The 1,153,433-nt window shown below is 41.8% G+C and overlaps 2 protein-coding genes and 1 pseudogene across 2 annotated transcripts; 1 reads left to right on the top strand and 2 right to left on the bottom strand.

The window, feature by feature from the left end:
• Positions 1 to 89,581: 89,581 nt before the first annotated feature.
• TUSC3 (tumor suppressor candidate 3) lies at positions 89,582 to 226,920 on the bottom strand. Its single transcript, XM_063135184.1, has 10 exons — positions 226,750 to 226,920; positions 183,793 to 183,962; positions 168,984 to 169,101; positions 166,864 to 167,004; positions 164,028 to 164,168; positions 158,195 to 158,284; positions 121,135 to 121,198; positions 101,773 to 101,847; positions 98,768 to 98,858; positions 89,582 to 90,067 (listed from the first exon to the last, which is right to left on the bottom strand). The coding sequence occupies exons 1-10, from the start codon at positions 226,861 to 226,863 to the stop codon at positions 90,052 to 90,054; spliced, it is 1,020 nt and encodes a 339-aa protein (XP_062991254.1). The 5' UTR covers positions 226,864 to 226,920; the 3' UTR covers positions 89,582 to 90,051.
• A 166,335-nt stretch (positions 226,921 to 393,255) lies between these two features.
• On the top strand, positions 393,256 to 1,061,803 carry SGCZ (sarcoglycan zeta). The gene is made up of 8 exons (XM_063135185.1): positions 393,256 to 393,341; positions 811,043 to 811,237; positions 904,601 to 904,702; positions 972,213 to 972,300; positions 1,008,798 to 1,008,920; positions 1,045,195 to 1,045,267; positions 1,056,296 to 1,056,419; positions 1,061,265 to 1,061,803. Exons 1-8 carry the CDS (start codon positions 393,303 to 393,305, stop codon positions 1,061,469 to 1,061,471), a joined length of 951 nt encoding a protein of 316 aa, XP_062991255.1. The 5' UTR covers positions 393,256 to 393,302; the 3' UTR covers positions 1,061,472 to 1,061,803.
• A 29,300-nt stretch (positions 1,061,804 to 1,091,103) lies between these two features.
• On the bottom strand, positions 1,091,104 to 1,091,249 carry LOC134405211 (U2 spliceosomal RNA; annotated as a pseudogene).
• Positions 1,091,250 to 1,153,433: the final 62,184 nt, after the last annotated feature.

Raw genomic sequence — 1,153,433 nt, 5'->3', positions numbered from 1 at the left:
GCTGTGCTTGTGTCTGGCGGCTTTGACTGCCACTGGACACCTAAGCCCGGAAGTAGGCCACAGCCTACTTCCAGCCTTAGCTGTCGGTGGCAGTCGAAGCTGCCACACGGACCGCGGCGGTGACAGCGGTGGAGTCAGGTAATGGGGGAGGGGGAGGGGGCTAACTTGGCTCTGCTGTCCGCTGCTGCGGCGGTACGTGTGGCAATGGCGTTGGAGCCAGGTAAGGGGGGGGCTTACCTTGCTCCACTGTCCGCCACCACTGCAATCCATGCGGTGACGGCGGTGGAGCCAGGTAAGTGGGGGAGGGGCTTACTTGGCTCCACCATCCGCCGCCACCACGGTCTGTGTGGTGGTGGGCGGTGGAGCCAGGTAAGTGGGGAAGGGGCTTATTCGGATGCCATTTTGTCCCCCCTTCCTCACTTACCTGCCTCTGCCATCCTACATGGAGGCAGGTAAGTGGGGAAGGGGGGCAAAATGGCATCCAAATATCAATCTGGACCTCTGAATCCGGTTCTGGAGCAGGTCGGGGGGGGGTCCAGATCAACCCGAACCAGTTCGGGCCCGATCCGGAAGGTCCAGATCAGTATACGAAGTGGTTCAAGGGGGCGTGCACAGCCCTAATGGGCATACCTCTAAGGAGACATGTCTAGTTTTGCACTGTAAATATTACATAGGTTAATATAATCACTCTCATAATGTAATATGAGCATAATTGAAATGCATATGAATAAGTATGATTTAGGGTTCCCGCAGCTTTCAGATTAAAAATCTCATAATTCTGATGGCATTGTGAAAACTCACCTTGGGTAACAAGGAATGGTTAAATATTAAAAACCAGTAAGTCAAACTTCTTATATTCAAGTTCCTATGTTGGTGAATGGCTTTTGCAACATTTTCAACCCCCATTTACAGTTTATAATCTAAAATAGTTTCTCACATGATCAGTTTGATTCTGGGATGTCTTTAATGTTCTCACTGAAGATAACATCGTGTCTGTCGCAACTTCTTATCACCAATGTATTCAGCATGTATCTTAAAGTTCCGGAAATGTAAAAGTGAAGTTTGAAAACTTTTGTATCTACTGTAATCTCTCTCTCACACACACATACACAGAAAGCGAGAGAGCTTCTAATAATAGTGTCTAGGTTCTTTAAATAAGACATCATTTCAAACAGTATTTCATTTGCATATGGGGAGGACATCAACGTTAGGGTGACCATATGAAAAGGTGGACAGGGCTCCTGTAGCTTTAACAGTTGTATAGAAAAGGGGATTTCAGTAGGTGCCATTTATATGCATACAGCACCTTGTGAAATTCCCTCTTCATCACAACAGTTAAAGATGCAGGAGCCCTGCCCTCATTATTATTATTATTATTATTATTATTATTATTATTATTATTATTATTATTATTGAAACTCAAAATTAGACAGCTCACAAGACGAATCTGCTATGTTTGTATTGCTCATATGTTTGCTGAACTTGAATGTCTATCAAAAGAACATCATTATGCCTTTTTCCTCTTTTCAGCCCAACCTAAAATTCTTAATACTTTAGGAAAAAATACCCAACCTGCTTTGGTGTTTGTTGCAGCATGGTTGCCTTCAGAGAGAGTCCCTCAGCCTGACAAGCACTTCTCAGAATGATCAATTTATTTATTTATTTATTTATTTATTTATTTATTTATTTATTTTTGCATTTATACCCTGCCTTTTTTCCTCCCAAGAACCCAAGGTGGCAAACATAATCCTCCTCCTTCTCTCCACTTGTTCCTCACAACAACAACCCTATGAGGTACGTTGGGCTGAGAGTCTGTGACTCGCCCAAAGTCACCCAGTGGGTTTCCATGGCCATGTGGGGACAAGAACCCGAATCTCTCAACTCCCAGTCGGACACTCAGACCACTACACCACACAGGCTCTCATGTGACCACACCAGGGAAGGCTCTACAGTACTGCTTTTAAAATGGTTTATAATAGTTTTGACAACTGTTGGGGCCCAGGATACACTCCATATACAGTTTTCAAAATGTTTTCAAAGTGTTTTTTTCCTGCTTGGTGTAGATCTGGCCCAGGGCATGTCATAAGGGCATTCCAGGAAGTGCTGCTGAGCTGAAACCCTCTCTCTGAAGTTCGCTGTGCTGGCTCTGAGCATGCACCCACGGCATTTCAAGGAAGCAGAAGTTGGGAGGGCAGTGGAGCAACCTGTGTTGGCTGGCTGATGGGCCAGGAGTAAAGATCTGTGCTTATGTAGCAGCTCATTTATACAAATAGTGGTGGAATTTCATCCGAGCACCTAGAAAGCAAATTTCTTTTGGGGTAATTAGTTGTTAAATCCATTTGTTAAATTGAACTAAGTTTACCTATTGCAGTGCATATGGATGTATATGAATGTCGAGGCCAGCCTATGACTGGCACCTATACCTGAATTTATTTTGGTGTGTGTGTGTGTGTGTGTGGTGTCCTCTACCTCAGGGTCCTTGAAGTTGTAGTTGTGGAGCATGACATACGAATAGCATTGCTCAGTCAACCATGTAAGGACCAAAGGCCAGGCTCCGGGAATTTATACCAAGCCTGTCCTGTCCAGAGATTTTATACTGCCTGCCAATCTCAGAGCGCAATGTTGCACAACTCTGTTGTTCTCTGTGCCTGGAGAGGACTTTAAGGCCTGAGCATACACAATCCAATATCATCTCGCTGGGCTCCAAGAAGGCAGCCATGAGGTTCTTGCTTTACCGCATTCCTGAAAAGGCATCATTACCCCCTTCGTATTTTCTGGCTTCTGCACAGGGAAACAAACATGCAGTTCTGTTGTCACCTGAGCAGTACAGCTTAGTAGTGAAACAACATATAAACCAATGTATTATCCAAGAGGAAGGTTGTCAAAGGAACTCCCATGCCTATGCAAAGTCATGGAAATCATCTCTGAGCGGTGTTAAATGGTACACTCTGCTCCTCGCCTGGCTTTAGAGCTCCACAAATCATAATGCTGTGGCATAAGGAATATTTTTAAGCCACCAAGACAATGCTATTACTGACTCTCCATTACTAGATTATTAGCCCATTAAGGCAATCAACATCTCATTCTTGAATAATCAACGTAACAATGAGCTTCTGCCCTGAAACATAATGAGGTGTAGAGCTGCCTTGCAGCAACCAGTATAATAAAGTATGAAATGACTTTGACAACAATCTATTTCCCTTCAGAGTAGAGTTATTCAAATGTTTGGGACTTTGTTCTCCTTCTAAATGTTCCCTTTTCTCCCCAAAAAACCTTTCCATCACTCTGCTTTCCAGAACACATGCCCCGAAGCTACTCCAACCACCTGTTTCGTGGGTGGAGACTCTCGTGAGCAGGGCCATGTACCCTAATACTGCACATAACAAGCTGTGGATTGGAGCGAATGGATATTGATGTTTAGATTTGCTTCCCTGTCTCTTCTTTGTTCTCCTCCTACTTTTTTTCAGCATTGGGTCCCACCAGTGGCATAGTGGAGCCATGACTGAAAGGGATGCAGTTGCTATTCTCCTCAGAATCCCCTGTTTCCTCTGAGATTGGCTGCAGTTCTTATAGTACCTGGGGGAGAATGAGCAGGGATTTGGACTCGATGGCCTTATAGGCCCCTTCCAACTCTACTATTCTATGATTCTATGAGAATTGGATTCTCCCAACAACTGTATTTTGTGGTGACTTGGTCTTGAATGGGCAATTAAGTCCCATTATTTTTTAATACTTGCTCTCGGTGGTGATTTCAGTAGTGCATTCACTGGCAGGAGCTCTCTGGGTCCCCAAAATTTCCCCATTCTTGCAGTAAAAAGTGTGCCATTTACTCATTCTTTTCTCTGCCCCTGCTCATGTACCAAATGGGGCCAGTGAGCACAGATGAGTCAGAGGCAGGGATACCAAGGCATTCCCACACCCTCTGCACATGTTCATTGACTAGGGCAATGGAGGCTAGTGCCTCCGATGTCAGTGGGGTGGTGAATCCACTCTGGGTTTCAGTCAGAACTCTACAGGAGCTATCCAAGTGCTATAACTATTTTGGGGATAGCACCTTGGGTAGCTCCTTTAGTGTTCTGGCTGGTTCCAATTGAAACCCAGAGCAGATTCACCACCACATGACATCGGAGACACCAGCCTCCACTGGACAAGTAACATCTGCACAGCCCTTAGGTCACTATAGGAGAAAGGAATGTTGACATCAGGCCAGTATAAAATGCATCTGCTTAGATCCAAGTCTATGCTACCAGTGGAGCAGCTAGCGCTTGGCCTTGTGGACAAAGTCTAGGGCACTACAGCTTAGTGGGAGCCCAAATGACTACCCAGACTTATAGGCACCCAAGAGAGAGCTTCTTGACACCCTTGTTAACACATGGATATAAGAATGCCCTCCTCCTCCTCCTATTTATTTCATATCTCATCTTTCCCCAGTACTGGGACTCAAGACGGCTTTACAAAATTGAAACATATTCAATTAAACATATAAATAGAAATATACCAAAGTTTTAAAATATAATTGAACCAGCTGTAATATTAAAACATCCCCCCAAAAAATTAAAAGGCAAATGGCAATCTAAAATCCAGTGCATTAACAGAGGTCCGGACTATTCCCGTGCAGAAATTGTTCAATTTCTCCGTATATGTGACCATAAGCCATCCCCCATTCATGATGATAATAAGGTTTAAGTGAGTTTAAAATGTGAAACTGTACATTCTCAGAGTATTATTTTCATTTAAAATCAGGGTTTGCAAACAGTTTTGTTGTGATTATTCTAACATGTCAGGAATGCAGAAGCAATTGTAAAGCATGAAATGAATTTTGGAGTGTATGGAAGAGGAATGTTTGTCATGTGCTTCACAACTGAAGTAATACACATGGCCATCTAAAGGTAATGGTGGTAGTGGGTGTTCATAATAGAACTAATGCAATCCTATGCACGTTTAGACAGAAAAAAGTCCTACAAGTCCCAGTGTTCCCCAGCCAACATGCTGGGAGTTGTAGGAACTTTTTTCCTGCATAAACATGCATAGATTGTGCCCTACATCCAGTATCTAAAATTACCTAGCTGCACCAATGTTTGCTAATTGGAGAATTTAAAGACAAAAAAAAATGTCATTCTGACTATACCACACATATGAATGATTAACTCTTAGAGAAGAGAAATATGTGCTTAAAGTTGAGCTTGGGTTTCATTTGAAGTGCTTCCATGAAAGAGCAAAGACTGATAGACTAAACGACTAAAATGTTATTTCTCTTGCTTACACTTGGTTGGTGATCTCTTTGACACAGTTGTTTGTCTTCAATGGTCAGAAGAGCACAGATGCTGAGAACAGCATCATGGCCAGGGATGAAACAGATGGGGAAAAGGTACACTAAAACTGTAGCTTTTTTGTTGTTGCATACATTACACACTAATGCTCAAACTGGGACGAACATTGTTGCTGTGCTTCACAAAACAGTTCATCAGAGTACAGCAGGTGACTTAGCTGTTGGGAGGGTCTTTGATAGGAAAGATGTCCCAAGCCACAAAATATCCTAACAGAACGATACAATGTGGCTTTCATGTAAATACATTTAATTTCCAAAGGGTGAGTTAGCATCTCCACCTTCCAAGGAAATCCAGGGAGGATTGTAAATAAGGAAAATGATCATACTTCAGCTCAAGGTGATTCATCATACCACTGTGTCAAAAAAAAAAAAAAAAAAAAAAAAAGAGAAAAAAGAGAATCATATATTTAATGAACAACCAAAGATTTATGACTCCTGACTCTTAAGAATTTATGTTAAGCTAAATTCTCACAGCCGAGGACAGAACTGTATGGTGGAACAGTCCAGCCTCCAGCCTTGGTCCGAAAAGTCCTGTTTTAGTACTTCAGAGAGAAATCCACAGACCCCTGTAGCATGGCCTAGACCCCAATTCACTGACTCTGGCTCAAACTGCATGTGATGTCTGTCTAAACCTGGGTCTGCCCCATTTACCTATAAAGCAGGTCCAGTTTTCAGGGCAAAATCCTTTCCTACCTTGGTCTTGCCTTACTTCTTCACAGGCCCCGTTCAGATAACACACTAACACATGCTGCTTAACCACAAAATGGTTAATGGAATGCATAATGCATTCCGTTAACCATTTTGGGGTTAGGGTTAGGAAGGATGTTGTGGCTCCTTTTTTTTTTTCTGAAGAGGGAGAAGGTGTGCAGATGCGCTCCTCCACAAAAAAAGGTAGCAGACCCCACTGAACCCACTCCACACACCCCAGCCCCAATAGGCATGGACTGCCCACATGCAGCTCTATGCCCATTTTACGGGAGGACCCAGGAGCAACAGCTACGTGGCCTACCTGGGACTGTGGAAAAATCAGGTTTTCTGTGGATCCCTATATCCTGGGGAAAGTCCTTGGTTGTCCTGGGTTGCCCCAGGGGTCCCCTGTGCATCTTTTGGATGCACAGGGATGATCCAAGGACTACCCAGGGATATAGGGCTGGTGTAGACCTGCCCTAAGTGCTACACAAAATGTCAGGAGACCCTGTTGAATGTAATGAGCTGTAGGGGGTTGAGGGACCCTGCAAAATCAGGCAAAGATACCTCCCCTGAGCAAAGCCCTTCTTGTGGAAGGCAGCTCCTGGAACTAACCCCTTATCTGCAGGCTTATCTGAAACCCAGTTCGAATGGAAAATGCTGTATTTCTGATGTATGGGGCTATTTAACTCACCACATGGTAGAAATCTATGTGATGGCTATTGATGGATTTCAGATATTACAGAAAGTACATCTCTAAGTCTATTCGGTCTGTGTCACATTCTATCTGCATCTTGTCACCTGTATGAGCAGTTTCCTACAATACTGTTGCTCCCATCCCTCAGAACCATCTCCAAAGGCAGCTAGTTTTCCAAGACTATCACAGCCACATGGTGTTACTTATTGGCTACTGTATGTACAGTAGCAGTGGGAGCCCATTATCCTGTGACAAATTCTCACCTAGACACATCATTTCTTAAATATAGGATCACCATGGGGGCCAGAAACCCACACAGAAAATGCGGTTTTTGTAAAGGATTTCTCCTCCATTGGTTTGATTCATTAAGCTGTTTACATTTTTGCTGAGTTCTTGGCAATATGTTTGTACCATGGGAGCAAATGAAATACAGGATGCATCTTAGGTACCACAGTGCGTGCGCTTGAAATCCCTCAGCTTAGAAGGAAGCATAAGCCTAAATGGACTTGAATGTCATTAATTGCCTGGATTTTTGTTTAAAAAGGAATAATATATTTGTTTAAATACTAAATGTATTGAGCCAAGGAGAACCATGTAAAGCAGGCTTTTGAAAGATGGGATCCAAAGCTTCACAACTCAGAACTATTTATTTACTTATTCCCTCTATTTCTAGGGTGCTTTTCAAAATTAAATTCCCCCAAAGCTGTCTACAAATGTTAAAACCGAAAGATATTAAACAGTTATTTTTAAATTGTATGCTGCTTGTGAATTGTATTGGATGTTGATCATTACATAAATCTTGTAAATGAATAAAATAAATAAAATCCGATAAAGGCAGCACACTAGCATGTATACATTTAGGCTGGAATCCTGTGCTCATTTACCAGTGAGTAAGTTTCACTGAATTCAGTTTATATGGGATTGCTTTGGCTGGCTCAGGATGGAGATGTGTAGGATAACACTGTTGAACATTTAAAACATTTAGTTGATCAATCACAATAACAGAAGAGAGCTCCAGAGTAAACAGTAGTATAAGGAGTGCTGGAAAGTCCAGAACTGCCAGCAGGAGGAGGGATTGTGTGTCAACTGGGGCAATTTGCCCCAACAAGTCCCCCCCTCCTAGCTCTTACATGTACCATTATTCCCTGCCACATGGCTCACCAGAGTTCCACACATGTATGGGTCTTTGTTGGGGGCAGCAGCATGGTGTATTGTATTTTGCAGAAGGGATTAGTTCTATATAAGTGTCATGTACTAGCTCTAAGTGCAAAAACATAGGTTTAGGAACTGGAGCAAAGGAGGTAGGCTAATCCTTAGAAGCAAAGAACTTCATGACTCAGGAGATGGGCCTTCGTAAGTGTGCTTCTGATGTCGTCTGTACGTCTGTCTGTGTTAAGAAAAAACCTTCTCAGTTATGGGAGGTCATCAGCCTTCTTTCTATGACAAAAAAAAAAAAAGACCCCGGTAAGTACAATTTATTTTTAGAGATGGAATTTGCTGCTATCTCCTGCTGTCTGCAGGAGAAACAGCTTGATAAAAATGGCCCACTGAATGGGCCATGTGCACGTTGTTTACTTCCTCTTTCTTCTCCATGAGAAAGAGGAAGTATTGAGCAACAAAAGCAGGGGCGGAAAAGTGATGGTAGGGAACTGTGATCCTCCCCCATCTCATGGAGCTCATGTACAGAAGCTATGTTGTTGTTGTTGTTGTATTATTATTATTATTATTTTATTAATTATTACGTTTTATACCACCCCATAGATGAAGCTCTCTGGGTTGTTTACATAAGATTATGTTAGGATGACCATATGAAAAGGAGGCCAGGGCTCCTGTATCCTTAACAGTTGTATAGAAAAGGGAATTTCAGCAGATGCAATTTGTATATATGCATGCAGCACCTGGTGAAATTGTCTCCTCATCACAGCAATTAAAGATGCAGTAACAATGCTCTCTTTTGTATCTGGTCACTCTAGCTATACTAGATGAAGAGTAGGGTGCCCATACATCCGGTTTTGCCCAGACATGTCCAGAATCGGGGGGCAAACCTGATCCGGGGGGGAAAATCCCAGTTTTCCCCATTATGTCTGGGCAAAATGTGGGGGTGGGGGCTGCTGTTTGGGTGGGCACACCCCTTTGGAGCCTGGACATGTTAGTGGGCACACCCCCTTGGGGGCAGCCATGTTGTCTTCCTTTTTGGTTTCCAAAATATGGTCACCCTAATGAAGAGGGAAATTCATTAGGTGCTGCATGCCCACAAATGACACCTGCTGAAATTCCCTTTTCTATGCAACTGTTAAAGATACGGGAGCCCTGTCCTCCTTTCCATTTGATCACCTTAAGCTATGTACAGGAACTGTGTGCAAAAGCTAGGACTAGGCCTGAAGCTCATGTTTGACATAAGTACCTGAGCTAATGTTAGTTAGAATGTTATAAATACTGAGATTTTGACACAGTCGAGCAGAAGGATCCTGGGAGAATGCAGTGCTATGCTGAGTCGACCATGTCTGCCAGATGGGTAACTATAAGATCTCAATGATGGTAGTTATTGCTTTTGTTTTGCTTCTAATCATCCTGATTGTATTGCATGTAGTAATGTGTCTTTCTCCTTTCATCACTGCAAAGGGATTTTTTATTATCTAATACTCTTTGAGCTATAAATATGTATTTCTGTGGTACCATGTTGTGTTTATTTGGCTTGAGGTGTGCTTCAGGGACCACAACCCATAAATTAATTCTTGAAGCACAGAACTCTCAGCTTGGATTTGTAAAGCTGTTTCTGAGTGGAGTCTATCCATATGGCCTCTGTTTTCTTTCTTGATCAGCTAAGTGAAAGACACACCTATCCAGGTAAGGGAAATAAGCTAGTCGGGTGGAGTGGGGATGTTTTACCCATCTCAACATCACATCTGTCCCGGGCCCCATAAACTCTCTGGGACAGTCTGTTAGCCATAGACCACAAAACACTACATCCAACCCCCCACTGCATCCATCAAGCTTATTGGATAGCCTGGCCCAATCAGCAAGGACTTCAGCATGGGACTAAAATCTTGCAAAACCACAAAGCAACATGTTGTTTTCTTCCCCACCCCAGAATGCCCACTCTGAAAGAAATATAAACATTTCACTTGTTTTGTTTCACTCATTTGGAGGACTAGTCCAAAAATCTTCTTGCAGTACTTGCTATCAGTCCTGTCCACCCCTATCAGAATTAGCTGGGACATTTTGTTCCACACATTTGCTTATGATTTCTCAGAGGAAATCCATGTCCTGTTACATTATCCATTACAGGCTTCTGCATAGATGTTTTCCTTTCTTTTATCAGATTGTTCTCTTGAAACATTAACATTTGTCTTGTTCTGCGTATCACACTCAGTTTATCAAGTTACAATAATTTCACAGTATTTACATAACTGACGCTGCTCAGAAAATTGCTCCTGTAGTTTGTAATAGATTACACTAACAGTACAGAGTTACTCCCAGGTAACCTTGAACAGAATTGCAGCCAAAAGCAATTATTTTCACACTAAAAAAGAGGCATACAACACACCTATGGAAAAGTGGTCATAGGATTTTGAATTTCATTAGATTCACAATATCTTTTTCCTTCCCCATTTGAAGGAGGTTTGAAAATATTGCTTTCATGATTTTTAATAATTGGGAATCTGAAATCAAACTAAATTATATGTTATCATAAGCATACAATCCTCTTTTAATCTGTGATTGCATTACAGAATTATATATTTAGTTTAATAGGTTGATTTTTTTATCTATTTCCCTAGAATTGTATGAGGTGCAATGTAACATTTACTCCATCCCACCAGCCTTACCGTTTGTTATCTCATATCTGACATCTTCATACCTTGGATCATTAAATATTTGGAAACTGGCAACATATTCCCTTGTTCAGCTTATTTGGAGTAAGGCTAAACACAACCAGTTTATCCAGCCTGTCCTCATTTAACATATATGTTTTGTATCAAGTGCAAAGTGTAGTTTGCAATTCACTTTGAAAACAGCTCAGGTCATTTTCAGGATTATGATCAAAGTGCCTTGCAATAACTTGCAAATGAATGGGAATTAGGATTCTACCCCATCCTACATGGAGCAGCTGTCTGAACATACATCAGTATGACCCTAGAATGACTTCCTATGTGTGACAAATGTGCAGTGAGCAAGGAGCCTGGCCAGCATGTGCAGGGACTGTGGGTGTATGGTGAATGTCCCTTCATCCTCAATACATGAATAGCTATTCATGTGAACACTCTTAATGTTATTGATAGTTAAAATCTGACCCCTAAGGTGGGGTTGGGGTTGTCCATGTGACCTTAAAACTTGCTCATACACTCTTTAAACACATTCATCTGAACCTCCCCTACTATTTTTTAATTGTCCATTTAGCTGAAATTTATCCAAACAAATGCAATGTCAGGAACTCCAATTCCAAGATGAAGGGGCCGTAGAAAAGGCTGGATGATTAGGAATCTCTCACTGGCAAATTGGCAAGATTTTACAAATAGTCCTTAAAGAATGACAGTCAGGTGAATGTAATACTTTTGCATGTGTTGCCCTAGTTCTAAAATAAGAGAGTATTTGCATAAATTTGAAATGTTCAGGTAGTTCAAATTTCACCAACCAATTTTGCATTCCATTTTTTTTAACTGTAAACTTTTAAAATTGAGTGTTTCAAACTTTTGGGGATCTTGATTATTTTCACATGCATCATATGAAGGGTGTTGACTGTCAAATATTAAATACCCTAATGCTATCTTACAGAACTAGATACCAAATGCTATTGCATGTCAATGTTGAAATAAGCCTTAATTAGATGCAGCGAAGGTTTCAAGCAAAGTTATGCAGCTGTCAGAGTTGCATGTTGTGCTCCATCTAAGTGAAGCCACAGCCACTGGCATCCCTAGACATGCCCCTGCCATGGTGTACCTCTATAGTACCCCTGTGAGAGGGGTCTGCCCATTCCATTTCCTTGAGGGTTGCTCCCCCACAGCTAAGGGAAGGGGGCAGCTATATAACTCTGTTGTTTGGACTATTTACCAGCTTCAAACTGTATTGACTGCAAAGCTAAGTGCTGGTTAGGGAAGTCTGCCATCTAGTGACTGAAGATGGAGCTGCAGGTTTCAAACACAAAGACATATTTATATTAAAATTAATTAATGCATTAAAAATTCCAATAGCACCAAGGTGACACCCCTAAGGTTCCATTAGTATGCATGCCAAGTTTCAGATTTCGTGGTCTCAGCACTATGGCACTGACAGGCATATTATTATTATTATTATTATTATTATTATTATTATTATTATCATCATCATCATCATCATCCCACCTTTTGCCCAATACTGAGCCTCAAGGCTGCCTTACAAAATTTAAAACATATACATTTTAAAACCTATGAAAAGAAATATACAAAAGTTTTTTAAAATTAAAAATAATATTAAAACATTAAACGTTTAAAATACACGACAATTTTACAAGTCCTTAACAGACAGAGGCCCAGATTATTCGCCAAACGCCTGCTGGAACAAAGAAGTTTTTGACTGCTTCCGAAAGCACATCCAGGAGGGAGCCAGTCTAGCTTCCCCAGGAAGAGAGTTTCAGAGCACTGGAGCAGCCACTGAGAAGGCCCTCTCCCATGTTCCCACTGGCACATCTGTGATGATGGTGGGACTGAAAGAAGGGCTTCCCCAGAAGATCTCAAAGCACGGGCAGGCTCATAAGGGAGAATACGGTCTTTTATCATTATAGAAAGTAAACAGCAATTATATACCAAATCATTAACAACATTACCAATTATCAGGCAATTATAAGACAGCTAGTAGCAGCCAGTATTGCTCTAAATAAATTTTATTGCTTTTATATTGTATTTTATATTATGGTTTTATACTATTGTTTTATACTTGAATTGTCTTAATTTTGTAAACTGCCCAGAGAGCTTCGGCTATTGGACGGTATAGAAATGCAATAAATAAATAAATAAATTTTAAAAATACTAATTTTCTTTCATATAATCCTGTTTAAACCTGGCCCTCCTCTATAGAGCCAAGGCAAGAAACTTTATTGTTCTAAACAGTTAAATTTCAACTGTCAGCTATTGAAACAAAATATTATCAGGATATAAATTAAATAAATTATAAATGCAGATATCAAATATTTGGTGAATATTCAACTTCAACATTTTCAGACAAGAATTCTGGTGAAAGTTAAACTGTTTCATTTGGAGCAACTGTTTAGACTGAAGGATACAATGGAAATCAGGAAATTCCATTGCAATAAATGCATTCCTACTGATACCAAGTGAAACAGAAATAGTACAACTGCATAATTTATAATCAGAGTAGCTCATATATAAATAAAAGCATAATAAAATAATAATGCTTGAATTCATAAACCAGAAACTCGCTGAACCTCTATAAAAGTGCAACAACAAAAATAAGAACTTAATTCATTAGCTATACTGAATGCAAGGATTTCCAGCTAGGAACTAAAAATGCTTCACGATACGTGCTTTATTAGACTTCATTAAGAATCCACACATGAGTTCATGCATAATTTGAGTTCAGTAATCAGCAGTTGGTACTAATCACCTTTTGCACCATTAGACATAACGTCTTGCTTAAATATTACCACGTATGCGCTTAAAGATAGAGGAGCTCAATAGGGGCAGATCCCACCTGAGGAATATTCATTTGAACTTTATATTAAAAAGGTTAATGTGGTTTTCCTTGTGCTTAATTAAAGGCAATGTTCCAAAAGTCAACAACTTAATTAGGGGAATGGGCTAAATAAACCTCTATAGTTTTATCTTCATCATAGCAATCCTGCAGTTCAACATCAAGAAGCACAATTTTTACAGAATCAGATCTTGAATCAATCAAAATAATTAGTTAACAAATCTAAGGGAAATATTATATTTTAAAATGAAGATACTGTCATGGGATTATGGTTCATCTTGAAGATGAAAAGGGATTAGGTTTTCTGAAGAAGCCATGTTAAGGTTTTGTTCAGCAGCTCATCAGTGCAAGTTGCTGGCAAAGAAAGACAAACTACTTTGTATTTCAAGGGGGTGTTTGATGGTTGTTGTTGTTGTTGTTGTGTTCTGATCCAGCAAGAGAGATCAGCACACTGAAGCAAGTGTAGTAAAGAAAGAGTAAAGAATGAGATACCATATCTGGGTACACATCCGTAGCACAATATTCATCAAGGCCTACTGGTACCTGGCTGGATGCACCTTCAGATGCAGACACATATGGTGTTGTTGATGAGTTGAGAGTTATTATTTGGAGGATGAGCCACCAACATCTGAGGTTGAGGTCTTCTCTAGCCTTGACAGCTGATAGTTTTAGTAAATGCAAGAGATTGAACCTTCTCCATACAGGAACTAGGCCAATTGTGGGAAGGAGCCATGCCTTCTGATTGTTGTTATTGATGTGACTGTAGTTAAAGGCTGGAGGCCTTAGTAGTGTTACACACAGAATAAAGCAGTTTTCTTTGTAAGAAGCTGTTGTCCACCCTTTGATGGAAGCCAAAATACACCAATGGAATTCTGTTGCAACAGAAGGAGTGCATACCATGGAAAAGGCCATATCAATTCCTGCATGCAGAAGGTTCAATCTCTGGCATGTCCTGCTAAAAAGATCAGGGCTAGAAAAGACCTCAACCTCAGACTTTGGAGAGCCACTGCTCATGGAACAGACAGTATTGGATTAGATTAACTAATAGATGAACTCAGTATAAAGTAACTTCTTATGCTCACCTGGAGTTACTAGATATTGGGTTGGATTCAGTCAAATTTGGAGTAGTACACTTCATGAAAAACAGGTGTTGAACATGGGTAGACAGAAGGTAGATATCTAAATGTTTTGGACTTCAATTCCCAGATGCCTCTGACAGCATGGCTAATTCGGAGTTGCAGTCCAAAACATCTGGAGTTCTACTTTTTGCCTGCTGCTAGAGTAGGCCCCTTGAGACCAATTGTTCTTAATTAGTCATAACTAACTTAAGGTTTGTGGGTGACTACTCGAAGAATGACTAGATCAGTATCCAATCCATTTTGCAAGATTAGATCAGTGCCAGTTGTAAGGAAGGGGTAAAATCATACTAGGAATGGCTGTTTTAAGATGTTAAAATGTTTTATTGTTATGGTTTTTAGGAGCGGAACAGATAAGCGCCAGCTGCATGGGGGTGTTCTGGTACATCCTGGAACCGCTTGGGACAAGGCCGACCGGCCTTGAGCGAAAATTAACATCTGAGGGGAAGGTGTGAAAGATCTTCGAAAGGGAGGGGGAAGGAGCAGGAAAAAGTATCTATAAAGAGTATGCTTTGGAAAAGGGGCTTTTGTCCTGAGCTGGGTGACCTCATGGCTGGGTGAAGTATGGTTTGCAACTTAGTTTTTAGTTTGCTTAGTTTGGGTTCTTTTCTGTATCCGCATGTTTTATCAGTTTGAATGCTAATCCTGTATCTCCTACCCTTATCCTGAATAAAATTGAGCTTAACCCTCCAAACTGGGAGCTGTGTGCGTTTGTTCTGGGGATCTGTGCAAAATCCAGTGGAGAAGCCAGCTTTGCTGGGGCGTGCTTCCTTTACACCAGTAACTTCACATGTTTTATGTTGGTTGTAATGTAATTTTTTTTAAAAAAAAAAATGAGTATTTTTCATTTAGTCAAGGGATGGGCAACATTGGCCCTTGCTGTCCCAAACTGTAAACCCCCCACAAATTCAGGAGCGTCTCTCTTCAGACTGTCACCTTCCATGAGTACAGGGTGACAAACACAATGGAAAGGAGGGGCAGGACTCAAGTGCTTCTTTCCACTCATTTATTTTAACCCTTTTTTTGAACATCTGAATTATTTGTGTATTTATTAATTAATTACATGTATATCCCACCTTTCTTCTGTTGTGGAACTGAAGGTGGCTACATGTAGTTCCCTGGTGGGCTCCTCTCCAAGCACTGATCAGTCCCAGACCTGTTCAGCTTCAGCAAAGTGGCTGCCTTGTGTACCCTCAGACTGTGTCTTGGGGTCAGGGCTTGAGTGTAATTTCCATGGCATGCCTTCCATCTCAATACTATGTTAACACAGCCCAAATCAAACAACAGACCTCTGATTAGCCCTGTCATTTGGATAGCCTTCACAGATAATGAAAGATGATTATGCTCCTTTTAATTCCAGTATTATTACTGTTTTAAAAACAAATATATTTAAGACTTTGAAGGTGCTGACTCACAAGTAGTCATGAATAATTACAATTACTTTCACAAAGATCAACAGTTTTGTCAGCATGTAAGAGTGTTCCTGTCCATGGCTGAAAATGTATTACATATTATTTAAAGATTATTATTTTCTTGAGATGGAAGGAACTAGGAAAAAGGTTCTCGGCAGGTATACCAATTGATTTGTCTAAAACAACACAAAAAGAGAAACAGGAAAATGAATAGAAGAGGAGACAAGCTAGGAAACATAAAAATGTTAGGGTTTCCTCACATTACTTATCCTCAGGGTGTTTAACTGACGTTGGCTTTTTTGATTCTCAAAGCTATGGTAGAATTTCAAGGCACTCCTTCCAAACAAACACACTGTATGTTCATCTCCTACGTTTGCTAGTTTTATTTTTTCAATGTTCATCAGTGACTTAATTACCTCATCAGCTCCAAGAACACCTTTTTCACTAAGAAACTACTGTTAACAGCAGTTTTGAAAATGGATAAAGTTGGTTTTATTTGCATTGGAAAATTGTAAACATATTTCAGATGCCTAGGAGAGAATTCCGATATGATTTTATATAGTGCATTTTGAAGCATGATAATCCAGCCTTCACAGAGTATTGTTATTTCTTGGGAACAGATTTGGACTTGAAAGAACCTGTACCTAGATATATGCATATAATTACAGACTGACTGAATTTCAAGGAAATGTTTGTAATTCTTACTTTTCCAACCGATGCTACTGTTGTTGAAAACAGGTTGAGATAAGCCATATACAATATAGGCATAATATTCTAATACGCGAGCTTGAGATGTAGCTGAACTAATTCATTTCAGATAATTCTATGCTTCATGAATCTAGCCCTAATACCAAACATTCAAATTTAAAATTAAATACATTGACCGTAAAACTCTCGGCCCATGACACCCATCTCAGATAAGAAGAAAGAGAAAGAGTGAATATAAACACCAGAGAAAAGAAGCAACTTGTACACACACAAGCATGAACACACCTAAGTATATAAAACATAAGAAGAACCATGTGAATTAGACCAAAGGCCTATCTAGTCTAACATTCTGCTCACACAGTGGCCAAGTAGCTGTGTGTGTGGAAAGCACACACCTAGAACATGAGTACAAGAGCAGTGCCCTGCTTGTGTTCTCCAGCAACTGGTATGCAGAGCCACGCTGCCTCCAATACTGGAGATAATATATTGTCATCATGACTAGTAACCACAGATAAACCTCACACTCCATAAAATTGTCTAACCTACTTTTAAAGCCATCCATGTTGCTGGCCATCACTGCATCTTGTAGTACAGAATTATGAGAGAGGGGGAGGGGAAACCTCTCCCTTTCCACCTTCTCAAAACCATATGACATTATGTACAGCTCTATCATGTCTCTTCTTACTCTCCATTTTTTAAAACTAAACTACTCCAAATATCACATCCTTTCCTCATAGTGGAGTTGCTACAGCCCCTTGGTCATTTTGGCTGCCCTTTTCTGCCACTTTTCCAGATCTACGATATCATTTTTAGTGGTAACCAGAACTGTACACTCCTTTCAGCAGACAGCATTTTTAGCCTAGGGATGCTCCTTCATACAGTAACCGGTATTTCAGCAAGGACTCCTTTTCATGTTACCTCTGTGATGTGGGAGTCATTGTGGGGCCATTGTAGCACAGACCGTTCCCATGCTGCTCAGGTATAAGTAGCCTCATGCAATATGGAAGGAGTCCACACTGCAGCTGTTCCTCCAGCATGGGGCACTGATCCATTCCAGCTGTTGGAAAGTTTATTGAAAGTTTATAACTCTATATCGAGAAGTGAAGAGAATACACATATATTCCCTTCTTAAAACAGTTCCCCTGCATACACAATGGACTGGATCCAGCATTATGCTACTGTAAGTGGAGGTGCTGTTAGAATGGGGCTTCTGTACTTCATGCCACCCCCCTGCAGGCCCATGTGTCCTCCAAATGTCATTTCGAGGGTCCCCATGAGCAGTAGAGGCGGGATGATCCCTCCCTTGGCCCAGGATATTGTGCTAACCTTTTAGCCCACTTTTTCGTGGTCTCAGGATGATCTCGAGACTGTGAAACATGTGGCTTGGAAGAACCACGAGGAGCAGGGAACCAGGCATTGGGCACGGAGCTCCTCAGGAGCTCCATGCCCATCAGAGGTGGGGTGGGGGGAGGGGGAGTTCTTTTTTAAAAAAACCCCACCTTACCTGTCATTTGAGCGCTCGTGCACTCCTTTTCCTTTTTTTTAAAAAAAACCAAAATGGCAGCCATGATGTCATGCACCGCATGTAGAGAGGGCGATGATCTCGTGATAATAAAATCATGAGATTGTCGCCCTCCAACCCCCTCATCTAGCCATGGCTGAAGACAATCCATTTCTTTTTAAAAAATTGTAAAATTCATTTTTGGCCTTTCAGGGTACAGTTTATGAACCAAATGGATGTGCTTTGGAGGAAGGTTTTGGTATCTCCCAAGAGGTTCCATCATTCTATGCAGGTCACATTTAGCTATCAGCTAGTTAATTAAATTTTTGAATTAGTTAATAAAAGAAAGTAGGCAAAGCTCAATGAGATGAGGATATGCAAATCACACAAAGCGGTTCCGATTTAAATACTGCAGGCCTTGCTTTGTCTCTTTGTCATGTTTTCAGAAATGCCCTGCAAAGGTAGTTGAGCTTTGACCCCATGCTTCAGCGAAAAAGTTAGACATTAAAATGTCAGGAAGACACTCTAATAAGGAAGAGGCTTAGATGGCCATGGCTCATTATAGCTTTCATTCAATTTTCTATACTTTGCCATTTGCTGATGGTTGAGATAATACAGGGGGGCAGTTCTGTCTGGTCATCTTCCAAGACACAGAGTGGACGTGTAATGAAATGTTTGAAGAATCAATGAGTACTGCATATTGTAACTGAAGACAGCTATCATTTCCAAAACCTTTCAAGGTGACATCTGAAGCAATCCGGATAGCAATTGGTAATTCCATTGCTTATAGCTGATGTAGGGCTTAGTTGAATGTTCACCCATTTTGCTTTTGGCAGCAACAGCATTTGGAAGTCCAGAATAGTTCCCGAAACTCATCCACTTCTGAGAATGTTAACGTCTTCATTTTCTGCCATTACTTCTTAAGCCTTCTGCTCTTTTGGCACCATGTATTTTCCTTGTTTAGGTCTTCTTTGATCTTCCCAGACTGAATCCAGCCAATTAGGGATCACAGAACAGCCAATCAGGTTGGGCTAGTTGATAAAGGCCCTGTTCAGAAGACACCGTAAACCACGGCTTTAACCACAGTGAATAAGGCAAACGGCCATATTCACCATTTATCTAAAGATTATGACCGAGGCAGTTTGAAGAGGCTGAGGCCCTGCATCATTTTCAAATGGGAGTGACATCTTCTACTACATAATTGTGGGAATTATAAAGTCAGCCCGATTAAGTCTCCAGGGAGCATACAGCAGCCCGCATTGGCCACTGATGAAGACCTTTTGTTGAAACACGTTTGGCCTTTTTACTTCACATTGTTCCTGTTAGATATTTGTTCTTGTGCAATTTGAGGTTGTACTTTAAATGCAATATTATTGTTAACCTTTATTTTATTTTTGTATATTAAACATTATTGTTCTAATGTGTGTGTGTATATATATATCTCCTTAACCTTTTGTTTGGTATTATATGGTTGTTTGTTAAGGACTTCACCTTTTCTTGCGTTTGTCTTCTGAATGGGACTGAAGTCTCTGAAGCAAAACAAAGGTGATCAAGAGCCTTGCTAGACGAGGCCTTAGCGCGCCTTGAGAGCCGGTTTCCCAGCTGTGCGTCCACATGACGCACAGGGGAATCCGGCCCCAGGCCGCACTGAAGCCTCCTCTAACGCGCCATAAGCAAAGTCGCTTATGGCGCGCCTTTTCCGCAGCTCCGGCCTGAGGCCGGGGCTGCGGAACGTCTAGAGACTTCCGTGGCTTTTTGTGGCTAGTCGTTCGCAAGTAGCCGCAAAAAGCCACGGACTGGCACAGCGCTCTTACGAGCACTGTGCCCATCGGGCCAGGGGCATCCAGGGGGGGGGAGATGGGGGGGAAGGCCGGACCGGCAGGAGAGGGGGATGGTGGAGGGAGACAGACGCGACACACGGGAGGGTGAGGGGGGCAAAGGGTGACAGACGCGATACACGAGAGGGCGAGAGGGGCAGAGGGTGACAGACGCGACACACGAGAGGGCGGAGGGCGACACACGGGACGGGGATGGGGAGGGAGGGCGGATGGGGGGGGCTTAAGTAAAAAAAAAAAACCTTACCTTGTCCTGAGTCTTCGGGCCGCATGTGGCCCCTTTAAAAAAAAAAAGGCAGATGCTGCAGGGCTTCCGTAGTCCCTGCGTGTCGGCCGTCTAGGAGGCTGGGCGGTGCGCGCTAAAGTTAGCGCGCCATCGCCCCGCCTCCCTACCGGCTTATCCCAGCAGGTCTAGCAACGCCCTTAGAGTGGGAGCGGTGCTTCCGGGATGGTTCATATGGGTGATCCTAGCTAAAGGGGGATTGAGAGAAAATAAAACCTATTCAGGACAATGCTTCCTAAACAGGCGAATACACTAATCCTTCTGCACCAGTCCCCCAAATATCCCTGCATAGGTGGGAAATGCTTTTAACATCACCCTTTCAATTCAGCATCCTGCATATTTTAATATGTTGCAGTTTTGTTCTTGCCCTGATCCTGGCCTTGGTTGTCCAAATCATCCCTGTCCTAGTTATCCAATCCCATGGTATGGGCATACCCATCCTTTGGCTAGAATAACTTCATTGACACCTGGGGGTAGTTAAGTTGGCCTCTTCTGGAATTCTGCATCTCCTTTAAAAAGACACTAGACAAAAAGGGAAATTACTCTTGACATTAACAATTCTTTGAAATATATTTCCTATGTGAATCAGGCTTACGCATAAAACATTTTGGCAAACGACAGCATTATTATTATATATTGCCTGCACATCAAATGCTTGCAGCCAGAATCCATATTTCCACACCTGTAAATGTTTCAGCCATTTAAAATAGAGAGGAAGTCGAATAAACTCTTCTGTCCTGTGCCTCTGGGGGAGAGTTAAAGTTTTTACTTTCCCTGCTTAAAGTAATTGTGATGTGACTGCCAAAGCGGGCAGAAAATGGGATACAGCATATTAGCAGGAAATGTAAGAAGCTATATGTCTATGATTGTGTAATATTGCTTCTAATATGGGATCCACGGATGCCTGAGATTGCTTTGTTCCTTAGGTTGAAAATGTTGCATATAACAGCAAAGTTTTTCAAAACACTCCATGGGCATATTTCAACAAAAAGTTGCAGTTACAGCCCTGTTCAAGCATTCTATCCACATGATTAATGAACAGAACGGGAGAATGGTGCTGCACCCATTGGTCCCACACCCACCATCATGGCCCTACCCACTGCCATCCACATGTTGGAGGGTATACTTGTAACTTGCTCTCAGCATATCCTGGCAGGATGCAATAGCAAGATTAGAGCCAGTGGGCATGGACCCAATCTCCATGCAATTGTTAATCACACTGATAGAAAAGAGCTTACTTTGCAATAGGCTTATGGCCCAAGTACATGCATATTTACATGGGAGCATGAGTTACTCCCTATGCATAAGCATGCATAGGATTTCAGTCTTTGCCATCATGAATATCTTCCACTAGACAGAAGCATCTCTGTTTCTCTCCAGACATGTTAGGCAGTGAAACTGCTGCTGCTCCTACTTCACCACTCCTCTCTGTCTGTCTCCTCTTTCCTAGCCTCCAGCGCTACTATGCAGGCTCTTGTGGTGACTGAGATGGGATGAATTTTTGAAAAAGTGAATGGATTGGCTGCAGGCCAACCAATCCAAGGGGAACAAACAATCCCTTTAGTGCTCTTGAGCAGACCTGGGCAGGATCTACACTACTGCTTTAATTTTTTTTTAAAATAATTTTTATTTGTTTTCTACACTATATAAACATACAACATTACAATAGTAATAATAATAAAAAAAGAAACATCAAACAACTGCTACATACATATTGAATAAATGTTGAGTACATATATGTTGAATAAGTATTACCTATACATTATCGTACTACAACATAATCATTCTTAACATAAAAGTGCACCCCCCACCTCGGGATCTATTCCTGAGTCCAAAATCTGATCGTTTCTTCTGCTGGCGGTTTCCCACTTCCCTTAGTAAACACAAATATTAGGAACTGTTTCCAGATTCCTTCAAACTCATTTATTTTAGTTACGCCTACACTACTGCTTTAAAATGGGCTGTAACTAGGGGTGTGCACGGACCCACCGATCCGCTTCTCTTCCTTTGTCTTGCTTTGTCTCAGGGGACAAGTCCTTCCTGCACTCACTTAGACATTTTGAAGTTCCAAATCCATTTTTCAAGTATGGAAGAAGATTCATATTTAGGGTTATCTACTCCCCAATTCATGGCATTTTGAGATTTCCTTTGAAATGGCCCCATTGAGCTGTCTGCAGCTTTAAATTCCTGAGATACTGGGGTGTCCGATTTCAAAATTTCCCCCAAAATCAGGGGAGGCTTGGATTGGCTTGAGGCTTGTCATGCATGTGTATACGTGCATGAGGTGTCATGGTGCCTAACTTGAGGTGTCTAACGTGAAAATTGATGGAGATATAGAAAGGGGTGTGAATTGGGGTTAGGGGTGATGCGTTAGAAGTTAAAGCCCCCCCAAAAAATCAGGGGATGATGGAATTTGCTTGAAACTTGCCAGGAATGTGGATGTGCCTGCTTCCAAGTTTTTATCTGTCAAAATGTCGGAGAAAAGTCCATGTCTGAAAATGGGGTGTCCGATTTTCAAAAATTCCCCCAAAATCAGGGGAGGCTTGGACTTGCTTGAGGCTTGGCATGCATGTGTATATGTGCATGAGGTGTCATGGTGCCTAATTTGACATTTCTAATGTGAAAATTGATGGAGATATCAAAAGGGGTGTGAATTGGGGTTAGGGGTGATGCCATAGAGGTTAAAGAGACTAAGAAAGAGAAGTTTCCCAGTAGTATCTTGTTTTGCCTATCCCCCCTCCAACTTTGGGACTGGAGGATGCTTCATCAGGTGATCATGACTGGGAGTTGAATCTGCCCCTCAGTACTTCAAAAAGGTACCTCTCCCGCTTTTTTTACCCTATTATTTAGAAAATTATAGCAAGCAAACCGCACCACGCAGAGTGCTGAGAGTAGGCTCAAAATGACCCCCAGCCACAACTCTCTCAGCACACGAAATTTCAGAAAGATAGCTTTAAAAACAACACAGTTGTCCCCATACCTTTTCCACAATGCAATCCTATGGGCGAAATTATCCAAAATGGCGGGCGGATCGCTCCGCGAAAAGAGAAGCGCTTCGCCTATGGCCGCTTCTCTTCGCCATGCTTCTCCAGGACCCCAGTTCGCTTCTACTCTGCCTCTGGGCAAGGCGGATCAGGCCAATTCGCTCCTGATTCTCCACTCTGAGGAGAAGCGGAGCACATCCCTAGTTGTAACAGTAGTGACAACTGCTGGGGCCCAGGACACACTCCATACAGTTTTCAAACCATTTACAAAGTGGCATATCCTGCTTGGTGTAGATCTGGCCCTGGATTTGACTAGATGACCAACTGATTGCTTTGGCCCCTCCTTGAAAGCCATCCTTCAGCAGGCAGGCAAGGAAAATATAACAACCAGCTGCTCCTGAGGAATGTTTTAAACATGTGTGGCTTATCACTCATGCCCCAGTGTTTGTTGTGCACAGGAAACATACACACACACACACCATGTTGCTCTGCATTGCACATGGAAGAAAGAAGGCACAGGCAAGTTATGGGAAAAGAGTAGTTGGAAATGGGTTAGGTGGGGCTCTGCCCCCTTTTCCCCACCAGTAGCCTATCCATGCATACACACATATTGTTTGTTTTGTGTGACAAATTGCCTTGTAAAAAATTGTGCTGTTTTTCTATAACATCCAGCACTTGTTTTAGGGATTAAAAACACACACATTAAAGATCTTGCTAAACATGTTAAAAGAGCCATTGTGCTATGGAGAGAGCGTTAGACTTTGATTACATATCTATAAATTTAAATCTTTGTTCCATTTCTCTCACTGGAATACCTTGGATCTTTGTATTGCTTTCAGTTTAATATACTTAACAGGGTTATTATAATAAGTAAATGGGTGGGAGAATCCTACATATGCTGCCCCTGAGTTCATACAACAATCTTCCCCAACCAGAGTCCCTCCAGATGTTGTGGTCTACAGTGGTCATGGCCAATGGTCAAGGGTGATGGGAGTTGCATGCCAAAATGCCTGGAGGGATCTAATTGGGGAAGGCTGCCCTAGGGTGAAGCACGGAAACCAAATATGATGAACCATCATATCCACTTGCAGTAGTTTTGGTATACTATATGTCAGGTATATGAATCCCTAACTTTTTCTGGCATTGTAGTTTTAAGGTTTGGATGTTTCCACTTAATAGAGAATGGAGCAGCTATACATTTGAAGTAAATAAATATATAAAAAGGAACCGGTCCTCATAGACACTGAGGAATGATGAGTAACATCCCTCCCAGCTCCTCTGCCTCAGTCCTTTGATGTTTGACATGATTCTTCTGTATGTAAATGTTTTAATCTTCTAATGCATAAATTATTTTATGATTGGATTGTTCCCAATCTCTGACAGATGATGCTGGATCATCTTCCATTGTTTGCTGTTGAAAATAAAAGTGACATTGACTTTAACCTTCTAAGTGTAATCCCCTAAGTCTTTTGTAGATGATAATAGAGCCATCTTGGGGGGTTAATAGTAGCTTCTTCCAACAGCACAATTTACTCAGATGCAGGGAACACTTAATATCAAGGAAAAAGTGGTCTCCGATGACACATGTTCAAGAATATAACAGAGATGGGAAGAGGCAGTCATGTCATGTCACGAAATGTATAATCAAGTCCCCAAGAATCTAGAGTTTGTTCTAATGTGTGCTAATGTTGGTTTTTCCTTCTGGCATTAGCTCCATTTGATGATCTGTGCAGCCTTATTATTTGTCCACTGTGGAACATTCACAGTTTTACCGTCTGTCTTAGAAAAAGAACTGCTCAAGGGTGTATCTTATAAACATTTATGCAGTCAGTGTGTGCTGCCTAGCCTGTTAACTAGTCAAGATTCAAGAAATATGCAGGGGCACACATGCACACACACACACACACACACACACACACACACACACTACACACACACACACACACACACACACACACACACACACTTGTTATATGCTATTTTAAAAACTGCCACGATTACTTTGAAAACACACAGTCTTTCCTCCAATTTAGGCTGCAATCCTATATCTGGGAATATGCCCCATTGAACTTAATGGGATTTACTACTGAGTAGACATGTTAGGCTTGCACTGTTAGGTTTAGATCCAGGACCTGCTTTCCATGACCTGGCAGTCCCTCTATATGACGTTACATCCTATTCAGCATTTTTCAGGGGGGTGGAGGGGCTGCCAGGAGAAGGAGGGGCAAGGAAGTCCACTTTCATCAGTGCAATTGATTCAACATAAATCTAGATTCAACCCTGAATCTTGAATTTGACCAAAAGGCACTCTCCACTCCCATCCACTGAACTCTCTTCCCCTCTTTGCAGTAAAGCTACCTGATCATAAGAACAGAAGTACAGAAGAAGAGCCCTGTTGGATCAGACCAAGGGTCCATCTAGTCCAGCACTCTGTTCACACAGTGTCCAACCAGCTGTCACCCAAGTACCAACAAAGCACAACATGGTGCAACAGCCAAGTACCCCAGCAACTGGTGCACGTAGACTTACCGCATCAGATACTGGAGGTAGCATTCGAAGAGCGGGGTGTTCATTTCAATAAGAAACTGAAGTGGCACCACTGCTGTGAATATAGATGTGGAGCGTCATCTTCAGATACAACAAGTGCAGATCTAGGGAAAATATTCACGGTTTGCATTGGTTGGGTGGTTGCTGTCTGCATTGTTGCTTTCAATGAGATGCTTTCTTGGATACTCATTCCAAAGAAAACAATGCTGTGTGGATCACTGGCACCTGGGGCATGTCTACACAAAGAGTTTACCCCAGGGTGGCTTCGCATTAGCGGCACACCATCTACATGTCGCAGCTGCCATTGCGAAGCCATCCAGGAGCAAACCCTGGAAACTCCACTCCAAAAAAGTCAGGCACTTACTCCGACTTTTTGGGCAGCGGAGGCGTGTCATAGCCTATGGTGCCCCCTGATTGGTCACCATGGGCTGGACAGGGAAGGGGGCGGACCTCAGGAGAACATCTGTGCCCCATGGTAAATAATAATAAAAAATGGGGGAGTGGGAGGAGAGGAATGGGTCCCATTCCTCCTCCCTTTTTAATTTTTGTGAACCACCCAGAGAGCTTCGGCTATTGGGCGGCATAAAAATTCAGTAAATAAATAAATAATTGTTATCTGTATCAGCTGCACAGATAAAGACAATAAAAATAAAAAGGGGGAAGGAACTGGCAGCCAGACGGAGGTCAGAGGGAGGAGAGGTGGTTCAGGCGCCTGGCATCCCTCTCCTCATCCTCCTGGCTGCCCCTGGCTGCCTCGTTCCTGCCCCCTCATTCCTTTCCCCGTCAGCACCATGGGGAAAGTTCTCACTTGTGTTCCTTCCCATGCAGATGCCGGGAAGGAACACAAGTGTGGGAGCCAGGCGCACTTTCAAGACAGGGGCCTGCATTCAGATGAGTCTCCAGGCATATAGCTGATTGACCCTGAAGCCCTTTAAAATGCAAGGGTTGCTGCCCCGCCCCACCCCACCCCACCCCTGAATTCACTTCCTTCCCCCATCTTTCAACCTCTAAAGGAGAAAGGTCACACCAACACCACATTTGCATAACCATTCTTTCCTTTCAGCTGTTTTTCAAGAAAAGAAAGTAAGGAAAGAAAGCAAAAGAGAGAGGAAAAAAGGCAACAACCCAAAACAAAAACAAAGAAGTCAGAGGGATGCTGAAATAATGTAACCTATGCAAAATAGCTGTGCCACTTGCATATTGATATGAACAATTAATTCAGCATTTGATCCCACTTCTTAAAAGTTAGAGTTTTATTCTCAACATTTAGTTGTACATTTCTGAACATTATTCAGTGGTAATGGCTGGGGTTATCTTTTAAGACTCGTGTGTCATGCCTTTCGATTTTAGCTCTTTAGCATTACTAGTCATCTTCCTGTACGTTTATCTTCCCAGAAAAATTCAATTTGTACCAAGGCTCTTGAGGTAGTAAACCAAGGCATTAGTATGCCTACTGCTTGGCCTATGTAAAATAAATATAAATTCCCAATATGACTGATACTTTAATGGCAATTACTTTGGATATATGTTATTATATTGACTGCGCTGGGGGAAAATAATTGGGCCAGAGAAAAGCACTGTGGATTCTGAGGCAATGAGAAGCATATTGAGCCCCTGAGGTAGCTAGACACATTACACGTCGATAGTTTAAATATTGCCACACTGATCTGACAATGGAAAACAAACTTGACAAACAAAATAAATCAGGTGTGATAAGTTTGCAAGAAAACTGGCATTTGGAATGTCTGAAGAGGAAAAAAAGGCCTGTTGTGAACACTGGGGGAAATGTGACACCAAAAGTTGAATTGCCCCTGGAAGGAATGGCATACAGACATTGCACAATGCCTCAACTCCCACCCCCAAAGTGTCTCTGTGGTTTGAAATTAATAAAGCCTATCCTGCAAGCCAGCCCTCAGCACTGTTTAATGATATATGACAAAAGTCCAAATTGAAAGTCCCCCTTAATATAAACTAACTTGAATATTTGACAACCATACATGCAGTTCTTTTGTTGTATGCAGGTGTAGCAAAATACACATCGCTGTATTATCTGATGTGAAAATACGTATTGTAAAGAGTTGTTACATTTGTATCCTGAGTTTTTCCCCAAGGTGCTCATGGGGTTATTCGATTTACCCCCATCAATTATATGAGGTAGGCTAAGCTGAGCTGGAGTGATTGGCCCAGCACCATGGGTAGGGATTTGAATCTGATTATTATCCCATCCAAACCCAATATTTGGTCCAGTACACCACACTGATTTATATCGGCATTTCATCCAGCTTATTCCTAGACAGAAGTGGGTTTTGTGTGGAATTTGGTGTCACAGTTTTTCTCATGAGAAGGTGCTCCTGATACATATGCTTCCATTTTGCATTTCAGATGTTTCAAACATAAAGGATTCTGCTCTTCTTGTTTCAAAAAAATTGAGTGCCTTACACCATATAGAATTGCAAAAGAAGGAAAACATCAACGTAAGAGCCAGTGTGCTGTTGCAGTTGGAGTGTTGGACTGGGACACAGGAGATCTGGGGTTTAGTCCCTACTCAGCCATAAATTGAGTGTGTAAACTGCCCAGAGAGCTTTGGCTATGGGGCAGTATATAAATAAAATAAATAAATAAATAAAGCTCATAGGGTGAATTTGAGGCAGTCACTGGCTCTCAGCTTAACCTACCTCACCTTTTTATAAGGACATAATGGAAAAAAGGAGGACCTTGAGATCCTAGCAAAGGGGGGGGGGAGAGAATGGATAAATGTAACAATAAATAAATAAATAAATGAAAACATGAACAGACATTGCAACTGTCTTTGTTATCATATTCTACCTTCATTGCCCCAAATCACTGGAAGATCTGGAAACTCATTGTGTTAGTAAGGCAGAAGTGACAGTCTGGTTAAGTATCCCTGACAGAATTATTCCAGGGAAAGAAGAAAAAGTAGGTAGCTTTGAAAACTGTCTTGCATTCTTCAAAGCGCCCATTCTTCTCTTCACCCCCTGTCATCTTATTACCCATGAGGTATGTTTCATATAAGAGACATTTTTCATGTCTTTGTACCCTTCAGAATTATCTGAGAAACATGGCCAAGAGCAACTGTCAGGATTAGCATTATTGAGGATTGAACATGATATCTCTTTCAAGCTAGAGGAAAAAAAAACAACCCCTAGTAGGATTGATGATTTTTATTTGTTTGAAACTGACCAGTTTCTTTTTCTAAGGTTAAAGCTTCCTTTTCAAATGATTGCTCCTGTGACATTTTTGGAGGGCCTAACATCCATATAGCAAAATTGCATAACGTTTTGAGTTTCCCTGATTTTTTCTAACAAAACATGATCACTAACTAGACTGAATCTAATGTACTAGTATCCATAACCCTTCCATGTGGTGTGTGTGTAAGAGAGAGAGAGAGAGAGAGGGAGGGAGGGAGGGAGGGAGGGGTGAAAGTAGGAAAACAAGATACAGTACCAAAAGATAATTCAGATCAGATCACACACCCAAAGGCCCTAGATAATCCATACAGGATAAACATTTATTAATCAAAGGGAAAATTAGGAGTGGGAAAGGAGGCAAGGGAAGCCAGGGAAGCAATATATACCAATTAAAATGTAAAGGAGAGAGTATTAAGTCCATTGGAGAAGTCTGTGGAGAATGTGGATAGGAAGACATTTTCCTTCCTTTCTCATAGTACTAGACCATGAAGTCATCCCATGAAGCTGGTTGGTGGAAGATACATGACAGATAAAAGGAACTACTTCTTCACACAAAGCATAGTCAAACTATATAATTCACTACCACATGTCGTAAAGATAGCCAACGATTTGGATGGCTTTCGAAGCGGGTTAGACAAATTACTGGAAGAGACAAATTCCAGGAATTTGTCCAAAAGGGGGTTAGACAAATTAATGATGGCTATATGCTACCTCCAGTACCAGAGACAATATGCCTATGCACATCAGTTGCTGGGGAACACTGGCACGAGGGTGCTGTGGCACTCATGTCCTGCATGTGGGCAGCTAATGGCCACTGTGTGAAAAGAATGCAGGACCAGATGGACCTTTGGTCTAATCCAGCCTGGGTCTTCTTAATATGTTCTTGTGTTCTTAAGCCTCTCTTAGGAACATAGAAAGCCTTATACTAAGTCATACCATTGGTTCATCCAGCCCAGTATTGTTGACAGTGGCTCTTCAAGCTAAGTGGCTTACGCTCTCCAAACTTTCAGGCAAGAGTTTTTCCAGCCCTACCTGGAGATACTGAGGATTGGACCTGGGATGCCTTCTTCTCCCTCCCTTCTTCTCTTCCAGCTCTTATCAGGGCCTATTTGAAACAACCACTTGGCAAAGATTATTCTTCAGGCTAACAACAGGTTTGGTTCGTCATCGGGCAGCTTGTAGGCTCTTGGTGATATGCATGGACATATGACACCATCTTAGAGGCATTGCAAAGGTGACAAACACTATGAGCAGTAAAGAAGTGGCTGTGCCAGACAACCACTTTGGTGAACCTTGACTATAGGTTTTGATATGGTACATGAATTCCTGTACCATGTTCACACACCAAAGAGCAATTGAACACAAAAAAGGATTCAAACTATGATTCTTTTTCTTTTTAAACACAGAAGCCTAGCTCAGAGCTTCTGCATTTAGAATGAGACATTCCAAATTCATTCATATCCCTGGCTTATGTAAGCAACTCAAGGACATTTTTTTTTCTTATCATCTTGAGAAATTCTGTTCGAACTTTCCATCAGCCCAGAATGCCTTCTCCACCTTGTCCCCCATTAAAAGTGATTTTCAGGAAGCCTGAGTTCCTTTTGTCTCAATCCAAAAAATCAAGAGCAATATATCATCTTTGACATTCTCGCCTTACACAATATATGACATATCAGAAGGAAAAGTTGTTCTCTGTTCAGCTTCTTTCATTGACGGTTTCTAAAAAGAGCTGAAAATCCACTGGAATCTTTTCCCTGTGCCTTTGTGACTTTTATATTCCTATAAAACATTTGATTATTTATTCACAAGTTGAGCAGCACATGCAGTGCTGACATGCTGGCAGTCAGAAAACAACTTAATTTATTTTAAAACTCCTCTGCTAACTGGGGTTACCTGACAGCCAGTATTTTACCAGTTCAGCCTAACCAGTATTGAGATGGGAAGGGGAGGTATATTCTGCCATGCCATAACCCACCAAGCTTAGCCCTAACTCACCCAAACCCAGTTGATTCAACCCTGACTTTGCCCTCAGATCCACTACACTCCTGACCAGCCAGATTGCTCCAGGTTCTCACCAGTGGTGCAGCTTGGTAAGTTGAGATGCTGGACTTAAGACACTATCCTATGTATGATTAGACAGGGGGGAAAGTCCTATAACTCCCAGCATTCCCCCAGCCAATTTGGGGCATGCTGGAAGTTGAAAGACTTTTTTTCTGTCTAAACATGCATAGGGTTGTGCCATTAATGATATTATGGAAGGCCCATTTAGACAGCCAAGTGTATTACTTCAGTTGTGAAGCACACAACTAACATTTGTCTTCTCCCCTCCCTGCCATTCTATGCTTCACAACCACTTCTACATTCCTGAAATGTATACAAATTAAACAAAAACAATTTATCAGCCCTGATAAAAGAAGAAATCATAGAATAGTACATAAGAACATAGTATTCTATGATTCTATGATTTCTTCTTTTTATCAGGTCTGACAAAATGTTTTTTGTTTTATTTGTATGCATTTTGGAATTAGAAGGGGCCTATAAGGCCATTGAGTCCAACCCTCTGCTCAATGCAAGAATTCACCTTAAAGCATGCCTGACAGATGGCTGTCCAGCTGTATCTTGAATGCCTCTAATACATCCATCTACTACATGAATAAACATTTTCAAAAGTTGCAAAACTACCTGACTCCAGGGATGTCACAGGCACTAGTTAAGGAATGCCTGGCACTGCACTCCTATACCCATTCACCTAAGAGTAAGCCCCACTGAACTCAATGGGACTTACTTCTGAGTAGATCTGCATAGGATCATGTTGAGAATCTGCCAAACACACATATGTGGAATGTTGCCCTTCTGGGAGGGAAAATCAGGCTTTGCCAGCATCACCTTGAAGAATGCTAGAACAAAACCCCTACACACACTCACACTCACACACACACACAGCAGTAGGGCCAGCAGGGATAGGTATGATTAGGCAGGACCCATACCCCAGTAGGAGCCCACTGACAAAAGGCCCTGGAGTTGCTCCTCCTTACCATTACCATCTGCTTGATCACCTACCTCTTCTCTGGCCCAAACACTGGTTCTGATGAGAAGGAAGAGCAGTCAATGCCATGCCTACTTGCTCCCTGACCCTTTGTAATTCAATGCATCGGCAGCAGCATTGAACACAGTTGGACTTAATTCCAAAAAAGCATGCATATGATTGGGCAGTAAAGTATCTTTGAACAGCTGACTTCCCTTACCAGCTACTAATGTAGCTTCTTTCTCAGATCTTATAAACCTATATCATAAGAGTTTTAACTGATAGCAGGTAAAGGATGTTTGGTTAAGTTGGAAAAGCAACTAAAAAGTTAATGAACAGTGGAACTTAAAAAGAAATAGCAGAGACTTGCATTGATTTAATCAATTGTTTATGCTTGAAGCTGGGCTCACTTGCTTTGTGGAGAAATCTTAACAGTGAACAAGAACATCATGTCCAGTAAAGTGTTTCATGGCTACAAATAAACAATGTTTTACTTAATAAATAATGAAATTTATAGTGAAATGTGGCAGGATGATATACCCACAAAAGAAAAGTGATGCTTTCAAGTAGAGCACAATGGATTTTGGCAAAATAATCTGTTTATAAGGTTAAGAGGTACAAACACCGTTTCCAGATTTATTTTTTTCTTAAAAGTTCTCTCAACTAGTGAAAATACACATAGTACAGTTTATTTTTTAAAAGACTTGGTTATTAGGAAGATATCACTCTTTCAGGCTACTTAAAGATGGAGAACTTCAAGATTTCTGGAGGGAATCTTCAGTGGGGAAAACTAATAGGGCAACCCCCTGTCCCCCACAAGCAATGAGAACTGAGCCTGCTTTGTGGCCACAGGATGCGTTATTGGGTGTGGAGTTACCTGGAAAACTGGTGGGAAGGAATGGAATGGAGTAGCCTGCAGAGAGCATGGCTGGCTGGTTAGAAGATTGAAAAAGGGTACTCCATACCACAACATTTTGTTGCAGGTCCCACTTATCCTCCTTAAGGTGCGTCACCCAAAACTGAATCTGAATCTAGATATCTCTATTTCAAGTCCAGAACTCTTTGTGGTATTGATATTGCATCACATGATTTATTTGGTCAAACTGCTTAGTGGCTGGATCTCACCTGGTCATGAAGTCATCACACCATCCCCTCCAGCTGCTTAGCCATGGAACATCTGGTTCATTAAGCTGCATTTAAGTGGTTCACAACTCTTTGCTACACTGCATTTGGTCCAACTAGCTTCTGACAAGCGGCATCCTTATTAAATATGTCTTGTTCTGCAATCTCTGAACAGACTCAATAGTAATAGTTAAAGAACCATTATTCATTGTTTTTGTCCTGTAGGATGAATGCAAAGGTCTCTTGCATTTACATAGGGTCTTTACCACTGCTTGATATAGATCTGTGGATATTAGGCATTTATTGTGGAATGGCCATGCTTTGATGCCTCATAAAAGGTTAATGAACAATGTGATGTGGTTATTGAATTATTAATATCATATATTTTGGTCCTTGAATCATGTATTTTGTCTCTTCTCAGAAATTCTGTCATGTTCCAGGAGAATAGAAGAGTACCACAGTCTCCACAGATGAAGATGCCCTTACTGCAACTCTCTCAACTTAATAGAGGGTAGGGTTTTGATGTGGGCAATGATATATCAGACAGGTAGATGTATCAAAGCTCAACTCAGATTCACGATGACCTTTGCCTTTAGCTCCATTTTATCACTCTGTTCTTTTTCTTTGAATTCATCTTTTAATTAGCACTAAAACATTTTCCTGTGTGCATGTGCCTGTGTCTCTGTGTGTATAATTTTAATGAAAGAATGTTATTCTGCTATAGCACTATAAAACTATTTTGTAATGATTAAAAAACAACACCTTCCTAATTACTGCCATTAACCATGCTGCTAAAATGATTTAATTGATGATTTAATTGATCTTTAAAAAACAAAACAAAACCTTATTGTATGATAAGAGTTCTAGTGCTAAAGCACTATGATACAATAAATATGGTGCTATACATTATAATACAATCATGCTGATTCAAAGAGAATGATCTTTAAAACTTTATGGTCACCACTATTTTAGCAACATGGTTAATGGCAGTGAGCAGAAAGTGTTTTTTAAAAATAGCATTAAAGCATGATGGTATTATGTCACTATCAAATATGCATATAAGAGGGTAATAAAATATGTGGTGACAAAATGGCACCCTCTACAAGGTTATAGCGAATGTCATCTGAGCTTCAATGGTTGTTCAGGTGAATTGGACCTTCCTCTGCCCATCCACCACAGCTGTGTCATACTCCCTAATGTAGACAGAATATACACATAGGAAAAACATAATGCTCCCAATACTGAGGAAAGCCAACTGAAATTCCACTTGTAGGTTACAATGGAAGAGCAATTATTGGGTTGCACCAATTTGGAGGCTGCCTGTGGTTACAGGGTAAAGTATGGATCAGCTTCCTTCACCAAAATGAATAGGCAATCATGTAGTAATAGTCTTAGCAAACACCTGAAGTCACTCAGTATTGCACAAAGAATGAGAGACTTGCCCACAGACTTACATTCAAAAAGGATGAACATACAAGAAGGAAAGGAGAGGAAAAAAAAGAAAGATTGGAATTTTCTCCAAAAAATGGAAAGTTGTTATAAATAGGAAGACATATTGGATTGGAACTATTTGTTAACTGCAGATTATTTTATTTAAAAATATCAGATGTGCCACACCCTGCATCTGGCTTGCGTTGGAAAGGGGGAGAAAGACACACATGGCTTGCCTCCATTGGAGCAGGCAAAATGGTGCCACCGACTGAGGGAGGGGTCTACGAGTCTTTATTAGCCATTGGGACTCCACCCTCAGCCTCTTCGGATTGCGGTTCCCTTCTTCCCTGGATGCAGTGTGGGCTTGTGTTGGTTGTCCTTTTGGGGACTGGAAGAAATTTGATATTATTGATGCTTTTAGGATGTTTTCTAGGCTGTTTTAACAATGTAAATTATGTTTTTAATCAGTATTTTATGTATTTTATATTTACTTCTGTTCCCCGCCTCGATCAAAATGGAAAGGTGGGTAAGAAATAAATGTATGATGATGATGATGATGATGATGATGTAGGAATTTTTGGCTCCTAATCTGATTGGCCTGGGCTAGGAGTCTTTTTGCCTACTTTTAAGTGGGGCAGGGGTGTCTTGGGCTAATCGGGAGGTTGGTTCTAATTATTAGGTCAATTGGTCACAATTTTCAGTTAGGCTGATGGGGGAGGGCACGATGAGGGTCTTCAGGGATTGTGGCAGGTAATCCCTGAGGGCCTGCTGCTGAGGGTTTTGTGGCCCCAGTAGGGAAGAGGCAAGGGTTACCTGTGAGGCCAACTGAACTCACCCACCTGGACTTTTGTGGTCTGGGAGGGTGTGACACAGGAAGGCCTCCCTCCCCAAAAGGGGCAGTCCTGTCAGTGGCAATCTACGAGACACCACACAATAGGAATGAAATGTTTTCGCCCAATAACAGCCTAGCTAGTTGCTAGCTGAGTTTAATTGCCCACCCAGTTAGTCCTTTGCAGATGTAATTGAATAAATATGGCCGAATTTTATACTATACTTACGTGTCTCGTCTCTTCATTTCCCCTTACCTAATCGCAATACCTTATTTAAAAATATCACCATGCTCTCTATTTTATTTTATTTTATTAAAAAAGCAGTGTGATAGGCTAGGGAAGTTATTTTCATTGTTAAGTCCATGGACATTAGTTTTTTTTCTAGTTTCAGAATATAAAGGCTTAAAGGAGGAAAAGAAGGTGTAATTAAAATTAGTTAGGCACATCTGTGGAATCCAGCATGCACCACAAGTTGTCCAGTGTGTTGGTGACAATAATGTAAATGAAGCGATTACCTACTTCTCCCGAACTTACAGTTCCACAATGATTTTGGTCTTATTGCGCTCATTGGCGTCAGTAGGTGGTTGCTGCACACATTCCCTGCTGCATCTTTAATGACACTTGCATTCCCCTTGGACCAATTAAATCTTCTGTTTACATTTCCATTAGGTGAAGTTGCTCCCCAGTTTGGCATTAGTTACCACAATCATGCAGCTACTATTCTAATTTATTGTTTGCTTGCTCTTCGGAGGTTATAAATCTAGACATTTCACAGCACTGTTTATTAGCCAGCTAAGTTTACATCACAATTTTTAAACTTGTAAATGTTTGTGCGAGTTGGAGCCAGACTTGTCGCGTAAACTACTTAAGTATATCCATCTGGTCTTCAGATCTCGTGCAAGGTATTTCAAGATCTGTGAAAGCTTTTGCTTTGTCATCTGAACCAGGAAGTCCTGGATTCTAAAATATCACAAGGCTGGTCAGGACAAGAGGGTGACTTTTTATATATATAATGGTTAGCTTAGTTAGATATAGGGGATCTGTAAGGTCCCATTCACACTTTGGTAGAACATCAAGTGAAGACAGAAGCAGGGTAAGACTCTCACCAATGTCTCGAACTCCTGAAGTTTCTACCCAGAATCCATTAACAACCAAGCATCCTTGGTGATGAACATGATTGCTCATTCTCAGTTGGGGTAGTACTGGGTGACTGAATATTGTTCTGTCCTTGGGAATTAACTTTTAGAGTACAACAAGGTTATATCTACATGTTGTCCCCAGTGTTTTGTAATGTCTATAAGCAATTGCTGAACGTGTTTGTCACTTCGGAGCGCAATGTTATCAGTATGGTGACAACACCCGACTCTTATTTTTCATTACATTGAAAAATTCGGGAACAGCAGTTATCAAATCACAGAATTTTAGTTTGTAGAGGTTTTGGAGGTCATCTAGTCCAATCCCTTGCTCAATGCAGGAATCTGTCATGTTAACCATTAACAGTTAACTGTTATGTTAAAGTATATTTCTTTTTTAACTTTAGGCCAAAAAGACCCCAAGAAGGCTCCCAAAATACAAAAACAAAACTCAAATAATGTAATTTGTAATTTGTTCAACTTGCAACAAATTAATTTTAAAAAGGAACATATCAATGGCTTTAGAAAATAATTAAAATGATATAGGTATGAGTGGTTCCCCCCGAAAAGCACTGCAATGTACAGTGCTATAAACTGGTTTCTGTTGTATATGCAGGCTATGCCTTTCAGAGCAGTGCATTTTCTAATCTTACCACCTAGACCAGGGGTAGACAAACCAGTGCCCTGCAGAGCTTTTGGACTGCCTGTGGCTGCTGCCTGTGGCTGATGAAAGTTGTAGCCCAAAATATCAGAAGGGTACCAGTAGGAATGTACAGATTGCGTAAAATCTGAACCGTCTGTGTTTCATTGATTGTGCAGTGTCATTTGTTCTTGTGTCCGTTTATAGGCTGAATCAACCTTTATGCAGAAAAATACGCAAATAATTCCGTAAGAAAGTTTGCAACAATTTGCATAACTTATGTTAGTACGTAACATTTAGTGTATTGTCCCCCATTCCATTCGACTTTTCCCCATGTATATTTTCCAGCATAGTCTATATCTCAGTAGAAATTTGTGTACTTTCCTGCAAATGAATTTGCATAAATTTCAGGAAAGTAATACATATGTATAGATGAAATTCTGCACACTCCGTGCAGTCTAAGGGGGCTGGTGTGTAGCGGGTTCTGCAGTCAGATTCTTAGCAATCCAAACTCATTATATAGTTCATCTCAAATTACTTTAGCATCCCTAGGCACCAGGTTGTCTACCCCAGACCTAGACATTGTTTGGGGCTGGATGAATATGAACGAACTGAAAATGATTCCAGATAGGGTAGAACTGATGCTTGTTGGCATAATCTGGCAACAAAAAAGGTCACTTGTTTGGGTTGGGATCATAGGTTCATAATCTGGCTTTGCCCCTAGATCCGGAAGTGCCCCTTGATTCTTAGGTATGCCAATAATAATCTGTTGCTGGTAAACAAGCAGTAAGCTTTGCTCTTTGACTGGGTTTTGCTTTTGATACCATCATATATTTATGTGACACCTCCAAGTTGGATTATGTGCACCTATTTTTGAAAGTGGTTTGGAAACTTCAACTGGTGGAGAACTCTGTGACTCATCTACTGACAACCAGAAGATACAGGAAGTGCAATAGACAATTCTTGCACATCTGCATTGGCTTCCAGTTTACTTCTAGGCCTAATTCACAGTACTAAATTTATGGTACTAAATGGCCTGAAAGTGGCCATAGAGAGATTGTAGTGCCACATTTCCACACAGCTGCATGTGTTAGCAGACCCTCAGCAGTGCTGGGAAAATGCCTTTTTATGGAAGCTTGTTTGCTTGATGTAGGTTGCTGCTGCTTCCATCTCCAGAGTTAGTTCATCAGCTATGTAACTTTTGGGGAAGCCATTTTAGTGTAGCTCTCCCTCTGATACAGTGAGTGAGTGGAAGCCAGTCTAGTCCCCATGAACTCTAGAGAGTAACACATTTTAGAAATGAGGGGCAAAGAAATGCAACAAACTCCAAATCAGTCAATTTCTTTGGTTCCATTTCATGAATGTTCTATGGCATGAATAAAACTAGAGGCAGCTTCAGGTCTTGGAGGGCAAGATACCCTTGGCCAAGGCACTCTCAATGCCTGCCCTGCCACACCCCCTGCAGTGAGTCTACCTTCTCACCACCATTGTCACGGTTGTTATTTCTCTTCATTCTCTCTGTCATGATTGCTACTACTTGCTTCCTTGATCGACAGAGAGCCAGTGAGCAAGCAGGCAGTGGCATCTGCTGCTCTTCATTCTCACTACCACTGATGTCTGGACAGGTCAGCAATCAGGTTGCAATGGTGAAAAGGAGTAACTCCCAAAGGGGGGCAGGGGCTGATAGGGTGTGGCCCCTTGGCAGGTACCTGACCATGCCTACCTTTGACTTTGGCCTTGTTCAGTATGAGCAATGATGAGGCCCAAAAGGCCTAGCCAGCACCCTTTGTGAACTGAGTACCCCTTAGTATTCCTTAGTACATTTCCCAGAATCCTCTGTTACATGGTTTTAGGGCTGCATACAAGACATTCAATAGTTTATCAGCAATCAGGTTGATAGGAAAAGGTTCCCTGAGACTAGGGGGGAAAAAACGTCTGCGTGGAATGAAAGAAATGCAGATTAATTTAAACTTATTGTTAAAACAAACCAAAAAGCCATGAATCTTATGTTCAGAAAGTACTTCGCTTTCAGTGAATTGTCACGGCACATTCAGAAATCTATTCATCAGGTTTAAGAATTATCACCAGAGCAGTACAGCTAACTATCTATCTATATATAGTGCAACAGAAATCATGGCTGCTTTGGGCATTTCTGTTCAAGTTGTTTTCCATTAAAGGTATTGCTCAATATCATTCATCTTCAACTCCATGTTTCCTTTGGGCTTCTCAAACTACACCTGCTATGTCAGCCCCATTGTATCAGGGACGGTGATTTATCAAAGACATTAATCTGCCATATATCTGGCTGGCGTATCTTGTTTTTCAAGTATTAAATCTTCTGCGTGTCCCCCTTAACCTGCCCTAACCTTCCAGTTTCAGAGTTGTGTGGCACAACAACATTCGGTTTTATTTGCAAGCCTTATTTGGGGGAGGGGGGATATAGTAGGTTGCAGGAGAGGTGTCATCTGAGTATAACGAATGATTGGGGCAGACAAAGCCAGATTGGGCCAAGATGTCTGTGCCTTTTAAGTTTGATTGTAGGCCAATTCATGTGATATGCTGCTGTCTCCCTCACTTTCACCACTCCATAAAAATGTCTAGTTGGTTCTGAAGATGATTTCTGCTATTTGCTTTCAGGGCCAAAAGGCAGTAGGTTTTCAACACAATCTGCTGCTTTGATTAATCTCACAATTTCTAATGGGAATATTTGGATGAGGTATGGTTTAGGACCAGTGAAGGCTGGTGGTTCCAATTTGTTGGGGCTATGAATCCATTCTGGGTTTTAACAAGAACCAGCCGGAACTCTAAAGGATCTATCCAAGGTGCTGAACCCAACCCAAATAGGTTTAACACCTTGCATAGCTCTTTAATGGCTCTGGTTTTGGTGGGGCTGTGCATTAATTCTGGTTTTTAGTCAGAACCACCCAAGAGCCACCAGCTGCCACTGTTTAGGTTTGAGCTGAAACTACTTACTTCATTTTGTGTTCCTTTTTTAATGTGCTGTGTTGAAATGCCCCTTTCATATTTGGTGGTTTTCAGTGTGTTGCAAACACACATGTTGACTGAGTTCAGACAACACAATAACCATTGGTGGTTAAATAGTTGACAGCTGGTTATTTAACCCACCATGGGTTATATTGTGTAGTCCAAAACACCTGGAGGGCAGCAGGTTGAGGGAGACTGGCTTAAAAATGATCATGGTGAATAGGAACTTAGGGCACAATCCTACGCATGTTTAGAAAAAAATATCCTACAACTCCCAGCATGCCACAGCTGGTCATGCTGGCTGGAGCATGATGGGAGTTGTAGGACATTTTTTGTCTAAACATGCAAAGGATTGCAGTCTTAACTTATTTGTCCTTTTTGATGTTCTACACATTTTGTTATAATCTCTACTCATCAGGAGATAAGTTTGAATTATATAGACAATAACCTGCACCAAGAAAATTGCCAAAGTGTCTGGACGCTCCTGCCTGTGTTAATGGTTTGTAAAAAAGACAATTTTAGCAGTTGCCACCTTTCTCACTTAAAAGCTGCATCTACCAAAATCCCCTTAAAAGAGCCTTGTCTTTCATTATATCTGTTTTCCCTAAAAACAGATATCAAAGTGTGAGTACACAGATCCTTCCCCTATTATTCTTATCAGACTTGGGTGCTCATTTGCAGATTTGAAAGCATTCTAATAATAGGGTGCTTCAGAAATTAATGGCAAATGGCTAAAGAATAGCTCAATGTCAGAACGCAGTGTTACTTTCCATAACATTTTACAAATTTCTCTTACATGGTAATCCTACTTATCAACTCCAAAGGAAGTCCCATTGAGTTCAATGGAGCTTACTCCCAGGGAAGTGGGTATAGGATTGCTTCCTTAATGTCAAACACTTAATGATGCTTGAGGAATTCAGTCTTTGGGAATTCTGATACGAACTGACCTGATCTGCATCTGATGTGCAAGCTGGAATGCAGTTATCCTTCAGATTTCACAGCTCTAAGCTCCAAAAATGTTTTTTAAAATGCATTTGAATGCACATTTTTGAACTATAAAATGTTTAGAAATGTATATTTTCTGAGAAAATCTGTTCAAACGGACGTATTTTAATGTGTATTTAAATGCACTTTTGTGTGTTTAAAATTTTAAAATCACAGATTAATATGGAAATGGGGCAGCGCAGGCTTGTGAATGGACACATGTGAAAGTGACACAGATTAGAAACAGACTGATTTGTCCAGCCCTAAAAATGTGATGTCATTTTAGATGTATGCTGGCTCCACATGAACCATGGGAATACATGGTGTGATTTCTGTCTGATTGGGATCATCTGGCTTCACTGATTATATGAACGCCTGCTCTTGTGGATTCAGAGGAGCCCTTTTGCATACTGCTAGGATCATGCAAATTGTAGACGCCATATTCATTCCCGAGATGAATGGGTGTATTGGCACCTCCATGCAATCTCGGTCAAGCTTCAAGACCACGGGCTTCCACAGGCAATTCTATGGAAGCCAACAAACTTCCAAGCAGGCCAGTAATTACTTTTTCTCTTGAAATGTGGCCGGCTACTCTGATTGCTCCATCAAACCTGTAGCCTCTATTGTCAGTTTCACTTAGATCTGTAGAATGAGAAGATATGCGGAAGGATTTATATTTGATGTTGTTTCTGAAGTGTTAGGTGTTTTTCAGTATGTTTGATTGGTTTGTTGGATTGTGTATTTTGCTTTCCCCCTCTCTTTTTTTTGCAGAGAGGCAATCCTTAAACTGAATCGATTCTCCCTTTTTTAGAGTTATGTTTTGATTAGGTCTAAATCACCCGCTATCAGCTCAAATGCCGCAATCACCCAGTGACCAACTAGAAAGCCGCTAAGCAGCAAATCCAATGTAAATCTGATAGTTTAGACTAACTGCTCCAGCTTTCTACTTAAGTGGAAGCATTGGTCGTGGTGGTTGACAGCAGGAATTTGCAAGATGCACAGACCAAGGGTTATACAGGAAGATATTATCCAGGGCACACAAAAGCATTTGCAAAAAGTGTCCTGCCTATTTGACCGTTAATGTTGTTGTAGGCAGGCCATCTGCCTCCTAGTGGTGTTTGGAAAGCAGAATCTGCTGGAGCTGTTCTAAGATGGCTGTCTGAGTTGGCTAAATTGTGTAGTATCTGAAATAAACATTGTTCCTCAACATTCATACTTGTATGTTGCCTTTCCTGAGAAGCTGGAGAGCACCTCTAAAAGTGCATCACAGGGTTATGCTAGGATTGCTGCGGAATGCATTGGGCACCTTTATTCTCTTTTATTAACTGTGGTTGTTTGCTTCTTGTCCTTCCATTCCCAGAAATATCAATAAATTCCAGTGACTGCCTATCTGTTATACACATCTGTTTGAGAAATATTCTAAAATTGGCAGCCTATGTAGAGTGCAAGCATCCTTCAAAGACCACTTTGGAAAGGATTCACAACTTTTGCCTGACACCAGATTGCAATTCATATTGCTGCAGGACTGAAGTCAAAATCAGATCCTGAACTTGGACCCAAGTGATGTCTGGAGCGAATTTCTGATTCAACCAATTCACCACTTCCAAGGTCTGACCAAAGGCCAAAACTAGAGACAAATCAGCAAAGAAGATGCATAACTGAGAGGCTTGAGTTGCCCCAAATAAAAGCTTGCAGGACAAGCTGATCTGAGCTGCTGTGACACAGAGTAAACAGTATCATACTGTATTTTTCTACCATCAATGTCCAAATTATTTACAAATATAGTGCAAGGCACAAATTTCTCTCCCTAGATGTTACGAGGTGTTAAAGGTTGGTGCCACTTGTATTCATTCCAGCACGCTTTCTCCCATATACCTGAGTGGTGTAGTGGCTAAAGTGTGGTGTAGTGGCTAAGGTATTGGACTGGGAGTCGGGAGATCCCCACTCAGCCATGGAAACCCACTAGGTGACTTTGGGCCACTCACAAACTCTCAGCCTAACCTACCTCACAAGATTGTTGTTGTGAGAATAAAATGAGGAGGAGGATTATGTATGCCACTTTGGGTTCCTTGGAGAGAAAAAAAGGTGGGATACAAATGCAATAATAAATAAGTAAATATTCTCTGAGCTGCCACTCACCGATGAACTTCCTGATTCAACCAACTCCCAACTCTCTGCGTTTGCCGTTCTCTGTGTTATATCAGGTGCTGCCTTAAACTAAGGGCCTATTTACAAATTCCATGGAGAGGCATGATTGCCAACTGGTCTAACAATGTGGTCAAAGCTGGGGATGTTATCCAAAGCATTGTGGGAGCAACCTTAGAAGGGGCCGCAACAATAGTTTTCCACAAAAGGCCCATTTATGACAGTACTGCTTACCCTAACTCACAATGGTTCTTCCATTCCTTCCTGAATTTTAAGATCCTTTTAACTGGTAATGCTTAAGGACACATAATTGTACATATAAAGGTGTCAGGTATTACTGAGATATAGATATTCCCTAAATATAAAAACTCAGGACTACAAACACCATGGTTTTTTTTGGTGATGGTGATGAGGTTAGTACCTTAGATTGAAATTCTATACACACTTATCTGGGAGTAAGCCCCACTAGGGATGTTGTGGGCACCCAAATGAATCTGGGAGTCTGATGGACTCCCCTGTGTCCACCCACCAGACCCATCCCGATACCATGGTGCATTCGCAGTCCCAAGCTCTGAGTGTCCGCAAGTCCCGATGAGCACTTGGCAGCCATCCGTTGCATATGGAGCCTCCATTTGGGCCACAATCAAAGCCCTGAAAATTATGTATCCTCCCCATTTTATAAATGGCAGCTGTAAAGGCCACATTCATGCAAAAGTAAAGACACAAATGTTCCATTGTGGTGCACAAGGGGGATTTCTGAGGTCTTGAGAGCTGGTGGGGCAGGAGCTGCGGTTGGGCACCAAATGCTTGCTCTTTCCTCCTTTGGTGTGCAGCAGCAGCTACTCCTGCCCCTGTGGTCTCTCCTTCCTTGCAAGGAGGAAAGAACAAGCATTTGGAGTGATGCAGACTCCAGCAGCTGCCATTGGTGGCCTGGCCTTTTCCTGCAAGGGAATGCTCCTTTATGCAACACTGCCTTCCTGGAAGAGACCACTGTGGCGTTACACCCCACAAGTCAGTTCCCTAATGTATGTCTGTATTGGTAAGTCTGTGGTGTGTTTAGAATGTTGACCTGAGTGGGTGGAGTTAGAATGTCTGGGGAGGGGGAGGAGTGATATATAAGGGAATGACTGAGGGGATTGTGAGTGACTTTTGGGTACTCTTAGAGTCTTTAGCTCTCTGTGTGTTAGCTCTTGGTGTTTAGAGTACTTGGTTCTGGAGAATTTGAGGTTCAGTGTAGAGAGTGGTGTCTTTGGAGTGTGGTGTGCACATAGTTGATGTATATTAAACAATACTGATAATAAAGAAAGCTCAAGAGTGATTGTGTGAGAGAAAGCAGAGCGTGTATGTGAATGGGTGAAAGGATTGGATGAAAGGTTTCAGAAAGGTTTTTAAATGTTTTATTTTGAAACAAAGCTTGTGAACTTTTAAGAATAAATTTTAATTATTTTGTTTTAACTACCACAAAAATCCCATGTGTCTGTTTGGCATATATTATCTGAAGTTTATACATTTAGCACCCACTCTGACAATAATTCACCTCAGCACATATAACTCACAGTGTATTATTTTATATATTGAAATCCTTCTCCATTTAACCCCTTTCTCCACATAGTTTGGAGGAAGGCGGTGTTTGTCCCTCGCCTCAGGCATATCAAGCAGTGGTGCTTGGCTTGAGCAGGGAGTAGCCGCAGCCAGGCCTGGTGTTCAGAGCCTGTCGTGCCTATGTTTTCAACTTCAGCAGGAGAGGCTGTGGATGTGTTGAACCGGTGCCTGGCTGCGACAATGGACTGGATGAGGGCTAATAAACTGAAACTCAATCCAGATAAGACTGAGATGCTGTTAGTAGGTGACTCCGCTGACAGGATGGGGGTGGTGGTGGTGTTCTACCAGTTCTGGATGGGATTGCACTCACCCTGAAGGAGCAGGTTCGTAGCTTGGGGGTTCTTTTAGATCCATCATTGTCACTTGAGGCTCAGGTGACCTCAGTGGCACAGAGTACCTTCTACAAACTCCAGTTGGTGGCTCAGCTACGCCCCTATCTAGACAGGTATAACCTGGCTTCAGTTGTCCATGCTCTGGTAACCTCCAAGCTAGATTACTGCAATGCACTCTACATAGGGATGCCTTTGAAGACGGTTCAGAAGCTGCAGCTCATGCAAAATGCAGCGGCCAGATTGATTTCGGGAACCAGAAGGTTCGACCATATAACACCTCCTCTGGTCTGCTTGCACTGGCTGTCTGTATGTTTCCAAGCCCAATTCAAGGTGCTGGTTTTGACCTATAAAGCCTTACACAGCTTGGGACCGCAATACCTGATGGAACGCCTCTCCCAACGTGAATATACTAGGGGTGTGCACGGACCCCCCGCTCCGCTTCACTTGCAGATCCGCCATTTTTCGGAGCGGGTCGCTCCGCCCCGCCCCCGCTCCGCCCACTTCCGCTCCGCTCCGCTCGGAGCTCCGGATCGGATCCGGAGCTCCGTTTTTGCCCCCCCATAGGCTTGCATTGAAAGCTAAAAAAGTAAACAACTTTTTTTCCGTTGAAGTTAGAAACCTCACGTTTGGCACCATGACACCTCATGGGCGTATACACACACACGCCAAGTTTCAAGGCAATCCCATCATCCCCTGATTTTTGGCGAATTTTTGAAAATCGGGCACCCCATTCACACCCCTTGGGATAGCTCCGTCAATTTGCATGTTAGAAACCTCAAACTCGGCACCAGGGCAGCTTATCCATGTGTCCACATGCACGCCAAGTTGCAAGCAAATCCCATCATCCCCTGATTTTTGGCGCGGCTCTACCCTCTAACGCACCTCCCATAACCCTAATTCACACCCCTTTAGATAGCTCCGTCAATTTGCACGTTAGAAACCTCAAACTCAGCACCATGATAGCTTATCCACGTGTCCACATGCACGCCAAGTTTCAAGGCAATCCCATCATCCCCTGATTTTTGGGGAATTTATGAAAATCGGGCACCCCATTCACACCCCTTGGGATAGCTCCGTCAATTTGCATGTTAGAAACCTCAAACTCGGCACCAGGGCAGCTTATCCATGTGTCCACATGCACGCCAAGTTGCAAGCAAATCCCATCATCCCCTGATTTTTGGCATGGCTTAACTCACCCCAAATTGTCCCATTCTACAACTACGTCAATTTGCACGTTAGAAACCTCAAACTCAGCACCATGATAGCTTATCCACGTGTCCACATGCACGCCAAGTTTCAAGGCAATCCCATCATCCCCTGATTTTTGGGGAATTTATGAAAATCGGGCACCCCATTCACACCCCTTGGGATAGCTCCGTCAATTTGCATGTTAGAAACCTCAAACTCGGCACCAGGGCAGCTTATCCATGTGTCCACATGCACGCCAAGTTGCAAGCAAATCCCATCATCCCCTGATTTTTGGCGCGGCTTAAACTTTTTAACTCACCCCAAATCAAGTCCCATTCTACAACTACGTCAATTTGCACGTTAGAAACCTATCCTTTGGTCCCATGACAGCTTACCCATGTGTCCCCATGGACACCAAGTTTCAAGGCAATCCCATCATCCCCTGATGTTAGGGGAACTTTTGAAATTTGAACACTCCAGTATGTCAGGGATTTAAAGTTGCAATTGCAGACAGCTCAATGGGGCCAGTTCCAAGGCAATCCCAACATGCCACGAGATAACCCTAAATCTTCTGGCACATTTGAAAAAGGGATTATTGAATTTGATAAAGTCTAAGTGAGCGCAGGAAGGACTTCTCCCCTTAGTCAAAGCAAGACACATACACCATCGCTGCAAGGCGGGAAGGGGAGAAGGGAGGGAAAGCAGGCAGGCAGCATGCATTGTAGTGCCGCAAGGATGGCTTGAGCACTAACGCATAGCAAACCAACCCATAAGTGGGCGCAAAGTGAGGCAAAGATGGCTGGTTGTTTCTTTCTAAGCCAGCAGTTACGCCTTGAGGGGCACAGAGGAGGACGACTGGGAGCAAGCGTGCCGGAGGGTGCTGGCCACGAACCGCAAAGCCCATCTCCCAGGCACCAGGCGGGCAGAGCAGGCGAGGAGTCAGTCCTGGCAGATGCCCCACCACAGCAGCACCCCGGGGGAGGCGGGCAGACAGGCAGGCAGGCATGGGTTGGCGGGCCCAGAAAAGCTGGTACCTTGCACAAGTAAGCCATAGATCTGTGGGGGAGTCAGTCCCAGCAGATCCAGCTACCTCACAAGGATGGCTCCCAGGCAGGCGGGCAGGCGCCTCCACTGTAGTGGCTGTGCTCAACTCGGCGGGCGCACTACAAGACGAGTTGAAGTGAGAGCTCACTTCTCAGGAAATGTAGTGGCTGTGCTACGGGAGATCGGTGGACTGCTGGAGCTTAGCTTTTTCTCTGAGGGGAAGTCCATGAGTTGAAGTGACAGCTTGCTTCTCAAAGACAGGGTTACAGCGGAAGAGGGGTGGGACGAGACCGGGGAGACAAGCTCGACCAGTGACTACTACTAATCCCCACATCCTGGAGGACCACAGCATCCCACACAAAGTGGCTGTGGTGAAGTCAATGGCTGTCATGAGTCGAAGTGAGTGCTGACTTCTCAGGAGGAAACTTAAACTGTCCCTAGTATGCACTAAGTGGCTGTGCTATGGGAGTTCGGTGGACTGTTGGAGTACCAGCCACAATTGGGGAAGTGAATGAGTTTCAGTGAAAGGTTGCTTCTCAAAATCAGCACACAGATCAAGGACTCCATTTGATCCCCGAGCTATCTAAAGGGTGACCCGTGGACTGCTGGAGTTTTCCTCCGGTTCCCGGTGGCTGGGATGGGTCTCGGCTTCTCAAAGCCATGGCACTGCTGCATATGCAGTGCAGCTTCTCGAAAGAGAGCTGTCCCACGGAAAAACGGTGCATTACTGGAGCTTAGCTTTTTCTCAAAGGGGAAGTCAATGAGTTGAAGTGAAAGGTTGCTTCGGAAGTCTATGGCTTTCATGAGTTTCAGTGACAGCTTGCTTCTCAAAGAGGGCGTTACAGCGGAAGAGGGGTGGGACGAGACCAGGGAGAGGAGCTCGACCAGCTGCTGCGACTAATCCTCACCCACATCCTGGAGGACCACAGCATCCGCAGTAGTGGCTGTGGTGAAGTCAATGGCTGTCATGAGTTGAAGTGAGTGCTCACTTCTCAGGAAAATTAAACTGTCCGTACACACTAAGTGGCTGTTCTATGGGCGATCGGTGGACACCTGGAGTACCACCCGCACATAGGGGAAGTCCATGAGTTAAAGTGACAGCTTGCTTCTCAAAGATAGGGTTACAGCGGAAGAGGGGTGGGACGAGACCGGGGAGAGAAGCTCGACCAGTGGCTACTACTAATCCCCACATCCTGGAGGACCACAGCATCCCACACAAAGTGGCTGTGGTGAAGTCAACGGCTGTCATGAGTCGAAGTGAGTGCTCACTTCTCAGGAGGAAACTTAAACTGTCCCTGTGCAGTCAGTGGTTGGGGAGAGAGGCACGGCCAGCTGTGCCTCCACCGTAGGGGCTGTGCTCAAGTGTCTGAACTTGGAGTCGAAGTGAGAGCTCAAAATTGCTCCATATGAGACTGGGGAGAGAAGCTCGACCAGCTTCTGCTACTAATCCTCACCCACATCCTGGTGGAACAAAGCATCCACCGAGAAGTGGCTGTGGTGAAGTCAATGGCTGTCATGAGTTGAAGTGAGTGCTGACTTCTCAGGAGGAAACTTAAACTGTCCCTACGCACTAAGTGGCTGTGCTATGGGCGATCGGTCGACTACTGGAGTACCACCCGCACATAGGGGAAGTCCATGAGTTGAAGTGACAGCTTGCTTCTCAAAGATAGGGTTACAGCGGAAGAGGGGTGGGACGAGACCGGGGAGAGAAGCTCGACCAGTGGCTACTACTAATCCCCACATCCTGGAGGACCACAGCATCCCACACAAAGTGGCTGTGGTGAAGTCAACGGCTGTCATGAGTCGAAGTGAGTGCTCACTTCTCAGGAGGAAACTTAAACTGTCCCTGTGCAGTCAGTGGTTGGGGAGAGAGGCACGGCCAGCTGTGCCTCCACCGTAGGGGCTGTGCTCAAGTGTCTGAACTTGGAGTCGAAGTGAGAGCTCAAAATTGCTCCATATGAGACCAGGGAGAGGAGCTCGACCAGCTGCTGCGACTAATCCTCACCCACATCCTGGAGGACCACAGCATCCGCAGTAGTGGCTGTGGTGAAGTCAATGGCTGTCATGAGTTGAAGTGAGTGCTCACTTCTCAGGAGGAAACTTAAACTGTCCCTATGCACTAAGTGGCTGTGCTATGGGAGTTCGGTGGACTACTGGAGTACCAGCCGCAATTGGGGAAGTGAATGAGTTTCAGTGAAAGGTTGCTTCTCAAAATCAGCACACTGATCGGGTCACCCAGAGGTCCACAGCCTCTACGTAGTGGCTGTGCTGAAGTCAATGACTTCCATGAGTTTAAGTGAAAGGTTGCTTCTCAAAGGCGAGGACTTGCCTGTTTCATTTTCGCAGCGAGACAGGCAGCTGCAGTAACACTCACAACCACACACACAAGGACAGCTTTTGCACAGAGGCTCATGAGTTCAAGTGACAGCTTACTTCTCAAAACCATACTTCGGGATCAGGGAGTACGTCTTCCACTCCCAGGGCACTCCAAAGGGCGACCCGTGGACTGCTGGACTTTACCTCCCTCAGTTGGGGAAGTGAATGATGAGTTTAAGTGAAAGCTTGCTTCTCAAAGACGGGTTACAGCAGAAGGGGAAGAGGAAGAGGATGAGACTGAGGAGAGAGAGGTTGCATCGGAAGTCTATGGCTTTCATGAGTTTCATGAGTTGAAGTGAGTGCTCACTTCTCAGGAAAATTAAACTGTCCGTACACACTAAGTGGCTGTTCTATGGGCGATCGGTCGACTGCTGGAGTACCTCCCACACATAGGGGAAGTCCATGAGTCGAAGTGAAAGCTCACTTCTCAGATAACTTGAATTGCGAGACTGGGGAGAGACGCTCGGCCAGCTGCTGCAACTAATCCTCCTCACCCACATCCTGGTGGAACAAAGCATCCACCGAGAAGTGGCTGTGGTGAAGTCAATGGCTGTCATGAGTCGAAGTGAAAGCTCACTTCTCAGGAGGAAACTTAAACTGTCCCTATGCACTAAGTGGCTGTGATATGGGCGTTCGGTGGACTGTTGGAGTACCAGCCGCAATTGGGGAAGTCCATGAGTTGAAGTGAGTGCTCACTTCTCAGGAAAATTAAACTGTCCGTACACACAAAGTGGCTGTGGTATGGGCGATCGGTGGACACCTGGAGTACCACCCGCACATAGGGGAAGTCCATGAGTTGAAGTGACAGCTTGCTTCTCAGGAGGAAACTTAAACTGTCCCTACGCACTAAGTGGCTGTGCTATGGGCGATCGGTCGACTACTGGAGTACCACCCGCACATAGGGGAAGTCCATGAGTTGAAGTGACAGCTTGCTTCTCAAAGACAGGGTTACAGCGGAAGAGGGGTGGGACGAGACCGGGGAGAGAAGCTCGACCAGCGACTGCTACTTATCCCCACATCCTGGAGGACCACAGCATCCACAGTAGTGGCTGTGGTGAAGTCAATGGCTGTCATGAGTTGAAGTGAGTGCTCACTTCTCAGGAGGAAACTTAAACTGTCCCTGTGCAGTCAGTGGTTGGGGAGAGAGGCACGGCCAGCTGTGCCTCCACCGTAGGGGCTGTGCTCAAGTGTCTGAACTTGAAGTCGAAGTGAGAGCTCAAAATTGCTCCATATGAGACTGGGGAGAGAAGCTCGACCAGCGACTGCTACTTATCCCCACATCCTGGAGGACCACAGCATCCGCAGTAGTGGCTGTGGTGAAGTCAATGGCTGTCATGAGTTGAAGTGAGTGCTCACTTCTCAGGAGGAAACTTAAACTGTCCCTGTGCAGTCAGTGGTTGGGGAGAGAGGCACGGCCAGCTGTGCCTCCACCGTAGGGGCTGTGCTCAAGTGTCTGAACTTGAAGTCGAAGTGAGAGCTCAAAATTGCTCCATATGAGACTGGGGAGAGAAGCTCGACCAGCGACTGCTACTTATCCCCACATCCTGGAGGACCACAGCATCCGCAGTAGTGGCTGTGGTGAAGTCAATGGCTGTCATGAGTTGAAGTGAGTGCTCACTTCTCAGGAGGAAACTTAAACTGTCCCTATGCACTAAGTGGCTGTGCTATGGGCGTTCGGTGGACTGTTGGAGTACCAGCCGCAATTGGGGAAGTGAATGAGTTTCAGTGAAAGGTTGCTTCTCAAAATCAGCACACAGATCAAGGACTCCATTTGATCCCCGAGCTATCTAAAGGGCGACCCGTGGACTGCTGGAGTGTAACCTCCCTCACCCTCAATTGGGGAAGTGAATGAGTTTCAGTGAAAGGTTGCTTCTCAAAATCAGCACACTGATGGAGTCACCCAGAGGTCCACAGCCTCTATGTAGTGGCTGTGCTGAAGTCAATGACTTCCATGAGTTCAAGTGAAAGGTTGCTTCTCAAAGGCGAGGACTCGCCTGTTTGCTTCTCAAAAAACCATACTTCTGGATCAGGGAGTACGTCTTCCACTCCCAGGGCACTCCAAAGGGCGACCCGTGGACTGCTGGAGAGAGGCAGCCTGGCTAGTGGTGGTGGTGGTGCCAGGCATTGCCTTGCCCCCTGCTTGCACCTCACCTAAACGTGCAGTCAATCATGGACAAACGGTTGTAAACCGCCCAGAGAGCTTTGGCTGTGGGGCGGTATATAAATGTAATTAATTAAATAAATAAATAAATAAATAAATAAATGGAGTCTTTTGGAACTGGGTGGAAAACTATCCGGATGAGTTGACTAAGCTGTACCGGACGCCACAGAAATGAAATGAACTCAAGTGCGGTGCTTTGCCCTCACAGTCAGTCACACACACGCACGGTGACAAACTCTGCCTAGTGCCTACAGAGAAAAAACCAGCCTGCCTGAACTGTAGTGTGCCTGCCAACCCAAGGAGGGGTGGAATTAAAGGGAGCCTGCCTGTCACTCCCACGAGGGCTTGAGGGTGGGGTATCCCAGCAGGGGGAGATTGCCCTTCAGAAAGACCAGCTGCTCCACCAAGTCCGGCTCCAAGCGAGAGCGGTGAGGGGTCACTATGTCGCCCGCCATAGAGAACACCCTCTCGCTTGGAACACTGGTGGGTGGGCAGCTGAGTCGATCCATGGCCACCCGCGCCAGGTCCGGCCAAATCTGAAAACGGGATGACCAGTAGGCCAGGGGGTCCATGGAGGAGTCCTCGATGGGCTCTGACAGGTAACGCTGCACGGTGGTTGCAGCGTCATCCTGGCTGGTGGCTGGGGAGGGTCTCTGCCCAAACACGGTGTGCAGAGCCTCTTCCCAATACCCCTCGCCTGTGCTGCTGCTGGGAGGGATGCAGGTGAGGCTGCTGCTGGTGCTGCTGGTGCTGCTGCGGGGAGGGGTGGCCTGCTCCTCTGCCTCACTCTGCCCCACCCTCTTGGCCCATGCCGCCCGCACTTCGCCCACCAGCGTTTCCACCCAGTGCTGCCTGCTATTTGGCCCACAAAGCCCATCCTTCACACGAGGGTCGCACATGGCTGCCAACATGTGGACCCTGTCGGTTTGGATGGGCTCCAGCCTCCGCGTCACGCCGTCCCTCAGCCTAGTCACCGCTTCGCGGACCTCGGGCTCGAAGCGCCTGCCGGTGACGGGATCCCTGTACTCCAGAAAGTCGCCCATCTGTTTCTGGAGATGCCTGCATACAGGGATCACCTGGCTGAGGAGGGCAGAGCTTTTGCTCAGGGTCTCGGTGGCGTTCAGGAACGGCTTGAGGACCGCCACCAGCTGGGACATGGCGTCCCACTGCTGCTTGCCCAGGTGGTGGACGCCCATGTCCCTGACCCTGAACAAGTCGTGGATGGCACGCTGTTGCTCCACCATCCGCTCCAGCATCAGGTAGGTGGAGTTCCAGCGTGTCACCACATCCTGCACTAGCCTGTGCTGCGGGAGATTCAACTCCTCCTGCTTCTCCCGCAGCAAGCGACTGCCCTTGACGCTGTGGTGGAAATGGCCTGCCACCTTTCTGCAGCTCTCCAGGAGGTTACGGATCCCGGACAGGGGACCGAGGTTGGGCTTGCTGCTGCCCATCCCAAGGCCATCCCTCACCACCAGGTTCAAGACGTGCGCGATGCAGCGGACGCCCTCGAATCCGCCGTCGCGCACCGCCTTCACCATGTTGGCTCCCCCGTCCGTGACCATGTAACCGCGGGTGACCTTCTGCCCAGCTAGCCACCCATCCACCATGCGGTTCATGGCCTCCGTAATCTCCCCTGCCGTGTGGGACTGGTCCATCACTTGCGTGTGGAGGAGGGCCCAGCAGTAGCCCTCCTTGCCAGTCCCTGTAGTGCTGGATCCTTCCTGCCCCACGGCTGCCCACCAGTGTGCCGTCAGGGACAGGTAAGCGTGCACTCCGCCCTCGCTGGACCAAATGTCCGAGGTGAAGTGCACCATCCGTGCCTCTGCCTGGCACAGACGACCCAGCACTAACTCCCTGCAGGAACGGTACAGGGAAGGCACCACCCGCCTGCTCAGGGTGGTGCGACACGGCAGCTTGTAGTATGGCACCACAAGCGCCATCAGCCTCTTGAAGCCTGCGTTGTCGACGAGGCTGAATGGCTGGTCGTCCAACGCCACCATCTCACCGATTGACGTGGTGATCTGGGAGGGCGTTGGAAAACGCCATCTTGTGGTTCCATACTTCCCCCACCCCATTTCCGGCAGGGTTGCCTGCCTAACCCTTGTGGGGATGGGAGATGGAGAGCTGAGACTGGAAGTGCCAGCAGCAGCAGCAGCAGCAGCAGCAGCAGCAGCCGCCGCCTTCGGCTTTCCCCTGGAACCAGTCGCCTTGCCCGCCTCTTTCCCCAGCAAGACCGACTGGTGCTGCCTCTTAAGATGCATCTTCATGCTGCTGGTTCCATAATGCCCTGTCGATGAACCCCTGCTTAGGCTGAGTTTGCAGTGGCGACAGACAGCAAAGCGGGGATCCGCTCCCAACTCAAAGTGGTCCCACACGATGCTTGTCTTTCGTTTCCGTGGTGACACCACCAATTGCCCGCCTGAGCTCTCTGGTGTTGCCACAGAAACAGGGGTGTGGGATGAGACTGGGGAGAGAGCCTCGGCCTGCTGCTGCTCCTCCTCAGCCCCCACATCCTGGAGGCCCACCGCCTCCTCCTCCTCCTCCCCCCCCTCCACTGTGCTGAGGACCTCGTCTAGGTCCATCATCGGGCTCGTGGGCTGAAAGGAGAATGAAGGAGTTGGGGATACTCCTCCTCCTCTAATGGCACTGCTGCCACGTGCCTCTTGCAAACGGGCACTTTTCCCATTCCCACCCTCAAAAAGAGAACGCCGGGCACAAGTTGCAGAAGAGAGTGGCTCTGCCTGCTGCTTGTCCTGCTTCTGTTTTGGAGCAGTCAGCCAAGGAGTTGCCCGTTTGAGTTTCACAGGAGGAGAGGAAGCCTGCTTACTGCTGGCAGACTGAGCCTTGCTGCTTTCAGCACGCCTGCTTCCTCTTTTCATGATGACTAACAAAATATTAATACTACTAATACTATGTATAAGGTACTACTAAGAATATGTATAAGAAGATATAATATGTTTAAATGTAGGGAAATGGGACAAGAACAATAAAATATACTACTACTAATATGTATGAGAATATACTAATATATATATATATATCTACTACTAAGAATATCTACAAGAATATAATAATATGTTTAAGAATATTACTAATAAATGTAGGGAAATGGGACAAGAAATGGGACAACCACTACTATAACAAGAACAAAATATGAATACTACTACTACTAATATGTATGAGAATGTATACTAATAGACTACTAAGACTATGTCAAAGAATATAATATAATATGTTTAAGAATAGGGAAATGGTGTGCGTATGCTTTCCCCAAAATGCTCAATCTGTGGCTGCCTGTTGAACTTGACAAAAGCAGCCCACTCCGTCGAAGTTACACAGAGAAGAAAAAGAGAATCCAATTTTTTTGGTATATTTGGTATATAGAAGATAGAAGGAAACACAATCAGGATTTAAGAGAGGGGAGGGGGGAAAAGAACCAACCACTACTATAATATGTATGAGAATGTATACTAATAGACTACTAAGACTATGTCAAAGAATATAATAATAATATGTTTAAGAATAGGGAAATGGTGTGCGTATGCTTTCCCCAAAATGCTCAATCTGTGGCTGCCTGTTGAACTTGACAAAAGCAGCCCACTCCGTCGAAGTTACACAGAGAAGAAAAAGAGAATCCAATTTTTTTGGTATATTTGGTATATAGAAGATAGAAGGAAACACAATCAGGATTTAAGAGAGGGGAGGGGGGAAAAGAACCAACCACTACTATAAGAAGAACAAAATATGAATACTAATATAATATGTATGAGAATATATACTAATGGACTATGTGAAAGAATATAATAAAATATGTTTAAGAATATAAATGTAGGGAAATGGGACAAAAACTGTGTGTATGCTTTCAAAAGAAAGCTTTCACAAAAGCAGAACAGTCAGGCTTTAATACAGGGAAGGGGGGGGGGCAACCAACCCAACCAACCCAACCACACACTCCAAAATTCAAAAATAAAGTTTATATTAAATCAAAGTAAGGGGAAAACACAGGGCAAACTAAGCTACAAGTCAGAAAGAAGCAAACAAACACACACACGCGCCAAACTAAACCTATATTAAATTAATCTATCTCCAAAGCAGGAGCACTAGCTAAGTAAGTGTTCCCTCCACGAACGCCAACCCACAAAGAGACACAAAACAGAAAGTTCTCAGGGTGGGTCTGCCTTAGTCCCCCCTCCAACGCTGGGATTGGAGGAGGATGCTTTCTGAGGAGATGAATTCTCATCAGGATTGGGAGTTGAATGTGCCTGTCATCGCTTCCAAAAAAATAAAAATAAAAAAATAAAAAAAACCCAAACCCCGATTTTTAAAAAAATATTGCACGTGAACCACAGCACGCAGAAAGTTGAGAGTGGTCTCAAAATGACCCCCATCCACGACTCTCTGTGCACAAGAATTTTCAGAACGATAGCTTAAACCCCCCCCCAGTTATCCCCGATTCTTTCCCTCAATGCAATCCTATGGGCGAAAAGCCGAAACGGAGCCCCGCGGTTGACCCTATTTTTAAAAAAATATTGCACGTGAACCACAGCACGCAGAAAGTTGAGAGTGGTCTCAAAATGACCCCCATCCACGACTCTCTGTGCACAAGAATTTTCAGAACGATAGCTTAAACCCCCCCCCCAGTTATCCCCGATTCTTTCCCTCAATGCAATCCTATGGGCGAAAAGCCGAAACGCAGTTTGAGCCCCGCGGTTGCCCCGATTTTTAAAAAAATATTGCACGTGAACCACAGCACGCAGAGAGGTGAGAGTGGTCTCAAAATGACCCCCATCCACGACTCTCTGTGCACAAGAATTTCCAGAACGATAGCTTCAAAAACAACGTAGTTATGCGCGATTATTTGCCGCAATGCAATCCTATGGCGAAATGTTTTCAAGATGGCGACCGGAGCGCTCCGCCTGAACTCGGAGCTCCGAAAAATGGTCGCTTCTCTTCGCCTTGCTTCTAGGGGGTCCGCGGTCCGCTCCTACTCCGCCTCTGGGTAAGGCGGAGCAGGCCAATCCGCTACTGCTTCTACGCTCCTAATCGGAGCGGAGCACATCCCTAGAATATACCCGGTCACTATGTTCAACATCTAAGGTCCTCCTCTGGGTGCCTAGTCCGAGAAAGGCTCAGAGTGTGGCAACGAGGCACAGGGCCTTTTTGGTGGTGGCCCCCAGACTATGGAATGATATCCCTGATCTTTCTGGTGCCAGCTTAAGACTTTCCTCTTTGCCCAGGCATCTGGCAGCACATCTTAATCACCCACATGTTTAGGTTTTTTTTAACGGTTTTTAATGCTTTATGTGTGTATGTTCTGTGTTTTAGAATTTTAAATTTTGCATACTTGTTTTTATCTTAATTTTAGAATTTCTGTAAACCTCCCCTGGCTATAGGAGAGGTATATAAGTGCAGTAATTGAATAAATAAAATAAATAAACCGCAGTAAAAAAGAAAAAAAGGAAGTATTTCTTCACACAGAGCACACATAACTTATGGAATTTGCTGCCACAGGGTGTGAGGATAGCCACTGGCTTTAAAAGTGGATTAGACAAATCCATGAAGGATAAGGCCATCAATACTAGTTGGTATGGAGGGCTACCAACTAGTAGCCCTCCATACTAGTTGGTAGCTAGAGGGCTACCATCTAGAGGGCTACCATCAGATGCAGCATGGCTCTGAATACCAGTTGCTGCAAAACAATAGTGTGAGATGTTGTGCCCTCATGTCCTGCTTGTGGGTTTCCTGTAGGCATTTGGTTGGCCACTGTGGGAAACAGAACACCCTGCTAAATGGACTTTTGGTCTGATCAAGCACGGCTCTTCTTCTGTTTGTATCTGTGGTAGTGTCCAGTTTTTATTAGTGGTGGTTCTGAGTACTCACATCTCCAGTTTATGTCAAAACTCTCAAGTATTTTCAATGTCAGATTTTTGTTTATACTCTAAACCACGGTTCCCTAACTGCAGGAACAAGCAAATGTGGCATACTAATGAGCAATAATAAATATTTTCTGAATTTATGGGCAGGTGTTTTCCCTTGCTCTGCTATGGCATTCAATTAATTTATAACTTTATTTTGAGTAATAAAGCAAAATAAAGATGAGTAATATTTTCCAAGACTGATCTATCTTTCTTTCTTTCTTTCTTTCTTTCTTTCTTTCTTTCTTTCTTTCTTTCTTTCTTTCTTTCTTCCTTCCTTCCTTCCTTCCTTCCTTCCTTCCTTCCTTCCTTCCTTCCTTCCAAAACACATTTGTTACTTTGTGTATAAGAGCCCTATGTATGTAGACTGACTTGGGCTTTGTTCATAACTCATCTCACGTTTTAGGGTGAAATGCCTCTGGTTTAGTTATATATGGCTCTTGAGTATTGTGCGGCATACTCACGACACATGTAAAGTATTTTGCTGTGCATCTTCTTTTTTGATTCCAAATACAAAATGTTGGGCTGCTTTCTTCAGACATGAACATTTCGGAAAATAGTGTCATGGTCCAGGACCCTGCCCCTTCATCTTCAGAGGATAATGCTCCTGGTTTTAATAGATTGGGTTGAGGGCATGGTTACAGAAGGGCATCTTGAAGTTCCCAACTCTTAGCACCTAGCTCCCAAGGAAGGCCCCAGGGACGTGTGTCCACAGGAGGTTACATTGCTGACCTCGGATACTAAGGACTCTAGCCTTGAAAATGCCACTGTGCAACAGCCACTTCAGTGTCAGTGTAGCCCAAGGCTGCTGAAACAGACCAGGATCTTTTAACGGAGAAGCCCTCCATAAGGAGGTAGGGCTAGCCAGCCTAAAGGAAGCCAAAACCATACTTAAATGGTTTTTTGTTGGAGCAACATAGAGACAAGCTTATCTGACTTCCCATCACAGGATCGCTCAAAGCTCTCGGTGCTGCTCCTCTTATCACTTTGGGAAACCTGACTCCTGCTTGGACAAAATCTACAGAACCTGACTTCACCCCAGTCCTCAGTGTGAACTGGACCTCATAATGTCCAATGAAGCTACACCCTCAGTATAACTGGACTTGCCAGCTGTAACAGAACACATTTTTATCCCATTTCAAGGCTCTCAAAGCAACATATATGGTTCACTCCCCTCTACCACTTCAATTTCACAACAACCCTGTAAGGTAGGTTAAGCAGAGTTTGTTACTGGTCCAAGGTCATCCCGTGAGCTTCATGGCTGAGTGAAGATTAGAACCTGGGCATCTCTGGTACTAGTTCAACATTCATGCCATCACACCACTCTGTCTCCTGCTAATTATTCATTTATGTGAGTAGCTATGAGACAATTACATGCTACATGTAACAGAGCCATAACACAATTTAAACACAAAGAAACAAGCATGTTAGCCTGGATTCAGGACCTCAAAACCGCTTATAAGAATATAAAATACATATATAAAACGTGTCCACCAGACATACTGAGGCCTACCAGTGGCTTGATAAATCTTTTGTTTCTTCTGTCTGTGTCGGAGTGCAAAAACTGGAGGGGGCATACTGAAGCACCTGATAACTCACATTAGATTCGGCCTAGAGCAGGAGTGGGCAGAGTAATACTCCAGTTGTTTTGGACCTTAACGCCCAGCATTTCTGACCATTGGCCATACTGGCAAGGGCTTCTGGAAGCTGAAGTCTCAAACATTTGGAGATCTATCTTCTACCCACCACTGGCCTAGAAAATTAAAATGTGAGGTTAATTTATTGCTATGCTGTTTCCATTATTATTTTTTAAAGATTGAACCAGTGTTGCTCACATATGTGTGGAGCAGTATGTAATCAAACCTCTGGTAGTGCCTTTTATTTACACCCCAAATACATTTGGCTTATGAATAAAGAAAAAAAAATGTTGACATATGAATGAAGGATGCCACATATTCACCCAAAAATAAATGGCAGAGTATTTCTGGATTTAGTTACATTTGCCATAATGGAAATGGGCTAAAATGACTTTTTATGTAAATTAGAATTGCTACAGGAGGGCTGTTTTTCATTTTTCTTGTAGAAATTGAATGTCGTTCTACCCAACTCTATTTACATATGCTTTAGTCGATGGATTATATGTCTAAATTATAAAAATTATTGCTTACTTTTATTTTGATTTAGTTAGATGTGGCAGCTCAAAGGCTAGAAAATGAGTAAGGGCTAGTAAACAAAGTGCACCCACAATACTTTCTTGCAGAGATAAGTATACTTCATGACCCCTTCCTGATTTCTGTAATATTAACTCTTTTTCAGAAATCTTATTACATTAAATAATCACACTTTGTAAAGAAATGAAATTCACACCATGTGGTGCTGCGATACAATATCTTAATACAATTGCATGGCACCACATTAATACATTTCACAGGGTTTTACAAACTGGGTTTATTGCCCGAAGCTGCATGAAACTACATCATTTTGATAGACAGGATTGAGAGAAACCTTCTTCTTCTTTTTCATTTTCGAGGGCACTCATCTCCTGAGAATCACTTTTATTTTCCAAACCAAAAGTCACTTCACAGACCATAAAGCAAATATCCCATAATGTTTCATGTGTATCCCAGTGTATTAAAGGGGATCAAAGGGCTTGATTCCATGAGAATGAGAATCACATAAAAGACACGGTACTGGAAATTAGAAGAAACATTGTTGTGATTAATGGGTTGGCTAAGGCATTGGCAGTACCAGGGAATGTGACTTTGGATCTGTTCCACAATCAGTTATTTTTCCATTAGTTAACTTTAATATCTGATTTGTTGACATGATTAAGGGGTTAATTAAAGGATGAAGTGCATAGGGGAAAGAGACTCTTGTTAATTAGGGCTCTTGACTTACCTTTTCCGTCTTTGGTCAAGGGAGCATATGAACTACAGAGTGGTCATTTGTCTTGAAAATAAAAGGTGGATAGAGTTGACAATTCAGCACAAACACACATGACCTGAGAATAACCCAAGATAACAAGCAAGAAAGTCCATCTTATACCGTTTTGTATTCCATGGTTGTAAAGACAAATGATTCAATATAGCAACCTTGTATAAAACTCTATGATCATTGGACTTGGACCAAGAAGACCTGGGTCTGAAATTCCCAGAGTCCCCAAACCCACTGATTAACCTTGGAAAGTCATCAGATGAGCGTTTTATTGCACTCTCGTTATTACCCCCTCAGTTTTTTGTGGGTCCTTTTGATGACGCTGTCTGCCTCCTGTCTGTCTCCCACTCCTTCTGGCCTTTCTTCCACAAATAAGCTCCCGGTAAATCCGTTTTTTTGTGGGGGAGAAGCGAAATGTGCCGCCATTTCCTGCTGTGTGCAGGAAAAGCAGCGCAATAAAAACACCCACTGAGTAGTCTACATGGTCATTGTTTACTTCCCCTGTGTGAAGAAAGATGAAGTATCATGGGACAGAAGTGGGGGGAAAGCAACGATAACAAAACACAACACCCACCCACACCCCGATGACACTCTCTGTCCCAGCTTAACCTAACCCACTTCACAGGGTTATTGTGAAGATAAAATGGGATAATTCCCAGATGTGCTCCCTGGGCACTTTGAAGAAGGGTGGGATACAAAATAATGAATAAATATGCAAACATGTTTCAGGGATCAACCACTTCCTTAGCCTACAAAGAGCTGGGTTTATCCTTTAGCACCCAACTGTTTGGAGGCCATTTTTAATCATTCTTGCTGTAAAACTCTTTGTGGATCTATACAATAGAGAGTCTTGATCTGCAGGTAAACTGTCAGGGGCCAAACAGAGCCATTTCATAGACCAGGTTTTTCTTCCAGGGAGGGATGAAATATGGCAATAACGTGTAACTGATTTTGAATGTGGAATTTCAGTTTCTCACCTTTCCATCACACCTGAGAAATGGACAAGCGAGCCTCAGTTGTAGAGAACTGTCTGAAGTCTCATGCAGTAATTTGGGGTGGAAAGAGACCCTGCTTGTCTCAGAGAAGACTGATTCCATTTCCCAATGATGTAATTACATGTTTTCCAGGTTCCTGAAGAGCAAGATGTCCAAGGGCAGGGCTACAGGAAGGGATACCGTGTACCCCTGCCCTTGGAGTCACCCAGGCTGCTTCCAATCCAGCTAATTCTGGTTCCTTTCTCTCCCCGCTCCCTGAACCACAGATGGATGTAGATGTGGCCTTGTACATGACTTTGTGCATGGCTATTAGAAATGGGAGTGGGAAAGATGAAGAGAGAGATTGTGGCTTGCCACTTCGCTTTCTTTGTTCAGATCATTCAATTGGAGGCAAATCTTGGATAGCTAGTTAAGCTGGTAAGTTCTGTTTCTCTGGGCACTTTTTAGTTAGCTTGGTACACACAAGCCCTTATTAGGTATTGTAAGGTGAGATTGGATAGCTGTCTACGGGAACTTAGTAGGAAGTTTGATCTGAACTGACTATGGGAATAAGTGTTCTTTTCTTCCTTCCTTGGCCTATTCCATACTGCATTGCTGGCTAAGGATGATGGGAATTGTAGTTTGATACATTTGGAAGGCACCATGCTTGGGAAGGCTGGTCCCTGTGGGGGATTGCCAAAATGTTGGAGGACAGAGCTGCAACCTTTTAACCCAGCCAATTGTAGTCAATCCAGACATTTATTGTGTCCATTGGGCAAAATAAACATGACATCCACACCAAGTTTAATAAGCATGGATATCCAGTACCACTGATTTCTTTAAAGTATTAAAATAGTTGGAAAACTGCTCAGTAATGTCTCATAATCACCATAGCTCTTATAGCATATTCAGCAATTTCTGGTTTTAGAGGGAAATTCTATCGCTTGTGTATTATATTCCTACAAAACACTTTATCCTTATTTAAACTAGCCTTTTAAAAGGCAAACGTCTTAAGATACTGTGTCTCAGAGATAGTTTAATCTTGCTCAGTTCTTTGAGAAAGCTAAAAAAAATCAGGCTTAGCCTTCAATAAGAGATATCTAGTTCATCATAGAGGCTGGTGTTTTTTTCATAGATAGTCTTAGGCTCAGTTAGTCTCTCAAAACAAAACTTGTAGTATGACTTCACACACAGGACTTCTTAGCTAGATTTATACTAACGCTTTTTTTATCAGTATCAAAGTGCACTGATAACTGTTGAGAGACATTATGCATTCTGTACTCTGCTTTTCAGTGGTTATTACCTGCTTTTTATTCCATATTATCCAAAATACCATAGTGGATGTCATTGTGCGTGCTACAAGGTATATATGAGCATCATGATGGGTTCATATCAATATGACACGGAATATAGATCTGTCCTTGTCTTCTCCTCCCACTACCCCCTTTTCCTCTCTTTGCTGTTTTTATATTTTTCCCTTCATGGCCTGGGCCCCTTAGCTACACATGACAGCCAGCTCCCACTTCCTTTGGGAATGCGCAATTACTTTCAGGTGGACTAGCAAGGCTAGTCAGAGGTCCACCCATGCATGGCCTTGCGCAGCGTCTATGAAGGAAACCTATTTCTCAGAAGAACTGTAAGCTAAACAGTTAAATGTAAATTTGTACTTAAAAGCATGATGTGCCTGCGACAAAGTGAGATGTTTAATGGCAGGATTAGATGAACTGCATATCCAGTTCATGAAGAAATAGTGCCCTATGCTAAGTAGATTGGATGCACGTTCTGGAGGGAGCATCACCCAGCCAAACAAATCTACAGAATTTTGTTGCTATTTGAGCTCTATTAAATGGATATCTCCGAAAATGTGTATTTACTCAGTTTTCATGTAAGTAATAAAATGCTATACCTTCTCATCTCAAAAAATCGACTGCTATTTATCATTTCTACAGGACCATCAATATGCATGGGGCTTTACACAGCAAAGTAAGAGACAGGTACCTACTCGGAAGAGCTGATAGCCTACCACAGGGTAAGCCAGAGAAATGACAAAAGGAAAGCAAGACCTGGGTGTGGCGTGTTGTTGAGTCCTGTCCCAACCCAGTCCCCCCACCCCCATAACATTGCAAAACTTACCTTGTGTCTAAACACTTATTGGGTTTCACATCCTTGCTAGTAGGGCAAAATGGATTCCTATGGGTAAATTTTACTTGTTATAGAAAGGGAAGGGGACGATTTGATGTTGCTATTTGACCGCCTCAAGTTTCTCATATCAGTACAACCTATACGTTTACTTAAAATCCCATTGAACTCAATGGGAATTGCTCACACATAAGTCTGTATAGGACTGTAATCAAGATACCATTCATGTCTTGGAGAGTGAAGACCAAGATCTGTTCCTGAGTATATATGATCTTGCTGTTGTTGTTTTTGAAAATAAAATAACATGAAAGCTGCTCTGGTGTTTGATTTGCCTGTTCAAATGGTAGGAATTTACTGAACCTTTTAATTGCTTTTATTTGGAACAACTGTTATTCCAACAAAACACATTTCTTTGCTTCATTGAATGCAACTATGTTTCCTACAATATGCTGATGTCTTTTTAAAGCAAGTACAAATTTGGCAAAACGTTCCTTCAGCCTGCTCAGTAGGAAAGATGGAGTCCTTTCTTTTCTTTATTTTTCTTGTTATGCTTTGTGAAAATAATAAAAAGAATTAAATAAAAAATAAAAAATAAAGCAAGTACGCATTTGATAAAACTTTCCTTCAGCATGCTCAGTATCAAGGTGTAGGAAAGATGGAATTTTTCTCTAAACTTGATTCTTCTTCAAACAAACACTTGTGTCACCATACACAACTCTCCTGAAAGACTGCCACACAACAAAACTTTGGGACAAAGTAGATGTCACATTTTCTGACTTTGGTTTTACATCATATCTACAAGAACAAGAGCTGAGAATCCTCATCGATGATCTCCAAACACTGCAGATTTACTTGTAAACTCAGCTATTTGTGAAATTACTTGCATTTCTTCTAACTTATTTATTTGTGCAGCAGTGCAACTCCTTTAAGTTATGCTAGAAAACACTGAAGTCAATGAAGGATAAATTACAAAGAAGCCAGGCAATCGGCATGCTGCCATCAGGATTCTTTGGCTCTAGCTGTCATGAGACACCTGCCCATGGAGCCTTTCCCAGGGAACCAGATTAATTAATGCCCTAAAACCTACTCTCCAGGATCACCTGTGCTTGTGGTGAGTTTTTAAGCATCCATGACCAATCAAGAAGTGAGATCCTTTGGGTTCTCTTATTCTGAAACAAGATATTCACTTTAATGCTACTTCTAGAACCACTCTTAATCTACCCATCCGGTCCTTGCATGGCCCACCTATGTCATTAGGAGACTCATTTGGCCTCCCAAGCCCTGCCTCACTAGCATCTTCACTGCCTCCTTATTTGGTAGACTCTATTTCCCTGCCTCTCTCTAGCTCTGTAATTGCTAATGGAAATAGTTTGCACGTCTAGTGCTAGCGATTGGTATACTAAGCTAACTTTCTTCCTTTTCTAAACAGCCACAGTGGAATTAAGCTATGTTATTTCCTCCTAAACTTTGTCAGTGGGCTAATTTCCCCATTTTGTTGGAGACCCGTGCATGGTCTGTGGGCACACCATGCTTCTACAAAAGATCCCTATATCTCTGGGTTAGTCAGGCACGCACATGCATGTGCAAGTTTGCGCACACCTCCATGAGGATATTCAGTAACAAATCTGATTTGTCTGTGCCTAATAATTGTTCCACATCACTATGCTAAAATTTGGCTTCATCATTTTCAGGGTCCAGTAAGTCCTCCACCCAGTCTGTGAGAGTAGACTCAAAATAACTCTCCCAAGAATTCATATTTTTATGATATTAACAACATCCCTGTATGTTATGAGATATCTTTAAATGCTATATCAAGGCCCAAGCCTTTAGTTGGGGTCTTTGCAGGCTCAGGAATTAGGAATCAGCTGTGCAAAATTGAAAATCTCCAAAATGCAACCAAACAAGAAGAGAGGTTGTAGCCAGTATCACCGTCGTCGTCGTCACCAATTTAATTTGTATGCTGCTTTTCCACACAATGGTCCCAAAGCAACTCACAACACAAGAAAAGCATTTTTTTTTAAAAAAAGAATGAATATCAATACATCAATTGCAATAATAAATCATTCCTTTAAGAACCCAAGCAATTCATTTTGCTAATGCTAATATTATAACATTTTAAGTTCTTTAGACAATATCAACCATTAAAACACAGTATCAGTTGATATTATTGGATCTACAAGCAAGCAACAGTGTACAAGAGATCTGGTTGTATGAGTTTGGAGAGGTATCAAGTCTGGATTGCCATCTTGTAATCCAAACACCAGACATAGCCCTTTTTATCCACAAAAGTAAGAGCCAAGAGCATCCGTCCTCCAGCTCATTCCTTCTGTAGCCCTACCATTTCCCCCATCCTTTACCACTTGTGTGACACTCCAGATCACCCTAGCAGTTTTGGGAAGGACAGATGGGCATGGTGGGAACTAGTTGGAGAAAGTCTACTTGGGAGTTGGAAGCAGCTCAGAATTTGAGAAACAGGAGACTTTGACACTGTGCTTCATTGCTTCTTCATTCATTTCGCATCGAAGTATTTCTGACCTTGAATGGAAAGTCAAGGAAAATTGACATGCTATGGTTCCCAATCTTCAAACACTCTCAAATGATACATCAAACCTTTCACTTTAATTGTTTGGGGTCTAAGAGGAATGGAAATCTATGTTGTTAAATGTGAAGACCACACATTCAAAAAGTTGTGGTGAAAGATTCTTTTCTGGGCTTTTTGTCATGCTGCAGTGAGCCAACTAATAGTCATTCAGAATTCTTGGAGCGCATTACTCTGAGATGATTGGCTTCCCTGACCTTACAGGTATGAGAAGCACAGCTTAGGTAAAACCAACCAGTAGGAAAGATCATTTGGATTATAAATGAGTGCATTAGGAAACATCCTGGGAGAAAGTTGAGCCGTGAAAACTGGAAATAGGAAACATTTGCCCTGTGGCTAAACTCTTCACAATATTTAGTCTTGCTCCTGGGAGATTCTTCTTTTGAGTTTCAGAGCAATCCCCCCCCCCCCCCCCGCCACTAAGGTTTCAAATTAGAATAACTTTTTCCTTTCCTGCCAGCCAAGGCATACAAATGCACATGGTATGTGAGGAAGGGCAAACAGATGTACCAGTTTCTCTCAGGCACCTTTACTTACATTTTGTTGCCTTATCTATTTCTCAGATGTACTACTACTACTACTACTACTACTACTACTACTACTACTAAAGGAAGGATGAATCAGTCTATTTCTAGCCTGTGCCACTTTCACACATATTTAATCACAAGTCCATTCTGTCCAACTTCACAACCGTTTGAGATAAAAAAAAATAATGCTGCTTGGGCTGCACACATTTCCCCATAATACATACATTTTGTACAGATATTTCCCTTAAATATGCATTTCTGCACCACACTTTCTCTAACAAATGCATTTTTGTACACAACTTGCCCTAATATACATACGTTTGGATGTAATTTCTGTGCTGATGTTTGGATATAATTTCTGCAGTGCAAAATTCAGAGAAGTGTGGTGTCCAAAGGATACCAGGATTTCATATATCCTATATTAGTCCATAAAGAGTGAATTAGGCTCGTTTGCTGCTGCTGCTACTACTACTACCACATCACCACTGTCAGTACCACCACATTTACAACAATAGCAGTATATAATAGAAGTAGGACTTAGTCTGCACCATGTGTTTATCTATAATTGGCAGCTGAGAGATTGCTAAACATGTGTTGTTGTTCATCATCATCATCATCATCATCATCATCATCATCCAGAAGTAGTGTTTACCTAGTGACTTTTATAAGTCCATAATCACCTCAGTAATGCCTACAACTGTCATAGCCCAGACCTGGGATCCCTCAGAGACTGAAGCCTCCAGTGACTATAGCTCTGAGGATGCACCAGAAGCAGTCCCTGGTTCCTCTGATCTCAGACTTAATATCCTATCCACATGACCCCCAAAGTTACCACTGCCCCCCGACTCCAACCTTCATTCCCCAGGAGAAGTCAATGCCTGCAGGAAAAAGCTGCTGGCACTTAAACACCTGGTTAGAGCATCTGAGGGGGTGAAGTTTCCAGAAAGACTCTTACTGTTGTTCCCAGTTGTTCCCACTCAGTACTGGATCACCTTGTTAGTACTCCAGCTCCAGTCTATGGTCCTGCAATCAACCAAGATGTGATCCAGACACATTTTTCCTTGCCTGAGCAGATGATGAAAGCCCAGATGAAGTGTGACAACAACAGATCTATGAAGCAGATAAAAATTATCTCTATATTGCCTAGGCAATGGGGACACATTGCCTCCCTTCAGAGTGAATTCATTGCCCTTAGTGATACTGTGACATAGCCAAATCTGAATGGCTAGATGACATTGGTATCATGTTCACTATGTGATCCCTGATAGGCTGGGAGCCCACAGTGTAGAAGGAAAAAGCACTGAAAATGGGATGTTGGGACTGCAAATAGGTAAGAATGTGAAGGGGGTTAGGGGCTTTCAATAACCCTCAAAACCCTATTTTCCATGCTGAAAAATGACTCTCACAAAAATTGGCACAGTACAGTATGAAACTGCTTGACTAGTTACTAGTCAGGTATGGATATTTATTTGTGTTGAGGCCTGTAGGATATTCATTAAAAATATAAGGAGTTTGGACTGCCTGGTCAAGAGAAAAAAAATCTTTCTGACTCATATTTTCTAGCAAAAACTTCAATAACCTGCAACTGACCTCAGGATCTCTCCAGGTTGGAGGCCCATATTCCTTCTCTGGATTTGGGTACAGTCGCCTATGGCCTGAGGTTGGCTCCGCCAATACATCCCCCACAAATCCTTCGATTTTCAGACTCCGTGTTTCAATTCCACTTGATTTTACAGCAGAGGAAAATCTAACAATGTATTTGTGGCTTTTTGAATGTGGCTGTGCCTTGTTATGTTGGACAATGGAAACTATACAAAAGGGGAAAGTGTATGGTGAATGTGCTCCAGAAATACAAAGCAAATTGCAAACCCCCAGAATGACTTGTTCCATAACCTGCGGGACACACTTACAATAGACTGCTGTGCATTATTGATATGATGAATTGGAAACTGCACTTTGCCTTTCACACTGAGCACCTAATCACATAAAGCAATATTCCCACTGCCACTGTTGTGATAGGGATATGCAATAATTTCAGCAGGAATTTATCAAGTGCCTGATTTCAAGAGTTCAGTAGTGATAATGCAAAGGAAGGAGTTGCTGCCTTTTTGGCAGAAACCATGATCATTGAGAGGATTTTCTGGAGACGATCTGTCATGAGTTTTACTTGTCATGCATTTGGAAATAAAAATGATTGGCTCCATGCAACATTACAGAAGCAGATGTTTGCTCATGCAACAGCACTTCCAATTTCAGCAGAGCTGTGAATCCATTCTGGGTTTCAATCAGAACTAACCAGAACTCTAGAGGAGTTATCCAAGGTGCTGGACCTAGTTTGGGGAGGAGTTTCAGTACTGTGGACAGCTCCTTTAGAGTTCTGGTTGGTTCTGACTGAAACCCAGATGGGATTCACAGCTCCTCTGCCTTGCCTTCTCCAGAACCCCTGTGCCCCCATCTGCTCCAGAGGGTCCCCTAACACTGTGAGTCAGTTTGGAGGGGGCTGCATAGGGAAGTATCTCTCCCACGAGCAGTATCTGTGGTCCTTGTGGACAAACAACAACAACAGCAACAATATTTCTTACCCGCCCCTCCATTTTGATTGAGGTGGGGAACAACAGTAAGTGTAAAATACATAAAATACTGATTAAAAACATAGTATATATTGTTAAAACATCCTAAAAGCATCCTAAAAGCATCCTGTGCCTTGTTATGTTGCCATTGATGCAACCCATTATCTTTTCCTAACCAGATGCTATCGTTGTAGTCCTTGTTGGAGAGTTGGCATCACCATCACTACTGCCATCATCACCACCAACTTATCTTGGAATCCACACAAAAGCTAAACTTGGCCTCAGTTATGCAATCTGAAAATGAATGAACTAAAAGCATTCCTCATAAGAAGGAAGCAATTTATTTTTTAAAAAAAATGTGAACGGCATTAGGAATTATTTTGATGTGGTGGACCTAGGGTTGGTATAGCCCATCATTGGTTTCCAATAGTGTCCAGCAAGATGCTTCTAAGAACAGGGGTGAGCAACACGTGGCCCACATGTGACGTCCAGCCATTCTTGTGGCCCCTGCCTCTTTCCCCACCTCTAGCATTGCCACTGAAGCCAGAAGCGCGGATTGTCTTGTAAACAAGGTGGGAGCACTCCTTGCACATTGTTTCAATGCAAAATCGCCAGCAATGTTGCTGCCACCATAGCAAATTCGACAGCGGTGTGTGGCCCATAGTGGCTTTGGGGTGAGCAATGTGGCCCCATGACTCCCAGACCTTCCCTATCCTTGTTCTAGAAGCACGCAAAAAGGACTTGTCTGTGATGATCACCATTCCCTGTGGTTTAGCCTGAGGCTAAGGGGAGACATGATAGAGGTGTACAAAATTATGCATAGTATGGAGAATGTGGATAGGGAGATATTTTTCTCCCTCTCTCAAAATACTAGAACCAGGGGACATCCCATGAAGCTGATTGGTGGGAGATTCAGGACAAATAAAAGGAAGTACTTCTTCACACAGCACATAGTTAAATTATGGAACTCACTACCACAGGATGTAGAGATGGCCACCGATTTGGATGGCTTTAAAAGGGAGTTGGATAAATTCCTGGAGGCAAAGGCTATCAATGGCTACTACCCCTGATGGTTGTGTGCTATCTCCAGTATTCGAGGCAGTAGGCCTGTGTGAAAGATTGCTCTCTTACAGTGCAGAAACATTTTTCTGCTTACTTCATCTGAGCCATTGAATTCCCGGAGCTCCAAAAAGGTTCTAACCAGTCTCCTCTCCCTTAACCGAGAAGCCATTTTAATTACAATGGAAATACTTCCCATTGCGAAGACTTTATTTTAATTTAAGCCAAATGCCACCTACACACCTCAAACAAAAGAATGACCTGCTTGATATAATTTCATTTGTATCGATCTTGCCTATGAACTTAAGTTTAATTGAGAACACCCAACAGAAAGATGGTACATAAGCTAAAAATAATCCGTTCATATGCACTTGAACTTTTCTATGTGCAGGCCAGCTATGCCTCAGAATTGGGAGAAAGGGTTGGTAGTGGTTGTGGAGGTTGTAATAAAGAACCTGCTGACAGAAAACTAAAATGTCAAAGGGAAGGTGAATAGAAACCTTAAACAGAGCCTTTCCTCCAGTAGAATTTTCTTGAGAAATTATAAGCACCTCTATTGAGAGAGGTGAAACTGTTTTATATCAAAGTAACACAATGGAGAGTATGAAATATTGATGAATGTGATTTGAAGACCTTCACTCTGATCCCACCAGGAATGTCCATTGCCAAGAAATCCATCCCTTTTGGGCTTGCTGGACTTCTGTGGTGTACCTGAATTGGTTCATATTTGCTCTGAATACCAGGGACCTTTTCTAGGTGTGTGTGTTTTTATTTGCATAAATAGACATTTGCAGAAATTGCAGCTGCACAAATTACATAATCGTGGCTGCAATTTGCGCAAATGTCTGTTTATGCAAATGAAAAAAATGGGAAATCCGCCCGTTGGCACAACTTGCTACAGACTGAGTCAGGCCAGCTGGTAGAAGGCAGAATGGGGTCCGGGGGACCGCACCAATGAAAGTTCATTGAACTCCACCCCCCAACCAGATTCCTTTGGCATCTTTAGATCCAACAATAGAGATTAAAAATAACAAAAAATATCTCCATGGCAAGATCAGAAACTGCTGATCAGAGAAAAAAAGGTATTTAAAGGGAACTAACCATTGAATAGCCTGTAAAGAAGCTCTTGTCAAGATTTTGAGCCATGCATTTTGCAGGCAGGTGAACTCGGTATTTCGGGTGCTATCTGAAAGTGCTGGGGAGTGATTCAGCCCTGCTTGCTACTGAGTCTGTTTAAAATGGTAATAACCACATCTGGCCCACCTACTCTGCCTTTGGCCCCACCCACAGATTGAATGCAGGCCTGTGACCTTTGCTAAGGTGACCATATGGAAAGAGGACAGGGCTCCTGTATCTTTAACAGTTGTATAGGACATGAAATTTCAGCAGGTTCCATTTGTATGCATGCAGTACCTGGTGAAATCCCCCCTTCATTACAACAGTTAAAGCTGTAGGAGCCCTGTCCTCCTTTCCATATGGTCACCCTACCTTTGCCATTCTGCTATTTGGCTGAAAAAAGGTTCCCACTTCTGCCTGAGACTCATTGTTTTAGCAAGGTTTTGTAGAACACAAGAGTCTAAAATGTCCCTTGCTTAACTAAAATCGTAAAAGCAGGCCAATTTCAGTATGGAGTTTTATTTCTAATCACAGGTAAATTTCATCTGGAATCTAAGCAACATGCCTAGAATAGAAATGCTCAGAATGATCTGGCTTGTGTCCATACTTCTTAGTTTTCTTCATGGTTGATATATATTTAAATCAGATCTTCAATCAGTTCTACCTGTTGAAACTCTCTTGTACAAGGAGAATTCTATGACAAGCCTAAGATTCTACGTTATAAACTCCGCTTACTCTATTTGTCATTACCGTTAAGGGGAACTATAAAATCTAGAAAGAGGTGTCCTATGGTGGAAATCTTAAGTGATTTAAAATATAAATGGGTTTTTCTATAAACATTTTTCCCCAATGCTTCCTCCAGGAAAGCTGATTTTATAGGATTCAAGGACAAGAATCAAATTCGAATGATTGCCATGATTGCTTATCCAGTGAACATCTCTAGGCTACCACAGCAAATGGTGAATAACACATCAGTCTTGTAACTCAGTGTTTTCCTTATTGATGGAAAGCAGCAATATTCTGTTCGGTAAAAGCATTTATAAATGTGTTTTATGAAGTGTACACTGTCAAGTGGGAGCAGTTAGACTGTCAGCTTTTCATTTCGAAAAGAGTGGTCCCTTGCATGGAGGGAGGGGCTAGGGGCTGACCATGTGGCAAAGCAAACAAGGGCAAAAGATGGTGTTAATGGGTGGCTGATGGGCTGGATGTTGTGACTTAGGGTGAGAACCTTTGGGGTGGAGCTAGGGCCCAAACCAGGGCAGGGCTAGGAATGTGTGAGGCAACCGAATCAAATGAGTTTGGATTTCTATCAATCCAACCCACAGATCCTGCAGTGAACCAGCTTATCCTGAGTCACACGGATTCTGCAGATTTGCAGAACAGGTTTTAAAAAACTTACTTGAATTTTATACAAATTTAGTCATAGAGAAATATGTAAAATAAAAACCACCGGCCAAAAATGAGCATTTCCCTCATAGGCTAAAGTATGAAAATGTGCATTTTTTGAGGAAGCAGGGGATTTGAATGTTGGGAAGGATTTTCATGAGTGCAAATCTGCACAAATGCAAATTTATGCAAATTGGGGAAATTGGGGGAAACCCAATTCTGTCAATATGCACAGGACAGAATGAAAAGCCCCAGTCAATCCATGATATGCAGATAGAACAAATTTTTCAAAACCCCAAAATCCCTAATCTCCCCTCCCCCCCCACACACAAGTGCCAGCTCCAGGCTTTTTTAAGAGTCCTTCAGCAAGGTAGCCTCATTTGGCACCCTCCCCCAGCAAATCTGTCTTCTCACTGCCATTGTCACCAGCTGCTATTGCTCCTCTTACTTTCTCACCATTGACACCACTTGCTTGCTTAGCAGGCAGACAACCACTAGAAGTCCCCTTCCTCAGTGTAGGAAGGCCGGGGATTGAGTGGTTGTGTTTCACCAGAGACTTTGGAGCCTGGGCTCCCATTGGTTGATCATGTGCAACCTTTTACAGAGGACGGTCCTCTATTTGAAGGGCTGCCAGAGGTCTGTCCTCTATTTCGAAGGCTTCTTCATGTCCAAGTCCATTTCAAAGATGAAGAATCATCAGAAGGAAGATCTGGGCCTTGATGTTGTCCATCAACAGCATCTGGGCAGAAGGCTGAGCAAGGCACACAGGCCATCTGGTCACAAGCCTCCACACTATGGTGAGATGGATTGTATTGCTATTTAAATTAGAATTTTTTTTTTTTGAAATTTACATCTATACATTAATATCAGCATCTGCAAATTTTGTGCAGATCATTATCCTATTTTGTCCTCTTTTGGGGGTGGTGCATATCTTCTTTTATGGTGAATCACAAGTCGCCAGCTTACCTGCCTGAACAAAGCTAGAGAAAAGATGGGTATGTTGTCATGCAGGACAGATAAATAAAAATGCATGCGACTTGTGTATGGTAATTTATATGTATACTTGCAAATTAAGGAACAATAACTGTAATTTAAAGAAATACCATGCATCTCACTATGGTGGGAAAGGCTGACCAGGTGACCTGTGTGCCTGTTCAGTTGGCTGATCAGGTGCTAAATAATGATGGCCAACTTCAAAGCTCCAGCTCTCCCTTCTTAATGGTTCTTTATCTTCAATCCAAACTTGGAGTAGGAAGACTTTCAAATAGATGGTGCCTTCAAATAGAGGGGGCACCATCCTAAAGTAGGACACCTGGCCAAGCTATGAGGTACTGGAGTAGCTCGCAAAGCAACATAGCAACACCTTTACTGAAATCTCCATATGGAATAGCGACAATTTTAGGATAGAATACTGGAGGGTCACTATACCCTTGAAAAGAAGGCAACAAGAAACAGATTTTTCAGATTTCTACTTGCTTCCAGACAGTAGATGCAAAAATCCTGTGAGGAAGAGCAGATAGCAGACCCTGGCTGCAGAGCATGGGATGCTGAAACTGTGGTACTATTTCCTTATAAGTTTTCGCTGTCGGGTTTTGGTGAGGAATATCTGGGGCAACACATGGCTTTCTCACAAACCAGATTTTCTTTTTACTGAGTAGTGAAAAATACGCCTTTTATGACAACCATTACTACTGCAGCAAAGACAGTTAGGAAGAATACTGGCAAAGCAAATTCACCTTGAGTCTTTGAGAGAAACTTCATTTTCCTTTTTTTAGACATGGGTAGATATGGAAATGCCGAGGCCCGTGGGGGTGGGGGTGGTTTCTTTGAGTTTTTTGTTCCCCCTTGAAAGTAACAGAAGGATTGGGAAAGAACTGCGATAGATGCCAAATTCCTTTCCTTATCGCGTCTAAATTTACCACCCCACTTTGAGAACATAAAACAAAATGCGTTATATATATCACTTCGCCCATAAAATCACACTGCTTGGTATATTTATGAAACTGAATGCCTAGCCATAGTCACACAACAATTACAAATATACCTAGTGCTAGAGCTGGACCAGCAAGCTTTTAAACCGTAAAGTATCTAAGCATATCTTACTTTTTGCCAGGTGGGAAAACAGGAAATAATGTAAAATAAGAGCTGAAAATAAATCAACATGGTAGAAAACAAAAGAAACCTTTTGTGATTTCTTCTTCTTTAAAAAAAAATGTTTGGATTTTGAAAGTCTGCTTTCCATCCAGTCAGCATTACGCAGAAAGAGAAGGAACAACACAACTGAACACCCTGGTTACAGCACAAAAACTGTTTATTGATTTATTTTTTTAAAAAAAACAAGAACATCATTTAAAATGATCTCCTGATTTGTCAATTTAAAGACTGACTAATTCCTCTGATCCATGAAGCCCGTGTGCTTCACCCAGGAAGAATAGAAACAGTAAGATTTTATGTATTTAAAAATGGACGAAGCAACGTTTTCCTCTTCTTCATCCCAGCAGCCCTAAGGGCAGCAGCAAGTCCTTTCTGTAATTATCACATGTTCTGCAAAGCCTAACTTGAATGCCTGCAGACTCCTCTACCTCCATTCCATCTTGGAACCTAAGCATGCAGGAAATGTGGCTTCACCATCAAGTCAGTTTTTATCCTCCCCCATCTCACACCACTTGCTTTTTTTTTTTTAATAACATCCTGCCCAATGAAGAGATTTGGAAATCTTGAAAGTTTGCACATTTTTTTTAATTTTTTTTTTTTTTTGGCTTGGCCTAATGAAGGTATTACAGTAATTTCGAATTTAACAGTTTCTATTACATGCTTCAGAAAATGTAAGATCTCACAGCAAGGGGATGTAAGATCTTGTAACATTACTGAAATTGTATAGTTTAATTTTCTCATGCTGAAGTTTGGCTTGTATAGTATTACATCAGTACTACTTAAAAAAAATACTTTCCTTTAATGGAGCTTCTAGTTCTATTTACAAAAGCAAGATAAAATATAACAATAAAATGTAATGGGTTGGATTCACACTTAATTATACTTGGAGAAGACCTATTTAAAGAAATGCAACTTAACTAGTCATGATCCAACCCAATAACAATGAATTAAAATACAGCCATAGTGTTGAAAATACTCACAAGATGTTTAAGTAAGTCTTCCATGACTCCATGTTCCAGGTATTTCTCCATAAGGATGTGAAAATCCATAAAATTCAAGCTTGTAGAGATTGTCCAATTTCCACCTTGAAGCTCATCCTAACTTGTGTCCATATAAGACTGCCAGCCTCCTGTTCACACAAGAAATTGTGCATATTCCAGTTCATATTTTTCCAATGGTACACATCCATTTTTTTATATAAAAAGGATGCATTTTGCTCATGTTGAGTGCAGCATGAAGTCTGCGCACATTTTTCAGAAATACACCTTTCCATGCATCATTTTTCAACATACTTCCCTGAATCGCATCACAAGGTCAGAAATGTGTGGATTTCAACTGCAATTTGCATTTAGGAAGGTGTGAAGTGGGTAAATTCTGGTCTAAGACAAATTGAAACCAATTTCTCCTACAACCGTATTCCTCAACTATGATGAGGTTTGAACTATCTTCTGGCCCTAGGGTTTGGCCATTTAAGGGTTCAGACTCTACAAATAAGTGGGTGGAGCTTGGGAGGGGTTGACTGGATGGAGGGACTCATAATGACTCAGTGCATCTCTAGACTTTCTTGTTCTAAGTTTCTACCTTGGAGTTTTCCATGCTCCGACCATGGTGCATAGTTAAACTATGGAATTCACTACCACAAGACATGGTGATGGCCACTGATTTGGATAGTCTTAAATATGAGATTAGAGAAATTCCTGGAGGCTACTAGTCTTGATGCCTATATATTTCCTCCAGTATTAGAGGCAGCATACACCAGTTGCTGGGGAACATGGTTGGGAGAGTGTTGTTGCCATCGTGTCTTGCTTATGGGGTTTTCCGGTGGTCCCTGTGTGAACAGAATGCTGGACTAGACAGGCGCTTGGTCTGATCCAACATGGCTCTTCTTACGTTCTGAACCATGTCTGCTTCATGGATATCTGCTATGGACAGATCAGGACATAGCTATATTTAGGAATCTTGGCCCTAGCTATGAATGAGCAATATTCACAATTGAACATAAAGATCACTGGTATTTATTGCATCTCTACTTTGAGCAGAGAGTCAGAAGAAAAGCTTCCAGCATAAACAGCATGATAAGAGGACTTGAACCCTAGCATATTTCATTAGCACATTAAGCACAGCTCATTTCACTGCTAAGTGGTTTCTTGCCGGGCTATTCCACCTTTTTTCTGTGTTCCAAGGAAAACCAGATCAAGTGTGAATAAATTTCAGCCAGCTTCAAAAGTAAACATCAGGAAATTGCTTTATCTAAGAGGTCAATGGGATGTTGTATTGTTACTGACTGTTGACCATTGTAATAAGAAAATATGCAGATTCTCAGCACTTTGATCCATAGGTCCAGCATTTACATAATAACTCGATGATATTTACATGGCATTTGCAGGGTATGCAAATACTGGGGCAACCATCTTGGATTTAAACTAGGGCGGCATTTTTTTTAAATTTTTATTTCTGTAATAGAAAGGACCTTTGAGAGAACTTTGGTATTATTTTTGTACTGACAATCCTGTTGGGCAACATGATCTCTGTTTACACTGAAGGTTAATAGTTCCTTAGAAATATCAGTTCCTGAAACATGATCTGCTGTTTTTAAGGCTGACGTGGAGTCATAGGTTGAAATGTTACCCAACAGATCTCCTCACTTGGCGAGTTTCAATTTGTGTTCTAGGGAACTTCGGGTTCCTCAGAAGGAAATCAGGGGTTCCTCAATGCGAAGATCACTAAAGTCCAGCAAGCTTCCCTTAATTAAAGCTTGTCCTCTCCTCCAACGTGCAGGCACACGGGATTGTAGGGTATGTTTTCGGTCGTACTCTCAGTTCATGTGGGGTGGCAATGAGGCAGAACTCTGTGTGAGATGAGTTTTCATCCTAGAATGGCCCAGAATCTCTGCAGTGCACAGAAACTCCATGGCTGATGTGCAACTCCTCCTTGACAGATGAGTCTCCCTTGATAGTACAAAGTCTGAAAATTCAGCTCAACCTAGTGTTCTTTTGCAAGATGTCCTTATCCTTAAAGCGGAGAAGGGGAGTGTGTGTCCCTCAGGAGTTGTTGGGACTGCAACTCCTATCATCCTTCCATTGGCTTCTGATCCCTGGTCAATATTTCCCTGAAAATCTCCCCAACCCCAACAAGAGAGAGAAGAGCTCAAGGAATCCATAGGCAGCTTGCTCCAGTCACTAGTGCCAAACTCTTTTGACATTTATCTAAACTACTTGTCTATAGTTCAGTGTTGCTTGTTTGCTCTATGCTCAATGCATGCTACAATGCACGGGTAGTTTACCTGTGACATGGATGTCCCATGAGGCAAAAGCAGGGCAATTAGGAGGCCTGCCTGGACAGGAGCAAAATAGCCAATATGCCTGGCTATGTCATGAAAGACAATGCAGATGCCTGCTCTGCTTCTCTGTAGACTAAACTCAAGGCCAGACATCTTAGTAGGGCAGGTGGAGTCCTGAATGCAAAAGATGTGATGCAATTCCACCAGGAATGCAATGGCTGGGTTTGCATGATTGGCAGGCAGTTAACAAGCCATGGTGGCTGTTGTAAGTTTCTGGGTGGCTTGTTACCAGAGCAACAAGCCACCTGGCCAGGTTTGCAGGACACAACAAGCTGTGATGCCAAGGGTAATTGTGCAAATCCCCAACATGTGACTGGTACACGCAGCAGTTAACAAGTCACTTTTATCTCAGGGCACCTCAGGGATAGTTCCATGACTTAATTTCATGATTGGTTATTACAACCCACTCCTGCTCCTCTATCCATTTGGTGGTCTCCCCAAAGTAAGTCCCAATCACTATTACCCTCTTCACAGTCTATTTCTCATAGTCTCTTCCACCATCCACTTACCTCAGTTGTTACCTTGGAATACAATTCTGCCTACAAAGATCTGTGCATTTCCTTTGATCCACATGCACATATATGTCTAGGTTCTGGCCTGGAAACACTGTGGACTTTCCAAGTTCAGTTGTCTGGACTAGAGGAATTCAGGCAGCCTTTCCCGGAGAAGCTGGGATGATTTTCTATGCTTGCATTCATGGTGGAATGGGAACTGCAACTCAGTTTAATGAATACTGACAATGCAATTAAGTTTCTTATATGCCTTGCATATCCCAGGGAACCTGACAAGGAAACAAAAGGTAGTCCTCAATCATGTTTCCTATATCTTTGCAGAATAAAGCAAATGTAAATTGGGGCACTGAGGAACCACGGGATAAGCATTTCAATGCACAGTCTTCAAAGGCATTTATCTTTTAGTCTTCAAGTACCGATCATTGCTTCCTCTCTCCTTGTTTTTAAGAACACAGTGCATAAATTAGTGGAACTTATTAATATTAGCACTAAGTAAAAGCACCCCAGCATTTTGGAGAATTTGTGAAGTAATAAAAGAGGGGGCGTAAATATTATTAAAGGGGGACAAAAGGCCAGAAACGGCTCAAGTAAACACTCAGCAATAATGAAGGATCCCAAAATATTTTACCGATTGTATATATGAGACCTGTGTAATATGCTACCCATCAAATTAAAAGTAGCCTTCCAGCTAATTAGAGTGGCCCACCAGGGGGCTGGTTAACGTCCTGTTTTTACTGCTGGCCTAGGAATGCAAACACAAAGGGGATTGTTAAAGCACTTGTCAGGTTATAATACAGGCTAACAGGTGGACTTTTTCAATGGGGCGAAAATGTGCCTGGGCCTATGAGAGCAGCAGGCACCCTTGTATCCAGGCCTCATGGGCCTAGGCAAATGCACCTAGAAGATTTTTGTCCCGATGCTGGGCAAAGGACAATTCAGTTCTGCCCTGAGCTGCGTGCACCCCTTGTCCTTTTCCCTTGCTGCATTAATGGTTTGTTGTTTATTCGTTCAGTCGCTTCCAACTCTTCGTGACTTCATGGACCAGCCCATGCCAGAGCTTTCTGTCGGCCGTTGCCACCCCTAGCTCCCCCAAGGTCAAGTCTGTCACCTCCAGAATATCATCCATCCATCCTGCCCTTGGTCGGTCCCTCTTCCTTTTGCCTTCCACTTTCCCTAGCATCAGCCTCTTCTCCAGGGTATCCTGTCTTCTCATGATGTGGCCAAAGTACTTCAGTTTTGCCTTTTATACCATTCCCTCAAGTGAGCAGTCTGGCTTTATTTCCTGAAGTATGGACTGGTTTGATCTTCTTGCAGTCCAAGGCACTCTCAGAATTTTCCTCCAACACCACAGTTCAAAGGCATCTCTCTTCCTTCGCTCAGCTTTCCTTATGGTCCAGCTCTCGCAGCCATAGGTTACTACAGGGAATACCATTGCTTTAACTATGCGGACCTTTGTTGTCAGTGTAGTGTCTCTGCTCTTAACTATTTTATCAAGATTTGTCATTGCTCTCCTCCCAAGAAGTAAACGTCTTCTGATTTCCTGGCTGCAGTCAGCATCTGCAGTAATCTTTGCTCCCAGAAATACAAAGTTTGTCACTGCCTCCACGTTTTCTCCCTCTATTTGCCAGTTATCAATCAAGCTGGTTGCCATAATCTTAGGTTTTTGAGGTTTAACTGCAACCCAGCTTTTGCACTTTCTTCTTTCACCTTTGTCATAAGGCTCCTCAGCTCCTCCTTGCTTTCAGCTAGGGGTGTGCACGGACCCCCTGCTCCGCTTCACTTCCAGATCCGTGATTTGTGGATCGGGCCGCTCCGCCTATGTCCACTCCGCTCCGCTCGGAGCTCCGGATCCGGATCGGAGCTCCGTTTCCCCCCCCCCATAGGCTTGCATTAAGCTAAAAAAGTATACAACTTTTTTTCTGTTAAAGTTAGAAACCTCAAGTTTGGCACCATGACACCTCATGGAGGTATACACACGCACGCCAAGACTCAAGGCAATCCCATCATCCCCTGATTTTTGGGGAATTTATGAAAACCGGGCACCCCATTCACACCCCTTTCCATAGCTCCGTCAATTTGCACTTTAGAAACCTCAAACTCGCCACCATGATAGCTTGTCCAGGGATAATACGCACACCAAGACTCAAGGCAGTCCCAGCGGCAGAGCCCGGTAAGGGACCAAAGGAGAGGGGGGCCTTACCTGCCTCCATCCGCGGTCCGTCGGCGTCTTCAATTGAGCCCGCGGTTCCACCAGGAAGACTGGGCCGCAGCCCAGGCTTCCTGGTGGAACCGCGGGCTCAATTGAAGACGCCGACGAACCGCAGACGGAGGCAGGTAAGGGAGAGGAGGGTGGGGAGGGGGGTTACCGGGCCCTGCTGCCGTCGCTGCATGGGCGACAGCGACAGCGGCAGGGCCCGGTAAACCCCACTTACCTTTCCGGCGGAGCTCTGGATCAAGGCGAAGGATCCGCCTTCACCTCGATCCTCTTCGCCACGCTCCGCCGCCCCCCCAATCCTCTTTGCCTCCGCCTTAAGGGCAGGTGAAGCCCCCCGCTCCGCTCCTGCTTCTCCGGTCCGATTAGAAGCGGAGCACATCCCTACTTTCAGCCATCAAAGTGGTGTCATCTGCATATCTGAGATTGTTAATGTTTCTTCCTGCGATTTTAACTCCAGCCTTGAATTCGTCAAGCCCAGCATGTCGCATGATGTGTTCTGCATACAAGTTGAATAGGTAAGGTGAGAGTATACAACCCTGCCGTACTCCTTTCCCAATCTTAAACCAGTCCGTTGTTCCGTGGTCTGTTCTTACCGTTGCTACTTGTTCGTTAAACAGGTTCCTCAGGAGGCAGACAAGATGACTTGGTATCCCCATACCACCAAGAACTTGCCACAGTTTGTTATGATCCACACAGTCAAAGGCTTTAGAATAGTCAATAAAACAGAAATAGATGTTTTTCTGGAACTCCCTGGCTTTCTCCATTATCCAGCAGATATTGGCAATTTGGTCTCAAGTTCCTCTGCCTTTTCTAAACCCAGCTTGCCATTAATTCAGTGGGGGGAAATGCACAAATTCCCCAAGGCAAGGAAAATATGCAATTCCCCCACTGCCACCAATGGGGGCCTTTAATGGCGTGTTGGGGGAATTGCACACTTTCTGGAGGCTCCAGAAAGTGTGCATTGCCTCTCTTCCTCCACGTACCAATCATGGCCTTAAAAGCCCTCTTAATTTAAGGCTTTAAGAGGGCCTTTAAGGCCACCATTGGTGTGGTGGGGGATAGGCAAAGCACACTTTCCAGGGCTTCTGGAAAGTGCGCAATTTCCCTGTCCACACTAATGCCGTGTCGGGAGAATTGTGTACTTCCCAGAGGCTGCAGAAAGTGCTCTTTGGTGAGCACTCAGCCAGGACATCTCCTGGAATAAATTCTCTATCCTCTAGTCATATGTTTACCATCAAAATGCAGACATTTTGCAGACAGGCCAACTCCCTCTAAAAATTCTGTTTGTGGAACAGCGCTGAAGTATAATTTCACAATGATTTGTGCAAAATTCAACCTGTGATCCTCTCTTTTTTAGGCGGGGGTGTTTGCCTCAGAAATGTGCACACACTCAAGGGGGGAAAACTTACTTAAGGGGAGGGGATCAGCAGGCCATTTAGAGTTCAAAGTCCCATCTGCACTTCTCTATGGATGAAAATGCTCCATTAGTCGTTGCTGCTGACCTGTGCCAATGGGAGCCCTCCACTGCCAGCACCTTCCTCCATATGTTCCTGTCCTATTTAGAGGCTCTTCACTGGGTGCTACCACTCACAATAGTCCAATGGTCAGCTACCAGGGAAAGTGAATCTCTGTAGTTCCCCGCCCATTTGTGGAATGTTCTTCCCATGGAGATGTCTTCACTGTCTACATTTAGATGCTAGGTCAAGACTTCCCTTTCTAGCAGGCGCTTAATCTTTAATCTCTTGCTATGTTTGTTAACTTTGCTGTTGGTGCTGTAATATTTTCAATGTTCCGGTATTTTGATATTTTCGTGGTTGTGTTTATTGCTTGGCTTATTTTATTGCTGTTTTGTGTTTCTTGATTGTAAACAGGCTGAGTAGTGGTTAGTTCTCATTGAGGATGGAAGCAAAGATCACCCCAGCCTTTCCTTTGCATTTCTTATGAATGCTAGCGCTTTCTGACAACAACAAAAACCCACTGGCTTCTCCAGCTGTTTGCTTCTTCTATTATTCTGCATTAGCCTTTTCAATTGACTCTTTGGGGGCTTTGTACTGCTGGCTCGAGATAACTCAAACCCCTGCATTTAAAAGCCTGCCAGTATACAAAAACACTGAATACAACAAGGTTCTCTAAGGGGAGAGTAGCATAATACACTTTCTCTTTTATATGAAATTACGGGAGGCATTCGTCGAAAGAGGTGTATTGATATCCAAGGTGTCCACGTAACATTTTGAACTTCTCTTTTCCAGCAAGAGCTGTAAAAAGAAAAACCAAACAAAAAACCCAGCAGGTTTGTTGGGCTGTCCTGTAAAGGTTCAAGGTCCTCTGCAATTTCTCCCATGCATTTGCCTCAAGGAAGGTGTATTTAGAACATCATTTTCCCACCTGAAGATGACTTTCTGCTGCCACTCTGAGGTGAAGATTTACATGGAAACTGGTTTGGCATCCTTCCTGCTTGAAAAGCGAGGCTGTCAGTCGGGGTGGGAAACTGATGGCTTTCCAAATATTATTGGATTCCAACTCCCATCAGTCAGCATAGCCAATGGGCAGAAATGATGTGAGGTATGGTCCAAAAGCAGCTGAAGGGCCACAGATTATCTCACTGCAGTTGTAAGAGAACAACAAAACCTATAACTCTATTAGAATGTAAGCCTATGCGGCAGGGTCTTGCTATTTACTGTGTAATCTGTACAGCACCATGTACACTGATGGTGCTATAATAATAATAATAATAATAATAATAATAATAATAATAATAATAATAAATGTCAGACAGTGTGATAGAGTGTTTGGACTGGGACTCAGGAGATCTGGGTTCTAGTCCCCATCTGGCCATGAAGTTCAATGGGTGACTTTGGGCCAATCCCTGACTCCCAGCCTAACCTACCTCACAGCATTGCTGTGAGGATAAAATGTGGAGACCATGTTAACCACCTTGAATTCTTTGTAAGAGGAGAAATGTAATATAAATGTAATAATACACACATTAATGTAATAATACACACATAAAATATATTGGAATAGCTATCAAATTATGTAACATGACATACATCCAGAAAGGGAAATTTTCTTCTATCTTCCAGAATGGATTTCCTAAAGTACCATATTGGACTCATATCATAACATTACAAGGAAGGCACTAAAGATCTTTTAGAACCATGTGAAGAATTTTGTGCTGCTATGATTATTCTCTCAGCATTTTAACAGTCTATAAATTCAATTTTAACTTTGCAGTTTAAAAATTGTATTTTAAATTTGTATTTCTGCACTGCTGCTGATTTTATCCTGGTTGTACTTTTATATTGTATTTTATATCATGTTTTATACTGTTAGCTTTATACTTTTGAATGGTTTTAATTTTTGTGAACAGCCCAGGGAGCTTCGGCTATTGGGCGGTATAACAATGCAATAAATAAATAAACGATTAGATGTGATTGTTACATGACAGTCGGGGCATCCACTACTTTTTTGTTTGAAATATCCAACAGATGTCACAGGAGGAAAAAGGAGTGATCCAATAGGCAGTATTTTGTTGAAGCTGAAGCTAATTATTCAGAGCAGGGACCAGTGGTAGAGCATCTGCTGTGTGTGCAGGAGGCCCCAGGTTTGAGCCCTGGTATCTCTAAGGTGGGGCAGGAAAAACTCATGCCTGAAACCCTGGAGAGCTGCTGCCAGTCAGTGTCAACAATGCTGGGCTAGATGGACCAAGGGCCTGACTCGGTATAAGGCAGCTTCTGGCTGGACATCAGGAAAAACTTCCTGACTGTTAGAGCAGTACGACAATGGAACCGGTTACCTAGGGAGGTTGTGGGCTCTCCCACACTAGAGGCCTTCAAGAGGCAGCTGGACAACCATCTGTCAGGGATGCCTTAGGGTGGACTCCTGCATTGAGCAGGGGGTTGGACTCGATGGCCTTGTAGGCCCCTTCCAACTCTATTATTCTACGATTCTGTGTTCCTAGAAAACAGCTTGAAGCTTGAGTCAGGTTTCCTATCCCAAATCAAAGATTCATAATTTTTCTGACAAGTTGCCTCCAAGCTCAGGACAGAGTCAGATATAGTCAGAAATGTGTACTGTTTAACTAAACCCCTTCTAAACAGTTTGGGTGGTGGTGGTGGAATCCAAAAACAAAATTGTTATGTTTTTAGATTGGGTGGGGGGCAACAACTGGTTTCAGCCATTACCTGGAAATATTTTACAATGAGATATTTTGAGAGATTACACTTTGGGCTTCAGCTTTGTCTTCTGGAGTCTTCACAAGTTTAACTATCAGTAAAATACACACGATTTCCACCCCCACCCGTTTTTTGCAAGTTCCTTCCCATAGATTTCACTTTTACCGCCAGCAGATGGTGCTGTTTTATAGCACATTTTCCATTTATTACAGCATTTTCAGGGGTTTATAAAATGATGGATTCCCACTTGAAAACAGTGGGAGAGGCATCAGAAGTGGACATCATGAAAAAGACCCTCAAACTTCTGTGAGTGACCAATCACGAGCATGCAATAAACCACTTGTGTGGAGAAGCAGCTGAAAAGCTTAAATGTACATAATTAAAAATAGGAGTCAACATCAATAAGTGTAATAAACAGGCCTGGTTCAAACATCAGGGAGTGCTGTCTGTTCTCAAGCACTCTGCTTTTTGAGGGAGTGGCGGTGGGGTGGGGTTAAAGATTAGGCTCCCTGCACCTACTCTAGAGTAAAAATGGGGGGGGGAAATAAAAAAATATGTAGGTATTATTTTTAAAGCAATATCTGTTTTGGCACTCAGTCTGAGACAGGCCATTTAGTGTGTTCCAGTTTAGAATAAATCTCTGAGATTGCATGTTGCTTTCTTTAATGAATCCTTACCTGGAGGCTTTTCTCTCTCTGGAGTCTACAAAATGAATGCTTTTCATGCTTTCTTCAAAACTGTAACATATTCTGAAATCTATTTGCAAAGTTCTGGCAAAACATGAAAGCCTGTAGAAACCAGCAAAAATGCACTCTTGTTACTGTAAGGTAATCTAAATATCAGCATCTTGGCAGCTGGCAATCTTATAATGACGTGGGCTGGAGAGGTGGAAAATAATTGAGAAAATAGAATGGTAATCTAATCAAGGTTGGGTTTTTTTGTTTAAAAAAGGAGAGACTAGACATGCCCAACTTCTAATGAATTAAAGATTTGTTTTGCATTGAGCCACTAGTTAGCTAGAATTGAAGTGAGGATACATATTTCATTTTTAGCAGTGGTAGAAAGTAAAAACAACAACAGAAAACACAATCAATTATTTAATGGCTCGTTTCTCTGCTCAGTTTAAAAGTCAAAGAATCTCAATTCCAATTCAAATGGTACATTAGTAGGGCTGTCACCCAATTACTGAAATCTTAGTTCATCAATCAAATTTGCAGACCTTCACATATGGGTAAAATCTGTCATTTTGAAGCATAAAGCAACCTTGCTTTAAGATGATGCATTCCATCCTATGTAGAGAAAAGAGGGACTACCTCTTTAAGATGGTGATTGCTGTCCGAGGGGTATGTGTGTATTTATGTGAGATAGATGTGTGCACGTGTGTTTATATGTATATATAATCTGTTTCCCAATCAATCAGGGACACCTTTATAGGTGAACAAAAGGTTTTAAAACTGATTGATATATCAATTACTCTAACCAGTTAAACTGATTAATCTAACCAAATAATCAGTTAAACATTGCAGCCCTTCAGTTTAGTCTTAAATTCATTAGATGGTCTTGGTAAAGGTGAAATGGACAGCAGCAGTTCAGCCAGCTATTGCCAATGTTGCCCAGAGAGCTGATTGAGATATGACACTTTCCCAAGCTCTACCCTACCAGCTACCACATCATGCATGTCACAGTCACTGCTCAGTTTTATTTTAACTCCATCTCTTGAGTAAAAATATTCAACTTCACCAAGTCTCAGAGTAAAGGCCTATTACACATCTGAGCCATAAGTACCTCCGATATATTTGTGGGACACATTGACTTCCTGAGAAAATAACAAGCCTTTGATCATCTCCCACACAATGCCATCCTGGCAACCATTGTTGTTGATGTTCTATACATCAAAAAGCCATAAAAAGATGGATCACAAGCCATCAGGAATGTTATCCCAGGTAATGTTATAATACATTTGGCCACTATGTCCTTACCAACTGTTATGTTTAGTGATGCTGCTGAATTTCATAAGAAGTCAGCTTGTCAGTCAAAACTCATCTGTTCATAATACTCATTTTTATAGGAAACCTGCGTCAATGTGTTATAGATTTGCTATTAAGTTTGGGATTATTTTGTGAAACACAGATCCCCCCCCTAACTTTTCAGTAATCCTACCATCTAGACACTCCACCCCACCCAACTTATTTGAAGCAGTTTCATTAGTTGTTTTTTCTTATCACAGCAGCAGCTCTGGCTCAGAGGCGGGCGACAACTTTGCAGGTCCATCCTCATACTAGCGACTGGCAAGAGCAAGTAAATATCACATGACATCATCACGCAGCCAAGTGACATGAAAACAACCAATGAGAAACAACCAATAAAAACTAATAACATGATGCTTTACACGATTCCAAACTACAGCTCCCAAGATGCACCTTGATATTTCGCATATGTAAAACCTCATCTTCTTGGAATGAGATTTTGTATCAAAGGAGAACTCCAATCTGAGCTCACATGGACCAATTCGTTACTTTCTTAGTAAATAATGAATACACTTGGGGTATGTTCACCCATCACTTGTTGAGGAGGGCTGGCAACTTCAGATAAATGGCACTGCCATGATTACTCACATGCCTCTGGAGTAGACCCACATGGGTGGAAATTGCAGAGAAGCCGATTTCGTTGACACATTAGGAGATACTTCCTAATGGCAAGAACTGCTCAACAGTGGAATAGATGGTCTCGGGAAATGCTGAATTCTCCTCCGCTAGAGGTGTTTAAGCAGAGGCTGGATGGCCATCTATCAGGGATGCTGTAGCTGCATCCTACATTGCAGATCCTAGACTAGATGATCACCAGGGTATCTTCCAACACAATTCTAGACAATGATACTTTCTTCTCACCAGCCTTGAGTGGAAAACCTGTCTTTGCCACAGAGCAGAAACACAAACGTAGGGGCATCCCTACAACATGCACCAATGTACCCTGCCAACATTATCATAGGAACTAGTGACATTAGGGATACTATAAGTGGCTCATTCAACTGCTCATCTTCCAATGTAATATGGAAGTCTGGCTGGACTTAGGAGCTGAACTACCAATTCTCCCAGCAAATATGTGCTTCCAAATCCAAATTTGCAATACAAATATAGCCAGAGTCTCTTATTGGGAAGAGTCAGAAGGTGGGGTGTGTAACCTCTCCCGTAGCACCCTTGAGTGTGGTTGCAGAAGGGTGGACTATATGTAACACATTACTTACTAAATTAGTTATCAGGCTCAGTGCTCTCCTGAAAATGCCCCCTCCCCCAGCAATTTTTTTCTCAGCAAAACTTATTTCTGCTTTTGACATTTTGGGGAAAATAATGTAAAATGAACTTGGGATGCACTTCCTTCCAGTGGTAAGGGAAAAGGGGTTAAATACCACATCCCACTTGCAGATTCTCCCCTTCAAGTGCCCCCTGCCTCTTTGTTAATGTTTATGAAAGATACAATGGAGTAGTACTTCTTCCACCCACCCACCCATCCAACAAACAAGGAGGAAAGTTCCAAAGGGGTTTTACTTCCCAAATGAATCAGACCAAAGGTCTATCTAGTATAGCATCCTATTCACACAGTGGCCAACCAGTTGGCTGTGGGCAATGCTAGCCACTGAGTGCAAGGGCACCATCCTGCTTCATGGAGAACTTACTCTTACGTAAGGAATTAAAAGAAGGGGGAAGAAGAAAAGGAAGTATTTCTCCTTGAAGCAACCTTAAATTTCCTTGAAGAGCAGCAAGCTCAGCAAAGCTCAAAATCGGTTGCGTGTTTATTGATTTTGTTAAAATTATTCCAACACCCATTTGAGCTTTTTCCTCTTGTTGTGATTTTTAAAAATGAAGCTCTCTTGGCTCTTAAATAATGCTAATAGAAATAATTATCTTTCCGTTGTACAGTGCACGCTAACAAACGACTCTGTGGTCTTCAGCCCTCATTCAGTTTGTGTTTCCTTTATTCAGCAAAGCTGGTTTGGTAACCTTACATTGCTTTATGTCATAGGAGTACAGTTCCAAAATTCTGAATGGTTTGACTTTTTTCAACTGAAATCTATACAAGTGTGATAGGACAACAACAACATCAACGACAACAGAAAGACTTTCCCACTAGAGTTAACTTTATTTAAATTCAGGATCACCAAGCATATCACATTTCCGCTCCTGTTTATCACATCTTCCATTTAGATATCCAATATTTGCTATGCATTACAAATTAGATGAAGCATTTGGTAATAAGGTACAAATGCAAACTTGTCTTCACACAAATGCTGTAATTTATCATAGGAAGCAAATGAACAAAATGCAAAAAAAAAAACCCTCTTGAAGAAATATGGTGTTGGTAAGCAGATACTATCAGGAGCTGCTTATCTTCGTAGTAAACATTAGCTTTATGCTAATCTCACTTGAATTCACTTAATTAAGAAGCTGAAAAGAAAGAAAGAAAAAATATAATCAAACGCTGAAAATAATGTTCACATTTTTGTGTGTGTAGCTTTGGCTTCATTCCTGAAAAATTAAGATCTGCAATTTCCTTTGGCTTGGGTAACTATTAACACATTAGAACCAAAGGAAAAACCACACAGGCATGCAATTCCAAAATGTATCATGGATCCATACAAAATTAGGACATTTTAACAAAATATTCTGTCTCTATAAAACTGCCCAGCCTGTTTCTCCATGTTAAGAGTTCAGGGAAAAGAGACCAGATAATCATTATAGCGGATTCCATTTTACTTTCATATAGATTAAGAATGTTGCAACATTTGTGTTTGCCTCCTCTTTATCCATACAAATTTAAATGCGGAAGATGAGGTTCAGTAAACAGCTATTAATTATTATACCTTAACAATACCCAAAGTATTTGATATTTTCAACACAATCCATGCACTCATCTAGGATTTATTCCACAGTTAGGATTCAATAGGATTTATTCCACAGTTAGTCTAATTATTTCATATGAAACTTGGAATTGGTGCTCCTAGTGACTGGAGATATTCTCTGATTGCTTTTACTAAGGGGTAAAGATTGTTGTGTTAGTCTTGATGATGCCCCATACTGCACTCTTTGAGAATTGTTTGAGAAATTTATTTATTTATTACATTAATATCCCACCTTTTCCCCTCCAAGGAACCCAAGGTGGCATACATAATCCTCCTCTTCTCCATTTTATTCTCACAACAACAACCTTGTGAGGTGGGTTGGGCTGAGAGTCTGTGACTGGCCCAAAGTCACCCAGTAAGTTTCCATGGCCAAGAAGGGACTAGGACCCTGATCTCCTGAGTCCCAGTCCAATACTCTAACCACTATACCACAATGGATCTCACTACACTACACTGATTTAAGACAATGTCTTAAATCAGTCTTCCCCAACCTGGTACCCCTCCCAACATATCACATCATGCCCATATTGGGGAAGTCTGCTAGAAATGCTATCAAAATTTGCACACGCATAATTCCCTCCACTTGTCCACACTTGTCACTGCAGGTTAGCCATGCACACAAGCAATCCGATGCCTTAAAAACCACAACAGGATTTTTAGTTAATGGAAAGTGCAGCAGTTACATTTAAGCTCTTTTAGTGTCCTTGAAAAAACCCTGCTGAGAAAGGCAGGTGGGGAAAACAGTTCTCTGGCATTCATCACACTGAGAGCAGTGTGATGAATGCCAGAAAAGGCCAGAGGAGTTTCATAATTTCACCCTGAAGATATTCTCATCCGAAAGCAGCTACAGGAAGCTGACTATTCAGTTCCAGTGAGGCATTCTAGACCATTCAATGTAACTTGTATATCTGTAAACTTGTAATAAGAAATAGCCCCAAGGCAAATGGGAGGGACTACACAATATACTATATGATGTCTTGAAAGATTAAGTTTCCAAGCAATTTCTTTCCCTTTCTTTGATCATGTGATTGTGCATAGGGTAGATTAGATGTAGGCTCTGTTTAACTCAGCCTTTCTCAACCTGGGGCCCTCCAGATGTGTTGGACTACAACTCCCAGAATGCCCCAGCCAGCTCTGCTGGCTGGGGCATTCTGGGAGATGCAGTCCAACACATCTGGAGTGCCCCTGGTTGAGAACCACTGGTTTAACTGAAGTTAATAGGAGGACATTGTTCAGCACTTTTATCAGGCTTCACTTAAACCTAAAAAGGTAAGAGCAGCCTTGCTGGATAGACCAAAGTCTTGTTTAATCCCAGCATTCAACCGTGGCCAACCAGAAGCCCATGGGAAGTCCGCTAGCAGGACATGAGGGCAATAGCACCCTCCTGCTCTTGTTCCCTAGCAACTGGTATTCAGAGTCGTACTGCCTCTAATACTGGAAGTACTACATAATTATCATGATTACTAACCACTGACAACCTTATCCTCCATGAATTTGGCTAATCCCCTTTTAAAACTGTTGGTGACAATCACTATATCTTGTGGAAGTGAATTCCATAGTTTAACTATACACTGTCTTAAGTATATCCTTTTTCTGTCCTGGATTTCTCACCATTCAGTTTCATTGGATGACCCCAAGTTCTAGAATTATGACCTCCTTTTTTTTGGCCTCTCTACTTTCTCTACACTGTGCATTTTAGACACCTCTATCATGTTTACCCTCACACATTATTTTTCTAAGCTAAAGAGCTCCAAACGTTATAACCTTTCCCCATAAGGGGGTTACTCTAATCCCTTGATCATTTAGGTTGTCCTTTTCTCCATTTTTTCTAGGTGACGAGGGATATGTGAATTGGCAAAACTCGTGCTGACTGAAATTCTTCAAATTCCACCTCAAAACTTGTTCTTACCCGAATCCATTTCAGATTGCGAACTTTGTTTCCCCCCCCTTTTCACATGAAAATCTGTACATTTTTCCAGTTGTGTACATCTTTGAAATCTTTTCTTCTCCCATTAATTAAAGTGTGTTTGAATGCATTTGTGTGTGTGTTTTTAAAAAGTATGCCTTTTTCATGTACCTGCCCTCTTCTGTATCTGGTCACTCTAGCATAGCTCCTGCAGCTTGAACTGTTGTGATGAAGAGGGAATTTTATCAGGTGCTGCGTACACACAAATGACACCTGCTGAAATTCCCTTTTCTACACAACTGTAGAACAGCATTCAGGAGCCCTGTCCTCCTTTTCATACGGTCACCTTATATAAATAGCATACTCATCAAAAAGTCAGGATTGGCTGTATCTCCCTGTCAAGTATACATCTTGATGGCAAATCAGGATTGGTTGCTGTGCAATGTATGCAAAGTCCCTAACTTTTAATAATAGTGTGATACAGTGTACACATATGGGTTTTTGACATTTGTTTTTGTTTTGTTGTATGACCTGATATTTTCCATGTAATCATTTATTGTTTTAGTTTCATTATATAAACATTACAAATCTGAAATTAGCTTCTCGGTGTGAATGCAGCCCAGGAGATGTATCCCCCCCCCCTTTGCTATTTGTCAGTATTCAACATTACTCTTTTTCTCCATCTTCTGTCCCAAAAGTCAGGATTGGCTGTATCTCCCTGTCAAGTATACGCTTTGGGAGATGCAGACTGATTTTTATGGTTTAATGATGAGTCCCCCATGCCCTCTGCTCCAATAGTTTCAAGCACCAGTGAGAAGAATCTGCCCACAGCATTTTACTTTGCAATCAACTGCTATAAAGCAAACTAATTACCTCAATGGCCCTGATGTTTAATTAAATAATTACATCCTATTTACTACTGATTATTTAGGGGCAGGTTCATTCATTGCCTCCTCCCTCATGAGCAATCCTGACCTTTTTGGGCATTCAGTAGCATTGACCAGTGCCAGGTTCACACATTATGATCTCTAATCTGTCCAGGGTGATTCCCAATAATCACAACAAAACATTTTCCCGACATAGGTAACTAGCTATGTCTATAAGCAGTGTACATCTATTAATGTATATACAGAAATACCAAGTGTGATGATCCATATGTAGTATTTCCATAACTTCCAACATGGATCTGGTTTCCATAGAGGGTGGCATTTTATAATGTATGAAGGGATCCTATCTCAATTACAAACTTTCCTTTGACCCTTCACCCCTTTTACATTATGGAAACCCCTCCCAATACCACTCTGCATGATGTCATAAACCTCTAGGATGTATCAGGCACTTTCCCCCATTCATCCCACTTTGAAAAAGATCATAGATAAGATGGAATAATCCGTAATGACATGAAATCAGCAGTGTTTAAAGCCAGTGTTGCACTAGAATTTCGCCACTAGATGGTGCTGAGGGAAAGTTTTCAATTCCAAATCACGTGTTTGTGGTGTAAAGGAGCCTGTCATAAATGTGGAAAGACTCAGGAAGAAGAAACCCTGGTAGGGTGCAGGGTTTTTCCTTAATGTAGAGATACCCTATATTAAAAGCAGGGGCTGGCAGGGAAGGCAACCCTTTTCCTCATATTTCACATGTTTAACTGATTTTAATTTTGATAGAGCATTATTTCATGGGCGTCAGCAGTGACAAGAGAAGATACATTGCAAGAGACCTGTTATTTTGCTCCCCATTTATTGGTGCAATTGGCTTTAGGAGAAAACTAAAATGGCTGCTTGGTGATACATAAAGACAAGCTGTTTAATATTTGTGACCTGTGGTTCCCAGTGAACTTAATGTTTCGGTTTGCATCTTTTCAACGTGTGGCATCTAATTTCTCTTTAAAACCAATTATTTCAAACAAATGCAAATAAAAAGTATCAGGAACTTTACTTCAATGTTCAGATGAGGTGTAGTCATCAACTTCAGCAAGCTTTGGTGAAGTTCTAGTCACCCTGTAATGAGTTATTTTCCATAGTTATGTGGAAAATAAAACATTATGCCTGTGTACTTGCATATTTTTAGTGCTGTCACAGTATCCAATGCTGTCACAGAGCAAGCTTAACACCATTAGCCCTTGGTAGGCAAAGGGAAAGAAACTGATTTGCCAGCAATTTCCCCCTTTTGTGCACTGGTTAATTCTAGCGCAATGCCACTAACACTAGTGGTGTGGCAACAATGGATAATGCCCCATGATTTAGAGCTGTCCCCTGCATGTCTAACACAAAGGGCCATCTTCTGTTGGGGCTGAGTCACAAACAGCACATTATGCCACTCAGTGTGATCCCGCTCAAGACACATCTGTATCTGATGTACGGTAACGTTATTGTTACCAGGTGGCAGCATGAGAGAAATGACCATAGTGCCCTGGGGTGAATTCTTGCTTGCTCAAAGGTAGGGTGGTCATTTGTATGGGCTCACTGCTGATTGTCTTCTCTACCAAGCACATTTCATTGTGTAATTATCTTTTCCTGTTTTTTTTAACACATAAATGGTTTGGGCTCCACACATCTTGAAGCCCACTTCTCCACTCATGTGTCCTTGCATATTCTCAGTGCTCTTTTGTCTATAGCATTTATGCATCAAGTCTGAAAAAGCAAAAACATATAAAAACACATCCTCTTAGCCCTTTCTGACCTTACTTTAGTGCCATTGGAGCCACTGCAGTGTGCTTCATTCCCATGCTGTTCCGAAAGCTTCAGGGCATGTGAGAATGAGGGATGTAAGGATCAGCAAAACTTGAGCTTGCAAACGTTCTCCGAATTCCATCGCAAAGCTCATTCCAACTCAGTATCAGATGGTGAACTTTCTTTTCTTTCCCCACCTTTTGCATGAAAATCCGTGCATATTTCCATGCCTATTTTCCCAAACATACACATCAATTGTGCACATCTTTGAAATGATGATGAGATCTCAATGATGTAGGCCGAGATACGAACGTTTAAATGAAATAAAATAAATCTACACATTCTTCTCCCATTGATTACAACGTATTTGTGTGCACTTTTCAAATATATGCCTTTTGTGTGTGTGCACTTTTCAAATATACGCATGTTGCTGAAGATTTATGTTGTTGTTGTTCGGTGAATCACATTGAAAGCTTGAAAATATACTTTTGCATCTGAGTCTAGAAGGTGTGAACTGGGTAAATCTCAATAAAGATAAAACTGAAATGAATTTCTCATAGATCGCGAATGAGAAGTCTGCCCAATATGGGCTTGTCCACATGCCAGTGGTGCCACAGCTCCAAAAAGGGGTAACAGATGGATTGGTTTCCAAGCTACCATCACCTTTCTTTTGAAGGGTGTCAGTAAGTTTCCTGGATCAGTAAAATGATGCAGGTGGGAAATGTGTTCCTCTAAACCTCATAGAGCCAGGAATTTCCCAATAAAACTTGGGCTACGCTAAAGACAACAGTTGTGGGAGAAGAATATATGCACTAAAAGATAATAAAGTAAATAATATATTAAAGTTAACTTATGTTTGAGCAGTTAATGGTATCAAAGGGAGGTGTTTTTTAAAAGTGCTATTTAAATACAGGGCATCTCAGTTTTCTCTGTTGTATTTGGCAAACATACATATATTTTTCATTAAAACTAATGCGAGTTACATGCATGCCTGGAGGAGAATATTTAACCTAAAGGAGACAGGAAGACAGGCAAGACTGTAGCACAGCCACTGAAGTTTACCGCAGGAGACAAAATTGATTTCATGAAAAGCCTAATGAATCCAGCAGTGCTTTGCTCAGAGACTCTAATATCCCCAGAGAGTTGGGTAAGAACTCCCCAAGCAGAAGGGTGTAGCACTGGATGACTTTGACATGGCATTGGAACAGGTAACTAGGCCAGAAGAGTTATAAAATATTGACTGAGAAGCTAGTAAATTTAGGTGTAAAGGCTGTTATGCTCCAAGCCGCTCGAGATTCTCCAGACAGCACACCTAAAGTCTAAGTACTAGGTATGCCATTCCAATTACTCGGCAGACAATGAGTAGAACTACCTGGATATGCATTAAAAATACCTTTGAACAAAATTGCTCAATTCAGAATGAGCAAATGTGAGTGGGCATTTCTCTCCTCCCAGTGAACCCCACTGATTCAGAAAGAATAACTGGGGTTATAAGAATACAGATAAAGAACAATTTTGAGTACGTCTATTTCTGTGAAATTCTGTCCCTACTATAGGGAAAACAGCCTTAAAAAAGGAAGCCAATTTCAGGAGGTCTCCCGGATCCTGTGAGCCAGAAAGTTCTGTACGTTGCAAGAAAGTTCTGTATCTTACAAACTAGTGATTTTCACACCTTGTTCATGAAGGTCTTCCATTAGGACAAAAGCAATGGCAGATAGGAATGGATGGACTCACCTCCGCCTGGCTTTGTCGGACACCTGCCAAGCTGCCACCGCCCACCCAGGCTTGCCCAACAAAGCTGCAAGCCCCGGAGCCTGCATTGTGCATAACAATGGCAGCTCTGGAAATAGACTTAGGGCCTTTCCAGGACCATACGCAAGTGATGTGGAATTATTAAATTATTATTTTAAAAAAGATTTGCCATTTTAATACATGTACTGAGGGCTCTTGGTCAGAGGAGTGGTGCTGAAGTAAGATGGAGTTTAACCAATTGCACAAAATTGCCCTGATCTAAATTGCACCCTAAAGCTGCTATTCTGCACCTCTATAGTAACAATTAGCACATGATTTTCAGAAAGATGACCCCCCAATATCAACTTTTGGAAGGGGCAAACTCTATTTTTCTCATAGCCACTGATTTTTTAAATTTGGGGTCTCCTCCATTTCTTAAGGTTAATACATATATATTTTATTTATTTATTTATTGCATTGTTATACCGCTGAATAGCCAAAGCTCTCTGGGCGGTTCACAAAAATTAAAAATGCATGTGAAGATCCAATTACAGATTTCCTACATAGAGGTTTGGCCCCAAAACCACAGCAAATGTGAATGGGAACCAGAGGTCTTTTCTTCAAGGAAAAGCTTGTTTCGGAGTGAATTGTCCTAGTACTCAAATCTTAATATATTGTTGCTGGGGAAAAGCAATAATTTTCTAAAACAAGTGGATCCATTGCCATTTGGATTCTGGAGTAAAGTTGCATAAGTGTTAATGGGCACTCACTGGATAATGACCATGCTATCATGACAAATGAGAAAAGTGTTGTCTGGCAGGAAAACACACAACGGTGGAGTTTTTATGGAAAATACTCCATGCTGTGCAGAGGAGAGTTCCTGCACAACTATTGTGTTGCGTGTTGTGTGGAGGGCTCTGTAGAGTTTCCCACTGTGTTGAGTTGACTTTTCCCACTGGCTAGAGTTCCCTGGCAAAAGGAGTGGGTGCCGCTCTAGGAGAGCCAACAGCACTGGGTTTTTTTGCAGCAATGGCTGATGGGACACCATTGGGACGACCGGGGGAGGAGAGAGGATGGAGGAACTGTCAATCAAACATCACAATTTATTTATTTATTATTTATTTATTTATCATATTTATACCCCGCTCTTCAGCCAAAAAAGGCTCTTGGAGCAGCTTACACTTAGCAAAAAAGACAATGGATTTTACTCAGCTCCATGGTAGCCCACAGTCACACAACAGTGGAATTAGAACATGTTGTGTGGTGAGTACCTCCTAAAAACTCAGCTGTTGAGTGGAGTTTTCAGATTGCATTGATTAACATGTTGTCTGAACTGAGCCAAGATTTATTTATTTGTAATATTTATATACCATTCATTATAATAAAATCCCTAAGTGTTTTACATATAAAGATGAAATGGATTTCTTCACAATTTGCCTTGATGCTAGCTGGGGTCCATCTCCTGAGCACAGTTCCTCCAATTAAACCTGCTTATTTAATTCACTAGAGTATACACCACCCTGGGAAAAGGCTGCTTGGTCCCTCCTTATCTGTGTGATCTCTTGCCCACTGTTGTCTTTTTATTGGGGCTTGCAGAACAATCCCACAAAGGCTAAAAGGCAGTCAAGGCATGTTTTGAAACGATGATTATTATTATTGGATGTTTTAAAAATGATTTTAGGATGTTTTAACAATGTATATTATGTTTTAATTCAGTTTTATGTATTTTATATTTACTGTTGTTCCCCGCCTCGATCAAAATGGAGAGGCGGGTAATAAATAAATAAATAAATAAATAAATAAATAAATAATAGTCCTAATAAGATACAGGCCCAACTTATTTGTTCATGGATTCATGAATCTCAGCGCAGAAAATTGGGAGCAGGTAGCTGGCTGAAAAAAATGACTTGGATGGCTAGCTGTGTTATTTGTGGCTTACCTGTATGGATAGCCATGATACTTGGAGCGGAAGATCGACAGTAAGAAGCTGAAGAAGAAAACGACGAGACCCAATCCCACCAGGCATATTACTAGAAAAAAAATATCAACATTGAAGATCCTCTTATAAAGCAAAATTATATTCAACACTTGGTAGGAATCACTTACAAATACATTCTGAAATAAATAAGTGTAGTTAGGTTGTCTCTAGGTGCCCTCCTTGTATAATCTGAGGTAACATTATAAATAGATTTCCAACAGACTACCTTTTCGTGTAGACATAAATGACAGTAAAATGGCTGTTTAAAAGAAAAAAAGAAACTGATGGTGGCAACGTAGAAAACATTTCATGGTATCGAGACTTTGCTAGAGGAAGCAATGAACTTGGAATTATACATTTCAGGCAGAATGATTTCAGCCTCGTGTCAGACCCTTTGGCAGAAAAAAAGTCTACTTCTTAATTGCCCATTGCCACAAGTTGTCTAATTCACAGCATCCAGATTCCATCCCGTGCATTTTTCTAAAAAAGGAAGTGGTTGACTCAGTCAGTTTTTACACAACTAGGGGATAAACTAGATGAAACAACGTTATTCATTTCAGAGTGCAACTAACAATTCTGTGAATGGCTTTAAAAAAATAATTGGAGGTGCAGGTCTCTCAAAATGTTGCCCTGAAACATGGGGCAGGAGGGCAACTAGATTGGGCCTTCACAATTACTATTTGTTTTAGGAAAAGAGATCTGATGGAAGCTTTTTCCCAGCGCAAATAAAGGTGTGGACCTCCCATCCAGATTGGACCTATGGTGGTGGCAAAGGGATAAAGCCCCCTTATCCCTCACAACTTGATGCCAATCCCAAGGGCGGGAGGGGGGGACAATTGTAATTTACTTTAAAGGTGTCATACACACAATTGTTGATTGCAAAAATTGTGTTGTGACTGATTTAGGTTTCAGATCAGTGATCACATTGCAAAATCCCTATTAGAGTAAGACCTTTATTAGTCCAACTATATGGATTTTGGAATTTTACTAACATGGCTATCTTTGCTTGTTGTGAATGGTCATATTGTTTCATTAACAGAATTGATTTCCCCATGCAAGGCTTTGATGGTTTCTGCAGACAATAGGCTGAATCCAATGTTTGTCTTGCTTAGAGTAGTCCCATTGAAATGAATGGGACAAGTTAGTAAGGATCAACCTAACTCCCATTCATTTCAATGGGTGTACTCAAAGTAGATTGAATATCGGATTCAATCCTCTGCTCTACTAGCTTCCTCCATCCCTGCTATAGTTTTATAAATCCTCTGCTAAATTCATCTCCCTCCTGCTTCTAAGATATTGCCACCTCTCACCTTTATATTTGCACTGTCTCATTGCTATCCCTCAGACCAATATCAATGCTCTACTCCTCCCTTTTAAAGCTCTCCACCTCCCTGGCCCTTCCGAGTTTAATAAATGACTTAAGGCAGTGGTGGGGAACATGTGGCCCTCCAGATGTTGTTGGACTGCAACTCCTATCAGAATGAGCCAGCATAGCCTATGTTGAAGGGTGACAGTAGTTGCCGTTCAACAACATCTGGAGGGCCCCAAGTACCACATCTCTGACTAAAGAATAATTAAGATACCATTTGTTAATGTAGCACATTTTACAAAACATGCTCTCATTCAACAATGCCAGTTTACTTAATGCAATTTTGAAATGCCATTTAGGGTACGGAGCCAAGTATCCTCTCTGCACACAGAAGATTGCCTTTCCTCTAGGTGTTTGTTTCCCTAATGGCCAAATATGTTTCTTTAATAAGCACTTCTAGAAGATCATTGTTTAAATGTAGACTGATGACCAGTACTTTCTGTTCACAAGGAAAGAGATCCTGTAGAAGGTTTTCCTGGAACTTCCTATTGCTCAGGGAAGTTAGGAGTTTGAAATAATATACATTAGTGGTCAAGACAAAAATCTATTCAAAACACAGGGCATATCTGATATGGGTATAGCTTCAGAAACTAGGGCTGAGCAGAAATGGCCAACCAAATTTGATTCCCCATTTTTAGGTGGTGAATGTGGGAGAGGGATTTTGGTGGGCTATTTGAGGAGGAGATTATTTACAAATGGGGAGGGGGTTGCGGAATTACCAGGAAGCAGCAATGGTTGCCTTTCTTTTGTTAAACTTGGTTTTGCCACCACTGCAGGCAATAACAGCGGTCACATCCTGGACACCACACTTTCCCCCTCACATAGCTTCCTTGGAACAGCGTTCTGTCACAAGATAGGATTGTTCCAGGGGCATTGTGGGAAAGAAATGGCAGCTGCCAGTGGGGGTTGCCATTTTGCTCCATAGTGCCCCTTGGAATGATGCTATGTCATGACAGAATACCATTCCGAAGGGACTTTGTGGGGGAAACATGACATCTGTCAAGAGATGGCCACTCAGAGAAACGCTGCCATTGCCACCTGCAGAAGAAGCAAAACAAAAGTTTGAAATGGAAAGGAAAGAAAAAGTCACTATTGCCAGTACATAACCTGCAAATAAGACCCCACTGCAAATGCACCTCTCCATTAATTTCAAGTAAAACATTCTTAAGTGAAAACTTTCAGCTTAGTCCTAAACATGAGCTCAGGAGAAAGTTATCAGGACTATCTGTTTGTTTTATATACTACCCAATTTCAGGTAACAAGTACACCCACAAATATGGCCAGAATCCAAAGCTACTGGACAGCTACTTCCAAGTTCCCAATGGGGTTCTTTGAACAGGATTCTTCATGCTACATGGTAAGCCGCTTTGGAGTTGGAAAGAACACATCTAAAGCAGTTCTTCGAATCCCAGGCCTGTGGTATTATATCACAAATACATGCAAATGTGTTTTCAAACGAGTAAACACATTTGCAAGTGCTCTGGAAAATATGGACATACATTTTAGAATTGGTGAGCTTTCATGCAGATCTGCAGTAATCACACATACATTTAAATGTCAAGAGAACTATTATGATAACTCGACTTAAACAACTTACTTCTCCTTTTCCCAACATCTCCTTTGGAGGTAGCAGCTTCATTCAAAAGAACCATTCCCATGGTGATAGCAGCATCTATGTCGTTGTTGTCAAGGAAACAATAGAAATGCGGACATCTCACAAAGCAAAGCAGTGCATCTGTAAACTTAGGAGGTACCAATTTTTGGATTTTAAAAGTGTTAAAACACGTTCTGTGATGGATTGTAAATGTATGCAAAGTTGTCAGGAGAAGAAAAGCATTAAACCAGTGATGACTCCTGTGTATAATATGCATTTTGCATGTAACTTACCACTTTGCTACTTTTTAGATTTCTGTAAATCGTCAAAATAGAATAGCAAAGTGTTTAAGGAATCTAAGTACACTAATGATGTTTTGCTAAATTAGGTAAGTATTGTAAAGCTCTCAAACCTATAAGATGCCTGAAAACCCATGTACCAATTCTGGTAGTACAAAATGAATGTCGCCAGGAGACAGATACAGGGTGCATAAAAATAATTACATTAATTCTCTGATTAACTGATGCATACTAAACCATTTAAATTGGACACAGTATGCTGTTTCTCAACCAATGTTTCCAAGATGGATAGTATCTGTCTAATATGCCACAAGAATGGAGTAAAATCACTGCAGCGGCAAGTGTTTTCAGTCACTAGCCATTTTTAGAGTCTTAATTGCTAGCTTTTACAAATGCAAACAGGCACATAATGATAAAATAATTTAAACTAATTTGCCAGGATCCTAAGCTATTCACGTACTTGTTTGAAAACGTATCCATGAAAAGCAACTGTTACTACTGTAATTAACATCTGTTCCAAGCAGTCGGAATACAACAATGCAAGTAGGATTGATGTATCATGGGAACTGTTATCTATTTCTAGTTCTCAAAAAAAAAGGCTACCATTTTATACTCTAAAAAAATCCTATTTAGTATCTACAGTAACGAAATGAAAGCTATCCATTGGGCATCACCCTTGTTGTAAACAACTTCCATTAATTAACTAATGGTTGACATTAGGAGGTTCATCTTTTTATAAGACTGCAGTGGTTAAGATATGAATAGAACATCACTAGAGAAATGAATAGAACATGAGATACGAATAGAACATCACTAGAGAAAGCTTCTCCAAAGTTACAGTGAACCTGTTCAGAAGACACCTTAAACTATGGCTTTAACCACAGTGGTTAAGCCAGAAAGCCAGGCTGTGATCAGAAGACACCTTAAAGCACAGCTTTAAGCATGGTGAGTAAAGCAAAAAGCCTTATTTGCCGTGGTTAACGCCATGGTTTAAGGTGTATTCTGAATGGGCCCAGTGTCTACTCAGAAGTAAACCCATTGACTTCAATGAGCCTTACTATCAGGTAAGTGGGTATTAGGACTGAAATTGACCATGAAGAAAAAAATGGGGTGGACAGATAAAGCAAGTCATACTCCTTTTTCTAAAAATAACCCCCAATCTCTTTTGTCCCCTTTCGTTCCATCTCCAGGTAGAGCTGGGAAAGAATCTTGCCTGAAACCCTGGCGAACCACAGCTGCCAGTCAGTGTCAACCACACTGGACTCAATGGGCCAATCGTCTGATTCAGTATAAGGCAGCTTCCTATGGGAAGAGTGCCAAAAGAAGTCACATCAATTTTGGAGTTAGAAACTTAAGGCATGCACTTACTTTTCTTCCATTAAAATAAGCAGGGTATTAAAGAGCTTAAGTACGCTTGGATGAGGCCTAAAGTTCCCAAGGAGCCACCTTGCTAGTCCTAAAACATTAACCAGCTTGAGATTCCTCCCACAGACAGACACTGTTGATGTGAAATAGGGGAGTTCTTGCACATTATTTGATGTCTGAGAAATATCTGAGCCCCTGTTGATAACAAAAACAATGCCATCACAATTTTGTGTTGTTTTCTTAGACCCTAAAGTTTTCTTAAATGAGGAAATGGACAGGGTTACTTATTATTATTATTATTATTATTATTATTATTATTATTATTATTTATATAGCACCATCAATGTACATGGTGCTGTACAGAGTAAAACAGTAAATAGCAAGACCCTGCCGCATAGGCTTACAATCTAATAAAATCATAGTAAAACAATAAGGAGGGGAAGAGAATGCCAACAGGTACAGGGTAGGGTAAGCAAGCACAGGGTAGGGTAAAACTAACAGTAGAAAGTAACAGTAGAAGTCTGCACAACATCAAGTTTTAAAAGCTTTAGGAAAAAGAAAAGTTTTTAGTTGAGCTTTAAAAGCTGCGGTTGAACTTGTAGTTCTCAAATGTTCTGGAATAGCGTTCCAGGCGTAAGGGGCAGCAGACGAAAATGGACGAAGCCGAGCAAGGGAAGTAGAGGCCCTTGGGCAGGCGAGAAACACGTCATATCATTTTTACTTAGTCTGCTTGACGATTTTGCAGGGAATGTTTTTTTTTAAAAAAAGTTTTTTTTTATTATGAATATCAACAGAACAGAAAATACATCATGAAAATGGGGGGCGGGAAACAGGAATGCTTTTAAAAATATATCTGTGTAAAACTCAGAATTCATGATAAGGCACTCAAAATAAAATTTACATTTTAGAGGTAGGCAACATCCTGTTCAATGCTTGGGAAGGCTCACAGGATTATCCATACTTTATAAGTTCATGTGGTTAAAAAAACAAAACATCAGGTATTTTCATCCAGTCAAATAAATCTTGCAGCGTAATCCTATACATGTCTATTCAGAAGCAGGCTCACTGAGATAAATGGGACTAACTCCCAGGTAAGCATATCAGACTGCAGCTTACCTTGATTAATTGGTAGGCGTCACAGGGTTCAATCCTATGCATAGTTAGACTGAAAAACGTCCTACAACTTCCAGCATTCTCCAGCCAACATAGCTGGTTGGGGAATGCTCGGAGTTGTAGGACTGTTTTCTGTCTAAACAAAAGAACATAATAGATTTCATGAAACACAACCATGCGTTCTTTTTGAATGAGACACATGTGTCACAGCAGGCACTATCTTAGAAGAAGCACCTCCCTACTCTCCCACATGAGAGGCAATGCATCTTCAAAGGAAGTGCTTACTTTCTGTTGTTGTTGTTTTTAATAAGTATTTGTACTAAAAATAATTCTTTAAAATCTGTTGCTTGATTAATTGGGAATATCTGATTTGTCAATCAAAATCTTTGGAAATCAATGAACTAAACCAAGGATAGGCAATACGGTGCTCCCAGACACCAATGTGCCCCAAGATACCTTCATAGAATCACAGAATAGTAGAGTTGGAAGGGGAGCACAAGGCCATTGAGTCCAACCCCCTGCTCAATGCAGGAATCCACCCTAAAGCCTCTAGTGTGGGAGAGCCCATGACCTCCCTAGGTAACTGGTTCCATTGACATACTGTTCTAACAGTCAGGAAGTTTTTTCTGATATCCGGCCAGAATCTGGCTTCCTGTAACCTGAGCCTATTATTCCATGTCCTGCACTCTGGGATGATCGAGAAGAGATCCTGGCCCTCCTCTGTGTGACAACCTTTCAAGTATTTGAAGATGCCCACCAAGACAGCCTCCTCCTCTCAATTTTTATTTCAAAATGTTTCCATATTTTCTTACTGGCACCTGAGATTGTTTCAAGTTGCAGTGGGTGTCCCTAGCTGCTACCATCTGAACTCCCCATGAATGCCTCTTGGCAGGTTACCTACCTATCCTTTGAGACTAGCCATGGCCGCTCATGGCAGCCATTTTAGGGTTGTGCCCAGTTTCTCAAATTTGCAAATGTGCTCAAGAATCCAAAGAGTTGCCAATCCTGAACAGGCATTACAGGCCTGCTACAGTTTAACCACACACACACACACAGAGAGAGAGAGAGAGAGAGAGAGAGAGAGAGAGAGAGAGAGAGAGAGAGAGAGAGAGAGAGATTCAAAGGGGAGAGGACACTTTCAAGTTTCTAGCTATTTTATCCTGGAATGCATGCCTGAAGTGCAGAGCTGGAATATAAATGGCTACCAACTGTGGCTCTCTTACAGGGAATGCAAGACAGATACATTTTCAACCTTTAATAAAGCTCTTGCAGAAACTATGCTGTGCCATACCCTAGTAAGCTTTCTTTGGTTACATTTTTCTCTCTCCATTAATTACATCTGACATTATTTTATTTAAAAAAGAAAACCTTCTTTCAGGTGGACAGAAATGGCTAATGACATTTGGGTGCCTGAGGTAGAGAATCCAGGTGGTGCCTCCCCACTCCCTGTGGTAGGATATAGTAAACTAAATAATCAACAACATGATGTGCTTTAATGAGATGAATGGATTCCCCAATCCATCCCTTGATTGCTCTGTGGGTTCCACTCTTCCTGAATTTGGCATAGCTAGAAAAAATTCAGCAATGATTTCTGAAATTGGGACTATTATTATTATTATTATTATTATTATTATTATTATTATTTATTTATATAGCACCATCAATGTACATGGTGCTGTACAGATAACACAGTACATAGCAGGACCCTGCCGCATGTACAGTTTGCTGTAGATTTCAGTTCCTTATGATCTTTTTCTTTTGTTTTCTACTTCTGCACATTGATAAAGCACTGCTAAAAAAGAAAAGCAATCTTGATGTGAACATATGTACAATGGCAACAAGATTCTTTCTCTGTGTTATTGGGCAGTATAGAAATGTAATAAATAAATAAATAAATAATTTTTTTTTTACTGAGGTGAAACTATATGTACAGCCACATCTTCATACAACTGTATGTACAGTTCAAAACACTCCAAGAATGCTGTTGTGTGTGGTTTTTTATCAATGCAGATCCATATTCATAATGGCAGGGGAGGGGAGGGATGACGGCAACATTATAACAGATATAACGTTGTTATATTCCCAAAATTTGGGAATTAAAAAATGCTAAACTGGAGACTCATTTTTTGATCGGGTAACCTCCCTTGTGGACTGTGGGAATGCTGTGGGAATGGAAGTATAGCTTCCAAATCGCGTGAGGTACCGGTTCCTCTATATTCGGGCCTGGTTAGGCCTCATCTAGAGTATTGTGTCCAGTTCTGGGCTCCACACATCAAGAAGGACGCAGACAAGCTGGAACGTGTTCAGAGGAGGGCAACGAGGATGATCAGGGGTCTGGAAACAAAGCCCTATGAAGAGAGACTGAAAGAACTGGGCATGTTTAGCCTGGAGAAGAGAAGATTGAGGGGAGACATGACAGCACTCTTCAAACACTTAAAAGGCTGTCACACAGAGGAGGGCCAGGATCTCTTCTCGATCATCCCAGAGTGCAGGACACGGCTGAAGTTACAGGAAGTCAGATTCTGGCTGGACATCAGGAAAAACTTCCTGATTGTTAGAGCAGTATGACAATGGAACCAGTTACCTAGGGAGGTTGTGGTCTCTCCCATACTAGAGGCCTTCAAGAGGCAGCTGGACAACCATCTGTCAGGTATGCTTTAGGGTGGATTCCTGCATTGAGCAGGGGGTTGGACTCGATGGCCTTATAGGCCTCTTCCAACTCTACTATTCTATGATTCTATGATTCCTAACACATCGTCCATTCTGCTTTGGAGACACCACCAGGCAACTTGCAACTCCAAATATCTGGGAAGGATTTGGAATGAAGAAACTTTCAGAAGCATACTTAAGTAAGTGCCCACCCCAAAGTCCTCTTCCAGAGGTGGCCTGTGTAATGCAAAGGGTAGTCCATTAGCTGGATATTGCAAGATAGCGGCCTTCATTCTGAAATTTCCATTTGGAAGTAAAGGTGGATAGTGGCTATGATCTAGGGAAGCTCATTTAAAATTAAAGATATTGAGCTTATTAAATCAAAGACTAAAGGAAATGACCTTCAGCAACACAAGCGACATTGGCACTTCTGGCCATATAGTTAAAACGCGGGAAAATAAAACTGGCAGAATTGCTCATTCATTGTATGTGAACAGGCAGACACTTGGCCTCCTTGTCCTTCAGGCAACTCAGCTGGAAAATTGAAAAAGTAAAATCTCACTGAAAAACCAGATGCTACATCTGTGCCGAGATATCCCGAGCAAATAAATTACAAATGTATAAATAAATAAAAGGTCATTGGCTCACTATGAGTTAGCCACTCAAGAATCCATTTTAATTTTTTGGAGAGGAGCATTAGGCTAAATCTAAAGCTTTGCGATGAGTCCAAATCTCAACCAAGTCATTATTTATTGAATTTATTTATTCATAGGGTAATAATTACCAACATTTATCAAACCCTGGCACCAAGGAAGAGGTCAGTGGCTGCAAGCGTGGCCAACGAGGCAAAGAATGCTGCCAGCTTCCCTCCATGCGCTGGCTCCCAATGGCTGCCTAATCCCCCCCCCTTCAAAACTGTCTGGCGCCGGCTGAAGAGATAGCAACATCCTTGGGGATGGGTGTGCAACAGCATCACTGCAGAATGTCAAGAGTGAGGAGCCAGTAGCAATTCGTAGGCTGGGCGGCTTCAGGCTCATGCCGTTTTTTCCATGGCTAAAAGCAAGCTGGGAACAGCGGCTGAAGCAATCTGTCAATCGGGTCTCCACAGGACAGCTGCCCTTTGGCTCCCTCCTTCCCCATACATGTCCAGCACCATCCAGTACCTCCTAACAGTGGCAGAAAAGGCATCCTGGCAGTTAAGCTGTTTATACTTTCTGATTCAACTAGCTGAGAGTAGACAGCACCTTTACAATCTGAGCTATAAACCGCCAACGCTCTATAGCTACGCTGTAAGGGACTCCTTTATATATTATGCTCTCAGTACAGTGGAGAGGGGAAGCACACCATCCCCTACAGAGAAAGGTTTATCGAACTGAGATGCAATCAAACCAATTTTTTCTAATTGCAAGTGAAGTACATCACTTAGAAATGGAACTCAGAAGTGAAACCACCACCTAGGATGATCTTTTGAACCATCTGCTCTAATGGAGCCCTCTTGCCATACCGTGCTTTTTTCTTAGACAGGGTGAAAAATGATTCTCAAGTCAGACAAATGGGGCGGCAGTATAAACTAACAGATGCATTCTGTCATGCGCAAGATGCAAGTCTGAATACCACTTGGAGCACTTCATGTAACTTTTGATTACAGAACATTTGATTTCCTTACTGCTGTAGCTTAACATATTACAAGATTGGAGATGTAGGATTTGTTCCTGTGCAACGTCTGCTCAGCTTCAAAGCTATTCCTTAAAATTCCGGTTTGCTCTCAATCAAGTGCACTTAGGCCTGACTCAAGTGCACAATCTGTATGATGTGCTGTTCCTCTCTAGCTATTCTGTCCATAGACCTGTCAGCTTTTTGGAGGAGGTTTGCTGTCTAGTGGCGAACGATCTCATATGCAGTAGCCTACATATGAGTACAGAACAGCCTTCATTTTGCTTTGATTTAAAAGCAGCTACCCTTGTGCGTGCGTGCGCGCGCGCGCACACACACACACACACACACACACATATATATATATATATATGTACTGGGCATCAGACTAAGAACAACTTTTGTTTACACAAAAGCCACTATACTTAACATGACTTCTACCACTTTAGCAGTGATCACATTTGGATTATAGATTCCCTGGAATATTGTTGGATAGACATCTACTAGTGCATGTGTGTCTGTTACACACTGTACGTTAAAAAAATCAGAATTAAAGAGAACATACCATAAAAAAGAATCCTGGGAACAGGCTTATATTTGAAGTAAACATACACAAGAAAGAGGAAAGACATGTGCAGGGCTGGGTGATAAAGATAGTGAAGGACCTGGAGACGAAGGCCTAATCTACACCAAGCAGGACATTGCACTAGGAAAGTGGTTTGAAAGCAGTATATGGTATGTGTCATGGGCCCCAACAGTTGTCAGTGCACTTCAACTCCGCTATAAAGCAGTCGTGTGGCTCCTGCCTTTTATTTACCACTTTCATACCACTTTCACAGTGCAATATCCTGCTTGGTGTAGATTAGGCCCAAGTCCTAAGAGAAAAGGTTGAAGGAATTGGGTATGCTTACCCTGGAAAAGTGATGATTAAGAGGTGATATTTAAGCAGATGATAGAGCAAATTTGTTTTCTGCTGCTCCCGATGGTAGGCCCTGAATCAAAGGCTTCACATTACAATGGACAAGATTTAGACTTAACATTAGGTAGGGTGACCATATGAAAAGGAGGACAGGGCTCCTGTATCTTCAACAGTTACATAGAAAAGGAAACTTCAGCAGGTGTCATTTGTATATATGGGGAATCTGGGGAAATTTTCTCTTCATCACCAAAGTTAAAGCTGCAGGTGCCCTGCCCTCTTTTAAATCTGGTCACTCTAGTATAGCTCTTGCAGCTTTAACTGCTGTGATGAAGAGGGAATTTCACCAGGTTCTCCATATATACAAATGACCCCTGCTGAAATTCCCTTTTCAACACAACTGTTAAAGATACAGGAGCCCTGTCCTCCTTTTCATATGGTCACCCTACATTAGGAAGAATGTCCTGATGATACACTGTTTGACAGTAGAACAGACTGCCTTGGAAGGTGGTGGACTCTTCTGCAGTAGAGGTTTTTCTGCAGAGGCTGGATGGCAACCTATCAGTAATGCTGCAGTACTGGATTTCCAGCATTAGCAGCGGGCTGAACTAAATGCCCTTGAGGTCTTCTCAAACTTTCTGGTTCTATAGGAATTAATGACAATGAGCAGGTACCAGGAGTCTATATTCATGCACTCACAGCTTCAAGGGAAACAGTTCTATATAACCTGGAGGTGATTTTCTGGGACAACTTTTCACACAGCAAGTCAGGTCCTCTGCAGGTACAACGTAAACCCATGTAGTGTCAGGATCTCTTCCCCCCCCCCTCATGGTATGTGCATTCAACACAAAATCTTCAGCCTGCCTCTTGTGTGTGCATATACAAATTGCCATGCAATCAGGACATATGAAAAAGCAGGGTTCCCCATCATGGAGAGTGGGGTGGGCAACTTGGGGCCATCCAGATGTTTTAGCCTACAACTCCCAACAGTCCTAGTCAACACATGAGAGTTGCAGCCCAAAACATCTGGAGGGCCATAAGTTAGCCAAATCTGAGGTAAAGCAATGCATAGGCGCATACAGAGGCACATTGTAGATGGATGTGTGAATGCGTGTACAGCAGGGTTGGCATAATACATTCACTGTATGGGTGGAAGACCCAAACTGCTGCTGTGAAAAAAGGGTCTATGTTTTGTGGCTTACAAAGGTTCCAGGAGCTGAACAAGCTTCTGTATTTAATTCTAAGTTGAAATGCATAACCAGATTTCCTGCTGGTGGAAAGGCTCCTAACTTCTGCAAACTTATCCTATCAATTTATTCTTGTGCGTGTAGCCATTACACATGTAAAGATTATCACAATTCCTATTCCTATTCCAGCCGAGTGAGGACAGTTACTATGTTTCTAATTATACAAAATCAGAGATATGAAACAGAACACTAACGTGATTTGCCAAAGGGCCACCAAGTGAGTTCATGATTAAGGAAAGAGATAAATTCACTGCTGTACTTCAGCATCAAGTAAAACTGTACCTCCCCTTTCAGATCTTTCCTGAGGCTGTAAATAATGCACCCTCCTGTTCAAACGGAAGAGATTAACTTTAAATATTCACATTTACAGTGATTTCAGGGAATTCACCGGAAGCTCAAACCTGCATCATTTACTTGTACAAAAACAGGATTTGTAGAAAAATTCAACCACTGACTATAACAATTTTAGGAGAGTGGCATTATTCTAACAGTATTGAATTGAGAATGGTTTTTTTTTTTTTTGTTATCTCACTGCCTATAGTACTAATATGAGTACATATTCCAATAGGAATCTCAAGCAGTAACTTTCTCACCTTAAAGGTCTACGTGTTTTGTTTTTTTAAAGGAACCACTCCAAATATAAGCTCTGATGAAGCCTGACTCTTTCTGATGATCTCTGCTGCTGAGAACCGACATTCTATCTAAAGCCATCAGATCCGTGAAGGTAAAGATTTTAAAATCCATTTCAGCCTAGTCCAGCTACAACAAGCAGATTACGGAACTACACCTGACTGGATGACGGACCACTGATTTTCAGATCTTTCCTTCTCAGTGAGATAACACCTGGGGTACTTAGAAAGGTGCCAATCAAACCGGTTGGAGAAAATAGGTTTTGAAAAGCTTGAAAATGAGAACCCAAAATAAAAGTCGAGACACGGATATACAATTACGACTTCAAAAACAATAAACCATGTACGTGGAATAGAGATGATAAAACATTGATTTGTTCCCTAAAGAAAGAAATACTTGTGTGGTAGAAGCACACAGTCATCCAAGCTTATGGATTTGTAGGAAAACGCTCCTGAAATCTATTTCTTTATTCACTTATTCTCCCTATTCTATAACTTAATTAACCTGGTTGTTCTGTCTTATTTTCTGTTATATCTTCTGTTCCTGCAAATGGCTGTCCATTTCCCCCATACCTCAAACACCATTCCAAAAACATGGACATAGAGCTCCATCAGATGAACATTTTATTGCACACTTGTTACTGGGCACTCACAGATTTTCGCAGGTCCCTCTCACTACATAAGTCTGTCTCCCACGTGCCTCCCGCCGCTTCTGGCCTACTTCGCGCCACAAAAAAACACCCCAGTAAGTCCAACTTATTTTTAAAGTTCTCCTGCTGTGTGCAGGAGAAACAGCGCGATCAAAACAGCCCACTGAACGGGCCATGTGCACGTCGTTTACTTCCTCTTTCAAAAGTGGAAGTAATGAGGGACAAATGTGCGGGCAGAGAAGCGATGGTAAGGAAATGTGATTTCCCCCATGTGATGATGCCCTTTCTCCCTTCAAATTCCTGCTCAAAACTTCACCTTGGCTTAGCCCCTTAACCCTCATTCCCAACTGCCACAGAGTATGTGTGTGTAGCCCTCCCCAACCTGACTACAATTCCCAACATCCCCAAACTGCGTGGTCTGATACATCTGGAGGGTGCCAGTTTGAGAAAAGCTGCATCTGTACTTCCTCATATTCATCTCATTAGTGTCAAGCCTGGCTCTCTCACAACATCAGCAACCAAAGATGTACTAAAGAAACAGACACCTCCTTTATTATAGCATGATAGACACATTCAGATGCCAGTGACACACCCACTTGGGACATCAGTCACTGGCATACCCATGCTGCTCACTAGTCACAGATCAGAGTCCTTAGTGAACCCAAGTTCAAATGAACTCATATAATCTAACAGGAGAGAGACACAGGATTTTATACTCCAGCAGGTTAATTTGAAACACAGTCCCCAAGTCACAGGATTCAAGGCATGTGCTAGTTCAGGGTTCATGAGTATTCTCAGCAAAGAAGTGTCTGGGATTAGCAACACTGTAACAACCAACTTCTTTTTGCCTATGTGTCAGTTTTTATGCAGGATGGGGTCATTAGAGCTTCTCACTTGTTAATCCAGCCTGCAGGAAAATTTAGCCTGGAGTTGAAAACTTGGCCTGACTGTGGCCACAGCTAGACCTAAGGTTTATCCTGGGATGATCCAGGGTTCGCCCCTGCCTGAGCACTGGATCCCCTGTGTGTCACCTAGATGAACAGGTTTGACCCCTGGACAATCCAGGGATAAACCTTAGGTCTAGCTATGGCCTGTTTTTCTTCTCTCCTCTTTAGTTGCTAGCACCGTGTAGGAGACAGCCCCTCAACAGCGGAATCTGCCTCTTGGCTTCTTATAAAAAATGTTATTTTTGTTAAAAATGTTATTTTTATTTAAAAAATGTTTAGACTGGGGCAAATCAGCTACTTTTCCCCAGGCTAGCTCTGGCCATAGGGGAGGAGTGGTAACTGCCTCCTCCTGATTGCAATCCTCTGTGAAACCAGGCAGAGACAAATTCTCAGCACTCTCACAATCCAAAACTGGTCTAGGCCCTAAATCAGATCCTTCCTTTGAGACTGTGCTTTCAGGAAAAGGCATGAGAATCACTGTTCCCTTTTCCATTGATCCACTCACCCCCATCTCCCCATTGGTGAAACTTAACATTATAAGATATTCAAGGCAGAGAACTACCTTTCCTTTTTGCTTATGTTATTATGTAAAGTACTGTATCAAAGGTGCTAAGCAGTGAAAGTGTTTTTTACATAGACACTCTTGAAGCTCAACCTACACAGCAGGATGCTGCCATGTTAAACTGACCTTAAAACATCTAATTAGAAGACTAAACAGTTTTAGTAGCTTAAGTTTCCAACATTTTATCTGCATTAAATGTATATTAGAGGAGGATTAATTGTGGGGGGGAAAAGCCCTGCAGGTTATTGTAAATCCCCATAATAACGACCTTCACATTTATCACTTGCTATACTAGCAAATACAAAATGAGAAAGTCTTTTGATAAAGAAAATATTTATTACTTGAGCTGCATTAAGTGGGATGTTATTGCAACAGCAAGTTTGAAAACAGCACAGATTATAGGTGCTAATCTGCAATGTTCTGGTGCGAGAAAACTGAAGCAAGTATTGTGAAAAGCTTAGGGTAAAATGTGCGGAGAACTGATGCATGCTTTTGGCAGGATGAAGAAATGTTATCTAATTCTTAGCACTAAGAGCACATGCATGCACTGTGGGGGGTGAGAGGGGAGGATTAAGCACTGATTCCCCTCCCTTCTCTTACCAAGACATTCAAAGAATCGGAAGGCTGGCAGACTAAAGAGCAAGAGGGAGAAGAGAATAGTGCTCCCAACCTGAAATCCCAATGGATGCTAATTATAAAACAGGACTTTCCCCATCTACTGCAGTTAAAACCAAGAGCTGATGTTCAAACTGAGCTACAGGAACAGGAGAATGACCATGTGAGACTCTTACTAGGATGTTCCAGAAGAGGTTACTGGTGGGAGGCTACTAATTGGAATACTTGGCCATATAAAAAACTAAAATTGGGTTTCACTGTGTATCTTGGTTGGTATTAATGAAATCCTTTCCCCTGGCATACTTATTCCCTATCTACAGGAAATATTTTTCCCCAAAGAGAGGTAGCTCAAGATGTCTGAAGGATCAGTCATGTTGTTTCTCTCTTAAACGCCCACAATTTCCCCGCCCACTCAGTAGATATCAGTATGAGTAAAATAAATGCAATCTGGTCCAAAAGTTTTCCTTCGTCCCCTACCACAGAAAATCAATTAATGGGAGGCTGTCCCCCTGGAGAAATCGTGTTTGTCCTATGAGCTATGCTGTAGATATGAAATACAGCAGTACAGGGCCAATTGGTGACAGTCTATAAACGCTGCAAGCAAACCAGCATTGCATCCTTACACAGAAAGGCAACCACATACATTGATTTCATAAACTCACATAAACACTGTTGGAATATTGCTGGTGCCAAACAACTAAAATGATTTCATATCAGTGTACTAAAAGAAAGCAGGACATAGCTTAAGTAAACCTATTTTATGTTGATTTCTATTCCGTTGATTGGCTTCCTTGTGTTTACAATCATTCAACCCATCTCAAGTGCATCTCATCTTCTGGGATGATTTGTTGACGGTTTTGTAAAAAAACAAGAAACAAACAAAATTGTTAAGAAGTCCCCACTTGATAGAAGCCTGCCGAAAAACACAAACTATTATTTGTGGGGGGAAATACATGCAGTACCTTCAGGCAATGATCATCCAACTGAGCTGGTGACAAATATGTTTACAGTACATAAAGCTTCATTCTCAATTGTACCTGATAACAAGCTATTGTTGCTCTTAGGCAGAAAAACAGGGCTTTGCTAGTTTAAGATAAATGAGAACAGATATCGAGGAAAAATGGCACTGCACTGTTGTTATAATGACAGATTAAAAGCAATCCAAATCTATAAAAACAATTCTCAAATTGCATTCAGCATTAATTTTTCTTCTCCTGAAAATATCTGTCCTCGGCTGCTCTGCATGCAAACAAATCTGGTGGTAGAAGCCAATCTATTGCATTCTTGGGAACGGAATCCACAGTTTGGCAAGATCTCCTTTCAAAATTATGTGGGGCAGTAGAAAACTGACTCACTGAGCCTTGTTATCCCTTAAGCAAGCTTCAGACAGGCCTAAATGAATACACTTTGACAGAATTATCCTGGATTTACTTTGATGTAAATGAGCCAGGCATGATGCTCACATTGTACAAAACCTGCTGGATGGAACTGCCAGGAGGGCAATCCCTATAAGTTTATGGCAGCAAACTCTGATAGCATCTGATGACGATGTTTGCAGACTTAATTCTGCACTACCTGAGAATTGCTTTACCCAAGCACTTTGTCAAGGAAACTGAAAGTGATATTAGAAGTTGGTGCTAGTGAAATGCAGCAACTATCCAACACACACATGCACACACCTACCCGTGGTTGCACTGAAGAATCCTTGCAAGTGCTGGAGATTTAGGCATGGGGGAGTACTGTCTAAACTTCTTCCATGTGCCGGCACAATCATGCTCAACATGATCATGATGTCGGTTACCTTTACAGAGGCAAGATGCTGGCATGGTAGGGCTGCCGCATTTAGATTAGCGCACAAGGGCTCCAACATAATTCCCTTCAGCTGAGTCAGTAGACCGGGCAAGGCCTTTTTGGCAGCAATGACAAATAGGGCTGGGTATTGGAAGGGGCCCCAGCAGCAGATTAAACTCGTAAGAGGCAACGCTAGATGGCAGCTTTCCACGTGTCTGGTTCATTGCTGGAAACACACGGAGAGTGGTGGCTGGAAGGCGGGCGCCACTTTTTCTTGGAGACACCTTCATGCTCATCACAGACCAGACTACCTATGCCTGTCGGACCTGTGGAGCGGCAGAGGCATCCTGAACATTGGACTACAAGGATCATAAACACTGGAAAAGTCTTTTCAAACATTTATTTCCTACCATCCACCTAAAGAGTGCTAACAACAGAATAATAAAATACAAGAATTCCCCAATAAAGGTATTGGGCAGTATCTAATACTGCCTGCACGCTAGCAGGACCTACAATGGGAACAAAAGTAGTCCGAAATGAGTGGAAATGCTTCTTTATGGAAGGGCGCAGATCCACACAGGTCGCAGAAGTGAGCTCAGATAACAAGTACCTTTCCAGAAATAAATGTTTCTGTTAATTTACTTTTAGAACCACTAAAAGCACTGGGTCCTGTGAGAACCAGCTGAAGCAAAGCGGCAGTACTGGATACTGAAGCATGCATCAGTTCAACAACGGACTAAATAGTATATCAGCAGCAGAAAATAACAGAGACATTATCCTAACGGCTCAGGGCTTGACTAAAATGTTTTTGAACAGTAACTACATACCAGGCCTTGCTAATGAAAAGGCCCAAACTCAGCCTTCACATATCTGATCTTGCTTGGTTTCCTTACATACAAAGGGTCAAGCAAATTCGTCTCTTCTCTGAAATGAGATGATTGTGCAAAGCAGGGGAGTTGCATGGACAAAGGTTTTGGATTTCATTTCATTTCTTACATTTTTAAACTGTCCCATATCTGAAACTCCCTGGGCAGTTTGCTAAAATTTAAAAGCCATAGTCCTAGGTTGCATAAAGGCTCTGTTTAGTTGCAAATCAGTACGTTTTAATTGCTAAAGCAATTGGTTAATATGCTTGCATGTTCAGAAAAGAAAGGAATATCAATTATTGGGAGGGAAAACAGTAGAGATGGCCTGGCTTGTGCACTTCCCAGGAGAATCTGTCTGGCCAATGGCTGAAACTGCATACTTGACTAGACAGTTCTTTCATCTGATCCAGCATAGCTTTTCTTATGTTGTTAAGTTTTATGAAGAAGACAATACAACCTTTCAAGCACTGTCACTTGTTTTGGGAGTGGGAGATATATGGATAGGTTTCTTTTCTGGGAGACACATCCAAATGCAAACTGATCAAATGCTTGAATGCTAGTCTCTACTAAGCGGTCCTCCTGCACAATCTGAGAATGCGGTGTGCATGGGACTATAAATCCTCAAATCCTACTACGCTTCCTGCACTCATATCAAATCAAAAGAAAACAAACCTTGTTATCCATCATTAGGGATGTTGAAGGAATCTGTGTGGGGGTGGGCAGGGCGGGGCAGGGTGAGGTTTACTGAGCTTTCATCAGCTCAGACTTTGGCTCCTTTACCCAAAGGGAGGTGGCCTGACTTAATGCAGATCAAGTTGGTCCAGCTCACAGATTTTTTTTCTTAAATAACATTTGTGCAAATTGTGGCTGCAATTTGCATAATTTGCAAAAATTATGACCACAATTTGCACAAATTAAGGCCTTAATTTGTGCAGGTTATGCAGACTGCAGCTCAATTTAAAGGGGGGGGGGGAGAACCAAACCAAAAAAGTTCCTGGATTCCAGGAAAAACCTGCAACTTGGCTTGCAAATGCAAGCCAAGCCATGCAGGCAGCAGGGATCTGTCAGGCCTCAAAAGAGTTGGATTTGGAAACAACGGACATCCCTACCCATCATACTGCTGGAAACAACCAATATGTGCATGACCCAGCCAAATATAAGCACTTTTAATTCACACTGATTTCAAATGGAAAACTAAATATATGCTTAAATTTCTCCCATTGAAATAAATGGGACTTAAATGTGCTCAGAAGTAGTTGAATTGCTCCCTTCTCCTAAATCTTAATGCTATAAAAACTAAATTGCAAAATAAATTATATTAAATTGGAAAATAAGATCCCCCCCCTTTTTACAAAATCCACCGCTAAATACAAATGTTTTGTTAACAGATATCGGCACTTTTCTCTTTTCTCTACACATTGTTTTGAATTAGAGAACAAAACAAAGAAGCAATGGAGCAGTTAACAATTATTGCTGACCTAGAGAGGATAATGGAAACAAATTCTTCCAATCTTAACTGGTAAAAGTCCATACGTAAGACTTCACACTGCTTGTGAAACCTCTTTGCATCCCAAGTGTCAGTTTGACAGTACTGAGCACGAAATAAAACCTTCAAGGACTCTTGCTGGAAAATGGATTAAGATGCCATGTGCAGTTATTTGTTCTATCAACATTACGAGGGGACTGGTTAGGTTGAATAATACATACAACCAGAAAGGTGAGAGAATGATGTGCCAAGTCCAGTAAAGGAAAAAAAAATCTCAGCAACTCCACTTCTTGGATATGTACATTGCTCTGAGTACGTGGTATTTACTGGAAGTCAGGTTTTAGGATAATGGGGTAAAACTGTTCTCCATCCCTCCAAAGAGACAAATGCATTTAAATTAGACACACTGTTAAAAGTTGGGAGATAACAAAAAATCTCTCTTGGGAAGTTGGAGTGTTTTCCCTCCCTGCACGAAAACTCATGATGTCCTCTTCTTTGTCAAGACCTATTCACTTAACCAAACATTTGGATACACTATGTGCACACGGTTGTGTATGGAGTTGGAACTGCTAGCTATGAAGGTGGTGAAGTTCGCCACCTATGAACTTGCCTCAGATACAAGAGAGGAAAACAACAGTTCCATCAACCAACAATGGCTATCTAAGAAAGAAAATATAGCTCTGGTGTACACAAGGGCTTTGACACATCCAGAATTCCACATAACTATGGACTACTCATACTTTATTGTGAGCCAGGGAATGTTCCCTGCAATAGTGTAGCAATGATTCTTGGGGGAAACTCCTTATGAGGATCAGAATCCATTGGAGTGATGGATTTTTCATGGACTAGGACTCCAAACTCGTGTCATCAGAGGAAGGGGCTTCAGAGTTAATGGAAGAGGATTTGGCCATGGAAAGGCATTGTCTGGCTTTCCACTCTCCAGAATCAGGTTCTCTAGAAATACCACAGGAGGCCCATCCCTGTGTCCAGAGGAGGCTGTATTATTGAGGACTTGGGTGATGAGGACACTAGCATGTTAAGGCCACTCCCACTCCATCACAACTGGAGGTTGCTAAAACACGCCAGGCCCCTTTAAGGGACTAAGCTTTAGTCAGTAAGGAGTAAGGGCCAATCAACCTAAATCCAACTACACTGTTATTTAAACTACACTGTTGTTTAAATTGATACTGTTGTTTTATACTGTTGTTTTTATATTTTTGATCGTTTTAAATTTTGTATACTTTTTAATGTTCACTGTTTTTAACTTTTGTAAACTGCCCAAGGAGCTTCGGCTAGGGTGCGGTATATAAATTTAATAAATAAATAAATTTAAGGCTAAGACTTGTTCCATTCCTGTCTAACTTCCAGCCCCACTTAGAGCTTTCTGTGGTGCTGATCTACTATTCTTGAAACCTGACCTTGTGGAAAAAGCCCAATCTATAGGTGAACCCTGCAAGCCAGACCTCACCAGCACCTAAACCACGCAAAGCCCTTGCTAGAATAGAGGCAGAACAGAACAGAATTGTATCCAGAGGGTAAGGGTATGTTGTGTACGTACACACACACACACACACACACACACCATAACCACCTTAAATTTGTGAAATATTTCTCTAAATACTACCATTGGTGAAAATGGGCAGGAATTGACAGCTAAAGGCAAAATATTAGGGGGTGTCAGAATTATTTTTTTTTAATGACACTATGAACTTTGTGCTATATATAAGTTTAACAGGGGGGTTGGGCAACAATATATACATTTTCATTGCAGTATAATACATATACAAACATTTTCTTTAAAATCTGTGAACAGAAGGCAACTATAATGAATTCTCTGCATCCAAAGATAACCCCCCAAACATTTTTTGCAAGTTTGGAGCACAGTCATATGGCTATGTTTATCACTTCATTGATGGAATTATTAAATGAGAAGGACAGAGTTCACACAGACCCAGGCAGGTAGCACTCTCACCATTTTGTGTAGAATGTGTTTGACTGGATGTCTATGTGATATATACTCCGTGCTTGTGATCCACCCAAATATTTAAGCAGCTGACTGATTGTGATGACAAGGGAGGTGTACTGAGAGATGCATAGGAGTTGGCACTGGAACATGCAATACGTTCTGCGTGTCTCTGCACATGCATGAGTCAGATTTGCATCCATATATCAGCTCTGCATAGAGTCTGCACAGGCTGGCATTTTAGTTGTGTCAGGTAAGTTTATCAAAAGAGAATATTGTTATCACCTGATGATCACTGCCTTTGCTGATGACACCATGAACGGATTCTTAAGTGCATTACAAACATGTCTGGCTTCTGATACGAAGGAATAATATATGCAGCATTAAGAAACCAGTTAGGATTTGGAAAATGAAATCACTACATAATAAAGCCACAAAGAATTCTACAACCAAATAGCAAAAACATCGACCGTGATCTTAATCATACAGTAAATGGGCAGGAAATGCAATACCTCTTCAAAACTTCAACGACGTTCACTGTCAATGCAATTTGATTTAATAGTGAACCCTCGCTTTAGCTTGCCTTGTTCCATCCATCAACATTTGAAGGATACTCAGGAGCAGTATAATGTGAGACTCCGCAACAAATTGTGCCTGGCTGCTTCCATGTATGTAACTCTGAGAAATAGAGGGATGAGAGAAAATAAATAACAGAGTAGTATTTACAAAAGATTAGCGCATACAAAAGATTTTTTTTTTTAAAGGATACATTTTGTAATGTTAGGCGGAAACTGAATTAAAAACAGCACACCAAACCAGCGTGGCAAAACAAGGTACAGAACATAGTATCGTGTAAAGATGACACAGGTACATAAACACAGCTGCAGAGTTGCACCTCCATTAATCCTTGCTAAAAACAAAACAACTCAAGATGCCGGGGCTGCTGCAGCCTTCACACCCGATTTGCAAGCTTCTCAGAGGCATCTGATGGCCTTTGTTGGCAACAGAACTCTGGACTACTGGAACCTTTGGCCTAATCTGGGAAGGCCGTTCTTCGGCTCGTAAAGCATTGCCAGGCTGCCAATTCCCCACCACCACCTCCTCGCCCCTGTAATTTGATTATAATGATAGCATTAAAACAGAACTAAGCCCACACATTAAAACGCTTTTAGATAATAGGTATTATTCAGCCTGCCAAACTTTTAGCCTGGTCCCTGCACACGTCCTTTCTAAGAAGCTTCCTGCTGGGGCAGCTGGATACACAGGCGTGCCCTCCCCCCCTGCCCTGTTACTGGCACACAACTTTGCATTTTTATTTGTGTGTGTTAGCACAAGGAGAAGTGGATTGGCCACTTGTTCTTTTGGAAGTTACAAACATCAGCTGTTTCCTTTAAGAGGGAAACCATTTTAACTCCTCCCTAAGTATCACCTTCAGCTATACAATTCAGGCTGATGTCATTTATGTCCCTGAACCATGATCATCTTCTCTCACCACCCATTGTATTAAACTGGCAATGCACTGCCATACTGATGAGGAACTTGCGAATGTCCATAAGTACAGGATCAGTTTCTCTGGGAATAAGGTCCTTGAAGTCCATTCTCCGTTGGCTTCCGTACGAGACCATACTAATGTAAAGTGTCCTAGAAAACCAGTTGTCCCATTCTCACATACCAAGTGGGCAGGTGGGTGAGCACTGACTGGTGCTTTGGGAAAGGCAAGTCCAGTGTTGTCCACTGCTGGCTGTACCCTCTTTGTGTGGACCAGCCAATGAGATCATCCCCTCTTTTTGCAGCAATACTACAACTTGGAAGAAGATTAAAAGAATTGTTGGTGAACACTCTGAAGCATTAATGGGGGGTGGGTGAATGGGGTTTCTTAAGACTAGCCTTTTGGAGCTAGTACACTGGGTGGGAGAGCAAGGAACCAATACCCACTCAACTCTTGAGGGCAATTACTTTGCTTCTGTTGATATGATTTTTTAAAAAAATAATAATTCTAAAACACCCTCCTCTGTGTGTGTGTGTCTGAAGAGCTCTTTATTTCATTCATCCAAACGGACAAAGGTGTCCACTTATGTTGATGACAACCCTATTGAATGAGATCAGTAATATGCTGTATGCTATACCCTCATGTCTCTCATAGCACTTCTAATTTTGCAGTGACAATGGCCCTCTGGTTCCATGGACCACTGCTGACAATTTATCAGGAAGTTAATTATGATCTGCACACACACACATCCATGGGTGTGTATGTGCACACACACAATTTTAGTGTCCGTTAATTGCAACGTCCATTTTTATTACATTTGAAAAACCAATCACATGTGCTAACTGATGAATACCCTTTTCCCAAATAGATTCAGAAGAACCAATTGATGGCAATAGGCATATACACTGATTGAATCACTTGAACAAAGATGCAGCTGGTAACCAAGCACCTATTTCCATATAATGCTTGCTTTTGTACATAACGTAAATGGTCTGTGGGCTGATTTTAAATAAACTAAGGGTAGTATCCAATCCTGCCACTGTGCTCTCACTTTTTCCGTTCAACTCACATGACCCTCCACTTGCGCAACAGGAAGTAGCGCTTCTGACATTAATCCTGAAAAAGAGTGCTAATGCTCATTTCCAGATCGGGGCAGGAAAATGGAGCTCTCTTTTGCAAGCTTTATTGAGCTGCTCTGATCCAGAAATTCACATTTTGTGTGTTTCCAATTGCTGCAGGATCCGCTAGCTTCTAGTTGTGATAGCACTTGGTCCCACTAGCATGAGGGCAACATTGGATAGTGCCTTAATTCATTAAATAATAATAATAATAATAATAATAATAATAATAATAATAATAATAATAATGTGTCTGTCCATCAGTACCACAGAGCCAGGACCAGGAAACAAAGACCACCTGAAACTTGGCATGCATATTAAGAAGGTCATAGCAATTGTGCATCTGAGGGTATGTTTTTTAAAACACACACACACACACACACACACACACACACACACACACACTAGTTTATTGTAATTGATTTAAATGGGTCCATATGGTTGAAACCCACAGTAACATCTTCAGCCACCAGGGGCAAACATCCCAACCAACACGCAGCTTTGCAGTCCACGGAGTGTGAAGCCAGGGGAGATTAGTTGGCCATACCTGTGCCCTCCACTCTGCTGTGACGCAGCTCCCCCTCAGGGGAGTGGAGATGACAGACCCCTTCTTATAGGGCTACAGGGGTGCACCTGGGAAGAGCCGTTTGTAGGGATACCAGTGGGCATGCCTGCACTCAGATGGGACAGGCAAAATGTGTCCAAGTCTGACAGCCGAGCAGGTTTGCTTGAAGGCTTCACTGCATCAAATGAAGGCCTATTCCAACTGATGCAAAGCCGTGCCCATTTGTTAGTATACAACACAATTTACAGATGTTTTGCAACTGCATGTGCAGCTCTTTCAGTCATTCTATCTAATGCAAAATGCAGGCAGCAGGGGAGGCAAGCCCATTACTGACATGCTGCTGCACTTTTATGGAAAATGAGATGCAGGGATACTCCTGCCGAGAGTCCAAGTTTCCAATGGGACAACATGACAGTGGATCGTTGTAAGAAAATAAGAGTGGAGAAGGCACAGAAGGAATGGGAAATCAGCTCCTGAATTATTATTTGCAAGGATGACTTAAAAACCCAGAAACCACTGCTGGGACAAGATTATATTGTACAGACGAAATAAGTCATAATTTCTAGAAGCTTCCTTATCAAGCAACAGTCGTTTGGCAGCCTCCTCCAAACAGCACCACCTCCACATTGAACTGTGTATACGCACTGCTTCTCTTTAGGCAGAATCCCCACCTCCCTATAAATACAAGCCTCATTACAATGCTATCAAATGTTGGGATACCTGAAGGAGAGACGACCTAAGGGATGGAAATTAATGGAGCCGAAATGAAAATAAGCACCATCCGGAAAGCCAATTAGTGTCTCCATATCGCCATTAACACATAGCACCTAAACCCACAGCACCTGAGTTACTTGTCAAGATGGGAAAAGACACATAAATAACCAACTTGCTTAGGTGGAGAAACACGCAAATCACAGCTTTTAAATTTGTGAACATAGATTCCAATCTCCCCCCTCCCCCGCAAGCAAATACAGAACTGGATTAAGTGACATGAGCACCAATACAGTTGATGCTTGTTTCTCCTAACCCAATTTTGTATATAGATGGGTGTGCTTTCAAAAGCTCCTCTTGTATTAACTCAGAATTAATTGTTCCAAGCCAATTTGAGGGGAACTACGAGGACAGGGAAAATACCGTGGCAGTGAATATTTTACTGGGGAACAAAAGGCAGCCTACCCTCCGTCCCATGGATAAGCCACGGGAGGCTGGCTTTCAGTTCACCCCTGATTTTATCCTCAGAACATCTTTATCTTACCCCCACCCCACAATAGGAAGTAAAAGAGCTGTGAGTTCCCACAGAGGTGAGATGGGAAAAAAATCCCTGTTGGTTCTCACCAGGGGCCAGGGCTCCATCCTCCACCACCAAGTTTTGCTCCTGCAGGTCTCCCCCTGCCCCATGCAAACTAATGGAGTGAAAAAGCTCCATTAGCTTGCACTGGGGCGGGAACAAAAACACAACAGTCCTCACATTTTGAGTCCTTGAGGGAGTAAGTTCAGGGGCCAAGAGGCATGAGCCCCATATGACCTTGTCTCTTAAACACCCTCTGGGTTCAAATTGAGCAGGCTTGGACAAACTCTTGTGCCATTCATAGATTGGCATTTGCTTGAAAATGCCCTACGTGTGTGACAGTGAGGAGTGTAAAGGGTATTGCTTACTAATACAGCTGGTGCATATGCATTAAAATCCTCCACATGAAGCATCCCCGTAGACACAGTTGCTTAAAAGAAGCAAGGCACTGTTTCTTGGTAGCACCTGAAAAATGTGCCACAACACAGAAGGAGGACTTGTCAACCGAGTCCCACCAATTCTTATGTTAGAGTAGTCTTCTCCAGCCTGGTTCCCTCCAAATGGTTTGGACTTCAATTCCCATCTGCCCCAGCCAGCATAGTCAACAGTTAGGAATGCTGGGGGTTGTGGCCAAAAACATTTGGCAGGCACAGGTTGGGGAAGGCTCTGCTAGAGGTCCTTTCTCAATGGGTCCAAAAGGCTGGTCTGTGTGAAGGATTTGGGCACATATGAACTGATCCAATGTCTCTTGGAGATTGTTGCCTTGCCCATTACTGAATTAGGTCACATTCACACTGGAACCTGGACAAGGAGTTTCCAAAGCAGATGCAGGAAAAGTTGAAGTTAAGAACCTCGGCTGAATTAGCACACTCACTTGACTTCGCATGTTAGTTGAACTTAAGAAACAACTATACAAAGAGTCTGCAGCCAAGCCAAGGTCTTGTAACTAATGTATTCCTTTCCAAATCCACTTTAGTGATCAAAGTCACTGCCACAGCAAGTCACCATGGCCAAAGGGCCTGGCAGACTTCAACAGGACTTAACTTGATACTCAAAGGTCACTGCTTCAAAAGAGCTTTTTCTTACAACACTGCAGAAGATCAAGGATTTCGTCTCCTAAGTCTTGATACGACTGTGATGCCATTTATAGCAATCATGGCAAATCTCCTTCTAGTAACACTTGTTTGTCTTAGAGGGCTTTAGTGTAGCTTGCTGGAAAGAATTTTAGGTTTTTCTTATAGTCACAAGCGCCAAGTTCTTTGCCAGTAAAAATGCAAATACAACACATTTCAATATCTAAAAATCAGCTGTAGGTTGCAGGACTTCAAAGTAGTAGAAATATAATAGTAGAAATATAATAATAAAAATTATTAATTACTACAACTAATAAAAGGCACAATTAATTTCATAGTAGGAGGCTAGGATGAAGGGAGGGCTCCAGTCTCTTGACCAATTCTTTCTCACTCTGTCCCTTCACTCACACGCCTCCCCACCACCAATATTTTCCTGGTTCTCTTTTTACTACTACTACTATGCATTTGTATAGTGCATTTAAGTGCTTAAAGTCCTTCACCTGGTTTGCTTGCATGGACCTGGTTTGCATGATTGAAGGGTGGTTAATAAGCCATGGTGGCTTGTTAACCAGCCTGCACGTGCCGGGGGCGTTGTAGATCTCTGGGGTGGCTTGATGAACACAGCAACAAGCCACCTTGGCCAGGTTTGTATGACTTGATAAACCACACTACAGAGACTAATCATGCTAACAACCCCACTCTCCTCCAGCATGCATGGTGGGAGAAATTAAGCCACCATGGCTTACTTTCTCAGCTGCGATAGTGTTAACAACCGTGCAAGGTGGGTATTATTCCCCAAGGCCACCTAGTGAGTTCATGGCAGAATGAGGATTCAAACTAGGGATTTCCTGATTCACTCTTATCCACTACTTTAGATCAGCTCGCCCCTGAAACAACCCTAGGATGTGTTGTACATGGGGCTACCCTTGAAGTACGTTTTGGAAAGTACAGTTGGTACAAAATACTACAACACCCATAAGCCACAGCCAAGTTAAGTTTCTAAAGGTTGCTTTTAACGTTTTACTATGTTTTGAATTGATTTTCTTCAGAAAACTTTGGCTTCAGAAAGGTGGAGTAGAAATACAATAAATAAATAAAGGTGTCTAGAAATACAATAAATGAAGTACAGGTGATATAGAAATACAATAAATAAATGTCCAAAACATCTGAAGGGCACCAGGTTGCCTACCTATGCTCTAAAATGCAACACTGTGTTGAGAGAATGGGATAGAATAATATAATAATACTCTGCTGTGCAGTGTATAAAGTTTACAATGGCAGTCTAATTATTCTTACCAATTCATGTCTGACCTTCAATCATTTTGACTTACCTCCTACACAAAATAAAGCCTGGCAGACCAGAACCTGTGATTATACAAAGCCCTAAGCTTCTGCATGGTACCTCTATTTGGGTTTCTCCTCTTAGACTTGACTTTGACCCCACTGAAGGTGATAAGAGTGGAATGTTCTGTGCAAGGTATCAAAACGAATAAAACCAAATACATATATATTTCTGGAGAACCAAATTAAGTATTTATCTGATCTCCTAGACTTATTTGGCATTACTGAATCAGAAATGGTACACAATTTACACACAGTCTCTCGAGTAATCAACGATAACCATAATGGAATATTTTTTTAAAAAAAAAATTCTCTAAATACTGCATATGTCTGTGATCTCCAGAGTGATATCTGTCACGGTTCAGTAAGACACTTACATTAAATGTAGATTGCACTCATTCCTTTCTCCCTGTTAAACTGTGTAAATAAAATAGAAAACGGTAATTGGAAACAAGACCTGTGTGAGTTACATTTTAGTCCTCAAGGCAATTCAATTAGCTCCTGCAATAGCCCACATTAAAATTTAAACATGATTGCATATTTTAGATGCCACAACGGTCTGCAGCGCTGTTACCTGAATAAAGCAGCATGGGTTTTGTGCTTCAATAGGCTGGTACAGGTGATGGGGGAAATAATAATCTAGAGATGTTTGTGTGGGGGCATTAATTAAACACCATTTAAATTAATAAGATGGCATCAGAGGAGAGCATTTCTGTCCAGTTTTTTTTTTAAAGTCTACCTATAAAAAACAACAGCTTTACAAACAGTCTTTTCTGACAATTGTGAAATGAAAAAAGCTGCCAAGAGCACAAACATGGAAAGAGCTACCTATAAACTTTCCTTTACTGCAGCAGCCCAGGTCCCTGTCCTGTTACGATTAGAACAATACAGGAAACTGGTTTTTGACAACTAAAAATCCATGCCCCTGGTTGCACCAACTCCAGCAGACTGTCAGTTTAATAATTTATTTGTTAGCACTTTTTGTCGAGTGTTAAGCCTCCGGTCAGCCACACAATGAAGACAATTTCATAGTAAATAGGTTTTATTATGAAACCCAGAGCCAGATCAGCCGTGCTTCATGTTACAAATGTAATCTGCATAAGGCAATGCTGAGCTGAGTTCTGGAGCCAGCTTTGCATAATACTAATTAGACTACAAGAAGGAAGAAGCTACCTTTGAGTAATATGCTATGTTAGGAAGTTGCAACAAAAATTGGTGCAAGCCGAAAGTTTGAAACTGGAGTCGTTTTTCCAGCCCTGTTGTCAGGGAGGGCTTCCTCCTAGGGATCTCTTTTGAGTGGCCAACCTTTTAGAATGCCTCACATCCTGACGTCACTCCTCCCTCCTCACATGACACTGGCTCTGATCCAACTAACTAGCCAGCATCTGCCACTGTTATCCTGACCTATCTCCAGTTACTTTGGTAGGTCTACACCCCCCTTCCCCCCTCTTCCTCATCTGACACAGAATCTGTTCCCCCGCCTCTGCTTCTGCAGAGATGTTGAGCCCAATCCTGACAATATTTATATACCACTTTTCATATGAACAAATGCCAAAGTGATTTACAAATGAATACAAAACGTATCATATTAGAAGTTGGTTCATTGATAGCTCACCTCTTGGGGAAAGCCAAAGTAAACAGAGATGTGTTCAACCAATGCCTAAAATACACCAATGTTGAGGCCTGACTTACCTCCACAGGACATCATTCCACAGGCTCATGTCTGTGTCAACCCTAAACGAAATCTGTAGGCTACAGCATGAATATGTCCTCCTCTAAAGATGTAGTGGCCTGGGAGGTTGGTATAGGGTAGGGGTTGGCAACATGGCATCCATGGGGGGGGGGCACTGGTGTTGGCCAAGCCCCCCCCCAATGTGCTTGAAATATTGCTCCTTTGGTTTTAACAGAGGTGGGGGGAAAGGGCCTTGCCGAAAATGCCTTGAGGGGGGGAACCCTTTGCTACACTCATCAAGGACCCTGGAGCAACAGGGTCCTTGGTAGTAGGTAGTCCCTTCACTGGAAGAGGAACACCTCTTGTATCTTCACAGCAGTAACATTTAGACTTGGCTTTTGTAGTGGTGTTTTCAGTGTAATATATTCGCCTATTATTCCCTTATTGAAAAAGGTGTTCAGCATGGGGAAGGCATGATGGGAGACACGTTGCCTTGTGTTAGGCCAGTGAATGAGTTCATGCTCTCAGATTAGGCTGTGAACTTCCCAGCATTTGCATTTGCTACTATCCCACATGAATTCTTTGAGAGGGCCAGAATCCTTAAGCCTGATCTTAGGACCCACCACAACATGGTATTTGTATGTATGAAGGCTCTAGACAGTTGTAGAGCTGGATATGTGCAGTGGCCTCAAATCCAAACCAAATCTTTATTGTTTAGCCATACACCGCCGCCAGGCATTCAACAAAACGACAGAGACACTGTACAAAATAAAATTAAAACATAGACTCAGCGAAGACCTCTCCTCGTGAGAATTCTAAGGAAACATTATAAGACCATTATTTTTGGAGAATGGTTTATTCAGAGCTTATTTTGCTAATCCCCCCAACCTCAAGTATACTGCTTTAACAGCAGTGGGTTTTTGTGGCTGCTGACTGAAGTTTCTGTTCTTTTTCCTGTTTTTAAGAACTGCAATAGTTGGAAAATACGTAGCAAACCGCCTCAAGCTGCAAAAGAAATGTGGTAAAGCCATTTGAAATAAAGGGAGGTTTCCGAATAATACAAGAACATGGTTCATAACATCTATACCTATATAGGCATGCTGTGTACAACCATCACCTCTTGTGCCCCCATTATGCATCTGTCAAACTAGTGCTCCCATCCCTAATGAAAAGCCACACCACAATGAAAGCCATTGTTAACACACCACAAAATGGTATTTCTCCCCCCCCCCCCCGCAACGCCTTCTTACTGGCTCCAGAGCAAGGTCTAGTGCCACACACAGGAGGAGCTACAGTTTTCCTTTATGCAATTATGTAAGCAGGGCTTTGGCATTTGTAGCTCACTTCTTTCCGGCTAGCTTTCAAGATCTCTTTCCTACAAGGAGGCTTTCCAGTCTTCATCTAACAGCATAAAGTCAACCACACCCAAAGCTGCAACACTAATGGATGTACTGTGAATCCCAATGTTATGCTCCTAAGGCATATTATCTTATTTACAAGACAAGGAAGAAACGAAGTCAAATGAAGCCATCACAATAGATTCACAGGCTATTTCAGTGGTCACTAGAGAGCGTTTAAGTTGTTCCTATGAAGGAAATGCCTGTTGTCAGTTTCTACAGGCTGAACAATAGTATTTCATTATGTAAGTGGACGATTACACACACACACACACACACACACACACACACACACACATATATCTTCATGAAGAGCTCTAATAGCCAAACTGACAAAAGCTATATCTGATACAAATTCAGTACAATTTATTATTAAATCATCCTTAATGTTTAATAATATCCTGTTCAAGAAAACACTCTTCTTGATTATTCCGTTTTCTAGTTTGTGCAGCTAACATTATTTCAATTTTAACATCAGGGAATGATGACTTCACATCATTTCTAACATCCTCCGAATGAATGAACGAATGAATAAATGAATAAATGCAGACAATAAGGGCAGCAGAGGAGAACCAGGCACACACATCTTTATTATTCATTTACTTTTACAACCATAAATTCCATGTTGTACAAACGGTAGGTCCCATGAGCGCAATTGAACCGGCACAGCCTGAGCGACAGTACTAGATACTGCCCAATAGTTTCTCTCAGAACCTGGGATCTGTAAATTTAAATCAATATGGTTTTCATGGGCTTGAAATCAAATGCTCATACAATGAAGACCACTGCTTCAGAAATCTATACTTAGGCCAAAGGAGGGCCTGCAAATTACAACAATCTATTTATATAAAACACTTAGGTGTGTTTCCGTAAAGGCTTCAGCTGATACAGGTTGCTAAGCAACAGTAACAACGTGTAACGTCAGCTGATACAGGTTGCTAAGCCTCTCGCCCGACTCCTTCGGGATTTCCAATGTAATCCTACCCCCCCTTTCTGCCTCTTCGCTCCCCCCCCCCACGAAGGGGGCAGCGCCATGGTCCGGAGCATGAGGGCCCTTGGTGGCCGGGTGGGAGGCTGCTCGACTGCTGTGAATGAATAAATAAATAAAATACGATATTTAATTAATATGCTACAACGGCGTATGTTACGCCGGGTACAGCTAGTTCTCTCTAAAACACAGCAGTCTATGTTCTATACAGTAAGACATACAGCACCCACCATGTCATTGATAAAATTAAAGGGCAAGCCATTACATGCCAATGTTCAATGCTTTAAAAAAAAGAAAAAGAAAAAAGCTGCTTCAGGAGACAGGAATTTAAAATGGAGAAGTGTGTTTGCGTGCCTTTCTCAGCCTGACATTTTTCCAGCACCAAATTGCCAGCTGAATGTTTATGCGTCAACATTCTGCTTATGGGGGAAATCTGGAGTGGAAAATGACAGGTGGGGCAATTCCTCTGAACAGCATTTATCCTGAAAAAATGGAATAGCATCTCTATTTCTCCAGCATAATAAAGGCCAGTCCTTTTCTACAGCTCAAATCATTAATGGGAAGGAAATTGCAATATCCTGGGCTGGGGTTGTGTTTGTTTTTTGTTCTTTACACTGTTGAATACAGCATAAACGTAAAATCAGTATCCGAATCTTAAATTTTAGTTTTGATATTCAGAAATTCAGAACGGATTAGAATTCTTTCCTTAGCACTGGAATTTATTTGAAGTTAATTGCTTGTTCTATGTATATTGCGTTGCACTATTACAGGGAAGTTCAGACATATTGACCCTCTGATATGTGTATAATGTACTATGTATTCAATTGACATTAACCCTGCCAACTTGGCTCATTTGGTTCCAAAAGGCACAGCCTGAAAAGTTGCCAGGAATGTCAATAAGGGTCTGGAAGCACAGGAGCCATCGTGAAGATCTCGCCCCTGTACCTGTGGAAGCATGCAGATACCTGCCTGATTGTCATGCCACCAACTAGCCCACTAACGTTACCATTGAATTGGCCAATACATAGTTGTGGTGGAAAAAATGGCCCAATCCTGAATCACTCCCACCTTCCGGACAGATCAACAAGGCCTAGCACTAACTGAACACCCTTCATGACCTGTTTCATGTACTGTATTGCTACAGCCCTATATAGCTGGAGAGATGTAAAGTCATCAAGGGACAAGAAGCCTCCCAAGTTTTCTGTTTACTTCACAGAACCAAACTATTGTTCCTTTTGTTTTGACTCATCCTGACCCAATGTGACCCTTTGAGCTCTCTGTTACCTTTATTTTGAACACTTCAACTGCCGTGGAGTTTGGGCAACAGTTGTTCAGTCTTTCTGCTCAACATACGTCTTGGCTCTGAGAATAAACCAGGCTTCAATTGGCTTTAATATTGTACCTTAAAACTCTTTCCTAGGACAATTCTCTGCTCCGCTCTGACAGCTAGCCCACATTTCCAGGGGTAGACTTCCCCTTGTACTTTCATATTGAACTAATTTAATTTTGCATTTTGCCCAGAGATACATATTTACCTTGCATACTCACAAATAAACTCCAATTGAATCCGAAAGTCAGGTTCCATGCATGTTGGAATGCAGTTTATTTATTTATTATTTTAGTATTAGTATTTCTTTATTTACAGTCAACAGACTAATATAAATCAAGAAGATACACCATTATATAAAACAATACAAAGTAGGGATAAAAAAAAGAAGAGGGAGTGTTACAAGACCACTAAAGATACTAGATTATTTTATTTTTTTGGTTTTTGAAAAGGGGAACAGAATTGGGTTATTGGGGCCTAGCACAGTGAAAAAAGGGAGGGATATATAGATAATAAAATCGATAATCTATGGATTTAAGCACAATCAGACATCCATATGAGATCTGGTGCGGATGGCCAAATTCAGGAATTTGGCCACCTGCTCAGTGGTAGATTTACTGGAGCCCTGAAGCAGACTAATCAGAAGTGACTCAGGGGAGCGTCCAGGGAAACGTTGCATAATAGGACATAATAGGTCTTTCCTTGCGTGTTGGTAAAAATTGCAATGGAAGAGCACATGCAGAATGGATTCCACCTCGATGTTATTACATGGGCAGTATCTGTTTTTGGATGGAATTTTCTTTATTTATTGCACTTATATACTGCTCCCATAGCCAGGGCTCTCTGGGCGGTTTACAGAAATTCTAAAATTAAGATAAAAACGAGAATACAAAATTTAAAATTCTAAAACACAGAACATACACACATAAAGCATTAAAAACCATTAAAAAAACTAAACATGTGGGTGATTAAGATGTGCCGCCATATGCCTGGGCAAAGAGGAAAGTCTTAACCTGGTGCCGGAAAGATAGCAGCGTTGGTGCCAGGTGAGCCTCGTCAGGGAGATCATTCCATAGTCTGGGGGCCATCACCAAAAAGGCCCTGTCCCTCATTGCCACACTCCGAGCCTCTCTCGGAGTAGGTACCCGGAGGAGGACCTTAGATGCTGAACGTAGTGACCGGGTATATTCACGTCGGGAGAGGCGTTCCATCAGGTATTGTGGTCCCAAGCCGTGTATTTATTTATTTATTACACTTATATACCGCTCCCATAGCGTAAAGCTTTATAGGTCAAAACTAGCACCTTGAATTGGGTTTGGAAACATACAGGCAGCCAGTGCAAGCGGACCAGAGCAGGTGTTATATGGTCGAACCTTCTGGTTCCCAAAATCAATCTGGCCACTGCATTTTGTATGTGCTGCAGCTTCCGAACTGTCTTCAAAGGCAGCCCTACATAGAGTGCATTGCAGTAATCTAACTTGGAGGTTACCAGAGCATGGACAACTGAAGCCAGGTTATCCCTGTCTAGATAGGGCGTAGCTGGGCCACCAACCGGAGTCTGTAGAAGGCACTCCGTGCCACTGAGGTCACCTGAGCCTCAAGTGACAATGATGGATCTAAAAGAACCCCCAAGCTACAAACCTGCTCCTTCAGGGTGAGTGCAATCCCATCCAGAACCGGGAGAACACCCCCCATCCTGTCAGCAGAGTCACCTACTAACAGCATCTCAGTTTTGTCTGGATTGAGTTTCAGTTTATTAGCCCTCATCCAGTCCATTGTCGCAGCCAGGCACCGGTTCAACACATCCACAGCCTCTCCTGCTGAAGATGAAAAGGAGAAATAGAGCTGCGTGTCGTCAGCATACTGATGACAGCACACTCCAAAGCTCCGGATGACCGCACCCAGCGGCTTCATGTAAATGTTAAACATCATGGGGGACAAAACCGACTCCTGCGGGACCCCATACTTGAGAGTCCACAGGGCTGAGTAATGTTCCCCAAGCACCTGCAAGGTCACCCAGGTAGACTGCAACCATTATTTTAATTGCTGTCTTTGAGTCCAGGGCAGGTGGTCAAGAAGTGAGCATAGTTTATTGGGAAGTGGCTACCAAAATGTCTCAAGTGAAATGCACAATCTATGAATTGTATTGGAAATTCTAAGGAGAAGTCCGTTTACCAAGGCTCTCCATTGAAACTATTTTGAACCAAATTGCGGTGACTAACAACAGTTTAGCTTTCATTTGATTGTTACGAGAATTCGTAATTTTATTTATTTATTTATTTATTACGTTTTTATACCGCCCAATAGCCGAAGCTCTCTTGGCGGTTCACAAAAATTAAAACCATCATAAAACAACCAACAAGTTAAAAACACAAATACAAAATACAATATAAAAAGCACAACCAGGATAAAACCACGCAGCAAAATTGATATAAGGTTAAAATACAGAGTTAAAACAGTATAATTTAAATTTATGTTAAAATTAAGTGTTAAAATACTGAGTGAATAAAAAGGTCTTCAGCTGGCAACGAAAGGAGTACAGTGTAGGCACCAGGCGGACCTCTCTGGGGAGCCCATTCCACAACCGGGGTGCGACAGCGGAGAAAGCCCTCCTCCTAGTAGCCACCTGCCTCACTTCCTTTGGCAGGGGCTCACGGAGAAGGGCCCCTGTAGATGATCTTAAGGTCCGGGTAGGTACATATGGGAGGAGGCGTTCCTTCAAATAACCTGGCCCCAAACCGTTTAGGGCTTTAAATGTCAATACCAGCACTTTGAATCGGGCCCGGACCTGGACTGGCAGCCAATGAAGTTGTAAAAGGACTGGCGTAATGTGATCTCGCCAGCCAGTCCCTGTTAGTAAACGGGCTGCCCTGTTTTGTACCAGTTGAAGCTTCCGGACCGTTTTCAAAGGCAGCCCCACGTATAACGCATTGCAGTAATCCAAACGAGAGGTTATCAGAGCATGGATAACTGTAGCTAGGCTATCACTGTCCAGATAAGGGCGCAGTTGGTATATCAGCCTAAGCTGATAAAAGGTGCTCTTTGCCACTGAGTTCACCTGTGCCTCAAGTGACAGTTCTGGATCCAAGAGCACCCCCAAACTATGGACCTGATCCTTTAGGGAGAGTGCAACCCCGTCCAGGACAGGGCAAACATCACCTCGCCGGACAAATGAACCACCCGCTAACAGTACCTCCGTCTTGTCTGGATTGAGTCTCAGTTTGTTAGCCCTCATCCAGTCCATTACTGTGCCCAGGCACTGGTTCAGAACAGTCACTGCCTCACCTGGGTTTGATGAAAAGGAAAGGTAGAGCTGGGTATCATCTGCATATTGATGACACCTCAGTCCACATCTCCGGATAACCTCCCCCAGCGGCTTCATGTATATGTTAAACAGCATAGGGGATAAAATAGAGCCCTGCGGAACCCCATGGCTTAGGAGCCACGGCACAGAGCAATAGTCCCCCAGCACCACCTTCTGGAATCGGCCATCCAAGTAGGAGCGGAACCACTGCAATGCAGTACCTCCAACTCCCAGCTCAGACAACCTATCCAGAAGGATACCATGGTCGATGGTATCGAAGGCCGCTGAGAGGTCTAGGAGAACCAACAGGGTCGCACTCCCCCTGTCTCTCTACCGACAGAGGTCATCCCACAGGGCGACCAAGGCAGTTTCCGTTCCAAAACCAGGCCTGAAACCCGATTGAAATGGATCTAGATAATCCGTTTCATTCAAGAGTGCCTGGAGTTGTCCTGCAACCACCCACTCAAGCACCTTGCCCAGGAAGGGAATATTAGCCAGTTGTTAACATCCTCCGGGTCCAGATTAGGCTTCTTCAGGAGTGGTCTAATTACCGCCTCTTTTAAAGAGGCCGGCACCATTACGAATTCAAATGAGGAAGCACAGCAACAGGGCCTATACCACATGGTATATTAATTTGTGATGCATTTGATCCCACATTATACTTTATACTGTACTACTTCAAACTTAACTTGGAAAAGCTGCCAGTCTGTCCTCTAGCTAAATGGGATTATATTTTTGTCCTCTTGGCAAGGCTGACTTGGCATGAAAGCAGATGTTTCTAAACTCAGAGCAAACTGCAGAGGTGTGCTCACTGATTCGGGTTAGCTGGTTTGAAAGACAACAGCCAAACCTGAACATTTCCTCATCCAATGTCTTTAGACATTTATATAAATAAGAGTGCTGTGGTAATCCTTGATATATTTGAAACAGTGAAAAGCTATGAAGTTAATCTAATGAGCTACAAGTCATGCAACTGTGTACAAAGGCAAAGAGGGCAACCATTATTTCTCTCAGTAATAATTACTGCTGAGGCAGGCACTATAAATCTGAATTAATTTCCTCTTACCTTAATTACTTGATAATATCAGTAAGGAAGAGAGAAAACTTTTCATAATTTTGCAACCTTGTCCATTTATTATTGTGAAGCTCTGATATCATTAATAAATCACTCTTCTTCCTTATTCATTCAGGGTTGTGATCCAGAGAACCACTTTAGGCAGTCTGGTTACATCCAAACTAGTCTATTGTAATGCATTCTACATAGGGATGCCTTGAAAGACCATTATGAAAATACAACTGGTATGGAAAACAGCCACCAAGCTTTATTTGGGGTTCAGGGATTCTGATCATATAACATCAAAACTGTGCTAGTGGCATTGGCTGCCTATTTATTTCTGGGTTTGATTGAAATTTCTGGTTTTTACTTTTAAAGCCTTGAATGGTTTGGTACTATAGTACTGCCTACACCCATGCCTGGCCATGAAACTGACTTGGAGGCCATGCTCTCTATCATGGCCTATCAGACTGGTCAGTACCAGAGAGAGGGCCTTTTCATCACTGGTGACCCCGAATTCCTAAAATTCTCTCCATAAAGAGATACGTCATGGCCTCATCATCCGCATCTGCCTTCAACACCTTTTTCTGGTTTCCTCAGCATTTTACTGATGTGTTATGTTCGGTGATTGTTAGCTGCTCCTACTGTTTTCATCAGGTTTTTAAAATGATTCTACTTGTGTTTAAACTACTGGTTGTTCTCGTTTTGCATTTCCATAAGCTACCTTGGGCCCTGACAGGTGAGGTATAAATAAAATAAATAAAATTCCCACGTAGTTGTGATGTACACCCTGGTTCTCTCTATGTTTTTAAAACTGCACTTCCAAAACCTATGTGTTTTGGAGGCAGCTTTTTGATAATTGTGGCATGAGGCACTTCCAGGAAAATGAGTCAGGTGATTCACTGAATGCTCAGAACTAACTACATAGCCCTCCTTATTAGAGCTCTGCACACCAATAGGGTCACATCTCTTTGCATCTGATACCTTTTCATTGATTACTATTCCCTCTTTGCAGTTAATTTAAGACTGTCACTTCAAAGATATCCATCCTCTGGCTCCTGCTTATCTTTCATCTCCAAGTTCTTTATTTTCTCCTTCTCATTTTTTGAAATTTTTGGTTCTTTGTTTATTAAATCCCTTATCTCATCCTCATTTTTTGCATCTTTGTGCCTTTTCTCTTATACCAATTCTTTCCTAGCTGTCATTTGTTTAACCGATTCCCTTTAAAAACAAAAACAAAAATAATCAAGGGCTAATGTATTTCATCTAACCTGTTCCTAATTATTTTTAGCCTCCCCCTCCAGTTTTTAGCATTATTTTTAGTGTGAGTTGAGCTGCATTCCCCTGAATTAGACTCTGTACAGCCTCTTGAAAATGTGTTTTGGAAAGCATGTAGGGTTTTTCTTTTGATGATTTACAAATACATATTATTCTCAAAATTGTATCTTGAAGATGTTGAGGAAAAAATACCCATTTCTTTTCATATATCACTCCAGTATTTCCTCCTAGTTAGTACATTTATCTGGAAACTTTCTACCGACAGCACTTAAACCAATCTAATTAAATTCCCACCTGTTACTTCTTTGGAGCCCCTGGGATATAATAGAATATAACTATTAGTAGAGCGGCTTAACAACAATTTCTGGCCAAATCGTGCACGTTGTGATACAAGTGTGAAATTTGGTATGGTGGCATTTATGACCATGTAGATTAAAATGAGATGTAGGGGCATCTTGGGAAATCATCGTAACGGTCACCATCTTGGAAAATGGTGGCCAAAATCTAGTTTTTGCACAATAACTCTATTATTTGTAATCTCACAGAAAAGATGTCTCAATACAAAATTAAAGAGCATAAAATTTGCTACAAAAAAGTCATTAACAATCTTTTCATAGGAGCAACCCTCATCGAGATATAAAGGTTTTATTCCTACCCATTTGTCTGAGAAATCAACAAGATGCACTATCTCACCCTTATTCCAATCTTGCACGTTGTGTTGCAAGCCTGAAACTTTCAGAGGTCACATTTTACACATTTTTCAACATTATCAAAGTAAAGGAAAACTGATCCTCCACAGATGCAAACAGGTGAAATTTTGCATTGGTGGACTATAAGGACAATGGCTTTAGGGGAAAAAATTAAAAAATCCTTTAAAAAATCAAGGGATGAACCAATCTGATTCAAGCTTGGCATACCCAAAGCCCTACTTAAAAGCTCTCAGGGTCCCAAGTTTCATCTGTTTATCTTTAAAAATCTACATGGTCATAAATGCCACCATACAAAATTTCACACTTGTATCACAATGTGCACGATTATTTTGCTAAGCCGCTCTATTATATCCAAAAAGTAAACCAAGAGAGCATGTTTTGGAGGCTTTATCCTCCCCCTGTTGTTTACCCATGATATTTCCCTAAACTTTAGTGCCCTTCCCCTATAATTTGCCCCTATGTCTTGGTCCCCTCACCTGGGTTTTGTTCACTGTAGCCCATAGCTTCAGCTCTTTGCTTATGGCAAACTAAATAACATGGGCAATGAAGGCCAGCCTGTGAATGGCCTAATCTATGAAAGATCGTCCTTTGGATAGGTGATGGGAGTGAAGGGCTATTTTTATAGACAAGTTATTCTGCAACGTTCTAGTAGGCTTTCCTCGCTAATTGGCCTTGTTCAAATTTGGGCCCAGTTACAACGATTTGTTTTCCTTTACTTTGAAAAAATATTAAGAGTTTTCAGAAAACCAATAAAAAGCTACCCATTTTAGCTACAGAAAAACATTTAATCTCCGCCTCATTCTCAGCAGTTTCCCAGCCATTTCCATTAAAATAACCTTCTCAATTTCAGGGCTGAGAAAGGCTTGTGACACAAATTATTTCTATCCAAACTATTTGAGTCTGATTATGAGCATCTGAAAATAGACAGTGAAAGTGCTATAAGTATAAGCAGAGTGCTACTGCTGTGCCTATAAATATATATACATATTTATTGGAGTTAATGGAACTACTAGTGTGAATAAGGTTTATGAGGGTAAAAACTTTATAGGATGAGACGTTTTATGGTACCAATTATTTTAGGCACATAACTACATAAACACTTAACATATTAAAATTTAAATCATAAAGGATGTGTCCGATTTTCTAGTAGTACAACTGGGTTTTACTATTCTGTTCAAATTTACGCTCTACTCATTATATGGTCATTTTGTTGCAATAACCCTCTATTTTAATGATTTAAATCTCCATAATATCTAAATATTGATGCGTAGGGTTTATTATTATCATGTAGCATAGCTACACAGGATAGAAAAATCAATATTTTTTCCAGGGAGAGAATACAAAAGTGTGGTTGTATTCAAAAATACAAAAGAATAGGGATTACATTGGCACCATAATTTGACCATCCAGGAGCGGCACTGGATCAAAGAGCCACTCAAAATTGTATACCTGGTATTTCAGAGGGAACTGAACACCTTCCAGAAAAGGTTGTATTCCTAATTACAGGTTGCCCTGACTACTGACCCACGAAGCCTCCATTCACAACTTAATCTGTACACAACAAAACTATGATGTGTGCAAAGTACTCACCAGTCAAGCATAAGAACATAAGAAGTGTCATGCTGGATCAGACCAAGGTCCATCAGGTCCAGCACTCTGTTCACACAGTGGCCAACCAACAATCGGACAGGGACCAACAAGGCAGGGCACGGTGCACACTGGCTTACTGCCTCGAATACTGGAGATAGCACACAACCATCAGGGCTAGTATAGCCTTTGCCTCCAGAAAATTATCCAACCCCCTTTTACAGCCATTCAAATTCATGGCATCTTGTGGTAGTGCATTCCATAATTTAACTATGTGCTATGTGAAAAAGTACTTCCTGTTATTTGTCCTGGATCTCCCACCAATCAGCTTCATGGGATGTCCCCTGGTTCTAGTTGAGAGAACCAGGGGACATCTTGAGAGAGGGAGAAAAATGTCTCCCTATCCATATTCTCCATGCCATGCATAATTTTGGACACCTCTATCATGTCTCCCCTTAGCCTCCTTTTTTCCAAGCTAAACAATCCCAGTTGATGTAACCTTCCCTCACAGGGGAGATGCTCCAGCCCCTTAATCTCCTTCCTATTCTGGTTCCCATTTTCAAAATTTGAATTATATTGCTCATGTTCCAGGCCTCTGGTAGGAAGGCCTTTCTTAGGAACACTTTATATATTTTTGCTAGAAAATCACCAGTTTCACATTTGATTATGCCCTTATAAGGATGAATAATTAAAGATAGCTCTCACAAAACAAACATGAAATTTCTGTTTGTGCTGCACCTGGGCTAACAGCAACGTTCTGAATTTATTGCACAAGTCCGAAATTCTTATCACTGGACTAATATTTGAACCACATTAAGTACATTTCAGTATATGCAATGAGAAATTGGTTACACTATAAAAACACACTGATAATGCTGTTATCTTTTCTATTCCAGCAAATATAACCGCAAAAGGAAGCTCCCTCTATTCATAGTTCAAAATCTTCATGAGTACATGCATTATGATTCTGACATTTCTATGACTGATAAGAGACCGAAAGTCGCAGGGAAAGTTTGAAGGTTATTCTTTTAATTGTCTTGTTTAAAACTAGTACTTTTAATACCGTATGATGTACCATTATCTGACTTGAACATTCTAAGAGAGAAACTCACTCCGTTTTTGATGGAATTAAAATGCAATCTCTATTGCTCTCAACTTCTTTGCCAGACCTGACCCAGTGATAACAAAAGCATCACGGTTAACCAAACTTGCTTTTTCAAAATGAGTAAAAGAAATGTTACAACAGGAAAATATATCTTTTTCAAAGCTGACTTAAATAGCAATTCTATAAAGAGAATATCTAAGTACTAAGCAACCCAATTTGATTCTTTGTTTCATTATGCATCTAAAAGGATACAAGTTCTTTAAAGAAACCTGTACATTAGAGATAACAATTAAAAGCAGGGCAGAGTGCTTTTGCCCCCCAAACAAAACAGCCTCACTTGCTCTTCCTGTTACACTCAATGCGCTGAGATGATTGGGAGCAATTTGTTCATTTCAGTGATGCAACTCACAATAAGAAACATTTTTGAGTGCCAGTTCACACGTGTGACCTGACTTTCTTTCTTCCTGCAATCCCTCTCATGTATGGAATTGCATGGAGAAACTTCGCTGCAAATAGGTTTTTGCAGAAAGACCACCTGCAACTGCTTCCATGATCATGGCAGCTTCATAAAGTGTTTTTATGATGGTGGAAACAGCTTTAGTCTTTATTGTACAACCATGTGTGCGTGTGTGTGCGCGTGCATGCGTATGTACTGTATATCTGTAAAAATGAAGGGAGAAAATACGTATGCAGTGACTAAAACATAAAAGCATATGCATTACTAAAAATTTCTCTTTTCTTAATGGAAAACTATCTGAGCAGAAATGAAGGCCTACTGCAACCATGGGACAACCAAAGAAAGGCAGATGTATCTCCTCATCCCTGCTTGTGAGAACTAAGTTCAAGACACAAGTTTTAGCTTTTATAGTGTCGCCTATGTACTTGCTAAAGTTCTGAACCCAGAACACCGATACAACAATGGATTTTACACCCTTCCTCCTAAGGGTCACCACACATCCTTTTGGTCTTAGTATCTATAGGAAAATATCAGAGCTTAAATCCTTCCCCTTCCCACAGCCCACTTGCTACTCTCCTACCTTCAAATCCAATGTCTACTATTGCTATTGGGCACAGAGCTTCAGCTATTGGGCAGTATAGAAATGCAATAAATAAATAAATAAATAAATGGGAGCCTCATTAGACACCAGGTCTGAAAATTGATAAGAAAATGTCTGGGATGTGAAGCTGTGTACAGAAAGTGACTGAATGCTTGTGACACAGGAGGAAGAAAACGACCCACATCCCTCACTCCTGTACAAATGCTGATAAACAACAACTCATCATGTGTCTCCTGAAGTGAGGGACGATCAAACACTACTGCAAGAGCATAGGCGCCCCACTTCTTCTATTGGGAAGAGGATGTGAGAAAGGTGAAGCCCAATGAGTCTGTATCTTTGCCTACATCTCTGAGATTGGAGATAACAGTGAGGATTCCTCTAGGTGGTGGTGGGGTGACAGGAATCCAAAAGGGCTCCATGGGCAACCTCCATGGGCCAGATTAGACTCATAGTCTGGAGGTTGCCTTCCCTTGGCAAAAAATGATGCTTTAGTAACTATGGAACAATTGTGGGATCTCTTTCCTTTCATATGCATAACTTTTTGCCTTGGCTCACGTTTGATGGTTTGACTTAAGCTAATGCAGAACAAGTTTAATTTTGGTTAATACACAATTTTAAGGTTTTGAAAAACATCACTAAGCCTTAACCTTTGGAACTGAGTGATAAATCTACTGAAATAAATGCAATGTATAGGACTTCACCCATACTTGCTTGTTACTGAATTTCTTAATAATTGTTTTTAAATTTGGTATACACTCACATTTACATTTAACTTTCATTCACATAACTTGGCATGAATTAGGCCTTTTTTGATTGGATATTTTCTGATGTTTTCCTTCCAGCATTTAGAGTTTTCCTATTCGACTTGCACTAAAATATTTAGACAAATGCTGTTGGGCAAACTGTAGGATTAAATAAAATAAAGCACACAGAAATATTGACTATGACCTTGCAAAATCAATGTTTCATTTACTCTCAATAAATTAAACCATATATAATTTTGATACCAACTCTTAACCACCACATATTAAGTTAATATAAATATGTTTGAACAGTCCATATGCAGTACATTTCTTAGCCTGCTTAAATGACCCAGAATGTATTCTGACAAAATGGGAAACAGGTTTGCCACTTTTTACAGCAAATTTTTTTATTTTATTTCCGGTACTACTTGTCCCACTCTTTCAGTTCAGAGGGAACCCAGAGGCACCTTATAATGTTAAAAAAAGAGAATATAAAACTAACAGAATTCAAAATACTCCCCAAAATAAGACTCCTAAACCATACCATATCCAGAAGATGTTTACTTTGCCGTAGCCCAAAGTTTACCCAAAGAGCAAAGTTTCATTGCCCATCAAAAAGCAGGCAGAGGTCGGCTGTGTTTGGACAACACAATAGTCAATGGTGGGTTAATAGTCAACTCCACCGTTGATTATCGAGGGGGTACTCCGCACACAAAGTGATTATAATCAACCGTGGTATAAATTAAGTCTAGCATTGAGTTGATTATTAGTCAATGATATGTTTGATTGACACATCTCCTGCCATCTCTCCCCCCTCAGTCCTACCGCTGGTATCCCATCAGCCTTTGCAAGTTCTGCCAGCTGGACTAGAGTGGCAGCTGCTCTTTGGTTGCTCTTACCAGGGCACTCTGTAGTCACAGAAAATAACCAACTGTGTGCCATGAAATAGTCAACGGTGCCCAAAACAATAACCAATGGTTGTTCAAATAATCAACTCTGCACAGCGTTGGTTATTTGTGTTAGTTATTTCGACCAAATAACTAACTGTGATGTGAAAAAGTCCTGATAGATGACACGATAACCAATCATTGACTATTTAACCAACTGTTGGCTAGCATGTTGTCCGAACCCAGTCATCATGTCAAAAGGGCATCTCTAAAAAGAGCATTCCAAAGTTGTGGCAACATGACTAAAAAGATCCCTTGTCTCAAGCTTACTTGCCTGTCTTCTGAATGGAGGGGAACACTGGGCAGACACATAAGCACATGTGTGATAAGCGTGCCTTTCAGCTAGCTTGGCCCCAGATCATGCAGGGCTTTAAAGGTTGACACTTTTAAACTGAGCTCCACTGAAGGGTTAAACTGAAGTACGCATTTATTATTCATTTAAAATATTTATATACCCCCTCTCGTTATCAAATTACAGGGTGATGTACAAAATTCATTGAAACAACATCTAAAATAGAATACAAGGATAAAACCAAACAAAAATAATTTTACTAAGCTATGTATATATCAAAAACACCAAATGACGGGTAAACAGATGTATTTTCAAGAGGCGCAAAAACACCAACAAGACTGATGCCTCTCACACTGTTGGAAGGTGGAATTCGAAAGATGGGGCCTTTAGAACCAAATATGGATAGTACAGTTCTTTATTGCAGCAGTAAAGCAAAATTAGAGACATAACAACATGCTTACTGCATTTGTTGCATAATCATGAATTATCCTAGATAACTGGTCACAATGGTATTTTAATTATGTATGGAGTTGGGAAACTGGTCACTGATGTCTGCTGCTTCTAATTCCCCTTAATTTTCTTAAACAACATTTTCTGTGTGCAGAGTAGGTAGGACAAACAAGATAACACAATGCATTATTATTTTTTTACAAAGCTCTTTACTTCCATTAAGATTGTTTTAGGCAAATGTGCTATTGATTTTTTTCACCTCCACAATCCTTCTCTCTCTCACACACACACACACACACACAAAATTCCTTAAACATATTTATTTCACCTTGCCCATGTTTTTGATAACTGCAGAGATACGTGCCTGTCCCAACTTCAATCGTACTAGGTTTTCAAGAAATCCATTAAAAATATAATAGATGGCAACTCCAAAGCCATTCATTTGTTCACTGAACAACCATCACTGACATCAGACACATACCACTACCTATACCCGGAGCACAAAATTGGGGTGGGCTATTGGGGTTCTCAACAACAAACCACAGAACAAACAAACAATACCAAAGCCATTACAGAAGAATCCAATCAAAATATATTTAAACCTTTTAAAGAATATTAAAATATGCGGAGATAAAATCTAACTTATAAAATATTCAGGACTGTAAGGTAGCCTTAGCATGTGCGGGGGGGTGGGGGGTTGCGCACTTTCCGGAGAGCATGCTTTCCCAGTGTGGACCCCCACCCAAGTGCTTGTGGGCCCTCACGAGAGCTGTGTGTGTGGGGAATCCATTGACATGTCTAGCCCTGCTCCCCCTGTTTTGGAAGAAAGTGTTTCAGGTAATCAGTCAGAATCAGACTCTGAAGTAGAGGAGACGGCCCCAAACACAGGCCTGCCTGTACCAGTGGGGAACAGAGCTCTCACGCTTTCTCCTGCAGCTGGTTGTGATGTCTCTCCAGAGCTTAACTCGTCAAGGGCAAATCATACAGAGGCAGTGGGAAGCAAACATTGTTCCGAAGGGGAGGGCACTGACACGCTAACTGATCCTAGGGTGCGTTGCAGGCTAAAACGCATGGAGTGGAAGGAAGGCGAGAGAAAGTCAGCCCGGCTTGCATCGTGTCTGAAGCCGCATCAGAACTAGCCTCTCTAAAGTTAACACATTTTGGGAAAAGGCTTTCTGTTCTCCTTGAAATGACAATTGACTAGCTTAGTTTGCATAGTTTTGCCTAGGGAGAAGTTTCCAAGAGATAGACCCTCTTCAGGTGGGAAGAGATGTTTATTGCTTAAATAAAGCTTTGTGGATTACTTAGCAGGCCTCGTTTTTTGTCTCCTAAGAAGGCAGGAGGTTTTTTAAGAAACACGGCACTCACATCAGTTACATCCAACCCAGTCAGGTGCTTGCAACAACCCTAGCAGTAAACACTGTACTCTTAGGGGTTGGCTCATTTATCATGCTTATAAGGCTATAAATATATGCTTATGAGGTTATAACTGTTTCTGACACAGACTACATAAAGGAGAAGTTGTAACACTAATTTAGTGATGGCACACTGCAAGAACACAGGTGTTGTTCTGCTGCCACAAATGAAGTTCTAAACTATGCATGAGGGAAGAATACAACTAATGTTCCGGTTAGCGCAGTCACTTGCAAATCTTAGGTTTACAAAGTGCTCATGTAACCATTTGCACAACAGAAAAAGGTAGTGAGGGTCTGGTAGCGCAGCAATTTCCTCTGCCAACAGTACATTGGATTCAGGCCATAAATACATTCAACTATGGAACTGTATTTCATCTCTCAGTTGCGCATGTTGACAAAGTGTCACTCCAATAAAATCTGCTCCTTGTGGACCATGCATAAGTTTCCAGGAAGGTGTTGTTGTAGAATCTCTGTTAATCTCTCTCTCTCTCTCTCTCTCTCTCTCTCTCTCTCTCTGTTTCCATGAAGTCTGAACCATTACGGGGCTAAACAAAGGAAGCTAGCTATCAATATCTCTGACATTACCAATGATCTGCTTTGTACCTCATGATTTAAAATCCCCCGTCTTTTAATTAAAAAAGATGATTCTCATCATGAGGTGGGGTATTGCAACACCTACTGCTTCAACAATGTACTCACAATGAATGAGCAAAAGTACTTTTTTAAAAAAATTCACTACAGTCCTTTCCTAACAATATGGGGATTTTCTCCCAACTTTAATAAGCAAAAAAAAAAAAAAAAAAAAATGAAGGACATGAAAGATGAGGATCTGACATCAAATAGTCGTACTGTCTCAATCTAAAATTATTCTCTTTGCCTGAAACATAGACACAACAGGTTAGATTCAGAGGTGGTAGGTGGAAAGTGACTTTCTTGTCCAGTCCTCTCCCTGGCAGCCCCTAAAATAATAATAATAATTATTATTTATTTATTTATTTATTTATATAGCACCATCAGTGTACATGGTGCTGTACAGAGTAAAACAATAAAATAGCAAAACCCTGCTGCATAGGCTTCCATTCTAATAAAATCATAATAAAACAATAAGAAGGGGAAGAGAATGCACCATACAGGCACAGGGTAGAGTAAGGCCCCTCCTGAGTGGAGTGGTGTTGAGAGGGAAGGGAGAGTTTGAAGAAAGCCGGGTGGCGGCACCTTCTATCCCACTCACTAAAGGTACTTCTGCCCGATTTTCTACAAACTCTCCTTTCCCCCTCAGTCCTCTGCGCCAAAGCCCACTCCACTCAGCAGAATCCCCTGACATTCAGGGGAGTGTTTTGGGGGACCCTGGGTGCCGGCAGGAAAGACAGAAGTCAGCATCTACCTGCCCCATCTGCATGTGGATCTCTGTATCTAACCCAACATACTGACATGCACAACCAATAGAAAACTGAACTAAACGTTTTATTGACTGTGTATTTTTATTCTTTGATGGATGATTCAATATGAGCTTCGTTGGTGCATCATACTAAAGCAGAAAAGTGGGACCTATTTTATAATGTGTACACTAAAATAAAATAAAATCACTTTTATATAAAACCAACAATATAAACAAACAAACAAAACCGAAAAAAACAAAACCGCCAGGCAGAGAGTAGGAACAGTTGAGAGTAGGAACTTTATGCCCCTGGAAACCCGAAAGAATAAAAGCAGTTTCTACATGGTTTGTTCGCTGCAGGCCTGAAGAGCAAGGAGGACACTGGGCATGTCTACACCAGCCATTAAATCCGGGCTGGTCTCTTGTCTGTCCCTGTGTGTCCATATGACGCACAGGGAATCCCAGGGGCAAGTGGGGACAGCCATGGACTTTCTGTGGGATATTGGGAACCGTGGAAAACCCAATGTTTCCCATGGTCCCGGGAGCATCTCGCGGACAGTGTGGCTCCCGCCTCTTCCTTTCCTCCCCATGTGTAGTGGGGCTCTGAAAACAGGCACGGAACTGTATGGGTGTGTGTGTGCCCATGGGGGTGGGGTGGGAGTGGGTTCAGGTTGTTATTTTTAAGCTCACTTGTCTATAGAGTGCAATTGCGCTCCATCTCTCCTGTTACTAAAAAAACCAAAACAATAGTGGCTGCAACGTCCCTCTTTGCTTCCGGGACATCACGCACCGTCAAGTCGCTGGGGGAAGGTTGCGGAAGCAGGTAAGTCCATGATCCTCCCCCCTCCCTCCATCTACACCCTTAGGCATAGACATGCCAACTATAAAGAGGGACACACAGTGGCTGACAGTACTCTTTTGATGAATGCTGAGTCGAGGCCACATTTCTCCCATTTATTTACAAGTGAGGCCCATTATCTGATGTATTGTTATTTATGCCAATGAATGGATGACTACAGATGCATTCGTATTTATGTAGTTTTCTAACAGTGCAATCCTTTACATGGCTACTCAAAGGTTTGTCCCATTTAATTCAATGGGGCTTTTTCTAAGGTAAGTGTGTACAACATTGCAACCTAAGCGTGCCTGACAGAAAGGAGTCCTTTTTAGTTATTCTTGTGGATAAGTAAAGGGAGATGGGCAATACTGAGATGGAAAAGGGTAAGATTTTTTCCCCCCACTTCACTATCTCTTGCAGTATTTGGTGAGATTCAATTTGAGAGAACTACAGATTAAAGGAGAATTTGTTATTTCATTAACAGAGCAGGGATTTCTGAAACTGGATACAGAGAGATCAAAAGAAAACTGTCAGTTGCTATAGAGAAACTTTCCCTAACATGTTGCCCTCCAAATGTGTTTGATGAAAGCTCCATTATCCTCAGCTAGCATATCCATACAACCTGCTTTTAATAAATTAATGGCTGTCTTTCAGGAGTTTATACTGCTTTGTTTTTGCTGGGGTTTTTTTCTAAACAGTTGCTAGCTCCCACTGTTCAGTCAACACGTCAAGCCATGGTTAGGTCGCTAACCCTTTTGCAGCAAATGGTTAGTGTGTTTAAAAGCCACCATGGTTAGGAATGGTTCACACGACACACTAAGCCATAATGTTTAGCTCAAAATGCTTAACCACTGTGGCTTAGCGTGTCGTCTGAACAGGGTCAAAGAAAATTTAGTGACATGAAGGGTATCTTGAAGACCATGAAAGAACAATGGCTATGGCTAGCATACTATCAGGTATTAAGCCACATGGGACTGCCAGTTTATGACCCAATGTGACATCCAGAGAACATGCTGCATATTTGCAGGAAGAAGCAGGTAAGGATGTGGCAAATAGTCAACATTTCCTATCAGTTTATTGACTACAAGCCACCCTTTCATTCACTTAAAGTAATTCAACGCTGGAAATAGCGTTTTATTACTTTGAGAATGTTGAAGCCCACTGGATATGCCTGAACGAGATATTAACATTCTCTCATTTAGAAGAGAAGACATCAGCTGCAAAATTTATAGGGTACATAAACTTTCTCATTTACAAAATTAAATTGGAATGTTAATATTTCATTAAAGGAAATAAAGAATAACTGCCACCTTTTAAGCAATACAGAAAGACCAGAATTCCCCCACTCCCGCAAAATGATAGCCTTCTCTAGTGGTCCATATCTTTTGCATTGTAAAAGTACCATCTTATATGCAGATATATACAGGCCCTAATTATATAGTGGCTCCGAATACTGTGGCTAACTCAATTCAGTGCCAAGGATCAGTGGACGCCAGCCGGGATTCCCACATATAATGGATTATTTTGATAAATGGCAAATTTTCCCAATGGAGGGATATAAACAGTGGTGTCCTACAGGGATGTAGATTGGGGGGCAATGCTTTTCAACTTATTCACAAATTATCTAGAATTAGGAGTGAGCAGTGAAGTGGCCAAGTTTGGTAATGACACCAAATTACTTAGGGTAGGTAAAACAAAACAGGATTGTAAGGAACTCCAAACACACAGCAAAATGGTAAATGCAGTTCAATGTAAGCAAGTATAAAGTGATGCACAACTTCAAGTACAAGCAGATGGGTTTCAAGTGTAACCTGATGGGATCTGAGTTGGTGACTGACCATGAAAAAGGTTGTGGTAGACAACTCAATGAAAATGTCAACCTACTGTGCGGCAGCTGTGAAAAAGGTACGTTCGTTAGGCATAATTAGTAAAGGAATTGAAAATGCTTCCCTTCTACAAACCTATGGTGCGACCACACATAGAATACTGTGTACAGTTCTGATCACTACACCTAAAAACGGATATTGTAGAGACATAAAGCGTGCAGGAAAGAGCAGCTTTAATGATCCAGGGACTGGAGCAACTCCCCTATGAAGAAAGATTACAGCAGCTCGGCCACACTACTTTATACAAAGTTTATTTTATGCATGCCTGAAGGATTTCACTGGTCCAATAAGATCACTTTCCCCTCCTGCGACCAGGAACCCCACCATGCTTTATCAAAATATGTTTTGATGCGCTCTCAGTTTGTGCTGCATGGGGAGCAACTGTTCAAGAAACAAGCCCAAGGCCCTCTTTAGCTCACAGAACTAGTTGCATGGCCCCTAGCTAAAGAATTCATGCAGTTAAACTCTCTTGCACAAATTCAAAGAAAAGTGGTTGTTTTTTTACTTAATGCTCACCACCAGCATTCTTTGTACATTCTTAGCCAAAGGGACCCAAACAACAAGAAATTATGGATAGCAAAAACTGAACAAAAAAAGTGGATACATACCAGTAATAAAAATAAGAACTCTGGTCAAGCTTGATAAATTACATGTTTTCCCTACAAGCTAGAATATGTTATATGGAATGCAACTGCTAGCATTTCTGCTATTTTTGGCAAAAGAAAATTCAAAACTCTTCCAAACGTTAGTGTTGTTTTAACAAGCTGAAACTAAGGGTGCAAACTAATTTAACAATGCTCATTTATAATGCACTCATTTATAATGTAGCAAGTGCATAATAAACTCCCTTGCCAAGAGAAGTCTCATTAACTATAATAGTGCAACTAATTTAACAATTTTCACTTTATACTAGCTTCCTAATTTATCAGATTAATGACCACAGCATAACTGTGTTTTACAGAATTCAATACCATAAGCTAAATCTCTGGCAGAGGCATAAACAAGAACTCAATAAATAATAGATAGTGGAGTCAAGCTTCTTCTTCTTTTGATGCAAGAACTTCCAAAGACGTGATTTCTACATGGCTTTTCCTAGAGCATTTTTTCTTTTTTGGGTGGTACAGGCCATTCTACAACATGAGGGATAGCTAACTCAGACACAGATATTTCTCCTCCCCGGTCCCAACCTTATTTCCCTACATACACCAGCACCAGAAAAAGCCTACTTTAAATTGAGACCAAAAGTTAGACTCCTTACATTTTAAACAATCTCATCTGGGAAATGGAAAGGCCAGAAACAAAGGCCCACTGTCTATTCTGAAATTTTCAAAACTGAAAGTTCTATGTATTTTAATTATTACTTTTTTAAAAAAGGAAAAGAAAGCACCATTAATTTTGTTCTCTTAGAAGAGGCATCCTAAGACTTTCTTCTAGCAGGATGTCATTTCATTAAACTATGTGATCTTTCACCACACATCATTATATCTTGCTTCCTGCCCTTGATGGAGGATGGGATCCCCCCCCCCCCCAACATACTGAGCATTTGACTAAAAGAGCAGAATGTCCAAGCCTTTGTGATAGCGGATGATGGCTAGAATGATCTCATTATTTAGCTGGATATTGAATGGAACTGAAATATTGCTACAGGGCATTCTCTTCACACTTTATTTAGCCTAGATTCCATGTGGAGCTAGCACACTTTCGCTGGCTTGGGGACAAAGATTCTAGGCCAAGTGAATAGATGTTCATAATTTTATGCAATGGTGCCCTTTACTCTGAAGAAGCCATATATTTCATAGAAATGCATTAAACATACACGGCAATGAAAAGTAAAAACACATTCACAAAGTTAATAATTGCCTATGCTGGTGTTTTTGAAATTCAAAGCATTGCTAATACTTGAATTTTGGTACTTATTGTTCCCAAACTGAAAACAACAACACTGAATTTGAAATGTTATGGCAATAGTGAACGTTAACATCGCAATCTGTTGCAGCAGTTAGAGACAAATCTCTTCCTCCATCAGGAAATGGGGCAAGGCTTGGTGGGACAGGGGACAGGCCAGATGGGGAGGCTTGGAAGAATGGAGGTTTCCCACCTGGGCTTTGAACCTCAGGATTCCCAAGAGCATCATTTGGAAGCCTGGCTGATGGTTTTGGCAGCGAGACAAGAAGACAGAATGTGTATGGCGAAGATGTAGAAGGGTTACAGTTCCTTATCAGGCATGAAAGGATTACTTCCCTTCTTGAAGGCACCTGGTAAATTCTGGGTATTCTTCCTGTAGTAAATTGCATGTTTCTGAATTCCTGACATAATGGCTATTTTCTGGACTTTGTGTGTTGACACACATGCGGCCTTGAAACTACTGAAAGCTATCCACATTGTTTAGACTTTGCTAAAGCTATTTCGGCAACGATATTCATCAAGTAACACTGCATCTAAAATGAATGTCTGTCAAAGGTATATGGATACACATTCATCCCTTCCAATTAAAGAATTTTTAATTAGAACTCAGACCAATGACTAAAAGTTGAAACATGTTTGGTTGATTTCTTGTTTTTAAAGAGGCATATGTGTCCTTTCATAGTATTATAACATTTTAACCTAACAGTTTTTGGTTTCACAATTCTTTTTTTTAAAAAAATTGGTATATAGCCAGTGTGGTGTAGTGGCTAAGGTGTCGGACTAGGAGTCAGGAGATCCGGGTTCTAGTCCCCACTCGGCCATGGAAGCTCACTGGGTGACTTTAGGCCAGACTCTCAGACCAACCTACCTCACAGGGTTGTTGTTATGAGGATAAAATGGAGTGGAGGAGGGTTATGTTTGCAGCCTTGGGTTCCTTGGAGGAAAAAAGGTGGGATATAAATGAAATAAATAAATTGTGATGCATATATTTTGGATACGTTTTTAATATTTGCACTTTTTAACATTAAACGATTTTAACTGCGTATATTTTTGTACCTTAACTTTGGTTTTTGTCAGTGATTTTCTGGACTGTCCTGGCAAGTTCAGCCCAGTTGCCATAGTGGAAAGAGGGTAGGGGGGAACACGCCACTTTTCAAAAGTGGAAAGTAGCAGGAGCCACACTGCTCTTTCTGCCCACTGCATGCAAAGGAAACCATCACTGCTAGTGCTGCTTGCCCCTATCTTTGTATCCGTCACCCTCCAGAGCACACACAAAAGAAAAGCAGAACCGAGGGGGTCATTTCCAAGCCAAAATTACGCCAGTCCTATTGTCCATTTTTTTTTGCTCCAATTGAAATTACTAAGTATTTTAAATTCAGTGCATCCAATGAATGATATTAAACTGCAATTTCTGTGCTTCAAATGTTAGCTCTTCTAGGTGAAATGCAAGAAGGTACTATGGTGTACTAGATTTTACGGTGCTTGAAGAAGACATATGTTATCTAAAATTATTCTGAGGAGTTCAGTTTATTTTAATTAGAACAATCTGAGAAAATAACATTTTGACAAGAACTGGGCTTAGAATGTATGTACATTAAAGACTGCTTTATTATTAATAAACTATATTAACTGAGAGCTTTATTAAATTTCTCTTATAGATTTTTTTAAAGAAAAAACATACAAGAAGCTATCAAGACTACTAGTAGTATATATTGTAGCTGAGAATGCTCGATACATTTCTTTTCTGTTAAAAAGAAATATAAATCTGGTACATAATGCATGATGTTTTGTAAGGCTACTATTAAAATAGTTGTCTATCCAGGCCTTTAAAATGCATAGATTTTTAAAAGATAAAATAAAGCATGGTATTAAATGCACATATTTAATACCACACTTTAAATCCAATATTGCTTGGATTACCTTGTGGCTTCTGTAGAAATGTATCTATACTGTTCTAACAACAATGCATAATAATAAATTACGAACCACAGTTTTCCTTGAAAGGAACATGAGCACATAAAGAGACGGTTTTGGTCTCATTGGTAGAAGATCTATGCCAGGTCCTGGATGGGTTGAGTACAGCACTACTAAGTCTCCTGGACCTCTTGGTAGCTTTCGATACATTGTCCATGGTATATTTCCAGAACATACAGCAGTGCTGGGTCTTGTCAGCACTGTATTGCAGTAGTTCTGGTCATTCCTGTCAAGCTGTGTCCAGAACGTGGTGTTGGGGAATTACTGCACCACAGCAGTCGGGTCTATGATGTCTACAGGTTTCTATTTTGTACCCTATATTATTTAACATCCATATGAAACCACTAGGAGAGGCCATGTGGAGTACTGGAGTGAGATCCCATCAATATAAGGATGCCACTTGGCTCTATTGCTTTTTGTCATCTGATTTGAAGGAAGTGGTTGACACCATGAATGGTGCTTAATTTCAATAATGGACTGGATGGGCATGAAACCTGAAATTAAATCCAGACAAGACAGAGGAATAAGCCTATATACACCAGTTACTGGGAAACAGAGGCAGGAGGGTGCTGTTGCACTCATGTCCTGCTTGTAGTTTGGTGGTCGACAGCTGGTTGGCCACTGTGGGAACAGAATGCTGGACTAGATGGACCCTTGGTCTGATCCAGCATGGCTCTTCTGATGTTCTTATGTTCTTATAATTGCAGATAATACATGGCCTGAGTGCTTTTAGAAAAAAAAAATCTTTTAATTTTTTTTTTAAGTGGTAAGGCACAGCTCAAAGCAGTTAAGCAGCCTGACTGCCACTACATACTTTGAAAATGGGGCTAGAATACCCCTGGCACCAACAGCCAGGCTTTAAGTTCCATTGGTCTATCTGCTAGTCTACACTGCCTCTCCAGTGATTATGTGCATATGCTAATTGCAATCTGTGCTTGTAGCCTTTCTAAGTCTCCAAGAAGAAACAGCTCCCGAGTGTTAAAAAAAAAAGTCACTGACAACACAATATGAAGAAATCAAGAAAATGGCAAAAAGAAACAAAACAAAAAATGCCTGTCTCTTCTTGGTATTCTTCCTCTAGGCTGAAAAACCAAAGTGAATCTATAAAAACTGACAATGTATTAAACGCACACACCCTAATGTACTTGTTAGTACCAGTGTCTGCTCCCTGCCATCTCTCACCTTTCTGTCACTCTGTATAAAAGGCATCATAAATTAAAGACTGAAACGGAGTAATGAAAAAATTCCGAGCTGTTCCTAAACACAGTGTTTTACTGACACACTTATTTATTACTTCCTTATCCAAAGTGCTGCATAACAAAGCTGCCAGACCAAGTGTGTCATTTTATGTCATCAATCAGCTCCTATCCTTCTGTCACCAAGTCGCTCAGTCATCAAATTCAGTCCATCACGTTTTTTTCTTGCTCTAATTAAGATATGAGGCATCAAAGAAAACTAAGAATGGATTTCCTCTCGCACGACTAAGCAAATTATTCTCCATTAACCAGTAATAAGAAAGCTTTAAAATTGTGGAAAGTTCAACTTGATATGAAGCGGAGAGAGGGGAAGATGGGAAGTGAAGACAAATTACATTTTAAGTAGGTTCTCAAATCAACCACTCTTGTGAAAACAGTATATTTTATTGCAACAAAATATTTCTCTCTCTCTCTTTCTTCCTATTACAATGTAAGAATGTGGCTCTTCTGTGCTGGGTGGAAAACCAGGTGAAACCAGCTTGATCTCAAAGCTCTGACAGTTTGCTTGTGACAAACAACATCTTTTACTATTTTCAGCTATTTTATTTCATCCTGCCCCCCCCCACTCCCAACATTTTTCCATCCGAACAGAAAATCGTAATCTGAAACCCATGTACATATATACAAGAGAAAGGAGGGGGAAGCCACCAAAAAAACCAATAGCCAACAAAGGAGTCAAAGGACCGATGAAAGCAGGTGGAGAAAGTAGCATGATTACGCAACAGCAGCACATCTCTTGAGACTTAATTCATTAGATATAGTGAAGAATTTACAGAGGTTAAACAAAGTGATCATCCATAAAGTTATATCAACAGGTTTGCAATATTTTTCAGTATCTCCTAACCCTCCCTCCTAATCACACTTTGCTACACTTTAAACCAGAACTTCATCTCATCTTTGTCACATTTTTATTATCCCCAGCCCACCCTTAATACAGGGCACATAGTTTATGGGAGGGCCACAACTACAGGATAATGCAAAAGTGATCCCCCCCCATTTTTTTTAAACGGAAATAAAATTCTCACCCATTTCTACTGTCCAAACTCAGTACAGATATTCTCAACATGGAGCAGACCATGCTATAACTGCCTGTCATATCCATCAGAAAAAGAGGTGGCAACCCTAATTCAACACTAAAATGTTTGTAAATGCAGGGATTCAATTCCTAGATTTGTCAATTTTGTATTCTCCCACAAAATCTCAAGTTCTTTCCATACCAAATAGAAAGACATTTGTGGATTTTGGTAAATTATTATTAAAAATGAACTGAAACAAAATTCTCATCCATCCCTACTTTAAATTTTACTACAACATAACAAACATATAAGGTAGCCCTCAGCGATAGAGGAAAATACTTTCAATAGCAAATTGGAAATACCCACTAACAAAGATAGTAAAAAAGTAGCGTCAATTCACTCTGCTTTCCAAATAACAAATACAGTTTGATGAAATATCTCAGTGCTATTAAACAGGCTTCAATATACACAAAAGAAACCACAGACTTCATGATGAATAAATGACTATGTTTTGGCATCTTCCATAACTAGTAAGTAGTATGTAAGTTTTCGTTGTTAGACCCAGGCTGAAATTCTAAACACACTTACAATGCAATAAGCCACACTGAACACAAATGCAGAGTAAATATCTATAGAATTGTGCCACTGGAAAAACTACGTGAGTGTCACTAATTGACATATTTTAATGTTAAAACTGGATACTATCGAAGGTTCACACCTGAATATGGTCCCTCTCATTACTCACACACCAGAAAAAGGGGGGGCCTATAAAACAAAGTTTAAAAACTTACCGAAGGATCATTTATTTATTAATTAATAATATTTTTATACCACTCAATATCTAAAAAGGATTCTAGAGCGGTGAACATAGATCATGGGAAGAATAGACAACTACAATGAGCATGCACTTTGCCCAGCTGTTAGGAAGGCTGAAAAACAATTTGTAGACATTTAACTAAAGCTATTTTACATATTGAACTTCAGTAACAGACTAATAGTTTGCTAAAGATCACTGCACATTCCTACAAAAGAGTTCCATTAAGTTTATGTTCTATCAAATACATGTGCTAGGCAAAATAATTTGTTGGGGGTGGGAAAACTGTCCCCTTAAGGTGAATAATGTTCATATCTTTTTATACTCCATTCCTCCGCAACTTGAATGTATAGGCCTCTGTGGTGATATGGTTCTTTTTATGTGCTGGTACAATAAAAACACTTACCACTTGCCCATTCTGAGGGTTTTTATGAGCATATGGGGGCCCACGAATGTGATTCCACATTTGGCCAGAAGTCATAGCAAAAACGACACACTGAAAAACAAGAGAAGACACTGTTTATATTAATAGAAAAATGTAACCTTACATGCCCAGACAATTTAGAAACTTTTTAAAATATATATATATATTGAAGTTAGGATTTTAGTTATTTACACCCAAGGCAGGAAAAGATAGGAAAAAGAGAAAATGGGCTTCCACAGGTTAGTTGTGATGCCTATGCGGCACAGTCTTGCTATTTACTGTTTTACTCTGTACAGCACCATGTACATTGATGGTGCTATATAAATAAATAATAATAATAATAATAGAAAAGAAATCTGAGAAGTGGGAAGCCACTTGCCATTTAAATTTCCCACAATGCCTCAGAGTAGGACTATATCAGGCACTCTGGTGCACTGCATGGAATTTAAAATAGCAGACTATTTCCCAGACTCTTCTGCTGCTGTCAGGTAGGCCTACAATTTGGTGTGTGTGTGGGGGGGGGGGGGAATCGACTGCCCTGTTACAAACACAATCTTTTCTATTTCCCTCCATATCACAGTTTTACCACTGCACTATTTTTATCTTTGCTGTAGAGGTGGTTCAATGGGAGAATGCAGAAACAAATGTGAAGGTGGAATGTTATAAGGACATAACAAAATGGAACAGCAGCCCATACCCTACAGAACCCCATACCTATGGGTTCAGAGAATAAGAAGACATAACTGTGGAAGCTTGTTTCACCTTCTCATGATTATCTATGTGGAGGCAAGGCCTCCCCATACTCCATCCTGCAAGTAACGTGTCAGAGAATGGAAGTGGAATGTAATGGGAGTGAACGCTGCCTCTCAACTATCTTTTCCCCACCAAACCAGTTAATGATAGTATTACTCACCCTAAGGCTTGGCATACTTAGTACACATACATATGGTAATCTCAGGTCTAGCAGGGAGCCACAAGCAGTTTGTGTTTAGAGCTCTTTGAGGCTGCAGACAGCTTCCAAGTTCATGCTGCCGATTGATTGCCATGAATCAAGTTAAGAGTGTTTTCGACAACCGCATACCTATTGCCTGCTTGAACTATTTCACAGACTGGCCTGGGCCTTCTTCTCACCATTATAATGGATTAACTATTAATAAGCAACAAGCTAGCATATAATTAATGTGGAAGCTAATGGGCAACATTAATGGGCCATTTGAATTCCCGTGCAGCCTGGAGGCAAAGTGAGTTTATGCCATTATGTAAGTCCTCTAGATCTATGCCTGGGTGATTAGAGGAGCAGGATGCGTAGAAACTAAGAGAAACTTGGACTCACAAAGAAAGCTTCAATTCAGTTTCTCCATGGCTGTTTCTGTTTTCACAACACTGCAAAGCACAGATCCTTTTATTACCTTTTTCATAGTTTTCCCCCTTGTAATGTATTCAACGTCACCTCCCCATTCATGTTATTACATGTTCGAACTGTCACAGATTTCACACTACGGGATCTAGAGGCTCAGAACTCCAACAGACTTTTTTTTCTGAATCTCATGGGACTGGTGCACACTAATTCACTGTAATTCACTTTATTTTCCCGCTAACATCTCTGCATATGCTAAAATTATTTTATAGATATTTTTCATCCCTGATATTTTCATCCACCCTTCCTCCAAGGAACTAAAGCACTATGTACAAAATACTCCTGCTTTATTCCAACAGGTTAAGGGTAGACAGAGTTAGGTAACTACCTAACCTACTTTTAGGAAGAGTCATATGACTGATCAGTAGGAAGTTTTTCTTGCATATTCAAATGGTTTGTCTGCTTGAGAATGAACAGGCAAGATAGCAAAGAGTATGTAAAGAAACTTGCATGCTTAAAAACTGGCATAATATGCATATGGGCCTTTCAAAAACTACATTCAGGAAATATTCAGACCCTATGATGCAGAAATGTTGCATTTCTTCAGTAATTTAGGCCATTTACTAATTTCTAAAGGGATCCGGATTTGAACAAAGCTCTCCCTAGTACAGGTTCAGTATTTAGGCCCTTTTTTTTAGAGGGGGCAACTGTTCCAGTTATATACATGGAAGGGGCCACATCAACATTGACAGACAGGCATTGTCACATTGCTGCCAACTTCCCCTCCTCCCTGCTTTAAATCCACTAACTTGAGTTCCTTAAACCTAATGGAATCATCACAAAACTAGCTCCACTATGGCATGATAATCTCCTTTCCAATGAGTTACCTAAATTAATCACACCTTAACAAAGAAAAAATGTAGTTGGTAGCTAGTGCGTCACCAAGCAGACTTAACCTTTTAGAAGTAGAACTAGCTACTCTCACACCCCATCAATGAAAACACAGCAAGTGGTCCTCTTTCACCTTTGCTGGGAAGAGTCAGGTTGCCAGGCCAGATAGATGGGAATGAGAGAGATCATTTCAAACCAATTCTGGCACTGATTGCTTCTGATTCTGCCCAGGTTCTTCTTGGGCAGCACCAGCTGCTTCTGTGGGTGGGTTTATCTTCAGAGTGGCTGAAGACAAGCAGCCAAGGTGGCCTACTCTTCAGTCTGCATGTCTGGGATGCAGCAGAACAGACACTGAGGTAGGAGCACATCTGGGGTTGATCTGCCTGAACAGGCCTGCCTGATACTGTTATTATCACTATGTTTCATACTATAGGAGATTTGTGGAGACATGTAAAAAAAAAACACCAAGTCTTTGTGGAGACATGTTAAAAAAAACATTTGAAAGTAGAGCTGGCAAAACGAACAGCAAAAAGACTTCAAGAAAAAGCATTGAGGAAATATCCAGAACTTTCACAATTTTTTTTCAGTGCCTCGTCTCAGAAAGCATACCAATAGGCTTCAGAGAAGACTGTCTCCTCAGAGGTTACCCTCCTCTCAAAAGCAGTAAAGTGCTGGTGGCTTGGAACTCACTAATTGTAAAACAGAGCTCCTGCTAAATGGCCTTTAGAAATTACTAGAGAAATATTATTATTTATTTATTTTATTACATTTATATACCGCCCCACAGCCGAAGTTCTCTGGGTGGTTTACAACAATTAAAAATAGTAAACATTAAAAGTATACAAAATTTAAAAAACATAAAAACAGTATAAAAACAACAGTATCCATTTAAAAACAACAATTCTGGGGTCCATTAAAAACAAACTTAACGTTGTTAAATGCTGTTAAAATGCCTGGGAGAAGAGAAAAGTCTTGACCTGGCGCCGAAAAGATAACAATGTTGGCGCCAGGCGAGCCTCATCGGGAAGATCATTCCACAGTCGGGGGGCAACCACTGAGAAGGCCCTCTCCCTTGTTGCCATCCTCCGAGCTTCCCTTGGAGTAGGCACTCGGAGGAGGACCTTAGATGTTGAGCGCAGTGTACGGGTAGGTTCATGTCGGGAGAGGCGTTCCATCAGGTATTGCGGTCCCAAGCCATGTAGGCTTGGGACCACAATCCTCTGATGCAGAAATACAACATTTCTGCATCAGAGGATCTGAATATTTCCTGAATGCAGTTTTTGGAAGGATTATACGCATATTATACCATTTTTTAAGCATGCAATTTTCTTTACATACTCCTTGCTATCTTGGCCTTTTCATTCTCAAGCAAGACAAAACCTTTGACTATGCAAGGAAGACTTCCTCCCATACATTTTAGCTGCACCCAGAGAGAGAAAAGGCTACATTGTTCTAGGGTCAGGTTAACACATCTGTAGACATCTTCAAAGCTCTGCAGCTGAAAGCGAGCTTGCTTAATTAGGCGTGTTGAACTAAATCTAAAAGGAAACTCTGCCTTCTCAGTTAAAGAAACCATACATACCAGCGTATCTCACTGCAGTAAATAAACTTTAGGAGAGGCATTTCAGAATGCAGGGAAGAACTACACAAAAAGCAGGCAGCTATCAAACAATCAGTGGTGGTTTGAAAGTGGGTGGGGTTAGGGGAGAGGGGCGTGGCCATCTGGAGAACCCTGGTGGACTAGATGGGGACTCCAGAAGGCCTGGATTTGGCCACTGAGGTTCTGCACCCCTTATCTAACATGTGCACGCTATATCTTGCCAAAAGGTCCCAATATTTCCGGATTCAACAGGTACACATTTATATATGCACTTTTACAAACATGTGTGAATGAGGACATTCAGCCACAATAACGTGTAAAACAGTGTTGATTGGGGGTTTGCAGGGAAAGAAAAGTGATCTAGAAGGAATTAAGAATATAAGAAATAAAACATACAGAGAAAATATTTGTAAGGCTAAGTGCCACAGTCAAGTACTTCCAGAGCAGATATGATTTTATATGAATAATAAAAGATTTTAAAAAGTCAACCATGAATCACCACTGGCACATTGTTTCTTTGAAGATACCACTATGGAAGAGTTCACGATAGGAAATCTGCTTCAACAGACAATATGTCAAACCCTTTAGCTGCAGTTGTGATTTGGGAGGGGGGGATGCTGCTTAAAATGGCTCCCGTTTCATCTTCCTAGCTCTGCAAGGCTTTCAAAAAGGCCTTCGTATGGGTAGGAAAGGTACACACTTAGGCAGAATTTCAACAGCAACTTCGGGAGCTGTTGTGCAGGAAGTTTTTAGCTCTGTCTTGCTGAACAAAGAGTCTTGCGGCACCACAAAGGCTAAGAAATAAATTGTGGCATGAGCTTTTGCAGGCAAGGGACTACATCATCAGATGCAGCAGTTGCTATATAAAAACGCTGGGTATATAATTTAGATAGACAGACGAACGGACATGAGGCAGACCATATGGCAAATGAGAGTGAAAGACAAACGTACATAAGGTATTTCTACTTCCGGTATCGAATGCTATGGCCTGTCTGCTTGTTACTGGGGCAGGGGGAGGAAGTAATAGTTGGAAGACTTTAATGCGGGGGGGGGGGCAGAGTTACTACTCTTAATGGCACATGTTCTCAGCCTTAGAGTTCCCCAATATACATAATTTGACCATGTTCATAGATTGCAACGGGAGGGAAAACAAAGAGTGTGGGTTGTTAACCTCATTGCCATTTTAAAACAGAATTACATTGACCATATGTTTGCAAAGAACTTTAATAAACAAGATAGCAATAACAGTAAAATATTGAAACTAAATACTAAGCAGCCTAAATTCATTATAGGACAATAACTGATAAAAAAAAATCAATTAAGATCTTTCAAAGGCAAATCCAAGTAGCTAAAGGTACAATTTCAGAGGAACAAGGTCGGAGGACGAATGCTATATATTCAACCACTATTGGTAAAAGCGTGACATATCCAGAAAGATGGTATGAAAAGGTTTGGTTCAAGTAACTCACATTAGCTGCAGCCACGTGGCTTGCGATGCTTTTCCATGCCAAGCATGGAAGAGCCAGAGCCAGAGCCTGGCTCTGTCTTACATCTTTCAATTGCCACGAGGTATCATTAAATACCTGATAAAATATGCCTAATAATCACTATTTTGAATTGCACAGACACTGATTCTGCAGTTCAGAGCAATGGTTAGTTACAACCCTTATGTCTATGCACTTTAGAGAAGAGTGTCAATTTGGCCAACTTTTACCAACAACACTGGCGCCAATTACAATTAGCCACGCAATTGGCAACCTCTTAATTGCATGCCCTTCCCAACTAGCAGTGTTTACCGCCCTTGAGATTTTGCCCAGCTGTTCCTGTTCTGATTTCATAATCTATGCTGTCTCTCTCTAACCTATTTGTTAATGCAGTGCTTTCTCATTAACAGTGCAAATGGGACTTGAAACCTTGCTATATAAACAAATTATTGAACTTTGAAACATTTTTACAAGTTTCCATACCAATGCTGCCATGGCCCAGCCAGTCTTGTTGTAGATGAATTCCAAGTTATTTCGCCGCAAGTAGAGCAAACCACCAACCAGTGACACCAGAAGGGCTAATGCAATAGTACCTGAATAGTTTGGTGGCCTAAACACTCTGATCTGGAAAACAGAAAAAAAGCACAGCAAGTATAAATCTACTTGCATGAGGTAACAGTGTGCACGTATCCAGTCACAGACTTCAAATAATAAGCAGAATCGGCTGTTCACAATGAAACTTTTTATCCATGGAGTGCTATCAAGAAGAATCACTCTAGGTTTAAAATGCTCACTTATTTACAGTTTAGAAAATCCTAATTAAAAAAAATAAAAATAAAACCTCTCTCTGTGTGTGTGTGTGAGAGAGAAATCCTTACCGCTTAACATTGTCAGATTTTCAGCTAATAAGATGTAGCCATTCCATATATTTTTCTAGAACAATCAGTTTAAATCATTCCACTTTATTTCAAATGATAGTTCAACAAAGCAGCATGAAACCCACATATTCAAAAATGCTGAACTTTCGTATTTTGAAAGTAGATCCACATTCTCGTCTATAATACTAGAACTGCTATACACACACTTTGCTGTCTAATAGCAGGTTAGTTTGGTAAAGGGAACAAGGCTCTTTCCACTCCACTTTGATTTTAAAAGAAAATAATGGAGGGAATCTCTCTATTGGCACACCTATTCGGATCACTACATAAATGTAATGTGTGAAAAGCATAATGTATAAGGAAGTATCCAGTTGTGCTGGTTGTTAGGACTAGGTCATGGCAAAACTATCCTGAACATCCTTCTCTCAGGCTCTGTTACATGATCTAATACAATGGCAACCTCCAATATGTGCTGAGACCCATCCCCACTGTGTAGCATTTGCCATGAGTGATATGGAGGGCAGTACCAGAACTGCACAAAAGTGACTCTGCATGTAAGGACTGGAAGTCATCCAGAATCAACAAGGTGCCCTGATGAGTGAAATTACACAAAGCCCTCATAGGAAAGGGGAAAACTTACAAAAATGGACAAGGAGGAGGAACATTAGGATATGGCCAAGAAGAGGGACAACTTAAGACTTTTGTGCAGATAAACGAAACTAAGGTTGTACCAACTACAACCTTCCATGTGGGAAAATCAGGAAACAGAGCACATGTACTGAAAGATCACAGAATGTTGTGCAAGCTGTATCTTCTCAGTAGGATATTCTGAAGCAGGATGCACACACAAAAATGCCTGTTTGGACACATCTTCATAAAATACAGTTTGCTTTCATAAAAAGTATCCACCATGAAGTCAGAATTTTAAAAAGAAGAGTCCAAACTGTTCATAGACACTAGCATAGTTGGGGTGTTTGGATTATTGCAATGGGGGAAGAAGCCATCGTGGCTTTTGCTCCTGCTGCCACACACAACCGCCATTTGCATTATTCCCCATGCTGCAACGCAATTTGGCGTGTCATCCAAACCCAGTGTGCAGTGCAGCAGGAGTGGTTTCATACTCACCCTACAACCTCTACTGCACATCATGGGTTGTAGGATGGGTACAAAGACACCCCCACCATGCTGCATGCCAGGTTCAGAAGACATGCCAACCTGTGTTGCAGTGTGGGAAATAATGCAAACAGTGGTTGCCCAAGTGGCAGGAGCAGGGGGGAAAGCCACTTATAACTTCTTCCCCCTATGTGATCGTCTGAACCCAGTCAGTGACTGTACTGCTTTTCTGTATACATTATGTTCAATGTTCATGTTACTATTGTGCGGATAGTGTCATTATATAGTTTAGTCAATAGGGAGCAATAGACTTGGCTGTATCTGGGTGGAGTCAAGAGTTTCCTATGTGTTTTCTGTTCTTGTTGGAGGAGACAATTACCTCCTTGCATAGCTTTCTGATTAGTGTGGCCTCTAAGCCTTCCATGAAAGCTATTAAACCACATTTAGACAGCAGCAAGTTTATGCTAGGTCTATACTACACAAAAGTGAAAGAGCTTGGCAAAAGGGCTGCTAGTCTAAATCAGGGAGACAAGTTGAATGAAGTTCTATTTGGAAGTTCAACGATGCAAGACTTGATGAAATGAAAGGGAATTGTGCAGCTCAGGAACCCTTGTGTAGTCCTCATTCATTTCAATGAGGATTGTACAGAAGAATTTACTCATAATTGTATCCCATTTCTTTCAGGCATACAGACAACAGGAATCATCTGAAAACTTCCTCCCACCCACAGCCCCACCTACCATCCTGTGCACCAACACTAAGATATTTTAATTCTTTGAGCTGCTTTCTTAGCATTTTCTCACCTTGATGGATTGTTATAATCCTAGGTATATTTCTAGTTTTCCTTTAAAGAAATAGTTTCAGACAGCATTCGTGCCTACTGCATTTGTATACAGTTAAATAAAGATCTTCAGCATATTTACCAATTGCACATCTATATCATTTTTTTTTAAAAAAAATCCCTTCAGACTTTGAGAGTTATTACTTGCAATAAGTAATATCTCAAGTACATGCTCGCATTAATCAACTAATTGGTACACTATCATTCCTCATGTTCTGCTAGGAAAGATTAATATTTTAGCTACCAAAGTAAGATTGAAATGCATTGTTATTATTTATTTATTTTTGGAGTTACTCCAGAGTGATGAAATAGCACAGCTGGTACTTTTATTATTTTATTACATTTTGTGGAGGAATCTTATGTGGGAAAAAGTCATTTGAAGGTAGCAGAACAGCGGGGGGGGGGGAACCCCAGTTCCTAGGTCAATTTGTCACAGAACATGAAGATAAGTGTGGATCAGTCTCTTAACTTTTGTCAAGTGACTTACATGAACATCAGTTCTGTCAGCTATCCACTTAGCTAACTGTTCTGCTGCGAATCCAATTCTCTGCAGGTCAAACGTGTCAGCTCTCTTGGGCTTACCTTTCGGAGGGAAATGCATGAACGTCGGAGCAGAGTTCATATTGAGCTACAACAGACAATGAAGATGCCGTCAAATATTAAATAAGCATATCGGTTCTTTGCCTTTGTCAGACTTTTCGTGAACTGTTGCAGTACATAAGAGTACAATATATAAAACTTAACTAGGCGGCGTTAAAACAATACACCAATCTTCTCTCAACTTTCATCAACAATATGGAGAAAATGATCCCAAATTACCTTGCAGGTAAGAATTACTCACTTAATGTATGTGAAACACTCTGAATACTCAAAAGCGCTATATAAATGCTAAACTTTCCACTAATGAAATGCATTACCTTATTTACTGATATTTTATGCATTTCAAGACTCCAAGGGATATGTATAAATAAGGCTGCATTGAAATTTGAGAGAAGGGGCGAGGGGGGGGAAGAGAACCATGTGCTAGAAACAAGGATGGAACAAGATTGCCTCTAATGATATATACATGCACAGCCACTTTCATTACCAAGGCTGTACGCTCACTACACAACTAAATTATGTTGCATAAATACATTATTTAAAAACTGCAAATTCAAATTATGTACAATAATCAAGCTAGATGTTAAATAATTGGATTTATTCCAAGTACAACATATTCTCTTCCTCCACTGAATATTCGTTGACAGCCCCAATATGTTATGAAACGGCAACTATGAGGTACATATGCAAATGCAAAAATGCAAAAAAATGCATTTTTTTGTCCAATGTAGTTCAGAAGGCAGTGCCTAGCCTTGTTGAACTAGACCATAATTTGCTTTGTGATGTAGCACAAGTGAGAACATTTCCCCCCACTTTTAAAAAAGGCATCAAATCAAATGGCATGTGAACTCAATTACCCAAGACTATGGCAGCAGCAGAGGAGAGGAAGACACACAGCGTTAAGGAATGGCGAAATTACACATTGCAGCACACCTGGGGTGGCCACTGAAAACAACCTTCTTGTTTCTCCCACATCTCCCCATACAGTTTCATTTACCTGTGATGTGATATCATCACATTATGCATTTTCCCTTCACCAGGAAACAAAGATGCAAAAATGGGAAGACATATGTGGTAAAGACAAATCAAAGATCACTGATGTACATCATGGAGAGAGAGAGGAGAAAGAATGACCTAGAGAGGAGGTTTCAGACAGCTACCCTATGTGTCTGCCTCTGACCTGTAGTTTGGCCTGAAGCTGTTATTGTAATAAATATATTCATCTTATGCTCCCTTCTATCAGATTACATGTTTCCACTTATCGCTAACACAATCATTTGGTTTTTCAGCTGCGTCCTGACTGACGCAACAGCCCAGTTCACTTGATCATCTCAACTATGGCTTAATTAAGAGTAAGCAGTGGCAAGTCTTGGGACCCCAGACTCCTTGTTTCCTTCTTCCCCTCTCCTCCACACTTGTGCAAGAAGAAGAGTGAGGCTTATGGGAAAAACACGGCTCTGCATTATGTATAAACTTGGGGAAATGGTTTGTTCTGTTCAATGTTAGCAAAAACAAACCAGGGGGAGAAGAGTGGGGAGAAGGAAAACCCTAATCTCATCATTGTTCTATAGATGTTCAGTACTTCAGGTCCCAGAAGCCCCTGTTATCATGGCCAATGGTCAGGAAGTCCAGAGCATCTGGAAATCTTTTTTCTGCCCACCTCTCGATTAGATAATTATCTGAATTAGGCCAAAAATACATATTAATTTTTGCAGGTACCAGTCACAAAGTGACAAATATATTAATTTTTGCAGGTACCAGAAGCAAAGTGCTGCACAGCATTTATCTTTGATGACAGCGAATGTAGTACGTTGGAATTTTTACTTCAATAACCTCAAACAAACAAAAGTCTATTCATCGTCTGTGCATGTGTTTCCCCTTAAACATAATGTAAGGAAATAAATAAAGCATTTCTGAAAATCTGAAAGTAGTGAAGAGTATAAATATATTCCTTTAAAAGGAGATTCAGAGGCAGCAGTTTTATGATCTAGCAGTTCAAACCCCCACCTGCTGAAAAACATCAGCGCCTTCATCATAATCGACTATAGTGAAGAAAAGTTTGTTTGAAAAAGCTGAAGAGTAGCGCCAGGAGTTCGCCAACACTTGATATTCCTCATTAGCTTGCCTGTAAGGTTAAAGACAAAGCAACACACATTAAACTTTAATCACCATGTAGGTCAACCTGATCCAGAAATGTTATATGCATTATTTTCAATGAAATGCTAACCTGTATTAACAAAGCCAGTAAAATTCTGTGAATGAGACAGTGCAATTGCGCAAAAAAAGAAAGAAAAAACCCTCAGTAGGCCTCATAGTACCAGGGTATGTATACAAGTGCTCAAAAAAGAAAGAAAAAACCCTCAGTAGCCCTCATACTACTAAGGTATGTAGACAATTGCGCAAAAAAATACCTCAGTAGCCCTCATACTACTAAGGTATGTAGACAACTGCACTGTAAATTATCTAATTGCTTGGTTACTTAACAGTATAACATAGATTATATGTTTGCTAGGTATATGGAGTTATTTGTTCTGCACAGATTTTTATTAGTTCTTGCTTTCGGTTCTGTCAAGCTTGTAGTGTCAGCTTTGCTCACTCATCCACCAGGCTCTGGCCTGTGGGACTTCAGGTCAGCAGAGTCCCTATTTTCATCTGAACAATGCTGGAGAATATGCATTGTTCTCGTGTGCGAAATACAGATAGGAAGGTGGCTGAAACTGAAGTACACTGTGCTGGAGCGTTTTGCAGCGCAAGTGTTTGTTTTAGCTTGCCTGTCTTTTGCAAGGAAGGCCCCATCACATAGAGGTGTGTGCTCTATGTCTGGGATGGAAAGGGTGGTGTGTCAGAAAGTAATCAGGGGTGTGTGTCTAGATTTGATTATATACGTTTTTTAATGAATTACATGACATATTGGTGCTCAGTGACCGAAGAGCAGAGCATTCAAGGATTCCCCTATAGCAGATGCATAACTGCACACCACTGAGAGGAATACTTGATAATTTCCTCCACATCTGCATTTCCCTCAGATGTGGGAACTAGCGCGGTACTCTGCAAGCTCAGTCCAATATTCAAAGTTTATTGCTACAATAACTTAAATGAGATACTTCTTTGTTGAAATCAATACAACCTTGGGATATATAAAGTCTAAGTTGGACAATATAGTATAGATCAATACTATGTGCATACACATATACAGATGATGAACATAACTTGTGAACCTGCATTCAAGTCTTCTACACTTGGGAGAGGCAGAACAGCAATTGCTTCCTTCTCATCATGGTCACAAAACAAATAAATATACCAGTTAACCACCACAGTGGTTAACGATAACCCATTCTCTGCATCCCCCACTGGATATCCTTCATTAGGTTGGAACAAAGAAGCAATAAAGAGCAATTAAACTGTGCATTCATCTCCTGTCACACTAGAAATCATTTACATACAAATTATAAAGTGCAAAGTCCTGTAACATGTTTGTTTGTTTGTATTTGGCCTCCCAAAATGAAACAAGTTAGAATGAGAGAAATGAGAGTGAGCTGTGTCTTCTGGGAGCAATGTATCCATTAGGCCAAGGGTGTGGTTCTTCAGATGTTTTGGCATACAACTCCCATTAGCTCTGATGAGCATAGCCAATGGTGAGAGATGATGGAAGTTGTAGGCAAAAACATCTGGAGTTGCCTAATCCTGCACTAGGCCATCCCTGCACTCAAATCACCACACACAGAGCTGGTGAGAGTCTGGAAATTCTCACATGGGCACAGAAGCCCAAAGCTGACTAAGAGTAATCTGCAGCCTGTTGACTAAACAGCAGAGAATATCCAATGTGCATTATTCTAAGGTGCACATACAGAAGAAGGTATATGACATTTCCACAAGAGAACTGGCTTGCAAAATTATCACTCATCTGGGGCAAGTATAAATTGTCCCCAAGACACCAGGGCCAGATCAACACCAAGCAAGAGATGCCACTTTGAAAATGGTTTGAAAACTGTATATGGAGTGTGTTCTGGGCCCCAACAGTTGTCACTACTGTTATAAACCATTTTAAAACAGTAGTGTAGATCCTGCCCAAGAATGATTCAGAGTCAACAGCTTATCTTTAGAAGGAGTCTGGCACTTTGGAACAGGGGTTGCAAAAAGTGCAGTCCTGATGCACTGCAAGGCCTATCTGGCTGTCCCTCAGAATCACCTGCCACTGAAAAAAATGGCCGAGGCACTCAAAAACAAAAGGGGGAATAGTGCTATAGGAATTGGCTATATGGTTTTTGCCATAGAAGCCTCATTCCTAGAGTGTCCCAGAGCATCCTAGGAAGCCGTGTTCAAAGGCTTCTGCCTGCTTCCTAGGTTTCTCCGGGGATGCTCTAGGAATGAGGCTTCTATGGCAGAAACCATAGAGTCCTGCTTGTAGAGCTTGGGGGTAAATCCCAAGAAACAGTCAGCATTTCCCACTTGAAGCAATGAAATAATCACATTGGGGTGGTTGGAGTGGGGAGCAGGCTGTAGCCTCCTCCCTCCACTAATAAGTAGAGGTATGACTGTGAATAGGGTGTATGTGTGTGAGAGATGAATGTGAGTGGTGCATGTGTGTGAGTTGTTGGTGAACGTGCATGTATGCATGCATCCCTTCACCCACACACATGTGTAGCCGCCCCACACCATCGAACACCCAATATGGCCCTCAGGGCCACAAGTACTTCCCGCCAATCCTTTAAAAAGAAAATACACCCTTTGTACATTTTCAGCTCAGTTTTGAGTCAGCATTCAGCATACATACTTGATTGACTGAACAAGTAATTAAGTTTTTTGAAATCTCCTGCTTTATTTTACAAAGAGCATGGCTGCCTTTGTACTGGGGTTCACACTTAATTGAGAACCCATAATTATCTGAGTAGGGTTGATTATTTGTGCTAGCTCAGGATCTTGCTTCCTTTTCTTGTACGCTCTAAGTGTTATTTGAAACCTGGAAACCTTTGCAGTTATTCATCTCAGGAGGAAGCAGCCTCCTCAAGAAGGAAAAAGAGTGAGAAACACTTTTGGACACAGGTTATTCATAGACTCCCTGTTTCTATTAGTGTTTATAAGGAATTAGATTTCACTGTATTCAACGGAGCTCATCTACCAGGCAAGTGTTCAAAGGAGCACTGCCAGCCTGCAGTCCTATATACATTGACCTGGGAGTAAACCCTACTGAACATAGCTGGATTTACTTCCAAATAAACTTGTGTAAGATCAAGCTGAATGTCACTGTTTGTTTTACTCTTTCGTCTTTTGGGGAAGAAATCAGAGAATACTTCTTTGAAGTTCCTTCAAGTTGGGGATACTAAACATTTTTTCCTCTTTTTCAGCTCTTTCTTCATGTCCTGATCCTCTAAATCCATAACAGCTATTTCATAGCACTACTTCTACGGATATGAGACGAAAGGATTTTAAGGGCATTACACACACAAGGAGAGAGGGAGAGAAAAAAACCACTCACCACTACCATGTGTGTGGAAAAGCAAACTAGTAAAAAGTTTTGTCAGTAATTGCGGGCTTCTCATAGACATCTGGTTGGCCACTGTGAGAACAGAATGCTGGACTCGACAGGTCTTTGGTCTGATCCAAGAGGACTCTTCTTATGTTCTTAACTGTGGATTTATTTTCAAGGCTGAGATAAACTCTTCTCAACATCACCAACCAATTATTCCTGTTCAAAAAGCTGCACTCCTGATCCTATCAGGCCCATAAGCCTCCACAAATTGAACTTTTAAGGGATCTTTGCCACCCTCCAAGGTCCTTCCATGTTCAGGACTATCTCTGAGGAAGCAAAACACCCCAAATTATTGGGTTGGTGAAAGAGACATATTAATTACTTGTTGTCACCATCTGAAATACAATTACATTCAGCATGTGATGTGCTAGCTTCTGGGGTGGGGTGGGGTGGGGTGGGGTGGGATAATTCCTAAACAAATTGGTGGTTTCCTCCCCAACTTATGCCAAGTATTTCCATGCTACAAGTTTTGTTTGGTATGACCTGTTTTCTGCCTGCTGTAGCACAACTGCAGTTAGGCCCGGAAGAACAGGCTTTCAAGTAAGATGAATGCAATCATCGCTAAACAAGTAAAAGGGTAAAAGATACTGTAACTAAATGGCATTCTGAATGCCATTTTGGAAGAAAAGTGCATTTCCCCGTCACAGCACATGGCACTAATCTTCCTGTGAAAAGAAAACCAATATTTCTGTACCATGATAATAAGAAAAACAAAGCCCCCCGACACTGGACACTCATTTGGAGTCAAAGGAAAGCAAAACGTTTGCTTTTTGCTGTCAGCTGGTGAGCCGAGAATTATTCCCTTCTTTCAAAATCCCATTTAGGGGGCAAAGTTGGAAAGCTAGGCAGCTCTCGCTGCTATACTGAATCTGTCACTTCCTAATGAACTGGTACAGCATTTTCATTCGCAGCCTGAAGAGGGCAGTCAAACAGCATCGAATGAATCTCGCCAAGGCTTAAATAATAACTGTGGGGCATAGTTGCGTTAAACCAACAATAATGGAAATTCTGAGGTTTTCATAGAAGAACAAAATGATAACAGAACAAAATGATAACAGCACTTAACTCCAGTTCGATCATTTTCTTTTATACTTGTCGATTGGAATATATTTGTATAAAACCATAAAGACGCTTGGGCAATATATCCTAGTCAGCCAAAATTCATTAGATTAATGCTTTTCCTGAATCTTATTTCAACTCACCCGTTAATTCATGTTTACCACCTTTAGTAAGAGACGTCTACCTTTTCTTGAATTTCAAGCTCGTTATCTTACATTTTCAGCAGCGGATAGTAGATCAGAAGCAATTTATTCAAAGAAAGAGGGGGGGAAGTGCCCAAGAGAGCTTTATTGAGTAAAAAGACCTATAAACACGAATGTGAGCTAGAAGAGCAACAGACACAATATCTGTATACTAAGTTGAAACCTAGCAGTTAATTCAGAAAGAATATTTGGATGGCCAAAAGGGAAAATAAAGCCATACCCATTTCTCTCAAAGGAATGACCCTGCATTCCATATTAGCTCACATTGGATTTCAATTTCCCCTTCGTTGTGCACCCAATTTCCACCAGGTCTACTCAGACTCAGGTTTATATTATGCCTCCTTTAGGGGATGAGGGGTCATGGAGATAAACAGTGAGGAAATATTCCACATTGGGAAGAACTCTTTCAGCCAGACCCAGTGTATAATGGACAAGTGGAACCCGTAACAAAAAGTTGCAGTGCGGAGTGCTCCTGTTCAGCATTCCAGCCACTCAGCCAGCTCTTGTCCAGGATACATCATTTCCCTGCCCTCACCCCATCAGCATGCTACAGCTACTGAGCATGCTCAGTTTTAACTGATCTGTTTAGGGTTGTCATTGTTTTGTATTGACTTTTTCTGCTTTTGCAAACCTTGAAGTTCCCCCAAGGTTTCTGCTATCTCCCTCTTGTGTATGGATTGTACTGCTTTGAGTACTTAAAAATCTACACTCTGAGAACGACTTTGCTATTAGTATATGATGAGGGTGATGATAGTGTTGGAAGAGAACCTAGCTTCAAATCCCTGCACGCCATGAAACTCATCTGGGCAATGCAACACATTCCAGTTTAATTTGTCCTCAGAGGTTGCGAGTGAGAATAAAATGGGACAATCCTACATATGCTGCCCTTGACTCTTAGGAGAAAGGATGGGAGATTGGTGTGACTAGGTATAATGCTACCCTTCTAAGCTTCTTTGGAATTTTGTACAGTCTGTTACATAAAATTAGACAAATTAATTGTCATTTGTTTACGAGGTTCCCCTACTTGCTAAAAGTGAAGTGGGAATAACTCAGACTTTTGAATAGCCTCTCACCTCACTGTCTGTGATTAAAAAAGCTCAATCTTTAGGTAAAAATATTCATTTTAGGGTGTGTGTGTGTGTGTATGTGTTTGAGAGCGAGCAAGAGCTCCTGGATAGTTTGAGAACGAGAGAGCACACTTCTGGATATTTTTTAGAGGGCCAGTACATTTGGTGGTCTTATTTGCAAGGCTGGAATAACTATACTGGCTCTGAGCATTTTTTTTTAAAAAAACATCAATATTGTTTTATCTGGCTGCACACTTCCTGGAGAGGGGCTATTCCCCCAGGATGGTCTCACCAGTCCCTGCAAGGGCCACAAAAGTTGCCTTAGGCCCCATAAGCACAAAGGTGGAGGCAGGCCCACCATGCTTCCACACCCCGTTTCCCTAGCTTCTCTCTTGCTGCCCTACTAAAAGATATGAGTTCATTGCTTTGTATTTATTTCTTGCATTTTTATACCACTGAAGCTCTCTGGGCAGTTCACAAAAATTAAAACCATTCAAAGTATAAAACAAACAGTATAAAAACATGATATAAAATACAATATAAAAGCACAAACAGGATAAAATCAGCAGCAGTGCAGAAATACAAATTTAAAATACAAATTAAAAACAACAAAGTTTAAATTAAGTTTATAGACTGTTAAAATGCTGAGAGAATAAAAAGGTCTTCACCTGGCATCTAAACGAGTATAGTGTAGGTGCCAGGCGAACCTCCTTAGGGAGCTCATGCCACAGCCAGGGTGCCACGGCGGAGAAGGCCCTCCTCCTAGTAGCCACCTGCCTCACTTCCTTTGGCAGGGGCTCAAGGAGAAGGACACCTTAGGGTCCGGGTAGGTACATATGGGAAGAACCGTTCCTTCAGATAGCCTGGCCCCAAGCCATTTAGGGCTTTAAAACTAGCACTTTGAATCAGGCCCGGACCTGGACTGGAAGCCAATGAAGCTGGAAAAGGAGTGGTGTGGTCTCGTTGGCCAGTCCCTAAATGTGCTGCCCTGTTTTGTACCAGTTGAAGTTTCTGGACCGTTTTCAAAGGCATTGTATTGAATTATAATCTGTTGTAAACTACTTTGCAGAATTATTCAACTGGAAGGCAAGATAGCAACCTTTTTAAAACAACAACAACAACAACCCACTAAACAACAGCTCTAGGTTTAGTCTGACATGTGTTTATGCTTCTACCTGAACATGTAAGAAAAACTAAAGACTTTGTAAAGAAACAACATGACTGCCTATTTTCTTTGGCATTTTAAACCACAAGTGCCTATTCAGTTTTCTTCCAATCCCTGTCCTTCACCTCTTTTAATAGAGAATGGAGTGGACCACAACACCTTTCTGGGCATTCTATATAACACCCAGAGAGCTTCGGCTATGGGGCGGTATATAAATGTAAATAATAATAATAATAATAATAATAATAATAATAATAATAATAATAATAGCAACTCAGCCAAGGCCTATTTAGTTCTCCTGCTCTCCCCATTCTGAATGTCCTCTTTTGTTATTTCTTCGTTTTCTGTCTATATATTTTAGCTGTATGTTTTTAGCTGCACAAAGAAGACACAGCTGCATTATCTCAGCCAGCCCCTGCCATCAGGTTCCTTGCAGGAATAGGGGGACAAGCACACACCTTTGGGAAACCCTGGTTTAGTCAGCAAAGTCAAAACTTCAGTAATGGAGGAAATTAAAAGTATACATGCGTGATACTGGTGTTGACGAACAAAATAGTTGGCTAGAGCCACCTCGTTCCTCTCTTCGGAATGGTGATTAAGAACGTACAGTAGGCTGACAGCAGGCACAGCAGGTATCAAGCTACACAAGCTGTTTTTCATCTTGCACTGGGCATGGGCTTTGTGAAGAGGCTATTCAGTAAAGTGTAGCTCATCCAGTTATCAGCATTTACTCCAGCTCCTCAAACTTGCACAGCATGCAAGAGTACTAATTTTATGGAGGTAAAAATGAAAAGGTTGCATAACTGGAGAGCATTTTTTATTTATTTACTTTTGGTCGAGCAACAGGAACTAAATAGGAAGGGGGAAGCGTAGGCAGAGTGGCCTTCAATATTCTGAAACTGCTAGGAGAGACGAAGCTAGAGTGGATTCCTGTTCCCAGTTCTTGCTCTTCCTGTGCAACATCTGAAGCCCAGTGACATACAACCTCCTCTCAAATCTGGAGAGCATGTAGTTCAGTGCTGGTGAGTCCCTGATTCAGAAATTAAAGAACAGGCAATGTCAATTGTTCCCCCTTGTATTTCTTAACAGACAATGCCACAGCCTTCTTTCCCTTCTTACTCTCCTCTCATTTCATAGCATTCATTTCACAGCAATGCTAAATACCAAACCATCTAACACAATCTAGTTAAGTAAAGTGGAACACTCGACCAACGGGTGCGATGAAAGTTCCTGACCTTGGCACATTAAGAATATTGAACATTGGCAGATGGGAGGCTGACAGAAGGAAGTGAACTTTCTCCTCCTTACTACAATAGTCTTTCATTGTAATGCCTTAATGTTTAGACCCTAAGCAGTAGAAGCAGCCCGTTCTGCAGATACAGATTAGTGCCTAACCTCAATCCAATAGGCAGGACTGCAAGCAAGCACTGTCCCAATCAGATTCATAGTAATGGCATCAGTTCCTTACTGCAGTGCAAGGGAGAGGAGACAGGACTGAGGTAAATCCTATTTTCCCTACCCCTAATGCCCCAGGGAGATGATCCCTAAAGCTTTTAAAACTTGATTTTGTTCTGGCTTTATACTGTTAGTTTTACCCTACCCAGTGCCTGTTTACCCTACCCTGTGCCTGTTTGCATTCTCTTCCCCTCCTTATTGTTTTATTATGGTTTTATTAGAACGTAAGCCTATGCGGCAGGGTCTTGCTATTTACTGTTTTACTCTGTACAGCACCATGTACATTGATGGTGCTATATAAATAAATAAATAAATAAATAAATAAATAAATAATAATAACAATGATCGCCAGCATCCATTTGCATGAATGTGTGAAGCCAGAGATATACAAATCCATAAGCAGACTTCCAGAGCCACAGGACCCTAATCAGTCAGCATGTCGGTGCCTTTCTACTTGGGACTAATTTCTGGCATCATAAGGGTGAGGGGGGCATACTAAAGCTGCAGTCTTGAACTGAGAATGTCCCAGAGTACTCAATGGGACTGAGAACTCAATGACACCTGAGAATGTCCCAGAGAACTCAATGGGACTTACTTCCAAATAGACATGAATAGCATTGGACTGTAAAGAGCCCTCAGTTTGTTCCAAAACAAAGAAAACTATGAACAGGACTGGAAAAATCCAAGGTGACTGGCTTCTTAGTGTCACTTTCTAATGGCTTCCTGCCATGCTTCCATAGTCCGCAGGGAATGCTTCCTTATGCTATTCCTCCAGCAATCACATCCCTGCAATTTGCTCCTTGCAAATTCTAATTTCCGCAAAGCCTCAAATAAAGAATTTAGAATTAAAGTCCACATTGGGAAACTAGGCAAAAGAAGATTTACATTCAATGGGAACGTGTTCCCCCTTTACTGCTAAAGCACACGTTTATAGGATTTGAGATTAATGGAATCAGTGGAGACATAATGCGGGCATCCAGATGATGGAAAGCAATTTGATTGCTTGAGGTCTAGCAGTTACTTTTAGAATGCTCTGCATGAAGAAAGGGTACAAAAGAGAACAATTGGTTTCTAACATGGCAAAGTATTTTAACTGCAGGGGGCACATGAATTTTCATCCTCTTTTGTATTTTCACTCTACCATTTATTTCTGCAATATTTAGCCAATATTTTATTTCCTTTCAAGAAAGGCTGCATTGTAGCTATACATTTTAAGAAGAAAAAAACATAATCCTTACAGGTAACATATGTATTGCCAATGCTATTAGAGAATGCAACAGCCACTTTTATCATTGATTCAATGTATCCACTTAAGCACTTACTTCACACTTTTAATTTTGCAGGTACCATGATGCTCCCAGGGAGCTCAACGCTAGCCTTGTACATTACCGTGTGCAATCCGAATGCACTCAAGCACTGAATGGGATAGCCCTTACATGCATGGAATGTGCTTTGTGTATACCAGAACAGAGGTTATTACACATCACGTAGACATTCCTCTCCACATTTCCTCTTAAAAACAATTGCATACGAGCAGTAAACTCACCTGATATATGATGCTGGACTGTGCCCAGGGGATCATGCTTAACACCTCATCAATGGTAAGTGCTTTTTTTCAACAACAACAAAGAGAGAGAGAGAGAGAGAGAGAGATCCCTCATGTTTTTCCAGAGCCAGAAAATGGGTCAGGGTTTTACAGGCATCACACTAACTGTGTATGTATCTGGAGAGCAAAGTCTTTTCCTGGCTCAGGAAAGAAGGTAGTGGAATTTCCAGATCCTGTGCTGAGCCCCAGACAAGATTTGAAAGCAGCAAAACCAGCTTGTTGTTGTGTTTGGATCCATACAAAAGTCAGACGATGTCTGACATTCCCCTGCCCTTCTCCTGAAGGGCGGCCAAATCCTCAGGCCTTGCATTGAGGCTCAGAGAGGCTCAGAAAGCAGTAAGCTGCCTTGCTTCTTCGGAGCTTTTCCAATGCCCAGCGCTACAGCCGCAAGCCCGTCTCCCACCACACTAGCTCAGAGCCAGTGGGAAGAGGCTGGGATTCATCTCATGATTGCACTCATCTTCAGGGCATTCCCAAGCTCAGTATGCTGTCACACACAAGCAAGACCTCACCCCTCTTCTTACAGCTATACACAGATGGGAGTCAGTAAAGTGCAAACCCCAGAAAGCCTAAAGAAACAGTTTTAAAGGGACTGACTGGAGGGCCATATGTAGTCCAAGAGCCAAAAACAGGCATATCAGTATCAAGTATAAAAATGAGGGAATTTTTTACGTTTTCGTTGATGGTTTGTAACATGAAACTGTAACCGATAAGGTTATTACAATGAGTTATTCGTAAAAAAAATTCATTAGCTTCCCAACACACTTTTGAAATTTTAAATCGGATACTCGGTTCACATCTTACAGCTTAAATTAGAACAGGATGGCGTTGGCCATCTTGATGACATCATAAAACGCATAAGCAACCAGTCAAAAAGGGCTGTCACGTGAAAAACACAATCCAGACACATGCCCCTTTCAAAAGATTATAATGAAGTTTTGTCATTTGATACTGATTTCTTGGTCTGGCCCATGGACTAACAAAAAAGATTGGAGAGTGAAAGAATAGGTGGAAAGGCAATTGGGCAGAACTGACATAGAAAAGAGTGATCTAACATTAAACTCCACTTCAGTTAGATTACTAATATTCATTTAAAGATCTCACATAGACATTTTCTAATTTACCGAGTTTGTTTGAACTAAATTCAATCAAACTTTTACACAGTTGTACTCGGACAGCAGCTTTTGGGTAGAAGAGGGAGCTTTACCACTACATTTGCTGAGCAAAACTGATGGCTTCACTTAGTTACCTTACAGAATAGGAAAAAAGTAATTTTCATAGAGCTAATCATTAGCTCTCAGATGATCAAGTGAGACTTAATGATAAGGGACAGACTTAACCATTGCTCAGAGTTTCTTCATTAATGCAGATGCCTGTGGCATGGTGGGCGGAATCACTTCAGATGACCTAGGGATCAGCTTCCTAACTTTTTGATGAGCGAAGAGGAGAAGGATATGATTAAGTGGTGTTTTCTAGTCCCACAGTCAGCTATACCTGGGTCTATTTTTTTTTAAAAAAAAAATCCAAATGTGAAAAAGAAGAGCTCTGCAACCCGAATACCTTCTGCAAATTAAGCAATTCTTTTTATTTTGCATCCTTTATTCTCTGTTTGCTAGTCGCAGGGAGGAGCAAAGATCAATGGCAGGCAGTGTGGTGTAGTGGCTAAAGTGTTGGGCTGGGAATTGGGAGATCCGGGTTCTAGTCCCCACTCAGCCATGGAAACCCACTGGGTGACTTTGGGCCAGTCACAGACTCTCAGCCCAGCCTACCTCACAGGGTTGTTGTTGTGAGGCTAAAATGGAGAGGAGGAAGATTATGTACACCACCTTGGGTTCCTTGGAGGAAAAAAAGGTGGGATATAAATGTAATCATCATCATCATCATCATCATCATCATCATCGAAGTCCTAGGTGTCCAACAACCCCACTTCACTTCATTTTCAGAGACTGCAGCATGCACTGTCCACAGACAAAGTTTATGTGCACAACTCTAAGGTCTAGGAACTATCGGGGTGGGGTGGAGATCAAGATAAGAATCGCAATTCACTAGATTCTGTACTTGGTACGATCACAGAATGGTATGATCACAGAGAGTGAAATGCAGACAAATGACCTTGGCCATTTCTCCATTTTCATAAAAGAGCTAAGCATCACTTCTCTTTCTTAAAAGAAATATCGTACCACAATGTTGTGTTCTTCATCCAAAACTATACTCAGGTACGCTGGGCAACAGTTAAGGGAAGATTTTTTAAAAGATTTCCTAATATGTAAAAACAAATCAACAAAACTCCCTTTTAAACATTAATGTATCCTGAATCTTTGAAGTACATAAGGATAAACTATATAGAAAAGCCTAAGGATAACTATAACGAAAAACACAAGATCTTCCAGATGATTCCTACACACAGAATAGACTAAACTGTTTCAAAGAAATTCCAAGCAGAAAGTAGAAATCCTATGCTTTGGGGTTGTTGTTTTTTCAAAAGGATTTGTTTTGCTCAAGTTTGTTCATTCTTAAACCAAAGTCAACACACAAAGCAAAGTGTCTTTAAGAGAATTTGTAAAGTACAAAATTCAAATAGAGCTACCATTAAATAATTTTTAATAAAATTTGGTAAAATAACTATTCCATACTACAAAATATAAAAGCAATTGTAAAATTTTAATTATATAACAAACCATATAAAATTACACCCAAATGGAAACTAAAGTCCACAAACACAGAGACTTTACTTTTTTGAAATAGTCATTTAGTAGGCTATATTAGTACACATCTGTCCCAGACACATTTCAACCCCAGGGGTCTTTGTCAGTGGGATAATGAATTTTATCAACACTATAGCCAAAACACTAAAGCAAAGTGTTAATTGTCCAATTCAGACTAGAAAGTCACTCTGGCATAGTTTATCTGTTTCGGTCAGTTTATGGATACATCACAAGAGGAAGGGGGATATAGCATTCCCTCCTATCTCATAGCTAATAGTATATAACTAAAGCATCCATAAACCAAACCAAAACATGTGCAGAGCTTTATTGAAAGGCTGATACGTGAAGAATCTGGACAAGTTTCTTCATTCCAAAATCGGTTCAAATGAGAAACACTGGAGTGCAATTGCTTGGAAAAACAGTTGATAGCTGAGAGAACAAAACCCTAGATAGTAGAACATCTTTACTTAGTGATACATTAAGTTGTACACAGCAAAATCCAGAATATACACTGAATACCAGAGAACGTATTCATCTTCTGTATATACCTACAAATCCCAGGTTTTAATTACTTGGTGATTTGAGTGACTTCAGTTTTCTGTTATTATTTTCAGGTGCTGCAACATCAACTTCATGTAATTCATATTGTACCCTACAGCAAAGCCAGATCTCAATTTCACATTTATTTTAAACGTTTTGAACTAGAAGCAATGAGTTAATTGTTTCTTATTTTAGATGTCCAGCTGCATACTGCTGAAATGACTATGCCTGCGGTCCTAATATTTACTTGGAAATGAATTTCACTGAAATTAATGGGACGTGTTCAGGATCTATGGCATACAGCAGGATGAACCTTAAGCCTTTATTTTCACTGTAGTAAATGGTATCCCCTTATTAAATGACAATATTTGTACAGCATTAAATCCCAGTAACAAAAGATTTACACACAGACCAACATAAGGGAATGTGTTACTGGCTATTTCACGCAATCATCAGAACAGCAGCAATTTAAAGCTGTTCTGATTATTCCTGAACTTCAGCCTACTGAGGATAAAACAGTTTCACAGCAACAAACAATAAACCATATTCTGTTTGCCAAGCCAATTCTGCCATGCCAATCCGTCATTTTAAAAAGGAGCTGCAGTAGCCTGTAGAGAATTCACCTGCCGGAGAAAGGAACTATAAGTGAGTATAACAGTAATTAGGCAAATACAACAACAACAAGGAGCCATGTAAAGCAAACTCATAACCTCATTGAAAAGCCCTACACAATGGAGTGTCTGACAAATCTCTGGACAACAATACTGCATACTTGAGACATGTTGCAAAAACAGCAGCTACATGCTTGCACACACCCTTTGGCATCCACCTCGACAAACAAGAGTTCTTCAAATCCTTTTGATTTCTTAAACATGCCATAGGGAATGCAATGGGCCCTGGATCCCATGGCGTTTACACAGAATATATGCACAGTTAGAGAGAAAGAAAGAGAGAAATGATGATTATGGTACAACAGATACATGCAATACTCACTGAACTGTTTCCGCAACCTTTGAAACAGTCATTTGGGTGACCAAGTTATCTTGTTTGCTTAATGAACATAGGTTATATACACTGGATTTTATATTCATTACAAAGCAACAAGATCTAGTCTACACTATTACAAATTAAGTAATTTTTTTAAGGAACATTTCTTTATATAGACTTGAGCAATCTGTGAAATACCAAATGTCTTTAATCTCAGGTTTTTCATTTTCCTTTCCACCCCACCCCAAGAGCACCCACCTGTTGTAATGGTAAATTAAGCACAATGGATTTTTTTAAAACAACAACAACAACCCTGAAATTAATAAATTAACGTGTAACTTGTATACCACAGATGCAGGCAACAGGAAAGTGAGGATTACCAAGAGCACAAATCAGATAGATGAAGACTTAGTGAGTTGATTGTGTAGCTGAGAAAGAACTCTTTTAGTGAATATTTCACTGAAGACAAATAAGATCTGCTTCCAAGGGTATAATTTACCTGCAAACGGAGCACTGCCTCTGCGGTTGGAGAGCTGTAAACATCACAATCACCGAGTAGTTGCGAGGTGGGGCCTTCACAAATCTTCTGAATTTGTCTCCATTCATGCGGATGACCGAGCGCCTTGAACTCCATTCCATAAGTTGTTCTACCTTCTCAGCTAAAAGATTCTGGAATCACATAGAAGGAGAAAGGTTGGTACCATGCCTTTAAAAAAAAACAAATGGCATGTGCCAACGTGTAGTCCCAATTCAGACTGTGGCTTTTTAATGGGCTATCAGGTGAACAGAAACACATTTCATCTTCTTCATCTTACTGGCTCAGACTTGCTTTGTAGATGCATGATGCTGGAAGACTCCCCTTGCGGAAAGGCCAGAACAAGGTTTAGTTGGAAGGAGGCATTCTGGTAAGGTATGACTGTAAAGCTTGTCTCTGTTAATAAACCCCATTCACATCATGGCTCATTAAAACGCTAGCATCTGAACAGGTACATAACAAAAAATGGCTCCAGATCCCCCATAGTGACAATTTTGCAGCATGCAGATATAGGTAAATAATAAGATAGATGTGGGACCCCAAAGCACAATCAGTGGGAGAGTTCCCCCTTTTCAGTGAAGTATCACATCACGTCATCACCAACAAACATTTTCTTGTTACTGACACAACTTACACGGAGTCAATACATCTCTCACTAAACACACAATAAAGAAACTAGATATCATAGAATCATAGAATAGTAGAGTTGGAAGGGGCTTATAAGGTCACTGAATCCAAACCCCTGCTCAATGCTGGAATCCATATAAGGCACCTGGGTTCTCAAACAGGAGGCTCTGATAGGAGGGCCCAAAGCATCTTACTCTCTGCACAAACATTGGTGGCCAATATCAGCTGCTCTGCAGTGCCACTGCTGCATACGGACAGGCAGTGGTATGACATTTATACCACTGAGCAAGAATCAGGTGATCCAAAGAGCCAATAGGGTGCCATTGGCCCTACAAAGTGGGCAATTCTGGCCTTGCTCCTCAATTTGCACAACTACTCCCATGGGAGCAGACTGAGCTACTCACCATCTGTCTGACTACTACTTCCCCTTTTGCCTGTTCAGCCTGTGGAACCCTTCGCTGGCCTCCAGGCCACCAGTCTAGACAGGAGACAAGCTTGGCAATTACAATAAACTTTTTTTTCTTTTTCTGCCAATTATCAAATTAAACACAAAGTTCCTCATCTAGAATGTCATGCTACAGAAATGCAAACATGAAAAATGATCCTTCAATTTTTTCCCCCAGCAATCTAACACAGTAATTAAAAAGCATTCTCAATTCCACAAATTTCAATCTACTCTATAGGGATTAAAGAACCCTTTTTCTTCCAACTCTCCAAGAATAAGTTGTTTAATGTGTCGTCTGGCAGGAGGTTTTTTTAACTAATGGTTGGTTATTTGGCCAAAATAACCAATGCAAATAATCAACTTTGTGCAGATATAATAATAATAATAATAATAATAATAATAATAATAATATTTCTTACCTGCCCCTCCCTCTGAATCGAGGCGGGTAACAACATTAAATGCAACAATACTGTTGGTTATCATGTCATGTGGCGGACACTGTTGACTACTTTGTCAGACACCATTGGTTATTTCAGCAGCTACTGAGTCGCGAGACATGAGCAGACCGAGTGACTGCTGCCACTCTAGGCCATCCGGCAGGACTCAATTCCCAATCTGCCTAGTAACAGATTGCATCCCTAGCCCAAGCACGCCCTAACCACGCCCAGGAAACGCTCCTCAACTGTCAAACACCCTCACCATCCTGTGGCATGGCCAGCAATGGATTGCCCAATGCTGTTGTCATGCATCACGTTAGGGGAGAGTTCAGTTGGTCACCCATATGCAAAGCTTACAAAACAGCCTCAAAACTAGGAAAACATGGAACTGTTCCCCTTGGTTATGACTATGCATCTACAAGCATGCGCTCATGCCCTCCCCCAAACCTAGGAGCATCTCATCTCCCCAGATGCCCCCTTTACATTCTCATTTTCCAGTTTACTCCCATTAGCTTTCTAGCGTGGCACAGATGAGCTCAGACTGCAGGGTACTATATACAAAGTTTGGGCATGGTCCAGCATTCCCTTGCGTACTTAAAAGCCACATCCCCTTTTCGGGGCATCCATGATCTCCCTGGGCAGCCTCCTCCCCACTTGGGCAGCGTTCCTAGTAAGTTTGGGCACAGTCCCGAAAGCGCACACCCTGCTATGAGTCTTACTCCCCTTTTTGGGTGCCCCTGGCGCCCATGATGCATACAAGCCAGACACATGGGGGGAAGGAGGCAGGCTTGCGTGCATCGTGGGTAACGGGGGTGTCAAAGCAATGACTGTTGCAACTGTGTTGAGGAATAGGGATGGGATGAGCGATCATGACTGCCCCAAACAGGGGTTTGTAACTAAATTTGGCTGGCAGGCAGACTGCCCGAGTGAGGAGGAGGCAACAGCAGCCTGAAAGCTCCTCAGCAGGGACAGGGAGATCATGAATGCTCTGAAAGGGGGTGAGACTTAGATCTCGGTTTAAATCGGTGACAGCTTGCCCAAACTTGCCAGGCGGGCTGGATTGATTTTGGGAAGCAATGACTGACGGGATACTAGCGGGAGGATTGAGAGAGGGCAGGGGGAGAGCGTGACAGCACAGAGTTGACAGCACAGTGCTGATGCTAATCCACTGGACTATTCCCATGTCATGCAGGGAGTCAACGGCTGAGTTGACTATTAACCAACCAATGATTATTGTGTTGTCCGAACTGGCCCATTTTGTAATTAGCTAGCTGGAACATTTATAACAATTTTGAACTAACATTTTCCTCAAAATATCCCAGTGATACTTTGGGCTTATTTTAGTTCTGAATCAACAACATAAAAAAATTGCTCAGTTACCAGCACAAGGTGAAAAGGTACATTAAGAATTTTCATCAAAATATTAATTTGTCTAAAGCATATGAACATATGGTTTAGAAGATCAATAAAATGATGGAATCCAAGCATTTAAGTATACCATAAAATATGTCATCAACTTAGTCTCTTCAGCCAGATGGCTGCTTACCAGAACTTTACAAAAACTGTCATCTATAGAGTGACTAAGTTACTGTTTTGAATACAGAAAGTTCTACATCAATGGTTGGCTATAAGCGGCTGCCACAACAGTAACAGATTTTGCACTCAACATTTGTGCAAACATACCTATCTACAGTGTTCAAGCTACACACCTACAACACTAGCACAATCTCACACCTACATGTTGCTACAATAGCTCACACAACCCCACTTAATTTCTTTGCTGGTACTGCAAAGTTTTAGTATCACGCCTTTTAAAAAAACGTAAGCAGGAGGCACTCAGAGGTCATTAAAGGCCCTTCTCACTTGACTGCCACCAAGGGCAGATAAGCTGGTGAATACAAGGGAGAGGGCTTTCTTAGTGATGGCCCCACATCTGTAGAATCCGATTCATCCAGCCCCTTACTTGAAAGTCTTCAGAAAAGCTCTGATGACCCACCTGTTTTCACTGGGGTAGTATCTTGAGCTACTGGTTTTATTAGCTACTTATGTGTTTTATTGATTTTTATTCAATATGTTTATTTACTTATTTATTTAATGCATTTCTATATGCACTTACATCATTTTAATTGTATTTTTAACATGTTTTTTTTCTTGTATGCCTTGCTGAGAGGGTTCCACCCTTCAAATGGCAACCTAAAAATACTTTGAAATAAATGCAATTTAAAAACTATATATGGCTAGGTATTAAGCCACTGTCAGGCCATGTCACAGGCAACAGTCTGAGATGAGCAGGGCGCCAAGAATCAGAAGTTGTAGAACAAGTCATAAGGACCGAAAAGCAAGTTAGAACTGGAGGGCAAACCAGGAGGCAAGTCCAAAGAACTGTCAAGGACACAGGAGCACACCAGAGATCTGGAAGACCATACCACCCGAGCGAAGCACAGCTGGGAAAGGAAGACCTTTATTCCCCTTCCTGTTCATAGAGAAGGATCCAATGGCCAGCGTGGATGGTGAGACTCTATCCAGTGAAGGTTCTTCACTGGGAAGGTTGCCTCTTGTATTTCAGAGGTTTACTACACATGGCAGCTGCAGCAACACAACAACTCGGTGAGCAATGGATATGAATTCAATCTGATTTTACTCACAGTGGTATATACTTACATAAATGCCCTGGATTTAAAGAACCACAAGGTCAAGTGGGCTTTGGGCCTGTGTTTCTTGAATACCGGTTCTCTATGCTTCTTAGCAAATTTATTTTGAAACTGATGGTGTGGGTGTTAAAAGTATTGTTTGACATGACATATCAGGTCTGGTCTCCAAAGGGAAGAAAAACCACATTGAAAATGGCCAAGTGTTTTACTCTGGGATACACCTGTGATGTTCAGCTGCCTACTATGCATTAAATGTAAATATTTGTCAAGTTATTGGTTATATTAGGCATAGAGTTTCAGGAAGTAACTCAATGTACTTACAATTTGTAGTCACAGGTTGGGTTCGTAAGGGGGGTTGAATGCCTGAGTGCTGAGGGGCACTGCTTGGATTGGCTGTGTGACAGTGAGAGGAGCTGGAGAAATGTAGTTCTTTATATAGTCTGAGCTGTGGATGAGGGGTTAGGATTCTGTGAAGTGAAGGGTAGAAGTGGGGTAAAGAGAGTGAAGCAGTGATTAAGGAATGTGTATATGATTCTGTGAGAACAGTGATATATGAGAGAAGTAGATGATTTATTGAGACTAAAGATAGTTGAGTATAAAGACGGTAATATTCTGTAGTGGAATCTTGTAAGAAAGAACTGACAGAAACCTATACACTTAGGACCTTGTAACCATATGCATTTCAACTGAGGAAACCAATAAGCTTGTTCACGCACTTATGTTAATAAATTCTAATTACTTTTAAACTACTGGTGTTGTCTGTGGAGGAGTGACTGACTAGAAAGCAGTTAATGGTGGTAACAGAATGGGAAACTGAGGGCTCGGTTGCTGGTCTACGGAGCTGTGGGGGCCTAAAGAATAAAGGTGAGACAGGAGCAGCAATAGGCCAAAACCCTCACACACATCATCAGCACAGGGGGGATTGAGTGGTCCTGAGTGCTAGTGGCGTGGCTAGTCCTGTCAGGTAACTTGTGGGCATCTCAGGTGAAGTCAAGATGTCACAGGTGTGCAGGACATCACAACACCTAGAATAATTCTTTGGATCCTGTCTAATACAGGGAGCAGGGGGTAGGAATTCCATATATCCCCTTAATTTAATGCAAAACTAAATAAAAATAGAGTAATCCACTAGGCAACAGAGTCTGCAATAAAAGAAAAATCAAAGGATTTAGTAACTGAGCTCGTTGGAAAGATATTTTTTTTAAAAAAGCTAACCTTTACAATGGAAATGTATATTTTCCCCAGGAGAAGTGGCAAGTCAGAGTCTCACATTTTTCTGCAAACAAACAATATTCCAAGGAAATTTGTTGAGAAAGTCATTAAAGAAGACACATATTAGTAATACACAAGTGGGATCTAGAATAACTAAATGGTTCATGTTTATCCTCCTTCCTGAAAGAAGCAATCTTGTTCAGAGTTTCAGCGAGCCATTCCCTCTAATCACTGCATTTTGTTCTTTCCTGTGGCCCAATTCAATTTCTCTTTTGCAATTGCCCGGCGACACTCTGTAGCTATGGTATGTGCCCGTTGGGCCGACCTTGGGAGACGGTTGCAGCCTCGGGTTTCTTTTTTGAAGATTCTTTCATGCTGATGTAAACCCTGGGTTCCCCAAAGCATGCTGGTATACTTTCCCCTTGTTTCTTGGTGGCCTTGTTCTGAAAACAGTCCTGGTGGCCCTCTCCATCTGAGTTTGCTATTAGGAGTGATTTTAACTATAAAAGCATTTATGGAAATAACCAAGTTCTTACGCAAGAACAACACGTTTGAAGGTCTTTATGTCAGAGGTGCGATGTGGGTTTTTTTATCAACTGTTCCCAAAAAACGATTCCTCAAATTGCTTCAAGTAAGTAACTAACCACAACCTACTCAAGCAAGGTCAGAATGTTCTCTCTCTCTCTCTCTCTCTTTCTTTTATTGGCCACCAATGTTAGCAACCTGCTTCACGAACAAGTCAAACTCATTAATCCAAGATTTTGCTGCACGACCCATTAAGAGCTTTACTGTGGAAGAGTATTAGCCAATACTAAGAAAGAAAGTAAATTGAGAGTACAGCCTGTTCAGTCCAGGATAATATTAATGCAGCAAGGGCAAGATGCTGTGTTTGCTGCCCAAAGAAGAAAGGGCAAGATGATACATCTCAGCCGCAGCAAAGATGAGCAGCTAGTCTCAAGCTAATGTCAACAGAGTACATTGCTGACTCAAAGACAAGCAAACTCAACTGCCTCAAAATACATGGAAGGACTAGTGAAATGCAGCACAGCACTCCATAGTATGGAAATAAAGGGAGCCATTATACAAAAATGAGCCTAGGAATGTATGGCTTTGATACAATTGGAAGGGAAGGGATCTCTCTTGAATACCAGATGCCATGGACAACTGCCACAGGGATTACCCACCACTTTCATAAATTGCTCGTGAGCTTCTCAGAAACATCTAGCTTAGGATTCTGAAGGAGATAGAATGCTGGGTTAGTTAGATTTCCCTCTGAACCTGCAGCAGCACATGTTTGTTTATTTATTTATTTATTAGATTTTTATACCGCCCAATAGCCGAAGCTCTCTGGGCATGTTGTTTTAATGAAAGACACGGGGGATGGGGCAAGAATTCAAAATAGGATGCTCCACGAGATACGCATTCCTGCTTGAACTACTGCACATACATCTGAGTCAGACACAGCTCCATGCCTTCAATCTGCTTGCACCCCAGCCTTCCTTCGGCAGCTGCCATCCCCTTTCTTCCATGTGAGGGGTGGTGGAGGTTTGATCTTGGGAGACAGGGACAGCAGCAGGAGGAGGGTTGGCATTTTCAACCATTAAGTCAAATGCTTGGAGACCAACACCCCCTCCCACCTGACGGCTTTCCAGGCATTCGACTTTAACACTCAAAGGGCACCAATGTTTTTCATGGAAAGTGTAAAGCTGCGCGCACACCCATCCTCTAAAATAAACTTTCAATTCACACTTTATACACGACCTTCAGAGTAGGCAGTTTGAAACCCTGAAGTGTACATTTTTATTTTGTATTATTTTTAATGAAAACTATATTTAGCCAATTTGCTATATCTATCCATCCATCCTTTAGTGGAAAAAAATGTTATGTCATTTTGTCCTCATCCCTTTTTGTAAAAATAAAGTGGTTTTTTTTAAAAAAAATATCATAGGAAACAAACTTCATGGACAGGTAAATATTGTATTTCTTTGAGAAAGTTGGAAGCATATCTATCACTTCACTCATAATTAATAGAGATAAATGAAAGATGAACTAAATTAGCTAAAAGTAAAGTTTCAAAGTATCCAGGTACATATCAGACACCATGTCTTCTAAATGTGTAAGATATGAAAATGGACATTAATGAAGAAAACCAACTAGGTAAGGACGCAGTCTTATGTGGATTGCCAGCAGCTGCCAAACGCAGAGGATGTTGTGTATGCAATGCAGGGCAGGACAACAGCAGGGGTGATCTTCTCCTCCCTGTTCCAGCCACCCTGCATTTTTGCTAGATGGGCAATTACACCCTTCTAGCAGTGGCACCTTGGACAGGGAAGGGAAAAAGCTGGGGTGGCCATAGGATACAAAATGTTACAGGCACTCCAGTCTCCTCCCATCCCTGCTCCTGGGAACACCCTCTTTTCCCCATCTCCATGCTCCATTTTCCAAGCATGGAGAGCTAGCTGGCATGTTTCTCTCCATGCTGGCTTTGAGGGGAAGGGACTGGGGAGCACAGTTTCCTGTCTCGAACCTTGAAGAAACAGAACTATTTCATTTCATTTCATTTATTGCATTTTATACCGCCTAATAGCTGAAGCTCTCTGGGCAGTTTACAAAAATTAAAACTACAAGAATAGTTAACAATATACTAATCAACAATATCACAATAATATTCAAAAGTATACTAAATACAAGTTTACACCAAAACAAACCAGATAAGCAAAAAAAGGCTTGGTTGGAACAGCATTTCTCCCCATGAAGCAGCGCCTCCCAACCTTCAGCTCCAGCCTTGCTTTTAAAGTCTCCCGGGGGGGGGGGGGGAGGGAAGCAGGTGGAATAGCTCACCCTTGATGGAACAGCATTTCACCCCCTGAAGCAGCACCTTAGCTATCCCCCCGCCACCAGATGCTCTCTGACGGGCATAGGATTGCTCCCTAAGTTGTATAAGAAAACCAACTCCATTTGGCCAGTGATACTGCCAGGTCTTGCAAGTTAACATGTGAATTTATAAAAGCAAAACAAGACATAGTGATGGGAAGGGGGATGGAAGGAGATCAAAGGATTCAGAAACTTACATATTTGCATAATTAGAAAAATATATATTAGAATCTTTACTTACTGTTCTAGTATAACGTTTTAAGAAGATTACACATAAGGTTCCTGGTGAAAATCTGTACTATGTAGGGAAGCAATAGGTCTAGTTTGTAAATCACTTAGATGTCCATACAAAAATTATAGCAAAAGAAATGGACACAGTTAACCGAATCAGAGCATAAAGATATTATGATTTCCCATAACTACTGCTAATGTAAAATGCATTAGAAGCACTTAACAGCCAGAGTTCTGAACCATTGGCTCAATGTGACATTAACACAGCTTGACAAGGGGTACTGTCTTCAGCAGGAATCAATCTTCTTTCATTAGATGCAGACGTGTAAACAGATTATTCCAGGTTGCATCCATATCTTGCATAATGCTATAATCAAACTGACCAAAAACTCATTATCGACATACTGTCCTGATGTGGAAGCAGGCGTACCAAAGAGGTGATGAGCATCACCTGAACACTGCAGGCATAACTAAGAGGCTTTTCCTCCTCCAATCAATTAATTAATGCGCTGGCATATGAAGCTACCTTACGCAGAAAAAGACCACTGGTCTATCTTATCCCAGTATCACCTGCTCTGTTAGCTGTTCTCCATGGTCTCAGCCAGAGGCCTTTTCTACCAGCTATCTCATTAACTGAAGATGCTGAGAATTAATCCTGGAGCTTCCTGTATTCAAAGCAGTCCCCAATTTGTATTTAAGATTTAGCCTTTTAAAACAACAAACACTCATTAATTGATTAATTGTATCTTGCTCTTCCTTTGGAAATATCTCAAGGGCATATTACATAGGGTTCCCAAAGAGTCTACCTTCCTGAGACTGACAACTTTAATGATCTAACAACATCACGTGCCCTTAAGACCATTCTCTGGGGAATGTTTATGCTGGTCTTGGCACAATAGAGTCCCCTGCAGCTGAGGCAACAGAGTCACCTCTCTCCTCACTAATTCCCTGCATACTAGGAGGCAGGAAGAAAGATCTAGTAGAAAGAACTGTAGGAGGGAAGATCTGTGGAATAAGAATACAATGCATAAATCGTTCACATTTCCCAGTAGGCTTTGAGATGAATTTCCAAGTGTGGGTCTGATGCTTTCTCAACATGCAATTACCATTTACAAACTGAAATTTCTCATTTTTAAAAAACAATTAAAGCTCATCTTCTCTTAGTTTGCGTCTGTCTGTCTTCATGGCATCAATCCAACATCTCTAACTGCTACTCCAGTGCATTATTAAAAGTTTGTCACATCCACACTCCCATTTCCCGTCTAGGATCTACATAACAGTTTTATTCTGAGTCGCTGTCCTCCACTTCTCACACTCCCACCTTTATTAATTACCTTTAATTAATATCATTTGTGAATATCACTTCAGTGACTGTCACGCAGGGAACTCATAGATTCAACACCTCTGATTCCAGCTGAAGTGAAATTCCAGGCTGTTTATCAGTTGCTTAGTTTTGAATGCTCTGGAAATGGGGAAGCAGAAAGTCAAACGAATATAGCAATCTGGAACAAGCCAGCCAAAGGGGTTATTGGTAATGACCACCACAAAGTTTATGATGAAAACATAAAAGCAGAAAGCTTGGCAAAGTTCACGAGCAGCCCATTAGCTTGAATGCCAGAGAATATGATGGCAGGAAATGCCAGGAAGAAGAAATAGACGTGAGCCTGTGCCTATCAAGTTTGACCTGGGCTCATCATTTACCTTTACTGGTCATGCATTAATTCCAATGCAAAACAAAGCATCTGATGTATCTTAAGAAATATTTCTAAATAAAATGAAATAAAGAAAAATAAAGATATTAGAAAAGAAGAAAAAAACTCCTCAGCACAGTCGAAGCAACTAAGAAGCCCTGTCGTGCGAGCTGCCAGAATGGCGGTCAATGATGAACTGAGGGAATGAGTCCCGCTTGCACAATGGAATTGACAGGATCCATCACTTTCACAATGGAAGCTGCAGGGCACAAAAGAATTGGCGGGGGCATACAAGCACCCTATGCGATATTGCCCTGAGAACTGCTGCAGATACCAAGCAAGACCTTATCAAATTTAGCAAACAAGGCTAATGCCCTTGCACTTCCAGATGTCATCTGGATGCCAAAAGCTGTGGTATAAATCAGTGGTAGTAGCTATCCCCAACATGTACTATGCTCTTCACAACACATTTAAGTGGAAGGTGTCTGCTCAATCCAAATTATCTATACCATCAGGTGCATTCATGGATAGTAGACTAAGCAGAACTCAGGGATCTGGCAACATTCATGGACAAACCGGGGGGATAAGTCAAGTGGCTGGTAACTGATCACTCACAAGAGTGCTATGGAACACCATGACCAACGAGAAGATCTAACAATGAGACAGGAAGGCAACAGGACAAGCTATGAAGCCAGGGTGTTTTCTCTCTCACTAGTTTTCCAGTGTCTCCCCCTTGCAAACTCATAGTAAAAGTTTAGGTTATTCAAGTTAGTGGCTATCCTGACCTCAGTAGGTTCAAAAACGTTGCATGAAAGTAACAAAGCCTATTAAACTAACAAATGTTAGAAGAACGCACTGGGGAGCATCCTAACTTTTCTCTGCATTTGTAAGAACTGCTGACAAGAGTTTTGGTTTCTGCATATATGTTTTCTGAAATACCACAGAGACTGTGTTGCAACAATTACAATGAATGATACAGTTCTCATTCTAGCCCCACATTTTCCCCCAAGTTAAGCTTTAGGACATGAATTATGCATTTTAACATCGCATCGGGCCCCTATATTTTTATTAGTACAATTTCTTGGTAAATTAAGCAGTACATTTTACTTTTCAACACCTTGTTATCAATGAAAAAGAAGATGCTCTGATATGGTTATGTTTATTGTAAAGTACATTAGACTTTAAGACACAATGGCCAATTTTGGCATTCGAATGCTGGATCTACAATCATCACTAATCAGCAGTACAGATTTGCATTATTTTTATGCAGTGACAAGGGGAAGAAGAAGTTGATACAATACTGTGCAGAATTAAAACAATGTGTTCTCTGGAAAACAGTTTCAAATGGCACATAAGCACCACAGATGCATGTACTGCAGCCCCCACCTTTCAACTGCTATAATTTAGCTTGCATTAAAAGTTTAGGGTCTCCATTTTATACAAATAATGATTTTAAAAATTCAAAAGGTCAGTTTGTGGACTCTGATCTTCATCACTGAGCCATTTATTCATTCATTCAAAAAAGAAAAAAAAATCCTCTATTTTTAGAAAGAATTACATTCAAAATAAACACAATTCTATGTATTGAATTATCTGTCTTGCACAAGGCAAACATCCACAATAGTATTTTACACTGACATGGCATTTTTCCCCCTGCACAGCTCTTTGATAACAAAATGCAATACATTTTAAATGCAGGGCCCCAAAGAAGTCAAATTTCAGCAAATTGCTCTGTGGACTTATTCTATGAGTGTTCATCTTTTGCAGATATTTTGAGTTTTACAACAGGCTCTGCATTTTGAAGCCCATACCACTCAAAGATTTCCATCCTGGGCTATTTGGGAACAAGCTAAACTGGCAGTTCCTACAGAACTAAGATTATCTATATACAAGTAATACATTTAAAAATAATATAGCAAAAGCGAAAGTATATCAAACGGTATGATTGTCTCATACTTGACAGATTGTTTCTGATGTATCTATTTGGACAAGGAGGAAGGAGGAAGGAAACAAGATGCATAATGGCCATGTGGGAAAATATAAGCCTTTCTCCCTGACACACTATTTTTTGATATACAGGGAATACTTTCAAGGGAGCATTCCAATGGCCAATGACCTTTAGAGACCTAAACAGGTTGGGACAGATTATCTTAAGAATCACTTCTACCCATATGAGTGCTTCAACACTGAGGTGATTTACTGCTCTGTCATACCCCTCCACCTGAAGTATAGCAGATGGGCATGAGGGATAAGACACATCTGTGGTGGGGGGCCAAGACAGTGGAATGCCCTGCCAAAGGAAATTCACAGGGCCCAGGGCTGTTGACCTTTCAACAAGCAGTGAGAACATCTCTTTTCTTACCGGTCTTTATCCGTGCTGCTTTTCAAATTGTTTCTCTGTGCTTGTTTTTATTCTGATCTTCATTTTTACTGCTGTCTTAAAGTAATGTTTATGGGTTTGATTTGATTTTTTTTTAACGATGTTTCTGTATTGTTTCCAAACACAGCCTTGGATTCCACAAGATCTAGTGATGTCCACCAAGTCAGATGGCTTAAAAAGGCTGATTAGACACCCTCATGGAGGATGAGTTTATCAATGACTACTATGTATGGGGCACCATGCCTCTGAATACCAGCTTCTGGGGAACAGGAGCAGGACGTCCTCATCTTGTGATTGGAGGAAGAGGAGGAGGAGGAGGAGGAGGAAGAAGAAGAAGAAGAAGAAGAAGAAGAAGAAGAAGAACCACCACCACCACCAGCACCACCAGCACCACCACCACAGGCCTATCTAGTTCAGCATTCTGTTCCCAAAGTGACCAACCAGATGCCTATGGGAAGCCCACACAGTTCATAAGTGCAATAGCACCCTCAACTAGCAGGGGCTTCCTTATATTCTTATGTATTTTTTGTAGAAAGTCCCAAATGTACTGTGAACAAGCACAGATCAAGAAAAACTTTACAACCCAAATCTGCTTGGAGATACAAATTGTGCCCACTGTTAAACTGAAAGGGGAAATTTTCGACACAAAAAAATAAGACCTCTCTGCCAGAATTACAGCAGCCACGATAGTGGCTGCTGTATGTTAAGGCCCATCAGTAATCTGAGCATTCCACCATTATAATTTATTTAGCGGGGGGGAAGGGGAATTTAGGGTCCTAAAATGAAAACTATTTCAGGAATCTTTCTGAAACGCGGTACTGCCAGAAAGAAATGCTGGCTTTACATTCCCTGCGCGTTTCAGGGAGATTCCTGAAATATTGAGGTCTGGGTGGGAGTTTAAAGGAGAAAAAGGGAGAGAAAGTCTGTCCGTCACAATCTGCTTTGTTTTTCTCGGGGGTGGCGACTTTTTTTTTGCGCACTCGTAGCGCAAAAGGGGAAGCCTCCCGGGGGAATGCATAAACAGGATTAAATTCCCCTATCCATCCGATTGATGGAATGGCCTTTCTTTTTTCGAAAGACCGTTCCATCAATTTTTAATTAATTTTTTAAAATCCCATGTTTCTCAATGGGGAATCTGATAAGCTCACGCATGCGCGTGAGCTTCAGAATCCCCAGAGGGAAACGGAGAAGCAGGGAGAGCGCGGCCGGCGCTCATCCCCGACGGGCCAGGTAAGTGGGGTGAGGGAGCTTGCCTCCCAGGCCGGGGGGGGGGGAAGCGGAGACTTACCGTCCTCCTCCACTGTCCGTCGCAAGATTAAATTTACACCATGGCTTTAAGCGGAAGTAAAGGCCAAGGTCTTTACTTCCGCTTAAAGCCACGGCCTAAATTTAATCTTGCGACGGACGGTGGAGGACGGTAAGTGATGTTGTGCGGGGTGGGGAGGGGTGATTTCCTGGTCCCCGCTGCTGCCTACCGCTGCAGTGGCGGGAGGCCAGGACCGGGTTTTGGGGGGAATCCCCTGGGCCGCGCCGCCGCCCCGTAGTTGCTACGGTGGCGGCAGGCCGGGCCCTGCGGGACGGGACTGGGCCGCGCTGGGGCATCCGCGCGGTCACTTACGTTCCTATGATCACTTCACGGTCCAGGCTTAGAAGGCAAGACGGAGGGTTGGAGCCGGATGCTTTAGAGCGCTAAAGCGTCCGCCTCCAACTCCCCGTCCTGGCTTCGAAGCCTGGACCGGGAGGTGATAATAGGAACGTAAGTGACCGCGCGGCGGGGGGGGGGTGGACGGTGGGGGGGGGGCCCTAGCCGGGTGGGAGGGGGGGGGGAGAGGAGGTATTACTTACCTTTCTCCGTTCACCTCCCGGTCCAGGCTTCGAAGCTAGGACTGGGAGTTGGAGGGGGACACTTTAGAGTGCTACACCATCTGGTGCACCGCTCTAAAGAGTCCACCTCCAAACCCCCGTCCTGGCTTCGAAGCCTGGAACGGGAGGTGAACGGAGAAAGGTAAGTGACCGCGCGGTGGGGGGTGGAGGGATGTTGGAGAGTGGAGGGGGGGCCCTAGCCGGGGGTGGGTGGGGAGAGGATTACGTTACCTCCTTCCTCGTCGCAGGCCCGCTGGGAAATGGAGTTTTCAGCATAAGAGGAAGTGATGTCACTTCCTCTTATGCTGAAAACTCCATTTCCCAGCGGGCCTGCAATGAGGAAGGAGGTAACGTAATCCTCTCCCCACCCCACCCCGGCGTGTGTGTGTATGTATCCCCTGGCCTCCGCTGCTGCCTACCGTGGCAGCGGCGGGAGGCTAAGACCTGCTGGTGTGTGTGTGCGGGGAGGGATTCCGCGCGATGGGCCCCCCCACCCCTCACTCCCCAACGTCCCCCCACCCCGCGCTCCCTTACCTCCCTTCGCTCTCCGCCCACTCATAGAATAGCAGAGTTGGAAGGGGCCTACAAGGTCATCCAGTCCAACCCCCTGCTCAATGCAGGAATCAACCCTATTATTATTATTTATTTATTTATTTATTTATATAGCACCATAACTGTACATGGTGCTGTACAAAGTACGCAGTAAATAGCAAGACCCTGCCGCATAGGCTTACAATCTAATAAAATCATAGTAAACAGTAAGGAGGGAAAGAGAATGCAAACAGGCACAGGGAAGTGTAAACAGGCACAGGGTAGGGTGAAACTAACAGTATAAAGTATTATTAATTCCAGTGTGTAGTACTATTGAAAGCAAGCTCTGATGCATAAGGAATGGGCCTCTGCCCTTATTCTTTGGTACCTTTTGATGATCGCATGTATAATTGATGGCTTTAACTTGCATCTAACTTTTATATGGAGGACAAAGAATAAAACGGGGAGGAGGATTATGTACACTATCTTGGGTTCTTTGGAGGAAAAAGGCTGAATATAAATCCATTAGATGGCATGAGGAAAGGAAGGTTTACTGCAGTGCATGTTTACTCAGAAGTAAGTACCAGAGTTCAGTGGACTTATTCCCAAGAAAGTGTGTATAGGATTTCTTGGCCCGATAGAATTAAGTGTCTAGTTCTGCCTATTATTTACTGTCTTTTAGACAGGTCTCTTTTAGGCTTAGTAACAACAGGTAGTTCTTTTAAGAAAGCAAGAAGGATCTTGTTACCTACAATCCTATGCATCTTTAGACAGAAAAACCTACAATCCTATGCAAGTTTAGACAGAAACTCAGATGTATAAAATAGTTGTCGGCACTTTTGGAACAATCTATACATAGGGTGACCAAATGAAAAGGAGGACAGGCTTCTTGTATCTTTAACAGTTGCATAGAAAAGGGAATTTCAGCAGGTGTCACTTGTATGTATGCAGCACCTGGTGAAATTCTCTCTTCATCACAGCAATTAAAGTCACAGGAGCCTTCCCTCTTTTGTATCTGGTCAAGAGGGCAGGGTTCCTGCAGCTTTAACTGTTGTGACGCAGAGGGAATTTCACCAGGTGCTGCATGCATACATATGACACCTGCTGAAATTCCCTTTTTTATACAAGTGTAAAAGATAGAAGAGCCCTGTACTCCTTTGAATTCATCACCCTAGCCACATGGAAAGGTATATGGGAGAAACCTTTTTTCCCTCTTGCAAGCAACCCAAGGTGGCATACATAGTTCTCCTGTTGTCCATTTAATAGCCACAACAACCCAGTGAGGTAGGTGAGGCTGAGAGTCAGTGATTGGTCCAAAGTTAGCCAGTGAGCTTCATGATCAAGTGGGGACTAGAACCTGCCTGACACACTAACCATTGCACTACACTGCCACATATTTGGGTTTGAGTGTGTGTGTGAGAGTGAGAGAGAGAGAGAGAGAGAGCGCATAAACTACCCCAATCATAGAATCATAGAATAGCAGAGTTGGAAAGGGCCTACGAGGCCATCCAGTCCAACCCCCTTTTCTACGCAACTGTTAAAGGTACAGGAACCCTGTACTCCTTTGAATATGGTCACTCTACAGGAGCGAGACATGCTAAATCCAGCAGTGGCTTGTGATTCTGATGTCAGTGGGGTGGTGAATCCGCTCTAGGTTTCAGTTATAGCCAGTCAGAACTACAAAGGAGCTACAAGGCAAAGATAAAATATAAATATAAAATACATGTGACCATGAAATAGATGGCTATATAAAGTCACATCTGTGTTTTGTGAAAAAGCAAGTTGAGTTTTTTGGGAGGGAGGTGTTGTTTATTAAAAACACTTTCTGGATACAGTAAGTACACCCGAACGCAAAAGTCCGTGACAAAAACTGCAACAAACTCAGGTTTTACACTAACTAATACATTAGTAGTCTATCTAACTTACCACTAATACACTCATGTATCTATCACTAAAATTTATAATTTTTAATTTATAAACATTAAAGAATCCAATCCCCTTCTTAATGCAGGAATTCAGCTGGTAGGGTTGGCAAAACGTCCGGCCTCCAGTTATCGTTGCATGTTTGGCTCACATCAGCCACAGGCAATGCACTCTGCCCATGTTCATAGAATCGTAGAATAGCAGAGTTGAAAAGGGGGCCTATGAGGGCATCTAGTCCAACCCCCTTCTTAATGCAGGAATTTAGCTGGCAGTTAGGGAGAACTTCCTCCCTCCAGTTATCGTTGCATGTTTGGCTCACATCAGCCACAGGCAATGCACTCTGCCCATGTTCATAGAATCGTAGAATAGCAGAGTTGAAAAGGGGGCCTATGAGGGCATCTAGTCCAACCCCCTTCTTAATGCAGGAATTTAGCTGGCAGTTAGGGAGAACTTCCTCCCTCCAGTTATCGTTGCATGTTTGGCTCACATCAGCCACAGGCAATGCACTCTGCCCATGTTCATAGAATCGTAGAATAGCAGAGTTGAAAAGGGGGCCTATGAGGGCATCTAGTCCATCCCACTTCTTAATGCAGGAATCCACCTGGGATTCATCACAACATTTAAAGTCACAGGAGCCTTGCCTCTTTTGTGTCTGGTCAAGAGGGCAGGGCTCCTGCAGCTTTAAATGTTGTGATGAAGAGAGAATTTCACCAGGAGGTGCATGCATACAAATGACAACTGGTGAAATTCCATGTTCTGTGCAACTGTAAAAGATACAGGAGCCCTGTACTCCTTTGCATATGGTCACAAGGGGGGGGCTGGTGACTCCGATGTCAGTGGCTCTATGAATCCGTAGGTATGTGCATAGAATTGTAGGATTTTATGTCTAACCTTGCATAGGATTGTAGGATTTATGTACCCATGGATTCACTGACATCGGAGTCACCAGCCCCCTGCCCGTGACCATATGAAAAGGAGCACAGGGCTCCTGTATCTTTAACAGTTGCATAGAAAAGGGAATTTCAGCAGGTGTCATTTGTATATATGGAGAACCTGGTGAAATCCCCTCTTCATCACAACAGTGCAAGCTGCAGAAGCCCTGACCTCTTTTGTATCTGATTACTCTAGTATAGCTCTTGCAGCGTGCACTGTTCTGATGAAAAGGGAATTTCACCAGGTGTTATTTGTATATATGGAGAACCTGGTGAAATCTCCTTTTCATCACAACAGTGAAAGCTGCAGGAGCTATACTACAGTAACCGCATTTAAAAGAGGGAAGGGCTCGTTATCCTTTACAAAAAGCCATGAAATTCAATGAACAAAAAACCTACGGTTTATAAAACAACGTTAAGGCCCTACACTTTTCCACCAAGCACCAAAAAGCGGGGAAATTGGGAGTTAAGGCTCGCCAGCCTTAACGCCACATCCTCCCTAAGGAGGCAGAAAGTACCAGTGAAATTCTCATTCTGCCAAAGCAGATAAACCATGAGGACAGGATGGAGAATAGGATATGCAGAGGTGACTGTGGGGTTGTGGAAAACTGATGACGAACAACTTAGAGCCACCTACTTCTTTTTTTGTTTAGAGCAGCCCTTCCCCAACCTGGTGCCCTCCAAAGGTGTTGGACTGCGACGACAGAGCAGGTAAGAAACCCCCTCCTGCCTGGCTCTGCTGCCAGGTAAGCCCCAACCCACTTACGTGCTCCATCGTCACTGGGCCTGGACTTGAACTGAGCACCCTGGTCCATCCAGAACCTCAATTCAAGCCTGGGCCTGGGGACGATGGAGCAGGTAAGCAACCCCCTCCTGCCTGGGCCCTTACCTAGACCCACTGCCACTGCTGTGCAAACTGCAGCAACGGCTCCAGGCAAGCCCCCACCCCAGCCCACCCCACTTACCTGCTCCGTTGTTGCTGGGCCCCGGCTTGAATCGAGTGCCCTGGTCCACCCGGAAGCAAGTCCGCACCTGCAGCCTTGCTTCTGGGTGGACTCAGGGGCTCGATTCAAGCATGGGTCAGGCCATGACCGAGAAGGTAAGTGGTGGGGTGCGGGGGGGGCTTGCCTGGAGCTGCCACCACAACAGTTTGTGCAGTGGCAGCTCCAGGTAAGGGGCCAGGCAGAAGGGGGGTTGGCTGGAGCTGCCGCACTTTGTGCAGCAGTAGCAGCAGGTCCAGGTAAGGGGCCAGGTGTGTGTGTGGGGGTTCTTACCTGCTCCGTCGTCACCTGGCCCAGGCTTGAATTGAGCCCCTGGGACCACCCAGAAGCAAGGCTGCAAGTGTGGCCTTGCTTCTGGGTGCACCAGGGCACTCTGTTCAAGGTCGGGCCCAACGACGACAGAGCAGGTAAGCGGGGTGAGGTGGGGGGGCTTGCCTGGAGGCGCCCCCCTACGTTCCCCATCCTGCTGTCCCAGCATTCCTGACCATGGGACATACTGACTTGCAATGATAGATCGTCGCAGTCCAACACCTTTGGAGGGCACCAGGTTGGGGAAGGGCTGCTCTAAACAAAAAAAGAAGTAGGTGGCTCTAAGTTGTTCGTCATCAGTTTTCCACAACCCCACAGTCACCTCTGCATATCCTATTCTCCATCCTGTCCTCATGGTTTATCTGCTTTGGCAGAATGAGAATTTCACTGGTACTTTCTGCCTCCTTAGGGAGGATGTGGCGTTAAGGCTGGCGAGCCTTAACTCCCAATTTCCCCGCTTTTTGGTGCTTGGTGGAAAAGTGTAGGGCCTTAACGTTGTTTTATAAACCGTAGGTTTTTTGTTCATTGAATTATATATTATAGTGTGTCACCAGTATAAGCTCAGTTCATAATTTACTTTACAAACATAAGACATGTCCATACAGCACATCCAAGCCCATTGAAAAGTTCCATTTAGACCAGCCAGCATTTTGATGCTTCTTCTTTGAACAGGTACTTCACCAAAAACAAACCTCTTCACCCTATGCTAAATAACAGCTTCATCTATGCCAAATAGCTCCTCATAGGATGGGTAGAGGTAGATGGGGATTTACTGATAGATGTCTGGGTGATTTCACTATACTGCCCAAAAATAATAGTTTTTGTGAACCGCCCAGAGAGCTTCGGCTATTGGGCGGTATAAAAATGTAATAAATAAAATAAATAAATAAATAAATAATTCTAGCAATGCCAACAAAAAAGTTGGCTTGTTTTTTACCCTCCTTAAGTCCTCTAAATTAGAATGCTGAGGGAGTCGATTTTGGTTTCCAATACTGAAAATAAGTTCCTGGGTTCCAGAGGCATTTGTTCCTTAGTCCTATATGTATACCCATCCACCAAGCTACCTTTTGACACTTGTTTCCAACTGGTAGACCTTTGAGTTCAAAGAAGATCCTGCAAGTCTGACAACCCATATCTTAATAATTCACAAGCCTACACAGCCATTTTCAAAGAAGATACAGGATTGGAAAATAGGATCCAACACACTTGGGGTGTTGCTTTGCCACTCCGCTCCCCTTTTTTCTTTTTCTTTTTTGCAGGTGCCTGTCAGAGTCATTTATAGCTAGAAGAGGCCAATGGGTGTTAAAAGCCAGAAGAGCGGGTGTACACATATGCAATTGGGACAGCTACTGTTCATGGATGCAGCATTTCTGCTGTTGAAAACAGGATTCATGGGGCAATTCAGTCTGTCATTCTGGGCTTTAAAAGGCCATTGCAGGCATCAGGCACAGTGCTGAAGATGTGGCATAAAGTATCTACCAAGCTAGGACAGGCTAAGAGGAGGCACTATTTTGCACATAGCAGTTCACCCCAGGGCAATTATTGATCACCTCAGGTGAGAAGGCAAGTAATAAGTCTGATTCATCAGCTTTCATTAACAAAGTTGTTATAAACATCTAAAAAAGAAGAGAAAGAAGGCTGAGGCTATGGATATGGCCATTTGTTAAAATGGTAAGTGCGTTCCTATTTCTATTATATGTTTAAGAACTCACATGCTAGTTGTAAACCATCTTTCTGCTAACACCATGCAATTTCAGAATTTACATATAGCAGTTACAAAATAAATCAACACACACCCCAGAATGGGGTTTGGCACCACACAGTTTAGGAAAAATAATAGTTTCCCAAGACAATTTTGCATATGAAATTTGCTCATTTAATTTCAAAGGGGGGATACCTCCATGTAACAACAGTACAGAGTTTTAATTGCTTTAAAAAAAAAACCCCAAACTGCTGCTTCAGCTAACAAACTTATAATTTACTCTCTGATAGCAAAGCAAGCATGAGTTCTGCATGAAAGCACACTGCATTAACTTCTTTTTAAGCAAACATTTTTTAAAGTTTCATTTTATTTTTTGCTCTGTGCAGGTTTGATTTGACAGAAAGGCAAAACCTAAATTTCCACAACATGAAATAAAAGCCAAAAGAACCTGTGCTCTGAAAAAGCACACACTTAGATGTCTTAAGATTACCAACGTAACATCTAGACACCCAAGGGACTCATTCGACAATAATAAGCTTTTATACAGCACATTTCAGGTGTTCAAAGCGCTTCATACCCTTTATCTTGAAAATTTTAACAGCAGCAATAAAGGTTAGGACAGTATCATTATCTTCATGTTGCTTCTACATTCTGCTGACTAGGTTACTGTGCATTAGTTCAGAGCAGACATGAAATTTGAACTGAGGGCTCTCGCACTGACACTATTCTACTCCAGTCCTTGTTCTAGAACTATTGTTCTAGAAGCAGTCAATGGTTCTAGAACTATTTACTCCACTTGATTCATGTGGTTATAAGCGTACAACACACTCCCATTGCACTCTGCTGTAGGACCAACATTTGCCATCCATTCCAAATAAGGCAGCTACAGAAAACCTTTTTTTTTTTTAGAATCAGTTGACCAGAGCACTGCATAGCTGGGTATTTAGTTTTGACATTTTCCAGCCTGATCCTAAACCTGTTGGCTCTGCATCACTCCCATTGACTTCAATGGCCAGAGTTATGGTCTCCATGATTTGTAAAACATGCTACAGCCATCAGTACATGCTTAGGAACTCACACAACCTGAGCCAATAGAAAGAAAAAAAAGAAGGAGGAGGAGGAGGAGGGAGGGAGGGGGGAAGAGGAAGAGGAAGAAGAAGAAGAAGAGAAAAACTAGAAAGGATGGTGTTTAAGTTTCCACTATACAAGCTACATCCATTCAGAATACCCACAAATGTGACTTCATGGGCCTAATTCAGAACCCACTGAATAAGGGAGGACATTCCATTAATGCCATTATAATGGGCAAAGCGGCATGAATATTCTCTTTGCAAGCATGTATGCAGAAAAACACACACACACTTTTCTCACACAGTAAAATATTTTACATTCAACACTACAGCAAGCCAAAATCGGTGACCATATACAAGCTAAAACTGGAAAAAATATTTGAAACAAACATATTTGCAAACTGTCTTTTACTCTAATTGTAATTTGACAGGGGTGAAGAGTTTAGACATGTTTGCCTATAGCTGGGTTGACAGTCAGAATCACACACATAGAATACAGATAAGGGTGAAAGATTTCTATGAAAATAAAATCCCCCTTACTAGAGCAAAATTAGAAGAAAGGCTTCAGGGAATGCAAATAAACTCAATGCTCCTTCATCAAATACATTATTTTATTACAAATCCTTTAGTAAAACAAAGTACAACCAGAAACATGACAAAATTTGAAGGGACATTATTGGAACACATGGTTAATACAAACGATTGGTTTCAAAAATTTATTCATAAATTATTGAAATATCAGAAGAGCTGAAAGTAATATCAGAAAATGATATTGCAATAATAGGGCAAAAGGTATGGGACCAAGTATGGGTGACATAACCAAGGAAAACTGTATCAATAACTCTCAGGGAGAATACGGTCAAATTGTTACCCAGGTGGTATATCACACCAATATGTTTGGCAAGAATAGTCAACACAAACAACACAAAATGATGGAGAAACTGTAACCAGCAAGGACTATATATTCATTTATGGTAGAACATTTTATTTTCAGAAATGGCAAATATTATGCATGAAATCATACATGTGACACCAGCGTTGGCCTTATTAACAGTACGCGAAGAACAAAATCCAAAAGTGACATCTTAGGACTTAATTGAGTTCATGCTGATGACTGCCCAAAGAATCATAGGCAAAAGCTCGAGAACTGCAGAACTTCTACCACTGAAATCGTGGTATACGGAATTCTGGCAAATAGCCATGGCAGAAAAATTGACACACCAACTGAAACTAGCTAAAGTCAAAGTCAACGCATGGCAGGATTTTATTCTATAAACACATCACGGACATACACAGCAGAATTTGTCAAAGCCTTTCCTCTTTTATAGAAAAAGAGACGAAATGTAAGTTTGGCATACAGAACTTCTTAGCAGCCCATGGATTCTACATATGTCTTGGATTGTAAAGTAATAGTAAAAAAATAATAATGAATAGAGCTTAAGAGTGCTAGCCTTTATTAATAATGTGTTACTTTTTATTTATTTTCATTTTTCTTATTCTTTCTCTCTCTCTCTTTTCTCTGATTTTGTTTTGCCACACTAAACCACACACTGGGTTGTTACAGCAAGAGTGGGGATATACTGGGATTCCAACTCCTATGTTGTGGGATTCCAAACTGTAGCCAAACTTCAATATAACAAACAAAAGACAGCATTAGGTGTTAGAAGGCAATACTATTTTAAAAATATTTGTTTTTCTTTGTCCCCCTCCCCTTATAGCAACACACCGCAGCAAAGGTAACCTCAAACAGAGCCAAACCAATTAAAATCTGCCCTCACTGATAAAAAAATCCCCCCGTTTATCATCTAAGTCTTTAGATGATTAATCTACCAATTAAAGTTGGAGCCCTAATTATATCCTATATTTCTTTACAAATAGTCTGGATATCTTCATCACATCACTACTTCTTTCTTCCAATTAGTACTTAGCAGTTACTGGATAGCATCCAAATTATTAGGCCAGATCATAAAGCTTAAGAAATATTTAGAAGGAACTGTTGCAGAATATCAAGTAGTGACACCTAGAGAGAGTATCAATTTGCAGTGTGACCATAGGTGCGTTCGGACAACACTTCAGTCCATGGAGTAGAAATAGTCGACCCCATGGATGGCTATTTCTGGGGTGCCTTTCGGCGACATGGAAGTGCTGCTCCGTGGAGTGGACTATTTCCACTCCGTGGAGTTGTCGTCTCTATCCAACCATCTCGGCCCTCCCCACTGAATGGCAGTACTGGTTACTGCTTACCTCACTGGGCCACTGCCATTCCGCAGGAGGGAGCGGAGGGGGAAGGAGAGTCGCACTGCACAGTGGCTGACGCTGGAGAAAGAAGCCCTGGCAGAGCCATCTCTCCTCTTGAGAGGAGCTGGGATACATCCACCACCACACCCGTCACTTGGCAATGGGTGTGCTACATCTCCCATCATTGGAGCCAACGTGCCCAAAGCATGTCACTGTACTTGGCGTGGAGGGACTGGCAATGGGGACGTCGCTTCGCGAAGACACATCCTTCCTCATAGGGGCCATGGCAACAGGGAAGTGGGAGGCTCTAGTAATGCGGAAAGAACTTCTCCACTGAGAGGGCATCATTCGTCTTGGTGGTGCCTCTTCTGCCCCATCTAGTTTTGAAGCTGAGAACTGACGGTGAGATAAATGATGCCTTCTCAGTGGAGAAATTCTCTCTGTGTCCTTCACCCTAATCTCTACAACAACAGGAAAGGGGTAGCTACAAAAACACCACCCACTGCCCCATTGCTATGGAAATGTCAGTGATAGAGAGGCACGCAAGGACAGATTCTTCCGTGTTGTGTCCCATCTCCATTTACAAGAACAGAAGGAGAATCCTTTGTTGAGGCAGGAGAGATGCAGGGAAATCGGACACACAAGCATCTGCCTGCCTCAGCAAATGATTCCCCTTCTGTTCTTGTGAATGGGAATGGGACGTGACACAGAAGAATCCATCCTGCTCGTCACAGTAGCAGCTCGGATCCTTATGCATGCGCCCCACCCTGTTTTTAACCTGTTGGTAGTTTTATTATGGTTTTAATTTTTGTGAACCGCCCAGAGAGCTTCAGCTATTGGGCGGTATAAAAATGTAATAAATAAATAAATATTGGCGGATGGGTTTCTCCACACTTGGACAATCCAAGTCCAGCCACAGGAGGAATTATTCATTCATACACACACACACACACACACACCATGATCCATTTGGGGATCGTCTCGAGGGGATGGAAGGGGCTCCTTCTATCCCCTCAAGCTGATCTCCAGATGGATTAGGGAGGTGGGTGGTGGTGGCAAGGGACGTGCACGTCCCTGGGAACATGTGGGGTGCCCCAATTGGTGGCACCCCACCCAGGGATGGCATGTGCCTGTTCCGGGAAGCATGTAGGGAGCCGAGGATCACGCTGCCCCACCAAGGGACAGCATGATCAGCCCTCCCCAAGCACGGGATTATTTCTCCTGCCGATGGAGACCTGGTGAACTAGAGCTGCTCTTGCCTCACAACTCTGTAGGCAGAGGAAATAATCAATGGAGCCCACCACATGACACATAACCAACAGTTGTGCAGAAAAACAACTCTGCAAACCATTGGGTATCTCCGTTGGTTATTTTGTGGAAACAGCCAACCATGGCGTGGTTTGTGCCCAACAGACAACACAACAGGGAACTATTTAATCAAAGGTTAATTAAATAGTCCACCGTTGACTAATGTGTCATCCAAACTGGGCCAACATCTTAGTGTGCTATCATCAATAACTCTTAAATCTGAAGAGCAAGCACAAGAGGAGCATTTTTCTTTCTACAACAGCAACAAAGCAGGAAGAAAAATAGTTTCTTACAACTCTTCTAAGTTGAACCTATTTCCAAGTTATTAGTAACCAAGTTTGCAAATGAAACCACATTATTCAAGAGAGTATAATTCCAAGGAAACTGTGAAGAGTTCTATCCAAACGGAGTGAATATGAATAGAAGATGAGTTCAATCTTGTGTCACCAATCGGTCACTTTGCCTCACTCCTCAAACACCTCAGCCTGACCAAGCCATTTGGTCAAGACACGTGGAGTTCCAGTCTGTGTCTCTCCAAAAGATCCTCAGCCCCACAGCAGAAGGCTGAGTGAATGATGGGCACAGAGTAAAAGGGGGTTGGAACATGCACAGACTGCCCCTTCTCAATCAACTTCATAACCACCACCAACCTCTTCCACGTGGTGGGGTGAGGGAAGCATCCCATGACATTCTGTTTAACTTCTAAGTAGGACTGCACCCTCTCCCTCACCTTTCTTTTCCCCCTCTAAGCAATATATTTGGGTTCACCATGTTTTAATAACTTTCTGTCTACTACAGTCCAGTTTGATATATTAGTCAAGCTGCCCATCACTTGGGCCAGCTTCTTTAAACCAAAAACAAAGCAGAAGTCAGGAGATTCAGCTATAAAACACAAGCCTGCAAGAACAGGGCAATAAGTGTTTTTGAATTTTACTGATGCGACTCTTTTGATTGAAGCTCCTCCATAAAAGAGGTACTTCAGTCAGCAAGGCAGAATTACCCATTTATTAGCCTCTTTTGCTGCCTGTAAAAAGATTTGACACATAGCAGCAACACTAATCGTGTGAAACACAATGACTTTCTCCACTTCAAATGCCACCTTGAGGGCCATTCTAGATGTGATTGGCTCAAAATTAAAAGAAAGATCCTTTCTGCAGCATAATAAAGTGTTGCCACAAAATAAAGGCTTTGGATAAAATTCAAGAGATCCATCATAAGAACGTAACATAGGAACAGCCCTGCTGGATCAAACCAAAGGTCTATTTTAAGTCCAGCATTCTGTTGCCAGATGCCTACAGGAAGCCCAGAGAAGCAACACATGAGCACAATGGCACCCTGCAGGAGATGGAGGACAAAACATATGCACCAATCTTACTTTTAAAAACAGGGCTGGTTTCAGTCCACAACTTACATGTTTAAACAGTTCCTAGAACTGTTTTTTTATTTTCTCCCTCTTCCCTCCCCATCCACTTTTCCTTGTGTGTCACGTCTTTTTTTTAGAATGTAAGCCTGAGGGTAGGGACTGTCTTCTTTATTGATACATTGTAAGCCGCTCCGAGAGCCTTTTGGCTGAGGTGCGGGATAAAAATACTCTAAATAAATAATAAAATAAATAAAAATAGAAAGGGATCTGTAATAACGTCTCTTACACAGGATAGAGTAGGGGCACAGTCAATTCTTGCACCATGTTTTGGAGCCAGTGGACGTTGCTCCAAGTCAATTCTTTCTTCAAAGAATGACATGGGACTGGGGATCTTTATCATTCCTTGAACAAGCATCCAAGGAACCTTCCTGGTCTCATTGTCGCTCAAAATGCACCTTGTTAATTTGCCCAACTCATGGACGTACTTGTATAATTAACTTCACTAGATTCTCGTAAGCTACCATGTTGTTAGATACACCTAGCCCAGTTTTGCTCTTAAGTCGGATTTTAAGACTCTTTGTCGCTTCTTGTCCATTTGTCTCCTATTCACTGCCTTACAACTGCCTATCTTATTGACCGGTACAGGATCAAAGCACTATCTCTGCCATGACAAGAACCCCTATAACCCAGTCCAAGCAGCATTTTACATCTGTACTTCATGTTAGTTGACTTTATGGAGTACTAGAATCTGGAACTCCTGTCTTGGCTCAGGACAGACATCCTAACGTAGGCTACAGCATACCTACATCAAGTTCAATTACAATAATATTTCTTCTTAGCGTTTATAGACTGCTTTTTCAGCATTCAGTGTGCCTTAAATATCTCTGCAATCTTTACAATAAACAAATAACACAGGTATGTATGATTAACGCATATTGTTGGTAGGGAACTCAAGCAGGGAAAGGGCCTCTAGCAAGTTTACACAAAAGATGACATTTCAAGAGGAGGCCTTCACGGTTCACATCTCAGCCTCTCAATCACTACCGCAGCTCCAAGCATCACCTCACATTGTGCCTTCCATCTTGATACCCTCGCGGCCATAAAAGAGGCCTTTCATCCCACACCATGTTATCAGTCGACTATTTTTCCCCCCCATTTTTAAAAAAACAAATTTCCTTTTAAAATCCAATACCTATATCATTATTATTATTCTACTTTTATTACCACGTCTGAAGCATCAAAGAAATTTTAAAATAGGTTTAAAAAGCAACACACACACACACACACACAATTTGGCAATGACTGAAGAATCCAATTCGCTGCAATGAGATTTCCTCCTCACAACTAATACCAGAGCGAACAATCTGGCTTTTCCACGTGGCTGCTCAAGAAATGCTGCATAAGTACTTGCAGAACAGTTTGGTGGGGAAGATCAATTAAGCTGCTGAACTGTCTTACGGAAGCTAAGCTGCCAACTAGAGACATCTGGGATGGGAACAAAGTTTCAGACAATCTAATTACACAAGTGCTTTTGGGCTGCTACAAGCGCTGCATTTCATTTATGGTGAATGACAAAGAAAGTTTTAGCAACTTTTCTAAAAAAAATAAAAATCCAAAAGCGAACTCCCTACTCATGTATGTTACATTTTGATAAAAATACGTGGAAAATATTGTTTCTAAAAACCTTTTTCCAAAAGAGAACTCCCTACGCATGTATGTTACAGTTTGATAAAAAATACGTGGAAAATATTGTTTCTAAAAACCTTTCTCCAAAAGAGAACTCCCTACGCATGTATGTTACAGTTTGATAAAAAATACGTGGAAAATATTGTTTCTAAAAACCTTTTTCCAAAAGAGAACTCCCTACGCATGTATGTTACAGTTTGATAAAAAATACGTGGAAAATATTGTTTCTAAAAACCTTTTTCCAAAAGAGAACTCCCTACGCATGTATGTTACAGTTTGATAAAAAATACGTGGAAAATATTGTTTCTAAAAACCTTTTTCCAAAAGAGAACTCCCTACGCATGTATGTTACAGTTTGATAAAAAATACGTGGAAAATATTGTTTCTAAAAACCTTTTTCCAAAAGAGAACTCCCTACGCATGTATGTTACAGTTTGATAAAAAAAACGTGGAAAATATTGTTTCTAAAAACCTTTTTCCAAAAGAGAACTCCCTACGCATGTATGTTACATTTTGATAAAAATACGTGGAAAATATTGTTTCTAAAAACCTTTTTCCAAAAGAGAACTCCCTACGCATGTATGTTACATTTTGATAAAAATACGTGGAAAATATTGTTTCTAAAAACCTTTTTCCAAAAGAGAACTCCCTACGCATGTATGTTACATTTTGATAAAAATACGTGGAAAATATTGTTTCTAAAAACCTTTTTCCAAAAGAGAACTCCCTACGCATGTATGTTACAGTTTGATAAAAAATATCGGAAAATATTGTTTCTAAAAACCTTTTTCCAAAAGAGAACTCCCTACGCATGTATGTTACATTTTGATAAAAAAATACGTGGAAAATATTGTTTCTAAAAACCTTTTTCCAAAAGAGAACTCCCTACGCATGTATGTTACAGTTTGATAAAAAATATCGGAAAATATTGTTTCTAAAAACCTTTTTCCAAAAGAGAACTCCCTACGCATGTATGTTACATTTTGATAAAAAATACGTGGAAAATATTGTTTCTAAAAACCTTTTTCCAAAAGAGAACTCCCTACGCATGTATGTTACATTTTGATAAAAATACGTGGAAAATATTGTTTCTAAAAACCTTTTTCCAAAAGAGAACTCCCTACGCATGTATGTTACATTTTGATAAAAAATACGTGGAAAATGTTGTTTCTAAAAACCTTTTTCCAAAAGAGAACTCCCTACGCATGTATGTTACATTTTGATAAAAATACGTGGAAAATATTGTTTCTAAAAACCTTTTTCCAAAAGAGAACTCCCTACGCATGTATGTTACATTTTGATAAAAAATACGTGGAAAATATTGTTTCTAAAAACCTTTTTCCAAAAGAGAACTCCCTACGCATGTATGTTACAGTTTGATAAAAAATATCGGAAAATATTGTTTCTAAAAACCTTTTTCCAAAAGAGAACTCCCTACGCATGTATGTTACAGTTTGATAAAAAATACGTGGAAAATATTGTTTCTAAAAACCTTTTTCCAAAAGAGAACTCCCTACGCATGTATGTTACAGTTTGATAAAAAATACGTGGAAAATATTGTTTCTAAAAACCTTTTTCCAAAAGAGAACTCCCTACGCATGTATGTTACATTTTGATAAAAAATACGTGGAAAATATTGTTTCTAAAAACCTTTTTCCAAAAGAGAACTCCCTACGCATGTATGTTACATTTTGATAAAAATACGTGGAAAATATTGTTTCTAAAAACCTTTTTCCAAAAGAGAACTCCCTACGCATGTATGTTACATTTTGATAAAAAATACGTGGAAAATATTGTTTCTAAAAACCTTTTTCCAAAAGAGAACTCCCTACGCATGTATGTTACATTTTGATAAAAATACGTGGAAAATATTGTTTCTAAAAACCTTTTTCCAAAAGAGAACTCCCTACGCATGTATGTTACATTTTGATAAAAATACGTGGAAAATATTGTTTCTAAAAACCTTTTTCCAAAAGAGAACTCCCTACGCATGTATGTTACATTTTGATAAAAAATACGTGGAAAATATTGTTTCTAAAAACCTTTTTCCAAAAGAGAACTCCCTACGCATGTATGTTACATTTTGATAAAAATACGTGGAAAATATTGTTTCTAAAAACCTTTTTCCAAAAGAGAACTCCCTACGCATGTATGTTACATTTTGATAAAAAATACGTGGAAAATATTGTTTCTAAAAACCTTTTTCCAAAAGAGAACTCCCTACGCATGTATGTTACATTTTGATAAAAATACGTGGAAAATATTGTTTCTAAAAACCTTTTTCCAAAAGAGAACTCCCTACGCATGTATGTTACAGTTTGATAAAAAATATCGGAAAATATTGTTTCTAAAAACCTTTTTCCAAAAGAGAACTCCCTACGCATGTATGTTACAGTTTGATAAAAAATATCGGAAAATATTGTTTCTAAAAACCTTTTTCCAAAAGAGAACTCCCTACGCATGTATGTAACATTTTGATTAAACACACACACACAAATAATGGAAAATATTGTTTCCAGAGAGGTCGCTGTGTTAGTCTGTGACAGCAGCAAAGGCAAAGAGCCTTGTGGCGCCATAAAGACTAACACATTTATTCTGAAATAAGCTTTTGTGGAAACTGCCCACTTCATCAAATACAACTGAAGTGGACAGTTTGCATGAAAGCTTCTACAAGTATAAATTAGTTAGTCTTTAGGTAACACAAGACTTTTTGTTGTGGTCTTCTAGCAAGTCATCCTCTCTGTCACCCCTCTTTTTATTGGCATGAGAGCAATATATTTTGAAAACCCTTGACTTGATTACTAGACAAGGGCTACATCACAGAAGCGCTGGACATGTAAGTTCTTACATGCTTAGAGGACCAGGAGGAACGCTACCATCCCACAAGAATAAGCATACTAATTTGACTGACTCATACAACCACCAAACTCACAATGGGTGGTGTCTATCTTAACACAAGTTCACAATGGGTAGAGTCTATCTTTCCACAAGTTTGCGCAATAGTTCTGTATGGTTTTTGACATGGGAAACCCAGGCTGAAATTTCTACTCTGCTTACGGAATTCATAGGGTGGGCATGTGCAAACATGCTTTCTCAGCCCTACTCCACAGGGTTGTTCCAAGGATAAAATGAAATAGCTGGACAAAGAAAGCTAAACAAATGCGACAGATGAAAGGACTGTTCACCGCAGGCCTTCCTCACGTACTTCCATTGCATGGAGGGGGAAGCTGATCACGCCCCATGGCTCTGCCCCAACATCCATGTATTCAGCATGGCGTTTGAAAGGGGAGCATACACATACATAGAAATTGAGGGTGGGTTGGGGTCATGTGAAGGTGGAGGGATGGTCCCTCAGCCCCGTCCTTGTGTTGGATATATGCATGGAGGGGGTCAAGCGAACAGAACTATCCGAAGACGTTACAGTCCTCCTGGAACTAGGGCCCAGGTTATTTTGGCACTAAATGTAGCTGAGTTCTAGATTCACTGAGTGGCTTTAGACAAATCAACCTCAAACAGCCTCAGTAGAGTTTTCCCAAAGTGTTCACATGTCAATTAAACTTAAAGACCGCTGTGTTGAGGGCTTTTTTATGCCTATCTTGAGTTTTGCATCAAAACCTTAAATAGTTGCTATAGGAAACATGTGTGTGTGGGAGGGGGGGAAAGGTGACATTACATGATATTAAGCATCACAATCACTGCAAGAGGCAGCCAATGGACTAAACGATACATCACACATTTGTTTTATTCAATGTTACCAAGCAGATATGGGGCAGCACCAGGAGTCATCCATTCCCCAAAACATCCAATAAGGCTTTTATGTTCAATGACACTTTGGGATGGTCAGCCAGAAGGGACAAGGGCTCAGTGGAAGAGCACATGCTTTGCATGCAAAATGCCTCAGGATCAATTCCTGGTATCTCCAGGTAAGTCTGGGAAAGAGTCCTGTCTAAAATCCTAGAAAGCCACTGTCTGCCAGTATAGACAAGGAATAAGCAACTTCATGCCATCCAGAGAGTTTGGGCTATAGTTACCATAGGCCATACTGGCTGGGGCTGATGGGAGTTGTAATCCAGAACCTCAGGCATACCACTGGTTTAGACCAGTGGTATTCTTCAACTGATGGATCACGACCCAAAAGTGAGTCATGATATCAGTCCAGATGGGTCACGACAAAGTTGTTGTTGCTATGTTGGGAATAGAGAAAATTGTGAAAGTGGGTCCCATGTGAGTCCATGGTGGGTCTCAGGTCTGGACCAGTTGAAGACTACTGGTTTAGACAATACTGAGCTAAATGGACCAATGATCTGACTTGGTATAAGGCAGCTTCCATGTTCTTGTCATCATCAGTTTCGCTATACTGTGAAACCTCAACATTAAAAATGAAACTCAAAAAGATCAACAGTGGCAAGTTATGTGCCAATTAAAATTATGTGACGAACATTTTCACCAATGTTTAGAGATGTGAAGGCCTGGGGGGAAATGGAAAAATTCAGAAAAAAAACACAATTTCCCCGTTTTTCCCCTGAAGACTTTTTCCTCCCTGAAAAATTGGAGGGAGGGGGGGGAATGAAGAAAATGGATTACTTTAGCATGATGAATAAAATGTTTAAGACAAGGTGTTAATATATTTACTTCTCCAAATGATTTCTAAAATCTATGTGGAGTATCAGATTATTATGATGTCTGTACACCAAGGACAAGCAAGTCCTAGGTTGCAAACTGAGACTACAACTCTCAAATGCAAGAGCAAGATGCATTTCTGCCTCTAGGGGGCACTGCCACTGAAGCAGAGACTGAAACTGATCGTGACAGCTATAGCTCAGAAAATAAGTTTGATTAAATTTTATGCATATTCATTGAATCTTGGTTCCCCCCTTTTTCTCAGTTCTTTTTATGGGAATGGGTGCTTTATGCCTGCTTGACACTGTGGAGGACTAGCGGAGACATAAATAATTTTCTTAGTTACTAATGTTGATAATTTCTTCTGTGTTCTTTTAAATTGTTTTTTGCCTGCTCCTCAAAAACTGGCAAAACCAAAGAGTTTCCTTACCGTTGAGGTGTTCCTTACAGTTCAGGAGCTTGTAACTCCATTTGTTACAAACATATATAAATAAAACAGTAAATTCAATTTGTAGTAGTTTAAATACACTGTACTTTTAATATACCAAATGTGATAATGTTATGCCAAACCAACTTCTACATTATTACATTTTATATTCCTAAAGTAACAAAGTGACTTTCAAAATGTTAAAAGTGCTAATATTGCATTTTCCCCCAATTTTCCCAAAATTTTCTGTTTTTTTCCAGGGGGACCCCCCCCCCCAATTGGCTTTTTTCCATAGCTTCAAAATTTACAGAAATTTTACATCTCTACCAATGTTTAATGCTAGTTCTGAGTGACCTCTTTCATTTTACCCCATCTTGTTATTTGCACTGATGATGCCTCACTAAGGTAGGGTGTGGGTTATCTAGCTCAACTTATGGACCAAAGTGGATTGGGTTATACCTAACATTGCCATTTCATATCTAATACTAATCAATTTATGTAGCACTCTGAACAATCAAGGCACACCCTATATATGACATTACAAAAAAACTGTAAGGTAGCCCAGATCTGTCATTATTTTCATATTCATTGGAGGCTCAGACAGCGGCTTGACTAAAGCCACCTAATGAATTAATGGCTGCGATCAGACCCAGGGAAATCCTGACTCACTACCCACACTCTTCACCAGTATGCTACACCAGCAGTAACTATTGTTCTCACTTATTAAAACTTTCGTATTCAATCAACCATCTGCCATATCACCTCACTAAGTTCTTTCCTGGTCTTAAAACCATTTCCCTGGTGATCATCAGCAAATTTTCCGCATCCCTTTGTTTTCAGAGCCATCAGGAATACTTGCCAATGGAAGGAGAGGTGTTGCAGATGCTGTTATTTGCCTCAAGAACAGAAGTGCAAGTGATGCATCAGCTACTTTGAGAGGCAGAAAAGCCCCTCAACAAACAAAACCTAAGCAGAAAGAGTTTATTACGGCCAAATGTAAAGGGAGGGGGCGGGGGAGTATGACCCTGTTGGTTCTCTCTGACCTCTTAGCAGCTTTCGATACCATCAGCTATCCTTCTGCCTGTCTTGGTTGGAAGTCGGGGGCACCATTTTATAGTAGTTCCATTCCTACTTGGAAGGTCAATTCCAGGTTACTATTCTGTTCCTTGGCATTTATTGGTTTTATCCCTCATGACACTAACTCCACATGAAACTGCTCTGGTAACTCCCTAGTTGGATTATTGCAGTGCATTGTACATGGGGCTACCTTTGAAGGCAGTTCAGAAATTTCACTTAGCTCAAAACAGAGTTGTTAGGTCACTAACCGGGTCTGGCCAATACGATCATGCAATGCCAGTGCTTCGTCAGCTGCACTGGCTTCCAGTCCAATTCCGAACTCAGAGGTGTTGTCTTTTAAAGCCCTAAATGGCTTGTGACCAGAGTATCTAAGGGAGCAATCCTATGGGCCCTGCATAGGATAGTTCAGATTCCTGAATCTGAGGTCGAAGTCAGCGCTCCGACCTCAGTCCCAGGGGTCTGTACTCCCCACTCCCCTTCCTTCATATCTGGTGCGGAGAGAACTGCGCTGGCTGCCTCTCCAGGGTCACAAAAGTCACCCTGAAGGGACAGTAAAGGGGGCATTCCCTTGGGCGGGGAGGGGACTTGGGATGCCAGCTTACAAGGAATCCTCTGGCCTCCACAGCCTCCTTCTCTTTCCATGCACAGTGCCTCAACTAGACAGATGAAAAAGCCCATCCAACTGAAATGCAGAATGAGAAGAGCACAGAAGCAAACATCACCTTGCTGCTCCTCCTGCTCTGCAATGATGGCCATAAGCCTCCCAGTTCAGAGGCTTGCAGGTATCCCCATTGGATGGCACCCCAAAAGAACATTTCCTCCCATATTTTATTTATTTATTTATTACATTTCTATACCGCCCAATAGCCAGAGCTCTCTGTATATGTACCTGCTCATATGTATCTGCTTGGACCATTGGATCATCATTAGAGGCCCTCTTTCTCGTGCCCCTGCCAAAGGGAGGTAGATAGGAGAGGGCCTTCTCAGTGGTGGCTCCCCACTTGTGGAAAAGGGGTCTACATAGTTATCTTTTCTGCACTAGGCAAGGACATTTGTTTTCTCCCAGGCATGTTATAGAGCCAGCTCTAGGGTTTTATGGCTGCTTTATGAATTTCTGTGCTGTTGGTTGTCTTGTATTTTATTTAATTGTTTTAAATATTTGTATTGTATTTTATATTCTTTTATGTTTGCATGACATTTTAGTCTTTTAACTGTTTGTAATCACCAATAACATTGGCTATGACGGTGAGAGAGGGTTAATATATATATATAAAAACAGCTTTCAGATATCCTAAGGGAAAGAAAGGGTATGATAACATGCAGTCTAAGGTAGACAAGAAGTAGTTGTCCTCAAAATACACTGACAAGTGATGCAAGCATCATATGTCCAAAACATCCCTTGCAGCGTTCATGAATAATACCGTCAGTCTATCAGAGACGGCACCATCCAGCTAGAAAAGGAGCCTTTTGTGAAGGGTAAGTCCCCAACGCCAGAACAGTAAACCTGTATTTGGCCCCCAGTCATATTTCAACTGTCCACCAAGTACATTTCAACAGTTAGCCATGATGATGAATTGTGGAGAAAAGAGACAGCTCTTTTGCAGAAGCACTGGAACTTACCTATTGTTTCCTTCAAAGTTTCCTTCATAATTTTCAGGGGACAAATATTAAAAAGTGTGTATGATTCAAAGTTTACTTTAATTCATTCTGGCTCAAATATTATGCAAAATTTAAAAACAACTGAAGCACACTGCGTGCTTGTATGTTAGGATTGTATAGTTAGGATTGTATGGCAATCCTAACTATATTTTACCCAGAAGTGAATTACACTGATTTCAGCTGCATTAGAACCTTAGCTGTCTTAAAGGCAGGGTGGATACAAATCAATCATTTATTTTAAAAAAATAAAAAATTGAGTTTTTAAATTTAAATTTGATTTTTTTATTATTTAAATTGATTTTTTTAATAAAATGCTTTTTGAGGAAAAATCTATCTAAAGATAGTTTTCTGTTTAAGATACATTATAGTCCAAAGGTTATTCATCATGAAATAAGGATTACTTTTTAATTATGTAGCATGAAGCTGTATATTCATGCAATGTTTAAATTTTTTGATAAATGAATTCCATTAATCCATTCACAATGACATGCTCTTCCAGAGGTTTCTGTAAGATTATTGGGCAATTTTTCTATCTGGAAGGTATTATCACAGATGCTTGGTTTTACAGTTCTCAAAACTGTGTATTTGTGTCTGCAGAGATCACAATCCCATAGTTCCTTTGCAAATCTATGTACACAGAATCAACCCCTTACCTCTTAAGTGCTAAGTTTCAAAAAATTCAGTGAATAGAGTGCACTTTTGGGAGGGGGGGAGTCACATGATTAAATAGAGTCTTTCTGAGCAGTGATTTAAATGGTGATTTAAATCATGACTTAAATCAAATTGATTTAAATCAAATCCACCCTGCTTAAAGGCATCTTCAAGATTTATTTTTATATGTAACTAAGAGGCAACGCCAACAAGCCAACACAAGAATTAAGCACACTTACAACCTGCAGATTTCCATCATCTTAAACATTCTTAATTACACTTTGGACTGTGGTCAAAGAACATTTTCAGATGAAATTGTAAACAGCCAAGGGTTAGATCTTTGTATTATCGAATAAGTCAGAATTGCTACTGAGAACAAAAGAGATCCAGTGACACTGGTGCAAGAACACAGTGAAACTAGTAGGTAGTAGTCTTATTCTACAATATCATTTCTGATGTTTGATTCTATTATTCATTCACAATGCTGATGTCATAGCATATGGTAATGCTCATAGGATGGGCTGGGTTGTGCTGGGGTCACTTTCTGGCTCAGAAGAGTTGCATGGGCAATCCCAGCCAGTAAGGGATCACATGGAGAATATCACTTTCTGGTTCAGAAGAGTCACTTGGGCAATCCCAGCCAGTCAGGGATCACATGGAGAATAACACAACACTAGATAAACAAATCAGGCTATATACTAATGTCACAGAGCCAACTGAAAAGATTGCCTAGCATTGCCCTCACTCTGGATGGGTGAATACTTTCACCCCACTCTCCAAACAACTCCCCTGCAAAACAGCTGGAAAGTGGATGATGCTTTTCACTACCACCAACAAATTTCATTAAAAGTGTCTCTCCTTTTCAACTTAGCCCTAGATATGGAGTAAAATCCAAACCTGCATCTAAAAAGCATGTCATTTTAATAAAATAAAATCATAGGGCAGCGAAGAAAAAAAAGATGAATGGTTATAGTTCAGAAAAAGATTTACCTGTTTGTTTAGGCACTAGTCTAAATAAGAGCAGGCAGGAGCTAAAAAGTGTGCAGTAGAGAACTGAAAGATACTTCCCACTGTCACCCTGCAATGTACCCTAAGCCACAGTTTAAATAGGCCACAATGCTCTAGAGTTTGACTATAGATTTTTTGGGTGAAGTTTCATTATGAGCACATTTTTTGTGTTTACACATCTCTACACTAGGATCAAGATGTGTTTGCATGATTACTTCGTCCCCCTCCCTACTTTAAAGGAAGGTGTATTCTACAAAATCTTTAATAAATAACATTTGGCACACTGGGAAAGGGGCTCTGTGAACTACGTTGGCAAAGATAATCCAAAATACTCTAAATTGGTATCTCCAGACAAAGGGCAATATGAAGCGAAGAACACAGGAAATATTCATTCTCAGTGGATTCTAAAACAAAGAGAGAGATACATCTAGATGAATTCCTCCAGCGGAAGAGGGACATCGACGAATTATTTTGTTTGGCAGTGATACCTTCACCAAGTCTCTGCAAGCATCTTCTGAACTTCGTCCAAAAATGCAGAAAAGGACACCTTAACCTTTGGGGGTTTACTGACATTAATTTGGCCTCCTGCAACAGCACCCTGGCCAAGAGTCAAATGTAGTACAATTAAGACAACATTGATCCAGAGGCTGATTCCGATATTTTTCTGCACATCCTGCATCTTGAGCTAAATTATCTTTTCTAAAGGGAAAGAAGATTTGGAAGTACCAGGCCTTTTTAGGTTTGCAAAAGAGAAGTCTGCCTTCAGAGCTTTCACTTTCCATATGCAGAAAACCTACAGCACATCACTCTGCAGCTGGGAAAGCAAGTGAAATTCAAGCAATTGCAATGGATGGACTGCACTCCAGAAAATAAAGGTTTAGGTTTCCACAAGAAGGAAAGAGCAGTAGCAGAAGAGAGAGAAGACGACCCGTGATGGAGGGGGAAATTTGGTGATACTTCTCTTTGGGGATGTTTAAGGCTGTGGTTTTTTTCTTTTTTTGATTAATATTGGCAACATGCTTTCCTTGAAACTAAAACCATCTACATATGTATTTCCTCAATCAACATCAGGAATTATAACCAGACATCCTCTTTACAACTGCAGGACAGTCCTCTAGACATCTCACCCATGCCTTTACCAAGACCTTTCTAGGGAAGATGGTTCTTCAAGGATTCCCCTGCACCTGTCAAACTGGGACATAGATTGAAACCCAGTGCTTCTTTACTTCTTTCAGAATGAAGTCACTGACCACATACTGGGATCAGTGGAGAACGAAGCCTCTCCTCTCCAAGGCCCATAGTAGAAAGATGCCTCCAATATGGCAGCACAATTTTTCAAGACAGGCTTCAGCTTCACTAGCATGACCTGGTACTAAGTTTGTAAACCACTGGCTTAAGACGTGCTTCATATAACAGATCAAAGGGCTTGTACAAATTTGAATTTTATGAAAATCTGCAAAGTAGGGTCATATAGATTATCACCTGCAATAAGATCCATGAACTCCTTTCTGGTGGCATCTGTGTCTGGCGATACAGACACAATTTGCATGTTCCATAAATGAAATAAGCCCTCATTTAAGAACCCACACTTTATTGCAAAATACGCATTGTCTTATTTGCCTTCTGAATTGTCCCAGCTATTTCAGTAGAACTACTCCACCGTAAGAACTGGCTCAGAAAATCATGTGCAACTTTCCATCTGATCAGCTACCACCATCACTTATTAAAATAGGAGAGAATGTGAAACTGCATGCACACTACTTTTTGTGAGTATAGGAACAAAACACAGAGGGCCCTAAAAAGGTAGCTGCTATCACACATCAACTATCATTGCAAGTTACAAACAAATATTGTTCCCGATACTAAGGCAGGTAAGATCAACACATTAAAAATAGAATCTGGCATATCAGTCAGCCAAGACCAGATGCGATTCACCCCATGATCTCTAAGGAATGGAAAAAAGAATTGGCTCAGACACCAGCAAAGCCAGGAAGAGTTCCAATCCTTTTGAAGGCCAATTAAATAACCATAGCTTATGAGTGAAATGGGAGAGGATGATACATTTTCAAGTACATTTCTAGGTCCAGTAACAGGAAATGGTTTGACTCCCCTCTCTGCCCTGCTCCAGAGGTCTGGATTCAAAGTTAGGAGTCAAGAAGTTGGCCTCAAATTTAAAGCACTGAGGAAGGACTTAGGAACCCAAAAACAACAAGCCTAATGACTGGTACCTGGGTTTCCAAAGGCACAGAGCAAGGGTTTTTTTCCCCTTCTCCAACATGTGGTGCTGTTTGTACAATCTGGTTTCCTTTTATTCCCTTTCGCCTGACTTGCTTCCTTTCAAACTCAGTTAGTTCCCTCTGCCTCGCTACATTTTGCTGTGGTGGTGGGTTTGTTCACTGCCTCCTCCTTCTTAGTCCCTTGTAGCCCATCTGGACTGCCAAAAAGGATCTAGGGGACTGGGTAATGGCAGTATTGGAGGAGACTTGGGTTGCCTGGTACTTGAGAATGATTCTGCCTCAGATGGACAACTAGACGTTCTGGCATCATCTTGAAAATGGTTTACACCGCTGACTATGGTTTCTCTTTTACTTACGGATTTGATTTCTACCCTGCCTTTCGATCCAGAAGGACTCCAAGGCAGCTACCATAAAACTATACACTACCAGAATACTGGGACTGCTTCTACCCACTCCAAAACATGTAATAGCAGTGGGGTAGCAGGTTTCTCCCATGCCCTCCAACCAAACACATTTCTTTAAAATGGAAATCTCTTTCTCTTCTGTTATTTCTGCTACAATACTCTATTTTCATTTTTATGACATAACAAGGGTCACATTTAATGGTAGCACTGGACTAGACCCAATGCCCACAGATACATGTTCTTCAAAATTCAACCTTCTCTGTCTTCCACTACTCCTTCCATTCTTTTTCCTATATTTCACACTTCTTGTCCTGTTCGGGTATTCCCCATTCAGTTCTCCTCTGAGTGTGGCCAGATCTACACCAAGCAGGATATAGCACTACAAAAGCAGTATGAAAACAGTATATAAGAGGTAGAAGCCACACCAAGCAGGATACAGCACTATGAAAGTGATATGAAAGTGGTATATGTTATGTGTCATGGGCCCCAACAGTTGTCAGTGCACTTCAATACCGCTATAAAGCAGTAGTGTGGCTCCTGCTTCTTATATACTGCTTTCATACCACTTTCATAGTGCTATATCCTGCTTGGTGTAGATCTGGCCTGTGTCATCCTAACCATATTTTCACCACATACAATTGTCTTCCTTCTCTTTCCACATTTTACTATTCTTTACGTTTTCCATAACTTTCTTTTACATATCCTTCTTAGAACTTTCCCTACTTCCTCGTTTTCATCCTTTTTCCCTCTCCATGTTTCTAGCCCTTTTGCTTTGCTCTTCTTCATTATATTCTATTTAATAGATATGAGGTATAAGCTCTTTCCCCACCCTTTCAATGCATGTTTATAGGAAAGTGGAGATTCAAATCTCTGTTAGTGGCCAAATAAGCAACAGAGAGAGAACCAAATAATTTATGTCAAGTAAGGAGGTGTAACTTTAGAGAATCCCAAGTTTTTCAGGGGCAATAACAGGTGCTTGACATGAACACTGGGGCCAGGAAGAGGAAATTGCATATATCTTGTCAAAAAGACCAGAGAAGGGTCCATATTACAGAGGCCTGCAAAGCAAAATTCAAATGTCGTACTAATTTTAAAAAAAACCAAGGGGTGAAATTACCATTAATATTAACGTAACCATAACAGCTATTTCAGTCTATTTACTGTTATTACTCAGCAGCGGGGAGGGGAGAAATGCAAGGACAACAGGTAAGCAATAGAGAATTCAACATGTGATTCAGTTTCAGGTGGGCTTAAATGTCACAGAAGGTTCAAAATCCAGTTAAGAATTGGTGCTTCGAGACTGAGGGCTCCTAGCACTACTGATCAAAAGGCATGGTGTAGCTTTTCAATCTTTTTCTCAAGAGGTTTTTTTTTTCTAAAAACAGAAGACGCAGGAGTAGGGAAACACTGGAAGGTTACAAGTGCAAGATGAAGATGTCTGGATTTCCCCAGCCTGCCTCCAAAAATCCTATGAATGAGGCAAGGAGATTGCATGATAAAAGCCTTGTCCGGAAGTGCCCAACAAGATAAGGAAAAGAGTAAATATGAGAAGAATGAAGAAAAACTTGGCCGTACTTAATTCCTATAAGGATAAATGCTTGCACTATGTGGAAATCATATATTTTGACCTGTAATTCCTTTTCTCTATTTCTAAAAAGTTATTTGCAATTATGCCAGAAGAGGCATTATTCACATGTTCTAAGGCAGAGTTTTCTCCACTACTACTTCACACATTCCACAGATAAAATAGGCTGCAGAATATATATCATTCTGTAGTTCATGGGATATGGAATTGATTGTGCTTACATGATCTAACAGCCTCTTTGTTTGTTTTTTGTTTTATTTTAATATTCAAAATAAACAAATTAATTTAAAAAGGGGTTCTGGGACTAAAACCTAGTGACCTGCCTTAGAGTGGCCACAATTAATAGAGAATCCCCAGCCTGGAAACACCTCCACTTTTTCTACATGTCGAAGCAGAAACCTTAAGAATCCATATTCCCCACGCACATAATATACTTTTGCGCCTCAGTGGAATGGCTGTCAAGTGCACATGAAGAGATACTCGGGGAAGGAGGACAATGGGAAAGCTTGCTATAAATGAAATCTAAAATAAAAATAAAAATGCAGGCATTAAGAGAGTGTGAATATCTAAAAAATAAAATACAACAGAAATGGGAGGGGAAGATATACAATACAAATCACATAGCAGGAGCTAGAAAGTGGGGCAGACATTAGATTTAAAAAACAAGGTGCTAGTGATGTAGAAGGAGGAGGGATAGTTCTAGGTATTTCTCTCTTTGCACACCGGAGAGGGAGGAGGGATTGGGGCGGATGGAAACACAGAGACGCTAACGAGTCTACCTCCTTCTTCTTTTGGCTGCCCCCGAGCTGGACACAAAGGAGGAGGAAGAGGAGGAGGGAAAGGAAGCCGCTCCTCACGGACAGGTGCAGCGCTGGGCGCCGTGATGATGCCATGGCTTCCCAACAGTGTCGCGTCAGCCTCCCTCGGAGTACCTGCAAAACGCCGTTATCCACGCCGCTTTCCTCCGTGCGGATTGGGCCTCGGCGGGAGCCAATCCAAAAGCAGCCTGCTGTGCAAAGCATTTCGGGAAATGTAGTCTCTCGTCCGCGCTCATTTGAGGGATTCCTTCTCCTTCCCAGATGGGCTCAGTTTATGCCTTTTGTTTCTCTCTTTCTTCCGCCATGATGATGTATCTCGGTGCGAAACTGGTGCAGCCAGATCCATGGCTGTGTCCTCGGAAATCCCAGTTTGTTTAACGGGACTTGCACCTAAGTAGGAAGATTATATAGTATGGCAGCCTTAATAAATATCCCTACCTAAACGAAAAGAAAAGAAGCTCAAGCCTCCCTTCCTACGCTATTAAGGGCGCAATCCTATGCATGTTTAGACATTAAAAAGTCCAACTCCCAGCATACTCCAGCCAACACGAAGGGACCCACTAGGCCTGAAGCTGTCTCCCACAACGTGGTTTCTTGCTTTTAAAAAGACATATTAGAGTTAGGGAGCAACCAAATAGACATGCACATGGTTACAGATGCTCATTTTATTGTCTTTACTTTAAATATTTATCCTTTTTCACAACAAAATGATGCTTATTCCCAAGTAAATGCATTTAGCATCAGGGTAGCAGAAGCAAATTCAGTTTTATTCCTATACTCATGATGATGCCATGAATCAAGTGAGCTTAAAATGCAGAACTGCAGATGCTCAGAATAGTATAATGATATAAAAATATATATTTTAATCAGGGTTGGCAAATATTTTTTGTTTTGTTTTTTTGCTCTAACTTATTAGGCATGTAGAAGCAGTTGTGAGACATGGAATGGAGGAGCAGAAGAGAAATGTTTGGTGCTTCAAAACGGAAGTAATACATATGGGTAACTAAAGGCGGGGGGCATAAGACCATTAAATTCAGGGTCTAAAATTCCCTAGCTGCACCACTGCTTCAAATCAGAAGACACTTTATGTATTTTGACTTCTCGTTTCTGGCCCCCATACATTACGATGAGTGGTTTAATAAGAGGATAGTGTTGCTAACTATCAGCAATGACTGCAAACTATTGGGGATTGGGAGCTCCTATACCTTTAATAGCTGTCTGACAGTCAGAAATATGGCAGGTTTAGATTTTCTCATCTCATCAGTTCATCTCCAGGGGAAGCTTTACAGGCTAATTTTCTGCCTATCGGGTAGATCTTAAATGCACAAGAACCTTTCCATGCAAAGATTGGCAATCACTCCTCATAAACCTATTAAAGGAGGATTAAGTCATTTGTTACTGTTCTTTCCAAAGTTAAATTAGGTTGAAGCTTTTCTCAATGAAGATAAAGGAGCAAACAGTGTTATTAAAATATTACTATATTTACTGGAAAACCAAAACAGCAGTTGAAAACGGGGGGCGGGGGAGATGTAAAGTGCACAGTGAACCTATGAGTGTTTACTCATAAGTAAATACCTCTGAGCTCAATGAGGTTTATTCCCAGACATGTGTGCATATCGGATTGTAGTCTTACAGGACGCAATCCTATATATGTCTGCTCAGAAGTAAGTTTCACTGAATTCAGTAGGATTTACACCTTGGCAAATATGTAGAGGATTGCAGTGTTAGTCTTTCACCTAACCTAAGAGGCGTGAAGCTAACAGAAGATTACAAGCTATAGAAATGCTGCTGCAATTAATTTCTTAGGAAATAGAATATGAATGTTGCTGTTATTGACAAGCTTGTTTCAGCGTTTGTTAGTTACATGTGTTTATGTACAAGACTGCCTTAGTGCATAAGAATATCCCTGCTGGATCACATCAAAAGTCTATCTCTGTCTTCCCCAGCTGGGTGCAGTCCAGATGTGTTGGACTTCAACTCCCAGCATTCCCAGGCAATATGGCCAATGAGTTGTAGTCTAAAACATCTGGAGGGCACCAAGTTGGAGAAGGTGATCTATCTTCTTCAGCATCTTGTTTACTTCTGTGGGCAGCCAGACACCTGTGGGAAGCAGGGCATGAAGTCAACAGTCCTTCCCTGTTTTTTCTCCTCCCATACTACTCCCAAAACTGGTATTCAGTAGCATACTGTCTCTCAGCTTATAGGTTCAATTAGTTATCTTGGCCAACAGCTACAGAGAGAGAGAGACCTACCATCTATGAAGTTGCTGTATCTTTTTAATTTATATTTTATTCATTATTAACATTTATATGCCACCTTATTTGCTAAAAAGCAATTGACGCTTTTAAGCTGCACAGCAATTTAAAACAATACGACCTTAAAACAATAAAAATAAGAACACTGAAACGAGTAAGCATTATAACATTAAAACAATTACATAATTTGCAAGGTGGGGGGGAGCAATCCTTCCCCCCACCCCCGACTGTGGTATAAGATACTTTGGATTCCTGGATCCAAGATGGAGACAGCACTCCAACCTCAGACCCAAGAATCTGTGCTCTCTCCCCCTCCCCGCTCACAGAGAAAGAACCAGGCTGGCTGCCTCTCCAAGGCTGCACAGGCAACCTCAGAGAGAAATCTCTGTAGGAGGGGAGGGAAAGGGACTGGAGTGGCTAGGTTAAACCATATCCCAAGCCTCTCCAGCCTCTTTCCTTTCCCCTCTACAGAGCCCCCGCTAGCCTGGAGAAAAAGCCCATCTAGTGAAAATGCAGAGTGGGAGGCATGGCAAGAGGCAAGGATTGCCTTTATCACACCTCCTGCTCTACACTGGATAATAGTAAGCCTCCAAGTACGGAGGCCTATGAGAAGCAAGGCCGCCGCAATTCTATTGATTGTACCCTAAATTAAAGAGATGTGTCTTCACACCCTTTCAAAAAGCCAAGCAAATGGGGGGGGGATTTTGACCGAGTGCATTCCACAGTTTGGGGGCATCACAGGAAAAATCCTTTTCATGAGTGCCCAACAAAAATAGGGTGACCATATGAAAAGGAGGACAGGGCTCCAGATTCTTTAACAGTTGTATAGAAAAGGGAATTTCAGCAGGTGTCATTTGTAGGCATGAACTTTCCTCTTCAACACAATAGTTAAAGCTGCTGGAGCCCTGCCCTCTTTTGTATCTGGTCAAGACGGCAGGGGTATTTTTTGGTGTTAAGACCCTATCCCCTTTTGCCTTCAGCCCAACACACCACAGGAATACAGTTCCAAGAGCTTCTCCAAAGTTGAATTTGTCCCTCAGGCTGAAAGAGGTTCCTAGCTGAACTGCGCAAGTGTACATTCTCATTTCTCGAGGAAAAACCTGGACTGGTCCAGCAACTCACTGTTCAGAACATTGCTAATTCTGTTCTAAAACTGTTTCTGAAAGAACAAGTCCACTGGAAGAACCCCAACATCCATTTAATTAAATAACTTTTCCAACTCCTCTTTTAGGTTTCTAACTATTCAGGTGCCACTGCAGTTTGCAGCATTTCTATCAAAAGGAGCCACATTTGGAACTTGGCAGAAAAAACAAAGTTAAGTTACAAGTGACATAATTTTTCATTCTGAATGATCTATGATATCAGATCTTCTGGAATGACAAAGAAGTGAAATGGAGAAAAAGTTGGAAGAAAAATTACATCTGGGTTCATACCTAAGCACCTATTTTGTAATGGGAATATTAATCATGACACATCATATCTAAATGAACAGTCCTTGACAAAGTACCCGAGAGCAAAATCAGATTTCACCACCCTTATTTTCCACCAATCCTGAAGGCTCATCTTCCTTGGCAGCAAACTGTCATCAAGGCACTGAACCAAGAAGACTCAGTTTTGCAGCCATCAGAAACAAAGAGCGTGTATAGAATTCCTTGTCAATAAAACAGAAGATGAAACTTTTGTCTTAGTAGAGATCTCTTGGGCCTATGTCCTTAGTTCGTTGGCCCAGCGTGAATGTAACCTGCCCAATCACTCAGCTATACTTACAGAATGCCCATTCTGCCACGCCCGGCATAGCCTGGGCGTGGGGAGGGATTTGCGGGCGGGGCAAGGTAGAGACATGCCCATCTCAGATTGGGCAAGATTTCACGCCACTGGGCTGGGAGGGGTTTCAGTCTGGCCAAAAGCAGGCCACTTACCCCTCACAGACCCTCTTCCTGGCAGGTAGGAACGGGCATCCAGAGGGATTTGAATGGCGAGCATTCATAGGCACTGTTCTAGTGATAGGTGATTCCCGAGGGCTCCTAGTGTTGAGCCTTGTGGCCGGGCTGGGGGATAAGGACCACCTCTGAGGCCGACCTCTCTCACCCACCTTGAGCCTGGGGGACATGGGTTGGGGGTGACAAGGAAAGGTCTCCCTACCCCATAAGGCGATGGCCAGGAGGGGGGCAAAAAGCACAGCGCCACTCACTGGCCAAGAAAGCTCGCCCGTTACATAGAAAGGTCTGTAAGCAGGCCAGACTGGATGCCCGATAGGTTAACCCCTTTGCAGATCTTGAATAAAAGTGGCCCAGTTTAAATCCAACAGTTGTGTCGTCTCTTATTTCTTGCGTCCGTCTCGCAATTGGGCGTGCCTGGTGGGCTTCTTGACTGCCAATCAGGTCCAGCAGCATCATTTGCCATCCATCCTTGTGCAGCTGTTAAGGGTCCAAGTGGTCTGGAAGGACCCATCAGTGCAGAAATGGAGTATGGGGATTGGACCTACCCATACTCAATGTTCTGTATTTTTTGCCATGGTGGTCAAACTTTCATCACTCCTTCAGTGTGCCAGAGTCAAATCATTACAAATGTGGAATAAAAAGCAGGCCATAACACTTTGAAAGTGGTAGATGGAATGTGGATTGTGCCCCATAAGTTATCAGTGCACTTCAACACTGCTATAAAGCAGTCGTGTAGATCTACCCCCATACTACTCAGAAGTATGCCCCACTATGTTCAATGAGGCTTACTACTTAGTAAGTTGTTGCATTCAGAAAACACAATGGTCAATGGTAGGGTAATAATAAACTCAACTGTTGTTCATCTAGGGGATTGTCCCCACACAACATGATAATAATCAACCATAGTGTGAATTAGCATCAGCATTGAGTTGACTGTTAGTCCATGTTGAGTTGACTCACCCTCTCTCCTCCCGCTAGTATCCCATCAGCCATTGCTGCTGAAAATCTATCCTGCCAGCTGGACTAGAGCAGCAGCCACCACTTTGACCACTTTTACCTTGAGACTCTTTCGCTGACAAAACAACCAGTGGTGGCAGAGGAAATAATCAACACTGCCGTCCACACAACACGATAACCAATGGTGGTTCAAATAGCTTAAGCAGCACAGGGTTGGTTATTTGTGGTGATTACTTCAGCCAAATAACTAACCATTGACTCTTAACCACCATTGGTTATTGTGTTGTCTGAAACCAGTCAGTGGCTGAGTTTGGATGACACACTAATCAAAGGTTGTTTTCCGTTTTGTTCCTATTACCCCCTCCCCTGGTTGATTAGTGTGTCGTCCGAACTCAGCCAGGGTCTCTTTAGGATTAGAGCTGCAGTATTTCAGACCTCTTAAAGTTGGCATCTGTCGATGCCATCTTGAAATTGTGTTATCTGGAGTAGGTAAGGATAATGTAATGAATGATCAAGACTAAACACCTGTGACATCTCATTTCCAAACTGAAAATTATTAGATGATCATAAGTACAATGGGAAGGTGTTAGGATATTCACAGATCTTCCCTACATTTTGTTAGGTGTTCTCTCAACAGGCCATTTTGTTTGCCAGAGAGACTGACATTTGATACGGGTAATCTAATTGCTACTACTCTGCCTTCTGAGGTTTGTTGTTGTTGTTGTTGTTGTTGTTGTTGTTGTTGTTGTTGTTGTTATTTGGCATGACATGGGGATTCCAATTCCCATCAGCCCCAGTGAGCATGGCCAATGGTCAGGGATTTGAGGAGTTGTACTCCAAGAACCCCCAGAGCACCACAGATTCTTCACCCCTGCTGTAGGGGAAAAATATTTTTCCCCTCAGAATTTATCTCAGCAGTCCAAGTGGTTTAAAAGTTTAACAAGCAATTTATTGGTGTGAATCAGACATGGGTTGACCTTTGTCAATTAGGTGACACAACCTATAAATGCTGTTCTACTCCCATGTCTCAAATTGCTTGCTCAGGAACAAAGGGTGTTTGAAAAAGGGGAGCAGAAGGGTCATAGGGGAGTCAGCACTGTGCTCCACATTCTCCAAGTTCTCAGCATCACTTCCAGGAATGGATCCAATACCTTTCTTAAAATATCATTCTAATTGGCAGGAATGGGAGTGTTTGGAGCCCCAACGAGACCAGTGGTTGTTTCTTTGTGACCCAGGCAATTTGGCTGGATAATATACATTTATCTAATGTCCAGGATGACAATATATAGCGATTGTCCTAACAAGTCTAATAAACCAGCCCTTTCCAACCTAATGCCCTCCAGATGTATTAGACAATGTCCATTATCCCATGCTGGTGGGCATGGTAGGAGTTGTAGTCAAAAACATCTGGAGTGGAAAGCACCAGGTATGGAGAAGCTCTAATTAACCTGTAATTACTTAATAATGTATGGAATCGCTCTGTAGCACGAACAGAGCAATCCCATACAGGTCTACTCAGAAGTAAGCCCCATTGAGTTAAATGGGGCTCACTCTCAGGTAAGTAGATATAGTATTGTGGCCTAAGGCCACTTTGATTACATGAAGTAATCTTTACAAAAGGAAGAATAAATATCAGGGAGAAGAAACTGGTGTGTGTGGCTTTCTTGATATATGAGAGAAATGGAAACCACGTGGCTGAAAATAAATCCTGCTTTACTATTCCTCTAGATTCTCAGTGGTATGTTAATATTTCCATGAGATCTATTTGCAAACCCTTGAAGTCAGCTCTTCATAAAACAGCCTGGATGCTACTAACTTTTTGTTCTGTTTCTCTATATCCTAGAGTTACAATGTTTGGAATTATTTGTTAAAATTCAATATATATATATATATATATATATATATATATATATATATTTCAAAAACAAAAGCAAACAAAAAACAGCAGTTTTTTGGGATGGGTTGAAAACTGTATTCTGTTTGTGGCTCATTCATCCAGAAAGAAAACAATAGGACGCCCTACGAAATGTCTACTCGCCTGTCCCCACCCCCAAACACTCACACATAAGGACCAACCTATGGAAATATGGTACACCAGGAGAGGATCAGGAGGGCCCTTGGGCCTACTATGGCATGGTTAGGCTTATACTCTTCTTCATTACCTCTCCCCAACTCAGTAGACTCAAGTCTCCTCTAAACAAGTGATTTATTGCCCACTCTTGATTGGCCACACATGGAAGGTTTCAGGTGGATTTCAGATGTTGTCAACAACCAGGATGTCTGCTACAGAATCCTCCAGAAATCCCAGGATAAAAAGAGCCACATTTAAAGTGGTAATAGCCAGGAAACTGCGGGATCATCTGCCACTAGATGGTGCTGTATCAACAGAACTCAATGGAACTTAATGGAAGGGAAGTATTCAATTCAAACCTCTTGTCGCACCTGTTCTCCTGTGTAATGCAGCCCATAACAACTGTGCCAAAGAACCAGGAAACACAAAAGCTCCAAATAAACAACATGATTTCCCTTAATGTAGAGACACTGACAGAGCAAGTAGTTGTATATGCACAACCTCTCAATTTTTTGAACATCAACTCCTATCAGTGTGGCCAATGGTTAGGAATGTTGGAGATTATAGCCCTAAACATCTCGAGGGCACTAGACAGGTGGTATAGACAATACTGAGCTAGACTGACCAGTGCTCTGAATTGAAGCAGCTTCCTTTGTTCCTGTTCCACAAGACCCTCAGTGGCTATACTAGTTTTCCTCAACCTGGAGCTCTCAAGATGTGTGGTCTACAATTCCTAGCATCTCCCAGGCTGAGGATATACAGTGGCAGCAGAGGGGGGAGGGGACATTGCCCCAGTATCAGAAAGGTGCTTGTGCCAGCACCAGTACCATGAAAGCACATGGTTGCTGAATGGATGGTCACCTCTACAGACATCATCCACCTGCACCCACACCAGGATGGCTATCCAAGCAGGAAGCAATGTGTGTGTGTGCTTAGGTGCATACTCGTCTTGCCTCCCTCACTACAACCACCCCAGTGTGGAACACTAAGCGCAGAGTGAGCCCTTCTCCTTCTGTTGCTCACCAGCAGTGTTGGCAGTTTTGCCAAGTGAGCTGCCTCACCAGCACTGATGGACAGATATGCCCAAAAGGCTGATGACTACCAGGACCAGACATGGGAGCAGATGATTCAGGTGGTCTACTCAGGTGCCAGTTTCAGGGCCTTCTGACATGGCCAGTCTTCTCAACTATAGGGTGACCATATGAAAAGGAGGACAGGGCTCCTGTATCTTTAACAGTTGTATTGAAAAGGAAATTTCAGCAGGTGTCATTTGTATATATGGAAAACCTGCTGAAATTGCCTCTTCATCACAACAGCTAAAGCTGCAGGTGCCCTGCCCTCTTTTAAATCTGGTCAGCTCCTGAACCTTTAACTGTTGTGGTGAGGAGGGAATTTCACCAGGCTTTCCATACGTACAAATGACATCTGCTGAAATTTCCTTTTCTATGCAACTGTTAAAGATACAGGAGCTCTGTCCTCCTTTTCATATGGTTGCCCTACTCAACTATCCACTCAAAAGCTGAAAGAAATAGTTCATTTTCACCTGTAAAGCTGCCAGCATTGTGTCAACATTCAGTGTTGTTTTCAATTGCTGGGAAAATTTACAACATCAGTGTTCATTCAACAAATAGGTGTACATACTGAAGATCCATGCATGCAAATTTATCACCTTATATAGGGTGACCATATGAAAAGGAGGACAGGGCTCCTGTATCTTTAACAGTTGTATTGGAAAGGACATTTCAGCCCGTGTCATTTGTATATATGGGGAACCTGGTGAAATTTCCTCTTCATCACAATAGTTAAAGCTGCAGGTGCCCTGCCCTCTTTTAAATCTGGTCACTCTAGTATAGCTCCTGCACCTTTAACTGTTGTGAAGAAGAGGGAATTTCACCAGGTTCTCCATATATACAAATGACACCTGCTGAAATTCCCTTTACTGTGCAACTGTTAAAGATACAGGAGCCTTGTCCTCCTTTTCATATGGTCACCCTACCTTATATGACAAGCAGAAATCATGCATGCAAATCATGTATCAATGTCATAAAATGGAGTACAAATGCAATTTTAAAAAACCCTACAGTATCCAAAAATGGAATAAATTGAGGGGAAAGCCAAATCAACTCTTTGCCTGGGGGACAATTTGGCCATCCCTGGCTACTACAGCACTAGAGAAGTTAGTTTGAATACTGCAGTCATAAAATTATCTTGTATAAAAATGGCCCTCAATTAGGGTGACCATATGGAAAGGAGGACTGGGCTCCTGTATCTTTAACAGTTGCATAGAAACGGGAATTTCAGCAGGTGTCATTTGTAGGCATGCTGCACCTGGTGAAATTCCCTCTTCATCACAACAGTTAAAGATACAGGAGCCCTACTCTCTTTTGCATCTGATCAAGAGGGCAGGGCTCCTGCAACTTTAACTGTTGTGATGAAGAGGGAATTTCACCAGGTGATACATGCCTACAAATGACACCTGCTGAAATTCCCTTTTATATACAACTGTTAAAGATACAGGAGCCCTGCTCTCTTTTGCATCTGATCAAGAGGGCAGGGCTCCTGCAACTTTAACTGATGTGATGAAGAGGGAATTTCACCATTTGCTACATGCCTACAATTGACACCTGCCTAAATTCCCTTTTCTATACAACTGTTAAAGATACAGGAGCCCAGTCCTCTTTTTCTTATGGTCACCCTACCTCAATCTAATTTAAGGTCTATTGGCAGGCTCTGGAACTAATCAAATGAAAATACACATATATGCATAAGAAAGAGATTCTGCTCTGGATTAGGAAAAGCAAATCGACTGACATAATACAAACAGAAGATTAAGTTTCAGAAGTGTTTGCCAGCTTATCGTTATGAACAGGGGGGAAAGCTGAAAAGAACTGGAATTATACCTAGAATAATAGCCAAGAAAAAGAAATCATCAGGATAAAAAGGACTGACTTATTGCCCCAGTACCAAAAATAACTAGGAAAAAAACCCAAGAAGCAATTAATATAGATGGCATTCTCACAAAGCTATTATTAACAGGAGAACCTTTATGGATCCCATTGCATAAGAAAGGCCCTTAAAAAATTGTTTTACCTGAACTTTAGATGATTTAGAAAAATCTGATACATTTACCTTGACGATTGTTTCGAAAAGTGGCTAGCTGACACTGCATATCTCTATTAATTAATTTAACAGTTACACTTATCTATAATTGATGCCGCTTTCAGTGTCTGCGCATACAGTACATCTCTGATGAAAAAAAAAAGTTAATGTTTCCAAATGGCTAGATGGAAAGGGAATGGAGGAGGCCCAATTATTAATTTCCAAGACAGAGGCATCATGCTTCTACTATGCCTAGAATGCATACAGTTTGGCCTGGAATATTCAAATCCCAATTCCAGATGTTTTTGGTAGTTTGGAGTCAGCTCTGGTAAAGGCATTCTGCACATACTCCAAGATACAGTTTATAGATTTGCTTCACATGTTCCAGAGCTGAGCCATTGACACTGAAAATACATTCTAAGATGATTCTGGAGATGAACTTGTAGATTCTAGGGTGAAACATGGCCCTAATGAGATCCGATTCAAATCAAACTCTGCAGAGATCTCATTGGTGAATTTATCCAGTTTGATTTCAGCATGGAACACTGTTGCGTCTCAGGGCTGGCTGAGGAGAACAAGGGCAGACAGCAGCTTCATGACCTAGGGCTTCATGCCTGCCTCTCTCCATTCACACAAACATAGCCAGATACAGGGCTCATTATTGCAACCAACAGCTCATTTTATTTAGTGTTATTACACTTTCAGGTCCTGAGAGCATAACAATGGTTGCTTTTAGTGTGACAGCCAGCTCACCTTCCCTCTCAGGACTCATTTTTATTTATTTATTTTCCCACTGAGTGATGCAGTCCCTGATTTCTGGCAACACCACTAGCTGTTCCCAACCAGGAGACAGTTTCTGCTGCAAATCCTCACCACATCATTAAACTTTGGCCTCCACCCAATTATCAATGGCCTCTGTGTTCCTTCCTCTCAAGTTGCCCACCACTCCTGGTCTCTAACTTGGGAGTGGCCAACTTGTGGTTCTCCAGATGTTTTGGCTTACAACTCCCATCAGCTTTTACCATTGGCTATACTGACTAGGTCAAAACATCTGGAGGGCCACAAGTTGTCTATCTTTGCTCTAGCCCAAGGCCTGTGTTTGATAGTCCACCTCTTCCTCCTCTCTAGCCTTCTCCCTCCATTTCTCACCAATCCCATCTCTCTTATAGCTTGGATCCACAGACACCACCCTTCCCCTCTAATCTGCTTTCCAGTGACCTCTTTCGTAGCTCCTCCTTTCTCTCTGGCATGAGCCCACTAGGGCTCCTGACACCTTTAGGTTCTTTTCCTTTTGACAATCAACCCAGCTGCTTTCCTGGAGACCTTTGCATGCCTATAAAGCTCTCATTCTCAAAGCTGGTTCTTGCAGGCTTCGCTCCCCAGCCATCAAACAAACATGCATTCTTTTACTTTCTTTTATTCTTTCACATTCATCAGGGTTTAGGTTTTAAACAAAATAAAACATTTTCCACCAGCTACCATATTTTGAAAATATTGTTGGTGAGGGAGACATATTTCTAATGAACTCCTGGCAATTGTTCTTACCCCACCTGCTCCAAGCCTTGTTGAAACTTTGAAGCTGAGTGACCTACAATATGTAGAGCTACTGTGCAGAACCTCAGGCCCAGGGGCCAAATCCGTCACTCAGGATTCTCCAGATGGTTGCACGCCTTTCCCCCAACCACCGATGGTTTGATGGCCTCCAAGCTTTTCTGCAGTTTCTTCCGTATTTTAAAAAGTTGAAACGCCTCCCTCCTAAGGCTTAGCATTAAGTGCTTTAAGTTAATATATGTGATTATTTTTGGCATTTTGGCCCCACCCATGTTGTATGGCCCCTGATGGTTTCCCTGAAATGAAATTGGGCCTTTGGGCTGAAAGACATTCAATACTCCTGGTTTAGAGTCAAAACCATGGTTTAGAAAGATGCGGCTGCTTCCTGTATGGATTGGATTCTTCCTTCCATTTTAGATCAACTATGGTAAATGCTAGCCTTTAAACCATGATCTGAAAACATGGTTTAAGGTTAATTTGCTGACTATTGTTTGGAGGTTGACCATAGTTGCCACTTTGAATGCAACTGTAAACTATGGTTATAGCAATCTGAAAGTGGTAGAGAGAATCCCCAATGAGAACAGTGTGTGTGAGCCCATGATGCATTCCCAATAAAATGTCTTAATTCAGCTAACATGTGTGATATTCCAGTTATACGAAGAATATAAGAACATCAGAAGAGCCATGCTGGATCAGACCAAGGGTCCATTTAGTCCAGCATTCTGTTCACACAGTGGCCAACCAGCTGCCAATCAGGAATCCACAAACAAGACTTGACAAATAGACTAGAATGAACCAAAAGTGTTTCCCACCCTAGAGAATGCAGCAATAGGACCCTGAACAGGATCCACCCTATTGAGGCCATTTCCCTGGTGTTGCTGCTGAGGTGAATTATCCCTCCCCTCCCCCACCTTAACTCCTTTCTGACTCATTTTTCTCTAATGATGTCTGCATTCAAAAATGTCGGAAAGGCTAGATTAATTGCCTTCATCACATTCATTTATGCTGACATAACATCAGCAGCACTGTCTGCACATTTCTCCACTTCTGAATAGAGGATTGCCAGCGAATTCAAGCATGAAGGCAAGTTTATTGGGTGGAAGCCATTGTAAGATACAAGCTAACATACAGAGAGTGTATAGGTTAATGTGAAAATGTTCTCCTGCCCTTATATGTGATTCATCTGCCAGACACTAGTATGCTTGAAGACATTACAGTGGGATAGAGCTGTCAAAAAATCCTAGTGATTTGACCAGAAATTTGTGAAATTCCCCACTACTTATGATTATTTATTTATTTATTTCATTTATATCCCCCCTTTTTTCTCCAGGGAACCCAAGGCAGCATACATAATCCTCCTCATCTCCATTTTATCCTCACGACAACAACCCTGAGAGGTAGGTTGGGCTGAGAGTCTGTGACTGGCCCAAACACTCTAGCCACTACACCACAATGGTGGGGGTGGGGAAGATGATACCTTAACCCTTTTCTCCCTACCAGTTTTCCACCTACAAATCACTTCCTCAGCTGCTACTAAACCTCTAGGTGAAAAGAAATTAGTACCTGTAACTCCTCCCCACCTCCAGGATAAAAGCAACCAGGGAGGCTTGGAAGTAGAAATCTGGCAGGAGGAAAGGATTAAGATGCTGTTCCCTCTATTCCTGTCTCCACTTGAGATTGCAGCCTAGGAAGCTGCTTTAAATTAAGGAGGGGGAAACAAAATAGTGGGTCAGGAAACTACGTATGATGAACATTAGGGCCCTGTTCAGACAACACGCTAAGCCAGGGTTAGGCCGCTAACCCTTTTGCAGCAATTGGTTATTGAGTGTGTTTAAGCAGTGGTTATGTAGCCACCATAGTTAGGAATGGTTCACACAACGCACTAACCCATAATGTTTAGCTCAAAATGCTTAACCGTCGTGGTCTATTATATTTGGTCAAGAAGGCAGGGCTCCTACAGCTTTAACTGTTGTGATGAAGAGGGAATTTCACCAGGTGCTGCATGCATACAAATGACACCTGCTGAAATTCCCTTTTTCTATACAACTGTGAAAGATACGGGAGCCCTGTCCTCCTTTCCACATGGTCACCCTAGCACGCATGCGCACGCTCGCACACACACACACACACACACACACACAGAGATTAAGACATTTTCATTTGTTTCAACTCTACAGCTACCTGATGCAAGATTTGGGGTGACAGCCATAAAAAGCAGAAATGTCCTCATCAAACTAAGACAGGTGGCAATGCAGCTGTTCCAAAAGCCCTTCCAAACATATGTATCTTTTCTTTTGGCGGTATTAGTATGCTGTGCCTAACTGTTACTAGGCAAACTGATGTTAAAAGCACCACAGATCACTTATTAATGTGGCACATCTGTCCTCTTTGGGTGTAGAGACAAACAGCATTTCTGTCAAGCAAAAAACTCTTGTACCATAAATTCTGAGGAACCAAATGGCACTGGGATTTCTCCCTTTCTTTCTTCTTGTGCAGGGAGGACAGGAAGGCGGTGGGGAGGGGCACTGTTAAATCCAGGAAAGCTGACAGTCAGTTATCTCTTCTCATTACTTCAACACGCAGCACCAGCTATGAGTTAATTTTCTAGCAGTATTGTTGTATAAGCTGGAGCCTGCCTAAGCAATTCGGATTTAAGTGCATCAACTCAGATTCCTTCTGTCCCCTATTCTTCTGTCAGTGCTAAGTTGAAGGTGAATTGTTAACAGAACCTAAATAATAGACAAGGTTGCCCAATTAGAACCGAACAATTGTGGCTTACATTGTTACGGAAGTATGTCAGTTCCACAAGGGGAACAGAATGACCTGGGTCATTCTCTGACATAGGTTAAACCAATGGTACCATTGCCTCCAGCTCCCTGTAAGGCTGGCCTTAAGCCAAGCGGTGCCGAAGCACAGAGCATCTTTGGTGCTGCCTCCATTTCTTCAACTGCTGAACACCTTATTGACTTGGTTCTATGACTTGTTTGCATGTTTTACCCCAGTCACATGAGGTGATAAATGTGCACAGGTAAATAAATGATCACAACAATTCACACACACACACACACACGGATGTATGAGAATTGCATTCCAGTGCACAAAATCACTCAGAAATACCCCATTCAATTCTGAATTTGAACGGGAGTGACTTTCCTCCAAAAATGCCTGCAAATTCCTGAATTTGCCTTCACATTTGCAAAATGTGTGCTTGAAAAATGTGCAACTTTCTCAAAATGTGCACAATCCAAATCACCCATGCTTTAGTCTGTGGGGGAGATTTGTGCAATTTTTGGAAAGTTGCACAAATTGGGGAATTGCTTGCACATTTTTCATAATCGACAGCTTTTCGTTTTGCGATATTTTCCCATCCTCGCCCATGAACAACGATTGCAAAAGTGGGCACAAATTGAGGAGAGATGAGAACAAGCTGATCTCTACACCCACACCATTCATTGACTAGGCGCTGCTGTTGTAAATGTTCGCAGTATACATATACATACACTGCATGCACACACACTATCTGTAGAAATAACACTAACACAGTGTTAGCCATGTAGTCCAGTCTTGCCAGCTTTCCAGATGAACTGCTTGTACTATTCGTTTCAGCTGTTGATTGGATAACTGAGTTGATAGCCCTTGACAGGTGGTCCGCAAGTCCAGCGCTCACTAAACCTGGCATTCTATGTGATCTCCTGGGTCACCTGCCTCTAAATCCAGTCATAGTTCCATACAGAGACCTCAATGGTTATCATTGGTTTGGTGCAGGGAACAGAGATTTCCAGGTTTTTTGTTGTTGTTGTTGAACAAGTGATGGAGAAGTTTTAATCTGCTTGCAGCAGTGGATGCAGCACCAAGTGACAAAATAATTCCAAAAGCTGGAGACGGACCGGTGAGTCCCTCCATCCAGTCCACTCTTCTGAAGCTGTACCCCCTCCCCTGCCTGAAGTGTGTTCATCTTTAAATGGCCACACCCCTGCCCTCAAGTTGAGCACGTGTCCTTTCGGTGGCCACATGCCTGGTACACTCCCTCTATCACTGAGCAGGTGCAGTGGCATGGGAAGGACTTGATTCCTCAGCTGAATCAGGCTCAAGAAAAGGTGTCCACAAGGCTCCTGGCTTGATTTCTGCTGGTTCATGACCATCAGCCTCAGGTTCATTATCAAAACCTAGTTCAGTTCTTCAGCCAGTGGTACAGAAATTTCCAGTTCAGCAGACACACTCAGAGTTCAAGGCTGGGGCAATGACACAAGACTTTCTTCCTCAATTCCACCATGAAGCAAACACACACACACACACACATATACAGGTCTCAGGATGATGATGATGATGATGATGATGATGATGATGATGATGATGATGATAAAGCCTTCCAAAAGGGCAAATACTGTACAAAAGATCTGAATAGCAGGTTTACAAAACTATTTCAGCTTTTCAAATATTGGTGCAAAAGAAAAAGAAAGTTTGGTAGAGAGTAGAGATGTGTGAGAAATCTGCTCCATCATTGGGTGTGTTTGTGTATGTGTGAGTGCCTTTATCCAACTCACATCACCTGGAAACGGACATGGACTACACATACATTTCTGGACTTGCAGTGCATTTGGCAGAACAGAAAAGACACGTCCAATAAAATATGCACATTTGAAAAGTGCCGAAAGAAAAGTGTGTGCATTTGAAAAATGCGTACAAACACACTTTAAGCTTTGGGCGTATATGTACAAAAAGGAATACAATTTGAAAAATGTGCATAGAAATTCACATTTTTTAAATAATAATAATAATAATATACAAAATAATCTGTGCATTTTTTTCTGATAAAAAAACCCAAATGGAAAACGGCACAAAACAAACTTATTTCTTCCCTTCTTTTTTTTATATACTGTCCAACTGGCAGATGCCCTCAGGATAGTTTATGATCAGCAAGGACGTCAGGAATGGAGGAAGTGTGCAGAAATGGAGCTGGCAGATCATAGAATCGTAGAATAGTTAGAGTTGGAAGGGGCCTATCAGGCAATTGAGTCCAACCCCCTGCTCAATGCAGGAATCCACCTTAAAGCATCCCTGACAGATTGCTGTCCAGCTGCCTCTTGAAGGCCTCTAGTGTGGGAGAGCCCACATCCTCCCTAGGTAATTGGTTCCATTGTTGCACTGTTCTAACAGTCAGGGAGATTTTCCTGATGTCCAGCTGGAATCTGGCTTCCTGTAACTTGAAGCCCCTTAGTCCGTGTCCTGCACTCTGTGAAGATCAAGAAGAGATCCTGTCCCTCCTCTGTGTCTCAACATTTCAAGTATTTGAAGAATGCTGTCATGTAGAAATCAATCCATCTCAACTGGAAAACGATATTCAACCCAAATATCTCAGAGCAAATTCTTCTGTAATGCCAAGCAGATGTCTGATTTAGACTTAATAGACATTATTCAAAGCTAGCACTGAAAAATATTTGTTAAAAGGTTGCCACATAGTGATAAGCATCTAAATTTTCATATAGCATGATTTTTTAAACACACACACACACACACACACGATAATCAAGTTTCTTTTCTTTCTCTTCCTTTTTTATTTTTTATTCTCCTCTTAAGAAAGGTTATTCCAAACATGAAGCACCACTGAGCTCCATAAGCTCATCCTGCTGACTTACCCCTGTTAGAACAATTTAATTAGAAGGAGGCTTATTTAGGAAGCATTCGTAATCAACTAGGGACAGGAAATAAAAGCAACCATATTATCTGAAATTTCAAAGTGCATGTTTCCCTATTAATGCTAATTACATTTATAAAATGGAAATCACTTCCTTTTCTCGGTCTCTGTACAAAGATGTTAATATGCCGCCTTCAATGTAGGGGGGCCATGCAAACTAAAGCAGATCATCTTCTACACATAAAACTAAAACAATTAGTCGCAGGCATGATTTGTTGCATCAACCAGCACTGGGAATATATGAGTATTGTTGTAGAATAAAACATTAGGGATAATCTACCGGGATCTTCAGTTCCATTAAAAGCTGAGCCAAATTTCTAAGACGTTAGTTTTCATGTCCAAATGTCCATGTCTGTTGATGTCTGAGAAATCCACAATGGATTCAAATGAGTTTGGATTTTTGTAAATCTGACCTTCCGATTCCACAACAAGCTGACTTTTCTGAATTGTACAGATTCTGTGGAATCGTAGATGATTTTTTAAAACTTCTTTTAGGAGGGTATTTACATAAATTTGCATTTGCAGTGGTGTGCATTTGCGCTAATGCACATTTACACAGGTGGAACAAAATTATCATAAATCCATATATATTGGATTTCATTGATTCTGTCAATGAATGGACGAGGGAATGAAAGACACCTGCCAATCTACAAAACACAAATGGAACAGGTTTAGCCCAATCTGTACATTAAATTCAACCTCATGAAACAATCTGCACCATGCTATACATACTCACCCGAAACATTCTTGGAAAATGCAGATTATAAAATATATTGGGGCAGAACTATTCATATGGATAAAACAATACCTTGCAATTGATGAGGCATAACAGTGATAGAAAAAACAAAAACAAAAACCCACTTACCTTATCGACATAGCAATACCTAATGACAAAAATAGAAAAGGAAGAGGAAAAGGGAGAAAAATATACACCACTGTCTATGGAAATTAAAGAACTATGGAAACAGGAATTATTCCATTAGTCACATCACTTACCAGCATCACATCAAAAAACTATACAGAAAACTTTCAAAATACATCTATACCAACATCCAGAAATACATCATACTTAAAGACAGCATGACTTGGCAAAGCCCATCATGTCCCTCTAGAAAAACCACCACAAGCAAGAAAAGAGAGATAATACTGATAATATAAAAAACACTTAAAAATGGCATAAAGCCTATTTTAGTAAGATCCAGTTTGGGCAAGAGCATCTTTCATTTTTAAAAAGAGTCTCCACAATATCATCCTTTTATCAGGGTCTGAAACCTTATTGTTCTCTGACACCATGGAATCATAGAATAGAAGAGTTGGAAGGAGCCTATAAAGCCATTGAGTCCAACCCCCTGCTCAATGCAGGAATCCACCTTAAAGCATCCCTGACAGATGGCTGTCCAGCTGCATCTTGAAGCAGAGAGCGCCCCCAACCTCCCTAGGTAATTTATTTATTTATTTATTTATTTAATTACATTTATATACCGCCCCACAGACGAAGCTCTCTGGGCGGTTTACAACATTTTAAAATAGTAAACATTAAAAGTATACAATTTAAAAACACACACACACACACACATAAAAACAGTATAAAAACAACAGTATCCATTTAAAAACAACAATTGTGGGGTCCATTAAAAACAAACTTAACGTTGTTAAATGCTGTTAAAATGCTGTTAAAAATGCCTGGGAGAAGAGAAAAGTCTTGACCTGGCGCCGAAAAGATAACAATGTTGGCGCCAGGCGAGCCTCATCGGGGAGATCATTCCACAGTCGGGGGGCCACCACTGAAAAGGCCCTCTCCCTTGTTGCCATCCTCCGAGCTTCCCTTGGAGTAGGCACTCGGAGGAGGACCTTAGATGTTGAGCGCAGTGTACGGGTAGGTTCATGTCGGGAGAGGCGTTCCATCAGGTATTGTGGTCCCAAGCCATGTAGGGCTTTATAGGTTAAGACCAGCACCTTGAATTGGGCTCGGAAACATATAGGCAGCCAATGCAAGCGGGCCAGAATCGGTGTTACATGCTCAAACCTCCCTGTTCCAGCTATCAATCTGGCCGCCGCATTTTGCACAAGCTGCAGCTTCCGGACCGTCTTCAAAGGCAGCCCCATGTAGAGGGCATTGCAGTAATCTAATTTGGAAGTTACCAGAGTATGGACAACTGAAGCTAGGTTATCCCTGTCCAGATAGGGGCGTAGCTGGGCCACCAACCGAAGTTGGTAGAAAGCACTCTGTGCCACCGAGGCCACCTGAGCCTCAAGTGACAAAGATGGTTCTAGGAGAACCCCCAAGCTACGAACCTGCTCCTTCAGGGGGACAACAGTGGTTCCATTGTTGTACTGTTCTTACAGTCAAGAAGGTTTTTCCAGATGTTCAGCCAGAATCTGGCTTCCTGTAACTTGAACCCATTGTTCATGCACTCTGGCATGATCAAGAAGAGATCCTGGCTCTCCTCTGTGTGACAACCTTTCAAGTATTGGAAGTGTGCTATCATGTCTCCCCTCAGTCTTTTCTTTTCAAGGCTAAACATTCTCAGTTCTTTCAGTCTCTCCTCAGAGGGCTTTGTTTCCAGACCCCTGATCATCCACTAGCAAAAATAACCTTCTCTGTGCATATTACTAACATGAGGAGATAATTCAAGTTGAACAAGAAATGTAATGTCTGCCTATTATTGTTTCTGTGGATTCTGATAACTGTCTCGTTAGGGTCAGTTTTTTCTAATACCATATTGAATCACATTTTAATGAGATATGGAAATAATATTTTAGATATCTCATGTTGTAAACATAGGAATACTGTAAGTGTTTTTAATAACAAAAGGCTTTATTATTCAGCACAGCCATCAACAAGTTTAACTGGCAGATTATGGACTACCCAGAAGGCCTATATAGGAACACAGAAAGGACAAACTTGGGTCAGGAAAGCTTTTGGCTAAATTTAGTGGGTCTATGAGGAGTCCAGGGGGTATGGACTAGGATCACATCATCATCATCATCATTATTATTATTATTATTATTATTATTATTATTATTATTATTATTACATTTGTATCCCACTCTATATCACAAGGATCTCAGGGTGGCATACAGATAAAATCATATAAACAGTATAAAACAATAAATATACACAGCTAAAAACAAATCAAACCATTAATAAGCCAAAACCATTATAGAATTTAAAAACAGTAAAACAAATCAAGCAATTAAAACTATGTGCAGGCTTGGTAAATTTGGCCATCAAAGCCATGTCAACTTGGCACTGAACTGAAGCCAATGCCAGCGCCAGTCGGACCTCCAGGAGGAGGGCATTCCACAGCTGGGGCGTCACAGCAGAGAAAACACTCTCCCATGCCCCACCATAGCATATGTCTCACATTGGTGTAACCAGGAAAGGCCATAGCATGTGAGATAGCTTGAGAGAGGGAGTGGTGCCGGCCTCTTTAAAAGAGGCGGTAATTAGACCACTCCTGAAGAAGCCTAACCTGGACCCGGAGGATGTTAACAACTACAGGCCGGTGGCTAATATCCCCTTCCTGGGCAAGGTGCTTGAGCGGGTGGTTGCAGGACAACTCCAGGCACTCTTGAATGAAACGGATTATCTAGATCCATTTCAATCGGGTTTCAGGCCTGGTTTTGGAACGGAAACTGCCTTGGTCGCCCTGTGGGATGACCTCTGTCGGGAGAGAGACAGGGGGAGTGCGACCCTGTTGGTTCTCCTAGACCTCTCAGCGGCCTTCGATACCATCGACCATGGTATCCTTCTGGATAGGTTGTCTGAGCTGGGAGTTGGAGGTACTGTGTTGCAGTGGTTCCGCTCCTACTTGGATGGCCGATTCCAGAAGGTGGTGCTGGGGGATTATTGCTCTGTGCCGTGGCTCCTAAGCCATGGGGTTCCACGGGGCTCTATCTTATCCCCTATGCTGTTTAACATATACATGAAGCCGCTGGGGGAGGTTATCCGGAGATGTGGACTGAGGTGTCATCAATATGCGGATGATACCCAGCTCTACCTTTCCTTTTCATCAAACCCAGGTGAGGCAGTGGCTGTTCTGAACCAGTGCCTGGGCACAGTAATGGACTGGATGAGGGCTAATAAACTGAAACTCAATCCAGACAAGATGGAGGTACTGTTAGCGTGTGGTTCATCTGTCCGGCGAGGTGATGTTTGCCCCGTCCTGGACGGGGTTGCACTCCCCCTGAAGGATCGGGTCCGTAGTTTGGGGGTGCTCTTGGATCCAGATCTGTCACTTGGGGCACAGGTGAACTCAGTAGCAAAGAGCACCTTTTATCAGCTTAGGCTGATATACCAACTGCGCTCTTATCTGGACAGAGATAGCCTAGCTACAGTTATCCATGCTCTGATAACCTCTCGTTTGGATTACTGCAATGCGTTATACGTGGGGCTGCCTTTGAAAACGGTCCGGAAACTTCAACTGGTACAAAACAGGGCACCACGCTTACTAACAGGGACTGGCTGGCGAGATCACATTACACCAGTCCTTTTCCAGATTCATTGGCTGCCAGTCCAGGTCTGGGCCCGATTCAAAGTGCTTGTATTAACATTTAAAGCCCTAAACGGCTTGGGGCCAGGTTATCTGAAGGAACGCCTCCTCCCATATGTACCTGCCCGGACCCTAAGGTCATCTTCAGGGGTCCTTCTCCGTGAGCCCCTGCCAAAGGAAGTGAGGCAGGTGGCTACCAGGAGGAGGGCCTTCTCTGCTGTGGCACCCCAGCTGTGGAATGAGCTCCCTAAGGAGGTTCGCTTGGCACCTACATTATATGCTTTTAGACGCCAGGTGAAGACCTTTTTATTCTCCCAACATTTAAACAATCTATAAATACATTTTAACTTGGTGTTTTAAATTTGTAATTTTGCATTGCTGCTGTTTTTATCTGGTTGAGCTTTTTTATTGTATTTTATATTATGGTTTTATACTGTTGTTTTATACTTTGAATGGTTTTAATTTTTGTGAACCGCCCAGAGAGCTCCGGCTATTGGGCGGTATAGAAATGTAGTAAATAAATAAATAAATAAATAGCTGGTGGATCAGCCAAAGCAGGCCCCAAGGACTCCAAGCCACAAAGTCCACCTGGGCCTCCAGTGACAAGGATGGAACTAGGAATACTCCCAAGATATGCACCTGCTCCTTCAGAGGGAGTGCAACCCCATCCAGAACAAGTTGCTTACCCAATTCCCGGACTCAGGAACCACCAACCAACAGTGCTTCCAATTTATCAGGATTCAGCTTCAGTTTATTGCCCCTCATCCAGCCCATTACAGCCTCCAGGCACTGGTCCAGCACCTTCACTGCCCCAGTTGACTCCGACGACAAGCATACTGATGACACCCAAACACCAAACCCCTAATGACCTCATCCAGCGGCTTCATATAGATGTTGAACAGCAAGCGGGGAATAGAATAGAACCCTGTGGCACCCCACAGCTTAATATCCATGGGGTAGAACAGGAATCCCCCAATACCGCTCTCTGGAATTGGCCCTACAAGTAGGAGCGGAACCACTGAAATGCAGTGCCTCCTACTCACACCTCGTAGAGCTGATTCAGTAAGATACCATGATCGATGGTATCAAAAGCTGCTGAGAGATCCAGGAAGATCAAAAGGGTGTCACTCCCCCTACCTTTCATCCAGAGTAGGTCATCAATCAGAGCAGCCAGGGCTATTTCAGTGCCGTGCCTGGCCTGAAACCAGACTGAAATGGGTCCAGATATTAAATTTCCTCCAAGAACTTCTGAAGCTGCCCAGCACCTTGCCCCCAAAGGGGATATTAGTGATGGGGTGGTAGTTCTCACATACCTCTGGGTCCAGGGAGGCTCTCTCCAGGAAAGGGTGCACTACAGCCTCTTTCAAGGCATCAGGCACCACCCCTGACAAAGTGAGGTATTTACCACCCCCTAGACCCACCCAATCAATTCTGCTGGATCGTATTAGCCAAGATGGGCAAGGGTCAGGCTTACATGTGGTTGGATGGACTGATCTAAGCACCTTGTCCACATCATCAGGCTGCAACAACTGGAACTGATCCCAGAAAACATGACCAGACGGAGCACTGGGCACCTCCCCAGGCTCTGTGGTAACTGTGGCATCAAGTTCTGAGCTAATACAGGCAACTTTCTCCTCGAAGTGCCTTAGTGAATTTATGGCAGCAGATGACCGGGGGTACCAATCCTGGTTTCTCTGAGCCCGAGCCTCATCCCAAGAGGCTCTTCATCACTCAGAATAGTTTTGTTGGATGGCATTTTGAGGATGAAATGGAAGGGGCATAATAAGATTGTTTTGCCATCCTCACGGCCGCATAATAGGCACAACGAGGAGTGCAAAATGCAAAGCAGAATCTTCCTTAGTGGGTGCTTGTACACATTGCTCCATGTTGGCAATTTGAATCTAATGAAGAGGTAATAAGGCACTCTGTAATTAAATAAGTCTTCACAGAGTTGCTTTCACTTGTGGTTACTATGGAAGGAACACATAATTGGCTCATGATGAACAAAAACAGCATATTTCTTGCAAAGATCACCGAAAATTGTCTCATTTTCTTGTCTAAGCTACATTCTTGTATCTTTTTCATTAGAATGAACTTCCATTTGTATTTGTCTTTCCTATGAAACCCCCTTTTGTTTTCTTCAAAAAGCCTTTGTTATAAAGGCAGGGGATCACATTAAGACAATTTAATTCCAGAAGTACAACAGTGCACATTGATACAAATTTCCACAGTGCTAACAAGGACAATGCTCTCTCCCATCATGAAAAATAATAATAATTGTAAACTCCCTATTAGGACATCTCTAACTTTCAAGTCTCCAAATTTCAAAATGTCACAAGGTTCCCACATATTTTCACCAGTTGCTCTATAATTAAAGGAGCCAAAGAAACCAATCAGAATGACAACACATTTTTGTGAACCGCCCAGAGAGCTTCGGCTATTGGGCGGTATAAAAATGTAATAAATAAATAAATAAATAAATATAAGGCAAGGGTAGAAAATATGATGCATGGCTCATATCCAGTTTGTCAAAGATTTTGACCCCAACTTAGGCTTTCCTATAGTGTCTGCAGGTAGTGTCACCATGAATCTGCCATGCTAAGGAAAAAGCCCTTTTGTCAGAAAAAAAATTAGTGAATAAAATCTAACCTATAGAAGTTATGCTCTTTACTCTGATGAAAGGTATTTACAATTAAGCAAAATTGATTACCCACACATGAGTGCACTGGGCACCAAAATGGGACCAGGGAGAGGGAAAGAGCGTACTAAGAAGTTTCTCAAGGCATGCAATAACATTTGAATTAGCTGGAAAAGACTTCTGGTTTCTCATCTCCTCCACCTGCCCAAAAATTGGAGTGTGTGTGTGAAATCTACAAATGTCCGCTGCTTTGATGATATCGCTGTAAAGTTGCAATGTCCCATTCTATGGCCTGAGTCTTGCAGGGGAAGCCAATAGTGTCTGACGTAGTCAACTCAAAGCAGGTAAAGTCTGATCAAGGTAGGTAAAGTCATGTGTTCAAGTCATGGCAGAGATGGGCAAATCAAGATAGGCAAAGTCAAGGCACTGCAGGAGAAGCAGGGGTTGGACTTGATGGCCTTATAGATGGTTGGAGGGAAAGGAGGTGGGACCATCTGGGAAACCCTGGAGAGTTGGATTTCCACCCTGGCCTTGAAGTTCTGCACCCCTGCCATAGCAATAATAAATAATAATAATAATAATAATAATAATAATAATAATAATAATAATAAATTTATTTGTTACCCACAATCCCTCTGGATCGAGGCGGGGTCCAACACAAATGATAAAACACTTAGTTAAAAGTTACTTAATCTGAGCAACTCATCTCACAGAATAGCTACCCAGGGCACCTTGATTCACCTGTTTGATCTGTAAAATGACCCCATCTTAAGCCACATAATCCACCTCTGGACCTTTTGATCCTCGTTAGCCTGCTCAGAAGCCTTTCCCCTCCCCCACCCCCATTTTGACCACTAGTTGAAGCCTATCTCAGAAGTTCTTCAGAAACAGGCTCTTCCACCATGTGATGTACAGTGGGAGGTTACCACAGATAGGGACTATTCTACAGTGATGGAGAAACTGTGGAACTCCATCCTGTGGGAATTTCATTCTATTCCTTAGCTCAGGGCATTCTGGCAATAGGCGATGATGGATGGATTCTTTGATTCTGAAGGCATTTGGAGCTGCCTTGATTCTTTGGAGAAAGATAAGTAAATAAATAAATAGGCAGATGGTTTCATTTTTCTTAGTTCTTGGTCTAACCTCATCTATCTGTTGGTTTTGGTAAAGCTTGTTGCTTATTTGATTTTTCCAGTTTTCTATTTTTAATCATTATATTTCTTTTTCAGACTATCAGCGGCCTTGAAAAGCCTGAGGAACAAAAGAGAATGAGAAATATTTTAACAAATCAAGAAATAAATATAGTTGGCCTGTTGATTTTAATTGTTTTTAACTTGCTTGGTCTTGTCCACAAGAAGTGGCAAATTCTGAAATTACATGAACATTCAATTAAGGCCTAAATTAAAGCCATGCATCCATTTAATCTGTCAGTCAGCAAATATGAGCTTCTTGATTGCCAGCACAAGATTCATGTTGACCATACCTGTTAGCAGTGGCTCTCAATTCAATTTGAATGTATCCATTAAAAAAAGAAATGCAATCACATTCCACGCTCTCATCCTCTAAGTGAAGACACTGACAAATGCATTAAAACCACTTCATTTAGAGAGGGGATTAATAACTTCAAAGGTGGGAATAGGATAGGGGGAAAAGGTGAGATTCAATACAGCTAAAGGCTAATGGAAATAGTTCCATACTTTTAAGTACTAAGTTTCTTAGGATTTCATTTGTCTCTCTGTGAGTTCTTTAAAGATACAATTCTGTTTTATTTTAACATAGTGGAATGTTTTTCTGTGATAACAAAACAAAAGATTTAAACCCTAATATATTCAATCCCAGAGTGATAGTCACATTAGTGTTGAAAAACTGTTTAAAACGTTAGCTGTTTTTATGCTTTTTTATGGTTTTAAATTTTGTATATTGATTTTTAATGTTCAGTCTTTTTAATCTTTGTACACTGCCCAGAGAGCTTCAGCTATCGGGGGTTGCATATAAATGTAATAAATAAATGAATAAATTAGTCACTAGCATGCAAAAAGAATGAAGAGTCCTGTGGCATTTTAAGACTAAAGGCACAATCCTATGCATTTTTAGACTGAAAAAAGGCGTAAGAACATAAGATGAGCCCTGCTGGATCAGACTGAGGATCCATCTAGTCCAGCACTCTGTTTGCACAGTGGCTGACCAGCTGTCGACCAGCGTCCAAGAAAGCAGGACATGGTGCAACAGCCCCCTCCCATTCATGTACTCCAGCAACTGTGCACACTGGCTTATTGCCTCGGATACTGGAGGTAGCACATAACCATCAGGGCTCGTAGCCATTGATAACCTTCTCCTCCAGGAATTTATCCAACCCCCTTTTAAAGCCATCCAAATTGGTAGCCATCTCTAGATCTTGTGGTAGTGAATTCCATAATTTAACTATTTTCTGTGTAAAGAAGTACTTCCTTTTATCTATCCTGAATCTCCCACCAATCAGCTTCATGGCATGACCCCGGGTTCTAGTATTTTGAGAGAGGGAGAAAAATGTCTCCCTATCCACGTTCTCCATACCATGTATAATTTTGTACACTTCTATCATGTCTCCCCTTAGCATCCTTTTTTCCAAGCTAAACAATCCCAGCTGTTTTAACCTTCCCTCATAGGGGAGATACTCCAGCTCCTTAATCATTTTAGTTGCCCTTCTCTGCACTTTTTCTAGCAGGCCATTTTTTTCTGACAAAAGCTTTCACGGGCATAGACAAGGGTCTCGACACAGCTATCAGAAGGAACACCAGTTCCAAGAGTTCTGCTTTGAGTCCTGTTTGAACCTTGCCTCTTTTTGGCACTCTTCTCATGCATAGACTGAACACATAGACGGGAAGAAGAGCAGAGCTGCCAGCACAGATCTCAACTTCTGTGTGTTCAACAGAAAGTCTGAAAGGGGCTTCTATGTATAAGTACAGCTGTGTACAACCCATAACAGTGATCCATTGCAACTGTGAATGGTGGAGCACCACTTCTGGAAAAATGCTCATATCTTTTGTGAAGAGTTGCTTATGTATACAGAAATATAAAAGGTGTATCATCATAATGGTTAGGATGGAATCCTATGTATACTTCTCTGGGGCCATAGCTAGATGGGGAAAAATCCCGGGGCGATCCCCGGGATTGTCCCTGTGCGTCCACATGACACACAGGGGGGATCAGGGAGGGATGATCCCTCCCTTGCCACAGGATCTCACCCTACACTTTAGGCCTGGTTTTTCCATGGTCTCAGGTTGAGCCTGAGAACACGGTATGTGTGGCTGGGCGCTGTGGTTTGTCCCAGCTCCTTGCAGCTCCTCGTGAGGATCCAGGAACCTCGCATGGGGTGCAGAGCTCCTCAGGAGCACTGAGCCCATTGGGAGTGTGTGTGGGGGAAGCGGGGAAAATAATGATTTGTTTAAAAAGCACCTGCCTTTTGTGCACAAGTGGTCATGTGCTGCCGCCTCTTTAAAAATAAAAACATGGTGGGTGCGATGCCTCTCCCTCTGAGGTCGTCATGTGCCACGTGTGAGCAGAGGGGGGAATCTCGCGATAAAAACATCACAAGATCTTCAACCCTCCATCGCGCAATAACAGGTAGGTCTAGCTAAGGCCTGGGAGTAAGCACCATTGAACATAGTGGGCCTTACTTCTGAATCAACATGTATTATTATTATTATTATTATTATTATTATTATTATTTATTTATATAGCACCATCAATGTACATGGTGCTGTACAGATTATACACAGTAAATAGCAAGACCCTGCCGCATAGGCTTACAATCTAATAAAGTTGCAGTAAACAATAAGGAGGGAAAGAGAATGCAAACAGGCACAGGGAAGTGTAAACAGGCACCAGGTAGGGTGAAGCTAACAGTATAGAGTCAGAACAAACTCAATATTTAAAAGCTATAGGGAAAAGAAAAGTTTTTAGCTGAGTTTTAAAAGCTGTGATTGAGTTGGTAGTTCTCAAGTGTTCTGGAAGAGCGTTCCAGGCGTAAGGGGCAGCAGAAGAAAAAGGACGAAGCAGAGTAAGGGAAGTGGAGGTCCTTGGGCAGGCGAGAAGCATGGCATCAGAGGAGCGGAGAGCACGAGCGGGGGAATAGTGTGAGATGAGAGAGGAGAGATAGGCAGGAGCTTATTATTATTACATTTATATCCTGTTTTTTTCCCTCTTTCTGCAAGGAACCCAAGGCAGCTTACATAGGCCTAATCTACACCAGGCAGGATATTGCACTATGAAAATGGTATGAAAGCATTATATAAAAGGCAGGAGCCACACTGCTGCTTTATAGCATTATTGAAGTGCACTGACAAATGTTGGGGCCCATTGACACATACCATATACTGCTTTCATACCATTATATCCTGCTTGGTGTAGATGAGGCCATTGTCTTCCTCATCTCTATTTTATCCTCACAACAACCCTGTGAGGTAGGTTGAAATTTCTTGGCCTACATGGTCTTGGACAAGCCTTAAGATGTTGCTTGAATTAGAATCTGTGAGAAAGGGATTGTTTATAACACTTTGGTATGCTCCAACGTTTCTGGGTAGGATCCAAAATAAGATCTACTTAGAGTAAATTCATTGAAATGAATGAGACTGAAGTTAGTCATGACAACCTTGTCCCATTAATTTTAATGGGTCTACTCAAGTAGGCCATGAGTTGGATTTAACCTTCTGTGTTAGTACTTACACATCTCACATATTTTTACTTTGATGAATTGACATGTAGTCCCATGTTCCATTGGATATGGGAAGTAATCTCTAGATGATATGTTGTTTTGGAGCAGAGCAGAGCAGAAGCCTTAGAATAAGGAGCTCAGTGTGCACCATGATAGTTCTCAAGAACTTTTTCAAGAATATGGCGAAGAGCCATACTGTTAGTTTGTAGCACTCATCTTAGATGGCATGCAACTGCATATATGGAATACTGCAGACCTTGAAACTACATCAAACCCCATAGTCTTGCACTTTTTATGAACCTGAGATCCATCACTATGTCCTTTACTATCAACTTATGATGCCATTTCTCCTCAAGCACTACAGGAACACAGCTTTGCCACACAGCAGAAATGTATCTAACTTGGCTCCAGCATTTCCGTTTACACTGCTATCCCACAAATGTTTGATAGATGAATTCTTATTCAATCACTCCATTTGGTTCAGCCACATCCCATTATTACAGGATGGTCTCTTTCAGGGTGCCGACTGTGAATGTGGGTACAATCATACACATGTGTGTACACACAATAGTTGACAAAAAGTGTTTTGCTAAGAAATACTTTCTTTTCTCAGCATCATTGGTCTGCATAGACCAGGGGGTTGAACTTCTTTAAGCCCAAGGACCAAATTCCATTTGGAGAAGTTCTTGGAGGCTGCATTCCAGAAGTTCTTGGGGGCTGAAAGCAAAAGTAGTGGGGGGAAAATACTGGATGTTCCAGCATATTTTAATGTAAAGTTCTCAGTGTTAGTAACTAAGCCTTTAGAGAGAGATTTCAACCTTTTAGAATTGGGGGGGGGGACCAAAAATCACAAAAGTCAACCCAATGATTGGTGACCAAGGTGAACAAAGTGGGCTAAGGGGAACTCCGGATTGAGGGCTGGACTGAGACTCCATCAGGGTTGCATTTTGCCCCCAGCTCTGAGGTTCTGCACTTCTGATGTATACAATTCAAAAGCAATCAAAAGCTTCTTAAAAAAAAAATAGAAGCTCAAACTCTAAACAGTTCTGATACTATATCTTACACAGATATATCCAAAACAGTACAGGGTATATACAGGGAACAGTCTCTTCCACACTCAGTTGGAAGTGTAGGTCATTTATCATCATCATCATCACCACCTCTTTTCTCGCTCATGGTGGTTTTTCCTGATGGACGTGAAGGACTTTGCCAAGTCATGCTATCTTTTACTGATTCAGGAATTTCCTGACAATTGAACATGTTTTAAGTATGACTTCTTTCTGGATGTTGGTATAGATGCATTTTGGTAGGCCCAGTTTCTGAAGATTTTCTGAATAGTTTTTTGATGTGATGCTGGCGACTGATATGACTAATGAGATAATTGTGACCTTTTCCTGTTGGCATAGTTCTTTAATTTCTGTGGCTAGTGGTGTATATTTTCTCTCTCCTTTCCTCTTCCTTTTCTATGACATTTTCTTCATTAAGTATTGCTATGTTGATAAGGTAAGTGTGGTTTTCTTTTTTGTCTATAACTGTTATGTCTGGTTGGTTACAAGGTATTGTCTTGTCCATATGAATTGTTCTGCCCCAGTATATTTTATGTTCTGCATGTTCCAAGGTGGGGGTGGGGGTGGTTATTATTATTGCTCAGAGCTGTTGGCAGTGTTCTGGGTGGGTTAGGGCAGGCAGGGAACCAGTCTAAGAGTAATTTCTTTTTGAATAAATAAATACATATATTTTAATCCATCCTTCCTCCAAGGAGCTCAGGGTGACATACACGACTTTCTAAACTTTGTGAAATATGTGAAGCTGGGGTAGTGACTTCCAAAGTTTTACCCAAGGTTAAATGGGGATCTGAATCTGCCTGGTCTTCATCTGACACTCTAGTCACTATGCTACACTGCCTCTCACATTTGGCCTATGAGAAGGGGACATCTGTGGGGTTAACGTCTGTCCCCCTTTAAGCCTCCAATGTAGAATTGAATTTGCCTGAGATTGATAGCACATTAAATCCATTTAACATTAGGCTCAACAACCACATAGCTTTCCAACATGCTCCATGTGGCTTGTCATTTTAAAGGAAGCTTTAACTACGGTTCCAATCAGAACACAGTTTGGTATTTTGTGTTCGAAATGGAGTTTAATTGTACAATTGTCAGTTTTTAAATTTATGAGTCATGTTATTCACTCAGCATTCAAAACAACGCACAATCCAAATAAAGATATGGAACTTTTTCTTTTCCCTTTTTCTTTTGCCTTGAGTAAAGTTACCTAAAGCACTTCTAAAATCACCTCTGGTTTTCTTCACTCTTTCTTTCTTTTGCCTTGTTACACAGAAATAGGGGTCTATAGAAAAGATCATCCACAGCATGAGAGATCAAAAACAAACACGGCTGTAAAATCATTGAGCAATCCTTGGCAAGAGTTCCCAAAGGCAATCACAAAATACCAGCAAAGGACTACGAGGCAGAGGTCATGTGAAGGGAGTTGGAATCCAAGATCAAATTCAGTCTGTTTCTAAATATGTTAATGTATACATGCATATTTTGATGGTTCTGATCTGGAGGTTCAATAACTTGGGAAACCAAAGAAAGTAAGGGTAAAAGTTGTGAAGTTGAGATGCTCTGAACTAAAGGTTGGCACTACCTGGAGTTCCAGCTGAGTTCCAAAGAACATAACATATCTGTCAAAGCTGAACAGCATGAACAACATCTGAAAAGAACCATGTAGCGGAAGACAAATTCCCTTTCAGGTCCTTTTTTTTTTGTTCCATGAACAACAGGGACCAAAAGCCCTAGGAATCAAAGCTTTATAGCAGATAACAGATCCTGTAAAGACAATATGTCTCGATTGTTGTTGGTAAAAGAGGAGTTAGGATTGAGAGATTTATATTTTTAAATGTTAGTGTTGTATTCAATGTTAGTCTAGCTTAAGTCCCATTCATTCCAATGGTTCTACTCTAAGTAGGACTAACATTGGATACACCTCTATATTTGTTACACAGTTCCCACTGACATCAGTGGAACTTATAATGACTAATTTGACATACTGATTTCAGAGGGAACTAGGTACATCTTAGTCTGGATTCCACCTATAGTTACTGCAGATTTTACAAATGATGGTGGCCTTGGATCCAGAAATGCTTTGTGAATACATGCCATCTATAATGTAATAAATAATAAATCTATATTTATTATTTATTACATTACATGTACAATTTACATGTACAATAATTTAATGACAGTCAGTGGCAGGTAGATTGAACTATAAGAACCATTTGCTAGAACTCATAACCCTGAGTTGAATAAATCTCCCAGCCAGCCATGGTGTGGCACCTGGTGGTTTTAGTCACTGTAACCAAGTGACATCTGCAAAAGTGATCCTGCCCACCCTTAATAAAAGACATATGGGGTAGGTGGGTATTTCATAAAAGTGAATTTAAGTATGCACAACAATTTTTCTAAAGAGTCACACTGTACTGTAAAAAAAAAAAAGCTGTATTCAAATGTAGGTCACTAACTTTGCTATCGCTCTTGCTGTAGCAATTCATAACCTCCCACTGCCTTGGTCTGGTGTGTCTTCAGTAATGGGTAGTCTTTGACAGTGGCTGCTTTTGTGTTCTTTCAGCGTGCACTTCCTTTGAAGTCAAAGAGTTCATTTTGTTTGAAGCGTTTGACTTTGGGCACTGTGCAACTCAATTTCACAGTTTAGTTATTACACGTTCCTGCCAATCATATTTAGATTGCATATTACAGAGTTATGGATTCAAGAGGTTAGGCACATGCTCCTTTTAATATGTTGCACAATTCTGCTATCACACTTCGTCCTTTGATTTCTCCCTTTCTAAAGGAACTGCTTGCCTTCTTGTGTGTGAGAAAGCCTCCTTCACATTAGAAGTGGAAAAGAAACCTCAGAAAGCACCTGATTGTGGAAACATGTAGTTTCTACATTAATGACTGTGTTTATGCATGTACTTACTTATTAGTTTAATATTATATGAGCTGGTTAAAGAACTACTTCATTTGTATACAAACCATTTGTATATTATGGCTGTCATATTTGATGTATGCTAGCAAGGGTTAAAGATCCTTAAATGCAACATTCTAGGAAAGAACTGTAAGCCAAAAGCATCCATCCCTGCGTGGTGTGCTCAGGGCTGGTATCAAAGAGAGGCATGGTTAGGACCAGATCCATGCAGGGTGGGCCACTGACAAAAATCACCTGGAGTTGCCCCTCCTCTTCACTTGATTGTTCATCCACCTCTCCCTCTGGCCCAGCCAATAGTGATGGCGAGAAGGAGGACCAGCAGATTCCACTGCTTGTGTGCTCTCTAGTTCTCTATTAAACAAGCATGTTGTAGCATTGATGAGAAAGAGAACAAGGAGCAACAGCAGCTGGCGATGAGGGTGGTGAGAAAGTAGACATTGAGGGCGGGGATCCACTGAGGGTGTCTTCCCCAAGGGCCCTGCAAAACCTGGAGCCACATTGGGGCCTCAGTTAGATCTAGCAGTCTAGCACGATGGAGGGGTGAAGATCCTGTGCTATTTTTATCGCAAGGTCTCCCCTTCTGTTCACACATGGTGAGCGATGGCCTCAGAGGGCCAGGCGACACACCCGCCATTTTTTTTTAAGCAACAGGAGCGCACAAGTACTCGTGCGCTCAAAGGTAGGGAGTTTTTAAAATATATATATATTCCTCGCTCACCCCATCCCACCCCTGATGCACGGGTCCTGGCTCCTCGCAATGCCTGGCCACATGTTCCACTGTCTCAGGCTCAGCCCGAGACCACAGAAAAACTGGGCCTAAAGTGTAGGTCAAGATGCCAGGGCAAGGGAGGGATCATCCCTCCCTGATCCTGTGATCCCCTGTGTGTCATGTGGATGAACAGGGATGATCCCGGGGATCGCCCTGGGATAAAGCCCCATCTAGCTAATGCCTGGGTGTGTCCACATGAGGAACATAGTGAGATCTCTTTAAGAAGTATTGTTAAATTTAAAGGGGGGGGGATCACAAGCATTGGGCAGATGGGGCTCCAAGGAGAGAGAGAGAGAGAGAGAGCAGCCAGGAAGGTCTCTGGGCAGATGTAGCACAATCTTATAGAAACTCAGGAAAGAGTTTCATAATATAGATATGCATGCTGTGGATATAACAAATAAATCTTTATCCTAGTAAAGACTCTGGCATCTGTCTTCATTGGTGAGTGAAAGAATGTCACAGGGAGGGCTTGGCATAGGGCTCAGTTTTTACCCTTCCCAACTGGTCTTCAGGATGATCACAGGGGGCTTCAGTCACTGAGAAATCAGGGTCTTGGAGTGACAGAATGGAAGGCCTCCTGTAAGAGAGTCACAGGCCTCCTAGTTAGCACAGTAGCCAATACACCAGTGCACCCATTTATTGAGGGCCGTTTAGGGAGTAGAGTAAGAGGACTTTATTGAGTTCTAGGCCAATATTTTCCTCTATATGTTTTCCTGTGTCACACAGGATGGCTCGTACCCCACTTTTCACCAGTATATGGACAAGCATTGATCTGACTAGAGAGGGGTTTGTAAAACGAGTGGTATGTTAAAAGAGAATAGAATAACTTGGACAAGCAATTCATAGTGTTAGTTCCCTGTCTAAAATTAGTGTGTACATTCAGGATCAAGGGATTTGAGTCCCAGTTTGAGAAATTCCTGGACTGAAGGATAAGAAGACCTGGGCTCTAAATTTTCATGCTTGAGTTTTCATACAATGAAAAAGAGAAAAGAAAGAACATACTGTTCATGTTTGAATCTTGGATAACATGATGATAATCCATATAAAATTAGTTACGTATAATACTAGTAACAAAGTGATTGTCAACCCTAGATACCATTTCATACATTATAAAGAAGCAACCCTGGGTTTGCTATAGAAAAGGGTGAGAAGACACCAGGTATGTGGGATCAACTTCATTGTTTACTATAACTCTGAGATCCACCAGCCAGGCCCTTGTAGAAAATAAATACACTTAGAATTTAAAAACAACAACTGAACCTGCTAATTTGTTCTGAGTACCGGAACTGAATGAAGCTCACAGTCCTTCCACACAGGAAAAATCCACTCCTGGCTGGTAATTGCCACACACACACACACACACAACCCTCTACCCTGCCCGGCTCTCTTCATTTCAGCCGTATAGTTTGAAGTTATACTTCTCAATAATGAAATTATACTGCTGAATAATGTGGGCGGAGTCATTCTGTTGTTCTATTATTAAAGTATTTGGAGTGAAAAATCCTTGCTGACCTACTGCAAATCGGTCAGACTATCTATAGATCCTGATTCGCCCCCTGCCCAGGGATGTACAGATTTCGTTAAGTCTGTCCCTTCTGCCTTTCATGCATTGTCAGTGTCTTTCGTTTCATCTTCGGCTCATTGATGGAATTAGATTTTTCTTTAGGGATGTATGAGATTTTTGTTCCTGTTTGCAAATGACCATTAGTGCTAATGTGCACTTGTGCAAATTCACAATTGTGCAAATTCACAATTGTGCAAATCCCATAATAATAATAATTAATAATAATAAATAGTAATAATAATATAACAACAACAACAACAACAACACATACACACACACACACCGAAACAGTCCATGACTTGGGAAAAGCAGATTTCACAGAGGACTGGGAGGTTGGAGTCATAGAAATCCAAATGCATTTGAATCCAGTGTGGATTTCTCTGACATCTCTGTTTCTGCCCATCTTGGCTAAAGAGTGCATATTCAACAGCGATCAGTAGTCCATCATGGCTCCCTGGGTGTACCTGTTTGATACATATATTTTCAAAGACATTTGTCACATTTATGTGTGAAGCAAATTCATTTGCAAGAGAACTTTGGAAAATGGCTCTCTCATAAAAGCATCAGAATATGCTAACATGTCAGAAACCATTACCTATGAGTTACTAAATCAAGATATACCAATATTATTATGCAAGGACTGAGGCAATGGCATTGCCAGGGATGTTCTGCTCTGGGGTTTCCCATTCTTTGCAGTGATTGATTTCCAGACATTTGGGAACCATGGATAATCAACATGTATGGAGTCACAGGAGTATCATGTCCACTGTCTCTGCTCACAACCTACACTTTTTGTTCCTATGCTATGAATATAATCTGCATGTGTACCTATTGTATGTGCATAGGGTCTCTTCAGAAATTTGGATCTAGATGTGGAGGCTGGGAATGGCTGTAACAGGCACTATTCTGCTTCCCTCTTACGCTTTGGTTGTCTGTGGTCCCTTGGTGTCCCAATAGGGTGTTGGTCAAGTACACTTCAGTTCTATCTTTACTAAGCAGGAAGACACAGGCCACAGCTAGACCTAAGGTTTATCCTGGGATGATCCAGGGTTCGCCCCTGCCTGAGCACTGGATCCCCTGTGTGTCACCTAGATGAACAGGTTTGACGCCTGGACGATCCAGGGATAAACCTTAGGTCTAGCTATGGCCTCAGTGGCCAGCTTCCCTTCAACATGACAAAATGAGCAGAATGTGTCAGAAATTAAAAGTTTGGTATCAATTACCAATTCTTTTAAAGCTAAATATGTTCACGTAGACAATACACAGTCAAATAATTATCCAGTCATTTATCTGAGAATTTATGCTATTACAGTTCAATGCCCAAATACATTTGATTCTTCATTTCTGACACAGGAAGGGTGTAAAAACCAATTACGTTAAATTCAAGACACATGCATGCATCCTTTTTGGATTCTAATCTACTTGACATGTTTCTGACAAGGTAATCCTAAAAAAGATGTTCTTGTCCTCTCTGAAAGTGAGTTGGGAACAGCATGACTTACCTCAAGGTATACTTTGATAAGAATCGCCTGTATTATGCGGTGTACCTCCCAATGGAATGTGCAAGGTGTCCTAATTTTACATTCCTCTTCCATGCTAATTTCAGCTTCTTCTTCTTTTGGAAAGGCTTAACATATTTGGTTCAAATTAGAATCCTTTGGTCAAAGTCCCAAACTACTTTTTCTTAAACCATAGTTCTCCTAAAACTGGAGCCTAATGTTTCAGACATTTAACATCTCATTTCATGTGCTTCAAAGATTTTATCTTTTTCTAATTTTGCTCAATATTATCAAGAAGGGTGGGAAGGAATGTTTGCGTGACCCAAGCGGAAAATCCTACTGCAAGCCCCACATGCAATGCTGGCAAAAATATAATAATAATTAAATAATTTACAATTTACCATCATAAGAACATAAAAAGAGCCATGCTGGATCAGATCTAGGGTCCGTGTAGTCTAACACTCTGTTCACACACTGGCCAACCAGCTGTCGACCAGGGACAGACAAACAGGGCACGGAGCAACAGTACCCTCCCACCCATGTTCCCCAGTAACTGGTGCATATAGGCTTACTGCCTCTGATACTGGAGGTAGCACATAGCCATCAGGATTAGTAGTCATGGATAACCTTCTCCTCCAGGAATTTATCCTTTTAAAGCAATCAAAATTTATGGTCATCACCACATCTTGTGGTAGCAATTTCTGTAGTTTACGTGCTGTGGGAAGAAGTCCTTTTTCAAATCTGTTCTGAAGCTCCCACCAATCAGCTTCATGGGGTGACCTTGGGTTCTAGTATTATGAGACAGGAAGAAAAATGTCCTTATATGGCAACCTCCCCCCAAAACTGCCGTAAATGCTAGGGCCAGGCATGGATTAAAAAGGGTTTCACATTAAGGAAATGAGAGAAGTATTTTTCAACATGAAATGGGCATTTGCATTTCTCAAAGATGTCTTGATGCAACCTTCACTTGACTGAATTCCTTTGGTTCCAACTCTATAAAATATTTATCAGTGTAGAATTCCTTCTAGCCAGGATGCACAGTTTTTGTGGGCAATTGTGTGTCAAATTCCTGAGGCAACAGATGGCTTCAATGAAGGAAACAATAACCTCTCCAATGAGGACAAGTTTTTTTTGTTTTTTGTTTATCTAGGACAGTGCGGGAAAGTGAAATCACCCATATTTGCAAAATTAATTTGCCCTGTCAAACAAGAAAGGGCCTGATCTGTGTTCTAATAATTCAGGCACCTTTCCCAAGAAAAGTCATGCAGTACTGGAAAAAATTGTGGTCAGTGTCTTCAAACAAAATAGAACTAGGACAAGAGTTTGCAGATCCACCTTTTGGCATGCAGGATTTTTAAAAAATAATCGGTTGGATCCAGATTTAGTCATACTTAAGACTCATTGAAATCAACACAGGATACAATCCTATGCATATTTAGACAGGAAAAGGCCTACAACTCCCAGCATGCCCCAGCCAGCATGCATAGGATAGCACCGTTAAGGTGTAATGACTGAAGACCCATTATTTCAATAAGTCAACTATAAATATGACTAAGGCAGCAATCCTAGGCTTTCTGAGCAGGGTCACTGATTAAGCAGCTCCCTTTCTTCCTACGTTCTTTCATCAAGAGCCGACATCTTGGGGGTGCGGGGAGGGGGGCTCCTTGTATTTTTCCTCTGTCAATGGACAAAGGACAATTCAGACCTCAGCTGATCTAAATATTTTCCTAGGGCCAGATCTACACCAAGCAGGAAATAACATTTTGAAAATGGTATATTGAATGTGTCCTAGGCCTGAACAGTTGTCAAAACCATTATAAACCATTATAAAGAAGTAGTGTAGATCCTGCCTAGGTTGGAGGCCACCTGAGAGGGCTGGGATCCTTTGGATTTCTGCCCTCTCCCTCCCTGCCCACCATCACACCTTTTGCCATGCTGTTCTCTGCTGGGTGGAGCCATTCCTCTGAAGGACTTACATGGTTCAATATGAATGGAATGGATCCATTCATTCATGGACCTATTTTGTCTCTTGGAAGATCCTGGTGTTGGAGAACTGGGGCAGAATTTGTGGGTTGGATACTTATAACAACTTGCTAACCTGCACTTTAACTTTCTGTAAATGCCCAAAGTTAGGCAGCAGCCTGTTTAGCATCCAGCCCATCTTCCTTCTGACCTTGTCCTACAAATTTCAGTTTTGCTATCATAGTGGCAAACTGAGTAGTTCTAGTTACAGCTCATGAGAATACAGTGGTGTGTACATGTTGTTTTTTGTATGTCCAGTAAAGTAATGAATATATCTCACAAGGAAAACTCTATTTTGAACTATATGGCCTAGCATTACCCATACTGAAGTAAACTTCCTTATTCCTTTCAAGCTCAACTGATGCATGTTTATGCAGGAAAACTCCTACAACTTCCAGCATTCCTCAGTTATTTATTTATTTACTAACTTATGGTATTAATATATCAGCCTGTAACACACCATTTCCAGGGCAGCTCACACAATGGAAACAGGCTAGAAACAACAATGAATACAGTAAAAATTAAAAGGCAATCCTATACACACTTATATGTCAGCAGGTCCTATTAGTTACCTCTCAGTAGACATATCTCAGATGGCACTGTAATTAGGCACTGGTTTTGCTTGGCTCTTTAGGCATTGCACATAGGCCCTGGCTTGGCTCTGTCCTTTGCTATGAGTATTCTTGCATTTGCCCTTGACTTTTGCCCTGCACTCCCTTCTTTCTCACGTTCCCTCCCACATCCTGCACCAGAGGCATCCATGGCAGGAGCCAACATTATCTACAGCAGGAAAACACAGATTTGCATGTAACACACAGCAGTGACAGAATGAACCAAGGTAGCAGCATCGGGTAGAAAGGATGCTGCACCAACAGCACCAATGAAAGACTGTCAGGGCAGGTCCTAGAAAGTTTCATTTCATTAAAATGTAAAGGAGGGAAGGCAAGGCACAAAGAGTTACAGGAAAGAAGCTGAGGAGCAAGTAATTAATTATTAAAAATATAATATCTTTCTGAATGGGAATTTGCAGTCTCATATTGTCTTTCACATTTTGTCACACCATCGGCAGTTCTTGGCAAAGAACTTACAAATAGGGAGGCTGGAGTTTGATGCAGTCAGCAGTATTTATAAAACTATTCCAGGCATCATCTTAGATATTTCAATACCTTGCATGGCTCCTGATAAGCGAGCAATCATATCGTTATTGGTAGGACTTAATGAAAGTCCAGAAGGTGGCGATGATCCCGCGACCTCAACCAATGTGTGTTTGGAAATGTTTATGAAAGACTTATTGACAGACCAATCCGTTTCGAGGCATTATTAATCCGGAGCGGGGAGGGTGGGGGAGATTTCACAATATGATCCAGAAGTTAGACTGTTGGGGAGGATGACAGGGAGAGGTTCTCTTTGTAAATAATATTTAAAAAAAATTAGAGAAATAGAGCATGATAGCTCAGAATCCCTGATGTGCATATACAGTGATATTATTACGGGTGACGAGCAGAACAGTAGGAGGCTTACTGAAAAGTAACAGAGGCACAAATGAATGAAAAGAAATGTCAGCAACAGCAGTAGCTGTGGTTTCAGCTGAGTGAGTAGAAGATAATACTGCAGTAGCTTGCTCAGCTGGCTTTCTGCTGCTTTAATGACAACTGATCCCTTCAGTGCTCTATCCAGACGGGAATTTGAGCTAACGTATAACACCCAAGTGTTTGCTGGACTGTTCACAATGTAAGCAGAACATTTATTTCCTTTTAATTCCCATACCAATTTCTTGGAAATAGGAGCCGGGCACAAAATAAAAAACTTGCTTGTTTGACGCTAATGGGCTTTCTGGCTTCTGGTTCCTGGAAACCCTGCGATGGCAGATGACAATATGGCTGTAGGTTTTTAGCACTAATTTGTAAGGAGGAAAGAGGCCTTGGAAGAAGCAGTGGGAAGAACAAAGCTGATCAGCTTTACCCACAAGCAAATTCAGCTGAAGTATTTGGACCCATCTCATTTAATAATCTGTTTCCCTTTGTAACCTTGGGAGAACAACAGGAATCTCACTTCCTAATTGCACTTTCAGGCACAAGGACAGATAGGTAGGTGGAAGATAGGAGGGAAGTGAGATAGCCTGTTAACCTTTCTTCGAGACACATGGCCTTTACTGAGGAGGTGCCATGGCTCTAAGAGCTTTATAGCAGGCCGTGTCATAAGTTTCATTTTTCCAGTTAAGTTTCACTTCTTTAAAGTGGGAACAGTACTTTCTGTTTTGGGGGAAGAGGTATGAAAGAGTGAGAGAGCTAGCCAGGGAGAGCCAGAGAAAGACAGGACCATAAGGAAGGAGCAGAAAGATGCAGCTGAAGAAGTCTAGATGCAGCTTAGGGTAAAAGAACTTGTGTTTTTACAACTTTTATTTTCTGTAAATGCCTTTTGTGTCACTCATCTCTATTGACTAAATATGTTTAGTTGGAAGTTGCTTGTTTTACTTTACAATAAACTGTTGGGTTAAACCTGAAGTGTCTGGAGTGTCACTCACCCCTCACCTACAGCCAAAACTTCATGTTACTGGGAAGGGTAAGGTAAAAAGAAGGAAGGTGGGACTCCTAAGGAGGCAGAGATCCTTAAGGAGTTGCTCAGGTGGTCCAGGTCATAGGAAGGAACCCTGACATCCCAACTCATGGGGAAGGAAAACAGATGCTACTCTTCCCACACTTTTGAGCACAGGTAAGTAGTCCTTCTGTCTTCAGATCTTCTCCCACCCACCTACAGGATTTCTCTGCCCATGGCCTTTCCTGTATTTCTGACACACACCATTTGTTGTATGGGTTCAAATATTTCACTCTGGAATTTTAAACCTTGGGGGTTATTAATAAACTCTACACTGATACATATCTATTTTACTAGTATTTTTTTTCTACCCACATTCCTACAATCTCTCCCCAAGATCACAGTTGCACTGAGCATGTTGCATCTTATATAACCGAAAAGCAATAATGATTTGCCAGGAGAACTTATTTCCTGAGTTACGGTTCTCTTGCATGACTTTCCCAGGCATAACTGGCAATAGAGTTGGGCATCAGCTGACATTTTTGTTTGCAGGTACATCAAAGAGAAAATAACCTCTTCTGTTCTCTCCAATTGTCTAATTCAGGCACAGCTCTGCTGTTGGCTCCCTAACACAAGCAAGTGTAAAAAGTAAGAATAATCTCGTCCTTGGAAAAAGCTGGATGCGATGATGAATGCAGAAAGGGAACAAATATTGAAAGCGGAGATGCTATTTTGCACTCATATCTCCTTTGATGAGAAACACACTCAGTACATTCTTCAAATAGCTTCTGTCTCTCTGTTAGAAAACCAATTGCTTATATTGTAGGCAGCTCGGAAGCAAGAGTATCAGAATTACAATGGTGTCAAAACTACTTCCACATTTTTGTTGACTTCACCAGTCCAGAACCAACATAGATATTTGCATTCTATATACCAGGGTTGCTTTTACTTTACTTTTCTTTTTTGGTCTAAGACCACACGGTATGTTGAGTGACCTGCTAGGAGCTCACAAAGGAAAAGAAGGTGTGGCCAGAGCCAAAATGGCAGTAATACATTGTCTATTTTCCTAATGAGTAATGCAGAAATGAATTAATGATTCTCTCTAGAAATGTGTGGTTACGTTGGTATCCAAAGTAAAGGAATTAACCATTCCTTATAGAAATATGCTTTCCAAAGTAAGCAATCTTGTTCATTTTCTATCTTATATAATATTACTGATGTCATCTGATTTCTGTGGTGCATAGCATTTCCTCACACCCTTCATTTTTATACTAAAAATGCATCCCTCCGCCATCCACCCCAATCAAGTGATTTAATATCATTTCCCCAGTTGTTCGCTGTTGCTCATTTCATCTGACCTCTAGACAGGTTTCCGCAATACACCCCCACAGGTTTTATAATTAAAATACATCCCTCCATCCCATGTTAATTGATGTTACCTCTACAGTGCACCTGCTGCTCCACCACTACGTTTTCTTCTTACTTTTAAAAGCTGCATTTCTCTGTGTCTCCTGCCGATGGCAGCAGCAATGTACACTGCCAGTCAGAACCAGGAGGCAGAAAGAATCTAGACTCTCCAGAACTATAGAGAAGCATGACCACACCAGTCCTCGAAGGTCCTCCCAGAAGCAAGAAGTTGCTGTAAAATTAGGGTGACCATATGGAAAGGAGGACAGGACTCCTGTATATTTAACAGTTGAATAGGAATAGGAATTTCAGTAGGTGTCATTTGTATGCATGCAGCACCTGGTGAAATACCCTCTTCATTACATCAGTTAAAGCTGCAGGAGTCCTGCCCTTTTTTGTATCTGATCAAGACAGCAGGGCTCCTGCAGCTTTAACTGTTGTGATGAAGAGGGTATATTTACACAGCTGCTGCATGCATACAAATGGTGCCTGCTAAAATTCCCCTTTCAGTACAACTGTTAGATACAGGAACCCTGTCCTCCTTTTCATATGTTCACTATTTATAGCACACTCATTTCAGGCCACTCACAGAAGTTTTGGGGTCAATTAAATGATGCTGTAACCCCATGACCCCACATACAGACTTATTCTATTTCAAAATAGACCAGAGGAAAACTGGAATAAACCTTAATGGTGCAAAATTAATTAACAAAATTATTGCAGAGGCCACCAGTGAGGGAGGAAGCAGCAGCCAGGCACCTCTCCACCGTGCCTGGGTCCAGCTCCAGCTGAGAGCCCCCTCCCTCCTGCTACCAACTGTCTCTGCAGAGGCCACCAGTGAGGGAAGAAGCAGCAGCCAGGCACCTCTCCACCGTGCCTGGGTCCACCTCCAGCTGAGAGCCCCCTCCCTCCTGCTGTCAACTGTAACTGCTGAACTTTGCAACTAAGATTGTAGTGCCTGAATTTGCTTTCCTTTTCCCCCTCCTCCTCCTCCCTCCCAATCCCCTTTCCTTTTGTGTCATGTCTTTTAGATTGTAAGCCTGTGGGCAGGGACTGTCAAGAAATACTTTTGTAAGCCGCTGTGAGAGCCTTTTTTGGCTGAATGGCGGCATAAAAATCCTTAAATAAATAAATAAATAAATAAATAAAATAAGCAGTGTGTGAACCTGGCATGAATTTGTCCAGGAAGGGCGGAAGGACTTTAATGGGAAGGAGGAGAGGATAAAATGCCTCTTGTGTTCAATGGGGCTTACTCCCAACTAGAAACATAGAATCATAGAACAGCAGAGTTGGAAGGGACCTACAAAGCCATCGAGTCCAACCCCCTGCTCAGTGCAGGAATCCACCCTAAAGCATCCCTGACAGAATAGTGTGCTGAGGGTTGCAGACTTACAGCACAATCTTACTTCTACTCAGAAGTAAGTCCTGGCTTTCTTGGGGACTGCAAGGAAACAGACAAAAATAACACACCCACCCACCCACTCTTTTGCAAACATGCTAGAGAGGGAGGGAGGTGACCCCTCAATTCAACTGTGTTTGCCAATTAAAGGAGCCCCAAGAAGCAGCATGATCTTCTGCCTTGTCGCCCCTCTCCTCCCGTGTAATCCAACTCATATTAATCGTGTCAAAGAAGTGGGAAGCACAACAGCACTGAGTAAATGAAGGGATTTCCCTTAATGAAGAGATGCTCACAATCGTCATAATCAGAATACATTACAATTTAAGATTAACTTAAGTACGGTTCAGTTAAGACATATCAAAATTTAAAGAAATGCAAGAAGTGCAAGATGTACCAAGTTGCTCTGGGATTCACATCCTGCACCATCACGTCACAATCTATGTCTTCATGTAAAACACCAAACTTGGCTGACACAGGGCATTTGGCAGTGTTTCAGGAATGCTGTGAATAGTTCTTGATGACCCAAAATGGCATATTTAATATTGGGTAGGGATGTGCTCCGCTTCTAATCGGACCGGAGAAGCAGGAGTGGAACGGGGGGCTTCGCCTGCCCTTAAGGCGGAGGCGAAGAGGATTGGGGGGCCAGCGGAGCGTGGCGGAGAGGATCGAGGTGAAGGCGGATCCTTCGCCTCGATCCGGAGCTCCGCCGGAAAGGTAAGTGGGGTTTATCGGGCCCTGCTGCTGTCGCTGTCGCCCATGTGGCGACAGTGGCAGGGCCCGGTAACCCCCCCGCCCTCCTCTCCCTTACCTGCCTCCATCCACGGTCCGTCCGCATCTTCAATTGAGCCCGCGGTTCCACCAGGAAGTCTGGGCCGCTTGCGGCCCAGACTTCCTGGTGGAACCGCGGGCTCAATTGAAGACAGCGACGGACCTCGGATGGAGGCAGGTAAGGTCCCCCTCTCCCTTGGTCCCTTACCAGGCTCTGCCGCCATCGCCGCATGGGCGGCGATGGCGGCAGGGCCCGGTATCCGGATCCGGAGCTCCGAGCAGAGCGGAGTGGGCACAGGCGGAGTGGGGGCAGGGCGGAGCAGCCCAATCTGAAAATGGCGGGTCTGAAAGTGAAGCGGAGTGGGGGGTCCATGCACACCCCTAATATTGGGAATAAGTGTCCTGAAAAGGCGGTGAATTTGAGATAATTATTGTGAGAATCACATTGCAAAAAAGAACAATTCAACATACATGCTGTTTCCCAATTATTGCACATTCAGTATGCAGCCATGATTTATATCTGCATTATCATGTTTAGAGAAATCGCAGTACGTTTGAATGGGGATCATAATGCACAATTTGCCAAATGCAAACATTTATTGAAGTAAATTTATATCCTTCCTTTCCATCCGAGAATGTGTAGCCCAAGGCATCATGCGTCCATTGTTCCAATGTGTAACTATGTTTTGGACCAGCATTGTGAAACCCATATAGCAGCTTTTGCTGATCAGTCACCTGAAAGTGGAAAAATCCATGGAGATAAATGGACAGTTTTCCACCTCTCTAGTATTTATGGATGTGTAAGCCAAGGAGCCAGCAGCATCAGCAGCTATGAAGCCAAGTGAGAAAAGAATATGTCAGGAACAGCGTTTTTACGTGGCAAGCACTGGAACTGGCAGGAAAATGGTTTGATGGAAGTGATGAATATAGCACCAGCCCAGTATCTATGAAGGTGTTTGTTGCTTGGGCAGGACCAGCTTCATATGTCATGATTACAGCGATGCAACAATTTTAAAGAATGTTCAGACGATATGTGACAATGATGTCTAATGATGTAAAGGTCATAGTCATGGATGGTTGCCTTGGAAGTTTCCCCTGAAAGCAGTGGAGGCTGGTGACTCAGATGTCAGTGGGGCTGTAATCCACTCTGGATTTCAATCAGAACCAGTCAGAATTCTAACAGAACTCTCCAGGGTGATGGACACAATCCCCAAATGGGTTCAGACCCTTGGATAGCTCCTTTAGAATTCTGTTTGGTTCTGACTGAAACCCAGAGCGGATTCACAGACCCACTGGCATCGGAGCTACCAGCCTCCATTGTTTGAAATGCAAATGGAAGCTTTTGGAGAGACATTTTTTTCTTGGGATCATGACAGCAAGACAAAAAGTTGAACTTCTGTCTCACACACACACACACACATCCCAAAGATGCTCCAGCTTTCCTAGGGCTTCTATTTCTACCACCACCGCCACCACTACCACCACAACACATTCAAACGATAAACATCATGTTTAGTTTGCCCCTCAGAGCCCCAGTTCAAGATGCACAAATGGCACATTCAGTTAGGCTCTCCTTGCTTGGCTAGAATCAGTAGGAGGAAGCTTCCATTTTTTTTAAGTATGGCACAGCATTAGACAATGAGAATGTTGATTGAGGTGGGGGGAGGGGCTTCTAGAAACATTTCAGCCCCCTGAAAGCATGAGAGTTTGGGTGGAAATGTTCATATATGGACATTCAGTGCCATCCTAGGACTCATGACTGGAGCGGTGATGGATGGAATAGTAGTAAGGTGCAGTGGCTGTAGCCTCACTCAGTGATTTGGAGCACTGGTACAGCCTCCAACCTTTGGGCTAAGATCTGGCAACCGTAGTTGGAATAGGAAACAGCATGAGCATCCACCAAGCAGAAGTCTTCTTTCTGCTCAGTCAAAAGAAGAAGGATTGGCAATGGAGACTTCACAGAGGATGAGAGCCTGGCCTCTCATTCTCAGCAGCCCTTTAGGCACAGTGGAAGGGAACATCTTCAGCACCCTCTTTATCAGCCATTGGGATGGAGGAGAAAATTGCTTCAGTACGGTTTTGACCAGAATTTTCCAAGTTTGCACCTCATGGACTGAACACAGACCTGGCCGTAACCTGTACTCAAAATCTGTACATTTCTGACCTTGCAATGTGTTTTGCACAACAGCAACAACAACAACAACAAGTACATGAGTAGTTCCGAAAATGCAAATGGAAAATGACACTTTTGAAAAAAAAAATCATACAAAAATGCCTACTTTTGAAAAATGCCCATAAACATGCTTTCAGTCAATTGGAGAAAAATGCATATTTTTAAAAAATGCACAAATGCCCTAGAACATTAAAGAAAATGGGAACATCTGCATGAAAATGTGCACTCATTTTCATGCGGGGGGAAAAATAAATAAAGCTCGCAACCTGGTATGAAAAAGAGTTCAGGACAGGCTTTGAAGTGGAGTTTAGAAACCTTGCTGAGTTTGAATTTCGTTGATCTGCACATCCCTAAACAGCAGTCACTGCAATTGCCTAGGTCCAGCCAGTGGCAACACGAGCATTTGTGGCTTGGAAGGTCTGTTCCAACTATGTCCCCTCCAAACTACTATTCATACTCAGGGCTGGATCCAAACACTAACTGCCTTTCGGCAGTCTCCTGGTGCTTGGCAGGCTGTGAAACCAGCAGAGCCCCACAGCAGGGTGACTGGCAGAGGCAGCAGTGTCATGATCTGCAGTGGATGGGTAGGAGGCAGTCACCATTTTGGATTTCCCACAATGCCCTTGGGCACTGAAGAAAATGTAACATGGTAGGCACTTTGCAGCCACTGCGCCATGAAAAGGAGAGGGGGGAAAAACAGACTGGGGAAGGTGGCAATGGGGGTGGGGGTGGGAATCCAGCACAACCATCCGCAACTGTGGGTTCTTGGAAGCTGCTTGTGGTAGTTAGGTGTGGATTCTGGGCATCACAGTAGACCTGTAATTGCCACTGGAAATAGTTCCACTGAAGATAGCAACATCTCAACCCCTGAACCTCTGCAATGTGTAGCAGAAGAATGTACAATGGCATTCTTCATTTTCACTACTTCTTCTTATCATCATTGACTGCTGATGAAGAAGGACAAAGAAACAAGTATGAACTTAAGAAGAGCCATGCTGGATGAGACCAAGGGTCCATCTAGTCCAGCATTTTGTTCGCACCACGGCCCACAAGCAGGATATGAGTGCAACAGCACCTTCTTGCTCATGTTCCCCAGCAACTGAGAGCCAGTGTGGTATATTGGCTAAAGTGTTGGACTGGGAGTGGGGAGATCCGGGTTCTAGTTCCCACTCAGCCATGGAACTATACTGGGTGACTTTGGGCCAGTCACAGACTCTCGGCCCAGCCTAGCTCACACGTTGGTTGTTGTGAGGATAAAATGGAGAGGAGGAGGGTTATGTATGCCACCTTGGGTTCCTTGGAGGAAAAAAGGCAGGATATAAATGCAAAAATAAATAAATAAATAAACTGGTGTACATAGGCTACTCCTTCTGACACTGGACATAGCATATAGCAATCATAACTAGTGGCAATTGGTAGCCTTATCTTCCATGAATTTGTCTAATTGTCATGCCTTACCTGGAGGAGGATTCATTGGATGAAGAAGCACAGTGGGCCCCAGCCAGAGCCAGGCTGAGAGCTGGAGCCTCTGGCCAACAGCACTCCCCTGGAACCATTAGAAGAGTAGGAGCAGCCTGGCCCCTCTGGTGTCATTCATGGACTCCCCCAAATGCAGGATGATTCATCCCTCTGAAAGGGCCACAGCATAGGGCCTCCCTTCAAAACAACACACTGACCTAATTAGCCAGCTGTGCTGATTAATGACCAGCTATAAACCAGCACAGCCAGAATCAGATCTCTGCTGCAGTCAATTCTGAGTTAACTTCAGAGTGTGGCCTTGCTTCTCCAGACTTTGCTGCCTCCTGAACTCTCAACACCCACTTGGACCACCCTCCTGGACACTCCCTGACTAGCTTCGACTTTTGGTTCAACTGAATTCTGAATCCCCCCTGCCTTCTACTGCACTTTTCAGATTCATGTGCATGACCTTGGCTGGACTGGCTACCCTCTCTCTCTCTCTTTACATGTGGGACTATCTGGGCCTTGGCCAGGGCACTGACTTGCCAGCCTCAAAACAGGACACGAATTCCGTTTTAAAGCCACCCAATTTGGGAGCATCACTACATTTTGCAGTACGAAATTCCATATGTATTATGTGAAGAAATAAATACCCTTAATCTTGTAACTATTGGGACAGAAGTAACTTGCAGTATGTGCTGAGGGTAAGAGAAGTGAAACATGCAGCTTAAGCTGGCGCTTTTGATGGCAGACGCATGTTTAACATCACATTTAGTTTGGCCCTAAGAGAGAAATGAGTTATGCATCATTCCAGCAGGCAAAGGCATCCACTTCAAGCACTTAAATCCAAGTATCTTAATGAACTTGAATTCCAGATGGCAACTATGCAGTAACATACACATCTTCAAAATGGATTAATTGGTATAGCTCCATTGAGTTTCTGTAATTCTTGAAGAGCTGACCTTCTGTGTCAGTTTCTCTCTCTAATGAGCCTTGTCTAAATTAATGTTATCTAAAGCCAGCACCAAACCCTACAAACTTAATTCTGTGTTTTGTCCTCAGAATACATTCAACGCAGCCAGATCAGACAATAGTCTGAGAACATTTTAGCGCTCAGATAATCAGAAGATCAGATAAACATGATTACTATTGATACATGTTTGCAACTACAATAAGCTACAGGGGGATCGAACAATGTTCAGATAACTGCATTCTGAAAAATATATTGCATTTATATAGTATGTAGAAAGATGATATAAAATAACGCATATATACTGTCAGCTATTTTCCTTGGAAAGAGCAAATAAGCATTGTTCCCAGGATGAAAACACCAAAAGGTGTCCTGACACTCTGTTCAGCATTTAAAAGTCTCCTATTGCACATCTATTTCTGTACTCTCTATCTATGACAAGGTTCTTGACAAGAGCCCATGATCATGATCAGACAATGTCCCTTACTAAGTGAAAAAAGAAAGAAAGAAAATGCCATGGGATAAGATGGTTGCCTGCAAAATGTAGCTACCTGTGGCAATGGGGGGGGGGAAATTAGTCTTAGGAATCATTAGGTGGGGGTTGAAATTAAAACAGTGGACATCTTTGTGCTATTAATGAAAAATACATTAATATTTAGGGAAGATCACTAGTTTGGTTGTCCCACCACAAAAAAGAGTATTGCAGAGTTGGAGAAAATATGGCGATGTTTATGCCACTAAGCATCATACAAAGAAAAAATTAAGTTACATTTGTTTAGAGGGGAAAAATGATTGACTAAGACCAGTATGCTTTGCCCTCAGACTACCAGCACACATGGCGACATGGGCTTTATATTAGTTTTATAGATAGGTGTGGAGGGAGTGAATAGAAAGAAAAGATTCTCTGTCTCTCAAGCATTGTCTAATCAAACTGATCCAGATCCAGGACAATGAAAAGGAGTATACCAATTTAATAAAAATAAATAAATAAGTATACACACACTCATATTTATTTATTTATTTATTTATGTTAAATTTATATGCTGCCCCCTGACAAAGACCCTCAAGTTGGTTTACCATAATAAATTTTTATATAAATTTGAATCAAAAATCCATATATTTATGTGAACTGCCTTGGGAGGGCTTTACCCTGACAGATGGTGTGTGTATATATATGTGAAGATTATTGCTTCTCTTTTAGGATTTTTTTTTTTTAAAGTCTGCAACAGGAAATCGATTTGACACAGAAATTTGCAGGTGGGGCAGCAAAGGTGGAAATGAAAATGGAATTCCGTTTTCAGGTTCCAAATACCTTTCTGTGGGATAAATATGGACTCTTTTGTACCAGGTTAATATTAAAAACAGAGCCGGCTGGATTGCCAGAGAATGGGGTCCTCTACTATGGAAGTCCGTCAATATGGTATTATGCCTCTAGAGGGCATAATAGGCTGATACTCCTTGATGAGCACTGAAGGCACACGCTAGTCCTCCTTTACTGACGGCAATGCCTTTGTGAGATGGACAGTGCTGTTTTAATTCTCTCTCCACTTTGGAATGCCTTTTATCACTCTCTCCTCTGCACACCAAAACAGCACGTTTCCATCAGACCTTTAAAATCCTGTCACCGTGTTTGGGGTTGAGTTGGCTTTTCTTGTCCTCCATGATGTTTCAGCGACTGCCACTGGTTTCACATTCATAAATGTATGGATTGCTCAGATAATCTAGAGCGAAACAGACAGACCCAAACAGAGAAAGTGAGTGCCATGCTTCCTGGAACATAGAGATGCAAAGGGATAAACGTTTGCATAGTGGCAGCTAGCGGATGAAAGCACCAGGCCGTATGTGGTCCATCAGCGGCAGCTTAATTAACACCACTAGGGTTAGCCTTCAAGATCAGATGGCTGAAGATCAGTTAGTTAAGAGTTTCATATTCATAAGGGGACCAGGCCTTAGAGCATTTGCTTTGCAGTGTTAGGTACTTTGGCACTAACAATCAGTTTCTTGCTTCAGGTTATGTAAGTGTCTGCTGTCAAGAAGACTATTGCTCATTACCTGCCTACTCATGTTCTCCCTTAAAGAAGAAATCGACATTTTCTTACATTATTTCAAGCTTGCATCGGCCTATGTATAATCTGTGCTTTAAAAATAATAATCCATTTCTTTTTTTTTCTTTTTTCTTTAAAAAGTGCACCATAATAAGTCAGAAACTGCATTAGGAATAGCCGGATCCTGGGACTGATTAAATTATCCCAATGAAGCCCATGTGCTTCTGTTAGCATGTATTACAATGTTTAGTTTGATTCTGTTATTTAAGGGAAGGGGCATGGAGCTATGCAAAACAGTGAATCCCTGTCCTCATACCAATTGAAACCCTGTTCAACCTATGGGTTACTGAAATGTCCATAGCTTCTGCCTACCTGCTTTTGAGCTTGTCTTGAGGCCTGGGAATTTGTCTTTAAAGAGAATGATAGTGGGTGTCCTTATGCAATTTGTTGGCCCAGGTATGCAGAATATGCATATATAAATTATATACTGCCCTTCAAAAATATTTCTACAGGATGGCTTCCCAAGACATACAAACAAAATACAATCAATAAATGTGCAATAATATATATGATTATATATGCAGCATAAACCTATTTTCATCAGAAGAAGCAATTTATAACAACGTCCTTATTTCTGGCCACACACATTTCAGCAGGAGTAAAATGATCATAAAAAGGCTTCCAGACATGATGTTCAATTTCAAAGGATAATGCAGGAGCAGAGTCAAGCCAGGTCAGAGCCATGGAAGAAACACAAATCTAAGAGATGAAGTGCCAAGTCCAGAGTTGCTGTTGTTGAGCTAGCAAAGACTTGGAATCAACTGGAAACCATTTTTAAGAAGCAAGGATAGAATTTGTTGGCCCCAGCCACCTGCTGAATCCTTATTGGCTTGTTCAGTGGTATATGCAGATGGATGATCTGGAAGTTTCTGCTCATTCCCTGGGGGAACCCCCTGTTGTTTGGAGGAGGTGGGGCAGTCAGGGTTCAAAGATTAGGATGAGGCATCCATAAAAATGGTAAAGAGAGGGTAAGCAGCATAATATACAATTTTATTCCAGATGTTTTTTTTCAGTGAGGACAAAGTTACTCTAATTCAACCTTCTGCAACTAGATGCCATCCAGATTTTTGGACTTCAACTCCCCAGGAGCGCTGCACCCATTGGGGGCAAGGTGGGGGGATCGAGGGCAGGGTGGAGGGATCAGGGGCAGGGTGAGGGGAGCGGGGAGAATGATTTTTTTAAAAAAATACTTACCCGAGTATTTGTGCGCATCCGGCCCCCTTACATTTTTTAAAAAATGGCGGACACAACGGGTCTTTCCTTTAGCCCGTATAGATGAGGGCAAGATCCTGTGATACTTGCATCGCGGGGTCTCCCCTCGTCAGGCACGGATTTTAAGGTAGGTCTAGCTAAGGCCTTAGATGCAGTTATTTAGTGCATGCAAGACTATATGGAACCCTGAACATCATGTGGATAGTAGAATAATGGGTGATATAGGGATGTTGATGTTTCGCTAGTTCATATGTTGGGCACAATCATTCAGTTCTCCTGTGCAGGCCTGATTGAATTGAACGGGACAAGCACCAAGACATTCATCACACACCCTCATGTTAATTGTCCTTTCTCTCAGTACTTCATTGCAGTCTAGTTCAGATTCCATCAGAACTTTCTCTTTTTCTCCCATAGATAAATTCCCATTCCTGGGGTGGGGGAGGGAACCTTAACATTAAGCTCATGCATTTTCCAGATCCTGTTGGCTGTATTTGTCTTAGAAACTAAAGCCTTAATGCGTGTGTTAAGGCTTAGTATTAATCTCTATCCCAGAGAAAGTAAGATCAATTGAAATATGAGAGCACAACAGAATCTAGCTGTGCAGAGTGCATTTCAGGAATCACATGTGGCTTGATCGCAAATGAATATGTTTGCATCAGGAAGCTATTCAAATTGTATTCACTTCAAATGATTAGGTGGATGATTGAATTGTGACTTTCAGGTTACATTTTTCCAGGCATGGAAGCCCTTTCCATTATGCAGAATGACATAAAGCGTCGGCCAGTAACATGTTTTTAACTTGGAATATGTCATATTCACTCTCTATGTTGGATTCAAATTTAGGCACATGGAACTGGTTTGCAGCAGCAGACTTACCCACCCCCTCACCTGTGGCAATCCCTACAACCCTCTAGAAATGCCACACAGAGGGTCAGGGGACCATGGTGAATGGGGTGAACTGTGGTGAGATCCCCCAAAACTGGGCAGAGACACCTTCCATGAGTGGATCCCAGACACTATATTTTGCATGTTCTACTTAGTTTTTGCTTATTTTCTTTAAGAATGTAAGAACATAAGATGTGCCATGCTGGATCAGACCAAGGGTCCAGCTAGTCGAGCATTCTGTTCACACAGTGGCCAGCCAGCTGCCAACCAGGAACCCACAAGCAGGACATGGTGCAACAGCACCCTCCCACCCATGTTCTCCAGCAACTGGTTCATGCAGGCTTCCTGCCTCAGATACTGGAGGTAGCACATAACCATCGCCCTTAGTAGACATTGATAGCCTTCTGCAGGAATTGATCCAACCCTCTTTTAAAGCCATCCAAATTGGTGGCCATCACTTCTTTAGTGGAACACTTTATAATTCTCTGATATGGCTTTTGTTTACCTCCGTTCTTCCCCTTCTCCATCCCTTTGTTTTACTTGTTTACTTTCTGATGAATTACAAACTCAATATTTTTACTTATGCTTTTCTTCTGTGATTTTGTTACATAACAAGACAGATAAATGCTTTTGTTTATCCAAGTAACAAGAAAGTTAAACAAAGCATTAATGCTTGTAGTCCAAAGCCCCATGTATAAACCATGGGCTTCTGTATCACATGATTCCCATTTACTTCAATGTTAGGTGCAACTTAATAGCTGAGAGCTTCGGCTATTAGGCGGTATAAAAATGCAATAAATAAATAAATAAATGCTATATAATGTCCTCTGGGCACTTGAGCCTTGCAGGGGAAGTTTGTTGGAGTCACGTCAAGGTTGGTAACATCCAGTTGAGGTAGGCAAGGTTGAGTTATGGCAGGCGAAGTCTGATCATGCAAGTGAAGTCTGGTTGAAGTAAGGCAAGGCAAGGCATGGCAGGGAGAACAAGCAGGTAAAGGTAGGCAAAGCCAATGTAGGGAAAATCAAGTCAAAAGTTCTCTGATGCAAAGGGGAGATGGAAACAGGACCTTGGACAGCTCCAAGTGAGGCCTGCTGGCTAAAGGTCTCTCCTACTAATATAGCTATAGGAAGTTATTGTTTTAGGCAGTACGCTAAAGCCAATGGAAGCCTGATATAGACAGCTAGGATCTATCGTGTAGTTGGCTCTGCTTCCCTGAAGGAAATGGTTGGTTTTTTTTTTTTAAAGGGTCTGCAACTGATTTTGCAGTCTGACTTCTACGAGGCTAAGGAGAAGGAGATATGCATGAGCCTCATCCTGCGAGTTGGAGGATGATGACAGGACTGTGTCATCATGCTGGGACGGCCCTGAATAAGGTTTCCATGGTTTGACTCCCAAGGAAGTAGACTGAGCCCAGTTCTCATCAAATTGCACCATACACTGTGAAGTCTAGGGTCATCACACATTCCTTCTTGCATACACAGAGCTGACCACTTGTGAAGACTTGTGAGCTCAGGGATTATGGATGAACTCTGATCAGGAATAAGAAGAGCCTTGCTAAATCAGACTAGAGATCATAGGAATATAGCAAGTCACCTTATACCCTTGGTTCATCTAGCTCAGTTGTCCAGTGGCTCCTCAGGGATTCAGACAGGAGGCTTCCCCAGCCCTACTTTGAGATGCCAGGGACTGAACCCAGGACTTCCTGCATGCAAAGCATGGGATCAACCACTATGACCCTTCCCACTTGAATAACATCCTGCTTCCCACAGTGGCCAATTAGATATCTCTGGGAAGTTCAGAAAGGAAGCTTGGAGACAAGAGTCTTCTTTTACTGTGAGTCACCAGGAACTGGTATTGAATGTCATCCTGCCTCTGAACATTTGGCTACTATTGGCCATTGATACACATATCCTCCATGACACTGTTTAATCTGCTTTCTAAGCCAATGCCCATCACCACATAGAAGTACTCCTTGTTTTGTCCTGAATCTACTGCCCATCAGTTTCATTGGGTAATTCCAAGTTTATTCTTTTGGAAGGAGGAAAAACTTTTCTCTCAACCCTTTCTCCATACCATGCATGTTTTTTTTTATCAACTTCTATTTTGTCTCCCATTACTCACCATCGTGGGTCTCACTTACGAGTCTGTTGGTGAGTCAAACCTGAGTCAAACTGGTAGCGATCCTCAGTTTAAAAAACATTTTGATGTGACATGGCCAATCTACATGAGAGCAATTAAAAAACTAGGGCCTTCCTTGAGATGAGCAGCAGACTGTACATTGGCAAAGGAGCTAGGCTTTAATAAGCTGATGTGTACTAGAAACCTTTAATTTCCTTGGGAAAAATAATAATTTATTTCATGGTGTTTTCTTTTTTTCTGAACAAGTACCTGCATTTCCTCAATGGTAAAATAAACCAGCTGGGGTTTTAATGCTGGAAATAACTCAGCACTTCAAAATACTGTGCATGCAAAGAGAGCCTTGCAGTTTAACTCAGAGGTCAAAAAAACCCAAAACATGGTTCTTCTAAATGATATTGGAAGAGGATAATACTTCTTCCTTTAATCATGAGCAGGAAGAAAATAAAACAATATACAATATTTTAAAGCAAACATTGTTATGATAATAAATGCAAGAAATGTAATAAGGTAGCACACTTTTGTTAGCATGTGTCCTCATACGCATGTACCTGATCAATATAGATCAGGATCTTTGACCCACTGTGTGCTATGGCAGGAACTGGGGTACCCAGTGATGGCAGAGGGTGGGGGTGGAGCAAGGAGACAACAAGCTAAAGTTCAGAATCATTGAATATTTGACTTAGTACTGAAATATTCAAAGTAAGTATATTTGACATGGCCCATCTTCATGACAATAATGTGAAACACTTAGAGATCATATGACATCAAGCAGTATATGCAATATATAAGTAGTTTAAAATAAATAAACATACATCATTTTCATGAGATTAGCAGCTGTTTGGTAACACACACACACACACACACACTTGGAGATAGAGGGAAAAAATCTCAAAAGACAGATCATCTTGAAGGACCTGAAAAGTGCATTAGGCAAAGAGCCAGTAGTGTTAACCTAGCCCAACCTTATCTGGAGGTTGCCTGTATTGCTCTTGCTTTGAATAAACATGTGAGTTCTTCTTAAACCCCATCCCATCTTCCTGCATCCATTATTTGGGGAACCAGAGAGTATGGAGCCCTATGATGTTGAACTGCCTCCTGCAAGGGCAGACATTGTGAGTCAGGTAGAGACCAGAATGCAAATAACTTGTCCCACAGCAATTCAGGTAGCTGTATTCAATTTCACAAGGTGAAAAAGGAAAGGCAGAGTCAGAAAAGAAAAGAGGCAGGAATGCAATCATTACCTATTCCAAAGTAAAGAGCCTGGAAGGAATTCCTTCTTGGTCTGCTGTGATCTAGGAGTTTCTCTTTTAGGCCAGCATACTGGGGTTATGTAGATTTTCCCTTGGGTTATTAATGGGTGAAATCACATAGCTCTTAGATAACTGGTTGTAAACAGTTATCCAGAAAATGGGTTATCATGAGGAACCAAGGGCAGGCTGCAGAATAACAGGTTTCACTGAATCCTATGTGGTACTGGGGAAAACAAAACTACTCTAACTCAAACCTTCGCAAGTGGGGTAACAATACAGTGCCGTGGTGAAAAACATAGAGATTAGGGGTGTGCACGGACCCCCCGCTCCGCCCCGTGGGCCGATCCAAAAATTTCGGGTCGCTCCGCTCCGCGCCGCTCCACCCATACTCCGCTCCTCTTCGCTGCGGAGCTCCGGCTCCGAATTGGAGCTCCGCAGTGGAGGGGAGTGGCGCCAGGTAAGGCCGGGAGAGGAGGGCGGGAGGTTTACCGGGCCCTGCCGCCATCGCCGCCCATGCGGTGATGGCGGCAGAGCCCGGTAAGGGACCAAGGGAGAGGGGGGCCGCGGTCTGTCGGCATCTTCAATTGAGCCCGTGGTTCAACCCCCCTCAGCTGCTGTAGCTGGTAGTTACAGGGCCAGCAGCCTTTTTGTGTGTGAGGGTGTTGGCTTCTCCTGGGGTCTGAAGGACTAGTTGGATGGGATGACTCCCCAGGGCCTCCCTGTTCAGCTCAAGGTGTCAGAGGGTAGTGGCATCTCTTGGGGTTCACATGGAGGGCATATGAAATCAAAGTTAGTGGACCGAGTTCAAAAGGATCACTCATTAGTTCCAGTGCCCCCTTGGAGTCGCTGTTACTGGAGGCTTTAGTCTCTGAGGGCTCCTGCTCCTGAGACATGACACTTACCAATAGGGTTGTTTGCATATTCTTTGTTGCAGATACTTACCAGCTACTTGCTTGAAGGACCATCTTCATTTTCCTGCAGTGGAAAGTATTGGTGGGAGGGTTGGATCCATTTTTTCAGCTTTCAGTTAGGGCATAGTCCTTAAAAATGCTACCTTTGCACTAAAGAGGTGATACATCAGGCTCTGATAAAAATGACTATAACTTGCAGGCAGATATCAGAGTACATCTTATTTGTAAGACCCCTAGGAGGGATATTTTTGTAGGCACAGGTTTGAGTTCATTACAAATAGAAAAGATGAGGTTTTACTGTTTGAAACAATACATCTTCCTTACCACTGCTTCTACAGGACACAGGCAAATGATTCCCATTTGACAAAGAAATAGAAAGAGCAATAACCTGGAAGTCAAGAAGGGAATAAAAATAATGATGGGGGAAAAATTGCATTTCAGTAATCTTGTTGGGTGTTTATAAATTCAGTGGATGCACATGGCAGGTAGGCAGTTTAGTTTTACTGTGAGTTCAATAAGCTCCTTTCCTTAAGAACTGAGGAAAAGGAAAGAGTATAAGCCTTATAAAACTCCAACAATGATACCTCAATCAATATTGTCATTACAAAGGTCTGTTGATCTTGGCTGGGCCTTTTAAAAATATCTTTTAAGGCACCTGGGAGTCTTCTTAAACTGAGAGGTGCAGCACTAGGACCCAGGCGCCTGCATGACAATGGAGGAACAGCTCGCTTTTCCTCTGCTGTGTTGCAGCATCCCCATTGTGGAATGACAGCTTCAGGCCCAGCAAGCTGCAGGAGCCCTGCCCTCTTTTGTATCTGGTCAAGATGGCAGGGTTCCTGCAGCTTTAACTGTTGAGATGAAAAGGGACTTTCACCAGGTGCTGCATGCATACAAACTACACCTGCTGAAATTCCCTTTTTCTATACAACTGTTTAAGACTCAGGACCCCTGTCCTCCTTTCCATATGGTCATCCTGCCCATTACTACAGCACATTCTCCTTTGGATGCCTCTCTGATTTCATTCCCCTTCTCAAGATCGTACTGAATATTTTGGTCACATGGATGACAGCATTTCCCCAGTACTAAATTCCTTTTGAGACCTAGCATTGCCACCCACAGGAACAACCCCAGGGCACACTGTAGAGGAATGTGCCCTCTTTGACATACAGAGTGACACCATGTTCAGTGCTACTTTCCTTATCTCTTGTATACAGAGCAGCAGTCACCAACCTCTGGTGGTTTGGGGTCAGTTTCCCCAATGGAACCACCAGAGGTTACATTTTGGATTAAGTAACGTTCATCTGAACCAGACTGCTGTAGACTGCTCACTTGAGGGAATGGTATTAAAGGCAAAACTGAAGTACTTTGGCCACATAATGAGAAGACAGGATACCCTGGAGAAGAGGCTGATGCTAGGGAAAGTGGAAGGCAAAAGGAAGAGGGGCCAACCAAGGGCAAGATGGATGGATGATATTCTGGAGGTGACAGACTTGACCTTGGGGGAGCTAGGGGTGGCAACGGCCGACAGAAAGCTCTGGCGTGAGCTGGTCCATGAAGTCACGAAGAGTCGGAAGCGACTGAACGAATAAACAACAACAAACTTCTTTAAAAGAAGGACAAAATGGCCCTTTTTGCTGCCACATTGTCATGCTGCTGAATTTTGGTGGCAAACTGATGCTTGTCTTCTGCAAAACAAGGGCAAATGAGCATTGGGGGCCACAAAAAAGGCCCTGGGGGCTACATGTGATCATCTCTAGTTTGTATCTAGAGATGATCATATCCCACTGGTTCTCTGTATCCCACCGTGTTGTAGTGGTATACAGTACTGGCTGGGGCTGAGAAACAGAGGGTCTTTAGCTGTGGCAGTCATTGACCGCTCATTAGCCCACCAGTGCCTTTCAGTTTATCTCCGTAATAGGGTAGCCCTACTGAGAACCAAGATCAGAATGGCAATGCCTTTTGTCCATGGAAACGTTGTCCATAAGCAGCCACCTGTCCATTTCAAAGTCAACCCTGTGTGTAAACAACTTGTGAAAAAAATAACCAGCTATGCATGGCCTCACAGTACATAGAAAATGAAAATAATTGTGGCATTTGTAGCCAAAAAATGACTCTGTTTGGGGGGGAAAGAAGTGATTGCTGGTTTCTGTAGAAACAACTGTACCAGCAACTAGGTCAGCTCTTTTGGTGATGGGGAGGGTTGTACCCTAGGGAAGTGTGTCCAGTCAAGTAATCCACTTTCTATCACTGTTCCCCCAATCAAAATGATTTATTTGCACTCCATAATGTTATGCCATTGAAGGTATTTTCTCCCTCTCTCTCTCTGTTCTGCATTTTCTCAAGGTAGCTTTCTCTTGAGCAAAATGCTAATGTAGCCTTTTGTTCAATCCCTCAACTGATCCATATGTGCAGGAATGGGAGACGTGGGGATATATTTTTGAAGCCATAACATTTCATACATAATAACTGACAGAGGTGCCCTGTACTAGGGATGTAAATGTCACCAGAAATAGGTACGACTGCTGGTAGATAATCCCAACTGTATAGGTTACTACATACATTTGTATTCTGCCTGTTAAACTTGCTTGGGGAATCACTGGAGGTGGTAGACATGGGTGGCCTAAATGCATTTTGGATTAATTAATGTTCATCTCAACCAGATTGCTGTATATTTAAATGGTTTTTAATAGAGTTTAGATGGAAGGAAAATATTAGCTCTTTGTTAACAGGTGGAATGCTGCATTCCAATCATCATCAATTATATAGTGCATTACAGTTTTCAAAGCACTTGATGTGTGTTCTCTAGCATTGCAGTGAGGTAGGCAAATATCATTATATCTACATATATTGCTAGTGGGGGTGCAGAGTCCTAGAGAGATTGCTTATCTAAGGCTGTAGTCCTGCGCAAACTTACAGGGAGCAAGCCCCATTGAAGGGAGTGGGATTTACTTCCGAATATACATGCATAGGATCAGGCTGCATGGACAACTAATGAATTCATGGAACTGTGGAATTTTGAATCAGGATCTCCAGCTCATGGTCTTAGGATACAATTTGACAAGACAATGGAAAATGTGTAATGGAAGTTTAGTAAGAGCCACACTACATGGAGATGGGCATAGGTATGCATCATGGTGTGTGTGTGTGTACATGTACATGTATGTGTCAGATTTAAGTCTTGCTCCCTATGCCATATTCCCAATTAAAATTCTCCCTCACTCCTCCACCCTGCTCATGGAGGTGCAATTTGCCCTGTTGGTATATTGGTGTTTTGCCTAAAAGGGCAAATAGCTATTTGTGAGGGGAGTGATTTCAACTGAGAAACTGATGAGGTTTGACCTTCCTCCTGGAGTGCGGCAGTCCTGGTCAATTTCAGCCTCCTTGTGGCTGGTATTAAACTTTTAGACCCAAGTGGGAGATCCAGTCATGAACACCCTGCTTTCACATTCAGCCTGGCCCTTTGTCACCCCACTGCATCAGTTCTCACTCCTCTGGAAGTCAAGCTTTTGTTTTCAATTCCTGAACTGAGCGAGACAAAGATAATTAGGACGATATCATCTTCTCTGGCATGCAAGGCTTGCTCTTCAATCAATATTATTATTCCCATTTAGCTTGTGATGGTTATGGATGCTTGCATTTCTTTCTACGTGTCTTCCTGCCATTTTCATCTACCTGGACTGAAGAATTAGTTAATAGGATGAAGATATAACAATGAAATGCGCCTATATGAAATCAGAGTCACACAAAAAAAAGAAAGAAAAGAAAAATCAAAATGCAACAGATCCCTGAACTGAGCAAAAGGCAGATAATTAGGACGATGTGGTATTTGCTCAGGAGTTAGTCTCACCGAAGGCCTTTGCTGATGTTTCCCCCACATGCAATTAGAAGAACATCAATTAGAATAGGGTTGAGCCTCCATGATCTGGAAGGTAACTTTTGCATTGGGAAGCCATCTCCACTCACATAGGCTTCCTGCAAAATTCAAAACACTGAGTATGCTATGTTCTATCTCACATGGGGATCCTACACAGGAGTAGACAAGGCTCCCTACTGCAGAAATCCACAGTAATATATGTGGAGAGCGGCAGGGATAGTCAACAAGGATGATAATCATGCGATTATAATCATATGGGAGGGAATACATAGAGCTTGAGTCCACAGCTCATTTTAGATGAGTGCGCATTGGGTTGTCGCAATCTGAGTTGAGGAATAGATAGGAGATTAGGGATGGTGAGTGCCCTTAAGCTCAGTTCAGGGCTGCAGTTCAGGGCTGCCCTACCATTAGGCAGATTGAAGCAGTTGCCTCAGGCAGCAGATGCTGGGAGGCGGCAGTAAGGTGTCGAAGGAAAGACCTGTGTGCCATGGGGCTTGCTCTGCCCAACCTTCATATGCAGTGGGGGATGCTGCCACATCATCAGTGTTGAGAGCAGGGTCATCTGCCATTCCAGTCAGTTTCTGTACATGGAATGGGAGGGGGTGTCATCCTGTTCATCAACTCAGCCAGCAAAATGCCTTGGGCCAGTCTGGCTGCAGTTGGCCAAATATAAGAGGAATGAGAAAGAATATAAATGAGCAGGAGACAATATCAGTAATGATCTTTATAACACACTGAACAATAATGTAGAAGATGTAGAATTAGGGAAGGGAGAGGGATCCAACCACTTTGTGATCCTCTAATTCTGATTTAGCTGGGTTAGAAACAGCTAAAGGCAGCATTTGCAGACTGGCACTGCTTGTGGACCCACACCTGCCTCGGTTTTTCCAGCTCTCCTGTGAAATTGGCAGCCGACATCCCAGGCCACTGCCCCCCACCCAGCCTCCAGCTGGCATCATGTGAGTGCTCAGCCAACACCAGTTCTGGGGCTGGCTCCAGCTCCTGGCAGAATCTGTGCCACAACACCCTGCCAGTAGAGGACCTTTTGCACCTGAGCCTGGCTCCCAGACTGGAGAATCGGTTTATAGGATGAAGATATAAGAATGAAATGCGCTTATGTGAAATCAGAGTCACAAAAGGAAGAATCAAAATGCAAAGGAAACCTCATTATTCCTTCATTTCCATCCCCTACTCGGCTATGCAGCGAGATATGATACAGTTCACAGTTATCCCATTTTAAGGTATTAAGATAACAGTTTAAAAGAACCTATTGATTGACGTTTTTACAATAAACTTCTATCTGGTTGGGGATCTGACAAAATTTTAATACATATTCCTTATAAAAGACACGGCAGTATTTTAAATTTAACGCTATCACTTAATCAATATGCTCGGCCTTCTTGGGTTAGTTTTAAACCACTAAAATAAAATAAAATCATCTTCAGAAGGCCCTGGCAAACTATATTCTCTGCCCATTTTTATTGGCTGGGTATATTCTCGCACTGAGATAGCAATCTTGCATATTATAGGGGGAAATTAGAGCTGATGTGGTACAGAATAATAAGAAAAAGAGTTTTACTGTACATTTAATTTGTGAAATTCAGCCAGAATGGTGTGGCTTTGTATTAAATTAGTTCACAGCTAAAAACAATTTGGAAAGCATAAAGTTCTTCTGACATAACAAAGTGTGAACTTCTTTTCCTTATAGGAGTTCTAATGTCTTCATTATAGTTCTTAGTTGTTGCCCCACAACTCTGGAAGATCTTTTCTCCTTGGACCAAAGTCCAAGTTGGATATTTTCGTAACATACTCCAAACATTTTTTTAAAAAAGCAAAAACATCTAGACTGCTGTTGTTTTTAACAGGTAAGCGTTTAGTAGATATGGGATCGTTTACGTTGTGTTTTATCATCATCAACTTTATTACGGCCACCGACCAGACATTACACATGCACGAGAGTAGGGCAAAATTACATACAGATTTGAAAAGTATGCAGCAGAATCAATTCTGGAGAGTGTGTAGCAACACCAGCTCTCCTGCTGGAGACTGGTTTACAGTCTATCACTTCGAGAGCTTGGTTGAGTGCACTAAAATTCTGGATTCGTTTGTACAGCCCTGGTTCTTCAGGCTACCTCTATAAGGTACGAAATGACCCATTCATCACTGAGTGGATGAAACTACTCTGGTATAAGATCAACTCTCTGGGCTTCTGCCCTGAGTCTCTATTAATGATGGAAGCAAAACAGGCCAAGGTCCTTTTGTCTCAAAGGGTAAGAGACTGTGATATACAAGTTCTAAGATCTGCAGCAGATAGAACCTGCTCCTCTCTGTTCTTGAAGTGAAATATTCTTCAATGCTTAGTATACCCAAATATCGGTGCACACTAACTCTGGCAAGATTTAATGCCCTGCCATCTACTCTGTTGCAGGGGAGGTTTCAGAAAATTACTTTTCATGATCGCTTGTGCCCATGTGGAAGCAATGAAATTGTTGTGTTTTAGTGTCAGTAGATACTTGCATTTATTTAAAGTACTTTATACTGGTTATTCAAGTCATGACAGCACAATCCTATACATGCCTACTCAAAAGTTAGTCCCACTGAGTTCAATGAAGCTTACTTCCAGAAAACAGGGTATAGAATTGCAGCTTTAAAAAGAATACAACATAAAGAATACAACATAAAGAATACAATAATAAAAAAAGAATGTAGCTATCAGAAAGTCAAACAGCCACCCCCCAAAATCCAGCCAACCTGTCAGATGAGAGAATTTTTGAAACCCTTCCAAAAACTCTCTAACCTTTACAGGAAGCAAGTTTTGGAGGAATGTCTGAAAATGTCATTACTCTCCTAAAACTCTGCAACGACTCCATTGATTGCGGTTGGGTAGAACTCAATAGGTGTATGGGCTCATATGGGGAGAGATAGGTTGTAATTTCTACAGGGCTCCCAGGCTATGCAATGCTTTCCAGTTTAAAACAAATGATGGTTAGCCCATTATTTCTCATTTTTCTGGATTGTGATGTGGCATGTTTACCAGTCAAGACCATGGAATGGGGCATGTTATGGATAATTGTTGCTGCAGAGTTAAATTATATTTTAAAACTAACTGAAATATTCATTGTCAGGACAAAGAGTTCTATATATTTTAGTGTATTATTTGTGAATATTTGGGGCATAATATTTGAGATCCAGTGTGGTTTGGGGGTTAGAGTGCTGGAATGGGACTGAGGAGATCTTGATTCTAGTCCCCACTTGGCCATGGAAGCAAACTGGTTGACTTTGGGCCAGTCACAGGCTTTCAGCCCAATCTACCTCACAGGGTTGTTGTTGTGAGGATAAAATGGAGAGGAGGAGGAGGATTATGTATGCTACCTTGGGTTCCTTGGAAGAAAAAAAAAGTGGGCTATAAATGCAATAAATAAATAAATAAATAAATAAATAAAATAAACAAATCCAACATGACACATGTATCTAATGTGATACTACTAATGGTGCAATTTTTCCCAGAAAACCCATTGTGTTGTGCTGCAATTTGTTTATGCTGGCACAATGACATTTATGTTAGCAGTAGTGTTGCATTGGGTACTGCCCAATAGGCTGAAACTGGACATGCAATATTGCCTTAGACATAGGCCTTAGCTAGACCTAAGGTTTATCCTGAGATCATCCCAGGGTCATCCCAGCCTGCTCCCAGGATCCCCTGTGTGTCATTTACATGAACAGGGATGACCCTGGGACGATCCCGGAATAAACCTTAGGTCTAGCTAAGGCCTAAGTAAGTCCATTGATCCACCCAGGACAGAACCATCTCTCCAGGGTATCAAGGAGAAGTCTTTCCAAGCTGAGCTCCTTTCAACTGGAGAGGCCTAGGGATGAACCTCCATACAAAGCACCTGGTCTCCCACAGGCCTCTTCTCCCCCACTTGTAAAACAGCTCTGTAAAACAGCAATAATGTTAGCAATTAATACACAAGTCTCCTAAAGACAAGATAAGCCTTCCCCAACTGGGTTCCCTCTGGATGTTTTGGACTACAACTTCCAACATCCCTGATCATTGGCCATACTGAATGGGGCTGATTGGAGTTGAAATCCAAAACATCTGGAGGGGACTAGGTTGAGGAAAGCTGGCTGGAAGGATTGTTTAAACCACCCAATGTTCATTTGGTTTCTGTACTTTACTCACAGTTCCAGAGGGGCATAACTGACACTAAATGTTTCTGTCTTCTCTTCTGGGACTTTTAACTCATAGCACTTTCTGCATCCCACCATTCAGTATCAAGAATAACTGGAAAATGCCAAAGTAATATTCTTTTATTACAAAAGCAGCTGAAAATGCTTCTGGCAATAGCTGCACGATAGGACATTGTCAAATGAAACAGATCCAGCTTTCATGGTGTCACTACTTAGAGGGAAAATATGCTAAATTTTAGACGAAAAGTACCTTTTGACTGAAATGATTTTTCATACTATGCCTGGAGCTCTTCCTTTTCCAGAAGCTGTGACTGGTGCATCAGTTTTAAGGTAACAGCATATGGCACACAAATAGCCTTCCTCCAATGTCTTGTCATGCCGGATTGTACTACAGTAGGCAGAAATAATCCTCTTTTCAGGAAAGTTCATTTCTGTAACTACAGAAGTTAACATGATTTAGTCGAGGTCATGCTAAATGTCAAAACCTTTTGAAGCTGAAAATTGAAATGATTGCTTCTAATTAAATTACTGTTTATAAATGATTCTCTAAAGCCTAGCCACTTTGAATATATACAACACCACACTGCTACCCTGTCTTGTATATACTAACTGTATTGCAATGAAACATAAGGCGGAGTCGATCTCCAGATGTTTTGGCTCACAACTCCCCTCACCCCTTACCATTGGCTATGCTGGCTAGGCCTGATCTAAGTTGTAGGTCAAAACACCTGGAGGGCCATAAGTTGCCCACCCCTGTTATAAACTCTGCACAAATTTTGACTGACTAGCCATGAATTGCTTGACTGCCTCAGACAGTCAATAAAACTTTTATACTGATACCATCAAGCTGACAAATATGGTGTGTGTGGCTTGGAAGATTGAAAGTTCTGTAGGCCTTTGATATTCGCAAAGTAAGGGGAATAACTTTCCTCCATATATTGTTAGCTGTGGCATAAGCCTAATCCAGCAGTGATAATCTGATAATTTACAAAAGTAACAAAGAAGGAGGAATACCCATCTGCAAAGAAAAGGCATGCTCATGTTCTTAATTACTGGCAATTTGACAATTCCCATAAACGTCAATGGACTAGTGAAATTGACTCAACCAGATCATCAAAAGATTCTATTCTAGTTAATTCCACTCACAAGAATTAATAAGGGTATTATGAAAAATCATATTTCACTTTCCTGCCCCCTGTCCCCCAAAGTGATGAGAGTACTCATGTGAACATGCTGCCAACCTTTCACATACTTAAAAACCTTTTAAAACAGCACTAAACCTGTTTTAGAGTGGGAAACACACAAGTATTTCATGCAAAGAAATGTCCCGTTTCCAACCCCAAAAGTGAGCATGGGTGTAATTCTTGGGAAATGTTTGCAATTTCCCACGTTTATGTTCTGAAAATGCGCGCAGACACACATCCTAGCATTTTCACACTTTAGACTATGGGTGGGGAAAATTAGGCTGCGAGCTTGGAAAAGTGTTCAAAATGTGCACTTTTCCTGTTTTTAAAAAGAGATGCTCATGTTCAGAAACAAGAAGAAGGTGAGATGGGCTTTGAGAACCTCAACAAGCTCAAACATACCTTGTTCTCCCACTCCTAGAAACATGTTACTTGCCTTAGTCATTGTCCAACATCACACCGAGAATGATTGCTGCACTGCTAGTTGTGTGTGTGTGTGTGTGTGAGTGCAAATCATGGCGTTTCCAGGATAAAGCTGGGACCACTGTGTTAATAATTTGCAAACCTGAACCTGATAACCGAGCAGGAGTATTCCATGCTGTGACATTTTGTTGAAGATTATAGTTGAGATTGCATAGCATTCTAATGTGCAATATTTGAAATCTATATAGCTGACCTCAGGACTTCTGAAATTGCTCTGGATTTACACAGATATGAATGAGCACTGAATGTAGCCTTCCATAAGGAACAAATGACCCATGCCGCCTTTACCCTTGTTAAACAGATCGTTGTGCCAATCACCTGGCTGAGGCAGTTAAACTCTTGGAAGCTCCTCCACAAACCTGCTCCTTCAGCACTATCACTCCTCAATTCCTGGTTCAGTGTTACTCATCTACAGCCAGCAGAGCCTGATTAAAGTGGACAGTCAAACCAGGCATGGAAATGGCTCCAGTTACAGGGCTGGGATCATTCCTGTGACAATGTTCAACATCTAATTTGTATTCTTGCTCCTTCTTAATCCATATCATAGAATCATAGAACAGCAGAGTTGGAAGGGGCCTACAAGGCCATCGAGTCCAACCCCCTGCTCAATGCAGGAATCCACCCTAAAGCATCCCTGACAGATGGTTGTCCAGCTGCCTCTTGAATGCCTCTAGTGTGGGAGAGCCCACAACCTCCCTAGGTAACTGGTTCCATTGTCGTACTGCTCTAACAGTCAGTCATAATATACTCATTCCCCAATAGTAGGTCACGGCCCCTCCAACTTGGAATACAGTGTGCAATTCAAATTCTCCAAGCAAGGGCATTTTTGTTTTGCTACAAAATTCAAATGCCTTTATTGCTTGGAAGTAAGACCCAATGAATTTAACAGTCTGTTAGGCTGAAAAAGTGGCTTCACCTCCTTATAGCTGTTACAGGGACCTCAGTTAGAGATTGCAAACCCACATAATGCAAAGAACCAGGATGGCTGGAGTTTAATGTGCTTGACTAAGCTGAAATCCCATGGGTGGATATTCATGAAAAATCTTGTGGTTTATTTGTGTTGTGACTTATGGTTCTGCTGAGTGGTAAATAAAGTCTGCAACGTGTTCTTTGTAGAGCTGTCTCTGAAGAAGACAGCTTGGAAAGTTCAGCTAATTCAGAATGAAACACACACATGGTAAATGTTTTGGACCAACATTCTCATGTGTCGCTGTGAAGGAAAAGAACTGACCTCTATTTTTGTATTTAGTTTGGTTTTAGGATACTATGGCTGTGATCCTAAATTATGATTAAGTCCATGCAATCACAATTAATTAAGCCCTGCTGGCACTTGATGGCTAGTGAGATTTTACTTCTACTTTACTTTGTTGGGCCAACACCATAAACACAGGCATCTGTATCCCCTAAAGAAGAACATGGTGTTATTGGATTGCTCTCTCCAACTGTGATTCTCAATTAATCTAGGAGGAGATCTCCCCCTCATCTGTGAGTGTCCCTCCCTCTGAATACGAAAGGGGCAAGCAAGCGAGTATATTTAGGGCTACAATACACAACTCTGCATTCAGCCAAGGCTTTTTTCATTGGTTTTGGGGAGGGAGTAAAACAGCCTCTATAGATTGTAATAACATTTGAATACCTTTTGGTATGCTGGGTTGGCTTACCATTCTTGTCAAGGTGGCCAAGGTGAATTTTATTTTTTAATACTACACAGATGCTTTCTCCACTGCTTCAGGTCATCTACAGGAGCCTGGGAAAGTTCCTTCTTATAGGTGAAAAGAATAACCCAATGTGAATGACATGAATGTCCATCTTTAAGGAGGGCTGCTTCTCTGATGTTTGAAGCAGTGGCAAAGCATTTTCATAGTAAGAAAAGCAATAGTCCTCAGACCCCTTGTTAGGCACAGTGATGGGCTGAGTCACTCCTGAAGAAAACTTCCTTAGACCCGGAAAATCTTAGTAACTACAGGCCGGTAGCAAATGTTCCATTCCTGGGCAAGGTCCTTGAGCGGGTGGTGGCGGGCCAGCTCCAGACACTCTTGGATGAGACTGATTATCTGGATCCATTTCAGTCGGGTTTCAGGCCTGGCTTTGGCACGGAAACAGCCTTGGTCGCCCTGTATGATGACCTATGTCGGGAGAAAGACAGGGGGAGTGTGAGTCTATTGATTCTCCTTGATCTCTCAGCGGCCTTCGATACCATCGACCATGGTATCCTTCTGGAACGTCTGACTGAGTTGGGAGTGGGGGGCACTGCATTGCAGTGGTTCTGCTCCTACTTGGCAGGTCGGCTCCAGAAGGTGGTGCTTGGGGGACATTGCTCGGGTCCGTGGACTCTCCAGTAGTCCGCAGGGGTCGGTCTTGTCCCCCATGCTGTTTAACATGTACATGAAACCATTGGGTATGGTCATCCGGAGTTTTGGAGTGCGCTGTCATCAGTACGCTGACGACACGCAGCTCTACTGCTCCTTTTCATCCTCATCAGGTGTGGCTGTGGATGTGCTGAACCGGTGCTTGGCTGTGACAATGGACTGGATGAGGGCTAATAAACTGAAACTCAATCCAGACAAGACTGAGATGCTGCTGGTGGGTGGTTCCTCTGATCGGATGGGGGGGGGGCGTTCAAACGGTTCTGGATGGGGTTGCACTCCCCCTGAAGGAGCAGGTTCGCAGCTTGGGGGTTCTCCTTGAACCATCTTTGTCACTTGAGGCTCAGGTGGCCTCGGTGGCATGGAGTGCTTTCTACCAACTTCGGTTGGTGGCCCAGCTACGCCCCTATCTGGACAGGGATAACCTAGCTTCAGTTGTCCATACTTTGGTAACTTCCAAATTAGATTACTGCAATGCCCTCTACATGGGGCAGCCTTTGAAGATGGTCCGGAAGCTGCAGCTTGTGCAAAATGCAGCGGCCAGATTGATAGCTGGAACAGTGAGGTTTGAGCATATAACAACGATTCTGACCCGCTTGCATTGGCTGCCTATATGTTTCCGAGCCCAATTCAAGGTGCTGGTCTTAACCTATAAAGCCCTACATGGCTTGGGACCACAATACCTGATGGAACGCCTCTCCCGACATGAACCTACCCGTACACTGCGCTCAACATCTAAGGTCCTCCTCCGAGTGCCTACTCCAAGGGAAGCTCGGAGGATGGCAACAAGGGAGAGGGCCTTCTCAGTGGTTGCCCCCCGACTGTGGAATGATCTTCCCGATGAGGCTCGCCTGGTGCCAACATTGTTATCTTTTCGGCGCCAGGTCAAGACTTTTCTCTTCTCCCAGGCATTTTAACAGCATTAAACAATGTTAAGTTTGTTTTTAATGGAGCCCAGAATTGTTGTTTTTAAATGGATACTGTTGTTTTATACTGTTTTTATGTTTTTAAAATTTTTGTATACTTTTAATGTTTACTGTTTTTAATTGTTGTAAACCACCCAGAGAGCTTCGGCTGTGGGGCAGTAAATGTAATAAAATAAATAAATAAATAAATAAATGGATTCATCTGTGTAATCCTGAACTCGAAACAGTGGAGGCTGGTGGCTCCAATCTTGGTGGGGCTGTGAATCCATTCTGACTTTCAGCCAGAACGCTAAAGGAGCTATCCAAGGTGCTACAACCTATTCCCAAATAGATTTAGCACCTTGGATAGAGTTTAGAGTTCTGGCTGGTTCTGATGGAAACTCAGTTTGGATTCACAGCCCCACCTTAACCTGAGCCACCTGTCTCCATTGACAATAGTTTGAAATCTTGTTCTGTGAATACACATTTTTGTGCATGCGCAATATTGAAATGCATCTTGGGAGCTGATTTTGTAATCATCTCATGTGTCATGATATTGTGTGTCACCACATTATGCACCCCTTCTTGACTGGTTGTTTTTATGTGGGCCTCTCCCATATAATGCTTTCTCACGGTCAGCAATGGTTCTATGGAAAAGATATGATGGCACCACTGAAAGACAAAACCACATTTCCTCCTCAAAGGAAATGGTTCAACCAACCAACTCAGCACATGTGCAGAAATACCATAGTTTAGATGCAGATTGACCATGCTCTGAATCTTTGCAATCTTTTCCAAAATTTATCATGAACATTACAAATGCATGAGTTTCAACAAACAAACAGACTAATTTTAAAATTTGCTGGCATCACTAGTCAGGAGTTACTCCACCCAAGTCAGGAGCCACACCACCCTGCTAAAAAACTCAGCTATTGGTAGGCTCCAAGCCCATTGCCCAAACCCTCCAACTTTCACAGGAGATAAAGAGCCTCACAAAAGCATGGAATATTCAGCACCGCTCTAAGACCCTGTTCAGATGGCACACTAAGCCACAGTGGTTAAGCATTTTGACCTAATCATTATGGCTTAGTGTGTCATGTGAACCATTCCTAACCATGGTGGCTACATAACCACAGTTTAAACATGTATTTGCTGCAAAAAAGGTTAGCAGCCTAACCATGGCTTAGCATGTTGTCTGAACAGGCCCTAATTGTGACAAACTCCTTTGAACTGCAATCTAAAGTTATTGAATTGGTATCAGGTATTGCTGGCATGGTGCCATTATGAGCTGAGCTGAATTGCAGCTTGTATGTGTGTGAGAGAGTGAACAGGGGCAGGAGGCTTCGGCCTTAGCTAGACCTAAGGTTTGTCCTGGGTTCATCCCTGTTCATGTAAATGACACACAGGATATCCTGGGAGCAGGCAGGGATGGGATAAACCTTAGGTCTAGCTAAGGCCTTCATTTTATAGTGATTTGAGCATTTTGGGAAAGTTCACTTCTAAGGCCCTGGGCATTTCTGAAATTCTCCACCATCACTAATTACAAGGCGAACCACACCACTGGGTTCTGCATCCTTTGATACATGTGCGAATCACATTCTTCCATATATTTTATTTTTTTTTATTTATTTTTTTATTTAAGGATTTCTATGCCGCCACTCAGCCAAAAAAGGCTCTCACGGCGGCTTACAAAAGTATTTCTTGACAGTCCCTGCCCACAGGCTTACAATCTAAAAGACATGACACAAAAGGAAATGGGATTGGGAGGGAGGAGGAGGAGGGGGAAAAGGAAAGCAAATTCAGGCACTACAATCTTAGTTGGAAAGTTCAGCAGTTACAGTTGACAGCAGGAGGGAGGGGGCTCTGAGCTGGAGCTGGACCCAGGCACAGTGGAGAGGTGCCTGGCTGCTGCTTCCTCCCTCACTGGTGGCCTCTGCAGAGACAGTTGACAGCAGGAGGGAGGGGGCTCTGAGCTGGAGCTGGACCCAGGCACGGTGGAGAGGTGCCTGGCTGCTGCTTCCTCCCTCACTGGTGGCCCCTGCAGAGACAGTTGGTAGCAGGAGGAAGGGGGCTCTCAGCTGGAGCTGGACCCAGGCACGGTGGAGAGGTGCCTGGCTGCTGCTTCCTCCCTCACTGGTGGATTTTGAATTTTGTTTGCTATCAAGACATCGTAGGGGTATTGCTTTACTAGGCAATCAATGACTTTGACAAAAATGCATCTCCCTTCCAGTTCTGTTCAGCTGAATACACAACCCTGTATATATTGATGAAAAGCCATTGCACACATTAGCACTTTTTATATCCGCATTGCATCATCTTACTATCAGGTTGGGGTGTGGGTTTTCCCCCCTTTTTTCTTTTAAAATGCCTTAGAGCTAACTTGGAAATTCATTTGCATGTTTTTAACTGAAACTGACACCTGGTGCCACAGTCCTCTGGGGCACCTGCATCTGTGCTGCTTAGCTCTTCACATTCCACTAGGCAGAATTGAACCTAGTGCAACAGCAGAACTACAGAATCTAATAGGTAATGGTGACGGATGGTGTAAGTGGGATGCACACAGTCCCACTTATACAAAAATATATGTTGTGTATCTCAGAAGTAGCAACATATTTCGTTGAGGATGTTGCCATCAGTCATTTACTAAGGGTTTTATACCAAGCAAAAATATAAAAGTGATGTTACAGGAAATAATTTCAGGAAAGGAGCAGATGGGAACTCAGTGTTCCTTCGGAGGCCACTTTTGAAGTCCCTTAATATTTGTTTGTTTGTTTGTTTATTTATTTATTTATTATATCCTGCCTTTTTTCCTCCAAGAAACCCAGTCCTCCTCCTCTCCATGTTATCCCCACAACAACCACCCTGTGAGGTAGGTTGGGCTGAGAGTCTGTGTCTCCCAGTGGGCTTCCATGGCCAAGTGGGGACTAGAACCTGGATCTCCCAACTCCCAGTCCAACACCTTAGCCACTACACCACACTGTGAACTTTTCAAATGGGATACTTTTAAAGAAGTGATTCTTCATATGAAAACAGAGGTGGGACGGTCACTTGAGAGGACTGTACCACTGCAGGGGCTTACATGTCAGAACTGGATCCCTCTTGCAGTTCAATATTCAGTACTGAGTTGAAGTTGATTTAAGCGGCAATTCGCCTACAGCATCTATACTGAAAACATCTGGAGTTTCTTTGTAGACATCACTTGTGTTTGTGGGCAGAAATTAAGTTCCCTAAGAGATCTCTCCCTGGTGAAGAAAAATAACATTTGACCAGTGGAGGCTGGGTGGCTCCAAGGTCAGTGGGGGCAGTGAATCCACTCTGGGTTTCAGTCAGAACCAGTGAGACCCCTAAATGAGCTATCCAGATTGTCAGTATTTCACTGGGATTTTTCACACCTCACTACCTAAAAGAGATAACTCTCTCTCTCTCTCTCTCTCTCTCTCTCTCTGTGTGTGTGTGTGTGTGGCATCCAAGGTGCAGAGCCCATGGGATTCAACATTTTGGATATCTCCTTTAGAGTTCTGAATGGTTCTGACCAAAACCCAGAGAGGATTCACCGCCCCACTTACATGGGAGCCACCAGTCTCCATTGCATTTGACTCCATTGCCCTTGAGAGAAATTTTATTTAAAACGTGTGGGGATTTTTGTGTTGGAGGGGTTGTCTTTGTAAGAAAGAGCCTCCCAATTTAGCGCCGTTTCCTGCTGCTTCCCTGTCCCCCTTTGGTTTGGTTTTGCGCGGACAAACTTTCACCTAATTGAACCGAGGCAGATGTTCTTAGGAAAAACCAGCAAAGTAAAACAAACTGTGAAGAGGTGGGGGTGGGGGTGGAGAGAAAATCTGAATGGATCCCATAATTGGCTGTCTTGGTTGCTAATTGTATGGCCCAGCTACCCCAAAACACCCCCTCACTTTCTCCAATTCCTCAATCAATGCCAAATGTAGACTTCCTCAGGTGAGGAGGGAGAGGTATACTTCTTTTCTCCCAGTGCATGGTGGTCGTGATCCAAATCAGGACCAGGCATGCTTTCAACAGTGTAAATAAAAAACTAACCTCCAGCTGTGCGCTATGCGATTAGTGTAATGTGTCGTTTGGTTTGCCGTGTCATACGGCTGCTGTGGTGGGTGAAAAGTCAGGGCCAGTTTCTTTACTAGGTGTGTTGAATGAGGACTTTGGATCTCCTCACCTTGTGGTGGATTTGTCAATGAAAATTTTGCCTAAAGTGAAATTCAATCAAAGCATGTTTCAGTGAAAGATTGGAGGCATTCCAAGGAAAGCCAGAAGAGTTTTGAGAAGATTGTCAGTATTTCGCTGGGATTTTTCACACCTCACTACTCAGAAGAGATAACTCGTGTGTGTGTGTGTGCGTGTGCGTGTGTGCAGTGGGGGTGGTGAGGTGGTAGTGATAGCAACAGCTCCCAGTGTGACAACTTCCTTCTTAGCATAACAGCAATTTTGTGGCTGAATAATAAAAACCCCACATAAAACCACTTGGAAGAATCTGCTGAAGATGTTTCTGAAACATGTCAAACATGATTAAAAGTTGCTGGAAGAAATATATAGATATATTGTATAATAAGAACAAGCACAGTCCCACTTGGGGTCAGTGTGGAAATGGTAGATTACGAATGCCAGTAAGCCATTGGAGATGCTTCTTCAATCCCCTAGAGATAAAGCTGGGGAGAGAATGTCAAGGAAAAGCACGGCAGTGAACTCATGCAGAGCAGAACTTCACTCACTGCTACCTGAGGGGTCAACATTTCTGTTTCGAGACAAAGTTCTATGAAGAAGCCAACAGAAAGGTTTTTTTAAAAAAAGTGTGTGAGAGAGGGGGAGGGATGAAAAGAGGGACTTGGACATCATATCAAGTGTTTTCCTCAAATGTGCAGGTTTGGACTCCACATATTAGCACCTGGTAGGTGATGGAGCAAGTATGAGCTCTAATCCAGTGGTAACTGGGAGCAATGAGTCGTACAGCAACTAGTGACCCCCAGATGGGACCATGCTTCCACTTCTACATCAAAAGATGCATCCAGCTAATTCCATAGAGCAATACAAGATGCATATTTTGCATTAGTTGCAAGCACAGGAATCTACTCCTGTGTGTGACTCTCCCACCTGGATTGGGGTCACAGTCTGTCTTTATTTACCAGAGAAATTGGGTATTATCCAGTGGCACTCCAGTGCGATTGCTAATGACAACAAACTTGGATGTCAGCAAAAAGGGCTGATCTTTAAAACAAGACCTGCATCTTGGTGATGTGCTTTTGCACCGCGAGCCCCCAAACCCCCGCGTTTGTGCTCCTTCGCATTATCCACACGCAAAGGAGCGAGTGTGGGGGTTTGCATGCAAGGAGGATACCTGCTTGCATCCCCATGTTTGTTTTCCTTTACTTTGGAGGAGATGCCACACCCGTGTATGGGGCACCCGCGCCTCCTCGCAACCTCATTTGTTTTTTTTTTTAATTTCCTTTTCTTTGGATGAGGTGCCGTGGCCACACCTCCTTGCATCCCCATTTTCTTTTACCTTTTGGGTGCTTCTCCCCATGTTGAAAAAGCAGGAAGGTAGGCCAGCGGCCATTCAGCTTAATGGCCCACCCCTCCCCCTGTCTGGGCAGATGGCGACCAATCAGGGTTCGGCATCTGCCCAGACACACCTCCAAAGCAGCTCCGGAGCAAGGCGACAGATGGCAGATGCCATTGTTGCCTCACTCCAAGAGAAAAAGTCACAGAAGTCCCCAACTTTTAAAACTGGAACTTCGGGGGAATGTCTCCGGACAGCTCCGCAATGGCAGCTGCATCATCTAAAAGACCTGCCACCACTGTGGATCCACTCTGGGGCAACCCCCTCATCAAGACAGGCCCAATGTGTGCAGCATTCCCCATTTATTTTATTTAAAACATTTGTATCTCGCCCTATATCATTAGGATCTCAGGGCAGTGTACAGATTGCGCTAGACACACTGCACAAGTGTTGTTTTACACTAGCACAACTTCAGTAGTTCTAGTGTTGGGATACTGTTGGATAGGGCTGTGCACGGACCCCCCCCCCCCCCCGATGCACTTCGGAGCCTGATTTGGACCTTCCAAATTGGGCACAATTCAGTTCAAGTCTATTTGGACCTCCCCCGATTCGGTTCAGATCAGAATCCGAAGCGAGATTCAGACCTCCAAATCGTGATTCGGATGATTTTCCCCATAGACTTCCATTGTGATTTATAAACGCCTATAACTTTTTATTTTAAAGATAGAAACATGAAACTTGGGGAACTTAGAGATGACATCGGTTTATCATGTGTGTAAATTTTCAGACATCTATGTTCATTAGTTTGCTCACTATTAATTTTTTAAAATGTGATTTTTCTGGCAATCCAAAGTGCTATAACTATCTCATTTTTCAAGAGAGACACATGAAATTTGGGGACTGTACAGGGTTACAAAGAGTGCTGGGATGGGTGTTGTGAGGCCAAAAAAGGGTCAGTCAGTCACAGAGACAGTGAGCAGCATTCTGATGACCTGCCCCTTGATTGGGTTCCTTTGATTTATAGTGAGAAATAAAGGAAGACCAAAGGGGGTGCATCACACACACTCTCTCACACACACACTCACAATTGCATAATGGTTGAGAACAGGAATCAGAAGTCCCTAGTTTAAATCTCAGAATGGCTATAATGGAAGCCAAACTCTATTTAAGCCTAAATGCCTTTCCCAACCCAAACCCATCCAAACTCCTTAGCATGTTTCTTGTACATTAAATTTAATGGGTCTTACTTCCAAGCAATGAAAGCATCTGAACTTTGTAGCAAAACAAAACTGGCCTTGCTTGGAGAATTGGAATTGAATACAGAATGTATTCCAAGTTGGAGTGGTCTTGTATTTTCTCTTGCTACAGTTCTTCAAATATGGGTTAGAGGTAGCAATGTACGGATTTTGTTAAAACCATTCCATCTGTGTTTGGCAGATTGTCAGACGTCTTTCTGTCATCCACTCATTGATGGATTTGGGTTTTTTTCCCCTTCCCCTTTGGAAAGTACACAAAAATGTCTGCCACAATTTATGGTACTTTCAGTGGCATGCAACACTTTTGTGTATTCTTCTTAGCTCAGCATACAATTAATGGGTAGTGTGTGTTCACACAGACATGCACACACACAAACACAAACACACAAAAGATTGCTTCAACAGAGGCTGAAGAGAAATTGGAGATGTAAAAAACAGTGTGTGTGTGTGTGTGTGTGTGTGTGTGTGTGTGTGTTTAAATGACATGCATTTCCCAGCAATGTTCCTATTTTTGTATGACTAAATTTGTGTACAATTCTGGGAAGTAAAACATTGGTTCACAAGTCCATGGAATCTGATCCGCTGCATAACATGTGGGTCAATCCAAACTCATTGGAATGTGTTGTGGATTTTTCCAGCATCCCCAGTTAGAGCCTACATAGTTCTGCTAATTAATTTCTGCAAAAGGAAGCTCCTAACCTCATTAATATCAGTAGACCACTACAACTTCCTTCTCTCTCATTTATGAGGAAAAAACTCTATTGTATTTACATAGAAAATAAAGATAGTCATCTCATGCATACACACATATGGTTGATTCATAACTGTTTGCTTATTAGAACCTTTGTTATTTATTTGTTGCAAGAAGATCCCATCACAACTGAAAGTACCATTCACTTCAAACAAGAAATATGCTAGCAAGATGTCAAGCAATCTCTTTTAATACGTGACAGGAGGAAAAATAGGCCTTTCGCCTACTCCTCACTACTATATGACAGAAACGCAGTGTAGTTTATACCATACGTGCTTACTACCATCAATGATGCCTTAGATAGAATAAATTATGCTGGATGATAATGGAAATGATTGTAGGACCAGTTCACACATATGTGAAGCTTATCCAATCTCACGGCCTCCAATATCACCTGTATGCCGACGATACACAATTATATCTCTCATCTCCGGAACTTTCTCCTGATGTTCATGATCGTATCTCAGCATGTCTCTCAGATATCTCAGCCTGGCTGCTTCATCGTCGTTTGAAACTTAACATGGCAAAGACTGAATTGCTTGTTTTTCCTCCTAAACCTTCTCCTCACCTCTCATTCTCTCTTACTGTCAACGATGTCACGCTTACTCCGGTCACGGAAGCTCGTAGTCTTGGCTTTATATTTGACTCCTCGCTCTCCTTTACTCCTCACATCGAGGCAGTAGCTAAATCCTGTCGTTTCTTCCTGTATAATATTGCCAGGATTCGACCATTTTTGTCTGTCTCTTCTGCCAAGACTCTCATTCACGCACTGGTTATCTCTCGGTTGGACTACTGCAACCTTCTTCTCTCTGGCCTTCCTTCGTCTCACATCAGTCCGCTGGTCTCTGTCCACCACTCTGCCACTAAGATCATCTTCTTGGCCCGCCGCTCTGACCATGTCACTCCACTTCTGAAATCTCTTCATTGGCTTCCAACTCACTCCAGAATCCAATATAAACTTCTCCTGCTGACCTTCAAAGCTCTTCACGGTCTAGCTCCTGCCTATCTCTCCTCTCTCATCTCACACTATCGCCCCGCTCGGGCTCTCCGCTCCTCTGATGCCATGCTTCTCGCCTGCCCAAGGACCTCCACTTCCCTTACTCGGCTTCGTCCTTTTTCTTCTGCTGCCCCTTACGCCTGGAACACTCTTCCAGAACACTTGAGAACTACAAACTCAATCACTGCTTTTAAAACTCAGCTAAAAACTTTTCTTTTCCCTATAGCCTTCAAATATTGAGTTTGTTCTGACTCTATACTGTTTAGCTTCACCCTACCCGGTGCCTGTTTACACTTCCCTGTGCCTGTTCGCATTCTCCTTCTCTCTTTATTGTTTACTACAACTTATTAGATTGTAAGCCTACGCAGCAGGGTCCTGCTATTTACTGTGTTATCTGTACAGCACCATGTACATTGATGGTGCTATATAAATAATAATAATAATAATAATAATAATAATAATAATAATAATGTGTGTTTTAGTTTTTAATCTTTTTTATTGTTTATCATGGACTTTTTAAAGCCAATTTTGTTTCGTGAGCCACCCAGAGAACTTCTGTTACAGGAAGGGTATATAAATACAAATAATAATAATAATAATAATAATAATAATAATAATAATATCTCACCCAACATAATATACTCACAGAAGAACAAAAAGGATGTAAAAAACAACAGCAGAGGATGCAAAGTACAGTTAATAATAGATAGTGTCATCATGAAGCAAACATAAAAATAGAGAAGAAACATCTACACCTGCTCCATAGACTATAAAAAGGCTTTTGACTCCATCCCGCATGGCTGAAAAAAGTCCTTGCAATATACAAAATACATCCCTCGATCCAAAACTCTCTGACAAGAATCATGGAGACATGGAGAACGACAATACACCTAACAACAGATGAGGATCGTATACAGACAGAAAAAATAAATATCAAACGTGGCATATTCAAAGGTGATGCATTCAGCGCTCTATGGCTCTGCCTGTGTCTCAATCCACTATCCAACACCCTTAACAACACCGCATACAGCATCCACATAAAACACCCAAAACGAGCAAAGCGCAGAATCGATCACCTGCTGTCCATGGATGACATCAAAATCTGTGCCTCAACTGTGACACAGATAAAAGGCCTCCTGCGAATCACAAATGAACTCAATGTTGTATGTTGCAATTGCCAAGCGACAAGCATGTACGTGTGAATCAGCCCATGTTATTCTGTCCGCATCTTACGTAAGATGATAAAGAGGTTGACGTAATATATCTGGGGAAAGAGAAATGATTTCCCCCCTTTTCCTTTGTCATTTCCACCATTAGGATTTCTCTCAATGTTGTGACAAGAAAGTCTTCTGTTTTTATACTACAGGTTTAGCCACAAGGAGGATGCATTGCCTTTCAAGGCATACCACACTAGGAGGACTTCATGTGCAGAGGTATTCATATTGGATCCCCATACCTACTGAAAGTGGCTTTATAGTCACCAGAGATTATTGGTGCACTCAAAATATATAGAGATGGAAAAGCACTGTCATTTTTCCATCTGTTATAACAGGTGGCTGCATAATAGAGCCCTATTAACAGGGAAGAAGACTTGCAAAAGACTGACAATTTATTGGATGTTTTTACAGGTGACCATGGCCAACAGGTGACAGCTCTAAACATTCCAAGTGTGAACTGTATTTAAATAACATGAAATGCATCCCCTGTAGGCCATTGGGTGAGACCCATTATTGTGTTGTCTCATTCCACCATCTGGGAACTATTTTCGCTTAGTTAATTTAGGCAGTCAATAGATCTACTGACTTTGGGATAAAAGTTCTCCACAATTTTCTTTCTTCTTTTTTGGGGTCACATGCATAAATATTTTTGATTATTCTGATTTTTATGAAGAGGAGCCAAATATCCCCCCCATCCTTCCTACCCCCTTTTAAAGGGCTATTCATGCTACTGAAAGTGGGAGGCATTTTGGTGGCTTTCAAGAGGCACCAGAAAGTTTTGTCCTTGCATCCAGCCCTGGATGGGAGGGGCCATACACAGTTGTCTGTGTTGACATTAGATATGTGGGAGAATTCATTTAGTTTGAATTTTAATCTGACCTTACCAATTTTTGCATGTATGGAAGAATCCATACATTTAAGGGTGTATGGATTTCATGAAATATGTTCTGTCTATGCTTCATGGATTGCCAGGCATCTCCCATGCCATCGACCACTCATTGCCAGAAATGGATCTTTTTGCACAAGAATTCTGTATGATTGCAAATGTTCACTTGAACTAAGGCAAGGGAATTCTGAGGATTTGTGGGCTGTTTTTTGTTTTGTTTTGCTTTACTTTGGGGGGGGAGAGGATTTGTGCAATTTTGTTTGTTTGCAAATGTACACTTGCACTTATGCACACTTACACAGATGTGCACTGGTGCAAATTCATACTTGCACAAGTGCACATTAACATACTAAATAAATTACACAAATCCCTCCCCCAAAAAATTGTTCTGCAAATGTGAGGAATCCTCGCAACTCCTCTGGTCCACTGTGGAATCCGCAAGTCAGAGTCACCAAAATCTGAATTCATTTGAATCTGTTATTCAGGGTTGTGGGTGCAAAAGGCTTACTGATTATTTTAATGTTTCAATATAGGTTTATTTTAAATTCCAATAAAATGAGAACAGGGATAAACACTGAGAGGGGTGGAGGGACATTTATCCAAGGTGATTGCCATGGCATCCAATCAATTTATATAACTGATGGTTAGTAATTACTAGGCTCAGAGGAAAACACACCCTGTTCAAAGTCAGTTTCATCAAAATTATAGGATTAGCTATGTTTGTTGTCAATGTTCTCTCTCCCACTTTCCAGACTGAAGTGAGTCTGTACAGGATAATCTAATAGGATTTTCTTGCAGCTCCAGTACTATGGATCCAGTTATGGACATCTAGTTATCCAGAAGTTGGCAAAGACATTTTCTCTAAAGGCCAGCTATGACCAACAGAGGGAAAGCCACTCATCCTGATAACTAGAGACTGCTCCATTATATCATGCAGAAAAAGAGCAGTTTTACATCATAAAGTGGTAGAATGTTCTTCTCAGGGAATGAAGACCATGCTAAACAGAACAGAATAACTCAGGTATGACTGATATCTTTTGAAGTTTTCCCATACAGATGGTACAAAGGTTTCCCATGTTGAAGCAATATTGACTTTGGTAATATTAGATACTTTCCAAGATCAGCAAAAACATCAAAGAACTCTTCCCTTTCAGATACCATAGTAAATGCCCTGTAATTGTCTTACTGCAGTGCTATCATGCCCGGTTCTTTCAGTTTCTCCTAATAGGACATTGTTTCCAGACCCCTTATCATCCTCATTGCCCTCCTCTGAAACCCCTCCAGCTTGGCTACATCCTTTTTGAAGTATGATGCCCAGGACTGGATGCAGTACTCAAGATGAGGCCTAACCAGTACCGAATGGAGGGGAACCAGTACCTCATGTGATTTAGAAGCTATATGTCTATTAATGCAGCCCAAAGTAGCATTTGCTTTTTTTGCAGCCACATCACACTGTTGGCTCATATTCAGCTTGTGATCTACAACAATTCCAAGATCCTTCTTGTTTGTGGTATTGCTGAGCCAAGTATCCCCAACTGTGCATTTGGTTTCCTTTTCCTGAAAAACCTATCATGCTTGCAAGCCCTACTGACATTGCACAAGTGTTGGTTTCCGCTAGCACAACATAAACAGAGCTGGTGGCTAGTCATTGTTGGAATCTTCCCAGATAGTCGAGTACAAAATGTAACATGAGAAACAGTCAATTAGAGTGAATCATGCTTTGTATTTTAAATGTTTTAAATGTTTTAATATTGCAGCAGGTTTAATTATATTTTTAACTTTTGTATATTTCTATTTATACGCTTTAATTGTATATGTTTTAATTTTGTAAAGCCGCCTTGAGTCCCAGTATTGGGAAAAAGTCAGGATACAAAAAAATTATGATGATGATGATGATAATTGATTTACTTATTATTTTATTATTGCATTTATATCCCTCCTTTTTTCCTCCAAGGAAACTAAGGCAGGATCTACACTACTGCTTTAAAGCGCTTTATAACAGTTATGAAGTGCTTTAACTGCTTTAAAGTGCTATAAAACTGTTATAAAGCGCTTTAAAGCAGTAGTGTAGATCTGGCCTTAGTCGGAGTACATAATCCTACTCCTCTCCATTTTATCCTTACTACAACAACTCTGTGAAATAGTCTGAGAGTCTGTGACTGGCCCAAAGTCACCCAGTGGGTTTCCATGGCTGAGTGGGGACTAGAACACAGATCTCCTGGCTCCCAGTCCAACACTTTAGCCACTACACCACACTGGCTAATAATTCATGTCCATCTCTGTCATCATCCTCATAGACCACTTAACTCTGAACATTTCTGTAGCCTCAACATGAGTGAATTCTCATCTGGTATTCACAAAACCCTACGAACCTCACAGTCAAGACTAATGTACTATCCACTGCCATCTTACAACACATTGCAAAAGAATGACTTGAGACCCAAGTACTTGAGGACTGACATCTTGTGTTTTGCTACTAGATCAATGGATGGCTAGTCCCCAGGCTTTCTAAAAGTCACCATTACTATGAACATTTATGGAGACTTCAGTGCAGGCAAAGAATCCGTACAAGGCTGAGCAAAGTTAAAGAATTTCAGTAAGGTTTACAACATTTCCCACAGGATTGTCAACTTGTCACACATCTTGAAATTGCAGCTGAATTTGGCCTAAAGTGAAATGCTGGGAAATCTGAAGGGTCTTGCTCAGGCAGAACACCGCTGGGAATCCTGAGGGAAGTTACAATATTTTAATAAGATTTGCAAAATTCTGCAGGGAGCTTTCTTACATCTCATTCTTCCAATTCCATTATTTAAGACTAAACTTTACTTATTGAAAATTTAAACAAACATTGCTTAATGTTTAAGATCATAGGGGACAATGAGAGTGCATGTCCATCCTTCTTTGAGTCAGAACAGGTCGAAAGACACTCTTTGCTTGCCTCACTCCTGCACTTATGAAAATACACAAATCCCCTCTCGCTAATGCACACATTCCTGCTAAGTGCATAAATCCCCACCAAACTGCATAATCCTCCCCACCCCCCAGTTGTGCATTTTGATACTTTAGACTATGGGGCAATGTGCATTTTCTGCCACTGGTTTTTTTAAATGTATTTTTCTATGACTAAATTTCTGCAAAATTCCTGAAATAATAATAATAATAATAATAATAATAATAATAATAATAATAATAATATGGTCCACAAGTCCATGGAATCCGTGTGACTAACGAAAAGCTGGTCCACTGCAGAATCTATAGGTCAGATTCATAGAAATCTGAAATCATTGGATTCTGTTACAGATTTTCCTCACACTAGGACTGTGCACAGCCCCCCACCCCCGACTTGCCTTGGAGGCCATTTTGGAGCCTCCAAAACAGCCTTAATTGAACTCAAGGCATTTTGGATGGTGCCCTCCTCACCTTGGCACCAAAACAAGATCCCCCCCCAAAGTGGGTTGGCCTTGTGGGTTCCTGGGTGATGTCTGTGCGACCAACACCCAGAAAAGCTGGGCACAAGACAGACTGGGAGTCCATTTTACTCCTAACTCCCCACAGCCCTTCCCCCTCCCCTTCCCCCTTGTCCCCCAACCCAGAACTGCTGCTGCTGGGACTTACCTTTAAATTGTGTCCTCCTCCTGAGAACTGAGCCACAATTTAAAGTTATCATAGGTGCTTTCTCTTTTTAATACATCTATGGCTGAGAACTGCAGCAGCTGTAAAGGGGAAATGGCCCTTTAAGGCCACCATAGTTTGCATCCATAGATATATTAAAAATAGAGATCCTCCGTGGTAACTTTAAATTGCAGCTTGGCTCTCAGGGAGGAGGATGTGATTTCAAGCTAAGTCCTGGTGGCAATGACAGAAGGAGATGACCGGAGAGAGTGGGGAGGGTGGGGAAGGAGAGAGTGGGTAGGAGTGGCCCAGCACCACCCAACTCACAGCCAGCCTTATACTGGCTTTCCCAGGTGGTCAGGTGGGTGGGAGGGAGCAGCCCAGCACCACCACGAATTGGACTAAGGCACCCCATGGCTTCAGCTGAATCAGCCCACCTTGATTCAGATTTGGAGATTTTGCCAGAGGTGGTGCCCAGCCCAGCCCCAAGATGCCTTTTAATAATGTGCTGCCTTTTAATAATGTATTCGTTCTATATCTTTTTAATCAATTATATGTATTTTATGGTGTTTTGTATTTGTGTTGTACACTGCCTCCATCCAAAGGGAGAGGCAGGTATTTATTATTATTATTATTATTATTATTATTATTATTATTATTATTATTATTCAACATCACCATTTTCATATCTGAGGTCTAAAACAGACATTGCATGTCTATCAGCTATGTATTCTTTTCATTTTTACTCTAGAGTGGATGGAGGAGGGCTGATCTGGTTCTTCAAAGCCCCTTTACTTCCCATCTGGATCAAAGCCCTACATTTAGAGTAAGAATGAAAACAGAAAGGATTTAACTGCTAGACAAACATTCCAATTAATGTCTATCTTGGCCCTTAGTCAATGAGAAATTCAGACTTACGATCTGCATTTATGGAGAAGGACAGATCTTGTTTACAGGCTTCCATTAAAGTCCCTCAAAGTCCCTCAGCATGTGCAAAGTGGCCATAGCTTGTGGGTAAGACTAAGGACTAAGACTTTTGTCTGGTGTGGCTATGCAAGGGGACATATTCAACTCCACAGTATATTATTATACTGTTAGAATAATATTACAGTATATTATTAAAGTACATAAAAAGAACAGTTTAGAAATTAGATGTTGCTTTTTGAAGAAATTTAAACACAAAGATCCACCATCCACCATCTGCAGTAGGGAGGGTCCTTTCACGAGAGGAAGGGGTTTGCTCACATAAGGTCTCCCTGATCAATTTTGGGGGATCTCCCCTTCCTCCCACACGCTACGGCTCACCACATTCCACACGGACTCCACATTTTCAGGGGGCTAGAAGGGTTACCATGGGAAGGAGGGGGAGGGGAGGAGTCCATTTTCACCAGCAGATTTAATCCAGTGTAAATCTAGATCCAACCCCAAATTACTAGTTAGCACTTACTGAACAGGAAACCTAAAATCCTTATAAAAACTCACATCTCAGTGGAACTTACAGGTGGTGCCTGGGGGCATAGCTAGATGGGGTGAGATCCCAGGGATCATCCCGGGATCATCCCTGTGCGTCCACATGATGCACAGGGGATCCCGGGAGCAGGGAGAAATGATCACCCTAACTTTTTTTTACAGTTTTCCCATGGTCTCAGGATGATCCCAAGACCATGGAAATTGTGGTCTGCCATCGTGGTTTGTCCTGGCTCCTTGCAAGTAACTGTGAGCTGAGAGCCGGGCATGGGGCACAGAGCTCCTCAGGAGCTCTGTGCCCATCGGGGGTGGAGTGGGGGGGGGCAGGGAAAATAAAAAAATACTTACATTTGGCGATCGAGAGATCCAGCGCTCCTCCTCAAGAAAAAAACCAAAATGGTGGGCGCAACATCCTTTTCCTCCTAGGACGTTGTGTGCCACATGTAGACAGAGGGGAGATCTTGCGTAACCACATCGCGAGATCCTCGCCCCTCCATCACACTAGACCAGGTACGTCTAGCCATGGCCTGGGTTTCATTGGTGGGAATGAGCTGACAGCTCCCTCTGAAACACCAAAGATGCAGACAAGATAGAAGAGCTTACAGGTGGGGGCCTGGGTTCCATAAGTAGGAGAGGGAATGGGTCAACTTAGCATCCCCCAAGATGAGATAACAAGACCTATTTTGTGTAGATAATCTGAGCCATTCCTTGCTGTGATTTAGGACTACATCTTTTACCTTTACCCTGCTCTTCCTCTGAAGAGTTCCAAGCAGCCTCCATATGGCTCTCAGTCAGACTACCATCTGCAGAGCTTTGGCAATAGAGCTGCATCATATGCCTTCTGATCACTTTCTGGTTTCTAAACATTTGCAGTCTCTTCCACGCTAAAGTCACTTAAGGGCTATCCTGATGGTTACCTGCTGAGAGAAACAGTGCAGCTTATGGAAAAAAAGGGGAAGGAGGGAGAAGAAGGTTTAGAGGAGACACCAGAGGCAGGATGCAGCAGCAGCAAGAAAAGATCTTCCTCAAAGTAAACAGGTAGCGAGAAGACAGGCCTTGTTTTAAAAGCACTGTAGTGTGGGAGTATATTCCAAATGGATAAATAAGGCAGCAGGCGTCCTCCAACACAGTCTGCAAGCATGCAGGGTGGCAGGAGGAGATTAGGGCTCACTGCAACACTTGAGATTAATGGCACCTGTTTTACAAATGAAAATACTATGCCAGAGGAATCTTGAAACTCCTTTTGATATTTGCACGGCGAGATGTTGAAATGAATAGGTGATTCATTACCCTGACAGCCTATCAATGCATTGTTCCAACTCTCCTCTTTAAAGGATAAATAGGCCCCAGGAAAAGCAGGCACGGTTCCTTCCCTGCTCTCCAAAGTGAGCCAAGATGATCAACTCCCATTTATGCCCAACAGCCATGAAATCAATGAAACCTAAAAAGTCAATATGGTTCCGTCTCCCTTCAAAAGTTGGTCTGATCCCTCCCCCCGCTCTCTAAACAGAGCCATGGTAGAGGATGATCAACTCCCATTTCTAGCTAATGTCTATGAAATCAATTAAACTTAAAAGTGCTTAATAGGAACATATGACACAGACCTTGGTCCACTAAGCCTGGGGTTGTCTACTCAAGTTGATTAATGTCCCCTTGCACTGGAGTGCAAATGTGGTCTTTCTTAGGCCTGCTACTTGAGCTCATTTAACTTGGGACTTCGTGCAGACAAAACATGTGTTCATCCATGGGTTAATGTTATTTGGCAGGATGGTGTTTAAATTGATCAAATGATTAACCACAGCAGCCAGCCAGCCAGCCACACACACACACACACACACACACACATGTTGTGTCTTGTTCTAATGCCATGTCTCCCCCACATTGGCCCTTCTTACTCCCCCACCACCCCCAACTAGAACTCAGCCAAATAGTCGCAGATTGCCTTGTATTCTGTTAGTTTAATGAAAGCCCTCTCGGAAGCTGAACAGTTCTAAAAAGGACATCTGAACGGCCTATTATAAGTAATCATTGACACTGAATTTCCTCAAGGTTTAGACTCTGAAGTTGCCTCCATGGGTACTCATTTTAAGAGAATGACAACAAACCTTGAAAGGATACAAACTGAAATGCTATAAACCAAGTGACAGAAAACTAAACAAATTATTGATTTGGTTTATACAGCATCATATAAAATTATGTAACTTAAAGGAGGTTAATAATGCATCACATGCTGTAGGGCATATTACTTTATTGGAAATGTGACAGTCCTGGGCTTTTTCCTTTTGTTTCCTGAGGACAAATTACATAAATTAAATTAAAACAGAGCACATAGATTTAAAGCCAATTAAACTATTATGAATCAAATGCCAAGTTCTCCAAGGCTGGGAATTCAATTTGAGTATTCATTAGATGAAACCAAGACTCCAACTTGATTTGTAATTCTTCTATCCTTTTTTTTTTTTTAATGCTTTCACTTGTTTCACCTACCTACACCATGACCCTGTTCAGACAACATACTAAGCCATATTGGTTAAGCATTTTGAGCTAAACATTATGGCTTAACTTATAATGTGAACCATGACTTAGGGCCTTCCTAGACGAGGCCTTAGCACGCCTTCTGACCCGGCTTCCCTGCTGTGCGTCCAGATGACGCACAGGGGAATCCGGAGACAGGCCACGCTGAGGCCTCCTCCAACGCGCCATAAGCCAATGCGCTTATGGCGTGCTTTTTCCCCAGCTCCGGCCTCAGGCCGGGGCTGGGGAAAGTGTGGAGAGTTCCGCGGCTTTTCGCGGCTCCTCGCTTACTCACGAGGAGCCGCAAAAAGCCACGGACCTGGCACAGCGCTCATAGGAGCGCTGTGCCCATTGGTGGGGGGGGGGGCGAAGGATGACAGGGTGGGTGGCAGGGTGGGTGGCACGGGGGAGGGCGGGTGCAATCGCGCCGCGCGCCGCCCGGGCAATGCCTGGCATGGGGCGGCGCTTGCGCGGGCAATGCCGCCCCATGCCAGGCATTGCCCGGGCTCAGGCAGCACACGGCGTGATCTCACCCGCCCTCCCCCCATGCCACCCACCCTGCCACCCACCCTGTCATCCTTCGCCCCCCCCCCCCGTAAAAAAATTAAAAAAAACACTTACCTTGTCCGCCGTCTTCGGGCCGCACCTGGCCCCTTTAAAATGATAAAAAAATGGCGGACGCCGCAGGGACGCGACGTCCCTACGCGTCCGCCGTGTGGTAGCCTGGGGGAGGCGCACTAACGTTAGCGCGCCTCGGCCCTGCCTCCCTGCCGGCGTAAGCCGGCAGGTCTAACAAGGCCCTAAGTGTGTTGTTTGAGGCTTTCCTAATCATAGTGGCTAGATATCACAGTTTAAACACACTCTCTAACCATTTGCTGCAAAAGGGTTAGCAGCCTAACCATGGCTTAGCGTGTTGTAGGAATTTCATTTTTAAATTAGTGGCGAAACCATGTACTTAACCAGCAGTATCATGCCAAGAATGTGAAGTCAGTCAAAAAGAAAATAGTGTGATGGAGGATGCACACAGATGTAACCCTGGTGCATTGACATGAAATCAGGAAAGTCATTTATTGAGAGCCACACAGTCCATTAAAACACAAACACACACACCAACAGCAGTCCATTAAAAAACAAACTCCAAACAGCAGTCTGAATCCAAGTAACCCCATGTATGCACACACCAGACAGCAAACAATCCAGGTTACCTGTGAATCAGCTAAAAGCAGTATGGTTTTGACTGTTAGCTACAAATTTAATATTTATAGCACCTCCAAATTGTACAGGGATCAATTAAATAGAAATTTATCAATTTACCAAGAAGGGAAATGATCCATTCTCCAAGAAGTAAAAGCATCCATCTCTGAATCAAATATGTATATTCATGAGTTTGTCTTAAGTTTATTCATACATTTGTGCTTACTCACTTTCTCTCGGGATAAAAAAAACAAACAAATAGTTATTCAGTGGATCCAGTGACAAAAGGCATATGTTTTAGAATGCCAAGGGAACAGTATTTGCCTAACAAGCATGAGAAATAAACAAAGAAATCATGCTTTCTATTACCAGGTGAACCAAGACACCAAGGCGTTAGCTAGACCTAAGGTTTATTCCTGGATCGTCCAGGGGTCAAACCTGTTCATCTAGGTGACACACAGGGGATCCAGTGCTCAGCCAGGGGTGAACCCTGGATGATCCCAGGATAAACCTTAGGTCTAGCTGTGGCCCAAGTGACATATGTAACTGGCTTTTAATAATAGCTGTACAGATCAGGAGTGGACAGAAGGTAGATTTCCAGATTGTGTAGACTTCAACTCTCAGAATGCTAGGAGTCAGGAATGCTGAGAGTTGAAGTCCAAAATATCTGGAGAGTTACATTCGGAACACCCCTGGTATAGATTTTAGAATACGGATTGAAAGATGAAGAACTGACTTTCTTTAACCTCCCCACCCCCACATGTACTTTGCTTTTCAGGCAGGAACTATATGTTACATTAAACACATAGCTGATGTCAAAAATGAGAACTCCCACCTTTCCACAATAATAAAACAACCTACAGAAGGACTGAAATCACAGCAGTGGTCATCACCGCATTCTTTGGGTGCTGTTAGGTAGGGGGAAAGAACTTAATTGTGGCTGCCATTTTTATAAGCAGATGCATATTGAATGTAATATATTATTCCAGCCTTAGACTGCATGCTACCTGCTCTTTCTATGAAGAAACCTATGTTAAATAGAAATTGACCCATTTATCCATAGAAATTGATCCATTCTCCAAGAAGTAAAAGCATCCATCTCTAAATCAAATATGTATATGAAGAAACCTATGTTAGTGGAAATTTGTGTTAAATCGCATAAGGTATACACGCATGCACACAGAATCTCTACCTTAACATGAAAGAATGGAGAACACATATTGTTTATTAGCGATTAGGAAGATAGATGTCGCAAATCACCCTTTTCCCTTTGCCCAAGTGCTACAAGCGAAATGGTAAAAAAGACATTGCTAAGAATTATTTCAGGAGTGATACTTATTTTCAAATGAGTTACAGTTCACTCGCTGGAAAACTCAACAGTTAACATATTTCCCCTGTTTGGCAATATCATTATCAAACTGGCAACATGCCCTGGCAGAAACTATTTCCAAAAGTTCTTGAGCTGAAGTATGCATAATATGAAAAATGCCCTTTTTTGCAAATACTGACAAAATGCTAAGTATCGGAATGCATTAAGCATGAAGTTAGATTTCCTTCCCTTATTGCTGTATAGGAGAAATTCACCCTGGAAACACTTTGGTGGAATTTTTAACAGGTTCAATCATTGTGAAATATGATCTTGTAGTTGCAAAAACATATATCTATATTATTGTAGAATAGATGCTGTGGAGGTTAATTTTGTTTGTTTGACATGGGGCATAAGTGTAGTAGAATGTAAACTACACATGTATTATCTGAAAGCCAGAGTCTATTGAATACTGAAAAAGCAATTGTGGGAAGTGGAGACCAGAAATAACAAGATGACACATAGTATTGGGTTTAATTAGGGCCACATTTATTAAGTGGTCAGCAAAGGGGATATCCTAACCTGGAGAGGGCATCCTCAATCAGGCCACTTGGAGGCCTGTTCCTAAACTGGGCGAGACATTCACGGTCCATGGGTTGGCACCTGGCACTCCGTCATCCCACAGGCCTCCCCTTCAGGGGTTGGGAGGCCTTCCGGTGTCACTCTAGCACAGGCCTCAGGGCTCTGAGTGAGTGAGGAGGGTTGGCCTCAAAGGTAACCATTATCTCACCTGCCAGGCCACAGGGCTCAAAGCTGGGAGCCTCAGGAATTATCAATCACTGCAGCAGTGCCTGTGAATGCTCACCACCCCCGCACCCTTCTCCAGATGCCCTTTACTGTCGCCCTACACAAATGTGACCGAATTATTGAACATAACCAAATTAGCCTGTTTAATACTCCCACACTGTCTTACAGTATGGAGTAGGCGAAAAACTCATGCCCCCCTAATGGCAACCAGCAAGCTCATACTGTCTACAGAGGTGGGAGGGAGGGAGCAGCGTGATGAAAGAGGGGGGTCAGATTGCTTTTATAGGCTCTGTGACCCCGCCCAACTTTGTGGTGCCGTACAAGCAGCCAATGGCCAGACCCCACGTCTCTCCCTGGCCCCACCCACAATGGCTCCCCCATGCCCAAGCTACGCCGGGAGTGGCAGGTAAGCACTTGTGTGTGTTTTGGGAGGGGGGAATATCAATTAGATACTTCTCTATTTCCATTGGCGTTGTGGCCTTACTTATTTCATTCATCATACTTTGATTTAGCCAGGTTTATTCCTAGCCATTTGAGTTGTATGTTTTTGGGAATGACATTTTTTTTTTTTTTTGCTCATGGAAACTTTCTCCCAGGTAAAAATAAAAAAGAGCATATTTATACAAATAGCTATGGAAACAGTTATTCAATACCAAGGCTGTTATTCCAGTTCATAATAGGGAACAGGTCTGTGTGATGATATTTGGGGTAAATTCCAGTGTTGCTGAAATAATAGTTTTTGCTGTACCTAGATTAAAGAAGGAGATGCTGTCATACCTGGCTTCAGTTCTTCTTGTTGATTTGATACATTTTATTGGACTAGCTCACATTTAAGGCAGAGGAAACACAAGCTTTTGAATTACACAGACATCTTCAGTTGCAGGATATATAGAGGGGCACAATGTCAAAGTATTTAAAATGTATCTATCTATCATTAATTCTTATACATCACTTAATATAATAAAATCCCAAAGTGGTGTCACATACCCAGGCTGCTATTAATCTATTAGGACAGACTTATTTACAAATTGCCGAAAACAAAGACCATAGCAGTTTGGTTGTTCAGAAAAAGATGAGCTCACACATGATTTTACTAGTGTACAGTACATCTTTGTTTATGTGCAACATTAATCATGACTATCATGTTCTCAATAAGATGCTATAAAACATTAATGTGACACTGCTTTCATAATCCAGCCTGTTTTTGACAGTGTTATCCTATATAACTCTACCCAGAGTCCCACCACATCCACTGGGGCCCACTCCCAAGAAAGGGGGTATAGGATTGCAGCCTATATGAGAATAAATCAGTGTGAATTCAATGGGGCCCACCGCTGTATAGAGATGCACTTGGTTTCATAACAAAAATCAGCAGCAGAAGAAAAAACAAGAAAGTACAATTGTGAAAAGCTGAAAGCTAAGTGGTGAAATAAGGTGCATAACAGAAAGGGACAAATGCTAGGAAATCTGATAGCTGAGAGACAGATAATGTTAAAGGTATTTTTATGGTCATTGCACAATTTGAATTTTATTTTATTTTATTTTTAAAGGCTTTTTCTAGAGAAGCAAATGCATCTAGAACTCTGGACTGGGTGTCTGCCCTTGAAGGATGGATCAATGTAGACTGAACTTGGAAGATTCAGTCTTCAAATCTTGTTTGGCCACTATTTTAACTTTGGTCTATGTATTACAATTGTTTAAACTTCCCCTCACTTGATTTAGCTGTTCTTGAAATCTGACTCCACCACTACCATACAATTTCTCTGTTATTCTTCTCCATTTTGTTTCTCATTTTCTTGGAAAATCTGTTGACAGTCTAACGCTATACGTGCTTACTTGGAGGTGAGTCTCACTCTGTACAATGGAACTTACGCCTTGGTGAGTGCACATAGGATTGTAGCCTAAATGTATTATATCCTAACTTTTCATAATACTCAGTAAATAGTGTTATTATCTTTTCTAGAGGGTGTTAATGATTGGAGACATCTAGGCATACTTGGAAACTGTAGCAATCTAAGTCTTCTGTCTCAGCTCCCTTATCATTTGATGTTAATGAAAGGAAGTATAACTGAATTCAAATCAATGTACTTTTTCAAAGTTCACTATGTAATAATAGTATTTGACCTGCTGGGATAATGAATTTTAGTCCTGACCTCTTGCTGTTAAGTAGCTTTCATCTACCTAGTTCCCTCTGCTTTTATTGTATTGTTCTCATATTAAAAATACTGTGAATCAATGTAGCCATGGTGGGAGGGAAGGATATCAATAATCTTAAAGAAATAAATATTTCTATGCCACACTTCAAGTATTTAAATGTTATCTCCATCTTCCTTACAACAACCCTGTAAGGTTGACCAGAATTATTAGCCTTGTCATACATGCAAATATAGAGACAATGTGGATAGAATAGGCTGGGAGTAGCATTACTAACAGGAAAATTTCACTTTCATTCTTCATAACCCATCTCCACCATTATTTATTCTATAATAAGACAGAAATATTGTCTATTTTGAAGGCCCATTCCATAAAACCTTTAGTTGAGATTTAGTCAGCTGCAAACTTCAATTAAAAATACAAGAATTGGGAATGTTGTGTCATTGAAAGAGCTGCTGGAGGGCAAAACTCCACAATAATGACTTCAAATGGCACACAGTAAATTAACTTGCCCATTTAATCAAAAAGCACAAATGTTCTAGAGTGTGCAGGCCAACAGATACTATAAAAGTGTAAAGCAGCATCAGTTACATCAACCTGACTTCAAAGTAATTTGTACTTTAACAGAAATATCCCCATACATGAGATACATTACATAGTATTATAACTTACAGAAAATGGAACAATGAAGATGCTCTATTACATTATGATTATTTATAATGTTTTTTCCACTTATCCTCCAAGGTACTCCAGGATGTTCACCTGATCTCTCCTCTCCATTTCATCCTCACAGCAGCCCTATGCTGTGTTAGGCTGAGGACATTGCCTGGGATCTTCACGGGAGCGTCTGAGCTGGGATTTTAACTTAAGCATCCTTGGTCTAACTTCAGCATTTCAACCGCTCTGCATATTATGGTTGCCATACCAAGAGCACTTTGAATGTTTCAATATGACATGCTAAGATGATAAATATTAACTTCTCCATAAAGTAATGGCCATCATCACCATATTGCAGCCTTCTCCCACCTGGTGTCCTCCAGATGTATTGGCCTACAACTCCTGTAATTCCCAACTAGTATGGCCAATGACCACTGTAGTGTGGTGGGTAGTGTTGGATTGGATCGATGCAGGTTCTAGCCCCCATTTGGCCATGGAGCTCACTGGGTAACTTTGGGCCAGTCACAGACTGTTAGCCTAAACTACATCACAGGTTTATTGTGAGGATAACTGTAGAGAAGGAGGATCATGTGCATCACTTTGGGCAGCTTGGAAGAAATCCACATATAAATCTAATACATACATATATACATAGTCTAACGTACCTGGAAGGCACGTTGAAGCTAATATTTAGCATCTTAGCATGAGTAATAGACTCTTTTGTTCACACCATCACAATCCTTTTATAGGGCAGTTCATGGAAGCATGTACAAAGCTGGCACAACGACACAAAGGGTCACTATATGGTGGGTCTCAGCAAACGTCTGGACTTATTTAAAGCTGCCTCTACTTTGTGGCCATAATTCAATGGCTCATATCTAAAGATGGATCCACACATTTCATTTTCAAGCTTTAGGCATTTTTCAGGCCATTCAACGCTATGTGTTAAAAAGAGGTATCACCCTTATGCATAGTTCTGCCTTTTCCATCATTCATATCATACAACTTGGCAATGGAGTTCATTTACTACAAGCAACTGCAGAATGATCTTGTTGACAGTGATTGCAAGAGGTAAGTAATCCACTGAGCATTTAAGGCTATGATATAATGTTCTGTGATATTTGTTTTTGTAATGGCCTGTAGTTGAAACAAATAAATGGAACTGAACTGAACTGAACTCTTGTTTACTGATTGCTTTCAGCAGAATCTTATGTTGACTACCAGAAAGAAAGGCTCAGTTCAGACTAAATAATAATAATAATAATAATAATAATAATAATAATAATAATAATAATTTATTTATTTCTTACCCGCCTCTCCCTTTGGATCGAAGCAGGGAACAACATTAGTACAAGAATCGACACATCTTAAAAATACTTGATTCCACATTCAACTGGGTCTGGGTAGGCCTGCCAGAAAAGGCTAGTTTTCAAAGCTGTCTTAAAATCACAAAGAGTTAATTTTACGAATCTCCTCCGGCAGGCTGTTCCACAATCTGGGGGCAACAGAAGAAAAGGTAACAGATGTCAGCCTAGTTTTGGCTGTCTGAAGTAAGTTCTCCCCAGAGGAACTGAGTGTGCGGGGTGGACAGTATGAGAGAAAGTGATCCTGCAGGTAACCTGGACCCAAACCATGTGGGGCTTTAAAGGTAATAACCAACACTTTGCACTTCGCCCAGAAATTAATTGGCAGCCAGTGGAGTGATTTTAATGTTGGGGGAATATGCACACCCCTAGATGTACCGGTGACCAACCTGGCTGCCATATTTTTAACTAGTTGAAGTTTCCAAACTAGGTACAATGGTAGCCCTATGTACAGCGCATTGCAAAAGTCAAACATGTTTTTCAACGGTGGTTTTAGAATTCCATGGTGGAGTTTTTACACCACCATTGAGAAATGTGTTGTCTGGCAGAAAAACTCCACCCCACAATGGAGGTTTTTTTTTTTTTTTTTGGAAAACACTCCACGCTGAAACTCCACACTGTGCAGAGGAGAGTTCCTGTACAACCATTGTGTTACATGTTGTGTGTTGGGCTCCATGGAGTTTTCTGTTGTGTTGAGTTGACTTTTCCCACTGGCTAGAGAGTTCCCCGGCAAGAGTGGCCAATGGAATGAGTGCCTCTCTAGAAGAGCTGCCGGGATATTTTTTTCAGCAATGGCTGATAGGATAACATCGGGAGGACAGGGGAGGAGACAGGGCGGAGGAACTGTCAATCAAACATTGTGATGGATTTTACTCAACTCCATGGTAGCCCACAATCACACAATGATGGAGTTTGAACATGTTGTGTGTTGAGTACTCCCTAGAAACTCAACTGTTGAGTGGAATTTTCACACTCCGTTGACTAACATGTTGTCTGAACTGAGCCAAAGAAGCACGAAAGAGCTCATTTGCTCTCACAATTGCAAAGAGCATTGGGGACAAGAAAGCTCTCTCATTCCCACTGCTGCCTGCCTCTTCTAAAGGCTTCATGGAACCAATCATAACATTTTCAATCACCAATGAAGAATGTGCAGCAAGACTGGGTGCCAGCAGCCACAAGCTTTGGTTCTGGAAGCAGGATCTTGCAAGTGTCACCATTAAGGATAGGCCAGCCTTCCTCAGCCTGGGGTGCTCCAGATGTTTTGGACTACAACTCCCAGAATGCCCCAGCAGAAGCGCCCCAGGTTGAGGAAGGCTGGGATAGGCGAATCTGTCACGCTTGCTTTCCCCCCACATTTGATATATATATATATATATATATATATATATATATATATATATGTGTGTGTGTGTGTGTGTGTGTGTGTGTGTGTGTGTGTGTGTGTTACAATCACAAGTTCCTTCTCTCCTCATTAGGAAGAAGTTTGTAAATTCTGGTAAATTCTGATTAAAAAATCAAATCAAAATCAAATTCTCACCCATCAGCACCAGCCAAATTCAACAGATAGAGCTGTTCCAAGCATGAAGTAGACCATAATGTATCTGCTCATCATATTAATGATAAAGAGCCTATCAGAAAAAGCCAAAGGGCTCTTGACCTTTACTTCTTAGCCTCTGGCTCTGAGCCCACGGCATAGCTAAGGAGAACAGGCTGGGCAATGGGAACGTGGCTGCCAGAGGAACATTTCCCATCTTTTGCCTCCTAAGCCCTGCCTGACTGCTTGCATAAAGACACAGGAACCAGCAGTTCTGGCCGCTTCACAGCTGTTTAGCTCAATCCATCTCAGCAACCACAAAGAAGCAATTGTGGACATTTGCATCATCTAGTATCTGGTCCTTATTAGTTGTTGCACTCAGGGCCTGGGCCCTCTATTTTATTCCATAATTTTAACACGTGTCTGGGAAATTCATTGGCTAGTCTGGTGTGTGTATGTCCCTATTAGCATCTTCATGGATAGGGGGAGTTATGGCAAAGGGGGATTAACAGGCCAGTTGATGAAAAGAGGGGCTAGAAACCTTATCCCTACCCCTATTCTGGTTCTTCCTCCATCCAGATGGTTCCTGGCTACCTTACCAGCTTGCCATTAAATCTGGTGTTGCTTTTGCTGAATGCCAGGTTACTTCAAAACAAAATTTCCCCAGACCCAGCATGTATTACTGAGATCTGGGTGGGGAAAATGGGAGGGGTTAGTCTCTCCCAGCTGTGCCCTCCTGGGTACTCAGTGCAGCACCTACATCAACTTGAGGGTCAGGGGGAATTGTATCTTACTGTCTAGGCTTCCTGTCCATTCAAGTGCCAGTCTTGAGTGTTTGTACCTTGTGTTGAGACATATTAGGGATTCTGCTGGTATACCACCTACCCCACTGTCCTGCTTGCTCTGACAAAGATTGTCTTGGATTTGGTGTTTAGTCCCCCTAGAATGATGCTTCTGGTGGATTTCAACTTCCATGCTAGGCCTCAGATCCAAGACAGGTCAGGCCTTCATAGCCACCATGATAACCATGGGGCTGTCCTAATATGTCATTGGCCCAACTTGATTTGGTTAGGAGGATAGTGGTTTGAAAGTGGGGGAACTAATCCCATTCTCATAGTCAGATCATTTCCTATTGAGGTTTAGACTCTCAGTGGCCTTTCCCTTTTGCAAGTGTGGACGTCCTATTAAAGTGGTTTTTTCCATGGAGGCTAATGGATTCCAAAGGATTGGGCAGTTTTCCTGTTGGTAAGGTTGGTGCAACTGTCAAAACCCAGATCACTCTGCAGAATGCAGAAATACCTTTGAAAATGGTCCAGAAATTTCAGCTAGTCCAAAATAGGGCAAGATTCTTAACAAAGACCTGTCAACATTATTATATTATGCCAGTACTTTTTCATCTGCACTGGCTGCCAGCCCATTTCTGGGCCCAATTCAAAAATCTCCAGGAGCCCTGCCAAGGGAACTGAGATTTATTTATTTACTTATTTATTGCATTTATATCCTGCTTTTTTTCCCTCCAAAGAACCAAAATTTTCCTCTCAACAACAACAACAACCCCATGTGGCTACTATGAAGAGGGCCTTTTCTGTGGTGGTTCCCTGGTTGTGGAATTAGCTTCTCAGAGAGGCTTGCCTGGTGCTCTTTAGGGCGCCCTGTAAAGACCTTTTTATTTTCCAGCGCATGTTAGTCTTTCAGTTTCTGTTGTTTTAAATCTATCACTGTATTTTGAATCTTTGAACTCCTGCTAGGTTTTATTTTATTTTTTTACATTGTAGTTTTTATTTTTTTATTTTTTTATTGTAATTTTAATTGTTGTGAACCTCCCAGGGAGCTTCTGCTATTGGGCAGTATAGAAATGTAATAAATAAATAAATAAAAAGTGGTAACAACCCTAATTAAGTAGTAACATCGTTGAACACACTGGGATTCAAACCCAGACATTTAAGAACAAAGAACTCAAAGCCCTGAGTAGGGATACATAGATCTGTCAGTTTCGAGTTCTCCCATATGTTAAATTCTTTTTGTCCAGAATATGAAGAGCTTTGTGAATTTGGTTACATTCTTATCAAAATTAAATGAAATTCCCAACCATCCCTAGTTATCCTCTCTGCAATGTGCTGATTCAAGCATCACAGTGGTCAGAGAAACAGAAGGACTGCAGATCAACGTGCTCCTGATAACTCAAATACAGCACATTGGGAGATATTTCTAATCCAAAGAGTAAGCACTACTGTTAAGTTGCTCAGTAGTTCCCCAGTAGTGCTCTCTAACTGCTCTAAAGTCACAAAGCACTCCTGGAACACCCACCCTATCTACAAATGCACCTTGGAAACACAGTATGCCTCAGTAGCTCTGGGAACATCCTCAAACTCTGCTTTGATGTCCATGCTGTCGGAGAGGAAATGTCCTCCTGCTGCCAGGTAATTAGGGCCATGTACATACTTGTTGACATCCCCTTGTATACTTAGCACAGTCCTCGCCAATGTATTGTTCCCCTACTTGCAATGCACAGTGACACCACATTGATGCTGTTAAGATTAATGACCTACTGATTAATACCAGCCAGCACATTTGCAATCCAATGGTCTATATCAATGAAGCATGTGGAGAACATTTTGTACATGAGTTCAACAGTTCATGGAGCAGCGCCATTCCTGGAATAGAAACTGCCAGTTATTCACCTCATGATCACTTGCGCAGTGTTTCAGGAAAGCTTAATCATATACAGCCGTGCTTCTGAAGTCTTTAAAATAAATGCGTTTTAAAATGTGGGTTGGAGTCTGCACACTGGCAACCAACCTTGACAGCACTTGAATGCAATATGCTCTCAGTTCTATGGCTGCGAGCAGAAAGCTGCAGATAAAGGTCAGTAGACATCTTGCCCATTATTCAGATGATGATACGGATACAGAAATAAGCATCTGTTCTGCCATTCTCTTGGAAAGGAAAGTCAGAGTCAGCAGCCCAGATCAAACAGACTTGTTACTATCAGTGTCATTCAGGAAACTGCCTTATGCGGAGTCAGATCACTGAAGAGAGCATGGGGGACCTCTGGCCGTGGGGCAAATTTGGCCCACCAGGCTGGCCCATCTGGACTGTGGAGCCATGGACAAATCCCACCCCCAAGCAAATCCCATCCCTCTACCTCCCCAAAACCCTTGAAGAAGAGCAGGGAGAAGAATCCCCATTGTTACTTCTAATCCATGAAACTCTGCTGGCAGTGAAACAGGTGCTTTGGAATGTCCCTGTCCCTGTCCCCCGATGTCATCTAGTCCAGTGAAGTCTCATTGAGGTTAGGGATGCGGAAGAAATCCAAGACAGACTAAAATGAGTTCGGAGTTCTAAGAATCCAACTTGTGGCTGCGCAGAGTCTGCAGACTTTCAATTTTTAAAAAAACTTTCCCAAAATTTAGGCAAATTTATGTAACAAAATTATGCACGTTTCTGCTGAGACATATGGAGTGCTAGAAAAGTCAAATGGAATGGAGAACCATAGGCTAAATGTTACACACTAACACAAATTATAAAAATTCTGTCTGTGAACAGGCCCTGGAACAAACACCACCACACCATCCATGAACCACACTCAGGGCGGATTTCACGAGATCAAGACATTTCTAAGTGAGGTTCATCCACCCCAGCCCAATTAAGTCTGGCAACATTAGTCTACATGGATTTGTAGTGGCTCTCCAGCATTTCAGATGCCAGCTTTTCTCAGCTTTACCTGGAGATGCTGCGGACTGAACCTTTAAGCTTTTGCATGCAAAACATATGCTCTACCATGGAGCTACAGCGATCAACACACATCAGCTTCCTAACCACACATTGACTCCTTCCTCACACATTGAGAATTTTGATATAACATTGCCAGAACTCACTGGGGCTTTACTCAGAGGTTTAGCTATGAAAAGGAAAGGGAGGTGGAGGGGATGATAGTTTAATTCCAATTCTTGCCTTAATGTCATCATTCCTATCCATTTATAAGCAAGCACAAAACGCTTTCATTTTCCAGTGAATTTCACAGTTCCATTCATGAAGTTATTAAATGGGCTTATTAATGGGGGAGATTAATTAGCAGGAAACCTATTCTATTACATCTTCCACTATAACTCAACATGAGACTGTTAAAAGACTGCCTGTAGCTCTGTAGCATTCCACTGATGACTGTCTACAGATTTAAAGGATAATTTATTAGTCTAAGAATAAATACAATGCAGAGCCTGCAGTAATCACCTCCGTCTCAGTGACTGGTTTGAACTTTATGTCTAGGCCAAGAATATTATGGTAGAGTATGTGCTGGTATAAGGCAGGGGTGAGAACGTGTGGCCCTCCAGGTGTTGTTGGACTACAACTCCTATCTTCCTTGGCCATTGACATATGATGGCTGAGACTGATGGGAGTTGGAGTCACACAACATTTGAATGGTCCCAGGTTCCCCATCTCCGTAAGGCTTTTGATCATGTTTTCATATTTAGTGCACTGTTATATGCAGAGTTCAAAGGGGGCACTGTCTTGACCCCAAGGCCAAAACATCTGGAAGGTCATAATTTGCCCATCTGTGCTGTAAAGCTTCTGAGTCTGGCTGGGTTTCTTAGCCTGAGCCATTTCTTTTTGTATGTGTATGCAGGGAGGGGGTAAAGCTTTCATCAAATGGTCTCTCAACTTGTCTGGTATTTGCTAGCCTAACTGCTTGCCAGCTTGCCTTCTGCCAAACTCATCTGCTTGCCTTGCTTCACTTCCGCCAGGCCACCAGCCCTGAAAGCCATTTTGGGATGCATAGGATAATATCATGCTAGACTGAACTGTTTCTGTCTTGCAGCTGAAAATCTATTAAGTGCTTTGGAAGTCCAGAAGATAGAAGATGAGTATGGCTGTCAATTATTAAAGGGGCATTAATCAATTTAAGTGTCTTCTAGATAAATTATTAGTCTACAACTCTGGAGAAAACAAATGGAGTGACAAAAAAATCTCATTCAGTCTGATCTTCCTCTTACTAAATTGGAGTTGGTGACTGTGGAGGGCCTGAAGGGACGGGAGGATTGAAGGTGGCAGTCTTGTTGAAACCCCCATGTCACATTCAAACAAGGCTTCCTCCTCCTACCAGATTACCTAAACTACTGCTTATAATGGTTTATAATGGTTTTGACAACTGTTCAGGCCCAGGACACATTACATATACCATTTTCAAACCATTTTTAAAGTGTTATATCCTGCTTGTTGTAGATCTGGCCTGTGTCTGTAGAGGTAGGCTTGGGGTCAAGACAGTGCCCCCTTTGAACTCTGCATAAAACAGTGCACTAAATATGAAGACATGATCAAAAGCCTTACGGAGATGGGAGTTCTAGGCCACAAACTTTAATCAATAAAAAATTACCAGAGTCTAAAAGAATGAACAACTTCGAAAGTTGGCAGTGTTTAAAACCCTTGGTAAATAAAAGTCCTTGCCTGGCACAGAAATGATTCGTTTTTCATTTATTTCTTTTCTATACAGCCCAGTAGCGAAGCTCTGGACAAGTTACAAAAATGATGGCAAAGTAGGTATCAGGCAAGCCTGCTTGGGACAACATTCTACAGGCAGGTGCCACCACTGAAAAGGCTCATTTCCTGATTGCTCCCTGTCTTATTTCCAATTACAGGGACCATGTGGTTTCTCATGAAGCATAACCCATAATAATCTCCAAATTCATCAAAGAAATTTTTAAAAACATTGGTTTTGCTAATTTGATACAAAAGCATTTGGACTGGGAGATTAAAATACAAACTGAGACATTTTTTGGAATGTTGGTATAACATCAACGTTGAGATTTTCTCTAGTGATCCCTTACATCATTGGATCTTTGTCAAGAGTGAGGATTGATTCACATCAGCTCATTGATCTGGTTTGTATATAATGCTAATCCATGCTTTATTTAACCCAGGGTTAAATCAGGGTTTGTTGCCCTACCCAGGATTGGACTGGGAGATGATCAAACACACCACAGCTTGTTTTTGCAATCCCTGGACTGTTTGTTTCTCTTTTCTTGTATTCAGTATGGAAGTACTGGCTTGAAGAGCAGCTCTTGTCCGCTGCCTGTGTAGCCTGATGAAACCACCCATGAACAACCCACAGTTCTGAGTTCACATGTCACAACCACCCATGTTTTAAACTACCCACAGTTCATAACTCAACAACCAACCATGGGGGTCTCTTTCTGGTTTGTTTGTGGCTAACAAACTATGGTTTGTTAGCACATACTGGCCTGGTTCAGACAACACACTAAACCATGCTGGTTTAGCGCGTTGTCTGAACCAGACCAAAGTGGGTTAATGTTATGTGTGAACCAGGCCATGTGATAAAAGTGTGAACTGATTACACTGAAGACTATAGCATCTAACATCCTCAGTCTAGGTTGATTCCAGGTCAGAGCTGCCAGAGCTAGAACCAGAAATTTCAGAACCTTTGGTCCTGTGCGCAGCTGCCCCATGTGGTGAGTTATCAGAATTGCAGGTTAGTGGAACTTCCTGCCAGTGAAAAACTTTTGAGCTCTATACTGTCTTGGGCACCCAAAGTCACTATGGGGCCTTCCTGGACAGGAAGTGCTATAAAAGGCTTCTAGCGCAGACTGAGGCCTTAGCTAGACCTAAGGTTTATTCCGGGATTGTCCCGGGGTCATCCTTGTTCATGTAAATGACACACAGGGGATCCAGGGAGCAGGCAGGGATGACCGGGACGATCCCAGGATAAACCTTAGGTCTAGCTAAGGCCTCCTAGACTGAGAAAAAAGTCTTCTTGCCTCTGGTGTGATTCTGCATTGTCATTGGCTCTGATTCTCTGGCTCAATTCCTGGCTCCCATTTCCAGGCTCACCACTGCCTACAGAGTTCAGTCCTAGAGAGATCAGAGAAATCTGAAAGTTTTAAATGAGTTTGGAGTTCTATGAATTAGACCCACACATTCAGCAGCAGACCAGAATCTTCCAAGTCATGCAGATTCCACAGATTTCTGGATGTGTGTGTGTGTGTGTGTGCTTATTTTCCAGTATTAATTGCAAATTTAGTGATGTGAAAACACAGAAAATACTGAAAAAATGCTAATACACATGCCTTTAAAAATAAAAAAGAGACACAACTTTTATACATCTTCATTCTCTCTTCAGCCTCCAAAGGGTACCACTCTTTTTGTGTGCTCTATGCAATAATTGTACACTGAGTTAATAAAAAAATATGCAAGAACTTACATGCCAGAAAAAGTTACATAAATTGTGATGGATTTCTTTTCTTTTTTCTTTTTGCATGGAATGAAATATGCCGGACAATCCTTGAAACATACTCAAAATCCATACATACCTACATAGTCCCGACACCCAGAAGCCCTTTCCCATTGTTCTGATGATACAACATACCACTCCACTCTGCCCTTTGGAGGAACTACGATAGCATAGCTTGGTAGGATGACCCATGGTGTGATGTGCACATGTTCTTCAACTGGGCAGGGCTGTATAATGTCAACTGATACCAGAGCATTTTCTTGAGATTTTGCTAGAAATATTTAACTATAAATGACCCTTTTTTGTTGTTACTTCCCCTAAGCATTTGGAATAAGCCATACATTGACATATATGTGTTAATGTCTGTCCATATCCACTGTATGTTTGACCCAGAATCCCTCCCCCTCCTTTTGTACCTCTATCTGCCTTGAAGCCACACATTTCAAATAGACCTACCGCATGCATTCTGATTCACAGTGCAGATATGACAGAGTTCATCATGCTGACTCATTGACACAGTTCCTTGCTAGCTTCTAAGTGGAGAGGAAAGAGAGAGGAGACACATCTCCCTCTTCTCCCAGGGTATTCAAAGTACCAGCACTCCATCTCTAGATAAATTGGCCAACTCACCACCACATGGAACTTTAGCCAATGTTGGGTTAATAGTCAAATCACAGTTGGTTATTTTGTGGGTACTCCTCACACAACATGTTCCTACACAATTGTGGAGTAGTTGAGGCTGGCGTGGAGTGAGTGGACTAGTCAACCCGTTGTTTGACTGATACAGCCCCTGCCCCTCTCCCCATCTTAACTCCTCCCTCAGTCCTGCCAGTGGTATCCCAGCAGCCTCTGCAAGTTGTGCCGGCTGTAGCAGAGTGGCCCACACGTTTTTGGCCATTCTTGCCTGGGAACTCTGTAGCCAGCTGAAATAGTCCATTCAACTCTGCAAAATAGTCCACTGAGCCCAACAGACAACAAGCTAACCAACGGTTGTGCAGACAGTCAACTCTGCAGAGCGTTGGTTATCTCAGTTGGTTATTTTGGGGAAATAGAGTGTTTTTTGCCTGTCAGACAAGACAATGGCTGAGTTCAGACATCATACGAGGTAATGGAGGAGGTAATAGCACACTCACAGTTCATTATTCTCCTGGTACACCTCACACAACATGTTGCCCCTTCCCCGTCACAGGGCTGAAAGTCCTGGTGTCCTTCTGGGCTGCTGGTACTCCACCCTCCCTCAGTCTTCCCGGCCACATCCCACCAGCCGTTGCAAGTTCTGCTGGCTGTATAGGAGCAGCCAGGGTGTTTTTGGCCACTCCTGCCAGACAACTCTATGGCCAATGGAATAGTGCACTCGACAGATGGGGGAGCCCTCCACACAACAACTTAATCAACTGATTATTTGATAAACAACAGAGCAGGCCATTGTTTTTCTCCATTGATTAAAATGGCAACATAGCATACTGATGGTTGTGTGTGCATTGTGTCCTCCCCACATGACACAATAATCAACTCGACCGACAGTTGCCTCCATTGATTATCATGTTGTCTGAACCCAGCCAATTACCAACTGTTGACCACTCAACTGACGGTTGACTACTTAAATCACCGTTGGTTATCGTGTTGTCTGAACCCAGTCAGAGACTTCAGTTACACTTGCGGGGTTGGGTGGGGGAACCCACATGGCATGATGTGTTTCCTGATGACAATAAGCAAAGAGCTCATTTGGAAGAGCCATGCCTCTGGCCTTTATAAGAACAGCCTAATAAAAGTGCCTTGCCTTGATTATATTTTAGCCAAGAGCATAATTCTTTGAGACCCAGTGAGGCATAGTGTCAAAGAGACTGGGCTATGGGTCAAGCTGGCTACTCACTTCCAAGTTCACTTCAACCATTGAACTTAAAGGTGGCTTTAAGTGAGGACTACCTTTTCGCTGCAGCCCCCACCCCCTCAACAAAAAGGGCATAATCAGAACACTGCCCTTCTTTACAGGTCTGCTGTAAGTATTACTGAGATACAGTACAGCCCAATGCATGTCTCCTCCGAAGTAAGCCCCATTGAGTTCAATGGAACTTTTGCCCATTTAAGGATTTCAGCCTTAAATGCTACACAAATACTTATTATGATTATTGGTCAGGCCCTGACCAAAATCAAGCTCCCGCTTTTTAAATGTTTTTAATTATGATCTTTGTTATAATTCGATTTGCATGTATTTGTTTTTAAAACACACGAGTTGCCTTTCTAATAAGAAAGCACTGCAGGTGGTGTATAGAGTTGATAAATTATTGGTAAAGAAAATGCTGAAATGGCTGTAATACATACGTGTGGGGGTGGTGGAAGAAGAGATGAAAAAAAGCACCCGCATCTGGAACTCAGGCTGAAACAGTCCATTTCCAATTCATTCTTCAGATCTCCTGTTCTTCCTCAACTCAAAGGATCCAAGATACACCTTGCCTGGTTTTTCTGCAGCAAAAGTAGTGATGTGCAAATCATCAAAATCCTCGAGGTTCTCTGAAATTCACATTGAAGCCTGTTCTGATTTGTGTCTGTATCTCACAGTGAGATTGATCTTTGTCTTTTCTCACAAATATGTGTGCATGTTTTTGTGTGAATTTTCCCAAATGCACACGGGTCAATTGTGCCCATATTTGAAACGTATACATTTTTCTGCCTTGGATGGAAGTGTGTTTGTACTCATTTTTCAAAAATACACATTTGTCAAGCATATTCATCTTTCAAACACATGGTGTTGTTGTTGTTGTTGTTGTTGTTCTTCCATGAATCACATTGTAAGCTCGGAAAAGTACAGAGTTAGACCAAGGAATACATTCAGCTTTGCGTTTGGTTCCAGCAGATGCGAATGGGGTAAATTCAAATGAACTGAAAACAATTTCTCATGTGTGTCTAACCAAAAGAAGCATGTTTTAAAAACCAATGGTGGTCGTTTAATGAATCAAGTCAGTTCTTCTTCTTCTTCCAGCACAGCTGCTTTCTGCCCCAGTCCACTTTCCTTGTCTGAACAAACATGTACTCCTTCTGGCCAGGCAGAGGTCTCACTTCTATTTTGCTGGTCCCAACGGCTTCACTTATTCCCAGAAAGATCCCAGCACCTTGTAAGATTCCTTGTGTGTTTTCTGTTCCTGCTCCTATTGGGCGGTATAGAAATGTAATAAATAAATAAAATAAATAAATAAGTAGACCAAAATTACTTATCCCCATTTTACAGATAGTGGGTTGAGTGATAGAGGGTTGCCTCATCTACACCAAGCAGGATATTGCAGTATGAAAGCAGTATATAAAAGGCAGGAGCCACACCAAGCAGGATATAGCAGCATGAAAGTGGTATATGGTATATGTCAATGGGCCCCAACAGTTGTCAGTGCACTTCAGTACTACTATTATATAAAAGGCTCCTGCCTTTCATATACCACTTTCATACTGCAATATCCTGCTTGGTGTAGATGAGGCCTTAGGTTACCCACTAAGTTCCTCAACAAGCTGGAAGCTGAATTAGGAACTTCCAGTTTATATCACTTGGAAGGAAAGGAACCTCTCGTGCAAGCACTTGAGTCACTGCTGACTCCTAGAGGGACACCTGCTTTCGCTGACGTTTTCTTGGCAGACTTTGTAGCGGGGTGGTTTGCCATTGCCTTCCCCAGTCGCAGTTACCTTTCCCCCAGCTAGCTGGGTACTCATTTTACCGAGCTCGGAAGGATGGAAGGCTGAGTCGACCTGAGCCGGCTGCCTGAGAACCAGCTTCTGCTGGGATCGAACTCAGGCTGTGGGGAGAGTTTCGGCTGCAGTAACTGCTGCTTACCACTTTGCTCATGAGGCTCTTTATATCACTTACTCTTACCCATTATGCTACCCCATCACTGTTGTTGTTGTTTTAAAAAAAGGAATATCTGCTAAAAACCTGAACCCCCTATGACAGATTATTTTATTATAGAACATGTGGAGTTGCCATAGCAATATTTACTTTTCTGTGGTGCAAAAGAAGACCAAATGATTTGGGGCTTATCTTTGGAACGTTCTGCAGCACAGAGATTATTAAAGGAATAATTCTGAGGAATAATTTCATTCTCGACTATTGGGGAGTGGGAGAGAGAAGGCTGATGCAGATGAGACTGAATGCAAACAGATGAGCGATGATTATGCCAGCTATGGTGCAAAACCAGAAATATGAGCTGTGAATCACCGTTGCTTTGTCAACATCTCAAAGGTTTAAAAACTGTATGTACAAACTCTGAAGGAAATTCTGACTAATGAAGAGCACATTTATAGTAATCACGAGGGGGTTGCAGAGAAATAAGGGTCAACTCAACAAATAATTGTCCTAGTTTTGGCTTTTTTCAGTCAGGAAATGGAAGGCAACAGGAGAGAAAATGCATTAAGGATAGAAGAGGGGAATCCAGGCTCATCTAACAACATAGTGGGCTACAAATGCACAGCCTAAGAAGTTGTGAGCCCCACCCACCCCACTCAAATTCAGCAAATGTTCTCCATTGAACATCGCTAACTGTGAAATCCTCCCTTTTATATGACCATAGCTGTCCAAACTACCTCACATTTGAGGTATAGTTAGGGTGACCCTATGAATAGCTCCAGCTATTGGGCGGTATAGAAATGCAATAAATAAATAAATAAATAAATAGATAGATAGGACAGCGTTCTTGTTGCATAGAAAAGGGGATTTCAGCAAGGGACATTTGCATGTATGCAGCCCCTGGTGAAATTCCCTCTTCATCACCACAGTTAAAGCTGCAGGAGCCCTGCCCTCTTTTGTATCTGGTCACTGTAGTATAGCTCCTGCCACTCTGGACCAGGTACTGACCCCAAAGATGGTGTATACAGTTAGATAGAAGGTTAGGTAGAAGAGGAAAGTTTATTGGTTTACTTTCTTGTTTCTGTGTATTCTTTGCTTAACCCCTTGCCATTTGTGTTCTGTTGATTGTTTAATAATGTTTGTTTTGTACTAATTGGCCCTGGCTGTATAATTTAAGGCATTTGACCATATCAGATAAGCCTCTGCCCCAATCACCACATGGCTTGACCAGTTGGGAATGTTACCTGAAAGTAAGATCAAACATATAAAAGGGTGGTGGAGGGGAATAACAAGCCGCCCCACTCTAAGAGGAAAAAGTCACAGGATCTTACTCTGCAGAAAGTGTATATAGGATTGCAGCCTATGGAATTCTATGCATGTTTACTCAAAAGTAAGTCCCATTGAGTTTAATGAGGCTTTACTCACAAGTAAGTGCACATCGGATTGCAACCTAAATGTAATTGCCCTGGTTCATGTGTATTCACCTGGGCTGGAGCTTAGTGGAGGCCTGGGCCTCTCCCCGTCATGCAGATAATCTCAATGTGAACAGAGGCCTTCTTGTGACTGCCTGATTGTACCAAAGCCAGCTTCACAATATTGCTTATTATGTCATGGGATGGGGGAGGTATCATGTAACTGGGCCTCTGAACAATGATAAATTTACAAGTGAACCAGTTCTGTTTTGCTCCTTTGTTCTAGTGGGACATGTTATGGCAAAGAGATGGACCATTGGGAACTGATAAATGGACAGATGATAGATAGAATTTATGGTCCAGTAAGAAATAATGTCATTATGAGATCTGAGAAAATAACAATGGGGGCAAGTGGCCATGGAAATGACTCTCTAACTGCCCATGGAAATTAGGAATTTGTTTCTTAGCATTCACTAAACTACTTCTTTATTAGGAGAACTCAAGGCCATCAATTCTCCCACAGGATACAGGTCACTATATTGTTAAAAAAATATTCCCAACTTTTCTTTGAGATACTGAGAACCAACTTCTATTGTTACATTTGTCTTAGTTAGTTCAACTGTTTTGTGGTCAGATCATCCTGACATCCTGTGTATCTGTAACAATTCTTGTTCTGAACTATTATTTTCTACTTGTGTTCTATTCATTTATTCTATATTTAGTTCTTTCTTCGGTTTACTCTGTCTTTTATGCTCTCTTCATAGCTTTAGGTCTGCATTTTAAACAGATAACATAAGAAGAGCCCTGCTGGATCAGACCAAGGGTCCGTCTAGTCCAGCATTCTCTTCACACAGTGGCCTACCAGCTGCCTACAGGAAACCCACGAGCAGGAAATGAGTGCAACAGCATTTTCCTACCCTTGTTTCTCAGCAGCTGGTGTACATACGCATACTTATTCTGATAATCAAGTTAGCATATAACTATCAGGAATAGTAGCCATTGATAGGCTTCTCCTCCAGGAATTTGTCTAACCCCCCTTTAAACCCATCCAAAGTGGTTGCCATCACTACATCCTGTGGTACTGAATTCCATAGTAAATCCCAGTGAGCAGTATGAAGTACTTCCATTTATCTGTCCTGAATCTCTCCCCCGCCCCCTCAAATCAGCTTCATGGGATGACCCCAGGTTCTAGTATTGTGGAAGAAGGAGAAAAATGTCTCTCTATCCACATTCTCCATACCATGCATAATTTTGAACACCTCTATCATGTCTCCCCTTAGCTTCCTTATTTCCAGGCTAAACTATGGCCCTTAGGGACGCAGGGGAGACGATCCCAGGATTTCCAGCTTCCAGGATCATTGCCCTGCACATCTCTACAAGCAAGTGTGGCAACCAGAAAATCCAATTTTTTGATTGAAGTGAAACTTGCTGCCATTTCCTGCTGTGTGCAGGAAAAGCAGTGGAATAAAAATGCCCACTGAATGGGCCAGGTGGTCATTGCAGCTTCCTTTTTTTTTTTTTCCTGTGCGAAGAAAGAGGAAGCAATGGTGGGGAAATGCGATTCCTGCCCCCGCCTGATGATGCTCTTAGATTGATTGGAGCAAAGGGTTAAATCTCCCTCTCACCACGCCACAGAACCAATCTGGCTCAGCCCCTCCCCTGAACAAGCTATTTTTTATTCTTATTCAATTTAAAGAACAGCCATGCAAGGGCTAAATGCATGAATAACGTCCTGTCTATCGACTCCTAGGCCAGATCTACACCAAGCATGATATAACACTTTGAAAATGATTTGAAAACTGTATATGGAGTGTGTTATGAACCCAAACAGTTGTCAATACCATTATAAACCATTTTAAAGCTGTAGTGTAGAAGTGTCTGAAGAATAAAAGAATAAAAATGGGTTAAGGCCATGAACATTATTAATGATTGTGGATAAGGATGGTAACCAGAAATTGTGCTCAGAGTCATCTTGTATATGTGTAATTGGTATGTCTTCTGTAAGAACACATCTCCTTCCCTCCCCATGTCTCTTCTAACACGGTATTTACTGCAGGGGGGGGAAAAACCCCACAGTTTCCCTGGAAACAAAATTGCATGCCATTCAACGCACAAAAGTTAAAATAGATTCTTATTCTGCCTGTAACCTGATGTAAGAAGTTCACAATCAGGAAAGCATAAAGATAGAAATGTTTAAATGGAAGTAAAGTATGCTATAGACTTCTAAAAGATCTCTAATGGGGATAATGAGGGAGATGTTTCTGATTGTTAAGAATTTTTTTTACCGAAGTTTTAATAAGTAAATACCTACTTCTGTTTGGAAGACCTGCCTGATCTGTGACCCAGCACACTGAACTCAGCCCAACAGCCATTGTTGGCTTTTCAGAAAACTGACACGTTTATATCTGCATTCCCACATAGATAGCAAAAAGATTACCATGCTCCTTGTGGGCCACCATACACTGACAGAGTTTGTCTTGATTGGTCACAAAGTTTATTATTTGGGGTATTTATAGGCCACTTCAATGCTCAGAGTAATTCTCTGTCTTTACACACACACACACGATAGAATGGTATAAAGCTAATGAATTGTCTTCCAGGTTAGGGCCATACGGATCCAGAAGGAAAGTTTTCCTTCCTGTCAAGCATATCAATGCCCTTTGTTTGTTCAATTCAAAGCAACTGCAAGCCTCTCTCTATGTCCAAGGGTGGATCTTCCACTGAGCAGTGAGGTGCAATGGCTATCTCGTAATAGTTGGCCAAGTTTTCTGGAACTCCTATAATTTTCAGGTGCTGAAGCTGACTTGGCTTAAAGTTCAATTTGGAATTACTGTGCAGTCTACTCTCTCTCCCTCTCCCTTCCCCTATCTGTGTTTGTGTTTAAAGGGATAGGGATAAAGGTGGCAGAGAACAAATCAGCAGACTAGCTTCCCATTTGAAATCTCACTCCCAATGGTGTCTGCTTCTTTATTTCCTTAGCCCTTCAAGTGGCACTGGCATTCAAGTTGACTTCCTTGGACTCTGATATAGAAATGTATAACAGCATCTATCAGCCAAACTCCAGGGAAGAACCTTTGGGATGCATTCTAAGGGGCGGCACAGCAAGGAAACAGCAAGCATTTTTTGAATGTTGCAACTTACTTGCTTGGTACAGTGGCATATGCTCTCCTGAAAGATGTTATTTTCAGGGATACCACAAATACCTTTGATTTTCTAACCTCCATGCAAAAATTTCATATGCAATTTGCCATTTCAAGTAAGTGTCAACGAAAAAGCAGCAGGTTTGAAAATGTTATCGTTAGATCCATGCAGGAAGGGCCAGAGGGAAAGGAGTGCTCAGATGCACAACATGATGCACACATGAAATTCAGATCTGCACTATACAACTTAGAGAGCCTCTTTGTCTTTGAGTAAGAAACATGATGTGAAATTAAGTCTATCATGGATAATAATATGTGTGTAACATATAACTATGATTCAGATCAGCTTCCCAGAAAGAAAACGCACAGCCAGTGTGTGCGAAAGCAAAAATGTCTGAAGAAATAATAGGGCAGATTTCCCATTACTCTAGTTACTTTGATAGTACAAAAGAAAACATTCATGCATGTTAACAAAGAGGAAAGGAGCAGTGGAGCACTTGCCAAATAAAAGATCTAGAAAGCAAATCCTATGAGAAAAGGATGAAATAACTGGGCATGTTTAGTCTGGAGGAAGATGATTAGCAGCATGACCCTAAATGTGTTTACTGAGAAATAATTGTCACTGAGTTCAATGGGAATCGTTCCATAGCAAGTGTGCTTAAGATTGCAGCCTAAGAGGAAGGGGATGGAATGGACATTTTTGCAAAAGTTATCAAAAACAGGAAGAACAAGATCAAACAAGAAACAATCTTCAGGAAAGGAGATCGAGGATAAACGTAGGATTTTTTTTGTTTTGTTTTCTTCTTTTGTTCACTGCGGGTGTGGAAGTTGTGCTGTACATGCAGAGCTCCCTCCTACCTTTTCCATTTCCCAAAGGCTTCTCTGCTTACTCCCAGGAAAGTAGAAACTCCCTATGTGCCAACAAACAAACAATGCTTGCCCTGGGCAGCCAACGTAGTGTGGGGCAAGCCAGAGGCATGCTTCTCTCTCAGAAAGGACCTTACTTTGAAGTCATAGAGGGTGCCATTTCCATGAAGGGAGCACCTTCATTTGTGCTTGGCCCCTCATGGAAGGGGCAGGAAGAGAGGCTGGCAGTAAAAAACTTTGTGTGGCTGGGAAAAGAGAGAGAAACTGAAATGAATGGACAGCGGTTGTGCTACTCTAATTCATTTCAGTAGGATTTGGGATGAATAAGTAGCTTCCAGGAGATCATGTCCCACAATTATATCTGCACATCTGGCCCATGGAATTAAATTGTCTGCATCTACTTGCATGAAGGCTATATAGATGTTACGAGGGGATGGAAAATTCCCAAATTCATCCTTCTGTTGTAATGCCAATATTAGAGATGGAGGAGCTATTACATTCAACCTTCGCACATCCATCAATTCCCTTCTGCAAATGCCCCAGGTTGTCTAAGAAGTAGGGATAAGTGAACAAGTGATGTTTGCATTCACCCCAAATTCCCTGAGTATCAACTTGATGCTCACCTCTTCTTCAACATCCGTGAGCATTTGCGATCACTGTTCGATTTGTACCAACAGGAATATTGCACCATTCAAATGTGACCAAATAGGGAAATTGTACTAAACTTTGAGACTTTTTCAAAGCTGTGCAACTTCCCCCCCCCATTGCAGTAAAGTGTGAAACTATGCATTCGAACAGCTTTTCCTTTGAAACTTGCAGAAGCGTAGGATGTGAGTGCATGTCTGAGAATTTGCAAACTATTCATGAGAACACGTTCTCCTGCCCACACTGGCATTCTAGGTTGCAAATGGGGCATGCTCACTGTTTTGCGAACACAAATTCAACTCTCATACATCCCCAATAAGAAGGTTGGGATCATGCATTTGTGCAGATAATCTCTAGTGTGGCCCTGAAAGAATTTCTGTTGTTATGGATTAGGGGCAAAGCAACTACATGAATGTGAACCCAAATGACGTCTTCTCATGAAGAAAGGTTCAGTGTAAGGGTGATATTTTGGTAACGGAAAAAGAAAAGGAACCTCTCATGCAAACACTTGAGTCATTGCTGACTCCTAGAGGGACGCCTGCTTTCGCTGACATTTTCTTGGCAGACTTTGTAGTGGGGTGGTTTGCCATTGCCTTCCCCAGTCGCAGTTACCTTTCCCCCAACTAGCTGGGTACTCATTTTACCGACCTTGGAAGGATGGAAGGCTGAGTCGGCCTGAGCCAGCTGCCTGAGAACGAGCTTCCGCTGGGATCGAACTCAGGCCGTGTGGAGAGTTTCGGCTGCAGTAACTGCCGCTTACCACTCTGCGCCACACGAGGCTCAGAAAAATATGAATTGCTATGCAGAGTTCTAAAGATATTGTAATATCTCCTACCCCATACAATTCAAAATGGTGGCATTCATATTGAAGTGATTTGGAAGGTGCCAACTAGATATACTACATTGATTGCATTCAAAATTAGCCCCCCGTCTGCCCCTGTCATGTTCTTGATAGTGTCATTATGCATGTGAGAGAGCCTACAGGCCTGTCTACCACCAACTATGCCACGAGCTTTGGTATTCCCTCTTCCCTTTCACAAACTTATCAAGTTGTGGAGATCTAAACTGATGTCCAAGGATCTTTTATGCTGTTTCTAAGCTATCTTAATCAAGTTCCATGACAATGGAATATACTTCCACATCATATGTCAATTAGGGGCCATGAAATCTGTTAAAATTTTAAAAACAAAAACAGTGATCAGTTCTTCTTCAGGCATGCAAAAAGATATTGAACACACCAGAGATCGATCTGTCTATTTGTCTAAAATTATTGCTATGCCACTCTTAAGGGTGAAACCCTCTCAAGATGGGGTACAAAAATCCATAAAAAGTATATTTCAATAAAATTCAATTAAACCCCAAACCAATAAAAACCAACAGCTACACTTAAGGAAAGACCAACAAAGGCAGGTAGGTCTTCATAGTTTTCCTGAAGACCTGCAAAGAAGGGGCCTGATGAACTCCCGATGGAAATTGATTCCAGAGGTATGGGGACACCACCAAGAAGGCCCTCTTCCTTGTACTAACCAGCTTTACCACCCTTGGCAGTGGGCAGGTGAATGTTATCTAAAGCAAAAAATAAAGTGAATATCCAGGTTCCTCCTCCGTCAAACCATCTGAGGAGTTTTGAGGAATACCAAAATGAGTTTTGATAAGGCTGTTGATATTTTTTAGCGAGGGATCTGCATAATTTCATAATACTGGCAGAAATTTACATTACATTTTCATGTGCTGATTTATATGAACAGAAGCAAATTTAGAAAGAATTATTATAATTTAAAAAGAGATACAATAGATCTCGCCATAGTGGGGGAAGACCGACCAGGTGACCTGTCTGCCTGCTCAATCTGCTATCCAGGTACTACCTATTGATGATTTCAAAGCCCCTGCTTTCCCTTCTGATGGTTTATATCTTTAAATCAGGCTTGGATTGGACAATCCTTCAAAGAGAGGCTGGTCCTGACATCCCTTCCAGTAAAAGACTTCCTCTGTAAAGAAGGACTCATGGCCATCCTATGTAGGAAGACAGAAAGACCCTAGTGAAGGGTGAGCTCTTACCATAGCAGGTCCCTAGCTGTACTGGACCTCAGCCCTTACTACCCTCTTCCAGATTCTGCCATTGAAGAAGAAGGGAATGAAGTGTAACCTTTTTAGCTAAAGTAAAGTTGTCTGGCAGCCTGTGATCTCTCCCCAGCCAGACAAAGGACTCCAATCCACTGTCTAGTGCTAACTCCACTCTCGGGAAGCTTACTCATGAGTAAAGTTCCCTAGAGGGAAACTTCAAGAGGAATACTCTGGTGGAACACTCTGGCTTTCTGTTCATTTGCTCTAAGGCTCATCCAGCACTCAAATGAACAGCTGGAAACTGATTTGTTAGAGTCCTCCCTTTGCCGACTTTCCAAAACACAAAGAAACACACATTCGATTATCTATGTCCTAGACTTTACACGTACTTGAGTTTGACATACGACCACCCTTCCACTCAAGGGCAGGAAATTGTGCTTGGCCCCAAGATGCACAGATAAATGAAGCCATGCTATCGATATCTTGATGGAGAAATAAAAATAACAGCCACCTAATTATGAAAGAAAATGAAATGGAACCTTGTTTCCATCTGCAGGTGATTGTTTCCACCTAAGCAATTGTGAACACTCAGGCTCCAAATTAATTCCCATCTGGAAGTAACCTTATTTGCAATAGAAGCAATATGCTTCTTCTTAAAAGAGCAATCTGGAATCAGTCTGCATTCTCAAGTATTATTTTAAAGCAGTGCTAAACTATAACCTTCTTATTAAGAGAGAAGCATGAGCTGAAGTTTATTTTTATTGGGAAATATAATTTTGCAGTACGTGCATGTAAATGCTAGATGTTTAATGGCCAATATGAGTCAATTAGAATGCCTAGCATTAAAAAGCAATGAGGATGTAGTGGGCATATAAGAAACCTTGGTGGAACGATGAAAGTCATCCTGTCATCCCCATGGGTAAAAGCTATGGGAACGTCAGAACAGGTTGAGCTGGAGGCAACATTGTTCTATAGGCCCAAGCATAAACTTGCATGAGATGAAAACCTAAAGAGAACAAACCACATCACAGAATCAACATTCCAATAAAGAAGTATAGAATGGGAAATGTACTACCGAGCATGGAAAAATATGTTGATCTTTACATGCTGACCATACCCCCCTCCCCCAATCAGACAAGCAACAAAAGGAGGAATATGGGACTAACAAGCAAAGAGGAATTCAATTAAATTGGATTGACTGATTAAATATCCATGGCCACATGGCCACTCTCTTACCTGGTTCTCATGATCATTGCAGTTCATCATGCCTCATTAGCCCTGGTAGGTTATGACACCCATGGCAGCCAAGTTAGCAATCCAAGCCCTTGCCACTGTAGCTTCTCATGTAAAACTTGTGAGGCTGGGTAGTTGGAATAGTTGACAAGCCATCCAGAAGCCACAGACTGTTTTAGGATTGCATGTGGATTATCAACCACTCCAGCAACCATGGCTTACCCTCCAGATGCTTGGAGGTGGCAGTAAGGTATTGGAGCTGCAGGCCATGTGGTCTGCCCTGCTCTCCCTAGCTTGCTATCTTCAGGTATGGTTGAGGATGCTGTCCCAGTGTCAGTGTTAAAGGAAGTTCAACTGACGGTCCAGTTGCCTTTTGTATGTGGAGTGGATTGGAGCAGCCTCTTGTCCTTCACCTTAGGCAGAAAAAATGTCAACCAACCACCCTCGCTGGGTTCACAAGTAACTACAAGCTACAGCATCCCCCTGACATGCCCCAAATATTCAAAATGGCAGCCACTACTACAGTGAAGCTGCACAGTGAAGTTCACCCACAGTCATTTCTTGCATATGCAAAATTGGGCCTCTGTGTGGCCCACTAGAGGTCAGGGTGCCCTGGCCACTGTTCTCCACATCTAAGCTAAAGAGCCATCAGTTAGGGAACATAGAATAACTTGCTGTTTCCTGCTACTATGTCTGTCTCCATTACACAGGCAGGAGCAAACACATGGGCTCACAGCAATGGAGGAAAGTCAGGGAGAGAGAAAGAGAGAGAGAACAGAAGGAAGGGGAGGAACAGGAAACCATACTGTAGGCTATAGAGGATCTAGGGCTAGCTATGCCCAGATTTTCCACAAATTAACTAACTGCAGCACTGCCCCTTCCTGTAACTTGCAGATCAGGTTGCAATATTCCTAACAATACCCACTTCTAACACAATTGCCACATAGAGTTTGGAGATGCTTGTATACCAGGTGTGCAAAGCTTTATGCCTGGGTGACAGATCCATCCCACCTGGGGCACCAATCTGGTCCTTTACGGTTCCCCAGGTGATTCCACACACTTTTTCTGGCTCTTTTCCCAGAAACACCCATCATGTGATGCTTTCTTGGCTTTTCTGCAGTTCCTGACACTATTCTAAAAGGTAGCAGCTTTAAGCTGAATATTGTGAAGGGAAAATTCAATGATAAATTTTGCCCACAGTTGCTAGTGGCAGGCCCTTACTTCCTGTCTCTATCTGGCCTGGGTTCAGACAGATGCAGGTTTGCCTTGCGGTGCAAGGAAGCAGTACACACAGACAACTATTAGAAAAAGGAACGAATTCTTTTATCAAAGAAAATAACACACATCTTTCATCCAGTCTTAATACAGAAATAAAAGAAGAAGAGAATTAGCTTCCTGTATTATGCATGGTATGGAGAATGCGGATAGGAAGACATTTTTCTCCCGCTCTCAAAATTCTAGAACCCAGGGTCATCTCATGAAGCTGATTGGTGGGAGATCCAGGACAAATAAAAGGAAGTACTTCTTCACACAGTGCATAGTTAAATTATGGCACTCACTACCACAAGACGTAGTGACGGCCACCAATTTGGATGGCTTTAAAAGGGGGTTGGATAAATTCCTGGAGGCAAAGGCTATCAATGGCTACTAGCCCCGATGGTTGTGTGCTATCTCTAGTATTCAAGGCAGTAAGCTTGTGTGCACCAGTTGCTGGGGAACATGGGTGGGAGGGTGCTGTTGCACCATGTCCTGCTTGTTCATCCCTGGCCGATGGCTGGTTGGCCACTGTGTGAATAGGGTGCTGGATTAGATGGACCCTTGGTCTGATCCAGCATGGCAATTCTTATGTTCTTATTCACCAGTGAAGGATCTGTCTTTCTTCAAAGAACCTCTGATTGGAGTTGAAGGAGACCTTAGGAATCTTGAAGCAAGGCAGAACATGGTATCTGGGAAGAGGCTCTGTTTAATACTGTTGTATTTTGGTAGCTTCAATGTTCATTGCCATATATGGACACTCTAATGTTTTAAACTTACTGACTTGTTATGGTAGGGTAGTCTAACCACCTCAAAGATCCCCTCTTCCACTAAAGTAACACTGTACTGACACATCTTGTTTACAGTTCTACAGAAATTTCCCAACTTGCCTGTCAGGAGTAGGCCAAGAGCAAACTTTTGGTTCAGAAAGCAGCCTTTTTAGATAGGCCTCTTTGTTATGCCTGATATGAAGATTGCCTTAAATATGCCTTTTCACATTTAAATTTAAATTCACAATATGCTGGTAATTTTGGTATTTGGGGCCTTTTGCCTTATAGGTCTGCATCCAAAAGCACTTTAAAAATAGGCAGATTTCTCTTTTTCTCTCTGTTAATAAATTCCCAACATAATCGAGGTGCCCTCAGGTCTGATCAGCGTAGAAGTACTTCCAGATGACCAAGAGCCATCTTCCACAGTGTCAGCAGCTGCCAAGGGGAAACATACTTAACTTCATCATCCCAAGTATTGTCCTGAGGTACCCTTGGAACCACTAAGAAACATCATAAGGAGATTTGCCATCCAAAGTTAATTCTTTTTCCCCATCTTCGAACTCTCAAGCAGCTTCTTTAGGAAATTGGGTTATACATGAGATCCTTTCCAATTGCTCAATTGGAGATGCTTACTTAAAGGACTCTGTCTGTGTTGCTAAGATGGCTTCTTGCCAAAGACTACAGTTCCAGTAGGCCAGCTGAGCTGCCTCTTGAATGGCCCAGCTGGTGCTATTTGTACTTCCATGCATAGCATGGCTGTTGACTAGAGCTTTGAAACTATTAACAGTACACATTTTAAATCTTACTTCAAACCACTTGCCTGGGCAGCAACGTATATTCAATCTCTCTCTCTCTCTAAAAATAAAATAAAAATAAAACAAAAATGTACCACAGGTCCTCAGGACTTCACAGTAAATATTTTCTCAATCAAGTACTTTGGGAGGATATAACCTGAATTACAGTGTCGCAAAGGCATTCATATTTAATTAGCAAACTTTCGGATAAAGAGACATTGTTTCTTGTTAAATGTATGCAGTTGCTTTCAGTATCTCCAGAATCTTGTGGAAATATTCAGTGTAATTCCTGTTGTCACCCCATTAATGCTCTCGTGCCTTCAATATTTATTTATTTATTACATTTTTATACCGCCCAGTAGCCGAAGCTCTCTGGGCGGTTCACAAAAATTAAAACCACAACAACCAGACAGGTTAAAAGCTCAATTACAAAATACAGTATAAAAAGCACAACCAGGATAAAACCACGCAAAAAAATTAATATAAGATTAAAATACAGAGTTAAAACAGTAAGATTTAAATTTAAGTTAAAATTAAGTGTTAAAATATTGAGAGAATAAAAAGGTCTTCAGCTGGCGACGAAAGCAGTACAGTGTAGGCGCCAGGCGGACCTCTCTGGGGAGCTCATTCCACAACCAGGGTGCCACAGCTGAGAAAGCCCTCCTTCTAGTAGCCACGTGCCTCACTTCCTTTGGCAGGGGCTCACGGAGAAGGGCCCCTGTAGATGATCTTAAGGTCCGGGCGGGTACATATGGGAGGAGGCGTTCCTTCAAATAACCTGGCCCCAAACCGTTTAGGGCTTTAAATGTCAATACCAGCACTTTGAATTGGGCCCGGACCTGGACTGGCAGCCAATGAAGCTGGAAAAGGACTCCAACCTTTTTGGAGATTTCCTCTCCTATTCCCCCTGCAAATCACCAAACGTCAGTATGTGTGTGTGATGCCACCACCCTCTTCCTTAAGGGAGTACCTTAATCCTCTTTATATGTGTATATTTATATTAACAACCTTTGGCATAATTCCATTGTGGTTTCATTTAGCCCTTTATTCCTAGAGTTGGAAGATCTAAAGATGGTAGTGCACGCGCTGGTAACTTCGAGGCTCGACTTCTGCAATGTGCTGTACATAGGGCTACTTTTGTGCCTAGTCTGGAAACTTCAACTAGTTCAAAATATGGCAGCCAGGTTGGTCACCGTTACACCTAGGAGTGACCATATTACACCAATTTTAAAATCTCTTCACTGGCTGCCAATTAGTTTCCGGGTGAAATATAAAGTGTTGGTGTGGTGGCCTGGAATGGATATGCAGGTTGAGGCTGCTTATAAAATCTTGTGTGACTTGCCAACTTCATGACAAGACAGCAACCACGCATGTCCCTCCACTACAGCCTGTTCCATTGCCTGATTCAGCCTGGGAGAAGCTGGCCATTAACATTGTGGGACCATTTGAAAAGGGCCCTGCTGATTGTCGTTATGCCATTACCCTTATAGACTACTTCAGTAAATGGCCTGAAGTGGCTTTTACTCCAAATGCTACTTCTGCTACCGTTATCAAGTTCCTCTCTTCAGTTTTCAGTAGAGAAGGAGATCCAAAGGAACTGATCTCTGATAACGGCACCCAATTTACTTCTGTAGAGTTGGAAACTTTCCTGTCAGAAAGGAATATTAAACACAGACGTTCATCAGTTTATTATCCACAGGCGAATGGAGAGATAGAACGTTTTAATAGCAGTTTGAAGGAAAGTCTACAAACAGCTGATTTGGAAAGTAAGGCTTGGAAACCTTTCATTACAGAGTTTTTACAAGTATATAGAGCCACAAGGCATGCCACAACACAGAAGTCACCAACTGAACTATTACATGGGAGGGAGATGCACACAAAGCTTAGTGTTGCTGGACTACAAATGCTTAAGCCAGATACTTCCCTGCAATTGGATGTGAGGCAAACAGTACAAAAGAAACAACAAAAGTATAAGACTTATACAGATCACCGTTATGGCGCCAAGGAACCAGGAATACAATGTGGTTCATTTGTACGGGTGAAGAAACCAGGAATCATTCGGAAAGGAGAACAAAGATTCACTTTACCCCTGAAGGTACTTGACAGGGTAGGACAATACACCTATAAACTATCCGATGGCCGTGTATGGAATGCTCGCTATCTTGCTCATGCTTATTCTGACTCATCTACAAATGGAGAGAGATGGCAGATCAGGAATCTGGCTCCTAGTCAGTGTGATCCAGTTACCGACACAAACGTGCACCTAGTTGGCATTGATGACTCCAGGGTGTTGCCCCTTGCTCAAAATAGCCAACCAAGACCCCTGCCTGATCAACGTCCTCAGCGCACTAGACAACAGCCTGCATGGGCTAAAGACTCTGTTAAGTAATTACATCAGCAGCAATTAACAATGTTATTGACTCAAGGATAAAAGTTGTATTATGTTGTTTGCAGGGATGTGCTAGTCTGTTATGTACTAGGGTGGGGAAAAGTTATTGTGTTTAAATAAAGGGGATATGTGGTATTGTGGTAGGTGAATTGCATGTTGGGAGTTGTAGGAGAGGCATGGAGGGGAGCTGAGAGGAAGAGGAAGTAAAGGGGTGGAGTCAGGAAGATTGGAGTGTGTTTGTTAAAGTTGCAGTTGCAGTCTAGGCCGAGAATAAAGGAGTGTTTAAGAAGATGTCTCTGGTGTCTTAAGATTTTTGCAATACAACAGTTGGTTATTACCTTTAACACCCTACATGGTTTGGGTCCAGGTTACCTGTGGGATCGTCTTCTCCTATACAATCCGCCCCGCACATTCAGGTCCTCTGGGAAGAATTTACTTCAGTCAGCGAAAACCAGGCTGACAACCATTACCCAGAGGACCTTCTCTTCTGCCGCTCCCAGACTGTGGAATGGCCTGCCAGGAGAGATTCACCAACTTAACAGTCTTTCTGAATTTAAGAAAGCTATAAAGACTGATCTCTTCCGGAAGGCTTACCCAGTCAAATTTTAAGATGTCAGGCTATTATTTTAATAATGTATTAATTTTAAATGTTTTTAATCAGTTTTATGTACTTTATAGTATTTTTGTATTCAGTGTTGTTCCCAGCCTCAATCCACAGGGAGAGGCAGGTAATAAGTAAATAAATTATTATTATTATTATTATTATTATTATTATTATTATTATTAGACTGATAATGGTGTGATTTGAAAGAACAAAACAAAATTTAAACTTTGTTACAAGGGTTAAGATGTTTCAGTGCAACTCAAGTTTTGTGGTGTTAAATCAATGGTTCAAGTTTTTATTATTTCCTTACCTAATATCAGACTTTAAAATATTAATAAATATACCTCCCTCAACCTCCAAGGAGAGTCTAAAGACCCCTCCCCCAATCTAGAGCCCATATTCCCTTATCATACCCCTTTGACAGCCAGCCCTTATGTAACTCCCCAAAGAAAACCAAGTGACAGTTATTCCCTCCCTCTCTCTCCCAATGAAAATGGAACAGCCAATCAGGAGACACGATTTAGAAAGCAAAAATTTCTAACTCTTTCCTCCCACCAACTTACCATTGCCTGTAAGAGAAAGGATTTGTTAAAGTAAATCGAGCCTGTAACCAAACATTCAAACACAGATAGATAGACAGACAGACACAATAAAATGAATCACCATTTGTCACAGTGTGCAATTATACTGCTGAGGGATATATATGAAATACGAGGTGGCCGTACCTCTTTCAAAGAACACGCGGTGCCACCAAAAAGAGCAGCAGTGTGTCACATTCCCTTCTCCCCTCTTGTAATGTCTTATTCAACTTACCCTATGTTCTGGCATTCTTACAATGTGGACTTCCCCTCCCTCATCAGACAAGAATATGGAGTGGTGTGTTTTTTGGGTTTTTTTTTTAGGAAATGTATGTGACGATATGTAAAAATAGGTGCAAAGACTGAGGAGGACCTTGACACAGTCCTACCACTTTTGGCAGCAGCTCTGTTCCTGTTTTTCAAAACCCACAGTTCCACCCAGGGAAACATAATCTGTTGGGCCCTCTAAATAAATACCCATAAAGTACCATGATTGTTTACTCAGAAGTAAGTCCCACTGTGTTCAACGTCCCAGGTAAGTGTGCAGAGGCTTGCAACCTAACCTTAGGTTCCACTGAAATTAATGTGAAAAGTTACTAATGACTTAAGCCTCATAGATTTCAATAGGAACTAAATGCAGCCCGACCAGATCTACACCAAGCAGGATATGACACTTTGAAAACAGTTTGAAAACTGCATATGCAGTGTGTCCCGGGCCCCAAAAGTTGCCACTACTGTTATAATCTGTTTTAAATCAGTAGTGTAGACCCTGGGCTCATCTACACCAAGCAGCATATTCCACTATGAAGGTGGTATGTAAAAGACAGGAGCCACACTACTGCTTTATAGTGATATTGAAGTGCACTGCAGGATCTACACTATTGCTTTATAGTGGTAATGAAGTGCACTGACAATTGGTGGGGCCCATGACACATCTTGACCAAGAAGGATATAACACTATGAAAGTGGTATGAAAGCAGTATATGGTATGTGTCAATGGGCCCCAACAGTTGTCAGTGCACTTCAATACCACTATAAGGCAATAGTGTGGCTCCTGCATTTTATATACCGCTTTCATACCACTTTCATAGTGGAATATCTGCTTGGTGTAGATGAGCCCCCTGTCTAACACAGTCTGGATCCAACCCAATGTTTCTAAATACCTATGAAATTCTGAGAGGCAGTTAATTTTAGTGCTAAAATCAGTTGGATGCTTTCCAAGGATGGTATGGGCACGAACACCTGATAAAGCCAGGCATTATGATGACATTTTCTGTTTGCAAGGGGAATGTAACTCCCCCCGCTCCGTTTGTGGCTCAATATCTGACTGTAGACCTTTTATATAATTTGAAACCTTACCAACATGACCAGTTTGTAAGAGAACTCTAGTGGGACCATGACCAATATTGCTTCAACTTGTGTTGTGGCTATATTTCGCCGAAGGCAAAATGGTGAGGTTGCAAACAATGGATGAATTTTGAGGAAGACAAAAACAGCTTTGATAAGACTAGTGGGGTCTCTCAAGAGGGCTCTACTCTAAAGCCACAAATTATATCCTTTACTCACCAAAAAGGGATTACTAATAAATGGCATTGCTTGCTGCAGAATAAATAAAAAGGATGTGTGTGTGTGTGTGAATGAATATCAGTTTCTCACTTTCTAATCTTAAATTCTCTCCATGATTAATTTTTCACAAGTATTAACTTTTGTTCATCCTCAGCTTTCAGGGTTCCCCCCACCCAAGTTTGCATGTAAATTCATAAGCATTTCCCTCCTCACATTTGCCTAATATGTGCATGTTTTAATGCATTTCCCCCAACATGCACATTTCTGCAATCCATTTTCCTAATATAATACATTTTTGAACATTATTTCCCCTAATGTACACATGTTTGTACACATCTTTTGATTGGAGAACTCCATTGCAAAATTCGGAGTAGTGCACATTTCAGGTTTAAGTCCGCATGGAGGTTCACATGGAGGTTCAAAAGTGCAAGTTGATGAGGTAAATTCACATTAAAATGCAAACTGAATGAATTTCTCCTCCATCCCTAGTTTTGAGCCAATATTTCTCCATGTCAGTGCCCACGGTGCATTTCCTACACCGTTTTCTACTAGCATGTTTTCCCTTGCTCTTTGAAGATGTATTCCTTTCCAATTAAGTTGCATTTATTTGACTTGCAGCCACATCAGGATGGAGGTAGTGCTGCAGTTCAGACAAGATGCATGAGGATGCCCATCAGCCTAGGCACTCTGTCATCTCATTTTTCGGAAGGTGTTCCTTTAATATTTCAGCCTCTGTGTTCAGTACTGGTAGTGGTAGTGCTATTTTATTTATCTTGGTCTGCTTTTATTTTCTCAAAATGATGAGTTGGAAGGAGCAAACGTACTTATATTTATATAAACATCATGCTCCAGTTTCCCCATTGGGCTTCTAAGTGAAGCCTGAAAGCCATTCAAACTGCCAACGCTGCTCCGTTGTTAGATGTGTTTTTCAGGATTATCCTGAACTCCTACATAGTCAGAGCTCCTGAGGGCACAACTGAAGCTTGAGCTGGCTTAAGGGAAGAACTAAAGCCGTATCCTGCTTTGAGTCAGTAGACAGTTCGCACAGTCACTGAAGTTTAGCGCATAACTAGGATGGGAGAACGTACTAATGAAGTCAGGCCCTCACAGTGTTCTTTTGGCAATAGAGGGGGGGGATATTTTGATGCAACAGGTGATGGGGGAGGGGGAAATCTGTTAGGAAGATTTTTTGGGTAAGAAGAGGTGGGATATAAATTAAATCAACGAAAATAAATAAATAAATAAATGGTGGGAGTCTGAATATGAACTCAGCATTTGAAATGTCTCATCCTAATATGAAATGAACCCAGAACTTTCTAAATTAGGGCCTCATCTTGTATTGGGGTTTGTCTTTGCCACGAGCATCATCAGCTCTCTGCACACACTTTCTCCCCTCCCTCCCAGGGCCGGCGCTACCATTAGGCCAACTAGGCAGCCACCTAGGGCGCAGACTTCAGAGGGGCACAGTACAGACCTTTAGGGGTCAGAGTTTATACAAATTAGCTGTTTTAAGAAAAAACAAAAGTTCAAGTTTTGTGCTTTTTATTTTTTCTACAAAACATCTGTTCTTAAAAATTGAAGTTGGCAATGTTGGGGTGGGATTGCAAGTAGCTCGCCTTGCCTAGGGCACAAAATAGTCTGGCCCTGGCCCTGCAGTCCCCCCTCGCTCTCTCACATAGAGACACTTTCTCTGTCTGTCTCTCTGTCACATACACACTTTCTCCTCCTACCCTCTTCTCTCTCTCTCTCTCTCTCTCTCATACACACACACACACACACACACACACACAGAGACTTTCTCTGTCTCTCTCTCTGTCTGTCTCACAAACACAGTTTCTCCCCTCCCCCACTCTCTCACACAGACACTTTCTCTGTCTCTCTCTCTCTCTTTCTCTTTCACACACACACTTTCTCCCCCCCTCCCCCCCCCCTCACACACATAATGATGTTGTCAATGTTGGAGCTCCAGCTGAGGAGCTTGCTAAAGAGCTGCTTCAAGAAACATGCATTGTGCATTTGACCAGCAGCATTCCAAAATGGCCTCCTGAAAGGAAGTTACATGAGTTTGTGAAAATTTATTGTGAATTGTTTGGCCCAATCCCTTAGTCGTTTTTCCTGAGACAAAGGAGGCTGCATGCACCTTCATTGACGCACCTGCCAGGCCTCTCTCACTTTTCCACATTCCTTTGAGCCTCTCTACTCGACCACCTTTCCTTCTCTCCATGAATTGAAATTGAGATTTTAAACTATGTGAGAGCAGGGATTACTATTATAAGTTTTAAGCAAATTATCATCATCATCATTATATTATATTTCGACCACTCCAGTGGTCGAAAGAGAATTAAATGTCTAGAAAATGAGACAAATGCACCAAAATAAATAAACAACAACAGCAAAGTTGTTGCTTTTCAGAATAAGTCAAGCAAATTATTTTATATTATTATATTAACATTGGATACTACTCAGAGGCCCGAATGAGATGAGACGCCATTCATGCAATTAGCTATTGGATAAATGTCTTTTTAAGTCTTTGGTCCCATCCCTCAAATCTGGATGGGGACCACAATGGGGGCGAAGGTTTAAAAACCTCTATCTCTCACACCAGGTTGCTGATCTGGATCAGGGTGTGTGTGTGTGTAAACTGTGCCTACAATTTACTTTTAAAAAAGCTGTTTGTGGAATTGCTAATTACATGAATGCCACATCTACTGTTTAGTGCAGACAAACTGCCAGGGCTGAGACTAGGTTGGGTTTGCATATTTTCCAACCCAGGGCCTCTGAAGTCAGTTGCTGGCCTGGCTATGGACTGGCAACTGGAGCACACGAGACAGAAGGCACTGCATTGTTAACCAAACAAAAGCAAAAAGGCCAAACATGTGGTATTAAAGCTGCACTCTATTATAGCTCCTGCTGTACTGGTGTGATGAAGAGGGAATTTCACCAGGTTCCCCATAGGTACAAATGACACCTGCTGAAATTTCCTTTTCAATACAACTGTTAAAGATACAGGAGCCCTGTCCTCCTTTTCATATGGTCACCCTAATCTCTGGAATCAAACAAACCACCTACCAACAGTACCTCCCATTTTATCTGGCTTCAGTGAATTGGACATGCAGTCAATAAACAGAGGGTGGGGATTGGGAAAAGTCTGGTACAGACTCTAGAGCAGTCAAGTTGCAGGCAATTGCATCAGGCCCTGACGGCTTAGCGGGAAGAGAAACATGTTGGCTTTCCATGGCCACATCACGATTCATTCTGTACCTTCATTCCTCTCAAAAGCATTGTGGGTCGGACGCAAGAAATAAGAGACGACACAAGTGCTGGAATTAAACTGGGCCACATTTATTCAAGATCTGCAAAGGGTGCCAACCGGGCATCCAGCCAGGCCTGCATCAGGCCTTACTAAGCGACAGGGCAAGCTTTCCATGGCCAGCGGGTGGCGCACAGTATCGCCGCCCGGCTGTCCATCCCCTGTGTGGGGTGGGAGACCTTCCATTGTCACCCCCAACCCATGCCCACTTCGGGCTCAAGGTGGGTGAGAGAGGTCGGCCTCAAAGGTGATCCTTATCCCCCAGCCTGGCCACAAGGCTCAACACTGAGAGCCCTCGGGAGTCACCTATCACTGTAACAGTGCCTTGGAAGCTCGCCATTATATTTCCTCTGGATGCCCTTCCCTACCTGCCGAAAGTTATGTGACCAAATTAAAGTGCAGCCAAATTGACCTAGTTATACTCCCCCGCTGTCTTACAGTATGGAGTAGGCGAAACAACTCACGCCCAATTCAGAGCGTGAGCAAAAAATTCCTACTCGGCCCCGTAATGGCGACCAATATATCACACTGCCTACAGGGAGGGAGGGAGGGAGCAGCGAAAGCAAAAGGGCTTGGGAGGGAGATCCACGACCTTTTACCAGGTCAAACCCCTCCCAGCCTTGCTGACGCAATTCCTGCGTCAGCATGATGGCCCCGTCTCTCTCTTGCCCCGCCCACAAATCCCTCCCCATGCCCAGGCATTGCCGGGCACGGCAGAATGGGCCTTGTTGTGGTTCTGCAATTCCTTCACAATAACTTTCCTTGCATGTACAAAAACATGACTGCTCAGCAGGCTTCTGTAGAGAAGTTGTTGCAAGCTAGTATGAAATGTCTGCAGTCCCCCCCTTAAGCTAGCAGTTCCAGTGATGTAATTATTAAGAAGCCAGCAGCTGGCCCTCAGGGCTCATGGTTGGAACCTCATGGTGCTGGAGGCAAGCTTTCTTGCCTTGCCTTCTGGCATTTGTGTTGCTAGGTTCTGGCCCTTGTACATTCCTGTTGATGCGTTGTTCTTATGGACTGCTCTCTGATCTGTGTTCCTTGATTGGCTCTCCCTTTTTAACATCCGCAGTACCACTTCCACCCAGCTTTGTCCCCTGGCTTAGCAACTCAACTTTCTCATGGAATACAGATTTGTTTATAATTTTTCTTTTCATCCCTAAACTTTGAAGGACTACATCAGTTCCAGAATGCTCTTATAGTCTACAGGAAGTTGTCTGGACCTCTTAATATCCCCCTTTAAGAGATGAGGTTACCAGCATAGCAACTGCACGTATAATGAACATCCTGGATTGGCTCTGGTTTCAACCAGTTTGGTTTCATATTTATGTAGGTAAGTGCCACTGCTGCATTCTATCTCTTGAAAATGATCCGTCATTAATGGGATCATGAAGGGATAGACAGATCTCTAATGTACCAAATGGTTTGTTGTCTTGAGAAATTTTTTTGCATCACACAAATGAGAAAGCTATCTAAACAGGCACCAGCACTTTAACAGAAGGATGAGGTTCATATCACAGGCAAAATGCTATTTTACAAATGCTTCCATGTTCACAGTGTTCCGATAATATTAAGACAATAAAACACCTGTCTTAATATACATTTATACTTCTGTGGTAAAGGTTTCTATAAATTAAAATCAATAAAATTAACTTAAAGCAATACCAGGTCTTACTTTTACAAGAAGAAAAACAAAATAAAAATGTGACATCTCAGAAAATGTTTTTGTACATACAAACTTACAGCTCAGTCCTGTGTATATTAAATCTGGACTAAGCCTCACAGTTTTCAATAAGCTTTACTCCCAGGTAAACAACATGCATAGGTTTGCAGGCTAAGGCTACAACCCTAAATTTGTGTATTAGGGAGTCCTCTCCATTGAACGTAGTGGGACTTAAACTCTATTCAGGTGAACAGCTAATGCTATTAATAATGAACAGGGCTGTACTGAATAGTCCATCCCAACATCTTGTCCTCCATCTAGCTCTAACACTAGCATTTGAACATGTGACTCTAACATCTGCAGGAAGGGAGCATTTGCATACACTGCTGAAACCATGCAAAATCAGGAACCTTGCACAATATTTGAAATCTTTCTTTACTTGGTAATCTCTTTTAGTAGACTTTGGGCACAATCCTATGATTGTAAGCCTCTGAACTCAGAGGCCTATATGGTCATCTGATGCAGGGTGGGAGGAGAAGCAGAGGCGATCTTCACCTACCCATCATCCCATCCAGCATTTTTGCTAGATGGGCTTCTTTGCCCATCTAGCTGGGGTGTCTCAGAGGGGGAGGGAAGGAGGCTGGAGAGGCTTCAGGATAGCTCGTATCCTGGCCTCTCCAGTTTCTCCCATCCCCACCCACAAAAAATCATCCTTCCCTCCTCTCTGAGGTTGTGTCTCCGACATTGGAGAGATGGCCAATGTGGCTCTTTCTATGCTGGCTGCAAGGGGCAGGGAGGTCAGAACTCCAATACCCAGCTCCAGAGTCAGACCTTGGATCTGGGAACTTGAACTATCCTGCGTCCCCTCAGATGCTGCATAAGGGTCATAGGATCATTCCCTTACAGTAGACATGCTGGCATCTCAAAAACAAGGTCTGAAACCTGACTATAATTAGTAAAAGATTCATATTGCTCATACTGTGTTAGTGGATACAGCTTTTATCGTGTCACTAGGAACTACGTAAACTCAAATTCTCTAATAGTCTCATGCCTATAACATAAATAAAATCCAATGTTGTTACATCTTTGTTTTGTGTTTTGTTTTTATGTAAGGGTCTTGGGAAGAAATATTTAAAAAGAAAAGCTACAATCCAACTAAAAGTCTTTTTTTTCTTTTTTGCTACTGCTTACTTCAAAGGAGGGAACAGTCACATTCACCTTCTTATTTAAAAATTTAGTATGCTGAATGCAACAGTGAAATAAAGTATAATCTTGGTTTTTTGCTTTAAGAATACATCATGGCATAAGAACATAAGAAGAACAGTGCTGGATCATGTCAAGGGTCCATTTAATTCAGCACTCTGTTCCCACAGTGGCCAACCGGTTTATTTATTATTTCATTTATGGGATATTTATGGGACCTTTTTTCCTCATTAAGGAACCCAAGGTGGTGTACATAATCTTCCTCCTCTCCATTTTATCCTCACAACAACAACCCTGGGGTTGGGCTGAGAGTCTGTGACTGGCACAACATCACCCAGTGGGTTTCCAGTGTTAAGTATATGAAAAGAAATACTTGCTTAGTCATTAAAATTGTGTGTGTATGGCTATCTCAGGGTTAAACAGAGAAAGTCTATCTGTGGGCAATTACCTTGAGGTAGAGGCTGTTCTGGGAACCTTGCCAAGATTCTAAGTTAGCCTCATCACAGCTGTATGTAATGTAGATAACAATTGTGTAGATGTGTATATAGTTTCTCACTTGTGTAAAATGGAACTGATCACTGCTCTCTGATCACTGCTTACTGGTCACTGCTCTATGATCACTGCTCTCTGTGTATGCCTCAGTGTGCTGATCTGAACTGATCTGAATTGAACTGCACAGAAGCCTGAAGGAAATAAACCAGCTCTGCTGTGTAAGACCTGCGTGATGTGTGTTTGTTTCTGAGCACAAACAGAGTTCCAGAGAGAGAAAAGTTCTGGCACAATAACCCAACAAAGGTTATGGGCCCAGTCCAGTCAAGTCCAGTCTAGCCTAGACCAGCCTAACCCAGGCAGAAGAACCAGAACTTGGTGGGAACGGTGCAGTATCAGAACCAGGAGTCTGCTAAAACAGAAAACTGTTGATGAAGGAAGACATCAAGCTAAAGCCAGTGCTGCAAAGTGAGGAAAAATCTCAGTCGGCTGACTCTGAGGAGGACTCTGAGCAGAAGGACGGTGAGATACAAATTCCTAAAGCAGAGGGAATGGCAGGAGCTAATATGTCTGGTTTGCATCAATTGTTAGAAAAGCTGAATGACTCTAACTATGCATTATGGTCTTACAAAATGCAAATGTATCTGATTCAGGCTGAACTGTGGTATGTAGTCACAGAGGATCCACCAGATAGAGCAGATCCACAGAATGCTAAATGGTTTAAGGACGATGCAAAAGCAATGGCAGTTATTGCATTAGCTGTGGAAGACTCTCAAATTTCCTTCATTCAGTTTTTGAATACATCAAAAGAGTGCTGGAATGCGCTACAAGCTGTATATCAAAGAGAAACAGCGGGCAGTAAAGTAATTCTAACCCGGAAACTGTATGGAATGAAGCTGAAACCAGGGGAGTCTATGTCAAACCATTTGAAAAGCATGAGAGAAATCTTCAATCAACTCAGGGCACGAGGGATGGAGTTTACAACTATACACCAAGTCTATGTGATTTTGTCAAGTCTTGATTCATCGTACGACGCGGTTGTCACCATGATGGAAAGTCAAGAGGAGAAAAATTTAACCCTCGAGTATGTAGCTGGAAAACTACTGGAAACCTATGAGAGAAGACAAGCTTCAAAACAACAGAGCTTTAAACATCCTGCGGCTGAATTTCAACAAAGCCATAAATCTTCTGATGTGGTGGCTGCATTAAAGGCAAGGAAATGCTTTAATTGTGGTTCCACAGGACACTTAAGGCGGGATTGCAACAACAACAAGAAGAAAAAGCAGTCGACAGCAAAGTGGAGAGAAGAAAACAACATGAATGAAGCTGAATCAACAAAGAAGTGTCTTCTAGCAAGAGTCAAAGAGACAATGAATCCTTGGTTTTTGGACTCTGGGGCTTCAATAAGTATGGCAAAAGACAAACTTTCATTTGTAACCTTGGAAACTTCTACTTCAGAGCAAAAGTGTGTTACCCTTGCAAATGGAACAAAAATCCAGATTTGTGGTGTGGGTAATGTATATTTTGATTGTCTGGGAGTTGAACTACAAAGTGTTTTATATGTACCAGAATTAGAAACAAACCTTCTAAGTGTGTTTCAGTTAACAGAAAAGGGGTATGAGGTTTGTTTTACTGAAGAAAATTGTACTATAAAACAGGGAAACAAGGTGTGTGTGCAGGGAATAATGAAAGAATCTTTGTATGTGATTAATACTTGTACAAAAAATGAAGTTGTAGCCAGCAAAGTCACAACAAAAACAATAGCCAATTGCAAACCACACCAAGAGTGTATCCATTTAACTCATAAAAGGTTTGGTCATGCTAACTATAAAACAATTTCTAAGATTCCAGAATTGTGTGAAGGGGTGAAAATCAAACCATGTTCTAACTATGTAGAATGTAATGTATGCAGTGAAACCAAGTGTCATAAGTCAAACATTCCAAAACATAGTGAGAGAACAACAAAAAGAATTTTTGAATTAATTCATGCAGATCTTGCAGGTCCTTTTGAGACAAGTCAAGGAGGAAACAGATTTTTCTTGTCTATTGTTGATGATTACAGTAGATTTGGATTTGTGTATGTGTTAAAACAGAAGAGTGAAACTTTTGGAAAGTTTAAAGCGTTTGTTAAGTGGAGTAAAAATAGATTTAAAGAACCTATAGCTAATCTAAGAACGGACCGGGGAGGTGAATTTCTCAGCAACCAATTTAAAAAATTCCTCAGTGATGAAGGTATACAACATGACCTTACTGCTCCATATTCACCATTTCAAAATGGAGTTGCAGAAAGGAAAAACAGAACCTTGCAGAACATGTTAAGAGCTCTATTGAAAGAGTCAGGATTGTCTAACCTGTTCTGGGCAGAAGCTTTGTCCACCTCAAATTATTTGTTAAACAGGCTTTACCACTCTGTACATGAAAAAACCCCATATGAAATGTTTTACAAAAGAAAACCTAGAGTGTCACATATAAGGGTTTTTGGAAGTAAATGTTTTGCTCATGTTCAGAAAGAAAACAGACCAGGAAAGCTAGCTCAAAGAGGTTTGGAATGTAAACTGTTGGGATATGATACACAAACAAAAGGCTATCGTTTGTGGTCTCCATATCACAAAAGTGTAATTGTGAGCAGAGATGTAGTTTTTCATGAACAAATGCAGGAAACAAAACAGTATGTAAGTTTGCCTGTAGAACAGAAAGCTGTAGAAACAGAAGAAATTCCTGAACAATCTCAGCAAGAGAGGGAGGGGGAAGAAACTGTGGAGGAGGAAACTATGCCTGTAACTATGCCAAGACGATCAGAAAGGGAACGCAAAGCTCCAATTCGTTATTCAGATGAATACCAAAGCAAACAGGTTTCTCATAGAGCTTTACTAATAGCCTATGAACCTACTTCATTTGAGGAAATTCAGGAAATGGAACCTACAGAAGCTCAGGGCTGGCATGAAGCAATGTCAGAGGAAATCAGAGCAATGAAAAAAAATGAAACGTGGGAGCTAGTACTTTTACCTGAAGGTCGTAAAGCCATTACCAGTAAATGAGTATTCAAAGTAAAACAAAATGAGAAAGGACAGGTGGAACGTTCAATGGTAAAACAAAAAGAGATGCTTTAAAGCTAAGTCTCAGATTGTAACACAATTTAAACAACATGCGCAAGAGGAGGACTGTTAAGTATATGAAAAGAAATACTTGCTTAGTCATTAAAATTGTGTGTGTATGGCTATCTCAGGGTTAAACAGAGAAAGTCTATCTGTGGGCAATTACCTTGAGGTAGAGGCTGTTCTGGGAACCTTGCCAAGATTCTAAGTTAGCCTCATCACAGCTGTATGTAATGTAGATAACAATTGTGTAGATGTGTATATAGTTTCTCACTTGTGTAAAATGGAACTGATCACTGCTCTCTGATCACTGCTTACTGGTCACTGCTCTATGATCACTGCTCTCTGTGTATGCCTCAGTGTGCTGATCTGAACTGATCTGAATTGAACTGCACAGAAGCCTGAAGGAAATAAACCAGCTCTGCTGTGTAAGACCTGCGTGATGTGTGTTTGTTTCTGAGCACAAACAGAGTTCCAGAGAGAGAAAAGTTCTGGCACAATAACCCAACATCCAGTGCCAAGTGGGGACTAGAACCCGGATCTCCCGACTCCCTGTCCAACACTCTAGCCACTACACCATACTGGTTCCCCACAGTTGCCTGTGGAGAGCCCACAAGTAGGACATGAGTGCAATAGCACCCTTCTGCTTATGTTCCCTAGCAACTGGTATGGAGAGGCATACTGCCTCTGATATTGGAAAAGAAAGCTGCCTTATACCAAGGCAGACCATTGGTCCATGTAGCTCACTATTATCTACACTGATAGGCAGTGGGTATCCATAGTTTCACATCCCAGCCCTACCTGGAGATGGCAGAGATTGAACCTGGGACCACTTGCATGCCAAGCATGTGCCCTACGACTGAGCTACATCCCTTCCCCGTCTCGAGAGAGAGAGAGAGAGAGAGAGAGAGAGAGAGAGAGAGAGAGAGAGAGAGAGAGAGAGAGAGAAGAGTTGCTGTTACAGATAGGCTAGCCATAGATACATCTTATTCCAGTTTAAGGCTGTAACTGATGAGTCTGACAGAGTAAAAGCTTTTTCCTTACAGAACCTCACATTGAGAACGATTCTGCACATGTCAAGACAGCAATCCCACAAGTAAGTCTTCTGGGCTGTCAAATTGATTGGAGCATGGAAGTTAACTGTATACTAGAGTAGTCAGCCATAAACGCTGCCTCCAAGGTTTAGAAGACCTTGTTGTTGGTGTCTATTTACTTCCAGAAAAAAACAAGATGTCAGATAGAAATGGGAACCAGAGACCCATGCTTGATCATTAGAAGGTGGTTTCAGTAGTCTGGGCAGGGAAGAATCAAAGTGCAAACTTATTTGCATGTGAATGTAACAGCTTGCATCCTTACCAGTGTAATACCGTCATCTGGTAAAGCCATTTTTAAAACCAATAGAAGTATGATTTCTTTGAGATGTCGCAGTGGTGTCACCGTTAGTGACCCCATTTGAAGCTCAGAGTATTATGCACTTGAGGGGTCTTGAGTATTCACAGGAGAGAAATTCATTAGGTTCACATTTTTAGGTGAAGTTACCCAATTCATACCTCCTGAAACTGAATGCAGACTCAAATGCAATTCACAATCAGAAATCTGTACATTTCCAAGCTTGGAACACACTCCATAAAACAAAACAAAAATGTTTTTGACAACATATGTATATTTGGAAAATGCACAAAGAAAATGTGTACATTTTTAAAATGTGTGTGAACATGCTTTAGATGATGAATGCAAGTGTACAAATCTGTGTACATTAAAAATGCAATGCACTACACACACACACACATTTGGGAAATGCATAAAGAAAATGCATACATTTCTAAAATGTGTGTGAATGTGCTTTAATCAAGGGATGCAACCTACATAATGTGTACATTTAAAAAATGCACACAAGAATTGTATGCACATGGCTGTGCAGGAAAAGAAGAATAACTTCACATGGAACCTGGACAGAATGAGCTTGGGGATGAAAAATGAGAACCTTGATGAGATCTTGACAGTTTCACTCACCTCTAGACTTAAACCCCACTGTGGAAGCGGGGCCTCCTAGCAGGTTTAGTGTATGCATCTGACTGAAGAGTGAAGGAATTCATAGGTTAGAAGAGCAAGAGCGAGTCCATTCCAAAGGACAAGGCAGGTATGAAAAGGGAAGCAGGATTGGTATCAAGGAACCAGGGAAAGGTTCAAAGGATCAGGAAGAGTAGCAAAGAAGAATCTGAGCACCAGAGTCTGTGAGTTGCACACAGTAGGATCTTTGTTATCCAGGGAGTCTGGTAAACCACCCTGAGGGTATTTGCCAGTTGGGTGGTATAAAAATCAAATAAATAAACAAATCATTTATAGAGATTCAGGAATGGGTAGAGAGCCATCATCATGGGGAAGCATGGAACAAAGCAAAAACCGAATCAAACTACTTGTGTCTTACCACAGGGAGGTTGATGGAGCCAGGATGTGCAGTTACGATCTATCTGTAGTTGATCATCCCGACATTTATGCTCTAGCAGTGGTGTGGTTCCTACCTTTTATATAACACTTATGATTGGCTGAATGATTTATTTAATGAAAAGATCTAACACCTTTCTTTTGAATTTCTTCCAAAGGAAGTTGCACCAGAATGCATTTGCTAAGTGACAGAGGTGTTGCAATGCTTAAACATTTAATCAGTGTGATCTGTTAAAGACTTTTTAAACAATTAATTGTGGCCTTTTAAAACTAGGTACCTTTTCAGTAGAGGTATACCTCTCCCTTCCCATTCTACGGGCTCATCTACACCAAGCAGGATATTCCACTATGAAAGTGATATGAAAGCTGAATATGAAAGGCAGGAGCAACAATACTGCTTTATAGTGGTATTGAAGTGCACTGACAACTGCTGGGGCCCATGACACAAACCATATAACGCTTTCATAGTGTTATGTTATATCTTTCCTGGTATAGATAGGGGCCCCAACAGGTGTTAATGCACTCCAGTACCACTATAAAGCAGTAGTGTAGATCCTGCAGTGCACTTCAATTCCACTATAAAGCAGTAGTGTGGCTCCTACCTTTTATATAACACTTTCATAGTGGAATATCCTGCTTGGTGTAGATGAGCCCTAAACATAAGCCTGCTTGCTTGGGTGATACAATGGAAAGAAAGAATGAGGCATAGGAAAGGAGGCTTGGACATTGCTCAAGTAGGACTACCGCCAGTCTTCACCTCCTCTCTTAGAGGAATCAGCTTGGCAAAGAAAAAGCCCCTCACGCCAAAAATAGAAGATCACACTAGTTTGGAAGATTTCTTGGGAGTAAGCCTCACTGAAATCAGTGGGATTTACCTCTGTGTAACTTGATCCATGAAGTACGCTCCTTTTATTCAAACCTATTTTTTTACGCGTCAGCAGAGGCATGCAACCTTCATCAATTAACCAACTAATGATAACTGATATAATCAATCAACTAAGATTTCTTTAATCAGGGAACAGCTCTAGTAAATGTTCATCTGAATCTCAGCAGGTGATGGAAACATATTAAGAACTCATCACACAACATTCTTCAACCATTTGGCAACTGCTTATTGAGTCAAGACCATTAAAACCAGCTGAATTCTGGAACCAGAGGGAGATTACTTATTTCTTCATGTTATTATAAATAGCCTTAAGACTTTTGGAGCCTTTAAAAAAACCAACCAACCCCAGTAGTAGTTTTCACTAAACTGAAGAAAGCTATAATATTTTCAATGTCCAATCAAATCCCAATAAATACCAAGCTGCCCAAAATTTCATCCTTTGCATTTTATCCTACTGGGTGGAATTTGATATAATTGAGAAGCAGTTGAAAATTATAGTGGATACAATCTTATAACATTTAGATTGCAAGTGGGGAGAAAGAGAGCAGGTTCTGTGTTCCCAACAAATTGTGACTATACTTGGGGGGGGGGGGGAGGGATTAATGTAGTGAGTGACCAGGGATTGGAACTGAATATTCTGTCACTTGACGAGAACCAGCAAATTATGGAAAGCTAATCAAATACTTAAAAAGAACACCGAATTGTTGTTTTGAAAAAACAACATAATATTGAAATGTCAATATTAATCTATGTTGCAAGTATCTGGAATGAAAAATAATAAATGATTATCAAAGGAAATGCTAATAACTCATTAGATGACTAACTTAAATCCCATTGAGTTCAAGGGGTTTACCCTAAGTATGACTAATTCTGGCTCAAATCAATAGTTCTGAGGCAAAACGGAAACTATTTAATTTTAGATGATGTTGTAACAAGAGTAAATGTAGAAGAGATGTTTCCTATATGAACATCTCATTTAGGATTCTGCTGCCTGTCTATACTATTTATGAGTATTTCCAGAAATAATACCTTTTAAAAATGTTGCCCTGTTAACTTGGCATCTTTTTAGTTAATGTAAAAGTTAGTAACAAATTAATCCAGTGATAAGGATACATTTCTTCTGTGGGGCCTGGATGATGTCAGGGGACAGGGCCCTCCCTGCTGAAGCCACACCTACACTTTTCTCTATGTGGAGAGGGACTAAAAAAGGGGGGACGACTGCCCCTTGCCCTGCATTGCGAAGTAACTGTATTTACCTGAGGTTAAAGTGTAATATGTTCATATGTATTGTTTTGAAACAGGATTGAAGTATGAAGGGATTAACTGTAAAAGGAAAATTGGGTGGCATTTTAAGCTCTTATTGAGCCAAAGGAGAGATGCATTGTTTACCTGGTATGCCGATGGTTTGTCAATTAACAGATATTGTTGCCACTAAGAGGAAGATATGAAGTGATGTTTTGGATGGGAAAATAGCACCTACATTGGTATAATGTAATTGAGAGTTATTTGATCCATTTTTAATTGATGCATAGTTCGAACTGTCACTGATTTTTATTTTTATTTGTAGGAGAGTGGGATTTTAATACTGCTGTTTTAGTTAATACTACTAGAGTAAAGCCCGTGGGCACTAGTAGTCTTGAACCTAGTCTGTTGAACCTCAGTCCCCTCACCACGCAGGGTCATGAATAATGCCAATATGGCTTATGCATAGTGAAACTCCCCCCCTGAAATTTGCATGCAGCATGCCCCACCCTTCATGCAGCCCCATTGGCCACCTCTGCTTCCTTCCCACTCCACACTGGTGATGACAGGCTAACTGCTCAGCTGTGCCTGGGACCCGCCTTTGCACCACACTGATTGCCCAAGCAGGGCTGTCTGTCATCCCACTGGCAGAGGGGCTGCCCTGCCTGTTTGGCATGGAAGAAACTAATTGCTATTAAAGCTCGACTTTGAACTTTTTTGAACTTTCACATGCAGATCCGGAGAAGGGTGAGTTACCTTATTTAATAAAGAGGCCTAGTTTATCCCAAGTTCTGGTATCTGGGTTATTTCCTTGGTCCCTTCTCTGTATGCAAAAATGAGCAAACTTGGTCTGGTGGACCTCAATTTATAAGTTACCATATTCTTATATAGGTATGTATGTGTGTTTTATTTTGCAAACCACCTTGAGAAGGTTTTCTGCCTTAATATATAAAAATCTTAAATAACATAAAAATTGATAGAGGTTAATGAACAGAGGAAAGGTAGGTGGGGTAAACAGAGGAAGAAGATGTGATCATGTTCCTTACTTAGGTTTAGTTATGCAGAGCATAAACTTATTTACCACAGTATATTCAGTGCCATATTTTAATAAATAGTACAGCAACCATCAATATGAGACCACATATACCTAAGAATGAGAACAGGCATCCATTTGTTTCTGCTCAAGTGTTGTCTTAAACTGTTGCAATGCGGGTTAAAATTGGGTCACTTAAATTGTACAAGGGATGTGTACTGAATCTGTCATGTAGCTTCATCGGAAACTACCGCTGGGTTGGGAAGTGCAACTTTTGAAGTGCTTGAGGCTAAGCTTTGTTGACTATAAATTAAAACAGAAAAAGATGTTTGTACAAGGAAGACTTGCATGAGTTGAAACTCTCACCCGATTTCTAAGGCCCTTTCTACACCTAAGGATTATCCCAGGAAAATGGAGGGATCATCCCTGCCTGCTCCCGGGATCCCCTGTGTGGCATTTATATGCACAGGGATGATCGGTGGGGGGGGGGGGAAGGCAGGCATAGAAATGGCCTAACTCTAGGACCGCTAGTGATCAAAATGAAGGGTCAATTAAACTGATTCACAACACAAGGAGTTTACACAGAAGCCAGGCTTTCTATTTTATTCATAAATAAGACCAAATCTATGTAGATATAAAGGCAAAACTCTTTTCTTAGCACATTGGAAAACATTGCAAAAACCATATCTCTAGTAGGAAACATGATCAGGAAGACTACTGGATATTTCCCCCCTATGATTAGCCTTGTGAGAGACAGTTTCCTTAGGACAAGGGTGGCTCCAGATGTTTTGGCCTACAAGTCCATCAACCCTCCCCATTGGCTGTGCTACAACTGATGGGAGTTGTAGGCCAAAACATTTGGAGGGCCACAAGTTGCCCACCTCTGCCTTAGGAGAAGAGGGTTTTTCTACTATCTTCATAATAATGTTAATTTACAAAAGTACGCGTTGAGCAGGTATTACAGGGGTGCTGAATTGACCCCACACAGGCAGGAAGATTAAAACATGACCAGAACCACAGGCTGTATCCAATGTTAATCTAACATCAGCTCCATTCATTTCGGTAGGTCTACTCTTAGTGGGACTCACATTGGATACAATCCCTTGTTCCTAGAAATACAAAATGAGTTCTCTTGTAGAAGCTTCTTAGCCATACTTCACATTTTAACACTTTCCTTTTCATGTCTTACACAGGGGCAAACTATATAGCCCTATTTTTTTATTATTATTTTTTTAAAAAAATGAGAAACAGCCACAGGAGGTTGCAATGAGTGGTAAGGGAAAAGAGGGGTATTTAACTTTTTTGCCACCAGCGTTCTGCTCAAAACTGCTGCCGCTCCCATGAGAGTTCCAAATGCCCTCCAACTTGGCAAAACAAATACAAAATGGTTTAATAGCTCATACCAGCATCTTATACTGAGCGCTAGGGGGCTTGCATGATAGTTCAAAAAATAAATACCTTGACTGCAAAAATCCTGGTTTATTTGCATGTTGATCACAGACAAAGTGCAGTTTAAGAGAAAGATGGGTGAAGGCAATAGAAGGGGTACTGCTGCAGATTCATTTTTTAAATGGAGAAGATCGGGTGTTTTCTCCTTCTGGCAGACCTTGGTCCACTGCTTCTTCTATCAAAGGTGGGGGGCTGATTCCCATGACCTGTTTTAAGGTAGATAGTCACCACAAAGAGACGTCTTGTCTTTGGTCTTTTGAATGCACACTCACAAGGATAGCTGGATTTTCTTACTAGTTGCAAAGTCAGGTATAAAAGGGTAGCCATTGGGTCTGTGTGTATGTAGAAAGGAGGGGGTCGCTTTGTAGACCAGTGATCCCCAACCTGGTGCCCTCCAGATGTTCTGGCGTCCAACTCCCATTATCCCCAGCCAGCAAGGCCATTGGGATGTTGTAGTCTAACACATCTGGGGGGCACCAGGTTGGGGAAGGCTGTTGCAGACTATGCATTTCACCCCCACAACCTAAGACTGGCATTTAAAGGTTTACACCTCAAAAATGGAGAAGCTTTTAAAAGGCCCTCAGAGAGGTGCACTGAAAGAGATTTCAGCTGAAAATGGCCATTATTTCAAATACTGACTAGTAACCTTAATAATCTTATGGGTTGACTAAGCAGTTCAGGAATTAGCACAGAATTGAACAAAAAGCTGATGCACACAGATTTACCTACTTAATTAGTCAAGCTCTTTGCACTTTTCCTAAAGAAAAAAAAAACACAGGATGTTTCATGATGCTGGGCTCTATTTAATCTCCTCCCCCACCCTGGCCCCAAATCCTGACTTTAAAGCATATTAAACACTGAATATTGTGACAGAAATTCACACACACACATGCCCACAACGTCTTAAAAGGGAGAACGGACAAACCTGGGCATAAAATAGGATTCCCTTGAAAGCTGAAGAAACTGTCACTAAACCTTAGCTATGGGACTCAAAAGCAGATTATTCTCATGGCCATGGAAGATATTTACTGAAAGATTGGTTTTTGCTGTGTTGCTGGGCAATCCAAGGCTGATAAAAGGCAGTCAGAGCTATATGGGCCAGTTCAAGCCTCTAAATCAGGCCAACACCCCCTGCCCCTGCTTTACACACAGAGAGACAAACACACACACACACATTTTATTGCCTCCACACACAATCTCTGCCATGTAGAGAACTGCATGGAGAAAGCTCAGTGTGAATTAGTTCACCCACGGAGAAAGCCCCTGGCTATTTCTGCTCTCATGGTGGCATTTGTTTGCAGCTTCTCTAAAGATTAAAAGGGTTGTAGGCTGGACCCATTATTAGACACAGTCATGGAATATTCTTCTATCAATGGCTATTACACATGATCACATCAGTTGAAAAAGCATGCTCAGAGGCAGTCTGTCTCTGATTCCCAAAAGCTGAGGACAAGCAACAAGGGAAACTTAAAACTCTACCTGAGAATAGAGTGGCCACATTACACATTGCAAAAGAAAGGAAGGAAGGAAGGAATCACACACAGAGAGAGAGACATAGAGTTGCATATGCAAATTTAGAAACAGTTACAGTAATTTAAGTAGAAAGAGAATACATCTCATTATGGGGGATTTTCTTTCCCTGCGCTACCACCAACTATTGGGAAACTGCTCCTTCCCTAGATGATCCCATCTATGGGATTTCTTATTTGCTTATATTTCAGGCCTAAGGAACTCTCTGGCACTATAACTTAGAGTTTCACAAGCTGATCCTTTTTTCCCACTACCACCAATACTGTTAGAATACTTTAAAACCTTGTAGTAGCTGTTACAAGAGTCTTAGGCACGAGATGGGCACCAATACTAGAAGAAGTTCAAAAACTGAACAAGTTAATTTATTAAAAGGATATTTTGTACATAAGGAATTACTAATATTTACCTTGGGGTTTTCACAAGATATTAGAGCAGCTTCCTGGCATAACATAGTCCCACCTGCGCTCTATTTCTGATATTCACCAGCCACATATGCTTATTCCTCAAAGAAGGAATAGCTAAATATTCAGGTCTTAGTTATTCACTTTCTCTTCAGCTTTCTCCTGGTCCTTCTATAACACAACCTACCAACCAGCAGACCCTTTCCCTCTCTCCACAGACTAACTCCTTAATTGTCGTTTGCCAACCACTCTTTTCCACCAAGCTAGAATCTTCAGTGAATTAGAATTGAATTTACATGATCCAAACTCCTTCTAAAAATATTCAAAGTGATTCTTTCTTTCTCCACCTTCAGAACATCACTACGCAACTACGACCCAGTTGATAATCACAAAGCAAAACCTCAGGCTTATTCAGATGCATTGTAGTCTCACAGAGTCCACCCAAATTAAACGTTACAGAACAACAATTGTATAAATGGAACTTCTTCACACTTGCCATAGTGGGGAGGATGCACTCAGTGCCTGCCTTGTGCCTGCCTGTTCAGTATGCTGTCCAGGTGCTGACTGTTGATAGGCAAATTCAAGGTAGGCCCTACTTCCTCCTCCTTACGATTCTTTATCTTTAAAGTAAACTTGGACTGGACTGCCCTTGAAATAAAGGTCATGAAATAGAGGACTTTCCTCTGACAGTCTTTTAAATAGAGGATTGTCATCTCTAAATACAACAAGGTTAATCTATGACATAGCATACAAGATTGTTCTAGCTATTGGACCTCAATACATTGCTCTCAGTGCACTTTTGAGGTTTCCTCCGTTTTTTTCCATGTTGGCACTCTGTTTCACACTAAGCTTCCTAAACACAGTCCTGTACATAGCAGGAATTTCAGAGACAGAAATAAATATTAGTAAGGGGCCAGTTAGTATGTGCCAACCTATGTTAACTAATGAAGTGAAACTTACATCAAGGTTAGATTACTGTAATAGGTTCTCTCTGTGCCTAGAATACAGCAGCCAGATAATTGTCTAGAGTGCAGGGTTAGTTTATGATTTGTTTATTTATTTATTGGTCACATTTCTATACTGCCTTTCCTCTGAGGAAGCCAAGGTGACATACATAATCCAACTCCTCTCCATTTTATTTTTACAACAACACCCCTGTGAAGTAGGTTAGGCTGAGAGTCAGTGACTGGCCCAAAGTTATCCAGTGAGTTTGGTGCCAGAGTGGGGACTAGAAACCGGGTCTCCTAAGTCCCAGTCCAACATGCTAACCATTACACCACCCTGGCTCTCTACAATAATTTATTAATTTGAGATATCCCCTTACTTGGGATACTTATTAACTCTTCCTTTGAAATTAATAATTTGTGTGTGTGCTTGATTCTGAGCTCAGTTGTGTATGCTGTCCTTTTTCTGTGGTTGTATGGGATCACAGAATAAACACAGCCTCCCCCGTCCCCCACACATCTTTAAAATAAAATAAGAGCACATTTTGCCAGTATTGCCTTTAAGTGGAGTCTGCACTACACAAGCATGGGGAGAAGCTCTCATGATTGGTTCATATTTAAATGTTTTCCCGGAGACTAGCTAAAGCTAGAACGTTGAACTGAATTTCTCAATTTTCTTGTCTTGTTAACCTATGCTTGGCTGCTTTTATCACATGATTTTAAAAACTAACAAACTCAATATGCCCTTTCTCCCATATTTTTATTCCAGCAGTTGCTTTGTAGCATTCTTTCTCACCCCCAAGCTCTTTAGATGGGTTGGACCAAGTGTGCATTTTACATTTCTCAAGAACTGTCAAATCACATCTAAAGTTCTGTCTTCTCCATGTCAGCATGTGGTCGTCATTTAACAATCCACAGGAGCTGGAGAAATGAATAAAGTCGAAACAAATGCTTACTCTTTTCAACATATTGTACTTATTTTACAGACTTCAAAGGGGATTTTATTGTGGGAAGCAAATCACCCCATATTAACTTAATGTAAATTATTTCATTAATCTCTGCATATGTTTAAACAGGACAAATGCTAGGTGCTTATTTTATTTTATTTTATTTTATTATCAGAGGCTTATTTCCTACTGTTTTGAAAAGAAAGCTCTGTGAGGTATGAGGTACTCCTTACATAATGAGATCAGTAAATTATCTGTCCAAAGAAATGCTGTTGGAGTGTGATCCTGTGGGACCATAGGATTTTTCAGAGTCCTCTCCTCCAAGGCTGTAGACTCTGCTATGATCTCAGAAGGGGGACTCCAGAATCACGAGGTCACAACCCATAGGATCACACCCTTAAACTTCTCTTTGAAATAATTACAAAATTTGCTGCCCTAATCATATGTGCATTGGTGTTTTAACTCCTCACTTGTCAAAATGCATATAGAAGGCATAATGCTGCTATGTGTTTGGCTTGCCAGTTCTACACCAAGCAGAATATAACACTTTGAAAACAGTATATGTAGTGTGCCCTGGGCTTGAACAGTTGTCAAAACTGTTATAAACCATTATAAAGCAGTAGTGTAGATCCTAAATGGCTGTATAGTAGGGGATCATCAAACAGGGGGAAATCGTGTTTCTTTACCGTCTCTCTTGCTTCCTGCTGCTCTTCCACTATAGAGACAAGAAGAATCACACAGGAGAGAAAGGGGAAACAAGCTGCAACCACATGGCCCATTCAGTATAGTGGGACAGCGCCCTCTAGTGGGCGTTTTCTAGCAAAGCTTCTCTGCCCATGGCAGGAAATGGCGACCAGTTTCATTATAACTCAGAAGAGCCACATTTTGTTTGAACTATTTTAATGTGAAAAAAATGGCAGAAGGAGCGGGAATACAGCGGGAGGCATGCAGGAGGCAGACGGCATCGTGAGAGGGACCTGTGAAAATCCGCGAGTGCCCAGTAACGAGCCTGGTATAAAACGCTCATCTGATGACAGCCATTTCTGTAAACCGCCCAGAGAGCCCTGGCTATGGGAGCGGTGTATAAGTGCAGTAAATAAATAAATAAATAAATAAATGATGTTTGTGCCTGACAAAACTGTTGGGTGATCAGGGGCTTAGGGGAGCACACACAGACACATTTGTGTTCCTTTATGGCTCCAGCTGCTGGAAGGTGTTATGCATCAGACCGGAATATGGGGGAGGAATAACAAGACAGCTAGAGAAACAGTTAAAATTTAACTTACAATAGAGACTGGGAAAGTCAGATAGAGATTGCTGTGAATGTTTAGCTGGGGATGGCTAAAACTGGGATGCAGCCACTCACTGGCAATCTGATTCAATACTAGCAGTTGCACTGCCTCCTTTAAGAATCTGTTTGTCTCCAATGGCTTTAACTTTCACATTTGTAAATAAAACAGCATTACAATGACATAATAAGTCTCCAGCACATGAAGTCATCCAAAGGAAAACAGTCCTTTAGCACTGCCCTTTCATTTCCCACTGCTTAGAGATGTGCCTAAGAGCACCATCAGATGAATGTTTTATCGCACACTCATTACTGCTCTCTCACGATTTTTCACGCCCCTTTTCACAACACCGTTCACCTCCCACACACACCCCTGCCCCTTCTGCACTGTTTCCCAACACACACACACACACAAAAAAGACTTTGTTCAGCTGTAATGAAACGTGCCGCCATTTCCCGCTATGTGCAAAAGAAGCAGCGGGATAAAAATGCCCGCTGAATGGGCCATGTGGTTGTTGTATACTTCCTCTTTCTTCTCTGTGTGAAGAAAGAAGAAGTATTGTGGGGCAGAAATGGGGAGGGAAGTAATGATAAGGAAACCCAATTCCCCCCTGTCTGATGACACTCTAATAGTATATATTGTCTAGATTGGAGAGGAATTGTGAAGGATGATTCAAGAAAGACGAAACAAGCCTGATACTATAGATTAGCCGTTGGAGGATGCAGGATCAAACCTGGCTGTCTGAATACCACTTGCTGGATGCTTCCCCAGTTTGCAACTCAGAGGCAAGAGAAGGACAAGGCCAGAACTCTAAAGGAGATATCTGAGGTGCTGAACTCCATTCCCAAAACAGTTTCAGGACCTTGGGTAGCTCCTTTAGAATTCTGGCTTGTCCTGGCTAAAACCCAGAATGGATTCACAGCTCCACTGAAATTGGAGCCACCAGCCTCCACTGCCTGACCCCCTACCTGCCACATGCAGCCCTGGTGCCGAAGCGAAGACAAGTTCTGTTGCTTGCTAAGAAAACAGATACATGATTTTTTTTCCAGAGCTCAGCAGTTCCTGTTCCCGTTCACAGGGCCCCCCTGCACAGCACGTTGCATATGCAATCATTTCTGTTTTCAAGTATGCATATTTTATTTCAGTCAGTTCTTGTATTCAGAATAAATGAAAACAATCATGAAGTTACCATATTCAGCTGAGACACAGTTGCTTCAAGAAAAGCATGTGCTTGATTTTTGTTATTATTTTATGCTTTTACAAAGTGAAAAGAATATTCAAATTCAGTTAATTCTGCTTGTTGTTGTTCCTGAAGAAGTTGCTATGTGATAAATTATTCAGATAATGTATATTAAATTATTTGGGAAATATTTTAATTAGGAATTGGACTATAAATTAGGCGATTCCTCTGCTCAACACAACACCCATGGAGGAACGGAAGTCTGAATTGCAGCTGGTAGCAACTATACAATTCTGTTGACAAGGCCAACATATGGGTAGGCAATAGTAATGACTCTCCCAAAAAAGAAGTTATGCTTCACCAAAAAGAGGACAAAAGATGGTGGTGATTCAAATAAAATTTGCATATGCTAATTTACATTTACATATTTGAAATTATTATTTAAAGAGGAATATAGCTAAAAGACTTATACCTCCCGTAACGCAATGGACTGAGGACTTTACAACGCTATCAATATTTGAACATTTGAATGGGTGTTACATAGGTGCCACTTGCAAGTGGAAATACAAAGATGTTTGGTCTGCTTTTCTTGAAACCTATGCATAACTCTCTCCTATTTTTTTTTAAAGAAACCATATATTTGATGGAAATAATGACGATATTCCTATATATGTAATGTTTCTTTGCTTTTCTTTTTTTCACGATTTATTTTTTGTTCTGTTTTGTTGCTATACACAATTAAAAAATTGGGGGAAAGGGAGAAATATAGTAGATCTCACCCAAATGTGAAAGACTGTGACCTGATGGTCTGCGTGCCTGCCTATCCAGCCCACTGTCCAAGTGCTAACTGTTGATGGGCAACAGTTTATTGTTGAGTTCTGTCTTTTTGTTCCATTTTGAGTAGGGATGTGCACTGCCTTGGACCGAATCCACAAAACCAAGGGGAGGTGGGCTGATTCAGCCCACCTTACCTTGGTTCTGAGTCAGTTCCAGGTCAGCTCAGGTCAGCAGATTGGTACCAAAGCTTTGGGGTACCACTTCAGAGTGGGTCTGGGCCCGCCGTCCTGGGGAAGCCGGCACAAAGATGGCTGTGAGTCCATTGGACTCACCTCTTCTACCCGCTCTCCCCACTCAACTGCTGCGCATCGCTGCCACTGCATTGCCACCATCATCGCTGCTCGCTGCCACCGCCACATTGCTGCATTGTCTGCCATGACCAGGAAACATGGCGCTCCCGAGAACCAGGCCGTGGTTTCAAGATATTGCAGGGGCTCTGTTTAGTAGCTCTATGGCCACAAACTGCAGTGGCCATTCCTTTCTCCACATAATTTGAATACTAATGTAGGAATGGGAGATTATAGAGGGGGTGAGAAGGAATGGGGCAGAAGACATGTACGGACTGAGAGAAAGCTAGATCTTTCTTTCTTTTTTACACATGACCAATGCTGCCTTTTAATCATTTGGAGCATTGTTTATTGGTTTTTATAAAGGAGCTCTAAAAAAATGTCTTAGGGAAAAATATAAAAACAATCTGATATGGTCCAGTTTAAGGTATTCCTATATTGATTGCTCTATAGAGGAAAAACATGCCTGTGGTGTGGAGTTGACAGCTAGAGTCAGGGGTCTGCCAGTTCCCAGGCTTCTTCCATCAATGCATAACCTCTATTAGTTGTGAGTGACAATGACAATTTCTAGCTCAGGCCACTTTAACTTGAACAAGCTTTCTAGCAGAATCCCTCATCAAAAGGAATGCAAATCTGAAATTCTGAAGAGAACCCCCCTCCATGCACACACATTAAATGGGTCCATTATTTTTTTAAAAAAACAAAACAAAACAAGAAAGCTTCTCAGTTTAAAATACAGCAGTCTTACTCATATGGTGCATGAGGAATTCAGATATCAACTGACCTGATGTGCACCTCATGGACTAATATGCAGATTAGAGTATTCTTAGGGCCAAAACAAACTTTACTTTTTAAAGTCCGTATAGCAGCTCTGGCTTTTTTCTTCTTCATTTTTACTCTAGAGTAGGCACAGGGCCCTGATTGGAACTCTAGCGTGACCAGGGTGGGGTTGGGAGACTGTTAAGATGGGGATTGGACCACTTGCATCTACTCTAGAGTAAAAAATAGTGCAGGGAGGATGGAGCTGCTAGATACAGTTTTAAAATAATGTCTGCTTTGGCCCTTATCCACTGGCTTTCACAATTCCCGCAGTTCTTCTCACACCCAGAAACACATCAATATATGTCTTGAAATGTCTATGTTGGGGGGGGGATGTACTGAGAAGTGTTTATTTTGAGAGAAAATATGTTTAATCATGTGCCACTTTATAAGTAAAACACACTCCTTTTATTTAAAAGGCATTAAGACAAAAGTATCATATACTTTGCGACACAGTTTAGAATAAGAGGATACTGTTACAACATTCTGCTAGCAGAAGCGACCCTCTGGTAGGAGCAATCCCATCCCTCTTAATATTTTGCATTCCCTTAAATACCTCATTCAATGTAGTTGGCAATGATATGTCCTAAAATCTGATAGGCCCCTGTCCTTAGGACTTTTGGGCCTATTCCCATCTACCACATGTCTCCTGCCTACACAATTGTTGGTTACTGAGTTTCACTAACCATCACTGAGTCCACAATGCTCTAGACTTCTAGACTACAACATCAGAAGACTACTTCTGCTCTTTGGACGGATTTCCTAACTACCAAGTCAACAAATAATGCCAGATTCACTTACTTCACAAGGTTGTTCTGAGGATAGTAAGGTGGGCTAAGCTGAGCTCTTGGGAAGGAAGATGGTGTTCATGAGCCCCACCGACTGTGGGCGCTAGAGCGAGGAACTGTTAATCAACAAGGTCCAAAGGAGACTGAGGGCTCTACATACATCTGGCAACTCTTCCTTTTCTTGGTCATATGTACACAGTTGGGTCTGCACTAGGGGTGTGCAGAGCGGGTCCCTATTTCCGCTCCATCGAATTACCCATCAAAGAACCGTTCTGTTTTTGGGTAACCGCTACATTATCGTCAATGGGTTTTATCAGAAATGCTTACAGCTCCCTTCAGTTTTAAAGATAAACACATGAAAATTGGCACCTTGACAGCTTTTAAAGAGGGCTTTAGGCATGCCAAGCTTGGAGCAGGGATTTATAGGGAATTTTAAAAGTCCGAACTCAAATGTCCTCTCAGGTAGCTCTCGTGGCTTGATCTGTATGGCGAGGGAGAGGGGATGGGGTCCAAGGGATTGTTGGGGGACTTGATGTTCTGCAGCCAATACCTCCAGGTCTTCTATGGAATCAGGATTTTCAGTGGATTCCAAACCCTCTCTCCAAGCTCCAGGATTCTGACTGGCAGATTTTTTAAAAAATATATATAATTCAGAAACTATATGTTGAATCAATAAACTTTTTTTAATAGGAGGGGGAGTGCGCATCAGTTGTCTGAGGTTCAGAAACACTGCTTTAGCCCCAAGTACCAAATGAGTGTGTTTGGGCACAATAAAGAGACCATGCCCATTGACAGCTGTAAAAAGCCTCTTACCTAAAAAGTAGGCATGTGCTCCGCTCCGATTAGAAGCGCAGAAGCAGGAGCGAATTGGCCTGCTCTGCCTTGCCCAGAGGCGGAGTAGAAGCAGACCGCGGACCCCTAGAAGCAAGGCGAAGAGAAGCGCCCATTTTCGGAGCGCTCCGGTTACCGCGTTCCGCTTCTATCGCCATCTTGAAACATTTCGCCCATAGGATTGCTTTGCTGAAAAGAAAGGGGGATAACTGTGTTGTTTTTGAAGCTATCTTTCTAAAAATTCTTGTGCTTGGAGAGTTGTGGATGGGGGTCATTTTGAGACTACTCTCAGCTCTCTGCGTGGTGCGGGTCGCACGCTAGAATTTTTTAAAAAACCGGCGGGAAATACCTTTTTCGAAGGGCTGAGGGGCAGAGTCAACTCCTGGTCATGATCACATGATCCCAAAGTTGGAGGAGGGGATAGGCAAAACGGGTAACTTGGGATTCTGGGAACTTCTCTTTCTTAGTCTGAACGGACTTTTCCCAGTGTTTTTTAAAACAGTAGCCCCACCAAATGCACAAACACAACCTGTGAAATCATATACTAAGTTAATAATAAGAGATAGAAACACAGCACTGCTACCCACCCTAACTTTGGGGAACAACTGAAAAGATGTGGTGCAAGGGGATGAGCTCCCCTAGGGCATCCCATGTGGACGTGCCCCCACTCTCTCCTGTACTTGGAGGGCCATCAGAGCCCTCCAAAGAGAGTAACCCGGTGGAGCAATGCCTATCATGAGTTGAATTGACAGTTCTACTCCTCAGCTCTCGTGGTGAAGCAATGGCTTTCATGAGTTGAACTGGCAGCTGCTTCCCCCTCCCCTGGGCACGTCCCCCTATTGCTGGTAAAAGACAGATATAGCCTTTTAAAAAAAGTTCTTCTTGTTGTTTATTCAGCAACACTGCTGCTTTTAATTCCACCCCTCCTTTGTTTATTTATTGATTTATTCCATTTTATATGCATTACTGGCTTATCCTTGGCTCACTTCCTTATGCCCCCAGAAATGTCTGCTGCCTGCCTGCCTGCCTTCCCTCTCTCCTCCCCTGCCCACCTCGCAGGGATGTTGTGTGTGTCTGGCTTTGACTCAGGGGAGAAGTCCTTTCTGCGCTCACTTGGAGTTTTGGAAGTTCCAAATCCATTTTCCAAGTGTGGAAGAAGATTCATACTCCCCAATTCATGGCATGTTGGGATTTCCTTTGAAATGGCCCCATTGAGATGTCTGCAGGTTTAAGCCCCGCCAAAAAACAGGGGATGATGGGACTGCCTTGAGTCTGGGCATGCATCTGTATCCCTGGATAAGCTATCATGGTGGCGAGTTTGAGATTTCTAACGTGCAAATTGACGGAGCTATCGAAAGGGGTGTGAATGGGCTGTTGGATTTTCATAAATTCCCCAAAAATCAGGGGATGATGGGACTGCCTTGAGTCTTGGCGTGCATGTGTATCCCTGGATAAGCTGTCATGGTGGTGAGTTTGAGGTTTCTAACGTGCAAATTGACAGAGCTATGGAAAGGGGTGTGAATGGGGTGCCCGGTTTTCATAAATTCCCCAAAAATCAGGGGATGATGGGACTGCCTTGAGTCTTGGCATGCATGTGTATCCCTGGATAAGCTGTCATGGTTGCGAGTTTGAGGTTTCTAACGTGCAAATTGACGGAGCTATGGAAAGGGGTGTGAATGGGGTGCCTGATTTTCATAAATTCCCCCAAAATCAGGGGATGATGGGACTGCCTTGAGTCTGGGCGTGCATGTGTATCCCTGTATAAGCTGTCATGGTGGTGAGTTTGAGGTTTCTAACATGCAAATTGACGGAGCTATCGAAAGGGGTGTGAATGGGGTGCCTGATTTTCATAAATTCCCCAAAAATCAGGGGATAATGGGATTGCCTTGAGTCTTGGCGTGCATGTGTATACCTCCATGAGGTGTCATGGTGCCAAACTTGAGGTTTCTAACTTTCACAGAAAAAAAGTTGTATACTTTTTTAGCTTAATGCAAGCCTATGGAGGGGCGGAAACGGAGCTCCGATCCGGATCCGGAGCTCCGAGCGGAGTGGAGTGGACATGGGCAGAGCGGGGGCGGAGCGAAGTGGCCTGATCCGCAAATCGCTGATCTGGAAGTGAGGCGGAGCGGGGGGTCTACTAAAAAGCACCAAAGGTTTTGTCTCAGTGCTTAGCTCTCATTATGTAAAGAATCACAGGATGCACAAACCACATTTAATTTCTGCAAGCTCTCTGCCCAAACCATCATGCATTCAGGATGCTCTTTTTAGGAGGCAAAGATTAAGCAGAAGCTACTCAGTCAAGTCCCCAGTGGACAGCCTCTGTCTTCACACAGCCACCATCAACTTAAAAGTGTAATTTGCTTTCATTGTCAATCACTGCTTAAGAGAGCTGCTACTTTTCGAGCCTAATCCTGGGAAACAACAAAAAAATCTGCTGAAATGCCATTCATGTGGCAAACATGTATGTTTCTCATGTCTGCAGATAATGATAGGAGGCCTTCTGAAATGCAAATCATACATTTGGAGTTTTATCTTTAGTGCTGAGAGTAAAAGAGGTTATTGAGACTACAAACTCTGACACTTTGCACAGGGCTGACAAACACCATATTTCAGGGTAACAATGACTTTGAAGAATCTGAACTGGTGTCAAAGTAGGATTTAAATCCTCACCCAATACAGAAAACCATAAAAAGCATGGATTTTTTGACATTTTACTACCTGAAGAATTCCAATTCATCTCAGGAATGTAAACTATTCCAAAACAAAATCATGTTTATGGTATCAGAGAAAGGGAATGTTCCTGGATCAGTTTTTGTTTGAAAAAACCCATGCAACATTTCTTGTAAACACTTGTCCTTATTTGTTTCAATTTTAGTCCTAATAAGACTGGTATATTGGACAGTCCATGTTTTGGCCTACAAATCCCATCTTTCCTCACCATTGACTATGCTGGCTCGGGTTGATTGGAATTGTAGGCCAGAGTTTCTGGAGGACCACAGGCTGCCCACTCATTTTTTCACTTCTGCAATGAATGTCCATATGTGTGAATTTTAAGGACACAGATCTGTACACGTGTACACCAAAACCAGCACCAAAACCAGTTACGACATTGAATAGTAGCAAACATGCAGCACTGAATTAAGACTGGGTACAGTTATTTTGGTATGAGGAGAGCAAAGATCTATGGTCATTCATCAAGCCAAGTAAAATTCCTTCCCAGAATCAGCAAAACTGTGGTCAAGAAAATCCATAAACAATGGAACAAACTGGTTGCAAAAGCAGCGCAGGAAACAGTGGGGCTCTTCAGTTGCTGGGATCTCCACCAAACCTTGGCCTAAATTTGTATCCTGGGAATTTCCCCTCTGATTTGGCTTTGTATCCCCAGTCCCAAAACAATGTCCACCAAGCTGACAGGTCAGAGAACAGTCTCCTCAGCTGGTACTATGGTTGGGCTGTTGACCCAATTGCAACATCTCATGTGTCTTTCCCCCACCCTGCACAAGCACAAAGGGTGCACAAAGGGATTACTACTCTAATGCTTTATTGCTGGATTACTGGAGTATTGCTGGATTACTACTCTAACGGCTACCTCTGAATACAGTTCAGAAATTATGGCTGCTAACTGGGAATGGGCCTTATGGCTCCTAGTCAGCTTCCAAGCCAAATACAACCTGCTGGTGTTGATTTTTAAGCCTTTCATGATTTGGGACCAAGGAACCTGAAGGATCATCTGTAACAGCCTGTACTCTGAGATCATCATCTGAGGTCCTTCTTTGGGATCCCTCATCATCTGAAGTATGGCAGATGACTAACAGAGAAAGGGCTTTTTCAGTGGTGGCACCCTAGTAATAGAATGCTCTCCCCAGAGAGACTCACCTGGTGCCTACTTTGATCTCCTTTAAATGTCAGGCACAGACCTTTTTGATTTTCTCAGGCTTTTAAGGCCAGTGAAAGAGATTGAGATTGTCCATAATCATTTCAGATCATGTTGCTTATTATGGGCTTAATTAAATGAAAGTCTTGGAGTTTAATTGAATGTATCATATTTTGAAATGAAATGAAATAATTATTACATGCCATTCTGTTGCAATGAGCAACATTGCAATTCTTTATATGTCTACTCAGAAGTAAGTTTCATTGAGTTCAAGGAGGTTTAGTCCTGACTAAACTGTTGCAGATCAGGATGGTAGATGCTCATTAGTAGCACTATGAGTCAGGATCAACTCTGGTTTTATCCTTTTTTATAGATCCTGCATATTTCCCCCTTAAAATTATTTCCCACATCCATCAAGAATGTATATAGATTACCTACAGCCCAGTGTCTCATGAACTGAACTTTCAAGGATTGCATACCACATTAATGTGCCTGCCAAAAAAATCCCTGAACAACTGTCAGAGAAGCCCTGCAAAGTATTCTGGGGATGGTAGAATGTTCTATAGTGCATATTTCTAGATCATGCAAGGTGCTGGCCATGCCTAATGGACCTCCACCATTGGCCCATGTGAACAGAGAGATTTTGCTCACACCTAATACACCCAACACTTCCCAATGGCTCTGCTAATTGCAGCAGAACATCTGTACTGGCCTAGCAATCTATTTTCCAAGGAAGAAGGAAGTTTTGGTCTGCCCAAACTGATCTTTCCATTAAGGAACCTCTCATAACTTACTGAAGAACTCCAGGATTACTGCAAGATGTATTGATGGCTACCAATTTAGATGGTTTTAAAAGGGGGGTTAGATGCAGTCCTGGAGGAGAAGGCTATCAGTGGTTACTAGACCCTCCGTCAGGTGCACTATTCCATTAGCCATAGAGTTCTCTGGCAGGAGTGGCCCAAAACACCCCGGCTGCTCCTGTACAGCTGGCAGAACTTGCAATGGCTGATGGGATATGGCCGGGAAGACTGAAGGAGGAGGGAGGGAGGAGCACCAGCAGCCCAGAAGGGTGCTGGGACTCTCAGCTGCGTAATGGGGGAGGGGCAACATGTTGCGTGATGAGTACAGGAAAAATAATGCACAGTGAGTGTGTTATTCCCCCCTCTGTTGTCTAATATGTCATCCAAACATAGCTTCTGCCTACTTTTACAGGTGTAGGCAGGATTTCTGGGTTGTGATCTGGCAACTGAAGTTGAGACAGGAGGCAGTTAACTGAGAGTAGTTGTGCCTTTCCCATGGGTTTTACAGGTGTAGACAGGATCTCGTGGGTTACTGTCTGGCAACTGAAGTTCAGACATGTGCTCACTCAACTGAGAGTGGTTGTGCCTTTCCCATGGGTTTCCTGAACAATCCGGGACATTCATAGGGACTCTGGGTCCCATTAATTCCCACTCAGCAATCCTGCTCATTGGTGCTATGTATTTTAATGAAAATTACCAAAGGCTGAAAGTGTCTGTGTAAAAATTTCTCTGCCTTGAGGTATTTAAAGAAATCCTCAGTGTGGCTAAGAACTGGAGAGTCATGCAGAAGCTGCGTAGCTGCTCTCTTTTAAAAGTTACAGCAGAATGTCTCACAGAGATTAAGCAAAATGGCTCCATTCCAGGCTCCGTTTCTGAGAACAAAAGTATCTCCCTCCAGCACTAAGACTTGATTATGCCCTCAGATATCTGTAGCACCGAACAGAGAAATAATTTATGCATGTGAAGGGCTAGCAGCAGCTTCCATGACAAACTGTTGTTCCTCAGAGACCCGTCTTCTGCTAAAAGGCAAAGCATTTGCCAGATACTTGGAGTGATTTTACTTCTCAAAGATTTCTCCAAACTAAAGGAAAGCATGACCAAAAGTTACGTTACTTTTAAAATATTTTTAATGTGCAAATGCAAACTGCAGATTTCTAAGACAGTTCTCTTTGTGAGCAAAACATTTAGAAGTTTGGAAGAATCAACAATTAACTACCCCCCTTCAGATAATCTAGCATGACTAGATGTGGTTTTAACACACACACACACACACACACACACACATATATTCAAAGTCAAACACAAAATTCAGGGGAAGAGCTCTATGCAAATGGTCTTTCAAAATTTTCCACCCCATTTCTGGCCAAAGGAACTTGTGGGGTGGGGTGGGATTTCATTGCATTTAATTGTATTCCAACAAAGCTGGAGGGTGCCAGGTTGAGGAAAGCTGTTCTAATAGTTTTGTGAACTGCCCAGAGAGCTCCAGCTATTGGGTGGTATAGAAATGTAATAAATAAAATAAAATAAAATAAATAGTTTTTCATGGCTGTGACCAGGGGAGGCCCATCCATAAAGGCAAATTAGGTAGTTGTCTAGGGTGCCAAGTTAAATAGTGCATCAACTTTGAGGGGGTGGGGGAAGAGAATACAAACTTTAAAAACACACAATATTGAAGATGTCATTATTTCAATTCCTGTGTGTATATAGAGGAAATGTGACTGAGGCTATGGAAGTGAGGAGGGGCTGACTCAGGATGGTGGGTCTAAGGAGCTTCACCACATGAGGATAAAATCCCACATCCTTACAGACACTTCTGCTTCCAGGTTCTTTACAGGATTAAGATTGGCTCCTTTACACAGGCTGACATGTGATGTTTTATTTTGGCAAGTTCTATATGTTTCATTTTACAGCCACTAGATGGTGCTGCTGTTATGGTGTCATTACAGAAGTACACTAAGCAAGTAAAGTGCTTCATAGCACTTCCTAGAGGAAAAAAAAGGACTTTCCTCATGCTTTACAATGGTGGCATAAATGCCATAGACCACAGGAGGGACCCAGGAAGTTGTGTAAAGTATCCACAAACTTCCATGAGTAACCAATCTTGATCACATGATATAAGCCCTATGTGGAGAAGTCCTATGTCTAGGGTGACCATATGAAAAGGAGGACAGGGCTCCTGTATCTTTAACAGTTGTATAGACAAGGGAATTTCAGCAGGTGTCATTTGTATATATGGAGAACCTGGTGAAATTCCCTCTTCATCACCACAGTTAAAGCTGCAGGTGCCCTGCCCTCTTTTAAATCTGGTCACTCTAGTATAGCTCCTGCAGCTTTAACTGTTGTGATGAAGAGGGAATTTCACCAGGTTCTCCATATATACAAATGACACCTGCTGAAATTCCCTTTTCTAGGCAACTGTTAAAGATACAGGAGCCTTGTCCTCCTTTTCATATGGTCAACCTACCTATGTCAGGCCTCCTGCCCACCTTTGGGACCTGGTCCTCCCTCAGATGAGGGAATTGCTCTGTTCTTGCTCTGGTGCTGCTCCCTGTTGGAGACAGGGACAGAGAGCACCCCCATCCTGAGAGCAGCCATTTCCTTTACCCTTGGAGGGCTGAGCCTATGGGCTGGTGGCATCTTGCTGGCCATGTCACCCCAAGGATGCAATCAGGTTCCTTCTTGCAGGACCCTTTCCCCAGGACTCTGCTCATCTCCTTTATTGCTTTTATCAGATCCTCTGTGATGATGCAGTGCATAGTAAAAAAAAAAATCAAATTGAAAATGGCTGTGTTTTAATATCAATGATAATATTTCTACTGCTGAAACCTCTGCCCTTGTGGTTTGGGATTGGAGGTACTGATTGTATGGTTCACCTATGGCGCCAGTTGCTGGCTGTGGCTCACCATTAGCAGTGCCAGAAACATAGTTCCTTTTTTCCTAACCCCCCCTCCCCAGCCCCTACCCTTTAGTCCTCAGTGTTCCAGACTAGCAACATTCCATGGCATTTTCAGTGGAAAATGACATTGTTGTTGTTGTTGTTGTTGTTGTTAAGGTAGAGAATATTCAGAGAAAATTCTTCAAACTGCCCTTCTTTTTCTGGGCATGGTGGGAGGGTGGGGAATCACAGAAAGCTTCTCAGAGAAATGCCTTCTGATATTTTGGCTTGGTGCTGCTCAGACATTAAAAACAATTATGAATGGGATAGAGATCACTTTTGACCTCATAGTGCTGGAATATGGTCAATGGCCAACATTTCTGAATCTAATAATAATAATAATAATAATAATAATAATAATAATAATGCCACCTTCCCCAATCTGTTGTCTCCTGGATGTCTTGGAATTATTGGGAAAACAGTTTAGACAAATTCATGGATAATTATCTGTCAATGGCTGTAAGTCATGATACCTATGGAACCTTCAAGTTCAGAGGGCTTGAAAAAGGGCTATTGCTTTCAAGCCCTATCTGTAATAATGATTCATTGGGCTGTCCACTATTGCAAACAGTATCTTGGGATAGATAGAGCCTTGGTCTGATCCAGCAGGGCTTTCTTATTAGGGGTGTGCATCTGCTTTGGATGAAACCCAAATACCAAACGAAATACCAAACCACTTTGGAGATGTTTAGACCTTGTTGAAAGCAGAGTAGCTCTTTTCCAAAGTAAAGTGAGGATTTCCGAGGCTTCAGACTAATTTAGCTTTTTTCTTCAGATGGTTGATTTTTAGATTCAGTTTGAAACTGTGCATTTAATACATCCACCCCACCCCACCCAAACTCCAGGCAGGGTTGAGGAAGAACAGGGGTGTTGCTTCTGTGACTGGCAGCTCTAGGTCCAAAATAGGGACTAACTTTACCATGGCTTGCCAATCATAGTGTTTTTATCAAAGGTCTTTGCAAATTCTCTCTTCTGAGCAATGAATAATGGACCCTTTATACACGAGGCTTTTAATTCAACACTTTACTGAGGCTCTTGCTTTGCACATGTTCTTTTCTGGGTTTTTTCTTTTTCTGCCTTTCTATATGCTCCATTGCACAACTACTAGGTAGCACTTTGGTATAGCAGAATTGCACAACTACACTAGTATTTCATTCTACCATTTTCAGATAATACTAGACTTACTTTGATTTTTTGTTAAAAAAAAAAATCTGTGGAAATGGTTGCAAAGAAATAGAGAAGCCCTGGAAGAGGATTGCATTGTGTAAAGCAATTGAAAACTATGATGAGTGAGGATTCATGATCGCACAATAAATGCCACATGTAGAAAGGCTCACTGAACAGGTTGTAACAGAGTTGTTATTAGTTGAACTATACTAATCTCTCTTTTTCTTTTTTCTTTTTACTTTTCTGGATAGGGTCATTAATATTTATTACAGCCCTGATAAATAAATGTGATTAATTTATTTTAAATCTACTTTGCCCTTATGTGTACGCTTCAAAACATCAAAATTCTGTGGCATGGTAATTTTAAGCTAAGAAAATTCACAGCTAAAAAAATGGTGGACTGCGTGACTTGTATAAATTATGAGCATTTATAAACTACATAAATTAAGGATATTTGCACAAGCTCACAGATTTTACCTAACTCTTCTATTAGTAATGGGATGCTGAAATTTTCGCTCTTGATCATTGCAAATCCTACTCCTTCTGGTTTCTACTTCCAGAGCTGTTGTGATATAACAGAATGTTCATGAGCATTCTAGATGTTTCAGGAACAAACAGAATGTGCAAGTTCTTATGGAGTTCAGTTTGGTTAAGTAAATTTCTACAGCACGTAAAAAAGGGAAGAGCCAGGAACAAAAACAGGATACTGTGCCTTAGCCTGTCACCATGATGCATATTTCTTTTGGGGGACTGGCTGTAGTTCAGTGATAGAGCACAGGCTTTGCATGCAGAAGGTCCCACTTTCAATCCCCAGGTAGGGCTATGAAAAGTCCTGCCTGAATCCCTGGAGAGCTGCTGCCAGTCAGTGTTGACTATACTGGACTGCAGTGTAGGCTCCAGGTATTGAGGGACACTTGAGCAAGATGTTCTCAGTGGGATGCCCATCCCTGAGTGGAATACTGTAGTATATGGACCAATCTGGCAATACGGTTCTTAATTTCAATATACATGCAAGACCAGGGTGTTCACGGAGCTCAATAGCTTTCATGCTTTGGGTAGGGTTTTTAGGGTAACACAGACATTCAGGAAAACACATGGTTTTAACCTTGTTGGGACTGAACTATTTTAGGAATGCATAGGGGTGGTCATACACTGGAACATGTATCCGTACTAAACCCTATCTGCCCCTATGGTGTTCAACATGCCAAGGAGAAAGTTTCAAACCAACCATTCTTCCTAGGAGGGAGAATTTGATATGGGGTGCTGACTGCGAGCTCCACCACACTGGGGGCTAACACACTCCCTACCTTCATGTTTTCGTTCCTCAGTTACTTCCTGTTTTCAAAAGAGGAAGTACACAACCATGAGGCCCATTGAGTCTGCTGTTATAATGGTGCAGCTTCTCCTGCATACAGCAGGAGAGAGCAGCAATTCTGAGTTTTTAAAAAAATCGGACTTAATTAGGGGGGGTTTGTTGTGCAAGGAAGGCCAGAAGGGGCAGAAGGCGTGCGGGAGGCAGACGACGTCATGGGAGGGACCTGAGCAAACTCCGTGAGTGCCCAGTAATGAGTGTGCAATAAAACGCTCGTGGGATGGAGCTTTGCATGACCTCGCACATCCATTCATGTGTGATAGTCACATGCAGGATTGTACCATAGGTGGTTAAATGGCAGAATGACCCTGTGGCATCTCAGACAGCCCTTTCTAGAAAGGATTCTATTTAGATGGCACCCAGAAGGATAGACGAATGGCTCTGAACTGTTCTGTCTCCAAGTCTCCCCCTTGTCTTTATCTTGTTGAAAAACACAAGTCTCTACTCCTTCCCCATTGATGTTATTTGACACCCTGTAGGATGCAAACATGAGTAAGCATCCAATCAACAGTACCAGAGAAGACTGCATACATGTGGTCAAACTGGCTGAGGATTCCATGAAAATAAAATAAGTTTTGTAGCATGGATGATAGGGCAGAGGGAAATGGACCATGGAGACAGCAGATCCAAGTCTCTACCTCAGACGACTTTCTAATTTAACCCCCTCCCCCCTACATCAAAATAAATTCATTTTTTTTAATATATATATATATATCTGCAGGTGGTAAATTTGCTTAAAAGCCTTTTTTCTTTCTTCCTTCCTTTTAGAGCGGGGGGGGGGAGGGTAGTTAGAGTTGTTCCCAGGCTATGTGTGTCAACGGGAACCTCAGACAACTTGGATTAGAAAGCAAAATCGCTACAATAACAAACCCAAGAGGCACTCTGAAATGACAACCGCACATCACCGTTGCCTTTGCATCAGGGATATTTTTTTAAAAATAATAATAATAATCAAGTAAGTAGGGAACTGATGTTGATAGCTATTATTATTATTATTATTATTATTATTATTATTATTATTATTATTATTATTATTATTATGAGATGCGTGCACACACACGTACACATCACACACGTGTATGTGTGTGATGCGATGTGAGTGTGGTGGTTGGTGGTGGGAACTGGACGAGGCAAGAGCCGCCGAGAGAAAACAAGCGGCTCCAATCTGCCGAGAGAAACTCCAGAGCCAGCAGCCCGAGCTCTTCGAGTCTGCCGTTCGCCCCCCTCCGCCCCCTTCCCAAACGGCAAACGAGAGGCGGCGGCGGCGTTGAATTGCCTTGCTCGCGAATGCTTCCGAATAGCAGGGCTGCGGCGGGCTTTAGGACCTGGAGGCGGGCGGCGGCGATGTGGGGTGGGGTGGAGTGGAGGGGGGCGGTTGTATTTGTCGGGAAAGGAAATGTTGCTTTTTGACAGATGAGAGAAATCCCCTCAGTGCTGGCCGTGAGAAGAGAGAAGTGAAGTCAGTCACCTGGTGGTGAAGGACAGTAAAGCAGGGAAGAAGGGGGAGAAAAAACCTCTCTCCCCTTCCCTCTCTCTCTCTCTCTCTCTCTCTCTGCAAGAGATCTCCCCCCCCCAACTCTTTTTAGCATAACCTTCAAGGGAGCGCATCCCCTACAGACTTTATTATCTTCTTCTCTTTCTCCCCCTCCCTCCCGGCCTCCCTCTCTCTCTGCCCCCCCCTCCTGCCTCCCTCTCCCTCTCTCCTCCGGCTCGAGCCTTCCAGCCCGAGCGGCCAAAAAACCCATTCGGGAGTCGATGCAGGACTTGGCGGCTCTGGCCGGGGAAAGCGCTCGTCGTCGCCTCCGCCGCCGTCGCTGAGGGCGCTCGGGCTGGGGAGCAGGGGGTGGACCGGGGAGGCGCTGTCGGCTCGCCCGGGTGGACAGCATGCAGGCGAGCGCCGGGCGGTGCTTTCCCCCGACGCTGCCGCTCGCTCCAGTTCGAAGATCGCTCGCGATTTTGCTGCATTGATGCCGTCCGGGGAGGGAGCCCGAGACGCCGCCGCCGCCGCCGCCGCCGCCGCTGCTTTTTTGCCTTAGGATGCAGCTCTCTGCCGGGTGCTGAAGCGCCTCTCAGCCCGGGAGGAAGAAGAAACCACACAGAGAGGAAAGGAGCTCGCGCGGAGTGGATTTCGCTCTCCTCCTCTTCCTCTCCGTCCCCCCTTTCCAGTTTTCATCGCTACAGGACAGGATTTGGCAGGGAAGATCACCTGTCGCTTGAATCGTGAAGGGAGACCTTAAAAAAAAGAAAGAGGGGAGGAAAGTGGGGAGGAAAGAACCGAAGGGCTGGGGAGTGTATGTCACTCCCTTCTGAAGATAGCTGTATATTTTTCTTTTTCTTTTTTGGTCTCTTTCTTTGCTGGTTTGGAACCCACCGTGGCGCGTTTCCCGGAGAATGAAATTAACCAGAGCAGCCCGGATTTGGAGGACAAGGCTGAATTTACGCTGCTGGAAACTGAGAGCCTAGAATATATGTGCATAGATATATTTTTGGGGTAAAAAAAAAAAGAAAGAAAGAGAGCAATTGACACAACTTCTAGAGTGGGCTTCCCCCCTCCCCCCTCTTTTCTTCTTCTTCTTCTCCACCTCTTCTTCCACCTTTCCTCCTCGTGTCGTTCAATTTCGGTCTATGGAAAGATCAAGCAATCTGGACATTGAGGAGCTCAAGGTACGTGATCGCCTCTCGGGCTGTGTTCACATAGAGGGGTGTGTGTGTGTGTTATATACCCTCTCTCTCGCTTCCTTCTTTCGCTCTGCCCGAAGGAGTTGGAGGCGCTTTCAGCTGCCGGTGAGCGAGGATTGGGAAAGGGTGGGAATACAGGCGCGCAGCTCAGTCCGCCGGCCCCTACAGGATGAGAAGAAGGGAGGAGAGGAGGAGGAGGAGGGGGGAGTGGGAGTGGGGAGAGGAGCAGCAGCAGGAGGAGGAGGAGGAGGAGGAGAGGAGGAGGAAGAGAAAGAGCGCTGGAGAGATGAGCTTGCATACAAGCCGCCGGGCTGCGCTTCTCCTCTCTTTCCCTGCTGTGCCTTAATCATAATGACCATAACGATCACGGCGCGATCCCGCTCGTCAGTTCCATCAGCACTTCGGACAGCGCACAGCGGGTCTTCCACTCAAGACCCTGAAGGCGGATTCCCTCCACCTCTGCCACAACACTTGCTGCTGCTTTTTCTTCTTCCCTTCCAGCAGAACTTCCTTCTCAAAGCTCTCTCTCCCCCCCCCCCCCACCACCCGCCTACCCTTCTGTAAAGCCGTACAACATATCTTTCTCTCCGCCTTCCGAAGATTTCGGGGTCCTGCTTGCCCTGTGAGGCTGCTTTACTTGCGGGAGTCCTGCTCCCTGGGGTTCCCGCTGGGGGAACCGGCTCGTTCAAAAGTCCGTTCCCCTCTCTTAACCCGCACATATGGTCTCCAGGTTCCAAAGGTCCAGCATCCACAAGGCATTTAAGCCAAGGCACGGGGGATTTTCCCGCGATGTGCACACCGCCAAACCTTTCAAGTGGAGGGCCGGTCAAACTTGCATTTGGGTCGAGGAGTGGAGGATTTTTTTTTAAAAAAAACACACACACCAAAAAACCCAAAAGCACAAAACTTCCTCATCAGATTTCTCCTTCTTTTTGGCCCCCTCCTTCTTAAGAAGCATGCTTGAGAGCTTGGGGCATGCGCGATGAAGATGCTGCTCCCCCCCCCCGCTCCGCCTTCACTTGCTGGTTTAGAACCTGTTCCCTGCAAAAGGGGGGGGGAGGGTTCATGGGGGAGCCAAGAAGCAGGCAGTAAAATCAGGAGAGGGCATCCGAGCAAGCCCTGGCAATGGCAAATGAAGGGAAACGGTGGGTGGGTGGTAGAAGGAGAGAGAAGACCACAGGAAAACCAAAGCCAGAGATGAAACAGAAGTGTGTGTATGGAGCGGGGGGGGGGGGTGAGGAATTGCTATAAAATAATGCAAATATAAGGTGCCGGAGGAGGACAAGAGAGTGGGGAATGTGGTCCAGGGAAAATAAAGGATGGGGAGACTTTTAATTTTTGTATACATAAAAATTGCTGCACAGCGAATTAAATAATATGTTTTGCATGAAAAGTAGTCAGAGGAAAAAAATGTTGGTCCACTGCCTTCCATTTATCAAACCGTTATAAAAGAATTGTATTTTCCTTCCTTTTTATATTTCTTTATTTTGAAGAGGTATTTTGTTCTTCCAAATACTGAGGTATTGCTGGGAGCTTTGGTAGTTGTTGCCGTTTGCTTCTTCCATATCTAGTCAGTGCAGTGACTTGTTTTTGGTGGGTTCAGGATGCATTTCTCTGCATAAACTTTTGCAGCTTGATCCTTTTACTCAGAAGTACACCCCACAGAGCTCACTGGGACCTGTTTAAAAAGAAAGGGTGTCTAAGTCCTAAGCCTAACTGTAAAAGATGGGTGGAAATCACTTGCTGAATGTAGAGAGATTAAAAACACATGCAGTTTTTAATGCCAGCTCCATGACGAGAAGGATTTCTTAGACACTGGCCAGGCTGCTCAAAACAGATTCAAGTCTGGTACAGTCCTCTTGCAGTCTGTCCTCTTCACATGGCTTAATGAATAAAGTTTCAATAGAGGACAGCGTAAGTACTGTGCCTCCCAGCAGGGGAATTGATTCCCCCCATCAGTTCTGTGAAAACCCTAAACTCTGCTACATCTTACAGGGGCTGCCATTGCTGGCACAGCCGTTGACCCTGTATGTGGGCTCTCTGCAGACCGGAGTTTGAGGAAGAGGGAGATGTGTTCCCATTAATCTTCTGGTGAGCAGCTCTGCAATTAAGGCCACTCTTGCAGAGGTTGCGATACAGTGGGCGACCTTGACAGCAGCTGTCTGGATGAAAGGGGACTCCCAATGCTCACTCTTTTCTTTTCTTTTCTTTTCTTTCTTTCTTTCTTTCTTTCTGTTTTTGTCTTGGGTACCTTTGAGAAAGCACATCAGCCTTTTTAAAGGCGAACTTTATCCTTGCACAAAAGTGAGAGGGATAGGAGCGAACAGCCTAGACCTGCCTTCTGTCAGCTTGAAGTCAAACACAGCTTCATTTCCTCTTTGGGACATGACCAAGAAGGACTTCTTTGGTGGGTCCGAGGTACTTATGTCGTGCATCTCTGTGATGTGCACACAATGGGGTTCAAGATGGCCTGTTCATAGGTCAGACAGTTAGGACTACGGACCCAGTGCAGGACAGGGAAACTGGCATGGATGGCTCCCCACTGTTCTTTGGTAGTCTTTGATCAGATGGTACTCAGCACTGTTCCACAAGTACCTTTTCCAGAACTCTCCCTCTCTCCTCCCAATCCCCAATACTTTTAAATATAGTTAACGCTTTTGAGGTCTGGCTTACTGCATTCTATTCATGACCCATAGGGGGTGAAGTGTATGTAAGATAACTTTTTATTTTAGCAAGGCTAAGACATGGCTAGTGATCATTTGGCTGTATATATTTTTTAGATATATTAAGAGTATATTCTGTATTGATGACTATCTTTAATTTTTGCTATCATCTTTGAAACTAAGCTGTAGGATGACCTAAAAATTCAAGGAACACTTGTAAGCCAAACAATCCAGTTGATCCCTTGAATGCCTACTGCTGGATATTTGTCTTTGAAAGACGTTTGTCTTTCTCAGGTGCATTCTCTTTCTACTAAGCTTCTTTTGTGTCATCCCAGTGCTGTGATGCCAACTTAAAGTTTTTTCTAATACTAGCATGATTCTGTGACTTCTGCACATACAGTTTTGGGCATGCTACAATAGATGTGCAGAGAGCGTGTGATGACAAGATATTTGAGCTACCGCTGCATGACTAAAGAGAATTAGCAAGGAACAGTGAAAAATAAGTCTGGAAGTGCCCCAAAGCTGGAAAGGAGTAAACACAGGTCTTCTTTCACTGATGACATTTAAATTTAAGGCTCCTTTTTTATTATTGCTGCCGCTATTGCTTATATTAGTTTATGAAACACCATGTTTTTAAATCGTGCTACTCAGCAAATTATAGTAGTACAACTAATACTAAAAATAACTACAGTAGTAGTAGTAGTAGTTAGTAGCACCAGAGGACTGAAGATGAAAAACATGCTGTACTATTGAGTTCATGGAAGTGATGACTTCCGTTTTGTGGAGTCTACTTTTTGTTTACCAGACCCCTCATGGTCCATGGATATATTTTACAACAGGGTGGGGCAGCTGTGGCACCCAGATGTTGTTGGACACCAAGTCCTATAAGCCTTAGCAGCAGGGCCAATGTAGGGGTGTGCACTCTGCCCTGGAATTATCTGGTAACTGCAAACAGCTGCAGAGCATTCGATCTTCCAGAGCAGAGATTGGCTGCTTCCAAACCCATTAATTAATATCAGAGTGGAGACGTGCCCAATTGGAGCTTCTTAAGTCACTGGAATTATCCTGCTGTTTCTCCCTCTCTCTCTCTCTCTCTCTCTCTCTCTCTCTCTCTGTGTGTGTGTGTGTGTGTGTTTGTTTGTTTAAATTGAATATCTCCATATTTGGAAGATGTTGAGTGGGGTGGGGGTAGCTTTGATATTGACACCTGTGGCTAACCAATTAGGACTAGCTACAGTGTTGTCCCTGACCATGTTCTCCTCAATCGCAGTGTTTGGGGGAGTGGGAAACACTAACTGGCTGCTGATTCTGGCTGTGGGGGGTGAGTGAGAGACGGAGCGCATTTCTGCTTGGACCCATAGAAGTCAATCATCCACATTTCCACAGTGTGAAAGTGCTGCTGGGCTGGCAGGCTGGCATGGTGAGTTAAAAAGCTTCTACACCTGAGTCAGGCACAGGCAGGCTCTTTGTTTCAGTGGCTGGGATTCCAGTACAGGGGGTTGGGGCACTGCCTCCAATAAATCTGGAGGGCACCAGGTTGGAGAAGACTGGAGTGGGATTTTTTTTAAAAAAAATCCAAAAAAATTAAGGTGTGAATATCTGATTCAAACTTCTCATGGCTAAAGCCCACCTTAAGTGCTATCAGATTGCCATGTTTCATCTCTTTATCTACAAAAAAATATGCAGATGTAAGCATTTTCTCTTAATTTCTATTTAAAATTTTCTAAAAATCAAAGCATCAACCAATCTGATTCAACCTTGGCCATGCTAAAGCCCTCCTTAAGAGCTATCACTGTGCTAAGTTTTATCTTTTTATCTTTAAAAATGAGAGAGCTGTAAGCATTTCTGTTAATACCAGTTACCCAAATACTGAACAATTATTCGACCGGTAATTCAATGAGGGTGCCACAATTATTTTTTAAATCATCCAATCACTTATTTGTAGTGAAAAAGAAGTCCAGCTTATCATGAAAGATGGATTCTGGCTTTCAAAAGAATGCTTGGATCAAAATCCCGACTAAGAGAGCAATCCTAATCACTGCTAAAAATGAGCTGAGGCTGGTTAGAAATGGGGTGGAAACATCACTCTGCCATTGAGGTGGCACATGAGGCTCTCCCAGTATACCTGCAGAAAGCTCTGGGTGTGGGGGGAAGGAGTACTTCCAGTTATCTCACCTGGACCAATTAGGGCACTCTAGGACTGAGAGAATGCTTGGATCAGCCAGTTCCAAGGCCCTCTTGCTTCCCTGGTACCGCCCTCCTTCCCACTGGGTCGGGCCTCTGAACTAGGACAGCCTGAAGCTGGTGTAATTATTTCATGTCCCATAGGAGGAGAAAGGCAAAAAAGATCTGCAAGTTAAAAACAACAACACAAACCCACCGACCCATCCCCCACAACAACCACAGCAAGCCAGAAATCTCATGAAACAGTGGGTCATCTCCCACTCACCCTGATTGCTCTGTAACTTACTAATAGCATGAATACATTTCCATCCCAAATTCTGCTCTCTTGTTTTCAAGGACAGTTTGGTTAGGATGACCTATTAGTGTCCTCCCAGTTCCCCTGCCAAATTATATCAAGGTGTGGTCACAGTGTTGCTTACAGTTTCACTCGCATGTCTAGTAGTCCTTCGAAGAGCAAACTTGAGACTAAAGCAAAAACAAGGCCACTGAGAAACAAGATGGAACTCTCCTCGGCATTCTCAGGGGGAATCCTAAGGTTTACAGAAATACCAAAACAAAACAAACACAAGGGGAGAGCAAACAAATCCCACCCATCTCAGTGAGTACTGAGCATGGTGAGTAGCCACCGGATATTGAGTCAGTTGGAAAACAAGAATGGAAAACTGGATGGAGGTGGTGGCTGACCATGGGCAGTATCCAATGGTGACATTCCTCAAACTCAGATAGCATTAGTGGAACTCTACTGAACTTTTTCATTGCACAGGTGCTTGTTCAATACACTTGCACAACCATGCTTATGGAAAATGACTTATTTGGATTCTCTGCTTGAACATTGTTCAGAACCCAGTTTCTGCTAGTGCAATGCCATTTGTGCTAGCAGAATGACACAGTTGGATAACGCCCATAACCCTGACAAGGAGCAGAGGGTGGATAAACTGCAACACTTTGTTACGCATCCCCTTCTTTATCTAATCCCCATCTCATGCATATTCTGGAAAAGACAACAATGCATCCCTGCCAATTTGCCTCTTGAAGAGATCAAGTAGCACATTCATTTGTCATTCCCCAGGATCAATGACCTCATACTATCTGAGCTCATATCCTCCATATACCCGAAGTCTTTAATGCTAGGTAATGCTGCATTACTAAAGCGTTGCTCATCCATGAAGAGGGCAGATTGTTCTGTGTCTAGAGCAGGGGTGGGCAAACATTAAGCTTGTGAGATTTTTTTTTTACAGGAAACCTGTGATCCCCCAACCAGAGCAAAGTGCAAAATAGGAACATGGACAATACACCAAGAATTAAAAATAGAGTGCCTCTGAGTACATGAATCATAGAACCATAGAATAGCAGAGTTGGAAGGGGCCTACAAGGCCATCGAGTCCAACCCCCTGCTCAATGCAGGAATCCACCGTAAAGCATCCCCGACAGATGGTTCTCCAGCTGCCTCTTGAAGGCCTCTAGTGTGGGAGAGCCCACAACCTCCCTAGGTAACTGAATCCATTGTCGTACTGCTCTAACAGTCAGGAAGTTTTTCCTGATGTCCAGCTGGAATCTGGCTTCCTTTAACTTGAGTCCATTATTCCATGTCCTGCACTCTGGGAGGATCGAGAAGAGATCCTGGCCCTCCTCTATGTGACAACCTTTTAAGTATTTGAAGAGTGCTACCATGTCTCCCCTCAATCTTCTCTTCTCCAGGCTAAACATGCCCAGTTCTTTCAGTCTCTCTTCATAGGGCTTTGTTTCCAGACCCCTGATCATCCTAGTTGCCCTCCTCTAAACACGCTCCAGCTTGTCTGCGTCCTTCTTGAATTGTGGAGCCCAGAACTGGACGCAATACTCTAGATGAGGCCTAACCAAGGCCGAATAGAGAGGAACCAGTACCTCACGTGATTTGGAAGCTATACTTCTATTAATGCAGCCCAAAATAGCATTTGCCTTTCTTGCAGCCATATCGCACTGTTGGCTCATATTCAGCTTGTGATCTACAACAATTCCAAGATCCTTCTCGTTTGTAGTATTGCTGAGCCAAGTATCCCCCATCTTGTAACTGTGCATTTGGTTTCTATTTCCTAAATGTAGAACTTGGCATTTATCCCTATTAAATTTCATCCTGTTGTTTTCAGCCCAGCACTCCAGCCTATCAAGATCACTTTGAAGTTTGTTTCAGTCTTCCAGGGTATTAGCTATCCCACCCAATTTTGTGTCATCTGCAACTTTGATAAGCATTCCCTGCACCTCCTCGTCCAAATCATTAATAAAAATGTTGAAGAGCACTGGGCTCAGGAGTGAGCCCTGCGGTACCCCACTCGTTGCCTCTCACCAGTTTGAGAAGGTTCCATTGATAAATACTCTATGAGTCCAATTCTGTAGCCAACTGTGAATCCACCTAATAGTTGTTCCATCTAGCCCACTTTTAGCTAGTTTGTTAATCAGAATATCATGGGGCACTTTGTCAAAAGCTTTGCTGAAGTCAAGATATATGACGTCCACAGCATTCCCATGGTCCACAAGGGAGGTTACCTTATCAAAAAATGAGATCAAATTTGTCTGACAGGACTTGTTCTTGACAAATCCATGCTCAACCCAGAACAAAAATCCACTATTGGATTATTCTTCCAAGTTTTCTTTGTTTCAACAGCATAATTTGGGCCATTGCTAGAAGAGGGTTTAGCCTGGGCTGAAACCCGGGCTCACCTCTGTGCGTGCAGATGACGCACAAGGGATCCCAGGGTTAGGCCAGGCTAAACCCTCCCTTGACGTGGGATAACTGGATCCACTTTTGGCCTAGTTTTTCTGCAGCCCCAGGCTGAGCCCGGGGCTGCGGAAAGTCTAGCAGGTTCCATGGCTTTTCCCATCTATGCGGCTTATTCGCGAGTAGCCGGGAGAAGCCGTGCTTTGCCCGTTGGGCCGGGGGCAAGGGAATCACGGGGAGGAGAGAGGGGGCCGGGGGCAAGCGGGGGTGAGTGGACGGGCGGGCAAGCGGGCAAGCGGGGGGTGAGTGGACAGGCGAGCGAGCGGGCAAGTGGGGGGGCGAGTGGACGGGTGAGCGAGTGGGTGAGTGGGGGGTGAGCAGATGGGCAATCGAGCAGGCAAGCGTGGGGAGTGGACTGGCGAGCGGGGGAGCATCAGACATTGGGGGAAATTGGGGGCAGGGGGAGCGGGGAACCCTTTATTTTATTTTATTTTAAAAAGCCTTACCTTCTCGTTGGTGCGCTCCTGGACACATGGCCCTTTAATTAAAAAAAATGGCTGATGTGATGGGTTTTTCCCTTACTCCGTTGCGTGTTATGTCTAGCTAGGGGCGACGGCCCACGCTAGCTGAAGCGCGGTGTCGCCCCTACTCCCCACCGGATTACCAGGTAGGTCTAGCAAGGCCCTTGGTGTGTAGCAGGTAGGCTTTTAGTTGTTCCTATTGGTAGGAAATTGCCGATCCTTGCCAATCTCCTGCCGATTACCCTGACATTTGCCAGTTGAGCCAGATCTTTCTTCTGCCTTCCCCTGGTCTACAGAATAGGGCAGACCCCCCACCCCCACTATTGGCTATAAGAATATTGGCTATCCCTGGTTGCTGATTGCCCAGAGCAAAGTCCTTCTCCCCTGATATGGTTCTGTGATGCAGATTGGGAGACTCTGCAATAGGAGCTGCCATCTAATTTTCTGGGTAGTTTGGCATTAGGCTCTTCATTGGCTCAGAGCATTATACATTTTCATTTGTAAGCATAAAGCTTATGTTAAGCCATTTTCCAAGTCCATTTAAAAAATCAGAGTTTCATTAAGCAGTTAGCCACATAGGAAATGGTAATAAAACCCACTCCTGGGTGTCTCTTTGAATGTATGTTTTGATAATTTCAAAGGTTCTGGGTGCATTTGAAAGGTCACTTGATACAAAACTGAAAAGTAACAAGGGGAGGTGTGTTTCATCTTGCTAGTTTGTGCACGAATTTATGATGAAACACATCCGAAGTGAAATGAGAGAGAGAGGGAGAGGGCCTTGCTAGACCTACCTGATAATCCAGAGGAGAGGAGGGGAGATCTCGTGTTAGGAATAATGCGAGATCTCGCCATAATTCAGACGGGAGCCGCAACAAGCTCTGGAGGAGAGCTGTTGCAGCCGCCATTTTTTATTTTTAAAGAGGCAGCAGGAGCCAGGAAAGGTAAGTAGTTTTTTTAAAGTCTCCTTCTCTCCCCCCCGACCCCATTCTCCTTCTCCCACCCGCCCCACCCGCGATGTCTGATTCCCCCCCAATGTCCCCCAGCCCCATTCTCCATCTCCCGCCCGTCCCCACCCACGATGTCCTATCCCACACCCAATGTCTCCCACCCGCAATTCTCCCCCCATGTCCTCAGCCTCTGTTTCCCGCCCCCCGATGTCCCCGGCCTTCGTTTCCCTCACCCCCATGTCCCTGGCCTCCGTTTCCCGCCCCCCGATGTCCCTGGCCTCTGTTTCTTGCCCCCCCATGTCCCCGGCCTGTGATGGCCTCCGTTGCCGAGTCCCCAGCCTGTGATGCCCGGCCGGGGGATATGGCAGCGCCGGGCATCAGAGGCCGGGGACTTGGTGGCAGAGGCCAACACAGGTCGGGGACATGGTGGGGTGGCGGGAAACAGAGGCTGGGGACTCGGTGGCGGCGGGAGCGCTGCAGCCCATCTGCCGCTTTTCCTGGCTACTCATGCGTAAGTGCGGTAGCCAAGAAAAGCGGCAGACCGGTCCACACGCGTGTGGTCCCGGCCTCAGCCCAACCTGAGGCCGGGAACGCAGGAAGAACCGTGCTACAGGTGGTTCTGGTTAGCGCGGTTCCAGGGCAGCTGGAGCCCTGGCTGAGGCCAGGATCCCCTGTGTGTCATTTGGATGCACAGGGACGAGCACAGGCCTCGCACCGCGCTAACCCCTGGTCTTGCAAGGCCCAGAGAGAGAGAGAGAGAGGGAGAGGGAGAGTTCATCCAGAGATTTGGGGGCTTTTGTGCTTTTGGTTTGATCTCCCAGCTTCTGTTTCCAATTCATATATAAACTTAATTCACAAATCTGTGGTATTTTGTTTCAAAGGAGCACTGCCTTCAAAATTAACTAAGGCTGCAACTATACTCAGTTTTCTGGAAGTGAACTCAGTAAAGCTTACTCTTGAAAACACGCGTATAAAATTGTGCTGTTAGGCTGTATTCCTAGACTCATTTACATTGAACGTAGTGGAATTTATTTCTGAGTAAACATGCACAAGACTGTGCTTCATATTAGGTTTATCTTCCCTGACTCTTTCCAGTGTAACCTTTTGGTTTAGGATTTTAAAGCTAAGAACGTAAGAAGTGCCATGTTGAACCAGACCAAAGGTCTATCTAGGCCAGTATTCTGTACATACAGTGGCCAATCAGCTGCCTGTAGGAAACCTTCAAGTAGGACATGAGTGCAATTGCACCGTTCTGCTCACGTTCCCAGCAACTGCCTATGAATTTGGACATAATATATAGACATCACGACCAGTAGCCATTGAAAGCCTTATCCTTCATGAATTTGGCTAATCCAGTTTTAAAGCCATCCACGTCGGTAGCCATTACTACATCTTGTGATAGTTCAACCATGTTCTGTGTGAAGAAACACTTCTTCTTTTCTGTCCTGAATCTCCCATCCTTTACCTTCATAGGATGTCCCCAGATTCTAGTATTATGAGAGACTTTTTATTTATTTATTTATTTATTTATTACATTTTTATACCGCCCAATAGCCGAAGCTCTCTGGACAGTTCACAAAAATTAAAACCATGAAGAGCATAAAAACAACCAACAAATTTAAAACACACGTACAAAATACAATATAAAAAGCACAACCAGAATAAAACCACACAGCAAAAATTAATATAGGTTAAAATATGAGATTAAAGCAGCAAAGTTTAAATTTAAGTTAAATTAGGTATTAAAATACTGAGAAAATAGAAAGGTCTTCAGCTGGCGATGGAAAGAAAACAATGTAGGTGCCAAGCAAACCTCTCTGGGGAGCTCGTTCCACAACTGGGGTGCCACAGCAGAGAAAGCCCTCCTCCTAGTAGCCACCTGCCTCACTTCCTTAAGAAATAGATATCCCTGTCTCCACTTTCTCCACACTGTTCCTAATTTTGCACACTTCTCCCATGTCTCCCAGTACTCACCATTTTCCTAAGCTAAACAGTTCCAGAGGTTGTAACCTTTCCTCATGAGAAACTTGTTTCAGCACTTTAATAATTTTGTTTGCCTTTTTCTGCACCATTTCCAGGTCTTCAATAGCCTTGTCCTCCCAAGATCTCTGCCCACAATTTCTGCTCTTATTGAAGACAGACCAAAACAACTCATTCACCTTCTCTGCAATTTCCTTATCCTCTTTTAGTATTCCTTTAACTCTACTGGCAATTTGTAACAATGCACAACTTTATTACTGGTCATAAGGCATGTCAGTTAAGGCATCAACCTTAGCTTTCAATTTCCTGCTATGTGAAACTTGAGCCAACATGAGATAACTCTTTTCTTAAATAGGTTTGATAGCTGAATTTCCCTGGTTTTTAAAAAGGAAATTTATTAATACAGTTCTTATCAACAAAAACAAAAAACAAGTCATTAACTGAATAAATGTGTCCAAATGAATAAATATGTCCCCGTATGTTTAGAATAGTCTACTTCTGAGTAAGACTGCACAGGATTCCAGCATAGCTTTTTTCCTTCTCCTCCTTCTCATGGTTAGAGTGATTCCCTCAACCTTCAAAATTACCTCACTCTTATTTTAGTTGACAGTTTTCTGCTACTGTAGCCTCACTGCCAGAATGCTAACAGAAACACTAGACTTCCTCTCAAAACACTGGTGTACTGGCAGCATTCTAGCTTCAGAGTGAAACTGAGCATGTCGAACAAAACATTGGCAGCAGATATTGATTGATTGATTCGCTTTCTAACCTCCCCCTTTCTACCCGTTGCTGCCATTCGCTTTCATAGGCTGGGAAAAACAACAACAACTTGATAACTTTTTAAACCGCTACTCAGAATTTCACCAAACCAATGAAGGGCACATCTCCTTGACAATCCTGGATAAAGTACATCAGCAGTTTGCCCCACAATTTGAAAGAAATGTATGATATGCTGAGCCAGAGTTTGGAGGTAAAAAAGTACATAAGTGTCAATTTTCAGGACTTTTTAACTTGCTATATCTGTGGCAATTTGTGTTGGATCAGTTTGAAATTTTGCACTGCTGTAGAATTCATCAGGTAGATTATGGCTGCCAGTTTCATCTTTATAAGCAGTATAATTTTGAGGCTTATAATGTGGCAATCTTTTTTTCTTTTTTCTTGCAAATCACCTTTATTAAAGTGGCACTCCCAAGCCCTTCAATCAATGGGACTAATAAAATGTATTTAGCTTTGGTTGGATCATGGTCAGCAATTGTAGGTGCAGCAGGATGATTATAAGGTGTGAAGGCATAACAAATCCATATTATCAAATGCACATTCTGTGATTTGAAATATGATCTGCTTTTTAATGTTATGTTTATATGCTTTAATTCACTGCTGATTTTGAACATCTTATCTATTGACATAAAGATAGCATGTTTTGGTTCTGAAAGGGATAGAAGAGAAGCTTTCACATTTGAAGCATATACATTTTATTCCTGTGAGTCATACTGACACTGCATATATTACTATAGATTTTTTTCATTTGCCATTTCCATTTTTTAAAATATGCAACACTTACAGCATCTTTTATTTCCATTTCTCTCCCATTTGCAATCACTGAAATATGTCTACAGTTCTCAGATGGCAGGTCACTGTGTTTTATGGGGTGTGTAAAGAATCATCCTGACATTTCCCCCCCCCCCCCCAGATGAACATGCTATGCGAATATATAAAAATCAGTAGCTATTATTAGCTTGATGTAATTAACAACACTGGTACAAGAAAGCAGTTCTACCTGCAAATGACAATTCTAAGAAGGAATATCAAATATGCATTTTTGTAGATTCCCGAGATGCTGGTTTTATTTTTTGGTGATTCATTTGAAGTCTCAAAGCCCATATATTAATGGTTCATTGCTTGTTTTCAAGGAGTGCTACTGAGAAAGCACCCCTAAAAAAGACGTAGGGGAAAGCACAGTAAAAACTACAGGGCACTTAAGTACCATTGATTTCAGCAAGTGTCATCCTATGCACACTTACTACTGTGTTATTGTTATTGTTAAATGTAGGTTTACATCCAGCAACTGCTGAGAGCAGAGCTGTAATATCAACTTCTGGAATCTGCTGAGCTGATAATGATGGATAACCAGTCAGCAGTTTCGCCTCTTGAAAAGTCTCAGGGAAAGGTTCCTGGGTTCTGCTGCCAAGTCCATGGTATGAGACCCCAGGTGTATTATAGGAACACCAGCATTCCCCTCTTAGCAGCACCAGCAAAACATATACATGTCCAGGCCAAGCTGAATAAAAAGCAATTAAAAAGAAGCAACAGCCACAGCTCTGGAATCATTGGCTGGTTTGATGTGTTTTAAACCATTTTAACATACTTGCAAATCTCTTGGTCCAGTTTTCAGTTTCCAGAGGAAATGTGGCTGTATCGTTAAGAGTGACAGATTACAAAGTCAGCCACAGATGGAGAGTTTTGTACACTCTTCTGGCACATAGTAGATGGATGATATTTATTTAAGAAGTACAGCATCTGGCATAAGGAGTGTTAAAGAGGGAGCCACAAGAGCCCTCTACCAAGCAGACTTAGAGCTTCTTCAGATGGGGGGGAAAGAAGACGAGCAGCTTCCTCGTTCTTCAGACACTGAAGAAAAAGGAAGTAAACAAAGACCACATGATTCATTCAGTGGGTGTGTTTTTCTGTGCTGCTTTTCCTGCACACAGCAGGAAATGGTGGCATGTATGACTACAGGGAGAAAAAAATCAGATTTTCCTGAGTCCCTTTTTTTTTGAGATGGGAAAATTATCAGGAGTGGGAGGCGAATGTCATCATGAATAGGACCCACACAAATCCATGAGTGCACTCCACACCAGAAAGATCTGGTAACTGTGAACATCTGTGGAGCATTTGATCTTCCAGAGTGGAGATTGGCCACTTCCAAACCCACCGGATAATTTCAGAGTGGAGGCGTGCCCAATCGGAGCTTCTAACTTCTCCAAAATTATCTGACTGTTTTTCAGGCATCAGTGGTGTGTGTGTGTGTGTGTGTGTGTGTGTGTGTGAATTGAATAACTCCATATTTGGAAGACGCTGAGTAGGGTGAGGGGTAGCTTTGTGGCTAACCAATTAGGAATTGCCACAGTGCTGTCCATGACCATGTTCTCCTCCAATCACAGTGTTCGGAGGAGTGGGAAACACTAACTGGGTGTGGAGTGGGGGAAGGGAGAGGGAGCGCATTTCTGCTCACACTTATAGAAGTCTATCATCCACAGTGTGAAAGTGCTGCTGGGCTGGCTGGTATCATGAGTGAGTATGCTTCTACACCTGAGTCAGACAGGCTCTTTACCTCAGTTAAAACTATTCCTCCTTTTGGCTTACTGGGCTTCCAGTGCAGGGGAGAGAGCTCAGTCCAATAGATCTGGAGGGCACCAAGTTGGAGAAGACTGGAGTAGAAACTCCTACCAGCAGCAGTGAAGCTTTGCATCAACAAAGTAAAGGATAAAAGCTCCCTCCATAAATGTGCAGGGGTGGATTAGTGTGTGTGTGTGTGTGTGTGTGTGTGTGTGTGTGTGTCTGTCTGTCTGTCTGTCTGTCTGTCTGTCTGTCTTTTTAAAGGGGATAATGGTTTGAGGGGGCAATTTAAAAATTCCTAAAAAATCAAAGCATGAATGAATCTGCTACAAACTGGCATGCCTGAAGCCCTACTTTAGAGCTGTCACCATGCCAAGTTTCATCTCCTTATCTTTAAAAATAAGGGAGTTGTAAGCATTTGATTAACTTACATTGATTTGAGTGATTATCCAAAAACAGGCAGTTCTCCAATGGGTAATCTGACAGGGTGGAGTAAGGGGAGCCGCTCTGTCATTGGTACAGAGAATTGCCTCAATGGAGCTCTAGCTTGAATTTCAAGTTGGAGAAGACCCATTTTGCACACCCGTAGTGCCCAGGAATGAGCATGTTATAAAACACTCATCTGATGACGCTATTAGAAACCGAGTTCACCGTTTCACATCACAGAGATGAACAAATACACTTGGAATGATTTTTTTTAACAAAACAAAACCAAGTCAAGCAGGCTTGGTGTGGTGTAGGAGGATTTTTGATGTGCAAAACTTAGTAGGTGGCATTATTTCTGTTACACGTTAGTCATTCCATAATGCAAAAATACTACCCTGTAGCAAGTGACATATTTTTAGTGCTATGCATGTTATATATTCATTGCAGAGTTTGGAGCCGGGGAAGGGGGGAGGGCATTCTCCGGTTAGAGTTCTTTGACTAGCCTGATAAACAAACAGCTCTTCTTTCTTTTGTCCTTTCTTCATTTGCCATCCCAAATCCCATCATTTTCACAAAGCCTGTCATCATCAACATTGGATAAAAGACAATTAACCTTTGCAGTTCACCTTCAGAATATCTAGTCTTCAAACGCTTCTTAATTAAAGGTCAAGCAGGAATAAAGCAACACCTGCATTTCTCTCCCTCTCCTTGTTTTGGAGGGCTTGAGGAGCTGCCATCATTTTGATAAGGGGCAGTTCACACATCACAAGTTTTTAAGCTGAAATCCTATACACATTTACCCATGAGCAAGTCTTACTGATCTCAGTGGGGCTAACTCCAGAGTAAACAAGAAGAGGCTTCAGGCTTTGGCTGCAATCGTATACACACTTACCTGGGACTTACTTTTGAGTGGAGAGGTATAGGTTGCACTCTCAGTCATAAAATCAATCAAGGGAATTATTACTTTTTATGTGGAAACATCATATCACTCTAGATTTTTATGGCTGTTTTATCTATCCCTGTGTGGTTCATTGTTTGTATTAGGGGTGTGCACGGACCCCCCGATCCGCTTCTCTTCCAGATCCGCAACTTCCAGATTTGGTCCGCTCCACTCCACTCCAGTTCGCTGCGAAGCTCCAGATCCAGATCAGAGCTCCGCTTCCCCCCCCCCCCATAGGCTTGCATTGAAATCCAAAAAAGCCTACAACTTTTTTCTGTTAAGGTTAGAAACCTCAAATTCGGCACCATGACACCTCATGCACATATACACATGCATGCCAAGACTCAAGCCAATCCAAGCCTCCCCTGATTTTTGGGGAATTTTTGAAAATCGGACACCCCATTTTCAGAAATGGACTGTTCTCTGACATTTTGACAGATAAAAACTTGGAAGCAGGCACATCCACATTCATGGCAAGTTTCAAGCAAATTCCATCATCGACTGATTTTTTTTGGGGGGCGCTTTAACCTCTAACGCAGCACCCCTAACCCCAATTCACACACCCCTTTCTATATCTCCATCAGTTTTCATGTTAGAAACCTCAAGTTCGGCACCATGACACCACATGCACATATACACATGCATGCCAAGACTCAAGCCAATCCAAGCCTCCCCTGATTTTTGTGGAATTTTTGAAAATCGGACACCCCATTTTCAGACATGGACTGTTCTCCGACATTTTGACAGATAAAAACTTGAAAGCAGGCACATCTGCATTCATGGCAAGTTTCAAGCAAATTCCATCATCCCCTGATTTTTTGGGGGGCTTTAACCTCTAACGCAGCACCCCTAAACCCAATTCACACCCCTTTCTATATCTCTGTCAATTTTCACATTAGAAACCTCCAGTTCGGCACCATGATACCTCATGCACGTATACACATGCATGCCAAGACTCAAGCCAATCCAAGCCTCCCCTGATTTTTGGGAATTTTTTGAAAATCGGACACCCCAGTATCTCAGGGATTTAAAGATGCAGACAGCTCAATGGGGGCCATTTCAAAGGAAATCCCAACATGCCATGAATTGGGGAGTAGATAACCCTAAATATGAATCTTCTTCCACACTTGAAAAATTGATTTGGAACTTCAAAAAGTCTAAGTGAGCGCAGGAAGGACTTGTCCCCTGAGACAAAGCAAGAAACACACAAACCATCCCTGTGAGGTGGGCAGGGGAGGAGGACAGGTGGGCAGAGAGCCAGGCAGAGATATGCCATAGATCTAGTATGGGGGAATGAGTCCTGGCAGATGCCCCACCACAGCAGCACCCCGGGGAGGGGTGTGGCAGGCAGGCAGGCAGGCAGGCAGGCAGGCAGGCAGGCTGCAGGCATTTCTGGGGGCATAAGAAAGTGAGGCAAGGATGGTTTGTTTCAAAGCCAGCAGTAAGTCATGCATTGCAAACCATCCCCGTGAGGCGGTCACAGAGGAGGAGGACAGGCGGGCAGAGAGCCAGGCAGAGATACGCCATAGATCTAGTATGGGGGAGTCAGTCCCGGCAGATGCCTCACCACAGACTTGCCCGTTTGATTTTCACAGCAGGAGAGGCAGCCTGCTTACTGGTGCCAGCCTGAGCCTTCCCTTGACCACCACTGCTTTCAGCATGCCTAGCCACAGATGTGTGCCTGCTCCCTCTTCTCATGATGATAATAATATAATACTAATATATATTTGGGGAAATGGGACAAGTGTGTATGCTTTGCCCAAACTGGATTTGAAATGCTCAAACTGTATTGGCTTTTTTTGCACTTCACAAGCAGTGCACACAGCACACTCACACAATAACACACAGTCACACACAGAGTCCAAGTAACACACACACAGACACTCACAAAGAGAGAGAGAGAGAGAGAGAGAAGAAATAGAGATTTTTTTTTATTTTTTTGTATTTTTTTTATATAGAAGAAAGAAGGAAGATGAAACACAGTCAGGCTTTAAGAGGGGGAAGGTGGGGGGGGGGAACCAACCAACCAAACAAACAAACACTCCGAAAATTAAAAATAAAGTTTATATAAAATCAAAGTAAGGGAAAAACACAAAGCAAACTAAGCAAACAGTCAGAAGCAAGCAAACAAACACACAAACACCCCAAGCTAAATCCTAATCTAATCTCCTCCAACTCCAAACACAGCAGCAGCACCTATAACTAACTCCGCTCTCCACGAACGGCAACCCACAAAGAGACACAAAGCAGAAAGCTCTCAAGGTGGCTCTGCCTTAGTCCCCCCTCCAACGCTGGGATTGGAGGATGCTTCATGAGGTCATCACTTCGCATCAGGATTGGGAGTTGAATCTGCCTCTCAGCACTTCAAAAAGGTACCTCTCCTGCTTTTTTTACCCTATTTTTTAAAAAATTATAGCAAGCGAACCACACCATGCAGAGTGCTGAGAGTAGGCTCAAAATGACCCCCAGCCACGACTCTCTAAGCACATGAAATTTCAGAAAGTTAGCTTTTAAAACAACACAGTTATCCCCTAATCTTTTCCGCAATGCAATCCCATGGGCGAAATTATCCAAAATGGCGGGCGGATCACTCCGCGAAAAGAGAAGTGCTTCTCCTATGGCTGCTTCTCTTCGCCATGCTTCTCCAGGACCCCGGTTCGCTTCTACTCCACTTCTGGGCAAGGCGGATCAGGCCAATTCGCTTCTGATTCTCCGATTCTAAGCGGAGCGGAGCACATCCCTAGTTTGCATCATATTGTATTTCATTCTTTCAAATATTTGTAATGTTTTTTAAAAAACATTTATAACTGTTTGCATGGCATTTCAGTCTTTTAACTGAGAACATTGGTTTTTGGGTAAAATCACCACCACCACCATCATAATCATGATCATGATCATCATCTTCTTAGCCATGCTTTGGCTAAGCATGGGTTTCCCATGGTACAGCTTTATAAATATGGGGCAATATCAAAAGAACATAAGAAGAGCCATTCTGGATCAGACCAAGGGTCCATCTAGTTCAGCATTCTGTTTACACAGTGGCTAACCCACTGCCCACAGGAATATCACAAGCAGCACCTTCCACCCATGTTCCCTAGCAACTGGTGTACATAGGTATGCTACCTCTGATACTGGAGGTATCACATAGCGATGAGGAGTAGTAACCACTGATAGCCTTCTCCTCTAAGAATTTATCTAACCCCCTTTTAAAGCCATTTGAATTGGTGGCTATCACTACATCCTGTGGTAGTGAATTCCATAGTTTAACTCTGCACTGTTAAGTTGAACTATAGAATGATAAGATTCTGCTAACACAAATTATATTGCACCAGCATTCAGGGACATCTTGCACAACACCAATAGCATTATCTTGAGTGATAGGATTCTTTGGAAAATACATCACAGAAGCTAAAGCTATTGGCATTGAGCTAAAGAGGTCTTTTATGCTAGGGCAAATTGCACATAATTTGCATTCAGGGAATAACAGCATTGGATACTGCTCATCCACAGATATGCATGAACTGTGAGAAGAGCCATGAAGATGTTTCTTTAGTGAATATCAGTTGACCTTTGCTTCTGGTTTCAGACAACAGGTCAGAACCAAAAATGCCTCCAGCCCAGATCATAAATAAATATACAGCACTCCATCCCATCTACAGTGTGAATGTGTTTGTAGGGGGTAAGACATTCACACAATATTTCCTCACAGGTATAGTAAGGGCATGATAAAAAGAGGGGGGAACAAATGAGAATCAATTCTCAGGAGTTAACAAGGATGGTCCTTATGAAATAATGTGTGTAACGGAGGGTTGCCCAGAAGATACAAAGCAGGTTAAAGAAATTGCAGTGAGTGACCTCAGTCTAGAAATCTTCTTTCATTATTAAGAGTTTGCAGTTCCTCTGGCTGAGCACTTCAGCCTTGTTTTAATATAGAGGTTTTGCTAAACTCGCTACTTTTCGAGATGAAAATATATCAACACTTGAAGGCTTGGTTAAAAGGAAAATCCATCCAGCTTGTACTTATTCATGGCTTTATATATATGCTATATCTGTACTCCCTAGAACTGTCATATTGTGCAAAAATTATCATCAAATGGATTTTTCTTTTGGTAAAAAATAAAATAAAAATAAAAGCTACCCCAGTCTATCCTAAAGCTCCAATTAGTAATTGGTTACTCCAAGCATCCACAATGCTCTTGGCACTGAGAGTTTTTAATGTGGCCCCAGAGTTGCCAGGATACAAGGGATTTAGTTGAACTTTGTACCCTTTTTCCAGATCATTGGCGCTATCCTGGGACTCAGATGGTTGCATGCTTCCTTTTTCAGTGTTGAACATCAATGTGCTGCATTCTCCTCTTCATCTTCCATTGACTTCCTAAAGGACACACAGTTGCTTTTCTCTGCTTCAAATCCTCTGAAAGTTAGATGAGATTGTTTTAGCCACTCCTACTTCAGGTTTGTCTTCTCTCCCCTGAAATATTTGGGACATCATGCATTCTACATGCTGTTCCATCGGCAGAGCCATCCAGTACAAAGCATGAATGGATCTTTGTGGTGGTGGCAGCAGTGAACAACATGAGTGTCCTAATGTTACAAGGAGAAGGTTTTCTGGATGCCATTGGCTGATCCACTCTGAGCAGAACCCTGTAAACCAGGAGTAAGCAGCCTTGTGCCTTCCAGACATGTTGGACTATAGTTCCCTTCAGCCCCAGACAGCAATGTCAATGGTCAAAGATAATGGGAGTTGGAGTCCAAAAGATCTGGGGGAGACAAGATTGTGTATTCCTGCCTAAACCATGGGTGGCCGGCATAGAGCGCAGCTGCCACATGCCACAGGCTGCAAGGTTGGTGGCATGCCTAGATCAGAGTAGGACAAATGAGTCCATATACAGCATAAAATCAAACTTACTTTCCTAACTGCCTTTCTGGTGCTAAGCTACTGCCAATTTCCTGAATTATGACATTAAGACTTCATATATATATTAGTATGCAGTAGAGTGGTCCTCCCTTATACTTGCTGAAAAAGTAGACCACCACAGTACTAAACTCTGCGTTTCATGTTAGGAGTAATTCAGTGGCCACTCTGATTTACCATAAAAAATTCTACATAAGACTCCATCATCTGATCATCCATATTCATCTACAATTCTCCCTCATATATTTTAGTACACTCATGCTTTTTTCCCCCCATGCTGTAAAATGTTGATGCTGATTGCACTTCAGAAATATTTGTGCAAATGTTTTCTGGTGTGCAAAATTATGATGAGACATTTTTAGTATGAATCAATCAAGATGGTAAATGTAAAATTGATTTTAAGCATGCAGAGTTTGATAGGTGGGATTTAGTATTCACAACACCATTTCAAAGTAATGCTATGCTTTAATACGCAGAGATCTACACACACGTTACACCATTCCATTTATAGGTAAAGCAGCACAGATTTATAGTGCTTGTCGTACCACCGAAATATATGAAACCCATATGCAGATGAACATTGCTTTCCTAGAGAAATACATTGGCCTTCCATGAACCCCATCCCACCACACAAATTATCTCTAATTGGAGATGGCTTCATTTTCACTCAACTTAAAGACCATAAAACTTGGATTTTATAAATTGCCAGCATACATTCAGCAATAAAAACAACAACTACAGATTCTGAAAATCAATAGCAGCCTCACTTCCTTATAATACTCTGCGTTGATCATTGGCAATGACAAAAGGCAAATGTCAATTTAATTTTTCAAGCTATGAGATGTTTCAGCTAGAACTGGGGTACAGCAAAAGATGATGTACTGAGGTTTTTGTTCCCTCCCCCACCCCACCCCACCCACAAAATCAGTACAGTTGCACTTTAGGAGCCATTTGGTGGGTGCTCTCCCTAGTAGAATATCCGACATTCTTGTCAGGTTCCACCATCCAATATGTAAAGGTGGTCATTACCTGTATTAACAAAGTGGAAGAACTGTGTTCAGACTTTCCAGGAGTCTAGTAGAGCAATCCTATATTCATATTTTGCCAGGACTGGAGATACACGACTGCTATGCTAGCATAATGCCTCCTATATCCACCGCAGGCTCACTCAGTCAGTGAGTATATATGTATGTTAGGGATGTATGAAAAGTCTGTTTCTGTCTGCAAAACATGTGAAACTGTCCTGTTCACAATCTCGAATATGAATGCAAGCGGGGTGCTTTTTTTTGAGAAATGTTTGCAAATTCCCAAATTTGTGATCACATTGAAAACATCTGTATTTTTTTTTAAAAAATGTGCACTTTGAAATGCCCATTTTCCAATAAATAAATAAATAAATACATGTTTTTGCAATTTAGTCAGTGGGGGGAAGTGGGCACTTGAAAAATACACATTGAAATGTGCTTTTTACTGTTCGAACGAGCCAAAAAGTTGAAAATGAAGACAGGAGTGAGCTGAAATGTGCTTTGAAGTAATCTTTGCAGAATTTAAGTGAGATTGAAAATCACTGATTCTCCAATCCTGTATGTATGTATGTATGTATGTGTATGAGAGCAGGGAGTGAGAGTAAAGATGTTGGAGAAATCCATAATGGAATAAAATTAGTTCAGATTTTTATGAATCTGACCCATGGATTCTACAGCGGACTAGGCTTTTCCCCATTCAGGAGGATTCTGTGAATTTGTGGACCATTTTTCTAATTGTCTGGAATTTTGTGAAAATAGAGCAATGAAAAGGTATGTAAGGTGGGGGGGGAAGGTTTGGTTGGTTTTTTGTTTTTTGTTTTAAAAAAGGCCAAAATTTGCATTTGTTCAATAGGTTAAAGCATGAAAATGTGCTTTAGCCCCAAATATGGGGGGAATCTGTGCATTTGTACAAGCATGATTAAGTGTGAAATTCCAGAAATGCGGATTTGCACAGATTTGGAAACAAAAAGAAAATCCAATTCTGTTGATGGGTGGACAACAAAAGGTGCCTAATAATCTGTGAAATGTGGATGGAATAGATTTTACACATTCTATAAGTGAGAGGAAGTGTGTGTGTGTGTGTGTGTGTGTGTGTGTGTGTGTGTGTGTGTACATATTGGGGAAGGAGCTTTAGCCTTGCTTGCATTCCAGTGGCGTGAGGGAGCACGTACTTCATGATTTGGCCGCTTCACTGGGCACCACTGTACTTCTGTTCATTAGTCTGAGGCCATAGCTAGACCTAAGGTTTATCCCTGGATCGTCCAGGGGTCAAACCTCTTCATATAGGTGACACACAGGGGATCCAGTGCTCAGCAGGGGCGGACCCTGGATGATCCCAGGGTAAACCTTAGGTCTAGCTGTGGCCTGAATCTAAACCTTGCTTTACTTCTCAGTCTTCCCTCTGTAGATGCCCCCTTCCCATCCTGTCTTGTCAGCCACACTCATAACCAATGAAACTCACAGCACAGTTATTGAAACGGCCCCAAGTAAGTTCAAGTCTCATAGTTTCAGTTTGCTAACCCTAGTTCTCAAAGGATGTTAAATCCCATAGGCTGGATGAGAATAGTCCAACTCAAGGTAACAAAATGGTGGTTTATGATCACAATATATTTGTGCTAAAATGTGACTGCTTGATATTTAGCGAATTTGTGATAGCTGAAAATGCTGTTACAAAGAAGAAAAATGAGATTGGCCACTGTATTGGGGGGGGGGAACACTGGATAGTGACTTGTGCTCAGCATAAGATAAAGTACAGTATATGGTCGGGGTATATTAATAGCCTTAGAGTGTTTGGAGGGGCTTTCAATGAAGATATCCTATATATCTCACACACACCTTCTCAATGCAAAAAGACAGTCCTAAGTAGCTAAGAGCTCTAAAGAAAATTGTTACAATGATTACTTTCAAATGCTGGGAAAGATACAGCTAGGAATGTATCAGAGAGATGTGTCTTAAGAGTGTTGCTAGTTAAGAGTACTATCCTACTTAGAATGATAAAATATAATTCTTTCTGCAATGCTGCAACTAGTAATTCCTATGCCCTGAGTACCCTGGCCCCAATTCTGTGTTCCAGGTCTGGAACCTAGCAGTGTTTGTGTGTGTGTGTATGTACACACACACACACATGTACACAATCACAAACACACATCCCAACTTTCTGTGCGAAGTGATTGGCAAAATCTCTGTACGTTAAGGTGGCTGTAGACTTTTAAGGTTCTAGTGCTGATATCCTAAGTTCTCACTGCTCAGTCAGATTTCTGCCATCTAAAATGAGCCGGTTCAGAAACTGTTGTTACCATGCTTTGCTCAGGATATTGTTCTCTGTACACATCTGCAGACTACTCTGTGTTCAAGGGATATGCCCTTCTGGTACATAAATCACTGGGGTGGTGGTATTTATTTCTGTCCTGTTCTTCAACTCTCAAGTGTTCTCAGAGCAGCTGTGAATTTTTTTAAAAAATAAATAAATAATCAAAGGCAGTCAATAAAATTGCAAATAAGTAAATAATTATAATGTAGTAGAACTGTAAAATCATATATTGAAAGCAGAGCCAGGTGAGATTACCTTTTACCACTAACATTTCTTTTAAAACCTTACACTATGTTAGCTGAAAGGAAACATGGTATTTCTGACATATTTCTTTTGAGTTTTAGAGAATTATAGTTACTATTTGAGTATTATGCATTACTGAAATGTTCCCAAATGTTCTTTATGTCATGTCCCAGCAAATTCTGTAATTAGGAAGACATAGAAAGAAAACTGGGAGGGGAAACAGTGTCCTCTAGGCTGATTTACCATGTGCAGGCAGGTAAAACCTTGACCTCATTTCAGTGCATATAGTTAGGGTCATTTCACACATGAATTTGTCCCTGACTCAATCAGCAGGAAGTTATAGGTCTCTGTTGTTTGGTTGCAGCCAACAGAACAATTGTAGCATTCATTCTACATTTTGAGGTGTGTATACTCAAACAAATTAGTAAGGTTGCCAAACAGTGAAAATATATTCTACCAGGTGAGCAATATAGTGGTCTGAAAAGCCAGGAAATTCATTTTTAAAATAATAACAGAAGTGTTGTGAAATTGGAAATTTGGCCAGGAGAGGACTGATAGATCCAGGAGTACTGCTGGTGACTGCCTTGGCTGTCCTAGCAAAATTACCAAGTAAATATCTCCTTTGCTATGGAAATCACATATAAAGTCAATGGCCTATTGACTTTACCTGTGATTTCCCTAACAAAGGAAGTTTTTTTGTCAACTTGGAAGGTGAGAATCATTTGGGCAAAAGGGCATGCCTTTCTTTCCTGACTTCTTCTTTCCTGCTAAGGATAATGCAATCTTGGTGTCCCTGAAGGAAATAGAGAACAGATTGAAGACTAAATGAGACTTAGGCCTTAGCTAGACCTAAGGTTTATCCCAGGATCATCCCGGGGTCATCCCTGCCTGCTCCCAGGATATCCTGTGTGTCATTTACATGAACAGGGATGACCCCCAGGACAATCCTGGGATAAACCTTAGGTCTAGCTAAGGCCACAGAATGAGAAAGGCCCAGAAACACAGAAATCTGAGTTGGGGCTCTGTCAGCTGGCTGTCTCCCAGAGATCTGGAATAGCAACCATGGACTTGGGCAATCAGGTGCCTCCACATATCCTCAAGATGTATATTTGTACATAACAAAATGCCAATAAACCTCTAGTGATCACCTTCCGAATCTGGATAAACATTGCACTCGTGGAACTTCTCACCATTTGTAGAAGGGAGGGGGGTGAGTCTAAAGATACTAAGGTGATGATGATCATGATGATCATCATCATGATCATCACCATCATCATAATCATGCATTAGACTAAAGATATGCCTCTGTTAACTTGACAAGTTTTCCCTTACCAGTAAACTCTAGATTATCTAAGAGATTAGAACTTGGTAGGTTTTACTATGCCTCCACTTTAACCCTCTAAAATTCTGTCCTTGCTCCATCCCTGAATTACCAGCATCCTCCAGGATGCCCTTGCCCAACATTTTTTAAATCAAAAGTGGTCAACCTTATATAGTGAATAAACCCAAGAGGCTTTACAATTGTTGCCCAAGCAATTTTTATAACCTGTAGAGTGAAGAGTGACAAATCGAAGGGCCACTTCACATATTACATTATATGAAGTGGCCCTTCAATTCGCCCTCTTCCCTCTCCTTAGGCACCAACTGTACAAGTCTCTTAATGTTCTCTTCCTTCCTTCCCTCCCAAGCACATGTCTGATTAGGCATGATCTATTTGCCCAGCTTAGCCTCTACCTAGTTAAGTTCCCTATTTCATTCCGCATTAATTTAGATGAGGTGGATAATATTTGCTGTTCATGTAAATATGTCATCTAGTCACTCACCTGAGACCACTTGCACTATTGCTTAAAAAAAATATGGGGATATGAGTGGTGTCGCTGCATCCCATGATAAAATTTCCATCATACTGCTGACTGTCATAAACCAAAAGCTTCTCTCTGCCAAAGTGCCGCCTGTCCTATTGAACTTGGGACTTTTCTAGGCCTTGATCAATGAACAGTATCTACATGGCAGTAAAACTGCAGCATAATGATAAACGGAGCAAGGAGGCAGAGTTTGAGCAGACTGAAGTCGAGCACCTGGTGTGTCAGGGATTATAGATTATATTGCCCCAAATTTATTTTATGCGAGTGCATACCACGCTAAAGTCAAGCTCTCTTGGGATACACAACCAGCATGCTCCATTTTTAGAGCAGAGAAGTACATTGTAAAGATTTGAGGCCTGGCAAGGATGGGTCAGCATGACACAGACACAAATGGAACAGAATGAAACATTTATAAACTAACCAGCCACATAGGAATCACACAATACTACATGCATTGAGAAATGAATTACTCTCAGGAAAAGAGGGGAAATGATTAACTTAAGTTGAATTCCTATGCATGTAAGACAGAAAAAAGGCCTACAATTCCCACCATGCCTCAGCATGCTGTGAGTTGTAGGCCTTAGTATTACATGATACTTAGTATTGCATGGTATCACACGTAAGTAATATTGATGCTAATATATTAGCATGAATGTTACTTAGTGCAATATCACTAATGGAACATTTTCAATACCTTGTCTTGGAGCTTTATCACACCAGCGTTATACTGTGCAATCACTGTGAATTGCATGCAAAGGACTCAGAAGTTTTCCACCTTATAATCTGCTTTGATTGTGAAGTACTCCCATGCATCCTGCCTTAACTGTGCTATAAAGCCAAAAGATTTGCCGTATTTAGCCCCTACTTTTTGAGTGTATCTTCCAAGCCACCACTGGAACACAGGAGAAGGATTTTCAAGAAATGCTTAAATCTGCATAAGCTTTAAAGATAGAGACACCAAAATTGGCACAGTAATAGTTATTAGGGACAGCTTTAAGCATACCAAATTTGAATTGAATTGGGTTGTCCATTGATTTTTTAATGATTTTTTTTACATTTCCCCCCTTAAACTCACTTCCTGGTATGCAAAGGATTGCTGTCGCCCGGTAGTAAAACCAACAACAACCGCAAAAGCTTAGCGCTATGGGGATAATCCGAGGGAAGCAGGTACATGGGATGACGCTCCTAGTCATTCTTCACCAATGCACATGAGCATTTTAATAGTAACTTATAATATTCAAAGCACGACACATACTTTAACTCAGCTATTATTCCAGTCTCTGGTGGCCAGTGATCAGTAACGACCAAGAGGTGGCAATGTAAGCTGGAAACATCTCAGTCAAGATCTGGAATGTGCCTGTTTGTTGACTGGCTACCTGCTGTTGCTAACACCAACAGCTTGCACCTATACCATGGATAGCTAACTAATCACCAACAGACCCATTAATCATCTTCTGGGAAAGGCAGTAGATCAGTCCATCTAAATGAGTTAGGTTCATTGGGAGGTAGAGGACACTGAGAAGTGGAAGCTAGAAGGCCAGAAAGCTGACTACAGACGGCAGCTGAAGTCATCCAGGTTTGAAGTCAGGAACCTAGAATTCTGAACAGAGCAACCTGTCCAGATAATAGCTGGGCCAAGAAACCAGGAGCTGGGTCACAGGGTTGTTGCACCAGCAGCTTCCATACAACACTTGAGGGTATTTCTGCCTCACCGTTTTAGGTGCTCCTGTGGGGCATTTAATTTGACCCTACTCAGGCAACAATTTCTCCTTCTGACAACTCAGAGATGTAGTGCATGATGTTCTGCCTTTTGGCCTTGGATACAACTCACTGTTAACTCAACTTGGGCTCCTAGTGAAAATACAGCAGGTCTGGAGGTGTGTGTGTGTGTGTGTGTGTGTGTGTGTAAAAGCCAAATCAGGACCCCTGAATGACGAGCATCTTCTTGGATTATGAACTTATCTCAGGGTGCACCGATTCCCTCTGGTCCCAGTACATGTTGGGGTGTGTGGCAGAGTCCTCTTACACCAAGTAGACCTTGTCTAATTCTAAATGTGGTTTGGTCCTAACAGTAGCCGCAATTGCATAAGGCTGATGGTAGTGCCTCTTGCCTCCACTTCCAGCTTCTGTTGGTTACCAGTAAGGGTGGGAATTCTTCTCCTACCACCCATCACCCTATAGTAGCAGTCAGCAGTTCCTACTAGCAATGCAGCTTCTAACTATCTTGTAAGGTGGAGTGTTTAAATTATCCAGAGTACCTCACATACATTATCTCAGTCATCTTTCCAACTATCCACGAAGACAGGTTGATATTAATATCTCTGTAGGGCAGATATGGGGTGAGGCTCAAAGTAGCTTGCTTAAGGCCACTTAAGAGATCCATGGTAGTAAGTTCAAAGTTTGAAGCAGGGGTTTCATAGCTTATATAAGAACAACAACACTTCACATTTAAAACTTAGCATTCATAAAGCAATTTAGAATGGAAATAGTACTTGATATACATTATAGCAGTCAACCTTCTCGCTATCTGCAGAGAGAGGTCAATATCATTATTCCCATAGGACAAACATAGGGGTGAGGGAGGCCAGAAGGGTGGTAGCTTGCCTAAAGCTCTAGAGTGAGTTCATGACAAAGGTGTGAATGAACCACAGACTTCCAGGTTCCCAGCTCATTTGCATCATAGTCAATCATCGTATTCTAGGGCTGCAATTGGGGATGTCAGCCACAGAATCAAATGAGTTCAGATTTCTAAGGAATCAATCCACAGATTCTGTAGCAGACTGGCTTTCCTTGAGTCACATGGTTTCCACGGACTTTCAGATTGGTGTTTTTGTTTTCTGACTTTCCAGAATTTTACACAAATTTAGTCATAGGAAAATACATTTTTAAAAACACACATTTCTCGCACAGGCCAAAGCAGGGGATTTGAATATGGCGGGAGGCTTGTACCTTTCAGCAAATATGAATTTCCACAAATGTGAGAATTTGGTAAAAAATCCAATTCCATCAATGAACAGCAGTGGAACAAAAGGTCCTGACAATCCCCAAAACACAGATGGAACAGATTTTACAAAACCTGTATTTCTCTAGCTGCAGTCCTTAACACACTTGCTAGGGAGTAAGTCAATCCATGGAACACAATGGGGGTTATTGATTTGCTTTGAGGTTTTAGCTGGCTGGTAATAAATTTGATCAAGTTTTTTTTTTTAAGTAGGCAGTCAAAGCACTGGGGAGGGGTGTTATGTATGATTTGGTTGAAACACTGGTATATAGATTTACCTGCACCATCAAGTAAAAGCTGTGACCCAAGACAAGAACTATACCTCATAGTTATAGACAAGAGTTGATAGCCAAAATTGCCCCCTAAGGCAGAATCGGGCAAGTCCTGGAGGGATTTGGTAGGTGGAAAGCAAAGGAGTTGGGAGCAACCTATCAACTGCTCTTTAGAAATTATTAGTGTCAAGAGTAGACCCAGGGTAGAATGTCTTGGGTTATAGAATGGAACATGGCAGATATTGGTATGTTATGGAATGGGATCAAGGCAGAATCTAGAGTTAACTAGTTTTTCAGACCCTCAACACTTGTTACGTGGTCACACACCATGTTGTTTGTATTATACTGGCTATTTGGGAACTCTATTTGGGAATTATCATATTATTGACCTGGTAAAGTATACGTTCAAAATCATTATGTGACATGGTTCAGATGACTCCAAATTAATTTGCTCATCCTTAATCTGAGTACCCCTTGATCAGGTGAATAGCTGTCTGTCATACTAGACTATTTATCTATCTGGAGATTCTTGCTTTGTTTTGGCTCTGAACAGCTGCTCAACTCTTTATCAGCCTGTCCATAACACAGCACGGTAGTTGTGGGAATCTATATGTCTAGATTCCTAACAGCCAGATCATTCATGCATGTACACCATTTTAAAAATTTTTTTGGGGTGTGTGTGTGTATAAACTTGATTACTCTATACTTGATGACTGGCAGGTGTACACTGTTTCCATTAGAAAAGCATAGGATGGGGGCGGAGCCTGATGGTTCAATGGAGTGGTAGGCTTTTCCCCAGCTCAGGAAAAGAAAGCCTAGAAGCGCAATTATCTCCACTAATTGGCAAGACATGTGAGTTTTGTTTATAATAATAATGAATGGTGAAATATCTCTGCAAGTGGAAAAGTTTGAAATGTCTCTCAGAGAGCTGTAAAAGTGTTAAATCTTTTTTTACTTTCGGTTTGGGAAGCTACAGTTTGGGAAGCTACACAGCTCCAAGGGAGACTTTCATGCTGTAAATCACAGTGCTATCGGAATGCAGAGATAGTAACTAATCATTACCTAGAAGAATTAACTGAGGCAAAGGAAGGATCAAAAGTTGTGATTTATTGATGTGATCGACTTCCGCCCAGTAATTAGAAGCGTCAGAAGATTAAATGCCAAAAAGGAAAAATAAAGCTAAAAATCCCACCTGGGTGAGAGAAAAATCACACCCCTCAGACCATTCGGCAGCAAGATTGACTAAAACTGACACCCCTGGTGATAGCGACGGGGAAGAAAACGGTCTGGAAAATAAACAAAACAGTAAACAGCAACAAAGCGAAAAGATGGCAGCAGAAGCTGGCATTGAGCCAAAATCAGCACTCGACGAACTGCAGACCAACTTGATGGAGTTCATTAAAAGTAACAGTGAAGCAATGCTTCAAGAAATGAAACTGATCAAGGAAGAAGTTTTCAAAAAAAATGGAAAGTTTACATACTTCAGTTGTAAAAGTTGAGAAAGATGTAAAAGAGATTAAAACAGAAGTTAATCAAATATCAAAAAAGTGGATTTGAATGAACAACAGTTAATTCAGCATAACATTAAATTTGATCTGCATGAGAAGAGGCTGATTCAATTGGAAGTTCAAGGAAGACAGGGGAATCTTCGAATAAAAAATCTCCCTGAAATACAAGATGAAAATTTGAGAATGGGGAGGGGGGAGTTAAAAAAGTGTTTATATGTTGTTATATGTTAAAATTTATGTTTTTGTTAATAATGTGGGGGTGCACAAGGGATCTAAAAGAAATTAAACAAAAAGATTATGGATAAGAAGACACAAATTTCAACACTCAATGTCAAAGGTTTGGGGGCAGTTGTTAAAAGGAAGAGAATTGAGCAATTGTTAAATAAAGAGGGGGCCGACTTTATCTTTCTGCAGGAAACACATCAAGTTAAGGAAGGTATGAATGAAATACATTTAAAATGGTCAGGCTACTGTGAAAAGTCCCTGAGCACCTCCAAATAAATAAATAAATATGGGGTGGCTATAATAATTTTGAAGAAAAGTGGATATAATATAGAAAAGAGTAAAAAGGATGAGAAAGGGAGATATATTATGATATAAGGGCAATTGGAAGGTAAATATTATACCTTAATTAATGTATATGCCCCAAATGAGAGACAAAAAGAATTTTTTAAAGAATTATTTAGGGAAATACAGGAATTTAAAAGAGGGTATGTTATTTTAGTTGGAGATTTTAATATGGTTATGGACAATAGAGTAGACAGGTCTAACCCTACAAGGTTTGAAATAAGAAATAATATTACAATTTTAAATAAAATGATAAAAGAGAAGGATTATGTTGATGGATGGCGATTAACTAGGATGGGGGAGCCCGGGTACACATATTATTCTCCAGTTCATAATTTTTTCTCTAGGATAGATTATATTTTTGTCTCAAAGGATTTAGCAACAAAGGTATGTAATACGAAATTAGGGGTAATTAAAGTAACGGACCATGCATTGGTAAGCCTTGATTTTAAAGTAAAAAGAGATTATAGGGAGGCGAATAGATGAAGATGAATACTAGGATCTTAAAATATGATAAGGTGGTAGAAAAAATGCAGAAAGAAATGTCAGAAATATGGGAAATTAACGAGAATGGGGGAAGTTCACCATCAGTTGTGTGGGATACAATGAAGGCAGTGACTAGAGGGATCTGTATTAGAGAAATGTGTAATTTAAGGAGGCAACAAGAGGAAATACAGAAAAACTTAGAGGAAGGAATTAAGAAGCTAGAAAAAGAGTATTTGCAAAGCAGAAATAAACAAATATTGATAGAATTACAAGCAAAAAAGAAAGAATTAGATAATAAGAATTTAGAAGAAGTACAGAAGAATTTGATTTATATGAAAAGAGAGTATTTTGAGAATAGCAATAAAAATTCAAAGTTGCTAGCGAGGCTCACACAAAAGGAAAAGTCAAAGAACTTTATAGGGATAGTGAAAGATAAACTAGGAAAACCATGTAGTATCATGAAAGGGAAAATAAAGATATATCAGGAATTTTATCAAGAATTATATAAAGAGAACGATACACTAAAGATGAAGATATATATAGATAAACATATAAAGAAGGGTCTAATGGAAGAGGACAAAGATTTAATGGAGAAGGATATATCTCAAAGGGAAATAGAGGAAGCTATTGAGAAATTGAAAGGGGGTAAATCCCCCGGGTTAGATGGGTTGGGATCTGAGTATTATAAAACATTCAAAAAAATGATGGAATTACAGAAAAGATACAACTGGCCCGAGGAACTAGACAAGGATGCCCACTCTCACCAGTCCTATTTGTATTGGTTATAGAACTATTGGCAAATGTGATAAGAGAAGATTATAATATAGAGGGAGTAGGATGTAATAAAATAATAATAATAATAATAATAATAATAATAATAATAATAATAATAATATGTTTGCAGATGATACATTGTTGACAATTAAGAATCCATAAGAGAAAATGGAAAGAATTAAGCAACATCTGAGGGATTTTGAAGAAGTTACGGGATTGAGAATAAACTGGACAAAGTCAGAGATGATGTTACATAATTATACCAAAAAGGAAGGGAAAGATTGGGAAAGTAAAGAGAAGAATATGAAAATTAAAGAAATGATTAAATATTTGGGAATTAAAATTACAAAAAAATTTAGAGGATTTAGAAAAGGAGAACTTAAACAACTTGAAAAAAGAAGTTATAGATAAATTAGAAAAATATAAAGGATTAAATTTATCATGGTTTGGAAGAATAGCTTTAGTAAAAATGAAAATATTATCAAAGGTAAATTTTGTATTTAGAATGTTACCAATAAGAATATCTGAAAAAGAGATAAAAAGTTGGCAAAATATTTTAAATAATTTTTGTAATGGGGATAGGAAAGCAAGATTAAATAAAAAAGGTGTTATTTAACACACACAAAAGGAGGATTAGGACTCTCAAATATAAAATTATATTACATAGCTAATAGACTAAGACATATAGTAGAAAGTATGTTAGGAGTAGGAGACTTAAGTTGGTTGGAGGATAGAAAAGGAATGGACAAAAATTGGAAATTGGAAAATATATATTTTTAGAGAATATAATAAAAAATGGGGGGAAGAAATAGAGAACCCCCTTCTAAAAAATCACTGGGAAATATGGCATGTATATAAAAAAGGATTTACTTCCAAGTATTTCCCCAATAACGCCAGTGATGTTAGGAAATTTTCCAGGGAAACTAAAAGATAAATTGGGGGAAATTTTAATAGAGAGGGATATAATGAAGCTAAAAAATTGGTTAAGGAGGATGAACACTTGAGAAGAATTAGAAGAGGCACTAAAGGAGAAGAATTTATCGTGGTTAAATTATTATCAATTAGAACAGTGGACGAAGAAATGGTCAAAGAACAACGGAGAGTGTAGAGAAATGACAAAATTTGAGGAATTGATTTTAAGGAGAGAAGTTGAGAAGGGGGAAAATAAAAGGATAAAAGGTTTGACGAGTGAAATATATAGAATATTGGTTGGGAAGGGGGAGTCAGAAAATATGGGCAAGATGGTCTGGGAAACTGATCTGAAGGTACAAATAGGGCAACAGAGTTGGGAGGGAATATGGAGACAAAGAGTGTTGAGAAACATGTCAGTGAGAATAAAAGAGAATTACTATAAGATTATATGGAGGTGGTATCTAACCCCGGTGAGATTAAATAAAATGAACAAGCTGAACTCAGCAAATTGCTGGAGAGGATTAAAAAAAAAAAAAAGGAACGTATTTACATATGTGGTGGGAATGTGAATTTGTTCAAAAATTGTGGAAATGGTGTTTAAAGAGAGAAAAGATATTGTTGGAATGGAGATTGAAGAGACACCTATGGTGGCATTGCTATCATTATATGGAGAATTAAAGTGTAATAAAGAAACAAAAGAACTGATAACGAATTTGCTGACAGAAGCAAGGTTGATCATATCTAGGAACTGAAAGTTACAAGGAGATTATCATGAAGAGATTTGGGATATTGCTATAAATGATAAATTGACATGTAATGTAAAAGTAAGAAGAGGGATAACAAAAATGAATGATCTTGAGGGAATTTGGAATCAGTTCCTGGAATATGCATTATCTAAGGGGAGTGGAAAACCACCTCCAGAAGAAACAATGAGATTTTGGAAACAGGAATAGATCCCGGGGTGGGGGTGTGCACTTTATGTTATGGGATGATGTCAAAATATTAATTAGAAATGTTATAAGGTTATTCAATTCTATGTACTATGATTTTAATTTGTAAAATTTGTTTTGTTTTGTTTTGTTATGGTACTGATGTATGTTTAAGTTTAATAAAAATATTTTTTTTTAAAAAAAGAAAAGCATAGGATTTGAATTGATATGGAAGTTCTTTCTTCCTCTGGTGTTAGAGCTGTAATTGTCCATTCACATGTATAAGTAAGCCATTACTTGATACTGCGGTGATCATGTGATGAGCCAGCATGAAGTCTAACAATTAGGCTTGTGCTGTTTGGTACAGGCACATGTGAAGCATCACTTAAGGCTGCTGTCATCACATGATCAACATACATGTGTGAATGAGCCCACGGGTGCAAACCAAAAGGCCAATCCAGTGACTTGTTATGAAGTTAGAAGCTTCTCTAGCAGCAGCAGCATTGTGTGCATTGTCCATGCTTTTGCAGATGCAAATCTTCCCTAACAACTACAGTGTGTGTATTGCTCATGGCTTTGTATGTGAGGATCTCTTGCTTCTGATAAAATGAATGTGGCAGCTTGGTCACCTAAGAGTTCCATGCTAAGGATGGCTGAGTATCTAATTTCAGTTTGGTTTTGATAATTACCCAACATTCACAAAGTTCTCCATATTCATGACAAAAAGTACTCCAGATAAAAAGAAAATCAAACATGGAAGCCACCAAAACTGGCAGATTTTGTCCTCAGGGTTTTGGATGCTTAGCTTTTAAGAGTCTGGGTTTGTATCCCTGTATGTTCAACCAAGTTAGTGTTCAACTATCTGAGGGATGCCATCTCTTCCCCCACCCCTCTTCTGACAATCTCCTCATCTTTAACAGCTCTAATGGCAGGCAGGTACGTCATGGTCCTCTCTCCATGCTGAATTGAACTTGGCTGGGGCAAATGAGTGAGAACTTTGTTTCAGTTCATTTTGATATGAATTTACCAACATTTGCAAATATCTGCATGTTCAGGAAAGAAAGAGCTTGAGATTTTAAAAAATTGAATGCAGGGGAAAGAGAAATGGATATTTGCACATCCCTATTCTATGTGCACCTCTGAGCGCTTGAGATGAAGGGCTATGAAGCATGGCTTGGAAAGGCATCCCTTCCCTTGCTGCCTGTAGGGCTTGAGTAATACTTCTCTCCAGGCTTCTCTGATCTAGCATGTTCTGTACCCAGACAGCCTGTAAATCACAGGCACAGAAAGACCTCCACCAGCAGTTTTAGAGGGCTGTGCACCAACCTTTTCCCAGCCTTAAAGGGGGAAAGTAAAAAAAAGAAAGAAAGAAAGAAAAAGTTCTGCCATCGCAAACAGAACAAATTGTACATAGAGAAAATAAAATACTAACCCTTGCATCTGCTTCATGAATAACTTTGTTCTCTCTCGGAGTTCGACAGCTGAGCCTGGCCTTTCTTTGTACTTTACCATCAGAAGTCACAGATATTTATTTTTCCATAGAGAGAGCCCATCTCTGTCTCCTGGTGAGTGGGGTGGGGGTGGGGACTAGGAACACAGGGTGAGACTGAAGCCTTAAAATAAAACAAGAAAACAGAGTTCAACTTTTTAAACAATCAATTTTATTCTGCACACAGCAATTACTTCTGCTGTCAGTAGGGATAAAGTTTACTACTGCAGGAAACCGTAAAAAGTCAAATGTGTTCTTGTAAAATCCAGTGTGAACTGCAAAGTCAATGACACCATACCTTTGGAAGGTTGCTTTCAGATGTTGCATTTACCAAGAGGCAATGCAGACATAAATCAACGTGTGGTATTCTACTGATGATATATATATATATATATATATATATATATATATATATATATATATGGATGGCCATTCAGTCCTCTTTTCAATCTTTTGATACGATGATTGCCCTCCGCCAAAGGATCATGAATGGGAAGGTGGCTAGTGTCATTGTAAACTGAATGGCTTCTGCTGACTTAAGATAAATGTGTTCAGTGCTAGAAAAAGTTGTATCAAGAGTCACAGACATTTTCTAATGGACCTGCACAAACTTACCTCCCTCAATTTTATTAAAGGTGGGATTGAAAGTGGGCATCAAGTTCACATGATATCTCTCTCCTTCTCTCTTGTCTTTTCCCCAATCCCTTTCACCTCTAGAATTCCTTAGTAGGGATGGGGGAGAAATTCGTTAAGTTCACATTTTGGTGCAGACTTATATATTTTCACACTTTGAACTCACTAGGTGAATTGAAACTCAGGGCTCATCTACACCAAGCAGGATATTCCACTACGTAAAGCAGTATATAAAAGGCAGGAGCAACACTATGGTTTTATAGTGTTTGTATTGTGTTTGTATTTGTGTTGTACCCCTCCTCGATCCAGAGGGAGAGGTGGGTAACAAATAATTTATTATTATTATTATTATTATTATTATTATTGTTGTTGTTGTTGTTGTTGTTGTTGTGAATCGCCCAGAGAGCTCTAGCTATTGGGCGGTATAGAAATGTAATAAATAAATAAATAAATAAATTATTATTATTATTATTGTATTGACGTGCACTGACAGCTGTTGGGGCCCATGACAAATCTACACCAAGCAGGATATAGCACTATGAAAGCAGTATATGACATGTGTCAATGGGCCCCAACAGTTGTCAGTGCACTTCAATACTGCTATAAATCAGTCGTGTGGCTCCTGCCTTTTATATACCATTTTCATAGTGGGATATCCTGCTTGGTGTAGATGAGCCATCAATATCTGCAATATGTGCACTGGAATTTTCCAACTGAAAATACATACAAAAAATAGTATAGTGGGGAGGAAACATTGTAAAAATGCACTACATTAGGAAATTCACTTGCAAAAATTGGGTATATTAGGCAAAAATGCATACAAAATACATGTATTTGGAGAAATGTAAACAACAATGCTTCTGTATTTTCATACGCACCTTAAAAATAATAATAGTCAAAGTCTGGGATGGACCAAATTTATAACTGGAGAAATTCCCAACATTGGAGACAAACTATTTACAATTATAAAAAATAATTTCCTACCCATATGTACCTACCCGGCCCTTAAGATCATCTACAGAGGCCCTTCTCCGTGAGCCCCTGCCAAAGGAAGTGAGGCAGGTGGCTACTAGGCGGAGAGCTTTCTCCGCTGTGGCACCCCGGTTGTGGAACGAACTCCCCAGAGAGGTCCGCCTGGCGCCTACACTGTACTCCTTTCATCGCCAGCTGAAGACCTTTTTATTCACTCAGTATTTTAACACTTAATTTTAACTTAAATTTAAATTTTACTGTTTTAACTCTGTATTTTAACCTTATATCAATTTTGCTGTGTGGTTTTATCCTGGTTGTGCTTTTTATATTGTATTTTGTATTTGTGTTTTTAACTTGTTGGTTGTTTTATGATGGTTTTAATTTTTGTGAACCGCCCAGAGAACTTCGGCTATTGGACGGTATAAAAATGTAATAAATAAATAAAAATAAATAAATAAATGAGAAATGGGGAGAGACTGAAATTGACATATTCAGCCATCCCTACCAGTGGTACCATGGCCTCATCTGCACCAAGCAGGATATTGCACTATGAAAGCGGTATATAAAAGGCTACCCTGTACCTGTTTGCATTCTCTTCCCCTCCTTATTGTTTTACTATGATTTTATTAGATTGTAAGCCTATGCGGCAGGGTCTTGCTATTTACTGTTTTACTCTGTACATCACCATGTACATTGATGGTGCTATATAAATAAATAAATAAATAAATAAATAATAATAATAATAATAATAATAATAATAATAATAATAATAATAAGGCAGGAGCCACACTACTGCTTTATAGCAGTAGTGCACTGAAGTGAACTAACAACTGTTGGGGCCCCTTGACACATACCATATACTGCTTTCATACCACTATATCCTGCTTGGTGTGGCTTCTGCCTTTTATATACCACTTTCATACAGCTTTCATAGTGCAATATCCTGCTTGATGTAGATTAGGCCCAAGAATGATGTCATTATTCCAAGCCCTCCTGCTGTGGGGCAAGACAATAAAGAGGTCTGCAAAATAATCCACACATTTATTCAGCAAATAAACGTCTTTTCACACCAGAAGGGAGTGTAAACATTAGGAGCTTTCCTCTAAGCTAAAACTTGGCTGACTAAACTAGATGATTGTCCTTTCAATAAAAGGGAAAGTTTTTCCTAAGCCACTTTTGCTTCAGGGAGGATTCTTCTTAAGAAGTCTTTGGCAAGAAACTAGCTGAGCTGCTCGCTTCTCACCTGCTTTCAGCTCGTCCCACTTGACCCTGTGACAGACTCTGGGATCAGTCAACTCTGAAGTCCCTTCCCCCTTTAAAGAAAGCCGAGTTTCCGCAGACTATGAATTGCTAACATTCTCTCTGATAAAGTCTGGTGAAGATTCATCCCTGACTCTTGAAGAGCCTGGGAGAATCTGCTCCCCCGCTTCCTGTCTTGGCTGGTAAATTTCTAGTCCTCTGTCTTCTGGTTCAGAATCTGATTCCAATTGATAGCCTGAAACCCCTTTCCCCCCACACTAGGGAGAACAGGCTTGATCCTGACAAGTACCAAGAGATGTCATGTGTATTTGATCTACCTAGTGTGGGAGATGCACTTTGCTCAAATAAATGCAGGATCCCCAATGAACCTGTTACCATTTCTTTGTAGTGAGGGGAGCAGAGGAGGAATAAAAAGGAGGACTATCTAAATCAAAGCTCCTCATTTCCTGCTCACCTCAGATATCTGCACCTGCCTCAGCTCACACAATCCTGTTGGTGCTCATTTTGTAACGTTGGTTATTCTACACGGAACAGTAGTTTTGACATTATTTCATTGCGCTGGCATATTTTCCTTCATGGAAAAGTGACTCTCACATTTGAATGAATGTCTGAATGGAAACTCTCCCCGAGTCCATGGAGGGACATTTTTTTCAGAGTCAGGGTCAAGAAGGGCTTAGGGCAGTGCTTTTCAGACCATTGATAACTGAGACACACTGTTCTTCTGAATTAAAGCTGGAGGCACACCCGGGCACAAAAATATTGGACAATGACACATCCAAGGCAATGGAACTCAACTGGAAACACACCGGAAGATATCCTCTGAAGGCAGGTATCTTGAGCTGTACCTGAACTAGGTGCAATTAGATCAGTCACTCACCCTGCATCAAGAGAGCAAAGCACAATTATCTGCCCTTAGAGGATGTGGGCTGGAAAGAGGTCTGCCCAGTGCCTCAGAGGAGTTACATTATTTAGTCCATTTATTTCTCCTGTGATACACTATTGGTTCTCTCAAGTCTCATTAATAGCACTCAGTTTAAGAATGAGTGGGCTAGAGTAAACACTGGCCTGATTCCATATCAGGCAATTCTTTATATTTGTTTCTTCATTTATTTGAAGTATTTATGAGTCACTTTTTCTTCTCTTTCTTTTACAAAAGTCTCCAAAGTGCATACAACAATAAAAGCTGCCACATACCAATAAACATTGGAACATTCAAAACAATAAGAATAAAACATTCTGCGATATCGAAGACACTGGCAGCTACAGTCAATAAAACAGCAGGTCGACTGATAAAGCCAAGAAGCAATAAAGCAGCAGAGCTATCACTTAAAAGCCTCAATAAATTAAAAATAAAAAGTTTTTAACCAGGGGCCAAAGTGCCACTAATGAAATACCATGAATGCCTCCCAGATCTGTATGGTGAGGATGTTCCATAGAAGAGCCATCATAATGGAAAAGGCCTCGGTAGCCATCCACATCACCTGAAATGGTGGATGCATCTAGAGAAGGACCTCAGAATACCATCTGAAAGGGTAGGCAATTTCATATGGGAGACGGTGGTCTTCTATGTGTTTGGTCCCAAGCCACTGGTTTATGACCATGTTAGGAGGGCACAATGGGAGTTGTAGTCCAACACAGATGTAGTGCAGCACCAGGTTAAGGAAAGCTGATATAATATGTAGTTTCTGAATATTATCTTACTGTCTATATGGCAGCATTTTTTTTCTTTTTGACAAGAATGGTTTCCCCAGTTCCATTTTAAGGACTTTTATTTCCTCAAAGAATGTGGCATCAACTTTGTGCTTGGGGGTGTGAGAGAAAAGAAACCATGCCCTTTTGTTTTAAAGAAAGGTTCCTCAACTTAAAACACACACAAAGCATAGATAAATGGCAATGCATCCCTAAAGTGCAATCCATATCAAAAGGCATTTAAACCACATTTTGCTTTTATTGATGCCTTCATCTGAAAAATAAACAAAAGAAACCCTAAAGTTGTAAATTCTAAAGAGTGGGGATAAGAATGAGATGCTGATACTGTGTACTGGAGATAAATCAGGTGGCACTAACAGAATTTCAATACCTAAGGTTAATAATATCACCATCAGTAGTTCTTTTAAAAACTCTGACTGCCTTGAGAAGCAACTTAATTTTCGATCCCAAGAGAAGACAATCAGTGTACATCTAAAATATGCATTGGAATGTGAAATGCACACATTAGGGCCCCGCTTTTTCTACCTCCCTGAAAGGCATCTTGCTTTCTATGTAGTTATTTCACACATTGAGAATGCTAGCAAGCTCAGGTAGAAAATAAACACCTGGAGAAAGATCATAAGGAAGTACTCATACTTTCCTTCATATCCCCCATATTTACTGCTTTCCCAGTAAGCTGTGACACTGACCAACAGGAAACAAAATATGTATTCAGCCTCAGGGATCTGATCTCAATTCAGTGATCTGATCTCAATCTGATCTCCCTAATAAACCCAGGTTTATCAAATGTGTCCTCCACTTCCTGGATGTCAGCTTCATAGCAGGACCAGGGCCAGCAGAATAAGTTTTCCTGCCCAACCAGAGGACAAATGACCCATCCCCTGCTATGGCCAACATTTTAAAGTCTTGCTGCACCAGTTCTTGCTTTCATCTGCCTGCCCTCCCCTCCCACCTCCAGCTCCACCATGAAGCCAGGTGGCTTCACTTTGTTTTGTGACAGGTTGAGCCTTGAGGAAGAAGAGGTAATTCTAATCTAGGGTGACAATATGGAAAGGAGGACAGGGCTCCTGTATCTTTAACAGTTTAGAAAAGGGAATTTCAGCAGGTGTCATTGTTATGCATGCAGCACTTGGTGAAAAGTCCTCTTCATCACAATAGTTAAAGCTGCAGGAGCCCTGCCATCTTCTGTATCTAGTCAAGAGAGCACAGCTCCTGCAGCTTTAACTGCTGTGATTAAGAGGGAATTTCTTCAGGTGCTGTATGCATACAAATGACACCTGCTGAAATTCCCTTTTCTAAACAACTGTTAAAAATACGGAAGCCCTGTCCTTTTTCCCATATGGTCACCCTATCTAACCAGTGGAGGGAAGGAGCATGGATTGAAAACTGCAGATCAGTCTTCACTTTAAGCTGAAGCCCAAGTCATGTTCTTTTTAGAGGACATACATTCTCTCAGTAGCACTGATTCCAGTGGAGGCTGGTGGCTCTGATGTCAGTGGGGTGGTAAGTCAGCTCCAATTTGCAGTTAGAGCCAGTCAGAACTCTAAAGGAGCTACTTTGTTAGCTCCTGTAGAGATCTGACTGAAACCTAGAGAGGAGTCATCACACAACTCACATTGAAGCTACCAGTCTACATTGACTACTTCTAATATTAATATGACTTTCAGATGTGAAAGAGTCCCCCTGAGCAATTCCCATGATTAAGCCTCTAAAATTATGATATTCAGGGCTTGCACACTGATAATCAACTGAACATTCTGAACCCCTCTCCCAATACCTTACTTAAAATCCAATGCATCACTGGGAAATAGCATAAATGAAGGATAGGTGAGAAATTTGGTTCTTCAAAGTTATTTTTTTATATATATGGATTTATTTGATTTGTATATCCCAGCACCAAATAGGGAACCAGATGTAATTTGTGGTCATAAATCAATTCATTTCAAGTAGGGATGTGCTCCGCTCCGATTAGAAGCGTAGAAGCAGAAGCGAATTGGCCTGCTCCGCCTTGCCCAGAGGCAGAGTAGAAGCGGACCGCGCACCCCTAGAAGCAAGGCGAAGAGAAGCGCCCATTTTCGGAGCGCTTCTCTTTCCACGGACCGATCCGATCGCCATTTTGAAACATTTCGCCCATAGGATTGCATTGTGGAAAAGAAAAGGGGATAACTGTGTTGTTTTTGAAGCTATCTTTCTGAAACTTCTTGTGCTTAGAGAGTCGTGGATGGGAGTCATTTTGAGCCTGCTCTCAGCTCTCTGCGTGGTGCGGGTTGCATGCTAGAATTTTTTAAAAAACCGGCGGGAAATACCTTTTTCGAAGGGCTGAGGGGCAGAGTCAACTCCCGGTCATGATCACATGATCCCAAAGTTGGAGGAGGGGATAGGCAAAACGGGTAACTTGGGATTCTGGGAAACTTCTCTTTCTTAGTCTGAACGGACTTTTCCCAGTGTTTTTTAAAACAGTAGCCCCACCAAATGCACAAACACAACCTGAAATCATATACTAAGCCAATAATAAGAGAGCACTGCTACCCACCCTAACTTTGGGGAACAACTGAAAAGATGTGGTGCAAGGGGATGAGCTCCCCTAGGGCATGCCATGTGGACGTGCCCTCACTCTCTCCTGTACTTGGAGGGCCATCAGAGCCCTCCAAAGAGAGTAACGCAGTGGAGCAATGCCTATCATGAGTTGAAGTGAGAGTGTTGCTTCTTAAAAGACTGGGTCTCAGAGCTCTCCAAAGAGAGTAGCGTGGTGGAGCAATGCCTTTCATGAGTTGAACTGAGAGCATTGCTTCTTAAAAGACTGGTGTCACTAGGACCAGTCAAATTGGCAGATGCTTCCCCCTCCCCTGGGCACGTCCCCCTCTTACTGGTAAAAGACAGATATAGCCTTTTTAAAAAAGTTCTTCTTGTTGTTCATTCAGCAACACTGCTGCTTTTAATTCCACCCCTCCTTCGTTTATTTATTTATTTATTTATTCCATTTTATATGCATTACTGGCTTATCCTTGGCTCACTTCCTTATGCCCCCAGAAATGTCTGCTGCCTGCCTGCCTTCCCTCCCTCCTCCCCTGCCCGCCTCGCAGGGATGGTTTGTGTCTGGCTTTGACTCAGGGGAGAAGTCCTTCCTGCGCTCAATTGGAGCTTTGGAAGTTCCAAATCCATTTTTTAAGTGTGGAAGAAGATTCATATTAGGTTGATGATCTCTACTCCCCAATTCATGGCATGTTGGGATTTCCTTTGAAATGGCCCCATTCAGCTGTCTGCAGGTTTAAGCCCCGCCAAAAATCAGAGGATGATGGGATTGCCTTGTACCTTGGCATGATTGTGGGTCTAGATGGCATCTGTGAGTGTGCCCACTTCCCTTTTTTTAATCTGTCCAAATGTCAGAGAACAGTCCACGTCTGCAAATGGGGTGCCCGATTTTCATAAATTCCCCAAAAATCAGGGGATGATGGGACTGCCTTGAGTCTTGGCGTGCGTGTGTATCCCTGGATAAGCTGTCATAGTGGCGGGTTTGAGGTTTCTAACATGCAAATTGATGGAGCTATCGAAAGGGGAGTGAATGGGGTGCCCGATTTTCATAAATTCCCCAAAAATCAGGGGATGATGGGATTGCCTTGAGTCTTAGCGTGCGTGTATATACCTCTATGAGGTGTCATGGTGCCAATCTTGAGGTTTCTAACTTTCACAGAAAAAAAGTTGTATACTTTTTTAGCTTAATGCAAGCCTATGGGGGGGGGGGGGAAACAGAGCTCCGATCCGGATTCAGAGCTCTGCAGCGGAGCGGAGCGTACATAGGCGGAGCGGGGGCGGAGCGAAGCGGCCCGATCCACAAATCGCTGATCTGGAAGAAAAGCAGAGCGGGGGGGTCCGTGCACACCCCTAATTTCAAGGCTTGCACAAAAGAAAGAAAAATATATTTGACAACATGCATACATTTGGAAAAAAATGTACAGAAAACACTGAACACATTTCTAAAATGCATACAAACACACTTTAGTCAATGGGGGCAATTATACAAAGATACATTTGAAAATGTTTATGGCAATACAAACAGATTTCTGTGAGGCGAAATGAAACCTCATACAGTACTGGTATGGAATGAGATTGGTGGTGAAAAAACAAGAATCTCAATGAGAACAAATTTTGTAGATCCGCCCATCGCTAGCACAAACACAATAGATTTCCACCTTTGTCACGGTCATGTGAATCACTTACAGAAGTGATCTTACTATTTCTAGAAACTGTTGCTGAATTAGATCTTTGGAAGCTTGATCTCCCAAATAGGGGTTGTCTCATTGTATCATTTCAACAACCCTATGCAGTGGGCTAAGCTCAGAACAAATGACTTGCCCAGGGGCAACCAGTGATTTTAAAGGCAGGGGAAAAATGAAGCTAGGTCTTCATAAGCTCTACAACATACCAACTGTCTGGTAAATCAATGCAAAGCTTTTTGGAGCCGTGCATTGACACAGTACCATAGTTTTGCAAAGGTCATACTGGAAAAGTCAAGGTGGTGGTGATTTTTCTATTTCAGAAATGAAATTAGGGGATCCATTATTCTTGTTGTTTTTCTCCAAGATAGAAACGGGAGGTGAACCTGATGATCTGAACTTGTTCTGTGCATAACTGATGTTTTGTTTTTGTTAAATCAACCTAAATGTTGATTATTCAGGTAAATTTGCCCATGTTGGGAGGATTGTGGGGGGATGGCATAATTAAACCAGAGCAATAAACAAAACAAAAACAAAAAAGGTCATCCATCAAGCTTAAAACAATGAAGAACTTGAAGCTTGGAAGAGTTCGCTTACTTCCTGATTGAAATGTGATTACAATTTACAGTGGGAATGGTGTAATTTTGTCAAAGGGTTATACTCTCAAACTTGGCCTTGAGCTAACCAGCCAAAACAACCATTTGTTATTGTTGTTGTTGCTGCTGCTTGGAATGTTTTCTTCAGAATAGCTAAGGAAAAAAGAAACATAGACAGAAATAACCTACCATCTGTAGCATGGATTGATCTCTCTACATATCAGTGGTTGTCACATTTTCTAACTTCAGGGAACTTTTTTTACATTGAGATATCTGCCAAGGGGCCCCTGTGCACCTGTCATGGATCCCCTACACATTGTAGATCCTGGAACATGGATCCCTTATACAGTGTAGATCCTAGAACATGGATCCCTTATACAGTGTAGATCCTGGAACATGGACATCCTACACACTGTAGATCCTGGAACATGGACCCCTTATACATTGTAGATTCTGGAACATGGACATCCTACACATTGTAGATCCTAGAACATGGATCCCTTATACATTGTAGATCCTGGAACATGGACATCCTACACATTGTAGATCCTAGAACATGGATCCCTTATACATTGTAGATCCTGGAACATGGACATCCTACACATTGTAGATCCTGGAACATGGACCCCTTATACATTGTAGATTCTGGAACATACCACATGCCATCGGCTTTTAATTTTTTTTTACCTTGAGGTAGAAAGGGACAGTTCAGGAGTCAGCATTGTTGGGAACTTATCAAGGTTTGCTTTTAAAATTAATTTATAGTGTTGTGAACTTGTTAAACACACCAAACAGAGAATATAGCCCAAGCCTAAACCACCACAACACAAACAAATAACAAACACAATAAACCAATTGAGATAAGCAAACTGATGAAGAGAAATAATATCCCCAAAAAGTCTGGTAATGTTGCTGTATAGATAAAGCAAGTTTATCAGACTCTTTGGATATTATTTCTCTTCATCAGTTGCTTATCCCAATTGGTTTATTGGTTTATGAAGTTATTATACTGAGATAAAATTGTATTGTGACCCACCTTGAGAAGACTGAAGTCATGAAAGGTGCATAAACTAAATGTTCTTGACACTGCCACTCCCAATCCCTCCCTCCTGCCCCCCAGCCCAGATCCCTGTCCCAGCTCTTCCTCCTTGGTGTTGCTGTGTCTTGAAGCTTGTGAGTGGTGAAAAGAGCAATCAAGGATCCCCCATGACATTTTGCTGATATTGGGCTGTAGGCCATAGTATGCTGAGGGCCACAAGTTTGGGAATCCCCCACTCAACCCTGACATGGCATGTTAGAAGAGAAGATCAGTAGTGGTGGCTGAGCTATCTTTCATGGAAATCTGGCTGCTGTGTCTGATTTCTCAGTGCGTCTTGGTAAGCTCCTGAGAAACCCCACGTTTCCAAAACTTATCTTGAAAATCACCAATGCACCAGGAATGGGCAACTTGCGACCCTCCAAACATTGCTGTAGAGCAATATCCATCATCCCTGTCCAACATAGCCAATGTCAGGGGATGATGGGAGTTTCAGTTCAATGGTAGCTGGAGGAACACAGGATGCCCACCCCTGTAATGCACAGTTCTAGTGTTATCATAGCATTCACTAGTGGGTAAAGGTTTCTTTCTCAATGTAAGTTTCATTTATAATTACAGGCAGCTCAGATCTGATCTGCATTTTACATTCTTTCATTGAACGTAAACTGGCACTGCTTTAAAATCCTGACAATATTAAAGATACTTGACAATTGCAGGGTATCCCCATGGAAACAGTTGACTATCCATTTAATTCACATTATACTTAACCATTCAGCTTGGGGATGGCTTTTATCTCTATGTTCTGTTAAAGATAAAATCAAGATTTCTCTCCTCAACTAGCTGGCATGGCTATTTTGAAAACAACAACAATAATGTGGGTATGCTCAGTTCTTTTGTTTCCATGAAACACACTTCCAAATAAGTGTATTTCAGCTTACAAGTTTATCCAAAGACTTGGTGAGCCAGCAGAAAAACATAAAATATGATGCTCTTGTGCAGAAGCTATGAGTGTATATGAACAACAAGATGATATTTTGTTCCAATGGGAAGTTATTCCATGCCAGATGTAATTACATCACCTTGTGAATGGGTTGTAAACAGGATGTGTGAATCTTCACCTCCCCCTCCCCCCGCATCCTTAGGTGTCTTACATAGGTTCCACCAACTGGAGGTGGTAGATAATAAATGCAAAAAAAACCAATGGTAACTGTCATGGTTCTCACCCACGAGATGGTTGGGAAGAGACAGTTACTATGCAGCTAGCTCAGGTCCAAAGGCAAAGATATTTTTCTTCAGAGAGAAGTGAAGCAATGATCTAGTTCCATCCTGTCTGATGGTGGTCATTAATATGCTGCTTTCTCTCATTTTTAAACATCACACTCAACTCCACGTGCCCAGGCAGTGCACATACCAATATCCTCTTTTATCTTCACAACAACTGTGTGAGGTAGACTGGGTTGAAGGAGGAGGCAACTTGCTCAAGTCCACCCAGTGAGCTTTAAATAAGGCTCACAAGATCACTCCAGCATTCTGTCCACTGGACATACTTGTCCTCAGTTTATAACTGTAGCCAGTGAAGAAATGCTGCTACAAAAAGGAATGCCAGGAATGAGAACAGAAGAACATTAGAATAGGCATGCTAGATCAAACCAAGGGTCCATCTAGCCTAGCACTCTGTTCCCACAGTGGACAACCCTCCTACCTGTGTTCCCCAGCAACTGGTGGGTATAGATTGTTTGGGAAAGCTTGCAAAGGCAAAGTTTGAGAACTTCCCTGTAATCAGTGGGATAAGAGAAGACAGAACTAAAACAAACAATACCCAAAATTGTCAGTCAAGTGGTAACTGAATCTTTGGATGCTGTACATATTTAAGAATCTTTCATTTCCCATTTTTGGTAGGCAATGTGCTATGTTCCTGCTGCTTCAGTCTGTCACAATGTTTGTGACCATTATTATTATTATTATTATTATTATTATTATTATTATTATTATTATTATTATTCAAGAAGATGTCTCATAATCTACGGCATGACGGTATTTTTCCCTGGAAGCAAAAATCTATCTTAAATCAATCTGATCTGAGTTTGCTTGTAGAATGCCCCTTTGGTTCGCACTGCAGACAGCCCCCAAATCATTTTTATAAACTCTGAAAACCTTCCAAAGGACCATCTCTGCTCAGAACGCTTGCTGCAGCATTCTCAACTAGTTGAAATCTGTGCATTTGATAGTTTGTGAAAGTCTTTCAAGAGCTGGTATAGTGGAATGGCTCCAAATCTGAGCTGCGAAGTCCAAGTTTTTCCAATCTCCTCTCAGCTATACATTTGCTATGGAAAGGAGGACAGGGCTCCTCCTTTCCTGTATCAGTTAAAGCTGCAGGAGCCCTGTCCTCTTTTGTATCTGGTCACTCTATGAAAGAGGACAGGGCTCCTGCAGTTTTAACTGCTGTGATGAACAGTGGTACAAAATGTTGGCAACTGGCAGATAGATTTTTGGAATGCTATTTAGTTTAAAACTGACCACTGTGGCACTAACCTTTTCAGCACTTATAAAAAATATATGTACTTCTAGTTCACTGGCTGCATTTTGGGATTTAATTGTACTGGCAAAGAGATTGAAAAAAGCTTTTAGTTGATCACATACACGCATTAGATTGGACTCTTGGATCTGACAATTGACTTCAGCTATTATTACTATTTCCAGCATTGCAGTATAATTTGTAAGTTTTGGTATGGCTTCTATGAGAAATTGAATACAAAATGGGTGAGAGTATATACCACAAATGCATTGCTTAAGTTTTCAGAAGCTACTCAAATGTTCAACATTTGAGTATTTGTACAAGAGTTGGTCCGGACAAAGGGGCAATTCACGCTGTACCCCTTTCAGATGTCATTTTGTATATGTCTGAAGGACTGGAAAGCTCCACAGGAATACTAAAATATTTGCCTTATAAAGGATGCATAGAAATCCCTCTGAGGAATTCTGCCTGTCCCTCCAAGACAGTGGCCAGTGGTGAAACCAGATGTTAGATTTCTGGCAGAGAAATAATGATGTATTTCACATTAACAGCACAATCTTATACATGTCCAGTTAGAAATAACTCCAATTGAGTTCCATTGGGATTACTCCCATGTAAGTAGGTATAGGATTGCAGTCTAATGTTCCCATATAGAGCTCCCCCCCCCCTCTGAAGTACATCCTATTGATTTTGATGGAGTTAACTTTCAAGTAAACATGCTTAGGATTGCAGCCTTAATTCATTTCTCGGTTTATGATACCATTTTAATTTAGATGTGAAAAGTGCCTTTCCTTCAAGGAGCAATAGAGGTCCAGCAATAAAGGGATACAGCTGACTGTCACTTCTTCCTCCAATTCCCTAACCCTAGAACCACCTATGGCTAATGCCAAAGATTATAGAGGAAATTCATGTCCTCTCATAGATTTCAGCTAGTTGCATTTGCTCTGCCACACTTACTGAACTCATGACTGCTTTGCTATAGATGTTTGACTGTTCTGATCAGGTATTTGCACTGTATTATTTATTTATTTATTTTTACAATATTTATATGCCAATCCCCATTCAAAATTTTGGAGCCGTGTACAAGAGAAAATACAATAAAAACAGAATAAAACACCTTAAAATAGATTTTTAAAAGCAAAATGAAAGGTGAACTGTGAACTGTGGCTGGTCATTAAGGAAAAGGCTATCTGGAACAATGACATTTTCAGGAGGCGCCGAAAGAAATACAAGGTTGGTGCCTGCCTGACCTCCAGAGGTGGGGAATTCCATAGGTGGGGGGCTGCCATGCTGAAGGCTCTTCCCCTGGTAGACTCCAATCGAAGGATGGGTCTATGTGGAACCACCAGGAGCATGCCCTCAGATGACCTCAGTGACCAGGCAGGTTGGTAGGGGAGAAGGCGCTCTCTCATGTAGTTGTTTAGGGCTTTGTACACAAGTACAAGAACCTTAAACCTGGTCCTGTAGCGAATAGGCAGCCAGTGCAGTTCCCTCAGCAGAGGAGTTACATGCTGGAAAGGGGCAGCTCCAGACAACAGCCGAGCTGCAGCATTCTGCACTAGCTCAAGCTTCTGGAGCAGCTTTAAGGGCAGCCCCACATAGAGCGCATTGCAGTAATCCAATCTTGAGGTTACTACTAGTGCCTGTACTGCTGTGGCCAAGCTATCCCTGTCCAGGAGAGGCCATAGTTGGCGAAAAGCCAAAGCTGGTAAAAGGCACTCTGAGCCATCATGGCCACTTGAGCATCCAGTGACAGAGATGGATCTAAGAGTATCCCCAAACTATGAACCTGATCTTTCAGAGGGAGTGCAACCCCATCCAGAACAGGCAATGAGCCTATCTCCTGGACTTGGAAACCACTCACCCACAGAGCTTCCATCCTGCCAGGATTCAGTTTCAGTTTATTGGCCCTCATCCAGCCCATTACTGAGTCTAGGCACTGGTCCAGGACCTGCACAACCTCACCTGATTCAGTTGTCATAGGGAGAAAAAGCTGTATGTTATCAGCATATTGATAGCATTTAGCTCCAAATCCCCTAATTACTACTCCCAATGGCTTCATATAGATGTTAAATAACATTGGGGACAAGATGGTGCCCTGCGGCACTCCATAGCTCAATTGCCAAGGGGCTGAGGAGTGGTCACCCAATGCTACTCTTTGAAAATGACCCCATGGGTAGGACTGGAACCACTGTAGCACAGTACCTCTGATGCCCATCCCACGGAGTCAATCCAGGAGGATACCATGGTCGATAGTATCAAAAGCTGATGAGAGATCGAGCAGGATTAACAGGGTATCATTGGCTTTGTACACCATAGTTGTAGCACAAACAATTATTGAGCCTTTTCTTCTCTGCTCCCCATAACCTCAAAGTAAGTGCTACCACCAGCTGAAATATGCATCTTTGCTTTGAAACACTTTCATTTGAGTAATTCTGGTTATAAACTAACCAAATGCTCAGGCAGCCTTAGAACTCAGCACAACAGAGGACAATAAAACCAAGAAACTCAAATGGATGAGATGCTGACATTTGGTCACTGCCAGGAAGCAAGGCCTGGAGAGTACATTTGGAAACTCAGCGTTCAAAAGCAAATAAATACTGCAACCCACTCACAGACATAGAGACATAATAGCTCAAGGTTAAAACACACTGACAGAGGTTTTAATAGCATTTGCAAATTGTTGAAGAAAACATGAATTTCTTATGCTGCTTAATGGATTCTCATTCTTGTACTCCATCTTTACATCAAAACTTCTGCATTTATTGTTCATCATTCATTAGATAGTCTAATGTAGTAGCTGACACTTAATGTGTGGATCTGCTTGACTAATCCATTTATTAGTTCAGACACAGACAGGATCTCCACTACTTTTTCATAATGGTATTGAAGTACACGGCCAACTGTTTGAGCCTATGACACATTCCATATACCGTTTTCAAACTGCTTTCAAAGTGTTATATCCTGCTTGGGGTTGCTATGGTTATCCATGCACTGATAGCTTCCCCTTGGGATTATGGCATTATATATGGGGCTGCCTTTGAAAATGATTCAGAAGCTCCATTTGATGTAGCACATGCCAGCCAGAGTTTTGACTGGCAACTTCTCACTTGGACCACATCCTGCCAGTTCTCAGAGAACATCACTGGCTGCCTATTCGCTTCTGTGACCAACTCAAAATGCTGCTGCTTAATTCAAAAGCTCTAAATGGTTGGAGGCCCAAGTTTTTGAGGGAGCATCACTTCCCATGCTGCCAAGCTCCCTGTGCACCTCTGTCAGAGATGAACTATGTTTTAATAAGAGAAAGGGCCTTTTCAACCATGACGCCCAATGGTCCCTAGGGAGCACAAAGAGCAAAGGTATTGGACAGTATAAACATGCTAAAATCCATATCAGTGTAATGCCTTCATTAGGCCAACTCAAAGGTCACAAAATACTTTTTGTGTTCTTCAGAACTCTTCATCAGGCAATACGGTAAACAAAGCAAAAGGGGAAGGGAGGAGGAAAAATGTGGATGATGTTAAAGCTACAGAGCACAAGCGTAGGCATGGTCAGTCACCCCAGCAGAGGCTCATTCAAGAGCTTTGGGAATTTGCTCCTCCACTTCAAGATTGCAACATACTTGTTCACCTGCCTCTCTCTGTGGACCAAAATGGTGGTGAGAAAGGGGGACAGCAGATATATCTCCCAACTTGCTCATTGGTTCTCTACTTGTCAAGGAAACAGGGGACAGCAATAATGAGAATGAGGAGCAATAGGAGTTGTTGACAATGGTGGTGAAAAGATAGATTCACTGAGGGAAGAGGCCCATATAGGGTGTTTTTCCTAAGAGCCCTCAAAAATCTGGAGCTGGCATTGATAGAGCAACAACTTTTTTCCCCCTTTTAAGTGCAGTCAAGGCCATTTAAAACAACAACAACAATGACCTGGCATTGTATGTATCCTGATCATTTTTAAATTATGACTTTTAACTTTCTTATTGGCTCCTTTTATGCTTGCATTGTTACTTTATATTCATGTTTGTCATTTTGTGAATTAACTAAACATTTTGGGATATTAGAAATATTTTACATAAAAAAAGGGTAAAGACATTTTTTCAATGGAAAAGAGGCCCTGTAGAGGCTACCTTTGTAATTCACACCCATACTTTAATTTGCTAAACCGAGGAGTAGAATTGCTAGGCCTAAGTGCCTACAGTTTGGCTCCTGTTCCATTAAGAGTTCATAAAAAGTAATTTAGTGTGTTCATTACAGTGCTGCAGTCACCAGAAAAACTGCATCTGGTAGGTTTTTACCTTTTTATACAAGCTTTAATGCCCCCCCTCAATTTCAGGGCCTGGAATTGGCAGTGTTACCGAAAAGCATTCTATGGCCATAGCTAGATGGGGCGAAATCCTGGGGCGATCCCCGGGATCGTCACTGTGTATCCACATGACACACAGGGGATCCCGGGAGCAGGGAGGGATGATCCCTCCCTTGCCCTGGGATCTCACCCTCCCCTTCAAGACTGCTTTTCCCCTGATCTCGGGCTGATCCCGAGACCGCGGAACGTGTGTGCGGGCATCACGGTTTGTCTCAGTTCTTCGCGAGGAGCTGGGAACCATGCATGGGGCACAGAGCTTCTCAGGAACTCTGCACCCCAATGGGGGTGGGGTGGGGGGAGTGGGGAAATTAATTTAAATTTTTTAAAAACTTACCTTTTGCGCACGAGCATTCGTGCACTCTTCTTCTTTAAGAAAAAACAAAATGGCGGGTGTGATGTCTTCTCCCTCTGAGGTTGTCACGTGCCACTTGTAAACAGAGGGGGAGATGTCATGATAAAAAATATCGCAACATCCTCACCCCTCCGTCGTGCTAGACCCCTAGCTGAGGCCTATGTATGTAGACACACAGTAGAAGGGGAAGTGGAGAATTTGCTTTAAAGCACATAACTGAAATCTAGAATCATGTGTTCTAATAGCATCTTTTAAAGCATGTAACCCAGCCTTGAATCCTTCCTCTTTAGACCTTTCAAACCATTCCAGCATCTGTGACTTGAATTAGCTGAACAGCTGTTGACCTTTTCAGCACACAGAAGGACCTATCATAATTCCTAGTAGGTCACACCGAGCTGTTTCTTAGATAGCAACGAGAGCAGCGTTTGAACTGTAGCTTGCTAGATATGTTATTTGGGAATATATTTTTGGTATGTAGACCTGGTTCCAGCATTCGTTCCTCTTTGAGACCTCTTACCTTTTAGTATCAACTGGAGATAACCCTACTTCTGGTTCCAAATGTCCAATACATGGAACAGAGCAGGATACAAAGCTGGACTTCCTTCATAGTGAAGTACTTGACCTCAATGGATTCTGAATTCCTTCTCTAAGGAGGCCTATTAAAATGTGAGATTGGTATTCCTATAAACTCACCTAATGTGCCACCGAGATTGTCAATACATGATAAATGTATCCCATTTTATTATTATTTTTTTTAAAAAAATCTGCTGCCAGTGTCACCATTTAAATCCTTTAAAATAAACACTCTATTGATTACATATTCTTTTGTAGTAGCCTGGTTAATAAAGTTTAGGTATGAGATTGACCTAAAATAAGTGAATCAGAGCTTAAACAAGAGGAAATATTTATTATAGGGATCCTTATACATACACATAGGATTAATCTAAGGATTGCAGGATAATAGATTGTTATAGATAATATATTGTTAAAATAAAATGTTATAACTTCAAAATTTATTCCTTATTTATCACTAGTTTGTTTACTAAGGAATATAGAAGTCACTTATCTTTAGTTAACCACATATTTAAGTAGAGGTTGTACTACTTGCTCTATCTTTTCCCACACTAACCAGAACTCAGAACCAGTTATTTTCCAGCCTGATGTCTTCTCCCAGGTCCAACCATCACTCTGCTGCTCCTTTGGCATGAGGGATGCTTAGCCTCCATGAAGTGTTCTTTCCAAAGAAATATTTTGGCCTGGGTTAAGGCCACCACAGCAAAGACTCTGGCTTTAGATTCTCAGCTGGCTGATGGCGGAAACATCCCTATTTCCTTAATTATGCACAACTCTTCTACACCAAGCAGGATATTCCACTATGAATGCAGTATGAAAGCGGTATATAAAAGGCAGGAGCCCCACTACTGCTTTATAGCAGTATTGAAATGTACTACTGACAACTGTTGGAGCCCATGATATGTACCATATATACCACTTTCATACCGCTTTCACAGTGTTATATCCTGTTTGGTGTAGATGTGTCATGGGCCCCAACATTTGTCAATGCACTTCAGTACCACTATATATCAGTAGTGTGGCTCCTGCCTTTTATATATCGCTTTCATACCACTTTCATAGTGGAATATCCTGCTTGGTGTAGATGAGCCCTCTGACACCAATAAATGTCTTCTAGTACTGAGCCTCCAAGGCTCTTCAGCCTTAGGGGCTGAGTATTCTCTTCGGCTTGCCTCTTCCTCTTCCTTTCTTCAGCATTCTAAATTCTTCTATCAGTCTCTTCTCCACCAGACTCCAGCTCCAACTGACTGATCCTTGACAGTGCTATGTCTGGCCTATTTATATTCTTCTTGCCACGGCCTCTGGCCAATACCATATGGCCACAATGATGTACTCTTTTCTTTTGATCTTTATTCAAGGCCCAATAAAACCTAGCTTTTAAAATTACTTTTAAAATTACTTTTTTTTTTAGCATGCTATGGTTTTAATTTTTTTAATGGTTTTTATTAATGTATTGTTGTTGTTCTGTTTTTATAACTTTGCTGTTTTATTTTAGTTTTGCTGTGCACCACATTGGCAGCTTCTTTTTCTTTTCTTTTCTTTGTAATTTTTTTTAGTAATAAATAATTAATAGAAGCTATTTTAAAAATAGAAATATTAGTAATAAATAAGTAATAGAAGTTATTTTAGAGTGACCTCCAGAAAACCAATCAGCTTAGTCCATTCTAATACTCCTGATCAGTATAAAAAACAGTGACATTCACTTTCAGTTCTGCTGACTGCCAAAGGTGCTGCCCTCCTTAGCAACTGTAACTAAGGCCTCTTTTAGCAGTGAAACCCCTGTACGTTGTAATATTTGCAGAGGTTTGAGGTCTAATCAGATACACTTTTATCTCATGTTTCATTTTAACCTGAGGTGTTTATCTATAGTGCAAAACTTATAGCCAATCATAATTTTAAACATCTGTAATTTTACATTAAATAATAATAAATGGTTTCTACAGCAGGTTTTTAGAAAGTGTTATAAAAGGCATTGCATGAATTTATTTAATTGCAGTTCTATTGCTCATTTTGAGATTTATTATATTCTTGTATTCTGGTAATTTTTAGCTGCCAGGATTGTGTAGGAGAAAGGAAGATTTTTACATTTATTAATGAATTATTGCTATCTATATAATTTTGGAACACACACACACATTTCCACTTATGCTAAGCCTGCCTTTTCCACTGGCTACTGAAATTGCCCAAGATATGAACTGTCAATGTTATGAAAATGTAAATATTGCACCGGTAACTTGCAGGACAGACATTTATGTGGACCTGGGAGACGAGAGGTCAAATCACCACTCACTCATGAACTGAATGGTTGGTGTTGGTCATATCAGTATCTTTTAGCCTTACCTGTGCACCATTTAAATGGAAAGACAACTTACCTTTTTTGAGGAAGAGTGTGATAGGCTGCTATGGTTCAATTCGACCCTTGATATTGTATGATTTCTGGCCATGAAATAAAAGAGCATTGGCTGGTTGGAGGAGCAAACAGGGCATCAGGGTCAGTTAGTGCTGGAGTCAGACATATCAATATCCACACTGGAATCATATTCTCCAACTCAGAATCATATTTTCCAAGTCCTAGATTTCTAGCAAGGGCTGGAACCTGTGGTGATGTAGTCGTAAATTTTGAAGTACAGGCACTCGTTATAATATTGACCATAGCCACAGCTCATGGAGAGCCCCAAAAGGCAGTCCCATGTGTTGATCCAGATCAACAAACCAGTTCTAGCAGTTCCTGTTTTCTCCAGTGAATGGGTCTGAATTGCCTATTCAAGACCAGAACACCCCAGAGCACTTTGCATCACAACAGGGTCGCTCACAACAATATACTGGTTTTGGGAAAATCCACATACACCCCTCCTGCCATCTGCTATGAAGATTGCAGGAAATCTCAGAGGGAACATGGAAGCCTGAGGAGGGTGCAAATGATGTCATCCCTGCTAATTGAGAAGACCCAGAATGTTGACCCTGTGAGCCCTGACTCCACTCAACACTGGTTGGAACCACAAGTGCAGTAGGCAGAAGGTGTTGCCTTGTTGATCAGGCAAGGTCAGACTAGTATTCATGCTTGGCCCAGTCAAGCCAGAGAATTCTTACTATTTATCGATTTTGTTAGGTGTCAGGTGAACCTTTCTGTGTTGCATGGGGCATGCCCCCTATTTCCCTTTGTGCCGGAGTGGGGCGATCTGAAGTGAAGCCTGAGAACATACAAGTCCAGGTAGCTGACTAGCCCAGATGTCATCCTCCACTAACTATACCCTATATAGGTGTTCTGTTTCTGTGTACAGTAAATGCATGAGGAGTACTTCTCTACTTCTGCCCCCTCCTTGCATGTTTCATCACCTGTACTCATGGAGGGAAATTTTCTGAAGTGGAGAGCCTCTTGTATCCATGGAGACTCTCCATGCGATTTAGAACACTGGAATACCAGAGTTTTCAATTACTTGGAGAACTTCCATGAATACAGGAAACTCTCCTCTTCAGAAAGTTGTATTCTGTGAGTATAGGCTGAAGGAAACAATGTGAGGAGACAGAGCTAGAGTCCTTCCTCTCCACATGCTTTTACTGTACACAGAAAGAGAATGCCTAAATAGGGTTTATGATAGGGGTGTGCACGGACCCCTCTGATCCGCTTCTCTTCCAGATCCGCAATTTGCGGATCGGGCCTCTTCGCTCCACCCCGCTCCGCCTATAGTCCGCTCCGCTCCGCTGCAGAGCTCCGGATCTGGATCGGAGCTCCGCTTCCCCCCCCCCCATAGGCTTGCATTAAAAGCCAAAAAAGTATACAACTTTTTTTCTGTTAAAGTTAGAAACCTCAAGTTTGGCACCATGACACCTCATGGATGTATACACATGCATGCCGAGACTCAAGCCAATCCCATCATCCCCTGATTTTTGGGGAATTTATGAAAATCGGACACCCCATTTGCAGACATGGGCTGTTCTCCGTTTTGACAGATAAAAAAAATTGAAGTGGGCACCCCCACAGATGCCATCTAGAGCCACATTCATGGCAAGACTCAAGCCAATCCCATCATCCCCTGATTTTTGGCGGGGCTCTAACCTTTTAACTAACCCCAATTCACACCCCTTCGATATTTCTGTCAATTTTCATGTTAGAAACCTCAAACTTGCCACCATGATAGATTATCCAGATATACACAAGCATGCCGAGACTCAAGCCAATCCCATCATCCCCTGATTTTTGGGGAATTTATGAAAATCAGACACCCCAGTATCTCAGGGATTTAAAGCTGCAGACAGCTCAATGGGCCATTTCAAAGGAAATCCCAACATGCCATGAATTGGGGAGTAGAGATAAACCTAAATATGAATCTTCTTCCACACTTGAAAAATTGATTTGGAACTTCCAAAAGTCTAAGTGAGCGCAGGAAGGACTTCTCCCCTGAGTCAAAGCAAGACACACACAAACCATCCCTGCGAGGCGGGCAGGGGAGGAGGGAGGGAAGGCAGGCAGGCAGCAGACATTTCTGGGGGCATAAGGAAGTGAGCCAAGGATAGTTTCAAAGCCAGTAATGCATATAAAATGGAATAAATAAATAAACAAAGGAGGGGTGGAATTAAAAGCAGCAGTGTTGCTGAATAAACAACAGAAGAATTTTTTTTAAAAAGGCTATATCTGTCTTTTACCAGTAAGAGGGGAGTGGACGTGCCCAGGGGGAGGGGGATAATTGCGCCAATTTGACTGTCCCTGTCTAGGGACCAGTCTTTAAGAAGCAAACTTTCACTTCAACTCATGAAAGGCATGGCTTCTCCATGGGTTTACCTTTGGAGGGCTCTGATGGCCCTCCAAGGACAGGAGAGTGCACTGGGCACATCCACATGCCCTAGGGGAGCTCATCCCCTTGCACCACATCTATTCAGTTGTTCCCCAAGGTTATGGTGGGTAGCAGTGCTGTATTTCCTATCTGTTATTTATTTGCTTAGTATATGATTTCAGGTTGTGTTTGTGCATTTGGTGGGGCTACTGTTTTAAAAAACACTGGGAAAAGTCCATTCAGACTAAGAAAGAGAAGTTCCCAGAATCCCAAGTTACCCATTTTGCCTATCCCCTCCTCCAACTCTGGGATCATGTGATCATGACCGGGAGTTGACTCTGCCCCTCAGCCCTTCAAAAAAGTACTTTTCCCCCCTGTTTTTAACCGATTTTTTCAAAAAATTCTAGCAAGCGAACCGCAGCACGCAGAGAGCTGAGAGTAGGCTCAAAATGACCCCCAGCCACGACTCTCTAAGCACAAGAAGTTTCGGAAAGATAGCTTAAAAAACAACACAGTTATCCCCTATTCTTTTCCGCAATGCAATCCTATGGGCGAAATTTTTCAAAATGGCGATCGGATCACGCCGCGAAAAGAGTAGCGCTCTGCGTATGGGCGCTTCTCTTCACTGTGCTTCTACGGGTCCCCAGTCCACTTCTATTCCACCTCTGGGCAAGATGGAGCAGGCCAATTCGCTTCTGATTCTCCGATTCTAATCGGAGCGGAGCACATCCCTAGTTTATGAGGTTACTGGTTCAAGCCTCACAGCCTCTGTCACCTTATCCAAACACCTATAGTCAGTGTTCATAACCTTTCCCATGCAATGAGTAATGTCTTTCACTTACAGTTATTTTCTCTAACATTTGCAACAGAAGGGAGGGCCTGCCTTTTGTCACTTGTGAGTCATAGCACATATATTTAAAACTTTGTCTGGCTTGGAAACAACTTGTTAAAATTCTAGTACATTACCGCCAACTCCAAGGACTTCTTCCTATACATTGCACGTAGTAAAGGTTCACATCAAAAGAGACAAATTTGATTTGAAGCTGAGCTCCAATTGTGTTGGCAATGCTTGCCTGTATGATTATTCTAAAAGGATAATAATGTGGTCGAACTGTTGGTGGCTAAACCAAGGAAGTTGTGTCATGTAAGAAAAATGTACAAAAGGAAATGGAATTTGGAGATGAGGCTGGTTAATTACAAAGAAGATAAAAGAAAATTAATTAAAAGAAACAAGCCATGAGCTGTTTAAAAACATTACTATCTATAGGGTAATTGGCACTAATTGGTTACTCTCTTTTTTCTTTTTTTTTAAACCCCAAGACTCATTTGATTTATTCAAAGAATGTCATCCTGCAGTTCATTACAATATTTCATTGAACTTCCAAGCCTACAATACTTGAAACATAATAGACCTTATTCTTAAAGCATTGTAGTGGAAAAGTAATCATGACTCCCCTTTAAATGTCTGCAGAATATCTACAATATGTGGTTTATCAGTGTGAATTTGAAATCGCAGGCAAATGAACATTGTGCAATCAACTGCATTAGCGCCCCAGGGAGCAATCCACTAAGCGTTGCCCTCCATGTGAACACCATTAAATGAATGGGCATTGTGTGAGATGGTTGCTGACAGATGCACCACATGGGAGCTTATTTTTATGTTTGAAAGCAAAAGAGGCCTAGAAGAAAGAAAGGCCTATTTCAAACTGCACAGAAGCACATGGTGAACATTGAGAATAATATTTGAAATGTTTCTCCTAGTTCTTGGTTTTAATTGTCTAGAGCAGGTATCTCCAAGATGTTGGGGTTGGTGGAGAGATTTGGAATTTTGGGAGAGTGTCATGGGTTGTCTCACAAAACGGTCACCATGAGGGGGACTTCCTTATTCATAAAATGGCTGCCATGTTGGTCATGGCCTGTCACAAAACACTCATTTTCCAGAGGGAAAACTGGTGAGGCTAAAAGAAAAGTAACTATCCAAAAACCTAAGTACAAGGCAGAGGTGGGGTCTGAGTTCCAAAGCACTCTTTGGATCCCAAACAACGATGGCATGGAGAGAAGCCTGTTACTTTGCAGCATGCTATATATATATATATATATATATATATATATCAGAAGGGACAGGAAGACTTGTGGGTTCCAAGAGAGATGCCTACAGGCACATTGGTACTGATGGGAACCACATTGAAGACTCCAGGTTCAGAGGAATCCCACTAAGATCCCATGCTCAAGATAAAGTTTTGGGACCAGATTTAATAGCCAGAACACAAGTCCCAGCAGTGGAATCCTATACTTATCTATATGTACCTAGAAATGGAACGTATTTCTAGGCAGGTTTGTATAGGGCTGCAGCATAAATCTCAGATCTGCAGAGCAACAACATGATTTTATCGTCTTGATGCAGCTTACACACAGCTAGTGGTTGATGCAGATTTACCCCAGTCTTTGGTTTCCTTCCAAAAATTTCTATTTTGGAAGGCATTTGTTATGGTCTGTCACTTGGAAAATTATTTTGTTCTTATAGCATAGTATGAAAGATTTATTGATTCATTGCCATTGATTTTGTTATGAATTTGTGACCCACCTCAAGCTCTATGTTGGCTGAGACATGCTGGGATTTGTATAGGCTTTTTTTTTTTTTACTGTGTAAACATGTATAGTGTAACACCCTAAGACTTGTAAATGTCGTCAGAGGATTTCCTGGTTGGGTCATATCCTGCAATGTCTGTCTGGCAACAACTACAAAGAAGGCCATATTGTGATGGTGACCACTCTCTGGAATACCATACCCCCAGAAATAAAATATGTGCTATCTCTGTTGCTGTTTAAAACTTTCTTATTCACCTCAGCATATAATGATTTATGACACCTTTTGTTATCGTTTTTAGTTTTTGACCTACTGATTTGTTATATAGTTGTACTGTGATTTAGCCACGTTGAGTGTAATTTTTCTTGGTAAAAAGGCAGGGTACAAATCAATTAAATGAATAAAATAAATAAATATCTATAATTTATATTTACATTGTTTTATTGTTGTACACAAGCTGGATATGATGCACGATGGGTAGAATAGAAATATTTTAAATAAATTAAGAAATAAATAAGGGTTTACATGAAAAAAATCACTATTGGTTACAAATATTTTGAGCACCGTTTCCCATTTTTGGTTAGTTTTCAGCACTCCCCAAGAATTTTTCACCTCTTCATTAACTTCCTGCTGCCCTCCATTAACTTCATTTGTCCTTACTGATACCATCAGGTAGCCAAATCTGACTGGCTGTGTAGCAATGTGATGTCACCTCGTTCAGTGCATGATTCCTGATTTTATAAAATTATCCCGTGTGGACAATTCAAGAAGCATTTTCTTTCATCTCAATTGTGAGTGTGCATTCATTTCTGAAATGAATGAGACACAAAATGAATGCGCTCTCGTTTGTATCTAATTCATTTATATGGAAAATGAATGAAATGAAGAAATGAATGGGAGAAATAAATGAAAATCCATTCATTCAATTTCTCCCATTTGTTTCTCATAGGAGGCATTTCTGAAAGCAACAAGAGGCTTTGTGTTGCTTAGCAAATTGATAAACTGATAATTCTTTCAAAATCCTGTAGGGAACAGGCATCTTGGAGAGCTCTGAAAATAGCAATACATGGAAATTGTTCAATCTGAACAAGAAAGCAATGAGATACTTAGTTGTTACCCCTTATTTAATTGCTTATAAAATGGGGACTCTTATTCCAATATGTCTAAAACATAGTAGGTCTGATCCCATAGGGGAGTTATATAACGCCTGAAAACTTCGTGCAATTTAGATGGAAAATACCAAAGTTATAGGCATCAGAAAACAGGGTGGGTCTCTACTGTAATCAATGTAGAAACTAAAAATGAGTGGGAAATGAAAAGTGAATGAAACATTAAGGAAATAGAAATGAAACAAATGAGGCAATGGGCTCCATCACACCAGTGTTTTATCGTACTTTTGTCCTGCCTTGCTTACTGTTTTGCCCTGCGACCCTCATACGACGTCATCTCTGTCCTGCAGTCATCTCGACTCTTCCTCTCCATTTCCCGTGTTTTCCTGGGGTGGGGAAAGTGTGGCATTTTTCTCCACAGGGGATAAAATCACCCTTCCATCCCCATGTATTGCCATCCTCACACTAGGTTGCAGAACGTCCCTTCTTGGGGTGTGTGTGCATTGAATGGCGGTCTTGCTGACAAAAGAGGAGGGCGGCGGCAGTTCTCCAGCACGCCGAGTCAGACGAATGGACTTTCACTGCTCCAACCCCACTGTCATTGCTCTATCATCTACCCATTTCAACTTCTTCTTTTTTTTTTTTTGCCTGCTTTACGAGGTACCCAGCCAATGAAACACTAAATCACTAGACATTAGACAACAAAACCAGAGCAAGGGGGTAACTATGCGATTCATAACTATGTGATCCATAACTGGCTTGGAATATCTATATAACTTAGCCAGGAAAGAAGAAGAACCAAGAACAAGGAGGGTATTTAAATGTACAATTGAATATTTGTATTTATTTTGATTTGCTATCCAATGCGATGTTGATAGTGTGTTTATCAGCTGCTTTAATGTTTGTTCTTGTTTATTTGCATTACTTATAAGCTACCCTTTAAATAAGGAGTTTTTCAGGGCAGCTCACAGAATATAACCAAGAACAATCAAATTAGGAATACAATGGGTTGGCTCCAACCCTGGTCATCTGCTAGTGGAATGGAAAGAGAAGATGGGAAATCAGTGTGCGTGTTTTAATGAACTTACTGTTTGACTGGTTTTTGTCTGTCTGTAGTGAGTTGCCTTGAATTGCTATTTTTTGGTGGAAAAGCAAGAAAGATGTCGTTGCAAATAAAGCCAGAATTTGAGGGGTGGGGGGAGAGAGAGAGGGATGTTCACACAAACTGCTTATTTCTTCTGTTGGTAGTGGAGAATGTCTAACTCACCAACATTCATGTATTTATTTGAATAATTGAGACACCACTTGATAAGATCGCTAAGTAGTTTACATAAGAGATACATAAAATACAATATAAAAGCCAGTACAAAATTTAAAAATAAAATAGAACAGTAGAAATAGAGTAAACAGGCATCTAGCATTTGGCATAGTTTCTGCCTATCAGTTTATACATGGGAGAGTGTTCCAGAGGGTTAGGGTACCACTGCAAGAAGGCCTGCTTACATGCCACTACTTGATAACATCGAGTTAGTTGTGGGGGATGACCAAGAAGGCCTCCTTGGAAGTTCTCAGTGTTCAATTTGGTGTATACATGTGGAAATGGCTTGCTGTTTTCAATTTTAAAAAAATTGCAATGGATTGCAATCCGAATATTAATTGTTTCTAGTGGCCCCCAGATGTATACACATCCCCTCCCATACCAAAAGTCGTAGCTAGCCAGTTCAATGATGCTATATTAACATAGCAACATGGATGAAGATAGGTTTCCCAGTGCCCATTTGTACTAGCTGAACGCAAAGAAGCCTGCTTTTGTGTGAATAGTAGCCATGCTGGATTGAGGCAATGGCTCCAATGTGCGTACCTGGTGTCAAACTAATCCTCTTCCAGATGGAACTGCGCTGCTCCATTCTTTTACTGTATTTGAGTTGGGGAATAGTAACGGGGAGCCTCTTACACACAGCTCTCCAGATATGCATAGGCTCCCCCTAGAGCAGGGATGGGGAAAGTGTGGAGCTCCAGATATTGTTAGGCTATAACTCCTATCACCCTTAGCCAGCATGGCCAATGATCAGGGACTATAGGAGTTGTAGTCCACAGTTTCCCCACCCGTTCTCTAAAGCTTTGGACTAGGCTGGGTGAGGACATACTGGGAAATGAGTTGTACTAATTTCTGTCATTCCCCCACCCTCACCGAATGATGAAATTGTAAATTGTAAAGGGCTTGATCCTACAATAGGAGTTTTACTAGAAAAGGGACTGTGGGATTGAACCTACTGAGTCTATCATAATTAGAGTTCCTATTTACTCATTAATATACTGGAGAGAATTAGGCAGTTTCAACACAATAGGCTTCCACAAAAGATATAGACTATGTAATTGGAATTTGCTGCTTAAATGTGGGATAAGATTTTTTTTTAAGTCAGCACTGCAGGAGGAGAGATAAAAATGTGGCTTCTCTGTTTTTTGTATGAGTAAAAATGAGCTGTGCCTCATTTTCTTCATATTGTTGAACAAATGCTTTTTGCTACATGTATTGTGGGGGAGGGGATGAAATCACCCTACATTCTTCCTAAATATATATGTATTACATGTGATAGTTTGTAATGGCTTTTATAAAATGATAATTATTAGGCAAATTCTTACACCATAAACTGGAAGGGCTCACACGAAGTGCATCCTATTAATTGGAGTGAAATGGATGGACGTATTGTATATAGGGATGGGTGAGAATTCTATTTCAGGTCAGTTTTGATAAGAATTTACCAAAATTCCAATAATTGTCCATATTCAGGACAAAAAAGACTTGTAATTTATTTATTTATTTTAAAAATGAGTATGAGAGATATTGAAACTGATAAATTCATCTGTCCATGTCCAAGCCTTTGGGTTTCAATTCCTGTGTATTCAACCATGTTAGTGCTAAATTCAGGTCGACACCTCTATTGGTCCTCATCCTTAACAGCAATATGGCAGGCAGGTAAATCGTGCTCCTTTTCATGCTGGGAACAGCTGTACTCACTAAATTTGGCTTGTGCAGATGGGTGAAAATTTCATTTCAGTTTGTTTCTGATGAGAACTTGCCTACATGTCCAAGGTTCGTATGTGGGAGAGAAAGAACTCGAGTTTTAAATAACATAGCTCTAGTCCTCCATCCTTATTCAGGCACTGCCAAAGTTGATCAGATTGACCATATTGTTTGCGGCAGTTATGCTGAGGAAGAAAAAAACAAAACAAAACCTTCCATTGGCACCAATGAAATAAAGGGCTCTGACCCAGGGCTTTGGGAAATAGATTCGGGACCTGGCCCCATGTGTCCAGACCTTGCCATGCCCCTGACCCCAATACTCCCATCAGTTTAGGATGAGTAATAAGGAAAAGGCTCTTTCCATGTAAAGTTCAGACACAGCAGCCAATTCAGCAGCCAGGAGGGCAATAGACTCCTTTGGCCCTCTTTCCTATTTGAATGTTTGAACATTCCAATTCCCAATGTCAAGCTGAGCCATGCTGTGGATTTTGAACATCCCTGCTATTTGATGGACATTTCACTAGGTCTAAATAATAATGGAAATAGGGACATTCATCCCGAAAGGGCAGCAAATTTTATTTCCTGCTCCGTCTTAGGAGTGATGTGCTCTTAACCATTTTGTTGTTGCCAATGGGAAGTCAGAAATGTCTGCCCTTGTGCTTCAAATCACCCAGATATCTACCAGTAGATCTTGATCTGCCATGTGTCTATTCGCGGCCTAGGAGAAGGTGTAAATGCTTCTGTTAAAAATAAAACCAGCATTTAAACATCTACCAGTTGCAGTCTCTGATCTATGGGTGTTAAACTCAAAAATGTTGTGTGAGAGAAAACTGGAAAATAGGGCAAGAATGGAATTGTAATTGAAGAATCCATAGGGACTGTGTGAGACAGACATAGGAAATGTGAATGGCAGCATAATAAGAAACAAAATTGTATTCTTATGGACAACTTTTAGAAGGAGAAGGCATCTAATTAAAAAATCTTTCCTGAAAAATAACAGGTCGTCTCCATTAATCACCTGGCCAGTTGAAGCTCCTAAATCTGAAAGGAGCTCTTAAGAATTAATCATATTACAAAATATGCACAGCAAAGTTAAAATAAAATCCCAACTACAGCAGGGTTCTAAGAGGTTACACAGAACAAAGAGTCTGCAGCAAGCTTCTTAGTCCTCAAATTGAAACAGCCATCCCACTAAAGCTGATGATCTTCAAAACTGCTGTTGATTTTTCAGGGCTGCATCTCAAAGTGGCACCCTCTGCAACCTTTTGTTCAACAAGTTTCAAGAAAAAGAAACCTTCTCTTGCTTCAGGCAGATACAGTGTGGAAGGTATATAGGGTGGAGGAAATCGGACCATCATGGTAACACACCATCATGTATATCACTTGAATGATGAATGTGTGAACCATGCATAATGGGGGGGGGGAAACACTATTTTGTTCAAAGCAGTATACATGTTCTGCCTGCAGCATTAGCTTTCTGTGATGTTTCATTCACAGCACGTATCATCACAAGGTGCTTCAGTAATCAAGTGCTAACAATGAATGTCTGAACAGGGCCATAACCTCTTTAGGTTTGGTCCCCATCTCTCCTATAGGACTTCCAAGGGAATATACATAGAGTTGGACTTTTTAATTTTTGAACAGCCTACATTCAATATTGCAACCAAACTCTTTAAAGCACAACAGGTTGTTTGTGATTGCTATTTATTTTATTTATTTATTACATTTCTATACTGCCCAATAGCTGAAGCTCTCTGGGTGCATCTCAACAAATTTCAGTCAAATCCTCTGTTGATAACAACCACGACCCTTGCAGACCTCTGATTTCTATTTCCCTTCCTGATGGGATTCCCAAGCCATTTAAAATGAACAGCCTAAAGCAGAAAGGGTATGTTCACTTTCTGACATTTTGGGTAGTATTTAAAGTTGCTCAGGTAATATTCATGGCACAAGACTGCACATGTAGCCTGGTTAAAGAAGACATAGGTCTCAACCAGCCACCAGGTGAAATTGTTCAATCCATCATTCAAGAAAGCTATAAAGACAGATCTCTTCCGGCAGGCTTATCCAGTGGAATTTTAAGATGTTTTTAGGATGTATTTTAGGATGTTTTAAACAATGTATATTATGTTTTAATTGAGTATTATGTATTTTATCGTTTATTGTTGTTCTCCGCCTCGATCAAAATGGAGAGGCGGGCAAGAAATAAATTGATGATGAGGATGATGTATATTTAGGAGTTCAGCCGAGTAATGCAGGTCAGACACCATTTGGAATCAATCACCATAGGGAATGCTGTGGTCCAAGTTCACCGCTTTTCCTGATATATTTTTTTAAGAATAGGTAAAATCATATTGCATCTATGTTGGTTAAAAGCACATCACTCCTAAGATGGAGCAGGAAATAATAGCCCTGTCAATGGCACCCCAAGTCAAGGTGCATAATATTGAAGGCTGCTCAAGTTGTATAACTGAGGCAGAAAATCCCACAAGCGCCTCTTCCCTTCGCTGACATTAAAAATACAATAATACTAAATTAAACAACTGACAATTTGCTGCCCTTTCATGTCACCCAAAATCAGGTGCCTGAGGCAGCTGCCTCAATCCACCCAATGGTAGAACTGGCCCTTGACATCACTGCAAAGTATAGCCTTTGGGGGAGATGGAATTATTAATAAACAAGTGTCCTAAACTAGAAAGGATGCTGGTATGGATGAAGTATTGAATTTGCTGTTAACTTATTTGTTTAATAAAGAGGAAAGCAAATGGGTTATATAATATGGCAATTTAGTGGCAATTAAAAAGAAAAACTTGAACGTAGTGGGACTTTTTTTAAAAAAATGACTGCTATTTTCTGAATTAAACTTGAGTACTAATGTGTTATAATATGGTTTTACCTGATTGATTTATTTTTAAATCAAATATTAGCAATTGCTATACTGATCATTATTTTTGTTTGTAGGTATTACCTGAGAAGGAAATGAAATAATTCAATTACAAATATTCCAAAACGATGTACATTAGATAGTAGAAGTTCATTTTATTTTTTAAAAGGGAGAGGGGACGGAAAATATAGTCTATTTGGGGGAGGATGGGTGTATTAAATAAGAATGCGCTAAGACTGAAGTTCTTAACTATGCCCATGTACATGACAGAAAACCCCTCTGAGCACAGTTTAAACATGCCTAAGCTGTCTCTGCAAAAAGCAGAGCTCAGTAGAACTGCTGTGAGATGGTGACTCCAGAAGACTGAATTAGAAAACTAATTGAAATTGGCTTTGATGACAGCGCTCTCATTTGATCGGAAACCTGGCTGAAGGACTGCAAACAAACAGTAATGACAAAGAACAGGTTATTGAGTTGTGGTAAGAAGGGCCAAAGGCAGAGAATAGTCAGTTGCCATAACGGTCAATTTGATGTCAGGTCTTATTCATCATCTTCATTAATACTCAGCAAATGAGGCCAGCATCATGGCCATGAGACTCAGAGGAGGCAACTTTGCAAAGTGTGGCAACAGTACATCGATACATCCTGCTTACAGCACAGAAGGGCTGGAGCACTTTGGAGGCCCCGGGGTCCCCATCTGGGCCTCTTGTGTCGCCTAGATTGCCACACATTCTTCCACTCTCCACCTGAATATAAGGTGGTTTTCCAGCTTCAGCGCACCTTTTCCTCTTTCTAAAATGTTGGAACACCTCTCCCAAGGCTCAGTTACTGGCAGCAAAAGGTTTAAGTTACAAAAGGTTGTTGCCGCTATACGTTTTTGGCCTCACTCCTTTCGTCCTGGCTCCATCACTTTTACTGCCCACCATTTGAATGTGGCTTCATAGAGCTCCTCCAACTGAATTCAGCCCTCAGGCTTAAAGCGGTTCCCCAGCCCTGTTTAGAGCTTATAGTATTGAAAAATGTAGCGGAATAAAATTCTAGCTAAGGGGCAGTCAGGCTTGGTGATCAGGTTGTGTGAAAGAGTGAGAGAGGGGAGTGGGAAGTGTTGGTTTATATGTTGAAGAGAATGTCACTCATATTTATAGATGGGTATATCAGCTATGGTTTTAAATTTCAGAACTGAACTAAGGCCTAATTTACACTAAGCAGGATATTGCACTATGAAAGAAGTATATAAAAGGCAGGAGCCACACCAAGCAGGATATAGCAGTATGAAAGCAGTATAAGACATGTGTCAATGGGCCCCAGCAGTTGCCAGTGCACTTCAATACCGCTACAAAGCAGTTGTGTGGCTCCCGCCTTTTATATCCTGCTTGATGTAGATTAGGCCTAAGACAACAGAATAAGGGCTGATTCACACATGCCAAGAACCTAGGCAGTGCTGTAACATATGATGACTCAGAGCAGAACATGTGAACCTCTCCCACTGGGCAGCATCATGTGAAACAGGGTGAGCCAGTGTGCAGGAAGTGTTGACTTGGATACAAATCCATGCTCAAATATGAAGCTCAGTCCATAATATTCTACAAGAGCTCAGCAATGGGGTTTGGGCATCTCATTCTCTATGCCACTAGGGTACCTTGTCAGAAAAAGAAGACACTTCTGATCGGCTCTTTGTTGCATTTCAGTGTCTTCAGTAAGTTTGGTTTGAGGGTGGAAGCTAGAAGCTCAGCAGTGGTCAGGTGGCACAAGGGGCCAATTGGGTTCTACCTAATTCTATAAAGCTGTTAACGCTGACTTGGGGCAGATCTACACTAAGCAGGATATAACACATTTGAAAACAGTATACTTAATGTGTCCTGGCGCCCAAACAGTTGTCACTACCATTATAAAACGGTAGTGTGCATCCTGCCTTGGCTACTAAGTCTGAGTTCTGGGATTGGGTCATTCACTAGCTTCCACAACAACAGCCCTGACACCTTCTGCAAATCCCTTTCCCCAAATGGGTAACCCAATGTTGAGCAAAGGGCAGGATCTGTGTAACACACACACACACACACACACACACACACACACACACACACACTAAATTGCAACGAATTTCAGTAGGTTTATTTTTTTAAGGCAACAAAACTCTTTTGAATAAAAGTAAATCCTTCACAAAGACTCGTAGAAGAAAGAAATGTGAACATGATTAAAGACAAAAACAGGAGGAAACACTTGAGATGCAAAATATGTCTACTAGAGTAGTCTTGTTTTTCTTCATTGTATGTGAGCCCTCTTAACCAGCGTCACACTCCAATGGGAATTCTAACTGGCTCAGATTTATTTGAACAAAGGAGGGATGGTGACATTTATATGAAGAATGTTTCAGCTCTTGTTTTCTATCTGTCATTTTAGCTAGATCGAAGAAAAGATTGCAAACATATCTAATGCATTGTATCTATCTATTGTTGTTGACATGCTTTGGTAAAGTGGTCGAGCGTTAAATCAGTTACCCCCCATCTTCTTCAGCCTGTAACTGTGCTCAGAATAGCTTCAATATAAAACCTATAGTGGCATTGCTCAGAATACTGTTCTTGTACATCTATCTACAATTCCTTTTTCCAGTTATTGAAAGCTTATTTTCTGATTTATGTATAAACAACCCACTATGATGATAGCACTTGGGCTGCAACTTTCATAAACTAATCCTTGGAAGTAACTGGCATTGGTTTCTGTGGGGCTTCGTCCCATGTAAGTATATTTAGGAAGGGTACAATCCTATGCACACTTACTTAGCAGTTGAACTCAGTATGTCTTACTTCTGAGTAGACATGTATAGGATTGCACTGTTACTCAACTAAACTGTTAGGTCATATGGTTACAAAGCTCTTGATAATCAATCAGAAGGGTTGTTTTTTTAAAAAAACTACAAGATATTAAAAAAAACATTTTAAAAAAGCTATCTTTAAAAACATTAATACAAAAAATATGGGTGGCATCTGTTTTAGAGCACTTGTTCTAAGGTGGTGCCCACTGTGAGATGTGCTTGCATAATTAAAAAACAAGAAAACCATTCTTTTCTTCAGCATTATTGCTTCATTTAAATTAAAATCATGTGGTTAAACAATTGATGCTAGATGTGCATCAGAATCCCTCCAGCATATTGGAGTTGCTGCATCTCAATGTCAGAGAAGTGATAATAAATCCCATTGAAATACACAAGATGCCTTTGCACTGCCATCTCCAAGATTTGATGGCTTTTGGGCAAGGCAACATCCTTCAGTGAGTCTATGTGGTCGCCACCATTATCACCAACTGCTATTGCTCCTCATCCCCTTTCTCATCATTTATTTATTTAATTATTGCATTTATATCCCGCCTTTTTTCCTTCAAGGAATCCAAGGCGGTGTACATGATCCTCCTCTCCATTTTATCCTCACGACAACAACCCTGTGAGGTAGGTTGGGCTGACAGTCTGTGGCTGGCCCAAAGTTACCCAGTGGGTTTCTTTGGGCCATAAAGCAGTAGTGTGGCTCCTGCCTTTTATATACCGCTTTCATACTGCATTCATAGTGAAATATCCTGCTTCGTGTAGATTAGGCCTCTGTCTCCAAACTGATGCACTTTCCTGAGACTGAGCCCCACCGAACACATAAGCAGAAAGTTTGAATTTGCAGCCCACCATAATGTTCCCCACAATGCAGAGGCAATGGAATCTCTGGCATTAGCCCAGCTCTAGCTGTGTGCAACTGGCCTGGAGGAGATCTACACTGCGTACTGAAGGTGCTTGCGTGCGCCTCCAGTGCACCCCGAAAACGATGGTGTAGATCTTACCCAGAGAGGCGGAGGAAGAGGCAGAGGCGGAGGCAGCTGGGGAATCCGGCCGCGTCCTTGCCGCCTCCCACCTCCCCGCCGGCCTCCTGCTGCCGGGGAAAGAGCCACCCGGGTCGGAGAGCTCGGCGGAAGAAGGCGGGGCGGCTTCTTCCGCTGAGCTCTCTGACCCGGGTGGCTCTTTCCCCGGCAGCAGGAGGCCGGCGGGGAGGTGGGTGGCGGTGGCAAGGATTCCCCAGCCGCCTCCTCCTCCGCCTCTTCCAGGGCAGGATCTACACCATCATTTTCAGGGTGCACTGGAGGCGCACGCAAGCGCCTTCAGTACGCAATGTAGATCCCCTCCGAAACAGTTGTTGAGCCTGGATGCAGATGTGCACCCATTCTTGCATCCAAAGAATGACACTGACATAACAAGCATTACAGAGCTTTATCACACCAGCGTTATACTGTGCAATAACTGCGAATTGCATGCAAAGGACTCCAAAGTTTTCCAGCTTATTATCTGCTTTTATTGTGAAGTACTCTGAAGTTTTCCAGTTTATAATCTGCTTTGACTGTGAAGTACTCCCATGCATCCTGCTTTAATTCTGCTATAAAGGGAAAATAATCGAAGTATTTAGCTACTAGTTTCCGAGCGTGTTTTCCGAGTGGCCACTGGGGTACAGGAGCAGGATTTGATATGAATTAAACAAGTGCTTACATCTGTGTAAGATAAAGATAAAGACTTCAAAACTGGCACAGTAATAGATATTAAGGAGCGCTTTAAGCATTCCAAATTTGAATCAGATTGGGTCATCCGTTGATTTTTTATGATTTTTTTACATTTCCCCCCTTAAACCCTTTGCAAAGGATCTTAGGAGCGCTGCCGCCCGGGGTGTGATTTAGCAACAACAACGCCGACAGCTTAGTGCTGTAGGGGATAATTCGAGGGAAACAGGTACGTGGGATGAAGCTTACAGTGTCAATACAACTACACATCCAGATGTCTCCTTGTATCCGTGACAACTTTGTTATTGAAAGGCCACTTCTATGAGTGTATATCATAACTAGCGTGGAACAGGACACCACTCTTCAGAAATAAATCTGCTTCTGTTTAGTTGCCCTTTGCACATAGATTGTATTTATTGATTGTATTTAAGCTTTTCCCTTACCTTTGGGAGGCAGAAAGTGGCTCCATCAGGGATGGGTTGCTCATGGGCCTGCAGGTGTTTTGGCCTACAACTCCCATGATTCCTCACCATTGGCTATGCTGACTCAGGCTGATGGGAGGAGGACCACAAGGGGCCTGTTCCTGAGGCTGAACCCAGCGTGAAAGTCAGCCTCAAGATCAATGGTTTGTGCAGCATCCGTTAAATCAGGGATTAAGGAAATCAGCTATGACGCCCCACCAATACTGGCATCTGCTTGCAGCATTAATTGACAATTGATTTTAGATGGTATAATGTTCCAGACCAAACTTCGGATTCAATAGTCTTTGCTATTCTCCCCACCCCCCCTCCTGGAATCTATCGCCTACCTGATCGTTAACAAGGCATCTGTGAATAAACACTTTCCCCTGGCCTTTCCAGCAGTGGTATCCAATAACCAGAGGAGGGCGCTTGTGGCACTCCAGTCAGCATGTTCCACACAGAGCACTTAATACCATATACTCATTTTGAAGGGGGTGAAGGGAAAGAGACATTTTCAAGCACCTTATCAGAGTCAAAGCACTATTAAACAATCACGGACAATGCATGGTTATCAGGACTAAGATTAGCTTGCAGGGTTCTGCAATTAATTGGCATATTTATCACCTAAGCTCCTTTCCAAATAGAGAGAGCAACGTCTTTCCAGTGCTGCAGCTGTCAGCTTGTACCATGAAAGCTGTGTGCACTTTCTTCATACTTGATGGTCTGCCTAACCTATCTGTTAGCCTTGGTAAATATTTAGAAAATCGTGCATCCAATTCTGTTTTCTCATCCCTAGGGATGTATGGATTGTACAAACAGGGTGACTGTATGAAAAGGAGGACAGGGTTCCAGTATTTTTATCAGTTGTATAGAAAAGGGAATTTCAGCAGGTGTCATTTGTATGCATGCAGCACCTGGTGAAATTCCCTCTTCATCACAACAGTTAAAGCTGCAGGAGCCCTGCACTGAGTAACCTGATGCAAAAGAGGGCAGGGCTCCTGCAACTTTAACTGTTGTGATGAAGAGGGAATTGCACCAGGTGCTGCATGCATACAAACGACACCTACTGAAATTTCCTTTTCTATACAACTGTTAAAGATACAGGAGCCCTGTCCTCCTTTCCATATGGTCCCCCTAACAAATGCAAATATGCAAATCCCCCCATGTGCATTTTCACACTTTAGCCTATGAGGGAAATGTGCATTTTTGGCCAGTCCCCCCCCCCCTTTATTGGATAGTAAATTAGTGCAAAATTCCCAAAGGTTAAGGAAAGGGTTCATAAGTTGGCGGACTGTGCCCAACAGGAGAAAAGCCAGTCCACTGCAGGATCTGCTGGCTGAATTCGTAAAAATCTAAATTCATTTGGTTCCATCATGGATTTCTCCAACATCCTTACCCACCTCCACCCCACAATTTCACAAGACACTGATTTTTATTTTTCATTTTTGACAACATGATTTTTGTTACTTTCATGTGATGGAGGAAACGCGTGTGAATAGAAAAAAAGATAGTATATTGACTTTTATTTAACAGGATTCCGCAGGCAAAGAAAACTGAATGCAAAACTAGATTGAATCTGGAATGAGTGGCATTTGGAAAGAGAGAAAAAGTCTCTTCATATTGATTCCGTGTTTACATTTTAAAAGCGAGTTAGGTGATCTGTGAAATGTGTGTGAGAGACATTCAGGGGAATAATGTTATTATTAACATTCAGACAGTACTGGCATTAGATGGGAATATTTATTTTAAATGATATGCAAAAACAAAAGATGAGAGAGAGAGAGAGTCTGTGACTTGTAAAGTTTATAAAGATCGATGGTACTAGGAGAAAAAATGTCCTCCCCCCACTCCATAAAAAAAAAACCTCTGAAAACAAACAAAACCCCAATGCATCTCTACAGAAGAATGGCAAGTCCAGATTTTAGGAATGCAAAAAACAAAACAAAAAGAACGTAAGAATGATCTGTAATGACTAAAAGGGAATTTCTAGGGTTGGCTTTCGCAGGGAGATCCTATTCGCTTTTGGATCCATGGATCCTTGCAGCTTTCCCAACTCGGCGTGTATTTGCATGACGAATGGTGGGCTGGTTCCCCAAACTTGAGCACTTTTCCTCTTTCTTTAATATGTGTAAGCTGCAAATTGCGCAAAATCTGTGGAAATCTCAATTTGTGCAAAATCGTGCCTGTAAACAATACAATTTGCACAAAATTGAAGGTGTAAATGGTCCATTTACTCTTGCAGTATTGTGCAAATTACGACATTTACAGCTGTAATTTGCACCAAATAGTTATACTGTAGTTTTGTGCAAATCACAATTTGTGCATATATATCTATATCAGAAAACCATATTCTTGCCTGACTTGTTGCATGACATCTCAGGGATGTGCAGCTAAAGTGGTGAAAACTCACTGAGCTCTATCTCCCCAAAATGGATTCCTCCAACATTCCTAGGAAATTCATGCATGTATGATGAGATGGAATGTGCCAGGAATCTTTCACCTGCCTCTCTGGCTCTCTATTCACTGCCTATTTCCCAGTGTATGTCCCCCACCCCCACAATTCAAAAATCACAGTGTTCTCTGAACTGACTAACAATGGACATACTACACACACATCTACCATCGAGATGGCCCCAAGCTTTTGTCTGCTTTAATACAAGAACAACAAAGGGACACAGGAAGCCACTTTACACTGAGCCAGACCATTGATCCATCTAGCTCAATATTGTCGACACTGATTGGTAGCACCTGTTCAAGGTTCAGGCAGAAGTTTTTCCTGTCCAATCTGAAGGTGCTATGGGTTTGGACCTGGAACCTTTGACATGCCCAGTATGTGCTCTACCATTGAGCTATGGCCCCTCCCCACGCACACTACCATAAGGAGCCGCCAAGATCTCCCCAAATTCTGCACACATCTGGATTGTTGTCAGCTGATCTGGCCCTATCCAGTTAGTTGGTGACAAGAGTAGGGCCCTCATCAGGGCTGACCCCAAACATTTGGCTGCTTGAGGCAGAGCAGCAAATGGTGCCCTACCCACATCAAGTCAAGATGCATTGTATCCAAAACAACCTAAATCATTTTAGTACACGAGGCAGAAAATCCCATCAGCACCTCTCCTGGTCCTGCCACCCTTTTAGGGCATCTAAATCTGCTGCCTGGGGCAACTACCTCACTCTGTCTCATGATAGGGCTGGCCCTGGCCCACACAGCTCTGAAAACCCCTTCATGTGGCCTTTCAATGTGTGGAAGTCATGCAAATCCTCTGTTCATAGGATGATACACAGCAGGGCCAAGAGTGATCCTGATGATGTATTGGCCTTTGGGTGGTACCATTGTGCCACGTTGGAAGCAAAGGATTCTGTTTCATGCTAGTTATGGGATGAGGCACATTAACAGGAGGAGCCTGCATTTGATCACCTCATAAAGACATAAATGGTCATAAGAACTGGGCCTTTAGATTTTAATTCCCAGAATATAAAGGCAGGTATTAATCTCTGTATCTTTACATGGAAGTAAATCTCATTGACATCTTTGCCTTCTGCACCCCCTGCCACATCTTGTAATCTGCATTCATATGATGGGATGGATAGGGTGACCATATGAAAAGGAGGACAGGATATCTTTAACAGTTGCATAGAAAAGGGAATTTCAGCAGGTGTCATTTGTATATGTGGAGAACCTGGTGAAATTCCCTCTTCATCACCACAGTTAAAGCTGCAGGTGCTATACTAGAGTGACCAGATTTAACAGAGGGCAGAGCACCTGCAGCATTAACTAGTGTGATGAAGAGGAAATTTCTCCAGGTTCCCCATATATACAAATGACACCTGCTGAAATTCCCTTTTCAATACAACTGTTAAAGATACAGGAGCCCTGTCCTCCTTTTCATATGGTCACCCTAGGGATGGATCATGTATCATCAAGGTTACTTCTGAGTTCTGAACTGGAATCAAGCTGTCAGTGGGATTTGTTATCACCCTCCAACACCCACCCTGGTAGAGCGCCTGAGAAGGCTGGAATGCCTCTGAACTGCTTTCACCATCAATAACTGCAGAGCTGGGGCTTTCAGATGCTTCAGCCGCAAATCACAGAATAGATTTGCCTCCCATTTAGCCTTGCGGTTAGCTAGGAGGTGTTATGTAGCTCAGCGCTGTTCTCGATACAAAGCGTATTCTGTGATCATTAACATCAAAGGTTCCCCATTCATAAAAGGATATTAGTTAATCTTCCGCCATTAAAAAGAGGAAAATAAAAACTTGCTAGCAGCTCTTTCTTGCTGAAAGTACAAAACAACCCAAACATCATTTATTTTTCAGAAGATGTTCTTCCAGACAGGCGCTAATGACAGCTACATGACTGTCTTTGTGGGATAAGCATGTGTCTGGCCCTCGGTGATGTGTGTAATGAATAGAGCTGTTGCTAATTAGTGAATTCCAGTGCTCTGGCTGTTTTCAAAGTTGGTTAGAAGTATAGCTTTGCCTAGTAAATTGCTTTTCAGCACAGGAAGCCTTGTAGATCATAAAGGGGAAGTATCCAAATCGACAGGGCAACATATTTACTAGAGCCATGTGCAAATGGCTTCTTGAAATTCTCCACCCTGTTTCTGGGCAGAGAAATTAGGTGGACAATTTCATTGCATTTCTCTTGGGGTAACACTTTCACAGGGGTAAAGCTGACTACTGGCAGCACAGCTTGTCTCTCTTTTCTCCTAAAGTGTTTTTGTTGGGGTTTTTTTTGGGGTGGTGGTGGTAGGGAGTGGTTTGTGCTTCCACTGCAAGTGGCAAGAGCTTTAACTGTAGGCTGGCCCCATATTATTCATCCACCAGACCGCAGGTGTTAAAGGGGGCAGTGTTGTGGCTAGCTCCAGGGAAAAGGTGGAGTTACTGCTGTGCTAAAAGCTGTTTTCTAATTTGCTGAAATGTTTCTTCCCCGTATTAATATATTAGGGTGACCATATGAAAAGGAGGACAGGGCTCCTGTACCTTTAACAGTTGCATTGAAAAGGGAATTTCAGCAGGTGCCAAAAGGGAATTTCAGCAGGAACCTGGTGAAATTTCCTCCATCACAATAGTTAAAGCTGCAGGAGCTATACTAGAGTGACCATTTTAAAAGAGGGCAGGGTTCCTGCAGCTTTAACTGTTCCAGAGGTGGTGGGGGCCAAAGGCAAAGGGAGTGCACCCAAACTACCAAACATACCAGCCTATTGTATCTTGAAGCTCTTACTGCCAGTAGCACTGTGCTGAATTTTTCTGCCATTCATTGTGGGGAGGGGTGAAAAGAAACAGCACCTGAAAATTGATGGAAGGGGTGAGAATTTGGGAGACATTTCTCTGGCTTCAGTACTTACCTTACTGTCAGGAGGGGGCCGAGGAGTCCCTGTTCTGTCCTTGCAGCCTCTCGCTGCTTGAGCTTCTTGGAAAACTCCCTGGAGGATTTAGCCTGGCCTTCCTCCCTTGGGGCTTTCCAGTGCTGCTCAGAGAGGCATTTTTGTTTGGCTTTGTTGCTATTAAAAGTCCTTTTTACACAACAACAACAGCAGCAAGAATATTAATAATAATTCTCAGCTTTCAAGCACTGAGCAGGCATTGGAAAGCCCCAAGGATCCCATCTAAGTCTCTAGGGGGCTTTACTTGAAGCTCCAGCAGCCAGAGGGGCTGAGAAGACAGAACAGGGTGGAAATTGCAAAAGAAAGAGCACAAGTGCCCCCCTCCTGACAATCTGAATGTTGATTGTTGTAAGCCCATCTGAGAGTCTTTTGACTGAAGAGTCAGGTATTAATGCTTTGAAATTATTATTATTATTATTATTATTATTATTATTATTATTATTATTATTATTATTTGCATTTATATCCCACCTTTTTTTCCTCCAAGGAACCAAGGTGGCAAACATAATCCTCCTCATCTCCACTTTATCATCACAACAACCCTGTGAGGTAGGTTGGGCTGAGAGTTTGTGACTGGACCAAAGTCACCCCGTGAGCTTCCATGGCTGAGTTGGGGACTAGAACCACTAGCCACTACACCTAGGGTGACCATATGAAAAGGAGGACAGGGCTCCTGTATCTTTAACAATTGTATTGAAAAGGGAATTTCAGCTGGTGTCATTTGTATATATGGAGAACCTGGTGAAATTCCCTCTTCCTCACAACAGTTAAAGCTGCAGGTGCCCTGCCCTCTTTTAAATCTGGTCATTCTATTATAGCTCCTGCAGCTTTTACTGTGGTGATGAAGAGGGAATTTCACCAGGTTCTCCATATCTACAAAGGACACCTGCTGAAATTCCGTTTTCTATGCAACTGTTAAAAAGGAGCCCTGTCCTCTTTTTCATATGGTCACCCTACCACACCACATTGGCTCCGTTTCCAAGATATTCCAGTCTTGGGCTATGACAGTATGCCACATGGAGTATCTTCAGGTATGGCCTAAAAAGCTGCCAGTAACCCTGGGGACCCATACCACTCAGTGAAGACAGTAATGAACTAGATGGAGAGCAATGGTCTGCCATTGTATAAGGCCACTTACAGAGAAGGCTGGTGGCTCCAATATGGTGGGGCTCTGGCTCCATTCTCGGTTTCAGTGAGATCCTGCCAAAACTCTAAAGGAGCTATCAAAGGTGGTGAACCTATTTTGGGGCTAGGGTTTAAAAGTACCAAAGTACCAGTCCTGTGTGTATTAAAATGATAAGACGCCCAGGATTGAGAACTCAACTCAAGATTGCATGAAGCTGGAATTTCTGCATATACATTTCCTCTACAATGTTTGAATGGCTGTTCACAGACATTTTCTTTAATGTAATCATCACAGAGATAACAGTGGTGGTTGCTTCTTTAATTTGAACTCCCACTATTTCCTTTGCCTTGGTAACCTTTCTGTCAGGAGTGCCAAGCAAGAAAAGAGAGGATAGATTTGTTGTGTGAGTATACCAAGGCTATTAGAGAGGAAACAGGAGGGTGCACAGTTGAGTAGGGACAAACAATTAAGCAACCATGAAAAGCGGGGGAAGAAAGATTTTCTGATCAAGTTAGTATTTAATGTATTTGGCTGGCAGAGGCACAATAGAGGTCTATTAATAAAGAAGGTAGCTGGTAGAGAGCTGGAACTGAACTTGAGCTGGAACCATGCACAAAAATAAAGAGGACTAAGAAGAATATTTTCAATGCATGTTCATAGGATCATAGAATTGTGGAGTTGGAAGGGACCACAAGGATCATCTAGTCCAAACCTCTGCAATGTGCAGGAAAACCAATGAAATCATCCATGAGAAGTGGCTGTCCAGCCTCTTCTTAAAAAACCTCCAGAGATGGAGAACCCACAACCTTCATATGTAAACTGTCCCACTGTTGTACAGATCTTACCGGCAGGAAGTGTTCTCTTAAATGAAATGAAAATCTAGGTCACTGTAACTTATACCCATTACTTTGGGTCCTAATTTCTGTGGCAATGGAAAATAGTGCTTGATAGTCCTCCCTGTGGCACTCTTTTATGTACTTGAACACTGCTAACATGTCTCCCCTTCAGACTGTACATCTCCAGTTCCTTCAGCCTGTCCTCATAGGGCATGTCCTCCAGCCTCTTTATCATCATTGTTGCCCTCCTCTGAACCTGTTCTGACCTGTCGATGTCCTTCCTGAAATATGGTGCCCAGAATCATACACAATACTCTAGGTGTGGTGTCACTAGTACTGAGCAGAGAGGAATAAGGATTTCTCATGACCTTGATGCAATGCTCCTTCTAATGCAGCCCAGAAGTGTGATAGCTCTTCTAGTGGCTGTCTCACACTACTGACTGAAGAATACCTTCTTGGAATTTGTGGATGTGCCCTAACGAAGTTTTGTCATTTTGACAAAACTGTTGCTTTTGCTTGGTTTCACATTCCATTATGTTCGTTCATTGTTGGCTTTGCTAGTTCTGCCTAGGCACGACCAGATGATGCCTTGCCTTGACTCCAATCAAGTTAGATCCCTCTTCTGTTCGGCATTTGTAGAATTGTTAAGCAGAGAAAGGAGATAACACTCAATCACAATTACTGACTCTTACTTGAAGTTCAATCCTAAGCATGTTTATTTAGAATCTTCTTGGATCGGAGGTAATTCCTGGTAAATATGCACAGCACGGCAGCCCCATGCCATTCTCCCCACCACAAAAAAATCTTTGAAACTGTTTGTCTTGCCAATCCCTTTTCATGACTTGTGAGTTAAGCTACCCTCCTGAAGTTGTTTTCTGTTCCTTGAGAGTCAGAAATGGCCTCCCGGCTATGGAATGAGCTCCCTAAGGAGGTTAGCTTGGCACCTACATTATATGCTTTTAGACGCCAGGTGAAGACCTTTTTATTCTCCCAACATTTTAACAATCTATAAATACACTTTAACATGGTGTTTTAAATTTGTAATTTTGCATTGCTGCTGTTTTTATCTGGTTGAGCTTTTATATTGTGTTTTATACTGTTGTTTTATACTATGAATGGTTTTAATTTTTGTGAACCACCCAGAGAGCTCCGGCTATTTGGCGGTATAGAAATGTAATAAATAAATAAATAAATAAATAATAGAAGCCTGTTGACTAGGAAGTGAATGAGAAAATGTATTTCTGGTCAGGGTTTCAGATCATAATTTATTTCAGAGCAATTTTCCAACAGAGTGCCTCCTAGTCAAAGAGCAGTTAACAGAGAGAAAATGCAGTCGGCTTTCTAATGTAGAAAGTTTTATGTAAAGAGGGAGAGATTGGAGACCTCCACAGGGGAATGCATAGAGCTTCATCAGGCCTTGTGCTTAAAGTCAGAGGTATAGCATCTGGTGCTAACTATTTAAACAAGATGGTCTAGAAAACTTTCCCAGAATCTTTATTGTTTAAACACTATAAGGTCTTTAGACATCAACTAAAATGACAAAATAAAACATTTACAATTGTGTAGCCATAGGCCAAGTTTGCACATAATTCTATTATTATTATTATTATTATTATTTATTTATATAGCACCATCAATGTACATGGTGCTGTACAGAGTAAAACAGTAAATAGCAAGACCCTGCCGCATAGGCTTACAATTCTAACTCATTGTTGAATTCTACGTTGTCATACTGGGGCTGTTCACATGTAATGGCAACCCATTGGTTTTTAAACCCCCCCCCCCCCGATGTTATACCAAGGATGCACGGGCACAGAGCCTTCAGTGTTCCTGCCTTTTCTGCTTTACTCCTGTTGAGCATGATGTCTGAATCCAGGGCACTGGGTTGTTTAAGGGATAAATAACCCATCAACAAACCATGGGTTAACTGATGGATTGTTTCACCCCTAAAGATTTCAGCAGTCTGGGTTCAGATGTCATGTTCAGCAGGAGCCAGTTGTGGGTGGTTGAGCCAATCATGAGTTGTTGAATAAAAGTGGAAGAGACGGAGATGCTGCAGACATCATTGTTACATGTGGACCAGGTTGATGAACATGGCCACAGTAATAAACCACGGTTTGTTAATTGCAAACAATTCAGAAAGAGAACCCATCTTTTGTTACTGCGTTGTGAATTCTGGGTTGTTTAAACCAAGCATTGTCATTATGTGGGAACCCAGAAGCATGGCTTGTTCCTGGGTTGTTTCACTAGGCTACACAGGCAACAGGCAAAAGTGGTAAAGAAAAAAGAAAAAGAAAAAGAATTACTCTAGATACCAACACTACAATGCTGCAAAGGTATTGGGGATACAGGGAGGGAGGGGGGAGGGAAACAAAGAACCTAGGGATTGCCAAAAATTGCAGATAAATACAGAAACAAGAAGGACCAGATATGAATGAACACATGGAGAGATGACATGGACTGTAATTAGGCTGATCTGCCCTAGTCTGAAGGCTACATATTGCTTTCCACTTACTACCTACAGGTACCAGGCTAGTGGTAGGATCCATAGGAGTAAGTGGCATGACCCTTCCCAAGAAGACAGCTCTTGCTGCTCAAGGAAGTCAAGTGCCAGAAGTAGTGGTGGCTCCAATGTCAGTGGGGTTGGGAATCCACTGTGGGTTTCAGGTAAAACCAGTGAACACTCTAAAGGAGCTTTTCACTGCACTGAACCTATTTTGGGGATAGGGTTCAGCCCCTTGGATAGCTCCTTTAGAGTTTTGACTGGCTCTATCTGAAATCTGGAGTGGATTCACCACCCCACTGGGATGGGAGCCACCAGCCTTCCCTGGGCAGACATCTATGAGGGTGCAGATTTCTTCTGGAATTGCCCCCTCCCCAAAACCAAACACAACAAAACAAAAACAATGAGCTGACTGCCTTCCCTTCACAATTTTCCCTAAAGATGTCCGATTATTCCTCAAACCAACCATCACAACTTTGCTTGCCTTCTGCTTGCCAACCCCCATCAAGCTGATGTGGCTCTGAATGGCTCAAGTCACAATACAGCTGCATGACTATGAAGCACTTGATGGAAGGGAGAGCAGTGCTGTTATATCCATTACATTCCATTGTTCGTGACACTTTGCAGTAGATGGTGAAGACATAATAGACTTCAGAACTGTATACATTCTCTGTATACTGATGAATAGATATAATCAGAAATTTTATGCCAAACTGATCCAAGAGAGCTGAATTCTGCAGCCTCTAGAAAATTATACTAATTTACATATTCTCCCCCCCTTCCTCTCTTTTCTAATGATCATGAAAAACAATGATCTATGCAGGACAAAAGGCATTCATTCCTGATTACTGGCAATCTTGGCTCAACATCATCATCCTCTCTTTGCTAGACATTTGCTAGACATTGTTCACACATTTTGTTTGTTTGTTTGTTGATAGAATTTATACTGCCCTTCAATCCAATTATCAGCATGGCTTTCATAAGAATACAGTAACATTAAGGAAGAAACAAATATAAACACACTTTCAGACCTTTGGATAAACATCTGCTCTTTATTTTTTATATATAAAATAAAGTGTCAAATTGGTTCTGGAAACAGATCTAAAATTCACTCTCAAAATAACATTGGGAAGATATCTCCCAGTTGTATGGACAGAAGAAATGGATCAGTTATGCCCTTTTGTTCGCGAAACATATAATTTTAAGGCACTGAAAAAGTAAACACAGTCTGATGTACAAATGGACAGAAGACCTATTTTTGCTTGCTATGCTTAAAAAAATTGCAAATATAGTAGTAAACAAAAAAGGGAGTGGTAACCACAAGAGGAGGAGGAGGAGACAACGACATCACAAAATGTATCTATACACAATATTCATTTACAACACCCTTAATAAAAAAGAAATAAAGAAACCGAGGGGGAAGGAAGTATTTCACACTTCCATTTCAACTATATAGACCTGTTCAGATGACACACTAAGCCATGTTTAGGTCGCTAACCGTTTTGCAGCAAATGCTTAGTGAAGGTTTTTAAACCATGGTTATGTAGCCCCCATGGTTAGGAATGGTTCACATGACACACTAAGCCATAATGTTTAGCTCAAAATGTGTATTATTAGTAGAAAATATTTTTAAATCTTAAAGCAAATGCATACATTAAAATTTAAACAAAATAGTCCACATACAATAAGCATCAAACAAAAATCCCCAAACGCGTTTCAACCATAAAAGTTCTTCATCAGTGGGAAAAGGATAATATCTGGATTTTAAAAAAAAATTTTTTACAAATGTTTAAAACAACTTTTTATGCCCCAGATATAGGGAGTTCCTATCCAACCCAAAGTTGGCTCTTGTAAATCTTCACGCATGTAACAAAAAAGACGGGGGACTAGGTATTCCCTCCTGACTTCAAGAGGCTTGACTCCCAAGTAATATCTGGTTGCATAAGTAATATCTCGAAAGAACAGGTATATGCACGATATGCAGAATAAACACAAACATACATCTACAAGGTTTCTGGCTGATTAGGAAAGACTGACAGGAAGAAGCTTACTTTGATTACTCCCTTACTTGTGAGATGAGAAAACTATTTCCTACTTAGGGATGAATGAGAATTTTGTGTCAGTTCACAAATTGCTCAAAAATGCCACGTGCTCCCGTGAATGCAAACACGAGTGCACCCTTTCTGAAAATGTTTGCAAATTCCTGAAGTTACGTTTACATTCACTTTTAAAAATGCAGTTTTTAAATGCACTGTATAAGAAGTGCACACTTTTAAAAAGGCACAATTTGAAAGGCACTCTTTTAAACATTTTTTAAAATACTTTTTTTTAAAGTGCACTTTTTCTTCTTTTTTTTAAAAGCACCCTTGAAAAAATTGCATTTTCATGCTTTGGTCAATGGAGGAAAAGTGCACACTTTTGAAAAATGCACAGAGAACTGTGCATGTTCCCCATTTGAAATGTGCACTTCTCCTATTTGAATGAATTTAAAACACTGATTGCAAACAAGAATGGGAACGAGCAAAGCCAAGCTTTGAAGTGATGCTCAGGGAACTTCAGCAAGTTCAAGCATCCCTGGTTGCCCTGTCCCTATTGCTGATTCAAGAAAAACATAAATCTCCTGACCAGAGAACAGTTCTGGAGCTATGAGTCAGGGAGCTGCCTGGTCTGACTGTAAACTGGCACAGATCTGAATCCGGGCTTTAGAATTTATAGACAACATTCATGAATAGCACTGATTGTTCATGCTGCACATTTAGGATAATAGTAATCCATGTGTACCTTGCTATTTATTTATATCCTCTCACCAAAATATCCCAAGCATCAACACACTGTGAAATTACACCAAAGAAAATTTAATATGCCTAAAATAAGACATATAATCAAACAAATTCATATACAGAATTTCTAGCTAAAGAAAGGAAAGAAAATACTGAATATATATATATATATATATATATATATATATATATATGTGTGTGTGTGTGTGTGTGTGTGTGTGTGTGTGTGTGTATAAATATATATCTATCTATATATATATATATATATATATATATATATATATATATATATGAGAATGAGAATGTTATAATGGTAAAGCATTGTTCCTGAGCTGTTCTGGGGCAGTGACAGCAGTGTGGAGTGGGGAGATGGCAGGCGAGGAACACCACCATGGCTTTTTTTAAAAAAACAGGGTGGCAGTGGGGGAAAAAATAGAACTATTTTGAGAGACTGCTCTTGCTTTGTCATGGGGAAGCCATCCCCAGGACCTTTCTCTTGGTTTCATAGCCCTCTACCTCAAATCAGCAAAAAAAAAAAAAAAAAAAAAAAACCACCCCATTTTAGTACCTATGAATGGGGTGGTGAAAACAAAAGTGGCATTTCACAAGTGGCTAGCAGTGCCTGCACCCGCTCTCCACCGAGCAAATCCATTGGATTGCCTGAGTATTTTGCTTGCCACTTCCAAATACAACCAAATTTTTACCCGGGGGAAAGATGGAACGCCTCTCCATTTTGTTCTGTTCTGTTTTTTGCAAGGTTCCGCTAATGTTCTCCATTTTAACATGCAAAGTTGGGCAAAGGGACAAGTCCCTCAAACATTAAACTGTCAGCTGGATCTTTCCAAACAAACAGAGCTGCCTTACTCTCTTTTAGTGCACTCTGTCCCTTTTACATTTACTATTAGTTTTCCTCTCCCAAATCTGGGAAAAAGGAAGAGATAGATAGATAGATAGATAGATAGATAGATAGATAGACAGATAGAGTGATTTAAGAGGGCTTAAACTGATTTAAACGTATGTAGCTGGAAGACAAGAAAGCCAGAGCGAGGGAGGAGGCTCCCACCTCTATCACCTGAAAGAACCAATGAAGTGGAGTGGGAAGGAGAAGAGGTGGGGTGGGGCGGGAGCAAAAATGGGAGAGCAAGCAAGTGAAAAGAGAGTCCCCCGGTATAGTGATGTTCGTGAGAGGGACCAGCACTTGCATCGCTAATGGAATGGAAGTCAAAACCGCGGATGCATACCAGGACAAAAAAGTAGGTGTGATGGAGCTCTCTGATAAAGCTGTTCCCTTGTAGAATCCATGGGCCAGATTCATAGAAATCTGAACCCATTTGGTTTTACGGCAGAGTTCTCCAACATCCCTGAACTGTGATCCATTTTATTTTAGTGAAATCTATTGCTAAGTTAGTCATTTTGAGAGTGTGTGTGTCTCTCTCTGTGTGTGAATGTAAATGTGAATGTGTGTGTTTATGCCAACTGTGAATTTACTGACAAAACAGTAACATTTCATTTAACTTGTCAGCTCCTTGATTGCCATTCTGTGTGAATACACTCAGAGTTATGGCTAGAACTCAGACATTTTTGCTAATACTTTAGAGCTGATGACTCACTTGCTTTGAGGAGGAAAATGAAAGCTTGATTGAATTGCCCATTAATGGGAGACCTTGGCTCTCTGGATTTTTGTTCAGGAGAGGATAGCAATTTTGGCTAAGTGTTAGCAAGAGTGTATTCTACATTTACCAAAAGTACCTTCAGGCTTTCCTATGACTTCACTACAGTTTTCAGTTGCCACTAAACATTCTCACAATACCTTTCTTCAAGTAAGAATTGTGGGCCATTTCCAGATAAGTCCTTATGTGGACAAATTTAATATGTGAACCAGACCAGTATGAAACTTTATTTATTTATTTATTTATTTAAGGATTTTTATGCTGCCATTCAGCCAAAAAAGGCTCTCACGGCGGCTTACAAAAGTATTTCTTGACAGTCCCTGCCCACAGGCTTACAATCAGCATCAATACCTACAGTTCCCAGTGCACATGTGGCTGGTCCCTACTGGCAGCAGCAATATAGCCCTTCCTGGGGTAAGTCCCCATACGACTGAAAACACAAGTTTCTGGAAGGTACAACCTGCCCTTTCCAGAAATGTGCATTTCTGGTCATATGGGGGCTTGCCCCTGGAAGCACTACATCACTGCAACCAGTGGTAAGTCCTATCCTAAGTTTCCTCTCTCCTATTCTGACATTCTCATCGGAGTGATTCAGCACACTAGCATATCAGCATTTGATAGAAGATTGTTCAAATATTGGATATTGCTGCTTTTGAAATCCACACGGTTTGCACATTTCCAGTAATACCACTGAATATGTTTCTCCAAGAACATTACCCATTTTCCAAAAATTGGAAGCACTTCACAATATATAATAGCCTTCTCAACCTGGTACCCTCCAGATGCTTTGGACTACAACTCCCAGCATTCCTGACCACAGGCCATGCTAGCAAAGGCTGATGGGAGTTGAGGTTCAAAACATCCGGAGGGCACCAGGTTGATGCAGATATGATACGTTGAAATCTAGGGCATTTTCAGTGATAACCAGGTAGTGGATATTTCCAGGCTCATCTTGTGACATTTTGGATGGTCCAAAATTGTAGATTTTGAATCACACAAACACACAGCTGTGGATATTGCCCTAAATCTCATCCCATCTGAGGAAGCTATTTTTCCTCATGGTTTCTAAAGCATTTGGAAAGGGAATGCATGGTACTCATGGGGGGGGGGGAAACTATTTAGATGTATTTAAATTATGCGTGCCATCTGTATTAAATTTGGCTTTGACAGATATAAAATAGTTAAGCTTTAGCAAATATAATGAACTGGTGACTTTGTATGGGTCGGTGGGGGATCTGGGATGGGAATCTGTACAAACTAATCATACTGGATCATGGCCTATGGTAGCAATTTTTATGGCTTACCTGGGCCTTGAGCTTTTATTTAAAGTAATAACAATAATAACAGACAGATTCTGATCCCCATAGCTGAAGAGAATAACCTGTCCATGTGAGGACAGTGTTAGGTAAATGTTTAGAATACGGAGAGGAGGCAGGTATCTCCTTGTCATCATAAGATAGGGGCCTTTCCTCCATCAGCAACCCTCATTCTTCTTAATCATCACCCTCCCCGCAATCTTCTTCCCTCTTCTAAGTCCAACCCACCTTATCTAATCTGACAAAAGAGGACACAAGACAAAGCAGACAAATTGAGTATTGTTATGCATCATTGCCTGATTTTGCATGCTTCATTCCAAACCCGGCACTTGAAATGTTCCTGTCCCAGTCACAGAATTGAGATTTCATCATGCAAAGTACAAGCCCACACCCTGCTTGCCCTTCATGCGCAGCCAATTTAGCAAGCTTGTTTGTCCAAGTGGAGAGTCCAAAAATATGGATGATTAGAAGTCTGATTACATGAGTGTGTCACAGCTAACATCAGGCTGCATTGGCAATTGTTATGACAGGGTTTTTTTTTTTTATCACTTGGATCAGGAAAGGAGTTTCTGTTACACACGGCTTTCAAAAGAAACCACTAATTGGTCCTGAAAGTTTTAGACAGTTCAACTGATAGATTAATCAACTAAAGCTTAATTGGTTTATTATTTGATGAGAGTCAATTTTCATCCCTTGAGTGGCAAGTTAAAGATACACGTGTTCAGATTTGGGTGCTATTTCAAGTTGTGGTGTGCTTTTGTAATAGGGGCTGAAAGAAAGAAAGTGCCGGCGCACGGTCCTGTGCATGTTTAGTCCTACAACGCCCAGAACACGCCAATCAACCATAGTGGGCTGGGAGCTGTAGTTTGTTTGCTTTTTTGGAGCTTTAACATGCATGGGATGTCCCCCCTTAAATATGATTTCTGATTAAAATTGATAGTGTTTTTATATTAAATCTTAAGCAGTTTTGTTTGGCCAACTCAAATAGCACTGGCAGAGCTCTGCTGAATTTTTCCATTGTACAAGTGGTTGCCCATGATGCTTGTGCAAGTGGTTGTGCAACCAATTGCAAAACAGGTTGCATAAGTGGAGTGCTCAACCAGTTGCACAACAAGCATAATGCACAACCGCTTGTTCGACCGCGCTTGCTCAAATGAAACTGTAGTTGGCTTCTCGTTTAGCTCATAGCTAAGAATCTAGTTTCCGCTAGTGCAACAGTATTTGCACCCATGAAATAATGCAGCTGGATACTGGCCATAGTAATTAACTTACTGCCTATATTTCAATACTTCAAAATACATAGATAGGTCCACTTGTTCAATTTTATTTAATTAGTTAATGGGCCTATTAATAGTGACTCTGTTCAGATGACACACTTGGGGCATTACTAGACGAGGCCTTAGCGCGCCTTCTGACCCGGTTTCCCTGTTGTGCGTCCAGATGACGCACAAGGGAATCCGGCGGCAGGCCGTGCTGAGGCCTGGTCTAACGCGCCATAAGCGAATGCGCTTATGGCGCGCTTTTTCCCCAGCTCCGGCCTCAGGCCGGGGCTGGGGGAAGTGTGGAGACTTCTGCGGCTTTTTGCGGCTCCTCGCTTACTCGCGAGGAGCCGCGAAAAGCCACGGACCTGCCTGGCACAGCGCTCATAGGAGCGCTGTGCCCATCGGCGGGGGGGGAAGAGAGGGGAGGGCGAAGGATGGCAGGGTGGGTGGCACGGCGGAGGGCGGGTGAGATCGTGCTCCCCCGTGCCACCCACCCTGCCATCTTTCCCCCCCCCCCCGTAAAAATAACCAAAACAACCGGACTTACCAGTCCAACGTCTTCGGGCCACACCTGGCCCCTTTAAAATAATTAAAAAAATATGGCGGACGCCGCAGAGATGCGACGTCCCTGCGCATCTGACGTCTGGAACCCTGGGTGAGGCGCGCTAACGTTAGGCAAAGGCCTAAGCCACAGTGGTTAAGCATTTTGAGCTAAACATTATAGCTAAGTGTTTTATACAAACCACAAGTTAGTGTGTCGTGTGAACCATTCCTAACCATGATGGCAACATAACCACAGTTTAAACAGGCTCGCTAACATTTGCTGCAAAAGGGTTAGTGGCTGAACCATGGATTAGCGTGTTGTCTGAACAGGCCCAATAAGTTGCAGAAAAGAAGTCTAAAATAATTTAAATCATTTTTTCCATGGAAGCCTTTGGTCCTATTATATTTTGCTTCTTGACCTTTGAGGTCTTTGCACCATGAATGGTAAGGGGAGGAAATAGCATAAGCCCAAGTAAAATTGATAATTAACCATAAGAATGTTGGTCTGCTTATAGGGCACTAGGTTTTCCATCAGGTAAGACGATTCACTGAATGCCTGTAATTTGAATTTAGATTAGATTTATGGAAGTTCAGATTTCTTCATATGAGGCAATTGCTGATTTCATGGTTAAGTTTTTAGATTTTATGGCACTCTGACACAAAAGTAAACATTGCATGCTTAGGTATGATGTATTGAAGTAGGGAAATAATAAGCTCCGGATATCCAATAGATTTCATGGAAGTTTTAAACTATGTTTGTGAAAGAGAACCTCAACAATATTTTGAATCTGCTTTGTTTGGTTGCTGACGAGAGTCCAGGCTACAACTCTGAACTTTCTGGTTCTTTTGCAGTAATCACCATCTTTTTATTAAAATAATATTGCAAAACCTTTGGCAGTGTGTCGAATGCTAAAAGCATGTGCTTGTCATACATGACAGCCAGCAATTTGTTAGTCGTTTCTAAATAACATTTTGCACACTTAGTCTTAACGCTTTATTCTGTCATTTAGCATTTACTCCCATTTGCTACACACATTATTGCAGAATAGCTCGGAGCGTCCTCATTCAAGGTAGTTTCAAGGGTTTTATGCCTTCTGTGGAAAGCATTTACAATGCATGTTATTACTAGCAATCTTTTTTTTTTTTTAATTACCCTATTCAATCTATTTGGTGGAAGCTTGGGATACTTTGAAGATAAGGCATGATTGTGGGTTATTTTAGAAGTATTTTCAAGTGAGTAAAAGTGTTTGTTAGTCATGAAAGGCAACAGCATCCCTATTGCTCTCCTTGGAATGACATTCCCTGAACATTTTCAAAAGAATCCTTTCTACTTTTGTTGCCCATGATATAGCTGACCCATGACCTGAACTGCCCTCACATCTGCTTTCTAAAAACAACAACTCTACTCACCGCTCCTACTGCCCTGTATTATATTTATATTACATTTATATACCATTTTCCATCATGAAACCCAAGTTAGCATTGAATTCCCATGTGGCCTTCCATATTAAGAACATAAAAAGAGCCCTGCTGGGTCAGACCAGGTATTCATCTAGTCCAGCATTCTTTTCACACAGTGGCCAACCAGCTGCCCATGGAAAACCCATGAGCAGAACACGAGTGCAGCTGCAATCTAGTGCTAGTAGGTATGGGTGTGTGCTTCATACTGGAAAGATCTGATAACTGCAAACATCCACAGAGCTTTCGACCTTCCAGAGCAGAGATAGGCCGCTTCTAATTTCAGAGTGGAGATGCGCCCAATCGTAGCTTCTAACATCTCCAAAATTATTCAACCATATAGTATGTGTGTGGTGTGTGTCTAAAACCTCCCAATAAGGAACATGGGGTGATGGGGGTAGGGTAGATTTGATAATTGATATTGACATCTGTGGCTAACCAATTAGGAATTGCCACAGCGCTATCCGTGACCATGTTCTCCTCCAATCGCAGTGTTCCGGGGGAGGGAATGCCAATCATTTTTCTCACAGTGTTCTTGATTCCACGCTCATTGGGGTTCTCAGCCTGGTGGTGCTCATTTCGGTCAGACAGACAGAGAGAGAGGGCGCAAAGATACTGTTTGTTTAGTGTTTCCATAGGTTCCACATACATACTCCCCCTCTCTTTTACTTTCTAGTTATTTGTGATATCTCTTTTATCCTCGCCTTGGCTTGTATACATGAACCCTGTTCCTGATCTTATGCTCCATTGCAGCTACATAGGATAGAGTTCTGAATTGTTTCATTTTGTGAAAGTACAGCATCCTAATACATCAGTGTATAAAACAACACTCTCCCCCCCCCCAATTTCCCTGATTTGATGTTTAGCATGACAGTGCTTGAACAGGGTTAGGATTTAAAATGTTGACAATAGCCTTGTTTCAACTGGAGGAAACTAAGCCAAAAATGGATACAGATGTAAATCCACTTTCCTATCAGCAACTTCTAATTGTGGGAGAGAGGAGCTGGGTTTCTTTCTAAAACTAGCAGGATGGTTGGGCCCCCAAAATAGCATGTGTTACTTCCAAGTCACCAGTGCTGATGATTCCTTAAAGAATATAGGACAAATCCAGTAGTCAAGATAAATGAGAAAACTACAACTACAATTTATTTAATGGGTGGGACTGGGACAGCAAAAGGAACAATTTCAGAAAAATATGCCATTTGAGGCAAGTCTCTAAATTTAACTTTAAAAAAGGCACAAAAAAGCGGGGGGGGGGGGAGAAGGGGATGTAAGCCAGTAAGGGCATAATCTTATGCATGTTTAGACGTGCTGGGAGTTGTAGGCCTTTCTCTGTCTAAATATGCATAGGATTGTGCTACAAGTTGGTTATCCACAGGTGATTGAGAAGGTTCCTCAGATTTGCCTGCTGTTACATAGTCCTGGAAAGCTGTAGGCCTCAAGGCTCTGCCACTTCCTGACTGTGGAGCTACTACTAGATGAATGTGTTGAGTGAGGACAGAAGGCTGCTATTCTTCCCTCCACTGATGTCTGTCTTTCTCCCTCTCTCTGTTATATCTCCAGCCTCTTTTCCTCTCTTCAATATTCAACCCTCCCTCTCAGAATCTCTTCAGAAATGCTCCAGTACCCTGAGGTAGCTCCTTTAGGTCATCCCACAGGGGACTACAGTCACTGATACAAAGCTACAATTCACAGGGTTAACAAAACGAATCAAGAGCAGGCTGCAAACATAGGCCAGGTTCCAAAGAATCACACAACTTGTTCCACACATGTCCAAGGGACTTTGAGTTCATTTAATATTTTTAAAGCACCTCTAATCCATTAGGCAGTATACAGAAATAAAACAGAAAGTAAGCCCTCCACACAGTCATACAGCTTCAGTAAGAGTCAAACTAGATGCTTGGCATGTAGCTTAGTATTGTGTAGCTGTTTCTTCTTTAACCAGCTGTGAGGGAGGCTGTGCCAGATAGAGACCGCATCATAGAATCATAGAATAGCAGAGTTGGAAGGGGCCTACAAGGCCATCGAGTCCAATGCAGGAATCCACCCTAAAGCATCCCTGACAGATGCTTGTCCAGCTGCCTCTTGAATGCCTCTAGTGTGGGAGAGCCCACAACCTCCCTAAGTAACTGATTCCATTGTCGTACTGCTCTAACAGTCAGGAAGTTCTTCCTGATGTCCAGCTGGAATCTGGCTTCCTTTAACTTGAGCCCGTTATTCCGTGTCCTGCACTCTGGGAGGATCGAGAAGAGATCCTGGCCCTCCTCTGTGTGACAACCATTTAAGTATTTGAAGAGTGCTATCATGTCTCCCCTCAATCTTCTCTTCTCCAGGCTAAATATGCCCAGTTCTTTCAGTCTCTCTTCATGGGGGAGTGGTAGTGGTGGTGAGTTAACCCTTTGCTTCCCATTGTCATCCAAATTCAGATGTACGCATCCTGGGCCTGCTATTTTGCACTGAAAAGAATAGCTTCCATCAGAGAGAATGGAAGATTCTCACCCCCCACTCCCTGGCACCATGCCTGAAGGGGCCTGATCCAGACTGGGAGTGCAGAAAGGCGGAAAGATTAAAATCTCCCTATTCCCATGCTTTCGTCCCAATGATGTTCTCTCCAACACTGGCTATTGATTAAAACAGCCTTCCCCAACCTGGGGCTCTTCAGATGTTTGGACTACAACTCCCAGAATTCCTGATCACTGGCCATGCTGACTGGGGCTTATGGGACTTGAAGTCCAAAACATCTGGAAGGCAGCAGGATAGAAAAGGCTGGCTTAAAGGAAAAGATATGCCATGCTATATCTAGTTCAGTCATAAGACAGTCCTGTGTAGGTGCTTAGAATAGTAAAGGTCAGGAAGTGGCCATCAAGCTATTCAAATGTAAGAAGATCAGGAGGAAAATGGAAACAAAAGAATGATGAGTCTTCAGATCTTTTCTTGAGAGAGTGATAGTAAAGTGAATATTACATGAACGAGACTTCCAAGCATAAGGAACAGCAAGTAACAAAGAATACATTTGAGGAAAAGGCTTAAGAAACAGCCTTTCCTTCCATATAGCAAACCGTTATTATTTTTTATTTGAGGGGACTATCAAACGCAGATGATGATGTGATGTGTGTGCAGGGCTAGGATCTTCTCTTAGAAGGTTGGCAGGGAGTGAAACATCTCACTGAACATGACCAAGCCCCAAAACGCATGTAAAGCAGCTCTTTGGAACCTGGCCCCAGAAGTCAAATGGGCTTGCATGAATGTGCCCCAGGCACATTCCATATCTAATGCCTATGGAAGCCTCAGGGGTGATACAGAGATAACTATGTGCAGGCCTCACTTTCAATCTATACTCTGCAATTTTTATGCTCAAATAAAGTTGTAGCCTAGTTAAGCTCAGCGTGTCGCATCCTGACTTCCTTCTAGCAATTTGCAGGTCATCTCATCAAGTCAGTTTAATGCTCCTACAGGATTGAAGGGAATATCAGGCGGAGAATTGTTCACGCTGCCCCATGTATAGTTAGTTTTGGCCTTTGCACATCATTTGGGTTATTTGCCATCTCGATACAAAATTGGGGTGGAGGGATGGAAAACTACTTTCTTTTTAAGTAAAAATCGGTGAAATCACTGCCTGAACTACACAATTTACAGACAATAACCCTTCATGCCCTTTTCATTGCCATCAAACTGGGAATTTCTTCAAAGTGACAGTAGCCACCGTGAAAGGGAATAGGGAATGAAAGGAACATGGATTTCTAGGTACGCCACCCTGTTTTGAACTGCTTCCAACTTTCCTTTATATTCTAGCATTGAAATTATACTTCTTCTTTTTTTACTTTTTTATGTCACAAATACGTTTGTGACATATAAAATCTTGCAGAAAACTTCCCACAGGAAAACAATGACAGAAAGAGGAGTCTGACATTGTTTTTAAATGGAGCCAAGGTCACCAGATTTGAAAGTTCCAGAATCACTCTGGAATGCTTAGTGGCTTCATTTGTTATTGTCCACGCAGAAGCAACTGAGGAGTGTGTCCTCACCTTTGCTGAAAGGTGAAAAAATACAGGATTAAGCCAGGGAGGGAGCAATCCTTTATACAGTGTCTGAGGGCCATAGGATAGTTCAGGGGGAATCAGAGATCCAACCTCCCCTCCCAGTCTTGTAGCTGGTGTGGAAAGAACCAGGCCTGTTGGCCTCTGAGACTGGGGTATTTTGCTGGGCAGGAAGGGGAGGAGACTGGAGAGGCCTGGTTATGAAATATCCTGAGGCCCCTCCAGCCTGCTTCCTCCACCTCTGGAATGCCTTCTTAAGATGGACAAAAAAGCCCATTGAGTGCAAAATGCAGGGCAGGAGGACAGGGAGGTGAACATCACCTCCACCACTCCTCCCACCCTGCATTGGGTGCATGTAAGCCTGGGTTCAGGGGCTTATGATCATCGAGATCACTATTGATAGGATTGCACCGTAAATCTACCACCTGGTAGCTGCAGCCCATGCAGGGATCCCAGGTGTAGGGAAAGGAGATTGGACTATTTATGTCTGTAATTTTGAGTAAATGGTCTTATTTTTGGCCATCATTTGTGCAAAATGGGAATTTATGGAGCACTACCTCCCATTTTGCGCAAAATTGTGGCCTCCAGAGTGCCCGTTGCAGGCTGCCAACTCCTTACACACTCCTTGCCAGGAACAAGAGTGCAAAGGGTTGCCAGGTGGCAGAAAACCACAAGTTTGCCCAATGAGTAGGGCAGTCATGGACTAGCATCTGGGACACCATGCCAACAATTTCCCACACCATCCCAACTCCCAAGGCAGCTTATAAAGCACCTGGTAAAGCAAAATCCTGATAAGATTACAGGCCTTGGGAATTATGGGTGATATCTCAACACATACTGGGGACAGGGCTTGGGCATGATATATGAAAGAGAAGGGGTAGTCAGTGCTTTCGCTCTTGGCCCAAAATAGTTGTTTCCCAGGTAAATCCGAATGCCATGAAGACAGAAAAGTAGGCTGAAGAAGCCACTGTTTTTCACTGCGACCTTTTCCTTCCTTGCATTTCTCTCCTTTTCTCTTTCCTACCTCCCCACCCCAAGCCCCAGCCAGCTCTCTGTCCTGTCATCAGAGGCCTCTTCCTGCAAGTAGGGTGGCCACTTATGCATCAACAAAAGAAGGAAATGCATCACCTGAGAAGAGGAAATGCGTAACCAAAAAAGTCAGAAAAAGAGCATAGCAGTTTGCATGTGATTTGCATGTACAGCTATGAATACATAGTGATGCAAATCTAGAAAGAATTACTAATCTTTCAATAGAAATGCAATCTAACTCACCTTAGTGGGGAAGACTGTATCCAGGTGACATTTCCGCCTGCTCAGTCTGCTGTCCAGGTGCTCACTGTTGATGGGCAACTTCACCCCCCCACTGCTCTCCCTTCTGATGGTTGTTCATCTTTGGACCGGACAACTCTTCAAATAGAGGCCTGTCCTCTGTCTGCGCTTCAAACACAGGACTATCCTCTACAAAGTAGGACATATGGGCCCCTACTTGCAAGCCCCTATGGATTTCATCTCTCCTGAAGGAGGGATATCATCCTGCAACTTTATCCAAGGAAGGGCACTGGGGATAGGAGACAGCCAAAGACTGCCCAGTCATGGATTTTTCATAGTTCTTGCTGCTGATAGAATTGCATCGCGTGGGAACTGGCCACTGTGTAGTCCTATGCTGTGAAATATACAGACAGCATATTATCCGTGCAATCCTATGCAAGTCTACTAAGAAGTAAATCCCATTGGGATCAATGGGGATTGCTCCCATGTGTAGGATTGCAGCCTATGTTATTTATATATAACACATGCTGCTTTTTACTGACTCCCATTTGTCCATCCAAGCTTTGGTGTCAGAAGGAAATGATTGCTTTGTTTCAGAATTTTCAGAAGTCCAACAATGGGGGCAAACTATGTTTTCTAGGATTGCTGAGGATGCCGTTATTTAATTTCAGCAATTTAACAATCACATGATGGTGATATACATTAATTAATCGGTGGACTAAATACTCCCTCCAGATTCTTAGGCATCATCACTACCATTAGAATACACGTTTCAACTACAGGCAGTGGAGGCTGGTGCCTACAATTTCAGTGGGGCTGTGAATCCATTCTGGTTTTCAGTCAGAACCAGCCACAACTCTAAAAGAGATATCCAAGGTCCTAAATCTAATTTGGAGATTGGATTCAGCACCTTGGGTAGCTCCTTAAGAGTTCTGGCTGGTTCTGACTGAAACCTGGAATGGATTCAAGACCCTACCATAATCAGAGCCACCAGCCTCCACTGCCTACAGTCACATATTTTTAAAATTGGGCAAAGTATGATCAATCTCTCTCACCCTCTCTTTGTCTAAGACATTTAAATAGCTGCACGTTGCCCCAGCAATTTTGGTGCTCTAGGTAGTTGTCAGTCTGCCCCCCATTTTTGGACTGGATCTGTGTGTTTTTTCCCCTCCCAATTTTGTGTTTCTGAGAAATCCTGAAACAAAGCAAAGGGTTTCTTCTGACACCACAGGTTGGATGGGCTAGTGGGAGTCAGGAAAAAGCAGCATCGATTATATGTAAATAAGACCACACCGACCTTCTAAGAAGTTTTCTTTCTAGAAGCGTTCTTTTTCATTTGGCAGTTGTAAGCAGTGAATTATGGGTCCCATTGCTAAGTAAGTAGCTCTTTTGCAATACAGAATATTACACAATAACATTTACAATAAACATCAAGCAGTTTCTTGCCTCCATAATTCATTGCAGGTGGAAAAAACTGTTTATTTCTTTTTTAGAAAAGCGAGAATGTGTGTTTATTGGAAAGATAACTTGAAGCTAGAGAGTGATAGCTGCATTTGGACTGATTTCAGAATACATGATGCATAAACTTAAAGACTGCTTGTACCAACAGTAAGTAGAAAATGATACTCCTATTACAGTGTAATCTTTTCTTTTTTTCAGACAGCATCCCTAAGATAGAGAAAGTACAAACACTCAGCAACTTTGAGCAAAGTGTAAAAGGATAATGAAGAGAACCAAATGTGAAATCTTTTCTGCCTTTTAAGGATAATGCCTTTAAAAAAAGACAGGAAAGTAAGGAAGAACAGCTAGGGGAGTTGTCAGAAACGCTAATTAAAATATCATTTTGATGACAGAAAAGAAAGAAAATGCATGATTCTTTAATATCCTTCCTTAACTACAAAATTGAAGAAAGAATGAAAAAGCAAAGTAGTGTTCCATGTTAAGTTTCGGAGAGTAGGTATAAGAGAGGGGACAAGCACAAGAATCTTCTGTGGTGGCTTGTTGTCTCCAGGTATTTTTTTTCTTTCAAGTGATAAGATTTGGTGGTCCTGGGCACATTACTGTGTTAGAAGGGTGTTCCTAAGGCAGGGATGGACAACTTAGGGCCTTCCCGATGTTTCAGGCTACAACTCCCATAATCTCTCACCATTGCTATGTTGGTGAGGCCTGATGGGAGCTGTGTGCCAAAATATTTGGACATGACTGGTTAGTGTTAGGCGTACTGCAAGTAGTCCAGGAGTGGGTTCAGAAACAGGTTTATTCAAAGTTGAAGTTGTAGATAATTTCAGCCGAGAATGCTGATTTTGGGCCACAGATCATATGGCCCTTCAGTGTGTGCATGAGAGAGAGGGGAGGAGTTTGCAGGACACAAGGGTCTTTAATAAGCCATAGTCACATACCAGCTCACTTCCCTTATTACCCTTACTGGGTGCAGGTTGTTGTGATGTCCGAACCCAGTGAGGATAGGTAGCTAGGATAGTTAACGAACAGCCCAGCAACCCTACAACTGGCCATGGTTTCAGCATGGATTGCTAACCACCCCAGCCACCTACTCTAGCTGGGATTGCACATCATGACATAATTACCAGCAAGGGTAATTAAATAAATGAGCCATGGGTTATTAACCACCCCTATGTCATGCAAACTGGGTGACGACAGAAACAGAGACAAGGAAATATAAGCTTTGAATTATTTTGAACTTTGAATACATTCAATTCTGCATCCACCAATGGATTGTTCTTGTGTCAGGTTGACTTTGGCACTTCCTTTGCGCTGGTGCACCAGTAAAATTTGTGTATTTACAGAGGATCTAGATTCTAGAGCTTTTGTGAGTGTTGGTGCTATTATTTCATCTCTTTGCTGCAGCCAACGTTCACGGTGTTTGATTTTGTATTACTATTGTGCGGTTTTATTTCATTGCCTTGGGCATCTTGGACAGAAAGGAGATAATTAACTCTAGATAAATAAGTAAGCAATTGGAGATGTCAAGCTCAGGTGGTTCTTGGAAGAAGACAGTGAATATGATCATGCCATTGTGTATAGAGATAGGTAGTAATTTCATTTGGCTTACTGAAATTATTTTGGCTTCTGATGTTTTGCCATCATGTATCCAGCACTTCAGAGGATCCTAGAGTTGCCACTTTTCTTTTTTACCTTGCTAAGGCATTGGGTTTTTATCTGTTTAGTCAAGGCAGAAATTCACCAGATATAGCTTTGTTTATTGGGAAAATTCGAATAAATAAATAAATTCTCATCATTGCATCATTTGTGAGTTCCTTTTTTCATACAAGAAGACTAGCCAAGCAACTGCCCTTTGGTGCCATCTTGGGCCAAATGTCCATTTGCTGGCTATACCTGAAAGCATTCATTTCAGCATCGTTCAAAAATAAGGATGAATGCAGGTCTATGATCCAGGTTTCTTGGAGCTGGATCATAGGTGTGGATAAATGCTCCTATGGTCTATCTGTAAATAACAAACAAATCTTGTTATGTTGTGGATAATGTCACACAACAAACCCATGTCTGTTGAGCAATAGCCTTAATCTTTAGCAAGGCAGTCCAGACCTAAAACCTATGAAATTCACTAGCAAGTTAGTTAGGGCTTTGAATGAGAAAATAGATGAAACATAGCAAACTGTTAATCATTTAATTGGGGAACCACAAACAATTAAGCCACATGTCTTCTCCCTCGCCAATCAGGAAATGTCTTCTATTTACTTATATAGCGTGACCATGAAAAGGAGCTGCATAGAAAAGGGAATTTCAGCAGGTGTCATTTGTATACTGTATATGGAGAACCTGGTGAAATTCCCTCTTCATCACAACAGTTAAAGCTGCAGGAGCTATACTAGAGTGACCAGATTTAAAACAGGGCAGGACACCTGCAGCTTTAACGGTTGTGATGAAGAGGGAATTTCACCAGGTTCTTCAGATATATGAATGACACCTGCTGAAATTCCCTTTTCAATACAACTGTTAAAGATACAGGAGCCCTGTCCTCCTTTTCATATGGTCACTCTAACTTATACATACATACATTCAAACATACAAGATGACAGATATATATGTGGGTGAATATGTATTTCTGTTTGTTGATTTTAAAGCTAGTCATCTCTGTGCCTCTAACTCAGTATTCCCAAGATGCTTTGGACTACAACTTCCATAGTGTCTTGGGATGACAGGAATTATAGTCAAAACCATCTGGGTGGGCACCACGTTAGGGAAAGCCACAGCATATGACGGGCAACAATGTACACTAATCTGAACTAACAAACTGGAAAATTGTACCCTTGTGAAAGTTACATATCCATTTTTAGCTGATAACTGTCCCGATTATGCAATGATACTTTTCAATAATGTGGAAATAAATGTAAAAGTAATTGGGAAGGTTTTGCAGCCATGGTCAAGGAAAACACCTTGCTTAATCACCCTATCTTCCCTAATGGAAGGTTCTCTTTCAAACCATCTGGAATGTCTACCTTCTACAATCTTCTGATATATAGGCTCTCCCTGGATGGTTAATATACTCAGTGCTGGCAGTTCCTTGACAGAATACACTCAGAAGGTGTTCAGGTACTCTGTACTGTAGGTCAAATCTGTCATGTGTCTTCGGAACTTCAGTCCCCATCTATTACCCAGGGAATGGAGCTGATTTTCATCATTGTCAACCAACGCATCACAGTAGGGTCATAGCAGTGTGATTTGTCTCACCAAAGCGATCTACGGGTATCTTCCCTTTATAGCCAAAGCAAACTTAAGGGTCACATACAGTGCTCTTAAATATTAAAACAAGACCATAAATTGTGGCATTTTACCCCCATCAGAGCAGATTTTAAACTGTTCAATAGATAGGTTAATCTAAGGTTCATTTCCATGTTAGTGTAAACCTCATTTATTACTCATTTGCTACCTCCGGGTCCCCTGGATGTTTTTCCTCCTCATTAGCTACACATAACACAATTAGGCTTTGACCAACTTGGGAAAGAAATAAATTAGTTGCTGAACATTCAGTATATGCTACATACTCTCCAATATTTTGCAGATGAAATTGGAGGCCCTCTTGTGTATTTCTTAACACCCCTGTTCTCACATTAAGGATCATTGCTGTTTACTTTGTTCATTTAGGGCACAATCCTCTGCGTGTTTAGACTGAAAAAAAGGCATACAACTCCAGACAAGCCCTAGCCAGCCATGTTGGCTAGAGCATGCTGGAATTGTAGGCCTCCCCCTCCCCCCCTATCTAAGCATGCAGTCAGCAATCAACAGCCTGTCCTTCAGGGGCATCTGAAAGAGGCTGTGTTAGCAAATTGACTACAGCAATTCCGTGTGTGTGTGTGTGTGTGTGTGTGTGTGTGTGTGTGTGTGTGTTTTGCTTCCCTTATAAATAAAAGATATCAGGTATAGTTTTAATTGAGAACTTTGTTAAGAAATTACTCCATGCACTCCTCCCTTTTCTTCCTCCTTCCATTTGTTCAATTGACCTTAACCCTCCACGTTTTCTACCAGCTCCTCTTCGGGACAAACTTTTAGATAATAGAAATGATTGGTAGTATACAACACCTCTTAAAGAAACCCTTTAGATTAAAATGAAATCGTGTTTGCTTACTGTCACTGCTTCCTGCTTCACTTCCACTTTTGAAACAAGCTGAACTACATGGGAGAAGAGCAGCGATCATATGGTTTGTAATTTAAAACTTCCCAGCTCAAATACTTGAATGGGACAGTGCCCTCTAGTGGGTGTTTTGTAGTACAACTTCAACAACACATGGCAGGAAATCCCAAGATATTTCAGAAGAAATGGGTTCCCAAGGTTTACTTTTAAGCAGAATAACCAAGGGAAGGAGTGGGAGATGTGCAGGAGACTCACAATGTCATCAGAATGACCCGCAAACTTCTGTGAGTGACCAGTCACAAGTCTGCAATAAAACACTCATTTAAAGTAGCTCAAAGAACACATAAAACAAAGTAAGCTATGTTGGTTCGTAAGGAAAACAACCACCACCACCACAACATTTAGCCTGAGGAAGAGATCTGGAGATCCTGAAATCTTGCTCACAACTCTGTGCATTTCCTGTTGGTCCTAGTAAAGGTATTGCCTGAGCATGGATTTTGGAATTTTAAATAATGTTTTCTCACAATCACATCCTATTGTATTCTATGGGACTTACACCCAGTTGTACATATAGGAGTGCAGCTGTAATCTCACAGTAAACTGAATGCATTTAATATTGAATAGCTGTAGCACATTCACAGTGCAACCCTCTGCATCTCTCCTCAGAAGTCATCTTGTTTTCACTTGAATTTACTCCCGAACACATGTGTATAAGATTGGAGCCTCAGTAAAATTTGTTCTCCTGATAGGCAGTTAAAGTGGAGGAGTAGGGGAGAGATGGAATGAATTTGCTTAGTGGGATTCACTGGATCTGGTTATATGATTTAAAAGCAAAGAGTGTGCTTCTCTTTTTGGTTAAAGATACACCAGGAAAACCAATTGTCATATAATATAGGACAATTCAAAATGAACCTCACCAGTGTTAAAATGTGAAGCGGAGGGCTTAAATTGCAGATGTTTGTTTCCCTAATGTAGGGATGTGTTGAAAATCTGAGAGCTCACCAGACACCCTGCGCTCAGCCCTCTCGGGACTTGCCCGGTGGATTTTTGCCCTGAGGTCCTTTGCAGCGCTGGCCCTGTCGGGCATGAGGAAAAATGCAATTTCCCCAGCCTTGGGAAAATTGCATTTGCCCTCCTCCCCACATTATTATTATTATTATCATCATCATCATCATCATCATCAGTCAATTACTGTTTTTAAAGCTCAATTGAACACTTTTCTTTTTTCTACAGGTTTTAGAACTTGTCATTGTTCTTGCTTTCACACTATTAGCTTTATTGACCCCTGTGCCTATTTGGTAATTCTCTTCCCTTTCTTATTGTTTTATTATGATTTTATTGGAATGTAAGGCTATGTGGCAGGGTATTGCTGTTTTTATTCTTTTAGTATGTACAGCACCATGTACATTGATGATGCTATATAAATAAATAAATAAATAAATAAATAAATAAATAAATAATATTTACCGCTCCATAGCCAAAGCTCTCTGGGCAGTTAACAAAGATTAAAATGCTGCACATTAAAAATTGATATACAAACCATAAACACATAAAAACAGACAACAGACAAGGACAATATATATTTTAAACAACTGTGAACTCTCAGCCAGGCCTAAATATAGATTTGGGGGACTTAAAGTCTTTCCCGCCCTGCCTCCCACACCCATCGGTGCCTGAAAGGAGGCCCTTTCAGGCCCTGATAGGCACCGGGCGGGGTGTGTGTGGAAAGTTGGAGAAGGGTGGTTTTTTGTCTTCTACTCTAATGGAGGCCACCATTAGAGTGGAAGGGAAAAAGACTCCTCCCCCCCACCCCCAGGCACACATCAGGGCCTGAAAGGGCCTCTTTCAGGCACAGATAGGTGCAGGGGGATAGGCAGAAAGCATGCATTCCAGGACTTTGGAAAGTGCACAGATTCCCTCAACCATGCCATTAGTATGGCTGGGGGAATTTGTGCACTGTCTGGAGGCCCTGAAAGCACAGTTTCCTGTGCCTCTCCCCCCTCTCTCACCCACTGGCCCAGATGGGTGCTGGGGAGAGGAAGGGAATGTGCACATCCGAGGACTCCAGGAAGTGCACAATTCCCCCTAATGGCATGCCGTGGGAATGACTCATTTTCTGGAAGCCTCGAACATGCACAACGCCAGGTGGTCATTGCGCCAGTTTGGCCGGAAGAGGGCCAGCCAGGCAGTGATGAGTGAATATTGTGGTACACCGATCAACCTTTGACACAAGATTCTTTTCTGTATCCTAATATTGGCTTGTGAGACTGTATGAATTTGCACTGTCTGCCAGTCATCATCACTTCCTGGGACAACTCATTTACATGGAATGGTTTTCATTATTTTCATAATGTGAACCATTTCCCCTGAATCCTTCCTTTCAGCCAACACCAATTTTTCAAGAAGTGAAGAAAACTGGTTGTAGTTTCATTGTAGTTCAGACACAGCTCCCATAATTTAAACATATGGTACCAAGTTGACACATATGGGGGACTTTGATTTTTGTAGGAGGTTAGTTTCTGAAAGTTCTGCAAGCTCTCTTGAGAGAAGATGAAGTGCATATGGGGAGAGGGACTTTTACTTTTTCTCTCCTGCTTCCTTCCTACCAGTCCATGAGCAAACAAATGAGTTCCAGGGTGGGGACAAATGGGTTACATCATTTGCAATCCCTCACCCTAAGCACTGTGATTGGAGGAGGGGACAGGGAGGAGACTGTGGCTGTTGGTTAGCCACAGATGTCAATCTGAAAACTGCCCTCCCTCACCCCTTAGCAACAGTGTCTTCCTAATACGGAAGTGTTCAGCTAGTTGTCCATCAACATGAAACGTGTCCTCACATCACCTAAAAAGCCTTCAGATACCAACAGATCCATTCAGGGCATCAAACGATCTAACCTCAATGTGTGTTTCTGATGGCTTTGAAACTGCCCCCTAACCTCAGTGTGATTTTGGGGGTCCATCAGAGGTCCATCGGACCCCTGGATTTTTGGTTCGGAGCCCACACCCCTATTTTTTTGTATTCAACCTTTGAGCCAAGAATTGCATCGCAAAATTTGGAGAAGTGCATAATTAAAAGTACAACTGACTTCCAATCCACATATTGGTCTGGCAAATATGGATTAGGTTGGTTCACTTAAAATTGTGGACCAAATAAAATTCCTATCCTAGTGACATGTCCAATGCACAGTAGCAGCGAAAGCTGGGAAGGAACCCATTCCTTCTCTTGGTTTTCCAGTCTTTTCCGGGAATGCCTTCCTCCTATTCTGGAACAACCTAAAATGGTGGATAAAAATAAGCAACTGCATCCATTCCACTGTTACCTATCTGGCACACAGGTGATTGGTTAGAAAGCTCAAGATGTTGCTGCTTATTTCTTTTTAGGAGGCAAACTAATTGGACAGCAGACACAATTCAAATGCACCCTAATCAGTATGCAAGCTGCAATGCTTTCCGACAAGCGCTGGATGGAATGCATTTGAACATCAAAACAACAGAATGCAATATGTGATTGAAAACAGACACTAATAGCAAAGGGTTCCCAGCATGGGTTCCTGATAAAGTCCATTTGGTCTCTCTGCAGTCAGCTCAGATTCTATACACACACACACACACACACACACACACACACACACACACACACACACACACCACACAGTTTTAATCTTTAACTCTCATCACAGGAGACACCCCAAGCTCCTATTCTCACTGGAAAAAAGAGGGATTTCTGGCAGCACCTTCAATGAGGAAAAAAAAAAGGCTTTTGTTTTACTCTGCCCAAATATATTAAAACTGGTCGGCAATCTTTTCCTCTTTATTATTGAGGAAAAATTGACCTAACTTCATTCTCTTCTTTGAAGTATGCATAACCCAGAACAAAGCTACATGACTCAGTTTGTGAACTGACAACAATGCTTCAAAGAACTGAAGGCAGTATTATGGAACTCTTATTGCCTACATGTACACACATTCATATATTTCCCCCCTAACCTGCTATAGCTTTGGTAAAACAGGTTTTGCAGGTTTTTGAAGAGAACCCTGTCATAAATAAATGAAATGTGATTATGAGCACACACACACACACTCACACACATTTTAGAGCCTGCGGCTGCTGCCTCGGACAGCTGATTCATGAAAAGGCAGCAAATTATTCATTATTTAACTTATTAATTATTATTGTATTTTCATTGCAGCGGAGGGGATAGGTGGCTTTGAGTTCTACTATGCATTTTGACTGGGTGAGGGTGAGTGTGCCATTTGCTGCTCTGCCTCAGCCAGCAACATGCCTTGGGGACAGTCTTGGATATGGCTATAGAGATCTCTGGGGTGGGAAAAGGTAGTGGAGACAGTACGGAAATTATGTGACGTAAGGAAACAACTGGGAGTACAGAGAGATCTGTGGATGGGGAAACATGTTCAGGATTCCATCAAACTTCCTTTGTAACCCTAAATAGAAGTTAGTGGCATTGAGTTCAATGGGATTTACTCCCAGGTAAATGTATGTAGGAATGGAGCCTTACTCCTTAGTAAATGGGCTCAGATCTGCTACCTGCCTTATCCACCCTGAAGATAATTCCAATATCTGGATCTAGAGAGAACCTTGGGGACAAAAGCAAAGCTAGTCATGCTGGTCCATAAGACCCCCCCCCCCTCAAATGCACAGTTGGGCAATACCTTTGTTAGGAATTTTGGTTGCTCCTAATAAAATTATCCAACAATGCCTTTTGGTATTTTAAGAGTTGCATGATGATGAAGTTGATAGAAACATCATATTTGATGTAAAGTTTAGGATGTGAAGAAGTTGGAATCTAAGAACTGTAAATAATAATAATAATAATAATAATAATAATAATAATAATAATAATAATAGTGTTAATCTTAGAAACTACCAAAATAAAGTATTTGAAATGAAAGAAAAGAAAGTGGGTTCCAGGAATCTATTCTTAGACAAAGTATCCAACACTATTAATCCCAATCCATTATTGGGAATCATGTACAGAGCCCCAACAAAGTCTCATATTCAGAAATTCAGCCCCAGATCAAAGGAGGGAATGAGCACAAAAAGGGCCAAACTAGATGTGCAAATTAAATGCATCTTTGCATTGAATGTGCAATGGTTTTAAAAAATGCAAATAGTAGCCACCAGAGGAGGGGCTGATAATTACCAAGATTGCAACAGGCAAAGAATTTTAAGGGCCTGTTCAGACAACATGCCAAGTCACTATGGAACTCTCAAAAATGCGATCCATGTTAGGTTAGCATGTCATGTGGGAACAGATGTCAAACGCATGCTAACCATCTTCTGCAAGATGGTTAGTGGGCAACCACAGTTGTTCCCATGTCATCTGACAGGCACACCGTGCATTTCAGGGCTCAGAATGGCGAAAAAATAAAAGAAATGGCATACCATAGAGTCCGTCAGCAAGAGTGGCCATCACTTCTGGCAACACTTTTGCCACCATGGAGCTTCTTGATGGTCACCGACGTTTTTTCTCATTTTCCCCATCAGAGAGGCTGCCATGTGGTTCCCATTTGTGTGGTGGGGCCCCTTGGAGTGGGTAGTGCCCCCCACTGTGTGGTTCCCCTATCAACCCACCCCTCCATGTGTGTCTAAGCAGGTCCTAAATATTTCCTCTCCTGCTACAGTCCTGACAAATACATGTGCATTGATAGAAAATCTCTATTGGGGTGAATGGAGACTTTCTGCCCAATGCAAATAGCAGCTTTGGAGGAGCGAGTTCTAGCTGGACTGCAGCAGAGGAAGAAAGGGTTAAACTCCCCCTCCCCAGTCGTTATCAACTGAAGTAGCTGCTATTTGCATTTGCAAAGGTTCATGTAACATCATGCCTAGTTGGCCCTGAGCAGCTTCAGTGCAAACATCGCTCTTATTGGACAGAAGCTCATGTGAGTTGGGTAAGGCAGGAGTTGTAATCTCTAAGAACATGTTTGACAAAAGAAAATGTGTCTGAGATGCAAAGGAAAGTGTAGTTTGCTTGATGTACAATTGAGGATGTGTGCTACAGCAGAGAATATGCCTAAACAGTGCTGAACATCCACAAAATATGCAGATAAATATTTCATACAGCCCTTAACAGGACCGAGTAGGCTCATTTTCATAGCTCAGGCTTTGCCTGCAAATGCTAATAGATTTGTTTTCATGTCAGTAAAAAGTGCCGTCAACTTAGAATGGCCCACAGAACATTACCTTTACAACTCAAATGTGCAATATTGCCATTCCTTTTGGCCAGAACAAAATCTGTTCTGTAATTCTCTTCCAAGTTTTTGTTTTTAAAGCTGTCAATAATTCATCTACCAACACAGTATTGCGGAATGAGTAAGCAGATGAGGAGGTTGCTGGATTCATTACTGGCTACGAATCGCATGTCACATAGCCATCCAAATTCTCCATAGTAACTGCGATGTCAGAATCATTCATTCTTAAGGGTGTGGGTGGGTGGGTGGGTCGGAGGGAGATGTCCTAGATTTTCCTGAAGGATGCTTTCTTGTTAAATAAGAGAGAAGGTTTGTTTCCATCCCAAAACACAGCATTGGGTAATTGCAGAAAACCACAAAAGCCTCACCGTTATTAATTTGGCTCCAATTCAGCAAATAACACTTGAACTGAACTATGCTATTTGCATTATTACTGATGATAATTGCGTCTGTGGTGTGGCGATGCCCCAAGCCAAACTGAGCATGGAGTTCTGCCATGCTCCAGAGTGTGTGCTCCAGAGAATTCACACTCTAATTAGGCAATGCAGCCTCACCATTGGATGTAGGGAAAGTGAAGCTAGAAATTCACGACTGTCTCTGAAATGTTAGTTTTGAGGATGGCTTAGCTGGGAAGAGATGTAGTGGAAGATATGGGGAACAGCGAGTGTGGTGTAGTGGTTAGAGTGTTGGATGGGGCCTCGGAAGGTCCAGGTTTTAGTCCCCACTCAGCCATGAAGCTCACTGGGTGACTATGGGCCAGTCACTGACTCTCAGCCAAACCTACCTCACAGGGCTGTTGTTGTGAGGATAAAATGGAGAGGAGGAGGGCTGTGTAAGCCACTGGATTCCAAAAAGGCAGGATATAAATATAATAAATAAATAAATAAATAAATAAATAAATAAATAAATAAATAAATGGGGCAGGGAACAGTTTCGCCCCTAGAACAAACTAAACATTATGTTACTGTGGCACAATGTACATATCCAAAGCTGGGTCCCACCTATTAAGCTGGGAACCACCTAAGGAGGTTCACTTGGCACCTACATTATATGCTTTTAGATGCCAGGTGAAGACCTTTTTATTCTCCCAGCATTTTAACAGTCTATAAATAAGTTTTAACTTGGTGTTTTAAATTTGTAATTTAAACCCTGGCAGGGTTCCTGCAGCTTTAACTGTTATGATGAAGAAGGGATTTCACCAGGTGCTGCATGTGTACAAATGACACCTACTGAAATCCTCTTTTCTATACAACTGTTAAAGATACAGGAGCCCTGTTCCTCCTTTTCATATGGTCATTCTCCTTCAAGGAGGAATAAGGCTGGAAAGAAGCAGTTTAAGAAGACGAAGCTTGGGTCAGAGAAGGGTTTCACACCCACTTCTGTGCAGCACTTGAAATTGTACCCTGCAGGAAACAGGTTTCTGACAAACAGTCTGAGCTTTCAACATGAAGCTTAATTTGTGTACTTATGATTGTTGACTCATGGTAATTAGTGCTTCCCTTACCAACTTCCTCCTCCTCCAGGGTCTCTCCCATGCTTTGCAGCCATTATTGTGTGTGTTTGGGGAGGGGGACGATCAAGGAAAGTCTGGTATATCTTCAATGGCATTATGAAATGCTCCGTGTATTTGCACAATTCTGCTATACCACAGCACCATATAGTGGCTGTATAATGAAACATATAGAACAGCAGAGAAAGAAACACCCTGGGGGAAAAGCATGTATAAAGGAGCTGATCTTAATCCTTCAAAAAATCTGGAAGCAGAAGCCCTGGTAAAGGTGTGGGATAAAAGCCTCATGTAGAAATGCTCTGCAAATCAGGGCAAATCCTTTGAATGAGGGAGAGCTGAAAACATGATTGTTGACAAATATATGGTGAGAGGCAGAGGCAGGATGCAGCTTCAAGCACACAGGACCAAGCTCAGGAACCAAGAAGACCATAGATCTGCCAATCTCTAAAGAGACTGGGCTGCCTTTCTTCTAGCATTTGTTGGTTTGTTTAAATTATTTACCACATTTCTTTACTGTTCATTAGCCAGAGCTTTCTGGGCAGTTCACAACACAGAACTGAAAGCCATATAATAACATAGTAAAACAGATTAAAAAAAACCACCCCACTATATTTCAATTAGAGTAGAACTGAAGTAAACACCAGGTTAAATGCCAGCAGCAGCATACAAATGCTTAACACCTTTTAAAAAAAAAACACACTGAAGAACTAAACAGAAAATGTCAAGGGGGGTGGAATCTTCATTTCGCACCAAAAAGACCACAATGTCAGTGCCAGGAAAGCCTCTTTTGGGAGGACATTTCACATTCAGGATGCCACCACTGAAAAGGCCCTCTTTCTCCCTTCATTCCATGGGGCATGTGGAGAAGCACCGCTGAAGTAGGATCTTAGGGTCCAGGTAGGTGATCCTTCAGGTAACCTGGCCCCAAGCCATTTAGGTCTTTGTAGATAATTACCAGCACTTTGAAGTGGGCCCGGGATGGGACTAGCAACCACTGTAGACCATAGAGTACTGCCATAATTTGATGAGATTGCTCAACCGTCTTGCTGCCCTATTTTGGATGAACTGAACTTTTCAGACCTTTTTCCAACAGTGAGGCGACCAAAGCATGGATAACTGTCACTAGGCTAATACACTCCATTCAAAAATTCAGCTTCCACCTAACAGGCTGATTTATTTTAAATTCACCTCAAATTAAGAGTATGGATGTCTGTTGCCAGGAAATCCACCCCTTTTGGGGCTCGCCAGTCATCTGCAGTGCACCTGACTTGGCTTGCTATTTTTTGGGGGGCCAAGCCACACAATTTGACAACCCAGCTGTGGAATGAACTCCCTAGAGAGGTTTGCCTGGTGCCTACATTATGCTCCTTTTGACGCCAGGTGAAGACAGTATTGTTTTCCCAGTATTTTAACAGTTTATCATCTTAGTCTTTTAACTTTGCTGTTTTAAATCTGAATTTTAAATCTGTATAAATTTCTGCACTGATGCTCAGATTTGCCATGGCTGTGCTTTTATAGTGTATTGTTATATTGGGCTTTTTATATTGTGGTTTGTTCTATACTGTGAATTGTATTAGATGGTTTTAATTTTTGCAAACCAGCCAGAGAGCTTCGAATATTGGGTGGTATAGAAATGCAATAAATAAATAAATAAATAGTTTCCCAAAGTTTAGGGGGACCTTTAAACGTAATTGGATTGGTCGCGAATTTTGGTGACAAATTACACATTATTTGCATAATTTGCACAAATTGCATTGTAATTTATGTAAATTCAAAAACACAAAAAATTAATTATCTGGCCTCATTTGCTGCAGGCCAAGTCAAGCCAGCTAGTGGAAGTTGGAACAGGGTTAGGGGACCGAGTCAGTGAAATCTCACCAAGTTCCTGCCCCAACCAGATTCCTCTGACATCTCTAGTTAAGAGAACCTTGTCATAAATAAGTGAAATATGATTATGAAACCATTCATTCAGTGGATACTGCTTTGTGATGTCCATGTTACAACCAACTTTCACCTTAACAGCACCTAAAGTAGCACTGTAGCATCACACCATTGATAAATAATTTCTACCTAATTGCTTCACAAGTCCTCTTAGAAAGGTTTATATGAAAGGTTTATATGATTTACTTCTTTCTAGAGGAAATTCATCTTGTGTGACACATGAAGTGGATGACAGTACCATTAGGCATTACCATTCATGCCAAATGCCTCCTAGTTTTTCTCCAGAACAAGGAAAATAGCCTTAGAGTCTCCAATAACCTGGAGTCTCTAGTGAAAAACCTATTTTATCTCATTCTGTTCATCTAGCACAGCTCTTAGCATCAAAGCAAACCCTGTTGCTTCTATGAGCCTACTCTGTAAAGAGGTGCAGATTAAGAATTGCTACAAGTAAATCATGTTTAACTGCTTTATTGATACCCTAAAGAATTCGGACTCAATGCATTCTCCAGATAAGATGGCTTTCAGAACTGCAGCCTAGAAATAGATCATGTGGCAATCTCTCTATCTAGCCAGGCCCCCGAAGCATGGCTGGATTTAGAAAACCAAGATACGGAAGCAACATTTTAGCTGCTCTGGCTTTATAGAATATTCTTCTTTGCCAAGAAGCGAAACCCTCATTTGAAGGTAATTGTAAATGCCATCCTTGAGTAGCTTGGAAATCATTGTTTTAGACAGGACCCATCAATTCTGAAAAATAGCATGTAGCACAATGTCCCATTACACATACCCAAACGGATCTGCCTGATTTCAGCTTGTGTTGCACTGCATGATGTATGTACATTGGCTTGGCAACAGTGATTTTAATTCTGTACTGAAATTTGTTCTTACCAGTTAAGAATCTGGCCCAAGGGCATTCTTGAACATTGCTGCACTTGCAGTAGTAGATTACAGCATTTATCAAGAATAATTATGACGTGTTATACCAAGGCAAAGAAAATGAAGAGCCTTGTTTATGAGCAGTCATATGCCTTATTGATTAACAGGGCAAATGATGTTTGTATGGAAGCATCAACACATTAGTTCTGACCTGATGTCCATCTGCCATTACGTTATCTCCTGTAGTCTGTGATTTATCAGATGCATTATGGAGACTCGTGATCTCTATATTCGGGTTGAGGAATACTTCTTCTCAAATGGCCCCATATACATCCTAGATTTTGTAACATTATCCCTAGGGATGCATGGATATCCCCTGGTTTAGCTCTAAACTGATTGTGTTCTTATGAGCGTTTCCTTCAAATATTCACAAAAGTTCAAGGGCTTTCGCTTGTGCTTTGGGAAAAAAATATTTGCAAACTCCTATTGTTAAACTTGCTTAAACTTATACCTGCAGCATGCCCAAAAAGCATTGACGGGGGGCAAAGAAATACCTGCCCCTAATGACTTCTTTGTCCCAGAAATCTTTTTGCTCCTCACCAGCTCCTCAGAACATACTGTGGATTTAAAGGTCTCTGGAAACTTCAACTTGTTTAGGGAGGAGTGAATCAGTTTGTTCGTTGTTTATTAGCAATATTTTTATATCACTTCCCATTTGAAACAATTCCTCTTATGCTCAGTTTTCTTAATTTCACAAAAGCATTCATTTTTCCACTAATTAATTTCATTCCATCCTGTTTCCTCATTGGATTGTAAGGTGTGTGTTTTGGGGTGGGGAGGGGTTCTGGTATGTATTTTCATATACATTTTTCAATATCTATATCTATATATTACATTTCTGTTAATACCAGTTACCCGAATACTAGGGGTGTGCACGGACCCCCCCGCTCCACTTCTCTTCCAGATCTGTGATTTGTGGATCAGGCCGCTACGCTCCACCCCCGCTCCACCCATGCCCGCTCCGCTCCGCTGCGAAGCTCCGAATCCGGATCGGAGCTCCGTTTCCCCCCCATAGGCTTGCATTAAGATAAAAAAGTATACAACTTTTTTTCTGTGAAAGTTAGAAACCTCATGTTTGGCACCATGACACCTCATGGAGGTATACACACGCACGCCAAGACTCAAGGCAATCCCATCATCCCCTGAATTTTGAGGAATTTATGAAAATCCAACACCCCATTCACACCCCTTTCGATAGCTCCGTCAATTTGCACGTGAAAAATCTCAAACTCGACACCATGATAGCTTATCCAGGGATGCACATGCACACCAAGACTCAAGGCAGTCCCATCATCCCCTGATTTTTGGGGAATTTATGAAAATCCAACACCCCATTCACACCCCTTGTGATAGCTCTGTCAATTTGCATGTGAAAAATCTCAAACTCGCCACCATGATAGCTTATCCAGGGATACATACGCACGCCAAGACTCAAGGCAGTCCCATCATCCCCTGTTTTTTGGCGGGGCTTAAACCTGCAGACAGCTCAATGGGGCCATTTCAAAGGAAATCCCAACATGCCATGAATTGGGGAGTAGAGATCAACCTAAATGAATCTTCTTCCACACTTGGAAAATGGATTTGGAACTTCCAAAACTCTAAGTGAGCGCAGGAAGGACTTCTCCCCTGAGTCAAAGCCACACACACACAACATCCCTGCGAGGCGGGCAGGGGAGGAGGGAGGGAAGGCAGGCAGGCAGCAGACATTTCTGGGGGCATACGGAAGTGAGCCAAGGATAAGCCAGTAATGCATATAAAATGGAACAAATAAATAAATAAACAAAGGAGGGGTGGAATTAAATGCAGCAGTGTTGCTGAATAAACAACAAGAATAACTTTTTTTAAAAAAGGCTATATCTGTCTTTTACCAGCAATAGGGGGACGTACCCAGGGGAGAGGGAAGCAGCTGCCAATTTGACTGGTCCTAGTGACCAGTCTTTTAAGAAGCAACGCTGTCAGTTCAACTCATGAAAGGCATTGCTCCACCACGAGAGCTCTGAGGAGTAGAGCTCTCACTTCAACTCATGATAGGCATTGCTCCACCGGGTTACTCTCTTTGGAGGGCTCTGATGGCACTCCAAGTACAGGAGAGAGTGAGGGCACATCCACATGGGATTCCCTAGGGGAGCTCATCCCCTTGCACCACATCTTTTCAGTTGTTCCCCAAAGTTAGGGTGGGTCGCACTGCTGTGTGTTTCCTATCTGTTAGTATGATTTCAGGTTGTGTTAGTGCATTTGGTGGAGCTACTGTTTAAAAAAAAACACTGGGAAAACTCCGTTCAGAGTAGAAAGAGAAGTTTCCCAGAATCCCAAGTTACCCGTTTTGCCTATCCCCTCCTCCAACTTTGGGATCATGTGATCATGACCGGGAGTTGACTCTGCCCCTCAGCCCTTCGGAAAAGGTATTTTTCCCGCCGGTTTTTAAAAAAATTCTAGCACACGAACCGCAGCACGCAGAGAGCTGTGAGTAGGCTCAAAATGACCCCCATCCACGACTCTCCAAGCACAAGAATTTTCAGAAAGATAGCTTCAAAAACAACACAGTTATCCCCCTTTCTTTTCTGCAATGCAATCCTATGGGCGGAATGTTTCAAGATGGCGATCGGATCGGACCGCGGAAACCAGAGCGCTCCGAAAATGGGCGCTTCTCTTCGCCTTGTTTCTAGGGGTCTGCGGTCCGCTTCTACTCCACCTCTGGGCAAGGCGGAGCAGGCCAATTCGCTCCTGCTTCTACACTTCTAATCGGAGCGGAGCACATGCCTACCGAATACTGAATGGTTCTTTGACGGGTAATTTGATGAGGGGAAGAGAGGGGAGCTGCTCTGAAGTTGGGGCAGAGAATCACCTCTACTGAGCTCCAGATCAAATTTCAAGGCAGAGAAGACCCATTTTGCACACCCCTAGTGCTGCTGACCTTATAACCCAGTCCTAAACACAATTTCTGCAAAGTAAATCTCTGAGTTTAATACAGCGTGATTTCAATTAAGTGTGCATAGAGCTACTAATAAATTATCACCAATACAATCTAAGCTGTTACACTTTCTCAATATGCATGTATATTGGTAATACATTCATAATAAATCTGATTACCGCTGGGAATGATACAAATATTAATATTTACAAATTTTGGACACAATATGTCAAGCATGGGTTGTAAAAAAAAGATGCCAATTGAAGTCTGTGGGTTTTCCCTATGGTATATATGTGCTTTGATAATCAGACTCTTGGTCCTCAAACAACTTATTCCTAAACAGACCCACTGATTTATATTTAGCTTGAGGATGAGGCTGCCAATGATCATTACCATTTCAAAAAGTCATTTCCTAGAGTAAGCGGTTTAATTGTTACAGGCTTAAACTGAAACATCCAAAAATGCTTCAGGCTCAGATTTAAATAATCAAAGGGGTTGAAAATTACAGGGGTTTTAGATGGAGTCAGCTAAGATGATATAAAGTTTAAGAGAGCAAATCCCACTAAGAGAGACGGAAAGTACAGAGCCCAACATATCAAGAAAAGAAGACTGAGATTGGAACTTAAACCTGGAGAAGAAGCCATTCTTCCATTTTTGCCACTGGAAACAGGACAAAATCAATAGGCTTAAGCTACGATAAGGAAAACAATAAGGACAATGATTCTGGTTATAGAAGTTATCAGAAATGGAAGAGGTCGCCAAGTTTGTTCTGAAATTCTTATTGACTGTTATTGTTCAACTGTAAGCTGAGCACACTTTTCTCAGGGTGTTTCTCATTCATTTCTGCTGGCTTAATACAAGGAGACATATTTTGGGTGATTCCAGATGTGATTTTTATTGTGAAATTGCCCAACCTCATTCACAAGGGTCAAGTCACCATCATCTTCCATTTGTAACCCTCCCAGGCTTTCCCACTAGAAGAAAAAAAACATGTTAAGAAGGAAAAGACAATAGCTACGCATACGCAATACCTTTTGATTGGTAGGTAGGAGCCTTCTGTCTGGAAACACCCTTCGATGACGTCAAGAGAATTGCCACATATCTTCTTATCTATGATTCTGGGATCTATAAATGGCTATGGATGCAAAGTAATCCCTACCATATGGAAATCAAAGGCAAATGTATTATATTGGAAGGGTTTTGCTGATGCTGTAAATTCAAATATGAGTCACTCTAAGTTTATTCACTTTCTTTAAGGGATGTTGAATAGATGTTGCATTCAAAAGGGTGGCTTTCATAAATTCTGGATGAAATGGCCTTGTCCTTTACTATCTACTAGGGTTGAGCACTACACAATGAAAATCTGGAGGTCTGACAGTCCTCCAAAACATCAGAAACCCGCAGTGTGGTTAGAAGATCATTCAGAGCCCCAAATGGATCTGTAGGTATTCGGAGGTTGTTTAGGTGATGTGAGGGCACATTTCATGTTGATGGCAGTAGTTTTGAGATTGACATCTGTAGCTAACCAACAGCCACAGTCTCTTCCCTGTCCCCTCCTCCAATCACAGTGCTTAGGGGGAAGGATTGCAAATGATGTAACCCATTTATTTCCACCCTGGAACTCATTTGTTTACTCATGGAGTAGTAGGAAGGAAGCAGGAGAGAAAAAGTCCAAGTTCCATTCCCCATATGTAGTTCATCTTCTCTCAAGAGAGCTTGCAGAACTTTCAGAAACTAACCTCTTACAAAAATCAAAGTCCCCATGTGTGTCGACTTGGTACCATATGTTTAAATTATGGGAGCTGTGTCTGAACTTTTCTTTACTTTTTGAAAAAATTATGTTGGCTGAAAGGAAGGATTTAGGAAAAATAGCTCACATTATGAAATAATGAAAACCATTCCATGTAAATGAGTTGTCCCAGGAAGTGATGGTGACTGGCAGGCAGTGTAGATCCATACAGCCTCACAAGCCAGTATTAGGATACAGAAATAAATCTTGTGCCAAAGACTGATCTGTATACTACAAGTATGGATGCAACTTGGCCGGGTATAAAATCAAGCGAAGAAGGGGCATAGATGGCATATTAGGAAGAAGTGCCCTAGTATTCTTCCTGAGGTGTTAGTTTTCTACATTCTGGGAGGCAGATTTTTTTATATGTATATGAAGGAGAAATCAAACATGTAATTCCCCACATGCATTCCTCTGGTGAGGACTATGCCACATGTTTTTTCCTGACCTCATAGATCAAATGGTAAGACCACAGTATTTGTAGAAAGAAACTGAACATAGAATATGATGACATATATCTTTTGGGTGATATCTTGCACTCTTGTGTAACATATGAAGCCGACCTTACAACAGAACTATTTGTGGTGATGGTATATGGGGGATTATTTCATGGTGGGACTCAAATAGATTGTCTTGTGATTGAATTTCACCTAAAACAAAATGTTGAGGTAAATTTGGAGATTACTGCTTGAGTGAAACCGCCAAGGAATTTCAAGGAACACAAAACAATTAAAAAATGCACACCTGGAATTTCACTCAAGGTAAGCGCACCCCTAATTTATCATGGAGCCCCACCTACAGCAAAAGATATGGAGCAAATAAGGAGGTTGCAGCTTGACTGATGCACCTGGGAGAAATCAAAAGCATTTTAAAAACACAACACTAATAAGCTGTCTTAGGTTCTGCATCTCTCTACTGAAGCTGTGCATTTGCATAAATAGATCAGAGATAGATTCCACCTACCCATATTTGAGAAATAATCTGAGAGTTGTAATACTTGGTGAGAGCATCCCTGCAGATATATAGCAAGCCAGCTCATAACATCTCTGTGAATTAATCATGCCTTTGGCTTGAAAAGTCAATCCTGCTGTCATAATACCTCAGCACAAAATGCATTGTTAATAGGTCAGTATGCACTGTGGGCAAGTTTCGTGTGCCCAGTGCTCATTTGTCCTGCAAAGCTAGAATATCTTCCCATTCTTTGGGTGGTCAATAAATCACAAGCAGCTGATAGTATTTCACCTGAAGTTTACATCAATAATATTGAATGGTGGTCAGTCATCCTCTTGAGACTGTTCACTTCTATTCATGAGTCGAGGTTGGTTGCTCCAGTTGCTGTTTAGGAATAATAATTCCTCTTTTAAAGGAGGGCTGCAGTTATCAGCCAATCTATATTTCAGATATGGTAAGTAAATTCTGTGCCAAATATCTCTTAGATGAATTAGATACAAAAGCTACTGCCAGTGTAGTCTTTGATGAAGATCAAATAGAAATTAGAGGGCCTCTCAACAGCAGATAATTATTTTATCCTGAAAACATTTAATTCGGCAGTATTTCATGGCTCTTCCCAATACCGGTTCCATTTGTGATTTTTGTCAATGTGAAGGTAGGCTTAGATTGAATTACTAGGAAGCCCTTGTGGGAGAAACTAGAAAGGGTCCATGAAGATCGTAAATGGTTGCTATTACTGACAACACAATGAGAAAACTAGAGCAAAAGTTTCAATTAGTCTCCAGCGTCACTTTTCTGAAGTTATCTCAATCCCAAATGTATTTTGGCAAGTTGCCTGTTAGCACATTTTGTTGTTTAAGTTTTATCTCAAAGCCTTCTGCTAGTATCTGGGGGCAGGTCCCCTGCCTTAAGTATGTCTCAATCTACAACTTATTTATTTTATCTTATGGAGCAGTGATCTTTAACCTTTTCAGACCCAGGACCCAGTTTTAATTCCAATCTGCAACATGGGACTGACATTTAATTTTTATCAATGTATTTCCAACTCCTCCTCCTCCTCCTCCTTCTCTCTCTCTCTCTCTCTCCCTCTCTCTCCCTCTCTCTCTCTCTCTTGGGTGATGGTAAAAAGGGATAGGGCTCCTCTGCTTTTAATAGTTACATAACATGAAATCATGCCTTGAATGCTTGTATAAAAGAGGGTATTCAGGTAGCTTACCATGAAGAGGTTGGAAAAGCTGCTCATTCTGAAATTCCTTCTTTTATATAACTACTATAACAAAGAGAGCTTTTGCTCTTGTGTGTTTATGCATTCTCTCTCTCTGGGGTGTTCACACAACACGTTAACTCACACTCATGTTGTCTGAATTTTCCTCAGGGTGGCTTGTCAACCATGCAGTGTAGCTTCTACACAAACCAGAGGTTTTAAACTGGCTTGTTCAAGAAAAATAAGCCATGTTAGTTTACAAACAACCCAGAGAAAATGTCCTAAGTTCAAACAATATGTTAACCCACAGTTAACAAAGTTAATACAGTTAACAAAGGACCCAAAGTTCAACAACAATCCACATTCAACCAGCGAATGTGGGTTAGCATGTTGTGCAAACCCAGGCCATAGCTAGACCTAAGGTTTATCCCTGGATCATCCACGGGTCAAACGTGTTCATCTAGGTGACACACAGGGGATCCAGTGCTCAGGGAGGGGGGAACCCTGGATGATCCCAGGATAAACCTTAGGTCTAGCGGTGGCCCCAGTCTCTCTCTTTCTCTTTAACCATTTTTTCCCTGTCCTTCTTTCAAAGTTCAAAATGGTGGTGGTGTTATTGGAACGACCAGATTAGTTTGGGCTGTAACTCTCATGTGGGCATTAAACCATTGACGAAAGAACAATTTGATGCACATAATCGTATAATGGAAGCTGGTGAAAATATAAGCTGCTGGAAACTGAGGCCATGGCTAGATTGTCCCGGGATCATCCCTGTGCATCCAAATGGCACACAGGGGATCCCGAGAGCAGGCAGGGATGACCCCTCCATTTTCCTGGGATAATCCTTAGGTCTAGCCAAGGCCAATGTCAGTTTTATCTGCCTAGCTCCATGCCTAGAGGTCAGCATCTAGGCCCTGTGCTATTCCTAGCTCTCTGCTTAGTTATCTGCATAGTTCCATACTGTATTCCAATTCTTGGTCACTCTGAACTGTGACAGACTAGGAAAGCTTTGGGGCTATAGCAGTTGCAAGGCTTCATGTGGGAAATGCTTCTAAGGTCTTTTGCTATGGAATGAACAGATGTTTATGCACAACCATTTCCATTGTTGTTGTTGTTGTTGTTATTACATTTGTACCCCCCAAAAAGTGCCAACCAATATTTTGAAAAATATATTTAAAAATGGCAAATCACAACTCTAATTTTTTTTTTTAAAAAAAATTACAAACACTAAAGGAAAACTAAAAACTATTCCAAGCCATTCCAAAGCAAAACAACAACAACAACAACAACTCAAAAGCACTCTCTATAAAAAGTTGTGCAATTCCTAGAGCCCCACAGCTTTCCTAAACAAATCAGAATAGAACGGCTTTAAAATATTACATTATCGGCCACTGTAATTTTTGCTTCATATAATGCTGTCCTGGTATTTTGGAACATATTATTTTTGGTGCAAAAGTCCATTAGTATTATCCAGTTATCAAATCAATTTGCTGCAATCTTTAGGCAGTCTCCTAAATGTTGCTGTATTAGCTTCCGACGACTGGCATGGAAGTTTGAATATCCATTGACTGTTTTGTGCGTTGTTGTTGTTTTTGCATTTTAACCCACTGGTAGCCCCAGTGATGTTCATCTCTAACAGGTAGCATTTTGCTAGCAATTATGCATGCAGCATCTGTCAGCCTAGTAAAAGGTGAATGCTTTTATCTATTCTCTATATAGCTTTAAAATGTTTCCCCTGAGTGGTGTTCATGTAACAGCACTAATGCTCTTAGCTTATTGTCATATTCCACTGCCTGGGTCAACCACAAAACTAGGTGACTCTGATTTAAATTCCGATATGGTTTAAAAAATTCCTGGGTTGTGATAGTGGTGAATGGAAAAAATATTTAAGGGATTCCGTCTTAACCGATACTACTTTTGCTTTTCCCACCCCCTTTCCTCTTTTCTCCTTTTCCTTGAGGAAAATTATCTAGATAACCTTAGGGGAATATGGATAAAGCATGTGTGAAATGCTTATGGGGTGGATTTAAGAAAGATACCACATTCTCTTTCTACTTTCAGAATGGAAATCTTCAATAATATTTAAATATTATCTATCTACATCTTCTAGGTCTATATTATTTAGCTATCAAATGTGGTTATTAAAAGAATATTATATCATAAGAATCAACCATGGCTTGTTTGTTTTTCTATTTGGACATCTACTGAACATTTTAGTTCTTGACTACTTTCCTTTTCTTTCTTTTTTGGTAAAGTCTTACTTCAAAGGTATTAGTGGCTTTAAAAAACATGAAGTATGACTTAAAAAAACAATAAGAGCTGCTACAAATATCCATGATTTTCCACTCCCAAAGCAAAACTTATTTATTTACAATTGTGGATAAGCGAGTAAGTGTCCCGAGGAGGGAGCAGGTTTGGAGATATATTGTCAGAGTAATGGAAAAAAACAAAGAAATGGTAGATTGTTTGTGCAAGCATGCAATATACAACTATGACTCCTACCTGGATTCATTGAAGCCCTCATCCCACGTACCTGTTTCCTTCGAATTATCCCCTGTAGTGTAAAGCTGTCATTGTTGTTGTTGTTAGCTGGCGGCAGCGCTCCTAAGATCCTTTGCATACCAGGAAAAGAGTTTAAGGGGGGAAATGTAAAAAATCATTAAAAAAATCAATGGATGACCCAATCCATTTCAAAATTGGAATATTTAAAACTCTCCTTAATATCTATTACTGTGCCAATTTTAATGTCTCTATCTTTAAAATTTATGCAGATGTAAGCATTTGTTTAATTTGTACTTTAAACATATCAAATCCTCCTCCTGCACCCCAGTGGCCGCTTGGAAAACAACAAATGATTTGCTCCTAAACAGGTAGCAAAATAGGTCGGTTCTTTTGGCTAAGAAGCACAATTAAAGCAGGATGTATGGGAATACTTCACAGTCAAAGCAGATTATAAACTGGAAAACTTCAGAGTCCTTTGCACACAATTTGCAGTGATTGCACAGTATAACCCTGGTGTGATGAAGCTCTTATAGAGTTTTCTGTGCTGTTCAAAGGGGAAGATGAGCTGCTATGTTAGTTGTGGACGTAATGTACCAACAGTGATTTGGGCTGAAATGCCAGCTATGCACACATTCCTGTAAGCCCTGCTGAATGCAGTGGGACTTACATCTGAGTAAACATCCATAGGATTGCACTGTGAAACTCACTGCTACTTTGACCAGGGAACAGGATGCACAAATGTAGATAATAATAGGCCCGTTTTGCAAATAAGCGTCTCTAACATGTAATGCCAACGTGTGAGAAGGGTGGAAATGTTTTTGAAAAAAGGTAACAGGTGGCTTGTGGGGTGGGTTTTTTTTTGCACATCTCAAAGGTAAGCCACAATTAAGCAGCTCTAACCTATGTGCAGGGAATATGATGCAAACATTTTAATCTTATTACAGATTACATCAAGCTAACGTATGGATTTTGTAAAATACATTCTGTCTGTGTTTCACAGGTTGTCAGATGCCTTTTGTTCTGCTGTTCATTGTTCATTGACAGAATTGGTTCCCCCCCCCAATTTCCCAAATGTGTGCAAATTCGCATTTGTTCAAATTCACATTGGTGCAAATTCGAACTTGCAAAAATGAGCAAATCTCCCCCCATGTGCATTTTCATGCATTACCCTATAGGGTATTTTTGACTGGTGGTTTTGTACTTTACATTTCTTTTTCTAAATTTGTGTAAAATTCCAGAAAGTAAACACACTCACACCATGGTCTGCAAGTCCATGAGATTTGTGCAACTTGGGAAAATCCGGTTTGCTGTGGAATCCATGGGTGAGATGCATAGAAATCTGAACTCATTTGATTCCATTGAGGATTTCTCTGACATCCCTACATTGCAGTCCCCCCTCACATGTGCACCTTAGCTTGTGTAAGTCCCAGAACTGGCCTTATGTGAAGCAGGAGAAAGCTCCCACATGAGGTGGAAAGAGTGGTGAATCTGTTCTGCCCTCCCCCAGTGCTCACACCCATGCCACGAGGGATCACCAGGTCATCCTGGGCCAGGCTGCCTCATCAAGGCAAGGCAAGTGTGGACAACCATACTTGCCAATGCTGTTCTTCAGCACACCTGTGCTTGCTGTGGGCCAGCACCTGCGCTCTCTCTTTGTTGTTGGCTGGTCATCCTCGTTCAGTTCCTGAGAAGGAGCCACATGTGTGGGCTTGTGGCTGCCTTCTCGAAGGCAAGATTCAAAGGAGAAGAAGAGGTGGAAAGGGAGAAGCTGGAGTGCTGCATTATGGGGGACAGCTTCTACGTCCATTTTTTAAAGGATTTATCACACAATCCTAAGCATGTTTACTCGGAAGTCAGTCTCAATATGTTTAACTGCAAATTGGGAGGCCACCAGATTTGGGAAGGCTGGTTTAGAGGAAGAACGGCTTGCAGTGATAGGGTTAAACACCCCTTACCAAGATTCCTTCCTTGCTTCCTAATTGTGCATTTATATTTTATATTGCATTTTATAATGCATTTTGTGTTTTTAATTGTGAACAGCTCAAAAAGCTTAGTCGTATGAGTTGGTATGTGCATTTTTTATTAGGATTGATTGCACAATCCTATGCATATTTGCTCAGAAGAAAGTCCTAATATGTTCAATTGCTAATTAGGAGGGCACCAGATTGGGGGAGGCTGGTTTAGAGGCAGAATGGCTGGCAGTGATTGGGTTAAACACCCCAAACCAAGATTCCTTCCTTCCTTCCTAATTGCAGCCTTTTACTTGTTTTCATTAAAACTTTTTTAAACGGCAGAAATTTGGGGGAAAGTTTTATGCTTTTATATTTTTTATTGTAATTTATAATGCACATTGTGGTTTTAATTGTTGTGAACTGCCTAGAGAGCTTCATTGTACGAGTTTTTTTGTGCCAGCTTTTAAGATTCATCACACAATCCTATGCATGTTTGCTCAGAAGTAAGTCCCAATATGTTCAGTTGCCAGTTGGGCTTTCTCCCAGGTAAGTGTGCATTGGAATGCAGGCTTGGCTGCCTTCCCAAAGCCTCTGTAAATTTAATCTCAAAGTCAGGTATTTTAATTAAATAATTAATTACTCAGATGTACACACCACCCAACTGACAAATGCCATCAGGGCCATTAACAGTAGTTGAAGACTTTAAAGACCAGGCTCACTCTCATCACTTCTCACATGGTAAGTGTATAATTTGTAGATATGTGAGAGAAGCAGCATAAAACTCATCTTAGTCCTAGTATAGCTTTTCTCTGAGACATTCTTTGTTCTGTCGCTTCTTTACTGGTAATTGTTTTATTACCTAGTAAAGTTTTATTGGGTTGTGGGTGTGGGTGTGCAATTTTTGGGATTGCTTCAGGCAGCAAAGTATCTTGGGCTGGCCCGGATAGGTCCACTATGGGAGGTGGGGTAGGGAAAATCAAGTTCATAGTTTTCTTATCTGTCGCAGGCCTGTCTCCTTGGTATGCATCCCCTTTTTCAGCAGTTATACAAAGAACTAACTTTGATGGTAAAACATATTGAAATAATGCCTGGTTTTATTAGAGCTTCTGTTCAAAGAAGCAGCAAATTATACTGCGCTCATATAACACCCATTAAAATTCATGTTATGACTCATCAATCACAGAAAGTCTTAATAGTTAAAAATAACAAAAGTTGAAACTGAGAAAACTGAAAGAAAATTAGTTCTAGCCACTGAGGCTTTCCTCCAATATATTCTTTTTTATGTTGCCTGTGCACTTTTTTTCCAGTTTATCTCTCCCCCCCTCCCATTTTCTCCCCCATCCCTAAACAGTATGGCTTTTCAAGCACAATTTCCTTCTTAACATTATCTGTGGAAAGGCAAACATTTCTCTGTTGCTAAGCAACAACTATTTGTTTCTTTAATGAGAGACCACTTTAGCTGTGTTCCTTTTTGTTGTTGTTGTTTAAAAAGCCTCAGTTAATAAATAATTTATTTGAATTTGAAGCAGGCCTAGGCTTCTCTGTAGCATTATTTATTTATTTATTTATTACATTTATATACCGCCCCACAGCTGAAGCTCTCTGGGTGGTTTACAAAGGTTAAAAACAGTGAACATTAAAAACAAATATAAAAATTTAAAACCATCAAAAGCATAAAAACAACAATATCCATTTAAAACAACAATATCCATTTAAAATAACTATTCTAGGGTGAATTAAAAACTCAGCATATGTTGTTAACTGCCTGGGGGAAGAGAAAAATCTTGGCCTGGCACCGAAAATATAACAATGTTGGCGCCCTGCGAGCCTCGTCGGGAAGATCATTCCATAATTGGGGGGCCACCACTGAAAAGGGCCTCTCCCTTGTTGCCATCCTCTGAGCTTCCTTCGGAGTAGGCACTAGGAGGAGGATCTTAGATGTTGAGTGTAGTGTATGGGTAGGTTCATGTCAGAAGAGCCATCCCATTAGGTTTTCTGGTCCCGAGCCGTGTAAGGCTTTATATATTAAAACCAGCACCTTAAACTGGACTTGGAAACGTATAGGCAGCCAATGTAAGCGGGCCAGAGCTGGTCTTATATGCTCGAACTTTCTGGTTCCGGTTATCAATCTGGCCACTGCATTTTGCACAAGCTGCAGCTTCCGAACCATCTTCAAAGGCAGCCCTACATAGTGCACATTACAAAACCATCGTTTTAACTTCCAAACATTATGAGCAAAGAAAGCATTTCCAGAAATGTTAGCTGAATTGCAGACTTTTTCAAAGAGTTTGTCATAGTTCAGTTTTCAAATTTCTCCATCTGGAGTGGGATGATCCTAATTTGATGTGAACAATGTTACTCCAGGCATGAATATAGCCTGTAAATAGAAGACCTAACATTACTTTGAGTTATTTATACAGTAGAATACATGGATTAAATGGAGGCCTGATAGCTATCCGAATCACAACCCCAGGTGTAAAGAAGGATGAAACAGCAACTCTGAGCCACATGTGAAAAGTTTGGGCTTCTGCTCATATGGTGGTCTTCTTGATCTGCTCCCCTGTGAACTAAAGGGATCTGTGCAAGGACACATATTAATTCACATATCCAGGCCCTGCTGAAACTTCTGCAGGGCTCTTTCACCATAAGTGCAACATTAAACATTTGACTGATACTGTTATCTCTGACAGTCCTGATCATTTGTTAGAGGGGATTGATTCCAAGCACCGTTGCATTTCCTTCCATCCCAAACAGGAGATCAGGACTGCCAGAAATAAGAGTTCCAATCATGGCATCATGCCAAACTACATATTACATCAAATACACGTAGCCTGCAGCTCCCTGCGCATTTAAAAAAGCTTTCATGAAACTAACCCTGCAGACTTGCCAAGAGAAGTGTTCCCCAAGAAGATGCCCTGATAGAGAAAGTCTTCTTCCAGAATGTCATCAATCTGTCTTTTGACAAGTTGCCAGGAATCTCTAAATCTGGAAAGAGCTTCCTAGGGAAGGAAAGTTCTCTAAGGCCATAGCTAGACCTAAGGTTTATCCCAGGATTGTCCTGGGGTCAAACCTGTTCATCTAAGTGCCACACAGGGCATCCAGCGCTCAGGCAGGGATGAACCCGGGATGATCCTGGGATAAACTTTAGGTCTAGCTACAGCCTAAGATACTCTGGTCCCAGGCCACTTAAATCAGGAGTGCAAACCTTTTTTGGCTCTCAGGTCTGCACACAATGCTCGGTCAGAGGCTACAGTGATGAAAGAGGGACCTGTGAGGATCCCTGGGCAAGGGAGTGAAGGCTCCCCAGAGATCCTCATACAGATCACTGTTTTCTCACTGGAAAGTGGGATGTGTATCACTGCAAGCAATGTACAATAGGTGGGGAAAATGGTGGTGGTAGCAGGGGGATTTGGCAGTGCAACTTGTGGGTGCAGTTCAGACATTGCAGGCCACATGTTGCCCCAGGGACACAGGTTGTGCACCCCTGATTTAGAGCCTTCAGGGTTAACACCAACAGTTTTATTTAAATTGGAAACTAACTTCAGAAGTCTCCCAAATTAAAATGTACTTGTCCTGAAACAACAAGCCAACCAGAAGAGTTATCTTCAACTGAACAAAATGTATGAATAATCAGCTATTTAATTTTTCACATCTTATATTGTGGTCATTGTCCCAATGGAAGGCTTCTGTAATATAGTGATGCTGAATATAGCAATTCAGTAGGATGTTGGATCCTTAACTCTCAGAAATCCTCTCCCTGGATCATTCAGCCTCAAGGAAATAGCATTGATTTGTTGATTGATCTGCTTTGTAATTGTCTCACCATGTTTAATTCTATGGGGCTTAAGCTTCTTTATCCCTCTCTCAAATGTGCCCTGCGCGCTCAGGTGCAGTTTTTTTCTTCTTCTGTTAGTTGGTGTGACGTTGTCGTTGTTTTAAATTCTCATTTTCATACATTTATTTCACAGTAATGTAGTTTATCATGAATATTATTGAGCAGAACGGATATTCATTCTGCATCAGTATGTCTCACAATATCCTTCTAAACTAGGTCACCATACAATATAGTCACAAAAGGAAGTAAGCGCAATGTGCCGAGATATCACACATTAAATATTGGTGTGGCAGGTGCCACGTCCATGTGGTCATGTCCGTATAACATTTGCATCTATCTTGATCATAAAACTTACATTGGAAAGAAAAGTGGCAGCGTTAAGGTCCTGTTATTATCATTTGTTCCAGGCTGTATTTTATTTATTTATTTTGGCAAAGCACTCAGCTTTTGTCTGCCTTTTTATATGATCTCAAGCTGATGCACAAGAAACACCTGACACATGGAGGCCCAGTTTGGGGCTTTGGTGCCAGAGCAGTTTAAGGTGAGAACTACGGCACTCTTTATTTGCTCTAGCCATAGGCCATTACAAATGAGCAAAGAATAAAATATGCAGGGAGAAATCAGGAGTGCTAGTTAAAAATAGATAGCAAATATGCAATGCAAACTCCAGTCCAACAGAATTAATGAGAAAGGCCAGGGAGCTATGGCACTTTGCCTCGTGTACTTCATTGCACTTTTCTTCTGCCAAATCTCTTCTGCAATGGTTAAAAACAAACCAAAAACAGAGTTCAAGGACCGATGTGGGGTTCTTTGTGGACAGCATCTGAAAAAAGAAACTGTGGGGGTGGGAATCAAATGCATATCTGATTGACTACTTTGCAATGCAGTCAGATCCCAATTTTTCCACAGACTTTGTTTGGGCTTCTCTCATGGTTGACTCAAATCATCGCAAATTCACTCCAGAGTCCAATGATGTATTAAAGGCACGTCATAGCCAGCCTTGTGGAGAAGCACTTATCCAGCTGTTCCAATTTTTTTCATGGCCAGATAGATTTTCAGCACCTGTTGAGGTTCATTATTTTTATTTCCCAGTCAAAAAAACCGTGCACTGAAAATGAATCAGGCTACAAAGAGAGCAAACCACAGTAGCACAACCTTAACTTGCCACATGGTCAAGGTCAGTTTCAGGTTAGGAGGAAAGAAACCCCCTCGACATATGCTCTGCTGTGATGCTTTGCAAATTAGGTATTAAACAGAGGTGCCCAACTCTTTTTTTTAAAAAAAATTAATTTAACAACACATAATAAATCATATACATACATAACAATAACATTTCTTTTCATTTCTTAGCTATACATTCTACTACTTAAACTAACTCACATTAGTTTAAAACTCACCCTGGTTGTGCTTTTTATACTGTATTTTGTATTTGTGTTTTTAACCTGTTGGTTGTTTTATTATGGTTTTAATTTTTGTGAACCGCCCAGAGAGCTTCGGCTATTGGGTGGTATAAAAATGTAATAAATAAATAAATAAATAATAAGTCCCCCCCCCCTCGGGATCTTATTCTACTTTCCAAAAATGCATTGGGTCTTCTGGAGGTGCTCTTCTCCCTTTTGACAATACGTGTTCTAGGAACAATTTCCATATCTCTTCAAAATCATTGTTTTTTATTATTCCCCTTCTAAATCTAATATTACATGTTAATTTATCATTTATAGCAATATCCCATATTTCTTTATACCAATCTCCTATGTCATAATCTCCTTGAACCTTCCAATTTCTGGATATCATTAAACTTGCTGCTGTTAACAGGTTTGTTATTCATTCTTTTTCCATCTGGTTACATTTAAGATTTCCACACATTGATAACAATGCTACAAGGTGCCCAACTCTGTCAGCCCAAATTCCATTTTGGAGACACTCTTGAGGGCAACTCTCCATTGGTGGGCAGGCCAAAGGCAAAAGTGGGCAGGGCCAAACAGACAAGTTGTTATTGTTGTTATTAATTCAATTTATATCCCACCTATATACCAAATACTCTAGGTGGCATACAAAGTTAAAAACAATTTAAACAAGATAAAACAATTAATAAACTGATAAAACATAAAACAATATAACAGTCAGCAGCAAGATTCTAAAAAGGGAAGCTCTGCTGGAACTATAGAGTTTTTAATGCCTGCTAAAAGACATCCAAGGAAGTCAGCAGGGCATGTCAAATGGCAGGTCATTCCACAGCCTATAATCATTCACTGACTCACAAACCCGTATTTACGCCCATTCACACCTACACCCACACACCACACACCGTCAGGCCTGGGATCTGCAGGCATCATAGGCAAGCAGCCGAAGAGGATTAGAAGGGCCCATGCCTGCCACACATGCCACCATCCTCTTCCTCCTCCTCCCTTGCTCATCTGGACAGCCCAGCTGACGAAAGAAGCCATTGTGGTTGAGCCCATTCCAAAAGACTTGTTTCCTTACCTACATTCTGAAACGCAGCAATCTAAACCAACCAGACACTGTCTTTGGGAGGGACTCGGCCAGTGAGAGCGAAAGAGTGAATTAAAGGCCACCTTGTTTCCCCAAAGGCAGCGTCTGATTCGTTCAGATCACTGCTAGCCGAAAAATAAGTAAAAAAAGACCCAGCAACGTTTAAAAATGTGCATGGGACCAAGCTCAGCTGGCTGGATGCTACAGTGCTTTGCCAGCATCATTGATTGTGTGAGGAGTCAGAGGACGAATTGGCACTCACTCATCCCAAATACCATGTAATAAAAATAGGAGGGAGGGAGGCTTTGTTGGTGGTGGCAGTGGCAAACAAGTAGGCATGTGGGGGGCTTTCACTCCTGAACAGGCAGGTGATTGGGGGGCTTTGGATGTGGGGGAGGGTGGCTGGCAGGTGAATAGGCAAGTGGGTAGGGGAGCTTTGGCAGGCAAGTGGGCAGGCAAACAGGTGGGGAGACTTGGGATAGCAAGCAGGCAGGTAGGAGGACTTTGGAACGCAAATGGGTGGGTGGAAGGGGGTTGTGGGTCCAATTTTGGTGGGGCTGTGAATCCTTTCCAGGTTTCAGTCAGAGCCAGTCAGGACTCCAAAGGAGCTCTCCAAGGTGCTGAACCTATTTTGGAGATAGAGTCAAGTGCTGCAATTGAAACTGAAACCAAATCCAGGAGACCGAACTGAGGAAAACATGCCAAATTCTGCCACCCCCAAACAGATTTCAGTAAAAGCATATTATTCATGAAGGGCATAGGAAGCTGCCTTATACTGAGTCAGACCATGAGTCTTCCTAGCCCAGTATTGTCAACTGGCAGTGGTTCTCCAGGGTTTCAGGCTGGATTCTTTCCTAGCCCTACCTGGAGATGCCAGAGACTGAAACTGGAACGTTCTGCTGAGTTATAGCCCTTCTGGTTACAGTTAAAGCTCCATCACATTGGGGGTTAAAATGCTCCCTACCTTTGCTTCTCCGCCCACGTTTTCACTCCTCAGTTACTTCCTCTTTTCAAAAGAGGAAGTACCCAATGAGTACGAGGCCCATTGAGTCCAATGTTCTAATGGCACTGCTTCTCCTGCACACAGCAGGAGAGAGCAGCAATTCCGAGTTTAAAAAAACATCAGATTAATGAGAGGGTTTTTTTGTCACTCAATTAAGGCCAGAAGGGCAGAAGGCAGACAACGTCATGTGATGGACCTGAGCAAACTCCGTGAGTACCCAGGAACGAGCATGCAATAAAATGCTCATCGGATGGAGCTTTTAGTTACGTGATTCTTCCCCCCAGACTTTTTAAAATGCAAAGCAGCATTAGCAAAAGGTGGGGTAAAATTGCTCTCCTAAGGTGCTTTTCTTCCTGTAGGGGAAAAGCTACAGAAACCCTGTATCACTCTCCCCCACCCCATGGGTGGAAATATACTGGTGGAGGCAATATGCAGGCAGGGATTAGATAAACAGCCTCAAAGCCATCAGAGTTGCTTTGCACTTAAAAAGAAAAAAATCAGTCTAGAAAAAGATTAATCAAACTAAAGGCAACATGTACTTTGGTGCTGATAAACAGGGCTAAATCCCATTGAAATCATAGAAATTTTGGGTTGGTTTGCTCATGCATACTCATTGTTGTATATGCAACAACACTTAATAAATGTATAAATTGAGTCCATTAAAAAGCATCACATTTCAGTTTATGTGATAGCTGTATTTGTGTGATATTGATCTGTGATAGCTCATTCATAAATGTAAGTCACACGTCAACCAACCCTAAATTGCAATGAAGATTTGCTGGCCTCTACTCACTATGTTTACACAAAACTAATAGCACTCATGAAGCCAAGGAAAAATAGATAATTCTCACTGAATTTATTGTGGGCAAACACAACAGGACCTCTGTAGATCCATGAGTTCCACAGATGTAAAAATAAACAGTGATCTATATTTTTATTTTTGTATGTCTAACCTCAATGGATGCTGATTTGTGTGTGCATAACATTATTATATGTGATTCTCCCCCCCCTTCGCTGTAGAGTAAATTTTCATTCTAATGAGATTTAGAAATTTACAGCAGACAGTAATTAACTTTATTGTGTAACCTTCTTCTATAAGTAGCATCTATTATTGCCTACGATAACATTTATTCGATGGAAAAGCTAACAGCTGTGACCTAATTGCTCTTAGACGCATTGACTTTCCAAGAATATGTTTTTTCTATTTATAACCAAAGTTGAATTTGGGGTGGGGGTGGGGGGTAGTCAAATGAAAAAAGTACAAGCTAGAATCCAGTTTAACACAGCATCCTTCTTCTTTTAACGTATGAAGAAAGACCATAACTCAGTGGTAGAGCATATACCAGTGGTATATGAAGAAAGACCATAACTCAGTGGTAGAGCATATACTTTTCATGGGAAAGCTCTCAGGTTTAATCCCCAGCATGTTAGGGCTGGGAAAAGATCTCTGTCTGCAACTCTGCAGAGCTGTTGCCAGTTTAACACAGATGGGCCTGTGTCAGACTTGACAGTTTCCAATCTCTATTCTTTCTAATTTTTCTACGAAGCTGGAATGTATGATTTACAGTCATTTTGTCCTCCACTTGCTTCAGTACTTTATGTTTTGGTTCTGGATTTCCATATTGATACCTGGATCTTTGCTAGGAGAGTAATTCACAAATGGTTCACTGGAGTATACTAGTGTGACTTGAAAGAATTGCGGCTGCACCATGAGAGGTAAATTAATCGAATAATTGAAGGCTCCTGTGTGAATCTGGGTGTACCTTTTGCCAGTCCGACTCCTATGAGGGTACATGATTCTGCTGTGATTAAATGATGCAATTGCAACTGATGTACAATTGCACCAGCAGAATTTCTAAACTTCTGATAAGGTCACCTGTTATATATGACTAAGAGATACTGCCTATTTTCCAGCCTTTTTGTATGCTAGTGTGCTTCCAATTTTAATTCCAAAAAAGGGGGTGTTTCAGCTATCAAAACTTCAAGGAAATCTGTGCTAGATAAACATTGGGTTACATGGATCATGTCTTATGCTTGATTCAGTGACCATTTTCAGATGATGGATGATCACATGCAAATTGATTTTTTTTAAAAAAAAATCCTTGATATATTGTGAAGTATATGTATGACAGTTGCCCCAAATAGGAGGGAGCCGCAAGGATCCTGTGTGGCCGATCATTTTTGCTGTTTACCACAAGACCACTGCCTGACACTGTGGAATGTTTCTGCCAGTCAGAGTTAGACCAGAGTAGGTAACCTTTCTGGATCTATGGGAACATTTGGCAATTCAAGGAACTGCCCTGGGCACCACCACAAAATGGCTGCCATGAGAGGCATGGCTAGTCATTAAGGACAAATAACCTGCCCCAAAGACTGAGTACAAGGCAGAGGTTGGGTCTGTTGAGCAACTGCTTTGAATCCACAGCTGGTGATAAAATATGTTCATCTTTTTAAATAAATAAATAAATAAAATTGGGTGGGGTGGGGCACTTGGTGGCACTAGGAAAGATGTCCAAGGGTGCAATGGTGCCCACTGGCACCATGTTGCCTACCAAAGGAATAGACAATACAGTGCTAAAAGGTCAAATAGTTTGTTTGGTAGAAAGCAGATTCTTATGTTCTAACACCAAAGCCTTACTCTAGGCAGTATAAGTCCCTTCTGGTATTATGTTTGTCATGGACCAGTGATGCCCTGTTCCATAAGTGAATGGAAACATGGACAAAAGTGTGTACCTGCACTCCTTTCTGCTCTTCTCTTTCTGTGGCCTCTTCTGCTGCCATTAGGTGGAAATCTTTATGTGTCTGGTTGCCTCAACCAAATGAGCCTCAAAACTCTCTATGGCCTTAGCTAGACCTAAGGATTATCACAGGATCGTCCCGAGGTCATCCCTGTCCATGTAAATGACACACAGGATATCCCGGGACCAGGCAGGGATGATCCTGGGACGATCCCGGGATAAACCTTAGGTCTAGCTAAGGCCTATGTCTCACACATCTACTTTAGGTAGTATGGAATGGCTATGAGATGTGGGATGGGTAACTAAAAATGGGGGGGTTAAATTTCAAATAACAAAGTTTACATTTTATTGGAATATGTTAGTAGGAAATAGAACAATTGGGATAAATGCATCCAGCTAACCCAACTAGATGGCATCCCTATTTTATCCAGGTTCTTTATCCAAGAAATATCATCCTGTCATTGGTGCAGCCAGCTCTGTCAATTAGCTCTCCCATTCCAGCAGCTCTGAGTCTTTCTTTCCTCTAGGACTCTGGCCTTCTTCCCCCCCTCCTCTCTACCTCCTTGTTTTTAGCTTTTATCCTCTAAAATTAGTTTCCCTCTCCCCAACTCCAGCCAATCAGGAGGGTGGTTTCTTCTTATTCATTTCTGCTAACTAAAGTTTCTGTTTCTTCATTTTCTCTCTCTTCCCCAACTTTCTATTGAACTTTACAACAAGGATCCCCTGTTTCCTGAGCAGAACTTCCTGGCCTTATAGAGCTCATCTACACCAAGCAGGATATTCCACTACGAAAGCAGTATATAATAGGCAGGAGCCACACTACTGCTTTAGAGCGGTATTGAAGTACGTTGACAACTGTTGGGGCCCATTGACACATACCATATACCGCTTTCATAGTGTAATATCCTGCTTGGTGTAGATGTGTCAAGGCCCCCAATAGTTGTCCATGCACTTCAGTACCACTATAAAGCAGTAGTGTAGATCCTGCAGTGCACTAGACGAGCCCTAACTCACTCTCTCTCTGTCTCTGTCTCTGTCTCTGTCTCTCTCTCTCTCTCTCTCACACACACACACACGATTTAATCCCATAATATCCTATGAACAAACTAAATGAGAAAAATGTTCAACACTTCTGTTCCTTCCCAATCTTAAAACAGCACCCCAGGGGCTGACAAGCACACTTTTTGTGGGTAGGATTCCAGGAAAGAATGAAGCAGCTGAAGAAGACATCAAGACCGGCTTCAGCTAGACTTTTTCGTTCATCCACTGGGCTTCCTAACATCAATTGCCCTGTAGGAACGATCCAGGAGAACGAGGAAAACAAGTGAAAATAATACCAGGCACCTGCTCCTGTTCCAGATGGACTCTCCTCCCCAACATCACAGGGCCATCAACCACCAGCTGCCATGCAGGAAGGATCCTGATGACTTTTTATGTATTCTTCATTGTGATTTTGATTAATATTTTAATATATGTGCTGCTACTTGGAAGGATTTGCATCCTAAAAGGTAGAATATAAATAATTGCAATTGTAATCCAATGATGCTAATAAAACCAGTGTAGTGACTTCAAACCCTGTGACAGCCATGTTATTCTCATATTTTCCCTTTAAAAACATTTTAACAGCCAGTCCTAAACAATTTTCTTTAGACTTATATCCCACTTCTGTGCTGCACTGCTCCTTCACCCTGCCACTTCCGCAATTCACTTCCCAAGATGGGAAATGCAAATATAGGCCCACCTCTCAGCCAGGACCATGATCAAACTTAAAATGTCTCTAGCATAATACCTTTATTACTTATTTATATAAGCCATTCCTACGCTGGGCTTCCATTAAAAAAAACACCACCCAATCCATAAGGCACCTCACAAATAAAATGCACTTCACAAGACCACCACATAAATAACACAAGTGAGACTGAAAGCTGTCCTTAGCATTACTTGTGAAAACATAAATAGGGATGAGAGAACCAGAGATGCTTGAGCTTGCTGGAATCCTCTGAACTTTACTTCAAAGCTTTGTTCGGTTCACTCCCATTAGCATTTGCAACCTGTTTTGGGGTTCATTTGAACGGGAAAGTGTAGGCATCTTTCAAAAGAGGTGCGTTTGGAGAAAATAGTGCATTTTTCAAGTGCACATTTTGCAAAGGTGAACACAAGTTCAAGAATGTGGGAACATTTGGGGGGGGGAACATGCTCTCCTGTTCATGTTCACAGCTGTGAATGGGGCATTATTGAGTGAATTGTGAACTGAAATAAAATTATTGTACGTCCCTAGTCTTAGAGCAGGATAGGGCAAACTGTGCCCTAGAGCCATATGCAGCCTTTATCCTACTTTCAGAAGTATTTGGTTGAGGCCCCTGGCAAGGGCAAGATCTCCTTCCATAGCCAGCAGCCTATTGGGCAGTTAGGAAAAGGAGGAGAAAATAGAGGTGGAATAAAGAGATAAAAAGATTGGGGCGGCTAGCAATGTGCAAATCAGCAGGACCTGAGCTTCCCAAAGATCTCTCAAAGCTCATTTTGACTCATCTCTGGCAATTTGCATGCTCTGTTTACTTCTTTTCTCTCAAAAATCTGCATTTTTCTGCATATTTTTTCCAAATGTACTCATCAATTGTGCCCTTCTTTGAAATGTACACATTCTTCTGATTAAAGTGACCCTGCTCATTTTTGGTTCTGGCTATGCTCATCCCTGGCTTCACCCTGGACTTTCAGATCGGGGAAATCATGTTTCATTACCATGGCTCTGCTTCCTGCTTCTCTTCCACATTTGAAATGAGCTGAAATTACACAGGGAAGAGAACAGCGACTATGTGGCTTATACAGTTCAATGCAGTTTAATGGGACACCTCCCTCTAGTGGGCATTTTGTAACACAACTTCACCTGCACATGGCAGGAAATTCTGATGAATCCCAACGTATCTCAGAAGAGTTGGGTTTTCTGAGGATTATATTTTAGTGCTAAAACTGGGAAATGGAGTGGGAATTGTGCAGGAGGCTCACGGCATCGTCAAAATGACCCGTGAAAATCTGTCAGCATGCAACCTACAACATATTCCCCTCTCTTTCAGGAATGCAGCCTTTGACAGAAAAAAATATATATCTCCCATCCCATCAAATAAATTTATTTGTTTCACACACACACACACACACCAATTTGGAGAGGTTTGGCATGTCAAGCTCTGTGTTTAACAGCCTTATTCTTGAAAATATACTGATTCCTAACATTTCAATGATTCCAAAAGATAATATGCTTCTGCTTAACACTGTCTCGTATTAATAACATCTAATTAACTTTCATTTGAAGCTTTTCAGCTGGATTACATGATCTTTGTGTAAATTTCTTCCCCATAAAAATGTGAGCCGTGAGCTAATCTTTCTCTTTCCATTCGAAGTAATAAACATGTTTGCTGAAATGGGCCACCAATTTTTATAATACCCTGGAAGCATCACTGGTCTATTTTTAAAGCATGTTAATAGCAGGTTTACTGGAATGGTCTCTGGTAGGCTTTCATTTTCATCTGGAGCTTGGAGATGATGTGCTGGCATAAGCGATAACAGATGTAAAGGATTTGATAAGTATTAGGATAGTGAACATTTTATCACTTTCTAAATCCAAGTTTCTTGATGAAGCAAATAATTAAATGTCCTTATTCCACCAATGAAAACATGTGCAAACACGTAGCTGTTTTCCTCAATTGCAACCCAAAAATAAATTAATAAATAAAAATAAATAAATAGAGAAAGCCATGTTTTCCTGTCTGTATATTAAGATGAGGACATGGAAATATTTGCAGTTTTGCCATGCCTATTAACAGAACAAACAGAGGCAGTTCTGGCATATGACTCAGACAGCAGCAGCAGCAGCAACAAACCTTCGCATACATGAGATGAATCTGGGCCTTAGAATTGTCTGTACCCATCACTGCATGAATAATGCCATGTTGAATGTTGGTGTATACAAATTTCTTAGAGCTTTACGCTTTTCTTCCAGCCTTTTGGGAGGGTGAATGTGTTGGGCAAATCATGTGTGTTTGTACATGTTAATGCTTGGCACACACATGTCACTTGTACAGTTCTAGGTAGAACTGTGCACAAGGGGCAAGCTATTTGTGGGTAGTGAAATTGAGGGGGGATTTCACTGAATTTCTCCAGGGGAAAAAGAAATTCTCCAGCAATTTCGCACAGGTAGGCATCAACATTGGCAAGGATTATAGAACAATTCCCCTCCCTTAAGTTCCCTCCCACTTTTTTTTTTTTTTTTTTTGCACTGCCACTGCAAAACACCCTTTTCTAAGCCCTTCCAAACATTACATTTCTCACGGGTGATTGTGGATGCTCAGGGTGACTGTGGATAATACAGGTGCTGGCTGCACTGCTCCTTCCCTGAAAGCCCTGGAGCAGGAGCAGGTACAGGGGAGGGCAACCTTGCATCCAGCTCCAGGGAAAGGGTGAAGCCAATGCTGTGCCAAAATCTCCCCCAATTTCCCAGAGGTGGAGGCTGGATGAGGCCTAGGTGTCGTGAGTGCCTTCTGGTGGCGGGTGCGGGTGCTCCCTTTCGCTGAGGAGGGACTCCATATACTTCCGCATCTTCACAGTTTTCTTCCCCCAGGAAGAGGCTTCCACATTTCTGCCTATTTTCAAGGCATTTTATAATTTATTTTGAACCTGTGTAGGTGGCGGTTTTATCTTACCTAATCACTACGAGGTGACTGAGGACATTGTCTGTACTTTTCTTTCTGGGGTCAATGTCTGAACTGGCCTCTGGTTCGTAGATATCAGTCCTTTCTTTAATAGTAGAGTAATACTTGAATAGCCAACAAAGGTATAACTGTCTGAGAATGCCATCTTCTTGAGCTGCAATCTTTGGGTGTGTGCTGGGGTGTATGGTGTAGATTTCTTAGAAAGGAATGCCGTGGTTGATATTAAATGTTAACTTATGTAAAACATTATGCAAGGATAGGCTATCCTGCTCTGGGTTTGCCTGCTTTCCCTTGTGTCAAGGGGTTTAAAAGACGTATGCATGAGAGGAGACTAGAACAACTTGAACTTTTTAAAAAACGAGAATAACCCTCACAGTGAGAAGGGTTGATGGAAATGACTGAACAAGTACAGAAAATCCACTACTTCAAAGTTCAGGCAAATGTCATAATGGTGGGAGAGCTATCAGGGAATGATTTTGCCATTCAGAAACAACACTGCATCTGACAGCAGGAGTTACTTTCTATGTGTTTAGAATATCATGTTGATGCTGTGAAGGTCTTGACAAATAGGATTGTCATCTGTCACCTTTTCTTCTCTCTGATGAAGTAATCTTTATGGCGAGTCCACAAGCTGATTTTCAGACTTGGTCCACATAGATATTCTATACAAATGCTGGGGCACAGCAAGAGGCTGTTGTGTGTGGAGAATCTTCACATATAGGAAGCATTGTGTGAATTATGGGCATGTTTAGTATCCTGATCTCTGCAGCATCATATTCTGGCTTATTTCAGGTGAACAAACTGCAGACATAGGCAAGCGCCAGTTTGCATGCCCGTTCTGATTCATTGTAATGGGTGCACTTGGCCTGCAATTGGGTGGCGACATCCAAAAGTGCAAAGCTCCTGCACTGAATAGTTGTGTAGAAATGTCATTAACTTTAGCTGGCATGACAGCCTCTACCTGCTGACATGCCCTTGTCTATACAACTGTTAAAGGTGCCGGGGCCTGCTCTTTTTTACGTCCGGCCACCCTCGCAAAAGCCACAAAGAATATCTACATTTTCTGCCATGTGAACTGAGCCTACCCAGGGTGACATTGAGCAAACACAATGACAAGAAAACTGCACATAAGCACATGTGTCCTTTTCAAATCACCTGAAGAAAATCTCTGTTCACTGTGGGATAGAGCAACCCTATTTATAAGACATATTCCAGGTATAAGTAGAGACATGGAAAATGGTAGTTGTGAAGGAACACCTTGGGCTTGCTGAGAACTCTTAGTTTCCACTTGTACTTTTTCCAGCCAGAGACTCAAGAGAGTTTACCGTAGTCACCCAGTGCTTTCATCTGGCATAGGAAAGTATGAGAATTTTATTTCAGTTTGTAAATCATCTGAATTTGCCCTGTTCGCAACCCCAAATGCAAATGGCAGCACACTTTTTTTTTGGGGGGGGGATGTCATCACATTCTCAAACTTGCAGTCAAGTTGAAAAAAACTTTTTCTAAAAAAGAAAAGAAATGTACACTTTGAAAAGCACAAAATCCACATTTTCATGCTTTAGTCAATGGGGGAAAGTGTCCACTTCTGAAAAACGCTCACTTCTCCCTTTTTGAAACGCACACTTTTCATATCAAAATGAACAACAACAACAACAACCCCCCCCCCCCCAAAAAAAAAATGTTGCAAACTAAAATGAGAGTGAGCCAAATCAAGTTTGGAGAAGTTTGGTGAACTTGAACTTCCCCGGTTCTCCCATCCCACCTGATGGGAAATTCCAACTCCTTAGTGGCTCATTTGTTTCTAACAACATTCAAAAAGGAGTCCTCTCTGTGCTTGCCCCACCACCACCATTTTCTATCTTAGTGCCTCACTGTACATCCAGCTGTCCTTTCCCCTTCTCCCACTTTAGTCTTGAGAATGTTCCTGCCTAACATGGTGGCCGCACCATCCAGCTCCATTTGGCTTCAGTTGCAGCTGAAGTGAGCTGCACCACATCTTTCCAGAGAATCACCCAGAGACTCCCAGCCAGCTTTCCCCACTCACCTTCCCTATATAGTATTACAAACCTATTGGTCTGTAAGAGTGAGTTAGGTATTTATATCAGTTACAGTCGAACCTTTGCAGAAAAAAATAAAAGAAATAATAGCTCTGCCACAGAGAATGGATATCAAACTGAAATTGAGCAAAATTCCACCCGTGGCCAACGCTGGCTATTTTTACTTGGAACAATGGGTGTCATTATTGCCAGGCAGATGATGTATCATAGCAACAGTTCTATAACTTCTATAACAGGTAGTATGTTGATGGCAGTAGAGTTTGTTCTGTTTTAATAAGAAACTGTACTTGAATGCCAGTCATGTTTAAATGGTTTAGAATGTTCTTGTTTTTACTGTTTTCAAGTTTTATTGTTTTCAAATGTCGTTCACTGCCTTGGGGGCATTTTAGCAGAGAAGGCAATATATAAATGATAATAGATGTTAATGATGAATGGGGAGAGATTTTGCCACTGGTGTAATGAAGCCATGTCTCAGAGGGACACAGCCCTGATTTTTTATTATTATTATTATTATTATTATTATTATTATTATTATTATTATTATTATTATTATTATTGACACTGACATCATCTGCCACCCCCCTCAGATATCCTTATTCCCTCTGAACTTAGCTGAAATTCTCACTGTAGCTGTTGGGGATGGAGAGATGAATTTTCTAACAATATATTGTTCCCAGCTGTCAAAATTTTGGGGTGGCTTGGTCTTGAATGGGCAAGTAAGACTAGGGGTGGGCTAACTCCCTTGTGCGCACCTCGGCAGACTCTTGCCCTGTCACCATCACCATCTGCCCCTACGTGCAAGTGTCTTCTCAGGCTTGGCTTGCTCCAGCAAGTGCTTAGCAGCCACTCACCCTTCATGGTGAAATTGCATACTTCCCCCCTGCATTAATGGTGGCCATAAAGGCCTCCTATACTCAAGGGTGATGGTGCAATTGCTCTCATGCCTTTACCTTTGCATAAATGGGGCATTTACTGTATGACCACCATTGACACAGCCAGGGGGGAAATTTGGAATTTGCGGAGGAGGCTCCAGAAATTGCACAATTCCCCGCATTGCATCAACGGCAGCCATTGACACATGGGGGTATGTGCACAATTTTGAAGCAAAGGGGTGGTCAGCGGCTGAGTATTCTGCAGGCCTCATGGGCACTTGAGCTGGGTCCGCACTCACTCCAGGAGCACTCGACTGGGTCTGGTGGGGTGGACATGGGGGTGTCTGCTGGAATCCCAGACCCAGTCAGGCACTCAAGACAACCCTAAATAAGACCCATTAGCTTTAGAAAGGACATGATCTCGATAGAGATAAAAAGTGCTAAAACTGGTTTGTTGATTCATATCTCACAACACAGCTTGCCTATGTTATGGGACTCTCCTTGAGGACATGGCTATGTGTGCTGTCATGATGAGTCCCTGCACTACAAAATGTACCATCACACTTCTGAGAATAACATGCCTGTAGAGAAATCTTCTGCATCCGTACTAGGAAAAATGTCCTACTCTGTTCAGTGGGTCTTACTCCCTACTACATGGGTCTGGAATTGCAACCTCACTTCTAAGTAAACAAGCATGCAACTGCACTGTATATAAATAATAGAGAAAGAACAAATGTAGCTGAAATAACTAAATATATTACATTGATAGCGAAAAGCACAGAAAGCAAGGTGAAAGAGATTAAGAATGACAAACTACTTTGTGATAAATAGATTCATATTTGAAATTCTCTAACCAGAGGTGCTTTAATTAAAGAGTCACTAATTCTCCACCAATGCCAGGTGCATGCATCTAATTGCATCTGTCAGAACAAAAGTAAATGATATTCTTCGGAGATATCTTTTCAAGTGGAAAAAAAAATCTATTCCATCTGCCTCAACTGCATTTGTGTATTCTCAGAAGCTAGTAATGTATCATAAACGTCACAGGGTAGATTGTGTCACTCGCCAAAACACTTCCCCTGAAGAATCTAGTGTGTAGAGGAAAGAAACTAACTGGATTTGTGTAACAATAGCCTCATGCTATCAAAGTTGTAATGGATTTTCATAAAATAATGTATAATTTCTCTGCAAGCAAAAATAAATCTATACTCCAAAAGGAGAAACAACACCAGGAATCTATATCTAGATATAGATATGCCCAACATTACGTCACAGTCTAATGTGACCCATAGGCAGAATCCAGGATAGGGCTGTACAAAACAAAGGGTAGTGGTACTAAACTAGGAGCTGATGGGATTCTCAGCGGCTTAGGTCACCAGAAGTAGGAGTACATTTACTCCACACCAAAAATCCAAGGGTCTGCCAAAGCTCCGATTTTTCGGTGTGGTTAGGGGACGTTTTAAAAACGATCAGATACCCACAGTGCAGAATGAAGGTCGGAGCTGCATCCCAGTTTTGGATAACCGCTTCATTATAGGCTATAGCAATTAACCAAAATGCTTACACAACAATTTTGCCCCATTAGAGCAAATGGTCAGGGAACGCAGCAGATTTCTATTTTTATTAGGGGTGTGCACGGACCCCCCGCTCCGCTTCACTTGCAGATCCGCCATTTTTCGGATCGGGCCGCTCCGCCCGGAGCTCCGGATCCGGATCCGGAGCTCCGTTTCCCCCCCCCCCCCATAGGCTTGCATTGAAAGCTAAAAAATTATACAACTTTTTTTCTGTTCAAGTTAGACACCTCATGTTTGGCACCATGACACCTCATGGGGATATACACACGCACGCCAAGTTTCAAAGCAATCCCATCATCCCCTGATTTTTGGCGAATTTTTGAAAATCGGGCACCCCACACACAACATACCTGCGAGGTGGGCAGGGGAGGAGGGAGGGAAGGCAGGCAGGCATGCAGCTGGCATTTCTGGGGGCATAAGGAAGTGAGCCAAGGATAAGCCAGTAATGCATATAAAATGGAATAAATCAATCAATAAACAAAGGAGGGGTGGAATTAAAAGAAGCAGTGTTGCTCAATAAACAGCAAGAAGAATTTTTTTTAAAAAGGCTATATCTGTCTTTTACCAGCAATAGGGGGACGTGCCCGGGGGAGGGGGAAGTAGCTGCCAGTTCAAGACACTGACAGCCACCAACAGCTCTGAGAAGAAGTAAAACGCTCACTTCAACTCATAACAGGCATTGCTCTACGACTGAAAAGTGACCATTCACTTCAACTCATGATAGGCATTGCTCCACCGTTTTACTCTCTTTGGAAGGCTCTAATGGCCTTCCAGTGCAGGAGAGAGTGGGGGCACGTCCACGATGAGATGCCCTAGGGGAGCTCATCCCCTTGCACCACATCGATTCAGTTGTTCACCAAGGTTAGGGTGGGGAGCAGTGCTGTGTTTCTATCTCTTATTCTTGGCTTAGTATATGATTTCAGGTTGTGTTTGTGCATTTGGTGGGGCTACTGTTTTAAAAAACACGGGGAAAAGCCCGTTCAGATGAAGAAAGAGAAGTTTCCCAGAATCCCAAGTTACCTGTTTTGCCTATGCCCTCCTCCAACTTTGGGATCATCATGACCGGGAGCTGACTCTGCCCCTCAGCCCTTTGAAAAAGATATTTTTCCCGCCGATTTTTAAAAAACTTCTAGCCCGCGACCCGTACGATGCAGAAAGTTGAGAGTGGTCTCAAAATGACCCCCATCCACGACTCTCTGTGCACAAGAATTTTCAGAATGATAGCTTAAAACCCCCCCCAGTTATCCCCGATTCTTTCCCTCAATGCAATCCTATGGGCGAAAAGCCGAAAACGCAGTTTGAGCCGCGCGGTTGACCCGATTTTCACAAAAATATAGCCCGCGACCCAGACAACGCAGAGAGGTGAGAGTGGTCTCAAAATGACCCCCATCCACGACTCTCTGTGCACAAGAATTTTCAGAACGATAGCTTAAACCCCCCCCCCAGTTATCCCCGATTCTTTCCCTCAATGCAATCCTATGGGCGAAAAGCCGAAAACGCCGTTTGAGCCGCGCGGTTGACCCGATTTTCACAAAAATATAGCCCGCGACCCAGACAACGCAGAGAGGTGAGAGTGGTCTCAAAATGACCCCCATCCACGACTCTCTGTGCACAAGAATTTTCAGAACGATAGCTTAAACCCCCCCCCCAGTTATCCCCGATTCTTTCCCTCAATGCAATCCTATGGGCGAAAAGCCGAAAACGCCGTTTGAGCCGCGCGGTTGACCCGATTTTCACAAAAATATAGCACGCGACCCAGACAACGCAGAGAGGTGAGAGTGGTCTCAAAATGACCCCCATCCACGACTCTCTGTGCACAAGAATTTTCAGAATGATAGCTTCAAAAACAACGTAGTTATGCGCGATTATTTGCCGCAATGCAATCCTATGGCGAAATGTTTTCAAGATGGCGACCGGAGCGCTCCGCCTGAACTCGGAGCTCCGAAAAATGGGCGCTTCTCTTCGCCTTGCTTCTAGGGGGTCCGCGGTCCGCTCCTACTCCGCCTCTGGGTAAGGCGGAGCAGGCCAATCCGCTACTGCTTCTACGCTCCTAATCGGAGCGGAGCACATCCCTAATTTTTATAAACTGGAGATGCACAACTGTGCATCAGCAGTAAAGGATAAAAGCTCCTGCACAGTTTTGGTTGTGTGTGTGTTCATGAGAGGGGGGCTGGTTTGAGGGGGAATTTTTTTTAAAAAAAAATTCCCTAAAAATTAAACGATGAAGGGATCTGTTTCAAACGTGGCATGCCTAAAGCCCTACTTAAGTGCTATCATGCCACCAAGTTTCATCACTTTATCTTTAAAAATGAGAGACCTTATAAGCACTTCAGTTAATTGCCATATCCTAAAATGAAGCAGTTATCTGAAAATGATATGGAGCTCCATCAGATAATCGGACGGAGAAGAGCAAGGGGAGCTGCTCTAAAATCAGAGTGGAGAACATAGTCAGAGCCACTCTGCAGGACCCTTATTAGACATCATGCTCTAGTGCATCTCTTTACTTTGTGCCATAGAAGTTGATAGTTTACATTCATGCCTATGGAGAACAGCAGAGCGCTGCTGTTGGAGCAAGGGCAAAGCTAGCCTTCCATCTCCATAATTCGATGGCCTGGCTGAGAGGGATCCCACACAGAGGACCAGTACGTGTCCTAGGAAAGACCATATAGAGATGTACTATATCCCTAGCGGTCTCTTTGCAATATACAAACTCTTTCTTTACACTGACTCCCAGATTTTACTGAATTCAGACCACTATAATCCACAACCACTGGTCATGTTGATTGGGACTGATGGGAGTTGGAGTCCTAACCACATCTGGAATGCCGCATGTTCCTGCCCTTGCTCTACACACATGCAAACAACATCTATCAGAATGAGAGGCATTTTGCTAATACACAAATAAAGGGAAGTTGTTTGTGAATTTTAAAATAGATGCTAATTCTGTAATGTGAACTGACTATTATCTATATGGGGAAAATCCATGATCTAACTAAGACATTTGAGGGGCAGGTGTACTCTAGAGGCTTCTGAGAAGGAGCTGCATGTCTGCAGTTTGAATCTCACCTCTGCCATGAATGACGCCTCAATCACCACTGAAATACAACTTGGGTATTAAGAAAATACAGTTCAAGCCCATACTGTCAAGAAATACTTTTGTAAGCCGCTGTGAGAGCCTTTTTTGGCTGAATGGCGGCATAAAAATCCTTAAATAAATAATAAATAAATAAAATAAATAAATAATATTTGCTTTTGCTTTATCTCCCTCTATTGTCTCACACAACTCGAATTCAAAATGAGGTTATAAACCCATTGGAACAAATATAATAATAATAATAATAATAATAATAATAATAATAATAACGTTGAACATCAGAATGAATGAGCAATCTAAAGAGAGGGATCATAATCACCATCATCATTACATGCACAAGGAAACCACAAGGAAATTTGCCATTACTGTACAGCCCTAAACAGCCAATGAGTGAAGTTACTCATAAATAGCAGTGCCATGTATGAGCATCCATTAAAACTGTGCTGGTGATAAGCAGTCAGAATTCTTGGCACCCCTTAGCATGCCTGCTTTCTCCTTTCTATTGTGACATATGTATACCTGTGACACATTGATTGAATGATTAGCATTTAAATGGTACAGAGACTCTGCAGCTGAAATCATCCTCCCTCTGGGTTGAAATTTGCGTAGTTTTTTTTTTTTTTAAGTTAGCTCTAAAGTATTCATTCATATCACTAGCACTTGAAACAATTAATAATGATAATGATGATAGTCTTCTATTGAAAACTGAATTGTTTCTTAATTAACATGAATGGGCTATTAAGGCATTGATTTAACAGATAAAGTAACTTAAGCATAGAGATTGCCATGCTTATGAAATATTAATTAATATTAGATGAGTTAATTGAGGCTATATAGCGGTCTTGTCAAAATGTCAACTCAAAGTCAAGCAAGTTGTAAGATTATTGGTTTGCATATTTTACGGCATAACGTAATGGCACCACAATTTCCATCCTGGTCCACAGTTCTGCAGGCATTCTGAAGTACTCATTTGCTTCACGCAAGGGCATTGTGTGCAGAATAAGGATGGATAGATAGATAGATAGATAGATAGATAGATAGATAGATAGATCTAGATAGATCAACAGACCAAGGGTGGGCAGAGGGGAAGACGGAACTATATACACATGATAGATCATTTGCAAAGATTATTAAAACAAACAAAAAACTCTTGGATTTTAATTTTTAGAAGTTAATCTGAGATATTTGGCCCACAGGCTGCTATTACTCTTCACATACTGAGGGAGCAGTCACAGGGCCTATCACCATGCACATACGCAGGGGTGGGCAAATCGTAGCCCTCCCATGATCCCTCACTATTGGTTATGCTGGTGAGGGCTGTTGGCCGAAACACCTGGAGGGCCACACATTCCCCATCCCTAGCGATGTGCAAACTTTCCCATGCCCTGTTCATGTTCTGAGCATGGGCCAGAGCATCAGATGGTCTGTGGGCACCCAGTGGTTCCCTGGCTACTCCAGGGAGGAGGAAATATTTCCACAAAATGATCGGGGATGGCCAATTGAAAACTGGCGCCAAATGACCGGCCCTTGATTGGCCGTGGTAGCGGTGATGGGAGGGGAAGAAGGGAGCATTGGTCCTTTCTCCTCCTCCTCCTGCTACCATGGCAGTGGTGGTTGTTGGGTTATTGTGCCAGAACTTTTCTCTCTCTGGAACTCTGTTTGTGCTCAGAAACAAACACACATCACGCAGGTCTTACACAGCAGAGCTGGTTTATTTCCTTCAGGCTTCTGTGCAGTTCAATTCAGATCAGTTCAGATCAGCACACTGAGGCATGCACAGAGAGCAGTGATCAGAGAGCAGTGATCAGTAAGCAGTGATCAGTTCCATTTTACACAAGTGAGAAACTATATACAGATCTACACAATTCTTATCTACATTACATACAGCTGTGATGAGGCTAACTTAGAATCTTGGCAAGGTTCCCAGAACATCCTCTATCTCAAGGTAATTACCCACAGATAGTCTTTCTCTGTTTAACCCCGAGATAGCCATACACACACAATTTTAATGACTAAGCAAGTATTTCTTTTCATATACTTAACAGTCCTCCTCTTGCGCATGTTGTTTAAATTGTGTTACAATCTGAGACCTAGCTTTAAAGCATCTCTTTGTGTTTTACCATTGAACCTTCCACCTGTCCTTTCTCATTTTGTTTTACTTTGAATACCCATTTACAGGTAATGGCTTTACGACCTTCAGGTAAAGGTACTAGCTCCCACGTTTCATTTTTTTCCATTGCTCTGATTTCCTCTGACATTGCTTCATGCCAGCCCTGAGCTTCTGTAGGTTCCATTTCCTGAATTTCCTCAAATGAATTAGGTTCATAGGCTATTAGTAAAGCTCTATGAGAAACCTGTTTGCTTTGGTATTCATCTGAATAACGAATTGGAGCTTTGCGTTCCCTTTCTGGTTGCTTTGGCATAGTTACAGGCACAGTTTCCTCCTTTACAGTTTCTTCCCCCTCCCTCTCTTGCTGAGATTGTTCAGGAATTTCTTCTGTTTCTACAGCTTTCTGTTCTACAGGCAAACTTACATACTGTTTTGTTTCCTGCATTTGTTCATGAAAAACTACATCTCTGTTCACAATTACACTTTTGTGATATGGAGACCACAAACGATAGCCTTTTGTTTGTGTATCATATCCCAACAGTTTACATTCCAAACCTCTTTGAGCTAGCTTTCCTGGTCTGTTTTCTTTCTGAACATGAGCAAAACATTTACTTCCAAAAACCCTTATATGTGACACTCTAGGTTTTCTTTTGTAAAACATTTCATATGGAGTTTTTTCATGTACAGAGTGGTAAAGCCTGTTTAACAAATAATTTGAGGTGGACAAAGCTTCTGCCCAGAACAGATTAGACAATCCTGACTCTTTCAATAGAGCTCTTAACATGTTCTGCAAGGTTCTGTTTTTCCTTTCTGCAACTCCATTTTGAAATGGTGAATATGGAGCAGTAAGGTCATGTTGTATACCCTCATCACTGAGGAATTTTTTTAATTGGTTGCTAAGAAATTCACCTCCCCGGTCCGTTCTTAGATTAGCTATAGGTTCTTTAAATCTATTTTTACTCCACTTAACAAACGCTTTGAACTTTCCAAAAGTTTCACTCTTCTGTTTTAACACATACACAAATCCAAATCTACTGTAATCATCAACAATAGACAAGAAAAATCTGTTTCCTCCTTGACTTGTCTCAAAAGGACCTGCAAGATCTGCATGAATTAATTCAAAAATTCTTTTTGTTGTTCTCTCACTATGTTTTGGAATGTTTGACTTATGACACTTGGTTTCACTGCATACATTACATTCTACATAGTTAGAACATGGTTTGATTTTCACCCCTTCACACAATTCTGGAATCTTAGAAATTGTTTTATAGTTAGCATGACCAAACCTTTTATGAGTTAAATGGATACACTCTTGGTGTGGTTTGCAATTGGCTATTGTTTTTGTTGTGACTTTGCTGGCTACAACTTCATTTTCTGTACAAGTATTAATCACATACAAAGATTCTTTCATTATTCCCTGCACACACACCTTGTTTCCCTGTTTTATAGTACAATTTTCTTCAGTAAAACAAACCTCATACCCCATTTCTGTTAACTGAAACACACTTAGAAGGTTTGTTTCCAATTCTGGTACATATAAAACACTTTGTAGTTCAACTCCCAGACAATCAAAATATACATTACCCACACCACAAATCTGGATTTTTGTTCCATTTGCAAGGGTAACACATTTTTGCTCTGAAGTAGAAGTTTCCAAGGTAACAAATGAAAGTTTGTCTTTTGCCATACTTATTGAAGCCCCAGAGTCCAAAAACCAAGGATTCATTGTCTCTTTGACTCTTGCTAGAAGACACTTCTTTGTTGATTCAGCTTCATTCATGTTGTTTTCTTCTCTCCACTTTGCTGTCAACAGCTTTTTCTTCTTCTTGTTGCAATCCCGCCTTAAGTGTTCTGTGGAACCACAGTTAAAGCATTTCTTTGCCTTTAATGCAGCCACCACATCAGAAGATTTATGGCTTTGTTGAAATTCAGCCACAGGATGTTTAAAGCTCTGTTGTTTTGAAGCTTGTCTTCTTTCATAGGTTTCCAGTAGTTTTCCAGCTACATACTCGAGGGTTAAATTTTTCTCCTCTTGACTTTCCATCATGGTGACAACCGCGTCGTACGATGAATCAAGACTTGACAAAATCACATAGACTTGGTGTATAGTTGTAAACTCCATCCCTCGTGCCCTGAGTTGATTGAAGATTTCTCTCATGCTTTTCAAATGGTTTGACATAGACTCCCCTGGTTTCAGCTTCATTCCATACAGCTTCCGGGTTAGAATTATTTTACTGCCCGCTGTTTCTCTTTGATATACAGCTTGTAGCGCATTCCAGCACTCTTTTGATGTATTCAGAAACTGAATGAAGGAAATTTGAGAGTCTTCCACAGCTAATGCAATAACTGCCATTGCTTTTGCATCGTCCTTAAACCATTTAGCATTCTCTGGATCTGCTCTTTCTGGTGGATCCTCTGTGACTACATACCACAGTTCAGCCTGAATCAGATACATTTGCATTTTGTAAGACCATAATGCATAGTTAGAGTCATTCAGCTTTTCTAACAATTGATGCAAACCAGACATATTAGCTCCTGCCATTTCCTCTGCTTTAGGAATTTGTATCTCACCGTCCTCCTGCTCAGAGTCCTCCTCAGAGTCAGCCGACTGAGATTCTTCCTCACTTTGCAGCACTGGCTTAAGCTTGATGTCTTCCTTCATCAACAGTTTTCTGTTTTAGCAGACTCCTGGTTCTGATACTGCACCGTTCCCACCAAGTTCTGGTTCTTCTGCCTGGGTTAGGCTGGCGTAGGCTTCCTGGACTGGACTGGGCTGGGCTGCCTGGACTGGGCCCATAACCTTTGTTGGGTTATTGTGCCAGAACTTTTCTCTCTCTGGAACTCTGTTTGTGCTCAGAAACAAACACACATCACGCAGGTCTTACACAGCAGAGCTGGTTTATTTCCTTCAGGCTTCTGTGCAGTTCAATTCAGATCAGTTCAGATCAGCACACTGAGGCATGCACAGAGAGCAGTGATCAGAGAGCAGTGATCAGTAAGCAGTGATCAGTTCCATTTTACACAAGTGAGAAACTATATACAGATCTACACAATTCTTATCTACATTACATACAGCTGTGATGAGGCTAACTTAGAATCTTGGCAAGGTTCCCAGAACATCCTCTATCTCAAGGTAATTACCCACAGATAGTCTTTCTCTGTTTAACCCCGAGATAGCCATACACACACAATTTTAATGACTAAGCAAGTATTTCTTTTCATATACTTAACAGTGGTGGTGGTGAGGACAGGCACCAGTCATTTTAAATAAAATGTTCCGCCTGTCCCCATTGCCACCTTTGCCACAGTAGCGGGGATAGGAGGAGGAGAGGGGAAGTGGTCCTCTCTCCTCCTCCCATTCCCGCTACCACAGCAGCAGTTGAGGCACAGAGAAGCCCCAGTCATTTTGCTTCTGGATTCCTCCGACATCCCTGCCCATCCCTGATAATGCAACGTGTGAACAGCTGCACCACCTGGAGGCCTCTATGCATGCACAGCTTTAAAGAAATGGAGGAAGTTAACCCATATCCAGATAGTGTTCTTTTAAAATAATAATGATAATAATAATAATAATAATAATAATAATAATAATAATAATAATAATAATAATAGTTTCTCCAGATGGTATGGGAAATATGTATTTGAGTTTAAAAATCAAACCCAATGTGATCAAGACAGCTAATTATATGCAGGGAAAAGAACCAACATTTTCTTGCATGCTACATGCTGGTGACCTTGTCATGATAGACTAGTGAACCTCTTGATGTCTGGCGGGAAGGAACAGACAACCATAGAGCAGCTTATTTGCAAGATCATTTAAAATGATAGGAATTGGTTTCTTCCCATGTGATAAACACCAACTTATCAGATTGTTTCTTTGCTTGAAACCATTCCCACAGATCAGTTATCATGAAATGTTCTTCTTTCTTATCGCATCAGCTCATCGTGGAACAAGGGGGAGGCCGGCTTTCATGTGATAAGAAAGAACAATCCCTGATAGTAGATCTCTGACAATGACTCCACATTAAGGAGAGGGAGGGGGGAGAGAGAGAGAGAGAGAGTCATACCATGTTTTAGCAGAAGAACATAGCGGGTAGATGTCTTATTAAAATAGAAGTATTTGTCTACAATTTTGCATAGGAAATTTTCACTTCAGCCTTCAGCTAAGGATATATGCAATGTTCTCATATGTAGTTAGAGAACATCACACAGGAATGGAACTGGGGGATTTTTTAATGTGTGTGTTTTTTTTAACCAAAGATGGCTATCATGGGGAAATCCAGCCCTTTCCAGGCATTTGCCAAGCCATGGCTTGATGTAGATTTTGAGAGCCAGGCCGCAGGCTTTTTCCTGAAATCTGGGAACTTTCTTGTTTTGTTTTGTTTTTCCTTAAATAGTCATTTATATAAATTGGAACTGCAATGTTGTTGTTGTTGTTGTTGTTGTTGTTGTTGTTGTTGTATTTATATTTATATCCCACCTTTTCCCTCCAAGGAACCCAAGGTGGCATACATAATCCCCCTCCCCTCCATTTTATCCTCACAACAACAACCCTGTGAGGTGGGTTGGGCTGAGAGAGTGTGACTGGCCCAAAGTCACCCAGCAGGTTTCCGTGGCCATGTGGGGACTAGAACCCAGATCTCCTGACTCGCAATCCAACACTTTAGCCATAACACCACAGTGGCTCTTACAGCAGTGTGTAATTTGCACAAATTTTGGCTGTAATTTTATTTAATGTGTGTGAATTAATGCTGTAATATGTTTAAATCTGGGCAAACAGCAGGCACAATTTGCATAAATTAAGCACATGAAGGCCACAATTAGTGTAATTTATGTAAATTATGGCCAGGATGTGCATAAATGGTGATTTAAGGGAGGGGGAAATCCTCGAGCTGGCCTGAGTAGATCCAGATCCAGTCAGGGCAGCTCATGGTAAGTGAGCCAGAGTCCAGGAGGGCCAAGTTGCTGAAAGTGCAGCAAACCTCACCTCCTGGACAGATTCCTCCAACATCTTTTTCATTTCTTTTTTAACTCTGGGCTGCAAAGAAAACATGATCACTCTTGTTAAGATATATAAACAGGAAAAAGTATAGGCAAGGAAGATTGAAGTGTTACTTGGAGTGTTATTATTTTACAATCAAGATGAATGCTTGCATGTAGCACTCACAACAAAAATACTTTGAATAATGCATCTTTGCTTCAGAGAGAGAGAGAGAGAGAGAGAGAGAGAGAGAGAGAGAGAGAGATGGTGGTCTTTCACATAGTCATGGAACTGAGGATTAGACAAGATCATTAAAACACATTGCAATCATATTGTACCCTGCAGGGGATAATACCTGGAAAAGGATAGATGTGGACCAGAATGTGCATCTCCATCTGTGGCGACTAAATCTAGGCCTTCTTCAGTACAAATTAGATTTGGGGATAATATGGGACCTGGAGGAAATGAATAGTGGCGTTTGATCACCTCCATTTCTGGAGTTTTTGCCAGTTCCTCATAATTTCATCCTCCAAGAAAGAATCAAAATGCAAACCGACTGGTAGACTACATTAAAAAATAAATTATTTGAAATAATGAGCATTTCTTAACGTCCCAGTAGCAAAGACTTAACACATTCTGCAATGCTTTGCATGTGTGTGTGTGTGTTTTAAAACAACAACAAAGACAAGCATATTTTGAAGTTTTCATTTGTTTGTAAATATCAAGATGGCAGGCTTATATGAATAAACTCATGAATATGCCATGTCAAGAGCAAATATTCATCTAGTGGATTTTGGTTTGTTTGACTTGCAGTTGTCAATGTATTCTTCTGGGGAAGTCATTCTCCTGTGACATGTTTACCAAACTAGATTATGCCTTTGTACACATTTTCATACATGGTTATTTTGTTAATGTTTCTGAGAAAATCGAACACAAATGCAATAATCATGGAATACGATTGAAATTGTGGAAAAGCTATCCTTGGTTAACCAGAAAAGTGCATTTACATGACTATAGAATCTCATAGTCACTCTCAGCTACTTCCACCATTTAATAATGTAAGGACAGGGTTGTACAACAGGGTTCTTGGAACTGGAATCTGTTTTTTCCCAGTGCCTTTCATAATCATTTTCCATCATCCACATTGATCTTTATGGATATGCTTGTTTGACTGGGCAGGTGTGTGTGAGCGTTTATTTTGCTGCACAGTGTGTGCTAATCATAGTAGTCATTCAACATTTTCTCTCTTCAATCAAAGGCTACTTTTCAATTTAGATTAGACTCTGCCGTCGAACACTGATGGAATTGTTAATGGGAAGGTAAAATCAGTTAACAAGTAGAGCCCTATAGGAAACGAGCTGAAATTGGATTACTATGGCAAATTACTCTCTGTGCATTTGTAAAATTGTGGCTTTATTAAAGTGCTGATATGGGGCAAGATTTCAAAGCACTACTGTAATATCTCTATTCTATTCATGATTATCGTGAAATGGGTTTGGGGCAAGATAAGAAATGAAAGAGACATAGCAGCTGAGTTCCACTATTGAAAGCATGGTTCCCTATCAGCTTGCATACAGAGGGGGGTTATAAACCCATACCACATATTAGGAACATGGGCCATAGCTAGATGAGGGGTTATACCCGGGATCGCTCCAGTGTGTCCAGGTGACGCACAGGCGATCCCGGGCTCAGGCAGGGATCAACCCTCCCTTGCCCCGGGATAACGGGCACCACTTTTGGCCTGGTATTTCCTGTGGTCTGGCTGAGCCCAAGACCGCGAGCGTGTGGCCCGTGTAAGCGGTTTTTCCTGGCTCCGCGTGTGATTACTCGCAAAGCACTGTGCCCATCAGGGGCAGGGTGGGGAGATCAAGGAAACCTTTTTTTAAAATGTACCTGCACACACGAGTGTTCATGCACATCCGGCCCTTAAAAAAAAAAGATTGCAGTGCAACGGCTCTCCTCCAGAGCTCGTCGCGCCTGACTTCTAGCCTATGGCGAGATCTCGCGATAGTTGCATCGCGGGATCTCCCCTTCTCTCGCCCGGATTTTCATTTAGGTCTAGCAAAGGCCATGGACTCTCTGGCCTGCATTTCACCTAGTGCAAAGCTATGATGTCATGTCTAAATTCATTTTTGTTAGCCACCTATAAACCACAAATAGAAGCCATGCTTTATTGCTGGTTAATGAAGTCTGGCTTGTTTAACACATGGCTTGTTATAATGTCTGCATGCACTGCTTGTTTGAAACAGAGGTGGCCAGCAAGAGCAGATTGGAGATGAACCCCCTCTGATGCTGGCAAATTAGTAGGGATAGAAACCAGAAATAAGGAAAATAATCTGTGGTTTGTTTGCTTATCTTCGAGACTATAGCTAAGGTAGCAAACCATTCCTAAAATAGATTTGGATTTGACATCATAGGTGAATACAGTTGCTGTGAACTAATACATGAGTCATAATAACTTACTATCATTCTTACCCGATTGATATATTTGCTGTATTTATTATTTAGCTGCCTTTGTGGTCTTAGCTGAAGATGACACACGTAGATGTTCAATAAAAGAAACAGGTTCAAGTCATTTTGCTATTGGTTATGTACTATTCAGTTGCCTTTTCAACATTCAAAATTAATAGGTGGTGGCTGAAATCCCATACACAGTTGCCTGGAAGTAAGCCTAATTGAACTCTGTAGGGTTCACCTCACAGAATATATATATATATATATATATGACCATCTGTGTGCAGGAATCCCACTAAAACATAAAAACAAACCTCAAAGCATTCTAGCAGCCAAACAAACCAACAAACCATGACATCAATAAAAAGTTATTTAATAGGCTTTTAAATGGAAGCCAGGGAAAGTCATAGCCTGCTCCAAAAAATAGGAATGGTGACAGAAGGCTCTGACTTGTGTACTAGTCAACCACACTTCCTCTTTAGAAGACATGTGCAAGAGGGTGTTCCAAACAGATCTCAACGCACCTGCAAGTCTATATGGGTGTCCTGTAGCATGTATGGTAGCTTATCACCTTTTCTGAATACCTAGGTCCCTAGCATGCACTGCATTCCTGTGTCCAGTTAATGCTGAAATTCTACACACATTTACCTGACAGTAAATGCCGCTAACTCAATTAGACTTACTTCTGAGTAGACATGTATAGGATTGGGATGCCCATCGTGGTTCTAACTTAGCCTGTGGCTTGCCAGAGCTCATTTTTCTTTAACACACCAAGCCAAAAAAGCCCATATAAAAAGCCCAAAGGGATCCCTCAGTACCCTGAAAATAATCCGTAGGGGAAGCGTAATTGTGACATTTTCATAAAGGGACAGGACAATAGCTGTTCCAGTAGTACAAACAGCAGCACTAACAAATTCCTACAGTCATTGGGCATGGCTTGACCTAGGGAGGGGAGGGTGAGGATCTCACCATATGGTGATCGTGGGATCCTCCCCCTCAGTCCACACACAGCATGTGACGTCCTGGGAGGAAGAGGATGTTGCACCTGCTATTTTGGTGGGGGGGGGTTGTATTGAAGATGGCCCCATGACTGCATCTTTTCTTTTTTTAAAAAAAAAGATTCCACTCCCCCCCTCCCTCCCCCAATGGGGACCAAACTCCTGAAGAGCTTCGTGCCCCATGCCCAGTTCCTGGCCCCTTGCGTTTACTCGCGAGGAGCTGGGACAAAACCGTGATGCCTGTCCACAATCCTGAGACTGTGGGAAAAGTCAGGATTAAAGCTGTCCCGGTTATCCCAGGGAAAAGGAGGGATCATCCCTCTGTGCCCCCGGGATCCCCTGTGCGTCATGTGGACTTACAGGGATGATCAGGGGGCGATCCCCAGGATAAGCCCTCATCTAGACATGCCCATTGTAACAAGGGAGAATATAGGTAGGTAATGACATCTTTTAAGAGGAGGCATGGCTATTATTGTTATTGCAATGAAACAGATGCCAATGCCAAGTGATTTTATTTTATTGTCAGCAATCTAGAAATAAAGAAATGTTTCTTTGTGATTCATGAGATTCAAGACTTTGTTATGTACAACTCTCCATAAACAATTAAATTAGAAACAGGGAAACTGCCTTTCAAATCCAGACTTCTGTGGCCTGGTTTTAACCCTCGCTTCTCATGAGTGTTAGTTCTTGATCTTCCATGTACTTGTGGTCAAAAATTCAGATCTTGTCATCTTTTCATGAAGTGGAAAATACTTTATATTCCACTTGGCATCAAAATGAATCGCAGAATCATTTAGGAAAACATTCTGAACATCCCCCCACCCCCCCAGAAATGGATAAAAATAGCGGCAATTGCACTTGAGCAATGCATGTATGGAAACGTTCTCCTTGAATGTGTTTGTTTTGCTACATTAAGTAGCCCTTTCTGCATGTCACTCTTAAACCTCTGTGCTATTCATCAGAAAATGGAAGCCCAGTTATAACTTCCTTTGCTTATTTATTGCATTTATATCCTGCCTTTCTTCCAAGGTGACCAAGGTGACACATGTGATTGTTTCCATTTTATTCTCACAACAGCCCTGTGAGGTAGGTTGGGGTGATGGTATGATGGAGTAAATGCAAAGTGGGAGGTGCCATTTTTAGTTGCATCCCCATGTTGTCGGTGATGTGTTCTTCTATTTCAGGCAGAAATGTGACCTGGGTGGGGTGGGGTGGAGGAATTGTCGGAATCTCTAAGGCACTGTAAGATCCAATTTGACTTTTATTGTTGCTGAAATCTCTCTGTATATATATGGAGGTTTAGATCATATTTATAAGAGCCCAGGCTAGTGCAAAACATCTGCCCCATTACAGCTGCAAAAATAGGTCACAGTAATTTGAAGAAGAGAATCCTTGAGGCCCTGCAAAATCAAGCTGGGCTGGGCAACATCTCTCCCTGTTTAATTAGCATGAGGAGGCACAAGCCTTTTATGAGGTTTTGAAAAGCTATCAAAGAACAGAATTACAGAGCAGGGTTGATCCCTAATTGTGGCATAAAGCAGTCTCAATTTAAGAAAGAGTGTTAAATATACAGATAATGACCCTAGTCTGATTTATGTTTTAACAAATACCCACAGTTATGAAGGTTAATGGCCTGTTCATATCTCAAGACGAAGCTCAGGTAGACAACAGAAGAAGAAAAGGAACAACGAGACGCAAGGATTCTTGTTCGAGGTGCAGTTCACAAGCAACCGAACGTGAAAGAAATGCACATCAGAAAGAACTTGCTTGGTCAGAAAATGCAAATCATGGCAATAAAACATGAGTATTAACATTTGCTCTATTGGTGATTATCAGGAGCAGTAAGAATAGAAAAGTCATTCAAAGCCATTTCATTCAAAGCTGTTTCACATGTGACAAAAGGAGGGAGGGCAGGAACTGAATGGAAGATGTTGGGAATGTTAGTAATTACTGGCATAGAATTTTAGACAAAACAGGGAAGCATGGAAAACAGGAAATAATAATAATAATAATAATAATAATAATAATAATAATAATAATAATAATATATTTGTTACCTACCTCTCCCTTTGGATTGAGGTGGGGGAAAAGATTATTACAACAAATCAACACATCTTAAATATTCTTGATTTCACATTCACCTGGGTAGGCCTGCTGGAAAGGGCTAGTCTTTAAAGCTGTCTTTAATTCAGAGAGAGAGAGAGAGAGAGAGAGAGTTTTATGAATCTCTTCTGGCAGGCCATTCCACAATCTGGAGGTGACAGAAGAAAAGGTCCTCTGGGGAACAATTCCCTATGCCCCACACTTATAGTAGTCACATCTGAACTGACAGTCAGGGTATAATATATACTGGTTGAAGGACTGTGTGACTCAACTGGGAGGAATGAAGGTACACTGTAACAATTCATGGGCCTCATGTTTATGTACAGATTGTGTAAAACAGGAATGGGTGAATCCGGCAGTTTCACTTTCTCCCGCCTTTGTGTCTTTTGTGTATTTTTTTTTAATCTCAAATTCTTTCCCTCTTGAATATGAAGAACTTTGTGAATGTTGCAAAATTCTTAAGAAAACCAAATTGAAACAAAATTCTCACCCAGCCCTATGTGAAGGTTTGTGCATTTCTGAACTCTATGGAACAGGAGCCCACAACATTTATTTATTTATTTATTTATTTATTTATTTATTTCACTTATATACCACCCCCATAGCCAGAGCTCTCTGGGCGGTTTACAGAAATTCTAAAATTGAGATAAAAACGAATATAGAAAATTTACAATTCTAAAACATAGAACATACACACATAAAGCATTAAAAACCGTTAAAAAACTAAGCATGTGGGTAATTAAGATGTGCTGCCATATGCCTGGGCAAAGAGGAAAGTCTTAACCTGGCGCCCGAAAGATAGCAGCGTTGGTGCCAGGCGAGCCTCGTCAGGGAGATAATTCCATAGTCTGGGGGCCACCACCGAAAAGGCCCTGTCCCTCGTTGCCACATTCCAAGCCTCTCTCAGAGTAGGCACCTGGAGGAGGACCTTAGATGTTGAACGTAGTGACCGGGTATATTCATGTCAGGAGAGGCCTAAATTCCCCTCCATGCTCTGGCTCCTAATTGTGTGGAGAAACCTATGGAAGTGCAGCTGGCCACCCCTTCAGACCTTGGATGATTGTAGTGGAAACTTTTTTTTTCCTTTTTGAAGCTGCCTGCAGAGGGAATGCATGTGGAATTTTGGGGTGAAAGAGAGTGGATGGGGAGTTTTAACTCCTCCCTGTGAAAGCACCATGAACCTAATATGAATTGGGGCCATGCACATTTACACTGATCACACATGCTTCACTCTGTGTGGTTAGAAGAATATTTAGTTTGGGCCTGAATGCATGGAACACAGGCAAGCAGAGCTAGGCAGTCACAAGGACAATGAGGTGATGGGCATGTGAGACTGGGGACAAAGGAAGGAGGCATGGTCCTACTCAACCTCCTTGCATCCCATGGAGGGCTAACAGCTGCATAGGACTAGAGGCTGGGCTTGAACTCATAAAGCCCCCTGCCATACTCTCTATGGTGGCTATCCTTTCCTCCTACATATCCAAGACCAACAGTTTGTATTATATTGTATTATTAGATTAAGACACTAGAGCAATGAAAGCAAGGAGACATTTTTGGGTTTACCTTCATTTCTTATTTCAAAACACTTTCTTTCTTTCTTTCGCTTGATTGTGAGCATTGCTGTGGGGCTGTTTTTATAGCAGGAGAATGAAACATACTTGAAATGACGTTGCCATCTGTGCGATGGAAAGGCTTTGAGAGATTCATGATTGGTTGGACTAACCAACCAATCAATTAAAGCTGACATTCCCCAACAGAGTGGTGGTGATAGAGGACAATTGAAACCAATTAGTCACTTTGGCAGCCACCGTCCTAACTCCCTTCCTCATCATTTCAAGTGACACCTGATGTTGATGTCTTCTATTAGGGAAAGAAACAATAGGCTCAGTTAGCTGTTGACTATGGAGACAAAACAAAGCAACAGAAACAGACTCCAATATGTTTTTCAAGACTGTACTATATCTTGCACCTATTCCTCTTGTTTTCAGGGCAATTTATGTTAGTGCTAGCATTGCTTCAGGATCACATGTGAGGACAGGGGTGGGGGACTTAGATGGTCTGGGGGTCAATTCCTCCCTGGATCCACTATCTGTCACTCCCCCACCACTGCTTCACACTGCAAAAAGGGGGGGTGAGAAAGGGGGAAACCAAGCTAAATGCATCCATTATAAAAATTTGTAGACACTACAGAGGCTTAGAATGGACAAACTTCTTCTTCTTCTTCTTCTTCTTCTTCTTCTTCTTCTTCTTCTTCTTCTTCTTCTTATTATTATTATTCCACCATTTTCTCAGTACTGGGACTCAAGGCAGTTTACAAGATTAAAACATGTACAATTAAAACATATAAATATAAATTACAAAAGTTAAAATAAAATTAAAGTGACGTATTAAAAATTATAAAAACTGTAACAGGTTAAAGGGGGGATCCAATACATTAACACAGGTCCAGTACAGTTCCAAAAGCCTGCTGAAATAAAAAAAGGTTTTGCCTGCCTCTGAAACTATAACACAGAGGGAGCCAACCTAGCCTCCCTGGGAAGGGAGTTCCAGAGCCTTTGAGCAGCCACTGAGAAGGCCCTCTCCTGCATACCCATCAGGCTTGCTAGGGATGTTGGTGGGACTGAGAGAAAGGCCTCCCCAGAAGATCAAACTTAGCTGTTAACTTAATCTGAGGCAGCAGGCTAGTTTGAGGGGCCCAGAACAGACTGGACCTATTCAGAGGACACTTTAAATCATGGCTTTAACCATGGTGAATAAGGCTTTTTGCTTTATTCACCATAGTTAAAGGCATGGTTTAAGGTGTCCTCTGAACAAAGCCCGGCTTTCTTGTTTAACCACCGTGGTGAAAGCCGTGGTTTATGGTGTCTTCTGAACAGGCCCATTTTGTGGCCAACACAGCTCCATCTTTAGGGGAACAGCTGGAGTCCACAAGGAACAACTGGAACATCTTCTGCCTGAGGTGATCACCTCACTCAGCCTAAAGCTGTCCTTTTCCCAAGAATGATGTTTGATATAGCATGATTTTATTATTTGTTCTAATTAGCCTCAGCCCTGTTAATCTTGCCTCGATATGTGGCCATCATTTCCCATGCTGTCCATCAGTCTAATATTTCACATTTGATTCTTGAGCAATATTTCCCTCTTTATTTGTTTTTGCTTTTAAGTATTTTCAGCGCGCACATTCTCATAACGAACAAGAGCACTGAAGCAGAGTTCGGCTTGCTGTTCGGCTCCATATTTATGAGGCCTTGCATAACAAGCACAGGCAATTCACACTTGTCAATTGTTTGGAGTTCTGCTGATTACTGTTTCTGTAATCATCAGGGTGCTTTATTTCTTTTAATATTCTCCTGCAGAAAGACTAATTATTCATTCACCGATGTCCCTCTACTTTCAAATTCTGTTTAAAAAATATTCAAAATTGAGACATCCAGGCTTCCTGGTAATGAATGCTGTAGCAATGACTATAAATAAATCATCAATTATCCTCCCAGCTGTATAGAAACATAGGCTATCAAATTATTCTAAAATCTAATTTTAATAAATAAATAAATCCCCCAGTTCACAGAACCATATGGCATATTTAACATCATAAATTCACTCAGGTTTGAAAAGCCCTATTAGTGTCATCAGTACTTTTTAATATTTTCTCCTTCAACCCTGACTATACTTTCCTGAATCCCTGATTACTAACTCTGAGCAACACGAATTCTCAAGCACTGTTAGGATTGGTTTGTCTTAACATATTGGTAGATGGGGTTGCCACTTCTTGAACCAAATGTTTCTGATTACTTGGACAGGGCTTGGGGCTGGTGTGGGGAACATGTGACCCTCCAGATGTTGTTGGATTGCAGCTCCCAGCATTTATCACCATGGACTATGCTGGTTAGGGCTGGTGAGAGCTGCAGCTCCCAGCAACATCTTGAAAGGCACACATACCTCACCCCTCGAGGCTCAGGGAGCAGAGCCCTGATTGGATCCAGAGCTTTTGTTGGAGGCCAGACTTCTTTGATAGATCCGTAGTGGAACCTATCAAAGTTTGGGGTCAGGTCCATTAGATATGCTGGTAAGGAATGATGCGATTTTCAGTCCAGCAGCATCTGGACATGGTGCCCATTCTGCCATTCTGATCAGGCTGGTCTCGTATTTTTTAGTTTTAGTAATTGGCTAAGTTAGGAACAGACATTAAGAGAAATCAACAAATGATTAATCTGGATAAAATAGGAGTGCTATTAAGCAGTTACATACCAATGTGATTTTAAGTTGTGATTATATGTACATTTGCATAGCGATAGAGTATAAGCTCCAATGATGCTTTCATCCAAAATGCCTAGTGAGACTATTGGACAGTCAGAACAATTGTTCTTCTATATAATTTAAACCCACTCAGCCATGGAAACCCACTTTGGGCCAGTCACAAACTCTCAGCCCACCCTACCTCACAGGGTTGTTGTTGTGAGGAAAATGGAGAGGAGGAGGAGAATGTACGCCACCTTGGGTTCATTGGAGGAAACAAAGGCAGTATATGAATGCAACAACAACAACAACAACAACAACAATAATAATAATAATAATAATAATAATAATACCACTGAAAGAGACTACAATTGTTCCCTGTCTACTATCCTTCTATTGGCAGGCAAATGCCATTCTAATAAAGCAGGCCTTTAGTGTGTAAGCGGTTCTATTAGGTTGGATGTTGCTCTTATTCTGTTGTTGTTGTGTTTTTAATTGTGTTTTAATGCATTTGTTTTAATCAAATTTTATTCATGACCGTAAGCCACCTTGAGTGCCATTTTACTTGGTAGAAAGTTGGGGTACGAATCAAACAACCAAACTGAAAGAATGGCTGGTCTTCTAAATGTTTTTGGGAACCGTACAGTTACAGTATGTATAAAACTGAATGCATTAATAAACCCTTATCCAAGTTTGTTACTGCTGAATTCCCTAAATAGCCTTGCAGATACTTGGATTTCTAGTTTGTGCATTTCAAGTGCAATTAAGTTCCTTTACAATCAATAGCCCAGTTCAGTCAATGATGTAGTTTATACTCTTTAAAGTTAACTGAGAAGCTCCATGCACTTAAATCCTTTAAAGAGAAGGCAATTTGTGTGAATGTCGTGGCACTTTTTTAGATGTCCCTTTTCTATAAATCTCCATGAGAAAGCAATACCTGTCAGGGCCAAACCAATTACATAGGTTCTGCTAATTACATAGGTGTAGCTTGGAGTAAATGGAATTTTCTCTCTCTTTTTTAACCCCTCCCATGAGGGGTCAAATGGATTTTAGGGGGTTAAACAGGTTTGTGAAGTAGAAGCATTAATCCTTCCCTTCCTGGGAGTGCTGGTGCTGATCTAAATCTGGACTATGGGCTTCTCTACATGAGTGATTTACTGCATGCACATGATTGGCCACTTACAGAAGTTTATGGGTTCTTTACATGATGCTGTCAACTTCCAGAACATCTCCTTCATTTTCCCCCAGTGATCTTGCTTTAAAACAAAACAAAACAGAGAATTATTAATTATTAATATTTATTTATAAGCACCATCAGTGTTCATGGCACTGTACAGAATCCAGTATTTAAATTATCGTGGGATGTCCATAGTGTGTAAAACTGGTGTTGCACTATAATTCAACACTAAATGGTGTTGTTTTATTGAATAGAATAGCATTTCTGAGAGGGGAAGTTTTCAATTCAAAATCACATGGCCACTATCAAAAGGAGCCGATGTAAATGTGGAATGACTCCAGAAGAAGAAACCCCAGTAAGGATGTGGGTTTTTTTCCTTAATGTTGAGACACCTCACATTTAGCTACACAGGAGTAAAGAAAAAAATGCTTGGTGATGAAACTTGCATAATTAACAGACTGTGTAGTTTCGCCCTCCGTTTGGTCATATAGGCATGTACATTATTTCCTCCATTAGGGTGTAGCTCTGTGTGGATGGGTGATTTTGGAGTATCTGAATGAGGCCAAACAACCAATTTACTAAGGCTGTGAATTGTATCCTTGATTGTTTGGATTAAATCTGTTAAAATATCCAAAAGCAGAATAGTCCTAATTATGAGAATCAAGTAATCTGCACTAGCTTCATGAAGGAGAATCACTACATGCCTCACTGTATTTAAATGTCATTAGATGCATGCAATAATTTCACTTAAAATTTACTGCACAGTAACGTACAGTTGCACAAAATGTTTTGTTTTATAGCACATATAAAATATCATTAGGGAGGAGATAAAATTAATGTGCGTTATAAATTTTATTTTTTCTCAACCATGCCTTGGATTTCTTTCCTCATGAGCATGTATTCACCTTTGAGCTGTGGGGGATGGCCACCTTCTTCCTTACCCCAAAACAATGAGAAGGGTACAGTGTCATGATATAGCATCTTTTCCAGTGGCCATAGGACAGAAGTACACTGATAGACTACTCATTGCAGCATTCCAACTGCTTGAAGCAGCAGCGCGCGCGCTGTGTGTGTGCGCGCGCGTTCTTGCGTGTGTGCACAATACACAGAAAAAAATAGGGATGTGCTCCGCTTCTCTTCGGATCAGAGAAGCAGGAGCGAGGCGGCCTAATTCGCCTCCGGAAAAGGCGGAGGCGAAGGGAGTCACGGGGGCTGCAGATCGAGGCGAAGAGGATCGCCTCAATCCAGAGCTTCGCCTGCAGGTAAGTGGGGGGGAGGGGGACTCATCTGGCGCTGCCGGCACCGCCATCCATGTGACGGCGGCAGCGCCAGGTAAGGGAGCAGGGAGGAGGGACACTTACCTGCCTCCGTCGCGGGCTTCAATTGAGGCCCCGGTTGAAGGCGGAAGTGAAGGCCGAGGCCTCTTCCGGCTTCAATTGGGGCCTCAATTGAAGCCCGTGACGGATGCAGGTAAGGGGGCGGGGGGTTGGCTTATCTTGCGCCGCTGCCGCCATCCATGTATTGTGCACTCATCATTCTTTACTCACAGTAGTTTAAGGGTTTCTTAGTTGATGACAGTTTGACTTCTCTTTTAAAAGTGCACGTTCACGGTTGTTGTTGTTTTTAGAGTTGGGGAAATGGAGTATTATTCATCCAAGGGAAGGAAAACATTTTTGCTGTTTGTCTAATTGTGTTATTCTGCTATGCCACAACACCACCTAGAAGTTATATTGTGGGAAAGCAGGAAAGGACAAGCTCTTTGTGTAGAACTCGGATCTCAATTCTGCATCAAAACCGAACGTACATGCAGCGGGCTAACAGCCATGTGCAGAAAAGCTCTGCAACACGTCAGATTCCAGCTCAAGTCACTGACTGTATGGGTTCTTGAGTTGGAGAGCGCACTGCTCTAGAATTGGGTATGTTTGGCTGCCCGTAGCCCCAGCCTGGTCCCAGCCTACTGTATGCTCCACCAGCTGTAATATAAAAGATAGGAATGAACACTGCTTGCTTCACTGGCAAGCACAAGTTGCCAGGAGCCCATTTGCAAAAGTGACAACTGAACTGCAATGCTGAATTAAAAAAATGGAGAATTAAAGATCTTCTAAGTCCTAAGGACTCTGTCCTCAGCAGTTGCTTAATGTAGCTTAAATAGCATAATGGAAAACGATTCATCTTTTATGGTAATAAAAGAGAAATGTGTGCGTGCGTGTGTGTTTGTCTTGATAATGTTTATTGTGAAGTTTGTATGATTTTGGTGTTACACATTCACTTAAATATTAATGTCAGCATCTGCTCAGTTCTATGCTACAACGATTATCCCAGGCAAGAGAGGGAGGTGAAACACATTTTTTTCCTCTTGTCTTTGCAAAGTGTGTCTCGTTTCCTTTCTTCCTCCCCTAAAGAATCAGCACTGGGCAAAAGGGCATTGAACTGGGAGGGTGGGAAGGTGGTGGGGAAAGAGAAGAAACAGTAGAAAGAAAAAAATATTCAGACAGATCACTGGAATTGATCGGAATCATTTGAATCAAGGGGAGGGTATATAATTGAGGTGAGATGTCTGTGGCCCTGAGCATCATATGGCTCTCTGGAGGCTGTGGTCCCACTCTTGCTGACTGGACCACCCCTCTGGGAATCACTTTCGCTCAGTGGAGGCTGGTGGCTCCAACTTTGGTGGGATTGTGAATCAACGGGGCTGTCTATTAGGGGTGTGCAAAATGGGTCTTCTCCAGCTCAAAATTCGAGCCAGAGCTCCATTGAGGAAATTCTCTGCCCAGATTTTGGAACAGCTCCCCTTACTTCACCCCATCAGATTACCCGTCAGAGAACTGCCTGTTTTCAGAGAACAGCTCTACTCAATGGAAATTAATCAAATGCTTACAGCTCCATCATTTTTAAAGATAAAGAGATGAAACTTGGCACAGTGAGAGCACTTAAGTAGGGCTTTAGGCATGCCAAGTTTGTATCAGTTCCATTCATGCCTTGATTTTTTAAAGGAGTTTTTAAATTCCCCCCTCAAACCTGCTCTTTAAAAAGACAGACAAACAGACACACACACACACATTAATCCACCACTGTGCATTTATGGAGGGAGCTTTTATCCTTTACTTTGCTGATGCAGAGCTCCGCTGCTGGTGGTGAAAGTTTCTACTTCAACCTTTTTATCTTGGTTGTACTTTTATATTGTATTTTATATTATGGTTTTATACTGTTGTTTTATACTTTGAATTGTCTTAATTTTGTAAACCACCCAGAGAGCTTCGGCTATTGGGCGGTATAAAAATGCAATAAATAAATAAAATAAAATAAAGCCTACTCCAACCTGGTACCCTCCAGATCTATTGGGCTGAGCCCTACCCCGTGCACTGGAAGCCCAGCCAGCCCATTGGAGTAATAGTTTAAAGAGCTTGCCTGACTAAGGTGTAGAAGCTTACTCACTCATGATGCCAGCCAGCCCAGCAGCACTTTCACTGTGGATGATTGACATCAATGAGTCCAAGCAGAAATATGCTCTCCCTTTCCCCTCTCCACAGCTAGTTAGCATTTCCCACTCCCCTGAACACAGTGATTGGAGGAGAACACAGTCACGGACAGCAGTGTGGCAATTCCCAATTGGTTAGCCACAGTTTTCAAAATCAAAGCTACCCCTCACCCCACTCAGCATCTTCCAAATATGGAGATATTCAATTGACACACACACACACAGAGAGAGAGCGAGAGAGAGAGAGAGAGAGAGAGCACCGATACCTGAAAAACATTTGGATAATTTTGGAGATGTTAGAAGTTCTGATTAGGCAGGCACTTCTCTGCTTTGATATTAAATAATGTGTTTGGAAGTGGCCAATCTCCACTCTGGAAGATCAAATGCTCCACAGATGTTTTCAGTTACCTGATAATTCTAGGGTGGAGAGCACACCCCTACTGTCTATATGCAGAAAAGCCCAATGGTAGCTGTGGATCTGGGATGGATCAGTTAGATGACAAAGGTGCAACTTCACAGCCACTTGCTTGGCTTTTCCATGAAGTTGAAGATTGAAAAAGTCAAGGATTTACCCTGACTTTTTCAATCAGAGTGACATCAGTACAGCTCTTCCGAAATCTTATGTTGCTCCAGGGCCAATCCAGGGTAAATATGGGGGTGGTGCCTGGTGGAAGGTGACAGGAAATTGGTTGCCTTCCACCAGGAAGAGAGAGGTTGGCTAGAGGTACCCAGTTGGCCATCCAGAAACCCTGTACTCCCTCCTCAGCATTGGAAAGTGCGGAGTTTCAGAGGGAAGTGGTGTCAACCCACACTATTAAGCCAGCCCCCATGTAGTCCTGCTGCAACCAGTGGGGGTTGGTTATTCTGATTTTGCTGGGGCTGTCCATCCATTCTGGGTCTCAGTCAGAATCAGCCAGAACTCTAAAGGAGCAATACGAGCTGGTTAACCCATGTTAGGGCTAGGTTTCAGCACCTTGAACAGATCCTTTAGAGTTCTGGCAGAAACCTGGAATGAATTTGTAACCCCATTGAAAATGGAGCCCCCAGTCTTAAACATTAATCATATTTAATTTTCTCTTTTACTATACTCACCCCACAACTACCCACAGAGGAAGTTTTGTTCCAAAGGAGAAATGTAGGGATTTCCCAAGTCACATTTGACAAATAAAATAAAATAAGCCCTTCAGCAAAACCAAACATTTTTGTTTATGCAAAGTGCTACAAGCCTATCACCAACATGGGTTCAGCATCTTGGATAGCTCTTTAGAATTCTGGCTGGTTCTGACGGAAACCCAGAATGGATGCACAGCCCCATCGAAATCAGAGCCACCAGCTCCTACTCATTACAGCACAACTACATGGAAATACATCTTTGTATTGTTCTGCATCTCCAGAACTTGCTGGTTCTTTCCTTGTTGCTTCTCCCATCTCTAAGTAATCTGCTTTGACTACTCACTTCCTCCCCACCATCTTACCTTGATCATTCTTTTTTTATTATTATTCTGTGTTCCACCAGCTTTCTTTGTCCTGTGGCTTCTGTGGCTTCTCTGCATATTTCTTTTTTAGCTGTCTGTTGCCTTGGTGCACCACTGCCCCCCTCATTTGTTCTTCTCAAAAGGAGGATCTCGAGCCTCCTTGGAATTAAAAGGAAGTGATTTCAGAGACTTCGTGGCTGAGCAGGATTATTTGTTCTGCATTGGTTGTTCACTCTTGTTCATGCATTGGTTATTTCTCGGTTGGACTACTGCAACCTTCTTCTCACTGGCCTTCCTTCTTCTCACATCAGTCCGTTGGTTTCTGTTCACCACTCTGCTGCTAAGATCATCTTCTTGGCTCGCCGCTCTGACCATGTAACTCCACTTCTGAAATCTCTTCATTGGCTTCCAATTCACTTCAGAATCCAATATAAACTTCTCCTGTTGACCTACAAAGCTTTTCACTGTCTAGCTCCTTCCTATCTCTCCTCTCTCATCTCACACTATTGCCCCGCTCGTGCTCTTCGCTCCTCTGATGCCATGTTTCTCGCCTGCCCAAGGGTCTCTACTTCCCTGGCTCGGCTTCGTCCATTTTCTTCTGCTGCCCCTTATGCCTGGAACGCTCTTCCAGAACATTTGAGAACTACAAGTTCAACCGCAGCTTTTAAAGCTCAGCTAAAAACTTTTCTTTTTCCTAAAGCTTTTAAAACTTGATTTTGTTCTGACTTTATACTGTTAGTTTTACCCTACCCAGTGCCTTTTTACCCTACCCTGTGCCTGTTTGCATTCTCTTCCCCTCCTTATTGTTTTATTATGATTTTATTAGAATGTAAGCCTATGCGGCAGGGTCTTGCTATTTACTGTTTTACTCTGTACAGCACCATGTACATTGATGGTGCTATATAAATAAATAAATAATAATAATAATAATAATAATAATAATAATAATAATAATAATTGGGGAGGCACTCTGCACATGCTCAGAGGCATGCCATCTCGTGGAAGCATGTTGTGAGAATTGCTCAGATATTGCTTCTGCTTTGATACTATGTTTTGGGGACCTGATCTCTCTGAGCATGCTGGGAATTTAGCCTCCAGTAAAGGAATGTGGAAAAACTTTCCTGAAAAACTTTTTTCCAGAACCTGGCAGTGGGTGGAGGCGCTGGCTGTTTTGGTTTTATTTACCTATACATTCTCAGAGCAAAACTAGACTTAACGTTGGAGATGTATAAATGAATATCGGGCATCTTCCCCCCCTTTGGGGGAGGGGTAGAAGCTGCCACAAGGGCCTCAATTCCAGATTGGGGATGTGGCACAGGGCGTAGAGGAGACGAGCCATTTCCACTCCCCATCATAACTCTTATTCAACTCAGTTTCTCAGAGATGCTATTAGTTTCAGAGGTGAAAACATACAGGAACAGAGGTGCTTCTGACTGTCTCTCCTGTTGTCAGCGTAGATGTCTGGAAGACAAAAATGCCATTTTAAATGTGCTTGTGTCAGGTTTTTTTAAAGCGATGGCCATGCAGGGAGGTGAATTTACCATTTTATTTCCATCTTCCTGTATTTATTGTATCACTTGTGAACAGTAGTGTTCTGTCTGAAGTACATTTTTAGCTCTTACCATTTTTCCCCATAGAGTTGTTCACATTTGGAAGTAGTCTAAAAAAACCCAAACAAACAACTTTTTTCCTTGCATGGAAATATGTGTGAGAGAGGAGAGAAAGCCTTGACAATGTTACTGCTGCCAGTTTCTTCACAGGGGCCAACTTTCCCCACTGCCTTCCTTCCATGCATTATGGTAATTTAGGACCAAACTAAACATTCTGCTAATATAACTATGTGTGGTCATTTTACTTATTCCTGACACTTGGCCTCAATCCAGTTAGGGACTATGGCACTCCAGGAGGTGAGGTTAAACCTTCCCCTATTCCCCCAGTCCACCCAACTCCCAGCCACTGCCATCCCCTCCTTGGAGGGGAGGAGGAGGAGGAGGAGGAGAAGGGGTGTCCATTGCCTCCAATTGAGACTTTTCTCTCATTTTTAGCTCTACCCCTGTAAGGTTTTGTTTTGTTTTGTTTTTTGTAATTTCTAGAAAGAAATGGCTGGGGAAAGGTTTAACCTGCCTCCTGGAGTGACATGGTCCCAAAATGAATTGGGGCTGCACAGGAGTAATGAGTGGAATGACATTGCTTGACCCTTAACTACAAGGTTGAGTGAAACTCTGTAGTTTTCACTGATGTTGGGTGGACACATTCTGCTGGTGCAATGCTTCTACTTCTTGCGGAAAGTCCAGTTGTATTCCTGTACAAGTGTCAAATCCAATACTTGGATTTCGTTTACACAAGGCATTCCACAACCTGTTCCACAGGGATTCCAGAAGCAGTTCATTGGGCTATGTGTTGCTTGTGTTAATTGTGCTACTTGTTCTGCTAGTGATTGTGCAACTACTAGTGGATCAACACCAACCCTTGTAATATTTTCCTACTAACATAACACTTGTTAGTTTGCTTGTTTATTAAGTTTACATTCTGCCTTTTCTCCAAGGAGCCCAAGGTAGCCTTCATAATCCTCCTCCTCCTTTCCATTTTATTCTCAGGTGAGGTAGGTTAGGCAGAGTCAGTGACTGGCCCAAAGTCACCCAGTGAGGTTCATGGCCAAGTGGAGACTAGAACCCAGATTTCCCTGATTCTAAGTCAGCTTTCTAGCCACCTTACCACACTGACTTTAAACATTAACACATTGTGATGAAGTCACCCTTTCCCCATCATCCATAACTGGTGATGCCCAGAGAAGGGGATAGGGAGTTGTTGTTTTGGCTTTTCCTTCAAAGGGACATATATGTCAGAACAATACTTTAAAATTTAAAAGAAAGTACAATGGCATCAGTAACACTGACAATGCTTCTTTTCTGGAATCCTTGCCAATTTTGTTGGAGAGAACAGGGAGGTGAGGGGACATTGAAAGATATGGTGGTGGGTTAGGCTAGGAGGAGACCTCTAGTTGCAGGATATTATGAGCCAGAAGCAGGGGAATTCAGGTGGGATAGTGGCCTGGTTCTGACTATATATTAGGCAACAGAGGGGGAAGAAGCAACTGACTGTTCATTATTTTTCTGGTACTCCCCACATGACATGTTGCCCCTCCCCATCGCATGGTTGGAAGTCCTGGCATCCTTCTGGGATGTTGGTGCTCCTCCTTCCCTCAGTCCTTCCAGCCCTATCCCATCAGGCATTGAAAGTTCCACCGGCTGTACAAGAGTGACCAGGGTGCTTTCAGCTGCTCCTGCTGGAGAACTCTGTCAGCTTCTGGAATAGTGCACTCAATGGGGGAGTTTAAATAATGGAGCCCACCACACAACATTTTAATTACCTGGTCTCCAGATAAGCAACAGAGCAGCTCATTGTTTTTCCCCATTGTTTAAATCAACAAAACAACATACTTTGAGTTGTATATCCATTGTGTGTGTCCCCATCACCACCACACACACACACACACAAATGACACAATAATCAACACCAACAGACAGTTGCCTCTCCCGCCCCTCCCTTGATTATCATGTCATCCGAACCAGGCCAGTATCTTCCATTGCACTAGCACTAGCTGGAACTGTTGTGGTGACCTTTAAAGAAGGAAATGCATTGGTTGTAAACAATGGTAATGCTCATTAACTAAACTGGGGGAAGATTAATTACAGCACTTTAAATGCACATGTGATTTTCAGGCTAACATTTAGTAGTGTCCTGTCTTAATGGGACTGCACCTGACAGGCAGTATGTCACAAACTCTTGTAGCCTCCCCACCCCATCTCATTTCAGAGGCTGTAATAGTGTCTTACGGGCAACTATTCAACACGTTTAGCCTCTTTTCCACCAAAGATATTCCAAAAGAAAATGTCCTAAACCCATACCATCATAAGACCTTTATTAGGCCAATGTAGGTCACAAAATATTGTGCAAACTTTCAAATTTTCCAGAACTCTTCATCTGACAAGATAGTAAACAAAGTTGAAAGGATTGGGAGGAATGTCTAATGTTCAACCCATGGATTCTGCATTTGGTTACAACGGGAAGAGGCAGCAGACATTCAAAATATACTCCACCATGTAGAGAGATGGGGCCTTTCCAGAATTTGCTGAGAAGGAGAAACAGAAAAATAATAGCTGATCCCTGCTTGGTTATATAGTTCCAATAGGGGAGGATCGGCCATTGTTTACTTTGTTTAGAGCCTTCCCTCGACAACTTAAATGAAATACTTAGCAAGATTTGAAGGAGAGAAATTAGAAAGCTCTGGCATTTACTATAATTTCTATTGATGCAAGCATGCACTGGATTTAGGGTTGGGTTGACAATTTGGTAGTCCTAATTATGAAAGTATACTTTGCCTAAACAACTGATGAGGCTGAAAAGCTGTTCCTGAATTGTGCTGCTGCTGCTGCTGCTGGGGTGGGGGGTGGGGGGCAAGGGTCCCTCAGAAAACTAGATGTTAGAGATGTTTAGCCTAACCTTCTTCTTGAAGATTTTGTATTTACCAGAAGGTTGGTTTTACAGGGAAGTGCTATTCAACACTACCTCTGTTCATTTCTTCAAGAAGGGGTGAAAATCAACATGTGAAGGAAGATCCAGCACCAGCTTTCTCCCTCATCACATTTGTCACCCTTTACTTGGAGTGTGGCTGTCTGAAGAGGAGAGTGTCTTCTATTCATGGGGACTCCCCACATTCACTGAAAATGCTGGAAAACCAGAGTTTTCAAGTACATGGAGAGCTCCTGTGGATAGAGATCAAGAAACATGATGAGGGAGAAGGCCAGGGCTGGACCACTCCGTCACCTCACATTGTCATGATCCTGCTGGAGGAATCCTCCTCTGACGAGGAGCTAGAGATCCCTGAGACAGTCAATGCCAAGAAGCCACCCATATCAGGAGATCTGCAGAGGCCTGGGCTCTCAGGGAAATCATCACAATCCATCCTTGCAGGAGGAAGGGAGTTCCACCTCTGAGGCAGAGGGTGAGCACCATGTACATTGATGGTGCTATATAAATAAATAATAATAATAATAATCTAGCCCCTGAGATTGTGGCCACCTCAACAGGCACGTCAATACGGCTCCTCAGAAGAATTGCTTGATTACCAATGAGGCTTGCTTGGGAACAAGACCTCCTCCTGCGTAGGAGTTTTGACGCAGGGCTATAATGCACTGCAGCTGAGACCTATGTGGGGCTCAAAAAGCTCTAGCTGATTAACAATGTTGTTTCAGCAGTGGCTAGGCTATAAGCCCCCAGTTTTAGCACCTGTGCCTTGCACCATGGTTTTTGGATCTTACCTTGTAATTGGCCTTCTGTGCTGCAGACCCTTGGAATCCTGTTAGACCCTGGCTGAGTTCGGACAACACACTAATTAACGGTTGATTTCCATTTTGCTCCTATTACGTCATCTGAACTCAGCCTCTGTTTCTGGACTGTGTATGGGTAACTTACTGCTTAACTGTGCTTTGCTTGTATCTGGACTATTCCTTTGTCTGATCCTATGCTGGACTGGACCATTGATGCAGGAACATTTGCCTGCTGGATTGCCTTTTGGATTGCCTCATAACTTTCTCTAATGATGAGTCTCATTCAGCCATAGCAGGACACGTGTTGACTATAACCCCTATTTTGAATGAGTGAACATGGCTTCTGTGACATCAGCATCTGGTGCCCAAAGTGGTACACTCCAGGAAGTGTTTTACCACATCATGGGCTATTTCATGTGATAACGTCCTGATATGCAATGTTTTCTCTTTGTGCAAATATGAGGCAAAAAGTTTGGTATTCAAAGTTGATATGCATTCAATCTAACAAGACATAGGCTTGATTTGGACTAATAAGATTACAATTTTATTCACATAATTACACTGTGGCAAGAAAGCACAGGATAATTTGGGCAAAGTTAATTTTCTGTTTAGAAAATGTATGAAACGATTATGTATTTTGACTGATTCTTTTTAGTACAATGCAGTTACTGTTTTATAGACTTTTCTCGCCATAGTATAAGTTAATTATGTGCAGGTTGATCTGCTGCTGTCATTAGATCAATCCCAGGTGTAACATGTTTTGTCCGATTACCATAAAATTTTGTATTCCGATTCTAATCAAATTTGCCCCAATAGGACTATACGGGTCTTAATTAAGTTTTACCTGTGCACTGTTTAGTATACATGAATTACAGTTAATTACGTTTCTAATTCAATATATTGGTCTTTTTAAAAGCTGCCAATTTTGGGTTTGCTGTGAAATCACTATCCTGTGCTAGATGACTTTAACAATCTACTACAACATTACTGTTAAAGCACAGTTCATTTTTATGCTTCAGAAATTCAAAAATCTTGTTTGGGGTTAAAAGTTGGGGTTAATGCATGTCCTGTAAATTCCATGAGCAAGTTGAACAATTGTAATTTATGCTGCCACAAAGAAGCTTAGCTTACCTAAAAGAGTTGCCTCTTTTGAATTCCAACAGTGTTCCTGAGTAGAGTTTGCTTATCTGTAGCTCAGCCAGTCCCCAAAAGACTAGAGCAGAACAAAATTCTATTTGGATTAAAGCTGTAAAAACAGAGATTATGGGGATTGAAACACTTTTTTAAAAAGAAGCTCGGTTCTGTGTTCCTCTAACAAGTTGGCTGCTGAAAAATGGCTGAGGAGACAAGTCCACTGTTGAATACAAAAGAACATTTTAGTAATCTTTAAGTAAACAACCTGAGAAAGCTTACTGTAACTGTGTGGGATTAAGGAGAATGAGGTTGTTGTGGCCCTACAGCTGGACTTCTGAAGTGAATCATGTACTGTATATGATGATGTGTGATCCACATCTTAAACGAACATGGGCAACAGCAAAAAGAGCCTATGTTGAGTAATTATGAAGGCTTCTTCTTCTTCTTCTTCTTCTTCTTCTTCTTCTTCTTCTTCTTCTTCTTCGACCTTGCGCCTGGGCTTTAATAGCAGTCTTATCTACAGCAATTGAGCTGGTGAAGCTTTTCCCTCGGCAGGGAGATTTGGAAGAGAACGCTTCACCTCATTCATCTAGGTGTGGGTTGTCAGGCTTACTTTAAAGACAGTACAAAAAGAGAGGGACTAGCTCTGGTGCTATAAAGGATAATAGATCTTTAATGGTATTGTTGACAAAATATTGATGTATAATTAAAAAAGCTCAACATTTCGGATCCAAGATCCTTCATCAGGAGCTGATAAGGAGTGTTCAGTGTTGGGGACAATACTGTTGTCCTTAGTAGCAAGATTAAACACTTTGTCTGTGGAGCGTCCCTGTTGAGAGCTGCGTTTGTTATTCAAAATGCTGTTGTGGTGCTTTTTCTCATTTTTCCACATCCTTACTTTAAAGACACTGTAAAAATATACAATGAAGCGAGGTTCATTCTTTCTGTAATTGCTAGAATATTGGATTTTGATGTGAGAGACCCAGATTTGGGGTCTTTTCGCACATTGCAAACCCATGTAGATCCAGGAGATGCCATTTCAGTAAAGAGTCTGGCAGCTCATCTAATTGTACTGTGGCAAGCATTCCCAGTCTAGACTCTACCATCAGATGCAAGAAGTGCTGGAACCAATCTGGACTGGAATCTCCTAAAATTAGTGTAGGGAGGGGGCTTCATATTTCACCTAAGGATCCAGATGACTGGTGGATTTTATGTTTTTAAAAATTGGGAATCAAGCATTGTGTTTCTTTGACCCAACATTCCTGGGTGAAATCTGAAACCTGCATAGCATCCAGGCCTAATTCAATTTAATCTACCTCTACTGCTTCTATTTTGGCAACTATCTCAGGAGCCAGACAATACCCCAAGACCTTACAGTTGCTGACTGCTACACTACCCCAAATTGAATATACTTTCATTGCACATGATACTGGCAGATCAAGGGTAGGTATGAGTTATTTCAGGGATACGGTATTTCACAGCTGCCTAAGATTGGGCCTGATTTACAGTGTAGGAATTCCAAGGAGAAAGATATATGGTGCCCTTTGTAATGTGGCCAAAAAGAAAAAAGATTAAGTTGGAAAACTGAGCTCGTTCTGTGTTCTCTCTTATAACCATGGCTCAAAGTTCAAAACAATAACCTTACAGTATTGATTCCTGAAAATAAGAAGGCAGGTAATAAAATATAGCCTGGATGTCAGTGCTAAAATATCTATTGGAAGTGGAAATAACATGGTATGTGGTCTGCTAACATTTGAAAGCATTTCTCCTCAGGCCAGTTTTTAAATTTAGAATATTAATATAAATATCCTAGTGCTAATGTAATTTACATTGCACCAGTGTAAGCTACTACTAGTGCAACACTAATAGCATTTGCTGGTGTGACAGGTTTTTTTCAGGGAAACCTGTCATGCCAGCAAATGCTATTGCAGTTGTGCTAAAGCTGCTTATTCTAGCACAATGTAAGTCACGTTATCACTAATGCTGAATAGGATACAGCCTTAGATGAATCAATGGCTATCAGCCCTGATGGTTATGTGCTACCTCCAGTATCCAAGGCAGTAAGCTTGTGTGCAGCAGTTGCTGGAGAACATGGATGGGAGGGTGCTGTTGCATCATGTCCTGCTTGTTCATCCCTGGCCGATGGCTGGTTGGCCACTGTGTGAACAAAGTGCTGGACTAGATGGACCCTTGGTCTGAACCATCATAGTATTTTTTTTTATTTTCTTATGTTCTTAATTACACCAAGAATTCTAAAATTGATGTCTTCATTTGGAACTGCATATAACTCAGACCATTGAAGTTAGAGCCACTGAAATTAGAACTGTGCACAAATGGCCCCTCAAATAATCACATGAAATAACCATGCGGGCTGTCTCCAAGGATTTGATGGCTTGGAGGTGAATGGATGGAACTTAATCTGTGATGGGTAATTCACACATAGAATTTGATGCTCTATATGAACTGATGTACCTGTATGTATGAATGGACATGTCCTTTGATAGCAGACTGCAAATGCTTCTGCTGGCTGGCAGTGCCAGCTTCAGGTTTTTAAGAGCCCTTGGTACAAGCCATCCTCAATGGTCCACTTCCCCCAGTGAATCTGCCTTCCTTCCTATTCTGCCCTATACCCCAAACTTTCTGGGTGGTTCACAAAAATGACAACTCCCAAATACAACATAATAGAAATATAATATAAAATCTTTAACATAAAAATGTAAAAACAATTTAAAACAGCCTGGAAAACACTTACAATAAGTTACTGGGTCCTGATAAAACAACTGGCAGAAATGCCATCAAATGCCTGGCAGTAGAAGGCAGACTTAGCCTGGCATTCAAAAGCTGACAATGTTGGCATCAGGTGACCCTCAGTGGGGGAGAACATTCAACAATCAGGGACCTACCAGCAAGAAGGCCCTCTCCACTGTTGCCATCCTCCAAGCTTCCCTCAGAAGAGGATCTCATATGTTGACTATAATGTCCAGGTAGGCTCACATTTTGCTTCTTTTAAAAATCTATTTTAAATTGTTTTATTCTGGTTTTATTTTATTTTATCTTGTACACCGCTCCAAAATTTTGAATGGGGAGCAGTATATAACTATTGTAAATAAACAGATAAATAAATATTAGGAGAGGTGTTCTGTGAGATATTGCTGTCCTGTGTCATGTAAGGCTTTATAGGTTAAAGCCTTGAACTGGGCTTGAAAATGTACAAGCAGCCAATGTAAGTGGGTACAGACCTTTTGGTCCCTGCTATTAATTGAGTTGCTACATTTTAATGAGCTGCAGCTTCCAAAACATCTTCAAGGGCAGCCCCATGAAGACTGCATTACAGTAATTTAACCTTCTCTTCACCATAGTCACCAGCTGCTATTGCTCCTCATCTTCTTTCTCATCATTACTACCACTTACTTTCTTGACACTTGGGCAAGCAGGCAGTGGTATCTACTGCCCCTCCTTCTCACTGCCACCATCAGCATTGTTTGGGCCAGAGTGAGAGGCAGGTGAACAAACCAGTCCATGTTGGGTTTCTCAGTGGGCTCCTACTGGGGTGTGAGCCCTATCAGGTGCCTGAATAGGCTACTCCTGCTGGCTGGTTGCTGTTCCATCACTTCTATTTATCCTAAAACCATCTGCTTATTTATATCTATATCTGTAACTATATCTCAAAGGCAGGGAACTTTGTGGTCCATGCTATGTGTTCCTTATGAGCATTTACCATTTTTGAGGGCACCATTAAATACAAGAGTTATTTCCATAGCGACCTCATGCACAGAATGGCAAATAGGCTTTAGTCTGTTTCATATCAGTGCAGATGTTATTATCCAAAGAGCAATGCCGAAATTGGGACCAAAAGTTCACAAAGAACCATTTTCCCCCACCTGGCTTAATTTTAAGGATTCTATTTAAAATGTGACCTTTTGTACCACAAAAATGCTTCCCGCTCTCCTTGGGGGGAAAACAAACAAACCCAAAAACAAAACAGAAAAGTATAATACTCTGAAGAGAAAGGCACATGGCTGGAATTGCTAATGTAAAAACTGTCCCCCATAAGGACAATGAAATACACCATTTTTGTGTAATCTTTTCTCGAAAAGCACTTTAAGCAAGCACGTGTATTATCTTTTCATATAATAGATTTTCTTTCCCAGGGCCTTCTAGTACAGCCAACATTCTAGCTGAAGATGTATGAGAAAAGTCCCTCTCCCTGTGGATTGCCGTGCACTTTTCAAAATGTATTTGTATTATACTAGATTTTACTTGCATTAAATTACACTTCATCTAAAGTCTAACCAAATTGTGTACTAGTAATACTAGGGGAATAAATATCAATGGAATTCTCTCTCTGGGATTCTGCTGGCAGAGTTCTAAAAGAGTCCTGAAGCCTGTTAAAATTCCCTTCTTCTCCGTACTGAAGTGCAAACTTGGGACAGGTGTGAAACCACAGCAGGAGTTAAAGGAAATATTACAAAAAGACCGTTTCTAATTCAGCTCTTCATTTTTGTTTTTGTTTCTTCTCTCTCTTTTTTTTTAAAAAAAATCCTGATTCAATTTTATTTTGCTTTTGTTTTGGTTATCCTCTTTCCTCAACTGCGTGCTGGCAGAGACGCTTGAGAGACACAAGACCACACACATTCCTAGGACTTCTCTGTAGAAGAAACATATAGGTGGGGCTAAACACATGGCTGTGGGTGGGTGTACATCTATGCCTACAGGTTGCATGTTCCAGCCAGGGGTGGATCTGAGTGCTAAATTCTAATACCTGTCATGCCCTCACTAGAGGAATCCTCCTCAGAGGAAGATATAGGGCCTCCAGAAACCAGGAGCACACTACATCAGTCGCTGGCACCAGACCAAGAGGAGCCTGGGCCTTCAGAGGAGATGGCTCCAGGTCCTTCCCTGTCGGGGGAAGACACTCTGACTCCGGAGCAGATGTTGAGCCACCCCCTGACTCCTAGGAGCGTTGTCACTTCAAAGGACAAGCCAGTAGGCCTTCTGTAAGAAGGAGTGCTCACTTACAAAGATGGTCTCCTCAGGACTCCTCTTGAGTAGGGCTCTGGCCAGAGAACTCTAATGGACAGCAGCTGAGGCTATGTGGGGTTCAACAGCCTTTGTGATTAAAAGCCTGCAGTCAGAGCTTGCTGGTTGTTGGAAACAATAGCTGAGTTTGGACGACATGGTAATCAATGGTTGTTTTACATTTTGTTCCTATTACACCCTCCCACATACCCCATTGATTAGCATGTTGTCCAAACTCAGCCAATGTCTCACCAGCTTCTTTTGCCATATCTCCTGGTTTCCTGACCCTGCCTTGGGCTTGACCCCTGTGCTAGGACCTTGGACTCCTGTTTGACTCTGCTACTGGATGGTGTATTTATTGGACTGCCTAACTGTCTTTGACCCATTCCCTGTTTGACCACTCCTGCTTTGCCCGACTCCATATACTAGATTGGTTGCCTGTGTTTTGACTTTTTGCCTGTGTCACCATTCCTGCTTTGCCTGAACTCACTTGAACAGAATCCTGTCTGCTGGAACATTGGCCTGGGTTATTACTTGGCCTTGTGGTCAGCTCTATAACTGAGACTGGTACAGTCAATGCAGGGCAATACCTGTGGTGCAGATGGGGCTTCTATATTGACCTGGTAAGGTTCCTACTACCTACAATACCAAGCTTGACCAATCCAAGTAAATAGATGACAGTTTTGAATTAACAGCTAGATTTTACATTTAAAACAAATGGAGGATGAACATCTATCTACTACTTTCTTCTTTCCAGGGGTCCTATGGGCACTGAAACCATAATCATATCATTTGGCAGAGCTCAATGTGAATGTCTGCAAACCCTCCTCCACATCGTCTTAAGACTCTGACTATCCAGACATTCTGACTATAATATCCAGTCAACTTTCTCCCCTCCTATTTTCACCCCACCTCCTCTGCCAATGTGCTTATTGTAACATCTTGCCAGATGAAGAGATCTGGAGATGCCTAAAGCCTGCACAGGCTTTCTTTCTTTCTTTGTAATGATCTGAATTGACCGACATGGATTTTGGATATTTTTTTTATGGCTAACATGGTTGCCTTTGCTTTTTTTTGGTCCACTTCAGATTGCAAGTAGTGATTCTGGAATGTATGTTTGCACCTTCACAGACAAAATCACCACACATAAAAAAAGTAGCATAGTGCAGAAAGTGAAGACTGAGTCTCTTTCATTGACATCTAATTTTCTAAATCCAAGGGTTATTTTAAAATATCTGAGTTCATTCAACCGTGCGAGTTCTCCTCATCTGCAGTAAGAAGTGGTACGATCTGGGAATAGTTTCACCAGGTGATAAGTTGGCCTGTAGATGACATGTAAAGAAAACGAGATGAACCCTGCTAGATTAGACCAAACCAATGGCTTGTCACTGATGCCTCAGTGACCAATCAGATGCCTTCAAGAAGCACACAAACTGTGCGCCTGGCCCATAGCCCTTTCCTCTTATCATTTGCCTCCCATACGCAATGTCTTTGGTGGCATCCTGTCTTTGAATCTGGAGGTTTTATTTACCATCATAGAATCATAGAATAGTAGAATTGGAAGGGGCCTATAAGGCCATCGAGTCCAATGCCCTACTGTGTTATATCCAGTGGGCTGCATTCAATGTTAGTCCAAATTTAGTCATATTCGACTTTAAGTAGGACTAAGAATGTTAGAACAGCTATGCTGGATCAGACCAAGGGTCTATCTAGTCCAGCACTTGTTCACTCAGTGGTCAACCAGTTGTTGACTAGGACCCACAAGCAGGACACAGGTGCAACAGCACCCTCCTACCCATGTTCCCCAGCATATGGTGTATATAGGCTTATTTGACTAAGATTAGGTACAACCTATCTTGCAAGCATTTCTCTCATTCTCTTGATAAAGCCATCTAAACTGAAAGCTTGATCTAAATCCATCATTCTGTGTTCTGGACTACTATAGTTTTCAATTAACCGTCTGGGGCACATGCTGCAAAGGCAGCATAAGGAGTTGCAGAGTTTACACTATTAAACCAATCTTCGTTTGGAAGCTGGAATTCATCTATGAAAGGATTTTGCTTTTTGGCTGCTACGAGAGCTGTGTTTTTCTTCTGTTTCCCCATACTGGCATTGCCATATTTTTCTTTGCTGCTTGAAAGATTAAGAGCAACTATCGTTGTTGTTTTCTTTTCTCCATTGGTAATAAACATGTGCTTAGGTCTCTTGCCAGTTGTGGGCAGTTGTGATTTTCCAATGTGTTGCTTTAATTGAAATGGTGCCTGAGCTGCGAATTGGGTCAGCACCATAAGGCTTATTATTGTAAGGTGTCAGGATCTGCTGGTTCCTGCATCCTGTAGCATCTAAGTGGTTTGGTAGTTGGTAAGAGGAAACATCTGATAGCTGAAATGGAATAATTTATAAGAAAAGGATACCATTTCAGTAATGCAAGCTATATAGCAGGGACAATGTACATTGTAAGTAGAGGCAAGTGTCTTTCTGCATTCTCTTTATACATGAGAAAATATTTCTGTATTTATTCACATGATGTTCACAGAGTAGTCCTGGCTGTTCAGATTCATTTTCTATTGAGGGTGTTTAAAAGTCTAACCCATGTAAACCAACTTTCCCCAACCTGGTACCCACCAGATGTTTAGGATTCCCATCAGCCCCAACCAAGAGGGTCAGTGGACAGGAATGATGGAAGTATCTGGAGGGCATCAGGTTAGGGGATGGTTGATGGTCAATGATCTCTAGAAGAATCAGTGAAGATACTTGGAAGCAATTGCCTAGAGCAGTAGGCATTGTGCTGGCATTCAAACTTTGATACTGATATGTGGTGAAGCACCGCTAAGCAGTCCTCTGCAAAATTTTGGGAATAGGGTTCAACATCTTAGATAGCTCATTTAGAGTTCTGGTTGGTTCTAACTAAAATCCAGAACCTGTCTCCACTGCTTATAACCACCATGTCCTATTCACACTTCAGAAAAGTAGAGTGTTAAGATGGTGTGAGATCTTTTTAATAGTAACAGATAGATATGTCTATCCAACATACGTCTAGTCAAATTCATATTCATGCTGTTTATGGAGAGAAACATGACTTGAATGACAGGAATTTGGATGGCTATGCCAGTTTTAGTTCTTTGCCCATTGCCTGGGGACCTGGAAAGTATGCATTCTTCCTTGACATTCTCAAGGTTTCTCTCTTTCAGCCAATTCTGTATGAATCTGCCAGACTCTGAAGAGGCGTTTGAAAGTGGAAAAATATTGAGGGAAATTAACTAAGCATTTGAAGTATCCACATTTTTAAGCTTGGCAGCAACATCTGAGTGTAGGTGTCTCTTTCATTATGGTTTATTAGCATTTTTTGTTTGAGAACAATACAAACATGAGTATATCTTAATTATTTAAATTCCCTAACTGGAATGGGGGAAAGTGGAGGAGGGAAAACGGAGAACATCAAAGGTGGTGGAAGAAGCTACTGGGATATGGAAAATGGATTTGGATTACAGAATGGTACTCAGGAATTGGCTGAGGAATGCTGGGAGTTGTAGGAGTTTTTCTGTCTAAAAATGAATATGCTTTTGCCCTCAGTGGCCAATTCTCTGTTTCAGGTTAAGGTATGTGAATAGGTGTATTTGCAAACGGACCACCTGCAAAAACTGGGCAAGACACAGAATGTTGGGTTAAACAAGGACTATGGAGTATTCAGTTAACAAGAGTTGTGTGAACAGTGATGTCTCTGTGGGTCTTTCTAATTGGCTAACAGGTGCAAGCTGAACCTTGTGCTGAGCCCAGGGACAGCCCAAGGTCTGTCATAGGAATGTAGGGAGCTGTCTTATACGGAGTCTGACCATGGGTCCATCAAGGCAGTATTGTAATGACTGACAATGGCTCTCCCAAGTTTCAGGCAGGATTTCTTTTTCCAGCCCTACCTGGAGATGGTGGGGATTCAACCTCTGACCTTCTGCATGCAAGGCATGTGCTCGATCACTTGGCCACAGTGCTTCCCTGCCTTCCATCTTCTTTTAGGTGTCCTCCTGAGTTACAGTCCCTCACGTCCCACAACTCTATGCATGTGAGCTGTTTGGGCCCAATAGGGGGCTCCCTCCCTGACCAAAGTCCCAAGATCCTTTGTGGCAGGTTCTTGGATTCTCTCTTTCACTTTAAAGGTGTGTCTGAATGCTCACCAATGCTTGACTCCCTACTCACCCTATCTACTCTGCCACCCTGCTAATTGTGACCAAAGCTACCTATTGAAGTGCAGCATCTCCACACCATCAGCCCATTGCCCCAGGTTGCTCAGGGCAGAGTAGGTTTAACCCCCCGCCCCCCCCCCCCAAAGAAAAACAAGCTCACCCTAGCCAATCTGGTTGCTGAGCAAAACATAAATATAAAATGCCTACTCATCTCAGCTACACCTATACTGCTTCAATTACTCTGTGGGAAGAAGGGGACGGGCTAATTGTAGAATATGCTGGGCCCTAGTTGGGGAAATTTAAATTGTCAGCACAGGCCCTGTCCCCAACTTCAACTTCCCTAAATGCTGCCTCCCCTGCCAAGCTTGAAGAGCATCTATGCACATATGGATATATATGTCTCTACTAGAGGTGTAGAACTTCTTTCAGCCCTTGGGCCAAATTCCATTTTTGAGAAGCTTCTAGGGCCTGTATTTTGGGTATGCAGGGCTGAAGGCAAAAGGGACAAAGGCCCAAATACTGAAAATAGCATATTTTAGCTGAAAGCTCTTCCTGCCAGTAATGAAGCCTTGGGAGAGGCCTTTTAATCTTTTAAAATGAGGGGAACTGCACAAAAGGCGGGAAACCACCAAAGGATAGGTGGTTGAGGGAAAGGGGCAAACTATAGGAAAGGGTGTGTGGCTGTCTGGTAACTTACAGAGGATCCAACTGGACCCCAGGAGAGAACATTTAAGGGTAGAAACTATGACACAGAATGGAGATGGTTTTCATTTGGGATGTTGCAAGAGTCCGCAGAGGGGGTGGAGTCTGATGGATTCCGCCCCACCCGATCTCCTGGACTCCACTTGCCAAGCCCCGGTGGGGTTTGGGGATGCCATCGCTGAGTGGCTGCATGACCAACAAGTGGATCCAGCAGCCCATCCCCATAGTGAGCCGCCATTTGCACAAAAATGGCAGCTCAGGGAGTTCTGTAAAAGTGACATTGGGGAAATTGCAGCCATACAGGGGTAACATCGCAGACATGAACGTTAAGTTTGTTTTTAATGGACCCCACAATTGTTGTTTTTAAATGGATACTGTTGTTTTTATACTGTTTTTATGTGTGTGTGTGTGTGTTTTTAAATTGTATACTTTTAATGTTTACTATTTTAAAATGTTGTAAACCGCCCAGAGAGCTTCGGCTGTGGGGCGGTATATAAATGTAATTAAATAAATAAATAAATAAATAAATAAATAAATGGCAGCTGCCATTTTCACAACATTGCTCAGTGTGAGGATGCGCGGTTGATGGACCCACTCGTTGGTTGTGTGGCTGCTCAGCGAGCAGGTCTAGAAGTGTGTGGCAGCTCAACAAATGGGCTCTGCACCCCAGTATATACACACAATTATAGATACATGCAAACATAACTGGCGCCGTTCCTTTCTACTGTTCAGCCTTGCTTTAGTTCCAAACTTGTAGGCAGGAAAAATAAAAGTAGCAGATGCTTTGAGTTCTTGCTTGGGCACCCATTGCTTTGAAACTGGCAGTCATGAAAAAAATATTCATAAAGCTTGTTCAATTCATCTGTTTGGATGCCTTGTATGTCAAGGCTGCTTCTTTATTGTGATATTGATGCTTGGCCGAGCCGTACAGCTTCTCTGTGTTGTGCTGAATTTTAAACGAGTCTCACTCGTTACAGCATTGACAGGAAAACCTTGACCACGCCGCCTGCAGTCTTAAAAGAATAATAAAGAAGAGACAGTTGCTTTATGGGCCCGCACAGCAGGCATGCGTGTACGTAGTATCAATAAGCATCTCTTTATATGTTAAAGTTCCTTGTTATTAACTCATCAGTGAGTGCAGATGTTGTCTTTCTGGACTCAGTCATTTCTTAAAAGACTTGACTGGCTCCAAGGAGCATGTTTACTCTAAGTTCCTTTTATTGTCTCGTTGGGATTTCTTTCTTTTTTGACATAGTTCTCGGTGCCCATTTGTTCTTCAAGAGCCTTTCTGAAGCTCATAAAATCACAATTCTTTAACATTTCAGTAGCATTAGTAGTACAACAATCGTCTGTCATCAATCACCCAAAAGGAATGATGATGCAGTAGGAAAAAAACCTATTCACCATTTTGGGGAAGAAAGGGGGTAACATAGATGTGTGTACAGCATAGAACTAACATGACTTTTTTAAGCAAATGTGTTTATTCTGCTTTCCCGCTCCCCAAGCTGCCATCCTATACAGATTTACCTGTAAATTTATTTATTTATTTATTATTGCATTTATATCCCACTTTTTTTTTTACCTCTGAGGAACCCAAGGCGGCGTACATCCTCCTCCTCTCCATTTTATCCTCACAACAACAACCCTGTGAGGTAGGTTGGGCTGAGACTTTGTGACTGACCCAAAGTCACCCAGGGGGTTTCCATGGCCGAGTGAGGACTAGACCCTGGATCTCCCGACCCCCAGTCCAACACCTTAGCCACTACACCACACTGGCTCCAAATCCCGTTGAACTCAGTGGAACTTATGTCTTAGTAGACATGTAAAGGATTGCACTGTGAAGTGAGATTTCCATTCCTCAGGACCAGCCCTCTCATGAGGCAAGGTGAAGCCCCCCAACTGAGGCAGTGGAGTGGGAGCAGCAGCAAATTGCATCATTTCCCCCTGTCCCATCCCAACTCCAGAAGGTGCTCAAGAGAGCCCCACCAGTCCCATTCTATCACTGTGGCAAGGAGAGTGGCTGGCAGGACTCTTTAGAGCAGCCATCCATTCTGTGTTTCACTCTGAGGAGTGGGGGGGCAACCCCTAGTTGATGAGTTTAAAGGCATGCCCACATGGGGTATTTCTGGGTCTCTAGTGCATTGCTTCGACATGTATAATATGCATAAGCTATATTATCTCTGTGCACCAGGATAAAGGAATGCTGGGAGGGTATGGAAAGTCCATGCCATTAAAGACTTGCAAACTTTAAAGCAACATGTTGCTGCTTTCCCCCAGACCATTTTCGATACTCATCTCCCTTTTCTGAAGGGAAATTCCAGCAATTCTGTATCCAGAGTGCTTTTCTGTATTAGAGCTTGAGTTGAAAAAGTGTTGATTTTTCACTTGCGGCTAATGGTGTTGAGGCCAACATGCAAAGTATCTGCAAAGAATGCTTCTTTAGAGATGTGGAAAGACCCTTTCCAGAAAGGCTTGTAAATTACAGCCTGTCCATTTTGGTTCCTGTGTTTTGCTATGTAGGTATTAATGGAGATGAGAGAGATCTTTTTTTTTTTTAAAGCATAGGTAAATAAAAACACTTGCATTTGGTGGCTAGTGTTCTACACATTTTACACAACCTGTAGGCTCGGTGCACCTTTCCAGCACATATTGATGACATCATTGCTACATGCCAGTTTCTAGGATCATCTGCAAACTGAGGGACAGAACAAATGGTTCATTTCTGGACTATACTTTAGTTTCCTCAATTTCTCCCAAGTGTTCAGAATGGGTTCCAGTCTATCATGATCCCACTTGAATATTACACCACTGCTGAGGACTGTTCTGTAGGCAGTGACTTTCTAAAGTCCAGTGAACAAGCTTCATAGCTGAATACGCAATTGAACTTGGCTGTCCCAGATTCAGATCTGGTGTTTCTGTTCCACTTTACCATGCTGGATTTTCATTTTTTCATTTCTGTACTTATTTGTTAAATTAATATGCTGACAGATGCCTTCATAGTGGTTTGCAATCATAACCCCCTCCAAACAATAATATAACGACAACAACAACAACTAAAACAATAAATACAACAATAAAAGATTAAAAATATTTAAAAATAAATATATAAATAAATAAATGGCCAGCAGTAAAGTTAATACTCAGAACAACAGATTAAAAATTAAATGCTGCTGGTATTGTGATCCCATTAATTACTATGCAAGAAAGGAGAGTCTGACCCAAGAGGTTTAGCACACGTTCATAGAGTTTTGTATATGGGTGAGAGTGAAAGAGCATTTAAGGGTAGAAAGTATGACACAGTGAAAAGAAGATTACAAATCAATGAAATAGGAAAAAAATAGTATTAATAAGAAAAACCCTAGAATAGAAAAAGAAAATAAAAGATGGTTGTTTTTTTAAAATTGACTTAAACTTGAGGAGCAAACAGTGAGGGATTTTGAATTAATACTAATGTGTTTTGGGTTTGCTTTTACTGTTTCTTTTTGAAAAATCAATAAAAAGTTATTTTTAGAAAAGAAAAGAAAGTATGACACAGAATGATGATTTTCACTAGGGATGTCACAGGAGTCCATAACATCCCTAGTGAAAACCTGACCTCCCGGACCCTGATCGTTGAGCGATGGGGTGTTGGCGGACCCACTCACAGAGTAGCTGCACACCTGACAAGCAGGTCTGGCAGTCACTTGTCCCCATAGTAATCACCATTTGTGTAGAAATGACAGCTCAGGGATTCCCAGAACAGTAATGGTGCAGAAATGGTGGCCATAAAGGTGCCATTACAGGTGGGAGTTTTGGCTGCCATTTGCACAGCATTACTTTTACAGATATCTCTGAGCTTCGCAAAATGTCCACTTGCTATGGGGATGGACAACTGCTGGACCCACTCATTGGGTGTGCGGGAGCTCAGCGAGTGGATCCAGGGGGAACAGTGACAGCGGTGCCTCGGCGACCACCCAGAGAAACCAGACAGCAGTGAGACTGTCCATCTCTACTTTTCACTGACTTGGTTAAAGAGAACAGAGCAATGTGGAGGGGACAACAATCGGAGTGTTTGTTCCTTTTCTTTTACTGTGGCGATTATTCCAAAGCAATTGTCTAAAAAATACGTGATCCACAGCTCTGCCATCTCTGTTTCTGTGTGTTGTTTGAGCTGCTGACTTGCATAATGAAAATGAGCGTTGCTGCTTTTCATGTTTGTTATCCCTGCTGAGGCATCACGGCGGAAAAAAAGGGAAGGAGCTGCTCCTTTCCGTGTGCTAATGGACTCATTTACCAAGCTGCCTCGAAGCAAGATGCTGATAGCGATGGAGTCACGCAGTTGTCTTAAATGATGTCCTCGGAGACAATGGGATTGTACAGCTGAAACTCAGGGCCCAATTTGGCCTGCCAACCCTTTGTTAGTGGGGTGGATGTGCTTTGTTCGCAAATCCCAGGTCGAATTTACAGGGATGGCAATTGCTTGTAACCTGAGCATAGAATTCACTGACAGGCAATGAACAGGGGGCCCATAAAGCTCTATCAGGTTTTCCTTTGTCAAGGCCAATAATTGTGAATGCTTGTTCTGTAGAGAAATCAGACGTAAAGTCTTGTGGTCAAACACACACGCAAACAGCAAGGTAGGCAAAGAATCTGAAATTAAGCTTATTTAAGACTTGTTATGTAGAATAACTGCTTAAAGGCATAACAGAGAACAACTGGGGGAAGGTATTGTACAGGTCCTTGAGTTTCTGTTTGAAGGGCTCTTTTCCAGATGGGCAAAACCAGCAAGGACCACTGGGCACAATCCTGCCAAAGATGTGGCTAGAGTGTTGGACTGGGAGCCGGGAGATTTGGGTTCTATTCCCCACTCGGCCATGAAAACTCACTGGGTGACTTTGGACTAGTTACAGACTCTCAGCCCAACCTACATCATAGGGTTGCTGTTGTGAGGATAAAATGGAGAGGAAGGGGATTATGTACACCACCATGGGTTCCTTGGAGGGGAAGTGGGATACTAATGCAATAAATTAACTAATAAATAAAGTTGCGCATTTTTAAGCCTTCCTAATCCAATGTGTATGTATGTGGTGTGTGAGAGAGAAAGGCAGATGTGCATATTTACCCTTTCCTACTAATATCACAGGGACCAAAAGTGCTTAACTTTTGGTCCCAGTGGCTGGGTTCCTCTTTATGCTGATGCTAGTAGGTGGGGCCAGAGTAAAAAATGGGTGGACCACTCCTCTGTGTGTGTGTGTGCGTGTGTAAGCTCCATTCGACGAGCGTTTTATTGCACGCTCATTACTGGGCACTCATGGAGTTTGCTCAGGTCCCTCACATGATGCCATCTGCCTCCTGTGCCCCTTCCACCCCATCTGGCCTTCCTTGTGCAACGAAAAAAAAACTTCATTAAGTCTGATTTTTTTAAAAACAACAACACGGAGTTGTGTCAGAGAAGCAGCGCCATTAGAGCAGCGGACTCAATGGGCCTCGTGCTCGTTGTGTACTTCCTCTTTTGAAAAGAGGAAGTAACTGAGGAACTAAAACACCAGTGGAGAAGCAAAGGTAGGGGGCATGTCAGCCCCTGGTGTGACGGAGCTTTGTGTGTGTGCGTGTGTGTTCTTCTTCCTCCCAACCCAGCAAGCTTCCAAGGGAGGGACAAACTGTTCTTGCTAAAGGAAGTACTTCTTCACAAAGGACATAGTTTAAACCAAGGCATTTCCTACCACAAAATGCAATAATGGCTGCCAACTTCGACAGCTTTAAAAGGGGATTAGACAAATTCATGGAGGATCAGGCTATTGAAGGCTACATCATGATGTCTATTTAATAACTCCACTATTGAGGGTCATTTATTTCTCAGTACCAGTTGCTGGGGAATGCTCGTGTCCTGCTTGTGGGCTCCATAGGAATTTGGTTGGCCACTGTAAGAACAGGATACTGGACTAGATAAGTCTTTGCTCTGATTCTACATAGTTCTTCTTATGTTTATTTATTTATTTATTCCATTCCTATACTGCCCAATAGCTGAACCTCTGCGGGTGGCTCACAACAATTAAAATCATAAGGTACAGCATAAAATATGGAAGCTTAACACCACGATATAAAAGTACAACCAGAATAAAACTGAGCAGAAATTGAAAATGCAGATTTAAACCAGCAGAGCTAAAAGACTAGAATGCTGAAATACTGGGAAAATTAAAAAAGGTCTTTATTTGGTGCTGAATGGAATACAACGTTTTCAGGCATAGTATGTAATGTTCTTCTTCTATATGAGAACTGGTCACTTGCAGATGGCTTTTGAAATTCGGTGAATGGTCACATGTACCCATAGGACCATAGGTTGTCCATCCCTGGGGCATAGGATGGCAGTCTTAGTTTGTGTTTCTCAAAAGTAAAACACTGTAGGGGGGAAATAACTTTGAACAGTGACAGGGCCAAAAACTAAATATAAAATATGGTGTATTGGTGCAAGGAGGGCCTGAATGTTTTGGCCATTTCCCGCATACTTTGGATAGGTGAGTTTGACCTCCATTTTGTTAGTTCTTTAGATTATTCTGTGCTTCATAAGCACATCACTCCTGTCTGCATAACTTTTTTGCAGCTGTATTTGAGCTATCAGTTTTCAGAGCAGTGATGCAAAAGATAAGTCTTCCATTTCCTGTCCTAAGTAAACAATTTTTAAAGAAACGAAACTGTGTATTGAACCAAAAAGTTTGCTCCTGAAGTTTGGAGTCAGTTACAACCTGGCAGCAAGATGATATGGTACATTTCCCATACAGCTCAATTCTCTGATTCTTACCTAGGGACACATTTCTGAAATCCTCCTTAGTCTCTAAGACTGTAAAAGAAAAGAAAAAACCAAACAACCCTCAAGTTCTTGGCATAAATCAATCTGATGGGAATGTTATCGCAAAGAAGCAGATCATAAGGTAACATGGGCTGAGGTTTCTGTGGCACTAAAATCTTCCTATCCAGCACAAGCTCCTTAACGTTGGTTGCAAGATTTCTTTAGAAGATATTAACACTTGAGGTTCCCCGTCTTGCAATCTCGATATATTGGAATTTGCCCCAGGTGGGAATTTGACAATTTCACAGAGGTATGTTTCTCTTTTCATGGTGGAATGAGTTTTTATGGGGGGAGGGAAGGTTTGAGTAAAGAAAAAGAAAAAGGAAAAAATGTTTTGCTGTATTTGCATGCTACTTACAATGAGGAAGCATGTGTGCTTTTTTTCTGGCAGTAGAAGTATTTTATATAGCTCTAAGAAAGTGTGTGTGTGTGTGGAGAGAGAGAGAGAGAGAGAGAGAGAGAGAGAGAGAATGTTTCTCATTTGTTCTTAAAAGGACAGGTACTTAATATTCTCAACAATTCTTCGCTACTCTGTCTTTTTGAATCAAACTACTGGTATCTACTCCCAAAGTGCCACTTCAGCACTTTCTCCTTGGAGTGACATATGAAGCCAGACTGTCTCTGACTACATGAATACAGTCGGGCAAACTTTCACTTTCTCCATCTGTGGTATATAATCGTTACTGACATGTCATTCAAAATGGTTTAGGAAATGTAGCTTTCTGTTGGGTAATAAGCTGCAATGAACAACAAAGGAGGGGAAAAATAATAATCAGAACTGACACATGGGTCATGATAAATGTCAGAGATGTCAAAGGAAATACTGCAGAGGTTTCTCTCGCACTGCCTATTGCAACCTGCAGCTTGTCAGGCCCATCCATACATATATGAAATGTAAGGACTGAAATGACATAGGAGGAGATTAAGAGTGTTGGTGTTTAGCTGCTCGTAACAAGCGCAGTGGATCTCCAGCTGCTTTGGTTCAGATTCCAAACTTCCAGTGCTTCTGCTTTGACTGCTATGGGAAAGAGAGATTTGAGGGCTCTTGCACTTGCATGTGGCATGGGATTACACACCTTTTCTAGGGGATTGTGTGTCCTGTTGCTCCCAGCCCAGTATAAGAGTGATGGAGGCTTGAGCAAACCTTCAAGCAGAACTCTTTCTCTTCTTTAGGGTTGAGCTGGTTCCTGCAAGTGCCAGCCAAGACCCTTTCTCTAGGCAGAGAGAGGGGTGAAGGGGTGGAACCAGATGATGTCATGGGAAGGGACAGGCTTTGGGGAGGGGTCCCATCCCATTGACTTGACCCAGCCCACCAACTTGGTCCAGAAGAGCAATCTAGTCCCCAGATCAAAAGAGGTTGCCCACCCCAATTTACCGGTCGCATATTGTCAGCTCAATGGGCCATGTTTGATTATTTCTTTGATTCTAAGACACACTTTTCCCCCCATATAAACATCTCTAAAAATGGGGTGCATCTTAGAATCATGGGTGTGTCTTAGGTTTTTTTTTCTGTTGGTGGTACTGAAATTAGTGTGCGTCTTACAATCGATGGCATCTTACAATCGAAGAAATATGGTAATTAAAAATGGTGAAATGTCTCATAAGGCTACAAATTCCCACTGTTTAAGCTGTGCCTAGCTTTCAAAAATGCATCTTAGTGTCATCTGAGAAGAAAGATAGGTCCTGGGTCCCCAGCCTGGAGAGATAAGGAGCAAGTACTCTTTCTGCTCTGCTCTTTAACTCTACAGTGATTCCTACATTATTTAAGGTAATACAGAGAAAACTTTGGAGATACTGGTGAATTTTACCAGGGCCAGATCTACACCAAGCAGGATATGACACTTTGAAAACAGTTTGAAAACAGTATATGGAGTGTGTCCTGGGCCCCAACAGTTGTCACTACTGTTATAAACCATTTTAAAGCAGTAATGTAGATCGTGCCTAGTTTTCAGCCTTGGAATAGGCCTTGAGGGATTGGTCATTCTTCTCTCAAAGGAGAGGCGAGCATCTCCCACCCACCCCAAAAAAGTCTCCAGATGGGATTAAAAACTCAACAGAGAATACTTATGACATATGGCTATATCTATATATAAGATGTAGGCTGGGTTCGGATGACACAATAATCAACTGGGGGGGGTAAGGAGGCAACTGTCGGTCGAGTTGATTATTGTGTTGTGGGGGGGACACACAATGCACACACAACTGAGAGCATGCTATTTCACCATTTTAATCAATGGAGAAAAACAGTGGGCTTCTGTGTTACTTATCAAATAATTGATTAAGATGTCGCGTGGAGGGCTCCCCTCCTCCGTTGAGTGCGCTATCCCATTGGCCATAGAGTTCTCCGGTAGGAGTGGCCAAAAACACCCTGGCTGCTCCTATACAGCTGGCAGAACTCGCAATGGCTGATGGGATGCGACCAAGACTGAGGGAGGAGGGAGGGTGGAACAATCTGGCAGCTTAGAAGGATGCCGGGACTTTCAGCCGCGCAACAGGGAAGGGGCAACATGTTGTGTGAGGAGTACCAGGAGAATAATGCACAGTGAGTGTGCTATTAACCCCCTCCATTGCCTAATATGTCATCTGAATTCAGCCCTCAACAGACTAAAAGCAGAGTCATTTCAAAATATACTTAGTGGTAAACATTTCAGCTTCTGTCCTCATCAGTAGCTGTGATGATAAATGGATACCAAGAGTGGTTGTTAGGAGTGCTTGGAGATAAAAATTCCTAAGTAAGGAAAAAAGAAAAAAAAATAGTTGTGAGTGGAATTATCGTCCACGTTAAGGTCATATGGACTAAGACTTCTGAGTCTGTAGATCTAGAAGTTTTCCTTTCTGTCAAGTATGTTCATGTCCTTTGTTCACCTGGAAGCACTCGTAGATCTGAGAGACTGAGGCAGGTGAATTAAACTATCTTGCTACAAGCTGCTCTTGTGTTTGGGGTAACAATAGCAGATTACTGGTTATGGGACCTTACTCTTAGGTTAGTTTTTTCCTACAGATGGCATATGACATTCTTTTTCTGTTTTTCTTTTTTGCATTCAATTAAATTTATTTCTTTATTACGTTTATATACCATCCCATAGCCAAAGCTCTCTGGGCGGTTTACAAAAGTTAAAAACAGTGAACATTAAAAACAAATATACAAAAAATTTAAACCATCAAATTTAAAACCATAAAAAACAACACATTAAATCACATTAGCAAAAGTGTATGTTGCTGATAGTCCTAATGCAATATTTTTTGTTAGTCACTGTGCTAAAATGGTCTCTTGAAGGTAATTGCAGGTAACACAATGTGCTGGTTTGCAAATATCTTGTTTAAGTGCTGGTTTAACTAACAGTTTATGCAAATTAGGTGGTTTTCCGAATGTGATGGATGGTGGAGAATTAACGGCTTCTGTTAAACAAGCACAATAGGATATAATAGAATAATTATCTTTCATTATCTGGTGATATTTAGGACATATTTAGCAGGACAGTAGTCCACAAGAAATGGAATGTGATCTCCCCCCACCCCACCCCCATGCTGGAGTCAGCCTTTGCTTCATAAAGGTGCATATTCCTGGATATTATGGATGCTTGATTCATATTATAGTCAATAAAGTGACTAGGGTATCTGCATTGTTGGAGATGTTCTCCACTTTTTGAGTTTTTTCCCCATTATTGTGAATGCATTTTAAAAGCAGAGAGAGAGAGAGAGAGAGAGAGAGTTTTTCTTTAGATGGTTTGGATGACATGACTTGGAGTTAAGGTGCAGGTAGGAAATGTAGGTTTACAATATTTGATGGCTTTCAAAGTTTAAGAGGACATCCACAGTGGGGTTTTCAACTTAACGGTTACTGGTAAATGTTATCATTTGGTGGATAGTGTTCATAAACTTAGTAAAATTCTCCAAGCTATCCCTTCCATAGTCCCAGGGAGTGTGGCTCTGTTGATTCTCCTTGATCTCTCTGTCTCTTTCGATACCATCGGCCATGGTATCCTTCTTGGGTGACTGTCTGAGTTGGGAATGGGAGGTACTGCATTGCAGTGGTTCTTCTCCTACTTAGCAGGTTGGCTCCAGAAGGCAGTGCTTGAGGAACATTGCTCAGCCCTATAGATTCTCCAATACGGGGTTCTGCAATGGTTGGTTTTGTCCACCATGCTGTTCAACCTTTATATGAAACAATTGAGTGCGGTCATCTGGAGTTTTGGCATGCATTGTCATCAGTATTCAGCTTCTCATCTTCATCAGGTGAGGCTGTGGATGTGCTGAACTGGTGCCTGGCTGTGACAATGGACTAGATGAGGGCTAATAAACTGAAATCCAATACAGACAAGACTGAGATGCCATTAGTGGGTGATTCTTCTGGCCGGATGGAGGGTGTTCAACCTGTTCTGGATGGGGTTACACTCCCTCTGAAGGAGCAAGTTTGTGGCTTGGGGGTTCTCCGAGAACCATCTGTCACTTGAGGCTCAGGTGGCCTCAGTGGCATGAGTGCCTTCTACCAACTTTGGTTGGTGGCCCAACTATGCCCCTATCTGGACAAGGATAACCTGGCCTCATTTGTCTTTGCTTTGGTAACCTCCAAATTAGATTATGGCAATGCAGTCTACATGTGGCTGCCTTTGAAGATGGTTAAGAAGCTGCAACTTGTGCAAGATGCAGCAGGCAAATTGATAATGGGAACCAGAACTTTCAAACATATATGACTGACTCTAGCCTGCTTGCATTGGCTGTCTGTATGTTTCTGAGCCTGATTCAAGGTGCTGCTTCTAACCAATAAAGCCTTATATGGCTCTGGACCACAATACCTGAAGGAATGCCTCTCTTGGCATGAACCTACCTATATACTACTCTCAACATCTAAGGCCCTCCTCAGGGTGCCTACAGCAAGCGAGGCTTGGAAAATGGCAACAAGGGAGAGGGCCTTCTTGTTGGTGTCCCCACCCCACCCCAATTATGGAATACTCTCTCTGACGAGGCACCAACAGGGTTATCTTTTAGGTGCAAGGTCAAGACTTTTTTCTTTCCCCATTTAGCACTTATTTAATCAATCCCAGACATGTTTTAGTTGGCTGTGTTTAGATGTATGTTGCCTTCATGTATATTGTCTGTTTTATGCTCTTATGGTTTAATGTTTTGTATATTGTTTTTAGTTTTATAATCTTTTGTAAACCACCCAGAGAACTTCAGCTGTGGGACGGTACAGAAATATAATATTAATATTAATATTAATAATAAAATAAATTTAATGTCAATATAAAATATAAATAAAATTGCTACTCATTGTCAACATAATTTCTGAGAGGTAAAGTTGAGCCTCTTCAGAAAACTATAGCTTCAGAAAACTATATTCTCTTCAGGAGACCAAACTAAATTACCCACTAATTTAGAGTTGGATAAAAATGATTTGTATTCTTCAAGCTACAGGCTGCTAATGTGATTTGGGGTGTGTGTGTGTGTAATTCTTCAATATGTTTCTGATTTTCAGTCATAATCCAACACAGTTTTATGTATTTTTGGTGATTTTGACCTTTTATTCTTTCACTTAGCTGTTTATGATACTGCTTGTTTGCAGCTCAAGTTGTTTTGAATGGTTGTGTATCGTCTTGATCACTTCAAAATGGAAAGATGGATTTTGCATTAAAAAGTAAAATATTGCTGCAAGTATAAGACAAGTGCACACTATTTGTAGAAATGAATGCCCCAATCCTTCTCAACAACCAAACAAACCAGGAGCTATGCCATCTATTACCTAGTGGATGTGTTTTTCCCTTACATATCATTATTTACACAACTAGGACAAAATGTATTATTAGGGGTAGTATCAAAAGCTAATCCTACATAGAGTAGTCCCATTGAAATGAATAAGACTTAAGTTGGCCACAACTAACTTAATACCTTTCATTTCAATGGGTTTATTCTAGATAAGACTAACACTAGATACTATCCTAGGGAGCCAGAGCAATATCTCCTTGAGTTCACATGTCCGCTGTAAAACATGGCAGAATGAACTGTGTGACCGCTCCTTTTTTTTTTTCATAGCAGCTCACCCAGTCCTTGTATTTGTTATGGAAGAGAGTGTATAATTCATATTGGAATGCCATAAGGATCTATGTTGTGCATGGGCAAACAAAGGAGAGGTAGGGATGAGGATTTGTTCAGTTCACATTTTTGTGTGAATGTACTGAATTTTGCACTTTCAAACCCCTATGTGAACCAAAAGTCCTTTATCCTTCAAAATTCGTACTTTTCTGACTTGTGTAATGGAGTGCCTCAGATTTTTTTAAAAAATGCATACAAACATCCATATATTAGAGAAAAGGACACTCAAATATGCATTCTATTAGGGGAACCACTTCCAAAAATGTGTCTAGGTAAAAGATGCATGCAAACTTTTTTTTTTAAAAAAAATCCAAGTTCAGGATGAACCAAATTGAAGACTGAGGAAATTTCAGAGTTTGAGACATATTAAATTTAAGATTGGAAAAAGATGAGACTCTCTCTCTCTCTCTCTCTCTCTCTCTCTCTCTCTCTCTCTCTCTCTCTCTCTCTCTCTCTCTCTGTGTGTGTGTGTGTGTGTGTGTGTGTGTGTGTGTGTGTTTGTGTGTGTGGATGGATGGATGGGCGAACATATCACAGCCTGGATCATGCAACACTCACTGGACACCCACTGCCCTAACCCAGCTCACTGTACACAGTGAGCTGCTAGGCAGTCCATGGGCACCTGGCAAGTGGTGCACGATCTCCTGCTCCTTCGCTGAGATACCATTTTGCATAAAAATGGTGGCTTCACTATTTTCATAAAGGGCTGTTCGTGTAAATGGTGGCCTGCAATTTCTGCATAAATGTTCCCTTTATGGCTACCATTTACACTAATAACCCATTATGAAAAAGGCTGAGCTGCAACTTTTATGCAAAATGGTAGCTCGGTGAAGGGATAAGGATCCCAGTGCTTGCCCAACTCAGGGTGCACTAAGCCAGGCAAGGGCAGGCATCCAGGGGCTGTCCAGAGGGGCCAAGCCAGTGAGAAATCACCAGGCCATGAGTCCCAGCTAGATGCCATGACATCCTTGTGTGTTACATGTATAGACAGACAAACAGGTAAACGATAATGTGCAAACCCTGCCCATACATGTGGGGTTCTGTCTGTGGCTGAAGCTGAGTGACTGTGCTTCTATCCAGTTCAGGAACACAACTTGCAACAGGCCCTCATTTCACATCTATTTCTCTTCACCTTGGAGAATGGGGCCCATTGGCCCAAGATTGGGGTCCTATCTTTCTACAGTGTGGGTTAGATATAACTTTTCTTTGTTCAGTCCCTCTCTTCCCTCATAGGGAGACATGGAGTTGTTTGTACTACATTTCATTTCAGAACTTTCACTATCGAACGTAAGAAGAGCCATGCTGAATGAGACCAAGGGTGCATCTAGTCCAGCATTTGTTCACACAATGGCCAACATGCTGTTGACAGGAGACCCACAAGCAAGACATAAGTGTAACAGCACCCTCCCACCCATATTCCCAGCAACTGATGTGCATAGGCATGCTGCCTCTGAGACTGCATACAGCCATGAAGACTAGTAGCCATTGATAACCTTCTCCTCCAGGAATTTTTCTAACTCCCTTTTAAAGCCATCCAAATTGGTGGTCATCACTACATCTTGTGGTAGTGAATTCTGTAGTTTAACTATGTACTATGTGAAGAAGTCCTTCCTTTTTTGTGTCCTGAACTTCATGGAATGAACCTAGGCTCTAGTATTAAGAGAGAGGGAGAAAAATGTCTCCCTATCCACACTCCACACCATGCATACTGTTGTATATCTCTGTCATGCTTCCCCTTACTCATCTTTTTTTGAAGCTAAAGTTTCTATTTGAGGGTGAAACTTTGTCAACAAGGTGCAAGTTTGCATGAGTGTGTGTGTGTGACCGAGAGAGAGAGAGAGAGAGAGAGAAGGAATAGATTTATGGCAATGAAAGGCACGTTCATGATTTAAGGAGAATGGAGAGTGGGGGGGGGGAGAAGAAAAGAGCTAATTCTTAAAAGCTTCTTTCAATGCACCAATAAAAGATTGTCCAGTATTTCTGAAACATCAGCACATTTCAGAGACTGATCTGGGATGTGTGCAGGGTAGTCATAAATGTTCCATCCCATCACTTCAACTCCGGTAATTCTACAGACTTCAGATGTGTGATGCTTGAGGCTTTTTCCAGTTAGGCTAAGCTTGATAGCTGTAAGTGCCTTGTCATCAACTCCACCTTCCTTATTGCTAGAATAAAAAGAAAGGGCTTCAGCAGCCTACAGCTGAATGGTACTATAGGCCAGATTATGTCAAAACTCTCAGTACTCCAGGGAGAAAAGAGAGACATGGACTGTGCTGCACATTGACATTTTGCTCCAGGGGTACCACTGAAAACAGCATCCACATTGGAAATTCTTCCCATTTATAATTTCTTACCATGAGATTGGCTTCATCATATAGTAAGCATTCACACCCCAGTTTATCATGGCTGATAGTGAGTGTTGGGGTACATCATTCTGGAGTCCAATCATATGGTAAGAACTCACACAACACCTCACCTACCCATCCACACACACAGGTTCACGCTCAATACCACATTCCTGATCTCAGTGTATCCATTAGTTACACTCCCCTCCCAGTGACCACAAGTTCAGCATTAGTGTGAATGGCCCTACGTCCATCTAGATATATATGCATAAAGATTTGGAACCCTGGCTAATTAGAATTGGTCTTTGTGTGGAGGAGTCCCCACGTGCATGCACACACTATTGTTGACATTATTATCCCGTTCTTCTATCCTGTTGCTCATTGGCATACATCCTGAAGTGGATTGTTGCAGGACCCATGGGGTGCTTGACCCCCTCCCCCCCTCATGTCCTTGATGAATACGGGTTGTTTGGATGCCTCACTAGTAAACATTATGGCAGAATGTAAACATTATGCAAGAGAATCAGATGAGATACATTAGTAAAGACCTCATGCTATTACCCACCGGGAATCATGTGGGAAAGCAGCAGAGTTGCCATTCAGCAATGTGTCCCTCTGCCAACAGAGCAGCAGTAGGCAATTACAGGAGCATTTTGAACACTCTAAGCAGCTTGATTACTACAGTAATGGTGATATTTACAGGGAATCAGTACAAAGGAATTCAGGCCCCAACCGTAACATCATCAGAACACACTCAAATTGAAGTGATGGCCTACTTTTCTTCCCCCGATTGTCTTTCCAATATCTGGTAAATACTTCGTCAGGTATTGATATTCCCCGAGAAACCAGTGCAGTATTTGGGGACTTAGGTAAAACCCTACCAACCATGTCCCTTAATTTGTTTTCTAGTTTCCCACAACCTCAGTGGCCAAGTCCGTTTTCAGACCATTGTCAGCTTGTGCAAGAATCTTATCTTGACTCAATAACCCTTGTGCTTACTCCAACGTGTTTGCTGACTATTTGGGTCATGCTCAGATAATTATGTTTTGCTGTAGAATTTTGATTTGTTGCACACTACAAACCAGCACTCTGCTGTGATACCTTTGTATGATGAAAATTCATCATCGTCTTCCACCACAGTACGTCTTCATTTGTTAATAGAGGTTAGCAAATGGATAGGGGAACTTCCTTGAGACCTTTAAAGATATTATCAAATAGATCATCCCATTATTCTGCTCCTGTAGCTAGGAATATTGCATTTACTTTTTATGATTCAGAGGTTAAACTGTCTTTCCCATCCTGGTTCACTCAGCATGTTTCCATTGTGGTTGCTGTCATCTTTATTCTTCTTCCCAGAAACTCTCCAGTTGGCATAGTTAAGACTTAAATGCGGAAGAGCAAAGATAATGGCTGTGCAGGAAAAACAAAATATTTTATTTATAATGGAGGAAATGCATCCTCCCTCTGTTGCCTTTTTAGCTGGTGACTGGGAGTGGAGGAGAATTGAGCGAGATGCTCAAATCCCATTCCTTCACTTCTGATACTCTTTATAAGCTTGTTTTTAATTCATCAGGGGATTTTAAGGCACAAGTGCCCCAGTAAGATCAATAAGCACTCCCTGAGGGAATGTAAAACTAACAGCATCCTTAATGCGAGAGGCCCAGATTGCTTCTGGCACAATGCAGCCCTGTTCAGTGTGACCTGGTGAGGGAACCTAAAAGAGCTTCTGCCCATTTACTTGTGAAAATGTCAATAAAGGAACACTTGCATGTTCTTCTTTCCCTATTTCATAGTAATAGTAGTAGTAATTGTGTGTGTGTGTGTGTGCGCGCGCGCAAGTGTATGCAAGCTGGGAGTGGGGAGGTGTTTGTGTGTCAGCCGTTTTCTTTGAGGCTATACCATTGACAGTCAATTATCTTTTCAAGACCAAGAATTAAATTTCCAAAGATGAATGCCTCGACTTAAAAAGCATGCACTTCAAAAGACAACGGAAAGAAGTTATAAGAAGGGAATTCGTTTCATTAAAGGTAGCCAGTAGGTTATGAAATAAATCCTGCAGTGTTTTCCCTTTGAAATCAAAATGCATCCAGATATGTAGTTTTGACAAAACACATCCTGGATGAGAGAAATGATGCAAATTTTGTACGCAGCCCATCTTTTTCAGAATATATGCATGCATTCTGTTAGAAGCTGTGCAAAACATCAAAGAATATTGATCCTGAACTAAATCCTCCTCTTGAGTTTTTAGGTTCCCCCTTTCTTTAACATCTCCTTAGCTGGATCATAAAAATTGACTTTCCCCCCTCCAAATATTACTCCTCCTCCTCCTCCTCCTGATGTTTTTATCTATAGGTATTGATGTGTGTGCATGGAGAGAGAGAGAGAGAAACCTACAGTCGGTGCTGTCAATTCGCACCCAACGAGGGCAAATTATTGGAACCAGTGTAGATGTTACTTTTCTCCACAGGAATTCACACCCCTATGGCAGCTTCTGTGTGCATGCATCTATATGTACACGGAGAAAGGAAGGGATCAAGCTGCATTATATGATGGAGGATTTTCTACATGAGACCATAAGGGGGATTTCCCCTGCCCCACTAGTATAGCCAATGTCATGGACTCGGGGCAAAGAAACTCTCTGTATGTTTGCTACAACTGTCATGGTGACTTCTCCCAAGATAATGATGGGTATGCATACTCTGATAAGCTCCTTCAGGCAATCTGAAAGATGGTCCAGTCAAACACTTGCTCTGAATCTTGATGCCCCTCCTGAATGTTTTTAACATACTTGCCATTGTACTGAAATCTTAGTCATATAGCTATAAGAGAGTTAGGGAACTGTTTGGTTTTTAAATTGATTTTTTAAAGTGTGTTTACATTGTATTTGTACTAACTTACCTATGTAATAGCTATAGTATTAAATAAACAAAAAAACTAGAGTTTACCAAAAAAAGGAAGAAGTTAAAGCTATATAGTTTTCAACCTAGCACCAAAAAGCAGGAAAATTGTGAGCTAAGGCTCACAACGCTAAATAACACATTCTCCCTAAGGAGGAAAGTGCATTCTCCCACATGTAGATAGGATGGAGAATATATTACGCAGATGTGCCTGTGGGGTTGTGGCATCTGATGACTAAGACGTTAGAGCTGCCAACATCAGGGGTGAACCCAAGCCCTTTGAGATTTCTCACGATTCTGAATCAGAGTTTGAACAGCTAGATCAGGAGCATGGGGCAGGAACTTCCCCAGAGCCCCAAGGCTCTAGGAGACATTCTTCCCCTTGACAAACAGATGGCCCAGGCTGCGTCGTCGCCTCCCCCTCCACCCTGAGAACTCAAGTTTCCGAGGAGGGGCTTGACTTGAGAGACTCTAGAGCACTTTGCAAGTTGAAATGAGTTGAGTTAGGGGTAGGGGGCTCTGCTAGGATAGCCACTCTTAGAAGCCAATGTAGAAGAGAGAGACCCTAAGAGAGTGGTACCACTGAGAGGCAGGTTTGACCTGTCTCTTCACTACCCCACAGACCATCTTGTCTAACAGAGATCTTAGATTAACTGTTCAGAGCCAGGGGCAGTCTGAGAGCTTTCTTGAATCTGCATTGTAGAAAGGCTAATCTTTAGCATAATAAAGACATAATAGCTCAGTTCACACAACACTATTCTCTACTCAGTGGGAAAACTCCATTCAAAGGTGGAGTTTGTAGGGAGTACTCACCACACATGTTCCAACTCCACTGTTGTGTAGGTGTGGACTCTGTAGAGTGGGGTAAATGTCAACACAGCATTTGATTGACAGTTCCTCTGCCCTCTCTCCTCCCTCAGTCCTCCCAATGGTATCCCATCAGCCATTGCTGCAAAAAATCCCACAATCCCAGTGGCTCTCCTAGAGCAGCACTCCCTCCTTTCACTGCTCTTGCCAAAGAACTCTACGGCCACTGGGAAACTCCATTCAACTTAACAGGACACTCTACAGAGCCCTCCACACAACATGCAACACAACAGTTGTGCAGGAACTCTCCTCTACACAGGGTGGAGATTTAGGGTGGAGTGTTTTTTTCAGAAAAAATCCACCGTGGGGTGGAGTTTTCCCTCGAGACAACACTTTTCTCTACGGTGGTGTAAAAACTCCACCATGGAGTTTTTACACCACCATTGAGGAAAGTGTTGTGTGAACTGAGCCAACAGCATGAACTTTTGGTTCTCCGTGTTGTTGACTGCAAAGCAGGACGACAGTCAACTTTGACAGACAGCCTACATCTTTCTTTTTTTTGAGCTGCCTTCCACAACTTGATGCCTTCCAGATGGGTTGGACTGCAATTCCTATAATTGACAGCCAACATGGCCATGTTGACTGGGAATGATGGGAGGAACAGTCCAGCACATCTGGAGGGTACCAGTCTGGGAAAGGAGGTTATAGAGCATCCTATTTTCCAAAATCAGGATAGAACATATGTGATCCACCAAGGAACTCAAAAACAAATGCAGCACTTTAAATAGACTATTTTAACCAAATGAGGAGACCACAAATAATGAGGAGACAATTAATACCTCATCAAGACAGTTCTGCATGCTCTAAAATTAGTTCTCAATCGATGGTTTTGTTTCTATTTGAATGTCCAATATCTGGTGCTAGGGGGCTAACATGAGGGATTCTTCCTTAGCTGTCAGCAATGTGTGATAAAAGACAGAACCAGCATCCAATCCTTTCATCTGTAAAGATTGCACAGAACACAATGGGTTTTCCTTTTATGTAAACTTGTATGACTAGTGTAGCTTACTCCTTTCAGTAGAATGCAGGGAGTTCTCCTTGTTCCTATCAACACACATAGATGTTCACCGGTCTCATCCCAAATAGCTCATATTACCTTTCTCAGTTGAATTTCTACCTGCATTTTCTTGAGGCATCTGAAGTGCTTCCCTTCCCCTTTTGTCACTGCACAGGATTTAAGGCTCACACAGCAGTATTGTTCTAACCACTTTATCTTACTCTCTTCAGTAGAACTCACGGGGTCCTCCCAGCTCCTATCAATGTGCTCAAGTGTTTACCTGCCTCATTCCAAAGAGATGAGACTACTATTTATCCCAGTTGAATTTCTACCTGCATTTTCTGGAGGCAACTGAAATGGCCTCCCTTTTATTGCTCCCCATAATTCAAGGCCGACACAGCATTGTTGATCTAACCACTGTACCTTACTTACCTCAGTAGACGTCAAGGAGTCCTCCCAGCTCTTATCAAGTTCCATTTGATGGACTGTTTAGCAGGGGGTTGAATATGCAGGGAAATCTGAGTGTGAGAGCCCTCCCCATGCACCACGCCTCATTCACCAGTTCCCCATCACCCAACATTCCCCTGCAGATTGCCAGACAGCATCCTCTTCATTTCATAAAATTGAAATGTTTTTTACCAGTCTTTCTGAAATGTGTGGGAGCCACACATTGGTTGTGTGTTTTTTACACACCCTGATGATTTCAGAAAGTTTGGTGAAATGTTGAGGGAGAAAGAGCCATTTAAAGACAAAATGTAAAAATAAAAATAAATAAATAGCCCACTGCCTCTCTCAAAAGTGACTTTGAAAGAAAAGTTGGTGACCATTTTGTAGTCCCATTTTTGGGAAAGGACAGTGGGTTTTCAATTAAAGAAAGAGAGACTGTTCTTATAACAGTAATCAGGGAAAGAGTTGCTTACCACACAGATCACCCGAATCAAGTGAGTCTCCAAACTAGGACCACCTATTCCTGGCAGTGGCATGTGGTAGTGTTCAGACAGTTTCTGTGATGAACAGAGCTTATGTTATGGCTGCCGTGTGGGTGCCTCAACCTTCAACATGATGCTCATAATATTGGCACAGCTGGCAATATTATCAGCATGTCATGGAAGGATGCAGGAAAGATGTTTCATATTTTGAGCAAGAAACTGTTTAAGGACTAATCCTCATAACACTTAAAATCTAAGCTCCTCTAATATATTGATTTTGTTCCGGCCAGCTTCACTTTCAGTGACATTTCCTAAACAATGTTATTAGCAATTAAATCTTTCGAAGAGCCGCACTTTCTAAATCAATGCAAAACACTTGGCAAAGAGATCTCAGAGTTGTACAAGATAATTAGTTCTGTGCAACACAACTGAGGTTCTATACATGAAGAGAGAGAATACCTAATTTCTACAATTCATACCAATTAAATGTGGCTGGTACTGCTGGTCCATTGGGACACTCCTCATTTAAAGAACTTGTTACATTTTATCTTCAAAATGGGCATTTCAGAACACCCAAAATTGTGTGCATGTGTATATATACATCGTTCCTTTGCACTGCCGCTATAATGAGAATGGTTGGGGGGAGGGATTTTCAGTGCAGCACTATGTGTGTGACGATCATTTTCTTAGTGCTTATCATCATTATTAGAGATCCATTCGCCCTGTGTGTATAACTGGCCATTGAAATAAATATAATTTTGGCTGGACAATACTCTTGTCCAGCCTTCATGGTTGCAGGAATGAATTCGAATGGGTGGCAGCAAGATCTTCTGATGTGGTTTTCAGTGCTGAACAACTGGCTCACCATCCTTGCTACAAATGCCACTATCTATAATCAGCTCATCTTTTGAAACTAAGTGTCTCATTGGATTTAATGGAGTCGACTTAGGCCGTTTCTACACCTGCCTTTTTCCCCAGGATCATCCTTGAATCATTCCTGTGCATCCAAATGCCACACAGGGGATCCCGGGAGCAGGCAGGGAGAATCCCTCCATTTTCCTGGGATAACTCTTAGGTGTAGGCATAACTCTCCCTTTAGGTCAAAGGGAAACAAAACGTGTTTCACTTTGGCAGGATTGTGCTCAATGTGCGGCATGAAAATATGTGCATGTGTGTGCAGAGAGATGCTCTTGCTGGAGTCATCATAAGTAAACAATAATACTTCTACATAAACTTATATTATGATCCCTGAGCTGGATAGGGTTTTCTTTTTAAGTGTTTAGTATCTGTTTCAGTTTTGCCCAAATGACAGAAACATGATTCTATCTTGCATATTTGGAAAAGCCTGCTGTTCCCAATGTAATTATTAATTTCATCTCATTCATTCTTAAATCATTTGGGCCTAATTTATCTTCTCCCTGTTAGGCTACATCAGAAGAAATGGGTATTTTCCTCCAATTCTTTCTTTGTATACTGCTGTGCTGTGATGATTCACATGCCCGTCCAAACTATGAACATATTGGTGCCGTATAATCTCTATCTTCCTTCTGCAGCTCACCTTCTCTCTCTCCCTCTCTCTTTCTCTCTGTTTCTGTGAGTCTGTGTTTCTCTGTCATGTGTTAAGTGCATTTCCCCCCAACAAATACTGAAATATTGTTGCAACTTCATGAAGTGCTAATTTATATGACAGCCAACACCAAGGCAGCAAAAATGTGTGATTCTGGGTATATTAAAGAATGGCATGACTAGAAAACAGTAAAGGTTCAGGGGAGAAAATATTTGAACATCTTGCTGTTGCTTGTCACAAGAACAGCAAAAGTAAAATCCACAAATCAATGCTGTGGAAGTACTGAACACTGGAGGTAATATTCAGGTTAGCGCCATATTCTCCGTATAGTACTGAAAATGAAGCCATTGAGGCTTTGGGAATCAATTGAATGTAAATGTAATATGATGAAGCCTTCATTGATCCCAATGGCATTTGCTTCTGTTTTTATAGACCCTTCTTTTGTGGTCAGAAGCTCTAGGGCAGTTTTTCCCAAATTTCTTTTACTGAACTAAAACTGGAAGCACACATCACTCTTACATCTGAAACACTTTACTTTTACAGTGCAACTCTAGGCATGTTTATTCAGAAGTAAGTCCTAGGGCGAATCTACACCAGTGCTTACAACGTTGTTGTTTTTTACCACTTGAAACGTTTCAGTTTGGGTCACTTTTAAACATCACGGGGCACCCTCAGGGAATGCAGCGTTACTTACTTTTCGCTTTCCCGGTATTTGTTAGTTAAACCAGGACACACTGCATCTTGTGTCACTGTAGGTAGGAGTTTCTCTTTGTTGCACCATACTGTGATCTGCCCACTTCCTGATCTCCTGCCTTCTCCCTCCCCCCATTTTCATTGATCTCTGAGCAGGCAGAACAGTTGTTTAAGGCACAGAAATCTAATGTCCACGCCCCCAGGAGAAGGATTGGCTAAAAAACGAGGCTTGAAATCACAGAGAGACGAAATGATAACAACGAAAGGGGGTACATTACACAAAATGCAATGCTTTTAAAACATTAAAACAGAAAAAATGAAACACTAGAAAGAAGGGAAAAGAAATGAAGAAAAAACGTTAAAAAGCGAACGTCATGTGTCCCAATCAGTTATGGTAACCCTTCCTTAATGTTTCCCCCCCCCCCCCATAAGTGTAGATCCTGTCCTATTGTGTTACATGGCACTTACATACTTACGATTAAAAAAAAATGTGATCTCCAATATTCTGAATAAAAAATATTAGCAAAACATACTCTAGTGAATATATAGAGAGCTTTGGCTATTGGGTGGTATAAAAATGTTATATATATATATATATATATATATATATATATATATATATATCCTGAGGCATATTGAGTTATTTACTCTCTTCCTCACAGGAAATAGTATATCCTAAAGTTAGAGTATCCAGCCCATCTTCTGATATTATTATTATTATTAGCATTTTCTTGGGATGGGGGTTCACCAAAAATTTCCTCACTAAGAATGATTGAATGATTCAAAGGGATTAAATTCTAAGATGTTTCTCAACTTTAATATAAGGTGCCAAAGGTACCCACATGCTTTTTCTTCCTTTTACTTTGGAATAAAAAACATTTCCACTGTGCCATGGGCACAATGACGTTAAAGGTGCAATTCTGTGCATGTTTAGATGGGGAAAATCCTGCAGTTCCCAGGATGGCCAGCTGGGAAATGATGTGAGTTGTAGAACTCCTCCCCTCCATCTAAACATGCATAAGATTGTGCCTTAAATCATGTCGCATCGTTGTTCCTATGACACATCCTTCTTAGTAATGCTGCTGAGCACCTCCTATCAAAGATACCCACTGCCTGTGTGCAAAGATCTTAGCATTCTGGGGCCCCCAGAAGTGTAAGAATATCCTCCCAATACTTTTGCCGGGATGAATATTTGCCTGTGCATGGGGGTGGGGAGGATATTTGCCTTAGCATGCATGTATTCCACTATTCTTTGCCCAATACTGGGCCTCATGACATTGATTCACCCATATTTACTTATGCATTTCTTTTTCGGCATCCAGTTTGTTTCTGTTTTGTTTGTTTTTTTGCAGTGTGTGTGTGTGTGTGTGTGTGTGTGTGTGTGTGTGTGTGTTGTGTGTGTGTGTGTGTGTGTGTGTGTGTGTGTGTGTGTGTGTTTTAAAGCTGGTAGCTTTTAATTTTTTAAAAAAGAGTGAAAGGTAAAGAGAGACAACTGAATTAACCAAGTTGCTGCTATGGTAAACTCCAACCCCTGAAATGGCACAAATGGCTTTGTGGTGGCTTTCCCTTTAATCTTTCCTTGAAATCATCCTTTCCCCAAATTGGAAAACCACCCAGAGTACAGCACAACCCAGGACTACATGACTCCAATATGGAATTTCTAAATTCACTGTTCCTATACAGTGCTGATTTTTACTGAATTGAAGTTGGCTGTTGCAGCCCGTTAAATGAAATGAAAGTCATGCCAGTAACAAGGCAACACTGTGGTTTGTAGGGCAGATCTGAACGTTTTCATCATTATTTTATTTTTCTGTATCTTTTTTGCAAATTTTCTCGACCTCTTCAGAAAGTGCCATGAAATCACTTTCATTCATTTGACATTCTCAAGTTAGGAGCCTGTTGTCTGCAGGCAGAGGAGACTAATTAAATAAAGTATTTAGTTCCCATGGCAACTTTATCGCCTGGCTATTGACACCTTCTGGAATTGCCTGAAGGCAGTTGAAAACTCAGCTTCTGACACAGCCAAATGTTTCCTCCAGGAATGGATTTTTGGCTGTGGTAGGTAAAGCTAATACATTCATATTTATTATTTGCATCCTGTCTCAAGGGATGTGGGCTTCCTAGAGACTTCTAATAATGAACAAATATGCTGGGTACAATGGACTTCTCCTTTCCCACACAAGCCCCTACAGAACACATTTCTGAGGTACACTAACAGGGTTCCCATCTTTTCCTTCCCTCCCTTAAAGATGCTCTGCAATTGAATCAGCTGCACAACCTGGAGAAATTCAACAGGTTGAGCTCCCTCTATCATTGCACCTTCACAGTGGTGAAGTGCTGCACCTGCTACATCTGTGCAGCAGCTGTTAGAGGGACAGGAAGCTTAATTTCAGCATGAAAGATCTGTGGCTCAAGCCTGTCTAGAATTCACTCCTGGTCTAGAAGTTTAATTCCATTTATCCAGATTGGGATTTCGGGGGCTGCTTTTAGTTTAATGATTCAGCTGCAATAAAGGTGGTAGTGACTCTGATGATGGGGGAAAGACACTCATTACTTCACATGCAATTCCATAAAATAACATAAAGAGGGATACAATCACCCCAATTTACTTCGGATTTGGGATTCGGATCTGAGGCGAAGCACAGCCCTAGAATCTACTACAATGTATGAGGTGCTGAGGCTTTGCAGGGCCTGCAAAGGGACACTCTTCTCATGCTCAGGAACAATCTAATCTCCAGGCAATTTTCAAAGAAAAGACTCAGTTGATGTGCATGAGAGAGTGTGAATTGAAATTTAAAATAGCAGATGGGGAGTGAGAAGTAATCCCCAGACCTAGACTGTGACAGAAGAAAGAGCAGTGGGCGCTCACTGAGGAGTATGTGGAGCATATGGCCTGGTAGAAACAAAGGAGGATTCTCCTGAGCGTTTGCAGAACACATTTCTGTCCCACCCTTAGCCAGCATAGCCTTCAAGCATCTGAGACAAAAGTTCAGGACTTTAAAGCCCCAGGACCATCTTTGGTTGGCTACTCCTTCAGTTTTGTGTGTTTTGCTACTTAACCCCCCCCCCCAACAAATAATTAGTAAGGGAGGAGCTGCCCGGATTTCAAAACTATTTAAATAAAAACAAAAATGAAAATGTTAAGGAGACAGAAAAAGAAGAATCCCCTAAGTGCCCTTGAAATGCTTTCTTTGGATTTTTAACGAATCTCTTGAGAATGTGGAGGAATCCCACCCCCCTTTCACAACCTTACAAATGTGGCAGGGAAAGTGAGCAGACACTCTCTGATTAGCCCTGAATTTGTCAGGCTGATATTGAACACAGTTCCATATGTGACATGTAACAATGATCATAGCAATGATAGGGGGGCGTAGAGGTTTGCTTATGTCAAACTTGTAAATAGTTTTTTGCCTACCCACCTGTCAGAGTAAGAATTGTTAAATAGGCAGGGAAAGATTTTTTTTTTGTTTTGTTTTTTAAGACACGCAGAGAGAGAGAGACAGTCAGCCACATGGTTCTCTTTTCTTTCAGGTTGCCAGTGTGTCATAAATGTCTGGCTTGTTACACTTTTTGCTAGGCTTTTCTGTAAGGCAGGTTTAGTTACTGGGAGGTATCCGAAATTGTTTCAGAGCTTAATTAATAGCTCACTTAGTCATCTGAATGGAAAATACTCTCCATTTGTCCCTTCCCAAGATAATGGCTTTTCAGATTCCCAAGATGAAATGGATGTGGATAAAAGGTCTGAAAGTCTACAGCAAACATGGTGATCATGTGTGCCTCTAGATTTTATTTTACTCCAACTCCCATCAGCCTCAATTAGCATAACTAACGGTAGGTGTGATGGAAATTGGAGCCTAGCAACATCTAGGCCAGATCTGCACCAAGTAGGACAGAGCACTTTGAAAGCGATTATGAAATGTGTCATGGGCCCCAACAGTTGCCAGTATATTTCAGTACTGTTCTAAAGCAGCAGTGTAGATCCTGCCCTAGAGGACCATGGTTTTTCCCCCTTTCCAGTATGCAGGTTTTATTTCTTTTCTGTTTTGCTTCTTTCTCTCTCTCTCTCTCTTTCTCTAAGAACATGAGACACACAAGTCTTTTAGAGGTTTATCTGAGGATAAACCAAAGAGATCTTGTGAATCCAGAGGAGAAGGAATGCAACTGGGTAAAGCACTAGTTCACACAACCATTAATAGATTTAAGGCAGTGGCGACTGAATGTAAGACATGTAGACTCTTCTTAAGGAGCAACAGAAAAGGATTTTCAACAGCAGCAAGAGAATCCTGAGGGATCTTGTGGAAGAGGATTGACCTCTAACTGGAGACCACAGCACTGACTTGCTTAACAGCTTAAAGGATTAACTGTGAGTGAGAATGCCAGAAGCTTCGAGATTTATTATGACTTTACAGAGAGGCTTATCTGAGAGAATCGATCAGATTAAAGTGAGTATGTGGTGGAGAACACTTTCAGGGGATACGACATTAACGCTTTACCCTTTGCAAGGAGCTCCCAGAGGAGAGCTGGGCCAATGCGGTGTTTATGTGTACAACCTCGCTTCAGAAAAGGCTAATCAAACTTCCAAACCAACAATGAAAATATTAAGGAACGTGTCTGTGTGGTGATGGTGGGGGGATGAGTAAATAGAAAACATTACTGCCTCTTACTTTCGCAGGACCATTTTCTGGTGCTTTTCTTTCGCAGCGTTCCCAAGAGTCTGTCTTGACAAGATACATGACAGCTTCTTGCAGCACATTAAAGAATAATGCACAGATTGTAATATGAGCGTTGAGAGCTGCTGGAGCTAGAACTAGGAACCCATGGCACCATGAAGAACTGCCTTGTGCAGTTAGCCAACACAAGGCAGGGCTATAGGTTTGTTTGTTTGTTTGTTTGTTTATTACATTTCTATACCGCCCAATAGCTGGAGCTCTCTGGGCAGTTCACAAAAATTAAAAACATTCAAAGTATAAAACAACAGTATAAAACCATAATATAAAATACAATATAAAAGCTCAACCAGATAAAAACTGCAGCAATGCAAAATTACAAATTTAAAGGTTGGAACATCTCTTTTAGAAAGAGGCCGTAGCTAGACCTAAGGTTTATCCCAGGATTGTCCTGGGGTCAAACCTGTTCATTTAAGTGCCACACAGGGCATCCAGCACTCAGGCAGGGACGAACCTGGGATGATCCAGGGATAAACCTTAGGTCTAGCTATAGCCAAAAAATGCTTCTAGATACTGGAGATTTTACCAACTGAAAGATTGGCCATTGGCTCTCATTGATAATGAGGGCTACAAAAAAGATTATAGTCACCTAAATGGGTTTCTCAACATTCATCTGTGTAGTCTGAAAAGTGAGGAAGGTTGCTATCCTATGCATGTTTAGATTGAAATAAGTCCTACAACTCCCAGCGTTCCCTGGCCATCCTTGCTGGCTGGGGAATGCTGGAAGTTGAAGGACATTTTCCTGTATGAACATGCATAGGATTGTGCCTGAATGTATTTAAGCATTCACAAAACTCACATGAAATTGTCAGTATTCACATATAAAGATTCACATTCACATGATGATGTTGATGATTCGACACAAAACTATAATATGTCCAACATGTCCAGTCCAGCACAGGCTGGGGAACAATATTCTGAACTTGTGGGAACAGCAAAAATTCAGCTTGAGTTCTGTTTTCGGCAACAACACTAATCTCAAAGCCTAAAGGCAGTAGAGAGTATTAAAACCTTAAAAGAGATTATAAAATATTCCATTTGAAAAAAGAACAGACCTTCAAGGCAGGCTTAATCACAGTGAATTCTACACTGGTCCACTCTGGGCCTGAGATATCTCAATTTGGTTGACTGTTAGGTTTAGCTCCGATACTCATTTTCCCCCTCCATGGAGAGGGATCCATCTCTGCCCCTTTGGAAGTGTCAGGGATCCTGTCCAACATCAGTTTAATGAGTTGGTGGGTCAAGAGGCTTACCAGTTTAGGCTGTCATTCTCAAACTATCAGGGCACCAATGTTATCCATTTCTTTGCAGAAGTAAGCCTTATTGAGCTCAATGGGACTTACTCCCGGATAAGCATGTACAGCAGGGGTCAGCCACATGTGGCCCACGGGCCACCTGCAGAACTTTCCAGTGCAGCTGCCACCAATCCTATACCATCAATGAAGAAAAATAGGGGACAAAGTAATATTTTGCCACCAAATTTCAGTGGCAAATCCCTACGGAGGCTAAGAAGAGATACATTTAGCTTGCTTTCAAGCTAAATTTGTTTGCTCTAGGATTTGTAGTGGTTTGCCACTTGGTTGGTTTTTTGTTTTGTTTTGTTTTGTTTTGTTTTTTGCTGGTGGTGGTGAGGTGGCAGTGGAAGTACAATGCATGGTGGGTCCAGAGAGGAAGCTGCAGCCTGAGAGTAGCCCTCTTCATCTGTTTCCCTGATGTGTTGGGCAAATGCAGAGGGGAGGGCGAGGAGCTGGTATCTGCACATACAATGTGAATGTCTGCAGAGAGGGGGCCTTTGTGCATAAACCCCCATGTGCAAAAGAGGCCTGCACACAATTAACAACAACAACACAGGTGCTTTTCAATTCTGACAAAAACTTCTGCAACAACCCCTCCTACCCCAATTTGGTTCAACACTGCGAGGAACATGGTAAGGACAAGGAACCACTACGGCCATAGTAAAATTGTAGTACTTAGATTGCTATACTTCATCTGACAATACTGAAACAAATGCAGTTTTTGGAGTCTGGCAGTTCAATGTGAATTCATGTCTGCTACATTTTTTTTTAAAAAGAGCTTAGTCCTCCGTCTTACAAATTTCCTTCATGAAAATGGCAGTTAAACTTGTGCTATAAGGATGTGCTAGCAGAAAAGGCCAGAGAACAATTAGAACAGGAGCCCTATTCAGTGTAATCACAATTGGACAATATGGCTAGCAGGTCCAAATAAATCGTTGTGCCCTGACTATACCCTGACTATACGATGGACTTATTAAAGTGAGCCTCTGTTTTGGGGGGCATAGAATATTTCCCCTTAGAGTGGTCTTTATTAAGACATTGTTGCTTTACTGCTTGAAAATGCTAAATTGCTACTTGGATAGAAGGTTCTTAATTTTCAAGCTATTCCATACATTAATTTCCTTGCTGAAGCTTTAGCCTGGAGATGTTGAACCTCTTCCCATTTAAGGGCCAGCTTCCATTTTGGAGAAGGGAGTGCGGGTGTTTCAGTTGTGGGCAGGGCTAAAGGCAAATGGATGGGGTGAAAATACCAACAGTACCAGCATCTTTTAGCACAAAGCTCTTAATGCCAATGACCAAGGAAAGGCACTTCAGCATTTTAAAATGGGGTGGGGGAGGGAAGACACAAAAGCCATGAAATCATCAAATGATTGGTGGTCAGGGAGAGTGGCTGGAACCAGGAGGAGGGGACATGGCTTTCTGGGAAACACCAAAAGGCTGAATTGGGACTCACCCCCTCCATTGCATCACCTTTTCACCCCCTCACCCCTCCTCCTCATTTGCAACCCTCCACAAGTTGAAGCAGGGAGCTGCTACAAGTAGAGAATTTAGATTGAGACACACACACCCCCATAATTCTGAGGAGGCGTTCTGCTTCAGAAGTTCCCCCTCCGACTCATGGAGGGGTGCAAATGAGGAAAAGGTGCACTGGAGGGGTGAAGCTTACCCATGCACCCCTGTTCTTGCCCAGTTTTGATCACACACCATGCTTGGCTAACACCAGGCTTGGGTATGCAGCAAATAGGAGCTCCGATATTCAAGTGCTAACAGATGGTCTTGCAATAGAAAATGTACATTCAAAGTCCCCCCTCCTTTTGTAAGGTCCCTTTTAAATTTCTGTATGACTTTCGTCTAACTCGGCAGCATGTGTCTAAAACCTTTCAACACCGAAAAGGAGAATATGTATCTGAGAAGAATTCCGGAGGCTAAAGCCCCTACGGACTCTTGCGATAACCCAGCCATATGTTTTCTTTCAACAATTTTGATAGCTTCTTAGAGTTGGCATCCATTAATTTTTAGGCTGATGATAAAAAAAAGGGGGGGTGAGTATTCCGTGGCTAGCAGGGGTACCTTGAGATTGAAAGGCCAGAAGTTCACTTTCTAACCAGGGTTTATTTTAAGCTATATTGGAGTACATCATGCACTGCCAAGTTCTGCCTTGGAGCAAGAAAAACATGCCTTGTTCATTCTTCTTCTCTTTGTTCATTTCTACCTGCAGCAATTGCCAGGTATTCAGAGATGTCGGGTCATTATCTGGTTTGATCAAACCCGATATCTGAGCAATGTCTTGATCCCACAGTGCTACCTTTGTGACAGAAATGAAATCTATCCCTTCCAATGCATTTCCTTTTATTGGTTTTTATAAATGTGCAGAATTGGCCACTCTTTATGGTCTCCAGCCTTTCTTCAGCTACGGCCCTAAATCTGTTATCCCTAAACATGTACTGGGGAAGACCAGTGTGCCATGAATACGGGCCTTGAATATTTAAGAAATAATGGCAAAATTTACACACTAATATCAGTACTATAACAATGAAATAAATTATAAACCATAGCTAAGAATGCACAACAAAAGGTGCAGGTGAAAGTCAATTGAAGTGCAATCCTATGTATGTTTAGACAGAAAAAAGGCATGCATAGGATTGCGCCCTTAGTGAACAAAAATGGAACCAACTTCCTTGACTAACAGAGGAGATATTCTTCCTGAAGTTGGATGGTAATGCGAGTGATATTGGATTGTCTGGATCTGTGCTGAAGCAGACATTTTAAGTTTTGTAAATCTGCCACTGGAGAATGCTAACCATTGGTTTGACACTGTCGGCCTGTTTAGACAACACACTAAATCATGGTTAGGTCACTAACCCTTTTGTAGCAAATGGTTAGTGTGTGCGTTTAAGCTGTGGTTATGTAGCCACCATGGTTAGGAATGGTTCACATGACACACTAACCCATAATGTTTAGCTCAAAATGCTTAACCACTGTGGCTTAGCATGTCATCTGTACAGATGTTTCTGTCTGTCCTTATAACCTCTGTACATCATCATGAAGCTGGTTCCATTTTTGTTCACTAAATGACTTTTGCCTATACTTTTTGTGTTATAAATTATTTTATTGCTATAGTACTGATATTTGCATGTAAAATTTCTTCTTTTGTGATCTCTTATTTCTCTTTGGTTTCAATTTCTCAGGAAAATTATCTCTCTAGCTTGTCCTTGTGCCTTGAAATTTAACCCACCACCTTGGCTGAACCCATTGCTTAATACCAAAAGGAAGAGACTCCTACTGTGTAGCACTGATGCTGTCCCTTTCTGCCATTATGTGAGCAGTGGACCCATCCTGAGAAGAGGGGCAAGAATGCATTGGGTTTCCCAAATTCAGACTTCAGTATATTTACTGGTAGTGGGGACTCCCAGAAGTGCCTCCAAATGACTTCTGGAATTGCCATTTGAAGCTTTTTTTTAACCTTTGAGTGCTCTTTAGCTAACATGGAGCATTAAAAGGGCCATAATTAGCTTGAAAACATGCTAACTTTGACCCTGTAGGTGTTGCGGGCAAAGGCGGGGGAAATAGCAAGATGAGAAAACTGTATGTGGTATAAAATTTGGGCCACATTTATTAAAGATCTGCAAAGGGAAACTGAGCAAGCCCTAATCTACACTAATTTTTACTCTTTAGGTGTTCCATAGCCACACCAGTTGCCATTTTTAATTTTAAATTGGGCATCATGAAAGAGGGAGGAGCAAAATGGGCCCAGGACCTCTCATTTCCCACTCTTGCTCTAATAGCAAACTGAGGTGGAGACAGATGACAGGCCTACAGCCAAACAGGGCCATTGAGAAATAAGGAGATACCAGCATGGTTGGGTGAGACCACAAGGACTTAAAAAGGGGGGACAAAACAAAAAGCCCTCAAAGCAACCAATGGGGATTGAACATCCTCTGTGGCTACACAATATTGAATGTATTTTGGGTAGAAAATGAAAAATGGGGGTTGAAGGGGGAATGCAATATCCTGAAAAAGAACTTGGATGGCCAAAACACTGAATAGGAGCATTCCACGCTGCAACATTTTGTTGCAGGCCCCATTTGTAGTAGTTAAATATCAATCAAGTGATTATTCTTTAAGCAACTGTGAAATGGGAGATATTCTAATTCTAGTGACATCCAGCAGAATGAATGAAATGACAAAGGTGTTTGTATATTCCTGTGATATTCCAGGTTTACATCATTGAAATTGGTTGGAGACACTTCCAGCCCAAATAATATAAGATTAAATTAAATAGGGGGGAGTATTCCTAAAGAAGGCAACTTATTAACAAATATAACAAGTGAGTTCAATATTTTTAAAATTGGTTATCTTGTCACAGGGCTGTTATGTTCAATCAAAATTATTTGCAATGGGTGTTGATATCTGGAAGCAACTCTTGGGTGAAATGCTTTGGTGACTGGAACATTACATATCTCGTGTTCTATCTCTTCCACCAATGAACCATCACATAAGTATCTGGACCTGGGAGAACCCTCAAGTCACCTGCTCCTCAGATCAGAAGGTGATTGTGGCTTTGGTTTGATATTAAACAGCCACAGCACTGCCTGGTCAGAAAGAGCAAGTGTACTAGCCTTTTGCCACGTAAGACTTTGGTTCTCACGGAGCACATAGCTTGCAACCTAATGACTGGAGTAGTCACCCCCCACTTTCATGAAAACAATAGCAAATGTTCTGCCTACTTAGTATGGAACGATTAATGACAATGGTCAGGAGAATCCAGGATTCAGCAGTTCGATTTGTTTGAAGGTAAGCATTAACTTACAGTTTTCAGGCTGCAGTTCAAAGATTGGATTGTATCCTTCCATATTCCAAAGAAAACGGATTGCTTTGTTTTAAAGTAGTGAGCGCTACCATGAAAACAAGCTTGACGGTTATGTCTTCATAGTTAATTGTATCACCTAATAGTTACAAAGAAAATATTCTGATATATGGAGCCTTGTCAGTCTATTTTGGGTCCATGTCAGCTTCACATGTATTCATTCATAAGTCTGTTCTGTCCCATTTCTGCATGAATCTATGGTTTGTTCCTTTTGTAAATAAATCCTCACAAAAAAATTGAATATCATCTCCGGAAATAGAGGTTTCTAAATGTGCTTTATCCACAAATGCACATTGTTATTAGCATTGTTGTGTAATCCTTCAGCTGAAAACTGCCATCACAAAATCAGTGAAATATGCAGATCAGTGTGAAATATGAAGGATATCTGTGTTCCAATCTGCACATTAGTCGAGGCAGTGTGGATCAGGTATGTTAACTTTGAAATGCAGATTGAACAAAATCCACTGGCATTTTAGCCTTGTTGGATACACACACAAAGAAAATACTCTTTTCTTTGCTTATAAATAGAACTAAAGATCTACAGTCCTGCTGTTTCCCAACCTCCTTCCGCCTTCATACATGCACACCAATTCAGACGTACAGGTACGCAGACACATGTCTGCAGGTTCCATGGTAGTGATTTCAAATATAGGTCTCTGCAGGCAATCATGCTCTTTTGAGCTGCAGTGGAGGCCTCCTCTTCAGTTCCAGAATGCCTTTTTCGGGGTTCCTTATTTATTTTATTTATTTATTTATTTATTTATTACATTTTTATACCGCCCAATAGCCGAAGCTCTCTGGGCGGTTCGCAAAAATTAAAACCACAGTAAAACACCCAACAGTTTAAAACACAATTACGAAATACAGTATAAAAAGCGCAACCAGGATAAAACCACACAGCAAAGTTGATATAGGATTAAAATACAGAGTTAAAACAGTAAAATTTAAATTTAAGTTAAAATTAAGTGTTAAAATACTGAGTGAATAAAAAGGTCTTCAGCTGGCGACGAAAGCAGTACAGTGTAGGCGCCAAGCGGACCTCTCTGGGGAGCTCGTTCCACAACCGGGGTGCCACAGCGGAGAAAGCCCTCCTCCTAGTAGCCACCTGCCTCACTTCCTTTGGCAGGGGCTCACGGAGAAGGCCCCCTGTAGATGATCTTAAGGTCCGGGTAGGTACATATGGGAGGAGGCGTTATTCTCCTATATGCAGAAAGCTGGAATCTCCCTAACTTTCCTCCTCTTACTTTCATTCTCTCCTGTCTTCCCGGAAACTAGGGATGTATGAGAATTTTGTTTCTGTTTGCACATCATGAAAACATGTTCTGTTCATAATCCCTTACATGAATGCAAGTAGAGGCATGGCTAGACGGGGCGATATCCCAGGGATTGCCCCGGGATCATCCCTGTGTGTCCACATGATGCACAGGGGATCCTGGGAGCAGGGAGGGATGATCCCTCCCTTGCCCTGGGATATCACCCTACCCTTCAGATGAATAGCTGATATATGTGTATAAACTGATGGAGTAGTATGCTAAGGACAGAGAAGATATGGCTCCTAACACTGTGAATAGGAGAAATTTACCAGAATTCTTTGATAGAAACTCTTCCAGCATATTTTAATCCCTGATAATAAACCTATAGACATTATTATGCAGGCTTTAATCCCCCAGTGACTTTTTATACTCTTATTAATCAGTTGTAATACTTTGAGATATATATATATATATGTCTGATATATATCTAACCCTGATTTGATGTCTGATAGCATTATAAATGACCTTGGGATATATACTGCTATGATTAATACTTACTGAAAGTACAACATAATTTTAAAATAAATAAATAAATTGAGCAATAACAGGTCTGACCTGCCTCTTTCTTGATAACATCCCACTATACATAAATATTGAACTCAGAAACCATGTTAAGGTTAAAAAACAACAACAACAACAACAACAACACATACTTCTGGCTGAGGCTTGCCTTAGTGTAAGTGCATGTGGTCCCAATTTGTACTGAGACCCCTGTGCTCTGAGAGGGAAGGGTTAAACCTTTCCCAGCACCATTTCCCTCATCACCCCCATGAAAGAGTTAAAAAAAGAAAAGAAACCAAGTCTCAATTGATGCCAGTTTCAGGATGGTTGGGACGTGTGCTTACACTAGCATTAAAACAGTAAAATAAGACAATCCCCAGCTACATACTACGCAATGAGCATAACGTGTGGTTTGGGACCTAGCCTGCTCCATCATCTCAGAACACTCTTTCAGGTATCTGAAGATGGTATCATGTCTCCCTTTTAATCTTCTCTTCTCCATGCCTACCAGTACCTGGATCTAATCATGATTTTGCTAGAGCTGACCTTTCAAAACTCGCATAGATTAGAGCAAATCAGGCATACTATTTACAGGCTTTGGATGTTAAAATAACATTATGGTAACAGCATTTGATCAGTGCACGTAAAGCTCTTTGGTGTGGATGCTAAGAACCACTCAGTTGGTTCCACCAATCTGAGGAAACGTGTTTTTGTTTCTGGTAGAGCAAATCCCTGTACCAGAGTCGGACTTCACCATTCACAAGGGGGAAACTAAAAAATGCTATTTGGCACGTCCAAGCCCTTTGAGCATGCCAGAAATAGTTATTTGGATCCCCACCTGTAAATGAGACTAAAGATTAAACTAAACATTGCATGGATTGTGTGGCTAGCAACCCAGGCCTACTCTACACCAAGCAGGATATTGCACTGTGAAAGCGGTATATAAAAGACTAGAGCCACACCAAGCAGGATATGGTGGTATGAAAGTGGTATATAGGGCAAAATGTGGGATGATGATGATAATAATAATAATAATAATAATAATAATAATAATAATAATAATATGGTATGTGTTAATGGGCCCCAACAGTTGTCAGTACACTTCAGTACTGCTATAAAGCAGTAGTGTGGCTCCTACCTTTTATATACCACTTTCATAGTGCAATATCCTGCTTGGTGTAGGTTAGGCCCATGATTTTCTTTAAAGAAAAACAAATAATAAGGACAGGGGACTAATCTACACCTACAGCCCTTTCACAATAGAGGAGGGATAATTGTGATGGTTCCCAGCTTCTGTACATAGGGCACATACCTATGTTTCCCACAAGTAAAGGAGAGCCATTGTGGGAGCACGTGTGCCCCGTTACGGCGGTTCCGAATATGTATCTGCAGAAGTGGTGGAACTAGGCAGATGACTATGGGGCACGGAACTTTTTTAAAAATAACTCCTCAGAGATGTGCACCAGCGCAGACATGTAGCAACACAAGGGGGATAAGTACTATGTTGAAAATGCGCTCCTGCGCAGAGCTGTATTTGTTTTGTTTTAAAAAGCAATGAAACATGCCAATACCCATGCTCACGCCCCTGACAGTGGGTTGGCTGTTCCCTGAGGCAGGAGCTCATGCCGAACAGCAACATCTTTGAGAAGGGGGGGCACACCAGCTGCAGAGTTTGGGATTGTAACAACGGCCTGGTTCAGACAACATGCTAAACCATGCTGCTTAACCACAAAATGGTTAAGGGAATGCATTTATTCCCTTAACCATTTTGTGGTTAAGGAGCATGGTTAAGTGTGTTGTCTGAACCAAGCCAAAAGAGCCAAAAAAAAACCTGTGTCAAAAGCAGTCAGTGATATTGATGAATAACTGAGGGATCAACCTGAGATCACAGGGGCATCAGCTGTGTGTCATGTGGCCCGGTAGGGATGCCTTTGATATTATCTTGGAATAAACAGCTGGTGTAGACATGGCCAGGGATATTTTAACAGGGACTGTAGCATGTGAGGAAGGAGAAATTTAACTTTTCCCTTCCCATCTGTGACTCCCCCTTCCCCTTTATGTCTGGCAATTACCCTTCGGAAAAGAGTTCCTATTAGCAGTTTTCATTGGGTTTACAGCCAGGGTGCGGAGTGTTAAACCTCACCTCTCTACAATTGCAGTACCAATGAAGTTTCTCCACCTCTGTGCTAACTTCTTTTAAAAATCCAGGTGTGTTTGCTAACCATGCAACAAAAGTAATAGCCAGTCCAAGGTGTACTGTTACTCAATCAAGTAATAGTACACCTTGGAGCCAAACTGGCCCTTGTGTTACATGAACAAATGTTGGAGTAGCATATTACATTATCCTGGGAATTATGTAGGGAGTTTTAATGTAGTCTATTGATAAGAAATTTATTGTCCTGAGGCTTGTTATCTGGTGAATTCCAGCTTGTAAAACCTAGAAATATGTGATTACCAATGTTCAGCAACTGATTAAAATTCTGTTGTAAGTGATGTTCCTCCATATGGTTTTATTTCCTGTAGTTGTTAGCTAAAATCTAAGATCACCCATATGTAAAGCTAGCATGTATAGTACTATCAACAAATGTTATTGGGGGCAGGAATCCACCCACCCACCAATGGCTACTTATCTTTTGGCTCTCTGTACTTCATATCTGTGCTGATGGTAATCTGTAAACCTTGTTTAGAGCAGCATTCCCCAACCTGGTGCTCTCCAGATGTTTGGATCACAACTCCCAGAATTCCTGATCATTGGCTATGTTGGCTGAGGCTGATGGGAGTTGAAGTCCACAACATCTGGAAGGCACCAGGCTGTGGAAGGCTGGTCTAACAGTTTGCAGTCAAAAGGATTGCAAGCTGTGAAAAATTGGGTAGTGCCCCTGCAATGAGAATTAGGGTATTCCTGAGGTATAATCACACATGTCTTGAAGCAACCCTAAATGTCTTTCTAGGATAGTCATTTATAGAAATTCATTCATTGCCATGCTTTTGCATTCAGTTCTCCATTCTGCTTGATGCAGATATTGTGGCACAATTGATCTAACTAACCAATACATTTTTATACAAGAGAGGTCTGCACCAAAACTGTGCCAGGTTTTGAAGATTTCACAGTGAATTCCACCATGCTATTCCCTGCAGATTTCCCCACATGAAGCCGCATTATCCAGGCTCATTTGAATGCGGGTAAATTTCTCCACTTAATGAACTTTTCTTCATTTTCGATTGTTCTACCACCAAACACAATGCCTCATGCTGAGAAACAGCAAGGAAATGTGTCCCTTTTAAATTAAGCATGGGGACGTGGGAGAAAGAACAGATTGGGAAGCAGCTAGCAGAAATGATAAGTCCCCAAATGGAACATACACATACCATTCACGAGAGAAAAGATCCAGCAAGAATAGTGGGTTGTCTCCAACGTTAGTCCTGCTTAGAGTCGGTGCATTGAAATGAATGGCACATAGGTTAGACTAATACTGGCCCTGTTCAGACACAACTTGGGGAAGGGTAGTTAGGTTAACCACGGTGCATGGTGTTTACCACTAACCATGCCAAGTGCACCTGCAACACATACACGGAACTCTAACCATGGTTACCTTAACCCCTATCTAACCACCCTCCACCCTAACCACCCTTCTCAAGCACATGTAACTTCTCCTTGCACTGGTGCAGGAGTAGCTGCTCTTCTACAACTGCTTGGAGAACCCTGGAAAGAGGTGCTAGGGATTCCCCTCTCCCCACCTGGCTTACTAGACCACCATCCATGGACCACTGCCACTTACCCACCTCTGGGCAAGCTCTTCAGCGGGCACAGGTTCCTGACTCCTGCACAAGCTGCCATTTTGTGTGGAAATGGTGGCTTGTGGTTTTCCATAAAGGATGGCTTACACAAATGTCAGCAGTAAAGGGGCAATGTAGGCAAGGTTACAGGTGTGAATGGCTGAGCAGCTCGCCAAGAGAGTGGAATAGGGGCAGTTGTTTGGTGAGCTTCATGCCGGTTGGGCATGGGTGAGTTCTTTGTTCTTGGTGCACTTCTCCAAGTTCATGGTGCTGACACTTGGCTTCAGCATCATGAGCTGCGAGGCAGATCTTGACCATGGAAGGCAGCAGTTTTGGCCACTCTTGACACAGAGCTCTAGGGCAGTGCTTCCTTAACCATGGGGGCCTGTTCAGACAACATGCTAAGCCATGGTTAGGGCCACTAATCCTTTTGCAGCAAGAGGTTAGAGGGCATAGTTAAAGCATGCTTATTTAGCCACCATGGTTAAGAAAAAATGCCATTCACACAACATGCTAACCATAATGCTTAGCTCAAAACACTTATCTATCATGGCTTAGTGTGTTGTCAGAACAGGCGCTTGGGTACAACCCAGTCATTGTATGTCTTTGCATACTCTCAAGGCTGATTCACATGCACACACACGACTTGATTTCCTTTAGCAGATGGCCCCCAACAGCATGCAAACTGCAGCCATTGGGTAGTACTCTGTTTGAGATGTTGAATAGTGACAAAGTTCGGTCTGATCACTAACATACACATGCAAGTCATCAGTTGATGACTCCTCAGCCTGTGTATGCAATTGACACAAAAAGCAGGAGATCATAACACTTTCTCTTGGCCGCTGCTTTTCCTCTGCAAACCCTCCCTCTAGCTACTTTTCCTCAATTGCCCAGGAAATCCAATATCTGAGCCAGGCTGAGAGGAAAGTGACTGTGGAGGGCCATTAATCATCAGGGGAAAGGTTTAAGCATCCCTCAGACTGCTTTTCCCTTGCAAATAGTCCCTGCCCACCCTCAATCTTGTTTTGCATATTTTAACCAAATATCTGGTTCCAGTCTCAGCCTTTAACAAATCACCATATTCCAGACACTTTCTGCTGTGACCCATATGTGTGTGTGTGCAATCTTATGCATGTTAAGACAAAAAAAGTCCCATGGCTCCAAGCATGCTGGGAATTGTAGGACCTTTTTCTGTCTAAGCACATGTAGGAGTATGCTTCTAATTGCATACTTTTGAATTTATAATATGGTTTGTTCATTTTTGAAAAATAATTCTCAGGTTGTAGTTCTTTTCCACTGCATTTTCTAGAAACCCCATTAATTAGTCAATTGCTTGAAGGTCCAATGCTTTCAAGCAGCAGACGAAGGGGTAAACCTGTTGGTTGACAAGAATGCAAAGCTAGAAACATCCTTCCTGACATGTGGTTTTGTTTAGTTTTTTATGTGCGAAGAAGAGTTTTAGTTTTGTTTTTCTATACAGAAGCTTTCAATCATGAGCTTCAGCCTGCATCAGTGCTGCCTCAAAATAGTTTTACTTCCTCATAGTGGATGAAGAACTTGTGGAGGTGCCTTCCCCGTGGGTTTGCCGAGTGCTGCCCAGCCACCCCCCATAACAGGAGGAAGACCATCTGAGCACTTGGTGATGAGGATTTTCCAGGGCCTCTGTAAATTGTGCAATTAGCCTCTGGGAAGAGCCCTTTGCCTCCCTCCCCCTTGGCCAATTGTGGCCTTAAAGACCCTCTAATGGCATGCTGGGGGGATTGCAAACTTTCTGGAGGCTCTGGAAAGTGTGTTTTCACTCCGTCCCATCCTCGTGCCATTAGGTTTTACTCTAATGGCGACCCTGGTTTTACTCTAATGGCGACTGTAATGGAAGCACTGGAAAGTGTGCATCCAACTCCCCCCCCCCCCCAGTGCCAATCAGAGCATGAAAAATCAGGCCCCAACTGGTGCAGGGGTGGAAGGAGGAGAAAAGTTTTGCTTTAATGGCGGCCATTAGAACTATCCAAGTTGCTGAAGCCTATGGTGGTGATCCCAATCATTTGCATAGTACCCTTAGAGTTCTGACTGAAACCCAGATTGGATTCACAGCCTCACTGATGTCAAAGCCACCAGCTTCCGCTATGGTTTGCCACTGATTTTGGCGGCAAATAAGCAATGTTTTTGTTGCCACCATGGATTTCAGTGGGGGCAACATGGCGGTAATGAGGGCTGCAGGTGGCTGTCAGGCCTTGTGTTGCCTATCCTATCCTTTAGCATAGGCATGTGCTGTAGGTTCCTTCAAGGGCTTGGACCAGTTGTAGTTAGCCTAGCGCAGCATACAACTTCATGCATCCTGCAGCTTGGCCCTTAGTCAGTGGTCATATTTTACACCTGCAAATTCCATTCATCAGTTATGCTTTGTGTGAAGAAGTTCAGAATATGCAATGGGCTTGTGGGATGTGTTCCTTCCCATAATTCGATATAACATCACAGTAAAAAAGACTGCTCCTCATTTGACAAAAATAAAGAATGTTCTGGCCTCCTGGCAAAGAATCTAACGCTGCCTTCAACAGCAGGAAAGCAGATGTTCTGTATCTACAAAGATACAGTAATAAGTTCTGAAGGAGCTGACAGCTTCATCTCTACATCACCCTCGTTGCGCAAAAGATCAGATGCACAGCTTCAGTAACACACGGGAGGTGTGAATGAGAACAGCCACAAGAGAGCTATCCACAGAGTAGAATCTGATGGTCTCATGCCCCTGTTTGAGTTCTCACGCATTCCAAATTAAGAAGAAGGATAGATTGGGTATGGAGCCGAGAGACACAATCACAATCCCATCCACAACTTACATCCAGAATGGCTGACCTGATTCCATTCTTTATTGGCTTCATAAGAAAGAAAACTGCATGGAAGGAAATCATGCTTGTGTTTTGGGATGTTGATTCTGCCTTCCCCAAAAGTCCAAGATACCAACAACCGTCTCAACTGGATGTTCTGTTTTTGCACTTTGTAATGCTAATTTATCACCCTGCTAGCAGCATAGGAAATGTCAATGGATACAGATGAATCTTATTTAAAGTGAAGAACTGAACCATAGAAAAAATCCCTCCTCCCCCATCAGATCAGTTGTTTCAGCACTCAGAGTGCTGAAAAGTTCAATGATAGCCATTCACTTCAATGATTTCTACCTCACCATTAACCTAATCCTGACATATTCCAAGCATCAGGTTACTCCCTGGACACCATAGTGACAGAGTACAATGGGCATATAAACTAGTGCTGTGCCAAATCCTGCCCACTAGTTTTATGAACTTTTTCTCTCCCTGTGAAAATGGGATTGCTTTTCTGCCTTTTGCAGGAAGGGGGAGAATTTCAGAGAATTTTCTCCCTGAGGAGGGAGACAGCGGAGCCCTAAAATATTTCACCAGGCAAGGGAATTAAAGCTTGTTAATATACTTGATATCAGCCCAAAGGCCAAGAAATGAGTGAAGAAACAGATAATGTAATCCACTCTGGACTCTTTGTGAGAATGGATTATATATATATATATATACTCTGTGTGTGTGTGTGTGTGTGTGTGTGTGTGTGTGTGTGTGTGTGTGTTTAGGGTGCAATCCTTTGCCTATTTTTAGATAGAAAAAGTCCTACAGCTTTGTAGGACCTTTTTCTGTTTAAACATGCATAGGATTTCACCCATAATTCTGTCCCAGATTATGGTTCTCAGTATGCATGATGCAGCCATCTGAAGCTAAGCAGGCCTGAGTCTGGTCTGTTTCTGGAAGGAAGGCCACCTGTGAACTCCAGGTACAATGTTTTGAGTTCCATGATGGAAGAAAGGCAGGCTATGTATATACTAAAAATAAAAAAACAAATCTCCATAATCACAGAAAATGTTGCTAAGTAGAATATATATCACACTAATCCACATAAGATTGTTCTATATCTTATATTCTATGATTCTATGTTGCATTTTCTACTATATATCTATCCTATTGTATTCATTTGTGTGCTTCAGATTTAGATTGAGAACAGTATATCCCCCAAAGCAATATACAGATTTCATTGTGGCAGGAACGTAGCACAAGAATGCCAGTTGAAACAGTCCATCAGGCTATGTAATCATACGCATAGCAGAATCACTTTCAACAAACCGTTATGGGATGAATCAGTCTTGGGTTAGTTCTTTTTCAATACCAATCTTAGGGGACAAGAAATCTTTCTGGTTTGAAGAGCACATGCATCTATTTAGAACATTGGATGAAATACTGTAATGCTGGAATGGAACCAGGATGCGGCATTAAAAGTCAAATGTTAGTAACATTTCTTTGCTATTTGCCTTTATGAGGAGGGACAGGCAGTTTTATTGAGCAAGGGAGGCAGTTTTAATCTTAGTTGTGTACCAGTGCATCAGTCCCAAACAGCGGTAACGTTCAAAATTAGCTGCACTATAAAGCCTAAACTAGGCTTGTTCTTCACACAGGAATCCGGCCCTTTTAGGCCCCGTCGAATTCCTGCACTGCCTCCAGCTCAGTTTGCCCTTTTGAGCTGAGCCAGGGGTCTGCTCCCAAAATACGAGAACTTGGTCTGTTGGTTTTTTCCTGGTAACTCCAAATGTGTGCAAACTATAAATGGAACAGAAAGCAAGAAAAAACTCCTGCCACCATGGGCAACCCTCCACGTTCCTTGTCAGTGTTGATACTGGGAGGAAGAGTTGCTCACGGGGGAGGCAGGGCAGTGCCACGGCTTCCCTCCATGCTGCCGCCACTGCTTTTATCGCCACTCATGTGCACAACCCTCCTGCTCTCCCTGTCACACACTGGCAGGGAGAGAGGGAGGTTGTGTATGGCAGTGGCAGGATTCTACAGGCTTGCCTGACTTGCACAGATTGAGGGGGTCCGGACTACAGGCTGGTGAGTCAGAGTCCATGCAACGGAGCTGCATAAAACTTGGCAGACTTCACCTCCGGGGTGCAATCCTCTGACATCCTAGCCTGAACTATGTTAAAATCAGAAGGAAGGATCTATTTACGCTGTGCTTGGTCCCTCTCCCCACCCCTATAAGCAATCCCTTGCATGTATAATGTGGGTAAATCCATATGCCCAAAACCTGTTTCCACTGGATTGGGTAACTCCTGTACATGGCACAGATACTGGAGCACCAATTTGTGGTGCAACAGTAGGTGTGGAGCAGAGCCATCAATCATTCATTGATAGGTCAGGATAGCCTCAAGGCAGCCATGATGTCTATAAGTGTGTAGGGACAAGTAAATTTGTTTTGGTTCCTACAACTTTTGAAATCCATGTTCATTCTATCCTGTTTCCACATGAGTTTGCCCTCCCCCCACTTTGTTTAGTAAAAATGTCCAGTCTAAAGTTCATTCACATTTTTGTATGCATTTCTCCGAATGCATATATTAGAGCAAATGCATACATGGGGGCAGGGGCGGGTAGCATGCAAAAAATAATAATCATACCATATGGGAAATGCATATGGTATGATTGGGAGAATCACGTATGAAAATGCATGTGTTTTTGTAGCTATTTCTCCTAATGTACGCATTTTGAACACGTTTTGAACGGAGAACTTCATCGCAAATTCTGGAGAAGTGCAATTCTGTTCCCATTCACAAAGTAGTTCAGGAGGTACTAATTAGGTCAATTCATATTAAAATGGGAACAAAATTAATTTCCCCCCCCATTCCTGTGGTTTGTGTGTGCATGTGTGTGCGTGTGCATATGTGCATTATTAAAAAGGATGGATGTTAGTTGATTTTTTAAAAATATATTTGCATCATTAGTATAATTTCAAAAAATACTTATACACAACCATATGCACTTACATACTTTTAGCTTTGCAGTCACCTTTCGGTGAATGATAATATGCTTCCCTGATTTATTTATGCTTATAAGGCTCTCATGGGTTCTAAAAGCATATTTATCTGCATTACGGTAATGTGTCTGCTCTTGATTTTCCTGGCATTTAGCTCCTAACAAGATTTCGTTAGACTTGCTTTTCCAAGCTTAGTAAGTTTAACTTGAAAATGTTATTAAAGAAGACATTCCTGATTTGGAAGCCTGTGCTGCCTTTAATATATCTGCAACAAACTCCTAGGCTATAAACTTGATTAGGCCCAAGTTGCTGCAATTTAGGTAAGCTTCCTATCCTCATTAACCCCCAGTTCACTAGAACCCTGGGTTATCCTATGTAGTGGATTGGTGGAAGAATCAAGACAGATGAAAGGAAGTACCTTTTCACACAGTGCATAGTTCAACTATGGATTTCACTTCCAGAAGCTGTAGCAATGGCCACCAATTGGGTTGGCTATAAAGGGGATTGGGCAAATTCGTGGAGGAGAAGGCTATCAATGGCTACTAGTCCTGATGGCTATAAGCTACCTCCAGTACATGGCACAGCATGTCTTTGGCCCTTTCTACACCTAAGGATTATCCCAGGAAAATGGAAGGATCATCCCCGCCTGCTCCCAGGATCTCCTGTGTGTCATTTGCATGCACCGGGACGATCCCTGGAAAAAGGTAGGTGAGGAAATGGCCTTTGTCCACCAGTTGCTGGAAAATTTGAATGGGAGGGTGATATTGCACTCATGTCCTGCTTGTGGTTTTCCCATGGACACCTCATTGGCCACTATGCTGGACTAGATGGGCACTTGGTTTTATCCAACATTGCAGTTTTATGTTCTTATTGCTTGCCGTTGGACATCTCATCAGCATGGTGGGTTTCTGCTGTCCATGTTGCTGCTGGTAACATAGGAACTATTTACCACCCCTATAATGCACCCCTCCCCTACGTGACTCTGAATTCTGTTTAGGATGAATGTGGGTCAGAAAGGAAAGGGTATACCCCACAGATCCTATCCTTCTCATCCACCTCCAGCTGGGACCATATTTGCAACAGAGATAAATGAATCTATTGATTTTGCTTTCTCCTTCGTTTTGGATTTTTAAATATGAAGTTTTCTCTTTTAAACATGAAGAATTTTGGCAAATTCTTATAAAAGATGAACCAAAACAAAATTCTCACCAAAGATGAAGAAATTTCCACATTAGTAAATTCTTATAAATAAAAAAATCAAATAACTTTCCCACCGATCCTTGGTCTGTAACTTGGGAATGGTTGAGAAAAGAACAACTTCATGCCAAGGAAGGGAATGGAGGCGGTCCCTCACTAGCTCACTCTTCAGCTTGATAGGCTGAGCATTTTGTTTCCTTTAAAGCCAGGCCAGACAGCATTGCTGTATCATTTCAAAAGTGATTCATTGTGTGCACCCAGCCTGAGTTTAGCTCAGTAGCCCAACTCAGATGCCCTGACTATAGGTAAAATCAATGCATAGGGGAGGAAGGGGGTCAGGATCACACCACTGGCCCTTCTCCCTCCCCAACTTCCACACAGGTCTATTCTGGGCTCTGGAAAATGATAAATACTAGATCATGTAGAGATAGCCAATGTGTGTTTAATCTGGGTGTTTTTAGGCCCTCTGTCCACAGCTGAATAACATATGGAGGCCAGGGTGAGGCCTGCCACTCCAGTCCTGAACTTCCCTCTTCACATCAGTTTGACCTGGGAATATCTGGATAGTATTATAGAGATGTGCTAACAAAGGGTGGCATCTCTTGGGCCAAACAGAGGACTGCCCTCTATTTGAAGGGCTCCCAAAGGATTCTCCTTTAGTTTGAAGGTGTGCTCTTTAAAGGGATGTCCAGTCTGAGTCCGTTTGTGAACCGCCCAGAGAGCTTTGGCTATTGGCCAGTATAGAAATACAATAAATAAATAACCATCAGGAGGAAGAGTTGAGCCTTGAAGTTGCCTATCAAGAGCAGGCACACAGGTCACCTGGTCAGTCTTCCACACTACAGTGAGATGGACTGTGTTTCTACTTAAATTAGAATAATTATTTCTTAATTTGTATCTCCCTCTATAAATGTCATACAAATTGGTTTTGTCTTTTTTAGGTGATGCATTTCCTCTTTTTTGGTGATTCATAAGTGACCACCCTATTCATATATTTTACAAGAAGTATGGGCACCTCTTCCTTATGGCCAGTTCCCATCCTGCTCCAGTAAGATGTGTAAAGAGGAATGTTGTATGTTATGCAAATAATGTTCCTTCCTACATTGCTGAAGCCTCTTTTCGGCAACCATCAGTGTTGTCAGAACTATGTCCTTTGTCCGAATGACATAGCACGATCATTGCTGATACTTGAGGGAGGATAGAAATCAGTTGCTTTTCAAAAATACATCCCGAAAGTTTGCAAAAGCTATAAATTTCTAGGTTTTGCTGGAATAGATCATGCAATAAAAGCCATAGTGTATGAACATGCAACACCATGAAATTTTACATTTTGACTGAACTGTTTACTGATTTGAACATCTTAACTCACACACTTATCTTCTCCACCACACTGGTGTCTCTGGTTTCCTGCCTCATTTTTTCTAAACATTTAATTGAGAATCAACCAAGATGTTAAATGTAAATATGATTCCTGTGTTAGCTTATATGTTATGCATTTCACACCATTATGTTTAGATCTCCTTCTCTCCCTCTCTGCTTCGCTGGGTACATCTAGAGTATTTTATTGCTGCTTGAATAGGATTATATACTATTTATCACACTAACATGATACAACCTTTAAGAACCTGTCCCAGGCCAGCACTTAATCTTCTGTTGACTGGGAGTTATAATTCATTATGCAGTGACTCACAGTAGCATATATATGTATCCCAGGCTGGAATTATATGATACATAATTTTGTCATTATCTCACTGTACTGAGCGTATCTGCATTCTTATATCACTGGTATGCATTTACATTTGAGGACCAGCGATGCGTATGTTGTTCTTAGCTTTAAATTGTCTATATTACAAATGCACAACAGTTTTTATAACAGTTTAATATCATGGATTCCCTGAAGCAGTGCATTTGGTGAGGGTGTTGATTCCACATTGGAAATTCTTAGCACCTCTCGAAGGCAGTAATGTTTCTAGGCATGTAACACAGAAGCACAGTGCGATAAACAAGCGGGATTGGATTAGTGAGTTGGTTCTAGGGCCACACTAGACGAGATGTCAACTAACAAATTCTGTGGTGGGCTTCTGTAAAGAAAATTGGGGGGGGTGTCAGAGGATCTGGATTGGGGCCCTGGCATTTGAGGGCTTTAAACTTCACCCTCTCTCTGTCAATGCAGTCCTGATCTAGGTTAGGTCTTCTTTATGCCTTCTATTTCTATGGGTGGAAAACGCTTTTATGAGAATGAACGGGAAGATTTTCCCAATGCAAAATGCAGATGTAAAGGGCCTGATCCAGATCAGGGCAAGGGGTGGGGGGCATAGGCTTAAACCTTCCAATGCAAAGGTCCAAATCTGGATTTCCAACCCCTCCACATTTGCATTCTACATTTTAAATGTACACAATTGCCAACTGCATGATTGGTGTCTTGTTCAGTTCAACCCATCATCACATCTGACTTTTAGATTGATTTTAATAGGACTTGATTTAAGTGTGTCAAAGTAGAAGAGACAGACACTGAGGCTGTAATCCTGCCACTTGCTTCCTTACAGCCTAGCCCATCACAACACAGCCCTTGTTCCTCACTCCGAGACCAGTTAGTCCCGCCACAACCCTCAGGATTGCCCAGTTCTTCTTCCAATTCCTGTTTGCCATTGGTGTTGGTGAGAGTGTTGCTACACCATGAGGCTTGATGGGAGATGGAGCAGAATAAAAAAAAGGCAAAATGGCAGACACAAAATAGCAAGCGCATGGGGAGTTTAGACTCAGAAGAGGATTCCAGCAGGAGCGGTGGTGGGAAATGTGCTGTAAATCAGGGCAGTTTGGACTTGCAGAGTAAACTTAGGATTGAGCTGGAATGTTTGACAACCACAATGTGATGGATCCTAGGATGTTTAGTGCAAGTAGGCCCTGGAAAGATCAAGGATTGCCTGAAGAGCATTCGGTTGACTACTTCGATCTGTGATAGTGAGCACTAGAGACATTGGAAGGGAATCCAGTTCTGTCTGACGCTAAAAATTAGTGTAGAGGCCTTCCTTACTCCATATGTTAGGCAGAAGATACAGTAACATTCTCAGGGGATCCATCATTAGAACCCAATATTAATATGAAGGGAAAGAAGGGTATACATTCATGCAATTGAGATGTGTACTTAGTTTGTTCCAAGGATATGAAATGGAGAGGGAGAATCTCTTGGAGTAACAGCTGCTTATGAGAAACCAAAGAGAAATGGTCTTGGGATGCTGAGACTGAAATTTTACTTCCCTTTTCAAGGGTTTTCCCAATAAATAAAATACAATGCCTTAAGATGTATGTGATGTCTTAAGGAGAAGAATGGGAAACGATGATTTCATGTAGCAATAAAAGCACTAAGTGCCCCCATTTTCCAGCTTGCACAGATACTTCTGTCTTCAAATAGGAAATGTGCCAGCAGGCATTAGAATCCAAAGCCATTTATCAACAGCAGAGTGCTGGTGATGTATTACACGTGGGAAGCAAACTGCTTGGAGACCTTTCGCTTTGCAGATGTAATTTAGATAAATTAAACCGAGTCAGAGTTCCATTGCTTTGGTCTTTATAATGAAGCATTTGGTTCAACACCAGGCATTGTTCAGGGCCAAACTACATGTTACATGGGAAACCTTGATCACATCTCACAATATCATTTTCCTCCTGTAAAATACAGCCACTTTGGGGGCCATAAGACTGGGGCCGCACAGTCCCATGCGTCCTCTTTTAATGAGGACAGCCCTCTATTTGTAGAGCTGCTAGAGTACTGCCCTCTACTTTGAAGATATCCTCCATTTCAAGGGCTGTCCAGTCCAAGTCCAGTTTAAAGGTAAAGGACCATCAGAAGGATGCCTTGAAGTTGCCCACCAACAGCACTTGGACAGCAGACTGAACAAGCCACACAGGTCACCTTTCACACTATGCTGAGATGCACAGAGTTTCTATTTGAATTGAAGTAATTATTTCTAAATTAGCATCTCTACATATAAATTAGTGAAGGCAAATTGGCATGCTATTTTGTCTTCCTTTTTGAAGCGCTTTTTTGGTGATTCATAGGGGAACAGAGTTGAGGCATGACCCCATTCAGAGTTACCCCTACAGAGTTGTTGTAGCTGCCCATGTTGTGCTTCTATATCTCCCCCTCCATGGCTATTACCTGTGTGTGAGTGTGTGAGAGAGATTTATATTTGAGGCCAAGCATGTGTGTGGAAGCAGGTGAGATCATCATCCCCTCAGTACTACAAATCAGGGCTCACCACAAGTCATTTTAGAAGAAGTTACACAGATCCCCCATGTAATTTTATATATTTATTAAACTTATATACCGTTCCCATAGCCAGGGCTCTCTGGGCGGTTTACAGAAATATATATATATATATATATATATATATATATATATATTTCATTAAACAAAGAACCTAGAGCTTACAAAACATTGTTAAGGCTCTACACCAAAAAGCAGGGAAAATTGGAGTTAAGGCTCACAAGCCTTAATGCCACATCCTCCCTAAGGAGGCAAAAAGTGAAAGTGAAATTCTCATTCTCCCAAAGCAGATAAACCATGAGGACAGGATGCAGAATATGATATGCAGAGGTGAGACTGGGGTTGTAGAGAACTGATGAAGTGAAGGAGGAGGCTTGATCAAGCAGCAGCAATGATCAAATGAAGAATAAAAGTACACACACACACTGTCCTGCACTGGCTGTAGCATTCTTGGTTATACAGCTGACCACCAGGCCAAGTAATACCCCAGACCCATGTTCCAGCACACAAGCTTTAAGTTCAGAAGTAGTCAAACACAGTGAGACAGTCCATTACATACATAATCCAGTAACAGAGTCAAGCAGAGGTCCAAGAACAATGCAGGGTCAGGAGACAAAACAAGCTGGTGAGACACAGGGGTTTTTTTTAGCAACCAGCAAGCTCTCACTGCTGGCTTTTATTCACAAAGGCTGCTGAACCCCACCCAGTCTCAGTTGCTGACCATCAGAGCTCTCTGGCCAGAGCCCTACTCTGGAGGAGTTGCTTTCTCCCAAGGAGACCAATTTTGCAACTGAGCACTTCCTCTTACAGGAGGCTGACTGGCTTGTCACATGAGGCAATGGGGCTCCTGAGGGTCAGGGGGTGGCTCAGACTCTGGTCCAGAATCAGAGCTCTCTCTCCCTGTCAGGGAAGGACCAGGAGCCATCTCTCCCAAACGCCCTGCAGCTGTCTCCCCTAAAGGCCCAGGCTCTTCCTGGTCTGGTGCCAGTACTTGACATGTCTCCCTTGTTTCTGGGGGCTCTGCTTCCTCCTCTAAGGATTCGTCTAGCAGGGGCATCGCGCGCGCACACACACACACACACACACACACACACACAGAGAGAGAGAGAGAGAGAGAGAGAGAGAGAGAGTAAGCAAGTTGTTAATTGCAGGATTATTGTGCTGGAAAGGAGAGGAAATTCTCAGTAACATCTCTCACTCTCTCCCTTCCAAGGTTCCAGGCAGTTTTAAAAAGGCTACAATCCCCTACACACTTACCTGGTAATAAGACCATTACACTCAATGGAACTTACTTCTGAGAAGACACTTATGATTCCACTAAGGAAATGTCTACGCTAGAGGAAGGAGGTGGCCATTTTAGTATGAACATTCTAATCTAAGTGAGGTGGGAGGGATAGAGTGATGCTACTGAGCATGTGAGACTTCTTTTATTGAGGAAATCACATGGTAGACAAGCTTAATGGTTACAGAGTCTCCAAAACACATTTAAAGTTGAACGATGGTTAGAAAGCTTCTTTCTGAAACAATCATTAAGGCAAACACTTGGAGAAGGGTGGTGAATAGGGTACGCCAGTAACTGCTTGAGTTTCTGCAGACGCTGGCATCTCAAAGGAACATGGCCTATCTCTTAAAACAAACTCCCAGGAAATGTTGCTCTGAGCCAACAGAGCCGGGCAGAGAAGTCTGTCATGCATTTGTCAATCTCAGTCTACAACTACTGAGCTGACCCTGTTACCACGACTTCAGGAAAGATTAAACCTCAGGCCCAGGAATCTCATCCTTCTGCTAAGGACTGGGAACTCTCAGCCACCTGAGTCTGGCCACAAACACAGAATCCACAGCATATGCAAGTCCAAGTCTATGAAAAGTCTCACTACTTTTCATTGCACAGTTCTTAGATATCCAAAGTACATATTGCAAAGTGTCCATGTACAGAGTGCTTTCAAAGTCCCAAGCAGAGATGGAATCCAAAGCAGGAGGGAGGTCAGGCATTGCGTCGAGAGATGAAACCTAGCAAAGCTTTTCCAGCTTTGCACCAGCATTTAAGGCCTATTCAAAGCCACTTGACAGACAGGTCCACCACGCCCATGTGCCAAGAGGGCGGGATGTTACAACCCACTTCGAAGAGCAGCCCCCACCTTTTTTCCAAACACTCTGAAGTTCCTAGAGAACCAGCAGCTTCAAGGCTGAGGGCAGGGAATGAACAGGCTACTCCCATGGGAACTTCTTACAGAGATAAGCTTGCAGAGACATCTGGACATTCCCAAACCATTTCCAAATAAATCTACCCAATAGGTACAAGGCTGGCCTTGTACCTATACCTGACATGATTTTTTTTTAAAAAAAGAAAAGCCATTCCACTAACTACAATGAAGGAGGAATTACCCACTGGATTAATGGGTAGGGGGCTGAATACTCCAAATTTCATGGATAAAAAAATGCCAGCCTAAATTATCAGAACCATTTTGATTCAGAGAGGGTTTTTTCTTTTTCTTTTTTACTTTAAACTCCCCTCCTTCCCTCAATCTTTCACCAATCTTCATGAAATTTTCAGGGTATGTAAAAGAAACTATTCTTTCTGGCACATGTAAATATCAGGAAGACTGGTGAAACATTTTTGATTTTATGAACATCTGAATGCCCCCCCCATCAATTACCCCTTTATAATGGTAGAACGCTTTATTTACTCTCAGACCTTAACTACAGGGACACTGCTGTGTCCCTATAATATATATATGGGCTGTAGAACCACATTAGGACTTTTTCAAACTCAATATCCCTGCCCGCTTTAGATCTTGACTGAGTGGTGGATCTAAGGACTGATAAAATATACTTCAGACACACATGCAGCATTGGACGTAGACTCTGTTGTAGCATCTCTGGTCTGGATAGTATATATTCGTTCAACATGAGGATCAGCATCATTATAGCAAATTTCATCTTTTCTAGGTGCATTGTTTACCCCAAATACATTTTATGATGCTGGACCTCCACATAGATGACTTCCATGTCCCAGCTGGTGGGTTAGCCAGCATGTAGGAAAATTCAGGTTGCTTGCTATCTCTGTCAGATATTCCCCTTGTGAACCATCTGTGTTCACTACAGTTCAGTTGTAAACTATCAGTGCTCAGAGGTAGACTAGTAGCTAGCTACCCATTAATAAACCCAGCTTACTGTTATCCCTTAAAGCTGCAGTCAAGGGGAAACAACTCATGCAAAAGCATTTCATTTAGAAATCATATATAAGAACTCAATCATGTTCAGCTGAAGTAATTTTGTTTTTGTTTTTAAGTATCTATTGTGTCAAATGGGGCTCTGCAGTTCCACTTGGAAGGAAATTTCCAGCCATGGCATGATAATGAGAGATACAAACACTAATAATTACGATAATTACAATTATTCTAATTGTGTTTACCTAGTGTACCACCTGAAATTAATCTCCAGCTTTGCTAATATAAAGACTGTCATGATCCTCTGTACTTCTCTGTTTTATGCTGTCTCAGGAAACAGCATTTCACCCAAGGCAATTCGTGGCTGCAGTTCCCCATCCCCACTCCAAAGCAAAGATCAGCCATTGCTTTTCTGTCCATATTGAAATTGCTAGGTGTAATCTGATGTCTGCTACACCTAGGATGACCATATGAAAAGGAGGACAGGACTCCTGTATCTTTAACAATTGCATAGAAAAGGAACTTTCAACAGGTGTGATTTGTATATATGCAGCACCTGGTGAAATTCACTCTTCATCACAACAATTAAAGTCAGAGGAGTCCTGCCCTCTTTTGTATCTGGACAAGAGGGTAGGAGTCTTGGAGCTTAACAGTTTAACTGTCATGGCCACAACTTCTGACCAAATTTTTGGACTTTTTTGTTTCTTCACCATCCTCTGCTTCTTGTTCTGTCCAGCATGATGAAGAGTTCTAGAGAATTCAAACGCTTGCACACTTTAGTATTTTGGCTGGTCCTAATATCGGTATTGCCCATTTGGATTGTTTTCCTTCATGGGCCAGCACAGCTGTTTATGTATGAAATTAATTATTCTGTCACTTAAAAAAGGGGGAGTATTCTTCATTATGCACATGAACATATAGATACAGGTATTTATTTATCTATTACATTTAATCCCCCCCCCTTTTTAAAGAAACAAACAACAAATTCCAAAGTGGCCAACAACAATAGAATCTACAAATATATATATATATATATATATATATATATATATATATATATATCCAAGTAAGCAATAACATAATAAAATGAGAACTGAGAAGAAGAAGAAGAAGAAGAAGAAGAAGAAGAAGAAGAAGAAGACAGCTAGTTAAAAACATAATGAGCTGAAAGATACAGATTAAAAATTCAACTATTAAACACCTAAATATCTTAAAAATACCAATTAAAACACCAAATCTGCCCAGACCTGCCAAAGACCTTTTTAATTAGAAATGTTTTAGTCCAGGGATTGGCAACTTGTGGCCTTCCAGAGTGTTTGTCTACAGCTCCCACAATGACATCTCCCCATTGGTCACACTGACTCAGGATCATGGAAGTTTTATGCCAAAACATCTGGAGTGCCACCCCTGTTTTAGTCTCTTGGAGCTTCCTTTGGTAGGGAGTTCCAAAATCCGGATGCAGGCACTGAGAGAGCCCTTTCTCAAGTTCCCACCAAATGCACATCAGAAGTTGGTGGAAACAGCAGCACACTTCTCCAGACGTTCCCGACACCAGAGCTGGCTTGTATGAAAGGGACATCTGAGTAATCTCTGGCCCCTCTCACTGAGGTCATTTCCCTCCGATCTTGAGAGTCAGCTTAGGAAGGAGAGGACCTGGATCTTTTCATACATTCATTATAAACAATTAATTAAACTAGGTATCATACTGCATTGCAATTTGTTTTGTTTTTAAATGCTCTCTGTATATTCTCATCACATATAGCAATGTGATACATATTTGCTCCCCTTCGCACCACTCTTTTCTTATGGACTCCATTGTCACAGTCTGATAGCTTTTGATGAGAAATAGTTAAAACAATAGATGGTTTTCCCTTTCTGTTAACACTGTGACAGTATTCTTGGAGGTGCTGCTTGTGAAATTAATGTAATTGGCTGGAATGAAGGAAAAAAGGAACTTGAAAGTTACAATGGGCAGAGTGTATATATATGGCAAGGCATGCAAAGATCTATGGGGTAAAATGAATCTCTGTTCATTCTGAAAACACAGACACATCACACACTGCAATACCAGTTGCAGGCCAGGTTACCAACTGAGGCTTTTTTTCTTTTCTTTTTTACCCCCATGTGTGGGAGTGAATAGTGAGATGGAAGCAGCTGTGGGTAGGGATGGACAAATCTCTCATTTTCACTTTCTCCCACATTCCAGGCTTTTGAATAAATACATCTCAAATTCTTTCCATGCTGTTTCCATGAAGATCTTTGTGGATTTTGGCTAGCTCTTTTCAAAAGCAAATTGGACAAAATGCTCACCAGCCCATGCAAATTCAATAGGTAGGTACAGCTATTCCCAGCATGGAGAGGACCATGTTGTACCTGCTTGCTATGGTGCTGTTAAAGATCAGGCACTTATCAGAAAAAAGAAGGGGGGAAGGTTGCAACCCTAATTCAAAACTACAAACATAGTTGAAAACACAAAGTCGGGATGGATGAATCTATCAAGTTAGTTTCTGCTCAGTTTCTGATTAATTTGAGCACCATTTTCAGTGGGAAAGTGGGATATAAATAAAGAATACATGAAGAAGACTTGGGCCTACTCTACACTAAGCAGAATATAGCACTATGAAAGCAGTATGAAAGCAGTATATCATAGAATCATAGAATAGTAGAGTTGGAAGGGGCCAATAAGGCCATCAAGTCCAAGCCCCTGCTCAGTTCAGGAATCCATCCTAAAACATACCTGACAGATGGTTGTCCAGCTGCCTCTTGTCCAGCTGCCTCTTGAAGGCCTCTGGTGTAGGAGCCACACTACTTCTTTATATTTATTTATTTATTTTTGCATTTATATCCCATATTTTCCTCCAAGGAACCCAAAGCAGTGTACATAACCCTCCTCTCCATTTTGTCCTCACAACAACCCTGTGAGGTTGGTTGGGCTGCGAGTCTGTGACTGGCCCAAAGTCACCCAGTGGGTTTTCATGGCTGAGTGGGGACTAGAACCTGGATTTCCCAACTCCCAGTCCGACACTTTAGCCACTATACCACACTGGCTCTTATAGTGGTATTGAAGTGTACTGACAACTGTTGGGGCTCATTGACATATACCACTTTTATAGTGCTATATCCTGCTTGGTGTGACTCCTGCCTTTTATGTACTGCTTTCATTGTGCAATATCCTGCTTGGTGTAGACTAGGCCGTAGTTGTTCTGTCCTGTTTCTGCATCACTATTCTAATTTTAAGTCCACATGAAAATGTGTCCATATTTTCATGTGCATTTATCTAAATGCACCCATTTTTTTATATGCCTTCCATGCCTCTTTATCAGCAGTAGCTGGTAACCACTGGGACTGGAAGGCAGCCACTGGCAGAGGTGGAGCCATGAAAGAATAAAGCAAACTGGACAAAATCCTTGCTTTAAACCACAAATCCTTCCCACCAACCAGAGCTACACTGGAATAAAATAGTAAATTCATTTAAAAATTATTATCCTCCCTTGACAAGCCAAAATTTATATGTAAAATAATTATCCTTTCACAAGCCAGAGAGGCAGTAATGTAGTTTTTAAAAATGATCATCCTCCCTAAACCTCACCAACCCTGAGATGCATGCAATACATAAATTCATCAAGATGTTAAATTATCTCCCCCACCAAAAAAAGAGATGCAATAGGTATGGCCTTTCAGATATTTAAACTGCTTTACCTCCACCCCTGTAGCCAGGCAGAGATGGAATTGATTTTTGTTTTGTTGTTGTTGCTTTAAGCCACAACAACAAAGTATTGCAAAAGCAACCTTTCTCCCCTTAAATCACTAACACCCTTTGTTACAAAAAAATGAAATAAAGATGTACCATATATGTTTTTCCTTTGAATGGTCTGAGCATGGGTACTCAGTTCACTTGATTAAGTTGGCAACAACAGCAGAACGACTGGCAACGAGTAAGCAAGCACAGCAGCAGGCTGGTAATGGGGCCCATGCCAGAAAGACTGATGACGAGGAGGAGGGGCACTCCCCCCCACAATGTAAACAAGGGTAGCTCTGAGGACCATGGGGTTCTGCCCTATTCACTCTATTAACAGATCTGACACTGGTTTTATGGACTGTTTTCTAAATATAGCCACTCTTTTGCAAGCATTTTCCCTGCATGTGATGTGATTTTGATCACTTTCCCCCATTGTGCACAAAAAATGTGCATGCACTTTCCCCTATTGTATGCTTTTGTGTGCCTTTTCCACATTGCATACATTTTTGGTTCATAATTTTTAATTTGCACACTGCAGCACAACATGTGGAAAAGTGTGAACATTGCCATAATACTGCATTCCAGTTCTTCTGCAAGCTCGAGAAGTGTGTATTTGGTATGTTTGCATAGGCCTTACAACCACACCCTGGGCGTGGGGTGGCAGTTGCAGGTGGAGGCGGACAAGAGGCATAGAGGCTACCCATTGGTGGCCTCCAATGGTACCACTCTAATGGGTGGGAGGGACTGGCAGCTCCTTATTTACTGGCTGCTGCTCCTCTCTGCAACCTCGCTGACTCACAGCTCCCTGCCTCCCTCTCTGTAGACTGTGTGGACTTGCTGATTGCGAAGTAGGGTTTTTTTGCTCCCAATCAATTTGCAATTGGGGATTTTTTCACCTACTTCACACTGTAAGACAGCAGGAGAGTATTAAGTAGGCTAATTGGTTGAATTTGGTCACACTTAATTGGGGCAGATGTGCAGGCATCAGGAGCAAGGATAGGGTTGGTGAGCATTCCTAGGCACCATTGTGGTGATTGGTGACACCTGAGGCCCTCACTGGGAGTCTTGTGGCACCAGATGATGGGATAAGGGTTACCTCTGAGGCCAACCTTACTCACAGAGTTTTGCAACCTGAGGGGGAGTGACATCAGAAGGCCTACCTACCACAAAAGGGGAACCCTGGTGGGTGACAACATACACACATCACCTATCAGGATTTAAACAGCTTGCCTGAACCCAATTATGGCCAAGATGTTGGCCAAGATAGGATGCCTGCCTAGGCCTCCATCTGTAACAGTCCAGGGTGTGGGCAGCTGGGAGTGCAGACTGGGTGCCAGGACCTGGGACAGGAAAGGTGTACAGAGATTAACACACACAAGCTGCCTGGGATAGACTGGTTTACTTGGACAACCACAACATGGCAGAAGCAAAAGGCAGGGGTGAGTTTCCGGGGGCAACCCAATGGCAGAGACCAGAGTCCAACAGGCCCAGTGGTAGTAGCAAGTCCAGGGCCAAAGAAGGGTTCAAAAGCAAGGTCTAACCTGAGTCCAGACAGGGCCAGAAGCAAGGGCATGGTCCAGGGCACAGTCCAAACAAGGCAGGGCAGAGGCAACAGCAGTAGCATAGTCCAGGGTCAGGGACAAACAAGGCAAACAGGAGCCAAGCACCGCAGAAAGGGAGTTGCTGTGGCAAAAGCTGGAGCAACAGTGTTGGTCTTAAATAGCCCTGACTCTAGCTGCTCCCAGCTGTATTGAATTAACCCACCATGAACTGCTGCTGGCCAGGGCCTGAGTTCTGCCAGCACTCTGCAGCAGAGCAGCCCTTTGAGCACAGACCTGGGACCTGTAAGCACTCAGCAATAGTACCAATCCTGACACCATCTCCCTTCATGGAAAGTTAATAAATGTGGCCCTATTTATATCCAACTTTTGTCTCGTCTCGTTATTTCCTCCTTCCATTCCCACAATAAGATGTGAACCCAATCAGTGTCTGACCCATTCCTAATTCAAACCCAGGCTAGTAAAAGCTAAGCATCCAACACCCTCTGCCTGGATGGAGGAATCTGCTGGTGTTGCTTTCTCCCACAATTATTAGTTTTAAATCTCAAATTATCTTCATCTCATTTATGAAGAACTTTATGAATATTAGTAAATCCTTATAAAAACAAACAAAAGAAACTACCACCCCTCCCTAGCTGGGGGTAGTGACAAGCCTTCTCTGTCCAAGCTCAGTGGTCCTGATCCACACTGTGGACTTGGCATAATAATGCCTAAGTCAAACATATGGGACTATCTCAATACCCCTCAGACTTAACATAATATGTATTTTGGCCTTTGGGATTTCTGTTTGACTATGAATGCTGGAGGCTATAAATACATAATAAATGAGGAATGTAACAGGAATCCTCTTTTTAAGAAGTGCTTTAATCAACCAGGTTGTTGACACATTTCTTGACTGGAGATGCACTCGTACCACTCATTACTGGCCACCTGCTGTTTAAGTACTAATTTAAACGACATATCTCATAATAATGACAGCGTAGGACCTAAGAGCACAGCTTAATTTAAAAATCCACTTTGAGCTGAAAAGTTCAAAAGGTCAACACAACGCTGCCTTCCCAAGAATAAAACACAGTGTATAACTTCCAGTTTTAAAATATAGAATAAGAGGATTTGTGTTTGTTTGTTTTAATAGATTAAGATCCAATACATTAAGAGGATTTCTTGTGTGTGCCAATGACTGCTAACATCCTGAATCTTGGTCCCACTAATGTAATTGGCTACATATCTTTTCTTGTGTTCTCCCCGCCTCCCACCTCCAATACTATCTATGCTACTTTTTTGCCAGGAGAGCAGTGTGTCTCCTTTAATAACTATCTGATTTTTTGGAGGAAGCGCATTGATTTGCATAGGTTTTCAGCATTGGGCTCCTCAAATAATTTTAGCAACATGATTGAGAGCCTGGCCTGATTGAAATAACAGAAGATAGACAGTATAAAAGCAAGATACATAATTAAAAATTAGATGGATGGTCATATTTCAAAATATATTCTTCTGTAGGGTTTGTTTTTTACAAAAATCAGCACAGACACTTCATTATGGCAAACTCGCTGTTTCATTATAACCCAGTTTGGCTTTGAAATACATGCAAACTACAAGATATAAAAATGAACTAATCACTTTAATGCAGTATCAGAGTCTTGGAGTAGGTCATCCATTATGGCTGAGTCCAAGCAATAGTTCTGTTGCTTAGATTGTAGCCTGCAGGCAGAGCATTGTGATTTAAAATTATTCTTGTATAGTCATGAGTCCTATTCACGCACCCATATATGTGTGCGATGAATATTCATGTGTGTGTGTGTGTGTGTGTGTGTGTGTGTGTAGGGGGGGCAGATACCAGCAGACTCCACTCCCTCCAAAACCTATACATTTTCATTGAAATCCTGAAAGCTACTCCTTCATGTTACATTAATTGCATAGCATGTATATGAACCCAAAACAAAAGAGAAAATATTTCCAGGTGCCCAAAACACCTTTTATTGTGCCCAATGCATAATAAAAGGACTTCTTTTATTATGAAGAGAAAAGACTTCTCTTCTTCAGGGGCTGCTTACAAATGTGTCACCAAAACAAATCTTTCCAGTGCTTCCTACTCTTTTAAAATGCCCCAAAGGAGGAGGGTCAGAGAAGTCCCATTTCTGCCAGGGCAGTTGATCCAGCATAAACCTGGATCCAAGCCTAGGGATGATCCAGCTTAAAGGTGCCTTCTGCGGCTACTGCACTGATATGAGAGTGCTTCGCTAGAAATGCTCCACTACAATTCAGTATTTGAAGTGTGGTAAAGCTCTTTTTATTGCACTATAAAGGATGACATGATATTTAGTTACTATAAATGCATATTGTGACCTGAGAAGCCATTCATAACCCACTTACCTTGAAGTACTTTCTACGGGAGTCAATAGGACTGTTCGGGGACATCTCTGTCATAAGTGGGTTGTAAATTTCAGACTAAATACCAATTCTCCACTCCTCTGCTGCCTCCCCTCTCTCTTTGCCTTGACTTTTAACTTTCTAGCTGTAGTAGAGTAATGAATCCCATTTTACAGGGTGTTTTTTTTTTTAATGGAGAAAGACCCGAGCTACAATCTTTTAACTAAGAATATGAATGTAGATTGCAACTCAGTCAGAATACATTAAACACTTTCTCTTGGAATTGATGAGGTAAAACTAATAAAATGTATTGTCATGTATGTTTTATGAAAAAGGCCTGTAGTCAGACAAACACAGTTAATGTCTTGTAAATCTGTCCAAAAGTTTATTAGGTTTTTTATTATTATGGGATTTATTCATTTTTTATAATGTTGGAGGTGAATTATGGGCTATCAATTTCTTTTTTTCTTCTCAGACCCCCTGTAAAATCTCATTCTGCTGGTAAACATGTTCTAGTTATCAAATAGTCGGGTGCAGCTAAACGTTTTTTTGTGAGGCAGAATCATTGTTAACTCATCTGGTGTTCTAGGTCAGCAACCTTTTGCTTTTAATTAATAACAATGCCTTGCGATCAGCCTTGTCGTACATCATTTATGAAGAGGTTATTTTCAGTCAACTGTGGGCACGTACAATGGGCTATAAAATCGTGAGCAACAAATATGTCCTAACCATTTGACATAAACAAAATCCCAGGTGATTTTAAAATTATGAAATATATTCTTTGAGGTTATTAAGCATACAATTTATTTATTCATTATTACATATATAACACACCTTATTTCCTCTTGCAAGGAACTCAAGGGGGCTTATATAGGCCTCCCCCTCTCCATTTTATGCTGTGAGGTGTTGAGAGATAAAGGCTGGACAAAGTCACCCAGTGAGCTTCATGGCTGAGTGGGGACTCGAACCCAGATCCCCCTGAGTCCCAGTGTAGCACTCTAACCAATAAACCCATTTGTTTCTCCAGCCCATTTAAAATGATAATAATAACAACAACAACAACAACAACAACAATAATTAATAATAATACACAGCAGGCCACTACACACCAATGACTTGCTACACAGAAACAGCTGCCCAAGTGAACAATCTCCAAAGGTAATAACTAAGTATACACTGTCTTATTGAAAACATGTGGTACTGAAAATCAACCAGGGCCAGATCTACACCAAGCAGGATATGGCACTCTGAAAATGGTTTGTAAAACTGTCTACGGAGTGTGTCCTGGGCCCCAACAGTTGTCACTACTGTTATAAACTGTTTTAAAGCAGAAGTGTAGATCCTGCCCAAAGGTGAATGAACTGTCAGTTTTGCTTCCCCCACAGTCAGTTTAAAAAAACCCACTTATTATTATCATCATCATCATCATCATCATCATATTCTATCCATTCTGAACATGAAGAAATATGTGAATTTTCATAAATTCTCATGAAAGACAAGTTGGAAATAAAATTCTCACTTATCGTGTTCATGCCTGTTTCCTCTGGCATTCACACATGCTGGCAAGCTGACGCGAGACACATCAGTGAGTCTTTTTTTATTGAGGAAATCACATGGTAGACAGGCTTAATGGTTACAGAGTCTCCAAAACACACTTAAAGCTGAACGATGATTAGAAAGCTTTAGGCTCCTTTTCTGATACGATCCTTAAGACAAACACTTGGAGAGGGTTGTTTAGGGTACACCACCATCCGATCTGAGCTTCTTCAGATGCTGCAGATGCTGGCATCTCAAGGGATATGGACAAACACCTAACACAAAATCCCAGGGAAGAGTTGCAGAGAAGATCGGTCACACACTTCTCAGTCTCAGCCTGCCACAACTGAGCTGACCCTGGTTACCATGACTTTAGGGAAGGTTAAACGTCAGGCACAGGAGTCCCATCCTTCTGCTAAGGACTGGCAACTCCTTGCCACCTGAGTCAAGCCACACACACACAAGCCACAGCAAATGCAAGTCCAAGTCTATGAAAAGCCTCAGAGTACTTTTCATGGCATAGTTCTTAGATATCCAAAGTCCAAATAGCAAAGCATCCATGTGCAGAGTGCTTTCAAAGTCCCAATCAGAGATAGAATCCAAAGCAGGAGGGAGGTCAGGTGTTGCGTTGAGAGATGAAACCTAGCAAAGCTTTTTCAGCTTTGCACCAACATTTAAGGCCTATTCAAAGCCACTTGACAGACAGGTCCTCTGACCAATAAGCCATGCCCGTGTGCCAAGAGGGTGGGATGTTACAACCCACTTTGATGATGCTACATTCTGAGTGACAGCTTCCAAGAGCAGCCCCTCCTTATCCAAAACACTCTTAATTTCCAAGAGAACCAGCAGGTTCAAGGCTGCAACAAAGAGTAAGCAAGCTATATCCCATGGGAACTTCTTACAGAGATAAGCTTGCAGAGACATCTGACATTCCCAAACTATTTCTAATAAATCTACCTACTAGGCACCGATCCTTAAAGTCAAGCATGCCTAGCTCAATTTTGAAGCAGAATGAGGTCAGGTCACTGCCTTAGAGAGCAAAATAGGGGCACTATTATAAGGTTGGAATTGCAGGTATTGCGGTTAGGGGAAACATTAGGATTTTCTGCTTCAGAGGTATGAACTGTCTTACAGGGTCATTTTGGGGTACCTAAATGTGTACAGATTAGTAAAAGTACAAACAATAATGTGCTTAATGAACAAAGTGAAGAAGCTATTAAGGGCAAAAACTGTAGGGTTGTCAGAGGAATCCAGTTGTGGGGTGGAGCTCATTGAACTTTTGTCAGCTCAATTCCCTGGACTCCATTCCATCTTCCACCAGCTACCCTGACTCAGTGAGCAACACATTGGGCTAGCTAACAGAATTTCTGTATTATCATTTTTTTACGTAAAAAGAAATGCATACAGATTAGGACTGCACGGCCACAATTTGCACAAATCACATAACACATGGCTGTAATTTGTGTAAATTATGCAAATCTGTTCAATTTATGACCATAATTTGTGCAACTCTCTAGTTATGTACATTATGGCCAAGGACCTCCAAAATGCATAAAAAGTCCCCAGAAATGCAGGCATTTTCTCAAATGTATGCATTTTCTCAAATGTATGCATCAATTGTGTATATTTAAAAAATGTACGCATTTTTCTCCCATTGATTGAAGTGTGTTTGCAGGTCTCTTTCAAAACATCCCATGCTTTCATGTGCTTTTCTCATGTAATAATGTTGTTATTGTTCCACAAAACATGTCGTAAACTCAGAAATGCATGGACTTCCACTGCCAATTGCACATTGGTCTGTGTTCAAATCCAGGATATAGGAGCTGGGTAAATTCTGGTAAAAAATGAACTGAAACAAATTTCTCATACATCTCTAACAGCAAAATAGCAAATGGCATGGTGGTGGGTTCTTGTGAATATCTCAAGAAAACATCAATTCAGCATGTAAGGGTGATAGTGGTAAAAAGGGCACATTCCATGCTAGAGATTATTAGGAAAGGAAAGGAAAATATTGCATAAATTTATAGTTTTGCTGCATTTGGGACACTACTGTACATACAGTTCTGATTGCTCTCTCTCAAAAGATATCAGGGATGTGGAAAAAGTCCAGAAAAAAGCAACCAAACTGTGTCTGAAGATCGGAGCACCTTCCCTGTGAGAAAAGGCTTACATGTATGAGGCTTTTTAGGGCTAAAACAGACATTACTTTAAATGCATGGCAGGCACCTCCATCTTTCCCCCCTTCATTTTTACTCTAGAACCCTAGTGGGGGATAGGGGTAGTGGGGGGCTGAATCAAGGGTCATGCCCCTACTCTAGAGTAGTATACATAGCTGCTAGACACACGTTTAATGTAATGCCTGTTTTGGCTCATACTATAGAGTGAAAGGTATCAGAGCAGGGTGAGAGTGCATGCTCCATGTTAGAAAGATTTTCCCTCCCTTTCCCCACCTTACGTAATGTTCATCTTTGTAGTCCGATGCAGATAGAGGGCTTCTTTTGCATTGGCTGGGATGCTTCTCTTCTAGAAATAGGCATGTAACTCACAAACCGGCTTCAGTAAGGAAATGAGCTTGTGGAATGTGTGCTGCGGATGAGTTAGCACAAGGGACGATAACGCCTCCCTTGGTAGCTTGTTGTTTCAGTTTGCATCTATTAAGTGTACCGATTTCTGTGGTGGCATTTGCCTCCCCGTTGTTGTTGATGCAGATAAAATGAATTCTTTGCTTATGTTTGCTGATGATATTAATCTTGCACTCTAGCAATTTCAGTGTGTCATGCTCCACATCTCCATCCATCTCTTAAAATCAGGTTGCAGGTGGCTTTTTGAAATGATACAAATAATACCAGCTGTTCTGGATTCTTCAGCACTCATAAGTCATACAGCATGTCTCTCGTAGCATTGTATCTTGTTTAATGATGGAGATGGAATGGATAATTAATGTTACAGAATGCTTCACTGTGTGCTTTTAGTTTTTTTTTGGGGGGGGGTCCCCCCCGCCTTGCCACTTCAGGTTGCAGATGATGTAAGTTGTCTTTGATGGAGAATCCTGTACAATTCCAGCACCTGCTGTGCTCCACTATTTCAACCTGTACCTTGGACAGACCACTGTCAAAATGTACGCAGGTTCAGGAGATGAGATCTCAAGATTTTTGTGGGTGTTGCGCAAGGATATGCGAACCAGCAAAACTCAAGCTCACTAAAGGTCGTCAAATTCTGTCTTGGAGCTCATTCTGCATCAGGTTGTGAGCTTAGTTGTGTTAATTTTTGTATGAAGATCTATGCACATTTCCCCAAATATAAGGGTCAATTGTGCGCGTCTTTGAAATGTATCCATTCTTCTCCAATTGATCAAAGTGTATCTATGCCCATTTTTAGAAGATACATTCTGCTCATAGACAAACTGAAATTATTTGCTCAAATACCCCAAGTATGTTGTTGGATGCTGAGATCTCTGAGGAGCTCTGGCTGTCATAGTTGACACTTTGAAGAGGATCTCTTTGGCAGCCCCCAGGGCATGCCTACAAGAGGCTGCAGGACTCTTGGTGAGAACACTGGGGAAGAGCAGGCAGGCACACATGCACACACACACACACACACACACTGCTAAGATATGCTGCTTCTGTTGTTATTGTAGCCATCCATACTGCAAGAAGAGAGTCTGGGGGCAGATCTACACTTCGTGTCAAATCATTACTATTATATCATGGTAATACTGTGATCAAGATAATGCACATTTATACTTTGTAAGACACACACTCACATTTGTTGTAGTATTTTGGATAATGTGGAATAAAAAGAAGGAAATAACACTATGAAAGTGGTATATGGAATGTGTAATGTGCCCCAACTGTTATCAGTGCACTTCAATCCCACTGGGATGTCTGAATCAGCAAACCTTCAGTTAGCTGAAATTCTCTGAATTCCATCTTGAAGCTCATCCTGACTCAAGTCCTTATAAGACTGAGAGCAAAGTTTTCTTCTTTTCACATGAATCTCTGTGTATAATTTTTGCATATTTTCCCAAATGTACGCATCAGTTGTGCACACAACTTTGAAATGTGTGCATTCTTCTTCCTTTGATTAAAGCGCATTTGTGCGCACTTTTCAAAAGTATGCATTTTTTCATGCACATTTTTCAAACATAGAGGCAAGAGGTGGGAGGACATTACATCACATGAAAGTGAGTTTTGCTGGTTTCCATGTCCCCACAATGCACCACCCTCCTCCTCCTCTTGAACCCCTGGAGCTGTCCCACTGCTGTTGTCTCATCAACAAAGTAGGCTCCTTTTGCACTGGAAGTGGGCATCAACTGGAATCAACTGGTAGCAGTTTCAGAGCTGGAGGAACAATCCTAACACCACTCTTGCAAATCATCATCACCACTACTGGCCCTGCTTGCAGGGAAGAGTGTATGCTTGAGTTTTGTATAGGGAGAAGTGATCTCGCCATGGCCAGCACTACTGCTGCTACTTCTGCTCCTGCCAGAAATTCCCTTAGGGGTACCATGAGATTTACAACTACAATACAATTTCATCCTTTGTGTAGTTGTTGACACTTTATTGATTATGTGTGGTATAAGTACAGTACTACCCAATAACCACACAAGCTAAGAACCGACATGACAATCTACTCAACTGAGGTATGTCAGAGCTACTCCTAAGTCAGAAAGCAGAAGTAGCAAACAGCACTGAAAACAACTGCTCAGTTCATATATATATATATATATATATATATATATATATATATATACACTCACACACACACACACACACACACACACACACACACACCATCCCTCCTCAAATCACAGTAACTGGAGAGAATCCTGGTAGGAATGTATTCATTTTTAAATTAATGTGTCCGAGAAGTATGTGTCCGTCTGAAGATCCAAAGCAGCTGAACTTTGTAGAAAACCCATTTCACTTTGGACAATGTCCAAATCTCTCTGAAGTGCCCATCGTTCACTCAGAATTCAGGCTTCATCCAAAGTGGATGCAAACTGCTAGTAAATACTACAGCCAACACCCGTGACATTTTAGCCTTCACCACAGCCATGCTGGATTCTGTCATTAAAGATATGATGAATTTTTGACTAGGATTAAAGATATTCCATGGCCTTTATTCCTTTGAATTTATTCCTTTATTCCATTAATTTATTCCTTTGATCAATTAAAGCATACAGCTGAAATACATTCCACCATGTTATAAAAGCAAAGTACGTTTGTTCTACTACTGGCCATGCTGCATTGGGCAAAGATGCATGTGGCTGCATGATGTGCCATTCTAGATCTCAGTTTCCTCACACAGATTTAGGTGTTGCACAGTGGAATTAGTACAAAAGACTTAAAGGGGGGATTATGCACATGGGTATTTAATTTTTTTTTTAAAAAAAAAATGGATTTACATACCTGCTTTATGCATGTTTAGCCTTGAAAGATGTCCATGCACTTCCAGTTAACTTGATATGTGAAAGAGGGAACATTTGCTCCAAGCTGTTCAGGCAAGTCATGATAGATACATTAATAGGTTCTTTGGGGTTAAATGAATGTATCCAGTGTTCCAGAATGGATTAGGTTTGGGAAAATACGTTTGGTTTTCTTTTTATCATGAACTTGCATAATTTCACACTTTCAAATCCATACGCAAACTGAAATTCAGTTATTCTTTAAAAAAATGCACTTCTTTGAATTTTGCAATGAGGTGTCTAAGAACACACACAGAGAGAGAGAGAGAGAGAGAGAGAGAGAGAGAGAGAGAGAGATAGCATGCATATAGTAGTGAAAAATAACATCTAAAAGTGCATTATGTTAGGGGAAATTGCTTGCCAAAGAGTCATTTATTAGGGAAAAGTGCAAACATAAATCCATGAATTATGAGAAATGTGCAGAAAAATATGAATGTAGGTCTGTGCAAACATTTTAAATTAAAAATTCTCAAACTCAAGTGATGAACGGAAATTGACACATGGCATTTACCTGCTCTAGTGTAGGCAAAGGAAACATGTCTGCTAGACATACATTTAAAGTCATGTCTTTTTTGACCCATAAGGTGCAATCCTATGCCTGTTGGCTAGGAAATGCTGGGAGGGGTAGGACTTTTTTCTGCCTAGACAGGCATAGGAGTGCACCTTTAGAGTCCCAACAAAATGACAGGAGTCCTTAGTGACCTTCTGCCTTAAGGGCAGGTTCTCCTTGCACCAAGCTACATATATCCCATCCCTTGCCAGCTCCAGCCCCATGTAATTGCTTGCATGATCCAGATGGCAGTAGCATGGGGAAAAACAACCAAGAAGTGGCATGGCAAAGATGCCATCACAATGTGAGACATAGTTTAGCAAAGCCATCCAGAAAATCTTTTTGACTGTACAGCAGGGGCAGCCCCTTAATCATTTATATTTCTCCCCTGAAGTGAAGAACAAGTGAACTGTCCATCTTTGTACCTTTTAAATCATGTTGGTGTAGCGGATTGCTAAAGGTTCCCCAGATGCATCAGAGCAAACATTGTTTGGTGGGTTTGTTTTGATTTTGAGCTCTTTCTCTTTGCTCTGCAGGATGACTGAACTGCAGCTTAGAAGGATAGACCAAGGCATAATTTATGTGGTGCATATTTCCCCCCTTCGTCTTCTCATGGGGGAAAAAAGACACTCAGAAAAACTCTGGGCTCTGGCTAATAACCCCCCTGTGTAGATTATATTGGCTTGGTGACATTATTGGAGGGTTCCCTAGTGGAGCAGTATAGAGGCAGGTTCACAGTGACAGGACAGGGAAGGCAAGACCTGTTTTGAAAACAAGCACTGTCAGTGTAATGCAGTGCAAGCTGATGAATCTGATTTTGATGGGGCTGTGAACCCATTTTGGGCTGTCCAAGGTGCTGAGCCTGTTTGGGGGATAGGGTTCAGCTCCTTGGCCAACTCGTTTAGAGTTCTGGCTGGTTCTGACTGAAACCCACAATGGATTCACAGCTCCACCAAAATCAGAGCCACCAACCTCCACTACCCAGTGAGCAATAAAGGATTTGAAACTGTAGCTGAATCCTGAAAAGACATTGGCACTGTGAGTAGACAGTTTTCAGGTATGGGAAAGTTAGTGTACTTACCTGTTGTGGGTGAGGTTGCACTCTTGCTGAAACTGGGTAAAACCCTGATCAAAAATGAGCTGAAACAAGCTTGTCTTACTTCTCCAGTGGTCAGTTAGATGGCCATCATGGTGGCATTAAGGGCTCATGTGAGCCACACAAAACCATCTGAGGAGGCTGTATTTGGCCTGTAAGTTGTGGGTTGTGCAACCATGCATTTGAGCTTGTGAGGGATTTACTGCTTATAGTACAGAATGCAGCCCTCCAGGCCAAAAAGGTTGTGCACACCTGCTCTAATAGAATGCTATCTGAGAGGCCTCTCCTTCGCCACACACTGCTCCTACACTAAGTCTGTTGATGGTTACAAGGAGGAGCAGCATGGATGCTTGAGTGACACCTGCACTCATGAGGTTGAATGGCATGGAAAGTGGATATAGAGATCCTCAGACAATCATAGGCAGCATATCAGCCACTGTCACTAGTGTTACTTCTGAGAGATGGTTGCAATTGCTTGCGTCTGTGCAGTACTGCAGTAAGCAGTAGTGCGAATGATCCATGTAAGGAAAGAACACAGCATTACGGACAAGGGAGAAAGCAAAGCAACAGCTCTGAATGCTTAAGCTTGATGAAAACATGCAATGAAGGAAGCCAATGAACATAGACTCTCATTCAATTTAATGGGCCTGGAGGAGACCATTACTGCTCTGCTATATTGTTTGTTCTAGGGTATGATGTTCACATCGTCTTTAATATACGGTTGAACTTTCCAGGAAGCCCAAGTAGCATTTGAGTTCTAATGTAATGACATTTTTGGCACCGGCCTTCATTTTAATATCTTAAATCAAAGGGGAACATCTTTAACAATGCAGCGCAGCTGTCTAAGCTAGTCTGCAGTGCCAGCACTGGATATGAACTCAGCTGCTGCGGGGGACTTCAAATCATCTCTCTTTGGCTCAAAACCCAAAGTGCTATTATACTTAATGCTTGACTTTCTGTAGATCACTTAAGCATATCATGTCCTGTTGTCGAGGGGGGATGCTTAAAATATAGGGTATTGCTGAACTGCTGTAGAAAATTCTCAGTCTCTAAGAATCGGAGGTCATGGCCAGGGCAAGAAGAGCAATAACTCAAGCTTTTGAAGAGAAAGAAAAATGAGCATGACAGCATCAAATAGAATGAAGCATCAACTATCATTATGCTCCTGACCAAGGTTAATTTTTATAATAGATTTCTTAGTTGGAATGCTTTAGGACAAAGTAGTTCTATCCATGCCCTCTCCGCTACGATATAAAAATGTCAGATTGTTCTAAATTCTGTGCAAAGGGATTCCTCCATTTATTTCCCTATAACACAAATGGGCAAACCACAGGTAACATGTGGCTTTCAGAAGACTTCTGTGTGGCTCATTCGGGGTGCTGAACCTGCTGATGACCCCACCACTGAATTTCCCTCCATGTCACTGCTCTTATGGTTTGGTTGGGGAGGGTGGCATGTGAGGAGAGTTGTCCGTGTTTTCGAGAACAATTGTACTCCCAAGAGCCTCCCACGCAACTCTTTTGTGAGCTGTCAAGAGTGCAGTTTCAATGGCGAAGAAGGTACGCCTGCCCCCTGCCCAACTGATTGATTATAAAACTATTTATAAATAATTATTATAATATATATATATATATATATATATATATATATATATATGCACATATAAATAAATAAAGCAGTCCAATTCCATAACAAATAAATGAGGATAGGAGTATAATCCCCATGCATGTTTAGACAGGAAAAACTCCTACAATTCCCAGCACTCCCCAGTCGCCATGGCTGGCTTGGGAATGGTGGGAGTTGTGGGATTGTGTACTGTCTAAACATTCATAGGGCTGTGTCCTACATCAATTAATAAATATAAAACAACATTTCAATAACACTCTAACTAACCAATTGAACAATATACCATAACAATAAAGCCAACGAACTCACAGCAACAAGAGAACAATACATTAAACGAGTGGGACTTGCCATAAAATGTTACAACCTGGAGTGTTCCTGTTCTTCAGGGTTTCAGCCAGCCATGCCCTCTTCTAAGATATTCCATTCCATGTCCCCTTCCCCTGAGCTCCTTCCTTCAAACTTTCAATCTGAATCTTCCTTGGGCTGTTCTGTGCCATTTTGTTTCCTGATTTTTAAAAAGATTTCTACGAATCATTGGGGGCTCACAAGCTTACTGGTAGCTCCTTCTTATGTATGGATAGTGCAGTTTTGGCTACATAAGGATCATAGAATCATAGAATCATAGAATCATAGAATAGCAGAGTTGGAAGGGGCCTACAAGGCCATCGAGTCCAACCCCCTGCTCAATGCAGGAATCCACCCTAAAGCATCCCTGACAGATGGTTGTCCAGCTGCCTCTTGAATGCCTCTAGTGTGGGAGAGCCCACAACCTCCCTAGGTAGCTGATTCCATTGTCGCACTGCTCTAACAGTCAGGAAGTTTTTCCTGATGTCCAGCCGGAATCTGGCTTCCTTTAACTTGAGCCCGTTATTCCGTGTCCTGCACTCTGGGAGGATCGAGAAGAGATCCTGGCCCTCCTCTGTGTGACAACCTTTTAAGTATTTGAAGAGTGCTATCATGTCTCCCCTCAATCTTCTCTTCTCCAGGCTAAACATGCCCAGTTCTTTCAGTCTCTCTTCATAGGGCTTTGTTTCTAGACCTCTGATCATCCTGGTTGCCCTCTTCTGAACACGCTCCAGCTTGTCTGCGTCCTTCTTGAATTGTGGAGCCCAGAACTGGACGCAATACTCTAGATGAGGCCTAACCAGGGCCGAATAGAGAGGAACCAGTACCTCACGTGATTTGGAAGCTATACTTCTATTAATGCAGCCCAAAATAGCATTTGCCTTTCTTGCAGCCATATCGCACTGTTGGCTCATATTCAGCTTGTGATCTACAACAATTCCAAGATCTTTCTCGTTTGTAGTATTGCTGAGCCAAGTGTCCCCCATCTTGTAACTGTGCATTTGGTTTCTATTCCCTAAATGTAGAACTTGGCATTTATCCCTATTAAATTTCATTCTGTTGTTTTCAGCCCAGCACTCCAGCCTATCAAGATCACTTTGAAGTTTGTTTCTGTCTTCCAGGGTATTAGCTATCCCACCCAATTTGGTGTCATCTGCAAATTTGATCAGCGTTCCCTGCACCTCCTCGTCCAAATCATTAATAAAAATGTTGAAGAGCACTGGGCCCAGGACTGAGCCCTGCGGCACCCCACTCGTTGCCTCTCCCCAGTTTGAGAAGGTTCCATTGAGAAGTACTCTTTGAGTCCGATTCTGTAGCCAACTGTGGATCCACCTAATAGTTGTTCCATCTAGCCCACTTTTAGCTAGTTTGTTAATCAGAATGTCATGTGGTACTTTGTCAAAAGCTTTGCTGAAGTCAAGATCCACAACGAGCACTGAACTTTAGAAACAGAGAGAATAGTTAGCAAAGAAGGTTCTCACAGAACAGCAGTAATAGGTGAACAGAGGGGTAGATGCTGAAATCTAAAATTCCTCTGTTTTGGTTACTGCCCAAAATGCCTCAGTTTCACCAAATGGCTCCTTATAGGCTGTACTGTACTGTGACAAAATATCTCATGCCCAGCCAGAAAGCGCAATTAACATTTCATATTCCTATTGCCCCCCGCCCTCTCTCTCCTTCACAAACCTGAAACATTAACCTGGAGTGTATGGGAAAGCCCAGGTGATGGGCCCCATATTCAGGCAAATACTAAAACATCAGTTTAAGTGAAGTGGCTCCCATGTTCCCCCCTCAAAAGAACTGTACTACTTTCCCCATTCAGCAACACTCACTATTCATGCCAGCTGGAGTCACTGTGCTTCAATGTGCTTAATTGTGCAATAGCATATGCATTGAATTGTGTTTTTCTCTACCATAACTCTGAAGAACAATTTACTTGCTTGACACACTGATCCACAACATCAAAAATTCAATTTTCACTGTGAGTGGAAAATGGCAGGTGCTCGTGCCCTTTCTAGAAACCTGATTTATTATCACTCGAGAACACTTATCTGCCAATCTAACAATTTAGACCTATAGATATCTACTCAGAAGTAAGTCCCATTATATTTAATGGAATTTATTCCCAGGAAAAGTGCCTATAGGATCTCACAGTGAATTCTTGTATTTCATTGTATTTAATCATGCATTTTGTGGGCATGAGTGAAGCTAGAGAGTAGACGCACTGAGCAACTGTGAATGAGATCTACCTGCAATGAGCTCTTCCTTCCTTCCTTCCTTCCTTCCTTTATGCAAAGGATTTAATTTCATATTCTCTGCCAATATCTATGTTCGGCACAGCACAGTAGCCTTCATAAGATCAGTGAACTCTCAGTGTGTGGCTGTAATTGACATGTTAATGAAGCTGTGCCTGGGGAAGGTGTTACACTCATTCTTATCACATTACAAGAGAAAAGTTAATGAAGAAATGTGTTTTAAAGTTCTTGTGGGCTATGGGCTGGTTTTTATCATTCGGGTTATTGAATGGTAGTTACCGAGTTGGTTAGTAAAAAGAACTTCATAAAGTTCAGCCGTTCGGAGGATGCCAAGCAAAGCCCTTCCTCTAGTTTGGCTTAGTGACATAATCACGTAGCCAAATCTGATTGGCTATCTGCCACTGCAATGTTATTGTGCCATGTGATCCCTGACTGGCTGGGTCACATAGCTGGCAAGAAGAATGTAATAATAATACACAATAAAATATATTAATTAATAGAGCCACCACAGCAACTCATTCACAGGAGTGACGCAGCATGAACAAAGCTGGCAGGAGACAGAGTATTGTTGGGGGGCAGTTCTAAAACTCCATTTTCATGTCCAAAATTATTTTTTGCCATTTAAAAGAAAAAGTGCAGTGCTTTTACATAGGCTAGACTCTAAAACATCTCTGGGGATAAGGCTTGAATTAGGCCATTAAAGTCCAACTTAAAACAGGGCCGAACGCCTGCCAATCTGACAATGACCCCTATACTACCAGACATCACGCCCCCAAATCTTGAGGGAAATTTGTGAACAGCCTCTGACACATGCTGAGGAGCACCAGTTGATAAAATGACAAAGAAAAGCCTATATTGTGCATGAGAGGCATCACATGAATTCAAGCAGAGATGTTCACAAAAGCAAACATCCCTGCTCAAATGTTTGTAAGCAGAATAAGTCCTGTAAGAAGAATTCTGTTTGCTTCAATTCTGTGAGCAACGACGGCCAGTGCCACTCCTTTCACCTGCCCCAAGGCCCAGAAACTTACGTTGAGGCTGCAGCAGTGGGTCTTTCCCCACCTGGGAAAGGGAATACCAAGCCCTAGTGGGATATCGATGCTCCATCTGTACCAAGGTTTGATGATTGCATGGATTTCTGTAATGCAGTGTTAAATATTTCTAAGAATGGGGCTTAATTATTCTGGAGAATATTACCCACTTTCAGCTTTATTCTCCCAACCCTCTTTCCCTTACTGAAATCTGAAATGTTTCAGGTAAGGGAGAGGAGGGCGGGGGGGGTGTTACCGGGCCCTGCCGCTGTCGCCGCATGGGCGACAGCGACAGCGACAGGGCCCGGTAAACCCCACTTACCTTTCCGGCGGAGCTCCAGATCGAGGTGAAGGATCCGCCTTTACCTCGATCCTCTTCGCCATGCTCCGCTGGCCCCCCAATCCTCTTCGCCTCCGCCTTAAGGGCAGGCGAAGCCCCCCGCTCCGCTTCTAATTCGCCAGTCCGATTAGAAGCAGAGCATATCCCTAATAGGAAGCTGCCTTCGAGTGAGTGAAACCATTGATCCATCTATGGTTGACACTAGGGTTGTCTCAAGCACCTGACTGGGTCTGGGAGTCCAGTGGAACAAACCCCCCAACACATCTGCTGCCCCCTCACTTGAGTGTGGAACCTGCTTGAGAACCCGTAAGGCCTTTAGAGCATTCACGACTTTACCTTTGCATATAAGGGGACTTCACGACCACCACTGACGCAGGTGGTGGTGGGGAAGTGCATAATTTACTGAGGCTCTGGTAACTGCGCAATTTCAGCATGAAGGGACAGGCAGCTACTGAGCACTCACCAGGGCAAGCTGAGCCTCAGAAGAGGCTCACACAGCAGGGGTGGATGGCGGTGGCAATGAGGCAAGCACCTGCTGAGGCATGAAAAACTCCTGCTTGACACCCTCAGGAGCTGCTGCCAGTCTTGTAGGCCAACTGGCCTACAAGACTGGCAGCAGCTCCTGAGGGTGTCAAGCAGGAGTTTTTCCTCCTCTATCTGGAGATGCGGAGGAGCAAAAACTGGGACTTTCTGCAGGCAAAGTAGGTGCTCCACCACAGAGCTGGAGCACTGCAGATAGAGGATTGGCTATGTGCTCCCTGCTAGGTTGTGGGCCATGCGTGATGCCCAACAATGCCAGGAGATGCCAGAGAAATTTGAGATGGACTAAAATGAGTTCAAATTCCTAAGAATCTGATCTGCATAATCCACTGCAGACCAGCCTCCCCAGGCCACGTGGAGTCTTCCAGATTGATTTATGTTTTTACTGTCCTGAAATTTCTGCAAATTCATTCACAGAAAAATATGGAAGTTGATGAGAGCCAGTGTGGTGCGATGAGAGCTAGTGTGGTGTAGTGGCTAAAGTGTTGGACTGGAAGTCAGGAGATCTGGGTTCTAGTCCATGGAAACCCACTGGGTGACTTTGGGCCAGTCACAGACTCTCAGTCCAACCTACCTCCCGGGGTGGTTGTTGTGAGAATGAAATGGAGAGGAGGGGGATTTTGTACGCTGCCTTGGGTTCCTTGGAGGAAAAAAGGTGTGATATAAATGAATAATAATAAAAGTTTCTGCTAAAACATGTGCCACTCTGAAAAATATACGCAACACACACACACACACACACACACACACACACACACACACACACACGCCCTTTCTAGCATGTATGGAATGAATTTTAGAGTCCCCAGGGGAAAGGGGAAAAAAGTATGCTGACTCTTAAGCCTAGCTTGTTGGAATAAAATCAGCTAGTAACACTCTCTTTCACTTATTCATCTATTATATACTGTATGGATTCTGCTGGTTTTAACATGACATTGTCAAACACTTTGGAGAAGTGCCATTTCCTACCAGCTTGATTAGTCTCTCATGCTTTCCAGCCAAACAAAATCACATAATTGCATTTTCTAATTTTGTGGTTACTTGAATTCACACTGATTATGTGATTAGATGTAATGACAATAATTACTGTATGAAAGTGGACAACGGTCATTGAAGAGAAAAAAAACACAATAATTTTAACAAGATAATACCTAGTGCACAAGGACAGGCAAACTTTGTTTGCTCTGTTTTGAATTTATTCAAATACCATGGGCAACAGCTTGAATGGTTCATGCTCCGTTTATGAGAGATACCATATGCAAGGAATGCAAGTGGAACTCTAACAGTAGAGAAACATCTGCAAGAAGATTAGCCAGATGTCTCTCAGTCCCCTGTGGAAGGACTGAAAGAATTTGCCTCCAGAAGGGAACAGAGACAGAATGCCATTATATCCCCTAAGGACTAAATGTTTTACACATAATTTATTGGACAACATTTCAGTTACTGTAACTACAGGTGGAACAAGAAGCTCCTAAAGTAAGTAAGCATGTGGAAGGCGGTGTCTTGTCATGCAAACTTATGCACTGCTAGAAATCAATCCCATCGTATTCAAGGATGTTTACTCTGTAGTCAGTGTTGCTCAGTACTGCAGTCATGCAATGCAATTCTACACAACAATACTGAGAAGTAATCCCCACTGAGTTCACTGGGACTCCCTTCCATGTATGTGGATGTGTCGAGGAAATGTGTGAATGGGCTATTTTATCTGTGCCCACCCTGTTTTGATGTAAGCTCCTTCTATTAGAAATTAAGTTCTATAGCAATTTGATCCAAACTGCAACTGGAAATATATTGAGTAACACTTGCTCAACCAACAAGAAGTGTTGACATATTAGTCAGAGTGTGAGCCTCCTGGTGAGGACAGGAAGAGTAGTAACCACAAAGGAACAGATGTTCCAGGATTGCAATACCCATCTATGTATTGTTTTTCTAGTCTTAGAATTATCTGCACTCTGCACATGCATAAATGCCTTGTCTGTCATTGGTTACTGTATTGCAAAACTGTATTATGACTGGTTCATTATATGAGGAAGTTCTGTTGTTGCTTCTGAGGATGTTGCCCTATAAGTATCTTAGCTTTGCCTGCAACTAGTGGGCTGTCCTTCAGATCCTCTAGGGTTTGCCACCTTGCAGCGCTGCAGGCTGCTCGTAATAAAACTTTTCCAAGATGAGAGAAATTGTGTCTTGAGAGTCTTTGACCGCCACTCAGCAAACCAAAGAAACCTGCCCTTTCAGGTTCCTCGACAGATCTAAGATTCCAGCATTACAGCACAATCCTATGCATGATTATTCAGAAATAAGTCTCTCTGGGCATGTCTACACCAGTCAATATCCCAGGGATCATCCTGGGATCACCTCTGTGCATTCACATGATGCACAGGGGGTCCCGAGAGCAGGGAGGGATGGTTCCTCCATTTCCCCAGGATATCGGCAGGCACTTTTAGCCTGATTTTTCCTGCAGTCCCGGGATGATCCTGAGGACTGTGGGTGGTGTGGGCAGCCATCCAGGCTTCTACCATCCTCCCCGTGAGTAGCAGGGTTATCAGAGGTAAGGAGCAAGGCTGGGGGGAAAGGGCCATCAGGGGTGGGTGGGGAGTGGGGTCGGGGCTTTTTTTTTTAAAAAAAACCACCTTACTTTTTCGCTGGAGCGCAGGTGTGCTCCAGTTCCTGTCTTTTTAAAAGAAAAAAGAAAAAGAAAAAGTTTCTTGAATTAGATTTACATCTTGCTCTGTTCTGGTCCGCAGATCCTTAAGAAGCTGGAGTATCTCATGAAGTTGTTTTACACCTTTAGCAATGGGGGATAATTTATCATTTATATCTGTTAGAGTCCCGAAAATGTTAGTTAAAGTTTTGGCAATTAAAAAGCTCTGGTCCACCATTTCGTCAATGATGGTTTCCTTTACATCCTAGGGTGTGAACCAGTTGCTACTTGCTCTTCCTCATTTATTCCCAACTCACAATCCTTTTTCCTTTTCCTACCTTTTTCTCTCCCTTGATGCTCATCATTTTCTCCCTTTGAGGTGGCCAAGACTGCAAACTGGTTTGTAGTTAAAATGGGGAACGAGGGGGAGCTAGGATTGTCGGGCAAGAAATTGTCAATTTTTAATTGCTTTGAGAAAGGAAATGTTGGGGACTCAGGTTGGTCTCTCCTCCTCTTGCTCTTGCCTCTCATTACTAACAGAATTAGCAGAATCGTTTAACATACAGAGATTGTAGACCTTTCGTGGAGAAGAGATCTAAGCATAAAATTCAAAATGTAAACATGGACTAATAGACTAGCAGCTGTGGTTTCTCAAGGTGCCGGTGTTCTACTGGTGGGTGTTTGCATTGAGTCAGCTAAATTTAACCTTGAGACAGACAGCATTCCGCTTCAAAGCACATACTTTAGCCGAAGATAAATATAATATGCGATTTAAAAGCTTGAAGGTTGATAAAACAGTTAAAACAATTAAAATTTAGTTACGATAAACAGCTCAAGGAGTCAGATAGTCAAACAAGTGCGTCCTCTGCTACCTCCACTGGAACTACAATAGACCACTGCTTCTTGCTAAAACACCTAGTAGGGAAATATACAGCCCTTCCTTATCACTCACTTTTCGCAGCATTTGTAGACTTCAGAGCGGCTTTTGACTCTATACCCCGTCCCCGCCTTTGGCAGAGGTTATCACTCTTAAACATTGACCAGAGGTTACTCAGGAGAATACAGGGGCTGCACCAAAACTCTAGCTTATGCGTGAGATCCTCCGCGGATGGTGATCTATCAGACCCCATCCCTACCAATAAAGGAGTTCGTCAGGGATGTCTGCTAGCTCCCCTTTTATTCAATCTATATTTAAATAATATTGTCCCTACCCTAACTAGTTGTGACTTCTATCCACCCCGCTTAAAGGATAGGAACATTTCGGTGCTATTGTATGCAGACGACGCTGTTCTCCTTTCACATACGCAAGTGGGGATGCGTAGGATGTTGAGAGCGCTAAGCGTATATTGTAAGAATGAAGCCCTTCAGGTTAATTACGATAAAACCAAAATCTTAATTTTTGGGAAAAGGAGGAAAGTATATCATTGGCAGTTAGATAGTCGCCCGCTTGATCAGGTGAATAAATATAAATACTTAGGAGTAACTTTTCAAAGCTCCTGATCCTGGTCTGAGCATTTGGGTGCAGCAGCCTCAGCGGCCAATGTAACAGCTAACGCTATTTTCCGCTTCGCAGCTGGCGCAGGAGGTCAGTGGATAGCACCACTGTTAGAACTGTTTAAAAGCAAATTATTCCCTCAGATTCTGTATGGAGCGCCCATTTGGGCCCATGCAGATATCACACCATTAGCAGTAGTACAGCATAAATTTCTATCTAGGGCCCTTGGAGTTCCCAGATCTACATCTAAGGATATTGTCCGACTAGAAACTGCATGTCACTCAATCCATACATTGACTCTAAAAGCAGCAATATCCTTCTGGTTAAAGATAGTGTTTCAGTTGGCCTCACCATTGGTGCTGTCCACATATGACGATATGGGGAAGGATTCATGGGCAGACAGGATGAGACACTCTGTCTCCAAATTGGGCTTCTCGCAAGCATTCCTCCTTACGAGGGGGTTTGACAGGGCCAAGGATGAGATTTCTAGAAGGCTGTATGACTGTGATATTCAGACATCTTTGGCAGCGGTCGTAGTGAGCCGCTCAAATGGGCTCTATAAAAGTATCATTACTGCTCTGGGAAAGGCTCCCCTATATTTAACTTCTGGAATGCCACAAGAGCTGAGATGGCTGTTTACTCGGTGCAGGTTAAATTCACTCCAGCTGATGGAGGTGAAGGTGCACTATAAAAATCACCCTAGTGCCAAGGTAGATTGCCCAGCAGGCTGCCCTAAAGCTGAGGATATGACTCATCTCCTAGTTGAGTGCCCAAGGCATGCGGAGCTGAGGAAACACTACCTTGAGCCTTTAATTCCCAGGTTTAACTTCATGTCATCTAAAGGTGTAGTTCAAACACTTTTGGTTGGTAGAGACTATTATACATCATTTAGGACTGCCAAGTTTGTACACCGGGCGATGGAGGTCCGGAAACTATTGATTGACTCAAAAGATTAAATTCTAATAAGCAATATTATATGTTGATTAACATTGTAATTATATCCTGGATGATTGTTATCCTAGTAACTCTTTTTTGTAGCACTTTTGCTGGCTAGTGGCAAGCTTGCGGCCGGTATGTTATTGTTTCATTTGTTTGTGAATGGCCCATGCGGCTAATATGCAATAAAGTTTATACAAAGTTTATACAAAAGTTAGGTGCAACGCCCTGCTTCCTCCCTGGATGTTGCGCACCATGTGTGAACCCAGTGGGAGGATCTCACGAACAGCATATCATGAGATCCTCCCCCTTCCCTCCCCTGGTGTAAACATGCCCTCTGTGTTCAATAGGGTTTACTCCCTGGTAAGTGCATTTAGGATTGCAGCCTTAGAAGATGTTTTGGCTTGGTGCACATTGCTAATTTATAATGGTATAAATTAGGAGTGTGCATCAGATTTGGCCAATGCCTAAGCCAAATAAGCCCTCTTCAGACCATTTCTGGTGCTTCCCTCTACCAGGAGCTGAACTGAAGATGGACCTTGCATGAGGCTTTGTTTGGAATTCAGCTTTGGAAAGGCAGACACCATGTCTCCAAAATAACATCCTTTCATTTGGTTTCTCTAAATGTAATGAGCTGAGTGACTGACAGGTCCACCTTCTAATCTTAGGGCATATTTTACAATGGGCTCTCCAATCACTGCAGTTTTGAGGGATGGCAAGGATGTGGCTGTGAGATCACCTTTCTTACAATGCTACTTTCAGGGCTGGGCCCAGCATTGTTCAGAGGCATTTAATGAGGGAGGGGTGGGCAGGGACCAGAGATTCATGGAGACAAAGACAGAGAAGAATCTGTCCAGGTGCAAGCTAATGAGTTGGAGCAAAGCCCAGCCATAACCTTACCATCTGTGGGAACACAGCAACACATTGCGGGGGGGGGGGAAGAGGTTGCTGTGACAGATGCAATGATCAGATGTCAGGCCAAGATGGAAGAACAGCTTTGAGAAGTAAGGCATTCTACAAGATTGGCCCATCACAAGAGGCCCTGAGGGTGGGGCTGGAAAAGCCTCTCAGGTTCTGTCCTGCAGATTGGCATCAGATTTGCAGCAACTTCTATTCTAACTGTAGTGACTCCATCAAAGGGATCTTCCTGTAGTCTATTTAGTATTCCGTCAGCTTAATCAGGGATATTAGTCCTAGGTTGCTGTAGGACAACCAGGTCTGTAATGTGAAGCACTGTTAGATTCACATAACAAAGGCTATTCATTTGGAAGCTGACTTCTTTGTTTGACTACAAACACACTAGGAGGGATCAGCATTTAACAGCTATGAAAAATGCCTTGAACTGGTTTTCAGTCATCACAACTAGGGGTGTGATCCGCTCCGATTAGGAGCGTAGAAGCAGTAGCGGATTGGCCTGCTCCGCCTTACCCAGTGGCGGAGTAGGAGCGGACCGCGGACCCCTAGAAGCAAGGCGAAGAGAAGCGACCATTTTTCGGAGCTCCTAGTTCAGGCGGAGCGCTCCGGTCGCCATCTTGAAAACATTTCGCCATAGGATTGCATTGCGGCAAATAATCGCGGATAACTACGTTCTTTTTGAAGCTATCATTCTGGAAATTCTTGTGCTCAGAGAGTCGTGGATGGGGGTCATTTTGAGACCACTCTCACCTCTCTGCGTCGTGCCAGTTGCGTGCTATATTTTTTTGAAAATCGGGTCAACCGCGCGGCTCAAACTGCGTTTTCGGCTTTTCGCCCATAGGATTGCATTGAGGGAAAGACTCGGGCATAACTGGGTTGGTTTTTAAGCTATCGTTCTGAAAATTCTTGTGCACAGAGAGTCGTGGATGGGGGTCATTTTGAGACTACTCTCAACTTTCTGCGTCGTGCGGGTCGCGCGCTAGAAGTTTTTAAAAAATCGGCGGGAAAAATACCTTTTTCAAAGGGCTGAGGGGCAGAGTCAGCTCCCGGTCATGATCACATGATCCCAAAGTTAGAGGAGGGCATAGGCAAAACGGGTAACTTGGGATTCTGGGAAACTTCTCTTTCTTCATCTGAACAGGCTTTTCCCAGTGTTTTTTTAAAACAGTAGCCCCACCAAATGCACAAACACAACCTGAAATCATATACTAAGCCAAGAATAAGAGATAGAAACACAGCACTGCTACCCACCCTAACTTTGGGGAACAACTGAAAAGATGTGGTGCAAGGGGATGAGCTCCCCTAGGGCATCTCATCGTGGACGTGCCCCCACTCTCTCCTGCACTGGAAGGCCATTAGAGCCTTCCAAAGAGAGTAAAACGGTGGAGCAATGCCTATTATGAGTCGAAGTGAGCGTTTACTTCTTAGTGGTGGAGCGATGCCTGTTATGAGTTGAAGTGAGCGTTTACTTCTTAATCTCAGAGCTGTTGGTGGCTGTCTTGAGTTGAACTGGCAGCTGCTTCCCCCTCCCCCGGGCACGTCCCCCTATTGCTGGTAAAAGACAGATATAGCCTTTTTAAAAAAATTCTTCTTGCTGTTTATCGAGCAACACTGCTGCTTTTAATTCCACCCCTCCTTTGTTTATTTATTGATTTATTCCATTTTATATGCATTACTGGCTTATCCTTGGCTCACTTCCTTATGCCCCCAGAAATGCCAGCTGCATGCCTGCCTGCCTTCCCTCCCTCCTCCCCTGCCCACCTCGCAGGGATGTTGTGTGTGTGTGGCTTTGACTCAGGGGAGAAGTCCTTCCTGCGCTCACTTGGAGTTTTGGAAGTTCCAAATTTTGCAGGTTTAAGCCCCGCCAAAAAACAGGGGATGATGGGACTGCCTTGAGTCTCGGCGTGCGTATGTATCCCTGGATAAGCTGTCATGGTGGTGAGTTTGAGGTTTTTTTTTAACGTGCAAAATTGACGGAGCTATGGAAAGGGGTGTTGGATTTTCATAAATTCCCCAAAAATCAGGGGATGATGGGACTGCCTTGAGTCTCGGCATGCGTATGTATCCCTGGATAAGCTTTCATGGTGGCGTGTTTGAGGTTTCTAACGTGCAAATTGATGGAGCTATGGAAAGGGGTGTGAATGGGGTGCCCGATTTTCAAAAATTCCCCAAAAATCAGGGGATGATGGGATTGCTTTGAAACTTGGCATGAATGTGTATACCCCCATGAGGTGTCATGGTGCCAAACGTGAGGTTTCTAACTTGAACAGAAAAAAAGTTGTATAATTTTTTAGCTTTCAATGCAAGCCTATGGGGGGGGAAACGGAGCTCCGGATCTGGATCCGGAGCTCCGAGCGGAGCGGAGCGGAAGTGGGCGGGGCGGGGGCGGGGCGGAGTGGCCCGATCCGGAAAATGGCGGATCTGCAAGTGAAGCGGAGCGGGGGGTCCGTGCACACCCCTAATCATAACTCACTAGCCCCTGTACCCTATGAAATTTTGGAAGTTTGTGGCTTGGAGATATCTCTATGATATGTGCCATTTTCATACACATCTTTTTAAAAAAATGCCATGGTGGAGGAAAGGGGAAGTGAATCATTTACCCCTTCCACATAAACAGCTGCACCTAGCCTTCTGAAACTTTGCAGTTTTCTTACTTAAGACCATGTTGATGCTGCCTGTTATTTTTTGAAGAATGATCTCGGAGGGGGGTAAGCATGCCCCTTTTTTGGATATCTCATGGCTATTCTTGCACAGCAATCCCTGTACCTATTCTTCTAACATTTGTTAAATTTGATCCCCTCAGAGGGGATAACTATGCCTGCAAATGCCATCCAAATCCACCAAAAAATGACAGCAGCCGCAGCATTGGCTTTGGCCTTAAAATGTATAACAAAATATAAAAATGTGTAACACCAAAGCCGAAGCACACATTTTTACCTGAAATTGGCAGATATAATCTCCTCTTCAGGAGCTATTAAGCCTACAAATTTTATCCTCTTTTGACAAACAGAAAAAATAAGAAATTATAGCCATGTTTTGATTTTCCATGAGTCAAGGGGAGGTATGAAGCCTGTTTGGTACCTGTGTTGAAGCAGAGAGACTCCTAATTAGTGTGAGCAGAATAGGACCATTTCCCAAAGAACCAAATCAGGATCCAAGTTGTACCTTATGGTTAAATGCTTCAGTAGAAATGCATGGTGGCTGCTTTTTCTTTTTCCAGTGTACACCTTGATGGAAGACATATCCTTTCCCTCTATTTGTACATCTAGAAGCAACATGTGTTCAGATTATGTTGAATTGCTCAAGATGTTCATGAAATCTAAATATCCGTTGTTTTTGACTCATTGCCTATTTGCCTTTTAGAGTTCAATGGACCAGGTGCTGGGGCCAACTGGAGGTGGGGGAAGGTGAATGTTGCCCCTTAAGCTTGCTCACTCTCCAACATTTTACAGGTGAAAAAGAGAATTTAGCATAGGGGATGTCAAAGAAATCCTCAATCCTCAAATCCTCAAACCTGCCTTTTCCCGAGTCCTGCAGATTGATTCCATGGACTTGTGGATGAGCTTTTTACCTGCATGGTGGGTGGGTTGGAATTTGCACAAATGCATATTTGCACATAGGAATGAAATTTTCATGCAAAAATTGGATTCCCATCAATGAGAGCATGGTGGAATGAAATATACCTGACCATCTGCAAAATACAGGTGGAACAGATTGAATGAAATCTGCACATCCCTATATTAGCATTCTTGTGGCTCTCCTAATATCACAGAAAATTTTCCCCACATTATACAATGGTGAAAGCTCTTTTCCTCCACCTGCTTTGTGCTGTAGTAACTGCCTTGCACTCAGACACATTGGGAAATATGTAATATCCAGTTCAGTACTGATTGGAAATGGAAGGAAAGCATTGCATGTGGTTTAAAAATCCAAGAAAGAGCTATTTGAGCCACAGCCTGGATCACATGATCTAAAACCAACACAATAGACCATTGTATTGTCCTTTTTATTGTCATTGAACTAGTAATTCAAAATTAATCCCACCAACAGCAAGTTGTGCATTACAAGGCACCTTTGTGTCCATGTGTGAGCAAAAACCTTCGCACCTTGTTGTGTGGCAAAACTCTATTCATGCCTAGAAGTAAGACCCATTAAGTACAATGTGACTTACTCCTGGCTAGGGGTGCAATCCCACGTATGTTTAGACAGAAAAAAGTCCCAAAATCCTCAGAATTCTCCAGTCAGACATGCTGGCTTAGGAATGATGGGAGTTATAGACTTTTTTCTATCCAAACATGCATAGGACTGTGCTCTAAGTGTATATAGAATTGCAATATGAAATTGGGTAGGGCTGCCATGGGGGCAAGTAGAATTTCTTCTCTGATGAAGGGCATCACAATTTTCTCCTTGTAGATTGGGACCCATAACTAAGATACACCTATAGATTCCTGCAATGAGTGGGGGGTTGGACTCGATGGCCTTATAGGCACCTTCCAACTCTACTATTCTATGATTCTATGATGTGCCCAATGTCACTCAGTCCAGTGAGAAGTGCATGTCATATACTCTATATTTATGAACTGCAATTTTTGCAGATCCAAGAAAAGCCCTGGTAAGGGAACTGAAAGAATCTTCCGCTGTCTCGCAGTAGTCTCAAAATGCGAAGTTAATCATTGTGACATGTTCCTTTTGGCTATTTCATTTTCCTCTGCCCCCCATCCCTGCAAAACCACTGCTTGATTTACAGTTTGCCACCACTTATAATGCACACCAGTGCTTCCCTTAACAGTCTAGTGGCCTCATTCAAGGGGAGTTGACAGACTTCCAAGGCCTGTCATGATCTGGTAACTCTCCTCTGATTCATAAGGGATTAATTGCCCCTTAGTGCTGGTGAGCTGTAATGCTGTCACCAAGGCTGCAGATCTGTCACTTTGATACATAAGATAATCAAGTCCCATAATAGACTCTCTGTGCATGTGAATAGCTTGGAAAATCTCAGCAAGAAATGAAGAAAATGTGGTAAACATGTATATTGGGAAACGCCACAAACCATGCTTTCATTTTGCAGAAGTACAAAACAAAAACCCAAGTCAAAATAGACAGAACGGTATTTTGCAATAGTTAGGATAGAGGTCTAAACGATTACACCTATAAATATGGAGAAGGTTTACAATACTGAAAAGCAACCATAGACATTTTATTGATACTGAACAATCCTATAAATGTTTACAAGTGCAGCAGCAAGTGAAATGTAAATGGCCAGTGATTGTCACTGCCAGTACCTCCTGCATTTAATTTCCTTCTTACATGACTGTTTGCACTTCTCTTCCATACACACACACACCAGCAGCAGCAGCACAACCAACTTCACAACCACCACGTGATGTATAAAACACCGGATCTCTTGGTAATGCTTCATGTGTCCGATGAAGGGGACGACAGCCCATGAAAAGTTCTGCCAACATAATTCCTTTAGTTTTAAGAAGCTGCAAGATTCTCTTTTGTTTTAGATCAGGAAAGCAAAAACTGTGCCACATGCAGCCTGCTGGATAAGGAAGGTATTTCCATTTTAGTGCTAGCAAGAGAAATCCTGAAGATTACCTCCCCTTATCTCGGATCTCTGTGGAGAGATTGGGAACAAGAAAGGGCTTCCCTTGCTACTGCCCTTGGGGCCAAAGGGGTTATGAGCCCTGGTTGTAGACCAGTAATTTATTCTTTCTGATGTCCCATGTACAGCAGATACACAATGCCAATAAAAATGGCATAATGCAGAATGCCTAGATGGTGCAAACATTACCCGCATTGTCGGAAGGTAAGTCATTATAAATGTTTAGAACTACTGCTGGCAATTCAGTAGAATTCACTGCATAAAATGGAAAATATTCTGATAAGGTTTGAGATATTAACACTTCTTTCAAATGTTTACCTCACCATCTTCACTTGTGTTTGTGCACTGTGCTGTGGATATGGTTAAGAACATACGAAGTGCCATGCTGGATCAGACCAAGGGGCCACCTAGTCTAGCACTGTGTTCACACAGTGGCCAATCAGCTGTCGACCAGGGACCCACAAGCAGGACACGGTGCAGTAGCACCCTCTCACCTATGTTCACCAGCAACTGGTGTATATAAGCTTAGTGCTTCTGATACTGGAGGTAGCAGATAGCCATCAGGACTAGTAGTTATTGATAGCCTTCTCCTCCAGGAATTTATCCAACTGGTGGCCATCACTACAACTTGTGCTAGCATAGTTTAACTATGTGCTGTGCGGTTAAGGCTATTTAAGGTGAGTAGACATGCTGATAAGTTGCAAGCCCTATTCATACGTTTGAGGGAAAGTGTATAAGTCTAGAGTGAGGAGGGGTAGTGGGAACACATGCAAAACCCATCTCTAATGTCTCCTCACATACTGGTCCACTTCTGATCTTTGCTCGCATACAGCATGAAAGTTTGAAGGGGGGGGTTCTGTGTTCAGATGAACACACTGGAAGTATGAAGGTCAGCAGTAGAGACAGGCAGTGCCTGTGTGGCTTTTGATGTTGGAGATGTGGTTTATGTATAAGCCCTCCCCTTCAAAATGGATGAATACGTTTTAAGAAGTGGCCAACCCACACTGCTCTTATGACTTGTCAGCATGGCTCGCATTGATGGGTAATTGACTAATAGGGGCGTGAAAAGTTGGTCTTCTCCACCTTGAAATTCGAGCCAGAGCTCCATTGAGGTGATTCTCTGCCCCTAGTTCAACACAGCTCCCCTTACTCCATCCCATCAGATTACCCGTCGGAGAACCACCCATTTTCAGAGAATTGCTTTGGTCAATGGAAATTAATCAAATGCTTACAGCTCCCTCATTTTTAAACATAAAGAGATGGAAATTGGCAGAGCGATAGCTCTTAAGGAGGGCTTTAGCCTTGCCAAGTTTGAATCAGTTCATGCTTTGAATTTTAGGGATTTTTAAAAATGGAAATTAAAAATGCTTACATCTGCATAATTTTTAAAGATAAAGAGATGACATTTAGCATGGTGATAGCTCTTACAGAAGGCTTTAAGCATGCCAAGTTTGTAGCAGATCCAGTCATACCTTGATTTTTTTTAAGGATTTTTTTTTAAAAAAATCCCTCAAACTATTATCCCCCTTAAACAGACACACACAGAGAGAGGCCCACCCCTTTGCATTTATGGAGGGAGCTTTACTTTGCTGATGCATAGCTCCACTGCTGCTAGTGGAAGTTTCTGCTCCAGCCTTCTCCAACCTGGTGCCTTCCATATCTATTGGATATAGCCACCCCACCCTCTTGCCAACAGGAGTAATAGTTTAACTGAAATAAAGAGACTGCCTGTGCCTGACTCAAGTGTACAAGCTTTCTCACTCACTATGTCAGCCAGCCAGCCCAGCAGCACTTTCACACTGTGGAAATGTGGATGATTGACTTCTATGAGCAGAAACGTGCTCCCTCCCCCCCTCCACAGCCAGAATCATCAGCTAGTTAGTGTTTCCCATTCCCCTGAACACTGCGATTGGAGAACACATTCATGGACAGCACTGTGGCAATTCCTAATTGGTTACCCACAGATGTCAATATAAAAGCTACCCCTCACCCCACTCAACATCTTCTAAATATGGAGATGTTCAATTCACACACACAGAGAGAGAGAGCAGGATAATTTTAGAGACTTTAGAAGCTCCGGTTGGGCATGTCTCTGCTCTGATATTAATCAATGGGTTTGGAAGCAGCGAATCTCTGCTCTGGAAGATCAAATGCTCTGCAGATGTTCGCAGTTACCAGATAATTCCAGGGCAGAGTGCACACATCCCTATTGACTAATATGATGAGAAGTACAGTTATGGTATGATTGATCTCATGGTACCTGCAGCTTTGTTCATAGCCCACTGTGTGAATGTATAGTTAATAGGAAAAGAATCTTTCATCCAATTCATAAACCTAGCATTTTTTGCCTGTGAGGATTCCTAATTGGGGTGGGGTGGGGTTGGGGGGTTGGGTGATAGAATTGATACTTGACTTCTGTAAAGCAAATGTGTCAAAACCCACTTGTACATTTCAGTGATTTCAATGTGAGTGTTATGCATTGACTCAAACCTCTTCAACTGTAATCAATAGGACATGAAACTGTTTAATATTGGTTGGATGTGGACTGGTGGTTTTAAATTACCAAGATAGCAAAAGAAACATGAGCATAACAATAACTGAGATGCTCACCTGTGCTCCACTGAACAAGTGGGGGCATCTTCCAATGTGTATGGTGAGTAATACTGCTGGTCAATACACATGACTTGAGGTCCATGAATATAGCTGAACTGGAGATTGTTTAATTTACTTCAGTGCTAGTGCACTTTTTCCCCCTGAAATGGGAATTCAAAGGGCAGGAGATGGATGTCATTTTCTGCTTATCTTGAAGGAACATTATATCATGGTTTCCTTCAGATATTATGTAAGCCATGAGCTTTATTTATATGATCCTCTCCTCTATTCTGCCCAGATACTGACCATAAGCTATGACCTTATTTTCCTCATTTTCTAACTTCCTTCACTGGGGGGACTTAGATAGCACCCTATGTGCCCTTTTAATTGCATCTACTTAGTGTCAGGTTTGTTGGTTCCTCAGGCAAACACATATTCTGGCAAACTGACAAGAGAAACCTAAAACAGTGAGACTTCTTTACTGCAGGAAATTTTACAACTAAACCTTAATGGTAACACACTTCAGAAATCATATAGCTGATGGTCAGTAGCTATAGGGTCCAAGAAATTCTAGAGCAGTCAAAAGCTAATCACTATTAGCTTTTGTGGTTTCCCTGTTGCTATCTCTATTGTTTCTGAACACAAGGGAAGGCCAATCTATACATGGGTTCCAAACCCGGACAAGGGAGGAGAATGATTCTTGACATGTGTCCTGTTTTAAGGCTAAATGCCCTGGTCAAGGTCTAGCTAGCTCCACAGGTAAAGAAAGCAAGACGTCCGTCCAGTCCAAGGTCATAAACAGGATTCCAAACAGTCCAGTAGAAGGCAGGGGCATGGTCAAAAGAGTCCAGTGGTTGGTTCACCAAAAGTGGTTGATCCGAGCCTCGAAGCCAGTCAGGGATTGTCCAGGAGGGTGGTCTAGCTGGTTTGCTAAGGATCCAGGAATCTATAGAGTCCAAGAAGCAAAGCAAGAATGTGGTGGTTGAAGAGCTGTTTTGTTTGCAGCAGAGAGTCAGCCATGGCTGAGTTGATTTATAGCTGGACATTAATCAGCACAGCTGACTCATTAGGTCACTGTGTTGCTCTTAAGGGAGGCCACGTGCTGTGGCCTCTCTCTGCTGCTGGGGTTTGATCCTGTGTCATTCTGAAGGATGAATTATCTCCCACTCAGCCTCCTGCATTTGGGGCATTCCAGGAATGCTTCCAGAGGTGCCAGGCTGCTCTCCCAGTGGTCCCAGGGGAGTTTTGTCTGGCAAAGCCTCCAGCTCCCTACCTGGCTCCAGCTCAGGCCCACTGGGCTGGCTTTCCCCCTACTCTTCCTCATCAGAGGAATCTTCCTTGCGTTAAGGCGTGACAACATGATCTCTCAGATATTAAAGGATCAAATTGTTGAAAGACTTAACAAACCAATCAAAGTGATCTAATCTAACCTCGTGTCATACATTGGTAACTCCAGGCAACATGGTCAAGGCTTAAACAAGATCCAGGGCAGGGTAAACTCACAGATACAAGAAGTTCTGTGCTATTGCTTTCACTGCATGACTCTAGGCAGAGGAAAGTCTAAGAGTCATAGATGAAACCCAGTCTGCTGGTATACTGAGCTGACGACAAACACACAATTCACAGCAAAGAAGAGTTGAGGTCTATGAAAAGCTTCACAGTACTTTTCATGGCAAGCCTTTAGGAATACAAAGTTCCAGTTTGGAGAATCTATGTGCAGAGTGTTTTCAGAAGCCCAGACAATGATGGATCCAAATAGAGAGGGGTTTCAGACATTGTGGATGTGATGTTCCTAGCAAAGGCTCTTTCCCATTACATCAGCTTAAAAAGGGAGGCATAGCCCTCCTTCAGACCACTTGACAGACAGATGATGTTTCAATCTTGGCAATCCTTCTGCAACTCCCCCCTTCCATATCATATTCTCACAGACAGATTCCCTGGCAAGGCTAGGGCAAGCATATGGCTGTGGGTACTTGTTGCAGTGGGGAGCTTTTTCTACTCATGTTGGCTACCTGTATAATCTAGTGTTCTTATCAGGGTTCTTATCAAGTGGAGAACCTATTTGAATCAAAGACTGCAAGAACAATCACCCGCAAAGCTGGGAAGGACAAAGGTAATAAACTCATCCCTACTGTCTTTTTTCACACAGTGGTGTGGGTGGGGAGAATGACTGAGTAGAAATTATGTTAACCAGGTGTTCTCAAACACCATCTGCATGAGTCTTCCCATAATAACAACCCTTTACACATACCTAAATGTAGCTGAACCTTGTATTGTTCCTTTTTGTCCCCCATCTGATGAAAAAGTGGACCAAAAGGGGGGGAAAAACAGAGATAAAGATATATAGGACCTACAACATGGAATAAAGTGAATCAAAAGTCTTGTGACAATGAACTGCCTTAAGCCATTGATTCCAGAGCACTTTTTCTTAACATATTAGGCAGCCAACCACTCCCACCATTCCTCATCATTGGCTATGCTGGCTAGAGCTGATGGGAGTTGTAGGCCAAAACATCTAGAGGGCCCACAAGTTATCCACCTTGGATCTAAGAGCGGGGAACTAAGCTTCTGGTATTACAATGATTAGAGAAAATTGAGGGGTGCTCGAAAGACGGACGTGTTTGTGGAAAGATTTGCCCCGAGAAGTCCTGCTTACCCCATTGAAAACCACTCATATCAGCTATGAAAATGGCACTGCTGCCTGAGCTCATTTCAACTGGAGATGCCTGGAACTGAATGTGAAACCTTCAATATGCAAAGCACGTGTTCTGCCTCTGAGCTATGGCCTCTTCCCTGTGGCAAGAAGGATGTAGGAGCTAGGCCATCTCATTGTCCGATAGTGGGAAGCCCTGGCCGCATTTGGGGTACTCAGCACCTGAGTTGTGGAGGAAAGATTGCCATCATCTGATCCTAAGTATAAAATAAATTTCTGAAAGTTGGAAGGAAACGGCTGCAGTTATGGCTTTGTCTTAACTTTATGCTCCTGATTTAAAGGGAAATAAAAGCTATAACAACAATAGTAAATCTGAAATATTTCCATTAGATGTAAGGCTCACAACAAAGGATACACAAAGGCTCTGATTCTCCTTTTTTTTTTCCCTGCCAGGACTTCCATTGAGAAGCAACTCGCATCCCATAACAATAGCAGCTTTCATATTTAGAAAAGGAATGCACAATTTTAATTTAGCCTATAATGATACTTTAATAGGCACGCCTGTTATTAGCCGTGTCAGCCTGATTGCTTTCCTGACTGCAGTTTTCAATTAAGCATAATGTGTCCTATTCATGAGCTGAGTAGAAGAGAGGAAAGGGGTGGGAACTATTTTTGTTGGCAAATCATAGGCTTGAATAGGCACTTAGCGAGTATATATCTTGTAAAGCTGTTCTGGGTTTGAATGAGACTGATTTTTCTAGTTTTAGCTCAATGTATCTAACTTGATTAAAGGTGCTCTCCCTGATATGTCCCTTATAAGAATTGGTTTAATTCTGTGTCTACTCACTTCCCTCACAGGACCACCATGGAGGATGAGAGATATAAAGACTATCCGAGGATCTAGGGCTCATCTACACTAAGCAGGATATTCCACTATGAAAGCAGTAAAAGGCAGGAGCCACACAACCGCTTTATAGCAGTATTGAAGTGCACTGACAACTGTTGGGGCCCATTGACACATACCATATACCGCTTTCATACTATTTTCATAGTGTTTTATCCTGCTTGCTGTAGATGTGTCATGGGCCCCAACAGTTGTCAGTGCACTTCAGTACCACTATAAAGCAGTAGTGTAGATCCTGCAGTGCACTTCAATACCTCTATAAAGCAGTAGTGTGGCTCCTGCCTTTTATATACCACTTTCATAGTGAAATATCCTGCTTGGTGTAGATGAGCCCCTAATTTTTGGCTCACTCATTTTGTGCTTTCTTTTTTTAAAAAGAAGTCATTGATCCAAATACCTCAATTGCACTGGGTTGAATCTAGATTGAAGCCAAGCTTAGAGTAGACCCAAGGAATCAGTGGGGCAAATTGCTCATGATAAGCTTCAGTCCCATTGATTTTAATGGGTCTACTCTAAGCATGGCTTAAAATCTCAATCCAACCTAATATTTTGCTGCAGGTCTTTGATGATCTGCATCTCCTCTGTAAGGAAAGAAGAATAAGGATGCACATGTATTATATTTAGGAATTTTAAAATCCTACAGCAGAAAACTTCATTTTCTCTGCAACAAATCCCATATCTCAGAGTACTCATCATGTAGAACAAGAGCACTTATGATTCTGACTAAAAATTTCCACATAAAATTAACAATAAAAATTGAATGGATTAAAATGCTGAGAAGGGAGAGACCACCTTCTGAGTGCCACCACAGAGAAAACTAAGGATGGGGGGAAATTCTTTGGATTCTCATTTTAATATGAACCAGCCTAATTCACACTTTCTGAACATTTATCCTTCAGTTTCCACACTTTTCCAGATTTTGCAATGCCAATGCTAGTCACACAAACACCTACCAAAAAAGTGCTTGCAGAAATGTGTATAGCATGGGGACATACTTGGAAAAATGCATATATTAGAGAGAATTGCATTTAAATGTCTATACATTTTGCATGCAGCGAAATGCACACAGAAATGTGCAGACTTTAAAACAAAACATTCCCCAACTGATGCAGAAATGGGACAAAAGGAACTTATGTCTGGAAAGATGTGAATGTTGTAGAAGATGAAACTGACCGATCCATCTATCCATATAAAAGGCTTATTCCTGCCTCAGGTGGTAATGGGGCCTGAAGAAGGGATCCTCCTGGTAATCATCACCTAAACTGTTTAAGGCTGTAAAGTTGATACAGTGCCCCTTTCACCTGCCCCAAACCAAGAGCATCACAGCTGGGAAGCAGCAGGGAGAGCAATACAAGGCAGGATTGAATGTAGATTATCTTGCTCAGAAAACTTGCACCATTGTCACAGGTGGTAATGCACAGCAAAGATTGAGTAACAGTCAGGGCCAGTGCCAGACTATTTTGCACCCTAGGCAAGGTGAGCTACTTGCACACCCACCCACCCCAAAATTGCCAGGTTCGATTCAGCTGCTCAAGAAGAGTTTCTGAACTATTATATTTTTCTTATACGTATAAAACTGTGACCCTTAAAGGCACCCCTCTGAGGTCTGCACCCCTCTGCACACCTCCGCAGCTACAGTTCATTGAATCTTTGCATTATACACCTTTACTTTTCTTACTTTCATCCCACAACTGTACTGTACTGTTGCCATTTGCAACCAGTCACCTGAGTCTCACCCCCTGCCCTGCAGTCTCGCGATGCTTTGCACATGTGCAAAGGTGTGACCAGGTGAGCCATCCTAAGCTACACACAAGCCACCACTGAAACCTGCACAAACAACTGTGGCAACAGAGGAGCAAGGTCAAAATACACAGTAAAATGAGACTTCAAAAATGTGCAGCTTTGCAACAAAAACTACCATGTGGATGTGAATTGGCAGCTGCATCGTGAAAACAAATGTGCACCACTTCACAACCATGATGGGGTATTTACAGCACGCAGACAAGCCCTCAGTTGCACCTGGAAATGAATCAGTACCCTGCGGTGCTGGTATAAGACAAGAATAATATGGTTGTCGTCATCCCCCCCCCCCACAAAAAAAATCTACATGAGTGTTTTGTTTTATTTGTTTTATTTTTAAAGCTAGATATTTCAAGTGAAGCTAAATGTTCAAGTTGCACACATACATGTTTTCTTTGGAGTTATTCCCTGAGTTCCCTCTGAGGCTTTGCTGCAGTGACTGCTGGCATGTCGCTTCTTTTCCCCCTCTCAATTCAGCGTACTGCCAAGTCATCCATCCAACAAGAGTTTGTCGCTCCCAAGATGCATTTAATTCACTTTTGCTTGTAAAATCTAAATTGTGGCCTGTTCAATATTCCCAACACAGTGTATTTGGGAAGAGAACTGAAAGAGATAACTGTGCCCAATGCCACCCATTCAAAAAACTACTGTGGGGTAAAGGGAGGATTTGTGAGCATTCCAGGAAGTTTGCAATAAAGAAACAATGTTTAATACAGGGGACAAAATTCAGCCCAATCTCAGCACTTAGATCCTATTGATTTCATGGGAAAGTCTTAACCCTAGTTTGGGCATAGGGTTCAGCACCTTGGATAGCTCCTTTAGAGTTTAGCTGGTTCAGCTAAACCTGGATGGATTTACCACCCCGCCGAACTTGGAGGCACCAGGCTTTACTGATTGTAGACTATAGTAACTCATGCTTTTATACTGCAAACTTACATAATTACTAGGGAGTAATTACTCCTAAGCACACTTCTGAGTAAATCCTCATTTAATCTTCCAGTGTCTTGCCTAGCCCTGCTCCCCCTGGGTTGGAAGTAGGTGTTTCAGGTGATCAATCAGAATCAGACTCTGAAGTAGAGGAGTCAGCGCCAGAAACATTCCAGCCTATACCAGTGGGGGAGAAAGCTCTCACGGGCTCTTCACCAGCTGGGAGTGAACCCTCTCCAGAGCTTATCTCCTCAAGGGCAAACAATACACAGTCAGTGGAAGCCAACATTCTTTCGAAGGGGAGAGTACAGAGAGGTTAGCTGATCCTAGAGTATGCCGCAGACTAAAATGGGTGGAGCTAAAAGAAGGCAAGAGAAAGTCAGCCCGGCTAGTGTCCCATCAGAAGCTGCATCACAACTAGTCTCTCTGAAGTTAACGCGTCTTGGGAAAGGGCTTTCCATTCTTCTTGAAAAGACAATTGTCTTGCTTAGTTTGCACAGTTTTGCCTGGTAGGAAATTCCTAGTGATTAGACTCACTTCAGTTGGGAAGAAATGTTTATTGCTTGAATAAAGCTTTGTAGATTACTTAGCAGGCCTCATTATTGTCTCCCAAGAAGGGGGAAGGTTTGGAGAAACATGACACCCACCTCCCCTAATAACTAACAAGTACAACAGCACCAGAAAGAGACCTCGGGCCATTGCTTTGCTGCCTCTGGTCTCTAGACCAAGTGAGGAGACAGAGCGTTCTTTCAAACATGTTCTTTCAAATATTTTATTTTCAAAGAGGCATGCATTGGCCTCCATGGGATCCCACAGAGGGCTATACTCCTGAAATCCATCACTGAATTTGTTGCTGCAGTGGTAAAAACATGCCGATTTTGCATAAAACACAGGCAGCACGCCTCTTCTTTGAAAGCAGAATTGCACTCTCTGGAGACCGCCAGCAGCACAATTCTGTTTCCAAATAATGTATGCACTCACAACACACCTTGATTTCAAGAAAATTGCCACCTTTTTACCACCATAGCAAATTTAGCTTCCCCTTTCTCCCCCATAGTTTTTTGTGGGATTTGTATGAACATGCATACATCATGGAGGTGTCTCCAAGAAAGATTGTTTTAAAAGGGAATATTCTTTTTATTTCTAGGCAGAATTGGATGAAATTTGCAGAGATAATTGCTACATCTGAAGCCCTGCCGGGTTTCAGAAGAATAGGTGCTCTGTGTGTGTGTGTGTGTGTGTGTGTGTGTGTGTGTGTGTGTGTGCAAGAGTAGCCCATTTTGTAGGTATCTGAAAAGAGTATCTCCCTATGTTCCTTTTGGAATATTCTTCTGAAAATAGCAGCATAGACGTACTCCTAAATCAGAAGGGTAGTTAAAGTGGTTTATGTGTACGTGCATCCTTGTATTTGGGGAGAGGGGAGTAATCTGCTTCCTTTCCCTTCCCCCAATAGTTTTTGTGTCAATTTGTATGAAAATGGTGCCCATCATAAAGGTGTCTCCAGCAAGGAACCTGCAAAGTTTCATAAGGATGGGGGGACTGGGAATTGAGGGCCTTTTTTCATAGTGATGCCTGGTAGCATTGTAGAATGGCCATCTCTCAGTCTCATCCTTGCCCTCCTCAAAGTGCAGGGATTAGAGAGCCCTGGTGAAGCATGCCCTAGGATTAAAAGATTGATCTGTCAGTCACTCAACCCCGCTCCTTCCCTCTCCACTGCCCCAACCACCAGCGCTTAGAGAAAGCAGGCAAAATATACTATTTTTGGAGAAACACTGCATGCCTTTCCATAGCTGAATTGCAAACAACACCTCATGTATGGTCCAGATTCTGGCCACTTTGGAAGAAAACCAACTCTACCTTTGGAATCACCAAAAAAGGTCAAAAGGGGCCCAATTTCTCTTGTTCTTTGGGCTTTGCCTGGATCTGATGCACATCCCCACTGTGCATCAGATTCCACTGCTTTGAGGTATGTACAAGATTTAACAGGAAATATTATCAGGTCTTATTTTAGAGTAAGGCCTAATCTACACCAAGCCGGATATTACACTATGAAAGCAGCATATAAAAGGCAGGAGCTACACCAAGCAGGATATAGCACTATGAAATTAGTATGAAATCGGTATATGGTATTTGTCAATGGGCCCCAACAGTTATCAGTGCACTTCAATACTAGGAGTGTGCACGGACCCCCCGCTCTGCCCCACGGGCTGATCCGAAAATTTCGGATCAGCCCGCTCCGCTCTGCGCCGCTCCGCCCATACTCCACTCCTCTTCGCCGCGGAGCTCCGGCTCCGAATCGGAGCTCCACAGTGGAGGGGAGTGGCGCCAAGTAAGGCCGGGAGAGGAGGGCGGGGGGGGGGTTACCGGGCCCTGCCACCATCACCGCCTGTGCGGCGACGGCGACAGAGCCCGGTAAGGGACCAAGGGGGAGGGGGGCCTTACCTGCCTCCGTCCATGGTCCGTCGGCTTCTTCAATTGAGCCCGCGGTTCAACCAGGAAGTCTGGGCCGCAAGTGCGGCCTAGACTTCCTGGTTGAACCGCAGGCTCAATTGAAGAAGCCGACGGACCGCGGACGGACGCAGGTAAGGGAGAGGAGGGGGGGTTTACCGGGCCCTGCTGCTGTCGCCCCATGGGCGACAGCGACAGCGGCAGGGCTCAGTAAACCCCACTTACCTTTCTGGCGGAGCTCCGGATCGAGCCGAAGGATCCACCTTCACCTCGATCCTCTTCGCCACGCTCCGCCGGCCCCCCAATCCTCTTCACCTCCGCCTTAAGGGCAGGCAAAGCCCCCCGCTCTGCTTCTAATTCGCCAGTCCAATTAGAAGCGGAGCACATCCCTATTCAATACCATTATAAAGCAGTAGTTTGGCTCCTGCCTTTTATATACTGCTTTTATAGTGCTATATCCTGCTTGGTGCAGATTAGGCCTACGTGCAAGGGGAATATATTAATAATGGCCAGCAAAGTTGGAGAACTTTAAGGCCTGGTTCACACATTACTGTTGCAGCAGAGGCTGGACGCAGGTGAATGTGATCCCCATTTCACAATACTAATCACCCATCAACTCCATTCAACTATATTACCTATTTCATCAGGATTCCTGACATTAAAAGAGACCGGGGGTGGGGCAAGAGAAGGGCTTTCTAAAAGACCCAACTTTCCTCACAGGAAAGGCATGCATGAAATCATCAAAGGAAAATATCTTGTGTAGCTGGAAATATATTCTACACCAAATTAAATTTCTAAAGCGATAACTGTGCAGTGGCATTATATTAGTGAAATTAAAGCATTGGTAATTTTGTGGAAAGTAATAGGTATTTAATGTTTTAAATGAGCAGCTGATGAGCATTACACCTCTGCAGATATAGCAGATGGATCCTTCATTAGTAGGACTGCAGATGTCATATTCTGTCTGCATACCTCCTAGACGGCTGCTGGGTTTAAATTTAGATTGATGCTTCATGTTCTCTGAAATATGCACATGGAGACAAATTCTGGTACAGAGACATTGTGGATGTGCCCAGGATAGTTTTGGTTCATATTGACCACCAATTTAGAAAACTGGCTATATATCACCTCTAGTATCAGAGGTGGTATGGCTCTGTAGGCCAGTTGCAGGGGAATATGTCTAGGAGGGTGCTGTTGTATAAACCCACTTCTTTTGTCTTCCCACAGGCAGCTGATTGGCCTCTGTGTGAAGAGAATGCTGGACTGGGTAGACCTTTGCCTGAGCACCGTTCTTCTTATGTTCTGAGCATTTAGCTCTTAAAAGCTGGGTTAGAATCCTGCCTGAATCCTGTCTCCCACATTTGATTTTTTTTAAAAAAAAACTCAAGTTCTTTTTGTTCCAAATGTGGAAAATTTGAGTAAATTCTTATTAAAACCACACTGAAGCTAAATTCTCCCCCTTCCCTAGTTCAGGGCTAACTAGGTTTTGGATCATTAATGTGGGATATACAGACTGTATCAGTTCATATAGGAATTCATAAAGATTCAATTACTCAAGCTTCTGTGCACTCAATTTTACACTGCCTTTAAAACTTTCCAGGGCAATGGTATAATATCTGTACATCAACTTATGTGGTGCATGTGATTAATGATGCTATGGGTGAAGGCAATTATTGAGAGGAAAACGTACTGTCAAAATATGCTCCCAGCTTTTGACCAACTTTGAAATAGAGGATGTTTTGACAAAAGCAAAGAGCCCCCCCCCCATTTATTTATTTTTTTGCTTCCCTTCAAAATTAAGCTGGGGTCAATTCTGGCAATTACATTGGGTTGAACTTCTGTACCAGCAACATCTTGCCCTTCACAGTTGACATTTTTGAAGTCCAGCTTCTCCCGGATTGTTGGCCATTTCAATTATCATCGGTTATGAGACCTTACATTTATGATGCCCAGATTATGTGGCAAAACACTCATAAATAATGTGAACAAGCTTTGTAAAGCATTAGCATCCTCACCTCTAACATTACAAAGCACGGATTTCTTGCATTTATGTTACTACTACAAGGTGCTTTTTGCTCTTCTTTGCTCCATTGAATTCAGCAAATCATTGTAGGGCCGAGCAAGACTTGAGTGAACCATACTCTTTGACATGAAAGCTGTGTCCCTAGATCCTAATGTCTGGTTGCTGGCTGTATTTATTCAAGGGAGTTTCCATACATCTACCAGTCATAAGCAGTGATTAGGAATGTTTGAGGAATCTATTTCTGTCTGGTTTAGATCAGAATTTACCCTGTTCATTCGACCGTGGACTTGAATGCAATCTTCAGTCAAATTCCATACATTTACAAGCTTGCAATGCAGAGAGCAAAGAAAAGTGCATCTGAAAATGCATACCTTTGAAAAATATGTATTAAAATGTATAGTTTTGAAAAATGTGCATGAACACACTTTAATCAATGGGAGAAAATGCATACTTTACAGAAAGAAGTACAACTGGTTGGAAAAAATGAACACACATACACACACACACAAAACACACACACACACTTTCATGCAAACATGGGTAGAATTTGGAGGACCTTGATGAACTCCATGACAATGGAGTTAAGGGAGTGCTAAAGGGGGACACAGAGATTGCAGAGAAGCTGAATGAATTCTTTCTGTTGGTGTTCAATTCAGAAGATATAGGACAGATGCCTATGTTTGATGTTTTCAGGAAGGGAGTCTGAGGAACTGAGGCAAATAGTGGTGACAAAAGATGAACTTCTCAACTTTATAGACAAATTGAAAGAAATTAAATCACCAGGCCTGGATGGTATCCATCATAGAGATCTCAAAGAACTCAAATATGAAATTGTGGACCTTCTAACCAAAATATGCAACATGTCCCTAAGCCCAGCCTCTGTACCAAAGGACTGGAAGATGGCCAATGTAACAACATTTTTTTAAAAAAAGAGATTCGTGGGGGATCCAGGAAATTACAGGCTAGTTAGCTTGACCTCTGTTCCAGATAAAATGGTTGAAAACATTATTAAAGACAAAATTAGTAAGCATATAGAAGGACATGTCCTACTGAAGAAGAATCAACACAGCTTCTGCAAAGGCAAGTCCTGTCTCACTAATATTCTGGAATTCTTTGGGAATGTCAACAAACATGTAGACAGGGATGATCTGGTGGACATTGTTTATTTGGACTTCCAAAAGGCATTTGGTAAAGTCCCTCACCAAAGACCCCTGAACAAACTCAGCAGTCATGGAATAAGAGGAGAGGTCCTCTTGTGGATCAGTAACTGGTTAGAGAACAGAAAACAGAGTAGGAATAAATGGTAAATTCTCCCAGTGGAGGGAAGTAAACAGTGGGGTCCCACAGGGATCAATATTGGGACCAGTTCTTTTCAACTTATCCATAAATGATCTTATAGAGCTGGAAAACTGCAGAAAAGTGAAACCAAAATGATCAAGGGGCTGGTGCATCTTTTCTATAAGGGAAAGTTACAACAGCTGAGATTGTTTAGCTTGGGAAACAGGAGGCTAAGGGGAGACATGATAGAGGTGTACAAAATTATGCATGGTGTGGAGAATGTGGATAGGGAGACATTTTTCTCCTTCTCCCATAATACTACAACACGGGGTCATCCCATGAAGCTGATTGGTGGGAAATTCAGGACAAATAAAAGAAGTACTTCTTCACCCAGTGCCTAGTTAAAGTATGTAATTTATTACCACAAGATCTAGTGAAGGTGACCAATTTGGATGGCTTTAAAAGGGGGTTGGATAAATTCCTGGAGGAGAAGGCTATCAATGGCTACTAGCCCTGATCGCTATGTGCTACATCCAGTATCAGAGTCCGTAAGCCTATATGCAGCAGTTGCCGGGTTGCATGAGTGGGAGGGTGCTGTTGCACCATGTCTTGCTTTGTTGGTCCCTAGCTGACAGCTGGTTGGCTACTGTGTGAACAGCATGCTAGACTAGATGGACCTTTGGTCTGATACAGCATCGCTCTCCTTATGTTCTTATGTAATTCACATTTTGCTGATTTCCACATCCCTGCTTGTGATCCATCAAGCTTGGAAGTCATGTACAGCAATCTGAAGGTCTCAACAAACCATGTGGTTTTGCCACCCAGCTGTGACAGCAAAAATGAAGCAACTGGTACCCCCAATACATGACTGAGGGACTGTGTTGAGTTGCCTTGTTGGGTCACATAGCTCAGTAGAAGGTCCCATTCTGCATATGTCTAAGGTCGTTGTTCAATTCCTGACATTTGAGGTAGGGCTGGAAAAGACTCCTTTTTTTCTGAAACTCTGGAGACCTTCCACTAGTTAGTGTAGACAGAACTGAGTTGGTGGATCAATGGACTGGTGCACCTATTTCAAGATGGGTGAAATGGCTGATAACTGGATCCCTTTCAGTCTTCTACAGCCCATACTCACATAGGAACCATGTATGATCTAAACAGGATCCAGGAAAATGGCTCACTCTTGGGAAAAGAATGTCATTACAAAAAGGAAGGTGTCAGATGTAGTGCTTAACAAGCACCTTGGAAGTATTAGTTTATGAAGTTATTAATTTATAAAAGGACTGCAGGAGGCTGGAAAATAAAAGCAGTTTTGCTAATCTTTTTGGTGTTGCTTCTCAACAAGGCGACATAGTACTTGGAAACATTCAATTGGCCTATAACATTTTATTTGTTCAAATCTATGGGCTATGATTAGAACATGAATTCCTAGGAGCACCCATGACTGAGAGTTGATTAATGTTTTCCTACATTATTTCTAGGGATGTGCTCCGCTCCGATTAGGAGCGTAGAAGCAGTAGCGGATTGGCCTGCTCCGCCTTACCCAGAGGCGGAGTAGGAGCGGACCGCGGACCCCCTAGAAGCAAGGCAAAGAGAAGCGCCCATTTTTCGGAGCTCCGAGTTCAGGCGGAGCGCTCCGGTCGCCATCTTGAAAACATTTCGCCATAGGATTGCATTGCGGCAAATAATCGCGCATAACTACGTTGTTTTTGAAGCTATCATTCTGAAAATTCTTGTGCACAGAGAGTCGTGGATGGGGGTCATTTTGAGACCACTCTCACCTCTCTGCGTTGTCTGGGTCGCGTGCTATATTTTTGTGAAAATCGGGTCAACCGCGTGGCTCAAACGGCGTTTTCGGCTTTTCGCCCATAGGATTGCATTGAGGGAAAGAATCGGGGATAACTGGGGGGGGTTTAAGCTATCATTCTGAAAATTCTTGTGCACAGAGAGTCGTGGATGGGGGTCATTTTGAGACCACTCTCAACTTTCTGCATCGTACGGGTCGCGTGCTATATTTTTGTGAAAATCGGGTCAACCGCGCGGCTCAAACGGCGTTTTCGGCTTTTCGGCCATAGGATTGCATTGAGGGAAAGAATCGGGGATAACTGGGGGGGGTTTAAGCTATCATTCTGAAAATTCTTGTGCACAGAGAGTCGTGGATGGGGGTCATTTTGAGACCACTCTCAACTTTCTGCATCGTACGGGTCGCGGGCTAGAAGTTTTTAAAAAATCGGCGGGAAAAATACCTTTTTCAAAGGGCTGAGGGGCAGAGTCAGCTCCCGGTCATGATGATCCCAAAGTTGGAGGAGGGCATAGGCAAAACAGGTAACTTGGGATTCTGGGAAACTTCTCTTTCTTCATCTGAACGGGCTTTTCCCCGTGTTTTTTAACACAGTAGCCCCACCAAATGCACAAACACAACCTGAAATCATATACTAAGCCAAGAATAAGAGATAGAAACACAGCACTGCTCCCCACCCTAACCTTGGTGAACAACTGAATAGATGTGGTGCAAGGGGATGAGCTCCCCTAGGGCATCTCATCGTGGACGTGCCCCCACTCTCTCCTGCACTGGAAGGCCATTAGAGCCTTCCAAAGAGAGTAAAACGGTGGAGCAATGCCTATCATGAGTTGAAGTGAATGGTCACTTTTCAGTGGTGGAGCAATGCCTGTTATGAGTCGAAGTGAGCGTTTTACTTCTTCTCAGAGCTGTTGGTGGCTGTCAGTGTCTTGAACTGGCAGCTACTTCCCCCTCCCCCGGGCACGTCCCCCTATTGCTGGTAAAAGACAGATATAGCCTTTTTTAAAAAATTCTTCTTGCTGTTTATTGAGCAACACTGCTGCTTTTAATTCCACCCCTCCTTTGTTTATTGATTGATTTATTCCATTTTATATGCATTACTGGCTTATCCTTGGCTCACTTCCTTATGCCCCCAGAAATGCCAGCTGCATGCCTGCCTGCCTTCCCTCCCTCCTCCCCTGCCCACCTCGCAGGGATGTTGTGTGTGGGGTGCCCGATTTTCAAAAATTCCCCAAAAATCAGGGGATGATGGGATTGCTTTGAAACTTGGCGTGCGTGTGTATATCCCCATGAGGTGTCATGGTGCCAAACATGAGGTTTCTAACTTGAACAGAAAAAAAGTTGTATAATTTTTTAGCTTTCAATGCAAGCCTATGGGGGGGGGGAAACGGAGCTCCGGATCCGGATCCGGAGCTCCGGGCGGAGCGGAGCGGAAGTGGGTGGAGCGGGGGCGGGGCGGAGCGGCCCAATCCGGAAAATGGCGGATCTGCAAGTGAAGCGGAGCGGGGGGTCCGTGCACACCCCTAATTATTTCCTACTGAAACAACCCCAGCATCTATATACCATCATTTACAAGATGCAACTTGAGAATTTTCTGCTGCTGCTGCTGCTGCTGCTGTTCAAACCTGAATATGGTACTATTATAGGGAACATCATGTGCAAAGCTGTTTACTGTCTCTAGTGAATGTATCACAAATGCCATTTCTCTGTCAACAAAGTCAGTTCCCCAAATTTTGTCACACTCCAGCAGGTCCAAGAAACAATGCAGGGCATGCAGATATGCATAACAACGTGGGGTTGTCAGACACAGTTCTAAGAGGGTCCCACCTAGAGTTTCATGGGGAAGAGCAAACTCTCTGCAGCTGTTTGAACGACACAACAGCCCACCATGGGTTAAATAATTTAATATGCAACATTGTTGTACATCACCTGGGTGATGGTACAATATTTTTCTTATTTATTCAAAAGCACAGCAGCATTATACATCTGTGAAAATCAGAGTCCACCCCCTCTCCTCGTTGCATGTTCTGCTGGTCAAGTTGTGCAACAATTTACACAATTAAATTGCTAGTTTCTTTAATTGCAGATTTCCCAATAACATTCCCAGTTGTGTTGCTGTTGCCGCCAGTAACCTGCAACAGCAAACATGTGCTCTTTTTCCACTTCAGGAACTGAAAATCATAGATTTTCACAACACTGCTAATCATGTGTATCCCATTCTTCTCCAAGAGGTTCAAAGGAGTGTGTTAACCTCCTGTCAGTCCTGTGAAGTAACTTAGACTAAAGTACTAACTTGTACAGCATATAGTAATGAACTTGGAGATATACATCATCATCATCATCGTCATCATCATCATCATCATCAACAACAACGACCCTCCAAATGAAATGTATATTCAGATGTTTCCCATGGTTTCTCTGCATTTCATAAATGTCATCTATCTACTCTACTTTTTTTAAATGTGTGGTGTCCCATCCGTCCGTCCCCGCCCCGCCATTACTTTTCAAGTCATCTACAATTTGTTGTTGTTTTGGTGCTTCTTTTATACATGTCTTTTATGTCTGATTTGCATGTATCAAATGCATCGCCCATAAAATATTTCCCATGATACTGTGCTACAGCCTTTGATCTAGTTATTCATATTCTCATATTTTCACATTGTATATCCATATTATCCTGTCCAGCTTATAACTGTGACCAGGGAGAGGTAGCACTAAGTCCCATGACTGAAAATGTAATAAGTGTGTGACAGAAACATATAGTTGTAGGTATAACTTCTACTAGTGTGGGTTCTATGGGGCTTAACTAGAATAAACTTGCAAAGAATAACAAAATATGAACAAAAATATGTCTTTAGTAAACATCCAATTACAGAAATATGCCACGATTTGTCCTTCTATGTGCAAACAACAAAAACAACAACATGGATCACTTGCTTGTAGCCCAGTCCCGTGTGGTTCTGTATCTCCAGGTGCCGAGTATGTTGGAAGTCCCTTTTGTAGATTTTTTCCTCAACTTTTATTTCACAGGGCAATCCCCAACCAGTAACGCAACAGTTCAGAGTATTAGCCCTTATACAAGGTGATAAGAGCTTTTAATTAAACAGAAATTCTTCTAATACTCACCTTTCAGCAAACTGGTTCTCTTTCTTTTAGCTGTTCCTTCTCTAGACCTCCCTCTGAGTGAGAGTCCCGCCCAAGAGACTAAACCATCTACTACATAGGGGTTACATAGGCACTTCACTAGTCTATGCTTATTTCTGCCATGGCACACACTGTCAGGAAACTGTGCCGGTTGTGTGTTCAAACTCAGGGTCCCCTGTGGTCACCACTGTGAGCTAATCACTGGAAATACTGAACTTCCTTCTTAGCTTCTCTAACTTTTTTCATATAGAGGAATGTATAAAGCACTGATGGGAGTGGATTAATTACTCAGTAGACTCAGACTGTTGGAAAGGTGAAAGCAATAAAATACAATATTATGTTCATAATTATTTGGGCAAGGTATTAAATTTCTAACTGCTATTACACATGGTGAACTGGGTGCTATGCTGTGGTAGCACTTCCAAAGCTTTTTGTCTGGAATGGGAATGGGAACTAATATTCATGCCGTGCATTGAGAAATGTCAATTTAGTTTCCAGGATAGTCTCTTCTGTTTCCTGAATGGTCTTTTGATGCCAATGTTGATGAGAAAGAAGTGGGAGCTTAGAGCAAATGGATTAAGGAGATCTCAAAGGAAGTGCTGAACTGATGTCTGGAGATAGGGCCTTTCTTTCCAATGGATAAAGAGGTGGGGCTATTGCCCAGAGACCACTGCTATCAGCAAGGTACAGCTAGGGGTTGTGGCTCAGTGGTCCATCACATCCCCTACTTTCAGAAGATCCCAAGTTCAATCCTCAGCATCTCCAGGTAGGGCAGGGAAATATCCTGCTTGAAATGCTGGAGAGCCTCTACCAATCAGTGCCAACAATACTGGGCTGAATGGACCAATGGTATGACTTAGTATAAAGCACCTTCCTATGTTTCTTTGTACCACAAACATGGTTGAATAGACAGGGATGCAAAGCTAGATTTAGGGAGGGGCCATAGCTCAGTGGTAGAGTGCATGCCTCACAAAGAGACCATCCCAGGTTCAATCCCAAACATCTCCAGGTAGGGCTGAAGAAAATGTCTGCCTGAAACCCTCGAGAGCTGCTTTCAGTCACTGTCGATAATATTGGACTAGATGGACCCATGGGCTGTCCTCTATATAAGGCAGTTTCCTGTATCCCTACAAGTTTTCTTTTCCTAAAATGATAAGTTAGAAAAGATATACACATTCTCCTATAAAGCCTTGTAGAGAGCTTCAGCTATGGGGCAGTATATAAATGTAATAAAATAAATATATAAATAAATAAATAAATAAATAAATAAATAATCTAGAAAAGAAGAAGTTTTTCTCAAGCCATTCACAAGTGGAATAGAAAAAAAGTTAACTCAAACCTTCCAAAATCAACAGATTCATGATAGTTTAAAGTTTGTTTCAGTAGGTGGAGAATTCCGTTGTTTGAAGATGAAACACCTTGGTTCATTTTGGTTCATTTTGATGTGGTGGTGGTGGGGAATGTTGGAGGTTCTCCACTAGGGCAGATGGGAGAACCTCCAACATTCCCCACCACCACCACATCAAAACCATAGAGAAACATGAGTTTGTGTTGCTGTAATTAGCAGCAACATGTTCAACTAGAAATACAAGAGAGCAGGAAAGAAATGATTTGATGCTCATTCTAACTCAGGCTTGTGTGTGTGTGTGTGGAAAAGTTTTGAGTTTGTTCACCTCCCACATGAAATCCACTGCTCAACAGCATGCAGAAGCATTGTGTTCCCTTGATTTGATACCGACAAGTTGGACTTCAAATGTTTAAAACCTCAAAAACGAAAGTGTGGATTCCAATATTTTGCAGCTACCTTTGTTTGAAAGAAAACATGCAGTAGTGATGCCCAGTCACTGCTGTGCTACAACCTTGGATTGCTCCATTGTTTTCTATGGTAATTTGTCTGTTCGCTCCAGGGAAGACCCCAAAATGGCTTCCAAACTGAACATACAAGCTAGCCAATGTATGTGAGTCTGCATTTATAAGTCTATGGTAATACCCTGAACATTTTGACCAATAAGAAGATACACATTTTTTGACCTCGCCCACTTGTTAAACTCTTTTGCTTTTTGTTGTTGTGCTGAAACAAGAAGCTGAAATAGGTTTAGTTCTGATAATTTCTGTGGTGTGGCTGCCTAGATTTTCAGCTTCCAAGTGTTCCGGATTTCTAAGGACAAATATCTCATGTCCCTTGTGACTTCCCAAGCGAGTCTAGTCTTTTAGCTTCTTAAACTGAGCCTGTAAATACTAATACAACTCTTTTCTCAACTCCTCCCAACCCCAAGAATGTAGTTCACTCCCTTGAGCCTCCTTTGTTTCTCCTCCTATGATTCCTTGTTTTTGTTTGAATCACTAAGGAAGTCTTATGTGTGTTTAGTCAGAAAAAAACCACATACAGCTCCCATGATTCCCCAGCTAGCCATGCTGGCTGGGGAATGCCTGGAGTTGTAGGACTTCTTTCTGTCGAAACCTGCAGAGGATTGCACCTAATTTTGTTTTATCAAATTGTATGGGATTTTTGTAATAGCACAGGCATCTACTTTTTTATACTTTGACCAGGTTCACCAGTGTCTACAAATGGCCCTGGTGTGGGTTTATTAATGAACTGGATGAGGGCCAATAAATAGAAGTTCAATCTAGATGAGATGGAGGTGCTGTTGGTTGGTTATTTAATCTCAAACAAGGTTACATTCTCCTTGAAGGACCAGGTATGTAGTTCAGGGGCACTTGTTAATCCAGCTTTGTTGCTTTAGGACACAGGTGGAAATGCATGGCCCACAAGCTGCATGTGGTGACAGGTCAGTAAGTAGGAGTGATCACTTGAAAAAAAAAAGGATTGTTCAGGAGGAAGTGACTCCTCATGAGTAGGGCTCTGAACAGAGAGCTGTGACTACTGCAGCTGATCTCTGGGTGGGGCTTAGGAGGCTTTGGGATTAAAAGCCTTCACTGTAGACCTAGCCAGTGTTGGACCTTGCATCTTGCTTCCTGAAATTTGCCTTGTGATTGACCTTACATGCTAATGACCCTTGCACTCCTTCTGGACTTTGAATAGTAACTTACTGCATAACTGTGCTTTGACCTTTGCTTGTATTTGGACCACTCCTGCTTTTGCCTGATCCCATACAGGACTAGCTTTTGTGCTTGACCATTTGTCTGCTTTGTTGCCTTGCCTTCTGCATTCCCCCATAATTTGTTTCAGTTCAGTCTGCTGCAGCCAACTGAAGACAAACAGTCCTTCAATGTTTATGGGATGCTGCATGATCCCCCTCTCCAAATTCTATAGGGTTTCTAATTTCTGAACATGCTTGGTTCGAAACTCATTTGTGTTCCTATGTGGGACTCCCCCCCCTCCATAACATTCTTCTAAAAGATTGTGTTTTGATAGGGTACACTGGTTTGTCTATTTTGTGAGGCTGGCAGTCACAACGCTTTTAGGTAACTTATTATTTCACTCTGTTTATATCTCTTGTCAAATGTCACTTGGACTTTTTCATCGGCTTCGACTCTCATTACTGTTGCTTCTGCTGTCATTATGTCACGGCATTTTCATGGTGTATAATTGCTAAGTGCAGCATTTGGTTGGCTTTCACCGAAATCTAACTCTGAGCTCCCCAGCAGTGATGTGGAATATAAATTGCTTTCAAAGAAAACAAAACAAAAACAAAAGTCGGAACTGTTCCTTAAGACAATACATCTCAACATCTATTGACAGGAAATAGTATTGAAAAGTGCAACATAGTGATGTTTTAGGCCCTTTCTGGGGTCTGGGTGCCATTCAGCATCAGTGCGCTAGCACTGTGGAGTCCAAGATGCCCTCATCAAGTGTTCCTGCAGAAAGGATGCAGCCTCCAAATACATTCTTCAAGATTAGTTCTTGACCTGCCCATTCTCTCACTTATAATGTAAGATCATCTTCAGTGGTCCTTCTCCAGGAACCTTTGCCAAAGAAAGTGAAGCAGTGGCTACCAAGGAAAGGACCTTTTCTGCTGTGGCACTCTGGTTGTAGTATAGGCTTCCCAGAGAGGCTTGCCTGGTGCCTACATTGTGTTCTTTCCAGTGTCAGTTGAAGGCCTTTTCATTTACCCAGGCACTTTGGTCTTTTAGCTCTGCTTTAAATCTGTCTTGTACTTCAAGTCTTGGCATTGAGCTCCAAGGTACTAGTGAAATTGGGATTAGCCATAGTATAGGATACCATACCATATAAATATTTTCTAACCCTAACCCTGTTAAGGGTGTGTCCCTTAAGAACAATCCTTTCTCATCATTTTTGATCAGGAGTGAATATGGAAAGCCATTAGCACAAAAGGTCAAACCAAAAGGTTAACTGAATTGTCAACCCCAAGGGTGTTGAACCTTTTCAGGCTGTGGGCTGAATTGCTATTTACTGTTTTACTCTGTACAGCACCATGTACATTGATGGTGCTATATAAATAAATAATAATAATAATAATAATCATGGGCCGCATTCCAGTGGCGAGCAGGACTGAAGGCAAAATGGAATGGTGCCAAAGGCAAAGAGAGCAGGGATAATATACCAGCATATTTGACCTTAAAAGCTTTACCACCAGAAATAAGGCTTTGGAAAAGGTTTTTTAAAAAATATACATCAATGGGTGAAGTAATGTGAGACCTTGCCTTAGTCTGGAGGTGGGAGGAGCTAAAGCCTTTGATACTGATTTTGAGCCAGATGGGGAAGCTGTAAAGCCAGGCCCAGCCATGAGAAGTCAGGCATCTGAGAACTAAGTTTTATCAGGGCTCCCATTGTTTTACGAGCTGGGAGGGGGTGAAATTCAGGGTGCTGATAGGCTGTATCTGCATATCTTCCACATCTAGGACACCTGACCTTGACCAGGAACCATGGGAATAGGCCTCTGCTGGAGGAGGTCTCAGCAGGAGAGAGAGTTTTGGGGGTGTCTTTTTGGTGCATTGTCAATTAAAGAGGGTGGGTCAGAGGCCTCCAGGGAGGCATAACAACCTCCTGAGAGCCCAATTTCTCTGGTAGGATCAACTGTCTGGTAGGGATCTTTAGCAACCGCTCCTCTGTATTTAAACCACAGGAACTGACACACAGCACATATTTAAACTATGAACTCACTACCACAAGATGTAGTCATGACCACCAATTTGGATGACTTTAAAAGGGGTTGGATAAATTCCTGGAGGAGAAGGCAATCCATGGCTACTAGCCCTGATGTCTATGTGCTGCATCCAGTATCAGAGGCAGTAAGCCTATGTACACCAGTTTCTGGGGAACATGGGTAGGAGGGTCTATTACACCCATGTCCTGCTTGTGGGTTCCTGGCCAGTAGCTGGTTGCCCATTGCTGGACTAGTTGGTGCCTTGGTCTGATCCAGCATGGCTCCTCTTATGGCAGTAGACTTTGCTGAAAATAACATCTTGGTAACCTGAGAAGCTTCCTCGTGTCACTGGAACTGTGAACTTATTTGGATTTATTTTCTGTGCTGATCTAAGAGCTAATTGGGTCTTTTGTTGAAGTGATGACCAACTAAGGGGCTTAGATAATTTCCTGGAGAAGAAGGCTATCAATAGCTACTAGCCCTAAAAGCTGGTAGCAGAGGCAGTAAGCCTTTTTTTTGTAATGCTCGTGAACCGATTCTTGTCAAGGAACTACACTGTAATCTGTTAACTGTGGATCTTTATTGGGACTGTAAAAGCTCATGGCTAATTAATGAAATTACTACAACAAAAAGGTCATGCTGAGACTTGTGCTTGAGCTCTGGGAGGTCAGGTTTTGACAAAACTTGCATTAAAAGGCGAGGAAAGTTCAGTGGGGGGAGTGGGGCTAGCAGATGGGAGCATGGATAACTTGGGAACCCTAACGAGCCAGATTGGGATCCCAGTTGAGCCCATTTTGGGCCCTAGGACTGAGGTTCTACGCCTCTGGTTCATCCAGACTGGGAGCAGCTCTCCAGGGTTTCAGACCTGCCTTGAGATAACTATATATCAGCATAAGTTCACCATAACAGAAAACCATTTATTCTTGTGTGATATTTTAGCTTGATCTTTACTGTCTATAGCACTGTGGAGCTTCAAAGCTCTGTATTGATTTCCCAAGATCGGGCGCTATTGTGTTTTTAATGTGCAAAAATACAGTAGCTATAGGATTGAGTCACTCCCTCAATTTTAAACCTTTAATTTATTGACGCCCATTGCTGTGAAACCTTTTTCCTCTTTACCATGTGCACATTTACTTTCATATTATCTAAAGAGGCACTTGTTCCCTCTGGAGGTATTCTGTAATAAGCTGTTTCTTTAAATGCAATATAAACTCCTGGAAGAGTTGAAATTCTTGGATCAGCAAGCTTTAAAAGAGTTACTTAAAATGAATGTGTTGCATTTCTTGGCTTTTGTGTTTTTCTTGTCAGAGGTACAGTGCTTTGTATGCACAAACTTGTTACTCCGACCGTAATAGAAAGGAAAATTAGGGCTGGGTGAAAGCTGCTCTGAAGGGAGGGAGCATATTGGGGACATTCAGCACTGATGGGTTGAAAATTAAGGGATGTGCAATTAGCAAAACTCAGGCTTGCCAAAGGTCTCTGAAGTTGATCTTAAGGTTTGTTCTAACTTGAGTTTGTATCAGATTGCGAGCTTTGCTTTTTCTTTACACATGAAAATCCATGTGCATTTGCATGCATATATTTCCAAATGTACGCATACATTAGGTGTGCATCTTTGAAAAGTGCCCATTCTTCTCCCATTGATATTTGTGCACTCCCCCCCAAAGTACAATTTTTTCTTGTGCATTTTTCAAACATGTGCATGCTGTCAAATTCAATTTTCTTGGTCTGTGTATCACATTTAAAGCTCAGGAATGTACACACCTCGACCTCAGATTGTGACCATGTTTAGTCCGAAAACAACCTGGAATTAATTTCTCATATGTTCTTATGAATGTTGATTTGTGGGGGGCAGGTTTACTAATACTTGCAATTCATGTGGAGGCCAATGAATTATTCCCCAATTCCTTTAAAAAGCCTATGTGTGTGCTTCTCCAGATAGAGATAATATACATCCACAACCCCCAGGGCTGCTGAGGCATGTTTTGTCACCAGGGAGGGGGGATCTGTGGCAGAAATGACCCTGTAAACAATTCTGTGTCACAGAGGCAGGATCTACACTACTGCTTTAAAACGCTTTATAACAGTTTTGACAACGGTTGAGGCCCAGGACACTCCATATGCAGTTGTCAAAACTGTTATAAAGTAGGACTGTGCACGGACCCCCCGATCCACTTCAGATCCTGATCCGCAATTTCTGGATCTGGTCCACTCCACGCCGATTCACCAGTAGTCTGCTGTGCTTCACTGTGGAGCTCTGGATCCGAATCAGAGCTCTTTTCCCCCCCCATAGACTTGCATTGAAATCCAAATGCCTATAATGTTTTTTCTGTTAATGTTAGAAACCTCAAAATCAGCACCATGAGAGCTTATCCATGTATCCACCTTCATGCCCAGTTGGAAACAAATCCAAGCATCCCCTGATTTTTGGGGAATTTTTGAAAATCCTACACCCCATTTTCAGAAATGGGATTTACTCTCACATTTTTATAGATTCAAACTTGAAAGTGGGCACCCTCACAGATGCCATCCAGATCCACATTCATGGAAAGCTTCAAGCAAATCCCATCATCCCCTGATTTTTGGCGATTTTTTCCCTTTTAACTCACCCCAATTCAAGTCCCATGCTAGAACTCTGTCATGAGAGCATATCCATGTATCCACCGTGATGCCCAGTTGGAAGCAAATCCAAGCATCCCCTGATTTGGGGGGAATTTTTGAAAATCCAAAAATCCATTTTCAGAAATGGGATTTACTCCGACATTTTTATTGATACAAATTTGAAAGTGGGCACCCTCACAGATGCCATCTAGATCCACATTCATAGCAAGCTTCAAGCAAATCCCATCATCCCCTGATTTTTGGTGATTTTTTTTCCCTTTTAACTCACCCCAATTCAAGTCCCATGCTTGAACTCATCAATTTTTACTTTAGAAAGTTTCCTGTTCTGCTTATTCCCCCCTCCAACTTTGGGATTGGAGGATGCTTCATCAAGTGATCATGACTGGTAGTTGAATCTGCCTCTCATTGCTTCAAAAAAAGGTACCCCTCCCACTTTTTTACCATATATTTTTTAAAAATATAGCAAGCAAACTGCAGCACGAAAACTGCTGAAAATACACACAAGCACATTCAGTTTCAAGGATGTAGCTTGAAAAACAAAAAAGTTATGCACTAATCTTTTCCACAATACAATTCTCTGTGGAAAATATCTAAAATGGCGGACGGAGCACTCCACGTAAAAGCGAATTATTCACTTTCGGTCGCTTCTCTTCACCATGCTTCACTAGCCACCCGATCCGCTTCTCCTCCGCCTGTAACGTAGGTGAATCAGGCCACTCCGCTATTGCTTCTAAGAACCGAAGAGAAGTGGAGCACAGCCCTATTATAAAGTGCTTTACAGCAGTAGTGTAGATCCGGCCATAGTGTTATTCCAAGGGCGCTTCCAGCCCCCATTTTCAAAGCACACCTTGGCAACAGTGGAGCCACTAGAGGTGTACTTGGTGACTGGCTGGAGCCACACACACATTGGCGTTTTAAAAGAAGGGGGACATTCCACCCTTGCCCCCCACCTCCTGAACTCAGAAGGGTTTTCTGTCTCCCTCTCTGTCTCTCTCTGTCTCTCTCTCACACACACACACAGTATCTGAAGTTTGGCTGAACCTAAGGTTCAGCCCTGCCCTTTAAAAAAAACACTCATGAAATCTCCAGGCAAGATTTTTTGGAACTGGCATCACTGATGTTAAATTCTCTTCTTTCTGTGCACTGAGTGATGTCCAGCGCTCTTCTGAAGCCACACAATTGTGGAGAAGGCAGGAATGGAGAGGGTTGGAGGAATGGAGATCCAGGAAGGGTGGGTTGGTGGGTGAATGGAAATCCCTGCCCCTGAAACTTGTAGCTCTACTTCCCCATAGTCATGGGAATCTACCATTTTCAAAGCCCCCCCCCCGAACCAAAGGGTTGCATTGACCCTATTCAGACAACATGCTAAGCCATGATGGTTAAGCATTTTGAGTGAAACATTATGGCTTAGTGTGTCATGTGAATCATGACGCAGTGTGTTGGGTGAACGATTCCTAATCATGGTGGCTACATAACCACACTTTAATCACACTCACTAACCATTTGCTGCAAAAGGTTTAGCAGCCTAACCATGGCTTAGTGTGTTGTCTGAACAGGCCCACAGTTAATCCACAGCAATCTGGCTTGGTATGTACCTTCTCTGGCCCTTGGAGATCACGTCACCCTGCTACACCCTCATTTGTCCTTCTCTTCATGGCACAGTTGGGGAGGAGGAAGCACGGCGCTTAGCAGCACCATCTTTCAGGTAAGATCATAATGCAATGGGACAAGGTGTCCTCTTCATGAATCTCTTTGAGAGTCATTAAACAATCCAATTTAGGGCACCAGGCATTTGCCTCCTGATTCTATATATCGCTGTTGTCAGCCCAGTCTCTTATAGACCTGAGCAGTTTAGATAATGAACCTTTACTCGGTGGTGAGTATTATTATCCTCACTGGTTTGTGGCACTTGAAATTGCCTGTGCTACTTGGCTGGCTGTTACACAACTCTGATCAATATAAGACTATAAGGGGACAGAAAGGCTTCTGAGACATGCTTCCTCTGATCCCAGTTCCTTCCCTGCAATGGTTCTGCTGCTGAAGGGAAGAGGAGCAAGCTGCCCCCTTTTAGACCCATGTACATACGTACACATACACGATGATGGGACAAGGAAGAGGGCTTTCTCTGTTGTGGCACCCCAACTGTGGAATGCCCTCCCCTTGGAGGCTTGACTGGCGCCAACGCTGATTTTATTCCGGCGCCAAGTGAAAACATGGCTTTTTAACAAAGCCTTTAATGGTTAAATTCACTAAGATGGCACATTGTTTTAACGGTTTTAATGGTTTTTCCTGCTTTTAAATTATATGTTGTTTTAACTTGGTTCATGGTTTAATTTGTTTTTAGCTGTGTATATGGTTTTATACTGTATGCTTTTATCTGTATGCCACCCTGAGATCTTAATGATATAGGGTGGGATATAAATGTTTTAAATAAATAAATGAATTTCTGAGCCAACAAGTGATATGCACATGGAGGGCTGCTTCTATGTGCTGATCTCTGTAATTTGAACTGGGCCAAGGAAGCACAGGCGATGTGGGAGAGGGAAGGGGCAGGTAAAAAGAAGAAACCAATTGCTCCTGGTGCGCTTCTCTCCTTTCTAGGAATGGTTTTGCTTTGGCATGCAATTAGGGATGGCCATTGTAGGGAAATCCGGCTCTTTTTAGACTCGCCAGATTTCACCACAGCCCCCGGCTTGGTTTGCATTTGCAAGCCAAGCTGCAGGCGTTTCCCTGAAAACCATGATCTCCTTTCATTTTCCTCCTTTCATTTTCCTCCTCCTTAAGTTGACATTGGGACAGATTTTGTTTGTAATTTGCTTAAATTGTACAAATCTCGGCTGCAGTTTGCTTAATTTGTGCAAACTGCACCTGTAATATGTCTCCTTGTGCCAGCGATTCCAGAGTGTGGCTTCCCTGGCAACCTGGCAACCAGCGGGCTGCAGCCTTTTCTCCTGCTTTATTTCTAAATTTCAATCCCTGTGGCAGCTTAGAAAACATAAAAATCTCACATTACTTGGGGGAATCTACACTATTGTACCTATAATGGTACATAGGCTTTGATTGTATCACTGGTCACATGACTCATTAGTTATAGCGTTTTATAGGTGAATTATGTTCTATTTTACCTTACCGTTATAATCCTTCTGCACCGTTGTTAGCTTTCAATGTGGAGTCTTCTATCGTTGTATTCCCTTTTGCATTGTAAATGCAATGGCATATGATCCTCCACTCTCCTTCCTGTTTGGGACAACTTCCTGGTTGGGACAGCTTTCTCTCTGTGCCATCATCCAACCAAAAATGGAACCAACCAAAATCCAATCAAAATCACCAAAAATGGAAATGGGAGGATCATAGAAGAGACAGTCTGGGCATTGGGAGGATGATAGAAAGGATGGAATCAAGGACCAGGCAACGGGGCAACCATTTATTTATTTATTTATTTCATTTTTATACCGCCCAATAGCCGAAGTTCCTGGCTATTGGACACCAAACAGTGTGCTCCAGAATAACATTACAGGAAAAGGTAAGTAATGTTAGTGAGCTCAGTTAAAAATAGAATTGATAGAATTAATAATGGAACAATGGCTAACCATAATGTTTTAACCTATAGTGTAGATTCCCCCTTGCATTCCTACAATTAACTAGTTTGGCCCTCCAGTATGTAGCACCAGTTGGTTAGCCAAAGTGAAGATGCTCCTGAGCTTATAAATAAATGCAATCTCAAATGGGATGGGGTGGGGAGAGACAGAGGTCAATCCTCCCCTTGACCTTTCTAAATGGCACCTCTAATGAAATGTTAAAAATGTCTATCATCCATTCCAAGAAACTTCAAGCATACTTGAAAGCCCGGCAATGAAAAAGAACTTTGACACCAGGCACATTGCTGCAATGTGGCAGAATGACAGAGGTGAATTGGAAGCGAATTATATTCAAAAAGATTGTAATTCACCTCTATCCACATGGCATTGCTTTCAGTAGCATGTGCTCTCAGATGCTTGAATACGAGTTAGGATACAATGGGTCATAGTGGAGGGTCAGCTCTCAACCACTGAGAACTTGAATAGGCAGCCTTTGTGAATGATAAATACAGTAACAGTGAAGCAGCAGAGGGAAAAGAATGTGTCTCTGTGCTATATTGTTCATCAACTTGGCAGACTATATGGAAGTCTTTGAGATATTTTTATAGTGAATAACCATGAATACAAACAAGAAGAAACACTTTCCATTTCTTTTCCCCCAAGAGGAAAAGTGTTCTAAGGGATTGCATCAATTGTTGCATGAAGAGAAATGATTAGAAAGGGTAAGATAAATTAAAAGCTGTTAAATAGAGTTGCTACCGAATTTCTCCGAAAGTGAAATTGGCGGTGAACTTCTTAATGCATATGGTGCTTAAACCATAGAAGGGGATGGGTCCTTGTCCTGTTGATCTTAAACTAGAAGTGATGTGAAAGGGCCAATCCAGTGATTAACATGCCCTTTGCTTTACTAAATAACAAATGGGTGTGTGTGCACGTGGATGTTCAAGAGAGAGAATGTGAGAAAGATCTGATTAGGACCATGACATGGGGAAGGTGGAGCCTTTAATCCTAGATAAGAGCCCTTACAGCTGCTAATAACCATGGGAAGAGATTGTTATTGTTGTTTACAGTTCTATATCACTACATAACGAAAATCTGCCTTTTGTGCCAATTACTGGTGAGGGAGAACTTCCTTGGTTTTGCTTTCTGATCAGAATGTACCAACACATGAAAAATAAAATCATAAATGGGGTGGAAAGGCCTTGGGATTTTAAAAGTTCAAATGAGGCAGGAAACGAAACTGTCAGGTATGTCCATCCCTCATGACAATGGGAGTTTTCCTCAAGGTCATGTGCTCCCCAAGGTCATGTCACCCTCAATGCCTTGCTCTAAGGAAGGACATGATCAAAAAGGAGAAATGACACAACTTGGCAATGGACTGAAATTTGGGAAGGAAGGTGAGTGAGAACTACAGATAAAGACAAGGGCCATAGCTAGACCTAAGGTTTATCCCTGGATCATCCAGGGGTCAAACCTGTTCATCTAGGTGACACACAGGGGATCCAGTGCTCAGGCAGGGGCGAACCCTGGATGATCCCAGGATAAATCTTAGGTCTAACTGTGGCCAAGGCCTCATCCCCATTCAGCAGAATGGACGATGACAGTATCAATGGATAGGGATAGTGTGTGAGGAGACAAGGGCCTGGGGACAGAAATAGAAATGGTTTGGATATATTAATTTTGAGATGAAGATGAAGCATCCAAGCACAAAAAATCAGGGAATCAGTTGAAAATGTGGCATTGGGTAACGGAATAAAGCTCTGGGGTAAAGAGATAAAGCTGAGTTCTATCTGGGTTCTTTATAATATTTTTAAATTGTATTTTAATTATTGTGCATTTTTTAATGGAAAAGTGAGTTAAACACGTTTGCAGTCAATGCATAGATGGAGTTCTTTCAAATGTTTGAAGATGTATTGCTGGTGGAGTGGAGGCAAAAGAAAAAGTGCTCATACAAAAGCCTACTGTACAAGTGAGGCAAGCCCTCATTAACAGCTTTGTAATATTAATAATGACAGCACAGGATAATTTATATATAAAAAGTGGGGGGGGGGGGAGACTTACCTTTTTCAAAGTAACTCTGTGTATCCCGGGAAGCGCACCCTGCTGACTTTGACTTTGGTGGAAGGAAATGTATCTGAAACATTGTATCAAAAGGGAACTATAAAGCCATTCTATAATTAGTGTGTAATAGAGATAAAGCAGCAGGAATTTTGTACGAAAAATGTGTGGTTTAAATAGGAATTAATTCTGAAAGTGTTGACAACTTGCTGGAGAGAGGGTGGTTAAAGTAGCATAGATGATAAAATCTTGTAGGCATACCTCCCTTTTGGAAAACCCTGCTTGCAAGAAATAGGGGGAGAGATACTACAAAGCCTATCTTTTCAGGACTGGCTTAATATGACAGCATATAGAAGGGCTAATATCTTGACAGCATGGTCTTGGTGCAGTCCTTCTGCAGTCTGAGAACAGCTGTTAGGTGAAGGAAGAACTCACCTGCCTGTAGAGAAGTGGCCCAGAGAATGTGCATTCCTTAGAGAGAAGCTACATTGGTAACTTATGGAGCTCAGTGGGTGGAGGTTGGTACAGTGTTGCCACCCCCCTGTACACATTCATTATCCCCAGATTGATGGCTTCCAGAGGGCTGTAGTCCAGAACAATAGGGGAAATGCTGCAAGTATTTATTCAGGGACAACGTTCAGCAAATTGGGTGGTATAAAAATACAATAAATAAACACATGTCTTCTCTGTATAAACAAAAGGAAGTGTTTGTTTGTATGTTCTTGTATGTTCTTGATAGAACCCGTACATCTGATTATTATGAAACTTTTAGGATTTGTCCTACCTCTTCCTGGGATGTTTTTAGGCATACTGAAAATTTTGTCCGCCATTTTGAAACAAAATGGTATGGCGGCCTATCAATTTTGTACTGCTCCAATACCATTTGCTCAATTTCATCCAAATTTCACATCACGATTCAGCCCTGCAGCAAGCAGATTTTTCATGGGCTTTTTTAAAGACATTTTTGTTTTTTTAAAAAAGTCAAGGCCCAAATACTAAAAAACAAAAACAAAAAAGGTAATGTGGGAGGGGGGGAGAGAGGAAAAAAGGAACAAGCACAGTTTGAAGCCAGGGAAGATTGTTAGGCTGAGCTATAGGCCTGCATCCTCCTGTCTGTTGTAGCTCCATCTAAGGGGGATGGAGTGGGCAGAGCCCTCCCTCAGGGGTGAACTATTGCAGGGGCCATACCTAGTTGTGCCTACACTAAGGCGGGGGTGTGGGGCTGGACGCAATGTTTCCAACTCTCACAGCTGTTTGCTTGAAGGCTTCCCTGTATCAACCTAAAGGCAATTCCAACCTGTGCGGAACTGGGTCCATTCGCCAGTAAAAAAAAAATTAAAGTGGTAAATAAAATAAATGAAATCTAAAGTGGGCAGGAATGGACAGGTGTCATAGCATGCAGTAACAGCAAAACAGTTTACTAGCTCCCTGGGCCATGAAGAAAGAAAGTTGGAAGCCAGAACTCTGCTCCTGCTAAAGCTTTAAAGTAGGGATAGGTGAACAAGTGATGGCCACATTTGCCCAGATTCTCTGAACATCAGCTTGATGTTCTTTTCATATCATTTACCATGGTCATCTGGGATCTCTGTTTGATATGTGCAAATGGGAAAATTGTTCAAATCAAATGTGAATGAATAGGAAAATTGTGCAAAAGGTTTGTAAATTTTCCAGAGTAAGGCAACTCCCCAACCCATAATTGTGCAATTGTGACCTGCTTGATAAAAACATTCTGTCCGTGTTAGGCTTGTGAATGGAGTTTGTTTGACTGCTTTGTGAGCACAAAACAACATTCTTGTTAGGGATGTGCTCCGCTCCGATTAGGAGCGTAGAAGCAGTAGCGGATTGGCCTGCTCCGCCTTACCCAGAGGCGGAGTAGGAGCGGACCGCGGACCCCCTAGAAGCAAGGCGAAGAGAAGCGACCATTTTTCGGAGCTCCGAGTTCAGTCGGAGCGCTCCGGTCGCCATCTTGAAAACATTTCGCCATAGGATTGCATTGCGGCAAATAATCGCGCATAACTACGTTGTTTTTGAAGCTATCGTTCTGGAAATTCTTGTGCACAGAGAGTCGTGGATGGGGGTCATTTTGAGACCACTCTCACCTCTCTGCGTGCTGTGGTTCACGTGCAATATTTTTTTAAAAATCGGGTCAACCGCGGGGCTCAAACTGCGTTTCGGCTTTTCGCCAATAGGATTGCATTGAGGGAAAGAATCGGGGATAACTGGGGGGGGGTTTAAGCTATCGTTCTGAAAATTCTTGTGCACAGAGAGTCGTGGATGGGGGTCATTTTGAGACCACTCTCAACTTTCTGCGTGCTGTGGTTCACGTGCAATATTTTTTTAAAAATCGGGTCAACCGCAGGGCTCAAACGGCGTTTCGGCTTTTCGCCCATAGGATTGCATTGAGGGAAAGAATCGGGGATAACTGGGGGGGGGTTTAAGCTATCGTTCTGAAAATTCTTGTGCACAGAGAGTCGTGGATGGGGGTCATTTTGAGACCACTCTCAACTTTCTGCGTGCTGTGGTTCACGTGCAATATTTTTTTAAAAATCGGGGTTTGGGTTTTTTTTTTTTATTATTATTATTTTTTTGGAAGCGATGACAGGCACATTCAACTCCCAATCCTGATGAGAATTCATCTCCTCAGAAAGCATCCTCCTCCAATCCCAGCGTTGGAGGGGGGACTAAGGCAGACCCACCCTGAGAACTTTCTGTTTTGTGTCTCTTTGTGGGTTGGCGTTCGTGGAGGGAACACTTACTTAGCTAGTGCTCCTGCTTTGGAGATAGATTAATTTAATATAGGTTTAGTTTGGCGCGTGTGTGTGTTTGTTTGCTTCTTTCTGACTTGTAGCTTAGTTTGCCCTGTGTTTTCCCCTTACTTTGATTTAATATAAACTTTATTTTTGAATTTTGGAGTGTGTGGTTGGGTTGGTTGCCCCCCCCTTCCCTGTATTAAAGCCTGACTGTTCTGCTTTTGTGAAAGCTTTCTTTTGAAAGCATACACACACTTTTTGTCCCATTTCCCTACATTTATATTCTTAAACATATTTTATTATATTCTTTCACATAGTCCATTAGTATATATTCTCATACATATTATATTAGTATTCATATTTTGTTCTTCTTATAGTAGTGGTTGGTTCTTTTTCCCCCTCCCCTCTCTTAAATCCTGATTGTGTTTCCTTCTATCTTCTATATACCAAATATACCAAAAAAATTGGATTCTCTTTTTCTTCTCTGTGTAACTTCGACGGAGTGGGCTGCTTTTGTCAAGTTCAACAGGCAGCCACAGATTGAGCATTTTGGGGAAAGCATACGCACACCATTTCCCTATTCTTAAACATATTATTATTATATTCTTTGACATAGTCTTAGTAGTCTATTAGTATACATTCTCATACATATTAGTAGTAGTATTCATATTTTGTTCTTCTTATAGTAGTGGTTGTCCCATTTCTTGTCCCATTTCCCTACATTTATTAGTAATATTCTAAAACATATTATTATATTCTTGTAGATATTCTTAGTAGTATATTCTCATACATATTAGTAGTAGTATATTTTATTGTTCTTGTCCCATTTCCCTACATTTAAACATATTATATTCTTCTTATACATATTCTTAGTAGTACCTTATACATAGTATTAGTAGTATTAATATTTTGTTAGTCATCATGAAAAGAGAAAGCAGGCGTGCTGAAAGCAGCAAGGCTCAGTCTGCCAGCAGGGCTTCCTCTCCTCCTGTGAAACTCAAACGGGCAACTCCTTGGCTGACTGCTCCAAAACAGAAGCAGGACAAGCAGCAGGCAGAGCCACTCTCTTCTGCAACTTGTGCCCGGCGTTCTCTTTTTGAGGGTGGGAATGGGAAAAGTGCCCGTTTGCAAGAGGCACGTGGCAGCAGTGCCATTAGAGGAGGAGGAGTATCCCCAACTCCTTCATTCTCCTTTCAGCCCACGAGCCCGCTGATGGACCTAGACGAGGTCCTCAGCACAGTGGAGGGGGGGGAGGAGGAGGAGGCGGTGGGCCTCCAGGATGTGGGGGCTGAGGAGGAGCAGCAGCAGGCCGAGGCTCTCTCCCCAGTCTCATCCCACACCCCTGTTTCTGTGGCAACACCAGAGAGCTCAGGCGGGCAATTGGTGGTGTCACCACAGAAACGAAAGACAAGCATCGTGTGGGACCACTTTGAGTTGGGAGCGGATCCCCGCTTTGCTGTCTGTCGCCACTGCAAACTCAGCCTAAGCAGGGGTTCATCGACAGGGCATTATGGAACCAGCAGCATGAAGATGCATCTTCATAGGCAGCACCAGGCGATCTTGCTGGGGAAAGAGGCGGGCAAGGCGACTGGTTCCAGGGGAAAGCCGAAGGCTGCTGCTGGCACTGCCACTCTAAGCTCTCCATCTCCCATCCCCACAAGGGTTAGGCAGGCAACCCTGCAGGACATGGGGTGGGGGAAGTATTGACCCACAAGATGGCGTTTTCCAATGCCCACCCAGGGTGCTACTGTGTTGGGGCATCTGCCGGGACTGACTCCTCCCCAATACTAGATCTATGACATGTCACTCTGCCTGCCCCTCTGCTAGCCTGTCCTCCTCGGTGACCGACTCGCTGGGATGGTTTGCGTTTGCAATGCGTGACTAACTGCAATGCTGGCTTAGAAACCAGCCATCACTTCCTTGTGCCCCCAGAAATGCCCGCAGCCTGCCTGCCTGCCTGCCCGCCTCCCCCGGGGTGCTGCTGTGGTGGGGCATCTGCCAGGACTGACTCCTCGCCTACTCTGCCTGCCTCTCTGCCCGCCTGGTGCCTGGTTTGCTCCCAATCGTCCTCCTCTGTGCCCCTCAAGGCGTAACTGCTGGCTTAGAAAGAAACAACCAGCCATCTTTGCCTCACTTTGCGCCCACTTATGGGTTGGTTTGCTATGCGTTAGTGCTCAAGCCATCCTTGCGGCACTACAATGCATGCTGCCTGCCTGCTTTCCATTGATGGTGCTATATAAATAAATAATAATAATAATAATAATTCTCCCCTTCCCGCCTTGCAGCGATGGTGTATGTGTCTTGCTTTGACTAAGGGGAGAAGTCCTTCCTGCGCTCACTTAGACTTTATCAAATTCAATAATCCCTTTTTCAAATGTGCCAGAAGATTTAGGGTTATCTCGTGGCATGTTGGGATTGCCTTGGAACTGGCCCCATTGAGCTGTCTGCAATTGCAACTTTAAATCCCTGACATACTGGAGTGTTCAAATTTCAAAAGTTCCCCTAACATCAGGGGATGATGGGATTGCCTTGAAACTTGGTGTCCATGGGGACACATGGGTAAGCTGTCATGGGACCAAAGGATAGGTTTCTAACGTGCAAATTGACGTAGTTGTAGAATGGGACTTGATTTGGGGTGAGTTAAAAAGTTTAAGCCGCGCCAAAAATCAGGGGATGATGGGATTTGCTTGCAACTTGGCATGCATGTGGACACATGGATAAGCTCTCCTGGTGCCGAGTTTGAGGTTTCTAACATGCAAATTGACGGAGCTATCCCAAGGGGTGTGAATGGGGTGCCCGATTTTCATAAATTCCCCAAAAATCAGGGGATGATGGGATTGCCTTGAAACTTGGCGTGCATGTGGACACGTGGATAAGCTATCATGGTGCTGAGTTTGAGGTTTCTAACGTGCAAATTGACGTAGTTGTAGAATGGGACAATTTGGGGTGAGTTAAGCCATGCCAAAAATCAGGGGATGATGGGATTTGCTTGCAACTTGGCGTGCATGTGGACACATGGATAAGCTCTCCTGGTGCCGAGTTTGAGGTTTCTAACATGCAAATTGACGGAGCTATCCCAAGGGGTGTGAATGGGGTGCCCGATTTTCATAAATTCCCCAAAAATCAGGGGATGATGGGATTGCCTTGAAACTTGGCGTGCATGTGGACACGTGGATAAGCTATCATGGTGCTGAGTTTGAGGTTTCTAACGTGCAAATTGACGGAGCTATCTAAAGGGGTGTGAATTAGGGTTATGGGAGGTGCGTTAGAGGGTAGAGCCGCGCCAAAAATCAGGGGATGATGGGATTTGCTTGCAACTTGGCGTGCATGTGGACACATGGATAAGCTGCCCTGGTGCCGAGTTTGAGGTTTGTAACATGCAAATTGACGGAGCTATCCCAAGGGGTGTGAATGGGGTGCCCGATTTTCAAAAATTCGCCAAAAATCAGGGGATGATGGGATTGCCTTGAAACTTGGCGTGTGTGTGTATACGCCCATGAGGTGTCATGGTGCCAAACGTGAGGTTTCTAACTTCAACGGAAAAAAAGTTGTTTACTTTTTTAGCTTTCAATGCAAGCCTATGGGGGGGCAAAAACGGAGCTCCGGATCCGATCCGGAGCTCCGGGCGGAGCGGAGCGGAAGTGGGCGGAGCGGGGGCGGGGCGGAGCGACCCGCTCCGAAAAATGGCGGATCTGCAAGTGAAGCGGAGCGGGGGGTCCGTGCACACCCCTAATTCTTGTACATCCCTCCTTTATAGGAGGAATAGGCATCATGTGGCCCTCCAGGACTTTTGGGCACCAATCCGCCCACCCCACACCATTGGCTGTGCTGACTAGGGCTGATGGGAGTTGTGGGCCAAAACATCTGTTGGGCCACAAGTTGTCCACCCCTGCTTTAAAAAGGATGAAACAAAGAAAAAAAGAAACAAAGTTAGCCACCACCACCTGCCAGAACTGGTTTGGGATCGTTTGGAGGGTCATATTGTGATCTCTCTCCCACAGCTGAATCAAAATGGCCTGCCCCAATTTGCCATCTGTAAAAGGAGTAGAGAGCTGGGGTGGCTAGCATCAATACCCTGTAATTTTATTTTAAACTGATGGATCTTAGCAGTGGGTTTGTCCAATGTTGACTGTGAAATATAATTCCTTTGTGGTAATATTAGGTTTCTTTAACGCCTAAAGGACAAAAGAAACATCACTTTAGGAGCTACGTCTTCCCCTTTCCTCATTTTTCTCTAGAGTAGGCACAGGGAGCCTTATATAGATTTTAACCCTTACCCCCAGTGATACAGGCCCAATCTGGATTGGGGGCCCTGCACCTACTGTAGAGTAAATTAAAAAAAACTAACAAAAAAACGTGAAGTGGCTAGATTTAAAGTAATGTCTGAGATTGCCTAGAAGTGGATTATATAAAGTCCATAGTATACTGGAAAACTGAGTCACTAGAGTGGATTCTCAAGGTCGATTTGTAAGAATTGTAAAGTGGAATGCTTCACTCTAAGGTAGGCAGAATTGCCGGGTACAAAACATCCTGCACAAGGGCAGCCATTGTTGTTTTTATTGAATCCATATATGCAGTTCTTGTGTCCTTGCATCTGAAATTAACTCTAAAGTGTTCTCCTTTTGAAATGCTGCCCATGCATTGAGGGAAACAATATCTATTATAGTTTTGGGCTGCAGTCCTCTAGTTTGAAGACTTTGGTGATTGCTTGCAAAAGAAAAGGGGGAAAATACTAAAAATTATCTACATGCCAGTAAACTCTTCTTCCCATCCACATTTAATAAATATCTTTCTGAGTGTATATTACAGGAAGAATGGAAATGTGCTGGATTTTTTGGAAGGAACATAGCATGCTACCTTTTGTAGGGTGACCATATGACCGGATTTGCCCAGATTTGTCCGGGCTTTCAATGGCAAATCCGGGAGGGGGAGGGGAAATCCGGATTTCCCCCCAAAGAGCAGCTCTAATGGGAATTAACAAAAATGCTTATAACTCTGTCATTTTTTAAGATAAAGATATGAAACTTGGCACAATGGTAGCTATTAGGAAGGGCTTTAGTCATACCAAATTTGAAACAGATCCGTTCATCCATTGATTTTTTAAGGATTTTTTTTAAAAAATTGAAGTTTTAAAATTATTATTTTTAAAATCATCATTTTTAAAGATAAAGAGATGAAACTTTGTACCATGATAGGATTTAGGTAGAGCTTTAGCCACACCAAATTTGAAACAGATCCATTCATCCATTGATTTTTTAGGATTTTTTTTAAAAATGAGGTTTTAAAATTATTTTTTAAACTGTCATTTTTAAAGATAAAGAGCTGAAAGTTGGCACCATGATAGCTTTTAGGTAGAGCTTTAGCCATACCAAATTTGAAACGATTCTGGGGCCAGTAGCAAACCCTGTTAACAACAACAGCAGCTTGCAATGAGTGAAGATACAGTCAGAAAAGATATTTGAGGAAAGGGGAGAATGTAACACACAGAGTATAGCAAAAGCTTCAAAGTACAGCAAAACCTACAAAAGTAGGAGTGAGTGAAGTTAATTTCATATACATTTAATCTCTCACTTGTTCTTTATTTCAGTGATTTTAACATTAAGATGTTATGTAGAACAGATTTGTCTTAAATGTATGCTGTAAAATCAGACATGTGACCAAGGCTATGTTCGGGTGGGCACGCCCCCTTGGTACTGGACATGCCCCCTTGGGGGCGACCATGTTGTCCTCCTTTTTGGTTTCCAAAATATGGTCACCCTACCTTTTGCCAAATGGAGGCTGGTGGCTCCAATTTCATTGAGGCTGTGAATCCACTCCGGGTTTAAGTGAGAACCAACCAGAACTCTAAAGTTGTCGAAAGTGCCATATCTTCTCCTCAAAATAGGTTGAGCGTCTTGGGTAGTTGAGTCATACAGTATGTCCACTGCGTCATTCATTATGTCCTGACCATTGGCCATGCTGGGGGCTTCTAGAAGCAGAAATCCAAAACATTGGGAGATCTACTTTCTCCCCACCACTGGCCTACACTGGGGTTAGGTAATGTAATTCCCTTCAGGTGTTTTGGACTACAACTGCCATCGGCCCAAGCCAGCATGGCCAATGATCAGGGATTCTGGGAGTTGTACGGTGACCATATGGAAAAGAGTACAGGGCTCCTGTATCTAGGAATTTCAGCAAGTGTCCTTTGTAAGCATGCAGCACCTGGTGAACTTCCATCTTCATCACAATAATTAAAGCTGCAGGGGCCCTGGCCTCTTTTGTATCTGGTCAAGAGGGCAGAGTTCTTGCAGTTTTAACTGTTGTGACAAAGAGGGAATTTAACCAGGTGCTGCATGCATACAAATGACACCTGCTGAAATTATCTTTTCTATACAACTGTTAAAGCCCTGTCCTCCTTTCCATATGGTCACCTTAGGGAGTTGTAGTCCAAAACAGGTTGCCTACATCTGACCTAGACTAATCATGAGGACATTTTTACTGTTTAAATAAATATGTTACTTTTACTTTTTTTTAAAAAAAAAAATAGAATGTTAAACAGGAGCACAGGAAGTCTTCTTAGTGAGCTCTGTAGTTCTTTCCCATCAGAAAAAAAAATAGTTTGGGATTTGAATAGATTTACTGCTGATACTGATACTTCCCTGCTGGTTTTAATGAGATTTGATAGGGTAGCAGCTCTGCTGTTTGAGAGCCATTTTATGAGCCTTATTGTTATTAGAAGGTAGTTTAATTACTGTACACTGCTTCATATGATATGGAACTGAAAATATGATCAATAATACTATAAATAAGGGATAGATTTTACAAGAAAAATCCAGCCTAGAGATACCTTTATTGGCTTATTATGTGTGAGAGAACTGTCATGCATAGAACTGTGTCTAACGTTTTTCGCAATATAAGGTTGATTTACTCCTGACATAGACAGACATAATCTACAGCTGAGTTGAGTTCAGGTCAATACAAACCAGCTAGAAAACTAAGAACCCAGAATCCTAGAATTTGGTCTGTTGCAAAGTTGTCTCGGTTTAATAGATGTTGCAAATTTTCTTACCTACAATGCAACAGGTTACACAATATTTTAGTTGGTTGAATGGTTTGCAGTTTCTTAGCTGGTTTAATCAGCTAATTAAACTCTGATGGCAGAGGTCTCCAAAGCAGCAGACATGGGCCCCACCATATCCACAAAACCAGTCAGAGCCGCTTGCTCAACAAGTCATTTCACCCCTCTGCAAGTGACTGGAGCAATTCTTCTGTTCACTTGCACCGGGGGGCGGGGGGATGCCATTGCTGAAAAACTGATGAAGAAAGGCAAATCTGACTTCCCACAAAGGGCCTTTGGTGTAACATAGTCTTGGGCACGGGGTGAACTTTCCCGCCACTCAGCTGTTTTTTGTTTTTGTTTTTTGTCAGGAACCCCTTTTCCCTCCAGTGAACAAATCACTGCATTGATTTGAGTAGGGAGGGAAAGGATGGAAACAGAGAGTTGTTGAAGGAGGGAGTTGTTGAAGGAGGGAGAAAAGAGCCAGGGGAGTGGGGAGGGAGGAGCCAGAGAGAGGGGAAAGGAGGGGAGGGGAGTCAGGGAAAGACCTTGCTAGATGGACAGAAAGATGGAAGGGAGAAGGAAAGAGGAGAGAGAGAGAGAGAGAAGTAAAGAGCTGGGGTGGGGAGAGCAGGAGTCAGAGAGATGGGCGGAAAGGAAGGAAGGAAGAAGAGCCAGAGTGAGTAGCACACATACATACAAACACAGATACATGTTTGTATGTACAGTCCTGTACATACAAACACAGATAGGTAGGGCTTTCCCAACATTTTTGTAATTGGCTCTCTATGCCCCCTACAGCAGCTAATTTGTGATGGTGCCCAAGACCACAAAATGCTAAATGTGTCCATGGGCTCAAAAAGGTTGGAGGCACGCACACACACACACACACACACACACACACACACACACACACACACCCATTTATTGGTTTTACATTTTAATGCTGTTTTATTTATGGCTGAGGTGCAATGTTATTATTGTAAACCACTCCAGAAGCAACTTTTGTGGATGAATGGTGACTTAGAAAGTTTACTTCGGTAAATTTTCAGATCTTAAGTGGTACAAAACTGTGGATCCATTCAGACAACACAATAGTCAACGGTAGGGTAATAATAAACTCGGCAGTTGTTTATCTAGGGGGTACTCCCTGCACAACATGATAATAATCAACCATGGTGTGGATCAGGATCAGTGTTGAGTTGACTATAGTCCACGCCTTTGACTCACTCACCCCCCACCCTCACTCACTCCTCAGTCCTCCTGCTAGTATCCCATCAGCCATTGCTGCCAAAAATCTATCCTGCCATCTGGACTAGAGTGGCTGCCACTACTTTGACCACTCTTGCCTTGTGACACTGTGGCTGAGGAAATAACTAATGGTGCCCTCCGCACAACATGATCACCAATGGTGATTCAAATAGCCAACTCTGCACAGTGTTGGTTATTTGCATTGGATATTTCAGCCAAATAAACCACCATTGGTTAAAAGAACACCCTCCACACAACATGATAACCCATGATGGGTTAAACAACCAACCATTGACTATTTAAACCACCATTGATTATCGTGATGTCTGAATCCAGTCTGTGTGTTGTTTTTAAAGGCTTTGAGGGGGGCAAACTATAATTCTCTGGGATTAAGTCCTCTGAACAAAGATTATCAATATCATCTCAAGTTTCCATCTGTATGCCTACCAGTGTATGTGACTTTTCATAAGGATGGGCCCTATAGCTGTAAGCTGGGCAGTCTGAGGATTTTAGTCCATATGAATGTGCCACTTTCTGATAAACATGGCTCTAGTGCTCACTAGTTTAATATGTCATCTGATTTGAGCCACATTTTTAAGAATCAGCTTCTTGCCGTAAAGCAGAAATATCATTTCCAAATTCATCATTTCCAAAATGCCCCAGTCTATTTCAAAGCCACAAGGGATAGCTATACATGGACAGTAAAACAATATATTTCTTATGACCAATCCCCCATAAAGCAAACTCGCATAGTGTAGTGTGAAAGCTTTCAAGTTTACTAGAACTTTTTTTTTCCAGGCTGATCCTTTGATGCATTTATCTGCTAGCTGGAATTCACCCTGGCTTCCCAAAAGTGGTGGTTTTGATGCTAATGCAGCCTTAGATAAATTAGATTTTCTGTAAAGCTTTCGTGACAAAGAAGATAAATACGCAGGGTAATAAGCAGTGTAATGATCTTAGGATCTTCAGCTTCATCCTATCCAGTATCTCAGAAGGCTAATGTAATTTCAGAGGAAAGGATACTAAGATGTGTCATTTATCTTTTTCTCTGATTCTTGTGCTATCAGCTGCAGTGTAGGACATTAACATTTGAATGGAACCTTTTGTCAATCATGAGAAAGATAAAGCATGATCCATTTGAAAACAGAGGGGGGAAAGAAAAGGAAACACAGACATGCTACCTCGTTATAGATTTTCATACATATTAAAATGAAAACTGAAAACACTGAAAACATGGGGTTTTCTTTTACAGTTTGTTCTGTGTGTGTGAAGAGGTTTGGTTTTGTTTGTTTAAAAAAATGCAATTCCTTTGTGAAGATGAATTTAGAAGTTTAATTTATAGTAAGTATGATGTAGTGATAAAAATGTGGAATGACATTGATAGACCTCTGCATTCAACTATATAAATCAGGGGCAGGGGACATTTTCCTTATACACATTACCTTGGTTGAATCCTGTTAGGGTGGGCGGAGCCTGAGTCAAAGTGGGAGGGTTTACACAGTAGGCAGGGTTTGAAACTGCAGGTTGCCCAGCCCTGTTATAAATAATAATAATAATAATAATAATAATAATAATAATAATAATAATAATACATTTATTTCTTATCAGCCTCTCCATTTTGATTGATGCGGGGAACAACAAATGATAAAATACATAAAACTGAATTAAAACATAATATACATTGTTAAAAACATCCTAAAAAACATTCTAAAAACATCTTAAAATTCCACTGGATAGGCCTGCTGGAAGAGATCAGTCTTTATAGCTTTCTTGAATGCTAGCAGACCGTTAAGTTGATGAGTCTCCTCCGGCAGGCCATTCCACAGTCTGGGAACAGCAGAAGAGAAGGTCCTCTGGGTAACAGTTATTAATCTAGTTTTTGCTAGCTGAAGTAGATTTTTCCCAGAGGACCTGAGTGTGTGTGGGTGTGGGTGTGTGGATTGTATGGGAGAGAAGATTTGGGAATGTATGTCACAAAGTTTTTGTCCCCTTCCCTCTTTTTCTATTTTCATTCATTAATATTATGTAGTACTTCTAAGCACTTGAATTTAGCCATGCCAGATAATGAGACACTATCTGTGATGGTGTCAACAACCTCTCTAATGCTGCCACCACCTTCATTTTGAAGAGGGGATGTCAAACTGTGTGTGCTTACCATGAACCTATGGCAACAAATAATTGGGGTGTGTACTCTGCCCCGAAATTTTCTGGTAACCACAATCATCCGTGGTACATTCAATCTTCCAGAGCAGAGATTGGCCACTTCCAAATCCATCAATTAATATCAGAGTGGAGACGTGCCCAATCGGAGCTTCTAAAATCTCCGGAATTATCCGTGTGTGTGTGTGTGTGTGTGTGTGTCTAAATTGAATATCTCTATATTTGGAAGACACAGAGGGCCTTGCTAGACCTACCTTATAATCCGTCTGGGAGTCAGGGCGATGGTGCACTACAGCTAGTGCACGCCGTCGCCCCCTTCCAGACGTAACACGCAACGGGGCAAGGGGAAGCCCCATCGCGTCGGCCATTTTGGTTTGGATTTTAAAGAGGCCATGTGCGCTGGAGCACCATGGAGAAGGTAAGTGGGTTTTATTAAAAAAATAAAGACCCCCCCGCTCCCCCTGCCCCTGATCCCCCCACAATTCCTGATGCCCCCCCTGCCCGCTCGCTCGCCCATCCTCCCCCCATGCCCGATGCCCTGTCCCCCATCCTTCTTCCCCCCCGCTTGCCATCCCCAATGCCCGCTCTTCCCCCGCCCGCCCCTTGCCAGGCCCGATGCCTGCTCTTCTTCCCTCGCCCCCCGCTTGCCAGGCCTGATGCCCTCAATTCTTCCCTTGCCCCCCACTTGCCAGGCCTGATGCCCTCTCTTCCCCCCTCTCTCCTGCCAGGTCCGGCCTTCCCCTGTGGCCCCTATCCCCCCCCCCCAGGATCTCTTCCCGGCCCGATGGGCACAGCGCTCCTATGGAGCTGCTGAGCCTCAGGCGTTACCTATTACCAATTGGTGCCATGGAATGCTCACCGACTCTATCCATCTGTACATGCCCACGTACCTGCCATAAATGTGACCGAATATAATCAAATTAACCTATTTATTACTCCCTAGTCTGTTTTATGCAGTATGAAGTAGGCGAAAAAGCTCATAACCAATTCAGATTATGAGCAAAATATTCCTACTTGGTCCCTTGAACAGGTAACCAGCGAAGCCCACACCGCATACAGGGAGGGAGGTGCTTTTAGTAGAGAGAGAAGGGAAGGGCATGAGCCCTTAAATAGGCTTTGCCCCCTCCCCCCTCCATAGGCAGGAAAAGCGGCCAATCACAGGCCAGCACGTCGCCTTGTTCTGCACCCACTCGCAATGGCCTCCCTGCGCCCAGACTATGCCCGGCACGGCAGAATGGCATTTCTCGTCGCATCCCACTCATTTCAGTGAACCTACTCTAAGTAGGACTATCATTGGATACAATCCTCTGTCTTCACTGTACCTTGGAAATTTTAATATAAGCACAATGTAGTTTTAGCTCTTAGTATTATTACGGGCATCATTTGAAATCTGTATCATGAGCCTGCAGAAAGTAATCTGCTTGAATTGAAATGCAGTGGATTTTTATTCTCTTGAAAACAAGGTAGAAGGAAATACAAAAACTCAAAAGAATTGTAAAATGTTTTTAGAGGTTGTATCTAACTGTAGGTTCGGTATAAAAATCTAGGGAGCAATCCTGTGCCCCCACCCCCAAGACATTGTCTGGGATGGCATAGGATAGTTTAGTTTCTTAGATACGAGGTTGGAAAAGGGTCTCCGGCCTCAGAACCAGGCAACCATGGTCCCCCTTGTCCTTGTAGGCAACACAGAGAGAGTTCTGCACTGTTTACCTCTCCATACTCAGAAAATGGAGCATGCAGAGGGAAAGGGGGGCATTCCCTGGGATGGGGAGGAGAGGAGAAACCTATGCTATGACTGTTCCAGCCTCCTTCCCTTCCCCTTCCAAGGTGCTGCTGCTGAATGGATGAAATAGCCCATCTAGCAGAAATGCAGAAAGGCTGGAGCTGCAGAGGTGAAGTTCACCTCCATCGTTTTCTTTCCCTGCATTGGATACTTAGCAGCTGCATACTGGCCTTTTCACTCAGCCTGGAGGCAAAATTCTGCTGTGACTCCTCAAGTAAACAGTCATCTTTGAACAAACCTTGTCACCAAATTAATTGTCTGTGTACGTGAAAGCATGGAGTATGAAAGGATCAAGCCTCGACTGTTCCTCACACTTCGTCCGCCCACCACTTGATTTTATTTTGTGATTTAAAACATAATAATTCGAGCTGCTCTTCCAACCTTTGAATGTAAGATAAAATATTTGGAGGCCCAAGTTTAAGTATAGTTTCTGAACTGCATTAAACACAGTTATCTGCCATGGGGGGGGGGGGAAATGACAGCTTCATCTGTCTGAGTTAAGGTGTCTGTTTCCCCTAGCAGACTGTAAAATTGATAGCTTGTCTCTTAGGTTTTGTAGACAAATGATTACAGGAGGATGGCGAAGGCCACCCCTTCCCCCTTTTAACTTTGTTGACACCTGATGGACTTTAACTATTTGTCTAAAAACATTGTTCTTGGCAGTTATTTGGAGAATAATTCAGAGTAGAAAGTGTTGTGTTTAGAGTTTTCACTCTCTTAGAGCGGCAGTCCACATCCATTTGTCATGGTTTAGTGCTATATTTGCTAGCATCTCCTTTATTTTCAAAGTAGGTCATACCTTACCAGAAATTGAATATAATTGGCTTAGTTGTTAGATGCTCTCATTAGTTTCTAGCGCACTTTTTTGTCAATTAAAAATTATCCACCTTCCCTATTTCATTTGTCTAAGAAGAACTACATCTATGTATCAGTTGATGTCAGTCAAACATGATAATCACCTTTTCAAATATTCTAAATACTAATGAAGGCTCAGTTCAGACAACACGTTTCTCTATGCAGTGGGAAAAGTCCACTGAATGGTTCAGTTTTTAGGAGGTATGCACGACATACAACACCAACACAACCAGGATGATCAGGGGTCTGGAAACAAAGCTCTAGGAAGAGAGAATGAAACAACTGGGCATGTTGAGCCTGGAGAAGAGAAGATTGAGGGGAGACATTATAGCACTCTTCAAATACTTAAAAGGTTGTCACACAGAGGAGGGCCAGGATCACTTCTTGATCATCCCAGAGTGCAGGACACGGAATAATGGGCTGAAGTTACAGGAAGCCAGATTCCAGCTGGACATCAGGAAAAACTTCCTGACTGTTAGAGCAGTACGACAATGGAACCAGTTACCTAGGGAGGTTGTGGGCTCTCCCACACTAGAGGCATTGAAGAGGCAGCTGGACAACCATCTGTCAGGTATGCGTTAGGGTGGATTCCTGCACTGAGCAGGGGATTGGACTTGATGGCCTTATAAGCCCCTTCCAACTCTACTATTCTATGATTCTATGATTATAACTCCACCATTGTGTTACTGCAGGCTCCCATGGAGTTGAGTAAAAGCCAATGTGATATTTGACAGTTCCTCCACACTCCCCCCTCCCCCAGTCCGCCTGATGGTATCCCATCAATCATTGTGGGGAAAACTCCCAAAAAATCTTGCTGGCTCTCCTAGAGCTGCACTTGCTCCTTTTGCCACTCTTGCCAGAGAAATCTCTAGCCAGTGGGAAAAGTCAACTCAATGCAACAGAAAACTCCACAGAGTCCTCCACAAAACACGCAATGCAATGGTTGTGCAGGAATTCTCCTCTGCACAGCATGGATATGGTTTTCTAAAAAAAACCACTCCACCATGGGGTGGAGTTTTCTCTCCACACAACACATTTTTCAAAGGTGGTGTAAAAACTCTACCGTGGAATTCTAAAACCACAATTGAGAAATGTGTTGTCTGAACTGGGCTGAAGTCTGGCTTCTCACATACATGATTCCTGCAACTACCAGCTGGGGAATGCTGAGAGCTGTAAGACATTTTTCTAAACATGCATAGGGTTGTCTCCTTAGTCACCAATTTTTAGTTGCCAAAATCCAGAACCATATATGTTTACATGTATTACATGTGTTTACAAAGCTGTGGTCTGGATTAGAGATGTGAAGGCCTGGAAAACTGAAAAAAAACAGGAAAAAAACCAGATTTCCCCCCCCCCCCATTTTTTTCCTGAAGCTTTTTTTTTCCTACAAAAAAATTAGGAGAATATGAAGAAAAATGGATTGTGTGATGTTTTATTTAAGCATGATGAATAAAATGTTTAAGATAAGGTGTTCAGATATTTACTTCTCCAAATTATTTCTAAAAGCTATGTACAATATTAGATTATGACCATTTCTGTGCACCGAGGTCAAGCAAGTCCTAGGTTGCAAACTGAGACTACGACTCTCAAATGCAAGAGCAAGATGCATTTCTGCCTCTAGGGGGCACTGCCACTGAAGCAGAGACTGAAACTGATAGTGATAGCTATTGCTCAGGAAATAAGTCTGATTAAATTTCATGCATATTCATTAAATCTTAGTCCCCCCCCCCTTTTCTCAGTTCTTTTTATGGGAATGGGTGCTTTATGTCCACTTGACACTGTGGACTAGCGGAAACAAATAGTTTTCTTTGTTACTAATGTTGATGGTTTCCTCTGTTGTTGTTTGAAATTATTTTTTGCCTGCTCCTCATAAACTGGCAAAACCAAAGAGGTTCCTTACAGTTCAGATGTTCCTAACAGTTCAGGAGCTTGTAGCTCTATTTGTTACCAAAAAGGTATTTTAATAATAATAATAATAATAATAATAATAATAATAATAATAATAATAGTAAATTCAGTTTGTAATAATTGTTTGAATACACTATACATTTAATATACTAAATGTAATAATTTCATGCCAAACCAAATTGGATATAATTACATTTTATGTTCCTAAACTAACAAAGTGACTTTCAATCTGTAAAAATGCTAATATTGCATTATTTCAGTTTTTCCAAAAATTTCCATTTTTTTCTGAACGCCACCCGGTAAAAAAACCATTTCCCCCCCATGGCTTCAAAATTTCCGGAAATTTTACATCTCTAGTCTGGACTACATGAAGGGATCTATGAGTGTTTTTGATTTGGTATCACTCACTAAAGGAGTACAAACTAGAACATAATGTAGAGAAACTATATAAATAAATCTATCCAACATGTCATGTTCTCTTTGGGCAGCATAACTTCTCCAGCTATGTTACCTTGTGTATGTGTATGTATCTTAAGCCAGCAAATTTGACAAAAGAATGAGAATTAGTGCTAGGTTTTCCTCTGGACCCCATGGGTGTAAATTCTGGGATCTGTTTTAGAGGCCTGTGAAAAATGGGTAGGTCTTGCTTTCAACAGAGCTTTCAATCCAGTGTTCTCAAAGCAAAGGCATCTGAATAAATACTCCGTTGCCTTTGCTTCTCCAATTGAACCCTGGATGCACAAAGATCTTATTAGTTCTAATTATAGTTAGTTTATTTAGATTCTCATGAAAATAGCTTAACAGGCCAGAAACGATTGTGCTGTGCTTAGTTAATTACTTTTTTCTTTTCTTTTCTTTTTCCTTTTTATTATTTTTTTTTTAGTAAAAATGAGCAACTTGGGAGCTGCACAGTGGCTTTGCAGCAAACTCCATTTGTCATTTTAGACTTGCTCTTATTGAAATATAGATAGTTGTGGTCTCTGAACTGCTGGTCTAGTTCCTAATTGGTTCTTAACACTTGTGGAGTCAGGGCACATCTTGCAATCTCAAATGTGGCATTTCCTTCAAAGGTGGGAAATTACACTGCTCCGCAATCAAGCCAAGCTAAATTTAACAATGCAAATCTGAAGGAGATGTTAGGCTGTGAAAATTGTCCAGGTTGAGTTGTTACTGAATTCAGTTTTAAGTTCAAGAGATCTAAGTGTAAAAAATAAAATAGCCTTATTTTTTTCATGATTGTACATTAGGAGGACATCTAAATTATAGGGATGAATGAGAATGTCATTCCCGTTTGCAAATCATGAGAACATGTCCTATTCACAACCCTGAAAATGATAAGAAAGGTAAGGCTTGGGAAATTTTCACAATTCCCCAAACGTGTTTATGTGCAAAAATGTGGGCTTGCACAAGCATACATCAACCCCTCACAAATCTGCATTTTCAAGCTTCAGCCTATACAGGGAAATGCAGCTTTTCATTTGGAGAAATGTGCACTTCTAAAAATACACATTCTTTCCTATGAGAAAATGTGCATTTTTCCCGATTGACAAAAAGAGATAGTTGCATTTGGGAATGTGAATGAGGCAAACTGATCTTCAAGGAAGAATATCACATCTTCACACATCCTTAGTTGAGCTGGATGTTCTTCCACTAGTGATGGTCTAGAAGAGCCTTCCCCAACCTCAAGCCTTTCAGATTGGCCTGGCTAGCTGGGGATGATGTGAGTTGTGGAGGGCACTAGGTTGAAGAAGGCTGATTTAGAACAGTGCTTGTGATGCCTGATCCTCATCCTATAAACTTAATCACAAGACATGTCCCAAGCTTGAAAAGGGGCTGTGGTGAATCTTCAGTTTTTTCATCCAAGGTTAATTTCTAGAAAGAGGCAGTTATGGAAAGTACCTGGAGCTAGTAATTTGAGGCAAAGATAGATTACCGAGACATCTCTCTTTAACAAGCATAGGGTTACTTAAGGAATACATTGTATACATACCTAAAGCTGGACTGGGCAACCCGTGGCCTACATCCATCCCCCCGTGTGGGTGTGTGGGTGCGTTCGGGCAACACTTTAGTCCATGGAGTGGAAATAGTCCACTTGATGGCAATTCCAGGCTGCATTTGGGTGACATGGTAGTGCTGCTCCGTGGAGTGGACTCTTACCCCCCCCCTCAGCTCTCCCCACCAAATGGTGGTGCTGGTTCTCACTTACCTTACCGGGGTGCCACCATTCCATGGGGAGGAGTGGAGGGGGAAGGAGAGATGCACCATGCAGAGTCGCCGCATGCCCATTGCCAAGCGATGGCCGCCTCAATCCCACCTCCTGTCAATCCCACCTCCTGTCAATCCCACCTCCTGTCAAGAGGAGAGAGGGCTCTGCTGGGGCTTCTTTCTCTGGCAACAGCCACTGTGAAAGTCTCAGTTGGCCCTAAGTTGTTTGTCATCAGTTTTCCTCAGCCCCACAGTCACCTCTGCATATCATATTCTCCATCCTGTCATCATAGTTTTTCTGCTTTGGGAGAATAAGAATTTCACTTGCATTTTCTGCCTCCTTAGGGAGAATGTTGTGTTAAGACTTGTGAACCTTAACTCCCAATTTCCCTGCTTTTTGGTGCTTGGTTGAAAAACTCAAGAGCCTTAACATTGTTTTGAAAACTGTAGGGTTTTTTTTGTCCAATGAATAATTTCTATGTAGAGACAGTCATTGGATCACTTCAGAAAGTTACAAATCTATGTTGAAGAAGTGTATTGATGATATTATTATTATTATTATTATTATTATTATTATTATTATTATTATTATTATTATTATTATTAGTATCCCGCCTTTTGCCCAATGCTGGATATAGGACTTTCCTTTATCTACCTTTCTTGATATAAATCACCCTAATGATTGTGGGTTTCCAAAACCTTATTACACCTATGTTCAGATATTGGTTTCTTGTTGCACTTCCAAAAAGCTTTTGACAGAAAGCTCCATCACACTTTGGAAGAAGTGCTGGCTAACGCTGTCTACTGTCGCTTCTCCGTGGACACTCAGGCCTTAGCTAGACATAAGGTTTATCCCGGGATTGTCCCGGGGTCATCCCTGTTCATGTAAATGACACACAGGATATCCCAGGAGCAGGCAGGGATGATCCCAGGATAAACCTTAGGTCTAGCTAAGGCCTCAGTTACTTCCTGTTTTCAAACAGGAGGGCCATTCAGTCCCTCGTGAACATGCTGCTTCTCCCACATACAGCAGGAGAGAGCAGCAACTTTAGTTTAAAAAATATTTTGGAGTTTTTCAGGGGGGGGGGGGCGTTGCGGCGCAAGGAAGACCAGAAGGGGCAAGAGAGGAAGACAATGTCATGTGAGCTACCTCTGAGGAATCCGTGAGTGCCCAGTAATGAGTGTGCAATGAAACGCTCATCGGATGAAGCTTAAAGTATCACACAATAGATTCCTGAGTAAACTTCAGTAATCATGGTATAACAGTGCAGGTCCTATCATGGATTTGTAAGGGAGCAATCCTAGGTCCCCCAAACTGTGTGTGAAGGGGGGGGAATAGCATTGTTCAGTTTCTGGGCTCTGAGGTCAGAAATAGGGCTCTTCACAGAAACTGTATTTCCTGCCTGCCTCCCTCATAGCCAGCACCATTCTGGTTATGTCTCCATGCTCAGAAATGGAGACATGAAAAGGTGCGTTCCTAGGGGCAGGGAGGGAGGAGACTGGGCACCGGCCATATGATTCCTATGGCCACCTCACCCTTCCCTCCCCGTCTGAAATGCTGTCTCTTGCTAGGCAAAAATCCCCTGTCTAGCAGAAATGTAGAGCAGCTGGATAGTGGAAACGAAGATCAGCTCCGTGCTCTAGCCACCCTGCACTGGATACATGGCAGCCTCCAGCTTCTGAGGTTGCTGACTATCTTCATAGGATAACTGGAGGAACAATAGGCAGCAGATGACAGAAAGCAATTGAGCGTTCTTGCAATGGAGGGAAGTAGAGTACCTCTAATGAATTATATTAGGACTGGTGGTATTTGTTCACTTTAAAAACAAAACAAAAAATAAGTTGAGTTCAGGATAAGCTCTGAATTGGTCAACTGTGCAGATGACAAATTATTCAGCATAGTGACAATCCAGCTAGATTGGGAAGAGGTCTGCATTCACTTCTCTGAACCGGCTGGCTGGCAACAAAATGGCAATGAATTTCAACATCAGTAAGTGTAAAGTGGGGCAAAGCACAATCCTAACTTCATATATATCCCGATGGCATTTGAATAAATAGGAGGGGGACCTAGTGCCCCAAAGCAATTCTGAGTAGGGCTGTGCTCCGCTCCGTTTCGGGTCGTAGAAGTGGGAGTGTAGCGTCCCGATTTGCCTCCACGAAAGGCAGATACGAATTGGGTTCGGGGGCAGTGGAGCGATGCAAAGTGGTTCGCTCATTCGCTGAGCGCTCTGCATCATTTCGGAGCTCCGTCCGCCATTTTGGACTTTTTTTATTTTACATAGGATTGCATTGGGTGAAAAAATGCCTATAACTCTTTGTTTTTAAAGCTAGATCCCTGAAATTTAGTGTGCTTAGACATTGATAATTGGGGGGTCATTTGTGTAGATTTTCAAAAATCTACATTGTGCTGTTTGCTTGCAATTAATTTTTATAGAATGGGTAAAAATGGGAGGGAAGGACCTTTTTTTCCAGTGTTGAGAGACAGATTCATCTCCCAATCATGATATGTGATCAGCCCATGTGAAGCATCTTCCAATCCCAATGTTGGCGGGGGGAATAAGCAAAAAGGGATACTGAGTAACTTTTCTTTCTTTGGGTCAGACTTTTTTCAGTGTGTAGTGGATTGGTGAAGCGGTAGCCCGAGCAAACTCACCCAGTACATTAAATAATATACAAAGTAAAATAAAAGATAGGCAACACAGCACTGCAAGGTACCCACAATAACCTTGGTGGACAACTGGATAGCAGTGGTGCAAATGGATGATGTCCTGTACGGCATGTGGACATGGCCCGCACCCACTGCCCTTAAGAAAAATCAGAACCCTCAAAAGGAGAAACAGCAGAAACCAATGAGTTGCACAAGTTGATGTGTGACGTGGCTTCTCAAAGGCAGGAACCTAGACAGGACCAGCCACTGGGCACGTCCACTTTCCCATACTGCTAATAAAGTCAGTCAGCCTTTTTGTTGTTGTTGTTGTTGTTCTTCTTCTTCTTCTTCTTGTTATAATTATTATTATCATTATTATTATTATATAATGGCTGTGTAGTCAATCAACTCTGAAGCAAGGAGCACAAAGCTTTACTGTTGTCCTGCTAGCCTCATTTATGGGATGCAAAGGCATCTCTCTGTGCTGTTCCCGCCTCACAAGGCCTGTTTGTGTTTTTGCCTTTGAAATTGAATGGCCTGGAAACATGTTTATACCATGACCAGCTATGTGCTGTACGCCTCCCAGTTTAATAATTTTCTATCTTGAAGTTTCCTGTGTTCATTTTTGAAGTGGTTAACCTGAGAGGAAGATTCTGATTTAGGCTTAACTTTAAAAATTCCCCATAAATCAGGGGATGATTCGATTTACTTCATACTTGGCATGAACAAGGATGTATTTAGAAGCTATCATGGAGCCTAGTTAGATGTGTGTAGCTTACAAAATAACAGAGATACATGCATTTCTGTAAATGGGGGAAAATCTTTTTAAAATTCCCCCAAATTAGGCCTGATCCGATTTCCTTCAAAGTGGCCAAGCCTAAGGATATATTTAGAAGCTATCATGATGCCCATTTTCATGTTTCTAACTTGAAAACTAAAAAAATTATAGGTGTTTTACATTTTAATGCAAGTCTATGGGGGGGGGGGGAAGCGGAGCTCCGGATCCAGATCCGGATCCGCCGTGGAGCGGAGCGGAACAGAGGCGAATCAACCAGAAGTGGAGCGGACCCAATCTGACATGTTGGTGGACAACCATCTGTCAGGGATGCTTTAGGGTGGATTCCTGCATTGAACAGGGGGTTGGACTCGATGGCCTTGTAGGCCCCTTCCAACTCTGCTATTCTATGATTCTATGATTCTATGAAAGTTGTGGATCGGGATCCAGAGTGGATTAGGGGGTCCATGCACAGCCCTCATTCTGAGCCTTCAGAATGGGACAGGCTAAAAAATAAACCCTACCAGTAAACTTAATAACACACGGTTTAATAGCAAAATGTAGGTGAGGAACAATATGACGCTTCTATGCAGCTACTGCCCCATGCACTGCAATACAAAATATAATTTCATTGCCACTGCAGGAGAGTTGATTTTTAAAAAAAGAAAAGAAAAAAAATAGACTGGGATGCATTAGTTACAGCAGCCAACATTTCTAAAATCTAGGAGCTTTTCTCCTGCTCCCAGTCCCCCTCAGACAGTCAAGATCATCTTTCTTTAAATATAAAATCCTCATAGTCTTCTGCTGCTTCAATAACATGCTATTCCCTGATGCGTTCCATCATTATTGGGCATTTAATTATCTGTTAATTAAATCACATAGTTTAGAGATTTGTTAGATTAAACAGGAATCTCTGTTTCAAAAAAGAAGAAAGGTGCTTAAAAATCTACAAACTGGGTCAAACAAGACACAAGATTAAACCTCTCCCAATGTGAGAATGGAAGTCTCTAAGCATGCATACGAAGGTATACAGAAGTGTTTGCAATGACCCTGATAACAATTAACAGCCCAATGGCACATTGGAACTGCAACAAAATAATATTTTGTGAACATGCCTCCCCTCCCGAGAGCACTGCAGGAATTGAAGGAACTAATTAGCAGTACAGAATCTTGCAGAATTCCTCTGATGGAATGGCACCACAGGAAACACAGTTCTATTTTCACTGGAATGTTGATAGTAAGTACAGTTTTATTTTATCTCCTTTCAGTGCATCAGAACTAGGGATGGGCAGATCTCCCAAGACCATTTCTCTGGATTTTCCCCTTCCAAGTCTGTTCAGTGCTGGTTCTGTGAGGGGATCTCTCTCTCTCTCTCTCTCTCTCTCTCTCTCTAACAGGAAACAAACTGCACATTTTAGTGCACATTTCTCCAATGGGCTCATGCCCCCACGGATAAAAGTGTGTTTAGAGATGTACACAGTGCTTGTTGTGCACTATTCAAGAGTGCACATGTTATTGAACACTTTTTATTTATTTATTTATTTCATGGAATATATCATGAGCCTGGAAACGTATGTATTTCCAGCCACAAACAGTGTCTGTTTCTGTGTTCGGTACAGGGTGATGTGGTTTTGCTATTTTAAAAAGAAAAGAAAAAAGAAAATTTCAATTGAGTAGATTCCTCATGTATGTGTAATCAGTACTGAGTAATTCAATGGTTTTATTTATTTTTAAAGACTGACCTATATTCCCAAGATCAGAAGTGGTGGACAGATTTTCTGAAAGAGAGCTTGCCCACAACTATCCATCTCCCCCTGAAATCAATAGCTGTAGAGGGATATTTGATGTGTCTCCGGGTTGTATTCTCTGCTGACAGAGAGTTATGGTGAGCTCTAGTGGGTTTTTCTAGTCTCCCATGTGGACTGCACATTTGCTCCAGAATCATCTGCAGCATACAGGGTTTCATTAGCAGACATGTTGGTGGAGGAAAGTTTCCTTGAAATCTAAAAAAGAAAAGAAAAGCAGTGGTGAATTTAAATGAAGCAACTACATTATTGTGAGCTCGGCTTTCCATGAAAGTAGATAGTTTGCTATTGTTCATGGTATCCATATAGGGCAGGGTGGGCAGCCTTTTTTGGACTTGAGGCCCTATGCAGCAATGGGGAGTTGGTGCAGGGCCAGTGCTACCATTAGCCCAACTAGGCAGCCGCAGCAGAAGAAAAGAACATAAATTGCACATCAGCACCTACATAGGGCTATAACTGAATGACTTTTGAATAGCTGTAGACCAAGGGTAGGAAATGTGCAGACCATGAACCCTGTGATACTGACAACAACAACAACAACAACAACATCTTAAAATCTCAACAAGATGGCATCTGGAACAGCCGTTTTGGACCATTTGTAACCCTTTTTGAAGTGTTTTTGATCTACAAAATGCAAGCTAATTCTGACTCTTTTGGTGCTCCATAGCTACTCCAGATGCCCTTTTCTAATTATAATTCTTTCTTTAATTTCCCCCTGCCAATGCTGTACGGTGGGTGGGAGAGTTGTGGCTAGGGATGTTGGAGATGTTCACAACACAATCAAATGAGTTCAGATTTCTATGAATCTGACCCATGTATTCCACAGCAGACCAGCTTTTCTTGAGTTACACAGATTCCACAGACTTGCAGAGAAGTGGTTTTTTTTTTTTCCAGAATTTTATGCAAATTTAGTTGTAGAAAATTATGTTAATTTTTTTTTAAAAAAATGCCCCAGATTGTGCATTTCCCCCATAGGCTAAATGATGAAAATGAACACAGGGAGGGATTTGTACATTTTCGCAAGTGCAAACTTGCAGAAATGCAAGAAATTGAAAACAACAACAATAACAAGTTCTGTCAATGAGCAGACAATGTAATGAAAGACACTGGACAACCCACAAAATGCAGACGGAATGGATTTTACCAAATTCATACATCCCTAATTGTGGCCCATAGGTGAAAATGCACACACCCCCAGCCTCCCGAGGTTGCCCACCCTTGCTGTAGACTGTAGCAAATATATTTTGGCATAGGGCAAAGGTATAGCCATGTCTATCAGCCTGATGAATAAATCTACATTGAGATACAAATCAGATTCTTAACAGTCTAATCCTTGCATGCATACTTAGAAGCAAGTCCACGGAATTCAGTGGCACTTGCTCCCAAGTCAACGAACATAGATTACAATGTTAGAGTCAAAAAAGAATATTTTATTTACTTTTTAGGTTTGCAGTATCAGACCACAGCAGTTCACTAATACTATATCTAATGCAAATTCCTCCAATTCGAGGGCCTCTATCCATGCAGCTTTATTTATAGAAATTAATAACAGCCGTCACTTTCCCCTGCAATAGAATATCAGTACAGTTGTCCCCATGTTTAAAAAAGGTGACACTAGTAAACCAGCCAACTACCCATCCTATGAGTTTGCTAGTGATTTCATCTAAAATTTATTCCAGCTATCTATTAAAGAAATTAAATAATTAGCTTGAATCTAGTGAGCTGATTGCAGAAGAACGGGCAGATTTTCATTGCAATTGCTCAACAATCGATCATTGTTTTGTTATTTCTCATTTGGTCCACAAATATGTAAAACTGAAGTACAGGTGTTTATTTGTGACATTTATCAACTTCTCAGTGGCATTTGATTCAATTAGCCATGACTGACTTCGGGCTAAACTAAACAAATCCTCAATTGACAAAAGGTTATTGATGCTGATGCAGATACTTCACTCTGATACCAAAACCCAGGTTAGGACAGATCTTTCAGGTTCCATCTCAGACTTGATTCATACTATGCAAGGTGTTCATCAAGGATGATTGTTATTAGCACTAACACTGTTTAATATTTATGTTAATTCTTTAATAACTGATTTAAGTAACAATGATTACTATGTGCCTCTAGGAAAGTTACAGTTCTTATGTATGCTGATGACACTATTCGATTATCTCAGACTCTATGGGCCTGTTCAGAAGACACCTTAAACCCTGCTTTAAGTTAAGTAGGCTTTTGGTTAAGCAGTAGGGTTTAAGGTGCCTTGTGCCATGCATTTTGCTAAACCCTGCTCACTCACTAACTGCAGTCAGACCACCTGCAGCAGGATTAGCAGCTCTAACTGTGGTTTAAAGTATTTGTGTGACAGTACAGCTTGTGGTTAGTGCTAACCCCAGAGAAACACAGTTTCACTAACTACAGAGTCTGAAGTGTTGTCTGAACAGGCCCAACAAAGCTTTTTTGTGAACCGCCCAGAGAGCTCCGGCTATTGGGCGGTATAGAAATGTAATAAATAAATAAATAAATAAATAAATAAATAAAGAGACTTCTAAAATCTTTCAATTAATTGGCTGTGCAAGAAAAGCTGAAAATCAGCTATAAAAAGACAAAAGTGCTGGTTTTCACCAATAGATTCAAAATAAACAAGTGGCAAATTGATGGATGCCTTATAGAATAGCTGAATTTTTTAAAAAAATATAGGGTTAGAGTTTTCCTCAATTGTAAACTGAAATATTAATTTAGATAATGTAAAACAATTGACTACTAACACAATGAATTCCCTATCAAGGTTTTATTGGGGTAAAGGTGGTAGGCAGACTCTTCCAGCTCTCAAAACCTATGAGGCCAAAGTCATACCACATATTTGCTGTGTTACCGAAATATGAGGGTCTATTCAGAAAGTGAACCTGGTAACACCACAAAATAAATATCTATGAGCTATCTTTTAAGCTCCCCAAGGCTACTGGTTCCTCTATTCTCTGACTGGAAGCTGGCCTTTGTTGACTGAAGGTTAAAGTACATATTCTTGCTGTCAGATGCTGGTTGAATCGGAAAAGGAGAATAGGGTCTACCTTCATATTAATTGTTTTGAAGGAGATGGTGCTTTTATCCTGGAATCAGGAAATGCTTCAGATTCTCTTTGGATATTTTGAGCTCTTCAGATTTTGAAACAGCATCACAATATTTGAAATGTTATATGTTAAAACAGGATTTCCGAGCTGATCATGTCTCTGCCTGTCTGTTGAAATGTGGTCCATGGCATGCCAAATTTCCCATTCAAACTCCCTACCCACAATATATCACTAATATTATAAATTTCAAATGGAGGACAGCCTTTACAGCCCCAGGATTTCAGTCCATGAACTCTGCTATAATTGCAGGATGCTACCTTCAGATTCCTTACAATCAAAGAGTCTGCCCATGCAGGGCCAACGAGTCTGAAGACCTCCCCCATTATCTGCTTGTATGCTCAATTTATGAGGATTTAAGAACAACCTTGTTTAGGGGTTTAAGTTCTGCCATCAGGCAGAACTGATGGTTATTTGATCAAATTTTTATTAGAGGATAAGTCACCTAAGGTTTCTGAAATGGTGGCCTGATTGCTTTTAGAGCAGTAATTTTAAGGAGGAAAGTTTGTGATAAGTTGACATGCCTTGATGAGTGATCTCTTACTGTTAGGTTTCATTATTATTTTAAACTGATGTGTATTTTACTCTTGTTTTGTGTGTGTTCTGTTTTATTGTAATGGCCTCTGTTCTGCATAAATAAGCTATATTTAAATTTGAATCTAATGCAAATTTGTTTCTATCCTTTTGCCACTCTAGCTCTCAGCATCCTTTGTGTCAGTTTCATCTTTATGTTCTTCATCTCACCAGCTTTCAAGTGGAAGAATGCAAAAGCAGGCATGCTTGAGGAATTTGTTATTTTGATTTCCCCACCACCAATTTATTATTACATGTATATCCCACGTTTTGCCTCTTGCAAGAAACCCAGGGCACCTTAACACAGTTTTAAAATCTCTTCACTGGCTGCCAATTAGTTTCCGGGGGAAGTATAAAGTGTTGGTTATCACCTTTAAAGCCCTACTTGGTTTGGGTCCAGGATACCTGCGGGATCGCCTTCTCCCGTATAATCCGCCCTGCACACTCAGGTCCTCTGGGAAGAATTTACTCCAGCCAACAAAAACAAGGCTGACAACTATTACCCAGAGTACCTTTTCTTCTGCCCCTCTCAGTTTGTGGAATGGCTTGCTGGGAGAGATTCATCAACTTAATAGTCTTCCGGAATTTAAGAAAGCCATAAAGACTGATCTCTTCCAGCAGGCCTATCCTCTTGAATATTTAATTTGCCTTTTAATAATGTGCTGCTTTTAATAACGTATTCGTTTTAAATGTTTTAATTAGTTATATGATTTTGCATTTGTGTTGAATGAATGAATGAATGAATGTTTGTTTATTTCGGTCATAGACCAGCACAACAAGCATTTGTGTTGTACCCCGCCTCGATCCAGAGGGAGAGGCGGGTAACAAATAAAATTGTTGTTGTTGTTGTTGTTGTTGTTGTTGTTATTATTATTATTATTATTATTATTATTATTATTATCCTCTGCATTTTATCCTCATAACAACACTGTGAGTTAGGTTAGGCCGAGAGTCAGTGACTGGCTCAAAGTTACCCAGTAAGCTTCATGGCCAAGTGGGGACTAGAACCCAGATGTCCTGAGTCCCAGTCCAACACTCTAACCACCACACCAGTTCTCTTATGTCATTGATAAACTATGATTAGCACCTCCCAGACTAATGCATGGATTTCAATTAGTTTCCCACCAGCTTTGCCTTTATCAGTGTTCAGATGTAATTCTCAGTGGGGGGGAAAGTATCAAGATACATTTAAAAATGTGTATTTTGAGACAAAATATGCTTTTAGAAATGTCTATTTGAATGCATATTTAAATGTGTGTGTTTTTTGTTTTGTTTTGTTTAGACTGGATTTACAGGTGAACACACAGGAAAGTGACATGGACTAGAATTGACTGGTCCACCTGGGATGGATAAATCTGTCTATTTCAGTTTCTTTCAGTTTCTTATTTTTCCAATCTTAAACTTGACTTCTCTAAAATTTAATGAATTTTTACAGTCTTCGTCCCAATTTTTTTATGAAAAATCATAAGCATGTTTGTGTTCACTTCTCCACGCATTTTTGACTAATATACACATCTTTGCAAGCAATTTCCCTAATATAATGCATTTTTGAACATAGTTTTCCCAAATATACACATATCTGTATGTATTTTTAATTGAAGAATTCCATTGCAAAAATGGGAGAAGTGCTGAATAAATCATCAAAACGTTTAATTCGAGACTATTCACATGCAAAATGGTAAATTACAATTATATCTTTACAAAGACTCCAAGCTGTTACCTAGGTTCAATCTTCTGCAAGTTTGGGCAGAAAAAAGTCCTGTACTCAGCATGGTTTATGCTGGGAGTTGTAGGGCTTCCCCCCCCCCATCTAAACCTGCATAGGTTTGCAGCCTTAATCTGGGCCAGAACTACACCAAACAGGATATAACACTATGAAAGCAGTTTGAAAATGGGATATGGAATGTGCCATGGGCCCTAACTTATCAGGGGACTTCAGTTCTATTATAAAACAGTAGTGTAGATCCTGCCCTGGTTTGAATCTGATTCAACTGTCATGGCTTTCCCTAAAAATGATGAGAATTCTTTGGATCGTTCCAAGCCTGTCTCCAAGTTTATGCCACCCAGAGTTCTTTGGCTGAGAGCCATGCCAGTTAAGCAGTCATGAAATCACTCTACTTAAAAAGTAAAAGCTTTTGGGCCAGGCTCTCTGGAAAGCCTCACTGTCTGCTTTCTCTTCTGAGCAGCAGGTGAGGCTTTCCTGAGAGCCTTCCCTCCTCGTGCCTGACTCTGAGGGGTCCTCAGTGTCACACGTCAGGCAAGTGGCACTCCAGAGAGCTGTGCCAGTCACTATAGCCACAGCAGGAGAGCAGTCAGCATCACTTTCTGGAGCAATAGACAAAGTGTGCAGTTCTCCTGGGGGTGGTATCTGCCACCCTTAGGGATACATCCTGTGAGGCAGGGGCTTTGCCCTGCTTCATAGAAAGGCCAGACCTGCACAATATGTATATTACAGGAAAGAAGACAAAGCCCATTTCCCATAATATATGGATCTGAACGTGTGTTGATTCAAACTCTATCTCCCGCCATTTAATCAACAACTGCATGTAAATCAGCATATGTGATCCTGGATGTACTCATCTACATGTGAATATAAGCTTGTCCAGTCCTTACTAGCCTCCTCCCTCTTTTTGATGGTGGGACGAGCACACTTATGTGTATGTCCTAGGCCACATGTGATGGGCAGCATGTGCAGTCCAGATGACAACCATCCCTAGAGGATCATCAGTTTGGCAAATGTGTGAAGTGGACCAATGTTATCCATCTATCTATATTTGAATTTGTGTTTTTGCTTGATTCTGTTACTTTTTTCTTAGAGGGTTGGGATGGAATCCAATACTATTGTTATTTTAAAACAAAACAAAAACAGAAATCTATTGTTATAAATTCAAAATCTAATTCTCCTCTCAGCTCCGTTAAATAAAATTATCAAGAACACACATACAAAAACCACCCCACCTTGTCTAGTGCTGACTGAGTAGGATTGATTATATATTATAGAACTGGTTGGTGTCATTCATTTTGAGATCTCAAAACTAGTGATGCAGTAAAACTGTCTCCAAGAGACATGCAGTCAATAGGAGTAAGATAGATAATACTCATAAAACGCTATCGATCATGGAATACATTGTTATTTTTACTTTGTCAGCTGCTATATTCTATACTTTATGCCTTGCTCTCTCATTTGTGTAACTGTAAAATCATTCCCTTTTTAAGGAAAACAATGTTGTTACAGTCTGTGTAAAAGGTGGGGGGAAGGCTCAGCATTATAAAGCTTTTATGATAAAAATGATTTGAATTGTCTCATATGGATACCTATAAAGAGGTCGATGGCAGTTGGAAACATGCAACAGAATTTACTCCTCAAATTTTGACATCTAGTTGTAGTCTAAGTAATCTCAAAAGTGTTTTGGAATAAAATTGGTAAGCTTTGAAGTCTGTTAAAAAAAGACAGCTAATCAGACACGTTTGAAGTTGAGGGCTTCTCGGCATTTTACTTTCAAAAAGACATTAGTGCATCCTTAAGAGGTGCACATAGGCTTAAAGATCCATGAAAACGTAATGTGAAAGGTATAGTATAATGGCATTGATTTTTGACATAGAGAGACATACACATCTTGTAACTCATCAAGCAAACATGAACCCACCAACCATGGTTCAATAAAGCTCCAGTTTTGGTTGCCTGCTTGGGACAGCAAGGGGTGCCCAACACTTGAAAGACATGATACAAGGCTGGTGGCTTGCATTTTGCTCAGAGTGTCACAGGTTGGGCAGTCCTGCAGAAAAGGCTTGTGGGGCATGTGGGGTTGAAGCATGGAGTGGTGTATGAGCCCTGGACATGACCCATCCCAGTTAAGGTCAGGAGGGAGGTGGTCTCAGAGGTTAGACAAGTGGAGTCTTCTGTTAATAGAGCAGTTTAAGTCACAGTGAACTACAACGTGTTGTCCATTCCTGTACCTACCTTAAACAATAAACATTGGGCCTTCATAACAACGTCCTGGAGCAATCCACCTTGACATGAATGAAAATTGTATTGGTAGAAAATTATGAGATGGCTCCTGAGACTGTGTGGGTTTGCCCTTGAGACTGATAAATGGGTTTGCAGAGCTCTTTATACACAAGTGTGACTTCTGAGATAACTCCTGTATCTTTCAACTGTAATGAGAAGACAAGCAGCCTACACAGATTCTTTGTCGTTTTCTCCTTTAATGAAACAATCGTCCATTTGGTTTACCTTTATTCCTGGTTTGCTCTGCCATAGCTTGACCTCAGTGTAATTCATCATGGCAAGGAGTATGAATGAGTAACCTTTCGTTTGTGAGATTCATGCTCTGATGCATGATACCAACCAAATAACCATTTCAGATGGAGAAAAAATGGTGGTGTTTTTCTTACTGGAAAACCTGGATAACTTGGCAGTTGGGGGCTAGATCTACACAATTGCTTTATAGCAGTATTGAAGTGCACTGATGACTGTTGGGTTTCATAGTGTTATTTCCTGCTTTTTATTCTACATATAACACAAGGTGTAGATCTCACTGGGGACTGCATTTTAACTATGCTTCTGTTGTATTAGTAGGTTGAATCTGCAAAAAGCTGAGAGTGATTACATAGTCTAATGTAACCAAAGAGAGCAGGTGCAGTTGTAAATAGTCCCTGATTAACAATTTCATTTAAGTGGTATAACAGATTTCTGTAGGGCAAATTGCTCCCACTGGTAAAGAGGTGCAGCTACTTCTTTATAATATAATTTAGTAAACCTAGAATTTAATTATGCCAGCAATAACAAAGACCCTTATGCTGCCAAAAACTTCAAATGCATTGGCCCCCACTATTGAAATAACTTCAATAAAACAAATAAATGATTGTTGGAAATATTCCTGAAGGATTTCAGTGGGAATAGTATCTTTTGAGGCTCCTTCTGTATATTCAGAACTGGTACCAGAGAAGAAAGACTGACAATAGGGACTAAATTAAAATGCTGGCTTTAACTCCCTGTTTTAGTTGATACACTTAGGTATTTTAATGTAATACTTTAATTATTGTAGCTATTAGTCATTTCTGTCCAGGGGTGTTGCTAGGCCTGGACTTATAAGTTATGGGGGGCCAACCCAAACCGATTTTGTAGAGCCCCCCTGATCTATTCCACAGAGCTTGGAGTCTCCTTTGATGCCAGTGGATTTCCTCCCCTCAGCTTAATTGCTAGGCAAAAGGCAATTTTCAAGGGGGTTTGGAACTGGGTAGAGAAGGGTTAACTCTCCCCTTTCAACATGCTGGAAAACCCTCTTTCCACAATGAAGGAATATCCTGTCCTTCATGGCAATTCAGTTTAGATGGTTTGGGGAAACCGCTGCAATAGGGTGCAAATTAATTGAAAAATGGATTTTGAGATTATTTGAATGGAAAATTAATTAGCTTCCTATGAAATTATACTTCCTATGAAATTTAAATCAATCCTAGTAATTATTACTAAATTTGCATATATAGATATAAATTAGCATATGCATTTAGTGTGGATGTATGTCCTGTGAGCGTGCCCCCTAAAACATATAAATGCCCCTGTTTTTGTCCCAGAACTTTGAAGGGTTTAGGACTTGCAACCCAACCCAATCCCATTCCTTTGCCATGTTTATGAAAACATGTGAGAATCAGTGGGACTTACTTTTGCATAAACATGGAAAAGGTCAAGCTATAAATTGTGTTTGAAATACACATTGGAAAATAGTTCCTCTGAAATCAATTGAACTTCCTAAATTCAGTTACTTGAAAGCAGGGATGGGTGAATTTGGCAGCACCTACACTACTGCTTTATAATGCTTTATAACAGTTTTGACAAGTGTTCGGGCCCGATACTCCATACACTGTTTTCAAACCTCTTACATCCTGCTTGGTGTAGACCTGGCCTTTCTCTCACCTTGTGTTGCAATTAGCTCTGTCATGTTTTATTTGTCTTTCTTACAAATTATACTTTAATTTTCTCATAGATATAATGTAAGTAAGCCAAACAAAATGGAAGTGTTAATCCAAAGAAGGCCAGGAAATGAAACATATGCATCATAATCACAAGTGAACAATGTCATACATTAAGACAGATCGTCATAGAATTAACAATCATACAGAAATCAAGCCCTTCAAAATGATCTGGGTTGACTTGAGAAGTGGTGTTCTGAAGACTTATTTATATAAAAAATAAACTTCAACTATATATCAATAATTAAGTCCAGTATGGTTTTTCTATCAGATGGACATACTTCAGTCAGTTTGTCCAGAAAGGCTCTGATTCTCAGAGAATTCTTGGACATCCAATGCCCAGGAGATCCTGTAGTACCAAGTCTTTGAGAGTCCTTGGGCAAGACACACTCAATGGGCTTCTTTTTTCAATGAGTCTACCTTCTAAACAGTATTGTCACTAGCTGCTATTGCTCTTCATCCTCTTTCTCATCCTTGCTATCACTTGCTTGCTTGACAGGCAGACAGGCAGTGAGCAAGTAAGCAGGAGCATCTATAGCTTCTCCTCTTCACCTCTATGGGCTGGGTTGAGAGGCAGATGAACAAACAGGTTGCAGTGGTGAAGAGGAGGAGCAACTCCAGACCACTCTTTTCAGTGGGCCCATGCTGTCAGGTGCCCAATGATGCCTACTCTTGATGCCAGTCCTGGGATCTTGACTCAGCCCACTTTCTAACACTTTCGGACCACTCCTCTTTTAGGCCCGTTTGCTCCTGAATTCTTCTGAGCATGTTCAGAAAAATAATTTGTCTGGAAGTCTGGAAATGTGAGTTCTTAGTGACTCTTTGCTTAATGGATTGAGCTGGGGGACATCAAGAACTCAGTCTCCCATGCTTGGATAGATACAAAAACCTCTTCTAAGAATGCACAGAATAATCTAGGAGCAACCAGGCCTTACCCAAAAAGAGTTATGCAGCTGCCAAAATGCTCACAGCAGCCCTCCCTGGAATTTCCCCTCTTCCACTGAGTATGTTTTTCAGGGAGGGGGGAACCCAACACTTGGGAAGGCTGTCAGATTGCATGGGGAGCACTGGCACAAGAAAAAGCATTACAAGCTGGGCTTGATTTCTGGGAAATGACTTATTGTTTTCCAAAGTGAAAAAAAGTTTGATTCAAAATTTCTCAGTTGCCATTTTTTGTACCAATTCAGAATGAAACTTTGGCTATTTTGGTTGCATTGGATTTGGTTTTCAAGTCTTGATCCTTTAGGCTTTAAACAAAGCCCTAAACAATTTGGATACCTGAGAGAGCACCATCTCCTAACCTGCCCAGTCACTGAGGTCATTGATCCTAGTGGTTTCACATGGACCTATAGCCTGACTTGAGTCCAACAGGAGAAGAGCCTTTAGTGTGGTGGCCACTTTCCTTTGCAATTCCTTGTCCCGGGAGGCCAGGCAACTGTGCTGCTTCTGGTGCTTCTGAAAACAGCTCTTTTCCATGAAGCATTCCTCATCTAACCAGCCACAGTTTTTATTGATATTCTGATTTAAAATGAAGAATTTTAATATGCTGTTTTAATCTATTTATTTCTCTACTGTTTTATTTTTATGTTCACCACTCTGGAATCTATTTTAGATATGGAGTGGTATATAAATATTATAAAATAAATAAATAAAGTATGAAGCAGGGTTTGTTCCTTTCTTCTAACATAAATTAAGGGTGTATATCCAATGCATGGTTAGACAGAAAAGTCAGCGAGGACCATGCTAGGTAGGGAATGCAGGGATTTAGGGGGAAAGTCCTGTAAACATGCATAAGATTGTGCTCTAAAGGAATTACTGTGATTAAGCATAAACAGATTACAACAGATAGGTTCAAAGAAGGAAAATGGCCCACTAGCTTACTTTTTTCTTGCTAAAATAAATGTAAGATGGATTTGGATTTGATTTAAATGTCAGAGGAAACTGAAATAACAGCAGTGAGATAAATGGTAGTGAGATAAACACAGACAATTAGGTTGTGTAGTTGTTAACGAAAGTATGATAAATTGTCAAGAACTGCATAATGGTGGATTGGAGTGAAACAAAACCCCAGATAAGTTGGGAAGGTATCAAAAGTTGGAACATGGGGGCAAGATGGAAGAACTGAAGCTGCAAGAGACCTAGTATGGCAATCTTTTTGTTTATAGTGGAAGAAAAAATATTGATGGCTTCAGAGGGGCAAGGAGCTGGAGGAAATCTTTGTAAATGCATCAAAGTGAAAGCACTGAGGTTGTAGGCAGCTCTGGATTGTGCTTGCCTTTAATCTTGAGAAAACAAAAGCAGCCATCTCAGAAGTATGAATGAAGAGGCTTTTGTTGGCTCTTAAAATTTTAAAATTACAGATATATACTATATTCGGAGTCATGGAGAGGGCTCCAATGCCTGCACAGATTGCACCTTCCTCTTTCCTGCTCTGTCGCAACTAGGGATGGATGAATTTGTCAGTTTGGGGTTCTCTTCGTTTCTCATGTTTCCAGTCCTTAGTTTTTCCTTTCCATTAAAGACATTTTTTCACTTTAAAAAGTCTGCACAGCAACTGACACATATTTTCATTTTCGCTTCTCCTAACATGTACATTTTTGTATGCCTTTTTGCCTAACAGACTCATTTTTTTTTACAAGCAGTTCTCCCTTACGTTGGGTGGGGTGGGATGGAGAAGAAGTACTGTTTCAGTAATAGTGTGAATACCAAAGGATGACTGTATTTTGGTTTGCACATTGATTTGGAAGAACGAATTTGATTTGTATGAAAATATGACCTGAACAAAATTCCCCACCATTCCTAAATGCAACATGCCTCAATGTCCAGGTCTCACATGCTTATCTCTATTAGGGAACAATCCTATGTCCCCTAGACAGTGTCTGGGGAGACAGGATTTTTCAGTTTTCTGGGTCCAAGCTCACAGCCAACACAGAGTGAACCGCAGTGACTGCCTCTTCTTGTTCGATAAACTAAGTATGGCAAGGATTGGACTCGATGGCCTTGTAGGCCCCTTCCAACTCTGCTATTCTATGATTCTATGATTCTATGATTCAAAAGGGTGGTGGTCTTGTGACAGGGAGGGCAGGAGACCATGGAAGCTGGTTTAGGCAGCTACCTAAGTACCATGTGGCCTCCCTCCACCAGCTCTGAAGCCCCCAGCTAGACAGCTAAAATTGGCCATCTAGCCAAAAAGGCAGGGTGGATGGAGCATGGGAAGAGGATCCCCACCATGTTGCAGCCACCCTGCATTGGATAGTCATAAGTCCCTGGATTCCGGGGCTTATGAGTATCTAGGGTGCAACACATAGGACAACATATACTGGATCATTGAAATGGATAGTTGTCATTTCAATGATACATGATTGATCAAAGGCCCATGATCATTCTTCCATAACATATTTGTTGTATTACCTTCCATTGGCAGATTTATTGAATAATCAAGGAATGGATCTCTGAGAATCCATAGACAAGGACACTAAATTTAAGTTAGTCTCTGTTACAATATTCTTCTACTTTTTGACTCACCACGTTCACCTGCTGACTCATTATTCAAAACTTCTGTATTGAACATAATTTTTCATTTCTTCTGTTGAAGATAGATTATGTGTGGATTGGTTATTAATCAGGAAATCTCATCTCAGAAAATTGCTTGTCTCCTTCTGTTAGAAATTTGCAAGTCTAACTTAGTCGAGTCTAATGTCTAGCTTAGGAGTTGCTTCAATATCCCAATCAAATACAGCTAACCACCTTTATTTATCAGCTTGTCCAATTTTTCAGGAAATATTTAATTACATCAATTTTCTTTAAAAATAAATAAATATTAGCAGCAGCATCCAGAGTTCTCAAGGTACTTCTAACCCTAACATTGACAGAGTCTTGAGCCTTAACCTTGATCTTAATTCTCAATAAATAAAGCTGAAGAAATAGAGACAGAAGCTACATTTCAAAAAAATATGTATAATTCTGCGGTCTTGCAAACTCCACCCACTCTTATCTCTGGTTCTGCCTACCATCAGCCGCAGCCCCCAATAAAACTTTTTCAATAGGTTAATATTGCTTCATAGGATAAAAACTTCTCATTTTAGCAGTTACCAATCAAAAGCACAGAAGCTGATGTTTTAAGGCCAAACAGTGGGGCCTTAGGCCCAACTCATTGGAAGCACTGATTGGTTTTGTAGCCGTTTAAGTGGACATGCAGGCACCCAATCACCTCTTGTTTAAATGATCTTGTCTTAATGCCTCTTGTAGCATTTACTAAGTTTGTAGCTGTTATGTATCTGCTTTTGTATGACTCCAGGGGAAAAATGAGAGCATGATACATGTACTGACTTAGAGTCAACCCAGAACAGAGTTTTGGGGCAATATTAGGTTCAAAGTCGATGCAAACCTGTTCCAATTATACTTGAGGATAATGATTAGATTGGTGATTAGTCATTGGCTGAAGATAATGGGTAGTATACATCTGTCCCATGGCACAAGCACTAATGATATTGCTTAACTTCTACCAAATACTTGAGCAATGTAATTAGTGCTTGCTAGGGCAATGGAAAAGAATGACAATTTGACACTAAACTTTAGTGGCAGTGCCAAAATTCACTGGCACATCTCCACTTTTCCCCATGACCTTAGCAAGCACTAGTCATGTTGGCATAAGTGTTGGCTACACTAGCACAACACCACTTACACTAGTGCTGAGGCACAGTTGGATACTACCTGATACCTTCTCCTATGTAGTGTGTGTGTGTGTGTGTGTGTGGTGGGTATATCCTCAAGGTCCATAATGCACATATTGCCACAATGATATGATATGGAGAGAACCTAACTTCTTATTTTCCCAGGGATTTTAGTCTTTCCCTTTCAGTTTTAAATTTGTTACTTTGCACTGCTGCTAAGTTTTATTTGGTCATTATTTTTAGGTTATATTGAAGGAGAATAGCATTACATTACATATGTATTTCTAATCTTTATACACAGTGTTTAAAAATTATGCCAAATCTGAATTTCATAGCTACGGCCAAGACAGATAAGGGAAATTACCAGGAAAACAATGAAATAATCTGGCAAGTATGCTCGGATTTTTAAATTATTTTTTTGCCATGTAAATATTGGTGGTCTTGCTATATGGCACCCATCCTCTTGTTGGTAGTCCAAAACACAAGCTGAACAATGAGATACCCTGGCACTGAGATGCATTTTCTGAACTGTATTAAATGAGGAAATTGGAGGACATTTAGTCTGCATAATTCATATATTCATCTGCTAGAATCCTGCTTTAATTTTAAGGAGGTTTAGTTCATGTAATGCACTTAGAATATCTTGCCTCTATTTACTAGCTGTCTCAATAAAATGAGAAACAACACTCTAACAAATATAAAAATATCTAATCCCATAATTCTATAGTATGCAATTCCATAGTAGTAGTATTCTTAGAAAGTGTATATAAAATGTATATGTATGTGTGATATGTCACCTTTCAAGATGGCTATTTAAAACTTCCTATTTAAATCTTCCAATCCAAAACAAACTCTAACTATACCATGTAGGCTCACAGCATGGAGTCATGGCAAGGGTCCATGCAATGTATCTCGTCCAGGTTAAGATTTATCACAGAAACCAGAGAAGAAATTAATAGTTGACCATCAGGGCCAGCCCTACCATTAGGCAGAGGTGGGTGGGTGCATCAGCAGCAGATGCTGTGGGTTGGCTGAAGAATGGCAGTGAAATAATGGAAGATAGAGATGTGTTTGTCATGTAGCCTACCCTTTGCCCCTTAAACTTGCCTGCTGCCTTGAAGTGCGGTTGAGGACATTTCTATTATTAATGTCCAAGATCGAGTCAACTACCAGTCTACTTGTGGATCTAGAAGGGGAGGGATCTTGTCCTTTGCCTCAGGTACGAAAATGTCTTGAGTGGGCCATTTTGATCATAACATAATGCATTAGGTCAAACTAGTAGGTTGCTACGTGTAAGGAGCATGTAGAGAGCCTGCTTATGTGTTCTTTAGAAATTCTTTACCTCCAAGTTCCAGAAATGTTCACTGCCTTGGGAAGGGGGAAAGCTAATGCTATATAATGAATCCATGAAATAATTGTCTAGATCTTAAACATCATCATTTGGAACAGCATAATATGGTATCCACAGAAATCAGCTTCTACTCAGGGCTGGATTTCCATTCCATTATCAGGAGTGGATTGCATTTTCAGTTCTGCATTGTCTGTAATATTTTGCCTTATATTCTGCTAAAATGGTTCAGGGGGTTACAATTCAGTTTGCCATTGGCTGGAATGTTGCTGTGAAATACTTTGCACCTGAATGCAACTAAGTTATTTCATCCTCATTTTCTGGTTCTGACAAAAGCAGCTCACTTAAAGGGAGAAAGTCCTCATGAATACAACAGTCCCATCCAGTGATTGTGTGAACTGTCTTGGGAGATGCTTGAGGAACCAGATTAGTTCTTTTCTGTTGCAAACTGTCCTTGTGGACATTTCCCAGATTAATGTGGTGGTTGGAATTTAGTTACCTTTCAGATCTGAACAATTCCCATCATTTTTCCATACAATTGCTTTGCAAGGGATGGCATCCCTGGGGCATTTGGAGCCCTATTTTGAATGTGCACACAGTGTCTGTGGAGGCAGCCAGGCTATAACACACACACCCTGTGAAAACACACACACACACACGCAAGATAAGGGAAGCCTTTAAAAGGTGACTTATGGACCACCGCATTCTACTCTAAGGACATTCTTAAGTATGTAATTTCACATGGATCTCTTTTTTTAATGCAAATTTAAGTGGCGATAGGATGAGATGGGCTCAGGAATGAATACATGCAAAAGTGACATCATGTACTGGAAATTCACTGTTCTGCTACATCAAAGCTTTTTAGGGAGTATGGAGATGTGAGACTTAATCTTGGAGCTCAGCGCGTTGCAGGTCAGCAATGTGTACAGAAGATTTTGGAGCAGCTTTTTCTGTTGTTGTTTTTGCCTCATTAATTTGGTCTGTGCTGTAGGTGTGAGAGAGTCACTGACCTGCTGTGGTCAGAGTATAGAGAGGGAGAACTCTCACTGCTCCCCAGTCCTATTATTCCCGGACTTTGAATGTAGTTAGAGAGGATTACAACACTGGATTCCATGCTGCCAACTGAAATGGAGTAATGCTTTGATTTGAAGGGAGCAAGATAAAACTGCTAGTGATTACTTAGGGTAAAACAGCCTTTGAGGCAGAAGCCCATCTCCAATATGTGCGCAGGCTGTGACGTTTGTTTCATTTCAAAATGTGAGAGCGATGTGTTTATATACCTTTCAATAGGCCCATTGCTTATCTAGCCTGTATGTCCTAAGGATGATCTATGATGACAAACGCCTGTCTTCCAGGTGGTGCCCCTAGCCCCAGAATGATCCTTGGGGACAGTCTTGCAAGTGTTTATGTGGGCAATATGTCATCTGGCATGACATACCTAGTCTGAGCTATAAAAGCTGTTCAGCAGCGATACAGCTTTTGACTCTGACAGATCAATACCACAGGAAAGCCCTCAAGTTAAGAGCCACTGAGAGCTTATTTTTTCCCTTCAGTACCATGCATAGTCAAGCCATACTGTGTATTGTCTGAAAAATTGGGGGCACACTGAGAACTGAGAGAAACACATCTGTTCCTCACTGGATTTCTGCGGGATCAAAGAGTAACTTCGGTGTGTCCATGGGGCAATCAATGAACAAACGCTACAGGTAATGCTGGCTTCTGTTCTTTTTATCACAGCTCAGACCTTTGCAAATGAGCAAAACTGAAGTTCGTTGAGGTTCTTCCACATCAAAGCTCATTCCAACTTGTCTTTGTATCAGATTGTAATCTTTTGGATTTTTCCCCCGAATGAAAATTGGTGTGTATTTTTCTGGATATTTTCCTAAATGTACACATTAATTGTGTGCATTTTTAAAATGTACTAATTCTTTTTCCACTATTTAAAGAGTGTTTGTGTGCTTTTTTAAAAAAGTGCACATTTTTCCATGTCCACAGTTTAAATTTACTTGTGTTGTCAATTAGCTTATTTACGTATTTATTTTTAACATTTACATATGGCTCCATATCTAAGCAAATCTCATTACAAGCTCTGAAATGTTCGGATGTGGACTGGAGTTCAAGGCCATATTCAGGTCCAGGAGTTGTAAATTGGATAAATTCTGGACAAAAATGAATTGAAGTAAATTTCTCACACATCCTGATGCTGTGTGTCTGCTCAGAATTAAATCCAATTGGTTGGGAACAACGGGGATTTCTCCCAGGTAAACGTTGGGTTTAATATGATATTACTGCCCGATTTTAGAGGCATTTAGCAGACTTAAAGCAAACTTTAACTGACGGTGAGTTTACTTAATTTGGAGAGTAGAAAGAAGAGGGCCTTGTTGGTGATGGCTCCATGCTTGTGGAACCTCATGCCGATTGATATATGTATTGGCCCACAGTTGCAAGCTTTTAAATTGGCTATAAGACCCATCCATTCATAAGAGCTTTCTCTTAAAAGGATTTTATCAAGCCGTTGTTTAATATGTCATTCAAATAGTTTTAACTATTTGGTTTGATTACAGCTGGGCCAAATGCTGGTATTGCTAGTGATATTGCTCGGTTATTGGCAATGTATTAATCTGTACTTTTAAGGTGCCCCATGGTTAAATATAGTTATATATTATATATTTTGTATTCTTTATGTTGAAAGGCACATTGAGAGAGTGTTGACACTAAGGCCATAGCTAGACCTAAGGTTTATCCCTGGATCGTCCAGGGGTCAAACCGGTTCACCTAGGTGACACACAGGGGATCCAGTGCTCAGGCAGGGGTGAACCCTGGATGATCCCAGGATAAACCTTAGGTCTAGCTGTGGCCTAAAAGGTAATATATCCATCAATCTATCTATCTAGAGAGAGAGAGTAATAAGAGCATTGAAGGACTTCATGTTTAAATAGAAAATGTCTAACACTTCCCAGCATTCCCCAGGCAGCATGGATGGTTGGGGAATGCTGGGAGTTGTAGGACTTTTTTCTGTCTAAACAGCCATAGGGTTGCACCCTAAGCATTCCAGTTTAGTGGCCAGCACTGCATCTTGTGGAATCAACTTCCATTCGTTAATCTTCCACCACTCAGCTTCAAGTTATGACTCTTGATGCTAGGTTTATGAGAAAGGGAGAAAAACTACCACTAGGCACTGCCTCCACACCCTGCGTAATTTTATATACCTTTCGTATCTCCCCCCGCACCCCACTTCTTGCCTTTTTCCCCCCCAAGCTGAAAAACCCCAAATGTTGTAGCCTTTCCTCATAGGGGAGTTACTCCAACCCCTTGATCATTTTGATTGCCCTTTTCTGCATAAAATGAAAATCAGTGTGAATATGCAGGACACTGTGCTCATGATGATTTTGGGTAAGTAGTTCTAGAGGATGGTGGTAATAGTAGCAAATTTTATTTTACTTGTATTCCTGCTTTACCTGCAGTGCAATAGCTGCCCTCTGAAATAGCAACAGCATAGACCTGAAAGTCAACTTTCTCATAATTTGAAGCAGCAATCTTCAATACACGCTGCAACCAAAACTCTGTTGAACACAACAAGGCTTACTTCCAAGTGAACACAGACACACACACATGCACACACACGTGCACACACATGTGCACACACATTATTGCACTTCTAAGTTTCATACAAAATTAGTATGAAAAATCTATATTAAAAATGGAATAAGCTATCAACCATTGCATAAGACTTCTATGAGGGTGCCTCTTAGAGCACGTGAACATGTTTTATTTTGTTTGCTAGCTTTTTCTTTCCCTGAATCCTCTGCGTAAAGAGTGTATCTTGTATGCACTGCCTTTTTTGCTACATAAATCATAGTAGCTGCAATTTTTAATTGGGGGGGGGAGTATTTTTGTGTGGAAGAGGTTACCTCCAGCCTTCCGTAATACCTCTGGTTCTGTGCTGTTGTTGACCACAGCAACTAGCAAAGAGTGGTTTTGATGGCAGAGGGATAAATTGTACCCCTCTTTCAATTGACAGGGATCAGTTCTGCACACCTTTCTTGCCAATTTGAAAGAAAAAGAAGAGCCCACACATAACCTCTTCTTTGATGTGGATAACATTTGCACTAGCTGAACCCTATGAAGATTTAGGACAAAGATTGTGCCTTCCTTCACTGGAACATAAATGGTAAACTAGTCTTTGTAGGACTGAGACATTGCCATCTATGCCTACTCAACAGCATTTTTTGAGTGGGGGGGATCAGCTTTTGGAAAAAATGAAAGGAGCCAATTTTTGTGCCCTTGTATTCATCAACATAATTGTCCCTTCTTATCATCTGGCTCATTAGTACTGATTAGGCAACTTCTAAAGCAGTCCTCCTATAAATCACAGAAGCCTTGATCTCTGCAGTTAAAATAAAATTATCAGAAGCTGAAAGTCACATTTTACTTGAGACTAGTTGAAAATGATAGTTGAATCTTACTCGGTTCTGCTGGGGTGGGTGGGTTCTGCTTAACCTGGGTAAATATTTTTGTGTTTGTTTGTTTAATATTTTTACATTTTAGAGTAACTACATTTGATAGGGGAAGAAACTTTACATTCATATTACACAAAGACAACATTGAACAAGCTTTTACTGTATTCCAGGAATTCAAGAAAGAATTGATCTGGTTTTGTAATCTTTCTCAGTAATTTTAATTGTTGAAAAAGAGGCAGCATCAAACAGCTTTGAACAAATGTAAATCTTAATTAATTTCACATGTCAATGCACCAATTATATTTGGGTATGCAATTAAAACTCTAATTGTGTTTACAGTGCCGCTACACATTGGAAATGATATCTCTGGGTCCAAGCCACTTGCTACTCTTCCCTGTTAGGTATGTGAAAAGGGGAGCAGCAGGGAGGTTCACACATACTAACACACACATTGAAATTTGACTAGCAGGCCAGACATGAAGGAATCCATCTGATTGCAAGATTACAAAAGGATTATTCACCAGAGATGGTTGCACAGATTCTATCTGTGGTTCCTTCCCCTTGCAAAAGCACACTGTGTGTATGGTTTTAATGCCACATCTTATCGACCATCCTCTACATATGGTCAAGATGTCTTCACATAGAATGGAAATTAGAAATGACAGTGATTACATTCTTTTTTTCCTAGCGCATCTTGGAAGATTCCATAGCTTGAATGAGGGATGTCATGGGATTTCCTAGCAGTAGATAAATGGGTACATTTATTTTTTAAGGTGGTGTGTCAGTGTTTGAAGCACTGAAAATGGAATTGTGTATTTATTTATTCAGTTCTCCATTTGAATGCTGGCTGTTGAAATTGAGAAATGGGAGCTCAGACATGCTCAAAATGCTGAGATGTGGTTTTTGATGCAAAAGTTGCCATTTTAGGAGGTGCACAAATATTTGCAATAAAAACTCTCACTTTTCACATGGTTGTTCACTTTTCTGTTTGCAGCCATTGATCTCCCAGTCTCCTGCTTATTCAATGCCACTTTAAACAAACAAACAAACAAAAAATAAACAGGTTTTTATTTACTACATCATCTCAACTAATCAGAGATCACATAGCGAGCATGATCATATATTGATCACTGCCACACAGTCAATCAAATTTGGTCATGTGATTGACAATCTCACTATGGACACATGGAGCTTTTCCATTGGAAAGAAAGGCTGCATTCCTGTTGATCAGGTAATCAGACCAAGTCTATTTGTCTTGCTGTGTTTTGTTTATCCACCAGCACTACATATCAGGATGCTTGCCCTACTCTAGTTACACAGGATTAGTTTGGCTAGAATGTAGACTGGGTGGGCATCTGAATGTAAATCCCATTGAAAGTAATGCAGTGCAGATGTAGGACATTGGTATTCAACGATACATCCAGATGCAGGTATCATCAATCCACACTGCTTTACTCTCAATGGGATGTGCATTCAGGTACATATTGTGATTTACATCCTCACTCCCCATTGCATTATAACTAGTCTTCTAAGTGAAATTGGATTGGGGTGAGGGAGGGTTGGTTCATTTGCTTTGGAAATGCGGATTTGCTTCCTCTTTCCCATTGTGCATAGATTTCCACCCATTTGAAGAGGGATGCAAAAATTGCCTAAAAAGCACCACATCTGGCAAAGGATGAGGATGTCTATTAATTTATGTCTTGTTCTTCAAATAAAATGTTTCTGGGCAGCTTATCCAAGGTTCAACAAAAGCAATCAAGAATGTTTAAGTACAATAAAACAGCAACATTAAAATTAAAAAGGAGACTTCACTTGGTGCTGGAAAGATAACAGTGTAGGCATGAGGCAAGTCTCCCTGGGGAAAGCATTCCACTGGAGTGGCACCATCAAAGGGTTTCTCCCTCCCCCTCAGTTACCCCTGCTACACCTCTTTTGGCATTGAAACCCAAAGAAGATCCACTGATGATCATCTCAGAATAGGGACATGTAGGTGTTCAGGAATAGAGCTGTGCACAAATGTCCTCTCAACATTCTCCACTCTATTTGTGAGCAGAGAAAGTGGGGAGATAATTTCAGGGAATTTCTCCAAGGAGAAGAGAACTCCTCCAAAAGTTTCTCACAGGTAGGGTTCACCATTGGCAAGGATTGTAGCACAGCTTTTTCTTCTTTTTTCTCCTAAGGATTGCAAGTGGCAATAGCATCAACTGTGTTGGCCACCTAGCCCATATTTTGCATTCTCCACAATGCCAGTTGAGGGGGAAAGTGTTTAATCAAGCACCAGGGAAGAGATGGAGCTAGTATTTTGCCAAAACCTGTCTTCCAGTTTCCTGAATGTTTTCTTTTCTCATTAAGAAGGCTTCCATTTTTCCTGCCTCATTCTCAGGATATTTTGTAGCTTATTTTGAATTTGTTTTGGTAGTGGTTTTGAGCTGAATCACTGTGAGGTGACTAAGGGTGTTGTGTGTGCGTTTTTTCCTTTGTGTCTCTCCATTACTCCACAGCCTCCCAAGCTGCCTGTGCTTCCTGTTCTGAAATAGCCCAATTGAAGGAATTACCTCATGATGTCTTCCCCTGGGCTTTCATTTAAGTGCTGCTGGAGAGATGATTGTAGAATGAAGGAAAGGACACACACACATGCACACACACACCTCAGTCAACTCATAAGTGAGAACCCTAATCCCAACCAATGAGATATTTTCTTCTTCTTTGAATTTCTTCTTGAAAGCAATCTCTTTTCTATAAAATTGAATAAGAATTGTTTTTAAAAAGTGGGAGAAATTTCTGGTATGGCACTAGTCAGGACCATAGAGAGCTCACTGTGGCAACTGGTTACAAGTCCACCTGGATGCAAGACAGCCAACAAAAGGCTTGGAGTGCTCTCCCAGCAATAGCTGGGAGCCAATTGCAAGTTTTCATGGTCCTGCAGCCAGGTGCCCATAATTTCTGGTGTGTGTGTGTGTGTGTGTGTGTGTGTGAGAGAGAGAGAGAGAGAGAGAGAGAGAGAGGGAGAAGGAGAAGGAGAAGGAGAAGAAGCACCACCACCATCACAACTACTAACAGATATTATTATTATTATTATTAATAATAATAATAATAATAATAATAATAATAATAACTCATGGCCTATGCAGGTGGTACATCATCATCATCATCATCATCAGAGAAAAAACATCTCAAAATCATAACAAACCCTTAAAATTTCCTGTCCTGGATTGTTAATGCAGCCCTTCTTGCCTTTCTAATTTACTCAATTCTTCCTAGCAACAGAATTATTCTGTCTGTAGTTTTATCACAACCAAACAGACTCCATTTTATGCTCAGTCCAAGTAGTCACCATAAATGTAGGCATGCCAATGGCTGTAGGCAGATAAAAGAATTACCCCATTACCATATTTCTTCGATTCTAAGACACCATCGATTCTAAGACTCACCCCATTTTTAGAGATGTTTATTTGGGAAAAGGGGGCATCTTAGAATCGAAGAAATACTTCCCTCACCACCCAGCCAACCTCCCCCCCCCTCCGCGCTTTCTTCTAATCGTTGTGTCCTTTTCTTTTTTCCCTCTGTGAGAGAAGAAACCACCATTTGCGCGGGAAGAAGGGGGGCGTTGAAACAAAGAGTAAACAATATTTTCGGGTGGGGAGAGAGAGGAAAAGATGCAATTAAGGAGCTAAAACGCTTAACTCTCCGGTCCCGCTCTTTACTTGTCTGTGCACCAGGGGATGACGACACGCGAGTAAGTCCCATGGAAATCGATGGGACTTACAAATAAATTTGACTAACAAAAAACCAGGCGCTTACCCAACCAGCTCCTCCTCGCTCGCATGGCTCGAGGCTGCTGCAGGAGCTTCCTCTTTTCCTCTTACCGTATTGCTTCGATTCTAAGACGCCATCGATTCTAAGACACATGCCATTTGTAGAGCTGTTTATTTAGGGGGGGAAGTGTGTCTTAGAATCGAAGAAATAAGGTATTATTTTTTATGATGCACCTTGTACTCATATTTAAGAAATCAATATCTTGACCCCCTTATTGATGATATTAGAGATGATACCCCTTTAAAGAAAATTGCCTTTTTTATTTAGGATTGTCTTGAGTGCCGCCCCCCAACTGAGTTGAACACTCTTGGCATGAGTACAGACCCCACTTGAGCACCTGTGAGGCCCATAGCATGTTCATGCCAAAACTGCATGCCTCCCCCCTGTTGCATCAATGACTGTTGTAAAAGCCCCATTTATGTAAAGGTAAAGGTGCAAATGGAGCATTTGTATCTTTACCCTTGCATATATATGGGGCCTTTATGGCCGCCATTGACACAGCGGAGGAAAGGACCCAATTTCTGGAGGATCTGGAAATTGCGCAGTTCCCCTCATTGCGTCAATGGCGGCCGCCTTTATGCAATTTTGGCACATAACTGTGCAATTTTGGCACAAAGGGGCAGCCAGCTACCAAGCACTCACTGGGGCAAGCCAACCCTCAGAAGAAGGTTGCACAGCCCGGTAAGTGGGAACGGACAGTGGTGGTGACAGGGTGATCACCTGCTAAGGCACACATGGGGGAGTTTGGCCAACCCTGTTTTTATTAGCAGGAAGAGGTAACTATATACTGTAGGGATGTGCTCCGCTCCGATTAAAAGCAGAGAATCAGAAGCGAATTGGCCTGCTCCGCCTTGCCCAGAGGTGGAGTAGAAGCGGACCGGGGACCCGTAGAAGCACGGCGAAGAGAAGCGGCCATATGCGGAGCGCTTCTCTTTTCGCGGACCGATCCGATCGCCATTTTGAAAAATTTCGCCCATAGGATTCCATTGTGGAAAAGAATAGGGGATAACTGTGTTGTTTTTAAAGCTATCTTTCTGAAAGTTCGTGTGCTTAGAGAGTCGTGGCTGGGGGTCATTTTGAGCCTACTCTCAGTTCACTTGCTAGAATTTTTGGAAAAATCGGGTAAAACAGTGGGAAAATACCTTTTTCAAAGGGCTGAGGGGCAGAGTCAACTCCCGGTCATGATCACATGATCCCAAAGTTGGAGAAGGGTAAACAAACATTACAAACAGGGACAGCGTGGGTCAAACAGCGGTTTTCGCCCATAGGATTGCATTGCAGAAAAGAATCGGGGATAACTGTGTTGTTTTTTAAGCTATCGTTCTGAAAATTCTTGTGCTCAGAGAGTCGTGGATGGGGGTCATTTTGAGACTACTCTCACCTCTCTGCGTGGTGTGGGTCGCGCGCTAGAATTTTTTAAAAAATCGGCGGGAAAAATACCTTTTTCGAAGGGCTGAGGGGCAGAGTCAACTCCCGGTCATGATCACATGATCCCAAAGTTGGAGGAGGGGATAGGCAAAACGGGTAACTTGAGATTCTGGGAAACTTCTCTTTCTTAATCTGAACGGATTTATCCCAGTGTTTTTTAAAACAGTAGCTCCACCAAATGCACAAACACAACCTGAAATCATATACTAAGCCAATAATAAGAGATAGAAAATGCACAGCACTGCTACCCACCCTAACTTTGGGGAACAACTGAATAGATGTGTTGCAAGGGGATGAGTTCCCCTAGGGCAAGGACGTGCCCTGTGCACTCTCCTGTCCTAGGAGGGCCATCAGAGCCCTCCAAAGGTAAATCACTGGAGTGAATGCCTATCATGAGTTGAAGTGATGGTTTGCTTCTTAAAGACTTGTACCTAGACAGGACCAGTCAAATTGGCAGATGATTCCCCCTCCCCTTGGGCACGTCCACTCCCCTCTTACTGGTAAAAGACAGATATAGCCTTTTTAAAAAAATTCTTCTTGTTGTTTATTCAGCAACACTGCTGCATTTAATTCCACCCCACCTTTGTTTGTTTATTTATTTATTTATTCCATTTTATATGCATTACTGGCTTTGAAACTATCCTTGGATCACTTCCTTGTGCCCCCAGAAATGTCTGCTGCCTGCCTGCCTTCCCTCCCTCCTCCCCTGCCCACCTCGCAGGGATGGTTTGGTTTTTGTGTGTCTTGCTTTGACTTAGGGGAGAAGTCCTTCCTGCGTTCACTTAGACTTTTGGAAGTTTCAAATACATTTTTCAAGTGTGGAAGAAGATTCATATTTAGGTTTATCTCTACTCCCCAATTCATGGCATGTTGGGATTTCCTTTGAAATGGGCCCATTGAGCTGTCTGCAGATACTGGGGTGTCCGACTTTCATAAATTCCCAAAAAATCCGGGGATGATGGGATTGGCTTGAAACTTGGCATCCATGTGGACACATGGGTAAGCTGTCATGGGACCGAAGATGAGGTTTCTGACATGCAAATTGATGTAGTTGTAAAATGGGACTTGATTTGGGGTGAGTTAAAAGGTTAGAGCCCCACCAAAAAATCAGGGGATGATGGGATAGCCTTGAATCTTGGTGTGCATGTGTATCCCTGGATAAGCTATCATGGTGCTGAGTTTGAGGTTTCTAACATGCAAATTGACGGAGCTATCGAAAGGGGTGTGAATGGGGTGCCCAATTTTCAAAAATTCCCCAAAAATCAGGGGATGATGGGATTAGCTTAAAACTTGGCATCCATGTGGACACATGAATTAGCTGTCATGGTACCGAAGGTGAGGTTTCTGACATGCAAATTGACATAGTTGTAAAATGGGACTTGATTTGGGGTGAGTTAAAAGGTTAGAGCCCCGCCAAAAATCAGGGGATGATGGGATTGCCTTGAGTCTTGGCGTGCATGTGTATCCCTGGATTAGCTATCATGGTGGTGAGTTTGAGGTTTCTAACGTGCAAATTAACGGAGCTATCGAAAGGGGTGTGAATGGGGTGCCCGATTTTCATAAATTCCCCAAAAATCAGGGGATGATGGGACTGCCTTGAGTCTGGGCATGCATGTGTATCCCTGGATAAGCTATCATGGTGGTGAGTTTGAGGTTTTTAACGTGCAAATTGACAGAGCTATCGAAAGGGGTGTGAATGGGGTGTTGGATTTTCATAAATTCCCCCAAAATCAGGGGATGATGGGACTGCCTTGAGTCTTGGCATGCATATGTATCCCTGGATAAGCTGTCATGGTGGCAAGTTTGGGGTTTCTAACATGCACATTGACGGAGCTATCAAAAGGGGTGTTAATGGGGTGCCCGATTTTCAAAAATTCCCCAAAAATCAGGGGATGATGGGATTGGCTTGAAACTTGGCGTGCTTGTGTATACGTCCATGAGGTGTCATGGCGCCAAACTTGAGGTTTCTAACTTTAACAGAAAAAAAGTTGTATACTTTTTTAGCTTTCAATGCAAGCCTATGGGGGGGAAACGGAGCTCCGATCCGGATCCGGAGCTCCGCAGCGGAGCGGACATAGGCGGAGCGGGGTCGGAGCGGAGCGGCCCGATCTGCAAATCACAGATCTGGAAGAGAAGCGGAGCGGGGGGTCCGTGCACACCCCTACTATATAGCATATCTTACTGCAAAGTATGCCAAGCTGTCCTTGGTAAGGAAAAGTTTTAATCTGTCTGGTGTTAGCACATGCCCCTATTCTCACAAATGCCTTATTCCAGGCCCAGCTTGCCTAGGCATGCAGAGGCCATTGTGGCAGGGGGAGCAGAGAAGAAGTGAGGTCAAGTGCTGTGGGTGGGGCCAACGAAGCTTCTGAGCCTGAGGGGCTCCTCCTCTCTGCCTCTAAAATGAGTAATTTATCCCTTGTTAGTCTGTCTCATTGTGCCTCAGAATAGTTCATTGGGTTCTTTGCAACAGTCAGTGTCTATATCTTGACAAGGCAGGAGAGGAAGGTAAAATTGATGTGTTGGGGGAAAGTGAAGTAGCAATATTAACACTATATTTCCCCTGTATATTTAAAGCACATGAAAATGTTTTAGTATTGAAAAGACCAAGTCCCAAAATATTTGCTTAAAAAACAGTGAAGAGGTGGACAGGACCCATCACTCTTGTTTCATAATTAATTAATTGAATTAATTAGGACATCCAATTTGTATTCGATTCATAAAGAAACATAGTTCAGTTGCACAGTTGCCATGTTGCATCAGGAGCTTTATTAGCAATTTATAAAGATTTTTATTAAACATGTGTGGCAGATATAAAATGGCTGTGTTCTAATAAATACGTGTGTGAAATAATATTTGGTGTGTTGAAGTGTGTGTATGCACGTGTATGTATGTGTGCACGAAAGTCCTACAACTCCCAGAGTTCCCCAGCTAGCTGTACTGGCTGGGGCATGCTGGGAATTATAGGACCTTTTCCTGTCTAAACAAGCAGAGGATTGCGCCCTAAATGACATTTGCATGGTGCATTTACATAGTGCAAATTGGGGAAGGGTTTATTGGTAATTTTCCTAATCTGTCCTTTGGCTTCGGTACATGTATTGAGATTTAGGCTACTGATCTTTCCTGTGTTTTTATTTTGTTTCTTTTGCAACCTTCTAAATAACTCTTAGTGAAAGTAAAAGGTCAAAGATAAAAGCCTTGTCTAAATCCCAATTGGTGATGAGGAGCCTGAAGGCAGTAACATGATTTTTTATCAAAATGTTGAAGTGGTTTGTGATGTTGCCTCTCTAATTCCTTCCTCCTTTCTTCCTCTCTCCCTCCCTCCCTTCAAAACAAAGTTTCAGTTTTGAATATGAAAAAGAAGGGTTGAAGAACCTGAAGCTCAATCCAGGAACACTCATGCTGAACAGTAACCAAATTTCTTTTTTATTTAACTTTGATCTCAATGGGATTGTTCAGCTGCTACTGGAGATGCCACCAATCTGGATGGCTTTAAAAGGGGGTTGGATAAGTTCCTGGAGGCAAAGGCTATCAATGGCTACTAGCCCTGATGGTTGTGGGCTATCTCCAGTATTTGAGGCAATAAGCCTGTGGGCACCAGTTGCTGGGGAACATGGGTGGGAGGGTGCTGTTGCAGCATGTCCTGCTTGCTCATCCCTGGCCGATGGCTGGTTGGCCACTGTGTAAACAGAGTGCTGGACTAGATGGACCCTTGGTCTGATCCAGCATCAGGGAACTTCTTATGTTCTTATGACTTAGAAGCTGGAGCAGAATACATTTGATATTTATACCAGGAAGAGAACATATATTTCACCAGTGCTCTTATCAGTTAGTCCAATTCAAAATGGTGGTACTTGTGATTTTTAAAGCCCTTTTGGTCCAGGGCTATACAGTTTAGAGATCTCCTCTTTCCATATAAACGTTCACATGAATTGTCTTTTGCAGTGTTTGGCCTTGCTCTCAGCTTGTTCGATATATGAAGTGAAAAAGTAACTGCAAAGAGCAGAGCCTTCATCATAGTTGCTCCTAGGCTGGGGAAGGACCTCTTCCCTCATTGCATTTCATAAGGGTTGCAGAATCTTCCTTATTTATGAAAAGCTGTGGCTGGGAGTTATAACTTTTCCCCTTAAAAAGAAACTTTATTTAGTGTTGCATATCAGTCTTGAGCTTTTGCTAATAAATTATAATAGATTTATACTGAAAAGATGTATTAACATTTAAATGAGGCATTAGGGTTGTGGGAAAAGAACAGGAAACAACACAGCAAATTATTATTATTATTATTATTATTAATTTATTTATTTAGCACCATCAATGTACATGGTGCTGTACATAGTAAAAGAATAAAACAGCAACACCCTGCCACATAGGCTTACATTCTAATAAAATCAAAACTGCTCATCATTTATTTCACTTTAGTGTGGGCAGCGCTTAACTGGGTCTGGTTGGTGAAGGGAAGAGAACAAATTAGATGCAAAGACATAGCTGGGGTAATAAATTAGCGACAACTTTATTGAGTTTCACTTGAATATGTTTGGTGGGGGCATAAGGCATGGATCCTGTCATCAGCTTGCCTGCTTGCTGACCGATTCTCCCTACCTGGCCGTTATGCCAGGAGTAGTAGTGGCTGGCAGGGGCATATCATGGCATGGACCATTAATATGAATGTCTCTTCACCATACACACACACCCAGATGTGGCCAGCTCACAGCCCCCAGGCTGGTCTGGGCTTGGTGCCCCATTCCCATGATCCCTTATGGCAATCCTCACCAGGAAGCCCAATCCCGCTCCACCTCACCAATGGATCCAGTCTAATGCCTTTCACACCTATCTAAATTGTGACCAATGTTATAAAATGAAGCATCCATGAAGAATGTACTGATAGTAAAGAAAATCAAGTTATTTACAATGGAATTAATCTTGCAATGGGGAATTGGTGTGCAGGTAAAATTCCTCCCCAGCCCCATTAAATGGTAATTACTTCTGTAACTGTAACGCATCTTGCTATCTGGAGTGAGAGGGTGGGTAAGTCAGCGACTGCAATGCTACAGCCGAGTGGGAGGCCTACTTTTAGGGGCCTCAGGATGAACTGGAGTGAGAACAAAGGAGAAAGCTCTAACTGTAGTGGTGCTGCCCCTTTGACCACACCCCATCTCTAGCCCATTGGAGTGCCAATTGTCTCAACAGTCCCCTCCTTGGGAAGGAACCAATGTTGCGGCTGTGCAGCCACTCCTTGCCAGCCTTTCCTCCCTTCGCTGCTGACCTGTGTGCCCAATCAAATCACGGCTTCCCAGTAAGAGGGAAATTCCACTTCTAGCTATTGCAGCAAAAACAACAGAGTCTTGTGGTACTTCAAAGACTAATGAATTTATTCAAGCATAAGCTTTCATGGACTAAAGTCCATTTCATCCAACGCTGTTTTTTTGTTTGTTTTCAAACACCATAAGCATTTCGGGACACATGCACAAATTGACTGAAGTGTATCTGTGTACATTTTGGAAATATAAACATTTTTATTTCTACATTTTTAAATACGTTTTTTGTTTTGTTTTGCAGAACACACTGCAAGCTTGGTAATGTATGGGTTTCTTATCACAAATTTTGTTTCAGTCTGTTTTTATGTCTAGGAAGTGTGACTGGGTAAAAATTTAAGTGGAGCTAATTTCCCACACATTCCTAGCCCTGCCTCTGTCTCACTATCAGCGGAATTGTGGTTGTGCCTTCTTCCTATGAAGGCACAACCACAAGAAGCCTGAATTCCCTTTTCCAGGAAGGAATGTATCAAAATTGTTTTGTATCAATGGGCATACAACTTGCAGAACAATCCATTTCTGAAGAGGAAAACTGTGCTTAGAGTTCAGAATCCTGAACCACATGCTCACAATTGTTTTATTTCATATTCTTGTAATGTTGTTCAGGTATTGTTGGGTTGCTGCTGAGAATGGGCATAGCATACTGACTAACTTGACAGAAGAAGAAGAAGAAGAAGAAGAAGAAGAAGAAGAAGAAGAAGAAGAAGAAGAAGAAGAAGAAGAAGAAGAAGAAGAAGAAGAAGAAGCAACAGCATCACTCACTGTGTCAGGGGCATAGGACTGGATTGTCCAGTGTCAAACTTGCATTAGGCTGTTTGTGGGTGATGTGGAAATGGGAATAGTATCTGAGAATGAGCTTGGGAATCAATTCATGAATAAAAAGCCACTGAGAAGGAATCACAAGGTAGTACCTATGAGGAGTGGACAGAAGAACTGTGTTAGGGATCTCCAGATGTATCAATTTGTGGAGCAAAGTGAAAGATATGAAAAGATCATTTGCTTTGTTCCAAGAAAGAAAGGCATATACACAAATGACAGAAACAGATTTTTCAATTCTAAGCACACTGATTCCTAAATAATTTAACTGCAGTGGTCTTTATTTGCATAATTAAAAGCAGGTAACTCTTCATTCAGTGTTCATTTCCTTTACCTGTTTGCATTATCCACTTCTCACGCTCTACATAATTAAAACAAAAATTTGGAGCTTATAAATTAGTGATACTAATTAGCAGCCAACTAAAGATGTAATTGATCACTGGGCCTTTGGGAGTGCCTCCCAAGGTACCCACACCAAGATGAATTAGATTTAGGATTGATTTTAATATATTGCCAAACCATACTTGGGTGATATATGAGCAATCCTTTAATGTTCATACTACTTCATCATGGCCCTCCCCTCTCATAGCTCAATTCATTTAATCATTTCTTGTTTAGAACAAATCGTAGTTTGTTGTTACACTTGGACTGGCATACATTGGCCCATTCAGAGGAAATGGTAAACTTTGTTTAGCACTAAACATGTTAAGTGAATTGGATCAAATGAGGGAGATAAAAGGAGCATGACACAGAGGGTTATTTAGGGTGACCATATGGAAAGGAGGATAGGGCTCCTGCATCTTTAACAGTTGTATAGAAAAGGGAATTTCAGCAAGTGCTATTTGTATGCATACAACACCTGGTGAAATTCCCTCTTCATTGCAACAGTTAAAGCTGCAGGAGCCCTGCCCTCCTTTTTATCTGGGGCCCCATCGTCTCCAATAGGCTTTCATGAAGAACTGCCAGGCTCCTCCAAGTACTGGAGTTCTTTGTTTTTTAAAGAAAAAAGGAAAGAAAGAAACAAAGTAAAACAACAACAAAAAATGAAGATGTATTTTACTTTTATCTGTTTAAAATTCTATACCATTTCTATACCACCTATCACATGAAGCTCTCTGGATGGTTCACAAAACAAAACATACAACCATAAAATACATGTATTCAAATGGATTTCTTTTAAAAATGACTGAAAATATTCCATACATCTTATTTTTGGATTCCCTCCAAGTCAAAACTGTCACCCTAATTTTGGTGATTGATTTTGATGGAACTGCCTAGAGAGCTCTGGCTATTGGGCGGTATAGAAATGTAATAAATAAATAAACTGAATTCCATCCGAAGTATACTTAGCATTGTACCCCAAATGTGTCAAATGTTGTAAAAAGAAAGCAAATGCACTCCTATACTTTCTACCTCTTGCTGCTCTGAAAGTATTTTCCAAGCAACATCTTTTTTTTCCAGTACAGCAGAGGAGAATTTAATTGTTGAACGACTAACACAGAATGTATTTCTAGACAAACCACTCCCGTACTCATACTAGCTTTTCTGAAATTATACTTTTGTTCTTAAAAATAGCACTGCCGCCTTTGAATAGCTTATTAAATTCATATTATTTGTAGTGGGGGGGGGGGGATTGACTGAAGACTCCAAACACCATTTCAGCTTTTAGCCATTGAATACAATTAACCATTTCTATGCAGAATCAGATTTTTTCCTTTTAATTTTCCTCTACCAGCCACCACACCAGACAATGTTGCTCTAAATAAGTATGTCCATTATAATTTTATTTATATATGGTGCACAATTTACCAGGGTTCTTACACAATTTATTTTCGAGGAGTAATTCTGACTAAATGAGTATCCCTGTGGTTATATCGTGCAACTGCTCATCCATTATAATAAAAACTGGTAACACTTTGCTGTACACAGCAATGCCTATGGCTACTGCTTGTACCATCTGTCTCTCATAAGGAACAGAATGGGTTCATGCTAATGTCACATACTCTAATAATAATTGTGTACTACATGTCAACAAAGATTATAAAGAAATCGGTTATCATTTAGATCATTTTCCCCCTTTTTACTTTGGTCAATATAATAACAAAATAATTATCTCCTATCATAGTTTGGTGGCATGATATCTCTCAGACTGTAATCATTACTAATGTGAAACTGCGGTGGGGAAAGGAGATCAGGGCCAGATCTACCAAGCAGGCTATAGCACTATGAACATGGTATGAAAGCGGTATACAGAAGCAGGATCTACACTACTGCTTTATAGTGGTATTGAAATGCACTGACAACTGTTGGGCCCATAGGATGTGCTATATACCATTTTTTCATACCACTTTCATAGTGTTATATCCTGTTTGGTGTAGATGTGTCATGGGCCCCAACTGTTGTCAGTGCTCTTCAATACCAGTATAAAGCAGTAGTGTAGATCCTGCCTAAGTGATCTCCAATATTGTCAACAACACAAACAACAACAAAATCACCAGTAAACCCAGGCACCTCAAGAATTTGGCCACCCATAAAGAGTCCAATAATTTTAGTTAAAATCAGAAGACTCTGAACAGTAACTATGGGTTAAAAAAAAAGTTGTGTAAGGGTTTGAGCTTTAAATATTAGGCTCTGAAGACAGAAGTGTGAGCTTTAGTTCCTGTTTTATTCTTCTTGCACAACGTTTGGAAAGGTGTGATCTCCCCTCCCCCCACCCCTTGAGGCATTAAAGCTTCTTCTTTTTTTTAATGGCCATTTCTTTTAGTGAGAATGCAAGTTGGGGATTTTCAAGCATCTTTGGAGAACATGTTTTCCTGCTCACGTTTGGGGTTGCAAATGGGACACAGTTGCATGATTTTCAAATGTACTGTAAATGCAATTCTCATAGATCCCTACATCTCTCCCGTGGAAAGCGATACGAAAACAGGATGTGCGTCACAGTTCTGCAATGCATTACAGCACTTCTTAGGCTATGGCTAGACCAGGCCTATATCCCGGGATCGTCCCGGGATCTTCCCTGTGCATCCAAATGACACACAGGGGATCCCAGGAGAAGGCAGGGACGACCGCCCCCCATTTGCCTGGGATAATCCTTAGGTCTAGCTAAGGCCTTAGACTCCAACCCTGCCCAACACACATTGGAACGATCATGTCTACATCACAAGGTGACAGGTGGATGATACTCATGCCATTACTTCTACAAAACACCATCTTTCAGAATAGAAATACACACTTTGATAACTATTTTCAGTGAAAGCTGGTTGCTCTGATTTTGGGAGGGCTGTAAATCTATTCCAGGTTTCAGTCAGAAGCAACTAGAATTATGAAGGAGCTATGCACAGTGCTGAACCTATTTTGCAGAAGGGTTCAGAAGCTTCAATAGCTCCTTTAGAGTTCTGGCTGGTTCTGAATGAAACCCAGAATAGATTTACGACCCCATTGAAATCAGAGCCACCAGCCTCTGATGACTATATTGGAGGTTTTCAGATGTTGAGTAGGGGTGTATTGAACACACATGTGGGGGAGAAAGGGATCATGGCCACTGATCTGAGCACATTCATTTGTAACTCTAAAGAGAGCTTAAGAGTGTCATTACACAGAGGAAAACCGTGTTTCCTTACTGTTACTACTCCACTCCTGTTTCTGTCCCTCAATACTACCTCATTCTTCCTGGCTGGGAAAGAGGAAGTAAACAAAGACCACATGGCCCCTTCAGAGGCCATTTTTATTGTGCTGCTTTTCTTGCGCACAGCATTTTTTTAAAAAAAAGTTGGATTTTTTTTTAGTCTATTTTGCGATGGAAAAATGAGTGGAAGGAGTGGGAGGCATGTGGGAGGCAGGCATCATTGTCTAAAGGATGCGCACACATCCATAGTTGGGCAGTAGTGAGCATGCAATAAAATGCTCATCTGATGATGCTCTATATGTGCTCAGAAAGCCCTAAACATGGTCCAAGCAGGGGTAGGGAGACAACACATGTGATCCTGCTCCTCCCCATAGGCATTCATTATGTCACATCAGAAAGGCTATTGTTAAACATATATCATGCCTTCTAAAATGGCTTTTCTCCATTAGAAACATTCTATATAATGACAGTGATGAAAGCACATAACAAGAAGTGTAGTATGCATTTATGTGCTTCAATAGCCCTTCACTCCCCACATTGCCAATTGCTTTTAGAGTCTTTATGGGTGTGCTGTGGAATAATAAGAACTTGGAAGATTTGGCTGTAAAATAAACATTCAGTATAGAATCAACTATGCGCAGATGAACCCTAGAACTAGAGACCATCAAGATATATGAAACAACTTATTAAATGTCACAGGACTCCATTTTCACTGCAACATTCTCAGGCAACTACCTTTCTGAACTGCATGACTGACAATTCGAAAACAGATATAAAAATGGAAAAAAATATAAAATAAATAGAAATAAATGGAAAATAAATATAAAAATGGACACATTCACAATGGCTTTCTACTGACAAAAGTACAGATATGACAATATAATTCAGAGTAGTCATCTAATTGTGTGGACAATATATACACACCTAAGTTGTTTGACCATTATTGTGTTACCTGTTGTGAATTAATTGTATGGGGCAATATATACACACTGATATTGTTATCTTCCATGTTAAACCATTAGAGTACCATAGTCTATTTAGACAGAATTAATTGTGATTATTTCTGTAGTCTACAAATGCTGTGTTGAATCGTGGAGCTAATTGGGCATTGTATTCACACAGTAATGCAATTATTTACTATCAATGGTGTGAACATACAGTATTATCCTTATCTAGTATCACAAGTACAAGCAAGTACATTATCTCTGTAATTTACTTTTCATGGTCCTGGCAGTCATCTATATGACAACGGATGTACGCCTCATTATTTTTTAAACCGCTTTTTCACAGATTCACATTTGCCAAAGATAGTCACACTGCAGCAGCAATACCGATTTATTTCCTATCGCGGTGCAGTCTTATGCAGGCTGATCACTCAGGAATGAGCTCAAGAGGGCTTACTTCTGAGTAAACATACAAAGGAGGGGGTTGCATTGTAAGGCTGGTAACATAAGGGCGCAAGATTACTACCTTACTTGTGAGTAAGAATGTCTCCTCCATCTCCCTGCTTTCCTTTTCTATCCGTAGCTTGTTGGGGTGTCATGTATAAATTCAAGTAGACCCAAGTGAAGGGTGCCACGAGGCTTCTTTTGAACTGGGGAATGTGAAGGTGAAACAGATGGACTTGCAAGGAACACAGGCCCACTCCCCTCTGTCTACCACCCCCCGCCCGCCCACATCGACATTTTCCCAGATGCTTTGTGCTCCAAGCCTTGGACTTCCATGGGATGTTGTAGGCAAAGGAAAGCCATGCAGCAAAATCCTATGGCTGCAAAATCCTATGGCAGAATATTGCCACCTCCCTGCTCCCCCTCTGCTCATTCTGTTTTCTTCCATGGCAAGGGGGCAAAAGGGAGTTGTGAACTGCCATCTTCCAGAGTTACAGGGGGGGGGGCTTTTGTGAGACGGTGTCTCATCGCCTCCCAGAAACAGTTTCCCCGGCCAATCACGTTGTTGTATCCTCAAAGCTCCACCCACATCTAAAAAACTGATTTTCCTCCCCCAAAGACACGTAGAAATAAAGTGGTGGAAAGTCGGACATTATATAAAAGTCGAGGTAAATAGCAAATGTGAAGAAGAGCATTATAGTGTTAAAAATCCGGCATATGGACGGCTGCAACCTAAAATGTAACCTAAAATGTCATGTAACCTAAAATGTGAATATGCACATTTAGGTTGCGTTAAGCAAGCCATATAGACAAGCCCCTGGTTTGTTTGATTTATTTTATTTTATTTTTGCTTAATGCTTTACTTACAGACATGACATGAGGGAATATGGGCAGAGTTTACTGTTTATATTATATTGGAAAATGGGGGGAAATCTATTCATAACCAAAAGTGTAATAGATGTACACAAAGGCAAAAAAACAAAACCAACGTACCAAAATTAAGGTCCGGATACCAAAGTTCAAATGTATGTGGTCTGCATTCATTATGACTGATTCACGAGTGCTTGAACTGAACTAGTCTCTCTCTGTCTCTGTCTCTGTCTCTGTCTCTCTCTCTCTCATTTATATAACTAGATTGACAGATAATGAGGCCCTAAACTCTCAATATTGGGAATTATTATAGATACCATATTTATATAGTTGTACCCCATGTACTATAAACTATAAACCTTAAAACAGTTTCCAATTTTGTTTCATCAGAATGGAGACATTGTCAGCTATACTTCATTTTTCTTCAAATATATGCCTAATTGGGATCCATTTGACTTCAATATTATATTAGGAAAAGAATAGATTTCCCATGGGCAGCTGATTGTCCACTGTGTGAACAGAATGCTGGACTGGATAGTCAAATGAAATGGTGGTATGTGTGTTGCTGAATATTCTAAGGGAGAGGGGGTGTTATGTTCTCCAAAAGTAAAATAAAAATAAAAAAAATTAACTCAGTGAATACTGAACTAATTATATTAGTAGTTCATATTAGTGGGTGAGGGAAGCTTTGGACCAAGAGAGGAGGAATGGATGGAGTAGAGGTCAAAGCCATTGCTTCCTTCTACAAAATTAAAATATATTAGGAAGGATCATCCATTGTGCTTGCTATCCTCCACTCTATCTGCATGCAATAAATTGCAGGGAGGGGTACTCAATGTACTCCAACCAACCCCCAAATTCTCTAACAGTTGAAAATTCTTCCCAAATTTCTTCCCAAAACTCTTTTCTGAATAATTTTGGCTCAGTTTTCCAAGTAACTCAATTTATTTCCATATACATGGGACCAGTCCCAACACTTTCCCGGCCAAACAGAATCAAACTTTAAGAATCTCTGTCCTCCACTTGCTATCTGTTGTGTGTTGAAAAGTAGATGAAAATAGTACAAACGTTGTATTTCAAATCAATGACTAGTGTTGAGCCCAAGTTCTTGAGTGCCTCATAATTTGTGGGGGGACTGTCTACATGCAGGGAAAGCACTGTGGTGACTGTGGATTTGTGCCCCGTCGGTTAGACGATGCAGGCACAGCTTCACAGCCACCAAGGTGTTTCCTGTGATGCTGCAATTTGAAAAAGTTGGAGATTTAACCTGACTTTTTCAAAGGGAGCAACATGAACACAGAGCTTCCATTGTGTAACGTCGCTTCATGGCCAATCCAGGGACAACCTGGAGATGGAGTCTGGTGGAAGGTGACCAGCGATTGGTCCCCTTCCACCAGGAAGAGGGCGGGGGCAGTTCCAGGACCCAGATGGCAGCCAGAAAACCCGCACTCTGGCATCAGGATTTCCTGACACCGCCTCGGGAAAGGGAAAGCATGGTGTTGAGGAGGAAGGCAGTGCCAACCTGGTGCCATGAAGGCAGCCCACTGGTCAATTGTACAACACACTGCTGTCCCCATGCGTAACCACACAGCAACAACAAAATCAGCAACAGCTTCATATTCTCACTGATCTGGCAACATAGGCAGGCTGGGAGGGAAACAGTGTAGGAGGGAAACAGTGTGGGAGTGCCAAGCAGCTGTCTAGCAAAGTAAGCCCTGTTAATAACTCACATCAAACTAAAATATGTTTGATCCATTCCCCAATATGCATCTTCCAAGCCATATTTTCTAATCAATCTGGTAAGCCCAAGTAAACGCATCTAGGAATGCAGCCTTCATTGCTTAGTCTTTTCCCTCAGAAGCCAACAGATGCTGGAAGAAATGCCTGCCAAGCTTAACAAAAGATGTTCAAACTCAACAAAGCAGAGTGACAGATCCACCTGTCCATTAGCTGATGTACTAAAACTGCAAGGTATTTTTCCCCCCTCACTGAAACAAATGGAACACATCAATTCTCCCTCTCTCTTCCCCTACCCCCAAAGTAAGGGATCTCTCCCATGTTGATAAGCAAGCCTACCAAGGCAATCTTCACGAATATTTCAAAGAGCACTTGCAAGAATAACCATTCAATTCTCTGCTACTGAATAAATCCAGCACACACTGAAGACAGTGCGTTTGGTATTCTGCCCAGCGCTGGTTCAAAAGAAGAGGCTTTCAGAGTGCCAGTCTTTAATGCTTGTACCACTATTTACTGCAGCTGTTGCTGAAGGATAACAAAAGTCTTGCGCAAGCAAGAAAGGGCAGTCAATGCCATTTCAAGCCACAGCATTGAAGTAAATAATCGAACTGGTACCAACACCCTCCCATATGCATTAAGCTTCCAAGAGCTAGCTAGTGTGGCAACAGCAATAACTTTTCTTCCCTGGCAACAGATGGCATGCTTGGCTTTGATCTGTCTTGGAAATGTAAAATAAATCAAAACCTTGTTATAGGAAGAATGTTTCCATCCCTCCCAGCTTTCATGCATTATCCTTATTAACTTTAATGCAATCACGGTTATATGACATATGCTACCTTTCCAACTGTCAATGACATGACAAGCCCCGGGATGTAGAAAATCCCAGCTCTATAATATAACAGCCATTAGCATTACCACTTTTCAAGGAATTCTATTGGCTTGTACTAGCAGTTATAAGAGGAAGCCCTTGGAACACAAAACAGAAATAATGGCATCTTTTCCATTAATATCCTCATCTTCAGGGAGAAAGATGCATCAGAGAATGCACCCAGATGTACTGTGAGGACTAGAGCCTGATCCCATGCAGAGTCAGGAATGCTGAAATCAATGAACTTGATTTTTAAGTATCACGGGAAGCAGGAGGAAGCAGAATTGAGGGCAAGAAAGTGGGTGCCAACATTAGGCTGTCAGAAAAAAACTGGAGTAGATTTCTTCTGTGGAAGGAAAGATTATTTCACTTTTAGCCAGGTGCTGAAAACGGTTTTCTTCTAGATTGTGCTCCGGCACAAATAAAAGGGGATGGACAATTTTGTAAATATTGGTTTCTCTAAATTTCTTATTTTTCCAATCTTAAGTTCAGTTCATCTCAAAATTTGAAAATGTTAAAGAAAAAGTTCACATGAACATTCATGTTCATTTTTGTGTGCATTTCTTTAATACATGTATTTTGTCCATGTATACCGTTTTACCAACATTTGCCCAAGACAATGCATTTTGGATGTTCACCAATATATGATTTTTTTGTGTGCAGTTTTCCCCAAGATATACTCATTTTGTATGCCTTTTTTTTTTTGTATTGGAGAATATTACAAAAATCAGAAAAGAGAAAATTTCGAAGGATTACTGAGTTTCAGTTCACAGATTGGTTCGAATGTGAAATTAGGTATGTTTTCATTAACTACAAACTGGGGGGGGGGGAATCTTCATCCATACAAATGAAGCTTTCTGTTGGTGGACTAAGAACACAGATTGGAGAGTCTGCTTATGGCACCTGTATTTTAATTATTAAGAGTTGCTGAATGGGAGTTGGGAAAACCCAGGACTACATTTTTAGTAGATGGAGTCTGTGTTGTCTAGTGATGTATGGAATATTTATTTGCTAGGGAGGTGGAGCAGTATTTAATTTCCAAAGATGAAATTTCCAAACGTCCAAAGGTGTTTCTACCAAGATGAAAGGCATTCACTTGGTCTACTCCCAGCCCCGCTTGGCTAAGCACAGGAACTTATTTCTTCTATCAGGCTGGGTAAATTCTTTGTACATCACAAAATGAAGGACTGTCCTTGCAAACTCTGAGTGGCTCTTTTCTTTTTCACATCTCAATGTGTGTGAGAGATTTGTACAGAACTCAAACTCACTCAGGAGCAAATGGAAATTAATTCCTGTATGGCTATCTAGCTCTTTTATTTCTCCTTGTTAACAATCACCATTTCATACGTTATACAGAGGCAAACCTGGGTTTGTCACAGAGGCCCTGTTCAGAAGACACCTCAAACCACAGCATTAACCATGGTGAATAAAGCTTTTTGCCTTATTCACTGAGGTTAAAGCTGTGGTTTAAGACGACTTCTGAACAGGCCAGAGTGCCTGGGATTATCCATGGGGACAGGGGGACAAGTCGTAAACAGATCAGAATGCCACCACTGTTGTTCTGCAATGTTTCATGTTTGGTTTCCCCTTGTCAAAGCACTAAATGCTTTATAGAAATGCCAACCAGGTAGTGTTGTAGAAGCCAGGTACATTTGTTAGTTGTTTAACCTAGACCTTAAATTTCTACCAAGAATAGCACTCTAGGGTAAGAATAAATTGTAGTAACTCATGAATAAAGAGTTTTAAAATGCACTCAAAATTGGGTATATTAATGCATATGAACAGCTATTAGACAGGTTAAATAGGTCAGAATTGGGTAGAAGTAGATCTCTAGATGTTTGGGACTCCCAGAAGCCCCAGCCAGCATGGCCAGTGTTCAGGAAAGCTGGAAGTTGAAGCCAAAAACATCTGGAAATCTACTTTCTTCCCACCCCTGACATAGGTTATTAGAATGGCTTTAATACCCCTTGGTCTTAATTCCTATATTTTACTTTGTGTTTTCCTTTTCCATTGTAAAAGCTGTAAGCCTATTCCAGGATTTAAAAGAAATCTGAGGCTGCTCTCATTGGTTCACCATTCAAATTTATTTTTAAGCTGCCTTTTTATTTTGTCCTATTCAGTTATCCAAGAAACCTAGCAGAGCTCAGTTCTTCATATGAAAGGAACTGCATGAAGTAGCAGCATGCATAAGTCTGTGATGGCACAGGGGTTGGCTAGTGACCGTCGCTCGCTTATTTCCCAGTCTGACGATCAAGGCAGAACATTCCACTGTTATCTCTCTCAGGGCCAAAGACTAGTACGGTTAGCAATGGACAAAAATAGACTCTTCACTATGGTGTTTGCTGTCTTGATAAATCTTTCCTGCTTTAGAATAATGTTTACATCTGTTCCAATGTCCTTTCTTTCCCCATCTGCTCTGCGCATATACTGTAATTTATCTTTATAGAGCTTCCCCCTTTAACTGTTACACTCTTCCAATCTGCTGTATTTACTTCTACATTTAACTACATTTACTGCCCCTTCTGTTACTTGATGCTTCCTGCATCAAGTCCGCCCATCCCCCAAATATCAACATATTCACAGCCTTTCAAAGATCCAGCTTCATGCTTGCAGAAAAAACCCCTCAAGTTCCTGAGGCCAATTTATCTGTGATCATATTCTGTCCAAGTCAAGAATCGCCAGGGGCCTGCCTTGATGAAGGGTTTGTCCTGGGGTGGATTTTGAGTGGCAGCAAGTCATCTATTTGACACAGCCACCATTCTGAAGCCATCCAGGGGAAAAACTCCTAAACTCTGCTCCCCAAAAGTCAGCCACTTACCCTGACTTCTTTGGACACAGAGGCGTACCACAGCCGATGCTGACCACTGATTGGTCGCCATCGACTGTAGGAGGGGAGATTCAGGCACCGTGGTCCCTTTCTTCCTTTCCCTCTGGCTGCCCTGTTCCTTCTCTTCCCCCCCCCTTTTTTTTAAAAAAAAAATATTGATAGATGTGATCCTTCACATCTATAGATAAAAAAAACAGGGGTGTGGGTGGTCAGAGAGGGTGGTCAGAGGGGGGGAGAGCTGATTGGCATCCCTTGCTCCATAGCTGGATGTTAAGTGACTGCTCTTTCCCCACCAAGACCTTTCTGCATTCTAGAGATCTTTTGGGAAGGATGTTGAGGGGTCTCTTACCATATTGGGCATCCAGGGCAGGAGGTCACCAGAAAGATGTAATGTTGACTGCTGGCATCCCACACTTGTTCTTTCAGACTTCAAACTGAGACTAATGTGCAGGAAGTATTCAATTGGCAAACTCCACCAAACAACATTCCTCCTCAGTGGGTCAGGTGTAAGTGCAGAACATCTTATGTAACAACTTTCCTTCTTAAAGTACGGAGATCAAAAAGCAAAAAGCAAAAGCCATGCTAAACTTTGGTTTGTTTACTCATAACTATTCTATTGTTAGCAATATTTTATTATCACAAAGAGCAGAAGCTGAAACTGCTGGAAACCCATTTTTAGGTTCTCTGTGTCTGATATTTGCATAACAGCAAACACATCTATTCAGGCTCACATAATACCTTTGGAAGAAGGAAGGTTTTTCTTTCACAGCCTAGGTTCATTGGCATGTGTTATAGTATATTAAACCTATTCAATATTTCATTCACTTCTTGACATGTCAAATGGCATAAATTGTGGTTTTGTTTTCCCTTTTGCTTACAAGGTCCTGAAGCTAACCCTGAATTATTTATGCTGGCAGCCACAGATGCGGTCCAGTGGCAAAAGTCATGTTAGTATTCATCAGTGGCTGAGCAGACAGGAGTCTGGTAATTGGAAGTGGTGAGTTGCATAGCCATGGAAAAGCACACGTGTTCCCGTATATGGGATGTAATTCAAAACAGCATGTGCATACATCAGATTTGGTTTCCATTTAGGAAAACTGTCGGGTTTCTCTGGGGACAAAACATTGCAAGGCTGAATGCAAATGGTGGGAGTGGGAAACCTCATGGCGGGCTTGAAAAACACATTCAGGAGGATGACATTTGTGAGCAAGATGCCTAGATCTGGCTCTCTGCTCTTGCAGCGAAGTTTATTAGCAGCTGCCTGCTTATTCTTGGAAAGGCTACAGCAAGTGCTTATTACACAGAGTTATTTTAAGAGATTAGCTGGAATTGTTGCAGTTGCTTTTGTTGCCATGGCCTGCTTCTGTGGCCATCTAAAGACTGTGAAAACAACGTGGGCATGCCAAGGAATGGTAAATGAACCCGCCCAGTTGCATCTAATAAAGTGGGCTCTGCTCCACAGAAGCTGAAGCCACAAGACATTTCTTAGGCTTTAAGGTGTTGGTAGATCCTTCATTGCTGTTTTGTTGTTGATGATGTTGTCGAGAATAGAATGGGTGATCTGTTAATTTTGGTTTCTCTCAGTTTCTTATTCTTCTAGTTAATTTGGTTGGTTTCTTTGCACCAATTTTCACATTATTATCCATTTTTAATGTGTGTTTTTCATTTTGTGTGCACTTCCTCTGTAATGTATGGATTTTTGTTTGCATGTGTTGATAGGAGAAATTCATTGCAAATTTGGAGAAGTGTTAATTTTAAGGAATAACTGTGTTTCAGTTCATGTTCAGAGTGGCTTTCAGCAAATAATGTAGTGTCATGCTCAGGATGCAAATAAGGCAGTGTACACTAATACTTTGAAAGAATTCAAAGTACTTTGAAAGAATTCTTCTGCTGGTGTTCCTACATTCTCTCAGATAAACTTTACATGTGCTTTTGAGTTTTGATTGAGTGCTTTCAGAGGTTTGCAGCCTTGCCAAAAGTGGTAAACACATGATGAACAATTTGGATTTTCTTTTTCCTGAAATGTAGCAGAAGAGTCATGATGCAGGCAAGGATGGGCGCAGGAAGGAGAAAAATTCATTCACATTTGTCCATCCCTATGAAGCACCTTTATATGCCAGTGACTTTCCATTGGAGAGTGAAGCACATGACTCATGCTATTCCATTGGAATCAATTGATTTCCGTTAATGTCCGGTCAGTATTTTCCCACTTCGCACCTTCCAGACCAAACTCAGGCACAATCTGCAGTTGAAGTCCAAAGTTTTCTGACCTTGCAGCGTGATCCGGGAAATAAATGTAAGGGAAATTTGCCCAGCCTTTAAATCTGCACAAATTTCCCCACCATTCACTTCCCTGCTGGAAGTGTTGAACGTGAGGAGGACACTGACAAGTATCAGTTCAACACTTAACAGTGAGAAGATTGCCACACACGTATACACACACAGACACACTGCTTACTTATCTAGTATTTTCATTTTCATTTTCAGTACTTCTGAATTGTTTAAATGGGTGCCCTCTTTGTCTTACTATTATTTTTCCCCTGGTTTGTTTGTTTTTTGCAATTGTCTGCAAATAAGCATATGTGCAGTCTTGCCATGTCAGTTTACTTGTATGTTATCTACTCCACTTCAGGTTGACAGCTGAAACATACAAAAAAATTGACAAGGCAAGACTACACAGAGCAGACAGCTGAATATGTGCTCTTGCATACTTGAGAAAGACTGGGGGATATATATATATATTTTAAAAAAATGCAAAATGCAAGTTCCATAAAAACAACAACCAAAAAATCAATTTGTGCAAATTACTATTTGCATAAATCCCCCCCCCTCTGCACAAAACATTTCTGGAAATGGGGAAAATCCACTACAGTCTGTGCCACTTACGAGAATGGAATTCCAAGCATCACACATCTCTACCCATCAGTAGAGGGGTCACACCAGCAGAAAAAAACTGCACCAGGTTTGTGATCGTAATTACACTTCACTTTAGCAGTAAAACGTTTCAGAGGAGCTTTATGGCGCCACCTCCCTCCTGTGAAGAAATTCTTGGATTGTTATAGTTAGTGCCACTCCAGGTTTGGGGGGGGGGGGTTGGGGGCCCCTCCTTTCTGAGTGGACACTGCTCTTCTTCACCACTTTCCATATACTTGCCCTTTCTCTCCAGGCCCAATTTGACAGCTGCCTATGTGGACATCATAAGGCAAGTGGAGACTGCTGTTCCATTTTCTCAGCTTTCTCAGCTTCATGCTCAGACAGGACAGGTAAACATGTAGTGGAAGTGAGGAGGAGGAGGAGGAGGAGGAGGAGCAGGGCCCGGAGCAGCAGGGTTGGCAATGGGCCTTGTCCATAGGTGGGCCTCAACAGGTGTCTGATAATGCTGCTTCCTGTTGTTTATGGATAGTAGATAGTGAAGCTTATGGATAGTGTCCTTATACAGCTAAGTCACTACTTAGTTGTACTCAGGTGGAGTTGGGCATTTCCTATGTCTGTTTAATACCTGTTGGAGAGACACAAAGTCCTTCTCTAAGTTCCTGGCTGGTGAGTCTTCTAAGCCTTCCATGGCACCAAAAAAGGGGAAGCAACAGGCATCCCCCAAAGACTGTGCTAATCATGAAAACAAACACATCAGCAGCACACCCTTGAACTCCCCCAAAGCTACATCATGCTAGCCACCTGCAAAATGCAGCCTTCACTCTCAGTGTCAGATGTTAAACTGCCTTGATTCACCATCCAAGAAGGTGGAAGGTTGCAAATATTCCGTTGTGCCATCAAAAATAATTAAGCCGAGTGTCTAGTTATACAGCTTTTAAAATCTACCAAAAGCTTACAAAGCAAGAAAATTCCCTCTTTGCTTTCATCAAGAAAAGAATACATCACATATAATCTCATATATACTAACTTTCTATAAAATAGTCAAAGAGGCTGTTCCTGTACATTAGTATTTTTTTATCTTCAAAACAATAACAATTTTAATTAGGGGAGAGGGGAAGATAATCAAGAGTTCTTTGACTCCTTTTGTTACTGAATTGTAGAATATTCAGGGGGTTAAAAATATGCTTAAGAGTAGACATTTCTAATTTGGATCAAATCAGTCACTGAAGTAGTTCTTTTAAAGCTTGAGTTACTCATCCTTACCTTTTGATATTCCATTATGTAATAGACAACGTTAAAGCTGACATTTAACTGACAGCTTCTATGAAGCCCAGAAGATGTTCCATGGACCAATTTCCTACTAAATCGCTTGCTTCCTAAATTGATATTCTCTGTTCTTTTTTTCACCTTATGCTGACTAAAAGTACAGTGATGGTTTTATAATGAAGGGTTCTGCCCAGGGGTTTTCAATTGTACATTATCAGTAATCATTCATGTTGGGATATATCTTGGTGCAGGCTACTGTGTTCAACTATATTATTTTGTAAAAATATATAATTTAAATATCTTTTATTCCATTAGTGTGGTTTTTTTAAAAAAAAATCATTAATGAAGTTAATGTATTGTACAAGTTAAAGGCTGATATAGTTAATGGGACTTAAAATGGACATTCTTTTGTACCTTTAGTTCTTCTAGGTTACCGTTAAGTGAAACTAACTTTGGAATTAAGGTTGAAATCCTATATCCACTTCACCACTGGACTTAGTGGGATTTACATTTGTGTAGATATGTAAGGAATGCACCGTAAATGTTACATGGAACGTAAGGCTACTGCCAAATGTGACACCCTTGTGTTGAGTTCTACTCAACATCTGGTATATTGCCTTGTGTCATGATGTTATCATGCAGTGTGCTTGCCCACTCCTACAAGCACATCTAGTGATATGAAGGAGTTTTGGGTAAGCATACTTTGTAATATTTATTTTATTTATTTATTTATTTATTACATTTTTATACCGCCCAATAGCCGAAGCTCTCTGGGCGGTTCACAAAAATTAAAACCACAATAAAACAACCAACAGGTTAAAAGCACAATTACAAAATACAGTATAAAAAGCACAACCAGGATAAAACCACGCAGCAGAAATTGATATAAGATTAAAATACAGATTTAGAACAATAAAATTTAAATTTAAGTTAAAATTAAGTGTTCAAATACTGAGACAATAAAAAGGTCTTCAGCTGGCGACAAAAGCAGTACAGTGTAGGCGCCAGGCGGATAATTCACATTGTGTAAGTTGTGTTGACAGTTATAGTGCAGGGGATTGGGAACCTTCTTTCTGTTGTGGGTTTCATTTCCTCAGGGGTAACTGTTGGGGACGACATGCCTGCAATGGACAGGACTAAAGCCAGAGATGTATGGAGAAACTGTTCTCTCTCCCTCTCCCTCCCTCTCTCAATCCCTCCTTCTCCCTCTCCCCCTTTCTCTCCCTCCCTCTCTGTTTCTCTTTCTCTTTTACTGTATTATCCTAGAGTATAATCTTGGTTTCCCTTAGTTTCACAGAAAAATATATAATGACCCATTTATAACCTGGGTGAGCAACTTTGAGTGATCTGGAAACCAATTTTCAATACCTAGACTCACATTCCCATCACCACACCAAATTTTGGGAGCAAAAAAATAAAATAAAATAAAATGATAGCTTGCTGCTAATATTCAGTGGGCAAACCACTTCAGAGGCTCAAAAGGTCCATATTTAGCTTCAACACAAGTTAAATATTTTTTGGTCTCTCTAGTGGCTTGCCATTGAATTTTGATGACAAAGTACCACTATATTTTACTGCTGCGCTGTCAAATTTCAGCAGTGTAGGGGAGGGGGGGTTCAGGAGATGCACTCAGGCCATGAGGAGCCCCAAGTGGGCCGCTGGGCCAATGTTGCCCACTAATGATTTGTAATAATAGCGGCATTTGGCTATACTTTTCTATTTGCCAATTTGTTTTGTGAAGTACTGCACATGTTAACAGGAAGGGGAAGGGTTTGGTGAAGGAATAAGGATGCCCAAATCCATTTCAGTTTCTCTCATTTTTCCAGTCTTAATTTCTGTTTATCCCAAACTTTGATATATTTTCTTACAATTTGCACAAAAATTCATAAGCATTTTTGTGCAGATTTCTCCTAATACATTTTTTTTTACTAAACATATTTATTTATTTTACTTATTTAAAACATTTTGTTTCCCGCCCTATATCACTAAGATTTCATACACATTTTTGGCAATATACATATTTTTGGCAATACAGTGCATTTTTAACACAGTTTCTCCAGATGTATGCCACTGATTGGAGAACTCCTTTGGGAAATTTGGAAAAGTGTCAGTTTCAAAGGATAACTGAGTCTTGATTCGTATGGGGGTTTGAACATGCAAAATGAGATAAGCTCACATTAAAATGCAAAAGAAATGAATTCCTCCCCATCTTTATGAACAGGGGGAGGGGGTTGGACTTGATGGCCTTATAGGCCCCTTCCAACTCTACTATTCTATGATTCTATGATTCTAAACCCTAGCTAGGACTGGCAGCTAAGTTCCACAAAGTGATGGTTTCACCTGAATCTCTGAACACGGCCTTGATAACATTCACTACAGTACTCAAAAGCGGTAATGTCCCTCGCTGTTGCTTCCACCTCATCATAGTAACTCTTTTATTTCCTGTAACTCCAGACTCCAATTTTACTTCCTTTGAAGCATTTTATTCAAGCTTTAGTTGGCTCTGTGAATAGACTTGAAATAAAAGATAAACCGTCTAGCCCTTGTGGGGGTTAACTGCTTAGCTAGTACAACTCTGAGCACTGCTGCCTGCCTGTAGAGGAGAACTGTCATTCGACCAAGCTCAGGACATGCCCAGTTTCAAAGAGGAACAGTACTACATGGATTTTAGCCTGATCTTTGGTGAAAAGAAAACCCATGAATGTGTTCTTTGAAAGACCCTTGCTTGCCAGCAGAGGTCATGCCTAGATTTTACTCATGGAAGACCTGGGTGACAGGCACAATTAACCCATGTGCCTTGAATTATCATCTTATAGCCTTCTGTTCCATGTAGTACAGCCAATAGTAGGAGCAGGGGTTGATGGATCAGTCTATTTCAAGTCCATGCCACTTTCACATGTCTTCACACATGATCCTGTTCAGTCCTGTTTCCAGTCTAATCTGCTTTTTTTAAAAAAAAAAATGCCATAAATGTGAACTTTTGAACACGTTTGCTCTTAAAATACCCATTTCTAAACATTTTATTTCAAAGTTCATCTTTCTCAGTGCATTTTTAAATGGGTGTGATTTGTTCTTTGATCCAAGAACTGTGTCACAATGTTCAGAGAGGTGTGAGAACATTCCTATCCACACATCAGCCTAGGAGGTGCAGATCAGGTCAGTTTGTATTGTAACTTGCCAATATCAGATTCTTCAAGCATCCCTGCATAAGAATACAGAACAGGGTACTAAAGACTCTTTGTTGAGCAGATACCTGACCTTCTAACTTGCTACATTCATTTATGTTGAAACTATGAGCAGAATCCAGTGCTGCCCAGCTGCTAGCTGAGCTGGTCACCAATTCACAGCCAGCCCCACCACTTCCATTCCACAAATGACTCCTACTGCTTATAGAACCATGATTTAGTGCTTTCAGAGGCAATCTCCCATGTGACATGGAATGCTTGTTTCTGGAAGGAGGCAGGTCAGTGGAGCTCCAAAAACCTGCCCCTTTCAAGAAATGAGTGGTTCTGCTCATTTGAAGGCCTGCCTCCAAAGTGCTAAATCATCGTTCCACAAGTGGTAGGGTTTGCTTATGGACCTGAAGTAGTGGGTCTGATGGTTCATGGATGAGAATTGTTGGCAAGCTCCATCAAATCGATTCTGCCCATTGATTTTTGGGGAAAGGAAGATAAAGGCTAATGATTATTAGTTTTTGCACTGGATCTGTGGAGATGCAAAATAGATGAAAGCAATGCATAACTCTTGCCTCGTCTGTGTTGTAATATATTCTGTCAGAATTCATAACTTTGTGAACCAGTTAAGTGGTCCTCTGCTTCTACCTTTGCTGAAAGGCTGTGAATTATGCACTTGTTGTAAGGGGAAATGAGAGATCTGATTATTTCAGGCCTTCATTTAATGAAACTGGAAGTTACTGATACTGCTTTCTTACAGCACTCTGCTGCTTTCTATACATGTCTCCTCAGGAGTAAGTCCCATTGAGTTCAGTGGGGCTTACTCAAAGGTAAGTGGTATAGGAATGCAGCCTTAATCTTCTCCGTTGCTACCATCATATTACCTAAATAAAAGCGAAGGTGCAGCTACTAGAAAGGCTCTATAAATCCATATTTATCCAGATCAGAATTCCAAACTCTTAAGTATATGAGAGATATTTGTATAAGAATAAATGGATCTCTCCTCCAAGCAGGTGTAAACAGGTTCATAACCCATTAGTAGATTAGTGATGTAACTTTCACTAGAAAGAAACAAGAGTAAAGGTACATTTCCTATCACAAATCCATTAATAATGTCCCCAGAAAATTACAAAATGTCATCAGTTGACTCTGATATATTACTCAATATACAAATGCATTACAAAGTTCATAGTTAAAGTTAGTTGAGATATTTAGATGAACCAGAAAGTAATTGTCTCTCCAGAAGTTTATTTACACCATTGATCTTGTGTAATGCCCATTCATCACCAGTGGCTGTTAGTCAGGAGTAGGTCACTCCTTACTCACTTGATTTATTTCTGTATTTTTGGTGCTCTGCTTTGCATCACACTTACCGCTATCTCTTGTATTGCTCAACCTTTGGGCCTCATTTTGCTTTCTTCTGTTGTACTTGTGATATATGTACTTATCCACCTAAGATATTATTTCATTCATGCATCTGATGAAGTGGCCTTCAGATTATGAAAGCTCATGTCACAATATATTTGTGTGTGTTGGCTTTGCTGCAGCACACTACCATGGTTGTCTCTCTGGAAATGCTCGCTTTTACCTTAGTTTTTAGCATGCAAATTTGTGTTCAAAGAAATAAGAGTTAAGAGGAGACCTAAATGTAGAGAGTGCTAATGACAAACTGGTGAAGACTGCATCATGCAAGTGCAGGTGCTTTACTAATTTAGCTCTTAATTTGAATATTCTGATGGAACCAGTGGAGATCATATAGGAATAGGTATGTCAAAGAAATCCACAGTGCAATGAAATGAGTTTGGATTTTTGTGAATATGAACCCGTAGATTCTGCAGCCGACTGACTTTCCCCCAGTTGGGTGGATTTCTAACTTTCCAGAATTTTACACAAATTTAGTAATAGAAAAATGTGCATTATTTTTTTTAAAAAGACCTAAAATGTGCATTTCCGGATAGAATTGCACATTTTTTGAAATACACATTTGTACAAGCATGAATTTGCAAAAGTGCAAATTCGGAACTTGGGAAAAATCCAATTCTATTGATGTGTGGACAATGGAATGAAATGCACATGAGAATATGCAAAAAAGTAGATAGAATGGATTTTACACAATCCATATACTGTATCCCAATATAGGTGATTGATGCAGAGAACTTTTGGAACCTTCATAGATTTCTAGCAACTGCCAAATTTGAAATGTTGACATTATAGTAAATAACACAGAGAAGAGCAAAGAGCAATGCTTTGAATTACAACTCCCATCAGTCCAGACAACATGGTCAAATTTGGTTGGATATGATGGGAGTTGTAGTCTAAATCATCTTCAGGGCACTAGGTTGGGTGAAGCCGATACAGAAGAACTGTGAATTGTAATGTAGTAATAGTAAACTAAATTGGGGTTCTGACCAATTCAATTTTTTTAGTTGGTTACGCATCATCCTTTTAACTAATTGATTAACTATAAAACTTAATCAATTTCTATAAAAAATAAACCTTAATATAGGAGCTTTTCTAAGATGTTGAAGGAAATGTTCCACTGGTCCATTGTGTGGTCCATGGTTTGAATTAATAGAAATCCAAAGTAATTTGAATCCATTTCAGATTTCTCTGACATCCCTAGCTGTTGTATTATTACTATTTTAAAAGGGAGTATGGAATTTAAACAATTGGAAGTTCTAGCTGTGAACTGAATATGTGCTTGACAATAGCTTTGCTTAACGAGCATTTCACCACAACTGCTTTATTCCATTGCTCAGTGAAATTTTGCCATAAATGGTGCTTAAATGGCCTAATCACAATTGTCTGCTTTTAAGTATGGTCTGCTGTTTATGGCCTCTGCTGAATTGCATGCAATAGCTGGATTACGAGTGCAATTCTACGCATGTCTGCTTGGTAGTACAGCTGTGCACCGCCTTGGATCCAAACCCCAGATCCAAAGCAGATCGGGGTGATTTGGACCCTCCTGAACCAGATCCAAACTGGTTCGGGCGAGGTACAAGGCAGCCCAAAGCCAATTGGCTCTGAAGCTTCAGGCTGCCTCAGCACTTCAGAGGTGGCCCCACCCCCAGTCCCCCACCAGTCTCCTTATCTACCTCCGCTGCCACCACCCTTGCATCCAACGGCTTCCACTGCCACCAATGCATCAGGCAGGAATTAGGCCGCACGGCCTACTTCCCGTCTTATGCATCGGCAGCAGTGGAAGCCGCTGGATGCAAGGGCAGTGGTGGCAGATGGCAGAGGCAGGTAAGTGGGGAAGATGGGCTTACCTGCTCCACTACCACCACCGCTACCGTCTTTGCATCTGGCAGCTTCCACTGTCACCGCTGCATAAGACAGGAAGTAGGCCATGCGACCTACTTCACGTCTTACGCATCAGCAGCAGCCACCAGATTCAAAGACAGCAGCAGCGGAGCAGGTAAGTGGGGAATGGGGGAAGGGGGCTGCTGCTGCTGCCTTAGCGTTTGGTGGCTTCCACTGACACCGATGCATAAGACAGGAAGTAGGCCACCAGACGCAAAGATGCCAGATGCAAAGACGGTGGTGGCAGCAGAGCAGGTAAAGGGGAATGGGGGCTTACTTGCTCCACTGCCGCCACCCTCTTTGCATTCGGTGGCTTCTACTGCTGCTGACGCATAAGACAGGAAGTAGGCCACCAGACGCAAAGCTGCCAGATGCAAAGACTGTGGCGGTGGCGGACGGTGGAGCAGGTAAGTAGGGAGGGGGCTTACCTGGTGCCTCCACCATCCATGGCAGCAGATGGCGGAGGCAACAGGTAAGTGGCAACAGTTTTTTGGGTGCCGGCTGCACAGCACGGCCGCACAGCCAGCACCCAGAAAACTGTGAGTCACCTTGGAGGGCCCAAATTTTGCCTTGGCTTCGACACCGAGGCAGGTCAGGAACCCCCGAGGCAGCCCCAAGGTGGATCGGGGCTGCTTCAGGGGCTCTGGATTGGCCTCTGAGGCGGATTGGGGTCCCCCTGCACAGCCCTACTTGGTAGTAAGTCCTACTGTTCAATGGGACATATTTTCAAGTAAGTGTGTTTAGGCTTGCAGCTGAAATAGGTTTATTAATATGGACACAGCAGATGCTTTGTTTAATGAATATAATGGGATTAGCAGGAAATGAAATTGGTGTGCTTTGTTTATTTCCAGGCAAGACTGCAGTGGCCCCAGGCCAGCAATGAGACTTTGCATTTCTTAGACTGGAAAGCTCTGTCACTAACAGGAAAAACCTAAATGCCTTTGGAAATGTGTTTATTTCTGCTTTCAACATTTTGGTATTTTTGTCATGTGTGCCAGTGTGATCTCGAATGTGCAGATAAGCATGTTGCACTCCAAGTCAGAATTTCAACTTCAGGTTAAATAATGTTATAGTCACATATACAGAGTCTCATGCATAATGTGTTGGAAAGTGGCCTTTGGCTCCAACACAGTGGGTATTGAAAGATACTGAGATGCAGAATTATGCAGGGTGGATTCAGAGATTGCCACTAGGCGTCCATAGATTTGACACAAAAGAAAGCCAGTATGGTGTAGTAGTGGATACAATGTTAGACAAGGAGCCTTGGACTCACATTCCTTCTCAGTTCTTGCTGTGTCTTCTCTCTCAACTGAACTCACCTTGCAAGGTTTTTGTAAGAATGCATCACTCAGTTGTGTGTCTCGAGCTGCCTGTGATGAGAGTTGCCTCCCATATTTTACCTATGCAAAATTCAAAGTGTATTTGGTGGTTTCTCTAAGGAGTGGGGAGCCAGAAAGGGTTTCAATAAAACTAGCAAAAAAGTATTGGGTGGCATGGGTGGATGGTTACTGGATTTCACTGAAAGAAATCCTTGAATTATGTTTGGGGAATCTTGGGGGAAGTACTTCTTCATGCAGCACATAGTTAAACTATTGAATTAACTATCACAAGATGTAGGAAGGTCACCAATTTGGATGGCTTTAGAAGGGGGTTGGATAAATTCTTGGAAGAGAAGGCTGTCAATGAATTGTAGGCCTGGTGGCTATGTGCTATCTCCATTAAGCTGCTATGGAATATGGGTGGTAGGGTGTTGTTGCGTCTGTGTCCTGCTTATGGGTTCCTGGTCGACAACTGGTTGGTCACTGTGTGAACAGAGTGCTGGTCTACATGGCCCCTTGGTCTGATCCAGCCTTCTTCTAATGTTATGACTGCTCAGGTATCATCTCTAAGGATTCTTGAAGGGACAATTTTTTTTAATAAGAGTAGTACATTCATATACCATGTTGCATTGGTCATGCATTTGAACCCTATTTAGACATTCAATGAAGTATGATGTTTATACATGTGAGAAGTGGGAGTGCTCCAGCAGAGTGCTTCATTATTATTATTATTATTATTATTATTATTATTATTATTATTATTATTATTAGTTATATAGCGCCATCAATGTACATGGTGCTGTACAGAGCAAAACAATAAAATAGCAAGACCCTGCCGCATAGGCTTACACTGCTGTCATCACAGTGAATGCATAAGGTGACCATCTAAAGCAGAGATCTTCCTTTATCCGTGGGCACTCTTCACAAGATTGGGAACTCTGGGTAATCTTCAGTTCAGAATAGACATCCTCCATGCATTCAGTGTGGCAAGCTTGACAATGGAAGGGCCGGGTTAGCATGCTCCTCCTCCTCACATGTTTGTTTGTTTGTTTATTTATTTATTTATGTATTACATTTATATACTGCCCCACAGCAGAAGCTCTCTGGGTGGTTTACAACAGTTAAAAATTGTAAACATTAAAACATATACAATTTTTTTTAAAAAAACCATCAGGTGAAGCCAAGAGTTGCTATGACAAGGTGGTGGTGGGGAAGTCATCTACTTTACCTTTGGGTACACCAGTGAGCTTGGCTTCTGAGATCCTCAAGTAGTTCAGTTTTAGTCCATCAAAGGCACCAGGTTCAAATCCACTGTTCTCAAGAGGGTTCCCACACATCTCAATGCAATTCATGTTGTTCAGCCCATTGAAAACATCCTTGGAGACCTTCTTGATTTTGTTTTCATGGATGCTTAGTTCAACCAAGAAGTTGGGCAGATTAGGAGGGATCTCCACAAGGTTGTTCTTGGAGATGTAGAGTTTCTGCAGCTTGTCGTCCATGGAGAAGTCCCAGAAGCCTCTCTGCACAAACGGAAGGTCACTGTTCACCAGTCCCATCATGTTTAAACATCACACTTCAGAGAACACCTCAGTAGGGCCTTGGTGTACAAGCCATATATCTGTACTGAAATGTTTCTTCAGGTTACCCCTGTCTTTTAATTCCACCTAGGATGATCTGGCCACTTTGTGGCTGCTAGGCAAATAATCATCCTCTCCAAGCCTATTGGTGCTAATAACAGTCTGCGTAAAAAGCACAAAGGTTAAATTCACTGTGAAGATATTTCAGAGTCTTCAATAACTGTGGTGTGGCGGTAGCATTTCATGCTGCCCATGATCTTCAATAAACAAAAGTTATTAAATCAGTTGCGCTGACACACACGAATCCATTAGTTCAAAAATCCATAAAAAGCATAGCAATGTGATCCACAGAAAATGCCTTTAAATATGCAGATATGAACTATGCTGCTGCAAACCTCATGCATTATTTAAGATTACAAGCAGAGACGTCACAATTTAATGCTTGAATGCATAGAAACTTGAGCTTCTCAGAATAAATATTCTGGGTGAATATTTTAATCAACATATAGTTGCAACCACCACGACTGGCAATTGCAAGTGTAAAGAGAGATTGCTCTTAAGTCAGTAGAACTGTCAGCTTCTTCTGAGGGGGAAGTTATTGAAAATGTATTCCTTTATTTCTCTCAACTGACAATTTATCAAGGTGTAGGGATGACGGGGGTCCATGTCCCCTAAACTCTGGCATTCAAACTTCTTTCAGTCTGAGGACCAAATTCAATTTCAGGAAAGCTCTTGGGGGTGGAGACCCTTCTATGAAACATGTATTTCCTACAACAAAATGCAAGCTTTCTTATTCCTTTCTTATTCCAGCCTTGAGGAAATCGTGTTCTTCCCCCTACTGCTGATGGGCACTTTAAAGACCCTGTTGATAGGGCCTTTAAGGCCCCCATTCGTGTGGGGAGGGAGAGAGAATCGCAATTTCCCCAAGACTGGGGAATCGCATATTTTCTCCCTCCACTTTGGCATTAGAGCCAAGAGAGAAATATACAATTTCCCACAGCCTTGTGGAAAATTTGTATTTTCCCCTGCTGCATTAATGGCGGCTGCCATTAACGCAGCTGTGGGAAAGGAAAAAAGTGGGTAGAAGTGCGATGTTGGAGGGAAAATCCACCTGGAGTGTTCTCTTGGGCCCAGGCGTATTTTTGCCCCAATGCTAATGCTAACTAGCTCTGCCCCCACCATGGCATTCTGGGCCCAGACCCATGATCATCTGCAATGAAAGACCTGCTGGGTTCATGCTAAGTTCCCTGCATGATTTGGAACTCTGATTGGGCAGGGTTCTAAATTCTGCAAGAGGCCTACCCCAATACAGCAGCCTCCCTGATGCAAAAGTTTAGCCTCAAACATATGGAGGGTGTCTGGGCCAGTGAGGAAGATACAACCAAAGAGCTAGAGCTACCTAATGTATCTCCAGCCTCCCCGTAATGATGTGAGAAGAATGCCTGAATAAGGAAAGCTATGCTGTCAAACCATTGAACTAACTCCAGCTCATTTGCATCATGCAGCCTCTAACCTCCACTGAACATGTTTTATTTATTTTAGTAGGAAAGAGTTCATCCCATCCTGAGGTTACCAGCTTTGCAGGTTATGGCTCTGAAGTGGTTACTAATGGCTACAGGTGCTTTTAGATCTTTTGGAAATATAAGGAATAAATTTGTGGAGGGAAACCACAATATTTCTAGCAGGTCGCATTTAGTGTTCTCAGAAAACACAGATGCATTCTGATAACAACGTTTTTAGAAAGGAATTGATGGTATTGTAGTTCCATAATTCGAAAACCCTCCCCCATGCAGGTTGGGAGACATCATAGAATCATAGAATAGTACAGTTAGAAGGGGCCTATAAAGTCATCGAGTCCAACCCCCTGCTCAATGCAGGAATCAACCCTAAAGCATACCTGACAGATGGTTGTCTAGCTGCCTCTAGTGTGGGAGAGCCCGTGACCTCCCTAGGTAACTGGTTCCATTGCTGTACTGCTCTAACCGTCAGGAGGTTTTTCCTGATGTCCAGCCAGAATCTGGCTTCCTGTAACTTGAGCTCATTTGAGACATCTTGAGACATCTTTCAACTGCCTCCTAAAAACACACTTGTCCACCCAGGCTTACCCAGGCTTGTAATTAAAATAATCCTGCTGCTCCATCTTACTGCTCCTTGTATTGCTCTTAGGCCACAGCTAGACCTAAGGTTTATCCTGGGATCATCCAGGGTTCGCCCCTGCCTGAGCACAGGATCCCCTGTGTGTCACCTAGATGAACACGTTTGACCACTGGACGATCCAGGGATAAACCTTAGGTCTAGCTATGGCCTTATTGTAATTTGAATTGTTTTTAATACTGTATTTTATATGTGATTTTAATATTTATATGAGAACTGCTTAGGAATTTTATCATTAGCAGTATATAAATGCCACAAATTAATAATTATATAAATGACAATGAATCATGCTTGCTGCAAAACTGGAAAATAAATAACCCTGGAGAGCAAGGGGTCAGTAATGTATGGCCTATGAGCTGGATCTACATTTTCCAGTCTTCAAAGAATGGATGAGAGTAGCAGGTTGAAGCTCATTTTTTTTAAAAAAAAAATGCGGCCTACGAGCCTTACGTTGCCTCCTTCTGCCAGGGCTGGCCCTCCCATGAGGCAGAGTGTGGAAGTAACCTCAGGCAGCAGATGCTGCAAACTGGCAGCAAGGTGCTGGAGGAGAAAGCTCTGCCCTGTGTTCCCGGAACTAGCACACTGCCTTCAGGTGTGATGGAGGATGCTGCCCCATCACCAGTGTTGAAGCAAGATTCATCTGCCAGTCTAATCAAGTTTGAACATATTATGGTAGAAAGCATTGGAAAAGAGTTTGCACAAGCCTAGAGCTTTTGAAAAGAGGCTTCATGGTTTGCAGACTGGGATGGGCACTTCAGATAAGAAAAGGATATATACTGCAAGAAAATTTCGTTCTCTTCCTAGCATTGTTTTTCTACTCAGATTATCCAGAATACATCGGAAGGTCATGTCAGGATCTGTCCTATCCTGCAGCACTATCTGTCGGCAGCTTGCCATAGAATCAGCTGCAGGGCTTCGCAGGATGCGAGCCCTGGCTGGTAAAGCCTTAGGAGTTCAGGCCCAGACCAGCAGGCACTCCCAGGTGGGCTCATACAGAACAGCTGGGAGCTGCCAGGAAAGGCCTATATAAGAGCTGCATTTCACCTTCAGCCTTTGCCACAGCAACACAGTCTCTCATGCCAGCTGCAGCTGGTTCCTGACTATTTGCTACCTTGGATCTTGCCTCACCTTGCTGGTCCTCTTGCTTGTCTCAACCACACCTCTGCCTCTGGCCCCTTTGCTACGTAATACGTGCCTGAACCTTGCTTTGCCTTTGACCATTGACTTTTGCCTCTGGTCCTTGTTTGGAATCTGTTCCTCCTGGACTCTGCCTCTTGCCTTGATCCCTGCCCGGACCTTGCCTGCTTGTTGACTGGACTTCTCTTCTGCCTCTGGCCCACTTGGACTCTGAACCTGTGTCTGACCTTGTGCCTGTTTCCTGGATCTGCCTCCTGCCTCTGGCCCTCTGTTGGCCTCTGTCACCCAAGACCCATGCCTCACACCCAGCTTGCTCCACCAGTATTCCAACCACCCAAGCTGGTTCCATCTCCATCCATCCCGACCCTGGCGTTCCTGCCTAAGGACCCTGCCGCCCACACCCTGGATCGTGACAGGCCATTCAAAAGGCTATCCAGTTACTTAGCATGTTTCATAACTTTCTCTTGAGTGAACAGGGTTATAGTTAGGAAGGGTTAATTGAGATTGTAATGGGGTTTGGTTTCTAAGGAAAAGATTCTCACCTTGAAACTACAAGCTCCATGAGGTGAGTGTTTTATTGCACACTCACAGATTTTCACGGGTCCCTCTCATGACATCATCTGCCTCCCATCTGCCTCCTGCCCTTTCTAACCTTCTTTGCATGACAAAAAATGCTCCAGTAGGTCAAATTTATTTTTTAAGATGGAACTTGCCACTAATCTACTGCTGTGTGCAGGAGAAGCAGCGGGATCAAACTGCCCCACTGAATGGGCCCCGTGCAAGTTGTTTACTTCCTCTTTCAAAAGTGGAAGTAATGAGGGACAAACGTGCAGGCAGAGAAGTGACAGTAAACAAATATGATTTCTCCCTGTGTGATGCCACTCTATGAGGGGGGAGGGGAGGGGAAGTGAACACCAGAATTGCTCAGTACTTATAGCAAATCAGCAAGTTTTTTTAAATACCTCTGTGTGTATAATAATAGAAAACAGCACCAGAGCATTGCATTCAGTAGGGAAGACAGAGAAAAGGAAAATAATGGATGCTCTACATCTCATAAAATTTAAGGGTGTGTGTGTGTGTGTGTGTGCAGTATTTGAATGATGATATCATTTCTCTTTAGAATCCTGATGGCTGCACAAACAACTTTACATGTTTTCTCCATGGTTTTATAATGTTATCTGACCTGCTTGATGGAATTACTGACTCAGAATTCTCAGTGGTGCCTTGGCCTGTATTTATGTTCTTTTGCTTACCAACGCTTTTAAGTAAAGTGGCAACTCTTGAATGTAGAAGAGATGTCATTCAACAAAGATGTATAGATCAATTTCTTGATTGCTTATTTAGATTTTGTGCCCCCTCTCTCAACCCAAGGAAGTATATAACAATAAAAGCAACTGATATAAAACAATGCCCTTTTTTAAAGTGCACTGTCCTCATGATTAAAGTTACTCTAGTTTGTCTTAATTGATTACACTGGAAGGTAGTTCCAGACCCAGTGCTTTAGTCCTTCCTCAGAATCTGTGAAAATATGGAAACTGTTCATCATAGGATTATTCAGTCCTGATTGCATGCCTTGAATGTGTTTGTGTGACATGAATTATAATTAAATATGTTAAATACAGAACACCAGTAAATGTTCTCACTGTGGTAATGCTAATAGCAGTATCTAACTTACAGTTTCTCCCCCTTCCATTTAACTCCATTTCTCTTTCAATACAATAATAGTATTGGGAAACAATATTTAAAATAGAGGCATTTATTGTTCTTTTATAGACAATTGTTCCAATAACTGTTTAGTAGTTCTGGCATCACAGGGTGAAAATTGTATACCTCAGCGGCTGTCCTGCCTGTGGCTGTAATGAAGACTCGGTAGTAATCTAATTGTATTGACTTAGCAGGAAAGTGGAATTCTCATTGACAGCATAAAGCCAAGCAAATTGCAGTATCAGAAGACACATGCTGGCATAAGCCCTGTTGACACTGATGTCAAAAAAAGTATTCTTTTTCCTCCCAGAGAGGAACAGTTAAGGGGAAAAAATGGGTTCCTCTGAATTTAGGAACCTAAACTCTGCATTGTTATTTTGTTTTTATCTCTGAACCTTTCTCCAGACAGGGTTTTTTAGTCCAAGCCTAGACCAGGGGTGAGGAAAGGGTAATAATCTTCCCTTATTATTGGTTGATGGGAGTTGGAGTCCAAGAACATCTAGAAAACCACAAGTACTTCACCCCTGATGTAAACCTCCCAGTCTTTTTCACCTTTAGAGATCTCTTCTAAGCTTCCACATTGCCATGTCTGTTGAAGAACCTCTGCACATCTGACCTGGAACCCACATGCATGTCTGATAATTCTGGGGCATATCCTTGGTGAACTGCTCAGGCCCTTGGTGTGTCAATATTAATGCATGTGAACTATGGGTGTGCCTTAGGACATATCCAGCACTCCCCTGAAGATGTGTACTTCAAGGGAAGATCAATACTGGTGAACAAGCTTGATTTTAGAGAAACTTGGCCATTTTTCTCATTGAGAAAACCCTGATAAGCTTTCCAGGATTCCCTAGAATATAGTCTGAAAATAAGTTTTCAATGAAGGCAGAATTGTGTATTCATTCATGCCCACAGAGAAACTCTCTAAGTTATTTAACAACAAATAAGCTATACTGTAGCACAGCAATGTGGCAATAAATGATAAGGGAAGACTCCATCCATCTTGTCACTTGAACAGAAAGGTTCTGGGCAGCTCTTTTCTTCGAGTCCAGGGAAATCTCGCTGAGAAGGACAGCATATGCAGTCCTGTGGAAGAGGGGATGGAATGCTTTGAAATAAATGCTGCATTCCTGGTATGAGGGGCAAATAAATTCCCACATATGAGTGCATGAAGTCAGGTAGGCCGGCCGGCCGGCCATGCCCACTGTATGTATTGAAAGTGAAGGAATTAATTGTGCCTCTGAGTTAGGGATAGGTAAATCTATCGGTTTTGGTTTCACCCAATTTCTTCTTTCCCTTACTGCAGTTTCATTTCAGCCTACATTCAACATCAATTTCTGAACACAGCAAAATTGGAGTGGGGGGAGTATGTATGAAAATCCTTATGTATTTTGTGTGCATTTTTAAGAACCTAAGAAGTGGCGTGCTGTATCAGACCAATGGTCCATCTAGTCCAGCACTGTGTTCGAACAGTGGCCAACCAGCCATCGGCCAGGGATGAACGAGCAGGACATGGTGCAACAGCACCCTCCCACCCATGTTCCTAGTGTGCACACTCCTTGCAAGTGTTTCCCCCCCAATATATGTATATTTTGAGTTCCAAACCAGATTGCAACATTCAGAAAAGTGTGGATTTTTCTGAATGTTGCACAGGTGAATTTCCATTCATTTATAGCTTCAGGTCTGAAGTTGGTATGTTTGAAACAAAAAAAAAAAGTTGTGAAGAATTTCTCTTGCATCTCTACTTTGAGCTGTGTAAAATCTCCTGTTTGCAGATTTTAAGACCCTGTTTAAGTGGCAGATTGTGTGACACTCTCAGTTAACATGGTTATTAGGAAAACATCTCCCTAAAGCTTGCACCATTGGTTAGAGTGCAGCATTCTGTGCAATAACAAAAGGTTTATTTAGCACATATGAGTAACTTCAGTCAGCTGGTGGATTACATGTGTCTTATTCACTGGGCACGAATCAGCCAAAGTTACGGTTAAGTCTGAATGAATTCTATGGAAGAGTAATTACTACAATTGCATGTTGCTCCTCCAGAGATTTATTGTGGATTATAATGTAAGAAATATTATTCAAACATCCATTTTCTAACTGATAAAATGAAGTAAAATGACTACTGTCATGATCTATCTCTTACTGCACTACTTGTGGAAGGGAATGCACATTGGAAGATGCATGTCCTTGAGAATAATGCAGACATCTATTCTTGGGTGCACATTCTGGTATCCTTTCTGCATCTGTTTTATTCTGCTCTACTTAATTTCCACATCCAGCTGCTGATATTCCCCGCCACCATTGGCAGACAAAATCTGACAGAAGGGAGATTTTGGATCATTGTCTACACTAACAGAATAACCATCTGTTAGATTACTCTGGCATCACTAACCAACATGGACCAAGTCAGGATCATGGCTTGTGACATATCTGATCCAGACAATGATCTAGATCACAGATGGCCAACTGTGGCCACAAGTGGTACAGCCAGTGCAGGATTCTGGACCTGGCCAACACAGGCACACTGTCAGATCTGCACACCTGCTTGATTCCCAATACTGCACTGTTAAAGGGTATTAGACAAATTCATGGAGGATAGGACTCTCAAGGGCTACCAGTCAGTATGGCGCTATCAAGGAGCTGTATACAAACATATATAATAAAAATCCACTTTGCCTGAGTAGGGTATGTCAAGTAGAAGCTTGTGCACATGTAGCAATAAAACAGATTGTCCTGCTCCATCTGGGATTCCATCATCTTTTCTGAATGAGGACTCAGTTGAGGAGGCCTGACATGGAACAGGCAGTTGGATCTCATCTGAGACTGGAGTTAATTTCAGGACCATGGACAGCAATCTTAGCGCTAGTTACAAGTTACTGCAGCGCTGGCTGGGAGCAATCCGCAGGGTTTTGTAGTCAGTCCAAGAGAGTCATTCGGGAAGCTCCACCTGCTCAGATGCAGCATCTAGATGTTAAAGGGCATTTTTCCTGCAGGCACTGGAATCTCCTGGAGAGAAAAGGTTGCAGAGAAGAGGAGCCAGTTGGGCTCTGTTCCTCAGAGTCTCTAAGAGTTTCTGGTCCGGAGTCCTGACACGGAACTACCTTGGCTGTTCTCTATTGGTTCCTGTCTTCCTGTGATGGGTGTGCTGCATAGTGCTACAGACTACATTGGAGAGAGGGAGGAAAGAAACCTCCCTCCCTTTCTCCCATTATTGCCAGAAGGGGGAAGGGGTTTGGAGGCTCACGTGGGTTAAATAGTAATGAGAGGGACGGTTCATGAGAGAAGGTTGGGTGTGGTATCTGAACCCCTTGAAATAAACCAAGGTTATTTATTCTTTTATTTAAAATGATGTTTAGGCCACCTTTAAGTGTAGACTATCTTTGGGGTGTGGGTGTGTGGTGGGGGTTAACTTGGCATGTTGTGCTAAATTACAAATCCAATTAGAGAGAAGAGTGTTTCGTCTGTCTCAACTCATGATGGTAATTCAGTATTCATTGCCCTCTTTAGTCTGGATACCAAGGGAAGAAAATGTAATATTGGTTACCAAACAGAACTATATTTAAACTTTAAAGGATTCTCAAGCTCAGCTATACAAAACAAAGCCCTGGTTAAGAATGCATGAATAAATCAGCTTGAGCATCATTATCTGTCTCTAAAACATGACGAGACTAGATATAAACCGTTTGGCTTTTGCTTTTAAAGAGCTTCCATGATAAATCTTTTTGTTTGACTCGTAGAGTCGTGGTACTTTTTTACAAATCAATCTATGACAGGAAGAATAACTGACATATATATATATATTTAGAACCATTCCAATCAGGTTTCAGACCTGGTTATGGGATGAAACAGACATGGTCACCATGATTGATGACTTACAGCAGTAAATGAAGGAAGGGAGTGCAACTTTGTTGCTTTTTCTGGATTTCTCAGTGGCTTTCAATACCCTCGCCTGTGATATCCTTTTGGATGGGTTGGGTCTAGGAGGAACAGTGTTAAAGTGGTTCTAGCCCTTCCTGGAGGAACGGTCCCAGAAGGGGGTGCTGGGGGACTTCTGTTGCACCCTATGGCCATTAGCCTGTGCAGTGCCACAAGATTCCATCTTCTCCTTTTTAACATCCACATGAAACCACTGAGAGATGTCATCAGGAGGTTTAAGCTGAAGTTTCACCAGTATGCAGATGATACTCAGCTCTTTCTCTCATTTCCATCTACACATCCCAGGGAATCTGTCAAACTCTTAAAGCAGTGTTTGGAGGCTGAATTGGAATGGATGAGGGTGAATAAGCTGAGACTTAATACATACAAGACAGAGGCACTATGGGTTACTGGATAGAGGTTTACAAGGAAACTGGATAGAGGTTTACAAGTGGTCTTAGATGGGGTTGACTCCTCCTAAAATAACAAGTATGCAATCTGGGAGTCCTCTTGAACTCTGTACTAATTGGGAAAGCTTGGGTGGCTACAGTGACCCAAGGAGTGCATTTTACTGGCTTAGTCTGGTAGGCCAGCTGTGGCTTTATCTGGAGAGGATAGATCTCACCTTGGTTATCCATGCACTGGCAATATCCAGGATAGACTACTGTAATTTGCTGGATCTGAGGCTGCCTTGAAGAAAGCTCAGAAACTTCAGTTGGTGCTGCCCAACTACTGGAGGGCCTATATTGTGCCAGCTGCACTGGCTACTGATGTATTTCTGAGCCCTATTGAAAGTGTTGCTTTTGACCTTTAAAGTGTTAAATGGTTTGGAATCAAATTACTCGAAGGACCACCTTCATCCATATCAGGAAGAGAGGCCCTTCTCATTTGCCCACTGGTGAGGGCAGTTAGGTGGGTGACCACAGGTGAGAGGGCCTTTTCCACAGTAGCCCCACACCTCTGGAATGAGTTGCCGTTGCGGGGGTCCATCAGCCCCCATCATTGCAGGCTTTTAGGAAGGTTCTGAAAATGTGCTACTTTACTTTGGCTTTTTCCTGATAACATTTTATCAGACTTGGTTCTAGCTGCAATTGTAGGCTTTGTATTTATGTTGGTATTTGTTGTTGTTTTAGAATGTGTGATGCTTTTATTACAGCATCATTCTTATGTGAATGTTATTGTTTTATGCTGCCTGGGGGTGGGTGGGCTGCTCCGAAAGGCAGCCAAGAAATATCTTGGTGGGGGGGAGGGAACAGAGAGGCCCTTTTTCTTTTTTTACCCACGCTGTCCAAAACAGTATGCTATTTTTAATACATAATGTATGTATTTAGGGATCTGCAGCCTGAGAAATGGTTTCTGCAGTGCAGTTCTGTGCCATCAGCTATGCTGTGTGATGTGTGTTACCCTACATATGGTGGGTTGCCAGCTAATCAAATTGGGCAAAGAAAATCTGAAATAATACTTCATCTGTAAGTTTAATTAATGCCCCATGCTGCACAAACCAGAAGTAGGGTGAATGACTTGCTGACACATTGGAGAGAAAAGGAGAGGTGCCCACAGCATGGACTGCATCGCTAGAGGGCTTGTTGCTGTCAGGGGAGAGTAAAGGAAGCCAGCTGGTTCTGGTAAATTACCTGTCTAACATTTTGAAAGAGTTCTCCTGAGCTGCTGTGCCTGGTTAGCAGGCAGATTTTCTCCCCCCCCCCTTTTTCTTTTCTGATTCACTCTAAATGCTGATGCAGGCGCTTTTTGCTTAGTGAGTATATTTTAGAGGTTTCTCCCTGAGCTATTGTGATGGTTTTTTACAGCTCACATTGCTTGGTGTTTCCACGCTTGCACAAATAATCGCTCGATCTAAATACTGACGGATGTAAAGTCACATGTTCTACTCTGCAATACTGTATTGTTATTGAGAAGAAATTATCGGAGATTGTGCAGGAAAAGGGAACTTCCCTTAAGTTATCCTGGGGTGGATGGATACAGATGAACAATTCCCACCATGTACATTGGTATTATGCTGCAAAGTGGTAAAGAGATGTTCTCCTTTTCTTTTCTTTTTAATAGCCACACATCCAAGTACTGTCCGCTGCTGGTCCAAATGAATACAAGATCTAGATCTTCTGTCATTCTAAACCAGGGATGCACCACCTTTTTGGCCTTGAAGGCCATGTGCGAAGCCGGCTTGGGGGCTGCACATCGACACACACACATGCACGCACATGTGTACACACACACACACACACACACACACACACACACACACATCAGTAACCCTAGTAGCAATTGCTCTTTTCTCATAGCTAACAGCAGTGGGAAAAGAGCAATCTGTAGGAGGATTTATGGAAGAGGGGCTAAAGTAAAGAGATTTCCCTCCACCCCCTTCTCGAGCAATCCCAATGATCCCGATCACTCCTTCCTCACTGCTGCTACCAGAAGGTAAAAACAGTCTGCATCAGCATTGCGGGGGAGGCAGGGGGAGAGAAGGTAGAACATGTGACAGAAGGTGTGGCGGCACTCACAACTACAGTGGAATAATTGGCAGGGAATAGGTGGGTGGGCTTGGTAGCAGAAGGTCAAGGGTCCTTGGGGATTGCAGTTAAGGCCTTGGTGGGACCACAGGTTGTGTGGCCCTGTTCTAAACCCATGCATTAGGGAATCTTTTAAAAGGATGTTCCTGATTTTCTTCCTGTTCTGGGCTACTGTAACTTCTGAAGAAATGTCAGGCTGGGAAGCCTCTTTTGGATTCACATCTGAAGAGCACAGATTATTATAGGCATTGCAATTACTGCTGTTCAAAAGGGTGGGGTGATTCTGTTTGCTCCTTTCCACAGAAATGATAGCAACTAGCATAGGTATGTCAGAAAAATCTGTTTGGGTTGTGGAGATCAATGAGCTCCCCTCAACTCAGCTCCCCAGACTTTGACACATTTTTTAGCATTGGGGCAAAAATCTACCTTGGCCCCCAGGCAGATGTGCCCAGCACCAGGACAGGCCAGCACCCTGATTCAGGCTGGCCTGTGCCCCCTTCCTCCTTTTCCACCACTGTGTTAATGTTGGCCTCCATTAACACAACGGGGGGAAACACACTATTTCCCCAGTCTTAGGAAATTGCATTTCTCTCCCACTCACATGCTGCTGGCCATATTAAAAGGGCCTTTATTGTGCCCATTCAGGCAGGGAGAAACACAATTTCCCCTAGGCTGGGGAAATCATATATTTTCCCCCTCCACTCTAATTGTGGTGGCCACCATTAGAGTGGAAGGAAAAATACACGATTTCCCCAGCCTTGAGGAAACCACACACACCCCACATCAATTGGGGCCTTAAAGGCCCTCTTAACTTTGCATTAAGAGAGCCTTTAAAGCCACAGTTGGCATGAGCCTCCTGAGACCTCAACAAAGCATGCTTTCTGGGACCTCCAGAAAGTGTGCAATTCCCCCAGCCATGCTAATGGCATGCTCGGGAAATGCACACTTTCCGGAGGCCCTGAAAAGTGCACTTTGCAGAGGGCTTGGAAGGGTCATGCAGCCTCCCGAACGCTCACCAAGCCTGGCTCCCTTGGCTCAGGGCAGGGCGGGCAGGGCTCATGGAACTTGCAGGACAAGTGCGCCACAAGTTCTTATTCCCTACCCATTTTCCACCAACTGGCCTGACTTGATCTGCATTGAGTCAGACCGGTTCGCAGATTTTCCGTTGTAGTTATTTTATTTTTATTTGCACAAATACAGATTTGTGCAATTTATGCTAACCTCTGTTTGGGCAAATTTTTAAAATGGAAAAAGTTCTGGGATTTGGGGAAAATGCAGGCTGAGTTGGGCAGGTAGCGGAAGTTGGTCAAGCCCCCAAAGGGTCAGATTCCCAAGTGACTGATATTCCAAGACCAGTGTGGGAGCAATGTGGCCTGCGATGCACACACATAGGAACAGAGGATCTTCCAATGAGTCAGACAGCCCTCCGGTGTTTCTGACAGCAGTCTTTCCTGGTGCTACCGGAAATGTCAGGGAATATCCTGGCACGTTTAGTATTGAGCTCTACCCCTGAGCTTTAGCTGTTCCTTTAGCTGCTTCCCATAGGAGGAACACACTTCCTGAACTCCTTGTTGTGTCTATTCTTCCAAAGTAGGTCTGTGAGAAGTCACCACCGGAATGAGCATCTAGATTAGAAGCCTTTCATCAATGACAGGATATTCTGTTTTCCTATACTTCTTGGCTCATTTGTAAATACCCTAAAAAGGTTAACAATGGTGCCAGCCTGTTTGATAGACATTCATTTTACACAAGTAAATTGAAGCTGTTTTGGAAGTAACAAAAGTATGTGGCAACATGCTGATGCATGTTGATAAGTAAACAATAATGTAATGCTTTTACAATTAATGGAATCTCTGGATACAAATTAACATGGGATGCATTAGTCAATTACTACTGAGCAGGCAAATCAATGCTTAGGCAGCATCAAAGAAGTATTGTGAACAAGGCTAAGTAAATTATCATATCATTATAACATCTGTGGTCACACTTGGTTTACAACTCAATGCCTTGATTCCCCCCCCTTTGTCTATTTACCCTGCTGCCCTTTCAAAAGCAATTATCAGATATTTTGCAGTACCATGTAATACAAATTAGTTCTGTGCTGAAAACGTCATCCACATTTTTTTCGCCCATTCTCATTCTATTTTTGAAATTGCTTCTGAAAATCAAAAGGAGGAGAAATTTTGGAGAAATTTTCACCGGATGGGTTCAGAGCTCACTTATGAATTGGCCCAGGAGTGTGTGCAAGGGCTCATTTACACCAAGCAGGATATTGCACTATGAAAGTGGTATGAAAGTGGTATATAAAAGGCAGGAGCCACACTACTGCTTTATAGTGGTATTGAAGTGCATTGACAACTGTTGGGGCCCATTGACAGATACCATAAACCACTTTCATACAACTTTCATAGTGTTATATCCTGCTTGGTGTAGAAATGTCATGGCCTCCAACAGTTGTCAGTGCACTTCAGTGCCACTATAAAGCAGCAGTGTGGATCCTGCATTTTACATATATACTGCTTTCATAGCGGAATATCCTGCTTGGTGTAGATGAGTCCCAAGTGTCCTAACTTTCATTGTGCAATAATCTCTGTGGCAGCCTGTGGTCCCCTAAGCTTCCTGTACTTCAATTAAAGCCCAGGGGAAGATATTATATGGACATTCCTCCCGTGAGGCTTTTTCAGTTCAGAAAGTGCAGTGGCCTGGGAGGCTACACAGCAGTGGAGAGATGTGTAACAGAAAGACGAAGAAAAATCACAGCACCCTTTGCCACTTGCAGTGATTAGGAAAACTCAAAACATCAAAATGCATTTATTTTTTAAATATAAAATTGCGTGAGGATGTGGCAGAAAAGTGGAAGCATCAACTCAGTTGCTGCTGTTTCCACTTGCAGTGGCAGTGCAAAACAAACAAGGTCAAGGTGTGAACCACCCAGAGAGCTTCGGCTATTGGGCGGTATAAAAATGTAATAAATAAATAAATAAATAAATAAATAAATAAAACAAACATAAATCCTTAGGGGAAAGGGGGTTGAGCTACAACCACTGTCAACAATGAGCCCTACCTGTGAGAAACTGCTGGAAAATTTCTCTTCCCCTTGGAGAAATTTGGTGAAATTGTCCCGTCCCCTCCAATTTTCCTGCTCACAAATAGCCTGGAGAATTTTGAGAGGCTATTTGCACACAGCTCTATCTAATACAAATCCTATACAGCCATAAAATTTCTGCAGGCATTTTTTTGCAGTTCACCTAGATTGGTATTCACCATCTGGGGACTGTCAGGATGTACACTGGAAGGACATACAGACCTACATTCTCTCTCATCATTATAGAAAAGGCTATACAATGTTACACTTTTCAGAATATGATTAAAGTGATTATGAATTAGTGTTCTGCGCCATTACTCCTCAAAAATTAGAAATTGTTGTATCTTCACTTTCACTGAAACTTTTTTTTATTTTTATTTTTTTAAAACACACACCATACAGTTATGGTTAAAAAGAAAAGAAAACCATTTTGAACGCAGGCACAGTCATTACCATTATAGAACACCTGAACACTACCCAGCAGGTGAAAACTGCTTGAATCCATAAATGGCACTTGAGATGGACTGCAGCTTATTTGGAGCTGCCTTTCTGTGCAATCTCCCTGAAAACCCCCCCACCCCACTCAAGCCCATATGAGCAATCTTTCTTTGCTAAACGAGGAACTGTGAGTGAACAAGGAACTAAAACTGATGTCTGGGCTTGGCATTTCCCCTGGGCATGAAAATGCCAGGGCCAAATCAACCACAGCACCCTGATTCCACAAGCTTCTCAGTCCTGTGGAGAACTGCAAAAGTGTTCAGCTGAACACAGTTGAAATCTCACTGCAGACCTTCACATCAACACAGGGTAGTCAGGGGTGGAGAGTTGGGTGGTGGTGTTTCTCCCCTCCATGTGTTGCATTTTCAAATGCCTGAAGAGGGTTCTAGCAACCATTTTATGCATACATGTACACTCTGGGGGATTCCACACGTCGTACTGAGGGTGCTTCCATGCGCCCCCAGTGTGGCCCCAAAGCGATCGTGTAACTTGCCTGGAGAAGAGATGAGGAAGAGGCGTCCTTGCCGCCGCCGCCACCCACCTACCTCCTCGCTGGCCGGGTCGGAGAGCTCGGCAGAAGAAGGCGGCTCTCCACCCCGCCTTCTTCCGCCGAGCTCTCCGACCCGGCCGGCGAGGAGGTAGGTGGGTGGCAGCGGCAGCGGCAGCGGCAGCGGCGGCAAGGACGCCTCTTCCTCGTCTCTTCTCCAGGCAAGCTACACGATCGCTTTGGGGCCGCACTGGGGGCGCATGAAGCGCCCTCAGTACGACGTGTAGAAGCCCCCTCTATTACATGTGAGCAAATGTACAGATCCGCACTCTGTGTACACTGCACCTTCACTGTACATATGGTGAACGTTATGTGTAAATAACTGTACCAGTGTACAGGTTGACAATTTGTGTACACATATGTGCACTCAGTGTAGTCCGTGAACAGCCCAAATCTCTTACCTCAGCAATGTTGCTGGGTGAGTGCTGTGCAATGGTATTTGGCTGGAGAACTGTCCTCTACTCTAGTTTGTGTGTTTGTTTGTTTTAATTCTATGCTCACCCCCAATCTCTTTCCTCTCTCAAATTTTCTCCCTCAAAATCTCACCAAAAACCACCTCAGAAACTCCTGTGGCAGTTCCTCAGGGCCAAAAAGAGTTGAGAACACAGAAGGCTACATTTTACATCAGGGGTGCAGCACCCTAGTCCTGGAGGTCAAATTTGGCTTGCCTGTTGTTCCCCATGTGGCCCTGCCCTTTCCCCTGCCTCGCACCCTTTCCCTCGACCACCAATATTTTTGTGATTTCTCTGCTTTTATGCAGGGACTTCTTTGTTCTAAAACAAAGCCTTTCCTAAGGCTTTATTACTGGCAGTAAGAACTTTAAGATATTGTTGGTATTTTGCCTCTAGTCCCCACCCCCACCCCCCAAAGCACTTCAGCCCTTGGGCTGAAAAAAGTTTCCACTTTGACATATAAAGTGAACCTGCATTCATCAATTCACCCAATTATAGCCCTATATTAAACTGAGTTCACTATGCATGAGGAGAAAGGGTGCTCTAGCCCTGCCCCCTTCACATGTGGAGAGCGGAGGTTGATGGTCTGAGGAGGAGGGTCTTTATGTGATTAAGAACCCCAGAAAATCACGGCTCTTATGTGCCCCTTCTCCTCATGCGTTTAGTGATCACAATTCAATAACAATAGAATGGGGCTAAAATGTGTGTTACCCAGGTATAGCTACTGTATATGCATGGATTAAATAGGGTTCTAGCACCTGGGTACGAATTGGGCATGAACACATGCAGACAAAAGCCATGTTCAGGTATATGCTGGAATGCCTGAGGGCTTAAACTCTTCAGGTGTAGGAGACTGGGTGTACTGGCCTTGCACCCCCTCAGTTCAGACCTCATCATGTTGAATCAGCAAGATCTGAGCAAAAGCTCTACTTGCATGATCAGACGGCCTGATAAGGTAATCAGGGCAGGGAGTTCTATTTGTGTTCAAGCAAAAGCCACCAGAACTGCCTTTCAGACCTTGCCAGTTCAGCACAGTAAGGTCTGAATTGCGGTGGGAGGGTCCAACACACCTGAAGACATGGGGTGGGGCCAGCAGGCCTGACCCTGGCCTTCTACCCACTTTAAGCCCTCACACATTCAGGCAAATAATTCTCACAGCTAGCAAAACAAACATAATTGCAATGGGAATGCACAGTGTAATATTTGAACACTCCTTTTCTTTAATTCTCTGCTAGGCAGAAGTATAACAACCCAAGGAGGGATGGAAATGGTGAGAGAAACAGATGCACTCCTAACCTAGGGTGACCATATGAAAAGGAGGACAGGGCTCCTGTATCTTTAACAGTTGCATAGAAAAGGGCATTTCAGCAGGTATCATTTGTATATATGGAGAACCTGGTGAAATTCCCTCTTCAGCACACCAGTTAAAGGTGCAGGAGCTATACTAGAGAGACCAGAATTAAAAGAGGGCAGGGCACCTGCAGCTTTAACTGGTGTGATGAAGAGGAAATTTCACCACATTCTCCAGATATACAAAGGACACCTGCTGAAATTCCCTTTTCAATACAGCTGTTAAAGATACAGGAGCCCAATCCTCCTTTTCATATGGTAACCCTACCTAACCTAAACAAAAAAACTGACATGTTAAAATTCTGCCATACACCTTTTAAAAGAAAACACAATCAAAATACATATTTAAGTGTTTTTGTTATTGACTTCCATTAAATCCCCTCTCTTCCTGTACTTTCAGGCCTGCCCTAGGTATCCCAGATGGCTTCAGTTTAAGTTTCCAAAAGTTCAGGAGGACCTTCCTCTGCTCTCCTCAGATTAGGCACCTGTGCAAACAGCGAAGAATAATTTATGAATAAGAGGCAGGTAGTGGCTTATTGGAAATGGGTGGCATATTGGGAATAATGAGAGTAGCCATGCTTGGGCACATGCTGAGGGCCTATACCACAGCAGGGCCCCCCTGCCTTCTTATTTACTGGCTCTCTGCCTGCAAAGAAACAACAAGACAGAGGATGAGAAGCAAAACCAGCTGGTGGTGATAAGTTAGACTCACTGAGGGAGAACGAGGCCCATTGAGGGTGTCTTGCCCAAGGGTCCTCAACAACTTAGAGCTGTCACTGCATCTATCACACCCTTCATAATCCTCTGCTGTTGAGGAGGGCTTTGCAGGTCAGTCCCATGCCTCGTCACCTGCAGCTTTCCTGATTATTTTAGGAAAGTCTCTCAAATAAACCACCATTCTGTTTCCCCTAGCCCACCTCTTCCACAGGTCATTTTACCTGATGTGGTAGTTAAACACATTTTACATGATGCTGAAAGGCATTACATTTGGATTATATTTCCTGTTTCAGTAATCTTTTTTGGAACTAAGGTGATCAAATAATTTTGTGTGTTGTTAGCATTTAGGAGGGAGATCACGCATTTATGGGCATCTTTAAATTTAAGATCTTTTGTACACTGGAAGGTCAAAATCTTTAATTTTATCATGACTCGTTAGCAAAGAAAATTGTTCTGAAACAACAAAAATCCTCACTCAGATTGAACCTTTCTTTTTCAATAAAGAAAAATGCAGGTGTGCATACTGAACAGATAATAAATTTATATTAGAATAAAAGGATGTGGAAATGAAGGGATACCATAAAAGTTAATCCCAAAATCATTAAAGCATTTTTTTCTAAATACCAGAAGATTAGCGATCTAGTGAATACATGTGCCCTGACATTCTCAGTTATTAACTTCCTAAATTGCCATATAGTGAGACTAGTTTGAAATGAAGACTAGAATTATTTTAATTGGGAACCGTGAACTATTTTTCCCTGGAGGTTTTCTCTGAGTCTTTTGCTTTTACCCTCCTAAGTCTGGAGGAGAGGGAAAGACCCAGTATATGAGGCCATTTCTGGCTTGCTTCTGCTCTCTATTGCTACTAGTATTCCTTTGTTTAGAGCCAGCTGTGAACAATGTAAATTTTATAGCCAAGGATTCTGGTAACTCACACTCAGCTAGGAATCAATCCCCCTTCACACATTACTTGCATGATGAGGTGCCATGCTATTAAAGGGGTTATGGGGCCAAACCTCTGCCCTCATCCCCTGAAAGCACCCATCTCATCCTCTTCATCCACACATTAGCATGGACATCTGAGGCAAGGGAAGTCAGCATGCTGAAGACCTTCCTGACTCATGGAACCATGCACAACTAGGATTTCGGGATCTTATGCATGGAGGCCTGTGCGTTGAGGCTTCCTTGCCTCAAATGTCCACACTAACATGTGAAAGGCAGGTACATTGTTGTGGGGTGGGACCAGAAACACGGCCCTGCATCACTTTTAATAGTGCAATGACTCCTTCACACAACTAATGCCTGAAATTTTGTTGAGTGTTGTTCAACACAGGGGCTTGAGGCCAGGTGGAAATTGGAAAAGATGCAAGCTAAAGTCTGAAGGACAGCAGCTAGGAGATGCTGCTGCATTGATCAGGCAAGATGAGAAGGTCAGGCTCCTAGTAGTTACAAGTGGGACCTGCAAAAAATATATGTTGCAGTACATCTTCCCTCTGAAAAGGTGTGTTCCTCCTAGGGGTTCGAGGCAGGCCAGACCCACAGTCCTCATTTTAGACCTTGCTGTATTGAACCTGCCAGGTTTGAACATTTGCTTAAACACAAGTGGAACTCTCAGCCCAATTGTGGACTCTGCCTTCTCAGGGTTCCTGATCACACTTGCATTCAAGCAACAGTCCTGCTCTGGCCTTGCTGGTTCAACATGACAAAATCTGACCTGAGGGTGGTGGGCTGGCACATCTGGAGGGGTAGCAGCAAGGCCATCATGTGCAGCTTGTGTCTTCATTTATTTCCAATCATGATTTGCTGCTACTGGAAATCCTTTTCTATGTTTGCGTGTATAGCATCTTCTCTTACTGTTTCATATTAATGTTTAGCAATGTGGTTGTTCCTGATGCTGTCTCTCTCCTTCACCCATTGTTTGTGTAGGATTATCCTTTGTTGTAGATTCTGATCCCACACAATATGTTTGATGTCCTGATAGTGTATGTGTCATTTTGTGGACTGGGGAGGGGGGGTGTCTTTTGTCCCCCATTTGAGTCTTCTCTCTTTTCCAATCTGCTGTGCTTAGGAGTCCCATTTATGGTCCTGTCCCATTTCCATGCATCTGTTTGAGGTATGTTTGCTTGAAGAGATAATATTTAGTTTCAATGTGCATCCTTGTTGGTTGTGTTATCGACAGTCATGCGTGGGTTGATTTGAACAAGTTTGCTCTCAGTCCCAGGGAGTGGCCTAACGCTGAGCTCTGTGTGTACTCATCTTTATTAACGTTCCTGGGTTCTAAGTACAACATTGCACTTGTTAATCCTGTCACTTTGGGTAGAAGGCCCATTCTGCCATGCCCGGCAAAGCCTGGGCATGGGGAGGGATTTGGGGGGGAACAGGGAGAGACATATCCATCCTGCATTGTCAGGATTTCCCGCCACTGGGGCTGGGAGGGGTTTGGACCTTTAAAAGTAGGTGCCTGACCCCTCCTAGCCCTCTTGCTTCTGCGTCTCCCTCCCTGTAGACAGTGTGTACTATGGGTTGCCACTAGGGGGCCGAGTAGGAATTTTTTGCTCACGCTCTGAATTGGGAGTGAGTTGTTTCGCCTACTCCACACTGTAAGACATCGGGAGAGTATAACTAGGTCAATTTGGCTGCAAGTTAATTTGGTCACCTAATTCTGGCAGGTAGTGAAGGGGCATCCCGAGGGAATATAATGGCGAGCTTCCAAGGCACTGTTTCAGTGATAGGTGACTCCCGAGGGCTCCCGGTGTTGAGCCTTGTGGCCAGGCTGGGGGATAAGGACCATCTTTGAGGCTGACCTCTCTCACCCACCTTGAGCCTCCGGGCATGGGTTGGGGGTGACAAGGGAAGGTCTCCCTACCCCACGTTGGGGATGGACAGCAGGGTGGCGAAACTGAGCGCCACCTGCTGGGCCAGGAAAGCACGCCCATTCACTTAGGTAGGCCTGAATGCAGGCCTGGCTGGATGCCCGATGAGAACTCCCCTTTGCAGATCTTGAATAAAAGTGGCCCAGTTTAATCCCAGCACTTGTGTCGTCTTTTAATTCTTGCGTCCGTCCCACAAAATATAGCGTGGATATTGCCATTCCCTGTTGATCCCACATCATGCCCTATCCATCCCCACTTTTAAGTACATCTGTAGTCTCTGAACCTGTGCAACCCCTGGAACCTCTAATTGTATCAGTACACATGGAAACTGATATGGTTGCCCTGGTGAGAAAGCATTCGTTGTAGCAACAATCTTAGCTAGTTAGTGCATTCATTGCCAGAGAATAGAAACCAGGGCATTAAGCAGAAGCGCTCTGCAATGGTTATGTTTAAACATGGCTTGCAACTCTAAAAGCCTTCATTCCAAAGTTGTCTCATTTGTTTAAAGAATTGCAGAATTAATGGCTTCAAGATGTGACATGGGTCGTTTCTGTTCTTTGGATGAATAAATGATAGCACCTTTAGAATATGGCATTTGTTGTGAATGCTTGTACCTATGAATATGAATTACCCTCCAAATTGACATTGGAGCTGTGCCCTGGACTCTCTCCATTTGTATTCCTCTTTTATACCCTTTTCACATTCCTGAAAAGTTACTTGTATGCCAACTGGGTTTGCAACCCCCACCACCTTTGCACCATTTATTATTACTAGGGGTCCCCTTCGGTGGATCCACTGTTCAGTGTTTCAAGCTAACTTTGCACAATTAGTTGTGTCCTCGTATGTGTCTGTGAGGATTATGTCTTGGAGCGGATGGTTAGGAAGATTTGTTGGTGTTATTTAAAGCGGGATTGACTGATGTTAATATTTATACCCCATAGAAAAGATTAGCTGTCTTTGAATTTACTGAATTTTGAGTGCAGTGCTAGGAAATTGTAATGCTCTAAAACAACAAAAACAAAACAGCCTTTTAGCAAGAGTTTTCATGATATACTTAGGGGGAGTCTACAGCAGCCATTTATTGAAGGACTGTATTGCAGTCATCACTAATGGGGCACATGATGTTCATCTGCTCCTCTGGTGATCTCAGCTCCACCTCTCAGTTTTCCCGGAATTTCCGTGACTGGTTCTGTCGTGTTTTTTCCAGCTGTCATGTCCATTCTGAAGAACGTTTGCAGTGTGCCCCCCTTTGCAAGGTTATTGCTGTTTGATGCAAGTACCGGGCTTGGCAAACACCCAATCAGCTGTGAGGGTCATGTCCATGAGTATCATAGGTGTGCGGGAGTGGACCCATCCACCATGTCTGCGACATGTTTTGAATGGGTTTTGGCGTGTTTCATCGCCAAGTTACTTTTTTAAAAAATACAAACATAGCTCTGTGCAGGAGCGCATATTCAATGGTGTTCCTATCCTCCTAGGTGTTGCTGCATGTCTGCGCTCCTGCGCATCCCCCACAAGTCATTAAAAAAAACACCTCTGCCCCATAGCCATTTGCCTAGCTCTGCCCACTTTTACCAGTACACATGCAGGAACACTGTAATGGGGCACACGTGCTCCCACAATGGCACTCCTGTAATTGCAGTAAAGATCGATCACGTGTTCCCTGTTCATGGTGATAATGGAAGCGGGAGCATTTGGAAGCATCCCTTTACCGTAGCGAAAGGGCTGCAGGCATAGATTAACCCATAGTTACAAATGTCAGAACAAGTAAAGCAAGAAATATAGTGCGTCATCTCCTCTCCATATGGTCGGACCTCACGATTGCCCCCATCAGATGGCCCCACCCACTTCCCTGACTGCCAATCATTTGTTTTCCCAGCTTTACCCTCATTCTAAAAGTTGAAATACTTCTCCTAAGGCTTAGTTAATGATAGTAAGAGCTTTAAGCTGTAATATGCTGGTATTTTTGCCCCATTTTGCCTTCGGTCCTGCCCACCACTGGAACATGGTCCACAAGAGTGGCTCCAAAATTGAAATCCTGCACATGCAACAGTGTGGGGGGGGGGGAGAAGAAGAATGCAGTTTGGAGGGACTAGGAGCTCCTTCAGATGGGGTGGGGTGAATCACACTTCCTTACTGTTGGTTTTTGAAGTTGCATCTCCTCCACTTCTGCAATGAGTTGCAATTACATGGAGGAAGAGAAGGGACCCCGTGGCCCATTTAGTTTAGTGGGACAGCGCCCCCTAGCGGGCGTTTTATAGCAAAACCTCTTCTGCAGACAGCAGGACATCGCAACAAATAATGTTATAGCTCAGAAGACTCACATTGAATGAAAATTATTTGATAATGAAAAAAATGGCAGAAGGAGCGGGAGACACACAGGAAGAACACGTCATCGTCAAAATGACCTGTGAAGATCTGTGAGTGGCCAAGTCATGAGCCTGCTTTAAAACGCTCATCTGAAGAAGCTGTAGATCATCACTCTGAGTTGTAATGCTTTCTTCAGTGTAAAATTAGTTGAGTATTTAGCAAGTACTTGAGTATTTAATTCATCAGTATGCACATACATTAAACAACTTTTTTTTCACTTCTTCATCTGAAAGCATTTCTTGGAAATAATATATTTCCAAGGTAGATGTTTTAATTAATGTTGTATATGATAGCACTCAGACTGAGTTGAAGTTGGCATTGAGATTCCTATGGAGTTTAAGATTTCTTTTATTCATTTTTTTTAAAAAAAGCTTTTCCTTTTCCAACCTTGTTGTATGGCACTACTACGTATACGTTATGCAGGCATACATGTTTGTATTTTAGAACTATGGGAGGGGGGAAATATACTTCTAGTGGGTATTGAGAAGTAGCACAACACTGTAATATGCTTGGTGAGTGGGCGGGGGAATGTAAATCAAATCTGATGCTCTCTTACAGTGGAATCCTATGCACACCTCTTCAGAAGTAAGTTCAATAGGACTTAATCCAAGAGAACTGCGTATAGGATTGCAACCTTAATGCACTACTGCACTTTCTGCAGCAGTATTTTTTAGGCATGTGCTCCGCTCCGATTAGAAGCGCAGAAGCAGGAGCGAATTGGCCTGCTCCGCCTTGCCCAGAGGCGGAGTAGAAGCGGACCGCGGACCCCTAAAAGCAAGGCGAAGAGAAGCGGCCATTTTTCGGAGCTCCTCATTCAGGCAGACCGCTCCGATCGCCATCTTGAAACATTTCGCCCATAGTATTGCATTGCGGAAAAGAATCGGGGATAACTGTGTTGTTTTTGAAGCTATTGTTCTGAAAATTCTTGTGCTCAGAGAGTCGTGGATGGGGGTCATTTTGAGACTACTCTCACCTTTCTGCGTGGTGTGGGTCACGCGCTAGATTTTTAAAAATAATCGGCGGGAAAAATACCTTTTTCGAAGGGCTGAGGGGCAGAGTCAACTTCTGGTCATGATCACATGATCCCAAAGTTGGAGGAGGGGATAGGCAAAACGGGTAACTTGGGATTCTGGGAAACTTCTCTTTCTTAATCTGAACGGACTTATCCCAGTGTTTTTTAACACAGTAGCCCCACCAAATGCACAAACACAACCTGAAATCATATACTAAGCCAATAATAAGAGAGCACTGCTACCCACCCTAACTTTGGGGAACAACTGAAAAGATGTGGTGCAAGGGGATGAGCTCCCCTAGGGCATCCCATGTGGACGTGCCCCCACTCTCTCCTGCACTGGAAGGCCATCAGAGCCTTCCAAAGAGAGTAACCCGGTGGAGCAATGCCTATCATGAGTTGAAGTGAGCGGTCTACTTCTCTTAGTGGTGGAGCAATGCCTATCATGAGTTGAAGTGAGCGTTTACTCCTCAGAGCTGTTGGTGAAGCAATGGCTTTCATGAGTTGAACTGGCAGCTGCTTCCCCCTCCCCTGGGCACGTCCCCCTATTGCTGGTAAAAGACAGATATAGCCTATTTAAAAAAGTTCTTCTTGTTGTTTATTCAGCAACACTGCTGCTTTTAATTCCACCCCTCCTTCGTTTATTTATTTATTCCATTTTATATGCATTACTGGCTTATCCTTGGCTCACTTCCTTATGCCCCCAGAAATGTCTGCTGCCTGCCTGCCTTCCCTCCCTCCTCCCCTGCCCACCTCGCAGGGATGTTGTGTGTGTCTGGCTTTGACTCAGGGGAGAAGTCCTTCCTGCGCTCACTTGGAGTTTTGGAAGTTCCAAATCCATTTTTCAAGTGTGGAAGAAGATTCATATTAGGTTGATGATCTCTACTCCCCAATTCATGGCATGTTGGGATTTCCTTTGAAATGGCCCCATTGAGATGTCTGCAGGTTTAAGCCCCGCCAAAAATCAGGGGATGATGAGACTGTCTTGAGTCTTGGCGTGCGTGTATCCCTGGATAAGCTTTCATGGTGGTGAGTTTGAGGTTTCTAATGTGCAAATTGACGGAGCTATGGAAAGGGGTGTGAATGGGGTGTTGGATTTTCATAAATTCCCCAAAAATCAGGGGATGATGGGACTGCATTGAATCTTGGCGTGCGTATGTATCCCTGGATAAGCTTTCATGGTGGTGAGTTTGAGGTTTCTAATGTGCAAATTGACAGAGCTATGGAAAGGGGTGTGAATGGGGTGTTGGATTTTCATAAATTCCCCAAAAATCAGATGATGATGGGACTGCCTCTTGTCTCGGTGTGCGTATGTATCCCTGGATAAGCTTTCATGGTGGTGAGTTTGAGGTTTCTAACGTACAAATTGACGGAGCTATGGAAAGGGATGTGAATGGGGTGCCCGATTTTCATAAATTCCCCAAAAATCAGGGGATGATGGGATTGCCTTGAAACTTGGTGTGCGTGTGTATACCCCCATGCGGTGTCATGGTGCCAAACTTGAGGTTTCTAACTTTCACAGAAAAAAAGTTGTATACTTTTTTAGCTTAATGCAAGCCTATGGGGGGGGAATGGAGCTCCGATCTGGATCCGGAGCTCCGCAGTGGAGCGGAGCGGACATAGGCGGAGCGGGGGTGGGGCGGAGCGGGCCGATCCGCAAATCGCGGATCTGGAAGAGAAGCGGAGCGGGGGGTCCGTGCACACCCCTAGTATTTTTAAAGTGGTGGGTTGAATTTTATCATTGGATTGTGGGAATCTTCTACGCAGTTAGATTAGTGGCAGTGGGAAAGGGCTGCAGCACAGTCATAGAGCACACGCTTTCATGCAAAGGCCCCAGGTTAAATATCTGGAAAATATTCCTGTCTGAAACCTTGGAGAGACACTGCCAATTAGTATTGGCAATACTGAGCTCAATGGACCTAGGATCTGACTCAGTATGAGACAGGTGTCTCTATTTTAGTAAAGGTTGTGGTCAGAGTCGTAATTGGGGATCTTCGCTGTGAGGTCCAGTATAGACTGAGCCTCTATAGTTTCCAAATGGGTTATAAGACTTGGCTTCACTGTGTTTTTAAGGATGGATGTTAAGCTGAAAGTGTGATGTGATTTTAATATCAATATGGTGGTGATTGATTGATGAATTGAACCTACTGCTATATTCCTTTTTTTCATAATTGGTTATTAACTGCCTTGAATCTGGGGAAAAGGTGTGTGAGATAAATGAATAATGTCACAATGAGCTGCAGCAGTGGTTTTCAAACATTCCTCTAGGGAATAGTGTCATTCTTTGAGAATTTATCAGCCATTTCTCAACAAGAAGACCAGTAATGGCAGCCTGGCAGCCGAGTTTTACTGAAAAACAGCCTACCTGGCGTTACTGATCTTACTCCGCAACATACAGATGAGGAGTGGTATTGTAGGCCAGTAATGTAGCGGGATGTTATCAACCAATAAACATTTATGTTTTTATATATTTATTGCATTTCTATACCACCCAATAGCCAAAGCATGGCTCGGCAAACATGACAACCAAAAGAACAAGGTCTAAAATGGTGTAAAGCAAGATATCATACTTTAAATATCAACTTTTTATCAGGGAAATAATTCTATTAAAACACAGAAGCTGTTCTCTGAGCCTATACAGACCCTAGGGCTGGTATTGAAGGTAGGCATAGTCAGGCACCTGCTGAGGGCCCTCACCCCAGCGGGGGCCCACTGACAAGAGCCCCCTGGAGTTGTTCCTCCTCTTCACCATTGCAACCTGCTTATTCAACTCCTTCTTACTCTGGCCCAGTTGATGAGACTGGAGAGTCAGATGCCAATGTCTACTTGCTCACTGTCTCTCTTTCTAACAAGTGGTGAAGAGTAAGAGCAGCTTGTGGCAATGGCAGTGAGAAGACAGACTCCCTGACGGAGGGGGGCTATTGAGAGTGTCTTGCGTGAGGGTCATCAAAAAGCTAGAGCTGGCACTGACAGTCTCAGAAGTGTGTACTTCAGATTTTTCTCTTGATGAAGCCTTCAGACTCAAACAATATTGGTTCAGATCCTTCAATAAATACACCTTTGTACCTTTTTTTTTTAAAAAAAAAAAATCCTATGCATGTAGAGTGTGCTCCCTATTTGTGCAGGGTGCCAGTAAGGCCTGAAAAGTACTGACTGGTTCACTATGTGACCTGTATTTACACCCTAAAACATACGCAAGAATCTTCTAAAATGCTTAAGGGATCCTTAGCAGGCAATCCTATTTGGGGAGTGTTTCCTGAATGGCAGCATGGCAGCCAAGCTTCACTAAAAGAAAGCCTGCCCACTGTTACTGGAAAATTGGGATAGCACTTACCTAAAGGAAGGGGGAGGTGGAATCAAACATGAAATCATACCACTGAGGTTGATGTGCCTGGCAGATTTTCACCCCAACACTACCTTGGAATGCACATTCTGCCCCCTTTTGTCCTTTCCCCCCAAATACGCAATTTCCCCAGACTTGGGAAAACTGCATTTCTCACCCACCCACCCACATACCAATGGGGGGCCTTAAAGGCCCTATTAACAGAGCCTTTAAGGTGCCCATTGGTGAAGGTGGGGAACTTTCAGACAGAGAAAGAATTTCTTTAGGAAGCTCCTTTGTCCAGAGTTGGGGCTGATACAGTCATATGAGAACAGCCTATTGTAATTGACTATTCAGATAAATACTTAATGATTGTATTTTGTTATTCACTTTTTTAACAGATGACACGAGAACAGTATATACTGGCAACACAGCAAAACAATCTGCCAAGAACAGAAAACCCTCAGCTTTATCCAGTAGGAATTTATGGTTGGCGCAAGAGGTGCCTATACTTCTTTGTCCTCCTGCTATTGGTTACCATGATAATTAACTTAGCAATGACGATATGGATACTGAAAGTAATGAATTTCACAGTGGTAAGTAGCACCAAGATTTGGTTCTTAATTTGTGCATTTTAAAGAGTTGGGGGGGTGCTTTGGTGTTAGGGAGCTTTGTTTATTGTTTGGATGGGCAAATTTCTTGTTTTTAGCAGGGGCGCCATTTTGGATTTCTATGGGGAGGAAAATGGGATTGGGAGGGAACATGAGAGAACAGAAATTCGCAGCCCAGTTCAAAGGGATGCTCTCAGAGATTAGCAAGTGTGACTTGCACAAAGCCAGTGTTACGAACATCGGTTGTGATTACTCTCTTACATCACATAATAACACCAGCAATGCTGTCAGCATAGGTCAAACATCTTAGAATATAAGCCCATTTAACTATTAATAACAGTAATGACTGATAGAGATGCTGTAGAGTCCTCCCACAGAATTGGAGGTGGAAGGCAGACGCACTTGTGGGTTGCACCCAGGACTTGCTGCTTTCTGGCAGGAACCAAAATCATTTCCCCTCTTACATACAAAAGGTTGCCGATTCAGCCTTGTTTCTTTTACTGAGGCCTCTGTGGAATAGAGACCTTTAAGATGTAAGAGAGATGTGAGTCATGGAATTGGTAGAGCCCCAGGCTGCATTACTTCCCCTTGGACACTTAAGGTATCTGCTTGTGTTTTTTCTTACTTATCTTTCCTCAACTGGAGTCCTTTTGTTGTGAAATGAGGAGCAGACTCTGAATCTTATGACTTAAGGCCTCTGATGCAGAGAAAGGAAGGCAAAACTACTCCATCTTTACTGGACTGGGGCTGTTGGGAACCACACTTGTGTTTCCAGAGATGGATAGGTAAAAACTAGCATGGAACCGAAAATGCCACCATTTTCCCCTGTGTGTGTCTCCGTGTCTGTGTGTGTGTGTCTCTCTCTGTGTGTGACTTTTCTTTAACTAATTGCTCAGCTGTTCCTTGCTGTGCCGCTACTTAAGGCAATGGAGGTGCAATCAGTATGGTGGACCGCCATACTCCATATGGGGCTGTAGTTGGCAAGGGTTGTAGCTCAGTGGTGGAGCAGCTGTTTTGCATGCAGATGCCCCCAGGTGGGGTGGAAAAAATCTTTCTGAAAACCTGCAGAGCTACTGCTGTCAGCATCGATGATACTAAGCTTGATGGATCAATGGTCTGGCTCAGTATAAGGCACCTCACTATGTTTTGATTGTGTTTGAATGATGCTACTTCCTGCCATAGACATCCAGAGGCTTAGAATCATAGAATCGTACAATAGTAGAGTTGGAAGGGGCCTACAAGGCCATCGAGTCCAACCCCCTGCTCAATGCAGGAATCCACCCTAAAGCATCCCTGACAGACGGTTGCCCAGCTGTCTCTTGAATGCCTCTAGTGTGGGAGAGACTACGACCTCCCTAGGTAACTAATTCCACCGTCGCACTGCTCTAACAGTCAGGAAGTTTTTCCTGATGTCCACTCAGAATCTGGCTTCCTGTAACTTGAACCCATTAGTCCGTGTCCTGCACTCCATTTTATTCCTGTAGTAATATGATTTAAGTGAGTTTAAAACATGAAATGGCATATACTCAGATTACTTTTAAAAAAATCTGGATTGCAACCAGCCTTGATTGTTTTGTTCTAATGTATCAGGGTTGTAGAAGCAGTTGTAAAACAGGGAGTAGCAGGGAGGGACAAGACAAATGTTTGCTGTGTGCTTCACATGTAAAGCACACATATGGCCATATGAAAACCCCTATCCATAATACTATTCCATCCAGGGTCTAAACTCACCTACTGACCTCTGGTTACAGCTCCATCTCCACAAGTGGTGGTGAAGGAAGTAACTAAAGAAAGAAACACCTCATAAACATTACTACCACTTATCACAGTAAGCCCCTTCTCTTGGGGCAATTTTATATATATATATATATATATATATATATATATATATATATATATATATATAAATTCCATTCCCTGAAAATGCATTTTTTTTCTCCTTCCCTGCCACCTCTGTTTTTCAGAGAAGAAAAGGCTGAGTTGAAATCTTCAGCTCAGTTCTAGTAAAAATTCTGCCACCTCGCTGAACCAGAGACTTTCTAGGTTGTATCTAATGTTAGTCCTGCTTAGAGTAGACCTATTGAAATGGATGGGATTTAAGTTAGGCTAATGCGATTGTTGCGGGAGGGTGTGCTCAAGTTCAGCAGTGTGATAGACCTTATGTCCCATGATGTACCTTCACCCTCAAATGTCCTCCAATCCTGTGAGGGGCAGTGTGCCAAATTGGAAATATTGAAGTGCCTGGAGTGAATTGTGGAAGCTTCACAATCTTCTCTGGAATTCTGGTATAGTGGAATTATTTCATCAAAATTTCACATAGGGGAACTGGGTGTTTCTGCTCAACCCTCGTTACTTGGTGTGTAGAACAAACCAATCACTATGCTGGCCAAAAGCAGATGTTTCTGAAGAATAACCATGCGACTCTGAAACACAGGGTGGGAGATTAATTCCTTCCTCCCCCACTGGTCCTAAATGGTGCCCCTGCTATTCTGAAATGATCTCTTCTGTGAAATGAACAGCCTGTGGATATCCAGTCATAGAACACTATAGATTTAATATGTAATTTTAAAAAGGAAATACACTGATTTTCTCTTGACTTTTTGTTGTTGTTGGATAGAATCTTAGTTTGCCTTAGAGAGGGGTGTGCTTATTATCTGTTTTTATCATGCAAATCTATGGAATATGCACTTTGACAATCCCTTGGCTTTATTATCCATATTATCAGGGTGTTTTATGAGTCACAATAACTTTTCTTTAGTCTTCCCCATCTCTGTAGATTTACACTGTCTTGTTTATGTGTTGAAATCTGGTGTGCAATGACTCTATGAAGATGATTCAGTGGCCTTATTCAGTTAAGAATTATTCCTATATATATATATATATATATATATATATATATATATATATATATATATTTAAAATAAACAGACTACAGAAATGGCCAAACTTAGAGCATATTAAAAAAATACATCCCTAACACTATTTAAAGTGCCCTCTTGGTACATTTAAACATTCACTAGTTGTGTATTTTAACATTTTCTTAATCTGGCCACTTCAGTATTTTGTTGTGTGTGTGTGTGGGTGTTTTCTTTCTCCTAATGTATAGAATGAATTGTAATTAATTGAATGTATCACAAAATGATGGGTTTCAAATTAATGGGGACTACGTACTGGCCCCAAGAACATATTGTTTCTCACAACCGCCTGGAAAAACGTTTTTCATTTTCACAGTACAAGAAAATTTCAGGGTTATCCAATTAAATTAGAGGATTGTAGACTGAGGCCAGATAAAGTGAAGGAGTTCCTCACACTCCCTATAACATATAGGTATTCATCTCTGAAAGATGCAGTGATGATCACTAGCTCAGATGGCTTAAAACATTTAGAAGACATTGGAGGAGTAATCTATTAGTGGAATGTTCAAAGGAGTACACCTCTGAGGACCAGATGCTGAGGTTAAACAAAGCAAACTGGCTCTCACTATCTGGAGCATGTTTCTGGAGGGATCTGGTTTACCACTGTTAGGAAGTGGACAGCTCATCTTAAGATGACCTTAAGTAGCCTTGGTTTGATACAATAAGGCATCATCTTACATTCTTAAGATGATGGCTAATGAAATATTCTTCTTTTTTACATGGCATACAGTATTGTTTTGCAGTTACTGTTTCACCTGGGCCTCCCCCCATCCATTTTTGAGATAACTGCTTCCTTCGTTGGGATGAACTGAGATGCCCCCATCTCCATTTTCTGGTTTAGGATGGTAAAACAGTTTAGGTGTTAGAAAGGGGCTGCAGGGCTGTGCTGCTGTCATTGCCTCTGAGGTTGAATGGCTTCCCACAGCATTTCCTCGGATGTCCATGCATGAGGTGTGAATGTCTCCATGGGAAGCCCTACTGTTCATGCATGGTTCCAACTTGCAAGAAAAGCCTATGCAGATAGAGGTCTATGCTTGTAGGATTTGCCTTGCAGAAATCCAAGTCTAACCTACGGACATCTGGGTAGGGCTGAGGACCCAAGCAACCTTGGAATTAGGAGGATGCCCCCACATTCCCCTTCTACACAAAATACCCATTTATGCAATTCACAAATAAAGGGAACTTGTAAGTTGAAGCTATCTTGGAGCTCTTACACAATATGTGGTAGGATCTCTCCTACAACTTACATGCCACAGAAATTCCTCTGGTAACTTTGGCTGGAACTATGGAACATAGCTTAAAACTCACTGCCCTGAATCCAGTTTACAGTGGCCCATTGAAACCAATGGTGGTGGTAGTCATGATTTCAATGGATCTACTCTAAGTCTAGAGTCAACCTTTTAACAGATATATAGTGGAAAGTTATATTCCTATAATGGAATACAGAATAAAATTTCATGTACAGGGGGATACAAACCCATTCCCTACCTGCTGATAGGTGGATTAAGGTCTTTGCTTCACTAGCTTAAGTTGTATACCCGTGGCTGCAGTAATCATACAGATGGAAGCCAAATGATTTCCAAAGATAACATTTGAAATACAACACACATTATAGCTAAATCCAGTCTTTCATGACTGCACTGGTTATGGAATTTCAAGAAATCACTTAGCTAACATGAAGTTGAACTGCCCCTTCAGTTCGAAATCCAATTAGATCGTACACAGTTGACAAGTGAAAATTAATCTTTAATCCTCCTTTGTTACTTGATGAGAATGAACCAGCATCTCTCCTCCTGTATTCAAATAGGAAGCTGTGGAAAGCAGAGAAGGAAAATAAATTAAGAGTGATATTAAAAATAAACCCAGAAAATCTTGTGCAAATTGTTCAGGGAGCCTTATTGATCTGCTGCAATTATATTTCACTTTCATTGTTGCTGTTTGCTGTCCCTTAAGTGTAGATTCATACTTGTTAATTTTTGTGTTTGAACATGCTGAACATGTTGTTGTTATCAGCTGGTTCTGTTCCTAGGAAGACTGACAGGATCAGTCTGGTTTTTATGATGCAGAATCTAACAGATTGTCCTTGCCAGAATTTCTATTGAGTACATTGTCAAGATGAGATTATTATCATTTATTTTGCATGTGACACAATGGGCCTGTTCAGAAGACAACTTGAACCCTGCTGGTTAAAGCTTTTGGTTAAGCAACAGGGTTTAAGGTGACTTGTGCAATGTGTTTTGCTAAACCCTTCTCACTCACTAACCACAGTCAGACTGTCTGCAGCAGGGTTAGTGGCTCTAACCGTGGCTTAAAGTGTTGTGTGCAACAGCATGGTTTGTGGTTAGTACTAACCCAAGAGAACCACAGTTTCATTAACCACAGAGCCTGAAGTGTCATTTGAACAGGCCCACTGAGTCATGGTTCACATGTCCTGCTAAGCCATAGTGTTTAGCTCAAAATGCTTAAACACTGTGGCTTAGGGTGTTGTCTGAACAGGGTCACGATCACATAGTTTTGTTTGGTATGGAATCTTGTTGTTTCTGGCCTATAGCAGTCTCTGACCCTGTTCATATGACACGCTAAGCCATAGTGGTAAGAATTTTGAGCTAAACATTATGGATTAGCATGCCATATGAACCATGACTTAGCATATCGTGTGAACCAGTCTTAACAATGGTGGCTACATAACCACGGTTTAATCATGCTCACTAAACATTTGCTGCAAAAGGCTAACCATAGCTTAGCATGTTGTCTGAACAGGCCCACTCACTAACAATTTTCTGCAAAATGGTTAGCAGCCTAACCATGGCTTAGTGTGTTGTCTTGAACAGCCCCTATTGCTTGTATCCAATGTTAGTCTAAGTTAAGGTCCAGTGGGTGTGCTCTAAGTAAGACTAAAATGTAATGCAACCCTATCTCTGTGTTCTCAGTTAAAATGGTAGTGGTGTCATAATCTACATATTAACAGAAATATTCTAGCATCTCCCTTGTTAAGGCCCTTCAGTAAATAAGGAAACCACCAGGTAAAGTGGTAATACAGGATGGAGTTGTTCTAACCGTCATAAAATCAAAACCAACCTTTCTGACATTTTCAAGAGCTAGAAAAACATGTTGGTTTTCAATATCCTGAACATTTTAGGAATCTCAGTTAAATGCTTAGGGAGAAAGAACAGTGTAAAGACAAAAAGAAAAGAAAAAAACCACACACACACACCATATTCTCTATGTTAAAAGTGACTTTGGAAACAAAAAAATATTGGCATCCATTTTGTAGTCACAATTCCTAAAGTAGGGCGACCATATGACCAGATTTGCCTGGATTTGTCTGGGTTTTTTATGACAAATCCGGGAGGGGGAGGGGAAATCTGGTTTTTTCCAAAGAGCAGCTCTAATGGGAATTAACTAAAATGCTTATAACTCTGTCATTTTTTAAGATAAAGACATGAAACTTGGCACAATGGTAGCTCTTAGGAAGGGCTTTAGTCATACCAAATTTGAAACAGATCCGTTCATCCATTGATTTTTTAAGATTTTATTAAAAATTGAGGTTTTAAAATTATTATTTTTAAAATTGTCATTTTTAAAGATAAAGAGATGAAACTTTGCACCATGATAGAATTTAGTTAGAGCTTTAGCCACACCAAATTTGAAACAGATCTGTTCATCCACTGGTTTTTTAGGATTTTTTTTTAAATTGAGTTTTTTAAATTATTATTTTTTAAACCATCATTTTTAAAAATAAAGAGCTGAAAGTTGGCACCATGATAGCTTTTAGGTAGAGCTTTAGCCATACCAATTTTGAAACAGATCTGTTCATCCATTCATTTTTAGGATTTTTTAAAAAATTTGAGGATTTAAAAAAAAAATTAAATATTATTTTTAAAGATAATGAAACTTGGCACCATGATTACTCTTAACAAGGACTTTAGCTATGCCAAGTTTGAAACAGATCTGTCCATCCATTGAGTTTTAGGATTTTTTTTAAAGTTTGAGGTTTTAAAATTATTTTTTAAAAATGACATTTTAAAAGATAAAGGGCTGAAAGTTGGCACCATGATAGCTCTTGAGGAGCGATTTAGCCATGCCAGGTTTGAATCAGATCTGTTCATCCTTTTTTTTAGGATTTTTTTTACAAGTTCAAAGTTTAAAATTATTGTGTTTTAAAACTGCTGGAGCCATATCCTTCGAACTCAGGTTGTCAAACCTCCTCTTTGGGGTTTTGCATATTGAACATTTTCAGCCCTTGGCATTAAGGGGATCTCCAGTCTTTAGGTAAACTGCCACAACACCCACCCTAATGTTAGAGTAGAGAAACTTGTGACAATTATATACAAGCTTTTTAAAAAAATTGAAATTAAAAAAGCCAGCCATCTGGCTGGCCAGTAGCAAACCCTGTTAATAACAACAGCAGTTTGTAATGAGTGAAGACACAGTCAGAAAAGATATTTGAGGGAAGGGGAGACTGTATCACACAAAGCATAGCAAAAGCTTCAAAGTACAGCAAAACCTACAAAAGTAGGAGTGAGTGAAGTTAATTTCAGATACATTGAAACTCTTACTTGTTCTTTATTTCAGTGATTTTAACATTAAGATGCTATGTAGAACAGATTTGTCTTAAATGTGTGCTGTAAAATCAGACATGTGACCAAGGCTATGTTCAGGTGGGTACGCCCCCTTGGTGCTGGACACCCCCCCCTTGGGGGGCAACCATGTTGTCCTCCTTTTTGGTTTCCAAAATATGGTCTCCCTACCTAAAGAGACCAGAGGGTTTTCGACTGATACAATGATGGCTTTCTATTCTTCATTATTGGAGTTGGTGGGAAACTTTTTTTCATGTTTCCATTTCAGTTCATCTTTAATGAAAGATGAAGGTTGTTTAAGGTTGTTGGGTTGTTGTTAATATGTAATGGTAGTCAATGGGTCTAACCATAAGTCCAGGAATACTCAGTTGTACACTCTGTCTCTTTATTCCCACCACACCTGATTTAGAATGTTGAGAGGGGTGTGGAATTGATGTTTACCTTATAATATTTGTGGGAAAAGTACTGAGAAGGGTAAAGAGAAGATGGCACTATGTGTCAGGTTGGTTGACGTGGCTGAATCTTCTGGAACAGGTGGAGTGGCGGGAAGCACCTCCCCTCCTATTTCTGTTGGGAAAGCAGCATGTGGAGACAATTCTACTAACACTCTGATTTCCCAGCAGATTCGACCAGCACTGATGCTAAGAAAGTAAGGTGTGCTGGTTGGGGCAGTGCAAGCCTTGAATCCTATGGGGACCATTTCAGTTGCCCCCAGGAACTGCAGGCAGATATTCTACTGGGAAAGATTGTAGTCCATTTCTCTATGAGATGTTTGGGAGGTGAATAGCTTGCCTGTGTTGATAGAAGCTGGAGTGATTCCTTGAAGGGAGTAAGCTACAGTCATGGTTGTTTACTTAAAATACAACGGCATTTTATTTCTGTGAGTCTTACTCGCACACAACTTTAGTTTTGCAATTTTTATCTTGCAAAAATATGGAGAAGCTTCTGATCAGTGGAATAGTGGAACAATAAGGAACTTGGTGGCAAAATTGAATTTCCTTCTGATTTTCTTCCTCAGCACATTTACATTTTACCTCACTTGGGGCAAAACTGAAATCAGAAGACAAAATCTAACATGTATATAGACATTCCTACTCAGTTGTTATTGTAATGAGGCCTAGGATATTAAATACATATTAGACTTCACAGTTATATCTCTATGGGCACACAAGGAAACTTCTAGCCTGGAGCCAGTAATAGCTGAAAAAAACTCTGTCAACAGCAAAGCATTTATTGCCATGGCAACTAACAGAGTTTCATTCAGTTTTTCTCTTCCTACCAGTTTCCTTCCCTCCCCAGTTTCTGTTTGACCAAAAAAAACAAAAAAGAGAGGGGAATTAAAAGTAACAACAAGCCACTTCACTGATTGATTAAAAAAAGAGAAAAGAATCACCTTCAAACTGTCCACAAAGTCTTAAGGATTTTGCAGCTCCGAGGAGAAGGAAAATCAAAAGAAATGCAGTCTAATGCCTTACTCTCATGCCTGGCCTGCCTGGGCATGGGGAGGCCATTACAGGGGTGAAGAGGCAAGGTGGGAGGCTTGCTATTGGTGGCCTCCCTATAGAGCCAGTGGGGTGGGGAGGGGACTCGGCAGCCTTCAATGCACAGCTCCAGCCCTTCCTCCCTATAGGCAGTGTAGGCTTGCTGGTCATTCTTTTGGGGGCTGAGTAGGATTTATTTATTTATTTATTTTGCTTATAACCACTTTTATGGATTGTGATGGGTTTTTCCCTACTTCATACTGCAAGACAGCCTGGGAGTGTTAATTAGGGTAATCTGACTTTTTATTTAATGTTTCAGTTACATTTAATGCCAGGCGGGTATGAGCAGGCATCTGGAACGGCAGTAGGGTTAGTGAGCATTCAGAGGCACCATTGTGATGATAGGTAATGCCTGAGGCTCCCAACTGGGAGTTTTGCAGCCCCAGCCAGGTAGATAAGGGTTACATTTGAGGCCAAACGTCCTCTCCCACTCGGAGTTCTGCAGCCTGAGGGGAAGGGGGCATCGGAAAGCCTTCCTACCACAAATGGCTTTCCCAATTCTAACAACAGCCGGGATACTAGCATAGAAAGGATGCCCACTTAGGCTTCACCACTTTGCAGATCTTTAATAAATGTGGCCCTATTTAGTCCCACTGGCAGCAAGAAACTACCCAAGGAATTCTGCACCTGAACCTCAAAAGTGATAAATCTGGGGGCCCAGTTTCACCTTGAATGAACAAATGGTTCCATTCTATCTTTTGCAGCTTACGGTGGGATAATACTTTTAAAAAACAAAACAGAAAAACCCTATATGTGTTAATCAGCTTACCCAGTACAACAAACATTTTATACACTGCCATTGTTAATAATGTAACAGTTACTGTCTGTACTTTTTGCATCCATTTCCCTCTGACCTAACTGTTTATTTCCCTCAACCATGGGTAAATATGGTTTACCCATGGTTGAATATAACTCAGAATAACACTTCATGCATCTGATAAAGTGAACATTAAAGTTCATGCCATAATGAATGTATTAGTCTTGAAGGTGCAACAATATTCTTTGCTGTGTTGGAATGAATGAGGATGCTTTTCTCATGCACAATCACTTCTCTCTAGTAATATGGCTATTAGAGTGGACCAGTCTCTAAATTTTGTGGATAACCTTTACTAATTTGCAAACTGGGATAAGGCACACATGAAATACTTAAAACACTCAAGGCTCCTCTTAACAGGGATGCTGTCTTATAAACTAGGATGGGCAAGGTAGAATTGGGGATACACGGATATCTTGTTCTAGACTTTCAGATTTCACTTGGTTGGTCCTGTATGTAAGTTAATGGCAGTGTAAGTTATTGCATTATAACAGAAATACATTATTTTCCTTTTAAAATGCTAATGACATTACACAATTGCATTGTTTATGTAGTATGTTGATTATTCAGGTATTTCCATGTGCAGCACAAGTCTATCAAATCTTCAGGTAGACTTATTCACTTGAGTACAACCTATTCCTCTAGCTCTCCTGGAACCTGCAAAGAAATTTTAAAAAGTTTGGAGCTTTGCCAGAATTGCAGCCCTGAACATGAGTTTCTCTTTGCATCAAAGTCTTTTTTATTGAACATTTTGAATAAACTGTTCCCAGTGGGCTTAGTGTGTGTGGTGGTTGTGGTATCATAGCTCATCATTGCAGCCGGTGTTTACCAGGAGTATTAAAAATACTGGGCAAAATGACGTCCCTTCTAAAATATGTTAATCTATGTTCATCACTTTTGTGGGGGTTCAACAAGCTCAATTTAGATTATGAAAGTGCTTTTGTAATTGGCTATTAACCTAGGTCTAAACAAAAGCAGACAGTTAGCAGGTGTTTTGATTTTTCTGGCTGTGATGTGTAGTCTTTCAGGCCGAGCATGCATTTTTGGTAATTCCTAGACTTATGTCCATTTCTTTGGATAGAAAAATGCCCATTTACTGGCTCATTCAATACTTGCCCTGGAGTTTACTTCCCAGGCATTCAACCATGAGTTTATAATAACAGGATAGCATGTACAGCAATCCTAATGCTCTTAACATTTGCCTCTCCTCCTGGCTCTTCTGATGGCCAGATTCTTTCTGAGCTACATTTCAACGTGTGTGTGTCTGCTGTAGCATTAGTGAGTTTTGATTTCACAGCCAGTTGGCATGATCAGTCAACATAGTCAGATTTTTGTCAGGCAACAATAATTAATCATGTGGTTCCGAAATATAAGAAGGTATCTAATGCAATACAGTCATATAATAGATTTTGCACAGAAAATTTCTTCAGGTTGGAATGCCAGGAGCAGAAATTAAATTAATATACAATATAATATAGGCTTCCGAGCTTGCTACTTTTTAGAAGCAGACATAGATACAGACAAATTAGATTTCAAAGATGCCTTGCTGAGATGGAATAAAAAGCAATTTCTTGCACATACCAAGCCTATATTAACAGTGAAACATTGTAATTGCTGTTAAGCAGTTTGATTTAACACTGCTTTATCATCAATAGTTCACTCCCATAGTGATGCATAGTTTAAAGTAGTTGTCTTCATCTGATGGGACATGCCCCCAAAGTGGTCACATGTTCAGTCCAGATAGTTTGCAGCAAAGCTGTTGTCACCATTTTGGGCAATTGTGAAATTGTGAAAGTGGATCTTATGTTGCAGGTTGGAAGTCCGAGGTGGGTTTCGGGCCTGGGCAGAGCCACCCTTCCCTGAAGCAGCTTGATGTGGGCACATCAGGTGGCAACATTTGGGGAGAGTGGCAGGAGTGGTGCGGGGGTGCCCGCGGGTGTATTCACCACTTCTTGGTCCTGCTGACAACCTGCTAGCAGGACCACAAAGTGGCCACTCCTGCAGGCTCCATGGGCAGCTCCCTCCCACCTGGACTGCTCTTTTGGGCAGCCAGCAGGTCTTCCCACTGCCCCCTGGTCCTTCTAGTTACATGCTTCTGGCTGGTGGGACAAAGAAGTGGTAAGCATGGCCAGCGCTGGGAGATGCCCAAGCAAGCGGCCACCTCTTGGTCCCACATGCCTCCTGCCCACCTGGACTACCTTCCTGGGCAGCCAGCAGCACACTTACCTCTGTCCTGCTGCCTCCTGTTCTACCTGCTTGCCTGAACAGGAGGCAGCAGGATGAAACAAGACACAGTGGGCCGCTCCCTGGTCTGGCTTGGCCACCTCTTCCAGAGGTCTTGTGAGACTTCCAGGATGAGGTGTCTGTAGTCTTGAGCAGGCTGCCACCTGGTTCTGCTCACTACATCCCAATCAAGACAGAGAAGGCCAATGGTAGTATTACCCAGTGTCTGTTAGCATTGCTCTATCAATGCTGGCCAGGCCAGCATTTTCCTCCTCACTGGCCAGTATGCACATGGAACTCCCTCCCATAGCGTTATAGGAAGGAATGGTTCCATCCATTCCTATCTGGGTGAAACTGTGGATGTCCAGCAGTGTGTGGCTTTCAAATTGCACCCTCCAACTTTGCCCTGAAACTGATCCCCGCCATGGTGCCTCTCAAGGTTCCTCCTGTGTCCTTGACTGCCTGAGCAACTCCCTAAGGATCTCTTGCCTCATTAAGAGTCCCACCTTCCTTCTTCTACTTTCTCTTTCCGAGTAATGTGAGGTTTAGGCTGTAGGCATGGGAAGATTGGCACAAGAGTATCTAGTCAATACAGTTGAGTGATACAAAGGCATTAAAAGAAAATAAAGGTTGCAAAACACACGTTCCCCTAACATTGGTGCACTTAAACTTTCCCAAGCTGCTTCTTCTCCATGCTCTCACCTTTTCTGGCTGGCTCTTCTTGGCTGGCTCTTTCCTTTTATCCCCTCCTGCCCAAAACCAAAAGTAGTGTTTCAAACCTGAAGAAATGAACCTATCCATCTCAGGGATAACCCCTCCAAGCAGACCTTGCTTCTGTAGTCCTTAAACCTTCACAATGCCATTAGCTTTTCATGGGGGCATGAAAAAGCTCCTGCAGGGGACAAAACTGGAGCATATGAGTTTAAAGCCATGCCCATATGTTGTCTGGGGGGGAGAGGAAAACAACCCCCAACCTTCCAGTTCTGCTTCTGGGGAAGCACCATCCTTATTGGTCAGGATAAACAGAATCACCCCCTTTGAGCAGCTGATTGAACATCATTTCACCCTCCACCAGGAATTTCACTGTGATGCAGCTACTTAAAAGAGGCTGAATCTCTTCTTTATTACATTTTGAGTAATGAGGGCTAAACTGAAACTCAAGCCAGACTGAGATGCTGTTAGTGGGTGGTTCTGCTGACTGGATGGAGGCTGTTCAACCTGTTCTGGATAGGGTTACACTCCCCATGAAGGAGCAAGTTCATACCTTGGGGATTCTCCTAGAACCATCTCTGTCACTTGAGGCTCAGTTGGCCTCAGTAGCACGGAGTGCCTTCTACCAACTTTGGTTGGTGGCCCAGCTACATCCCTACCTGGACAGCGATAACCTAGCTTCAGTTGTCTATATGGTAGTAATCTCCAAGTTAGATTATTGTGATGCACTCTACGTGGGGCTGCCTTTGAAGATGTTTCAGAAGTTGCAGCTTGTGCAAAATGCAATGGCCAGCTTGATAACCAGAACCATAAGGTTCGAACATATAAGACCAATCCAGGGCCGCTTACATTAGCTGCCTGGACATTTCCAAGCCCAATTCAAGGTTGTTTTTATGTCTCTGATGGTTTTTAAATTTTTGTATACTTTTAATGTTTACTGTTTTTAGCTTTTGTAAACTGCCCAGAGAGCTTCGGCTGTGGGGCAGTATATAAATGTAATAAATAAATAAATAAATAAATAAATAAATAAATAAATAAATAAAGGTGCTGGTTCTAACCTATAAAGCCTTACTTGGCTTGGGACCACAACATCTGATGGAATGCCTTTCCCAACATGAACCTACCCATACACTACGTTCAACATCTAAGGCCCTTCTCCAGGTGCCTACTCCAAAGGAGGCTCAGAAGATGGCAGCAAGGGAGAGTGCATTCTCTGTGGTGGCCCCTAAGTTAGTTGTTTTTAAATGGATATTGTCTGTTTTTATTTATGTTTTATGTTTTTTTATGCTTTTAAATTTTGTATATTTCTTTTTAATGTTCATTGTTTTTAACTTTTGTAAACTGCCCAGAGAACTTCAGCTATGGGGCAGTATAAAAATGTAATAAATAAATAAATAATAAAGCAGCCTGCTGCTTATGCATACCTAAGGGCAGCAACCCAGCAGAGGCTGCAAGAGGCCAAGGGACATGCAATGAGGGAGTTGCATATATTCCCATTGTGTGGCACCATGAGTAACTCTGATAGAGACATGCATTTATGTCCCCTTTTGTCCATTGCCTTGGAAACACAACTCATTCCTCCTCCTGATTCTAGTTCCTCAATGCAAAACCATCCTTAGTCTCCTACTGACAAAGTTGGGCTGTGTTTATTTTGTTATTGAATGCCTGGGGTTTGTATTTTATTAGCAGGTGTTTTGACTTGATTAAGGATATTTATTTTTGTAAAGTGCCAGATATGACAACTCTTGCAATGTTATCTTTGCATTGCCTGGCTTTCATTTGCTTTGATTTAATATTCAGTGCAAGGGAGGGATGGTTTATTTAGCTTTGTAAATTACTGTGGAGAAGGGAACTGGGCTTATATCGGTTGGGAAGAGGAGCTATTTGGAGCTGATTCATGCTAAATGTGGCATCAGAGGTGCATTGGTGCCGTTGGATTGAGAGTTCTCATAATGGAAAGACTTACCTTATAAGGGTGCACCATAGCATAAAGTGCAAAAAGCAGACATTTCAGAAATATGCACACAGACACACACAAACACAGACACACACACACACACACACAGAGAGAGAGAGAGAGAGAGAGAGAGAATGATTTGGCTGTCAGTGGTTCCTTTGTGCCTTTACCACAAGCCTACAAAGCTAGTGATATTGCTCAAGTTCTGCAATTACCTCGTTCAGTATATAGTTTTGGTATTTTTTTGTCCAGCCTGTAATTAAATTGAGCACCATTTCTCCACCTCCGAAGCTCCTGTCTGACTGAGAATGTTAAACAAATTTTATGCTCATGCACAAGGTAATGTTCAACAAATTAGAGAGTCATCAGGCTTCTGTCCCACAATACTTCCTCTTTCTTTACAGAGGGAAGAAAGAGGAATTAAACAATGACCACATGGCTCATTCAATGGGCATTTTTACCCACCCACCCTGCTTCTCCTGCACACAACAGGAAATGGCAGCATGTTTTGCTAAAACTGGAAAAGTCAGATTTTTCGCATCTTTTTTTGTGATGGGAAAACAAACAGAAGGGGCAGGAGATGCATTGGAGGTGGGCAGCGGCATCAAAAGGACCTGCCGAAAACCGTGAGTGGCTACTAATGAGTGTGCGATAAAACGCTCATCTGAGGATGCTCTCTGGCACTCCTACAGGCTGCTTTGGTACATTCACTGCATATATCCCTGGGCCAGTACAGATAGCTGAGGGTTTCATTTTGGTTTGTTTCTAAATTTATGAAACTTTGCAAACTTCTTCATATTTGGAAGAGAAAGACTGAGATTTTAAAAACACTGATGAGGGAGAAACTGAAACTGACAGATTTTCCTGCCCCTATTCAGGGCATCAGTTGGATTTTGGAACTATGGCTGGTGTTGTGGAGTAAGTGCAGTGCAGTAAAGTCAAACTACATTTCCCAGGGATCAGTATGATAATGCACATGTGACACCAGGGAGTACTGACATAACCCTTCTATGCATTGGCTGAATGAATACACAGAGGGGGTTTGGGCGGATCATACAGTCCATCATCATTCACGGCCCCCTGATGAACATCTGTTTGGCATTCTTTGGAAGGCATTATCCACACATACAGATGTATGCACCGAGAGTTCCTACATACAAAGTGCAGAAAGCCTGATGGGCCGTTATCCCTCCTCACATCTGGGAGCTCTACAGACACACACACACACACACACACACATCTGAGGATAACTCTTTTTGATGAATGTAGAACTGAATTTGCCCAGATGTTTAGGCTCCTTCTGCAATGCACAGGACATGATTTGCACCCTAGGCCAGATCTACACTAAGCAGGATATAACACTTTGAAAACAGTTTGAAAAAAGTCTATGGAGTGTGTCCTGGGCCCCAACAAATGTCACTACTGTTATAAACCATTTTAAAGCAGTAATGTAGATCCTGCCCAAGTGTATTTTCCTGATTTCCACAACCGTTTCCCTTCTCTTGTATTGAAAAGGATTTTTTTAAAAAAAACTTTAGGAAATTTGGAGAACCTCTTTTGGTGAAGCACAGGGCAAAGTGAGGCTTTTTCTTTTTGAGGATTGGGTGTAATTTTCTTTTATGTAGTTAAAGAGACTTTCAAAACCAGGTTTGGAATTTGATAATGAATGTCTGTACTTTCATTGCCATGGATAGGATCTGATAAAAATTCTGCTACGTTCCCTCAAATCATGTATTTATTAATCCTTTGAGCAGCAAGAACAATTAACCTCTAACTTCAGTTCTTTTCATCTTGTTTTTCCTCTAGTCATTGTGCTGACACATGTTATTATGTTCAGACCTCTGTTGTTTGTTGGAAAGAGGAGCTCTTGAAACATTATCCTTTCCCCCAAGGGCAACTGTCACCTTGTCATTCTGAGGTCTGTTCTACTAACTCATGTGCATTCGAAATTCTGACTTTTGATTCCTTGCCATTTAGTAAAGCTCCATTTTGCATGCCAGATCATATGGTTAGCTGGGGAGGGGGGAAAAGCAGATAGCCGAGGCCCTGATTTTATATAACATTTCTCTATTTTCACTGTTAATTAGAAAGTGGGGAAATTACGATTGCTGTGCTTGTAAAAATATAAGTTACGTGCTGATGGTTGTGATCTGTTTGAATTAATTTCACTAAGCTCGGTTTTCTGCCTTTAATGGAAAACCTCCATTGGGGGGTTCCTCCATTTCAGGATCCCAGAGAGACCTAGGCCCTTTCTACACCTAAGGATTGTCTCAGGAAAATGGAGGGATTGTCCCTGCCTGCTCCCGGGATCCCCTGTGTTTCATTTGCATGCACAGGGGTGATCCCGGGATGATCCCAGGGCAAAAGGCAGGTGTAGAAACGGCCCTAGTAGGACAGGATTGGTGTGATGTAATACTCACCTAGGAATGTATAGGGACATAGGAAGCTGCCTTATACTGAGTCAGACCTTTGGTCAATCTAGTCCAGTGTTGTCAAGACTGACTGGTAGCAACTTTCCAGGGTTTCAAGCAGGATTGTTTCCTTGTCCTACCTGAGGAATCTGCCAATCAAAACTGAACCCTTATGCATGCAAAGGGTTTGCTCTTTCACACTGAACTATGGCTACCTACCTACTCCACCAGTGGTGCAGCAGTACATTTTGAAGTTCAGGTGATCATCATGACCACCCCATAGCCACACACCCAAAGACAGTCCAAATATTCAGGCTGCTTTGTTGATCTATTAACAAATCCATTCTAGCAGTCTTTAGCCAGATCTACACCAAGCATGATATAACACTACGAAACCAGTAAGAAAGTGGTATATAAGAGGCAGCAGCCACACCAAGCAGGATATGGCACTATGAAAGTGGTATATGGTATGTGTCATGCCACTTCAATGCCACTATAAAGCAGTAGTGTAGCAAAGAGAGGTGTTTCTAGTTCCCCACAACCACTAAAATTAGGCGCAGTCTTTTATCTGCTGTTCCTGCTGCTGTTGGTAGTGAACCTTCTGAGAGGCAGGAGAAGAAGGCTGATCTCTATTTTTATAAACTGAAGATGCACATCTGTGTATCAGCAAAATAAAGGAGAAAAGCTCCCTCCATACATGCACAGGGGTGAATTAACATAGAATCAGAGAGGTGTGTGTTTGTGTTTATGTTTATGAGAGAGGAATGGTGAGGGGGGATTTTTTTAAAAAAAAAATCCTAAAAATTGGGAGATGAACTGATCTGATTCAAACATGTCATGCCTAAAGCCTGACTTAAGAGCTACCAGGGTGCCAAGTTTCATCTCTTTATCTTAAAAAATGACATTGGTCTTTTTTTAAAAAAATAAAATAAAAATTAAACCACAATTTTTTAAAAAATCCTAAAATTCAAGGGATGAAGGCATCTACATCCAACTTGGCAAGGCTAAAGTCTTACTTAAGAGCTACCAGGATGCCAAATTTCATCCCTTTTTCATTAAAAATAACAGAGATGTATGCATTTTGTTAATTCCCTTTGATGATAATACCACAGTTCTCTGTAAATGGAGTGGTTTTCCAATGAGTAATCCAATGATGCAGAGAGATGGACCCCCTCCAAAAATCAGAGTGGAGAACCTGCTCAACAGTGTGGAGAAAACCCTACCATTTTGTTGTATGGCTCATGGTTTCAAAGCTCTGGCAAAAAAAGAAAGATTGTGCAAGCCAATAGCCTGCCCATTCTTGCAATATAGTAGCCACATTTGATATATCCTGAGGGAACAGGGATAGACTATGATCAGCTTTACCTACTACAGCAAGTGCAGACAAGTGGAGGCTTGAGTCACAAGGAGCATGTCTAGATGAGGGGGGTGGGGGGATATGATCTCGTGATTTTATGATCATGAGATCGCCCCCTCATCTACACGTGGTGTGTGGCATCCAGGGAGGAAGAGGACATCATGACTGCCATTTTGTCTTTTGTTTTAAATGGAGAAGAGGACACGAGCGCTCGTGCGCAAAATGTAAGTCTTTTAAAGAAAAAAAACCCTTGTGCTCACCTCTCCCCACCCCTGATGGGCACAGAGCTCCTGAGGAGCTCCATGCCCCATGTGCGGTTCCTGGCTCATTGCAGATACTCATGAGGAGCCGGGATAAAACCGTGATGGTGGGCCACACATCCCGATGATCCCAAGACCGTGGGCAAAATCAAAAATAATGGGTAGGGTGATATCCCGGGGAAAGGGAGGGATCGTACCTCCCTGCTCCTGGGATGCCCTGTGCGTCATGTGGATGCACAGGGATGATCCCGGGACGATCCCCAGGATATCACCCTGCCTAGCCCTGCCTAGGCACTTCTGCTGCATTGTGTGAGCCTGGAATATAGGTATTTAAGTGGGCAGAGTTTTCTGGATCTACAATATTTGTGGTCCATTGAGAGCAAACCTCTCTGGTTTGCTTGCTGTCTCAAAAAGAGTGACTAATTTGGTCTGTAGAGAAATATGCTGTAATTAAATTGTTTTTCAAGGCTTTGAACTGACTCTTAAGCTTGGGTGAACTACGATTTATTGACTTTTTGAAAAATCTTAAAAAGAATTATCTGGTGCCTCTGATTCAACATTTGCTTGCTTTCAAGAAAATAGAACTGCACATCAGATAAAGATTTCCTGCTATAACCTGAAAACGTTTCAAAGGGAAATAACGAAAGATTCCAGATCCATGGTGTGTGTATGAGTGATAATTGCTTCAGGTGCCTATGGTTTAGAATTGAGTTAGTTAAATAAATCAGCTGTGTTACATGGCTTGAAAATAATTTTATTGGAATAGGTTTATAAAGGGGGAAAGTGTTGAAGAACATTCCCTTACTCATTGCCTCATTTCATAAAATGGAAGTGTGAGCATGAATTACAGAATATTTCATAAAAGGCTAATCTCAGCAGAAATAGTCTGCCACATTATTAGTATGTCTAGAAATGGGAGAGCAGAAAAGGAAATGGGCTTGCAAAAGGCAATTTAAGCAATCAAGGCCTATAAATATTTCACAATAGTGTGCCCTACTTATCTGAAAATTTTGGCTGGGGTAGTATTTCAAAAGGTTGATAATAAGCCTATAAAATACAGCTGCTTATTAACAAAAATGAAAAGACTTCCTCAAATATTAATTGCTACATCATGGAGTGCATTCCATTAGCAACACAGAGTGAACCTTTCTGTAAATCCTGTATTGATGGCTCGATAATTGCATTAGGAAACTGATTTTATTTATCAACCTATTGTGCTTCCTTCTGAAAAAAAAATTAGGCAAGTGTTCTTGTGTTCTATGATGCTACCTTAGGTAAAGAATGATTGCTTTTTTATATAGGAACTTTTGTTCTGTACCCTATGATTAGAAGGGAATCAGTTCAATAAGGAGTATATCTGATGATTTTATTGTATTTTTTTGTGTTATGATTTTAACATTCTTCATATGCTGCATTTTATTTTATATGTGAGGAAAAGCCAAAGGCAAGGGGTGGCAACGGAGATATATTATAAGTTATTTATTGGTGAATTAGCCACACATTTCGGACAAAGTCCTTCTTCAAGGCAATATTAGATTGTAAGCCTATGCAGCAGGGTCTTGCTATTTACTGTTTTACTCTGTACAGCACCATGTACATTGATGGTGCTATATAAATAAATAAATAATAATAATAATAATAATAATAATAATAATAATGACATATCTCAGTTTCCACTCCTTGCCTTTGGCTTTTCCTCACGTGTTACTTGGGGTTTCCCTTCCTTTTGCTGGCATTTTATTTTATGTAGATTGTTATCCTTTCCACCTCTTCACTTAAGACCAAAGGACTGTGTCCATCCTAGTGATGCTGATGCGAAACCCTGCTTATGTAACGTTTGGGGATGGTCCAAAATGTCATCTGCAAAGCCAAAGCCAAACTCTGACTACTAATACTGTCTAGCAAATGAGGACTACCAGAATAACACATATGAATTCGGAACACTTTCTCCAAGTGCCAGTCCTTATGTAACGAAAGTAGCACCATCCATTCCATGCACATGAAAGAGATATCAGCAGGCTTGGAGAAACGCCAAGGTTTTCAGAAGTACAAGAAAAAAAGAAAATTGGGGGTGGGGGACCTTAATAGGGAAGGGAACCCAAAGCAGCCCACTGAGGACAGCACTCGGTGTCACAGAATGCTAAGTGTTTGTGGGAGGAAGACCAGAAAACTTGGTGAGTTGGTGGAATGGAGTATCTTGGAAGAGATGGCAGCTGGCTGGCTGAAATGCTGAACAGCAGCACTCCACACAGCAGTATTTTGTTTCAGGTCTCACTTGTGTTCCTTTTATTACTGTGTCAAGAAAAAAGAAAGGAAATTAGCAACCTCTCTGTAAACCGAGTCAGAGCTAAATTGAATGTCTTCTCAAGCTAAGGATAGGACCAGTCGCTGAAATTCTTTGAAATACCAGAATGATCCAGCATAGATACTGTCTCCAAGGTAGCAAACTCTGATGATTCATGTAATGGACCGAACACTTGGAGATCACTTTTGAGAGCAGAACGGATGGATTTAAAGCAATACTAAAGCCATAGGAGCTGTTGTGTAATACGTACCATTTATATGCTTTGAAGTAATGTTTTGCTCAATGGCTTTACAAATTATATTGCTTTTGGTTTATTTCTCTGTAAGTCTGGGGACTGCAGTTGCAGTTATTGTTTCTAGTAACCAATTACTTGATGAAAGATGCTTCAAATGGATCTGAACAAAAATGGGTGGACAAGGCTTTGGAAGATAACTGTATATCTGACCTAGTAGTGGTTTGTTATAACTCAAGTGTTTTAGAGTGCAATCCTATGCATGCTTAGTTACATTTGTATTGGATTTTAACTAAAAAAAAAAATACAGTATGAAGATTTGCATTTTTCTTTCTCTGTAGAAATTATTACTTCATCCCAGTAAGGTTATTTTATTCTCTTTTTAAAGTATTTCACTTGCAATTTCACTTTTAAAGTACTTTATTTGCATTTATTTATTTATTTCCCCCCTGAGGTGACTTATAAATCTGATACAAATGAATTAAGAACAAGGTGTTTTACAATGCAATCCTATGGCTTTAACCATGGTGAAAAAGGCAAAAAGCCTTATTCGCCATGGCTAAAGGTGTGGTTCAAGGTATTTTCTGAATACGACCCGGCTTTCTGGTTTAACCACCATGGTTAAAGTCATGGTTTAAGGTGTCTTCTGAATTGGAACGGTGTGAGCTTTGTCTTTTATAACATCATGTATTTGGTGTTCAATCCAGTGTAAATATCTCCCCATATGAAAGTGTCCATCAATAACAAATATTCAAAAATTGCTCATTGGACTCCTCATAGGTATTCAGTGAGTGGACAAATAGAAAGGATACTTCTTGGTACTGGAGACAAGCCACTTCAAATTAGAGCATCTTACAGCTTTATAAAAGCAATATCAACTAGTTTGGGATAGCCTTGTTTGATTTCACCACAAAGTGTTACCTTCAAATTTTAAAACCCAGACACATGGATATACATTATACGACCTTCCAGTCAGCTTTCTGCCTGTACTCCCTCTCAGAAAGGCCCACACAAAAGTAAATTGTACACTGCACTAGAAATAGCACTTTTATAGTCGATCAACATTTTCTAAATATTTCAATAATTAATTTTAAATCTAAAATACTTTAAAGAAAACCCTAATGCTAGAATTATTATTATTATTATTATTATTATTATTATTATTATTATTATTATTTCTTACCTGCCTCTCCATTTTGATTGAGGTGGGGAACAACAGTAATATAAAATAATAAAACTGGGGCAAAGGGGGAATAATATTATATGTTGATTTAAAATTTGTTCCAGGTAGGGGAGAACAATTGAAAAGTTAAAGACAACAACTTTGTACCAGACTGTATTGGCTAGAGTTACTAAGTGTGGTTGATGAGGTTAGGGGTGAGCAAAGGATATAAATACAAACTACATGCTTGTGTTTTAGTGACTTTTTGGGTTGGCTGACAAAAGTGACAGTAATCAAGTCCAAAGCCAGTAAAATGTTCAAAACAGTTACCATTACTGGCAAAATGGAAACAATTCTCTGTCACAGCAAGTGATGGAAAATATATTCTGGAAAGGCCTTGTTGCCGAAGAAATCAATCACTGTCCAAAATATAGGTATTGGTTTGATGTGTTGCTTGTACAAAGTGTGCTTGAGTTGACAAGAGCTTTCCATAAGGCTTAGAATCATCCCGAAATGTACTTCTTGTTTGACAATTTCCCCTGTAGCTGTCTTAACAGCTATTTAAACAAAACAAAACAAAACAAAAAAGAGGATGTTCTAATGTCTCTCTCCATTAGTCTACCCAACTCAGTCCTTTATATTAAGGACACTCTTGGGTCATTTTCAAGGTGAGAGCACAATAATTTGTGCTTTTTTATAAGTAGAAAGTTTAAATGGCTTATTGGCCATTATATGTTCTATTAACTCTGTTCTTGACTTCTTTGACCTCTATACATATTTATATACCTTGTGGCTAATACATGTTTAATGAGCAATGTGCATAAATACCTGGGATTGTGCAGACTACTTGCCTGAATGGGTGAAGAATGTGCACAAATCTAGTCAGTTCTTCCAAACCTTCTATAACTGTGATCCTTAGAAAATCATTCCTAAGTAAGTGTTATATGTTCCAGGAAACCTCAAGATACCATAGATAAGAACATAAAAGGAAACATGCTGAATTACCAAGGCACCATTTAGTCCACCATTCTGTACACACAGTGACCAACCAGCTATTGACCAGGAACCCACAAGCACGACACAAGGGCAACAGCACTCTACCACCCATGTTCCCCAGCAACTGGTGTAGATAAGGCTTACTGCCTCTGCTACTGGAGATAGCACATCCTTCACATGTATCACCAAGAGACTCACAAATCATCAGCTTCTATTTACTATTGAAGGTAACACAACTTTCAAGAGCAGACAGAGCTACTAGATCTCAAGCCAAAGGACTATCACTTTAAAGCCTTCCACTGCTCAGATGGGGTGTGTGTGTAAATACTGAGAAACATTGTCAGGCCACAAGGGGATTAAGTTCTTAGTTGGCCTTGGGAACTCTGTTTGAACCAAGTCAAATGCTCCCTGGGATCTCTCCCAGGTGCTGAAATATCTGCTTCTGATTTCTCTGTTTATGTGCAACCTTTTGAGATTTCCGGGCAAGATGCTGCAAAAAGCAGGGGGTGGGGTGGGGGAGATAAAAAACTGACATGATGTTGAAGACATGAATCTGCTTTGCCCAATCACCATGGTCATCATGAAGTATTTAAGCCACTATCATCTGTGGCACCCATGGACACCAGGCTACTTATTCAAGCCCTCTCCATAGCTTGTTGTGTCATCCAGACATTGGCAACAGGGGTTGCTTGAAGGTTAAACCCCCCTCAAATAACTCATAGTCTGTTGTAGGATTATTTTAGTGTTCTCAAACAACCCTCAAACAACCTCTGCATCAAACCATGGTAACTGCCCTTCCAGGGGTTGAATATTCAAAATGGCTGTCTGTACATGCCACAACCCACTGTGGTTTAAAAGCCATGGTTGTCTGGGGCGGTTGTGCATGCTGGCCTATGATGTTTGCATGATTTCCATGTGGTGACAAAGAGTTCTTGACAGCGTTTTGTGATCTTTTGGTTGGCCTAGTAAAGGGATTACATTAATGTGGATTTTGGAATCACTTAAGAGGTACTATATTTGGTGGTGCTTTTATTGATTTTAGAAAAAATGTTCAGCCTGTAAAACAATGGAAAGCTTTATCTGAAATTTAAAGTGCTAGGCATAGACTCAATCACTGCATCTTCCCATTAGGCTAAATATATCTTAGAATTTGATCAAAGACTAATGGAGGATGTACCACTTTCCCCTGGCTTTCATTGCTTTTTTCTTTTCTTTTTTTACAAGAACGAACAAATTAATGCTCTTTAAAATACAATTGTCTTCATGTCTTGAGAGAGGGCATTTTTTTCTCCACTCTGTAGAAACAATGAATAACACCATCCGTATTTGGAGCTAATCTTGATTGGGGGAAAAATTGTAAATATTAGTGCTGTGCTGAAAATTTTGATCATTCCATTTTTGGGAATTCCATGGGGGAGAATGAGAACTCTGGTGAAAGTGGCTGAGAGAGGAAAGAATTTTCTTCTTGGGGAGGGGGACAGGGTTTCCACATACCTTTTTAAGTGTTGGCAGTTTTAAGGGGTCTTTAAAAACACCCCCAGCACTTCAGGAGCCCAGGAGTTCTTCCTGAATGCTTATTGGAGATGGTCACATGGTCTGCAATAGGTATTCATTACGAACTGCCAGGCTCCTCCAAGTGCTGGGGATGGGTTTTTTCCTAAGAAAATAATAAAGAAAAATGGCATCTCAGCAACTGGCTACACATATTATTTTTAAAAAGGTATGTGGAAACCTTGTCTCCCTCCCCAACAAGAAAATTCTCCAAAATTCTCCCCTCCCTGTGAAAGAGGCAGAAAAAACAAGGTATCTTTCACAGGGAGAGAAAAAGTTCCAAAAACAGGAGGCAGGATTTGGCACAGTACTAGTAAATATAACAATTAAATCTCTTGCTATATTCAGGCAATGTCACTTCTTAAAAATGATATTGCCTGACCTACTTCATTGTCATTATAAGGAGTAGTCATTAAAGTGAGAGCAAAGAAAAATATCTTTGGCAAACTTTGGTAAAGTTGTTGGAGAAGACTTCGCACGTTACTTGTTTTTTCACAGGTTTTTACTGACAAAGCACTGGATTTTTGTCTTCTACAGCTGCAGAATGTTCTTTTACAAAGGTGCCTACCCAAGTCAATTTTTGGATTAACAACTACTGCCCTATTTAGACATGACCCAGAGAAGAAGAAAGAAAATGTTCCCTTTAAAAGAAAGTAGTGAAGCACCTTTGCCCTCAACATTTTCTTAGCCTTAGTGAAATTCTTCCAGTTTCTTACAAAATTCCTTCAAAGTTTTGCCCCAAAAGGAGCTTCCAAATTCACCTGAAAACTCACTACAATGGAACTTCCATGATAATCAGCTAGGAATGTGAAAGTATGACCATCACCCACTCCTGAGAAAGTTTGTAGTCATATTGAAACTCATCTTGACTACTTCTCTTGAACTTACTTTCATGTTTTGCCTGAGCAAGAACCTCAACAGTTAGCTCTTCTAATTCAAGTCAAAGTTAAAAACCAAAAGAGCATTCTTTTAGTGAAGTGGGTGGGAAGACATTTCCTGTTGTCTAGTTACTGTTTGCTGGGATTCTTTCAAACAACTTTGAATTATTTGAACTTTGGTGTGATCCCACAAGGAACTTTAACAAAAGCATATACTGTCAATCATTTGGTGGTTAAATTTGCTTCATAAATTGTAAAACGTGGTGGTGGTGGTGGTTTTAAAGTAGACTGCATAGCCTATACCTGCACTAATAGCTATCTTAATATCCAGATTGCAGTGTTTAATTACATTTTAATCCTAGAATTTAGGGGAGGGCTGGGTCACACGGTTAATAGAGTAGCTCACTTCTTCATGATTTTACCCAGAATTCCATTTTGTTCAATTTCCACACCAATCTGTAATTTATTTATTTATTTTAATCCTCTTAAAAGTATTTTAACATTCATTTATTTATTCAAAGTACTTACCGCTGCCCTCAATGGCAAATCACACCCAAGATGGCTTGCAAAAATGATATTAAATATTTTCTCTCATATACAGTAAATACTTAAAATGTTTATTTTGATAAATTTAAACTGCTGAAAATGGTGTCACAGAGAAGTCTGAAGTCTGAGTTCCAATCCAAAAATTGGTCCAAGAGGTGAGGAACAGGGAATTTTGCACAGGAATTTGCAGAGATTGAATTTCTCAACAAGCCCTACTTCTGTTGTACTTTGTGTATGTTATAATTAGGAAGTTAAAGGACATGGAGCTCTATTCAGATATAATAAAACTTATAGTAGACCCATTGAAACCAACGGGACTTAAGTTAGTCATGATTTCAAAGAGTCTTCTCTAAGTATGACTAAATCTGAATCCAACCCACAGTGTCACAGCATTTCTATGATTTAAGTGAATCTTTAAATATTTAGATTTGCCATGGATGCTTTGAATACCCAAAAGCCATTAATTTGCTCTTCCTTTATTATCCTGTCCAATTAATGTGTGCCTATAATTTTTATATTCATAGAGAGCTGCTTTTGGCCTCAAACAATTATGATTGTTCATGATGTGATGGTGACACAAAATAAATACAATTGCTGGATGCATAAACTTTGCAGGAAATATTTATTACTTGCAATAAAACTGTCTCCAGTCGGCATAATGATACAGTGAAACGTGGTATTGAGAGATTAGGATCTTAAAGAATAAGTGGGTTAAGCAGAGTTCATTGAGGCCTGTGACAGAGAAAGAACTGAAATTAAGGGAGCAGCGTTCATACCGTTCAAACTGCATGCTGGGAAAATGCTTAGCTCTCAGGTAACAAGGTAAGCTTATCAAAGATTGTTCCATACCACAATCAAAATAAGCAAGTTCCAGGTGCTATGATTGGGTGCAGGATCTGATCTTATGCATGCTTACTCAGAAATACGTCTCAGTAGTAAGAATTCAGCAGGCTGGATGGCATGGCCAAAGTATAAGAGGGGAGCAAAAAAAGCAAGCTAGCAAAGATGGCAAAGCCAAGGAGGCAACCCATAACATCTATGTCCTGATGTACAGTACTGTGCAAAAGTCTTAGGCCACCCAAGAAAGTTATCTGGAAGTGGACAAGGGTACAAAAACACCAATGTTAGTTATAGAAAAAGAGAGATGTATACTCTGGTGTTGAATGAAAATTGAAATATTTAATGGCAATCTCCTCAATACCATCACCATTAAATGTTTCACTTTTCATTCAACACCAGAGTATACATCTCTCTTTTTCTATAACAAGTTATTTATCTGGCCATTAAGTGTTTATTTGCTCAGAGAAACACTATATAACATTAGAATAAATACAAATAAAGATTAATACAATTAAAAAGTAGCAAGAATTCCTTCTGTTTTCCAAACAGGTATTGGTATCTTGTGAGATGACTAGAAGAACACAGGTTTGTTTCCTCAAATGCTCCTCAAGGCACCCCAGCCATTCCATGGACAGTTTCATTCCATGTACTCTATTTGTTAAATTCCAGCAGCAGCACACCGGATTCAATTTACTGAGGTATTGATTAGCTGAACCAGGTGTGGTGGTGGAATTTAACAAATTCAGTACATGGAATAACTGGGGGGCCTCGAGGAGAGGTTTGGAAATGGCTAAGCTAACACAGTTTGACAAACATAAAATCATAGTTTTGCATCAACAAGGCAATTCTCAGCAAGCAGTAGCCTGCCTAACCAGATTTTCAAGATGTGGTGTTCAAGCTGTCATAAAGAAATTTGAAGAAACTGGACAGGTTGATGGCAGAAAACTCAGTAGAAGAACCAAAAAGCTGACTGTATCTGATGAGCGTGACCTTGAGGGACAGAAGGAAATCCAGGGAAGTGTTTGCTTAACATCTGGCAGAGTCATGTGGCACCAAGGTACACGCTTTGACCATGAGAAGTCTTACAAGAAATGGTCTTGTAGAGCATGTTATGGGAACTGTCCTTTATCTTATGTGAACTGCCCAGAGAGCTTCGGCTATGGAGCAGTATACAAATGCAATTAATAATAATAATAATAATAATAATAATAATAATAATAATAATCCATTGCAGCTAAGAAACCATTCTTGTGAAAAGGCAACAAGAAGACAAGATTACAGTACATGAAGGACCATAAAGCACGGAGCAACAACCTGTGGCAGAAAGTCTTATAGAGGGATGAGTCCAAATTTGAAATCTTGGTTCACAAAGACCCCAATATGTCAGAAGAAGAGTTGGCAAGAAGTACATACCTGTCTGCAACCTTCTGTGAAACACAGTGGTGGTTCTGTCATGGTCTGGGGTGCATTTCATCCGACGGTGTAGGGGGTCTGAATGAGATCTACACTACTGCTTTATAGTAGTAATGAAGTACACTGATAACTGTTGGGACATGTTACACATTCCTTATACCACTTTCATAGTGTTATTTCCTGCTTTTTATTTTACATTCTCCAAAATAGTGCAACAATGGCTTGTGTACCCAACAAGATATAAATGCACAAGGGGGATATGGTGTTACCATGATGGGATCATAATGACTTGACATAAGGTTTAGATCTGGTCAAAACTGATGGAATTATGAATGCTGAGAAATATAAACATTTCTTGATTCAAATGACTGATTGGGGGCGGGGGCGGGGAACACCTTTAACTTGCAGCAATGTAATGACCCCAAACACTCAGCAAACCAGATTAAGACCTTGTTAGAGTGGAAGTCTGGTGATGGAACACTCACAATATGAGACTGGCCACCTCAGAGCCCTGCCCTCAACATAACTGAAGCTTTGTGGGATCACTTGGACAGGGAAAAGAACAAAAACCACAAACAAAGTCAAAAGAAGAGTTATGGCAAATCCTGCAAGAAGTTTGGAAGAATTTGCTGCAGTACTACTTGGGGAAAAAATACACAACAGTCTACCAAACTTAATTGCTTCACTTTTGAATTCTAAGGGAGGCCACACACAAGGCATTTTTGTTACTTTTCATTGTATTAATGTTTCTTTGTGTTTGTTGTTGTTTATTCGTTCAGTCACTTCCGAATCTTCGTGACTTCATGGACCAGCCCACGCCAGAGCTTTCTGTCGGCCGTTGCCACCCCTAGCTCCCCCAAGGTCAAGTCTGTCACTTCCAGAATATCATCCATCCATCTTGCCCTTGGTCGGCCCCTCTTCCTTTTACCTTCCACTTTCCCTAGCATCAGCCTCTTCTCCAGGGTATCCTGTCTTCTCATTATGTGGCCAAAGTACTTCAGTTTTGCCTTTAATACTAGGGGTGTGCACGGACCCCCCGCTCCGCTTCACTTGCAGATCCGCCATTTTCCGGATCGGGCTGCTCCGCCCCGCCCCCGCTCCGCCCACTTCCGCTCCGCTCCGCCCGGAGCTCCGGATCCGGAGCTCCGTTTCCCCCCCCATAGGCTTGCATTGAAAGCTAAAAAATTATACAACTTTTTTTCTGTTCAAGTTAGAAACCTCATGTTTGGCACCATGACACCTCATGGGGATATACACACGCACGCCAAGTTTCAAAGCAATCCCATCATCCCCTGATTTTTGGCGAATTTTTGAAAATCGGGCACCCCACACACAACATCCCTGCGAGGTGGGCAGGGGAGGAGGGAGGGAAGGCAGGCAGGCATGCAGCTGGCATTTCTGGGGGCATAAAGAAGTGAGCCAAGGATAAGCCAGTAATGCATATAAAATGGAATAAATCAATCAATAAACAAAGGAGGGGTGGAATTAAAAGCAGCAGTGTTGCTGAATAAACAGCAAGAAGAATTTTTTTAAAAAGGCTATATCTGTCTTTTACCAGCAATAGGGGGACGTGCCCGGGGGAGGGGGAAGTAGCTGCCAGTTCAAGACACTGACAGCCACCAACAGCTCTGAGAAGAAGTAAAACGCTCACTTTGACTCATAACAGGCATTGCTCCACCACTGAAAAGTGACCATTCACTTCAACTCATGATAGGCATTGCTCCACCGTTTTACTCTCTTTGGAAGGCTCTAATGGCCTTCCAGTGCAGGAGAGAGTGGGGGCACGTCCACGATGAGATGCCCTAGGGGAGCTCATCCCCTTGCACCACATCGATTCAGTTGTTCCCCAAGGTTAGGGTGGGGAGCAGTGCTGTGTTTCTATCTCTTATTCTTGGCTTAGTATATGATTTCAGGTTGTGTTTGTGCATTTGGTGGGGCTACTGTGTTAAAAAACACGGGGAAAAGCCCGTTCAGATGAAGAAAGAGAAGTTTCCCAGAATCCCAAGTTACCTGTTTTGCCTATGCCCTCCTCCAACTTTGGGATCATCATGACCGGGAGCTGACTCTGCCCCTCAGCCCTTTGAAAAAGGTATTTTTCCCGCCGATTTTTTAAAAACTTCTAGCCCGCGACCCGTACGATGCAGAAAGTTGAGAGTGGTCTCAAAATGACCCCCATCCACGACTCTCTGTGCACAAGAATTTTCAGAATGATAGCTTAAACCCCCCCCCAGTTATCCCCGATTCTTTCCCTCAATGCAATCCTATGGGCGAAAAGCCGAAAACGCAGTTTGAGCCGCGCGGTTGACCCGATTTTCACAAAAATATAGCCCGCGACCTGTACGATGCAGAAAGTTGAGAGTGGTCTCAAAATGACCCCCATCCACGACTCTCTGTGCACAAGAATTTTCAGAATGATAGCTTCAAAAACAACGTAGTTATGCGCGATTATTTGCCGCAATGCAATCCTATGGCGAAATGTTTTCAAGATGGCGACCGGAGCGCTCCGCCTGAACTCGGAGCTCCGAAAAATGGGCGCTTCTCTTCGCCTTGCTTCTAGGGGGTCCGCGGTCCGCTCCTACTCCGCCTCTGGGTAAGGCGGAGCAGGCCAATCCGCTACTGCTTCTACGCTCCTAATCGGAGCGGAGCACATCCCTATTTAATACCATTCCCTCAAGTGAGCAGTCTGGCTTTATTTCCTGGAGTATGGACTGGTTTGATCTTCTTGCAGTCCACGGCACTCTCAGAATTTTCCTCCAATACCACAGTTCAAAAGCATCTATCTTCCTTCGCTTAGCTTTCCTTATGGTCCAGCTCTCGCAGCCATAGGTTACTACGGGGAATACCATTGCTTTAACTATGCAGACCTTTGTTGTCAGTGTGGTGTCTCTGCTCTTAACTATTTTATCAAGATTTGTCATTGCTCTCCTCCCAAGAAGTAAACATCTTCTGATTTCCTGGCTGCAGTCAGCGTCTGCAATAATCTTTGCGCCCAGAAATACAAAGTCTGTCACTGCCTCCACGTTTTCTTCCTCTATTTGCCAGTTATCAATCAAGCTGGTTGCCATAATCTTGGTTTTTTTGAGGTTTAACTGCAACCCAGCTTTTGCACTTTCTTCTTTCACCTTTGTGTTTACTTCAATGTTATAGAGGCCCCATTCAGAAGACACTTTAAACCATGGCTTTAACCATGGTAAATAAGGCTTTTTGGTTTATTCACTGTGGTTAAAGCCATGGCTTAAGGTGTCTTCTGAACATGGCCTGGCTTTCTGGCTTAACCACCATGGTTAAAGCCATAGTTTAAAGTGTCTTCTAAATGGGGCCATAGTGTGTGTGTTTTCCTAACCAATAAACCCTTACTGCTTAGATAAATGGCTTCAATTTGCATTTTTCAGAGTGGCCTGAGACTTTTGCACAGTACTGCAAGTTCCATTTTTCTGACTCCCACTTAATGGCACATAGGCTTGCCTTAATGTGTTAAAGCCTTTTAAAGGTTACTGGGATTGTCTTTGACAATCCCAGTCCTTCTCCCACCACCACACACACAAATTGCACAGTGACCCTTCTTCTAAAATGCGGCATCAACTTTATCACCTTGAACCACTTTAAAATATGCAACAAGGCCGTTTGGAACATTTACAAAATTACAAAAGGACAAGGAAGGGAGCTGGGAGAGCTGGAGGACTTGGAAAGTCCTGTGGAGGTGCAATCATTTATCATAGGCAGGAAAGAAGTTAGAATGGCTATAATTGAGAAAATGACAAATGTTCAACGTAGTTTAAAGTAATTAAGCCCTTTTCACATACAGACAAATAGTTACCCAGTGAAGCTAAAAGGAAGTAAATTTTGAACAGATGTCAAGAGAACCAGTCTCTTGCAGCAGCTAATCAGCACGTAAAGACCTTGCTGGAGAAGGCAGCGTGAACCAATTGTGGTCTGAATCCTGTTTGAATAGCACCTAATTGTATTGTGTCTGATCTCAATTGTGGCTTTGTAAGCAAAATAATAACAGTAGTCTAACATATAGTTAGAGAGATGGTGTTGACTGTTTGAGCATGGTCCAGCTAAAGTTAAGCACGTTTAATCCCATCCCATCATTTTTCTGATGAAATCAGTTGGACTTAAATTAGTGATTAAGGGCAGTTCTATAGATCAACCGTGAGAAATCAGTGCTTTTTGTAGAACATTATGGGGAACACAAAAAAAATACCTTCATCAGTAGTTTTTAAATGATCTTTACACCTCAGAGTTTTAGGTGTGGTTCTGCCTTTGATTACACATTGCTGACCACATGAGGAAGAATCCCCCATGGTAGTCCCCCAACACCATATATCTGACATGCAACAGAAAGAACACCAAGGCCATCTGTTGAGAACTAATTTTGGAGTCTGCAGAACCGCCTTGATGAGTTAATTGAGATTGATTAGTTGTCTCTTCCTTTGGTTTAAGATCTGCACCTGTGCTGGAGTTTGTTTATTTATTTATTACATTTATATACCGCCCCATAGCCGAAGCTCTCTGGGCAGTTTACAACAGTTAAAAATGGTAAACATTAAAAAGTATACAAAATTTAAAAAACCATCAGAACCATAAAAACAACAGTATAAAAACAACAGTATCCATTTAAAAACAACAATTCTGGGGTCCATTAAAAACAAACTTAACGTTATTAAATGCTGTTAAAATGTTAAAATGCCTGGGAGAAGAGAAAAGTCTTGACCTGGTTCTAAAAAGATAACAATGTTGGTGCCAGGCAAGCGTCATCAAGGAGCTCATTCCAGTCGGGGGGCCACCACCGAGAAGGCCGTCTCCCTTGTTGCCATCCTCTGAGCTTCCCTCAGAGTAGGCACTAGGAGGAGGACCTTAGATGTTGAGTGCAGTGTATGGGTAGGTTCATGTTGGGAGAGGCGTTCCATCAGGTATTGCAGTCCCAAACCATGTAGGGCTTTATAGGTTAAAACCAGCACCTTGAATTGGGCTCAGAAACATATAGGCAGCCAATCCAAGCGGGCCAGAATTGGGGTTATATGCTCAAACCTCCCTGTTCCAGCTATCAATCTGGCTGCTGCATTTTGCACAAGCTGCAGCTTCCGAACCATCTTCAAAGGCTGCCCCATGTAGAGGGCATTGCAGTAATCTAATTTGGAGCTTACCAGAGTATAGACAACTGAAGCTAGGTTATCCCTGTCCAGATAGGGTCGTAGCTGGGCCACCAACTGGAGTTGGTAGAAAGCACTCTGTGCCACCGAGGCCACCTGAGCCTCAAGTGACAGAGATGGTTCTAGGAGAACCCCCAAGCTACAAACCTGCTCCTTCAGAGGGAGTGAAACCCCATCCAGAACCGGTTGAATGCCCCCCATCCGATCAGAGGAACCACCCACCAGCAGCATCTCAGTCTTGTCTGGATTGAGTTTCAGTTTATTAGCCTTAATCCAGTCCATTGTCGCAGCCAGGCACCGGTTCAGCACATCCACAGCCACACTTGATGAAGATGAAAAGGAGAAGTAGAGCTGTGTGTCGTCAGCGTACTGATGACAGCACACTCCAAAACTCCGGATGACCGCACCCAACATTTTCATGTACATGTTAAATAGCATGGGGGACAAGACTGACCTCTGTGGAACCCCATACTGGAGAGTCCACGGGGCCGAGCAATGTTCCCCAAGCACCACCTTCTGCAGCCAACCCGCCAAGTAGGAGCGGAACCACTGCAATGCAGTGCCTCCCACTCCCAACTCAGCCAGACGTTCCAGAAGGATACCATGGTCGATGGTATCGAAAGCTGCTGAGAGATCAAGGACAACCATCTGTCAGGGATGCTTTAGGGTGGATTCCTGCATTGAGCAGGGGGTTGGACTCGATGGCCTTGTAGGCCCCTTCCAACTCTGCTTTTCTATGATTCTATGATTCTATGAGAATCAACAGAGTCACACTCCCCCTGTCTTTCTCCTGACATAGGTCATCATACAGGGCAGCCAAGGCTGTTTCCATGCCAAAACCAGGCCTGAAACCCAACTGAAATGGATCCAGATAATCAGTCTCATCCAAGAGTGTCTGGAGCTGGCCCACCACCACCCACTCAAGGACCTTGCTCAGCAATGGAACATTTGCTACCAGCCTGTAGTTACTAAGATTTTCCAGGTCCAAGGAAGTTTTCTTCAGGAGTGGTCTCACTACTGCCTCTTTCAGACAGTCTGGGACCACTCCCTCTCGCAGAGAGGCATTAATCACTTCCTTGGCCCAGCCGGCTGTTCCATCCCTGCTAGCTTTTATTAGCCAAGAGGGGCAAGGATCCAGTACAGAGATGGTTGCACAGACCTGTCCAAGCACCTTGTCAACATCCTTGAGCTGTACCAACTGAAACTCATCCAAGAAAACTGGACAAGACTGTACTCCGGACACCTCACTAGATTCACCTGCTATAACACTGGAGTCTACGTCCTGGCAAATGCAAAAGATTTTATTCTGGAAGTGCCTAGCAAATTCATTACAGCGGGTCTCAGATGGTTCTACCATGTCCTTGGGGCCAGCGTGTAATAGCCCCCGGACAATTCTAAAAAGCTCCGCTGAGCAGCAAATTGAAGATTTAATAGTGGCAGCAAAGTGTTGTTTTTTTGCTAACCTCAGTGCCCCTGAATATGCCTTACTATAAGCACTTACCAATATTTGATTGCATCCACTAGGAGTTCGTCTCCACCTGCCCTCAAGCCGTCTCCTATTTTGTTTCATCGCTCTCAGCTCTGGGGAGCTCAGTTCCTTGGTGGAGTGCCTATGTTCTATCCTAATGCTCAAAAAGAGGCCATCAATGGCCAAAATCACCTTTGCATATCCATCTTGTCCACATGGCTTATTTGCTCTGGGAAAACAGGAGAGTTCCTCACACTTTCTGTCTCCTTAGGGAAGATGTGGTGCTCAAGCTTGTGAGCCTTAGCTCATAATTTTCCTGGTTTTTGAGGCTTGGTTGGAAACGATAGAGCCTTAACTTACTTTATTTATGTATTTATTTATTTATGTAAACTGTAGTTTTTTGGTTTATAATGAATGTATGAATGGTATTTTCACTAAAATATGAATTTATGTGTGTGTCTTCCCCTGATATACCCATTTTTGTATGCCTAGTTTGATTGGAAGACTCCATTGCTCAGTTCAGAAAAGTGTGGATTTTCAAATTAGCTAGATTTGCATTAAAACGTAAACCAAACAAATTTCTCCCTTGTTCCTACTCAGGAAAATGTCCTGTTTCAGGGAACCATTCATTCTGAGTGGCACACATGCACAGCTCAGATCTTCCAAGTTCATCCCCAGCGCCCTGGAGCAGAGGCGTAAGTCTGAGCAGAATCCCAGAACTGAAGCTGCAGTGGTCATCTGGCAGTAGGGATACCTGGGAATTCCATTTTTGCTTGCAAACCATGTGAACATGTCCTGTTCACAACTTCAAATGTGAGCACGAGCATTGAAAATGTTTGCAAATTGTATAGATCTACTCGTCTTTGATTCACACAAATTTCCTAAATGTATGAAACTCCTGCATTTACCCAAAGTTTCCCTGTAGATCAGCCCCACTTTGATCTATGGAGAATTTTTTTCAGAAATCTGTGTAAAGTTAGATTTGTGTGAATTTAGGAAATTTGTGCAAATTCAATAGGGGAAAGTTGCGCAAATCTATGTTTGATCACTACCTGATTTGTGTAATTTCCATTAGCACAGAGTGAGTGGCAATCAGAAGTGTGAAGGGAATTAGCACAAGATAAGCAGCAAGCCAATGTTTGGAGAATCCTGATGATCTTGAACATTTCTCAGTCGCCCATCCATATCTGACAGTAGAAACCCTTGCATTTTTGAGTTCTACTTGGAAGGAAGAAACAAGATACAATACCTGCTCCAGATCAGGGCCCTGTTGGTATTCCAGAAATGAGTGATGCATTAGGGAACATTATAAAACTAGTCTAATGGACATTAGGTGGCTAGCCTTCATCGCTAGCAAAGTAAAGTGTGCTAAAACTAGGATGTGGAGTGCAGTACCAGTTGCTTGGGAGAAACTGGGAGATGGCAATTACCTCCCTGCCCTGTTGTTGTCGTCGTTGTTGTTTTAGCTTCTGGAGCAAAGCTTCTAGAGCCTGAAGCCAAAATTCAATTTTGGAGAAGCTCCCAGTGGCTGCATTCTAATAATGGATTGTGCCAAATGCAAAGGGGAGGGGCCAAAATACCAACAACAACAACACCCCAGCATATTTTAGATTAGAGTTCTTAGAGTGCCTAAGCTTTAGGAGGGGCATTGCAATCCTTTATTATTTATTTATTATAGGGTGACAATATGGAAAGGAGGACAGGGCTTCTGTATCATGAACAATGGTATAGAAAGGGACTTTCAGCAGTTGTCATTTGTATGCATGCAGCACCTGGTCAAAATTCCCTCTTCATCACAACAGTTATCTCCAGGAGCCCTGCCCTCTTCACCAGGTGCTGCAAGCACACAAATGACACCTGCTGAAATTCCCTTTTCTATACTACTGTTAAAAATACATGAGCCCTGTCCTCCTTTTTATATGGCCACCCTATTTATTATTATTGCATTTATATCCTGCCTTTTTTCTCTCCAAGGAACCAAATGCTGTGTATATAATAATCCTCGTTCTTCTCCATCTTTATCCTCAAAACAACAACTCTGTGAGGAACATTGAGCTGACAGACTGTGGCTGGCCCAAAGTCACCCGAGCTTCCATGGCTGAGTGGGGACTAGAACCTGGATCTCCTGACTCCTAGTCCAACACTCTAGCCACTACACCACACTGGCTCCACAAACTTTAGCATGTGGTGGTGGTGGTGATCAGGGCAGGATCTACACTACTGCTTTAAAGCGCTTTATAACAGTTATAAAGTGCTTTAACTGCTTTAAAGCGCTATAAAACTGTTATAAAGCGCTTTAAAGCAGTAGTGTAGATCCGGCCCTGGTAACCACCAAATGATAGACTAGCAGGGTGGAGTAGCAGTGAAGAAGGAGACATGGCCATCTGTGGAACTTGGAAGGGCAGATTTGGCTCCTGGACTGAGTTTCAACAACCCTGCTCAAGAGCCATCTGATTTGCTACTCATGGAAACAGAATGTCCAACTAAAATGGGTCTTCATTGGACACAGAAAGGCTGTTGTTAGGATGTTAAAGGAAGTGTGGAACATCGTAAGTAAGTAAATATATGTTCAGGTAAATAGATCCTATATTTTCCTATTGGTTTACCACATATAAAACAAGTAAAAGATCTAGGATTTTTTGGTCTCATTCCCATTCCTTTTAGGGATAGGAAAATTGTGCACACATATTCTTTGTAAAGGAAATATGATCTTGAGGTGACATGGTGACAAATCGAATGTTGAAATGAGACTGTCACGAAGACAGTGTTTGTAGGAAACCTGAAGATGCAAGTGACTGAAAGTGGAGTAAGCCATCCTTACCTTTTTCATTTTTGTGTGGGATTTGACATATTAAATGCTGTGTGTCCTAGTTAATATGCTCTGCCAGCCAATTTTATTCATTCTATTATTCATGCGCAGTGAGCAATTGAACAAAATTTATTTCCAGTCTAGCCTAGAGGAAACAGTTCATCATAATCAAAAGCTGGCAACTTGTTGCGGTGTCTCTATGCCGCAAATGTCTGGCCCATCTGGAAGTGCCATATTTAAAACCAGGCAATACAAAAAGAACTCATGGCCACATACACACCATTTCCCAGCCCGCGCTCATGCGCCCCACCCAGTATGGAACACAGACAAGATTTTGATGGATTGAATTATTTCCTACATATCCCCGAAGCAATATTGAACAGCTTTTTGCCCATCCTAGTCTCTGCTGTGCTTCCAACACCAGCAATCCAAATGCACTAACAAATTGATACAGCTATATAATTTCTGACTGAACATTAAATTTACTGGGCAGTATCCAAAGCTGCCCATGTGGCTCCACGAGGGATGTATGGATTTTGTAAAATCCATTCTGTCTAAATTTTGCAGATTGTCCTGTGCCTTTTTTCAGTCGTCCGCTCATAGGCGGAATCACTTTTTTTCCGATTTTCTGCAAATTTGCCTGCAGTTATGTGTTGTACATGCCTTTGAAAATAGCCTGGAAGCCTTAGTTGGTGCAAAATTGGCTGGCAAGATTATTTATAGCGAGTGGCCTATATACAATCATATGGCAGTGGTACTTTGAGTTCTGCTCTGGCTCCTAGTCAATGTTGAAGCTCAGTTGAAAGAGCTGGTATTAATCTTCAAAGCTTTAAATTACTTTCGGAGAGTCAGTATAACTTGTATCCTCAGTCCTTGCCCACCAGAATGCCCTCTTTCCTGAGAATACGAGATTGCCGAGGCCAGGCTACACAAAGGTCCATCTCTTCCCATATATACCTGCCTGGATTTAAGATTATATTATTATTATTATTATTATTATTATTATTATTATTATTATTATTAATTTATATAGCACCATCAATGTACATGGTGCTGTACAGATAACACAGTAAATAGCAGGACCCTGCCGCATAGGCTTACAATCTAATAAGTTGTAGTAAACAATAAAGAGGGAAGGAGAATGCGAACAGGCACAGGGAAGTGTAAACAGGCACCGGGTAGGGTGAAGCTAAACAGTATAGAGTCAGAACAAACTCAATATTTGAAGGCTATAGGGAAAAGAAAAGTTTTTAGCTGAGTTTTAAAAGCAGTGATTGAGTTTGTAGTTCTCAAATGTTCTGGAAGAGCGTTCCAGGCGTAAGGGGCAGCAGAAGAAAAAGGACGAAGCCGAGTAAGGGAAGTGGAGGTCCTTGGGCAGGCGAGAAGCATGGCATCAGAGGAGCGGAGAGCACGAGCAGGGCGATAGTGTGAGATGAGAGAGGAGAGATAGGCAGGAGCTAGACCGTGAAGAGCTTTGAAGGTCAGCAGGAGAAGTTTATATTGGATTCTGGAGTGAGTTGGAAGCCAATGAAGAGATTTCAGAAGTGGAGTGACATGGTCAGAGCGGCGGGCCAAGAAGATGATCTTAGCGGCAGAGTGGTGGACAGAGACCAGCGGACTGATGTGAGACGAAGGAAGGCCAGAGAGAAGAAGGTTGCAGTAGTCCAACCGAGAGATAACCAGTGCGTGAACGAGAGTCTTGGCAGAAGAGACAGACAAAAATGGTCGAATCCTGGCAATGTTATACAGGAAGAAACGACAGGATTTAGCTACTGCCTCGATGTGAGGAGTAAAGGAGAGTGAGGAGTCAAATATAAAGCCAAGACTACGAGCTTCCGTGACCGGAGTAAGCGTGACATCATTGACAGTAAGAGAGAATGAGAGGTGAGGAGAAGGTTTAGGAGGAAAAACAAGCAATTCAGTCTTTGCCATGTTAAGTTTCAAACGACGATGAAGCAGCCAGGCTGAGATATCTGAGAGACATGCCGAGATACGATCTTCAGAGAGCCTTATCCAGGTGCCTCCAGTATGGCTAGTAAGGAGAGGGCCTTTTCAATCATGGGACCCTGGTAGTGGAATGTTCACCCCAGAGAGGCTTACCTGGTGACTATGTTGCACAGACAAGCAACTACCTTTTTATTCTCCTAGACCTCTTAATCCTTCAGGTTTTATTTTTAAAACTGTGTTAGTGCATTTTAGATTATGCACTGCTGCTGATTTCTGCTTTGGCTTTATCCTGTCACTAATTCGCTTGTTATTATAAACCTTTTTAAGATTTTAATTTTTTTTTACATTATGTCTCATTATTTTTAAAATATTATATGGTCTTAAGCTTTATTTTGTGAACTACCCAGAGATTCTTGGATGTCAAGCGTAATAGAAATGTTTTAAATAATTTTATATTTTTCAAGTATGCTATGTTATGCTATTAGTACTTCAAAGAATGCAAATGACACATAGAAAGGGGCATACTGGGTTGGTTTCTGAAAAGTATGTGTATGTTAATTAAAGATGAACAAATATGTCAATTTTGGTTTCTCTCAGTTGCTTGTTTTTCCAGTCTTAAAATTGGTTTGTCTCAAACTTTGAGAATTTTTCCAATCTTAGTTTGTCTCATCCCAAGCTCTGAGATTTTTTTTTCAAGTTTGCATGAAAATTCATATGCATTTATACCTGCAATTTCTCTTAATACATGCATTTCAGTATGCAGTTTTGCCTAAAATACACATTTTTGCAGGCAGTTTTCCTATCATAAGATATTGTAAATGTTGTTTTCGTAACATACGTATTTTGCATGCATTGTTTTTATTGAAAATATACACTACAAAGTGATTTTTGAGTGATTTGAAAGTAAAAAAAAAGAACACCTGGATAAATTCACATTAAAATGCAAACCAAAGTAATTTCTCCCCCACCCGTGATGTTAATGCACCATATATGCACTATTGCACCATATAGCCATCCAAGGTATTTGATATGATGCATCTTAAGATTTAGGCATGTAAATATATGACTCAAGGAGGCAAAAGTTGGAAATGGTCACTTAGGAGTCTTAGTAAAAGCTGGAGAAGAAGTTAATAATATAGGTGTTCCTAACAAATAAAATAAACAACAAATAGTGATGCTTCACATTGCTCATTAAGAGGATAAGAAATTAATCTGGATGGTATTCTCAATTATTTTCTTTGGAAGATCACTAATAATAAATCTTTCCAAATCTAGGAGAAAAATAATTGAACAAGGATTATTTAATTGAGTCTTCTGATGGCAAGCCTGGCCCTAATTGTGAAAGATGGGAGTGGATGGGAAATGAAATAATTTAAAGGACTACTGGGGGATAAAGATTATAAACTGAGTCTATGATAGATTGAACTCTAAACTGTTGACAAAAGTAACTCCTAATTACTGCTCTGAGCATTTCATCAGATAAGCAAGCATTATAGCTCAGGTTTAGGGAACACAATGTGTGTAAATTGCATTATTTATTTCAGAGACAAAAAGGAAGGTGTGATTTTTCTTGGTTTGTCATTCAGATTCAACACTGAAGTGACCATAACACATTCTTGGGGTGAACGTCCCTCTATCATCATCTGTCTTAATTTGATCCCATTCTCTGATACTCCTCTGCTTTCCTATGATGTCCTGCGTAGATTTTTTTCAATGAAACAGCTCTATTTCATTATTGCTTCCTGGACTGGAATAGACACTACATAGAAAACTATGTTTTTCTAGAAAAAAAATCCCAGGTTCAATCTCTCGCATCTCCAGATGGGGCTGGGAAAGACTCCTGTCTAGGGATGTCTCAGGTGCCCAAATAAGTCTGGGAGTCCCAGACTCCCCTGCATCTGCCCCCTCCCCGATCCAGTTGGGCACTCACAGCACATTCACAGGCCTGAGGGCTGAGCGCCCACGGAGCCCAACTGGCACCTAACAGCTACCCTCCCTCATCCAGAGCCTCCATTGTGCACAACAATGGGGGCTCCAGAAATTGTGCTTTTCCGCCATTTGCGCCTTTACTCTTGCGAAAATGGGGCCTCAGACAGTTTAGCCACTACACCACACTGGCTCTCACAGAGTTGGAAGGGACCTATATGGCCATTGAGTCCAACCCCCTGCTCAATGCAGGAACCCACCTGAAAGCAGGTAGAAGTCTGACTCAGTATAAGGCAGCTTCCTATGTTCCTACATACAGTGTATACAAAGAGCTTCTTCCACAGAAGCCTGTGGAATTACTTTCAGTATTTTAAATACAGTGTTGCTTTCTCTGCAGATCAGTTTAAAATGAGAAATTCTACTAGACTACAGCATGTCCAACCAAGTAATGCAATAGGACCAGTGTTTGTTTTTCCTATAGCGGAACTAATGGGGTTCACCAGTCTCCAATTAAGGGTCAAACTACACATTATGTTGATAGCATAGCATGTAGCTGAGGCTTTTTTTTAACTCAAGAGTAAACGACTCCACTGATATGGAGGCTTTCTTCATCTTTTTTTTTTAACCTTTGAGCAGAGGAAGGGGGATTTTAGGAAGCAAATGGTGGGAGAGGGAAGGTTTAATTCTCATATTTCCTGTATTTTTGCTAGATGGGCTTTTCTTCCCATCTAGCAAGGGTGCTTTGGAGTGGAGGGAAGGACACTAGAGGAGGCTATCAATGGCTACTAGTCCTCCTGATGGCAATATGCTACTTCCAGCATCAGAGACAGTATGCCTATGTACACCAGTTGCTGGGGAACATGGGTGGGAGGGTGCTGTTGTACTCATGTCCTGCTTATGAGATTCCTGTGGGCAACTGGTTTAACAGAATGCTGGGCTAATGCTCCCTTGCTCTCATATAGCATGCCTCTTTTGATGTTCTTATGTTCTCATGAGGTGGCTCAGGATAACTTGTATCCTCACCTCCCCAGTCTCTGCCCACCAGCTGGCATGGTTCTCTCCACAAGGGCTGTGATGGGGAGGGGTCTGGGGTCAGATCTCCAATCCATTTTCTGAGGTTGGAGCACACTCTCTGACCCCAGAGAGTTTTATGAGACACCCTACAGTCCCTGGGATGCCCCCAGGATCCCCTTTGTGTCGTATTTATTTATTTATTTATTTATTTATTTCATTTTTATACCGACCAATAGCCGAAGCTCTCTGGGCAGTTTACAAAAATTAAAACCATAATAAAACAACCAACAGGTTAAAAGCACAAATACAAAATACAGCATAAAAAGCACAACCAGGATAAAACCACGCAGCAAAATTGATATAAGATTAAAATACAGAGTTAAAACAGTACAATTTAAATTTAAGTTAAAATTAAGTGTTAAAATACTGAGAGAATAAAAAGGTCTTCAGCTGGTGATGAAAGGAGTACAGTGTAGGCGCCAGGCAGACCTCTCTGGGGAGCTCATTCCACATCCGGGGTGCCACAGCAGAGAAAGCCCTCCTCCTAGTAGCCACCTGCCTCACTTCCTTTGGCAGGGGCTCACGGAGAAGGGCCCCTGTAGATGATCTTAAGGTCTGGGCAAGTACATATGGGAGGAGGCGTTCCTTCAAATAACCTGGCCCCAAACCGTTTAGGGCTTTAAATGTCAATACCAGCACTTTGAATCGGGCCCGGACCTGGACTGGCATCCAGGTATGAATGCACAGGGATGACCAAGAGATGACACAGGGTATCTGACAGGTGTAGACATGCCCACTAGTGCTTGGATCTCAAATCTGTGACAAAACCAAGAGTAAAAATGGCAGATTAACAGTCTATTGTAGAAAAGTCCTGTAATACTTTAGGCTGCAGGCACAAGCTTGCATGTTGATAGTTTCCCAATAGGAAAACATGTCCATGCAAGTAGGCAAAACCATATCAGAAGAAAGAAAATGTCAATCCCTTTTCCCGAGTTGAAACCTGCAAACCTCCATCTACAGTTTCAAATCCAGGGGGAAAATGGTGCTGATTGTATAAATTGACTAGGGGTATGCATCTGATTTAGATGAAGCCTGGATCCAGAACTGGAACAGGCTGCTTTGGAGCAATTTGAGCTTCCCTGAAGTGACTTAAACTGAATTGGGCTGTTCCCAAAGGCTCGTGGCCACTTCAGAGATTTGTCAGATGCAGGGATTGACAGCCTATCTGATTAAAATAGAAAGAAAGGAAGTTATATTTCCCAAACTTTCCATAAAATGAAAACAGCAGGTCAGATGGGAGAAGAAAAGGGTGTGGATGGGTATTTTGACGGACAGCAATACACTAGGGATAGACAGACTCACCTCTATCCAGTCCCTGCAGGCGCTCGCCAAGCCTTCACTGCCATTTGTCACCCCACCCTAGCCCCCTCGCTCAGCTGTTTATGCCTGCAGCGTTACACAAATTACTTCTTTATGGCCGCCATTTCTTCTATGTAAATGGCAGCTCACTATGGGGATGGTCGGATTCTGGAACTGCTTGGTGGGAGCACAGCCACTCAGTGAGGTGGGTCGTGTCTGGGGGTCCAGGCATGGGAGATTCTGCCCGACTCCTGGACCGGTTGGGCACTTGTGACATCCTTACAAGTGCCCAAACTTTTTACTTCCGGTCATAGTGATTTGAGGAGGGCCATAGAAGGAATTTGTCGGTTGGTGTCTATTGATCCGAAAACCAAACACACACTGTCTTCAAACTCTTTTCATTCATCACAACTCCCTAACCCCTTTACCTATATTTCTTTAATTTTACAAGTTACTTTCTAGGATACCTCTTCAATGCATGCCATTTCCATACAAATTGCTCCCTGCCTTCCCCCTCCCCCCCCCACATTAAAAACACCTCACCTGAGAGGAGTAAGTGCCTCCCCCCTTTTTTATATTATCTGTATCTGTGCAGCTGCCAAAAGTGATAGTTTAATACAGCTTTTTCTGAAATAATATAACACCAACTACTGTTTCCTAAACAATACAACAGGAAGTGTTGTTCTTGCTGTTGTTCTAAATGGAACATTGTGGCTCCTGTTAAGAAGATTAACTTTGGGGGAGAGCGTGACAAAGTGGATTTTACAAACACAGGCCAACACAGTATTTGCATTTGAAGCAAAATTATCACATTCTTCAGTATCGTCACTGTGTTAAATGTGCTCTTTAAAAACAAGAGAGACCTAGCACTGAATAAGTAAATTCTCAGCTGCTGCTATTTTATATTAAAAGCTCCTTAGATTTTAAGCCAAAGCTATTTTGTATCTATGGTTTGTTTACTTGTCTTCTACACGCAGCTCTTTCTCCCTTATTCTGTTCTTTCTTTTCTACAGAGAAGCATCAAGCTGATATTTAATATATATCATTTTTATAAATTTCATGGGAACTTCTTTAAAATTTGGGTCAGAGACAAATGCTCCAAAGCAGTTTATAGTCCATGGATTTTAATTTTTTTTCTTTAATCAGAAAAGACACAAACCAGCCCTGTTCAGACAACATGCTAAGCCGTTAGGGCATCAATCCTTTTGCAGAAAATAGTTAGTGAGCGTCTTTAAAACATGTTTATGTAGCCAGAATGGTTAGGAATGGTTCACACGACACGCTAAGCCATGGTTTACATGACATACTAAACCATAGTGTCTAGCTCAATGCTAGACCATGGCTTAGTGTGTCATCTGAACAGGGTCAGCTCTTCCTAAATTTGCATCACTGAAGAAATTGTATTATGCTTCAAAAGTCCATCCCCATTTATTACTAGGGATGCTGGATTAATTCGATCTTCAGTGAATTCTAGTTCAAGCTGATCGATCCATATTTCCTGAACTAATGTGCAAATCAGAATGTAGTTTCCCACCAGAATGCGCACTTCCAAATGTTCCAGCACACGTATTTAAAAAATGCACATTTTGAGTGAAAATATATTTTAAGATGTATCTTTTGAGAAAAAATACGTTTGGAAATAGCATTTAAATACATATTGAACTGCAAACTTTCTTGCAGATTTAAAAAAATGAATTCAGAGCAGAGAAACAAAAGTAAAATGTGATATAGACCTGAAATGGATTGATTCATCCTTCTCTATTTAATGGTTGTGATTTTATTCTTATTTTTATTATTTTAGTTTTAAACTGACCCAAAAGTGGAGTTCACAGGGTGGTGTACAATACAGTACATTAAAACATGCAGTGCAACCACTAAAACAATAAAAAAACCCAGTGCAGTATAAAACTGGGCAATGAATAAAACTATTACAACATAGCAAAATAGAGTACTGGCTGGCTGGGAGATACTGGGAGTTGTAGTCCAACACATCTAGAGGGCACCAGGCTGGGCAAACTTGTTCTAAGAAGAAAGTTTGGATTGCATCCTTGACCTAGAGAATGGGATTTTCCTCTTCAGCACCCAGCATAAAGACAGAATATGCCAGCAGTAGGGATGGGTGAAAGGATGATGTTTGAGATTGCTAGGATTCTTTGAACATCGTCTCGCTGCTTGCTTTGTGGCTGATTCCCATTTCCTCTTGCAATCACTGCTCACTCCGCATGAATGGGAAATGTGCAGAATTCAAACAGTGATTGAACAGAAGATTTACACAATTATCCTCAAATTTACACAATTATCCTCAAACTTTGTATTTTTTTGTAATTTGTGCAAATTTTCTCCTTAGACTACAGTAGGGCTGATTCAATCTGCTGAGGAAATTTGTGGAAATTATGAAGTTCATGCAAACCAAACTGGGGATCAGGAAAGAGATGAATGCAAGAAAGAGATGAATGCAATTTGCTAATATTTTTGGCGGTCATGTTTGGAGATTGCGAGCAAAAATGAAACTTTCATAATCCCTATTAAGGAATAAAGTTGTCAGCATGATCCATATAGGGCTGTGCACCGACTCGGGCCAAAGCCCCAAATCCAAGTTGCAGAACCCTGAGGCTGAAGTGGTTGATAGTACTGAAACCTTGGGTTGCCTCAGGACAATTCAGGATGGTGCTGGGCCACTCTACCCACCCACCCAGGAAAGAATCATAGAATCATAGAATAGCAGAGTTGGAAGGGGCCTACAAGGCCATCGAGTCCAACCCCCTGCTCAATGCAGGAATCCACCCTAAAGCATCCCTGACAGATGGTTGTCCAGCTGCCTCTTGAATGCCTCTAGTGTGGGAGAGCCCACAACCTCCCTAGGTAGCTGATTCCATTGTCGCACTGCTCTAACAGTCAGCACAAGGCCAGCCATAAGTCCAGGTGAGTCTAATGGACTCACTGGCTCCCCTCCCCTCCTTCCCTCTCCCTCCTGCCCCCCCCCCCCAGTTACCTTCTACCACTGTGCTGCCACTGCCATCAGGACTTACTTTCCCCGCGTCCTCTTCCCTGAGAGCTGAGCTGCAATTTAAAAGTAAAATCATGGGGGCTCTCTTTTTTTAATAGTTCTATGGCTAAAATCTACAGTGGCCATAAAGGGACATTTCCCTTAGTTAGGTAGGGCAGGCTGGCAGAGACTCAGGACTCCAATGGACTCCCAGTTGGCTTTCTTGGGTTGCCCGCCGTGCAGTTGTGTGGCCAGCAACCAGGAACCTACAAATATCAGGACTGTAACTGCACTGCATTCCCCTTTCTTTGAACTGTAAAATACAGAGATCCATCTGACTCCATATTCGCTTAACATAGATTTCTTCATCATTTAAGCTATACCCCCTTGTGACACACACACACACACACACACACACACACACACACACACATATATATATATATGCAATAACATGAAATTTACCAATATGGAAGGTGATATTTTGTTGTTTCCCAAAGGAAATATATATACTTAGACATCCATCATCTTTCACAATGAAACCATGCAATAAATACAGAGTATTAATGTCAGTGGTGCTACACAGATTCAGTTATGTTGGCATTGCAGCATATCCATGCAATGGTATTCCCACACAAAATTCTCCGGAATATCAAATTACACAATCGTCCAGAGCCACGTTTGAAAGCACCTGAAATGAAGGGCCTATCTAACATTGCAAATCATGGCTGACTTGAGTACAGGGCATAGCTGAGGAAGACTAGAGAGGAGTGTTCTTCTCTGTGTCCATCCTGAAGGTATGTCATTAGTACCGGGGCCCTCCTTAATCTATCTGTCTGTCTGTCTATAAATGGAAGTGTTTGTATGTCCTTGATGGACTCGAAAACTGTACATCCGATAATCATGAAACTTTTAGGATTTGTTCTACCTCTTCCTGGGATGTTTTTAGGCATAGTGAAAATTTGGTCCATCATGTTGAAACAAAATGGTGGACAATCTTTTCTTTTATTATTGCTTCAATACCATTTAATCGATTTCATCCAAACTTTGCAACATGATTCAGCGCTGCAATGAGCAGATTTTAACCTTACAAAAAGCACTATAACATTACTAAATAAAAACTGAAATTGGCTGAAAAGTATTATATATACAATACACAGGTAAGTCCTTGCATAGCGGTTCCAGTGGGTGCAGCTTCACTCACACTTGAGCAAGGTTTTTTTGTATAAAACTACAGGCTTTTCCCAACCTGTGTGAAGTTGGGTCTGTTTGCTAGTGAAAAGTAAATTCATTCAAGTTAGTTGGGCCACTCTGGAACATGGACCAACTAATTCACTTTAAGTGATATTTTTTCTCCAAGTGGTGATTTAAAGATTTCAAATATGCTTTGTAGGCATCTGTATAATTAGCACATGAAATGATGAAGGCTGCTTTAAAAGAAATTGGAACAGAAGCTATCTATAATAATGGTGTTGTTGGCATTGGTAACACTTCCTCAGGAGACTCTTCCTTAATCTAATTGATTTCAGCATTCAGAAAGCATTTTCCTGCAAATCAAGCACCCTTTATTCTGTTTAAATCAATCCATTATTCTTACTGTATTGTGTACCAGTCTTTAGGAGGAACACTGTGGCTAGTGACCCAAATCAACATTCTAGTGAATTAAATTCTAGTCTGTTGAGCCTATAGTTACTGCAGTGTGTCCAGGGTCTTCAAGTCCCAGAACAATAAATTACGATTTAACCAATACAGCTTGTAAATTCAACTCCTTTTCAGATTTGTTCCATAATGTTCAACACACCATATAATTGTACATTTGAATTGGAAAGTGCATGGTTTTGTTTCAACACATTTCCTTGAACAAGATTCTTGTTCTTGATCAATTGCAGTGTCATCATAAAAATGGTGTTGCAGTGGTTCAGATAACAATGATAACACATTTTTTTAATGTTTCTGTATCAGTGAAAAACAGTGGATCATGTGTGCATCGAATGCCTTTTGATTAAGATTCTACCTCTGCGATCTTAAGCAAACTTAATTTCAGAGCAAACATGCTCAGGGTTGAACTGGTAATCTGGTCTACACCATGTTCCTCACATGTTTCTCTCAATGAGATATTTTCACAGTGTCCCCATGGCGAATAGGGCCTCTGTATTAAAATAGCAGTGTCTATAAAAGACTGACCCACATCTCATTGTTGTTGTTGTTGTTGTTTCAGCACAAAGGAATGAGTTTCCAGTTTGATCGACGTTTTCACAGCAATGTTCCAAAACCTTGTGACTGACCAAACATACACTTCCACTGCTCATGAAACAGACTTTCAAGCAACAATATATTCATAATAGGACACCAGTACAATACAAAAGATCAATAACTAGCTGTGCACTAATAGTAGACATATCAGTGGCTGGCAGCACAGTAATCTGAATATGGCCCTGGTAATTGTCCACCTTTTCAGACAACTTTACACCTACAATACAAGAACCACTTTTTCCACATATGTGCATTGCTCTTTCCTTCTCCTCCCTCTTCTTTTTATCCTCACTTTTTCTCCTGTTTTTGCTGCAGTCTTCTCCTGTCTCTTTTCAAAAAAAAAATCTAAACAAGCGAAAATGAAATGCTGTTGGCATAGTCTACCCACCCATTAAAGGCTACTTAATATGGCAATATGGAGGCTCCTTGGAACTAGGGATGAGGATCAGTGATGGTTCTCCAAGTTCCACCTCAACTCCGTACACCTTGTTTCCATTTTTGGCTACGATCTATTTTTCTTTTCATTCAAATGGGGAGAGAGCACATTTTGGAATTCATCTTTTTCAAAGTGTGCACTCAAATGCACTCTTTCCCCACCTAGACTATAGCATGAAAATGCATATTTTTAAAAGTACATGTGTGGTTTGTTGGTTTGTGTTTTTAAAAAATGCATATTTTTAATGCAAATGGAAACATTCCTGAAAAATGTGTTCATGCATACCTACTTGGAGCATTTATACTCATGTCTCTATCCAGGGATCATTTTGGTCCCAGATATTGAAATATGAGTAATTTTCAAGGATCAAACTGGAGATTCAGTTCTGGAAGTCCCCCATGGTTTCTGGGCAGCTCAAGACTGTATGTGTATGAATGTGAACATAGTGTTATGCACCAAACTGCAGGAAACTGATCCTGGATTTTAAAACACTATGCCTACATAATATAAAAGGTAAGGACATAGCATGAGTAAAAATGGTATCTGATTATAAGCGCAATGGCAGGAAATTATTATTATTATTATTATTATTATTATTATTATTATTATTATTTCACGCTTTTTCCCCAGTACTGGGACTCAAGGCAGTTTGCAAAATTAAAACGTGTACAATTAAAACATATAAATATAAATTACAAAAGTTAAAATAGAATTAAAATTGCAGTAAAATTAAACACCATTGAATTTTTTAAAAAAATTGTAACAGGTTAAAGGGGGGGGATCCAATATCACCCCCAAGATGATGTATTACAATGAGAACGAAACTGCCAAGAAGTACCATGCTTGGAAAGCCCTATTATCCCATCTGAACATAAATTCACAATTTACAGGGGAGTTTATTTTGTTAAAGCCATATATTTATTATCCAAATAGATCATAAAAACATAGGAAAAATACTATAAAATTATCCTTAAAACAGCAACATATACAGCAAGATAAAATTTGCTATGCTACAATCCATTATTTCTATTACTTCCTCCCCCCCCACACACACACACCAAAAACAGGTTTGTTTTGGTGGTGGGGTGGGGTGGGGGTCTGAACCATCCTTAATTCCTAAGAGTCATTGTGGCAGATTCGAGTGAGTAATACGTCCTGCCACAGAGCTATCTCTTCAGCATACGAAAATGTAATTATGCATATTTATTTGTACTGGCAAGTGGCTAAAACATCTTGAAGCAAGATTGTATATTTGGACAGAATTGGTTGATTTTCCAAAGGTTAATAAAACTACTCCAGTTAATTCATCTGTCCCAGCTTTCTCTTCTAATGTAATTTGTTAGTTTAAGCATTAGTGCCACATTTTGTCAAGCCTTTCATATTTGGAAGCTAAGTCTGCCTGCAGTATTTTGCATACAAAAACACAAATGACATTTTCCTCATATAGAGAGCATCCAAGAAAGACCAGCAGCAATGTTGAAGTGGGAATGGGCGTGGCTCGCAGAGGAGATACCTCCTCTCTTATTGAAACACATCTCTCCTTCCTAGTCTCCCTTTAATCTATGAAGAACCATAACAGGATCATGCCACATGTCCCTTTCTTTACTAACTGCATTAACATTGAACTAGAGGTGTGCTTCACCTCAGTCCTGAACCCCGAATCTGAGTCAAAGCAGGCTGATTCAGCTCATCTCAGCCTGAATCCATTTCGTGACCAGATTGGACTGCTTTGGCCCAAAGCAGGTGAAACCAGACGTTTATTCCAGAATAGTATTGATGTCATCCTTACTACACCACATGATGCACAGCTGATCCCACGGTGATCTAGAGATGACCCCTCAGTCTTCCCAGGATATCGATGACAGCTTTTGTCCCAGGTTTTTCCCCGCTCTCACAAAAATCCTGAGCTGTGCAGCGGGTATGGCCTCCCCTTGTGAAGCTGTTGCTGTTCCTCATGAGTAGCGGGGCAACCAGTTGTGTGGAGTGAGCCCATGAGTATCGGGGTTGAGGGGGACAGCACTGTCGACATGTTCTGGATGGGTCTCAGGATCTTTCAGCAGTGTGTGTGTGTGTGTGTGTGTGTGTGTGTTTAAAACAACTCATCTTCACACAGGATTGCAACTTTGCTCTTGCACAAGAGTCAGGAGCCATAAAAAAATCCCCTGGAGCAGCTCTCCTTAAATTGCAAGCAAACTCGCTGACATGTGCCCGATTGCTGAAGCAGAAAATTTCACAATGATCCCTCCCACCTCTCGAAAGGGCTCTAGGTGTAGATGAGTCCCAGGTCTCACATACTCTGATTGTGCTAAGGTTTGGTGTCTGTCTACCTTTTAGTCTGTCTACCTTTCCTCCCATTTTGTTCTTGGGTTTTACTGTGGCCATATTATCTGGTAAAACATTGCTTGTGGGGCTAGCATGTAAATCCATGTATCGCTTAACCATGGTTTCATGTATTTTTACTTTTACTATTGTAAAGACTAACTCAAGTTTCAGCTGAGTTGACAATGTGGTATCCTTTGTGCCCACAACTGTCATGTCCATTATAAGCTCTTCTTTTATTGTTCAATAGCCACACTGTTTGGCTAGGATGTGTACAGCAGTGATAAAAGCTTCTGCAGTTTCCCGTTGCTACTGGCCCTTCGTGTTAAATTTTTCTTTTTCGTATATTACATTTGTTTCCCTGTAAAATGGCTATCAAAAGCTTCCTTAGCTTTTTATAATCTTTTGCTTTTCAGAAGCGAGAGGTAGACTACAGAAAGTATTGTCCGTATCATCTCCCATTGCAATGCAAAAAGGAGAGCATTCAATTGGTGTTCTTATGCCTTCTCCTTCAACCCAGAAGTTATCCAATATCTCTCAGATTTCCCAATGCAGCTACTTGAATTTTGAAAATCATTTTTTTTAAGTTGTACTATAGGATCCATCACTTTATAAATGTGTCTTCTTACTCTCTTGGCTATTTATTTATTTATTTTATTACATTTATACACCGCCCCAAAGCCAAAGCTCTCTGGGCAGTTCACAAAAGCTAAAAACAGTAAACGTTAAAAGTATACAAACTCTAAAAACCATCAGAGACATAAAAACAGCAGCATCCATTTCAAACAACAATTCTGGGGTCCATTAAAAAACAAACTTAGCGTTCAATGCCATTAAATGCCTGGGAGAAGAGCATTTAATCTGGCCCTGGCTCCTGAAAGATAACAATGTTGGCACCAGGCGAGCCTCGTTGGGGAGATCATTCCACAGTCAGGGGAAATCTTTGACGATTTCAGGGCCTCTCCCTTTGACTCTCCTCACTTAGGAGCTCTTTCCTTTTACTTTCTCTTTCACTTTGCAGTGGTTCGTTCATGTTCTGGTTTGTTTGTTTTTAATCCCTTGCTTCAGTTGTTCCTTTTTCTTTTCATTTTCTATTCACCCCAGTTCTTGTTTTTCCTCCAACTCAACTCTCCTCTCCTGGATTAAAAAACCCCCATTCTGTTCTGAAACCATGTAAAGAGTACGAAAGACCAGCACCCATGTTGAAGTAGATGCTGAAGTGCCTTTCCCAGAAGAGATAGCCCCCTCCTTCCTATTCTCCTTTTGAACCATGAAGAATCATAACAGTATCATGTCACACTGTAAGAGAGCAGTTCCAGAGTAGTCATTATTTTGGTTTTATCCTGACACAAAGACTGGAATAGTAAAAATGCAGCAGAAATGAAATTAAACATTCTGCCAAAGATGGGTTGTTGTTTTTTTGGAAGGTTGTTTTTTGAATACCCTGTGGTAAAACATATGTAAATTAATTTAAAAAAAAAGCAGTCATGAGAATATAAATCTTAATAATTCATAGGACATGTCTACACAAGACTTTTATCCTGGGGTTGTCCCTAGGTCATCCCTCTGTGTCCACATGACACACAGGGGATGCCGGGGCAACCAGGGATGAAACCTCCATTTTCATAGGATAACTGGTTGCCCAGGTATCCTGATTTTGCCCTCAGTCCCAGGACCAACCCGAGACTACGGGAGGTGTGAGCGCCCATGTAAGTGTGGCACCAGAAACAGGCACAAAGCCATGGGGTGCGACTCTGTGCCCATCAGGGGAGGGGTGGCAGCAATTTCACCATCACTGGGATGGCAGGGAGGTGGTTTGGAGACCAATTTTGGGGGGGAAGTTTTTTTCCCCTCTTACTTTTTCGTTGGAGCAGGGCCTCACTCTTGTGTGACCAGCCCTGCTGCTTCACAGAAAGGAATGACAGCCGCGATGCCCCTGCTTCCTCACCAGACATCGCGCGCTGCATGTGAATCCAGGGGGAGGATCTCATGACATCCTCCCCACTCCCTATAGCTTCAGTTTTCCCACAGTGGTTATATTGGAGTGGGTAATTACAATTCTAAATTTTAAACTTATTCGGTGTCCTCCTTTGCAGGTACTCTTAAACATTCAAAGGATGTTCCCTACTGTAACAAGAATGTTTTTGTTAACGTGAGTAGTATTTATAAGGCAGGAAAGAAAGAAATGCAGAAATAAGAAACGCATTTTTAAAAACATACTGACATTGCAGAAATCATCAACATTACAACAAATGCATAGTTAATTTTCCGACATGTATCAGTATGGAGACAGAGTCATAAATGTACTTTCCACGCCCAGTTCAAACATAACTTTTTTTTAATTACTTGCATAGCTGCAGCCAGTCATTATTATAGATTTGCATACATTGTAAAATGAAGAAGAAATTAAAAGTGGGAGTTCCTTACCCCCAAAAGTAAACCTAAAGAAATATTTTGAGTGACTGTGTTAATAACACAAGAAAAAATATTGGTCTGTTTCAAGATCATAGGCAATATTTCACCAACTTTCAGCTCTGACTATTCGTCATGAATGTGTTTCTTCTACATGGGACTTCTTCATTTGTGAGTCCAGCTGCCATTTTACAGAAGAAGAAGCTGCAGGTGGAGGTCCAAATACAAACTGCAATTTTCTTAGGTTTCTAAATTTATCCAGCTCCATTTGCTATCTTAAAAAACTATTTCTCTAGTGGCCCTTTTTTCTTTCTAAACTCTTTCTCTTGGTCTCTCTTATCAGCTTCCTTAGGAGGCAGGGGGAATCCTCTTGTGACATTTTAATTCATACGTGAGACAAATTGTTCAACTTCTAATCAAGTGCTTAGCTGTAATGCAAGCTAGCGTTACTGTGCACTCTGAGAGGAAATCGGAAAAGAGTTCGTATTAATATTGGATTTCACAGTATTTCCCCACAAGGTCCTAATTGATTCCATAGGTTTGTGCTGAGTTAAGAAATTCCTCCATCAGCAGTTATTTTTTCATTCTGCATGGCCCTTCCTTACACAGGGCACTGGAGAGTTACTTAAATTACTACAAACTAATGTTCCTTGCTTTTATAAATTGACACCGCAACACTATTAAGTGTTCCACTGTCCTCTGAAACCCAGAGTAAAATTAAATAAAAATTATGAGTAGAAAGAAGCCCTTGGAGACCTGTAGATAATGATGGCTGCTAATTCAAAATGCTTACCTAAACCACAGAAGCATAAATGTACAGTAGCTGCTAAGTGGTAAAGACAACATTATCTAAAATGCTGTTCTCAATAATAAATAACCCAGTTTCGGAACGATGGCTGCTTACCATAGATGTGGGACCGCATGTTTCCCAGATGTCTTTAATTTATTCTTGTTTAGTAGAGGAGACCTTCCAATCCATCATCTGAAGTAAACATCCCCATCACGTACTTACCACCAAACTTGTCCTCAACAAACACACACAAACACACACACACACATCAATTCTGTTTTGGTTCCAATTGTCTTTGGTTCCAATTCTATTTTGGTTCCAATTGTCTGCTTTAACAAGGGTGGAAAGGCATATTTGGCAATTAGACCGAGTAAAGGCCAATGACTACTTCATTAGAACAAGACTGGTTTGGGCACACTTTTGTTACAAAGTAGCTTCTGTGAGCGGTACTAACTCCACTTTCAAGTAAATGATTACTTGATTTATCTTTGTGTGAATGTGCAAGTTTGTACACGTTTGTACATGGGTCTAATGAGAGCACATCCCGTAACACTTTGCATTTGTAGCAACATATGTACATGTGGGCAGGTGTGCTGTTTTTGTTTTGGGGAAATTAGTGAATCACCAAGAGCACTGTAATAACAGATCCAAAGGTTTATTTCTCTTTTCATGTCATTAAAAAAAATACTAATGTGTTTATAAGAGGAGCCACAGAGTAATGTGCTCTCCAGATGTGGGTGTCCTGGTTGGGAATCATGAGTTTCAGTCCATCACATCTGGAGGACACAAGGATGGGAAATGCAGTAGTAGTACGTTTTCCTTTGTTCTCCTAATTTATTTATTTATTTATTTATTACATTTCTATACCGCCCAATAGCAGAAGCTCTCTGGGCGGTTCACAAAAATTAAAATCATAGTAAAACAATCAACAGGTTAAAAGCACAAATACACAATACAATATAAAAAGCTCATCCAGAATAAAAACCACACAGCAAAATTGATATAAAATTAAAATACAGAGTTAAAACAGTAAAATTTAAATTTAAGTTAAAATTAAGTGTTAAAATACTGGGAGAATAAAACGGTCTTCAGCTGGCAACGAAAGGAGTACAGTGAAGGCGCCAGGCGGACCTCTCTGGGGAGCTCACTAATCACTTTCCCAAGTGACAGGAAGTTCCAGGAGTACGCTTTTACAAGGTGAGGAGCAAGTACTGGAAACATAATATTTTTCCTAATATACATTTACAAATATATATATTGAACATTGGGGACAATGGTTAACATCTCCCTCATGACCCTGTTTCAGTGAGCTGAAAAAATTCAAGACTCATTTCTTTCACTGGCAACATTCCGACTGTCTCTCTCCAGCTTCACGCAGCAGCCACAAAACATAATGGGCAAGGTGTATATAGTAGTTAGTATCCATGAACCATAATGGGGCACAAGTACACACATATGGTCTACAGATTCTGTGGAAGTATCTTTAGCTACAAGTTAAGCAAATGCCTAGAGGAGACGTATTTGCCTTACTTGATGGCAATAACTGAAGCCAGCTACAAGAGAGCACCTTCTTTCTCATCATTTCTCCTTCCCACCCTAATAGGATTTCTATCATGTAACTAAAATTTCCCCAATTCAACCAAGTACATATGATTTCTTCAAATGTGGCCACCAGGAATTTTTAATGTAGCCACCAAGGTAGAGAGTTAAAAGCAAGGACAGTCCGGAAACAAAGAGCAGAAGCAAAGAAATGCGAGGCAGCGAACCTCTTTGTCATGACTTGAATATGCATTTATCCAGTCAACGTGAGGATAATTGAAGTCACCCATTGCACCATATCCTGCTTTGTTGGTCCCTGGCCAACGGCTGGTTGGCCACTGTGTGAACAGAGTGCTGGACTAGATGGACCCTCAGTCTGATCCAGCATAGCATCTCTTATGTTCTTATGAGGTGACAGAAATGTTTAGGGTCGGCAAAGCAGGATCGAAAAAGGAGCAACAGAGTGTTTGCTGAGGGCACACTGCTCCCTCCTTCTGCCTTTCTCCAAGTCACTGTGGTTTTCCCTGTCCCATGGAAGCTCACCTGGAACCATCTCTGTTACTTTTTTGGCACCAGGTAAAGGCTCATTTTATTTATCCAAACTTTTCAGTAGGTCTAGATTTTGTAAGGTGGGATTATCTGGCAGTTAAATGCTCCATGCTACAATCTTATTCTGTTGCATGGTGTACATTTCTGGATCAGTTTTTCAACATTTTGTAAGCCACTTTGGGAATACGAAGGGATGAATTAAACTATTTCTGGTCTGTGTCCCTTTTGCTTGTGATGCCCCATAAATCTGTTTCATCTCATTTCCACATTTCATCTCATTTCCATTTAAAAAACAAAACAAAACACAAAGTCCACACCAAAAATGCATTTAAATGTGTATTATTGTACAGAATTACTTTCAAAATATGCCTTTCTAAACCTATTTTGAAAGTATTTGGGGGGTCTGAGAACAGCAGGATTGGAATATCTGGGGAGTATGAAAAAGAGTGGTTAACTAATTTTCGATCCACATGTTTGCCCTAAAGATTAGGTCAGTACATATTGGAATTCACCAAGATCAAATTCTTCAAGCATCCTTATTCTGAAGGTGGTTGTACCAGAAAAATAGCATATAAAGGCTTCAACAAATAAATGAAATACTTTCCATGAATTTGTTTCATGAATCCCTGTAAATTAGAAATACAAGAGGAATGCATATTCGGTTCCTGTTAAAATATGTCTAAAAAGTACAAAGCAATAAAATATTAAAAAATTAATCGCAGTATACTTTATAGAAGTTCAATTGCTAAAAGCAGATTTCACTAGTCCAAATAAAGGAGTAAATTATTATTTCAGATGCTTCACTGAAAAGAATGCAGGAAGGTATGCAATGAAATTACACAAACGTGGCAAAGCATTTGATATAGTAGTGCAGACTACAATTGACCTCGGACCTTCCCACACAGATTATGATATAGGATGATGGCCTTCATTATTTTATTGTACTTTAAGAAAAACCATTTGCATTAAAACTGAGCTGGAACTTGAATTTGGGCCTTCCTGCTTGGAGCAAAATGAAGTTGTTTTTGTTGTAATCCTCTTTGCTGTCTTTCTGCTGCCTGTGTTGTCAGCATTTATAAAGCAAATAGACTAAATACCCTAAGACTGACTTTCCCTAGAGTAATGTTAGTGGGATTAAGCTTTACAATTTCTAGCCTTTGGGAAATCAAAGCCTTGAATTTTTCAGTGAAACTCATTCATGGGTTGCTTCGTCTGTTTGAATCCTTCCCGAGTAAGAATTTCTTACGGACATGAGCTCAGTTTTAAAAGATATAAACTACATAACTAAAACACGCACACACAAAAGCAGGAAGTTGATTTTTCTTTTTCTTTCTTTCCTTTTTGTTTAACAAACCCCTCATCAAACCCCTGCAGTTGGTGATTGCCAATTACCTGCAACTGCAGGAACACTAGTAAAGCATCCCTTTAATTAGGGAGGTATTAAAAATGCCCTTGGGAACTAACCAAGCATAAATGTAGCTGAGAAGTTTTGTTTTTCCTGACAGGCTTCAAGATTAGTAGCCAAATCAGTGGAAGCTCCTAGTAGAAAATACCCTGAATCAACCTCCCTAGAACATGCTGTTGTTCAAATTAGGCAGTCCTTTCTATCATTTTCACCTTCAGAAATAATTCCCCATCATTACAGAGAGTTTGATGTGTATATTTGCGTGGAAGGGTTTGCTGCAGAAGTTCTTCAGAGTGCTAGTATGTCCCTAGAGACAGCATGCAATTCCCTGCATGGTGCCTAATTGCATCATCAACAACAACAACAAAGCTTCTACAATCTTGGGGCCCCGTAGGTTTCTTTCGAAGGGACAAAGGTATCATTTCTTCTATCTCCAATGTTCATGCTGTGAGCGCCATTACTTATGGAGTCGCTTAATGGCACACCCACACACACCCCCACACACACAAGAGGTTCATTTCAGAAGTCTTGGGGGAACTGCAGGGTTTGCAGAAGTATAAAAAATCCAAAGGGAGAGACCCGGAAAAGCTAGCTTAGCAGAGATGTAACACTGACTGACTGAGGGGGAATTGCAAAGGAGAGGTGTTGTGGAGCAGCTGGAATCCGAAATAGCTGCCTATTGCTGCATCACCCTGATCCATATACTTTGCAGTCCACAGGAGCTAATCAGTTCTGTTTTAAAATGCTGTTTTCTTCGCACAATACCTAAATTAAACTTACAGGGCAGTATCCAACCTTGGCGCTCTGCAAACTCAGGGATGCAAAGGCTGGTAAGCATTGAAGGTAGGCCCAAAATAGGAGAGAAATGTCTCCCGATGTAAAGCTTTTACTAATGGAAGCCCGATGCATTTGGGCCTCTTTTTTAAGCCTTCACTGGCAACCAGTGAATTGCAAGAAGAGACATTTGTTGTAAGAATCACTGCAGATTCTATCTATCTATCTATCTATCTATCTATCTATCTATCTATCTATCATCTCCCCTTGAAGAAGGCATCAAAATAATAGTGGGCTTTCCACCAATCTTTGCATCCTGAGAAGTTTCTCTCCTATTGAAACTGAAATACTGCTAGTGCTTTCCATTGTGCAAGCGTTATTACATTTGCACAACCAGTGGTGCAAGGAGTTGATCAGATGGAATGTGCAACTGGTTACATACTTGTTCACCCAGGCTTTCCCTGGGCTGCAAGTAACTTAGTTATGTTGCTCCATTTTACTGCTCCTAGTTGAAAGTGTTTTAAAGGGTGTGTTTCAACGTGTTTTTAATATTGTATTTTAATATCATGAACTGCTGAGAGATTTTACTATACTCAGCAGTATATAAATGCCACAAATAAATAATCACAACACCGACTATGAGCTAGAGAGTATGTTCTCCGAAAATGCTGTCAAATCCCCAAATGTGCATTTGCACATGAAAACATGCACATTTTTTGATAAGCTCGCTTAAAAATGCCTTTGACCGAAATGAAAGATGTGCACAAACAAATGTAGGAAATGAAGTGAAACTAGCTTCAAATTGGTTTTCAGAGAATCTGAGGCCTTAGCTAGACCTAAGATTTATCCTGGGATCATCCCGGGGTCATCCCTGTTCATGTAAATGACACACAGGATATCCCGGGAGCAGGCAGGGATGACCCCGGGATGATCCCAGGATAAACCTTAGGTCTAGCTAAGGTCTGGGTTATCATGAAAATCACCCACCCATATTTACATACCACCTTTCCACCAAAAGTAGTGGTCAGGAAGGCTAACATAAATCTTAGTTAAAGCACAACTTTAAAATAAGCATAATATCAGCATTTAGAGATAGATATAGCTATAGAAATAAAATTCTATATCTTTCTGGTATTCTGCTTCTCAACCGTGTTTTCCCAAAGTGGTTCACAAAAATAGTAAAATAATAATATCATCATAAAAAACAGCAATCACAAATATTAAATTAAGTATTAAAATGGAGATAAACAGCAGCAGAAAGTCCACTGTAAAACAGCATCAACTTTTTTAAGAAATGCCATTTAAAATCTATTTGTATCATGTCTCCAGCTCCTAATAGAACTGGTTCTGGCAGTGGAAGGATCCTAACCATATTACGTGAAGTAATTTCCACTGATTTCAGTTGGAACTACTGTCATGGAATATACTTAAATTTCTACTTAAGAATTAATCGAAGTAATTGAAAAGAAAAATTAAATTTGCATATTTGAAAAAAATATATACATAGCTTGGAGTTATATAAATATTGCGAAAACATTATTGGTATATATTTACTTTTGATATAATCTTGATTTCTCAACTGGAGCTTTAGTGTCTTATCTTTTGCATTTTTATTAAAAATTAACATTTTCCTTAAAGGAAAACTTAGAAGGTAATTTAAGGCATTAATGCTCATCTCTTCAGGCAATTTAGAATGACATCATCTCAAAAACTTTTAAAAGTAATTTCATTCCAGCTATAATATTTTTTTTTATTTGTTATTTTGTGACACCTTTTATGTGCGGGACATTGGAAGAATATTAACGTCTTTTTAATTGGGCAGCTTGTTATTTTGCCTTTAACCTTAATGAAATTCATAGTAATTAATGAGGATACGTTTCATCTTTTTGCAATATAAAACTGAAAATATCAGGTCAAATTCTTTACACTGCAACATGTTTGCTTGCAGGAAGTTGTTTCAATCATACTTCTTGGTTTATTTTGGAATCAATTATGATAAAAAGTGTGTACTAGTTGCACGCCGTAACAGGAAACTGGCCAACTTCTGTTCCCTCTATCATAAAAAAATATTTCTGCACTACTATTTCCTTCTCTAATAGTGCAGCAAATCTCCCTGATGCAAAAACACGCACGCACACACAAACCAATTCTTGAAAGTCAGACACAGGGCAGCAAAGCGATATAAAAGGAAGCAAGGAGCCACATTGGTCCATACAGTTCTGAAGATCTCCTGGGTAGAATTCAAAGGAAAATTAGGGAACCCTTAAGCATTATGCCCTATTAAACCCTACCTATGGAAAAGATCTATAGCTAGCCATGTTACTGATCTCTTAAAGCACCATCATAGCTGCACACACGTAGGCATCCTTTTCAGAATCCAGTTGAACGTATCCAGGTTGTGGGGAAGCCAGTATGATGCAGCAACATCAGGCCCCATATGAATACATACTTTACACATTGAGAACTATGGTTCCAATTAGGGCTGAGAAACATAGAATAAAAGATGTAACTAGTAATGTCCCAAAAGTTCATAATTAGTTGTCTCATTGGTCAAAACTCATCCATTCATAATGCTTACCTTTGTACCCTGCCTGGACTGATGAATTACAAATTCACTATTAAGTTTTGGATTGACTGAGATCTTTTTATCTATGCCATTTCTGTGCATGTGCTTGAGTGATTTGATGCTTCCACTATTGCTTCTTTTGTCATTGCCACCGCCACAGCTGTGTCTCCTGTAGGATCGTGTAGGTCCATCTTATTCTCTCCTCCATATACTGGCAATCCACAAGTAAACATTACACCATGCAGGCCGGCCACATGAAAGCAATCAATTAGGATGGGGGTATACAAAGTGGTGATGTCTGATGATATGTCAATACCAAACTGCAACTCTCAAGGCTCACTTTTAGATTGTGCACACACACAAAATCATATGCTTGGAACAAGATCTTGTATTAAAGGAGAACTCTCACCCAAGCTCACATGGATGAATTAGTTACTGTCCGAGGAAAAAACGAATTCACCTGGGATAAGTTCACCCATTGTCAGTTTTAACTGCTTCCACATGTTCATTTTTATTTATTTATTTGTTAAATTTATATCCCAAATTTTTTTCTCCAAAGAACCCAAGGCAGCGTACATAATCCTCCTCCTCTCTATGCTATCCTCACAACAACCCTGTGAAGTAGGTTGGGCTGAGAGTCTGTGACTGGCCCAAAGTCACCCAGTGGATTCCCATGGCCAAGTGGGGACTAGAACCCAGAACTCCCAATGCCCAGTCCAACACCTTTGCCATTACACCACTACACCAGCACTGATTTTGCTTCTCTGAAAAGTGCGCCACTTTTTTTGCCCTATGTTCATTCAGTTCATCTTTTTAAATATTTGCTTGTTTTCATCAGTGCTTTGAATTGCATTGAGTGGTGGCAGCAACAAAGCCCCAAACTGTGCGGATTTGCAGGGTTGTATAATGTTCTTACTGTGCCACTCCATCCCTCTCTCTTTCTCTCTCTTTACCCAGCCATCTCGATGGGATGCATGCAATTAGGGCCCTGTGAAATTAGCCCACCCTGACTCTACATGCATCCTAGATGTTCGTTTCATAGTTATGCTGCTTTTGAAAATGCTTCATTTTTGCCTCATGCTTGTGTCAACCTAGCTGCTTGTGATGAGGATTGCTATGTATATCATCTTGCTTTCTCCCTGTTCCTTTTTTATGTTCTGAAAATCTGTAGCAGAGGCAATGGATATTTTTGTTACACAGTATTTTTAAAGTCTTTTAATGTGTAACTGTATGGTTTTTATAATGGATTTGTTTGTTTTTAATGTGTTCACTGCCCTGGGATCCCTTGTAGATGAAAGATAGTTTATAAATGTTAGAAATGAATAAATGAAATGAATGTGGCCATGTCATGTGCAATTATGGAATGACCTCCCCAACAAGGACTGCCTGGCACCATCATTGTTATCTTTTTAGTGCCAGGTCAACTTTTCTCTTTTCCCAGGCATTTAGCAGTATGTGATGAGTTTTAATTGATCCTGGATCTGTTTTTTGTTTTTTGTTTAAGTTTGACTGATTGCTCAAAGTTGTTTTTAAATATATGTTGTCTTTATGTATACTGTCTGTTGTGTGGTTTTATGGTTTCAAATTTTACATATTGTTTTTTAATATTTTAATCTTTTGTAAACTGCCCAGAGAGCTTCAGCTATGAGGTGGTATAGAAATGTCATAAATCATCATCATCATCAACGACAACAACAACAACAATGTGCAGTAAGTTAAACTGCTGTGTGTTGTACTGATTGGATGTATAAACCCATAAGATCTTATATATAAAGGTCATTCTCTGCAAAACAGTGTCCAAAACCAGCATTAGATATTCAGAATAACAACCCTATTTTGCATCATCATCATCGAAACTCCTTCAAAAGACTGAATAGTGAGATAACATAATAAAAACAATAACCCAGAATGAAACCCACAACATCTCTATAATCAGAGGACATGTGCAATCCTATGAAAGTAAGTCCTACTGAGTTCAATGGGCCTTATCTTCAGGTAAGCATGTACAGTATTGTGACCTCAAGCTTTGCATGCAGTTCAATGCCTGCTTATTATGCTTAACGTTACTCTTCATCAGGCTGGCCTGATTAAAGATGATGTCTTATATAGTAAGATCAGCATCATTCAATATTTCGTTGAACTGGCTTGTTTCAGCTTGCAGAATAAACTAAGAAATCTGCCAATCTTCATCCTCCTTGGCATCAAAGTTTAAATATGTTCCAATAAAACAAATTTATTACTCCTTTTAACTTCAGGAATACAAATGAGTGTTTCATTATTAAAGTTATTGAAGAGAAATATACTTTTCATTTTCCAAAACAACTATAAAAGTGATATGAGGAGGCATACTCACAAATGCATCTAACTGATTGAAAGCATATTAAATATTTACTTGAACCAGCTGCAAATCTTTCATCCTACACCAAGCTAGATCCTGGTTGAAAGTAATTGTTTTAAACAGGTTTATTCCAAGTTCTCCTCCTGTACCATATCCATATTGTCAACCTGAGTCTAGAATGCTCTCATTCTCTACCTGTTACACCTTTCTAGGGAAGAAGCCAATCAAGGCTATGTCTATGTGCAGTGCCGGCTCCAGGTTTTTGAGGGGCCTTGAGCAGGACACGCCCATCCCTCAGGGAACCTAGTTTCTCATTTCCATTGTCACTGGCTGCTGTTCCTCATCCTCTTTCTCATCATTGCTAACACTTTGTTGCTTGGCAGGCAGAGAGCCAGTGAGCAGTAGGCAGTGCCATCTACTGCTCTTCCTTCTGACCACCACCATTGTCTGGGCAGAGTGAGAGGCAAGTTGTAATGGTGAACTCCTCCTAGTCCACAGGGATCTGGTGGTTCTTAGTGGCTGGGAAGGAATTGTTTTTCTTTTCTTTTCATAGCAGCATTGGTCAGTTGACATTTCCTTATTTTTATAACAGCAAAGGCCAGTTGGCATTTCCTTATCCATCACACCTTGATCTTTCTTTGAGCGACTCCTGTGTTTACCTGATTGTTGTCTGCTATTGAATCGGGGACGTAGAGCTCAGTTTTATGATGTCTGCCACACAACTATGCTGCTAATATCATGAGGGGCTCCAATCATGAAACAGCGTACAGTGTAACAAGAAGCCAGAATAGTTATAAATGACAAGGTCAGCCAGGAAGTGTACCTGTAGCCAAATAACAATCAGAACCATTTGCTGTGTCCTGTGAGTGAGGGCTACCTTGAGGGATTGATTAGGAAACTATAAGCAACAGCCCTCCAGCATAGCTAGCGGAGGTGATGATTTGCTAATAAGTAGCTTAGCTCAGGGGCAGCCTTTATGACACCAATTACTGCAGTGTTCGGTGACTCATTGGTGTGCTGTAGCTTGTTAAGTGTGTCAGCTCCTGTGTTACTTAGCTTGTGGGAGGGTGGAGAACCAAAGCACTGCATTGGCTAAGTCATGCTAGATATGTCATATATTAAGTAAGTCTTTTTCAAATTTGATACCTTCAGCAAAACCTTTTCTTCCTAACTTAGGGCAAAACAAGATGAGATGTCTTCCTTTTAACCTATCTGCCCTATGTGCGTGTGCCTATAAGAGCGAGATGTGGTGCCACACATTGTGTGTGTGTGTAAACATTATATGAATGCCTTACTTTAATAGTAAATGGAGACTTTTTCAAACTTGATACATGTAGCAAAACCTTTCCTTCCTAATTTAGGGACAAATGAGACATATTTCTTTATATATATCTGCCATGTGTCCTGCTTGTTGAAGCCACTGTGTGGACAGAGTGCTGGTCTAGATGGACCCTTGGTCTGATCCAGTGTGGCTCTTCTTGTGTTCTAATGACTTACCTCCCTTCAATCCATTGCTCCAGACATGTTTCCCTGCTTCTGATTCACTTTAATTATTGGAGTTGGAAATCTACCAGACATTCAGGGATTAGTGAGAAAAGTTCTTTTATGACTGTACACTGGCTTCTAATGATTTTTTGGGGGGGAACCTCTTTCAGCCTGAGGGCTGAATTCAGTTTTGGGGGCTGCATTGCAGTGGTGTATGGGCCTCAAGGCAAAGAGGGTGGGGATGAAGGGTACAGCTCTTACCACCAGTAACAAAGCCTAAGGAATCACAGAACCATAGAATCATAGAGTTGGAAGGGGGCTATCATACTATCAAGTCCAACCCCCTGCTCAATGCAGGAATCCCCCTTAAAGCATGCCTGACAGGTAGCCATCCAGCTGCCTTTTGAAGGCCTTTAGTGTGGGAGAGCCCATTACATTCCTAGGTAATTGTTTCCATTGTTGTATTGCTCTAAGAGTCAGGAAGTTTTTTCTGGTGTCCAGCCAAAATCTGGCTTCCTGTAACTTGAGCCCATTAGTCTGTGTCCTGCAATCCAGGATGATCAAGAAGAGATCCTGGCCCTCTTCTGTGTGACAACCTTTCAAGTATTTGAAGAGTGCTATCATGTCTCCCCTATATATAGGGAGATAAAAGGGCAATGACCTATCATAGCACTGAGTCAGTCCTCTAGAAGCAAGCTTCAACCCACTTTGACGTAGGCTTGTAATTTGAACCTGGCATTGCCTTGTCTTGTATCTTTTTTATCTTTACTCAGTTATTTGGCACTTCCTTGCTTTTTGAAAGCAAATGCATAATTCACCAAGATTTGAGACGTTTTTACAGCAACCCAGTGGAGCACGTTTTTGCTATATTTATTCCTAAAAGGAGTAGAATATTCTATTTCTGACTTGAAGTTACTATAAATTAGTGATGAGTGAACTGGCCCAAAGCTGGCCCACCATAAAGTGGTGGGTGTGGAGCACCCACATGAGGTGGCAGAGTACTGGTTCCCCTCTATTAGGTATTGGTTAGGCCTCATCTTGAGTACTGTGTCTAGTTCTAGGCACCACACTTCAAGAAGCATGCAGACAAGCTGGAGGGGTTCACAGGAGATCAATGAAGATGATCAGGGGTCTGGAAACAAAGCCCTATGAAGAGAGACTGAAGAAACTGGGCACATTTAGCTCTAAGAAGAGAAGACTGAGGGGAGACATGATAGCACTCTTCAAATACTTGAAAGGTTGTAACACAGAAGAGGGCCAGGATCTCTTCTCGATCATCCCAGAATGCAGGACACAGACTAATGGGCTCAAGCTACAGGAAGGCAGATTCCTGCTGGACATCAGAAAAAACTTCCTAAATGTTAGAACAGTATGACAATGGAACCAATTACCTAGGGAGGTAGTGGGTTCTCCCACACTAGCGGCATTCAAGAGGCAGCTGGACAGCCATCTGTCAGGTATGCTTTAAGGTGGATTCCTGCATATGTTGTTTTGCTTTATAGGCCCCTTCCAACTCTACTATTCTATGATTCTATGAAAAGGCAGGAGAAGGGGATAAAGATGAAGGCATTTAATAAACAGAATAGATAAAGGTTGGCTTTTTAACCACATTTAAATATATTTTAACCACATTTAAATATATTAAGTACAGCAATGGTTAGTGTACCTAAACATACATAGTAATGCGTAACTGCATTTCAGTCCCAATGAAATAATCACAACAGTACATGGTGACAGATACTTATTTTATATTTTAAATAATACATGTATTATCCTTTCCTACAACAAAATTGTGCTTACTCCTAAGTAAGTGTGTTCAGCAGGAGAGGGAAATCCTATTTTATTCCTGTAGTCATGCTAGTGTGGCATGATGAGTTAAAGGCACAATCCTATGCATATTAGGCAGAAAAAAGTCCTACAACTCCTAGAATCCCCTAGCCAGCATAGCTTAGAGTTGCATGACATTTTTCTTTCCGAACATGCATAGGATTGCACCTTAAGTGGATTTAAAATATGAAACTCAACACGTTTGGAATCTTTTTAAAAAATGCTACTTTCCTCTGATCAGGAATGTAACGGCTGTGTAATGCGGAAGGAATACCTGTCATTTGAAGTGAAGTAATGCATTTTAAGATATGAAGGGAGCTATAAGACTATTACATCCAGCATTTAAATTGCTTAACAACATTGTAAACTAGTGTCTAATTATGCAGAGAGAGGTGCCCAGCCAATTACTACATTTTGCCTTTATAGGCAGGGATGTTCCTGGCAAAGGGGAGGGGAGGTGCACTGGCTGCTGCCATGTTCAACAAAGCGCCAGAGGCCTTCCTTACCTGTTGCTTCTTCTAAGCTTGCCCAGGCTTATGCCATGGGGACAGAAGTGTTACTGCAACAAAAAGGCATGTGAGCGGCAGTGTTTGGATTAGGGGCAGGGTAATATACAAGTTTGTAATGTGGCTTGGCTTGCTAGAGCGTGTCTGGATCTCCTTGGCTCTGAAAGCATCTTTCTGGACTGCACCTGATCCATGAAGCCAGGTTCTGCTGGTGGATAGTCTTTACAGGTGAACAGATAGTAGAACAGATAGCATAGGGACTCTAATTCTTTTGTGTTCAAAAGTGTCTTGTGGCATCTGGAAGACTCACACATTTATTATAGCATAATAAGCTTTAGTCAACTGGCCTCTAGTGCCAAAATAACTTGACTGGCTTATGCACTATGACTTGAGCCAGTGGGTGGGTGGGGGGTAATTTGCTATTCTGCCTCAGGTAACAAAATGTCTTGGGCCAGCCCTGAACTATCCCCAGTATGCACCTTGGGAGCATAGGGCAATGTTCATTTTCCACCCTTGTGCATCACAGCATCATGAGCCATGATGCATCATTGCCACATATATTTCTTGGGGAAAGAGAAGCCAAAGGGTTAAATAAAATCATTGCGATCATGTGCCAACAGTAGATGCTGCCATGCGCTTGAATTAATAAAGGGTAAAGATACACAATATCTGACCATTGCAAATATTGTCTAACATTCACAAATACCATCTAACATCATGCAGACCATGTTGCCGCAAAAAAGAGAAATTTACTTGTAATAAATCTCATTATTAATTCTAAACATATGACACTTGATGCTTCAGAGTCAAGATTCATTATGCATAAGGAATTTTGAACAGGCTTGGTTTAAAATACGAATTGGCTAATTACAGGTTTCAGCAGCAGCATTACTAGAAACTAAAGGAGGTACTGGAATTTATAACATTCTCATTGAAAACATTGGTATCTCAACATTCTTGTTTAGATAGAGCATAATTTACAGTTAAAGTTTAATATCCCTTTGAATATACAAATGGCTTGGTAGATTTTTTTTAAAAAAATAATGCATCTAGTATTGTGCTAGCTCTAATCCAGCCTTTCCTGACCTGGAGCTGTTCAGAGTTTTGGACTTCAATTCCCATCAGCCTCAGCCAGCATGGCCAATGGCCAGGAATGCTGGGAAATGTAGTCTAAAACTTCTGGAGGACACCAGGTTTGTGAAGGCTAATCTGATTTGTAGCATAGAATGTCAGCCAGGTATATTCTGAGGTCATTAAAACTTGCTTTGAGCAGGGTGATGGATGTCAAATAGCTGAGAAAAACCTAGGCATTTTTAATTGAAATAATGTCACATTTCTTTTTCTCCACACAGAATGTTAATGCCCAAGAAGGATTAAAACACACACACACACACATCCTATGTATGTGAATATACGAGCTCTGCAAAAACGTTCAAGTATAAGTTGCCAAAATATCTGATTAAAATTAATGATATTAAAAAAACCTTGGAGCTATATTAGATGTTTGATCACTCATTAAGATGTCCATTAGAAGCAGTAAGTGTATATAAAGGAAGAGTACGTGTATTTGCCTACTTAATGTGTTTTTTCCCCATCCCTGTCTGTAGAATGGCAGTGGCTAACCATTCTTGTCCCATCCAGAAAAAGCTGATCACTCTTAAATCTAATTTAAACCAACAGAGTTTGATTAATTTCAATAGCATTTAAAGATCAATTCCCTTTCTTATAGCCACTAATGTGGCACACAGAGGCAGTTAGACACAAGCAAATTGCAAGAGCAGAGCTCTGCATGCGTTCACTCAGAGAGCCATAAACCGAAGCCATCATGTGTATACTCTGAGGCATGCTGATGCTGACAATTAGATGCCACTCCAAGTGGTGGCTACTGCTACACTGGAGGTAGTTGTGAGCATCTGCCATGAAAGTCAGTTCAACACTTTACCAAGGAACCAGGGGAAAGCAGTAAAGCAAAGATCTTGAGATTCTCCTATTCTCAAAGCATCATCTGCAAGCAGGTGCGGGGAGCAATATTTTGGAGGTCACCATCACTTTTTCCCAACAGTGCCCTGGAACAATGCTTCATCATGACGTAGGCTTGTGTGGGTCCATAGGTCCACTAATGGGGAAAACAGACGGCACACATGACCACCACTGCTACCACATGCAAGCATATGGGGGACTTTTCAAAATGCAAGGGAAAAGGATCCATTTCTATCATTGCTCCCAGTAAGCGCCTGCCTCTAAATGTTCGTTTTCCCCCAACTCCCCACCCCAACTCCAAATTGGTGGGTTTTGAGCCATGCACCATGAACTCTGGGAAGCGTTAAAAACAAAAACAAAAGCATTGGAGGAATGCTAGGCAAAATGAGAGTCAGAGGCAGGGCCAGCCCTACCATTAGGCAGAATGAGGTCATCAACTTAGACAGCATATTCTGGATGTCCTGAAAGGACAGCAAAGTTTTAGTTTTGTTTGTTTGTTTTAGATATAACAGAAAATAGAACAGTCCCCTAACAATTGGGGTTTAAACAGCTGTTACACAAAACTTGGTTAATACAATTTTAGGGGGTGGGGAAACAAGACGAACGAAAGAAAAGGAAAAAGAAATAAACAAATAAACTAATTGATAAGTGTGCTGTGTGATCTTCATTTGTTGTTATAATGACCAAATGCTCAGAGCGGAAGCGGGCATATATTGTTGTAAGTCCGGTTGTGACGTATGTTGAATGAATCTCCACCATATAGCATAAAATGCTAGCAGTTTTGTTTTTCCTTGGATTAGAAGCAAATCATGAGTTATTTTTTCTGATATTGGCCACAGACCATATATTTCGGTACCATGCAGGTAAATTCAGATTATCCTGGTTTTTTTCCACTGCTGTGTAATTGTCTGGTGAGCTGCAATTAGCAAAAATGATAACAAAACTTTACATTTCAAACTTCCATTATATCCTTTGTATATTGACAATAAAAATAATTCTGGATCATATACAATCATTTCTTGTAATAACCATTATTTCTCTATGTACTAACATCCAAAATCCCTATAAATGTGGACAAGTCTACCATAAATGAAAATATGTGCCTTTTACCCAGCAGCCTCTCCATCAAAGGGGGCTGCATGTTGAAGTAATATGTGCCAGCTGTGTTGGTGTGCAATACCATCTGTGCAGTACTTTCAAGGAGGATTTTTGGATAGAGGCTGATATTAATCTGAGTGGTCCATTGTCCCATAATGTGTTCCAACGAGCATCTTCTAATTCCCTTCCAAAATCTCCTTCCCACACTTTCTTCAAGCCCATCTGGGTGTCTATTAGGATAGCATAAACTAAAGATACAATTCCCTTCCCTCCCTTTCCTACGGTTAGTATTGCTCATTCTAATCCTGTTAGGGTTCTGAGTGCATATGTCTTTATGTTAATTTATTATGATTGTATTTTTACTGCCAGGAAGGGGAAAAGGTGCTAGTGAGATTTTCTTTCACAGGTGCCAAAATTAAATAAGCATCTTGACTTTATGGGGATGGTGGGGACAGGGAGAGCACACCATTTCCTGCACCACGTCAGGCATTAGAATGTCTTAGGCAGGCCATGATCATGGACCTTACCCATATTAAGATGAGCTCCTGAAATCATTAGGGGCTCACTGTTTTTGCATTCATTGGTCTTGAGTCTCAGTCTGGATGTTAACCGTAGCAGCACGTTAAGGAGAAGGGAAATTTATTTGCACTTTTGCCCTCCACACATCTCTGCACCATTTGAACTGGCTCTCAAAGTAGATTATTTAAACAAAATCAAATGAGGTAGTGTCCAAAAGCGTTCAGATAAGGTTTATGTGATTTGAAGGCTGTAAGCTGTGGAAAGGCCTGGCTTCGAAGACTTGTGACACTTTGCATTTTGAAATGTATAAATCAAAAGCGGCTTTGTATCCCCCCCCCTTTTACATATCAAATACGGAGTTGGCTTTGCCCAATAAATAATTAATACCATACAGGATTTAAAGCTCGTGATGATGAATGGCACTTGGCAGTAATAATGTGTATCGCTTTTTGGAGCTAAGCATATGTTAGTCAAAGGGAGAATAAACCTCAGCCCCTCGCTTGATTGATGTACAAGGGATCAAACTGCAAGGTTCCACCACGTAGATGTCTTGGCATTTTCTTAACGTTTATAACATAGGGATCAGGCTAGTGCTGTGTTTTGCCCCACATAATGGCATTTCGGCATTGCCATGTTCTTCAGATACAAGATGTTCCCAGCATGGGAAGCTTGGCTTATCAATAAATTGTAAATATTCTTATCCAAACTAACAGCACCCAGACGAGACTTGAGGGAGCTAGCTTACAAGATCTCAAGCTTTCTGGAATAATTTAAAGCTGATTCCTAATAGAACTGTTAAAACGAGTCAATGGGACTTTTTCAGTGGCATGTATCAATACTATATATAGAGCAGTATATATCAATTGGATGATTTCAGTAGTATTGGTCTATTCCAACTGGCAGTGGGTCTCTGGGGTTTCAAGAAGAGCTTTCACCTGCTGCCTGGTCCTTCAAAGCAAAACAACATATGCAGATGTCAGAAACTGAACTCGGAACCTTCTACCTGCAAAACATGCAGCTTTACGGCTGAGCTACAGGCCTTGTCCACATAGGTGACCTGCGATTTGCTGAACTCAGAAATTCCTCAGAAATGAAACAATCTGATTTATTCTGCCTCCTAAAATGTCAGGTGGATCTTTTCGAAAAGACCTGATACTGGAAACAGCAGCTCAGTAAACCAAGCGATCTTGCTAGCCAAAGAGAACCAGCTTGCCCATAGGCATTTCCCATTATTTCTTTCACCCTTTTATAGGCTCCTCCCAATCCCAGGTGCTTCTTCCAATGGCAACCAAGAGGTAAGCAGTGGAGACTGGTGGCTCTGATTTTGGTGGGGCTGTGTATCCATTGTGGGTTTCAGTCAGAACTAGCCAGAACTCTAGAGGAGCTATTTAAGATGCTATTTTGGGAATAGGGTTCAGCACCTTGGATAGCACCAGCCTCTGCTGGAGGTGAAGGAGAAGCAGAGGGATGTGCTGGCAGCCAGTGCTCAACATAGTAATTTACATGGCTGATTTAAAGCTACAAGTAAGCTGGCTTAAAAAAACCCACTACCATTGGAACAGGTGTGCATCAATCCTTCTGCAGGAATACTTAGGTGGCAGTGTGCCACATTCAATATCCCGTGAATAATCAAAAGCACTGTTACTAGCTGCTAATAACTTCCCAGTTTCTGTAGATGAAAGATACAGGATTTCTGTCAGCTGGGATAAATGCATTAGCCCTGGAAAGGACAAAATGTTTTCTTAACTAGATTTCAGAATGTGAACCCAAAAGCCCTGTTGGAAGAAGCCCATTGAACAAAACGAGAAATTCTGAGGAAGAAAGGGAAGTTGGTACACAAAAATTCTATAATTCTGAACCATTGTGCCTTAAATCCAAGCTGAACAAATTAAAAGTTTCATTTAAAATACAGCTATATTTGTATATGCTGTCCAAATATCCTGTCTTGATAAGAGAGTGACCCTTGTTGGCATGTGTGACCCTCGTTGGCATGGTGCTAGAAAGACATTTTTAGAGTTCTATATGAGGTATGGGAATTATTATTCAAAACTATCTTCTTTGAGAGTATCATCACACAGGGGAAAATTGAGTTTGCTCACTGTTACTTCTCTGCCCGTGCATTTGTCCCTCATTACTTCCTCTTCTGAAAGAGGAAGTAAACAATATGCACATGGCCCATTCAGTTGGCCATTTTGATCCTGCTGCTTCTGTACACAGCAGGAAATAGCGGCAACTTCCGTCTTTAAAAATAAGTTAGACTTACTGATTTGTTTTTTTGTCATGTGAAGAAGGCTAGAAGGAGTGGGAGGCACGCAGGAGGCAGATGACGTTGTGAGAAGGGCCCACGAAAATCCGTGAGTGCCCAGTAATGAACATGCAATAAAATGCTAATCTGATGAAGCTATGAATTTCTTTTCAAATGTGATTTCTTTTCCATCCAAATGAATGAGAATGGTTGAAAATTTTGGATTTTTTTTTTTTTTTTTGGAACACCACTTGAAATGCCTCCCTTAAGGTTTAGTTACTGGCAGTTAAGAGCTTTCAACTCAAACAGGCTGGCATGAAGTTGACTAATAGAATTATGTATCACAACTGTGGCTTATATTGAATGGTGACTTTCCCCCAGAAAACATAGGTTGTTTTTCTGAATGTGTTTGTTCACAGCAAGGTTATTCCAGCCTGTGATGCTATCATAATACACTGTTATAATCCTACTACGTACCTATTGTCTGATGTGCTTTTTTCCACATCAATAGCCATCTTAATTTTTGGAGTACATACACTCTGCTGCCACCCCATCAACTGGATTTGCACTCTCTCTAGGACTTTGTTTAAGTCATCTGCTAAAAGAATATAATCAAACAGACCCTTAACACAGTAACCTGCCATACAAAATAGTGGATAAGAGGGGAAAACAGTGTTTATTTTTAATTAGCACAGAGAAGTGACATTCAGTATGTAATGGCATGAAGTTGGAAAAGCAAATAATTCTATTTAAGTCTATAATCCTGAAACCACCCTGGATCCAGATTTAAGCTGGATCAACTGTACTGGTGGAAATGGATTTCCCAAGCCCCTTCTTCTCACAGCATCCCCCTGAAAATGCTGCACAGAGGGTCAGGAGACCCTGCTGAATGGGGTGAGCGGTGGTGTATGAAAGGAAGGGAAATCCCCAAATCAGGAGGAGGATCTTCTATGAGCCCTCTCAATGAAGGCAGATTCTGCATCCAACCCTAGATAGCTTCAGAATTTCACCCCAAGTGCTGTTACATTATATATAAAATACATATTCACATACCAAATATTCACATACCCTTGCCTTTTGCCCAAGACAGTAAACATTTCCCTTACTCTTTCCTATGCTTGAAGTAGTCATTTAGATTGGAGCAAGAACCAGGGTGAGAGGACCATGGGCATCAGTCAGGGGGATCAAGGAAGAAGTCAGTACAAAAGAGCAAGTTAGGACCAAAGGACAAAGCAGTGGGCAGCATCAAGAAGCAAGCTAGAAGTCACGACCAAAGGACAACCAACAGATATGCACCAGAGTACAGGAGGACATTGTTCCTTGAGCAAGGCTTCACTGGGTCAGGAAGTCCTCTCATACTCCTTCCTGCCTTGGAGAACTCATAGACTGGCCTGGTTGGACAGAGTCAGTCTATGGCCTGAGGAAACTATGCTGCCTAGTAGAGGCCATAACATGCTGCTCAGCAATTCATCTTAGTGGGGATGTGAAGGATTTGAAGCACACAGATGTGAAGGATCCCAGAAGCTCCTGACACAGAGCCACAATCAGCAGAGTTAGATATGCTAAAGCAAACTGAAATTGCTGGGTTTGATCATGACTCACTGGCTAGAACTATATCAAACAGGATATGACATTTGAAAATGTTTTGAAAACTGTATAGGGAGTTTGTCCTGGGCCCCAACAGTTGTCACTACTGTCAAAAACCGTTTTAAAAGCAGTAGTATAGACCCTGCCACCCTGTCTCGGTTTGTGGCCAAGTCTGTTATTTAACAACTTCTACCTAAACTCCACTTTGAATGGAATTATTGGGGAGGACTTGAATTAACTGACAACATATAGCTATTTATTTGTTTACTAACAATATTTACATAGGCCACCCAATGGCATGGGTTTTCTGGGAGGCTCATAAAAAATAAAATATGACAATAAAGTACAATATCGAAAGCAATAAATTGCAGCATGACATTATTTTCACCAGCTGAGGAAGTAACAAAACCAATAAAGCAGCATATATGTAAATTAATTTACAAATCTGACATTAAGAGCCCAGATCTTAAAATCAGGTTTAAATGACTAGATGAGTAAAAAAGTATTCATCTGGTACTATAAAGGAACATAACAATGGCAACAGACAAGCTTCTTTGGGAAGGCTGTAACACAGCCAGAATGCCACCACCAAGAAGGCTATCTCCCCAATAGCCAGTTGCCTCAGTTCACTTGGCAATTAACTCAGAGCAGGACCTCTGATGAAGATCTTATGGCTTGGGAAGGTAGGAGATCCTTCAGGTAACCATTAAAGACTGCAAAAGTTAAGGCTAGTACATTGGGTAGGGCCTTGAAACAGGCTGGGAGCCAGTGCACCTCACATAGCAGTAGGGAATTATCATAGAAAACCCCAGTCCCACTTTAAAATCTTGCAGCTGTTTTGGACCAACTTTATGCTTTCACTCCCTCCTGCATTTCACCTCATCTGTCTCTTTCCCCAGCTCAATTGTAGCCATATTAAACTCTTGGATTTCTCCACTGACTTTTATGGCCAGCTGTCATTACGCGCGCGCGCGCACACACACACACACACACACACACACACACACACACACACACGGCACATTTAAAAATAGCTGCTCAGTGTAACCACAAAATGACATATCCAGACAATAAAGGGGTTCTCTCTGAATTTTTATATCTATGTGTCTGTTCCTGCATCCTCTTTTACTCCATTACCCTCTGTGCACTCCTTGCCTTTTCTGTAAGCCCACCTGCCTGTCTCCTGCCTGTCCAACGACTGCTGACACTTTGAAGCCTCCAGAGCTGCTGCAGTCACTGCCAGTCAGCCAACCAGTTCCATTTCCCTTCCCTTGGTTTTCTTTTCTAAGGCCTCTGAGAAAGATGAGCCCTCAACGGCTGTTTTTGGACAGGTTTCCCCTTAGGAATAACAACAACAACAACAACAACAACAACAACAACAACAACATGTCACTTCTAGAAAACTGTGGATCACCCCTGCCCCCAAGTAGGGGAAGATAGGTTTGTGGCTTGAATAAACAGTTCTCACTGGGTCAATTGGACCAATCTCTTTTTTGGGGCAATTCATAGGAGGTGGGAGATCTGGGTTCTAGTCCCCACTCGGCCATAGTAGCTTACTGGGTAACTTTGGGCCAGTCAGAACAACCTACCTCACAGGGTTGTTGTTGTGAGGATAAAATGGAGATGAGCAGGATTGTTTATGCTGATTTGAGTTCCTTGGAGGAAAAAAAGAGAGAGATAAAAATGCAATGAATGAAAATGAACGAATGAACAATTCATATCTATTTCAGATTAATTGGATGAGGGGTTTTCCCCCATTTTAAATGTGTGTGTTTTTTAAAAAAAAACTCTTTGCTCTTCCTAGCAGTAGGAAGGCATTCCATGACCTACCTGCCACACATGTGCAACTACTGACTATGGAGAACCTTACTACTGTTAGCATTGGCAAGGAGCTTTTTTAGAAGTTTAAGGGGGGGGGGCACACACACACCTTATGTGAGGGCACAGTCCTTTGCATGTTTGGACAGAACAAAGTCGTACAAGTCCCAGCATGCCCCAACCAACCATGGACTTTTTTCTGTCTAAACTTGCATAAGATTGTGCCTTAAATGAGGTAAGCCATTGAAAATTATCCCTCCCCCACAAAACAAACTCACACACCCTTGCCATTTGGGGTGGTCCAGTGAGTGAGGATCCTTTCAGATGGGGGAAATTGCATTTCCTTTCCATCGCTCTTGCTTCCTGCTTCTCTTCTGTCCTATAGATGAGAAGAATCACACAGGAGAGAAAAGGGAAGAAAGCAGCAACCATGTGGCCCATTGAATGTAGTGGGACAGTGCCCTCTACTGGGCGTTTTATAGTTAAACGTTTCTGCACAAGGCAGGAAATGGTGAGCAATTTCGCAATAAGTCAGAAGAGTCACATTTTTGTGGATTATTTTACCATGAAAAATTGGTGGAAGGAGCAGAAGAACAGTGGGAGACGTGCAGGAGGAATACAGCATTGTCAAAAGGACCCGTGAGTGGCCAGTAATAAGCCTGCTATAAAACACTTGTCTGATGATGCTCTAGATGTATATAGATCAATTAGCACTAAGTTGATATGAGGCTCTTCTGGACCACTTTGATAACAAATGCCATAACTAAATGCAACTTTGAAAGATGCCTTCTGAAGTGAGTAGCCAAATTTGCAGATGGCACCAAGTTATTCAGAATGTTGATGTCTACAGCAATCATGCAAAGAGCTCTAAAAGGTTCTCTTCAAACTAGTTGAAAAAAATAACAAAATGGCAGAAGAGACTACCTCATTCTGTAGTATAAATTGATAAGATCAAAGGATTATCCAGAAGTAAGATCATAGTAGAAAGCTCACTGAATGTCAGCCTTCAGTGTACGGAAGCAGTGAAATGCAAATGATTAGAATAGACTGGGGAGAAACAGGCATAATCATCACAGAGTTTCTGTTTTCTTTGCCATAAGACAGAAAAGTGATATACAAAACCTTTTTCTCTATCTTAATTTTTTCATAATGATCTGTTGTTCTGGCTGAAGGTTGATCCTCCTTCAGATTCTGAGGGAAAAAACTTTACTTTTAAATTAGTGGAAATTGCCTTTAAAGCAGTTGAGATGTACAAATCAAAATGTCTTCATTCTTGTCATCAGTAGGATGACAAAACATTGGCACCTACTACAGGCTTACTAGGGGTGTTGGACAAACCTGCAATCTATTCAAATAGGTTCACATTTCTATGAATCCAACCTGCAGATACCACAGCGGACTGGTTTTTCCACATCACACCCAGTTTTTTGTTTTGTTTTGTTTTACTTTGGGGAGGGATTAGCACTAATGAGCAGTTGCGCAAATGCGCTGATGTGAATTAGAGCAAGTAGAACAAAAGTCTGGTTTTAAAAATCCAGTTCCATCAATAAGCAGACAACAGACCAAAAGACGCCTAACAATCCGTGAAACATAGGCAGAATGGATTTAACAAAATCCATAAATCCCTGCTAAGCACTTCTACTGGTTAGCCCAAGTCTGACCCAAGTGACTCATAATTAAGACCATTGATACATACTTCCATGAAGTATCTTGAGGGCTGCAACCTAAAATTGTCAAAAGTGCCTCCATGGAATAATTCATAATACAACTTTAAAATAGTAAACTGTACATAGCTCTAGCATATAAATACCTCAACGTTGGTATTTCAGCAGTTGTTTACCAAGCCCTTCACTTTTCATGTACTATAATAATAAATAAGGTTCGCTCAAAGCACTCTGTGTGTATACCCAGCAATAAAAGTATAGATTATATTCAAGCCATAAAAGCTTTGCATCCTTTCATTCCAATAAAGTTTTTGCCTCTGTTTCACTGCTGATAGAATGCTGTAAATTTTGTCATATTCATGACACAATTATAGCAAAACATCTGTTTGCGGTTATGAACCGACAAAGTATACATACTTTTGCGGATCAATAAAATGCACAATAAATGTCGGGAAAGTTGACATCATAAATTAAACCTAATGATAAGATATTTGGATTCAAGGACAGGTTAGGACAAACTCTAATGCTTGCAGCAATGCAAAGGACAGAGACTAAAATTGATTTGGGAGAACTTATCTATAAGTCCTCTTAAAATCCTTCTTCATTGATGCTCTTCTAACTTTTTCCTTATCTGTTTCAAGCATGGTAGGAGAGAAAAAAATAGTAAGGTAGCAGGACATGTCTAGCTTTGATTTGTACAAGGTTATATTTGGGGAAATTGCCATTTAAGTTTATTGAAACTTTATGGAAACCTTTATAAGATTTTCTTTGTAACACATTGAAACAACTAACGGATATGTGATACCTATTGTAGCATAACCAAGCTAAACACTTTGAACTTGAACAATGTTACTTTCATATTTTTTAGCAATGTGCAGTGGGAAAAAGCATCTGTTGTTGTTATTGTTGTATTATTTGAAGCTGTTCTTTTACCGTTATTAAGTATATTAAGTATATTAATATTTTTTTAATGTGGATTTTGTTCTTTCATTTTGGGGGGATGTGCAGACTTCTACTGTTACTTTCTACTGTTAGTTTTACCCTACCCTGTGCCTGCTTACCCTACCCTGTACCTGTTTGCATTCTCTTCCCCTCCTTATTGTTTTACTATGATTTTATTAGAACGTAAGCCTATGCGGCAGGGTCTTGCTATTTACTGTTTTACTCTGTACAGCACCATGTACACTGATGCTGCTATATAAATAAATAATAATAATAATAATAATAATAATAATACAGCCTTTCTATCCCTCCATGTAAGTCAATGCACACATTGCAATCATCATTTCAGCTCACCAGCACTTTCATGTGTACACCTTTTCTCTCCCTGACCCATGAAACTCAATCTAGACAGCATTGTCTCCATTGACTTACATGTGAGGAAATACAGTAAGCATGAATGAAATAGCTGTGGGAGGGAATCCCATCCTCCAAAGGTACTTTGAAAAACAGAGCCTTTGGGATCCCCCTCCCTGAACTGTTTTTGTGCATGCACACATCTCTCTCTCTCTGTCTCAGAGGTAAGTCAATGGAAACAGTGCTGTCTCCTTTGGTTTGCATGGGTGGGGAGGGTGCACCCCAAAATAGCCAAGGGAAATCCAACCCCTGCCAAGGATTCTGGAATTAACAGAATCCTTGGCAGAGGGTGGATTCTCTCCACACACAAACCCCATAGCTGTTTTCATGCCGGTACCCATTCTTCCCCCAATGCAAACCAATGGAGACAATGCTATCTCTGTTGGTTTGTATATGGGGGTAAGAAATGGGGCATACATAAAAATAACAAAGGCTCCCCCCCTTCACATACCAAAGATTCCAAAGGTCCTTGGTGGTTGGGTGCCTTTCCTCCACAGCAACCTTTTTCATGTATATACCCTTTTTTTCTGAATTCGGACAAGTTTTCAATTTGGAATTAATTCTGGTAAATTGAATTCATTTATTAAATGCAGATTAAATCTGAATGAGGCTCTTTCATATATCTTTTTGGTTAAATGAATCCACAGCCCTAGTGCTTTTATATATGAACAGAATTTATTTGAAACCATGTTACACTATTCTGAACCGTAGAAATTCCTTTAATTGATGTTAAACAGGTGTGCCCTTACTCCTTCCCACATCGCCCATTTATTGTTTGAAAGAGAGAAGATGAATGTTTCAGGTGTCTCCCTCCCTTTTTCAAGGGATATGAAGTGATACATTCATGGTGGCTTTTTTCAATGGCATGCTTCAGCCGGTCCCATGACACAGTTTTGGAATCACTGATTTGAAAGTGAATATAGGACTGCAGCCTAAGAAAACACTGAACCTGGCCCTGAAGACTTATGAACCCTATCCTGGATCATCAGAGTGTAGAGTACCTTTCTTGGTGCTTGAGACTGTTTTTGTGATTCTGGTTCTATTAATAATTACCCCATTTAAATAGTATCTAACTATCTATGATACAGTTCTTCTTCCACCACCAAACATGCCCAGTGTTTATTTCGCTTGTTGTTATTGTTGTTAATATTATTATTTCTCATGATGTTACTTCATAGGAGATCCAATGCCATTTCCTTGTTTTAATTAATCACCTACACTTTTGTGAAAAAGCATTAGTGTCATCAACTTTCAAGACAAACATTAGTAACTAATGCTTAATCTTCATAATGTCACAATGGAAAGTAATTATTTTAACTGATTACTTCTGAATTAGGAGAAAATGCTATATCAAACTTGACAAATGCAAATTTTTACTTCTCAAGGAGAGTTTAATCAGTTTAATGTGTCATTAAATTAATTGATGTTCCGTAATATCCCAGTACAACCACTGAAAGTCCTTCTGCTCATTCACCCAAAGCCCTGACATATTAAAAATTAAACTAGGATTGTTGGGGAAGGTTGAGTTGTATGAAGAGTTTTACCATATTTTGTAACATAGAGGAAAATCAATCACTGTATTGTCATTTGATCCTTTAAAGTCCCAAAGATTTGAATGGGAGAATTAATCACACCCTTAACTCAATTCCATTCATATTAATAGGAAACAGGGTGGAATTTACCTTCTATGCATATATATGTAACAAAAGCCTAATGGATGGTTTTCCTGGGGGTGCAATTTGCTCTTCCAATTAGATTGTTAAGGAAAAACATCCATCTTAGTTTTATTTATTTTATTTATTTTATTTATTTATTACATTTTTATACCGCCCAATAGCCGAAGCTCTGGGCAGTTCACAGCTCTCTGGGCGGTTTGTTATGCACATATCCACATATCATATTTTGAGGCCCTCAAAAGTGTTTAAATTTTGCTGGATAATACCCACAATTAAAAATATCCTTGTCCTAAAGAATGCTGGAGAAAAGGATGGGTTCTGTTCTTTTCAGCTGTTCCAAACAGCACCTTACTTTACTTGTACTTATTTTTGCAGTCCCAATTAAACTTTCTGTATGCATTCAGTAGATGGGGATATGTATATGTGTTTATTTGAATCTATTATGTCTCACTCTTTGAGAAGTTCAGAATGGCTTTCTTTAGACTCACAGAAGATTTCTCCTCCAATCTCTCACAGTCTTGTAGATGTTGTGTATTTCAGACTTGAAAATGTTTCTTGGAGATAAGCCCTATTTGTGTCCATATAACTGATTTCCAAATAAGGGTGTGTGTGTTTTGGATTCTAGCTTTACATGTGTTTTAAGTAGGGTGGATCTCCAGCCTGAAATCTCAAGGTGAGGGAGGAGCAAGTCTGAGACTAGATTTTGTAATGTAAGAACCAGGCCTACCAGTGTCCCTCACCCCAATGGAGTGGTGGCTTGAGGTCTCACAGAATAACATGCAATGTTAAGGTCATATATTCAAACCTGCTGTTGTAAGACATTTTTATTTATTTATTATTTACAATATTTTATACCACAGCATATCCAGAAAATTTCAGAGTGGTGAACAACAGGTATTCCTTTTGACGCCTCCTGAAAACATCATTATTCCAGGAAGCCTTTCCTTAATGACCTGCCACAGTTCACTGTACATTTTGCTTCTTTTAAAATCTATTTTAAAGTATTTTATTCTGCTTTTATTTTATTTTATCTTGTACACCGCTCTGAAATTTTGAATGGGGAGTGGTATATAAATATTGTAAATAAATAAATAAATAAAATAAAGAATAAAAACACAATATTAAAATTACTATTTTTAAAAGAACAGAGTTCTGCTAAAATCCCAAGTTTTGGTATAACCACAGCCAGTTACTCAAGGAAAGCTTCCTGAAGCAACAAACTTTTCAGGAGGCCCCAGAAGCAACACAATGTTGGTGCCTGCCTGACTTCCAATGGCAGGGAATTCCATAGAAAGGGGGCCACCACACTGAAGACTCTTCTCCTAGTGGACTACAATCAGACCAAAGGTCCATGTGGAACCACTAGGGACATTCCTTCGGATGACCTCAGTGACTGGGCCAGTTCGTATTTTGATGAAAAAATACAGCAGATTTTTATGCATTTAAAAAACAAAAACAAAAAACAGAGATTGATGCAAAAGTGGGACAGAATAGACATGTAAAACTGGCACAGACCAGAAATAGACAGATCTGTCTATCCATAGTTCAAAGGCTGTTTCTTAGAATCTTGGAATGTACCATCAGCATAGCAGAGAATCTATATATCCAGCTATGAGCCTGTAGATAACCTCTCATACATCATGGCTCCCTCCTCAATGTGTGAGGTCATTCCTTTTGGAATGTTATAGTTTAAAGATAGAAAATGTGATCATAACCTTTTCAATATCTTGTCTTTCACAATGTCCCTAAAGATGCACAGGCACAAGGCAATTTCCTACAAGGACAAAGTACAGCATGATCATTTCCTTACCCAAATGCTCCCCTATCTAGTCTTGATGTCTTGTGTTTTGTCCTAGTGAATTACACTCTGAGTACATTTTTAGAAATTGATAATCTGAAACTACTAAACTAAAATCTACTAACCCAATGTTGGCTCCTAGAATTCAAGCCCTTCTTAATTAAAACTTCAAGAGTCTTGGAATGCTACATTCATATTATTATTATTATTGTAGTTTTCCTTTGCCTTGGGGATTTAAAAAAAAGAAAGTTTAATGCCTCCCAATAATCTACGTTTTCCCACCCCAATATTTATTATCTTTTTTTCCCTTTTGTGAATTGCAAGTTATAAGAACAACCTTGTAGCATTGGTTTTGAATCCTTGCCAATTATGAGTGCGGTGTTAAGCATAATTTCATTTCAAAAGATACTGCAATTATGCAAACATGAAAACAATAATTAAAGTGATCCAGCATTAGTGTGAAATACTTTTGCAGAATTTATTTTGAAGAAAAGCCAGCGTTTTGGTATCAAAGTCTGTCAGACACCAAATAGCAATTATGCCACTGTCTGCTCACATGCCTGATAGTGAAGCAGCTCCTGAGTTGCCCACTATTTCACAGGACATGGTGGGAGGGGTGGAGCAGGAAGAACTGTGTAGACTAGGGATGGCCAACATTGACACAAAATTGGGTGGCATAGCAAATACCTAGAAGACAGAAACAAACTTCAAAGTGATCTTGATAGACTGGAGCGCTGGGCTGAAAACAACAGAATGAAATTTAATAGGGATAAATGCCAAGTTCTACATCTAGGAAATAGAAACCAAATGCACAGTTATAAGATGGGGGATACTTGGCTCAGCAATACTACAAGCAAGAAGGGTCTTGGAATTGTAGATCACAAACTGGATATGAGCTGCGGTTTTGTGAACCGTCCAGAGAGCTTCGGCTATTGGGCGGTATAAAAATGTAATAAATAAATAAATAAATAAACAAAAAAAGAAGTAATTGCTATTTGGGGCTGCATTAATAGAAGTATAGCTTCCAAATCGTACAAGGTACTGGTTCCCCTCTATTTGGCACTGGTTAGGCCTCATCTAGAGTACAGTGTCCAGTTCTGAGCACCTCACTTCAAGAAGCATGCAGACAAGCTGGAGGGGGTTCAGAGGAGGGCAATGAGGATGATCAGGGGTCTGGAAAGAAACCCCTATGAGGAAAGACTGGAAGAACTGGGCATGTTTAGCCTGGAGAAGAGAAAACTGGAGGGAGATATGATAGCACTCTTTGAGTACTTGAAAGGTTGTCACACAGAGGAGACCCAGAATCTCTTCCTGAACATCCCAGAGTGTAGGACTTAAGTTATAGGAAGCTAGATTTTGGCTGGACATCAGGAAAAACTTCCTGAATGTTAGAGCAGTATGACAATGGAACTAATCACCTAGGGAGATAATGGGCTGTCCCACACTAGAGGCATTTAAAAGCAGCTGGAAAAGCCATCTGTCAGGTTTCCTTTAAAGTGGATTCCTGTATTCAGCAGGGGGTTGGATTCAGTGGCCTGATAGGCCCCTTCCAATTCTACTATTCTATGATTTTATGAACATTGGTATTCTTGGAGGGTCTGTTTTCTTCTGTTTGTGGGCCTTGGCACTCCAGTCAGCACTATGGGAGCCATATTTTCCCACATAAACCATGCCCCTCGTGACTAATTGACACCACCTATCAGTAAGGGCTCCCCAAATACGCATCACATGTATACAATCAGACACATATAGCTATCTCTCAAAAATGTAACATATAATACTACTGTATGGAGTACCTGTATTTACTACAACTTGGAACATTGAAAATCTTACAAGTAAAATTGTGGGCAGCCACGTTACTATCCCTTGATTAAAGTTTGGTAGGACTGTGAGTGCAGGGACGACATATAAAATATCATTGGGGACTGTATCGGATTGGTCCATGGGACACCATTTGGCATCCCTTATGTAGATGATTTGTAAAGGATGAGCATGTGTAAGTTATTTTTTTTATCCATTTATATTGTCCTATACTATAATATTACAATGTATACTCTTCACATCAGCCTGTTGAAAAAATGTTTCCTGACATACAAATGATTTTTCTTCTTTTGCAGTTTATTACTGTTATTTTTCGATTTATATTTTAAAAGCATGAATTAACCTTGTTGGTCCAATAATTTATGTGCCATAATGATGTTACTTTCTACTGTTAGTTTTACCCTACCCTGTGCCTGCTTACCCTACCCTGTACCTGTTGGCATTCTCTTCCCCTCCTTATTGTTTTACTATGATTTTATTAGATTGTAAGCCTATGCGGCAGGGTCTTGCTATTTACTGTTTTACTCTGTACAGCACCATGTACATTGATGGTGCTATATAAATAAATAATAATAATAAATAATAATAATGATATTGCATTCAGTCATTTATAACTAATAGCTCTCAGGTGTATTGGGAGCTCTATATCCCATAACATCTCATATCAGTTAAAAATTCAGTATTGTACTCATGCTAACATCATTTTCAAAAATTACTTTTGTTTCCAGCTTTATTTTACATCTACCATGAAATCACTGAGTGTACAGAACACAGGATTCAAGCAAGGACATTATGTTATAAGGCTCAAACCAGACATTACAATAAATTCATGACTGTTGAAAATGACAGCTACCTATCTAATACGCACCCCTATCATAGGCCTAGTTATATACCCATGTTCTTACAGCATAAGGTTCTTGCCTCCTGCAAGTGGTAACCACTGAAGTGAAGCAGGGACAAGCAAATGTGTTGCACTCTGGGTCATTGAGATGCTGGAAAGTTGTGCTAGATATTACAGACACAGAGAGATACGGGCTGATTACAATTTTGGCAGTAGACCCAAATTACTTACAATATTTCGTGTGCCCTCTGTCCCATGTGCTTTGCTGAGAATCAGCACCAAATTGCTTCTCTGTGTTTGCTTTGTTCTGTTGTCTTCCTTTGTTTTAGGTGTATTGTACATTACATGGCTTACTGGTGTTTTGAATTTACAGAATATGCTATACATATAAGACAGGTTCCCTTGTTTTTATTTATTCTGCAGGGTTTAAACCTTCTACCTTTACTGGGGTACTGTGAAATGTCTTAGGTGGAAAGCAAGATCCATATCCTATGTAGGCTCATAGCATAAGGCTATATGCTACCTCCAGGATTATAGTCTGCCTCTGAAGACCAGTTGCTATGGAACAAGGGTGGGAAAGAGATATTGCACTCATGTCCTGCTTATGGGATTCTTATGGGCATCTGGTTGGACACTGGGAGAAACATGTGTGGGACTAGACAGGCCTTTGGTGTCATGGTCTTATGTTCATAATGTATCTAGATTGTCTTTTATATGTAATGGTGGGTATAAAATGCTATTTTATTGAATTAGGTTTATTGGCTAAGAGAAAGGAATATTCTTCCATCATTACCCATGCCTTCGTTGTTTGAAGGGATTTACAATGCACTGACTAAAATGAATTAAACTAGTCCTCCTTCTATCTGTCCAGTCCCAGAATATTCTTTTGCTTCTTTAAAAAACGTCCCATGTTCAGTTTACATTTGCAATTCTGTATGTTCAATCCATTTAACAGGTCCTTAAAAATACTTTTATCGGTGTCCACTTTCAAAATCCAGAAGCTTAGAAGTTCTTTGGTGTCAGCATGACTGGAATTATGAACCTCATTATTTTACATTTTCTTGCTTTCTTGCAGCCATCCTTTATGTTTTTTTATGAGAGAGGAAATGGCCCTGTTAAGGATCTCAGTGCATCCCCATAGATTAAATAAATCTAAATCCCAATGGATGAAATACAGTTTGTAAATTCTAGCAGAGTAGCTTTCTTTTCTAACAATTTCTATTAATGGGGGCCTTGCACCTGAGACTGGAACAGTCACCAAACAGAGGACAATAGTTATTCAGTTAACATTTTCCATGTAACTAATAAAACATTATCTTCTGTGGGAAAAAGTTTCCCCCAAAGCCAGTCTTATGTCTACTCAATTCATCTACAACCTTGCCCCAATACCACTGCTCCACACAGTGTGGAGATTCAATCTGGCTGTCCTAGGGAACGTGATAATAAAAGAGATTCTCCTTCACACTGCACAAGCAGTGCAGGTGGCAGCTGCTTAAGGGACCGTCTCCTTGAGATCAGGGTCCCTGGATGTGTTTTAACATAGAGGGAGGAACAAAGCGGTCCGATATTAAAATGGAAATCAAATTCAAAAGCAATCTCAGCAACCATGGAAGACACATTTCATGAATGTTATACAATAGTAGAAGAACTAGATGTTCACGATTCAAGGCTTGGCTGCACCTCAACTCTGTCTCGCTTTCTTGCTCTAAACATCAGTTGCTGGCAAGCTCAGGTTTGTGCCTCACTCCACAGCTAAGCTTTGGTCTTAATGCATAGCAAGTAAGAGACTGCAATCAGTTTCTGAGTCCTTAGTCAACCCCTTTCATTCTTTCCTATCTTCCCTGCTACTGGGACATTGCCAGGGGTTTTTTTTTAGCTTTAAAAGTTTTGCACAGATGGGGTTGCAATATTTTTACTACACTAAGGGCCTTGCTAGACTTGCCGGATAAGCCAGCAGGAAGGAGGGGCGACGGTGCGCTAGAGGTAGCGTGCGCCGTCGCCAGCTTCTAGACCTACGACGCAAAGGGGCAACGGGAAGCCCCATAGCATCAGCCATTTTTTTGTGTTAAAGGGGCCATGTGCGCCGGAGAGCCGCCGGACAAGGTAAGTGGTTTTTTTTAAAAAAAATTAAGCCCCCCCGCTCCCCCTGCCCCTAATCCCCCCCACACACAATTCCTGAGGCCGGGGCTGTGGAAAAGCCAGGCCATAAGCGAATTTGCTTATGCCGGCTTAAGGCAAGTTTTAGCGTGGCCTGACCCCGGATTCCCCTGTGCGTCATCTGGATGCACAGGAGGGAAACTGGGCCTCACACCGCGCTAACGCCTGGTCTAGCAATGGCCTAAAATAGCTATTTTTGATATTGATTGGAGGACACACTGCATTGGTTCTAATCTGGATTCATTCCACGCTGTATAAGAGTTCTGAATTTCCTGTTCTAAGTTTGTTGACGATTAAGTAATCTTTGACCTACTAATATTCCATCCTGTGCCTGCTTCTGCTGGTAAGTGTTAAACCATCTCTCTGATGAGATTATCAATATTTCTGGGAAAAGATCGCTCTTCAACCTCATAGAAGACAACTTGAGATAAAAAAAAAACTAGGTGATATAAAGATATAATCAACTACACTCCTTCCTTTGATATTCAAAAAGGTATAATGACCCGTGGTCTTATCTATACTGCTTCCATGAAGACCCATTTGGTGATACTTGAAAATAATTTTCAATAACTCTCACCCTAAGGAGTTCAAAGTAGTATCTCCAGTGGGAAGATATCTTTCACAGCAACCACAACTTCCTCTTTTTCTGGATGAACATCTGAATCCATCTGAGCATTAAAATCTTCTCCTACTAAAAGATCTATTCTATTGCATTTAGAAGATATATTCTGTCAAGGACACAGTTCTGAGTCCATGAGTGAGGTGGCCACCTGAAATGCCAGGTAGCAGGGAGCAGCAGTGAAATGTTGGAAGACAGAGCCAGCCTAGGGATGGGGAGACATTTGCATGGTTTCATTCTCATTTAACCCCCATGGTTAAAGCCATGGTTTAAGGTGTCTTCTGAACACAGTTTGTCTTTCTGGTTTAACCACCATGGTTAAAGCCGTGGTTTGAGGTGTCTTCTGAATGGGGCCATTCTGAGCTTGGGATCCAGCACACTCTCCTCCATCTGTTCCAGGGCCCCTGCTTGGGATGACCTGTTACCCAAGGGAGCTGACAATTCAGGCAGCCATAGTAGGTGGAAATGGATCTCTTTCATGTTACCATTAAGAGAAGTGATAACTTCATGAATACGATTCTCTAACTGACTAGACAGGGTAAAAACAAGAACAATGATAAATCCAGCTATTGTTCGACTTGTATTATATGCAGTGAAAGTTCTGCTCTTGACAAATGCAGGAACAAATTCATTCTTTTTTAATATTTTTTACAAAGGAAAAGTCATCAGGAGAGAGTTGTATTTCTATACTCATGCTTGAATTGAACTCCAATTCATTCTTTATTTGAACTCCAATTAATTTTTAAAGGAAAAAGGAAATACATGGTATTTGAAACTCTGCACTAATGTTATTCCAAAATATGTGCAATTACTCCAGTTGATGTGATGAGCTGTGGAGAAACTGTCTGCATGATGTGTTTCTCTGACAACAGGAGCTTGAAAATCTCTTGTACTTTCAGTAAACAGGCATTCTTGGAGAATGGAAGATGAATTATTGTTGAATGGGTTTTATGTTTTAAAGCTAAAATGAATTCATGTACCAAAAATTCTCCTTCGACATTTTCTTTGCCAATTCTGATATTGAATTTTCTTCAGGTATTCTGTATTTGGTCTTTTTTTTTAATCTTCCCTGACTACTGGTACACAATTATATTTGATATGTGGCAGCTCATACTTTGCTGTACTTGAAAGTTGACATGCAATGGTGATTAGCATTTGACAGTATAGATAGTTGATACGTAGTAGTTTTTCAAACTCTGGGAATATCTTCCACAACAACATCTGCCAAGGAAACACTACATGCCTGCCATAGTATCCCAGGCCTTTGCAAAGACATTTAAAGCATGCTCTAGGGTATATATATATATATATATATATATATATATATATATATATATATATTCAGTTCACATAAGGCAGTATTGGGCCTTACTATCGCCCATTGTAAACTGAGAGTGTATCCTGGAACACACATATTACCTTGGCTATGTAATAATGCAATAGAGGGTGTGCAGAAAAGGATAACATTCAGTCATTCCTATGCTTTTGTCTTTGGGGCACCCCAGGTAAGCTTCCAAATGATCTAATGTTCACTAGAAAATAGTTCAAAAGCCTATGGTATATCGTGTTTAACAATATTTTGTTAAACATGGTATTTAACATGAGATAGATCTGACTTGCAACGGTGTTAGTATCTGCCAGTGTTTCATACATAATATATTAAGGGTGTTCAAACAAACACCACCATGGATTGAAGGTGGGAGCAGGGTCACACCTGTTGCCCCAATCCCCCATCGCCACTGCCACATCCAATTGCCCATCCCTAGGCCAACCAAAGCCATAACTCAGTGGTAGGGGACATGCTTTGCATGCAGAGGGTCCCAGGTTCAATCGCCAATATCTCCTGGTAGGGCTGGGAAAAGTCCAGCCTGAAACCCATGACAGCCATTGCCAGCCAGTGTTGACAATACTGGGTTAGATTGACCAATGGTCTGACTCAGTATAAGGCAGCTCCCTATGCTCCCTTCTCATACTCTCTGAAGATGCAGTTGTTGTGGGGCAGGCTTGGCTTGGAAGGGGACAGGTCTGATGGGTATGACCCTGCTCCACCTCATATAACACATGAGTCTGATCAATATTGTTGGAAAATTGATAATGTACTTCATACATTCATCTTACAAATATCAGAGGAGGCCAACAAGTCTAAGAGGTGGCAACAAGGTTGTGTAGAGTTTCACATTAAAATGTGAATTCCAAATTTACTTTGCAATTTCTCATGCAACCCTTGAATATGAGGGCAGGGGAGAGATTCACAATCATAAAATATTTGCTCTGCCTTTTAATATTGCCATTTTACACTAAAAGCAAGCCACATCTCTGTAGAGGTTCAAAAGAACGTTTTGTGTTTTGGAGCTTAGAGCCCAACTCTGCCTTGAACTTATGTCCCTTACTAAGTTACTTTATTTTTCTTTCATTGTTTTCCTTCTGGGAAATGAGTATTTTGTGACCATTTTAAGAATGGGCAAGCCATGGCAGCCATTTTATGAGAGTGCCCATGACACTCCCTCAAAATTCTAAATGTGCTCACTGGCCCCAAAAGGACTCCAGACCTATCATCTGTATCTAGCATATTCCCACTGCCCTTTAAAGGACCTCAAGACAGCATGTATGTCGTTACGCTATTTTATCCTCACATGGACACTATGCGGGGCAGTGACAACAAACTTTTATGTTGCCATATTATTGGCTGAAGAGGTGGCAGAGGGGAAGGAGGTTCTACTCTGATGGAACAATACATCAGCCAGTGTGATTTAGTGCTGGATTATTTACTTGGTGCTGTCTAGTAAGAAAAGCTCCAAAATTTATATTAGTAGTTATATTATCTGCAGAAACACACGTGTTTCACTGGTGTTTCCCTCAGTTAAAATGGGGAGGAAATGCTGAAGACGAGGTGCACGCTAGCAAAAGCCACGGAATATGCGCCTAGAAATCCTGATTAGTTGTGGCTCCTCAGCACCATCCAGGAACATATGTCTGTCTACACTTACTGTGCACCATCACAGTTGTAGCAAATTTAGTTGCAGAGTAAAGTGACTCTGAGCTTCATTGCTGATTAAGAGTTTGAGCCTAGGTCCTTCCTGTTCTAATCCAATACTATACTATAGTAGTTGTCCTCCTTCTCCAGTACGAAGGGGTTGGTGGTGTTGGGTTTCTTTTGCAGCCAGGAATATGGCAGAATCAAAAGTGTGCCTCATACTAGGTGTAACTTGGGGAACCAATGCCTTTTCCAAGACATAAATATCATGTGGAAAATATCAAAGTTCTGTGTTTTACATAGTTTTAAGTGTGTGTAGGCAGATCTGTCAAGTCCATTTCCATGGACTTCCTCCTATTCCCACTTTCAAGTCCATTCTGTGACAGTTCCATGCAGATTATTTTTTCTGAGAAAAAATCTATACATATTGATGTGCCTATCAAATATCTTGTAAATATGCATTTATGTCATGAATTTTGTGTAATCAGACAGACATTTTCACTTTCCCGTGCACTTACATAGCTTTTAGCATTAACCTTCTAAACCTGAGGAGTGATGGGAGTGAGTAATGGATTGTATATAGTGATTAGCTTCCCACGTAAGCCACATATACACACATTTGTATATTATTGCTTCTAGGATGGAATGGGGAATCTGAGAGTCACCAAAAAGGGAATTCGACTCGAAGGTATATCTGAATTTCTACTTCCATTGTATGTGAAAGAAATCCATTCCCGAAAGGTAGGTTCCAACATCTGCTTTGCTTACATAAATAAATAAGATTATTACTCTCATTTTTAAAAAACCCATGAAAGCATTTGACTTCAAGGACCCCCATGTAATTGGCATTGAGCTCAAGATTACCAATGAGAAATCATTTGGACACAACTGTATAAAGTACATCAAAGATTAGTTTTTACCCAGCCTTCTCCAGCCTGGGGCCCTCTAGATGTGTTTGATCAATGGCCCTGTTTGCTGTGAATGATGGTAGTTGTAGTCCAACATGTATGGAGGGCACCAGGTTGGGGAAGGCTGCCCTGCAATATTTCTAAGATTGATGCAGATGTTTATATGGTATGAAAATGTAGTTCGTTCAAGTGGTGCAGAAGAAAACAGGTTATACCATAAGTGGCTGATGTATGACATGGCCCAAAACATTTCGGAAACCTTCAGTGGAAAGTGTTTTTCCCCCTCTACAAGCTGTAAAACACAGGGTAGTATTGAATATGACATGAGAGCTAATGTATTTTTATTTATTTATTTATTTATTTATTTATTTATTAAAACATTTGTATCCCACCCTATATCACTAGAATCTCAGGGCGGCATACTGATAAAATCAGAGCAATGTAAAACAATAAATATACGTTGCTAAAAATGTATTAAATCATTAAGAAACTAAAACTAGTAGAAAAGCTTAAAAGCAATAAGAACAATTAAAACCATGTACAATCTTGGAGAATTGCATTGGGTTTTTCTAGTGTTATGTCAAGAACATTTGGTGGCACAACAGAACTCCCGGGAAAACCCTTTGAGCACTATTGGCATTGCATGAGAAATCCTTTTTGCTAGCACGACATAATTTGCATTAGTGCTCATGTCACAGTGGATGCTCATCTTTCTTTTCTGAATTTTATACTATCTGCCCCCTAAATGCTACAAAATCCAAAACTCAGTATGGACTATCCAAGACATGGCACTAGACTGGGCATGCCAGATTCAGAGGCACTATGCCACTGAATACCAGCTCTGAGAGGTAACAATGGCAAAGAGCTGTTGCCTTTTATGTCCTGCTTGTGGGCAGGATAGTTGCCCACTGTGGAAAACAGGATACTCCATTAGATGAACCATGCTTTGCTCCAGCAGGGCTTTCCTTATGCTCTAAGTCAAGTTACCAGATTTTTACTCACTTAAAAAAAAATACTTTAGCATTGAACTCGATATATTTTTATAATATATCATTTAACATTTAATTTTTAGAAGAAATTGGATGCAGAGCAGCATCTAGTAAGAGAAGTGAGAAGATTGGTACATCTGAAGCATATGCTTGGCCTGTGGGTAGCTGCTGTGGTGTGAAATCTTGAGTTAATGGCACAGCAAGTCTCATCCCATTTATGGGTATATGAAGCAAGTTTATATTTACTCTGCCTTTGTGAAGGAAATTTTTGATACCGCTTTTAGCAGTATCATTGCAATACAATGAGCAGTTAGCAATGGCCAGGTTATTCAACTGATCAAACTGATCAAAGCCATGTTGACAAATTGATCAAAACCATGTTTACACAGAAGTAATTCCTATTGATTCCAATGATTTTATATCCAAGTAAGTATGTATGTTTGCAACCTTAGGCTATAATTCAACACAGACATAAACATATTTAAGCCTACTGAAATTAAGGGCCTTAACCATTGGGTTATGGCTTTAGTAAGCAGGTTTAAAATAAAACAGAGACAGAAAATGTTTCTAATTTGAAAACTATCTCATCCAATAGCCCATCAGATAAAGCAGCCCATCACATTATTAAGTATGTAAGTGGTAAATTATTTTACCATTTAAAGTAGACCATTACAGAAAACAAATGAAATCATGACACTGTATTTTCTGCAGAGCAATCCGATTATATGGTCGTGGAGTACTCAAAGATATATTTTAAGATCTGTTTGTTTTAATTTCTTTTTAGTTCTTAAGTTCGTTCTTCCTAGCATGTCAATGCTAACCAGTAATCAAGGAGTGATGCTAAAATGTTTTGAGTCAATGAAGTGTAAAGAATTTTAATATGCTCCAAAGTTGTCAGGAATGAAGAGCTATTTTAAAACTTGCCTGCATCAAGTCTACAGTAAACATGATTCTAAAGCCTACTGAAGTTAATTGTGTGCAGTTCAAAACACGCCCCCATCTAACATTATTCAGTGAAGCATACAGTTTTCCTCATTTGGGGCCCAACTTCTTAATGTGTTTCTTATTGTCGACAGTTTATAACTTGGAATGACATGAGATGTACATAGAATATCTAGCAAGGTCATGGCAACCAAAAATATAGTAGAATATTCTCTATAATATTCTCAAAATACAATAGCATGTTCTCACTAATTATGACGGGTGGAGTATGTTCAGGTGGAAGTCTTCTCTGTTGCTAGATGCCACAAGGTACCATTTGTTTTTGTGATCTCCACACACAAAAACACTTTGCACCCTCTGGTGGAATCTCTGTAACTGAGAGCCAGACCATCCATTCTGAGAGACGGAAGGCAGGCAGTGTTGTCATTACAGTAATGTACCCAATAGCACTGCTTTACTTACTCCCCACGGGACGTGTATGGAGAGGACTAAAGGGATAAGCTTAAAGATACCAGTGGGATGGGTGTGGGGGACTAAACCTTCTTCCTTCCCCTGGTGGATTCTATCCATTCAGGATCAATCCTGCTCCAGACTGCATTGCCACCTCCTGTTTCTTGGACACACTGGTGTAGCAAAATGCTGGGGACTTATATATGTGACATTTTTGCCATTGTTGTAACTTGCTGTGGATGTTTGTTTAAAAGGCAACATAGACATTCAATAATAAATAGATAAATAGGGGATTTCATGGCTGAGAGGATGGGGCAAAGGAGAGTTTCCATTCTCTTGCCTCCTTCCTTTTTGCAGTCCATCCCTTCATACTACTTGGCTTCACCCCAGCTCTCCTCTACTTGGTGTCAGGAAATTCTGCCCTGGCTGTTTTTCTTTCTTTCTCCCCCACCGCTGCCCTGTTTCCTGGTTTTGTCATGTTTCCGCTCATGTCTTACTTTCCTCCCTATTTTACCAACTCTTCCTCCAAAACCTGACAGGACCCCTCCCCTAATTCTGTCTTTCTCCCTCCCCTCCTGTTCAGTACTTTACTGCACCACATGGCAATAAATGTCATCCAAGGAGAAAGTAAAAGGATATATTTTGGGGCATCGTTAGGGTAGGGGATAGGCCCACCATTCTTTGTGGGAATGCAGAGACAAAGAATAGAACTGGTTGCTTAACTCAGACTGGTGCTCTTTGTGTGCTCATCTGTGCCATCCCACCACCTGCTTCCTTTTCCTGCTTGTGGGGTCTTCCCCGATTTTGGTTTGATGTGTGCTTGCAGTAGTTGTAAAGAAGCTTTGTGGAACAGGACTTGCCTCACCCTCAGAGGCCTGAGGAACTTGTTAGTAATCCCTCCTAAAGGGGAGGAGACAAAATTGCCAGTTTCCTGAGCAGAGTCCTAGAATGCTCTTCAAACATTCTCCTGAGCAGCACTGGTGCAAGCTCTCCTGCTGCTTGAGGTGGGAGAAGCACATGCACGCTGTCTCTGTATTGCCACAGTTGTTGCCACCATCCCATCACTATTCCATCACAAACCCCCATTGCTGCTCTGCCATTGCAATCTACAATGGCACACTCTATTGCTGTTTCAGCCCTCCCTCCCCCAGCACCCTCTGATAATCTTCAGGAAGTGGCCTCTGTGAAGACCCATATCAGTCACTCTGGCCAGAGCAGCTCTTCAGAGACTGGCCACAGCTAAGTCCAATGCCTGACTCTGAGGGTGTCCAAAGGGCGGGTTGCGGTTCTGGAGAGTCCTGTTGGTCACTCTCTTGGGCTAAGAACTGTGGGGCTCTCTGGAGCATCTACTGTAGTGCCACTGGGTGGGCAGCCGCTTTGGAGAGTCTCGCCACCCCCACTCTCATGCTGTGGCAAATGCCCCAGCAGGACATTTTTGGCAGAGCTGTCCAGAGCACCTATAGGGTAGTCAGTAGGGTACTAGTAGGCCTTCTGGTGGGTGGGGGATGGGGGGTGCACAATTCACCACTCCCCCCACACCATTGCCCAAGATGAGGGATTAGCCTCCCCTCATTGGAGGGCCAGCCCTGCTATGTAGGAACTGCACATATAACAACTTTAAAGAATATCATTTACAGATAAGCAGGCACTCTTTCCTTCCCCATCATGTCTTCAGCCATCAAAAATGAAGTTTAATCCTCTTTAGATAAGGCCATCTTGGGATCTGTTACCCTCATGTGTGATGGAATATTGGGGGCTGGTGTGTGTGTGTGTGTGTGTGTGTGTGTGCATGTTTGTATGCGTGAGGGTCAAACTATATGTTACATTAATTGCATTAAATATAGCTGTCACTTGAGGCAGAGGTGAACTCAGTGGCAAAGAGCACCTTTTATCAGCATAGGTTGATATACCAACTACGCCCTTATCTGGACAGAGATAGCCAAGCTACAGTTATCCACGCTCTCATAACCTCTCGTTTGGATTACTGCAATGCGTTATACGTGGGGCTGCCTTTGAAAATGGTCCGGAAACTTCAGCTGGTACAAAACAGGGCAGCCCGTTTACTAACAGGAACTGGCCGGCAAGACCACATTACGCCAGTCCTTTTACAACTTCATTGGCTGTCAGTCCAGGTCCGGGCCCGATTCAAAGTGCTGGTACTAACATTCAAAGCCCTAAACAGTTTGGGGCCAGGTTATTTGAAGGAACGCCTCCTCCCATATGTACCTGCCCAGACCTTAAGATCATCTACAGGGGCCCTTCTCCATGAGCCCCTGCCGAAGGAAGTGAGGCAGGTGGCTACTAGGAGGAGGCCTATCTCCGCTGTGGCACCCCAGCTGTGGAATGAGCTCCCCAGAGAGGTCCGCCTGGTGCCTACACTGTACTTCTTTCGTCACCAGCTGAAGACCTTTTTATTCTCTCAGTATTTTAACACTTAATTTTAACTTAAATTTAAATTGTACCCTTCTAATTCTGTATTTTAATCTTATATCAATTTCTGCTGTGTGGTTTTATCCTGGTTGTGCTTTTTATACTGTATTTTGTATTTGTGTTTTTAGACTATTGGTTGCTTTATTATGGTTTTAATTTTTGTGAACCGCCCAGAGAGCTTCGGCTATTGGGCGGTATAAAAATGTAATAAATAAAAAAATAAATAATAAATAATAGCTGAGCCTTATCTTCTTCTTTCTACCTGGTGCCCTCCAGATGATTTGGACTACAACTCCTAGAATTTTTGACTACTGTCCATGCTGGCTGAAATTGATAGGAGTATTAGTCCAAAACATCTAAAGACCACCAGGTTGGGGAAGGTTGCTCTGGTAGTAGCAGAGGTGTAGGTTCTGAGGTTAAAAAGGACCAAATTTACAGTATAAGTGTGTGTGGCCCCAATTCAGATCAGAATCACTGCACATAATTTCCTTCCCCAAATCCCAACCCCACACACATACACACACTTAGTGTGGAAAGCTGCCATTGGTGCTAATCCTTGTTTTCTTTTTCCTTGCAACTGAGCTGGGCTGTGGGATATTTTTGGAAGCAAATGGAGGTGATAGATTTAACCCTCACCTCCCTATGCACAATGGTCCCAATCTGAATTTGGGTCACACATACTTACTCTAGAGTAATAAAACATGATAAGTCCCAGCTACGCACTACATAATTAATGTAGTTTGATCCTGACCAAAACGGTGTGAGAGCGTGAGAGAGATGCTTGCAATTACTCGGTTAAATGTTTTGGTTATAATCTTATTAAGAATCCAGTTGCACCCCTAAGACTTGAACTGTCAGCTGCGTCCATACATATCAGTGCATGTTCAGTATGCTGCATGCTGACATCATTGAATTAGGATCTTAATAAATAGGTAATGGTGAGCGAAGTTTTCTGCTCACCATCAGTCTGATGTTTATTTCTGTGAAAATTAATTGTTAGGACATAGATGCTTAAAAGAGGAAAAGCTAATTAAGCATAATCTTTAAGTAAGTTGTCAGTAATGAGGTCACTTGAGTGTATTTAGAAAATGCAAATAGAGTAGCTCTGATGTAGTACTTGACACAATCAAAAGTTTATAGTTACATAAATGACCTCTGTGTAATTTATTTGCTTTTATACTTACATAAATGAACCTCTATATAATTAATTTTTGTTTTGTTTGTTTGTTACAAAAAAGAAGATATATTTTAATGTGAAGTGCAACCCCATGTGCATACATCAAAGTGGAAATTAAGAAACTGATAAAAAGAAGGGAGGGGAAGAAATGTCACTATCATAATAAGGCATTAAAAAAATCCTGAATCGTTTTAATACGAATATATTTTATTTGAACACCCAGGCCTGAAGAATACAGAGGAACTCTGTGCTGTAGGTCAGAAGGTTCTGGGCAGAGTGTAAGATGGTGCAAGGGAACTGCTGGGTCAGGAGAATCAACAAGGATTGCCTCCAACTGTTGTCACCTCATTTGCACTCACAGGAGCCTTTTCAGACGCATTCCCAACCTGATACCTTCAGATCTTTTGGACTTCATCTCCCATCAGCCCCAGCCATTGGTCAAAACGTTGGGAGAGTTGTCATCCAAAACATCTGGAAGGCACCAGGTTGGGGACAGCTTCTTTACTGGATCCCAGCACCTTCTGTGAATGGAAAGACATATTCCATTTGCAGAAGGACACCTTTAGATCCTATTTATATCCTTTTGGCACTACAAAATTAGAGCTTAGAGACAAGGTGAGCAATTGTGAAAGCGAAGGTTTTCTTTTTGCTCTTTGTGTCCTCACGCAACATGACCTCCTAGACAGCTAAAGCCCATAACTTTCCAGAAGCATAGACTGGTAATTATTCGGCACAGTAATGTCTCTTCATGTGATTTAGCCCAAACTAAGCATGTTTAACACCCACTGATTTCTATGAGCGAGTAAAGCTTTGATGCCACTGGGATTTAAAATTGGTTAACTTTAATAGCTATTTGCTGCTATTTGGATGGCAGGCACCATTGTTAAAATTTGTTAAAATTTGGCTGCATATCATATTTAGCTTTGCATCATATTAGCATATTTATAATGCTTAGTTTCAAAACTCACATCCCCCGTGCAGCCACCACCAATTATTCTTTTAGTTAAATTCAGAACCAGGGCGTAACGCAGTTTGCAAGATCACCATAGCCCACTACGGCTTGTGATGGGTGCCAGCTGCCCTTTTGAATATTCAAGCTGTGGATGGCTAATCGTGTCATGCAAACCCAGCAATGGAATATGTGAGAATTGTTTAACCCTCACATAAGACACCCTTGCTGACACAATAAGCCTCAGTGACTGCCTGCCATGGATTGAATATTGAAAAAGGCATCTGGCAGATTCCGCAGTCTGTCATGGCTTAAGTAAGCCATAGTAGTCTGTGGTGATTGTGTGAACCCGGTAAATGTGTTTGTTAGAATTTCATGGATTCCGTTTTTAAAAGTCATCAGGGGTAGGTTAAACATATTGCGGAAGAACCACATGGGCAGGATCTTTTCCAAACAAATATCTCTTCAAATGAACACAGTTGCATTGATCAAAATATCCATAGAATATAATACAATAAAATCTGCTTCACAGACTTTGTCCCTGTGATAGGATGGCAGTGTGTCCTGCTTTACAGAGTTGGACACATTGCAACCCTGTCACAAGGATATGGTGGTGCTCTATTTGAAGATGATCTATATTTGAAAAGCTTTCCAGTCCAAGTCCAGTTTAAAGATCAGGTGTCATAAGAAGCCAGGGGATTATGGACCTTGAAATTGCTGCATCAATACTTAGCACCTGAACAGCAGACCTAGTTGGTCACCTAGTCAGCCTTCCCTACTATGGGAAAATGCATTTAAAAGGTGGCAATTATTTCTAGATTTCCATCTATACATATAAAATTAGCAGATGCATATTTTATGCAAATCTGGGTCCTCTTTTGTCCTTTTTGGGGGGAGGGGATGATCCATTTACTCCTTTCTGGCTCTGGATAAATGGCTGCCTGCCTTTCCCTGTGCTTCATTGCCTATTTAAAAGCAAAGTCTTTAGAAGGATCGAAAATTGTGATTAAAAAGGACGCCCATCGCAGTGCTACACACAGCAATGTCTTGATTCTGCTCTGTGGAGTTGTGGCAGAGAACAGTATGAAAATCATTCAGCTCCAAAACTCCATAGTGTATTGCAAAAATCTTTCTGTCCTGGGATGCAGAGGTGATCCCCTAAATGGAGATGTTAGGGACCAAATATGAAATCTTCTGCATGCAAAATGTGTGCTCAACCACAGATCTTCAGCCCTTCCCCAGGGCTGAGCCCTAGTAGTAAACACATCATAGTCTGAATTCTACCAAACTCTGTCTCAAGAGGAGGATGAACCGGAAAGAGGAGTTATCGATGTTCATCTGCAGTTTTGTTTTAATAGATTTAGTTTTTGTTTTGCCTTTGGTTACTTAGAAATCGGTGAAGGGAACCATCAAGAGAAGCCCCTATGCAGTGATGATGACCATGATTTTTCTGTGATCTCTTGTGCTTCTTTGAAGAAGAAAAGAAATCAAAATCTTTCGTCCTGTTTTTTTCTTAAATTCTGTAATCCCAGGAGTGTTGGGGTCTAGCCTGCATTTTCTAAGGTCAAAGGTGTGTGTGTGTGTGTGTGTGTGTGTTTGTTTGTCAAGCCATTGATTTTCAACTCTTACATATTAATGCAGGGGTAGTTTAGTAACTTTTCCAAACTAACGACCAATACCCTTCTGAAATCAACAGGAATTAAATTGTAAATATGTACTCACATCTCTTAATTGGGCCATAGGTTCATCCACTTTTGTGTGGTGGGGGAGGGTTGTGGGTTGTCACCCAGAAGAAGAAAGTTCACAATCTTGTTGATTTTAAATTACCTGTCCTTCTGCTCCAGAATGGATGAGATTATTATGCAACATAACTAAAACAATCATCTTTAACGGAGTTGTTCTTTCCTTCTAAGAGCAAGGAGTAGGACCCTAATGCTAACCCTTTGAACTGAATAGGATTTAAGTTAATCATGTCTAACTGAAGTCCCATTCACTTTAATGGTTCAATTCTAAGTAGGACTTACATTGGATTTTATCCTACACTCCCCTTTGGGACAAAGTCATTGCCCAAATGATGTTGATTCATGAGTAATTCAGTAGGCCCGAAGCTCTTCACACATTGTACGGACCTTGACAAGTTGAAATAGGAAATTTCCCGGAAGGTTATGGGTCATGTATGTTTCTGTCTACAATCAGGAAAGAAATATTAATATATATTAGAATGTGCAAGAGTGTCAGTCAGAAATTACTTCGTTCTTCTTGCTCTTGGGTGTAGTCTGTGACAGCTTATTTACTTAAAACATGCTTTTAAAAAATATAGACATGTTCTTGCCCATTCCCTCTTCCCAACAGCTTCTTTAACTAATTTCATACATTTGAGACTTTTGCAATCCCTTCCAGTATCCTAGAAGCATTCTGAGCATGGCACATGATCTAGTTAAAAGAAAATGTATTGTGAGCCTTTTGTACAGGAGCTTCCTATTATTAGACGTCTGTGAACTTTAAGTTGCTTCAGTCTCCATTAAGGTTGTGTTTGTCTCCTTACATGGAGTGAATTAGAATGATGGTACTTTAAAAATTCCATTTATATTTCCAAAGGGCTTTGCAGGGCTTTATGTTATGTGTCATCTGCTGATAAACCAGCAAAATGAAAATACTAACCCAAGAAGCTAAAACAAAACCCCGTTTAACTAATGGAACCCAAACAATTGTGGGTTTGAGTTGTCATCGTTGCTTGTAAAATGCATTCTTTAGATGTGTGCACACTTTAAACTATAGTTTCTCGCACTGAAGTTGAGTTAAAGGAATAAATTATTATACCTGAAAAGGCTAGTTTTGAAATTACCTGTGAGGTGATCTGGGTGTGTATGTGTGTGTGGGGGGGGGAGTACTTAGAAAACTAGTTTTCTGGGAACTATGTAATCTCTGCCTTTTAAAGGCAATAACTGTCCAGCTCTTAGGTAAAGGTCTTTACCAAATTTCCTGTAGTTATATGCTAGGACACATTAGAGGAACATCCCTAAGATCGAAATTCGTACACAGTAAGAGTCTGAGGTCATAATTTTGATGTATTTGGCCCTATATACACACCATGTCTTGAACTAATCAGTGGAAGCATCATGGAACACTTGTAGAATACAACTAGGTCCTGGAGCATTGAGGCTTATTACAAACCAAAGACAGATCTACACCAAGCAGGATATGATACTTTGAAAACGTTTTGAAGACAGTATAGGGAGTGTGTTCTGGGCCCCATCAGTTGTCACTACTGCTATAAACCATTTTAAAGCAGCAGTGTAGATCCTGCCCAGGTTCCCCGCCCCCTCTATTTAGCCTTCTATCAGAAACTATTCACCCATCAGACAGTGCACTACTGGGTTCTAATAGTTATGGCATTTTACTTAGGAGTAGGGTTAGCAGATCAGATCCTTTGTTGTGTAGGTTTATATGCAGAAAGATTTTTATATATGGGTAACACTGCACTTGCTAACGATTTTACTGTGGTGTTTATCTGTTTCTTCCATTCCTTTATAAATAAAATGAATGAAAACAGATTTCTTTAATAGGATGACAACTGGATGGTGGTGCAGATACCTTATTATAGAGAGCCAGGGCGCAAACTTATGCACGTTTAGAAGAAGTCCTACAAATCCCAGCATTCCCAATAGCAGGAGCTATAGGACACCTTCTGCCTAAACATGCATAGGATTGCACCTTAGGTGGATAATGCTTCCTGAATAAAGGTTCCTCAGCATTACAGCCCATTCCAGTTAGGGATGTGCATGTGGATTTGGGTAAGACTGAAGTACACTTATCACAATCACTGTCCCCTATATTCTGCAACATTTGTCATTGTTTGAGTTGGGGAGGCAGAAAATGTGGTATGTTTTAAACACTTCCAGAGAATGCACTTGTTCACCCAGGCTTTTTCTGGCTTGTTATTAAATGCAATTAATCATATGATGCACTGTTTTACTGTCCCTTCTATTGTGTGTTTTTTGTTGTTGTTGTTATTGGAGGTGGAATTATTTTAATGGTATATTTTAAATGTGATTTTGTATTGTTACTTCAGTTGAAATTGTTTTAATGGTGTAATTTGGATCCAGTTTTAAGTATTTATATGTGAACTGCTTAGAGTTTTTATTGTATTAAGTGGAATAGTAATAATAATAATAATAATAATAATAATAATAATAATAATAATAATACCCTATATTATGTTTTAGGGAATGTTCAGGATCCAGTCAATGTCATCTTTCACATGTGAATGTTTACAATCCTAAACACATTTCCTGAATGGGAATAACACAGAAGAATGTTGGCAATCACATGAACATAATTGTCAGTATTCACTTGTGAATGTCAGACAAGTAGGAAGATATACGGGCATTCACAAAATGTATCAGGCATTGCTGGCATACACATGTGAATGTCAACATTTTCTACAATTTGGGCATTCATTGTGACATATCTCCCTCTGCCTCGGACACAATGTACTCTAGATGCTCATGTACAGTAAGCACTTAAATCTACCAATCAAACCCCAAGTTCACTGGCCTGTTTAAAGCCAAACTACTAAAGTAAAGCTAACTGATATAAAGAAAAAAAGAAAGATTTTGTAAAATTCTGGCATGACATAATATTGTGTCTCTGTACGTGAATTAGCATATTGCAACTCTTGCTCACTTTAGTGGTGACTGAACTTGACTGCCAGATGTAAATTATTCTCTGGTAAATACAAATCCAAGAATCCCAAAGCAGTGCTAAGAATAAGGCTGTATGTTCTTCATTGCTTATCTTTTTGAATCCATCTGTTTACATTGTTCCTTTGATTATACAACAGCAGAGCGATAGTTGAAGCTGATTGTCTCTCAAAAGATGTATTGCCCATGTAGGAGAAATACATTCTTTAAATTATATATAACTAGGAAATGGAGTCTTTCCAACCTGTTTTATCAACAGCAATTTGTATTGTAATAGTATAATGACAGTAGTTGTTTTGTTTACTGATTGTGAATATGATGCCTGGAAAGTGTCCATAATATGCTTCTAATGCTCAGGAAAACTATCTTAATTAGCTTTCATCTCATTATTGAGTGGGTTCTCACTCTTCCCACAAAGTATTTCCTCTGTGTGCACATTTTGTATGGAAAGTATTTCCAAGGGCAGATTGTTTTGGCTTACCTCAGAGAAGGGCAGCTTATTTTGGCTTCTTCTGTTAGTGGCAAGGGCTGTTATGGTTGGGATGTTTGAATGAACGTTATCTTTCATTTCATGTTCACAATGATTTCTCCCTTTTCCTATGCCAATAATCTAGGATATTCATGTGCATTATTATAATTAGTATTTTTAAACAGCTTCTGCTTCTGAGAGCATCTAGTCATTATGCCATTATGCAGAGAAGGTGACGGGTGAGAAAAAATGGGCAAAGCACTTCACTGCCCAAGTCCCTTTTCTTTGAGTGTTCAGTTCACATAAACCAGACAGTGAACAACATACAATGGAGACACCCAGCAAGCTCAGTTTCACCTGCCCTGCATCTTTGTGTGATGAGAAAAGGTGCGGAACAGGCAAAGTGTCTCAGCTGACACACCAGGTGTATCCTCTACTTGATGTGTTGATCAGGGTGGCTTTTGGCACACAGGCTTCTCCAATGAAGGAAGCCCACATTCAGTGAAGCCAGCTCAAGAGCAACTCACCAGTCCACCTGGCACATTGCCCATGGACCACGTGATGTCAAGGATCTTATCCACCTGACATCAAACAGCACATGGAGGGCTGGGTGGGGGTTATCCAGCCCCATGAAAAATTGCTCCCCCAGCCCTGCATTATGGAATGTTTGTAGATCACAGCTCAAAAGAAATGAGGCAATACATTTCCTCCAAAGCCCTCATTTTTCTTAACAACACTACTAATATTCCCAGATAGCTGACATTGTCAATGCAGAACTGTTTTACAATTAATTTACATTTGAATCCAGTACCTGCATCATTTATATACAGAAAGTAAAGCAAGATTGTGTTCTCTTCTTCAGTTCTGAAGGCCACCTTGTGAAATAGTTAGGAAATGCATAAATCCAAATAGTTGGATAATTTCATGAATCCAGCATGGCTTTGGATAGGTCTTTTGTTGGAAAAGAAAGTGGCTAAAATTAAGCCTGATATCTGGTTTCTCAAAAACAGGCCAATACCATGCTAAGAGCTTCTTCACATGAGTGAAATAAGGCACGCTCATGACAGGCCACTCACAGAAGTTCACGGGTTCTTTTGATGGTGTCGTTAACCTCCTGCATCTCTCCAGCACTTTCCCCCCGTAATTTCATTCTTTAAAAAAACCTAGATATCTCAATTCTGCTGAAATATCTCAGGATTTCCTATCGCATGCAGGGAAAGTTGTGCTACAAAGCACCCACTAGAGAGTGCTGTCCCATTCAGGGCTATGAGCATCGAGAGGAGGGGAAGTTTTCCATTATAGACCATGTGGTCATCCCTCTTTCCCCATGTAGTGCAGCCATTACAGTTGCATAGAAGAAGAAGGAAAGAACCAATAAGGCAACACAATTTCCTCTTAATCTAAAGAAGCCCAGAGTGACTTATCTTTATAACAAGACTATATTTTATTTAGCCTTCCAATACTTTCTCTACAGCAGCATGGAGTGAACTCTATCATCTCACTGGTGGCCTGAGAAAATGCATTCCTGGATAGTTCTATCTGTTATGAAGCATGCCGTCTCTGTTTGCATGCTCTCGGCAGTTTCTGTATTGGGAGAACCAAGACCTCAAGCAAATATACACAACAGTGTTATAAAAATCAATAGAAGAGCCAAGCTCTTCATTCATTTATTACATGTCCAAGTAAATAAATATTCAAAATTGATTCCAAAATGTGAAAAGAAATATTCATTTTTAATCTCTTCATTTTGGTATTCGAGTTGCCTCAGCGGTATCAGACCAACATCTTAAGGCCTCAAAAGGAATTGACTGCCCTGATGAGGGAACAAAAAGTGGAATGAACCAGGCCTATCTTTCGATGTGTTCAGACTCTTCCACAGCTTGCACCTGAAAAGGTATAAGCTAATCTGCTGAGGGAACTTGAGTGACTTCTAATTATTTAATGGCCACTCCAAATTTGCCACCAAATTTTATGATGAATGGGTGGCAGCCAAATTACGATTTCTCCAGAAAGAAGGGAAAATTCGAAGTAACTTTTGGGTATGGGGGAGTTGGAGCTGTGGTGTAAATGGCATTTCTTTCATTTTCCCCTACTTTTTTCATTTTGTTTTGCTGCTTGCAAAACAGAAAGAAAAGGAAAGAAAGAAAAAGCAGCTTTTACCATAGCTCTCCTCTCTTCAAAATTATTTATAATTCTCCCCCACCCTGAACTCAGTTAGTGGCTCATCTTTGTTCCATCAAATTCAGGGTAACCATACAATGTACAATTCTTAGATCACAGGCTCTGCATGTATGTGTGGAGGGGCCTAGCTAAAGATACAAAAAATCACTCATTTAAAACGTAGTATTTTATATATTCTTTATTCAGATCTTGTTTGAAAGCACTATGAAAAATATTTGTGAAGGTGGGATAAAAATGATTGATTAAATATAAAGTTGTTCTGTATGCATTGTGTCGGGCTCCAACCTTTTTGAGTCAGGAGGCACATTTGGGGGTGTAATTAAGTGTCATGGATGCTCTCACAAAATGGCTGCAATGGTACATAAGGCTGGTCAGAAAACACTCATTTCACAGAAGACAAAAATTGAGACTAAAAACCAATAACTTGCTCAAGAATCTGAGTGCAAGGCAGAGGTGAGGTCTGAGCCCTGAAACAGAAAAACACTCAAATAAAGATAATGCTTTAGGGCAGTTTCTAAACAAGTCCATGTCAAACCATGGATAATTAGTTGGCATGTTAAACTAACAGAGTATAGTTTAAATGAAATGACCGATTTCCCCCTCTGTATGGTAGTTTTTTCCGTGGGATTACTGCTGAATACTTCCATGCATATACAAGTATTTCCCAAATAATGTTTCCTGATATAATGCCTTCCGAGCAAATAAAAGCATATCACATAATGGTCCCTTGGTATTTTTTCCTGATTCTGCCTTTAAAGTGCACCTATATCCATAACATCCATATCAGTTGACCATTTTTTTCCTGGTTAGCTTTCAGTATTTTATTAATGTTAAAAAGTCATTCATACTATTATAACTCTCTATTTGTTAGGGTGTTAGGGCACCACTGCAATGAGTTGGTTCATTGTCAATGAACACTATATAATGTTATCTTAATCACAAACTCTGCCATTGGGGACTACTTATTCATATTTTTTACTGAGGCCTGTATAGTATCTGCTATGAAATTAAGTTGGCTGAACTCCATAGATGATTCATGACCTTGCCCTTGTTTTTTTATATACTTCACTGTAGCTTCTTTTAGGTCATCCATTTGCCAAACTACACCTTTTGAGCACATCATTTCTCGTGTCAATGTGGTAGTCCTTTTATGAGCTCATTGAGTTATTGCTCATTTGCACAGATCTCTGGCTCTTTTGCTGGAAATTGTAGAATATGACTAACCAAGATGTTCATTTTGACCGAACAACTTCTAGGGTAATAATCAGCTAAGTTGAAGCACCAGAATATTTGAGGCTATGAAAACTGCTTTCCAAGTTATAACTAGACAGAAAACCATTCTTAATAATTATTTAAGCCATTAGTTTTAAGGGTTATTATTATTATTATTATTATTATTATTATTATTATTATAAACCCCTAAATAATAATCCATTATTATTATTATTATTATTATTATTATTATTTTAACTTGGTGTTTTAAATTTGTAATTTTGCATTGCTGCTGTTTTTATCTGGTTGAGCTTTTGTATTGTATTTTATATTATGGTTTTATACTGTTGTTTTATACTTTGAATGTTTTTAATTTTTGTGAACCGCCCAGAGAGCTCCGGCTATTGGGTGGAATAGAAATGTAATAAATAAATAAATAAAATTATTATTATTATTATTATTCTTATTATTATTATTATTATTATTTGTTGTTTATTCGTTAAGTCGTTTCCAACTCTTCCTGACTTCATGGACCAGCCCACGCCAGAGCTTTCTGTCGGCCCCATAGCCAAAGCTCTCTCGGCAGTTTACAAAAATTAAAACAGTGAACATTAAAAACAAATATACAAAATTTAAAACCATAAAAAGCATAAAAACAGACAATATCCATTTAAAACAACTATTCTAAAATGAAAGAAATACAAAACAGGCAAAACCCAGTCATTTGTGCATTTCAAATTATAAACTATATACGAAAGTCTATGATCCATCAAAGATTACAATCACTACAATATTTTTGTTTGTTTGTTTGTTTGCTTGTTTCCCCCTTCTCTTCCCTACCACCACCCTTTTAACATTACAAAATAAATATTAAACCCGGATGCAAAAGTCTTTTACGCATTATTTTGCCAAGTCTGCATATGTATTTTTTTTCCTTCTCGGTATGGCTTGCCAAGGGCAAGTTGCAGACCTACCAAGAATAAGTTCTCATGCAAAGATCTTTGTGAGTCCTAAGGCAACAACAAGTTTCAACAATGCAGCCAGGAGCATTTAGACTCATGGCCAATAATCAGATCACAGTGCTAAAGGGAAACACGGAAACAAAGAACTCCATCCAATGAGCGTCTTATTGCACGCTCGTTACTGGGCACTCACGGAGTTTGCTCAGGTCCCTCAGATGACGTTGTCTGCCTTCCGCCCTTTCTGGCCTTCCTTGTGTGACAAAAAAAACCTTGTTAAGTCCGATGTATTTTTAAACATGGAGTTGCTGCTCTCTCCTGCTGTGTGCAGGAGAAGCAGCGCCATTAGAACAGTGGACTCAATGGGCCTTGTGCTCATTCTGTATTTCTTCTTTTGAAAAGAGGAAGTAACTGAGGAACTGGAAAAGCAACGGTAGGGAGCGTGTTTCCTCCCGGTGTGATGGAGCTTAAAATCTAGCCAGGAAGCACTAGACAAAAGGCCAAGAAGACAAGAACAATAAGCAGGAATGCATGAGTGTTTTACCTATTTACTCTATTTTACTCTATTTACCTCAAAGGGCTAAATCCTTTGAGTACACTCAAGTGGATGTTTTGCAAGCAGCACAAATGAACAAGCATAAGACCAAGGTGCACAAATACCCATTCTCTTTCTCTCCTCCCATACTTCTAGCAGGAAAAGAGTGAGGCAATGGAGATGACCTGTGAGCAGAAATGGATAGAAATATTTTCCACCAGGGACACTGGGACTTGGCAGGTTTGGATGCTCTGCCAAGGAGCTGGAGTTTCGGTCTCCACCACCCAGTGATCATTTTAGACCCTGGACTTAATGGTCTTTTGGAGGGAAAGGGGCTGTTTAGACTGCCTTCTGCATTACTTCAGTTGTGAAGCACAGAACATTTCTCCCCCCCCCCCCATTCTATGCTTTCCAACTTCTTTAACTTTGCTTATATATGTTACCATTTTGTCAGCCCTCATTAAAAAAATATTCTGAGTATATGCATTTTTGCATTTTAAGCTTATTTTAAGCCCATCATGACTATGGGAATAAAATGTAGTTTTCTGTGTTACCCCGATGCCCTCATCACCTGCTGCTCTCCGGGTGGTTGTTTAGGGGCACCCTGGGTTCTAGGGCCCTCCACTTTGGCCACATAGTTCAGCTGTAACTGCACCACTACCACTGTTTCCCCTTCTCCTGGCCTGGGTAAATTGGGTGGGTTGTTGGGAAGGAAAGGGAAGGCTAAAGTAATAGCAGTGGGTGATTGAGGTGTAGGTCAAGTGGACACAGTTCGCTGGAGGCTACAAGCAGGGCCCTGCTTGACTTGCACCTACTCACAAGTAATTGAACAGAGGGGATCACTTTAATGAGTGCTCCTATTTGATTTTTTGATACATCCCTAGTACAAGGCTGACAGGGTTCCTTCTATGACATGGACTCCCTGAGCAACTCTTTAAGGATCTCTGCCTCCTTAAGAATCCCACCTTCCTTCTTTTTACCTTACCCTTCCCAGTAACATGGGGGTTAGGCTTTAGGATCATAGAATCATAGAATAGTAGAGTTGGAAGGGGCCTATAAGGCCATCGAGTCCAACCCCGCCGCTCGATGCAGGAATCCACCCTTAAAGAGTTGCTCAAGGAGTCCATGTGGGGTGAGTAACACTCCAGACTGTTGTGGCTTAACGTTACAGTTTACTACTGAATTAAAATAAGCAACTTACAACCAAAGGTATTTAGTCAATAGAGCTGAGTGAAACAAAGGCATTTAAAAAAAAACGTTGCAAAAATACAACTGCTTTTTCCCTAGTCTGCTTCTTTCTGCTCCATCCTTAAGGTCTTGTCTTTTTCTGGCTCTGGTTTCCTCTGGCTTTGGTCTGGCTCCTGGCCAGCTTTCTCACTCTTTTATACCTTCTTCCTCCAAAACAGAAAGTACTGTTCCTACTTTGAGGGAATGAAACTTAACGGGAGAAATAAAACTTAACCAGGGAATGAACCTACTCCTCTCGGATACCTCCTCCGAACAAAAAATTCTGAGCCTCTAAGGCCTAACTTTATTACCAGGCCTCTATAGGCCTCAAATCTTTACAGAGGTAGAAACAGTCAGCAACAAGGAAGGGGAACCCTACAGGAGTATGCTTCACTATTATCTGTTTTGTCAGATAAGAGCTGATAGCTGCTATGGAAGCTATTGAGAATGAGCCAGGGCCAGCCAGATGAATAGCAGCTCTTGATGTTATTTGGTCACTTTCAGGGATAAGGTCTGCTGTTACTGCTGGAAGTCAAACAAAATGTATGTTTGACATGTAAGATGGTAATACAAGGCTGAGTAAATATGCATTTTCTCTCTTGAAAGGAGACTAATCCAGACTTATTAGAAGCACTCCAGACTTAGCCATGACCCCAAACTCAAAGAAAACAATGTCAATGTATGTTGAGATTCTATATCTATTGCCTGTGATTTATAAAAGGATATTTTCCCACCAGGGACTTCAGGAAATAAGTGGAGCAAAGAATGGGTGACATCACAATTACATATTGATAAACTTGCAGTAGTTAAATAAAAATGTAAAAAGCAGCTGCCACTTGGGGGCTTATTTATTTAGTATTTGTATTTATGAGCTGCCTATCAAATCCTCCAGGCGTCGTACAATCATTTTAAAAGAGAACAATAATGCAATAAAATCTAATGAAAATCTGAAAAAAATCAGTAAGCATCAATATAAAATCAGCAGAAAAACAATGCAAAGCTAGAACAATAAAAAGCGGTACAAAAACCAACATAATGAAATGCAATACACACAAAGGGTTCAAATCACTTTGGAGTTTAAAGTTTTAACTACGAAAATCTCATAGGGACTAAAACAGCTGTCTACAGTTGTCTATCCAACTTTGTCCGTTGATGGAAACTTCTTTATACTGTTCATATAAAGCTAGACCAAAACATTTCATAAAGTTTGAAGGACATTTACAATGTTGGGCATTGAATTAGGGATGAATAGATGCCCACCAATCCATTTCATTACTGTCCCATGGGTTAGCCTGGCTCCACTTTCTATTCTGCTTAGATCTGGTTTAACTTCCAGGGGGTGAGATTAAAAAAATTTTTTTTGAAAGTGATCACCATTTAGATTACTGCGGTTTCCAGTTCCCATCTTGTCTTTCCTATAGATCATCAATGGACGCAACCTGTGTATTGACGTGATTATGCAATCATGCCAAGATTCCTTTTTGTGCCAGTCCTCCTTTTTTGAGGGGCTTTGGGCAAGACCTACAGTGGGGGGGGGGGGGCTCCCTCAGTGAATCTGTCTTCTCACCACTGGTGTCACCAGCTGCTATTGCTCCTCCTCCTCTTTCTCATCACTGCTACCACTTGCTAGCTTGACAGGCAGAGAGCAAATAGGAAGTGGCATCTTCTGTTCTTCCTTCTCATTACCATCTTTCTCTGGACTGGAGTGAGAGGAAGGTGAACAAGCAGGTTGTGATGCTGAGGAGGAGGAACAAATCAACAGGGATGTTATCAGTGATCCTCTGCTGGAGTGCAGTCCATTGGCAGGTGCCCGAAAAGGCCCTTGATGGCAGGCTTGGTGTGTCATTTTCAGAAAACGTGGTCATGTATATTAGTAACATGAAAGGACACAAAGCCTTGAATTGAAACCCACCATAAACAATGTATGTGTATGTACAGCATTCCAGAAATTACGGTTTTATGGACCAAGCATGGTCCACCCCACAAGCGCTCACATGCACACACACCGTTTGTGCAGTCCACTCCAACAAACTCGGCCGCACAAGTCCCTGCTGAATGTTCAGGAGGCTCAGCAGCCCCCTTAGTTCTTGGAAACCACAGGCCCTTTCCCCTTCTCCACACCAGTGGCAGAAACCACCCACCATTAGTGTGGAGGGGGGAAATACACAGTTTCTGGACACTCCAGAAATCATGCATTCCCCCCTTGCACCAATGGAAGCCTTAATGACCCTCTTAACGGAAGCTTAAAGAGGGCCTTTATAGTCCCCATTGGCTCAGGGGAGAACGTGCACTTTCCAGAGGCTCAAGAAAGTGTGCTTTCCTGCTTCCCACTGCCCCAATTGGGACCTTAAAGACCCTGTTAACGCCCCATTTGAAGCAGTGGAGGGAAAGCAGGGCCGGATCTACACTACTGCTTTGAAGCGCTTTATAACAGTTTTATAGCGCTTTAAAGCAGTTAAAGCGCTTTATAACTGTTATAAAGCGCTTTAAAGCAGTAGTGTAGATCCGGCCCAGGGAAGAGAAAACATACTTTCTAGAGTCTCCAGCAAGTGCACAGTTCCCCCAGGCACACTAATGGGTCCGTAAGGGCAGACATGAGGGGGTCTGTCACCCTCACGTACCCAGCCGGATGCTGACGCCATCCCTACCAGAAATCAACAGTAGAAGGATGGTGGACGGTTCATCTATTGGTACTGCTTCACAGACACGATTGAGTCATTTTGAACCCCAAACAGCAGGGATACATTTTTGTGGGGGGAATTTCATAAGCATCCCTACTTTTTATCTGCAAAAAGAAAATGACAGACCACTATCGCTACCTTGGATGCATCGTTGGAACAAGGGGTTACCCCACCCCCACTCTGTAGGTATGAAGCAAGCAAATATTAAATCAATACTCATGTAATTGGTTGCATCTATTATCCTGACTCTTTTTGAAGCTGCTGTTGGTGTCAAATGAGTCAAATCTTCCCTTAAACCTCTAGGATACCATTTAATTGTAAACATTTCTACAGAAGCCAATTAACTACCAAACCACAGAGGGCAGGAAAGAAGTTCCATCACCTTTAAAAACAAACAAAGCAAAAATAGAGTGGACATTTTGACCTTTTTAATTAGCTTTCCTGATTAACTGAACGAGAGAAAAAAAATGACATAGTCAGTTTATCCGTATTCTCACATAGAGCTGGTGTCCCCTAGAAGTCATGAGCCTTATTAGGTGCTGACACGTATGACAAAAGTATTTGCACTCAAAATGGTTCTAAAAAAAATAAATCAAATCATATTGATAAGAGATTTGTGGCCAGTGTATGCCTGCATTAAGAAGATGCATTAAAGTTAAATACATTTTAACAATATATACAATCATTTACAGCACAGTTCTGTGCATAGTTCCTTGGAAGTAAGCCCCATGGTGTTCAATGCAGCTTTCTCCCAAAGATGTGCTTGGGATTGCACCTTAAAATGCCTATAGATGGCAATCCTACATATAATTATCTAGACGTAAGACCCATCAAACTCAGCAGGCCTTATGTCTAAGTATGATTAGTGGAGGTTGGTGGCTCCGATTTCAGGTGGGCTGTGAATCCATTCTGGGTTTCAGTCCAAACCAAAACCAACCCTAAAGAATCAATCCAAGGTGCTGAACCTATTTGGGGGGAAAGGGTTCAGCACCTTGGATAGCTCCTTTAGAGTTCTGGCTGGTTATGGCTGAAACCCAGAATGGAATCACAGCCTCACCGAAATCGGAGCCACCAGCCTCCACTGCATACGCTTGCACTGTTAAAATCATATATGACTTGGGAGATGAGTATCTGCCTACTTCTCCATGGAGTTGCCTGAGTACTGATATGATCTTGGAAGCCGTTTTCTGGGTTCTCTGATTTACAGAGGTGAAGCAGGGAGCAATAAGAGAATGGACCTTTTCTGTAGTGGTGCCCAGAAAGGCATGCCAGGCACTGAGTCTTTTGTCCTTCTACTGTCAAGGAAATGTGTAACATCTGTCTCTCCTTTTACCCAGACTTTCCCCTATTACCCCTACATGCTTAGGATAATAAGTCCAAGACGTGGGACGTCACTGCCAAATCAGCTTTACGCACCAACTTATCCAGCCACAGTGTGTCACGTTTATCACTGATACTATAATGTCTAGTTTGGGGAAGTGGATGGTGGCTATTAAGTGCTGATGTATGTGGTAGCATAGACAAAGACCAAGCCAGCACACAGATTTAACTCAGTAAAACAAAATAAAACTTCATTATTTACGAGATGTTGTTTCAGCAATATCGATGTCAGTATTATTTGCATAGAGATGCTTAATAATTAGCCTAAGCCTGCCTCACTACCCCTCAAAATCCTCCCTCAAAATTGAGATGATGCTTCACCAATCTCCAAGCCCCATCCCCCTCAATCCTAAACTGTCAAAACAGGTGGGGGGGGGCTCCTCTGACATCACTCACTCAGCCCTCAGCCGAAGTAGAACCAAACAATTTTAGGATTGCAGTTGTATTGTCTCATTTTTTATTGTAAAGCCCCCCTGTGAGTGCCTCAACTGCAAGGCAAGATATATTTTTAAATAAATAAATAGACTCCTAAATAGACATCCTCCCTCCCGAGGGAAGTGTGGTTGGCTCATTTCCAATTTGCTTCCAAGCGGGCTTTAAAGGCCTTCTTATTTCCATCTCCCTTTGACGGAAGCAACAGGATGGCTTTCAAACCGCTGTTACTCTTCATTTTAGACTGTAAAACTGATTAAATTGTTTTTACTGGATTGTTGGATTGCTCCCTCCCCGTGCTGCTGTGCTAGTTTTAGAAATGTTTAAGGTTATCTGTTGCGCTTTTCTTTCTTTTTTTTGCTTTGTTTTATGATTGTGAGCTGCTTTGGGAAGACTTTTTTATAGGCGCATGGAAAAACCATTCAAACATTGACTAATTAACAAACTAAATAAAATGTCAAGTGGAGAACATCTTTGAGGATTTTGCTCCCTTCCCTTTTAAAGCCTAAAATAGAATGAGCTCCTGTTCAGCAAGCTGCATGCATTGCTGAACAGTGGAAGGCAACAAACTGGACGTGCACAGGCCTTTCTGCTGTAGACAATAAGGAAAGACTTGGCAGAACTTTCAGGGTTTCTTTACCATGGCCAGTGTTTGCAATAGTTTCTGCTACTGTGCTTTGTATTCTGGTGTTTGTTATGCCTGTTTTAGCAAATTCACATGTAGCTCCATCACACCTACACATTTGCCATGGTTTGCCCTTGAATTATCTGCCTTCGTTTCCATAGTGTGTGAAAGCCTGATCACTTACACCTTTGTGCTTTTACGTTTCATTCATCTTTACACCTCTCCTTTCCTGCGCACCAGCGTATTGCTATTCCATTGAGATGCACTCTCAGATCTCCTTTGTACAGTTCATTGGTTGGTGGTAGTTGGACACCTCACCCTCCCTAGTAATCGACATGGGGTACTCCTGGTCTTGCACTGCTTTTTCCTAGAAAGTAGCTTTTCTTGATACTGAACTCAATTCGGGAAAACTCTGTCTCTCTCCTACATACTTTCGTGGTTATTCCCTGTTGCCTAGACTATGCCGGTTCCCCTCACCCTGCCTGGAGGCTTTGGAGTGTAAACTGGAGAGGGTTGTGTAAATCCCATTGATTTCAACTGCATTTACATCCAATTCATACTAAAATCCCATGCATGCTTACCTTTGAGTAAACCCCATTGAACAGAGACAGACTTACTAAAATGGATGTAAATGCAGTTGAAATCAATGGGATTTACTTTTGAGTAAGAGAACCAGCAGGTCTGTAGTTTATGAACTTGAAGATGCACAGCTTTGCATGATCAAAGGAATGGAAGATCAATCCTTTGCACTTCTGGACTACCGGGAAAAGGGTTTAAGGGGGGGATTAAAAAAAACAACGGATCAACCAATCTGATTCAACAACAACAACACTACCACCCACCTCTCCCCCCTGATCAAGGCAGAGAACAACATAGAATACAAAATATTATAAAATACATAAAACTGATTAAAACATATAAAAACTAATACATTATTAAAATAACAGCCTGACATCTTAATAATAACAACAACAACAACAACAACAACAACAACAACAACAACTATCTGGAGAGGCCCTTTGCCCCATACAGGTACTCCAAAATATCTCTTCCAGCATCTTGGACCCAATCCAAATTGGGCCATGAAAAAAATCTCCCAACATTACATGTGGTTTGGCCCTTAGTGTTTAAATAATTAAAAGACTCCTCTACACCCAAAAGCACCCACCCACAGAGTAATCTGCCTCTGTGTGACTGAGTTCACTGGGCATAACTTTTTCCAATCAGTTCTGGTGGATAATGAATCATCCTTGCATTCTGAGTGAAAATGAGCCAATTACTTCCAGTGCAAAGCACAGCAGAGTTATGCGCTCTCACAGGAGGCTGGATCTCTGCATAAAACAGTGTTCTAGATTTGGTTCCTTCGAAACGAGTCACTTGCCAAAGATTTATGTGAATTCATGGTACATGGACCAGTGGCAACATCCACATTTATTTATTTATTTGGCTATGATTAGATAGGATCATACTTTAATTATTTATTCACAGAACTATTTAGAATAAAGTTATTATTTGCTCTGGACAATTTCTTAAGGCTACAAATATAGCCATAGAAACGCGATTGGCTTTTAGACCTATGGTAATGCTACCATTATTGCAAACTATGATTTGCAGCAACAGCATCCTTTTCTGTATATGCGAAAGTGCTTTATCAGCTTAAGGCTAAATATGCTTTATTAACATCCACAGTCATGTTGATGATATGTCAATTCATGCTAGTCATTCCAGCAGTTTTCAAAAGGCACTTGACAACATTTTGAATACGTGAAGGCGAAAGTCAACTAGCCAACTGGGCACCCATGTTGAGAGCAACTACTTTTATCCACCATACTTGCTTATTTCAGCTAGGGTGACTGGCAAGTGTTCGTTATTCCGGAAAAGCAAGCTCTGGGATTGTAAGCCCTTTTGTACATAGAATTAATTACTTGTTTAGAATTTAGTCTTAACATTTTGCTTATTGCCAGGCAAGCAGTATTTAAGAAATAAGAATACACAGAGGAGAAGATCCTGTTTTCTTTATTGGATGCTGTCTATCAAACTCCCTTTGGAGAACATTTTGACATTACAATTTAGATATGAATTGCAGAGACAACCACTATCTTCTTGTTGAAGATGCAGAAATAAGAACAACACAATAATCTAAAGTATATTAGATTATTAAAGTAAATTGACCTGTCATTGAACAGATACAGGTGGGGGGACTACTGGTGATTTTCAAGCTCACCTAAATTCTTCACAAATCACTCTGAGCATGCATATTGGCTCGCTCCTATTTTTGTTTCCAACCTGTTATTTTGCTTGTGCACATTGCTGTCCATATTTTTCAAAAATGCACGCTTTCCTCCAATTGACTAAAGCATGAAAATGTGTATTTTAAAAACCTGCACATTTCCAAGTGCAGATTTTACAACAACAACAACAACACTTTTTTTTTTCCAAATATGATCACACATTCAGGAATTTGAAAATCAGGGTTTCTGTTACAAAACACTCCTACTCCCGTCGGTGTTGGAGATTGCCGATGGGTCAAGTTCAAATGATTTGCAGACTGAAACAAAATTCTTGTTCATCCCTAAATACAGATTAATGGGGTGCATACAAATGATCATAGCACCTCACATTCTCTTGCGAATCTGAACCAGATGTATTGTTAAATTCTCCTAGTCTCTCGCTAGGATGATAAGCTCTGCCCATTCAGATGTCCAAAGTGTAGCTTAGGTTTAGATTTTTCAACTTTGGTTACCTTTGTAGTCTAAAGTAGGAGGATTTACCAAATGCCAGGTGTGACAGCAAACTGTATGGGAAACAATGTGGTAAAATAACAGTCTGTATCCACCATGTGACCAAGCTAACCTGTCATGAGAGAACTCCCCCGAGAGTAGCTTGCTCGCCTTTATGGACTCTTTGTCTAAGGAGTGGCCGGATTTTTGTACATGGAATAGTAAAGCAGTGTACATAAATAGATTACAAAATAATGGAGGGGGGAGAACTGCTGATATTTTATTTGGTTGTCGCCATTTCTCAGTTTTTCTGATACCTCATTTCCCTCAGCTACAAGTACATCCAGTTAGGAGTAAGGATGCATGAGGAGCAATCTGCACAGCATGAAATGCTTATCAAACTTTATAAATCTACACAAACAGTCTTTTCCTGCATGTTTATCTGCTGTTTCATAAGAACCTAAGAGGAACCATGCTGGATCAGACCGAGGGTTGATCTAGTCCAGCACTCCGTTCACACAGTGGCCAACCAGCTGTCGGCCAGGGACCAACAAAGCAGGACAAGGTGCAACAGCACCCTCGCACCCATGTTCCCCAGCAACTGGTGCACATAGGCTTACTGCCTCAGATACTGGACATAGCACAAAACCATCAGGGCTTGTAGCCATTGATAGCTTTCTCCTCCAGAAATGTATCCAACCCCCTTTTAAAGCCATCCAAATTGGTGGCCATCATTACATCTTGTGGGAGTGAATTCCATAATTTTACTATGTGCTGTGTAAAGAAGTACTTCCTTTTATTTGTCCTGAATCTCCCACTAATCAGCTTCATGGGATGACCCCAGGTTCTAGTATTTTGGGAGAGGGAGAAAAATATCTCCCTAACTCATTCTCCATTAGAGCTGTGCTCCACTCCATTTCGGTTCAGAGAAGCGGGAGCGGAGAGGCCCGATTCATCTCCGCCAAAGGTGGAGCTGAATCGGGTCGGGGGAGCTGCAGATCGAGACGAAGTGGATTGAGACAAAGCAGATCGCTTCGCCTCAATCCAGAGCTCCGAACACAGGTAAGTGGGGGGGAGGGGGGCTTACCTGGCGCCGGCACCGCAGTCCACGCGGCGATGGCAGCGGAGCCAGGGAGGGGGGCTTACCTGGCCCTCAGTTGAAGTCAGCACTGCACCATGATGGAGGCAGGTAAGTGGGGGGGATGGGGGCTTTACCTGGCTCCGCCGCCACAGTCAGTGCAGCAGCGGACAGCCGAGCCATGTAAGGGAGGAGGGGGACTTATTCGCCCCCCATTTTGTCCCCCCCTTCCCTACTTACCTGCCTCCGCCATCTGCCACGCAAGTAAGTAAGTGGGGAAGGGGGGCAAAATGGTGGGTTCGGATCTCGCTCTGGGATCCAATCCGAAGCGGGTCAGAGGATGGTCGGATCAACCCGAACCGGCTTGGGCCCAATCCAAAAGTTCTGGATCAGGCTACAAAGGAGGTCAGGGGGCTGGTGCACAGCCCTATTCTCCATACCATGCATAATTTTGTACACCTCTATCAGGTCTCCCCTTAGCTTTTTGGAAATTCAACTACTCACGAGCAATTCAAAACATGAATATCTTAAAAGGCATATGGTCTGCAGCTAAGGCACTAGTAAAAGTGCTCGTCTGATCTTTATGGAAACTGCTATGCAAGTTGTTTCGACAGGGTCCTTTTTATATAGCAATCTGGGACTGGGTGAGGAATTATTATACCATTATAGTTTTGCTATATCTGTTTTATTTTGTAATGTTATGGAACTGTGCTAAAACAAACTAATTTCTCTCTCCCCATGTTAATAGAGAGAGCATATTGATTTGTTTGTTTTCTCATTTGAAGATAAAGTTCAGAGTGTTATAAATGTTCATTTTCAAGAATCCTTTTAATTAGGATGAAAATATAGATACCTCCAGAACACCCAAGAAACTTGAAGAAATCAGCTGATATGTCCATGCAGCAAAATTAATTAAATAAATAAATAGCAGTCCTGGAATGAACACTCCAAAGAGGGCCAGAAAGCCCTATTTAGGTGTTCATTCTTTCATTTAATTTGATTTCTTTTTTCTTGCCTTTCCACAAAAAATGCTACTCAAGGTAACTAACAATAATAAAAAACAAGATTAAAACAAAAAAAAATTCATAAAAACAATTGTAAAACCAAATAAATTAAAAGCACAATTTAAAACACAACAATGAAAAAGAAATGAACAGCTCCCAAACCAACTTAATCCCTCCTCCCCTGTTTCAGCAAAAGACCAGCTTATATGCCAAAGGCCTGCCTGAATAAACATGTATCTGCCTGCCAGTGGAAGGGCAACACAGAGAGAGAAACCAACCTAGCTTAGTTCTATGATTCCAGTTCCGTGATGGGGAGAGTGTGGCCATGGGGTTTGCATGACAGGTCTGAACCCTTATGGTTTAGAATGTTGCACAAGTATAGCAATCACCTCACCTCAGACCTTCAGCCCCAAGCACATGGGTGGCTGTAGGACTAGGCCATCCCCTGAAGAATAGGTTGGGTGGGGTGCTGCTCTCTTTGAATGCCCAAATAGGACTGTGGAAATACTGGGAAGAGGAACACAGTAAGAATACAATGCAGATATATTTATTATAATCCAATGCAGATCTTTATTGGAATCCATTGGTTCATCTAATGGGGGTGATAGATCAGTGTTTGCGTCATGCACCATTTCAGATTGCAGGCAAGGGCCCATTTTTTAAAATTATTTATTTATTGCATTTCTATACCGCCCAATAGCCGAAGCCCATACGTGTGTGTGTGTGTGTGTGTGTAGAAATAGATGTCAGGAGCCTTTCCCTTAACATGCTAGTTTCTATGTAGAAGGGTTCCCCCGCCCCCATAGAGCAATATCAGAGGCAGAAAGCCTATACGCAGTTGCTAGGCAAATGTGAAGGTGCTGTTGCACCATGTCCTGCTTGTCGATTCCTGCTGGGCCACTGTGTGAACAGAGTTGTGGTCAAGATGGGCCCTTGATCTGATCCAGAATGGCTCTTCTTATGTTCTTAATGCTCAGTCATGTAAACTCTCTCCTATCATCTGAAATGATACAGCATGGACTGAGGTTTACCTTTGCTCCTTGAAATCAAGGCATAAGACTCTATCCTGGGTGAACTGGACTATGGATAAATACTGGAGGGTCCTCAAAGAGAAAGGAAGGGATGGAAGATTAAGGCCAGCTGCTCTTTAATGTTAGAATGTAGAGACCCCTTCTCTTCCTGCTGGCTATTAACCCAATCTTATTTAAATGATATTTGGAAGTTGGAATTTGTTTTGCCATACTATTCTATAGCTGCTTTTTAGCAATTTTCTTATTGACTGTTTTCTTTTATTGTTTCAAATGATTCCTCTAATTTGGCTCAATTGTACATCGTTTTGAATGACAAATACATACATACCACACAAAGGAAATATTACTGGGTCAAAATATATTTGTCCCTGTGGTAACGAAAGTAGCTTCTGGGGAAATTTTGAAAGGAAAACTGAAAAGGATTATGCACCCTCTCCCCCAATTGAGTTTTCCTTTGCCTGCATTGAAGTAAAACATAAATAAAGCTGTCTGCATGTGTTGTGTCACATCTAGTTTGGCCTTCAGGTGGGTGTGAACTGATTATCCAGATGGTTGGTTTGATTGCCCATTAATTAGGATTCAATTTTAGTGCCAAAGCTATAGAAATACTAAAGAGACATGTGAAAAACAAGTCAGAAAAGGAAAGATAAGTTACATATTTTGTTAATAATTCCAGGTGGGTTTTTTTGTTTTCATATGAGAGAACCAGGCAGAGAGAGCTAAAGAGGAATTAGCATGGATATTGATCAGCAGTCATTGCCACACTGCCAAATCATCCTTTTCTTTGGGCTTTTTAAATCCCACCATAAAACAATTGTAGACTAGATGGTTTGTGAGCATTTGCATCTAGAACAATGGCTTTCTTGAGTTGTCCATCATTGTCAAGCAAGGAGAGCATGCACAATGGATATACACACTACTAATATCCCGCATTACAAACGCTTAGCATTATTATTATTTAAAAAAAAATGAATTGGGATGGGTGTAAATCCTTGGTTCTATTCCAGGGGAATAGAATTTAAGGGGAAGAGCCACCTCTTAGTGGTGGAACACCTGCTTTGCGTGCAGAACGTCTCAGGTTCAATCCCTGACATCTACAAGTAGAGCTGGGAAAGACTTTTGTCTGAAATGCTGGAAGCTGCTACCAGAGTAGACCATTGGTATAAGCGGAGCAGGATCTACACTACTGCTTCAAAAAGGTTTATAACAGTATTGACAACGGTTCTGGCCCTTGGCACACTCCATAGGCAATTTTCAAACTGTTTTCAATCCTGCTTTGTGTAGATCTGGTCTTGGTATAAGACAGTTCCCTGTGCCCCTATGGAATGGGTAGAAGAATCAGAATAGATGCCACAATCCAATCAGTGTGTGCTCTGTGGGATTGGTCACATCACTGCTCCCCCCCCCCCCAATGTACATCTGGGCATAAAATACATGTTTTGCGTAGTCTCACACATGGATGTCCTTTGGCTAAACCAGGCTGTCATCATGCTATTTTCAGAAAGGGGTTTGAGACCCATCAGAAAGCAGTGGCTCCTTCTTCCTTTCTGAAAATACATCCACCTCAGACAGAACCTGGTTTACCACTGGATTCTAGAAGCAACTGGGGAACCTCAGGCCTGGATTCAAATCTGGTTTTCTTGGGATCCTAGTTCAGCCCTCTGGAGTTCTCCAAATGACCATCCTATTCCCCTAGCCCCAACCCCTTCCATTAGCCACCTATTATTTGGTGGTTTCCCAGCCGTTATACATCCCCCCCATTCTAAGAGGTTGAAAGTATTGATATTACTGGGTATATAGAAATGAAATAATAATAATAATAATAATAATTTGTTGTTGAGGTTGTTACTGGCTGTAAGAGCTTTAAGCTACAATATGCTGGTATTTTTCATATTTTTGGCCCTACCCCACCCACCCCTGAAATGTGGGCCTCAAGAAAAGCTCTGAAATTGAATTTAGCCCTTGGGCTGAAAGAGGTTCTCTATCCTTGCCATGGGGATTGGTGGGAAGGTGGGGAAAGCAGCTAATAGTCGGTGGCATCAGGGGTAATTGATGGAGGTAGTGATAGGCAGAGCAAGGAGTAACAACAGGCTGACCTAACAGTAGGCAGAGCCAACTAATTCTGGTCCCCCGCCCCCACACACACACCTGACCCATCCTCTTCCCTTACAAAGACACTTGGGATACTTAAGCAATGCAGTACAATTTCTTAACATACAGCTACACTGAAGAATGATGCAGTTCCAGAAGTTGAACCTTGGTCCAAAAGTGTTGTGAACCAATGGAAAATCTAGAACCAAGCTCTCTCTGTTCTTAAAAAAAAAGAAAAGAAAAAGAAAGAAGGAATATGAACTGAATGTTTTATAAGAAATGTGTAGCCCAAACATAACACTGCAAGGCTGCAATCCTATGCACATTTACATGAGAGTAAATCCTGTTGAATATAGTGTGGCTTGTAAAGGAGAGAGCCCAGCACACCAGCTGGCTTTTACTGGATTTAGCATGGATCCCGGGCACAGACACTCACAAGCTCACAACGTGAGGTTTAAGACCTTTTATTCAGACTAAGGGTAGGGATACATGGGAGAAACTTAGTAAAATATCATAAAACCATGCATAACATAAGAACCCAGTAACAGGTAACAATAAAACTTAACACTAATATATCTTACGCCAACATAGAGCACCTTGTTTCTATCACACACTCTTCTCACCAGCCGACAACCGCCTTTTTGCCCCAGGCAGAGAATATTTTATACTTTCTCTTCCTCGCTCCTTCCCCACTCCCTCCGGCTTTGCTCTTCAACCCATCCTCACACCTTTCGGCTGGGTTGCCTAATCGCTCAAGGCCAGTTGACAGATATGGCCGGGCTGGCGCCGGTCTCTTCTCCCCCGGCCAGATGTCATCCTCCCTTTGGCATCCTTATCCTCCTATGAAACCATAAAAATTAATTAAAACAACCTTGTTCCCAGACTCCAACCCCCATGTACCCCTATTCCTGTTAACCCGTTCCTTTCCCTTACATGGCTTACTTTTAACTAACATGCATAGGACTGCAAAAATTCCTAAGGGAGGAGAAACCCCAAAAACAGCCCAATGAAGACTGAACATGCTGTCTAATTTTTGAGAGGAGGGAAACATGGAAAACTGTGATTGGGAGAGCAGGGATGGCATTAGGCTGTCTTACATTGAGTCAGCCCTCTAATTCAGTATTCTCTACTTTGACTGCTGGCATTGGCTCTCTGAGCTCTTGAGTTCATGGCACTTGGAAAAAGGAGATTTTCACCTGCTCTCTGCTATGGAGCTATACCTTGAACCCAAGACAAACAAGCACACCTCTTTTTAGTAGTAGTCCCCCCAGGTATATGGAACACTCTCACCAGAGAGGTCTGTCTGGCACCTACTTTGTTACCTTTTCAGCACCAGCCAAAGAGCACCCTGGCCTGCAAGTTTTAAAATATCATCATCATTATCATCACCACCACCACCACCACCACCACCACCAAATAGCAAGACACAAAAAAAGGTTTTTTTAAAACCTCCCCTCCGATCCTCTGGAAATGATCTGGCCACACAGCCACGCATGCTCTATTGAGCTGGATGCAGTTTTTACTCTGTTGTTGGTATGTTTTTAAAATTGTTTTAAATTTAAATGTTAAAACAATTGCCCATTGTTGTTTTTCGTCACTGATTGTAAGCTACTTTGAGTGGCATTTTGGGGAGAAAGGTGGGTGCAAATCAAATTAAATCAAATCAATAAATGGAATCATGGAGCAAAGTGGCTAGCTGCTAGTATGCCTCTCTCATGTCTTGCTGGCACAATACTCTCTCTCTCTGCCCACCCCTTTCTCGTTCTCTCAACTTGGGAGTGAAGCACAGGCACAAAGGCTGAATAGAGCAACATGATCAGAACATCCCACTTGCCAACACACGGCTGCGTTTTCATTTGCTCTGGGTAAATAATCCCAGAGGAACAGGGGCAAAAATCACAGAGCATTTGGTCTGGATGCCCACCTTGCAGGCAAATGAGGTTTGTTTTAAAAGTTTGTTCATTTGGTGTTTTTTTGGAGGTGATGATAGGCTGTGTAGCCATCTTGTACACTGCTTGACCAGACTAAGAAGTAATGTGAAGTAATACAGTGACTGCTTCAGTGACAGGAGAGAGAACATCAGAAGAGCCATGTTGGATCAGACCAAGGCTTCACCTAGTCCAAGACCTTTGCTAGACCAGGGGTTATCCCGGGCTGATACCCGGGATCGTCCGTGTGCATCCAGATGACGCACATGGGATCCCGGGCTCAGGAAGGGATCATCCCTCCCTGGCCGCGGGATAAAGCCCTACACTTTGGGCCTGCTTTTTCTTGCAGTCTCGGGCTAAGCTCGAGACTGCGAGCATGTGGCCCATTTCCATGGCTTTTCCCAGCTCTACACGATTACTTGCATGGAGCCGGGAGCTGCGCATGGGGCACAGCGCTCCTCAGGAGCGCTGTGCCCATCGGGGCTAGCTAGGGTGGGGGAAGCGAGAAAATTAAAATTTAAAAAAACCACTTAACTTTGCGCAGGATCGACGGACCGCTCCTGCCTCTTTAAGAATTAAAAAATGGCAGGTGCGACAGCTCTCTTCTTGAGCTCATCGTGCCTCGCATGTAAATGAGGGTGAGATCTCGCGTTATTCATAATGTGAGGTCTTCCCTCCTCTCCCCCGGGTTTTCACTTAGGTCTAGCAAAGGCCCAACACTCTATTCACATAGTGTTCAACCATCTATGTACCAGGAACTCACAAGCAGAGAGAGAAAGAGAGAGAGAGAGGAGTGGGGGACATATGGTGGTGGGATATAAGTGGGGTTCCCTGGGATTTGATTCTGGGGGCTCTGTTAGGCTCTGGATGGAAACAGGGCACCATCCCCTCCACCCTAAACGACCAACCACTGATGTGGAATTCAGATGGAGCAGACTTGCATCCCATTCAAAAATTGAACGGGCCATGATTTCCCAGTAACTTTGCTTTATGCAAGAGCTTGTGATGAGAATACACATCAAAACATGTGGTGTTTATTTTGTGTTGTTGTTTTCTGGATAAACTTGCAAAGAAAATGAAACAAGTTCCTTGTTTAATATCTCTGCTTTAAATGCAAGACTGGTTCTCACTGTAAAAAAAAAGAGGGCTTTAATTAGCCCTGTGTAACCTTCTCTTTTGGTTAGAATATTATGGAACACACTATCGAATATCCTGCTCATTGCGACTCTTTTCTACTAAATTGCATCCTAATCTAATTTCCTTTTCTTTTTCCTTTTTTGGTCAAAGGGCACTATATTAAAAGATAGGTTTTACTTTTTATGAAAATCTCTGAAACTTCTGCTCATATAAATATATGGAACTGAAAGAAAAAAGATTTCTACTAGTAGTAACTTGGAGATTAAAAAAAAAACGATTGGCTATTTAAAATTGCATACCCTCCAAAAAGGCATTGATTGGGAACATTCCTGTGCATGGGGTCAGAGGCGGAGTTGATCACCCCAGGAATGTTGCCTAATAAGTCCGAGGTGTGGATGAGTCAGTCCCAGCTACAAATATGTGACAATAAGAAAATGGGGACAAATAAAGACTATGAGAAGTAGGTAATTGAAGAAGATGAGTGAAGTAATAGGCTATGTGCCAAATGCATATATTAAATTGTGTGTGTGGAGAGAGAGAGAGAATTAGTAGTGAGCTGAAAGTCTGGGGCCACTGAAAGCATCCCAAGCTTGGAGTGTACAGGTTTCAGAGGGTTAACTTTTCAGGGGATGATGCTTACTATTGCCAGCTGGGCAGCACTGGCATTTTTTGTTGTCGCACCATGTTTTGTTTTGTAACTTTTTACCCCTGTTGGTGATAGAGCTTCTCATGGCAGCCAATGACAGCTAGCTTCCAGTCACCCGGGATATCAAAATATAGCATCATTCTGAGGAGGAGTTGTGGAGAAGAAAGGTGGCCGCCTGTAGTATTAATGTTGCAGTGATCCAGGGGCATTCTGAGGGAAAATAATGGCAGCCCTCAGCTTCCAGTTTTCATGAGGCACCCCATCACTGCCTTACTTTGGCTAGTAGTTTCCTTTGACGTGCTGCCTTCTGAAATCCATGGCCTCTCCTTACCTCGCTCCTTATTCCATCTAGTTCTCCAGTCCTGTCTCTTTCAGTGATCAAAGCAGTTAAGCCAATGGTAGCCAGAGATCCTTAGCATCAGAGAAGCTTCTGGCAGCAAAGCTATTTCATATCTGCTCAACCATTCTGTGACAGCCAGGTAACTTAGCCAATAAATCACTGCTAAAAATCCCAATTGCATTATAATATAGATTCATTAAACAAAAAACCTACTGTTTACACAACAATGTTAAGGCTCTACAGTTTTCAAGTGCCAGTGAAATTCTCATTCTCCCAAAGTAGATAAACCATGCAGACAGGATGGAGAATATGATATACAGAGGTGGCTGTGGAAAACTGATGACAAACAACTTTGTCCACCTACTTCTGTTTTTTGTTGTTGTTTAGAGCAGCCCTTCCCCAACCTGGTGCCCTCCAAAGGTGTTGGACTACAACTCCCATCATTGCAAGTCAGTATGTCAATATTATTTGGAATGATGCAGTGGAAGGAAAATCCCAGTAGATTTTAAAATGGTTTAGTATTATCAGTAGGGATAGTGGGTCATTAAAGAAGTAGGGATGGTGGTTCATTAAACAACCCAGCACCACTAGCCTAAACATTGGTATGTCAAATCAAAAGAATATTCCTCTCCATCTGTCATTGCACTCTGAAGATTTCATTGGTAGCATGCTTAGCCAAGCACTTTCACATTTTGACAAAGTTTGCCTATCTGTCTTCAGGTCATTTCCACTATTTAAAAAGATGTATTCGGTCTGTTTCTCACACTGAACAGGCTCATAGTGGTTACCTGGGTTTTCTCTAAATATATATTACCAGTGTATTCCAATTACTTTATATCTGCATTGCAAGAGGTGTTTCAGGTGTGTTTCAGATTCCAATAGTCTACAGTCAAGACATCTTTCTTCTTGGCCCTGCAGCAGCATTTCTGTTTTCTTGATCTAAACAGGAGAAACGTAGAAATGCTTTCTGCAAGACTGTCAGTGGTTTCCAACCAATCTTGCAGGAGCCAGCACAACAGAATATTCATGCAAATAGGATAATGCTATTTCACTTTATGGCTTGGAAAGCTGTGAGAAATCCATTCTGCAGTGTACAGCACAGTGATTGTTATCAGTGCTTGTACTGTGTGGTTTCAGAGAGGTTCTCCTAGGATGCCAAAGGAATTAAGTTAAAGGAGCTATAAACAGGCTCTGACCTATGAATAACACAAAGACCATTATTGTCACAACATAAGTTTTCTATAAAGATTTCAAAGGATAATGGAAACCTCCTATGCAATTGTAGAAACACACCAAGGAAAAGAATCTAAAAGGAATATTGAGGTCTTGGGGCAACATTTCTTCTTGGAACATGGTAGAACCGTGTGGCTAAACAGAAAACTCTTCTACTTTTAGTTTTATGTATTTCAAATTATTTCCAGGTGGCCTTTAAAGGTAACACCCCCCACCCCCTAGATTGTTATATGGTCATTATGTGATAAAAGGAAAGAACTCTTACTGCTTATTTTAACCTAAACTGTCCATGGAGCACACATTTTACTGAACCTTGCCATTGTGAATTCCTCTATTTCTGGCTGTGCCTTATAGGCCTTAGCTAGACCTACCTTTTATCACGCGATGGAGGAGGGAAGATCTCACATTGAGTTTAACGCAAGATCCCTCTTCCGTTTACACATGACATACGATGACCTCAGGAGGAGAGGCGTCACGCCTGCCATTTTTTTATTTCCTTAAAGTGACAGGAGCGCACAAACGCTCGTGCGCAAAAGGTAAGTGTTTTTTTTTAAAATTCAGTTAATTTCCCTGCTCCCCCCACCCTACCTCCGATGGGCACAGCACTCCCAGCTCCGTGAGAGGAATCACACAGAGCCGGGTCAACCCACAGCAACGGGCCACACATTCTGTGGTCTCAGGCTCAGCCCAAGACCGTGGAAAAAACGGGGCCAATGTGGAGGGCTCTATCCCAGGGCAAGGGAGGGATGATCCCTCCCTGATCCCAGGATTCCCTGTGCGTCATGTGGATGCAGAGGGACGATCGAGTCTAGCTATGGCCATAGTTACTGAAAGAGGGAGTTTCTGGGAAATATTTTGCAGTCAGTCCACTTCAGAACAGTTGCTTCAGGAGCCTGAACTGATGTTGCTTTGGAGTCAGCTTAGCAATGCCTGAGACCAATGCCTGCATGTTTTTCTGTCCCGTCAGGCAACAGCCATTGGGGAAACTGACAACACAAGATGTGATGTCACATGTTTCATCTAAATGTGGGGAGAGAGAAGGAGGACTTGGAGACATGGGGCTGCTGATTTCACAGAATTGTGGGAAGCTGACATACTAGATCAGACACATTTGTCTATTGAGCTCAGAACTGTCTCGTCAGAGACACATGCAGGGATCTTTCCATCATTGGCCAGCATTTGTTTGTTTGTTAACTGGAGAACCCAGGGAAATGAAACCAGGAGCTTCTGCATCCAAAGCCTCTGCTCTACTCTTGCGATTTGGGCCTTCCCCTGAATTGCAGTGGCAGCCACATATTGGTTGTAACATATCTGTCGCCATTGAAACCATTACACAACCATTAAACATTACCATCCAACGCTGGTTCCTATCGCATAGGAATTTGCCACACTCACATGTAACCCCTTAGTTAGCCATTTGTCTGAATTGTCCTGCCACATGGTGTGGAAAATGTAACTCTGGTTCTGTGCCTGGTCAGAACCAAAGCAGGGCTGAAAATCCCCACTCCCTCTTTTGTTGGGATGGTGCCAAGTTGCAAAAGACAATTGGGAATTTTCAGCAGGCATGAGGAGGGATGAGGCATGAGGAGGAAATTTCAGAAATTTGGGGGAGGTTGCCAAAAATATATACTTTTTAAAAGGAACAGGTTGGCTTACTACTCTGCTGAAGCTGTTGAGGTTTTTGTTCTCCCCCCCTCCCTCCGCCCCATCCTAATTTTTTTTTTTAAAAAAAACATAACTTCAAGTAGTAGCAGAACAGCCTGGTAGCTTCCTTTGTTCAATTTCAATACAATGCCCCATGAGAATGATGGTCCATTATGATGTAGTATCATTTCCAGGGGCTTGTGAGGGGAGACGGCTGCCTCAGTGTCCAAAAGGGCAGCCATTTTTCCTAAAGAAAACAACAACTCAGCTGCTTCATCAGAATGGAAAGTCACCTTTCTCACCAAAAGCATACGATTTCAAAGAGCCATTAACGGTTATTCAAATTTTGGGGTAATTTTTGCCTCACACCCAAAAACCAATGAAAGAGCAGAGGCTGAATACTTTGGCTCAGTTCTAGAACACTGGGGAAGTAATAGCATTCTCTTCTACCACTTGGCAGCATGATATAGTGGTGTGTGTGTGGGGGTTGTTCTCAAAGCTGAAAAACCCCATTAAAATTGCCAAGAGAAAGGAGAAGTGCGTTGCTCAGATTATTGATGGCAACATCTGTAGATTATTCTAGGCATTTTACAAAAAATAAGAATATTATGAATCTAAATATTCTTATATATTCATAATATATAAGAATATTATGAATCTATGCACACATTCCACTCTTCAATAGCATTTTATGCAGTGTTTATACATTTGTTTTTAACTGTAATAAGTATGCCTGCCTTTCAGGAGGGCAATTAAGTTGGTACTATCTAGAAATTTAATGCAATCTGCTTTACTGATCAATAGAAATGTGTGTGTTTTTGATTCACCACATCTTTTTTTGTAGCACCTTCTTTTCCGTTTCTTTTTTCTTTTTCTCTTCAGCAAGGCAAACATCTAAGGAAATACAGCAAAATAAAAGTGTTCAGTGCTGAAGCAACTAATCCTTGTTCTCTTGTCTGAGAGCCAAACTAGATGTGACATTAAATCTTTCTTTAGTAAACTGACTTGGATGGCTCCAGAAAGGCGGCATAGCAAAACTGTGAGCATCGGGTTGGATTATTTATTTATTACATTTTTATACCGCCCAATAGCCGAAGCTCTCTGGGTGGTTTAAAAAGTTCACTTGTGCTTGAGTGCTCACTCTTGACTTTATGGCAGATAGGAGAGTGAAAAGTAAGAGCCCTGCAACTGAGAAGCTGTTTCAGCTGCAAATAATAGCAATACTAATACTGCTACTAATAATAATAGCAACAACATCTCATTGAGTTTATTTACAAGTCATGGATTTTGATGGTTCTGCTAAATTCCCACCCATTAACTTGTGTCTGTCCATAATCAGTGGAGATTATTCTGCATGAACCAGAAGTACGTGCGTATACACCTACAGCAGACTGCAGTGATACCTACAATCTTAGTAGTTCCATGATCTGGAGGGAATGTGGTAGCACCATGATAGGTGTCAATTAGCCCAAGTCTTATGGACTGGTAAATTATGAGCTGCATTTAGGAAGCATTTAAAGTATCTGCACCAGAATTCCCAGGAGAGGTCACAGTCCACCCACCCATTGATAAGCACAGCAATTTTCAGCAATGCTTCTGGACCATGGAACAATCACTGATGTATCTATGTGTGTTATTTACTTGAATTTGGTGAATACTTTGAGGAGACTTTTGAATACCTGATATTGCAAGAACCCTGCTTATAGGGAACCTTGTACAACTGTACAACCAAAAGATACTTGATGCCAGCACAACGTGTGTCCTATTGAGCCAAATGCAGCCCACCAGCCACCTATTATGGCCTGTCAGGTACTTTACCATTCCCTATCTTTGCAATCCCAAGCAGGTAGCAAATCTCTGTGCCCCCGTAGACAGCATCCATAGTTAGAAGACTTTGTTCAGTTTGCTGGGTCAGAAATAATATAATAGCACATGTTCCCCCCCAAGGACAAAGAGCAGGGAAATATAGCCATTGAGACTTTATCTTTTATTCCTTGGATGCGTAAAATTATTGTTTATTGATTGAAGGGCATTACTTTTAAATTTTAATGTTGATTTCTATCTTGTTACCCAATCACTGAAAGATGGATTGATATTATACCATTATTTTATGTTAGGGGTTCTTAGTTTAGTGAATTGTTCAGACCTTAGGTCTGGGTAAGGCATATGTGTACTCCTCCCTAGGACCAGAGGCCATTGCCCAGTCAGAATCCTGCCTTCAGTTCAAGAGGGAGGGCACTTGTTGGACTGTCTGCATCTGGAGAGCACAGAAAGGAAACTCAACAGTGAGTACTAATTTTCCTTTTCAGAACCAGAGTGCACCAATCATTTAGTTTAGGCCATCTTGCTATTATTGCTAGTACTTCATACACACACACACACACACACACACACACACACTGCCCAGGATCCAAAGGGCTGTGTCTAGAGATGTAAAGTCCAGGGGGGGGGGGGGAGAAAAAAATAGAGGAGGAAACATACAGAAAAACAGAAAAAGAAAAAAAAAACATGTATTCCCTTCCTTTCTCCCCCCCCCCCAGTTTTTTTGTTTTTGCATAATTTGGAGGGGGGATTGTTCCCCCCCTATTTTGTCTATTATTTCCACAGGGTTCCCCCCCCCCTCTAAGTTTTCACATCATTCCCTTTCTACTGCAGTCCTTGATGTTCATTAGGTACGAGGGTCTGGCACCAGGAGGGGAAATCACCAACTCTCCCATGCTTGCGTGGAAAATTCTTTACATGCGTACATGGGCCTCTTTTGATTCTGGTCCATAGATATTTATATTAAGTCACTGTGCAAAAATCACCTCTTGTACAGCGGCTGTCCACCCTAGAAGAGAAAGTTTGGAGGATAACTGGGGCCAAAGAGACCTGAGATACCGCTTTCAGGGTATAAGTTGAAGACAAGTTGTCTTGTGAGTTGAGAACATTCATACATTACATTTTCAGTTCATAGTTCTACATGACTTTTCCTTTGTTGCATCTTTCTTAAGCTGCAGGCAGGAAGGAGACAAAAATGGGAAAATAGCAGAATGATAAGACCGAGGTTTAATACATGCTTCCACAAGTTGTGGATAAGATTCAAACTGTCAACAAAAAATAATTACTTGAAATTGGCCCTACAAGTTTCACATAGGCACTTCATGAGGTGTATTCATTAAAATAAGTATCATCACTCAGACTATATCTACACTACTGCTTTAGAGTGGGATTGCAGTGCACTGATAACTGTTGGGGCACATTACACATTCTGTATACTCATTTCATTTCCTTTTTATTCCACATTATCCAAAAGACCACAATAAATGTCGTTGTGTGAGGTATAAATGAGCAAGAGAGATATAACATTACCATGATGGGATTGTAATGATTTGAAACAAAGTATAGATCTGGCTTCAGATACAAAACAGCCACAAAATTGAGTTGGTAACCTACAAGTTAGAAGCAGGGCCTGTTCAACCACTTGGCAGAGTAAGGTGGCCAGTTTCATACAACAGCTTTTGAGGAGGCAGGAAATTGTCATTTGGAGGAACCATTTGATTTTCTACGTTATGCACCAAAATGTCTAGGGTTGCTTCTGCCTAGAAGCTATCTCATTTTAATTCCTGCACACAGTCTATTTTGTTTATGTATGACTAATGGGCATATACAAATCCTGAATGCTCTACAGGAATTAGAGGTGCTGTTTTCACTAACCAGCTAAAATAAAATGTCGGCAGTTGAAAAACAGTAAAAGACCTTTTGAAAACTAAAACTCAAATAAAATGAAAACTACTGCTTGATACAGTTTATATGATTACATAAAATCTGAACCTTTTGACATAATTAAAAGCAGGTGCTCTAAAAACCAATTGGTTTAAAAGAGTTTGCAAATGCACTACATAAATAACATTTGTACCATAGTTCACAGCACCATTCCTGCATGACTTCTCGGAGAGGTTGTTTTTCATGTTATAAATGTCATATTGATGAAAGGTGCTATTCATTTTGCCTCCCATCTTACCAACATTTATTCAAATTCTACGGAATATTTTTGATCTACTAAACTCCCACAAACCACAATAAGCATCTTGAATAGTTGAAGGAAATGACCTACCTATAATTAGTTGGAATGATGTAATCATATAAGCCAGCTGTGTTTATTCATCTGTGAATTACTAATTATAAATCCCAGGAGGGCAAAGAGATGTGCTATAGGCAAATACAATTACAAAACTATTAAAATACTATGGAAGTGCAAAGTTAGATTTTACCCCTTACCCTTGAACTATGGTAATTTACTATGACTTGGGGATGATGTTATGTAGAGGTAAAGATAACATTTTAAGGTCAAGTAATTTTTAATATCAGAACAGTTTAAGACAGATGGTAAATGAACAGAAAACATACATGACATCATACATCATACATGAAAAATATGTGTATGTGCTATTATACATAGATATCCAGAGCTGGTGTCCTTTTCTTTTAAATAATAATAATAAAACCACAACCTTTCATTTCCTTTGAATTGCAAACTTCCCATAACATATCAGAATCCGTTTTGGAAAGTGCCCTTAATCCCAAATATCTTTGCCATACAGCTGAAGAGGGTACTGTTTGAGAAAAGGTCAAAGCCCTTTTAGGTGCATGGAACGATTTATTTGTAGAGATAGAAAGATTAGTCTGATCCTGGTAAAAGTGTTGTTAATTCATAAGTCAATTTGTGATTGAAAAAAAAGGCCATGAGAAAATTCATATTTAAAAAGCATTGAATGTAGCCTTTTTCAACATGGTGATCCTAGATGGTTTGGAATACAACTCCCACCATCCATTGCTTGCATGCCCTGGAGCTAAAACATCTGTAGATCACTAGGGTGGGCAAAACTTGATCTAGTTATTTGTTTGTTTGATTTTAGTAGATTGCAAAGTAAACTTGAGTGGCATCTAAAAAGGCTGATGCAATTCTAGGCTGCATTAACAGAAGTATAAAACCTGGCCGAATCCATCCAGGCTGCTTTGCTGGAGCTCTGTGTATGTTTTTGCTTTTTATTGTTTTAAATATCCTGCTGCGCTCAAATTAGCTGCTGAATACCTCAGATTGGAACAGATTGCAGCAGAAAGTTTTAGACTTCAGCTACATGAGTGTTTTAAAATATTGTTTAACAGAAGTATAGTGACCAGATCACGAGAAGAAATGTTATCTCTGTATTCTACTTCAGTCAGATCTTAGCCAGAGTACTGTGCCCAGTTCTGGATGTAACAGTTTCAGAAGGATGTTGACAAACTGGAATGGGTCCAGAGAGTTTAAGGGGCAATATGATGGCCTTCAAATAGCTGAAGTGCTATCCATAGATGATGGAACAAATGTGTTTTCTGTTGTTCCAGAAAACAGGACCTAAACTAGGGTGACCATATGGAAAGGAGGACAGGGCTCCTGTATCTTTAATAGTTGTGTAGAAAAGGGAATTTCAGCAAGTGACATTTTTATGCATGCTTCACCTGGTGAAATTCCCTCTTCATCACAATAGTTAACGTTGCAGGAGCTATGCTAGAGTGATCAGATACAAAAGAGGACAGGGCTACTGCAGTTTTAACTGTTGTGATGAAGAGGGAATTTCACCAGGTGCTACATGCATACCAATAACACTGGCTGAAATTCCCTTTTCAATACAACTGTTAAAGATATAGAAGCCCTGTCCTCCTTTTCATATGGTCACCCTGCCTGAACCAAATTACAAGAAAAGAGATTTGGACTAAACATTCATAAGAACTAGGGATGGATGGAGTCACCCGTGTCCAGTTCATTGAATGCTTCCCCCTTTGCTGCCCCTGCTCACGGCATTGTGCAAGCTTCTTTTCAAGCTCAGTGAGCATCCAATGATGGTGTGAGCCCATCTGCCGTCATCCAGAGCCTCCCATGTGCACAAAAAATGAGGTTTCAGAAATTACATATTTTTCCCATTGTGTCAATGGGGACTTTACAGCCGCCATTTATGCAATGGGGGAAATGCATAACTTCCGGAGCCTCCATTGTTAAAGCCCCTATGAATGCAAGGATGAAGGGGGGAACATGCGATTTCCCACGGCTGAGGAAATCGCATATTTCCCCTTTCATTGCTAATGGCGGTGTCACACCCTTTCCCCTCACTGTGTTAATGGCGGCCACCATTAATAGAGTGGGGGGAAATGTGTACTTTCTGGAGGCAAAAGAAACCACACATCCTCTGCCCATGCACCAATGGGAGCCTTAAAGGGCCTATTGGTGCAAGGATACCCTTGCGTTAATAACACCATTGGAGCGGGGGGAGAGAGGAAGGTGCAAATTCCAGAGCTTCTAGAAAGTGCACATTTCCTCCCACTGCATTAATGGTGGCCACCATTAACCCAGCAAGGGGAAAGGGTGTGATGCTGGAAGCCAGAGTGGACCCATGCCTAAGTGCTCGTGGGGAGGCTTGCAAGTGCTCGGGCGTGGGTCTGCCTTCAGGCCGGGCGCGTCCGACTCATGCCATCCCTTTGCATAGCACAGTGTGATGCCCTCCAATTTGAATGGCTTTAAAGTGGATTGAACAAATTCATGGAGGGAAGGCCATTGATGGCTTCTAGTCTTGATGGCTCTATGCTACTTCCAGTCAGATGCAGTATGCTTATGTACACCAGATACTGGGGAATATGGAGAGGGGTGCTGTTGTGCTGTTGTGGATTTCCCATGGGCCGCTGTTTGGCCATGCCCACCTGACATCATACAGCCTGTGGAGCTATCCCCCACTTCAAAAAAAAAGTACTTCTGAACCTCTGTTATAGAGATTTGGGGAGAGACGGGGAGACATGTGTTTGCTCCGCCTTTAAAAGGTCATGGCATGTTTAAATTTTTCTTGATCACTCAAATATGAGTGGTTACATTTTTTATTTTTTTTTTATTTTTTATTAATTACATTTTTATACCGCCCAATAGCCGAAGCTCTCTGGGCGGTTCACATTTATCAGTTTTGTAGAAGAATGTGGGAAAATGTTGTATCTTCCCCATTCTTAAGCCAACCAATGTAATTTGCACTTCATGGACTAACATGCAGGTTGCAACACTTTGGATTGTGGACTTCTTCAAAATTTGCAATGTGGTTCTCAGCTCAAAAATGCACACACAAAAAGGTGTATATTTGGGAAAGCTGTGTAGAAAAATGGATATATTCGGGGAAATTTCGTGTTAATATAAATGCAGATTCCCATGCAGTTAAAAAGCCCCACAGACTGAAGGTATGTGAAACTGACACACATCTGATATAGACTGGCTGGTGCATCCCTAGTTTTTTATCCAAAGTTTTCTGTCTTCAAAACAAAACAAAAAACAAAAAAAACTTGACAGCTGGTCTTGGATTAAAGGCAGGCTTTGCTTTATGAAGGACTGCTTGCAAATGATTTATTGGCCAAGGTAATTTTCTACTAGATTATAGCAATTAGAATAAATATGAATTGTCAGTATGCCAGACAATTTTGGGTTGACCTTTCAAAAGCCAAGTGCACATAGGCTTATAGGACTGTTGGTAATACTTATCATTTTACCTCCTTTGAAGACAGTGAATTTGAGTAATTGTTAACTGTTTTGGCAAACCCCAGCACATTGTTCTGGGCAGGCTTGCTCATTGGTCTGAGCAGTTTTGAGATTCTGCATGTTGCTGGGTTCAGACCGCCTTTGGTGTGTTTTCCTTTGTCTCTGCTTTTGCCTGAACTTGCTCTACATCATGGCATGCTAAACTCATCGGTTTGATGACACAAAGGCCGTGGCTAGATGAGGGGGTGGTAGGGCGATGATCTCAGGATTTTATGATTGCGAGATCGTTGCCCTGGTCTACACGCAGCGCGCGACATCACAACTGCCATTTTGGATTTATTTATTTTTTAAGGGAAATGAGCACAGGACCGCTCAAACACAAGGTAAGTTGTGTTTTTTTAAAAAACAACAACAACCTTGCCCTCTCCCCACCCCACCCCTGATGGGCACAGAGGATCTCTGTGCCACGTGCCCAGGTTCCTGCTCCTTGCGGTTACTTGCCAAGAGCACGATCATCCCTCCCTGCTCCGAGGAACCCCTGTGCATCATGTGGACGCACAGTGATGATCCCGGGATGATCCGGGGATATAGGCCTGGTCTAGCCATGGCCAAAGTATGATGAAGGGGCTGAGAATCGAGAGGCTTTTAAAAGCCTGGCAGTCTTTAAGGATGGCTCCATGATTGTTTCATTTTCATTCCAGACTGTCTCTGCCTGTGATGGAAGGGTGACATAGTTAAAGAAGCATGGTTGAAATGCCAAAAGGTGTGTGTGTGGAGAGGAGTTGAGACAAAGTATACTGCTGCTCTGAGCACAACCAACCTGCTCATTCACCCACAGAGAGCACCGTGCTGAGCATCTGAAATGCTAGTGATGATCTAAACTGTTCATGAGTCATGCACTCCAAAGTTAACCTCTTTCAGGGACTTTGCTGGCTGCCAGAATTTGCTGTGCAGCTTTGGCAACAGCTGCTGACAAGAGATATACACACACAAAAAGCCACCGAAATAAACCCATTGTTAGATTATGTTAATACTTTATAAAATTATTATAATAATTACAAGTTTGAAGGTCTAGACTCAGTTAGAATTGCACAGTGGACAATGAGGCTTCTGATCTTAGAAATGACTTTAAATATTATGGGCCGTACTCCGTATGAGCTGAAGGACCATCCACATTGACACAACAGGGAAGTATATGAAGAATTCCAGTCCTTTCCCAACCTCACTATTCCCTCCCCATTCATTCACCTCCTGATGTTGGTTGTGGGAAGAAGAGAAAGTACAGTGCAACTGGGTGACAGAGAAAGACATAAAATCAGGCTTTGTTGCTCTATGTAAATTTCTAGTCACAACTGCTGTATAAATCCTACAAAAAGGGGGCAATATCTAATTGCATCATTTCACTAGAACAAATGGCATTGCCCTAGTGGAAGCTTGTTTGCACAAGTGTGATTTGCATCATGGGTTGCACAGCTGCCAGTCCAATTTAAGCACTTTTAAGTTCCATAGGTTTCATTGGGAAGGATAAGCAGGTGTGTGATGATCTGAAATGAAGTGCTTTGCAACTTGTTATCCCATTTTTGATTGACATTATGGCTTTATGATTCCTAAAATGTGTGCATGAAACAATTGTTGTGTTTTACCACACACTGAATATGGTACCCTGCAGGTCTACATTCAGTGATGTAAATTACATTACAGGCCCTGAAAGGGAGCTTTTCTTTGCGAGAATCATTCAGTTTTATAGACCACTCTGAGAAGGTTTGTTTGTTTGACCTTCAAAGGGTCTAAAATATTTATATTAAATAAATGTATTTATTTACTGAAAAAGTATTTAAAAGAAATAAAATTGATAATTGAAAGTATATTTCCTATCCGGAGGGAGGCAGGATTTTGTTTTTTGTGTTATCTATGATGAAATATCAATAAAACAATATGTTAAAATTTCAACAAAAAGAAACAGAGTTCCAGGAAATTCACATGCATTATTATTATTATTATTATTATTATTATTATTATTATTATTATTACAATTTATTACATTTATATACCGCCCCATAGCCAAAGCTCTCTGGGCGGTTTACAAAAGTTAAACAAATATACAACATTTAAAACCATAAAAAGCATAAAATACAAACAAAAAAAGACAATATTTATTTAAAACAACTATTCTGGGGTCAGTTAAGCATATGCTGTTAAATGCCTGGGAGAAGAGAAAAGTCTTGACCTGGCGCCAAAAGGATAACAATGTTGGCGCCAGGTGAGCCTCTTTGGGGAGATCATTCCACAACTGAGGGGCCACCACTGAAAAGGCCCTCCCCCTTGTTGCCATCCTCTGAGCTTCCCTCGGAGTAGGCACCCTGAGGAGGACCTTAGATGTTGAGTGTAGTGTATGGGTAGGTTCATGTTGGGAGAAGGAGTTCCATCAGGTATGGTGGTCCCAAGCCATGTAAGGCTTTATAGGTTAAAACCAGCCCCTTGAATTGAGCTCAAAAATATACAGGCAGCCAATGCAAGCGGGCCAGAGTCAGTCCTATATGCTCAAACCTTCAGTTTCCGATTATCAATCTGGCCACTGCATTTTGCACAAGCTGCAGCTTCTGAGCCATCTTCAACAGCAGCCCCACGTAGAGCGCATTGCAGTAATCTAATTTGGCAGTTATTTGTAACATTCAACATCATTTTGGAGGATGTTCCAACACTGGTGGCACCACCATGAGAGGCTGGAGCAGTGCTAAATTGCATGTCTGATATGCTCCTGTGGCTAGTTCCTGCAGTGTTTCTCGTGAACAGGCTTGTCTTGAGGTTCCTTGCCTTGTAGTGTAATCATATAGGGATGCCTATCTATATAATATTCAACTTCTGATTTACTCATTCCATGACAGCAGAACGGCAGCTGCAATCATATTGATGGGTAAAGGGGCCTTTTGTTTGCTCCAAGGCATGCTGTACAGATTTTGGTCCCATAATGAGGGAAGTGATTTTCCCCATGTGCTATCAAAGGCTGAAAATTGATCTGGTTATGCTTCAGAACATAAAAAAACTGCCACTTGGTTGTCTAGCCAGGTGGAATACCCATTGAGCTTGCACAGCAAGGACCAATTTTCAGCTCTGTGAACCGGTCTTGCTGTTTTCTTAACAAGTCTGTGGAAAACGCCGAAGTTATTTCCTAGCAGTGTTGAAGCCAGGTTAGAAAGTCTGCATTGATTTAGACTGCATCATTTCTCCAGATGTAGCTCTTGAGTAAAAATAATTGCGTCATTGGCGCCATCCATTGCCAAACTAATCAGTGGGAAAACAATTTCTTTCAGGGAAAGAGGAGAACTGTATTGTTTGCATTGAGATTAAGATGGAACCAAAATTTCTGAATGCTACACTTTCTATGGAAAACCAGAATGAGCAGAAAGGGAGAGAGAGAAAAGAAAAATCTGCCAATACTAGGAAAAGTGGCAGCACACTTTTCTCTACTCTTACCTTATTTGTAGTTTATTTGCCAAAGTGCAAAACTACATTTAAGCAAGGGTGGAGCTGGCATCGCCACCAATTCCCCCCCCCCAAGCCCCCCATTCCTGAAAATGTGTAGATTTTCTCCCTCCTCTGAAAAAAAAATAGAGGTATGCATATTGCATATTTTACATTTATGTACTTCCACCGATTTCCATGGATTAAAACAGCCCAGTGACAATTTTGATCCAGTAAATGACAAGCTGGAATACTTGGGTTTAAGGGGTGATCTCAAACCAAGTCAGCTTTAATTTAGGGTCTCTTTAAGTTCAACTGATTTGTTAATTGGGTTGCTGGTGATCCTATACAAGACAACATGATTGCCCGACACCTTTGCAATGCAATCCTATCCATGTCTGCTCAGAGCAGGAATGGAATTATTCAGAGGGAGGGGAGGGCTACCTACCTACCTACTTAATCTAGAGAATAGGCCCAGTTTACATAGTCATTATTAGCTTCTGGTCTCAGTATTTAACTTTTTATTTGTATTATGGTCTCAGTATTATGCCTTTTGTTACGTTAGCAGAAAACAATAAAAATATTTAGGAAATTAATTTTTATTGGTTTACTAAGTTTGCAAACTGTGTAAACGTTTCTATTTTGTCTTTTAAAGCCTTAAATTCTGTGATAATATGCTACATATATTCATGTTATTTCTTTTGCAACTTGATGTGTAGCCTGTGGACAAATTCATATGCTGGAGTTATTGGTTCTGCAAATACATCCAGTTCTCGTTTTGTGCTTGTAGAACATTTTGCTAGTCTGAAATGGTGGATTGATAGCAGTGGCCAAATATCTGCTTGTCTTGGGTTAGAATTCCACCTTAACTTAGAAGTGTCCTCATTTTAGCAGGTTATACTCTTTGGTAAGTGGATATAGGATTATAATCTTAGTTAGTATAGTCATCTTTAAAATGGTTAAACGAAATATTTTGGAGTTTCCTTAATGATTGTAAAGAAGGCAAGTTGAGTTGGTAAGGTAGTTGTAAGTTGGCCTAATATTTTTTTCTTTGTGCTTCTCTGTGTACTATCACCTAAAATATATCCATAAATACTATTTGAAAAATCCCTAACATTATGTAGTTCATTAATTGAATCAATTGATTTAACATATCTGAACATAATGAACTTTTTAATTACAATTTCAACGATTCGCAATGGTATCTTATGTATGGCTTTTAATGTGTACTCGTGATTACTCACTCACAGTAGTTTGTGAGTCCTTTACATGATGTTATTATTCTCCAGTTCCTCTCCCATGTTTTATGATCATTATTGCATTTGTTTGTTTTCTTAATGGGGTGTAGGGTAAACTAGGGTGACCATATGAAAAGTAGGACAGGGCTCCTGTATCTTTAACAGTTGCATAGAAATGGGAATTTCAGCAGGTGTCATTTGTATATATGGAGAACTTGGTGAAATTCCTTCTTCATCACAACAGTTAAAGCTGCAGGAGCTATACTAGAGTGACCAGATTTAAAAGAGGGCAGGGCACCTCCATCTTTGACTGTAGTGATGAAGAGGAAATTTCACCAGGTTCTTCATATATACAAATGACACCTGCTGAAATTCCCTTTTCAATACAACTGTTAAAGATACAGGAGCCCTGTCCTCCTTTTCATATGGTCACCCTAGGTAAACTCATGTAATTCCGCTATATCATAGAACCATCTAATGGTTGTATAATGGAACATATAGAAAGACAAAGAAAGAAATCCCCCAGGGGAGAACATGTAATAGAGCCGATCTTAATCTCACAAAGAAACTGGAAGTAGAAGCCTTAGTAAAGGGGTGGGTTAAAAGCTTCATGTAGAAAAGTCCCAAATTAAGTCAAGTATTTTATGTATTACTCCTTTTTGGAAAACCTGCAAACATAGCATCTCAGTGTATGCCTTCATGGGATTTGGGAATGCAGTGCAATACATGTCTATTCACACATACATATGTTTGGGATTTGGGAGGGATGGAAGAATGGGTTAACTGGTGTTCTCCAGAAAGGTGCAAAATAGTGTCTTTGGGAGTGGGGTGGTGACTATATGAAACGATTCTGAGAGTATCAGAAACTGAGAGTATCATAAATTCCTATGGATATGTTCCCAGATGAACATCTTGCATTTTATATCAGTATGATATAAAATCAGGGGAACACAGCAAATTATAAAACTTATTCCCTAACAAACACATATATTAAAAACAGATGGGTTTTTTTTCTTCTGCTTGACATTTTCTGGTGGTGGTGATGGTGTGGATGTGCATATAGAGTGTAAGATTCTTAGACTTTGGTATAACAATGCCTGTGCTCCTAGGTATATACAGAACAGAAAACTTCAACATTTTCTTTAATGGGTGAAAGTGTGGGAAATTGCTAGTTGCATCTTGCAGAATAAATCCCTTTCATATGAAATGATTTGTTCTTGCAACTTTGAGCAGCTCATACATTTAAGAATAGTAATTTTCCAGTGCCTAGAATCTGTAGATTGTGCATTTTATTTTCATAGCCTCACAGCTTTTACCTGTTAAATTATTTGGATCCTGAAGTATTTTCAAGAGGAAATAAAAGCCCAGATAATTTCACCTGCTGAAATCCACTCCTTAAATCTTTTTTAGAGTTGTTAAGTGGGTGATTCACCTGAGAGAAGAACATACCATGCTAAAATGATTGGCTGCCCCAGGCATGCAGAAAGGGAATACAAATGAAATCTTCACGTGGTTGTCAAGACTTGTTCCACTTAAAAGGGTTTCAGACGCTTTGTGCTGCCTTGGAAACTACTCCCAGACTCTTCAAATGCAGGCGATTTGATACGAAAGCGTGTGCCATGCACTATCTGCCACATTTTGTTCATAAATCGTTATAGCCATAAAGAGAGAGGGCTGAATGAACTGGTGTTTTCAAGGATGACATTTTTGTGATCTCCAACATGTATGTCTGAGAACATGGAGCACGTTGAGACTGAGCTATCAGCTATCAGCTCAGATCTCAGTCATCTGTGGTGGTGTTTTAATTGACATTTTTAGAAGGGTGTAAAGTAACTCTTGCTGTTTCCCTTAATAAGGGTGCATCCTGGTAGATCCAACGGATTTCTACTTGTTTTTTGTCACCATCAATGTTGCAATGTTGGTTGCCAGACTCTTCAATATTTTATCTCTCTTTGAGTGTAAGAGGTCTTAGAGTGTATGTACTGTTTTAAAATTTCTAGAGTGGATTCTTAATTTCAGCACTGCATTTAAGTTATACACTAGATTTTAAGGACATTAAATTCATACTGTGTTAGAGAAGCTCTACATATTAATTATGAAAAGAAAATAGTTTTTGGGAAAAGGAGGAAGCAATACCAATGGCAGCTGGATAACTTAAGAAGTATAAATACCTGGGAGTGACGTTCAAAAGTTCAGGATCTTTGAATGGTCATGCCAAACCCTGGTTAGCCTATTTTCCAGTTAACATACCTTTCCCCAACTCCCACTTTAGCAGCAGTCATTGCCATATGGAAACACCCAAGGCACTTCATATCATTGTACAATGCTGCAACTGTTGATTAAAGTCTGTTGCTGTTCTGCTCTATTTGTAAGTTCTAATAGTTTGCAAACAAAAAACAAAAAACAACCAACCACACACACACACACACACACACACACACACACAAACACCCAACGGCTCCATGTTAATTAATTTAAGTTTTGCTAATTGTGTTAGCTAACCTGCAATGCAAGTAAACTCTGGTTTCATCTAGCAATTTGGCTCTTTTGGAACTTAATTGCTAATTACATTGTTCAGAAACCTGATAGAAGAGATAAACATTTAGTTAAAAATTAGATGAAACTGATTGTAGCAAAGACAAACAATGAAGTGATGGATAAAGGCCGACAGTTGACCATTGGAAAGTAGTACAATTGACAAGCCTGGAAAGCTCCTTCTATATTTTACTTATTTATTTATCAAATTGATACACTGCCAACTGGCAGATGCCATAGACCAGATCTACACCAAGCAGGATACAGCACTATGAAAATGGTATGAAAGTGGTATATGGTGTGTGTCAATGGGCCCCAACTGATGTCAGAGCACTTCAATGCCACTATAAAGCAGTAGTGTGGTTCCTGCCTTTTATATACTGCTTTCATAGTGCTATATCCTGCTTGGTGTAGATCTAGCCATAGGGTCAGTTTACAATCATTAAAAAAATACAATAACAACCAAAACAATAAATACAACAAAAAATATTGAAACATGAAAAACAATATTTTTTTTTGGTTTTGTCCCCCCTTTTTTTATGTGTGTTGGGATCAGAGACTTCCCTGCAACTCTTACCAATTTATTCATAATATTGCCCTATAGCAAGGTCTGGGGACCATTTCTGCGCCTCCCCCCAGATTCCCCCCAACAGGCTACATTTCCTCCTTCCCCTGCCCATAGCCTCAAAAAAACATTTTAAAAATTAAAAAATGGCACCTGGAGCAGCTGCAGAGTGCCCAAAGGGAGCTCAAAGAGCCAAATGCACTTCAAAATGACTGCTTTGGTTGCCTTTTTCCCTTTAAATACAATTTCAGGGGCAACAGGTGGTAGTGAGGGTCACATGCAGCTCACAGTCCACGCATTGTCGACCCTTGCCCTGTGGTGTGCTTTCCAAGGGCTTTAATGAAAACAAAGAAAATAGCAGTGCAATTTCCCCAAACAGCTGACTGTTAAAAGATTATGTATCAATCTCTTCTTTCTTTAGGCAAGGTTAGCATCAAGAAATATGACTACTAGTAGCCAAACAGGAACATAATCTGAGACTATCTAACTTCTGATTTCACTGTACTGCCCCCTCCCTTAAAAATCTCTTCCTTGAGCAGGATGTGTGAAAAAGAGTACATATGCATGCACAGCTGTACATAGATCGGCACGTCGCATGATTTGAGACCCCTGCATGATCAAGGGTTCCAATCATTTCGAATTGTATGTGTGTAAATGTACCACATAATGGTATGTATGTCACACATCTGACTCAATGTGTAAACGTTGATGGCGAGGGAGGGAGCCACACTGATGTTGGTGATGGTGCCTGCTTCTGCCCTCTTCCACATGATGATTTCACATATGATACACATACATGAAAAGGGCTATTTGGTTGCTGGTGTGTGATGATCTGGAATTGCTAGCTCATTGTCAGTTAATGGAACTTATATTTGTCCCAGCTATCCCTCTTGCCTGGACACTGCTCAGCAAATTAATTGTGCGAAATTCTGTCCTAACTACAAGATTTCAGATATATCTTACTGATACAAAAATAACACACTTGTGCTATTTATATTAAATGTTAATATGGATATACCTATTTAAAAATAACACACTTGTGTGCGCTCTCTCTCTCTCTCTCTCTCTCTCTGTATGTCTAAAAACTGCAACACTTTTAGTTGGCAATTTATCAGATAGCAAATTAAACAGGAGAAAGTTAGATCTTGATATGGCACCTTGATGTGGAAATGAGGTTTCAGTTGATTATTTTCCTCACCTATCTGGATGCCATGATAAGGAAACAAGAATAAAATCACAACAAATCTAGAGCCATCTGATATTTCTTTATGCTTATCTCTACCATCTAACATTTAACCTGTTTTGCTGATCTTCCAAACATAATTGATTCAATGAAGGGATATGATTCTTCTTCTAACCTTAGAAAAAAATCTTACTTGGAAGGGTAGAGACAAGAAAAGGAAAACCCTGAAATTAATACTGAATTCTTTCCTGAAATACTTAGGGATATGAAGCAAAGATTTTCGAGGAATTATAGTTAATTTTGGAACTAAATGAGTTGCGTATGTCTGCTGTCCTATGGAGTAATTTCCATTGAGTACAATGGCACTCTCTTCGGTGTAAATAGGTTTGCACAGGTTTGCACTGCCTGATAACTACTCAGTGAAGGCTTAAAGAGAAATTGGCTTCACTTAATATCAGAATTACACTCTTACACTGCTCAAAATATAACTCAAAATTAATTAAATCAACTCATCGGAAGAAGGTCATAGAAAGAGCCCAGCTAATTTTGAACAGGTGAATGGCAAGGGCCTAGAGAAAATAAGGAGGTTAATAATAAAACTCTGCTTGGCCATGCTAAAATAAATAATAGGCTCCATAAGATATCTTACTAATTAATTTCTGTTTTCATAATGATGACGTAGAGACTCCTTAAAGAATAGACTTCACAATCCAGCACAGGATAAAGGAACACTTAAGCCCACTGAGACCCAAACACTTCAGCACACCTAACACTGTGCTGCATTGTGGACAAAGCACCTAGCAAGTCTTAGCCAGAGGGAAAGGTTTTTTTTCCTTTTCCATTAGATTAATGAGTGTATAATGTATTCAAATCAGCTCTGTTCATTTTAATGTGCTTCCAAATGCCAGTTAAAAGCAACAGGCTCATTTATACAAAGTCAAGTTGAAATCAAAGACGATCCATTCGCCCTGCAGTTTAATGAAGAATGCATTAATACCAATCAAATAACAAGACACTGAAAAGGGAAATATGACTCTCAAGTCACCCTATTTGTGTACAGCAGCTCCAATTTTATAATCAGAAGGAAGTATATAAACAACTTCATTTGTCAGCCATGTCATTTGAATCTTCCCCTGAACCTTTGTGACATTTCAGCAAAGCATTTGAAGCTGCTAGGCCAGGCTGGCCATAATATGAGCTCGGGAGTGGCGTGTGTCTCTTTGACAGGTCAGCTGCATCTCTTGAGACAACAAAGGTATCCACGCATTTTGCATCTCCCTGCATCCTCCCTGAAGTGTTCATAGATTGGGCAATCCCGGCCCTTTGTAGTCACTTGGGCTGAAGGCTCTGCAGCAGCAAGCCCCATCACCACCCAGCCGGTACGGCTTGGGCGGAGGACGGTTTTTGCGGGCTGGGGGGAGCCAGAAATAGAGGAGGACACGGCGCGGGCTCTGCACGTGAAGAGCCTCGTGAGGTGGCAGCAGAGCCAAGTGTATAAAGGCTCGCCTCCACGAGGCTATCGGCCTCTTTCGATTTTGGCCCCACTCTCCCTCCCTCCCTATAAACCAGTATGGGAATAACCAGTCGTCCTCTTTGCAAGTGAGGCTGAGTAGGAATTTCCCCTGTCATTCAGTAATGTGCAGGTTTTTGCCTAGTCCATACTGGATCCAGTTGTTAGAAGTGGAGGATAAATAGATTAATTATAAATGGCAGGGTTGTGCGGAAATTTTGGAAAGTCAGGATAGGGACGGTGAGCACTCTGGCACCTTTATGGTGATGGGCAATCCAGAGCTCCTGCTCCTCGGGGCTTTGAAGCCTTCGTGCCAGGATATGGTTTGTCTTTGGGAACCTTCTTGTCTCATCTACTCGGCTGTGCAGCCTGAGTGGAGATGACGCGGGTCGGTCTCTCTAAATACACAAGTGTGGTTGGAAATTGGAAAGGGGGACGGCTTACCTGACCCCCTGTTTCAGCTGAGTGGCTCGCCCTGGGAACAGGCTAGTCGCCTAAAGAGAAATAAGCTTGATTCCCGCATTTTCTCGCACAGATCCAAGGAGGGGAGAATCTCCACGTGTAAATAAAGAGGCCCTATTTAATCCCAAGCTCTGGTGTCTGTGTGTTTATTTCTGGGACTTCCTTCTCCACTCGCAATGGTTCAGCTAGGTAATTTTAGACTCTGGACGTAAAGGTCATGTGGGGTTTTAGACAGCCACGTCTACTGCTTCAGTTGTGAAGCACTCAACTAACCTTTCTCTTCTTCCTTCCCACCACCATTCCATACTTTACAACTGCTTCTGCGTTTCTGGATCTTATTTAGAGGAAAATAAACAGTTGTATTGCTGTCGATAAATCTAAAGCTGCCACATCATGTATGTTTAATTTAGGTTTACCAGGTCACTGGCATCCCAAACCCTGAGACTTATGGGGTGGGGGGCTTGTCATGTCATAGGGCTGACAACACTTAAAAGACAAAAGATCTATGCAAGATTCAGAAATGTAACCTAGCAGTAAGGCCCAGTAAAATAAAAACTTCCATATCACTATATCTATTGATACTTGTTCTTCTTTTTTTAGAATGATGGTTTTTTGAAAAAACCACTAGTATTTTAAAATAATATTCCTGGGCACTGTCTATATGCTCCAGAAGCCCTGAGGTGGCTCCATGGTGGCGCTGGGTGGATTATATGATGCAGCAGCCACCACTTAGAGAAGCTGCAAAGAAAAAAAGTCAGGGACTTAGCCTGACTTTTTTCCCCAGTGAGAGGCAAATGGAGGAGGATGGTGGAGGAAGTGTGGCCAGGAGGGTGGTGACCCCTGACTGGTCACTGCCTGCCTGGGCAGGGGGTGGCAGTGTCCTCCCCTCAGCTGTAGAAGATGAACAGCAAAGAGCCAGTAGTCACCAGTGCTTGTCTGCCACCAGAGGTGCCCAGATGGGGCAGTTTGCTGATGGCTGAGGCCCGATGGAGCTCAGAGCCGACAGGGCTGCTCTTGATCCTGCACACACACCAGTTCTTGAAAGAGACCTGGGCAGAGGGCGGAGAGAGGTTGCAATGAGAGAGATGGGGCGTCTGGAGCCCCCCCCCCCCCGATGGGCTCTCCCGTTCCTCCCATGAGACCTCCCTCATTCACCTGGATTTTGGCTTCGGGCAGCTGTTTGAGCTCCAAGGTGCCATGGATAGGGCAAGGCAGTTAAGACTCGCACCAGCTCACTCAGTTTGCTCCAGCTGAAGGAAACCCTGTGCCCTCCCTCAGCGTCAGGATTAGCCACCGCCACCCCACAGCACCGAAAGTGTGGGGGCTTGCTTATCGTGGTGGCAACCTGATACTGTATAGGCAGCCTCTTGGAAAACTTCTAGATCTAAGTATCAGCAGTAGTAACTTGAGCCTACCTGAAAGCCCTGAGGTTGAGACTTGTCATCCTGAGAACTTGAGAATGCAGTAGTGACTCTGGACTTCAGGGTCATAAATGGGGTCACCTCTTCAAATGGTAAAGTGTAGTACTTCAAAATGATGTGTTTGGGGACCCTTCTGCTCATTCTGCTGAGTGGGGCCTTCTCCCCCTGATGGAACCACTGAGAGAATGAGCTCCAAAATCAGAATCTTGGGGTCAGTGCCTGTGTCCTGGCAACTCACTGTAACTTCATTGTTGCCTAAAACTGAATGGAAATAAATTAAATAAATCTATCTAGAGGCTGTACCGATGATGTTAAGATCCAGCCTAAAGCAGGTACATGTGACTTTTGTCTTTTGGTGTCATGAATATAGTTCTTCCTATCTTAAAGGGCAACCTTGCAAGCAATGAAGTAGTTCTTTAAGGATGCATTTTTGATACCTCAGCCATTAAGTCATTTATTACCACAACCCCTTTTGCCAGACCAGCAGGCGCTGGGGCTAATGATCTTCAAAAGTCCATAAGGGACATGAAAAATCTAATCACTACTTAGGAAAAATATCCCTAGCAGCTGCTTTTGTTGCCATCGTGTCCCCTGGTAATGTTCATATTCTCAGCCCAAATGATTGCTTTGGACGCAATGCCTCCCAAACAGCCATGTCTCTGCAGCTGGAAAGATAGACAAGCCAAAAAGCACCTTTCATCTGCCAAGCTGCAGGAGGACAAGCTGTTTGACAAACCATTAAATAAGTCAACTGCAGAGAGGGAGAGAGAGAGAGAGAACACCCTTGACATTCTATAAACCAGTCATGGGACTGGAAGTGTTTTTTCAAGGTCCAATCCAGTACAACAAGATATTCCATACATAACTTGGGCAGCAACTTAGTCCTTGTATCTAAATTGCAATATGCCAAACACTCTTTAACTGCTCCAAAAACTGAGCTGTAGCTTTTGGGGGATTGTGTTGATGTGCTAAATAGAACAAATACTAACTCATTTAAAGTGGAATAAAGTCTTGTATTTTATTTTATTTTATTTTATTTTATTTTATTTAACATAATGAAGGAAGGTATTTTCATCATTGCAGCGGTTGTAGAGAATGAAGTAAAAGAAAGAAAATGTACAGCAGAAAGTGATCTCAAATGCTGGACAACATATAGGAATTAATAATAATGGGAAAACTCTCACACTAAATAGAAGTAGAAATGAGACAAGGAAAATCAAAATATTTTATGTTATCATGGGCATTATTTATCAATTAGAACGTAACACACAAATTGCAAACTACTCAAATAAGCATGAAACGTTTCTCTTTTAATATTATAAAAGTAAGGCAAGATTGCAGTCCTAAACATCACTTAATAGAGAGTAAGCATCATTGAATATACCAGGACTTACATGTATGGGATTGTGCTGTAAATGTAACAATTGAAAATACTAGAAGCCAGAACTGCTTGCTTGTTTTTAAAACAGTAAATGACATATGGATTAGGGTTTTGTTTGTTTTATTTTTCTTTCAATGACCATTTTTACATGAGTCCATCCTTATTCTTTCCTGTAGAAGTCATGACTGTTTGATTGATCTGTATTGCCTGGCTCATGTGAAATAATTCTTTCACCTGTTTACAGATGGGAAATAAAATGTTAGGTTTAAAAATGAGGTTTCAAAGAGAGAAGCCTGGATATTAAGGGAAAATCTTGTTAGGACTGATAATACTGAAAAAAAAATGTGAAGAGAATCCCTACTCAGACACTTACACATAAGTAATAAAAGTCATAGGCCTCATCTACACCATGCAGGATATTGCACTATGAAAGCAGTATATAAAATGCAGGAGCCACATCAAGCAGGATATACCGGTATGAAAGCGGAACATGGTATATGTCAATGGGCCCCAACATTTGTCAGTGCACGTCAATACCGCTATAAAGCAGTAGTATGGCTCCTGCCTTTTATATACCACTTTCATAGTGCAATATCCTGCTTGGTGTAGATGAGGCCATAGAGAACAGGTGGTCATCTATGCTGTTTTTTAAGACATATGGTACGTCTGCCGAAGTCTGGGGATTAATGTTTTTTAACAGTGTATACTATGTTTTTAATTAGTATTTCATGTATTTTATGCTTGCTCTTGTTCCCGCCTCGATCCAATCAGAGAGGCGGGTAAGAAATGAATTATTATTATTATTATTATTATTATTATTATTATTATTATTATTATTATTATTCCAAACTACTGATTAGACTGCAATAATCAGCAAAGTGATAAATTACACTAGAGGTTGGAAAATAGCCACTGACCTCCTTAGTTTAAAACAAAAAACAAAAAACTTCCCTGAGCCAAATTGGCCTTAGAGCTTTAAAACTGTTGATTATTAATCCCAGCTTCCCCCAAGACTAGTGTACTTATTTAAGCCCATAGACTAGTAAACAGTTTTATTGGCTAGTCACTTTTTAAAATATGTTTAATTGAAAATCTCTCATAGGGCTCATCTACGCCAAGCAGGATATTCCACTATGAAAGAGGTATGAAAGTGGTATATAAAAGGCAAGAGCCACACTACTGCTTTATAGTGGTATTGAAGTGCACTGCAGGATCTACACTACTGGATTATAGTGGTACTGAAGTGCACTGACAACTGGTGGGGCCCATGACACATCTACACCAAGCAGGATATAATACTAGAAAAGCATTATGAAAGAGGTGTCATGGGCCCCAACAGTTGTCAGTGCACTTCAATACCGCTATAAAGGAGTAGCGTAGCTCCAGCCTTTTACGTACCACTTTCATAGTGGAATATCCTGCTTGGTGTAGATTAGGCCTATAGTGACTGCACAATGTTCTGTCTCTCTTCCAGGGAGAAGGCTGGTGAGAAATATCCCATTGGTCTGGTGATCTTTTTCAGTGGACCATCTGGAGAATATCGGCCAAGTGATTATTAGAGAGAATATTTGACTAATATTTATTGAGCCAAAATTTGGGAGTTGCAAAAAGGTGTGCAAAATCATTTCCCTTTACTTTCTTTTGACTGTCTTTCGTGGGGTGACAACAGCAGCAGTGTTGCTCTACATCAGTGATGGGGCATGTGTGGCACTCCAGATGCTGGCCTGCAACTCCCAACATGCAACTTACCATTGGCTATGCTGTCAAGGCCTAATGGGAGTTGCAGGGCGACATCATCTGGAGGGCCACATGTTCCCCACTCTACATCATGATGCAGTGTTGTGCAGAGCCGCCTTTGGGGGGGAATGGGAGCCAGGAGTGCTATTCCCCCCTGAAGTTCCCTCTCCACCACACCAGTGGTCAACCACTTAAAGACTGTTGATGGCACTACTACTGATAAAGGTAAGCCCCTTCCCCAAATATTCTGCCTTAATTCATCTCCTCCCCATTGGCAAAATGCCCCCCCATTTACAACCTGTGAATGGGGTGGTGAAAATGAGGGGTTGGAGTTTCACAACAGCCCTGATTTCTATTTATGTGCCAAGGACATCTCTGATCAGGCCTGAACTGGTCAGCATGGAGTCCTTTCCTCCATATTCACTCAGCTTCCACCATTTTCAGCTACAACACTTCAGTTCTAGAGCACAGGTAGGGCCACTAATAAATATCACACTTGTTTCTCTGGTTGATGCAGAAAAGAAGGTTGCGGGTAATTCTTCTTATGGCTTGAGTGATCCCAAATCTGCAAGATACTGACAAATGTGGTCCTGCACATGCTTCCTAGTATATAAAATAAATTCATTGGTTAGAATAATTTTATTGTATAGAACCAGTGAGCTGGGCAGACATACAATGATTCAATTTTAAAATTATGCCATCATTTAAATGCACAAACTTTAAAATGGTTGCAACAATAAATATAGTTACATCTGGTCATTCCAAAAGATTTGGAGAATTGCCCATTTTCTAACAACTGTATTGTCCTTCTGTCTACTTTTTCTAACATGCAGTTTTAGTCAGTTTGATCATTCTACTGTAGATGATGAATCTGTTGGTGTTTTTTCTGAATATTTGAGTGATCACCATTTGGCTTCTGTCAAAAGATGTACAGTCATTTCCAGATCATCAGAAGCAACTATCTTTTAGATATCCAAATACAACTACAAATGAATCAAATGGTTTATCTGATATGCTATATGCAGTCATTTCTCAAATGTTCCTAAAAACTAATTCCCAGTATGCTATAAATTGGTACATTCCACAAATCATGAGACCAAATTAATCCACATTTTTCAGCACCCAGCATATGTTATATCCCTTATTGTGCATGTTCTATTCAGTGTAGATATAGAGTAAGACACTATCATTAATCTATTTTACTTTTTTTTTAAAATCCCTCAAATGTACACACGATGTTATCTTTCTATAGCCATAATCAGGCCCAAGCTGTATTTGGCCAGACATGTGTGCTTTGAGGAATAATCTTATGTGGTTTGAAACTAGGGCCACCAGCAGTTAAGCCAACCCATGTAACTTTCCCTGAAATACCAATTTGATCTGCAAGCATTAGAACATTGCAGTGTTTAGATCCATGCCACCTGCTGCTTTCTGCATATCAGACCTCTGTTTAAGGCACAGGAGCAGGTCAAGTCAATATTGCATTTCTTATTTGTTTGTTTTTTTCTGGTTGGTAACCCTTTCTGAAATATAAGAGGTGGGGAGATAGGTCATCCTTCCACCAGCACCCCCGGCAAATGTTTACTTCCAGAAATCAGCTCCTTCCTGCTAAATAAAATATCTGAATTTTTAAACTAGTGATATCACCAAATTTCATAATTAATCCTCACCTTTGTAGTGAGCCAGAACTGATATATTAAGAATTTGCTATTTTGTTTAGGATTGATTATGAGCTTTGGGACGTGCACTGTCGACATCTAAATGATCCCATTTCTGCACATGCACTGAATTGGTTGGTTTAACCCTTAAATGATTCCGTGTGTCCACTCCTGCTTTCCTCATTGGGCATGTCTACACCATGCCTATATCCCAGGATAGTCCTTGGATCATCCCTGTGCATCCACATGATGCACAGGGGATCCCGGGGGCAACCCAGTACTAGCGAAGACTTACCCCGGGATATCAGGAAACATGGAAAAGCTGACTTTTTCATGGTTCCAGGACCATCCCATGGAGCGTGGCCATGTGGCTGCTGCTCCCGGGTTGTCCTGTCCCCCCCCCCACGAGTAGTGGAGACAGTAAAATGGGCACAGAGCTGCACGGCGGCAGTCCATGCCCATTGGAGGTGGGAGCGAGGTCAGGTTCCCCCCTTACCTTTAGTGGTGGTGTGCAAGTGCAATCCTCTCATCGTTTTTTTAAAAAATGGCGGCTGCAACTTCCTTCTGGGAAGTTGTGTGGCTGTCTAGACACCCAGGGAGGATCACGGAAGCCGGTAAGTCCACAATCCTCCCCCTACACCCTTGTGGTGTAAACATGCCCGTTGTCTCTACCACCACAGCTCTGGCTCCCCTAGTAGGAGGACAGGAACTCTGCAGCTCCATTTTCTTTTCCTCTCCATGTATCAATGATCGGCAATAGCGAGCAAATATCACATCATGCCTGCAGACCATGCAAAAACTGCCAATCAATAAGGGGATACATAATGTGGTGATGCATGACGTCATGCCGCACTACACATTTCCAAGATATGCTTTGATATTGCACATGCAAAGAAAATCATGTACTTGGAACGAGAGTTCATTTTAAGGGGGAACTCTTCTCCGAGCTCACGAGTGAATTTGTTACTTTCTGAGGGAATAACGAATTCACCCATCAGTAAGCAGAACACCTTTGCTATCCAGACTTCCAGACAACCGAAAAATTGAAGCAACTCCCATTAGCATATAGAACTTAGGAACACCTGTTTGAGGATGAATAATTCACAAGAGGATAGTAAGGTTTTTATATGTAACGTTAGTACATGTGGTTTATTGGATAAAGTGTTGGGCTAGGGTTGGAAAGTCCAGCTTGAAGTTCCCACTAGCCATGAAGTTCACTGGGGGACTTTAGGCCAATCATTCTTCCTCTGCTTAACCAAAATCACAGGTCAGTTATGAGAACAACATTCGGGTAGGAGTGAAGGGTTGTATATGCTACCTTTAGCATCCTGAAGGAAAGCCAAGATATAAATGGTAGGGGTGTGCACGGACCCCCCGCTCCGCTTCACTTGCAGATCCGCCATTTTTCGGATCGGGCCGCTCCGCCCCGCCCCCGCTCCGCCCACTTCCGCTCCGCTCCGCCCGGAGCTCCGGATCCGGATCCGGAGCTCCGTTTCCCCCCCCAATAGGCTTGCATTGAAAGCTAAAAAATTATACAACTTTTTTTCTGTTCAAGTTAGAAACCTCATGTTTGGCACCATGACACCTCATGGGGATATACACACGCATGCCAAGTTTCAAAGCAATCCCATCATCCCCTGATTTTTGGCGAATTTTTGAAAATCGGGCACCCCACACACAACATCCCTGCGAGGTGGGCAGGGGAGGAGGGAGGGAAGGCAGGCAGGCATGCAGCTGGCATTTCTGGGGGCATAAGGAAGTGAGCCAAGGATAAGCCAGTAATGCATATAAAATGGAATAAATCAATCAATAAACAAAGGAGGGGTGGAATTAAAAGAAGCAGTGTTGCTCAATAAACAGCAAGAAGAATTTTTTTAAAAAGGCTATATCTGTCTTTTACCAGCAATAGGGGGACGTGCCCGGGGGAGGGGGAAGTAGCTGCCAGTTCAAGACAATGACAGCCACCAACAGCTCTGAGAAGAAGTAAAAAGCTCACTTCAACTCATAACAGGCATTGCTCTACCACTGAAAAGTGACCATTCACTTCAACTCATGATAGGCATTGCTCCACCGTTTTACTCTCTTTGGAAGGCTCTATGGCCTTCCAGTGCAGGAGAGAGTGGGGGCACGTCCACGATGAGATGCCCTAGGGGAGCTCATCCCCTTGCACCACATCGATTCAGTTGTTCACCAAGGTTAGGGTGGGGAGCAGTGCTGTGTTTCTATCTCTTATTCTTGGCTTAGTATATGATTTCAGGTTGTGTTTGTGCATTTGGTGGGGCTACTGTGTTAAAAAACACGGGGAAAAGCCCGTTCAGATGAAGAAAGAGAAGTTTCCCAGAATCCCAAGTTATCTGTTTTGCCTATGCCCTCCTCCAACTTTGGGATCATCATGACCGGGAGCTGACTCTGCCCCTCAGCCCTTTGAAAAAGGTATTTTTCCCGCCGATTTTTTAAAAACTTCTAGCCCGCGACCCGTACGATGCAGAAAGTTGAGAGTGGTCTCAAAATGACCCCCATCCACGACTCTCTGTGCACAAGAATTTTCAGAACGATAGCTTAAAAACCCCCCCAGTTATCCCCGATTCTTTCCCTCAATGCAATCCTATGGGCGAAAAGCCGAAACGCAGTTTGAGCCGCGCGGTTGACCCGATTTTTAAAAAAATATTGCACGTGAACCACAGCACGCAGAAAGTTGAGAGTGGTCTCAAAATGACCCCCATCCACGACTCTCTGTGCACAAGAATTTTCAGAATGATAACTTAAACCCCCCCCCAGTTATCCCCGATTCTTTCCCTCAATGCAATCCTATGGGCGAAAAGCCGAAACGCAGTTTGAGCCGCGCAGTTGACCCGATTTTTAAAAAAATATTGCACGTGAACCACAGCACGCAGAGAGGTGAGAGTGGTCTCAAAATGACCCCCATCCACGACTCTCTGAGCACAAGAATTTCCAGAGCGATAGCTTCAAAAACAAAATAGTTATGCGCGATTATTTGCCGCAATGCAATCCTATGGCGAAATGTTTTCAAGATGGCGACCGGAGCGCTCCGCCTGAACTCGGAGCTCCGAAAAATGGTCGCTTCTCTTCGCCTTGCTTCTAGGGGGTCCACGGTCCGCTCCTACTCCGCCTCTGGGTAAGGCGGAGCAGGCCAATCCGCTACTGCTTCTACGCTCCTAATCGGAGCGGAGCACATCCCTAATAAATGGTGTGTGTGTGTGTGTGTGTGTGTGTGTGTGTGTGAGAGAGAGAGAGAGAGAGAGAGAGAGAGAGAGAGAGACAGAATGTGTCACATTTCTGCCAACAAAGGACCACAAGATAATCTAGTGGGCGCACAAACAAAACTAAAGTTGAAACAATTGGTCAATCACAATTGTATTCCTAAGACTAACCATGTAAGCTAGGGGCCAACCAAATGTTCTTGAATGAGAACCTTTGCCAATGAAGGGAGGTGGGGATTAAAGATAGGGTAAAAATGCCTTCCCTTTTCAGTATTTCCATGGGATGTAGGGCAAAGTTTGGGGTAGGATCAGAGCTCACCAATGTTCCTGTGGCTTCTATGAGTGGCTGCCAGCCACCAATTTCTTTGCCATAAATACTCGAGAAACATTCCATGAAATTGGGGACGGGAGATTTCAGCCCAGCCCTACCAGAAGCATAAGAACCCCCAAAACCCTGGTGAAAAGCAAAACATTTCCACCATTTACCTAAAAGTGAACTTTTCTTATTTTATTTCCAATAGATGTATCCTTGCCGCTGAGTAAACTGGAATCAGACTTTCTCAATGATTTTCATTCAGCTTACATTCTGATGTTTAGAATATGATATCTCCACCCCTTACAGCCAAATGCCAGGTTTTCCAGCCACCTCTAACTCCTGCCACTCTTTTCTAAACACTTCAGATTCCTAATGGCCAATTTCTAACAGAAGAATCACCTTTAGTGTTTGCAATGTGTCAGGAAAAAGCAACTTTGGTTGCACTTAACCCCAAATTATAGCTTTACAAGTAGCATTTGGTTATAATGTCACTTTGCAAGCTGGTTGCTCTGACCGAAGGAGAAACTTCCAAATTAATAATCCTGGAGTAGCACAGAACTGAAATTCCACTTTGTGAATTTCAGGTGATTAAGAACATAAGAAGAGCCATACTAGATCAGACCAAGGGTCCATCTAGTCCAACACTTTGTTCACGCAGTGGCCAACCAGCCATCGGACAGGGACCAACAAGGCAGGACATGGTGCAACAGCACCCTCCCACCCATGTTCCCCAGCAACTGGTGCACACAGGCTTACTGCCTCAAATACTGGAGAAAGCACACAACCGTCATGGCTAGTAGCCATTGATTATAGCTGATATCTGCAAGACTGTAATGATTTTGATCCAGCATTCCAGCATACGTGTGTTGATAGTTCATGCTGCCTCTGTATTTTTTTCCCTTCTCATTTCCTTGTCTTATACATGTTTCCCAGGTTAGCCCACTGGTCTTACAGTCTGACAGGAATGTTACAGTGAATGCAAGAAATCATATGGGACAGTTAACAGGACAGCTGACTGTAGGTAAGTCTTATTCTCTAACAAAGCTTTATGTATATTATGTCAACATTGCCATCACCTTTTCTTTTAAATTCTATGACGAAAGAGGAGACAATATGCTAAGATTATCTAGCTCACTCCATTCTGAGAGTCGTGATTCTAGCATAGCCACAACCTGGGGAGAATTTAGCTCAATTAAACAAATTAACAACAAATTATGAGATAAAAAGAAACTTCACCCTATTTTGGAATCTTCTTGTAATTTGTTCATTTTTTTTATTTATTTTTTTTATTTATTTATTTATTACATTTTATACTGCCCCATAGCCGAAGGTCTTTGGGAGGTTAATTTGGCCTTTTTTGGCAGGCAGATTTATCTCTTCTATTGACTGAGTTCTTTTAGACTTTGAATCAAGTGGGTTATGAATTTTCATGGAATGGCAGTAGAACTAAATCTGGGGAAAATATTTCCATATTTATTTCATTTATTTATTTCCATTTCTATACCACCCATTAGAGGAAGTTCTCTGGAAAATTCACAATATAAAGCTTAATGTCATACAATATAAAAATATAATAAAACAATGTAAAAAAGACCTAAAAAATGTTTAACACAAAAACATAATAAAATTAAAGGGGGGGAATCAGCAGCAGTGCAATATCAAAAATCCGCTAAAATGTCTTTTAAAAAAACCTGAATTATTAAAAAGAACTTTTGAGAATAAAACTGGCACTGAGTAGACCACAGTGTAGGAGCCAAGAGAATCTTTCTGGGGAGGGCATTCTACAACTCGAATGCCACCACTGAAAAGGCCCTCTCCTTAGTAGCCACCAACCTCACCTCATTTGATGGAGAGCCCTGGATGAGGTTTTCTCAAGATGATCACAAGGTCCAGACAAAGACATATTGGAGGAGACAATATTTCCTGTAGCCAATCCCCCAGCCATTTAGGATTCTGAGCATTGATACGAGTACTTTGCATTGGGCTCAGAAATGGTGGATTGAAAGCTACTGCAGATCATGATGCACTTGCATAGTGTGATCAAATAGGCCAGTCCCTGTTAATGGTCATGCTGCCCTCTTTTGGATTGACTGAAATTTCTGGTACAATTTCAGATGCAGCCCCACATATTGGGACATTGAAGTAATCCATACAGTAAACCACATTTACTGACATCAGGGAATTTTCTTTTAGGAGTATAAAAAAATAGCTTGTGCCCTTTTTAAAAAGAGAGAGAGCGAGAGATCCTGAATATAGTCTATGGCCAGATCTACACCAAGCATGATATTGCACTATGAAAGCGGTATATAAGAGGCAGGAGCTGCACCAAGCAGGATATTGCACTATGAAAGCAGTATATGGTATGTGTTAATGGCCCCCAACAGTTGTCAGTGCATTCAATACCGCTATAAAGTAGTAGTGGGGCGCCTGCCTTTTATATACCACTTTCATACCACTTTCATAGTGCAATATCCTGCTTGGTGTAGATCTGGCCTTAGATATACTGGGCAGTATCCAATGAAGCCGCTGCCCTTATGCAATTTTCTGTAGTGATAACATAAGCAACTTCTAATGCAATTGCAATAGCATAACCTGGCCCAACGGGTTTCCCTGGTTGTGAGTAGGGTTGTGCTAGAGGTTACTTTTGCTACCACAACAAAAAATTGCACAACAGGCCCATTCGATATTGCCCTAGAGAAAATTGGAAACAGTTGAACTGTATTTGAATATATGGTGGGAATGCCTTGCTGTTTGAAAACGTTACAATTCCAAGATAGATTTTAGAGATTGCATTGAAGGACATATTTATTTATTCATTTATTTATTACATTTTTATACTGCGCAATAGCCGAAGCTCTCTGGGCGGTTTACAAAAAGTCACATATGCTACTTTGTTTATTTTTTTTTTGATATTGAAAATAATAGCATTTCCACAATGACTTAACAAAGATACTAACCAGTACCACCACTCACTTTTTCATTAATTGTGGCCAAAATAAAACCAGCTACGCTCTGGAGACGACAATGCGGCCAAACAAAGCTTTTGACAGATTGGAATATGTGAGTGACTGAGAAAATAACTTTTCAACTCAAAGTTTCCCTTGCTGCACATCATTGAATAATAAATCATTGAGTGGGTGAGATACCAAGTGATGAACATGTACATGTGAACCAGCCACGTTCCTTTCTCTTGGTTTAGTCTGGAAACTTCTTTGTTCTTCTCAGCTTCCACTTATAATTCACACATCTTGCACATTCTGTAACGCTGAAGCAGTTTAACACTTCTAGACCCCTCCACCCCCGCACACACACAATAGATACATAGTTTTTTATTTTAAATTAGAACAATCTTTCAAATCTGTAGATGTAAGGAAGGGGGGGGACAGAAAGCGCGAACAACAATATTTAAATAATGACCTCCCTAGTGAACATATGCCATACAGTATGTTCAGTTTTTATTCATGTTCAGGGTCAATTGCTGTGATTCCTAATGCTTTCTGTCATAAATCATCCTCTGATGTTAGGGTAGTGCTCTTCTTTATGGTTGCCATCATTTTGTTGGCTCTATAGAAATGCCATCCTGAAAATTTCTTTAGAGGTCATGTGACAGGTTAACCCTAGGCCTGCAATCTTTTGTTGATAGATCAATTAGATTAATCAACTAAAGGCACAATCCTATGCATTTTTAATCCTGTGCATGTTTAGACTAGGCATGTGCTCCGCTCCGATTAGGAGCGGAGAAGCAGTAGCGAATTGGCCTGCTCCGCCTTACCCAGAGGCGGAGTAGAAGTGAACCATGGACCCCTAGAAGCAAGGCGAAGAGAAGCGGCCATTTTTCGGAGCTCCTCTTTCAGGCGGAGCGCTCCGATCGTCATCTTGAAAACATTTCGCCCATAGGATTGCATTGCGGGAAATAATCGGGGATAACTGGGTTGTTTTTGAAGCTATTGTTCTGAAAATTCTTGTGCTCAGAGAGTCGTGGATGGGGGTCATTTTGAGACTACTCTCAGCTCTCTGCGTCGTGCGGGTCGCGTGCTAGAATTTTTTAAAAATCGGGTAAACAAACGGACAGCGCGGGTCAAACGGCGGTTTTCCCCCATAGGATTGCATTGAGGAAAAGAATTGGGGATAACTGGGTTGTTTTTTAAGCTATCGTTCTGAAAATTCTTGTGCACAGAGAGTCGTGGATGGGGGTCATTTTGAGACTACTCTCACCTCTCTGCGTGGTGCGGGTCGCGCGCTAGAATTTTTTTAAAAATCAGCGGGAAAAATACCTTTTTCAAAGGGCTGAGGGGCAGAGTCAGCTCCTGGTCATGATGATCCCAAAGTTGGAGGAGGGCATAGGCAAAACGGGTAACTTGGGATTCTGGGAAACTTCTCCTTCTTAATCTGAACGGACTTTTCCCAGTGTTTTTTTAACACAGTAGCCCCACCAAATGCACAAACACAACCTGAAATCATATACTAAGCCAATAATAAGAGATAGAAACACAGCACTGCTACCCACCCTAACTTTGGGGAACAACTGAAAAGATGTGGTGCAAGGGGATGAGCTCCCCTAGGGCATCTCATTGTGGACGTGCCCCCACTCTCTCCTGTACTGGAAGGCCATCAGAGCCTTCCAAAGAGAGTAACCCGGTGGAGCAATGCCTATCATGAGTCGAAGTGAGCGTTCTACTTCTCTTAGTGGTGGAGCAATGCCTATTATGAGTTGAAGTGAGCGTTTACTTCTCAGAGCTGTTGGTGAAGCAATGACTTTCATGAGCTGAACTGGCAGCTGCTTCCCTCTCCCCCGGGCACGTCCCCCTATTACTGGTAAAAGACAGATATAGCCTTTTTTTTAAAGTTGTTGTTTATTCAGCAACACTGCTGCTTTTAATTCCACCCCTCTTTTGTTTATTTATTTATTTATTCCATTTTATATGCATTACTGGCTTATCCTTGGCTCACTTCCTCATGCCCCCAGAAATGCCAGCTGCATGCCTGCCTGCCTTCCCTCCCTCCTCCCCTGCCCACCTCGCAGGGATGTTGTGTGTGTGTGGCTTTGACTCAGGGGAGAAGTCCTTCCTGCGCTCACTTGGAGTTTTGGAAGTTCCAAATTTTGCAGGTTTAAGCCCCGCCAAAAAACAGGGGATGATGGGACTGCCTTGAGTCTCGGCGTGCGGCGTATGTATCCCTGGATAAGCTGTCATGGTGGTGAGTTTGAGGGGGGGTTTTAACGTGCAAATTGACGGAGCTATTGAAAGGGGTGTGAATGGGTGTTGGATTTTCATAAATTCCCCAAAAATCAGGGGATGATGGGACTGCCTTGAGTCTGGGCATGCGTGTGTATCCCTGGATAAGCTATCATGGTGGCGAGTTTGAGGTTTCTAACGTGCAAATTGACGGAGCTATGGAAAGGGGTGTGAATGGGATGCCCGATTTTCAAAAATTCCCCAAAAATCAGGGGATGATGGGATTGCCTTGAAACTTGGCATCCATGTGGACACATGGATAAGCTATCATGGTGCCGAGTTTGAGGTTTCTAACATGCAAATTGACAGAGCTATCGAAAGGGGAGTTATGGGTGGTCGTTAGAGGTTAGAGGCGCGCCAAAAATCAGGGGATGATGGGATTGCCTTGAGTCTGGGCGTCCATGTGGACACATGGATAAGCTTTCATGGTGCCGAGTTTGAGGTTTCTAACATGCAAATTGACGGAGCTATCCCAAGGGGTCTGAATGGGGTGCCCGATTTTCAAAAATTCCCCAAAAATCAGGGGATGATGGGATTGCCTTGAAACTTGGTGTGCGTGTGTATACGTCCATGAGGTGTCATGGTGCCAAATGTGAGGTTTCTAACTTGAACAGAAAAAAAGTTGTTTACTTTTTTAGCTTTCAATGCAACCCTACGGGGGGGAAAAACGGAGCTCCGATCCGGATCCAGAGCTCCGAGCGGAGCGGAGCGGAAGTGGGTGGAGCGGGGGCAGGGCGAAGCGGCCCGCTCCGAAAATCGCGGATCTGCATGTGAAGCGGAGCGGGGGGTCCGTGCACACCCCTAGAATACATATATGAGTACCTCTAATCTGCTCCTACATATTTTGGACTATGAAGTAGATCGCATAACTTTCCAGATGGTATGGACCCTGCCACCTACCATCTGATCACTGGGTTTTTCTCTTTCATTTTGAAGGAAGTGTTGCTTCACTCAGATAGGTGTTATCCTTGATGCATGGCAATGTAATATGCAACGACGTGCCATCTGTGATGATTGCCCTAAATGACCATGTCAAAGGTAACCAGACTAGCTAGCAGATACAAATGGACAGAAATTAAGCTAACATCTGTCCTTGCCATATTGTACTTGCCCGTGCATTTCAGGAACACGCCTCTAGCTGCTCCTGGTAAATACATGATTTAAACCTTTAGCTTCAGCAGTGTTTAAAGTTGGGTTTCCTCTGGCACTCAATGGAATTTGATACAGGAAAGTGATCTGAAATTCTAGTTGAAGATGGAGCAATGTGTAGAGTAGCTCTGGAAGTGGAGAAATGTGCATGACAGCACAGTCCAGTATTCTTCTCGATACGGTATTTGTGCTTAATTCTATAAATATTTTAAGTGACTGAAAGAAACATATGTTCCTCTGTTAGTCATTACTGCAACCGACTGAAACTATTTAAATAGTCTACACCATTGATGCAGATTCTATGATGAGTTTACTGATTAAAATATATTATATTTGCATTCTATTCTACTTCCCTTATTTTCTAATTTGGTGAGAGCTCTGCAGGGCTAGACAGGTGACTTTATTTATGTAAGAAATTGTTTGTTTGTTTGTTTGTTTTTAGTATTTTTATCCTGCTCCTCAGTCAAAAAGACTTCAGGAGTGGTTTACAAATAATCATTTCCCCTCCAAAGAGGAATTTCTCAAAGTGGCTTACAAGATATCAAAAGCATTAAAACATATTTACAGCAAGCTAAACGCACCAGCACAAAGAACCACAAAAATGCAAAGAAGCCAAACCAACAGTCAATAAATAAAATTAAGCAACAGCAGAGTCAAAGGTTTATTTAAGGAGAAATGTCTTCACTTCATGGCAGAACATCAATAAAGAGGAAGATGCCGTAGCCTCTTGGGATAGGGAGTGCCATGCCTGAGGCACTGTCATGAGGGAAATAGCGCATGCAACTGCTATGAAAAGATGGGCAGCTTCCCATGGGGGAAGATGGTCCTTCAAATAGCCAAGTCCAAACCTGCTTAGGGTTTTAAAGGTGATAATCAGCATCTGAAATTGCACTTGGAACTGAACTGGCAGATAGTAAACTGAGGATCACATAATCCCAGCACTTGGCCCCAATCAAAACCTAGCAGTAGCATTCTGCACAAAGCAACGTTCCAGATTTCAAGGGCAGTACAGCTAAGTACAATAGTCCAGCTAAGATGTAGCCAATGCATGTACAGTCATTGCAATGGTATAAAGCCCTCACAGCCATCAGGGTACATTTGGAGAGGGGACATGCATAGTTATATGAAGGACTGGTAAATGTCATATAGCACTTTGAGAGTATTCAAAGCACATCACATTCTATAAAGCCTTACATGGCTCAGGACCACAATATCTGATGGAACGCCTCTCCCGACCTGAACATACTTGGAAACTACGATCAACATCTGCCACCCACCCACTGACGCAGATTTCCACTTACAAAGGAGGCTCAGAAGGCAGCAACAAGGGAGAGGGCCTTTTCATTGGTGGCCCCTTGACTGTGGAATGAGCTCCCTACAGAGGCCTGCCTGATGCCAGGTTAAGACTGCCCTCTACTCCCAGGCATTTAATGGCATATGATGCCATTTGTCTAAACAGGTCTAGTGTTTTACTGAAAGTGTTTTCAGCTGTCTAAATTGCATTAAATTTTGGATATTTAAATTTTTATGCTGTATTTTATGCTGTATTTTTAAGGTTGTGTTTTATTGTCTTAGGAATTGTTGTAAACTGCCCAGGGGGGTCGGCTACTTGGTGGTATAAAAATGAAACATCATCATCATAGAAATTTCAAGTGTTGTTTGCTTTCTTTCAGAATAATCCATTCCATTATCCCTCCCACTTCCTCATTTTCTGTTTTTTCACCCAGTAGTCAATCAGCAGTCTGGACCCACTAAGTATGCACAATCCTTATTGGATGTTTTTTTTTTTAACAAAATCTGCAATGAATATTGGTGCTGCACTGGCGGCAGGCTTTGCAGGGATTCATACAGCTCCTCAGGCTGCTTGTTGCCCTTAAAGCAAAGCACTTTTGATTCTCCTATTTCAATTTGACTATGTGTCACCCTTCGCATTTGAAAAAAGGCAAATGCCTAAAATATTTTCCCTAGATAAATAATCCAGCATGGGTTAGGATTAAAAACCACTTCGATATTTTATTATATTAAGTTGTATACAAGTATTAATCGTAAATAAACAAAAATGCCAGATGGCAATGCCCTAGGACTCCTAAATATTTGGTTACCATGCTGAAATCTATTCCGACTATATAAGCAAGCATCATCCATTTCACTGTAGGGTGATGGCAAGCTGCCTGTTATTTAAATGATACACTGTAAATCGATAGCTTCGAGTATTTTTTTTTTAATAACAGCAAAGTTCTGTCTGTTATCACCATCCAAGTACTAGTTGTCCTGATGTTATCGCTGAGAAAATTGCAGATGCAGCTTCTGTCTGTGCTATTCCCTTGGGTTGTGCAGTTGGGGAAGTGAGGGGGGGGGGCAGTGGCACCCAGGTAGGTATAAAATCTGGCTAAGAATATGTGGCGACGGTGTGCGTATTAGCAATAAAAGCATGGGAAAGTATGTTAAGAAGCCTTCAGTTTGTGTTATGAAAGCCTGACTCTCGTTTATAGGTCTGTTATAAAAGTCACAATAATGCAGAGATTAGTTTCAGTGACTGAGCAGAATGGGCACAGAGGACTTGCGTAGCATAACAATGCGCTCGTGAGGGAGGCATTGATCATTGTGTTTAAAATGGAGGAAGGGGAAGAATTTTAATGTTCGGCATGCCACATTTTTCCACATCATATCATTGGACCGCTGAATTTAAAAGGTTTTCTATTGCATGGTATTCAATAGGAGGTACTTAAATCCATGTTCAGAACCTCATATGACATATGTCAGCAGGTGAGTCCTATCAAAGACAAGAGTGAGGTGGGGAACCTACAACTTTTCCTTATTTTGGACTCATGCCTTTGTGTATCCAGATTACACCGTCTGCAAAGCTGTGCTTATCCTATTGAACTTATGAGCATCTGCTTGGTTTTATGTAATTTTTCCATATTCCATAATTCTAGGCTTTCATTATTGTTGAGATAGATAGAAAGATGACAGAAGTAAATGAATGGAGGAAAGCAATATTATGGAGAGGTACTCTGCTTTAATCCCAACCCTTATATAAGGCTTCTGTTGAATACGTTTGCATATTCTATATGATGCAGTTTACTAATATATGAAATCCAAAGCTTGAATCCTTCCTGTGCCAAAAACTCAAGGCGCTCATTCTCAGCTTTCTTGCTCATTCTGCAGTATTTGGAAATATGAAGCTACTGTACAAGATGTTTCATTTGTTTTGGTATTACAGAAGTAAATAAACCCTGTGGTTTGCTTTACCTGTTGCTATACTGTACTGACTAGGGGCCCTTCCACACGTCGTTCTCGGAGCGCATGTATTCGACCCCAGTGCACCCCGAGAACGAGCGTGTAACTTGCCTGTAAAAAATGACGACGACGCCCAGCTTCCTGCTCCTCCGCCCGGGACGGAGAGCTGTTTTTGAAGAAGGCGGGGGAGAGAGCTTCTTCCGCTCTCTCCCACGAGAGAAAGAGAGAGAGAAGGCAGGGCGAGAAGGGGAGCATTGGACGAGGGTGGGGGGAGTTGGCAGCGGCGCCCCGGGGCAGCGCAGTAGGGTTGACCACGTGGGATAACCGTGGGGTGGGCATGGCGAGGTGAGCCCAGGCGAAAGGCTCTTTGCGAGGCAAGCGCTGCTCGCGTCCCGCGGCTGCCAGTAGCAATCTCTCTCCCTGCCTCCCTCCCCTCTCTCTCTCCACCCCCCCCCCCGCTTCCCCAAGCATCGAGGGAGAGATGACACATGGGGCCCGTGTGTGTGTGTTAATCGCCTTTGCAAACAGGATCAGGCAGGCGCTGCTGCTGCCGCCGCCCTCCCCCCTCTCGCCTCGAGCTGCGTGGAAATGATTCATCCCTCCCGCAACTGACAGGGACTTTGATGTTGTGAGTGTGCCCGAGGGCAAGAGAAGGCCCCCCCCCCACAACTTGGCTTCGCTTTTGGAGGTGCCTCTCAAAGCAGAGGGAGGAAGAGGTTCTTTCATGTCTCTTCTCGCTCACCATGTCCGATGCCCCCTCCACCACCACCCCAGCTGCGATCTCCCCACCCTGGCTCTGCTCTTCTCCCCCATCTCTCCTGCCGGGTCCGATCTTTACCCTCTGGCCCCCATCACTCCCCCTGCGATTCCCTCGCCCCCCGCCCCATGGGCACAGTGCTTGGCTTCTCCCGGCTACTCGCGAGTAAGCGAGCAGCTGGGAAAAGCTGAGGAACCAGCTAGACTTTCCACAGCCCCAGGGCCACAAAAACTGGGCCACAAGTGGATCCGGTTATCCCAGGTCAAGGGAGGGTTTAGCCTGGCCTGACCCCGGGATCCCCTGTGCGTCATCTGCATGCACAGCAGGGAGCCCGGGCCTCGCACCGGGCTAAACCCTCGTCTAGGAAGGCCCTCAGTTGCATGTTAGCTTGAGTTGCGTAGACTCTGGCCTTTGCTAGACCACAGGTTAGCCCAGGGTGAAACCCGGGCTCGCCCCTATGCGTTCAAATGATGCACAGGGGATCCCGGGCTCAGGCAGGGTTCAACCCTATCTTGCCCCAGGATAACGGGCACCACTTTTGGCCCGGTATTTCCTGCAGTCTCAGGCCGAGACCGTGAGCGTGTGGCCCATTCCACCGCTTTTCCCGGCTACTGCAATTACTCGCAAATAGCCGGGAAAAGCAGCGGATGGGGCGCAGCACTCTGCAGGAGCGCTGTGCCCATCGGGGCAGGGGAGGAGAGTTCAGGGCAGCGAGGGAGAGATCGGGGCCAGGGGGGATCGGTGAAGGTTTTTTTTAAAAAAAGGAACACTTACCTTTTGTCGCCATAGCACTCCTGCACTGTGGCCCCTTGGAAAAGGAAAACAAAATGGTTGGTGCAATGGCTCTCTACTAAAGTCGCCTCACCTGACATCAAGATGAGGGCGGGATCTCACATTAGTTACAATGCGAGATCACCCCTCCTCCCACATGGATTACCAGGTAGGTCTAGCAAAGGCCTCCATTGATCAGACAAATCTAGGGGCACGTCTACACCAGCCATTTATCCTGGGATCGCCCTGGGATCATCCCTCTGCATCCAAATGACACACAGGGGATCCCGGGAGCAGGCAGGGTATATCCCTCCATTTTCCTGGAATAATCCTTAGGTGTAGAAAGGGCTGAAGTCTATAGTGAAGAAGGCTGGCCAGAGAAACACAAATTAGACTGTGAATGCCAGATGTTTTGGCAAGTGTTAAGCACAGACCTGGGACTCAGTGTAGTGTCCAACTGAAATAGAGGAAATGATAAAGAGATGCCTGGTGAGTATTCCAGAGAGTAGATACTGCCCACCACAATCCATTACTACCATCTGGATTCTAAGGGAGACCCTGCTCTGCCACTGACAGCCATCCAGCTCCAAGATTGTGGTGAAACTGGAACTAGCCACAGCACAGGGTACTACTACATTCTATGTCTACTCATGGCCCTGAACAGCTGCAATTTCCCACCATTTGGGAGCTTGAGTGAACATGGAGAGTTCTTAACACAACATGTTAACCCAAAGATTTTGTTTTTAATTGAATTTCATTTCTTATTGTTTCACTTTTAATCTCAACATGAGGCATTTGTGAGATTTTCTACCTCAGGTTCCAGAATAACTTGGCCAGCCTTGGCTACTATACAGCTTGACTTGGGACAGAGAAAACATTTCCTGTTCTGTCTTACACAGTAGAATGTCCTGGGCAAGCCCTGTGCAGATATTTTGTGCCCATATAGCAAAATGATCCATATAGCAAAAAACTGCCCTCGGTTTCAAAAGCATTTGCCATGTGGAAAAGAGGGGTGGGGAAAGCTTTGTGAAAAACACCAGCCCAAAGCTCCATTGGATGCAACCATGTTGGATCGCAACCATGTTCTTTTCTGTGGTGAATCCATTGGAAAAGAATGGATTATATTTATATTGTATAAAATTGTTACTCAGACTTCTGGAGCCAGTGGACCTATTTGGAATTATGAGAGTATGTCATAGGAATTCTCACCAAATTGCTGTCATGAGGGAAGCTTGCCCATTCACATAATGACCCTCATGGTGGGAATCAGCCAGTCACAAGACACCAGAAAATAAACTGATGAGGCTAAACAGGAACAAGAACAAGAACAAACCCCAAACAACTACAAGGCACAACAATGGAGGCTATAGAAATTATGTAATTTCTCCCGCTGTGTAAATGGCAGCCATAAAGGCCCTATTTACACAAATAGAGTGTTTGCGCCTTTACTTTTGCATAAATGGAGCCTTTATGGCTACCATTTATGCAATGGGAGAAATGAGCAATTTCCAGAGTCTCCGCTGTGTGCACAATGGAGGTTCCAAATAAGGATAGATGGAATCATGACACAATTGGGTGCCATGAGTAGGGGCGAACAACGGCAGCAGGTCAAGCATCCGATGAATTGGACACAAGTGAGTTCACCTATCCCTATGTAGTCTGGCAGTTCTGGGGAAATGGAAATATTAACGTGTGATCAGGAAGCACTGGGTCCCTTGAAAATGAAAAAGGTCTAGTTCAACCTTTTACCATGGTCTTTCTTAGAATTCAGATGGTAGTAATGGATTGTGGTGGACAGTAGCCTCTGGAGTACTCACCTGGTGTCTCTTCATCATTTCCTCTATTTCAGTTGGCCACTACACTGAGTCCCAAATCTGTGCTCAACATTTGCCAAAACACCTGGCACTCCCAGTCTAATTTATGTTTCTCTGGCTAGCCTACTCCACTATACTTTGTGACCTTATGCAGGATTGAATCCTTTTGTTGGTTCAACCATATTTCCTGCAACTTAGTTTCTGATGCCAGAAGGACAATGGACTGAATGTGGGTTGTAACATCCTCACATGCTCTGAGTCCCTGCAGGGTCATTCTTAGCCTATTGTTACATAAACCAATTCTCTAATTTCTTTACCATTACAGTCCATGGTTGCTATGAATCTTGCTGCTGTTGCTAAATGTTCTTCTGATGGCCCCTTTAAATTCTTGTCAGACTTTAGCATTCTCTGCCTTGTGTAGTTTAAACAAAGCCTGTGAGATAGCTGTGACATCCACCCCAGTGCCCAGCTTAAATTCTATTGGATATCTATCCATCTTTATTTTTGCTGTCCTTGTCTTTATTCTCCAGACTTGACTTCCTGTCACAAATCCAAGGACGCCAGTTGAGGTAATTGAAATTTGCCCAACTTCTTTCCTGCAAAGCATGCCTTTGCCAAATGCCCCTTTTTCTTGCAAATGTAGCAAACTGAATCTTTTGCTGGGCAATGTTCCTGTCTGTGTTTCTTGCGAGTTACACCACTGGCATTTTTTCTCTCATGTTTTGTGGGTTTGTCATCTGAACTGTTCCTGTAGCTCCCATGTGCAGCTCCCTTTCCTTCTGTGTAGAAACACTGCCCCTCTGAGAGGTAATATTGCTGCAATGGAGGTCTGACTGTTGTTTCTTAACATTCTTGTGTTGTCTTACTGTAGCGACTTCTTTTTCCTAAGTGAGTTCCTCCCATAATTGCAGTTTTTCTTAATACTTTGAGTTCTCTGATCCACACAACCATTCAGTCACAGATCATCTCATGCAGGGCTCCATATTCACAGTGTTCAGCAAGTATTGCAAGATAATAAAATCCTCTACCATTTCATTTTCTTGTTGTACATGTCAATTAAACTTCACCTGTTCATAAATCACATTGTGCTTTGCAATGAAATGCTTTTCAAAGGTGTCGATTACTATATTATATTTCTTTGGACCTCCTTCCATTCAGCCTGAATGAAATCAGAGGTACATCTTGACGAGGGTTTTGCCCCAGGGTGGATCCACAGTGGTTACAGGTCATCTATATGAGGCAGCCGCCATCACGAAGCCATCCAGGGGCAAACCTCTGAAGCTCTGATTTTAAAAAGTTATGTACTTACCGTGACTTTTCCTGCTTGGAGTGAGGCGATGACGGCATCTGCCATCTGTTGCCTTGATTCAGAGCAGTGGCAGAGGCATGCCCCAGCTGATGGCGACTCCGGATTGGTCATCATTGGCTAGGCAGGGGCAGGGGCGGGACAGTGAGTCAAAGAAAAGAATACTACTCTAGCCTCACCCATCTTTTATCGTTTAAAAGTTGCTTTTCTCTGAAGGGCGAGAGCTAGAGCCAGATTCAAAGTCAGATCAAGAAAACAAACAAATGCTTTCTTCACAAGCCCTTCAGACAGGTATGCTCCTCACCTCCCTACACTCAGCCTTTCTTTTGGGATCTTGACAAACAACGTGGTGCCTTAAGGCAGTGAGCTGGAATTCGTGTTTACAACCCCTCCAGATTCACAGGCCAAACAGGAAAAGAAGGGAAATGTCAAAAATTATAAATAAAACAGTTGATCCTCAAAGGCAATGAGGCCTGCAAATGAATATTTTTTAGGCATGCAGTATCAGATTTCTTACATGTTTGTCATAGTGGGGTAGCAGCTCTATGCTTCTCTGGCATGGCAGGAGGACGCCATGCCAGAGAAGCCCATAAATATCAAAAATAGTAGAAAACAAAACCACAAACTTTATTTATTTATTTATTTATTTATTTATTACATTTCTATATTGCCAAATAGCCGGAGCTCTCTGGGCAGTTCACAAAAATTAAAAACATTCAAAGTATAAAACAACAGTATAAAACCATAATATAAAATACAATATAAAAGCTCAACCAGATAAAAACAGCAGCAATACAAAATTACAAATTTAAAACACCAAGTTAAAATTTATTTATAGACTGTTAAAATGTTGGGAGAATAAAAAGATCTTCACCTGGCGTCTAAAAGCATATAATGTAGGTGCTAAGTGAACCTCCTTAGGGAGCTCATCCCACAGCCAGGGTGTCACAGCAGAGAAGGCCCTCCTCCTGGTAGCCACCTGCCTCACTTCCTTTGGCAGGGGCTCACGGAGAAGGACCCCTGAGGATGACCTTAGGGTCCGGGCAGGTACATATGGGAAAAGGCGTTCCTTCAGATAGCCTGGCCCCAAGCCGTTTAGGGCTTTAAATGTTAATACCAGCACTTTGAATCGGGCCCGGACCTGGACTGGCAGCCAATGAAGCTGGAAAAGGACTGGCGTGATGTGGTCTCGTCGGCCAGTCCCTGTTAGTAAACGTGCTGCCCTGTTTTGTACCAGTTGAAGTTTCCGGACCATTTTCAAAGGCAGCCCCACATATAACGCATTGCAGTAATCCAAACGAGAGGTTATCAGAGCATGGATAACTGTAGCTAGGCTATCTCTGTCCAGATAAGGGCGCAGTTGGTATATCAGCCTAAGCTGATAAAAGGTGCTCTTTGCCACTGAGTTCACCTGTGCCTCAAGTGGCAGATCTGGATCCAAGAGCACCCCCAAACTATGGACCCGATCCTTTAGGGGGAGTGCAACCCCGTCCAGGACAGGGCAAACATCACCTCGCCGGACAGATGAACCACCCGCTATCAGTACCTCCATCTTGTCTGGATTGAGTTTCAGTTTATTAGCCCTCATCCAGTCCATTACCATGCCCAGGCACTGGTTCAGAACAGCCACTGCCTCACCTGGGTTTGATGAAAAGGAAAGGTAGAGCTGGGTATCATCCGCATATTGATGACACCTCAGTCCACATCTCCAGATAACCTCCCCCAGCAGCTTCATGTATATGTTAAACAGCATAGGGGATAAGATAGAGCCCTGCGGAACCCCATGGCTTAGGAGCCACGGCACAGAGCAATAATCACCTTCTGGAATTGGCCATCCAAGTAGGAGCGGAACCACTGCAACACAGTACCTCCAACTCCCAGCTCAGACAACCTATCCAGAAGGATACCATGGTCGATGGTATCGAAGGCCGCTGAGAGGTCCAGGAGAACCAACAGGGTCGCACTCCCCCTGTCTCTCTCCGGGCAGAGGTCATCCCACAGGGCGACCAAGGCAGTTTCCATTCCAAAACCAGGCCTGAAACCCGATTGAAATGGATCTAGATAATCCGTTTCATTCAAGAGTGCCTGGAGTTGTCCTGCAACCACCCGCTCAAGCACCTTGCCCAGGAAGGGGATATTAGCCACCGGACTGTAGTTGTTAACATCCTCCGGGTCCAGGTTAGGCTTCTTCAGGAGTGGTCTAATTACCACCTCTTTTAAAGAAGAAGGCACCACTCCCTCTCTCAAGGAGGCATTTACAACCTCCTGGACCCAGCCGGCGATCCCCTCCTTATTTGATGTAATGAGCCATGAGGGGCAAGGGGCAAGCACACAGGTGGTCGACCGGACTTGGCCAAGCACCTTGTCCACATCCTCAGGCCTCACTAACTGAAACTCATCCAATAAAACTGAGCCGGACGGCGCTCTGAACGCCTCTACTAGTGGAGCTGCATTAAGTGTGGTGTCCAATTCATGACGAATCTGAGCGACTTTATCTTCAAAGTGCCATGCAAACTCATCACAGCGTGCTACCGAGGGTTCCACCATCTCTCGCCCTGGCCCAGAGTGTAACAGGCCGCGAACCACACAGAAAAGCTCCACCGGACGACACTGAGAAGATGCAATGCTGGTGGAAAAGAACTGTCTCTTTGCCACCCTCACTGCCACAGAGTAGGCTCGATAGTGAGCTCTAACCCGTGTTCGATCAGACCCAGCACGAGTTTTCCTCCACCTGTGTTCTAGCCGTCTCCCCTCTTGCTTCATTGCCCTCAGCTCAGGTGTATACCAAGGAGGGCGTGAAGACGTGCCCCGGCAGCCACAGAAGGACACCTCTGCACCTCTCTGGTGTGGCAGAAGAATGCCATGCCAGAGATCTGCATAAACACCCAAAAGGTTAAAAAAAAACTTTAATAAGTGAGGTGATGCACAGGCACACCCCAATGGTGTGCGGATGCAGCGTCAGCGTCTTCCAGCAAACCCCACACTCCTTGCCGTGTGGATAGCCGGAAGGAATGCAAATGCAGAGGATTGAGGGCTCAGGGTGCCAATGCACCACCATCAAGACATGGCCCAGGATGTCTTCTGCCTGGTCTCCCAACCTAGGGAGGTTGTGGGCTCTCCCACACTAGAGGCTTTCAAGAGGCAACTGGACAACCATCTGTCAGGGATGCTTTAGGGTGGATTCCTGCATTGAGCAGGGGGTTGGACTCGATGGCCTTGTAGGCCCCTTCCAACTCTGCTATTCTGTGATTCTATGACATGATTAGTAAAATCAGTGTAATAATCTGTTCCTCCTCTGGTTTGCTTTTTAACCCTGAAGCTATCCAAAACCTCTCTGATCTGTGCCTCCATTTTGGAAATTCACTGGAGATTGTACATGGATATGAATTAGGGGACTGAACATTTAAGGAAACTGCTGCCATTTTTTTCCTGCCAGGGATGTCGGCCTCTACTCACCTTCACAGTTCTTAGTAGGCTGAAGTGTCTCTTGGTACTCCTTTTCTTCATTTCCCTTTCCCTTTTTTTGTTTCAGATAGTGGGTTTTTAAATCTGTACCGCTGCCACCATGTTACCCAAAACTTTAGGGTGTCTTTAACTAATAACTCCTACAACTTGGCAAGATGAATAACTGTTCATTAAATGTCTATGCGATGCAACTTCCCCTAACTCTGTTCTGCTCTGGCTTGACTTCTCCCCATCCCAAGTAATCCCTGAACCAGGAACTTGTCCAATATGTATTGTCTCCATAACACACTTCAAAAGAAAATAGTGGTCTGCAGCCACACACTATTTTTTACTTTATAGAATGCTTCTGAGGCCCATGTGATACCCAGAGGTACTCTTGGAAACAAAGTTGGCACCAGAGGTAATGTTTCACTTTGTCTCATGCCAGCCTCCATGCAAACTTTTTTTTAAAAAAATTAAAAAGCGAAAGAGTCAGGGAGCCTGGCAGGCACCAAAGGCGGTATCTGCAGGCACCATGTTGGAGACCCCAGACATTGCTGATGCTCTGATAAAAGAATTTGTACTTAATATATTAGAAGTTATGAGTTGTATATGAATTAGGAAGAAAACCCAATCAAAGGGGATCAATCCTGGTTGTGTTACAGAAAATAATGTAGAATAAAAGAAACCGGCACCTGCTCTAATGTTGGGGGGGATCCGCACGTTGCTCCCAGAGCACTTCTATGCGATCCCAGTGCACCCCGAAAACGATAGTCTGACTTCCCTGTAAAAGAAACGAGGAAGAGTCGTCCATGCCGCCGACAACGACGAGGAGAGCTCTCCCCCGGCGAGGAGAGCTCGGCAAAAGAAGGAGGGGTGGAGAGCTTCTTCCGCTCTTCACCCCTCCTTCTTTTGCTGAGCTCTCCTCGCCAGCGGAGAGCTCTCCTCGTCGTCGTCGTCGGCGGCAGCATGGACGGCTCTTCCTCATTTCTTTTACAGGGAAGTCAGACTGTCGTTTTCGGGGTGCACTGGGATCGCATAGAAGCGCTCTGGGAGTGATGTGCGGATCCCCCCTTTGAGTCCCCTATTCTAAGATAGCAAACACAGTAAATTGCTACTAGAAAATGCTTAAATGAGGATTACTTTATTTTTCTAGTTACAATGCCTTCAAGAATGAGAAAACAAACACTATTCAGGTGGTTTAGTGCACCTCTTCCAAAGATGATCTGTTAAACTGTTTGTTTTTGTGTATATTAGCTGCTAATATTTCACTGCTAAGGCAGATGCTGTGTGCCTGTCATGAGATTCACAAAGCTGCTTCAGGGTACTAAGTAAAGTAAAATTATTTGCAGCATCTGGCCCCGTAACACATCTCTGACAGGGCATTAATTTTTTTTATTTTTGCTCTCTTTCCACCCCTTTTGACATTCAGACATCTCATTAATTTTTGTAAAACAATATCCTGCATGCAAACTGAATGAGAAGGTCACTAAAGAAGGCAAGTACATTTAGTGGCATATTATAACTTATATCAAGAGAAAGTGTTGCCATTCTCATTGGCAAATAGCTCTATGTGATATTAAGGTTATAGCAAAGGGACATCCATCATTACAAAAAGGATTATAGTATATTGACTGTATCGATTGCTCATTCATTCATTCATCCCCTACCCAAACGCTTGAGTCTCTGGTGCGTGAGACTCAAGCGTTTGGGTAGGGATGAACAAATGAGCAATGTTTGTGATTACCAGGTTTCTCAGAACATTGTCTCATACCTGATCCCTGCTTGCATTTGCAATCGCTACTCACTCTGCATGAAAGGGAAACTTGCACAAATTGAGCATCGATCAAGTGGGAGATTTCTCCGAGTTTCCTTGCACAACTTTCCTCCATAGACCAAAGTGGGCTAATTCAGTCTAGGGAGGAAGTTTGCACAAATTAAGAATTCTGTGTAAATCCAACTTGGAATTAGAAACAAGACAAACGTGAGCATGTGTTTGATATATGATGAATATTTTTGGTGCTTCAAACGGGGCAGGCTTGCATATTTTGCAAACAAAAATGAAATTCTCATACATCCCTATGTCTGGGTCATATAATCCAACGAAAATCTTCCCATAACATAATGACATCTGTCAGCTGAACAGATTCCTCTTCACTTCCTTGTATCCCACATCTCCCCTCTTGAAACCTAGTCTGGAGGGTTGGGAGGAGGAAGACAAGGGGCTTCAGTGGGGAGAAGAGGAATGGAATGTTCTCTTGCATGATTAGAGGTTTGATCTCACAACATTGGTCATCAGCCTTTGGTATATTATATTATATTATATTACTGGATCCAGTGGTGAAAGTGGGTGGAAAGAGATATGTGCAGAATGGTAGAGCTGGGAGAATCACAAAGGCTCAACGTCAATGGTTTTCTGAGTTGCACCTAAAGGCTCATTCCTGAATGTGAGCATTTGTGTGGTTTCTCTTCAAAAGGGGAAACTGTGCATATAGTTGCACATTTTTAAAGCCTATACCCAAATGCATACTTTCCCCTATTGACAAAAACATGAAAACGCACATTTTCCCCAAAAAGTGCATTTTTAAATTTATGCGATCATAAATTTAAGAATATGAGCTTTGCCTGAAAAATGTGCTCGTGTTTGGGGAGCGAACTGAGCAAGTTCTACATTTAAACAAATACAAATGAAATCCTTCTTGCACATTCCTAAAGAATAGCAACCAAATATTGCTGAAGTGCTGGCAAATGCCGTCATTCGCATTCATTATTAAACCTAACTATCTCTTTCTCTGCCAAACATTACAGCAGATGGGGCTCTGGTTATTATCAGCTTCAATCACTGTAATAATATGACAATATGATATACAAACATGAAACCCAGAAAAATGGTGCTACATGCAGTTCTTACTAAAGCTCAGCATATCTGGCCCTGTAAGGGCCAAATTAGGTGACATGCTGAAGAGGTGTGTGAGCTGCCCCCCCCCCAGTTTTATTATCATTTACTGAAATGCAGCTACAGGTAGCTACAAATTTGATCAGAGCAGCAACAAGAGGGAGGGAGTGCTTCCAGCGCCAGTGCCAGACTACATTGCGCCCTAGGCAGGTGCATTCTCAAGCCGCCCGCTCCCCCCCGCTCGCTCACTCACCGCCCCCTCACTCCCCTGCCCACCTGCTCGCTCGCTCGCTCGCTCACTGCTCTCCCCCTGCCCGCCCGCTTGCCGCTCTGGCTCCCCCCGTTGCTCACACACTCCGGCTCCCCCCATCGCTCGCCCGCCGCCCCCGCTCGCTCGCTCACCGCCCGCTCCCTCCCGCTCCCAGCTTTGAAGCCAGGACGCTGGGGTTGGGGGGGCGGGGCAGAGGCTTTGAAGCGGCGCGTCTGGAAGTAGCTTCCTGGCGCGCCGTACTGAAGCCTCCGCCTCCAACCCCAGCATCCTGGCTTCAAAGGAGCCAGGATGCTGGGGTTGGGCGGAGGCTGGGGTGGCGGTTTTGGAACAGCACACCCAGAAGCCGCTCTAGGAAAGCAGCTTCCGGGTACGCTGTTCGGTGCCCTCGTTTGCTTGACGCTCTAGGCGGCCACCTGAGTTGCCTCTATGGCACCACCGGGCCTGAGTGCTTCAGACTTTATACGCAGGTTGTTTTTCAGATCACAATTACTGACACACACACTCAGCAGCTTTTCTCTCTTCAGGAGAAAATATGTGCAGATTATTCTCGCATCTCTTGTGACTCTTCTAGATTGGCCTTAAACTGTCTGGGGGGGAGATTGCATAGGAGCCATACTAAAAGGAAATTTGAGGTCTATGTGGGAGAGCATGAACCTCTCCTCTACAATCAACATCAGGGGTCTTCCTCTGAGTGCCTCCTCCAAGGGAGGCTTGGAATGTGGCAAGAACAGAGAGGTCTTCTCAGTGGTCCCCCTACCTCAATTATGGAACAATCTCCCCACTTTGGCCCACCAGGTACCAACGTTGTCATTGTTTCTGTGGCAGGTTAAGATCGTCCTGTACTCCCAGAGCTCATCTACACCAAGCAGGATATTCCACTATGAAAGTGCTATGAAAGCGGTATATCAAAGGCAGGAGCCACACCACTGCTTTCTAGCGGTATTGAAGTGCACTGAAAACTGTTGGGGCCCATGACACTTACCACATACCGCTTTCATAACACTTTCATAGTGGAATATCCTGCTTGGTGTAGATGTGTCATGGGCCCCAACAGTTGTCAATGCACTTCAGTTCCACTATGAAGCAGTAGTGTACATCCTGCAGAGCACTTCAACACCGCTATAAAGCAATAGTGTGGCTCCTGCCTTTTATATTCCGTGTTCATACAGCTTTCATAGTGGAATATCCTGCTTGGTGTAGATGAGTTCCCAGGCATTTGATGGTATATGATGGGGCATTTATATCTGTTGTTTCTATCAGATCCAGGATCTTATTGTAAATGTTTTAGCTGTTTTGTTTTCAATGTTGTATATTAGACATTTTATATTATGTTATTATTTTGAATTATGAAGTGTATTTTTTGTTAACTGCCCGGATGGCTTTGGTTATTGGGCAGTATAGAAATGAAAAACAAAAACAAATAGTATCATAAATACATTAAAACATGCATTATATTGAGGGCAGGGCTCACAGTACTGACCTTGTGATGTGGTCTGTCCTCCTGGTGTGGTTCACTTATCTCCACTGTGGATATTTTCAGGGTTCTGCCTTTTGCAATGAGTTAGGGTGAAGCATCTGACAAAGGGACAAGACAATCTTGTAGCGTAGTGTGGCAGGCTCAGGTTGTGACTAGGGTTCAGCAGGTGTGACAAGGCCTTTTTCTGCTCATGGGCCCTCAGTTCCAACACTGCTTATTTTCATGGCTTGATTAAGATGTGCAGGATCCACATCAAAGATAGGCATGGTCAGGAGTCTGTCAAGGGCCCATAACCCAGCAGGGACCCACTTTTAAGAATCCTCTGAGGTTTGGTCATCTGCATCTTAATCTGGCCCAGGCAACAATGGTGGTGAGAAGGAGAAGCAGTAGTTTGCTCCCACCTATTTGGCAACAAAGTGGTAGCAGTGATAAGAAAGAGGATGAGGAGCAATAGCAGCTGGTGACAATGGCAGCGGGAAAGTAGAACCACTGAGAGAGGGTACCTTGCCCAATGGATCTCCAAAACCAGCACTGAATGTGTTTGCTGTTTGTTTGTTTGTTTATTTATTTATTATTGCATTTATATCCCGCCTTTTTTCCTCTAAGGAACCCAAGGCGGTGTACATAATCCTCCTCCTCCTCTCCATTTTATCCTCACAACAATAACCATGTGAGGTAGGTTGGGCTGAGAGTCTGTGACTGGCCATAAGTCACCCAGTGGGTTTCCATGGCTGGGTGAGGACTAGAACCTGGATCTCCCGACTCCCAGTCCAACACTTTAGCCACTACGCTTCTGTTATAGGTTCGCTAATTCGATGTCTTGGAGATAATTTTGTTTGATTTAATCTTATATCATTGTGTTAATTAATCATTATGATCTAATTTTAAATTTTTCTGTCAAAGAAAAATGGAATATAAATGTTTAAATAATTACATAGCCATAAACTATAAAATTCTAGAGAGAATCTAGGCAGAGGATGGAAGGAGTTCCAACTGTCAAAACAATGTTACCAACTTTCTGTTACATTTTACCACCTTATTCCAAATAGATCTTTAGTTTCTAAATGTTTTTTTTTAATTGTGAAGCACGTCAGATTTTCTAAATTAAACATTTATAGTTTAAAAATGAGCAGGCACTTGCCCCATTTATATTTATCTAAAGCAAGATTCATTCTGCAAGACTGGAAAAGTTTTGATGGAATTGGGAAAGAAGGGGTTAAAGAATGCTTAATATGAACATATTTCAAGACTTCAGGCCCAGTAGTGAAATTCACCTTACAATGTTGAAGCAGCTAGCAGGGAAGGGATTGGCACCATTAGCAATTATTTTTGAGAACTCAGATGACAGGTAAGGTCTCGGAGGACTGCAGCAGGTCAAACTCAATGCCTATTTTTAAGAAGAGGTGGGGGGAATCAAGGACCCAGGGATTACATTCAAGTAAGTTTAATTTAACACCTGGCAAATTTTTAGAGTAACTAATAGAGCAGTCAATCAGTACGCAGTGTACCTAGAGAAAAATAAGATGAACAACAATAAGACAATGTGACTGAGCTATGTTGAAAAAAGGGTGCTGTAATGAATCCTCAGAATATTTCCTGTGTTTCCAGTGGGGCGTTTAGGCATGTTTAAGAATGTGATTTTGTTTAATACAATATGATATTTTAATATTCAATGAGAGTAAGTGTTTTGGAGATTTTAGACTCAGGTCTCTTCTACCTTTAAGGAAGCACAGGCATCCAAGTTCACATTGACTTGGTCCAAAGCGGTGAAGAAGAGGCAAATCAATAGGCTAGCCTTCCCCAAACTCATGCCCTCCAGATGGTTTGGACTTCAGCCCCCATCAACCACCACCAGTGCAGCCAATGGTCAGGAATTCTGGGATTTGTAGTCTAGAATAGACTAGAGGGTAGAAGGTGCTAGGTTGGGAAAATACTCTAGTATTTGAGTACTGCAGCCATACTAATTTCCTTCTTGGTTGTCCCATTAGTAAAGCAGTCCAAGGCCTGGTTCCATTCATAAACTCATCATGACAAATATAGAGGCCTGTGGAGATTGAAACAATGAAGACATCCCATTGGTTAGAGTCCCAGGAAGAACAACAGCAACTTTTCATCTCTAGTCCTGATGCCAGAATTACATCTATACCCTCAACGTTATCCAGTTTTTGTCTGGACTGGCTGCTTTTAAGGAATCACTTGCCACACATATGCTATCCCTTTGCCCAAGGCATGTTGTGGTTTGAAAGCGGGCTGGTGTTATGTTTGAAAAAAATGATCTCCCAGCTTTTGTGTGTTCAGTTCAACTATAACTCACAAACCACCGTAGGTTTTGTCATGGATCTAGAAATTGTTTGAGCTGGCTGCAGCACTGTTCCCTAATACTCAGTGTCAGCCTAGAATATCTTGGTTTATGCTTCCTTGCCAAGTATATGGCATGGTGGATCTTTTACATGCACCATAAAAGATCCACCTATTTCCATGTATATACACTTTCTGGGTCTACCTGTTATCTGAGGTTCAAAGGGCCTTTTCAGTTGTGTCACCCTGGATTGTAATGCTCTCTCCGGAAAGGCTGTCCTAGTGCCTAACATGATGTTATTGCCACACCAGGGAAATATTCCCACCCATTTCCCCCAAGTCCTTTTAATCTGATCCATTTTAGTACAATGTTAATAAATTAATAAGAAATGATAGTATTTCTAAATATCTGTGAGCTACCATGGGCTTTTCTTTGAAAGGTGGGGTAGAAATCTCTGTAATAAATATAGGGTAGTATCCAGTGTATCAGTAGACCTACAGTAGACATACAGTAGACCCATTGAAATCAATTAGATAGTTAGGCGCAACTAACTTAAATCTCATTCATTCCAATGAGTCTACTTTACATAGGATTCACATTGGATACTACCCATATATTTCCACAGCTTTTAAGGTTTTAAAAATGTGTTTTAAAAGTTCAGCACCCCACTGGATTCAACGCATGGAGCCTACTCCCAGGTAAATTGGAATAGGATTGCAGCCTTAGACTAGAAGATTGGAATCCTACACACACATGCATGGGACTGAGCCCCATTGAACTCAAGGGAACTTATTTCTGAATAGATGTGTTTAGGATTGCTCTGTTAAACAGCTTTTATATATCATATTGTGATATATACAAGATAGATAGATCATTTTACACTGTTGATTTTATAATATTTTTTCTCAGCTCATCACTTCCTTTGCTTTTCTAATCCTATAGCGTGAAAATGAGCATTTCACTCCCAGAATTGGTAAATAAAATATCAGTTGCAAATCTAGCATAACTCGATTTTACGGCGTGCGTCCTTAATCTATTAATCTTAACCAATTTCACTGAAGCAGGCTTTGTTTGCTTTTGTGGCATTGCTGCTGACCCAGCACTTGGAGGATGAAGCTGACATCTATTAAAGCCTATGAGAAAAATCTAATTGTATTGAATGGGAGTCAGATCAGGATCAAGAATGTATACAGGAAATGCAGCACACACTCTTTGCGTTCGGAATTTAATAAGGTGTTTGCAGTGGTTTCACAACACAATCTCAAGAGAATACATACCCTTGGCAAAGATGCTGCTGTGTTAGGCACTTCTAGACAAAGTATAAGTGGAATCCTCCCTGAGTAATTCAGAATTCTTGCTTGGGTTGCCTATTTCTTAGTCATGCACCTGTTATTGTTAAGTGCCACGTTCCAAATCCCGTTGAGCAAATATATCTAAATAATAAATGCTAGGAAGGGAAGCCAGTCATTCAAGGACAGATTTGATTGCCCCCATCATAAGAACAGAAGAGCTGGAAATAGCAGTATTGTTTTTAATGGTATGCAAATAGTGCTGGGAATTAGGGATATATTTTCCCCTGTTTATTCATTTCTATCACTTGAGTCAAATAATAGGGTGGGTTTTTTCACAGATGAAATGGAAGAAGCAAGGCAATAGTCCCCATTCATCCCACTAATTCTCCATTTTAATGTTTTTGTCTGTTTGTGTGTGATACGCAAGTGATATATTAATAAATTGAACTTACAGGTTTGTGCAACAACTGTTTAAGACAAATTCAGCACATTCATTTTGACATTCCTGTGGCACATGGGAATTTTTACACACACACACACACACACACACACACACACACACACACACGTGATCTGTCAGGGGGGGAAATCCAGTGTCTAGGCTCCAGCACACACAAGACCAAGTGATAGATAGCTAAACAGTGTACCATATTTCCTGTAGTTTCAGATAAGACGACAGTGTGGCTGTTCTCACTGAAAGAAGCGGACTTTGTTTCCCTTCAGGGTCATAAAACTGTGACGTTCGAAGCACACCTAAGGCTTTTGGTGCCTATAAATGTATGTCCAATTGTGATGGGGGCATAAAATGATTTTGTTTCAACATTCTGGGGACTTTTCCATCTATATCTTGAACTGACGGTTGTATTGTGTCTTTGCAATAGTGTGTGTACATATTTTTAATCTGCCAGTGAAGTAACTTGAGAGCTAGTGTGCCAGTGTAGTGGTTAGAATGTTGGATTAAGAGATGGGAGATCCGGGTTCTAGTCCTTACTCGGCTATGGAAACCCACTGGGTGACTTTGGGCCAGTCACAAACTCTCAGCCCAAACTATTTCACAGGGTTGTTGTTTTGAGGATAAAGTGGAGAGGAGGAGGAGGAGGAGGAGGAGGAGGAGGAGGATGTACGCTGCCTTGGTGGGGAAAAGGAGGGATATAAATGCAAAAAATAATAAATAACTTTAAATTCTGCACACATATTTTCAATTAAGACAGTGATGGGGAAGCCTGTCCTCCACACATCATTGGACTACCACACCCATTACCCCTGACCATGGGCTATGCTGCCTGGAGCTGATGGGAGTTGGAGTGCAGCAGCATCTGGAGCGCCACAGGTTCCTCACACCTGAATTCATGTGTTATCTTTCACATTTCCATATTGCTGTGGCATTCACTGAAAAATTGCAAAACCCTCTGGTGGACAGTCATACCTGAAGCTTTATCAATATTAACCTGACATCCTGCAGCCTAGAAGAGATATTTTGCATAATAATTTAAAAAAAAACGAGTTTAGATTCTGTCAAGGGTTACCTCTTTATTAAAACATTTTGTGTTTATCATTCTTTCTGTCTACAAAGGATCGATGCATTTTGGAAAACTTTCTTCACTTATTATTGGAATTACTCTTTACTTCATACTCAATTAAACAAGTAATTGTAAACACATTCAAAACGTAATTAAATTCATATTTTATTCATTTTGTTATTTGCAGGGATGATCAAACCCCAATCATTTACTTACAGTTATCTCCTTTGCAAGGGCATGTTTTTTCTTGCTTGATCCACTTTCTATGCAGCAGTTACAAATATGTGATTTTAGTAAGTATCTTCGGGCCTTCCTAGATGAGGGTGTAGCCCAGTGCGAGGCCCAGACTCCCTGCTGTGCATGCAGATGACACAGAAGGAATCCCGGGGTCAGGCTGGGCTAAACCCTCCCTTGACCCGGGATAACCGAATCCACTTGTGGCCTGGTTTTTCCGCAGCCCCATCGTCGGGGCTGCGGAAAGTCTAGCTGGTTCCACGGCTTTTCCCAGCTGCTTGCTTACCCGTAAGTAGTTGGAAGAAGCCGCGCACTGGGCACAGCGCTCCATAGGAGCACTGTGCCCATCGGGCCGGGGGCGAAGGAATCGCGGGGGGGGAGTGATGGGGGCCAGGGGGGAAAGAGCAGACGTGGCAGGAGAGATGGGGGGAAGAGTGGAGCCAGGGTGGGGAGATCGCAGCAAGGGGGGGTGGAGGGGGCATTGGACATGGCGAGCGAGGGGGGCGAGCGAGCGGAAGGGTGAGCGAGCGAGCGGGGGTGGGCTAGCAAGCGGGCAAGCAGGGGGCAAGCAGGGGGCATCAGACATTGTGGGGGGGAAATTGGGGGCAGGAGGAGCGGGGAATCCTTTTTTTAAAAAAAAAAACCCTACCTTTTCGTTGGTGCGCTCCTGTGCACATGGCCCCTTTAACTGTTTGAAAAAGATGGAGGACGCGATGGGGCTTCCCTTTCCCCGTCACGTCTGACGTCTGGATAGGTGTGAGGGCCCATGCTAATTGTAGCACAGGCTCGCCATGCCTGAAGGCCGGATTTAAAGGTAGGTCTAGCAAGGCCCTTAGTGTTGAGTTTGAGCTGCTTGTGCTAAAAGCATTAATATAAAACTAAAAAGACAGAAAACTGTAGGGTTGGATGGGTCAGCCTAGTTATGGTCCATGTCAGTTTTGCATGTGTTCATGCATGTCTGTTCTGTGTCATTCAATCTGGATTTTTCAAAAGCACATGAAAGTGTGTGTGTGTGTGTGTGTGTGTGTGTGTGCATACGGTACTACAAGGCTCACTACTAGACATCTACCAGGCCAATTTTCCTCATTTTTGTTTTAAACTGAAGCTTGAGCAATGTAGACATACCACCCAAAAAAATTGAAAGTTCGAAAAAGTTCAAAACTCAAGCTTTAATAGCCAAACAGTATGTTTCCACAGCCTGACCAGAAGCCTCAGACAGTCGGGGAACCAAAGCTCTCGCGTAGCTCCACACCACACAAGAAGAAAAACAAAAGGTGGGGACGGGGAGAGGGTCTTGGGCTTTGTGAGTCGAGCCTACTCTCGGAGCGGCCACATTGGCAGCTGGGATGGTGTAGGAGGCAATTTATTTATTTATTTATTTAATTACATTTATATACCGCCCCACAGCCGAAGCAATGGTGAACACTCCAAGGTGGCAGCAGAGGAGGAAAAGAAATGGCCCTAGGGTTTCAAAACGTGGGGAAAGAGGGAAAGACGTAGCCTTGAGGCCTGTGGGGAAGAAGCAACGGGTGTGAGGAAACGAGGGCTAAAAGTCCTTGGTTGTGTTGAACAACTTGCCAATTCTCCCACTCCACCCCCCCCCCCACCCTGCTTGAGAAGTGCCAAGGTGGAGGATGAAATTGACAAGTATGGAATATGGCTCTGCTGGGCTAAGCAAAGTGTTGTGTGGGGAGGATGAAACTGACAAAGATATTGACAAAAAGGGAATATGGCTGGGGTGGGTGTCACATAGCAGACAAGCAGATATGCACATTTGTGGAAGATCAACAATTCAAAAATCTTTTTTAAAATAAAATTATAATACCATTGGAGCAAATTTCAAGATTCCCTATTTTTCATAAAAAAGCACAAATTAAAATTTATGCAAACGGTGGATCCTGGGGGGAAATGTGCAAAATATTTCCAGAATTTGGGGGGGGGACACCTGCAACAGTCTGCCACCATTCACTGGAATGGAAGCATTTGGGAGTCCCATTGGGCTTAACTGGAATGGAATTCCCAGTGTTACACATCGCTAGACAAGCTCCTGTTCTGACAGTCATTCACATTCAAAAAGGGGAAAGCATTATGGGTCCTCAGTGAACCCTTAGCTTTTAACTATGTGAGCATCCTGAATGGCAGCTCAAGAACTATCTTCCAGTGCCCAGTGTAGAGATATGGAGAGCTTGTGAACTCAGTCTTGTAACTGTTTCTTCATGTAAATATATGGTAACACTTCATCGTTATGAATTGCCAATGGTCTTCGAGTATGTCTTTGAATGGCTTGATCTGGGTAAGCAGAACCAATTGCAAATTATTTATTTATTTATTTATTTATTGCATTTCTATACTTTTTGTTTACATGCAATAACAAGACTGTCATATTGGCATTGGCCAACTTCACTCTTACAGCCCAAATGTATAGAGCAAAGTTTCTGACCTTGCACCTATTTATTTATTTATTTGTTTATTGCATTTCTATACCGCCCAATAGCCGGAGCTCTCTGGGTGGTTCACAAAAATTAAAACCATTGAAAGTATAAAACAACAGTATAAAACCATAATATAAAATACAATATAAAAGCTCAACCAGATAAAAACAGCAGCAATGCAAAATTACAAATTTAAAACACCAAGTTAAAATTTGTTTATAGACTGTTAAAATGCTGGGAGAATAAAAAGGTCTTCACCTGGCGTCTAAAGGCATATAATGTAGGTGCCAAGTGAACCTCCTTAGGGAGCTCATTCATGTATGATTTGTTTTAACATTGTTTTTATTATGCTTGTTGTAACCATTGGTTGAAACAATAAAGCTTTATTACTACTACATAGCATAGCTATACTGCCCAATAGCCAAAGCTCTCTGGGCGGTTCACATGTCCCATCCATTAAGCCTCAATAAGACGGTTGTGGCTTATACTTTACTTCTTCTGCTCATGCTTGTTATGGTGCTGCCTTTTTTTGGCTGAGCATGGTTTGCCGACTCAGAGTATATGATGCCAAATGCTCCTGTGGTTCCCCAGTTTTTCACTCACTGATGTCAGAACCAATTTAAATGTGACTGCTGCCATGTTGGCAAAACCCACAAACACATGTCGATGCTCTGTGCAGGGGGTATCATGGCAAAAATGCCCTTAGTTTGCCAAGAGTTTGCATGCAAGCATTAAATGGCTCAGGTGATGAGCTTATCCTATGAACTCGTCAGCACTTCTTATACCGCAGCCATGCCAATGAATCAGACAAATTCTCATGAAAGACAGGAACACCAAAAATGATGTCATCTGTGGATGTTTGTATAAGTATGAAAGTAGCAACGGCTGGCTTTTTGATTTGATTTTTGTTCTAGAGTAAGTTCAGGGGTTCCATTTCTGTTTGTGACCCTAATTTGTGTAGGGGAATAAGGGGGCTTTAAATCTCTTTCCCACCCACACCCACCCCACCATGGTCCTATATAGCTTGCCACTTCCCGATGCCTGCAATTTTTATTGCCAAATCGTGATCCATTCAAGCAAATGGATCATGATTTGGCAATATATATTTCAGGGCCCCACGCTAGAGGAGTCCATCTAGTGCAGTATTGTCTACACTGACTGGCAGTGGCTCCCCGGGGTTTGGGGCAGGAGATGCCAGGAATTGAAACTGGGATGTTAAAGCCTGCATGCTACCACTGAGCTATGACCTTTCTGAATCACTGATTCTTCAACTAGTCTGCATGGTGGAAGTTCCTCACTTCCACCAACACTTTCTTGAGACAAGGGCAGTGTTCTGTTGTACCTAGAAGCAATGGATGAACACTCCAAGGGCAGCTCCATCTGCGATTCAAATTACAAGTTGATCGGACTGAGAAGCCAAGTCAGAGCACCTTTGCAGGACTCCATGGAACCATCTCAGCAACCTTGGACCATCTGGTCCCTGCAGGGTTGGTACCTATTTCTTCGATTCTAAGACGCCATCGATTCTAAGGCGCACCCCATTTTTATAGATGTTTATTTGAGAAAAAAGGGCATCTTAGAATCGAAGAAATACGAACAAAGACACACACTTTACCAACATAACTGGCTTCCTCCTTAAGCATTCCTCACAGCCACTTCCCTACTCTAGCCTTACAGAAAAAGGACGGTAACATACAGCCCAATTTCCCTGCGCTAATCTCTCCCAAAAGCGCCGAGCCCGCCCCTGCACGATTGCGCGCAGGGTGGGGAGAGTGGCTGGAGCGCAGAGCAATAGGCGCCGTCCGAGGACCGTCACGTGCTCGAGACCCTCTCTCGCCCCCTCTCTTGGAAAGAGGCGAGAGCGGCTCCTCATCTCGTGGCCTCCTCCGCTATTTCTACCGAGACAGGATTTGTGTGTGTGTGTGTGTGTGTTTTGTTTTGCGATCCCATCCGATCTCTTTCTCTCTCTCCAATTCTGCCAGTAACAAAACCTTAGGAGAGGGGGTGGGGCATGGGGAGAGGGGCATGAGTATTGGTATGGACCCCAGTCCCCAGGCCTAAAGTTCTGTGCCCCTCTTACAGAGTATCTGTTTGTTGCTGTTGTTGTCATCAAGAGATGGTAAAAAGGGATTATAAAAATCGTAGTAGTTGTGAAGGAGAGAGTTTGCATCAAATGAATATTCACAATGCCATTTCTTTTTATTGGAACACTAATAAAGGGAAATTCACAATATATCAAGATAAAATGTATTGTTTTCCTTCTTCTCATTACTCCTTTGGAAATATCAATAAGAATGAATAATATCATTGGAAGAATTTGAGTGGGGCCTGTAGAACATAAACTGATTCTATGTGCAGATAATAGCCCATCATCAGTCATGGATTCCCACTTTAGAATCGAGAAGGTTGTGGAGTTAACACAAAGAGCAGCATATTATATTGGGCTATAAAGTAAATTATTCTAAATGTCCTTATCTATTACTTTGCTTTCAGCCCTGCTTTGCAATCAGCAAAGCTAAATTGAGAGAGATCTAGGAAATCAATTGAAAGGAAGCTTGGTAATATTGTAAAACACTTGCAAAACAATTACCGCGGGGATTAATGGTTATATTGAGAGGTGAGGAACTGTCAGTCTCTATCTTGATAGATAAAATGAATGTTCAACTGGAACTAGCTTCTAAGTATTAAATATAATAAAAACAATTGTGCTTAATATACCTAAACTAGATTTCAGGAAAATGGGCTAAGTTTGCTTCAATTGGCACCACATAAAATGGGAACATATACTGATGGCCAGTCTAGGAAATTTTAGTTTGGAAAATTGACATTGTTCTTTCGGTGCTCCTAATTCCAATGTAAAGATGACCAAGGTGCCTGGGACCAATCATACAGTTCAAAAGGACTAGCACAGAATTAGTAATGGGCATTCTCCATCTCTTAGTTAGCTCAGTTTCCCCAAACTGTTTTGGAGAATTCTTGGAGATGTCTTTGTTTGTTAATGTTTTCCCCAACAATTCTCGAAGTTCATCATTCCATGCCACCGGGGGCGTTCACACCACTCTGCTTTAGAAAAACTGATCCTTCTGAGATCAGCAGCAAGGAGTGATGTTGGCAAGAGCTTATAGCATAGGGTGACCATATGAAAAAGAAGGACAGGGTTCCTGTATCTTTAACAGTTGTAGAGAAAAGGGATCTCAGCAGGTGTCATTTGTATATATGGAGAACCTGGTGAAATTTCCTCTTCATCGCAATAGTTAAAGCTGCAGGTGCCCCCCTCTCTTTTGTATCTGGTCAAGAGGGCAGGATTCCTGCAGCTTTAACTGTTATGATGAAGACAAAATTTCACCAGGTTCTACATGCATTCAAATAACACTTGCTGAAATTCCCTTTTCTATACAACTTTAAAGATACAGGAACCCTGTCCTCCTTTTCATATGGTCACCCTATTGTAGCAGAGATGAACTCTTCTTTAAGACCAGGATGCTCTAGCCCTGATGCTTGCTTGACCAGGAGCTCATTCTCCTGCCAGGAAGTCCAGGAGTTGGAGTTCCCAGTTGGAGTTTCCTGCAGGTGCAAGGGAAGGAGCCTCAAGACATCGGGGTTCCATTCCACAGGCTCCCTGACAGCAGTGGATTATCTGCATAAGTATTCAAATGTCTCATTACTGTCAAAAGTCCTTATCACCAGACACACACGCACACCCTTCACACAGGTCCAGTTTCACTATGGAGAAAGAGTGCTGACAGTAGCAGAAGGAGTGCTGGGTCAAGTTGGGATGGGGCCTTTATGAGCTGAAGGAGTTGTGGGCATGGCTAATAATGAGTTTGAGAGAGACAAACTCTTGAATATTTGCACCCACCATAAGAACAAAATTCTTAAAATTTTCTCTGAGCAGCTAAAACGACGAAGACTTAAACATCAATAAATGGGAGCAAGTGCAGTTGTTTTAAGATTGGTGGGATGTGTTCCATATGACTGGTCTCAGTTAATAACTTAGATGCCAATTTATAAAACATCTCCAAGGACAATACCTCCCATTGCAATAATCCGGTCAGGCTGTTATCAGTAGGTGGATAAATCGGGCCAGGCAGACTCTGCCCAGGGATAGTCATAGCTGGCATACCAGCCTAAGTTGCTGAAGGCATTCAATACAACTGAAGGTGGCCCACTTGCACTGGCTGCCTGTATGGTTCTGAGGCTGACTCAAGATGCTGTTTTTGACCTATAAAGCCTTATACGGTCAAGACCACAATATCTGATGGAGTGCCTCTCCCAACACGAACTGCCCTGAAACTATGTTCAGCATCCAAGGCTCTCCTCCTCCAGGTTCCTCCTCTGGGAGAGGCTTGGAGGGTGGCAACAAGGGAGAGGGCCTTCTCAGTGGTGGCCTCCCAATTATGTAATGATCTCCATGACAAAGCCCATCTGGTGCCAACATTGCTATCTTTTCAGTGCCAGGTTAAATGTGCCATCTTCTCTCTCACTATTTGGCAACACATAATGAGTTTTTAATCAGGTCCTGGATTGCCTTTGGTTGATTGTTTTAAAAAGTTTTTAGATATATGTTATCTTTGTGTGTGCTTGATGTGTGTAGGTAAACGATTTTGTACTTTGTATAATGTACTTGTAAATGGTTTATAATTTTTGTGAACCGCCCAGAGACTTTTAGCTATGTGGATGTATAGAAATATAAAAAATGGAAATGGAATGAAATAAATGAAGGCACTTAGGCCTACAAAGTCAGGGCCTGATTTAGTTGCCCTTCTATACAACAAAGCTGATCCTTCAGGGGTCCTGCAATACTGAAGCTCAGTGATAGAACACTTGCTTTGTGTGCAGAATCTCCCAGGTTCAATTTCAGGCACCTTTAGTTCAAAAAAGATCAGGTCACAGGTGACATGAAAGGGCTCTACCTGAGACCCAGGAGAGACACTGCCAGTCTGAATAAACATCCAGCGAAAGAGAGAGCAAGAGAGAGCTGTATGAGGACCTCTGGGGGCAGGGAGTGGTCGGGTTAGATGTTCAAATAACCTCACCTGGTATAAGGCAACAGCCTATGTTCCATCTCCACAGATAGCTAACTCCCCTACAAACAGGATCTCAAAGCTATGGAAACCTTGAACAGGTTTCTGAAGACAGGTTTGGAATGGAGGAAAAGAAGCAATCTGAGAATTCATCAAAAGAAGGTGGTGGCATTGTGGGAAGGGATATTGCCTGTTCTGGTCGAAGGTGATTAGTCAGTGAGGGATGGCATTGCACCTCCCATTGAAAGGCGAAGTGCACAGTTGTGGGTCATCCTGGTGGAGTTGGTTGCCAGGAGTGTCTTTTATCAACTTTCGCTGATTTGCCTGCTAGAGAAAACGCCATCTGGATAAACTGGATTTTGCCAAAATTACATCTGGCTTAGGCTACTGTAATATGCTCTATGTGGGGCTGCCTTTGAAGTTTGTTTGGAGCTGGGCTACCTCCAGTATTATAGGCAGTATGCCTATGCCCACCAGTTGCTAGGGTATATGGGCCAGAGGGTGCTGTTGTACTCATGTCCTGATTGTGGGTCAGCCACTGTGTGAACTATGTGCTGGACTAGATGGACCTTTGGTTTGATCCAGCATGGCACTTCTTCTGTTCTTATAGTCAGTGTATGTATGAAAGAAGAATTAGTATCTGAAATCTATTCAAATATTATTCTGTGTCTTTCATAAGACTTTATCTATTCAGGTCATATGTTGCCAGGAGCTTTGGAATATTTATGAACTTTGACTTCAGAAACAGAAAATATGTAATGTTTTACAAAACTACGTGTGTGTGTGTGTGTGTGTGTGTGTGTGTGTGTGTGTGTGTGTGTCCAGAAGTTTATATTTGGAGTATATTACAAACTTTCACTAGTTTAGCTTACCTTGTTCATACCAATATCTTTTTCCATTAATCCTGTTGACCCCAAACTGAAATTTATGTAGAATAGTTTAATAGATTTTAATTACTGGCAAAATAAGAATAACATTTCAATATTAGAGGTCTTGTTAAATATTGAGTTATGCATAACAGACAAATCTTTATTATGGTGTAGATGTTTTACAAAATTCTTATAAATATTCCTGAATTTGGATAAGAAGGCAATTTAAATGGCCATGAAAGAAATAGTGATGCTTCTTCATTCGCAATATCTGCACTTGGAGGAAGATTCACGCATGGAATTAGAGTTAACTGCATAAAAAGAGGTATAAACCATATTCACAGGGATGGCCAAATAAAAAGATTCCATACAATGCATAAGAGCAAGCTTGGATTTTAAAACAATTGTATGCTTGACCAGGAGGTGTAGCCAACATTTGTTCTATGGTTAATCTGTTCTACAACAGAGAAACGCATTTGAGAGTTGTTTTATTCTCGCATTACATTTTTTTAGGTGCCCACTTTAAAATCTTGGCGGTACACCCAAACAAAAATATGTGCGAAGAGGGATTGAGCTCCAGGCTGTTGCAGACGGAGACTCTTGTTGAGTAGTTTGGATTATTCTCCAACACTACAAGGCACTGAATTGAAGCAAAGAGCTTTGATGTAACAATCAAACGCACATGCATGCAAGTAGGCTTCTTGCTTATATTTTGGTACATTAACCATTACCCCTTCTTAACTTTCTCATACACTTGTAATGGAAAACTATGCATTAGAAACTTCCTCTCGTGCAGAATATTTGTGACTCAGTTTAGGGAATACAAACAAAATTCCACCTGTAGGTCCAATATTAATCCTACTTCAAATAGACCCATTGAAATAGATGGGACTTAAATTAGATTAACCCTGGATGCAACCCTATGTGTTAATATCACACCACACATGAGGCCATCGCGTACAAGTCAACAACTGATGAAGGCATTTAAACTGCAGGCATTAACCAACAAGTCTTGCTGTGCCCCAAAGAAATCAGTTAAATTAGGTCAGAGAAAAATAATTATTTGAGGATTTCACATTAAATGGCCTTTAGGAATACAACCTTTAGACATTTAATTGGCACAAATGCTTCTGAAATCCTGGTGCCCTCCAGATATTTTGGTCTTCAGCTCCCATCAGCCCCATCCAGCATGGCCAATAGTCAAGAAAGTTGGGAGTTCTATTCTAATACGTCTGGAAGGTGCCATGTTGGAGAATGCTGATGTATGTACTGGGCCTTCCCAATCATCTCTTCAGACCAGAGCCCTTTGTGAACCTGCCCAAAGCCCCCACCTCAAGGTTGGGCAGCCATTCCCAGCTACCTCAAAGCGGTGAAGAGCTGCACTTGAAACTGGATGCTGAGCAATTTCCAGGGTGGGGAGTGGAAGTGCTTGAGCTCATGCAAAGCGGCATTTGGATTCAGGCCTAAGACTTTATTTCGTCCATTTCAGGTGCTGATGCTGTTGAAGCCCAGTGTAAAAGGTTTGAAGTGAGCTCAAGTAAAGATGGGAGGGTGCTCTTCTCAGCTGATGAAGAGGAGATCGTCATTGGCGCTGACAGATTGAAAGTTACAGGTAGGTGGTGGAGGTGGAGTCCTTAAGACGGACCTGTACATCATCATCATCATCATCATCATCATCATCATCATCATTTCTTTTCTTGCTCATGGCAGTTTTCCAGACAGACATGATGGGCTTTGCCAGGTCATGCTATCTTTTACTGACACAGGAATTTCCTAACAATTGAGCATGTTTTAAGTATGACTGCTTTCCGGATATTGGTGTGGATGTATTTTGGTAGGCCTAGTTTCTGAAGGTTTTCTGTATAGTTTTTTGAGTTGATGATGATGATGATTTGTTTTACACACTGATAGCCAGGGATGGGGGAGAAGTTAGGTCAGTTCACAAGTTGTTACCAATTTACCGAAATCCCACATCCTGAAACAATATAGTGACCAGAACACAGCTATCCTTTGGCATTTACATGCCTTCATTATTTATTTATTTATTTATTTTTGAGATACAGTTCTTTGAACAAAAAATGCATACAAAAATGCATGTACTGGGGAAAGTGTGCACACGAAAATGCCTATTTTAATGAAAAAAGTATGAAACAGCATTAGATAAGGGAAAACTGCTTGCCAGAATAACGTATCTTAGGCAAAACTGTGTACAACATGTGTAATATTAGGAGGAATGCACATTAAAATGCATATAAATTTTCATGTGGACTCTTTAAAAAAATGGTCACAAACTGATGTGGAAGATGGATGGAACAAACTAAGGACTGGGAAAAAGAGAAACTAAAATTGATATATTGGTCCATTCCTATTGCAAACTGTAGCAATGGTGATATATCTGTAAGATTTATATAAATGCACCATAGTTTATTTTAAATGAGGGACAACCTTTGTGAATTATCACTGTGTGGTCTTTTCTAATGTATAGTTAAGGGTTTTCCTAACACATATAATGTCTTGAATTAAGAGTATAGTGTTAGTTTGAGAAGAAGGTTTTCCTTTTAGTGTAGAATTAGACTTTTCGAAAGAAGCTCTGTTTTATGACATTATTAATAATATATTGTTCTTTTGCCATTTTGAAAGGTTTACTTAGCTAATGCCGCCTCCCCCACATAATGGTAAAAGCTGCCATTAAATAGTATGCTCAATACTTCTCTGTGCTCAAAATGTCAGCTCTAATTTCTGTGAGACTTAAGGGTATGTACTTCAAGTACTCTATCAAGAGTGCTCAAAGAAGCTTCACCTTGAACTGGTGAAGTCAAAATCTATTTCTTGTTCGATGTCTACTCCATGTATTGGAACACTTCTCCTCTGGTTGTTAAATATTCTCCAATGGAATATACTACATTCACCCAGAAAAGACATCACGCACTGATGAAACGTCAGGAATAGACGATAATGTGCTTTCAATTATCATTAAAACTTTCTTTTTTACCCTGGTTTTCTCCAGCCATTTACTTGTCTAAGTGTTGTTGTGCTTTTATAATAGTGTGTTGTCTCTGTTGTAAACTGCTTTGGCATTTTTAAAATGGGAGGTGGTATGTAAAATATTCTGAATTAAATAAATGCTAAAACTTTCAGAGCTTTTTGTGTGTGGATGTGTTGGTATGTATTCAATTAACATGATAGTAGGGGTATGGGGGAAATTAGTTTGATTCACATTTTAATGTGAATTATACAAAATCTACACTTCTTGAGCCAATACACAAACTAAAACACAATTACACTTCAATATTCTCACTTTTACAAGTTTTGCTGTTATTGAGTCAAAACATTCCTATAAAAATGTGCATGTTAGGGGAAAGTGTGCACAAAACTGTGTATATTAGTGAAAATAACAAAACCACATTATATTAGGGATAACCTCTTGCAAAAAAAAAAAGGATTTCTGTGGCATCATTGTGCACAACATGCATTTTTTCAGAGAAATGTTCTTGAAAATGCATACAATTTTTCATGAGGACTTAACAAAAATCACAGAGTCATGCAGGAATGAGATGAAACATACTTAAGCCTGGAAAATGAGAAACTGAGCAAACTTGAAATTGACAGATTTCTCCATCCCAGCCTTGTAGCAGTGTTTACATTTAATATTGATTTAGCTTCCACTTGATTCAGGTGTTATTTTGCAGTGTGCAGGAAACAAGGGATTACTGATCCAGTGATCCAGTCCGATGATATTATTTCTTCTTGCTCTAAATACTGCAACTCTATCCATGCAGTTAACAACATTTGAGGCTTTTATCACACTTTAAAAGTTTCTACATTCTTAGGTGACTTGGAAAATGTAATAGTAGAATGTAACTGTTAAGCATAATTAAGCAGGAGCTGTTCAACACATTTCATTGACTGAATGGTAGAATATTGGGCTGTCCCACTTCAAAGTGCAGATAGATACCATATTTTGAATGCTCACCCACGTAAACATATATAATCCCGACTGTAGTAAACTGATACATCAGGAAAGGGCTACGCTAAGCATTTCACTCTGATTATGCTAGTTTTCTACATACTGGGAATATTTTACCTGGTAGGCATTAAAAAAAAAGCAATACTCTTTCTGCAGTTAGAAGTGGCACAGTCCAACTAGGGATGCCCAGATTTTATGAAATTGGTCCCACGTGTGTTTCGTAGATTGTGCAGTGTTGTTTGTTCCAGATGGCAACCATTCACAGACAGATTTTTAAAAATGTTCTGTTACGCAGAAAAATATGCAAATAATTCTGTAAGAAAATTCCCAACAATTTACACAAGTTATTGTAGTACATATCATTTACATTTGTCTTCCCCGCACATATACTTTTCAGCATGGCATATGTCTCAGGAGAAACATGTCTATTTTCCTGAGAATGAATTTGCATAAATTTTGGGAAAGTAAAGGAAGCCCATGGACTCTGTCTGCACGGCTTGGGGAGGCCAGTCCAAAGTGGATTCCACAAGTTGGATTCTTAAGAACATAAGAGCATAAGAACATAAGAAGTGTCATGCTGGATCAGACCGAGGGTCCATCTAGTCCAGCACTCTGTTCACATAAGTGGCCAACCAGCCATCAGCAAGGGATGAAGAAGCACGGCATGGTGCAACAGCACCCTCCCACCCATGTTCCACAGCAACTGGTGCACACAGGCTCACTGCCTCAAATACTGGAGATAGCACACAACTATCAGGGCTAGTAGCCATTGATAGCCTTCTCCTCCAGGAATTTATCCAACCACCTTTTAAAGCCATCCAAATTAGTGGCCATCACTACATCTTGCGTTAGTTAGTTCTATAATTTAACTATGTGCTGTGTGAAGAAGAACTTCGCTTTATTTGTCCTGGATCTCCCACCAATCAGCTACATGGGATGACCCCGGGTTCTAGTATTTTGAGAGAAGGAGAAAAATGTCGCCCTATCCACATTCTCCACACCATGCATAATTTTGTACACCTCTATCATGTCTTCCCTTCGCCTCCTTTTTTCCAAGCTAAACCAGTTGATGTAACCTTTCCTCATAGGGGAGATGCTCCAGCCCCTTAATCGTTTTAGTTGCCCTTTTCTGCACTTTTTTTTCAGCTCTATAATATCCTTTTTTAGGTGTGGTGACCAGAACTGTACACAGTATTCTAAGTTTGGTCGCACCATAGATTTGTATAATGGCAGTATGATACTGGCCGTTTTATTCTCAATTCCTTTTCTTATAATGCCTGGCATGGAGTTTGCCTTCTTTACAGCGGCCGCCACACTGGGTGGCCATTTTCATCGAACTGCCCACCACAATCCCAAGATCTCTTTCTTGTTTGGTTACCACCAGCTCAGATCCCATCAGGTTATACTTGAAGTTGGGATTTTTTGCCCCAATGTGCATCACCTTACACTTACTTACATTGAACCACATCTACCATTTGGAAACCCACTCTCCCAGCTTGGAGAGATCCCTTTGGAGCTCTTCACAATCCTTTGTGTTTTAACAACCTTAAATAATTTGGTGTCGTCTGCAAACTTGGCCCCTTCACTGCTCACTCCTAATTCCAGATAATTTATGAATAATTTGAAAAGGATTGGTCCCAATACCGATCCCTGTGGGACCCCACTATTTACTTCCCTCCATCGGGAGAATTGACCATTTATTCCTACTCTCTGTTTTCTGTTCTTTAACCAGTTACTGATCCATAAGAGGACCTCTCCTCTTATTCCATGACTGCTAAGTTTGTTCAGGAGTCTTTGGTGAGGAACTTTATCAAAAGCCTTTTGGAAGTCCAAGTAAACAGTCACCCCTGTCTACATGTTTGTTCACACTCTCAAAGAATTCTAGTAGATTAGTGAGACAGGACATGCCTTTGCGGAAGCTGTGTTGATTCTTCTTCAGCAGGACCTGCCCTTCTATATGCTTACTAATTTTGTCTTTAATAATGCTTTCAACCAATTTACCTGGAAGATGTCAAGCTAACCGGCCTGTAATTTCCTGGATCCCTTTTTGAAAATTGGTGTTACATTGGCCAACATCCAGTCCTCTGGTACAGAGGCTGACCTTGGGGACATGTTGCATATATTTTTTGTGAGGAGGTCTGCAATTTCATATTTGAGTTCCTTGAGAACTCTAGGATGTATATCATCTGGGCCTGGTGATTTATTTGCTTTCAATTTGTCCATAAGGTTGAGAACTTCATCTTTTGTCACCACTATTTGCCTCAGTTCCTCAGACTCCCTTCCTGAAAACATCAGTTCAGACACAGGCATCTGTCCTGTATCCTCTGCAGTGAACACCAATGCAAAGAATTCATTCAGCCCCCACTGTAGCTAAATCTGTTTCAAATATCAAGGACATAAATTCAGCTTTACTGAAATTCTTAACACAATATTAAGCAAGGACTTGTGCATTATCTAGTCTCCAACTCAACAGATATGAAGAGCAATGGAGAAAGTGACAACTTTCAGTCCAGAGATGCCTTTTCATTGTAGAGCCAACCCCCCACCCAAGAAACATACACAGGAGTTGGCGTATTCAGCTACAAGTATTTTTTTTTCTTCCAGTAGAAATTAAATTGGGTAGTGTTGGATATATCAGCAAAAGTCCAGGATACTTGTTTTCATCAGGGGAACTACCACATTGGAAATCAAACTTGGCAGATTATCATCTTTCCAAGACAATGAACAATGGGGTTGATATTTTTCCTGCCTCTTGTTTCAAGGAAACAGTGAATATTTCTTGTTTTCATTCTAAATACATTCCCCCCCTGCCAGCCATAGTTAATTAATATTGGCATTTTAATAACTTCTTTTGGTATGAGCCTCTAAAATCCAGCAGAAAAATAAGCAGTTGTGCTATGACCAATGAGCAATTGCCTATTTGCTGGAATTCAAAAACCAAAGAAAAATAAATATCTGGTTCTTTTATGTAAAAGAAATCTTGAGAGGCAGGCTTTTTCAGGATGTTTTCATAAGAAGCAGAAGAAGAAGAAGGAAGGAAACTTGAAAAATACAAAAATAAAGCCAAAACAAAAACTTAATGAATACACTCAGAATCCTGCTGGCAGATAAAATCACAACAGACTGCTAAATATTCAGTCCATAGCAAACAACTGACACAAGCTTTCAAAACAGTTATTAAAAGTTTAAACAAATGAGGAATAACAAAAAATATTTAAGGTCTTTGTCATATTAGTTAATATATTTCTGAAATATCTTTGAAAGGGAATCACAAAATTTAGCCTTGAAAAATAGAGTTGGAGTTTGAAAGCACCTGAAGATGAAACATCCATTGACTTTAGGGTGCTTAGTTGTTGAACGAAAGAAACCTCCCACCCCCAGAGTGGGCCATTAGACCTGATGTATGGTATCTCAGATGCCAGTAGCCCTCTTCAGGCTTTGGACATGTCTGTAGGTTCTCTCCTAAGAGAAGGGAGAGAAGGGATAAGTGTATTGGCTTTGCCCCACACATCCATACTAAATCATGTGGAGAGCTTCTACACATAGAGGAGTCTCTCAGATCTAGTCGCCACCTACAGGTGGTGACCAGAACAGCAATGGGACATGCTCACCCTCACTCTTCCTCCCATGCATAGAGCCTAAACATGATTCCAACATATGAAGAGGGCTAATTGATATTTTTATATGCAGGTCATTGGCTCAAAGGGTACAATAGGTAATCATTTTGAGTCTAGCTCCTCCCCTTAGGCAGTATTTTATGTCTGGTAGACTTAGTAAAACATAAACTAGTCCCTGCAAGCCTGAAGTCCACCCACACATGGAAGGTAGCCATTTTTCTTCACAAGAAAGATGTTCTTAATTTCTCGAAGAAACCAAATCTTAGTTTAATATTAAGCAGAAGCTCTTATTGGAGTGTGATTTTTTTTTAATATTTAATCTGTAAAGACTAGCAATGCGTAGACTGATGCTGCATCAAAATGTAAATGACTATTTAAAATATGAAGATGAGGTCAGGTCATTGATGGAGTGCATTTTTACGAAAAATGTTCGCACACTCCTCAAACTGTGATTGAATTTTTTAAAAATTGTTTTTTTAAAATATTATGCACATTGAAATGTACCTTTAAAAAGAAAAAACTTTTCCATGCTTCATCAATGGGGGAACGTGTGTACTTTTAACAAATGTGCACAGAAATGCATACTTTCCCTGTTCCATCCCTAAACTGAAGCTGGGATCCTCCATGTGCAAAACATGTCCTTTATCATTGCACTATGGCCTCTCCTAGCTATGGCCTCTCCCTAAATGGACTGTGGAGCAGGGGCAGAACTAGATCTGAAAACATTTCTCTCTGTGTGAACTTCTATCCCAATCTTTTAGCACACAGCACTGAAATGAGTATTGGATATTTTCCTCCTGCTGCATTGTGTCAAAGCATTGACCACAGAGGGTTCAGCAGGACTAGTGTTAGGAGGGACAATGCCATCTGATAATGATGATGGCACTCAGCAGTGAGGGTTTCACAATTATGGAGCACAACTGCTCAGAGTACTGCAGATAAAACAGAATTATGGCTCAATCCTATGCATGTTCAGATGGGAAGAAGTCCTACATTTCCCGGCATTCCCCAGTCAGCAAGGGGAATGATGTTTTCTCTGTCTAAACATAAAATCGATTCCACCCTTAAATACTTTCCCATAAATTTAAGATAGACCTTTAGCATTAACTGTTTTCTTTTTCTTGCAAGTCAGGTAAAGTTTTTGCTACACCTTGCTTTAAAAGTTTATTAGGTCCAGATCTAGCCCATAAGCTGTGAACTGCTCTTGCCTGGTCTAAACTAAACTTCTACCTCTTCTTCTCCTACTTCAAGAACTTCAGGGCAAGGTGCTGCTTATTGGATATATAACTGTGTAAATGGGGAGGGGGGAAGCCTTAAAAAAAAATCTCTCTGTGACACTTGGCACTCCAGTGCCTTGCCAAATTTCATCAGTTATATCATGTCACAGGACGTAATGCAGACCGACTGATGCAAACCATGGGGACTTGCTCATGTTTGCTGAAAAATTTCAAAGCAACACAATTTGGGGGTCAAAACTCAAAGGCAACTACAAGGAGAAAGTTATCTCTGTATTCCTAGCTTGGGGAATATAATGCCTTTTGGCAGTGTTCTAGTTTTACCTTGCAACCATCATTCATTCCTTCGTAACCTCGAGGCAAGATGACATGAGACTTGCCCTTGATGACTACTAGAAAGCTGCTGATGGTACAGAATACAGTGGCACGTCACCTGACAGCAGGAGATCACACCAGTACTCCAGGCCTAGCTTAGGTCCCCTACAGGATACTGCTTGTTTTTGTTACCTATACATCCTGAAGCAGCTTGGAAAAGATGGTTTTCTGACTTTGTCCCTTCACAGGCACTCAAGCAGACCCAGAGATTGCAGCTTCACCATACTATTAAATTATGTATTCATTCTTATGTTGATACCCTCCCTACCATTAAAAACCAGATCAGCATGACCAATTTAAAAATAAACACCAGAAAATGCAATTAAGTTGTTGTTGTTGTTTTTAAAAATCACAACATGAGTAAAACCACAGAAAACATAACGACCCATAGGAGCAAGGAACATCTGCAACAGCATTTATCATCAGTCGTTTTGCCCAATCCCCCAAACATCTTCTGAGGTGCCATGTTTCCACCATATAGCAAAACTAAATGGGAACAGAGCCAGGTGGGCCTCCCTAGGGAAGGCATTCTGTAACAAGGGGGCGCTCAGTGTAAAGCCCCATTTCTCATACCCATCCATCGATCAGCTTCAGCCCCATACTCTGGCTCACTTATCCCCCTGCAATTTGCACAGAATTAAGCATATTGCAGCTGCAATTTGCATAAAATAAATCAATTATAGCTGAAATTTGCACAAATTATGCAAATTGCAGCTGCAATTTGTGTAAATGGCAATTTAAGGGGTGGGGGAAAACCTGAGAAATTTCCCAGATTTTGAGGGGGGAAAGCCCACATGGCTCTGGGGAAATCCACCAAAAAGGGCTGGATTTCCCCGGGGTGTCCATCATTATGCAAATTCAGGCCTGGGAAAAAGATTGGAAAATTCTCTAATGGTAATCTGAATCAGTGGTGGAATACATATAGCAACTAGGGGTGTGCACGGACCCCCCGCTCCGCTTCTCTTCCAGATCCGCGATCGGAGCTCCGTTTCCCCCCCCCCCCCATAGGCTTGCATTAAGCTAAAAAAGTACACAACTTTTTTTCTGTGAAAGTTAGAAACCTCAAGTTTGGCACCATGACACCTCATAGAGGTATACACACGCACGCCAAGACTCAAGGCAATCCCATCATCCCCTGATTTTAGGGGAATTTATGAAAATCCAACACCCCATTCACACCCCTTTCGATAGCTCCGTCAATGTGCACGTTAGAAACCTCAAACTCGCCACCATGACAGCTTATCCAGGGATACACACGCATGCCCAGACTCAAGGCGGTCCCATCATCCCCTGATCTTTGGGGAATTTATGAAAATCCAACACCCCATTTGCAGACGTGGACTGTTCTCTGACATTTGGACAGATAAAAAAAAGGGAAGTGAGCACATTCACAGATGCCATCTAGACCCACAATCATGCAAAGGTACAAGGCAATCCCATCATCCCCTGTTTTTTGGTGGGGCTTAAACCTGCAGACATCTCAATGGGGCCATTTCAAAGGAAATCCCAACATGCCATGAATTGGGGAGTAGAGGTAAACCTATGAATCTTCTTCCACATTTGAAAAATGGATTTGGAACTTCCAAAAGTCTAATTGAGTGCAGGAAGGACTTCTCCCCTGAGTCAAAGCCAGACACACACAACCTCCCTGAGAGGCGGGCAGGGGAGGAGGGAGGGAAGGCAGGCAAGCAGCAGACATTTCTGGGGGCATAAGGAAGTGAGCCAAGGATAAGCCAGTAATGCATATAAAATGGAATAAATAAATAAATAAATAAATAAACGAAGGAGGGGTGGAATTAAAAGCAGCAGTGTTGCTGAATAAACAACAAGAATAACTTTTTTTAAAAGGCTATATCTGTCTTTTACCAGTATTATTATTATTATTATTATTATTATTATTATTATTATTTATTTATATAGCACCATCAATGTACATGGTGCTGTACAGAGTAAAACAGTAAATAGCAAGACCCTGCCGCATAGGCTTACATTCTAATAAAGTCATAGTAAAGCAATAAGGAGGGGGAGAGAATGCAAACAGGCACAGGGTAGGGAAAAACTAACAGTATAACTAACAGTCTAAAGTCCGAGTAACATCAAGTTTTAAAAGCTTTAAGGAAAAGAAAAGTTTTTAGCTGAGCTTTAAAAGCTGAGATTGAACTTGTAGATCTCAGATGTTCTGGGAGAGCATTCCAGGCGTAAGGGGCAGCAGAAGAGAATGGACGGAGCCGAGCAAGGGAAGTAGAGACCCTTGGGCAGGCGAGAAACATGGCACCAGAGGAGCGAAGAGCACGAGTGGGGCAATAGTGTGAGAGGAGAGAGGAGAGATAGGGCGGAGCAAGACCGTGAAAAGCTTTGAAGGTCAACAAGAGAAGTTTATATTGGATTCTGAAGTGAATTGGAAGCCAATGGAGAGATTTCAGAAGTGGAGTAACACGGTCAGAGCGGCGAGCCAAGAAGATGATCTTAGTGGCAGCGTGGTGGACAGAAACCAGCGGACTGATGTGAGAATAGGGGGACGTGCCCAGGGGAGGGGGAAGCAGCTGCCAATTTGACTGGTCTAGTGACCAGTCTTTTAAGAAGCAACGCTGTCAGTTCAACTCATGAAAGCCATTGCTCCACCACAAGAGCTCTAAGGAGTAAAGCTCTCACTTTAACTCATGATAGGCATTGCTCCACCGGGTTACTCTCTTTGGAGGGCTCTGATGGCCCTCCAAGTACAGGAGAGAGTGAGGGCACGTCCACATGGCATGCCCTAGGGGAGCTCATCCCCTTGCACCACATCTTTTCAGTTGTTCCCCAAAGTTAGGGTGGGTAGCAGTGCTCTCTTATTATTGGCTTAGTATATGATTTCAGGTTGTGTTTGTGCATTTGGTAGGGCTACTGTTTTAAAAAACACTGGGAAAAGTCCGTTCAGACTAAGAAAGAGAAGTTCCCAGAATCCCAAGTTACCCGTTTTGCCTATCCCCTCCTCCAACTTTGGGATCATGTGAACATGACCGGGAGTTGACTCTGCCCCTCAGCCCTTCGAAAAAGGTATTTTTCCCGCCAGTTTTTTAAAAAATTCTAGCACACGAACTGCACCACGCAAAGAGCTGCGAGTAGGCTCAAAATGACCCCCATCCATGACTCTCTAAGCACAAGAATTTTCAGAAAGATAGCTTCAAAAACAACACAGTTATCCCCCTTTCTTTTCCGCAATGCAATCCTATGGGCGAAATGTTTCAAGATGGCGATCAGAGCGGACCGCTGAAACCAGAGCGCTCCGAAAATGGGCGCTTCTCTTCGCCTTGCTTCTAGGGGTCCGCGGTCCGCTTCTACTCCGCCTCTGGGCAAGGCGGAGCAGGCCAATTCGCTCCTGCTTCTACACTTCTAATCGGAGCGGAGCACATGCCTAATAGCAACGAACAGTCATTTGGATATTCTGGTCCTCTCCAACAAGGTAGAGCTAATTCTCTCAATAAGAGAAGAGGTAACTGTTTCTGATCCATGCTCTATTTATTTATTTGATTTATACCCTGTTTTTCTACCAAAAACTGGCACTCAAAGAGGCTACACCATGATACTTCTACTCTGATATGTTGTGGCAATTACGGCTGCTTTTCTGAGATTTTCTCCTAACAAAGACTTAGAGAAGGATGTGCTCTTGATTCCACTTCATTTGATCTCTACTTGGCTGATCTCCCCTCCGTCCAGCGGTCAGTATCATCTCATCCTCCTAAGATCATCTGTACAAAGTTATCTATTCTTTATGCAGATAATGCAGCTCTAATTTCCCCAAAAGAATGAATCCCAAACAATTATTGACTGGAGCTAGATCTACACTACTGCTTTATAGCAGTATTGAAGTACACTAATAACTGTTGGGACATGTTACACATTCCTTATACCACTTTCATAGTGTTATATCCTGCTTTTCATTCCACATTCATAATGATTTGACACAAGGTGATCTGGCCTGTGTTTGCTGATTATTGTTTAAAAAAACCAAACCATTAATTATCCACAAAACTAAAGTAGTGGTATTCTCTAAGAGGAAGGTCAGATATTCCTGGGCCCTGGATGATCTCATAGACTTGAACACATTGATTAGTAGGGATGTGCTCCGCTCCGATTAGGAGCGTAGAAGCAGTAGCGGATTGGCCTGCTCCGCCTTACCCAGAGGCGGAGTAGGAGCGGACCGCGGACCCCCTAGAAGCAAGGCGAAGAGAAGCGACCATTTTTCGGAGCTCCGAGTTCAGTCGGAGCGCTCCGGTCGCCATCTTGAAAACATTTCGCCATAGGATTGCATTGCGGCAAATAATCGCGCATAACTACGTTGTTTTTGAAGCTATCGTTCTGGAAATTCTTGTGCACAGAGAGTCGTGGATGGGGGTCATTTTGAGACCACTCTCACCTCTCTGCGTGCTGTGGTTCACGTGCAATATTTTTTTAAAAATCGGGTCAACCGCGGGGCTCAAACTGCGTTTCGGCTTTTCGCCCATAGGATTGCATTGAGGGAAAGAATCGGGGATAACTGGGGGGGGGTTTAAGCTATCGTTCTGAAAATTCTTGTGCACAGAGAGTCGTGGATGGGGGTCATTTTGAGACCACTCTCAACTTTCTGCATCGTACGGGTCGCGGGCTAGAAGTTTTTTTAAAATAGGGTCAACCGCGGGGCTCCGTTTCGGCTTTTCGCCCATAGGATTGCATTGAGGGAAAGAATCGGGGATAACTGGGGGGGGGTTTAAGCTATCGTTCTGAAAATTCTTGTGCACAGAGAGTCGTGGATGGGGGTCATTTTGAGACCACTCTCAACTTTCTGCGTGCTGTGGTTCACGTGCAATATTTTTTTAAAAATCGGGGTTTGGGTTTTTTTTTTTTATTATTATTATTTTTTTGGAAGCGATGACAGGCACATTCAACTCCCAATCCTGATGAGAATTCATCTCCTCAGAAAGCATCCTCCTCCAATCCCAGCGTTGGAGGGGGGACTAAGGCAGACCCACCCTGAGAACTTTCTGTTTTGTGTCTCTTTGTGGGTTGGCGTTCGTGGAGGGAACACTTACTTAGCTAGTGCTCCTGCTTTGGAGATAGATTAATTTAATATAGGTTTAGTTTGGCGCGTGTGTGTGTTTGTTTGCTTCTTTCTGACTTGTAGCTTAGTTTGCCCTGTGTTTTCCCCTTACTTTGATTTAATATAAACTTTATTTTTGAATTTTGGAGTGTGTGGTTGGGTTGGTTGCCCCCCCCCTTCCCTGTATTAAAGCCTGACTGTTCTGCTTTTGTGAAAGCTTTCTTTTGAAAGCATACACACACTTTTTGTCCCATTTCCCTACATTTATATTCTTAAACATATTTTATTATATTCTTTCACATAGTCCATTAGTATATATTCTCATACATATTATATTAGTATTCATATTTTGTTCTTCTTATAGTAGTGGTTGGTTCTTTTTCCCCCTCCCCTCTCTTAAATCCTGATTGTGTTTCCTTCTATCTTCTATATACCAAATATACCAAAAAAATTGGATTCTCTTTTTCTTCTCTGTGTAACTTCGACGGAGTGGGCTGCTTTTGTCAAGTTCAACAGGCAGCCACAGATTGAGCATTTTGGGGAAAGCATACGCACACCATTTCCCTATTCTTAAACATATTATTATTATATTCTTTGACATAGTCTTAGTAGTCTATTAGTATACATTCTCATACATATTAGTAGTAGTATTCATATTTTGTTCTTCTTATAGTAGTGGTTGTCCCATTTCTTGTCCCATTTCCCTACATTTATTAGTAATATTCTAAAACATATTATTATATTCTTGTAGATATTCTTAGTAGTATATTCTCATACATATTAGTAGTAGTATATTTTATTGTTCTTGTCCCATTTCCCTACATTTAAACATATTATATTCTTCTTATACATATTCTTAGTAGTACCTTATACATAGTATTAGTAGTATTAATATTTTGTTAGTCATCATGAAAAGAGAAAGCAGGCGTGCTGAAAGCAGCAAGGCTCAGTCTGCCAGCAGGGCTTCCTCTCCTCCTGTGAAACTCAAACGGGCAACTCCTTGGCTGACTGCTCCAAAACAGAAGCAGGACAAGCAGCAGGCAGAGCCACTCTCTTCTGCAACTTGTGCCCGGCGTTCTCTTTTTGAGGGTGGGAATGGGAAAAGTGCCCGTTTGCAAGAGGCACGTGGCAGCAGTGCCATTAGAGGAGGAGGAGTATCCCCAACTCCTTCATTCTCCTTTCAGCCCACGAGCCCGCTGATGGACCTAGACGAGGTCCTCAGCACAGTGGAGGGGGGGGAGGAGGAGGAGGCGGTGGGCCTCCAGGATGTGGGGGCTGAGGAGGAGCAGCAGCAGGCCGAGGCTCTCTCCCCAGTCTCATCCCACACCCCTGTTTCTGTGGCAACACCAGAGAGCTCAGGCGGGCAATTGGTGGTGTCACCACAGAAACGAAAGACAAGCATCGTGTGGGACCACTTTGAGTTGGGAGCGGATCCCCGCTTTGCTGTCTGTCGCCACTGCAAACTCAGCCTAAGCAGGGGTTCATCGACAGGGCATTATGGAACCAGCAGCATGAAGATGCATCTTCATAGGCAGCACCAGGCGATCTTGCTGGGGAAAGAGGCGGGCAAGGCGACTGGTTCCAGGGGAAAGCCGAAGGCTGCTGCTGGCACTGCCACTCTAAGCTCTCCATCTCCCATCCCCACAAGGGTTAGGCAGGCAACCCTGCAGGACATGGGGTGGGGGAAGTATTGACCCACAAGATGGCGTTTTCCAATGCCCACCCAGGGTGCTACTGTGTTGGGGCATCTGCCGGGACTGACTCCTCCCCAATACTAGATCTATGACATGTCACTCTGCCTGCCCCTCTGCTAGCCTGTCCTCCTCGGTGACCGACTCGCTGGGATGGTTTGCGTTTGCAATGCGTGACTAACTGCAATGCTGGCTTAGAAACCAGCCATCACTTCCTTGTGCCCCCAGAAATGCCCGCAGCCTGCCTGCCTGCCTGCCCGCCTCCCCCGGGGTGCTGCTGTGGTGGGGCATCTGCCAGGACTGACTCCTCGCCTACTCTGCCTGCCTCTCTGCCCGCCTGGTGCCTGGTTTGCTCCCAATCGTCCTCCTCTGTGCCCCTCAAGGCGTAACTGCTGGCTTAGAAAGAAACAACCAGCCATCTTTGCCTCACTTTGCGCCCACTTATGGGTTGGTTTGCTATGCGTTAGTGCTCAAGCCATCCTTGCGGCACTACAATGCATGCTGCCTGCCTGCTTTCCATTGATGGTGCTATATAAATAAATAATAATAATAATAATAATTCTCCCCTTCCCGCCTTGCAGCGATGGTGTATGTGTCTTGCTTTGACTAAGGGGAGAAGTCCTTCCTGCGCTCACTTAGACTTTATCAAATTCAATAATCCCTTTTTCAAATGTGCCAGAAGATTTAGGGTTATCTCGTGGCATGTTGGGATTGCCTTGGAACTGGCCCCATTGAGCTGTCTGCAATTGCAACTTTAAATCCCTGACATACTGGAGTGTTCAAATTTCAAAAGTTCCCCTAACATCAGGGGATGATGGGATTGCCTTGAAACTTGGTGTCCATGGGGACACATGGGTAAGCTGTCATGGGACCAAAGGATAGGTTTCTAACGTGCAAATTGACGTAGTTGTAGAATGGGACTTGATTTGGGGTGAGTTAAAAAGTTTAAGCCGCGCCAAAAATCAGGGGATGATGGGATTTGCTTGCAACTTGGCGTGCATGTGGACACATGGATAAGCTCTCCTGGTGCCGAGTTTGAGGTTTCTAACATGCAAATTGACGGAGCTATCCCAAGGGGTGTGAATGGGGTGCCCGATTTTCATAAATTCCCCAAAAATCAGGGGATGATGGGATTGCCTTGAAACTTGGCGTGCATGTGGACACGTGGATAAGCTATCATGGTGCTGAGTTTGAGGTTTCTAACGTGCAAATTGACGTAGTTGTAGAATGGGACAATTTGGGGTGAGTTAAGCCATGCCAAAAATCAGGGGATGATGGGATTTGCTTGCAACTTGGCGTGCATGTGGACACATGGATAAGCTCTCCTGGTGCCGAGTTTGAGGTTTCTAACATGCAAATTGACGGAGCTATCCCAAGGGGTGTGAATGGGGTGCCCGATTTTCATAAATTCCCCAAAAATCAGGGGATGATGGGATTGCCTTGAAACTTGGCGTGCATGTGGACACGTGGATAAGCTATCATGGTGCTGAGTTTGAGGTTTCTAACGTGCAAATTGACGGAGCTATCTAAAGGGGTGTGAATTAGGGTTATGGGAGGTGCGTTAGAGGGTAGAGCCGCGCCAAAAATCAGGGGATGATGGGATTTGCTTGCAACTTGGCGTGCATGTGGACACATGGATAAGCTGCCCTGGTGCCGAGTTTGAGGTTTGTAACATGCAAATTGACGGAGCTATCCCAAGGGGTGTGAATGGGGTGCCCGATTTTCAAAAATTCGCCAAAAATCAGGGGATGATGGGATTGCCTTGAAACTTGGCGTGTGTGTGTATACGCCCATGAGGTGTCATGGTGCCAAACGTGAGGTTTCTAACTTCAACGGAAAAAAAGTTGTTTACTTTTTTAGCTTTCAATGCAAGCCTATGGGGGGGCAAAAACGGAGCTCCGGATCCGATCCGGAGCTCCGGGCGGAGCGGAGCGGAAGTGGGCGGAGCGGGGGCGGGGCGGAGCGACCCGCTCCGAAAAATGGCGGATCTGCAAGTGAAGCGGAGCGGGGGGTCCGTGCACACCCCTATTGATTAGTATAAATATTTGGGTGTTTGCTTCCATGAAGCTGCTAATTTGGCCAGTTGCTTCCTGCAGCCATCCAAGTCTTTAAACCCAGAATTGTATTCCAGATCCTTTTTGAAGGATCTGGTTTCCATGCTCAAAAAATTCAGTTGAAGGTGTTCAGTTCCACTTTCTCAGATCTATGTTTGGTGTGCCGAGGTGTGTTGCTGGTATTACTCTTAATCTGGAAGCCAGCCTTAATTCCTTACACTGTTCGGCTTGGATATAACCCATTCATTTTTGGATTCACTGCTGTCTCTTGCTTACCCCCAACTCTTTTGCATTCCAGTTGATGACAGACTCTTACAAGTCTGCTGAGAAGAAGGAAGTGGTGCAGAAAGTTGTTTTAACTGGGCTGTCTCCTTTTTAATTGTTATCTGTGAATTGGAAGAAAGCTAAATTTATTGTTAAACCCTCTAAACTTCTAGATGGTCGATATACATTCTAATTAATAACTGGCATTGCCCTTACAACAATGGAGAGGTAGAGTCTGTTGTGCATGTCTTCTTTATTTGCAGTTTTTATCAAGGCGCTAGAGAAACTTTGATTCACCCCATTATGCAATCCCTTCCTGCATAATCCTTAAATTTCTCATTGATTGTTTTACTTGAGGGTTCTGACATCTCAATTACTGAGCAAGTTGCTAAATTATTTAACATAGCTATCCCGATCAGATCCTCCATGACTGTTTCATGAATATGTTCTTAAATGTCTGTGTACTTTATTTTTCAATACTATATATAGGTATTCTGTGGTTGGTAGACTGTAAATAAGAAACTAAGCCTATGATATGCTGGTCTGAGTCCATTTAGTGCTCCCAAAGTAAGAAACAGCACCTTTAATAGCGTTTTGTTTTGTTTTTTATTAGACATAAGAGATGGCATGAAGAGAAACATCCTTGATAGTTGCTTCCAACAAACTCTGATCAATGGGGTTGCCAATCAACCAGAACACACACACACACACACCGGCCTATTATTTGATCTGTGGGCCAGTTGCCAGAATGTTTTGTGTAAAAGCCAAAATGTTTCCTTCCCAACAGAAATAGCAGGAGGGGAGTTTCATTGTCAGCAAGGCACAGGGTAAACAGTTTAAAAAAGAACCTCTGTCTAATCTTAGTAAGGCCTCCCTGGCTGTTGCTGTTAAACGAGAAACACACAGTGCCAAACTATGGATTTAATATAACATGTTGTGAAAAGTTGCTTCCAGAAACAGCAAACATTAATACAAAGAAGGATTGGCTACAAACGTTTCACTGGAAATGCTTGTTATCTAACCAAGGCAATATGTACAGTACATGAAAAAGTGCACATGGTGCACTTTAAAGGTGGGGAATATTTTTCGGGAAGGAGGCAGATGTCTTCCCATCCAGCCCTTCATGGGCCAGATGATGTCAGGGGCGTAGCTATGCTCCTGATGTATGTCTGTCCCCAGATGAAGTGCCAAGTGGAGCGCCAGCTGGCCCTTCAACCAGGGGCAGGCTTTGTTTTCCCTGCTTGGGAAAGTTTGCATGGCTTGGTTTGGGCTGCTTCATCTGTGCTGCATTTTTCTCAATGGGGAAAGGCACAGCATGGGTGAGGCCTTATGGGACAGTGTGTGACATGCAACTTGGCAGCTCCTCTGCCACCCTTATTGTTATTTCCCATTTGTGATTGGAGATAACAGCTGAGATTTCCCTGTGCCTCGTTCACCCAAGAAGCCCACTGTGGAATCCTGACTGCTTTCTCTGATCATAGAGCAGCACAGAGTACATGCTGTCCTTCAGATTCCTCCAGGTATTCTTCTTTCCAGCTCTTGGAAGAATCCAAGGAGTTCTCTGCACCACATGGGGGACATCTGCAGACCAGATTAGGCCAGAGATTCTTCAGTCCTGTTGTAGCTGGACAACCATTTAACTGTAGTTATTCTGTTGCCAAGAGAAGTAACTTCAGCCTTGGCTAACCACTATTCAGTCATGAATGTTGTACAAATGATGAAGTTTAAAATTTGAACATCTTCTTGACTGTAGAAGTTCAATGCTAAGTGTTGACAATTGCAAGAGTACTCCTTCTGACCTTAATGGTATTAGCATTGTATTTTCCAAGATATCATTTAGAAAATTGCTCTCTTCCTCTCTCTTTCTCTTCAAAGATTCTCTGTGGTTATCTTTCAATTAGGTTATTATGAGGATTTTTTTTTCTGTGCTCAAAGGCAAAAAAGGGTTTTCAGGTTCAAAAACTTGTGTCCTTTAAAAACAAGTCAGTCAGTCTTATTTAAAACCTAAGTCATAAAAGAAAGGGAATAAATATTTCAAAGAATGGTCTCTAGGGAATGAAAGGGAGGAATAAATTTTAACTTTTGTTTATCCAGTGTCCCTGAATATCTGGGCTCTCAAGATTATTTACGAAGACACCATACCACAGAGAAACATTGATTATGGGGAACCCAGCTGTCAGAAGTTAGAGAATTTTATGTAATGTGTGTATCTATATTTATAAATAGACAGACAGATAGATGGTAATTAGATACATACATAGATTATACAGATGACAGCTAGATGAATGGAAGACTGGTAGACTGACATAGAGTTGGTTATGGTTCTTGGAACTGCTGCTCTGGTCTAACAGCAAAATCAGCCTTGCCATGAATTGACTGTGCAGGTAATACAGAAGTTCATCAGATGAGCTTTTTATCGTACGCTCGCTACTGCCCACTTACAGATGTGCGTGTGTCCTTTAGACGATGTCATCCACCTTCCACATGCCTCCCTCTCGCTTTTCTGTAGCAAAATAGACCCCTTTTAATCTGACTTTTTTTTTAATGGAATGTGCCATGATCTCCTGCTGTGTGCAGGAAAAGAGGCGCAATAAAAACAGCCCCTGAATGGGCCCTGTGGTCTTTGTTTGCTTCCTATTTTACCTCCAAGAAGAATGAGGAAGTAATGAAGGACAAAAGCGGGGGCGGAGAAGCAACCGTAAGGAAACACAATTTCCCCCTATGTGATGACACTGATAGTGCTAAGGTAATATTTAATTCACATATACCTTATGGTTACTTGATTCATTCATTCCCCTTGATAAATAACGGATTCTAATTTTGAATCTTTACTTCGAATGGAATCTAAGTACACAAACAAGAGCCATATTTTCTCACCTTCTGCTCTACCTAAAATTGATGGACTTTACAACGTAGAAGGGGGTATTTGTAATTGGGCAGTAGTTGTCATAAACCAGAATGAATTCTCAAAACTCATTCTCAAAACTGAATTTGAAATCCTGGACATTCTACTTGAGTTCCATGTCATTCAGACCCTGGATTAGAAGATGTTAGCAATTAAAGAATTTGTTTTAACAAATTTGATGTTTTTGCAACACTTAACACTTAGGTTTAGCTATACTTTCAGTTTTGCGAGGAAATTTAATGAATTAAATGGAAACTAGTGCAGGCATTCATGTGTAGTAGTACAGAGAGAATTGAGAGGCTCTCCACCTTTACTTTATAATCGCCATACAATATAAATGTGTATAGGAGGATATAAACATACTAGATTTGCTTTTAAGGTTGCATAAATGTGCAGGTAATTGGAAGTAATATACAAAGCATTGCTATAACAGTTAAAAGGAGATGATAAAGTAGAAATACTGTTTGAGGCTATAAAAAGAAAATATGACAGAATTATGAGGAAATGAGGAATATGTGTGAATTACAAATTAGGCTAGAAGAATATAAATAAACCATTTAGAACAAGCTCTGTGATATAGAGAAAATAAATTATGATTTGATATATGTTTCTATGAGAGGAGGTGGTATATATTTGCTTTCAGTGGCTGACTCAGCATTCATTGTTGATGGGTGAAATCTTTCTTGCACTTACCTTGCTCTATAACCAGTTCATAATTGAAGCTTGATATCTTTTAATGGATAGACGAAAAGTGGGAGGAAGAACAATAATATATGCCTGAGTGATTCAATCAGCTAAATTAGAGGTGGCATTTGTAATCACCACATTCCTGATCGTAAATGCAATCAAAATCCCCAGTAAAGTCTGGATAGACAATGGCCACTTTTGGACATTTATATCTGGGCTTAATAAGTCAAGATCCAAATGAGCTTTTGGCCTTTGTATCTCCCTTCATGCAAGCTAGCAAAGAAACCAGGAAGTCTTCCAATGATTACAGTTTCCTGATTCATCTGAACTAGGAAACTATGGATAATGGGTTCAAAATAAGCCAAGGTCTTAAATCATAGTTTGAAGTTGGCTTCATATCCTTGCTTATTAACCATAGCCTTCATAGTTAATGGGAGACTTCCTGGCTTACTTGCTCACTCATGTGAAGAGAGGAGCTGCATGCATGGCCAAGAAGCTCATTCATATCATTAGATATGATCATCTGGGCATGGCCATTCAGTAGCTGTGTTGGAAACAGGTGGAGTCCTAAAAACCCTAGTGAATACGACGGTCAAAAGCTTCTGAAGACACTTACACAAGTGGCCAGCGATTTCTTTTCCTACATCAACTCTTTTCTGGCATATACATGCAACATGTATAACATCAGATCAATCTATGGGGTTTGATTAAGAAATGGAAATGGTGGTTCAGGGATGGGGCCGCAGGTGACAACCCTCTCCCTCCCTGAAGCACATCTCCCAAGCCCTGCCCCTGAAGGTTAGCAGGGATAGGAATCCCTGCTGTTACCTCTGCTCAGTAATTAGGGTGGGGATTCCTCTTAGGCCTCAGCTAGACCTAAGGCTTATCCCGGGATTGTCCCGGGGTCATCCCTGTTCATGTAAATGACACACAGGGGATCCTGGGAGTAGGCAGGGATGACCCTGGGACGACCCCGGGATAAACCTTAGGTCTAGCTAAGGCCAGAGTGTGCTGCTTGTTCTCCCATTGGGTGGAGAGTGGCAGACAAGGGAATCCCAAACAAAGCTACTGGGGATTCCCATCTCCAGAAGTTTCACCTGCACCGCAGCCCACTTAATGGAGGAAGGCGTGGAGCAGGCAAAACTGCCCTGACTGAGGCGCCAGCTGGATATTTGACAACAACAGTCTGACCAGGACAGGGGTAATGATTTGTTTGATAACCCCCACCCAGACCTCCAAGAAGACTGTGGGGGTGTTTGTCTGGCCTCTTCTCCCCAAAACAATTTCCCACCCCTCCCCTAGTTTGATTGTCTTTGTCTGAGGACTTTTTCCAGTGAGAAATTGAGAAAGTTGGTGTGGAAACACATGACAATTCTCATTTCAAATCTGTCACTGACAACACTTGCAGTTTTGCACCAGCAGTTTCCTTACCATAACTACTCTGAATAGCAGCAAAGAAATACATAAATATAAACTATTGAGAAATAATGCCTTAACCTACAGGAGTATTGTGAATGCATAATTGGGTACTGCATAATTTTGAGAAGGGGGTTCATTTCAAATAGTCTTTGGAGACTTTTAGCAGAAGACACTCATGAATGTTTGAAATAAAAGAATAAAATAATTATGAAGGATTTTTGGAATACAAAATTATTATAAAATGTTAATTTCGTACATAACAAAATTATTTCACTTCAGGGCAGCCAGTAGGAAACAAGAAGAAGCTTTCTGTTGAATTCTGGGAAATTCACAAGATTTTTGAGAGATAGTGAATGTGAGAAGCTGTTTGGAGTCACCAGAGCAAGGTGAACACAGGCACTGAAAAAAATCATTAAATGTTGTACTGTGGATCATGAGGTTGAGATAATATTGTGCACAGAATCTACAATTTATATGGAGCTACAGGGGAAACGGCAGTAAGCTGATATTCTTTATGTGAACCTTTCTGGATTAAAGTTATATCTGAGACATTGATTCTCGATGGCCCAATCCTATTAGTCACTGTGCCTGAAAAGAACTGGGCAGGATCTGCACTACTGCTTTTAAACAGTTTATAACAGTAGTGACAACTGTTGGGGCCCAGGACACACTCCTTATGCAGTCTTCAAAACGTTTTCAAAGTGTCATATCCTGCTTGGTGTAGATCTGCCCCTGGTCAGCATGGAGCACAGTGACTGCTGTGCCAAGGCAGTGTCAAAACCCATAACGTAATGTTACACAGCAGCAAGACAAGCCAGAATCTTACAGTGGTCCAAAAATGTGGCTGAGTGTCCATAAGTGTAGCAGGCAGCCAAACCTGGTCAGACACAAGGAGAGGAAAAAAGAGCTAGGACTGACTCACCTGCACTTCTTATAAAAGGGGGTTTGGACGTTAAGAAAGTTTGGCGTAGGACCCATTTACATTTCTCTGCAGGCATTTTTTCACTTGTGCCATGCTGTCTACCATCTAGAGGTAGGATTGTGCAAAGTTTTGATATCATACTTCTCTTTCTTCTCGTTTACTGCACCAGACAGTGGCCTTCTCTCCCATAGGGCTGGCTCAGATGTAATTCTAATTACAAGAATGAGGGTTCCTCAGCTTGGGGCTTCCACGCTTCCCCCTCCTCCTCCAACATGGCTGTAAGAAGGACTTTGGAAGCATTTGCTTCTGTTTTCTATTAATCACACTTGCCATCATGTTGTCCCAAACCAGACAGTCTGTGGTTAAACTTAAAAATGGTTAATTCAAATAAGCCAACTTCAAACCATAGTTTATAAAAACTGGTGTGTTTCATCTAACCCTAGTTAACCCCATTTAAGGTTCAGATGAGAGACTCTGGGGATTAATCTAAAACAGAGGTAACATCTTCTGGTCTCCTCCTGGCCCTTCTGGTAGACAGGGAAGGAGAATTGAGCCTGAAGTTCACTGAGGCATATTCTCGAAATGCTAAACCATGATTTAGTATTACATCCTAAAAAAATCCCTTAATGTCATCCCTGTATAATGGAGAGCGCCGCAAATAGGGGGGGAAAACCCATTAGAACACATGTGTAAAAAACACTGTGTCATTTATATGCGGGTAGTAAGCCACTATAATGCTATTGCAACAGGTATGCAGCATAGTAAGGCCAACTTGTCCTATCTTGCAGCTGCACCATCAAATTAATGAGTGCGATTGAGTTCATAAAGATAGTGCTGTAATGGATATGGCTATTTGGAAAAAGAGCTTTTGACAACCATGATTAATTTTGGTTTGTTTGTTTTTATTGTAGAGCCAAACCTTGATTCAATAACGCTCTTTTTGTAATTACTACATGACAGAAATATGTAGTATATGATCTTTCAAAAGTCTCCAGTGACACTCAGGCAATGTACCAGATGAGGATGAAGATTATAGGTTTTTGGGCAGTAATCAGGTGGTGATTTGACTCTGATTTCAAGGGAGCCAGACTTTCTTCTGCTGCTTTTATGCTAACTTAGCTTAATTTTATTTTGGATATTCTATAATATTTTAAGCTTTTTGCAGCTCATTAATTTTGTGGTGTATGCTAAATGTTGTATGTCTGTTTGCTGTGTGCCAAATAGTATCTGCTTTCTGTAAAATATTACATATGTATTATTATTATTATTATTATTATTATTATTATTATTATGTATTGCTTTGCACCACAAAAAGCAGTCTCAAATCAACTTATACACACAATATGAAATATGAGTAATATAAGCCGGGGGGACTGAAAATCAATATCATGATAATCGGGGCGGGGGGAAGCAGCCATTTATGCAACATTACAGGTGTAAATGGTGCATTTATGCCTGTAATGTTGCATAAATGGCTGCTTTACGGCTGCCATTTGCATAAGTTTTGATTTACAGAAAAACACAAGTCATCATTTTTACACAAAATGGCATCTTGCTGAAGGGATAGACGGCTGCTGGCCACTCATGGATAGGTCCAGTAAGGGCTGGGGGCTTGCAAGCGGTTCCGGGAGGGGAGTGAGTGGGTCCAGAGGGGAGTGAGTAGGGGCAGCAGCTTGCCAAGTGCCTGCAGAAATCAGACAGAGGTGTGTCCATAAATAACCACGCAGAAAGTGAGGTGCTAGCTAGACACACTTGGCCATCTTACATAGAAATCCACTACTGCTTTGTCTCGTGCCTTTAGTTTAAAAGGTACGAAGCAAATCTCTAGATTTCGACCTAAAACTCTGTTGAAACATTCAAAAAAATGGGCCCAGACTTAGTCATACTTAGAGAAGACCCATTGATGTTAGCATAGGTGCCTCTATTTTCTAAAGGAAGCTGTGAAGTAGCCATTATACAGCAGGCAAAATGTCACGTATGCGAGAATGTCTCCTTGGATGTCTCCTTGTATCTGTCTTGTCTAATGAAAACATAGCCTCGGCTCCAGTGCTCCTGTGTCAAAGTTAGCTTACTGTAACTTACTGTAGAACAAAGGGGATTGTTTAGCAAAATTAGCTATGCTCCAGTGTTATGTTCTGATTGGTTTATGCTGCTACTGGGCCCTGCCCCTTGCAGGCTCAAATACTGTGCTGAATTCCCAATGTCTCTGTCTGATTGCTCCCTTTGAAGAGACCAGACCTTGATTACTAATCAATAAAGCGCTTTTGAACCCTCTGTCGCTGAAAAGTGTGGAGTCGTGCTTAGGGGCTGTTTGGATTTCATCCCTGGGTGAAGAACATTGATCTAACATTGAAATCCATGGGTCAAGTTAAATGGGTCAATGCTTAGATGCAGTGGTGGACCGGATGTGGGCTAATAAGCTGGCTGTAAGTGGTTCCCAGGTCCCATAATTAGGGAGTTGACTTGTTCTGGATGTGGTTGCGCTATCACTAAAAGAATGAGTATACACTTTGGGAGGGGGGTGCTCCTAGATTCATTATTTTCATTTGATGCCCATGTGACTTCCATGGCACGGGGCACCTTTTACCAGCTTTAGCTGGTATGTCAACTCTACCTGTTCCTGGGCAAAGATAGCATTAACACTACAATCCATGCATTGGTAACCTCAAAGCTGGACTATTGTATGTGGAGCTGCCCATGAGACTGGTTGGGATGATGCAGCCAGGGTAAGATGCTGCAGGGAGGCTGTTGGATGAAGTGCTTGGCCATGGACACAAAACACCTGGGCTGAAAGAGCTGCCAGGTTTCCTGGTTGCTACCATGCCAGGTTCAAGATATTATTATTGACACATAAATTCCTAAACAGCTTAGGACCAGGTTACCTGACAGGTTGTCTCCCCCTATATAGACCCATTAGACCACTATGATCTTCAAGGGAGGCTTGAAGATCATGCAGTGTCCCATTTGGCAGCAACAAAGCAATGGGCCTTCTCTGTGGTGCCCCCTCCCTTTGGCATGATCTCCCCTCTGTGCTGTGTTAGGCACTGTGTTAGGCACTGACCATCGTGTGTTTTCAATGATACTTGTTTATCCTACTTTTCCAAACTATTAGCTTGTCTAAACGTTGCGTACTTTTGTTATGATGTATCGTTTCATAATTTGCTGGAAACTGCTTCGGGATTTTTTTATTTTTAATGGAAAGTGGTTAGTGATGTCGTGGGTGCCCAACTGGGTCCAGGACTCCTGCAAGCTCCACCGCGCCCATTCCTTTAGACCCAGCTCACTGAGCCATGGCACGTTCATGGGCACATTCTTTGAGTGGGTTGCAGCTCAGCCACCGCCCAGCAGCTGCCTGCCCTTGTCTGGAGCCTCCATTGTGTGCAACAATGGCAGCTCTGGAAATTGTGCATTTCTCCAGTTGTGTAAATGGTGGCCATAAAGGCCCCATTTACACAAGATTAAAGGCCTTGAACACTCTGATTAAAGGCATGAATGCAAATTCTGAAGCTGCCACTGATGCACACAATGGGGGCGCTGGATGGGGGCGGGCAGCCCCATCGCTTCATTGGGTGCTCGCCAGGCTGTGAAGCTTGCTCGCTGCCATGAGTGTGGGCAGGCAGCAGCAGCAGCGTGGAGGGTGCCCTACGGATCCAGAAACAGGTGACTCCATCCATCCCTAGAATATCCTTGAACAAATAAATAAATTTAATCCTTTTGATTTAAATGAGTCTAGTCTAAGCATCACTAAGTCTGGATCCAAACCACAGTGAATATTTCATGACATCAGTGATGTTTCTTGAAGTATTGACATTGGAAGTGGCTCACTATTGTGTTCTTTTCTGTTGCTACAGTGATATATTTCAGTGCATGGCAGGTGCTATTGTAGTAAATGGCACCTAGACTGCAGTAAACATCCCTTCTGTTTAATTAAAAAAGGCTGCAAGCGCCCCCTCCACCTATTCCTGTGGTTGTGCTGGATTTCCAGTCCCTGGGGGTAATTGCTTTACAATACACCTGCTTCCCCAGTATCACTAAATTAAGAGCCTTGCTTTGCATCTCTGCTAAAACAGAGAAGGGAATATCAGCAGCCAAGTCCCTGTTCTATATTTACCTCCTTTGCACTCTTAGCTACAAATTTCCACTCTGAACCATGGTTAAGAACGTTTCTCAATAAGTAATTTTCCTTTTCTTTCTTTCTTTTTTGCATTGTGGCAATGACAGGTGTGATTTTCCTTTCTACATCTGTTATTCAGCTCCCTGATACAGAGAAAAGGTAGCATGCTTTGGAGAGAGAGAGAGAGAGGCTGGAAAGCCATTATGCAGGTATTAATCTAGAGAACTAATGGTAATATCAAAATAGAACCTTCCTAATAACTTTCATAAAAATCTGATTAGGGCTTTAATCTCTTCCATCATTACAAATGAAGCATTATTCATCATTTGTAATAGTAAATAATAAAATCATCTACATTACTATTATTTTTCATTCCCACATGGAAAGAAGCCATAAAAATTGCAGGATTTGGTGCCTGTTATAAAGTGATCAGGTATTAATGTTAAGCAGCATACTACACAGACTGGATGCTTTTTAGTGAAAAACAACAGCCTGCTGCCCTCTAGATGTTTCAGACTACAACTCCCAGCATCCCTGACTATTGGCCATGTTGACTGGGGCAGATGGGAGTTGAAGGCCAAAACTTGTGAAGGTTGGGGAAGGCTGCACTACAGACTGCAAATGTCCACAGACAAAGACTGTGATGCTTGTCACATGATTTTCAGAACGACCTCATGGATCACATAATAGTGGTTTCTAGGTGGTAGCTGAAATGTGTAGACCAGCCCATAATATATCAGCCAGGCTCACCCTACCATTAGGCTGGGTGACCTCACATGGCAGGTTTGGGATACTGGTAAAGGGCTGCAAATTCTTTAATTTATTACTATATTTATTTTTATTACAGTGGAGGGCACTGTTTGCCTCAGACACCAAAATGTCTTAAGCTGTCTGTCACAAATGAAAATGGTGTATAAATGAGCAGAGAAAAGTGAAAGAGAGGGTGGAAAGGACAAGGTACTTTGAAGACTGGTGGACTTTTAATATGGCATAAAGAACTTTACACCTCTGACCCTCATCTTATCCTTTCTATCAAAACTATTGTGATATATTCCAGCAGTGCCATCTGTGGTGCTTCAGTTTGAGGGATTAAACAGAAAGGAGGAACAGCTGAACCTGGGAGTGTTTGGGGAGTGGGCCCATCACAGGAACAGGCAGAAGTTAGCCAAAGGCCCTTGCAGCTGACAACAATTCCCAATCACCTCACTCCCCATAAAAGACTTGCCAGAAGGCAGAAGCAATGCTGGAAGCAACCATTGTTCTGGGTGTCATTGCTTGTATACCAGTTACTTGATCTTGACTGGACTTGGACTATGCTTTCCTGATTCCAGTATTGTTGACCAGGCTTTGGACAGATACTTTGGCTTTTGACCACAGGCTATTTGTTGACTTTTCCCTCCAGCTTATTGAGTTTAATGCTAGTGATTTATGAGACCATCAAATCCACCTTCAGTATTACCAATTATCTAGAACCTCCATGTGGCTATGTCAATGACCATGTCGGTGATGGTGTCAGATGCTGTCTCCAGTAGTGGTATCAACCTTTGGACCAATGAAATGCCAGTTTGAAAAGTACTTTGGCCTCTGCTTTTTCCTTCCTCATTGATTCCTTCTGAGATTTTTTAAATTGGTTTTTAATTTATTTTAAAAAAAAACTATCTGTGGACTTTGAAATGCAATCCTGTCAGCCTCCACTGCTTCATTACTCTTCAATGAGTGGTTGAAGCTTTATAATTTACCAACGTGGCTTCTGTGACCTATGGGTGGCTCTCGGTGCACCATACCTGAATCATTATTAACAATTTGCTGTGATTAAGGATTGTTAATAGGTATAATTATACTTTTCAGATGTTTTTTAATTCCTGACAATTAGAAATATCAGCAGCCATGGTCAATGGGCCTAGCTGAACATGTCCTTATCTTCCCCTGGGGTGATTCACACATTTCTTACTGCAATTACTGAATTTTACAGCAAATATAGATAATAGCATTTTTTAAAAAAAATGTTAATAAGCAATATTTATTTCAGTTTCTGTATTCAAATGGATATTGCTGAGAGAAGAGAAATCGAACTCTGTGTGTTCTGCTATTGGTGTGAACTCCAATATCCTTATTTTCAGTAAAAACTGCTCAACCTTCTTGGCATTATTTTTAATTCTGTACTCCAGTTTGGAACCTTCCAGATGTTTTGGACTTCAACTCCTATCAGCTCCAGTCAGCATGGCCAATGATCAGGAATACTGGGATTTGTAGTCCAAAACATCTGGAGGGCACCAGGTTAGTGAAGGCTGCAGTACTCAATTGGATACAGCCATAAGTGTCATTATGATATACAATATTGCAATGCAGTAAGGGTTTTTTATGGCAGCTGTGTGAAGCTTTGGGAGCAACTGGGCAGCCTGCTCTGATGGCACAGAAGGCACTGGGCAGGCAAAACAACCCTAGGCCAATCTGAGTGAGTTGCTCTTCAGTCACAGAAGAGGAGGACAGCCTAAAGCTAGAAAACTCTGGGAGTCTGAAAGTAGGTGGGGAAGTAAGCAGGAAAGGAGGAAGGAACATGAGGGGGGGGGGAGAGAGAGAGAGAAGGAGGCTGTAGGCAGAGGAAAGTGGGTGAAATGAAGGACAAATGAATGAGACAGGGAATGTGGGCGAAGAGAGGGGGCAAAGAAAATGAAGATGGGGTAGAAAGGGGTAAGGAAAGGTGAGCAACCAGAGAGTTAGGCCTTAGCTAGACCTACCTGAAAGTCCGGGGGAGAGGAGGGGAGACCTCTCGTTGTGATTAACGCCCCCTTTTACACGTAAGGTATGACAACCTCAGGAAGAGAGGCGTCATGCCCGCCTTTTTAATTTATTTTTTAAAGGGGATGGAGCGCACGAATGCCCGTGCGCAAAGGTAAGTTTTTAAAAAAATTTAACTACTTTCCCCGCTACCCCCCACCCACCGTACCCCAGATGGGCGCAGCACTCCTGAGGAGCGTTGTGCCCTGTGCGTGGCTCCCAACTATGTGTGAGTAATCGCGCAGAGCCAGGTAAACCCGCGGAAACGGGCCACATGCTCCGCAGTCTCGGGCCCAAAGGAGAGGACTGTATCCCAGGGCAAGGGAGGGATGATCCCTCCCTGGTCCCGGAATCCCCTGTGCATCATGTGGACGCACAGGGACGATCCCGGGGTTCACACTGGGATATAGCCTGGTCTAGCTAAGGCCTTAGTGTATAGAATAATTTAACACAAGATTTGATGTCCATTACATGGCCTTCAAAGGGGATTAGGCACCTCCCTGGATGGTAAGGCTAGCAATAGTTGCTATTACTTGTAGAAGTAATAGTGCTACTTCTAGGTGGTATGCTCCTAATACAGTTGTTGGAGAACTCATGTCCTGCTTGTGATCTTCCCATAGTTATCTGCTTAACCACTGTAGAAAACAGGACTGGACTAGATGGCCCTTTGGTCTTATCTAGCAGGGCACGTCTTGTGTTCTTATTAGGGGTGTGCACGGACCCCCCGCTCCGCTTCACTTGCAGATCCGCCATTTTTCGGATCGGGCCGCTCCGCCCCGCCCCCGCTCCGCCCACTTCCGCTCCGCTCCGCCCGGAGCTCCGGATCCGGATCCGGAGCTCCGTTTCCCCCCCCCCCCCATAGGCTTGCATTGAAAGCTAAAAAATTATACAACTTTTTTTCTGTTCAAGTTAGAAACCTCATGTTTGGCACCATGACACCTCATGGGGATATACACATGCATGCCAAGTTTCAAAGCAATCCCATCATCCCCTGATTTTTGGCGAATTTTTGAAAATCGGGCACCCCACACACAACATCCCTGCGAGGTGGGCAGGGGAGGAGGGAGGGAAGGCAGGCAGGCATGCAGCTGGCATTTCTGGGGGCATAAGGAAGTGAGCCAAGGATAAGCCAGTAATGCATATAAAATGGAATAAATCAATCAATAAACAAAGGAGGGGTGGAATTAAAAGAAGCAGTGTTGCTCAATAAACAGCAAGAAGAATTTTTTTAAAAAGGCTATATCTGTCTTTTACCAGCAATAGGGGGACGTGCCCGGGGGAGGGGGAAGTAGCTGCCAGTTCAAGACAATGACAGCCACCAACAGCTCTGAGAAGAAGTAAAACGCTCACTTCAACTCATAACAGGCATTGCTCTACCACTGAAAAGTGACCATTCACTTCAACTCATGATAGGCATTGCTCCACCGTTTTACTCTCTTTGGAAGGCTCTATGGCCTTCCAGTGCAGGAGAGAGTGGGGGCACGTCCACGATGAGATGCCCTAGGGGAGCTCATCCCCTTGCACCACATCGATTCAGTTGTTCACCAAGGTTAGGGTGGGGAGCAGTGCTGTGTTTCTATCTCTTATTCTTGGCTTAGTATATGATTTCAGGTTGTGTTTGTGCATTTGGTGGGGCTACTGTGTTAAAAAACACGGGGAAAAGCCCGTTCAGATGAAGAAAGAGAAGTTTCCCAGAATCCCAAGTTACCTGTTTTGCCTATGCCCTCCTCCAACTTTGGGATCATCATGACCGGGAGCTGACTCTGCCCCTCAGCCCTTTGAAAAAGGTATTTTTCCCGCCGATTTTTTAAAAACTTCTAGCCCGCGACCCGTACGATGCAGAAAGTTGAGAGTGGTCTCAAAATGACCCCCATCCACGACTCTCTGTGCACAAGAATTTTCAGAATGATAGCTTAAACCCCCCCCCCCCAGTTATCCCCGATTCTTTCCCTCAATGCAATCCTATGGGCGAAAAGCCGAAAACGCAGTTTGAGCCGTGCGGTTGACCCGATTTTCACAAAAACATTGCACGTGAACCACAGCACGCAGAAAGTTGAGAGTAGTCTCAAAATGACCCCCACCCACGACTCTCTGTGCACAAGAATTTTCAGAACGATAGCTTAAACCCCCCCCCCCAGTTATCCCCGATTCTTTCCCTCAATGCAATCCTATGGGCGAAAAGCCGAAACGCAGTTTGAGCCGCGCGGTTGACCCGATTTTCAAAAAAATATAGCACGCGACACGGACAACGCAGAGAGGTGAGAGTGGTCTCAAAATGACCCCCATCCACGACTCTCTGAGCACAAGAATTTCCAGAGCGATAGCTTCAAAAACAACGTAGTTATGCGCGATTATTTGCCGCAATGCAATCCTATGGCGAAATGTTTTCAAGATGGCGACCGGAGCGCTCCGCCTGAACTCGGAGCTCCGAAAAATGGTCGCTTCTCTTCGCCTTGCTTCTAGGGGGTCCACGGTCCGCTCCTACTCCGCCTCTGGGTAAGGCGGAGCAGGCCAATCCGCTACTGCTTCTACGCTCCTAATCGGAGCGGAGCACATCCCTAGTTCTTATGGCCTAGAAAAGAGGAGTAGAGGCAGAAGTAACCAAGGGGATTGAAGCTGGATGGCACTCCCCCCACCACCACCATATGTGGTCACAAATGGGCTCTAGCAGTGGCAGGCCTCCAGTCTGGGTATAGTATTAAACAAAACTCTTTACAGATAGGAGCACAAGTGTGGATTGGAGTTATGCCCCTTTTACCAAGTAAGATTGAAACTAAATGCCACTGGGTTCACAAATTTCACATTAAGATAGTTACTCAATGGAGCACATTGTCTTTCGTTCTGATGCAACAGCCTGCAAATGTGTGACCCACCAAAACTATAGGTGGATATAACGGATCCACCTATAGCTCCTGCATTGCTACAATCATGCTCAACTGACCAGTGGTTGTTGAAGGCATACACTACTGAGATTCCTGCAAGCCCACATTTGGGGAGAGATGATCCAGGTATGCCCAGGAATAAAATCTGTGCCATTCGCTATTTTTTCACCCTTTGCAACTTCTGACAGCAAAGCAACAATGTACGCAAACTATCCCATGCTGTTTGGTCTCTTCATTGAAATGAACAGTGCATACAACATTAAGGGCCCTGCTAGACCTAAGTGAGAATCCGGGAGAGAGGAGGGGAGACCTCGTGTTATGAATAACGCAAGATCTCGCTCTTATTCAGACGCCAGACGCGACAAGCTCTGGAGGAGAGCCGTCGTGGCCGCCATTTATATATATTTTTAAAGCGGCAGGAGGCAGGAAAGGTAAGTAGGGGTTGTTGGGGGTTTTTTTCATTCTCCTTCACCCACCTGCAATGTCCGATCCCCCCCCCCGGTTCCCCCCGGCCCTGTTCTTCTTCCCCTGCCCACCCCCGCCTGCAATTCCCCCCGATGTCCCCTGGGCTGCGATTCCCCCCGATCTCCCCAGCCTCTGTTTCCCTCGCCCCCATGTCCCCACCGTAGCCCTGATGGCTGCAGTGCTCCTCCGCCGCTTTCCCCAGCTACTCAGGAGTAAATCTCCCACCGCACTGCGGCTCATCCGCCGCTTTTCCCAGCTACTCGGGAGTAAATTCCCTCCGGGAAAAACGGCGGACCTGGCTACATGCCCTCAGTCCTGGCCTCAGCCCATCCTGAGGCCGGGACCGTGGGAAGAACCACGCTACAAGCGTTTCCCATTAGTGCGGTGCCAGGGAGGCTCGAGGCCTGGCTAAGGCCAGGATCCCCTGTGCGTCATCTGGACGCACAGGGACGTGCACGGGCCTTGCACCACGCTAACCCCTGGTCTAGCAAGGCCTTCTGTTTGGTTTCATTGACTATGACCTGAAGTTATAATTGAATTAGAGCTGAATTTTTGTGTATAATTGCACAGTTTAGCCTTTGTTTGCCACTGTGTGTGCTGCCCATTTTCTTTTGAAAGCAAGATGATACATGGAAAATCCCCCACTTCACTGTTTACATAACAAGTACCCGCTTGTTACATTCATTCTCTAGATGCATGGCTAACATCATCTATCATCAAGCTTTCGGCTCTATAATTTGTAATTTATGCTTCCAGTGATATTAATGAAACCACATTCATTGTCATTTTCCAAAGGCTGGATCTCAGTAACTGGTAAATTGAGCAGAAATAAGTAGTTTACACTGGTCAGTCTCTGAGAGTACTACATTTTCAGTTTCCATAGTTTCAAGGGAGTGCAATTTGAGAATGCATGACTAGCTGTAGCTTGTACTGAATTAGGATGGATATGATGTACGCTGAGCTCTATGTCAGAGAAATATCTTTTAAGCCCTTGCCATTTATAACACTTCAATGTGTCCTGGGGATTTCTTGCCTTATTTAAATTATACATCTTTGAAGATTTTGCACACTCTGTCTGCTTTAATCTCTAATTTCTTTATGGATGATCCCTCCATCTGTAGGACCAACGCTGTTTAAGAGAGTACATGGCCTACCCTCTACTTAACGTATCATTGTCCAGTGTTGAAAGCAGAGAGCGTGAGCTTAAAGCACTTCCGTGATTGTTAGTTATATAGCTCCTGTGTACCAAACTTCTGTGTCCTGCATATCTCATTTTGTCACCAAAAAAAGATTGTTTTATTGTTAAATTTTCTTTGACCAGTTTCTTTGAATCCTGGCCTACTGAGGGTGTCTTCGCATATTACACATTAGCAGAGCAGGGGAAGGACACATGAGTTCAAAAGGAGAACACAGAAGATGTGTGTGCTGTTCCTCACTTCTAGAGCATGTGTAAACCGTTATAAACTGCCCAGAGAGCTTCGGCTGTGGGGCGGTATATAAATGTAATAAAATAAATAAATAAATAAAATAAACCACACTGCAGAGGAGATAGATGTGCAGGCCATGCCTGAAAGGTTACAAGAGCTGGATTCAATGGCTTCCAATTAGGCATACATAGGATTGCATCTGAAGTGCTATTTATTTAGTAACAGGAAAGTTGAGATTAGTTTGCCCCATCTGCCCTGAGTTTGCACCCAATGGGCATCCAACTAAAAACAGTTGTGAATAAGCTGAAGGCACAATAGCAGCTTTGAATTAACTTGAAAATTGTCTGAGCCACCTTCTGACAAAATTAGAAAATTCATATATATATATATATATATATATATATATATATATATATATGCCAGTCTCTATTTCCAGAAACCCTCCATAGCAGCTGCCCCACTCTTCCCTCCCCTTCACTTATATTGCAAGAAGTAGTTCTACCATGGGCTTGGTTCATAGCATCATTTCACTCGCATCTTCAGGATGACAGAAAAGGAAGGAGGAAAGGAAGAAGAAAGCCCTGTACGCCCACCACTTACAAGCAAAGTGAAGACATGGAGAAATGAATTTTGTGGGCCAGAGAACTAGTTTAGAGGGCTTTTGACAATGGTGAGGGATGGTGGCAGAGATGGTGGGAAGCCGAGAATTCTTGCCCAGTTTGCATTTTGATCCATGCTAGACAAATTTGGGGGCTTCCAATCTCATCTTTCATTCAAGGTGACCTTGTACAAGCCCTTGAAGTTTATGTCCAGCCCTGTCTCAAGAGGTCTAGTAATGGCAGGTCTAGTAATGACTAAGCTGCAGTCATTTTTAACTAGCAGAATCTAGCCACCAGTCACGTTCAGACAAGTCCTGATTTTTAAGGATCGGGAATAAGCAGCTCTAAGCCTCATGCTCACATGTTCCTTCCTCCCCTGCCCCCTCCCTCTGCACATGAAGGAAAATCTAGAGGTTTGTTCTTCACCAGTTTGATCTCGGTTTGGCAGCTTGTGACAAGCATAGTTTGCTGTATTTGGACAAAAGGCAAATGATAGTTTGCCGCAAAGCTGGAAACGAAGCTTCACATCTCCTTCCCCTCGTACATGGGAAAGGGAGGAGGAAGTGTGTGACTCCAAGGTTCACCACAGCTTGATCCCAATCCTTGAACCATGGATGGGGGATTATCTGAATTGAGTGGTTGTGTTTTAAGTGTGTTCTAGAGCTCTTTAAATGATCATTTCTAAAAAGTAGAGTTGGAATCTTAAGAGGTGAGTTTTCACAGTCATCACATTAATGTTTTGTCATTAATTCTTTTATCAGAAGAATGAGGCAGTTTTTTTATTTATTTCTGAATAATGCACTATTCCACTTGTACACTTTACAGATAAGACAACTGTTTAAGATAAAACACCTTGAATTGTTCATTTTGTCTTAACGTATTTAATAAGATACTAGAGAACTAAACATATTCCAGGACAATTAGAGTGGCTGAATAGCATCTGAAATATTAAGATCATGAAAAAATCCACATATGATATTCATATTCATTGAGGTTGGGGGGGACATAACTTGCCATTATTGGAAATTTGATAGTCCTGTATCTTGTGGGTACAGGATTTCTGATGGACAGAAGCCAGAAGGACTTGTCTGTTTCACGTCAGTAAAGAAAGCAGCTAAACATAAGCACATTATTTTTGGCATGGTTGTTCTGCCTCTGTTGAAATTAGCAAGGCAGTGGCATGTGGACATTAATTTTGTGCACACACAGGCACAGATAGATCTTTATTTGTAGTGCAGTCAATCTAATGGGTTCATGCATCACATTTTTTTAAAACATGAAATATTTCTAAAGCAAGTTTAATTTGAATGAAATTCACCAGCATTAACTTGCAGAAGCAGTAGGCAAATTAATTCAGTGCAATACTTTTGAAAGGTGATCTTGGCATTAAATATAACTGTCCTGTATCATATTTGTGCATTTATTTTAGGCACAGAAGGGGCTGTATTTGAACACTCTGTGGAGACACCCCATATCAGAGCAGAACCTTCTCAAGACCTCAAGTAAGTGTCTTAAGAGTGCTATTTTCAATATTATTTTTGCATTATTTTGAATAGGCAAGCTAATGCTTTAATTTATAAAATAGGTTATATTGTTCATTAACACAATTGAATCTTATCTGCACTTCTCACACAAACACAAAATCCAAGTACTTAGCCTGCAAATCAAATAACCAATGGCATAAATGTAAACTTTCTTATAAAAGCATTTCTCTGTTGATATGTATTTTTTTATCTTGCATCAAAGTTGTCTAAAAAGCTCTAAAGGCTCAGGACTGATATATTGCCATCTTGATTTGGAAGTAGATTCAAAGTTGGGTTTATAGAGCACTTGCTATCCCTGACTGAGGTCTTGTTCTTATTATGAGCTATTTCTGGATGTACAAGCTAAAAATGTCAGCAGAAGGTTAGACTTGCTGAGGTTTGTCCTTGAAAACTGAACTTGCCTTTTCCTTTTCTTCTTGAACCACATCCATTGCTCATTTTCTTGTGAATCTGCATTTCCAAAGTGATCCAAAGGCCACAAACCCCAGGTGCTGATCCTACTTTGGGCATAGGGTTTGGCACCTTGGATAGCTCCATTAGAGTTCTGGTTAGTTCTGACTGAAACCCAAAGGGGATTCACAGCCCCATCAAGATCAGAGTCACCAGCTTCCACTGTTTACATGTTGGCAGCCAGTTTTGCCAACCAACCAGCCTTTGAAAAGAAAAACAAAAAGGAGAAGAGCATTCTCATTTCTTAAAAAAACAAAAAGAAAAAAGCAGGGCAGAAGCAGGGCAGGGACTGAGGGCATGTCTACACCATGCATATATCCCAGGGTCATCTCTAGGTTGTCCCTGTGCTTCCAAATGATGCACAGGAGATCCTGGGGTCAACTGGGGATGACCACAGATTTTCCCTGGGAGAACTGAAACTGGGGATGTCCCAGTGTTTCCGTGGTCCAGGGACAACCCCAAGGACCGCAGCTGGTGTGGTGTGGCCTCCTGGGTCCTCAAATGCGTGGGGTGGCTCCATGCCCATTGGGATAGGGGGAAAGCAATTTCGCCATCCCTGGCAGGGTGGGTGGGCGTTGAGTTTGGCAGGGGGGTATTTCCTTACTTTTTCACCATGTGTGGCTCCTCTTCAAAAAAAAAAGAAGCACCCAATACATCCCTCTTTCCTTCCAGGACATCACACAGCTGTATGATGTCCTGGAGGATCACAGAAGCAGGGAAGTCCGTGATCCTCCCCCACCCTCCCGCTACACCCTTAGGTGTAGATGAGTCCTGAGTGAGCAAGCAGAGCAGCACCTTTCCCCAAAAAAATGTTTAAAGTGGGGGGGGAGTGATCGGGCAGTCAGAGAATTAGCCTGCCCTCCTCAGAAGGCACCTTGTCCAAGTCCTCAAACTTGACAGTGTCTCTACCTAACTAAGCCCGACATTCATAAAAGCAGGAACAAGGAGGGTCAAAGAATTATATCTTAGAATCAGTGAAATGAATTACTCTACATCTTAATAATATAGTTGGCAGATTCCCATAGCCACCTTTTGTCACAAATGGCACAGGGAAGCCAAGTAGAGTATAAGCCCCAAAATATAGGTTGTAATAATAGCAATGTAATGTAACCAGGTTCCCATTAAGTGGTCATATCCTGCATGCGCAATAAAGGCCATAGTTGTTATATGTAGAAATCTATGCCCTCAATCACCTTCTTGATAAGGAGGGTGGGTGGAGGGTTGAATTGCTTTGTTGTTCTTCTATACCTCCGGGGAGAACCTGAAGATCAAATTTAATAGCTTTCTTCCGCCTTCATCATGAAGGATACTGTACCATTGACTATAAACTAATCCGGAAAGCCAACACTGGGCATAATGAGATGGGAAATTGATCAAGCAGCAAGGAGCCGCCAAAGATAGTAGGATTCCCTTTTAACTCTGATCTGTATCGAAGATACACAAATCTTGCACAATGGTTTTGTGTTTTCTGCAAAGCTGTCACTGCATGGTATCCATAAGAGCCTTTCTCCGAAAAGACAGAGGGGATAAGAAAGAGCTCTAAGATGGCAGGATGCCCTTTCATTAAAAGCCTGAGCCAGAAAGTGGCCAGATGTGATTTCTTTTCCCATTAAAAAGATACAGAACTTCAAAGAAAGCCCATTGATTTGAAGCTATGGGTGGGGATAGAGGAGAGCTAACAAAGCAGCCATCAACATAAATTGTATAGGGTGTGTTTCTGTAGGTTTGTACCTTCCTACATTAATATAAATAAGGGAGCTTCCAGGTGGCAGCGTATTCAAGAGTAGTGGCAGAAACTGCGCAGTACCTGTCAGTGTTGACAGTATGAAGGCAGACAGGTAGACAAGCCAAGGAGAGCAGCAGCCTAAGAACAGCTAAAGCTATAGATCCGGGTCACGATGAGAAACTTCTTAGGATCAGGACAAACCCTTATGGCCGTTTGGGTCACCTAACACATGTAGAGCGGCTAGCTATCCATGGGCAGAGAGGGAGAGTCGTTCGATCCTGGGGCTCCTGAAATCATAGGATTGCAATCTACAAGTCAAGGGCCATAAGCAAAGAATGTAATTCAAGCTTGATATAGCCTTTCCTAACGTGAAGGGGAGTGCCCTAAGTTCCAGCAGGGACAAAAGGTTGCTCACGTTTAACACCAACCCAGCAAAGTAGGCTGCCACCCCACCCACCCCTTACGTTCCCATTCAACCTATGCCAGGGGACTCTCAGACCTCAAAGGACACTCCTAAAGCTTATTAAACAAAGGCCCAAGCCAGCACCCTCTATTCCGAAGCCCTGGGCTGAGATCTAAAACAGTAGCAATAACCAAGAGGAAAGCTTAATTGGAATGAAGTCTTAATTGAAATAAAGCACACACATTTAATTATGCAAGGTGGTAGGTAGCCTTTGGAGAACACCCGGAGGGGGAGGGCTGCCCCAGTATTATTATTGTTATTGTTATTGTTATTATTTATTTATATAGCACCATCAGTGTACATGGTGCTGTACAGAGTAAAACAATAAAATAGCAAAACCCTGCCGCATAGGCTTACATTCTAATAAAATCATAAGAAAACAATAAGAAAGGGAGCTCGCATGGCCCTGCTTCACAGAACTGGGCTGCGCAAGCTTTTGCCGAGCACTTGAGAGGCTGCACAAGCCTCCTGAGCCCTTGGGAGAGCACGCTTCCTGGGGCTTCCGGAAAGTGTGCAATTCCCCCGGCCACGCCATTAGCCCTGATTGGCATGGGGGAAAGGGAGAAAGACATGATTTCCCCAAGGCTGAGGAAATCAAATGTTTTACACATACATTCACACGGATAGGGGCCTTAAATGCCATTATTAGGGGCTTTAAGGCCACTATCAGTGCAGTGGGGTGGGGAGAGAAACACACAATTTCCCCAAGGCTGGGGAAAATGCCTATTTTTCTCCTCCACATTAATGGTGGCCCTCCACTATTGGAGGGAGGAAATGCAGGATTTTCCTAGACTTGGGGAAATCCCGTTTCTGCCCCCTCCCACCATTGGGGGCCTTAAAGGTCCTGTTAATGGGGCCTTTAAGGCCTCCATTTGCATGTGGGGGAGAAACAATTCCCCCAAGGCTGGAGAAATTGTGTATTACCCCCTGCTCCATTAATGGCAGTTCTGCCCTGACCTGTGCCCCCTTCTAATGTTGTAAAGCATCTGTCAGGGATGCTTTAGGGTGGATTCCTGCAGGGGGGTGGACTCGGTGGCCTTGTAGGCCCCTTCCAACTCTGCTATTTTATGATTCTATGACTATGATTCTATGGGACAAAAATCTATTGGATATGTCCAGCGGGGCCCATGAGAGCCAAATGTGGGTGCATCCACTGCCCTTGTGGGCCCAGCCAAATTTTAGCCCCCACACTATGAACAGTGGATTGGCCACTGTGTGAACAGAACATTGGACTAGATGGAGCCATGGTGTGATTCACCATGGCTCTTTTATGTTCTTATGAAGCAGGTGTGGGAAGGATGCTGTTAACTGATGTTCCCAGCAATGGACTGGAGTCAACTGATATCTAAAAAGATTGGCGGAGTCTGGCCTTCCAGTGGCTCCGCCCCTGTTGGATGCTTTCTGTAATCCTTAAAGGTTCCATGGCTCTTTCTGCAGTCTTGTACTTCTGTATGGCTGAGAGATAGGAGCCGATCCTGAGGTCATAAGAACGTTAGAACATAAGAGCCATCTGGATCCAACCGGAGGTCAGATGCTCATGGAAGAGTTATGTCCTCATTTTGGGAAGGATTAGAAGGGAGTGCTGAGGGCTGCGCCCTAACTGGGTAGGCCTGGGATTCATCTGAATCTCAATCCTCCTCAGGAAAACATTGGACCTTGAAAGCAGTAGACTTGACAAGGCCTCTCCTTTCCTTACAATACATAAATGACAGTTCTAGCGATTCTTGAGATGTCACTGCATTTTTAGATTTCACTCCAGCCTTGGCAACAAACTATCTTTATAACACAGGTGCTGCTGCTTCCCACCCTTACCGCCTTCACTACCTCTTAAAATCAAATGAAATCAATTCATTTCCATGGTTCCAATTAGAATAAAGTGAACTAGATATGCCAAAAGTAATGCAGTGTTCCGTTCAATTAGTGTTCACCTTTGAGATGTCTCAGTTCATGAGATCTTAAGGATTGATAACAAGGCAATGGTGATGACATGCTCTGCATGAAATAATAAATGGGAGACTTGATGCCAAAGTAACTTTGAATGGGTACTGGGGCTAAGATGGTCTTTTCTGATTCTAGGTGCCAGACAGCTGAAAAGTGTACTTGGGTGGGGAAATACTGAAATTTGGCGGGGGGTGGGGTGGGGAGCCAACAGTTGATGAGGGTATGCTTGATCCTTTCCTTAATCCCTTCTTCTCCCCTACATGACCTGTGACCAGCTAAGAACCCTAGCTAAGGGGGAGAGAGAGAGCTGTGGGAGAATATTGCAAAAGAAAAGCAGACGGTAGGGAAGAGATAAACACCCTTTCCCCTTCATTAGATGTTTGAAAGGCAAAAATGGATGACATACCAATGGGTCATTCACATTCAGCGTTCTGTTAAGAATGGGTGAGAATTTTGTTTCAGTTTGGTTTTGATGAGAAATTACCAGCATTTGCAAAGATCTACATATTCAAAGGAGGAAAAAAGAACTTGAGATTTATTTATTTTTTTAATGAGTGTGGGAGATTCAACCTGACAGCTTCATCTATCCAGGCCCAGGGCTGGATTATTATTTTTACTCTACGTGGGATTTACCTCTAGTTTCAAATCCACTGGGACATGTTAACCTTCACCCAGAAAAGAGAGAGTGTTCAGTACCTCCTCCTTAAAAAGAAGAGACATGTTGATAGACATTCCCAATTTATTTATTTTTATTCTAGAGTTTAAATCAGGTAGGCAACCTGCTGCCTTCTAAGCGTTTTGGACTAGAACCACCCATAATCCCTGACCTTTGGATATGCTGTCTGGAGCTTATGGGAGTTGTAGTTGAAAACATTTGAAGGGCACCAGGTACCCTATGCCTGGAAAACTTCCACTGCTTTTTTAATTGAACACACAAGGGTGGCCATATCTGCTTTTAATTCAGTTTAGAGCCCTGTAGACAAATTAGAAAAAGCCCCCAATTCTGTTACCTCTTAATAATGGCCAAGCGCTTTTCATATGCTTATAAACAGTGAGCAGCCATTTTAGAGCCTTAGCCTAGAATGAACTCCAGTGGTTCAAACTAGATAACACTGATCTGAAGATCATACTACTACAGCTTTTAGTGCTATTTATGATTTAGGTTTGTTATATTAGAGATGTACACAATGATGCATGGTGTGGAGAATGTGGAGAGGGACATTTTCTCCCTCTCTCAAAATTCTAGAACCCAGGGTCATCCCATGAAGCTCATTGGTGGGAGATTCAGACAGATAAAAGGAAGTACTTCTTCACACAGTGCACAATTAAACTATAGAATTCGCTACCACAAGATGTGGAGATGGCCGCCAATTTGGATGGTTTTAAGAGGGGGTTGGATAAATTCCTGGAGGAGAAGGCTATCAATGACTACTAGCCCTGATGGTTATGTGCTACTTCCAATATCCAAGGCAGTAAGGCTGTGTGTACCAGTTGCTGGGGAGCATGGGTGGGAAGGTGCTTTTGCACCATGTCCTGCTTTGTTGATTGGCCACTTTGTGAACAGAGTGCTGGACTAGATGCACTCTTGGTCTGAACCAGCATGGCTCTTCTTATGTTCTTATTATTTGGAAATATTTTTGGTGCCAGGGTAGAAGATTGGAATCATGCCACTACCATCTTGGGCTGTTGAATATCCAAGAGTCATTCCACACATATGGGAAACATATGTAAAGTTATCCATTTTTGAGTTTCAGAGATGTGATAAATTAATATTTCTTTTGGTGCTGAATTTTGCTCTTAAACGACTATTGGGTTTCCAATTAAATCAAGGAGAACATGGTGTACATATCCCTCAGAGTACAATAGATGATCAATGAATAAAATTAAGGAGCCATAAACTTTTTATTTCAGTATCTCCATTGATTTTTTTCCTGGAACCCTGGGGTTTCAAATACTTACTTTCAATTCTATCTACAGATTCAAAACCAAAGAATACGATGTTGTACAAAACAACACTCATTGGAATATATTATTTTAAGCTGCAAGAGTACAAAGTTTACAGCATTTGGCCTGTAAATTAAACAAGGAATAGAATATTCTTAGCAAGTCTGTCATTCATAATCCCTTATTTCACTGGTCTTCAACTAGTTCCCACCTAAGACCCACCTTGGACTCTGAACGTGAAACATGGGACCCACTTTTACAATTTCACAATTGCCCAACACAGTGGCAACAGCTTTGGCACAACTCATCTGGGCTGACCTCGCGACCCATCTTTGGGTCGCGACCCACTAGTTGAAGACCACTGCCTTATATCCTTGCTGTAACTCCAGAAATGCAGCGTAGTATCATAGAATCATAGAATAGTAGAGTTGGAAGGGGCCTACAAGGCCATTGAGTCCAATCCCCTGAAAACTTGTGAAACCCAGCAACAAAATGTTGTAGTGTAGCCCTGCAGTTTATACTTGAGCATGCAGCTGGTGGCCTTGAAAAAGAAAAAAGAAAAAAAGCACACACAAAAACTTAACATCAAAGACAGGAGACACTGCTCTACCTTGGGTCTCACTTCATGTACAATTATTTTATTTAGGTTTTGAACATTTCAAAGTGTAACCAGTATGCATGCACGTCAATGGAACATGAGGTTTCTCTGTGTAGTTCAATGCTTCTTGTGGCCTGCAAAAAGATCTGAGGGGGCAATTTGAGTAGATTGACCTTTGCTGCAACCTGAAAGGTATGAGGGAGTGTTGACTGGGATCCCAAACCAACCTCAGCCCCACCTCTGACCTGCAATGCAAACAATGCATTAAATTGCAAGGGCTGCTACAAGCTACTCTTTCTCAGCCAGCCGTCTAACCCGCAACAAGGGTATAAGCATGATTGTGCTATATAACTCTCTCAGGGGCATGATGCATGTTAATTTAATTGTGTAGTGTGTAGCCGAGCCTGATAGTTTAATATACTTTAGTGTAACTGTGCACTTCAGCCCAATCCACAATGTGCAGTAGGTGTATAACACCTCTGGACAACACTGCAGGGATGTTGTAAATAGCAACCTGCAGCATTCATTACCTTTACTATTTTAATCCTTATTACTCCCGTTTTATTCCTGGGCTAGTTTTAGCCCTTCATATATTTTTTACCAGATTTTATCAAATTTGCTTCGCATTGTGTTTTTTACCAGTTTGTCTTTGGTATTTGCATCTGCATGTTGGTTTTGTATTGTGTTTTCTCATATCATTTGTAACATACAGCATTATTCTTTTATTTTAAAATAATTGTACAATGCAGAGAGAAGCTGTTTTATGGACATCTAATAAATATAAGTGCTGAACTGCACTGTCATCAACCACTCCCTCCCTGCCACAGCCCCTTCCACAATGCAATACGGAAACAATGAACTTCATTTGCTTCGGAATTTACATTAGCAAGTTGTTGTTTTTAATTCCAGCTACATTAAAATGTTGGAGTTTTTCATTGATTTCTATAGGCAGCTCTCACTTCCATCCATGAGGATATTTAAAAATAGCTTCTCAGTATAATGTGGAAATTATTTCTACATTGGAATTCATCTTATGGTGGTTTGATTTGTGCATCTGTACATGCATACACACACTTTTCCACATTTCTCTAAAAGCTCTATCCAATGAGCATTTTATTGCACGCTCATTACTGGGCACTCACGGAGTTTGCTCAGGTCCCTGACATGATGTCGTCTGCCAGTGCCTTCCACCCCTTCTGGCCTTCCTTGCCCAACAAAAAAAAACCCTCATTAAGTCCAATGTTTTTTAAACTCAGAATTGCTGCTCTCTCCTGCTGTGTGCAGGAGAAGCAGCGCCATTAGAACAGCAGACTCAATGGGCCTCATGCTCATTGTGTACTTTTGCTTTTGAAAGAGGAAGTAACTTGAGGAAGGAAAACACAGGCGGAGAAGCGAGGTAGGGAGCGCGTTAACCCCTGGTGTGATGGAGCTTTCAGATAGGCTGGGAACGTGAACAAAATATGATTATCAGATTATCAGATTGCTTTGGGGTACATCTCTTTGAAGGTGCAGTTATATCTCTTTCTCCTGGTCCTGAACCAGAGCACACTCATTGCAAACGTACAGTTATGAACATTTATACTGGTGTATTATTTGTATCGTTACTACAACAGATAAAGTGAGACTTAACAAGTTACCATTTACTAGAAATTGCTTTTCTAGCAAATTTAGGATTGTGATACAGAAATACACATATGTGTGTGCATTCTCTCTCTCTCTCTCTCTCTCTCTCACACACACACACACACACACAGCAAGCATAATCCAGTCAAATTTAAATACTTTCAGCTCTCATTGATTTCAGAGACAGTTAAGCACATTCTTAAATCTCTCTGACCAAAATCAATGGAACTTAAATGTCCTTAACTTTGGCTGAATGGTACCCATCATTTTAACCCATGCTTTCAACCTAGTGATGACAGATTTGAATCCTAAATAAAAACCCTTTTGCGTAGCAGATTGTCTTTCTTGCCTGTAAAACAAGGGATATTCTATTTTAAACCACACTTATTTTAAATTCCCTCTGCATTAGATTGTTTAGAAAATGGGGCCCATTTTGTCATATGGTGGCATATCTTATTGCCTAAAAGGGCGGGGGGGATAAAAGCATGTGGGTTGGGAGCCGTGACGTAAATATCATTGTGCTGAAGAATTTATTCTCTAGCAGGAAAGTTGGATCTTAACATTTTCTAAACAGAAGTTTACGGCGATTTAAACCATGCCCCTTCCTTAGGAAACAAGGATATTCTAGTAGAACATGTTACAGTCATTTTGTGGGAAGTCATTTTTTAGGAAACAGAACTAACAGAGCTTTCGTACCTATTGTTGTGCAGAGCTCCAACATCGGAGCCTCCAATGAATCCTGCATAATCCCAGCAGGGAGGAATAGAGGAAGAGAAAGAGCCCTTCCTAGGACTGTGTAGTTGTTTGCTTACAAATTCCCTCCCAATGGGACGGATCTGATCTATGTCAGCTCCAGGCCTGGTATGAATCAGCATCCATCTTGGAAAAATCTCTAGAGGCCAGGAGGCCTGTGAATTTGGCATATGGCCCATGTTCCTTGTGAACTGAACCACATAGGGCAGAATCCAGGGCTGCACAAGTGGACTTCTCCTCACACAATGAGACATTCTCCTCTCTTCCTCCCTCCCAAAATCTGTTCCGCGGTCTCCCCCAACAGTTCCATCAGCAGGATGAGCTAATTGGATTCCACCGATAATCAGCTACTGAGGGGTTCTATCTCTGTAGGCTACCTGTTACCATGGTAAAAGACCACTTAGGAACCATACATAAGTCTCTCCTTAGAGGAAAAGGTGGAGGATAACACTAATAAATAAACAAACAATAATTTTTCAGGTTCCTGCCATCATGGAAGAGCTACAATGATCATGCATATTATGTGGTGATAATCCATACCAAGTCTCAATAAACAAACAGACATGGGACTGTTGACTTGATCGTGAAAGCCGTCGCGTCATGCATATGTGTGTTTGAGAGAGAGAGAGAGAGAGAGAGAGCATAGTGCCGATTAATGATCTTCACATGATGCCTTTCTTAGAACGACGTATTTATGACCCTCCTGGCATGTAGCCACCAGTTATTCTGACAATGAGTTGTCACTACCACAAGGAGAAGGAGCCACATGGCAGACTCTATACATTGAGTTCAAGCAATCTGCCAGAACTAGCTGTTTTGCAGAGATATGATTTTAAAAAAAATCCATCAGCATAGTTGTCTCATGTCCCCTTACACGTGGGCCATTTCTACACCTGCCTTTTCCCCCAAGATCATCCCTGTGCATCCAAATGACACACAGGGGATCATGGGAGCAGGCAGGGACGATCCCTTCATTTTCCTGGGATAATCCTTAGGCGTAGAAAGGCCCGTGGCTACCTCCATACAGTGATGGTTTATCATCAGCACAAATAGCAGTTACCACACCGGGAGGTGGGCCTAAAGATGGGCTTTTACTTGAGGCAGCAATTCCTTTTAAATGTAATTACTTGTTATATCTGATAACTCAGCTAGTCACTTAAACATCATGAATTGCAAAATAAATAAATACAAATAAAATAGTCTTTATTCCAGAAACAAAGACAGCATACTCCACAAAGATCTGAACTGAGATCTAAAAGAATTTTGAATGAAGTATCAATATTGTAAGAAGCCAGGGCCTTTCTTTCTTTTTTTAATCTTGAAAGCGAATTTTCTGAAAGACAGGGAAGTCAGTGGAAGTTTTATTTTTTCCATTGTCTTGGGAGAAATGTTTTACCTAGGCTGTTGGGCAATGTGTATAGGACATCATCTTTTAAAGATATTTTCCCCTATTATTGTTGTTTTTCTTTGTTTGTTTTACACTTTCAGGCTTGAATCACCAACTAGATCTTTGATAATGGAAGCTCCAAAGGGAATACAAGTGAGTGCAGCTGCAGGGGACTTAAAAGCCACCTGTAGGAAAGAGCTACACTTGCAATCCACGGAAGGGGAGGTAAGCTTGATCAGAGCACCACGACACAAGCAGAAAACGTCTAGGCCCAAAATGCAACTCATTACTGCTGATCCTTACTTCAACAAAATAAAGGGTTCTCTCTGCCTTAAAAAAAACCACTTTCAAATGTTTGCTTTCTTCAGATTCTTACACCACAATCCTGTGCATGTTTATTTGCAACTAAGTAAAATCCAACCTACCATCTTGAACTAGAGGTGGTCTGAGATTTTTTTTACAAAAAAATATTTTAAGGCTTTCTAAATGAAAACAGGAAGACAGCCAAACATACCCCTCAAGGCAGGAAGTACCACAATTATGGGGCCACCACTGAAAAGGTCCTGACCCTTGTGCCCACTAATCTAACGGCAATCAGGGCCTCTGTAGCTTATCTTAGTACCTGGGTGTACTAAGTGATGTAAGTGTGACCACTTACACCACTCATATGGTGTAAGTGGTCAAAGGAACCTGGTCTCAAACTATCTAAGGCTTTATGTAAAGGTCAAAACCTCAGAAACAAATAGGCAACCTGTGCAGTAGATACAGAACTGGTGTGAACTAGTCCAAACAATTGGCCTCCACAAGTATCTGGGCAGCCACATCCTGCACTAAACCATATTTAAAGGCACCCCCATGTTGAGTGCATTACTACAGTCTACTCTGGGTGCAACCAAAGCATGAGCCCACTGTTTCTAGATAGGGTCACAGCTGTCAAGCCAACCTAAACTGATAGATGGCACTCTTTAGCAACCACCATCTGTTTTTCCACAGATAGTGCTGAGTTCGGGGAATCCCAAGCTGTAAACTTGATCATTCAGAAGGAATTCAATCCCATGCAGAACTTCATCACCAACACTACCTCCATCTTGTCTGGATTAAGCTTCAGTTTGTTCACCCTCATCCATGTAAAAACTGCCTCCAAATCCCTGCTGAACTCTTAAAGTTCCACAGCCTCCTTGGGAATGAGAGGTAGAGCTGAATGTGATCTGCATACTGATTACACTTCACAAAATTCTGGATGAATTTCCCCAGCAGCTTCATGTAGATGCTTAAAAGCATGGGGGACAAAATGCCCAGAAGTGGGGGGGTGGGAGACTCCCAAAACCACTGAGTGAGTTTGTTCCATCAAAAATTACCAAAGTCAACATAATATCTTGTCTTCAAGACCCATTCCACACAGACAACCCAGCAAGATATCACCATTGATGATACTGAAGGTTGCTGAGAGGTCTAGGAGAACCAAAAGGGTTACAATTCCTCCACCATCCCTGGCATAAGTCATCTATCATACCCAGGATAGAAGCCAGATTGGAAGGGAATTGGAAGGAATTCCTTCCCTCAAGGAAGTGTTCACCACACATTTAGCACACTGTGAACCCAGTCCTGGCAGTTTTTCATCTCCAGGAGGGGCAAAGATCCAGTGAACAGGTGGTAGGACTCAATATTCCAAGCAGCTTGTTCCCATCATCAGGTTGTGCAAGCTGAACGTTATCCAAAACAATATGGCCAGAGGGTGTCCAAGCTACGTCCATCTCGGATTCTGTCAAAATTACTTCATCCAAGTTAGTACAGATGTGTGTGTTTTGATGTGAAATACAATTCAAACTGGTCACAGGGCTTAAAAAACTCCATTGGCTAGCATTCTGGCGGGGCATGCTGTGATTTTTCTGTCTTAACATCCATAGGATTGTGCCCTTAATCACTTAGTTAGTCCACCCATAAAACTATGATCTGCTCAAATCAGTTGGAGGGTAAAATTCATTCCGCCACCCACCCACCCACCATTTCTTACCCAACAGATCTCTACCCAGCTGTCTCTGAACAGTAGCCTTCTAATCTCCATATAAAATAACTTCCCACCTCACCAGAAGGTTTTTCCAATCAACAATCCCCCAGCCTCAGCTACCAAACAGTCTCACTTTCCAATGCTCTAAATTTACACCAGTAACGCATACATCACAAGTCTTTCCTAGATGGTACGAATAATTAGGAATATCGAAAAGAACAAAAGCGAATGCGAAGGATGGCATTTTCACTTTCAGCTCACTTTTCAAACTTCATTATACTGATCCACACTAATGTACAAATGTAATTGCTACATGAGTGATGAAAAATGCATTGCCTTTTTTTTCTTCTTCTTCCCTAAGTGGGACCCATAAATGGGCCACAGTTAAATCAATATGGCCAAAGAAGATAGCGCTGTGCAGTGCTTCTCATTTTCAAAGCACTTCACAAACGTTGATGTACTTATGCACTGTGCCCCCTGCCTTCAGCTTTATATCAATATTTAACCACCAGCCCAAGCCATGTATTGCATCAGAATAATGACAGCTTAGATTGTACAAAGAGAGACTTTATTGCCAGCCATTATACTGCCATGGAGTCCCATTGTGCTCTACAGACCTGAGCACAATAGTCCATAGTCATGTATTCCTTGGCAGCCGTCTTATTTATTATATTTACTAGAAAGCAATGCCTGTTGAAATATTGATACTATTTGCAGAAAATAGCAGCTTTAGAAGCACCAAGCAACTTGCAGGGGAGGGGTTGCCGGCAGGAAAGTGGCACATGGGAAAGTATTTTCACGCATGCACACACACACACACGTACACACGTACATGACTGCCTTTCAAAAAGATTAAAACATGGGAATTAGGGATGGCAGAGGAATCCATCCTGGGGGTGAACCTCACCAGTCTTTAATCAGCTCACCCCTGCAAGTTGGCCCAATTCAATCTTCATTGAGTCGGGCCAGTTTGCAGATTTGTGTTGCTGTTTTAAATTATTATTTGCACACGCAAAAAAGTTGCACAAATTGTAGCTGGAAAATGTGTAATTTGAGCAAATTGCTTTTTTTTTTTTAACACAAATGGAGAAAACCCTGGATTTCATGAAGGGAGCCCTGGTTCGGCTCACAAATATCAAGGGCACCACTGAAATCCGGAAAGCCCCCAAAGGGACGGATTTCCAGAGCAACGGTCATGCGTATGGGGAATCCCATGCGTGGGACTGCAACACCCCTTGAAGGCAAGATGTAGTTTGAGATAGGTTGGAGGGTGAAGCACCAAAACTATGTGCAAAAAGGAGGAGAGGCTGGCTCTGGTGCTGGTGAGAAGATTTTTTATTTTTCTTGTCAAAAAACGTTTTCAAAACTATCCGTGAAGTTTTGAAAACTTTTTTAACAAGAAAAATAAAAAATAAAAAATCTTCTCACCAGCACCAGAGCCAGCCTCTCCTCCTTTTTGCACAAGATGTAGTTTGACCCTTGCAGTAGTCTTATGCCATGAACCTGGCAGAAGAGAAGGCCGCTGGATGCACCATAGGGAAATGCAGACAGGCCCACTTTGATGGGAATGGCCCAACTATGTTGCAGTCAGCTTGGCAGAGCGATAGTACACCTGTTGAAGAGATGCTGGAGACACCTGACAATCTGCAGAACGCAGATGGAAGGGATCAAACAAAATTTGTATATCCCTAACCTGTACCTCTGTACACTTGTCTGTTAGGGCCAAAACAGATATTACTTATATTCCAGGTGAAGTATAAAGTGTTGGCTCTTACTTTTAAAGCCCTACATGGTTTGGGTCCAGGTTACCTGCAGGATCGCCTTCTCCCGTACAATCCGTCTTGCACACTCAGGTCCTCTGGGAAGAATTTACTTCAGTCAGTGAAAACTAGGCTGACAACCATTACCCAGAGGACCTTCTCTTCTGCCACTCCCAGACTGTGGAATAGCCTGCCAGGAGGGATCTGCCAACTCAACAGTCTTTCTGAATTTAAAAAAGCTATAAAGACTGATCTCTTCTGGCAGGCCTACCCAGTCGAATTTTAAAATGTCTGGCTGTTATTTTAATAATGTAGTAATTTTATATGTTTTAATCAGTTTTATATATTTTATAGTGTTTTTATATGTTGTTCCCCGCCTCGATCCAGAGGGAGAGGCGGGTCAGAAATACTATTATTATTGTTATTATTATTATTTTAAGTAATGTCTAGCAGCTATGATTTTTGTTCATTTTTATTCTAGAGTAGGGACAAATGGCCCAATCCAGATCTTAAAAGCCAACTTTCCCCCATACTATGGGCGTGATTCAGATTGGGGAAGGAAAGATAGCTTAGCTATTGATTTACTCAAAACATAGCAGCTATAAAAATGATTATGGATTTGTTTTAGGTAGTGATGAGAATGGTCCAGATACACCCACCAGACTTGGGAAGGGTCATCCCCCCTCTCCCCATTTCAGACTCTGTCTGAAGTCTGCAAACTTTGAAAAGGTCTGAAAGGTCCAGTACCCTCCTGATGCCATCATAAGTATTTTGGGGACCAGATGCCTTGGAGGTTGCTACTTCAGCACCAACATGGAGTTGTTAGAGTCTCCCTTGGAGGACTCTATTGTGAGAGGAGCCTCTAGATTTCAGCATGCTCCTGATTATAGTGTTATTTGGAGAGCATTGGAGCCTAGAGGTTTGCCTATATCCAGCACCCTCCGTCCTGAAATTGAAGGAATCCTTCCCAACATTCTCCCACTTTGCATGATTTACAAGAGATTGGAAGCACCTAAGAGGGTCCTATTTGTGTTGAGATGTGTGTTGGTCCCAGGAAAGCCTTTAATGCTGGGACGCATGTGTCTACATGGTTGGACATTATGTGAATGTGGTTGTCCATCATGGGAAGTGTAGTTTGGCACCTGCTAATTGATCATCGTTCATCAGTTCTGAACCAGGTAAAGGAAGAAGGGCTTTTCTCGATGCCTATGTTAGAGAGGTGTATCTGTACTCATCGAAATAAAGTCCAATCATACAAATAGAGAAAAGGCCTTACATTCTTCCCTTTTCTTTTCCTCCTAGATATTTTTAAATGCAGACTCAATCCGACTAGGGAATCTACCATTGGGTTCATTTTCTTCCTCCTCCTCCTCTTCCTCACCAAGCTCATCAGCTGCTCGACAGACTATCTATGAGCTCTGCGTTTGTCCCAATGGTAAACTTTACCTTTCCCCAGCGGGAGCAGGCTCCACGTGTCAATCTGGTAGCAACATCTGCTTGTGGAGCTGAAAGGACTCCGGATCCCCCCTCCTCACACCAGAATAGCCTTTTCTTTACAGTCCCTCTGCTTCACAGTTCTGCCTGGTTTCCTTCGTTCCATCACGACGCTCCAAACAGCTCACAGAGCAACCTCTCCCAGTGTAAGCAAGGAATCAAACGCGGCCTTCTGGTCCGGCTCACGGACATTCGAGATGGAAGAAAGAAGGGAGAACAGAAGTGGTTGTCTTTGTCAGGAAACCTGGATCTTAATATCACCTTTTGTCCAAAAGGGAGAATAAACACAGGTGCCTTTGCTATACACGAAGTGAAGCACATTGTTTTAGATTTTTGCAGGAACTGTAAATGGGAAACCGCACATATATATAGATATAGATATACAGATATATATCTATATATAGATATATAGATAGAATACTATCCAAATTTGCCCAGAAACTAAAGGCGAGTTGAATTCGTATGATAAATAACTCTACTTGTCTGAAAGCACAATTTTCATATGCCCATCACTTTTGGATATAAACTTTTATCCCTGAATTTTAAATCTTTGGAGCATTGTGTAACGCTTCCTTTACTAGGCGTTTAAAATTCAGTTCATATTTTAAACAGCAAGAGACAGAATCCCTCCCTGAGGTCTGATCTTCTTTTTTTTTTAATTGCATTGTAAATGTTTGTCTCCTACATTTCAGGTTTTGTAGGCTGGGTTAAAAAATTTGAAAGCACTTAGCAATATCAACTATTCCAACTTAAAATAACACCCACTTGTATTTTTGTGCAGCTCTTGAATGATGACCTAGCTACAGCATGTGAAGCAATTTCTTTAAACAAGAATAATCTGGGGCCCAGGGAATGGTCTGGGAGCACCTGATGCTGCAGAATCACTGAAGCTAAGTAGGTGTGGAACTGGTTTGTAATAAGGAAGGAAGACCATGGGAAGCTTCGTGGAAGAGCAGGGATACGAGTATAAGAAATACATTTTATTTATTTATTTTTTAAAAAAAACTAGTGTCTGGGGTTGGGTGGGGGAGGCAGGAGCAATAGGTCACTGAAGAACTTCTCATGATGGATAAATGGATGCTCAATTAGATACTTTTCTCAAGATATAGTGATTTATAATGGGAAACAGAGCCATGTCCCAATCCAGAGGCCCACACGGGTGCATATGGATCTCTTGTATGTATAGGGTTCCTCCTTTTTCATTCATTACAGTGGAGAGAGCAAATCCATGCACACTTCATCTACTGAAATGCACTGGGGAGGAGCATGTAAGAACTGACTGGATTGGAATGGTGGTAGTTGCATCTAAGCAAAGCTATTCAAACATAAGGTATTGGACTTAATCAATGCACTGACAGCCTGTTGGATTGTTATTCTTAGAGTAACCATATTTGGTGATCATCAGCTATTATCATCTGTTACCATGATATTTCAGAATAGAATGGCTTGGATCATAAGATATTAACTTAAGGAAGGTCATGGAAAAAGCCATCTGCACCCCGCCCCACCCAAATCTTTCTGGAGGGTTAGAAGAAGGCTCCTGAACAATGTGGGATAGAGCACAGCATGGTTGCTGGGAGAGTGGAGAATTGTCCAACATTGGTTGGACCTGCTCAATTTTAAGTGATTCTCCGCTCCGCAAGCTGCCCCCTTGATACATTCCACATTGTTCAGGAGAACCCCTAAAACCCTCTGGAATGGGTTTTGGGGAGGGTGCAGGTTGGAGGAAGGGATGGGAAACCAGTCTCATGAAATGTTCATAAATAGGTATTAAATGAGAGTAAAAAGAGCAAAGAAAGTGATGTTGTATAGACTCCCTCAGGTGTATGCTTATACAATATGCTCACTGGACATTTAAAAAAAACTTCATTTAAAATTATTTTTATGGAAATTGGATTGTAAAAACCTATTCTGGTGAGAAGTTGAAAGAATTGTACTCTGTTAAAAGATCTTAAAACGTTCAGAATTCAGGAAGGATTCACACCAAAATCTTTTCTGTTGTGAAAGGTGGGCTTACATGTTATTTTGGTGTGCATGCTGTCACCTCTCAGGTTGCTCCCCCACTGATCCAGTAACCTGATGCATACAAGATATGTACATTACTGGTAGCAGAATGGGAGCAACCACAAAGAAGTTGCCTTCTATTATTGATATTGTTGTTTTATTGTCCAAATTATTTAATGTTATTGATTGTATACCACCTTGAGTGTTGGTGTTTTTAATCGAAAGGCATTGAATAAATATTGACAGCAACTAAGCTACTTGAAGAGAACATGTAAATCAAGCCTAAAACTGGATAGTGGAGAATGTCAGATGTAAGGTGACTGCATAGTCTCTCACTATAAAGTTCCCTGTGACATCCAAAGTTAGGGAACTATGGTTTGTTTTAATTGTAACTTCTGAACAAACCAGATTTGAAGTCATTGTTTGATCCTGGTTTATTCGTACTAACTATGATGTAAACAAATCACAGTTTGAGTGTCACAGGGAACTGTGGATTGTTTAAAATCAGAAGTTTCTGATCTCTTGGTGTGAGAGAGGAAGAGGGAACACAAAAACCTGGAGCTTGCTGCAACTTGATTCACATAACAAGAAACCAAGTTTTCCTGTTCCATCTAAACTTGGCCTATCTGTTGTTAAATGTTATTTTGCCCAAATATCTATAGGGAGCCATGCAAAGTAATGCCATTTGTTGCGTAAACCAGTTTTCCAAAACAAACAAATAACCCTCCTATGAAGTCATCATAGGAGACAATGAAAGTACTATCAGGTGGTGTAATCATTTGGTTAGAGTAAAATGAGACTGGAAGAGTATGGTTAAATATTGGATTTTAATGGGAATTTATAGGCTGGGGTTTTTTATTCCCTGGAAGTAAGAAATATATCCCTGTGTTCACTATATAATGTATAGTCATAATTTTATTAATATATAAAAATATTTATGATGGGAGCTTGAAGTGTGTAGAGCTAAGCTGTGAATGCTTCCTAAATGCATAAATTATTCTAATATGGCCATATTATTAATTTCAAATTGGCAAATGGACAATTCAAGCTAATTAATATGGATACAAAAAGTGCCCCCCCAACACTTTTTTCTATTCTATAATGGTGCTTTTTCTAGCTCTATAAAGACACCTCTTTGCTCTGTTCTAGTCTCAGAGCAAAAGGCATTTTCTACCTGAACCAAGTTACTTAGCAAACTATTTGACTTGGCCACAGCCCCCAAGAGATCAGATCTGAAACCTACCTAAAAGTTTCTGGGTGGTGCTTGTGTAGTTAGCCCACCAATATATTCCTCACACAGGAAGCCCCAATGAACCATGCTCTTTTGTAACTTGACATCCTTTAATCAGCCAGTGAAGCTACAGGTTAAGCAAAACCAGATGAGTCCAAATTGCAAGTGAGAGTTGAAACGGGTCAGATTGGAATAGCAATCCACAACCCCACAATAAGACATATCCGTTATTTGTCCCAGTAATGTTTTGAGTAAATCAACCCTTCTGAAACCTGCGTAGTGCAGTGCTTAAAGGGGGGGGGGACGACATTCAAAACATGACACTCTAATGTGTGTTTGGAAGCTGTTATACACTGTCATTTCTATGCACTAATATATAAGCACCTGGAAATGGAAATTTTTACCCCACCCGTATCCTTGTAATATGTGACTACAACACAATAGAAATTAAAGGAAGAATGAAGAATTTAAAAGGATAGTTATGAAGTACAAACAATATAGATGTTGCAAGTAAACTTCAGAGATGCCAGTACAGGGTGAGGTTTGGGAGGGGGGAATAAAATTGACAGCAAAGTTAATTAACATATTCAGGATGAAATTGCTGGGGGGGAAAGCAGTTTAGGGTGCAATCCTAATGGTTGGGAACTAGGAGACTTCTATGTTTCCATTGCCCTGCTGGCTTTTGGAGAAGTAGCAGAGGTGATCCTTGCCTCTCAGTCCTCCAATCATTGCATTTTTTGCTAGATGGGCTTTTTTGCCCATCAAGTGATAACACTGCAGAGGGGATGGAAGGAGCCTGGAAGTGGTTCTGGATAGCTCGTATCCTAGCTTCTATAGTCTCCTCCCTTCCCCACCCACTGGAACATCTTTTTCTCCCTTCTCTGGGGTTGCTTTTCCCTGAGGAGGCAGAGCCTAGACCTCGGAGATGGGACCTCACTATCCTATGGCCCCTTAGACAATGTCTAGGGGCCACAGGATTGCTCCCTTAAGAAAATTAGTTGTGGTAACTTTCATACCTTACAATAACCAGATGCAGATGTACAATTTGCATCTTGGCAAATTTAGAAAGAGCAAGAAGTTGTAATGAATTCTTCTTTTACTGTTTCCATGTTTCACTTTGTGTTAGTGCTGAATTATTGCGTACAGAGCACTCACACCACCCTTTCAAAGAAATTAGATGGATGGTCTTAAAGGATCTCGGAATCTGAATTTAAAAAGAGCAGGTAATAGTTATGTTTTAGTGTTTTTGGAATAGACTAGAGTTTCCTAAATCTTTTAATAAAGTGAACCATAGCTATACATTTCATTTGGGTGCCTAGATATTACTCCCAGACTTTGACCTGGAAATGTTGGTGCCACATTATACGTAAGTCTTGCTTCTAATAACCTGGACAATGATCCTAATCACAAAAGCCCCATGTCCCACTAGTGTATTCCAAACCACAAGTTGGAGATCTCACACAGAAATCAAGACTAGAACATCATTATGAGTTCTCATCTCTAGTTGTATTCTGTCATTGGCCAGGAACATAAACATGATATGTTGAATGGATTGCCTGGACTCTTTAGAAGAGACATATCATTGGTATGAGCTTCCCAAATAATAAATAACTTATGTGCAAGTGTAATGTAGAAGCCCATCTCCAATTTCACCAAGGAATGAGGTCTTCCTGGCATCTGCTTTGTAAAGCTGTTACATAGCCTGGGTGTGCCAAGTCAGGCTACTTGTGCATCTAACTCAGAGCTGTCTATCCAAACTGGCAGTGAGGCTTCAGGGATCCAAACAGAGTTCTTCCATGGTAGGGACGGTAGAATCAGTGTGACTTGAGCTGTTCAAGCTTCCACCTTGACGCTCGGTCCGCTTCGTTTCTGTCCCAAATGGGAGTTTTTGTCATTGTGTTTGAACAGGGGAAGGGCACATTTAGGTGCACTTTTTAAAAAATAAAAAATGCACACCTAAATGCATACTTCTCTTCCCCCACCACATTGATTAAAGTGTGAAAATGTGTATTTATTTCAAAGTACACATTTTAAAGCATGCATCTTTTTGATGAGTGCATTTTGCGAAGGTAATTGTAAGCGCGGGAATATGCGCCCTTTGCCTGAAGAATGTGACTGCATCCGCATTGGCATTTGTGTGTGTTCTGATATTAAATGTGCTGGAATTCTCTTACATCCCTATCCCCCTTACATCCCTATTCCACAGCCCTGCTGTAAGGAGAACATGAATGGATTCTCTGCTGTGAGCTGTCCTAAGGTATTGCAACCTACCATTCAATGGCCACTTACATTAAGCAAGGTCAGGGTAAGGTTGAATGCAGCACTGTATTAACAAATAGAAAAAAAATAGAGCAGCTATAAGCATGCCACCCTCCACACAGAATTCCAGTGTTAGGATATGATTATGTTGGAGCATGCCAAACATATAAAAATCATAATAACTTAAAAAAAAAACAAGTCAAGTCTATTTAACAGGAAGAAATGTACATTTCAAGTAGGTTGCCAACTAAAACTCCACCATTTCAACATGGTCATTGTTGGAGCATATCAAACACGTTAAAAATTATTATTATTTTGAGAACTGATAACGTCTATCTAAGAGGAAGAAATGTATGTTTAAAGTCAGGTGCTAGGACTACCTGTATCAAATAAACCCATTTTTAAAATGATTGTCCTGCCAGTTTGCACGTCATGGAAAATAGTACCTCACTTTTCCTGGGTTTTTCTAGTCTTTTCAGCATTGTTCCTACCATATCATAGAAACTGGATAATTTTGTATACACACACATGCATACACATGCATACACATACACAAAAATCCTGCTATAAGGTTAGTGGATCCTGTCTCTTCCTTGTTCTTTCTTAAATAAAACTATATAATGACCTCTTTGAGCACTGTTACTTGTATGTTGGGTTGGGTTGTTGTTGTTTTTAAAAAAACTTCAGTTCATGCATTGGTTTAATATTAAAGACCAAAGACTGACATTTCTGTTATATCTAACATGACTCTGCACCTTCAGCTATTCTCGATTGGAACGAAGAGAACAATGCATTGTAATTGCTACACGAGACAGTAACATGCTTTAGATCTGCGAAGTAGTTTGTGCTTTCATTTTTTTGCCATTTTTATTGGTTTCGAAGGGAAAGTGACTTTGAGTTGTTGAATTATTCTGTTCTTCGTTCATAATAGATATTTCACTAATCAGAAAACCATATGAATTTGAAGAAACTTGTATCAAAAAGGTATGATTTTTTTTCCTTCAGTTGAATCTTGGCTTCGGTTCAATTTTCAAAGAATGAAAGGATTTTCATTCATGAAAGGAAGGACCCCATCTGTGAGTAGAACTCTCTGTTTGTGAATGGAAGCACTTTGCAGAAAAATCTAGGATCCTTACCTATATTTCTTTGTTTTTCCAATGATCTGATTGGATAAAATATTAAGGCCACAATCCTATACCCATTTACCTGGGGATAAGCCCTATTGAACTCAATGGGACTTACTGCTGAGTAGATGTGTGAAGGATGAAAGAAAATTATCAATGATAATAAGGAAAACAGTTGTAATGACTAGTGATTTCTTTCTTTAGGGGGGATCCTTAACATTTATCTAGATGTCAATCAATCCAATCAAACAAATGTAGACAACCCTAGTTTGTAATCACTAGCTCATTCATTATATCACAACTGCAAAATAGTTAGAAGTTCAAATGTCCAATATCTTTGTTGTATTTTTTCAGGGTCTGCTAAGTTTTTTGTTTTTGTTTTGCTACTTTCATGTTAATGTTGTTCTTCTGTATATAGATATAGATATATATAAAAAAGATGGAACTATTTTCTTACACACTCTATGCAATATGTTTGTAAAATTGCAATATTACCAAATTACAAAAGCTGTGCTTTTGTACTCTCTCTTGCTTTATGTGAAACAAATCTTTTTTCTATTTAAATGGATTGATTGTCTTATAAACTGTAGATAATCTATTAATTCACAAACAGTATATGAATATCTTGGATTTTTTGTTGTTTCTTTTTGACTAAACAACAGCAAGGTTTTGGAAACGGGAATCTCTTCTTAACAGAAAGTAGAACTTTTTGAATAATTTGATAACATACTTTAAATTCTCTCCTTTCTCCTTATATTTGGGATTTGCTTTTTCATCCAGTTCCATAAAAGAAAATAAGCCTGTAAATTCCATTCATGAGAAATTATTAACTATCTGGCCACGGCTGGTGGTAAGGTTAGAAGTGAGCAGATGGACAGTTTGAAAGCAGACTGGTTTTCACTTCAAGAAACTATTTCCACAGGCTGAGGATGGTTAGGCCACAGTATGAGACTTTATAGGGCCAAAGGGAACCCTACTGGTATCTTGTGTCACCTGGCAACTGCTGAATTAGTAGCTGTAGTACTGGCAAGATACTAAGCCAGAGAGGCCAACATTTCCATCTTCTGGAATGTTCATCTGGTGGTGTAAAGAGTAAGTTACCTAGGTTTTATTGTCTGGATCCTTACTTCAATAACCTAGTGCAGCCTCCCCCAACCTGGTGCCCTCCAGATATTTTGGACCAAATCCCATCAGCCCTTGCCAGCAAGGCTAATAGTCAGACATGTTGGGAGTTGTAGTCCAAAACATTTGCAGAGCACCAGGTTGAGGAAGATTGCCTATTGATCCAAACGACTACACCAAGAGTGGGCAACATCTGGTCTTTCAGACGTTTTGGCCTACAACTCTCATCCACCCTAGACAGTGTTGCCAGTGGCAAAGGATCATGGGAGTTGTCAGCTAAACCATATGGAGGCCACAAGTTGCCCACGCCTGAAGTACACCAATAAATACCCATGCGCCAAAAGGCTGTAGGCCTGTGTCTCTCATACAGCATCCCTTTTCACGCCCCCTTTCTAACACACCCACACACACATACCACATGACTAATCATGAGGGGAGTATTAAAATCAATTTGTTAATATGGCATGGTGATTTGCCTTAAGTAGCATTTTTCATTCTGTCTCTGCTACAATACATTAATAGTTTCTGCTATAATACATTGCTGGTTTTATCTGATATTTATTTTGTTTATATAGTCACCCCATAACAGAGGTTCTCTGGGTAGTTCACAAACAACCAAGACATTAGATACAACATAAAACAATAAAAATGATTAAAGCTAAAAACAGAATGGAAATACACCATTTTAAACTGAGACACGCAGCCTGGAGGACACATTATTTAAAGGCCTGGATGAATAAAAAGTGTTTCACCTGGCACTGAGAAGACTATAAAGATGGTGCCAGGTGAGTCTCTTTGGGAGGGCTGCTTCTGGACTATGGTGACACCATCAAAAAAGACCTCTCCCAAGTAGACTGCCCTCACCACATTGGGTGGGGGGCAGGGGGCAGTTGGACCAAGGCCTCAATGATCTTCAGATTTGGGTACATAATATGAAAGAAGGTAATCTTTCAGCTAACCTGGTTCCAAGCTGTTGAGGGCTTCAAATATTCAACACAGAACTTTAACTTGGACTTAGAAATGATCTGGGAGCCAGCGCAATAGGAAAAGCACAGGGATAATGTCAAAATGCCCAGTCTCAATTAAACCATTTATAACACTAGCCTCATATACAATGCATAGCAATAGCGTAAATGAGAGGTTACCAGAGTTCACACTAAGCAATCTCTATCCAGGTAAGGTCACAACTGGCTCATCAGCCAAAGCTGATAAAAGGCTCTTTGAGTCCAGAAGTCACTTTTATAGCTTACCTGTTCTCTAAATCTCTACCTAGGCAACAAAACAAAGCTTATCCAAGCAAAGTTTTAATTATCATCAAACCCAATAATTGAATTCAATATTGAGTAAGCACTATGAAATGTGTGACTCGTACATTGATGCTAAGTTTGGAATATACAAAAACACACACACCATATACTTCTAAAACTATGATTCAGTCAGGTTGGAAGCAACAGAATAGCTTCCCTTCTATTGGCTACAACTCTTAGGGTACAACTCTATGTGTGTTTAGACTGAAAAAAGCCCTACAACTCCCAGCATTCTCCAGCCAGCCATGCATAGGATTGCACCCTTAATGATACAGCAAACCTCCACCCTTTTGTCCTCCCATTGGGCTTTGCCTACACAAGGCTGTTAATGTGCTGTATCGATCTTTTGTTTCGTCACAGAATTGAGATTTAAGCACTATACAAAGAGTGTTTCCTGCCCTGCTTTTCCACTATGTAATCTCTAGGTGGAAGTGTGGTATAGCAGGATAGTGCAAATACACAAGTTTTAAAAAGCATTTTCTTTTACGTTCATAAATAATAGCACATTTTACCTGCTCTAAAAAAAAGACCTCACCACAAGTGCTCATTAGATAACGAGGCACTGCCAGAGCAAGCAAAACTGAAAGATCACAACATCACCTAAAGTTCCCGTAAACAATAAATGCCTTCTGCAATAAAATAAAATAAAATAAAATCATTGTGACTATTTACATAAAACATAAAAACAGTGCACGCTCACGAACGCACACACACACACACACACACAGACAACATCTATCTAAAACAACTTTCAAGCAATTGTCAAAAGACAATCCAGAGCCTAATTAAAACTCATATGCTGCCAAATGCCTGAGAGAAGATGGCAGTTTCAATCTGTTGCCAAAAAAAATTACAATGTTGGCACCAGGTGGGCATCGAAGGGGAGATCATTCCATAATTGGGGGGGGGGGCACAACTGAGAAGGCCCTCTCCCTTATTACTGCCCTGCGAACCTCCCTCAGAAGTCTTCTGTTTGACAGTTGCAGTATGATAGAGAAAAATGGCCTAATCTTGTGGTGAAACACTCTAACCAAGTCACCATTTAAAATGGGCACCCACCTGGTGACCAGTCTGCCTGCACCAGCACTAAGAAGAAATGCGGAAGGAAGTTGAAGGGAAAATAGACCTTTCTATCAATTTGCTCCCTCATAACCAGGGAAGCATCAGTAACTCAGTTTGGAGAGCTTAGTTTAGGGTTTAAAAATTAATCACTCTGAACTAGACAAATTATTTGGGGTTGGATCCAGATTTAATCTGAATCAATTGTGCTGGTGCAAGTGGAATTCCCCACCCCCTGAAGATGCTACACAGAGGGTCAGGAGATCCTCTTCAGTCAGGTGAGCTGTGGTATGGGCAGATCCCCCAAATGGGGTGGAGGAAGCTTCCATGAGGAGCCCTTCCTCTTGAGGAAGGCAGATTCTGGATCTAACTCAATTGCTCTCAGTTCTATTTGTCACATTTGCAAACAATATCACCCCTGCTGTCATGTGCTCTACATTGCATCGTTGCATTGCATTGTTCACTGATCCCTGTCTAGAACTTGTTGCTAGTGCAGAATGTGACAGTGCACCTCCTGGCTTGAGTGTATAGTCCAGAGTGCATCAACCCAATGATCTAATTATTGCGTTGCTTCAAATTGTCTTGTAGACCCCCTACTGATGTTACCTCTGAAGCTCCAGCATGCCTAAGAGGCGGCCTCCTCTCTTATAGTACCTCCTAAAGTCACCATCTGAAGTTACATGAACTTGAGCATATACAGTAGAGGTGGGGAACATGTGGCCCTCCAGATGTTTTGGCCTACAATTCCCATGATCCTTCACCATTGGCTATGCTGGCTTTTTGAGAAATAAACATGTGCTACATGCAGTGCCCTTCAATTGTCCTTGAATTTCTAACAGTAGATTGAACCTATTGGGGCCAAGCCACACGAATTTCAGACTTCTGGCAGCTACCTTAATAACTCATCTAACAATATGGGGTAAATTTTACCCCGGGTGTACTTTTTATTGCAGAATTTACTCAGATGTAGACCTATAATCTAGTAATTTGAGAAGGTAATCACCTGCATGGTAGAAAACCATGTCCTAAACTTTCAGCCACTTACAATTTACAGTTTTCTTTCTGTACACAAAAAGTGCCTGGGACAACAGATGTCCCCCTCCCTTTGAACTCCCCCCCTCAAATGAATCATTGGTTGTAGGATATTGATTGTACCAATCAATATATTGCATTGGGGTAAAAATAATCCAACAAAAACTGATCTAGGAAGGCAGATTTGATTGTCTATACTGTTATCTTTCAGGGGGGGGGGGAGAGACTGGGGCAAAAGTTACCCTGAAGAATATATTGGTTTCTTTGGGGATTTTTTTTTTTGTTTTTGTCATTGGACTATTTCCCAGCCAGTGTTCATTTATTGAAGTAGAAAACATCCCATTGGGGTGGGGGGTGGGAAATGCACCACGATCTATGTAAGAAGAATTAAATGCATGTCTTCCATAACCATATGCATTGTTTATTTGGGAACATTTACTATCCCAAAATATATCTGAATGTGGCCTAGGGTAGTAAAACACTCCCAAAACCAATTACGTCACTTTCCTTGGTGTGTGTTTTCCATGAAGGTTAAGCCTTATTGTGTAGTAGTATCCATCCTGTGACAAGCTACAAATGTGGAGTAGCAGCCATACATTGGTCTGGATTTGCACATTTTAGATAGTTTATCAATTACGTTCAAAAAGTCTGTTTAAGTGCAGTATTGCATATAAACGCCTCTTATGGACACAGTACCACACAAAAAGAAAATTATTGGAGTTTCTTGAGAAGCCTATTCATTACGGTATCTCCAGTTTCCAAAATCTTGCATGGATTTAACATGTTAGGTTTTTGAGGGAGGGAAGGGAAATTAGTTTTTCAGTCTAGTTAGTACATTATATACTTTTTAGAAAGTTGAACATTATATATCTAAACAACAGAAATTTACTAGTGGCCATATATTTCTGATAACTGAAAGGGAAAAATACATTGAAATCACGTTGCCTCATTTTGCAGGACAGTATAATTTCATTCTTCCTATAAAAAGCCTCTATACAAGCCAATATAAACTAAATTTGATACTGTACAGTCCGTCTAACAAGTTTTACTTGAGTTAGACCCTTGTGATAAAGTATTTACATTCCAACGCAAAATTTCTAATGGTGTATTATTCCCTTTTAGGAAAACAAAAGAACTGTTTATTACTAGAATTGATGAAAAAGTATATCAATGTATTATCCTGTCGTGAAGTATGAAGAGCTATGTTATATCAGTTTTTAAATATATGTAAATAAAAATCTTTAATATATTCCATTGTTAAATGTGAAACTTCCTTTCATTGGGGTATGCTGCCAGTGTGCAGTAATAATCATTGGTATACAATGAAATACATTATAAATATGATATGGCACCCATGGGTGCCAATGTGCCTTCAGACTTCATATGACCTGTTCTCACATGAAAGCAAGACACATGTTCCCTTCCAAAGTCTGCATGTTTTAACACTGGGTTTCTCAATGTGGCACCTGTGAGCACCAATGTGCCTTCAGACACATCTCTTAGCACCCATCAATCTCCCTGACTGTTCTGGTTTTTATTTTATTTCTTAAGGTTGTTGTTGTTATTATTATTATTATTATCTAGGAGGATTGCCATGCTGCAAACTGAAGTGCTAACTTTTAGTGCCGTCTTTATTTGGGTTTGAAAGAGTGATTTGGAAGCTCATACTCCATCTCTGTTTTTTGCTTAAATTCCTGGGCATGTTACTTTACTTTTAGTCCCACCAGTTTGCCTTCTGAGAAATGAGTGTTTTGTAATCAACCATGGCAGCCATTTTATGAATGGGCAAACTGTCCCCATGGTAGTCTTTTTGAGAGAGCAGCCAGGGACAACCCCAGGATAAACCTTAGGTCTAGCTAAGGCCTAAATGTATCTACCAACCTCAAAAGGTTGGGATTTCTGTTCTATCATTTTTAAAAAAAAATTGACTAGCGTAAAGTCATGTTGCCATGGGTACTAGTAGTGTGAGAATGATAATAAGCCTGCCACTACCATATTCTTATACAGATGCTGTGAGAGAAAGCAGAGGAAAATTTGCTCCCTCTAAGAATACTACAACTTGCAGACACCCACTGAAATGTATTAGTGGTATGATCAAAGCTGACAGAAAGAAGTACTTTAACAGAATTCACAGCCACAAGAAGTTAACAGATCATGGAGGAAGCATTTGTCAACAGCTAACTATTAACCATGATTACTAGTGGATCTTTCAAGTACTGAAGCGAGATACCTTTTGGAATATCAGGTGCTGGGGACAAACAATGGAATGGATTGACTCAATGTAAGGAATTGCCCTGTTCATGAACTGGGAGCTGCTGGAAGCAGCTGCTGAAGTTCTTATGTGATGTGTATGTGCCATTCTGGGAGGTAAAGAAGTTGCTCCTGGGAGTTGCACCTCCCTCTCCGACGAAGTTGAATCTCCCTGTCCTGTTGCTGCTGGCACTTTCTCTTTCACTATCAGCTAACCTTTTCCGTGGCGCTACATATATTTCCAAGCTAGTTCACACACCGTGCAATTGCCTTGTAAGCATGCAGGGCTTCTATATGCATTTGCCAGCCATGCTCATCTACAGCCAGGTGCCATTTGTGTGAACTGGTCACATAGGTACTGCAGTTGGATGTGAACCATAGGTATATGTGATTGGCCACATTAGCCCTACAGAACCCTAAACCGGCCAAACTTATCTTGTCCACTACAGAGTGCTAAATGAGTCATATTTCAATTCAAAACACAAGCAGAGAGAGAGAGAGAGAGAGAGAGAGAGAGAGAATAGTACCAGTTTAAGAAACGTTTTCTCTGTTGCTTCCTTTTTATGCCGTAAGGTTGAGCCCCATTATTATGTTATCATTCCACTAACATTTCCTTGATTTGATACCGCTTTGTCCTCCCTTTGACCTTCCAAGCTGATGTGCACCAGAATATACAGTGACAGATGTTAAATGCCACATCAGATGTAAAAAATGATATACTTGTTATCGTCCCCTTTTGTCAGCTGTATTTTGACATCCCAGCCAGGTTTCAACAATTCATATCATGGGCTTGCTGCTGATTTAGTCATAAGACCACATTACATCTGTATATTTAAAAAGACAGGTCCACATTATTACTTTATGCTGAGAATTCGGTTAGATACTGATCTGTAGAAAATTGAGCACCACAGATTTCAGTGCTTCACCTGACAGGCAAAGGAGTTGACAGATACAATGATGGCAAAACCGGACTATTTTTCTGGCCATTATATCGACTAGTTTATTAATATATATGACCTCCATTCGTTGATTTTTTTTGCAAAGTGCCCACACCTGTACCAGCTGCTGGCATACAGGTTTTCTCTATCAATCTGCATCCTGAAAAGGTTCAGATCAATGTAGGTTATGGGATGGGACCAGCAGGCACCATTCCATTTTCCTCACGTCCACATATTGTTTAAACACAGCTATGAGCTTCATCACACCAGGGTTACACTGCGCAATCACTGCGAATTGTGTGCAAAGGACTCCGAAGTTTTCCAGCTTATAATTTGCTTTGACTGTGAAGTACTCCCATGCACCCTGCTTTAATTGTGCTTCTATTTTAGCACAAATTTAGCACCTATTTTACTACCTATTTAGGAGCGAATCTTTTGTTGTTCAAGCGGCCACTGGGGGCGCAGACTTGATATGTTTAAAGTACAAATTAAACAAATGCTTGCATCTGCATAAGTTTTAAAGATAAAAACATCAAAATTGGCACAGTAATAGATATTAAGGAGGGCTTTAAGCATACCAAATTTGAATCAGGTTGGGTCATCTGTTGATTTTTTACATTTCTCCCCCTTAAACCCTTTCCTGGTATGTAAAGGATCTTAGGAGCGCTGCTGCCCGGGGTGTGATTTAGCTAACAACAATGACAGCTTTATGCTATGGGGATAATTCGAGGGAAACGGGTATGTGGGATGAAGCCCTATGTCATTTGCACAAACCTTCATCTAACATCTGAATGAGCCAGCCCCATACATGAAATAAAAGACCTCCCTTTCACTAAATACAGAAGCTCTTGTGTGCTTTCAAAGCTAGCTCCACCATAGGTGGAAACAGACAGAAGTTCTTAGGAACATGGGAAGCTGCCTTATACTGAGTCAGACCCTTGGTCCATTGAGCCCAGTATTGTTGACACTGACTGGCAGTGGCTCTCCAGGGTTTCAGGCAGGAGTTTTCCCTGCCCTACCTGGAAATGCTGGGGATCGAACCTGGGATCTTCTGCATGCAAAGCAGGTGCTCCACCACTGTGCCACAGCCCCTCCCCTCCCCTTACTGTTCAAATCAGGTGTATTTGTAATAGCAAAATTGCTCTGAGATATGTAGACATTTTGACACTGAGAAATAGAAGTCATCATCATGTTCTCAAAACAAAACATAGAACCATAAAATACTAAAACATAAAACATAAAATAAAAGCCTAAAGTTTAAAACAGCAGAATAAATCCAAAGTGAAAATAAAAGCACAATGCACAGATCTAAAGCCACACTAACATCATTTTTTAAAAGAGGATTAAAACACCTGGGAGAATAAAAAGAACTTCACCTGGCATCCAAAAGACCATAATATAGGCACCATGGGAGTTGCTCTGGGTGGAGGACATTTCACAACTGAGTGCCACCACTGAAAAGGTCCTTTCCTTAGTAGCCACATGCATCACCCAGAGTAGGGCCTCTAAAGAGCATCTTAGGGCCTGGGCAGGTATATATGGGAGGTGAGGATCCTTCAGTTAACCTGGTCCCAAACCATCTTCCCTTTCAAGAAAGCTATGGAATTTTACACCATTATGACACAACGTTATTGTTGGGTGTTATTTTTTGGGGGGGGGGGTTCTTTCACAAAAGTACCACCATGATCCAGCTATACATATATCAAGAGAATAGTTCATAGCTGCTTTCATGGTGGAACAATCTTCAACAATCCAGCCAGGGCAAACTCAGCCAGAAAGAAATTAGACTCTGACCAATCATTTCTCTGCTGTTCTTACTCTTTCCAAGTCGTTTGTCATGGATTTTTTTTTTCCTGACCACATTTCCCAAATGATTTTAAAATAATTGCCCCACAAACTAGGGTTTTCTTCTAGTTACACAAGGAAGGGGTTGATCAACAAACATTTTAGATACATAGATGGGGAGGAAAATCTTATTTTAAATAAGACATGGGCCACAGCTAGACCTAAGGTTTATCCTGGGATCATCCAGGGTTCACCCCTGCCTGAGCACTGGATCCCCTGTGTGTCACCTAGATGAACAGGTTTGACCCCTGGACGATCCAGGGATAAACCTTAGGTCTAGCTATGGCTTTAGTCAGCTGAAACCAATTCAGATTTCTTTGGCTGCTTTTACACGATACATCATTCATAGCACCCTGCAGCCATATAATATTCTTTGCTTCCAAGGTTAAGTTTCTTTATATGAATTCTAGTCCTTTGCATCATTCACCTTGAGATAGGAATTTGGAGGAATATGCCTGGTCCAAAATAACAATGACAAAAATAGTAAATTATATCTGCCTGTTTGTGGCTAGCAGATCCTCATTTGGAGTAAAGGACAAATGGAGTCACTTAATTATAGAGCTGCTACCCTAAGCTGAGGTGTAGATATGAATCTTAATAAGTAGTTCATTACTAAGAAAGCGAGAATCCAGAACTGACCATTTACGTACACTGATTGTGATTACTTTGTGCTGAGCAGCAAGCACAGAGCTGCCCTCTGTATTTATTTTCTAACTTATTTACTTACAAGTCATTTTGAAATTAAGAGTTTAAAAGACTTGGGACAGATCTACACCAAACATCTCTCTTCATACTAGAACCTGGGGTCATCCCATGAAACCATTCAGGGCAGGTTAAAAGGAGGATTTCTTCACATAGCACATAGTTAAACAGTGAAATATGCTTCCACATGACATAGTCATGGACATCAACTTGAGTAGCTTTAAAAGGGGATTATACAAATTCATGGAGCAGAAGGCTATCAATGACTATTAGCCATGATGGCTATGTAATCTTCAGTAAAGCAGTAGCCATTGTCTTGCTTGTGGTTTCCTATTGAGGTGTCTGTTTAGTCCCAATGTTGGAACAGAATGAAGGCCTAGATAGTAATTGGTCCATTATTATGTTGATCCATTGTTATGTTCTTTCTAGGGAGAGTATTCCACTGGCAGGGTGCCACCACAGAAAAGGGCCCGTTCCCCAATCACTGTAGCATCTCATTGGCATGGGATACCCAAAAATGGGCCTTTGAGGATGATCTCTGGCTCCAAGAAGGCATATGCGGGAGGATAATAATCACTCCTCTCATGAACATCTGATCAGTACCATTGCCAATGGTGTGACTGGGGACTATACGTGAAGCACGGGCTACTGCATGCACATTCAGCTAGATCCAGGAGTACAACAATGATTAGCCTGAAATTAATGTAATAATGAACCATGTCATTAACCATGTGGTTAATTTGACTCAATCATCCCTCAACAGTGGCTATGCTGACTAGAGCTGATGGATGTTGCAGTCCATTCTCTCCCCCCCACCTCCATTTTAGATCACACCCTTTAGAAAAACAAGCAGTCCCAATGAGGTCAGCGTCAACAGCATTTGAATCCTAACATCGGTGGAACTCTTCCAAGTTGATGGATCCAATCCCTGAAGAATCCAAACCTCTCCTTTATAAATGCGTAAGGTGTTTGTTGCTTATGTCATCTCTTTTTAAACCATGAGCCATTGCTATTTTTCTCTACAGATAACTGACAAAGTAGTTCAAAGATATCCAGTGCACCTTTAATTCCCCCATCCACATGCACACACAGAGGAAAGTTTGCTTTGTGAATTTTCACATATAACAAATTAACATTTTCTCCCCAGGCAAAACCTCAGCCTCGGGGAGCAGTCAAGGCGATCCATGGGAAGTGTTGACAGCTCCCTGTGTGAAGCTCCCGCTTGCAGCAAACAGAACTTGGAGACTGCCTGAGCATATGGAGCACTCTCTGTGGGAAGCTCTGTGGTCTCTCAGCAGAGAACAAGCAGCAGGGTAGGAGGGTGAAGAGAGTAGGGCTCCTGCAGCTTTAACTGTTGTGATAAAGAGGGAATTTCATCAGGTTCTGTCTGCATGGATACAAATGACACCTGCTGAAATTCCCTTTTCTATACAACTGTTAAAGATACAGTCGCCCTGTCCTCCTTTCCATATGGTCACCCTAAGACAAACCTTTCTGAAGCATGCAGTGACATGTTAGCTGGCGCTCTTTAGCTTAACACAAGACTGACTGGGCACAGAAGACTTTTATCTCCTGCTCACACACCTCTCTGCTGAACAGCCATTAAAATATTGACAAGAATAGGTTCAAACGGGACCAGGAGCTCCAATTAGTTCTCTAATGCATGAACAACAAGGAAGTTGGAGACTTACACAAATAGCTTCATTTGTTCTCTAAGGTCTTGATTCCATACTATTTCTCTGGAGTATTCTGGCAATCCTTTAATTTGGTGGATCGTCTTCAGTTCCAAACAAAGAATAATAAATTTAAACATCATTAGTTTGCCTATTATTATTTGAAATTATTTTTAGTTATGCCCACAACCTTTGTTCTATCTCTTTAACTAACCACATTGTAATAGACGCTTGTGATCTGCACAGCAACTTTAATTATGCTTTTTTAAAAAAGCAGAACCAACCCCCCCCTTTTTGTTTTTACCTTCCCATTTTTTAAATCTGCCATCCTGGATAACAGTTGTATATTGGTGTTTGGGGGGGACGACTACTTGCTATTTCCCTCCATTGTTACTTTGTAAAAAAAAATCATTAAAAATGAACATAGTATCCTGGGCTGTGTGGGAATTATCATGCGTGTGGCATGAGTCCACAAACCCTTGCTTATTTCCCCCCCCCCATGTTTCTCCCCCCCCCACACACACACACACCTTTAAATTTAGATCAATCCCACTTTCCCCCACATTTTTAAAACTGTCATCTCAGCAGTGTGGGAGAAATTGAGGCTGTGGTAGCCTTCAACCCCTTGCTAATGTCCCTCCAGTGTGGAGGGACTGGGAGCTGCTTACTCTACACTAATTTATAGAAGAGAGAGAGAGAGTTTTAGCCTGGCTTCAGTCTAACCTTCTGGTTTTTTGCTGCAGCAGGACAATAAACGTCAGTTCAAATGTGTGGTTTTCTATAATGGGGTGTGTGTGTGTGTATTTCCATGTGTCCTTCCCCACCCCCCTGCTTTGCACACAGGATTCTGGTCTAGTTACAAGCCTCAGTTTGCTTTAATTTTCCTTTCCTGTGCAATGGACTACCCCTAGATCAGAAAACTGGATTCAAAGAAATGCTTTTCTCTGTTGTATGCATCAGTAACCACTACCAACAACAACAACAACAACAACAACAACAACAACAACAACACATCCCTCTGCTTTATACTCATGGTGTTAAAATTGCTTTCATCTTCAAGTTACTGTTCCTCTTGTGACCCTTGTCTTTACCTACCATTGGTTATGCCTATTGTGATCCCAGGCTCCACCATACCTCCAGTTAGCTGCCCTGTGCTCTGCCCCACCAATCCCAGTGGGCACCGTCTAGGAAAAATTATGCTTCAAAGATCACAAGTTACCAGTGGCGACGGGTAACTCGTGATCTTTGAAGCATAATCTTTCCTAGATCATTGTGGCAAGCACAAGACTACCACCCCTATCTAATGCTTCCTGCCTATTCAGTCTGCTATGCTAGTTCACTATGTTGTGCTGAATAAGGAGGGGCCAAACTGACATGCTCAAATCCGTATCTTTCAAGTTCAATCCCCAGTCCAAAATGTGGAGACAAAAATATTGATCTGCAATAAAGAGTTGTTGTGAAATGCTTTGAACATTCACAAAGCATTACACGCTAATGACAATGAACACTGCTAATTGACAAGGCAATCTAGGGTCAATTTTGGCAGTGCAAAAAACCCTGTATGGAATCTAGAGTCTAATAACTACAAGCGAAAAGGATGGCTACCATATGGAGGCAACCTTAAACTGGGACACAGTAAACTGCCTTATACCAAGTCACACTATTTGTCCCTGTCATCAAGTATTACCTATTCCGAGTAGCAGCAACTCTCAAGAGTTTGCAGCAGAGGTCTTTCATATCACCTGTTATCTGAGAGGAGGAGGAGGAGGGGAGATGCCAGGGATTGAACTTAGGATCTTCTGATTTATGAGCCTTTTTACATCATGGTAGGAGGCTTCTATTTCACTCATGTCCTGCTTGTGGGCTTCCCATAGGCATCTGTTTATCCACTGTGGGGCAAGGATGCTGTACAAGATAGCACTTTTGGACTGATCCAGCATAATTTATTTATTTATTTATTACATTTCTATACCGCCCAATAGCCGGAGCTCTAGTTGTTCTTACATATTCCTATGGGCAGGGTTGCCACCACTTCTACAGTCCTTCCTCCTATGTCTTTTTTTAAAATAATAATAATAATAATAATAATAATAATAATAATAATAATAATTTGCAATATGTCAATAACAAGCACAAGCAAATAAAAACAAAAGGGAAACCCTCTAAAACGAAGCAGGAAAAAAGAAGAAAAACGGGGGGTGGGGTATATGAATATGTCATGAACCATATCCATACACAATAAACATTTTATAACTCTTAATAAGGAAAAAAGAATAATAACTATGATACAAATAATTGATAAAAATAATTAATGGGGGAAAACTTTTTTTGGTTTCTTCCTCCTATGACTTTAACAGTAGCTATTAAGCACTGAATCTCCTCAATGAATGTATTATCAAGCAATGGACACTTCACTTGCTTATTTTCTGTATATGAGACTGCAGTTAAAGGCACAGAAGCCAGGCTAACAGAAACACGTTGGCAACTCTGACACTGGCTGCTACCCCTTGGCAGATCATTGCTGCTTGAGAGGTTTCCACATCTAGCTACACTCCATCTGAAGCATCAGCCAGCCATTTTTACTTCTTAATTAATGCCAAGCCTGCATTTTCTAATGACTAGTTGACAGTAACTAAAATATCCTCCTGTGTGGAGGGAAAAGCCAGTCGGCTGTTGCAGTTCCTTTGATAGTTAAAATGAGGGGAAGTTGAGGTAAAGGTTTCTAAAGGAAAGGAGACATAAGGTTCATCTGTACTGTACAGGCTAGTTTGTACTGAACATTCATGCCCAAATGGTTTTCGAATATAAGGGGCTAATTAGCGGACAAGAAGTACTCTGTGTTCTGGAGAAGAGAGAGAAATACAGTTCAAAATGGAGGGAGTTTCCAGACTTCAAGGAAACTTCAAGGCCTGTAAAATGTCTGTGAGCTTTTCCTCAGTGTTATGACTCAGGTACTAATATAGACAGTTATGAACATAAGCACTGAAGTTGCACAAAGAGACTCCACAGATACAGACAGCTCTCCCTTTGAGAAAGACTCCCTCCATGTACAGAGGGCAACAGAAATAGTGATGGAGCGGCAAGGCTAGCATGCCACCATGCTTGTATGTTTTATCTATACTCATCTGTAATGTCTGAATAGGACTAATAGCAATTCATGTACAATTTACATCGGGGTGCAAAACATATGGGCTGCATGCGGCTTCCGGACATACATTATGCAGGCCCCAAGCCATGCTACGCCAGGGTTGCCAGCTCTGAATTCCTCTGCCACACACACAATCATTCTCACTGCTTTAATACCACTAAGGGTGGTGTGGACGCAGAGGTCAGGATTGCTGGTTGATGGGGAGGGGACTTAAAGCCTCTTCACCTCCCAGTAACCCAGAAGAAGATGGTATTGTCAATGGTGGCATGAAAGCAGTAATGCCCACTCTAGATTTGGGGGAGGTGGTCCATGGAATGCACTTTAGCTTCCCCCTCCATCAGTGAACCCCAAACCAGAATCCCTTCCAACTCCAGCGATCTTTTGTGTATGAATGCACACACTTATGCAGGTGCAGCCCTAATGCTTGGTGCTTATGCCCTAATGCATAAAAACAGGTTGTGTACCCACAGTGTACATACACTGTACATGTACTAGAATGTTAGGTCTGAATAACCGCCCAAGTGTACAATCTGTGTACACATGTACACACACACTGAATGCAATGTGTGAACAATTCTCTTGCAAATCGGGGTGAGAGGTATTGTTAAAGGTCTCCCAACAAAATCTTTGGAGCATGTACACAACTTCTATACTTACTGCATTTCTTTAATCCAATTAAAGTTAGTTAGAATTAAATCCCATTGAAACAAATGGAACAAGTAAAACCCCATTGCATTCACTGAGAGTTAGCAATAATTAACAGTGGATCAATCAGTCTATTTGTGGTCCATGTTGCTTTCAAATATTTTTACCTGTAATTCTGTTCCATTTCCACATTAATCTGCAATTAAAAAACCACTATCAAAATGTATACGTAAGTATGTTATTTTAATACGCGTTTAAATATGTATTTTCAAAATCCATATCTAAATGTCTATTTTCTCCCCACACACACACACACACACCAAAAATGTCATTTAAAACCATGTGAAAACTCTGAGAACTAAGCCACAATATTTGGGAAAGTACAGTAATTTGAGATGGTGCAGTACAAAGTATTTTATGTAGGAATTTGGAGAGATCAAATTTCTCAAGCATCCTAATTTCTCAAGCAAATAACTTTATCTGAATTAGAGCCACAATTTCTTAGGAGTTTAAACAGAAGTTGCAGGGGTTAAAATAATTCTGATGTGCTATGCTTCAGGGTGGGGGTGGGGAGGTGGCTGCCCCTGATAAATTCAGCTCCTCGTTGGTTGTCCTAGGTATCACTCCATCATCATGGGCTGGAACAATTCCTTACCCCTATAGTGCACCTTTTAACACACCTTTCCTGTTGCAAAGTGCATTTTGTGCTCTTACAAATTTGGGGCATTTGATTTGGCTTGGGGTATCCCACCATCCATGTAAATATTGTAGAAATCAAATATAGCCTTAAATTAGCACAGGTGCAATCCTAAGCATGTTTAGACAGAAGAAAAGCCCCACAACAACTAGCATGCTTTTTTCCCTGTCTAAATATGCATAGGATTGTGCCCTAGAACACCAAAATGTAAGGGAAAGAAAAGGTAACTGACTTTCTTGTGGCAGAGACTGAGATCATAAGGTGACCTAAATTCACAAACTAAGAAGTACAAGCTCTAAAAATACTCTGACACGGAATATATATGGAGAAAAGATTTCTGTACCAAGGAGAAGGAGTGAGTTCTGCAAATAGAAGACAGTATTGTGAGGAAACAGGGCTGCCCAAATCACAGGATTTGTATAGCTGCTTATTTCAGAGGGAAAAAAGCTACCAGAGAAAGACTTTGTCAGGGAATGGAGGTGATAAGAGATGACAGGGAGATGAAAATTCTGTGAGAGACAAACTGAAAAAAAGAATATATATTAAAAACATGCGCTGAACAGAAAAAATAGGAAAGCCAGCTGTCTTTGTGTAGGCTGTAAAATTTTATTTTTATGTTGCATTGCATGACCAGAGGTTGATTAAGAACGGGGTGACTACATCGAATCTCAACCTCCGTTTATATGGAAGTAAAATCTCTAGTCCTGATGGTTGTGGAGATTTTTAAAAGGGTAAGGAATGTGTCAGCTACAGAAATCTCTAAAAGAAACTATTCAAACATTCTGTTTCTGCTATGGTAGTCTTCTCATACAGGTGATCCCTTAAAGTTTGTGACTAAAATGTACAGCCACAGACTTTAAGGGATCACATGTTTGAATACATATCCACATCATAATCTCCTTACATGTTGAAATCTAGCATGCCAGGGAGAAGACTACTATTTTAGGGAGACATTTAATATAGAAAGGCTCCAAAAAAAGCAATCTCCCATATGAAATGCTGCAGAGTAGCACTTCAGCATGGGCTAGGGCAATACACTGCCTTGATCAAATTTGATTTTATTATATGCAGGCAGCAGATTAACCATTTATAGAACGGGTACTGAACCCCCAGCTCACAGGACTAATCTGGCCCAAAGAGTAGGATGACCATATGGAAAGGAGGACAGGGTCCCTGTATCTTTCAAAGTTGTATAGAAAAAGGAATTTCAGCAGGTGTCATTTGTATGCATGCAGTACCTACTGAAATCCCCTCTTCATCGCAACAGTTAAAGCTGCCCTCTTTTGTATCTGGTCAAGAGGGCACGGCTCCTGCAGCTTTAACTGTTGTGATGAAGAGAGTATTTCACCAGGTGCTGCATGCATACAAATGACACCTGCCCACGGAGACATCATGTTCAACCAGGAACACATAACAAGAGTGCCAGAGGGCACATAACTGCACCGTAAATTTAACAATGCAATAAAGACAGAATAAGTATGCCGAGTCAAGACATTGACTTCTAGTTACTGTAACAATTCAAATCCACAAATTAATACAGATGAAATATACTGTTGCTGCCTGGAAGCTGATGTACTTTTAGCTGGGGCAAAGAAGGAATTCACCTTTTCTGATTGCTGGAATCAACTCAGGGAGTACTATCTCCTGGCGACACCCCCACGGCTCATTGCAGCCCGCTGCGACCTGAGAGAGAGAACGTCTGAAGAAGTGTTTGAAACGAAATGGGAAAATACCGGAATCATATTAATCTGAACAGTACGTCACTCTGTTGTTACATATTGTTTCGTTTAGGCGTTACAAGAAGCAATTGTGTGCCTTGTTTTGTCACCAGTATCATTTCATGTATTCAAATTGTTATAAAAACAGAAGTCAGTGTTCTTGACTCTGTGAAAAACAGTATATTTCATCTGTATTAATTTGTGGATTTGAATTGTTATAGTAAACAGAAGTCAATGTCTGACTTGGTATACTTATCCTGTCTTTATTGCATTGTTAAATTTACGGTGCAGTTTTGTGCCCTCTGGCACTCTTGTTATTTGAGCATTATCAACTGCTGCCGTTGTGTATTTTCTGGTTCAACCAGGAACACAGCCAGGACCCCATGCTTCTACCAAGACGGACTATGGCCTGGTTCAGACAACATGCTAAACCATGCTGCTTACAGCATGGTTTAGCATGTTGCCTGAACCACACCAATGGCTAAAGGGGCATTTTATCTGTAGAATCTATAGAAATCTTAATATAAACTAAAGCTGCTTCTGTGTAAACTATTCCTAAATTGCTGTAGCTCAGAGGAGGGTAACTTCAGGTGCTTTGGAGCCCATTTTCCAGCCCCTGAACTCCCCCAGGGAGGCACATGCCTGCTTCCACATCACTCGCAGTGGCAAGACAATTGGTTGTTTACCACCAACATTTGGTGGCAAACTGCTAGAAACATTTAAAATGGCCACCTAGTATTTGAAAACAAGCTAGATTTGTCACCTTTGAGTGTCTGCCACTGAATTTTGGAGCAAACTGTCACATTTTTGCTGCTGCGCCACTAAATTTCAGTAGTACAAGGATGGCCGCAGGGGTGGTGTGGGCCACACTAAAGGCCATGCTAGGGGGGCTGCATGTTGCCCACCCCTGCTGTGGATGAACCTTTATAAGATGGACCCAAGGTGCATTATCAAACAGAACCAGGCATGAAAAAGCATCTGCTCTGTGGTCTCTGTTCCTACATAATCAATCTGAATGTATAATCAAGGACATTGCTCTCAGTTATAATACTTTCAACGACAGACCACTGGTAAACTTTTAGCTGTTTACACAGCTTTGGATTTAGCTGCTAATCAGTGAATTGGAGCACTGCTGATACAGGCAACTGTGCAATGCAAATTGCATGTTATGTTCCTTACTTCCTTGCTATTTTGGCAAAGAAAACTGCAGGTACTCAAATACTGCAGTGATGAGCTTGGGGTTGGGGGAAGGGGCACTGATAGCTTACAAAAACTGGCTTTGCAACTGTTTGTGCTGTCACTGGGAACAAGCCTGCCAAAGAAAATATTCTTTGGAAGCCCTGAAATGAGAGCTGATCTGTCACAAGTCCAGAGATATCAAAATGGTTTAGTCTTTGTGTTTTATTCCATACTTGAGTGTTCCTGTGTTACTAGAAGTGTGCTCTATCTTAACAACAACAACAAAACATGTATTCAACTGTGTGTGTTTTTAAAGCTCACTATTTTATCAGTTACTTCTCCTCACATCAAAGTCAAACACCAAGGAATTTTACAAACCCTCATTCACCACACAGTGCAAGACAAGGAATGAATGTAGCTTGTATAGACTAGTTGTTTCAGAGACAGAGGTCAGATTTAAAGTAATAGTGTAGATTCCACCAGAGTAAACCTTAAAATACACTCCCAAAGAGACAGGAAATTAACAGTACAAGCCTATACATCTCTACTCAGAGGGTACGATGGAGCTTACTTCCAGGTAAATGTGCACAAGATCACTGAATTTTGTGTGAAGTAATAAAAGCCAGGAAGATGGCTGTTTGTGTGTGCAGGACAGGTGGGGTGGAGGGGGGGACACACGTTGTACCAATGCTGCTGCAGCTTTTTTTACAACAGATAAAACTTTGCTCAAGCAAAGCATATTCATATCAGAGGAAACCCATTTAAGAGGTCATATAATGAACATAGGGTGACCATATTTTATTAGATTGTAAGCCTATGCGGCAGGGTCTTGCTATTTACTGTGTTATCTGTACAGCACCATGTACACTGATGGTGCTATATAAATAAATAAATAATAATAATAATAATAATAATAATAATAATAATAATATTTTGGAAACCAAAAAGGAGGACAACATGGCCGCCCCATGGGGGTGTGCCCACCAACATGTCCAGCCCCCAAGGGGGCGTGCCCACCCAAACATGGCCTTGGTCACAGGTCTGATTTCACAGCACACAATTAAGACAAACCTGTTCTACATAACATCTTAATGTTAAAATCACTGGAATAAAGTATAAGTGAGACATTCAATGTATCTGAAATTAACTTCACTCATGCCTACTTCTGTAGCTTTTGCTGTACGTTGAAGCTTTTGCTATACTGTGTGCTCAGCTACACCAAGCAGGGTATTTGACTATGAAAGCGGTATATAAAAGTCAGGAGCCACACTATTACTTTACAGAGGTATTCAACTGCACTGCAGGAGCTACACGACTGCTTTATAGTGGTACTGAAGTACACTGACAACTGTTGGGGCCCATGACACATCTACACCACTTCAATACTGCTATAAAGCAGTCGTGTGGCTCCTGGCTTTTCTATACCCCTTTCAAAGTGGAATATCCTGCTTGGTGCAGATGAGCCCTGTGTGTGATACAGTCTTCCCTTCCCTCAAATATCTTTTCTGACTGCAAATCCTTCACTGGATGACCATAGTCTAACCTTTCCTAACATTTAACACTGTTTCCCCATCACCTTACTGCATACTACTACCACTGAACAAATGAAGCAGTTGACAAGTATACAACAACCAAACAACCAAGCATTCAGAAAGAGTATAAACTACTATTAGCCTGCAAACGTTAGCCATGGAACAAAATGGATTAAAGTGTGTCTTAGCTTGTTTCAACTTCAACCAGACATAGCAGTCAAAAACAACCAAGAAAAGCACACCTACATTGAAATTGCAATACCTAATGACAAAAATGTTGCAGAAAAGAAAAATATACACCACTGGATATGGAAGTTAAAGAACTATGGCAACAGGAAAGACTTACAATTATTTGTTAGTCACATCAGTCACCAGCATGACATTGTGGTTGTTTTTACAGAAAACCTCCAAAAATTAGGCATATCAAAATACATGCACGCCAGCATCCAGAAAGCAGTCATACTTAAAACTTGTTCAATAGTCAGGACATTTCTGAATCAGTAAAAGACAACATGACTTGGCAAAGCCCATCATGTTCATCTAGAAAAACCACCACAAGCAAGAAAAGAAAGATAGATGATGATGATGATGATGATGATGATAGCAACCCTGTTAATTTTTTAAAAGTTTCTTTAAGAAGGATGAACAATAGTCAGCCACTGTTACAAAATATACGTCATGCCAATTATAGTAAACAAATTAGTAAGGAAGGTCTATGGGTCTAAAATGCATTATTTAATAGGAACATCACCTCCAAATCATCCCCCCCCAACTCACAGAAAACTACAGCCACCGCCACTACAAACATGCACATGCATTCATTCGTCAAACGACCAGGTATCCCATTCAGACATCAATACACTCATACTGCCAGCACACGTGTGCGTGCGTGCACACACACACACTCAGCATCACTCACTCCAAAAACATGCATGCACACGTGCATTTACTCAAAGACCCCATGCACCCTCACATTCTCTCTCACACACAAACACATACACAAACCTCAGTCTTAACTCCTACTCTATCTTCTCCTCCTCCTGCTTGCTTCTTCTTCTTCTGCTTCTTCTGCGCTGGTGGGGGGGGTTGCTGGAGGCTGCATTGCTGGAAGTTCCTGCACGCAGCCCCCAACCACTCACCTCGCCGCCCACCCCTTGCAGCGGCCATCTTGAATCGCCCGAACTCACGCGAGATCTCGGCTGTTGGCTGGGTCTCGCAGAGTTCCCAGTCAGCTGCCGAGATCTTGCATGAGTTCGGGCAAGATTCAAGATGGCCGCCACTCGCTGGGGAAATTTAGGCCCGGTAAGTTGGGTTTGTGGTTGCTGTGGGCCCAGTAACCACAACCCCGGTATTTTGGGCACCAAGTCCGGTTCCTCCGGACCCCCAGCTTTCCCAGGAGGTTTCCGGAAGGTATGGGCAGCCTAAATGAACATGATAGCTGACCTGTCCCTTTCATCATATCCCATTTGCTCAGCCCTGCTAACCCCCATGTACAAGAAAGTAAAAGTCTGAAAAAGGCAATTAAACACCCCATGCAATCAGAGGGTAGAGTCAGCAATCATGTCCACATAGTCATACTATTCTAATTGTGTGACGGTTTCAATGCTGAAAAAAGGCCTCACTGGCATGCAGTGGTTATCTGCCAGCAGGGCCGGCCACACCATTAGGCGGGGGGAATGAGGTGGCCATCTCAGTGGCAGCTGCTTTCGGATGCCATGAAAGAGCAGCAAATAGTTCTTTATTTTAACCTAGCATGATTGTATATGCTTGTGGAATTTTTTGCCTCAGGGAGGGGTGCTTGTGGAATTTTCTGACTCAGGTGCCCAAATAACTTGGCTGCCCAGGGACACGATGCACCTTGATTTCGAGTGGGATTGTAGAGGGATGCAATTTGCTGTTCTTTCTCAGGCAGCAAAATGTCTTGGGCCATCCCTGATGATAAGCTGACCACTCAGAACCAATCTGAGGAGATGTGACCGGAGTAAGGGGGAGACCCAAAGAGGCTTTCCTAGTCAAATTTGGTTTTAAAAAATACATATTGGCCCTGTTCAGAAAACACCTTAAACCACAGCTTTAACCATACTGGGTTTTTTATATATATATTTTTGATGGTTTTAAATTTTGTATACTTTTTAATGTTTACTGTTTTTAACTTTTGTAAACCGCCCAGAGAGCTTCAGCTATAGGGTGGTATATACATTTAATAAATAAATAAAATAAATAAACCATGGTGAATAAGGCAAAAAGCTTTATTCACCATGGTTAAAGCCATGGCTTAAGGTGTCTTCTGATCTACACTTGATCTTAGCCAAAAGGCCGAGAAAAGCAAAATGAAACTAAAGGATTGGTTAAGAGATATAAAAACAAGAGAGGATATGGAAAAATTGTTAAAGGAGAAAAAATTATCTTGGTTAGAATATGGGCAATTAGAACAATGGAATAAAAAGTGGATTAAAGATAATAGAGTTTGTAGAAAGATGACGAAGTTTGAAGAGTTAATAGTAAATAAGGAAAAAGGAAAAGGAGGTAGTATAGTTTTAAAAGGGTTAATGAGTGAAATATATAAAATATTGTTAGAAAAGGAGTTTAGAGAGAACTCAGAGAAAATGGTATGGGAGTCAGATTTGAAGGTACAAATAGGGCGACAGAGATGGGAGGGACTATGGAAACAAAGAGTGTTGAGAAGTTTATCAGTGAGAATAAAGGAGAACTATTTTAAAATTTTATGGAGGTGGTACCTAACCCCGATTAGATTGAATAAGATAAATGATCAGCCTTCAGCAAATTGTTGGAGAGGTTGTGGGGAAAAAGGAACGTATTTACATATGTGGTGGCAATGCAAATATGTACAAAGATTATGGAAGATGGTGTTTTCAGAAATTGAAGAAATAGTGGGAATGAAAATAGAACAAACGCCAAAGATTGCATTGCTGTCACTATTTGAAGTTATAAAGTGTGGAAAAGAAACTATAGAGTTGATATCGAGTTTGCTGGTTGCAGCACGATTGATGGTAGCTAGGAACTGGAAGATTCAAGGGGAATATTCTATTGAAGAATGGTACAAAGAAGTATGGGATATAGCCATTAATGATAAACTGACATGTAATATTAAGTGGAGAAAAGGCGTAACTAAAATAAATGAGTTTGAAGGAATCTGGAAACAGTTCCTAATATTTGTGTTTACTAAGGGAAGTGGGAAACCGCCAGCAGAAGAAACGATCAGATTTTGGACTCAGGAATAGATCCCGAGGTGGGGGGTGCACTTTTATGTTAAGAATGATTATGTTGTAGTATGATAATGTATAGGTAATAGGTATTCAACATATATGTACTCAACATTTATTCAATATGTATGTAGCAGTTGTTTGATGTTTCTTTTTTTATTATTATTATTATTGTAATGTTGTATGTTTATATAGTGTAGAAAACAAATAAAAATTATTAAAAAAAAAAAAAAGGTGTCTTCTGATCAGCGGCACTGAATGACCTTATTCCAATAAGGTCATTCAATGCCCAGAGCATGCTGTAAATCATGAGAGCGCCGGAAAGGAACCTGTGAGAGGCCAAATAACTGATTTTTCTCTCTTTTCATATTTGCTAATTCCCCAATATACAAGGGTTACATCATACCAGGCAGGAACTGTTAATATTTGCCCCTTCTCTGTAATAATTTTTTCTCCTTCAACATGGAGCACAGATTTGGGCCCGTTTTCCTTTCTTAGGATTCCAGGTTTAAAACCAATGCCTATATTTTAAAGGAAAGACTTGTGGTTTTTTTAATTCAGCATAGATATGTTCTCATCCCCTTACTACCGTCAAATAGTTTTTAGTTTAATTTTTCTCCTTAGGTTCTAGTCTACAATATTTAGGGGCTGAACAAGTTGATTTGCTATTCCAAAAGAAGAGCAGTTTCATTGCATATATGAATGTTCCAGATATTCTCAGGAGGAGGAGGAGGAGGAAGGTTTGAGAACTCTGGCTACCTCCCCTCCTCCCCCGCTTTCCATACATAGACACACACACCTCCTTTGTAATTATTATTAAAAATACTTCTTTATCAAGATCCAGGGATGGGATTTAGTTTCATGAATTTGGATCCTAAACCTGAAGGAGCTATCTAAATTAGTTTAGCCAGGCTAATGCTTTTAAAAATGAATTTGAAACTTCACTTCTTTGTGGCTCCTTTTGTTGCAAAGTTGAGTGGTATAATGAATTCCAGGATGTAATGATGATTTGGTTTGAGTTGGTGGGACAATACTTCTATATCCTATAATTAGGCAAGAAAGAGACTGAAATGGGATTGCCTCAGTCGTGTGATGTCAATCAAGCCTGCAATCTGCCTAAAATATGCATACACAATCCGTTATTAAAGGATCATAATGACTTCCTTCCTCCTTCCTCCATTACCCATCTATGGATAAGTCAAGTGCTCATTCCTCTGCTACACAGAGCAAATGTGATCTCAGCAATCTTTCTTTTCCTGTATTGCTTTTGGAGGCCTTAATTTCCCTTGATAAGAATCAGTTTTGTCAAGTGACAGCAAAAGTAATTAAACATTTTCAATTCGTAGCTACCCTGTCTCTAAATATCCAGCAAGTTGAAGGGCAGCGTCAGCAAGACTTGTGGGGGGGGAGGGGCTTACACGAATAATGGGAAATTTAGCATCATCATATTTGTCCCAACCGACAAAGCATGGTATCGATGACTGAGTTGAGCCTAATGATCTGAATTTACAGCCCACTACTGCTGCTGTTCTACTGAATACAGATGAAAAAATAAATAAAGACAGACTGGCCATATTGAATTACTGGAAGAAGAAAAAAGAAACAAAACAAATAAAAAATCCAAATGAAATATTGACATTTTAAAAAACCCTTAACATTTAAAAGCAAAACTATCATCTTTGCCAAGTTTTGCTGTAATCAGTCAGGATTAGCACATGAATACTTAGCTATATGTCAGAGGTTATCAAACTCTAACTCCTTTAAAGTGCTCTCAGAATTTGTCTGAGAAATATCCGTATGGTTTTGTGCAATCAAGAAGTGTGCAGAAGCCTCCCAAGTTGAGTTTCTGTTATGTCATTAGGAAAGGCTCAGTCACACAAGCATGTTGTCAGACAGCAGGTGATGAACCGGCCCTATGTGGTTCATTTACCTACAGCTATTTCCCAAGCTTCTAAGCCTTGAGAGATAGTTTAAAGACATCAGCTGTCAGTATGACATGTGTCACACAGGCTCCTATAGTACTACTAGGAATTAACTTGTGGGTTTTGAGTAAATTCATATTTCTTATTTATTTATTTATTTATTTATTTATTACAGTTTTATACCGCCCAATAGCCAAAGCTCTCTGGGCGGTTCACAAAAATTAAAACCATAATAAAACAACCAACAGGTTAAAAGCACAAATACAAAATACAGTATAAAAAGCACAACCAGGATAAAAACCACGCAGCAAAATTGATATAAAATTAAAATACAGAGTTAAAACAGTAAAATTTAAATTTAAGTTAAAATTAAGTGTTAAAATACTGAGAGAATAAAAAGGTCTTCAGCTGGCGACAGAAGGAGTACAGTGTAGGTGCCAGGCGGACCTCTCTGGGGAGCTCATTCCACAGCTGAGAAAGCGGAGAAAGGCCTCCTCCTAGTAGCCACCTGCCTCACTTCCTTTGGCAGGGGCTCACGGAGAAGGGCCGCTGTAGATGATCTTAAGGTCCGGGCAAGTACATATGGGAGGATGCGTTCCTTCAAATAACCTGGCCCCAAACCGTTTAGGGCTTTAAATGTCAATACCAGCACTTTGAATTGGGCCCGGACTGGCAGCCAATGAAGTTGTAAAAGGACTGGCATAATGTGATCTCGCCGGCCAGTCCCTGTTAGTAAACGGGCTGCCCTGTTTTGTACCAGCTGAAGCTTCCAGACCATTTTCAAAGGCAGCCCCACGTATAACGCATTGCAGTAATCCAAACGAGAGGTTATCAGAGCATGGATAACTGTAGCTAGGCTATCTCTGTCCAGATAAGGGCGTAGTTGGTATATCAACCTAAGCTGATAAAACGTGAATGGCTGAAAGATGATGGCTGAAAGAGCCCTTGAAAGAGACAAGTCGATGAAAGTTCATTGCGCTCCACCTCGCCAACCAGATTCCTCTCACATTCCTAGGTGTGACATGTTTTCTGGGAAAGTCCATCACGCCAGTTTATGCTATTGGTGTCACTTACACTAGTGGTACATCCATAGCAAAAGCCAGCTGGCAGAGTTGCATGCTGCCCCATACATTCTCCTTTACTTTTACTTTTTTTCCCCAATATAACAAAACAAAATGACATGGTTTACATGATCACTCCAGCCTACTATGGCATATTTAAGTCATGGTGAGTTGCAGCACCCATGGGTGCCAGGTCACAGATGTAATCCAAGCTCCCCACTGCAGCTTCTTGTGTGGTCTGAAGCCAGCAAGGTCATAGGTTCTGGGTAGTTTGTTAACCACCCCAACAAGCCATCCACACTAGGTTTGGATGACACAAGAGCTGTGCTTCAAGCCAGTAATTATGTAGATCCGGCTGTCTTGTAACTGGCACATGCAGAGTGGTTAACAAGCCACCATGGGTTATTAACCACCCTTGTGTCATGGGAAAGGGTAGAAGGCCCTCCTTGTTAATTCACCCTATACATATTTATTTATTTATTTATTTATTGCATTTATATACCACCCCATAGCTGAAGCTCTCTGGGCAGTTTACAAAACTATACATAGCTAATTATTCTTCAGGATGTTGAGTTCATTTCAGGGACCTGCTCAGTGTTTACAATAGTCCAATACTACAAGGACAAAGAGTTCTTATAGGAATTTGTTCTGTTTTTAGTACAGGCCTTTTTACCTTTAAACTTGCATCAGTGATCAATAGCCTATTATATGATGCAGCTGGGTCATGGATTTCTTTTCAAGTGTCTGCTTAAAACTGTTTATGTGCTTCCTGCATGCAATGTAATATTAACCTATATACCACTGTACTATTCTGCTATCCAAGAAGCTATGGTTACAACATTAACTGTACATGAGCTCTTGGCATATTTAAAATATTGTGTCTCCTTTCTTAAAACATATTATTCAAGTATAGTTTCTTTATTATGTTAATATTTGAGATTATATATATATCAAAGAAATTATGTTTGTGGGGAGTCACTTTACAACATAACTAGAATTCAACTGATGGTATGTGAAAAGCCCTGTCTCTTCCTAATTTCTCACAAACTTCAGAATTAGGGATGGACCAATCTATTAATTTTGGGTTTTCTCCATTTCTCAATTTTCCAGTCTTACATTTGGTTCATCCCAACCTTTGATAATGTTTCCAATCTTAGTTTGCCTCATCCCAAACTCTGAGAATTTCTCTTTCAGTTTGCACAAAATAACCATACACATTTTAGTGCATTTCTCCAAATACATGCATTTCTGACTGTACTTTTGCCTAATATTCACGTTTATTTATTTATTTTGCAAGCAGCTTCTTTCTCCCCCCCCTTTTTTTTGAGGGGGGGTTTTACACTCTGGGCCTTCCTACTTTTGTTGCTTTCCTCAAAGCATAACATCCTATTTCCTGAATTTACAGTACCACGTGTTGTTTTTCAGTGGTTTGCGGAAGAACGTGACACTTCTCCAATCAAACAATGCATAGAAAATGTATATATTTTTAAATGTTGTCTTCTCCTAATATATGCATTTAAGATGCATTTTTTCATTAGAGAACTCCATAAAAAATTCAGAGAAGTGAGAATTTTAAAAGACAACGGTTCAAAAGTTTGAAATTCTGTAAGTTTGCCTTAAAATGTGAACCAAACCATCCCATCTGTCTCATAATGAGTATCATATTCTTCCCTGAGCCATGAAGGTCCTGAAACTCAGAATAAGAGTTCACTTGATGAGACCGGGGCCTAATCTACACCAACAGCCATTTCGTAAGGGAGGAGGGGTGGCTGCAAATTTTCCCGGTTCTGCGATTGCCACTCATGGGGCACACGTGAGGGAAGTTTCCCACAATGACAGGAGTGCTGTTGCAGGAGAATGTGTGTCCCCTTATGGTGCTTCAGCATGTGGATCAGGAAAAGTGGGCAGGGCTAGGCAGATAACACAGCTACAGGACTTTTTTATGAATCAGGAGGGATGTGCACAGATGCAAATGCACAGCTACACATGGGGTGGATAGGAAGTCTAGTGAATATACAAAATACAAACGGTCAGCGCAAAAAACCACGCCAATAACCAATCAAAAACTGTGCCGAAAATGGCGGATGAGTCCACTTTCACACACCTCTGAAACCGCTGGACATGCCCCTGACAGCAGGTTGACTGTTCACCAAACCTGTAACTCATGCCAAACAGCACCGTCTTCGTGAAGGGTGGGGGAGGGCACACCAGCCGCGGACTTTGGGATTGCAGTGAGATAGCCGGAAAAATGTGAAAAAGCAGTCAGCAATATTCTAGGAATACTGAGGGGTGGACCCAAGATCACAGTGGGATCAGCTGTGTGTCATGTGGCCCGGTAGGGATGACTTTGATATTATCCTGGAATAAACACCAGGTGTAGACGTGGACCCCACTTCCAGTTGAGAGATCTCCACTGGAAAGTCTGGGAAAGACTCCTGTTCTCATAACTGCCTTATCTTATGGCAGCTGCCATTTATAGTCACTCTGTGGTGAGTGCCAGCCACATTTGTCCCTAGTAGCTGAACATCTGGTTTACGCTACCTTATGCCAAGCTTAGCTCTTACAGCTCAGTAACTTAGCCATTTGCAAATTAGTGTACAATTTGTTCAAATTAAATATGGACCACCACACAAGGCTCATTCTTTTGGAATATTTAAAACTGTTTTTATTCCATTGGGCCTATGGAGTTTAACTTCAGTGTGGCTTTGGCGGCTTTGGTGGGAGGTTGTTGTTTTAATATTGTGGTTTTATTAGGGCTTGAAAGGTGATAAAGGTGAATTGGGCTTGGAAACAGACTGGGAGTCTATGCAGAGTGAATAACAATAGAATTATATGCTCTGAATAACAGATCCACATCAGCAACCTGGCAGCAGCGTTCTGCACAAGCTGCAGCTTCCAAACACTTTTCGCAGACAGCCCCACAGGGGTAGAAAACATATCGCAGACAGTGGTAAATTCATTCCTGATTTTAAAAATCCCATAGCAAACAAAGGCTGAGTTTGCATGTAACAATAAGCTATGGCTTATGTTAATCATGATTTGTGGCTTTAGCCATGAATTGTCTTGCAGACAAGCAAACAACCCACAGGTTATTTTCCCTATTTAGGATTTGTTTCTCTCTTGCCCAGTTTGCCAACCCTCAGAGCAGTTTCATTTTCAGGCTGCTCTTGTGGGTGCCCCAATTCAATGTAGACAGCTGCACAAACAAGCCAGGGACAAACCACAGTTTTGGCTTGAGACATCACAAAAAAGATGGTTTAAATAAGCCAGATTTCATAAGCCATCAACAAGCCATGGTTATATTTGTGGTCTGTAGCTAGTTAATGGTTTGTTTGCAGGGGTGGGCTTGGACACAACGGGCCAGTTCACACATCACAATGGCAATTCTTAAGTTGTTTAACCCAGGAACTGTGGGAATGAGCAGACTACGTAGGCCATGTGCCTGTCATTTCTGCTTTTAATTCCTCGGTTGCTTCATGATATGTGTGTGAATTCTGGGTTGGATATGGGTTAAACAACAGTTAAGCCAACTTAAAAATGAGAAGCAATTGTTGGGTTAACTCTGGGTTGTCTAACCAATAAATAGGCCAGAATTTCTGGATTCTCATGTTACAAAACAACCCAGGAATGGTATTCCTGGGTTGTTAATTAAAAGTGGAAATGATGAGTGCACGGCTTGTGTACTCTGCTCAGTCCTGCAATTTCTGGGTTAAACAATCCAGGAATTGCTGTCATCGCCTATGAATTGGGTCATTGGCAAAACAGATTTCAAGAAACCCACACCATGGCTTAACATTGCATGAAAACCAGGCCAAATGGTGTGAATACTCAAGACTGTATTGTGATGATTTTTAATTGTTATTTTAAGAGAGTGTTTTATTTGTTCTGTACATGGTGAGCAACTGTGTTTTTAAATATTGTTTTTGCAATGATCCAGCCAAACTTAAGTACTTTTAAGTCCCTTTGATTTCCATGGTAGAGATTTAAGCTGATGAAAGTCTGAAATCAGTAGAACATAACATTGCTTCATTTTGTTGTATCACATACATTTTCTTAAAAAAAAGTTTTGTTATTATTGGTATAGGGTTGCCTTGATAGATCTCAGGGCAATAAATAAAGTGTGGAAATAAATAAAACACAAATGAGATGTAGATAAAGCATTCTTACTATTTATATACATTTCAATGATAAGCACAGGTACTACACATAATGCCTGGTTGAAACTTGTCTAGTGATGAAGGCAGATCACCTATCAGCTATTGCTATGGCAATGCAATTTTGCTTATTTCACATACACAGTGTGTCCAACAGTGTATATGTGTAATACAGTGTATTACAGCATATTTTGACTTGAGATATCCTATCCAATGGTACATATAGTGTAGTGGAATGGCCTGCCAGGAGAGATTCGTCAACTTAACAGTCTTCCAGAATTTAAGAAAGCCATAAAGACTGATCTCTTCCGGCAGGCCTATCCAGTGTAATTTTAAGATTCCTTTTAATAATGTGTTGCTTTTAATAATATATTAGTTTTATATGTTTTAATCAATTATATGTATTTTATGGTGTTTGCATTTGTGTTGTACCTCGCCTCAATCCAGAGGGAGAGGCAGGTAACAAATTATTATTATTATTATTATTATTATTATTATTATTATTATTATTATTCCAACAAAGGCGTATGGGTGGTTTTCTTGGAATCTTGTGTGTTTTGTAAGCCATACTGAAAACAATCATAGAAGCAGAAATAACGAGCAATATCTATTAGCTGTTATAAAACTATTTTAAAAATGTGCATCTTTATATTTTGATAAAGCTTTTGGAAAAGCCTTTGAGGTGAAATTTTGCTTTATTTTTTTCCCAACTGAAATGATCACAGACACCATTTGGAAGTTTCTAATTACGGGGGGGGGGGGGGGCATTATCTGGTGAGCTGTTTATATGGGGAAGTGCCCCATGCATATGAGACACTTTCCTCCAGATCTCATCAAAGAGAAAAAGGCCAGTGTGACATTGTCTGGCCGACACTATGCAGTATACATGAAAGGCTCTCTAATTGGTGGAATGATTTATGCAACTTTTTCATGTTGCTTGACTTTATCTGTGCAACTGCTGCAACCTCTATTATCTAGTTTACATAATCTATTTCTTAGCTGCTTTCCAAGCCTGTAGTCTTCCCAAGGCGACTTGCAACATAAAAATGATAGAAATGTAATTTATCCCATCACTTGCTGTCAGGTGTTTTCAGGAGCAACTGCTGAGGAAACTGCACTGGTAGCCTGTCTGCTACCAGGCCAGGTTTACTACTAGTGTCTAAAGCCCTAAACAACTTTGGAGCAGGGTACCAGCGAGAGTGCCTTCTCCTTTATCAATCTGCCTGGTCACTGAGGTCATCAGAGGGCATGCTCCTGCTGGTTCATCATGAAGCGATGGCCCAATTGGAGTCCACTAAGAAAAGAGCCTTTAGTGTGGTGGCTCCCTTTCTATGGAACTCCGTCTCTGGAGGTTGAGCATGCGCCAACGTTGTGTTGTTTCTGGTATCTCCTGAAAACATCTTAATCTCAAGAAGACTTCCTTGACTGACTCGTTTAATCATTTTTATTGTGAATTTTTAACAAAATAAAACCATAAAAGAAAAGAAACCCCCCCCAAGATGTTTTCTTTTTATCTTTTATTGTTTACTGCTCCTGTCCAGATGTGAAGCGGTATATAAATAAATTAAATAAATAAATATGGGTAAAGGTGGTTCTTCAAGTAATTTGGTGCTAAACCATTTGAAGCTTTAAAGGTCAAAACCAGAACTATAAATTGGGTTTGGAAACACACAGTTAAGCAGTGCAGTTGGCGCAGTATAGGCGCTATATGATCGAATCGCCTCACCCCCACCAACATTCGGATGGCCGCACGGTTACCATGTTGGCTTTGGATTTCAACCTCTTCTTGAGCTTGTCTAGGATAAGGGGATAGGAGAGTTTGGGGTGGTTTGAAATTCACAGAGGCTGAGAGCAGAAGTATTTTTGGTTTGCAATTGAATCCTGTAAGAATTAGGCCCACCTTTTTAATAATGCAATGGAGGTAAATAATTTCCTTGTTTGCCGTATGTTAGAACAGAATTATTTTCCAGACTCATGCATGTGTGTGGGAAACATAGTGCTATACTTCGAACACAAAAAGAAAAGCCCTTCCACAAAATATTGCTGCTACAACAAAGCCTTCTTTCTGGCATCAAAATCTTGGCGCTATGTGCTAACAAGCAGAAAAATGAAGACAGGGCGCAAAGGTCACCTTCAAACTCAGCTTTCTACTCTTCAAGGAATAGTCCTGTGGGAGCTCAGTGGACCTCAAAAGACAACCAATTCTTGACAGTTCAAGCCAGTGTCAGGTTAAAGAGAAATAAAAATATGAAACCTGGATAAGAGAGAGAGAGAGAGAGAGAAAGAGAAAGAGAGAGAGAGTTCTGCCAATGTGGGAAAAGTGGTGCGTCGAATCTACAAAGACATAGGTTTTCAGGTTCTCAGAATCTGTGTTGTGTTGCTTCAAGTAGTCTTTGATATTGACATATAGCAACTATATCACTGGGAAACAACATGACTGTTGGGGTTCATAGCTCCAAACAAGGGGCTGGTCCTTCCCATGAATAAGACTTTGAACCAATTCACACTGCTAGACTGTCACATTGGAACTACAGTTATCACATGAAAGCTATATGTTCATGGAAGAGCGATCACAAGAAGTCAGGAATTGAGGCCAGGAACTCCAATCACATAAACAGGCAGTACATTTCAACAAAAGCAAGGCCTCCTGAATTGTCCCTACCAGAAGATCTAACACCATTTAATGACATGGACATGGCCTCAGTGACTTGGTTGCCACCAGCTGGTTTCTTATACTCATATCCTGTCCTGTCCTCATACTGAAGGCAGATAATGCAAAAAGGATAAAACAGGAATGGAAATATGGCTCACCCGCTCATTCTGTTGAATTGCAAGAATGGTTTGCGACTTCTGCACTGTGGGAGAAGAGGGACTTAATGGCCACTTAGAGAGCAATCCTATAGCCCCTAGATAGAGTTGGGGGGAGCATAGGATAGTTAGGATTCCTGGGTCTAACTTTGGATCCAGGAATCCAAGCTCCTCCCCATCTTGTGGCTGGCATGGAAAGAACCATACTGGCTGCCTCTCCGAGGTCACAAAGGCAACCTCAGAAGGGAAGGAAAGGGAGCATGCTGGTGGGCAGGGAGAGGAGAAGACAAATCCCCAGTCCTCCCCACCCTTCTTTCCTCCCTCCTCATCAGCTCAGCTAGATGGGCGAAAATGCCCATCTAGCTAAATCACAGAGTGGGAGGCACAAGGGAGGCATGGATTGCCTCCACTGTGCCTCCTGCTCTGTATTGGATATTCATAAGCCTCTGAGTTCAGAGGCTTATGAATATTAAGGGTGAATCTGATAGAATTGTACCCTTAGGTTAATTACCTAGTTCTGTTTCATAAATACAAGAACCTCATGTCTCCAGCTTCTTGTTTCAGTAGCAGGGCCAAACAATACAAATACTAGCTGCATGGTGTGTGTGCGTACGTGATAATTATCAGAACTGAAGTAGGCAAGAAAGAGAAAGTTTAACCATTTCCTCCTCTGCGGTGGTCCAGATGAAACCACTCAACTGAAACTTATATTTGCATCAGGAAGAAAGCTTTTCTCTCAATGAAAATAGCTTCAGACTGATGCCCAGAAGATGTGCACCATGCTGATTTGGCAAGTATACATTGTAAATAGTAAAAAAATAATAATCTTCAGGTATCTTGAATCTTACCATTCAAGATACCTGAGGAATTTGATCTTTGCAAATTCTGATATGCCGCCTAGGGCTTGGGTCCAGGCTTAGGTTGGATCAATGGCACTGATGGAAGTGGACTTCCTTGCCCCCTCCTTTCCATGGCAGCTCCTTGAAAATACTGCAAAGAAAGTGAGGAGACCCTGCTGAGTGGGGTGACCTGTGGCGTGGGGGGAGACGAATCCTCTAACGTTGGGATCTTCTGCAAGCAAGGCCCTGCCTCTCACCAAAGATCCTTTCCTCTCACTGAAAGCAGATCCGGCATCCACCCAGATCTGTACCACCTGAACAAATCTGTGGATTGGAACATAGCTGTCTATTGGAATTCACACTTCTCTGACTACTGCAATACAATTCTTAGCTCAAACAACTGTGTCCAAATATGGTTTAAAAAGTTATTTTGAGAGAAAATATGTTTAGAAATGTATGTTTTAAGGTAAACCGCATTTACAAATGCATATTTTGAGAGAACAAATATTTAAAATATGTCTTTAAATCCAAATGTTCATGTGGATTTATTTACTGTTTAAATTGCAGATTAAATACAGAAACGGCATGGGACAGATTTATGGGTGAACACTGACTTAAACCAGAAATGGAAAGATCCATTAATCCCTAGTCTCTGCCAATTATGCATGTGCATCAATGATTTGGTGCCAAGCCCTAAAGATGCACTTATGCTGAAAATATTCATATCTAATAGTGAAGCTGATATATTTCAACACAAGTCTGAACATTCTGCAGGAAATGTAACCTTTGGTTCTGGAGGAATTATAGCAGAAATATATTTCACTGGGGAATCAAAGAGCTTCTTCAGATGAGCATTTTATCGCACGCTTGTGACTGGCCACGCACGGTTCTTCACGGGGCATTTTAATGATGCATTCCTCCCATATGCCTCCTGTTCCTTCTGCTCTTTTTTCCATCACAAAATGAGCCTCATCAAATCTTTTTTTTTTTTTTTTTGGCTATAATGAAACTTGCCGCCATTTCCTGCCGTGTGCAGGAGAACCTGTGTGACAAAAACGACAAGTGATTGGGCCACATGGTCATTGCTGCTTCCTCTTTCTTCCCCATGTAAAGAAAGAGGAAGCTGCCCATTCCTATTGCAGGACAGAAGCAGGAGGCAAAGTGACGGTAGGGAAAAATGATCTCCCCCCACCCCCCAATGATCCTCAACACCACAATAGGTTGTTGGGATTCCTTATAAAATCCCAGGTGGGTCTTAAGATTGCTGTGCGTGGGAATATTAAGTTGTGGTGTTGCCATGCATATTTTGTATGGATCTTTATATGGCCTGTTCCAGTAGAACCCGACTATGAATGTTCCCCTATGAATGGTCCCTGAGCTTCCAGAGAGAATATACAAACCTTGGCTAGACAAATGTAAATATACTTTTAAGCATTTGAGAAAGAGTTACTTTAAATGGGAGGGAGGGGTTGGAGGGGGAGTGTTGTGTGTCAAACTAAGTGATAAAAATCGCTGAGATTTTAAATGGGATATTAGAAGTCTTTTATCCTCCGAGAACAGAATTTAATCAGATTGTGGCAAGATAGCTGTGACAGACAGGGTTATTTATTTAGTGGCAGCAAACACTTTCATCTTTGAAAGTGTACTGCACTATCAAACATTAAAGAATGTAACAGATCTGACGTTTTTAGTACTGTCAGTGAATGCATCTATCCTGTTAATTTGGAATATAGCAATGCTCTGTATTATTAGATGAACCTAAATGAACTGGTTTACTGCATTCTAATCAAACTATGCATAAGATGGCATACATACTATTTAACATTTGGATAAGGTGAACATATGAAAAAGAGGGCAGGGCTCCTATATCTTTAAGAGTTGTGTTGAAAAGTGAATTTCAGTGGGTGTCATTTGGATGAATGCAGCACCTTGTGAAATCCCCTCTTCATCACAACAGTTAAAGCTGCAGGAGCCCTGCCCTCTATACTAGAGTGACCAGATACAAAAGAGGGCAGAGCTCCTGTAGCTTTAACTGTTGTGATAAAGAGGGGATTTCATCCAGTGTTGCATGCATACAAATGACACCTACTGAAATTTCCTTTTCAATACAACTGTTAAAGATACAGGAGCCCTGTCCTTCTTTCTATATGATCACCCTACATTTGGATATTTAAAGGGAAGTTGGGACATGTTTTGGGCTGCTAAATCAGGTTTAGCCCTGCCATGTCCATTGCTCAGGTGAGTAAACTCACTAAAGGGTGGGGAAGGAGAAGGACTAGGACAAAACTTCCCCACTTCCATACCCTCCAATCCATGGGGTGGGTCTGGGAGGTCACATTGTTGTTCACTGCCTCTTTAAGAGACAAACCCAGACAGCTTCAACATGAGTAGGCTAAGTAAAATAGCTGGAAGAAATATTTTCACTTTTGCAGCAGAAGCCTGCAAAATCTCCTCATGGGCCACAATAATCCTGGATCTATATAGACTAGTAACTAGGGGCAATTTTCAGTTAAGTTACACTTGGGTTTTCTCCCTAAAATCTACATTTTTGGCTCTGGGCTTTCACCCCGCAATTGAAATGTTCTTTTCCGCCCTGAGCTTCCTCAAGGACTTGTAATAATAAATAAGTAGCTTGTTGGGAGAGATCTGGTGTAAGCTGCTATTCTCACATACAGAATATTTTGGGGGCTATTTCTTCATAGTGCAGCTGAGCTCAGGCAGGTGATTGTAGGCATCATGAAAAGACAGTAAATGGTTAGTTATTTAAGGCACACTCCTATACATGTTTGGACAGAAAAAAGGCCTAAAACTCCCATTTTGGGGCAGGCTGTGTGCTATAGGCCTTTTTTTCTGGGAAAACGTTGTGCCTGTAATTTAGGCTGCCCAGACCCTCCGGGGAATTCCGGAAACCTCTGGGGAGATCTGGGGGTCTGGAGGAACCGGAGTTAGGGCCCAAAATACCAGGGTTGCGGTTACTGGGCCCGCGGCAACCGCAACCCCAACTTACCAGGCCTAAGTTTCCCCAGTGGGTGGCTGCGGCCATCTTGAATCTTGCCAGAACTCATGCGAGATCTCGGCAGCTGGCTGGGAACTCTCGCAAGACCCAGCCAACAGCCAAGATCTCATGTGAGTTCAGGCGAGATTCAAGATGGCCACCATGAAGGATGGGTGGCGAGAGAAAGGTGAGTGGTTGGGGGCTGCATGCAGGATCTTCCAGCAATGCAGCCTTCAGCACCCCAACCCCCAACGCTGAAGAAGAAGATGAAGGAAGAAGAAGAAGCAAGAAGCAAAAAGAAGCAAGCAGCAGGAGGAGAAGAAGAAAGAGAAGAGGCGAGTAGGAGGTAAGACTGAGGTATGTGTATGTGTGTGTGTGTGTGTGTGTGTGAGAGAGAGAGAGAGAGAGAGAGAGAGAGAGAGAGAGAATGTATTGGTGAATGGTGTGCATGGGGTCTTTGAGTGAATGCATGTGTGCATGCATGTGTGCATGTGTGTTTTTGGAGTGAGTGATGCTGTGTGTGTGTGTGTGTGCGTGCGTGCGCGCACATGTGCTGGCAGTGTATGAGTGTATTGATGTCTGAATGGGATGCCTGGTTGTTTTACTATGAATGGATGCATGTGCATGTTTACAGTGTGTTGGGGGGAGGGCTATTTTTTTCTGTGTGTGAGTTGGGGGGGATGATTTGGAGGTGATATTCCTATTAAATACTGCATTTTAGACCCATAGACCTTCGTTTCCAATTTGTTTGCTATAATTGGCATGACGTATATTTTGTAACAATGGGTGATAATTGTTCATCCTTCTTTAAAACATTTTAAAAAATTAACAGGGTTGCTATCATCATCATCATCTATCTCTCTTTTCTTGCTTGTGGTGGTTTTTCTAGATGAACGTGATGGGCTTTGCCAAGCCATGCTGTCTTTCACTGATTCAGAAATGTCCTGACTATTGAACATGTTTTAAGTATGACTGCTTTCTGGATGTTGGCATGCATGTATTTTGGTAGGCCTAATTTCTGAAGGTTTTCTGTAAAAACAATGATGTCATGCTGGTGACTGATGTGACTAACAAATAATTGTAAGTTTTTCCTGTTGCCATAGTTCTTTAACTTCCATATCCAGTGGTGTATATTTTTTTCTTTTCTGCAACATTTTTGTCATTAGGTATTGCAGTTTCAATGTAGGTGTGTTTTTCTCGGTTGTTTTTGACTGTTATGTCTGGTTGAAGTTGAAACAAGCTAAGAGGTGGTAGCTTTTTCCTGTTGCCATAGTTCTTTAACTTCCATAGCCAGTGGTGTATATTTTTCTCTCTTTTCCTCTTCCTTTTCTGCAACATTTTTGTCATTAGGTATTGCAATTTCAGTTAAGTAGGTGTGTTTTTCTTGGTTGTTTTTGACTATTAAGTCTGGTTGAAGTTGAAACAAGCTAAGAGGTGGTAGCCTTTAGTCCATTTTCTTCCATGGCTAACGTTTGCAGGCTAATAGTAGTTTATACTCTTTCTGAATGCTTGGTTGTTTGGTTATTGTATACTTGTCAACTGCTTCATTTGTTCAGTGGTAGCAGTATGCAGTAAGGTGATGGGGAAACAGTGTTAAATGTTAGGAAAGGTTAGACTATGGTCATCCAGTGAAGGATTTGCAGTCAGAAAAGATATTTGAGGGAAGGGAAGACTGTATCACACACAGGGCTCATCTACACCAAGCAGGATATTCCACTTTGAAAGCGGTATAGAAAAGCCAGGAGCCACACGACTGCTTTATAGCAGTACCACTTCAGTACCACTATAAAGCAGTAGTGTAGATCCTGCAGTGCAGTTCAATACCTCTATAAAGTAATAGTGTGGCTCCTGCCTTTTATATACCGCTTTCATAGTCGAATACCCTGCTTGGTGTAGCTGAGCACACAGTATGGCAAAAGCTTCAACGTACAGCAAAAGCTACAGAAGTAGGAATGAGTGGAGTTAATTTCAGATACATTGTATGTCTCACTTATACTTTATTCCCGTGATTTTAACATTAAGATGTTATGTAGAACAGGTTTGTCTTAATTGTGTGCTGTGAAATCAGACCTATGACCATGGCCATGTTTGGGTGGGCACGCCCCTTTGGGGGCTGGACATGCTGGTGAGCATGCCCCCTTGGGGGCTGGACATGTTGGTGGGAACGCCCACTTGGGGGCTGGACATGTTGGTGGGCACACCCCCATGGGGCAGCCATGTTGTCCTCCTTTTTGGTTTCCAAAATATGGTCACCCTAAATTTATTATCATATTTTTACTGAGAGGAAGAGAGGCACCATTCACATCTGAGGCAGCAAAACATCTTGAGCCAGCTGTGGATACTTTTCTAGGTGGGCAGAGGACTCAGCTGTACAATATACAGTGGCAGAGGGGTTTTGGCTTAAACAACAGCAATCTTTTGTTGGCCCATTATCCTTCCTTCATAAACACTTTTAGTGTGTGTGTGAACCCTTCTATCTGATAGGATGGTGGTGTGTCCTCTTTTACAGAAGATCCTCTTTTTGGGGGGATGCATGTCCTCTTTTTTGCTGATTCACAAGTGGCCATCGTAACCGTCACAAGTGCAAGTCTTTAATACTGTTTTTATACTGTTTTTATGTTTTTTAAATTTTTGTATACTTTTAATGTTTACTATTTTTAATTGTTGTAAACTGCCCAGAGAGCTTCAGCTGTGGGGCGGTATATAAATGTAATTAAATAAATAAATAAATAAATTTAAATGCATGTCTGCTATGCTCATTAGGATGGTGAAGGTGTGAAGGATTGGGGGTAGAATTGGGGTCTTGGTAGGAAAAAAGTTAAGGAATGAGCATCCTAGGAGGTTCTGGGGAATGAAGCCAGGTAGGGAGCAGTGGACCCCTCTCCCCAAAACACCCTGTCCATGACATGTCAAGGCCTTTAATTAATAATAATATATTAACTGCACATGAAGATGCAATTTTTAAAAGAATACAGTCATGCTAAGTTTGCTGTAGTACCAGTAATAATATATTTAGAAATTAATGCTGATGTTCCTTTCATGAGTTTCTCACCTGTATCATTTGTTGTTTTAAACTACATTATGGTTAATTCACAATATCCCAACAAAGGGGAGAATTAGGTCTCTTGTTTTCATCAGAAGTGGCTGGAGGTTTGCAGCTTCTTGATTGCTCTTGAAGATGAAACAAAATATAATCAACTGAAACCATCTCAGTTGGGGAATTTTTCATAGTTAACAAACTCATGCCACCGGTCCAATAAGATTTTTAATTAACACACTTTATTGAGGTCGCTGAGAGCATCTAACTCTCTTGCTCTTCAGTGACACTGGGCCCTCATTTCAAATCTTTCATCAGCCTTGGGATCTCTTGTTTGTGAATTCACTCTCTTAGTGCTATACTGTGCAGTTTCTGATGCCTATCTGTATTTTCTCATTTAGCAGGGTGGCAGATATCCCTGGTAAACTGAGTTGTTTGAGGGGGGTGGTGTGGTTTGGAAAAGGTGAAATGAACAAACAGATCTTAAATAGGCTTAAGATGGATTCCTTGCTTTTTGGCTTCTGATTTGCTCAAATGCTTTTAGCAAATCAGAATCTCAGACACCCATTCTAAATTAAGGTTCCACACAGCACCATTTTACTTGGGTAGGGCTGGTTGTGCTTAATTTCTTGCAACTCTCACTAAATGCCATGCGCTTTGGAGAACATTAGGAAAGTGCCCTGCAAAAGGTGAAACTACAAAGCGTAGTAAACTCATTCTCTTGCGGATAATCTCACTGTGGTTTTAAGGCGTTCCATGGGAAATGAAGCTATGTAGTGGTTTGGCTCTCCCCACACAAGCCTTACACACTGTAACTAATGTTGTCTTTTTTTTTTAAAGGCCTCCCTTGCCTTTCAAAATTGCATGTCAGGCAAAAAGGCAGTAGGTGAAGCACTTTCTAAAAGTCACAGAAGCTATGCCGGGTGTGGGCAGAGGGTGTTATCTTATTACCTATAGCAGAATATAGATAGCATTATTTCACTCTCACAGTGGCAAAAGCACGGCTTGAAGAATTGAAGTCATCTCCCTTGCCCAGCAGTTGAGTTGCGCCCTAGAAATATGGGCAAGTGAAAGCACCAAACATGTTCAAGACGCATATACAAAGTTAATGTAAGAATGAGAAGGCCATAGTTTCAATCGTAGGGAGAGGGACAAAAAGTCTCAACCCTGGCCTTCTTTGGCTTACAAGCTCCAGCCTGTGAGGTCAGGATGTGTGAAGTAGTGTGAGGATGCGTGAACCACCCCTCTGAAGTGCACTTATATAATCAAAGCTCTTTTATTTTTAAGGCTCCCTTGAAATTCCTCAGATGTTTTGCCTGAGGTGTAACTTCCAAATTCACTTTAATTTTGCCATGAGCAAAATCTGATGACAACCTATCGAATCTGATGACAACCTGGAAAAATCCTTCGCATCTTTAGACAGAAATTTTTTTGTACAACTCCCAGCATTCCCCAGCCAGCCATAGTAGGAGTTGCATGGGAAATAGAGGGAGTTGAAACATGCATAGAATTTGCCCTTAGTTGCTGGAAACATGAAACAAGACCTTTTGTGTGACAGCACCTGAATTGCCTCCTCCTACACAACAATTAATGAATGGTGCCAGAGCCCTGTCCTGTTTTTGTATCTAGTCACCTCACTAGCATGTTGAACTCGGTATCTGTACTGTGACAAAATCTGTCCTCCAATTTCCCAAAAGTGTTCTTCCCCCATAAAGAGCCAGTGTGCCATAGTGGCTAAAGTGTTGGACTGGGAGTAGGGAGATCCGGGTTCTAGTCCCCACTCGGCCATTGAAGCACACTGGGTGACTTTGGCCCAGTCACAGACTCTTTCAGCCCAACCCACCTCACAGGGTGGTTTTTGTTGTGAGGATAAAATGGAAAGGAGGAGGATTATGTACACCGCCTTGGGTTCCTTGGAGGAAAAAAGGTGGGATATAATAATAATAATAATAATAATAATAATAATAATAATAATAATAATAATAAATAGCCTTCTATTTTTCTTCTTCATACTCATGATGCTTTATAATTTCTTCTGGTGGTGTTTTTGAGCAACCCTGAAGGGATGCACCAAGGGTGTTCTGTGTGTGTGTGTGTGTGTGTGTGTGTTTCTCTCCATCACCCTGCAGTCTCTCTGGCTGCCCACACTTCCTAATCTGTAAGAGCCCCAAGCAAGGAGTTACCTCTTGACATCTTCCCCTGGCCTCTAATTGAAGATGCAGTGAAAGAGAATACAGTGGAAAATACCTCACAACCACCTCATGCCTAAGTTCAGAACACGAACCCTGCACCCTCCTTATAAGACTTCCCCTGAAATTTTCTTTCTCCTTTGATTTTTCCCTCCATCAAATTGAATGAGCATAATTTGGGCATAGCAACTACTAGATGAGATTATTGTCATCACTTGAAGCTCAGAAGAATAGAATTATCACTTTGTTCTTTGTTTTCAGCTCTGCTGTATGGTGATTGGATTTTAATAACAAAGCAGGGAGCAGTGAAACAGTTAATGTGGCTGTATAAATACTCCTAATTAGTCTTTTTGTAATTAATATCCTGATAGGGTCACTCAGCTTTTTCTACATTGCGTTCTCAGAAACCATTAAACACCATAACCCCTGAGGTCAGATAGTTAAGAGATTTTCTTTGAATCCTAAGAAGGCTTTAAAAAAAAAATTATTGCTAATGGACGTTTTACATTATTCAGAAACTCATCAATCTGCTAGTGTTGCTGTCGTCCGATAAAAGAATATTTCCATTCAAATTCTGACCTCAGGTATGCTGCTTTTTGTTCATATCAGATGGATATTTATTTCCTACCTTGTATAACACAGTTTAGTACTCAACTGAAATGCTGCCAATTAACTAGTGTTGACCTACAGAGCTAAATGAAATGTAGGGTGTGAAATCCCCACCCCCCTTGCCCCAGCTGGAAACAAAACAGCTCCTTTAATTTACTTCTTTTGACATTGTTCGTAAATTTCACAGCCACCAAACTGAATCATACACCACCATACTGGAAGAATCAATGGATAGTCTATAGGCAATAGTGTGGTTCATGTCTCTTTTCCTGCCCAGGTGAGGGCTCAACACACAGGTGAGGAAGAGAGGGCAAGGAAGCATCCTTTTGTTGCCTAGGCTGCAAAAAAGGTGTACTGCCATCCCTCTGCCCCAGCACAGTGGGAAAACTTTGCTTCTCCCCTGGCATTGACAAAAGGGAGGGCAGTTTTGCAACCCAGACATGAGGCTGTGAATCGACACCTATGTTTTGGCTCATCAGCCCTCACAATTAAATTCAATAGCCCTTTAATCTTTAACTGGGTTGGACGCCAGTGGGCAAATGAAATAGTTGGTATAACAGAAAGGGAGTAAGAGTCCTAAACTCATGAAGAATACGTTGTTAATGATTAGAAAAATGAGACATTTTTGTCTGTAGGAGACAGCTTTTGTCCCTAACAACTCAAGTTCCCAAGTGCAGTACTTTATTTCGTTTTCCATAGGAGTAAATTACAGTCATCCAGATGTGTTGGACTACAACTCCCATCACTCCCAAATAACAAGGAAGCATACTGGGTCAAAAGAAGAAATGATAGCAAGAAGAATCAAGAAGATAAATCTGAAGTCAGGCAGTTTCAGTTTGTGGGTGGATAAAATGAGGCATCTTTCTTGATATCTTTCTCTAACCTCAGGAACTTATCATTGCCTGTACTCTTTCATGGTCTGGTTATGTGTATAATCTTCATGACATGATAAACTTAGTACCACTTGTATTGACTTGTTTTTACATTTGGAACTATCAGACCAACCTCATAGGCCCAGTTGAAATGAAGTTCTGGAATCCTGAGACACTGAAGTTGACTGTAGCACTTAATCTTGCAGGTGGAAAATTCTATTTCTGAATGTTTTCCCATATTGAAATAAAAAAGACCTCAGCTCCCTACAAGTATACATCTAGTATATCAGGAATAAAGATTCTGTTTCAGCCTGCTGTGCTACTTTACTTTTCACAGAAAGCATTTTTACACATGGGAGAGTTCAAAATGTGATTTCCCCTGCCCACGCCACCTAAAATCGTAAGTCTATCCTATCCGCTCAGATTAAATCTCACTCTGCCCCATATGTAGACATTCAGATGGTATGAGGTATTTGTTCAGAGAAGGATGGACTTAGGAATGAAAGTACTTCTTGGCGGTGGAGAGGAATCGCCATAAGAGGCAGACTACTAGTGATCCTTTGCTTTTCCAAATTGTGAATATAAAACACATGGAAATTCATTGCGGTGCATGCTTAATCATGAAAGTGCGAGCACATTCTTTTTAGCGCATCTTGATCAAAATGTAATAGGGCCAACTTCGGCTGGATATAGTAGTGATGGGGGGCAGTCATGCTTTATAAATACAGTTAACTAGTAGGAATGACCTAACGGGTATAGAGAAAATCAGTCCATTGGCCTACATCTTTGGCACTGTACTATGTATACTTCATGTGATGATCATTAGTGGCTGTTTATTTATTTATTTATTATTTATTTATTACATTTTTATACCACCCAATAGCCGAAGCTCTCTGGGTGGTTCACTGGGCTGTTATTGATAAACCTGTCACTTGAGCCAGGTGTTTTAATCAAACATCCATCTATACCAGTTTTGAACAAATAACTTACCTCTGTCATTTCACAGTTTCAAAATCCAAATAATTGTTTCCATTTTGATAGGGCTACTCCAGCTTGATCTGACCGTAGCTGTGTGTGCATTTAGCAGGCTGTCAATAGAAGGTACACAATGAAAGGATTAAATGTCAGACTCATGAGCGATACAAGAAAGGCTTCCATGTTGCCATCCAGGAACTAGAATAAGGTGTCAGGCAAACTTAAAAGCTGCTCACAAGGTAAAGAATTTAGCAAGCCAGGCTCAATGCAACAAGAAAAGAAAAGTGTCATGCTGCTTACAATTATGTTCTACAGAGAGTTCATACTGGACAACACAGAACTGAACCGTACAAAGGTATATGTTTTTTCCCCCAACTGCTGAACTTCTATCATAGCTGAAAGGAAGGGAAATAAAAAGTTAGACGGTGTGCTGAATAAAGCCCAAAACCGATTATGACTTGTAGAAGCCCCATGGGAACTCGGTACTGAAGCACTGTGCAAACTGAAGTTGCATGCACACTATGCATTTTTAAACAGATTTGAAGTCTCCATTAGAGTCTCCTGAAGGAGATAGAGGTGATGCTGGCCACCCCAGGCAGGTGTGCAAAATGATGACTTGAGACAGATGGGAATTTTCAAAAGGCACAGAATAGCTGGTGATGTTTTAAAACCTGGGAGAACAAAAACCATGCTGTTGTGAGTGGTTTCCCCAGGTTCAAAAAAGGCCCAGTTCGCAGGTCTAGAAATTCCTCCCTGGAATAATCTGCTACAGGTCTGGGGAGCTGCCTGTGCCACCTTTTGCAAGCATGGAACGCCATGCTGTGTGCCAACAATCCCGCTACATTTGTTCTTGCTGCTGTAGCACCTGTGACGCCTTAAATTAGCCACAGCTGGCCTAGTTAAGGCCTAATAACCATCAAATGTCAGAAAGCTGCTGACACAACTAAGCTTCTTTGTAGGTCTCCTTCCTGATAAAGCTGGCAAAAGTGAACAATTGCTGTTCTCCCCTGCACCCCCATCAAAGACAACAGTATGTACCGAAGAGACCAGTAAATGAAAGAGGGATGGGGAATATTCAGCTGAGACATTCTCCTTACATGCAGAGATGTTCATATTTAGCTTGCATGAAGTTTCTCGGTTGCTGCCTCATTAACCCATTGGTGGCAATGTGAAAATGAGGACTGGTTTTCATCTCTCGCTTTCAGAAAATTAGAGAACTCTCTCAAGCCAGTGTACAAGATCAGAACCACCACAAATCTCACAAGATTACATAATAAAATTATGAATGTGTTTACTGGCAGAAAATAAGAACATTCAAAGGACAATTATTCATAAATAACAAATAATAAACATTTATTATCTTCACTCCAATGAGAAGAATATAAGAGCCACGCTGGATCAGTACAGAAACTAGTCCAGCGTCCAGCATTCTGTTTACACAATGGCCAATCAGCTGTTCACCAGGAACCCACAAACAGGTAATGAGCGCAACAGCAACTGGTGTGCATAGGCTAACTGCCTCAGGTACTGGAGAAAGCACATGGCCAACAGGACTAGCGGCCATTGATAGCCTTCTCCTCCAGGAATTTGTCTAACCCCCCTTTTAATCACTTTTTAACGTGTATTTTATATCATGTTTTTATACTGTTTGTTTTATACTTCGAATGGTTTTAGTTTTTGTGAACCACCCAGGGAGCTTCGGCTATTGGGCGGTATAAAAATGCAATAAATAAATAAAATAAAAAATCCAAATTGGTGGCCATCGCTACATCTTGTGGTAGTGAATTCCATTATTTAACTATTAACTGTGTGAAAGATACTTCCTTTTATCTGCCCTGAATCTCCCACCAATCAGTTTCATGGGATGACCCTGGGTTCTAGTAGTTTGAGAGAGGGAGAAAATGTTTCCCTAGCCACATTCTCCACACTGTGCACAATTTTGTACACCTCTATCATGTCTCCCATTACTCGCCTTTTCTCCAAACTAAACAATCCCAGCTTTTAGAACCTTCCCTCATGGGGAGATGCTCCAGCCCCTTGATCGTTTTAGTTGCCCTTTTTTTGCATTTTTTCCAATTCTACAATATCTTTTTTTAGGGGTGGTGACCAGAACTGTATGCAGTACTTGTTAAAAAAAAAAAAAAACTTGTCAGTTTTATCCTCTACACTTCCGGAGTGAAGCAGAGTATGGGGAATTAACAAATTCTTTGACAAGTATGGAATATGGCTCTACTAGGCTAAACAAAGTAGTTTGTGGAGAGGATGCAAATACCAAGGATATTAACAAGAGGGGAATATGCCTCTGTGGGGCTACATAATGGACAGGTGGACTTGCAACGGTGTACACTTGGGCAAGGCCGCCAATAACAATTTTAAAAGACCACCAAGACCATTTGTGCAAGTTCCAAGATTCCCCCACCCCAAATTATACAAGCTGCTACAAATAAAAAATAAAATAAAACAGAATCCATGTATTGACTTGACTCACTACAGATCAAGTCAACATCAGTGGAGGGGGCGGGGGATGTAACCAAATCTGCAGGGCCAAACTGGAAAACTGTTGAGTTTTATCCACCCATCCAGAATTCTCATACATCCCTATCTGTAAGTGACTGCAAAACCACTCCACTTAATCTACTTAATTTGGGATAAAATATACAATGGACATAAAATTGTGAGAATATACCTATAATATTGCACTGGAAAGGTGCAGCGAAGGGTAAAAAAGACTTTCTTTGCCTCTATTTCCCTGCTCTGGTTGTGTAAACAAGAGAGAGAGTTTTAAATGTTTTAAGGATTAATTACCAATATCTAATCTTGAGTTTATGCCCTAAAGTGTGAAGTGATTCTGTGATTTGTCTTATCGATTGTCTTATTGAGAGACAGAATGAATCAGGGACTGGTTCTTATTAACCTGGAATAAGACTGATTATGTGAAAGCCGCCTAGCAGTGCATTGAGGCAAGATGGCTATTCATCTGATTAAGGGTAAAGCTGCCAATTTGGGCAGCAAACCTGCAAAGTTATATGCAGACATGGGAGACAATGGGCCAGTTTGCATGACAACCTCGGTTTGTTGTAGAATTATGTGAAGGCTTTTAATCCCCAAATAACCCTCAGTGGCTGGGTTCACATGACATGGCAATATCCGAGCAAGGTTTCATATTGAAAATGGTGCTTTACATATGTAGAAACACGACAGTAATCTGTCAGGCTTGTTGTCCAATGTAGATATTACTGGTCCATTGGTGCAGACAAATATCCTGAAACATCTTTATGTCCAGTTCTATCTGATTTACTTTCTGTTCAGGGGGCAGGAGAAATAATTGGTGGTTGGGTACACAAACTCTCACAGAAGCTAGGCAGAGAAAGGATGAGGCATCTGTTCAGTCCTGTATTATTCAGAATTGAACAAGCATTCCCAGCCATATTTGGGACTAGTCACGCCTAACTCAGCTACACCTAGGCATATATGGGAGAAGGCTAATGAGTAACATGAGCAAGCAATTAATTATATTTATCAAGGTCCATGATGGAGAATCCGTAGCCTGCAGGTCACATGCAACTTCTGACCTCATCCCATGTGACCAGCAGGTCCCTCCGGGACTGCTCTGGGTTTTCTAGATGCTGCTGTCCACTCTTTGTTCAGTCTTCAGGATGGCATTGCATCAGGAAAAGGAGACCTAGTTAGTGCCGCTTAGAAGAAAGAACAGATAAAGTGCTTCCTTTTACTGTGGAACAAGCGTGCTGGAGTTCCTCCTCTACACACAGGAAGCTAAAGAATGGTTCGAGTGGTTGCTTCTACCCAGCTTGGCCCTTTCCACAGTGATGGACCTTGAGAAGTTGCCCAGTCAATATCCTGACTCCAAATATCATCAGGAATTGGTGGTAATGATGAGAAAGATGGATGCTGTTCCCCTTGGATTCCAACCCACCCCCCATCCTCCAAAACATTGCTCAGAGCTAGCACTTCCATGCCACTAACCCTGACTCAGGGAGAAAGGAAAAGCATGGATCTACCCACTTTTTCCTCTGGCTCCTTCCACATAGACTTTGGCTGTGGTGCACTGATTTTTCCAGTGGATCAAGAGCCCTTTATACAAAAATCCCCACCCCTGGATTAGGTGACGCTCCAGTGACAAAAGCAGTGACCTTTTCTACTGTAAATGAAGCACAGTCACATTGGTCTTGATGAATATTACTATGAACAGAATATATGGAAGGAGAAGAGATGTTTTCCAGGCAAGGTTGCAATCTAGTCTCTTAAACATTACTCATCAGTGTTCCATATAATAGTGTTTCACCCCCTAGCTCTAGGTTTGAGGGGGTCTTTAAGAAAGGGCCCTCTAGTAGGAACTTCCCTACATTGCTGGAGCCCATCACAGACCTATATGGTGGCAGAAGTGGGAAATTTAAAATGGCGGTTCTTGGGCTACATTACGGGCATCTGGCAGTTTACAGAGCTAGGCCAGGCATCTGTGCCAGAGGGCCCTGCTAGAACAGTTGCCCATGACTGCCAGGTGCTCACTGGGACTGCTCACACCTCTCCACTTCCTAAACTGTGGGAAGTTCTAGGGTAGCCTTTCCCATCCAGATATGGTGGACTATAGCGCCCAGATGCTAGGAATAATAATCTAACAAGGGAAGGCTGTCCCTTTTCCAGAATCAGTTTCTGTGTGAGCTGACACTACTGATGAGTCTTATGGTGTGTTTTCAATAACTGGTACTTGTTTTACAAATATATAAGTTGAGCAAAAGGGAGCAGGAGGGGGGAAAGTGCACTAATAGCTTTCCATGTCTGACACACAAACAAAGGTCTCCTTCTTTCAGTCACCTGCAAAACTCAGATTTCTGCTTCCTTTTCAGCTTGACTTCTGAACAAATAGGGAACGCCATTTCTGTGGCTAGTTGGCATCAGCCTTTATTGCTCATTAAAGTAGGGTGACCATATGAAAAGGAGGACAGGGCTCCTGTATCTTTAACAGTTGTATTGAAAAGGAAATTTCAGCAGGTGTCATTTGTATATATGGAGAACCTGGTGAAATTTCCTCTTCATCACAACAGTTAAAGCTGCAGGTGCCCTGCCCTCTTTTAAATCTGGTCACTCTAGTATAGCTCCTGCACCTTTAACTGTTGTGATGAAGAGGGAATTTCACCAGGTTCCCCATATATACAAATGACACCTGCCGAAAATCCCTTTTATATGCAACTGTTAAAGATACAGGAGCCCTGTCCTCCTTTTCATATGGTCACCATAATTAAAGGAACATTTAGCCTTTTTATGCCCATTAAGGAAACATTTAACTGATAGCTAAACAAAAGCCTAGAGAAAAAAGTCATCCCTTTGTTTGGTGGGATTGATTGATTGAGTGATTGATTGAGTGATCGGCCTCACTTCTTTGCAGCATCTTGCTTTTCATTATTTCTTTTAGGTTGCATATAAAAAAGGAGCAAATTTCAAGTTATCTATGAATATATATTAGCTAAATTATAATAAGTTTCAGTAAATTGGAAAGATCAAATGTATTACAACATTTGTGCCAAATTATTTGAATTCATCAAGAAGAAGAAATGGAAGTCACAAATCCAATCTGCAGTGTTTGAAGTCTTATCACAAAGTGGCAATCTTATCTAATGTTCTGTTCTGAAATGATAATTTTTATAGTGTGCACTGGAGCAATGTATCCCCAAAAGTGAGACACTGTTTGTTCAACCCCAATCAAAATCAGCATGACAGTTAGAAACAGAACAAACCTAATTCAGTTAGAAATTCTAAATAAGGTGAAATCTTTCACATCCTAAAATATTAATAAACTTTTAATGACTATGACAGACTTTTCATGTTTTTCATGTATAGGCCACTCTACTTATTTTAAAAAGTATGTTTTGCATTATTACTAGCTGAGTGCTTTCCTTAACTCTTATGACTCATGACAAAAGTTGAAATAGTGACATGTGACCTTAGTGTATAATGAAGAACTCATTCAGGATGTATATTTTATTAATTAATTAATTAATTACATTTCTATACCACCCAATAGCCGGAGCTCTCTGGGCGGTTCACAAAAATTAAAAACTTTCAAAAATAAAACAACAGTATAAAACCATACTATAAAATACAATATAAAAGCTCAACCAGATAAAAACAGCAGCAATGCAAAATTACAAATTTAAAACACCAAGTTAAAATTTATTTATAGACTGTTAAAATGCTGGGAGAATAAAAAGGTCTTCACCTGGCGTCTAAAAGCATATAATGTAGGTGCCAAGCTAACCTCCTTAGGGAGCTCATTCCACAGCCGGGGTGCCACAGCAGAGAAGGCCTATTTCAGTCTATTTTATTGGGTAGGGACCCACAGAGAATTAAATGTTTCTGTTTCTCAACTCACATGGCCTCTAGAGAACCTTACTGGCAAAGAAAAGAAGGAAGCTGGTACTGCAGAAGGGGTAAGAGGGAGTGAATTGGAAAGACGGAGTCTTGCTATTCTACCTGGTGCAGAATCAAAAGTTCAAATGCTACTATTGACACAACAGTGAGGAATTTGTAGCACCTCTAGGACCTTTTTACTGAGTACAAAATGCATGGGTAGTTCATGAAATGTGTATTATGCCGGCTATGTGATCATCTCTATTCCTCTGGAAAAGGCGCCCACTGCTGTCCGCTCATTATCTTAAGGAGGGATGATGATGATGATGATGATGATGATGATGATGTGATGGATTTGCCTCTCATTTATTTTATCTTGGGTGAGTAGTAAAAGTACCTGTAGTTATAGAACTAATGTACTTTATGTAATGCATGTTTGGATAAAGTAATTTAAAGTAATTATTTGTGCTTATCATTTACTTCTTGCCTACCACATATTTTTAATCAATATGGAGATATTTCAGTTTTTAAAAAATACAATTTAGCCAAAGGCCAAAGTGAAGCACTTGTAAATCCCATTGATGCTTATGGTAGAAAGGGAAGCACACTGAAAACAATGGAACTTCGATGTGTTTGACGTTGGCACTGTGTTTCAGTTTTTCTGCTCCTGAGGCTTAGAGAAAGAACGTTTTTCCCCCTATTTGTTTTACTTACTTGTTTTGTTCATTTTTTGAATCTTGCCGTGTGGCCTCGTCGGACTCTTGGGTGTTTTCATGACAACCCTGTGAAACTAGTGCCTCTTATTCCTGTTTTACAGATGGGAATCAGAATCTGAAAACAGTCCCAACTCCCCAAGAACGGCCAGCCATCCCAGTTGTGAGCCTGCACAGAGGACGCTGTATGAGCAAAGGGGTCCCTGATTATGTCAGTGTTGGCAGAGCTCCTTGAAATTTCCCAGCATTGAAATGTTTGGACACACCTTCTTGCACAGAGCTCAGAATTCACACCAGAGTCAATGAGAGTGATTCCGTGACTGCCCTATTATTTCACATTTCCCAGGTCAAAATCGATTATCATACCCTCTGGTCCATGCTCCTCTATTCGATTCCCTTTTGTAATTTATATTTCTTTCCTCTTCCATTGGTGAGGCATATAGTCTAGCTATTCCAATTAAAATTAATGATGTTTTCCATCAGGAAATATATAGCCTAGTGCACCTGACACAAAGAAAGTGCTCAGATTTAATCCTTTTAACCTAATTATTGTAAAATGCATCAGATTATGTCATGCTTTTGGAATGCCATGTGCTGTTTTTGTTCTACTTGCACGCAAATTCCTTTCTGACTTGTGATGTATCTCTGCTGTTTGAATAATAGACAGGTGGGATGGGGGAGGTTCTCAAAGTGTAACAGAACAAGATGGGCGTCTTGGTGACTCTTGTTATAAAACAAATGCAACAAACAAATTATCAATTGAATACAAGCTTGTATTCAGTTGATAATTTGAATACAAAGCAATTGGGCAACCTGCAGTAGGATGGCTTTACGTACAAAACAAAAGTTTGGTGAGGATATAGAGAAACTCCTATATTTTAAAGGTTTGATCTTGTGTTTATTTTGTGGCTAGTGAAATGTCCGACAAAAGATGGGAAGGTATATGAAAATGTGGCTTAGAGATGGGTGAGACCTTAAATAATGTAGCAGGCTTTGGTCATGTTTGCCATGAACCTTGAGTAAGTAGTGTGTTCTTGGTTTTCCAAGCCCTACAGTGGTGCTGTTGCTTTATTGTTCCTTGGCTGATGGCTGGTTGGCCACTGTACAAACAGAGTGCTGGACTAGATGGACCCTTGGTCTGATCCAGCATGGCTCTTCTTATGTTCTTACAGTGCTATTCAGCAACGTTCCTGGATAGTAGCTGTTTCGGTTACTGCTGACCTCAATATGCCTGCTCCCTTGGGTTCCTTGGAGGAAAAAGGTGGGATATAAATGTAATAAATAAATCCAAGGATCTATCTAGAAAGAAAGGTCTCTCCCTCTTCCAGCAGTCCACTGGGCAGAGAGAAAGAAGGGAAGAGAGAAAGACAAGGGTGACCCAACCCAATGTGTCCCCTGACAAATTACCCCCAAGGAAATGCAGGTCTCAACAGGAAAAAAAATGGCTCCCTACCCTTTGCCTAACCCAACTTAATCAATGTAAATTAATACCCAAATGCTATTCATAATTTAGAAAGAAATGTTTCAGTGTGTGAATCGTGGGAAGTATTTGTTTCTGTGAATTAAAGGAGGGGATTAAGTCACCCCACAAAAACATTGTAGATATATTTAGCTTTCTTTTAAAAATTGCTCCCTGCCTTGAGATTTAAGTGATGGGCTTGCCTTCCTTGTCCTCTCAGAGAGTACTACTTTATAAGATAATCATAGGCTGAGTTGTTGAACTTCAGGCCAAATCTGCACTACCTGGGACCCTAATCTGGCCCTCTGGGATTCCTCAGATGGCCCCACCTCCTTTTCCCCGGCCACCAATCATGGTTTCCCAGCTTGGTGCAGTTGAAATACCTCTTTTATTAAGTCTTAATTATGTGGGAGCTTTAAGCTAAAATAGACTGGCATTTTGGCCCCACCCCTTTACCTTTGGCCCCACCCACTCCTGGAATGCTTCTCTGAAATTGAATTCTGCCCTCAGGAGAGTTTCATCATCCCTAGCTTAAGAAATTCATTGTACACTGTGAATCTCAACATCTTGTAATTGCTTGGGCCGCAAATACCTTAATATTTAAATGGGCTCCATTTCCAAAATATTCCAGGTAGCTAGAAGGCATTCTAGGATTTAGCACATAAAATATTTTACTCATTTATTTTAGATTAGCAGATGAAAACTTTATCTATAGTGTAGTAATGACCATATTGCTGAGAAACGTATTCTGCACATGAAGCTTATAATGAGAATAATAATGGGGATGGTTTTATGAAAAAGATTTTTAGAGTGATGCAACCTTAACAAATACTGGATTGATTTGCATCTTTAAAAACATAAAAATGTATTTTGTGAGGATGGGAAAATTTCATAGTGTTGTAATTCTGTTTAAATGGTGAGGCACTGTATATTTTATAGAACTCAGAGGTATTTTTACAGCTCTTACAGAGTATACTAATGTCTGTCTGACCATACCACAGGTAATAAAATCCTCCTTTAATGTGATTTTGCCCATATAAAAAGGCAGATAAAAAAGACATTGCAAAAATGTTTTCTGCTAAGGTGACCACCTTTTGTTTGGAGTGGGTTTGTTTTGTGTGTTGTAAAAAGAAAACAGGCTCCAGGGAATTGGCCATTTAAAAAAAAAGTAGAGCCTACGTATTAAAAGAGTAATAAATAGGCATATATAATGGTCAAACCAGAGGCAAATAGCTGCCAGGCAATAGCTTTGAGGAACCTTACAAGCATTAGACTTGGGATGTGCATTCCCCAAGCCTGCAGGCAGGGGAAGCGGCTAGGGTGGAATTTGCGTGGTCATGTGTTCTGCTTTATAAAGGACAGCCATCTACTCGATGAGTGTCAGAGGACACCTTTGAAGGTGTCTTTTATTGAAGGGCTGTCCAGTCTGTGCCTGGATGTAAGTTTGAGGCCTACAGAGGCTAAGGCTTCAGCTAGACGAGGGGGGTTCTAGGAAGGCGATCTCGCGATTTTCTGATCATGAGATCATCACCCTGGTTCACATGTGGTGCGCAACATCATACCCACCATTTTGGGGGGGGGGTTGTTAAAGGGGATGGAGCGCACGAGTGGTCATGTGCGAATAGTAAGTATTTTTTTAAAAATTACTGTTCCTCACTCCCCCATACCACGGCTGAGTAGCTGTGTACCCCACACCCGCCTCCCAGCTCCTCGCGGTTACTCGCAAGGAGCCGGGACAAACCGCGATGCCGGGCCACACGTTCCGTGGTCTTGAGATCATCCCAAGACCACAGAAAAAGCGGGCTACAACTGTAGGGCAATATCCCGGGCTAAGGGAGGGATCATCCCTCCCTGCTCCCGGGATGCCCTGTGTGTCATGTAGATGCACAGGGACGATCCTGGGGCAATCACCAGGATATAGCCCCGTCTAGCTATGGCCTAAGTAAAAAGGTGAGGCCTCAGAGGCCAGAGGTTTTCTGTTGTGAGGGGTATCCTGAGAGGAGTAGTTTCAATTCTCTGGTTAAGATCTCAGTTAAGTTTCATTTCTTCAGGTTTGAAACAGTACTTCCAGTTTGGCGGGGTTAAAAGAAAAGAGTCAGCCAGAGTCAGGGGGCAAAAAGATGAGAAGATGAGGAAGAATCAGCTGGAAAAGCCTAACGCAGCTAGGGTAAAAACATGTGTGTGTGTTTGCAACTTTTATTTCCTTTTAATGTCTTTGTATCACTCATCTCTATTTACTAAATATCTTTACTGTAGTCCTTAATGTAGTAATTTATTAATGCTTAGGCCTTAGGCTATTCACGTACAAAATAAATACAATATGAAGGGACAACAATATAAAAATACTGCATATAATCACATATAAATCTTACATAATGAAAGGATAAAATTCAATACAATTAAAAACATGAATTATATATAAAAAATAAAAATAAATAAATAAAATACTGTAGTTAGATAAGAGCATCTCCAGAACAGTCAACGAAGATCTCAGTAATAAATCTCACCCGAATTTTCATTGCTGCCAGGGCGAAAAGAATCTTTATTGTAATTTGGTCATTTTGAAATACAAGTAAATGGTTGTGTCAAGCCTAAGTGTCTGATGTACCAATCGCCCCACATGTACAGCCTAAACTTCACATTACTGGGAAGGGGAAAGGCGAAGAAGGAAGGTAGGAGTCTTAAGGAGGCAAGAGATCCTGAAAGAGTTGCTCCAGGGCTCCAGGGCATGGAAAGAACCCTGACAGCCTTAAACGTAAGAAGTATAAGAGAGAGCAGGAGCCTTATTGAAGTTACCAGTCAGCAATTAGTACCCAGATAGCAGACTGAACAGGCACAACCGTCCCCTGGCCTCAGTCATCCTCACTACGGGGCATTGAATTGTATTACTATTTAAATTACAGTAAATATTTCTAATTCTGCATCTATACCTATATATTAGCATAAGCAAATTGTGTCCTCTTTTGTCCTCTTTTTTGGTGATGCATTTCCTCTTCTTTGGCAATGTGTAAGTAAACACTTTAGCAGGAACACAGCAAACAGGCAGATCTACTCTGTTGGCCAGGCAAGGGTATGCCCAATCTAGAGACTTCATGCTGCTTGACAACCATAGGAGCAGGTATCTTCCTATCCCTTTCTGGGCTCTTGAACATACACACTCCTGGGTAGTTCATTAGACTAGCCTCAAGCCTTAGTCTTGAGGTTCCCAGCTTGAGTACTCCTGGATCACCTACGCCAGTGTGGTGTAGAGGCCAGTGTGCTGTTGTGACTAAAGTGTTGGACTGGGAGTCAGGAGATCCGGGTTCTAGGCCCTGCTCGGCCATGGAAACCCACTGGATGACTTTGGACCAGTCACACACTCTCAGCCCAACCTACCTCACAGGTTTGTTGCTGTGAAGATAAAATGGGGAGGAGGATTATGTACACTGCCTTGCGTTCCTTGGAGGAAAAAGGCGGGATATAAGAAAAATCCCTTTATTTGGTGTGAGTTTTTTTTAAAAAACTATCAAACATACACCTACACAGTGCTAAGAAAGAACATTTATTTCTCACCTCTGAGAGGAATCCTTCCAGACACATATTATTATTATTTCAGACATAACTTTGGGAAATACTTTAAGTAACTCAAAAATGCCCGTCTAAAATAAGTATACTTCTCTGTGGGCCTGTTCAGACAATACGCTAAGCCATGGTTAAACCGCTAGCCCTTTTGCAGAAAATGGTTAGTGAGCGTGTTTAAACTGTGGATATGCAGCCACCATGGTTAGGAATGGTTCACATGACCAGGGCCGATGCTAGACTATTTTGTACCCTAGGCAAGGCGAGCTACTTGCACACACACACAACCAAAAAAACCTGCCAACTTCAATTCAGCTGTTCAAGAAGAGTTTCTGAACTATTTATTATGTTTTTTCTTAAAACAGCTGATTTGTATAAAACTGTAACCCTTAAAGGTCAGTACTGAGCCCCTCTGAGGTCTGCACCCTAGGTGGCTGCCTAGTTGGCCTAATGGTAACGCTGGCCCTGCACATGACACGCTAAGCCATGTTTAGCTCAAAATGCTTAACCACCAAGGTTTAGCATGTCATCTGAACAGGATCTGTGTTTGCCAAATGTTGTTTATAGGAAACTTATCAATTGTATAGATGGAGCTGGATGTTTTATCTAAAAAGAATTGCACAATACTTTCATACTAGAATGCTTTCATCCTGTCCTATTATCATGTAAAAGGAACTCTTAACAGTCCTAATAATGGCAGACTTTATAAAAGATACATGGTTAACTAGGATAATTATGCACCAAATCCCAATATAAGGGCCCAGTTCAACTGTGGAATATTCACTTGGTTATCTATTACTGGGCCTTTTTTACACCAAGGCCTAATTAGTCCTTCATCCTTTAAAACAGTAGGCTTGACAATAATCCCATGCCCTTTGGAGTTTCAGAGTTGAATGATAGCTAGTCGTTTAATAGATTATAGATTAGACCTTGAGAGTTTATATCCCTAAACGTCTCCCATTGGCTGAAAGTGGTTGTTCTTGAAGTTTACAGAGTAATTCTAGAATATTGCTCTTTCTGGTATAGATCTACTTCATTTTAGATGTTTAAAGTGTTTAAGGTGTTTGTAATCAGGGCATGTAGACATTCCTTTATCTCATTGAACCTTTATAACCACATAGGCCTCTACCCCTAACCAAACTCAAGTCTAACGACATGTAACTATATTTGTGCATAGCTGCTCCATTACCCTCACACTTCTTTTCCCTTTGTTGCTTTCCTCAGTATTGAAATATAAACTTTAAGCCCCTCCAGGCAGTGGCTTGTCTTTTTCGCATGCCATGTATTGATAGCACTATATAAATCATAAAAAAAACATTAATAACCTTAGTATGGCTTGTCATACTTTTATTTGGTGAGTAATTGTTTGTCATAACTTCTACAACTATTCCCTCTTTTCCTCGGTGTTCTTTGTCTCATAATTTTTAAGTAACAGTTTTGAGTTTGGCATGTTAGATAGCTTATATAATTAGGAGGAGCCGCTAATGACCTGCTATCTGCTGAGGATCATGATGCTGTTCTTGTTTTTCTGAAATGTATTGTGTAGGAAGGTTTCCAAACCATTTATCACAAATCTGTCCCACTTTCTATGATGGGCTCCATTCAGTTGGACATTTACCTGACACTCCCTATTCCTTTACCTTGGGCCTCCTCCTTCTATCTTTTAATGATAAACATTTCCATCATGGCTGTCTGCTGTTTCCAGCATCTGTAGTAATTGGAGTTTACATCCATCCCCCCCCTTTGCTGTTACCCATTCATGATAATTTACAACTGTGAGTTGGTATCAAAGGTAAATAAAGACATGCTATTTTTCAGTGAATGTGTGAATGATTGTCTTAAGATTCTTTATTTGAAACAGGTCTGCAATTTTCATCCAATTAGACAGAGGTCAAAAAATAAAAAAGAGATGGTCATTTGTTGATTTCTAGAATATAATCAATGACCTGGCTTGCACAAACACTGCACCTTTAACAAGCCATGCGGGCAAGATTTAAATAATCACCATTCAGCATGATTGTTTCATCGTCTGGACCCAGGCAGCATGCCTTGTTGTTGAAGGGTTAAACAATCCTAAAATAACCCATGGGCTGTTGCTGGGTTATTGGAGGGTTAAAAAAGTTTGGATGACAAAATAAGCCATGGCCAAGTGGTGATTATTCACATTGTGCCCAGCATGTGTCCGGCACACACTATAGCTTAAACAAGCCACTGTGGTTTATTTAATCTGCAATGATCATGTGAGCAGGTCCAAAAGGGTAGACATCTGAAGTTTCAGAAAAGAAGGCCATGAGTCTCTGCTTTAAACCAAAGTGAGATGTCCATTCAAAGTGCTGAACCAAAGTGCCATGCAAACTGAAGTAGGGCTTGAAACAACTTTGTTTTCTATGCACACCTGCTGTGTATGTTTATTAGGGGCTTATGTCAGGGATTAATACACATATTTTATCATTATTTCATGACTCCTATGTATCATATTTAAGTGCATATGTATTGAGTGTGATGACAAAATAGCAATCCCACTTATCAGTGAATTAGATGACTTTTGGAAAGATATAACAACCTGATGTCAGTCTTTTCTTTTTAATCTCCCTGCTTTCCATTTTAGGCACTTTTCTTTCTCAAATCATTAACTTTCACTGTGTGCTTGAAGCTTTTGGCATATGCTTGTTTCTCACAGTAAAACAGATTTTATCCACCATAAACTACAGTTCTCAAGTATGTTCAAATTGGAAGTCATTTTTTTTGTTATTTGGGAAATAATAACAACATTTTACCTATTTGTACCAGAAAATAAAACTCAAGGAAACTGCAGTTTAGGAATAGCCCTTTGGTCATAGTCATTGCACTTAAACTGCAAAGGTATGGTGCTCTTTCACCATAAATAGCTGGCAATAATACCCAGAAAATGAAGTGGGGGGAAACCTGAGGAAAAACTGTGACTTTTGAAGAAATATAAAGGGACACTTCTTTTTAAAAAGCTTTCATCCCAATACATTTATTTAATTTATTTGTTTTTATTTGTGCCCCACTTTTCTACCAAAAACTGACATTCAGGGCAGCTTACAAGCACAATTAAAATAGATTTAAGGAATAAGACAATTCATTAAAATTCAATAAAAACATAACAATTACAGAATGAAAAATAAAAACAATCTGCCCACAGCATTCTGGGCCAACAGAAGTTTCTGAACAGTTTTCGAAGGCAGCCCCATGTAAAGCAAGTTACAGTAGTCTAAATGGCACCCCATGACCACATCAGACTTATTTAGTAATGTGCACAGTTGGTGCTCCAGCTTATCTTTGCAAATGCATTCCTTGCTACTTTTTAGACCTGGGCATCCAGGTTCAGGGCTAAGTCCAAGTGTACACTCATACTGTGAGCCTGACACTTTGAGGAAATGTAACCCCATCCAGCACAGGCTGAATCCCTATTCCCTGATCTGCCTTTTGATTGGCCAAAAGTACCTCTGTCAGGATTAGGCTTTAATTTGTTTGGCTTCATCTAGTCCATTATCAACATCAGACACCAATTTAGAACCAGATCAGCTTCCTTGGATTTCAGTGGAAAGGAGAGATAGATATTGGTGGCACTGAACCCCAAGACAATCTCTCCCCAAGGTTTTATGTATATGTTAAATAACATGGTGGATAAGGTGGAACCCTGAGGGACACCATAGGTCAACGGCATCAAACAGGAATCCCACAGCTCCACCTTCTGAGATTGCTCCCCCAAGAAGGACTAGGACTAGAGCCAACATATAGCACTGCCTCACAGTCCCACCTCAGACACATGCCTCAAAAGGACACCATGGTTAATGGTATCAAAAGCCACTTAAAGGTCCAGCAGAACTAAGAGGGACACCCTCCCCCCTCCCCATCCATTTCCTGGTGAGGATCATCTACCAAGGTAGCCAAAGCAGTCTATTGTCCTATATAAAAATGACTGGACCTAACTGTAAACCGACTAAGGCCCATCATTGTTTCCTTGGTAACAATAACAGTGCTGCTGAGTCTTGACAAGCTGCCAAATATCCAGCCTTGTAGATTTAAAGGGGCCACTGCTGCATCAACTGCTGTACACATTACTTTGAAAGGTATACCATAGAAATCTTGTGCTTTAATCCAGTGGCTTTGCTGTGCACACACACAGTTCCACATAAGTTGGGGGTCGCCCATTTATTTGACCATCAAGAAACGTGAAGCATTTCCTAACTCTGGGGAGCCCTATCTCTTGAGGAATTACAGTCTCACATCCAAGCCAGTATCAGACAGTAGAAATCCACACAGTTCTGATTTCACTGGATAAGGCAGATTTTCACTGGATTACCATTCTGTTAGTTCATTGATTCTGGCAAGTCAAATTCAGTTCTTGAATATCTCATATGGTACCTAAAGAGGTCAACAAGATGAAAGATAGAGAATCCCATCTAATGAATTAGGGGAAACACATAATCAAGTAAAGTGATTGCTCAAAGAACAACTTAATAGCAATGTGTTTTCACAATGTTGTCAGAATATACTGTAACTTAGTGGTCCCATTTCTGATGCATTCATCATTTGCTACATTTTGTGCCTTTTTAAATATGGCTTTTCCCCTCAATGGTATGCAGTCTTCTCCCAATTTTAATAAAAGTTTAAATATCTGCCACTCCTCAGTTATAACATGTCTCACTTTCTATTTCTACCCAGAAATAAAGAAACTTTCAAAAAGTTGGTGTTGTTTTTTTAAAACACCTTTATATGCTACCTATTCTTCTGTACTTTATAAACACATTCCAATCTGAAATTGTCTGTCTACCTGGTATATCACTGACAGAAGTTTCCCCTATTGCAGCTTAACAAGCAGCCTAGACAAAGCATTGCACTTGAGGCAAAAGCAGGGAGGGGGATAATTTCAAATGTAATTCTGTGGTTTTTTGTGTTTTACAAATGATTTATGGTGTTTCCAGAGTCTCTAAGACCGTTCCTGGAGGGGGGAAACCAATAGATGAAATCTGTTGTGTTGAGGAATAATATAATAGATACTTAAACATAAAAATGCCCATTAAAATTGCCAGCGGGGATACTAGAAAGTTGTGAAATGAAATACTTCACTTCTATAGAATCCTTACATGACTGAGGACCACACAGAGTATGAGAGAAAAGACAGATCGGAAAAGTCAGAGGAAGTCCAGATAATTCCATCCCCTGGACTAATTGCAACTGGATTGGGAGGGGGAACTTAGGGGCAGAGTTGAGGATTTTAAAGATTCACATCATGCACATAGTATTGTTATACTACAGGATATTGTTACATTGTTGTATTATTGTATTACTGTTGCTGTTGCTGTTTGTTTATTATCTATATATATAAAACGCTTAGGTATGTTTCCGTAAAGGCTTCAGCTGATACAGGTTGCTAAGCCCCTCGCCCGACTCCTCCGGGCTTTCCAAGGTAATCCTACCCCCCTTTCTGCCTCTTCACTCCCCTCCCAAAGGGGGCAGCGCCATGGTCCAGAGCATGAGCGAAGGACGGCTGGGGCCGTTGGTGGCCAGGTGGGAGCCTGGTGGGAGCCGAGGCCCCGGCCTAATCTCATGCGAGCTGGGCAGGCGGCCCAAGGCTGACAGGAACCCCAGGGAGAGGGTCTGGATCATGAGTGAGGCACAGCCGGGGCCCTTGGTGGCTGGGTGGGAGGCCGCTCGCCTGCTGCGATCTGGGCAGGCAGCCCAAAGCTGACTGGAACCCTGGGGAGAGGGGGGACCCCTCCCCCCAACGTCCCTGCCCCCCAGGTCTGCCAGATGGCGCTGTATCGGTGGCCTCCAAGCAGCCCCCACAATATTTAATTAATAAACTTTAAGATATGCTACAACGATGTATGTTACGCCAGGTACAGCTGGTTTATTTATTAAAACATCCCACCCTATATCACTGGTATCTCAGGGCGGTGTACAAATAAAATCATACAAACAGTAAATATACACAGCTAAAAACAAGTTAAACCACTAATCAAACTAAAACCAGTATAGAATTTAAAAGCAGTAAAAACAATTAAAACTATGTGCATGCTTGGTGAATTTAGCCATCAAAGGCTTTGTTAAATGGCCATGTCTTAACTTGGCACTGAAATGAGGCTGGCGCTGGCTCCTGTCAGGCCTCCAAGGGGAGGGCATTCTGCAGCTGGGGTGCCACAACAGAGAAAGCCCTCTCCCACATCCCACCACAGTAGAGGAGGGCTCCTCCAATTGAACTCAAGGCAGGCATGTATATTTCTCGCCTTTTAACAATCATATCCAGGGCAGCTAACATAATATCAAAATAATACAAGTCTCAGAAAATGAAGGCTAATGATCAAGTATACAACAAAAACCCTGGAGAAGAGGCTGATGCTAGGGAAAGTGGAAGGCAAAAGGAAGAGGGGCCGACCAAGGGCAAGATGGATGTATGATATTCTGGAGGTGACAGACTTGACCTTGGGGAAGCTGGGGGTGGCGACAGCCGACAGAAAGCTCTGGCATGGGCTGGTCCATGAAGTCACGAAGAGTCAGAAACGACTGAACGAATAAACAACAAAATTAAAAGAACATCAGTTTAAAACAGCAGCAAATACTAAATAGGTTAGGGCCTTTAAACGCTTAGACTGCAATCCTATACATACACATACTGATAAGACCCATTAGACACAAAGGGCCTTACATCCAAGTAGACATGTATTGGCTTGCATTGTAATTAAAATTGTCTTCACCACCCACATAAAAGGAAGCAGTGAAGAGGCCGCCTATTTCTAACTGGAGGCTATTCCAGGCCCGGAGGCATTTGAAATCATCTTGGCTGCAGACTCACAGAGTACAATGCAGCTCATCCCTGGCCTGCACAAACTAATCCAGAAGGCCTATCAACTTTAGGGTATTATATTTTAATTTTATTCCAATGCCATGATCCAGCAAGGGCAATCAACATAAAAAAAACTCGGTTCTGCTTGACCCCTAGCAAACCAAGAGATGAACTGATGGCGGCTTCTCTCTCTCTCTCTCTCTCTCTCTCTCTCTCTCTCTCTCTCTCTCTCTCTCTCTTTGTGAATGTAGAGCAGATTACACACACACACACACACACACACACACACACACACACACACTTCCCCTCACCTTCCGACAGCCTGCAGATGTATCTATGACAATAACTGGACAGGGATAATGAAAGTATTTTCCAAAGTAACAAAAATTGTTTCCAATTACACATTATGTTTTCTGAATACCATTTGAGCTTATTGTAGTTGGAAAAAGATGTTTGGCTCATGCTTAATATCCTTTTACTGATCCCCCCCAATACGAACCCCACCCCAGGAATAATAACAAATATTGGCAAATATTCCTTGCCTACAATCCATTTGGTGAAATTCACCTGTGATGTGTTTTGTTTAAAGTGGTTTCATATCAATTCCTTCAGTGCAATTGTTTGGGTAGTATGCTCTTGCTCAGGTAATACAAATTGTTTATGAAGCTTGCCCATAGTCATACATTTTCCTATCAAACCTGCAATTGCTTCTGATCTCTTGGGAACTCAGCCAGCCAGGCATTTTGTCTTTATTTTATTAACCGCTCATTCATTCAGTCCGTGGGTTTACTCAGCCATAGATGAAATACTGATGGAGATGTACAATTATATATTTTGTTTCTCTATCAAGATAGAGGGTGGATCTGCAATTATTAAGAAATAGCTTTCATTCTTTCCATTGGTATGCCAAAAATAGTGCATTATTGAGATAAAGCATTAGAATGTCACTGAGCAGGTTCTAGGGTTTTGTGGGTCCTGAGAAAGAGACCTGAAGTGAGTCTCCCTTTCCCCCCTTTCCCACATACGTACTAGGTGGTACAGCAGCAGCTGATAACTGTCTGTGTGAAATGAAGGGAGAAAAAGCTAGCTCCCTTCAAGATATAGAAAGGGTTTTTCTAAGAACACCTCCTCCTAGAGAGAGTGATCAGGAGGTGCTCAAGATCCAACCAGTCAAAGAGCCTGAGTCAGTTGGAGCCTCTTGGGAAGGATGGGGGAAACCCCCCCACATCTGAGTTTATGCTGGGACCAGGAGGAGTTGGCACCTCCTTGGGGACTCCAGGATAGCAGCAATAAAGAGTGACCCATGCTAGGATCCTGCTGAATTCATCAATTTAAATATAGAACCCCAACTTCTCTATAATGTATACCTTCACCCAAGATGTGTGCAGCTCAGACACACATAGAACATCCTATTAAAAGAAAACAAAATCCAATTAACAGTGCAATCTTATGCATGGTTGCTCAGAAGTAAGTCCCTTTGCTTACTCCCAGGAAAGCATGCATAGGATTACAATCTATATGACTCCAGATGCAGAGAGTAGCCCAAATATAAAGTTCTTGCAATGCTTTTGCAAGATGGCCAGGGGTGGAACTAGTTCTTAGAAGGAAAACAAAGAGTGTTTTCAGCCACCTATTCTCCTTCGAAGTCAAATACAGGAGTAAGAGGAAGCTCTAAGAAAAGTTCTTTCTGGTGTCCCCTATGTGTTTTAGTGGTCCCCCAGTCACAATTATATCTGGATCAGTGGTGGGAAATTTAAAATAGAAGCTCACTGACCCGATGAGGCATCAGTGTTGGTGATCCCAGTGATATTGGGCTTGGCGAGGGGCACCTAAAAGAGGAATCTGTGGGCGGGCGGGTATTTCACCCTAGCACAACTTCTTCCCTTTAAATGCTATTGTAGTTGTTTCTCCTGGCCATTCTGTAAGAGAGTCATTGGGTATGGCAGCGCTTAAGTTTGTTGATCATCCCCAGCAAGTATCCTCATCCACCTTGCATTCCTGTGATCTTAGCAGAATAAAGTTTGGGAGTTAACAAGTTCCATTCACAGGTCCTCCAAGGAGAATTATTCTTTATTGGTAGGGCAGATACCAAGGACATTTCTCTGTATGCCTTATTTAGTTGGCCTCTATATGGTAGTACTAAGACAGCACTCTCTGCAGCGCTGGAGGTGACAACGGGACATAAGGAAGGAGAGCAGCACTACCGTTTTGCATAGGTTGGGTCTATGTCCATGCAGAGTGAAGGGCAAAAGAGATTTACTTATCCCAATCACCGCCAGTATAAAAAAATATACTGTCATTAGTGAGCATAAATCTTATTTATATGGGAAATCTATGAGTGCTTCCCTCCCACAACCCACCTAGTTTGTTTTTCCTCTTACTTAGCCTGCCTTTTTGTATTTGACAAATGAGGACTGTGTGACCCTGAAAGCTGCTGTATTCAAATTGCATTCTTGAAAATGAAAAATTAACTCCACAGCTAATGCATCTGTTTTTCAAGGATCAATATGTCTACAAGATGCTTTAGCATTCGATTTTAAACTCAAGAGCTTCCATAAATATTCTTCAGTGATCCACATAATAGGATTTTGCTCTCCATTAAAAACACCTGCAGGATCCTTGCAGTCCCTTTTCATGAATTCCCACGTCAGAATCGTCTACAGTCTCTCGCAAAGGTGAAACATTGTCTCTACTTAGCCCATTATTTTGAACTGTCAATATGCCAATTCATCATTGCAATAAACATACATGCTGTAGGGACAGCCAAATACTTGCTGATCTTAAGTATAGCTTGTGGGGGGAATCATCAGTGGTCCAGCTCCTCTAGTGAAGGATGAAGTCTTTCGTGCATTCTGTTTCTTTCCATGCCAAGCCCAATGAGATTATTAGGCAGGAAAAGCATATGTGGGGCTTGCTAATCAGGGCTCATTCACACATGACTACTCATCACTTGATACCTGAAATCTCAGATGATGACTTGCCTGTGTTCAGTCTGTGTCCTCATAGATTGAACACCACCGGTAAAGCTGTCATATCACTTCACACCACTGTAACATGTTGAACTTATGTCAATTTCACACCATCAGGTCCCTGCCACTGAACGTAAAGAAGTCATGCACACATGACTTGGTTCACAGCCTCTTCAAGCCTGAACTATCAAGCTGCAGTGAAGATATGTAAGAATGGATTGCTAATGTTGAGAAACTGTCTGGGTTTCGAAGTGTTCTTTTGAGCATTTTAATAAAGAACAATGATACTTCTGACTCAGTGATATCTATTCTGTTATGTTTGAGTGGATAAAAATATTCTGGGACAATCATTTCAACATGTAGTGAAGCATCATATCGCAATTGACCCTTTCATGCATTTTGACTGGATGTTGAAATTGTTCCTCTTTCAGACAGAGAGAGAAACACCCACACCAGCTTGTTAGGACAGATTCTTGTTAGACAGCTAATTTATACTGAGTCAGACCATTGGTCCATCTAGCCCAGTATTGTCAACACAGACTGGCACTCTCTGTATCTCACCATGAAGGTCCAATTGAACTCTCCTTTCCCTCATCAGTTTCCGATTTGGTTTACCGCACTGCGTGAATGACCTTCACTTCACTTGAGTAATCTGTCTCCCCTCTCCTCAGGTCTTTAGTTCTTCCAATCCTTCACATGTACACTGATGGAGCTAGCAGTGACTGATCAAAAAGGGGCAACACACTAAACCATGGCTAGGCCACTAACTCTTTTGCAGCAAATGGTTAGTGAGCATGTTTATACTGTGGTTACGTAGCCACCATGTAGTCAAAGAGTGTTTATGTTTACACCATTGTTGTAAACCGCCCAGAGAGCTTCGGCTGTGGGGCGGTATATAAATGTAATTAAATAAATAAATAAATAAATAAATGGTTAGAAATAGTTCACATCGCACACTCAGTCATGGTTCACATGACATGCTAAGCCATAAAGTCTAGCTCAAAATGCTTAACCACTGTAGCTTAGTGTGTCTTCTGAAAAGGGTCAAAGAGTGTTTGGGGTTGCGGTAGATTACTCTGTTAAAATGGCAGCGTAGTGTATGGCTGCTTTAAAAAGGCAAATTCCATGTTGGAGATCATAGGAATTCAAAAATAAAATTGCCATGTAAATGGGCCAAGCTCTCAAATTTGACATATCTAAAGTAGCAATCAAATTCATAAATGCAGACTGACAAAAACAAATGCTCCATTAGTCATTGAGGACAACTCATTTATTTTATTTTCATTTATTTAAAAGATTTCTATACCACCCTTAATCAGAGCTGAACCTAGACTCTGAAGGAAGCAACACCTCCAGTAGAGATCCATTACTGGACCTTGGTGGTTGAGGAAGAACATATGGGATCCATTACTGGACCTTGGTGGTTGAAGAAGAACATATGGGAGTTAAGTGCTTGCTCAGGCATCCTTGACCAAGATTATATATTTCTTTAAAATTGGGAGCCAGCACCTTGAAATTAGCAAACACATATTGATGGAGATGTTGTAGTACTGATTATATGCTCTAGGAAGCTTATACCCTTCTGGACCAACTAAAGTTCTCCAATAGCCTTCATGAGCAACAGTGAGCCATATACTATAATTCACATACATTACATTACATTAGTATTATAATGGGGTCACTTGCAGACCCGTTGCAATTGCCAGTCCTTAGCTCTCCATGCCTTGCCTTTGATGGAAGGCAATAGAATTGAATGCCTGATGTCACAACCCAAAAGGACCATCTCCATTCAGTTCCATGGAGCTCTTCCTGTTGCTTTGTCACACAAGGGCTGGATAGAAGTAGGATAATTGAAACCTAAGGAAGAAGCAAAGTCAACCATGGAAATATTCGGCATGCTTCTGATACCATTTCCTCCATCTTATAGAGCAGGATGAAGGTGGAAGGAAGATAGGTAGCATCTCCAGAAGGAGATTGTTGGTCATAGGATGAAGGTAGCTTCATAGTGGGTTTCAAAGGATCATCCACCAGCAGCTCCAGGCAAAGTCAGGCATGATGTGGACTAACTGCATGGAAAAGGAACCAGTTGTTTGAAGGAGAGTAACCAGGACTGTTCCAAGGCATTGGTTAGGAACACAGGTCTGTTTTTATCATTTGTTTCACTGATATTGCTTACATCCTTTTACGTTTAGCCTTAGAGCGCTGTGCTGGGAAAAGGTCAGAATGTGGTGGAGTCAGCCTTTATTTTGAGTTACTATACAAAATTACCTTGCAAGGGTTGAATCCTGCTGAATAAAGAGCCCCCTTTTCTCCTTTCTTGCAGCAAGAGGAGAGATGTGGAGTGCCTGGCACACACAAGGTCGACACCATAATCTAGTTGAGAAGTTACCAGGGACTTGACAAGAGTGGCATAACAATTTTACAGAAAGGGATGCAATTGGCTTATCAGCCAAAGCTGAAGGAATACATTCCTGGCCACTGAAACTATCATAGAAGTGAGGCCAAGAATTAGGGCTCATCTAAACCAAGCAGATATTCCATTATGAAAGCAGTATGAAAGTGGTATATAAAATGCAGGAGCCACACTACTGCTTTATAGTTGTATTGAAGTGCACTGACAACTGTTGGGGCCCATGACAGTGACACATACCATATACTGCTTTCTTACCATTTTCATAGTGCTATATCCTGCTTGGTATAGATGTGTCATGGGACCCACCAGTTGTCAGTGCACTTCATTATCACTATAAAGGAGTAGTGTAGATCCTGCAGTGCACTTCAATATCACTATAAAGCAGTAGTGTGGCTCCTGCCTTTTATATACTGCTTTCATACCACTTTCATAGTGGAATATTCTGCTTGGTGTAAATGAGCCCCTAGAAGCAGTCACAAGTGACAAAATTGCTCTTTTAGGGAAGAGGCTATATAGCTCAGTGTTAGAGCATGTCCTTTGTGTGCAAAAGGTCTCACATTCAGTTGCTTGGAGCTCCACTTAGGGCTGCCCAAAACCTCTGTCCAGATGGCAGCTATCATACGCATTATAGGACTGGTAGGAACACCAAAAATAGAAAACATGCAACTGAAAGAGAACTAAAAGTGTTGATTCTCTGTGTTGAAGAGAACCTTTCTTTTTACGTTTATTGACTTTCTTTTTATGTGACTTTCTTTTTATGTTTTTTAGATTTGTCTTAATATTTGAAGCAATGTATGTTTGTTGTTGTTTTAAAAAATAATAATTTAAAAACTGGTTATTAAATCCATTTTCAAACATAAAGCTCCACTATTTACATTGTGAAGATTTCTGGCCAACTCTATAGGCATTGCATCTCTCCTTTTTCAAAAATGATGTAATCTTAACACTAGAGGAAAGTCTATCAAAATAAATTACTTTACTGGTCCAACGTTGGCAAAAGGTCCAGATATCATTAAAGCTTGCTTCACCAGTTCTTATTATTTATGTTCTCATTTCAGTTCTTAATGAGGCTGTGAAAATAGAATAAATTGCCAGAAGATAGGGAGTCTGTCTCCTGCTCTTGATTATTCCAGATTTTCTCCCTATGAAAAGGATGCTTCATTGTACTAGAATAGGAATGAAAAAACCCAATGTGCATGCATCCAAAGGCGAACATACATTACTTAGAACTGAAGTTGGTCTTCCATCTTTAAAAGCACACATTCATAAGATGTTAAAAGAGAGTCTGAATATATGAAGAACTCTTAAATTTAGTACATTTGAATTGAACAAACTAATAGAAGGGTAGCCTATTTGCAAAAATTAACTTTCTTCCCTATTAGACATGCTTTTTACCCAAGTCAAACTCCAAACTACACCCACAAAATATCTGGCTAGCAAATTTTCTAACAGGTTAATAAGTAACTGCTTTTGTCTATGTGGATCAGGCCAAAATGAAAATATGTTGCAATTCATTTTCTATTGTCCTCTATGCAGTACAATTCACACAGTATTAGGTTTCTTTTTTCTTCCATATGTTTTTAGAAAGTCAAACAAGTGACTTCAAAATTGGATGGTTGCTGTCTGATGTAAATAACTTTGTCACCTATAGGGTAACTTTAGTTTACATGAATTAGCAACAAGGAAGTTAAATGCCAAGGGGATTTCTTAATTATTATTTTTAAAATAGTGATTTGTATATGTTAATTTCTTCGGATTATGCGTGTATGCACACGTATTTAGTGCAGTGTTGTATGAATGATATCATAATGGCCATTGGCTACAAACAATCAAACTTGACTGACTACCTGAGCTGTGTCACTCTGTACATCAAAGAGGGAACAACATTAAATAAACTAGAAACCTCAAAAGGACTCTCTAACATTTGTGTTTTGTTTAGGTGTTTTTGGTTTTTGGTTTTAGAGAGTGAACAAGCATTTAGATAGGGGTGATCTGGTAGACATTGTTTACTTGGAATTCTAAATCTTTCTTCAAAGTTCATCACCAAAGATTCCTTAGCAAATTTAGCAGATATGAGATAAGAGAAGTCCTCTTATGGATTGGTAACTGTTTAGACAACAGGAAGCACAAAATAGGAATAAATGGACAGTTTTTGCTTGGGGTGGTGGAAACAGTGGGTCTCCCAGAGATCTATATCACTGCCAGTACTTTTAAACTTGTTCTTAAATGATCTGGAGTTAAGCATGAATAGCGAGGTGGACAGGGTTGGGGATGACACCAAATTATTTAGGATGATTAAAACAAAAACAAAAAAAGAAGCAGTGCCAATAGGATCTCTCCAAACTTGGAGAATGAACATTAAAATGACAACTGTAGTTCAGTGTTAGCATGATACACACTGGAGCAAAAAATCTTAACTTCAAATGCACACAGATGGGGTCTGAGCTGGCAGGGACTGACAGGAAAGGAATCTTGGGCTTGTAGCTCAGTGAAAACATCTAACCAGTGCACAATTGCTGTGAAAAAGGCACATTCTATAACCATCAGGAAAGATACACACATACATACAATGGTGGAACCTGTTTTTCCCCTTTTGAACCTTAACTAAGGATGCATGACTGTGTGTCCTTAAATATATTATTAAAAACTGTCAATATCATCATGCCTTTATACAAAACTGTGGAGTGATAACACTTGGAATACTATGTACAGTTCTGGTGTCCACACTTAAAAAATGCTATTGTAAAGTTGAAGAAGTGCAGAAAGGGGGAAACCAACATGATAAAGTTGATGGAGCACCTCTCCTATGTGGAAACATTAGGGGGAAAGCAAATAATGATGATAGATAGAGATGTATAATAAAAGTATGCATGATGTAGTGAAAGGAGTGGATACTGCTAGGATTGAGGGACATCCAATGAATGATGGGAGATTCAAAACACTCAAAAGAAGTACTTCTTCAGTGCATAGTTAAACTATGAAATTCACTACATGTACATGGAACAAGGGAAAAAGATAGAAGACAACAGAAGAAACCAATGTGGCTCCACAAAAAGTTTAGAGATGACTTGAAAACAAAAAAAAGGATACATATAGGAAGTGGAAGGAAGGCCAGGCTACAAAAGAAGAGTACAGACAGATAGCACAGAAGTGCTGAAATGGCATCAGGAAGGCTAAAGCTGAGAATGAGCTGAGATTAGCGAGAGATGCTAAAAGCAATAAAAAGGCTTTCTTCAGATACGTGTGTAGTAAAAGACAGAGGAAAGAAATGGTGGTTCAACTGCTTAATGAGGATGGCAAATTGATAACAGAGGACAAAGAAAAGGTGAAGTGCTCAATTCCTACTTTGGCTCAGTCTTCTCCCAAAAGCGGGTCTATGACCTCCCCCCCTGGAAAAAGTGAAGCACATGTTGAGGGGGCAGGATTGCAGTTTGAGATTGATAAACAAATGGTCAAGGAACACCTAATTTCTTTGAATGAGTTCAAATCTCCAGGACCCGATGAACTGCATCCTAGAGTAATGAAGGAGCTAGCAGAAGAACTCTCAGAACCACTGTCTATTATCTTTTCGAAATCATGGAAGATGGGTGAGGTGCCGGATGACTGGAGGAGGGCTAACGTCCCTATCTTCAAAAAGGGCAAAAAGGAGGAACCTGGGAACTACAGACCGGTCAGTCTGACATCCATCCCTGGGAAATTTTTGGAGCAGATTATAAAGAAGTCAATCTGTAAACACCTTGAAAACAATGCAGTGATTGCTAGAAGCCAACATGGATTTGTCAGGAACAGATCCTGTTAGACTAATTTGATCTCATTTTTTGATTGGGTAACCTCCCTTGTGGACTGTGGGAATGCTGTGAACGTAATATGTCTTGACTTCAGCAATGCTTTTGACAAAGTGCCCCATGATATTCTGATTAACAATCTAGCTAAAAGTTGGCTAGATAGAACAACTATTAGATGGATTCGCAGTTGGCTACAGACTCAGACTCAAAGAGTGCTTATCAACAGTACCTTCTCAAACTGGGGGGAGGTAACAAGTGGGGTACCGCAGGGCTCAGTCCTGGGCCCAGTGCTCTTCAACATTTTTATTAATAATTTGGATGGGGAGGCGCAGGGAACACTTATCAAATTTGCAGATGACACAAAATTGGGTAGGATAGCTAATATGCTGGAAGCCAGAAACAAACTTCAAAGAGATCTTGATAGGCTGGAGTGCTGGGCTGAAAACAACAGAATGGAATTTAATAGGGATAAATGCGAAGTTCTACATCTGGGAAATAGAAATCAAATGCACAGTTAAAAGTTGGGGATACTTGGCTCAGCAATAAGAGAAATGAGACAGATCTTGGAATTGTTGTAGATCACAAGCTGAATATGAGCCAACAGTTCAATGTGGCTGCAAGAAAAGCAAATGCTATTTTGAGCTGCATTAATAGAAGTACAGCTTACAAATCACGTGAGGTACTGGTTCCTCTCTATTCGGCCCTGGTTAGGCCTCATCTTGAGTATTGCATCCAGTTCTGGGCACCACACTTCAAGAAGGATGCAGACAAGCTGGAGAGTATTCAGAGAATGATCAGGGGTCTGGAAACAAAGCCCTAAGAAGAGAGACTGAAAGAACTGGGCATGTTTAGCTTGGAGAAGAGAAGATTGAGGGGAGGCATAATAGCACTCTTCAAATACTTGAAAGGTTGTCACACAGAGGAGGGCCAGGATCTCTTCTCGATTATCCCAGAGTGCAGGACACGGAATAACGGGCTCAAGTTACAGGAAGCCAGATTCCGGCTGGACATCAGGAAAAACTTCCTGACTGTTAGAGCAGTACAACAATGAAACCAGTTACCTAGGGAGGTTGTGGGCTCTCCCACACTAAAGGCATTCAAGAGGCAGCTGGACAACCATCTGTCAGGTATGCTTTAGGGTGGATTCCTACACTGAGTGGGGGGTTGGCCTTATAGGCCCCTTCCAACTCTACTATTCTATGATTCTATGGTTCTATGAATGGTTGCTAATCCTGATGGCTATATGTTGCTGCCATCAGAGGCAGTATCTTACACAAAAACAGAGTTTTCATACTTTGGCATTTCCTTGTTGATATTAAAAACATCATTTTTGTAGGACACCATAGCAATGGTTTCTTCCTAGCTATTTTTATTATTATTTGCAGCAACGTTATTATATAATGTTATTTATATACATGTTTGTGAAACTTCCCCAAGGAACGTTTTTTGGGGCTATGCAGTTTATGACTGAAATTACTTCAGGATTAATATACCACAGTAACAGCAATATGGGGGAAATGGGTGGGAAATTAAATTACTTATTCAGAAAAGGACTGCTTAGAAATCTGGATGCTGTAAAATACATACTGAAAGGATTTACTAGAACTGCCAGCCCTGCCCCATATGTCCTAAATTTCCCATATTGAGTGGGGAAGTCTGTTGGAGACCTTCTACATGCATTCCCTCAGCATGGACAGGCTGGGAAGAGCATGGCCAGTGCACACCCCTGTCCCTCTTATCCATGTTCATGTACCCCATAGTTTTCAGTGTGCCCCAAGGATAGTGCTGGTACTCCCTGACCATGGATGTCTCAAGGATAAGAGCACAGGATATAATTTCATGGCCACTAGCATCAACTATTACAATTTTATCAGGTTTTCTGATATCTGCCAGACCTAGATTCTTGGGCCTTATTTAAAACAAATAAACACCACAGTTATAGCTTTAAAATAGACCAGATTTAAAACAAAGAAACACTTATAACAACACAAGTTCCTTTTTTTGTTCTTGTGAATTTGTGCCAGTCTCTGCATTTTCAGGAACTAAGTTGTGGATGTTGATGAAATTGGCATCAGCAGCTCCTTACAGTAAGTCTAAAGCCCCATGTTTGGATTCCATTTAGGTACTGTCTGCCAGTACTAAATTTGCTGCTGGAATACTGAGCCAGAAATTTCATTCAGAATAAACAAGTGCACACGCGCACACAGGTTTATCCTTCATTTCACAAGTGTGTTGCATCTGATCTCTAATGTTCACGTGGGCATTACTAGGTAAAAGCACAATTGCCCAGTCCACATGTTGTGTAAATTCATCTGGAGTGAACCCCTGATATGTCCATTTTCTCCCTTGCCCGCTCTGCACTCTGTTTTCCCTCCCACAGCTCCAGCGCCACCTAACTTCAGGTAAACATCACTTAAGTTCACTTTAACACCATAGGTCAGTTTCAAATGACACTGACGAGTTAAACCCAGCCAAGTCCTTATGACTGCCCCCTAGCCACATCACCAATAGGGAGGGGCTACAGGCGCAAAGCACACCTGGGAGCAGGTCAGTCGGGCACATGGCAATGGCCGCCAAGAAATTTCAGCTGCAACTCTCCTTCTGGCCACTGCATGGAAGTATATAAGCTATTGTCTTGCCTCAGTGCCGTGTGACCCTGATTTTGCAGCAGGAGTGCCAGGAGGTCACCTTATTCTCGAGAATAAAAGTTGTTAGCCCAGCGCTTCATCTGTGATCTTTCGCAAGTGTACCAAAATTGGATATTAGGTTGCACTTGAAAGGAAAACCAGCATATTTTTGCAACACAGAGACATTCCAAATACATGAACAAAGGGTCAATCATTATTGAGATATCATTTTGTTTTGTTTTTATCTTGGGCATAACTGTTCATTCATAAGGATACGTGGTCCCAGTGCAATTCCAAAAAATTAGGACTCTAACTTGATCAGCACCTATTAGAGAAGCTGGAGCCAGAGCAGGAACAAGGGAGCGCCAGAGGGACTTGGAGCTGAGACTAGAGCTACAGTCCTGCTTTATAGCAGTATTGAAGTGTTGAAGCACAATCAACATTGTGTTGGGGCACAATCCACATTCCATATACTGCTTTCATAATGTTATATCCTGTTTTTTATTCATAATGATTTGACTACAAGTTGTAGGAGGTTCATCAGACAAGCATTTTATCGCTCACTACTGCCCACTTAAAGATGTGCACACATCCTTTCGATGACAACGTCCAACTCCCACTCCTTCAACTTGTTTTTCCATAGCAAAGTAGACCCCTTTCATTACAACTTTTTTCATAAAAAAAACCCCCAACACAATAGAATATGCCACAATCTCCTGCTGTGTGCAGGAAAAGCCTTGCAATAAAAGCATCCTCTGAATGGGCCACATGGTCTTTGTTTACTTCCTCTTTCTCCTCCAGGAAGAATGAGGAAGTGTGGAGAAGCAACATTAAGGAAACACTATTTTCCCCTGGGTGATTACGCTCTAGATCTGGCCTTACTGTCAGCTCCTCCACTTCCTGATGATATACTGGGTCATTGTTTACAACTAGATTTTCCATATATTCTCCCTCCTCCCAAGTAAAATCTTCTTCCTGAGGGAGATAAATTCTCCTGGCAGCCAAATACGCACTCTTGTATCAACTCTGCATTTGCCATTGGGTCCACTGCTACCTTTGCTTTTCAGGTTGAAGGAGAAAATGAGGAAGAATGGGGCGGGGCCCAGGATGTGGTTGGGGGGGGTATTGGGTAACCCATTAAGATATCCAGGAGACAAAGCACTTTGGGCTACCTTAGGACTAAAGAGGGTCCTTCCTTCCAGGTTTTCAGTTGTCCTCAGGTTCTATGTGGGATCCCACAAATCTTCCTCAGAGGGGTTTTCCCTGAGGTAGGATCCTGATACACAGATCTACTGGGAGAGCAGCTGAGCAGTGGCTTACTCAAAAGGACACCGGTTGTAATAAATATTGAAGCCAGATATCCTCATATTGAGACCATATGATGTACTAAAACCCTGACACCATGTCTTTGAAAAGCAGTTTTCAGAGGTGGCAACTTACAAATGGAGACAAAACCATTGTGTGTGTGTGGGGGGGGTGTATCTTAAGACTTCCTCTCACCTACTGCCTTTGTCTTGAAATTCTCCCCACTCCCAGAATGCTTTTCAGGAGGGAGGTGCTTTGGATTTGTCTAAATTTGGCCTGTTCAGACTCTTTCTGGTGCTTCCTGATGTGAACCAAGTATTATTATTATTATTATTATATTATTATTATTATTATTATTGTTATTATTATTATTTCTTACGCACCTCTCCATTTTGATTGAGGCAGGGAACAACAGCTTCTCTCCAAAGTGACCAGAACCGAAGCTGGACCCTGCATAAGGCTTTGTTTGCAATTTAGCTTTGGAAATGAAGGCAAGGTGTCTCTGAAAATAGTGGGGTTGCTTTTGTTTTGCTAAACACTGATGGGAGGGAGTAAAGGAGGGAGTCATATTGAATGACTGACAGGTCCATCTCCTAATCACAGGGGACATTTAACCAGGGACTCTCCAATCACTATGCTTTGGAGGAGGACAAGGACGGGACATTGAGTTGAGTATTTTTCCGGTGCTGCTAGGCTCTCTCTCCAGCTGTTTATTTATCTATCTATTTAAAAGCATTAAACTAGTTTTCAATCATCATGATTCCCTAGCCCCCACACATAGAGAGATAGGTAAAATCACATTTTAAGGGTCTCCAACTTAAGGAACATCTTGCAGGAAGAAAACTAGTGCAGCAAGGAGCAGGCTCTACTACATTTTTGTTTTTCTCGCATATATATATATATATATATATATATATATATATATATATATATATAATTTGTGGGAGTTTTCAAAAATACGAACCTCTGCCTGAAATGAAAAATTATACAGTCCACTCTGCTACACCAAGATTCTACCACATCGCTGTGCTGCATGCATAGACCAGACCAGAGATTACCTTCATCCCCTTTGGCTGTTTCAATAAACTTCATTTGTTTTCTTTTTTCCCCTGAGGGGGAGAAAATCTTCACATCATTGTGTAAGGTATAAACTTCTCCTTTTCTCTGCTGAGAGGAATCAAAGAAACCTTAAATAACAATTCAAAAGTTTGAAATGGTCCAAGAGGGTTTCAAGATAGAAAGTTCTCAGACCATTAACGAGTAGCGTGATTAGACCAATCAATATTTCATTGCCCATTTCTGACTTCATTAACCAGCCTTATTTCCGTCAGGAGTTACCACCCACTTTGATGCATTTTGCACTTGTGGACTTATTTGTATTTGCCAATTTAGGAAGTAGGATTGACATGTCTGGTCTATATGTATGTAATTGCTAACTGCTAAATTGGGGTTGTTCTCAGCTGAAATCAATTGTGAGATGTGGATGTTCTAAAAAGAGGGAAAATAATAATGGAGAGAAGTATACATGCGTATTAACATATATAAACTTCACATTGGTACAAAATGATTCAGTCCTTGTAGAAAACTTAGCATAATAAATGAGGCAACAAAAATAGTGTAAATTATATAAAAACACATGTGTATAGAAGCACCTATATGGTGAATGCTTCCAGGTGCCCAAGATAAACATAAAGTCAAAATATTCCCTATTAGGTCTCAAATATTTTTTCACTTACTCTTGTTTGCTCAGTTTAAAGAATTAATAAAAGGCTTAGCATCCTGTTTCACACAATGGCCAAACAGATGCCTCTGGAAAACCCACAATAACCCTCTCCTATATTGTTGTTCCTGAGCAACTTGTAGTCAAAAGACATACCAGAGAGAGCATATAGGGCAGGTGTGGGAGGGCTAGGAACCAATTTTTCACTCGAGACCCCAACCACATGTCATCCTGGATTTTTTTGTTTTTGTTTAATTTAGCAGAAAACTATTCCCTAACAAGACAGACCACTAAAAGGGACAAATTTAGCTTGTTTGGAAGCTAAATTTGAGAGTTTTAGCACTCCACAGCTGCTATGGTAGCACTAAAAATGCCAATTTTTTTGTTTGAAAAGAATCACCACCATGTTCAGGAAATTCCTTTTAGCTGACCTAAATCTCCCACCAGTCACTTTCATTGGATGACTCTGAATTCTAGTGTGGTGAGATTAATTAATCTCCCTCTCCCATAATACCGGAACCTGGGGTCATCCCATGAAGCTGGTTGGTGGGAGATTCAGGACAGATAAAAGGAAGTACTTCACCACACAGTGCGTAGTTAAACTCTGGAATTCACTCCCACAAGATGTATTGATCACCACCAATTTGGATGGCTTTAAAGGGGGATTGGATAAATTCCTGGAGGAGAAAGCTATTAATGGCTACTAGTCCTGATGACTACATGCAACCTCCACTATCAGAGGCAGTAAGCCTGTATACACCAGTTCTTGGGGAATATGAATGGATGGGTGCCGTTGCACCGTGTCTTGCTTGTGGGTCAAAAGCTGGTTGGCCACTGTGTGAATAGAGTGCTGGACTAGATGGACCCTTGGTCTGATCCAGCATGGCTCTTTTTATGTTCTTAACTTATTACCTCAGAAAATAATTAAGCAGCGAATAGTTTCATTGATGCCACATGACATGCTTGCTAGGAGACTTGCCCTGAGTGAAAAGTTTCTAGTACCAAGTTTGGGCAGGAGCTATCTAAAGGAGCTATCCAAGGTACTGAACCCTTGCTGCACCATAGGTTCAGCACCTTGGATAACTCCTTTAGCGTTCTGGCTGGTTCTGACTGGAACCCAGAATGGATTCACAGCCTCACTGAAATTGGAGCCTCCAATCTCCAGTAGGAATGATATGCCACAGTTTCTCTAGATGTTTTCTTAAATGTTCTCTTAAATGTTAAATATTCTTTTTTATTAAATGTTCACTTGCTTCCATTTCATAGAGAATAGGATTCACATTGCCATGTGTCTAGTATCTTTTGAGCCAACAAAAATTATATACTTGTTTTTTCAGCCAGCACAAATTATAAACTTGTTTTGTTAGTGGCTGTACAGATTCAGAGATGAAACCCATTTTTTGCACTGTTTCAAGAAAGAAAATAAGAATTTTATAGCATCGATTTTATAGAATCCTAATAAATGCCTAGCTTGATTAAGCACGTGCCTATTCAACAGAGCATTTAAGTGCTATGCTCAAGTATAGTTGATAATAATGATTTAAAAATCATGAAACCACTGGCCTATGAGTAGTCCTATTAATATTGGTATATGATCGTTTAACAAAATCATTATGCAGGGTTTTTTAGAACTTCAGCCTGTGAATCTTCACAATAAATTAGCAAGCAGTTGGAACTGAATAACTTGCTTATATATTTCTTGCCTCCATGTTTCAGATCTGATGATCTAAGGGAGATAAATCCATGTGTACAGACAAATATGCCTGTTTATAACTTGTGTCCCTATTTCAAAAAGACCAGCTATAGGTCCTGAAACCAAAGAGAATATGTATGTTGAATATCTCTGGAAAATGGTTGCATAGTTTGTCCTGTAGCAGAAAGAGAGACCAGTGGCAGATCACATGGTTGGTTGTAAAAGATCCCATTAACATCTCCAATTAAGGGATCTCATGTAAAGCATCTCTGAGGAAGGCCTCTGGGAGTTACTCCCAGCTAGAGGGCAACAGTGGGTTAAGTGGACCACTCAACTGACTCTGTATAAGGTGAAATTATGATCTTAAATTCTCATATGCCCTACAATATATCCTCTTTTCTATAAGCAGATGCCAAATTATATTACATTCTAAGCACGTGTACACAGTGGAATACTATGACTACCAACCTGAGTGTGATCCGATCAAGGTAATAGATGTCAAATTGTGAACATTAATATAATCGTATATAATGCTGCATTAATGTACCCATACAGAGCTATTTCAATAGTTGTCTGGCTTCTGGCATTTTTATCACCAATCAGTAGGACTAAAAGAGGAATCTGCACTTTTTAATAGATATAGGTCCCAAGAGGACTATGAATAAGCAAGAACAAGGATCCGTCTTTGTGAATTAGGAAGAGTAATTTGGGGGGAAGCTTGCCTCAACTTCTCAGAACTCACATTATTTGCAGGAAAAACTTGACAAGGCAAGTTCTATTATATCTATTGGTAGGAGTAAATAAACCAACTTGAAGAAAATCCAACTTAAAAAAATACAGAAATAATATAACTGCATTCCTTCCATATTCGATTTCAACATGCATTCTTGTTTTGCACTGTTCTTTAGCTACAGTACAACTGCCCTGTATTTGGAGCTGCTTAAAAAACATTCAGGGCATATCTAGACCTCCCAGCATTCTGGGAGGGAGTTGGGAGGATCTCGCGGTATTCTGCTCACAAGATCCTCCCCCTCAGTCCACACATGGTGCACGCCATCCCAGGAGGAAGGAGGACAACACGGCTGCCATTTTGGTTTTTTTATTTTTTATTGAAGATGGGTGCACGAGCGATCCATCACAAAGGTTGGTGTTTTGTCTTTGTTTTTTTTAAAAATGATCCCCCTCCCACCCCCAATGGGCACGGAGCTCCTGAGGAGCTCTGTGCCCCATGCCCAGTTCCTCACTTTTACTCATGAAGAGCCAGGACAAAACCAGGATAGCTGGAAAGGTCATGATTAAAGCCATCCTGGTTATCCCGGGGAAAGGGAGGGATCATCTCTCCCTGTCCCCGGGATCCCTTGTGCATCATGTGGACATGCCCTCAGTGTGAGTGGTAATAGTGCAATCCTATACATGTTTACTCAAAAGTAAGTCCCATTGAGTTCAGTGGAACTTATTCCCATAGAATCATACCATCATAGAATAGTAGAGTTGGAAGGGGCCCATAAGGCCATCGAGACAAACCCCCTGGTCAATGCAGGAATCCACCTTAAAGCATACCTGACAGATGGTTGTCCCAGGTAAGTGGAGTATAGGATTGCAGACTTGTAAATGTGACATATAAAATAATTACTGAATTTAGGAGTGTGCAACTCCACCTGCACTAGTTTCAGGGGTGCTTGCTGCATCTCTACTGCCATCTGCGAGAGATTGCTGGGTTGTGTGAGCCTTTTCTGAGGCTCAGCTTGGCCCAGAAGTGCTCAACAGCTGCCTGCACACATCAAAATCATGCGGCCACCATTGATACAGTGGGGGAAGTACGCGTTTTCAGGAGCCTCCATAAATTGCACATTCCCCCCACCACATTAAAGGCCCCATTGATGCGAGGGTAAAGGCGCAAATGCTCATTTACAGAGGCTTTCAAAAATGTGCTCTTCCCTACTTGCATCAATGGTGGCCACCACTGACACAGGAAGGGGGAAGAGCACAATTTGGGGGTGCTGGGGCCTTGGTTGCTGGCTCCCAGATTGCGTCAATGGTGGCTGCCACTGACACAGGAAGGCGGGATTTGGGGGTGCTGGGGCCTTGGTTGCTGGCTCCCAGATTGCATCAATGGTGGCTGCCACTGACACAGGAAGGCGGGATTTGGGGGTGCTGGGACCTTGGTTGCTGGCTCCCAGATTGCGTCAATGGTGGCTGCCACTGACACAGGAAGGCGGGATTTGGGGGTGCTGGGACCTTGGTTGCTGGCTCCCAGATTGCATCAATGGTGGCTGCCACTGACACAGGAAGGCGGGATTTGGGGGTGCTGGGGCCTTGGTTGCTGGCTCCCAGATTGCGTCAATGGTGGCTGCCACTGACACAGGAAGGCGGGATTTGGGGGTGCTGGGGCCTTGGTTGCTGGCTCCCAGATTGCATCAATGGTGGCTGCCACTGACACAGGAAGGCGGGATTTGGGGGTGCTGGGACCTTGGTTGCTGGCTCCCAGATTGCGTCAATGGTGGCTGCCACTGACACAGGAAGGCGGGATTTGGGGGTGCTGGGACCTTGGTTGCTGGCTCCCAGATTGCATCAATGGTGGCTGCCACTGACACAGGAAGGCGGGATTTGGGGGTGCTGGGGCCTTGGTTGCTGGCTCCCAGATTGCGTCAATGGTGGCTGCCACTGACACAGGAAGGCGGGATTTGGGGGTGCTGGGGCCTTGGTTGCTGGCTCCTAGACCCAGTCAGGCACTCATGTCAGCCTTATTACTGATACTAGGTATAATAACTATTGGGTTGGATCCAGTCATGCCCTTCCATTCACAGAAGTGGTTTTCCCATGAATACAAGGGCCTGTGATTCAGAGGAAGCTCCTACTAATAGAAGGAGGAGGCAATTTTATTTATTTATTTATTTATTTATTTATTACATGTAAATACCGCTCAATAGCCGAAGCTCTCTGGGCGATTCACAAAAATTTTCCACCAATTCCCAATTCAAAGTGATGGAATCAACATTCAAAGCCCTAAACAGACTGGGTCCAGCTTATCTGAAGGATCATCGCCTCCCATATGTATCTGCCTGGCCCCTAAGACCATCATCAGGGGTCATTCTCAGTGAGCTTCTGCCAAAGGAAGTGAGGTGGGTGGCTAGCAGAAAGAGGGCCTTTTCTGCTATAGCACCCCAGCTGTGGAATGGACTTCCTAGACTGGTTTGCTGGTGCCTACATTGTACTTCTTTTGGCACCAGGTGAAGACCTTTTTTATTTATTTCCCTACTATTTTAGCATTTTAGCATCCTAGTTTTTTAGCTCTGCTGTTCTAAACCTGTATTTTAAATCTCTGAATTGCTGCTAGGTTTTATTCTGGTAGTACGTTTATATTGTAGTTTACACTTCCATATTTTTGTGGTTTTAATTTTTGTGAACTGCACAGAGAGCTTCGGCTATTGAGCAGTATAGAAATGAAATAAATATTCCTCCTGTGACATCTCCCACACTGTTTACGTTTTATTTTATTTGTAACATTTATATATCACTGAATATAATAGAATCTTTCAGTAGTTCACAATATTAAAATATAACATTAAGAACACAATATTAAAACACAGCCTAAAAACACTTCCAACTACAGCAAAAATCAAAGAGCAATAAAATGGCGTGGCCTAATTAGTTTACTTACAGCCCAGGGAAACGTTCGTGAACAAGTGTGTCTTCAGGAGGCATTTAAGAGATCGCATTTTCTGCCTCTCAAAGTACATGAAAGAGAGTTTTCCAGATGGTGGGTGCCACTACAGAGAAGACACACCATCTGGGTACTTCATGGTTCCATTCCTGTTCTAGAAGATCCCCATTTCAGCATTACAAGAGAAGAGGAATTTGCAACAATAGCCAGCAAGCACTGAGAGCCCTCACACTGGCAATGGTGAGTGAGAGGGAATTCCTCTGCTCATGGAATAGATGATTTAGGAGCATGCAATAGAGCTGATGGAAGCAGCCTTCCCTGCCCCTTCCCACAGCTGCTGATCCACCCCCCATGCTACACAAAGGATCAATGGGCCTTTCTGAATGGGGTGGGCTGTGATGTGGAGAGAGGGGGAATCCTCCAAAATTGCGTAGAGCTATCATCCATGAATAAATGTCCATCCTTAGATGTTTCCACCCAATTTTGAAAGATCCCAGTAAGTACACCTGGAGGGGATCTACACTAGTCAAGTTAGAATGTGTCTTATCATTTTTAAGTGTGCGTTTGATAGTATTTCGCCACATGACATTCAGTTTGTGACGTTTTATTGTTGTCTGTTCTCTGGTTTTTATTTTGAACTTCTTTGAAATAAGTCGTTCTATTTGTTATGATGTGGCCGATTTCAACATATTAAATTGGTTTCTTGTAATTCTTAATTAGCCAATCACATTCCGGGGGGGG

This window comes from Elgaria multicarinata, chromosome 10, assembly GCF_023053635.1.
Source record: "Elgaria multicarinata webbii isolate HBS135686 ecotype San Diego chromosome 10, rElgMul1.1.pri, whole genome shotgun sequence".
NCBI classification, from domain to species: domain Eukaryota; kingdom Metazoa; phylum Chordata; class Lepidosauria; order Squamata; family Anguidae; genus Elgaria; species Elgaria multicarinata.
The sequence above is the reverse complement of the archived record's forward strand: the minus strand, read 5'-3'. Positions and strand labels throughout refer to the sequence as shown.

Coding starts and splice junctions, on each gene's coding strand:
- TUSC3 (XM_063135184.1), bottom strand. CDS start 226,863: ATGGCATCATCACGGCGCCCAGCGCTGCACCTGTCCGTGAGGAGCGGC. Junction 183,963..226,749: donor GCAGCCAAAAGAAGAAGGAG/GTAGACTCGTTA, acceptor ATGTGATTCCAG/AATCTTTTAGCTGAGAAGGT. Junction 169,102..183,792: donor AGGCAGTGCTCCGTTTGCAG/GTAAATTATACC, acceptor TTAACCTTACAG/GCAAGCTAATGAGGAATATC.
- SGCZ (XM_063135185.1), top strand. CDS start 393,303: ATGGAAAGATCAAGCAATCTGGACATTGAGGAGCTCAAG. Junction 393,342..811,042: donor TGGACATTGAGGAGCTCAAG/GTACGTGATCGC, acceptor CTTTTTTAACAG/ATGACACGAGAACAGTATAT. Junction 904,703..972,212: donor AAGAAATCCATTCCCGAAAG/GTAGGTTCCAAC, acceptor CATGTTTCCCAG/GTTAGCCCACTGGTCTTACA.